At 35.2% G+C, this 1128235-nt stretch overlaps 6 protein-coding genes across 15 annotated transcripts; 3 read left to right on the top strand and 3 right to left on the bottom strand.

The window, feature by feature from the left end:
- Positions 1-88812: 88812 nt before the first annotated feature.
- On the bottom strand, positions 88813-145995 carry LOC150100448 (bursicon-like). 6 transcript variants are annotated; one of them, XM_090402701.1, is made up of 6 exons: positions 115487-116138; positions 104322-104417; positions 99916-100003; positions 97469-97850; positions 94983-95223; positions 88813-89588 (listed from the first exon to the last, which is right to left on the bottom strand). In XM_090402701.1, exons 5-6 carry the CDS (start codon positions 95214-95216, stop codon positions 89343-89345), a joined length of 480 nt encoding a protein of 159 aa, XP_090258827.1. In that variant the 5' UTR covers positions 95217-95223; positions 97469-97850; positions 99916-100003; positions 104322-104417; positions 115487-116138; the 3' UTR covers positions 88813-89342. The 6 variants fall into 6 exon arrangements, with proteins under 6 accessions (XP_090258827.1, XP_090258825.1, XP_090258829.1 ...); XM_090402699.1 differs by having other exon boundaries at positions 104322-104409; XM_090402703.1 differs by having other exon boundaries at positions 97469-97845; positions 104322-104409.
- LOC150100449 (partner of bursicon-like) lies at positions 104717-105245 on the top strand. The gene is made up of 2 exons (XM_090402655.1): positions 104717-104962; positions 105087-105245. The coding sequence occupies exons 1-2, from the start codon at positions 104717-104719 to the stop codon at positions 105243-105245; spliced, it is 405 nt and encodes a 134-aa protein (XP_090258781.1).
- Positions 145996-161634: 15639 nt separating the features above from the next.
- Positions 161635-227697, bottom strand: LOC150100447 (NACHT and WD repeat domain-containing protein 2). The gene is made up of 7 exons (XM_090402484.1): positions 227468-227697; positions 207472-207560; positions 196865-196981; positions 195345-195548; positions 194942-195086; positions 194374-194599; positions 161635-167640 (listed from the first exon to the last, which is right to left on the bottom strand). The coding sequence occupies exons 1-7, from the start codon at positions 227568-227570 to the stop codon at positions 163515-163517; spliced, it is 5010 nt and encodes a 1669-aa protein (XP_090258610.1). The 5' UTR covers positions 227571-227697; the 3' UTR covers positions 161635-163514.
- Positions 227698-252205: 24508 nt separating this feature from the next.
- Positions 252206-389275, top strand: LOC150100446 (hypoxanthine-guanine phosphoribosyltransferase-like). Of its 4 annotated transcripts, none has more exons than XM_090403148.1 (8): positions 252206-252388; positions 264053-264159; positions 277550-277736; positions 301897-301962; positions 314816-314916; positions 330006-330052; positions 346603-346679; positions 385406-389275. In XM_090403148.1, exons 1-8 carry the CDS (start codon positions 252365-252367, stop codon positions 385526-385528), a joined length of 732 nt encoding a protein of 243 aa, XP_090259274.1. In that variant the 5' UTR covers positions 252206-252364; the 3' UTR covers positions 385529-389275. The 4 variants fall into 4 exon arrangements, with proteins under 4 accessions (XP_090259274.1, XP_090259272.1, XP_090259275.1 ...); XM_090403146.1 differs by lacking the exon at positions 252206-252388 and adding an exon at positions 252435-252582; XM_090403147.1 differs by lacking the exons at positions 252206-252388; positions 385406-389275 and adding exons at positions 252436-252582; positions 358552-360363.
- A 101-nt stretch (positions 389276-389376) lies between these two features.
- Positions 389377-866888, bottom strand: LOC150100445 (voltage-gated inwardly rectifying potassium channel KCNH6-like). Its single transcript, XM_090402922.1, has 17 exons — positions 866447-866888; positions 734794-735024; positions 690566-690709; positions 683689-684012; positions 661098-661318; positions 517583-518008; positions 503824-504217; positions 459015-459214; positions 433419-433671; positions 421218-421411; positions 417030-417105; positions 407666-407893; positions 406314-406544; positions 405686-406064; positions 399797-400147; positions 395117-395282; positions 389377-393298 (listed from the first exon to the last, which is right to left on the bottom strand). The coding sequence occupies exons 1-17, from the start codon at positions 866520-866522 to the stop codon at positions 393041-393043; spliced, it is 4152 nt and encodes a 1383-aa protein (XP_090259048.1). The 5' UTR covers positions 866523-866888; the 3' UTR covers positions 389377-393040.
- A 34093-nt stretch (positions 866889-900981) lies between these two features.
- On the top strand, positions 900982-1127186 carry yrt (erythrocyte membrane protein band 4.1-like yurt). Of its 2 annotated transcripts, XM_090402473.1 has the most exons (16): positions 900982-901261; positions 986874-986978; positions 990653-990695; positions 1001814-1001892; positions 1013769-1013866; positions 1020065-1020185; positions 1030959-1031046; positions 1045228-1045386; positions 1049818-1049987; positions 1061476-1061640; positions 1069616-1070001; positions 1082697-1082891; positions 1093270-1093372; positions 1098897-1098984; positions 1114375-1114857; positions 1120685-1127186. In XM_090402473.1, exons 1-16 carry the CDS (start codon positions 901109-901111, stop codon positions 1120880-1120882), a joined length of 2634 nt encoding a protein of 877 aa, XP_090258599.1. In that variant the 5' UTR covers positions 900982-901108; the 3' UTR covers positions 1120883-1127186. The 2 variants fall into 2 exon arrangements, with proteins under 2 accessions (XP_090258599.1, XP_090258600.1); XM_090402474.1 differs by lacking the exon at positions 1114375-1114857.
- Positions 1127187-1128235: the final 1049 nt, after the last annotated feature.

Here is a 1128235-nt window from a genome sequence, read left to right as displayed (position 1 = left end):
TGGTTACCTGACTGCCCTCTAGCGTGATGAAGGAGAAGTTTGCTTAAATTGGTAAACTTAATGAAAACGAAGTGCAGCCACTGTTGTCTTGACAACACGTTACCTGGTTACCAGTACTACTATAGAAACGAACGGGTATCAAGCAGTTGTTTGAATGCTACAACTGTTCGCTTGGAGATAATCGTGTAGGCTTAAGTTGTCTCTTTTTAAGTATCCAGCTCGCTGTTCCTTTGCTTGTTGCCGGTCTGTAAAGTTCCCACACGACTTAAGGTGGCCTACTTCTTTCTTAACTTCCTTTACAATATGTGCGTGGCGCTGCATGCATGTTCGTTTACCCACTGCCTCAGTTAACGGAGAGACTGGCATAGAAATAAAAACTAGGAGATTAAACACACTTACAGTTCTCTTCGGGCTACGAAAAACCGGTTGTACGTTGACGTCATCGTATACTGCCAAGAAGTAAAACCGACAAGACGCTTATTGGTTCGTTCAGAATCCCCTTACACGAACCAAGGTTACGATAAGGGGAAAATTTGGTATTTAATTCATTTCAGACGTCATCGTTATTGTTTCAAGAACGTAGATTAACTATTAGGCACGTGTTTGTTTTGGAAAACTTTCCTAGAACTAGAATCAAGAAGTCAAAAAATAATAATAAAATCAATCATAGGATTATTACTAATTATTGATGTCAAACAGGTTCCGTCTATAACGCAATTCGAATGACGCCGACTTACGTTTTTAATTCCTTAATTAAAAATACAATTCGGAATCCAGTTTGATGTTTGCACCTCTCAGATCCAGTAGATGAAACGGATTTGGACCGCCCGACTTTATATTGTATTCGTTTACGAGCTTGCGTAGTTCACATTGTTAAAAAAAAAAAAATGACGTGATTGTTGGATTTATTTTGCTATGAATAGGATGACAACTTATTTCATTGTTAATCGGCTGCTTGCATCCTTTTCATCATGCTTATATTTCGTCAACAGCTGTGTAGGGCGGAATCTCGTGACACCTTCCTGTAATCGCTAGCTACAAAGCGTGCCATCGATTACTTAATTTTGCCTTCAAGTAATTTTGAGTTGGAAGATTTTGTTCTAATAAAATTACAGAATTACTTAAAACAGGATTATTTTTAGATATCGCACATTATATAAATGATGAACCGCGAAGCACCAAGAACAGTTGAGGAAGAAGAAAAAACTCATAAAGATTCGAATTCAAGATCTCACCCAAAGAGCATTTTGATATCGATTCATCCACGGAGGCTCTGCTGGATGACGTCTTTGTCATTCACCTTACAATGAAAGCAACATGTTTGTGCAATGGTACATCGGGTCACTGTGAGTCACGAAGTGGTGGAAGCTGGCTGGGGGTTAACGAGAAGGGGTACCATTAATATGTATACTCGTAAAGAACGGGGGGGGGGTCATTCTGTGAACGCTTGCATGACTTTGAACATGCTATATTCAAAACTGTAGTTTCCTGTTTTCGGGTAATTATGAATATAGCGTGTTTGCGAAAAGCTACTGAGTCTTTGTTCTGGGGTACACAGACCTCTGAATTTTCGAGTATAATGGTGAATTCTGTTGTTATTGTAACATTTATGCTCATTATTTGGTATGAAGATCATTAAATTGGTTTATTTAACGACAGTTATGCATAAGTTTTCTGCTTTGTTGATAACACTAATGGATCAACTTCTTAAAAGGTCAAGAGAATCTAATTGCTGGTAAGAAGAGGGATAGTTTTATTCAGCAGTTGTTATAAAAATAGCTACTGATCGTGCTATGAGTTGAAAAGGACTAAAAATTTCTTTTAAAAATTAAAGGAAACAGGATTTTCCTATAGGACTATAAAAAAGGTGAATTCTGGGATTGAGTGCACCTTTTGATACTTTAACCTCCTGGTATTCGCTACCCTGACATTCAATAATTTAAATTAAATATTTATAAATCAGTGATCTCGTGATACTTTATTCCTAGGAGTAATCCTTGAAAATAAGTAAAAGTTACGACATGCAGTTATGCACACGTATGCATTCACTAATAAATTCTGCAAATATTTTAAAATAGTATTTGTTTCATTTATTACCAACAGTTTGTAATAGATTGACTTCAGAGTATTGTTGAATTTAATTTATGCACATTTAATAACAGGATTACCGTTATTGCGTGTTGCTGGGTTTAAACAATGCTCTTCTGAGAACTATCATTGTTGCAGCCATTGTTTCTAGTCACCTTCACGCGACTGTAATTACATTTTTATTCACATCTTTAAAGAAAAATACAAACAGTTAATGACCACTCACAATGAAATTTTATTTTCAACCTAAACGCAATTAGCCAGTTTCGCTGATATATTCTTCCTGGATTCAGATTTTATTATGACTGTAATTATAAATAAGGTATTTAATTTTCGGATCTTACGGGGATAAAATGTACTCCCACCCCCGTACTTTCCTTTACTTAGTCATAAACAGGAAGCAACTTTAAAGGGCTTCCAGGAAGCACCTGGGATTATATCCCTCCTTTGTTAACACACCAGATGCGCTCTTCGTAATTTGTATAGCAGCTGTTGAGTGTAAATGCTGACCAATGTATTGTAAAAATAAATAGATCCCTTCTCTTTATTAGTAAATGATCAAAGAAAACATTGATAAGAATAAAAAAAAAAAAAAGTGTTTAGCATTTTAAAAAGAGACGGTTTATCAGTTGCCTTCCATGATTTTTAATAACTGATCAGAAGGGATCAGTTATCAAAATTGTTGCAGGCATTTTGTAAATAATTATATCTAGATTTATTATTTTATTTATTTATTGCTACCAGAATAATCAATCTCATCTCAGTAAACCGGAGAGGTTTTCCTTGGGACTCTCCATTCAAGACCAAACAAACACGTTCAACATCTGTGGGATTTTTACATTAATTTCCTGTTTTTTTTTTTTTTTTTGCTTGAATTTAATAAGTACTTTCATCCGTTATAGTTTTCCTTCTATTCCCTCCACACCATTGATCCCCTCCTCTTAATGTTTCCTAACTCCCATTTTCAAGGTTAGCAATACAGGTAACCTCGTATAACGCGGTCTACAAATAACCCTTGTTCAACGTGGTACTTATACAACACGGTTCTGATTAAAACACGGTCTACAAATTGTAGTAACCCTTTATCTTTTCATATATTTTTCACCGCGCGACTTAAAAATCCAAATTTTATCTTCGTTAAATTTGCGTCAGCCCGTATCGCGCATGTAGTTATAAGTAGCGAATTTATATTAGGGGAAATACCCTTTAGTACGCATGTACGTCAATTGTTTACAGTATAAAGTGTTTATTGTTGAAAATTGTTTTCGTTTTCTGCCAGGAAAGCGCATTAAAAATCTTAAGCGTGTTAATCTCAAGCTGAGCACTTTATTTCTGGTGAGTTACATACATAATGCCGAGTGGTTAGCGTATCCGCTCTCTAGCCAATAGGCTGCGGGTTCGAATCCCGCGTAGGCATGGATGTTTGTGATTGTCTTCTACCTTCATACATTCCTTCACCCAAGTATAGATATACTTTCCCCCATGGGAGTAGTAGACCCAAAACCTCTCGCAATGGGAGAGGCTTTCACCACTACAGTGGGTGGAAAAATAGGCTGTTCATCATCATCACATACATAATTAATATGTAATGCATTTTTTATTGTAGAAAATTTATTTTTATAGTAATGGTCACTTAAGGGATTTTGCGATATGGTTGAAAACGAAATTAGTGAATTAATTGATGGGGAAACAAATTTAAATGAGGAGGAACTGGTACAATTAATAGATGACGTCGAACTAAATGGCGGGGAAAGTTCTGTCGAAGATTCTGATTGTGATGAATCCATTAAAGAATTCAGTTTAAAGAAATTAGCAGAAGGATTGGACTTGGCAAGAAAGTTAGGAAGTTATTTTACGGATAATGATCCCTCAATGGAGCGCTCCGGAAAATTCACGAGATAATTGGATATTTGTTTAGCTCCATATTATGAACTTAATAAAAAATTGCAGCATAGCGGTAAGGAAGGTCTTATTACTGACTTCTTGATAACTAAACCAGCCGAAGTATGCAATGAGAATTACACATATGATGTCCAAGAGATTTCAAGTGATGACGACGTCCGGCCACTCGTAAATAAAGAACATCTAAGAAATGTTCATTTTGAAGACAGTGATGACGATTAAATTATGCACTTTATTTTATTTTGCCGAAAACATTTATGCATTATGTGCAATGAAGTTTACGTACAATTTGTAATTTTTATAAGTTTATTCTTTGTATTTGTTTCATAGTTTATATGTTTTCTTAACTTACAGGAATTACCAGAATTAAATAAAAATATTTTTTTATTGGATATGTCATTGTTGTTTATATAATTTAAAAAAAAAAACGATTTTGGAACATAACCCTACTTTTCCTATGTGATCTGAGTCTCGCATAACGTGATTTATACATCGCGGTATTTCTATGGAACCTAACCTCCATGTTAGGTTCCTTCAAAACTCAAAACGAAGTATTAGTTAAAATTTAAAATTAGCCAGTGTTAACAAAATTTCGAGTCTCCTGCCATAAGCTGTCAGTGATTTATTACTGTTTATGACGTAATAATCGTTTTCCATCCTGACAAATAAAACTCAACTCAGCTAAACAATGCATTTAATTGTTATGAAATTACTTTGTTACGAATTTTCTTTCTTTCTTTCTTTTTTTTTTTTTTTTTAGATTTAATTTAAATCATCTGACAGGTTTCTGTATACAGTTGTAAGTACAATAATTATAGTGAATTGTAGGTTACAATTCACACTAGGAATTAAAAATCTATGTTCATATCCGCACGGTTACATACAATCGCAAATTCTTTAGATTTCTCATTAATTTTAGTTTTGAAGGTATTTACTATTTGTTTTTTCTTTATGTCTGTCTCGTAATTATCTAAATGGAGTTATTTATATACGTAATGGACTTCATAAATTTCAGTGCTGTTAAAAATTTAATGAGGCTATAAATAAAACATTCAAATAGTGTAAGGAAAGTGTAGCACTCGATACAAAACAACATGCATTTTCGGGTATCATCTTCATTTATGATCGTGTTGCGGGTTTAAAAAAAAAAAAAAAAAAAAAGAACGCAGAAACAGAATGTCTATGGGAAAAGTGATCGGAGGAACTCGGTGAGAGAATGGTCATCTACCAAGTGAATAATAGCCCTCTTCTGGATACAATCTAGCATTCTGAGGGAGGTTTTTTGGGGCACTATTCGTGTTATGCCTTGATCGTCTTGAAAATATCAAGAGGAACCACATGAAATTCTTCAAATCTTCCTATGGTGTGTGTCCAAAGGTGGACAAGCTTAACGAGAAGGTCTGCTATATAACGAAAATAGCAGAATTCAATGACTAACGAACCAATGGTCCTCTAGGTAATGAAGAAGCTGGCTGTTGATGAACTTCTGCATGACTTCTACTATGAGTACTGAAGTGAAGGCGGATGTGACAATTAGATAGCTGATTTCTCTCTTCCTAATAAAGATTAGGAAAAGGCTAGATAAAAACTTGCATCCATGCTGTTGGATATATGTCCAGTTGAGCATGAGCTTTTAAAAGTGATACAGGATGGGTGTTGGTTCTCGAACACAAGCTCTTAGTACAATTACAAGGATGCCATCTCGGCCAAAGGACTTGTTAGTTTAAGATCATTGAGTAATTTTCTGATATCCTTCTAGCAAAAGAGACATAGTGAGGATGGTTTGTGGGAATAGTAGGAGGAGATTTGCCTTAATCTTCGGAACAAGAAATGGAGAATAAGAATGACACTAAGAAATCGGCCTTATCTGTAAGAGATGCTATCATTGTTCAATCAAGATGAGATAAATGGAAACATGGAAGGAAAGAAGTTGTGAACCACAGCCTTGGCAACGGAGTAGAATGCTTGAAAGCCATGTGGACAAGATTAATGCATTTGGCCCTTACAAAGTCTGCTTTAGATTTTTTTTTTTTTTTTTTAGTTGTTACGGACTATAGTCCGTAACAACTAAAAAAAGTCTTTAACTTGAACTATAGAATGTATGCTAAGTTTGTTTGTTTTTTTTAAGTCAGAAAATTACAAGTCCTTTTGCATATTCATAGGGCTCACATCACGCCCTTCTTTGAATGGTCGACGATTGCATCCGCAGGATGTTCTCGAACATGCTAGGAGACGTCTATCCATCCATCAGTGACTTTAACAGGCACTTAAGCGCCCATAGCCTTCCAAGTATCCTTCGACTTTCCAACCGTAATATGAGGATAAGGCGGTTACCCCAATGCCTCTAAGTATTCTTGTCTGTAAATTGCGTGTTCTACTGACCGGTTTGCCTGTTTTGAGGGACGAAAAACCCGAGTTTCCGGGAGAAAAACACTCTACCTGCGTATAAGACCGACTAACTCATCTTTAGTCGAAAGAGACCAGATAAAGGTTCCTCACGTCACTGACGGGAATCGAACCCAGGTCTTTCCGACCAAAGGGCCTTCGTCTATACTGACTGAGCTACGTAGGCTTGCTATGAGACCGCAGATCTTCCTCACTGGGAATACCTTGCAGACATCATGACTACACTTTGGAATCATGAAGTGTCGAGCGTAATCGATACATCACCGGCAGGTGATGTATCGATTACGATATACTGTTGATACTCGAATGCTGTTTCCATATTTTTAACACAATGACATAACGTGGGTTGTATTTCTATTCTTTCGTACTTTGTTTTAAAGTATCCAAACATATTTCTTAAGACAGTTGTTTTCCTTCCCTCCCAATACTTGCACTAGTCTTAACAAATCCTTTCACAATCCGTTCCTAGCCTTCCATTGTGCAACTGCTAACATCACACATGACGTCATTACGTGTTTAAAAAAAAAACATTGCAAATCATATTATTAAAGATAGATTATAATTAAAGGCTTCGTCTAATCTATAGTTTTCATCGAATAGACTTTTTTTTTTTTTTGCCAATTCTAAGAAACGTACAACAAAGTATATTTCCTGGAACTTATAATGCTTTTAAAATTTCACACACAAGAATATTATCGTAGTGTAAATTTACGTAGCTTGTAATTAGCAAAGAGCAGATGTTGGCATAGAAGCAGGAATGTCACCGCTTTTTTTTTTTTATTTCGAGAGATCGTGATATAACCTAATTTAGAATTAAGGACAGTAGCTTACAAGCCTGAAGCATGTTGTAGACGTTCCTCTGATTGTAATCCATATATGTTAACATATCCACGCGGTACAACTCATATCTTAAATGAAAAATGTTCGCCCCTAGAGACACCCCATTAATTTTAATGGGTAATTTGGTATTACCGATAAAGCAAATGAAGCTAGTGTATTATGTCTGTTAATTGAATATCCTAAACAAGATTTGAACCCAGTTCTTTCTAACCAAAGAGGCATCATCCGTACAGACTAGGCTATGGGAGTTCATCGGTTTAGGTAGCAATAATTCTTATGCATTTTCCGTGCTCATATTAACAGCTCCCAGTATCATATGATGTGTCATTTGAGAACAAGGTGATGTTGCGTTTTATGCCTTTTTTTTTTAAATTAATTCTGGTAATTCTGTTCATTAATTTATATCGTGTCTTAGAAGTAATGTGGGCCTAAAGGATTTCGGTTATCAGAGCACAAAATACATGTCTTGAAAATGAGCTTTACTTTTATTATCATCATGATTTCTAAGAACTAAGAAAACGTTAAGTGTACAACACTCTCCCAGTGTATGTTTAATGTCTATTTGCAAAGTAAGGCGTCCATTCGATTTTTAGCATTCTATTGCTCGTCAAAAAGAAAAAGAAATTGCAACTATTATACTAATTTGGAGGTCATAGCGAGTACAATCAATTCTCAGATACTTGTTCACAAACCAATTTTGGATAATAATATCATGGATACCATTCAGAATATAAATGATGTCTGAGGTTCACGATTTGGTTGGCCGATATGGGAAGCTAGATATGCACAATGTAGTAAAGTTTGCTAGATGCATTAGAACAAGGATTTGGCTTTTGTAACGAAATGACGTTAACAAGTTTGGGAACACACGTAAGGATTATTACTGAACAGTGGTGTTTTACAGGCAGCCAGTCATCAGGCAAAGACTGGAACAGAACCAACAGAACTGCCGATTAAAAACTCACTCCTCTTCTTGACCAGGAAGCGGCCATCAAATTAAACGTGAAAACAATTTGAAATTTAAGGTAAGGCTGGAGTTTAACTCCCTCCCCCTATAGAGAACGATCCGAAGAGATAAATAGTAAATGGAAAAACGGCCCACAATTTTGCAATTTTTTGAAATCTAATTTGTGAAGTATCACTTTAATTAAGCCAATTGCCTATTTGTGAATCACATATTCTGAGCTAAGAATGCAAATGGGCACGATTTAACTGATAGATTTAAAGATTTTTGTGTTTTTTTTTCTTACTCTGTCAACTTACATTACAGACAGATTCATTCCATTGATTTATTTTAATTGATTTGTTTGTTTTATATGTGGTTCCCATCCATCAAACATTTATTTTTAAAACTACACAACAATCACACTGTGGCTGGGCTAAGTTTTTTTTTATTTCATTTTATTATTTTTTTGTATTTTTATTTGTTTTTTGCATAGTACGGAAGCCCGGCTTTGGACACAGGGCAATGAAATTCATTTCCCACCCTGAAGAATCACATGCATCCACGGCAGTATTCGAACTCGCAGCCTGCTGGTTAGAGAACCGGATGTCTAACCACATGGCCAACCAAATTATGCTGATATTCTCGGACAGCTGCTGCCTATGCTGTGGCGGTTCTGTAGAAACTTTTTAGTTGGGTATCAACCCATAATGGAGCATTGTCAATGTTTAAGGCAGGCCCGTTTCTACATTTTGCGGGGTCCTGTGCGAAATGGAAAAGCGGGACCCCTGAAAGTTAGTAACATTTATGGAAATTTTAAATGGAAGAATATCTTATTAATTACTTAATTAAATCAAATATGAAAAATATTTATGCACATAAATAAACAAGTATGCTCTTTAGCATCAATTTAAGTCAAGGGAAAAATTAGTTAAAAAATAAACGTGTTTGTATGTATTTATTTTATTATGTAAGTACACATTATCATATCAATACGCCAGAACAATGATTTATTTAATAATATAAATAATAATATAAAAATATTTTTAAAAACATCTGTTTTTACTATAAATAATGAAATATATGTATAACAACTTATAAGATTTAAAAGAAATCTTTCTAATGCGCTTATCAATATCAATAAAATCATTTATAACGCTATCAAAATTCACATTTTTTGCAATTTCATGCTCTATAGATATTATTGCCAGGGATGACAAACGTTCTTGAGACATAGAAGATCGCAAATAGGTTTTTCTTAATTTTAATTTGGAAAATGACCTTTCTGCTGATGCGACCGTAACTGGACTGGTCAATAATATTTTAAATGTCGTAGTAATATTTGGATAAATATCCGACAAATTATTTGCAATTATGAATTTTAAAATATTAATGGGTGCATCTTCTGGAACAATATTTCTAAAAATAATTAATTCATTGTAAAATTCAAATTCACCAATATCTGTATTTAATTTTTGATGCAGCTGTTTGTAGCAAAATTTTAATTCATTTTCTGTCATTTTTATTATTAATTTCATATCATAAAGAAATCCAAATGATTTTTAGTGAATTTCATACAATTCAAATCTTTGTTTGACAGATTGTAGAGCAGTATCTAAAATTACAAAAAAGAAATTTATCCTAAAATCATCTTTCTTATCACCTATGTGTGATTCATCAGGCGTTTCATGATCAAAAAATACTTTTCTTCGCCGTACTCGACTTTCTTTAAATTTAATTTATATTTCTAATAGATCTGATAGTTCTTTAGCAATCTCAAAACAGCTATCAAATCCTGATATTCTCTGCTCTTCAAAGTACTGCACTAACTCTTTAATATGCTTAGTTGCCGTCTATGGGAATTTTTTCATTTTGTAATATTTTACTTACTAAATTAACTTTTGACAAAAGCTCATACCAAATTGCAAGGCTTAGTATAAACTCAAATGAATCTATTTGTTCATATATTGAAACCACTTCTACTTTGATAGTATTATCTGATGCAGTTTTAAATAATTCTTTTAGTTCATTTAAAAATTCTGGAATTTGAAAACGTACAGTTCTAACTGATTCTATTCTACATTCCCATCTTCTATCACATAACGGTTTTGGAGTTAATTGTTTAACAAATTTCTTTAATATGTCCCAACGTGAAGTTGAGGCAGCAAATAATGTATATATTTTTTGTATAACATTAAAAAAACTTTATTGCTATAATTGATGATTTTGCGACATCCCCTAAACTCAAATTTAAATTATGACAGGCTCAAGGCGTATAAAATGCCTTTTCGTTATCATTTAAAATGTAAGCACGGACTCCCTTATGTACTCCTTTCATATTCGCTCCGTTATCATACCCTTGCCCTCTACAATCTGACAATTTAAGATTTAATTTATTCAAACGTGATTTTATATTTTCATATATACCTTTACCAGTAGTTTCATTAGTTGTTAAAAACGTCAAAAATGTTCACGAATTTCATTCTGTTTCAAATATATGTAAAAATCTAAACATTACTGAAATTTGCTCCTCATGACTAACATCAGGAGTACAATCGAGAATTATTGAATAGTACTTTGCCTGTCGTATCATATTTACAATATTTTGTTGAATTTTGGTTCCCATATCAACAATTATTTCATTTGGCAAATGGGTGATAGATACGAATTTTGTTTCTTACCCAGGGCCAGCGGAAGCGGGCATTCAGAGCATGCGGTGCATGTGGGCGCCGCTACGAAGGGGGCGTCGCCATCGGGAAACGATTCATAAGTTCATTTTTAAGAAACAACATTTTTATCATAAAAACAGAAAAATTCTTAGAATGATCAATATTAAAATAAATAAGGCCGGATACACCGAATAAAAATTTAAAAAAAAATTGTATATTGCCTCCTCTTTGATCAGTCGGCTGTTTACAATTTTGCAGCGAGAGCAGGTTAAATGCTTGCCTGCAGAATGTTGTGTTTACTGCAGTCTATCTAAAGTGAAACGGTGAACGGTTTTTATGTGCAGAAACGAATTTTCGTTCAAAACATTTGTTGCTAGTTAACTAGTCATATGGTACGCATCTCAGTAGGCTAGTGACAGTAGCGCAGTGCGGACTATTATTTCGTCTCTGTGTCGTGTTGTGTAATAATTTCTTGTGGGTATAAAATAGAAATGGAATCAAAAATTAAAAAAAAAAAAGTTATCCGGTGCACAAAATCGTAAGAGTCATGCTGCGAAAGAAGCAGATATTAAGAAACAAACTGGGGCTCTTAATAAATTTGTTAAAATATTAAACTTTTCTGATGCAGATTGTAACCAACTCGATACATCAGAAATCAGAGTTGACGAACCGTGCACATCATCCAGTTTGCATGAAAGTACTGTTGCAACTAATGAACAAGATAATTGAACATGATTTACAGTAAGTGAAAAACAGTTAGGAGAAGATTTAGTTGTAGTTGACCACGAAACTAACACATTGTTAGTCTCTGTAAATTTAGAAGATCCAGGTGTGGGGAAATATTAATGAAAAATTACGAGTTGTTTTAAATTAAATGGGGCCTGTTCAAAAGAAAATTATAATATATCCCAGAGATGCATATGGTCGTAAATTTGGCGACAGGTATTATAATAGAAAAATGGAAAACGGGAGCTCGTGCCAAGAACATGGCTCATTTATCCCGAAACTTTAAATTCTGTTTTTTGGCTTTTGTTGCAAACTTTTCGCACCTACTGAATCAAGTAGTCTTGTAGAAGGTTATAACGATTGGAGAAATGTAGGTACAACTTTGCATAGACATGAGACTAGTTTAGCTCACGTGAAAAATTTCTTAAAATGGAAGGAACTTGATAAAAATTTAAAAAACAAAACTACTATTGATTGCCAGACTCAAAGCATGTATGAAATGGAAAAGAAACATTGGACGAGTGTTTTCGAACGCTTGATTGAAATTATAAAATTCCTTGGTAGCCAAAATTTAGCTTTTCGCGGATCATCTGATAAATTATATGAAAGGAATAACGGCAATTTTTTAAAATTAGTCGAACTGTTTGCGAAGTTTGATCCCGTTATGGAAAATCATGTTGAAAGGGTCCTACAACGAAACAGTAGAGTATACTATTTGAGTAAAGACAGTCAAAATGAAATATTGGAAACTTTAAGTAATGCAGAGATACAATTTTATTATCAATTCGAAAATCTAAATATTATTCCATAATTTTAGACTGCACACCTGATGTAAGCAAAACAGAACAAATGACCATTATTATTCGCTTTGTTTCCTGTAACAATGGAATTGTCAAGATACATTAGAAATCAGAACAACATAAACCACGTCCTGGTTTATGTGCAACAATAATGGAACAACTGGAAAAATGGAACATTCCCATTGAAGACATGCGAGGTCAAGGGTATGACAATGGGGCAAATATGAAAGGGAAAAAATATGGGCTCCAAAATTTGCTTTTGAACAAACTTCCTCGAGCTTTTTACGTGCCATGTGCTGCTCATACTCTAAGAGTAATCATTAACGATGCAGCCAAAGTGAATGCAGATGCAATTAGTTTCTTTGCAATTATTCAAGAAATATACAATTCTTTTCATTCTCTTACAAACGTTGGGCAATCCTTTTAAAGTTCGTAAAAAAATTAGCATTGAAACAGCCATCAGAAACGCGATGGGATAGTAAAATTAATGCAATCCGCCCTCTACGATATCAGTTAGGAGAAATTTATGATGCACTTTTTGAAATTTTAAATAATGAAAATTTTAATAAAGAAACTCAGCATGAAGCACAAACATTATGTGCTAAAATAAAGGACTATAAATTTATTTGCTCTCTTATAACTTGGTATGATTTACTTAACAGAATAAACCCTGTGAGTAAAATGCTTCAAGACAAAAATATGAACATTACACTTGCTTTAGAATCTATCGAAAACTTAAAAATATTCTTACAAGAGTATCGATCAGATACAAATTTTAAAGAAGTTCTAAAAACGGTAAAAGAACTGAGTACGGAAGTTCGACGACGAAAGAAGACACGACAATTTGACTACGAGCATCATGACGAAACACCACAATCGCCAGAAGATAAATTTAGAATGAATGTTCACATGGCATATTCCAGTAATTGGACCCCATATTTTTATTAAGCTATATAAACCACAATGAATAAAACCCGACAAGTTTCGTAAGTCGTTTGACTTACATCTTCAGGGGTAAAAGGTAATTTGAAGCTTAAAACACAAAGAAAAGAGAAATTATTAGTATTAGTTCATACTATACAGTTGTAGCCGTCTGACTATTCATAAAATTAAAAATCAGAATGCAGATTCAAAGCAGTGCTGAGTTTGAACAATGCTGGATGATGCCACGTTCTGTTGTTCACGTTCATAATGTCCGAGGTCTGATTCAGATATATTATTATTAAAGCTGACCAAACTTGGTGGAGAATTAAGCTTCCATACCATATCATACCACTTCCACCGGCTACAATGTCCTCTGGCAGAAAACAAACATGTCGTACATAGAAAAAAAATGTTACATAAGGAAATTTAAAGAAGCTGAAAACCTGCTTAAAATCCCAACACAATGCAATAAAAATCAAGGCTTAATTCTCCACCAAGTTTGGTCAGCTTTAATAAAAAATATACCTCAGTCAGACTTCGGACATTATGAACGTGAACAACAGAACGTGGCATCATCCAGCATTGTTTAAACTCAGCACTGCTTTGAATCTGCATTCTGATTTTTAATTTTATGAATAGTCAGACGGCTACAACTGTTATAGTATGAACTAGTATTCAAACGACTTATGAAACTTGTCGGGTTTTATTCATTGTGTTTTATATAGCTTAATAAAAATATGTGGTCCAATTACCGGAATATGCCATGTGAACTTCTAAACCACAGAAACCTACAATTACAATTAGAGTGAATGTGTTTTATACACTTCTAGACGTTGCAATGTGTAGAAGTGTATAAAACACTTCTACACATTGCAACATTTCGTTAATAGAACGTTTTGAACAACTAAAAGATGTGATAATTTCAATTTCTTGTATAGATTACTACAAATTAATAACGAAGATTTACGAAAAAATTGTGACGATTTAGAGATTATCTTGAAGGACGGCGACAATAAAGACGTAAATGCAATAGAACTATATGACGAGTTATGTGCTTTCCGGGATGTTTTTCGGAAGGAGAATTTAAATATTCAAAACCCTTTCGATATTCTTGATTTTATTTTGTCCAATAATTTATCTTTCCCTAACTTTTCAATTGCTTTAAGAATACTATTAACCTTACCTGTTAGTGTAGCGAGCGGTGTACGTTCCTTTTCCAAGTTAAAAATGATTAAAACCTACTTAAGAACAAGTATGTCACAAAAAAAGGCTTGTTAGTTTGGCGTTAATAGCTATTTAAAATGATATATGTGCGGACTTAGACGTTAAGACCATTATTTCTAATTTTGTGAATATGAAATCAAGAACCCTAAAATTTTAATAAAAAATTTCAAGTATATTTATGTAATTTAATTTATTTTCTGTAAATATGTTATTTTTTGAATACTTATATTAAATGTTCTAATTATTTCCGAATTCTTTTCTTATTTTCTCATCTATCTTGAGTTTTATTTTCCTAAAAGATAGTTCCACTTATAAAAATTATTAAAAATTTTTTACAAGTTACTAAGAATTTAGTAACTTGTAAAATGCAAGAATTTTTTAAACTTTAGTTCAAATAAATTTTAACTTTAATTAAAATTCATTTTAATTTTGTTAGCGTTTCGGGTCGGTTAGAAGACTATAATCCCTGTATCATTACATTCAACCATTAAAGTGAAGTGGCTTTATCAAAAGTTGCTTTAACTTTTGAGAATTTTTTGAATATTCGGGTTTTTAACGATTATCCTGCCTAGTCAACACCCCCGGTTCGTTACAATTAGCGAACCAACGTGTGACTGTTCTGTCAAAATTATTTAAGAAATTTCAAATAATTTAAATTTTTATTATCGTAAAAGAGCCATACTCGCCCGGATCGTTATAGGGGCGCTTAGATAGAAATTGCATGCGGGCGGCAAAGACCCTAGCGCCGGCACTGTTCTTACCTATAATTTTTTTTCCCCGAACATCGCATTAAATGATTTTTTAAAAGTGGATCAAATTCTGCAATTAATTCTATGATTCCAAAAAAATTACCATTATGGGATGTGTACAAAGTATCAAAATTACCTCTAAAAGCTAAATTATGTTCGGATAAATAAAGAATTGCTGAAACTATTCGTCTTAAAACATTTCTTAACCATTCTGCTTCAAATTTTATGACGTTTTGATTTGCCCGATCAATTGTATTGTGATTTTTTAAATTACATTCCATTTGTGTCCATGAATACATGCATTTCAGGTGCACTGGATTAATTTCGTGCGACTTTAATCTTTCACTTACATGTCGCCAGTCAGAAAAGCCATTATTAGATAAAAAAAAAATTATCATCGGAAGAAAATAATTTGCAACAAAAACAAAAAATAGAGTTGGAAGAGTTTGAATGTACAAGCTATCTTCTGTTTTGCTTCTCTCCGTTTGCAATTGTCCTAACATAGTGAACTGTGGAAAAATCTCTTGGTGTCATCTTTTAGGAAATCATTTTCAGTCGGAGGAGACGATGGACCACGTTGTAAAATTTGTGTTAGTGTTGCGTTGTTCAAAATTTTGGGCCATGTTGCTGGATCATCAATAGTAAATAGTTCACCTTCTTCTGGTGTTTCAGTTTTAGGATCTTCAATACTCATTGTTTGACCAAACGCGTCATGTTCTCCGCTTCCTTTGAGTATTTCAGAACTCTCATTATTAATTAATGTTGAAGCCGAAGAACTGTTTGTAGTTATTTCAGAACTCCCGTTATCAACTGATATATCTGAACAAATATATGAATTCAACTTCATAAATTTAAACAGTGAATTTCTTTGACGTTCCTCAGCCGCTTCTTGTTTTCGCTTTCGTTTTTCATGCCCACTTGGGTATTTTCTTCCATAATAATCTCTCTTACGACTAGTCATACTCTAGAAATAAATACGATAGATTTAATTATAAAATAAATTAATAAATTAAAACAAAATTACTTACCCGATAAATAAGGTATATCTAAAATAGATGATATTAGAAAATAAATAAATCTAATAGAGATTGAAAACTGCTATTGAAGAAAAATTCTGATGTCGGATAATTCTAAAACCAGTTTACAAAATATATTTTTTTAGATGTTTTGCAAGTAATGTCACATAAAAAAATTGCCATGATAGTACGCGTATATACTTGTTCATAAAATCATAAACTAAAATAAAAAAAAACTCCTTAAAATTATTAAAAACACCTGTTTTAAAATGCAATTTCATTTAACACTATGTTGTACGATATTGTTATATATCTTAGAGTAGTTTCAAATACTACCGCTACGATCTTATTTCGCTTACTATAACAACAACAGTTGGTTGTAAAATTATATACATATATTTTTCTATATAATAATTTTTTATATAATAATTACAATATTAATTTATATAATAATTAAAATAAAATTAATTGATTTTCTTTTTTCAATTTTTTGCGCCTTGCGGGGCCCTGGGCCACCGCACAGTTGGGCACACCCATGAATACGGCCCTGGTTTGAAGAAAGATGATGATGATGATGATGATGAGCATTTATAGCATGTGTTACGGTGATTGGATGTTTATTTGTGGATCATCCCTCAAGGATATCAATCGCTTAAGGAAATATATCTAGAATGGATTATTATACCACAAGAAAGACCGAAGCATTTTTCATTCAAAATCGTAAGATTATAAAAAGATTGAAAGAATGACTGTGCGTGTGTTTTCAGAACGAGCTAAAAGTTTTATTTTCTTAAAAAGCTTTCGTTTCGTAAAATAGACAAACTGCAAGAGAACACACAAAATTGCCAGAGATAATACACTGGTCTCGTGTATTTGATAAAATAATATTTTATTCTTTTTATCGCCGAAATTCAGCATCGTCTTCCGCAAACAATGGCTTTTTTTTTTCTTGGATAAAAGTCCTACATTTGAATCTAGGTCAGACATTTCGCTTTGTCTTCCGGAACACATGGATGCTAAACCGCAGACCACGTGACTTAGTATATCGTGTACATTTTTTAATGACTGTACTAACAATTTCGCGTGACAGAAGATGGAGATGACAGATAAATGTTGCTCGACCGGAAAAAGAAATCCCTTTATGTTCCAGCGTCAATTCAACTTCTTGCTTGAGAAGTAACAACAATAGAAGAGTGCGATAGTGGAAGTTAATGAAACGTTCGAAATGCATTCGTTATACTCCGGTAACCCTGAGTTTGTACACTTAATGAAGAAGATAAAAACACTGATTACAAAGAGCTAAAAAGTAACGGCAGTAGGGACATGTTAGGAGTTGAACTGGGATTTCTGACTGAAGGACTCTTTTGCTAATTAAACACCCTCGATATGGTCATAGAGCAGATCACTACCGGTACTAGGACTGTCCCAGAGCTATTTCCGTTTCCTACTCAAAGGATCTTTCGTTGGGTTTGGATGGTATTCCGTTTTTTGCTAAACACTTACAATAACCAAAAACACAAACAGTGAAATCCAGGAGCCTTCGTAGCCCACTCGGTTTCTACGATTTCCTTTGGTTGGAAAGACCTGGATTTGAATCCCGTCTAGGATTCAAATTCATACGGTGGTGGAAGGATTTTTCTTCACGTAACCAGCCAGGAGAACACGCAATTTGTAGATAAAAAAGACATAACTGATAGCTTTATATTGGTTTCATAAGATGTATGGGACTCACGGCAATTGTATCATCATACGCTCACTGAAATCTAAACGTAATATAGAATATGTCGTATTACTATATTTTATGGTTATGAAGCAAGATGACCCAAGAATATGCCTATTTTTCTTTTTCTTTATGTCCGTAATCCGTAAAATAAATAAATAAAATAAAGAGCCAAAATGGATTCATTTCGGCGATGCAAAATTATATAGACTGAAAAAAAAATTAATGTAAGCCCTGTGTAGCTCAGTGGATGTGGCGTTTGCACACCATGGCGCTTGACCGCACGAAGGAAGACTTTGTTTCGAATCTAGTCGTCGACTAGAGGAAATTTTTCTAAGCCTTTTTTCGACTGGTTCCCGAGTTAGTCGATGTCTGGCACGGGCAAGCGGGTTTTTCGTCCCGTAAACTCAAGAAAATAGACCGTGGAACCCCATTTCAGACATTAAAATATATTGTGTTAGAGACCAAGAGATGGCGGCACTTGTCGAGCCGTCTCTGTTCACTGCGTGCTGCTTAATTAGCGATAGCCTTGGGCAAGTTATCGCTGATTAGCTGCTACTGGAGATTGAACTGCCCACTCAATCTCCAAAAGTTAGATAGGGCTAAACGGCCTCGCCTACTTCCCGTATACGGGAATAAAAAGGCGTTAGGTGATTTTTTTTTTTTTTTTTTGAAAAAATTTAATTCAGGGTTTTGCAACAATCAGAAATGGAAACAGACGACTCTTGCTTATGTGTAACAATACATTTACCTATCTATGTAAAGTTTTTTATTGGTTTATATATTTTCTGTTTACTCTGTGCTATGGATGACGTTAATATATTTAACATGACAAAGTCGCATGAATGCTGACCCCTTCACATTTAAAAAAAAAATCTTTAAAAATCTCCTAAAAATCTTTAGGATACAGACCAGTTAGCAATATGATGTGATGAATCTTTATCTGATCTTTTCAATCAAATGGTGAGTTAGCCGGTCTCATACAGAGGTGAAAGGGTTTTCGTCCCTCAAAATAACAAAGATCTACAGGCAGAGAATACTTGCCCTTAGAGAGATGTAATCGAGAAATGGCGCTGGCTGCATTCTCTATAATCCCTAGATTAGGGGTTATAGAGGGACATTATTCCTCCTGGGGGTCGGTTATGTCGAAGAAGAAGATTAAGATCACGCAGTTATTCTTAAATTATTTAAGTAAAAGTAGATGACTTCAATTTAGGAAACTTATGATAAATTCGGACCCTCCAAATATTATTTATGTGCATGTGATGAATAATAAATAGCGGGAGGTTCATTTACTGTAAATTATAGCGTCAGTTTTTGATGTTCGAACTTAAAATTTTAGGTAAATAACCTTCAGAGGTCAAATTTTTGGAGGTCCAAATATCCTCAAATGGTATTTGAAAAACTGTACAAAATCTAGTGCTAGTAAATTCAAGATATTTTTTACAGCATTGGCATAAACGACTTTATAATATGGCAGTATACAACAGCACATAGAAATTTAAACAATAAAAATATTGACAATTTCAACAATGTACTTGGATATGCAAGATGTTCACACACACACACACACACAAACACACACACACAGTATCCATTTCCTTGACTTTTGTTGATATTCCCCCCACATCTTCCTGTTCTGTATGCCCGATCACTTGTTTGCACACATAAATCATTCGGACAGCTACTATAAACATGACTCAAAGCCGCCTTTGGTATTTGAATTTGAATATTTTCTTACTACAATGCCCATCGTACGATAAACCTCTACATAAACTACAGTCTTTTATAATTCTGTCGACAACTCTTCGATTTCTGCTTTACACACTGTAAAGACACATCTTCCAAAGTTTTTTCTTATCGTAATGTCATCGCTGTAATTGTATATTCTCTCTAGAAGGGCGACATTCTTGCCATATTTAATTTTTTCTTAATAATTTTATAACAATGTAAGTATTATAAACAACAATAAAGATTATCAAGAATTCTTGTGTATCGTTATTTTAATCATTATAATCAAATCACCTAAATTTTTTTTAAAAATTAAAACCAAGCGTTCTTTTTAATTCTTGGTGATATCGGCATTTATTCCACTATGTTTCGTTTAATGTAATTCACCGTGGGTGACAAGATTTTGGATGCACCGAGACCTTGTAACTTTGCATCTTATTAACATAAATATAGCGTAACTATAACTCTGTTGCTTTTTTTTTTTTTTTAATAAATGTTGCCAAATTTGGCGTGCCAGGAACCTGAATGCTTCAGGAGAATCATGAATATTTCTTAGCTTTTTTTTTTTTTTTCCTTTTAAACAAACGAAGCGGTCCTGTTGTTGTGTGGTAGGTGGTGTGCTATTATGTATTTCAAGTCCGGACATCATCTAACAGAAAGTTTATCTACGCCACTATTCAATTCTGCCATCTGTGGAAAGACTGAAATAATTATCAATGCCAAAGATGACAGTTGACTGTAAACTTCTCAGTACTTGAATAAAGTATTTTACATACCTTTTATCGTACTTGATCTTTCTCTCATTATTTTCCCCTTTCCCACGTTATGGTTCAAGATCTTGAGAAAAATTACGGCAGTTGTTCACACGTGACACTGAGCTGTTTTTGTTGTTGCTTTTATTCAAGAGCTGAATGTTTTACGACAGCCCCTGCATATTATTCCAGATAAAATCTCAGCAACACAAATTCGAACCCGCATACGTATGCACTCTTTGGACAACGTCAAACAGACACCTTGACATTATTGCACAAACAATACAAAACTCTACTCCTTTAGTGGGCAATGAAACATCAGAACTGATCAAATAAAGAATGCAGATAGTCTGATAATTGTTGTAGTTGTGCAGTATTGATGGCGAAGGATGATGAGGAAGTAGCACGTGTCTGTCAGACTAAGTGGATTTAAAAAATAAAAAAAAAATTAGAGAGAAATCTCGCCACCTCCGTACGAAACTGGTTAGTTCTTGAAAAATCCTCTAAATGTTTTTTTCGTAGTTGTGGCGCTGCAATGACCTGGAACAGCGATTAGTAACTTAGAACTCCTAATAGCCCAACATATAATTCAAGTTGTGAGTTGAAAATTTGGTTCTATTACGTCAAAAATAAATATTCTTTTATGAACAATAATGTTACTTGTTATGTCATATGTTATGTTACTTGTTATGAAAAGTGAAAGAGAAAAACATTGCACGAAAGATAGAATGTAGACGTCGTTATGCTCTACTGCCATCTGAAATGTTGCTTAAGTCACGTAATATGTGATAAATTCAAGAAAGAGAAAAATCACGGGTACATGCCAAATGTTTATTGTATACATTGAATATATATATATATATATATAAATTAAAGATAATAAGAAATTATATACTTGGTTTAATCCTTTATCCAAGTGTAAACAAACAAAGTTTGCGCCTGAAGTATTTTCAGGGCAACTTGTGGCAAAGGTGGTATAACTTCACATCACTTGCTTTATTATGTATCCCATAATGCAAAACGGGTGTGCTTTGCATTATGGGCTACATACTAAGGCAAGTGATGTGAAGTCATTAGCATCTATATACAAGTACTTCTTACGTGAATATATTTCACGCGCAAACTTTGTTTTGGTTACTTGGGAAAAGGATTAAAACCAAGTATAAAATTTCTTGGTGTCTTTAACGTATATTACACCCAAGGTAAAAAACTTTCTACATATATATTCATCTCAGCATCCCTTAGACCAGTGCTTCCCAAACTTCTGGATGTCAGGGCCCCCTTAGCAAAAATTAAAATATTTCACGGCCCCCCTCGAAAAAAAAATCGTAATAGAGAGATATATTATTATAATATTTATTGTATTTATATTCAATACAAAACATACACAGCGAATATTGCAAAAATCAAATGCATATATTACATTTTTTGCCTCTTACCGTTTGGTTCTGAAGACGATGCGGGCTGTTCTGGTAAAATATGAAATGCTGTCCTTTTTTTTTTTTTTTTGAGTCTGTTTCTGCTTCTTCTGATTGTTCGCGGGAATTTTTTTTTGTATTTTTTATCAGCCACTTATCCATCTCAGGGTTAAATGCTTTAACGTAGAATAGATCAAATAATATCATTTCACTTACTGATACTGGCACACCACAGACTGATAACATGAAATTAGTGAATATTACCTGAATAAGGAAATCCCCGGACCAGGAACATTTTTCTCTTTTGTGACTTTTCTCCCTTTATGGTAATTAAGCCTAAAGCGAAACAGACAGCAAAGGCAGGTTATTAAAACGTGCATATGGTTGGTGCGGTATTAACAAAAGATCGCGCAACTGAAAGATAAAAGCATAGCTGACAATTGAGTTGAAATGCTAACTCTCGTCAACCAAATTCCATATGTGAAACTGCCATAACAATTATATATATATACATTACTTAGTTTTAACACTTTTACGAATTTTAACACGTTCGGTAGAATTTTATTGCTGCCTTGGGAAATCGAACTCACACACATCTAATTAATAGCAATAGTTTTTAGTTAGATACTGTGTTTGCCCATGCAACATATGGTTTTGTTTCAGTCTATACAGCATAGTTTCTGTATGAGGGGACATGTGATTCATTAATTAGCGTGTTTTTATCCCAGTTTTCTCTAATTGCACTAGTTGTTGAGAAATATATTACACAGACTCCTCATACCTTATTCACTGGCATAATAAAAGTACTTGTTTTTATTGCCTCTGCAGTATAGTGGCTGTTAGGGAGGGGGTGTTGTTTACCACTGCAAGCGAGTTACTATCTCCCCATATGAACTTGTTTAAGCTTTTTTTTTTTCATGCGTGAAGTATATGCGAAACTTTTATTGGTAACAGAAAACTAGCTCGGATGACAGTGATAATATAAAACGAGTTTTGATATGTATATAAAGTCGATATCAACAGTCCCTGATTACGAAGCGTGATGAAAGGGACAGGAAAATTTGGAGCTTCCCTTGAGAGCATTCGAACTAAATACAATTAACCACTGCTTTGAAATGAAACATATGAATAAGCAATATTTACTAATATTCATTAAGCGCCGAAATACGCAGGAAGCAAAGTTTATGAACCAACACCAATGTTTGAATTTTTCCATTAAAATATAAAAAATAACAAAAGAGAAATAATAAATAATAAAAGTTAAATACGTTTCTTTTAAAATTAAAAAAAAATCTACTTAGTCTTCAAACATTTTAAATTTGTTTTCATTATTTCACGGCCCCCCTCAACAAAACCTACGGCCCCCAAAGAGGCCGCGGCCCACAGTTTGGGAAGCGCTGCCTTAGACCATCGCCTGTGGGTTCACATATCTTGGATTTAACCAATCTGACTTTGAAAGGGCTTAACAAGAGGGAAGAAACCTCCTCTTATAGTTCTGCTATCTGACGCAACTTTACTCCACCTCTTTTTATCATCTAAAGACAGTCGATCTTCTGACGTCATTCTGCTTTATAAACTATCGTACATAACAAAGGTCGTCTTTACAGGAAGAGAAAAGTCCTCCTGCTCAGTTTAACAAACTTTGCAGTGCTCACATATTCCAAGTTTAAGATCTTCAATAACCAATATCTTAAACACCGATCTCCCTTGTCATTCCCAATTGCGTGAGGACAGTTTAGTGAATTTCCCTACCTACCAAAGCGCAGTCGTATTATTTATCGCAAGAAGAATTTCATTTCCCTGTAATATCGGATCTTTCTCATTCTCTTTTCTTGGTTTGACGTACACTCTATACGTTTTCTTTCACAAGCTCATCCCATCCACAATTTTCGACCTTCGAATACTACGAATGGGATGTGTTTGGCATCCTCTTCCACCGAAGAGTCTTGGGTCGGATCCCACCCAACATCATCCTTTTACGGTCCATCTTCAAACCAACCAAACCCGCTTTTCTTTACCAGGAATAGTTGTCCACCCAGTCATATATTTTTCCAGGATCACAATCTTCGGTATTCAAAAAGAATATTAACAGATTCTCTTAAATCCTCTCCATACACGGCAGTAATGTGTTGTAAGTTCTGCAAAATCTTGAGTGTGTGTGAGAGTGAGTGAATGAAGGGGAAAGAGTGAGGTCCCCATAATTTTGTTGTTGTTGTTGTGTTTATTCTGTTTCTATAAAAAATTCAGAAATGCTATTCAATCTACAATTCGATGTAATTTAACATTTCTTGCACTTCCTGCAAACAAATCCTCCCCCCCCCCTACTTTTTCCTGTTTCATGTTATTTCCATTTTATTTACATCAGTTTCATATGATGAAATTTGTCGCTATTTTTCCTCCTAATTTTATTACCTTGGGCATTGTTAATTTGAAGGAAATCCACGCGGTTTCCCCCCCCCCCTCTTATTCCCATTGCGCTGCTTAAAAAGCAAAAATTTTAAAATGTGTTTCATGCTGCTAATGATAATGTGACCTTAGTTCATTAACGACATTTAACCGAATTACGTAATCCAATGCTTTACTTCTTGAATAATTCAAGCAGCGTCGGAATCGGCTACCTCTATAGTACATTGAGGTATTTAAGGCCATTCTTTTTCTGCCATTTCTCTCTCTCTCTCTCTCTCTCTCTCTCATACACACGCACACATCATATTACTTTCGCTTCTCTTTTTCCTTCGCTTCAATTTAACAAAGTTAAAAACACTTTTTGTGTGCAAATTCATTTCTCCCATATTTTGAAATTCCGAGAACATTAAACATCCGTGCAGTTAAACCGACTTTAAATGAAAACACTTAGTATAGCTAAGTGTTTTCATTCATTTCATTTAATAGACTTATTAAACAATATATAACCCATAATAAAACAATATCTTGTGGTAAAAAGTCAAAACTGAAAGCCATTCGCGTTTTTTTGGGTATCCAAGACGAAAACTCTTAGATAGCACTTCCCATATGTGGTCCAGACATTTTCATCAAGTGATTTACTCGTATTTTATCGTACAGTATCTTCTATACTGCCAATCTTATAAAGTTTCTCTTTCTCTTTTTTATTTATTTATTTTTTAACGAAGTGCTGCTGCTGGTTATTTGATATCTTTCATGTCAAGGGGACCATGGAATAGGAATGAAAAACTTAAGGACATAACTCCCACACAGGGACTACCCATACTTCAATTTCCCCACCGCCCTTTACCCCGTTATGTTCGGACTTCTTTCGGGAATGACCTGGCAGAGTAAGCAGCAGCAGAGGTTATCCACTAGCTCATCAAAAGTCTCCTGACTCCTTACCACGATGTTTGGTCCCATGTACTATCTAGCGGCCGACCCACTCGACCGTTGAAACCTCGAATGGAAGAGGTGCTGGCTCCTTATTTGAATAGTCGAGAGCGTGCCCAAGAAATCCATTTATCCGCACTGGACGTGTGAAAACGGGGATATAAACTAGAGCCTATTCTGTAGACGAGACATAGCAAGAGCCTTAAAGGGAAAACGTGTGATCCGGGCAACATTGTTTAGTCTTAATATTCTGGATCATTCAATATGGAAATTCGTCTTTAATTCTTACATTCAGTTTTAATAGATGAATACTATGAGAGCACTAATACAATCATGTGAGATTTGACCTAAGAATTGTGTCATGTAATATAAATGTAACATTTTAATCCCTTCTCTAATATAGACCTTAGAGCCTTGAGCGCTAACACACAACTCTGTTGTTTTTTCCTGCATGTACTTGATTTTGATTTGATTTTTATGGCGTAAAGACATTAAAGGCCATACTGCGCTAGGACCACAGGTTACAGCAGCACTGTGCGACCACAGATGCGAGACCACTCAACACTTCTGCGTATGGCAGAAGGCGAATCCATTCCGATAATACGGTAATCAATGATGAGCGTTTATTATTATATATCGGAAAATTAGCTTTTCTTTTTATGAAAATTCTACTTTTTAAAGTGGTAACTATTTTGCTTGTACAACAGTTTGAAAATTTTACGTTTAAATCACGTGATTTCGCGTGTTGGGGACGAATTCGTACATCGCCTTATTCCTTTCTCCCCTTCAGCACGAATTGATTCATTGATTCTTCTTGGCAATCAGCCAGCGATGGCTCTTGCTTCTGTGGTCGCATAGTACATATGGTCAACGGTTAGTAGGACAATCACAAACATCCATGTCCTTGGCGGGATTTGACCCCGCAGCCTCTTGGCCGGAGAGAGGATACGGTAACTACTCGGCCAACCTGGTTGGCCCTGCTTATGCTACCTTCTGTTAAAATAATTTTACATCCCTGGAACCACACGCCACTCAGGTTTGTTTCTTCTTTCATGGCGTCTCTCGTAGGAGAATGAGACATTTGTCTTTCGATTGAAAAAAAAAAATAATAATAAAAATCTAGGTTTAAATGAATTACGCGATAAAGTGCCTTTTAACCTCATAATTTTAATTGCTTCAGCCATAATTACGAATAACTCAAGCCCACCCATTTCATGACTTTACATTCCCAAGACAATGAAAAGCTAGCATTTACACTATCCCACTTGTCAGCGATCTCATTTCCTGGTATATTTCGAAAGCATTACGTCACATCCGTCCAAAACTACCGTCTTAAAATCAAACCGTAAGAGAAATTGAAGAATTTCACTTTCACGTATACGCTCTGCCTTTCCACATTTCTCCGATTTTTATCTCATTTAACCACTTTCAAAATAATTATTACTAACAAGCTACTGAGTCTGTAATACATCTGCCAAAGGCTTCCAGTTCAATTCTTGTATTTGCTTGTAGATTAACCAGTGACCCTTTTTAAATAAATTTAGATAAACTGATCAATTATGTTTGTGGATATGTTTTTGTTTGTGGATATATATGTGGATAGGAATTATGTTTGTGCATAGTCATTATACGTATTTATCCTTAATCGCACATTTCTTTTTGTATGCTTCGAGATTAATAATAATAATGTTTTGAGTTTTCGGGGAAAAATATGAAAAAGAAAGGAGTGTCATCCATGAAGACTTGAAAACGCGATTCTTTTGTACCCTACGATTTCCTGTTATTAATGTGGTATCCAAAAATAGTTGAATTCGCAAGTACGCTCGTGTTCAGCACGAGCGTGTGTGCACACATGCAATTCAGTGACTGTTCGTCTCGGTAAAAAACGAATAAAAATAGATGTTCCTCAGGGACAATGTAATTATGATATTTAAGCTCACCCGCCATCAAGCGAGCAATATTTGAACAGCCTTCATTGTGGAAAAAGATGTTGCTCAACTTCAATTTTGGACTTCAATATACAATCGTTTGGTCACCTGAGGCCATGTAATAGCAAAACACATACGTAGAGCCCCCCCCCCTGCCTTTTGCTGTCTGTAAAAAGTGATCGAATTTCACAACTTATAGTAAATTTGTTTACAATGGACGCAAGACGTTGCTATCTGTAAGGACGAAGCAAAATACTTTTATAATCCCTGCTATCTGATAAGATTGTTGTGTTGGGAAAAGTTTATGAGCTAAGTGCTCTTCCCAGATGGGTACGATTTAAAGATCTTCGTTTGGAAGTAGGATGGCCTTGGGTCTTTAAATTGGATGATCAGCCTCTTCAAATTAATTAATATGGGAAGGTTTATAATTTATGGTGTGTGAGGCTTCTTTTATAATTTACATCGTCATAATATTATTAATGAAAAGTATTCATTCATCTCTTTCATTATAACGGTTCCTACATTTTTTTTTAAAAAAGTTCGATAAAGGGCTGGCATCCTCTTTTGTGTAGATAAACATGTAAACTTGTCTTCCTAGTTACTGGTATCTGTTGTATGTCGTAAAATTGAGAGATAAGTACGTCAATCATCATCTGTTAACGTTTTGCAGTTTTATAAGGGATCAAACCCTCAGAGAAATGAGACAATGTTAGAATTAATCTGATAAAAAGTGTGCAAGTAAAAAAATAACCCATAGATTTTGTGAAATCACGGATCGAGACCTCACTATGTCTGAAAAGTAAAAGATAAATTATTGAAAAAAAAAATTTTTTTTTTTGGTCAAAGAAACCATTAACAAGTTAAAACCCGTTAATGTAACCCCCCCCGTATGTTCAGTATGGAATATTCAAAACACAAACTCATACAGTAAGGGCTATTTGTCTAGAGTCAGCCCATGTCATAGAACTTAACTACCTTTGACCTTTTTTGGCCGATGGCTACAGTTCCTACAAAATAGATGAAATACTACATTGTTCCTTACCATCCTTCCCAAACTCATAAGAGCAAATAATCATTATTCCTATCTCAAATATCCAGGATAAATCTGAAAAGTTAGCTGAAGTATTAAAAGATGTAACCGTACCACGTTCAAACCAAACCTCAAAGTAGCAACTCTGATCCGCTCATCTGAGGTCAAACTCCATCCTCTATCAAATCCTGGACTGTATGAAGTACCCTGTGATTTTAACATAGCTTTACAATGGACAGACAGGAAGATGTGTTGGCATGTGCCTCTGGAAATATATTCGCTACCATCGTTATGCCGAGTCAGTACTGGAAGACCATGCGTTAGTCATCTCTTCTCGGGATTGGATGGAAGAAATCTGCTATCTAGTCTGCCTCGTTATGAGCCGGAGAAAAATGGGCCTGAAGCACTCTCTAAATCTCAGCAAGTATGGCTACTTTAATCTGCCAGAGACAATGTAAGATCAGTCACAACCAAAAAAGTTTAATAACTTCTAAACAACACTAGAGGGCACCAAATTAGGACTTCAGGTTCTTTTTTTTACGATTCGAACTGTTTCATTCACTCTTGTTTGTGTAGTTTGCTCCGAAGATACTGGTTTAAAATCCATAGAAATATAAACCAATTATTATACATATTTATATGATCGAACAAGGGGAAGAATAATCTTTAAAGCACACACATTTTTATATTTTTGACTTTGCTTAATATAATTTTGTTTATTTCTCCTCTTTTTTTATGACTTCTAATCCATCTTACGTTAATCAATTTCCGTATTCCACTTATAAGTTGAGTTGTATTTACAAACATTTTTCAAGAAACATGTGATAATCCTAATAGAAAGGGTACGAAACTCGGATCGAAATCCACAGAGTTTCATGCCGAAAAAACTATCGGCGAGCCCAAGTGTAAATGATCACTTGGATAGTACAACACCAGGGCAACTCCATGCAGAGGTGGAGCAAGCTCCGTCACTAACTTTAATATTCTATCATAATGTAAAACCCAGCTCCTAAGAGATGTGTGTATATATATATATATATATATATATATATATATATATATATATATTGTTTTACATTATTAGAAGAGGTCACTACCCAGACCGGTTTCAACCTTTTTTGAGGTCTCATCAGTGAGTAGGTAGACCTCAAAAAAGGTTGAAACCGGTCTGGGTAGTGACCTCTTCTCATAATGTAAAACAATATATATACATCTCTTAGGAGATGGATTTTACATTATGAGAGAATATTAAAGTTAGTGACGGAGCTTGCTCCACCTTTGCATGGAGTTGCCCTGATGTTATACTACCCATGTGATCATTTACACTTGGGCTCGCCGATAGTTTTTTCGGCATGAAACTCGATGGATTTCGATCTGAATTTCGTACCCGGCTATAAAAACATAAAGGGATTTACCATCCCCCTTTCTATTAAGATATTCGCCGGTAAAATAGCCTTTCGGCTTATTAAATGTGATAATCCTGTTTTAACATTCTTTTGAATCTACTGGATGTAATATTCATCTTCTGCTTTCCAACAGATTTGTTCATTGGTCGTTGTATCCTTGAACGTTTATACCAATTTCCCAGAAATAGGAATTGTTCAAAAAAAAAACAAAAAAAACTGTCATTAATACTGTTTAGAATATTATTCATTTATGATTATTCCATTGTTTCAAGTTGAGAAAAATGACGTTGTCAAGATTATCAACTTAGATAGCGAAATTTTCTTCATTGCACCTCTATTTCGTAGGGTCAGTCAACACTAAGAGGAAATAATTTAACTTTTCCCTTCTGCTAATAATAGTCAGTGTTCTTCGATGACGTCATTGCCTCTCACTTTTATGATGCTTCGGAATTTGTTTGTTAATAGGGGCCTAATAGGGGCCTAAACTGGCCCCTATTAGCTGTTTTTTAGATAAGGAAAATGTAACAAACAGAAATTTCGAAATATTTCCAGTGTTTTTGCTGTTTTGGTGCTACTTAGTAAGTATTTGTTCAGTTGCGCAGAAAGGAAGTGATCTCATCATGAGCGTATTTTGATTGGCTGTGTACTGGATTTATTGTTACAACGCGAGTACCAACAAACTGCCATATGACTTTAGAAAGATAAAGTATTTACATTTTGGGGGGCATTTTCATTAAAATATATTTTAATGAGACACACCTTTTGTTTGCTTACAGTACCTGAAGTTAATTTAAAAAACAAGCACATTCTCTAATGTCAAAAGGTTGGTGTGACGCCATACTGTGACGTCAACACAGGTCAGTGACTATCCCTAGAAGAGGCACAAAGTTGTCACGTGAGTTCAGTATTGTCGAAAATATGCTAGGGTGTTACTACGGGTCATTTGAATTAACCATTAGGACAGTATTCATTTCAATGGAATCAATGGTTAAATTCTAAACCAGTAAGCTCCAGGGCCCTTAAAATAAGGATCATAAATGTGAGGCGATTGCTAGATTGTCGCACCATTTTTTTAAAAATTTTATTTATTTATTTATTCTGATGGAGTTTAACCCATTAGGCCTTCCTTTCCCCACCACCAGAAACATTAAATACAGACACAGATACAAATACAAAATTACAAATGAATATAATACTTCTAACATATTAAAAGATAATTAAAATTAAGATAACATTAAGTTATATGAACGATGAAAAAACAGTAGGCCTATTCAGCTTGTTACGTAAATGCAGAAAAGAAAAAAAAAATGGAAATACAATAATGATGAAATAAATAACTAGAATTCCTTAGTAAATTTCTAATTTAACTTATTTAGGCTGTAGAAACATTGAACAATTATTGTCTTATTAATATTTGAATGAATATTCTCTAAAATGTAAAATAATACTGTACTTTTTAAAGATAAAGTTAGCCAAACATATGCTGCGTTTACTCATATCAGTAAATTACATTTGAAATATCACTAGTGAAATGTACAGGAAAGTGCACAAAAACATCGGGACTTACCCTAGTTAACAGTTGCAGCTCTATAAAAGTTTCCACAAGGCTTCCTTCGATTTGTCTCTGTCTCTGCATCGTCTCTTTTTACAATAAGCAAAGTCACAGTTTCTTCCTTGGGACATCCAGCGTTTAACACATGGAAGAGGCTCTCACTGAGAAATTGGTGGACCTCGGCAAAGATGAGACATGTCCAACAATGAGCGCATTTCTTGTTGGTGTCACAATATTGTTCATAATGCTGAATCCCTGCTCGCACTTCTGCATTGTTCACTGGTATTATTTCGACACACTTCAGCAGTTTCTTCACGGCGTTTGACACATGCTTACGTCCATTGTCCTTAAAATCCCTATAAAATCGAATGATCTACAAAAGGACGATTATGTTTTGCAATATGATACGCAGTGAGAAACACACGGCACATGATTTCGTTAGCTAAAGCGTTCTGTTCTTCTACAATGTGTCGCAATGAATTCTCACTTTTACTTCTAATAATTGCTTCTGCACTTTGTGAGATTTGGTATCTCTATGTTCGTAAATTTTCTTTCTGAGTTGCTTTTGTTGGTATTGTTGAGAGTTTAGACCCTTCCCCTTTAATACGTATTAATCCATTTATCCACTCTGATGCTAAGTGTAAACAGTTGTTGAATAATAGCGCAATAATGTAGGCATAATTACCGTGAAGGGAGAAAAGTCACAAAACAGAAAAATGTTCCGGGCCCGGGCTGAATTTAACCACTGAATGGAAATTCTAAAATTTCAAGGAATATTTAGTAGTAAATTCAATCGAATTCAACAATATTTCAAATATCCTTTTTGAGTTTGTTTGCCAATGTATAAAACTGGTTCGAACCGTTCATATTTCTATTCTTTGATGGTAGCGCAGACAAACAGATGTTAAATGTTTGTAATCTCTCATTATGGGAGAAGATCTTACTTAGAATATTTACTAAAATAAAGAGCCAAAAGAACAAAGGCTTCAATTCGACGATGCAAAAATTATAAAAATCAAGTGGATATTAGATCCAGCATTATTTCAAAGCCGAATGTAGAAACTATGAAGTTTAGTGAAAATAAGTTGACCAGAGACCTTACGGGAATACACCCGCCGGCATTTACTAGTCACCCAAGCGCGGACCACTTTAGAAAACATGCACGCTGCTCAGGCGTCCATATGTTCGTTTTCTAATTTGGTCCATTTTTTTAAGGTTTCACTGGCCTGACAGCTGTTTCGAACTAGTTGGTTCTCGTCAGAGACAGGCAAGAGAGCAAAAACTCTCGTTCATTACTAAGGTGTATTTTTCGTAAGCGAACTCTCCGAAAGAGTTACTAAACTTCCATAGTTTCTACGTTCGGCTTTGAAATAATGCTAGTCTAATATCCACTTGATTTATAAAATTAATTAGAATATTATTATTCGTGTAAATGTCCAAACTTTTCTTTGTCTTTCTAGTTTGATATTAGATTGTAATACCTAACCGCTGGCACGCGAATGTAATTTTATTTGAGGTTTTCCTATATATATATAGAGAGAGAGAGAGAGGAAAACCTCGCTTAACGCGAATTCGATATGCGCGATTGACTGAAATGATACTATTTCCAGCTTTAAATAAGTGATTAATCAGTTAATGCGATTTTTTTACGTTATGCGAAATTTTTTGTAGCCAATTTGCAGCGAGCGGAAAAGCTGGAAGTCATTAAGAGACATGAAAGTGGCTCTAGTAATACAATGTTTGTGCGAGACCTGAGATACAGCGAGTTCGGACTATATTAAATAAGAGTAAAGGATACAAAGAACAAGGAAAAATTACTACTGCTTCTTTAAGCATGCAGATCACCCGAAATAGAAGCTATTTAACTATTTAATCAATTTACTGATCGAAATGGAACGTCTTCTTTCACTCTAGATCAGTGGCGGCCGGTAAAAATTTTAAGTGGGGGTGCTGCATATACAAAATAAAAAATTCTTTTTTTCCTAATCATTAACCAATTTATTGATAAATAAATTTACATATTAAAAAATTGCTTTATTAAAAATATTTCACCCTCACCACGAACATACACCAATAATAAAAGTTTCGTGTGTCACAGAAATAACGCGCGCAAGCATACGATAAACTGCCGAAACGAGCAGTGTCGAAATCACTTGTAACGTGCAATCACAAGCGCAAACGAATATCGGCGAGTCTGGCTGCAATTGGTTGAACGTGATAATTCCGACACTGCGTTAGATGGCAGTGTATTTGTTTCGTAATCTAAAGTGTTAATCGAACAATTGCAATTATTAACTATTCAATCAATGTCAAAACATAAGCTGTAACCTTTAACATGTTGTATTGCATTTATATAATGTTGTAAGCATTGTTATGATTTATAAACACAAACAAAATTTAATTGTTTTCATTTTTTTCCTTGGGGGTGTTGCAGTGCTTATGTAGGAGCCACCACTGCACTGGATTGATGATTGTAACAAAAAGCAATACCTCATAGTACAAGGAATATTCAGACAAAAGCTCTCAATATTTTTACCTCATTGAAAGAGACCAAATTTCAAGAGGAATGTGAAAGTTTTACTGCGAGTTTAGGATGGTTTGACCGTTTGAAGATCGAGCCGGACTACATAACGTAAGAATAACTGGGGAATCTGCTAGTGATGATGAAGATGCTGCGGCCAGGTTTTCTGAAGAATTGCAAATGATAATTCAAGAGGGTGATTATGACGATCGTGAAATATTCAACGTCGACGAAATTGGTCTCTTTTGAAGCATATGCCAACAAAAACTTTCCTAGCTAAAACTGAAGCATCTCACAACAGGATACAAAGCATCTAAAGATCGTCTTACGCTTTTATTAGGAGATTTTAAACTCAAGCCTGTTAGTTTATCGTGCGCAAAATCCAAGATCTAACATTATTGAAGAAATCAGCACAATTGGAAAAGAACTTGGATTTAACGAACTGGATAACGAAGATGTGAGAAGCTTGCTCGATTCCCATTCCGAACATTTAAGTGAGAATGATCTCCTTCAACTAGAAGAACAGCGTGCATATGAAGAAAAAAATGATAAGGAGTTCGAACAAGAAGAGAAGGTTACTGCAAAAGAACTTGGGCTAGTTTTCAATCACGTTGAACATGCTAAGGAAATTTTGTTTGATGCTGATCCTGATATGGAACGAAGCTTGGAAGTCCGCCAAAATCTTGATAAAGCGATCGCCAGCTATCGCAAATTGCGTGACAATGAAAAAGTCGAGCACGATTCAAACATCTTTACTTATTTTTTTTTTGTAAAAAAGTAACTCACTCAAATGTTTAGACATTAAATAAAAATTTAAGCAATTGATTTTTATTAATCATGATTTTATCCTCTAATGTAGCTTATACTGTAATTTTTTTTTCCAAATGTACGCTAACTGATGGATGAATTATAATTATTCCTATTGTTTGTTGTATTCGCTTAACGCGGATTAATTGATGGATTAATATACAGTATATACATATACGCACAGCAGGCTTGTCAAATAAGATAAATTTTATGAACTAACTTCAGTTTTATTCCTATCGTTTTAGAAAATAACTATAACGTATATTATTATAATTTAGAAGTAGTTTTGTTGGTGAAATATATATATATACTGTATATATATTTTTTTAATATCAAAAGTTTGGGATTAAATCGTTTTAGTGCATTTTTGGAAAAATAAATTCTCTGAAAAATACGGATATAAATTGAGTAACTATTCCAGCGACACTTTCTTGTACCCATTTGTATTTTAGCATTATCTCTCCTTGGGAGCAAAAATTCTAAATTACAGTATACTGAGCTGGGGAGGAGGAGGCAGAGAAACATTTCTTTTCGTACTTAGAACGACTCTTTCTCCCATAGTAAAGTGTAAGAAAAGCAGGTGGAAGACTGCAGATGTAAATTTTCTTACCACGCATATTATCCTGAAGCAAAAAAGCAATTTAATCTTCACGCAAAACCATTGTACACTTAAGGAAGTTGTTTATTCATTGTTTATGAATGTTCAGGTTTTGTTGTACATCACAGTCCAGTTTATTGTTTTCATGCAGATAACTGAAGAGGATTATTTAACCCTGCGGAGTCGCGGTTGATCTCACATGCATATATTACGAGTGATATTCCACACTGTTTATGCCGTCAGTTTTGGTTTAACACGTATTATGTAAAGGTGTGTGATATTTGACAGGAAATTGTATCTGAGAGATACCGCGACCTCCGATGTCAGTATAGTATTGGTTTAGTTTTTTTTTTCTTTGTTCAATAATTTCTCGATTGTAACTGAAAATAAATAAACCATCATGCATTATATTTGCAGTGTTATTTTTTTTTAAGTTTTATCGCAATTTAGCACATACTAGTAATGAATGTATCTCTCAGATACACGCGCCCTACGCTGCAATTTTTTCGACCGCAAACACCGCAGAGTTAATCACCAATGATCACGTTTCATGTACGCTAACATAGTTGCAAATTTCAACACCTTTTCATCGTATTCATTCTCTCCAAGTTCAAAGGGATATTTTTTTTTTGTTTTTCACTAAAGGTTGTTAGCCTGTAATACATCAGTATATTGGGTAGACTAAGGAATTATTTTGTCATCTTTTATTGTTATTTATTTCTTTGTATTTTTACATACTCAGGAAAACTGCTTTTTTAAGGCTGAGACTAATGCTCCGTTTATTAAGGGGCAGTAATCTCGCATCGGGAGATAAAATTTCTCTTCTTATCTCAACCATCCGTGTCCACTGTGAGATTCTAACTCGCATGTTATTGGTTGGAGAGCGAGTAAGTCAACCAATCAGTACTTTGTTGTCATGCCACAGAATTTATTGTTGCTATACCAGCATTATTAGCCAATTAAGAGATGGAATGACGTCATTGCTTCCATGATATAGACATTCGTGTTCAAGACCGAAATAGACGAGAGACGCTCACTGACACAGTCTAGTTAACATGAAGAGAATATTTGTCTAGCTTTTCATTAATTGATAACGGGGAAAAAAAAGGAGACTCCATCCTCAAATTTCTTTAATTTATAAAATTCCTGGGAAGTTGACATCTTTTTTTATTAAAAATGATGTTCAGCTTAAGTATGTTGACGAACATTCTTTGTGCTTTTTTGGAGTGGTGACGGTCCTATTATTAACTATGCAATATGCTTTTATTTATTTATTTTATCATAAACCGATTTAAATGCCTGATATGGGTTTGATGAAGCAGCTACTAATTTTGTAAGTTCATGGCTGGCAGCTTGCTTATTGACCTGTGACCTTTGAGAAGAAATGCCAAGAAATGCTCTATTTGTCGTATAATCCCTAAATTTCCTTGAATATTATGACTGGAAAATGTGCTGTAATGTGTACCGTTTCATTCCCTTTAAACTATTAAAGCTCTCCTTCTGTCTTCATTGTATTTTTTGCAGTTCCTTCAAAAGAATGTACCTTTCTGCATTCTTTTTTCTGCAAGCTACAGAGGATGCAAAAGTCTGCCACCATTTGTGGGCATCGTTATGTTCAAGCACGATTTAATTTAACTTCGTCGACCTGCTGATTTTTTTTTGAAAGATACTATATTTTTCCGAGTCGACAGTGGTTCTTAAGTCCTTCATATAAATCCACTCCATATATATATAAAAAAAAGATAAGCCGAAATTTGAAACGTTTTTATGTCACGTTTTTTTTTTTGTCTCTTTATTGTTTTGAACCGGGTTAAGCCGTTAATCTGATAAGCCAAAATTTGAAACGTTTCACGTCCAACAATGTGTTTGCTTCCATGGGACAACATGCAATAACTAGTTCCACGCTGGTCTCTACAAAAGTACTTCCGGAGTGCTTAACCCACAATAGAATAAAGTAAGTAACGGCTGTTTAAAATTTGACACATTGTATCCTGTTGAGTCCTCTGTCGAATAAAAAATAGCTGACCCGTACTATTGTGCTGCTTAAAATAAGAGATATAAAATGTCGAATTTTGGCCCTAACGATTATTGTTATAAAAGTAGCCTGACTTGATGCAGTTACATCATTATCATAAATCACCCCCATATACGAGAGTCCGCGAAGCCTGCAGCAAATCAATACCGTAATATGGAGGTAACAGGAGCCAAGGTTTCCTCCTCTGTTGCAGTGTGTCTTCTTTACTTTCCTAAGTTGTCGTGTGGAAGTGTTAGTGTTTTAAGATGATCAGGACGTTTTAAACTATTTATTTGCATTCTTGTCTACTCAGGTTGTTTCGGAGAACTTGTCAAGATGTCACTCTTACATTACAATGCACAATGATTAACTATTGGGCATTTTTCCAATTTTTTTTTCATAATTGGAAAAATTGGAAATTTTTCAAAATTTATGTAAATATTGTTGACACGATAACCTTCAGACTTCCTAGTATCTCAATTATGACTAGATTATCATAAATTAATTTTAAAGTTAATTTTTAAATCTTTCAGAGACAAAGTTAGTTTCAGTTTTTAACTTTATTTAAAACAAAATCCCATCTTCACAATTATTATTGTTCAACAAAGATGAATTCTCCGATAGCAGTACACAGCTTTTCTCTTTCATTGAGAAAGACATGCTAGCATCTTTTTTTCTTTTTTTTTTTTTTTTTTTTTTTTTTTTGCTTATTACTGGAAATGCCTGTTTACTGAAGGCAATCTTCCCATATTTGAGTCAACCGTGGCTTCCTAGAAAACTGTACACTTTTCGAGTGCTTGTTATATGAGTGACCAATCAAACTGTTGTTTGAATTACAAAGTTCGATGTAAGAGGCAAAGTGGGTGGGGGTGATATAATGATGTTTAGTCCTTTAAATCGAAGTAATGATCGGGTAAGCCCATCAGCCTCCTGTATCTGAAGTTGAAATTATAATTCTTAGGAGTTCTTTATTACAGTTAAGATGATTTCTTCTCTGAATTTTATTGCTAATTATTTCGTAATTAGCAATTAAAATATGTTCTATGCTTTTTCTTCATGTCATTGTTCAGCATTTGTGATGATGCTCTCGGAGTTTTATAAATTGTAAGCATCAATAGCTCGACATTCTTATGAAAATCTCATCTAGGGGTAACAGGGTTTTCATCCCGCAAAAAAGGCAAACCAGTCCTAGAACACACTGGCATCATAGCCTAAGTTATTTCTGCTATTATTCTAATCCTTGCTAAATCTGTCTGTATTCATTTACTTTTTTAAAATGAAACCCCTCCTATATATTTATCGGCTTTCAATGAGAAATAAACCGCGCGGTTAGCCTAGTGCAGTGATGGCGAACCTTTTTACCCAGGTGTGTCAAGCATCTTTTTTTTTATTTTAAATATTGACGTTGTTGATGTGCCACTTGCATACATGCATTATAAATTTAACTACTTAATCATAGATGGTGACTTATACATATCATATTAGGCTATTTATTTAATAGGACATTGATATACAATCTATGAATTCATATTATACAATTAATTTAATAAACTGAAATTATTGAAATTAGTTTTTTCATCAGAATACCAATATTTTTCAACATCCAAGGTGTGTCACCTGAAACCCTCAAGTGTGTCAGTGCTGACACGCGTGGCATAGGTTCGCCATCACTGGCCTAGTGGCTGTGCGCTTCGCAACCGTATGCCTGGGGAAAGAATGTTCTAGGCTCGATTCTCGTCGGTAATGTGAGGAGCTGACGGATCTTTCTCTGCCATAGCCAAGTTAGCCGGTCTTGGGCAGTAGGGTCCCCCCCCCCCCCCAGTTTATCCTGGGGGTTTTTCATCCGGCTAAGCAGGCAAACCGGCCTTGAGAACTCAACACTACAGACATAGGATACACCGGGGTGTAGGACTGACCACCTTATCCTGTGAATGGCTTGAGGTCCGATGATTAATAAACCCTCGACACTGCAAGGTAAAAGAGAGAAAGGAAGACGAGATGATGCGATGAATGAGAAATAAGTAAACTTATTAAAAAATATAAAGAACACAAAGTATATTAAACTTGCTTTTAAATCCTGACTTAAATCTTCCCTCTCCTGCATACACAAAGGAATGGAAATCCTCAAATAATGTCACTTTCTTTTTTTAAAGAGACATTGGCATATTTTATTGTTGTTGTTGTTGTTGTTGTTGTTGATTCTTGCGTAAGTCTCCAAGTTAAGCAGCTTTTTCCGTCGGCACCTCACTAGATCGGGATTCCTCACCTCATACTACAACAACTGATCTTCTGCTGTCAGGCCACTGAATCATCTGACAATTGTATATCCTCATATTCTTGAATGTTTCTTTGTGTGTTCTGGGGCTGGCTTGTTTATATACAGAATAAAAAAAAAAACACTTTCCCTACGATAGAAAGAAGAATAGTCTTTCCCCTCTCTTACAGGCACTATATGGATACGTGCTTCGTGATTTTACATTGGTTTCATGGTTAAGATAGTTTTTAATGTGTTTAGTATTTGAGTTTTGATCATAAGTTGATACACTTATGATCAACTATGAGTATAATAATCCCCCATGTTAAAATTTATTTATTTAACTAAGTTTAGAAATATGTCCATTTCATTCAGCACTAACTTTAAATCTTATTTATTTTCTCTGTTTAATTTACAGCAACACCTTGGGAACAGAAACGAAATTAAAATCTACGTGATCAGACAATGGGGCTCTTGGAGCATTGCACAGCACTTCATTGTTTCCAAAGGCTTGGTGAAAGATATTTATGAGGCTTCAGGTTAGCAATCTTAATTACTTGTAGATTGTAGTAGTGATTAAAAGATTCATTGTTCTATTTATTTAGAAATATTCGTTATTAAACGATTAATATTGGGAAAGTTTATATTTTTGCCATATAGTCAAACTGGATTTGAATATCCTGTTACGTTTTTTTCTTCTTTCTCCAATGATGTGTTTACTGCAGAGCGAATACTTGAGTTTACCCATACACAAAACAGGGAAGTGAGGTAATTACAATCCTCGTAATAATCAATCTCAGAAAATTGTGTGGGATTAACTGACCTCGGTATTGCTATCGTGTTTTCCAATCTACATGTGTCGGCAGTTTGGATAAGCACTTAAGTACATTACTTAAAAAAAAAAAAAAAATGTTTATCAAGGAAATCACGCATGCGCGCGCCTGCACACGCACTCACTCACTCAAATTGCACACTTGCTATGAACTTGGGTTATTAAATGATCCGCGCGTGGCACTAGTTGTCCTTCGGAACGACTCAGTATTCAATATTCGTTTCATAAAGACTTGGCCGATCAAAAATGCTCGTAAATCTAAAACTACACACATAGCAAACACCACTTAGAATGTACAAGCATCAAGTCAAGAGTTTGCAATGCCGAACAATAAAAATTTGCTTTTTTAAAAATTTAAATCAAAGCACACTCAAATTCTTCATAAGTGGAATTCAAGACATGCACCATCAATATAAGAAGTGTCAATGAAAAAGAAGGAAGTGGAACTCACGGAAGAATTGATGGTGCATGTTAAGGAAAAAACCCAGAGGAAGACTAATATCTAGGTGGATTGATCAGTAAGAAGCGTCTTAGAATAAAGAAATCTAAGATATTGTAGGTCTGATACATAAGACTAATTTGGAGGAATCGGTCGGGAGTTAATAATGCAAACTTAATTGTGTGGTACTATCATTGTGTCCTGTATACTCCTCGAGTCTACTTTATATCGGCAATTTAATAATGATAAAAAAGACTTAATTAAAATGAGAAATCTTATCGAATAAAATCGTTTGATTTTATTTCAAATGAAACTTAAATAACCCAGTACAAGAGACTTGTTATATGAGTACGGACAGACAATTGTTCCCGTGAGAAACTATAATATAAAATTCTGGGAAATGTCTGTTTGCAATATAGGAATGACAATTGCGTGTCGTTGTTTTCGAAAAGCAACCCAAAATGAGTGAAATAATAATAATAAAATCTGAGGTTAATATCGTGCAAAACCAGAAGCGGAAATCGTCAATCATCATCTCCGAAACAATAGGTGATGTTAGCAAAAAAAAAAAAAAGGAAAATCAGAACTCCTCAGCTATTGTTTACTGAAATGACTGCTGCACAAAGATCCAAACAAGGGCAGACTATCATTGGTGATAGATCTACAAAACAACTCGCATCGTATCAACGTAAGGAAAAGCGATCTTTTTTTTTGAATTTGGTTGTGGTTTTGGCTTCGGTTTAATAAACAACTGAAAATGGGATTACCAGTTGAAAATTTTTATTTTATTATTGTTTTCATGATTGTAGTTCTGAAAACAAACCGGCTAATGAAAAAAAAAAAAGCTGAGATGATGACAATAGAAAGAAAAATAATTTTACTGTTTTGATATATATTAAGCATGTCGAGGTAAGTTTTGCAAGCCTGTAATGCTAGTTTGCGGATGACTGAAATACTAAGAAAACGAGGTGGATGCGCTGACATTATGGTTTCTGAAGTGACAAATAAAATTCAGTAATTCTAAACAGTACTCCATCCAGGATGAAATATTTGGAATAAGCTGTTGCACCATGACTTTTCCACGCCAGAGGTAACTGCGTGCCTTTTCCCACCAGCCAATAGACGTTTAATTGAAAACCTTTTAACTTATAAAGAGTTATCTCCATTATCATAAAGCTCACCTTTTTTTTTTGTTTATCATCCTTTGATGTCTTTCTGAAGTTGGTTTCTCTAATGCCAATACAGGAAAACCTCGCTTAACGCGAATTCGATATATCAGTTAACACGAGCGAATGAAATGATACCACTGCCCGCTTTTAGCGAGTGATTAATTAGTTAACGCAATTTTTTACGTTATGCAAAATTTTTTGTTCCAATTTGTAGCGAGCGGCAGCACCTTTCAATGTAGTGACAGTGTAGTGCAGTGGCCGGCGACTCTCGGCAGTTGACTGAAAGCTATCATCACAAACGCACGTGAAATCTCTGCTCTCTTGCTCAATCAATTTTCCTTCATTTTGCTTTAATTTAGATAAGGCTTTATTATATCCAACCACTGATATGGAAAAGAGAGAGACTGATAAAGAAAGCTGTAATCTTCTGCCACAAGGAGCCCTGTGGCAGAAGATCTTACCTCACTGTGCAAATGATTTCATTGGTTTTAATAACCCAGCTGATAACATTATTGAAGAAATCAGCACAGTTGGAAAAGAACTTAGATTTAATGAACTGGATAACGAAGATGTGAGAAGCTTGCTCGATTCCCATTCAGAACAGTTAGGCGAGAATGATCTCCTTCAACTAGAAGAACATCGTACATATGAAGAAGAGAAGGAGTGGAAGAAAAGGAAATCACATTGAGTATTGCTAAGGAAATTTTGTGTGATGCTGATCCTGATATGGAACGAAGCTTCCAAGTCCGCCGAATTCTTGATAAAGCGATCGCCAGCTATTGCAAATTGCATGACAAGATGAAAACGTCGAGCACGATTCAAAACAGCTTTACTTATTTTTTTGTAAAAAAGTAACTCACTCAAATGTTTAGACATTAAATAAAAATTTAAGCAATTGATTTTTATTGACTTTCATGATTGTATTCTCTAATATAGCTTATATTGTAATTTTTTTTTTCAAATTTACGCTAACTGATGGATGAATTATAATTATTCCTATTGTTTTCGCTTAACACCTATTAATTGATGGATTAATTAATCGCGTTAAGCGAGGTTTTCCTGTACACAAGGGATAACTTTCGCTGCAGTGTCATTTTTCACAGATCATACTTTTCCAGAATTTTTTAGTTTCTTTCTAGCACACATGACCTTGATGAAGGAATTACTGAGGATGTGTATCAGAATTATTTAAGTGGTTACGCTTTCGTGCCCTTAGCGGTTGTAACGACTTTCGTTTTACAGATGAATCTTGATTACCATGTTCTCTATGGGATTTTAAAATATTGATTTTTCAGGACTACCCCGATGGCTATACGCAAATACCAGAAGCATCAGTACAAAGGGTTTGTACTGTTGGGTTTGTTGCCTTGGCGAATACTTTGTGGCCTAAGATTGTTGGCAGTAAAGTAAACCGACTCTCAGATTCGACGTAGTAATTGGAGTCAAGTGTAAATAGCATTAGTATTTTCAGGAAGGACAGAAGAGGTAATTAAAGATGGGGATACTTCTAATAACAGATGATTTGAGTCTACTTAAGGGAAAAACTCAGGAAAGCAAGAACCTCGTAGTTCAGATGCTGATGACGGTATAATGCATCTAAATAAATTATCCGAACATTGACAGGATTGCAAATTTATTTATTTATCCGTACAGGGTTCCTCCCATTCCTCATCCGTCCCGTAGGACTGGTTGAGCTCTCCTAATCCCAGGGATTAAGTATGTGTTTTATGACTGTAGATCCATGTGTGTCCACGGGCTGGTTTGCCTGTTCTGAGGGACGAAAAACCCTCTACCTCTGTATGAGACCGGCTAACTCACCTTTAGTCGAAAGAGACCAGATAAAGATTCCTCACGCCATGGATAGGAATCGAACCCAGGTCTTTCCGACCAAAGGGCTTTGCGTATACCGACTGAGCTACGGAGGCTCATAGGATAGCGGATACGACTCATGATAAAAATAAAGGTGAGTTTATTACGCTCTTGTGAGACAAATTTCATAAACAGCTTGTGAAAGAGGGAATTCGCGGTCAAAGAGTGCAGGAACTGATCATAGAGTCCGACATGGTTCTCACTTAAGGATGTGACTGTTTTTGCCACCAGTTGGTGACAGTGGTCTTGTTGTTACTAACCTGGAAAGTGGCTGAGTATATGGATCTTCCAGTTAGGACAGGTTACCTTGCTGAACTACAAAGGTGGAAATTATGACCAACTCCGGAGAATACTAAGTTTGAATGACATGTCATCGGTTGCTAGATGAGAAGGATATTGACCGTTCAAGGTAGGTATTAAAAAGTACATCAACGGGACAATTTCTGAATGTGTCCCTACTGTTCGAAGAAAAAATATTGTGGGAGTGAAACGGGTGTGCAACCTTCTAAGGAAAAGATCTATAAGAAGAAGATCATATGGAGGGAATATCGTGCGAATAAGAGTGAAAGGGGGTATGGAGTATATAAAGCTCAGGCTAGAAAAACTACACGTATTGTACGGAAAGCAAAGTCGGTGAATGAAAAGAAATTGGCTGCGCCGGATAAAGTTGACCCTAAAGAATTTTATCGTTATGCCGCAAGTAAAAGAAAGACTGAATGCAGATGATATCCTTGTATCAGAAGTTGATGAGATTGTTCAGATAATGAGTGCTCATTTCGCTAAAGATCTATCAACCAGGAGAATGTAACATGAGCCACATTGCTACCAGTACACTGGATGAAGAGATAGAGATGTACGAGAAGGAGATCGGTTCTAAGAGCTGTTGAATAACCTGGATAAGAATTTGGCAATAGGGATAGGTGGGATATCATCAAGCATGCTAAAGAAATGTTTAGCTGAATTAGATTGGTCCTTGACCTGGTTGTATAATTTGAGTCTCTGCTTAGCAAAAAAATCCCACAGGAATAGAAAGAATGTATAGGAGTCTCGTTGTAATAGAGGTTGTGCAAAAATTGATGTCTAACTACTGACCTGTTAGTATCTCTGGAGTGGCTGTGAAGATTTTAGAGAGTTGATAAGAATTTGCGCAACCTCCTCATATTTTATAATAATCTTACGTGTGAGGTGGAATGGATATACCATGACCCTTTTGGACTTTGCTAAGGCATTTAACAGGATGCCACATGAAAGGCTGTTGAATAAACTGGAGGATATACGATTAGAATATAAATTGGAGGATATACCATTGGAATGTAAATTGGAGGATATACCATCGGAATGTAAACTGTTGACCTGGATAAGCGGGTGACCGATGGACAGGTATCAGAGAATGGTATCGGGGATGGGTGGAGAGAAGTTTTGAATTATCAAGTCTTTTCATATAGATTGTAAAATACTACAGAGATTGATAACTTAAAGCATTCCATAGAACGGAGTGAAACACTGCGTTTAAATAATTCTGAGAAAATATATTATTTACTTTTTAAAAGTTTTATTTCTGAAGCAAGGTATTTATACTGAATTTTTTTTATAATATTCACAATAGCGAACATACTTGCAAATGATTATTGTGTCGTAAGGGACTTCCAGTAGGTCACTTGGAGGTCATTCCATTCTTTGATGTTCGGAAAAAAAGCAGATTTACTTTGGTGACAGTAGGGCGATCTTTTTTTTGACCCAGTTTCTGGAGCTGAGCTTGTTTTCAAGGATAAAATTAAACACCTGTGGATGCCAGAAAACATTTTCTTTTATAGAGATATATGTCCACACCGGAAGTAATAATAAATAGCAATAATAATAGTAATAATTCTAAACTATATTTGAGGCAGTATGAACAAAGGAATTGCTAGATTGTGTAGACAGCAGTAGAATGTGCCAACTACGAACTGTACGCTCTCAATTCATTCTGTTGTAAGTTAATGATTAAACTTTAGAGGTTTTTTCGATGAAAATTAACACCATAAGATTTTAACGGTTATCTACTGTAATCTTGCTTTTTTTTTTTAAATCAATTTTAATTAGAACTATTCTTTCCATATTAGTGCGTCATCTACAGATCAATGCCTTACTTTTCTTCTGTACGTATGTTTAAGTATCGCTTTAGTTTAAAGTCATTCGCTAGCTCTGCAAGAAAACAAACACAAACATAAAAATGTTCAGTTCAGCAAGTTGTACGGGGGGTAGGGGGTTGGTTCGGTCACTTGAGTGTAGTGCATTGCTCTTTCACTACTTTTTGACCGCACCTTCATGGATTTCAAGTTTCGTAGGATGTTGTTTACCAACTACTTCCTTTTACGATTCATCATGACAGTTTGTGAGTTCATTGGTCTGACTTTCAAATACTTTCGTCTTACAATCAGTTTCAAGAATCATTCTTAAATAAATTTAAGACATTCTAAAATTCCTAAGAAGTGCCGCTGACTTTAAAAGATCAAAAAATCATGCACACAGAATTAAACTATATAGAACCCAGAAATATGTTAACTGTAGTACTTTAAAAGTTAATTTCCCGTTTATTGAAATTACCGCCAAAAAAAAAACTAAAGCTTATGTGTTAATTTCCGTGTGTTCTCCGACTAGTTTGTCTGTTTTGCAGGATGAAAAATTTTTGTCCGTTAGTACGTATTCAGCATTAAGTGTTATAATCCGGATTATAATACAGTTTTTTGTTACTTAAGCAAGTAAATTAATAAACTGAATTAATACACCCGCCTTAGTTCATTGTTCACTGGCAGACCGACATATACATAACTATCAACCTCTAATAAATATATTTCTTTCTTCAAAAATTAAGTCTAATTAAAAAAAATTGGTCTGTTTTGCAGGATGAAAAATTTTTGTCCGTTAGTACGTATTCAGCATTAAGTGTTATAATCCGGATTATAATACAGTTTTTTGTTACTTAAGCAAGTAAATTAATAAACTGAATTAATACACCCGCCTTAGTTCATTGTTCACTGGCAGACCGACATATACATAACTATCAACCTCTAATAAATATATTTCTTTCTTCAAAAATTAAGTCTGGTTCTTCCCATACCCACAGAAAAGAATATTCTTTATCCTCCACCTGCCATTCTAAACAAAGAAGTAAATAAAGAATAGAGTATTCTTAATACCAGCGTATCGTATACTGATCGAATAAAAAATGTGTACTCCTGCTGCCCTCTAGTGAAATTTAGAGTTCTACTGCTAATCTAGTGGTCTAATGCTTGATTGGTCTTCTTTAAGAAGGCTTAATCATATCTTTAATTCGGTAGTAAAATTATACTAACCTGTACTGTGCAAAAAAAAATAAAAATAAAAAAAACAACTAAAAGGGTGGATATAATTGCATATTAAAATGGAATAATTAGTTTGCGAGACAGATATCAGATGTATATATTTTCTAGCGCTAAATTCATCTGCTTGCATAAGTAAATATAAAGATATAATATCGTCTATATGTAAGAGGTTTTCTCTCGAAAATTTGGATTTTCATTATCTCAAAATAGGCAAACCGGCCAGAAGGACACACATTTAACGGACATAAAACAATGGCCACATAGACTTAATTGCTATGGCTGTAATTCAGAAACAAAATAACGATCTCAGTTGTTCGATTTTGGTCATAGTCCAATTTGAATTCAAGCAAACCTTACTTAAATCGGCTGCCCCCCCCCATATATTAGTACCGATAGTCACACTTAGTAATCGTCATTAAACTGGATTACTTGCTTGCAACTATATTTCTTGATATCGTCACACTCAAAAGTTTTACATGATTTCTAAGCGTCTCTTTATCTTTCTGTATTCCTTACGATGCTGATGCGAAAAACCAGTAAGACACGCAACTAATGGCATTGTGTTTTCCTCTATGACTCAGTAAAAGTGAACCTTGAAATGCCAAAATTGTGTCGTTCATCTGAAGGAAAATCTGACGCATGATATTAATCCCATGAAGGAATAATATTTAAAATGACTTAGTTCTATAATTTCCTCTAATATTTGGTTGCAAAATATACTTCATTGTCCCCAGAAAGATCATTTGATAAACCGCTATAGAACACGTTTCTTTTCTGGAGGGAGGGCAGGAGGAAGAGGATTTGGCAGAACTTTCTGAGATCTAAATTACAGTGAATTTACACCTAGTCTAACCTGGCCCAAACATCATATGCGTAACCTCCAAAAATCTTTGTCCTCTTTCGTTCAAAACGCAACTTCTCTCTTGCACAACTGCCAACACTGTATAAATCCCAAAACATGAAACGATGTTCTCACATTTGAAGATATGTACCCAAAATCTCCTTAAGACTGCTTGATTTTTCCATAAGAGTTTTTTTAATTTCCAAGGGCACTGTCCCACCGACTTGACCAACACCGTATCTCCACGTCGCTCAAAACATTTAAGAATACGAGCAACTGCTAGTTAAAATCCACAAACAGTTAAGCTACAAATTTATCGAGGCAGTATCTCATCATCTTCTTTCATTCTATGTGCCTTTTGTTCTCTAAAACAACCTTCCCCATACCATTTAGCAAAGTAGCAAATTATACAGAAAACATTGTGACAAGCGGTGAAAGCTTAGCAGCAGCGAGACTGATAATTGTTTTGCATAAGTTCGTAATAAATATTTGTACAATCCAAATCCATTGCTTTTTTAACCGAAGATGATAAACGAAATGTCTGCTAGTAACACAGATCTCCATCAAAAGGTAACTTGCATGTATTGGACTTGCACTTTGATGGAGGTTCGACATCTCTTTATACTTCGTCTTCGTAATTTCTAGTGATCATCAAGTGTAGCCTACATACGTTTCGTACAAGAACGCCCCGTATTTTATACACTTTTATACCAATCCCCTTTTAGCTAATGAACTACGGCTAACTGTTTTTTTTTTTTCGTGCATGCATCTTCCGTGTCTTTTGGAAAAGATGGTACCTTTCGATACCATCTTTTTCAAAATGCACGGAAGAATTCGAATTCCGTATAGAACGCGAGCCTATATAAGGGATTTTCAACTGAAAGTGAATTGGCTTGTCTCATATGGTATTGAAAGGGTTCTCCTTCCCACACAACAGACAAACTAGCCAGAAAAACATACACAGTTTACTGATATAACACATTGACTTCATAGCCTTAGTTGATTTGACTATAATTCCAAATTATGACAATAACGAAGTCGGCTCTTAAGACTAAATGTTTTCAAGCTACTTTAGGCCTCCAAGATGCAGCATGTATTTTGCTAAACAGAAACGATATACGCTGATGAAGAGTATATCCCCCTTCTGTTCGGTAGGGAGGGGGGGAGCTCTTCATCCACACTTACTACTTAAGAAGAATAGCCCTATTCTTCTTCTGGGAAGAGGACTGACGGTACATCTGTAACATGTAAGGTCTTCGATTTTAGTGAGCAATTATCTGAGTGAAATCAGGTTGTGTTGCACAATAAGTTACCAATGACATCAGACTGACGCAAAACTAATAAGAATGGATAAAAATAAGCAGGCCATGGATCCGGATTTAGAGTTAATCACACACGACTCATTACCACATTCCAAACCTGCTAATTGTCTATCATTAAGTCCCCCCCTCAATCTCTCTCTCTCTCTCTCTCTCTCTCTCTTCCTTTATGGATGTCTGTTTTTTTTTCATCATTGCTTTCAGAAGAATGCTCATGTGTAATCAGTTTTTCTTTCCGATTTCTTTGTCTCAAGGTAAACACGCTGCACGTATTCGCGAGGAACGATTCAGTTGCGTCATCAACCCAAGGTCAAAGTTTCATGACGTCAATGGACGTAATAACAATGTTCCTTGAGGACCACAAAAGAAAGGAACACAGCGGTTGTCAAGTCACCCGTGGGGTGGTTGAAAGAGAGTGGTAGAAAGGGGCGGTGAGTGGCAAATAACTCTGTGCAGTTGAAAAGTCGAATTCTGTATCCGAGATTTGGTAATAAATAAAAAATCGAACACATCAGCATTTGAAGGAATACAATCAATGGGTTTACTAGACAACACGAATAACAGTGGATGATATGGGAAAACAGGTTTGGGTGTGTAGCAATCCGAAGGCACAGTTGACGCGAAAACAGCTCGAGATGTTAACTCTGGTAAACAGTGTTTTGAAAACAAGATTTTAGGATACGTAAGTAGAACTGGAAACGAATAAAAAGGGAGGGTTTTACCTTTTATGCATCGTTTACATCGTTCTGAACATTGCTGTGAATATTAATGACGTTTTGGGAAACTTATTTTTTCCTTTTTTTACGTTTTTGTTTACCGAATGTGGAAGATTGTAATAGAGTTTTGTTCAAAATTTGAAAAGGATTCAAGACAGCGGTGGCAAGCTGGCACCCAGAAGTCAAATTTAAAAATGTGCCACTTAACAAATATTTCTGTAAAAATGGAGCAGATTTATAAAAACAGTAAGGTTTTTTTGTTTTTTTTTTATCTCAGGTGTAAAATTGTCATACTGAACTTCATATGATGAGTGAAGTCCTTCAAAATGTCCATTACTTTGAAAAACACTGGTGTGTTAATTGTAGTGGTCGCACACTTGTTATACTTGGTCTGCAATAGTTTTAAGGTAGTTTTATGAGCAACAGTAACTAATTATTTCAACATGTTATGTAATTTTATATATTTAGTAATAATCCAAGGAATGTTATACAGTGGCGGCCTTAAACCGATTTGGTCCAATCAGGACCGAAGCAAGATCTGATAAAATTTTCGAAGATTCTGTTGAACCGGTAGCATTTAGGGGGATCCATCAAAATTATCTTAATTGTTGCTATCTAGCATAGATAATATCTGTCATACTTCATCTCATCTTCATCTCACCTCATTTGACAAAGTATTCCATTAACCAACCACTCTTCGAAGTCATTCCCTTCTTCAACCCTTTGAAAAATATCTTGGGTGTAAGCTCTTAATAATTTATACCAGTCCTCATCCAGCTATTCTGAACTGAAGCTATTCCGCCTCTGAACTTTTTCCGGTGCTTGCTTCTCTCCTAGAAATCCAGGCAACCAAATCTGTGCGCAGTTGTCCGGATGTGGTATAATCAACGTCTTGTACCGTGGAATGACCACATTATTATCTCTACTTGTCAGTGTGCTTCTTAGTATAGCGTCATTTCTTGTGCTGTTTTTAAATAACCATGTTGTTCCCTTGAGTTCGTAGTTTTTTGAGTTCGTACAAAAAAAAGAAGACATTTCAATCTGAATGAGTTTTTACATATTCCTGAGTCTGTTACATAGTGAGTTTTGCGTATGGATTTACGCAAACTACTTATTTATTTTTTCAAATATATTTTTAGATGTTTTAGACTTCTCCCACTTTACCCTCCTACTGCGCATCACAATATTTTTTTGAAAAAATTACAGAATCATATGCTCTTCCTATCCTACCTTACTTTGAAATAAATCAGCAACCAGATTCTGTTTGTATACTGAGTATTCTTCTGTATTTTAATTTTTTTAAAAAAAATATTCTGCGTTGTTTGTCCTAGTATGACATGGTCCAAAACACGGAAATGCCCCGCACACAATAATCTGTTGCATTCTTTTGATAAAGCGACTTCTAAAAAGGAAGTAGCTTATCAGGCCTTAATTATGATTAGCACTTGAGAATAAATTAAAAAAAAAAAAAAGTAAAACTGACTCAGTTTATCATTCTGTCCTGCAGCATAAGTTCCATTCAGCTAATCTTAATACATAGAAGAGTGGAGGATGTTAAATTGCATCTTGATTCAATCTTTGTGCATTCCGTTTGCTCGTACTGGTTCTTAATCTGACTCAAGCAACTTCGGAAGTAATCAAAACTTACGTCAACTTTCTTATTCTCTGCGTGCATAAACATAAATCTTGGCGAGTTCGTTTTTGTGAAATTCAATCGGCCAGTATCTTCTTTCACTGAGTACGAGCGACATTTTGTAAGACAGCCGTTACACAGGTGTGTGTGTGTGTGTTCGTGCCGCACGTGAAGGGATCGTACTTGATTTATTTGCTATTTTTCGTCACGATACGAAGGAATTCATCCTGCACTTTTCAAGGTTCTTAGTTCTTTCGAGTATCTCCTTACAACGTTCTTTGCAACTAGATAAATTCACCTTTATTGACAATATATGGTCTGCTATGATGTAAGGCTTTTCCCTGGAAACACATTGCGATGAGTTGCATAAGATCAAATGAATTCCATTTTGGTTATTTTTTTAATCATTGCTCATTGCTCTTGTAGCATAGTTTATTATTTTTTAGGAAAAATTATTCCCCCAGTTTTTTTCGGGCTGAATGTTGTTTATTTGTGTGCTTTGAGTGTGACGATGAGGATGATTGAAGTCAGAATACTATAAATTTATTTGGGAAAAAAAAAAAAAAAACAGGTTGCGAAGCTTATTAGTATAGTAATAAACACTAGGAGATGACAAGAGACCAATTAATATGAATCGAAATGTTTGAGTAGCTTCTGGTTAATTGAGCTCAGGTTTTTAACTTTAAATTTGTGAAAAATTTTATAATCATAATATTTAAAGTTTTAAGTTCAAAATGTATTATACATTTTATGAATATAATTATACTGTGATGTAAACATGTCGTAATATTCAATTGTAGTATAGAGTACAATTGCACTTATCTTTTACACCCTCCATAGCTTAGTCAGTATAGACGAAGCCGTATATGGTCTCTTTCGACTAAAGGTGAGTTAGCCGGTCTCATACCGGCTAGGGTAGGAGGTAGGGAATTTTTTCCACCCGGAAACTCGTCCCCCAAAACAGATAAACTTGCCTCGTGAACACGGATTTACAGTCAGGAACACTTACGACGCAGCCATAGACCAGATTCGTCAGCTATATGCCGGTCCCAAGTCAGAATAAAATGGGATGTGTGTGTGGGGGGGGGGGGGAAGCAATGGTGAACTACCTTGTAAAAATCTCACCAGAAACACACTTGGTGTGCAAGAACACTTGCCTATAATGTTACCAAGGATCGAACACGACTGAAGGCTTACATCATCATCACTTATATTTTACTACAAGTTAAAAAAATACATTTTATTACTGAAAATGTACAATGAATTGAGATAAAAACATAAATTCAGAAACAACAACAGCTTAGATGAGAAATTAATGACATGCTTCGAAGATATTATTAAAAAATTTCTCTACTTTTTCGCTGACTGTTTTGGACCTCAAAACTTTATTTATATGACTCCCACAATAGAAAAGTTGTAAACCTATACTACAGAGTACCGTGTTTGTGAGCTAAGAATTTTTTCTTTTATTTATTTTTCGTATTTTTTAATCATAAACGTTGTTCGGAAAATCTGCTCTATAGAGCCAACATGGAACTTTACATCAGTCATCCAATAAGCGGGCCATCGCATATCAGACGGTGAAATTCAACTCCCACCTAAAGACACTCACAAACATTTATGCCCAACAGGAATCGAAGTCACAGCCTGTTTGTTGGACAGCGAATTCGGGAACCACTCAGCCAAGCAGGCCACTACGTGATTGTTGTACACGAAATGTTGTAAACCTATGATTATAATCTATTAAGATTGAAATAAGTGATTGTTTTTCTCCTGTTTTTTTACTTTATTAAGCATCTGCTTACAAGAATGGTACTTATGGACCTAATTTTGGTAATCTTTTCCTCATTTCATATGATTTTAACATTAATTCTTTCAGATGACGTCAAATAAAATAATGACAACTTTTAGGCGCATCCTAGTATTGTAATTCAACTGGAAGGTTGTAAGAATCACCAATCAGAATGATTTCTGAATTGTAAACAATAACTTTAGCTTGACTGTAAAAACGTTGATTCAAAATATTTCAAGTTAAAAATTTTCCTATTAAGAAAGGTCACCACCAGGAATTTCAAAAATCTCGAAAATCTTAGCCGTGCAATTTAATCTACTTAGTTCTGCTAAAGGAATTAAGAAGACGAGCACGCATTGTCACAGAGTAGCGGATATGACTGACTACTTATTAAATTGCCAACGTTATAATGGGATTTTTCATATGGCAAACTTTATTACACAAATGGGAGAATTTCCAAGAAAATCATTGAAGGTTAGAGTTTCTGTTATATATCCAAGAAAGTTATATTCCGAATTAATAGATACTAAAGCCCGGGCACGCGTAGCATGCTAGAGCCATCCCATTTCGTTCTTGACAGTCCGATCCATTTATTTTTAGTGTTAGATTGATTGAATAGAGTACAATTGTAAGCACCGCTAATCATTTTTACATAATAGCCCACTGATCAACCGCATTTTGAAGCCACATTAATAACGACATATCCAAAACCCAGGCTCGATTCTCGACACTGACTACAGAAACATTAAACAGGAATAATAATAAAGCTTTTTCAACCGAGGGTGAGTTAGTCTGTCTCATAGGAAGTTAACCTTAAGGATTGTTTAGGTAGGTCGTGTTTGGTTGTGTGGTAGACGGAAACAGATCCTATTAGAATCATTACGTCACATCCACCTTAAAACACAAAACTGTCCTATTACATAGAAAGATAGTAAGAGAGCTTTTATGTTGTATAATGTGATATCCTCAAATATCCTTAAAATAAATTTAATACTTTGTACAAGGCATATTTCGCATTACATTCTCCATAGAATAAAGAATAACTTGCGTGCGCTCCTCATTTTGAACGAAAAACCCAGCACTATCGCTAATTAAAATATATTGTTGCCTTTTCTAAGGTTTATTAATAGCATACAAATTCCAAATCAGTAAATTAGATTGAAAACAAACAAACGAAAAGATAAAGAATTTATTTTACAGGTTTAAAAACATGCCAACAAAAAATCTTTAAGCAATAACAGTAAGAAGAACAAGTAGACCAATAGAAATACAGAAAGAAATTTATAAACTCTATTACCTATATAAGCAAAAAAATTGATATTTTCCAAGGCAAGCATTTATGAAACAGTCAAGGATTCGATCCAGTAATAAACAGAAGCATCTCTGTTTATTATGTTAAAATGAGCAATATGCTTATATTGCCCATTTTAACGTACCAAAGTGAATTTATTTATATATTACCCCTTAATAATAGTCGAGTTTAAAATATGAATACGAATAAAATACTAATAATAATCAATAGGACTAATGGTTGCCGACCACAAAGTTGTAACCTTAACAGAAACGATGACATGGTTCTAAACATAATTCGGATGTAATCGTTAAGGATTATGTTACTAAAATTGGCTTCACGTGCCTTTGTAGCCAATAAACAACACAATAATACCCACTTTATTATTGTTTGTTAGCTTCTTCGGTTTAGAAGTTGCGTGTTTAAACATTTGCTGTTTACACCATTAATAATGTTAATCAAAATCCGTGTTTTCAGTTTTCCCTACAATATAAGGCTTAAAGTACTTCAATACTACCAGATTTTACTGGACTAATTTCTTATTCTTTAAGAGAACTCCTGTGTTTCACGGTTCCAATATACTTCTACTGTGTGGCCTTGGACATTTGCAGTTATACGTAGTTATCTTTTTCCGCCTATCATTTGATCACAGTTCCAAGCATTGCTAATTAAGGTTCATCTTCACTCGTAATAATCCATTTTTCCCAAACCTAATGTGACTTTCCTCCACAATCAATACAAAGGCAATCGTTTGCGTCAATACGGGTTTGATATTCTTGTAAGTACTTAAGGAAGTTTACTCTGAAGTTGTACATGCTACTAGAAAATACTGTTGCTTGATGTCGAACTGTGAACATCCCCCCCCCCCATTCTGTTCAGTGATGCGACACTTGTCTATTGTACAAATAAAAGTTCTTTGCCAATCAACAAAGAATAACAAAGCACCCGTCAGGTACTTATGGCATGTCCTTCCAACTTACAGCTCTGTTTTTCTACTTTATTGGTAACCTTGAAAGAACGTATGTTAAAACACAATCAAAGTATTTCGAATTGACAGTCTCTCCCTCTCTCTCTCGTTTGTGTGTGTGTGTGTGTGTGTGTGTGTGTTGATCTCTCCTCTGGTTTGCTTTCCTTACAACAATAACAACTTGCTCTAAGGTCACCAGGAATAAAGGGACTGCAAAAATATTTTCCTAGTTCTTTATTTGTTATGGTGTTTACATATTTTGCCATATCTTTTTCTTTAAAAGGAATTATTCCTAAATAATAATCTAAAAAACAAAGTACAGGGTGGCCATAAAATAACTTTCCCTCTTGGGAAGCATCTGTAGCTAAAACCAATAAACGGAATGAGACCAAATTTTATATTGCGACTTTGAAGACATCTTCTTCTGGTTCCCATCTGCCATACGGCCGCGGGAGGGTAGCTATATGCTACCATTCTAGGGAGAGATGATTATGAGCAAGGTGATTTCCCGTTGTTGCCTTCCTTTCCGTAAGTATTTATGACTGTAACCTGTGTGTTCACGGGAGACATAGCGAGATGAATTCCGCGAAAAAAATATTTAGTACAAAAAGTCACTGATAGAGGAAATTTTGGCGCTGGCGGAGCCGAAAGCAGTCAAATATTTGCAGTAAATGCAGGTAAAAAAGACTTTGGGATGTGGGGGTATTTGAAATCCGTTGTGTATGCCGTCCCCAACTTGCATGTCTTGAAAGAGAACGTAAAACGGGCTGTTATGAACATCCAATCCGACTCCTTACGCTCAGCTGTAGAGCATGTCGCTCACCGGATGCAATTTGTTGTACACAAGAAACGTCAGCACGTTGAAAATCGGGTATGTGATCCAGGGGACCCTGATTCTGATGAATAAAACATTATTTCCTGTGAGTTCAATCACTACATTAATTTCCGAGTCTCTTGCAAGTTATTGTTTTAGCTTAATTATTATTATTATTATCATTGTAAGGCAACACATATCCAGCTGAAATGAGTGACGTGGCTGTCGCTTACACCGTCGAAATGTTATTATTCCATTTTATCTGCCTTTAATGTAATTATCCGCTTGTTTTCGGCTCGCCAGCGGCAAAATTTCCCCTATCGGCGACTTTGGTACTAAATCTTTTGTTTCGCGGAAATCATCTCCCCGTGCCTTCAAAAGTCTCAATATAAAATTTGGTCTCAAACCGTTTATTGGTTTTAGCTACAGATGCCTCCAAAGAGGGAAAGTTATTTTATGGCTACCCTGTATGTAACTTAAATATCTAACTGTTCGCATTTAAAAAATCTTCCCTTTTTCTCTAACTACTGCTTTGCAGTGATCTAGGTTCGAATCCCATCCTGAAAGTGAGTTATTCTACAAAAATGCAGGATTTTCCTCCCACAAAACGGCCTCAGAACATACACAGTTAATAGATCGTGTATATATATATACATGGATTTATTACGGTGTAGGGTAATTCAAAACGGTTTTATATATATATATATATATACAGTATGTATGTATGTATAATATTTTTTTTTTTTTTTTTTTACCACCGAAACATCAAGTTTTGTATATAATATTTAAAGTATACGTATGTTGAACCGGTTTCGAGATTGTTGTTAATTCTACAGTAGGTGGAGAACTATCAATTATAAACTGGTTTCTTCGACATCTTAGCCATGCTTTGCATTGTTTTGAAGTATGTGGAAAGAAAACGAGAGAAAAAAAAACAAAACCTGCTACACAAATCTTCTGTTCCAGAATTCGAAGAATCACAACACGTGATAATTAGAACCTTCCTCAATAAGTATTTACAGGGATGAGTAGTATTTAGCTTTATTTTGTTGGTTGTTTTAGGTCACGCCAAAGCAACTAAGCCTCTGTGAGAAGCCTCTATTAATTGCGTGTATTCTTCTCTTGCTGGTTGGCATGCCATTTAGGAATTAAAATGCGTCTTATAAATTTCTTGTCGTACTGCTACCTGAATCAGATGCAATTCAAAAGATATGACGTCACTGCTACCCGACTGCGTTACTTCTTTTTTTTTTATATATATATATATTTTTTTTTTTTTTATGTCTTTGCCTGTCATATCTGTATATCTAGATAGATAATTATCGATCAATTTTTATTTAAATATCATCTCTGTATCTTCCTATAAGCTACTTAGATTGGTTGATTTATTTGATTTATTGGACCACTAACTAGAATTCGGCAAGCAAGATCAATTCGAATTGATCTTGAGTACAGTTAACTACAGCAGAAGTGAAACTCCCGTTTAACATTTCTTTTCGTAAAAGTTTAAAAAATCGTCCATTTCTTGAATCCACACAAGCACCATTATCTTCTTCCTTTTGTGTTGGCGCTTGTGTTTTGTGAAGTTGAGGCTTCCGTTTGTATCAGTCAGAAAAAGGATTTTTGTTTAAATACCTGAAATTTAACGTCTGTTAATCACACGCAATCAACGGACACAATACACTCTTAAAGTAATTGTCATATCATATTTTTCAGCCTTGAATCGAGGCACTAGTAATGAGCAGTTTAACCCCCCCCCCCTCCTTTGGTTCTTCACAATGTAAACTGCGCAACCATGCGCCACCTGACAGATGCACGCAGAACCTATTGTTGCCAGGAATTGAATACGTAAGCCTTCTTGTCATATATATATATATATATATATATATATAATCTTCTTGTCATATAGATCTGTACGTAGTACAGATCTCGTAGAATCTATCTATAGAAAAGGAAGTATAAAACTGAATATGAGACTACTTACAGAGGATTTCTCTGAGTGTTCCACGTAAGATTTATGAAAGCATGCTTGATAAGAGGCTAAGAAAGGAGAAGAGCAAATTGAGGACCATCTTTTTAAGACAAGCAGTAGAGAAATCATGGGAATATAACAAGAATGTGTATAGTTTTGTAGATTGGGTAAAGGTACACAACAAAGTGCCGAGAGAAAATATCATACGGAGCAATACAGAGCTCATACGTTTGTCGACGGTTGGAATCGAAGATGGTTTGATGTTAAATCAGTTCCATAAAGTAAGATTCTGTTACTTGTAAGTCATGTTGACCAAACACTATTAAGGAAATCGGTATTAAACGAGTCTTTGAAAAAATGGCATTATATTCTTAAATAAATATGCTATTGTTTGAAGGATCGTTAGCCAAATTAAATTACTGCCCTGACATTAAATAGGTATTAAAAAAATAAGCTATGGTTGACCGGGTGGTTAGTGTACCCGCAGTCCACCCAACAGGTTGCGGGTTCGAATCCTGTCTTGGGTAAAAAATGTGTATGGATGTGCATGATTGTGTTCGGAGAATACAGTCATGCACATCCATACACATTCATCATGAGAGATGAATTTCTCGCAGGGTGTTAATTAATGTACTATAGGCTTAAAACCTTTTGTGAGTGGGAGTCACATAAAAAATAGTCGTGAACATGGAAAAGTAGTGAGTCTATACAAGTAAAATATTTTGGGCTATTTAGGCACGTTTTTGAGCCTCCATAGCTCAGTCAGTATAGACGAAGCCCTTTGGTCGGAAAGACCTGGGTTCGATTCCCGTCAGTGACGTGAGGAACCTTTATCCGGTCTCTTTCTGAAAAAGGTGAGTGTTAGCCGGTCTCATACGGAAGTAGGGGTTTTTTGAAACTCGGGTTTTCGTTCCCTAGAACAGGCAAACCGGTCCCGTGAACACACATGGATTACAATTACGAATACGTCCCAGCCATATGCCGGTCCCGAGCCCGGATAAAATGGGGGGGGGGGCGGAAGCAGTGGTGAACTGTCCTGTAAACAGTTATGGTTTTAACTTATGGATCCGACAGTTGGGTTAGAAGTAAAACACTTGATCAAATACTAGAGACCACAGACGAGAGTTCTGAAAAAGATCAGGGGAATGAATTTCCCTCGATTGGTGCACTCGTTGAGGATATGCATCAGAAAAATATTTTTAATTGGATATTTCAGCCTGTATATACAGAATTCAGAACAAATCCGAAAGAAACCCATAGGATTTTCCACGGCTCATTATCTTTGATTTTCCAAGGTAAACAAGACCTATCTAAGACACCAGTCTGTTATTATCACCGTTTTAATTTGTTTACTCGTTTCAAGCTACAACTACCATGTTGGATACTTTCCTGTGAACCAAAAACCGGACTTGATTTTTTTTTTAATAAGATGCCGTCCATTTAATACTGCAATACCTCGAAATTTACCTCTATCGATTGGGGGAAAAAAGCAATGAAGGTCTTCATTTGGAATAACCATATTTCCAAACTCAGATAACTCTCATTATCGAACAAGTTCTTTCCTGTTGTGTAACATTTCAAGATTTATATTGTCCATTATCTTAGTACTTCCTCAGGACTTGAGCACAGAGCTTTCCTGTATCAACAAAGTCTATAATTTCCTTGCATTAAGCAGTTATATATTATTTTTTTTTTCACATTGTACCTCCAAACTATTCTATTTTTCCTCATCCTTCTCAAGGCTAAATACATTTTGTGACATGTTGGCAATATTCCCACTCATGGACCATTGCATAGCTAAATAACGATGATAAAGATTGAGTATAAATCTTAGAGAATAACACCCAAAACAAGTATTCACGCCTTCGTTATACAGAGTGTCACTACTAGTGTTTGTTTATACTTCCAGTTTCTTTACAATGTAACTGAAACCACTGGCTACCGAAGTTGGACCATAAATAATCAGAGATATGGCTGTTATATTTATATTCAGTAAAAAACAGTGCATACGTTGAAATGTGTCAAATGTTTATTAATTATTTAAAAAAACAATTTTTCATATGAATTCTTTTTTGATAGATGAGAATGATATATATAGACAACCACAGGTCTTTAATATGTAATGAATACAATAATGCCACTCAATGACAAACAAATGTTCATATTAAAAAGAAAGATAGCAGAATATAAAAGCAGAAAATCACCAATACAATGGAAAGGCAGACATCCAATCACAAAGCATTTAGAGATAAATGATTTCTATTTGCCGAGTCATCTGCTGTTTCCGGTCATGACTTCAATATCTCTTTGTGCGTCAACGCGCATGCTCATTTGTTCCATTACTAACACAAAAGAATTTCTGTTAGTAATAACGTTTATGCTAATTCTGTTAAACAATTCATTAATCTTTAATCAAAATGATCAGTTACATTCTATAAAGTATAGTAAGCTAAAGTGAATAAATATTCTCAAGCCTTCTTAGGTATTTCTGGAATATTTTAAGTGGTTGTTTGTAAAAGTCTTAGTGACAAACAATCAAGTTCATCGTCCGTTATAATCCTTCATGCTTATTACGGAAGGGATGAAGAGTTTATTATTATTTTTTAAAATTTGTTTTCAGAGCAAATTCTCCAATGTTGCCATGGAAACATGACGTCACATCATGACGTCACGTCTTAGTGATCAACAATGGAAATTTTAACATGGAGAGAAACAAATTTTATACATTTTGGTTTCTTAAAATTTGGCAAAATGTGACGTATTTGGCAAACTTCCGAGTTCCGTCCATCCCACAAATATTACTTTAAAGCGGGGGGGGGGGGGTTCGTAAAGACAGAAATATTAAAATTATTAATTCTCTCTTCAAGGACAATTCTTACTGCATCAACCTGCCAACATCTTTACCTTTATCCTGCCACCAAACATCATTAATCATCTCCTCTATCCTGCCATCAAACACCTGTTTTGCTAACCTTTCCTCTCCCATTCTGTTTAAGTGGCCACACCACCTGAGAGTAGATCAGCTCACACATTCCTGAATGCCAGCAATGGCAAGCCCCTTCCTAATATCTTTATTTTTAATAGGAGTCTGTCATCGATGTCATTTGTTCACAGCAGCTATTCAATTCATTTAGGGAATCCTGCAGACTTTCACTGGATTTACTTAAAGGTATACCATCATCTGCATAAAGCAAAGAGCCGAGATTAACATCTTCAATTTTGATGTAAGATTTAATACCACTTTCCTTCATAATGTGATCCATATAGATAATGAATAACAGAGGAGATAATGAACATCCTAGTCTCACATCAGATTTAACATTAAACCATCTTCCTGTACTTCCTTCAATTCTAACTGCCAACTTATAACTCAAATAAAAACTAAGTATTGCGTGATATAATGCGCCATTGACACTTCATAACTGTGACGTTTTGAACAGGTTTTTTCTTGGCATCTTGTCTAGATGTACAAAACTTAAAAACGGATTATGACATTCCCAGAGTTTCTCAATGGTTTGTCTTAAAGTGAAAAACTGATCCTGACAGCCTCTACTTGGCCTGACCTATCTTTGTCTTCTCCAAATTTCAATTTTACAATTTTTCTTAGCGTTTCTCAAGTATGCTTGCATAAATATTCCCAGGAGCACTAAGTAGTGAAATACCTCTGTAATTCTGATATCGTCTAGTTTAGCCGCAGTTCCACATTTCAGGCCTTGATAGCTTTTTTTCTACCTGATGTATCAAAAAGATACACTGTTTGAATGTCCCACGAAAATTTTCAACTACTGTTCCATCTGCTTGTTTCAAAGCATATCTTTAGCTTTATTTTTGTCACCCTTATCTGATTCCTTTTACGGTACTCTTTCTTCCATTTCCAAGCTTATTTCAATAGCCTCCACAACGTTTTGCCGCCTTTGTGATGCTATCTTCTATATATTCTTACTAACTTCTTCCCATGATATTTGTTTATCTAGTTTTACAATGCTTTGCTTTATTACATTTTTCTTGGTATTTTCTCAGAGCAGATGCTGACTTAATTCCCAGGAACTTTTCTTTTCTCTTTAACTTTCTGAGTTTTGATTTTTCTACCTTACAGTAAGTAAACATGAAAATGTGCGTTCCTGTTTCATGTCCTCTGTATAATCCTTGTATCTTCAACTCGCCTGAAGAGATCATTGTGAACAATAACATAGCCAATAAGACTTTTTTTTTTTTTGCGTGTTCTCTCCCTTTGAATTTGTTTACATATTTATATTGGAACATGGCATTAGTAATCACTATCTCATGGCCTGCATAGAAATCCAGGGGATACTCGCTATTACTATTAGCTTTGCTTTTTTTTTTTTTCCAAAATTTCCTAAAACATTTTTGCACTGCTTGGGAAGAAGTCAACGAACACTATACAGTGTGAGGAGCAAACAGCCATGGCGCCCACCTTAATAAGATGGAGTTAATAAAAAGGACCTCCTTTATCTGTAATGACTGCAGCAGTCCTACGAGGCATACTTTTCAAAAGCGTATGATAGCGACAAATGGGAATTTTGGAATATTCTTCCTGTTGGCATGTAATAAAGTCCTGGACCGTTGCAGGGCGGACGTCCCGTGACTTCGCCCAAAGCTCCAATTCATCTTACAGATATTCAGTAGAGTTCAGATCAGGGCTCTGTGAAAGCAAGTCAAGTGCGATGACGTTCGTGTCCACAAACCACGCTGTTACAGCTGCAGCAGACTTATAACATGCCTTGCTGAAAGAGAAAACGGTAGAAACGTCAAAAAGTAAGACCCATTGCATTGTCCAGAATGTTCAAATACCTCCTCGCAGTTCAATGTTCGTGACACCATAAACAGAGGTTCGAGGACAAAGAAGGAAAAATAGGACCATACCATCACACCGCCACTTCCGAATTTCATAGTTGCGATTATATACTCTGGTAAGACACGTTCACCGGGCATCCACCACACCCGTTCATATGCTTGCTGGGTAGAGGATGTAGCGTCATTTGTTGCTCCAGCCTTCCATGCTTCCACCTCCCGTGTACGCACTCTTTGCACCACTCACGACGACGCTGCATGTTGGTCTGGGTAATGTGGGACTTACTTATTGCGGTTCTGCTTTGCAAGTCCATGTTATAAGCCTCAGTTCTGAATGTTTGTACAGATTCGTATTCCAGTCGATGCCCTGAATTCTGTATTCAACGTGTCGGCCAACGATTGGCGGTTTTTACATATTATCCTTCGTAGGTCACGTCTCTGAGTGTGGTGGGTCGTCCACAACGGATAGCACTTGCACTTGACTCTCTGCGATTCCATCTCGATTGTTGACCTGGGATGGTCCAGTTTGTCAAAAGTTTTCCGAACAGATAGGCCAGAAACGTGGCATCATATCATAGCGCCTCTTTCATATTCGCTTCTCGCAGTCATGTCACCAAGACAATGTTGAACTGACTTGGGAGCATCATATTCCTCTAATTTATATCGGCTACAAACACGTGACACTCTGCACCTTGTCCATAGGGGTGTCCGTCGAGTTCTTTCCAAGCAGTGTGTTCGCCTGGAATTCATTTCCTACCCTGCTGCTTATATCTTCAAAAAAAGGTCCACTTTGTCTGTTTTGTTTTTCTAATTAGTCGAAAAATTCCTCCACTTCTTCCTTAGGACAGTGATCTACAACCTAGTGCCCCCCCCCCCCCCCCAGGAGAAGCAATACTCGGTATTCCATCCATTTATTTCAATACAACTTAGCCCTAAAATATTTGCAGCCTCCGTGTTTATCTCATGAACATATTGCACTGTAAGTTTCCTTTTCTTTTTTTTTTTTTCCCCCCTATTAGGCCATTATTCCGCGGATGCAATCTCTTTCTTATTCGAATTGTTTAGTTATGGCAGCAAAACTGTTGCGAACTCTTCCAGAAGAAATCTCGCATCACAGTTTATTATTCCAAGACAAAAATTCATCGTAAGCACCACGTTAAAAAAAAAAAAAAAATCTGTGCTGAAGAAGAACAACCTCATCCTTCTCATGAAATATTTTTATTGCCATGAATATACTAAGTTAGAAATTTAAAAAATAATTTTCGAAATAAATATCGGTTTGTTTTCGTCTTTCTTTTAGTTCAGTTTTTGAATTATAATTGTGTAATATCACAAAAATGTAAATACATTTTACTAGAATAAAATAGACGCTAAGAAAACTATATGCTAATATTATTTTAATATAGACCTATTCTTGTGCTCCCTACTCTGAAAAGTATAAGGGATGTAAGATTTTTTATTTATTTTATTTTATTTTATTTTTTTTTTACAACAGGGGGGACTTGGAGAACTTGAAGTGTCCAACTTCCCATTTTGAAATTGCCTCCAGTCAAAGAGTTTATTTTAGTGTTTGGTGTTGAATTCTATCGCTGCTCCTTACCTTTCCTGATCAGTATTATTGCTCGAAGTATAACATCTTATATGTCTTATTTATCTCATATATTTTAGTCTTCTGCATCTCAATAACATGAATTATGCCCACATGATACTAGTGACCGTTTGGTTTCTTTTCCGTTGATACTTACATTGGGGATGTCTAGTTTGAATACTGCCGATGTTCCAGTAAAGGTCCTGGTTTCTTGACGAAAATAGCAGGGCCTTGTTTAACTTGGTGTCCCCACCTGCCGGCACGAAATTCCACCCTGTTGTTCCATCACGCTTGTTGCATGTTAAAGTGAATACAGAATATTATGTGATGTGGCCGGCGAAGTACAAACTTGCCAACTCATCCTCGTCTGTTCGGTATCCATTATGCCTACTAACTGAGCACACCACATGAAAAGCGAGGTTGAACATTAGGTCAACATCCCTCCTTAGTTGGTTTTCTCCCATAAACGCTATGTGAATATTTCTTTCTAGTTATCTAGCTTTGAAGCTACCTCATTTTAATTAATATTATATAATTATTTTTAATAATTTATTTATTTTGGATAAATATAATACTTATTACAGTACTTATTTGCAAAAATGAGAGGGTATATCATGTTTGTGAGGGGGATGGGGAACGTTAATTTCTCTTGTACTTAAATCGGACACCCCCTCAAAAACAGCCTGATCTTAACGATTGGTTGGGGTTTTCCCCTCGTGCTTTCACGACTCGTTTTCCTTCTTTCAGATTCTTGTTGTTGATTATCTCCCTTATAACAAGTTCATTTCAGGAACAGTCGTAGTAATCATTTAAAAAATAAAGTCACAGGGAAGGTCGTTCGCACGTGGGCCATGTGATTTCTAAGTGAGTCAGCGAGTTGCGGCTAGTGATGCAACCGCACCGCCTAAGGGCAGTTTAGGGGAACGGCGAGCGCTGACTCAAGTAGTATGCCAAGTTACTAACGATAAACAACTCTCTTTTTTTGAAAACGGAAAGCGAATAAGAAACAGTGAGATTCTCCAATGACTCGGTGGTTGTCCCAAATATCAGATAAATGACTGTTTGTTTCTCTGAAAATACATTACGATATCCGCGAGAGGCGGAGTCGATAAACTACGGTGATTATCGTGAGAAAACTGGTTTTTATTTATGAACTGAAGAAGTTATTTCCTCCGTTCGTCACTGATTTTTATCCGACTGAAATGTAAACCACGTAAGTGCTCAAAAATAGGAAAAGTATGCCGAAATACAATTTCCTCTCTCTCTACTAACGCATGCAATGTTTCAATATGTTTCGTAATTATTGTGGTTTGTATAACGATGTGTTAGTCATAAACTTCCCAACATAAAAGACATGCCTTCCCAACATACAAGAAATGTTGGGAAGGCATTTTTTCATAATTTGCCATAAAAACGTTTTAAATGTGGGGAGTTGTTTGTGTCCTAACAGTGATGTTTGGGAAAGATTTTAAGTGGTGCATGATTTTCATCACCCGGTGCGAGACTATCACATCGGGTGATGATTTTATACTGTGGGGGCACAAACAACTCCCCACATTTAAAACGAATACATTTTTATGGCAAATTATGAAAAAAATGCCTTCCCAACATTTCTTTATTGAAGTATGACTAACATATCGTTATGCAAATCATAACGCTCTCATCCTACGGAATTCGAACCAACATTCGGATCAGAGCAACTGATGTCAACTCTTAGCTATAGCTAAGCAGTATTAATCCCTTGCTGCCATTAATGTTATAACCCCTAAATGGAAGAAATTTTAACAGAAGGTGAAACTATCTCCCTCTGTCTTCCTCACACTCGCACACACACACAAGTACTGTTAAGGAAGTGGGACGCATCAGTGAATTAAGAAAACTTATTTGTGACAAAGCAGAGCACCGCCAAAAGAATCGAGCACGTGAAAATAACCACCGTAGCCGAAAAGGCAGTCCTGCTTTATGCCGATAAGTTCACTTGCTCCAGAGCGGAATTACACCGAGGAGAGTGCCGTGACAAAATAATTGGATTTGAGTTCAGTTTTATTTCTAGACGTTTTTTGGGTAGGGTGGGGAAATGAATGGATACAGGATCAAAAAATTGATTTATTTTATTTTATTCTATTTTATTTATTTATTTTTTAGAGAATCGCTCGGTACTTCCTATCCAGTATCCAGTCCTTATCTTTTTATGGTACACCCAGGGGCGGTTCGTGCGTAGGCACTGCGGAACTGTAGCACCCCCAATTTTTCTCGCTATATAAATACATTTATTAATTTATTTATATTTGCTTGTAATATTTAATTTTATCATCAACAATCCTATCCAATTCTCCTATTTTGTATAAAAAATAATAAAAATTCATCTTGTAGCACTTAGAAGGTGTAAAGAGTGCAAGCATGTGCACGTCATAGTGTGATGCGAGCTATTAGCGTAATGCGGCACTGTCCGTCGCGTAGTTCCGCTGTTGTTTATATACAGTTTGCGCCATAGAAGAGTGTTCGTAGTGCTTATCGTGTTTACTCCGTCTCTCTCTTTAAATATTTGAACATTACAATTAAAAGAATGGATTTTATTTTTAAGTTATTTTGAATTATACTAAACTGTATAATTTTATCGATAATAAACAATATTTTTCATGTTTAATTTTTTTTTAAATGTTTATCATAATTTTGCTATTTTATCCAAACTCGTATACACTGTACTTACAGTGCGTATGTATATTTCGAAAGTTGCAGCACCCCCACGATTTCAAGCCACGAGCCGCCACTGGTTACACCCCTATTATAAAGACTTCATATGGATACTGGATGACAAGAATATGCTGGCGATGTAAGACTTAACTTATAAGTTTAAAAAAAAAAAAAAAAAAATGATGAAGTTAGGTTGTTTTTTTTTTCCATAATTTTATATAGAATCTGTATAAAGAATTTTGGAGAAATATTTTATATTTCTCAAATAATCAAAACTAAAACAGTCATTTCAGATTTTAATTTTTCTGCACTTTACTAAATGTTCAATCCATTACTGAGACTCGATTGGTTCTATTCTCTGGATAGATAAAAGCATGAGAAAGCCACAGCCGACCTCTGATAGAAGCAACATGTTTTATCGAAGCAGGAGGCCAGGCAAGGGTTCTACAGAGCACATCTGTCAAAACGCAGCAGCTATTCTCTTCCCTCAAGCAAGGGACTCAGGTCAGTCACTTCTTGGTATGTAAGATTGATGTTAAGGTTATTGGACGAATGAAATGATTCCTTTCTTTCATTTTCTTGGGTTACAGTAACACATTTCAGAGGCACAGCATTATGTTCACTGTCCCACTCCTTGACTTGCTTAGAGTTGGTGAGCATGAAAGTTTAAGAACTAGAACCATTTGGGAAACTTAATCACAATCCAAAGTGCACCCCTAGGGCTGCACTTTGGATTGTGATATTTGGATTTGGTTCTGTCTTAATAAGAATAATTATGTCGTGTATATATATATATATATATATATACACACGACATTATTATTATTATTATTATTATTATTATAATTATTATTATAAAAACCTACATGGAGTCAAAGACTCATCGTGGGAGGTCCACTGTTATTACACCAGTCGGATTATGTTATCCTAACTGGCTCGTCTGTACTTCGCATCCTTTCTGTAAATACAGAACTTTTTACATTCAATGACTCGAAAAATATTTGCAACTCTATGCTTGTGCTAGTCCTGTTATATCTGGATTTTGTCTTTTGGGCATTCTCAATATTTATTAAAGATAGTACTGGTGTTTGTATGGTGGCTTGAAAAAGTACCATATTTAGTCACTATATAGGGGAAACGAATTATGTGATCTTTGGTCTTCCTTAGTATGTTTGTACCATTAGGTTACAGCCTTTTGAGGCATTGCTATCATAATGAAATATTGGGGAAAATACGAAATACTTTTAGATTCAGAACTATCTCTGTCTTTCTTATTCTCTGCACACACCACACTCTCGGGCAAAGCATTCCAATCACTCACCACTCTCCATGCAAAAAACCTGCTCCTCACTCCCTTGCTCACACCCTCCTTATACAGCTTCCTAAGGAATGACCTCTTGTTCTCCTGCTATCCTCACCCATTCTGTGCAAAACCGCCCCGACATTAATCTGGTAATAACTTCTTAACACCTTATATGTCTCAATCATATCCTCCCTCCTACTTCTATCCACCAATTTCTGCAAATTGCATTTTGTCAATCTCACTTCATACTCTACATTCCAGAAACCAGAAACCACCTTAGTCAATCGCCTCTGAACTTTTTCCAATGCAATTTCATCTTTTTGAAAACCAGATCTGTGCACAGTAATCCATATGTCACCTGATCAAAGCCTTATACAAAGGAACCATAACATCCTTACTTCTACAAGTCAATGTCCTCTATTCTTCACTCCGTCTTCACTATTTTAGTAACATGTCCCCGAAATTTTAGGTCCTTGTCTACAATCACGCCCAGATCTCTCATTTCCTCTACCTCTTCCAAAATATTCGCACCGATTGTGTACTTTACATCCCATCTCTTCTTCCCAAATTTCAAACCCTTACACTTTGAAACATTGAATTGCCATCCCCACTTATTTACCTATTCAGCCAGTGTATTCAAGTCCTCTTGCAAAGGTACAGCATACACACTACTCCTGATAGCTCTCGCCAACTTTGCATCATCTGCAAACAACTGCACATCACAATTCAGACCTCTTCAGATATCATTTGCATACAAATTAAACAGCAATGGACCCAAAACAGACCCTTGAGGTACACCACTAGTAACTTTCCTCTTCTGGGATATCGCTCCTCCATAGACAACTGGCTGATACCTATCAGACAGCCAATTTCCAATCTAGCGAACCAATCTACAGTTCAGCCCCATCCGTTTCAATTTAATTACCAGCTTATCATGTGGCAATTTATCGAACGCCTTTGAAAAATCTAAATATACCACTGTATATGCAACACCCTTATCCAACGCATTTGTCACTTTATTATAAAAAGTAAGCAGGTTGCTAAAGCACGATCTTCCTTTAGTAAATCCATGCTGGCCGCCAAATATAGACATATAAAAAATAATAGAAATATGTCGTATATATATACACACACGACATATTTCTATTATTTTTTTTATAAGCTAGAACTTTTTTTCGCATTCAGTCTTTGACTCCCAGCTGTGAGGATGATTTTTCTCCGAGTGCTCCGGTTTCCCCTCCCAGACCAATTCTGCTCTCTCTCTCTCTCTCTCTCTCTCTCTCTCTCTCTCTCTCTATATATATATATATATATATATATATATATATATGGTCGTTTGAAAACTAAATATTTGGAATACGTCTAAAGTGCGAACCTGTACGAAGCAAATACATTCGGATAGGTGACATAATTTAGCAGGAAATTTCACCTTTCTGTTAAACGTATTGCTTAATAGTGCGGGCGGGAGAGCACGTGAGTGTCGTCAGTTGCGTTCACTTCACGAAGTAGGCTGTGAAACGCCTTGTGGAGAAAGCTGAGCATTTTTTTTCCCTGTCCCATTTGGGAAAGAATACTCTTCAAGAATCAGAACAAGGTATTGACCTGGTCAATACAAAACGAACATTGTGTTCTACGGGAGTCATTCCTTGAATCTCTCCTTGGCCTAATATTTTCGTAGGGATATATGTACGTGAAATTTTGCAACTGAATAGTCAACTGGAAATTTGCAATTAAATCTGATTATTTTACTCATCGGTGTGTAAATATTTCTACTGTATATAGTTACGTTTGTGTTAATATTGGCATCGGTCTGCATTTTGGATGTTTAAAAGATTCCTCAGATATCTTTTAAATGTAACAGGACTTTTAAAGATATCTTTTTTTTTTAAAGTCCTGGTAGATTTCACAAATCGCGTGAGTTCGTTAATGTCATTGTAAAATGAGACCAATCTCCAACCATAGATCTGACGTAATTTACTATCATCAGCGCCATCTATTAGCAATTCTCGAGTCTGACATTTCTCATACTACTGTACTGTGCTGTTTTTTTAACGTTTGTAATGCACTTAAACAGTTTCCTGTGTTTCATTATCTAAAAATAAACCTGGCTAGTCATGTATATTTAAATAACAGACACTATTTAATAATTTATATTGAAACGTGCCATAAAATATACGCGTCTCGATAATATTGTTTTTGATTTTATAAAAACATTGGAGATTATAAGAATATTGAAGTTATTGTTTGCAGAAAATCAAAACACCTTTTTATATCCTTTAATACGATTATATGTATAGTAGCTGAAAAGTACACCAATGCTGTAGCCAACGAAGTTTTAACTGAGGCTCGGCTATTGCCGTTACCCAGTCATGAATAGAGATTTTATCCCAATAACATCCCATCCACACAGATTTTCTTCATTCAGTTGACGGGATAAAGAGTCAACGACTCAGTCCATCGCCCAGTTCTTTTAAGAACTTAAGAACCAGTAGTGAGCACCCTTGGAGGTTAATGAATGGCGATGCAGTGGCTAATGAAGTTCTAACTGAGGCTCGGCTATTGCTGTTACCCTCCTGCCATGATCAGAGCTTTAATAGCTGAATAACATCTTATCCCTACACTGTCCTCTACAGATAACGGGGAAGATGAAAAGCATTCTTGCTTCGCCCCTTTAAGCCAGTACTTATAAGGATAAGGACCAGTAGTGAGTGGAAATCAAATCCATACCCTTGGAGGGTAATGTATAGCAATCTGTAGCCAATGAAGTTCTAACTGAGGCTCGGCTATTGCTGTTATCCTCCTGCCATGATCATAGCTTTAGTAGCTCAATAGCACCTTATCCCTACAGTGTCCTCTACAGATAACGGGGAAGATGAAAAGCATTCTTGTAGAAAGTATTTTTAACTTGGGTAGAAAAGCATTCTTGCTTCGCCCCTTTAAGCCAGTCCTTATAAGGATATAAGGACCAGTAATGAGTGAAGAGGACTTCCAGGGTAACAAATGGCAATGCTGTAGCCGATGAAGTTTTAACTGAGGCTCGGCTATTGCCGTTACCCAGCCATGACTAGAGCCTTTAGCTCAATAACACCCCCATCCATACAGATTTTCTTCATTCAGATGACGGGATAAAGAGTCAAGGACTCGGTCCATCGCCCAGTTCTTTTAAGAACCAGTAGTGAGTGGAGATGAATAATCGACCGTGAGATGCTGTGATTAATACCCTTGGAGGGTAATGGATGGCAATGCTGTAGCCAATGAAGTTCTGAGGCTCGACTATTGCTGTTACCCTCATGGCAATGTTATTGCCATGATCAGAGCTTTAATAGCGCAATAACACTTTATCCCTACACTGTCCTCTACAGATACGGGGAAGATGAAAAGCATTCTTGCTTCGCCCGTTTAATGTAGTCCTTATAAGGATAAGGACTTTTGATGATTGGAATGTGTTAAAGAGGTGTGATCGACCGTGTGATACGGTGATTAATACCCTTGGAGGGTAGTGGATGGCAGTGTAGCCAATGAAGTTTTTACTGAGGCTAGGCTATTGCTGCTACCTCTTGCCATGATCAGAGCTTTAATAGCTCAACAACACCTTATCCCTACACTGTCCTCTACAGATAACGGGGAAGATGAAACGTATTCTTGCTTCGTCCCTTTAAGCCACTCCTTATAAGGAATATAAGGACCAGTAGTGAAACCTGTGTGGTGGCCGGAATAAGAAAATAGCGCTACTATAGCCCATGCATGTCGTAAGAGGCGACTAAAATGGGACGCAGAGTTTCGAGAGTTTTGCTCTCTTAGGTTTTTTCCGGAATTTTGCTCCCGGTGAGAAGGGCTTAGATTTCGGGGGGGGGGGGGGGTCCTGAGAGAGCATTTTGAGTCTCTGGAGAGGGTATTCTCCGGCTTGGTCCGTGAGGGGACTTGTCGGTGGATGCTTTTCCCTGGAATATGAGCGGTTCTGCTCAGTGGTGAGGGGGGGGGGGCGTCACTGTAGGGAGTGGCCGAAGGATTGTCTTAATTAGAAAGGGCTTATGAAACAAATTAATTGAAAGAAATAATGTCGTAATTTGCGCATTTGTTTATTAGTGTCTGGTCTTCCCTCTTCTTGTGTGTGTAAATCAATCAGATCATAAAAAAAAAATTAAAATAATATACTTTTAGTGTGCCGCAGAATTTTAATAATTAGTCTAGGTGTGTGTGCCGTATTATGGAAAAGGTTGAAAATCACTAGTCTAAGATAACTGGGAATATGAAAAGCATTCTTGCTTCACCCACTAACGAAAAAAAAAAAAAAAGAACAACCAGTAGTGACTTGAATTAGTTTTCGTTGGTCTGTTTTTGACTGGGATGTATAGTTACTCACGTGTGCCTCACTGCAGTGGCGTTTACGGGGAGGAGGGTGTATCCATTAGAAATTGAACGTCAGTTCCAGCAATTAAATACACAGCAAGAAAAAAGTCGGATTAAAATGAGTGGAAGCGACCGAAACTAATAAATTTGTATAGTAATAAAATATTTTAGATTAAATATCTTCTGATTTCATATCTTTCATTTCCAGTCGCATGGAAGACAATATTTTTCTTAGTATTTTGTTTTATTATTATTATTTTATATCCTATGAAACATGAATGTAATCATCTACAAAATTGCCATCCATATTTTATAAAATATCACTCATGCGAAGGTCATTTCAAATGATTTACGTACGGCACATGCGTGACCATTAGGATGACGTAATAGTTTCCACCTGTCCTTCGCGTCATTTGTAAGTATGAGGCAAAACATCGTTTGCGATTTCTGTGTGTTATTATTTTGCAAAATAAGTAAAAAAAACTCTTTGATTCTTTTTGCGAAAAATCTCCAAAAAGCATTTTACTGATCAGACAAGATTTAGGGAAAAAAAGTATGCAAGCAAAGTTTAAGAACAGAGATCATTTCATACAAAATTAAGCAACAATTTCGTAGTCAACTTTTAAAAGTGAGAAGTGCTGTAGGTTATACTCATGTTCAGTGGTGGAAATTGCATAATAAAATATTTATAAACATTTTATTATGTTAGTAAAATATTTATAAATATATCAGTAGATAATCTTCTTAATTATCGTGTATAATAAGAATATAATTTTAACAACTAGAAGTCAACAACGAGTTAACTTGCGTCAGATAAATTATTTATTTTAATAAAATTCATACTGTCTGTACAGAAGCGCCATCTCTTATCGAATTTCCAAACTACATACAATCTGAATTATACCAGGAATTGTCACACCAATGATGCAACGAAAGAGAATCGACCGAATTTACTTTTAAAAAAAATTCTGCTTCCAGTTATATATCTCTATTAGGTAGTCAAAGGCTTTGGATTTATTTTATTGAGAATGTCTTCATGTGCCATTGAAAGTCATGTAGTTATTATTGATAATAATAAATACAGTCGAGGGTTAGAATTCACTGACCTTACGTAATGCCACAGTTTTCCAATAAATATGTCAAGGAAAGTCTTCAGTGAAAAATTATTAGTCGAGATCCCGACCGAACTGAGTCATTAAACTCATTTTAAGGACTGTCTTCTTAGTGTTATTGTCAGTTTAAGAACTCTGCTTTTTTGTTGAAACTCTTGTGATAACTGAATGTCTTAAGTGTTCAAGGAAGGCCACTGTTGACACCTTTATCCAGGTCATTGAAAAGTAAATGCTGATAACTTGGCATTGACAATCGACAGATTCAAGTCGAACTGTGATCTCAATAGGTTTCATTTTAGTCCAATTTCCTTGAGTGTGAGTGGCGCAGTGACATCCGTGAAGGTGTCAATTTACAGCTGACCTGCAAAGGAGCGACCACAACGATGACAATAATGATTATATGTTTAGATCATAATCTAAGCATGTAGTCATTATAATATCTGTCGACTGTCAGATATTCATTATGCTCCGAAATTACAAGGCAATCGTGGAACAGAATTCTCTTTCTGTTGTATCTTGTTAGTGGCGCCACCTACAGCCAGTAATTAAAATTAAAAATGAAATAAATGAATGAATGTTGAAAAATGATTCTTATTTGACACTCATCGGCCTATCTTAAATTTTAATAGGGAATTACCAACACTTGCTATTCCTGTGCTTCTCTCTCATTCTAAATATTTAAGTATACTTTTTTTTTTATCGTGTGCAAATAATAAACTTTTTAAAATGCGATAACCTTTAACTCCAAAAAAATAAATTTTATGTTATGTCTAGAAGTCTTCACAGAATTTTCTTTAGCGTAAAGGGCCTCAACCCAATTCGCTGATGCTCACCAAATCATGTAACATATTTGTGTTTATTGCCGATCTCATATAAACAATGAATTCGATATTATTTTAATAATTACCTCATTTAACAAAAGATGGCGCTGCTATTTCCTTTCTGGTCGAAAGTTGCTTTAATATTACAGAAAAGATATGCACCGCTCACATTTTTGTTCAAGGTTTCGGAGCCAGACAGGCTGATTGCTTCGCTGCCCTCTGTGTTTCGAAATTGTGTGCGGCATAGGCTTACCCCCTTATACACCCTCTGTCCAAAAAGAAACCGAAGTTTTTGAAAATAGAAGAAACTAGTGGCGCCACCTGTTGTATCTTTTTGTTGTCGAAAGCGGCAACCTTCATTAGTGTTGTGTCTACTGTTTATGACATTCGTTTCATTAGAAGCCGAGTTATAGTGCCAAGAGTGTGTTTTGACGAACGGTCGGTCGTCACGATATTCATGCGACGAATTCTTGTTATCAATCGCTTCAAAACTTCGAGATAAAACTCACCATTGACCGTTTGGTCAGGCGGGACAAATTCTTTGTGAATAATGCCCTTGGAATCGTGGAAACAAATCAGCATTGTCTTTACTTTTGACTTCTCCAAGCGACTTTTTTTCGGATGCCCCTCTCTGGAGGTCTCCACCACTCAGCACTCTGGCGCTTTGTTTCGGGCTCATACTCAAGACACCACGTTTCGTCACCAGTAACGATCGCTTCAAGAAAATTTTAGTCCTTACGAGCGGTTTTAATGAGGTCCTTGCAGTGTTCAATTTTTTGGTCGTCGGTCAACTTGTGGGGAAAAAATCGCGAATTCAATTTACGAAGACCCAAACCCTCGGTCAAAATGTTGTGCACAGTTGATTTTGGAATCCCCAATTCATCTTCAACCAATCTCAGGGACGATTTCGGGTTTTCTTTGATGAAATCACGCACTTTTTTTGGATGTTAACTTCGCTCAGTCCAGTTTTTGGACGGCCCGGCTTTTCGTCGTCCTCGAGTGTCTCACAACCACTTTGAAATCGCTTCAACCACTCGTAAACTTGAGTACGGGATAAGCATTCATCACAGTATGCTTTTTGAAGCATTTGATGCGTTTCGGTAAAAACGTTTACCAAGTTTAACACAAATATCAATTGCAGCTCTCTGTTTGAAACTCATTTTCCGAGCGTTCGTCAAACCACACTGTCACTCTTGGCGCTATAACTCGGCTTCTAATGAAACAAATGTCATAAACAGTTGCCAGTACCCTTAGAAACATGTAAAGCAAAAGACACAACGCTAATGAAGGTTGCCGCTTGCGACAACAAAAAGATACAACAGGTGGCGCTACTAGTTTCTTCTATATTTTCAAAAAGTTCAGTTTCTTTTTGGACAGAGGGTGCAGAAAGAGCACTGGACTGTCTGAGAAGCTTTTTTAATTCCTTTTTGTATTGTGATATACTTTCCGAGGAATCTACTTGTTTTTTGGCGAGCGATAAATCATAAGAATTAAACGAGAATTATTTGGTACTCAACATAGTTCCAGTTAGAATTTTTTTTTTCTAGGTTAACAGAGTTGCATCTCGTACTGATTTTAAATTCACGTATTCTGCTAATGTCCCTTAATAAGTTTTGATAAATAGTTTCTTGTTTTTCACTTTTTACTTGTAAAGTTTCCGACTTATACTCTTATAATTACTTTCCAGTTGTGCATAAAACGCTCAGCAACCCTATCGATGCACCTCTAAAAGCCTTTCGATACGTAAAGAAATGTTACTTATAATGACTTGTTTCTTAATTTCTTTTTGTATTATTCATCAGAAGGCGAAGATAATGTAACGCGCTGTGTCGAACCAATACTCAATTTCTGCTTCATTTTTTTTTTTTTTTCCGAGTAGTGATGACTATTTTTATGTTCAGGGCCTATAGATATTTTGTGTCTGTCGAACCGCATGCGTTCTCAGTAAAACCGTTTGAATTCCTTGTTGCTGTCCTGTTATTTATTCCTTTAATCTCTTGGATCAAAAGTATTTTCGCTTCCAGCCCATGGCCGTATGCATTGTGGTTTAGGTCGTGCTGTGTTTCCTTCTCAATACTGCCCAACGATTGATCTGGTTGGACCAATTTTAATTCCAGAGTCTTTTGCTTTATATACTTCAATGAAACATGTAAAGCAAAAGACACAGAAATAGCTTAGAAAATCGACCATCGTTAGAATGTTGGGAGTCAAACTTATGTAGATTCTAGTCCCCCCCCCCAAGGACTGAATAATCATATATTGTTAGATGGTTACGTAATTATGTTAATTCTCAGAACAGAATGGAATGGATGGAATATTTATAGAGTGATGATTGATGTAATTTTTCATGTAAATAGCAGTGCCGCCTCATCTGCAGGATAATCTGTCAGTTCTGTACATCTGGTATCCATTTATTTTGGGATTATCTGATGGTCGGAGATGGGTTTCATTTATCAAGAGCATATCTGGCTGACGCCTTTGGGCGAACTCCCGGAGCTCCAAGATTCTACCTCTTAATCCTTTCGCATTCCATGCTATGATCTGTAAAGAATCTGGTTTTATTTTATTTCTGTTCATGAGTGAGCGCTGAGATAATGACTTGTGTGTCCTTTAGAAATCTATTTGTAGAGCATGGTGAGGGGTTGGATCTGCTAAAATCCAACAGCATATTTGCCAATGAAGAGGTAATGATAGCTGTCAGATTTGGATGTGATGTTGGCTGTTCCAGAGATGTCTGTTTAGGGCGAGTTACATCCGCATATGTCCTAGATTGTTGTTTCTGAGTTGTTCTTTTAGGGGCCTCTGACTTCAGCAGATGGGATTCTGACCCTTTATGTTGATCTTTAGGAGTCTGTGAAATAGTCTCTGACGTTGGTGTGCTAAGAGAGGAAGAGTATGTTCCTTCTTCTAGTTTTCTATTTCTTGGATTGTGCGCGCATCCTCTGTAGTTGGCAGTATGAGGACCGCCACAGTTGGCACATTTAGCCGGGGTAGATTGTGACTTAGAACATGTATTTGTTGGGCATATTTTAAGCATTTAAATTCAGCCTTACACATTTTCTGGGCGTGACCAAACTTCTAACATCTGTGGTATTGCCTTGTTGAAGCCCTTTTCCTTAATCGTTCTATAGTGATTTTCAGTCCACAGATGGACGTCAGATCATATATGTGCTTGTAGGTTTGACTGATCTCTACTAATACCAGTGGCATTGGAGTCCTGTCTCTCCTGGTCATTCTGGTGACCTTTACGGGCGGTAAATCTTTCTAGTGTAGATCTGCAGTGATTTCTTTTGTGGAAACATCTTCAGATACACCTCTAATCACTACCTTGAGGTTTGTTTCTGATCCTAGTGAAAAGTGTGGTACTGAATACCCCTAGTATTCAGTTCAGAGGTTAACCTTCGATAATCCATCACTGTCCTGGGTTGGATTTTAATACCGTCTGTGACATTCATCGCTTGGCTGTATGAGATCTGTAAGTTGTACATCGTAGTCCTTATCGACATCCATTTATTCTTTTCACGCAGAATAATCGGGGGTATCTTTTCCCTTGAGGAGGTAGGAGAGTCCGGGAGAGGGCCATCTTCTTCCATTTCATCCACATTGGGTGGTTCAGAGGCTGCAGTTTGGCGTTTTTTTGCGAGCGCGAACCTCCTGATAATCGATGTGGTCAGTAAGGGGATTATCCTCAGTAGTTGTTGCTATTTCGCTAGCGCTGTCTTGAAGAAGTTCTCAGAGTTAAGAGTCATCTGCATCAACTTCTTTTATTTCATGAACTACAACTTTTCCTGGCCATTTTGTGTGAAGCAGATTGCCTACGTGTTTACATATTGCCAGAAGCTTTTTAAAATTAAGTTCTTCGTACGGTGCATCCATGGTTAGACCCAAGCCTTGTTCTGTAGAGCAGGACATGCCTTTCCCTTTCCACAATAATAATAAGTAGACAGTTTCTAATGAAGTAAATGAAGCAATGAAACGATGGCGATACTAATGGCAGTAGGCCTAGCGTATCGCCCTTGTTTTGAAATTTGTGACTTACCTACTTAGCTGATTCTTTGGACCTGTTTGAAAAATAAACCGATTGTTTATAGTAGTAAAACTATTTACTACTAGTAAATTTACTAGTCAAAATTCCTTGAATCACATTTTATATCAAATATCAAAATCCCGCACGTCAGACATCATTGCTTTCTACCATAACCTCAAATTCAGCATTATATATAATATAAGGACTAGCTTAAAGGGGCGAAGGAAGAATGCTTTTCATCTTCCCCGTTATCTGTAGAGAACTGAGCAGGGATAAGGTGTTATTGAGCTATTAAAGCTCTGATCATGGCAGGAGGGTAACAGCAATAGCCGAGTCTCAGTTAGAACTTCATTGGCTACAGCACTGCCATCCAATACCCTCCAAGGGTATTGGATTGAATGAATCAATCACCGCATCTCACGGTCGATTGATTCCCCTGATCCAAATTCCTTTAAGCCCAGTCCTTATAAGGACTGGCTTAAAGGGGCGAAGCAAGAATGCTTTTCATATTCCCCGTTATCTGTAGAGGACAGTGTAGGGATAAGGTGTTATTGAGCTATTAAAGCTCTGATCATGGCAAGAGGGTAACAGCAGTAGCGAAGCCTCAGCATTGCCATCCATTACCCTCCAAGGGTATTAATCTCAAAATCACCAATCTGAAATTCAGATCCAAATTCTTATAAGAACTGGGCGATGGACTGAGTCCTTGACTCTTTATCCCGTCATCTGAATGAAGAAAATCTGTGTGGGTGGGATGTTATTGAGCTAAAAAGCTCTAGTCATGGCTGGGTAACGGCAATAGCCGAGCCTCAGTTAAAACTTCATTGGCTACAGCATTGCCATTTGTTACCCTGATTAGTAAGTAAAGGGTAAAATCTCAAAAAATCGGACGATCTCTAGGCCACTCCATAGTGGGCGAAAGACCGTCCATGTCTCAGCGTTGGTTCCACTTATTGACGGCCGCCCCGTCCTAGCACCCCGTTTAAGCAGAACCGCTCAGCATTGGTTCCACTCAGTGTCGGCCGCCCCGTCCTAGCACACCGACTACTGAGAAGAACCGCTCAAATTCCGAGGAAAATAATTCACCGACAAGAACCCCTCAGCAGGCCGTGCCGGAGAACACCTCCCCCGGAGACTCAAGGTGCTCCCTTAAGGCAAAAACCCTAAGGGAGCGAACTCAAAAACTCACACCCAGGATAACAGCAACAGCCGAACCTCAGTTTACTTCCTCGGTTCAGCATTGCTAATTGTTACCCTGATTAGTAAGTAAAGGGTAAAATCTCAAAAAAATCGGACGATCTCTAGGCCACTCCATAGTGGGCGAAAGACCGTCCATGTCTCAGCGTTGGTTCCACTCATTGACGGCCGCCCCGTCCAAGCACCCCGACGGGCTCCCCGTTTAAGCAGAACCGCTCAGCGTTGGTTCCACTCAGTGTCGGCCGCCCCGTTCAAGCACCCCAACGGGCTCCCCGACTCCTGAGCAGAACCGCTCAAATTCCGAGGAAAATAATTCACCGACAAGAACCCCTCAGCGGGCCCTGCCGGAGAACACTTTCCCCGGAGACTCAAGGTGCTCCCTTAAGGCAAAAACCCTAAGGGAGCAAACTCAAAAACTCACACCCAGGATAACAGCAACAGCCGAACCTCAGTTTACTTCCTTGGTTCAGCATTGCTAATTGTTACCCTGGAAGTCCTAAAAAGGACTTTTCTATATCTCAGATCCAAATTCTTATAGTTCTTATAAGAACTGGGCGATGGACTGAGTCCTTGACTCTTTATCCCGTCATCTGAATGAAGTAAATCTGTGTGGATGGAGTGTTATTGAGCTAAAAAGCTCTAGTCATGGCTGGGTAACGGCAATAGCCGAGCCTCAGTTAAAACTTCATTGGCTACAGCATTGCCATTTGTTACCCTGGAAGTCCTAAAAAGGACTTTTTAGTCAGATCCAAATTCCTTAAAGTCCTTAAAAGGACTGGCTTAAAGGGGCGAAGCAAAAATGCTTTTCATCTTCCCCGTTATCTGTAGAGGACAGTGTAGGGATAAGGTGTTATTGAGCAATTAAAGCTCTGATCATGGCAGGAGGGTAACAGCAATAGCCAAGCCTCAGTCAGAACTTCATTGGCTACAGCATTGCCATCCATTATTCTCCAAGGGTATTGGATTGAGTGAATCAATCACCGCATCTCACGGTCGATTGTTATACCAGTATGTTAAAGGATATAAAGAGGTGTGTTTATTTTCTTTGAATAATTTTATTATTCCTTGGAGTTTTGGTATTCTAACAAAAATACAAAATAATATTTCAAGATTCATACATTATTTATAATAGATTTTATATAGTGGAGGTGTTGTAAGGTATTATTTAGGTGAAAATGTATATTAGAGTGTATTGCAAGTGAAAGAATACCACGCTAATCAGAAACTAACTATCTGCTAATTCAATGTTTCCCAAACAACACCAGTGTTCCGCGAGAAGTTCTGGAATTTGTCATTTTAGTTTTCTAAGCATTTTTCTTGAATAAATATTTTATAGTGGAAATATTCTGAGGAGAATGATATTCGTGAATATGTCGAAAAGCTCAGACCCAGAATGCCTAATAACATCTGCGTAGCAAATGTTAGTGACCAAGCGTGTATTTTTAAACGTGGAAGTATTCATGAATTATTACGTTAATTTTCACACATCGAAATGTTTCAACAATCGGGAAAGAGAATCCCGCTGTTTATGACCGATCATAAAAATTGCCTGCAAGCCGATTACAACAATGGGCGGCGTATCCTCTGTTCTCAAAAGTGAACGAAATAACATCTGTGTTGCAAATGTCAGTGACCAATCAGCAAGGAAATATAAAGAAAATTTTTCCACTAAAATTGAAGATCAAGGTAGTCTTGTATCCGGTTCTCCAATCTATTAACACTGAATACTTTCTTCGCAAGTTCGTATTGTAGGGTGAACGTTTCTAAACTGTAGTGCCGTGATTTTTTAAAAATAATAGGCCTGCAGATTTAAATTTTAATATGAATAAGAGACAAGGGGCTTTGTTTAATTTTGGTGTTAAGAAATCTCTTACTGAAGATGTTTGTGACGGAACAGATAGTGAGGCATCCACCTCCAGCCTACAAAGCGATCTCCAGGATGTACAAAGGGAGGGGAAAACTACCACAGGAGAAAAAGTCTGCATTCACTCGTAAGTATTTATAATAATATCATAAATTTTTGGTGATCAGAATGGGATATGTCAATGAAAATCATCCCTAATTAATTATTAATAAAAATCAGCTAAATTAACAATTAATTATTAATTAATACATTACATAACAACCAAAGTGTTCCGTGAAAATTTCGGGATTTGTGAAGTGTTCCGTCGTAGTAAAAGTTTGGGAAACGCTGCGCTAATTGTAGGTTTCCCTTCAAGTGTCTACTGAGATACCGATTTCGTCTGTGCAGAGCTCTGTAATAGTTGTAGATCACCTTGCGAAGATATACTGGCATAGACGACGACAACAGATAGTGAATCTCTGTGTTCCGATAATCTGTACCATGGTACTAAGTTAATTCTAATTCGAAATAAGCTGCCTGTTGGATTAGTTGGCACCCATTTTCATCTCATAAAATCAGTCATGTGGAGACATCAGGGATTAATTCCCCGTCCTCTGCTACTACCCCATTTACCCACAGTTACCTTGTTCAAAGTATATATAATACAGGACATCGAACCCACAGTTCCGGTCTTATTTAAAGCTTTTCCTGATCGTTTACATTAAGATGGAAATTACGAGAGAAAAAGAGAGAGGATACTGGATTAGTAGCCGAGAGAATGAAAGTGTAAGGGAAAGAGGGATGAATGGAAGAACGTAAGAACATGAAGACGTAAGAGCAATGTGAGAGAGAGTGAAAGATGCTAGTGTAGGAGTGAACGAAAACATGGAAGTAGAGAAGGAAGATTTCATAATGAGAGAGAGAGAGAGAGAGAGCTCATTTAGGTGGAGGTCCATCACAGAACGAAGCGTGAGCTTCAGAGACTGCAAAAACGTCTGGAAAGCGGTTCTGCTGAGAAAAGAAAGAAAGAGAGAATAAGGTGAGAATTGTACGGAAATTTCATGATGGGAGGGAGGGTGCTTGATGTGATCGTGACGAAATCATGCGAAGGTAAATGATGTTAAGAGGTTATTATGTTTGAGGAAGACTTGATCGTTTTGGCAGGTACAAACATTTGAAAACGGACAACCATGGTGTGAGAGAAAGATAGTAAGAGCGTTGTCTATGATGAAGCGAGTTGCGAAGGGATATGATTTCAAATGAGTTTTCCATAGAAAGCACCGAATGCACTTTGTGAATGTTTGGAGCGTGTTGTGTGTCCTTTGGTACACTGAACTGATGGGTTGCATTGGAATGGATTTGATATTAGGAGTCTGAAAAAAGTGCTGCTGACCAGATTGAGATTGGAAGTACAACATCAGGGGAAACTGTTAGGGAGGATGCACGCAAGGCTTGCGAGTATGAGAATGAACCAAATATCTTGAATTTTATTCTTCGGGTAATAGTTCGGAACGGGATGGTCACTGCGAAGTGTGAGGTTAGTTTTGAGCCGAAGAGGCTACTATGCGTTTGGTACACTAATGCTAGAAGCATTCCGAACAAGAGGGAAGAATTTTTGACATCAGTTCTTGGCCAGAGTTATTGATATTAGCGCGATTTAGCTGACAGAAGATGATATATATATACTGCTTAGAGAAAAGTCAAAGGACACCCCATGGGCAAAATGCATCGTGCCATAGGAATTACGTGATTGTAAATTGCAGGAATGTGATGCTCCCAAGTCAGTGCAACTGTGTCCGGTGAAATTGCTGCGAGAAGGATAGAGTTTGAAAGAGGCGTTGTGATAGGATGCGATGCTGCAGGACTATCTGTTCAGCAAAATTGTTAACAAATTGGATCGTCTCAGGTCAGTCAGTGATACCATATTGAAATGGAAGCGCAGGGAGTCGATCGCAAGTGCTACCCTCAGTAGACTAGACGACTCACCGAAATAACCGTAGGATGCTATGAAGGATAATATGTAAAAACCGCAATTCCTTGGCCAACACGTTGAATATGGAGTTCCAGGCATCTACTGGAACAAGAATCTGCACATAAACATTTAGAACCGAAGTTTGCAACATGGGTCTCCATGGTAGGCTCGCAATATGCAAGTCCCACATTACCAGAACCAACATACAGCAACATACAACGTCATCTTCAGTAGTTCAGAAAGCGTGTACAATGAGACGTGTGAGCTTGGAAAGCTGTTATGGAGCAACGAATCACGCTATACCCTCTACCGAGCAGATGGATGAGTGTGGGTGTGTCGGATGCCCTGTGAACACCTCCTAGCGGAGTACGTAACCCCAACTGTAAAATTCGGAGGTAGCAATGTGATGATATGCTCCTGTGTTTCTTAGTTTGGCCTCGGACTTCTGTTTGTGGTGCCACGAACACTGAACTTCGAGAGTGGTGTTTTTACGGAACTGACCACTGTTTCTTTCAGCAATACAATGCGCCGTGTCAAAAGGCTGCTACTGTAACTGAGTGGTTTGTGGACATGAACGTCGCCACACTTGATTGGCCTCTAAGAGCCCTGATCTCAACCCTTTTGAGTATCTGTGGGAGGAACTGGAACGTTGGGTTAGGTCAAGGAACGTCCGCCCCACAACAGTCCAGGCCCTGATTGCATGCCTACAGGAAGAATGGTTCAAGATTCCCATTGATCACCATCGTAGCTTGTGGAAAGTATGTCTCGTAAGGCTGCTGCAATCATTTGAGCGAAAGGAGATCCTACGTCTTATTAAGGTGGGCGCCTTGGCTCTTTGTTCCTCACACTATGGTGTCCGTTGACTTCTTTCCAAGCAGTGTAGTTGAACTGCTGGGTGATGACTACTTTGCAAGGATATATCATCCATAAGGAGATGTAGTATCAAATGTTACGAGGACTGATGGAAAAACACGAAGTAGAGATGTGTAGGACATTGCAGAACTTGAATGCGAATACAGCTTGCATGTAACGTAAATGTGCAAGGAAATTGACAGTCCTTTGACCAGATTATTTGAGAAGGATTCCAAGGGAGTGGAAAGAGAGGAAAATAGTTCCGTGCATAAAGAAAGAAGTATCGAAGATAGCAAAATTCTTAAACCGATCAACATCTCAATAGCGTAGGTCAAGTTGGATTAATTGGTTGAGGACAAAAATCAGGAATGGTACGCATGGTTTTGTGAAGGGTAAGTCACGCCTCACTAATTTACTCGCTTGTTTTTTTTTTTTTTTTTTTTTTTTAAATAACAGCTTAGTTGAATGGGGAAAGGAGAAATGGCTACACGATGATATCGCTGAACTTTGCAAAAGCATTTGACAGGATGTCGCTTGGAACTTTGTTACGTAAATCGGAACAAACGAATTTAGTTACGAAGCTGGTGATGGGTAAGAGGGTGGTTTATGAATGATATCAGAGCAGTTTATGGAGGAGAACAGTTAAGCGGAAGAAGGCTTGTTACTAGCCTAGGGCTCTGTACTCTGGCTACTGCTATTTAACCAGTGAATTTATGATATAGGAAAGGGTCTGAGTAGCAATATTCAATTGTTTGCTAGTGGTTTAAAACTATATAGAGCAGCAGTTAATAAAAATGATGTAGGGATCTTGCAGGATAGGTTAACATTTCTGTGCAGGTCACAGAAATTGGTTAATATATGAGAATAAGGAATGTAATAGAGAACATAAGTTTAAAGATTTTATAGGCTTGGAAGAAAGAAACTTTTTCGGTACGCGACTTGTCTGGAAGAAGTCTAATCTATCCTCTGGATTAGTCCATAGCAATCCAGGCTTCTGGATTATTCTAATCCAGGAAAAAAAATTCTAATCCATGCTCTGGATAGCTACATTCGTAGCTATCCAGAGCATGGATTAGAATTTTTTTTTTTTTTTTTTTTGCTTGAGAAATGATGATCAATTGGAAGGCTGCTTGTTTGTGGTATTTACGAATAATGTTTAACAGGCATCCCACATTGAGTTTGAGAGTCTCGCAGAGTTGCCCATTTAATAATAATAATAATAATAAATGATATGATTAAGTTGTGCTTTTGCAACTTATATTTATTTGAAGAATCAGTTTGTTATGAAATAAAAACGCCTAAAGATCAAAGTGGTAAATATGCTTTATGTCTTATAGATTTGTTGTATATTCTTGTCTACGTTTTATAAATTGCCAACTTCGTATTTGAACAAGTTTCATTCTTCCAGTGGAATGTGTGTATGTTACCGTTTGAGTCAATAGCATGCAACAGTATTAGCCCACTGCATGTAAATATTAATAAAAAATAATGTTTTTATATAACAATTTCTGAGAAAAGTTTGCTGAAGATGAAGTCGCTTTTTACGAAGCCTTTTCATCTCTTTCTTTTGGTTTGGAGGGGAGGTGGACAAGCGAGAACATTCTTTCATTCATTAAATAACCAAATCCTAATGTTTGGTTTTGCTGTATCCAGAGCAACTTTAGGTGGCTTAGTTTTGAGAGTAACATGGGGGGGGGGGGGGAGGCGTGAAAGATTGACCACAAGAAATCGGGGAAAAATTTTTTTTATATAATATAATAAATATATTAAATTTTATATATTTTTGATTATAATACAAATTAAAATAAACGCTAGTGGGCAAAAATTTAAAGTGAATTATATGGATTAAACAAATCTCATAACAGCACAACGTAATCACATATTAATCCTCCGCCTCCTCCCTAAAAATGAAGTCTCTATCCATCCTCTTATTATTTAAGTATAATCCCTTGAAAATGCGTACATTAAAAATGTCACAAGTTCTTTACAACAATAATTAAAAACAAATATCGATCAATACGTATTGGTGGAGTGGTCCACTAACATTCTGTGGTTGGCTGTTTAATATAATTTTGTTGTTTCCATCGCACTATTATCGCATTTGAATTAGCAGTGGCCAAAGCTAATAATTTCTTCCTGAGTAGTTAGCATTTCTCGTACGGAGTTTGGAATTTTTTTCTCGTGAATCGGATAAACCGGTTGTAGAATACCCGTAATTAACAGAAGAGTACACGTACACTTGTCATAATCATAGCTGCTTCGACTGAATGTTAAAACGAAAACAACCCTCCAGTAACGTTTCAGAACTGGATAGATACTACTAACTCTAAAAACTACATGGAATTTCCTTTTGAGTACTTTATTAGTCTTTATCATAGCATTATCTTATATATAGCATTATATATACTTTACTATTACTTTCTTCTTCTTTAGAACTTCGGACTTCTTCAAGAATTATTGAAGAAGGTTGAACGTTAAGAAGGTTAATTGAAGAGAATTAACCCTTCTAACTGTGCATCAGTAGGATTGCATTGTCATATTCACAGTCTCGCCATAAATACCGTTACAACTTCCTCACGTCCCAGCAGTAGCACTTCCCATGACTGAAATGCAGCCACCTGTTAGTTTCAACATGCTAAAAACATTCGGGATCAGTAGAATGGTTGTGTTTCGGACTACTAACTCTTATAACGATACAGAAGACGTATCTGACCGCCAATGAACAGGTCGACCACTCTGCCTTAGGAGGCGACAGCTTGTGAGGGGGGGGGGGGGAGGCATGCCTGCGCCGTAATCCCGCAGAAAGCAATATCCTGCGAGATTAATGTGTTGTTGAAGAGAACGATGTCACGTGTACTAAGTGATGTTCTGGGGGGCGAGAGCCTATCATCATCATTCTGCTAGACACTTCCTAGCACTACAACAACTTATGTGGCAGAGGTGATAAAATCGAAGGCACTTCTCTGGCGGTACGTGAACAACAGACACGGAGATATCCTCTTCACAGATGAGAAGATGTTTCACCATTGAAGAGTCTTTTAACCTCCCAAACGATCGGATATATGCGATCAGAGGATCGCATAGCACCCAGGATTCAGAGGTGGGATGACGTATCAGGAGGTATTCAAGTTGCATTTCTGCGAGAAAGGGATCAAAACCTCCGCCAAAGTGTATCAGGACACTAAGCAGGACCCTGTGATACGGTTCCTAAACAGCACCTTTTTTCACGGTAGGCAGTGGACCATACAACAGTGGTTGGAGGCGATGTGGACGACCGCACATCACCAACTAGTCTGGCAGTCCCGATCTGAATCCTTTGGATTTCAACTTGTAGTCGGAGGTTGAGAGAGTAGCCTGCAAGAAACGACACCCCAGCATCGCCAGCCTGAAGGTGGATTTGGAGTCAGCAGTGGCAGCATTTCCGTTAGATTTTTTGCGTGCCGCCAGGGCCGCGCCAACCCGAGGGTACACCGCAGCCGGGCGGCAACATTCATAGGGCGGCATTTTATGTAGCTAATATCTAATTTGGATTATGCAATGCAGTATTAGGGGTGGCCGATAAAAGTTTGCACCCGAGCGTCAAATGCCCTTGGCGTGCCCCCATCAGTATGTGGCCTCACAAGACTGTGAGCATGCACAAGGGCAAAAAGGGGACATTTCGAACATTGAGTGCCGCTATATCGCCCTTATACATGTGGTGTGCATGTGCTGAAAACGGTAAATGATTTACTGGCAGATTAAAAGTTTATGTGCTGTTCAAGTTGTAACAGTCTTTATGGCTAGACTAGAGAGTGTTTATTTAAATCTGATGTATTACATTGTGATATTAGGATTGTTAAACATTTCCTGTTGGTGTATAAATTGTTCTGTGAGAAATCTCATACAGTTATTAGAAATATGACATTAAAGACATGAGCCATTTATTTGTGATGTTCAGGACCAGGCAGCGTGGTCGTTTCAGGCTACAGTTATAAAGAATCATACAGAACACATCAAAATTAAGCCATTAACATCTGTACTAAGCATGATGAGTTATTCAAGATGTGGTGACATTTTAATACGAATTGCAGGTTTTCCGGCATTTTGTTCCTTTGCAGCATCAGCTGCGAAAGAAACTTAAACAGCTGATGCTTCAAACGTTTCCTCGCCTTTCTTTTGATATCGATGTTGAAATTGGCAAAATTCAAATCGATTCTCTTAGCAAACGGTCTTACAGAAAATGGGAGTTGGAGGAGGGGCTATCCATGAAGGACGTACTGGCCTCACATGACTTGGGACGAACAGGCTAACCTTTTACAAGTAAACATTCAGAACTTGCGAAATTCCTATCACAAGTGACTACAGGAAGCACGCAATGTCCTTGAAAGAATTCTGTGTACAAAAAGAAAAACAAACGGCTGTCTTGACTTCTCTAACTCTTCACAGTACAGGGAACTTCCTGTTGTTGTTCTTCGCAATAATAAGGGCGATTTCTTGTGGCTGAATAGCTCTTTCGTCTACGGCGGTACACGGACGACACATACATTCCACAGGAGCCCTGGTGATGATTTTACGAAAGCGTGGAAGAGCTTTTGGGCAGAAGATTCCTATGCTGGCTTCACGTTCTCCCATCTCCTGACAGCACATGCAGGATCGTTCCACTTGCCAAAATTTTGATGCTGAAACCTGAAATTAGAACCAGATAAGAAATCTGTTAAGTAGCATAATAGTTGTAGGTATTCATTGTACACACGCACACATACACGTAAAATATTCAGGCCCAATATAATGAATTTTAGTGTTTTAAAGTTGGTCAGTGAAGGCAGTATTGTTTTCTTTGAACAGTGATAGCATCCTTAAATCTTAAGCGAAAACTTAACTTTTAATACTCTTCGTGCCGTTCTGAAAATTCCTGCGTAAACAGTGCAGAATGTGCAGGAGCATTGTCATAGTGGGAAAGCTAATTTCCATTGTCACTTCTCTGGTTGATTTAGCTGCCCATAAAAATAAATTTGAGCTTATGGTTTCAGTGTTAAAGAATTAGAAACGCAGTTTCGCGATTGTGGGAAAAATAAGTCGGCAACAGATCACTCCATATTTAAATTTGAATAACCAATCAGTTATACCGAGAAGTAATACTTCCCATTACTTCTCAATGCATATTATAAAACTATATAAAACACATGTTGCACTGATGCTATGTTGACATCTACCAATTAGAAAGCACGCATGCGCATACACAAATGAGTAGCTACACAATTATCGATTAAACTTTGAATACTGTGGTTTGAAAAACTCAATATTTTCTGTACCTAAAAACAGTTGGTTTACTCGCAGGCAACCTGCACCTGTTTTTCAAACAACACTTTATTCAGTGTGTCGAAATTCGGTTTCAGTAGTTCAAAGCATTTAAGTTGGAACAATGCCTGACCACAATGGCTTTAGTGGAACAATGGAGACAGAAAGTCCTGCATCAACCTCCTTATAAAGGAGGCTTCTGCCGATGTCACTTGGTGTGACCATTCACGAACAGTGTCGCCACCTACCCGGAAAATAGGAAAGCACATTAAGATTAAAAATGTAGAACGAAATTTTTCTTCCGTAAACAAGAGCGTGCGGAGCTTTTTATTTACAAATTACTTGAAAAATTATTATCCTTTCCTTGAATTCTCGAGACAATAATCTATTTCTGAATACTCGACTTAGTTTACGCTTGCCTGAAGGAGAAAATTATGTTGTCTAGTGTAACAAATAGGTCAGAAGTCGGCTTCGTCTGTGGCAAATGCCAATAACGCCTGCAGTCGTAAAGAATTTCCCTTATTGATTACACAGTACAATTTTCTTTGTCTTGATATGACTCTTTGTAACAGAGAGCGATTTTCACACACACGTACAGCTTGTGTACAAGTGCACAAAATATGCGAAATGTATATGATGGCTCCATCTTTTGACTATTTTGGGAACTTCTAAATAAGAAATGTCCTAAGTATACCCTTTATTATTAATATCGTTCCAGTCTAAAATACACAACCACTTTTCGAAGAGAAGGGTGGTTAGTTGTCTCTGATTTTAATTATATTCCCCCCCCCCTCAAACGTTTAGCTTCCTTGTGTCGTTTTTATTGTTTCACAGATTACAATGAATAAAGCAAAATTTAATTTATATTTTCCTGGTTATTCATCACTTTTATAGTCTTACGAAGATAATTATGAAGTGCCTTTAAAAATGTCTAAGCACCAAATATGTGCTTGGATATGTTTTCTTTGTTCTGACTGTTAAGTAGCATAATAGTTGTAGGTATTCATTGTATACACGTAAAATATTCGGGCCCAATATAATGAATTTTAGTGTTTTAAAGTTGGTCGCCATTTTGGTGAAGTCATCTCAATTTTATTTTAAACTGGATTGTTTTTAGTGTCAAACTTTTATAAAATAATTTAAGGTAAAAAATACAAAATTATGGTACAAAATGACAGTGAATAATACTCTAAATCTAATCCCCCCCCCCCCCAAAAAAAAGAATGGAAGCATTTACACTATATCCGCAGATGTATTTAAGTTAGCATATGGGTGATAATTGTCAAAATTTTATTTACGTTTTGGTTTACAGGCCTCGCAGTAAGCGCGCGCGCACACATACTTGCTGTGAAAGCGTTTTTGTTGCTAAGGAGTAGACAACTAACAAATACAAGAAAAATTTGTAATTAAGCACACAAACGTTGCAGGCAATCTACATCAATTGAGAATGATTGGTGTCAGGAGACCTCAGATAACGATGGTTCCGGCATCAGTGGTTTGGGCATGCTTCCAAAGAATTGTCATTAGAATTATAGGATTGTTTCTTTTAAGTGTGAAATTAAGTTCTGTCAGAATCTTCTAAGATTCTGACAGAACTAATTTAGTTCTTCAACAAAAAAAAAAACAAGTGCAGGGATGATTTTTGGCCACGGAACAATATAAATCATATAAACAACTTTTACTCGACCATAATTCCAGAGTAAGGAGACCCCGACAATACATACCTCCCCATGTAACATATCCCCCCCCCCCACACACACACACAAAATTAGTGTGACGGTTTAGGACTATTTGGTTTTCACGCGAACTGTACACGACAGCTCCACAAAAAAGAAAGAAAAAAAAAACAAATTTGTTTAGAATGACGTAAAAACAGGAAGACGTCCTCAAACCAATGACGTAATTCTTTTGGAATATGCGCGTAATCTAGAAAAAGATGAAATGTTATTTTATCTTTTTCTCGTCAAGCTTTGCATGTGGTTTAATTTTAGAGAACCATTTTGTAATAAGCATAATATAATAATTTTGAATTGAATTCTGATAATCAGAAAACGCTTTTCACATAACCAACGTAGAATGGCAAACTGTGGTTGTGTATCCACTCAATGGCAGCAATATTAGAGAGATATTCGTATGCTAAATGGAATCTGACACACGACTGGCGTGTCAGAAACGGCTATAAATAAGTATTGGTTGCTTCCAAGAGACAGTTCAGGAAAACCTCGCTTAACGCGATTAATTAATCCATCAATTCATGCGCGTTAAGCGAATACAATAAACAAGAGGAATAATTACAATTCATCCATCAGTTAGCGAAAATTTGAAAAACAAAAATTACAGTAAAAGCAGTATTAGAGCATAAAATCATCAAAGTTAATAAACATCAATTGCTTAAATTTTTATTTAATGTCTAAACATTTGATTGAGCTACTTTTTTAGAAAAAAATTAAGTAAAGATGTTTGAACCGTGCTCGACTTTTTCATCTTGTCATGCAATTTGCAATAGCTGGCGATCGCTTTATCAAGATTTTGGCGGACTTCCAAGCTTCGTTCCATATCAGGATCAGCATCAAACAAAATTTCCTTAGCATACTCAATGTGATTGAAAACTAGCTCAAGTTCTTTTGCAGTTAGCTTCTTAGTCGTGACATTCTCTTCTTGTTCGCACCCCTTATCATCTTCTTCATATGCGCGCTGTTCTTCTAGTTGAAGGAGATCATTCTCGCTTAACTGTTCTCAATGGGAATCGAGCAAGTTTCTCACATATTCGTTATCCAATTCTTTTCCAGTTGTGCTGATTTCTTCAATAATGTTAGATCTTGGATTTTGCGCACGATAAACTAACATAAGCTTGAGTTTCAATTCGCCTTCTGCATTGCCTCCTAATAAAAGCTTGAGACGATCTTGAGTCACTTTGCATCCTGGTTGAGATGCTTCAGTTTTAGCTAGGAACGTTTTGTTGGCATACGCTTCCAAAAGAGACCAATTTCGTCGACGTTGAATATTTGACGATTGCCATAATCCCCCTCCTGAATTATCGTTTGCAATTCTTCGGGAAACTTGGCTGCAGAATCTTTGGGCATTAGCAGATTCCCCAGTTATTCTTACGTTATGAAGTCCAGTTCGATTTTTAAAACGGTCAAACCATCCTAAACTCGCAGTAAAGCTTTCACATTCCTCCTGAAATTTGGTTTCTTTCAATGAGGTAAAATATTGAGAGCTTTTGCCTGATGTTCCTATGAGGTATCCTTTTTTTGGTTACAATCATCAATTCAGAGTGATAGAAGACGCTCCACCTCGATTATTAAATGCCTTCTATTTCTGGTGACCCGCATGCTTAAAGAAGCAGTAGCAAATTTTTCTTGTTCTTTGCTTTTATTTAATATAGTCCGAACTGGATTCTCTATATCCCAGGTCTCGCACAATGATTGTATTACTAGCGTTACTTTCATGTCTCTTAATGACTTCCAGCTTTTCCACTCGCTGCAAATTGGCGACAAAAAATTTCGCATAACCTAAAAATATCGCTTTAACTGATTAATCACTCGCTTAAAGCCGGAAATAGTATCATTTCAGTCAATCGCGCATATCGAATTCGCGTTAAGCGAGGTTTTCCTGTACCTGTGTTACAGTGTGTGTGATAATGGACAAAAGTCATAACTGATTGACTTCGAAGGGGTGTTGACACAGAGAGCTGGATGGAAGATGGAATATTAAAAGCATCTCGAAAGGGTTTATCCTTATGATTAAGAACAAGAACACACACACACACACACACATGCAATTTAGAGACTTCTAAATGCCTGCTACAGCAATGGAAATCCTTAAATGCCATTGAACTCACGATATCACTAGACAGCCTTAAACTACCGACTGTTAGAGTCGGTTTCATCTTTAGCAGGGCTGCTAATCACATCTCTCCGTTAGACCTTAAGGGAACTTGCAGGCGAACAAATCGCCGATTATCCATTAGCAAACAATCATGTCAAGTTTGGTGTATAGAATTCCCAGTTTTCTAATATCTTGTATCTGTATTATACATAAGACAGGTTTCCTATGCTGGTTTGAGCAGACTTAATTAAAAAGACACACTTTCTTATAGGATACTAGATCTATCTTAATGCAAATACTTTCGTTCAGTTAGGGGCTTTTTAATTGTTAATTTTACTTCTTCAAGCAGAACTACTGAGCCTCCATAGCTCAGTCTGTAATGGCGCCATTTTTAGGGGGTGAAAATAGGCTAAGTATGTTCTCATATAGGATGCAAAGAACCTTTATAAGGGCTGTTCAACTGAAGGAGAGTTAACCCGTCTCGGACGGAGGTGGTTTCTTTCCTTTTCTCCGAGGAAATTCGGGTTTCTTGACTTTCAAGACATATCTAGAGAATATCTCCTTCATAGACTTTGCAAGGACCCTATCGTAGTATTAGTTAGGTTTCGGTGGCCAAGTTATGTGATCCTGAGAGGTCAGAGGTACTGTTTCGTCTCGTATTATCCTCGTTACTTTTCCTGTCTGCGGGAATCAATTTCTGGTGGTTATAATCCGATGGATTCTTTTCTGGCGACGGACTACCATACAACATGTTACACTCAGAACTTCAATTAGCAACTCGATGGGCTCAAGTCTGAAGTTTAATCGCATTTAAGTTTATTATCTAATAAAATTCTCGATCTCATTACAGACTGGGTCTCAAAACAAAGTCCTAAATTAAATTAGCGTGAAAAAATGGCGACTTTGCGGCATTGGTAGCTTGCATGCATAACTTCTAATGCTGTGTCTTACCTGAACATAAGACGAACAAACACCTTGACAGGCAAAGGATGGAATCGGCTTTGGAATGCAACCAGGATGTTGTAGCACGTGAATTACTGGTCGCAGATGACATTCTTCTCCTCTAGAAGCAACTGGGACACTGTAGAGGGTAATGATGACGATTACATACAGACTTCTCCTTTGGAAGAGGCTTGTAGGAGAAAGAGTTGCCAGGCAGGGAAGTAATGGGGTCTCTTGCGTCATGACTCGGCTAAACAAAGAAAGCATTCGGTTAAGAATCTTGTAATGAATCATATCGCGTGCAAAGTCGAGTTTCACTTAACAGACAGAAATAAGTCTGATTTGGTGTGCTAAGGTGAAGAACTCATCCTGTCACAATATGAACTGTGTTATCCAATTCTAATTTCTAATCGCTTCGTTATAGGAATTAAACTTATATTAGTAGGCAGGGGCAGCTCGTGCATAGGTACTACGGAACTGCAGCACCCCCACTTTTTCTCGATATATAAATATATTTATTAATTTATTTATATTTGCTTGTAATATTTAATTTTATCGTCAACAATCCTATACAATTCTCTTATTTTGTAAAATAAAAAAAAATAAAAATTAAAATCCATCTTGTAGCACTTAGGAGGGTGAAGGACGCTAGCAGCACTGTGTTTTCCACAGTGTCATATTGCTACGCGCGCAAGCATATGCATTATAGTGAGATGCGAGCAATTAGCGTAATGCGGCACTGTCCGTCGCGCAGTTCCATTATTGTTTACAGCAGCGCTTCCCAAACTGTGAGCCGCGGCCCCCTTTGGGGTCTGTAAATAATGAAAACAAATTTAAAATGTTTTAAGACTAAATAGATTTTTTTAATATTAAAAGAAACGTATTTAATTTTTATTATTTATTATTTCTTTTTTGTTCTTTTTTATATTTTAATGGAAAAAAATCACACATTGGTGTGGGTTCACAAATTTTGCTTCCTGCGTATTTCGGCGCTTAATGAATATTAGTAAATATAGGCTTATTCATATAAGTTTCATTTCAAAGGTATTGATCAGAAACGTAAAAAAGATTACAAAAGGCTAAATCTTGAATATAAATTGTATTAAATATAAATACAATAAATATTATAATAATATATGTCTATATCACGATTTTTTTTTTCGATGGGGACCGTGAAATATTTTAATTTTTCCAAAGGGGGGGCTTAGGCATCCATAAGTTTGGGAAGCACTGGTTTACAGTATTTGCAGTTTACGCCAGTAGTAGAGTGTTCGTAGTGCTTATCGTGTTTACTCCGTCTCTTTAATAAAAATATTTCAATATTACAATTAAAGGATTTAATTGTAACGTCCAAAAATTGTAAATCCATTCCTTTAATTACAATTAAAGGAATGGATTTTATTTTTAAGTTCATTAAAAATAATCAACTTAAATTATACCAAACTGTATAGTTTTATCGATAATAAACAATATTTTTCATGTTTAATTTTTTTTTAGATTTTTACCATAATTTTGATATTTTATCCAAACACGTATACACTGTACTTACAGTGTGTATGTATATTTCGAAAGTTGCAGTATCCCCACGATTTGAAGCCACGAGCCGCCACTGTTAGTAGGCTAAAGAATTCTTCGCAATTCAATGATTCTAAAGGAGACCCAAAAAAATAGCAAATAGGAGCTTCTATTAGAAAATATGAGTAAAAACATTGGAGAGTTATACAACTTAGGCGTGTATCTAGAACTTACCCATAAAGATAATAATAAGATATTCTTATGGTCCTGTTGCACAAGTTTGACATCTCAGGTCAGTTTGTATCGCGAAGGATTAGGCATTGTAAAGACGTTAGCAATGACTTATTTCGCCAATATTAATGCCTACATTATATACTGTATTTGAGAATCTTATTTATTTAGAATACACCAGTTACGCGAATAATAATTTTTTAATTAAAAAAAATGTTAAATTTCGTTAAGATAATCAAATCATTGACAGTAAATTTCTATTTCATCTATCGAAGAAACAAAAGTATAAATAGCACTTCTAAACTTGTCAGGAACAGGCCCTTTTCAACCAAACTTTTCAAGTTCGGTTGTTATGGCAACACCACGAACTAGTTCTAAAGCCTTCGTGAAATACTTGAAATACTTCGCATTGTTACAATTCAGGATAAGTGGCTCATTGCAATCCAAGCAATATTTCGGTGATTAGTTTTGAGATTATTAATGCATAGTTGATGTGTAGTAAGAGGACTAGTAGTGAAGATCAGAGAGAGAGAGAGAGAGAGAAGAGGGTAGCTCTCTGATCTCAACAGTTAACCCTATAAGGCATTATTTATAGGGTTTATTATAATATAGCATATGGTTTGGGGAGGATTTAAGGTTGTGATGAGAAATGTATATAGTCGATGCGACTTACTAATGTGCTGGCTGACAAATTATAAATGCTGTTCTAAAATCTAGTTCAAAGAAATAAAGAATGTTACTGTACTCACCTGTTTAGAAATCCGACCTATGCAACTGAGGTCCTCTAAGAGTCCAAACGGCTGGTGTCATTGGTGCAATTGGAGGCCTGACAAAACTTTGGTGTGCAGCCAGTACTATAGAGTTTGGGATTATTCATTTGCGCATGCGTGATTTTTCAAGCTTCGATTAACGACCCTGAAGTTATGGTGAAAATAAAGAGACTTTTCTCGTAGCCTTCTGCAGGCGGTTGTTGTTTCTTGAGGTGGGGGGTTTTCAATGTTTATGTCGATTAGCGGATCGCTTGGAACACCCGAAGCGAGGGTTAGCAGAAACTGATCAGCCAATAATAGCGGTTGTTGACCACTTCTCATCATGCCTGATGGCGGTAGAATGTTCAGCCGAGCTGCTGTACTATAAAAAAAATAAATAAAATGAAAAAATAAATATATTTATATGACGAATTTAACGCAGAAAGGTAATTAAACATAGCCAGGTAGTTGCGCAATTCTCTCACCAGATGCCGCCACAATTCGTTTATTACGTTATCGTAATAATTAATTAGTCCTGTTCGCTTGCTGAGAAAAGTTCCAACTCCGATTCATAGTGAAATAGATAATTATCTCAATAATACTACTGTGTATCTATCTACCGTTGGTCTTAGCAGTATAAAAATGTACATTATCACACCGAGACATGCATTCTGAACGCACCAAAATTATTGTTGAGAGGTTCTGATTGACAGCGCCATCTGTGATGAGTGTCTCTTTTGTTTCGAACAAGAATTATCTACCGTCTTCTCTTTCAGTTTGTTTATGACAAGAAAGTGTTATTGTAATGACGCGAGATATTTCTGAAAGAGTTACGGAAAAAAAATAATAAATAAAATATAAAAATGAAATCCTTCAAAAGGGCAAACACTACAGAGCTCTGAAATTGTACAAATTGTCCTTACTGTCCAATAATGGTTAGTTACAACGATTGAGCCTCCATACTGAAGTGTTTCAAGGTATGGGGCCCAATTTTCAGTTAAATTAAATAGGGTTGAAGTATAAAATTTTATTAAAAATAATAAATGTGCATATCATTTATTATTTGTGGGACACCATGATCTTCCTCCATGGGATTACTTGTCCTTCACAAACAGCGCTTGAAAACAACAACAGGTAATGGAATTCCTATTAACGAGATACCTTTCATAGTAGCCTATTATTAGCATTATGACCGAAATCAATTTTGACAAAATAAGGGTGGGGGGGGGGACAACAACAGAAGCGTCGTAGCCAATCTTAGCAAGTTTATGAATTTCAAGTTGTGGTTAGGATAAGCTTACCATGTCCATTAATTTTCTGTATCCTTAGAGTTGAATTGGTTGGATATACGGCCGAAGCCACTATAAGGGGGGGGGGCAATTTATTCTTTTATTTAATGTGGTTTTCTGTCCATTTTTGTAGGATAACAAACCCGAGTTTCCAGGAGGGGAAAATACTTCGCCACCGTATGAGCCCGTTAACTCACCTTTAGTTAGAAAAGCCTTTATAAAGGTTCCTGGCATCCTGATTAATGAGAATCGAAACCGATTCTGTCTTTAACTTAAATGAAAAATGATGCCACGCTGTATTTAGTATTAAAATAATAATTGTTTGTGTGTTTCATTGTTAATCTTTTTCCATTTTCTCCACGCATGAAAAAGTCAGAGAATGTGTTACGTAGATATCGCAATCCTTGGTTGAAAGGATAGAGTTCTTTCTGATTTCTGTAACAGCGGAAAGGCAAAAGTCCTCTACAATGTCATGTGATCTGTCCCGTGGAGTTACAATCGTGTTGAAAGGATCACAGCATGCTTCCAGTTACCAACTGTCGTGATTGTCCGCTGGACATTGACGTTTTGAAGGCTTTTCTTAGCTTAAAGACTAAGAAGTTGTACGTCTGAAAGGTTTCGCACACTTAGCGCCACCTGTCGGTTACATATGGAAAAAATCATCGCAAAAGTGGTCGCCTTTCTACAAACTGTTGGTTAGAAGAGCTTCTTATGAGACGACAATTATCAGGCAGTATTCATGCTGCTCGGTGTAGAAGAGAGCAGCGTGGTCGAGTGCATTTTGAGAAACATCTGAAGCTTGGAACAGCTGCTTGTTGAGGTACCAAGGACGAAAAAGGTCAGATTTGCTCTTTTGGGATTTCATTCGGTAGCTTAGATGATTTTAATACGCAGATAAAAGGAGTACTATATATTCTATATTCTAATTTTGTTATTTTAAATTAATGGAAATTTATTAGATAACTTTAATGGTGTGGGAAGTGAAGAAGCTAAAATTTAAATCTCTTTAAAACTAAAATCAAAAATGTTTTAAAATTAGAAATAGCATTAATTGTAGCTTTATTTTATTTATTGCTTATTTTTTCTTTTATTTTTTATTATACAAATAAGAAATGACAATTAACTGTAATTTGTATTCAGAAAGTATTGCTCGCTCACTTTGATTCCTCTGTAATCTCTGCTCATCTATCGATTTGATCATTTAAATCAGGGATCGGCAACCATTTCAGACTCGCGGGCCGCAAGCCTTTAATTAAGAGAATATAGTGAGTGAAAAAAAATATTTGAGTTATCAGTTTTTATTATATCAATCTTAAAAGGCCACAGAAATATTTAAAATACGAGATATGAAGCAAGCATGAAAATGAAACTCAATGAAAAATTATTATCACCTAAAAACAAAGTAAGATAGTTTATGCATCACAATATGTGTGTCTCCCTGTTTAATGTGCCTTTTGTGATTGTTTTCCCTTAGCCAAATTATCTAGATCCACTTTATAACCTGAGGCGCAAATTCGAATCGAAGCATTCAAATATTCATCAGCCAATTAGCAGAAAATTTATTTTTTCTAAAACTCGTGGCAGAAAATGCTTGTTTGCAAATGCATGTGCTTCCATATGCGACTATCATCTTCTTTGCGAAACGGATTAATCCTTCAAATTTTATTGTAAGCATCGATAAAATTTTTGGATATTTTCTTAACGAAAATGCGTTCTTTAATATTTCATTGTGTTGCATTCCAAAACTTCCATCGGTAGTCGTTTTGGTAGGTCATCAATGTCGACATTAAAAGGGTTCAATATCCACAAATCTTATTGAAAATTCCGTTTTGTAAATCTTCAATAATACCAACAAAAGTTTCCTTTTGGGTTTGCCATCCAACTGTAGATGCCGATGTGACGATGGAAGAAAATCTACATAATCATGTAGATTTTCTTCCATCGTATATTTCTTCAACAGACATAGTTTGCCTTCAAAAGCTTTTATGTCAGAAAACAGTTCTGACAGTAATTTAGCTTGTCCCTAGAGGTTCAAATTAAGTTCATTAAGGTAGTTGTAATGTCTACCATAAATGCAACAGACGTAATTCCCTTTTTTATCCGATAGTTGTGGGACAGTATTTTCGTGTTCCGTCATGAAAATATGTATTTCTTCACGTAAATTTAAAAAAAATATTTTTTTTTTTTTATCACAGCTCCTCTACTTAACCATCTAGCACTTGACTAGTAGACAACCTCCTCTTGAAATGTCCATAACGTCTTTTCTTGATGATAAAATTTTACGGGCCACATGCCATGCAAGTATGGTCAACCTTTTATGGGCCACCAAAAATGTACGTTTGGGCCGCATGCGGCCCGCCGGTTGCCGACCCCTGGTTTAAATGCTTTAATAAAGCAAATAATTGTTTGTGTGGTGTGAAAACAATCACTAAAGAGCATGGAATATATCGGAATAAATATGCAATAGATCTGGTAATCATAAGGTGCGTTTCGCTGTGGAATTCTTTTCTGGTATCGCATTCATACTCGAGCCATTTTGAGCTTATGCACCTTGCACATCATTTTGTTTTGCAGCTATTTTAGCTGCAAAACAAAGATTCCAAACAGCAAATTGAAATAACCTATACAACTTCCATGAATTTATTATATGCATACTAACTAATGAGAAATAATCTAATTGTTATGCATTTTAATTGACTAAAACAGAACTATGTGGTTATACTTACTGAAGTTTTATATAAACTTGTCATAAAATGAAATATTAAGTCTTTCCCAGCCCTATTGCGAAGACTTTGTAATTTCTGAGCAAATTAACTTTATTAGATTACGAAAATTTAACCGATTACACGAGCAAAATGTTTTCCACGAGACTTATTATTCTTAATAGTTCTTATATTCTTGAGATTTTCCTTTCTGATTTGTTTATGTTTATATTGTAGACCGATTATTTATTAATTCTTAAAGTAAGAGATATTTTTGACTAAAAGTTTAAATCAATTTTTATGAAAAATCGAGAATAAAATATAATTCAAAATTAAAGAATGTAGAATCTATTAAAGCACGGGTTAAATATAACCTCTCTCCGTAAATCAGTTTACAATCAATAGATTAAAATTTCTAGTAGATCAACATCATTATTGAAAAACATAAATTTTTAAATAATGTATGAAAAAAAAAACACATATATAGTTAGTATGAAGACGGATGGAAATAAATGGACGAAACTTTATTTTGCTCTGAGAAATCTTTTCTGGTGGACGAAAGAAATAGAAATAAGACAACAAAATGTTGTCAGATTTTATATGGCTAAAGGTGACTTTACAAAGAAAGAGGGAGAGCTAACTGACGATGGGAAAAGCAAGGGGATATCGTGATTGCGATGAGGACATGAATGGTATTGTTAAAACAAATAGGAAAGAAGGTGATGGACGTCATCTGAAAACGAATGATTAAATAAATTTACAATAAAATATATCTGTTAATTGCGTATTAGTGCTAGAAAAGATGAACTCTTTCCGAAAGTTTTGTTTCTTCCGGAAACTGAGGTTTTTATTGTCGCTAGTGAGTGGAAAGACCTGAGTTTGAATCAGGTACATGAAGCGATAAACATTTATAAGAGCTTTTCACTTTAAAGTGAGTTTAGCTGACATCACTACCGAGATAAAAGATCTCCAGAAAGTCAGACTCATCAAGGGATGCACTTGTCAGTGCATATGTCGCTTGCATCAGCTGTCATACGAATATGTCTACCTGTAGTTCAATTCATTTGCACTTCCTGCATTCACTTCCTCCAAAAGTAATCCATTCTAATCACCGATAAAATTGCGATAAAAAAATTTAGCTCTCAACCTCTTCTTAACTGTATTCATTCTCAACTGTTATGGATATCCTCTCCCCCCCCCCCTCCTCCATAAAATGAAAAATTCACTCTACTGTTATCCTTTCAGAAGTTTGTAAGTCTCAGTCCTATCATCCCTCTTTCTGCTGTTTGCTAGTGTCTTCAGTACGCCAGTTTTCAATCTGTATTACACAATCTTGATATCGTTTTTAACACTCCTTCGTACTCTCTCCAATATATCAGAATCACAACGGAGACCAGACCTGCGCACAAGTCCAAGTGAGGTCTTATCAAGGCCTTGTAAAGAGGCAAAATGACATCCTTATTTTTACATGTGAAAGTTCGTTTTGGCATTGCAGTTATCCTCTGAGTTGTATTTGCGGTTATTGCTATGTGGCCCGTGAACTTCAACTTCCTATCTATGAACACTCCAAGATCCCTAGCCTCATCAGTCTCTTCTAGTCTAATCCTACCAATATAATACGGCATTGGATATGTAATCACACCAAAGTGCATACCTTTACATTTACTGAAACTGAAATTACATCCATTTTCGCGTGCGAAGAATTCCAGCCTATTCAAATCATTTTGCAAGTGCTGCATATCAGCAGCATTCATGATCATCTGCCTATCTTTGCATCATCAGCAAATAGCTGTATGTCGCTTGTCAAATCCTTTCCAGTATCATTATTGGGAAGGATTTGAACAGATTGAATGACACTGGACCAAGCACTGATCCTTGTGGTACACCACTAGTTACCTTAAACCTTACAGACTCACATCAATCTCGTATCATCACATCAATCAACCCCGTATACCACTTTTTGATATCTGTCAGTCAGACATCGTTTTATTCAAACTAGTCATTTATTATCCAATCCCATATTCTCCAGTTTATTCAACAGTCTTCCATGTTATATCATAAGAATACAAACTAGAATAATCACAGCTATAACCATTACTGATTTCTTCGCATATTCAACTAGTGACCTGTTTGCTATTCTTGACATTTTGCCATTATAGAAACCCTAGTTGTACACTATACGTAAGAAATAACGCTGCAAATTTTTTTTTGTATATGTAGAGGATGGTTTACGCTGTGGTTAGAACTTGCTGGTAGTTCCCAATCAAAGAAAGAAATTTTTCACAAATCTTTATCAAAAAGCAGCTACAGTAAACGGCCTAATGAAATAAAGTCTGTAACATCAGGTTACACTTTTAGAAAAAGATTGAGGGACTACCTCATGGGTCTAAACAATGTTAGCTTTTTATTTTAAATGTACAATATAGGAGATTATTATATTTGTTATATATTATGTCTGAAGCCTACCCTGTATGTCACGCGTGCCCTCAGTCACTTGATTTGATATGTAGTGGCTACCCACTACATTTCTATTTTTCTGATAACCGCATGGCTGTGACTCTTGGTCACCCACATTGTACAGTTCATTCTAGTCCTTTTCATTTTCTGTTTATTCCTGTCTTTTCCTCAACTATCTATTTCTTTGTTACCACTTGAACAGTCATTTTAGTACTGTATATTGTATTTATAATATACATAGTATTACCTATTGTATCTTCTGTTATCATAATACTTCGGTTGCATTATTATAATACTGATTACATTCAATGGCATGTTTTACGAGGCAATTGTCATACTAAATAATAATATCCTTTGTTTCACTATGGATTTTACGTACCTGATTTTCGTTACTCAATATCTTACCTGATTGCAAATATTGTTGTTTCTCCTTTTGTTGCTAAACTGTCCTCTCTGTGTTCCTTTAAAATTTCTTCGCGTTTTATATGGATTTCTGTAACTCTCGGAATTAATAAAAAAAAGAAAATTTCATGTAATTGTGGCATATATCGAAAATATGTCTAATATATATAATAAAAATATTAGCATATAACATTCAATAAAAATAATTTTGTTTTTTTATTTTAAAGTAACAAATAAGTAAATGATTTCATTTAATGCTTTTAAATACTTAAAAGTACACAAGCTGGAAAAAAAATGCAATAAAATTCATTAACATGTGAATTTCTTATCAATTCCACTAGATGGCAGGTAAATCTATATGCAGGTACCTACTATGGTGGATACGGCTATCCTGGGTGATGTTTCTCTTCGTCAGTCAAACACTTGCCAGGGATAATCTTCCCGAATTGCAGGAGGCGTCTACTAACGGAGGTCGGGTCACTTGCGAGACTCTCCCATCCACAATACACGTCACAAAAGAAGACTATGACGAACTCGGAAACGTCGTCCGAACATGCGAAGGTACAATTGGAGTTAGCAAATGCGAAGGCACTTGTCCATCTCAAGTCCAACCCAGCGTTGTAACTCCCAGCGGGTTTCTGAAGGTGCGTTAAGTTCTGTGCGTCATTTTTATAAGTCAGTTTTTTAATTATTATTTCTGTTACGTTATGGTAGCATGTAAAACAAGAATTTGATGCTCATTGCCAAACATTTCTTTATTATTTGCAGGAATGCCAGTGTTGTCGAGAGACTTGGATGAGACAAAGAGAAATCCTTCTTACTGAATGTTACGGAGCAGATGGTCAAAGATTATTTGGACAACAAGGTACGATGGTCATCCATTTAAAAGAGCCCGAAGCCTGCTCTTGTCACAAATGCGGTACCTGATTATTTAAAATAAATAAAATATTAAGACTAAGCACAATTCCAAGCCATTGTTTATCTTGGATGCTCTCTCAGAAAGGATTTTTTTTATAGATGTGCGATTAACATGCACAAGTAATTGTTTCTGCTATAATTACTTGTATTAGATGCGTCTGCATTGCTTTTTCTGTTTCTTCATTTCAAATCAAAATAAAATTTAAATAGTTTCACATTTCAGATATAAAATCCGTATTATACATTTAAAATTTCGCTTATTTCCGCTCATCTGGTTCAAAAGGTTTAAGAGTGTTTATTTATTTACTTATTTTCTGAAAGCGTCTACGAATTTATGTCTGTATTAGTGCAAAAACTTAATTGCAACAATATCCACAAGATGTCGCTGCTACTCATGACCTGTATTAAAAGTATTGTTGCTTTCGCTGAGATTTTCAGTTCTTGCTTTGTAATAAGACACAATAAACGTTGCTCTCACCGTTGATTGACAGTTTTTGTGCTTTTTTATATGTTTTATTCTGACTTCAGTGAATATTTCAGTCTTGCGTTAAAGTACCGTTTATTTAATGTACGATATTGTCTAGAACATGATACTTATGAGTAGATTATTATAAATTACTGAATATTATAATTTTTTCTTTCTTCGTGGCTAGAGGAGAGAGTAACGTCTGCACAAACATATTTAAGAAGAATTAAGAAATTCTGGATATCAATACCACACTGTAGCGATCCCTTCGGATTGCTACAGTCTTTGTAGCAAGAGGTTGAATGGAATGATTTCTCAGATATTCCCCGAATAAGATGTTAGTTAGACTTTTTTTTTTTTTTTTTTTTATCTTGTAATGGAAGTTAAATAGGACTAATGATATTCAGTTTTTAGGTTACAGTTTATTTCCCTGATCTGGTTATCGTAGCCAATTCGGAGAAAAACTAAAACCAGAACTAGGTGCTGTTTTGAGTTACTTGGAACACACGTTTTTGGCCTCAATTTGTTTGCAGTTACGAGAAATACCAAACAAGTTGATGTGCTGTTTTCTTTTCTAGGTTGAACTATTGTTTTCAATCCACTTTCGAAAACTCTACTTCCCCCCCCCCCCCCCAGCCCCTCGATTACACTATTAAATCCATGTCGCAGGAATAAAATCCCCACCATTTCTTCTTCCATTTTATGTTGGGCTAACTTCTTGAAAATGTGAAACCATCATCACGTTGTCGTGACTTATATCAGTGTTACTAAGAATAAATATAAACATCAGAATTACTAGAATATTCAAAAGTAGTACTGGTATACCACAAGGCTCCGTTCCTTCTATATATTAGTGACCTGACTAATGCAATTGACGGCAAACCCAATCGACAGTTTTATTGATTTCAGAATCTCAACTTCAACAGGCCTAAATTCTGAAATTCAATTTCTTCAGTAGGTTCTAATAATTTGTCTCTGAAGAGCTCCCCATCTGACACCAATTTATTCCCCATCTCTTTCACACAAATGTTTAATTACGGTTCTGCTTCTCCGTAGCTCAGTCAGTACAGACGAAGCCCTTTCGTCGGTAAGACCCGGGTTCGATTCCCTTCAGTGACGTGAGGAACCTTTAGATGGTCTCTTTTGACGAAAGGTGAGTTAGCTAGTCTCATACGGAGGTAGGGTTTTTTCGTTCACCAGAACAGGCAAATCGGTCCTCGTGAAGACACGGGGGGCATGAATATGTCCCAGCCATATGCCGGTCCTCAGCCTGGATAAAATTGGGGGGAGGGGGAAGCAGTAGCGAACTACCCTGTAAAAATCTCACCAGGAATACTTCGTGGGCAACTACAAAGTCACCTACGGTCGGAAACGACTGAAAGGGAAAACCAGTCAGCCTTCTTGCGTTTCTTCAAATATTTCCATAGTTGCTTCATCAGAATTAGCATCGATACTTCTCCCCACTCTATTGCAAATCCGCTAAAACACGTGTACTAAATCACCTTATTGTTCAACTTTAAACTCAGAGATAGCACAATCTACAGGTTTCATATCAACTTCCATTCTCATGCAACGTATGCTAACGTACTGTAGGTTTGAACAACCAATCGTACACGAGAATACCTTAAAAATGTATAGGAAGTGCACGGGAAGCAGTAGCAGTGGTTTCCAGCACAGTGATCGCTTTATAACTCCTACTCTAGTATAAAACAGATCATAACTGTACAGGGCGTTTCTGAGCATTTAGTTTATCAACATTTCAACAATATTTGGACCATGAAAGGATCAGGATGTGATCCGATTGTGTTTACGTGTTAACAAAAGGTAGCCTTTTCTGTATTATTATTATTATTTGTAATGACACTCACCTGCGAAAGCAGTATGAAATTTGTGTTACATTTAGGAGCTATGTGCATCAGCGAACCCTACTCTAGAGAATAAGCTTTTTTTTTTTTTTTTTTTTTTTTTTGTCAACCTAATTTAGGTCTGCAATAAATCAGGTGGTGTCGCATCTAGTGGTGAAAATCATTTCCATAAATGGTACGAAGAACAACAATGTTAAGCGTAGTATTTTAATCCAGTAATCTTAATTTAACGGTATTATTTGAGGAAGATAACATTAATCTCTGTTTCCATCTGAATCGAGACCACCGAATATCAATCAATGGCATTTGTTTATATCCCCCCCCCTCCAGATGTGATATTCCATATGCTTCCCTTTGAATTATCAACAAGATAACAAAGCCTTCACATAACTCATTTACTAGAATTTAATCGAAGTCAAAAAAATATGCGTAAAAAAAGTTTCCGCCTCCCTGTGACAGCCAAGTAGCTCTTCCCCATAATAAATAGTGTTTAGATACCAGCACACGATAAAGATGATACTGCACTAATTATAAGCACTCATTAGCTAATTATTGTATATTTCATTAGTATTATCATCACACATGCGTTTGGTCACGCATATTTCGGCGCTATGTTGACCCATTCCCAGATGAGGTCAATGCCGGAGGTGTTTCGATCAATCTTTAAGTTCATTGCCAACTAAGGAGTTGAATTCGATTACTGTGGACAGTTCAGATTACTTCGATAACAAAGGAGATAATTGGGCTTTGATATAATAACTGAAAACAACGAGATGACTATCGTTTTGAAATATCTCGTATCATTCATCCTTCGTTCTAAATCACCATTAAATGAAATAGAAATATAATAAATTATATGAATTCATTAAAACAATATTTATATTAATATATTTAATTAAAATACCGGTTTGAGTAAAAAAAAAAAAAATTAAACTCCTTTTTGTGATTTGTCATTAGCATAAATACACCTAAAATATAATTCAGTAAGAACTATTCCCATTGTAAAAGTGAAAACATTACGTCTCGTACACGAGGACGCTAATTGAATGATACTGATTGGTCAGTGTATTTCAACATGGAGGAGTCTTTTAGCAGACGATATCCTTTTCAGTTCCACTCTGCACCGGAAGTTGTGTGATTTACAGTTCCCAACCGTATTTATATTTTAATATATTATATTAAATTATAAATAAATTTTATAAATAAAATTATATTAAAATATTATTTTAATATTTATATTTAAAACAATTAAATAGAATTTTCTACGTAGAAAACTGATACATGACGTATCGTAATTATTTAAGTTATAAAAATGGAAACAACTTTATTTAGAAAGTAAGACTATTTTAAACTAGCGATATAACCTAGGGATTGATAGTAAATGAGGGGATTAGGGCTCTGTGACGCTATGATACAGAGGGGGGGGGTCTCAATTAATGAATATGTCCAGTTCATCTTTGATGTCGATTTAAAAAAAAAAAAATCTTCAACATGTAAAGCTGAAATAAATAACCGACTACCTAAGAGAGATCAATCATAAACGGGAAAAAAAAATTGTAATAAACCAATGGAACGTAGATAACAAACGTTTAAGAAGTTATCTTTGTAGCAGCCAGAAATCGTTTTCTAACTCGAGCCGAACGAACAAAACATTAAAAAAAGGGAGCTTTGACCGAACGGCTCAAGTCAGCCGACGACATCAATCAAAGCTTTCAAATTTTTTTGCTTCTCCATCGACGTCGTATCTTCAACATCCGATGAATCTAAAACAAAACGAAAACAAGAAAGAAAAAAACTGATTGTTTAGTGCATGTATGTTGTCTGTCTTAAAAATGGTGATTTCCATCTTACCCCCCCCCTCTGTTTTTCTTTTAGCATAAGAACCAGAAAGGTTCGAAGTAATGATTAATAGCCCAAGTTCTTTCGATTTTGTTCGGAGCAGCGATACGCATGTTAAGTTTATGTGTGTGGCTTTGGGAGGGGAAAAAAAAAAAAAAAAAGATAGAATCGTAAATGCCAAAGTGTTACGAAAGAAAAACTTGGATACATCTTTTCAAATACGCCCAAAATACAATAAAATCAGAATTAAAAACTTCGGAGTGCGAAGTAGGGACGAACATGTGGACCCTCTAATTACTCAATAGAACGTCTAATTGCCACGCTATTTGCCCAACATGTGCACGAGTTTGGGAGGGGGGGGGGGGATAGACAACACGAAAGTCACGAGCATTTAGGTGTGGTGGTAGAGATCACGGATTTGCTGTTGGCCCGTTCTGATGGCGAACTAGCAGCAGGTAAAATCCCCTCTTAGATGGCGCCAGTTGAGCCTACTATGCCTTTTTGGTGTCTGCAATTAATTACCGTTCTTACCACGTGCGTTGTCGTGCCACCACCTGGAAGGAAGTGCATGTGCACACTCTACAGAACGATTATGGGTGTTCCCGCTGTAATGATAGAAAGTTACGTGTTTGCAGCTATCGATATTTCATTATACACACGAGCAGCTCCACTTCAGGTAAGAGCTTAAGTTAAAGCAACTTCGCTATACGCGCACAAAGTGGAAATACATGGAAGAAGCAACTGCTATTGAAAGAATGTTATGCTTTTCTCAGGTGTATGAACTCCGTAATGTTTCCACCCTTGTAAGCCGTTAGTGAGGGTGGTACCCATCTGAGGAAGCTAGAAAATTCCGGGCAGAGTCATCTTTTGTTCCTATTCTCCAAATTGCAATAGTGTTAACAATCCTACAAAGTACTCGACATGTTTGTTCACTGGAGAATGTAAATATACACAATTCCTGTTTTTCGATCCAACTAAATATCAAACAACTCAAAATTTTTATTCAAGCTTGCTCTTTCTAAGCAAATATCTTTTTATTTCCTTCGAAATAAAAAGATATGTGACACCTCCGGAGTCCAAAGACTCATCGAGGGAGAGTGTGCCAACAGCATCGAACGATTGGCCCGTTGCTTAAGGTTTTGCGAGCCATTTAGTAGCAAAGACTTTGCCAATCTACAAATGTGTTCTTATATACTTTATTTAAGTGAACTATTAATGGGTGTGCGAAATGAAAATTAATGGAAAAATTCTTTAAATGCTTTTAAACTAATAAATACTAGTTATTATTTTATAACAAGTACATAAAAACTTGTTGCTTTATTGTTTTATACTAAATATTTGCTCTTTGGACTCCAAAATGTTTTGAATATGGGCTAAAGATAACAAAAACAAACATCCTAACAATTCGTATTCTTAATAACTCCTCGCTCCCTTTCAAAAGCAAATATTGCTTTACTAGTCTTAAATAATACTGGATATTTAGAAACTGAATCCTGCAGCAGAGACAACATTTTCAAAAACATTTCACTAGCTAAAGTATTAATCTATTTTGGCAAACCATTTTAATTTTTACATAACGGTTCATTGTCTTCTGTTATATCTAAATTATTGTTACATGCGTCAGCTGTTTGTGTGGTGTTTCTTTGCTAACAAGAGAAATTAATCACAGCGAATAAAATTCAAAATGAGCATAACCCTTGAATATTTGTCTACAGTATAACTACCTAGGTATGCGGTAGATTTTCTCTGAGAATCGGAGATTGGTGTTAGAAGATATCAAGTACGGACGATTATACCAACCTGTTTCTTCAGTGCTGGTACCTGATACAAGATATTCATCGTTTTCACAGCTTGAATACTAGATAACCGTCTGATTGCTTCTAGTGCTAAGCACCAGAAGGCGCTGTACAAACGCTTGTACATTAACACAAGCATAGCAGAACCCGATCTCGCTATCTCTGCTACCAAGAGTCTGCATTTAGAAAACATAGCCACTTACTTCACGAACCATGCCGCTAAGTTTTATCTGTGCCAAATCCACAAGTGTAGATTTCGGAAGCTGAACTTGTCAGTTCGATAATGCACTATTTACTGCTTGCGAAGCAATACTACATAAATACTCGACGCGTATGAGAACAGATTTGTAGACGACAGATGTGCAGAACACTGAATAGTATGCGCCAAGTGTTTCATTTGTGGTTTCCTATTATTAAGAATAACGTATTAATATTAAAATTTATGAATTATATTAATACATTTGATATTTAATGCAACATTTTACTGTGCCAAAATTATTTTAGTTAAATAATTCTTTTTTTGAAAACATATATTAAAAATAAACATTTTACAAGTGTTTAGTGTACGGAATTGGTACGATTTTTTAATAATTGGCTACACTATATTTAATGATTAAAGTACAGAAATAAGTAAAGAACGAAATAATATTGAAATAATTAGCGTTGGAACACCAATCTCTCTCATTGCTTACGCAATTTTAAAATACCCTATCCCACACCTCTATTTTTCTACTATAAGCTTTTAATATAATGAACAGAAGATTGTTTTGGCATCGAAGCATACCAAATATATTTGGTTGTGTGTTGATAGAATAATTGCTTTACTTTAACGGCTATGATAATAAGTTCTTTTTAGGACTTCCAGGGTAACAAATAGCAATGCTGAACCGAGGAAGTAAACTGAGGTTCGGCTGTTGCTGTTATCCTGGGTGTGAGTTTTTGAGTTCGCTCCCTTAGGGTTTTTGCCTTAAGGGAGCACCTTGAGTCTCCGGGGAAGGTGTTCTCCGGCAGGGCCCGCTGAGGGGTTCTTGTCGGTGAATTATTTTCCTCGGAATTTGAGCGGTTCTGCTCAGGAGTCGGGGAGCCCGTTGGGGTGCTTGAACGGGGCGGCCGACACTGAGTGGAACCAACGCTGAGCGGTTCTGCTTAAACGGGGTGCTTGGACGGGGCGGCCGTCAATGAGTGGAACCAACGCTGAGACATGGACGATCTTTCGCCCACTATGGAGTGGCCTAGAGATCGTCCGATTTTTTGAGATTTTACCCTTTACTTACTAATCAGAATAATTGCTTTACTTTAACGGCTATGATAATAAGTTCTTTTTAGGACTTCCAGGGTAACAAATGGCAATGCTGTAACCAATGAAGTTTTAACTGAGGCTCTGCTATTGCCTTTACCCAGCCATGACTGGGGCTTTTTATCTCAGTAACACTCCATCCACACAGATTTTCTTCATTCAGATGACGGGATAAAGAGTCAAGGACCCAGTTCTTATAAGAACTATAAGAATTGCTTTATTAAATTAAATATATATTTGGTTGTGTGATAATTGCTTTAAAACGGAAAATTTATTGGAAGGGCTTTCAGTTATATATATGAGTGTGAATACATTTTTGTAAATTATTAGTAAATCTTCGCTACGCTAACTGTTTTATTCATTTTGTTTTATCCACATTCTCGGTTGTATTTTCATGATGTTCCAATATATCAATGCAAATAATTATACGCAGGAGGTGGGGGTTGACTTTGTCAAGCCCCACCCCACCAAAAAAAAAAAAAAAAAAAAGAAAGTAATTTAGAACTTTTTCAACAACTTTCAGTTGAATATCCCACTAAACCTCACAGGTAGAAGCGGTGTGTACTGAGGCGTGGCCATCTGAGTTGAATTTCGATTGCCAAAATGCATAACATGTATCTAGTTGACCATGACATCCAATCACCGAGTTGAAAGCAGCTGGAATGTTAGAGATATTAGGTATGCGTACTCTTGACTACACCCTCCTGTTTTATAAACAAGAGGGAGGAGCAGGAAAGTTTGTGTGTATTCACTGGAGCTTGTAGCAATAAAGCTTAAACCAGTATAGAATATTTTAATGTACCTAAATCGGAAATAATGATTTTTATAATTTATGCTCCCTTAAAAACTTGCGCAATGATATAGTCTGCCGACCTTCATGACTTGAGTTCATTTCAGTACTGCACGTTTTTAAATAAGATCTTAAAAATGCTTTGACTATTAAGTTGATTTAGTTCATTTCATAAGAAAATATAAAATGTGCACAAACTGAATATTTTCTGATGATCAGACCTTTTAAAAAAACAAATATCCTTGAAAGGTATAACACTCGAAAAGTGTTATAGTCCACTATTTATATATACTGGTTTTCACGAAATATTTAAGAGCGAAGAAAGTTGCTCATTTTTTTTCTCGGTTAGGAAAATTTAAAGGGTCAGACTATTCACAGGCAACCGTCTCTTAAGAGAACAAGAGACTGCACTGGTCGATGTTTTGAGATTATAAAGAAACTTAATATACAATGCATTTTAAAAATGTTAAAGGTGTCCTTTAGAAATAAAGTAATAATCAAAGAAGATTAATGAAATTCGAAAATTGTTGTAAATACCAAATATTTCTTTAAGTTTGCCTCAAAAATATAGAAAAGTAATTTAAATTCCTTTTTATTTAGCTACTTTCTAAAGTAATTTTCTTACCCAGTTAAATAATTCTATAATATAGTGCAATGCATGAAAATAGGCCGATAGCCAAAGGACACGTTGGTAAAAGCAATCTCCACCATATTTCTCAATAAATCTAAGATCCTACATTTACGTTATTTCACAGAAATGGACCCACCTAAAATTATTACTTTTCGAAGTCTACTGGGGATATAATATAAGCAGAAGAAAAGAGAATCATTTGGTAATGTCTTCACGGAATTTAGGCCTAATGACAGCAAATGTATTTAAAGAGCAGATTTGAAATTAGCTTTCATTTTGACTGGTTAGCGTCATGGATCTCGCAGTCAACATCCACCCACCCTCCAATACGCCTAATACCAACCTACGCCCTACTAGCCAAAGACCAATCCGTTATTCGCAAAGCAATGCAGTGATTACACACAGAGAGATTGATTGTATCTCGCTGTAATAACCACAGTAAAATCGCTAACTGAAATGTACACAGAAAATGCGAAAGGTTGAACCGTCAAAAAGTTTGGTCTGCGAATGAAGATTCTTTCTTTATCATTGCTGACAGCGCAGCCATCACAAGATTTGCACAACCAATTACTTTAATACGAATAACCAAAAGACGAAAATGAACTTTTTTTTAAATGAATTCATCATTACTTGCAATGGCGCATTATTACAAGTCCGCGCAAGCACACGATCTGCATGCTGTAGTAAGCTTGGTTGCGTGCCAACAGACATTTGCAAACAATATTGTCAAATGAATAAGAACGAACTGAAAATAGCGTGTTTTAAAAATAGTCAAATGCACGAATCTTTTAATGCTTTCGATAGTAAAAATATTCTCATTTTAAAACCAAAAATTCTCTGTTAAACAAATGAAAATTATAAAAGTTATAAATATTTCATGAGTATCGCACATTAAACATGCTATTAAACTAGTCAACAAATTGTCCAATTGTTATCTATCATTACTCGGTATACGTTGCTATGGAGACTGGTGACGTAATTTTTTCCAGCCTGAGAAGAAACCATCTGTGTGTTTCAATATTGATCTAGATCATCTAAATTTAATAAGTGAAATAAAAGCTGTCAGGATAATTGTGATGTATGGGAGGGATCTTCGCCACTTGCGTTATGTTCAAAACAAGCTGTGAATTAGGAAATGCTGGCGAACCAGTCAAAGAAGAATGCAGAAAGTACATAGGCATCGTAATATTTTCCATAGAATTTTATTTTTCCTTTTAATAACATTACTAATACACTATTCATTTATTTTTACAGATTTTAATTAATGTTTATGAAAAGATCGCAATACGATACAAATAAAAGTGGAACTTTTATTTTATTTAAACATGTTTCTAATTTTTTTAATATGATATAAACTTCTAATATTGTGAGTGAAACATATTATAGGAAAAAAATTGTACCAATAGTTTTCCCATGGTAAGAAAAAAAATATTCAATTTTTAATTATATAAAAAACTTGATTTCATTAAGACAAAATTCTTTTATGCTTAAATAATGAATAAAACAAAACTACAGATTTTAAATAGACGAATTTAAAATACACCATTTTATAAAATTAATTCCTACCTATAATATGGAAATCCTTGAGGCCTTTCTAGTGTAGTATCTGTATGGAAATTATATTACTTTTCGAATACACATCTTAACATCACCACTTGGCAAATTTCTTAGAGTGTAAAATGACGATCGCCTAGCGACCAGTGAATTGCAATAACTGTGACCAGAACAGATTCAGTGGGTCTCCCTACAATATATGTTTCTGACCTGGCTTCTTTTGACCCAGTGCGTTCTCCCTACCTTTTGCTTCTCAAAGGACAAGTTAAAGGGGCACCTAGTTTGGGCAATCAGACCGTATTAATGGACAACTCACAATCACACCAGGTTGGAGGGACATTTGTATGGAAGTAGACCGCTGCAGAAACAAGAAAATAGGTTATTACGGCATAAGTTAATCTATCCAGGGGTGTGAGGAAAGAAATGAGGCAGATAAGAATACAATGAACTAACAGGTGTAGGTTAACTATTTTTCCCTTAATTGCTCCCAGTTCTTAACATTCAAGGCAACGCGCTCATATCTCCCCATAATCTTTTTAATTATCTTGCTCTATAATATACGGTGTTATCGACAGGTAGAAGTAACCCTTGGGATGTCATTGCAACATCGAAATGACGTAGCAGACGTAAGGTTAAAAAGAATTTTACCATATTCGAAAGTTAATTCCGATCATCAGATCCTGGGACCGTCGACAGACTACTAGATTGGCTCAGTGAGATAATACATACATCGAATCTCTCTCAACAGATAGCGGATTTTAAGCACGGTGTTATCATTAGGCCTGCAAAAATAGATTTCCGGTGGATGACAAACTTCCTGTTATTGGTTGGTTCAAGACATTATTAGTCTCCTCGTACACTATTAATGCCCACAAGTGTTGTTTACTTCGTAAATATTGGAAAGAAGTCGCATGATAGTAATAATAATGAATGCAGTACAGAATGGCTACGCTGTGTTCAGAAAATATTAAAATTCACTACGACAATAGTATTAGAAATTTTCATAAAATATATATATTTTTTTAATTGAGTACATTTCAACAATGAACTTGTTTAGTCTCGAGGCGCACGCTATTCAATAAGACAAACATATTCATTGTTTGTCGCGCAAGATACTAATAATGGCGAGAATTGAAATATTCTCGCGACTCATATCATATATTTAATTGTTTTGACTGTAATTCCAACCAATTATAAGTATTACCTCCTTATTCTAAGAACTTTCTTCGACTCATGAAAGGGATCCTTAGAGTTGCCCAGAAAATATATTCCTGTTAGATAGGTTGATATTATTTGAACAGTTATCTACCTACTAGCTTTCATAAATCTATTCATTAAAAAAAAAAAACAATTAATCTTAATATTTTTCTTAATTCGGTAAAGGACAGATAATCTTGGTCTTTTTCGCGCATAAAAAATCCTGGACGGCGTGAAATGTTAGGAGGTGCAGATGCGACTATATTTCAATGGATATCTCTCTCCTTCGTGTCTTAAAAAAAAAAAAATCGTCTTCGTTTAAATAGATGCATAAAGAAACGCCTGCCATGCAACATCATAAAGGAATATTGAATAGGATAAAGAAACAAGGACCGTTACAAGGATAAGACACATCCAGTAACCTAATCACATTAACGAATACAACGTCTTTTTTATTTATTTTTTATTATAATACTACGTTTCGTGTTGGGGGAAAAAACTGCACTTAATGTTCTAGTCCGTCTCCACTACTTACGTGGGAAGACGTTCCAACAAGACATAAAATAGCACTAAATAACTCCCTGAAAGCTAGTTAAGTATCTCTCTACATCTGATAATTAAAAAAAAATTACAATTAATTATAGTAATGACAAGTTTATTTATTACAATTAAAAACAGAATCCATGAAGTATTACTTAATGTTAGGTATACTGTACGAAGAGCTCATTATACTGCTTATCTACCGCATCCGGAGATAATTATAGCCTTCTTAATCTTTTTAAAATTTATTCCACGTAAGACAAAAAAAAAAAGAATAAATTCATTTTGTGGAAACCTGTGGTTTTCTTGTGCATGTTATTCTTGTTCACAAAAACATTTTTAATAGAGATTATCAGCACGTTATTTCCATTAAATAATCACTTTAATTCACGTATTAACATATGCAAGAAGTTACAGGCTAACAGTTGAATATTTACGTAACAATGGAAATTTACACTTTGTTTCAAATCCTTTTTTTCCTTCTTGTAGTTAGCATTTAAAATATAATAAATAAGTAACATGTTAACTGTTATATTTAAATTAACAGGAAAATGCTGCAAGTGAACAATCGCTCTACAATTATTTTATAAAAGTGTTAAATTATAATAATACGATCTTTCTACTAGCCGCAAATGAGGCTATTTCAATATCTCTGAAGAATTACACGTAAAATATCTGTACTTCAACTTTACTGACTACAAGAGTGAAGCAAGATGCTTTTCATATTTCCCGCTTTCTGAATGGATACAGTGAAGAAGAAAGTTTATGAGCAATATGCTCGCCCTCCTGAGAGGGCAAGGGGATTATGGATTATTTCTTGAAATCAGGATGGCTTTAGGTCTTTTGTGTTTATACAGATCCGTTTCAGCATAGTCAGCAGCTTGTTGCACCAGTAGATTGGGATGTGTAGACGTTTGCTGCAAGAGATTGAAGGAAGGAGTGTATATATATATATATATATATATATATATATATATATATATAGGGGATGTCGGTGTCCCGATGAAGTCGAATATCTCTGACAAACCATGGAGCGTTCAGAATCATACGCTGGCACTTGTTTTGCACTCGCTGCAGTTTGAGGATATTAGTATCGGTGGTATGGCTCCATCATCAGTTTGTAGAGGAGCAGTTTGATTCTGGTGTGTTATTTATTCATATGGAGTTTCCTCCATTTTCTCTCTCGTCCCTATTGGGGCGAGTTGAGCCCCATCATGGGTGGTTAAGTATTTTTCTGGCTGTAGATCCGTGTGTGTTCACGGGACCGGTTTGCCTTCTTGCGGCATGAAAACCCCCAGATAAACGGGGGGGAAAACCCTGCTGCCCAAGACCGGCTAATTTGGCTATGGCTGAGGAAGATCCTTAAACTCCCCACGTCGGCGACGGGAATCGAACCCAGGATACTCCTTTAGCAGGCATATGATTGCGAAGCGCAAGGCCACTAGGCTAACCGCGCGAATTCTGGTGTGTAATGTACTGTTTCTGTTAATTAGTGAATAGAGCTGGGCGATGGCTTTTGATGCCTTTGCACACGAGTCCTTGATGTGGTGGTTAAAGGTTAGTCTTTCGTGAAAAATATCTGTATATAAATAAAGCTCTGATCATGGCAGGAGGGTAACAGCAATAGCCGAGCCGCAGTTAGAACTTTATTGGCTACAGCATTGCCATCCATTACCCTCCCAGGACAACCATTTTAGTCGCCTCGTACGACATGCATGAGCTACATTGGGGCTGAGAGATGTAAGTACACCCTCTCTAAAAATTAGAACGACCCTTAGACCACTTCATAGTGGCCTAAAGTTCGTCCAAATCAGCATTGGCTCCACTCAGTGACGCCCCCCCCACCAAGCAGAACCGCTCATATTCCAGGGAAAAGCGTCCACTGACGAGGGCCCTCAAGGGCTACGCCGGAGAACACCCTCCCCCCGAGACTCAAAATGCTCTCCCAGGGCAACCCCCACCACCTCACCGATAGCAAAATTCCGGAAGAAACCGGTGAGGGGGGGGGGGGTTGCCACCACACGGGGAAACAATATCTGTACTGAGTATACTTACATTATTTATATTCTGTCTAAAAGAAAATTCAAGTGGTGTTGCATCTTAAAGAAAGAAAACAACATTAAAACTTATTTTCAAGAAACTAAAACTATCTCACTTTTAATGATATTTTTCTTTATTTGTACGACCTTACAACCATCATGTCAACAATGGCGATAACTTCACAATGGTACGCGTACATGAGTTGTTACAAGTTCAATCGCTGCCATTTTAATTAAGCATGTCTTTCTGTTGGCCTGTCACTGTTCCTAATAATCGGAGTAATACATAACGTGTCTGTTTTTTAAGGCGTCCCCTAGAGGCTTAGAGATAAAGTAGGAATTCTCAGTATTGTGGTTCAACAGCCTAACAGATCGACACAAAGGAAGAATTTGCTAGCTGGCTGCTATGATTAGTGAGGTGTCGGGTTTCAATATGCCCCACAGCTTCTGTTTAAATCTTTTTAATAAGAAGTCCTCATGCTAAACATATTGCTTGTCTCTTCGTGTGTGTAACATGTGGAAAAAGTGACAAATAACCTTTCTAGAAGAATATATTCTCTTTGGTTTATCTTGGTTCGTATCTTAACATTTTGCATATGTTATGATCTAGGATCATAACAGTTGGTTAACGAGTGTTCGTGATGTGTTTCAATACATCTTTTTTGCATTACTTGAAATGCACAATCCTGATGATGCCCCATTTTCGCGAAACGGTAATAGTGATGTCATTTTTATCATTAGATTTAAAAAAAAAAAAAAAAAAAAAAAAAAAAACGCACTCTCAATGATGAAGACAGTAATCATTAAAACATTATGACAGCAAAACATAGCACTTGGCTACACTGTGACGTCACCAATATACTGTATATCCATTTTCTTTTGATGGCTGTTCATAACTAAACTTACTTGATTTTCGTATATAAAGTTGTGATGTGGAATTGGGGAGGTGGACTGCTGTTAAAACTGACTTCGTAAATCAGAAATCCTCTTGGAAAATTAACTTTTAGTGTCTCATGTCTATGGACACGTGAATAGTCCTTATAAGGACTGGCTTAAAGGGGCGAAGCAAGAATGCTTTTCATCTTCCCCGTTATCTGTAGAGGACAGTGTAGGGATAAGGCGTTATTCAGCTGTTAAAGCCCTGATCATGGCAGGAGGGTAACAGCAATAGCCGAGCCTCGGTTAGAACTTCATTGGCTACAGCATTGTCATCCATTACCCTCCAAGAGTATTTATCACCGCATCTCACGGTCCTGCTCCTCCTCCGACACGTGACTAACAAACTTGCCATACCTAGACTAGAAATCTTATCTGGTTTTCAAAATCATGTTTCTTCTATTAATAAAGTATAGCGAAGGCTTCAATTTTGCATAAATAAGATATTATGATGAAGAATATTATGGATCCATCCATATTTTATAGTTAAAAATATAAAGAAACTTAGTTTAGAAATTTAATACAGCTTATGATAATATAACCTTCGGTATTGTAGTTTTGCCTTGGATAACACAAACTTTACCCAAGATGTCCGTCTTTTATTAATGCTTAAATTACATTTTATTGGCCCGACAACCATTTCGAACACTTGGTTCTTATCGGAGATCAGACAGGAACTTAGCAAAAACTCAATAGCGTAGTAATCTTGTGTCAGAAAGTTAAATTCGCCATAAGTGAATTCTCGGAAGGTGCCTAAACTTTCAGACTTATGCTTTCAATGATAAACAGAGGGTTTTGCTCTCTTTAGGTTTCTGCCTGGCCTCTGATGAGAACAACTGTTCGAAACAGCTGCCTGGCTCGTGGTAGAGCTGGTATAATTTAAGTAGCGTAAACTATGGCGGATCCAATCCATAGGTTTATTCCGATAATCTCTTTTGATAAGTTTTTGAAACTTTAAGTCTATTTTTTATATTTAGTTATAAAATACGATCTTCCACTGTAATATGTTCTTTGGGTTTTAAAACGAAGTTTCATTATTTTCTATATAAAAAGTCGTACACCATATGTACGACTATATATTTCGACAATATTAAATAATACGTGATAAGGCTGTTTATCTACTTAGGAGTATATAAGATGATCCAGGGTAACTGATGGCAATGCTGTAGGGCCGTAGGCCATGAAGTTTTAACTGAGGCTCGGCTATTACAGTTTCCCAGCCCTCTCAATAACACCCCATTCACACACATTTTCTTCAATCAGATGAAGGGATAAAGAGTCAAGGACTCAGTCCATCCCCACCCCCAAAAAAAAAGTTATCTTAATTCCGATCGAGATCCAGAGACCAGGGTAATGGATGGGAATGCTGTAGCCAATGAAGTTTTAACTGAGGCTTGGCTATTGCCGTCACCAGCTATGACCAGAGCTTATAGCTAAATGATACCCCATCCATACATTTTGTTCAATCAGAAGAAGGGATAAAGAGTCGAGGACTCAGTCTACCCCTTCCCCCAAATTTAACTACTTACACCCCGTGTGGTGGCCGGGATAAGAATAGCCTCACTGTAGCCCATGCATGTCGTACGAGGCGACTAAAATGGGTGCCCTGGGAAGATAATGGATGGCAATGGTGTAGCCAATGAAGTTTTAACTAAGGATCGGCTATTGCTGTTACCCTCCTGCCATGATCAGAGCTTATAGATCTATATTAATCTATCCATACATTTTCTTTACAGATAACGGGGAATATGAAAAGCATTTTTGCTTAACCCACCGAACCAAAAAAAAAATAAATAAATAAATAAATAACTACTTACATTTTCTCCAATCATATTAACAAAAAAGTAACTATGATACTCCGCATCTGGAGTTTTTATGCGCAAATACGGAGGTATTAATCAACAATATCAAAAATAGTTGGGGACAACCATTTCACCGGGACTTGTCCTGGAGGATAGCCTATGGGCATCTTCCGGTGAAGTGGGTAAAGTCGCGATACAGGCCCAGACCGTGCAATCCGTTTCTGTGATGTTTGCCAGAATGTTGATACGGTGGGACATTTCTTCTACTATTGTCCCTCCGCTCAGCATATCTGGCGAAGACTAATGTACTAGGCATCCCAATGCTGACCTTTGCAGAGTTCCCTTCACCTGTTAGAAAAACGCAGAAATTCTTAATTTCCTAGTAAATGTGCTGAAGTGTACCGTATCTGGAAAGTGAGAAAAAAATCCCAGATACGGGAAGAGTATAAGCGAGAGTTCTCAGTGGGTTTTATTTTTACTTTGCCAGGTTCTTGGCACAGGAGAGATACCTGCTAGGCAATGGAAGGTTCTTCAATAAATGATTCAAACCAACTATTATCTGTTTCATGACACAGGGGCAAATTAAACTTTGTCTGTTTTTATAAAACAATTCTTTGGTTTATAGTTCACAAATAGGAGGGGGTTGACCTGATTAAACCCGAGCTGCGAAGGCCAACTCGAGGCGGTTTATCAGCTCCTTGAGAGCTGTACCACTCGGGCCATGTTCTTCCCCCATTTTTGTGTTCGTTTGGTTCTCTAATCATTGGTTATTACATTATGACCTTCGTGAACATTTCGTCTATTTTGTTTATTTTGAATAATTTATGTTCAGTTTTCATTTTTAGCATTGTTTTAGACTGGTGTAATGAGAGATGTCTAAAGACCTTTTAACCACAACCTCACGGTTATATAGCTAAATTGGTCGACTGAGGCCTCTTTATAACCTCCTACTATCATACTCTACCTTTTGAACTCTTCCACTCTTACTACTTGCTGACCCCCAGCACTCTTTTATACTATAAAGGCCGATGATGAGGGACATGAACTCCCAAAATATCTATAATCATACTATTAAGTCTGTATTGTACTAATACTTGGCACCATGAATTCTTTTAAATGCATTTTTGCATCTTTCACTGATATACATTAGTCGATCTGCACATAGATAAGGCCTCGAATTTTTTTTTTTTTTTAAATGTCATCCAGTATTCTTCTTGTGAAATATTTAAGTTGGGAATTTCCTTCTTTGAACCATGTTTATGAACCAACTTCAGAACTTACTATATTAAAGCAAAATCACAGCACACAATTGTTATATAAGAAGCCTACAAAAAAGATATTTAATTAGCCAAATATTTCGGTCTAGAAATAGCAGACCATCATCAGTGGCACTACAAGAACAGTTTTAAAAAATACAAGGTGGAATACTAACATAGATCATTTAAAAATTGAACAAGCCGCGTGATGTTATATCACTAAGTATTAAAAGGCAGAGACATGACTGAAATAAAGATTAATTAATAATATTAAATAACAAAATTAATATGAATTAATGAGTTATCCTGATTAGACTTTCCCAAATTTTTGATACAGATATACAGTCATTCCGATTCAGATTAGGACGATGGAGTAAGGACTCTATGCTTTCTTTGAATAAACGTTCAAATTTATATCGGGATCTATGTAAGAGGCGAGTTTTAGACAAACTGGACGCTCTCTTGAAAAAAAGAATCCAAGAACATCAATCCTCCATTCATCACAACAAACCTGAAAAATCTGGATTGGATCAGCACGGGATTGAAACTAACCACAACATCCTTTGGTCAAAAACTCGCCTCTTACATAGATCCCGCTATAAATTTGAACGTTTATTCAGAGAAAGCGTCGAGGCCTTACTCCATCGTCCTAATCTGAATCGGAATGAACTATATATCTGTATCAAAAATCTGGGAAAGTCTAATCAGGATAACTCATTAATTCATATTATTTTTATGTTATTTAACATTATTAATTAATATCTTTATTTCAATTGTCTCTGCTTAAAAATATCCCCTTTAATACTTAGTGATATAACATCACGCGGCTTGTTCTATTTTTAAATGATCTATTGTTAGTATTCCACCTTGTATTTTTTAAAACATTTCTTGTAGTGCCACTGAAGATGGTCTGCAATTTTCAGACCGAAATGTTTGGCTAATTAAATACCTTTCTTGTGTTTACGTGCTTATATTATTCAATCTTTATGTCACAAGTATCCTTAAAATATCGACTTATCTTATTCTTAGCATGAAGATTAGGAAAAAAATTAGAATTTGCATGTATTTTTTCCTTTTAACACTATAGTCTCTGAGACCGTCATCCTGCTTACTGGAGGCCTGAGAAAGTTCCCTGTTTGGTCCCCCAAAAGGGGAGGTTCCAGATTACCTAATAGTTAAAACTCACGTCATTATATATATATATATATATATATATATATATATAAGAAAATACAATATCAGAACCTTGTTCACTCCACTTCCAAAGATCCGTTTCTTAATAAGGCACCCAAAACATTGTAATCATCCACTCAAATACCCTGGTGTATATAAAATATTGTGTGATTGTGATATTCCTTATTTTGGGCAGACAGACAAATCTGTCGAAATGAGTATGAAAGAACACATGAGGGACATTACTTACAAAAGACAGCGAGCCAGTGCATTATCAAGTCATATCCTTTTCTCGGCTAACCCTAATGATGAAAACCAAAGTCACAAAGTCTGCTGGGAAAAATCTACTAACATCCTCCGATGCAATGATGAACTAGAGAGAAAAATCGTGGAATCTAGAGAAATCATCTTTAATCCTGTTCATCTAAATAATAATTTGAGCTACAACCTCCCAGATAGTCATTCAGCTCTAATCATGTATTGGCGTTCACGTGATGCTGCAAGCACGCACTCTCCCAACAATGCAACAAACGAAAGAACAGCTTTAAATACAACTACAACGTTTTCATGCTAATTATGTGTAGAGACTCTATGTTCATAGCCTTTTCAGTATTTAGTGTTTTCTTTTTTTCTTTCTTTTATAATGTCACCTGATGAAGGCTGTTACAGGCCGAAACTAGTCGTGTTTTCATATTAAAACCTTTTTAGTTAAATCTCGGTTCTAGTCATTCAATTCTTCACACGCACACATATTAATGTTAATGATACCAAGAAATTTTATGTTCGGTTTTAATCATTTTCCTAAGCAAGCAAAACAGTTTTGCGCGTGAAATATATTCACGTCTGAGCTCTTGAATGTAGAGGCTAATGACTTCATATCACTTGCCTTAGTATGTATCCCATAATACAAAGCAGACCCCCTTTCAGGCGTGTATAATGCAATGCATAATCGGAAGGGCCACTACCCAGACCCGGTTTCGACCTTTATTGAGGCCTCTTCAGTGGAAGCCAGACCCGGGAGAGATAAAGGTTGAAGTAATGTAGAAGTCATATATATCTCCTATACAAGTAGACAAAAGGTGCTTGACCTTTTTAATAAAATCTCTGGATGAAAGAAATTTCACGCGCAAAACTTTGTTTTGCTTACTGGGGAAAAGGATTAAAACCAAGTATAAAATTTCTTGGTATCTTTAACGTATAATAAACCCAAGGTAAAAAACTTTTTACATACATATATAGGTTTACAACTTTAAGTCTCCGATAAAACAAATTTGTAAGCAAGACCGCATTTATACATATAGTTAAGACCACTATTTAATATCGCAAAACCTCAAACTTATTTAACGTTAAAAGGACGCGATTTTACACTTTTAAAATTCGTTGCGTGTAGACCACCATTACTAAATCTACTTTTTAAAATAATTAAATCTACAAAGCACTGAAGAACTAAATGTAGGAAATTCTGCGATTCAAAAAAAAAAAAAAGCAATTGTCTTACTACTGCCGTTGTCAGATGTGTCCTTTGAAAGAACAAAATGCTTAATTTATTTCTTTTTCTTCCAAACGTTCTCATATAAAAAATGCATAAAAGGATTACAATGCCTCCTGTTACTATTAGCAAATTTTCGGCGATGTGCATTTGGATTACTAGAAATTTTTTTTTTTTAAAGTTCATTACATTTTATCTAAAAAAAAGTACTGGTGTCAAGTAATATGATTAAAAGAAATCCTGCAAATGAAATAATATTTCACTTTTTTTAAAAAAAAAATTATACACGCACATAGTATATATGCATGACACATCCAAAAAACTATATATTTCACCAGATGGGATGCTTAATTTTAAAATTAAATGCTAATGCTAAAAATGACTTTCTATAGCGCCATCTTCTGGACTAATTAAGGCATTATTTTCTAAAAAAAAATTTTTTTTCCCTTTCCATTATTATAACTGAAGCATGTTTTGAATAACTGGAAACTAATTTTAGATTATGAAATTTTTATTTTTTATTTAAGAAAATTTTACACTAGAAGAAGTCTCGTACTTTTATTCTGCTACATATGAATAGTGGGAGGAGTTTTCGTATAATAATCAATCAAATTCTTTCCCATCCTGGGGTGCTGCACTAGTCAATATTTCCCCCCCCCCCATAGCAGATTTTTTTTAGAAAGGGCGGACAGGGAATAATTATTACGAAGTCCATTTTCATGTAGCGCGAATAATCCATGTGTTGGAGAATGTGTTAATCATGATATAAGTTCTATTTGGGGGGAGGGAAGGTCTTTACACGTGGGGGAAAAAAAGTTAAGTGTAAACATTTTTTTTAGAAAACGTTCATAAAAAAAGGAAGTACTTACTTTTAAGGAATACAAAAGCTCCAAACAGGTTTTCTAACAAGAAAACGTGCAATAAAATCTACCCTTTTGAACATAAATTTCAATCAAGGCAAACCACATCGGACATTAAAAAAACCAACAACTGTCAATGTGTGTATTGACTGGAAATTATTTACTGAGGATGCAAAACGATGGACCACAGTCGCGCTATAATTCATGACACATCCTGGCTACACCGTTGCTGTTGTCAGAGGGGGGGGGGAGAGGAATGTCTCTCAGGTTGTTACGCCAATCGACTCCACCCATTATCATCAGCCTGAGTTACCTGAGCAGGACAATAAATGTTCCTGAGCGATACTCTTTATGCTGCTCAGAGGCGACTGTGGCTTGTTTGCTAAAACAACGTAACAGAATGTTATGAGATAAAATAAATGTTTTGCTTTTTCCCCCTAAAAACATCCCCAAGTTGCAGACCAGAATATCCAGATTTGTTTTTTTTTTGTTGTTGCCCGGTAGTAGTTTAGGCTCTCGAGGTCTAATTCACCTACTGCACCCCTCCTTATCGCTGCTTGTTTCGTAGTCTAAGCAGGTTCGCCACATGCAACGGCCCAACGCAGGGGCGTGCACACCAACGTGACGACCTGTTCGTCTGAATCGGAAGCGATGCTTCCGTTTTTAAGGTATTTTCGGAAAACTGTGTAATTACAATGGCTGAGTACTGGCTGGCGTGTGGAGTTGGGAGTTTTTGTTGCTTTGGTAGTTCGTACTTGTCAAAGGGTGACTATTCTCCCCACCCTCCCTCCCTCCCTCCAGGTTTGTGCGTGACACTTACGGTGATCGTTTTAAAGTGACAATTCCCGTTGTTGTAGATGCCTAGAATGCTCTCCATCGACGAAAATTGTAGAAATAGTTTAACACACAAGAAGTTTATTGATTTTTAAATAATCCGTTATTGTGGAAAAGTTGGTGTATTTTCATAAGTTGTATAGCATTAGGGGTTCTCCAGTAATCTTTTAATGAGTTTGGTTTGGTGGAAACACTACTCAACTGTTAAGTTGATGAACAAACACGGTATGTGAATGTTGTCACAAACAAGATTGAAATAAATGGCAAATTTTCATTTTTTTACGTGAATTTTTTGTATTTTATAACTTAGATGTTTTTACACTTTTCACAAATACAAAAGGCCAAAAAACAAAAATATGTTTACATTTAAAAGCATCTAAATTGTACATTTAGTCTTAAATTTTTATATTTTGTTTTATGATAAAATAAATGGTTTGTGAAAGATATTTAAAAGAGTTGTTAAATATTTTGAATATTTTAGTATGTTTCTAAAGTATTTTATTGGTATATTTATATAGTTTATTATTATTTATAAAAATTCTTATTAGCAAGTTATTTTAATGTATAAGTTTTTTTTTTCTTAAGTCAATGTATATTATTTATGGTAAACATGGAAAAATAGGAGAAAAATTCCATTTGTTTATATCTAAAAAAATATATTTTTTTTAATTTCATATATTTTTTAAAATTATGCATTTAAGTATATTTATATTAGGAAAAAAACACCACTTTTTTAATACAGCTTGCATTTATTATTATTTTTTTTCTCCCGGTAGACATACTTTGAAGATGTTATATCTTCAAAGTCTCTAGTCAAATGCTTTTATTCAGAGCATTTTTTCCCTACGGAAAAAAATGTGTTTTTTAGAATAAGATTTTGAAAGTGTTTTCATAGGAAATATTTCTCCGACTTCAAGCTGGAGAAAAAAAAAAAAAAAAAAAAAAAAAAAAAAAAAAAAAAAACGCCAATATCGACGATGCCGTGCATCAGTAACGCACTCAGGATTTAATCTTGGGGGGGGGGGGGGGCGAATTGAGAATACACACTACGCATCGCGTGCGATCAATGACTGGGCATCTGCAATGATCGCTAATTCATAAAAGTAGTATAGAAATAGAAGACACAACACAACAGAAATTAAAAAAAAAAAGAATTTTATTAATTAGGAAAAGATTTTTGGAAAAATTTGTAGTGTTTTTCCCTTTTCTTTGGGTGGAAGGACCCCTTCCCACCCCCACCCCCTCTGGGTGCGCCACTGCCGTGTAAAGGGAAAGTGAGATGTATATTATTTTCGTCTATTACAGTTAAACGCCTTCATTGGAGGCAGAAAACCCTTCATCATATACTAGGGCATTTAGTAATGACAAAGAAAAAGTGATATATTGGAAATACACACTCGTATAACTGTAAAACAAATATTCAGAATGAATGTTCTGCGGAAGATCAAATCCCATAATGGCACTTTTTTTGGCTAGATGTGTGAAACAGAAACGCTTTTCATATTCACTGTTAACTGTAGAAGAAAACGTATGGATATGAATGGGGTGTTGTTGAGCTATATAAGCTCTGATCATGGCGGGGAAACGGCAATAACCGAACCTAAAACTTCATTGGCTACAGCATTGACATCTGTTACCCTCTGGAGTCTCAACGGTACTATCTATATCGTCCTTATAAGGACTGGCTTAAAGAGGCGAAGCAAGAATGCTTTTCATCTTCCCCGTTAACTGTAGAGGATAGTATAGGGATAAGGTGTTATTGAGCTATTAAAGCTCTGATCATGGTAAGATGATAACAGCAATAGCCGAGCCTCAGTTAGAACTTCATTGGCTACGGCATTGCCATCCATTACCGTCACTGGGTAGGTACCCATTTAGTCGCCTCGTACGACATGCATGAGCTACACTGGGGCTGATACGTAAGTAAAACCCCGTGTAAAAATTAGAACGATCCCTAGACCACTCAATAGTGGCCGAAAGATCGTCCAATCCGCGTTGGTTCCGCTCAGTGACGGGAATTCATCCAATTCTCGTTTGCAAAACGGGTTGAGTCGTTTAATCAGTGTTTTTCTAAACAACAGCTGGTTTACCACTTCTCTACTGCATCCCCTAAGGGCGGGTATTTTACGTATGTTCACAATGAGGAACGAAAAGCTCTTCACTTCGTATGAAGCTCGCTAAACCGCCTTTTGTTAAAAACCGCTGATAAATCTTTATATTCGCGTTATAAACGAATTTCTAACCTAAGCCTTTCTAGCCGGAGGCTCCGAATTCAGTAGCGAACTAAATTATTTCCAGATGTATAATAAAAATATGTACTATTATTTAAAAAATTCTTTTATTATTAATAGTAATAATATTTTATCACGTCATAAACTGTGTCATAAAAAGAAAGTGGTTGATGAATCTCAATGCCCGAAGTGGAAGATCACCTCCATCCTTAATGGAGTTTGAAGTAGGTTGAAAAAGCCCCCTGTTTGGTCTATAAAACTGGGTTTTCAGTTTATGCAATTCTTAACTTACTCACAATATAACTTATTACTGATTATTAAACCTTTCACTGGGCATGTCGTTATAGAGTTAAACCTTTCACTATGTCGTTATAGAGACATATAAATGTCCCTATAACCACATTTATCTGGTATCAGCAAGAGCAACTGCCTAATTATTTTAATCTAATATTAATAACTATTGGCGGATTAAATAACAGCTGATTTTCATGAGTAACTATTGGTTGATTTGAATTTATAAACCAAACAAATCGCAAATAACAGTTGATTTTCATAAATAAATAAAAAAAAGATATAAAATTGTAGGAATTTTTATTTTATGTCATTTATTTTGTATGACTTAGTTCGTGGAGTAAATTGAAAACTGAAATGAACATTTGCTTTGAGAAATAACGAAAAAATAATAGAATTCTCTTCTCAAATTCAAATGTTCTACTATTAGTTTCTTTCGTCTTTGTTGTGTTATGATCGCTAATCAATTTATTCACCCCTTCCCCTATGTGAAATGTATTTCGTGTTAACGAAATGCATTGCGTATTTATCCCTATTACTTGACGTTTTTGTAACCATTTTTCATTTTAAATTCTTCGTTGAGGTATTCGAGGAGATGCTAACAGTAACAGAATATTAATTATCCCTATTTGGTTATGTCAGAAGTACGAGTTTAGCAGTCGTTTCTAAATAATATTTGTAGCGATTCTTTATAACGTAGATTATATAAAATCAGACCGAGAACGTATAAACTTTTAAATCGTTTAAGTAAAACTAACAGAGAAAGAGTAATGAAATGTTGGTACTAAACTTCCCTTGTAGTTTTTCAAATGCGTACGGATTGTTAATGCGATAACAGAATTGCTGGAAGAAGCAACAAAGAGGAGAGAGAGAAAGTGAAAATCGTTATCAAGATTTGATAGTCTTGAATTAAGAAGGGCTATGATGGCAAACGATTCCATATACGGGTTGTGTGGGAGGACCCTTTGTGAGTTTAAGGGAAGAATAGATTTATAGGGTGCACGGCCTGCACCCGAACGCGTTTGGTATCAGGACTCGGGAGGAATTACTGATGCGATACCTAATAAGGAGAGTGTCAAGGGAAACTGGATCATAATGGGAGGAACTGTGAGAATCTATGAGAGAACGACAAAGTTATGAAACTGTGTTAATGACATGACTGTGTATAATCACGGAGGTAATTATGATGATCGTGTGCTCGGCCGAGTCGAACTTACTGCTAGAATTTCTCCATACGTTAGATATGAACAGAGATCTCCAGGTGGGTCGTGCTGAGACAGATGAGTATACAGAAGCAGGCATATTAGGAATAAAGGGGGATAGAGTTTTGTTGCAGGGAATACGTTGTGACCTCACATTATTGGCATTAGAAGCAGATATACTAAACTGTAGGGAGTGTAAAGTGTATAGAATTTTTATGGACACATAAGATGGTGAAGTACTGACAATAATATCGGATGATTTCAATTCTGTTCAAGCAGAAAGCTGTGAGTGCAAAATTTATAACAGTTTTCCACGTATCAGCGAGTTTTGAAGCCTTGAAGTTAAGGTGCCGGTACGCATTTGCTAGCAGAAAACATTGAAAATTAAATATTTAAAAAATGGTTTAAATGAAAGGATGGAGGATGATGGGAATGTGTCACTAATGTTTGAAGAGTAAATTGGATAGGAGTGAAATGAATGTGCAGTCTTATTAAGCCATTGATTCTTAAGAAAAATATGACGTAGAATTCTGTGTATAAAGTATGACATCGGTTATGAAAATTCTAAGACGCAGGCCAAACGAGTTACAACTATTGAATAAAAAGCTTAGTCTGAAAACGAAAATAGCTCTGCCTGCTAAAGACAATCCAACTAATGCTTGCTCGCTTTGTTAAGAGCTATCAACCTGTTTGTATGCAACGTGGAACTCAATGCGGCCTCTGGTAGAGGAGGTACTAGAGCTGTTGCATTGAAAGAATGCATGATAATCTCATTGCACAAGGGTGGTGCAAAAATTGGTGTATCCAACTATTGACCTATATCTTTTGGAGTTTTTCAGATTTTGGAAAAGTTGGTTTGGACTCGCATTCAGAAATGGATTGACGCAGAATCTGCACTTTGCAATGAACAGGATGGGTTTGGTAAAGGAAGATCATGTTTGAGCAACTTCCTCACATTCTATAACAATGTTACCATTGAACTAGACGAGGGGAATGGATACACCATGATACTTCTGAATTTTGCTAAGACTTTTCGCAGGATACAACATGGAAGACTGTTACATATGTTCCGTAATATGGGATTGGATTATAAGCTTAAATTATAGTTTGAATAAGAGGATAGCTGAGTGACAGATAACAAAGAAGTGGCTATTGTGAGTTGTCTATGGATCAGTTTTCAGATCATTTTTCACTCTAATGACACCAGAAAGGATTTGACAGGAGACATACAGCTCTGCTGATGATGTAAAAATAGGTAGGGTAATATTAATCAGGAATCCGACTGACATACACCACCCTAATTGCGTGCATTTGAAAATAGTTGAGTTCAATGTCAGTAAATGTAAAGTCATTCACTTCGGCGTGATTCGATGTCCAATGCCGTATTATATTGGTGGAATTAGGCTTGAAGAAACTGATGAAGCTAGGGATCTTCGAATGTTAATAGACAGGAGTTGAAGTTTAGGGGCCACGTGGCAAAGATTGCAAATACAACTCAAAAGATAATTACAATGTTGAAACAAACGTTCACATGTAAAGATAAGGATGTCATTTTGCCGCTTTACAAGGCTTTGATAAGACCTCCCTTGGACTATTGGATGCAGGTCTGGTTTCCGTTTTGATTCTGATATATTGGAGAGAGTACAAAGGAGAGTGTAAAAAATGATATCAGGATTGCGTAATACTGATTTTGAAGATATATTCAGAATTTGTGATTGCGGCCTATAGAAAACACGAAAAAGTCGATGGAACAACAGAGACGTAGAAATATCTGAAAGCATGGGCGTCCGCAGAGGGGGGGGGGCGCATACTGGGAACTCCCCCACCGAGATCTACTTGTGAAAAAAAAAAACCCAAAAAATCAAATAAAAATTTATTGACGTAATTATTTGTCTCCAAGCTTTGTCCCCCCCCCCCCCCGGAAAATTTTCTGCGGACGCTCATATCTGAAAGGGTCGTATAGTATATATATTAATAGATGTAATTTTTAAATTTTTTGCAGGGTAGGGAGAGGAATTCCCAGAATCCGTAAAGGTTGAGAATGAATGACGTCAAGAGGGGGGGGGGGGATGAGAGCTAGTTTTTTTTTTTTTTTTTTTTTTTTCCTCATAGAGCAGTGCATGCTTGCTGAGTGCAGATGGTGTGAATGAATTTAAGGAAAGGTATGTCAGTGTAGGTGATCTCTGGCCTTCCTCAATGAATCCCTAACTCCGTGGAGGTCTCTGGTAATAATAGTAAACATTTGTACTAGTTATTCCTTTTATTTATTTAATTAATTATTTATTTATTTATTTGTCATATAAATATAACAAAAAACAGGAAATAAAAATGACAAAAAATGCCTGAAGATAGGAGTAATAAAATCTGCAAAGACAGACAAGTCCACCACAATACATTAACTTACCAATACTAACTTATGAAAGTGAAGCGTGGAACAATATATATAAAAAAAGATAAAGATAAATTGCGGAATAAACGAAAAAAATATTCAATTTGATCATAAAATAAACGAAAGAAATGCAGCTAATACATAAAAAAAAAATAATAATAAACAAACATAAATGCATCGTCTTTTAACTTGGCTACATGGTTAGCCCATTTTAGTTTGATTTTTTTTTTATTATAAATGAATCAACAATATTTGTGATCAGCTTAATGTCGAATTTCTAGATTCCGCGCCTATTTGCCAAGGACAATGATCTTCCAGAAGATGGCAATATCATCGGCAAATCGAAGAGTGCTTAGTCTCTTTCCTAAGACATTGATAGCCTCGTTTCCTGAACCCATGTTCTAGTGTAGCTGTAGAAAAATGTCTGGGGGCTAAAGGGGTCACCTTGGTTAACACCTTTATTGATTAGTAAGTGGACTCTCTCTTGCTTTCTGCTTAACTTGTGCCGTAAAAATCGCGGATTTACTTGGATATATTTAACTTGTTTAACAGCCTATAGAGCAGCACAAGCTATGGACTAAAATACTTTAGTATAGTTGATAAAAAATAATGTATATAGGCTTGTTTATGTTCATTATATATTTCGATAATTTGATTTATTGTATACAAGTGATGTGTTGACGGAAAATGTCTTCCTAAATTCTGTTTCTTTATATGCTTGGCTTGCTTCTAATTGGCCCGAGATTCTGTTTTGAATACCTCTAACGAACAACCAAATGCAAAGTTTTAAATTAGAAAAAAAAACCTGAAGTTCTCATTTTTTGCGATAGATATATAGTTATTGAGCTATTAAAGCTCTGATCAGGGTAGGAGGGTAACAGCAATAGCCGAGCCTCAGTTAGAACTTCATTGGCTACAGCATTGCCATCTATTACCCTCCAAGGGTATTTTGGATTGAATGAATCAATCACCGCAACTCACGGTCGATTGATCCCTTGTATCAGATATATATATATATATATATATATATATATATATATATATATATATATATATATATATATATATATATATATATATATAGTATGAATATATATATAGTATGAATAGTATGAATATATATTAGTATGAATAGTATGAAGCCCATACTCTTAAAGTTCTTAAAAGAACTGGGCGATAGACTGAGTCCTTGACTCTTTATCCCGTCATCTGAATGAAGTAAATCTGTGTGAATGGAGTATTATTGAGCTAAAAGGCTCTAGTCATGGCTGGGTAATGGCAATAGCCGAGCCTCAGTTAAAACTTCCTTGGTTCAGCATTGCTATTTGTTACCCTGGAAGTCCTGATTAGTAAGTAAAGGGTAAAATCTCAAAAAATCGGACGATCTCTAGGCCACTCCATAGTGGGCGAAAGACCGTCCATGTCTCAGCGTTGGTTCCACTCATTGACGGCCGCCCCGTCCTAGCACCCCGACGGGCTCCCCGTTTAAGCAGAACCGCTCAGCGTTGGTTCCACTCAGTGTCGGCCGCCCCATCCTAGCACCCCGATGGGCTCCCCGACTCCTGAGCAGAACCGCTCAAATTCCGAGGAAAATAATTCACCGACAAGAACCCCTCAGCGGGCCCTGCCGGAGAACACCTTCCCCGGAGACTCAAGGTGCTCCCTTAAGGCAAAAACCCCAAGGGAGCGAACTCAAAAACTCACACCCAGGATAACAGCAACAGCCGAACCTCAGTTTACTTCCTTGGTTCAGCATTGCTAATTGTTACCCTGGAAGTTCTGAAAAGGACTGGGACGTTCCCCCGTCATACCGAAGCCCATACTAGTGACTCAGTTTCTAAAATAAAGACGACACATCTAAGATTTTATATGGTGTGTTTATGTATAGGGAAGCATATCATTTTAGAAAGCGCTTTTATTCATATTTAAACTGTTTCATATTAATATATAAATTTTATTTAAAAAATTAAAGATTACGAAGCATCTTATTGGCTCTGAATACGTGTACGTTACCATAATGATTTCAAAGTAATGTCAGTTCTAGCTTCGTTGCATTGCCAGCAATTAATTTTTAGTTGTCGATTTAGAATTCGTACAGAAGGCAGTCGTACTGATAGGTCCTAATTAATAAAAATATGTGGGATTAGGTTAAAATAAATAAGTAAAAATGACTGAAGTATTATTACTTAGATTAATGACTATGATATTTCCGATTAAAATTTTTTTTGTTTAAATTTAAAGTTACGTTTCTGAAAACATTCTGTAAATTGAGGGAATTCTCAGGACGATCTCTCTCTCACACACACACACCGAAATGGACTCCTTGATCTCCTGCACTATCTTAAACTTTTTTTTTGTTTTCTTCCTCAAGGAGTGGCATATCCACCAAAATATTTACACCTAATCGACCAGTGAACCCTTTCTCTTACAAGCCATATTTCAAAGGGATTTATTGCAAATTATATCGTCTGATACAAGCAATAAATAATCCACTTAACCTAGGAAATATGCAGATAACTGCATGCTATTTTCTTTCTGTTTAGACGGGGTGATTGGCTGACAAACAAACCACACCTCATCTGTCTCTTCGATATGATATGCTAATTTATTTGAACCTTCGAACCACACCTATACAACAAGGAGATCCTGCTTCACCGACTGACATTGGCTTGACTGATGGGAAGGATGGAGATGTTTTCATTAAAACTGCTATATGTTAGAATCGATTGCATTTTGTTTATTCTTGTCTTTGAATTAAGTTGAATTATTTGGATCCAATAACACTCAATATATAAATCACATTGAGGAGTTTACATCGTCTGAGTTTATATTTTTTATAATTAACGATTAGAGTGAAGACAGATTAACTATAAGGCGGACAATTATTTCTTAATGCAAGATTTGAGAGGTTTGCTTAGTAAATCTGATTGGTAAAAAAAAAATAATAAATCGCCCTTTAGCTGCAAGTATTTGACTCATAAATCTAACTTAAAGCATGTCTCTGGTTGTCATACTAGTCCCCCCCCCACCTCATACGTGACCCGTTTCACAGACCGATTCACTATCCCGTGCGTAGTGATACAAAAGCTGGTGGCTGGTAAACACTGGCGTTTCATTATTTGATTCCGAGTGAAAATAAAGTAAATAAAATCCATTGTTCCAGTATTTGGACAATTTTGGGAGAGTGAGAAAACTAGATAATGTTCTTGCACCGTTAAAAATAAAGCAAAATAGGGGGGGGGGGGAATAGAACTAGTGCCGCATATCTCCGTGCTAACTTTCGTGACACAATCATCAGAGGAAAGAACTTAAGTTCAATTCTAGGTACAGACTAGAGGCCTTTTTTATAAGACGATTATAGAGCTAGTCTATCTTTGATACAGGTTAGTAGTTTTTAAAGTCGTACATTTAAAAAAAAAAAAATCAACCATAGAACTCGTTCTGTTTGACAAAAAAAAAAAAAATTACTAGTTAGGACTAGGAACACAATATGGTGGAGTGTCTGTTCAGTTCTCCGCTTTCCTCTGTATACTCTGGCTACATATGTCGCTAACCTTCAGGCAATCACAAAGATGGATATCCGTTGGACTCATCGAGGGAGGCCACATACCACACACACACACCCCAGCTGTTATACTTATTCTTGAATTCATTCACACTGCTTGAACTCACAACATCAATGGCAATCCATTCCAATCACGCACCACACTATGAGAGAAAAATTTAGCCCTCACCCCTCCTTAGCGGCATTCATTCTCAGCTTCCAAGGATGCCTGCTCGTCATTTCCACTCTCCATAAATTTTGAAAATTTGGTTAGGATTCGTATTCAGAAATGGTTTGGCAGTGAACTTCTACTTTGCAATGAACAGCATGGGTTTACTAAGGGAAAGTCATGTTTTAGCAACTTGCTCACATTCTATAACAATGTTATCATTGAACTAGACAAGGGGAATGGATACACCATGATACTTCTGGATTTTGCTAAGGCTTTTGACAGAATATTATTATTACGTGACACATCCAGGGAGTTCAAATACTCATCTAAGGAGTCTTTGAACTGCAACTACACCAACGCCATCTACCATCCACCACCACTAATATTTCCACTGACAATCACAAACATCCATGCCCACAGCGGGATTCCAATCCGTAGCCATTTGGCTGGAGAGCGGATACGCTAACCACTCGGCCAACCAGGCCGGCAATACAGTCATAAATGTATAAATTGGAGAATATGCATTTGGATTATAGAATATTAGCGTGGATAAGAGGATGGCTGACTGAGAGATATCAAAAAGTGGTATATGGGGGGATATGAGTCTGCAAGGTTTAAGGTAGCAAGTGGTGTATCACTAGGATCAGTGCTTGGTCCACTGTTATTCAGTCTATACATTAATGATTTTGGGAAGGATTTGACAAGCGACATACAGTTATTTGCTGATGATGCGAAGATAGGGAGGGTAATCAGGAATGCTGCTGATATGCAGTACTTGCCGAATGATTTAAGTATTTTTAAACACTCCCCAAGCATTGTTGATATCTTTTCCATACAATAACTGATACAATGTATCAGTATACTTCTCAGTTGGTCATAATTTCCTGCTTTGTAGTTCAGCATGTAACCTTTTCTGAATGGAACATTCAAACTTAGTCACTTCCCAAGGGAGTACCGCATGATCACTATCACCAACCGGAGGCAGAATAGTTACGTCTTTAACTGAAACACCCTCTGGCACTATAACAAATCTAACACTCTTTGACCTCGAGTTCCTTCTGTCACATGCTGCTTGAGAAAGTTTTCTTGAAACATCTCAATAAATTCAGTTTCTTCTTATGAGATTTTACTACTACCCAATCAGTGTTTGGATAATTAAAGTCCACCTTTATGATCACTGTTTTTTATACTTCCCTTTGAAAATAATAATGCGTAGATTTATTATTTTTAATAGAAATAAGATGACTACCATATTACGAAACTGATTTGTGAAATGAAGCTTACCCCCCCCTCCAGTCAGAGGTATTATATGTCTAAAGCAGTGTTTCTCAATCTGTGGTCCACTGGCAGACTTAAATTAATTAAATAAATATTTTTTAATTATCCAAACAGAACAAATTAAAATTGAATAAGGAAGTAGAAATTATTGAAATCAAACGGAGACTTAAAAAAACAACAAATAGCATCAGAATGTTCAAAGGCGGAAGCAATAAAACTATATTGTTGTTCACTTCACCCTCCCTCCCTGTTTTGTCAGATTTGAAGTAAGCATGTGTTATCCACATTTCAACCAATTGCTTGTTATTTATTGATTTTTATTATTGAAGGTTTTCCTCCTTCAACCAAGGCTCAGTATACCTTTAGAAGTGTTAAGTGATACTTGGACAAAGTGTGTCGTGAGTTAACCCCAGTATTTATATATTTTTCGGGAACGTTTTTTAATAATGGAAAAGTGGCTTAGAACTAGGACTTTGAAAAGAAGAGCAAATGGAACAGGTAATGCTAACCCTAATTGTAATACACGTGTTGTAACGGCGAGTAAATCTGATGCTATTAAAATAGAAGAAACAAGCAGTTCAAAGAAAAAATACAGTAGGAAATATAACAGTTCATACTCCGACGACATTTAGAAACTAAACATTGTGATGTGAAAAATAAGCCAATTGTATTTTTTCAGCGACGCTTAAAGACAGTAAATCATGGGAAAGATAGAGTTTCGGCCATGGGTTCCATTCATAGCAAGGCACTGGAAGCATCTATCTCTTAACTTTGCGCATAGCGAAAACAGGGAAACCTCATTCTATCGGGGAAACTTAGCTACTTCCAGCTATAAAAGAAGTGGTAAAAACTATGTTTGGCAGCAAGTTACTAAAAGATGTTGATTTGATTCCTCTTTCAAATGATACTTTCGGTCGCAGAATTAACGATATGGCGGGTGACGTAGAATCTCAGTTAATCGAAAGAGTTAAGAAGAGCCTTTATTATGGGTTACAAATAGACGAGACTGCTGATGTTACAAATGATGCGCAGTTAATATGCTACGTAAAATATGCCCATGATAACAACATTCATGATGATATTCTGTTTTGTAGAACTTTGTCATCCCAAACAACTGGAAAAGAAATATTTCACACTCTCAGTAATTACGTAATACACAAAGGGATCCAGTGGGGAAAATGTATGGGCTTCTGTTCGGATGGAGCTCGCGCTCTTACAGGCAGGCATAGTGGGGTTGTTTCTATGGCCAAGGAAGTAGCTCCGGATATGAATTGGGTGCATTGTTTCGCACCAGAATTTAAAAATGTGCTATATAACGTTGTAAAGCTAGTTAATTTTATTAAAGCTCGACCGTTAAATAACAGGTTATTTTCAGTACTTTGCGATGAAATGGACAGTGAATATATACAACGTTTGCTTCATTCTGAAATTCGCTGGCTTTACAGTGGCTAACAAGGTTATTTTAATTAAGGCACGACGTTTTATTATTTGTAAATGAATAATTCTGATTTTGCATCACTCCTTCTTGACGAAGCATGGTGATCAACACTATCCTATCTTTCAGACATTTTTTCGAAATTAAATTAAATCTCTCCAATCAGGGAAATTCTTCAACTGTTCTTGATGCCTACGACAAAATAAAGGCATTCGAGAGAAAAAAAAAAACGGGTGTTATGGATTAATTACGTAAAAGACAGTCAACTTGCACCTTTTCCAACATTGGAATCCTATTTATTGGAAAATGATCTTTTTGTTGATTCCGAGTTTCTTGAAAGGATTTGTGAGCACCTCAAAACTCGAAAACAGAATTTTGAAACATATTTTCCGAATAACTTTTATAAGAAATTTCTGTGGGTTCGCGATCCATTTCAGGCTTACAGTCACGAGAACGACCTTTCGTTATCAAAAAAAAGAACAGTTAATTGAGCTTTCAAGTGACAGCGGGCTTAAAATGCAATTCCGTGATCTCAGTTTGACTCGATTCTGGATCTCGTCTTCAGTGAGAAGTGAATTTCCCGAATTATCTGAAGAAGCATTGAAAATCGTCATGCAGTTTTCCACAAGCTATCTTTGCGAGAAAAGATTTTCATCGCTCCTCCAAATAAAAACAAAATGCAGAAATCATCTTAGCGTGTGTGTGCGACTGAAGTTGACCAATTTTGAGCCAGATATTCAGCAACTCTGCAAGGGCCGAGAAGCTCAACCATCTCATGAAAAGTAATTAGTAATATAATTAGATCATATTATTCATTTGTTTAATAAAAATTAAAACTGTGTTCAATGGTGATACACTTTTAATCGTTTACTTCCAACACTTTTAATTGTTTACTTCCAATTTAATTAATTATGTTTCCATATGTATTCGAAACATGCTTTTAGATTTATTATGTTATAAATGGCACAGTTTTTCTCAAATGTTGGTAATTCCTACTTAGGTTTTTAAAAAAATTACAAAAAGGCAAAACGACGTATAAATTAAAAACCATATGTTTATTTTTGAAGTAAAACTTTAATTCCAACATTCTAAAATTGTATTTTTCTTGCTTTTCTGTTAGCAAAGTCGTCGATCACATTGTGGAAGTCTATTTCATCCCTCAGTTGCTGTTCTGTAGACAGTATATTTCTTAAACGCCAAAAAAGTGCCGCCCGGGGCGGACCCCCCCCCCCCTCCCCACTATGCGTCTGTAACTTAGTGGTCCGTAGAATTGTTTTAGGCATTTTACTGGTCCTTGGGCTTAGAAAGGTTAAGAAACGCTGGTCTAAAGCATCGCACTAGTGGGTTGGAATTGCTTTAGATTATATATGACGGAACATATTCTAGGTTCAGATTCAACTAAGTGAACCGATCGGAGGTATACGAAGTTTTTTCTCCACAAATGGAACACAATGAATACTTCATTGCCTTCTGCCAGACGAAAAGAACTGAAACTGAATTAAAGACGGTAGAAGGCGCTATTTGTCTTCTACAGTCCTTTAATGTAAGGATTCTTTTTCCCTCACTAACACATTACTGAAAAAGCGAGAAAGACATCTTCAAATGATCCAGATTAAGAATTTAAGTTTTTATTTAAATTGTCAAATCCTTATAGTCCTTTTTATAACGACTGGCTTAAAGGGGCGAAGCAAGAATGCTTTTCATATTCCCCGTTATCTGTAGAAGACAGTGTAGGGATAAGGTGTTATTGAGCTATTAAAGCTCTGATCATGGCAGGAGGGTAATAACAGTAATAGCCGCGCCTCAGTTATAACTTCATTGGCTACAGCATTGCCATCCATTACCCTCCAAGGATATTAATTAATCACCGCATCTCACGGTCGATTCCATCCGACTCCTTCCCTTGAAATTGTCAAATATTTCTCATATATTTTTCATATATAAATAATGAAAAAGTGTATTCGTTTATTATTAAAATACTTTGGATTAAAGCAATTTATTAATTTTTTTTTATGTAATTAAAAAATTAAATTAAATATCCCAAGAAATATTATAAGACATTAATCTTTTGTCTAAATATCAGACAAGTATGCGCGTTTATAAACCATGATTATAAGTTTAATGGTCTCAAATCGAACGATCATGTGCAGACGATTTAAGTTGAAACGTCTAATGGTTCACGTAAGAATTTCTTCACTAGTATTTAGTAAAAGGGGGAGGGGGCGATCAACGCTATCCCAAATATGAAATGTTTTAAACATTTCTAAAACTTTACTGACAGATTTAACACGTGATCCTTTGTCTTGGCCAAATTCCAGTATTTGAAGAATTCTCGATTGTTGGTAATGGTCCAAAGGAAGTATTTTTGGGTGTGGTTCCTAAACGGGCCTTGAATTTGTAAGAAAAAAAATAAAACTTAGATTCACGTTTACTTTATGATCGTGGTATACGCGTAATATATATACAAGAAAGTCAAGTCCTCCTAACGGTATAGTAACACGATTTCTACGTGATTATCTCACTTAAATAAGACAACAGTCCGTCCTTAAATACCCAAGCAATTCATAGAATGTATATGGATAAAGTGGCATGCGAAAGTTCAGATCGGAGGAATTGAAATATTTTGATATAGCCGCGTCATACCTCAAGCCAATTTAGCACCCTTAAAGTCCTTTGTGGGTTCCTTCAATGTGTCAATGGAAAGTCGTGACACTGATGTTTAAGCCAAAATTTGCAACGAATTACTGAGTGCATTTGTTACAAGAATCATTAACGCCAAAATTCGACATTTCAATCCCGCTTCAAAAAGGAATATTAGAATTTACTATTTATATTCTGCAGGACACAGTCCGATTTAATTTGAAGTAATCAGCTTAATTAATACAGAGAAAGAGAACAGTGAACTCAGGTACCTGAGCTCCTAATGTTTGACCACAAGACGCAGAAATCTAATTGATGAAAAATTAAAGTGCCTTGTGGGGAAGTAAAAAAAAAAAAAAAAGCGTCACTTGTTTCATCTATAAGAATAAGCATTTCATAAAAATCATCTCATATTGCGAAAAGAAAAAAAAAAAAAAATGAGCCAGATATTGAAGAAGTGGAAGATCGGCTGCAATTAGAAGTGGCTAACTTCCTGACATTATTATAATTTTTGTTAGTAGTATTGGCTATTGTTATGATATGAAATTCTGGGGAGAATTTATCTTCTTAATAATTAACAGCATAATGTTAGCCAAGTAGCCGCAACTAAATTGTAAGCTATTTCCATCTCGAGCATACTTGCCTCATTTTTTACGCGTATGTTTTAGATGAAGTAAGCAAAAAAAGGAACAGTTGAAGAATCCAATCTATGGAACTGCCCCCCCCCCCACAACTTCCGCCTTCATTTTAGCCCTATTGGGCTGTTTTATAGCGAATCCTAAACAGCAGAAGAAGCGACTGAATCTTAAATTGGATCGATAAAGACTCCATAAATCGGTTGATTGATGTTCTTTTGGGATTGAGATTATTGCAAGTGAGGGTTTTTTGTTTGTTTATTTTTGTGAATTCTGTAAAGCATGAATTTTCCGTTTTTATTATAAAAACGGAAAATTCATGCACAATTTCTATAACTAATTACCCTGTATAAAACAAAAACAAGCCTTGTATCACAATTTACATCAAATAAAAAAATGTGCTCTGACATCTTAATTTTTTTTTTTAATAGTTTTATAACATAAATCATATCCTAGCGTCATTGGTTGAACAGATTAATACGAATCATTCTTAAACATAAATGGGATTTGAAATATACATAACGTTAAATTATGTTTCCATGGTAACGCTCTCCACCAAATTTGTGCTTATATGTTTCCGATTTTATGCAAAGATTTAAATTAAAAAAAAAATCGTATATAATGCTATTAAACTGAAGCTAAATAAATATGATATCATATTGAAAGAAAGGCTTAATCTATTGCTTCGGACTTTGTTTCTATCTTTTAATTTTTGGTAAAGTACGACCATGTTTGTGTTTACATAAAAAGACGTTAGGATTGTGATTTAATAATGAAACCGGAAATAAGATCGTACATTCCTACAGTAGATGGGTTCAAGTTTAGATAATTTTAGAACTCTGTTTTAGGAACAGGCCACTTCATAATTCCAAAAAGCAAGTTTGGAATTCTTATTATGGATCACTTAATATTCTATCTCTAATAACTTAAGTATTTAAAAAAAAAGAAAAAAAGAAAAGAACTAATATGAATAGAGTTCGATGCCAGTGAAAGGAAATGACGTCAATTAGGAACGTTTTTCATATAATCCACACATTTAAAATAATTACAACGGAAAATTGGCAGAATAAGAAGATAGACATGATCCTCATAGAAAAGAATGCTAAAGAATACTGTGTGTGTGTGGGGGGGGTGAATTTTGACGTCGGCAATTATTTTAGAAAAAATTCTTACGGCAATTCTAATTAGAATTCATTCCGGAATAACTTTGCTGTCACGTGATCGTTGATTATAAGAGATGGTTCGAGTTTAAAACGCGATAGAAATCAGATGTAAAAATTAAGAAGTATATTTGGGAACTATAATCATAGTTTTCCCCCCTTTTAAGCTCAATGTAATATTTCCTTCATCTAATTCTTTCATTTTAACCTCATATCAACGTGGTTATAGATTTTCTTCGTTAAAAATGTCTTGAAACACTTCCGTTTTTTCCTTAGTTTTGCACTCGGAACTCAACGAAGGTCATGTTTACAATCAAAAGACGAATTCCTATTGCGAAACCAATCGTTCGAAGCACGCGAGTTGAATTCGAGTTTTCTTTTTATTTTAATATACGGCATTGACGACTTATAAGATGTACACGCGTGTCAGTGGATCCGTGCATTTATTGAAACTCGAGCGCTTCCTTATAAATGTGATGGATGCTCTACGAGAACTAAGACTACTTCCTGTCTAGTTCTTATCTTTCTTCCAAGGTGGCAATGACCGAACGATTTTTTTTTTTTTTACTTACTTTTTTTTTAGTATACGATTCCTCAACGAGTCACGTACTAGTTAAAATGATTTTAAAATAATAAAAAATATTTTATTAGATCACCCCCTATTTTTTAAATATCTTTCTTTTAAATATCAGTAACTATACCGCGCATTGTTTAAAACCGGGGGATTAAAACATATTCGAATTCCCACATTGTTTGCTTCCTTTTTATATTCTCCCCTACTCCGTATTAAACCCAACACGATCAACCTGAAGCTATTAAAACAGCTGACAGACCACTTTGCATAACGTGCTGTGTACCTTTTTGTCATGCAGGCTTCGGGGTGTGCTCCAAGCGGTGCAACAAACACTGAATTAAATGGCAATTATTACATTTATCTTTGGCACTTACCCCTTTGGACACTATAAATGCAGCGTGGAAATCCTATAATTATGCAGGTTAAATTGTAGCTTGTACATTTTTTTAAAAGGAGGTCCCTAGACCGTGTCTAAATAATATATATATACATTTGTGTACACTTAGGAAGAAACAGAAAGGCTAATTAACGCTACTCTAAGGATGGACAGATTCGTAGAATAAAATAGGCCTAGCTTAATCACGTATTAACTCATGCAAAAATAGTTTAATTAAAATAGGATTGTAATGTGCATAGAACGTGATTTGGTTACCAACCTTGCCTTCGAAAGGGGTTTATTCTTAAGAGAAAAAGAAGAGTAATGCTAAGGAATTCAAGGGACTATCCTAGACTTACCCACATCATCTTCGTATACGCACTGGTCGACCTACAAGCCAACGATGCCGCTAAGCCTAACAAGACACACCTTACAGACACAACACATCCTCCTTTTTTGCTAGCCACAACCGCTGTTGGCAGAAGATTTTTCGAGGATTGTTTGACGACGACCGTGCGTGTAAGGGTTTCCCTCGAGGAAGGGCGTGGGCTTGACGTCAAGGAAGCTGGGCAACACGAACTGCCCGATCAACTGTGTTCCCTTCTCAGACCACACCCAAGGTACATGGCAAGCTACCATTTATCATTATAATGAGGACACTACCGTTTTAGGCTTAACGGTTTTGGGGTTAAAGCCATAAATGTCAAACACTCAAGATATCTTGTTTCGATAGGAAAAATCAGAAATGAGTCTTAACTTTGATTCTCGTCTTGTGAAAGATATGACCATACACCGGATAATAAACAGAGTTAAGATCTCGGTCTACAATGCAAAGTCATACATGGCGAAAAAACGTGGACTACGGTATTTATGGTCGCCAAGTGTATTACGTCATACCCTTTCGTAGCAGGTGATTACAATGCTCCGATGGTCTGATCTGAGTTAAGTTAGTTGACCTATGAATGGGTTACGTATTTTGGCAGATACGGCATCCCTTTGAATGTGGACCTCATTATGATCAGTTGATACCTTTTTTAATCTTATTTTCATTATCATTGAAATTACTCGAAGCTTCCCGAGTCTCGACTGTACAGAAAATTTTTTAACTTCAACGTGACTCTAGCTGCGCTAACATGATAAAATACTTCACTCAGACCAAAACCGTTTGGCAGATCTACGCCCTCTATATGAAGGTTCAAACAGCCGTTTGATCATTCACATAAAAAAAAATTGTGGCTAGAAGGGTGAAGCAAGAATGCTTTTTACATTCCCTGTTATCTGTAGAAGAAAATGTATGGATGGGGTAATATAGAGCTATAAGCTCTGATCTTGGCAGGAGAGTAACAGCAATAGCCGAGCTTCAGTAAAAACTTCATTGGCTAAAGCATTGCTATCCATTACCCTCCCTGGATACCCATTTTAGTCGCCTCGTACAACATGCATGGGCTGGTATGTAAGTAAAGCCCTCTCAAAAAATTAAGACGATCCCGCGGACCACTCCCTACGAGTAGACGAAAGACCGTCCAACTCAGCGTTGGTTCCACTCAGTGACGAATTCCCCCCCCCCCACCACTGAGCAGAACCGCTCATATTCCAGGGAAAAGCATCCACCGACAAGGCTCCCTCACGAACCAAGCCGGAGAACACTCTCTCCAAAGACTCAAAATGCTCTCACAGGGCAAACCTCCCGAAATCTAAGCCCCCTCACCGGGAGCAAAATTCCGGAAGAAACATAAGAGAGCGAAATCTCGAAACTCTGCGTTCATTTTAGTCGCCTCTTACGACATGCATGGGTTACAGTAGCCTATTGTTATCCCGGCCACCACGCAGGGCACATAGTTGATATGATCACGTTTACAAATAACTGTGATATGAAGCATATTTTGGTGTATTAATTTACTTGTTTTTTACAATATTTTTAAAAATCCAAAACAAAATAAACAAAATTTTAATAATAATAAAATTTTCATTTGTATTTTATAGGAAGACTGTTAATTTTATTTATCTTCTTCTTCGAAACACAGCAGTAATTTGTTTTGCATAGTTCTCACCTATGAAAGGTTCTGTTACAAACTTATACTACAATAGCACCGTGAGTGAGCTATGGATGCTTTTCTATTTTTATTAATTATATATGTATATTTTTTAGTATTTTAATTTATTTTTACATATTCGTTTGTTTTTACTTTATTTATTTATTTTTTCATAACCCTGCTCTAGTGGTTTGGAACTTTTTCAAGCCACTTCAGGTCTCCAATAATCAGGGCAATGAAATTCATCTCCCACCTAAAATCAATCACAAACATCCATGGCGGGATTCGAACCCGCAGTCTGTTGGTTGGAAAAGCGAGTACGATAACCTCCAACCAGTTGTAGGCCATCAACTCGGCCTACAATTGATTGGACAACGCACACGCTATCCACTCGACTAACCAACTAAACAGGAAAAATTTTAATTAGTGTAAAATAAATTAAAATAATCCGACTCAAACTCTTAATCGAAATCAGGTATCTGTTACCCCTAATAAATGGCAACAATGTTGAGTTAAAGCTTTTAATTTTTGCCTTTTTTTTTTTTTTTTCTAAGTAGTTCGACTTCTTTCATTGTTGATTGTCATAACAACAGAAGTGATAGTTGGACATTTATATATAACAGACTTATAGACAATCGCTTCAAACTAAAAAAAATCTAGGAGATAATTAACTGAATAATTTCTAAAGAAAAATAAAGACTTAAATTGATCTTCGTATTTTATTTTCTTATATGAACTTGATACCAATCATACGTGAGTCCTGTAATTTTAGAGATTCTTATTAATAACTCCTGCCCATAAACGAACAGTTTGCAACACAAAACAAAATGACGTAATATGGGAAAATGGTTCGCAAAGAATCAATATTAACTTGGTGTGTGTGTGGGGGGGGGGGGGATTGTTATAACGGAAGGCTTTGAAAAATGCATTTAATTTTAGCAGTAAAAGGAAAAGTAATAACTTGGTTAAGAATACCAAAGCACCAACAATTACCTCTCATTGTTGTACTGAAACAACTGAAATCAGTAAATTACAATCAATTGTTGTCCTTCATTTAGTTGTTTATTGCTAAATGAAGGACAACCAGTTGTAATTTATTCATTTCTGTTATTTCAGTACAACAATGAGAGTTAATTGTTGCTGCTTTGGTATTCTTAACTTAAAAATAAAAAATGCACTAAAAAATTAAATGCATTTTTTCAAAGAATTTAAACGTAATAACAAAATACGTTTATCGAGAAGTAACATTAATTAAGACAATGTATTCATTTTATCTGAAGCAAAGTTTATATTCATTTCCTACTAATTGATTTCTTAGAAAATAATACTTACTTGGATTATAACTTCGTATCACACACACTTTAAGGTTTTTAACCTTTGATTTCACGACCAACTCGAGCAACAGACAAATCCGTTGTATATCGAATACTACACATGTGATCACTGCATTGTCAGATCTCTAGCAGATGTCTTTTAGTTTCCACCTGCTGTCAGGTGGTTAAAAATACAATTAAAGGGCCATCATATACATACGGGTGATTCCCACACGCAGGAGCCAGTAATGTCATAGGTCCTTGCACCGAGATACAGGCAGAGGAACAAAGAGTATGTTCCAACAAAAAAAGTATGCGGGCCACAAAGATTTTGCCAATAAAATGATAGTATAACACGTATGGAAAAGTGGCCCATTTCGTTTTGCCGTAATTCAATATCATACTTTGTGTTTGGTTATATAGAGTAATATTTTTTAAACATTTTTTAAACAAACAAGCCTATAAATAAAAGTTTACATCACATTAGTACAGTGTATTAGTAGGAAATATGATAGGAGAATACAAAATATTATTTGGTGCATTTAAACAATTAAACGTGTTTAGTATTGTTGCGTTACGCAACAATTGGCTTCTCTGTCAATTGTTTACTTGCTACCTTGCATTGTTCCCGCATCAATTGACTTCATCCATTGTACTCGAGTAAACTAATTGTTGCCCGATAGAAATACCATTAAACATACTTTTAAACTAGGATTAGGTTTTCAAACGGGTTAGTCTCGTTTTTTTTTGTTTTTTTTTTCCCTTACGCAAATATAAAGAGCTAATTTGCATACGACATTACTGAGCACCCATAAGAGCTGGTTTTTTGAAACCATCAAGGACAAACATGACAGGAGTATTAAAAACTGCCTTTAGTAAATTACAATACGTGTGACAGGAGTGACATTAGACAGATCTTGGTAGATAAAGTATATGCCGAAGAGAATGTCAAGTAAATGAGTTTAATTTCAGCACTTTTCTTTTTATTTCAGTCTGGAATTTATTTTCCAATTTATCAGAAGCTCAATATCCAACATATTAATGTTGGTGTTATGAGGGTCGTATCTTTATTTTCTAGCCACCCATTTTATCTATTAATCTAATTGCCATTAGTTGCTCGTACTGGACATTTCCTCTCATTAATTTTGAATGACTTATTAGAATTAGTTATGCAAAATGTGGCCTTAACATATCAAACCATACGTCGTAGGCCGTCGCTGGTAGCTAAGCAACAATATATTTTCCTTCTTCCCAGGCTCTTGATATATGTAGAGCATGTGTGTCAAGACTTCTAAAGGTATTTTATGCATATCAGTGGGGGATGCTCATAAGTGCACTTTTTGGAAGCTAAAAATTATCGGCATATAATAGCAGTAAGATTATCATCAGAGTAACGACACGTCAAAACAATCACAATATGTCTTCAGTTATTGCCTATAATTAAAAATATTATGTTCTGTTATTATTTTGCAGTCATTTTAGTTGGAATTTACATCGCAAACTTAGCCCACTGATAATAAAGATTTATCCCTCATCTAGTGCCCTTAGTAGCGTAGTCGGAAAGACTTGGCGACATTCGGTTAGGAAAGCCTTGGTTCAAATTCCATCTAATATGTGAAAAACATTTAAGAAGTATTTTTAGATGAAAGTAACTTAGCCTGTTTCATACGGAGTTTTTCTTCTCAGACATTTGGATTTTTCATCCCACAAAATAGACAAACCGGTCGTAGAACACATAGTTACAGACAGAGGCTTAGTTTTCTTATAAATAACCAACTTTTTTTAAAAAAATATTAACAAGATAGGAAGGCTTTGGACATGTTTAATAGTTTCATTTTATTGGTTTAATACAAGTCTTAACTCTCCCCCCCCCAAATAAAAAAAGATGCGAGCTTCATCGAATTGTTTGAATTATGTCTCATATATAAAGTACGTTGAGTACACTATTAGCAGTACTGCTCTTTCACCAAGAATGAAAAAATATATACGAATTGTTTCCTAGCTTAGTGGTTAAGATGCTCACCATTACTTCTAGACGTTCGGTTTCGACTTATTGAAGAAATATGCGATTCGTGCTTTCAGTCAGTAATATTTAATTTAATTTTTTTTTTCGAAGTAAGAAAGAAAAAAAGAAAATGGTGATATTCAGCACACTGAACGAGCCCAAACTTTGATCTATCTATATAACACAACATTGTTTCGCACAATGTTGTTTTAGCATTGTTTCGAAACAATGTTGTGTTATATAAAGAGAGATCAAAGTTATTGTTGCGTCTTGTTTTTTGTGGTGATTCTACTTGTACATATTAATCTGAATGCGTTTGCGATGTCGTCCGTAAGATATCATCAATCAATGTTCTTTTTTATTATTTAATTGTTCTTTACTTATAGTTAGTGAATCAGAATTAAATTAAGTATTTACGTACGCACCAACTCAATTACCTAATTACATTATTTGTACCATTGGGTGATATACGAGTTTGCGAGTGTCAGCGTTTAAAGCCGTGTCCTTTTAATATATTTTTTTAAGAGCACGCATTTTCTAATTACATAGAACTCACTGTCACACATGTTTTATTTAAAAAAATTTTCTCCATACAAAAAAAACTGTCTTTTTTTTTTTTTTTTTTTTTTTATCGTTCCAAGAAAGCAACACAATTATATTGTTTCTCAGGTGTTTTATTTATTTTATTAATGGTTAAATAGTGCTTTTCGCCATTAAGTAAATTACCTGTTTTTAATATTTTCTTGGTCAACTAATGGTTGAATATTTTGTACAAAATTCCTTTCCTATATCCGTCTTTTAGTTTCTAATTATGCTTTCTTATTTGTGAAGTTTTTTCAAGTTGAGAACACGTATTTTCTAATTTCAAGACGTTCTATCTTTTCGCCCGTAAAATATCTTAAGTTTTTCTTATAGAGAGAGCTTAGTTTCATATAAGTTATAAATCCACGGATTTATTTTATTTTTTTAACTGCCAAAATTTAATCCTATTTTTCTCTTTTCATTTTTCTCACCTTATTAAATAAGATACTCACGTATTCTGACGTTTAATTTTTTTTATTTTTATTTTTCTTTAGAGCTGTAAGGGTAGCTGTCAATCCTACGTATGCTATTATACTAAAATACCGATTAATCTTCCACTGTACTGATTGATTGCGATGGTGTCCGATTCAAACTAGTCTCCTGTCCGCATTCAAACCAGTCTCCTTCCTGGTGACTTACTACTATAATTTCACCCATAATTCGTTAATCATCATATTCGCCATCTATCTGAGATTAGAATTACATAGGTTGACCATTCCGATATACACCAAGAGAAAAGAATTAAAGAATTTTATTTCCCTTTTGAAATTCCATTTCACAAGTATACAACGTGTTCTTGCATATTTTTAACCGGAAGTCAAAGGTCAAACCAGAAAGAAAGAAGGAAACGAGTTAAAAATTATTATTAGCGGAAACTTCCATCACTATCGAAATAGCACCGCTGAAAATTCTTTTTGTATGCCTAATTAGCATAAAACTATCAATTTAAAAAAGTAGATCTAATACCAAGAATGATTGAGCTTGCTATAATTTTTATGAAATATTACTTCATTGTTAATCACGCAGGCTAATCAGCTGGATCATTGTGACGTCACTATGCAAATAGCAGCAGATTGTTTTAGTATTCATTTCAACAATTAGACTATATCTATCTTTATTGTCTTTCTTTTAGTACCATTTAAAGTCGTGTGCAGTCAATTTTCAGTGTAAAAAAAAAAAAAAAAAATCCATTCTTGACGCATCATTTATTCTAAATGATTAATTATATCTAACATGAGTGCAGTCTTTAGAGCTTCGCAGCTCAGTCAGTATAGACGAAGCCCTTCAGAAAGATCTGGGTTCACATCCCGTCTAGGAGGCAAAGAGTCTTTATCAGACGTTTTCATCTTAAGTTGAGTTAACCGGTGTCAAATGGGAGGGGAAGGATTTCTCATCTCCAAAACAGACAAATTGACCAGCCGGGAAGTACTCATGTAACTGTACACCAATTTAACACTCCCTGGGGCTTTCTGGACCGTTTCCCGATATGCCATACCTATCTGGGTATGACAAAACAAACGCACGTATCGCGTGTCAAAAACTGGTCTAGAAGAGTGTAATTTGATAGAGAGAGTGTGAACTATTGGCGTGGTCAACTTGTTTGTGTTTGTCTCGGTGTGCGTTTCTCAGCTCTTAAATATAATCCGATTTTTATTCACACGCAAGAAAAGGGGAAAAAAAGTATAAAAGATGCAAAGGAGAACTGGACGATGCTCCAAAAGATGGTTTCATGATCCGATGTTAGAGAAGTCTGCCTGTACCGTTATTGTGACCTCTGTGAATCATTATTAAGGCGGGTGGCATTAGCCTTTCTTGGAAGAAAATTGTTAAGAAAGACTGTTAATGAGATATTAATGTGCTCGACTGTCAGTCTCCTGCATTGTGATAATTAAACATTCGGGATACTTAACAGAAAATAACATTTAACATTAACAATTAGAAAGACTATATGTTTTCACTTGAAAACTATGATAACTTTTTGTTTGAATTAAAATTATATATGAGCAAGTAAGAGGGGGGGGGAAAGAAAGGAGAATTTCTAACGAAATTAGGTTTGCAACAGCAGCAAAAAAAAAAAAAAAAAAAAAACAGTTAAATTGTATTCATCTGTAAAGATTTTAAATTCCCACAATTCATTGCGACAAATGACCACTGATTGGTAAGCTGCATTGAGAATACAAAAAACTATTTAAACTCTCATTTAAACTCTCACTGATAAGTAACTTAACTCAATCCCAAGGAAATAGTAATTTATGACCCCAAACTCGTTTTGAACAGCGGATAGTTGGATTTTTAAATGCCGATCTCGTAAGCCTAATGAAATGTCATTAAGCCTAACATAAGATTTTTGTATTTTATACGTCACTTATTATAAAAGTGAAAAAACCCTTGGTGTGTTGTATTTGCACTTGCTAAATTTGGCAAAGTATTTAAAAATTATATTATATAATCAATAATTCCGCTATGGCACGTCACTTTTGGCTAATCTTGGACATTTAGGAAAGACGCTAAATTTTGTTCGCTCGTCACATCAATTTTTCCCAAACAGTTTAATATCCGCGAGTTGTTTTAAGTTTGAATTCATTTTAGTGGTCAAATGAGGTAGAACAAAGTTATATGCGTACAATACGAAATTCCAAAACGTTCAACAATTGAATAGAGACATAATCATTATCACAACAACTGACTAAATTCAATTGTTGTAATAATGATGGCGTCACTGTTCAAGAATAGTATTATGAAAGTCATTTTTTGGTTCATTTCCTACTTGTTTTAATTGTTGGAATTTTTCGCATTCTTCAAAACGGTATTATTTGCTTATTTTTGTGACTCCATCAACAATTTGAAATATAATAATTATTATATTGTCACATATCGCTTGTCACACACAAAAAAATTAACCATCTCATCACAGCTATGATTCGCGAAAAGATGACTTATGAAACATAGGATAAGGAAAGGTGGGATTTATTATTATTATTATTATTATTTTGTAAGAATGCCGGAAGAGTATATTTGAACATTACTTGTCATATCTTCACATAAAAATCTTTCTAAATTAAAATGAAAAGTAAAAAAGAGTACACTAGAAGATTATTTACAATCAGTAGGAGATCGTGGAAATTAATACAAACATGGAGAAAATGCACACATCTTACACAATTCAAAATCCGAAGGCATATGTACTGTGTGAATCAGGGGTGGGGGGGGGATAGTGAGCAGGGTTCTTTTATTATTTATTCCTTAACCAATCACGATAGTATAATGTACAACAGTTTTTAGTTCTGTCTGCTTTTGTACAAATGAAAACCTGAGAATCCAGAGGGAAAAAAAAAAGGAACTGTCGACCAGTCACCCAACTCCGTCATTATAATGCAACAAAATCAGACAATTATTTGTTTGATTGACGCGTGTGTCCATGTATATATTGACACCAGTCCGGAGGGAATGTGGGACATTCGAATGTTTAGTATTCAGAGTTCGCAATCCAATTTGTTTGACCTTTTCCCACTGCTATCCTAACATTCTCGATGTAGATTAGTTAATTAAAATGAGCCTGTTTTCTCTCCTTTTTTAACGTGTCGTTTTAACCTATGACCTACTTTACAGTTTAGCAACACAAAGTTCGTATGAGATTGGGGGAATCGATTTATGCATTGGGAGGGGGGGGGGGGAAGACCGCAAATTAAAAGTTCTCCTTTTAAAATTAATTTACTAATTAAAACCTACTTTTGAGTTTATCGGAGATTTTAAACGGAGGCTTTGAAATCTTGCCTGTTATTAATTCATGCAAATTAATTCTGCCGAAAGTGGGCTGGGAAATGAATGAATTCAATTGGGACGATAAATGAACACGTGTTCGGACACGCTTTCACGCGATGTTATATTAACCAATACGGAGAACCTGTAGGGGAGTAAGAAAAGATGGTAAAATATTCCATTTAAAATCGCATTTTAGAATGTTTTACTTCTTATGCATGCAGTAGTCAAGAATGATAAATTAGGAGAAGATTTCTATGATTTATTCATGGATAAATTATCTTTTGATCCCCGCCACTACAAGGTCAAAAAGCACTTCTGAAAACCAACACCTAATACATAATTATGTGTCTCAGAGGGTGTGCATATACAATTGGTCTTTTCCGCCACTTGATTACTAAATTTACTCGATTTTAATAGCAATTGTAAGACTTGTACAACCACCTGAGCATCAATAACGACAATGTCGTTTGGTCGGAAAGAACTGGGTTCGACTCCCGTCTAAGACGTCTAGAATCTTGAAGGATTTTCCACCAGAAGAAGAAGTAAACCCAACCATACATATCGGACTACAGTATAAACGCTAACTATGCTATTCCTTAGGATTTGGCTTCGAAAACCAGGAGTTTGGGTCTTTGCGCATGCGCGGATGGATTCCATAATATTTGCAGACGTACATTGGTGAATAAAGTTATAGAAGAGAAAAAAAAAAAACAAATTCTCTTTCGGTCAAGGCGATATATTTGTTTATAAATACACGTGAGATTGTAGATGACACTCCCTGCGTCAAATTCGAACAGTTGTAAGAAAAAAATTATAGTAATTTTTGTCTGTGAGAAAAGTTGTGAAGAATACGGAGAGTACCACCCACAGCTGTTCTTTTACAACTCAGAAAAAAAAAACAGAAGTGAACACCCATACAATTTCAGGTGTTAACCAATTACATTAGGACTTAAAAGAAATGTCAGACATTGAAAAGCAGTTCGAGATTCGTTGATTGAACCTTTCTGACATAACAACAGCTTTCAACTGCTTCGAATTCAACCGCTTGTATACGCGAATATATTGCACGAATGTGTGGACAAAATAGGCTGAGAGACCTCCAACAGTCCATTCTGGATTGCATTAATATATGTGTTGGGTTGGGTTTGGGCGTAGCGATCATTATAATAATATCGGCGTTTGATTGACGGATCTATTACCCCTCCGCTGAAGGTATAATAGGTTTTCTATTGACCATTTTGTCTCCCTCGAGGGGAGGTTTTGCATTTTCTCTCTTGATAGTCTGGAGATGCGTATGCTATTACTATTGGGGGGGGGATACTGTTGCAAATAATTTTTTTTTTTCTCTAAGTACTGAAATAAATGTTACGTTCCCGTAGCATATTATATTTTAATAATTATTTTATTACAGTGTGATAAAAGAACTTCAAACGCTACATCCCTACTTCTAGTGACTGCTCTTTACATTTCTATTTCAAATTTCGTTGCCTAGCAACTGCTGCAACAGTTAACGTCATAAATATGTCGCAGTATTGTTGTGTTCATATCAAAATGCTAATTGTGACGTCTCTCACTGATTCGAAGAATGACTCTCAATTTTTAATTTGTATTTCGGTGAGAGATGATTTTCACCGTCCGGTGTGTGACTACCTCCCCTCTTACTGGAGGCCTGAAGTGGTTTGATAAAGTTCCAGTTTCTAGCTTATTAAAAAGTAAACTAAAAATATGAAATATAAGATGAATAAAAAAAAAACTATTAGCTTATTAGTATCGTAAGGTCAACTACCTTTCGTGAATGGGAGTCGCATTGTAATTCGTCACCCCCCCCCCACTTTTTTTTTTTTTTTTCAATTTGATGCGTAAAGCGAATGTTACTTTTCCAGCCCTAGTGCCAGAACTTGTAGAAATCTAACACATTTGCAAGTCTTCGATCCCATACATTAATTAACACACCATGAGCTATAGATAATTTACATATTTGCTTGGAACTGTAGATTTTTCTTTGACATAATTCTAAGATGTTCCCAAAAGCTGCAAATTCCTTGTTTTACGAATTATTAAGATTCTGTACAAGAAAGTGTTATGAATCTACAGCACCAGAGTTCCGGTTTTCACGCAGCACTCAGAGACAGCAGATTTTTTTATTATTATTATTTATTTATTTATTTATAATCTGGCAATGCAAATTCTTGTGGGCCTCCATGGGTCAGTATCGACAATGTCTTGTACATAAGCTTAATATTTCGTAAAACAAGGAATTTGCAGCTTTTGGGAACATTTTAGAATTTACAGTTCCGAGCAAATATGTAAATTATGTATAATTTACATACTCGTTTCTGGAGGGGGAACCGAATATTTCCTGCTAATTTACCTTTATATATAAACTTTTTGCATACACTTAAACGAAACAAGAATATAATTTATTGATAAGTATGAAATTTTGCTAAAAACTGCGATAATTCAAAATATTTGAATAATTAGTTAATACACCTTCTTATAACTTGTATGAGAAGAATATATGAGGTCTGCTATTTAGGAATTTTCTTATTCGGTTTGCTTTGCTGGGTAGAATAATTCTGCTCGTTGGGAAATTTAAATTTATGGTGCATCACTGAGCAAAAGGGATGTCTTTAGTAGTGCTATTTTTTGGGGGTGGGGGATCAACAAGATTTAGAGTGATCTGGTAGATTACTCAGAGTTTTACAAGAGGTACCCATGCATTTAAACAATATTTCAATGACAGTTGAATCCAGTCTTGATGGTGATCCTCCAGTAATGCATAGTATTATGTACTTCCAAAAGGATGTGTGATTTGCATTATGGGATACTAAGGTCTAGAGCAGTGATGAGCAACCTTTGTTCTGCAGTGGGCCGCAACGAACACAATATTAAATACTTTAATATATTAATCAAAAATTTAAATTTATGGGGTGGAATTTGTTATTTTCGACATAGATTTACAATGATTTTTTTTTAATTTGATTTACTTTTTATTAGTAATACTTTCAATATATACGCAGGTATACGTGCATTTTTTTTAATCAAAAGAAATTAAATAGCTGCTGAAATTTAATTAATGAGACTTTAATTTAATTAATATTTGACTCTATTTCTCATCAACATGCTTTTCAATATTGGGAGAGTATGTTTAGCATTGCGACTGTTATATACAATGTTTTAGTCATCAAGGCGATTTCGACGATCATTTTTTACTATTTTGATTTTCGAAAGAGTCGTTCACACAGATAAGTACTACCAAATAAACTCTTTATTCGCCTGACGGGTAGCCAGCAATGGAAATTTATCACTTGGAAAGTAACTCTTATAAAAGTAAATAAGACTAACATTTTGAGACTTATTTCAGTGTTGCTTTGCCAATCAATTATTTCTATTTGAAATTCTTCGGAAACCCTTTCAACGTCTATATTAAAGGGGGATGAGAAAATATTTACACTTAATTCGTTCAAATGTTGAATAATGTCAACGCAAAATCGCTCATCCAGACCTTATTAAATTCTGGAAACGGGTCGTCTTTCATCACCAAGAATAACCGAATTTCGCCCTTCAAATCGTACACACGCTTAAGCACTGTGCCGTCGACCCTCGGTGTGTTAAAAAGGATATCGCCATATTCGCTTTCTACAGCTCTCAAAAATCCCTTAAATTCGCGATTCAGTCCTCGAGATCTAACAAAATTTACAATTTTAATGATCGGTGGAACAACACTGGACATTTTCAAAACTTTTGCACTTAAATTTTTTTGGTGCAAAATGCAGTGAGAAATTAATTATTTCGCGTCCTGTTAATCTTTTTGATGTCTCCGGATTACAATCCCAACATTAATATTAGACATGGCTCGAGCTGCATCTGTTGTTATACCGCCATCTTTCTTTTGGGATATTTAATTGATTAAGAACGGTTTTCAGTTTCCTGTATGTATTTCCTTTTCCGGTAGTAGTTCCTCTCAATGGAACTAAAGATGCAAATTCTTCGGTGATGTTAAAACTACCAGAGAATGATTTGCAAAGAATCGACTACCAGTTGATTCACTTTGTCTTTGTTTGTGCAACTGTCCTTGCAAATTATCAAATTTTGAAGAATGTTTAGTTTTATAATGCCTCTCGATGTTATATTCCTTGAAAACAGATATCTTTGCACAACATATCAAGCATACGCATTGTCTTTTATGCAAGTAAAAAATAGTCGCATGTCCATCTTTCGTTAAACTGACGATTTTTGTCCTCGACTTCGCGTTTGCTAGGTTTTGAATTCGTTGATTAAACACAGGGTTCTGTTTGTAAGGAAAAAAAAATGTAAAGACGTAATTTTTTAAAAGAAAATATTATATCACCGTTATAAATGTATAATTTCCATAGGTTTCGAAAGAACTTGCATTAATAAGTTTGTTCAAGAATAATGTGACTACTTTCATATATCGTTAAAGTGTGTTATCAATATTTGCTAAAAATATTGATAACACGTTGTGCCTTTTGCTAACACTTTGGATAACAACCCCGAGATTTTTGGATACTGTGTCATCTATATTTATGTCATGAAACGCCAAGGTTTGAGTTGTTTCGACAAGATAAATTTCTTATTCTTTTCCTTCGTTAGAGGCTGGGTAAGAACGAAATCAGGGGTAGGTGTAATGTTAGTTTTTGAAGAAATGACAGTATGGAGTTTGGGAAGTGGGGCTGAGGCAAATTACCTTAATCTATCATACCATTATAATGCCACAGGGGTGCCATGAGCTCAATATTCAGTCCAGCTCCAGGGACTCAACATAGAACCACATAGAGACCACAGCCCCGCATATCAGACCTCTGATACGCGGGGCTGTGGTCTCACTTTGGGTTAGGTTAGGTCTCACACTATCGTTTGGTGAGAAATGATATTCACCTCGGCAATTCCAAGCATCCAGGACCACAACAACGATAATATAAATAAAGCAAGATAGTCTTCAGTTTTTGATGGTTTGCATATTGTAAGAGTTCTAATATAAAAGGGAAGTCTTATCATACAGAAAGCGGTGAACAGGGTTCGCATTCAGCGAAATAAGCACGCTGATTTATAGAAGGAGCGGTGTAGATGAAAGAACAGAGCAATACCTTGACTTAGAACATTGGTATGAGAAAAAAAAGTTACTGATGGGGAAATAACGGAACATTAGGCCTTACAAACAATGAGTGATCAGCGACAAATGGAAAATGCATGAATATTAACGAAACCTACTTCCTATGAACTTTTTTCAGCAATCTATTATTATGGGATTAATATAAAGTATTAGTGGTTGCTAATGGTTTCTGAATAATTTTGAAAAACAACGAGGTAAAATACGAGAACATGACAGGATGGGGTAGATATTTTTGAACAAAATTCCTCCCGTTATTTTTTTTCAGTGGTAGTATTGTTTCTCTAGTGAACGACTTAAGACTGAATGAGAGGTAGTATAGTAAATGGAATACTTCTTTTCGTCACCAGTACAGTCGGAGGAAAAGTATGATACCGAGAAACGTCCCCTTTTTTGAACACGTTGTAGGATAGTCCGGTTTTTTTTTTTTTTTTTTGTCGTATGCGCCGTAGGAGAGCTATTGTTGTTTTTGAACTACGTCGTAGGACATAGATGTCCTACGACATAGTCAATGTTGTTTTTTGTCCTAAAAGAGTCATTGTTGTCTTTTGAATATGTAGCAAAATGCATTGTTGTCTTTTGATTATGTGGTAGATGAGCCATTGTTTATATTGAAAGAATATATTGTAAGAGAACCACGTGGATGTAAATGTAGCAGATACTTCCAGCAGTTGTAACAATGACTTTAGCATTGGATGAGGAAGTACGACTACCATTGTGGAATCATATAATTTGTTTTAATAATTTTAATTGAACGCAGCGGACTTAGTTTCGAAACAGTTGTGCTCTGCTTCCTTTTCGTTATCAACTGTTTCTGCGCATTACTTGGAGAACCGAGGCTGCTTGCTTTTATCTTATGATGTACGTGGAAATATTTTTACATCGATCTTTAAGAGGTATATTCTTAGCTATCAGTGTGGTTGCGATAAACATCCTGTTGCTGTCGAAGGTTTTTGAATAACAAGAGCAAATGCTTTTTGTATTAATAAGAAGGCCAAAATGCATACGGTCTGAAATGTCTGTTTATGTTAATCTCGAATGCATATTTAGATCAACAAAGATGCTGTCAGATAAGGGTGCTTGGAAATATTTCAAGAAACGTGATGGGTCAGGGCAAATGACTTTACGAAGGACTTATCACTGATTTTTTTTAGCATTTTCTGTTAGCTCAGCCAGGATAGCACATCTTTATGCTATTTCAAGTAAGCGTGATTAATTACAGAATTATTCATCGAAATAACCAAGATGAAAATCAATCAGTCATTGGTTTATCGGTTTATTTATTATCAATACATTAACAGCAATGATCATTTCTTTACATATCTCTTCTAACATTAGCGTTTTTAAAATTATTTCTGGTACAATTTAATTTAGCTTTAGACATCTATTTCTTTAAATCATTTATAAACCGCTATGGCATTCTTCATTGGCCACATCTTAGCGAACAAGTGCATTATTTTATTTATTTATTTTTCTCTAAAAATTGTTATAAAAATAACTATTCTGTATAAACACCCATTTTATACTTATAACAACTATCTTGAACAGTTACTGGCTAATAACTTTAAATCTACAGACATTGAGACGTTCTTTTTCGTATTGCTTCAGTATGTTAGGATACTTGGCAATATTAATATTACAAACTCTTCTAAGAAAACCTAAATTTATAAACTATCTACTCTTCTTAAACCTGAGAATGCTGGAAAGTCTTATTTTAAAAATCATTCCACTGCTTGATAGGCATTTCTATCTGTGTTGATATAAAAAAATGTTCGACATCCTTCTTGGCACTTCTTGTTCCTTTCGTTTCGCTGCTTCTTTAGTTCTAAGTAGTTTGGAACTTTTGAGAGGCGACAGATTTACAAGAGTTTCAAACAGATTGAATCCAGGAGTTATTCTGTAGGACAGAACATTATTTTTCCAGAGGTGCAAGTATATATTACCAGCAAGGAGGGGCGATGTATTAAATCTGAAACCCACAGGGTTTTAATGTACAGTTGAATTTTTATTTATTTCGTTTTTTGTTCACTCTTTACACAAGTCGCCACATGCTCAAAAACAATCAGAGAACTTGCTGGTAAGATTTACTTTGTTGTAAACCTTTATATTATTATTATTTTTGCTTCACACTAGATGGCAGCACAGCACTATACTATATAAAGAAGTGGAGGGGGGGGGGAGAGCTAATGAGAAAAGAACCTTAAAAGTACATCTCGATCTGAAACTTATTCAAAAGAGCAAACTACCTTATTTTGAACAATGCTTCCCACTAAGCTGCGCGCCTGCGCATTAGATGGAATATTATTCATAAGCAAGATTTTACGCATGAGCAGTACTTGCTTAATCGGATCTATATATGACTTACGCTATTTGATTCATTGGTCTATATTTTCTGAAAACTATAAGGCTGACTTTAGGTCCAGATAACAATTTTTACTAAAGGAGTCTGCTGTTATAATCGCTGTTTTTCTTAGGCCATGAAACAGCGTAAATGAATTAAATTAATTCTGATAAATATCCATATTCTCTACTTCCGTTTAACAGAAAATAAATTGTTGTGTGGTGTTATACATTTAATTATAGCACGCAGTATTGTTCTGCCATCTGTTAAAAGCAACTGCACATCACGGTTTTTATTTGGCTTAGCTGTGAAACTGTAAGGAAAGCTAACAAACGTTAATTTGGAAAAAAAAAACAAACAGGGTCTTTAATATTTTTCTACTATTATCTATCCTCTCGAAGCCATTTGATACTAATGGATGAAAATGAAGGAGCCTTCAGTTCGGATTATTTTTGATATCGGCATCGGTGATACGGGATGTATTACACTTTATCACTCCGGAAGTAATATGACATGCTACTTCCGGTATTAGTCCCAACTGGGCAATCTTTAAATCTCATCAAGTCGAACAAGTAAATGAACAAATCGGGTCGCGAGCTACTGATGCACTTTGTAAAGTGTCAGCTTGTAACGTAAGCGGATGGAAGCCACATCTAGAAACGGAGGAAGCCACATCTACTTCATTTTTTTTTTTTTTTAGTATTTTCTTGAACAGCTGGAGATATCGTTTCACTATTGTGGTGATGGAAGCTAGGAACTCGGATAATAAAGTTGTTTGTTCATCCAATTTGGCTGCTATCAAAGTCTGGAATTAAACCACTTAGGACACCGAACAAACACGAGATGTGTCATTATCCGCATACATACCTTGCTGCAGTCTAGCAGCCCTGGATGCCATTTGGACAGCCGCCTTGAAAGACATTCCGGAAACTCTGACTGGTTCGCTGGATCGGCTCGGCAATGCCTCCAACCTCCGCCTGGTGGCAGGCATTTTAGGGTCGACAATGGCCAGTACTATGAAGCTACCATCTTCCCCTCCTACCACTACGGAATATCCATCTGGAGTACTTTCCATAGCGCTAGTTTCGGCCGACAGTTTGTAGTTAGCGAGCTGTTGGCCATCTGACACCCGAAATAGGCCGATGCTTCTTCGGCCGCTGTGATAATAGAGAACGTGCTCATTGGACTTGGTGAATTTCGCCTCGACGCTCCAAACACCTTCGCTTACCGGAGGGATCAGCACGCGCACAGTGCTACCATGGCGGAGTTCGATTATCTCCAGCCCTCCCTGGGCTGGTGCATAAAGTCCATAACGTCCATCGCGAGTACAAGCCCCGTTCCACTTCTTCAGAGCCTTGATCAATTTCCTATTCTTGACATCGATGATGTAAGACTTATCGGCGCCAATGATGGCGATGAAGTAACCCTTAGCCGGAAAAGGGATCATCTTTTTGAACCCTTTGATGCTACTGATTTTCATCGGTATTTTATGGACGAATTCTCCGGTCTTTGCGTCGTACACCATGAGACATTCTCGTCCTTTGTCGACGCTTATGAGTACTAAATTGGCACCCCCGGTTGTTATCACTACAGTTTTCAACGTCACAAAAGGAAAGGTGAAGGAGTATGCCACGGATCCATCGGGGATATTTCGTGCTATACATAAAGCATTTCCTGTACCTTCATCAGCAATCACAATGACCATCGAGTCATCAGGTGCCAATAAAAGTTGTTTGATGTTTGGTTGAGGTTCTCTGTTAACGACAGAGCCAGATTCGAGGTTCCACATGACTAGAGTGCCTGTCTCGGCACTGACCACATAACGTCCACAACTGGTGATAACCGCGTGCGTTACAATAGCTCCAACAGGGTTATCAGCAAGTTTTGCCCATAGCTTTCCAGTCTTAATGCTCCAAACTCCTACACTGTTACGTGTCACCACAATTGCTACATCTTCCTTCTTGGCAATGCAAATAGAGTCGATGGCCATTTCCATCCGATCGATTACATGCACTTGTTCGAAGATATTCTTAATATTCCATACCTTCACTGATCTGTCAATCGATGAGGAAACAACTCCATTGAAATCGTCCACGAGTAGAGGACGCAGTTGTAGTATTCGAGCGAAGTGTGCGTCTACCTCTTTCACTAACATACCCTTGCACATATCCCAGACGTAAAGACTCTTCCTTACTCCACCGATGGCAAACTGGTTGTGTTGAGTCAACGCCAATGAACTCTGGGATTTGAGAGGTTTGACAGAAATGTTTCTCACCCCATGTGGAAGAGGTAGATGGACACAATTCTTGTTCTCCAGATGCCACAGGATGAACTCCACTGCCAAAATCGCTATCAAGTATTGAGAACAGGGAGATAAAGCCAGAGAAAGAATTTTCAACAGATGCTGATGAATCATCTCGTCTTCAACCCAACCCTCTTTCTTTAATCGCACTCGACTCACATCAATTTTTTCGTCGTTGTTGCGAGTACTGATAAAGATCACGTCCTTTTCTGAAGTGAATGCAAGTCCACCACACAGTTCTAAATCTGGTAGATTCACGTCGTCAAAGGTCGATCGGAGGATGTGGTATCCAGCGTCGTCCTCCATAGGAACCTCTAAGGAGATGTGGTACTCGGATGTATCGGTGTACTTGACAGCTACTAAATTCACGTTCTCTTCTTCTAACAAGTGACTCTCAAGCAGTTCATCCGAATTGATATCGTACACATTCCAGTGTTTGGTGGACCACACTACTACTACCTTTTCCATGGCATCCACGCCAACGATGGGAAACTCCTCGTGTTCAGGAAGAGGCTTGATACTCTGCACGTCCCCAGACAACATATTCAGAACAAGAACCTCGTTGTAATTTGTGTACGATGCGGCAAATTTATCGTCTGCACTCATGGACAGCGTTTGCATTATACCCTGTATGTTTGGGTTGATATCGCGCGTGACTTCACCGGTTGAGAGATCGAACATCAGAAATCGATTAGACACGGAAAGCACGAAGCGCAGGTCTGAGGTCAACGTAAATCCAAAGATGGCAAATTCATGACCTTCCAGGGAATATTTCAAGGGGCCTCCAGGGGTGTGGAGGAAATGAAATGCTGGTAGCAGCGCACATTGTTGTACTCCCAACGCATCGCACTGATCGATGAGTCCCGCCACTTTCTTTTGAGTATGCTTCAAAGGCAGAAGTCTACCAATTATTTCCGAAGCAAGCATGTTAGGATATTCGCTGAGAACTGCGCCACCCAATCTTATGGCATCAGCCACCAGTTGGATCTCCTTGATTATGTTTTTGTCAGTTAGATGAGCGCTGGCATCTTCGAAGTCGGCCAGAACCGCCTGTAGTGGACAACTGCTCAGCTTACTGTGGAGCCACTGATAATTGAAGATCACGTTATCGAAGAGATCCTGCAACCTGTCTGCGCGCACCAAGTGAAAGGTCAGTTCACCAAACTTTCGGAGGTTATACCTAGCCGATCGACCATCTGCACTATGGAAGACTAATGGTTGCAATGGCACCTTCCTGTCAGCTTCACCTTCTCTGTCTTTCAGACCAAAACGATGCCTTTGAATCTCGGTATATTTGAATGGTTTGGGTTTTCCACCACCCCAGATGCCTAGGAAATAGTCCGCAATGGAAGAATGAAAGTACTTGACGGTGTTGGAAACCTTGAAATATCTTTCGATGGCAGCATCCCTGAACTGTCTGTGATACCAATTGAGAACGCTCACTCCATCGGCTTCTCTTTCCGATAAGTAATTGGGAAGATCCCGTCGAATTCGGGTCCACAGTAAAGGAGGAACACGTCGAACCGGTGGCAGATGGTACTGGTACACGTCATCAAGAACGGTGTCGTCAAGGGAGATGAGATCTTCCAATTCCGATTCGCTGAGCCCACTCTTGGCTGATGTGATGTAAGAAAGAGCGTGCGCAACCAGAGTCTTGCCATGTTGTAATTCGATCCTCTCTAACAGTTTCATGATGCTATCGTTCACTGTGTACGCGAGGGTAGTTTCGTAAGCCCTGGAGTAGGATTTCCATCGGATAACATCAGCAAATACCAATTTCACAAAAATGGGGAGGGTGCACTTAGAAATAGCATTGCGGACCACCTTCCACTGGTACGTATTCAAATCTCTGTTGTTCTGCGCGAGCCATTGTTGAACCACATATTCTGCCAGATCGAACCCCAGAGATTTAACCTCGATGAACAAATCGTCATTCATTAATACCTTCCTTAACATCCAGTATTCGGTACAATCTCCCTCAGACACTGCTGACACCACCAATTTTACATACGGAGGAAGACGGGTGGGTAACCAAGACAACCGATTAGCATCATTGGGTCCTCCGATCTGATCAACTGAATCCAGGAAGATGTAGAGCGGCTGTTCTCTGCTAGCTTGCATCAACAGTCTCTTTAGATAGGCTGTCAAGGGAATTAAGTCGTCTGGAATATCAGTCCAAGGCAAAATGAAGTTGTATGAGATCTGGTGACAGACACTGGTTAGCATGGGGACCACCGTTGAACTGTCTGGGGTAGTACCCAGAAATCTCAATATCATGATCGGACGACTGCCACTAGGAGCCCACACTTTTACCATACTGGCAGACTTGGCAAGCAAAGAAGTCTTTCCGCACCCTCCTTCGCCATGTAGTGCTATTGGCTGATTACAGTCTCCCTGAATATATTTTCTAATTATTTCCAATTCCACTTCCCTTCCTTGAAAAATCTTTTCGGAGTTCTTACAGGAATGCAAGTGCTGTAAAATCTCCGTTATAATTTGCCCCTGAGAACTCAAATCCTCTTTTCGCATGGCTCGATCCACCAGCTTGATTATATGTTTGTGAAAATGGGCGGTGAATTCTTTTAAATATTCTTTGTGGAACTGAGCGTTAAGACCTCCCTTGTTTGTCCACTCAATTGAATACCTGAAAAGAATTGGAAGAATTATTTTATTTATTTTTTTTTGATAAAAAAACTGAAAAGAAAAATGTTATAAATTTACAGAATAAGATTTCCAATAATAATAATAATTTTTATGACATCTAAACATATCAGTTGGATTGGTTAGTGTTTCTTGGTATTGTATGGGAATGGATTCATTTGGAGTTGAATTAGCCATTACGTGATATATTTCAACATGTGTGAAAATTATTTTTGTTTCTACATATGCGTATGCTTGTATGAAATCTATCTTAGATTGTTAATATAGAAGACCAGATAAAGTGATTTTTTTTTATCACAAAACAATTTATAACTATAATTATGTTATTTTTACTCCGTAATTATTATATGTATAATTATGATAATATAATTATATTATATATAATAGTGAAATCATCGAGATGCTTTTACACTTTTCAAAAATCTTACGTGTAAATGTAAATATACCAGATACGACCGTGCATCGATCAGAACAGCTATCTAAAGTTCTTAAAAGAACTGGGCGATGGACTGAGTCCTTGACTCTTTATCCCGTCATCTGAATGAAGTAAATCTGTGTGGATGGAGTGTTATTGAGCTAAAAAAACTCTAGTCATCATGGCTGGGTAACGGCAATAGCCAAGCCTCAGTTAAAACTTCATTGGCTACAGCATTGCCATTTGTTACCCTGGAAGTCCTAAAATGGACTTTTCTCATCATATTGTCATGTCAAAACTCCGCAGCAGCTATTTAAACTTACGGTCCTCATAAGGACTGGCTTAAAGGGGCGAAGCAAGAATACTTTTCATCTTCCCCGTTATCTGTAGAGGACAGTGTAGGGATAAGGTGTTATTGAGCTATTAAATTAAAGCTCTGATCGCGGTAGGAGGGTAACAGCAATAGCTAAGCCTCAGTTAGAACTTCATTGACTACAGCATTGCGATCAATTACCCTCTAAGGATATTAATCACCGTATCACACGGTCGATCTTACTCCGTACAGCTATCTAAACCTTATAGTCCTCATAAGGACTGGCTTAAAGGGGCGAAGCAAGAATGCTTTTCATCTTCCCCGTTATCTGTAGAGGACAGTGTGTGAATAAGGTGTTATTGTGCAATTAAAGCTCTGATCATGGCAGGAGGCTAACAGCAATAGCCGAGCCTCAGTTAGAACTTCATTGGCTATAGCATTGCCATTCATTACCCTCCAAGGTGTATTCGATTGAATGAATCAATCACCGACTATGTAAGTAAAGGTGAAATCTCAAAAATACGGACGATCTCTAGGCCACTCCATAGTGGGCGAAAGACCGTCCTAATCTCAGCGTTGGTTCCACTCAATGACTGGCTCCCCGACCACTGAGCAGAACTGCTCAAATTCCGAAGAAAATAATTCACCGACAAAGCCCCTCAGCGGGCCGTGCCGGAGAACACCTTCCCCGGAGACTCAAAGTGCTCCCTTAAGGCAAAAACCTTAAGAGAGCGAACTCAAAAACTCATCGCCCAAGGGGGGGGGGGGTAACAGCAACAGCCGAACCTCAGTTAAACTGCATTGTACAGCATTGCATTGTTGCCATCCATTACCTCCCAGGGCATTAATGAATCAATCACCGACTGTTTAAGTAAAGGTGATATCTCAAAAATATCGGACGATCTCTAGGCCACTCATTCGTGGGCGAAAGACCGTCCAAATCTCCGCGTTGGTTCTACTCAGTGAAACTCGACCACCGAGCAGAACCGCTCATTCCGAAGAAAATAATTCACCGGCAAGTACCCCTCAGCGGGCCGTGCCGGAGAACACTTTCCCCGGTGACTCAATTGCTCCCTTAGGGCAAACCCTAAGAGAGCGAACTCATTAATCCAGGATAACAGCAACAGCCGAACCTCAGTTAAACTTCATTGGTTCAGCATTGCCATCCGTTACCCTATACGGGCATCTCATATAAAATCAATCACCGTATGTGTAAGTAAAGGTGATATCTCAAAAATATCGGACGATCTCTAGGCCACTCATTCGTGGGCGAAAGACCGTCCAAATCTCAGCGCTGGTTCTACTCAGTGAAACTCGAGTACCGAGCCGAACCGCTCATATTCCGAGGAAAATAATTCACCGGCAAGCACCCCTCAGCGGGCCGTGCCGGAGAACACTTTCCCCGGAGTCTCAAAGTGCTCCCTTAGGGCAAAACCTAAGAGAGCGAACTCATTTACCCAGGATAACAGCAACAGCCGAACCTCAGTTAAACTTCATTGGTTCAGCATTGCCATCCGTTACCCTATATGGGCATCTCATATAAAATCAATCACCACATCTCACGGTCGATTGATCCATTCTTCTCGCTATCTAAGCCTTATCCTTATAGTCCTTATAAGGCAAGAATGCTTTTCATCTTCCCCGTTATCTGTAGAGGACAGTGCATGGATAAGGTGTTATTGAGCAATTAAAGCTCTGATCATGGCAGGAGGATAACAGCAATAGCCTCAGTTAGAACTTCATTGGCTACAGCATTGCCATCCATTACCCTCCACGGATATTGGATTGAATGAATCAATCACCGACTATGTAAGTAAAGGTGAAATCTCAAAAATACGGACGATCTCTAGGCCACTCCATAGTGGGCGAAAGACCGTCCTAATCTCAGCGTTGGTTCCACTCAGTGACGGGCTCCCCGACCACTGAGCAGAACCGCTCAAATTCCGAGGAAAATAATTCACCGACAAAGCCCCTCAGCGGGCCGTGCCGGAGAACACCTTCCCCGGAGACTCAATGTGCTCCCTTAAGGCAAAAACCTTAAGAGAGCAAACTCAAAAACTCATCGCCCAAGGGGGTAACAGCAACAGCCGAACCTCAGTTAAACTTCATTGGTACAGCATTGCATTGTTGCCATCCGTTACCCCCAAGGGCATTAATGAATCAATCACCGCATCTCATGGTCGATTGATCCATTCCCCCCCCCCCTACCCCTCGCTATCTAAGCCTCTCCAGTGGTAACAGATATTTCATACTTATGTTAAAATAATAAAGGTGTTTTGATATTCTTCTTTTTAATTTTTGAAAATCTTAAAATGTTTTAAATAATTTTCAAGAAAATTAAAGTTTTAAAAATGTTTTATTGATTGTTTTGAAATAACAGTTTCTGGTAAAATAAAATCATTGGCATTTAAGCAGTCTTCAAAAATTACGAGCAATGTGACATGTAGTCAAAATGGCTCACACATTCCATATTGCTCGAATGTGGAATTGAATTGAATGCTTAAACATTAAGCATTCAATAGTATACGCAGGTGTAAAGATACAACAATTCTGTTTGATGTAAGTATTTGTTATTCTCTCAGCATCCCGTTGTACTGCCTTTATTACAATAACACTCTCCAGGGGTTTCAATATGTAACCACTAATCGATCTCTAACAGTAGCCTCACGTGTTGTGAATCTTGCATCTAGATATAACTTTACAATTTTAGGTTGAAAATTATTTAAAGTGGCGCTATTGCAATTAGCTGATATATATATATATCTATCTATTTTTTTTTTTTTTTTTTGTGAGTTCAACAAAGCTTCATCATTGGTCTGTAGAGTAAGATAGGCTGAGAGTCAGCAGACAGTAGGAGAGGAAATAAAGATAGAGTGCATAGTGGTAGGGTAGGTAAAAGAGGCCTCAGTTGACCTGTTTTAGCTGTTTGCCCCCCAGGGGCGATTCTAAAACGGTCGTTGATTTTTCACTTTAGAAGAAAAAGGAAAAATCCTAAAAAGGAAACATGTAACAAAAACATGAAGTACAGAGAAAACAAAAACTATAGATAGGACTAGAAACCGAAAAAGAAAGGTGGGGGGGGAGGGTCTGGCCTGAGTGATGCAGCTCTCAAGTAGCTGCACCGCCTCGTTGTAGGCCTTCGCTGCTCGGGTTCTCAGGCCCTCCCCCACCTGTGGGAACTAGAGAACATTATAGCTCTGGACAGGAAAACCAAGGGATGGTTATTGTGACTGTCGCTTTTTATGGGCGTTCATTATTCTTTTAGCCACCTCGCTTCCCTTGGCCATGTCTACTTTGGAGAGCTATGAAGAACGCCGATGCCGCCTCCTCGTCTATGTCCAGGGCTACCCGTACTTGCTCAGTGGTGATTTTTCTGATGTCTTCAACAAATAAGTCACCCCATTGTGCACTAACTACGTTGGGACCATACGTCCCTGTGAGGATGAGCTCAGGTTCCCCTATTCTCACTATTGCATTTTTAAATTTTTCTGCCGCCCCAGGGATACCTTTAACTAGATGCTTTAGAGTCTCCCCTGCTTTTGCATGAGGAGTCTCAAATTCTTCTGTTTCTGCTGGTTTTATTTTTTTCATCTCCTTTTCCACTGGACTAAGTGGTCTTTTGAAGGGAGCGCTGTTTACCTCCATATTTTCTGTGTCATTTTCTTTCTCTTCTTCTCCTGTGATTTCAGCCTGTGTGGGAGCTTGTTTTTTGGCTGGTTCTTCATGGATTTCTTGCTTCTCTTTCTTGAGTTTGGATGCTATGGTTTCTTTGGCAGCATTTTTTTTTTCTTATTGCTCTCCTTAGATGGTGTGATGGTATGGCTTTCTGCTGCAGCCTTCAAGTTTGGAGAATCTTTCTTTTCTGTATTGCTAGTATTGCCTGGCGATGTTGCTGTGATGGCACCTCCCATCCTTTCTGCCAGGGTTCTATGAATGGGCAGGTGTCCACTTTGTGGCTTGTGGCACCACATTTCAGGCAAGCTGCCTCACACTTATCCAGGTTGTGGCCTGGTTTGAGGCGGTTTCTACACTTCGTTTTCAGGCAGTCGGCCCCAAGGTGGGTGAAGGCACCACATCGGAAACATCGTTTCTTTACGCCAGGGTAATTAATCATTACTCTGGCAGATCCAATGACAATAAAGTTGGGAACTGGCGTTTTCATCTCGAGGGAGATGGTTACTTCGCCTGACGTCCATGTGGGATTTTCTGCATCATTTAACACTTCCACGTTGCGTACTATGCCCCATTTCCCGAATATGTCGTGGATAATCTTTAAATCAGTTTCAACATATTCCAAAGGGAATCTGCGGATTCTAAGTAACTTGGTGATACTTCCCACCACAAATGGGACTATTTTTTTCCCATTACACTCAAAACCTCCGAGTGGTTTATCTCGTGTTTGTATACTTCTGACGACTACTTGCAAGCGACCTCCGCCGAAAGGAGTAAATCCGAAAATCTGGTCGGCACCGACTGTTTCGATGAGGGCTTTGGCTAAACATCGGGGATGCAGGTCGGCATCCACTTCTATTCCGAGTGTCCGCGTACGCGGCAAAGCCATAGCTGGTTGGGGGGGGGGGGGCTAAACTATTCCCACCACGATTCCCAAATACTAAATACCGATTCCCGAATACTAAACGATTCCCATCGTATAGTATTCTATACTAAAAGTGTTTAATATTTCCCCGGTTCGGGTTTTAGAAAGATCTGTAAATTTCCGGTTAAATATCGTGAACCCCGATGGGACTCGTACCGATATTAAAAGTGAAGAACAGATACTATACTACGAAATGCTAGTAGCCTGTTAAGCTGATACGCACAGATTACTTATACTACAGAAATGATCCTGTGAAGTATGATATATTATTATTAGCAGTGATTCTACGAATCAAACAATTATAAGGTATGATTTCGACCATTTCATTAAAACCAGTGCCATTTTTTTGGTGTCAGTAGACATTTAATAGTTATGATAAATAAATAAAGGTGTTTTGATATTCTTCGTTTTAATATTTAAACAACTTAAAATACTTTAAATATTTTCAATAGTTTTAAAAAAAATTAAAGTTACAAAAATGTTCTATTAGAATTAACTTATTATGTAAAATAAAAATTAGAGGTATTTAACTACGACTTTTGATTAGTACACAGCTATTTCCTAGCAAGAATATTCTAATTTTCAGTTAAGTTCAATACCTCCTAATAAATTTTCATTTAAATTCAAACGATCGTTTAGTATTCTATAAAATTAAGACACTTTTCCTGTATCCGTTCAAGTAAATATATTGCTCTTTCTGCTTACTGTACAAGATTGCGCCACGAGCAAATCTATTCCGCTTGCTACCACTTATCTGTTGCTATTATACTCGTATGTATAGTATATTAAGCTATTTCTTCAATCTGGCCATAAGAGGGCGCGATGATCAACGGAATATTACATTTAAGTTTTCTCATTTAGATATTTTAATATGTTTGTCTTTGAATACATACATACAACTTCAAGGCCCACTTTTCCTAATTGGGTTGTGGGGGAAGCAGCTGCAAGAGGAACTTCCAATGGTCACGATCCTCTGCCACCAAGATCAGGTGTTCTGATGAGATTCCCAAACGTGTCCACCCAAGGTTTTGGATATAATCTATCCAGCGAGTCCTTGGCCTCCCACCCTCTGGCTTGGCAAAGAGGGCCTGCTGAAGGAGCCTCTCTTGTGGCATTCTGACCAGGTGCCCGTACCAACGTAACTGTGATCTCTCAACACGGAGAAGCAGCGGTTGAGTATTGAGGGTTCTGTCGAGTCTTGGCAGCCCCGCAACCCCTCGAAGGAACCTCATTTCAGCCGCTTGGATTCGTGTCCGCATTCTTTCGGTTATTACCCAACTCTCATGACCATAGGTGAGGATGGGGACATAGACTCTATTGAAGACAGCCAGCTTTGCCTTCTGGCTTAACTCCCGCTTCAATACTACCGAACGGCCAAGCTCCCGCAATATTAAGCTTGCTAAGCCAATTCGATTATCTATCTCTACATCCCATTTTCCATCATTCGTGAATATGGACCCAAGGTATTTAAACTTCTCCACCTGCCTCATTGGGACTCCACTTACATGTGGAGTGCACTGAGATGGTTGTCTTGAGACCACAAATGTTTCAGTTTTACCACACTGATCTTCATTCCGGCGTCTGCATAAACAGCTACAAACCTATTCAGGGTCCACTGGAGGTCATCTGTGGAAGAGCTAAGCAGAACTAAGTCATCTGCAAAAAACAGCCGTCCAATGCTACATCTTCCAATTCTGACACACTCACTGCCTCGGCTGTGCCTATCAATCCAGTCCATCAATATTATGAAAAGGAGGGGGTGACAGAACACACCCTTGGCGGAGGCCAACGGAGACTGTGAAAGGTTCAGACTTTGTGCTGTTTACCCTGACACAAACTCTGGGATTTCATACAGGGACTTGATAGCAGCTAATAGTTGGCCATCCATACTCCTGTACCACTCACTAAAGCTTATCCCGAGGACCCCGGTCATATGCCTTCTCCAAGTGCACAAAACATGTGTAGGCATTCTTGGCATATTCCCAAGATTTCCCAATGACTTGCCTTAAAGTGAAGATTTGGTCAGTTGTTCTTCTACCAGGACGAAAGCCATATTGTTCTTCTTGGAACTTTGAATCAACTATGCTCCTGCACCATCTTTCCAAGCACCTAGCATATACTTTCCCAGGCAGGCTGAGCAGAGAGATGCCACGATAGTTACTGCAATCCTTCTGGTCTCCCTTCTTCAACACTGGTATTATTATGCCTGTCTGCCATTGCTTTGGTGCTCGCCCAGATATCCAAGCAGCCTGACACACTCGAGTCAGCCAGAAAACACCATCTCGATTTAAGGGTTTTAGCATTTTGGCCGAATTTCATCATTGCCAGCAGTCTTGCCCGATTTTAGCGATTTTATTGCTAAATGGACCTCTTCTGCTGTGTGACTAGTCACTGCCCCGATCTGCACCGCTTGGATGTCCACAACTGCTGGGCCACCCGGGTTAAGAAGGCTCTCAAAGTATTCCCTCCATCTGTGGAGGATATCCTTCTCGATTGTTAAAAGTGCACCATCAGAGGCCTTAATTGCCCTTGCTGTGCACGATTTCCTCCCTCTAAGGCGGCGGATGGTCTGCCAGAATACTTTGTTTGCATTTGCATAGGATGAGTCCCAAGCCTTCTGCTTTGCTGTCTTTACTGCCTCAGCAGCAGCTTTTCGTTCCTCAGCATACCGCAAACGCATCTCAGGTGATCTCACCCTAAGCCATGTTAGGTCGGACTCCTTTTTTGCCCGGACAGTTTTTGGACTTCTTGGTTCCACCAAGGTGTCCTTTTCTCACTTCCCGTTGCCACGCCTAGCCGCTTTCTGCCACAGCATGAGAGTGCAGAGGCAGTGACAGCTGTTCTGAACAGCTTCCACTCCTCCTCAACATCTGCAGTATGCTTGGGAATCTCTTTGAACCTGGAGGAAATGTCATCTGCAAAATTCTTCCTCACAGCCTCATTTTCCAATGCCTCCCATTTCACGCGGTATAGCTGCTTAGGATTATTATAGCTGTCTTTGAGTTATTATTATTATAATTGACTGACGAACCTAAAGAAATACATAATTTATATTTCTTTATTTGTATATAAAAGAAAAATACCTTTATGGGGTATCAGTACATATAAAAAAAAAAAAATATTACATCATCGTTTGTGGCAATTAAATTGTCACAATTGACAATTTAATTACGTAAGTTCCCACGGAAGATATTGAGTATACATAACACAGAAAGGTGTTTATTGATAAAATGCGTTTAATATTTTTGTCATAAAAATTAAAAACTTTTTGTTGGAATAGTAATAATAATATTATTAAAATATGACACTTCCAAGGAGTCCAAGGCCTCATCATGGAAGGGCACTCTACTTCACTACATTCAGTCTTCCCTGCTACTGAATTCTTCAATTACAATACTATCATCAGCGCCATCTACCGTTCACTACCAACAACAGTATTTTTTGTCTGTAAATTGCGTGTGTTCTCTCATGGCTGATTTGCCTGTACGCGAGATGATAACCGAGTTTCCGGGAGAAAAACCCTGCTACCTCCGTATGAGATCGATCAACTCAACTTCAATTGAGAAAGCTCATATGGGGCTCCCAACATTATTATTATTTTAAATAAGAGTATCAACACGATTAACCCAGCGTACGATAATAAAAAAGAAGGCTATTGAGTGGCCATTATCAAAGGGGTGTTAAAAAAAAAGTGAAAAATATGCGGAATAGCATTAGTTCCACATATTATTCGCTTTTTTTTTTTTTTTTTTTGTAGTAGTAATGTGTAAGTCCCAGACTTAAGATGGGACGGTATAGTTCTAGCATAATTTTAATACCTCCTATTCTAATCCAACTTAGGGTGGTTACAGCAAGTTTTTGCTTTCATTTGAGATTGTTTAGGAATTTCATATTCTGAGTTTTCTTGGTCAAGTGTATTTTCACATTTCACTGTATTTTGTTGTGGAATAAATGAAGTATTTTAGTATCGAATTCATGTGTAATTTTTTTCTCCTTTGTGGCACTTGATTTATTCGACACACTTTTCTATTTCCTATTCCCTAGGAACAATTCTTCATTTATTTAACGAGAATGTAGCAATGGAAATATTTCCAAAAATTTCCAGTGAGACATTCTCTGCAGTCAGTTATATATCTTATCTTTAAATAATAAAATGGTGTTTATAGTTATATTTTATTGAATTCTAAATATTTAAAATTTTGAGTAAGTTTTAAGTAGTAGTAAAGAAGATTATATTTGACAAATGATTATATATACTTTTTATTTGTAAGTTAGCATAAAATGAACAATTAAAGTTTGTTTCCATTATACTTCGTTTTTTTTGTTTGTTTGTTTTCTTACACTCCTCTGCGTAAGACGACATTACTAACGTATGTTTTTACATTTAGGTTGATTTTTCGGTCAGAAATGATATTTATCCAAAAACAGTTGGTCACGTGGAATGAGTGAAATCCAGTTCTTAGCTATTATTGAAAAATTATTAATTTAAAAAATACAAATTTTAGAAACATAACTGGCGTAAATCATTTATCAGCTTGGAGCGAAGTTTGTTGCAGAAAATTCCAACTTAATCACGTTGGTGGGAAAAATTTATTACTTTGATATATAAGGGGTGGAGATTTTTGCTGTACGCACACACATACACAGATACTCCCTCCATGCAACAATTTGCTAACCAACTTCTTAAGTCATAACAAGTCTTTTACGAGGGTGTGCGTGAGATGTGTCAACAAAACTAGCTTTCGGATAGCCGAAGAAAGGGTGCCTAATTGCAGCAATATGCCACGCCCTCGTATGACCAAAGACTAGCTTAGTAGACTCCAGAGAACAATAAAAACTAAACTCGGCAAACTTTCCTATGATAAAGGTTGCTTTACATCCTGTTGAAATTACCGCATTATGGCAATGCACGCGAAATCGCCATCGATTTTGGTTTACTTAATGGTTTGGGATACTTTAGATAGCCAGCTGCTCAAGTATACAGATTTCGATAGAGCTGTAAGACATTCGACACTACCTCAGATATAAAAAGGTTTAAAAAATAGTAAAAAAAGTTGGCACAATATTTTCCGTTGATGAAATGCAGAAGCTTAGAAAGCCACGCACCCTCATGGCAGAACTAAGACAAAGTAAAATGTTTTAAAATATTTATTCTAGTTCATTTAATTCACAAGAAGGTATCTTCAAATACTTTATGCAATACTTCATATATTCATCATCTTCTTCTTCTTGGCTTCCCGTATTTGGCAATTGTTTGCCTCTAACGTTTTCAAGGGTTTAAAAAATCCTCTGTCCATCTCCTCCTGGGTCTTCCTCTTGATCGATGTCCCTTTGGTTTATATTTCCAGGCAATATTTGGCCATCTTTCCTCATTCATTCTTTCTATGTGTTTTTTCCAGTTCTTTCTATAGTCTGTGATGTCTTCTGTTATGCTAATTATGGATAATTGTTTTCTTATTTTTTATCTTGTCTATTCTTTTATAGCCTGCAAGCGGTCTTAGGAACTTCATTTCTGCAGCTTCCACTTGCCTTTTATCTCGATCTCCACAAGTCCATGTTTCACCGCCATATTTCCGAATTGGTTTGGCTATTCTTTTATTTAGTTTTATTTGGGTTGTTCTCGACGTCTGTTTACTGAAGTGTCTGTTCAAAGTTCCAATAACTGTCAGGACTTTTAGTTTTTTACGTGCAATGTCGATTTCTCCATTGGGGCTTATGTAATTTCCTAGATATTTAAATTTGTTCGCTTGTTCTATTACTTTATTGTGGATTACTAGTTTGCATCTTTTAATTTCTTTACCTTGAAATGCTATTTATTGAAATTTTCATGTCATACTGTTTTATTGTTTTGTTCAATACGTGCAGATTTTTCAGTAATTGGTCTTCAGTTTCAGCAAAAATAACTTGATCATCAGCATATAAAACGCTGGTTAATTCTTTATTTCCTATTTTCATTTCTATGATTTTGTTTTTCTTCCATTCTCTTGAAATTTTTTCCATATATATATATATTGAAGAGTATTTGGTGATGATCCACTTCCTTGAATGAGATCTCTGTTGGTTTTAATTTTTTCGGTTGTTTCATTATTAATTTTAATGTTAATAAAGCTTTCTTCCATTATATTTGCAATTGCTTTGATGGTTTGCGGTGGAGCTTTCAATTCAAATAGTTTATTAATTAATTTTGATCTGTTAATTTGATCGTGTGCTTTCTCTTAATCCAGGAAGGCCTTGTATGTTGGCAGGTTAAATTCTATTGTTTTTTCTTTAATTTGTTTGAGTGTAAATGTGGGATCGGTGCAGGATCTTCCTTTCCTAAAGCCGCATTTTCTTCTCCAATAATTTCCTCTGCCCATCGTGTTAATTTACTTTTAATTATATCTTGGTGTATTTTAGAGCACGTACTTAATAGGGATAATCCTCTGTAGTTTCCTCAATCCTTTCTATTTCCTTTTTTAAAATATGTTTAGGACTATTGCTGTCTTCCATTCTTCCGGGATGGTTCCTTTTCCCCATATTCTGTTTAGCAATTTAATTAATCGTAATTGAAATGGTTTACAGCTGTATTTGTATAGTTCTGAATTTATTCCATCTTCTCCTGTAGCTTTTCTATTTTTTTTTTTAGTTTTTCCAATATTTTCTTTAGATCATTTAACTGTATTGGTTCTTCATTTGTTTCTTGACTTATGACGTGCAAGCGGTAATTTTTATTTCAATTTATTGAAATAAAAATTACCGCTTGCACGATTCTTCTTTATGAACTGGTCAGTAACATCGTCATAAAAAGTTGGTTGTAACGTAATTTTCCCAAGCAACAACCACACTTGTAAAGGCTGACTGAAGCTCACTGGCTAGAGCTACTTTGACTGCGTATGGCCTGGGTTTAAGACGACGTGAAGGGAGCGGAAATGGCTATGCGCGAGCATGAGATCACAGTGCTGCAGAGAGGACTTGGAAGCTCCTACAACCGAGCAAGCCAAGGTAGCTTTGACTAGACATGTTATGTCATGCTCTAATCTTGATACAAAATTTTCCCAGTCTTGTCTTCTGAATTTTCCTAGTTTCTCTTCTTGCTATTGCTCTGATTCTTTTATGTTCTATTTCATTTCCTATGGTTCTGTCGTTTAACCATTAAGATAGATTTCTTTTTTCTTTCTTATTAAAGATTCTATTTCCGGGTTCTTAGTCCTTTCCTTTTTCTTCGCAGTTTTGTTCCTATGGCTTCCTATGCTGCTTGTTTTACTATTTGTTTAATGTTTTGCCATTCATATCTGTATCTTCATTTATTTTCTTTGTATGATTTGTAAGTCTTCTTTAACATAGTTAATATTCTCTGATACTATCTTGCTGTAGCAGTTCTCTATTTCTCTGGTTTGGGATCGTAATAGTACTGATTAATAAATAGTGGTCTGAGTCAATATTGCATCCTCTGTATATTCTGCAATTTCTTACCATCTTCTTTAGTTTTTCACCCAATATTATGTAGTCACTGATGCTTTTATATCCTCTGGCTTCCCAGTATATTTATGTATATCTTTATGTTTAAAGAAGCTGTTGGTGATTTTCAAAGTATTATAGGCCGCAAGTTCCCTGAGTTCTCTTCCATTGTTATTTGTGGTGTTTTTTCCTTGATTACCAATTAAATCTTTAAATGTATTTGATCCAATTCTAACATTGAAATCGCCTGCATTGATTAAGTAATCTTGTTTATTTATGTTCTGAATTATGTTTTGGAGGTTTTTATAGAATTCTTCTGTTTCAGATTTTTTTTTTTTTCCTTCTTCGGGTGCATATATTCCTATGATTGTAATAAATTTCTTATTTAATTTAAGTCTAGCCGTTATTATTCTTCCAGAGATCTAGTTATATGATTCAGTTTTGTCTTTCCATTTGTTCTGTCGAGCCTTTTGATTTTGTTTTCTTTGTTTCTGAAATTACTGCTATTTCTATTTTCATTTCTGTTAGAACTTTTTTGTATTTTCTCCACCTTGTGATTGATGCCGCTTATGTTTACTGTTCCGATCCAGTTCATCGTCCTTTTTTTCCACTTCCGTTTCGTTATGCGTTTGAGCTGCTGGTTTTTATTATCTTAAAATTGAAATTTCCGAGTAAAAGAATTCGTCAGCTGGGCTGATTACCAACCATCCCAGCCTAGTTCATAAATATTGAAATAACTTTTGATAAATAATAAAAGTATTTTAACTTGAAACAAATATTATTTATTTTATTTTTTAATTTTTCTTCATCACTATACATTGTAGAGTACTTTGATCAAAGGTACATCAAAAGTCAGTTCGACTTTTGTCCTGAAATATTGAAGCTAATAATACCGGAAGCAATCTCAGAGAAAACTAGCTTAACAAATAAAAAGCTATTTTTAATGTATTATTATTTTTAATTCAACTGACTTTTTCTATACCTGAAAAGATAAACAGTAGTACATAGAGGGCGTTCTTATCACCATTTAACCACATGGGAATGATAACCGGTGTTCTGATCGGCACACGGTGCTACAGGAATATGATTACATGTTTGGCAATTAATGATCGATGGGTACCTACACTACCAATTTGAACGACAGTTCTTGATATTTAAAAGAAGGAAGTAGGGAGGGGGGGGGGATGCATTGTTTTCTACAATTAAAGATGTTTGTTTTTAATGTCTATTATTCCATCGAAAGTTTTTAAAAATACTGCGTTAGAGTGATAGGTTAAAACAAACAATGAAAAAGTGAGTGCTGGAGCGCCATCTAGTGATTGGGATCATGTATTAAATTCTTAACTCTGTGCTGCTATTTGTGATGTATTAAAAGATGTATGTCCGCTCGCAAGTTGAAGTTTCTCGTAGTGTCTGACCTTGAAACAAACTGTGCTAATCCTCTAGGGGTGTGTTCAGAAAATATGTCTCCGCAGGTAGGAGATCACAGCAGGTGTAAAAGCATTGTTATAATTCGCTACTGATTAATCTTGGTCGCTTGCTCGCTACGAGAAAGCAAACATTGCTAATAATAGACCATTTTTTTTTTTTTTTCTTGACCGAAGCTCAAGTATGTCTCTTTTCGAATCTAATATAACTTTAGGCATCTAGCCAAAACTCGTACGTCAATAAATTTAGGTAATTAACTAATTGTCTTACTGAGTATTCTTCAATGGGGAAAAAGGGTTTAAAATACATCGGGAGAGAGAGAGATAAGCACAATTTTTTTCCCCATCTAGGTAAAAACGGCATAACTACGAGGGTGTGCTGAAAAGTTATGATAATCATTATGAAGGAAATGAGGTAGAACCATGGCTCCTTATGTATCCTAAAAGAAAAAGAACAAATGATTACAATTTGATGAAATGTGGGAGGTTGAAGAGTTATAATTTTTGTTCTACATGTTTATCAGAACTTTTCAGCCCCCCCCCCCCAACTCGTTTTGAGGGGGAGATATCAGCTTTAGTTATTTGACAGCGTAGGATTTGGTTTTAGAAATGTGGCATGGCTTCTGCGAAGATGAAGGTTCTCAACAAAGTTGTAAATAAAAGTTAGCTTCTAGAATTAACAAACTTAAAGTAAAACCGAACGAATATTTTAGATTGTTGTCAGAATTTTAGATTAGCATCACACTAAACCTATCTGTAAACATTCAAAATATACTTAAATCTAAAAGTCTGAATAATTTCTCAAAGTAACTTTGAGACTCTCAAAGTAACGTTAAAAGTAACGTTACTGAGTTACTGAATCCAAAACGGGATCTCACTTGATCGGCATCCATTCCGAGCAGACATCAGAGGCGAGATTTGCCTTGCTATTTGCAAAATTGCTTTTCGTTTTTACAAATGTACAAAAGATCAATTTTACAACTTTCATTCTGAATGCCTCCTGCATATTTTGAAATGTCCTACTATAATTCAAAAGATTCGGAAGTCGATCGCTAGTGGGACTAACTATTTTGCCGGAGCGACTGGCACCGGTTGTGAACTGTGACGGTGGGATCCTCGTTAATTCAAACAAGTTGTATTTGAACTTTGTAAAGTGCTCAATTGACCATTCGCTCCACTGCATTAAATTTTGCGAAGGTTCTCTATTACCAGACTGCCATCATCGCATCAGAAACATTTCCAATCCTCATGATTGAATGAAACTTGCAATGATCAAACTTGGAAAAAAAAAAAAAAACATGTTCATATGTTTATTGACAAAGGACGAAGTTATGCTGAAAGATTCAACGGTAAAGTAAACGTACTAGCAGCACGTTTTCTTTACAGAAAACTGGCCAAACGAGACCACAGAAACAGCACAACAGTGGTTTTTTCCCACCATAACAATGCGACTGCTCATTATGCGTCGTCTGTGCCACATTTTTTAGAAAGAGAAATCAGGTGATAATATTAGCTCAACCACCCTTCCTGCTTGCCCGATTCGACATGTTCTCTATTTATTTTTTGTTTGTTTCCAGACGGAAACAAAGAAAAAGAAAAGGCTTATTTTCTTTATTTCAATATTACATTATATTGAAAGTCATTATAACCTGCGTAGAGTCGCACTTATGCACAAAACTCTAGCTGGAAGGTCTCAAACAATGAGAAGGATCCCAGAGTACTCTAGAGCCTCGGGCCCTTCCAGGTCATCCTCGGGAAAAAGTGTAAGTACGGCCCTGAACCTGCGTAGACGTGCGATATCGGCTTAAGAAAGACTTTAGAAGTTAGATTCTTGTCAGTGTCTGAAGCAATTTTTTTAGCCCAATTTTCAGCTTTTTTGAGACGATCTTTCGCGAAGGTCAATATTCGAAATACTTGGAAAGGATTAAAAATTATCATTTATTTTTGTTTTTAATTATTTTTAAGAATAACTGAAATGTTTTTTTTTTTTTAATTTATTTATAAAACCGAATTTATCAGAAATGGTTACGATTTCTTAAAAATATTTTATGGAAATTATAAAAATGCCAAAATTTATTTTTATATTTAGGGAGCATAACTAAATGACAAATGTATTTTACGATTTCGTTTTTATACCTCAGGATGAAAAATTGAGTACTTCATATTTCTTTTGGTGACAGGAACAATGATCCATCTTATTTAATTTATTTTACATTTGATTAATTTTGTACTTGTCTGCTGGTAAATCACTTTAATTTACATTTAATTAGTTTGACAGATCATATTTTAATAACAGAATGATACAATTGTGAAACAGTTTGACTATTAACGACTGTTCAAATTGTCGAAAGATGATAACCTACAAGATTAAGTGAATTATTACAACTTTGATTAATTACAGGATTTTTGATTTATTTTCTAAATAAAGCACGTAGCATTTAAAGCAATTTTTCGCATTTGTTAATGCGAAGATAAACGTACTTAGTACTTAAAATGAGTTCAAATTATACTTTATTTTCGAACTTATGGAAGTGAATATAAATAACAAATACACTCGCATCACTGTTAATTGTATTACTTTTTTTTTAATTCTTAAAATCGTGATGAATCAAACGTTTTGAAATACGAAAATATCCGCATATATTTCGGCAATCAAAACGTAATAATATTATCATTATCAGGAATATTTTAAGTAATTTTTTAATCTATCAGAATTAAACTATTACTTACTTTATTGCTACAAGTAAATGCAGTCTTTTAAAGTCGGTAAAGAGGTTAATATTAGACCTTTTTTTTTTTTTTTTCGTATTTTTTTGCCGTTACAAATATGCTATTTATTTTTGCGATATGACTTAGATACCCATTCTCCTAACAGATGGCGCCACGTGAAAAGTTATCGCAAATCGATTTTGACCAGCTCGAATGATATTCGGAAACATAAATAAACAAATAAAACTAAAAGAACACGAGCTTTAAATTTTACGACATTTCTCAGATTCAAAATGTACACACTTTCCATTGAAATTATCAATGAATTGTCATTCGTGTCTGCCTGTTATAGCGACTTCATTTAACCGGCTAGTATAGGTGTCAGAAAGATAAACGACTTCTCATGTATGATTTTTATCTGAAGATAAATAGATCAACTTCAGTTATTAACGAGGATCTCAGTGATAGATGATACCTTCAGAAAAAGATCCCTAAGGTTTCGGGCAATATTGTATTACAGGTGGCCCAAAATCATTACAGCTCACAGTGAACAAGTCAATAATAACGTTGATATAAGTGGGAGAGGCGTTTATTTCAATTTATTCAAGGCATACTTGTGATAATAAATAACCTTAATTTGTCGCAGTACAATCGTAGAAAAACAATATTAATTTACCTTTATTACAGATCACACATGAACATTTATTTTTTTCTGTTCAAATAACATTGAGATTAAGACATTAGAAAAATAATATAATAATTTATATGATGGAAAAAAATGCATTGGGAAGATTTAACCTGCAGATCGGTGGTCAGTTAACGATGTAGACAGTGTCTCCCTCTAGTGGTGTTTTTAAACTTTTAAGGAGGGAACCTGAAAGAATAGGAATGCTCTGAGGGGGGGGGGGGACGAAGGGAAAGGGATATTTATTTCACATTCAAATAGTATGTTGTTTTTTTTTTGTTTGTTTGTTTGTTTTTGCATATCATCAGCAAAACCAATTGAATGGGTTCGTAACATGATAGTGGTACTAGGGAAAAAATACGTTTAAAGGAAAACTTTAGATGAAAAAAAAATTTATTTGCTTACAAATGTTAATTATCATTATTTCCAAAGAAATATTCAATATTTACTTAGAAATGTTAAATTTTTTGCTATTTAAAATACTTCTGACAAGTATTTTGTTGTTGTTGAATACCTCCTTTGTATAACAGTATAGACCTTTTCCTTATAAGGACTGGCTTAAAGGGGCGAAGCAAGATTGCTTTTCATCTTCCCCGTTGTCTGTAGAGGACAGTGTAAGGATTAGGTATTATTGAGCTATAAAGCTCTGATCACGGCAAGAGGGTAACAGCAATAGCCGAGCCTCAGTGAAAACCTCATTGGCTACAGCATTGCCATCCTTTACCCTCCAGGGGTATTAATCACCGCATCTCGCGGTCGATTCTCCTATTCTCACTCTGTTCCATTCACTACTGGTCCTTATAAGGACTGGCTTAAAGGGGCGAAGCAAGTATGTTTTTCATCTTCCCCGTTATCTGTAGAGGACAGTGTAGGGATAAGGTGTTATTAAGCTATTAAAGCTCTGATCATGGCAGGAGGGTAACAGCAATAGCCGAGCCTCAGTTAGAACTTCATTGGCTACAGCATTGCCATCCATTACCCTCCAAGGGTATTGGATTGAATGAATCAATCTCCCATTCACTACTGGTGTACCTCTCAGCTATTATACATATAATCGTATTAAAGAATATAAAAATATGTTTTGATTTTCTGAAAACAATAACTTCAATATTATTATACTAATCTCCAATGTTTTTATAAAATCAAAAATAATATTATCGAGACGCGTATATTTTATAGCATTTTATAGCACGCTTGAATATAATAATAATAAATAATTTGTGAGTTCAACGTATCTCATCATTGGCCTGTGGAGTAAGATAGGCTGAGATTCAGCAGATAGTAGGAGAGGAAATAAAGATAGAGTGCATAGTAGTAGAGTAGATGAGAGAGGCCTCAGCTGACCTGTTTTAGCTGTTGACTCCCCAGGGGTTCTTCTAAAACGGTCGTTGATTTTTCACTTTAAAAAAAGGAAAAATCCTGAAAAGGAAAAAAAAAGGAGAGACTAAGCAAATTTAACAAGTGTAAATAAATCTAAAGACTATGTGGAAGACAAATCTATAGAGGAATGAGTTTTCCGAGCAAACCCAGAACAGTATAACCAGGAAAAGAAGGGAGATGACCTGGCCCGGAAGATCCCGCCCTGAAAAGGGCTTGGGACCACCTCGATGTTGGCCTTCGCAGTCCGGGTTTGTTCAGGTCAACCCCAACCTGGGGGACAGAAAAAACTTTCAACTATTAAAGGACTAGACATACCTGTGGGTTAAACGCTGATCGGGAAGGAAGATCGAGATAGCGTCAACACCTACAACTTGAAGGTGTTATAGGTGCAGACACAACCGAATTCCCCCCCTGTATGATCTGGCAGATGGTTGGTGGGTCGCACCATCTCCTCAGGAACCGCTCCTCACCACGTAAGCACCTTTCCTGCTCCAGGAAGCGGCGGAGGTAGGCTGAGAGACAGCTCCTAACACGGAGATAGATGCGATCCTCCTCGTTAAGAAGGTGTTTTTCCTGATTTTCCAAATGTGGTGTTTGATCACATTTATTAGGAAAATCAGGTGTTTGTTGTTTTTGGTTACTGGAGGAGGAAACTGTAGCAAAACTACTTCGGCGAATGTGAGCGCTGGGATCGCAAGCACCTCAGCCAGTCTGTGCCAAACGCGCTGTACTGGCGGGCAGTGAAAGAAAAGATGCCCTACGGTTTCTACCGCGTCGCAGAAGGGGTTGCACGGTCGCGAGCTGTAGGCTGATTTTACCAGTTTCACCGGGAGTCTGCCGTAGGCGATTCTCCAAGCTAAGTCCGGGTGAAATGGTTGCCCCCAGCTATTTTTTATGTTGGTGAACAGCACCTCTTCGTTTGTGCCCAGATCGGGCTTTTCCCAGTCAAAGTGGTCAAAAATTTTCCAGTACAGCTTGTTTGTGCTGAGCTGAAGCACTCGAACTCCATCCGTTGCCATTTTTTTGAAAAGTTTGCATATTGTGTAGTACCACTCTGGCACCGTCTCCGCACATGGTCCGGCGTGGCCAGTGGTCCCGAAGTAGGGTAGGAAAAATCCTAAGAAGTATTTAATCAGATTGCCCGAAGGGTGATTTGATGCCAGTGCTTTCCGTACGGTCTGAGCAGTGTTGGTTAGGTGGCAGTATTTGAGGATTGGCAGGGCGAATCCCCCTTGTGTGGGGGGAAGATGGAGAAAGGCCCTGCGCACCTCGTGCCTCCTGTTGTTCCAGAAAAAATCAGTGACATGTTTGTGAATGGCGTTGTCTTGTGTGTCTGTGAGGTTAATGGTGTGCAGTAACATCGGTTTTAGGACTGTTTTGATGACTGTTGCTCTACCTTCGAATGATAGGTAGTTGGGACTGAAGGGTTTGAGTTTTTCGCGACACATGTCTATTAAGTGTTCGGTTTGCAACACTGGGGTCTCTAGGAAGGGAATTCCTAGTATTGTTAATGGGCCGGTTGTGGGTTTCAGACCATACGGAAGACGGGCAGGGCCGAATTTCCCATAAATTTTGATTTTTGTTTTTTCGGGATTAGTGTGAAGACCACTGAGCATGCTGAACTCTCGCAGTATGCCGAAGAAGATGTAAATCGAGTCGGAATCCCGAAGGGTTCCGACGATGTCATCGGCATATACGATAGTTTTGCTCTGTTTGGAGCCTAAGGGCAGCGGTATTCCTCTTACTGCGCGCGTCTCATCAATTTTTTTTAGAAGAGGCTCTAGTACTAAAGAGAAAAGAAGGGGGCTAAGGGGGCAGCCTTGCCGAACCCCTCTGCGTATGGGAATGGGTTCTGAAAGAAACCCATTAATCGCAATGTGCGTTGTTGTCTTACCGTACATGCTTTTGATTGCTTCCCTTTCGCAGGCCGCCACTCCGACTTTCTCTAGGATATAGTGCAGGAAATTGTGCTTTGCACTATCGAACGCTTTTTCTAAGTCTATTGATACGAGTGCAAGTGGGAGTTCCTTGTTTGTCACAAGGCGGAGAAGGTCTCTTATCAGGAAGAGGTTGAGCTCCATCGATCTGCCCGGAACTCCGTATACTTGAGTGCTGGTTAGCACATTCCCAATGCCCAACTTCAGACGGTTGCAGATCACTCTTGCGAATAATTTGTAGTCTGTGTTAGTCAAAGAAATGGGCCTGAATATAATATTAAATAGCGCCTGTTACTATTTAATAATAATATTTAATAATCCTTATAGTCCTTAGTCCTTATAAGGACTGGCTTAAAGGGGCGAAGCAAGAATGCTTTTCATATTCCCCGTTATCTGTAGAGGACAGTGTAGGGATAAGGTGTTATTGAGCTATTAATTAAAGCTCTGATCATGGCAGGAGGGTAACAGCAAAAGCCGAGCCTCAGTTAGAACTTCATTGGCTACAGCATTGCTATCCATTACCCTCCAAAGGTATTGGATTGAAAATCCAATTTATTTATATACTATCATTTATATCCCCTTCCAACTTATAGTCCTTTGACAATTGACAATTGACATTTATGTCTTTAAGGGTGAAGCAAGATGCTTTTCATATTCCCCGCTATCTGTCGTGGTTACAGTGAGGGTAAAATTTACGAGCAGTTTGCTCGCCCTGAATGGGCATGGAGATTATGCATCGTTATAGGAGGCTAATATAGTTTTTGGTCTTCTATATTTGAATATGTCCGTTGGCTCATATGCTGCAGCTTGTTGAATCAAATCATTGGGGTGTGTGGACGTCTTTAGAAAAAACTTGGAAGCTAAGGATTGTAGATAAGAGAGAATATATGGAATATTTGTGTCTCTGTGGAGTTGGCTGTTTCTAACATACCACGGGGCGTTCAGAATCATTCTCAAGCACTTGTTCTGCACACGCTGAATCTTGATAATGTTAGCGTTAGAGGTGTGGCTCCAGGCTGGAGAGGCATAGGTGATTATGGGACGAATCGTCATCTGGTAAAGTTGCAATTTGATTCTGTTGCTGAGCTTGCTATTTCTATTAATTAGCGGGTAAATCTGAGCTATGGCTTTAGATGCTTTTGCACATGCAGACTTGATATGTTGGTTGAAAGATAGCTTTTTGTCGAGAATTACACCCAGGTAATTTGTTTCTGTCTGCCAGGGAATTTTAGTATTGAATAGTAACACATCTCCTGCAGGAGACATTGGCCTTTTTGAGAAAAGAACCGCTGAGCTTTTCAGGGGGTTGACTTCCAATCTCCACCTAGAGAACCAACCCTCCAGCTTTAGAATGTTTTCTTGAAGCTTTCTAGTAACGAAGTGGGGTCTGAGGGATCTGGTTAGTATTGCCGTATCGTCCGCATACAGCGCTAAAATGGAAGTCATCGGATTGTGAGGGATGTCTGACATGTATACAGAAAACAGCAATGGAGCCAGTAGAGATCCCTGTGGCACTCCAGCAAAGATATGGCGCTGGGACGATATAGAACCGTTAATTTTAACTTGCATTGATCTATTCTGAAGATATGAACGGATTAGATGAACCATTTTTAGTGAGATGCCGGCTGAGATAAGTTTGTGCAGGAGTCCAAAATGCCAGATTTTATCAAATGCTTTAGATAGGTCTAGGAAAACAGCTCCTGTGTACTGGCGCCAGTTGTAGCTGGTGATGATATATTCCACAATTCTATGGATTTGCTGGGTAGTACTATGGTGTTGCCGAAAACCAAACTGTTCTTTAGGGAGGATGTTTAGGTCATTTATTGAGGTTTGGAGTCGTGAGAGGATGACCTTCTCTGCAATCTTACCCAGGTTGGAGATGAGACTGATTGGACGATAATTCTGCGGTAAGTGTGGGTCTTTGCCTGGCTTATGTATAGGAATCACATCAGCCAGTTTCCAGGTGGAAGGAAAATAGTGAAGTCTTAAGATTGCATTTATTATACTGGTCAGATGCACTATAGCTTTTCGAGGCAGCAGCTTGATCACCCTGTTTGAGATGCTGTCTGGTCCAGGAGCTTTATTGTTCTTAAGTTTTTTAATAATATCATATAATTCAACAGGTGATGCGGGTGCAATATGATCAGCACTGGTATCCGGGAGGTTTAGTGCATGTCTAACCTGTCTGTGGATTTTATACAGATGATTGAAATCAATGTTGTTATAAGATGGTTTGCACTGATCCTCAAGATTTTTAAGTATGGCTTCTGCCTTATCTGCATCTGTGTGGATTAGGCCCTGGTTTGAGATTATAGGGGGGAGGGATCTGTTTTTGTTTTTGATGTTTCTCAGTAGGCCCCAGATAGAGTGATCAATAGGTGAGATAGAGGCTAACTTTTTATCCCAAACTTCGTTTCTATGCGTTTTAAGTGCATCTCTTACTGCTCCATTCAATCTATTAAGCACTGTCTTATCCTGAGGAGCGCGAGTGTTACGAAATCTCTTCCTAGCTCTGTTCTTCTCTCTGATCAGGTCCATAATGTCCTCAGGCAAACGATCAGGCTTGGGAACAGGTTTCTGGAAGGTTGCAACCATTATAGCGGACTTAATCTGTTGGGTGAGGCTAGTCACTGCAGAATCCACATCTTCTGGTGTGCATATGTGTGGGACGGGTCCTATTTGATCCCGAAGTGCTTTAGACAATCTCTCCCACGATATGCCTGAATGAGGAGGAGACAGGCATTCTTGTTCTCCCAATTGCAGTAGAATTGGGTTGTGATCCGACGACAGCTCGTTTAGTGATGTAAGGCTGTACTGTAGTTTAATGTCTTGCAGGATGGCTATATCCAAGATGTCAGCAGTGCCAGATGTACTGAGATGAGTTGGTTCGGTAGGTCCAGCCACAACAGCATGGTTTAATCCTGTGTAGCTAGAAAGGATACGACCATTTTTGTTAGTGGATTTACTGTTCCAAGCAGGATGCTTTGCATTGAGGTCTCCAGCGATGATGATCGGTCCTTTTACTCCAAGGATGGCATCCAGATCTGAGGTCAATAATGTCTTTAATGGAGGGTTGTAAGCAGAAAAAATTTTGAGGTTCCCAATTGAGTTTGTGAGAACATTGATTCCTGTGATTTCGAGGTTGGTGGTAGTAGGGTTGGTTATTGAGTGATGATTGATATAGCTTTTGATAAGAGTGGCTGTACCTCCACCTCTATACCCAAGCCTGTCGTTTCTGTAAATCTGATACCCTCTGATTTTCAGGGTGTCAGCAGGCCTCAGGTGAGTTTCATTAATTAGCAGTATATCTGGGTTGTATCTATTATTAAATTCCTGGATTTCTAATAGTTTGTTTTTTATACCGTTGGCATTCCAACCGATAATCCTAAGAGAGTTTGGGACGATTTTTTTCCTATGCATCAGAGAGTGCAGATAATATGGATTGGGTTTGCTGTAGGAATCTTTTTGTGACACTTAAGGATGGATTTGAGTTGCTGAAATCCTGGAGCATGTTTGCAAGAGAAGAGGTGATAACAGCTGATAGATTTGAGTGTGGAGTATTCCGGTTCTGGGTTTGTACTATCTGTTTGGAGCGGGCCACATCAGCATATGTTCTTACTTGATGTTGAAGATTCGTTTTCTTAAGGGGCTCAGTTAATGATGGGCGAGCACCAGTTGTCATGTTCTCACTCTTGGAGAACTGAGTAGCCTGAGCTTCAGGAACTCTCGCATTAGATGACGAGGTAGATTGATGACTGGGATCATTCCATCTGTTTTTGGGATGATGCATACACCCTCTATAATTAGCAGGGTGGGGACCCCCACAATTAGCGCACTTAGCCGGGGTGGTTTTTGGCTTGGCGCAGGTGTTTGTGGGGTGATTCTCGCCACATTTTACGCATCTGAACTGAGCTTTGCATAGCTTCTGGGCATGGCCAAATTTTTGGCACCGGTGGCACTGCCCAGAAGATGATTTCTTTCTCAATGGTTCTGTGGTGATTTTGAGTCCACAGATTGATTTTAAATTATAAATGTCTTTGTAGATGTTATGAATTTCTACTAAGACTAAAGGCATAGGTGTCTTATTTGATCTAAACATTCTAGTGACCTTTATGGGGGGTAGTTCCTGTAGGTTAAGGTCAGTAACTATTTCATCTGTGTCAATATCCTCAGAGACTCCTCGTAAGACTACTTTCAGATTTTTTTCAGAGGCAAGTGAAAATGTGTGATATTGGGTTCCTCTAGTATCCAGTTCCTTTGTAAGGTTTCTATAGTCAGCCACCGTGGTGGGCTGAATTCGTATTCCCTCGTCTGCATTTTTAGCAGACGTGTAATGAATTTGTGAATTTGCCATGATGGTTCTGAGTGTTGTCCATCTCTGCTTTTCCCTTAGGATAATCGGTGGCACCTTTTCATTGTGGGAAACAGAGGGATCTGAAATGGGAACATCCTCTTCCATACCAACAACATTTGTTGATTCAGCAGCAAGAATTTTTCTCTTCTTACGTGCGTGAGTTTCTTCTTGATCAGAAGGATTAGAGGTAGAGACAACTAGATTGAGTTTTTCCTCCACTTGTGGGGAGTCTTCATTTTCCTCAACTTCAACTTCAGGTGAGGAATACAAATTTAAGTAGCCGGGCCAATCCCGTTCAAACTTTTTGAGGAGCTTTTTAATAAAACTGAGTGCTAGCTTTTTATCGAGTGACTCAATAATAATGTCGGGGTCAATCATGCTAGTAGGCCATGTCAACTTGAACTTCTTTTGTAGTTTATCAATGAGTTCAAGAGCTGGCTCTCTTTCGAGCAGATCAGCAAATACGTCCAGGTCAGGCACGCTCATATCGATTTAGTTGCGTATGTGCGTTAATAAAATATCCCGCAGGTCTAAAGACCTGCCAGCAGAAGTTTTTGTAAAATATCCCGCAGCCGCAAAGGACTACCAGCAATATCAAGCATAGGCGCGTCAACTAGCAACAAGATGTTAAAATACAACAACGACACTAATGGCAGTAGGCCTAGCGTATCGCCTTTGCGAAGTCAGTTGACTTACCTTGTATGGGAAATAAAATGTAAAATGCCTGTTTATTGCGGCAAGCAAATAACTGATATTACTAATGAATATAAGCATAAATCTCTGAAAACTTATCAGTCAAATACACAATTCACCATCAATAGCACACGACACAAAACACTAACACGCGAGCCGCCATTTTTCCCCAATCCACTATAGTCCTTATAAGGACTATTCAAATTATAAATGGAATTAAGTGAAAATTAAATTGGTGTTTGAATAATACTGGCAATAAAATACTTGATAACTCATTTATCGCCATTAAAACTATAAATAATTATTTTATTTTTTAGTTCCATTATAAATTTATAACAAAATTTTAAATCACTTTGTTTAACCACCTAATTAATAATTTTCTTTTTTTTTATTTGCCTTTTGTGTATTTGCATAAAGATGTGACGACTCTTGTTACAAAAGATTTTGGTCCATTTCTCATTTTAAGTATTCCTTATAGGTGTCCTTTTCTAACAGATTTTGTAATGAATTTGGAAAATTCTTGTTAATCAATGAATTTAGTCGGAAGGACCTTTCGTCGCAATTCATATATTTGCTATTAATTGAAAAATGAAAACATTTTGAAGGAAAAAGGAAAATTGGGTTTTTCTTAATGAAACATGAATTTTTTTAAAAATGTGGCTTCATTTATATTTTGAAGAAGTAACTCCGATAATAAGCATGGATTTTATAAAATTTTAAAAATTCTACTTAAAATGATTTCATAAGAAATAAAACTTGGTTACTTTACTTGACAATGTTCGTAGTCTCAATCTTCGCCGGAAGTCTTTCATCTCTTAAATTACTTAACAGGTTCTGAGCTTCGGTATCCACATTTCTTCCAATAACATCTACAAAGTTGCCCACTGTCTTCAGATTGGTCATATCGATGTTGTTGATGTGTCGAATATAAGCCAGGCAATGATTTCTCGTATTTAACACGTTCAGGATGCCATTTATAACTTCCCTCTCCGTCACTAGATGGCAGTAGTAAAAAAAAAGTAGTGAATTTATTATTACTTATTTCATTTTTTTTTTGAAAAATTTAATTAAATTGATTAAAAATTAAAAAGATATTAAAACCATAATTAAATCCATATTAAAACTATAATATGGAGAATATAACAGTCAATGATTCAAAAGGATGACTACATAATTCAGACAATTATTTTTTTTAGCAGACGAATGGTTTCATCCATTTTGCGCATGCTTCAGTATTATATTGTTTCGCTCTTGGCATAATGCCAATAAGAATAAAGCTGTAACTATATAACTGACGTGAATATATATATATATTTATTGAGTAGCAATTAACTTACCAGCCATCATATAGTTATGTGTGGCATCATTGTCCATCCGTTGCGAAGCATTTAACGTTTGTGCAGCTTTCCTAAGTAGCTTCTGAAGCTTTGCCAATGTGTCCCACCAGATGGCTTGATCTTGAGCTTGGAGTTTCGGCGCTCGCTGTTTAAATATACGTTAATAGATGAAATGGCTTTCAATATTTGCATATCTTAGTGCGTACGTTATATTCAATTATGAAATTAAATTAAAAATATGCAAAAATAATGACATTAATTGCGCTAACTGTTAACACTAATTGCAACAGCAGACATGAGTTTACGCGTGTCGGCTGTTACAATTACCGTATTTAAGAGAGTTTGTTGACTAATAATTGGGAACACATTGTGAACCGCTGGTTTCTGTAGCCACATTACTAACCTTATTGTTGAAATGGACGAGTATGGAACTGATTGGCTGGAGAATAAAAACTGGAGGAACAGCATTGGTGTCTTCGCGGTACCAACGATCAAGAAGTGAGGTATCCATAGCTAATGTAACGAGGCATTCACGGACTTGGCGGAACTCCTTACCATCGATGATAGTAGGGATTGGTCGATAGCCATACTTTTGTCCTAAGAACACCTGGAAAATTTCAATTGTACTTTAGTGCGTGCAGTATTTAATATTGAGTTTCAAAGCAAAAGTTGCAGGAAAGTCGAGAGTTACTAAGGTCAAATGAATGGATTTGTAAATGTGTTAAGGAGTCAAGACAACACCGAGAGGGATGTTGTCGTGTAGGATGAAAAACTGGAATTTCAAGGACAGAGACACTGCAGTCTCAATTTTCACTCGGTATCAATTCCAGGTTTTTGAATCCTTCTAGAAAGACAAGTTCTTTATAAGGAGTATAGACATTAGTTGGTTAGCTCGTTTACCAATACCAATTAAGTCATAAAACTTATGGCAGTACGTATATACGAGGGTGATCTGAAAAGTTCTAGGCCTAACAATGAAAAAACGAATTTATAATTTAAAAATTATTTTTATTTTTCAACGTAATCTCCCTTAAGACCCATTTATTCCAGGGATGCTCCAGCGCCATTACCCCGTCAATGCAGTCAGTGACGTAACGAGGGTTTGAAGCGCCTGTGGCACGTGTCTAACTTGCTCCCCCTAACCCAAAAATGTTATATGTTTTGCGCCCCAAACCTAGTTGCGCCCGTGGCAGGTGCCTCTTTCGCCACGTCAAAAATTCTTCCACGCTGACCAGTGAGGAAGAGTTTTGGGAAGAGTCAGAAGCCAAAGGGAGCCAATCTGGGGAATAGGGTGGATGTTCCAACAATTCATAGTGCAGATCCCTTAATTTTCCCATTGCAAAACACCTTTGTGGGCAGGTGCATTGTACAGATGAAAGATGATTTTTTTCTTCTCCAAACCGGGTCTTTTCTCACGACTTTTCTCACCAGGGAATATTATTTCGATCTTTTAACCAAAAGATCGAAATAATATTCCCTGGTTATTGTTTTACCATTTTCAAGATTTCAAGGGATACAGACACCACTTTTGCTTCAGACAGCTGTATAAAACAAACTACTCGATAGGATGACTTGCAATTTCACATGGAAGCTTATGATAGATGTACCAACTTAGAAAAAAATTCGTGCCGATAGTGTTGCCTATGTTATCTATGGTCGAGAACTTTTCAGACTATCCTCGTTTATTAGACATACGATTAACAGCGTTATCCTAATAATTATGATTTTGTAAGCCAATGATACTTGGTGTCATGGGTCTTGAATGGTCTAGAAGTGCCATTTAGGTTGATGATTTAAATTTAAGCCATTGAAGTGTACGCACTTAGGCCTCAGAAAGTTCATGCCCACCCAAGACAAATCTAAATAAAATATAATCTACGTAAGAACAAATCTAAAACCATCTCTGGATAGAAACATACTAACCACAAAGTTGGGTCCCATTGATAGCCTCTGACAGTTCTCTATCTCTCTCATGCACAGATCGGTGGTCATGTGATCGTCTGTGGCCTCATCACGGACACCCCAACGCATGTCCACTACCTGAAAGGAAACAAATCCATATTAGCTGTTTTACGATGTCTTTACATAGATAGCAACCATGCAAAGTCAAAAAAAAAAAAAAACTGTTTGCATACAAATTCTTATGTTTGTCAATTCCACTTGTATTCCGTTCAATATTAGTATTAAGATTGCAAACTATAGTAAGTTGCACTATCGGTTTTTTTTTTTTTTTTTTTTCATTTATTGCGTGACCAGCCTTGGTTGCAGTTTATTAGTATGAGACGCACGTGTGTTCAACCATCCATCTATGAAAAATTTCAAAGGCTGTAGCATATACTGTCTTTATGAATTAAGAAAAAGTACTAATTTGGACAAAAATAGACGATGTCTCTCAGGACTGAATCAATAATGGATACAAGAGATGAATTACAGAACAAATGTTTATGCAAATATTTCAGCGATACAACAAACATATGGACAGCAATGCTTATCCATTTTATTCATGTAATGCGTAGGCATCTTTATTCTATACGTAAATAATATGGAAGTTTAGGAGATTGCTCTTTTGACGTTATAGGAACTATTCTTAATGTCTAAAACGAACAGTTTTAATGATATTTAAATGTCTAAACAATAAAGCAAAGTATTTCGATTATGAAATTTTCAATTAAAATAAACAACAAAAAAATTAAAATAAATAGCCAGTGATAATAAAGCAAAATAGCAGAACTATTTTTGCAACAATGTTTGTCTATTCCATTGTTGTAAGCCCACGCGAAACTGTCCAAACGTGCTAGCACGTCAGTTATTAGCAAACGTTACGTGGTAACAATTGCAACCAGTGAAATGAAATACTGGTCATGTTGTTTTGCTTTTCAGTTTTTGTTTAAATACTGAATATTTAAACAAAACCTTTTTTATTATGTCGTAATTTTATTCGACAGGAATAAAAATAACATGTTTCTACAATGGAAGCCTTCATTAGTGTTGAAACAGAGTGTTAATATTTAGTTGAAAATAGTAGATTAGATTTAAATGATTGTAAATGAAAATTAATATGATTAGAAATTGGAATGCATGCATAATTTGTATATAATTTGGACAGATATGTTCGTAGCTATATCTAAAGCTTGTTGCTAATTCCATCTTTGGCGAAATGTAACAAATTCTTGGTGAATCGTGACTCAATTTATCTTCGTGACACAGTAACTAAATGAGTGTGAATTATTTATTTGAAACTTCGCTACGGACAACACTCGAATGTATTAATGATGGCTATTTAGTCCATGACTGGCATAAATCCGGGTACCGCAACTATCAAAATTTGCTTAATTATGCAATCAGTGACTAGCAAGTTAGCGTCATTTTGATTTATTGTACTTGTTTCATATGCAAACATAAAATAATCCTAGTAGTAGTAATAAACATGATAAATTGGTCCGGACCGAAATATAGACTATTACTGCCATCTATGAATCAACCGAAGAACTATCATACATCTTCTTCTTTTCCCACTGATTTTATAATATTTTTGGCAGTCTGCTATTGTCCATTCTACTTAGATATTAGAACCATTTTTATTTATATTTATTTACATAGTAGTTAATTAGTTTTATGTTTAGGGATTATTTTTTCCAAGGGAAAATTTTTCCCGAAATCCAAACCATGTTAAAAAATTTCATGGTCTGGATTTCGGGACTTTTCATTAAATTTTTCACCGGCATTTTTGTCCAGTTCCATGTTTATATTTCTTCTCCTGATGTTTTCCTATTTTTCGTCTTATTTATTGTATTTTTTAGTTCTGATATCGTATTATTTTCTGTTAGATAATTCTTTGTTGAATAAAATTTTACTTCTTTATCATCATCAGTCCAGAGATTTTGAAAATAAATTTCCCATTTTTCTAAATCTACTTTTTACATTTTCACCTTTTATTTTATTTCTTTGTTCATGTATTTCATTATTTTATACGTTTTGGGTTATAGCTTAGATATATTGTTTCCTAGTTCTGTTAAAAAAAAAATTGTTCCATCTCTCTGTCTGTTTTTTCCCTTAATTCTCGTTTTGAAAATGCACTGTTTCTTTGTTACTGTATTTTTTTTTAAATTTCTACTGTCTTGGAATCGGACCATTTCTGGTAACTCTCTTTTTTGGTTTTTATTATCCTTTTTATTGCATTGTTTAAGTTTTCCAATTTTGCTATTCCATTTACTCTCTATTCTTAAGCTTTCTGTGGCCACTTTTGTCAGGATTTGTTTCAGATTTTCCCAACATACATCTCGTCTTTTACTTCTTTAAGTTTAGTTTGCTATCGGACATGGATGTGACGTATGTTTCCATAGCAACCATAGGATCGACATTTGGTAGCCCAGTGATAAGACCCACGCTATTAATTTGGAACGTTCTCCTTTCAGTCCGAAATATGCTTTCTCAATAAAAAAAAAAAAAAAAAATACCGTATTCATTCGTAGTCGCAATTTATCAAACAGGGATAAATTACTTTTTTTAATTATTATTATTAGCAGTGGCGGCTTGTGGTTTGAAATCGTGGGGTACTGCAACTTTCAAAATATACATACACACTGTAAGTACAGTGTATACGTGTTTGAATAAAATATCAAAATTATGGTAAAAATTAAAAAAAATTAAACATGAAAAAATATTGTTTATTATCGATAAAATTATACAGTTTGGTATAATTTAAAATTACTTAAAAATAAAATCCATTCCTTTAATTGTAATCAAAGGAATGGATTTACAATTTTTGGACGTTACAATTAAATCCTTTAATTGTAATATTCAAATATTTTTATTAAAGAGACGGAGTAAACACGATAAGCACTACGAACACTCTACTACTGGCGCAAACTGCATATAAACAACAGTGGAACTGCGCGGCGGACAGTGCCGCATTACGCTAATAGCTCGTATCTCACTATGACGTGCATATGCATGAGCACGTAGCAATAAGACAATGTGGTAAACACAGTGCTGCTAGCGTCCTTCGCCCTCCTAAGTGCTACAAGATGGATTTTTATTATTTTTTATACAAAATAAGAAAATTGTATAGGATTGTTGATGATAAAATTAAATATTGCAAGCAAATATAAATAAATTAATAAATATATTTATATATCGAGAAAAATTGGGGGGTACTGCAGCTCCGCAGTGCTTATGCACGAGCCGCCCTTGATTATTAGACGCGCGCAATCTTATAAGATATTTAAATATTACGAAAAAAGGATACAAAAAATGATAAAATGAAGTCTTGACAGCGATAGCCAAATATAAATATGACTATATACGACCTCCATTTTCTATATACGAAAGAAAATAACAACCAAATTCGCCCGACTTCAGCCCAAAGTATTATCGCCCCTTATAGAACTAAAATAATGAACGTAACCATTGTGATCGCCAAGAAATTCTTCCAAGCAGTCTTCGACAACAATTAAACCAACATACGATGAAGCTTCACCGTATAATTTTTTTTTTTTTTTTTTTTTTTTTATTGTGCGATATGTGTGAGTTTCATATATTATCTTTGGTCCTAAAAAGGACAAAAGATCCGAAACGAATCCGTTTTCCTAGAAAAACGTTATCTTGTCTTTTAGGGTATTGTAATTATTCGCTGTGAAAGCAAAACTATTCATCACAAAAAAAAAAAAAAAAAAAATCTTAACATCAACCAATTTCTGCTTAATCGTTCGCACGCGCAGGCTATTGGCACATAAACAGCGTGCTTTTCAACCCATTATGCGAGCCTTTCATCGCAGTGTTACTAGCACTCGACCAATAATCGTTCTGTTAGCATAACACAACCATTCCTTGTCAGCGGAACAGGAAATGGACTATGCATATCCACGACACCGTATTTATATGAATTGATTCTATAAGAAATAATGAGAATTTCCTATCGTCTTCCCCCCCCCGCTTCCTATATAAAGTTCACTCACCCCATTATTTTTTGTGAATTGCCAAGTATTATTATGGTCGTATGCAAAGCGCTGTATAAGTAGGTGTGGGTGGAGCGAATATTGATATTGTTTTAACAGAGCATTTAAGTTAAAAGCAAGTAAATCTTCTTAAAATACCATCTATTGGATTTTAAGAAAAGAAAAAGTGGGCGTGGTGTAATGTATATGGGTTATAACCTCGGCATCTAATTCAAGAAAAAGACACTATCACTGTACAAGGCATTTTGAACAATATATGATACAACAATGGTTTACAGGAAAGTCGGTTGCCATGACACCTCTAAGCCATGTGTTAACTGAATCAATTGTCCACCTAGTGAGAAGCCATTGGGTTTGAGGGTATTTATTCTATTATTGTTATCACTCCCAGATAATTGTGACAGATCCTCGGGAACAATTGCGTCGCTTCAATAAAGTGTTCAAATATTTGTTGATCAACTTAAGAAAATAAACAAATAAAAATAAATACTGTAACCTTTTTTTATTCGCAACCGGGCGAGGCAGAACTATTTTAGCCCTGATTTTCAAGGAGATAGATGGGTAGCCGACTCTACCCTTGGCCGTCACTGACAGCTAAGCTTAAGGCTGTCAGTGATTATGTAGGTACCAGGAGAAAAAGTAATGCAAACAACTGCCATGAGAAATACTCAAAAATCGACCATATAGGTCGATGTACGATTAAAAACCCAACTTTCCTGGAGGGAAAACCTCTTTGCCTGTGCCAGAGATCATCTAACTCGGAAATCGGACGGAAAAAAAAAAGTAGAGAAAGTTCCTATAGTTGGCGACTAGAATCGAACTTACGATGATCTTTCTTCTTGCAGTCTAGCGCTATTGAGTTTGTATTCGAGTCTGAAGAATGGTCAAAGAATGTCAATTACTGAATCAGGGGTTGCTTACATTGCTATAAAATATTTATTTTTTATTTCGGAAATTGAAAAGAAATAACTCTAGGGGCAGGGAAGAAACCCCCCAGTGAAAATGCTACCCCGCCTTATTCTTTTATCATCGTGGTCATTAAAAAAATGGAAGGTGGTGCAGCCAACACCCTTTTGAAGGAAATCAATACTCTCATTCCCAAAGAACAACAACAAGTAAGTCGAGCAGTCTCGTGAACTGCAATAATCCATTATAATATAGTCATTTCGAGGTGAAACAACTATAATCGATATTAGTACACACTCCTGTTGTAGAGTACAAGGAAAGAACGTTATTGGAATATTAAAGTGAAAAAAATTTCTTGTTCGCTATTCTTAGCACGCCTTCGAGATAGCATGAAGTAACTTAGCATGCTTAATTGGTCCTGGTTTACACAATGTGTTTATTACGGAATAAATAATCGGTCAATAAGACAACAGTATCACAGAGAATAATAATGGTCTTGCACCAAGTACAGTCAAATACGTATTTGTATACCGATAACAATGATATCCCAAAGAAAAATTAATTTTTTAAATTTATTATATCAAGAATATACTGTAATTACCAATTGATAAGGATTGTATGAAGAAAAGAAGAAATGCCAAAAGATTGGAATGTCGCATATTCGTAGGAAAGGACACAAAAAGAGATGATTTTGTCTCAATTCACACTCTGCTCTTTTGTCCAGAGATACTTGCATTAAGCACAGAACTATCTTTTGCTTTGCAGCGTATATGACTTAATAAAATCATATTCAGAGAACGAATATGATTTTATTAAGTCATATTCCTTCTCTGAATCACATTTTGAACGCCTCAAGGAATAGGAATTATCTCGTAGAAAAAAAAAATCTAATTATTTATATGTAGATTACTATAGTTTTCTTAAAAAGGTGTATTCTGTAAATCTCAAGAATCAGAGAGAAAAAAGAAGAATACCAAACTAAAATATTATAAATTAGTACATTAAATAGATGCAATTATATTTTAGTTTTAAAAATTAAACTAAATGTTTGCAATGAAAACTAAAATTGAAATGTTGGTGAACAATTGTCAGTCAGTAATTTATGGAACAGCAAATCAACAGAATGTTAATTAGATGCAGTTGGCATTTTAGACAGTATGAAGAAAATTGCGATTGGAAAACGAGAACGAAGTTAAGGCCAAGACTAAAGGACTGTTTTTCCAAAAAGTAAATTCTTAGCAATCGCACGTGATATGAACAATATCCTAAATAAATTTGGAAATAAATTAGTTCAAGAGACAATTTCCCATTCTTGAAGAATGCCTGTTGAGGAGGGGACTTGGACATCTATTAAAAATCTCGATTAAGATAGAACAGTCCGAACCACAACCCAAGCAAAATTAGCACAGCTTATACTTGTAAGTAATTAAGAACATCTATAATTATCATCGGCCTCCGCCCTATCCATCACTTTCTAGCACGGACTTTATATCGCTTTGACCTAAAAACTGAGATTATTTGGGTGGGTAAAATTAAGCTACATTGATGCAGATTAAAACACAAATTACTATTGTTGTCACATAATAAAGGCAAACCCAAAAAGCATTTTATTAAAAAAAAAAAAAAAAAACTCTTCAAATTACAGACTACACTTTTTAATTGTTAGCCTGGCTATGGGAATTTTGGTGTATTTCAAGAAAACTCCGAATAATAATTATTAAAAAAAAAAAAAAGTTACAAGAATGTAGCGAGATTATGTCGCCCTCCATTCTTCAAGACGCAAATGGACTTGAGAACACTGAATTCAAACACAATATTGCTTCATGGCTTTAGTTGCTATGACAACCAAACCAAATAATGTGTTATAGGATCACTAGACATTAATTTGAATATTTTTAAATAAATTAAAGTAGTCAAGGTGCTTTATTTAAATTTATGTATTAACAATCAGTCATTTTTTAAAAAAGTAATCAGTATAATGAATTGCTCATTGTTAGTCACTTCAGAAATACACGTTAATTGTTCACGTGTATTTCTGAAGTGACTAACAATGCTTTACTGCCCCCTAGTGTACAAAATCAATTCACGGTAATTTATGGCATTAGAAATATTTCAAAAATTAAAATATTAATTTATTCCTCCTACTGTATCGTTATGCGCTCATTTTTTTTCTTTATATTTCTAATTTCAGTATCATTAAAGAACTTTTATTGGCTTAAATTGTTCAAAAGATACTAAGCGATAACATGAAGTTAGCAACAGATAACAGGAAATAAAATATGCATAAAAAAAACTCCCTTTCGTGACCACTTTTATGGCTTGCGGGATTAGTGTAGGCGTAGTGCGTGATATCGTTTGCTTTCTTGTGAGTGCTATGAAATTCTGAATTTCAAATCTGCTGCTGTGTATGTGTGTGGGAGGGGGGGGGGTGAGGATGATTAATATGATACGCTATGTTTATGAAATACCAAATTTTCATGGCGTTGCTGCCTTACTCATATGATTGCTGAAACGGAATTAATAAAATATTATTTGAGTGTGCACATATTTTACTGTACAGAAGTTTAAGAATTTTTGATTAGCAAATGATTAGCAAGATAGTTAATAAACAAAATGCCTTTAGCATCCCAAAACACCGATACCTTTCCTGCTGATGGAACCGATCTTTGTCTTCTTTGGCGCTGAACAACCGGCTTCTGTCCACTGTTTTGGCTGCTGTTTGGATTCTGATGTATGTGTATGTACTGGTGAATTCAAGTCTCATCCGTAGTAATAAATCGACGCAAAAAATCAGTTTTATTCTTGTTAAAACCCTCCAAGCACTGTATAGAGATTTTCATGTGAGTGCGTTTTTGATCTGCGTGGCACCCATCTTGCGCAAAGCTTTTTCATTTGCAATTCTTCATGCAAAATACAGTATATCCTAAACATTGTTTTAAAATGCCTATAGAAATTTCTCAGAAATTTCACGCACTTTGACTCGCTGGTCATCTAATACCATATCGTGCACTTGATCAATGATTTTTGGTGTTGTTACATTTTTTGGTTGTCCTTTATGTGGATCACCTTCAAGGCTGGTACGGCCACGTTTATACTCTGCAGCCCATTTCTTAATTGTCGAAAAAAAAAGGAGAAGACTGCCCATAAACTTTTATGAACTTCGAATGAATTTCTTTTGGCGTTAAACCTTGTTTTAGAAAGAATTTTATAACAGCACGATAGTCAATTTTATCCATTTCAAGGGATACAGACAACATTTTTGCTTCAAACAGCTGTATAAAACAAACTACAGGATAGAATGACTTACAGTTTCACATGAATGCTTATAACAGATGTATCAATTTGAAAAAAAAAAAAAAAAACCTGCCGATAGTGTTGCCATCTATGGTCGAGGCCGAGAACTTTTCAGACCATCTCTCGTAACTGTACATATTAATTAAAATCGATCTGGATTGAGAATACATTTTCTGCATACCGCTAAAGGCAATTTATACGAAATTTTCTAATCTTAAAATGGCCATACATCTAACAAAGTTTTAAAGTTGAATAAAGATCCGTTTTATTTATTTATTTATTTTTTAGTACGTGATTACGAGGTAGTCTTCTATGTAACTTAAACCTATAATATTCTGGAGTGGTGCAATTATTAATATTTGAAGTAAGTATGACTACCTAATAGTAGTGTGTTGTATCTCCTTTGGCTGAGATAATCTCTTGCACTCGTCTTGGCATTGACTCGACAACACCACGGGTGTTTTGAGGTATTTTGGATCAAAAAAATAGAACAGAGTCTTGGAGGTCGGCCACCGAGGGAGGCACTGGCATGGACTGCGGATGTTGCATTCTTCGTGATCATTGTGATGCAATTTTTTATTATTTATTTATTTTTAATGACTGGGCTTTGGAATGTAGATATTGCAACTGTTATCTTGTCAAGGGGGCGGGCTATTGCAAATATCTCTGCGTTATGCTGGATTTTGAACCACGACTTTTTTTTTTTTTTTTTTTTTTTTTTTGTTGTTGTTTGTGAACAAGAAATGTTTCATAAACAGCGCCACTGAGACCAGGCGGCATAAATAAACGATCTGCTGCTTTCGTGTTTTCAGTTACTTCTTTCAATAGGTAGAAGAATTACATCATTTTCCTCACGTGACACCCGACCCACTATGGCTACATTCTTGACGTGCAACAACTTATTGAATTGTTGAGAGCGTGCAAATAACTGGAATGCATAAATGGGACACGTGATTGTACAGAGTGGCTAATAAATAAAACCAAATCGATTATTGACAGCAAAAAAGCTTTGATTCAGAGGGCGCTTTTCTCACTTAGACATGAGCGTCAGAACTGCCGATATACATGCCCGAAAGTAAACAAAACACTGATAAAGACATGGCAGACAAAATAAGAAATTCATAATTCTCTAACATTTAATTTTCCAAAGCGTACATTTTAGCCCTAACTTTTTTTTTCCTTTTTTTTTTTTTTTTTTGGAAATCGATAGACAGATTCCACCTTTCATCATCGCTGCAGTGGAGTGTATTTCTGCAGAGTAATAGAGGAAAGATGATGTTTCTAATCTTGGCTAGTATTTCTTTGTATGTATTCGTGTTTTTACGATATATTTTGTGAGTTGTAGGATTAAAGATGCGAGTTTTTTTGGCGAGAGTAAAGCCTTGCTTGCTTGCACAGAAGATCGATCAACCCTGGAGTAGTTTGAAAAAAGAAAAAGAAAAGAGGCTTAGAAAATGTTTCTAGTTAGTGACTAGAACCGTAATTATGCGTTTCGCTCGGAAATATATAAATAAATAAATAAAAATAAAAAATAAAAAGGCTTGTGTAACCCTGTTAAAATTACATTTATATCGCTAACCCCCTACGGAAGAAAGTGTTCTAACTTGGAATCTAGTCGCTGGCTAGAGTAACCTCTTCGACTGGTTCCAGAGTTAGTCGATCTCTGGCACAGACATGCGGATATTTTCTTTCGGAAACTTGGGTTTTCTTCTTGTAAACTAAATAAAATCGATCGCAGAACCCACACTATTTCAGACAGTAGTACATAATGTTAGGGTTAAGGACCACCAGATGGTGGCACTTGTCTACCATATGTTCATTGGATGTCATTTAAATTTACTGATAATCTTGAGCTAGCTATCTCTGATTGGCTGTGGTGGAGATTGACTGTCCCTCATTCTTGAAAAGCTAGATAGGACTAAAATGTCCTCACCTAATCCCTGTAGGAGAATACAAATTGATTTGGTTTTTATAAAAACATAAATAAATAAATGATAAACATTAAGACAAACTGGCAGGAATTTTCGAATAAATAATTCGAAATAAAAAGCGCTCTCTATGGTTCTCCATTGGAAGCTGAGACCACATTTAAAAAATTATTTTTTTTACAGTCGTGTATAAAACAACTATTACTTGAATCCGGACTTCTCATCAGGATAGGTCCGTGAGTTTTTCTGTATTTCGGACAAAAAAAACTAAATGATTTCTTGCAACACTCCACAGACTCAGTATTTGGTGGTTATCGTAAATGCACTGTAAGTTACTATCGCGTCGTTATCGTTCCGGCATGGGTAAATACGTCAAACATCCAATCAAATTACATATGAATGAAAAAAAAAAAAAAAAATTCAGCCCAATGTCTAGGTCACCTACCTGAAACTCTAGACCGTGTCTTTCTCGGCAGTAATCTTTCAACTTTGGATAAACTTCCTCCATAAGTGCATTACGCTCCATTGACATATCTGTAAAAACAAAGCAAAGAAATTAGACGAGAAAATGCTTTCGGATAGATAAAGAGCCACGTAAACTGATCAATATCTCCGAAATGATCCTATTCAATTACCGCCTGATTACATGGCTGACATTTGCGTGATAGAACAGTTCTTTCTGGAAAAAATACGAAGGCCATTCACGAATCTGAATTAGCTTTCTTACATGAAACTGTAATTAGAATAAGAATGTGATAAATATGCAGGAAAATTTATGTTTCTTTCACGAGAACAAAGACACCAAAGTTTTGAAGAGAAAGAGAGGCCTTTTAATATAGCTTTTCTTTTGTCGGGCGATGTTAAAACTGTTTCGGAAGCAGGACTACGCATTTCAAGATGCTACAATATATAGATTCTAGCCTAGAAAGCGTTGGCTGAAGAGTAGCGACAGACAATAAGACATTCATTCACTTCCAAATGCTTGCATGTGTGAAGGAACGGGCAAAAATTCTTCTGAACTGTTTGAATCAGAGAGAGAGACCAATCAGGCATGTAAGAACTAAAAAAAAAAAAATTTTGTGAGTTCAATGTATCTCATCATTGGCCTGTGGAGTAAGATAGGCTGAGATTCAGCAGATAGTAGGAGAGGAAATAAAGATAGAGTGCATAGTAGTAGAGTAGATGAAAGAGGACTCAGCTGACCTGTTTTAGCTGTTGACCCCCCAGGGGTGCTTCTAAAACGGTCGTTGATTTTTCACTTTTAAAAAGGAAAAATCCTGAAAAGGAAAAAAAAGGAGAGACTAAGCAAATTTAACAAGTGTAAATAAATCTAAAGACTATGTGGAAGACAATTCTATAGAGGAATGAGTTTGCCGAGCAAACCCAGAACAGTATAACCAGGAAAAGAAGGGAGATGACCTGGCCCGGAAGACCCCGCCCTGAAAAGGGCTTGGGACCACCTCGATGTTGGCCTTCGCAGTCCGGGTTTGTTCAGGTCAACCCCAACCTGGGGACAGAAAAACTTTCAACTGTGAAAGGACTAGACCTACCTGTGGGTTAAATGCTGATCAGGAAGGAAGATCGAGACAGCGTCAACACCTACAACTTGAAGGTGTTATAGGTGCAGACACAACCGGATTCCCCCCTGTATGATCTGGCAGATGGTTGGTGGATCACACCATCTCCTCAGGAACCGCTCTTCTCCCCGTAAGTACCTTTCCTGCTCCAGGAAGCGGCGGAGGTAGGCTGCGAGGCAGTTCTTAACACGGAGATAGATGCGATCCCCCTCGTTAAGAAGGTGTTTTTTCCTGGTTTTCCAAATGTGGTGCTTAATCACATTTATTAGGAAAATCAGGTGTTTCTTGTTTTTGGTTACTGGGGGAGGAAACTGTAGAAAGACTATTTCGGGGAATGTGAGCGCTGGGATCGCAAGCACCTCAGCCAGTCTGTGCCAAACACGCTGTGCTGGCGGGCAGTGAAAGAAGAGGTGCCCTACGGTTTCTATCGCACCGCAGACGTCGCAGAAGGGGTTGCATGGTCGCGGGTTGTAAGCTGATTTTACAAGTTTCACCGGGAGTCTGCCGTAGGCGATTCTCCAGGCTAAGTCTCGGTGAAATGGTTGCCCCCAGCTGTTTTTTATGTTGGTGAACAGCACCTCTTCGTTTGTGCCCAGATCGGGTTTTTCCCAGTCAAAGCTGTCAAAAATTTTCCAGTACAGCTTGTTTGGGCTGAGCTGAAGCACTCGAACTCCATCCGTTGCCAATTTTTTAAAAAGTTTACATATTGTGTAGTACCACTCAGGCACCGTCTCTGCACATGGTCCGGCGTGGCCAGTGGTCCCGAAGTAGGGTAGGAAAAATCCTAAGAAGTATTTCATCAGATTGCCGGAAGGGTGATTTGATGCCAGTGCTTTCCGTATGGTCTGAGCAGCGTTGGTTAGGTGGCAGTATTTGAGGATTGGCAGGGCGAATCCCCCTTGTGTGGGGGGAAGATGGAGAAATGCCCTGCGCACCTCGTGTTTCCTGTTGTTCCAGAAAAAATTAGTGATATGTTTGTGAATGGCGTTGTCTTGTGTGTCTGTTATGTTTGTGAGGTTAATGGTGTGCAGTAACATCGGTTTTAGGACTGTTTTGATAACTGTTGCTCTACCTTCGAATGATAGGTAGTTGGGACTGAAGGGTTTTAGTTTTTCGCAACACATTTCTATTAAGTGTTGTGTTTGCAACACTGGGGTCTCTAGGAAGGGAATTCCTAGTATTGCCAATGGGCCGGTTGTGGGTTTCAGACCATACGGAAGACTGGCAGGGTCGAATTTCCCATAAATTTTGATTCTTGTTTTTTCTGGGTTGGTGTGAAGACCACTGAGCACGCTGAACTCTCGCAGTATGCCGAAGAAGATGTAAATCGATTCGGAATCCCTAAGGGTTCCGACAATGTCATCGGCATATGCGAAGAACTAATTACAAAAAATATAGGGAATATTTGTATCTCTACGAATTTATTAACTCATTCTCCAAACGATTTAAAGTATGTCCTTATGTTGTAAAAAGTTTGGTGTTTATTCATATGATTAGCAAAATAACAAAAGATAAAAGTTTATATTTACAAATATTTCCCTTATTGTTTTAATACAATGATTTGTATTAAAGAGATTTATTAAAACTATTATTTCAGTCGATTCCAGCTTGTCAAATTTAAACATCTATGTGTAGTCTATGCTCTTATTCTATTAAAGAATTTTTCAACTTTGCCGTTTTTTGTTTATACTGTTTTCAACAATAATGCAAGAATGCAACAATAATCCAATCACCGCAACGCGCAACTTACATGCAATGCAATATAGTAGTATTCATGTACTCAAGTATAATTCCCAAATATGAGGATCTCCAGATACGTTTCTGACAACAATGTGACTTGTCTGCGAATTGTTAATATTGCATAAAATCTTGCTTATTTCTAATACTTAAAATACAAATAGATTTAAAAAACAGTCTGTTGATTTAATTGTTGAAAATAATTTATGTAATGTATGAATTAGAAATCTGTTGGCAATATTTATCATTATAGAGTGGAAATGTTTCTTTATTTTTATTTTATTTTTTCAAAAAAAGATAATGAAAAGAAGAAAAAAAAAAAGAACGTCAACTAATTCACTCAAGGAAAGAAATAGCTCCCCGCCGTTTCCCCCCCCCCCCTTCTTCCCTGGAATTCTTGCTCTAGATTATGTCACTATAGCAACTCGCGAACACTCTGGACTGTTACTGTTAATATTTAAAACTGGTGAGACGTTCTGTTATTGTAGTACAAATACAAAAAAGTATGGAATGTGGAACGCCTCTCCTGTTACGTATTGATCTCCAGCTCTGGAGGTAGAACGTAGCAGATATTATTAGGAAATACCGGACACTGCAATGCATGCCTGTGCTAACATTTGTGCTAATTTTTTTTTTTTTTTCAAGTTTGGTATAAGATTTCATTAAAATCTCGTGGACTCTCCTAAACTGTTTCTAAGACTAATTAAAATCCCAGCAATGCGTATTTTAAGTAAAAGATCACAGCTTAATATCTACTACTTATAAATAGAAGACTTATCCAGGTTCCCATTTTTTAAAAATCTTCCTATATGACTTTTCCGATATCCTAATTGACGACTGCTAAATTCGTTCTCTGAATTATATAACTATTATTAATTATGAATCCGATAATCTAGACATTTCCGATTTTTCTTTGACGGCAATGTAGATACTAAGAAAGTTATTCTAACTTGAACTTCGCAGCTCTGATGCACGGAACCGTAAGCAAACTGGAAAATTTGAACTAGATCATAAATGATAGATGATATATTAACAAACAAATTGCAGCTGTTTCCTTGTAGCTATATACGACGTGTAATAATCAAGTCAGAAAATGGGTACGTTACATGGCGTGCCCTTATACAGTAATAACCATAAAAATAAATATAAATAGCAGTTTTGTACATTGAAAACAGAAATCATCAATCGCATCAAATTCACACAATACGACTTTCATACTGAAAATATTTATATTTATATTTATTTATTATTTATATTAAAACGTATAAACGTTTCAATTTAAATATTCTTATACATTTCGAATATAGGTGTGGGATGCTAAAATGCATGTATTATCGAATAAATTTAATTTTAACAATTCATTTTACAAATTTTTATATATCTTATTAAAATGCAATATTGGAAATAATTTTTTATTATTTTCCATTGGAACAAAAATGAACTCTATTTATTAAAAAATTGTTAAAATTAAACGTATTCAATAATACATGCATTTTAGTATTCCACACCTATATTCGAAATGTATGAGAATATTTAAATTGAAACGTTTATACCTTTCAGTATAGAATGATAGAATGAGTAGTTATCGGAGCTGAAAATGGAAATTGCGGCTCGCGTGTCAGTATTTCGTGTCGTGTATTATTGATGGTGAATTGTGAATTTGATTGATATGTTTTTTAGCGATTTATGCTTATTCATTAGTATTAGTAGTTAATTGCTTGCTACCATAAACTGACACTTTATTTTTCCATAGTGGATTATCCAGGTAAGTCAATTGAAATTACAAGGGCGATACGCTAGGCCTACTGCCGCTAGTATTATCGCCATTGTTTCATATCTTGTAATCACAAACAACTGTCTATTTGCAATCGTAACATTTTATTGCTGGTAGACACCTAAGAGTGTCTACGGGATTTGCTAGTGGACCCTCAAAAGTCCACACGATTATCTTTACCTGCTCGGGACACCTGAGCAATCTCTACTCTTTCTCCATCTGTGCCTTAACACATTTCCAAATTATTGTCATGGCAAAACTTCTGAATGAGGCCAAATTCGAGGAAGTATACATGGAATTCCTCAGACTAGGAAAGCTTCTGAGTGATAATTGGCCAGGAAAAGTCAAGCTCTTTGACACTCCCCCCCCCCCCACAGTACGGAAGATGCTACATCCCAAGACAGCAGTTATCATACCTTGGAAACAGATACAGAGTTCCAAATGGTCAAAAAGAAGAGGAAAATCTCCATCAATGTGGAAGAACCCAAAACAACAGGGATAGAAACACCCAATGGTCCTAAAGAAAAGATACCACCAGTCATATTAAGGGATAAGGAAAAATGGATCCCTGTCTCGTCAGCTCTCAGAGAACAAAACATCTCATTCTCATGGGCCAAAAACTCAGATGAGGGAGTTAAAATACAACCCACTAATGTATCGGATTACAGACAGATGACCAGATTTATGGACAATGCTAACGTCCCATATTACACCTTCACTTTACCCAGCGAAAAGAACCTGAAGGTAGTTCTACGTGGGATAGCTGAAGGTATCACTCCTCAAGATGTGAGCACTGATCTCTCCAGACAGGGCCTGTCTCCAGTAAAAGTGAGCAGGATGCTCAGATCTGATAAAAGACCAATGCCTTTGGTGCTGGTGGAAATAAGCAACACACAAAAGCATAGCTATGAACTGATTATAGTATGCAGAGTCAAGATTGCAACTGAGCCTCTTAGGAAAAGAGCATCTGCAGGTCAGTGTTATAGATGCCAAAGGTTTGGACATGCCCAAAAATTATGTAAGGCAGCCTTCAGGTGCTTGAAGTGCGGCGAGGGACACCAGACCATCACATGCACCAAACCACACACAACTCCAGCATGCTGTGCAAACTGCAGAGAACCTCACCCTGCCAACTACAAGGGATGCTTTTCCAATCCAAAAAATCGAGGATCAACAAAAGTCAATCTTGCTCCTCCACGTAACAACGTTTTAAGCAACCAAACAAATCGTCCTCCAGTCTGAAATACTTCGCCTTCAACCTCACAGGAAGGAACAACCTTGACCAAAACATATGCTGAGGCTGCAAGAACTAAGCCTCCTGCATCTCTCGAGCTAGAAAGCTCCAACATAACATCCGTTTTAACAGCCTCACTTGCCACTATGCTGCAGGAATTCATCAAGACATGCCTCCTCATCATCTTCCAAAAAGAGATTCCTGCAAGGCACTCAAAATATTATAACAGCCATCTGTCATGAGTAATAAATTCCAACCAAAAGCTCTTAAGATAATCGCATGGAATGCAAATGGATTGATGAACAAGGTTTTGCTACTTCAAGAATTGCAACTCGTCTCAGTGCTGATATCATCTTGATTGGTGAAACACACCTAAGACTAGCTAATAACCCAAAAGTCCGTGGATACACTGTGTACAGAAACGACAGAAGAATTGGCACAAGAGGTGGAGGCACAGCCATATATATTAAGAGTTATTTGAATCATAATACAATAGACAAGCCCAAAACAGCAAACCTGGAAGTGACCGATGTGGAGGTACATACCTTCAATGCTGGGAGTCTCAAGATCTATGCTGCTTATAACGCTCCGAGCATTCCTCTGCTGACAACAGATCTGGAATCCATACTTGGTCCAAATGACTCCATAATAATAGCAGGAGATCTCAACTCAAAACACACAGCTTGGTACAGCTCATCAACTAACACCAAAGGCCACACACTTTTCAACTTTGCAATGCTCAACTTTGTTGTTGTGGCCAGCCCTACCGAGTCCACCCACTTCAGCCCTTCAGGTAACTCGGATGTACTAGACATTGTCATCTTTAAAAATTTAAGATACCAATTCAAATTGGAATCAGTCAACGATTCCAATCGTTGACTGAATGTGCTCAGATTCCATAGATTAAGCACTATGGAATCTGAGCACAGTCCCATAGTGCTTAATCTAGGTTCATCAGATCAATTCTCTCCTCTGCACTCATTAATACTATGGGACAAGTTAGCCAAGGTTCTTCCTGATCATATTGGTCCGGTGCCCAATATCAGTAAAAAGGAAGAGATTGACACAGCAATAAATAACTTAAACATACAAATTCAAAAAGCAATCGAATCAGTCAGACAATCCACTGTCTTCCACCCAACCAACTGTATCCCTGAAGAAATCATGGAGCTAATCAGAGCAAAAAATAGAACCAGAAAGAGATACCACAATACCAGAGCCCCACAAGATAAAAGAGTATTGAATAATCTAAACAGGCAGGTCCGGGAAGCTCTTCAAAAACACAGAACCATCAATGGGAAACCAAATTGGCTAACATCAATACTGAAGATCATTCTGTATGGAAATTCTTAAGAGCAACTCATACCCCCTATACAAACCAAGAAAGGGACAGTTCACGAAGATTGAAGAGAAAGCCGAAGCACTAGTAAATAACCCAGAATCTCAGTGCAATCCATCGTATACAAATCTAAATATCAACCTTATGTACAAGATTCATCGTCATGTTAGGAACCTTAAGACAGAACATTGTTAACTCCAAACATATCACTCCTACAAATCCGGCAGAAATGATAAATATCATCTCCCATCTAAACAGTAAAAAAAACTCCAGGACCGGATGGCATAATTAACAGAATAGTAAAACTACTTCCAAGAAAGGCCATAGTCCATCTCGTCAACATTACAAATGCCATCTTTAGATACCAGCATTTCCCTACTACATAGAAAACGCCACCATCATGCCACTGAAGAAGCCAGGAAAAAATCCTCACCTTCCCAAAAGCTACAGACCTATAAGACTATTGTCCAGCCTCGGAAAGGTGACAGAAAAAGTGATCCTCTCAAGATTTCAAGCAGAAACAGATAAGTTAGGAATTTTGCCTAATGAACAGTTCGGTTTCCATAACGCCCATAGTACAGCTCAACAAGTGCACCGGCTGGTAGAAATCATTACTAAAGGTTTTAACTGGAAACTCAACACAGCTGCCATCTTCATCAACGCAGAGAAGGCGCTTGACAAAGTATGGCATCAAGGCCTTCTCTACAAACTGATAAAATTTAACTTGCCAGTCAAGTTAATAAAAATAATACATTCTTACCTGAAAGACAGATATATGCAGGTCAGGGTCGGCGAAACGGTTTCGACCAGACACAGGATCTCGGCAGGCATACCTCAGGGATCTCTTCTGGCACCTCTCCTGTTCTCAATCTATGTAGCAGACATCCCTCTGAACTCAAGAACAACATTCACTGCATTATATGCAGATGATACTGCACTGATGGCAAGATCACTGAGCCCAAAACTGGCAACTAAAAGACTACAAACCAGTATACACATTTTAGAAAAATGGTTTACAGACTGGAGGATCCAAGTTAACTCCCAGAAAAGCTCAGTTATATTGTTTACTAGAAAGAAAATCCATACCATGGAGGATATTTATTTATTGGGAGTAAAGATTCCATGGCAGACTGAAGTTAAATATCTTGGAGTGATTCTTGATAGTAAACTCCTATTCAGCAAACATATTAGTTATATTACCTCAAAGACATCCAAAATCTTAACACAGCTCTACCCTATGATCAATAGACAAAGTAAACTGGACACGCAAACAAAATTAACAATTTACGAGATGGTAATTCGACCGGTTATCACTTACGCATCCCCAGCGTGGAGCCACACCGCAAATTCAAACATTCTAAAACTTCAGAGATTACAGAATAAGTTCATGAGGATGATTCTCGATGCGCCTTGGTTTATCAGAAACTCCCAGATCCATAGAAGTTAATATCCCTTATATCTCTTCCTTTCTCATAAATCTAGCTGAGAAGTTTTTTACCAAGACAAGTAACCATCCAAACCCGTTAATCAAGGAAGCCTCGGAATATAATGAAGAAGAAATCAACAAATATAAAAGACCAAAGTCTATCTTAAGTTCATCTGAACACAACTAACTTCACTGCCCTCAATGGGCGAGCATACAGCTCACAAACACTCCATTCAAAGTTCTTTCATTACAAGACAAAGGGGAATATGAAAAGCAATTTTGCTTCACCCATCTAGTCAGAAATGTTAATGTTAACCCCTTAACGTACCAATTAAAAATCGGAAAGCGGTCGTGTTTCTGCCATTTGTTTTGGGCGAGGGTGATTTGCTGGATCAAATTCATCATTATTTTTCAAATAATGATGAATTTGTGCAAACGCAAATGAAATAGCCGATACACGCCGTTGGCAACTTTTCTCGGCGGAAACGAAATAGGCACAAGATTGTCTAGCGTCGTTGTCTTTATATGTGAAACCAAAATTCAAAAGCAATTTTGGTGCAGTAAACAAAAGACGTATCACAGACGTCTTTGTATGTTAAGGGGTTAATGTTCAGTATGTAGAATACTAATAGAAAACATTGATTTATTGTAGTGTTTTCCGAATGCATTTTGTAACATTCTAATTTGTATTAGTAAATAAGGCTTACAAATGTCCATTTTAAGCCTAACAATTACACAATCATCCTTTGCGTTCAATTCCATCAATATTTTGCAAAGCCCGGATTAATCTACCAGCCCATATACGAAAAATGTCAGCAAATGATTGAGTAGATGGTAAAGGCATGCATTTGTCTTACTCTAAAGTGACATTTTAATAATGGGTTCAGAAATGAATCTACTCGTACAAAGAGAGAGAGAGAGAGAGAGAGAGAGAGGAAAACAAGAACAGGAATCAAAAGAAGACGTGAGAGAGAGAGAGAGAGAGAGAATGAGATCGTACTAAATTGTCTGATGTTTCTGATTATGGAAAGAACACTGTGTTACGTCTTCGTATTAATATAATGGTTTTCATACAAATATTGTTCACAATTTCCCAGAAACAGCAACTGATTGCATGCACGTATGCTCGTGACAAGCATGCAAGTCATCTCATTGTCAACAATGCAGATCACCTCATGTGCCACTGCGATGTCAGGTGCTAACAAATGCCATGATTGTTATCCATTATCATCTGCTGTTCACTATGACAACATAAACTGCATGAATTACAGGGTAGCTTATATAATGGTGGGGTTCTAATTATTATATATATTTTTATTCCAGTTTCAAAATTGGGATATTTTTATACGAGTTAAGCCATGGCGTGACTACTTGATATACATTTAAATCAATGCAAGAAGTGAGGGCTTTTTTTTTTTTTTTTTTTTTTTTTTTTTTTTTTTTTTTCTCGAAACAAACATGTTTATCGATAAATGCCGTTTCTAACTCAGCATTTGTTTCTTTTATTGGCTATCTGATATGAGCACGCTTGACCAGTATATTGTTTTACCGCTTTAAAGCATTGCTGAAAATTCTTATCGTAAATAGGAAGTTAATTTTGAAAATGGTACTTCAATTATTTATTATGCAAAAAAAAAAAGAAGATAAAATAGCTAGACATATTATACGTGTATATCTATGTATAATTTTGTCAAGTATATTTTATATCCGGGTTCTGTTGTTTAAAATTGTACACTAACAAAAGGAAATGTGTTGTCTGTCAATGTTCATAAGCTGATTTCTCTGTTTTACTCCTTGAAATCTTGCTCAACAGGACAGGAAGACCCCGATTGCTAGAGATAAAAAAAATTGCCTGAGCCCGAGAACGGTTATCTCAGCCGCATTTGAAAAGCCTTCCCAAATGTACCTAGATTGCTGCCTTATGTGTGACTACCCTTTCTTAAGAATGCATATAAAAATTGGAAGGGTATTTCATTATCTGCTGAAAAATGCATACATTTTTCAGCAGATACTGAACATAATAAAAATGCTTTATCGTGTTCATGACCTGTGTCCATACACAAAAATAGTTGCACAGCGAGAGTTGTCAGTGTACAAAGTTTGTTTTTCTTTTGCCGTATCTGGTCGACGAACGATTCTAGTGAACGATGTCATATTCTGATATGAGAGATTTTTTTAACGAGTCGACAGGAAATAAATCATTTTCTATGCAAAACAAAGTATATATGAAACTTCTCGGCAACTAAAATGGCTAAACTGATTGAAGCCAGCCTCATAACATTTTTGTTATTATTTGAAATTTGTGCTACTAGAAGATTAGGAAGATTAGGAGGGGAATATTTCTTTTGTCCTAGTGGTATACTTGTATTCCACTAATGACGGAACCGTAGACTCTCTCTCTTTCCACACGGTTTTGGTTTTTATTTTTTCTTGTTTTATGCGCACTCCGCCCACAAAATGTTGGTACCTATAGTACACTAGTATTGTGGGTAAGACAGTTGTCAGATAATCCGAAAAGAACCCTGCTTTGAAGGCCACTCCAGACTCCAGAAAACCACCACACTGCTCATTGGAAGCCGAAACTGGCTTGAAAAAAAAATAATAATAAAAAGTCCCATGTGTGGTCTCTTGAGCAAGATTCCCGATTAAGAGAGATGAGGAAAAGATTATAAAAAAATATAAAAATCGTAGTTAGTGGGGTTTTTTTCCGTATAAGTTGAAAATTTGCACTAAGGTAAGCTTTAATTTGAAAAAAAAATCTCAATGAGCAATTAGACTTGAAAAATTTTTAAAAACACTAATATAAATTACTAGTATAAAAGTCTTACAGTGACTGCACTGCATAGTTCAGAAAGCCTGGACAGAGGGACGAATTCCCGATGATTGGAGTAGAGCTCTCATAGTACCCATATATAAAAAGGGAAATAAAACTGAATGTGAGAATTACAGAGGTATATCCCTACTGATTGTTCCTGGGAAGATCTATGCAAGTATACTTGAGAAACGGCTGAGAAGAATTGTGGAAGAAAAGCTTGGTGAAGAACAAGCTGGATTCAGGCCAAATAGAGGCTGTCAGGATCAGATTTTCACTTTACGACAAATAGTGGAGAAATCATGGGAATATAACAAAGATCTGTATTTAAGATTTGTCGATATGGAAAAGGAATATGAAAAGGTGTTAAGAGAGAATCTATTCAAAACACTACAGTTATATGGTGTCAATGGGGCATTATATGAAGCAATACTTAGTCTTTATTTGAGTTGTGAGTCAGCAGTTAGAATTGAAGGAAGTACAAAAAGATGGTTTAATGTTAAATCTGGTGTGAGACAAGGATGTACATTATCCCCTCTGTTATTCATTATCTATATGGATCACATTATGAAGGAAAGTGGTATTAAACCTGATATCAAAATTGGAGATGTTAATGTCAGTTCTTTGCTTTATGCGGATGATGTTATACTTCTAAATAAATCCGCTACAAGTTTGCAAGAGTCCCTGACTAAATTGAATAACTGTTGTAATAGATATGGTATGAAGGTCAGCATTACAAAGACCACGAAAATAGGTAGAATTGTTGAAAATGTCAATTGTGTTGTGAACGGGAAACCTGTGGAACAAGTAAAACATTTCAGCTACTTAGGCACGATTTTTACTGAAGATGGTAAATTAAATATAGAAATAGACAACAGAATCAACATAGCTGGTATGGTAGGAAGTCAACTAAATAAATTTATATGGAATAAGAGAGAAATTAGTCGGAACACTAAATTAGCTGTATACAAGAGAGTGTTCAAACCAGTTTTAACTTATGGATCTGAGAGCTGGGTCAGAAGTAAAACGCTTGACCAAAGACTAGAGACCGCAGATATGAGAGTCCTGAGAAAGATTAGAGGCGTGAACAGATGACATCAATGGCAATATCATATTAAAAATGAGGATATTAGGAAAGAACTTGACATTGTCGGCATCCAGGAATGCGCTAGCAGAGCTAATCTCAGGTGGTATGGTCACTTAAACAGAATGGGCGAAGAAAGATTAGCAAAACAAGTGTTCTCTGCCAGGTTGGCAGCAAAACGACCCAGAGAAAGACCAAGATATAGGTGGATTGATACGGTACAAAGTGCCTTAGACGATAGAAATATAAGATCTGATAATGTTGGAGTCCTGACAGGTAACAGATTGATTTGGATGAAAATTGTAGATAGGAAGTTAGTAATGATGTAAATTTTTCATGTAGTACTATCATATCCTGTACACCCCTTGAGGGTACATGGCAGGAATTTGATGATGATGATGATGATAATATAAATTAAGAAATACCAATTAAAAAAAGTTATATTAAATTTTGATAAAACACAAACTCTTAAACGCAAAGACACGTACTGCACAACAATAGCATATTTGATATCGCGATTGCCAAATGAACAAATGGTTGAAAGACAGAGATAGTAGCATAGAAAAACGCGTTGGAGTCAAAATAAAATTCATGCAAGTAACAGAACCTTGGTCAGTGTTCCCCCCCACCCTCCCACCCAAAGAAAAGGAGAAAAAAAAACTTTTGAGGTCTCTTGAGAATCGGAATTCCCCTTATAGCTTTTGTAGGGATCCTCTGAGCTGTCTTTGTATCCACCAATCAATAATAAATAAATGCTTTGTGATAGGTTCGAATCCCAGCACAGAATGTTTATAAAACCTTTCAAACACTTGAGACTCCGTTGAGATAATTGTCTATCTATTTCGTCTTAGAAGAGATGCATAATCAATATAAATATTTATATGTACTATAATTCTCCTGATTTTAAATAAATCAGGATAATATAGTTAAAAACTCATTTACAAAATGTCACAAAAATTACTATTTTTCTTTTTTTATTAGTTAACTATTAGACAGCATGCTCGTGCTGAATTACTATATAACTCTTTGCATGTACACGCATGTATGTAGGTTAAATTCTTGAAATTTTAGCCTCATTCCAAATCGCTGAAGTCTATCATCAACTCGACATGTACAGTAGAAGCGATGCAATCGCACTGTAAGGCAAACCAGTATCAATATCAACCAAGCAGGTCATGGCAGATATTCTGATAAAACTTCTTCCAGAAGAATGTCAATATTTTTTTTATCGATTTCAAACATTAATAACGGCCGGTGCCATATCCCCCACACTGATAACACCCCGATCACTTGGCACGCTACACCGAGTTGCTAAAAATACATCCTCTCTATCTAGGTCCTCTTGACGCGAGACACTTTATTCCGATATTGTGTTTCAAATGGGACGTTTATTTTATTTATTTTATTTTTTTCTTTAGACCACTAAGGCGTTTTCACTGTAAAAAGAAGCGGAGAAATCTTAATACTTACCGAATACTAAATTAATTAAATACATGGCTATCTAATTAAGTTGTTTTCAGAGTGAATCTTAGTATGCGTTTCCATATCAATTTTATCATTAATAGTTTAGGCTGTGTTACTAGTTCACAGAGGGTAAACACGATTTCAACATAAATTAGGACGGAGAAACATCTGAAAAAAATGTGCCGATGAATGGTCCTTTCACCCAGTAAAAATCGGGGGAGGGGAGGAGAAAAGACCAAAAATACGTTTTGAATTTACCAATCTAATGTATGCCTCCCTGAAATAATCATATTACTTACTAATATCTTAAATACTTGAGAAATCACACATTTAAACGTTAAAATAAATTAAATACATCTATTTCACCCCCCCCCCCCAAAAAAAGGGAAATACGCGGAACTCTTTTAGCCCTAACGAACTTCTGGAAATCAGTAGGCAGCATCTTCACTTATCCTTCACCGGTACTCGAGCTCACCCAATGATTTCAAAGGCATCAGGGAGGACTGTAGCATCCAACTGTCTTGATCTTGTGATTTCGAAATGCTGATTCGTGTTGTTGTCTGTAATAATATGAGTTCAGAGTTGATTTTTTTTATTATTTTTTTTTTATTTGCGGCGTTAAAACCAGAATTTCCTAGAAGAAATCCCCTCCTTGTCTGGCCCAAAGACAGACTGGAACCAGTCGAAGAAAAGTCAGGAAGTTCTAGTTGGCGACTAGAACCAAAACCGTGATGGTTATACTTCTAGCGGTCTTGTATTATGGTACCAAACTCGACCACAAGACTACACAGCCATCCTTTTAACATTCCATAATATAACATTAAAATTCTCATAACATTTGTACAGAATATGCTTATGATATTCTATTATAAGAATTCTAATGTTCTATTATACGAGGGGTGGCTATTAAATAACGAGACTGGTTGCAAAAATGTGGTTTATTATTACAATTGTACAACTTAATTGTTATCCCTTTCAACATACTCCCCTCCTCTATCTATACACCGTTGCATACGAATTTTTCATAGTTGGAAGCAGTGTTGCAAGTCATCAGCAGTTATCTGCTTCAGTAGCGCTGCCGTTTTTACCTCATCCACTGACTGAAAATGGAAAACAGCGGAGCCGGACTTGCAGAAGAAGATCATCGCATGTGATGAGATGTGGATTTTCCAGTACGATCCAGAAACAAAGAGACAATCGATGCACCGGAAAACTCCCACGTCACCGAGAATGAAAAAAGCAAGAATGAGCAAGTCAAAACTGAAGGCAATGCTGATCTTTTTTTTTTTTTTGATATAAATGGCGTGGTAATGGTTGAATGGGTACCACAGGGTCAGACAGTTACCAACATTATTACCTTGAGGTTCTGGCCAACCTGAGAGAACGAGTGAGGAAGAAGAGACTCGATCTGTGGAAGAACGACGCTTGGATTCTCCATCAGCACAACGCTCCAGCTCACAGTGTTGGACTATCTACCTTACTCGTCGGACTTAGCTCCATGCGACTTTTACCTTTTTCCAAAGTTGTAATCCGCTTAATAGCCGGCATCTATATTTAAGATAACATTACAGAACAAGCAGCATTTTTTTCTCTGTGGCTTTTATTGGTGAAACAGCGACTTCGGATCAGAACGATTCGTGTTAGAATCTTGGGAGGGAGGACAGATTGACGTCCGCGGTACAACAATTTAACAGTTCTAATTTAAGCTGTTGTGATAATGAATCGCAATACAAGAAGGCTAGTACAAAAGAGATCATTTTGTGCTCGTCCATCTTTTTGAACATATTTTTGGCTAACATGTCGGCTTGCGAGATAACTAACTCTGGAACTTGAAGTTTCCAGATTAGTCATCTGGCATGGTAAGCCATCTCATCAAGACAAAGTTCATTGAGAATGAGCACAGGTTAATTAAATTTTATCTGGGATGAAATAAGAGCCACTCGTTTGAAAATCCAAGATAATACAAGGTCGAATAAAGAATCATTTATTATACACTGCATTAATGATGAGAGTGAGAGCTTTTTTTTACTATTTGCGGACGTCTCATGGACATGGTGCAATGACGTAATAATGAATTATTACGTAATTCGTTATTACAATAATCAAGTACTCTTTGAATCACATGCTAAAAATTTCGTATATGTAAAAGGTGATCCAAAAGTTGCGCACATCAAAGTTGAAGCTGAGCTGCATCGAAATGCTTCAATTGTAATAATTCGTTTTGCCTATAGATGGCACCCTAGGACTATTAGCCAGTATCGTGTAATCTATCTGCTACATGTTGATTATTGGGAATCCAAAAGATTCCCAATAATCATTGGGAAGCCATTGCATAGCTTCATAGCGAAATGGTACTTTTCCAGGAGCAAACGAGTTATTATTTCGGGATGTTATTTTGCCTGTCGTTCTTACGCAAATGTTGTGGAGGAGTTTCGTCAGAAGTATCCCGACTTTGTTGCTCCTCAAAATACGACAATTACCAAGTTAATCAAACGCTTTCGGGAAACTGGATCACTTGCAAACAGCGTCATGGAAGACCTTCCATTTCGACTGAGGCTAAACTGACTGCGGTACACACGACGTGCTGCAACGTTCACCTTCAAAGAATCTTCAGAAAATCTCCGCACAGACAGGTATGTCATATGGCTGTACTTGGAGAACAACCAACCGAAGCTTCGTCCATACCGTGTTCACTCAGTACGGGAATTGAAGCCACTGGATAAGGAAAATTTTCTGTACTGTAGATGGTTTCGATCATTTGTTGAAGAAAATGGAGTTCGAGAGCTGGACAATGTTTTCTTCATTGGCGAAGCGTGGTTCCACCTAAGTGGATACGTCAATAGCCAAATAACAGAATTTAGTCATCGGAAAATCCTCATGCTTTCCATGAAATTGCCTGCATTCTCTCAAAATCGAAGTGTGGTGTGGTGTGCAGTATCACGCCGTCGCATCGTCGGAACCATTTTCTTTGAGACGACATTGAGCAGTGCACTGCACCAAGACATCATCACCCAGTTTGTGGCTCTACTTGAGATTGAAGAACGTGATTGCTGTTTTCAGCAGGGCGGTGCCACTTGCCATACGGATTTGTCATGTCAAGATTATATGGGGTCACCTGAAAGGAAAGGTATATAAAAATAATCCTCTTATAATAATTGATGAACTGAAGACGAACATCACTGAAGCAGTCAATAATTCCATGCTTCGAAGAGTTGCCTCCAATATGTTAAAAAGATCACGTTCCAGGAGACCATTTTGAACATTTGCTTTAGTAATGCTACTTATTTTTGCCTTTGTAAAAATACGGTTATAAGCTGTTTGAAGCAATTTAGTTTATCGCTAATATCGAAAACTGCAAGTATATTTTATGATGTGCGAGACTTTTGGACCTCCCTGTTTTGTTTCGATTTCGTGCCGTTTTCCATATTTTAAAATTACTTGATTTTCAGCAAGAATTGCAGCCAAGAAGAAACAGAAAGGACTGATGTCCGAGTATGTGGAGATACAAATTCAGGCGTGGGTCGTCTTCAATTTGCTTAATGAAGGAAATAAGATCAGTTTTGTATTTTCAAAAAGAAATAGAATTTATATATTAGACAGACGAATGTTTCTTGCGTATAAAATTTAATATTTTCTTTGGTCACTTGAACTTCAAAAGAATTATATTTAAGATAAAAAGTTCGTAACTTTTTGAAATAACATCTTTTTTTTTTTTTTTTTTTTTTTGCAAGAACACGTTTTTAAAGATTTAGTAAGATTTGCTATTCCAGATAGTAATTATAATCCATATAGAAAATTAGCTGTAATCGTCATTACTCAGGAATGTGTTCATGGATTAAGAGATGGAGTTCGATATTTGCACATCCGTTGTATTATGCAGGAGAGATTTTGCAACAAAGGGATAGTGAGAATCCAGACATTTGATCTCCACGAATTACGTAATTACATAGTTTAGGAATGACGTAATAAGAAAGAAAAACATAAATTAAAGATACCAAGAAATTATATACTTGGTTTAATCCTTTATCTAAGTGAAAGCAAACAAAGTTTGCGCCTGAAGTATTTTCAGAACTGGGGCAACCCGTGGTAAAGGTGGTATAACTTCTGATCACTTGCCTTAGTATCCCATAATGCAAAGCACATCTCCTTGCGGACATGTATAAGGGAAGGGTCACTGCAAAGAGATGTGCTTTGCATTATGGGATACTAAGACAAGTGATGTGAAGTCACCTTTACCACGAGTTGCCTCAGTCCTGAAAATACTTCATGCGCAAACTTTGTTTGCTTACACTTGGATAAAGGATTAAACCACGAGTTTAATTTCTTGGCATCTTTAATTTATAGTATAACTAAGTGAAAACACTTCCAACAAAGAAAAACATACGCCAATAAGGAGTGCATTGTGTATTATATAAAACAGAAACCTATACTGCCTTCATAGCTGATTTGGTTAGCCGAGTGGACGGAGTATCTGCTCTCTAACCAACTGGCTGTTTGTCTAAATCCTACTGGAGGAAGCAGAGATATTTATAAATACTTTTAAGTGGTAAATGAATTGCATCATACGGTATGAGACAACCGCCTTGTTTACTGAAGGCCTGAAAATGTTTTAGGTTTGTATTTATCAAAAAAAAAATAAAATAAATAAAATAAATAAATAAATAAATATATATAAAAGACTGTGTTTTTCCTCAACCTAATGGTTGGTGGGGTAGCAATGCTGCTTGGCCAGGGAATTATTATTATAGATTAAAGTGCTTTTTTTTTCTTCTGAATTTTCTCGTTTAATAGTGTTCCATGTTTGTAAATCTGTGTGTTCGCGGGACTGGTTTGCCTGTTTTGAGGGACAGAAAACCCGAGTTTACGAGATGGAAAAAACTCTCCTAATTTATCTTGACTGAAAAGCCCTGATAAATGCTTTTTGAGTCATAGACGAGATTTGAACCCATCCATTTCCAACTAATGGACTCCGTTGAAACTAACTGATCAACGGAGGCTCCTATATAAGACTAACGCAGGAAAATGAAGACATTGCATGTATCAAATAATATTATACATTATTTTAAGATGAATCAGATGATGAGGAGAGAGGACGAGTATGTGGGAAGAAAGGTCATGCAGGTGGATGTGCAGGGGAAGGGGAAGAGGAAGCGCGGACGGCCAAAGAAGAGATGGAGGGAGATGGTGGAGGAGGACTTGAGGATGAAGAACTTGGATGTTGCTACAGCCCAAGACAGGAGGTTGTGGAGGAGACTCGCCACAAACAGCGAACCTACTTAAGTGGGAAAAGCTGCAGAAGAAGAAGATTCTAAGATGAATCAGATTAGTAATTTATCTAATATAAAATCTTTCATATTTTAATCGACATTGATATCTAAGTTCATAAATGGTAAATTTGTACATATAGCTTCAGCTTCTCATGGGGAGGAAATTGCTCCAGTAAAGTGTTATTTTATGTAATAATCTAATGTTTAAATTATGTAAGGCTAAACATAAGCGAACCCTATTCACAAGCAAAGCTCACCACGGAACACTCAGCATATTAGAATTAAAATAATAATAATAACAGATTATCAATAATAGACTACTGGCAATCCAGGCCAGTTTTAGAAGAGATAGTTGACAAATATTATACAGTATTACAAAAAAATAAAAAATAAAAATAAATCAAATAAAATAATTAATTAAGATATATCAAAAACGTACAAATTTATGCTCTTTAAAATTTAATTTGAGAATACGGACGATGACAAACTTAATAAATATATACTTGCTTGTAAAGTTAAGGTTTGATTATCTGTTTTTTTTTTTTTTTTTTTTTTTTTTTTAGTTTGCACTTGGTTTTAATCTTTGAAATGTCGACTCCATAAGCTGATCTTTTTGGAAGTAAAATTTAGAGTGTGATTCCGAACAAAATCATTTGTTACACATCTTGATAGCTGTAAAGGTATTTAAGTGCAAAGTAAAAGATCGTGCGTGCAGGCGAAAACCTACCTGTAAATGTCGAACTTGTAAATATACGAACAATCTTTGAGCTGACCGGAGGAAGGTCCGATAGATTGCCGCTAAAAATACGATCAATTGCCCTATCATCCATGATTATCCGCTTCCTTGCTTGTGTATGTAAGTGTGGCTACAAAGACGTTAATCCTTTTGTCAAATTACCGAACACAGTTGCTGAAACATGGAAGGTTATTCAGAGATCGACCGTTAGTAGAAATTGACGGCGCCTCCGCTATGACTGTCGTCTTGCGACAGCAGTCTTGGTGGTCGAAACTGTCAAAAGTTTGACAACAACGGAAGCCAGTAGTTATGAACTTCGATCACGTGGAAGGAAAGCCTTTATTAAAGTTGCTAGGCGCGTCTTGTGTGACCATGGTTACGCGCAAGCGTTATAAAGAAATATCAACAGCCAATAACTATTAAGGCACTTTTGATTAAGAATTAGTATGGGAACCTAACTTCACCTGGTGGTATTTTTAATACCCCCCCCCGTTTTTCGTTTTCTGTACCCCATAACAACTGTGAATACATAAATAATAACAGTAAAGACCAACCAAGTTGACAACTATTATGTAGTTATAAAAGAGACTGATGTTATTTTAAAATATTTCTAATTGTATGTTGCATTGTTCAGCACGTTGTGCGTGTTTACGCATTCGTGTGCACGTGTTTAGTAATAAAGGCTACGATGATCACCACGCCACCTATTTTTTAATATACATGAATAACAGATAATTGTGATTTCTGTTTTTGTAAAAATAAATGAATAAATTCTTGTAATAGTACAAGTTTATATTCAGTAAGTGTATTACATTTTTATTTTAAGTCATCCATTGGTGATAACGTATGCGCCTTAGCAACAACTGCAGTTTGACAAAGTTAAAACTCGCTTTCACACAACTATAAAATTACAAATGAGATTCTCAGTTTGACCCACTCACCGATTTATTAGGAGCGTTATTTCATCACATTTCTATTTATAAACCATTCACGTTACTCATGAAATATAAACACGTCTAGAATTATAAACAATAACCAGTTATTATTGACCTCTAAATATCAAGATGTGAGAAAACTACACTGTACAGGAAATGGGGGGGGGACAAAAAGATGAAGTGGTTACGACAGTCTTCTTCTTATTATTATTATTATTATTTGACATCTCCAGGGAGTCCAAAGACTCATCGAGGGAGAATGTGCCAACAGCATCGAACGATTGGTCCCCTTCCAATTATCAGACTTTCATTTTTTTTTTTTTTTTATGTGCAGATAAGCATTTTCTTTCGTTATCTTTTTGCATCAAGTTTCACTATCGTGCTTAAATGAGTTTAAAACTCATTTCGTCTGTTTACTAAGTGATAGCGTTATCTGTTGTCTCACTTTCCCAGTTTGACACGGATATCTAGGGTAAACAACACGTAACGTGAGAAGCTCTTTAATCTTTATTCTTTCTCTCGCTACTTCGATTTCTCTGAAGAAGTGATCCAATATACAATTAAGTTAATAATCTAATTTCAAAGAACTCTTTTCATGCAATTTTTATTCTTATATTTGGAAATGTAAAGAATATATATATAAAAAAAATAATATAAACAAATAATCTCGATTTTGCTATTTCAGAATTTTCAAAAACGATGTTTAAACAAGAAAATATTTCACTGATGAGCAGATATATAATGTACAGTACCATCTACTTTTAAATGCCTTCAATTCCCATCATATCTCATTTCCTGTAATTCATTTCGGGTACTTCTGATAATAGCTGGCATCAGTTTTATGGTTAATGTTCCTTCTAAGTCATAAAATGACAAAATGGCCCTAATCTCTTTGTCTATAATTACAGTTAATGGTTTAATTATCATTAATTAGGTAAGATGAATCGTCATAAAGTAGTGAAAAATAATGCTACTTTCAATCTGTCTCTTAACCGACAGTACTTGCGTTGGAGATCCATAGTTTAAGGTTTATAACTGCAATAGAAGTTGTGCTATCCCGTAAATAAGTTTTGTTGTTGTCACACTATGGTTATACCGGAAATCTTATTCAAGTATCACTGCTTACCACAGACGCTTTCATTCGACATAATATTACCTCTCTTTAACATCATCCACGATTCATAAAAGTTTTTGTTACAGAATCCAAGATTATATAAAAAACAGTACAACAAAATGCACACAACGAACGAAGTTTAATTTCAGAAGTATTTATTAATAATAAAGGAATGTTCGCATCGCTTTTATAAGTTTGTGTCAATAGCATTAAGTTTAAATGTACATTCATTATTTTCTAATAAGATCTAAATCTACTTACTTAAATATTATTAGAAACAACTGTAATTTTCACTCCCTACTGTCCAAATACCGACTCACTAATATGAGTAACAGTAACGTTTAGACAAGAAAAGCCATTCATGTTAAGATACCTTTATATTGAAATATCATTGCTTTTTTTTTCCTTAATGTGAACTTTCACTACGAAAGTTTGTAATCCTAGAATACATTAGTGCCATGGGTACGCTAGGGGTTTTTATTTTATTTTATTTTTACATAATCCAGGAAGTCTGTCATAGAGAACAAACACGAAACTTTTTTAAAGCCATTACAGGCGTGTTGGTGGCTCACAATAGAGATGAAATTCATCTTCCACCTTAAGACAACAGACATGCCGGCTCCGAATTCGAACCTGCCGTTGGTACTGTGAATAGTTTCATTTTTTTTTTTTTAAATGTAAATCCCACTCATGAATGGCTATTACCTAAAATCTCTAATTCCTAGTCCATCCATTGTTGGACAAAAATTAGATCATCCGGAAACTCTGCACAAGAGACAAAACATGAAAGTCCCAATAAGCAGGGTAGTTATCTCGCACTCGGTGAGAAAATTAAGCTCCCCTTTAAACAATCACAAAACATCCATGCCTACTGTGTGAACCCCCAGACTTTTGAACGTAGACTGAATACTCTTAATCACCTTGCCAACCAAACTGACAGTGTACGTATTATCATTCGCAACACTTTTTCGATTTAAACTACGTAAAACTGAAAGGACACGAGAAATTTTAGGAGAGATCTTAAATATCAAATTTGAATAATAGCTGCCCAGCAAGAGCAGAATTGTTAAGTACATCCAGGGCCGCGCTGTGGGTAGGAGGCGCCCTTGTGCAAAATTTTTTTTCAGCACCCCCATAAAATAAGTTTCCATGAAAAATTTTTGCGAAAAATTTTGCTTTTTTAAAAGTACAAAACAGTTTATACGCATACATAAAAATAAATTTTATTTAATAGTAGAACATTGTAATCACTGCAATTCATTAATAAGAAATTTTTAATAATAAAAATTTTCAAAAATGTTTATTCCTTAATATATAAATACAAGAGAATATATATAAACAAAAATTACATTTATTTTAATATAAAAAGAAATATTACATAACAAAGATAATTTGGATATATGCTTTTAACTATATAACAATTAGGATAAATGTAGATTTATTTTACATATTTATCCGTCTTGCTTTAGCTGCCACGAAATTTTTAATAATATCTTTAATGTCTAATGAAACAATGATATTATTTTCAATTGATATAATTGATAAATCCGTTAGACGCTCTCCAGACATTGTTGACCGCAAATAATTTTTTATTAATTTCAGTTTTGAAAAACTTCTTTCCCCTGATGCTACGGATATTGATAATGTTCAATAAATACGCATCACAATCGCAGTATTCGGAAACGTGTCGGTTAATTTATTTTCGTATATATAATTTAACACATCCTGAGGAGCCAACTCTTTTTTAATAAAACATTGCAAAGTTTTTAATTCCTCAAATAAAGTCATACCATCAATATCGCTCCAATCTTTTAATTTGCTAATGTCTCTTATAACTTTAAATTCTTCGCTATGTTGTTTTAAGAGTATGAATCTTTTCGTGACTGAAGTTATTGTCTAAAATCGCGAAGAAAAAAATTTATTTTAAAATGTTGTTTAGGATCATGCGTTGTCTCATCTGATGCTTCGTAACCAAACATTTTTGTTTTTGTTCTTTTGCGAATGTCTGGAAAAATAGGATCAATATTAAGATCGTTTGCTACTTCTTTTGCAGTTTTAAGAATATTTTCAAAATATTGGCCTGTTCGGCGAGTATTTAATTCTTGTATAACATAATCAAGATTTTCTGTAATTTTTCCTATATCAAATGCCGGATTCTGCATTATTTTGCTTGCAACATTTACGAGACTTAAGATTTCGTACCGAACATGAACAGAGCAAATAAATTTAAACGAATAAATCTTTGAAATTAAGTTGTCTGCCTGAACTCTAGAATCGATATCTTTAGTTTCATCTTCTGTAATATTAAAAAGAGCCTGGTAAATTTCCTTGATATTAATTTTAAGTGGCTTTATTGCTTCTACTCTACTTTCCCACCTAGTAGCAAAAAGTGGTTTCAAATTTAAAACACGAATATTTTTTTAAATATAGCCCAAGGCTTCACAGATATTGAAAAATAATTATATAATTCCTGTATTACCTCCAAAAAAAATTACAGTTTCACAGGATATCTTAGCTGCATCATTAACTACCAAATTTAATGAATGAGCAGCACACGGGATAAAAAAAAAAACCTTGAATTTATTTCAAGGATTTTTTTCTGCAGTATGTTTGCCTCGCATATTTGAACCGTTATCATAAACTTGGCCGCGTAAATCCGAAATGTTAATATTCAATAATTTTAAATAATTTTTTATAAATTGAAATAGTTCTTGTCTAGTGGTATCTTCTACAGATTGAAAACCCAAAAATATTCATGAATTTCTGCTATATTTGTATCTTTATTTTGATTAACAAATCTAATAACAATAGAGAATTGTTCTGTATTGCTTATATCCGGAGTAGTGTCAAGAATTAATGAATAATATTTCGTCTCTTTAACAATTTCTAAAATTTTTTGTTTTATAGCTTCAGAAATTATACGGATGATTTCATTTTGTATTTTATCACCTAAATGATGAGCAATGTTCCTTTTTTGTGATGTTTGGATGCGATGCAAGTGTTCTGCCATTATCGAAGCAAATTTAGCGACAGTTTCTACTAACTTTAAAAAAATTGCCCTTATCATTTTCAAAAAGTTTTTGTGACGAACCACTAAAAGCTATACACTGTCTTGATAAATATTGTATTATGTAGATTAACCGTTCTATAACAGATTGCCAATATTTTTTCTCAGTTTCGTATAATCTTTGTTGTGCAATCAATAATGCATTTCTTAATCAACGACATTTTAAGTTCGTTGTATTTTGAACAGTTTTTAATGTGCGCGGAACTTGTCTCGTGTATTTTTAATATATGACTCAAATGTTGCCAATCGTTACAACCGTATTCGTTAGTAAGTTGGGACTTTGACTACCAAATATTTTGCAATAATAACAGAAAACTGAATTTCGCGATTCTAAATAAACTAAATAACTTCATAAAAGTTTTTCTCCATTTGCTAAAGTTCGATAATAGTATGAATTTGGAAAACTTGCGGCAGATTCATCTTTGGGAAATTCTTTATTAACTACTTGACGCGGGCAATGCTCAACTAAACAATCTCTAACTTTGGTAGTTATATGATTCGGCCAAGTACCTGCATCATTAACATTAAAATTTAAAGTAAAATTTGAAGTTTCGTGTTTCGCTGAATCTGAATCCAATATTTCTTCTGCTGCAACTTCTGTAGACAGTCCAGTCAAGCCAGTTTCATTTTCGCATATAACATTCGTTTCTTCATAGTTATCTTGTGCCCTCTCTTTTTCTGTAGTAGAGCTACACGGAGTGCTTGCTTCGTCAGAACTTTCTGTTCTTCGTTTTTTATGTGGTCCTGAAGTTAAAAATTTGTTCAGCGATCCAGCCAATTTATGTTCCAGTTGTACTCGTTGCAATTGTCTTTTCCTGTTTTGTGCACCAGATAACTTCTTTGGCTTTCCCCACCCCGCCGACATCTAGGGGTTAACACACTGTTAATTTTAACTGCCTCAGGGGCTCACTTTAGTGAGTACGGGCGTGGCAAACCAGAGGTACCTGATGCTGGACCATGCCTTAATTCATGTCATATACATCTGTTATATTATCTGTAGACTGGTCCCTCCTCTTCCTCCCTTGCTTCTCTCTTTCTTCTCTTCTTGCTCCTTCCCCCGAATGCTATTAGAGTATTCGAGGGGAATCTTTCCTATTTTGATGTGTCATTTCGTCTTGTGCTAACAGGACATTATCAAACACTGTATCATGATCAGGCCATCAAAAAATGTTCATACCACATCGTCCGTCGCGCGGGTTACCAAGGGACGCGTTCGGGTTTTAGGCAGCGGGACCCGTTCGAAAAATATGTTACAGTCTCCCTTAGACACCACTCCTCAGCACTAGGCTAGAGGAAACTCCATCAATGGGCCCGCTACCCATTTGGGGAGATGTTTAGGGGCAGCACAAAGAAATGGTTCTGCAAATGGACGGAAATGGCAACGACAACAGACTATGGCCTTAGGCAAATGGAACATCTCTCTGACAGGGAAGGAGTTGGAACTGGTCTAGGAAGCCAAGCGCTACCAGCTAGACTTAGTCGGGCTTTCTTCGACCAAGAGGAGAGACTCTGGAACTGTCGACCTGGATGAGGGGTGGAAGCTCTACTACTCTGGTGTGAGCCCGACAATGTCTGCTCAGGCGGGTGTGGGGATACTCACAAGCCCCCAACTGTCAGACTGTGTTGCTGAGTGGATCCCATTGGGTGGACGGCTTTTCGTTTTTCGTTTTTCATGATTTGGCACCACTGTGGTGCGAGCCTATGCACCTAATCTGGAGTCAGAATACTCTGCCTTCCTAGAGGAAGTGGATGCTGCTTTTGACAGGGTGGAAGACATGGAATCAGTCCTGCTAATAGGTGACTTCAATGCACATGTTGGAACAGATGACCAGACATGGAGGGGTGTGGTTGGGAGGAATGGCGCCCCTGACTTTAATGCGAATGGGTTGAAATTATTGGACTTCTGCTGTACTAACAGCTTGTGCATAATGAATACTTTCTTCCAGCACCGAGACGTCCATAAGTATACTTGGTACAGGGATACACTAGAACAGTCTCTGATTGACTTCTTTATAGTTTCAGCAGACCTATTTTCCTCAGTATTGGACGTTCGTGTGAGGAGAGAGGCAGGACTGTCACCTGACCATCACTTTGTTGTGTGCACTCTACGGCATCAGAAACCAGATGCTACCATCAAAGCTGGTATGCCTAAGCAGCTATACTCCATGAAATGGGAGGCATTGGAAAATGAGGCTGTGAGGAAGAATTTTGCAGATGACATTTCCTCCAGGTTCAAAGAGATTCCCAAGCATACTGCAGATGTTGAAGAGGAGTGGAAGCTGTTCAGAACAGCTGTCACTGCCTCTGTACTCTCATGCTGTGGCAGAAAGCAGCTCGGCATGGCAACGGACAGTGAGAAAAGGACACCTTGGTAGAACCAAGAAGTCCAAAAAACTGTCCGCGCAAAAAAGGGGTCCTACCTAACATGGCTTAGGGTCAGGTCACCTGATATGCGTTTGCAGTATGCTGAGGCACGAAAAGCTGCTGCTGAGGCAGTAAAGACAGCAAAGCAGAAGGCTTAGGAATCCTTTGGAGAAAGATTAGACTCATCCTATGCAAATACAAACAAAGTATTCTGGCAGACCATCCGCCGCCTTCGGATGGTCTGCCAGAATACTTAATATAGGAGGGAGGAAATCGTTCACAGCAAGGGCAATTAAGGCCTCTGATGGTGCACTTTTAACAACCGGAAGGATATCCTCCACAGATGTGGGGAATACTTTGAGAGCATTCTTAACCCAGGTGGCCCAGCAGTTGTAGACATCCAAGAGGTGCAGATCGGGGAAATGACTAGTCTCACAGCAGAAGAGGTCCATTTAGCAATAAAATCGCTAAAATCGGGAAAGGCTGCTGGCGCTGATGAAATTCGGCCCGAAATTCTAAAAGCCTTAAATCGAGACGGTGTTCTCTGGCTGACTCGAGTGTGACAAGCTGCTTGGATATCTGGGCGAGTACCAAAGCAATGGCATACAGGCATAATAATTACCAGTCTTCAAGAAGGGAGACCAGAAGGATTGCAGTAACTATCATGGTATCTCTCTGCTCAGCGTGCCTGAGAAAGTATATGCTAAGTGCTTGGAAAGATGGTGCAGGTGCATAGTTGAGTCAAAGTTCCAGGAAGAATAATGTGGCTTTCGTCCTGATAGAAGCACAACTGACCAAATCTTCACTTTAAGGCAAGTCATCTTGGGAATATGCCAAGAATGTCCACATGTTTTGTGGACTTGGAAAAGGCATATGACCGGGTTCCTCGGGATAAGCTTTGACAAGTAGTACAGGACTATGGAGTGGATGGCCAACTATTAGCTGCCATGAAGTCCCTGTATGAATGCCCAGAGTTTTGTGTCAGGGTAAACAGCACAAAGTCTGAACCTCTCACAGTCTCCGTTAGCCTCTGCCAAGGGTGTGTTCTGTCACCCCTCCTTTTCATAATATTTATGGACTGGTTTGATAGGCACAGCCGAGGCAGGTGGTGTGTCAGAATTGGAAGATGTAGCATTGGACGTCTGCTTTTTGCAGATGACCTAGTTCTGCTTAGCCCTTCCACAGATGACCTCCAGCAGACCCTGGGTAGGTTTGTAGCTGTTTGTGCAGATGCCAGAATGAAAATCAGTGTGGCCAAAACTGAAACATTTGTAGTCTCAAGACAACCATCCCAGTGCACTCTACATGTAAGTGGAGTCCCAATGAGGCAGGTGGAGAAGTTTAAATACCTTGGGTCGATATTCACGAATGATGGAAAATGGGACGTAGAGCTAGATACTAGAATTGGCTTAACAAGCTCAATATTGCGGGTACTTGGCCGTTCGGTAGTATTGAAGCAGGAGTTAAGCCAGAAGGCAAAGCTGGCTGTCTTCAATAGAGTCTATGTCCCCATCCTCACCTATGGTCATGAGAGTTGGGTAATAACCGAAAGAATGCAGACACGAATCCAAGCGGCTAAAATGAGGTTCCTTCTAGGGGTTCCGGGCGATGACAAGACTCGACAAAGTCAGAAGCTCTGCAATTCGGGAAACCCTCAATACTCAACCGCTGCTTCTCCGTGTTGAGAGATCACAGTTACGTTGGTACGGGCACCTGGTCAGAATGCCACAAGAGTGGCTCCCTCAGCATGCCTTGTTTGCCAAGCCAGAGGGTGGGAGGCCAAGGACTCGCTGGATAGATTATATCCAAAACTTTGGGTGGACACATTTGGGAATCCCACCAGAACACCTGAGCTTGGTGGCAGAGGATCGTGACCATTGGAAGTTCCTCTTGCAGCTGCTTCCCCCACAACCCAATTAGGAAAAGTGGGCCTTGAAGTTGTATGTATGTTATTTAAAAAAAATAAAATAACATTTACAAAAAATAGTTCACCCTCACCACGCACCAATAATAAAAGTTTCGTATCTGACAGAAATAACGCGCGCAAGCATACGATACACTGCCCAAACGAGCAGTGTCGAAATCACTTGTAACGTGCAATGAGAAGTGCAAATGAATATCGGCGAGTCTAGCTGCATTTCGCCTAACGTGATAATTCTGATACTGATTTTGAGAAATCAGATGCAAATGTTTTGCCTCGTATTGTGATTGTTGATGAAAGATGGCTTCATCACTATGATCTTGAGACCAAATAATAGTCAGTAAAGTGGAAACGCAAAGCAAAGGTTCCTCACAACCAAAGAAGTCGTGAATATCATGACCAAAGAAGTTCTGAACCCAAAAGTGAGCAGGCAAGGTTCTTGCCATTGTCTTTTGGGATATGGATGATGTAATCCTTACCAATTACCTCAGAAAAGGTGAAACCGTTACAGCAGCAGTTTATTCAACAGCTGTGAAGGAACTGAAGGAGGCGTTGAAGGAAAAACATCGTGGGAAACTGAGCACAGGCGTGTTTCTTTCACAGCACTGCGCACCTGCTCACACGGCCAGGTCTGCTTCCCCACTCTCACCCTATTCGCCAGACTTGGCCCCATCTGACTATTTCCTATTCCCATATTTAAAAAAACACTTGAAAGGAACAAAATTTATCATAGATGATGAGGTCATATCTGCAGCTGAGGACTGGTTTGTGCAACAAGGGGAAAGACTTTTTTCTCAGAAGATTACAAATGACATAGCAGCGTCGTAACAAGTGTATAACACTTTAAGGGGATTATGTAGAATAATTTGTAAGTAACATGGTTCTACCTCAAGTCCTTCATTGTGATTATCACGACTTTTCAGCACACCCTCGTATGATGAAAACATTAATTGCTAAAGCGGTTTTTTAGAATAGATGCCCTGGAAATTTTTCGATATATCACAAACGGAGAAAGAATAAGAGGTCATCATTGGAAGTTGAGTAAGAGTGAGTTTATCAAGGGTGAGAGGTTTAGATTATTTATTTAATTGTATTTTTTGTCACCAAGATTTAGGTGGATTGATAGTGAGATGTGTCTTAGAATACAGAAATATAAGAACTGATATCGCTTTCAGTAATATAGGATATCTTTCTTAATATCCTATATTTTCCTGAGGGTACATATCAGGAATTTGATTATAATGAAATTATAATCAAATTCCTGATATGTACCCTCAGGGAAATTCAACTCATTGATCAGCCATGGGCATGATCAATGAGTTGAATGGGTTAGTAAAAGACGTTTCAACAACTAATCAGCTGATTACTTTAAAGAGTAGTATGGTGGGTATTGTGGAATAATCGTTAAGTGGATTTCTCGCAAATATTTGGACTCGGAGGAGGCCTACACTAACAATCATTCAGACTTTGGACCAGGCATCTGTATGGAGCCATTAGAGAATCCATACAGCCTGGTTAATAATAATAAGAAATTCAATCCAAAATATGAACGAACATCAAAACATAGCATTATTATCTATGTTCTCTTAATTTATGTTTATCAGATGTTTTCTTTGACATCGTTTTACATGAACATGACAGTTTTTGATACTAGACATTTTAGTAGAAATATGATTAGTTGTTAACATGTATCAGATTATAAGCATTAAACCTGTAAAGTTTTTATAATTATAAGATTCTAAAACTATTCTCTATATTTATTCTCTAACGGCGATATTTGAAGGGGCCCCGTACCTCGGTCTGTTTCGGCAATGCCCTTCGGCTGGAAAGACTTGGGTTCGAATCCCGTTTAGGATATGGAGAACCTTTATCACGGCTTTTTCAAGGGCTTTTCATCTCGCATAGAGTGGATCTGCCAGAAGAATACACGCAATTTGCATACATGATATACTTATAGGTAGTCCTATACTTCTAAGTATATTATATCCTGGAATCGTCGATTACGAAATTCAAGGATGCTTCAAAGGACCCGTTAAGAACTGTAGCAAATGAAAATATTGATAGTCGGCTTTTGAGCCAAAATGAATACCGTTGTTAAAGGACTCATTTTTTCCTATCTACTGTTGGGTACTAAAAAGTCACCTCTCGGCTTGGATAAATGGCCACAGTGGTTTTTAAAAAGAATTTCATGTAGAAAGCCATAATTCAAGAAGTTACTTAAATTATGGCTTTCTGAAAATTGGTAATTTGTCATGTTAAGCAGCCTTAAGTGTCCAGGAAAACTTGGACAAGCTAAGCATCCATATTATCCTTATCTTCCTTACAACATATTCCCTGCAATTTCTACCTCTTTCCCTAATGAAACGTGTTATTAATATAGAAGAATTTCAAGACGTAACAAACATTGTTATTAATATCTAATACGATGCAAGGAAGCAAGGGTTATATAGCATCGAAATCAGAATATCGAGAATAAAATGTCCTTGCTGGTTTCACAGAGGTCCCACTAAAGGATCGATTAACGGAAGCATCACTTCATCAAGAGGATGGCACGCGGAAGAATGGGATAATTCAAAGTACTTTAATTAGTATCTACTTTAATTTCGCTTAAAAAAAAGAAAGGAAACACTTCCCGAAAGCAGCTTTTAATAAGATTTTGTATTATAAAACTGTAGAGATAGAAAAAGTAGGATTTTATTTTCTTCCTGGAAAATTACTAGTGTTTGAAAATGGTAAATTAAGATAAAGACATCTTCTGTTTATGATCGTTTAAAAAAATGATTTTATTTATGAAAGTTTCAAAATAAAAAACTTGCCAAACGCTGTCTAGTATCCCATTTGCTTCCCTTTTATCGGTGCTTTTCATTGATTGCAAGCATGCACTAATTGGAGGTGAATATACAAGTTGGCGTCCTAATCAGAGTTGGCGTCTTTTAAGTTACAATACCAAGACGACAATGCTCCTCTTGTAAATTTTGAAACATTTTAAGTTATATTTTTCGCTTATTTAGCTATGTGATTGGATTTTAAATATCTTCTATTACTCTACAATGACAATTGAAAACATCTGGTTATGTATTTCAGAAAAACTCAAAGAAAGATAGAATTGATGATAAGAAAATAGAACTTCATAAGAAAATTGCTGCTGGTAGTCAAACAATAAATGACGATTACTATTAGCTGTAAACAGTATATAAGAAGTCTATACTATTCAACTGGCTTGCTTGTTTTGTGGGGTGCAAACCTGTTCCCGGAAAAAAAAAAAAATTAAACCTGCTTATCAAGGGAGGTTTCAATAAACAAATTTAAATAAACAATACTTTTCTGTCATCTCCATTAGTACTGAAAACCACTAGGACATCCATAAATATAGATGCAAGTGACTGCCAAAGTTTGGGAGACTAATATCCAGCCTACTGGCTAATCATTGCCTATAGAGCAGTGCTTCCCACACTTATGGATGTAAAGGCTCCCTTTGGAAAAATTAAAATATTTCAGGTCCCCCCATCGAAAAAATCGTAATACAGACATATTATTATAATATTTATTGTATTTATATTGAATACAAAACATACACAGCGAATATTGCAAAAATCAAATGCAAATATTACATTTTTAACATCTTACATACACATTTGACATGGCACATCTCATATTTTTATATAGATAGATATATTGTTATTGATAAAACTTGGCCCTTTTAAATGAACGCAATATTTTGAGTTTGTAAGCTTTTTTGTATTTCTTATCAATATCTTTGAATTGAAACTTATACGAATAAGCATATACTGTATTTACTAATATTCATTAAGCGCCAAAATAAGCAGGAAGCAATTTGTGAGCCAACACCAATGTGTGATTTTTTCCATTAAAATATAAAAAATAACAAAAGAGAAATAATAAATAATAAAAATTAAATACTTTTCTTTTAAGATAAAAAATCTACTTAGTCATACAACATTCATTTTAAATTTGTTTTCATTATTTCACGGCCCCCCCTCAACAAAACTAACGACCCCAAGGGGCTTCGGCTCACTGTTTGGGAAGTGCTGCTATAGAGAACTCTCTCGCTAGGTTTTGCCTGATAAAATATCAATCCTTCATGATTTTCTATACTCAAGAATTTGGCGGTCCTCTTTAACCGTTTGCCGGTAAGAATGGTTTACAGACTAGTTCCAATTTGCTCTACAAAGCGATACCAGAGTGCTTTGATTTGGAAAGAACGAAGGACACAGAAGAGAGTAGAGCATTGTTCTTTAATATCCGTGAAAGGGACACTGATGGTGGAGGTAGTATGATGGTTTGGAAAGGCATCTCATTGGATGGACACGCGGACACGTGCTTTTTAGCGTAATCTTGAATTGATTAATTTGTTTCGTCCATCCCTTTAGGACGGATAGAGTCCCCTAATGAGGGATTTACAACGAATTTAATGCAGCAGCCAGTTCGTCACTCCTCTGCTGTAATCCCTAAGGGCAATTCATGACTATAAATCCGTGTATGTTTACGGGACCGGTTTGCCTATTCTGAGGGACGAAAAACCCGAGATTCCTGGTGAAAACCCTCGAATTCCGTATGAGACCAACTCACCTTTAGTCGAACTAAACCAGATAAAAATTCTTCACGTCATGGACGGGCATCGAACCTGGTTTTTCTGACCAAAGGGCTTCGCCTATACTGACTGAACTAAGAAGGCTCTTAGTTCAGTGAATGCTGAACCGTGAATGCTGCCACTTATAGAAACGCGGTCCTAATATGCAGGTGCGATAGGGAAGACATTTATCCTACAAGACGACAATGCTCGTCCTTATCGTGAAGCTCATGGATCAATATCTTCAAAAAAAGACTATCGTACGTATGGACTGACCGGCCAGTTCTCCTGACGTTAATTCTATTGAGCATGTCTGGGATGCTCTAGGTAGATGTGTTGCTGCTCTCAACACCATCCCTCAAACCTTGAGGGACTTATGAGAATTTTGCAGGAGCAACGGTTGTTATTACCAACTGAGCTCCTGGACACCATTATAAACAGTATGAAACTTCGATGAGAGCGCTGTATTGTTCTGAAGGATGACCACATTTCTTATTGAAAACACTTTGACAATCTCATTTTGACCAGCTTTTCACCTTTGTCTTCATATGCCCATTTGTTATTGAATTATATTATTCATTTACAATTTTTGTCGGTGTATCTTTCAAATCTCATATACTACTTTTCACCTAATTGCATAAAAATTCATCATATAGTTTTTGAGTTATCGTGATTTTTTCTTTTGTTCATTAATTTATGGAAGCCATTGTAGATACTCGAAAACCTGATTGAAAAAATACAATAAAAGTTCCTCTGGCGGTAACTAGGTATCGAAACATTAAGTTCATTGATATTACACAGCATCCGGTGAAGAGAGTAGGGCAGACACCTACTGTCATCTCGTGATCCCTAATCATAAAGTCGAATCTGGAGTTCTGACTCCTACAGTTCGATTTTCTTGAGTTTAGAAGATGAAAAATTCAACTTTCTGGGAGACAAAAACCGCTTGCCGACCTTTAAAATTATATAGGCATGCAATACGTAGAGTTAGTTACATAGCTATATTTAGTAGTAAATTTCTTATGGTAAGACAATTCCAGTTTTGTTGTGCTTCCAGCCTGCTTCATTAGCCATGTATATAATGTATATTAGTAGGGTGTTTTGTAAATGTCTTTCGCCAGTAGACGAGTTTCATCAACCTGTATTATGTCACCATCATGCTTACTAAAGACTTGAAGTTGCTTGAACGATTTCGACATTTGCTCTGTAGAATAAGAATTCCAGTTCTACTATAGCCGCCCAACGATACCAATGTAATAATAGATTTAGAACCTTCCATGGGTGGAATGGATATAGATAAATAAATAATACTTAATTAATAAAACTGAAAAGTAGTAGACCGATGCTGATGTACTTATGTCTGGCTGTTTTTAATGAGAAATAATACCATTCTGGTTTATTCGAAGCATATCTGATTTGATTAATTGGATTAACAACACTAACATAAAAGTGTTTTAATGTCATTTTATAGTCTCACATATCGAATAACTTTGGTAAAAAAGCATCACAGCATCCAGGAACTACTGATTTCAAGTTTTCTATTAAAAAATAGACCCACAGTATTTTTGTATTTTTTGTTAAATACAAACTACTATCGTCTTCTATTCTCTAAACGGAGTTAGTGAAACAATTTTAAGCCTATCTTTTGAAAGTTGGTAGGTTGTGACTTCTCCCTTAGTAGTCACTGTAGTTGAGTTCATGATAACTGACGATTTTAACACTTACAGATGCGGGAGTAAAGCGGATAGGTGCCTCCATCTCGTGTTTCTAGTAAGGTATTCATGTTTGAAGAATGAGTTCTAAGTTTGATTGTTTGATTTGTGGAGTTAAAATCCCATTTCTCTGTTTTAGATATTTACTATATCGGAATCTGCAACAAAAAGGCCTAGAAAAACTTCCTATAGTAGTCAATCGCTAGAATTATGTCTTGTATTAAGGAAGATAACTAGTGGCGTATACCAGGGTTCTGTTCTTGGACTCTGTGCTGTTTAACTTGTTTATAAATGCTATATCACGTGAACTGACTGGTGTTCGTCATTTCTTTGCTGATGATGCAAAGTTGGGGAGAATTATAAATACTGCAGCTGGTGTTAATTCCTTCAAGAAGATTTGAATATATTTTGCCTTGGACAGATGTGTGGTATTGTAGTTTAATATTAATAAGTGTAAGGTGTTATATTTTGGAGTACAGAAATATAAAGCTGTGTACTATATTGATGGCACTGTACTGCAAGTGATGGCACTGTACTGCAAGTGATGGCTGACAGCAGACTTGAATTAAGAGGACATATTGCACGTGTTACAAAGGCTGCACATCGTGTTGTTACTATGATAAGAAGTACAGTAACATGTAGGGATGAGGAGGTGATTGTGCTGCTTTATAAATCGTTAGTCAAACCAGACTTGGACTATCATGCTCAGACTTGGTCACCTAGTTTTCATTGCGATGTGGAAACATTGGAGAGGATCCAGAGACTAGCGATTAAGAAAATATTAGGGCCATGGGATCCTGGCTATTGAGAGAAAGGCTGAAGGAATGTGGGTTGCAGTGTTTGGTGGATAGGAGGAAAAGAAGTGACATGATATGATATGATACAGACGGTGAAGTTAGAGAGGGAATTTTATCAGATTAATCCAGAAGGGATTATAAAAATAATTTAAGATGAGAGAGAGGAAGAATCTGAGGCCACACTTGGAAGTTATGTTAGAATGTGGTGAAGAGGAGTGTAATGACTAGATTTTTTACATAGAGGATTATAGGTGAATGGAACTCATTACTAGAATGTGCTGTTAATGGAGGGAGATTGTTAAGGATTTTAAGATTTATTATGATAAACATGTTGTTACAGAAGAGTTATTACACGGCTACATAGATAATTTGCATTTTTCTTGTTGCTTGCGTGAACGCAGAAAGTTTGAGTGGGTTTGCAAAATTGTATTTATGAAATAATAAATTATAATATTATAATAATTTAGTATGAAATAATAAATTATTATAAGTTCATGAAGAGTTAGTTTTTAATTTCAGAGGGCTTAAAAAGCGATAAAGTGGTAATGGCTTTTGACTCTTAATGAATTTTGCACATGCAGCTAAAAGTTTACAGCCGTGTGAATCAGAGAGCTCATAGCTGAAACCATTTCCACTTCGTGCACTATAGTTAGGCTGACCATATTTCCATCAGACAAAAACAGGATATTGGGATGGCAAAAACGGGATGGGGGTTATGTATTATTCTGTATTCACGAAAAAGTAAGACGATAAAAATAGTTTTTATTACAAAACACTTTATTTTTGCCAAGTCTTTTTTTTTTTTTTTTTTTTTGCAACCACCAAAATTGGTGTTCGTGTTATCTACACACAAAGCAACAATTTTGTTTTGTAACGCAAATTTGTCACTTACTTCCGTCAACATAGCACATTGTATGTCGGATGTTTCACCAGGTGAGGAAATAGTCTATAATTTTGTTTTGAACACCACAATTTTACAAAAAGTTTGATGTCCTTTTTTTTTTTTTTTTTTCATGCATCTAAACTGACTGAAATGTTTTTTATTTTATTCAAATCCTCTATTACTTCGCGTAATATGTGTGGTGATAAAAAGTTGGTAATTCCTGCTTCTGATTTAGTACGTGGTTTTTGGTTTCATAAATTTTATTTATCAATGTCGACAAATAGGCATTTGCTCGAAAACTTTGTGCGTGTATAACGCACGTTATAATAAGCAACAAGAGCTTCACTTGCTGCAATTTTATCGCTTTCACTATCGCCACGTTCACCGTAAACAAGCTGATGTTTTTAACTGAAGCCAAAGTCTTTTCAGCATCCTTATGTTTTTGCCTACGTAGATGTTGGTTGATGTCGCTTCTGCCTCCATGAGCAACGGAAAAATGGACATTACAATGTCATACATACCACTTTTGTTCCATCACTACACTGCTTGTCCATTTTAATAAATTTGAATTATTTCCGGAAATCGTCATTAACCCCTTAACCAGGGCTGACGGAAGCGGGCATGGCGTGCATGCGGGCGTCGTAACGAATGGGGCATCGCCGCCAGGGAACGGTTCCTAAGTTAGTTTTTAAGAAACAAAATTTTTATCATAAAAACAAAAAAATTATTAGAATGATCAACATGAAAATAAATGAGGCCGTATACACTGAATAAAAATTAAAAAAAAAAAAGTATATTGCCGCCTCTTTGATCAGCCGGCTGTTTACAATTTTGCAGCTAGAGCATGCTAAGTGCTTGCCTGCAGAATGTTGTGTCTACTGCAGTCTATCTAAAGTGAAACGGAGAACAGTTTTTATGCGCAGAAACGAATTTTCGTACAAAACATTTGTTGCTAGTTAACCAGTCATATGGTACGCATCTCAGTATGCTACTGACAGTAGCGCAGTGCGGACTATTATTTCGTCTCTGTGTCGTGTTGTGTAATAATTTCTTGTGGGTATAAAATAGAAATGGAATCAAAAATTAAAAAAAAAAGTTATCCGGTGCACAAAATCATAAGCGTCACGCTGAGAAAGAAGCAGATATTAAGAAACAAACTGGGGCTCTTAATAAATTTGTTAAAATATTAAAATATTCTGATGCGATTGTAACCAACTCGATACATCAGAAATCAGAGTTGAAGAACCGTGCACATCATCCAGTTTGCATGAAGGTACTATTGCAACTAATGAACAAGATAATTGAACATGATTTAAGTGAAAAATAGTTAGGATTTAGTCAACTACAACTAAACCTTGTTGTAGTTGACCACGAAACTAACACATTGTAAGTCTCAGTGAATTTAGAAGATCCAGGTGAACGGGTAAATATTGATGAAAAATTACGAGTTGTTTTAATTGAAATGGGGTCTGTTCAAAATAAAAATATAATATATCCCAGAGACACATATGGTCGTAAATTTGGCGACACGTATTATAATAGAAAAATGGAAAACGGGAGCTCGTGCCAAGAACATGGCTCATTTATTCCGAAACTTTAAATTCTGTTTTTTGCTTTTCTTGCAAACTTGTCGCACATACTGAATCAACTGAATCACCCACTGAATCTTGTAGAAGGTTATAACGATTGGAGAAATGTAAGTACAACTTTACATAGACATGAGACTAGTTTAACTCATATGAAAAATTTCATAAAATGGAAGGAACTTGATAAAAATTAAAAAAAAAAACTACTATTGATTGGCAGACTCAAAGCATGTATGAAATGGAAAAGAAACATTGGACGAGTGTTTTAGAACGCTTGATTGAAATTATAAAATTCCTTGGTAGCCGAAATTTAGCTTTTCGCGGATCATCTGATAAATTATATGAAAGAAATAATGGCAATTTTTTAAAATTAGTCGAACTGTTTGGGAAGTTTGATCCCGTTATGGAAAATCAGGTTGAAAGGGCCCTACAACGAAACAACAGAGTACACTATTTGAGTAAAGATAGTCAAAACGAAATATTGGAAACTTTAAGTAACGCAATCAGGGATGCAATTTTATTATCGATTCTAAAATCTAAATATTATTCCATAATTTTAGACTGCACACCTGATGCAAGTAAAACAGAACAAATTACCATTATTATTCGCTTTGTTTCCTGTGACAATGGAATTGTCAAGATCAGCGAAAACTTTTTAGGTTTTGCAGATATATCCGATTCCACAGGACGTGGTTTATGTGCAACAATAATGGAACAACTGGAAAAATGGAACATTACCATTGAAGACATGCGAGGTCAAGGGTATGACAATGGGGCAAATATGAAAGGGAAAAAATATGGGCTCCAAAATTTGCTTTTGAACAAAAATCCTCGAGCTTTTTACGTGCCATGTGCTGACCATACTCTAAATTTAATCATTAACGATGCAGCCAAAGTGAATGCAGATGCAATTAGTTTCTTTGCAATTATTCAAGAAATATACAATTTCTTTTCATTCTCTCACAAAGGTTGGGCAATCCTTTTAAAGTTCGTAAAAAATTTAACATTGAAACAGCCATCAGAAACGCGACGGGAAAGTAAAATTAATGCAATCCGCTCTCTACGATATCAGTTAGGAGAAATTTACGATGCACTTTTTGAAATTTGAAATAATGAAAATTTTAATAAAGAAACCCAGCATGAAGCACAAACATTATGTGCTAAAATAAAGGACTACAAATTCATTTGCTTTCTTATAACTTGGCATGATTTACTTAACAGAATAAACCCTGTGAGTAAAATGCTTCAAGACAAAAATATGAACATTACACTGCTTTAGAATCTATCGAAAACTTAACAATATTCTTACAAGAGTATCGATCAGATACAAATTTTAAAGAAGTTCTAAAAAGGGCAAAAGAACTGAGTGAAGAGGTGGATGGAGAACAAGAATTTAAAACTGGTACGGAAGTTCGACGACGAAAGAAGACACGACAATTTGACTACGAGCATCATGACGAAACGTCACAATCACCAGAAGATAAATTTAGAGTGAATGTGTTTTATACACTTCTAGACGTTGCAATGTGTTTGTTAAGAGAACGTTTTGAACAACTAAAAACACATTATGATAATTTCAATTTCTTGTATAGATTACTACAAATTAATAACGAAGATTTACGAAAAATTTGTGATGATTTAGAGACTCTCTTGAAGGACTGCGACAATAAAAACATAAATGCAATAGAACTATATGACGAGTTATGTGCTTTCCAGGTTATTTTACGGATGGATAATTTAAATATTCAAAAGCCCTTTCGATATTCTGAATTTTATTGTATCCAACAATTTATCTTTCCTTAACATTTCAATTGCTTTAAGAATACTATTAACCTTAACTGTTAGTGTAGCGAGCGGTGAACATTCCTTTTCCAAGTTGAAATTGATTAAAACCTACTTACGAACAAGTATGTCACAAAAAAGGCTTGCTAGTTTGCCGTTAATAGCTATTGAAAATGATATATGTGCGGAATTAGACGTTAAGACCATTATTTCTAATTTTGTGAATATGAAATCAAAAACCCTAAAATTGTAATTTAAAAAATTCCAAGTATATTTATGTAATTTAATTTATTTTCTGTTATTCTGTAAAGATATTATTTTTTGAATACTTATATTAAATGTTCTAATTATTTCTGAATTCTTTTATTATTTTCTCATCTATCTTGAGTTTCTTTTAATTTCCTAAAAGATAGTTCCACTTATAAAAATTATTACAAGTTACTAAAAATTTAGTAACTTGTAAAACGCAAGAATTTTTTAAACTTTAGTTCAAATAAATTTTAACTTTAATTAAAATTAATTTTAATTTTGTTAGCGATTCGGTTCGGTGAGAAGGCTAAAATCCCTCTATTATTATATTCAACGATTAAAGTGAAGTGGCTTTATCAAAATTTGCTTTAACTTTTGAGAATTTTTGAATATTCTGGTTTTTAACGATTATCCTGCCTAGTCAACACTCCCGGTTCGTTACATTTAGCGAATCAACGTGTGGCTGTTGTGTCAAAATTTATTAAAGAATTTCAAATAATTTAAATTTTTATTATCGTAAAAGAAAACCACACACTCCCGGATCGTTACAGGGGCGCTTAGATAGAAATTGCATGCGGGGTTCAAATACCCTAGCGCCGACTCTGCCCTTAACATAGAAAGACGTCTGTGACACGTCTTTTGTTTAAAAAAAAAAAAAATCAGCTAAAGCCTTTTTATTCCCATATACGGGAGTAGTCGAGGCCATTTAGCCCTATCTAACTTTTGGAGACTGAGTGGGCAGTTCAATCTCCACTGCTACCCAATCAGAGACAGATGGCCCAAGGCTATCACTAATTAAGCGGTACGCAGTGAAGAGAGACGGCTCAAATGTGCCGCCATCTCATGGTCCCTAACCCTAACACAATATATTTAATGTCTGAAATAATGTGGGTTCTACGGTCGATTTTCTTGAGTTTACAGGACGAAAAACCCGAGTTTCCGGGAGGAAAAATCCGCTTGCCCGTGCCAGAGATCGACTAACTCGGGAACCGGTCGAAAAAAGGCTTAGAAAAATTTCCTCTAGTCGCCGACTAGACTCGAAACCAAGTCTTCCTTCGTGCGGCCAAGCGCGGCCGTGTGCAAACGCCACATCCGCTGAGTCTTTTGTTTATTGCACCAAAATTGATTTTGAATTTTGGTTTCACATATAAATACAACCGAATATAGACGCTAGACAATCTCGTGCCCATTTCCTTTCAGTCGAGAAAAGTTGCCAACGGCGTATATCGGCTATTTCATTTGCGTTTGCACAAATTCATCATTATTTGAAAAATAATGATGAATTTGATCCAGCAAATCACCCTCGCCCAAAAAAATTGGCAGAAAAACGACCGCTTTCTGATTTTTAATTGGTACGTTAAGGGGTTAAAACGGCAGTTTCACCTCTTTGACATTGCAAGGATAGACTTAAAGCTTTACAAATTAATACTTAAAACTTTAATAAAAAAAATATGAAATTTAAACTACCAGCATTGAATAACAAAGCTCCCGGTTAGCATAAAGTTGTGGTGGCCGGTAGATGGCGTTGATGGAGATGATTCGTAGTAGAGGTTCGGTGTAGTGGTTGAGACAGCTGTAGGTGTCCTCCCGCGATGAGTCTTCGGACTCCTTGGAGGTGTCAGAAATAATAATAATAATAAAGGCAAAACAAAAATTAACGCTACAGCAGAACAGACGTCTGAGACGCGCAAGTGTTGTGTGTCTTTTTATTTTATGTTATTTTATTTTCTCTGAATAAATCACTGCAATTATTGATATTTAGAATCGAACAATGGTTATAGGTTATGATTGAGCAATATTAAAGTATATTTATAGTTTTTATTAAAAACGGGATAAAATTGACATTTTATTAAAACGACGGACGTCCAGGAAATATGAAAAACAAAACAAACCGTACTGTCCTGTTCAATACGGTTCATATGGTCAGCTTAACTGTAGTTCAATATTGTGGGCGATTGGTGTTTTGTGAGTGTAATCAAAGTTTGAATCTGTGAATTATCATTTCATTTTATTGCATTGTCCCGTGATCATTCTATTAAATACCATGAGAAACTTCACATGTAATATTTACTATTAAAAAATAAAAAATAAATAAATGTTTTATAATTTTCTTAATGCTGTAAAAACACTGCACTTTATTAACTTGCATGTTAAGATTTTGTTTCAATTTTAATCTGTTCCTTTCCATATACATGTTGTGTGTATATTATTATTATTATTTTAACGGTGTCTCCATGGAGTCAAAAGCCTCATCGTCGGAGACCCGACATTGACACCCTAACCATTATTTACACAATACATGTCATACCTCCCCTTAAATTCATTCACAGTTGAAGCATTCACAACCACCTCTGGCAAAGAATTCCACCCATTCACAACCCTCCAAGTAAAAAATTTAGTCCTAACACCCTTGTTAACACACTCTTACACAATCTCCAGGGATGGCCCCTGGTTCTCTCACTTCCTGCACTGATCTTAAAAATGTCATCAGTATCAATCCTGTAAAATCCCTTTAACAATTTAAATACCTCTATCATATCTCCTCTCCTACGTCTGTCAACTAGTTTTTGGAGCCCACAGATGATCAATCTATCCTGATAAGGAACATCCCACAGACCTGCAACAATCTTTGTAACCCGCCTCTGAATCCTCTCCACTACTTCCGCATCACCAAGAAATCCTGGCGACCAGATCTGTGCACAATAGTCCAAATGCGGCCTTATTAATGCCTTATAGAGTGGAACAATAACCTCCCTATCGCTGCTTGTTAGTGTGTTCCTCAACAACCAAGTAATTTGATATGATGTTTTGGCAGTCTTTGCATTTGCCCTTTAAACTTAAGTTCTCTGTCCACAATAAATTCCAAGTCTATTTTCTCATCAACTTCTTGCAGTTCAGTTCCGTTAATATAGTAAACAGCATGCGAGGTCATCCTCCCGAAGTGCATCACCTTATACTTAGCCACGTTGAACTGACAGCCATTTACCTTAGTCCATACTGTCAGCCTATTTAAGTCATCCTGTAAGATATTTACATCATTTGAATTGATCATCGCTCTTCCCAATTTTGCATCATCAGCAAACAAGTGGATATTTCCATTCAAGGTAGTTCCAATATCATTGATGTACAAATTAAACAGTAGAGGACCAAGCACTGAGCCATGAGGTACACCACTAGTCACTTGCCTTTTCCTGGACTCAGCTCCTCCGTAAATCACTCTTTGATATCTGTCCACCAGCCATCCTTTAATCCAAATCACCATCCTCGGATCCATGCCATTTGCTCTTATTTATGTAACAGAGTTCCATGTGGAATCCTGTCAAACACCTTTGTAAAATCAAGCAGTATCACTGAGTAAGGATTTCCTTTATCCAACTCCACTGTTACTTTATTATAGAAAGCAAGCATATTACTTAGGCAAGACCTATCCTTCACAAAACCATGTTGCCCCTTATAAAGTATCATATTGCTGTCCACCCAGTCCTGAATTCTAATTTTAACCAATTTCTTCAAAATCTTAACCACCATTCCAGATATATTGATTGGTCTATAACTATTTTCCCTTCTTTCCACTCTATTGGCACTTTTCCGAGGCTTAAATTAAACATCGTGGTTAGAGGAGTTGCTAATTCTGTTGCACATTCTCGTATAAATCATATAATTCCTTCAAGAAGGGAGAAAGAAAGAGATGGCGTTGCTAGCGAACTAACAGACGAATGTTGCATGGTTTCTGTTATCGGTATTGTTGTTTACTGACATCGGTAAATGCTAGTAGTTGCCACTTTGTATAGTTAGGTGGAGTGAGTGCTGGTAGATCGAATTGGAGGCAATAAATATCGGAAAGTGTAATCAGCATTCGTTAAATAGTTGTGACAACAACTGTTGTGATGTCAAAATCCGAATGTCTTGTGGTAAATATGATTTTTCTTCTTATTAATGATGCTTAGTGTTTCTATCGGAAGCGGGGAGGGGAACGGAAGTGCAGCAGTCTATGCAATTTGTACTGGCTGTCCCTTTCTCTCTAAATATATTATCTCGTAAGCCATTTGGTGTTATCTCATTCAACGCTGGGATTAAGTGTGTGCAGAGCTGTTCGGTACCTGACGTAAGTAATTTGGCGCCATTTTTGATTTAATTTTTTTTCTGAATCCGTCTGTTATCCATATTATCTCCAGATCCAGTTTGCCGAATCCAGTTTTTCACCTCTCATGTAAGACAGAATCAGAGTTACCATAATTTAGGAAAGATAATCCAGGACACATCATGAAAAATTAATTTCAATGTTAAGAAAGCCGACGACTTATTAAATTATACACTCCTACATGACAAACAGAAGTTGGTATGAAGAAATAAAAGGAAATCATAGGGCAAGGAATTCAATCAACAAAATACTCAAAATATTGAAAAGTACCTTCTGCAGTAGGTCTATTGTGAAGATGATATGGATGCTTGGCTTCTTGTTTCTGTTCCAATCCAGTATAGTTTTCATTAGATAGTATTTTCCTTAACAACTGTTGGATTTTATATGGTCATAAAAATCACTACAAAAGTATTATCTGGAATTCACTTTCACATTTAAAAGGTTCTTTACTGTTGACACCTGCAATCGACCACTTTCTGGTGACTAAATGTCGCTCATAGTTGAGAAAATCCTTTCTATTGGAGCTGATATACCTGGTAAACACACAGCAAATTCTATTAACATGAATATATTTTTGAAAGTGATGCCAGCATTCTTGAAGATCTCAAATAAAGACAACCATTTATCTTGAATGCTTAAAGTTTTTGAGTCCCATTCTTGTTTTCGTTGTTGTAGTACTTTGTTTAGCATTGACCTTTCATCAAATAATTCACTGAATTATGTACTATCATGTTGACAAAATTTGCACTCTGTTCTAAATCAGCTCAATTCACATCAGAAGTTAAAAATATCCAATTAATTTTTCTGCCTGTTTAATACGCTTCTTCCAGAACTAACTGTAAATAGTTTATACTGACTTCATAAAATTTGCTGATATTCTCATAAAGATCTTCTAGATTAATTTTGCCATTTGATGCCAGCTCACTTAACTGTTGTTTTGCCAAAAATGGCACAAATTGATGTTGAAATCTTTCCTGAAGTTTATTTTCCAATTCAGAATATTTTGTTAACACCTCTGTTGCAGTTATAGAATTGGACTCTTGCTTGATTACAGTTTGAAATAATAGTCAAGTTCCATGCAAAACAGAAGATATACTTCATTTGTTGGATTTTCAAAAACATCTTGTAAAATCTTTGGGCATTGTTCACTTGAAAGAAAATATGACTTTAGACCCTAAAACCTATCTAAAATTCTTTGTATTGCAGGCAATAAGCTCAAATATTTTGAACTACTGTGAGACAAAATTTTGGTTCGAATGACTTTTTAATTAACTTAGGTTTACAGTCTGATATCCCGAAACTAATTTCATACATTGCAGAATGATAAGCAAATACAGCTTCTTTAGCATCATATTTAAGGTCATCATCTGTAGCATTTGTTAATTTAAAATAAGCAGCGATATTAGAAGATGAAACACTATTTACTGCTCTTCCTCTTCACCTTTTTTCCTTATATGCGACTGAGAAGTCTCCATTACACAATGTGCAGCTTACACAATCACTGTCATAAGAAGGTTTTAAAAACTTATACTCAGCTTGTAACTCTTAATCTGATTTTCCCTTTCAGTCGTTTCCGACCCTAAGTGACTTTGTAGGCATTACCCATAAAGTATTCCTGTTGAGATTTTTACAGGGTGGTTCACCATTGCTTTCCCCAACACCTCCAATTTTATTCGGGCTCAGGACCGGCATATGGCTGGGATGTATTCATGACTGTAACCCATGTTTGTTCACTTGGTTGGTTTGCCTGTTCTGAGGAATGAAAAACCCGAGTTTGTGGGTGAAAAAACCTCCTACCTCTTACATGAGACTGGCTAACTCACCTTTAGTCGAAAGAGACCAGATAAAGGTTCCTCACCTCCTGGACAAGAATCGAACCAGGTCTTTCTGACCAAAAGGCTTAGTCTATACTGACTGAGCTACAGAGGCTCTAACTCCTTGAAACTTCATTTTCTCTTTCCTATAGTAAGTAAAGTAAGGAATTCAAAAACTTAAAAAAAATAAAATAAAATAAAAAGTAGATTTTTCAGACACAAACATCAAACACACAAGAAGAATTACTAATCACTAAACACGTAAGCACTAGTTATTTAAAAATCCCAGACACAGCCTTGGATGCAATTACAAATCCAAGACTGTCCGAGCCAATCCCAGATGTCTGGTAACCCTAGACAGAATCTATAGATTACTTACCCATCATCAATATCAGTGGTTCCCAACCTTTTTCCATTTGTGTACTCCTTCTAAACCAATTTCTATAAATTGTACCTCTTGTTTTTAAAATAGCAGTGATTCAAACTGAACATTTATTGTTCTTTAATTGACGTTTTGTATTTTGTTTACTTTACATCGTTTTCCACCATCAATGATTATATTTTTAGAAGTTAAAAAGAAAACTAAACTAATCACTGATTATATTTTAATGACAGAGTAATAATAACTAAATGTAGGTAGCAGTGTGGTACTTGATGGTTGTTAAACTGAACTGTATATGAGTTCATTTCAACAACTATTCCTTTATTCCCCACTCCCCTTTTTTTTTTTTCAGCATTTTTCTTTGCTGTTATTCAGTTCTCACACTTTTTATTATGTATGCAACCATGAAAATAAATAGAAATTTGTTTCACAAAAAATGTTAACTATAATAATGCTTATTCAAATTTGGATTATTTAGTTAGAGATGAATATTGAAAACTACATATAGAACATAACTGTGTAGATCAGTTAGTTGATCTTCCTCTTACATGTAGCTTATTGAAAAATTTTTAATGGCATCTTCTGTATCTTCCTGTCTTCCATTTTACATGAAACAGTTTTGAAAAGATAAAGAGAAATTTACGATTTAAAATGCTAATCCTCTTAATCTTCCAAAAATTTGCAATTCCACACTTACTCCTAACAGAAATTCATCTACCAGTTTACTTCTCACACCAACAGTGCTTCTGATTCCCCCCCCCCCCCGTTACCTGTGTTTTTCATTTACACTGACATTTGCTTTTACATCCCATGACATCTGTACTACAGAAATCAGAAGAGACAAAAGTATCATCATCATCATCAAATTCCTGACATGTACCCTCAAGGGGTGTACAAGATATGATAGTACTACATGAAAAATTTACATCATTACTAACTTCCTATCTACAATTTTCTTCTAAATCAGTCTGTTACTTGTCAAGACGCCAATATTATCATCATCAGAGCTTATATTTCTATCATCTAAGGCACATTGTACCATAACAATCCACCTATATCTTGGTCGTTTTCCTGACAACCTGGCAGAGAACACTTGTTTTGCTAATCTTTCTTCACCCATTCTATTTAAGTGACCATACCACCTGAGATTAGCTCTGCTAATGCATTCCTGGATGCCGACAATGTCGAGTTCTTTCCTAATATCCTCATTTTTAATATGATATTGCCATTGATGTCATCTGTTCACGCCTCTAATCTTTCTCAGGACTCTCATATTTGCGGTCTCTAGTCTTTGGTCAAGTATTTCACATCTGACTCAGCTCTCAGATCCATAAGTTAAAACTGGTTTGAACACTGTCTTGTATACAGCTAATTTAGTGTTCTGACTAATTTCTCTCTTACTCCATATGAATTTATTCAATTGACTGCCTATCATACCAGCTTTGTTGATTCTGTTGTCTATTTCCATATTTAATTTACCATCTTCAGTAAAAATTGTGCCTAAGTATCTGAAATGTTTTACTTGTTCCATAGGTTCCCAGTTCACAACACAGTTGACATTTTCAACAATTCTACCTATTTTCATTGTCTTTGTCTTTTTAATGCTGACCTTCATACCAAATCTATTACAACAGTTATTCAATTTAGTCAGGGAATCTTGCAAACTTGTTGCGGATTTATTTAGAAGTATAACATCGTCCGCATAAAGCAAAGAGCTGATATTAACATCGTCAATTCTGATATCGTGTTTTATACCACTTTCCTTCATAATGTGATCCATATAATGAATAACAGAGGGGATAATGTACATCCTTGTCTCATACCAGATTTATCATTAAACCATCTTCTTGTACTTCCTTCAATTCTAACTGCTGACTTACAACTCAAATAAAGACTAAGTATTGATTGATATAATGTCCCATTGACACCATATAACTGTAGCGTATTGAATAGATTCTCTCTTGGCACCTTGTCATATGCCTTTTCCAGATCGACATAACTTAAATACAAATCTTTGTTATATTCCCATCCTTTTTCTTCTCAACCATTTCTCCGGTATACTTGCATAGATCTTGCCAGGAACACTCAGTAGGGAAATACCTCTGGATGTGAGAATTTTCTGGACAGAGGGACGAATTCCTATCATCGGGAATTCGTCCCTCTGTCCACGCTTTCTGAACTGTGCAGCACAGCCACTGTAAGACTCCTATACCACCACATTTCAGCATTTCTGGTCGAATATCATCTATTCATGCTGCCTTTCCACATTTCAAGCCTTTGATGGCTTTTTCTACTTCAAGTATGGATATGTATTCCTGACTGTATGCCTGTTGAGTATTTTTTTACCTCTGTGCTATCACTGCTTGTTTCATTTAGCAATTTTTCGAAGTAATTACTCCATACTTCAAGGATATCTTTTTCTTCTGTTTTCATGTAACCTTTGTCATTTCTAACTCCTTTTACAGCACTCTTTCCTCCATTTCTAAGCTTCTTCAACAACCTCCAGAATATCTTACCACCTTCTTGATATTTATTTTCTGTGTTCTTACCCAAGTCCTCCCATGACTTGTTTAGCTAGTTTTACACAGTGTTTAGTTTTCTTACATTTGTCTCTGTATTCTCTAAGAGCACAAGCTGACTTATTTGCCAGGAACTTTTGATATGCTTTCTTCTTTTCCTTCACTGCCTCTTTTACTTCTTGTGTCCACCATGGAGTTTTAATTTTTCTATCCTTGCAAACAACCTCATCACATGCCTCTCTGGCTGAATCAGTCAGGGTTTTCTTCATGGCTTGGCACTGAATCTCCAAGGTTTGGTTCCTGTTCTCAAACTCTTTCATTTTTTCTTCAGTCATGTTTGTGTATTTTAGTCTACAGTTCACATCTGCGAGCTGCTCAACTTTTATTCGCTTTAAAACTTTCTTATATTTTATTTTTTTCAGTACGAAATTCAATTTTATCCTGCTCAAGACTAAATAGTGATTGCTTCCAATTTCAAATCCTCTGTACACTCTGGTGTCCTGCAGCAGGGAGAAAACATCACTATCAACAATGACATAGTCAATGAGACTTTTTTTATTCCTTGCCTCTTCTCTTCATGTGAATTTGTGTACATTTTTATGTTGGAACATGGTGTTAGTAATAACCAGTCCCAGCAGAAATCCAACAGGTATTTGCCATTATTATTAGCTTTGCTCTTTTCTCCAAATTTTTCCAAAATAGTTTTGTATCTCTGACAATCATTTCCTACTCTGCTATTTAGATCCCCAACAAGGACCAACTTTTCCTTTTTTATTGGGTCAGTTGCTTTTTCTAAAGCATCAAAAAATTCCTCCACTTCTACCTTAGTAGAACCTTCTGTGGGACCATAGGCACAAATAAGTCTCATTGTCCAATTCCCCATTCTGATATTTGCCCACATCACTCTACTTGAGACTGTCTGCCATTCAAGAAGATTAGCCTCGTATTTTGTGTTGAATACTATGGCTACACCTTCTTTTCCTTGATTGTCATTTCCTGAATATAACATTTTGTATTTATTGCTCAGAAAGATCTCGCCAGTTTTTGTCTTTTTTGTTTCAGTCACCTCTGTTATGTCGATCTGGTACTTATCTATTTCCTCAGCTAGCTCCATTTCTTTGCCATTCAGGCTTCTTATGTTGATAGTACTGAACTTTAACTCTGGTGATGTTGAGTTGGGGTGTGCCTTCAGATTTGTTCCAGTAGCTGACTTTTCACTGTTTGCTCTGGTTCCCTGGCGAAAACAACGGGGGCCTTGTGTAACTGGGCGACATCCCAGCCAGCATGAAATTTTGTCATGTTATACCATCATTTTGTATATTGGTTTAAGCCAATAAGAATACAATTTGGTCGGCTAAATCCCAAATTGCCAGCCCATCCTTGTTCGTTCAGTATCCAGGTAGATACCCAACAGGGTGCACCGCGAGAAGGTGAGGATTGGACATTAGGTCAGAAGCCCTGGTTGGTTCTCTTGCATTCCTTTAAAGGCTATGTGGAGATCTCCTCTCAGTTATACAGCTTTGACCCTTAAGCACCCCGAGACAAAAGTATAATACTGTATTTACTTTCACCGATATGGAAATTGTAAAGACACACCTTTCCTTGGTTTCTGTGCTTGATCTGGAATCGCACTTTTTTATTTTTCTTGATTTGAAAGCTCATGTCCAGTTGGAGACCTTTTGTTTTTTCATCACTTGCGTAATTCTGCTAACTTTTTTATTTTATTTGCTTCCCTTAATTTTTTTCTTTCTCCAGTCTGTACTTTTCTAATAATAAAATTGTTTCACTAATTTACCAGAATATACAAGTTTAATTACTAAGTTTCATTAGTTATTTTAACTTGCATTCTCAGAGTAGGACTGACATAGAACATATTAAAACTGTTTAAAAGCAATCGAAAATTGATTTATAGTAATAGTATACTTCCAAGTCTCTATGAGTCAAGAGACAAATTGTGAAAGGGTGAACACTCACAGACCACAGTAAGTATCATACTTTTCTTTGAAGGCATTCAGTGAAGTTTGTACAATTTCAAAAGATGGAGTCTTGTTCTCTTGTCACCCATTATCCTATGCAATAATTCCCTTGTATCTATTCGATAGGCTTTTCTCACCAATTTGTACATCACTTATATCACCTCTTATCTGCCAAGCTCTTTTGTCCTCATGCTCAATATTCCAGAGTCCTGAGACATGTTTCAGGACTCTGCATTCATCCCTGCAGTCTCTTTCAAATGTTTACTTACTGTCACTATAGCCAGGTTACCAGATCTGTGAACAGAAATCCAAATGAGGCCTGATTAGTGCCTTATACAGTGGAACTGTCATTGCCATATTGTCATATGTTTCAGCATTCTTCACAGCAATAATGTGCTGGTACTCGTACAACTTTTGCAATGTGCCCTCCCTGAACTTTAGTTCCCCATCCACCAAGATCTCTAAATCCCTTCTGCCTGAAGCTAAGTTCCTCCAGTGTGATAAACTGCATTCCATCTTCTCTGGCCAAAATGCATAATTTTACACTTAGCAACATGCAATGACATCTCCATTCTACAATGAAGATTTCAATAGTCCAACCTATTGAAATCTTCTTATAAAAACAGCACATCAGAACTTCCTGACCTTGCTCTCCTTTTAATTTAGCATCATCAGCAAACAACTGAATACCTTCTCTCACACCCTGAACTATATCATTGATGTATAAATTAAACAGTGGTTCCAAAACAGAAACTTTCCTTTTTTTTGAGACTCTGCACCCCACACTAACTTACTGGTTCCAATCAGTCAACCAGCCCTGTAACCATCCTCATCCTGTTTAGTTTCAAGAGTCATTTATCATGTGGTGCTCTGTCAGATGCTTTGGCAAAATCCAGATAATCACTGTATAAGCATCTTTTATAACTGTGCAAGCTTTGTATTATGAGAATGTCAGATGGAAAATTTTTATAACTATTGTTATTTATTTCTTTGGTAATATTTACACTTATTTGCTAACATAGGGGAAACAGGGCGAACTATCCCAATCAGACAAGACGAACACAAACGACACATTAAATACCTCTATTTTGGAAAAACCAGCCTTTTCTGACCACGCATTTCAAACATATCACAGAATTGATTGGAAAAATACCAAGCACCAAAACTTGGTTTGAGAGAAAATTTAAAGAGTTATGTGAAATGCTCAAACATTACCCAAATCTCAACAAAAATGATGGCCTAACCATTCCAAGAATGTGGAGGACCCATCTACAACCTGTATAACAACCGAAACTAGCCATAGAAAAAACCCACTACAAGAAGACAATCTGGTGAAGTGTTTGTAGCATTCAACAGCAACTGAAGGAAATCATATTATAACAACAGAACTGTGCAAATCCAGAAGAATATTAATACATGAGGACTTTAGCAGTTATTGTAGTTGTTGTTTTTTTTAATTTATTTATTTTATTTTTTATATTTTTTTAAAACTTCATTTAATTTTATTATTATTTTTTTATCACTAGAGGTCAGGCTAGGGAAAATGATTAATTAACTACGTAGATTTAGTTTACCGGTATACAGGGCTGGAGCATGTAGCTTGGTTCCTTATACACTTGTATCCTTCTGATGATGATCTCGATACAGGGATCGAAACGTCAAGTTTTATTTTATTAGTAATTAATAAAATAATTTATTCAACACGTGTGTTTTTGTGTCCCTAAATTTATAAATATGAATGCTGATCACCGTGTAACCTTAAAAGAAAGAATTTGGTAATATTAGTTATAAATTTGTGAACCAAATAATTGTACAGTCAGTACAAATATTTGAATTATTGAAACCATTCTTATCAGCATTAAAAACCTATAGGAAATGAGTTTTGTCCCAATTCCATTTTTTTTTTTTTAATTCTTATCCATTTTCAAATGCGTCCTTTTTTGAAACATTGAAGTTGACTAGGTTGTTTTTGTCCCCAGTGCTGTAACTAGGCAGTTGCAATGGGTACACAGGCTCAGGACAAATGGGCCCTGAAATAGGGTATCAAAAAAAAAATAATCAGTATTATATTTTCATTTTCAAATTTTAAATTTTGCTGCTGTGGGGACCGATTTCGTAACGTTTTTTGGTTAAAGTTAAAAATTAACTGACCGATAAGATACAGTTATTAAATAGGATTGTATGAGTAATGATTTTTCTTATTGGTGCAGTAAAATTTTAACTTTAATCTAAAATGTTACAGAATCAACCCCACGGTTTGCTGTCTGAGTCAGGCAGACAAAAGTTGTGGAATAATCACACGTAGATTGATCCAGGGGCGAATACTGGTCTTGAAATTCATGCTTGCTCTTGTTATCATTCAGGAAGTGAAAGGTGTGATTGAAGTCTGATTAGTGGAATAATGAATTACTGACCATTTAAAACTATATATTTAGAAATTTATGTACATTTAATCATACAAATACAACATTTATTTTACAAATGATATTCTATCTTTTTCAATTTAGCTACTTGAATACAAATTCTACCCTATGGTTCTTCTTTATGAACTGGTCAATAGCATCGTCATAAAAAGTTGGTTGTAACTTAATTTTCCCAAGTAACATGCACACTGTAAAGGCTGGCTGAAACTCACTGGCTAGAGCTACGTTGACTGCATATGGCCTGTGTTTAAGCAACAGAGTGAGATGACGTTAAATGGCTATGCATGCACATGAAATCACAGTGCTGCTGCTAGGACCTGGAAGCTCCTACAACCAAGCAAGCCAAGGTAGCTTTGACTAGATGAGCAAGCATAGGCCTTCGATACACAATGCAAAGCTCAATTATTGCCGCGCAAGCTTAGCATGTCTTCTGTCTACAAAAATAAAAGTCTAAATGGAATGCTTATAAATGCATGCATTTATTAACAAATAAATATTACTTCTTTCTCAGTTAATGAGCTTGCGCAGCAAGCTTAGCAAGCACGGAGAATTCGCCCCTGGAATGATCCAAGCTGTAGTCTGTATTATTGTACTGAAGTTTCGTTCCATTCACAAGGTTTCTTGCCATGTATGTGTTTTGCATTGTTGTAAATCAACGTTTTTAGCACATATTGGTCAATTTTTAACACATATTGGTCAGTTTTATATTATGTCATAAAAGTGTACATTATCTGAATAACGAAAAAAAGAAAATGATATTAATTATGAAGTTTATATAATTATGTAGAATATTCTTTATTATAATATTGCCAAAGATATTAATTATGATATGAATAATGAATTTACTGAAATGAAAGCCAGAAAATTGCATTAAAATAATTTTCTGGCTTTAATTATGTAATATATATAAATATACTGCATAATAAAATATTTATTATGCAGTATATAAATATACTGCATATTTATTATGTACACAGTTTATTTATAAACAAAATTTCTATTTCTATTCTATTATTTATTTATTTACAAAAAAAGGGGAGCCAAAAATAAAATCTTGCAACGAGCTCATGAAAAGCTTGTTGTGGCACTGTTTATCCTCTTCAAAGATTCTGTGTAGGTCATTGTTCAGGGCACTTATTATAATACAGATGATCTTGAAGCTCAATGTTTTGAACTCCAAAGCACGTTGTATGAGGGGTATAAATGGAGAGTGCTATCATCAGCAAAACTGAGTATGGTTTGCTATAAAATAAAGCCAAAAAAAACAAATAGGTTTTCTTTTAAAAAATCGATTTTTAATTTACATATAAAATGTTTATCATGCCTCACTCAAATCAACCCTCATCCATATTTCAGCCAAATTTGCAGTGTTGAGGTATTCATGAATTTTGAACTTATCATGACAAATTGAAGTACTGTAATATTTTCCTATAGTTTAATGATAAAGTATTTTAAAGTAGTTTCTAAAGTATTGCAAGTTGATTACTTTCTCTTCTGTTGCCAACTGAATGATTATCAAAGCAGAATTGATCTTCATATGTAAATGTGTGCCAGTTCATCTTTGTTTCAGGTCTTTTTTTCTGTCAACCAAAGATGGTTTCTGTCCAGCATCTTTTTCATGCTGCCTCAGTTTCTTAATCTCTTTGGTCTATAATTCATTAACTTCTGTTTTTTTTTTTTTTCATTCATTCTAGATTGTATTTCCTTTATTTCTGTATTTTTTTTTTTTTTAATTTTTATTATCTTATTTAGTTCTTTCAGTATATCTTTATTCTGCTGCAATGATTTTATTATCTCCTCTTGTTGTCTTGTGCTTCACTTCCATATGAGTATGATTTGATAAAATATTTTATATATAAAAATATATATCATTTGTGTGTGTATTATTATTATTTTTTATTAGCTATTATCGGTCTTGGTTGCTTTATTCTGTTTACTTTAGAGAATTTATTTTATTGCATATGTCTTCATTTATTGCAACTTATTTTATAATTGAAGTGCAATTTGTTCAATTACTTTATCTGTAACTGTTTTACTTTAGATGGGTATATTTTCTTTGAATACTATGGTTTTGAATACTAATCAGTTTTCTCCTGAGAAACAATTCATATGAATGATAATTTGCAACATCCCGGTGACAAAGAATATATACAAACATATAATATAGGTAGAAGGAATATGTTATGAGTATTAACAGTGACCGAGTTTTGTTTAAGAATATAGGAGTTGCAAAACTGTAAGTGCAAGTAGACTAAATGCAAGTCCTGTCTAATTTTATATATTCTGTTTAGAAACCAAATTTTTAAATTTCATATTTTAGGTACCAGATGATTATCAAGGATATCCTCTACATGCATTTTGTGTTCCTCGTCATTATGAAAAATCACTTGAATCAGTCCTCCTTCCCTGTGGATTAATCCTTGATAGGTATGTTCTTATGTTTTCAGGAAAATTATTTTAACATATAAGCTGAGGAGCCTTCATAAACTAACTTATCCAGTTATAACGACTAACTTATAACTGCTATTATAGCCTGTTTTTGTTTAGGAGTGCCCTTATTTTAAATACATTGGCTATTATTACTGAAAAAAGGGTATATATATTTTAGGGCATTATGGGTGAGTATAGAAGGCAATTATAGCAGAATAAAAGAGGTGGAAAAATTTTATACATACCTTGTTTTGATTCCAGGATGTCTTCCAATTTCATGATCCTGCTTAAGGCTGTTTATAAAGAGGGGGGGAAGGAGCATGGGGGTGTGTTTTGGTGTGTCAAAACACCCCTAAACAAAAACAGGCTATAATAGCTGTTATTATAATAATAGTGTTTAAGAGGAGTAGCATGGGAATTTTCCCAGAAACTATACCTAACTTATCCAGTTTTAGTTGTACATTAAATATCTGATGTGGATGTGTGCATATATATAGCTACTCACCGAGGAGACCTTAAAAAAGGTTGAAACAGGTTTGGGTAGTGACTCCCCACCCATAATGTATAACAGTATACATCTCTTAGTGAGATGTGTTTTACATTATGGGAAATACTAAGAATAGTGATCAGAGCTTTACCCACCTTTACAATGAGTTGCCCTGGTGTTGCACTACCTTTTAGACTTGAGCTACGTTCAGGCACAAACTTAACTGTTTTGCTTACTTGGGAGAAGGAGTAAAAAACCAAGTTTATAAAATTACTTGGTATCCTTAATATATATATATATATATATATATATATATATATATATATATAAATCAGACAAGTTAAGTAAAAGGAGACTTATTTAATTATTACTAATTTCTTTTGAGGAATTTAATTTGAATTGCATTGAGCTTGGTGGCAATTTTTTGTATTAAACTTGTTATCTGAATAAGCCATGTTAAATATGACAATTTTTTTTCCCTCCACATGGGCATGAGCAGTACTTTTTTTCCCCTTTTTTTTTAAGTGAACTTTACTTTATATATGCTTTTGCTCTGGTTTAGTAACATTTCTTTACTTGGCTTTCTGTACTGTGTTCATTAGTAAACACTGAATTTTGATACATATTTCTTAGTACATTGGATCAGAGACTCGCTATCTCATAGGTATCAGCAAGTTGTGTATGGGAGAGCAATATCCCAGAAGAGAAAAGTCACTAGTGGTGTGTCTCAGGGGTCTGTTTTAGGGCCATTGCTATTTAACCTGTATGTTAATGATATTGGCTAAGATTTGGATGGGAATATTCAGTTGTTTGCAGATGATACATAGTTTGGACGAACTATGAAGAGTAAAGAAGGTTGTGACCTTACAAGACGACTTGATTAGATAGAGTGAATGGGCACGGAAATGGGGATGCCAGTTCAACGTTGCAGAATGTAAGGTTTTAAAATTTGGGGAACAAAGGTGGGATATAGAATTTATGCTTGGTGGGGATATACTTTTGGAAGTGGAGGAAATAAGAGATCTTGGGGAGATAGTGGATAAGGATCTGAAATTTAGAGGACACATTGCCAAAATTGTGAGGCCAACACAACGAATTCTGGGTATGATGCAGAGGACACTGACTTGTAGAAATAAGGAGATTCTTGTTCCATTATATAAGGCACTGATTAGGCCACACATGGACTACTGTGCACAGATTTGGTCAATTGGTTTTCAAAAGGATGAAATGTTGGAAAGGGTCCAGAGACTGACTAAGGTAGTTTTTGATCTCTGGAATGTCGAATATAAGGAAAGGTTGAGAAGATGCAATTTACTGGATAGGAGGAAGAGGGGTGATATGATAGAGGGACTTACTAGCTAGTAAAGGATTGTTATATGATCAATGTTGAAGAGATTTTACAGAAAATGGTGAGCGATCAGGGGGCGAACCAGAGGTCATACCTGGAAGCTGTATAAGGAGGGTGTGAGCAAGGGAGTGAGAATCAAGTTTTTTGCATGTAGAGTTGTGAATGATTGGAATACCTGAGAGGATGGTGTCTGCAGAGAATTTTAGTATGTTTAAGGCATGGTATGATGAGCTGTGTGTATGACAAAAGGGCCTCCTAGATGAGTCATTGACTCCATGGGGTTTTAAGGTAATAATAATAATTATTTAGAGATTAGTAAGAACTTTTAACAAGAAAACATTTACTTTCTTTTTGTTCAAAATATTCAAATACTAAAGTCTGAAATTTGCTGGTAAGACATATTTGTGCTGCTATAGCTATTCCTTGTGCTATCAGGAAGTCAGCAATACATGTTCTGTGCAGAGAATAACAGTTCCTTCAACTATGAAGGAAAATAAGGTATTAGCATATGTCAGTGATGTTGTGAGCACTTTGAAGGATGATTATTCCATATACATCTTTTTTGGTATTTTGGAAAAATTCAGCAAGAGCAGTGGATTAACTGCTAATGCAGACAAGACAAAAATAAAAGTTTTTGGAAAGTGGAATCTTGGAGGCATTCCTTTTGCACTAACTCTTAAGTGAGAACCCTCAGTATACTTGGAATTCCCTTCTCCACCTAGCCAATATTACCAGTTCAAGAACCTATATACAAGAACATTGAAACTTTAGAAGACTGGAAAATTGGGCAACTTTCATTTTTTTATGAAGTCATAATACTTGAAACCATAATTTTCCCTGCTCAGTTGTACATAATAAATGTTATTACAAACATTACGAAGCTGAAGAAAAGCAATTATATAGTAAGCCTGTGCAAATTTTTTAGTCCAGCCGATACAGAAGTTTTTAAAATTTGGTATAAAGAAATTTTTAATCACTTATGCCTCGAACTTCCGCAGTTGGGTACTGACAACAACACTTTGTTTCATAACTTATTGAAGTTCCAAGGTTACCTTGATAAGAGGGATCTTGCTTAGAGAATTTCATGTGACTGCCTTCCAGTCAATACCATTGGAGATTCAATCTGTAACCACTGTTACCGATTGGAAACAGAAGAACATGCATTCCGCAGTGGCCCTCTTGCCCTGCGTATTTTGGAACAGATTATGTAATGTGTTGGGCATTCCATTACTTACAACAGAACAGGTTGCAGTACCCACCATCTGTAAGTAATGGGAAAAGCATTTTTATAATGAATGAATTACAATACCATTTATGGAAAGTTGGAAAGAAACATAGATTTGAAAATCAGCAATGTGACATCCAAATGCTTTATATTGTATTGTGGAAATTTTATTGTTCAGTCAGACGAATTTTGTATTGAGAAAGAAACATTCTAGGAGATTTCAAATATTTGGCTAGGTGGTGCAGATCATCATCCACACATTATGTGCAGTAATCACTGGGGGGGGGGGTAGATAAAATTCTGTTGAAGCATGAGAGGCTTTTTAAATGGTTTCATCTTCTTAGTTCAGTATGGTCTGATGGTCAGGTGTAGGAATTTCACAGATGGCCAACTCAAGGCAGTTAACTCAGATAAGGCATCAGTACTCCTGGGTATCAGTCATCTTTTCACTTTACTTTATTGGTCTTTTGCTTGTTCATCTGCATGAGATTGATGAAAAAGAAAAACTGATAGCCCTTGGCTATATGATGATATAAAAGAGTCGAAGCCTTTTCTCTTTCTCTCATACTATCTATCTGTCTTTTTTTTCTCCTAATACTCAGGCTCTCTTGTATCCCTATCCTAACTGCTCTAGGCCGATGATGAGCACCTGTTTCACCTCACTAAAGGTTTAAACCAGTCTGAGTAGTTGCCCTTCCAATAATGCTTAGCATTATAACATTCATAAGGAAAAGTGCAAACCATTATGGATACTAAGGCAGTTGTTTTGAAGTCATTAGCCTCTATATGCAAGTTGCCTAGTTGTGAAGTTACTTCATGTGCAAACTTTGTTTGCTTACACTCGAATAAAGGATGAAACCAAGAATATAATTTCTTGGCATCTTTAATTTATAGTATAACCAAGTGAAAAAACTTTCAACATCTATCTCTAATTCAGAGTATTTTAATAAAAAGGTGCGACACCTTTTGACTACTTGTATATGGCAATATGTCGTCTGCATTACTTCAACCTTGGTATCACTTCTAGGTTCTGGCTTCCACTGATGAGACCTCAATAAAGGTTGATACTGGTTTGGGTAGTGGCCCCACAATGCTTAGCATTATACATTTCCATAAGGATATGTGTGTTGCATTATGGAATACTAAGGCAATTGATGTGAAGTCATTAGCCTCTATGCACAAGTAACCCAGTTGTGAAGTTACTTCACGTGCAAACTTTCTTTGCTTAAATTTGAATAAAGGATGAAACCAATAATATAATTTCTTGGCATCTTTAATTTGTTATTAAGATAATAAGTTGGTTTTTTAATTATGCTGCTGATTCTAAAAAAGTCTTTCAAATTTGTATTTTTTGTAGTGAATCATAGTACTTTTTGTGTTATTATTATTATTTTTTTTCATTTGATTTTTGTAGGAACAAGGAACCTTGTAATCATCCCTGGATATCATTGATATTTTTAATTTTGCCATTCATTCTAGCTACCTTTACTTGGAAAGATGCTATTTGATAACAGATGGAGGATACAGCCATGGGATCTTTCCCTGTAGTAGCCAATTATTTTATGCAACATTTTGAAAAACATGATCTAGATACCACTATTCTTGAACCTTTAATCTGGCTGAGAAATATTGATGATGTGTTCTCTATTTGGCCACATGACTTGGAAGCATTGGACTCCTTTCTCTTCCATCTTAACAGACAGCACCCCAGAATCCAGTTCACTATAGAAAAAGAAAATAATAATAGCTTGCCTTTTCTAGATGCTCTAATTACGCATCTTCCTCTTACGCTTTCTTTCTCAGTTTACAGAAAACCCACCCACACAGATAGATATATAAACAAACTCTCTCATCACACTCCCCTGCCCCACCGATCTCAACAATATGGCATTATCAAAATCTGTTCTATTGAGGTTGAACTCTCCTTTATTCGAGACTTTTTTGTCCAGTGGCTACACGGTCAAAAAAGATCACCAAATTAATTGTTCCTCCTGTTTCCTTGCATCCATCTCAGCATGCTGACTATAGTAATGTTATCATTGGTCCTTATATTCAGGGCACATCAGAAAAAATAGCAGAACTATAAAAAAAAAAAAAAAAGTATAATCTCTACATGGCATTCAAACCTTATCTAAAGCTGGCCACCCTCTTCCACTCTCCCAAGGATTCTCTATCTCTTCTCTCAGTTCCAGGTGTTTACAAAGTTCTTTGTTCCTGCATCTTATCTTATTGTGGTCAAACTGGGAGATCTGCTCACATCTGCCTAGAAGAACATAAAAAAATGCATCTGTCATCATAAGTATGGTCAGGGCTTGCTGAACGTACCTTGGTGAACACCTTGTATAGAATCAAATGGCAAAAAAGAAACATACAAATTTGAAAGATGCAGCAGTAGAATTTAAAAAAGTGACCTAATCTCAATAAATGTGGTTGTATTAAACTTGTCAAGATTTGGGAAACTTGAATTCTTAGTCCTTCTGCCTAACACAACTAAGGCTAGCCAACAGCACCTATAGAAAGCCTGCTTCATAGGACTTTAAGCTTTCAGTCTAATCTTTTCCACTTATTTGTGCAAATATATATGTATTTTCATATTGTTTCCCACACAATGTCTCAGTGACTGAGATGTAAATATACAATGGGGGGGGGGGGGAGCTTGATATAACCACAAGAAAGAGCATACTAGTAGCAGAGTTAAGAAGGTAACTTATATTCTTATATTTTATATGTTCTTTCTTGTGGTTATATCAGTTGCTTTAATATCATTTTTGTTTTAGGTGTTTATCAGAACTTTCCAGACCCCCCTGTCGTATGAATGATTAAATGTGTTGTTTAATTATGTGTTTTATTTATTCCATTAAGCCCCATAATGAGTTCCATCTAGCACATAAGTCTAAATAGTCTAAAGGTATCTTCATGAACCCATTCTTATACTGAGTTGTCAGTAAAGCAAAAGGTCTATAAAGATGCATCCAAAGAATAAACAAAATTACAAATCTGCTTTTTTAATTTTGACAATTTCTTCTGAGGAATTTAATTTGAATTTGCTCAGTGCAGTTTAAAAAATGCCACAAAGTTCAATAGTTTGTGAAAATACTGAACCAAATCCAAAAAATTCTGTATTTTTGGATAACATCATATATTTGTAAAGTGAACCTGTTAGTAAGTTTGAATCCTCCCCGTTATCTCCTACATCAGTAGTGGCAAACCTTTTTATGTCCGTGCCAAAAGTTTACAAATCGAGTTGCTGATGTGCCAGCGCGTGCCAAAAATTTACAAATCAAGTTGCTGACGTGCTGGGCACGTCAGCAACTAATTAATACAACACTAATTAATTAACATTAATTAATAAAAATTAATTGCAGAATTTTATTGAGACAAGTTTAAAGATTAATATAGAATTTCATAATAATGAACACCTAATTTGACATACACATTGTCGTATACAAATCAATATTAACCTATTATTAATTTATCTATATCAATTTATTAATGAGATTTTTGCTGTTGTACATTAGATGCCAAATGCTTTATATCAGGTTCATATTTTGTCACTTTTAGTAATACACATGCAGAACTAGATTCATCAGTCATTCTAATTCTTAGACTGTCTTTTATAAAATTCATTTAAAAAAATAATGACTCACAAGCATATGTAGAGGAGAAAATTGATAATATAGCCATTGTTAGTTTTTTTAAACAAAAGGTTTCAGGAATGGCATTCCAAGTTTTCAATATTTCCTCCTCTGCATTCTTTTTAATTGCCCCAAATAATCGATCATTTTCCATTATTTCCAAGTCATTTCTCAAATCGACAAACTTTTGTTTCCATATAGAACTAGATTGAAAATCGATTAGTTGCATTTCTATATCTTCCAAATTCAGCCACTCAAATCTCCAAATTGAGTTTATCTGTTGATTTTGTGTCCGGATGCAAAATAAATTTTGATGTCTCTGCAAATTGCCTGAACTGCATAAATCAAAGAAAAGAAGAAAATTCGTTGGTTACTGACTGAATAACTGTAGAAAACTCTTTTGTCAATTTAACTTGATCTGTTTTTTCATGGGATTCTAGATCTGCAAAGACCTTTTTGTATTTGGAAAATATCGGAAGGTATTGGAATTGACGTCACGATTAAAAATTGGTAATTTAGCTTTGAATGTTTTGATTAAATCAAACATGACAATAATTGTCTTGTTAACACCTTGCAGTTTAACATTTAATTCATTTAAATGTAAACACAAATCAGTAAAAAACATTAATTTTGAAAGCCATTCGACGTTCATTAATTGATTGTATTTTTCAATGATTTTCTCATTATATAAAAAAAATCTGATTTTCTAAACACTTCATCTAAACACTCAACAAATCTTTGAAGAACTTTCCCACGACTTGACCATTGGACATTGTTGTATATAAGTAAACCATTGTACACCGAGTTTACCTCACTTAATAATTCTATAAATTTTCGTTTATTTAAAGCGCCTGCCGAATAAATAACGAATAAAAATTGCTAAACGAGCTGGTCCAGTTATGTCAGTACTCTCATCAAGACAAAGAGAAATTAAACCAGAAGATTTTATATCTGTTTTTTTGCTGATGAGTTATATTTTTAGCCATTTCTATGATTCTATCTTTCACTGTGTTTCTAGCCAAAGGCATATCTTTTATTCTTTGAATAATTTTTTTCTCGTTTCAAAATCTTCAAAGAGAACTGGTGTGCATTTTAACCATGCTTTTTTATATATTCCCCATCACTAAAAGGTTTCCCGTATTTAGCAATTACATTTGAGGCAAAAAAACTAGCAGCAGTTATATTTGAACGACTGCCGATAAATTTCATTAGGGTTGTTGACTGGATGTTCCTATTTTTAATTGCTCGAGCAATAAATTCTTTCTGTTCGTCCTTGCTTTTCTCAAGGAGTGATTTATGGTTTGTCTCATAATGCCATTTTACTGACGACGTTCTGCACACAGCTGTCCCGGAACATAAAACGCATATTGCTTTATTAATCATGCCATACTCTTCAGTCCACCAGCTTTGGAACTTTCTACTGCTTGACTGTGATAATTTTCGTTTATTTTCGCCAGCCATGTTCGGTAGAACTGTAACAAAATAATTCACAACTTAAATCAAATGCATTTTTTATAGTTTCAAAAAAATCAACATTTTATTATATGCCTAAATTAAATTATCTTTATAATTCCCATTTACAGTAGCAAAAACAAAACAGTGCACATACACAACAATAATGCACTTGCCACTGCTTATTTCTGCCTACTGGCAGGTGAGAAATGCATAATGAATGCACATGTGATTAGAAAAGAGAAAAATCAGGGAATCCTAAGGATCAGTAGTTCTCAATTCTTTTTCTATAGACTGTATTTTTATTTATTCTTACTGTATTAGAGGGCTCAGTCCCAACAAACTTACTCGTAAATACTGTTCCCATTTTTTTAAAGTTCATACATTAAACTAACATAAGTATTAATATTATATAAATTAAGTGGATATTAAATCCAACATTATTTCAAAGCCAACACTACAGTAACTATAGAATTTTCGTGGGAAATTTGGCAAGTGTATTCCTGTAAGATCTCTGGTCAGATTTCGCAAGAAACATCTATAGTTTCTGTAGTCGGCTTTGAAATAATGTTGGATTTAATATCCACTTAATTTATATAATTTTGTATCACCGATGTGAAGTCTTTTGTCCATTTATTTTAGTAAATAAATATTAATAATTAATTATGGCATAATCATAAAGAGTATTAATACAATTAATGTATACGGTGTAGCATCTCGACAAATATAAAAGTACGCATTTAAATTAGTTATCAATCACAGAACTAATGCTACAATATTGTAGTTTCCTCAGGCCAACATCATTAAATTAACTTCTGATAAGTTTCATTGACATATCCCATTCTGATCACTGAAAATTTATAATATTATTCAGTATTAAAATTGATTATTGCATTATTAAATTGATTTTAATGATTTTGGTTTGGAAAAAAAAAACGGTAGTGAGAAAAATATTTATGCATTGTAACTCACCATAGAAGTCAGCGGAGCAGGGGAAGCAGCAGAAGGATGTTGACTTGTCGGCGAACTTACTGTCGAAATATAATTTGCCCTCGTGTATAACTGGCACCCCCTGATTTTACTTTACGAAAAAAGACATTGAAAGGTTTTGCATATACTTTCTGCACAAAAAACAACACGCCTTCCCCAACAGCCATTATATACTGTAGATGCAAGAAAAAAAAATAGTTTTATTGTATCCCTGAATAAGGTACAGAGGCTTTTGCAGTCTCTGTAATATATTTCTCAACAAATAGTGCAATTAGAGACAGCTGGAATAAAAACGGCACCTAACTAATGAATCACATGTACCCCTCTCGCAGAAACTATGCTGTATAGGCAAGCAAAACCATATGTTGCACCGGAAACACAGTATCTAACTAAAACTATTGTCCAATTTTTCAATTTCATGAAATAAGTGTTTGTTTGATTGCATTTGAAATTCTTGATGTCATTATGACATCATAGAGGCTAACTTCAAATAAAATTCTACCATGAATTGAAGCATGGTAGAATTTTATTTGTAAATAAAATTCTACCATGAGTTACCCTTCCAGTCAAACGCAAACAAGGCAATAAAAACCAATCATGGGTTGAAACTTTGTGAGTTGAGCCTGCCGGTATTGAGAAGTTCTGTCGGAACGAAAAATGACACCCCGTCGTGAATGTCTTAAAACTAAGAAATATATAGTGAATGTTGTTATGACAGTTGCAGATGTTATGGAATTCGGTTGAAGAGAATTAGCATTTCAACTCAAAAATTGTCGGTTCCATTTGTCTTTGGGTTGCGTGATCTTTTGTTAATACTGCACCAATCAAATTCATGCCTTCATAGCTGCTCTCTCCTGTAAAACAAAATTTAACTTGTACATATTGTAACAATTAAAAAAAAAGCTTAATAATTTATAAGCGTATAAAAGGATATCACATGTAAATCATTGACGTGCCAGCAAAATTCTCGGGAGTGCCACCTCTGGCACGCTTACCATAGGTTCACCACCACTGTCCCACATCATTTATTTTCCTTTTTTTGAAATTGTATATCTCAGGTAAGTTGAATTGGGAGAGATATAGAAATATGCAGTGATGAATGCTTATGCTTACTGATCATGTTCATTTGTACATTGTATAGTTTCCATAAAGCTGAACTGCTAATGAATCTGGCATATGATGATTAGATGCATGATCGACGTTACCTTCCATAGTGATTGTGTTTCCATTTGATTGTTCCACTGATGATTGAAGGGCATTTTCCCATACAAACTGACAATGCTTTTTTTATTCTTCCATTCTCAGTCTTTGTGGCCTGTTGCAGTTTCAAAACACTGAGATCCTATAGGCACTTTTTTTTTTCTTACCAATATAGAATCAGACTTCCCAGCTGTTTATATTGATGTTGTATTTTACAAAGATGTTGCATTACCTCAAGATAATACTCCTTGTTCACTGTCTTGCCTTGTGGAAGAAATTCATGGTGAACATTGCCTTCAGAATTGAAAAAAACTTGTAATCATCACTTTGATGTTTGACCACACTTGTCTTGCTTTTTTGGGTCGTGGTGATCCTACTGTGACATTTGAGCTTTTGTTTTGATGTCATAGCATAAGCCCATGTCTCATCCATGTTATTGATGTTTTTAAAAAAGTTTCCATTCTCGTAAGCACGACTGAAAAGCTCTTGGTTCACATGAACTCAAATTTGATTTTGATCACCATTCACAAGGCAAGGCACAAATTTGGCTGCAATGCAATGAATGCTTAAATTTTACATAAGAATCTCACGGCAGACAGTTTTTAAAATGTTTACTTCTTTAGCTACCTCACAAAAAGTTAAACGGTGCCTAGAAAGGATGACTTTACAAATTTTTGCAACATTTTTGTTAATTTTCGATTTTGACAGTCATCCTGAATGAGGATCATCTTCAACTGAAGTTTGGCCATCTTTGAAATGTTTCCACCACTTATGTTTAAGTGTGGCCTAAAGCCTCATTCTCAAATGCTGTTTTTAACATTTCAAATGTCTCCATGAAAGATTTTCCCAATTTGATGCAAAACTTCACATGAATTCGTTAATCGTGAAAATTGCTCATTTTAAACACAACAAAAAATTGACAGACACCCTGAACAGATATGTTGACAGAAACATAGTACAATAACTAAGCAAAATATCATGTGACTGCATGCATATGAAGCACACAGCTAATAGCATTTGTTGGCATGATAATTCAAAATTTTGGGGATTTCCTCGACAAACCTCCTACTTTCACTAGCACTTTTGATTACAAGGTAAGCATTAACTCAAATATTGCTTGTATTATGTTGTGTTGTTGATTCACAGTTACTTCTTGCAGGCTGTCATGCATATAGTCACCTCTCTCTTTCTCTCTCTCTGCAGCAAATTCCAGTGGTTCCTGATTTGGAGTCACTGGAATTCTGGAATTGTTTGTTATAGTGGGTAATTTTCAGTGATGAATTTCTTTTAGCAGAGCATTGTACTTGTGTAGGTATTGTTGTGACTTCATAACAGTGATTCATGGTATAAACAACAGCAAGAGAAAAAAAAAATATATTAGTTTATTAAATATACTATTTTGCTGGTATTCTAACTAGCATCATCAGAGCACAAATTAAAATGTAATTTTTGCTTTGCTCCTGTAATCAACTCACAAAATTACAACAAACTATTTTCATTACTTATATCCAGCGCATATCAAAAAGAAGATTAAGTTCACAAAAAATATAATCTCCTTGCCACTTTCCCAGCTAGCTACCTCCATCTGTTCTCCTAATGATCAACTTCATCCTCTCACACATCCTGAAAAGTTTCATGTGGCTGCAGTTTAGCATGCTTTGGACAGACTGGTAGATCTGTTAACATCTGCCTTGAACATACAACTTGCATCCACAGTTATCTGTATGGCTTGTCCAAACTAGTAGACCATGCTTTGGGTATTCCTTCACAAAGGATTAAATGGAAGACATCTGTGCTACATAGAAATCACTATAGCTTAGAAAGACTAATTTTAGAATCAGCATTGGCTGTGAAGCACTCTCTAAGCTCAACAAGTATGGCTATATTAATTTGTCAAAGATATGGAACTATCAATACAACCTGATTTCTTCAAATTAATGTTATGGTTATTGTCTTTAGGTCCTAATAAAGTGTCCTGTAGAGGGCACCGCTTCTTTTTTCATTTAATATTTGAATTGTTTTTCCAACTGTCTAGTTGAGTGCCCTGTGCTTGCCACAGTTGTAATTTGTGTCCTGATGATGCTGGTTCATTAAATTATATATTTCTCATGGTGCTGTTTATACTGTGAAGCACTGTTATGAATAATCACCACCACCACCACCACTTAATCCTGTTCTGTGTATTATTGGGATTTTTCAGTGGCTTGTTATAGTGAATGTGCTTGCTATATAGTGAGAATCATCTGTAGAAGGACCAATCACAATACATGCACACTCCAAATCAGAGATGTATATGTTTGAGTGTGACAGTTGTCTGAAGTGGTTTAAAAAACTTCCCTGTTTCTGAATTATCTAACCTATAGCATATCCATGATAGAAATTTACTACTGATTTACATTCCTCCATTGGTGAGATTTACATAAAACAAAACAGTGTGTTGCTATCATCTGTTAAGTGGTGGAAGTGGTATGGTGTTGTGTTGATTTCCTCTGGACCCTTTGTTATAGTGCCTGGCAAAAAAAAAAAAAAAAAAAAAAAACTGAAAATTACATTGTCATTCTGTTAATTCCTATTTGAACAATATGGCTTGAGGAAATGGGAGTAGAATTTTGATGGCCAGAACAATTCTGACCTAAATCCTACAGAAAATTTTAAGAGTAATTAGAACATCAGTTAAGGAAGACCTATTTATTCATCTTCCTTACATGACCTCACTGTCATTTTGTTAGAAGAATGACCATATAGTCAGATCTGTTCATCAACAGTTTAGTGGAAAGTCTACCCAGAAGATCTTCTATAATCATGGCCAGAGATAATCCAAAAATGAAACAGGCGCTCTGTATACTTTTCACAACAATGTATGTCTAAGAACAGTGCATGAACTTTTTTTTTAATCAAAATCAAACTTCTCTTTACTTTTAATTCACAATCCAGATTTCATTATATTCCCTTAAAGTTTTAATGTGATTAGTTCTGTGTCATAGTTGAAATACTTAATTGCATTTACTGTTCAATACTTTAAATTCGAATGTATATTGAACTCTTTTCAGGATTGAGAGGTTAGCTCTCAACATTGCACAGGATTTTGAGGAGCAGCCTTTTACAGCATTATGTGTTTTAAAAGGAGGTTATAAATTCTTTTCTGATTTGTTGGATAAGATTAAGCAGTATACACGATATGTTGAAGATGGCTCTGCTCCAATAGCTGTAGATTTCATCAGGCTGAAAAGTTATGAGGTGAGAATATCTCTTTTGCAGCATGTGTGCTTTAGGTGAAAATCCTACTTTATTTTTCTTTTTTATTGTTGATGTCATTAAACTCTTTAGAGTAAGTAAAGAAAAGCAATACCAAATTGCTTTTAGATGTTGTTTTTAGAAAAGTCAGTAGTCTTACTTCATAAAGAAGTGTGAAAATTGTTTTATCTTTTACAAGTTAATAACTCTCAAAGTCTACTTAGGTTCATTGAAACACTATTTAAGTGGATATAGTGTTATTATTTAACTGATTGGTAAAGGTATGGAACCAGATTGATATAGCAAATTTTTAAGTTTCAGGTTCTGCTGAATTTATGTTAGATAAGATCACACATAAAATTTGAACTATACCTTGAACAGAGTAAATATAACTTATTGACAGAACATGTGCTTGTAGAAATGGCATCTGTTTCTTAGTGCTAGTAGAAAGATAGTTATATAATGATGTGATTCTAACTATGTAGACCTTTTTTTATTTGGTTCTTGAGTAAGTTGATTTACACAGGATTTTTCTCACAGAATCTTGGGTTTTTAATCCTTAACTCAAATCGATTGTAAAAATTGTACTATTTCACATAGTAATATATCTGTTAAGGTGTAAGACTGTGAGATGTAAGTTGTCATACCCCCCCCCCCCCCCAATGTCTCTGAAATCATTGTTAGCCTTAGACCCAGATGTCAGTGATTGATAAAAGTGGAGACCAGCTGTCCTCAAAAAGAAATCTTCAAAAAAAAAAAAAAAAAAGCCAGCAGCACTGAAGGAACTCCTTTACCTATTCCATTTTGAAATAAAACATGTTAAAGCATTTTAGAGAAAACAAACAACATGATAAACACACAGATTCTCAGTCTTCACTCTTTCAGAAGACTTTAAAAGCTTCAGGACTTTGTCCAAGCATAAGAAAAATATGTTAACTCACTGACTGTTTTCTTAGAAAAAGCATGTCCTGTTTAATCATGAAACCTAACATATTCATTAACATAAAATATGAGTTTTTATGGACTTGTATTAACTTGAGGGTCTTTATTATGCATTGTAAGATCTCTATTTTTGTTCTGTGATTTTGCTTCCCCTCCAACCCATCTTCAAGAATTTCACAACTGTTAAAATGCATCATAAAAAACAGTTATTAAAAATTTAGCAGAAAATATTTCATTTCAAAACTAACACCACATCATCATTGTGGAACAAAGGAATTTAAAGAGAGACAAACACAACCTGTAACAGCAAGTATGCTATATGCCAGAAGGATTATCAGGTAGATAATTAATCATCATTTCCCTGATATGATGTATTTTCAAAGGTACCTTTTGTAGCTCCCACCTACACCAAGTGATGAAATCATCTTCCACCTAGAAACAATAAAAAAAAATCCATGCCCTTGGTCGGACTTGAACCCAGTCTGTTGGTTGGAGAGTATAACTACTCACCTAGCAGGCTGACATAGGATATATAATTTAGGTATAGATTATATAACAGTACTGCATAGTTAAGTTTACATTATTGTTGTCCTGTCAGTCTTCTTCCAAATTAGTCTACCATCACTCCAGTATTATCAGATCTTATGTCTTCTGTCATTTCTGATTGCATCAGTACACCTAGATCTTGGTCTTCCTCTGGATCTTTTTTCTGTCATTTTGCTAACCTTTACTTTCCCATTCTGTTTAAGTGACTGTACCACCTTAGATTAGTTCTCTAAACACATTCTTGAATGTTAATAATGCCATGTTATTTTCTAATATGTTTATTTTTATTGTTATTCTGTCATTGATATCATCTGTTCACCAGTGTAATTTTTTTTCAGAGCCCAATAATGGTCTCCATTCTCTAACCTGACTCAGATTCACAAGTTAAAATTGCTTTGAACACTGTCTTGTATACTGCTAGTTTAGTGCTTTGGCTAATTTCTCTCTTTTTCCATGTAAATTTATTCAGCTAACTCTCCACTATACAGAGGAATACAATTCAACGAACTCTCTACTATACAGAGGAATACAATTCAACGAACTCTCTATTATACAGAGCAAGACAAGAGAACAAGCTTTGCTTCTTCTCTTGTTTTTCCCCATTTAATTTGCCATCTATACTAAAAATTATGCCTAAACTATGAAAATAAGCAGACATGAAGTTTTTCATGTCTGCTTATTTTCATAGTTTTTATCTCTTTATTACTAATTTTTGAGCCAAATTTGTTACAGCTATTCAGTTTAGTCAAAGAATCCTGGAAACCTGCATTGGAGATATACATCATCATCTGCATAAACCAAAGAACTTAGTTTGATATCACTGATTCTTATATATAAATCAGTTTAATGCCACTGTTTTTTTATAATTGTAATCCATATAGATAATGAATAAGAGTGGCAATGATAGTGTGCTCCCTTGCCTCACATCTGATTTTGCATCTAAACACCTTCCTTATTTCCTTCAATTCTAAATGCTGACTTAGAACTTAAATACAGACTGCATTATTCTATATAATGTTCCATTTACTAATATAATTGAAGCTTTCTGAACAACTTGTCCTTGACACCTTGTTATGTTCTTTTTACAGATCTACAAAACTTATATACAAATCCTTATTGTATTCCCACAGCTTCTCAATTGTTTGTTGTAAAAATCAGATTTTCATCTGATTTTTACAGAGGTTGTAAAAATCTGATTTTTACAACCTCTGTTTGTCCTGAACACTTGTTCTTTTTCAAGTTTTTCTTCTAAATTTTTTTAGCTTCTTCTAAATATGTTTGAATAAATCTTAGCTTTGACTTAGTGAGAAATTACTCTCTAATTCTCACATTCATCAATCATCATCACTTAACTTTTATACTTCCATGTGCAAGCATTTCTGGTTGATTATCATCTACTCCAGCTGCTATTTGCATTTTAGGCTTTTGTTTCTATCTAAGCGCCCCTGTAACGATCTGGGCGTGTGTGGTTCTTTTACGATAATAAAAATTTGAATTATTTGTAATTTCTTAAATAAATTTTGACAGAATAGCCACAAGTTAGTTCGCTAAATGTAATGAACTGGGGGTGTTGACTAGGCAGGATAATCGTTAAAAACCGGAATATTCAAAAAATTCTCAAAAGTTAAAGGAAATTTTGATAAAGCCACTTCACTTTAATCGTTGAATATAATGATACAGGGATTATAGCCTTCTCACAGACCTGAATGAGCTAACAAAATTAAAATGAATTTTAATTAAAGTTAAAATTTATTTGAACTAAAGTTTAAAAAATTCTTGCATTTTACAAGTTACTAAATTCTTAGTAACTTATTAAAAATTATAAAATTATTAAAAACTTTTTAATAATTTTTATAAGTGGAACTATCTTTTAGGAAAATAAAAGAAACTCAAGATAGATGAGAAAATAAGAAAAGAATTCAGAAATAATTAGAACATTTAATATAAGTATTCAAAAAATAATATCTTTACAGAATAACAGAAAATAAATTAAATTACATAAATATACTTGAAATTTTTTAAATTAAAAATTTAGGGTTTTTGATTTCGCATTTACAAAATTAGAAATAATGGTCTTAACGTCTAATTATGCACACATATCATTTTCAATAGCTATTAACGGCAAACCAACAAGCTTTTTTGTGACATACTTGTTCTTAAGTAGGTTTTAATCAATTTCAACTTGGAAAAGGAATGTTCACCGCTCGCTACACTAACAGGTAAGGTTAATAGTATTCTTAAAGCAATTGAAAAGTTAGGGAAAGATAAATTATTGGACACAATAAAATTAAGAATATCGAAAGGGTTTTGAATTATCCTTCCGAAAAATATCCCGGAAAGTACATAACTCGTCATATAGTTCTATTGCATTTATGTCTTTATTGGAGCCATCCTTCAAGAGAATCTCTAAATCGTCACAGTTTTTTCGTAAATCTTCGTTATTAATTTGTAGTAATCTATACAAGAAATTGAAATTATCATATCTTTTAGTTGTTCAAAACGTTCTATTAACGAAAACATTGTAACGTCTAGAAGTGTATAAAACACATTCACTCTAATTATCTTCTGGTGATTGTGGCGTTTCGTCATGATGCTCATAGTCAAATTGTTTTGTCTTCTTTCGTCAATTGAACTTCCATACCAGTTTTAAATTCTTGTTCTCCATCCACCTCTTCACTTAGTTCTTTTGCTGTTTTTAGAACTTCTTTAAAATCTGTATCTGATCGATGATACTCTTGTAAGAATATTTTTAAGTTTTTGATAGATTCTAAAGCAAGTGTAATGTTCATATTTTTGTCTTGAAGCATTTTATTCACAGGGTTTATTCTGTTAAGTAAATCATGCCAAGTTATAAGAAAGCAAATGAATTTGTAGTCCTTTATTTTAGCACATAATGTTTGTGCTTCATGCTGAGTTTCTTTATTAAAATTTTCATTATTTAAAATTTCAAAAAGTGCATCGTAAATTTCTCCTAACTGATATTGCAGAGGACGGATTACATTAATTTTACTTTCCCATCAGCGCCATCTACCGACCACCACCACAACAAGAAGTATTTTTTGTCTGTAAATTCTGTGTGTTCTGAAGGACTGATTTGTCTGTGTTTTACTTTCCCATTGCCTTTCTGATGTCTGTTTCAATGTTAAATTTTTTACGAACTTTAAAAGGATTGGCCAATGTTTGTAAGAGAATGAAAAGAAATTATATATTTCTTGAATAATTGCAAAAAATATTATTAATGCATCGTTAATGATTAAATTTAGAGTATGAGCAGCACATGGCACGTAAAAAGCTCGAGGATTTTTGTTCAAAAGCAAATTTTGGAGCCCATATTTTTTTCCTTTCATATTTGCCCCATTGTCATAACCCTTGACCTCATATATCTTCATTGGGAATGTTCAATTTTTCTAGTTGTTGCATTATTGTTGCACATAAACCACATCCTGTGGAATCTGATATATCTGCAAAACATAAAAAGTTTTCCCTGATCTTGACAATTCCATTGTCACTGGAAACAAAGCGAATAATAATGGTCATTTGTTCTGTTTTACTTGCATCAGGTGTGCAGTCTAAAATTATGGAATATTTAGATTTTCGAATTGATAATAAAATTGTATCCCTGATTGCATTACTTAAGTTCCCAATATTTCATTTTGACTGTCTTTACTCAAATAGTGTACTCTATTGTTTCATTATAGGGCCCTTTCAACATGATTTTCCATAATGGGATGAAATTCGTAAACAGTTAGACTAATTTTAAAAAATTGCCATTATTCCTTTCATATAATTTATCAGATGATCCACAAAAAGCTAAATTTTGGCTACCAAGGAATTTGTAATTTCAATCAAGCTTTCTAAAACACTCGTCCAATGTTTCTTTTCTATTTCATACATGCTTTGTGTCTGGAAATCAATAGTAGTTTTGTTTTTTAAATTTTTATCAAGTTCCTTCCATTTTAAGAAATTTTTCATGCGAGTTAATCTAATCTCATGTCTATGCAAAGTTGTACTTACATTTCTCCAATCGTTATAAACTTCTACAAGACTACTTGATTCAGTAGGTGCGAAAAGTTTGCAAGAAAAGCAAAAAACAGAATTTAAAGTTTCGGAGCAAAGGAGCCATGTTCTTGGCATGAATTCCCTGTTTTCCATTTTTCTATTATAACACGTGTTGCCAAATTTACGACCATATGTATCTCTGGGATATATTATATTTTTCTTTTGAACAGGCCCCATTTCAATTTAAACAACTCGTAATTTTTCATCAATATTTCCCCATTCACCTGGATCTAAATTTACAGATCCGTTGACCACGAAATGTGTTAGTTTCGTGGTCAACTACAACTAAATCTTCTCCTAACTGTTTTTCACTTAAATCATGGGTCTTGTTATCTTGTTCAATAGTACTTTCATGCAAACTGGATGATGTGCACGGTTCTTCAACTATGATTTCTGATGTATTGAGTTGGTTACAATCTGCATCAGAATATTTTAACAAATTTATTAAGAGCCCCCAGTTTGTTTCTTAATATCTGCATCATGACGCTTACGATTTTGTGCACCGGATAACTTTTTTTTAATTTTTGATTCCATTTCTATTTTACACCCACAAGAAATTATTACACAACACAACACAGAGACGAAATAATAGCCGCACTGCTCTACTGTTGGTAGCCTACTGAGATGAGTACCATATGACTGGTTAACTAGCAACAAATGTTTTGTATGAAAATTCGAAAAGACTGCAGTAGACACAACATTATGCAGGCAAGCATTTAGCCTGCTCTCGCTGCAAAATTGTAAACAGCCGGCTGATCAAAGAGGCAGCAACATACAATTTTTTAAAATTTTTATTCGGTGTATCCAGCCTTATTTATTTTAATATGATCATTTTAAGATTTTTTTGTTTTTATGAAAAAATTTTGTTTCTTAAAAATGAACTTATTAACTGTGCCCCAGCGGTGGCGCCCCCTTCGTAGCGGCGGAAACAGGCATGCACTGCATGCCTGTTTCCGCCGGCCCTGATGCAATAATTGCATATGATTTTGGAATGAGACAACAGTGCAAACCCTTGCCTTATTTATCCTCATTAAACTCAGATTCAGAAGAACTGAGTGATAATGACCTCATTAACATCAATGAACAGTGTGTTTCTGAAGAACAAGATGATGCAGAAAAAAGGACATAATTTGAAAGCAATTTGAATCATTGTTTCAAGCTGTCGAAACTTTCATCATAATAATCAGTTCTTATCCATCCACTGCTAGACAATGATCTGCTACATATTTTTCCACATTTCTCTGTCTCTGGTCCATAAGCTCCAGTCGTATCCCATTGAATTATGTAGTTCATCTCCCCACCTTGTTGATGGTTTGACAGGTCTTCTTGTACTTGCCATTCTGTGCCAGTTTTTGTCTAATGGTTGTCTCCCTGTCTTGCAATGTGTCTTACCCATCTCCATTTTTTATTTTTATTTCTTTAATGATGTCTTTTAATCTTGTTTTTTACTTTGTATATTCTTTTTATATCTAACATTGATATTTCCATGTTTCTCTATGCAGCTCCTAATTTATTTTCTAGTCTTGTGATGCTCCATATGATGAACAATGCATCATACCAACTATGATGCATTGTTCATATGTTTTTCTTTTTAGATAGATAGGTATGTTTCCTTTAAAAATTTTATTGAATTTTTCAAATTGTCTCCATCCTTGGTTTGGTTTATTCTTTGTTTTATTTCATGTTCCCAATTTCTATCTGTTAATTATTTGAACTAGATATTTGAATTTAGTTATGTTTTCTATTTCTCTATTATTTATTTCTATCTTTTGGCTGTAATTTGTATTTTTGTTCTACATTATTTTAGTTTTATCAATATTTATGTTGAGACCAGACTTGTTGCTTTCTGTACTTAATTGTTTAATAATTTCTTTTAGCTCTTCAGTTGTTTTAGAAAATAGTACAATGTCATCTATAAGTTTTAAATTGCTTAGATATTGACTATTTATTCTGATACCTTTTTTTCCCCCTAGTTTAGATTTTTAAATATTTCTTGCAGGCAAGCATTGAATACTATTGGTGGTGACATTGTATCTCCTTGTCTTATTCCTCTGTCTATTTTAATTTTTGCTTTTAGATTATTTGACCATTAATTGCCCATCTTGTTCTTCAGAAAGACAAATACTAAATAATATTATTCTAAAAGCTGTCATAAGTATATATGAAAATAATCAAATACAAATAAGATTAAATTATGAACTATCATATCCGAGAGCTATATAACATAGCCTTCAAAGGAATATGGAGAACCGACCATGGCTTCTGACCTAACGTCCAATCCTCACCTTTTCATGGTGCACCCTGTTAGGTATCCATCTGGATACTGAATGTACGAGGATAGGCTGGCAATTTGGGATTTAGTTGACCAAATTGTATTTTTATTGGTTTAAACCAAAATTTCAAATGATGGTACAAATGAAAGAATTTCATGCTGGCTGGGGCATCACCCAGTTAAAAAAAGGCCCCCATTGTTTTCGCCAGGGAACCAGGGCAAACAGGTCAGCTACTGGAAACTTACCCCAACTCAACTTTACCAGAGTTCAAGATCAGTACTATCAATATAAGAAGCCTGAATGCAAAAGAATGGAGCTAGTTGAGGAATTGGATAAGTACCAGATCTTCTAGTTCTCAGGTGGCACCTGTGAATAAGTAATGTTAAACTTGTGCTCCCACATTTTATCGTAATTGTAATAACTGTTTTTTGTGCAAAATAAGCAGCAAACGGAAAAGTAATAGAAGGTACTAAGCAGCTGATTACTTCAGTAAGTAAGTACCCATAGTCCATTAAGTCTGCAATATTTTACAAATAAAAAACAGCCATGTGAAAGCGCTATGCCTACCGTGCGAAGTAAAAATAGCGGCCAACAACGGAAGATTACCTCGAGTCCCGTCAGCGTAGCATCACCGATCACCAGCAAACCGAATAACATTACAAAGTGCCGCGGCTGTGAAACTGAAGTCAAAGAAAGGAAAAAGGGTATATTGTGCGATTTCTGTTGCAACTGGCTATATATTTCCTGCGTGAAAATAAATGAATCGGCGCACAAACCTTTTACCGATCTAAACTCAACGCCGTTATCCTGAACTTTCCAATGGAAAACGGTAAATCCTTAAAAGAAAACTTCGGCAAACTTGCAGGAGAATGCAATTTCAATCCCAGAAATATCTTCAAATGCCATCCTATCGGACCCATTAACAAAAGAAAGGATGGAATGAACTTTCCATGTCTCGTGAAAGTGACCTGTGACTCTAATAAACACGACCAAATTTATAGCAGCGATAAACAACAAGCTAAAGGACACTTGCCCCCAGTCGTGCATACTTGCTCAACCTGATTCAACCTTTGCCCAGAGAGAACAAAGATGCCAACTCCAAAGACAACTAGAAGAAAAACGCCAAATTGGAGACAACAGTTGGGTGATAGACTACAAACAATCCAAACTAGTACAAAAACCAAGTGACACCACTAGCATCCACGAAGGACACCAGTATGCAGGCACTGCATAGGAAACGTGCAAGATCCTTGTGGTCAAATTCATGCCTCACAGAACCTTGCATATCTGCTTCACCGACATCCGTGGCCTCAACACCAACCTTAATAGCATCCACTACCATCTGCAGTCCACCAAACCCCACCTACTCTTTTTAACAGAAACTCAAATCTCACCTAGCACTATTCATCTCAACCTTCCTAACTATTTAACTCCTTTCGACACAAGGGTGGCGTCTGTGCATATATCGGCTCTGACATACCCTGCCAGAGAGCAACTAACTTAGAATCACCCGACTTCGACCTTCTTTGACTGAAGATATCCTTCCCCAATGCAGTCAAATTCATCTGCGGTCTCTATCGCTCTCCTAATACCACCAATCTCTCTGAACTCTTCCATTTCCTCTTCTTAAAAGTTGATTTTCTCCAATCCCACTCTCCTAACAGTGAAATCATCCTCCTGGGTGATTTCAACGTCCATAACACCAGTTGGCTTTCCTCTTCCAGTTATACAGATCCTGCAGGCAGAGATGCTGAAACATTTGCAGTCACTAATGACACACAAATTGTTCAAAAACCGACCAGAATATATTCAACCCATTCCTAAAAAGGGTGACAAATCACTGCCATCTAACTACTGTCCTATCTCACTCACTTCAGTCCTATCTAAAGTAATGGAGAAAATCATCAACTCTCAACTCCTAATCTACCTTGAAGGACCTGGCTATTAAGCGACCACCAGTACGGATTCCGTCAAAGACGTTCAACAGGAGATCTATTCTCATACATCACCCATCACTGGACAAACGCCATGGAGAAATTCGGTGAATCCCAAGTAGTTGCACTCGATATCTCCAAAGCCTTTGATCGAGTCTGATACAAAGGCTTACTAAGCAAACTCCCATCATTTGGACTGCTTCAGGACTTCTGCAGATGGATTGCTGGCTTCCTGTCTGGACGCACACTATGTGATGGTAGACGGCTCCCTATCCTCTCCCCATCCAACTAATGCTGGGGTCCCACAAGGTTCAGTTCTCTTACTGACCCTCTTCCTTCTGTGTATCAATGACCTACTTCAGTTGACTTCTAACCCAATACACAGTTTTGCAAATGACAGCACATTACATTCCTCTCTTTCATTTGACAAACCATATTCTACACAACTCGCCTCAACCCACAGAACATCAACCACCTTAATTCCGACCTCCATGCCATCCACCAATGGAGCTCAGATAACCTCATCAACTTCAATGCTAGTAAAACCCAGTTCTGTCTTATTTCTCACAAAAAAGAACCATTTTCCGCCAGCATTGTTTTCGATAACACTCAAATTCTCAGACAAGATGAAATTTCTCTTCTCGGAATTACCTTGATATCAACCCTCCTGGCATAAACACATTCACAACCATTGTATCCTCAGCTTCCAAAAAACTAGGCTTCCTCCTTCGCTCAAGATGCTACTTCACCTCTAAACAGCTGTTAACACTATACAAGTCACAAATCCTCCCCTCCCCCTAGCTCTCAAATACTGCTCTCACATCTGGAGTGGGGCTCCAAAAAGCTCCCTCAAAATGCTTGACTCAATACAGAGGAGAGCAATTAGACTAATAAATAACCCATCCCTCACCAACTCACTCCCCCCACTTTCACATAGAAGCCTGGTCTCCACAATCTGTATATTCTATAAATATTTCATGGGAAATGTTCATCTGAAATAGCATCAATAATTTCCCCACCCTGTACTAAGCCCATTGGAACACGTACAGCTGCTCCAACATCCTTTCACAGTACGCCTCGAAACCCACAGAACAAGTTTCTTTACCTCCTCATTCATCCCACTACTGCAGTATTAGGGAACAGTCTTCCCCCAGATGTATTTCCAAGAAATACAACATACAGGCGTTCAAATCAAATGTAAACAAGTTTCTCCTTTCGCACCCCACCACCCATATAGGGTACTAATGTACTATAGGTTGACCAGCCAACCTCCTGTATATGGGCCCAACATAAAAAAAAAAAAAAAAAAATCAACGTAATAGGGGTGACTGAAACAAAAACTGGTGAGATCTTTCTGAGAAATAAATATAAAATGTTATATTCAGGCAATGACAATCAAGGAAAAGAAGGAATAGCCATAGTATTCAACACACTAAATACGAGGATAATCTTCTTGAATGGCAGGCAGTCGCAAGTAGTGTGATGTGGGCAAATATCAGAATGGAGAACTGGACAATGACTTATTTGTGCCTCTGGTCCCACAGAAGGTTCTACTAAGGTAGAAGTGGAGGAATTTTTTGAGGCTTTAGAGAAAGCAACTGACACAATGAAAAAGGAAAATTTGGTCCTTGTTTGGAATCTAAATAGCAGAGTAAGAAATGATTGTCAGACATACAAAACTATTTTGGGAAAATTTGGAGAAAAGAGCAAAGCCAATAATAATGGCAAATACCTGTTGGATTTCTGCTCAGGACATGGATTGGTTATTACTAATACAATATTCTAACATAAAAAGGTGCAAAAATTCATATGGAGAGAAGAGGCAAGCAATAAGAAGTCTCATTGACTGTGTTATTGTTGATAGTGATATTTTCCTGTTGGTGCAGGACACCAGAGTGTACAGAGGATTTGAAATTGGAAATGAGCAGGATAAAATTGAATTTCATATTGAAAAGAAGAACATGTAAGAAAGTTTTAAAGCGAGTAAAAGTTGAGCAGCTCTCAGATATGAACTGTAGACTAAAATACACAGATATTATTCAAGAAAAAATGAAAGAGTTTGAGAGTAGGAACCAAACCTTGGAGATTCATTGGCAAGCTCTGAAGAAAACACTGATTGATTCAGGCAGAGAGGCATGTGGTGAGGTTGTGTGCAAGGATAGAAAAAATCAGAACTCCACAATAAGTTAAAGAGGCAGTGAAGGAAAAGAAGAAAGCATATCAAAAGTTCCTGGCAAATAAATCAGCTTTTGCTCTTAGAGAATACAGAGACAAATATAAGAAAGCTAAACACTGTGTAAAACTGGCTAAACGCAAGTCATGGGAGGACTTTGGCAAGAACATAGAAAATAAATATCAAGAAGGTGGTAAGATATTCTGGAGATTGTTGAAGAAGCTTAGAAATGGATGAAAATGTGCTGTAAAAGGAGTTAGAGATGATAAAGGTGACATGAAAACGGGAGAAAAAGATATCCTTGAAGTATGGAGTAATTACTTCAAAAAATTGCTAAATAAAATTAGCAGTGATGACAGCACCGTGGTAAAAAACCACTGACCAGGCATGCAGTCAGGAATACATACCCATACTTGAAGTAGAAAACGCCATCAAAAGCCTGAAATGTGGAAAGGCACCAGGAGTAGATGATATTCGACCAGAAATGCTCAGGTTATGGAGGTATAAAAGTCGTACAGTGGGACGAATTCCAGATGATTGAAGTAGAGCTCTCATAGTATCCATATATAAAAAGGGAAATAAAACTGAATGTGAGAATTACAGAGGCATTTCCCTACTGAATGTTCTTGGTAAGATATATGCAAGTATACTTGAGAAATGGTTGAGAAGGATTGTGGAAGAGAAGCTTGATGAAGAACAAGCTGGATTCAGACCAAATAGAGGCTGTCAGGATCAGATTTTCACTTTATGACAGATAGTTGAGAAATCATGGGAATATGACAAAGATCTGTATTTAAGTTTTGGAGATCTGGAAAAAGCATTTGACAAGGTGCCAAGAGCGATGCTATTCAAAACGCTACAGTTGTGTGGTGTCAGTGGATCATTATATCAAGCAATACTTATTCTTTATTTGAGTTGTAAGTCAGCAGTTAGAATTGAAGGTAGTTCAGGGAGATGGTTTAATGTTAAATCTGGTGTCAGACAAGGCTGTACATTATCACCTCTGTTATTCATTATCTATATGGTTTACGTTATGAAGGAAAGTGGTATTAAACCTGATATCGAAATTGGAGATGTTAATGTCAGCTCCTTGCTTTATGCGGATGATGTTATACTTCTAAATAAATCCGCTACAAGTCTGCAAGATTCTCTGACTAAATTGAATAACTGTTGTGATAGATATGGTATGAAGGTCAGCAATAACAAGACAAAGATAATGAAAATAGGAAGAAGCATTGAAAATATCAGCTTCATTGTGAATGGAGAACCTATAGAACAAGTAAAACATTTCAGCTACTTAAGCACGATTTTTAGTGACAATGGTAAGTTAAATATGGAAATAGACAACGGAATCAACAAAGCTTCGTTGGTAGGAAGTCAACTGAATAAATTTATATGGAATAATAGTCAAAACACTAAATTAGATGTATACAAGACAGTGTTTAAACCAATTTTAACTTATGGATCTGAGAGCTGGGTTAGAAATAAAACACTTGACCAAAGACTAGAGACCACAGATATAAGAGTCCTGAGAAAGATTAGAGGCATGAACAGATGGCATCAATGGCAATATCATATTAAAAAAACGAGGATATTAGGAAAGAACTTTATTGTCAGCATCCAGGAATGCATTAGCAGAGCTAATCTCATGTGGTATGGTCACTTAAGCAGAATGAGAGAGGAAAGATTAACAAAACAAGTGTTCTCTGCCAGGTTGGCAGGAAAAAGACCCAGAGGAAAACCAAGATATAGGTGGACTGATACAGTAAAAAGTGCCTTAGAAGACAGAAATATAAGACCTGATAATATTGGAGTTTTGACATTTAACAGACTGATTTGGAGGAAAATTGTAGATTGTAGGAAGTTAGTAATGATGTAAATTTTTCATGTAGTACTATCATATCCTGTACACCCCCTAGAGGGTATATATCAGGAATTTGAGGATGATAATGAAATAATAATAAAATGGAATAAAAATTTCCATTTCTCCTGTTGTGAACTTAAACACTCTCCTTTTTGCTGATGATCAGATAATAATTACGAATTCTGAAGATAACTTACAGAAAGATATTTTACATTTAAATGAGATAGCCAAAGGTTATGAATGATAATATCAACAGAAAAATCAAAAATGATGGCCTTTAAATGACAAGATCCAGTAAGAACTAAAATAGTAATAGATAAGATTTTAGAACAGGTGAATTCATTTAACTACCTAGAATGTATGATTACATATGAAAAAAAAAAAAAAAGATTTAAACCTAGAAATTGCAAAATATTTAAAACTAACAGTAATTAACTATATTTAAACCTAACCTAGTTCAAAAGCAAATATAAACGATATTTGTTTTTGAACTAGTTTGAAACAACATAGAGATCTTACAATACAAACAAACAAATACATTAGCACTACCAGTCCTATTGTATGGAAGTGAAATCTGGACAATAAAACAAAAAGACAAACAAAGAAAAATGAGAAAAAAGCATGATAATTATGATGATGAAATTATTTAATTGTATATTACTTTTTGCATTCTGGTATGTATGTTGTATTAGTTGTATGTATGGTTTTTCAATATCTTGGTTAATTAGTGCTGCTTTCATTACTGTTCTTTATGTTGTATCAAATGCTTTTTCATAATCAATAAATGCTATTCAAAGTGGTATGTTATATTCCTCGTTTTTTCTATTATCTGGTTAATAATTTGAGGTGGTCATTAGTTGAATGTCCACTTTTGAATCCTACTTGGTCTTTTGTTTGTGCGACCTCTAGTTTATTTTTCATCCTATTGGCTTTATACATAAGTGAAAGCAGGCAGATTGGTCTGTAGTTTTTTAGATCTGTATGATCTCCTTTTTTGTATATTAAGACTGTTTGTGCTTTGTTCCAGTCATCTGGGATTTTAGATTCTATAAAGCATTTATTAAAAATTCTCTTAATAAATCTTCTAGTAATTATCTTTCTCCATATCTTATCATATCTGCTGTAATTTTATATGGTTCCAGACTTTAATTATTTGGTATTTCTTTTGAGAGTTTTTCTGTTTCTTCAATCAATATTAATGGTACTTCCATGTTGTAGTGGATTTCAATGTCTTGATTGGGCTGTTTAGAGCTATATAAATTACTGTAAAATTTCTTTGTTTCTATTCTCTTATTTCTTCTCTTATTTCTTTTCTTATTCTTTTTGATGGTTTAGTTTAGTTCTGTCTTTCTATTTGATTTAAGTTTCTCCCTTTTTTTTTTTTTTATTCAATTGAGTTTCTTTTGTTAGTTTCTGCTTTTTCTCTTTAGTTCTTTTTATCTTATTTAAGCTCTTTATAATTATTTCTATATCTTGGTTTAGAGTATTTAAATCTTTTTCTTCTTTTGCTTCCAATATTCTTTTAATTATTTCTGCTTGATATAATTTTCTATTTTCTTTATGCATTTTATTTATTATGGAGTCATCTGTTTTCTTTTGTATAAGTTTTCTTCTTTCTCTTGTATTTATACTTATTCTTCTTCTTAGCATTCTATGGTCGCTTCCTATGTTGAATTTATTTAAGACACCTACATCTTTGATTATATTCATTCTGGAGGATATCATCTATTTCATTTTGTTATATCATTTGGTTCTTTCCATGTTCATCTTTGTTTAGGTCTTTTCTTGAAGAAGGTGTGTTGGTTATTTTCAGTTGATTTTGGGTTGCAGATTCAATTAATCTTTCTCTGCATTCATTCCTGTCTCCTAGTCCAAATTTTCCTGTTGGAAGTTCTTGTGCATTTGATTTTATTTCTATTTTTGAGTTTGTCACCTATGATTAAGGTATAATGAATTTTTCTTTGTTCATGAGGTCTTCCATTTTTTAATGAAATTCTTGTATTTCATAGTCTTCATGACTTGCTGTTGGTGCATATATTTGAAGGATTTTAATTTTATATCTTGCGTTTTTTTCAGAATCAGTTGGGTCATTCTATCTGACATTCTTTGTATATTTATTGTTTGTTGTATTCTTTGTTTATGAATTAGAAAGTCAGCTCCATTTCTGTTGTTTTCTGTGTTTCTGTAGATGTAGAGCATGTCCATTGTTTCTTATGTGCATGTTTTCATCTTTCCTTCTTACTTATTTGAGTCCAATGATGTCCCATTTAATTTCCTTTATTTCTTCCAAATCTAGAAGGTTTGCTTCTTCTCTCATTGTTCTTATGTGGTATGTTGTATGCATATGTATTGGAGACTGCAGCCAATTTTTCACTTGTGGCCCTCTGCCTAAACCACAAACACGAACCTTGTTATTCCGGGTGATGTCTGAGCCGCATTATTCTTTTTGGTGTGTGTGTGTGTGTGTGTGTGTGTGTGTGTGTGTGTGGTCATTATGGAGGATTTTTTAGGCTTAAAACACCATGCAGGCTAAACAGGTTTGTGTTTCATTTTGGCCTCCTTACATGAAGTACAGATGCCATTTATATTTGCTCATCTGGAGTGCAGATGCTAGCCAACATGCCTGATGGCCTTTCCCCCCTATCTGCTACCTGGGGTCCTGCCTGGTAGCAGTCTGCTCTGGCCCAATGTTGAAACTTGAGAACAACTTTATGAATATTGATTACTGTTGATTGCAAAATGCAAGTCCTTCAATATGTAGACAAGTTTGAGCTGTTACTAAGAGATGTACATACATAGCGAAAAAGAAAGGAAACAAAAGTCATTGCAAAATACCTTGTTCGAACATTTCTCATAATTTTCTTTTAAATACATCATATTATTTTAAAATCTTTTAAAACATTTCATTATTTTTAAATCTTTTAAAACATTGTATTATGTTTTATAGTTATATTAGCAATCATCATGTATCATCAAGGGGTGTACAGGATATTATGATAGTACTACATTAAAAACTACATCATTACTAACTTCCTATCAACAACTTTCTTCCAAATCAATATTTTATCTGTCAAGACTCCAACATTATCAGATTTTATATTTCTGTCTTCTAAGGCACTTTTTACTGTATCATTCCACCTATATCTTGGTCTTCCTCTCAGTCTTTTTTCTTGGAGAGAACATTTGTTTTGCTAATCTTTCCTCTCCTGGATGCTAACAATATTAATTTCTTTTCTAATATCCTAATTTTTAATATGATATTGCCATGGATGCCATCTGTTCATGCCCCTAATCTTTCTCAGGAGTCTCATATCTGCAGTCTCTAGTCTTTGGTCAAGCGTTTTATTTCTAACCAAGCTTTCAGATCCATAAGTTAAAATTGGTTTTGAACACTGTCTTGTATACAGCTAATTTAGTATTTTGACTAATTTCTTTCTTATTCCATATAAATTTGTTCAGTTGACTTCCTGCCATACCAGTTTTGTTGATGCCATCTTTGGGTTACAGCAGATGATGGAAAAGTTTCAAGAGAAACAACGGGAGCTACATCTGGTATTTATTGATCTGGAGAAAGTGTACGATAGAGTGCTAAAGCAAGAAGTCTGGAGGTGTCTGAGGGAGAAAAATATACTGGAGAAATATGTCAGGTTGGTGCAGCAGATGTACAGAAATGTGAAGACAAGAGTTCGGACCTACCTAGGAGAGACAGAAAGTTTTCATCATGTGACAGTTGGCTTGCATCAACAGTCAGCATTAACTCATTCCTGTTTAATATTGTGATGGAGGTGAGAGAAGATGCACCTTGGACAATGTTGTATGCAGATGACTTCATGCTGTGTGCAGAATCAAGGGAAGAAGTAGCAGCTAAACTGGAAAAGTGGGGGAAAGTACTGGAAGAGAGAGAGGTATGAGACTGAACAGAAGTAAGACAGAGTATATGTGTTGCAAAGTGATGGCAGCCAGGAGACAGATCTGGAGCTGTAAGTCAATGTCATCAGGAAGGTTAGGGACTTTAGATACTTAGGTTCAACAGTGTAAGACTATGGAGAGGCTGAGAAGGAAGTGGGATGGAAGAACTAGAGAGAGAGAGAGAGAGAGAGAGAGAATGGCTGGAGTGCTATGCAATAAGAGGGTGCCGATTACTCTAAAAGGCAAAATCTTCAGGAATGTAGTGAGACCAGCTATGACGTATGCTATGGAAATTGTGATCTGGAGGAAAAATAACATAAGCAGGATGGAGCTAGCAGAAATGAGAATGCTTAGGTGGATGTGCGGTGTGACCAGAAAGGATCGTCTGGGACATGACTGTGTAAGTGGAACGGTGAAAGTTATGAACTTAGGAGCAAATATACATGAGGCAAGGTTGAGATGGTTTGATCATGTGATGAGGATGAGTATGTGGGAAGAAAGGTCATGCAGATTGATGTGAAGGGGAGGAGGAAGCACGCGCAGCCAAAGAAGAGATGGAGGTTGCTGGTGGTGGAGGACTTGAGGATGAAGAACTTGGATGTGGTTACAGCCTGAGACAGGAAGATGAGGTTTCTCAGTGAGGAAACTCACTGAGAACAGCGACCCTACTTAAGTGGGATAAGTTGCAGAAGTAGAAGAATTTACCATCTTCTCTAAAAATTGTGCCTAAGTAGCTGAAATATTTTACTTGTTCTATAGGTTCTCCATTCACAATGCAATTGATATTTTCAGTATTTCTGCCTATTTTCATTGTCTTTGTCTTGTTATTGCTGATTTTCATACCAAATTTATTACTAGATTTATTTAAAAATACATAATCTGCATAAATTAAAAGCTCAGATTAACATCTCCAATTTTTATATCAGGTTTAATACCACTTCGTAATGTGATCCATATAGATAATGAATAACAGAGGGAATAATGCACATCCTTGTCTGACACCAGATTTAATATCAAACCATCTTCCTATACTTCCTTCATTTCTAACTGCTGACTTACAATTGAAATAAAGACTAAGTATTGCTTGATATAATGCCTCATTGATACCATATAACTGTAGTGTTATATGGTATCTTAAATAAAAAAAAAAAAAAACTTAAATACAGATCTTTGTTATATTCTTACAATTTTTCGATTATCTCTCATAAAGTGAAAATCTGATCCTGACAGCCTCTATTTGACCTGAATCCAGCTTCTTCTTCACCAAGTTTCCCTTCCACAATCCTTCTCGGTCATTTCTCAAGTATACTTGCATAAATCTTATAAGGAACACTCAGTAGGGGAAATACCTCTGTAATTCTTGCATTCAGTTTTATTTCCCTTTTTGTATATGGGTAACTATGAGAGCTCTGCTTCAATCATCTGGAATTCATCCCACTATCCAGGTTTTCTGAACTATGCAGTGCGGCTACTGCAAGACTTTTATACCTCCATACTTCAGCATTTCTGGTCGAATATCATGTACTTTTGATGCCTTTTCACATTTCAGGCTTTTGATGGCTTTTTCTACTTCAAGTATGGATATGCATTCCTGATTGCATGCCTGTTGAGTGATTTTTAGCACTGTGCTGTCACTACTTGTTCCATGTTGTAATAGGTTTCACGGTATGATAAGAACACAGATGGTTAAGAAAATAACTATTTATTAACTTAAAAGCTAATATTTCGCTGGTATTATATCCAGCATCTTCAGAGCACACAACACAAAGTTTGTTATAAGTGCAAGACAACCACAATCCAGTGTAACAGTAGGGCTAGTATAAGGAATTGCAGCATGCAATACAAGACTAAAGTCCTAAAATGGCGCAATCTAGGTTAAAAAAAAAAAAAAGTTCCAAGTTTTGAAATAGTAGTCCAAATGATAGTCTTAGAAAGTTTGAAAAAAATATAAAATAAAATAAAAGTAATAAATATTAATTTGGTCTTAGGATGACTCCCAAATCTTTGGTAGATTTATACAGCCATACTTGTTAAGGTTTGGAGTATGTTTTAAGGCTTCTGTTGATTCCAGGAACAACCTCTCTGACTTGGAGAAGCTTCTGTGCATTACTTTTGTTTCTTTCCAATTGATCCTTTGTGCAGGGGTATCCAAAGCATGGTCTGCCAGACCCAACTTACCATAGCGAAAGTGTCGGATATGTTTTTTGTGTTCACTGAGGCGGATGTCCACATTTCTTCCTGTCTGTCCATAGTAGGCTTGATAGCAAGAACAGGGCACTTCATAGACTCCTGGATGTGATAAAGGAGTGCATTTGTCCTTAGATGAACGGATGAGAGTTGCTAATTTTACATACAGTTTAAATACTGTGCATAGTTGGTGTTTGTTAAGCACCTTAGATATCTTTTCAGATGTGCCTTTAATGTATGGGATGGTGATGGTTTTGTTGTAGTCTTCTGTGGTAGATTGAGGGGATTTATGGGTAGCATTTAGTGTGTTATCTATTTTATGGGGATTTTTTTTTTTTTTTACCTAGATGGTGCCATATTAGGACTTTAGTCTTTTGTTGCACGCTGCAATTACTTATACTAGCCCCACTGTTACACTGGATTGTGGTTGTCTTGCATTTGTAACAAACTTTGTGTTGTGTGCTCTGAAGATGCTGGATATAATACCAGCAAAATATTTGCTTTTAAGTTAATAAATAGTTATTTTCTTAACTTTCATAGGTTTCACGGTATGATCTTAACAGATCATACCGTGAAACCTATTACAACATGTCTGACGAACACCTAAGCCTATCCATGCGTACTACTTGTTCCAGTTGTATAAGACCTTGATTAGACCACACTTAGACTATTGTTCTCAGATTTGGTCCCTAAGATTTGAAGGGGATAAATTAACTGTGGAAAGGGTACAAAGGCAGATAACAAAGATGGTTTCAGGACTGTACAATGTTAGTTATGAGTATCGACTGAGAGAATGTGGAACTGCAGAGCTTAGTGGATAGAAGAAGGAGAAGTGATATGACTGAGACTTTAAAACCATTGAGAAGTAGTTACAGGGTTGACACTGGGGAGTTCTTTTATTCGCTTAAAACTTTCTTACATGTTCTTCTTTTCAATATGAAATTCAATTTTATTCTGACTCAAAACTAACTGGCAAAATGTAGTAAAGATTTTTAAAGTTTGGATGAGTTGAAATTTTTGTTTCATCGCTTATTATATTTGATTAACACATTTTCACTTAGCATAGTGTTTTTGTGGGATACATTAACTGTGGTGGAATGCTACTTGTCTTTTCCATAGAAGCAGTTTTAAATTGAAATGTCTTTTCAAAGAAAGTTGAGAGATCGCATTAGCATTGTCTGAATTTAATCTGAATGATTACCTCTACATCCCAAAAGTCCCATACCTGCATATATATCTAAATTAGCATCTTTGGCAATAAATTTATATGGAATAAGAGAAATTAATCAAAACAATAAACTAGATGGTGTTCAAACTATTAATGTATGGATCTTTGATCCAGATTAGAAATAAAATATTTGATCAAAGATTTGAGATGATATGGGAGTTTGAGAAAAATTAGGATTGTGAACAGATGGCAGAATCATATTAGAAATGAATATATTAGGACATTGTTGGTATTCAAGAATATGTGAGTAGAGCTAATTTCAGGTTTTATGGTTACTTAAATATGGAATTGAATAGGGAAGATTACCAAAGCAGATGTTCAATGCCAGGATAGTAGAAAAAAGACTCAGAGGAAGATCAAGAACTAAGTCAATTGATGCACTTAGAAGACTGAAATGTAAAATATGAAATCTTGGAGTTTTGACAGATAAGACTGATTTATATTAAAATTGTTGATAGGAATGTTAGTAATAATGTAAACTTTTAATATTGTACCATCACAGAATCATGTGCAATCCCTAAGGGTACATGTTTGGAATTTGATGATCCTTGTAGCATGTGGGACTTGCTGTGAAAAGTTAACCGACTGTTGTATTTGCCTTGTATTCTCTCTTCGAATTGCTTCTTTGCTACACACTGATGTTATGTTGGTTTGTGTGCAAAATATTTGTTTTGCTAATTTTCAATAAAGTTACTACTTTGTCTAATATGTTTCACTCATTATTATTATGTTGTAAACTCTGTTAAAGCTAAGTCTTTAACATATTGTATTTCATCTCCTACGAGCACATTTTATTCATTACTTGTTAACATGCATTTGATCATAGTAATAGTTTAATTTTGTTGGATGATTTATATTCTCTTTGGATTTATCTTAATGAAATAATATTGCAGTCATGCAAATAAAGAAATTCCTTTTATAATTCTTGCGATGCTCATTCATGAAGTCCATTTGGGTACTTGCATAATCTGGACTTCAGTATATTCATAAATATCTTAAAAGAATAGAAATTCACTTTTCTTAGTAATATTTTTAGGATTCAAAAATGCTGATGGCAGTTTCATTGATATTAAACATGTCTCTATAGATTATATAGATGTCTCTATATAAATGCCTCCGTAGCACAATACAATTGGAAGAATGACAGTATGTAGCACCCTTTGATTGGAAAAGGCCCGAGTTCAATTCTTGTCGTAACGGGAGGGATCTTTATATGAGCTTTTCAGTTGAAGGTAAGTTAGCTGATTTCATGCAGAGGTAGCAGGGTTTTTTCTCCGATTGATATTGAACATGTCTCTATAGATTAATATATATATATATATATATATATATATATATACATAGATATATAGAAAGTATTTTACCTTGGGTAAAACCAGGTTTAAAATAGCTTGGTAACTTTAACATATATATATAATATATATAAGCAAACAAAGTTTGTTTCTAAAGTAATTTCTGGACTGGAGTAACTTGTGGCAAAGACGGTATGACTTCACATCACTTGCCGGTGATGTGAAGTCATACCACCTCTACCACGAGTTGCCCCAGTCCTGAAATATTTTAGATGCAAACTTTGTTTGCTTACACTTGGATAAAGGATTAAACTAAATATATAATTCATATAATCTCTATAGATTATATAGATGTCTCTATATAAATGCCTCCATAGCACAATTGGAAGAATGACTGTACTTAGCACCTTTCAATTGGAAAAGGCCTGAGTTCGATTCTTGTCGTGATGAGAGGAATCTTTATATGGGCTTTTTCAGTTGAAGGCGAGTTAGCTGATTTTATACGGAGGTAGCAGGGTTTTTTTCCTGGAAACTCAGGTTTTTCATCCTGCATACAGACAAACTGGCCTTGAGAATACATGTAATTTATAGACAAAAATACTAGTGATGGCATTGATGTAGATGATGATGATGGTTGGTGAGTTAAGTGGTGGAGATGGAGAGGTGTAGGTGCCTTCCTTCCCTCGATGAGGCTTTGTACTCCTTAGAGGTGTCAGTTAATAATAATAAGTATCCTGCTGTTTTGTGGCTACGGTTTTTATATGAAGAGTCACTAAACATAATTTCTTCTGATTCCTTGAAGGGCATGAATTTCATATTTTTACTGTTAGGTATAATAAGTTATTCACAGTGATTCTATGTTTATATATTTCATTTCAGTCGGCTAGTAAACATTATTGAAATTAATAATGTTTGCCAACATTGTATAGAGTAAGTTCTATAAGAGTTCAGTGAAGCTTCTTATTCTTTGACTGGAATAAAATTACAGAATTTCTCCCTGAGAATGCTAAACCTTATTACATATATAGGAAAGTTTTTACTACATTAAATTGTAAGTTCTATTGTTGATGTGAAGAAATTAAAATCACTTCCAGTATTTTGATTACTGTTACTCACCCCAAGAATTCTACTTCATGCCAGCCTAGTTATTGCTTGTTCTCTATCAAGTTTCCGAACTATTTATTATTATTATTTTTTTTCTTGCACTCAATAGAGTTTTTTTTATCTTTGGTGCTATCTCTTCACTCTAATACACACATGACTTTTTTCTTGCATTTCTATTTATTATTTACCTAGATAGGAAACCCTGCTCTAGATACTAAACATGGAACTTTTTCGTGCTATTTCGGGCCCTTCATAATCAGAGCAGTGGTTTTACACCCTGCAATGAAACTCTAAGCTTCTTCTCAAGTATACTTTCATAAATTTTAAATGGAATGCTCACTAAGGGAATTCCACTGTATTTCAATTTTTATGAATGGAAACTATGAGTGTTCTACTCCAGTTGACTGTCTTAAATTCTAGTTTTCACAAACCATAAACAATTTTTAAATAAGCTTCAGCATTTTCATTGTGTATTTGAACATAAATCTATAAAATACATCTACCTTGTTATATTAATTATATTATGTACATAAGGAATTGTGTTGTCCTTTTTGTTCAATGCAGTTCACTACATTTAATTTGGATTTTTATTTTCTTTATATGATGATCAGTTTTTATTAAGGTTGTTTTTTTCTTTCCTAAACTGCTGTAGGATGACAAATCTTCAGGATTAATACAGGTTTTGGGAATGGAAAATATGAGTTCCCTTACTGGAAAAGTAAGTGAAGTCTCTCCATGTAACAATTCAATGTATAATATTGAATATATATATATATGTGCCCATTTTGGTTGGGTGTGTTGTTGTATGGCTTATGCAACCCACATTACAAAATTCACGTTAATTTGACCATATGATTGCATTTTTATCGATTTATGAAAGTAAATGTACTATGTACATCAGTGGTACTATAGTACCACTGATGTACTATGCACACTTAAAACAAGTGTGCATAGTACATCAGTGCTCATCCTAATTGGTCCAATGTAATTGATTGTAGGATAACTTTGAATACTGTAATTTATCAATTGAATCTGCATAGAATGGAGGACAATGTGTTAAACATCTATTGTGAAATAGAGGTGTCTCATGTACTCAGTTTTTACATTTCTATGCATGATCAGTACATTTGGAAGAGGAGGCTTACCTCCTTCAACTACAATCATAAATCTGCACAAGCTCTTGTAGAAAATGGAATATTCAGTAGATCATCAACACTGTTTCCCCATTGTAAATATGGGCAAAAAAAGTTATAAATTATTTATATAAAATTATGTATTAAAAACTTGTCTATATCAGTGTCCTAAACATGTCAGTTCACATTTCATGCATGCAAAACAGATAAAACTCCAGAAAACAAAAAACAGCACCTCATGACAAATGAGAACGTTCAGTTGGATTCCTTCAACCAATAACCAATCACAGCCACTAACGACTTGTGGGTGCTATTGTCTTGGTGTACACCCTGTCTTGCCTTCTGGGTGGTTTAATACTACTGGAATGCTAAGAATTGAATTTGACCCACTGCACCATCTGTACGTCTGTTCAAAGGATTGAAGGGTGTCCATAATTGTGATTGCACATCTGAGCTATTAACATTAATGTGATGCAACGTTTACACATCAAAAAGTTTCCTCTTCGTGAATCATTAGTATGTTGTGTTTAATTTTAGGAATAATGCGAAACCAAGAAAGGGGAGTCTTTAACAGGAATAAATGCAAAAATATAATATCGTTGATATTACTATTCCATGCATCACACACCCTGAATATAAGCCCCTGATGTGTGTGAGTGAGCTTTATGTTGAGCCCATACATAAGAGGTTGGTAGATCAACCTATAGTACATTAGTACCATGTATGGGTTGAGAAATAAGGTACTTGTTCACATTGGATATGAATGACTGTATATTGTATTCCTTAGGGAACACATCAAGGAGAAGACTGTTCCATAGTATAGCAGTTGCAGGGCTAAAGGAGGAGGAGAAGAAAAATGTTCTATGGGTTTCAAGGTGTACTGTTGTAGGGATGTTGAGCAGCAGCTGCATTTGTTCCAATGAGCTTAGTACTAAGTGGGAGAATTATTGATGCTATTTTGGATGAACATTTTCCATGGAAATATTTGTAGAAAACACATAGTGCAGAGAAGATCAATCATCTGTGTGAAAGTGGGGGTGGGGAGGGAGTGAGTTGGTAAGAGATGGGTCATTAATAAGTCTGATTGCTCTTCTCTGTATTGAGTTGAGCATTTTGAGGGCCCCATCCCACATGTGGGAGCAGTATTCGATGGTTGGGCAGATTTGTGATTATAGGGTTAACAGCTGTTCAGGGGTGAAGTAACGTCTTGAGCAAAAGATAAGTCCTAGTTTTTTAGAAGATGAGGATGCAATGGTTGTTATGTGTTTATGCCAGGAGAGGCTTGATGTCAGGGTAATTCCAAGAAGAGAAATTTCGGATTGTCTGGAAATTTGGGTATTTTCAAAAATAATACTGGGAGAAAATGGTTCTCTTTAATGAGAAATAAAACCGTACTGGGTTTTATTTGCATTGAAATTGACTAGGTTATCTGAATCCCATTGGAGGATGGCTTGGAGGTCTGAATTGAGGGTAGTGGTGGTTGCTGTTCTGTAGGTTGAGGTGAGTTGTGTGGAGTAAGGTTTGTCAAAAGAAAAGGAAGAGTGCAATGTGCTGTCGTCTGCAAAACTGTGTATTGGATTGAAGGTAAGCTGAAGTAGGTCATTGATATATAGTAGGAAGAGGGTTAGTGAGAGGACAGAACCTTGAGGAACATTAGCATTAGTTGAATGGTGAGAGGATAAGGAGCTATCCACCACCACACATAGTGTGCATCCCAGACAGAAAGCTAGCAATTCAACTACAGAGGTCTTGAGATGACCAAACGATGGCAGCTTGCTTAGTAAGCCCTTGTGCCAGACCTGGTCAGATGCCTTGGAGATATCAAGTCCACCCACTTCAGATTCGCCAAACTTCTCCATGGCATTTGTCCAGAGATGGGTGACATATGTGAGCAGATCTCCTGTTGATCGGCAGCGACAGAATCAATACTAGTGGTCGTTTATTAGATGGGTAGCTTCAAGGTAGTGTAGGAGTTGAGAATTGATTATTTTTTCCATTACTTTAGACAGGACTAAGGTGAGCAAGATGGAGTGGTAGTTGGACAGTAGTGACTTGTCTCCCTTCTTGGGAATGGGTTGAATATAGGTCAATTTCCAGGCTGTGGGATAGATACCAATGGAGTAAGACAGTATATATAAGTGACTAGGACAGGAGACAGTTCTGATGTGCAAACCTTCAGGACAATTGAAAGAATGCCATCAGGGCCAGGAGACTTTCGTGTCTAATTTGGACAGTATTTTACTGATCTCTTTCTGGCAAAAGGGTATAGTGGGCATTGTATGTTCGGCATCTGGAATGGTTGGGGGACATTTGCCATTGTCAATTATACATGCATTGGAAGCAAAGTGTGAGGCCAAGAGATTGGCCTTTTCTGTAGGGGATGATGCAGTGGAGCTATCTGGGTATGATAGAGGTAGGAATAGTGTTGGGTAGAAGTTATGACCGATTGCTATTTGGACATGCTAATTTCCTGCTTTTTTCTCTTTCAAACCTCGTTTTGGAAGCATTGATTGTTTTTTTTTTTTTTTTTGCATTTATTTCAGGCTTGGGTGTAAGTTCTGAAGGAGGATAGGGTTCTTGATTTGAGCCAGTAATGGTATGTTTGGTTTTTCATTTGTACAGCCTTGGCACATCTTTTGGAAAACCAGGGTTTAGTTGGGGAAATGGCAGGTTAGAGTACTCTGGGGAATGTATGATTTCATTCCAGTGAGGATTACTTTGGTTATGAGTTTGGTGCATGTGTTTGGCTTGGAAGGTCAGAAGCAGTAGTCTAATCATGGGAATGAAGCATAGAAGTTTCAGAGGCTGCCCCACTTATCACTGTTATAATGCCAAACTATTCTTGTATGGGAGTGGTTGTATAAGCATTGTTTCATGGGGAAGGAGACGAGCACTAGGTTGTGGTCAGAATTGTCTAGCAGGCCCTCTACATTCACTGTGTATTTGGAGAGTGGTTTGGGTTGTTCAGATGCCAACCAAATTCTGGTTGGCATCTGACCTAGTGTAAGGTCATTAGTGATGGCGAATGTTTCAGCATCTCTGCCTGCAAGATCTGTATAGCTGGAGGAGGAAAGCCAGTTGGTGTTGTGGACATTAAAATCTACTAGGAGGATGATTTTGCTTTTGGGAAAGTGGGACTGGAGAAAGTCAATTTTTAACGAGAGGAAATTAAAGAGCTCAGAGTGGTTGGTTGCATTAGGACAGTGATAGAGACAGCATATGAATTTGACTGAGTTGGGAAATGATATTTTCATCCAAAGAAGGTCAAAGTTGGGAAATTCTAGGTTGGGTGCTCTCTGGCATTATTAAAGTTGGAGTTTAGGGTACAGATGTTGGTGAAGTGGATTTGTAGGGTTTTGTGAGTCATATGTTTATTCGCAGGGGTCTTGCACATTTCCTATGCATTGCCTGCTACTGGTCACCATGGTGGCTGCTAGTGGTGTCACTTGGTTTTTGCATCAACTTAACTTGCCTGTAGTCGATGGTCCAACTGTGGTCACTATTTTGACGTTTTTCTGAAAGTTGTCTTCGAAGCTGGCATCTTGTTCCCTTTCTGGTCGAGCGTGTATGCGTGATTGGGGACAAGTGTCTTTGAACTTGTTGTTGATTGCTGTTATTAGTTTTGATGTGCTATCTCTTAATCTGGCTTATTTCCTAAAAATTTTCTTGTGTTGACTTCAGACTTGATATATTTTTCTTGACATTAAGCTTTTATAATCAGTTCTATACATGAAAGGTCCTTTCCTGCCTTGAGTCTCAAGTATTGAATTCCATAGTATTTGAAAAATTGTGATTTCTCTTTTGTAACAGATATATGGTTGGTTGGTTTGGTTTTGTGCTCCTGTAAATTAATAGGTCCTGTAGATTAGTAATAGTATATTACTAATGATTTTCATGTTTTTATTGTGATTGGTATAATTCATAATACATTTGCTGACTTATTGTAATGTAAATATAGGCTCATAAATTGGTGCCAGAAATGCACTTGAATAATAGCACATCATCAAAAATTAACACTTGCCTGAATAGCAAAGTTGTGAAGAAGGCTTATCCCAATGAACAGAAGCATGATATTATTAGGATAAGCCTTCTTTTGATGCAGGAATTAGAAAAGTTGAAGCATTTAGAGAGGCATGGAAAGAACAAGAAAGTTAAGCAGCAAAAAAGAGAGACAACAAAGCATTGAAATAAGTAAGGTAGAATATAAAAAGGATACTATATGGTATGGCAAATCTTCATAAAACATACTATTGATCACTGTGTGTTACTACAGTACTTTAGGATTTCCAGGTGCAAAATTCAAAAATGTAACAAATGCAATTGAAAAACGAAAAAGTGAAAGATGGCAGTTCTTTTAGGTACAAATGAATTAACTGGCGATAAATGTAGTATGGGAGGGAATATGAAAAGATTGCTGAAGAAAGCTAGAATGAAAAGTAAAAATTTACCAAGCCATGTCTTTTACCCAGATATGATAATACTAAATTGAGAAGGGCTAATATTGCAATTCAGTGTGCAGGCTGTGTAGAAGGAATGATTGTGGTTTTGGATGTGTGGAGTGAGTTTTATATAAATTCATTCTTTTCTTAGAGGAACAGCCTTCACTTGAATGCATTTAGCATCGGGCATGTGGAGAACTTATTTATTGGTATGAGACCTAAGGACAGTCAGAGAAACTAGCTGATGATTGGGGGGGGGGGTATAGTGAGAATCATGGAGGTAATTAATAAAGGATTGTGTGCTCATCCAGTTCAGACTTATTTAGTATTTGCAAGGATGTCTATATAAGAGAGGCATTAGACGTGAATAGAGATCTGCAAGTTGTCCAACAGTGATGAAGGCTACAGAGATGAGTAACAAAATCCCTGGAGGCAACTTATGTCTATACACAAATGCAAGGAAACCAAGGTATAGAGTTTTGTTGTCTTGGTCAACATGTTGTGGCCTCATATTAAATGCATTAGTAATACTTTGCTCTCAGAGGCATATGTCATAACTGGTATTGAGTGCAGAGGGTACAGTATTTTAAGGAAGAATAGACAAGAGAGGAGGGGAGATATGGGTGCTTCTAATGATATTGAATGATTTGAGCCTAGTTATGGGGCAAAAAGCCATGATTGCAATATTAGCAACAACTGTCCATGTTGCACGGAATTTGAAGCTATCTGGTGTGAGGTGAACTCTAATAAACTCAAATACATGCTGGGTGTTATTACAGACCTAGTAGATTAGTTGCTGTGGTGATGAAATCCATTGTCAAATCAACCCAATGAGTGCTAAATGAATAATCATCATGAGTGATTATTATAATCTGAACATTGATTGGGTAGTGGCGGAATCTCACAAGAAGAATGGAGCTGAATTTATTAAGCTGTTGTGATCGATAGAATTTCATCGACAGAAAGAAGTTTCATTTTGCTTTTTAGTTTTTCAATTGCATTTGTTATATTTTTGAATTTTGCTTCTGGATAACCTAAAGTACGGTATGAAAATTTCATCAACAGAAAGAACTCTAGGTTGAAGAGCGTTAGACATGATTATAGTATCAGAGGAGGTTGCTATTATGATCCAGTTATCGACAGTGATCATGCTATACTGACCTGGGAAGTGGCTAAATATATAGATGTTTCATTCAGAAAAGGTTACATTCTGAATTGACTTTTTAAGCTAAAGACATTCCACAAAAATTGTCATTATGCCGCAAGTAAAACAAGAAATGAATGTGGAAGAATCTGCTACTAAATATGAATGGTTATAGACAGCTTAACTAATGAGTATTCACTTTGCTAACAGCTGTCAAGTTGGCATATGCAAAAAGGAGCACAATGCTACCTCTACACTAGATGAAGAAACTTGTGTATGAGGAGAAGGTACCAGAACTGTTTGTAAACTGAATAAGAATTTGATAATAGGGCTGATGAGGCATTGCCACAGATATTAAAAGTGTTCAGCTGAACTAGTCATACCTTTTGACTTAAATATTTACATTACCCTTGTGCAATAATTGATTTAACTATATAGTTGTCATTATCTTTGGAGTGGCAGTGAAGATTTTGGAAAAGCTGGAAAGAGCTTGCATACAGAAATGGATTGAACAGAGAATCTGTGCATTGCATGAGCAATTTAGGTTTACTAAGAGAAGAACATGTTTGAGTAAACTTGTTCGTATTTCATAACAATATTACAGTTAACTGTGTCAAAGGTTTTGACAGGATACAGCATGAAATGCTGTTGCATAAGTTGAGGGAAATGGGATTATATTATAAACTCTTAGCTTGGATAAGAGGGTTGATAATTGATGTATCAAAATAGTGTATGGGAAGTAAGAGTCTGCAAGATTTAATGCAGCCAGGCCAGTGTGTATCACAGGGATGCCTCTTGATTTGTTATTCAGCCATTTATGTTAATGCCATTAAGAAGGATTTGGAAGGAAACATACAGCTGTTTCCTGATGATGCAAAGATAGATAAGGGTAATCAGGAATGTGACTGACATGCAGCACTTGCAGAATGATTTGAATATTTTGAATGGGCATGTGAAAATGGCTCTCAGTTCAATGTTAGTAAATGTGAAGTTATATGCTTTAGTATGATTAGATCCAGCGGCATATTTTTGGTGGAATTATGCTAAAAGAAGCTGATCAAACTAGAGATTTTCATATTTTAGTTTAGTTGACTCTATTTATAAGAAATTTGCAATAACCACAAGGAATAGTTTTTTTTTTTTTTTATGATAGTTAGTTTGCTTTAGTGAATTTCTTTTAACATAGCATTCTACCTATTGGGCTTCAGTTGAAAAACTTTTTGGCTGTTTGTTGTAATAAAATGATTTTGTCATAGTGGTGTGTTATAGTGAAAATCGACCATAGATAGGAAGTTGGAATTCATGGATCATATAGTAAAGACTGCAAATGCTGCTTAATGGATAATTGTAGTGCTGAAATCAACACTGACATAAGCACTATTGTGCTCACATCTGGTCTTCTGTTTTCTGAGATGATATGCAGATACAGTGGAGAAGTGCTAAAGAAGGTGATGTTTGGACTCTGGCATGTGGATTATGAGGATGAATTGAGAATTTGTACACTGTAAGCAGGAGAAAGAGAGATGATACAGTATGATAAAGACCTACAGGATTCTGAAAGGGTCCTATTGGATGCCATTAGATGAAATTTTTTATTTGTGGAGGGTGGAACGAGGATGAGAAGGCATTCCATGAACATTGAGATTGAATGTAGTGAAAAAGAGATGAGAGAGAGATTTTTTTCTCTTATAAAATGGTGCATTGCTGGCCTGGTTGGCCAAGTGGTTAGCTTATCCATTCTCCAGCCAAAAGGCTGCAGGTTCGAATCTCACCTTGGGCATGGATGTTTGTGATTGTCTGTGAAAATACTAGTGGTGGTGGGCAGTAGATGGCATTAGTGTAGATTATGCGGTTCGCTGTAGTTGGTAGATTGAGTGGTGGAGACGGAAAGTTGTAAAGTAGGTGCCTTCCCTCGATAAGTCTTTGGACTCCTTGGAGATGTCATGTAATAATAATAATAATTGAAATGGCCTACCTTTGGAGGTGGTGATTTCAGGTAGGAATGAATTCAAGAAAATGTATGACAGCTGGTGTGGGATATACCCCCCCCTCCCCTTCCTCCAGCAAGTCTGACTGCTTGGAGATCTCTGATAATAGTACTACTTTACTTTTGCACAACTTTTGACTTAACACAAATTCATCCATCCATTCGTTTGTTACTAGTCTCACTTTTGGGTTGGTGCACTAAGAGTTCCATTAACATCTTTGTCTCAGTTCAGAAGCATGCCATTAGGTTGATGTATCTCATCTCTCTTTTTTTTTATTTACTCTACCTTTTTTTATGTAGACATGTAATTTTTCCAGCAACTATTTTCTGCTAATACCATATATTCATGGTCAGTGTTCAACACAGTTGTCACTGGTAATGTTCTCGTCTCCTTCTGAATCATCTGTTAAGACTTAAAGTGGCTAGTCATCCCTCCACAGTTCAATTAAAATTTTTTTTTCTCTATATTCATTCATTCTCCTTTCTATAAAACTGCTTCCCTTATCTCCTGACAAGTTAAATAAATCTAGCATATAAAAATAATTTTTTTCCTCTGCATTTCTATTCTATCAGCTATACTCATGTTCTCTAAGTTGAAAAACCTCTTATGTGGGATTACCATGAAAAAAAAAATTGCATATAAAATATACTACAATTACGATGTAGGGAAATTCTCTATAGCAAACTGTCCATTATAAAAATAACAGTTCTTGTGGTCCTTTAGGATTTACTGCAGTGAGTATCAACTTGGATATATCCATGCTGCTTCTGAATGAGTGAGTGACAAGCAGGTCGGTCACTTACTGTGAGAGTTAAGAAGCTGAAATATTCTGCATACACAGATTTTGATATGCAGTTGATCCAGGAACTTGAAATCTGTGTTCTAGTAGCTCCAAAAAATTTATTTTTTGTAAACATTTTTCTGTTGTATTGAGTGTGTGTAAATAAATAAAATTAAAAAAAAAAAAGCATTATAGTGCCCACTAATGTGCTAATGATGAGTATAGCCTCTTCCACCCAAGCCAGTTTCACTCATCATAATGTGGCTTGTTTCTGCAAATAGGGCTTGTGAGTTTAGTGAATGACATCATAAATACAGGAAGTAAACATTCTCTAATTGTAAGAAATGCCAGCTAGACTTTAAAATTATAGATGACTTTCATTGCATGCTAGTGTATTATCTCACATTATATGTTAAGCCACTTTGTACAACAGCTCTGAGACTAGCCTCCAGAGAAAGTCTTTAGCTTCTGTTTGCCTTACCCTTTTACATATAGAGCAGGTGATGCCCTTTATGAACATGCCACATACACTTTGTAAGCATCCTGAACCTGCTCCATTTGAAGGTAGCAGTTCTGTAATCCAGCTGCTAGATAATACACAGGATGAACCTGATGGCAATGAATTAGGGACAGCTGCTTCAAGTCAGCTAGCAAATAATCTTGCTGCCAGCTACTATGCTAAGTGGTGCCTAGAGGCAGATTGAATAAAACAGTATGTAGGAGTCGCTGTCAACTCCATATGTGGATAGGAGACTGAATTCAAGTTATGTGAGTATTTGTTCATGAGCCTTTTGCTTTCCACTTGTGCCTATTTTTTTTTTTTCATCCCCTCTTTTTCAACTCACATCGAAAGATAGCATAAAAAATAGTTATTTGGTGGATAAGAAAGTCTCACAAAAAAAATACAACCAAAAACACATGTACACAAACATATACTAGTGAAGTGGATATGGAAACTTTTTTTAATGTTCATGACTTAATACCAACAAAAATGGAAGGGGGGGGGGGCTGCTGCTTAACATATCCAGCTAAGGTTGCAATATTAGTAACAATTCTCCATGTAGCAGTGAGTTCGAAGCTATAATAAATTTAGTTTAATCCTTTATCCAAGTGTAAGCAAACAAAGATTGTGCCTGAAAATATTTTCAGGACTAAGGTAAGGTAGTGCAACACCAGGAAACTACGAGCAAAGGTGGACCAAGCTCTCATCACTCCTTGTCTCAATATCTCCCATAATGCAAAGCACATCTCCTTGCAGACATGTATACTGCTATGCATTAAGGGAAGGGCCACTACTCATACCAGTTTCAAATTGAGGTCTCGTCAGTGGGAGGCAGACCCAAACGTGGAGATACTAAGGCAGAAGCAATAGGAGAGGTCATATTTACCTATAGGAGTGACCAACAGGTGTATTACCTTATTATTGAATTACTCTGGATTTAGAGAAAGACGTTGGAAGTTTATTTTTCACATGGTTAGACTATAATAAATTTAGTTTAATCCTTTATCCAAGTGTAAGCAAACAAAGTTTGTGCCTGAAAATATCTTCAGGACCGAGGTAAGGTAGTGCAACACCAGGCAACTCTGAGCAAACGTGGACCAAGCTCTCGTCACTCCTTGTCTCGGAGTTGCCTGGTGTGGCACTACTAAAATATCTTCAGGACTGAGGTAAGGTAGTGCAACACCAGGCAACTCTGAGCAAAGGTAAACCAAGCTCTCATCACTCCTTGTCTCAGTATCTCCCATAATGCAAAGCACATCTCTTTGCAGACATGTATACTGCTATGCATTAAGGGAAGGGCCACTACTCAGACCGGTTTCAACCTTTATTGAGGTCTTGTCAGTGGGAGGCAGAAGCAATAGGAGAGGTCATATTTACCTATAGGAGTGGCCAACAGGTGTACCACCTTATTATTGAATTACTCTGGATTTAGAGAAAGATGTTGGAAGTTTATTTTTCACTTGGTTAGACTATAATAAATTTAGTTTAATCCTTTATCCAAGTGTAAGCAAACAAAGTTTGCGCCTGAAAATATCTTCAGGACTGAGGTAAGGTAGTGCAACACCAGGCAACTCCAAGCAAAGGTGGACTAAGTTCTCATCACTCCTTGTCTCAGTATCTCCCATAATGCAAAGCACATCTCCTTGTGGATATGTATATACATGGGAGATACTGAGACAAGGAGTGATGAGAGCTTGATCCACCTTTGCTCAGAGTTGCCTGGTGTTGCACTACCTTACCTCAGTCCTGAAGATTTTTAGTAGTGCAACTCCAAGACAAGGAGTGACAAGAGTTTGGTCCACGTTTGCTCAGAGTTGCCTGGTGTTGCACTACCTTACCTCAGTCCTGAAGATATTTTCAGACGCAAACTTTGTTTGCTTACACTTGGATAAAGGATTAAACTAAATTTATTATAGTCTAACCAAGTTAAAAATAAACTTCCAACATGAGTTTGAAGCTATCTGGTATGATGTGGAGTCTAACAAGATCAAATACATAGTGGGATGTTGTTACAGAGACCTAAGATCAGTTGCTGGTGATGATGAAATATATCACCAAATCAGCCTTTTGGGTGCTAAATGAGAAATTACCTTTGGTGACCTTAATTATCCAAGCACTGATTTTTTTTGGATAGTGGTGAAATCTCATGAGAAGAATGAAATTGAAGTTGGTGAGCTTTTATGTGGCAACTTCCTTGAGCAACATATGATAGAAGGAATTTGAGATTGAAAAGTGTTAGATCTGATTATAGTATCAGATGCTTTCATTGAAAAATGTGACTGCTCTGCCTTTGGTCAATGACATTGATCATACTGTATTATCCTGAGAAGTAGCTAAGAATATAGATGTGCCAGTCAGAAAATGTTACATTTTGCACTAAAAAGCAGAAAATTAGACAAACTGTGGAGTATACCAGATTCAATCCTTATGGTATTGGTTGCTAGATGGGAAGGATATTGGCAGTACATGAGAATTATTTAAAAAATTCTAAATGAGGCAATATTGGAATGTGCAATCTTAATTATTTCTTAGAAAGACTGCACATTATTTCTTAGAAAGAAATAATGTGCAGTCTTATTAAGCAGGAGATTCTTAAGAAAAAGATGATGTGGAAGGAATACTGTCTGCATAAGGATGATGCAGCTATGAAATACATTCAGCTTTTGCTTAATTAAACTTATGTCAGAATCTTAGACAGTTTGGAATGGTATTTGTGTCCCAGCATCTCTAAAGAGATGCTGGGACACAAATACCATTCCAAAATTTAGGAAGGCCAGCTGATTGAGTTGATAAGTTTAGTTTCCATTTATCTAGTTGATGTGCTTTATTTGAAATTTTTTCTATGTGCAGAATTTCAATACATATAGAAAAGCTTAGGTGTCATTGATTATTCATAATAATGCTTCACGGTATAAACAATGCCAAGAGAGGAAATGGTTTTATTAAACTTACTGATATTTTGTTAGGTTTCTACCTAGCTTCATCAGTGCATAGTTATATCTGTCACAGTTATAATTGTGTTCTGATTATGTTGGGCAGAAAACCAGCGAAACATCAGTAAGTTTAATAAATGCATTTTTTCCTCTCATGGTGGTGTTTATACTATGAAGCATTATTATGATGAGCAACCCATCTAAATATTTTCATATCAGCCATTGTAGAAATTGTTATCTGAAATAATTTCTGAACTTCACAGATCATAGGGTGTGTGTATATATATTGAAAATATATCTTCTAGTACAGTGCTATCTCTGTTGTTATTGGCTAGTACAAGTGGTATATTATCCCCCCCCCCCTCACCTTTCAGTCTCATGAGTTACAAGACTTTAACTTATATCACCTTCATTGACTTATCTAATTCAGAAATGCTAAAATACGGGGGGGGGGATGAATGTACAAGAAATGCTTATTTTTTTGTTGATTGTTGAGATTTTTTTGTCAACATATTTGAAGATACACTGAACTCACAGAGCAGTATGTTAACTAAAAAGCAGTACCTTTTTGTATTTTTCTTATCGTATATAATTGATTAAATAGCATTCACATTCCATTCTTCAGCTTTAGAAGATTTTCTTTCTGTTTAGAATGTACTCATAGTAGAAGACATCATTGATACTGGGCTGACTATGCGTAAATTATTAAACGTATTAAAAGAATATAGGCCTAAATCTGTTAAGGTTGTCAGGTAAGTGTTAACATTTTTAGAACCATTATATGATGTAGATAACAGGACATTATTATAATTTAATCAAAATAAAAGCTTATTTAAAACTTTTTCAACTGATTTCCTCCTCCACATTCTGTGATTTGATGATGTTTGAAATCCTTGGGGGGGGGAGGAACAGTCACCAGGCATGATTTTTAATTTCCTTTGCAATATTTTTAATTAATCAATTATTATTTCTTATTGTAGTTGTTTTGTAATGTTTTGTGGTATTAGCCATTGACAAATGTTGAATTGTGTGCATCTAAATAAAAAAAATATTATGCTGGACTTTGGAAAATCACTGAATGTTACAAAAGGAATTAGGCATAAGAGATGTTTCTTCAACCCATTCTTTGTATGTACATTATTAAAATGATCAGGATTGAGAAAGACTTGCACTGCCATAGCACATACTAGAGTAGGCACTACTTTTACTAGATGCACTTACATAGATACACATCTGTGTAAGCCATGTATATCTATATAAGTACCACTGCATGTGGCTTACAGATAAGTCTAGTATTTTAGTGAATATTAGTAAATTTCATAATTATTTGTGTCTGAGTGTACAGAAATGATTATGCAGTAGTGAATGCAATTTCAGAGGTTTCAAATCCAAATGGGTTGTTAATGAAATATTAATTTACTGAGGGTTGGCTTGTGCAAATTACAGTTACACAGGATAACTGTGGGTGCAAGGAGATGTTGAAATACCTATACACAAATGCCAGAAGTATCAGAAATAAAGAAGAGGCGTATTTAGCATTGGTCAACTCAAATTGGCCAAAAATTATAGGCATTAGTGAGACCTGGTTAACAGAAAATGATAGTGTTACAGAAATGAAAGGTATTGTATTTTCAGGAAGGACAACAGGTGGGGTATTGCTGATGATACATGAAGAATTAGAAGTTAAAGAGGATTTTACATCTGGGGAGATAGTCCATTTGAGGCTGTCTTGTGCAAGATAGAGGTCAATAGGAGAAAGTATATTTTTAGTTGTTGCTAGACTGGTCCACAGGAAGATATGGATGCCATGCATCAGCAGATTAGCACAATGAGTGCAGGCTGAGCAATTATTTTGGGAGATTTCAACTGTGGGGACATGGATTGGAAGGAGGAAAGGGGACATGGCAGGATGGAAGTGGAATTTATACAGATGATAAGGGATAATTACCTAAAACAGTGGAGGGGACCAGGGGTTTGAGAGAGCTGGATCTGGTAACAGCATGAGAAGATTTACCCATAACCATAACTCTGCCTCTGATTGGGAAAGTGACCATGCAGTCTTGTTCTTGGGAGTTGTTCCTAAACATGGATTTCTATGTGAAGAAAGGATTTATATTGAACTGTAAAGCTGTTAATAAGAGGTATCTTGGAGCAGTGCCATGGCTTGAGAAGTTACAAGAAAAGAATGTCATTTGTGCATGGGAAGTGGTCAGGGATTGTTTGAGATAAGCAGTATCAGACTCCATACTTACAGTCAGGAGGGGAAAAACAAGTTGTGGATGAGTAGAGAGGGATATTAAAGCAAGAGCTGCAAAAAAAAAAAGAAACCCTGGAGTGAATATAAAGGAAAATGTGATCAGCAAGAAGGGTAAGTAAGAAAGGCCAGATCAGATTATGGGAGAAAATTAGCTAAGCAGGCTAAAGTAAATACAAAAGAGTTTTTTTCCATTATATACGAGGGTGGTCTGAAACGTTCTCAGCATAACAATGAAAAAACAAATTTATAATTTCAAAATTATTTTTATTTTTCAATATAATCTCCCTTAAGACTAAGACATTTATTCCAACGATGTTCCAGTGCCATTATCCCATCCCTGTAGTGGTTCTCAGTAAGATCTGCAAAAAACCCATCTACAGCTGCAATCACCTCTTGATTCAAAGAAAAACGCTGACCAGTGAGGAAGAGTTTTAGTTTTGGGAAGAGATAGAACTTAAACTACATAAGAACCACAAATGTTTATGTAAATTTTATTGAAGGAATATATGCTAGTAAGAAAGAGAGAGATATACCGGACGTTACTGAGTCTTATGCCGATATAGAAATACTGGTGGCGCAGTCTTAACAAATAAATTTTCCAGTGTTCATTACAAGGATAGAGCAAGGATTAAAGTGTAAAAGATTTAAATTACATCACATTGCAGTACAATATAAGGTAAATAACACATTATTGTTACAGTAATGCCTTAGTTGTTTCCCGCTCACAGATCTGAGTTTATTTAGGAACAGTGCATTGTAAAAATAAAAAATCAGGCTGCACTCTATTGACATATAATTAAAATACATTTATTTACATTAATAACAAAGTACATTAATTAAACGATAGGGATGTTACTCTCTCTACCTATTGGTAATAAACTTTCCCTTTTCAATACTAAATGACTATACAATATAATTACTCAATTACTTCTCTGCTTATTAAATCAAATTACTGAAACTAATTTACTCACAAAGAGGTTAGCTTGCTATGCAAGTTATCTCACAAATTATATTCTAATTAATAACAAATCAGAGGACTCTCTTATAGATACTTCTTATTACTATTTCTTATCAGTCCATCTATAACGTATCTCCTAGATTACAAAAGGAATGTACAACAAAAGATGGAACAAACTTACAGAGGCTCTGTGTCGCACACTCATCCAAAGATCCTGCACTAAAGTCCCTATGCTTTTCCTTTCATCTCGGGCCTTAGGCTTCCATCTGGAGAGTCTTGCTTCAGGGGATGTTTCGTTGGGGTATTGGCGGGCTTTGGACTGCAATTTTTCCGGTACTCGAAAAACTCAGACAAGAGGTTTTACCATACGGGCTTGAAGTTCGCTCTGCGGCTTTTGGCTTCAGTTGACCTCCCACGGCAAAAAGACATCCGACTGACACTTGGCTCGAGTATTTACATTGGCTGTTCTCTCGTCATTCCCATTTTTCTCCTCTGGTGTGGGTTCGACCATTACTAACTTTTTTACACCGTTGCTAACTTCTGATCAACAATTTTCCTCCAACTTAATCTGTTATCTGCAAGACTCCAACATTATCAGATCTTATATTTTCATCTTTTAAGGTACTTTTTTACTGGATCACTCAATCTCTGCATCTTTTTTTATCTCTGGGTCTTTCTTGCCAACCTAGCAAAGATCGCTTGTTTTGCTAATCTTTCTTCTTCCATTCTATTTAAGTGACCATATCACCTGAGATTTGCTGAACTAACACCTTCCTGAATGCTAACAATGGCAAGTTCTTTCCTAATATCCTCTTTTTTTTTTAATGTGATACTGCCATCTGTTGACTCCACTAATCTTTCTCAGAACTCTCATTAGATATCTCCAGTCTTTGATCAAATGTTGTATTTCTAATCCACCTCTCAGATCAAATCAAATCAGCTAATGCCTTTTTTTGTTCCCACATAGGGAGTAGGCGAGGCCATTTTAGCCTTATCTAACTTTTGAAGACTCAGTCCCCAAAAGTTAGATAGGGCTCACATTTCAATCTCCACTGGTAATCAATCAGAGATAGCTGGCCCAAGGCTATCACTAATTAATCAATATGCAGTGAAGAAGACAGCTAACAAGTGCCGCCATCTCATGGTCTCTAACCCTAACACAATATTTTTAGCGTCAAATATAGTGTGTATTCTACGGCTGATTTTCTTGAGTTTACCAGACAAAAAAACCTGAGTTTCTGGGAGAAAAAACCTGCTTGTCCATGCCAGAGATCGACTAACTCTGGAATCGGTCGAGATAAGGATTAGAAAATGTCCTTCTAGTCAGTGGCTAGATTCGAACCCAAGTCTTTCGTCGTGTGGTCAAGCGCCGTAGGGTGCAAATGCCACTTCTACTGAGCTACACAGGCTCCCTCCCTCCTCTCAGATCCATAAGTTAAAATTGGTTTGAACACTCTTGTATATAGCTAATTTAATGTTTTGATTAATTTCTTTCTTATTCCATATAAAGTTATTCAGCTGACTTCCTACCATACCAGCTTTAGTAATTCTGTTGTCTATTTCCATATTTAATTAGCCATTTTCACGAAAATTATTCCTAAATAGTTGAAATGTTTTACTTGTCCTACAGGTTTATCATTGAGGATACAGTTGATGTTTTCAATGTTTCTACCTATTTTCATTGTCTTTTCTTTTTATTGCTGATTTTCATACCCAATTTATTACAACATTTATTCAATTTAGTAAGGGAATATCTCAGACTTTATTATTATTATTCAGGCTTCCATGGAGTCAAAAGACTCATCGTGGGAGGTCCTTCCTATGAAACACAGTCTATCATATCACTCCTTAAACTCATTGACCATTCTCGCTCTCACCACCTGAATTAATAGAAATTAATTCGTTCTTTCTCAAAGCTATCAAACATGCTTCTTTCACTCATGTTTATTTTCCCCATCATCTGTCTTTGAACCGCTATTTCACTATAGTATTTCTTATTCATCAGCATTCAGTGACAGCAAGTGTTACATGTGTGGAACTTTGGTATACATTATAACAACTGAAGCATTTAAAGAGAATTAGAGGTAGCTATTTGAGAAAGGGAAAAATCAATAAAAAGTGTTTCATTATGTAAAGCGAAAAATCATTCATCAAAAAAAAAAAGCTCATTTAACATCCCAATACAGTGATTCTTGAGTAATAAACAGCAGCCTGAACTTTGTTTACTAAACATTTCTGTGAGATATCTGACAACAGCAAGGAACTTTAGTATTTTGATGATTTCTGTATTCTATATAAATTTATTCATTTGATTTCCTTCCATACCAGGTTTGCTTATTCTGTTTATTTCCATTCACTTTATCATTTTTTCATGTTTTACTTCTATAGCTTTCTGATTCAGGATTTTGCAATGTTTGTGCCTATTTTCATAGTCTGTTTTTATTGCTGATATTCATTCAGATTCGTTGCAGCTGTTATTTAGTTTAAGGAATCCTGCAGCTTGTACTGGATTTATTTAAGAGTATAACATCCTTGTAAATTAATTAGCAAGCTGATCTGCAATTTTAATATCAGGTTTAATGCCATTCTCCTTCAAAATGTGATCCATATAGGTGATAAATAATATTGGAGATGATGTGCACCTTGTTTCACGCTCTGTTTAACCTCAAGCTATTTTTCTGTACTTTCTTCAGTTCTAACTGCCAATTAAGTCTCAGTTGTGGACTATGTATCACTTGATATAATGTCCTGTTTACACCATATAATTGTAGCATTTTGAACAGTTTTTCTCTTAGCATGCTCTTGTCATATACCTTTCCCATATCTACAAAATTTAAATACCTATCCTTTGTATTTTATATTCTCTTGATTTTTCAACTATTTTTAAAGTGAAATTATTTTCTGACAATCTTCATTTACCCTAAACCCAGTTTGTTCAAGTTTCTCTTCCACAATTTTTCTTAGCCTCTTCTCAAATAAGTTTTGCATAAAAGCTTCTCAAATAAGTTTTGCTCCTACCCACAAAAAGTTATTTGCAATACTATGGATGGCTAAGGATTTTTTCCTATTTTTTATTGATTGTATATCCATTCTATATATATAAAAAGATAAGCCGAAATTTGAAACGTTTTTATGTCATGTTTTAAATCCGGCCTATTTTAAATCCTACATATATATGTTTGGTATCATTCTTTTCTGAATTTATCCAACTTTAACGTGATAGTGTTAGAATTTCAAATTCTTATATCTTTTTAAAATGATAAACTAAAAAATAACACGGAAGTCATAGTTTTTAATTTCAATAAATTATTACAGAATATTTTTGATTGAGTAAGTTATCCAATATCAAGATTCCAGAAATAACAAGCGAAGGTAGCCCCCTGAGTGTCGAGTCTTCAAAATTCAAGTCATTAGTATTGTAGTATATATATATATATATATATATGTATGTATGTATGTATATATATATATGAAAGAATGATCATTAACTCGGTTAACATACATATTTTTTAAAAAGAATTGAATGACTAGAACCGAGATTTAAGTAAAAAGATTTTTAATATAAAAACACAACTAGTTTTGGCTTGTAACAGCCTTCATCAGGTGACATTATAAAAGAAAGAAAAAAGAAAAAACACTAAAACACTGAAGCTTAAATAAACTATGAACATCATGGAGAGTCTCTATACATAATTGGCATTAAATCGTTGTGGTTGTATTTAAAGCTGTTCTTTCGTTTGTTGTATTGTTGGGAAAGTACATGCTAGTAGCATCTCGTGAACATAATTTTCTCGTGAAAATCTACTAACATCTTCCATTGAAGATGTTAGTAGATTTTCATGAACTAGAGAGAAAAATCATGGAATCTAGGGAAATCATCTTCAATCCTGTTCATCTAAATAATAGCAGCTACAGCCTCCCAGATAGTCATTCAGCTGTAATCATGTACTGCCGTTCACGAGATGCTACTAGCATGTACTTTCCCAACAATACAACAAACGAAAGAACAGCTTTAAATACAACCACAACGATTTAATGTCAATTATGTATAGACTCTTTATGATGTTCATAGTTTATTTATTAGTGTTTCTGATGAAGGCTGTTACAAGCCGAAACTAGTAGTGTTTTTATATTAAAACCTTTTTACTTAAATCTCGGTTCTAGTCATTCAATTCTTTTTTTTTTTTTAAAAAAAATATATATATATATATTGTATTTTTAATTTATCTTTTTTTCATAGTCCAGAAACCCTGCTCTACAGATCAAACATGGAACTTTTTAGGCCACTTCAGGCCTCTAGTAGGTGGGGAGGTGGTCTCACCCAGGCAATGAAATTCATCTCCCACCATATTCAGGGCAAGATTTGAACCTGTTATCTGTTAGTTTCAGGGTGGGTATGCTAAGTGCTCAGCCAACCAGGCTGGCATTCAGTCATTCCTTTTATAGTACTCTTTTCTCCATTTCTAAGCTTTTGCAATAGCTTCCAAAATATTTTGGCACCTTTTTTGATAGTTATCTTCTGTATTCTTATATCTTCTCTATTCTTCCATGATTTTTGTTTATCCATTGTTATTACCTTAGTTAACTTTCTTGCATTTTTTTCATTTTAATCTCACTGAATGTCTGCTGACTTACCAGGAACTTTTGATAAGTTTTTTTTGAGTACCTCTTTTCCTGAATCCACCATGGGGTTTAAATTTTTTTAACCTTGCAGACTTCACTGTGTGCTTTGACTGAATCAGCCTCTGTTTTCTTCATGAAGAAACCACCTAGTTTCTAAGGTTCTTGATTTGAAACTCTTTCAATTTTTCTTCAGTGTTATTTGTATATGTGAGTCTATAGTTTATATCTGAAAGCTGTTTGACTTTCATTCTTTTTAACTTTCTTACACTTTTTTTTCTTCTCCCAACATGATATTCCATTTCATTCTACTCAAAACTAAATGATCACTTCCTCTTTCAAACTCCCCTGTAAACTCTTGTGTTCTGAACAACCATGAAGAATATTTTTCTCAATAATAAATAGGAAAAGCCTCATGGCTTAACAGCCATGAGGCTTTTCTTATTCTTGTCTTCTCTCCCTGTAAATTTTTGTACATCTGCTTGTTGGAACATGATATTAGTAATGACTAATCCATGTCATGAACAGAAATCCAGCAGATATTTAACATTATTATCAGCTTTGCATTATTATTAGCTATAATAATATTATTATTATTAGCTTTGCTCTTTTCTACAAATTTTCCTAAAACATTTCTGTTTCTCAGGTATTCATTTCCTACTCTGCTTGTTTAGATCTTTAACAAGGATCAACATTTTGTTCTTCTTCATGTCAGTTGCCTTCTCTACTTGAAGATGCCTGCCATTCAAGATTATCCTCATGCTTAAAGTTTAATACTATAGCTACCTTCTTCCTTTCCGTGATCATTAGTGTCTTAATATCTTACAAAGGTAACCCTTGTATAACGTGGATGTTAGGTTCCATAGAAATGTCTCGTTATGTAAATTGCGTTATGCGAGACTCGGATCACATAGAAAAAGTAGAGTTATGTTTCGAAATCGAATTTTTTTTTAATCATATAAACAAAAATTACATATCCAACGAAAATATTTTTTTATTTAATTCAGGTAATTCATGTTAGTTAAGAAATCATATAAACTATGAAACAAATACATAGTACAAACTTATAAAAATCACAAATTGTACGTAAACTTCATTGCACATAACGCATAAATGTTTTAGGCTGAATAAAATAAAGTGCATATTTTAATTGTCATCACTGTCTTAAAAAATAACATTTCGGAGATGTTCTTTATTTACGAGTGGCCACGACGTCGTCATCACTTGAAATCTCTTGTACATCATTTGTATAATTCTCATTGCATACTTTGGCTGGTTTAGTTATCAAGAAGTCAGTAATAAGACCTTGCTTACCACTATGCTGAAAATTTTTTGATGTTCAATGTTTTTTCAGTGTGACCAGGTGTTCAGTGCAGTGAACACCTGGTCACACTGAACACTTGGTTTGCACTTTAACCACCTTCTTCAATAATTTCTAAAAGTTCTGGGTATTTCCAGGCAGCTTCTACGTCTGCTGATGCTGATTCTCCCTGCATTTTAAGATTATGCAAAGAAAACCGTTTTTAAAAGTTTTCGAACCAACCCTTACTGGCAAAAAATCCATTCTGAGAGTTTCTTCTGAAGAATCTTGATGAAATTCTTTTAAATGTTGATAAATTTTGAGAGCTTTTTGTTTAATAACATTTCTGTTCAAAGGAATTTTCTTTTGAGTGCAATCTTCTATATATTAGAGATTTCTCCATTTTTGCCATTAGAATATCACATGCACGAGCAACGCGCTTTGCACTTGCTGTTGACCCAGTAATAACACTTTCTCGGATTTTGTGTTTGTTTTGTTTGAGTGTTCAAATTGTTGATTCATTTAAATTCAGAGTCCTTGCAACAACTGGTTTTTCTACATTTTTCAACCGATCCGAAATTTCAGTTTTTTCTTCGAGAGAAATGAATTTTCTCTTTCATTGCAGTTTTAGTGGCCATTAGTATAAAAATAAAATTTTTACATAAAAAAAAGCATTACATATTAATTATGTAAGTCACCAGAAAAGAAAGTGCTCAGCTTGAGATTAACATACTTATGATTTTTAATGCTTTCCTGGCAGAAAACGAAGACTTATCAACAATAAACACTTTATATGGTAAACAATTGACGTACATGCTTGCCAAAGGGTATTTCCCCTAATATAAATTCGCTACTTATAACCACAAGTGATACGGGCAGACACAAATTCAAAGAAGATAAAATTTGATTTTTAAGTCACACGGTGAAAAATATATGAAAAGATAAACGGTTACTACAATTTGTAGACCGCATTATACGAGAGTTACCTGTAATTTATTTAGAAAATTCTCACCTGTTTTCTTCGTTGTTTTGGTAACACCATTTATGTCAGTTTAGTACTTATCTAATTATTCCACCAGTTTCACTTCTTTGCATTGATGTTTTTTTTGGATCAATGATATCTATCTTGAATTCTGATGTTGAGTTGTAGTTTTGTTCCAGTAGCTGAAACATCCTGGTTCTCTGATGAAAACAACAAAGGCCTTGCTTAACTGGCGATTTTGCAGTTGACATCCCATCTTGTTGTACCATCTTTGTCTTTTGGTTCAAGCCAATACAGCATACAGTTTATCATCATCAAATTCCTGATATGTACCCTCAAGGGGTGTACAGGATATGATAGTACTACATGAAAAATTTACATCATTACTAACTTCCTATCTACAATTTACCTCCAAATCAGTCTGTTACTTGTCAAGACTCCAGCATTATCAGATCTTATATTTCTATCGTCTAAGGCACTTTGTGCCATATCAATCCACCTATATCTTGGTCTTCCTCTGGGTCGTTTTCCTGCCAACCTGACAGAGAACACTTGCTTTGCTAATCTTTCCTTGCCCATTCTGTTTAAGTGACCATACCACCTGAGATTAGCTCTGCTAACGACTGACAGTCTAGTTCTTTCCTAATATCCTCGTTTTTAACATGATATTGCCATTAATGCCATCTGTTCACACCTCTAATCTTTCTCAGGACTCTCATATCTGCGGTCTCTAGTCTTTGATCAAGTGTTTTACTTCTGACTCAGCTCTCAGATCCATAAGTTAAAACTGGTTTGAACACTGTCTTCTATACAGCTAATTTAGGCTTATTCATATGGAATAAAACAGAAATTAGCCAGAACATATGAATTTATTCAATTGACTTCCTACCATACCAGCTTCGTTGATTCTTAACTGGTAATTAGCTTACAGAATTAACAACGCATATAAAGGATGTTAATTAAAGGCAACTTTAATGAATAACTTCAATATTTCGGCAACATCACGTTGCCATCTTGAGGAACATAAAAATATGGTATGTGCACGCAGGCACTAACAAAAGCAAATGAGGAAGAAGGCAAGAAACTAATATTGTTTCTAAAGTCCTAATGGTGCCCTCTGGCAGGCTAATTTGGTTTCTTGGCCGTTGGGCTGAAGTTCTCGTAATGTAAATCTCCCAAATTTGGGGTAGTTTCATGCACCCAAATTTGTTGAGGTTTGGAACGTTTTTTAGAGCTGCTGATGATTCCTTGAATTATCTTTCGTACTTAAACTTGCTGCGGTGTATTATTTTAGTTTTCTTCCAATGAATTCTATGGTGGGTATCTAAGGCATGGTCTGCCAGTCCAGAGTGGCTGTACTGGTGAAACTGGATGTAGTCTTTGTGTTCTGAAATACTGATATTTGCTGTCCTGCCTGTTTGGCCAAAGTAGGACAATTTGCAGCTGCAAGGGACCTGGTATACACCAGGTAGGCCTAGGAGAAGTGGTTGGTCTTTGGTAGAGTGGATAAGGGATGCCAACTTTTTATATGGTCTATAACAAGAAGTCAGGTCATGTTTTTTGAGAATATTGGTTATTTTCTCAGAGGTGATAGATTTGGTGTAATCTTTATTGTGTGTGTGTGTGGGGGGGGGGTTACTTGAAAAAATACGAAAACCTGATAAAGAATTCTACTTCCTTACCACAGCCACCACTCAACACTGTAGTCAACCTCTCGTCCATAGTTTTAAAGCCTGAAGCACTCACCGCACTTTCATGCGGCCACAATTTCGCCCTATCTCCTAAAAGAATACCTGCCGAGGAAATCATGATCCAAATAGAACGTGGGATTCACAACCTTCCTAACCATATCGCCAACAATGTCAGACTGGATGTAGCCGGTGTTCTCATCAAAGCAAAACCTCCAAAAACCAACTTATCCACAGACGAATATGCAGCTCTACTAGAAATGAAGAAAAACAAAAAAATAGTAATCACCAAAGCGGATAAGGGAAACGCCGCTGTGGTGCTTAATCAAAAGGACTACAAAGGTAAGCTTAATGCTTTAGCACTAGATCATACCACCTACCTCCCTATTAAATATAATCCTACCAGCTCTCAGATTAGAACTTTTCACAGACTCCTTAAGAAAGTCACTTCTTGGCCTGTGGAAGTCACTAACAAACTAAAACCTTATAACTCTAGACCTCACCCCCCGACTATATGGACTCCCAAAAATACATAAAAAAATGTGCCATTATGTCCCATAGTGGATGGCATTGATTCCCCCCACATATAAATTAGGCAAACATTTAGCCAAAATGCTCACACACTATACTGGCAACACACCATCACACATAAAAAAACTCAGCCAACTTTAAAGCCAGTATAGAAAACCTCTCACTCCAACACACTGACATAATGGTGATTTTTGACGTCTCCTCCCTATTCACTAATGTTGTCCCACTCAAAGAAACCCCAGAACTCATCCAAGCCAAGTTTTCTCCCAATATCTCAGCCCTATTTCAGTTCACAATGAACTCAGGCTATTTCGTTTGGCAAGGAAAATTCTACAAACAGATAGAGGGGACATCCATGGGTTCACCACTTTCCCCACCCTTGACCAATTTCTTTATGGAGACCTCTGAAGAGAAAGCCTTAAACTCTACCCACTATTTGGCTTCGATAGCTCTAAAAAACGTTTCAAACCTCAACAAATTTGGGTGCATGAAACTACCCAAAATTTGGGAGACTTACATTACGAGAACTTCACCCAACGGCCAAGACAACCAAATTAGCCCTCCAGAGGGCATCATCAGGACTTTAGAAACAATATTAGTTTCTTGCCTTCTTCCTCATTTGCTTTTGTTAGTGCCTGCGTGCACATACCATATTTTTATATTCCTGAAGATGGCAACATGACGTTGCCGAAATATTGAAATTATTCATTAAAGTTGCCTTTAATTAATATCCTTTATATGCGTTGTTAATTTTGTAAGCTAATTACCAGTTATGTATGACCAACGTATAAGCCTTGCTACTAGAATTTGTTGATTCTGTTGTCTATTTCCATATTTAATTTACCATCTTCACTAAAAATCGTTCCTAAGTAGCTGAAATGTTTTACTTGTTCTACAGGTTCTCCATTCACAAAACAGTTGAGATTTTCAATGATTCTACCTATTTTCATTGTCTTTGTCTTTTTATTGCTGACCTTCATACCATATCTATTACAACAGTTATTCAATTTAGTCAGGGAATCTTGCAAACTTGTAGCAGATTTATTTAGAAGTATAACATCGTCCGCACAAAGCAAAGAGCATACATTAACATCTCCAATTTTGATATCATGTTTAATACCACTTTCCTTCATAATGCGATCCATATAGATAATGAATAACAGAGGGGATAATGTACATCCTTTTTCTCACACCAGATTTAACATTAAACCATTTTCCTGTACTTTCTTCAATTCTAACTACTGACTTGCAACTCAAATAAAGACTAAGTATTGCTTGATATATTGCCCCATTGAAACCATATAACTGTAACGTATTGAATAGCTTCTCTCTTGGCACCTTGTCATATGTCTTTTCCAGATCGACAAAACTTAAATACAGATCTTTGTTATATTCCCATGCCATGCTTTCTCAACTATTTGTCGTAAAGTGAATATCTGATCCTGACAGCCTCTATTTGGCCTGAATCCAGCTTGTTCTTCACCAAGCTTTTCTTCCATAATTCTTCTCAACTGTTTCTCAAGTATACTGGCATGATTCTTGCCAGGAACACTCAGTAGGGAAATCCACTGTAATTCTCACATTCAGTTTTATTTCCCTTTTTATATATGGGTACTATTAGAGCCCTACTCCAATCATCAGGAATTCATCCCTCTGTCCAGGCCTTCTGAACTATGCAGTGCAGCTAATGTAAGACTTTTATACCACCACACTTCAGCATTTTTGGTCGAATGTCATCTATCTACTCCTGCTGCTTTTCCACATTTCAAGCCTTTGATGTCTTTTTCTACTTCAAGTATGGATATGTATTCCTGACTGTATGCCTGTTAAGTGTTTTTACCACTGCTATCACCGTTTGTTTCATTTAGCAATTTTTCGAAGTAATTACTCCATACTTCATGGATATCTTTTTCTCCTGTTTTCATGTCACCTTTATCATCTCTAACTCCTTTTATAGCACTCTTTTCTTTATTTCTAAGCTTCTTCAACAACCTTCAGAATATCTTACCACGTTCTTGATATTTATTTTCTATGTTCTTGAAAGTCTTCCCATGACTTTTGTTTAACTAGTTTTGCATAGTGTTTAGCTTTCTTACATTTATCTCTGTATTCTTTAAGAGCACAAGCTGAATTATTTGCCAGGAACTTTTGATATGCTTTCTTCTTTTCCTTGACTGCCTCTTTAACTTCAGCATGAAGTTCTGATTTTTCTATCCTTGCAGACAACCTCACCACATGCCTCTCTGGCTGAATCAATCAGGGTTTTCTTCAAGGTTTGGTTCCTGTTCTCAAACTCTTTAATTTTTTCTTCAATAATCTTTGTGTATTTTAGTCTACAGTTCACATGTGAGAGCTGCTCAACTTTTATTTGCTTTAAAACCTTATTATTCTTTTCAATATGAAATTCAATTTTATCCTGCTCAAGACTAAATAGTGATCACTTCCTATTTCAAATCCTCCGTACACTCTGGTGCCCTGCAGCAAGGAGAAAACATCACTATCAACAATAACATAGTCGAGACTTTTCTTATTCCTTGCCTCTTCTCTCCATGTGAATTTGCACATTTTTATGTTGGAACATGGTATTAGTAATAACCAGTCCATGTCCTGAGCAGAAATCCAACAGCTATTTGCCATTATTATTGGCTTTGCTGTTTTCTCCAAATTTTCCCAAAATATTTTTGTATGTCTGACAATCATTTCCTACTCTGCTATTTAGATCCCCAACAAGGACCAACTTTTCCTTTTTCATTGTGTCAGTTGCTTTTTCTAAAGCATCAAGAAATTCCTCCACTTCTACCTTAGTAGAACCTTCTGTGGGACCATAGGCACAAATAAGTCTCATTGTCCAGTTCCCCATTCTGATATTTGCCCACATAATGCTACTTGAGACTGTTTGCCATTCAAGAAGATTAGCCTCATATTTTGTGTTGAATACTATGGCTACTCCTTCTCACAGTTTGATCGATTAAATCCCCGATTGCTAGCCCATTGTTCAGTATTCTGGTAGATGCCAACTAATGGAATGCACCACAAGAAGGTGTTGACTTTACTTTGAAAGGCTATGTAGAGATCTTCTCCCACTTAATTAGCTTTGATCCTTCAAGTGGCTCTAGAGAAAAATATACAATTAGTAATTTATCTTCCTGTGTACTTTATATGTAGTTATATCTGTATAAATACTAAGAAAGAAGAAATGGTGGTATTTTTGCATGCATAATTAATGAAAACTTTAATACATTAAAAAAAGTAAGGTATGTGGGATCCAACCAAAGGGTGGTATTGTTTTTTTGAATGTACTGTGGAGTCATGCTGTCATTCAGAATCTTCCCTTATAAGAACCCAACTGTCAGAAATCATATATTTAAATGTACGAGTTTGGCTGACGTTGAATTATTTAAGCTTTTGTTTTTACAAACAAGAGGTACATACTTTCATTTGTTAGATCTATGAACATAGATCTATGCTAATGTATCTGTTTTCATACAGATTAATTCTGTTACAGTTTGCTTGTAAAGAGGACACCTGGCAGTTCAGGATATAGACCAGATTGTAAGTATTATGCATTATTCTCTTTAACGTATCAGTAATTTATTTAAATTAGTGTGCATAAAATTTTTCATTTTGACTAATAGATGTAATTCATTTCCTGTGTTTAATCACTGTCATTCTTTGGTGTAACTGTCCATATCGAAGAATGGCAGTGAAAGTTAAAAGTGTATTTTGCACATCATCTGAAAAAAAAGGGGGCAGATAGGGGTAGTACAAATTATCTCACATTGTATGTGGCTTTAAGGTCAATTATGATTTTACATTTTATTTCTTTTCTAGTTTGTTTTTATGCAACTTTTTGATATAACAGATTTGGGGAGAGGGACAATATGTTTTTACTATTGTCGATGGATTTATTGGCATTTTATTAATTATATTATGACTTTTGTGGGCTGAGAGTATCGTTGCACTGTTGATAACTGTATTATTGAAATTCCCCCGATACTTGCCTGTGTATTGTATGTACTCATATAATGATAAATTAGTAATTCTCTCTCTACTATCTACATTTTCTTTATGTAATATTTCTTGCAGTCATGACTTATTATCTTGAAAATAAATAAGCTAAAAACATATTTCCAATTTTATTCCATCTTATCTCAGCTTTCATTTACATTAACCAAAGACTTGTTATTACAGCATGTAACTTGATGTTTCATTAATCTAATTTATGCTGTGATATGGTTGTTAAGCAAGCTTGTTACATAATGTATTATGTCTATCAATGCTTGTGTTCTCCTGTCAGTTTTGTGAGGAGGAGGATAAAATCTTGTGACCTTTATTGTGCAGCTGGCTAACTCACCTTAAATTCAAAAGTCTTTACAAAGTTGAAAGAGCCTTGAAGACTTCAGTATGGTGTTATAAAGATAGAAAAAAAGTTATATAGGATATAAATCCATTGTTTCATAACCAAATAATTGAAACTTAAAAGTTGCAAAATTGACCTTCAAGAATATGAGAATAAGCGTCAGTGTTGCCTTGGTATTGCACTACTTGAAAGATAAACTGTCTAGCAGCCCATATGTTTACACTTTTATTAGTGCCTTTAATTGAGTTTTCAAGCACTGATTAAAGGTAAACATGCAGGCTGAAACTGTATATTCATAAAATATCTTGAATATTTATATATTTGAACGATCACTACTACAGTAGATGTCAGCTAGCTGTAGTGGACTTCTAGGGATCAGAGCTTGTTTGTTTGTTTGCAAGCAAAGCTCACTACAGTGAGTTTAGGAAAAAAATAAACAGGGCATCTGCCTGCTCTCCCCACCCCATTCCCACAAAACCAGGGAAAGAGAACAAAGAAAAATCACAGGAATTAAACCTCAAGAAATAAAACAACGGAAATCATAAGAAACTTACTTTGATGACAAAACACAAAGGATTGGTAGGAAACATACATGAAGAACATAAAATAATAACATGAAAAAGTGCAAATGCAAATAATAACGGGAGATATGAGAAAGAAGTAGAGGAGTATGAAATTATAAAAATTAAATCCAGAATTAATTCTTAAGCAAATGTAATTATCAAAATTTAATGTTTCTTATCTGAAATCTTGAAATAAACAATATAAAATAACCTGAAAACTTCAGCAATCAGTCAACTTTATAATTGGTCACCTCCAGTTGCAAAGAGGAATAGGTCACACGTGCAGAATATTAGTCTGTATTATTCATTCTGAGAGAAGGGAAAAAGTGATTGACACAGCTGACATGAATGTCATCTACCAATGATATATAGCTGGTATAATATTGTTTACTGCTGTCATTTACACTGTTTTCTTAGAACTGTAAATTAAAAAAAAAATTGCACAATATACAGTATTTTTTGTTTAATTTGAAGTGTAAGTAAAAGTTAGGAAATTTGTTTGGTAATAATAGCTCAATTTGCATTTGAAAGATTCTTTATCCATCTGGTAAAAAAAATTCTAAATTTCAGATTTTTGTCCTCAAATTTTGATATTAATGGCACAGTTTTACTTACATGTAGTTCCTTATGAAGATTTCAGGTTAATTATATTAATTTAAACTAATATAACATTTCAGGATTTAAATGTTAATTCTGGATTTTTATTTTTATAATACTGTACACTTCTGGTTCTCTCTTATGTCTCCAATTTTTATTTACATTTTTTGATGTCATTTTATGTATGATTCCTGCCACTCCTTTGTGCTGTGTCATCTATATTCCTCATGATTTCTTTTGTTCTGTTTCTTGCATTTTGTTTCATTTCCCATTGTCATTTTGTAAAATCTCTTGGGTGAATTTTTGCTGAATTTCTCCAACATCGATTTTACAGAGGTTAAAAATCATGCGAAAAACAGAATTGTATATAGCTATAAATTAATGTTTAAATTCTGATGTTAACTTGTAAAGATAGCTGAATATAAAAGCGACATTGAATTGTATGTAACTTTAATGCTTAAGTTCTGATGTTAACTTGTAAAGGTAACTGAATGTAAAAGTGCATGTGCATAGAGTTAATACGATTAGTCAGCTATATGATGACAACTTGAAGGTGAACAACAGTGCTGAAGGTCACTCAAATGTAGAGATTTTGCTGCCAAGACCGAAGGTCAGGGCAAGTGACTTCAATATGTTTACGGAAGATCCGGGGTTCTCCGACTCTAGGACAAAGAACTTCAGATCATATAAAAACATCTTGAGGACCTCGGGATGTGCTCTCTCTAGTTTTTTTTCTTGCTACTGTTCTATGGCTTACTCAGACTACTGAGGTTTTGCTAATGCATAACCACAGGTACTGGGGATTGGAGATGCAGTTAATTCCTGAAGACGTGCTTCCACTAACGGGATGTGCCATCTGCGTATAGAGACTTGGCGCCCACAGTAGACCAGTACTGACGGAGAGCAATGCTTCGGTTCCCAGGAAAGACTATGGAAGGATGAACACCAAGAGCTGTTCAGTGAAAGTCAGTATATAAGATGAAAGGAAGCAGCTGTTAAACTTGTGCCTTATTTTTATTTTATTTAATATTTGTTTTTATGTATATCTTTATATTTATCTTCTGTTCTGACTTACCCCCTTAAGTAATTTCTTAATCTAACATCAGTCAGTCATGTCTTAACTATCAGTCTAGGCCAATGAGCAATTTTACAAGATGTGCACGTGGGCTATGAAGACAAAGGAAATGTCGTTAATTGGCGCCAATTCCTTTGTTTCAATTCTGGTACAGGTTCCTTTTTAATTATAGGGAAAATTTATATTTATACTGTGCCACCCTAAAATGTATTTGATGAATACTTATTCATGGAACCAGTATCTAGATCAGCACACTGTCTCGTAATCCTTAAACCTTTGGCAGAGTATTCTCAATTAATCTCACTGTTAGGATTTATCTTGCAGTCGTAGCCCTCTATTTTATGTTTGTTATTCTTACCTCCTGCCTTGGTTCGAACTTTTATGAACGGTTCAGTAAAATGGAAATCAGGCAAGTCTTCATATTCAATTTCAAAAGAAAATAACATTTAATTCACTGAGCAGACATAATACATACTATAAGAAATTTTTGCGGACATAAAATTAACTTTGCTAATATTGGAAAGTGAGTAGTTTCAACTATGATTGCTAAATCTCTTTTAACATATTAGATCATAAATTCATACCATTAATTCTAACAAAGATCTAATTCTCATCTATATATGACATCATTAAAGGCTATTCTATCTATATTTCACATTCATTAACAAATATCTTCACACTATTATTCCAATTAAAGAATAAAATTCCTAAGTTTCATCAGCATAATTCCTAAAGTTGTTTCAATTAGGGCTCAGTCCTGAGTTGAAGATTTTACCGATATCTAAATATTGTCCCCTACACAATTTTACATAACAAATAAGAGTCTACATTACCAGTAGTTGGGGATGCACTAGGCCTTCATGTGTATCCCTACAGCACCTTCAATTTCCAGATTGCTCTCCAGATTTACCTCGGCTTTTCTTCACTTCAGTTGCATTCGGACATGGCACATCGCTGATGGGGGAAGCAATTCTGGCTCTCCGCTTGCTCATCAATTGGCTGGTGCTGGGTCTTCGATCTCCTGCGTGATCTGGAACTTTACCATGTCAGGTCATTCCATAGCCTAGAACTGCCCATGGACACTGCCGCTTGCTGCGATGACCTCATGATGGACTTCTCTGCTGATGACCACTCTAGTACAGGGAACGAAAAAAAAAGCCACGAGCTGGCACCGCAGTGCCTTTTAAAACGCACACCTTATGTTTCTTGCCTACGTCATCCTGATTTCTCCCTTTCCTCATGGCGCGCCACTCTTTTCAGCACCTAGCGCCAATTTCTCCCTAGCATGCTCTTCGGAGGACATCCGCGTGCATGTTCTGTTAGGTGCATGTGTATGACTTCAGGTCAGTGATGTATAATCGGATTGCCTTCAACATTGTAATAGCACTTACATAGATTACACATAGTTTAAACTTCACAAAACACTTAATTATTTTCAACATGATGCATTAGGTAAAACTTTCTTAAATATTAATGTAACTGATAAATTACAATTGGTTATTTTTCTCTTGATATATTAATACTGGCTCCGGAATTGGTAAACCGTGTTAAATCGGAATGAAGGTAAAGTTTTTGACTTTTCTTTTCATTCAGAGTATAACACAGCCAACAGAACCATCCATAAGTCTTCAAAGCTGGTAGGACTGTGTGTGTGATACTGAAAATTGTGAGTAGATTCTACTGTATTAATGTTAATGCATAAGAGAAATATGTTTTATTACTCTTATTATATTTTTTTAATATTTTACATATTTTATTAATAGTAAGAGTAATACGTCACTAAATTTTGCTCTGTTGAAATCGTTTATTAAGTCACAATAAGAGAGAAAGGAGGCTGAATGTTGGCTGGTATGTTTTATGAAAGAGTGTGTAGCCAACAATGTCACATGTAACAACTAAACATTGATTAGAATTCTATACAAGTTGTAAAGTATTGTGAATAATAAATCTGATTTTATAAGTTACGAATTGAGCTTGTGATAGGCCTTAGAGAGCGAATGTTCATATGAGTATTGTATTGTAAAGGTTGTCTGAGGTTAAATATGTTTTGTTTGTATAATTTTTTCGCCTGATCTTTGACCAATGCACTGTCTCACAAAAAACAATCGAACTTGTGTATTTAAGTAGAATAATTGCCACGACTGAATATTTAAGATTTGTTTAGAAAAATAATTATTCCTATATGTGTTCTAACTAATCTTCTCATGCCTTACAATTAATTCAGGATGGCGCAGTCAATAATAAAAATAAATTTTTCCTGAATTATATACATAGTGTGGGAGATAGTGACCTATGATAGTGAATTGCCTAATAAAAAAAAAATCATTTCATTTCCAGCACGAACACTTGTAGGAAGGTAAGGGATTACTGGTGGGGACTTAGTTAATCGGATTAGAGTAAGGTTAGTGTAAAGTGTATGGCGCACAAGTTTAAAGTTGATATAGCATAAGGAAATTGAAATAACTAATGCCACTATCATAATTATAGACTACATTCATTTAATACTTGTAAATAAATAAAATAAAGATAGAAGAAATGAAGATAACAATTTGTTCTGTTTCCTGTTCCCTTTTGTTCTATTTCCTGCAGTGTGTTTTCTTTTTATTTCCTATGTTATCTTTTGTTCTTTTCTGCATGATTTGTTTTGTTCTGTTTTCCACAGTTTCTTTTCTCTACTGATTGTGATGTCATTAGCAAAGAAAATGAGTTTGTTATTGTGAAAGTTTTGAACTTTTACTGTTTGTAAATAGTGAGCTTGATTAATTAATAGTATTGGTTCTATGGGACTTAAGCTAGAAGTGTTTGGTGGTTTATAGCATATCATATTATTACAGTGGTTTCTACTGTATAATATTTTGTTATAAAATAAAAGGATACGAATCCATCATTATTTCAAAGCCAAATATTTTGAAGTTTAAAAGCTTCAATATTGACATAAGAGCTTATGAGAATTCAACTTTAAGCATTAGAGTTGCCTTAGTATTTCTTTATTTAAAAGTGCTGAACTTTGTTCAGGATTCTATATATTCACCTTTTATTAGTACTTTGAATTAAGGTTTCTCTGGTCTAGGCTGTTTTTAACTGTTGATATTTATCATAAAGCCTTGTTAAAGATACCAAGCTATTTTAAACATGGTTTTACTTTATTTCCCAAGAAACAGACAAATAAGTAAAGTTTGTGCCTGCAAGTGTTGCAAGTCTAGCTGACCCTGCACGTGGTGCAAGACCAAGGCATCTCATGGTAAAAGTAGAATATGCTCTGATCACTAATCTTAATATTTACCCTTAATGCAAAGCACATCTTCTGGAGAGATGTATGATGCTTTGTATTAAAGGCCACTACCTAGACCGGTTTCGAACTTTATTGAGGTCTCATCAGTGGGAGCCAGGCTAGAAATACCAAGATTTTTAATAATACAGAGCATATAAGTATTTTACCAGAACAAGTTACCATAAGGTGTTTTAACCTTATTAAATAAAAATCTCAGGAGGAGATATAAATGTAGAAAGTATTTTACCTTGGGTATAATAAATGTTAAAGATACCAAGCTATTTTAAACCTGGTTTTACTCCATTTCCCAAGTAAGCAAACTTGACAAATAAGTCAAGTTTGTGCCTGCAAGTGTTGCAAGTCTAGCTGACCCTGCACGTAGTGCAAGACCAAGGCAACTCATGGTAAAAGTAGAATCAGCTCTGATCACTAATCTTAATATTTACCCTTAATGCAAAGCACATCTACTGGAGAGATGTATGATGCTTTGTATTAAAGGCAAGGGGCCACTACCCATATTAAGATTAGTGATCAGAGCTTATTCTACTTTTACCATGAGTTGCCTTGGTCTTGCACTACGTGCAGGGTCAGCTAGACTTGCAACAATTTATTTCTTCCTCAACTAATTCTATTTCACAAATAAATTCTTTTAAATCATAGCGAAGCATTTCTTGATTTTGTTCAAAAAATTTTAATAAATATGGGAGATGTCTAAATTTGCGGTCATTTATATTTTTCTTTAATAAAAGAAAGTATTGTTGGAAAGTTTTTATTGAACTTAACATGTCAATTAAATTTTTATATCTACCTTGTAACTCTAAATTTGAATTGCTTAATTTCGTACAGAAATCTACTAAAAATGACAAGTGTAACAACCATCTTTTATCAGTCAATTGTGGATAAATATCTCCTTTCTCATCGAGAAATTTTTTTATATCGTTGATTAATACAAGAAATCTTTCTAAAAATTGACTTCTGCTGAGCCAGCGAACATTATTGTACGACAGAAGTTCCCTATCATCATCTGCCTGTAATTTAAATAACCGCCGTTGCTGGGCTTTTCCTCGAACAGAATTTGCAATTTTAAATGTAATATCCAAAACATCTTTTGTGTTTAATCTTTTACTACACAGTACTTGTTGATGAATAATATAGTGGTACGTTAAAAAATTTGGATATTTGTCATCGTTTTTACATAATGAAATGAAGCCTGATTTATTATCTATCATTGCAGGAGCACCATCAGTGATAGATAAAAGTTTAAATAGTGGAAGTTTGTGTTGTTTCACAAATTCATCAAATGCCGAAAAAATGTCTTCTTCCCTAGTCCTTCCCAATAATGGTATAATTTTCAAAAGTTCTTCTTTACTTGAATAATCTTGAAATACCATGCGAATAAATACCATTAATTGAGCAATATCAGTGAAGTCGTTGGATTCATCAAATTGTAATGAAAACGCAACACACTGATGAATGTCTGACATTAACTTAGCCTGTAAACAATTGGAACTCTTCCTTTCGGCAATTTGAAACCTTGTCTGCTGCCTAGAAGTAGTCTCTCTCTAGCGACGTCTCGAACCGATAAGCTCCTTTCTGGAAGCGGGAAACTCTTCTCTCAAGCAACGTGGATCCAGGCAGTCTCTCTGACAGCGACTCTGGACTGGGCGGCCTCCTCTCTGACAGCAATTCTGGAACCGGTATCCCTTTTTATTAGGCCTCCTCTGAGACCTCGCATGAAGTTTGGCAACCCGCCAAAGAATCGGTATGAGTCTTTCATCTTAAGTTTCAAGTTCGGCATGCCTTTGATTCTCCTCCGCTTTCTTTTGATTGTGAGTTGCCAGTCATCGGAAAGTTGTTTGAACTCTTTCTTGACTGACTTCAGAGATGTTTACACTTAGAGCCCGCAAGCCTTTCTCATACATACAAGTTTCAATAACAATCTTTCTAATGCCACCATGCACAGCTTCGGCGACAAAAACATTGCCTTTTTTTTTAACACACTAACATATTCTTATTAAAGCAGTATATACAGTTTGCTTCAAAAGAGTTATTTACAAAAACATCTAATACAAACTATACTGAGACAAACAAAGTTTATTTTTTTACAATATTCACATGGGACTTAACCTAAGTAAAAAACCGATGTAATGTGCTTTGGAATATTTAATATTTAAGCTAGAATCAAGTTTTTACACTTTGCTTATAATCGTATTCACTCGGCGCGCTGTTTGACTTCCACTGATCCAAATTAATTCATTTACCCGGACTTATAAAAAAATTAGCGATTTGACATTTTTTATGAAAAATAAATAAACAATAGCAATACACTTAAAGCGAATTAAAAATAATACAAAATAATGATAAATAAAATATTATGTTTTCAGTTTGAAATTATAAATTTGTTTTTTCATTGTTAGGCCGAGAACTTTTGAGACCACCCTCGTATATGTAGTAGGAACTGCATTTGATGGGTGTTGAATTTAATAAAATTACACATTGAATAAACCACATTTAATAAAATGTGGCATTTGGAACATGTCCATGTTTCAATTTTAATTGTATTTTTATTCACAGAATAATGATCTGATCTGATAGTAATAATTCTATACTGACTAGATGAAATGTAATGACAGTTGGTATTTAAGTGCATCTGCCCAGTAAAAATTGTCAGTTATTTTATTCCTAATTTATTTTTAATTGAACCATTTATAGTGGCAAAAAAAAGCCTACGGTAGTAAAAAAAATAATTACAGAAATCTTCCTGTAGCTTTCAATGATACATTGCAAAGCATTTTTACCTAACTGATAATTATAAGTTATTTATAATTATAATTCCCAGGAAAATGATGTAAATATTGACAACTAAAAATAAAATCCTGAACAGTTTCAACTATATGTAAATTACAATTACAACAGCCCACTAACCTGACAAGTATTATGACAATATGCTACAGTACAGTAATTTCCTTTCTTAATCAAAGACTGTTGACAAAAGGAATTAATTTTTTTATTAAACAGTAATCATGATTATTGATGCGGGAAATTTTGTGAAAGTTGAAGTTCAGGATTACCTCAAAATAGGAAATTGGACAGTGACTTATTTGTGTTTTATGGTCCCACAGAAAGTTCTGCTAGGAAGGGCAGATGATGAAAAGAAAAAATAAAAGCTGGTGCTTGTCGGATATCTCAGTAGCAAGGTAGAAAATTAATAAGAGCGAATACCACACATAAAAACATTTTGTGAAAATGTGGAAAAAAAAAAAAAAGCAAAGATGATAATAAATGTAAGTACCTGCTGGATTTCTGTTCAGGACATCGACTAATTATCACAATGTACCAACATAAAGACGTATTCTCTCTCTACATGAATTTTTGTACAAGTAAGTCTTATTGACTATGTTATTATTGATAATAATCTTAACACAGGTTCAAGATGTAAGAGTATATAGGAGATTTTGAAGAGGAAAAATAAGTCCTGAATAACAGTTAGATTGATGATTCTGCACAGAGAAGATGTATACAAAGCACAATGGTTCGTAAGTTGAAACTGAAATTGAACAGGTTAGCCTTCCTTAAACGATGCTGCGATGATGATATCATTCCATCTTTTCTGAAATTTAAAGAAAAGTTACAATTGGCAAAGGCACATCGTATTTATCGCTGGGCAAGTTTAGCGCTTCTCCGAGAACAAATTGCCGCTACTCACATAGAGCTTAGTAAGCTAAACAGCTCTATCACAGCTCTACAACAAGAACTAATCAACATATTAAATCCTGAAATGTGGACTGTCCTACATCACATCTCTGAAGTTGCAGCAAAAAAAGAATTTACAAAAATAAAAAGCAGACACCTGAAGAAATGTGAACTACTACAACTCATACGAAGTCCCGACTGCAACTTCGATGAGACCACGTGGTCATAAACCTATCATCTGAAACACTCGCTTTAGAAGCCAAGAATGCTCTCAGTCTAGGGCATAACTTTGCCATCACGCCCAAACAAATTCCTAAATTATAAATTATGATGAAAGTAGAACGGGGCATCCACGATCTTCTGCTGGCAGTGGCCAATAACATGCGTCTAGATATAGCAAGTATTCTAAACAAGGCTAAACCTCCAAAAAAGCAATATGCCACATAATCAAATAACTGCCCTATAAAAGTTATGTAAGAATAAACATATTATTATTACAAAAGCCAATAAAGGAAATGCAACAGTTATCATGAATTAAAAATAGTATAACAGAAAAATGCAGGATCTCCTATGTGACAGTTCCACGTATCAAAAGATACATCGAGACCCCACTATGTCTCAAAGGAAAACAGACTGAAAAAAGTGACATCATGGCCCAAAGAAATCATTAGGAAAATAAAACCAATTCATGTTAAACCATCCCATATTTATGGATTACCAAAAATCCACAAAATTAATATCCCTCTATGCCCCATAGTCAATAGCATAGAAACTGTTTTAAAAATCTTATCCTAAAAAATTCAAACATAATGGTTAGTTTGATGTCACCTCTTTATTTATCAATGTATCACTTATAGACACTCTTGATTTAATCAAGTCTAAATTTCCCCCTGATATTTTTGAATTATTTAAATTTACTATGAATGCGGGTTGCTTTACATGGGGAGGAAAATTCTACAAACAAATTAATGATACTGCTATCAGTTCTCCCCTCTTCCCCGTTAACAAATTTTTACATGGAACACTTTGAAAACAAAGTACTTACCACAGCTACATATAAGCCACTAGTGTGGTTACGCTATGTAGATGATGTTTGCCATCTGGCCTCCATGGACAAGACACTTTGGATGTGTTTGTCATCTACCTAAACATCCAACACCCCAAAATCCACTTCACAGTAGAAAAAGAATCGAATTACTGTTTACCATTTCTTGACACATTAATCACCCACCTTTCAGATCTTTTTCCATTTACAGAAAACCTACACACACAGGAAGATACCTACATAAACAATCACATCATCGTCCAGTCCAACAGTATGGCATTTTAAAAACACTTACACACAGAGCCAGGGCTATTTGTTCTAATGATACAGCTCTGACCAGAGAACTCTAATATCTTCGCCATATGTTCTTGGCCAACGGCTATAATCCCTACAAAATAGATAAAATACTGCATAGTCACATTACTTTGCCCTTCCCTAATACACAAGAACACAACATGACTATTTCTATTCCCTATGTCAGAGGTACATCAGAAGAGATAGCCAAAGTATTGATGAAACATGGCTTTCACACCACTTTCAAACCTCATGTCAAACTAGCAACTCTGATCCAATCGCCTAAGGATAAACTTCACCCTTTAGCACACCCAGGGTGTATGAAGTTCCCTGTGACCTGGCCTATTATCTGCAAATAGGAAGATCAATTAACATCTGCCTGGAAGAACATGAAAAATACATTCACTACTATTACTATGGCAAGTCAGGACTGGAAGACCACGCTTTCGACACTCCTTCACACAGGATTAAATGGAAGATAACGAATGCGCCATTTAGGAGTCGTTACAGATCTGAAAGATTGTTTTTTGAGTCAGCAATGGCTTTGAAGAATTCTCCCAACTTTAACAAATATGGTTGCATTAATTTGCCAAAAATTTGGGAGAGTGTTATCCCAAGAGAAACTCACTTATAGTTTTTTTTTTTTTAGTTTTTTTTTTAGAGGGTGCCAAAAAATAGGATTTTAGATCTTTTGTCCATTGCAATTGTATTGTTTCACTCACTCACTGTCACATGTACACAAGTGTGTTGTGTTTTGATGATGCTGAGTTGAAATTCAACAAAATATAAGCAGTTAATAAAACATTTCTTTGATAAAATTGTTTGGTGTTGTTAATACCGTTTAAAAAAATAAGTCATGAATAACCGTCAACACCTAAGCTTATCTGTTAGATTATAAGAGGAAGTAATCACCACTTGGTTTTGAGCAGGATAAAAATGAATATCATTGAAAATATAATTTAAAAGGTTTTTTTTTTATAAGACTATGTACAAGACAAACTTCAAACCAGTTTGAACTAAAAAGAAAATTGTGGTGTGAACAGATGGCATCATCTGCAAGCTTCTTTTTGGATAAAATGTGTGGATGATGTTTTCGTCATTTGGTCTGAATCTGAAATATCTCTAGCCGTGATCCTAACCATAATTAACAACTTGGACATCATTTTCACTATGGAAAAAGAAAAGGACAGAAATTTGGCCTTGTTGGGCATCCTCCTCTTACAGCTTCTGTTCACTGGAAATTCACCTTCACCTACAATTCATCTAAGAAAATAGCAGCATTAAATTCCTGCTTAATAGAGCATGTCTGCTCCAACCAGAGGATCTTCAACTAGAACTTGACATCATCCAAAGTGACATACTACAGAATGCACTTCAAACAAGATTAAATGCATCTGTGACACAAGCCTGTTTGGATTCCTTGGAATCCAAACTCTGTACATGGAGTTCCAATTTCATACATCGTGGTAATCTCTGAATCAATTTTAAATTTTCCTCAAAAGATTAGTTCTGCATTCTTTCCTATTAATAAACTCTCCTCTTGGTTATCCTCCCTGATGTTTGCCAGGTTCATTGTGATTGCCTCCACTCTTACTGTGAACAAACAGAATTGTTTATTGAGAAAGACCTGGAGAAACACCAGTCTTGCATCACCCATAATAAGCCTGAAAAATCTGGCCTGACTAAGCACAGAGTGAACACTGATCACAATATTTTGTGGTCCAATACATGCCTTGTTATATTGTTGTCATTTTAAGTTTGAGCAGAGTGCGCAGATGGGCTTTTACACTGCCCAAACTTAAATCAGAATGACTATGCATAGCAAAAATGTGGGAGTCTCATCCTGAAAAATGGCAAGTGCCCCCCCCCATATTATTTTATTGTATTTAAATTTTTTTATTTTAGTTTAGTTTAATTCCTGTAAAACACTAATACTAGGAGTATTAGGAACAAGAAGGAAGAGTTTTTGGCCATGGTTGGCACTTCCAGACCACAGGTTATAGGTATTAGTGAAACATGGCTGACTGTAGATGATATAACTAGTGGGATTGAATGTGATGGGTATAGTGTGTTCAGGAATGACAGAGAGAATAAAATGGGGGGAGGAGTATTGTTGATGATAGCTGATGAGCTCCAGCCAAGGAGAATAGAAGTTGAATTGCAGGATAGAGAAAAGAGCACATTTGAGGCCATTTGGTGTGAGATTGTGGCTAGCAGAACTAAATATACAATTGGGTGCTGCTATAGACCAGGTGATGGAAAAGATGGTGGTGACAGTATGCACAAGCAAATAGAAGAAATGGGTGGAAGGAGGGTGATTATTATGGGAGATTTCAACTATGGTCGCATTGATTGGAGTGAGGAGAGGACTCACGGGAGGAAGGAACTGGATTTTATGCGGTTATTAAGGGACAACTATCTGCGACAGCATGTAATGGAAAATACTCGGGGTCAGAGAGTGCTTGACCTAGTAATTACATCTGAGGATTTGGCTGTAACAAATATGACCACATTGCCACCAATCGGTGAGAGTGATCATAGGGTCTTAACTTGGGAGGTGGCTAAAGGTGTAGAATTTTCAATTAAGACAGGGTACATGTGGAATTATCGGGCGGGAAAGTATGACAAGCTTAGGAGTTTGATTAGTTCAGTGCCATGGCATGTACAACTGCAAGGACTAGAAGTTGATAGTGCATGGGAGGTAGTTAAGAAGTGCTTGCATGAAGCAATGGCTGACTGTATACCTAGAGTCCGAATAATAAATCAAGTAGGGGTTAAATGGATGAATAACACCATTAAGCTTGAGTTGCAAAAAAAGAAACAACTATGGAGGGAATTTAAGGAGAAGGGTGACCGGCAGGCACATGAACGGTATAAAGCGCAGGCCAGAAGGGTGACGAGTGTGGTAAGAAAAGCAAAAAAGGATTACGAAAGAACATTGGCCATGCAGGCTAAAGAGAATCCTAAACAGTTTTTTAGATATGTAGCAAGTAAAAGGAAAAATGTACATGGCAGATTGATTTTAAAGAATACCGATGGTAGGGAGGTAACTGAATCAGTTGAGATAGTTGAGTTACTGAGTGAGCACTTTGCAAAAGTATATCATCCAGGTGGTGACATTGCAGAAACGAATAAACCAGTAGATTATACGGGAATTGTGGTTAATGAAGTGGAGGTGAGTAGTGTATTGCATAACCTCAATGTCAATACATCTGTGGGATTGGATGGTATACCAGCTCGTGTTGTACGAGAAGCAGCTAAAGAATTGTCAGTACCCTTGACCATTTTGTTTAATTTGAGTCTCGAGTCTGGGTTAGTCCTGAGCGGGTGGAAAGAGGGGAAAATAGTTCCACTGCATAAAGGTGGTTCCAAGACTGCTGTTGTAAATTACCGACCGATTAGCATATCAGGAATCATTGTCAAGGTCTTAGAGAAAATAGTCAAGAGGAAAATACAAGATTGGATAGAAGAAAATGGGATACTGTATCGGGGACGGCATGGTTTTGTGAAGGGTAGGTCATGCCTCAGTAACTTGCTCACGTATTATAACACAGTGACGGCTGAACTGGATAAGGGTAATGGGTTTACGGTGATTCTACTGGACCTTGCCAAGGCCTTTGACAGGATTCCACATGGAATTCTAATCAGTAAATTGCAGCATATGGGAATGGACATAGGGTTGGTGAGATGGATAGGAGGGTGGTTGACGGAGAGATATCAGAGAGTGGTTTACTCGGGAGTAGAGTCCACAAGACGGCCTGTGACTAGTGGTGTGCCACAAGGATCTGTTCTTGGACCACTGCTGTTTAATTTGTTCATAAATGATATAGGAAATGATCTGAGAGGAACAGTACATTTGTTTGCGGATGATGCGAAGTTGGGTAGGACAATAGTGAATGCAGATGACGTCAAAATTTTGCAGGATGATTTGGATAGATTGGAGGTCTGGGCTAAGGAGAATGGATGTCAGTTTAATGTGGCAAAATGTAAGGTTATGCATTTTGGGATGAAAAGATTGGCGGCAGTTTACTGCATTGGTGGAACCCTGCTCCAGGAAATTGATGAGGCACGAGATTTAGGAGTGTTGGTGGATAAGGAATTGAAATTTAGGGGACACATTGCAAAAGTGACCAAAATAGCTCATCAAATCACTTGGTTGCTGAAGAATACGTTGACAAGCAGAGACAAGCAGGTTATTGTTCCTCTCTATCGAGCCTTGATAAGACCCCATCTAGACTACTGTGCTCAGATTTGGTCACCTAGGTTTCTTCTTGATGGGGAGGAGGTGGAGAGGATCCAGAGGCGAGTGACCAAGATGATAGCAGGTCTGTGGAATGAACCGTATGAGAACAGGTTGAGGATTTGTGGGTTGCAAAAATTGGTTGATAGGCGGAGGAAGGGAGATATGATTGAGACATTCAAATTACTGAAGGGTTTCTATAAAATTAATTCAGAAGATATTTTTAAGAACAGGGCTGGTTGTGGGAGGACTAGGGGACATCCATGGAAACTTGGCAAAAGTGTGGTTAGTAAAGGTGTTAGAGCTGGGTTCTTTACTTTTAGAGTAGTGAATGAGTGGAATGCGCTCCCTGAGTCTGTAGTGGATGCTGTGACAGTGAATGAGTTTAAGGCGAGGTATGATAGATACTGTATGAATGTCAGATAGTTGTGATGAATATGATTTGGGGCCTCCCTCGATGAGTCTAATGACTCCCTGGAGTTGCCCGTAATAATAATAATAGTAATAATAGTAATTATATATTTATTTATTTACCATCTGTTGCATGGTTTCATTCAAGGACAAGGCTCATATCTTTGAAAGGGAATAACAATCTTGTGATTCACCTTATGAATTTACTTGTGCACCAATGATCTGTTAGATTCAGACCAAAATATCTGCATTCATAAATTATTATTAATTCTGGTACCTACATGTTTCCAATAACTTGTACAACTGCCATTAAAACCTTTTTTCTCTCAGTATGTTGTAACATGTTGCTCATTTACTATGCGTACCATCTGCTTTATATATATATATATATATATATATATATATATATATATATATATATATATCACCATTGCATAATATTTACATAACCTAGCAACCTTCAGGTCATTGTTCAATGACTTATGTCTAGTGTTGAGAAGCTATAATTTTAAATTCTTGTATTCTTTTTTATTAAAATTCCTTCTCTTTCCAGATATTGGATTTGAAATTCCATGTAAATTCATTGTTGGCTATGCCTTGGATTATAATGAATATTTTAGAGATCTAAATGTAAGTAGTGCCTTATATAATAACGAGAAAATATAATTTTTGCAGAAATTATAATTCATGTCAATTATCCACATTTGTGTTTCTGAAGAATTTGAGGATTTTCTGGTCTGGTTGATTAAGTGGATAACATCTCTGCTTTTCATAGCCAGTAGGTTGTATATTCGAGTTCCATTATCATGGGTATAAATGTTTGTGCATATCATTATGTGCGAGATGAATTTCACCTGGTGTGAGACCATCACCCCCACTTCAGGCCTAAAGTGGCTTTTAAAAGTTCCATGTTTGATCTATAGAGTAGTTACCAGGTTATGTAAAATAAATAAATAATGCATTTAAAAAAAAATTAGTTCATCCTCTGTATTAATATATTATAGGTTTACAGCTTTTGTAGGGATAAAAAAATTAGTTTTTGTCATAAAAAAATGTACACTTGATAATGAGGACTAGAGCATCTGATCATTGTGTGAGCAACATTTTTCACAGTAGATCCTATTTGGATTTACTTGGTTGCTGAATGAATGAATACAAATGGATTAGCAGTTTGGTACTTTTATAAATGATCAAATTGTATTCTGTACCAATATGTAGAATTATAATGATACTATACATATTCAAAATTTTTTGATTGATGTAAAAGGAACGACTTTCCAATTTTAATGTTTTTCTTTCCATGCATTATATGTGCCACAGGTGCCCTTTTCTTTCAAATAATCTGAAGAATGCAACTTTATACTTCAGTTATTTCAGATGGCTGTTGAAATTACAAGATATCATAATATTCTCACAATATTATTACACAGGAGAATAATAATTATTATTATAATTGTCAGTGATCTGCACTTAATGCATCCACAATGATAAGCATAACCGTGAATGCCAAATAGAGTAAGGAAAAAGGCAGAAAGTTGGAACTCAATTCAACTTTTTTGTATTGGTTGAGTATCTAGCTGGATGCCTAATGAACAAGGATAGTCTGTTAATTTTGAGATAGCTAACCATGTTGCATTCTTTATTGGTGCAAACCATGCATACATTATTTTTATTATTGTTATTTTTTAATGAGAGAACTGGAATTGAACAGTCATAATAAGTTAGCTACTGGAATAACCTCAGACTTGAAGATAGGAACTCTTAATATAGAAGCATCAATGGAAAGGAAGTAGTGATAGTCAAGGAATTTCAGAAATATCATGTTGACATAATTTTTATTTTGAGGCAAAGAATACTAATACATAAGTAATAATTATAAGATTTATTTAGGCATTACTGGTTAGGAAAAGGAAAGAACAGCTGTAGTGTTCAACATCAAACAAGAAATAAAATGTTGAATGGCAGGCAGTTTTAAGTAGAGTAATGTGGGCACATTTCAAAATGGAAAAGTGGACAGTGCAACTTTTTTTTTTGTGCTTATGGCACATTGAAGATACCAGTAGTGAAGAAGTAGAGGAATTCTTTGAGGCATTAAAGAGGAAAGTTGACAAACACAAAATTGATTCATTGGTTAATAATGTGCAGTGACCGGTAATAAATATTACCTATACTGAAACTAATAATAATGCTAAGTGGTAATGTGAATTTCATTGCCTGGGGTGAGACCACTGCTGTACTTACTGCAGGGCCTGATGTGATGTGAAAGAGTTCTATGTTTGTCTTCTAGAGGAGTATTCCTGGATTATCAAACATTAGCCCACACCTGGTACTATAGACCTACAGCCTTTTGTTCATGGGATTCACATTAAAAAAAGTACATGTTGGATAGCATTTCAGGATATAGAACACAGTGATGAAAAGTCTACCTGAAATGACATCCAACATGTACTTTTTTTAATGTGAATGTTGGATAGCATTTCAGGATATAGAACACAGTGATGAAAAGTCTACCTGAAATGACATCCAACATGTACTTTTTTTAATGTGAATCCCCTGAACAAAAGGCTATAAGTCTATAGTACCTTTAAAGCCATGCATCATTTCACATATCTTGAGACTGTGTAGATTTATATACTATTCTTTTCTGTTGTGTATTATTTCTGCTCTTCTGACCCAGATACCTGTACTGAGCTAGTCAGAAATGATCCTCAGTAGTATTAAGGCCTTTATCTTCATTCTACTCAAAATTGTCATCCATCTTCCAAGTCCTGTGTTCTACAGAAGATATGAAAATAGTGAGAAAAAGAAAACTTAGCTTACCTCAGGACGAGCATCAAGAATTCCAGTTTCATACTTAGCATGCAACTGAAGATACTGAATATTGCAATAAATAGATACTTTGCCACACAGCTTTGCCAAGCATGCAATAATGTAAACCAACCATCAGTAAATCCAGCTGCATAAAGACCAGTAGCAGAAAACTTGCTTTATGTCTAATGAAAGCCTTTCTTTCTGGTTCATTGAAAAGGCCAAGGTTATCAGATGCATCTTCTGCTCACCTGCTCTTTCACCCTCCCCTTTTCTCTCGCATTCAGATGGCACCACTGTTACAGCATCCAAAGATAAAGCTAACCTCTTGGCATCACTTTTTTCCCCTTCAACTCCTTTGTAGATAACAAAGGCAATTTGCCTTCTCTCATGTCAGTAACTGAGTACCATATGCCTCCCTTGGTTTTTCAGTAGGATATAAGAACAATACTAAATAACTTGGCACTAAAAAAGTCTTCTTGTTCCAATATCATCTCTCCCCAAAGCTAACACACATATTCTATTGTCTTTTCAATCTTCTATACTCAGCTGGCATTTATCCAGCCCTATTCCAAAAAAGGAAGATACAAGCCTACCCTCCAACTACCAACCAGTCACCATCATCTCAGTCATCTCTATTCCATTACCTTAAGGCCTACCAGCATATATTCCACCAGTCTAGATCCAAGGCTAATCTCTCTCCAGACAGGTGCCATGGAAAGATTGAGAGAAATATATGCTGTCACTCTTGACTTGACATTTCTTGGACTTTTGTTCATGTTTGGTATTGATGCCTGCTTCATAAACTGCCTTTGTTTATTTTTTCTGCTGGTGTCTGTAATTGGATAGCTAGCTTTCTCTCTGGTCATTCTCAACGCTCAAAGAGAGGGTGCTGTCTGCCATGACATGCACCCTCTCTTTGAGCTTTGCCACCAATGCAGGAATATCTTAGGGCTCAGTACTATCTCCGGTCCTTCTGCTCTACTCTTCATCACTAATTTTATCCACAGCTTGACAGTGATAATTCATTCCATTCATCCTACACTTTCAACAAATTATGTAGTTCTCAGAGAGCCCAAACTTCAACATCATCTGCAACTAATACATTCTGGAGAGAGGGAAAAAAAAAAAAAAAAGCAGATGACGGACGAAAGACATCCAATGTACGGCCATGTTATCACGGCTTCTCGACTCAAATCGAGGCATAATTTTATTCAAAGAACTAAACCATTGATCCACAAACCCGAGGACCGATGCCTTATTCTATGGAGAGAATCGGTTCATCTTCAAGAAGCCCCCATAATTAAGGAAGAGTTAACCAAGGGATATCACCTACCCTATAGCACCTTGAAGACTTTGAACTGTCTTAGAGTGGGAGTGTCCAGATGCAGAAGTAAGAAGTAACCTGATGAAATGGGGTTATGCAGATGATGACCGCTGTGACTGTGGAGACGTCCAAACCGATGAACATCTTTTATGTTGCCCAGATCTAATTGATGTGTGCTCCATGGATGACATTCTGACAGTCAATGACAAGGTGATACAAACCGCTGTTTTTTGGATGGAGAGGATGATTGGTGTTCCGGACTCGGAAAATAAAGTAAGTACCAATGCCTTAAAAACTATCTCCATACCATTTTTCAGTGTGACCAGGATAACCTGGTCACCTTCAATGCCACCAGAAATGTAGCCTTGCCTTTTATCTTGCAAAAAAAGAATCTCAGCTCACCTTCCCTTATCCTTAGTTATATATAAATTACCAAACAGGATCAGATTTCCTTGGACTGACATTTACCTCTGGTCTTTCTTGGCATAAACACATCATGTCAATAGCTTTCTCAGCTTCTAAATAACTACTCATTCTTTAGGATTCCTGCTCTTGAAGCCTGTTGGTTAAAGAGCAGGAATCCTAACCACTTGGCTAACCAGGTTGGCAGTGTCCTTTGGATAGCATCAAGAATTTTTAGGATGGTTTCAGGTGCATCATCCCAGCCTCATTGGAGATGTGAGATGCAACTCTAAAATTCCTTAGCCCATCCATGATATGAATGTGCTATGGGTTTACAGAAAAACCTATCTTGGGCAAGAGCCACATTAAAAAAAAAAAGAGAGATAGGAGAGCTATTTGGCTCATAGATGGCCCTTCCCTCATAGACTCACTTCAACCTCTATCTCACAGATATTGTTTCAGCTGTATACCTCTTCTACAAGTATGTCCACTCGACGTACCTGTAGAAGAGGTGCACAGCTGACATCATTCCTCTGCTTTCTGTTGGGCCTGTTAAATCATGAGCAGCAGTTGCCTAACACACTTTTCAGTATAACTGCAAACATTCGAACCTGCTTCTCCTCTAATAGAGAAGCTTAGGTGTTGAACATTTATTCATAACTTATTTTAACAGTATTAATAACACTAAACGAACTAATTTATACATAAAAAAAGGCTTAGGTGTTGTTCATTATTCATAATGCTTAATGGTATAACAGAAGTACATTTGTTAAACTCACTAATATTTTGCTGGTTTTCTACCCAGCATCATCAGACCACAATGATAACTGTGATAGGCACACAGGACTAAACTAAGTAATTGTAGAAACTATTTAAATTGTAACTGACATCGAATGCCCTTACATGGTGCACATTTCATGAATGTCAACATCCATGGGCGCTGTTCCAGTGAATGGGAAAACATCATTCCTTTGCTTTCTTTTGGACATTAATAAATATCTGCCTGGAAGAACATAAAAATTACATTTGAAATCATCTGCATGGCAAGTCGGATTGCCAGACCATCCTCTTGATACTCCTTCACATAAGATCAGATGAAAAAAAACATCTATATTACGTAGTCATTACAGGTTTGAGAGGCTATTCTTAGAATCATCAGCTATGAAGCACTCTCCCAACCTCAAGAAGTATGGTGGCATTAATTTACAAAGATCTGGAAGACTATCATTTTAAGACCTAATAGCTGGACTTCTCAAAATGGACTTTGTATTTATCCCATAGAGAGTGTTGTGAAAGGACATTAGGTGTCAGTTACAATTTATATTGTTTATACAATTATTTAGTTTAGTTTGTGTGCCTGTCACAGTTATCATTGTGTTCTTATGATGCTGAAAACCAGTGAAATATTAGCAAGTTTAATAAATGTATTAAACTTGCTAATATTGGTGTTGGTTATACTGTTAACATTATTATAAAGTAATTTATAAAAAAAAGATGTTTATTGACTGGCTTTTTTGCTGTATTTCAAACCAGCATGTTATAGTTTACATGCGACAAAGAGTAAGTAAAATAATTCCAATTGTAATGCACAAAAAGATCTAAAGTTCTAATTTGGTACCTTCTAATGTGTAAAAATAAAGGATTACAGCTATGTAAGAGTTGATCTTAAGATAACAGTCTCCAAAACTTTTGGCAAATTAATACAACCATACTTGTTCAGGTTAGAGAATTCTTCACAGCCATGGCTGACTCTAAAAATAATCTTTCTGACCTGTAACAACTTATAACTTATGGGCTGCCATAAGTAATAAGATGCCAAGAAAAAACGTAAGAGAATATGATGTTAGAGAGGTCTTTGTGTGGGAGGTGATTAAGAAAAATTTGTTAACAATGATAGCAGATTTTAAAAGCAGAGCTTATGGATGGATATAAAGAGAGAGGTGGAGGAGGAGCATCCCAAAGGAGTTATTTTGCTGTGTGGCCAGTAGGAAGAATAATTATAATGGATGGATTGGATTACTGGGTAGAGATTGTAGTGGGTGACCAAGGCAGATGACATAACTGAGCTGTTTAATGATCACTTTATTAGAGTGCTCCCTTCTGGTAAAGCAGGCTTTATGTGTTAAAAAAAACATTTAATTTTCTTGACCAAAAAGCTTTGGAAAGAATTTTAATGGGATATTGATCAAGTGCATATAATAAACAGCTAGTTTCACCAACTAAGGCTGTTGGCATCTTCAGGGTACATAACTGATGTAAGGCACTAAAAAGTAAAAAACTGTTACAAACTATAATCAACCGATTCCAATTATATTAAACAAAGAACGGAGCGCGTACAATACATTCATAGGGCGTGGATGATATCACTTCTTGTTATTTAGGAGCGTTCTATAGTTGGCACTATAGAACGTAATGTATAAAGCTGCATGAGCAGGGTATGTTATAAACTCCAGCATATTTGGAGAAAGGATGGCTATCTTTTGGAGATCTTAAGAATTGTCTAATCGTTTCTGTGGGTTTAAAGGCCACTCTTATTTTATGTGGTCTAAGGAGTCTAGCAATTTTATTGGAAACTGTCTCTAAGTATGGGATGACGATGGTAGAAATATAACGTACATCATCTTGTTGTCTTTGTCGGGGTTCAGAGAAAAGTATCTTGTGGACGAGTTTTTGAGGAAATCCATTCATGGTAAGGTTGGTGGACATCAGGGATAGTTCTTCCTGGAGGTCTCGTTGATTTGTTGTAAGGAGAGAGGCACGGTTCTTCAACATGTGTACAATACTAAGTTTCTGAGAAATGTGGTGGCAGGAAGTGAGATGTAAACGAATTGGTAGGTTTGCGGTAAACTGAGAGGTTGATACCATCATTCAGAAGCTTCTTAATTAAAGTGTCCAGAAATGGTAATTGGTTATCTTTTTCAAGTTCTAGAGTGAATTTGATTGTGTGGTGTAGAGTTGATTTTGTTAAGAAAGCTGAACAGGTCCTTTTTTGTGTGGTTCCAAACGATAAAGATATCGTCCACGTATCTCCACCATACTGTGGGTTTAGGGTCTGTTTGAGTTAAGATTTTACTTTCAAAATCCTCCATAAAGAGATCAGCACAAGATGGAGAGAGGGGGCTACCCATTGCAAGGCCGGTGAATTGCTGATATATGGTTTTATTCCATAAGAAAAAGTTTGATGTTAAACAATGACGGAACAGAGAAGTAATGTCTTGTGGGAGCAATCTTCCTAAAATGTTGATGACTTCCTCCACAGGGATGTTAGTGAATAGAGATGTAACATCCAGGCTGGCGAGTAAATCCATATTGGAGATAGAGATGTTCAGTTTCTCAACGAAATGTTGTGAATTTCGTATATAAGCATCCGAATTATGGATGTGTGGTTTGAGGAGTTCTTCAAACTATACAATCTTCTTTTCTATACAATTCCATTCAAGACGAGTGAAACATATTTATTTTAAAACATCTTTGGCACTGCTACGTGAACGGATACAGCATACCAGGTTTCTTTTAAGCCAAATCGATTTAGACTGTTATCAGATTTATGACAATATTTCTACTACTTTAGATTAAGATATATGGTCGCATTTGGACAGAATGGTCACTGCTAGCTATAATAAAGTCTTTACAACAAGCAAACAAAACCAAATCAAAAAATTTAACCATCTTTATACAAAACATTTTAAGTCAAATCCTTTTCTACCAGACAGCAAAGTTATTTTTAATTTATCGGATCATGTATTAACAAAAGCAGAGATCAATATACTTAAAAAAGGTTTCAATTTTGTGAAAACACCTCATAATGTCCCTAAAGTGGATATCATTTGTAATAGAGAAAAGGTAGTCTCGTCGTTACCGGAACCCATAGCTAATGATATTAGATTAAAAAGTAGTATCATCTTAGATACTTAGGTTCAACAGTGGAAGAAGATGGAGGAGCTGAGAAGGAAGTGGGATACAGGATACAAGCAGGTTGGAGGAACTGGAGGGAGATGGCTGGAGTGTTATGCGATAAGAGGGTGCCGATCAATCTGAAAGGCAAAATTTATAGGACAGTAGTGAGGCCAGCTATGACATATGCTATAGAAACTGTAGCCCTGAGGAAAAATAACATCAGCAGGATGGAAGTAGCAGAGATGAGAATGCTTAGGTGGATGTGCGGTGTGACCAGAAAGGATCGTCTGAGAAATGACTATGTCAGGGGAACAGTGAAAGTTACGAACTTAGGAGCGAAAATACAGGAGGCAAGGTTGAGATAGTTTGGTCATGTGATGAGGATGGAGGACGAATATGTGGGAAGAAGGGTCATGCAGATGGATGTGCAAGGAAGGCGGAAGCGTGGGCGGCCAAAGAAGAGATGGAGGGAGCTGGTAGAAGAGGACTTGAAGATGAAGAACTTGGATGTGGTGACAGCCCAAGACAGGAAGGTGTGGAGGAGACGCATTACAAACAGTGACCCCACTTAAGTGGGAGAAACTTCAGAAGAAGAAGATGATTAAAAAGTAGTATCATCCTCTCATCTTCCAGAACTCCTAACAAAAACATCACTACTCTGGAAAAAAGAACATTGTATAGTTTGAAGAAAAAGAAAGACATTATCATATTGAAAGCAGATAAGGGAAATTCAACAATGATTTTAAACACCAATGATTACGAAGATAATATTAACAGCTTATTGTCGGATACGTCAACCTACCATGTCCTAGTCACAGACCTAACACTAAAGAACCACAATGATACCAATGATTTAATACGTCACATGGCGAACTGGTCTATAGACTTAAAACAAAGATTGAAATCCATTCATCCACTAACACCAAGACTATATGGTGCTCCTAAGGTACACAAAAATGGAATACCACTACGCCCGATTGTGGATGGAATCAATTCGCCAACTTATCTGTTATCTAAACACCTGGCAGGCCTCCTCAAACCACACATCCATAATTCAGATACTTATATACGAAATTCGCAACATTTCGTTGAGAAACTGAACAACATCTCTATCTCTAATACGGATTTACTTGCCAGCCTGGATGTTACATCTCTATTCACTAACATCCCTGTGGAGGAAGTCATCAACATTTTAGGAAGATTGCTCCCACAAGACATTACTTCTCTGTTCCGTCATTGTTTAACATCAAACTTTTTCTTATGGAATAAAACCATATATCAGCAATTGACCGGCCTTGCAATGGGTAGCCCCTTCTCTCCATCTTGATCTCTTTATGGAGGATTTTGAAAGTAAAATCTTAACTCAAACAGACCCTAAACCCACAGTATGGTGGAGATACGTGGACGATATCTTTATCGTTTGGAACCACACAAAAAAAGGACCTGTTCAGCTTTCTTAACAAAATCAACTTTCTACACCACACAATCAGATTCACTCTAGAACTTGAAAAAGATAACCAATTACCATTTCTGGACACTTTAATTAAGAAGCTTCCGAATGGTGGTATCAACCTCTCAGTTTACCGCAAACCTACCAATTCATTTACATCTCACTTCCTGCCACCACATTTCTCAGAAACTTAGTATTGTACACATGTTGAAGAACCGTGCCTCTCTCCTTACAACAAATCAACGAGACCTCCAGGAAGAACTATCCCTGATGTCCACCAACCTTACCATGAATGGATTTCCTCAAAAACTCGTCCACAAGATACTTTTCTCTGAACCCCGACAAAGACAACAAGATGATGTACGTTATATTTCTACCATCGTCATCCCATACTTAGAGACAGTTTCCAATAAAATTGCTAGACTCCTTAGACCACATAAGATAAGAGTGGCCTTTAAACCCACAGAAACGATTAGACAATTCTTAAGATCTCCAAAAGTTAGCCATCCTTTCTCCAAATATGCTGTAGTTTATAACATACCCTGCTCGTGCAGCTTGAATTACATTGGCCAAACTTCAAGGAGCCTTGAAATTAGGCAAAAAGAACACATAGGTGACGTCAATAATAACAGAGAAGAAAAGGGGTTAGCTTTTCATTTCTCAAGAACGAACCATACCAAGAGTGGGATAGAAGCACAATTTCTTACGTGGAGGAGGACTTCCGCTCCCGAATTTTTAAGGAGGCCACAACAGATGCCCGCTGTATAGAAAACCTTAACAGGAACCAAGGACTAATCTTGCCTGTGATCTGGAAGACCCTTATCAGATCCTTCAACTCGCCAGAACTGAATTATAGTGCCAACTATAGAACGTTCCTAAATAACAAGAAGTGATATTATCCACGCCCTATGAATGTATTGTATGCGCTCCGTTCTTTGTTTAATATAATTGGAATCGGTTGATTATAGTTTGTAACAGTTTTTTACTTTTTAGTGCCTTACATCAGTTATGTACCCTGAAGATGCCAACAGCCTTAGTTGGTGAAACTAGTTGGTATAACTTGGTTGTTTATTATATGCACTTCATCAATATAATTCCATTAAAAGTCTTTCCAGGCTTTACTCCTAGAGGATACGGAGGGTTGATGGATTAATATTGAATGAAGAGGATGTATTCGGAATACTGAGTATGTGTTAAGGGATTGATTTTCGTTAGCTTGGCTTTTTGATGAAAGTCTTATCCATAAAAGTGGCCAAGGAATATTTCCATTGCATAAGGGTGGTGGTAGAATGGAGACATCACACTGTAGATCAGTTTGTATTTCTTCTGTAATTGTTAAGTTTTTGGAAAAATTGATAAAACCTTGTATATAGAATTGGGCAGATAAGGGCAGTTGTATTTGTGCAGACCAACATGAACTTGTTACAGGATGCTCTTGTTTTAGTAATCTGGTTGCCTTTTATAATAGAATAACAAGAGCAGTGGATGAGGAGAAGACATACTATTATTATTTTTTTTACCAAAGGCATTTGATAGGATGTTACATGACATGTTAGTATTTAAGTTGCAATATCATGCTATTGGATTTGGCTGGATTGGTAACGAGCTTTCTGATAAATGGTGGTGGGAGCAGAGTCAGGGGGTAGGAAGGTTACAAGTGGAGTTTCATTGGGTTCAATATTGGGATCATTATTATTTATGTTCAATATTTGTCATTGATATTTATCACTGGACTACAAAGGACATTTTTTTTTTAAATTTTTATTTATTTTTTTATCTGATCCACACACGAAAAGTCACAAGACATATAGCAGATCAGCTGTGTGGGAGCGACTGTTTCAAAGAACAGAAGTAGATGGAATGAAAGAGGAGGCAGAGAAGTTAGTTCAGTGAGTTTCAAGCTGGACTATAAAAGGATGTTGATTAGCAGCAGCTCTTGTTCTTATGATATTGGAGGAATACTAGTGGCCAATTCAGCAGAGCATTGTCCATGACAGCATCTGTAGAGGAGGCATAAGCAGAAAGTCTGTGGAAGAAGGATTGAAAGATGTGAGAGAAGGATCATTAATTATACAGATTGCACTCTTCTGGATAGAGAGGATTTTGGTGCACCACCCATGGTTACACATATTAGGGATTTGTATAGCATTAACATTTTGGCAGTATGAAGTGGTGCCTTTCTGTAGACAAGAACCTACTAACCATTATAAATTCATCCATATCTTAAAGTTCAATTTCATTTTATATATTTGCTTATCAATAAATTTTCTAGATCTCCATTCCCCTTTTTTTGTCACCAATATTCATAGAATTTTTGGGATAAATCCTTTTGCATACAGGTGACTCTCACTATAGCTAACCCACAAGGATTGCAGGAATTTTTTTTAGTGAATTTCTTTTAGCATATTATTATACTTATGGTGTTATGGTTAGGACTTCAGTAGCTTTATAATGAGTAAGTTTTGTTACAGTGGAGTTAACTAAAGAGATAGTCAACTGTAGTATAAGTTTTATGAATATGAAGGAACTCTGTTATAATTAGTCTAGACTAGAATTCATTAATCAGTTTGAAAGGAACATTTTTTTATTCAATTTTATAAAATCCATTCTCTTTGCAGCATATATGTGTCATCAATGATTATGGGAAGAAAAAGTTTGGTAAACGTATTTCAGTGAATAATGAAAATTCGTGCTAATGCTTAATTTTATTTTTTAGAATGTTGATACTATATTTATGAATGCCCTTTGTATGTATGTTATGTGTACAGTTGTACAAAACTGTTCACTATTAAGAAATATATATATCTGTTATTTGATTAAAAAAAACTGTTGATTTTGAATTTTATTAATTCTTATAAATCTGCCAAATGATTTTTACAGTGGAATTAGTGTATTCCATGCTTTATAGTAATGGTGAAATCAGATCTGAGATATGCAAAGAGATCAAATGTTGCTTTTTTTTTATCGTGAAAGGTGTATTATGTTTAACAATATTAGAAAACAGCTTCTTAATACTTGTGTATAAACATCATTTAAATCTCAGTAAGTTTATTTATATTAAAACATAATTATTTAGATGTACATTTTGTTTAGTTATGGAAAAATATAAATAAAAAAGAATTTTGACTTAATATCAACAGTTTCAAGTGACATCCTTACTTATTTTAATTAAACTTTGTAATCAGTTTGTTTGAATCACTTTCATTGTATATCTCATTTTCAGTTAAGAAATGAACTTGATATTAACAGTATTCTAACATACCATTCTTTCAGAGAATGTAGTAAATGCTGGATGTGTATTTGTATCAATGTTCATATGACACTGAATATGTTTAAACCATAAATGAAACATCATATTGCTCTTACCATATTATTAAGAGGAGCATGAAACAGAGCATTCTAACTGAAAAAAAAAAAAAAAGTTCTACATTTCAGTCTGATTTCAGTGAATCTATTCACATGAGGTGTGTACATTTGCTTATATATGCATTTCCAGTGCTTTAGTTTAGACTTAAATCTCTGTTGTGTGATACTTTGTTTTACTGCCTTTTGATGATAGTCAGCTCTCATTATAGCAAGCACTTGATTTTGCTTACTTTAGCAAACTACTGCAAAACATCCAATACATCATAATATCAATGCTATAACTAAAGGAAATTCACTATAGCAGGCTATTCCTTTAATCCTTATAAATTATATATATGCTATAATGAGGGTTGACCAAATCTTACAATTCAGTTCTGATATATAGATTATGATGTTTAATAATAGGCAGAGTAATGTTATTTGTTTTGGCATATATTTGGTGGTAATAATGCTCTGCTCATTATTAGATTGATTATTGCTTTTGTGATATTCATTGGAGAGTAACAGATAAGTTTATATTTACCTTCAGATAACTTCTTTTCCTTTCTCAGCAGCAGAATAAATTGATACCTGAATACTTCTAAGTGTTAAGATATTGATGTACATTATGCAGAAGTAAATTTTTTATATTTATTTCTGGGAAGGGTAAAGAAATATCTATACTATGATGTTTGGTCTATAATTTGAATACTGTCTTAGTATGAAAAGATGGTCTTCCATGTTCTGCATGCAGTCACTAATAATTTGCTAAACAATGTTTAGCTGTTCATTTGTAAATTGTGCAACATACTCATGGTGGTAAACATCAGTTTTAAAGTATTGTATATTTTTATAAAACTGTTAACTTGAAAGATTGGTATGTATAATATAATGTAGATTCCTATTAGATTGTCATGTATATTTAGCAGGAAACTGAATTTGTAAGTGTAAAGCAAGACAGAACTTTATACTAAAATATCTCATAATGAGTGAATGAAACTATACCATGTTATTTTCAACATCTCACCACAAATGAAACCAATCCTTCTTTATTGTTTCCTAATAAATTATAGAACTTTTGCTTATCTGTCTTGTCAAAATTGAATTATAAAACTCACTTGATTTATCTGGATCTTAAACTAAGAATAATGGAAATTCTGGTTTAATTGTATTCTAGATATATAGCGAAAAATGGTTGTTTTAAGCAATATTTGTTGGAGGCCTGCATTTTTAGTGTGAGCTGAGTTGTGAATGTATTATACATTTAGGAAATTCCAAAAAAATATTGAAACTTACTGTGGTGTCATCTGAAATTTTTATATTTTTGTACATTGTGTTAGTAGGGAAGAATTCTTTATCCAAGAGCACATTCACTTAACTGTTAAGCAGATGTAAAAATGGAAAATGCATTTTGTAAATGTTCCTGATAGAAAGTAAGAGAACAAGGTATAATGTTGAAATAATTTTGAGAAAGAAATCTGAATATATGAGTTCTTACTATATTAGAGCACAATTTTTTTTTCTGGTGCTTTAGAACACAAACTGAAGAGTTCATTTGAAATTTAAAAGAAATAAATTCTGTTGTATTTATATGCTTAACACAATACCTCTTCTATTTTGTGCAAGGAACACAAGTGTCAATCACATCAAAATTCACAGTTTTGTCATTTGCTTTTAGGATAATCTTATATTGAGTTAAAATACAAAAATGTGCAGTCATTTTTATATTATTTTATTTCGATATAAAGACTTTGCTATATATAGCAAAGTCTTTATTAGTGAATTCACTATAACATGTTACTGTAAAATCAAACAGTTCTCTTCCCCCCCCCCCTCGTTACTTAAAAGAAACTGCTATAGCAAATGTTAAGTGCAAAATTTTTTAATATTTATGTATTGATGTATCCCAAGTGGAATATGACATATGCCTTGGCTGGAAAAGACTGGAGTTCTGTTCCCAATTTTGTCAGCAATGGGAATAGAAAAAAAAAAAAAACGTTTTTACTTCAGAAAAGTCATTATTTTTGTAATAGAGGTTTCTTTCTCATTTTTCCTTCCACGTTTTCATTGCATAAACAAACTCATGAAAACGTACAGAAAAATTCAGTTTTGATGTATAGCAGGATTAAATGCAGGGTACTGGTTTTAGGCTACTGTGAGGGATTGGGAAACCTGGATCCAGTGGGGAGAATAGAATTATATAAGGAAGGACTTGGAGGTCAAGAAGGTATTGAGAAAAAATTGCTATAGGAACTAAAATGTCTAGCATTTGTATTTTATGATCCCTAAATTCATCTTGAATAGAAAGGTGACTGAATGCAATGCTGGAAACTGACTCAAGGACTACATTTTATGATCATTGTGCTGCCCAATTATAGAAGAAAAAAAAATTTTTTTTAAGATTAAATAGCAAAAATGTGTTCTTCAATAGTATTTTATTTTTTATTAAAAAAAAAAATTATCTTCTTTTCAGCCATTTTCTGTCCACTGCTGGATGAAGGCCTCCTACAGTTCTTTCCATCTTTCTCTGTTCTTGGCAATGGTTGACCATTTTCCCCAACAAAATTTGACAGTTCATCACTCTTAATGTGATGCCTAGCATCAACCTCTCCATTTTTCTTTGAGTTGTTGCTAGTTTATTTGCAAGTGCTTTTGTTAAAGACAAAGTTTCACAACCATATGTGATGACTGGAAGTATACACCAGTTAAATGTCTTCCTTTTTAAACAGAGTGGGACATCGTTTTGTTTTGAAAATGCTTTTCAATTTTCTGAATGCACTCCAGACAAGTTGAACTCTCCTATTTATTTCCTTTTGGAGTCCACAGTTTAGATCAATGAGATCACCTAAGTATGTGTATGAAGCGACTCTTTCCAAGATATTGTTTTTTTATGTTACAAAATGATTAAACATGATTTTAGTTTTTTATCTGTGTATTTTTAGACTGACTTTTCTGCTTTCATGGTATAGGTCTTCTGGAGTGTTTGCAAAAATTATGTCATCTGCATATCTTAGGTGTGTTAAGTTTCTATTATTAATTTTTATACCAAGGTTTGTCAAGTTTATATTAATAAATAATTTTTGAAGGATTGCTGTAAAGATTTTGGGTGATAGAGACTCTCCTTGTCGGATACCTTTTTCAATTGATATTTTATTGTTAGAGTAGCATTTTTCCAGTTTTCTGATATCTTCCCCTCTTCGAGGCCTAGACTTAGTAAGTTTGTGATGGTTAATTCTGTTGTTTCCTCCTCATTTAATTAATTCTATGTGAATTGAGGTCTTGACCAGGGGCGGCTCATGCATAGGAACTGCAGCATCTCCAATTTTTCTAGATATATATAAATATATTTATATTTGCTTGCAATATTTAATTTTATCATCAACAATCCTATACAATTCTCTTATTTTGTATAAAAAATAATAAAAATCCATCTTGTAGCACTTAGAGGGTGAAGGATGCTAGCAGCACTGTGTTTCCACAGTGTCATATTGTTATGCACGTCATAGCGAGATGCGAGCTATTAGCGTCATGTGGCACTGTCCATCACATAGTTCCACTGTTGTTTATATACAGTTTGCGCCAGTAGTCGAGTGTTCGTAGTGCTTATCGTGTTTACTCCGTCTCTTTAAATATTTGGACATCACAATTTAAAGACATAACATTTGTTATAGTAATTTTGAATTACACCGAACTGTATAATTTTATCGATAATAAACAATATTTTTTCATATTTAATTTTTACCATAATTTTGATATTTTATTCAAACACAGTATACACTGTAGTGTGTATGTATGTTTCGAAAGTTATAGCACCCCCACGATTTCAAGCCATGAGCTGCCACTGATCGCCTTCAACTTTGCCACGTTAAACAGACAGTCATTTACCTTAGCCCATACTGTCTTATAAGATCTTATTCTCATCTTTTTCCTTATTGTTTTGCATTACTTCTAAAATAGATTATGCAGAACTAAGTTTTTGTCTTGTTTCATATTTCCTCCCTTTTTTAGTAGTTGTAAGGTTTTCTCTGAAAGTTTATGGCCTTTTTGTTTGTTGCTTTTGAATTCGTTGGCTGCTGAGATTATTACTTCCGTTAAGTTTTTGCTTATTTTATTTGTCTTCAGTTATATTAAGTCTAGTTTTTTTTGTTGTTTAGCCATTTTATTCTTTCCAATTTGGGATTTATTTTAATTTTGGTGATCACTTTCTGTTTTTACTTGTAGTACTAAGGTATCTTGCACTATTTCAATTTTTATTTCTCCATTTGGACTTGTTCATTTTCTTTTGAAGGCTTTCTTAAAAAAAATTTATTCATAATGTAAAGCTTGTTACTGATAGAGAATTCTGTAAGAGCCATTTCTGAGTTGCTGCTTGTACCATATACGTATGGTCCTATTATGTCTATTTGGTAAATGGGATGACCTACTTTGGCATTAAAGTTTTGATTGCTATTTCTTTTTTTTTGTCTAGAGTGTGCTGCAGTGAGTCATAAAATGCTTCTATCTCTTCATCAGTGTAGGATGATCCTGATTTTAAGTTGGGAGTTTATTTTAAGTGTGATTTCTATTATTCTTTCATCTGTATAATTAAATTCTTCTATGAGGCATGCAATTGTTTTCTTAATTAGAAATCCAACGCTGTATTGTCCTTTAGTTTTCCCAATAGTGTAAGTAGTCTCCATTTTTTGTTTTATTAAATGTTCATCCTGCCTGCAAACTTCACTTAAACTTATGTCCCATTTAGTGTTTTAGTTCTTGCTGTAAGATGGTAAGGTCTTTCTCTTCTTTAAGTGTTCGACAAGTAAATGTTTCTATATAGAGGAAAAGGATTGCACTGATTATTGTTATTTTTATGAATTCTTTGGACTATTCTAGTATTGCTTATTATTTGGGAAAGCTTCCCCACTGCATCATGCTCTGGCCTCCATAAATGGTTTTGATCAAAGTGGTCATATAGTTGGAGAAATTAAGTGACATCCAGTGTTTGGCCATGGGCTTTATGGCCTTTCTTTTTTCTTCTTGGCATTGTAGTGGAGGGGTTTGGCCTAATCTCCCATGCTGGCCACATAACGTCTTGGGAATTTCTGCATGCAATAGAGCAAAGAACTTCCTAGTAGGCACAAGAAATTTGTGAAACAGGCTGTCCTGTACATCAGTGCTTCCCAAACTTCTGGATGTCAGGGCCCCCTTTGCAAAAATTTAAAATATTTCACGGCCCCCCTCGGAAAAAAATCGTAATAGAGAGATATATTATTATAATATTTATTGTATTTATATTCAATACAAAACATACACAGCGAATATTGCAAAAATCAAATGCATATATTACATTTTTTGCCTCTTACCGTTTGGTTCTGAAAACGATGCGAGCTGTTCTGGAAAATATGAAATACTGTCCTCTTTTTTTTTTTGAGTCTGTTTCTGCTTCTTCTGATTGTTCGCAGGATTTTTTTTTTATTTTTTATCAGCCACTTATCCATCTCAGGGTTAAATTTTTTAACGTAGAATAGATCAAATAATATCACCACAGACTGATAACATGAAATTAGTGAATACCTGAATAAGGGAATCCCCGGACCAGGAACATTTTTCTGTTTTGTGACTTTTCTCCCTTTACAGTAATTAAGCCTAATGCGAAACAGACAGCAAAGGCAGGTTATTAAAACATGCATATGATTGGTGCAGTATTAACAAAAGATGGCGCAACCGAAAGATAAAAGCATAGCTGACAATTGAGTTGAAATGCTAACTCTCTTCAACCGAATTCCATATGTGAGACTGCCATAACATTCATTTTATATATATATATATTACTTAACTTTAACGAATTTTAACACGTTCGGTTGAATTTTATTACTGCCTTGGGAAATCGAACTCGCACACACATCTAATTAATAACAGTAGTTTTTAGTTAGATACCGTGTTTGCCCATGGAACATATGGTTTTGTTTCTGTATGAGGGCACATGTGATTCATTAATTAGTGTGTTTTTATCCCAGTTGTCTCTAATTGCACTGTTTGTTGAGAAATATATTACACAGACTCCTCATACCTCAATGGCATAATAAAAGTACTTGTTTTTATTGCCTCTGCAGTATAGTGGCTATTAGGGAGGGGTGTTGTTTACCAATGCAAACGAGTTACTATCTCTCCACATGAACTTGTTTAAGCTTTTTTTCATGTGTGAAGTATATGCGAAACTTTTATTGGTAACAGAAAACTATCTTGGATGACAGTGATAATATAAAACGAGCTTTGATATGTATATAAAGTCAACATCAACAGGGACTGTTGATGTTGCATAAGGCTGGTTACCTCCTTACCAAGTGAAAATCTGTAACTTAGAAGCTTCAAATGCAAAATAACTAGGAAAGTATAAAGGTAAAAGATTAATAATCTTAAACATTCTAAATGTTGCTACTTGGAACAAAAGTATAACACAAGAATTGGAATTTGTAAAAACTAAAATATAGATTTTTTTTTTTTATATATATGATTCCAAAATAACATTGTTCAAATGGCTTATTTTTTAAAAATTTGTTTGAATTCAGTTGTGTTAAAAAGAGTATTTCCATTATAATTATCATTCCTAGAGCAGTACATATGTATTTAAACTTGAATTTTGGAAAACCCCTTCGATCTTTTAAACATCAGGGATTACTCTACACTACAGAATGTCGACAACAAAAAAAAATCAATTTTTGTAATTACTTTCCCGAAGTTAAGCCGACAGATGATCCATTACATTCACTTGCCATTGGTTGCCAGAAGATGCTATACTGATTCCTTGAAGTTGGTCCGTTATGCAATTGTCCACCTATGTAAAACTGCTCCGAAGGAGTTAAGTGTTTGCTGAACAATCATTTATTGTTTACACGTCTTGTGTTTTGTTCGTGCAATAGAGGTATACAAGTATGTATTAAATTTTGAAGAAAGAAAAGGCTCTAGTGATGTGGATAGAAGATTGCTCAAGAAAAGGAGCCAACAACATTAAACAATTGCGATTTTTCTGCAAACACCAGTTGACTTACAATATTTCTTAAAAGATATACGCTTCATAATGTAAAAATAAAAGAAGCTGCAGATGAACTGGCAGCTAGGGAATTTCTTTCAAAACTGTCCAAAATTATTGAAAATGGTTATACTCCTGATCAAGTTTGGAACGTAAATAAGGCTTCTTTTTTTTTTTTTTTTTTTTTGTTGTTGGAAGAAAATGCCAAGTAGAACTTATATATACGAAATCACAAAAGTGTTGGTGGCCTTAAAGCAGCTAAGGATCAGCAATGCTTCAGGAGATCATATATATGTATATTAAAACCATTACTCATTAATTGATCCTTAAGACTGCAGTCAGTGAAAGGTGTGGATTTTAACATGCTACCAGTGCACTGGAAGACAAAAAAAAGGTTGGGTTACAAAGAAATTTTTAATGAATGGTTCCAGAAATTAAATGCTATATGTGGAAAAAAAATCTGGACTTCAAAGTTTTTTTGATTATAGCTAATGTGCCAGGCCATCCTGTTTTAGAACACCTGAATGTGGAATTTTGTTTTCTGCCACCTAATACAACCACTAGACCAGGGTGTGATCACTACCTCCTTCAAAACTTACTAGACATATATATATATATAATAATCTAATTTATCCAGAATGTATTGGAAAATTCATAAGATAATTTACTGACAGTAAATGATGTGTGGAAGAAATTTTCTAAGTTGGCATTATCAGAATTGAAACCATCAACTTTAAATGCATGCTGGAAAGCTACTAGGGCAGAATGTGTGAAAAAGAAAAACCCTGTACCTTTGCATACAACTGAATATCCTGATATCATCAGATTAACACATGCAGTTGGCGGAGAAGGATTTGATGATTTTTTTGTCTGCAGATATTGAAGAATTGATGGATGACAAGGCTGTTAGTGATGATGAAATAATAAAAGCTCTCCTTGAGAATCTTGATGAAAAAGAAAAAAGTGAAGATGATGATGAACAGATTCCACTCACCATCCATTCATCTTCAAGGCCTACCTTTCTTAATTGGGTTGTGGGGGCAACAGCTGCAAGAGGAACTGCCACTGGTTATGATCCTCCACCACCAAGCTCAGGTGTTCTGGTGGGACTCCCAAACATGTCCACCCAAAGTTTTGGATATATAATCTATCCAGCGAGTCCTTTGCCTTCCACCTTCTGTGGGAGCCTCTCTTGTAGCATTCTGACCAGGTGCCTGCAGTGGTGTAGCTAGAGCTTTTGCTGTCCCTCTCAACACACACCAAAAATACTACAAAAAGTCAAAACGATGAATAGGGATACACTATGTTTATTTTTGAAGTAAAACTTTAATTTCAACATTCTAAAAAGTTATTTTTCTTGCTTTTCTGTTAGTAAAATCGTCTGACATTGGCAAAGTCTGTTTCATAGTAATGCAGGTAATTCTTAATCAAGTTTATTTAGAAAAACTCCTCTCACAACTAGCAACACTTGCAGCAATTGTGAGGAAAATTCGTAGTAGTATTACAATATTTGGAACTGAGTTCTCCAGATTGTATTTTAGAATTAACTGCAAAAGTTCAAAAAGGTTCAAGGTGCCGGCCGGGGGGTGGACAGTCTGCCAGTGAGTGCCTGTACCAACGTAACCGTGATCTCTCAACATGGAGAAGCAGCGGTTGAGTATTGAGAGTTTCCTGAATTGCAGAGCTTCTGAATCTTTCAAGTCTTGTCAGTCCCGCAGCCGCTTGGATTCGTGTCTGCATTCTTTTGGTCATTACCCAACTCTCATGACCATAGACGAGGACATGGACTGTATTGAAGACAGCCAGCTTTGCCTTCTGGCTTTACTCCTGCTTCAATACTACCGAACAGCTAAGCTCCAGTTCGGTAGTATTGATTCTACTCACACGTGGATTAATTAAAAAAGGGCTTCAAATAGCTAGTGAATTGCAAATTCACTAGCTATAAATTCAATCTTCTGAATTATTAGAAATTAGTGCTAATTTAGTTCCTTTTAATGAAGAAAACATTTCACTATTGCAGTATGAACATGACAGCCAAAGTGATTTAATTCCAGGCTCACACAAAGCAATGTGGCTACTGTCAGAAAGTGATTGTGAATAAAATTTAAGTAATAACCATGTTTGGACCTTTTCAAATTTCTGTTTTATTAGTGACACTATTTTCTCTAAGATATGTTTTGTTTGAAAATAGCTTATTGTTCGTATTGGGTTTTCACATCTGGAATCATTCTATTTCTTCTGGAACCAATCTACTGTGTAAATGGAGAATTGGGTGTATATTAAGTAGAAGCAAAAGTTAAAGTGCAGACCAACTGATGAGCTTCAAGTGGAGTGTCCATTTTCACTGATAATAATGCAAAACTAAAATATATAGAAATACTTCTTAAATGATCAAATTTACAACAGTTAAAAACAAATGAGTCTATACTCTGAACAGTTTTTATGAGGAACTACAAAAAATATGGATATTATTTCTGGGAAAACTCCCATGTTACTCCTCTTAACAAACTATTACATTTACAGCTATTTTGCCTGTTTCTGTTTAGGAGTGCCCCTGTTTAAATGTCATTGCCTTTTTACTCACGGATTCTTAGGGCATTGTAGATGTATGTATATTTACTAATAAATATTGTTGCATAAAGGAAGAGAAATTTACACAACTTTTTCTGGGTGTTGTGGCTTTTCTTCTTTCTGCGATGTGTGAACTGCTGTGTGTGTGGGAGGGGTTTGGGCAATGTGGGAGAATTAAAATAGAAATGGAAAAAAAAAACCGGGTTTTTTGAATAATATATATATACATATATTATAAGGGATGGGCGGAGTGTTTTTTTTTATATAGGGTGGGAAAGGGTGAAAGGGGTTGAAAACAGCAACTGATTTTTAGACAAGGGGAGTTGATGGGGGTGCGGTCCGTTTTGCCTATGCTTGGTCATCGTCTGAACACATGGTGGAAGTGGATGCTATGTCAGGTCGGTTAGGTGCTTCTGCTTTTGGAGTGTGTGTGTGTTATCACCTATTGGTTGGGGGTGTGACCTCAATTTTATGTTGTGGACCTTCCAAATCTCTGAGATTATGTAGGGCCTGTGGACATTGATAGAGTTCGCGTTACATTTTATGGCTATTGTCTCCGATATTCTAAGCATTGTTTCATTGTCTTGTCTGTCTACTATGAAGGCCTTGTTGATCTGCGGGGTATGTTTTTGTTCAAGGGCGTGAACAGCTATTTCCGTTTTTCCTGTGCTTTGTATTCGATTTTTCTTTTTGATGTTGTGTTTTTTAGTGTTTAAATGTTCTGGAATAGGGATGTTACAATCGCAGAGACGTTGTTGTAGTCTTGCCCATAAAGACCTGATGGTGGAATCTGTGTAGGTGATATCACAGTCTTTTTGGCAGGGAAATTTATACACTACGTCGTGGTGTTCAAATATTTCTTTTTGTGTGTGAGATTTAGTGGGTTTTAGATTTGCCAATTTTTGGTTTGTGGTGAATACCAGTTTGTAGTCAGTTTGTTTGAAGATATATTTATAAGCTTCGTATGTGTTTTGGGTGTATGGTAGTTTGATAATTTTTTGTGTTGGGAAGTTTGTTTTGCTACTTGGGTTGTTTTGGCAGATTTGGGCCATCCTGTTTGTGTAATTTATTAGTTGTGTAGGATAGTTGCGATTTTTGAAGATCTGTGTTAGTTTTTTATTTCTGCATTTAGATAACTATGATTGGTTGAAAATTTGTAAGCATTTATGAATTGTGATAAGATGACCTATTTTTTAATGGAATATGGATGGTGTGAGTGGAAATGGAGGTAGTTTCCGATGTGTGAGGGTTTGTGGTATACTTTCATGGCTATTTTGTTGTATGTTCTGATTAATGTCAAGTTTAAGAAATTGATGGATTTGTTCTGTTCTTTTCGGTTTCTATGGTGAATGTTAGTCTGTTGCTGTAACTGTTTAGGGATGCTTTTAAGGTGATGTGTGTAGGATTTCCAATGCACAGAATATCGTCCACGTATCTGCCGTAAAAGGTGATGCGGGGGAGGGGGGGAGTGATTGTGGAAGCTCCACAACATAAAATTGAGGTCACAACCACGACCAATAGGCGATAACACAAACACTTCAGAAGCACCTAACCGACCTGACATAGCATCCACTTTCTCCATTTGTTCAGATGATGACCAAGCATAGTCGAAACGGACCGCACCCCATCAACCCCCTTTCCTACAACCCTCCCTCTAAAATTAGTTGCTGTTTTCAACCCCTTTCACCCTTTCCCACCCTATATAAATATAAAAAAACAATCCACCCATCCCTTATAATATATATATATATATATATTAAAAAAAAAAACGGGTTTTTTTTTCTATTTTAATTCTCCCACATTGCCAAAACCCCTCCCACACACAGTAGTTTGCACATCACAGAAAGAAGAAAAGCCACAACACCCAGAAAAAGGTATGCTACATATATTTATTAGTAAATATATCTACAATGCCCTAAGAATCTGTTTATACAAAAAATAGTCTATATATATTGATGGAAGGGACAGTGCTAGAGTTGGAGATAACCCCTAACGTTATCGGTTATTATGGAGAAATTTGCATAGTTGTCAAGAACTATGAGTGTTGCATTTTCAATAATTTTAAAATACCTTTTTTCAAAAGTAAATAAATATACTTAGAATGATAGATTTCAGATTACTCAGTAGTTAAATACTTTATGTGCTTGTTCTCTTTCATTTATTTTTATCTATTACATGAAGAAAGCATTAGAAGATGTATATCTGTCAATCATTATTTAGATGAAGCAAAATATAAAATGGGAAACTTTATGAAGGCAGTCTTTAACATTCTTGGAATTAAAAAGAAAAGCCATTCAAGTTGAGAACAAAAATAGAAAGGCAATTAGCATACATATCATTGTTTCAAACATGAAGGACTGAACAAAATATAGGTAAAACCATAGTAAAGAAAGCCTACCACGATTCTCCAGATATAAGGTTCATATATATTTTCAAAGACAAATATATCTTACTGGTATCACCTTGGGAATGGCTCCCACTGATGAGACCTCAATAAAAGTCAAAACCAGTCTGAGTAGTGACCCCATAATGCATAGCATTGTGCATGTCCGTAAGGATGTGATGCTAAGTCATTAGCCTCTATGTACAAGTTGTGCTGTCCTGAAAATACTAGTGCAAACTTTGTTTGCTTACACTTGGATAAAGGATTAAACCAAAACTATAATTTCTTTGCATCATTAATTTAGAAATATCTTACAAAATATTAAACAGATGCAGTATGAAACAATGGCTAAAAATATGACTGTGGAGTCTACCATAAATTGATTAATAGACAATAATATAATGAAATCAGTACTGATATATAGAACTTGAAGAACTAAAAGAAACAGTTTTATATTAAAAAAAAAAAAAAAATTCAACTGGGTTAGGTGTCATAGGAGGAAAAATATTGACATGAAACAAAGATTCTTAAACTTAGTGCATAAAAGAAATATGAAGTGACATCAGTTAAGGTTATATATATATTTAAGATAAGAGAGATAATGGGAAATCTTTTAAATACAGGTTACAAGAAACTGGATTCTGATTAATTTGGCCCCGTTAAATGGTTGACTTTAAAGTAACATGTCATGAACTAGCTTATTATATACTGGGTGATTATAAAATAACGTCAAGTGTTCAGAGCCCTCTAGCAACTAATGTATTGGATGAAACACACCAATATTCGGTTGAAGTACGCAGTGGAACACGTATATTCAATTTAACGGAAAAAAATATAGTACCAAAAGTCGCCAACGGGGGAAATCCATCAGACTTCAGGTACAAAAGAGATTGTACCAGAAGTCTGATGTGAGATGGTGCACCATCCTGCATGAAGATGGTCGAATCGAGACATCCTCTTTGCTGCAGTTGTGGAACCACAAAGTTCTGTAGCATGGATGGAACAGGTCACTGGTCCATTTTGGCGATTTTTCCTGGGCGAGTGGATAGGCATATGCAGATTAGTTGTGGCCCAAATGCGACAGTTGCGTGTGTTAATATCGCCGTTCAAATAAAAGTGCGCTTCGTCACTCCATAAAATCTCCCACTTCCATGTGTGCTAAGAATCTCAAAGATAAGTCGATTCGTGTGGTCGCATCACCAGGGCACAATTCTTGAACATGACTGATTTTATAGGGGTAAAACTTCAACATCTGATGTAGGATTTTCCACACTGTTGTGTATGCAATATCCGTTTGACGGGATATTGCTCGTGCACGGCTGGTACCCTGCACATTCGTCATCTCCTGTCCCACAATAGCAGTTGCAACTTGTTGGTGATTGATTGGTTTGCATCCCCTGCCTACCTGCACTGCTAGAGTTGCAGTAGTTTCAAATCACCGAATCAGTTTTCGTAAGTTTGTTACACTATTCGGTCCTTTTCGTAAATTTTTCATATGCCGAAAATCACGAAGACAAGCACTGGCATTACTGTTCCGCTGATAACTGAGTTTGACTAACAAAGCACACTCACGTAAAGTAAGAGGCATTGAAAAGCAGTTCGTCTACGAATGATAAGAAATCTCACAGGCTTTCCTTTTATTGCATGGTCGCTCACAAGAAACGCAATAATGCATTTCACTTGGTAAACAGTGCCAAAATTTCCCCTGTTGGTGACTTTTGGTACTTTTGTTAAATCAAATCTCCATGTTCCACTGTTTACATCTACCCAATATTATTATTATTTGACACCTCCAGGGAGTCCAAAGACTCATCGAGGGAGAGTGTGCTAACAGCATCGAACGATTGCCCCTTCCAACTACTAACCGCGCTCAAACTTTCTTAACTGAGCCATTAGTAGCAGAGGCTCGACCAACCTTAATATTGGTGTGTTTTGTCCAATACATTACTCGCTAGAGGGCTCTGAACACTTGACGTTATTTTATAATCACCTGATATATATATATGCAATTATGTTGTAGAAAGTGATCAAGCATAGTCTGTTTAATTTTTTTTTTTTTTTTTGACTGCAGATATATTTTCTAGTTTTCTGGGGTAGTCACTTCTCACTCAAGAGTATCATCTCATCACTTTCTTTTTCTTCTATCCTTAAAATTTTCATAATATAATATTGAAGATGACCATCGATGGATGGAGATACTTTCTAGTTTCTGATGTAGTTCACATCCAGTGGGATGTCATTTTCACTATTGGCCATATCTGGCATATTCATGATTGAATGCTTAAAACTAGAGTGAGCAAACTATTTTGAATGGTCACATTATACATATCTTTATTACCAAATATAATGAAGATGACCTACAAACATCAGTTTATGAAATAAACCAAGAATACAAGCTAAAGATTTTACAAAAAAAAACACCATTTAAAAGCAGAGATTATATTATATTAGATAGGAAATAGAATAGACGACAACTTATTTAGGTTGCATAACAGCTATCTAAAGGACAATTTTTTTTTAACTTCCATTTCCTCAAATTATTAGAGATAAAAAAACCTCTCCTTCAATTTCATGAAGTAATGGCTATTTCTACTATTACATATATATAGATATAGACTGTTCAAAAGAAAGATAAAGGCAGAAATCAGATTTTTAAGAGCAGTTAAAGGGTGCATAAAATTAACCATATTAATTTTTTTTTTTTTAAATGAATTAGAGAGCTGGGGATTAATAGTTTAAATAAGATCAAGGAATATATATATATAAAGAGAAATGGAAAGTGCATCATTGAATGATAGCTGATGTCCTTCCTATAAGGACATTAGCTATCGAAAGATGTGGACCAAAGGGAAAGAGAAGACCAGTGAAAGCAGCATAGGCAAATATCTAATCCTTGATGAGAAGGAGAAAAAAAAAGCTTTGAAATGAATTTTTTATGAAGAGATAGCATTTTCTTCTGCAAAGATAAGTGATTTGCTAATAATTTAGCAAATTATTTATTGCTGAAGTTGATTTAAATTCAGGGCTAAAAAGAAGAAACAAAATGTACAGTAATAGAATAAGTAAAGCAACAAGAAAGAAAGATTGTAAATAGCTAAAGAAACATGAAACAAAGAAAGGATTAGATAACTGAGTGTAGACAGGCTTACTAAGATAAGGAAATTGAAGAAAGCAACGTTACAGATAGAACAACAGATCTGTTTAGAAAGATAAATGAAGTTAGAGAAGTTTATCCGTAGGAGTTGTAAAAAGTAATTTGGAAAGAGATGTTTGATGGAAGAAGCAGTAATAAAAAAAACATGAACTTGTACAAGAAAGATATTTAAGGAAAATTTATTGAGGAATTCATGGCAATGAAAAGTGAGATCAGCAAGTAATGAATATATTATTAACTGAAATTTATCAACATGTTAAGAATAAATATATACTAGCCTAACGACTGGGATGAATACTGATGTATTCATCCCAATTCCTAAAAAATCAAATCCCAGAGATTGTGAAATTATAGAACCATTGCTTTAATTTCACATGCAAATAAAGTTATGCTAAAGGTAATCCAACAATAGCTGGAGCCATATGTGATAGACTAGATAATAAACATGAGATGAATTATGGAAAGAACAAGAGAATTTCAGAAGGGGGTACTGATCTGGTTTATTGATTATGAGAAAGATAGATGCTGAGGTTTCATGATCTCATTACAATCCAAACTAATTCTCTTGATAGGAGAGCTGCATGACAACCAAGGAACTTCAGTAAAAACAGTATTCAAGGGACATGGCAGGGTTGTACACTATCATCCATCTTTTTAATTTAATATTTATAGTGAATACATTGTGAGAATGGCTAACTTGGAATTAGATTGGTGGCAGGAAAGTAAATCATATGCAGATATATTATATATTTAGTTTAATCCTTTATCCAAGTGCAAACAAAGTTTGCACCTGAAGTATCTTCAGGACTGGGGCAACTCATCGTAAAGGTGGACTAAATTCTCATCACTTTCCTTGGTATCCGATAATGCAAAGCATATCTCCTTGTGGACATTTATAATGCTGTGCATTATGGGAAGGGTCGCTACCCAGACCGGTTTCGACTTTTATTGAGATCTCTTCAGTGGGAGCCAGACCCAGAGGTGATACCACGATTGAAGCAATGCAGAACTCATATTTCCAGTTGCCAAAAGGTCTCACATTTTATTATTAACCCTGCAGAGGTCATAGCTGATCTGACATACAAATTGTTTAATATAAATATTACACATATCCAGTGTATAGCTTGCAGGCCATGAGGTAGCTGTGCATTCATATATGTTATGAGTGATATTCCACACTATGCGATCAGTTTTGATTTGACACGCTTTATGTAAAGGTTTGTGATATTTCATAGTAAATTGTATCTGAGAGATACTGCGACCTCTGATGTCAGTATAGTATTGGTTTAATTTTTTTTTTCTTTGTTCAATAATTTCTAGATTGTAACTGAAAATAAAATAACCATATCTTATGTTGAAAGTTTATTTTTCACTTGGTTGGACTATAATAAATTTAGTTTAATCCTTTATCCAAGTGTAAGCAAACAAAGTTTGCACCTGAAAGTATCTTCAGGACTGAATATGTTGTTGTACTACTTTACACACCATATTCAGTCCTGAAGATATTTTTAGGCGCAAACTTTGTTTTCTCACACTTGGATAAAGGATTAAACTAAATTTATTATTACTATGTCTTATATTTGCAGTATTTTTTTTTTTAAAGTTTCATCGCATTTTAGCACATACTAGTAATGAATGTATTTCACATATACATGCAACCTACGCTGCAATTTTTTTGCTCACAGGGTTAAATTAACCAAGTGGAAAAAAAATTCCAATATGCAGATGATACAACTCTCATAACAGAAACTAAGGAATATTTGGAGCAAGCAGTGATTCTGTTGGTTAAGAGAGAAATTAACAAGACTTAATTTAAACATCAAAAGTGATGACTTCTGGCATGTTTAACTGTATTTAAAATAATAAATCGTAACTTTTCTAAGATCCAGAATAAGAAATTATAGTCAAAGTAATGGTATTTCCAGTATGAACATAAAAGCTGGATTATTAAGAAGACAGACAGATAGTGAATCGATTCATTTGGTTGAATTATGAGCATGGAGGAGACTTTAAAACCTTATTAGTGATTCTTGAGAGTATAATGCCAGAATGTTCCTTGGAGGCAATGATCACTAAACAGAAGTTAATGTACTTTGGACATGTTATGTCAGCAGATGAATCATTGTGAAAGGCAGTTATGTTAGGGAAGAGTACGGGTATGAGAAGAAGACCAACTGGAACCTCATAATTGCTAAAAGAAAAGACAAGAGGTCGAGTAGGATGGAGACCTTTGATCACCAAGAGTCAAAAACAACTGGATGGCACACAATAGTCATGTGCCCACATTTGAAATTGGGACAGCCTATGTGGTTTGGGTATGTTTGATTTGTAAATTTTCAGGTCTTCTTCTGTGAGGTGGTTTAAGAATATCTTTGGACTAAGATGTAACTGTTTTTTAAATATCATAATCTGTTAAATAGAGCAATCTTTTAGATTTTTTTTTAGTGTTATGATGGTTGCATTATTTTTTTTACAAGAAAATTATAAGTTACCACCTAAGTTTTTTTTTTGCTGATGTTGGCTACATCCAAATAAATATTGCTTGCAATGTAGTTAACCGGCATGTTACTTGCTGTTGGAGAATTTTAAATTCTTTATTTTTTGTTGCTGCTTCAGAGACATAGAGGCTAAACTAGGACATATGCTTTCATTCAGAAGTAAAGCTGTGATAGTTGCATTGTTTCTGGAAAGTTCTAAGCTACACATGCTTTGCATTGGCAGACTAAAAAATATTGTTAACTAAATTGACATGCTTTATGTACAGGTATTGGTGATTTTATTCGTAGCAGTGCTGGATTACCAATGAAACTATAGCAACTTTTAAGGTGTTTATGCTGTGAATGGTTGGTTGTTTTTAGATCTATGGCTGAAGCCTATGAGGTCAGTGTATTATGTATTTTAATTGTGCATGTTCTTCTGGCCTGTTTCATGGTTATGCTGTGAAGTACTACCATGAATGATCACCAGCATCTGACCAGAATATAAACAAGTCAGTTACAAATACCCAAGTAATTTCATTTTGCTGCCCATGTGACAGAGAGATCAAGAACTATATACGATAGTTTTGCAGTATTCTTTGAAGCTGATGGTACCAGTTCCTTAAAACAAATTATTTTTATTTTCTGCTATCCAGAGAAGGTTAAAAAGTTATGGAGAGAGTCATATTCTTCCCCTAAAAAAATTGTTTTATTTATTGCCATGATTTAAGAGCTGCATGTAGTTAAAAGTACAATTATATTTCTAGGGAGAAAATTTTCTTGAAAGCTTTTGTTTACAAGTGCAGCTATTTATGAAATCAGTAAGCTGATTTGAAACTACATCATTGCAAAAATTGTGAATTCCTTTGTTAGTGTAGATGCAACTGTACCTAATTTCTTTTTCTAAGTGCATTGAAAAAAAAAATTAAAACAAAAATGTAAATACTATACAAATAGCCATAAGTAAACCCATAATAATGATAATACATAGTCTATAAAGTTGGTAAATAACATGCAATAAGTTTTTAAATTATACTTGTATAATTTAGCTGAAGTTTTTTTTTTTTTTTAAATTATGCATTCGTGATTCAGAAAAGTGCAACATAAGCTACTATACACTACTGCCTTACAATACAGTTAATCTAGTTTTTCTAAAAAAAAAATGACTGCTTGAGTATGCTAAAAGTCATTCTCCAATTAAAGAGCCTGTATACTCCTGTGCTGAGTCTTTGGACTCCATGAAGGTGTCCGTATAATAATAATATTATAAAAAATATATCACCATATTATGCACTTTGTGAGATTCACAGGTAAGATAAGATATCAGAAGTTGCCAACTATAGCACACTCATGTACTACAGAATTTTTTTTTTTTTTTTTTTTATATCTGCCACACGATCTATACCACATTAGTGCTGTGTGTGGGCAAGAAGAGGGGACTGTTCCAAAGGGCAGAAGTAGGTGGAATGAAAGAGGAGGCAGTGAAGTTGGTTTGGTGAGTTTCAAGATCGACTATAAAAGGATGCTGGTTAGTAGTGGTTCTTGTTTTAATGATTGTGGAGGTATAATAGTGGCCAATTCAGCAGAGCACTGTAGAAGAGGCAGAAACTGAACATCTCTGAGAGCGGATTATTGATTAGCTGGATCGCCCTCTTCTGGATAGAATCGAGGATTTTAGGGCACCACCTCAGATATGAGAGCGATATTCCATAGCTGGGCAGATTTGAGAAAAATACATCAAGTTTTTTGGTGCAGGTGAGTCCGAGAAGAGAAATCAGATGGTGTTTGAATATCTCAGGATTACTGAAGATAAGGGGTGGGGGGGGGATGCAAGTTCTTTCATATGAGAGATCAGAACTGAATTTTGATGGCATTGAAGTTTACAAAGTTGTCCTTGCCCCACTGGGATATAGCTAGGAGATCTGAGTTCAGCTTCCTGGTAGATCTTGGGGATTCAAATAATTCAACAAATCTTGTAGTGCTCAAGTGAGTGTACTGTTGTCAGGAAAGCTATGGATAGGATAGGAATTCTGTGAGAGCAGGTCATCTACTACAAGAGGAAGAGAGTGGGTGAAAGAACAGAACTCTGGGGCAATCTGAGGAGAGTAAACCATCCACTATGATACGTAGTGAGCGACTAGCGAGAAATTTCGTGATTCAGTTGCAGAGTGAGGAAGTTTGATGAGTAGGCCTGCCAAACACGAGTTTCTCCATGGCCTGAATCCACAGGTGGTTGGCAGAATCTATGCTGCTGGTCACTGATTAGTTGGTACGTCTCTAGGTGGTTCAAGTTGTCTGTTGTTGACCTTTTCCATAATTTTTGAGAGAACAGAAGTGAGAGCAATTGGATGACTTTTATCACCTTTCTGTGGACTGGACTGAATGGGGACCTGCTTCCATGTTGCTAGGTAGATGCCAGTTGAATAGGATAGATTGAAGAGGTGATATAGCATAGGTATTAGTTCCAGGTTATTAAGGATTCTTTGGCTTTCATTTTGGTGGAAGAGTTCCCAAGTTTTAATACCAGAATTGGAAGAGAAGATTGATACCATTAAGTTGGCCTTATCTTTTGGTGAGATGACTACAGTACCATCGGGATACGAGAGCAGTGGAAACCTGGGTGGACAGAGTTACACCTAAGTGACCAGAAGGAGAGTTTGTGGCATTTGCCACTTTCAAAGTGTGACTTGGATTTGGTGATGATTCTTGGAGTTTTGGTCTTGAGCCAATTGTGGTAAGCGGAGATTTTTTTCTTTTACAGCATTGGCACACTTTTTTGAGAACTAAAGCTTGTATGGTTTTCTGAGAATTGAAAGTGGAATAAGAGATGAAAACCTTCATTCCTGTGAGGATAATTTCTGTTATTCAATCCAAGCAGCTATTTGGATCAGAAGAACTGAAGCAATAGTCAGACCATGGATAGGAATAGATATGGAGACCTTTCCACTTGGCACCCTGGTATTGCCAAAGGACATGAGACTGTGAACTGGGTGAAGGTTGTTCTGTGGCGAAAGAGTGTGCCAAGAAAATTTAAACCTTATGGTCATGTCATTCTCATATAATGGGAAAAAAAAATCTTTTATGTGTCATATGGTATAGCAATAGCATTCTTGAAATCTTTTTGGAGCTATACCATATGTTTAGAGGCATTTCAGAAAAAATAGACAGAACACTACACAAATACAACATCAAAACCACCTTTAAACCCCCGACAAAATTAAGACACCTACTCAATTCTTCCAAGGATCCCCTGCTCATCCTAGCCCACCCAGGGGTTTACAAAATACATTGCACATGTAACATACCATACATAGGGGAAACGGGGCGAACCATCCCAATCAAAAAGGATGAGCACAAACGACACATTAAATACCTCCATTTTGGAAAAACCAGCCTTTCTGACCCCGCATTCCAAACATACCACAGAATTGATTGGAAAGGTACCAAGTCCCTACACCGCACCAAAACCTGGTTCGAGCAGAAATTCAAGGATGTGAAATGCTCAAACATGATCCGAATCTGAATAAAAATGATGGTCTAACCATTCCAAGAATGTGGAGGACCCATCTGCAACCACAAAGAAAAATCTCAATACAAGAAGACTTGGTGAAGTGTTTTTTTTTCCCGTGAACATTCAATAGCAACCTGTACTGTACAAATCCAGAAGATAATTGTAATATAACAATATAAACTGTATAATTCTAGAAGAATCCTAGTACGTGAGGATTTTAGCAGAGTTTATTGTAGTTTTTATTGGTAATTTTTTTTTTTAATCACTAGAGGGCAGGCTAAGAAAAAAGATTAGTTAACAACGTAGATGTAATTTACCTATATAGAGTGGAACAGCATGTAGCTTGGTTCTTATACACATGTATCCTTCTGATGATGATACAGGGGTCAAAACATGAAGCTATTATTTTATTATTAATCAGTAAAATAATCTTTTCAACATGTGTGGTTTGTGTTCATAAATATGAACTTTTAACTGTTTGTTCTACACTGATGTACTGTTAATTTCAGTATGAAATATTTGTACCTTTATTTCATTAAAGTCAATTACTGTGGTTATCGTGTTAAGTTAATTTTTACAGTTATGCCGCAGGTACCTTTAAAGATTAATATATATATAGATGCATGCTCCCACAGCGAAATAGGTAATTAATTACTTCTCTTGTGAACCGTTCAAAAATAAACTATAATCAGAACTATCATGTCGTTAACTACTGACTAGATTGCATACCCTCTCCCAACAATGAGCTGTGGATTTGAAACTTGCAATGGACGTGAAGGTTTAATTGTTTTTAGGCAAGAGATGAATTTCTTCATCTGAAAATACTAGTATTGCAGCTGCAAATGGCAATTTAGCTTATGCTGATTTACGTCATTATGATAACATTTACATAATTTTAATATAATTTAATTTAATATAATAAGATCTTAAACTAACTCTGTAAACGATAACAGTTTACAACAGATCTTTCCTATTCAGGAAAAATGGAGTCATTTTCATTAACTGAAACACCATTTTCTGAATTAGTTCAGATAAAATGTGTGTATATACAGTATATATATATATATATCACATCTGGATGGGTGTCTAAGTGTGCAGAATAAATATTCTTAAATACCCTTTCTCCCTATTCTGGTTTTGTAAATATTAATATTCCATCAACAAAACCTGTAGTATTTAAGTAAGAAAGAATATAACTTTTTAAGATGACACTGAAATTAGGAAACTTACTGATCAATAAAATATTATGAAAATCTAAATAAATAAATAAAATGTGTAAAAATTATATTGCAGTGTAGTTACTTTTCATATATCAGTATCAATGCAACATCATTTCAATTTTCTAGTGAATAACATTTTCAGTGAATTTTCCATGAACTGCAAAAGAGATTTGTATGAGGTTGTGGTCCGAGTTTCCAAGAGGAGAACTGAGAATCACAGTATGCCTGGAAGAGGAGCTTTTTAGGAAGAAAAAACCAAACTAATCTGTTTGGTTTCTAGAGCAGGGCTCTCAAATTATCTAACCCTTATCTCAATGATAAGAGTATACAATAGGCTTACAACTTTTATGGGAGAGATTTTTTTTTTATAATGAAATTTTAACCAGCCCTGATCAACAATAATTTTATGACTAGGATTAAAACAGCAGATTCCATGTATTAGAAGAGGGAACTTGTTTTCTGACAGCTCTTCAGGGGTCCCTTGTTACAAGTTTGATAAGTTTTGTTTTTTTGCAAATTTTTATTTAGAAAAAAGATTCATAAAATGAATATAGCAAAATATGTAAGAAAATAAAAAGCTTAAATTTTTATTGTATTTTAAAGTGCTTATAACTACCTTCATTTTTTTTTTTAAAGTAACAATAGTCTCCCAAATCATGGTAACATTCAATTCAATTTAGTAGTTTAAGGGAGGCTAAAGATAGGATGAAGGGAAAGGTATTGATGATGATAGCAGATGAAATGCAGTCAAAAAGAACAGGAGAGTGGCTGTTCATTTGAAGCTGTTTGGTGTGAGATTAAAGTCGATAACATCTTGATCTCACATAAAATATACTGCTGGTTGATGCGATAAGCCAGAGGGTTCCAAGGTTGATCTGGAAGACATGCATCAACAAGTTCAAGTCAAGTGATTATTATGAGGGACTTCAGCTATGGAGATATTGAATGGATGGTAGGAAGGAAATGGAATTTATACATCTGAGATAATTACTTGGCAGCATGTGATGGAGAGGACTTGGGGCACAAGAATACTGGACTGGTCATACGATCAGAAGAGCTATCCATAACCAGGTGGTCTTGACTTGGAGATTGCTAAACATGAGGAACATTCTGTCAAAAAGGGATATATATATGGAACTGCAGGGTGTGTGTGTGTGGGGGGATTATGACAGGCTTAGGAAGAAGCTTGAAGCCATGCAATGGCATAAAGCCCTGCAAGAGAGTAATGTTAGTAGTGCATGGGAGATGATTAAGGGGCATCTAGAGGAAGAAATATTAAATTGTATACCTGAAGTAAGAAGGATAAATTAGGTAGTAGTTAGATGGATGAGGAGTATTATTAAGCATGAGCTGCAAAAAAAATGTTGTAGTGGGTACATGAGAGAGGTGACCAGAATGGTAAGGAAAGTAAAATTGGATTACGAGAAGAAACTAGCCGAAAGGAAATCCCAAAAAAGTTCTTTTGTTACATAGTAAGTAAGAGGAAGAATAACCTTAAATGAGTGCTGAAGGTGACAATGTAACAGAAGCAGATGAAATAGTTCAGTTACCTAGTGACCACTTTGCATGGATATAACATTGAGAGGGGGGGGGGGGAAGGTTACATACTGCACTTAACCATTTCAATTCCTTCACACCTATTATGAATGATCTGAAAAGTCTCACTAAGATAAAACTACAAACGTATCACTATCCTTGCTGAAAATGCTAAATTGATAAATAAATCTCAATATAAACACAGCTGTGGGATTAAATAGGATATCAGCTTGTGTTTTATAAGAATGTGCAAAAGAGCCTGTCAAGGGCAATGCCTTTGACTAGGCTCTTTAATTTACGTCTCAGTTCTAGTAGAGTTTCAAGGGACTGGAATTAGCACAAAATAATACTTTGTATAAAGGGAGGTTTCTAAGACTACAGAAGCAAATTATACAACAATCAGTATCTCAGAAGCAGTGGTAAAACTACTGAATAAATTGGTCTAAAAGAGAATTCAAGAATGTGTAGATAAGAATATGATACTGTATGAGGGGCAACATAGCCTTATGAAGGGTTGGTCATGCCTTAGTAAATTAATTACTTTTTATAATAGAATGAATAGAATGAACAGCTGAGTTGGATAAAGGGAATAGCTACATGATGATTTTGCCTCTAAAGGCATTTGACAGAATATCTCATGGAACTGTTATGCAAATTAGAACAAATGGGGATGGATATGAAGGTGGCTGATATCAAAACGTGGTATATGGAGGGGCAGAATCGAGGCAAAAACAGGTTACTAGTGGTGTGCTGCAAGGTTCCGTGCTGGGACCATTGCTGTTTAATTTGTACATATAAATGATATAGGAAATATTCAGTTGTTTGCTGATGATACAAAATTAGGTAGAGTAACAGTTAAGCAAGACAATTTAAATACATTGTCAGTATGGGCAAAAAGATAATGGGTGTCAGTTTAATGTGGAGAAATGCAAAGTTATGCATTTTGGGATAAATCAAGCTAGGGATTTAGGGGTGGCAGCACACAGAGAGTTCAAGTTTAGAGGACATATTGCTAAGGTAGCTCATAAGATTACTTGGATATTGAAGAATACTAACAAGTAAAGATAAGGAAGTTGTTATTCTTCTTTATAAGGTCGATACATTCACATCTGGATTACTGCACTCAAGTTTGGCCACCTGGATTTCTTGGAGATGGGAAAGTGGTGAAGAGAATTCAGAGATTTTTTTCAGTAAAAGCCACTGTTGTTGATGGCTGTGCAGAAATAAGCTCTTATAAACAGTGTTCGTATTTTGTAATAAAGTATATATAAAAAACTATAATAATTTACATAGATTGAAAGCCAAACGGCTATTTACAAATCCTTTTGATGTTTATCTGCCAGTAAGCGAAACTCTAAGATCTATGAGTTTCATACCGAAAAACTATCGGCAAATCCATTATAATTAAGGGGATACCAAGGATTTGTATCCCCTTAATTATAATGATTTACAGTTTTGTATTTGTGTTTCTTATTTATTGGGACTGCATTCTTAGTACTTCAGCAACAAACTGCTCCCTCAACTTAGACTAATTGCAGCACATGCCTAGAGGAAAATTATAATGCACTTGTTTAGTGGACCTGTTGTGTATTAAAACAGGTGCATTAAACCATTTGCATATACATGAATGCAAGACTGACATTTATCTCGTACAATAATAAATATTGACATTATATTTTGTCAAATTAATAATTAATGAAAGAATAAAAAATTACTGAATAAAACAGATTTTAATTATTTTTTCATTACAATTTATGTATAATTTTATTTTTCTTAATAAAATATATTGGCAGTTTACGGAATTTTTTTTTTTTGGCTTTTGATCCAAAGATTTCTTATCTTCTTGATACAGCAGTGCTTTGTTTTTTAATATTATGAAGAACACATTCTGATTACTATATTTAAAAAAAGGGGGAAAAACCAGAGTTTGCATAGGTAAATTTATTTCACATATCATGTCATTATGGACACTTGGCTTTTACAAATAGGCATGGTGAGGGAAAGAAAAAATTACAGAAAACTGTGTAGAATGAAATGTGAACAGTCCTGACATGCAACTTAAAGAGGGCAAGAAGGAAATGTGAATTTCCTAAAACACTAATAAACAAAATTTCACTACACCTTTTGATGTTATTTAAAGGGAGCATGAGCATATATTTTGTACTTGACATTCAACCAAATGAAGAAAGAATTGCAGTCTCATTGTAGAAATTAGTTATTTTTGTTCTTTTTGATGAAAAATAGTTATCTTACTTTAACATTTCAGGGAAAAAGAAAATGCCCATCCAGGGGCAACACTTGTAACAAGAATCAGCATTTTCTTAAATACTGGTGCCTTTCACTACAGGACAACAAAGTACCCAGTTCCAGTCACACTATCATTTTATGATGCTCATGTAATAGTTTTTTTTTTTCTCTCTCATCAATAAAACATCAGCTTTATTGTGGAGAAAAGAACATAGTTCAATTTCTTTTTGTTCTTTCTGGTGCAGTTTTTCATAAAGATGGAACTTGAATTATGAAAATTGCCATCTTATAACATTTACTTGATATATATACAGTTTGTCAAGTCGTTAATCAAATCAGTTGTGTGTTTTATCTACTCTTTAATTGTTCTTGTAAAAACTAAATACTTCAAATCAAATGCAGAGAAATATGATTCCCACATCATAAGCAATGGGATCTCATTTAAGTTTTTATGAAGAGGAATCATGTTTACCGGATGCTCCAAGTGATGAAATTTAATCCTTTCTAATCAGATTTAGAAAAGAAAAAAAAAATCCATGCTCCCTTTATATAATATAAATTTTTTTGTTGTTACCCATACCTTTTAAAATATACAACACTGGTAATTCTAAATGGAATCACCATATGTGCAAAATAGAGCAATAATCTGTATCAAAAATGGAGCATAATAAATAACTATATACATGAAAGGTCAAAGTATACATAAGTCAGTGTGGAAGGTGAATCTTAGGAACAAGTGTCTCACAATTAATGGCTTGAAAAATCACTTACATAAAACGGTTAACAACTGTTCAGCATTCTTTAAAGTTTCTAAAGAATTCCAAATGAATGCTGCATTTCCAGCTCTATCAAGATTCAGAGACAAGCAAAAGGCCTTCCATAAAGAGATCAGAAGTTTTGTATGTGTGTATATGGAGATTTAGCATAAAATCTATTCAGACTTATTTCGCATTTATTTATTGTCATGCTGTTATATAATCCAGCTCAACTATAAATTAAAACCATATAATCTTACAACAAAATATGACTAAATTTATAAATATTTCAGTTTACAATGTTGTAAACAATATGTGCGTAAGTAAACCAGCTTGATTTACATTGTTCACTCTTATTTCATTATAAAATCAAACTATAATATAATAGTAGGAGGACAACTTTTATTTCATGCAGTAGTGATTGTCAAAGATATTTTAAATATTTTTGGTGGACAGTTTAAGAGAAATGTAATGCAAAGATTTATCCGAAATACCATAACTTGGGATCATATGTCTATTTAAATAAACTGGCACCATTCTCTTTAAAAGCTATAGTATAACGATAAAAGGAAAGATTAATATCCATCTACCTCACTAGAGAGAGATGAGGTGGATGATAACATTGATAGTTCTTAAAGTGGTGAATGAGCAATTATTCCCCATTGCTGTGGGAATGCTTACTGAAACTTATAGGTGGCATCCACCTTCAACATGCTATGGACATTTTGTATGATAGCCTACCTGCTTCTGCAAAGAAAATATCACTGATACTGAATTATGACTTTTAATTTTGATTAATAAACCAATTAAAATCACTTACTTTACTTCAAATCGAGGCTTTTTTCAAGTCTTAATTAAAATATATAATTACTTCCTACTAAATTCTTTTGTTTAAGTATTTATTGATCTCCACTTTTCCACTCATCTTATAATATAATAAAATGACAGCAGCAAAACTAACAGAGGTGGACCTTATGTGATATAATTTTTTTTTAATTATTAACATTACATGATTGGAATGTAGACTTATAAAGTTTCAAGGCAAACACTATTGCTTTTGTGACCTAACATGCAGAACAGTCTTTCAATCTGGAAATTGACTATTTTTTCTTACATGGGAGGGTTTATTCCAGTCTACCACTCAATTATTCATTATTGATCAGATCAAAACCTTACCTGATTTGTTAACTGAAGAATAAAAGTGATATGCATCTGGTATTATTTAAAAAAAGTTTTCAAACCTATTGTAGGAAATTATCTCTAAGTAGCTAATGTTCCTCATGTAACAATAAGTTAAATGAAACACTGTTTAGTGAAAAGCAATTTTAATCTACATAACTGACAACTTCTAACTATAAGTTTATTTGAATTTGGAAAGAAATGTGCATACTTTAAATTCAGGAGGGGTAATTCATTTGATAAGAAAAGAAACTGACCTGCAGTACCTAAGCAAAATATTTACCCTTAAAACAATTTCTTTACATATAGAAATTATATCTACTTGAAGATTATTATAAATACCATGTACCAGTTTTATTAAGAGGAGAAATTAAAATCTTTGACCCAGAGAAGGATTTTACAGTAATATATTCTGACTACAAAATTTCATTTTTTTAAAGGATCTGTTAGTAGGCTTTGTATATGTCTGTTTTTTCCCCAGTATCATTTAAAAGTACTGGCATGTGTGTGAAATATTGTTTGAGAGAGAGATGGGGTGAAGCAAGAATTGGAGAGATAAGAATAGATTCATAATATGAAAACTTTGTTTTTAAATATATTTTTAATCATATTATACGAGGGGCTTAAAAATGATATCTAGAATACCATTAGGATCTATCTCTCTTAAAAGTTGAACTGAAGTATAAAAAAAAAAGTCTTACAATCTTTAAAATTGTATCGTATATAAAGTGTCTGACCACAGAACAATCCCAATTTCTTCCCTTTTATGGAGAGAGAGAGTAGCCTAAATATCATGATTCAAAAATTTTAATTTTCTCCATAAAATGCTCAAAATCACAGTAGTTGACAGGGAAAATAAAGGTTGCTGAAACTGCTACATTTTATCCTAAAATATAGTCAATTTTATCCTACAATCATTTAATAAATTTTCCACAGATGCGAGCTTCAGTAAGCATTAGTATTTAACATATAAAACCAAAAGAAAAAAAAAAAAAATTTCAAACACAAGGTTGTGTGTTTATTTTGATTCATGATATAGATGAATAGTAATAATTTCTTTAATAATAAAGAAGCTATTAATAGACTCAAAGAATATTATCAACACACCAACCTCTATGGAGTCAGCAGACTCATGGAAGGTTACAGCTGGCTGAGTTAAAATGAATTGGTAAAGTTGCATTTTTGATCGACTCAGATTAATGTAATTGAAATTACCTGTATACTGTATGATTTTTATATAATTTCCTCTGAAATCTTTTTTTTTTCCAGAGAAAATCTTAATGTTCTATGATACTAAAAAATATTTTATTGCAAGTAGGTTTAACTAATTATTTGCAATAATTTATTTTATGAACCTGACGATATTCTTAAGAGAATACTACAAATTTCAAACTGCCATTTGATTCCAGCAAAGAAAAAAAAAGTGCATTATAAGTTCATTTATGACCAAATATTTTATAATAAATCCAAATGAAATTTATGGAAAGACGGAAAAAAAGTTTTCAATCATGATGTGCTATTTGGTAACTTGTAATATTCTAGACTTAAAATGAAAAGAGGTTTACGGATGATCCGATTTGAGATTTCTAATTAAAATTATGTCAGCAGAACACAGTACAGCAATACCTCCAATAGTATGCTTAATATTTTGAAGTGCTAACTGCACTGAGCAGAGCAGTAATATAATGATTTTTTAATTGAATGCATTCCAAACAGACAATTATTCTATTAGATACAAAAAAACATGATTAGATAGATCTTAAACAGTCATTATTTGATGTAATGAAACAATTTAACATGATGAAATAGATAGACAGATCTAGCCTCCTAGTTCAATGTGAAGATGCATTTCAGATCACATTCAAAAAGGAACTAAAAATCAAAAAGATATTTATTGTTTTTGACTAAATTACAATAAGTACACATGTGTAAGTTATTGCACATATTTCATTTTCTCCCCCTCCCCTCCACATGCAGTGCATGTTGCTATAGCATTTTCCTGGGATTCAACTCCCCCCCCCCCCCCCAAAAAAAAAAAAAAAAAAACTCAGCTCGTCTACTGAAAATTCACTCGGAAACATGTTCACCATAATTTTGTAACACACTGCTCTAATGATGACTAACTGTTAATCTAAAATATAATTGCATTTCTAATGAAATTACAAACCACATTACGGTGAAATCCCTAGTTTGAAACTGTTATGCGAGGTATTGCTGTATAGAACTAAAACACATTCTGCAGAAATATAATGAAAATTCTAAAACGATTAGTTAAGGTCCATATGAAGAGTTATATAAAACAGCTATACTGAAGTAAAATTACCATTCCTTACAATAAACTTGAAACTTACCTACTGCAAAAACTGACTTTTTTTTTAATATGAAATTCTAGCCATCAAAATTACTTCACTAATTTGTATTATAAAAGGTTTCTTAATCCCTACTACAAAATTTAAGAATTTATTTCACGTTATATGTTAAGAAAAAAAAAATTATAGGATTCCATTACTCTTGGAAAGCTTTAAAATTATTTCATCTGTGAAGTCAAAAAGGACTTCATGAAATTGATCTTACTGTATATTAAATGATTTTTATAAACAGGTTTCATTCTAAATACACATCTTTATATTTTCTATTTGTTTATAATGCATGAAATCACAACATATGGAACTAACTATTATCGACTACTGAGTTCAGTGGCGCACTCAGGATTTAATCTTGGAGGGGGCCGAGCACCATGATTTAATCGTGGGGGGGGGGAGTTGAGTAGACGATTTGAGAATACACACTACGCATTGCATACGACCTATGACTGAGCATCTGCATGATCGTTAATACATGATACCAGTGATCTCCTCTGGTCCAGCTCAGACAAACGAAGTAGCACTCGGGTCTGCCCGAGCACTGCTCCATTCACCTTGCGTTTACAGTGGCAGTAATTCCCGAGAGCTATAGGGTAATCCTGCCATATGTGACCACTAATTCATAAGTAGAAATAGAAGACACGACACAACATAAATAAAAAAATGAATTTTAGTTCGGAAAAGATTTTTTTTAATTTTTCTAGTGTTCTTTTTTTTTGGGAGGGGCCAGGGCCCCTGGGTGCGCCACTGACTGAGTTTATTGATATGGCTTCAGAATCTCTCTTATGCTACAGCACAAGAGAGAGATTATTTTATTTTTTGTATCATGCTCAGGCTACAACCCAGTGGTAGGCATCAAACAATACAAGCATTTCCTGTTGGACATCTGTTTCTTGTCCAAAAGTAATTTTTGATTCATTAATTAAGAAAGAGCTGTGTATTATAATAATATATTTAAAGCATTTCTTCACTAACTAGTGGATAATGTCAATTCTTACAGCGAAATTCATTCAGAACTTTCAAATTAATTTTTAAAATTAGAATTAGCCAAATTAACTTTCGTATACTATTACGTATTCTTTGATTGTAACCTGTGCATAATAAAAAAAATTCTATAAGTTTTCAGTTCAGTTTTCTTCATACTTTTTTAAATTTTTTTTAGAAGAATAAAACTTTTTATATAATTAATCTCAGGCATTTCGAAATACATAAAATAACAGCTGATAACTAAATAAATAAACTGATGCTAAATGTGTTTACTCTTATAGCTGAGAAAGACGTGCAGATTACTCTTATATTTCAGAGACAGCCATATATACATATATATGGTGAATAAATGGCGAGGTCTTTATATTATCAACATTACACTCTACAGCACGACACTATATTTCTATTACAAAACTAAAAAAATTGAAGACATTAAAAATTGAAATATATTAAATATCAAGGAATGACTGAATGAACATTTGTTTCTTGGCTATACTTATACATTGTCATCACATAATAATCAGTGAAATCTTTCAATTGATGAGCCACAGAGGCTTTTGCACTATTTATATAGAAAGTAATAGACATACAAGGGTTTTTTTTGAAAATTACTTTATTCAATGAGAAATAAGTAAGCAAGAAACCCTTTCTTGCACTTCCCCCCAATCTCTGCTTAAAACTTTGTGAGTCACCTATCCAATTCCACTTCATATTTTCCTCCAGTTAATAAATATAGCACCATCCAAATGCTTTTGATGCCAACATTTAATGCTTGTTTACACATATTAGACATCTGAAAATTAAAATTTAAACATATAATAAAATATATATACAGACAATAACGGTTAGTTATATTATAGATTTGTCATTATTCCCTGAGTTTATCGACGAGAATATTTTTCTATCACTGATGAAGTTTTAAAATGCAATATTCCTGAATGTTGCAGAAATTCATTTCTAAAATACCAAAAACTAGAATTTAGATATGCACTGAAATTTTCTGGTATACATTTGCTAAAATCCCATCGGTTAGAAAAGCACATCTGATTATTCCCAATGATCTAGAGATAATTTTGTTGATGAAAATATGAGTTTCATCTGTTAGAGCCAAAGAAATATTCTTCATAGTTTCACCTGCTGGAATTATCATTGAATAGTTCTGACTAACTGCCATAAATTTAAAAACAAGGAGTATAATAAAGTTAAAATAACATTTAATAAAGCTGCACTGCTTTATTTACATATAAACATCTAAAGATCATTCCAGATAAAACAATGCTGTAGCTAAGTTTGCCAGATAATAGTTGCACATTATATATCTGGTAATGCTGGTATATTTATATAACTTATCTATTTTTTTAGGAAATAGATTTGTAAATACTGCTTGAAATCACATTAAGAAATAAGTTTTAGGTAGTAAAATCACGTTTCTCTCTCTCATTCTGGAGCACGTAGCAATTATCCATGAATGCCAAAATAATTTAGTAATATTAAACATTTTGTTTAAAGCCTGTTCATTTATAGAGAGAAGAACAAACTAGACAGTCTTAAAACTTACTCATGGTGACTTTTTTTAAAACTTACTACATCATGATGGTTTTAGAAAAATATTATCTGTGAAAAATGATTTCACTTGAATGTATGTTTAATTCATTAACTGTGCAGGATAGAATTTCTAACTTCATATAACTGCCTCTAATAAGGCATCTTTATATTGTATGATATTTTTAAAACTTTCAAGAAATTTTAACAAAAAAAGCTAATCTAATTTCTTCAGTGCAATAAACAATTTCTTATACTGCCTATTTATGAAACTGACTTCAATTAATAAGACAAGTGAATAAGATTAAAATGAAATTCTAAATGAACTTTACAAGTAAAATCTATTCCCTTGACATCTAATGAATTCAAGTAAGCATGGGGTTATTATAAATGTACAAATCAATGGCTAGACAGAAAAAAAACTACCATCTATCGTTGTAGGACTACCTGTTTTTATCACAGTCACGATTGTAAGTGCAAACCTACCGGACTTGTAGTGAAGGTGACAACTACTGTAACGCCATACTACACCGGTAGTCAACCATGCCCTTATTTAGATGAAGACTAGAAAAGTTAAAAGTTTCTCATGCTTGAGTATTCTGTCCAGATATTTCAAATGTACTGTGAAGTACATTTATGAACCAAGCTTATCTTATCAGTCAGGTTTTTTAAATGCTATTACACCATATAAAATAGATTATGGCTGTAACACAGACATATATCACAAATGTGATGCGCGCGCGCTTCATTCTGCAAATTTACAAATCAAATGAAATGGTATTTTTGCGGTAGAAAAATAAATACAACCCACGAAAAAGCTTTACATATTTACACATCTGATGATTTTGAATCTCTAAGTTGCGAATGTGACCTTCTCCTTCTTCCTGTGTCCTCTTTTTCTCTACTTTTAATATCCATACATGATGTGCTACCTTCTGTCTCACCAAGAGTTATTCTTGCACCTCCTGATGATGGAATTGGTTCAGATTTACACTCTGCAGAATCTTCTCGTTTTATAGTCCTAGATTCACATTTGTCTTGGCTTGGTTTCTCTACTTTGTTTTCATTGCCTATTTTTAGGCGAGCCTATAAAATATACAAAGTTATTATTAACTTTCCATAGAAAATTGGGTAAGAAGCATATCGTTATCTTGCGTAATTGCATATTTTGTTTTAGTAATTTACTTATTACAATAAGGTGAGAGCAGCATTTGTGGGAGATGGATACACAGTGGTATGCTGAGCCTTGCAAAAGCTTTTGATAAATTTATCACATGATAAGTTCATAGTCAAATTAGAGAGGATGGGATTGGATACTAGACTAGTGCATTGGATTGGAGATTGGCTGTCTGATAGGTGTCAACAAGTTGTGTAAAGGGGAGCAATATACTCAGAAGAGGAAAGTCACTAGTGTGCCTCAGGGATCTGTTTTAGGGCCACTGCTGTTTAACCTGTATGTTACTGATATTGGGAAAGATCTGAATGGAGATATTCAGTTGTTTGCAGATGGTGCAAAGTTGGGATGAACTATGAAGAATAGAGCAGATGTTGTGGCCTTCCAAGAAGACGTAAGGGGCCCCACTCCTGTATACCCATTCACTCGAGTGAATGGGCACAGGAGTGGAGATGCCAAAAATATAAGGTTTTAAAATTTAGAAAACAAAGATGGGATGTAGAATATATTCTTAGTGGGGGTATATTGTTGGAGGTGGAAGAAATATGAGATCTTGGAATGATGGTGGATAAGGATCTGAAATTTAGAGGACATATTGCTCAAATTGTAAGGAGATTCTGGTTCCATTATATAAGGCCCTGATTAGGTCACATATGGACTACTGTGCAGATTTGGTCACCTGGTTTTCAAAAGGATGAAGAGATGTTGGAAAGGATCCAGAGGCAATTGTTCTGATCTCTGGAATGTTGAATATGAAGAAAGGTTGAGAAGATGTAATTTACTGAGTCTAGTGGATAAGAGGAGGACGGTTGATATGATAGAGATGCACAGTTGGTAAGGGATTGCTAGCAGATTAATGTTGAAGTTTTTTATAAAATGGTGGGAAACTGGGGAAGAACCAGAGGTCATCCCAGGAAGCTGTATAAGGAGATTGTTTGCAAGGGGGTGAGAAGTAGGTTTTTAGCATGGAGAGTCGTGAATGATTGGAATGTTGTCTGCAGAGAATTTCAATGTGTTTAAGGTGTGGTATGATGAGCTGTATATATGACAAAAGGTGCCTTCTAGATGAGTCTGTGACTCCATGGGATCTTAGGATAATAATAATAGAACAAATCCATGAAACCAGCTCTTCATTCATACCTTCCCTATTTCCACATTTCTTCGTCTGTTCACAGCAGTAATCTACATCAAGTATTGATAAACTAAGTTTCGCAACATTTTTATGTATAGTAATGAGATAAAAAAGCAATATTTATATGATATATATATATATCATATATACACACATACAAAATAAAACAGTACACCATAATGAAACATGCCAGTGATGTCAATTTCTGATAATATAAATATATATTTAAAGATACCAGTCTGGTTGGCCAAGTGGTTAGTATATCAACTTTCCAAAAATACAGGCTGTGAGCATGAAATATTTGTGAATGTCTCTAAACATATTAGGTGGGAGATGATTGATGTGATACCCCCCCAATTCCTACTTTACTGGAGGCTTGAGGAATAGAAAAAGTTCCATGTTTCTTCTTCTCTGGAGCTGGGTTTCTGGATTATGTAAAAAATATATATATATATATATAAAATAGCATCATGTTACTAAAGGTTTACAACATTTTATTGTGGATTTCTTTTTTTAATGTTGTTACATTAAAAAAGAAAACTGATCAACTTTTTTTTTTCCCCATAAGCCAAATTAATTATTATAAACATCAACTCACCTGGACAAGGTCAGAAGGCTGAGAAAAGCTCCTAGGTGGTTCTTCAGAACTATCCACTACAGGAGTTGGAGGCACAGTGTTTGCATGATGCTGGAGTTGTGATAAATGGACACCAGTAACTTCGGCATCTAATTTCTTTTCAACTTCATTTTCTTCCTCTTTGGTCCTGTAAAATGCAGTTAATATCTAATATGGCATTTTACACTAACTCTTAAAATAATTTATTTGGCCAGGCCATGTATTTTGTTAACAAATTTTTTAAGTGATTATGAAAATGAAACAATTTATCTATTATCTACAGTTTTTGAATGATTAATTCAGATTTTTTGCAAATAACATTTCTTTTATGACTAACTTATCAGAATGAGTAGGGAATCTGCCATTTGCTACTGCTTATGTGTTTATGACACGATATAAAATTTAACAGAGGAACAATTTATATGTTAACTTTCATTTGTCAGGTACTCTTTCTGATTTTGCTCATGCATGCAATTTTTTGTTAACTGTTCATGTTTCTACTATTAGATATATTACACATATTTCTGACAGGGTGAACAGATCTTCTAATTTTGTTAAATATATTTAACAGATTATTAAACAGAGTTAAAAAAATTATGTATCATCTAGGTGGAGATGTGACATAATGACATTGACCAATGTGAGAACAGGATTAAATGAACCAAAGGTGCATAGGATATTGCACAATCTTAATGTGAATACTTCCATAGAATTCAATGGGATACCATGTATTATGAGAATGTGCAAGGAAATTGGCAGTGCTTCTGATCAAAGCTGTTGAAGCTTAAGTATCAACTCTGGTAAGATTCCAGGAGAATGCAAAGGCAACAAAATAGTTCCCTTTTTTATGGTAATCTCATCCACTAGAGGTTGTTCAACCTATAATAGTTAGTACCATGGATGAGCAGAAGGATCTCTCTCTGCATTTCCTCTTCAGGAGAAGAGATGAACAAAGAGAACAAAAAAAAAAAAAAAAATTGTTCTGCGAGTCTTGAATCAGATTGTGAAAGATTGTTGAATAGCTGCTGTATGTGTTTTAACAGATTTAGAAGAGAGATTCTGATGAACAGTGACTGTGGAAATATTTACTGGAAATGCAGAAGCACAAACAAAACATCAGCATGATAGAAAGTGGAGTGAATTGGTTAGAGATAGGCTGATTATTTACCCAGCTGCTCTCTTCTTGACTGAGTGAAGTATTTTTAGGGAGCTTTTAGAAAAACCACTCAAAATATAATGCTGAAAATCAAACAGGATTGAGTTTTATTACCATTGAAATTAACAAGATTGTCAGCACCTCACTTAACAATGGTTGGAAATCAGAATTCAGAGTTATAGAACTGATGTTCTGGTGATATGTGTAGTGCAAGGTTTGTCAAATGAGAAAGATAAGTAAAGCATATTGTTATCAGTATGCTGTACTTATATTGCAAACAAGAGAATGTCAATGATATATAAAAGAAGAGAGTAGGTGAAATTTTGGGAATAAGGATCCATCCACTATCACACACACAATGTGTGATGTACATCCAAAGAGAAAGCTGGCAATATGGTGTATTGATGAGCATTTACTCATTATTAGGTTTAATGGAATGAATATAGCACAAAGAAATAATTAAACACAATTTAATGGATCCTAATTGTTAAACTCATTATTAGATTTAATGGAATGAATACAGTATAGGAAATTAATTACACACAAATTTAATGCATCCTGTATTTCATCTCAGTCACAGAGATAATCTTAAGATTTGTAAGTGCTTTTGCAATTTTAAGATTGTCTCTGTGACTGAGATGAAATATAGGCTTCATCAGAGATACAATCTTAAAATTGTAAAAGCACATACAAATCTTAAGATTATCTCTGCGAATGAGATAAAATACAGTATGTATTAAACTTGTGTGTAATTAATTCCCCATACTGTATTCATGGGGAATTAATTGAAACTTTATAAAAACTTGCAGAGTTTGATAAAGGATATAATTACATCACGATATGGACTTTGCAAAGGCATCTGACGGGACACTACATGGAACTCTTAGATAAACTGCAGCGAATGGGAAAACTTTGATGGATAGACATCAAAGTAGTATAATGCAGATGGTGGGTTACCAGCAGAGTGCCACAGGCCCTGTACTTGAGCTGCTGCTGTTTAATTTGTATGTAAATGATTTGAGGGGGGAAATATCCAGTTATTTGCTGGTAATGCAAAACAATTATTTATATTTATTTTACAAAGTTGAGGCAGAGATCCTAATTGCCAGTTTAATGTGGCAAAGTATTATGCACTTTTGGATGAAAAGATGATGAAGAATTATGAGTGCTGGTGAACAGTGAGTTCAAAAGTTCAGATGACATACTACGAAAGTGGACAAAATAGCTTACAGGATCACCTTGTCCTTGAAGAACATGTTGACAAGCAGAGATGAGATAATCCCTCCTTATAAGCCTTTGATATAGCCACATCTCAACTATGCACAGTCAGGTCAATGAAATGAAGATAAAGATTTATCTGTATCCACCAGGTGAAATTAATATCAGTTGAATTATTTTCCAATTAGAAATGATCCAAATTGAACCACATAGGCATCTTCATGAGAGTATACTAAATCCCAAATTAGTAACATTACTTCATGAGGTCATGAAAGACTAATCGTGTGATAGTAAGGCCATTATTGTTTAATGATCCTACTGTCTCAACACACAAGCTCATCAAACCATCTCTTAAATTTGTTCATCATCAGATTCCATGGGCAAGTTCTTTCCCCACCTGTCATTAAGCTGCAAATTTGTGTTTGTATACTGTAATATCCCTTTAATGACTTGTGTTCCTATGATATTTTCTCTGCTCTATTTGTCAGACTTGGAAGCCATCATTACCTCAGTCTATTCATATATGCATAACTCCATATCCAGATGTCATCTTGGTTACCTGCCTCTGGATCTTTTCAGCTATCTCAACAGATTCTCAGATGACAATAATCTGAGCACAGTAGTCCAGATGTAGTCTTATCAAAACGTTAAAGTGAGAGAATAATAACTTCTTACAGGTTAGTGTTCTTTTTTCAAATGTATAGTTATCTGATATGATTATTTAAATACCTTAGAAATATGGCCCCCTAAACTTTAATTTTCTGCCCATTATCATTAAGATGGCAAACAATATCAAGTAGAGTGATGTGGACAAATATCAGAATGGGAGAACCGGACAGTGATCCCATAGAAGATTTTACTAAGGAAGTAGTTGAGGAATTTTTTTAGGCCTTAGAGGAGACAGCTGATCCAACAAAAAAGGAAAATCCCTTATTAAAGATCTAAACAGCAGAGTAGAAAACGATGGTGAGAAAATTTGGGAAAAGAGCAAAGCCAATAATAATGGTAAGTACCTGCTGTATTTCAGTTCAGGACATGGATTAGTTATTACTAACACAGTGTTCCAACATAAAAATGTGCACATGGAGAGAAGATGCAAGAAATAAGATTTGAGTCTCACTGACTATGTTATTGTTGATAGTGATGTTTTATCACTAGTTCAGGGCAAAAGAGTATACAGATGATTTCAAATTGGAAGTGATCACCACTTCCAAGTTCACGTTGAGTAGCATAAAACTGGATTTTCATATTGAAAAGAAGAGCGCATAAAAAAGTTTTAAAACAAATCCAAGTTGAACAGCTTTCAGAGGTGAATTGTAGACTCAAACACACCAGTGCTATTCAAGAAAAAATGAAAGGTTGAAAACAAGAACCAAACCTTGAAAAAAAAACATTGACAGATTCAGTCAGAGAGGAATGTGGTGAGATTGTGTGCAAGGACAGAAAAATCAGAAATCCATGGTGAACTCAGGAAGTTAAACAAGCAATCCTGTTTATCGAAAGTTCCTGCCAAGGAAGCCAGCAGGTGATCTTAGAGAATATGGAGAAAAATGTAAGAAAGAAAGCACTAGGGAAAACTTGCTAAACAAGTCATGGGAAGACTTTGGTTAGAACATAGAGAACAAACATCAGGAATATGGCAAAATATTCTGGAGCCTATTGAAAAAGCTTAGAAATGGAGGAAAGAGTACTATAAAAGGAATTAAGGATGATAAAGGTGATATGAAAACTGAAGACACCATCAAAAATCTGAAATGTGGAAAGGAGTAGATAATATTCAACCAAATAATAACATGGAGGTATAAAAGTTTTACAGTGGCTATACCATATAATTCAGAAGGCTTGGTCAGAGAGTAGAGCTTTCATAGTACCATCTGTAAAAAAAATAAAGCTGAATGTGAGAATTACAGAGAAATTTCTCTACTGAGTGTTCCTGCTAAGATTTATGCAAGTATACTTGAGAAATGGCTAAGAAAAATTGTGGAAGGGAAGCTTGGAGAAGAACAAGTGGGATTCAAGAAAAATAGAGGTTGTCGTGATCAAATTTTCACTGTAAGACAAATAGTGGAGAAGTTCAAAATGTTGCAGTTACATGGTATAAATGGGACATAATATCAAGCAATACTTAGTCTATATTTGAGTTATAATCAGCAGTCAGAATTGAAGGAGGTACAGGAAGATGGTTAAATCAGGTGTGAGACAAGGGTATACATTATCTCCACTGTTATTCGTCATTTATATCCTAGGTTTGTATGTTTCAGTAAATTATTGTAATTTATGTGCTTTACCTGCTAATCTCCATTGCACGAAATGGAGGTCTCTGAAATATAGCATCACCACTTGCATATGATGCTTGAACACTAAATGCTCGCCTGTAGAGTCTACTTCTTGTTCGATCAATTGGAGGGAGCTGTACGGACTGTGATCGAAGAGTAACTTCTGGTGGTGAAGGTGGTGGAGGAGGTGGTGGTGGAATTGCTGTTGTAGCTGTATCATGAGGCGATGGAGGGGTGGGTTCCATTGAGAGTGGTACTCCGATGGGAAGGCCTGGGAGAGAATTGGCTTGGACTACTTGTGAAAGTAACTGTACAATGGACTGAAGATCAGAGGTTAGCCTAGCTTCTACATTTTGTATTTGTCTATAAAGAAACGATCAAGGACTTTAAAATGAAAGTATTCTTAAGTTATTTAAAAGTTTTACATTATAGATTAACATCTTACTACTGTAAAGATAGTAGGAAGCTGTTAAATACTGTATAATGTCTATTGTATTGTTAATTAATAAATTTCTTTCTGAATAAAAGAGGATCCTGAATGAATTTTTGATGAATTCAGAAACACCCTTAAAATATTCCTAGCAGTCCTGTGTTTGAGTTGCATATTGCATATGCAACTCATGGCAAAAAATATATTTTTTAACTATCATGTAATTGAAATGTTTAAATACAGGGTGGCCATAATTAAAGAGGAGGTGTTCCCTGTAGTGAAACATATATTGGATAAAATTCAACCAAATTGGTGTAAGTACACTCTGGAACATGGTTTTTTTTTATTTACAGAAGATTAAAAATAGTACAAAATTCTGCCACCAGGGATATTTGGTGCTATAAGCATGTGGTTTGGGATTAATTAAACAGTAATAGCTAGAAGAGACACAACAAATTATTTTTCATGTTTGTATAACTTAGATGTGGTTCAATATGTCCTCCTTTGAGATGTTCTAAGAAATGCAACAGATCTGCATTGATTTGCCTCACATGCTGCATTATTCTGTTTTTGAAAGTTGCTACATCAGGAACATGTCCTTCATACACCACGTGTTTCAGATAGCCCACAACCAAAAGTCACAGGGGTTAAGATCAAGTGGACATGCTGCGGGAAATGCATGACTAATCACTCCGTGTTCTGTGAAGAGTTTTCATAACATTTGCTGTACTGGCAGTCCAATGTAAGGTGGTGCTCCATCCTGCATGAATATGGTAGAGCCAAGGCATCTTTGCTGCTGCAGTTGCAGAACAACAAAGTTGAGCAGCATGACTTGATGCCTAACAGCAGAGATAGTACAAATCACTGGTACTGTCGGAAAAAGTATGGACCAATAATAAACAATGCAGTGAAACCATACTGTGACTTTCAGTGAGTGTAAACAGATCTGACTGAACACGAGATTATTCGCAGCCCAAATACAGCAATTGTGTGAGTTAACACTACTGTTCAGATAAAAACGTGCCTTGTCACACCACCACAAAACCTGATGTGGAAACTACAGTCGAGTTTCCACATCACCATGAAGCAAAGCTTGAGTATCTTATAGGGGAAAAACCTCAATATTTGATGCAGAATTTTCAACACAGTTGAGCATGGCATGTCCAGTTGCCTTGATATTGCTGAAACACTTCATCAAAACACCTATTAGTTCCAAGAATTTATGGTGTATCAAAAATACATAAGATAGGTATTCCTTTAAGACCGATAGTGGATGGAAGAGACTCTCTAGCCTCTAATTTAGCAAAACATCTCACTAACATTATTTTACCTCACACAGGAAAAACATCTTTCATCAAGATGGTAAAAGATATTTACATTGGACCTTCAAACATCTTAGCAAGTTTGGACGTTATCAGCCTATTTACAAATGTTCCAAGAAACAAAACTGTGAATCTCCTTGAAGACCTCTTTCCTCCGGACATCGTAGATCTTTTTAAATATTGTATAAATAATACTTTTTTCATGTATCAAGACAAATTTTGGGAACAAAAAGAAGCATTGGCTATGGGCTCTTCCCTCTCTCCGGCTTTAGCTAACCTATTTATGGAAAAATTTGAAAATAATGTTTTAATCAATTATCATAAAGAACCAAAAATTTGGCTATGCTATGTAGAAGATATTTTCATCATTTGGCCAGGAACAACAGATTAACTCATTGCTTTCAAAAATTACCTGAATAATTTACATAAGAATATAAAATTTACTTTAGAACAAGAAGAATTTAGAAAACTTCCTTTTCTTGACATCCTATTATCAGTCAATGAAAAAGATAATAAACTTTCTTTCTCAATATATAGAAAACCCACTAACACAGAAAGATTTCTTAATGCGGCCTCACACCACCACCCTTCGCAAAAAATAGGTCTAATAAAAACCTTGAGAGACAGATCTTATAATATTTCCAGCACAGAAAAACAGAGAAATGAAGAATTGGAATATTTAACACAGATCCTCAAAAAAAAAATGGTTATGAACCCAAGACTATCAAAAAAATCCTCTACACACCTCCTACAAGCATCCCACAGAATAAGATTTCAAAAACGCCATCACGCTTCTATATATCAAGAATGCTACAGATAAGATGGCTAAATTACTAAACAAACATAACATAACATCAAAGTAGCCTTTCTGCCACTGGAAAAAATTTCAAGATTTCTATATCCCCCGAAACCTCCACATCATCCTTTAAAAAAACCAGGTGTTTATAAAATTTATTGTTCTTGCGGCATCTGCTACGTAAGACAGGCAGGAAGATCTGGGGAAATATGCATGAACGAACACCAAAAGGATGTACAAAACAGAAGAGAACACAAATCAGGTCTAGCTTTCCATACCACTTCCACTGGCCGCAATGTACTCTGGCAGACAACAAACATGTTTTATATAGAAAAAAACTGTTACATAAGGAAATTTAAAGAAGCTGCAAACATGCTTAGAATTCCCACACCATGCAATAAATTCTATTGCATTGTGTTGGAATTCTACACCAAGTTTGGTCAGCTTTGATAAAAAATATACCTCGGACATTATGATCGTGAACAACAGAACGTGGCATCATCCAGCATTGTTTAAACTTAGCACTGCTTTGAATCTGCATTCTATTTTTATAAACAGTCAGATGGCTACAGGATATATGTGGAATTATAAGGCTGGTGATTATGACAAGCTTAGGAGACAGCTTGGAGCTATAACATGGAATGAGGAGTTGAGCGGTAAAGAATTGGAATATTTAACACAGATCCTCGAAAAAAATGGTTATGAACCCAAGACTATCAAAAAATCCTCCACACACCTCCTACATTCATCTCACAAGCTGCAAACATGTTTAGAATTCCAACACAATGCAATAAAAACGAAGGCTTAATTCTACACCAAGTTTGTTCAGCTTTGATAAAAAATATACCTTCAGACCTCATATATTATGATCGTGAACAACAGAACGTGGCATCATCCAGCATTGTTTAAACTCAGCACTGCTTTGAATCTACATTCTGATTTTTTAATTTTATAAACAGTCAGATGGCTACAGGGAAAAGATATATGTGGAATTATAAGGCTGGTGATTATGACAAGCTTAGGAGACAGCTTGGAACTATAACATGGAATGAGGAGTTGAGCGGTAAGGAAATAAATTCGGCATGGGAATTGACAAAGAAATACATAACAGTATCAATGTGTGAATGTATTCTGAAGGCCAAAAGGCAGAATAAGGTAGGTGTAAAATGGATGAATGTGGAGCTTAAGCATGAAATCTGGAAAAAGAAAATACTTTGGAGGAAGTACAAGATGAATAATGGCAATAACTGGTTACATGAAGAGTATAAAGAACAAGCCAGGAGAGTGACTCAGTTAATAAGGAAAACAAAAGTGCAGTATGAGTAGAAATTGGCAAATCAGGTGAAGAAAACCCTTACAGAGTTTTTTTTATATATGGGGCAAGTAGAAGGAAGGATAATCACAGTAAGATGATGTTAATGGATGAAAGTGGTAGAATGGTAACTGCTGCAGAAAACATTGTTGAGGTATTCAGTGATCAATTTATAAAGATGTTTCATGCTGATCAGGATGGAATCATGAGGAACTTACGTGTACAGCACATAGGAGAGAATAGCTTAATTGTGAGTGAGCAGGAGGTATTTGAGGAAATAAATAAACTTGGTGTCAATAAGGTGATAGGATTTGATGACATATCACCATGCATCTTAAGGGAACTTTTTAAGCTCTAGGGAATTGGCAGTAGCATGACTGTTTAATGAGTCTTGCAACAGCACAGGTTTCAAGGGAGTGGAAAGAGGGTGAAATTGTTCCACTGTATAAGGGTGGTGATAAGGCTGTAGTTTCAAATCATAGGCCAATCTGTATATCTTGAGTTGTGGTGAAGGTACTGGAGAGATTGGTGAGAAGTAGGATACAGAAATGGGTTGATAAAAGCAGTATTCTCTGTGGTTACCAGCATGGGTTTGTTAAAGGAAGATCATGTTTCACTAACTTACTTATGTACTATAGCAAGGTGACAAATATCTTGGACAGGGGAGATGCAAATACAGTGGTGTATGTACTTAGATTTTGCAAAAGCTTTTGATAGACTGCCACATGACAAGCTCTTAAATAAATTGAAACAGATGGGATTGGATAACACACTTCTGAGTTGGATCAGTGACTGGCTATAAGATAGGTATCAGAAAGTTGTATATGGAGTGCAGTATCCCGAAAGACGGCAGTTTTAGAACCATTGTCGTTCATTTTGTATATTAATTATATTGGGATGGGTTTAACTAGTGATATGCAGCTGTTTGAAAATGATGCAAAACTGGCCAGAGCAATGTAGAGTCAAGCAGATGTTATGGCCTTACAAGAGGACTTGAATAAATTGCATGAATGGGCAGGTAAGTGGAACTATCAGTTCAATGTTGCAAAGTGTAAGGTTTTGAGATTTGGTAAGCAATGATGGGATGCAAAACATACACTTGGTGGGGAAACTTTAAAAGCAGTAGAGGAGATGAGAGATTTAGGAGTGATGGTGGACAAGAACCTGAAATTCAGGGGCCACAGTGCACAAGTTGTGAAGATGGCAATGATGCAGAGGACCCTAACATGCAGAAATAGAGAGGTTATGATGCCACTGTATAAGGCTTTAATCAGGCCTCATATGGATTATTGTGCACAGAGTTGGTTGCTGGGTTTTCATGGTGACGAGGACATATTGGAGAGTGTCCAGGGAAGAGATTCACAAAGGTGGTCAGTGGTGTTTGGAATGCGAGGACAATTGGGAGAATGTAAATTGCAGCCTTGTGAATAGGAAGGATATGATTGAGACATATAAGCTAGTCAGAAAAGAAAGAAAAGAAACAAGGAGTTGAAGTTCAGAGGGTATATTGCAAAGGTCCAAAATAGTCTAAAAGGATTACTTGGATGTTGAGGAACATATTGACAAGTAGAGATAACCTCCTTATTATCTCTCGCTCTCTTTCTAAAGCTCTGAGATTGCTGCATCTTCACTATGCACAGATTTGGTCACAATGAGTGACCAAGATGGTGACAAGTCTGGGGAATATTTCCTACAAGGACAGGTCGAAGGCATGTGGATTGCAAAGTTTAGTTAGCAGGCAGCATGGAGGAGACATGATAGACAAGTTGTTAAATGGGTTCTCTGTAAGATTGATGAAAAAGAAATTTTTCAATACATGATGAGTAGGAGAGAACTATGAATCACCTCTGGAAGCTAGGTAAGCATGTTGTTAGTAAGAGTATGAGGACTCGATTTGCTGCTTAAAAATGGATTTTCCAGATGTAGGTGTGAATGCTGTAATAGAAAATGAGTTTAAGGAGAGACATGATAGGTATTGCATACATAATTAGTGAGCCTGTGATAATAATAATTAACAAAATCACTCTTGCACACACCTTACCTGCTTAGGTTATCTATCCTTGTTTCTAATGCATAGAAGTCTTGGCAAGTGTCCTGAAGAGGCATTGACTGCTGTTCAGGGGACGAAACTTCGTCTCCAGGAGTTTGCCCATTACTGGAGGTACATGATAATGGAATAGTCATAGAGGAACTGGATTTTGGCATGCTACTGGATGTGCGTGGGGCGGAAGAGCTGCTAGTACCAGAGGTCAGTCGACCTGGTCCTGACTTCGATCTTTGACCCGTATCTCCACTGCCATCTAGAAGAGGTTGAGAGGTAGAAGTAGAAGGAGCATCTTGCCTACTGGTGCCCTCAAGTGAACTTGGTACCACAGCTTTGCAGGAGATAGATGATGCCGTTATAGATCCCGCTTCTGATACTAAAAAATAAAAATCCTTATATAACCAGTTGTTTTAAATGTCATAAAGCTATACGAATAAGCTGATGAATAGACTTACATACATACATATATATATTTATAGAATATTCAAATGTTTTTAAATGTACAAATAAATTTTTTATGAAAAAGTGAAAAGAACAAATTTTACAACTTAATATACAATGGTAAACGAATAATGATTATGAAGTTTGAAAGGATGGAAAAAACTGCAAAGCAATGAACACTCACTTGGCTCTGCAGCATCCAAAAGGGGTGTCTTCTCCTTTGATTCAATGATGTCTGCTGATGAAGATAATGACCTTGATACTGATGATCGTGACCTGGTTTGTCTGGAATCTGGTCTGTCATCCTCTTTTCCCCCTTCTTCAATTCTCCTTGAAGGACTGGGAGACCGAGATCTCATAGTTCCACTTCCACTGAATACAGCACTTGTAAGGTTGGTAACACTAGATATAGCTCCTTCAGGGAAGAAATACGTAGAGAAATTGGCCATTAATGAGAAATCAACCTGAGTAAATACTGATGAATAAATCTGTTTGCAGGATACAAGAAAAGATTCTTTGAATATGTTTTTTTTTAAGGATATTTGAATATTATATTTAGTTGCACATACAGGTAGTCCTTGGTTTATTATTATGACACTTCCAAGGAGTCCAAAGACTCAATCATGGGAGTGCACACTTAATCATCCAAGTACGTGACACTGCCGATTTGCAATAATAATATTTTTGAAACCAAAAGGCAAAAAATATTAAAAAAAAAAAAAAAATTCAAAAATGAGCAACTGTAAACAAAATAGGATGTAAAGAAATAGCACAGACAATTGGAGATGAGAGTTGGATGCCAATATCATTTACATGCAGTTAAACACCATATGTTTTCCAACCAATTGACCTAAGGGTACTAGCAACTTTTAAAGCCTATAGAAATGGTGAAAGTTTTGAGCAGGTGAGACAAAACTATCAAGGATTATTGGGACTCATTAGACATTTTGAAAGGGTATTAATAACCATGCAGCAGTAAACTGCTTGAATGGAATATTGTGCACAAATTCTGGAATAAGTTTACACTATATTCACAGGATTAGAGCTAGTGGAGAGAATTGTTGAAGATATTAGAAGGCTGGTGGAAAATGACAGAATTGGACAAGTTTACAGCTAAAGATGTAACAGAGCTGTTCTATAGATATGGACAGCAGCTTCCCAATGAAGACCCAACGAACCTAAAGACCGAAGCTGAAGGAGGGAAAAAAGTTGATGTGCCTCTAAAATATATAAAAACAGGTATAAAAACTCCTAGAGATTCTTATGAGTGATCTCTAAGCACCTCTTCCTGAAATACCATTTCATGATCCCATGCCCTAACTTAAGTTTATTACTGTGTAAAATAATAATACCAGTTAAAAACGCAAGTTTCTAAGGAGAAAAAAAAAAGAAAAGAAACAGGCTGATAAAATGATCTCTAACAATAGCTAAATTGGTAACATGCCAAAATGAGTAAGTGATTTGAATATATGATTTGAATTGCATTAATGTAGAAGGTATGCTTAACGACAAATTATACCAGAGAGAGTTTTTTACCTGCTAGAGACTGAAGTGTTCCAGGTCGCTGTTTAGAATTCGTTCTATCTTCGAACTCTAAATTAGCAGGTGTCACATCTTGACCAGCTTTTGCAGGTGAAAATTCCAAAATTCCTGTGCCACTATATCCACGTCCTTCATCTTCTTCATCATCACTAGATATCATTTTCTGAGGTTTCCTTTTCCGGCGGGCTCGGGGATACTGGTAAGCATAGATTCGAGGATCCTCTAAAGGAAAACATTTTGATTAATTTAATATACAGCATTAAGAAAAGTAATTAAATAAAAATCAATTAACTCCTTGTTCACTAAACTGAAAAGTTTATAAAGTATTAGCTAGAATATATATTTTCTCAGTCGTCCTTTAGAAACAAGTGTTAAGAATGTAACTTCAAAAGAGATTGACAAACGAAAGCAAGTGAGATTGTGGACGACAGAGGATGAGTGACAGAACAAAAGCAAGCAAGAATGCAGGAGTGAAAGCCAGTGTGATTTCTGGGATGCAAGATTTAAAAAATGTGTCGATCAGGATGAGATATGATATGAGCTATATTATACTGAGATTAGATATTTAGCAGATGAGAATAAAAGATTGCAAAAGAATAGAATGATGGAAAGTAGAGAAAAAGAAGTGATGTATGGATATGTCATTAAAATTGTAACAGATGAGCAGATTCACAAGGTCTGTTTTTCAGGAGGGAGAATGAAATGATGATTACAAAATTCCTGTGCTGTTATATAGAGCTATAGAGGTGATTGTGAGAATGGATATCAGGAGGTTATTGAGGAAAATGAAAAATAACAGCATGGTAGGAAAGGTTGTTTTTGTGTTGCTAAGATATGATATTGATGAGTTGAGATGGCAAGCAAGAATCATGAAAAGTATGTTAGCAGAGCTGTGTGAGAAGAAAGGGGTACAAGGGATTTGTGAATGTGTGGTATACATTCAAGGGAAGGATGGAATTGAACAAAAGTTATGGATTACATTTAAGTGAGGTGTGGATCAAGTAGAGAGAGAGTGTTGTTAGAAGAAAATGTAATGGGTGATGTAAACAAGAAATCAGAGTAAGTAAGAGACAATGTGAAATATCAGGAAAGTGAAACAGGTGAAACTGAAGTGCTTGTAAATAGAAAACAGTAGCAGGAGGTACTAAACATGATAGTAGCATGAGTTAATAAACAAGATGACCAGGGAAACATGGCATAAGGAGAGTGGATGTTGTAAGCAGTAGTGAATGTAAGTATGAAGATGGTCAGCATATTAATGAGATGGATAGATGTAAGGGGAGCAGTTGAGGAGATATAGGGGAGATATAGGTGAGAAATCACAGCTGAGAGGTGGCATAGGTAAGACTGGATATAGAGCTAAAAGTAAATTGTTGTGTTTATTTACAAATAAGGAGACAAAATTGTTTAAATGTTTGAGTATATTCTCAAACAGTGACGCTTGTCCAACTATGTTGCATTCATATCCTATGAATATGACATAGTTGGACAAGGATTATATCATAATGGAAATGGAGGAATAACGTTTTCATAGGATAAAAAAAGACAAGAAGAAATGGGAAGTGCTATTGATGATAGCAGGGGAATTATATCTGTACAAAGGGGGGGGGGGAACAGTGGTAGTGGTTTTAAGTCAGCAATGTCAGGTTGACAGGAAGAGATATTTAGTTGAATGTTGCAATAAGTTGTGGAAGGTGGTAGTAAGAAATGTACATGCAACTTGAATCTACATTGAAATGAAGAAATGGAATATGAGAATAAGGAAAATGAATTTCTTTAGTGAAGGGGAAACTGTTTTAGACAGTAAGTAATGGAGGACACTCACAAATTGTATCTTAAATCTCATCACATCAGAGGATGTGTTTATGAATGGGGTGTTGCTTCTCCCGCTAGTTAGTGAGATTGATCACCTGGATGGTGGCCAGTTATATAAAGACTTCTGTGAAGAAAGAATTTGTGCAGCTACAGTGCTGGTGATTATGAACCTTAGGTGACTGCTGAAAGCTATAGCTCTGAAAGCAAAACATGAGCAATGGTAATAATCACTTGCAAAGAGTACAAAGAGTGGGCCATTAAAGTGATTCAGTTGATAAGGACAACAAAATGCAATATGAGCAGAAATTAGCAAATCAGGTCATGGAAAATCCTACAAAGCTCTTTCAGTATGGAAGAAGAAGTAAGAATTATTATGGAAAAATGATGTTAATGGATAAAGATGCTAGATTCCTAACTACTGGAGAGTATGTAATTGAGGTATTCAGTGAGCAATTCAGCAGGGTTATTTTATTGTCATTTTAGCTTGACATTATGAGAAGCATGGGTGTAGAAGAAAATTGGAGAAGATGTACTGTTGGTAAGCTTGCAAGAAGTATGCAAGGAATTAAGGAATTAAGAGTTGATATTGATAAGGCATCAAATGTGTGTCTTAAGAGAATGTTTCAGCCATGTAACAGCATAAGTCCAAATGGAGTGGGAATAGTAAAATAGTTTCACTTCACAAAGGTGATGAGGTGATGCCACATTTATAGGCCAAGCTATGTCTGGAATTGTGGCTAAGGTGATGGATAGAGCTAGGATACAGAAGTGGGTTGATAGCAGTATTTTTGGTGATGGTCAGCATGAGTTTGTTAAAAGGGAGGTCATGTTTTTCCAATATACATATGTACTACAACAAGATGAATGCATTAGAGAAGAGAGATGCATATGCAGTGGCATACTTGAATTTAGCAAAGCCTTTGATAGATTGCCATGGGTATTAGCAAGTTGTGAATGGGGAAATGGGATCCTGAATGATTAATGCTGCTACACTGCTATTAATGATGTAGCTGTTTGCAGTTGCAAAATTGGGAGAGAAGCTAGGGATAAAGAGTCATAGTCTTGCAAGAGTATTTGAACAGAATGTATGAGTAGACAAGCGAATGAAATTACCAGTTTAATGTTACAAAGTGCAAGGTTCTGACATTTAGTGGGCAAGGAATGAGATATTTGGGTGTGATGGTTTTCTTCAGGATGAGAATATATTAGAAAGGATCCTCTGAAGATTGACTAAGCTGGTATGTGGGGTATGAAGATAGATCGAAAATGTGCAATTTGCACTGCCTTATGAGGATGAGAGGGAATATGAATAATACATATGCATTTTTGAATATTATGGAGACAACTACCGTGTTTGAATAAAAACTTTAGTTTAATATAACTAAAATCTACATTCAACGTTTCGACCTTTATGTCAAGGTCATCTTCTGGAGCATACAACTATACACAGGAAACAAGCTATACTACAATCAAACTGGTTTGTTAAAGACACTGACCAAGCACTACAACAATTGTTGGCCTGACCTCTGGTGAAAAAAAAAAAAAAAAAATATATATATATATATATATATATATGGAGTCATTAACACCCTTAAAAACAGAGCCACAACTATTTGCTCTAACCAGCAAGCCCTGCAACAAGAACTAAAAATCATTAGTGACACATTCATAAATAATGGCTATAACAAAAATACTATTAATAAAATACTCTATAAAACTACAACAAAAATGAATCTAGATTACAGTAAAACCATAGCCATCTCATACATTAAAGGGTTATCAGAAAAAATTAACAGAAGAATCCTACAACATTATAACCTCAATGCCACCTTTAAACCACCCACTAAACTTAAAACCATATTCAACTCCTCTAAGGATCCTCTCCTCCCATTAGCACATCCTGGAGTCTATTGCATCCGCTGCACCTGTAACTTACCGTACATTGGTGAAACAGGACGAACAATCCCTATACGCAAGAAAGAACACATTAGACACATTAAATATAACCATTATGGTGAAGCAGGCCTCTCAGACCACGCACTCAACACCTTACACCAAATCAACTGGAAAAGCACGTGCTCCTTACACCGCACAAAAACCTGGTACGAAAGGAAATTTAAGGAATCCTGCAAAATCCTGATAAACCACCCAAATATCAACAACAAAGATGGCATGAAAATTCCAAGGATCTGGATGGCACACATTCAGCCTACCTAATATGAAAGATCCAGCATAAGTCAGGACTCTAGCCAATTCTTAGCTAGTATTAGAAACCATTCCATACCAACTGGCTGGAATTATGTTAGTATATAGTAGACAACACTAATAATAGGACTCTAGCATTGATGTATAATTTTTTTTTTTTTAAATTTTATTTTATTTCATTTTTTTTCACCAGAGGTCAGGCCAACAATTGTTGTAGCGGTTGGTCAGTGTCTTTAACAAACCAGTTTGATTGTAGTATAGCTTGTTTCTTGTGTATAGTTGTATGCTCCAGAAGATGACCTTGACATAAAGGTCGAAACGTCGAATGTAGATTTTAGTTATATTAAACTAAAGTTTTTATTCAAACACGGTAGATGTCTCCATAATATTCAAAAATGCATTCGGATCACCGTGTAAGCCTAAAAGAAAGGATGAATAATACATAAGTTACCAGGTTTCATGAAATGGGAGATGGGAGTAAGACAAGAAGCCATCCTTGGAAACTGTATAAGGTATGAGATGGTTCTTTGCATGCAGAGTAATTGATGAGGGGAATACATTGCCAGTTTGTAATTGAATGCAGACATCTTGAATGAGTTTAAAGCATGATTTGATGAACTCTGTGCGAGTTTGTTCTTCTCGCTATGAGTCTTTTGACTCCAATGAAATCTCGTGTGAATAATAATAATGAAACATTCAAATTATTATTGTATGGCACTCTCAGGGAATTCCAAGATTAATCATGCCCAACTACTCTACACACTAAATCATCTCATAAGGTTTCTACAGACTCATCAACCGCAAAAATATGTTTGTGTGTTTTCTTGCCAGTGTGCCTGTTTTGTGGGACAGAAAATTTCTGCTACCTCTGTAGGAGAGTGATTAACTCATCTTTATTTGGAAAGTTCTTATAAAGATTCTTCACTTATAAATGTGATTCCAAATCAGGTCTTTCCAATCCAATGGTATCGTCATTGCTGAATGAGCTAAGGAGGATGTTATCTAATAAATGTAATCAAGATAACTGGTATAATATTAGATCTCATGTGTTCAGCAATTTAACAAATTGTTTTTCTTCTTCTTCTCTCTTCCATCATCTATGTGGATGATGATGAGGCTGAATGAACACTTTCCACTTCTGTCTGTCCCAGGAGAGTCCGAACAATTCTGTCCATTTTGGTGTCGCTTGTTGTGATTTGGTTTTCAGGTCCTCTTTTATTTTGTCTATCCATCTGATTCTGGGCCGTCCTTTGGATCTTTTACCTTCCATTGTTGTATTCAGGGCTTTAGATGGTAATCTTTCTGTTCCCATTTGGCCATGTGACCAAACCACTGCGATGATTTGGTCACATGGCCAAACCATCGCAGTCTTCTTTCTTGGATTTTGTCTATTATTGTTATTTCTTGTTTTAGTCGTTTCCTTATGTCTTCGTTTCTTAGTCGATCCAGCAGAGATACTCCAAGTAATCTTCTTAGCCAACCCATTTCAGTAACTAATAATTTTTTCTCTTCAGCCTTTTTGAGATTCCAGCATTCACTTCCTGAGAGGAGTATTGGGAGGACCATGGTTTCATAGATTCTTACTTTTGTTATTTGTTTGATGTTTCTTGACTTCCATATTTTATTAAGTCATCCAAAAGTTTGGGATGCTTGACTGATTCGTCTGTTTATATCTTTTATAATTTCACCATTGTACTCAATAACTCCTCCAAGATAGGTGAAGTTTTCTGCCTGCTCTAGATTTTTACTATCAATTTCAATTTTCAGATTGGTGCTTCTTGTTCCTATTTGCATAATTTTTGTTTTTTTTTCTATATTTATGTTTAATCCAGATTTTATACTCTCCTCCTTTATTTTATCAGAAATTAGCTGTAGATTTTCTTCTGTGCTTGCAAGTAATGCAATGTTGTCTGCAAATTTTAAAATTGATCACATTTTTCCCATATATTTTGATTCCAGAGTCTTCATTGTTTAAGGCCTTATTGGTTGCTTCTTCCAGTGTGAGATTGAACAGGTCTGGTGACAGATTGCATCCCTGTCTTACTCCGCGCTCTGTGTATCCTCTATTCGTACTGCACTTTCAGATTTCTCATATAGATTCTTATTATTCTTATGGTTTTGTTGGGAATTCCATAGTTTCCACAGTTATCTTCTACGGATGGAATCAAATGCCTGACGAAAGTCTATGAAATTTTGTAGCAACTTTGGTTGTACTCTAGTGTCTTTTCTATAAGCTGTCTTAAGGTGAATAGTTGATCAATTGTGCTTTGCCCTGGTCTGAAACCAGCTTGTTCTTCTCCTAGTGCCAGTTCTATATATGGCTTAATTTGTTTTTGGAGTACTTTCATAAAAACCTTACTTGGAATACTGAGGAGGCTAATGCCTCTGTAATTATTGCATTCTGTTTTATCTCCTTTTTTGTATATAGGAGTTATGACTGATTTGGTCCAATCGGTAGGCACTGCTTCATTTTTTGTAGATCCTTTCAAATAATGTTTTTAATGGTTCCAAGTTGTTCCTTTCCTGCTTTTAAGAATTCTGCATGTATCTGATCAACGCCAGGTGCTTTCCTAGTTTTGAGTTTTTCTATGCTGTGTGCTAGTGTGATTCCAAATCAGGTCTTTCCAATCCAATGGTATTGTCATTGCTGAATGAGCTAAGGAGGCTGTTATCTAATAAATGTAATCAGATAACTGGTATAATAGTAAATCTCATGTGCTCAGCAATTTCACAAATTGTTAATATTTATTAATTATTTGTAACAAAACTAAACATATCCCTAAAAATCCCTGATAAAATATTTTTGTAGTGCTATAATGCTTTTGATTTCATATATTTTTGGTGCATATTTTTCAAATTTATAAATTTTTTAAATTTCTGTGTAATGCTATAAATATTTCCTAAATTCCACCGTATGGATAGAAATGATTAAGTTAAAATCCAATAGGCAACTGCCAACTGAATGACTGAGAAAGGAATCTATATATGGAAATCAGTATCTGTTTGTTCATCTTCAAAACAAATTGGAAGCACTACATGTAATGACTGCCAAGTTTGCAAAGCCAACTCTATTCAATCAGTGGAAGACTCCAAGCTATGTGTGGATCCAAAAATTTTTAACCTCTGTAGTCTGTTTTTCATTGAAGGTAACCACAAAAATTCATTAAATACAATAATTCTATAATTTTGGAAGGAGATATTGTGAATGCAAACTTGTGTATCAAAAATGTTTTTGCTGATTTAGAAATGATATAACAATATATATATATATATTTTCCTTTACAAAAAAACATTTGATTTTTATATGCATGTTTCAGAAATTAATCCGTCACTAGCAACTGCAGAAGCTTTCAGATATCATGTTATCTCTTGCATTAAGACAAATATCTGTTTGTTTAGTACTTTATTATATGTGAATTAACACTATTGGATTGACAACTACAAATTTTGAGTGGCCTTTTATTCAGCTATGAAAGATCTCGAATATGTCTGCACTCAAGCTTAAAAAAATACAAGAAAAGTTTGTTTTAATAATAATATAATAATAATATATTTCAAAAACTATTAATGGCCAAGCTATAGCAGGTAATTCTGGGGGGGGGGGGGTAAATATATAAAAGATTTGAGTTCACATGGTAGTTACTTCAGTAGATTATAATGCCACCTGGGAAGATATATTATAACATGACTTATCAAGAATGGCATTTTAAATTGCTTATGATCACCATGGTCATTCTTACAACTCTATCAACGTTTCATCATCCTCCCCATCTGTCTCTAAAATGGAATGAGGTTACTTCAAACAATAGCTTCCTAGACCAATCTATTAGCAGCCAAGTTAGTTAAATTTCTGTAGAGTTCAGACCACTTATACTCTTGATGTTGCCAATCCATTTCCCAATGGTATCTTTCAGTGGTGCACTCAGGATTTAATCGGGGGGGGGGGGGGGGGGGGGCGAGTTGAGTAGACGATTTACGAATACACACTACGCATTGCATATGACCTATGACTGAGCATCTGCAGTGATCGCCAGTACATGACAAGTAGTATAGAAATAGAAGACACAACATAAATTTAAAAAAAATGAATTTTAATTAGGGAAAGATTTTTGGAAAATTTTCTAGTGTTTATTTCCTTTTTCTTTGGGGGGCCTTGGCCCCCTCCCCTGGGTGCGCCACTGGTATCTTTCTTTCTACTCTTCTGTTTTGGGGAGTTTAAAGAAACCTGTTGTTAGTGGTATGGACACATGTCCATACCACTGCAACTGTTTTTCTTTTATTCTTGTTATAATTATTATGCTTACTAGCAGGTTTCCTCAAATTCCTCTTATTGTTCTCTGATTTCCTTATTGGGTTTCATTTCATTCCATGATGTTTTATTTTCCTCGAATACTTGTTTTCAAAAATCTGGTAATCTTTGTTCTTCCTTCTGTGTGATAATCCAAGTCTCTGCAACATAAAGTAGTGTGGAGAGTACCTTTGAGATATACACTTTGATTTTAAGCTCTTTGGAAAGATGTGCATTTTCCATATATTTGTAAGTTTGTTCATAGCAAACCGCCCTAGATTTTTTCTGTGTTTAATAATTTCTTCTAATTTAGCCTGTGTTCAATGTGTTTAAGTAATTAAATATTTTACCTGTTTTTTTTTTTCCCCCCTTCTACTTCTGCTTATTGCCATTGTTTTGGTTTTCCTAACATTTATTTGGATTGCATAGTCTTCACTGTTTTTTTATGCAGGTTTCAATCATATACTTTAAATTTTCCTTAATATCTGTAAATAATACTATATCATCTGCATATTTCATATGATGTAAATTTTGTCCATTCACAGTTCCATGTTTTCTAAGACTTTTTTGCTAATTCTTCCAGGCACAGGTTAAACAAATATTGGGAAAGCAGACATCCCTCCATGACATCTCTATCAAAGTTTAGTTGGTAATTAATAATAATACACTTCGAAGGGTGGATTTCAGTAACATGCACTATAAGCAGCAAGAGACAAAGCTAAGTTATGTTTTCAGTCTGTTCTTATTAAGCTTTTAACACTAATTTTTGTAAAAGCTAACATATAAGATTAAGTTTTACTATTTATGTTATTAAGAAAAGATAGTTAGAATGAGTTTTTCCATAAATTTTCATTGCTTGATTTATCACCCATTCCACACAGTCTTCCATATAATTTTTTTCAATAATGAAATGGCTCTTTGAATATATCAGTATTTTATTAATCATTATAAATTATTCTAAAACAACTGAATCACTTATAAATAATTAATTCTCATATCTATATAAAATATTGCTGAATCATTACTTTAACATTTTAGGGTTCTACTCACCATCCTCTGGCGAGCTGGCAGGTCGAACAGGCTGTTTATTTCGGAATAGGTCAGGATCGACTCCTGCCTGTTCTTCCTATAAATAAAATATTCATAAAAAACCAAGATAATACAAGCACAAGAATAAATTCATCTGGAAATTTTAAAGGGCAAAACTTACTTTAAAAGTATTTATGTCATTCTGGTTGGCAGCATACCTGCTTTTCAACCATTAGCTCCAGGATAGAATTCCACCACAGGCATGCGATTGTTTAGCCACCACCTCATTTATAAGGCCCAAAGTGGATTGAAAAAGTTCCATCTTTAGTCTCCAGTGAGGGGTTTCCAGACATGTAAAAATTAAAACTTTAGCTCAGCTCATTTCCACTGGTAGTGATGTACCAAAAATCATTCGTGTTGGAGGAGGAGGAGGAGGGGGGGGGAGGAGTTGGGAAGACTCCAAAAAGATAACATCATTTAAGGATGAGTTCTTAAGTGTTAGAGATTGGTTCTTGTGTATTCAGCAACATGCAGTGTTTTAGCTTTTCATGGTTGCTATTTGGAAAACTGGGCAGTGGTCATTGTTTATCAATGATTACCTATCATGCATTTAGTAATCAGGAAATGTTGCTCTAGAGACCAAAAATGGAACTGTTTCAAGTGATGTCAGGGCTGCAAGATAAGTGGACCTGGTCTCACATTATCTAGAGACATTCACATCCACAACCATGGTGAGATTCTGACCCAAAGGCTATTTGGATGGACTGTATATGCATTGTTCACTCAACCAGCCAGATAGAAGTACACAAGAGAGAGAGACCTTTTTTTCTTTTCTTTTAACTACTACTATTTTTCTAAACATCTGTGTGGAAGAAAAGGTGTCAAATAAATTATTTATTACAATTTTTTAAGGATAGTATGCTTGTGTATATAGTAGTGTGAATGATTAGCAGAATGAGTTGAAAGTTTATTTTTCACTTGGTTAGAGTATAATAAATTTAGTTTAATCCTTTATCCAAGTGTGAGCAAACAAAGTTTGCGCCTGAAAGTATCTTTAGGACTGGGGTAAGGTGGTACAACACCAGGGCCACTCGTTGCAAAGGTGGAGCAAGATAGCAACACTCCTGTCTCAGTATCTCCTATAATGCAAAACACATCTCCTTGCGGATATGTCTAATGTTATGCATTAAGGGAAGGGCCACTACCCAGACTAGTTTCGACCTTTATTGAGGTCTCTTCAGTGGGAGCCAGGCCCAAGTTGAGATACCAGGCAGAAGCATTAGTAGGTCATCTCTACCTATAGGAGTTGCCAAATGGTGTGCCACCCTTTTTTAATAAATTACTCTGGATTTAGAGAAATCTTAGAGTAATTTAGAGAAATTACTCTGGAGTTTGCGCCTGAAAGTATCTTCAGGACTGGGGTAAGGTGGTACAACACCAGGGCCACTCGTTGCAAAGGTGGAGCAAGCTACCAACACTCCCACTGAAGAGACCTCAATAAAGGTCGAAACTAGTCTGGGTAGTGGCCCTTCCCTTAATGCATAACATTAGACATATCCGCAAGGAGATGTGTTTTGCATTATAGGAGATACTGAGACAGGAGTGTTGGTAGCTTGCTCCACCTTTGCAACGAGTGGCCCTGGTGTTGTACCACCTTACCCCAGTCCTGAAGATACTTTCAGGCGCAAACTTTGTTTGCTCACACTTGGATAAAGGATTAAACTAAATTTATTATAGCAGAATGAGTGATCATATGAACAAACCACAAAATCTATTTCTTATGTGTTGTAGTGAGTGTTTGGTTCATTGCTTTTTTTTTTTTTTTATTCCAGTTTTCCAATCTTAGAAAATGTTAAAGACAAAACCCTTCGACATTGATGATTTCTTCTCAACTTCTTGTATATCATAGGACCTTGCAATTTAAAATCAACCAGATTCACTAAATAAATAAGACCTTAAAATATCAATCCATGACAACTATGAAACTGAAGAAGAGGCTTAAAAATGAAAGGGGGGGAGGGGTCGGATACGTGTCTTCTTACATGGCAGTAAAGGATATTAAATTTATAATTGAAAACAAGTAGAAATTTAATTTCCTCTACAGTGAAGCCAAATGCAGGTACGACCAATCAAATAAAATCCAAGTGGATACAGGATGCAATAATGAAAACAATGTTAGACATATAAATAATTGATTGTTTCTTTATTTATGAGTACTGATTCACGTTGACCTGAAGAGATGGTAAATATAAATATTACATATATACACTCCATCACAGCTAAGTTTAAGGCTGAACTCTGTATAAAATAAATCTAGTTTGTTTTTTCTGAACAAGTTCAGACAAGCTGGAAATGTAAGGGATAAGAACTCAATGCTCCCGTGGTATCCTGAGGGAGTCTAACTGTATGAATCCATAATAGGTTGGATTTATTTCGGTTCAGTTATGATGTCATTTTTTTTTTTTTAACTGCCTCGTTTGAATGCTTGTCCGAAATATTTTTTAATTTTCTAGTAAATAAAACTGCTTTTTGACCATTTTCAAGTATTTAGGCTATATCTATGAATATAGATATAACATGAACTTTTAATGGAAAACCTGCTATTTTATTCTTCTAAATTATCTGTTTATAACTTATAAAGCATTGCAACTGCTCTTAGGATAAATTACTTATTACTATAAAAATGTCTACTTTTGGCATCCCTTGCCACATCTCTAGATTGTACTCTCTAGTAAAATATAACTGAGTGGAAAACACATGATCCCAATTGTTTCATCAATACTTGTACAATATTACTTCCACACAACCTCCATGGAATAGACAATTTGTGGTAGGTCCAGTCTGAACATCAAGAACTCTATTGTACTCCTCATTTCAATGCCTGCATCCTCACTACTTGACAACATCAGAAGCTTTCTGAGGTCATGTATTCCATATCTACCACTCTCCATGCAAAAATCTAATTAATTGCCACTTCCTTACACAATTATCGAGAATGACTCCCTTGTTCTACCCTTTGGAAAATATTTCCAGCATTCATCTATCATACAACTTATACATTAACGAGCAGTAAATGTAGCGTGTAGATAGAAAATTGAGTTGTGTAAACGGTGAGTTGTGTGTCCTCTTGCAATGATGCCTTGAACTTCACAGAGATATCAAGTAATAAAATAATAATAATCTGAATCACATCCCCTTCGTGACACCTCCAAGGAGTCCGAAGACTTATTGCAGGAGGACACCTATTGTACAACTCTCCCACCACTAACACGGAACCTCTACCACCAATCAACAACATTAGTGCCACTAACATTAGCGCGTAAATAATACCAGCCCAGGCAGAGAATCTTGGGATAGGGGGGGGGGAGACATTGCAATTTAGCTCAATGAAATTGCTATAGCTTTTGTTAATTTTAACTGCTTATGATCTAGATGTTAAATAACTTTTAAACCAGGCATGAGCATAGCCTCTAATTTCTATAGTTGCCAGTTTCTTAAATAAAATATCATGGGATACTGTGTCAAGTTTTTTTGCAGGACTAGAAACACTGCTAAAGTTAGACTTGTGTTGGTATTGTATATAACTCATTTCTTTTGAGAGTACAATTTACAAGTTTTTCATTGTCGACTATGAAATAATTATTAATTTGTCTGTTAAAGTTCAGTCACTATAAAACTAGTTTCCTGAAGGGGAAACTATCTGAGCATGTCCAAGATCAACTAACGCACGAACTACTGAAAAAAAAAAAATGCATAGAAAAAATTTTTCTAGTTGGTGACTATTGTCACACCTGTAACAGCTGGTCTGGGATTAAATATTAATTGCAAAGGAGAGACATTCAAGCTTTGTATACCATCAATGTCTTTCTCTTAAATGACAAAAAATATGCTATTTGATCATGGTTCTTTTCTTAAATTACAGAAACACTCAACAGGAAGACGGCAGTATTACCTTCAACTGTTATGCATGTTTAAACTATATTTGCCATTCAAATTTTTTAACAAACTTAACTTTCAATGGAAATGCCAAAGGAAAATAGAGGAATCAATCCAGTTGAGTGTTCAGAAAGCACCGATATTTTAAAAGGTACAATTAGTTAAACACACACACAAAGATATTATAATAACATGCATTTAGAAGAATATATTCAAAATTCTTTTAAAACATTTATCACATATCAGTAGTAATGTAAATTGATTATAACTTACGTCTCTGAGCGTAAAAGTGATCTCCAAGTTATTGGAAAATGGCTCATAAAACTCTGGATACATGTCCAACACATCAAGAAGGTCTTCCCTTAAAATCTTGTGGAGGTCACAGTAGGTCAAGGCACGTACATTACAATTGGACTTTCCTACTGTCGAGTAGATACAAGCATTTTCCCCAAATATATCGTCTTTACCTAGATATTTAATATATATATATATATATATACTTTTCTGGTTATTCATAATAAGTTTTAACATTTTAAAAAGAAGGTAATGCAATTTATTTACTGATTTATTATTATTATTATTATAAAAACCTCCATGGAGTCAAAGACTCATCGTGGGAGGTCCACTGTTATACACACAGTTTATCATACTGTGCCTTAAATATATTCACTGTCTCTACACACACCACACTCTCGGGCAAAGCATTCCAATCACTCACCACTCTCCATGCAAAAAACCTGCTCCCCACTCCCTTGCTCACACCTTCCTTACACAGCTTCCAGGAATGACCTCTTGTTCTCCTGCTATCCTCACCCATTCTGTGCAAAACCTCCCCAACGTTAACCTGGTAATAACCACTTAACAGCTTATATGTCTCAATCATATCCCCCCCCCCCAATTTCTGCAAATTGCATTTTGTCAATCTGACTTCATACTTTACATTCCAGAGACCAGAAACCACCTTAGTCAATCGCCTCTGAACTTTTTCCAACGCAATTTCATCTTTTTGAAAACTAGGTGACCAGATCTGTGCACAGTAATCCATATGTGGCCTGATCAAAGCCTTATACAAAGGAACCATAACATCCTTACTTCTACAAGTCAATGTCCTCCGCATCATTCCCATTATCTGCTGTGTTGTCTTCACTAGTTTAGTAACATGTCCCCGAAATTTTAGGTCCTTATCTACAATCACTCCCAGATCTCTCATTTCCTGTACCTCTTCCAAAATATTCACACCGATTGTGTACTTTACATCCCATCTCTGCTTCCCAAATTTCAAAACCTTACACTTTGAAACATTGAATTGACATCCCCACTTATTTACCTATTCAGACAGTGTATTCAAGTCCTCTTGCAAAGCTACAGCATCTACACTACTCCTGATAGCTCTGCCCAACTTTGCATCATCTGCAAACAACTGCACATCACCATTCAGACCTCTCCAGATATCATTTACATACAAATTAAACAGCAATGGACCCAAAACAGACCCTTGAGGTACACCACTAGTAACTTTCCTCTTCTGGGATATTGCTTCTCCATAGACAACTCGCTGATACCTATCAGACAACCAATCTCCAATCCAGTGAACCAATCTACTGTTCAGCCCCATCCATTCCAATTTAATTACCGGCTTGTCACGTGGCAATTTATCAAATGCCTTTGCAAAATCTAAATATACCACTGTATATGCAATACCCTTATCCAACGCATTTGTCACTTTATTATAAAAAGTAAGCAGGTTGCTAAAGCACGGTCTTCCCTTAGTAAAGCCATGCTGGCTGCCAAAGAGTATTTTTCTGTTGTCAACCCAATTCTGAACTTTATTCCTAACTAACTTCTCTAATACCTTGACCACAACTCCAGACACACAGACTGGTCTATAATTCAAAGCCTTACTCTTATCACCTCCCTTATGAATTGGAACAATTTTACCCTCTTTCCACTCTTTTGGAACTTGACCCAGTGAGAGACTCATGTTGAAATGATATACAAAAGCTGTTGTTAACTCTCTGGCACATTCCCTCAAGACATGTGGTGAAATAGCATCAAGTCCCACAGCCTTATTTACATCAAGTCTATTCACTTCCTCATATACCTCCTGTTCACTTACTAACAGTTCTTCCTCCTCCTTTCCCACTGCTCTCAAGTTCTGCATGATGCCACATTCACAAGAATCAAATACCTTTAGAAATTGCTCACTAAATATCTCAACTATATCCTCCACAGCAGTTATCATTCCTCAGTTTTCACCAATCAATCCCATCCTACCATAATCATTCTTTCTTCTACTGGCGACATATCGAAAAAATTCCTTAGGATTTTTTTTGGCCGCTTTAGCTAACTGCTGCTCATACTGCATTCTTGCTACCCTTATCAAGCTAGTCACCTTCCTCGCCTGCTCTTTGTACTTCTCATGCAACTGGTTGTTATAAATACTCATTTTGTGTTTCTTCCATAATACCTTCTTCCAGATTGCATACCTTATCTCTTGATTCATCCATTTTACACCCACTCTATTTACTCTGTTGACCCTTGGAATACACTCTGATATTGCCTCCACAAATAGTTCTTGAGTATAGCCCAAGCAACATTGATATCCTTTCCATCCAGTTCCTCTTTCCAGTTTATAATCGCAAGCTATTTCCTGAGCTTTTCGTAATTACCAGTCTTATAATTCCACATATATCCCTTTCTAACAGATGTCCTCAAATGACTGGTCACCCTGCACGTGATCACCTCGTAGTCACTCCCACCAACTGGTGGAAGATTTGACACCTCATTTATAATAACATCATCTGATGAGATGATCAAATCCAATACTCTTGATCCTCATGTATCCTCCGTTACATGCTGCCTAAGGTAATTATCTTTCAAAAACTCCAAAAATTCATTTTCTTTACCCCCAGATGCAGTCTCTTGCTTCCAGTCTATATTACCATAATTAAAGTCGCCCATAATGATAACTCGTTTCTTGCTAGCTAGGCCAATTTGCCTATACCCGCCATATTACCAGGTCTATAGCAACACCCAACTAAATATTTCATCCTGTTTACTTCTACCTCACACCATACGGCCTCAGAACCGTGATCACTATTTGAACCTTGCAATTCCACCTTAGATGGGCACAACTCATCTGCTACCATTAACAGTACTCCTCCTCCCTTTCTTCCCTGTCTATCTTCATGAAAAATATCATATCCGTTCATCTCTATTCCTGTCAGGATGTCATCGTCATCTAACCACATCTCACTTATACCAACAATTTTGGGGCGAACAGACTCGAGCAAAGCAACAATTTCGTTCCCCTTATTTCGAATACTTCTAGCATTAGTGAATAAACATAAGAAATCATTACTGCTTCTACAAGTCCTAAGAACGTCACTCCTACGATTTGACTCTTCAATACCTTCCCCAGTCACTTCCTCTATATTACCACCAATTCTACAACTTTCTTCACACCTAAACTCTTTCCACCCATCCCAGGCCATCTCAATCTGTGTTCGTCCGCTTACACATTCACCTCTGAATTCAGCACCCGCATGTTTCATAAAGTTTCTCCCCGTCCACCCTGACTCCCCCCGTTTCCCTGTTTGTGTTGTACCTCCACTCTCTCATTTACTTCATTCATAATATTCACCTCCCCATTTGCAAGTGAACAAATACCTCTCCCTACCTTACTTTTTTGCTCTTTCATATCACTTCGCACCACCTCAGATATATTCATTACAGTCATTATTTCACCTGCCAGTAACAATCTCTCCAGCAGACTCACACCAAAACCATTTAAATGCAGGCCATCTTCTTTATACAATTCCATCCATCCCTCAAATTCCTCCCACACATTCACAAAATGCACTCCATTCTCCTCACATAACTGTGCTAACATATCATTCATAATCTTTACCTGCCTCCTCAATTCATCACTATCATACCTTGGCAAAACACTGACTGCCTTTCCTACCACACTGTTATCTTTTACTCTCCTTAATAATCTCCTTATATCCAATCTGGCATTTTCCTTGTTTCCATCCAAATCATTTGTTCCTACTACAACCACCAACTCTTGTGCTCTCTTATTCCTCATGTCCAACGTTTCAATCACTCTCTCCATTCTACCACCAGGAAAACAAACCTTATGCATCTTCTCATTCACCACACCGCTAATAATGGAATCTCCATAGAGAACCACTCTCGAATCATTCGATATATCTTTCGCATGGCCATCTTTCCTTCTGCTCTTATTCACTCTTCCATGTATGTCTCTAATTCTTTTCATCTCATTTCGCATGCAGTTCATATCTTGCTTCATCATCAACTCTGCTTTCATGTCCACATACAATATATATTCCTGTCTGTTATTTTCATGTAGTTTCATATTATGTCTTTGGATATTTTTGGCCGCGCAGCATCTACAGCAGTCCTCACAATGATGTTCTGATGAGGATATCCAAGGATAATTAACTGACCCATTTTCCTTCTCTTGAGCAACATTCTGATCCTGTAATGGAAGCTACTGATCATGTATTTTAGGAATGTTTGGCATAACAGCAGTAGGCCTGGATGTATCCCAAGACGTCATCATCATCATGGATCTACTGTCTTGATGTGAAGAACTGGCACAAGGTGAAACTGCAGACTTTATTTTTGTAGGAACACATACTTAATTTCTCGTAACTGATTAGTATCAATGAAAGCAGTAAGTCACTAAGTAATAGTATTCTTTAACGAACACACGAAATTTACAGACAAAAAACTGATGACGGAAGTAGTGTCATTGTGGGCCTAATTGTCTAACTATTAGCTGTAAATAGTACTATGGTCATTAATCGCTGTGAATTTGGGATTAATTGTTCACAGAAAATTAACAGTACAGAGTGGGCTAATTCACACAGAGAGAGTATTGCAGTTTATGTATACTAATGCCTGAAGTATTCGGAATAAGTGTGAAGAATTTTTTTCATTACTTAGTGCAACTTGGCCAAAAATTATAGGAATTAGTGAGACTTGGTTAACTAAGAATGATATAGTTATAGTGATTAAATGTAAGGGGTAAAGTATTTTCAGGCAGGACAGAGATGACAGAATGGGGGGGAGGGTGGGTTACTAATGATGGATGAAGGTTAAAGCCAAAAAAAGGTAGAAGTGCCTCAAGGTGACAAGTATGTTGAGGTCAGTTCATTTGAGGCTGTTTGGTGTGAGATAGAGATCAACAGGGTGAAATATGTAATTGGTTGTTGTTATAATCCAAGGGGTATAAGGGAGAATGTAGATAGTATGTATTGGCAAATGGTATCGTCATTGTAAACATCATGCTAATAAAATTAGCATGATGAGTGAAGGTCGAGTAATTATTATGGGGGATTTTAACTATGGGGACATAGATTGGGGGGGAAGGAATGATAAGGAACAAAAGAAATGGAGTTTATACAGTTGTTAAGAGATAACTATCTGAGACAGCATGTAATGGAAGGGACATGAGATTCGAGAGTGTTAGATCTGGTCATAGCATCGGAGAACATATCAATAAGTAATTTAGTTACGCTGTCTCCACTTGGGGAAAGCGATCATGTGGTCTTGACCTGGGAGAATTTCAGATGTGCTGAATATTCTGTTAAGAAGGGGTATATGTGGAATTACAAGGTTGGTGATTATGACAAGCTGAGAAGTCAGCTTTCAGCAGTGCTATGGCATGAGAATTTGAAGGGGACAGATGTTGATAGTGCGTGGGAGATTGTCAAGGAGTATTTAAAGAAAGCTATATCAGACTGTATTCCCAGAGTCAGAAGGAGAAATCAAGTAGGAATAAGATGGATGAATAATATTATTAAGCAGGAGTTGCAGATAAAGAAAAGGTTGTGGTGGAAGTATAAAGAAAAAGGAGATGAGCGTTCTCATGAGCAGTACAAGGTACAAGCAAAGAAAGTAACCTGTATGGTAAGGAAAGCCAAAGCTAATTATGAGAGGAAGCTAGCTGATGAGTCCAAAAGAAATCCTAAGGAGTTCTTTTGCTATGTGGCAAGTAAAAGGAAGAATAACCATGGAAGGATGATTTTAAAAAGTGTTGATTGCAGGGAAATTACAGAAGCAAATCAAATAGTTGAGTTAGTGATCATTTTGAAAAAGTGTACCATCTTGGTTGTGATATTGCTGCGCCGAATGTGTCATTGACTGATGAGCGTCTAGAGATAGACGAAATAAAGGTGCTTAGTATATTACAGAACCTTAATGCTAACACTGCCATTGGATTAGATGGCATATCAGCCTATGTGTCATGAGAATGTGCAAGAGAATTAGCACCTCCTCTAATCAGGCTGTTTACTATAAGCCTCAGTTTGGTAAAGTTCCAATAGAGTGGAAAGAGGGGGAAATAATTCCACTGCATAAGGGAGGCTCCAAGACAGAGATTGCAAATTATAGACCAATCAACATATCTGGAGTGGTGGTTAAGGTTTTGGAGAAATTGGTAAAAATTAGAATTCAGGACTGGGTGGACAGCAATATGATACTTTATAAGGGGCAACATGGTTTTGTGAAGGGTAGGTCTTACCTCAGTAATTTGCTTACTTTCTATAATAAAGTAACAGTGGAGTTGGATAAAGGAAATCCTTACTCATTGATACTGCTGGACTTTGCAAAGGCATTTGACAGGATTCCACCCAGAACTCTGTTGCATAAATTAGAGCAAATGGATATGGATCCGAAGCTGATGATTTGGATTAGAGGGTGGCTGGTGGATAGATATCAAAGAGTGGTTTATGGAGGAACTGAGTCCAGGAGAAAGGCAGGTGACTAGTGGTGTACCTCAGGGCTCAGTCTTCTATTGTTTAATTTGTACATTAATGATATTGGAAATAATTTGAAAGGAAATATCCACTTGTTTGCTGATAATGCAAAATTAGGAAGAGTGATAATCAATTCAGATGATGTAGATATTTTGATAGATATCTAAATTCAAATGATGTAGATAAATAGGCTGACGGTATGGGCTAAGGTAAATGGCTGTCCGTTTAACGTGGCCAAGTGTAAGGTGATGCACTTGGAGAGGATGAGATCACATGCTGTTTACTATATTAATGGAAATTAACTGCAACAAGTTGACGATGCAAGGGACTTGGGAGTTATTGTGGACAGAGAACTTAAGTTTAAAGCATATTGCAAAGGTTGCCAAAACATCACATCAAATTGCATGGTTGTTGAAGAACACACTGACAAGCAGGGATAAGGAAGTTATTGTTCCACTTTATAAGGCATTAATAAGACCGCATATGGACTATCTGGTCACCTGGATCTCTTGGTGAAGAAAAAATGGTGGAGAGGATTCAGAGGCGAGTTACAAAGATTGTTGCAAGTCTGTGGGATATTTCCCTAGAAGGATAGATTGAAGATCTGTAGGCTCCAAAAACTAGCTGATAGATGTAGGAGAGGCATATAAATTATTAAAGGGATTGATACTGATGACTTTTAAGACCAGTGCAGGAAGGGAGAGAATGAGGGAGCCATCCCTGGGGATTGTGTAAGAGTGTGGTTAACAAGAGTTTTAGGGCTAGATTTTTTGCTTGGAGGGTTGTGAATGGATGGAATGCACAGAGGTGGTTGTGAATACTTTGTCTGTGAATGAATTTAAGGAGAAGTATGATAGGTATTGTGTGACAATGTAGGGTCTTCCATGCTGAGTCTTTTGACTCCATGGAGATACCATTATAATAATAATTATCACCACCACAGTTGTATATAGTGGGAAATGTGCCCTCAGGCAATGATATCTTGGAGGTGTCAATAATAATAAATATATATTTAAGTTTCATAAAATGTCTATTATTATTATTATGTGACACCTCCAGGGGGTCCAAAGACTCATTGAGGGAGTGTGCCAACAGCATCGAACGATTGAATCCCTTTCAACTACTAACCGTGCTCAAACTTGCTTAACTTTTTAAAGCCATTAGTAGCAGAGGTTCTACCAATTGACCAACCTTTATGTATTTATTTATTATGATGATTTTTTGAATAGAAATAAGAAATGCATTTTCATTTGTTTTCAGATACGAAGGCTAAGTTAAAAAATGTTTTTTTTTTTGAAAAACCAAAATATTGCGTCATATAACTTAAGATATTTTTGCTATCTTTTAGCAGAGAATAGCTCACTTATTTAAATGGCGAGATTTCAACCCCCCCCCCCCACCACCACCACCAAGCAAAACTGACAAACAGGCATAAAAATATACTTGCCTCGCGTCCTAGTTTGGCTCAGCGACCGCTGCAACTTATCTCTTCATTCCCTTAACTTATTAGTCTCAATATCCTGTAACGCCAAGCAGAGCCGGCGCTAGGATCTTTGCCGCCCGCATGCAATGTCTATCTAAGCGCCCCTGTAACGATCCGGGCATGTGTGTATCTTTTACGATAATAAAAATTTAAATTATTTGAAATTTCTTAAACAAATTTTTACAGAACAGCCACACGTTGGTTCGCTAAATGTAACGAACCGGGGGTGTTGACTAGGCCGGATAATCGTTAAAAACTCGTATATTCAAAAAATTCTCAAAAGTTAAAGCAAATTTTGATAAAGCCACTTCATTTTAATCGTTGAATATATAATGATACTGGGATTTTAGCCTTCTCACCAAACCGAATCGCTAACAAAATTAAAATGAATTTTAATTAAAGTTAAAATTTATTTGAACTAAAGTTTAAAAAATTCTTGTATTTTACAAGTTACTAAATTCTTAGTAACTTGTAAAAACTTTTTAATAATTTTTATAAGTGGAACTATCTTTTGGGAAAATAAAAGAAACTCAAGATAGATGAGAAAATAAGAAAAGAATTCAGAAATAATTAGAACATTTAATATAAATATTAAAAAAATAACATCTATACAGAATAACAGAAAATAAATTCAATTACATAAATATACTAGAAATTTTTTTAAATTAAACTTTTAGGGTTACTGATTTCATATTCATAAAATTAGAAATAATGGTCTTAACGTCTATTTCCGCACATATATCATTTTAAATAGCTATTAACGCCAAACTAACAAGCCTTTTTTTTTTTTGTGACATACTTGTTCTTAAGTAGGTTTTAATCAATTTCAACTTGGAAAAGGAACGTTCACTACACTAACAGGTAAGGTTAATAGCATTCTTAAAGCAATTGAAAAGTTAGGGAAAGATAAATTATTGGACACAACAAAATTAAGAATATCGAAAGAGTTTTTGAATATTTAAATTATCCATCCGAAAAATATCCCGGAAAGCACATAACTCGTCATATAGTTCTATTGTATTTACGTTTTTATTGTCGCAGTCCTTCAAGAGAGTCTCTAAATCGTCACAAATTTTTCGTAAATCTTCGTTATTAATTTGTAGTAATCTATACAAGAAATTGAAATTACCATATGTTTTCAGTTTTCAAAACGTTCTATTAACGAACACATTGCAACGTCTAGAAGTGTATAAAACACATTCACTCTAAATTTATCTTCTGGCGATTGTGGCGTTTCGTCATGAAGCTCGTAGTCAAATTGTCGTGTCTTCTTTCGTCGTCGAACTTCCGTGCCAGTTTTAAATTCTTGTTCTCCGTCCACCTCAGTTCTTTTACCGTTTTAGAACTTCTTTAAAATTTGTATCTGATCGATACTCTTGTAAGAATATTTTTAAGTTTTCGATAGATTCTAAAGCAAGTGTAATGTTCATATTTTTGCCTTGAAGCATTTTATACACAGGGTTTATTCTGTTAAGTAAATCATGCCCAGTTATAAGAGAGCAAATAAATTTGTACGCCTTTATTTTAGCACATAATGTTTATTCTTCATGCTGAGTTTGTTTATTAAAATTTTCATTATTAAAAATTTCAAAAAGTGCATCGTAAATTTCTCCTAACTGATATCGTAGAGGGCGGATTGCATTAATTTTACTTTCCCATCGCGTTTTTGATGGCTGTTTCAATGTTAAAATTTTTACGAACTTTAAAAGGCTTGCCCAATATTTGTAAGAGAATGAAGAGAAATTGTATATTTCTTGAATAATTGCAAAGAAACTAATTGTATCTGTCATATACTTTGGCTGCATCGTTAATGATTAAACTTAGAGTATGAGCAGCACATGGCACGTAAAAAGCTCGAGGATTTTTGTTCAAAAGGAAATTTTGCAGCCCATATTTTTTTCCCTTTCATATTTGCCGCATTGTCATACCCTTGACCTCGCATGTCTTCAATGCGGATGTTCCATTTTTTCAGTTGTTCCATTATTGTTGCACATAAACCACATCCTGTGGAATCTGATATATCTGCAAAACCTAAAAAGTTTTCGCTGATCTTGACAATTCCATTGTCACAGGAAACAAAGCGAATAATAATGGTCATTTGTTCTGTTTTACTTGCATCAAGTGTGCAGTCTAAAATTATGGAATAATATTTAGATTTTCGAATTGATAATAAAATTGTATCCCTGATTGCGTTTTTTAAAGTTTCTAATATTTCATTTTGTCTATCTTTACAAATAGTGTACTCTATTATTTCGATGTAGGGCCCTTTCAACATGATTTTTTCCGTAACGGGATCAAACTTCACAAACAGTTCGACTAATTTTAAAAAATTACCGTTATTCTTTTCATATCATTTATCAGATGATCCGCGAAAAGCTAAATTGGTTACCAAGGCATTTTATAATTTCAATCAAGCGTTCGAAAACACTCCTCCAATGTTTCTTTTCCATTTCATACATGCTTTGAGTCTGGCAATCAATAATATTTTTTTTTTTTTTTAATTTTTATCAAGTTCCTTCCATTTTAAGAAAATTTTCCTGTGAGTTAAACTAGTCTCATGTCTATGCAAAGTTGTACTTACATTTCTCCAGTCGTTATAACTTTCTACAAAACTACTTGATTCAGTAGGTGCAAAAAGTTTGCAACAAAAGCAAAAAACAGAATTTAAAGTTTCGGAATAAATGAGTCATGTTCTTGGCACGAGCTCCCCGTTTTCCATTTTTCTATTATAACACGTTTCGCCAAATTTACGACCATATGTATCTCTGGGATATATTTTTCTTTTGAACAGGCCCCATTTCAATTAAAACAACTCGTAACTTTTCATCAATGTTAATTTCGTGGTCAACTATAACTAAATCTTCTCCTAACTTTTTCACTTAAATCATGCGTCTTGTTATCTTGTTCATAGTTGCAATAGTACTTTGATGTAAACTGGATTATGTGCACGGTTCTTCAACTCTGATTTCTGATGTATCGAGTTGGTTACAATCTGCATCAGAATATTTTGATATTTTAACAAATTTATTAAGAGTCCCAGTTTGTTTCTTAACATCTGCTTCTTTCGCAGCATGTCGCTTACGATTTTGTGCACCGGATAACTTTTTTTTAAAATTTTTGATTCCGTTTCTATTTTATACCCACAAGAAATTATTACACAACACGACACAGAGACGAAATAATAGTCCGCACTGCGCTACGGTCAGTAGCATACTGAGATGCGTACCATATGACTGGTTAACTAGCAACAAATGTTTTGTACGAAAATTCGTTTCTGCACATAAAAACCGTTTACCATTTCACTTTAGATAGACTGCAGTAGACACAACATTCTTTACGCAAGCATTTAGCCTGTTCTCGCTGCAAAATTGTAAACAGCCGGCTGATCAAAGAGGCGGCAATATACAATTTTTCTTAATTTTTATTCAGTGTATCTGGCCTTATTTATTTTAATATTGATCATTCTAAGAATTTTTTGTTTTTATGATAAAAATTTTTTTTCTTAAAAATGAACTTATGAACGGTGCCCCGGCGGCGGAGCCCGCTTCCGCCGGCACTGACGCCAAGTAACTTGTCTTTATAGAAGTCGATTCAGTACTGTGATATAGAGTAAACTGTACGGTTAGGACCAGTGGCGCTGCCCTCCCAAAAAGAAAAAAAGGAAAAAACACTAGAAATATTTCGAAAAGTCTTTTCCTAATTAAAATTCAATTTTTATTTATGTTGTGTCGTGTCTTCTATTTCTACACTACTTATGAATTAATGATTATTACAGATGCTCAGTCATAGGTCGTATGTGATTCGTAGTGTGTATTCTCAAATCGTCTACTCAACTCAATCGTCCAAGATTAAATCCTGAATGCGCTACTGGTTAGGACTAACCGCTCTATCTATCAAGAGTGCATTTTTTTTTGCTCGGTTTGTTTGTTTTGCGAGATAACCCCGCCCCACCCTCCGAGTTTTCGGTAAGGGATCATCGTATGCGATAAGCTTACTCATGAATTATCTTTATAACGGTTTTCCTATATTCTACAAGGAATGGCACTTCGATTCTTGCCAACCAAAAGGACATCATCACGTAAACCTTTCCTCTATAAATTAAATATAACTCCGGCCACATTATGCAAACTTTTTATTGCACAATTCTCGTTTATAAAATAGTAGGGGCTAATATTTCTTATCGAAAATACTAACATTAATTACCTAAAATGGCCATGACAATATCTTCCTTGAGAATTTCTATAGTTCCTCTAGAAATAAAATACAGGGCGGTAAGAACGTCTCCACGGTGAACTAAAGTATCGCCAGGAGGTGCGTGAGTAGTTTTAAATTTCATGGAGAGGGCGCGCAAGCATCCGGGACTGGCACCTTTAAAGGCAGGGCAGTTATTGAGCAGGTTACGGTTAAGATGAAGGCAGATGTCTGCTTGCAGGCACTCAGGAAATCCCTTTAGCACCTGAAAAATACAAGTACATTTCAGATTTGAGTTCAGCATTTAATAAATTAAAGAGTAATTAAAGTTTAGTCATGTAAATTTTTAATATTACTGGCTGACATGTTTTTTTTTTTTGCTTGTGGCTCAAATATTTGAAGTAAATTTCAGTACTTTGCTAGATTAAAGAATGCATCGTATTTCAGAAGGAAATATGTACATTAATAGCCATATGGATAACTTAGTGACGTAATAATAATTACTGTTAATTCCAGATTCATTTGGGTAATCAGAAATGGATGTGGACGAGAGATCAGTGAGCAGAAAGCTTATCAATAGTTCATTCTTATCTTGATCTACTGTCTGCAGTGGCATAGTAAAAAAGAAAAAAAAAAAATCAGACCCTCCACACTCCGGCATAGACATAAAGTCGATCAAGAGCGAATGCTGGTCTTGAAATTCACGCTTGCTCTTGTTATGATTCAGGAAGTGAGAGGTGTGATTGAAGTCTGATTAGCGGAATAATAAATTACTGACCATTTAAAACTATATGTTTAGAAATTTTTGTACATTTAATCATACAAATACAACATTTATTTTACAAATGATATTCTATCTTTTTCAATTTAGCTACTTGAATACATACAAATTCTACCCTACGGTTCTTCTTTATGAACTGGTCAATAACATCGTCATAAAAAGTTGGTTGTAACTTAATTTTCCCAAGCAACACGCATACTTGTAAAGGCTGGCTGAAGCTCACTGGCTAGAGCTACTTTGACTGCGTATGGCCTTGTGCTTAAGACGACGTAAAGAGGGTGGAAATGGCTATGCGCGCGCATGAAATCACAGTGCTGCAGCGAGGACCTGGAAGCTCCAACAACCGAGCAAACATCGGTCTTCGATACACAACGCAAAGCTCAATTATTGCCGCACAAGCTTAAGACGTCTTCTGTCTACAAAAACAAAAGCCTAAATGGAATGCTTATAAAGGCATGCATTTATTAACAAATAAATATTACTTCCTTCTCAATTAATGAGCTTGCATAGCAAGCATGGAGAATTCGCACCTGCAGTCGATTGGAGATAACAGAATTCATCGCGCATGAACAGAACACTTTTACTCGTTATATACAGAAAATATTGAGGGCAGTAATATAAATTCACGAATTGGATCAATACCCTGGGAATATTTTTAAGTTAAGACGTGGAAGATGGCAGATTTAATGCAAATAATTCCTTTTTCCGATACTGTACTAGTTGACTTAAAATACGCAATTTACAGTTCGTATGTTCACGGCATTTTCGCTATCATAATATTTCAAATCTAAACCTGACAAGTGTCAGCTTCCTTTAATCGCAGACTAACAGTATTTTTCTTTACATGTTGTAAAATGTTTATTTGAACTAATAACATAAGAAAGAAGTAATAATGAAGTTCTTGTGCCTCCATAGCTCATTTGGAACAAATATGGGACAATACGTCTTTCACTTTAAAAGAAAAATCTGAGTTCGTTTGTCATCATGACGAGGAATAATCTTTTTACTTTTTAAATTGAAGGCGAGTACTGGGGGGGGGGATAGCAGGTTCATCATCCCTCATAAAAAAAAAAACAAATTGGTCAAGATAGCATTCGCAATTAACCGGCAAAAATACTATCAGTGGGCGGTAGATTATGCAGTGTATTATTGGCCGGTACACGACGTGGAGTAGATTATGCAGGTAGCGTAGTGTGCCTTCCGGCAATTACACTGTTATTGGACGCCACCCTTGGAGGCGTCCAATAACACGAAATGTTCTGCTCTTCTTTCGATAGCCAAATAATGAATTTCCCTACATTTCTCTGACTTCAAATTATATTTTATTCCTTTAATACCAGAATTCAAAATTAACAAACAAATAAAGATATGCCTACAACGAGGACCAGCCATCTCGGGGTGCAATGCACCCGAACCCCACGATCGAGTGGGCACAGTCGGTACACATTTGCGGAAACGTATTCTTTTTCGAATGTGCTTTTTTTCGGTTTTCCTGTGCCAAAATCATTTGCATATAAGAGTTTTACAATACGTTTATTTCGAATCCTTTAATTTTTATCTTTGAAAAATATTTTAGCGCCCCAAAAGGTTTCTTGCACCCGAGTCCCTTTATAGAGAAGGCCGGCCCTACCTACAACTCACCTATGAATTTTGTCTGAACCAAATAGCCATTTTTCTGAGTAGTATATTTTGGATTTATCAGACCCCCCCCCCCTCCCCAAAAAAGTACCAAATACGGTGTTTTGTTTTTAACAGAGTTGCATTTATAAAGGGCATTAGGTTATGGTTTCTAGAAATATGATGTAACACCAAACCGATAATATTCTTTATCTCTAATAATATTCAACAATACGAATTATTAATTGCATTTACATATTACTGGTCTTTTATTTTGAAATTTCGAAAACATATCAGCCAATAGTGTTTTCAATATGTTCACTTCTGATAAGAAATAAACTGTTCATTGGTTAATTGCCATGCGCAGAGCAAGTAATCAGAACTGTTCCACAAATGCACATTTCAATGCACGTGTGCACTTCTCGACTACAAATAGCTTAAGATGAAAGGTTTACATTGAGCCTCGGTAGCGTAGTGCCAGCGGCATGCGCTTGCTAAGTAAAACATCACCTGAGTTCAAATCCACCTGAGGATTTCTTCGCAGGTTTTTTTCCACTTAGTACCGAGTTAATCGGTCTTGGACCGAGGTGGTGAGGGGGTTTTTCCCCCTCACTCCAGGAAAACCGATCTTAGAACACACAAACTTACAGACATGAACACCCACCCCATCGTCAATAATTCCGTAAGAGGGAATTACTTTCGATTTATATAGGTGTCGAAAGAAATTTCCTCTCCGTATTTTAAATACATCTGCAGTTTTTAGTCTTTTGCAAAGAGAAAAAAATCAGTGGACATAAATACACTTATTCTATCATTGAGCAGCACACTGAACAAAAAGAACATGCTATATTCTTTGTTGTTCAATATACTCAATGGTAGAATACAGCGTATCATGTCCACTGATTTTTTTTTTCTTTGTAAAAACTAAAAACAGCAGATGTATTTAAAGCTACTCTGAATAACATACGAACAAAAATACTTTCGCGTTTAAGGAGACACTGCTCAACAATAAGTACATATACACACAATTCATCCATGTCAAAATCATAACTTCTTCAAAGCTTAACATACAAAAAAAAGTGACACTCGTGCATCTACTAGCCAAGTTGTACATTATCCTAAAATATCTACCGTTTTTATATCGTCATATTTGTAAGGCGACGGTTCAAGTCATACGAAGAACCATAACTGAATTTCCAGCAAGCAAAAAATTATATAAACTGACTTGAGAGCATTTACCAAGCTGGAAAAACAAGAGATGTATGTGTATCTCGCATATTTTCTTCAGCAATATTTATTGCTCTTTGAAACATTACGATTGAGCACTGTAACCTTTGATAAATACTGTCTAAAATAGGATTCGTGAAACTTTACTGCTAAATATTAATCAAGTTAACCAATTAACTGAATTAAATATGTCCAAAACAGGCTCCATCGTTAACACATACCTTCCAATTCCACTTGGTAACAGAATTTTATAAATTCGTTAAACCTTCTGATTCAACAACTTTTCGATAATTTTCTAACCATATTAGGTTTCTTATATCACCCATGAGTTTTGATAAAAATAAACTACTTTTATGCATATTTACCTTCAATGCCAGTCGTTATTTTCACAATTATCTGATACCTCCCAAACTCAATCAAATGGCGGAATCTGATGTTAGCAGATTCCATCCCATTGAAACTAGGATTTCTACGAGAAAATCGTTTAAAGAATCATTCGCAGAGCAGTCCACGCATCGTTACAACAATGCGGTCATATATAATCTTGAATTCCAAGATGGCTAAAATATATGCCGAATCTACTCACAGGAACCTGTTTTGTAGTGTGGACTATTCCGTCATACATACTGTGAATCCGATTTTCTCCTTTATTCAGTAGCAAAAAGGCAAGAAACAAAGCACTGCTGAATATCTAGCCATTAAAATGAAAAAATGTCTTTGCCACTAAACATCTCCCACTACTATCTTGAGGCAAAGATTCCCTATAAGGAACCCCCCCCTCCCATCACGTGTTCACTTGGTTTCTCCACTAGGAAATTCCTCTCGCCCCTTATGACATTTTCATTTCCCTTCAAAACCCTGCATGCAAAAGTAATACTCATTTTTCATCAGCAATTTATCAGGCCATGTTTCGAATGGTAATGAATCCCGTATATTTCGTCTTTTTCATGGACACATGCAGACCCAAAAACAAATCAGAGTGATTAGACTAAACATCTATAGTCCTTGGAGGAGTGCCCTCTGTGGGCAAGAGGTCACCCGACAGGCTATAATTAAAGCAATTTATATACAATTGGAAATCAAAGGGGAGGGAGTTAGGCTTTAATGGCTGACAGATTGATATGGAGATTTGAAAAGTAGAGATTATATTTGATTAATGTTCTCGCTATTTTCTGCTGAAGTCCCAATATTGGGAATAGCATCTGCATTGCTGTAATCTGTGGGATGTATAAAAGCAAAAAAAAATATTTTATTATTCTGTTAGGAGAGAGGCCCGTGTAGCTCAGTGGAAGTGGCGCTTGCGTCCTCTGCGCTTGGTCGCTTGAAGTCAGACTTAAGTCTAGTCGCCGACTGGAGGAACATTTTCTAAGCCTTTCTTCGACCGATTCCCGAGTTAGTCGATCTCTGGCACGGGCAAGCGGGTTTTTCATCACGGAAACTCAAGAAAATCGACCATAGTACCCACATTATTTCAGACAGTGACATATCTTGTTAGGGTGAGGTACCAAGAGATGGCAGCACTTGTTTGCCAGTCTCTTAATTGGTGGCTGTGTTTAGTGATAGACATGGGCCAGCTATCTCTGATTAGCTACTGATGGAGATTGAACTGCCCACTCAGTCTCCAAAAGCTAGATAGGGTTAAAAGGCCTCGCCTATTCCCTATAAGGAATAAAAGGCGTTAGCTGATTTATTTATTATTTTTTATTCTGTTCGGAGCTTAGGTAGCAATTTAATAACTTGTAACATTAACTTAGCGAAGGAGAGAAGTTAGAACATGGGCGGAATGCTCTGTTAATTAATGTTTTTACCTTATTGTGGAATGGTGAAGGGAAAGTTTGTATCTTCCCGAGTGAGTTAGTTTTATCTAAACTGTGAAAGAACACGCGGAGGGTTGTGATTGAAGTGTCTAGAAATGCTGAAATATTTTATATGCTAAAATGAATTCTGGGTGCTTGGGTATTGAGGTTCGAGAGGAGTATGTAATTTGAACTATTAGTGCCAAATAGATGGTTAACGACTGAAACGTTCCATATAAAAGTTGGCCAGACAAAGTGAAAGGGGAGAACCTATACCCTCTATTCTGTTGTCAGTGAATAATCACCAGGGATAGCAAAATTGTAAGGATCAGTGATGTCGGGATGGAGAACAATTAAATGAGGCCTAAGGGAAGTGGAAGTACTGGTGAATCTAGAGGTGATATTAAAGATGTGGTGGTGGAAAACCTTGAGAAACTAAATTATCTTAAATTTTGACTAGTGGATTATTTATTGTTCTAAATATTTGAACATGATGGCTCTGGATAAAACGAAGCACCATCTATGGATCAAGAAGGATTTCGTATGTATTCTTATTCGCGTTAAGTTAGGATGGTAAAGCGTATCATATTAGAATGTTATAAAGGTCTGATCGATTACAAATGCTCCTTGCTATACATAACTTTAGAAAGTAGTAACAAATTGAACGCTTACATGACATAGAATATAAAATTTTCCTAGAGCGGCAATTCTCTTGTCACCTGCAGATTGCTTAACTAGTAATCATTCTACTTAACTGCATTCGAGAAATGAGCAAAATGACTACTCCGCAAGAAGAGATGTTAGTGCTGCTTCTGATACGGTGTTACAAAACCTGCGACTTCATCGTGTGCAAAAAGAGGCATCCAAAAAAAATTTAGATAAGAAGCACCAACATATGAGGAATATGCTTTCCAAAAGGGAGATATATGGAACTACAAGGCAGATTATGAAAAGCTTAGGAGGAAGCTTAAATCTGTACCACGGCATAAAAGACTGTAGGGTAAAGATGTTAGTAGAGCATGGGATATAGTTAGGGGTTATCTAGATTCTAGAGGAAGTAGTATTAAATCGTATACCTCGAGAAGACGTTAGATGGATGAGTGATATCATTAAGCATGAGCTGCAAAAGAAGAAAATCCTGTGGAAGGTATATAAAGAGAAAGGTGACCAGCAAACTCACGAAGAGTACCAGGCTCAGGCAAGAAAGGTTACCAGAATTCTAAGGAAGGCAAAATCAGATTATGAGAAGAATCTAGTCGAGCAGGCCAAAGGAAATACCAAAGAGTTCTTTCGTTATGCGGCAAGTACGAGGAAGAATGACTACGGAAGATTAACATTGATGAGTGATGATGGTCACGATGAGAAAGAAGGAATAAAATAGTTGAGTTACCGAGTGACCACTTTGCAAGTATATCTTCCTCGTGAGGTTACTGCTTTAACTTATGTGACAGACACTGATGTGGGAATAGAGGTGGATGAACTGGAGGTTCTTAGGATATTGCAGAATCTCAATGTAAATGCTGCTGTAGTATTAGATGGGATACCAGCTAGGGTTTTGCGAGAATGCATTTGACTAGGCTGTTTAATTTAAGTCTCAGCTCTGGTAGAGTTCCAAGGTAGTAGAAAGAGGGCAAAATAATTCCCTTGCCTAAGGAAGATTTTAAGACTGCAGCAGCAAATTATAGGCCAATCAGTATCTCAGGTGTAGTGGTAAAAATACTAGAAAAATTAGTAAAAAGAGAACTCAAGAATGGGTAGATAAAAATCTGATACTGTATGAGGACATGGCTTTTTGAAGGGTCGGTCATGCCCACCCTTCACTTGATGGCACTGTACTCCGGAAAACAGATGAAGCGGGAAATTTAGGGGTAGTGGTGGTAGACAGAGAGTTAAAGTTTAGAGGACATATTGCTAAGGTAGCCCATAAAATTACTTGGCTAGTGAAGATCACATTAACAAGTAGAGTTAAGGAAGTTATTCCTCTTCATAAGGTCTTGATACGCCCACATCTGGATTACTGTGCTCACGTCTGGTCCCCTGGGTTTCTTGGGGATGAGAAAGCGGTGGAGAGCATTCAGAGGCGAATGACCAAGATGGTGAGTGCTATGTTCCCTGTGAGGACAGATTGAGAGTGTGTGGAATCCAGAAGTTGGTTGACAGGAGAAAAAGAGGGGGATATGATAGAAACATTTAAGTTGCTTAAAAGGATTTATAGGATAGATGCAGGGGAAAATGTTTCAGCATTTGGCTAGAGGGACCAGAACAAGTAGTCATCCCTGGAAGTTGAATAAAGATGTTGTTAGTAGGGGTGTGAGGACTAGATTTTGCTTGGGGAGTTGTGAATCAGAGGAACGGGTTGCCAGAGTCAGTTGCAGTGGCGCACTCAGGATTTAATCTTGGAGGGGGCCGAGCGCTCAGGATTTAACCTTTGGGGGGACCGAGTTGAGTAGACGTTTTGCGAATACACACTACACATCGCATACAACCTATAACTCAGCATCTGCAGTGATCGCTAATTCATAAGTAGCACACAACATGAATAAAAAAATGAATTTTAATTAGGAAAAGATTTTTGGAAATTTTTCTAATGTTTTTTCCTTTTCTTTGGGGGGTGCCCGGGCCCCCATTGCCCCCCCCGGTCAGTTGTGAGTGCTTTGTCTGTTAATGCGTTCAGGAGAGGTATGACAGATTGAGTCTCCCGCGATACGTTTTCGGACTCCATGGAGTTGCCCGTATAATAATAATACCAAGAACTTCATTGAAGTCCAAGATGAACACTAATTACGACGCGAACGTGTAATGATTGCTGGAATCTTTCACAAGTAGTCTTCAAAAGTCCGTTAGCTAAAGTTGCAGATGCTGCCCACAACATATGGCGGGTTTTAAGTAATGCTTGTATCTGTAACCCTACCACACATACATACTGCAACTTTTGGATGACGAGGACAATTTAGTTCGTTTAGTGTGTTAGTGACAAAGCGAATTTTCAACTATTTGAGAGATAAATAAGCACGGCTGTCCTATTTGGGTCCTGACGACCCGAAACCAGAAGACACACATTATGTATTGACAATGGTCGATACATAATGTGAATTATGTATCAACCATTTTGGAAGGAAGTGTACGACATAAACGGCTCTTCTTATGTGCCACCATTACACAGGACTGTTTACTTGAATATACTGGAGAAATGGTTCTAGACAGTTCCATTGATGAATATATACCAGAAGATGGAGTGAGCGAGCAGAACCAATTTCTATTCAACAGAAGTCTCATTCCAATTAGATTTGTCAGAAATTTAATCTACTGGTTGATTGTAAACATGTTTATATTCCACCGCCTTATTCGTAATGCAGTGCTACTTTAGAGTCATCAGTGCATGTGGATATGTGACGGAGGCCTGGCGGGAGTTTAATTGCAGACTAAGTACTGCCTTGTTAGCAGAGGCGTCCGTATGAACTCCTCATTTGCAATACTCGAAACACACTTGTCAATACTAAATAGTGTTCAATGATTTACTATTTAAATCACACATTAATTGATGAATAAAGTAGGTTTAGGGATATAAGCATTTGCTATATCTGTAACAGCTCACAGACCAACAAATGTATGTCGAGACAATTCAAGTTCCATAACAAATCACGTTCAAAAATTATTGGCAGGTAACTGTTTTTCCACTTTACAGCTTCTTTTCTACCTAATTAGTGATTAATTATAATTTCCTTAAACTATAGAAAGAAGAAAAGTAGCATGATATATTAAGAAAATGGACATTGAATTTTGCGTAATTGCATACATTTTTTAATAATTGTAATTTATAAACAAAAACTCAATTCTGTTTCCGAAATTATATAAAATATGTACAATTCTTGTTTATGTTTTAAAGTTTTTGATTATGGAATCCGTTGCCAACAAAAAGTGAAAATGATTTCTGTGAGTACGCAAATCACCCGAAGAGTGGCATACTTCGTTTAAGCATACACGCGGGACCTCACTTCTTACTGAAGTCCTCGGTTTAGTTTGAAGAAGTATATTACAACTATTTCAAGTCCTCCCCTGTTGTAATAGTAATAAAAGTTCTTTTAGACCATATGAGAATTGGCACTATCCTGGGGGTGGGGGAGTGTTCTTCTGGCCGACCAGTTTTGAGAAATAAAAAACTAGTTTCGGTGAGAAAATCACCACCAACTTCGTATGAGACCGGTTAACTTCAGATATTTATACTTTAAGTAGAATGTCGCTGGAAGAGCCTGGGTCCTTCTCCAAGTGACTATTTTGAACGTTATATAAATACAGGAACCAGTCAAGATTTACTCGGGCGTTTTTTTTAACAAATTATTATATCATGAATTATTATATTTATAACGCAATTTTAGTAATAGAGAGAAAATAAGGGGAAAATAAATCCAGTTAGTTGGTTGGAGCATGCGAAAAGAATGCACGTATAAAGGCTATCAGAACAAGTACTTCATAATATACACCATTCGATAAAAAGACCAGGTTGACCATTGAAGAAACTGGTCTGCGGTCGGAACAGGCCTTAAGTGGTCCAAGGTCTTATATATCAGTAATTTCTTTTCAACCAATAAAACGAAATGAAGCCATTTCGATCATTCATATATAAACTACAATAATTGTAAAATTAATTAACGTAATTAGAATTTGTGAATATCTATGTCAAAGAACAATATACTGAATATAATTTATTACGCCATAAAATCAGTAAACACTACAAAACACTGATTCTTGATTCAGAGGTACAATTTCTTCATATGCTAGTCTATGCAATAATAATAGTCTCAAACAGCGCACAAACATTTAAAACATATTGACCTACGTGATTAACTATTTTCCACCTTTCTTTGCTGGCTTCTTGACTTTATTCTCTGTTTTCTTTGTTTGCACTTTCGTCACCGTTTTACCTTTTTTGATAGCAGCTTTCTTTGCAATCGAAGCCTGCTTTTTTACTGGAGGAACCTTCTTAACTACTTTCTTTGCAGTCGAAGCCTGCTTTTTTACTGGAGGAACCTTCTTAACTACTTTCTTTGTAGTCGAAGCCTGCTTTTTTACTGGAGCCTTCTTAATTATTTTCTTCGTAGTCGAAGCCTTTACCTTTTTTGTTCCTACAGTAGCCTTCTTTTTCACCGGGGTCTTTGTTTTCTTGTTTACACCTTTCTTTCCTATGCTTTCTGCTTTTGTCTTTTTTTCAGGCTTAGCTTTTGTTGGTATGTTTGGCAAAAAAATCTTAAACAAACCTTCTTCTGTTTTAGTAACTATTCCTTGTCTTTTAGCAGATGATAGAGCTTTCTTGATCGTAGTACTCATCTTTTTATCATCCACGTTATATTTCGATACAATATATCCTTGAATTTCTTCGAAAGTTGAACCTCGGCGAGCCTTTAATGCTTTTATAGCGGTGACTACCATGTTTATAATATCTGCTCTTTCGCTTTTAGAAACTGGAGAGGAACCAGTGCAAGAATGAAGCTGACGCGTGTCATATAAAGGATTATCAGCCAAAAATGTATTCATTTTTGAAGGATTAAAAACCGTTTAACTATGGTATAAAAAGATATTTTGCTTATGCCTCAGCCACTCGCACTAGAGCCAAGCGAATAATCCGACTAGGTTCGAATAGTGGAACTGTTCATGAATTTATATTGTCCACGCGAGAACGTATAGATTGCTGCGTGCCCTCCACTCTGTATAATGGTTTCATGAAAATTATAGATGACCAGTTTTCGGTTATTTATATAATCAAAATAAAATGCATCCTTACAATAAAATGCTATACAGTTCTTTATGAATACACGACTAATAAAAAATATGAATGAATATATAAAAATAATGCATGCATAATTATATCAATTCAGTGGATATTAAATCCAACATTATTTCAAAGCCGAATACAGAAACTATAAAAGTTTCGTGCGAAATTTGACCAGAGCTTAACGGGAATACACTCGCCGCCATATTATGAATTGCCTACCCGAACCTTGTAGGAGACATGAATACTAGCGTCCATATAGGAGACGAATATATGGACGCTAGCGTTCATGTCACTTATAAGGTTCGTGTAGGGCAACTCGTAGTATGGTGGCGAGTGTATTCCCGTTAAGCTCTCTGGCCAAATTTTGCACGAAACTTTTATAGTTTCGGTATTCGGCTTTGAAATAATGTTGGATTTAATATCCACTGAATTTATATAATTTTGCATCGCCGAAGTGAAGCTTTTGGCTCTTTATTTTAGTAAGTGCATGCATAATATTGAATAATATTCATTATTATTCAATAAATAAAAATTAAAAATAAATGTAAAAGTAATGAATAATAAAAAAAAAAGAAAATAAATGAGAAAGTAATATATAAAACTAATTGAGTGATCAATAATTAAAAGTAATTTGCTGGCTGGCTGGCTTGCGCGGCGTAATGTACAGCATAACCAACTCAACAACTCTCCAACCCACACGCTTTGGGTTCGAATCCCACTAAGGAAATTCATGCTTGCGGTCTTTAAATTGGTGAATGTCATCGACCAGTACGAGACAATTACTAACTACACGATGAAAAAAAAAAGTTTCACATCTTATCCATCGTTGGACCTCCTTTAGCGACTACCAGTACCGATTCTCTTCAATCCCTTGCATACAGTTCGGCGAGATTTGGTCAGGAACAGCCTTCATTAAATGCTTCAGTCAACTGCTACACACAGGAAGTTCTGCTTGTCGGTAATAGCTTTCTCTAAAGAACGGTTATCTCATTTCTGACAGACTCTCTTAGGACCACAGCTACGCATCTTAGAAAAGCAATGTAGATTATTTTTCCACTGATTAAACACCTGGGATATCTTGCCTTTTGAGAAACTAGTCAGATGCTGCTTTCAAAATCGTGGCTCCAGCCAGACGGGTACCCCCTAATAAGCCCTTTATCGATCTCCTTAAGATCCTTTGTTTTTCCCCATTGTGATCAACACTATTGACGATTACTTATCAGAAATTTCCTTAAATAGTTGCCTAGAACATGTGGTGATGCACGTAACCAAGTATTTTGCATATACGCTGCGTAAGTGGCGTTTACGTATATCTGCATAAAAGTTTCCAACTGAGTGGCTGGTATGTGTATATATTCAAATAACAAATAATAAAAAGGCGTGTTACAGTGCCATCATTCGTTTATTCAGAGCAAATTCAGGTTTTGTTTTCACAGGTGATGTGAAGTAGGGGGGGGGGGAGGAGAAGGATATTCGTTTTTATCATCGATCTTTTCATCTTTAAGCATTTCATAAGTAGCTGTAGACGTCTATAATTCCGGTTTTTTTTTTTTTTTTGGAAAGCTAACTAAAATTTACCCGGACCACATTTCATTTAAAATTAAAACAACATTTTGTGTCAAAGCAACGCAAAATAATCACAATGAATGAACTCTCTTTAGCATATAGCAACTTGGGATTCAAGTACCACAGTACCGAACGACCTCCCTATATAAAAATGTTATCGCGAAGCACTGTCCAACCCACCATAATTGTCTCGAATTATCTCCGTAATTATATCCAAAAAGGGAAATGATAGGATGAGGTCAGGACAAGATAGCATTGAACAAACGCACTGGTTATGTCATACAGCAATATTACTGTCATATTGCTGTATTCTTCAAAACTTGGGGATGAACCATATGAAACTGCAAAATTGTTGAATTGAGATTGCACTCGAAGTTGGAGTGCATTCAAATAAGGTTATCTCATTTGACTGCCAAGTCATCACTGTTCCGATCCAGACCACTCATTCCACATCGTCATTGGCAGGCATAACTCTCTTCAAAACTTTAAGTCTCCGAAACTATCCAGATTCAAGCTCACATTAGAAATGCAAAATGGACTCTTGGATAACTTAATGCTCACTGGTTAACTGAAGGATTTGAACTGAATACAATTACTGTAAAATATAATAAATTGCGATGGAAGTCTATGATGTTTGTGTGTTGAAGATTACATATTCGATTTCTGTGCTTCTCTATTTTAGATATGAACAGATTTTTTGATATAATTCTGAATTAGCTGTCGCATTAAGTGGAAGTATTTAGACTGCAACACATGCTTGAATTCGTAGAGTTGGCATTTCAAGTTGCTACAGTTTACACCGATTGAGGGAAGTAGGTTTGGGAAATAAGTTACCAAAACTGTTCATTTAATTCACTGGTTTATGGATGGATGTTATAGAAAATTTTTAGAGTGTAAATTAGTTTCATCACCACCTTGCTTATTAGAAGCCTGAAGTGGCCTGTAAAAATCTAATTTGTTTTCTCAAGTAGAGTTTCTGATTATCTAAACCTCCGCTCATCACTAATGTATGATTAGGTGAATTAACATAAAAAATGGCTTGTATGTTAAAAAAAGCGAATAACATCATTGGTGATAAATTTCGAAATTTTTTAAAAAACGGTAATTGCTGTAATTGCAACAGAATTTAACTTAATTTTTTACTGGAAGTTTCATTAGGTTTCAATATCGCCAATTTTGTATGTTTTATTTTTTAAATATAAATAAATGAAGATTTCTTTCTCAGGGGTGTAGCCATATTACGCATTGTTCTATAACGGTCTGAGTTTTAACCCGGGGCTTTCATTGGCTAAGTAATAACAATTCATTTATTTAAAATGCAAGAATTTACACACTACTATTTGCGGTAAATCATTAAAAGACGTCAGCAAATTAGCAGGAGAACGTAACTACGATCCAAGAAATATTGTCAAATGCCATCGTTTCGGACCCATAAACAAAAGAAGGTCAGAACGAATTTTCCACGTCTCGTGAAAGACCCGCGACACACCAATAGGCGCATCCAAATTAATAACGGTGATAAATAACAAGTTAAAGGATACTTGTCTCCAATCATACATACGTGCTCGACCTGACTTACCATATGACCAGAGGGAACAAAGACGCCAACTTCGAAGATAAGTTGAAGGAAAAACGCCAAAATGGAGACAACAGTTGGATCATAAACCACAAACAAGCCAAAGTAGCGCAAAAATCAAACGACGCCACTAGCAGCAGCCACCATGGAGACCAGTATGAAGGCACTGCATAAGAGACGTGCGATCAAATACATGCCTCACAGAACTTTGCATACCCACTTCACCAACATCCGTGGCTTTAACTCCAACCTTAATAGTCCACTACAATCTGCAGTCTACCACACCTCACTCACTCTTTTTAGCAGAAACTCAGATCTCACTTCCCCCAGCACTACCCATCTCAACCTTCCAAACTACACACTGTTTAACTCCTTTCGACCCAGGGTGACGTGTGCGCATATATCCGCTCTGATATACCCTGCTTGACAGCACCTAACCTAGACTCGTCCAACTTTGACCTTCGTTTGGAAATATCCCTTCCTCACTCAGTCAAATTCATGTTGTCTCTATCGCTCCTAATGTCACCAACCCTTCTGATCTTTAATGTCCTCTCCTTAAAAATTTATTTTCTCTAAGTCCCGCTCTCCTAACACGAAATCATTCTCCAAGGAGATTTTAATGCCTATAACACATTAAAATCTCCTCCTAAATTCCCCCCCCCCAGGCTTTCCTCTTCCAGTTGTACGAATCTTGCAGTCAGAGTTGCTGAAACATTTGCAATCACTAACGACTTTACAAAACCACTCTCCAAATATCCTAGATCTCTTCCTCACCAACGATCCTTTCAAATACATAGTGAATGTAGTGTGCCCCTCATAGATAATTCTGACCACAATCCAGTGCTCATCGCCTCTCCCATGCAACAACGCTTACACAGCCACTCCCATACAAGAGTAGTTCGGCATTATAACAGCGCCAAGTGGAACAGGCTCTGCAACTTCTATGCCTTATTCCCATAGTTGGACTATTGCGTCTGGCCTTCTAACACAAACATATGCACCGAACTTATCAACGTATTCCTCACTGGCATGGAAACATACATTCCCCACAATACTTTGACCACCTATTCCCTAACTAAACCCTGCTTTTCCAAAAGATGTGCCAAGGCTGTACAAATGAAAAACCAAACATACCATAATTGGCTGAAATCAAGAAGTCCATCCTCCTTTAGAGCTTATGCTCAAGCCCGAAATAGAAAAAAAAAAAAACAATCAATGTTTCCAAAACAGAGTTTGAAAGAACAAAAAAAAAAACAGGAAATTAGCAGCCCGTTCAAACGGCAGCCGAGTCTTCCGGTCTCTCACGAAAGCAATTGCTCATAACTTCTGCTCAACACTATTCCCACCCTTATCATACCCAGATGGCTCTATTGCATCATCACCTACAGAAAAAGCCAATCTCTTGGCTCACACTTTGCTTCCAATGCATGCATAATTGACAGTGGTAAATGTCCCCAACCATTCCAGATACCACACATACAATGCTCACTATATCCTTTTGCCAGAAAGAGATTAGAAAACTATTGTCCATATTAGACATCACCACATCTCCTGGCCCCGATGGCATTCCTCCAATTGTCCTGAAAATTTGTGCACCAGAAATGACTCCTGTCCTATGTCGCCTGTATATACTGTCTTATCCATATATTCCCCAAAGCCTGGAAATTGGCCTATATTCAACCCAATTTCCAGAACGGTGAAAATCACTGCCATCCAACTACCGCCCTATCTCACTCATCTCAGTCCTGTCTAAAGTAATGGAAACTACAATACCTTGAAGGCACTCATCCATTAAGCTACCACCAGTACGGATTCCGTTGCTGCCGATCAACGGAGATCTATGGACAAATGCCATGGAGAAATTTGGCGATCTCAAGGAGTTGCACTTGATATCCCTAAAGTTTTTGACCGGGTATGGCATAAAGGCTTACTAAGCAAAATCCTATTATTTTGACTGTCTCAGGACTTCTGCAGTTGGATTGCCAACTTTCTGTCTGGACGCACACTGTCTGTGATGATAGACGGTTCCCTATCCTCACCATTCAACTAATGCTGGGGTTCCACAAAGTTCTGTTCTCTCACCAACCCTCTTCCTTCTGTATATCAATTACCTACTTCAGTTTACCTCCAACCCATACACAATTTTGCAGACGACAGCAGCACATTACACTCCTCCCTTTCATTTGAACAAACCTTACTCTACACAACTCACTTCAACCTACAGAACAACAAGCACCACTGCCTTCAATTCTGACTTCCAAGCCATCTTCCGATGGGGCTTAGATAACCTAGTCAACTTCAGTGTTAGTAAAACTCAACTCTGTCTTATTTCTCACAAAAAAAGGAACCATTTCCCCCTAGTATTAATTTCCAGACAAGATGAGATTTCTCTTCTTGGAATTACCCTGACATCAAGCCTCTCCTGGCATAAACACATCACAACCATTGCATCCTCAGTTTCCAAAAAACTAGGATTTCACTTTCGCTCAAGACGTTACTTCACCTCTAAACATCTCTTAACCTTATACAAGTCACAAATCGAATACTGCTGTCATATTTGAAGTGGGGCCCCTAAAGCTCTCTCTCTCTCAAAATGCTTGACTCAATACAGAGAGCAATCAGACTTATTAATGACCCATCTCGTACCAACTCACTCTCTCCACTTTCGCCCAGACTTTTAGTTTCCGCAATCTATATGTTCTACAAATATTTCCATGGGAAATCTGAAATGGCATCAATACTTCCCCCATTTAGTATTAAGCTCGTTGGAACACGTACAGCTGCTGCTCAACATCCCTTCACAGTACATCTTGAAACCCACAGATCAAGTTTATTTTCCTCCTGCTACTGTAGTACTGTGAAACAGTCGTTCCCCCCATGTATTCCCCAAGGAATGCAATATACAGACTTAAATCAAATATGAACAAGTTCCTCCTTTCCCAACCCACTACCCATATACGGTACTAACGTACTATAGGTTGATATCAAACAACCTCTCGTGTATGGGTCCAATATAAAAACAAATTTTTAACGAATTTTGAACAAATTTGAAACGAACAGATCAGCAATTCCATAATGAAGTCGATCACTGTAATTGACTTGTGACCATCTATATATGTAATTCTGTTTCTCTTTTTTTTGTGTATATATGATATTTTCATGCTGTATTACATCCATATGAATAATCAAGTTGATTGCCATTCAATTATCATTCATTATCGTGTTGGCAGAGTTTTTTTTTTTTTTTTTTTTTTTTCATATTTTAACTAAGAGTTGTTAGTGGAAGCAAAAATGAAGAGTAAGACAGTAAGGATTGCGAGTCCGCTGCCTCGGTACGATAGGACAGAACTGAGATTGTCAATGCGAAGATTGTACAGGAGGAATGGTGTACAGTTTGTTAATGTATGGGGTGAATTTGATGAACGAAAGGACTTACATATGCCCGACAGATTACATTTGAATGGTTTTGGAGTAGATGTTAGGAGGAGAAAGTGTTGTTTAGTGAGTGTGGTGATGCAAAACCAAGGAAACTAGAGATATTAGGGAGGATGAAAGCAAACATGTGTCTGGCCACCCCTGTGATAAACGAGCAAGTGTACAGTAATGATTATACATGGTCGAATGGCATTCTCACAGATCTCCAATTTGAATGGGTTGGTAATGCAATTACACAAAGGTTGTGGGTACAAAGGGGATGTTGAAATGCATGTGCACGAACGCAAGTATCAAGAATAAGGGTGAGAAGTTTTTGCCATTGATAAGCTCGATTTGGCCAAAAATTATAGGCATCACTGATATCTGGTTGACTAAAATGATATAGTTACGGGGACAGAATATAAAGGGTATTGCATTTTCAGGGAGGATAGAAGGAACAGGACAGGAGGTGGGGGAGTATTGCTGATGATAGCTGAAGAATTACAATCAACAAAATTAGAAGTTAAAGAGGATTTTAGGTCTGAGGGAGATGATTCATTTGAGGCTGTCTAGTATGAGACAGAGGCATATAGGACAAAAATGTTGTTTGGCGCTGCTATAGACCAGGAGGTCCACAGGAAGATGTGGCTGGCATCAACAAGAAATAGTTGAGTTGCTGAGGCATCATTTTGCAAAGGTGTATCATCTAAGTGGTGATTTTACAGTTGCTGATGTCACAGAGATGCATACTGAGGTAGATGAACAGGAGGTGTCCAGCATATTAAAAATATGAATGTTATTATTATAGCGTATGATATAACGGCCGTGAGGACCCTTTTACGAGAAAGTACGGCACCATCTCAATCCCCCCCAAATTTTATCCGCGCTCGGGACCGGCATAGCTAACGAATCAGGCCAATGGCTGGGACTTGAGTATTCCTGACTGTAATCCGTGTGTGTTCACGGGGTCGGTTTGCCTTCTTGCGGGAGGAAAAACTCCAGAAAATTCCTGCTGTCCAATCCCAAGACTGGCTAACCTGGCTATGTCTGAGAAAGGTCCTTAAGCTCCTCACCTCGGTGACGAGAATCGAACCCAGGACACTCCTTTCCCAGGCATATGGTTGGAAGCGCATAGCCACTCGGACTAATATGAATGTGAACACAGCAGTGAGACTGGATGGCATATCAGCCCGTGTACTACGTGAATGTGGAATTGAATTGGCATTGTCTCTGACGAAGTTGTTCAATCTAAATCTCAGATCTGGCAGGGTTTCAAGGTAGTGGAAAGAGCGTAATATCAGGTATAGTTGTTAAAGTACTGAAAAAGTTGGTGAGGTAAAATACAACAGTGGGTGGATAGGGATGCGATACTCTGTATGAGCAGCATGCCTTTGTAAAGGGGTAGGTCCTATCTTAGTAACTTATTCACATTTTATAATAAAGTGACTGCAGAATTGGATAAAGGAAATGGCTACACCATGATACTGTTGGACTTTGTCAAGGCATTTGACAGAATACCACATGGAAATCCATTACAAAAACTGAAGAGGATGGGGATGGATATGAGGCTAGTAGCATGGATGGGTGGAGAGAGTGGCTGACAGACAGACACCAGAGAGTAGTATATGGTGGAGTGGAATCTAGAAGAATGATGGTGACTAGTGGAGTAGCTCAGGGTTCGGTACTAGGGCCACTACTCTTTAACTTGAATATCAATGATATTGGGGAAATGATTTTAGAGGTGAATAGTCAGTTGTTTGCTGATGATGCAAAACTGGGGAGAGCAGTAGTTGATAAAGGTGATGCAAATATCCTGCAGGATGATTTAAATAAATTAACACTGTGCGGAATGGATAATGTTTTAAAATATAAGGTTATACACTCCGGGTTGATAAGGTTGCATATGATATATCATATTAATGGTATTGGTTTGCAGGAAATTCATGAGGCTAGGGACTTGGGGATAATGGCAGACAAAGAGTTGAAATTCAGAGGGCATATTGCAAAAGTTGGTAAAATTACCAACGAATTTCTTGGATGTTGAAACATTGAAGAAATTCGTTGGCAATTTTAAAAAAAGCTAACAAGTAAAGCTAAGAAATTGTTATTCCTCTTTATAAGGCTATGATTCGGCCACATCTTGACTACTGCACGCAGATTTGGTCACCTGGATTTCTTGGGGACCAGGAAGTGGTACAAAGGATGCAGACAAAAAGTAACCATGATGGTGACAGGTCTGTGGAATACTACCTGCAAGGATAGGTTGAAGGTTTGTAGGTTACAAAGTTTAGTTGATAGGCGGAAAAGGGGGTACATGATAAAAACATTTAAGATATTAAAAGGGTTTTATAAATTTGATGAAAGTGAAATTTTTCAATGTATGACGAACAGTCAGAGAACTATGGACCATCCATGGAAGTTCTGTAAGAGTGTGGTTAGTCGGGGTGCGTGGACTAGATTTTTCGAGTGGAAAGTAGTGAATGAGTGGAATGGATTGCCAGAATTGGTCGTGAGTTCCCTGACAGTGAATGAATTCAAGGAGAGGTATGATAGGATTTGTGTATGTGATTGATGATTTGGGTCTCCGGACTCCACGGAGATGCCCTAAAATAATATACCTCCCACTCACCAATGATTGTAAACCTATAGTACATCGTTACCATGGGTTGGTTCAGGATTATTTAATTATTAATTTTTTTAACATAATCCGAAAATCCTAAACTAGAGACCAAACATGGACATTTTTCAAGCCATTTCAGGCAAATTTGATTAAGTGGGGGAAGGGGTATCACATCACGCAATGAAATTTCATCTGGCATCTGAAGACTATCACAGATATCCATGTCCAAACTGAGATTTGAACCGGCCTTACAACTTTGATTACAAAAAACTGCGATTTTAAATTACTTGTAGTGAAATTTATTGAAAGTTCTATCCCTGCAATTGTCAATTTCTAGCACGTGGAGATAGAAATACACACAAAAAATACTCAACTAGCCGTGATACTCACAAGTAGCCTTAGTTCCGATAGTATCCAGCTGTACTAAAATCTTAAGCTTTAGAACTTAAACCCATCTTGTATCGCTACATAAAGTGCCGATGATGTGATTTCCTCTATTACTGTTTTATGTGATTAACAGGTGATAATTTCCCATAATCATTTTTCTGTACACATTTTTTCTGTTTTTATGATTCACAAATATAATAACGATATATCATCATCATCATCATGCATATCAAGGATTTAGGCCTAGCATGCCTATTCCGGCCTTAGAAGTCATCGTTGAATCGTTTAAGAGGACGTCCTGGTTTTCCTTTTCCTAATGGCTTGTACTTTAAGGCTTGTTTTGGTAATCTTTCTGTTTTCATTCTTTGAACGTATTCCTTCCATCTATGTTTATATTTTTTAATTTTTTCTATTACTGGTCCTTGGTTTAATTCTTTCATAATATCTTCGTTTCTTTTGTGATCAAATAGAGTATACTTTGCACTTTTTCTCATAAACTTCATTATCTGCTGTTGTTAATCTTCGTTTATCTTTTTGTATTCTTGTCCAGATTTCACTTCCACACAATAGGGCTGGTAGGGCTAATGTATTGTATACTTTTAGTCTGGTTTGTTTTTGAACTAGGTTTGGTTTAAATATAGTGTTAATTACACCTGTTATTTTTAAATATTTTGCAATTTGTACGTTTATATCTTTTTCTTTTTCATATGTGATTATACATCCTGGGTGGTTAAATGAATTCACCTGTTCTAAGATCTTGTTATCTATTACTATTTTTGTTCTTGCCGGATCTTGTCCTTTAAAGGCCATAGTCCTTGATTTTCCTGTTGATATTATCATACCATAATCTTTGGATATCTCATTTAGATCTAAAATAGCTTTCTGTAAGTTATCTTCAGAATTTGTAATTATTATTTGGTCGTCTGCAAAGAGGGGAGTGTTCACGGTAGGAGAAAGTTTAATTCCTTGATGTAAATTTTTATTCCATTTTATTATTATTTCATTTAAGTAGATATTAAAAAAGCGTTGCTGAGAGGGGACATCCCTGTCGGACCCGTTGGTTCATCTCTCTCGTATATGATAGCTCGTAATTTAATCTTATTTGTATTTGATTATTTTCATATATACTTGTGATAGCTTTTAGGATATTATTTGGTGTTTGTCTTTCTTTTAATATGTTAAATAAAATGTTTCTTTTAACTTTGTCAAATGCTTTTTCAAAGTCAATAAATGCAATATGTGTTTCTAAATTGTATTCTCTTCTTTTCTCTATTATTACTTTTAGGCAAAAGGCCGGGTCTATACATGACCGTCCTTTTCTAAATCCATTCTGTACTTCTAAAATAAAGTTTTCGGAATATTTCATTAGTTTGCTATTTAAGATTCTGCTATATATTTTGTAACAGGAATTTAGTATACTGATACCTCTTTAGTTTTTTGGGTCATTTCTATTATCTTTTTTAAAGATAGGAATCACAATTGCTTTTTTCCATTCTACTTGGGGGGGGGGAATACCAGTTGAATAAATTTTATTTAAAAATAATAAGAGTCTTTCTTTGAATCTAGTTCCTGCATATTTATATACTTTTGAACCTAGTTTATCTTCTCCGGGTGATTTTCCGTTTCTTGTTTCTTTCGGGCTGATTTCTAATTCTTCTTTAGTTATTTCCTTTTCATTAACTGTTTGCCAGTTGCCTTTTTTAAAGTATTTGTCTGTCCACAATTCTGTGTAGTAATTTAGAAATTCTTCTAATTTCAATTCAGTGTTTAATTTTATGTTTGCTTTGGTATCTGCATTTAAGTGTTTCAAAATTTTATATACATTGGGTCCTATTTTATATAAATCATGTTCTAAATTAGACACAAATTTGTTCCATGATTCTCTATGTCTTTTTCTGACTTCTCTTTTAGCTATAGCTCTTATTATTTTATATTCTATTTCATCTTCTAATCTTTTAGTGCTTAACCATTTGTGATAGGCTTTTTTTCTTTTTGATTATTTCTTTCATTGTATCATCCCAGATCTTCAGTTTTTTCCTTTTATTGAATTTTTTGGTCTTTCCTAAGCTTTCATTTGCTGCTGCATTTAGTATCGTTTTTATATTAAGCCATTCTATTTCTATTTCTTCATTTTGTTTTATTTTGTCTAGATACTGGTTAATTCTTTGTTCATATAGCCATTGTACATTTGTGTCATTCAATAGTCTAGTTTTATAAACAAATGTTTCAATTTTTCTTTCTGTTCTTGTTACTTGTAGCCATTTAGGTGGTAATCTTAATTTTATTTTAACAAGAAAGTGGTCACTGCTTATTTCATATCCTCTGTGAACGCTAACATCTAGTGAAAATTTTGATGTCTTTTCATTTAGTATAAAGTAACCTAATATTGATTTCCATCCTCTTGCTGCCCAAGTATATTTATGTATGGCTTTATGTTTATAGAAGGAATTCATTATTTTTAGTTTATTATAAACTACAAAGTCAATCAATTTTTTACCATTCCTGTTTAGAGTATGTTCTCCATGTATTCCTATATTATTATTAATTTTCGTGTTTCCAATTCTTGCATTTAAGTCTCCTGCTAAAATTACGTAATCATTTTTATTTATTTTATTATATATGTTTTGTAGCTGATTATAAAAATCAATATTATCTTGTTCTTTTCCCTCTTCTGGGTCATATAAACCAATTATTGTTAAATAGCCTCTATCTATTTTTATTCTAGCTTCTATTATTCTTTCATTCCATAATTTATAATGTTTTAACTGTTTTGAAAGGGAGTTATGAATCCAAATCATGACTCCTGATTGTGCTCTTTGGTCTCTGTCAACTCCACTGTATATCACATTAAAATTTTCAGTTCTCATGGTTCCTTTTAATTTCTTTTTTGTTTCAGTTATTACTGCTATTTTAAAATTTCTTTCATGTAATAATTGGTCTAATTCTATTTCTTTATATGCTATTCCTCTTACATTCCAGTTTGCTATGATCAATAACGATACTTTGATCTAATAAAAGAAAGAATGCAACTCACTTGATAGCTAGATCTGGTTCAACAACATGACACGGAACCACTGAGACATCACTTTAAATTTCTACAGGGACAACAGCCAAGAAACATCACTGATGTGATATGCACCGACGTTCTTGCGAAGAGCATCATGCTTGAAGTAATGTGGGAAGTTTAGTGAGATGCAGTCGCAGATGATGAATAACATGATTTAGATCTGTAACGGAGATAATGGGCGTCACTGATGCTAGAATTGAGTCCCCAGCTGTGGACAAAGTCAATCTGGAACTGGTTAAGTAGGATTTTTTTGGTGTGTGTGTATTGCATTTTTTAAAAATGTTGAGTGTTTGTTTTTGATGGATTTTGTAGGTTTTTTAATAACTGCAACGATGCTATTTATATTGTCTTCATGGTAGTTGGTGGAATATTAAGCAAATTTACAGACCAAGGCAATGCATCAGGGGTGAAGGACTCCTGGTCAACACTCACACGCAGGAAGTGCCTAGATTCCAATAGCCTCCTGCATGCTTCTGTACTTAGACTCTGCTACTTGCTATTCCAGGTACAACCTGGAGTAATGTCACCAGTGAATCGGGAAACCTCCTTTAGTGCTGTCGTCAGGTACATTTCCATTTAGCGGTGTGCCTGTGGAAACAGCTTTATTTGTGTAGTTTAAAATGGAGGAGAAGCCAGCTTCCTAGTTAAATAATTATGGTGTGGGGAACGTGAACAGTAAGGCCGCCACCACATGCAGAAAGAAATGGGGTGTTATCGGACCACAGGGAAGTTTACTTTTTAAAGCCTCAATACTCGTCTCGTCCGAGTTCTGGTGAGGCAAAATTGGCCAAGTTAAAACTTGCCCAATTCCAAGTTAATACTTGAAATTGAGCAAGTTCCAATTTCAAGTATTACTTGAAAATAAACCATATTTTCCATGTTTTTGTCAACTTAATGAAGGAAGATACAACACTTTTTTTAATTATAAATTATATATTTAGTTTAATCCTTTATCCAAGTGTAAGCAAACAAAGTTTGCACCTGAAGTATCTTCAGGATTAGGGAAACTCGTGGCAAAGGTGGACTGACTTCACATCACTTGCCTTAGCATCCTGTAATGCAAAGCACGTCTCCTTGCGGGCATGTATAATGTTATGCATTGTGGGAAGGGTCACTACCCAGACCGCTTTCGACCTTTATTTAGGTCTCTTCAGTGGGAGCCAGACCCAGAGGTGATACTAAGGTTGAAGCAATGCGGAAGTCATATTTCCATATGCCAGTTGCCAAAAGATGTACCACCTTATTATTAAATTACTCTGAATTAGAGAAAGATGTTAGAAGATTTTTCACTTGGTTAGACTATAAATTATATATTTAGTTTAATCCTTTATCCAATTGTAAGCAAACAAAGTCTGCACCTATAGTATCTTCAGGACTGGGGCAAAGGTGGACTGACTTCACATCCCTTGTTTTAGTGTCCCATAATGCAAAGCACATCTCTTTGCGGACATGTATAATGCTATGTATTACGGGAAGGATCTGGCTCCCACTGAAGAGACCTCAATGAAGATCGAAACAGGAGTGACCCTTCCTTTAATGCATAGCATTATGCATGTCCGCAAAGAGATGTGCGTTGCATTATGGGATACTAAGGCAAGTGATGTGAAGTCAGTCCACCTTTGCCACGCGTTGCCCCCAGTCCTGAAGATGCTTCAGGTACTTCAAACTTTCTTTGCTTACACTTGAATAAAGGATTAAACTAAATATATAATTTACAGTCTAATCAAGTGAAAAAACTTCCGACAACTTTTTGAATTAAAATGTAGGAATCAATTAAGAAAACTCACCATATTCATGTCGATACCATTTGTATACGTCCAAGCATGCTGAAAATACTCCTCTAACCTTTGGCGAAGTGGATTGGGTATCTGATGGAATCGAATGAATTCTTTAACCCTTAAAAGCTGTGTATGGTATCGAGCGGTACCGGAGTAGAGCCGTTGAATAATGGCGGAAACGTTTCCAAATATACTAGCATACATCAATGCTGTAGAACAATGTAGGAAAAATAAGGTTAATCATAGATCAGTAAACAATTCAAAAAAAAAAAAATACTGAAAAGAATTAAATACTTGAAACTATATATTTTGCTTATACATTCATCTATATTGTGAATTTAGTGGTGGATTTAATGCAACGCATAAAGACATTGCAATTTAGTTGAACCCGTGGTCACTACATGTATCATAATGGTATTTCCCTGTTGTTTGCAACTATAGGATGACCTTCAGTGCTACTACTAATATGACAAACAATTATAGATTCCAGAATGCTTCTGTATTTGGAATTTTTCCTTATGAGAATCATTCGTTCGAAGGTTTTGGGCTTGAATATAATTAGTCTGCCTTTTATTGAGATATCAAATATCTCAATAAAAGAGATAGTGGGATTTTATCAGTGAAATACAACATTTATTTAGATTTTTTTCGTAATAGGTAATAATATTGGTAATAACATTAGTAATAATATAACAGAATACAAATGAACAGCATGTGAAGTTTTGCCGAATCACTATCTGATATCTTGCGGCTGTATCTTGAAATATGATTGCTGTTGTGTGTGGTCACTGTTTTTTTTTTTTTTTCTTTATTCGCTGCGCAAACACTCAAAATAACTGGTTAATTTTCAAATTATTTCTCGCAATGCACTCTCAGTGAATGACACTGTCTCTCTCGAACAAAGGAGAAATTTTATTTTTGCTTGGAAAATATGATTTAAATAGATTGGCAATGTGGGAAAAGAACAATGGGTGTTGATTCAATGTTGCAAAATGTAATGCGATTCATACTTCGGGTTGGTGAGATTGAGAGATGTAGCACATTGATGGTACTGGATTGTAGGAAATTGACGAAGCTAGGGATCTGTGTGTAATGGTGGATAGGGAGTTGATGTTCAGAGGGCATGCTTCAAAAGTTGGCAAATTACCTAAGATCACTTGGATGTTGAACATGCTGACAAGGTATGGAGATATTATACCTCTTTATAAGGCTGTTGATTAGGTCACCTGAGGTTTTTTTTTTTTGTGGATTAGGTGGTGGCGGTGGAGGAGAGGATCCAGACCAAGCTGGTGATAGGTTTATTGACTGTCCCCTATGAGGACAGACTAAAGGAGTATGGGTTGCAAAGTCTAGTTTAGAGGCGGGAAAGAGCGGCTCTGATAGAGACTTTTAAGTTACTAAAGGGTTTCTCTATAAGATGAAAATCTTCAATAGATTACAAGTAGACAGAGAGAGAAAGAACTAGGGACCACCCCTGGAAGTTGTGTAAGAGAGTGTGCGAACTATTTTATTTGAAAAGCGGTGATTGATTGCGATGGCTTGCCAGAGACCGCTGTGCCTTGACAGTAAATGAGTTTAAGGTGAGATGTGTGAATATCGGTTAGTGTTGGTCTCTGGCGATAATCTTCTGACACCATGGAGATAATAATAATAAATATACTCAATTATGAAACCGTGTTAAGTGATAGGCAGTTACAAAAACCGCATCGAGTTTTGTATACATATTTTTCTATTTTTTTTTTTATCGATGGTTAATATATTGACTAAAATAAACGTTTGAGACATCTAGTATCTGCTGGTCTTGTTAATTTCTGACGTCACTGGTTAAAGATTTTCCACTTTAAATTGTGGACCCCCCCCCCCCCCTCAACGTGAACAGGTGATGTAGACGAAGCATATCGATAAATATATGCTGCCAGAAGGGCCAGCATAGGCATTCTTGCCTACGGTGGAAACGCCTAGGAGCAGCAACAGCTTAATCGCGACTTTGTAGACCACATAAAATCACAGAATCGGGCCGCCGAGTGCCGAGGCGCGTGGCACGAAAAAATCGCCTGTCATCGGTTGAAACACTCGCTAACAAGTTCCGAAATGCCTCTGCAACGCCAAAGTGTTAGTCGGGAGCTGGATAGTGCAATCGTACACAAAAGGCGGAGACATAATGATCTCCGCCACCTGGTTTTGGCTGTGCTCCCTAGTTCCGGGGAATCTTAATGCTGCGGCCTATAATGCCATTCCAGACGAATAGTTTGTGAAGGCTGCTAAACTTTATTCGCCTGCACAGATCTCTGATCCCAACCCCATCAAACGCCTGTGGTATGCATTGGAATAACAGGCTGAATCGTCCCACATCAGTGACCGACCTCACTAATGCTCTTCTGGAAGGGAATTTCCACAGCAGCGAACCAAAATCTAGCGGAAAGCCTTCCCAGAAGGTTAGACTGTTTTGGCAGCAAAGGGTGAACCAACTCTATATTAATGCCCTTTATAGCAGAGTAAGTGTAGGGATGAACAGGCGTCGGGATATTTTTCAGATAGTATATAATGCCTTACCAGAGAGAAAAAATGGAAACAGAGGAAGATATAGATTCCTTGGTATTCAAAAGGTAGTTAAACTACTGGCGCGCACACAAAAAAAAAGCCTCTTCAGCACGTTTAAGATAAATCTAATGAAGAAAAGTATGACCGATACAAAATCTTACGAAATGAAATTAATAGCAAAATCTGGGAAATAAAATAAGAATTTTGGGATAAGCATTCAAAACGGCTGCAACACGACTTTTATGACGCACAGAAACAAATATGAAGATTAAATGGAAACCAAAGGACTAAATTATGTCAGTATATAAACATACCCTTAGATCAGGGGTCTTCAACGCATGGCCCGCGGGGATCTTTGCCGTGGCCCGCCGGCAATTTTGAAAAAATAACTACTTAACATTAAAAAGCGATTAAATAAAAATAAATTCAATGAAGCCGGCGGGCCACTAAGCTATACTGTTGTGTTTAGAATTGTAAGATGCTTTCCAGATTCACAAGGAACGATGTGCATTTGATACTTGACATAAAATCCTATAAAAATAAATATTAAATAGACATGCTTCTTCAGCCATCTACCAGCGCCAAGCGGTACTTTAGTACTAACGTCGCAGGTAGATGGCTGAAGCAGCAGTTCGTGTCTAGTGACTTCCAGATATATCTCGAAGGTTCTTGATACTTCGTTATTTTCATATAAATACAAGAGGATCTCATCCACAGTCAGTTAGTCGTGAACAGTGTGATATTCGTGTATAATCGCACGCAAGTTCGTCGTGTCAGCCATAGCCGATTGTGATTTTATATTATTATTATTACTACATAACACCTCCAGGGAGTCCAAAGACTCATCGAGGGAGGGCACCAACTCTACAACTCGCCATCTCAACCAACCGAGACTACGTTTCATCATCTACACCAACGCCATCTACCGCCGACCACCACCACTACTATTTTCACAGACGATCACAAACATCCATGCCCACGGCGGGATTCGAACCCGCAGCCTTTTGACGGGAGAGTGGATACGCTAACCACCCGGTCAAACCAGGCCGGGTGGTTAGCGTATAGCGTGGGTGGTTAGCCAGCAGGGTACGTTTAAAAGGCAGAGGGAAGAGAGCGAAGCGTGCGTCAAAGTAAATTATGTAATAGCTGAAAAAATTGCTAAAAAATCAAAGTCTTCTTAGAGGGCGAGTTTGTGAAAGACTCATTTTTTGGGTTCACCCTCCATCATCATGGCATCTACGAGTAAAAATCGTAAATCAAGTGATTCTTGTCGGGTTTTTAATGAAAAGTGGACCAATTTGCACTTTTTTTTGTGCCGATCGACGATAAGCCAGTGTATTTAATTTGTCCTGAGTCAGTGTCAGTATCAAAAGAATACAATATAAAACGATACTATGAGACAAAGCATGCATCCAATTTCGATCACCTTTAAGGGCGGCTTCGTGCGGACAAATTGAACCATTTCTAATTGATTTAAAATGCCAACAGAGTACGTTTAAAGGGAAGAGGGAGAAGCGTGCGTCAAAGTAAATTATGTAATAACTGAAAAGATTGCTAAAAAATCAAAAGCCTTCTTGGAGGGAGAGTTTGTGAAAGAGTTTCTCATCGCTGCTGGAGATATTCTGTGCCCAAATAATAAGGAAGTGTTTAAATAACCGAGTTTGTCTGGGGTAACTGTAGCACGACGTGTCGAAGAACTTGCCAATGACATTGAAGGAACTTTTAAAAAAAAGATCGTCCGAATTTGTCATATTCACTTGCTTTAGATGGAAGCACAGATGAGAAGGATACAGCACAACTGGCTATCTTTGTCCGTGGCATTGATCAACAATTCGATGTGACAGAAAAACTGCTAGCGCTCGTACCTATGAAGGGAACGACGAAAGGCACTGATATTCTTGAAGCCGCCAAGAAAACGCTCCAGCGTTTCGACCTCAGCTTAACTAACCTTGAGGGTGTGGCTAACTGATGGGAAAGAACGAAGGGTTTGTTGCGCTGCTACGGAAAGAACCGGAACTAGAAGGAAAATATTTCGTCCATTACCACTGTTTAATCTACCAAGAGAATTTGTATGCGAAAACTATTGGATTTGAGAATGTCATGAAAGTTATTGCGACTGTCGTCAACATTATTAGGGCAAGAGAATTGAATCATCGTCAATTCCAAGAGTTTTTCACCCAAGAATGCGAAGCGGATCACGGCGATGTGGTTTATTATAGTGATGTGCGTTGGTTGAGCAGAGGGAAGCTTCTTAAGTGTCTTTGAGTTAAGGAGCGAAATACAGCAGTTCATGCAAACCAAGGAGAATCCGATTGCGGAATTTAACTATCCGAAGTGGATGACAGACTTTGCCTTTGTGATCGACATCTCGTTGCATATGAATGACCTAAATACGTGGCTACAATCCAAAGATCAACTGGTGCATACTCTGTTTGATCACATCAAAGCTTTTGTGGCCAAGCTCAAACTTTGGGAGGCACAACTGGCAAAATAAGACAACTCATTTTCAGCTTCTGACTGAATCCAACTGTTCGTCTCTTGATGAATACGCTACAAAATTAGCCGTGTTGCAAAGTGAGTTCGAAGAGAGAGTGATTTTCGTAACCAACAGTCTTCTTTAGATTTATTTTCAATGCCATTCAGTATCAATGCTGCCGAAATGCCAGGCTCAGTACAAATGGAGCTGCTTGAAAACAACTCTTCTCTGAGATAAAAATTAAGATTAGGACGCATTCCCTAATCTTCGCCGGCATGCTTTGAAGATGTGCGCTTTGTTAGGAAGCACATGCTTATGTGAGCAGTTCTCCAGAATGAAGCATGTGAAGTCCAAGAAAAGAACTGAGATTACGGGCCAACATCTGGAGAATACTCTGCGCATAGCGACTTCCAACATTGATAAGCTAGTAAAGGAAAAGCATTGCCAAGTTTCCCCTTGACATTGTAAAAAAAATGAATGTTTTCTTCATTAAATTATATTTTTTTAAGTATCGATTGTATTTACTTATCATGAACCAGACTCCTATCTACGCTCTTAAAGCTGTGTTTATTTTTATAGGATTTTATGTCAAGTATCAAATGCACAGCGTTCCTTGTGAATATGGAAAGTATCTTACAATTCTAAATACCGCAGTTATGCTTAGTTGCCCGCGAGCTTCATTGAAATTTTTAATGCGGCCCGCACTGTCTGAAAGGTTGAAGACCCATGCCTTAGAGGAACTTCAAGTAATAAGGAATCCCACGGTTTCGCCTATCAAGTGTCGCAGCCTACGGACTACAGTGGAACTATTAACTCCATTACCCACCTCCATGAGAGAAATTAGTCTTGTTGAAATTCGCCTTAAGTAGGCATTTTGAAATACGTTTTGCGTATTTTGAAACTTTTTACAACTTCAATTATTCATGACTGTGTTCCACATATCCTTAATCGCTCTTGGCTAGCTAAAGAACAAAGACTGAATTTCATTTCAAACTAGTTTCGCTTTTCTTTTTGCTGTCAGTTCGGGGCCACGCCACGCGTAATTTCGAAATCTGGATATTGGGTATTATGGAATAGTTGGTATTTCATATTTAAGACACATATAGCCCATTGTTTTCGATGGCAGAAAGTATTTCATGTTACTCCAAAAACTGTATTTTTGAAAATCTCCGAATAAAAAGAAATGTACTCGGGGCTAAAAGAAATGAGGTAAAACATTCTGGGTTGTATCTTAGCAAGAGAGATTTTGTTTTCAGTTTACCCGAAGTTCCTTTAGTTAAAAAACGTATGCTTCGAAGAACACTTTACTAAATTGTATGAAGATGAAGAAAAAAAAAATCTGAAAACTTGAAAGAATGACGAAAATTTAGAAGTATTACAGAAAAACAGAAAAACATCCTGAAGAACAGAGAAAAATATTACAGTGCCAATTTTTTAAGGAGATAAAAGATTCAAATAATTATGGATGGATCAATCCATTCTAAACTTCCTTAAAAATGCACAACTTACTGAAGAAATGATAAATAGATCTCTGGTCTTGCAGAGACGCAATATTTGCAGTCAAACAACTAATAGAAGAAAATTAATAGAATATAACGACTTCAGTTTTTATGTTTTATGGATCTAAAGCATTCGATAATATAAAATTACTATCGAATTAGATTATTATTAGATATTTAATTATATTAGATTATATTTAGATATTTATTACTATTAGATATTTAAATCTAACAGTGAAAAGAAAACTAAAAACACAAAATGTAAAGATATTTATACAGATAATAAGTGCATGATAAAATATCACATGCATGATGGAATACAAATGGAAATAAAGAAAAGCAATAGATAGAGTGATTCATCAAATTCCCGACTGTTCAATATTTTAATAGATGAAATAACAGAACTAAAAGTTAAATGTAATAAAACATTTTAATAATGTAAATCTAACTTAGTGCTGCTTAGATGACGTTATATGGTAGCAGATGCACACACATAGAAGACAATTTACAAATAGAAGTATTTCATTTATAACAGATCTGTAAAAAAATAATAGGGAAACATAAAAGGGAATCCCTTTTATGTTTTAACTCATGCATTTTAAACAAGGGCTACAAATAGTTACGATCAAACAATTATAGTACTATAGAATAGAATTGCAACACCTCAGGAAAATTTTGGGAAAACAAAATTTGACAAATAAATGAGAGAAAAAAAATGAAAATAATAAAATGAATAAAAGACAAATACATGAAGTGTTCATTACATCTTGATAGAATGAAAAAAAAAGATAGAATAATTAGAGGAACTGAAAAATGGAAAGCAAGTACTATTAAACCAGTTGGAATACCACGATTAGTCTTATGGCTGTTTGGGGGTAGCTATATATGCCACCATCTAGGGAAATGATTATGAGCCAGGTGGTTTCCCGTTGCCTTCATTGCTGTACTATATCCTATGACTGTAGCCTGTGTGTTCGAGGGACAGGTTTGCCTGCTTGTGGGATGAAAAACCCCAGATAAACTGGTAGAAAAAACCCCATTGTCCACGTCCGGCTAACTTGGCTATGGCTGAGGAAGATCCTTAAGCTTCTCACGTTGTAGATGGGAATCGAACCCAGGACACTCCTTCCCCATGCATAGGGGAAGCGCAAAGCCACTAGGCTAACCTCGCGCGGACAATGCAATCTCTAAGGAACCCGAAATGGTACTGGCGAATCCGAAATTAGTGGACATTCACACAAGGAAGGAAGGCAGCAACAGTTGGTTACGATCTTCAAAGTTCGAGGAAGTAAATTCCACTAATATTTCCAATTTTCTAAGGTGCTTTATTTGGGAGGATAACATTGATGAGAAACAGGTTAGTTTCATGGGTTTCTTTATTAATGATGATAGTTCAAACAACGTTAATGACAGTACACTAGAAATTATAATAGGAAACAACAGAAGTATACCATTATTTATAGAGATGCGATGGTACGGGGAATGGAAAATGGATTAAGTGGAATAAACAAAAAGCAATTCGACTATGTTTGCCTAGCACCAATGCTAATTACTTGAATATGTCGTTTATCAGGAAAATGGAAGGAATTCTGAGGAATACATATTAGTGGGATGTTATTTAAAACATCGAAGGATTTTTAGAACTCATATTACCTACACAATCAAAAGTAAAGAAAGTTCACTTTACAAGTATTATATCTAGACTCGATAGCGAACGTATGGCTACAGCAATGGGCCGCAAACAGAATGATGACTAGACTATACTAGGTATGATGGGGATTTTTTATGGTATGAGACTAATTTATCAGTAATGATGGCATACATCTGATGCTGATGAATTTTTGAGGTGTGACCCACCTCAAAAATTCATCAGCATCAGATGTATTTCAAATTCAAGCCGTCATTGCTGTGATGTATTTAAAAATCTGAAGGTGTAATCAAAAAAATCAAAGGTTGGCCAAGACGTTACAGAATAGCAAGGAAAGGAATTTTTTTAAAAGCGAAAATTAAAAGGTTTTACATCTTTAATAGAAGTTAACAAAACTTGGCTTAGTGGAGAAGATAGTGATGAATTACATGAGGAGAAATTATAATGCTATCAGGAGATACCGAGTGGAAAAAAAGAAGGGAATTTTTATTAATTATAAGGAAGGATCTGAATTTGAAATAAAAAATGACATTAAACACGTCAACAGGGAGGAATTTAAAATCTCCCCGCTGCACATACATCGCAAAATTAAGAATGGGAGTACGTTATACTAACGGAGAAATGATAGTGTTATGAAGCAATTGTTCAGGGAATTAAGAAATGCTGGGCGATTTTAATGCAGCTAGCGTACCAGTGACTGGTAAATGGAATAGTAATGCTAATATGAACTCACTAGTGGAAGTCATCTTAGATGTCATATTAACGTAAGAGGAATTAACAATTAGTCATATGTTACTTAGAGCGAGCCGCTGTGTGAAGCTTTTAATTCTCGTATGGGGATTAAAATTAAGCAGCAGAGCTGGGGTAAATAACGATACTGAAGTTTACGAGAAGCTGATTTCGAAGGTATGGCAAGAGATTCAGAAAGCATAAATTGGGAGATGAAATTTAATGGAATGAATATTAATACTAAATGAGAAGCCTTTCAAGATATTCTTAAGGCATAATGGAATGTTTAAATTTATGACGAGAATTAAATTCAAGCAAAACCGGAGATGGTTTTGTTTGAATTTGAACAGTCCATCCAGCCCTGTGTGCGCTCACAGGGCTGGGATTGACTATTGAGGGGAAAACCCTCCACCCACCGTATGAATTCGGCTGACTATTTGATCGAAACGACCTGATGAAGTTTTCTCAAGTCACTAACGGGATTCGAACCCGGATTCCAACCAAAGGGCTCGTCTATATCAATTGAGCCAAGGAGGCTGCCATGGCCTGTAAAGATTTTGAGTTACAACTAGATATGACCTAAGTTTTTTACAGATTGGTTAATAAGAGTAATTCAAATAGGCTTGAAGGTAGGTAACTGAAGCAGAGATAGCAAATATACCTATGGATGTTATACAACAACTTGCTGATAATTTAAGTTGTTCGATTAAGAGCTTGGAAAATGATATGCCCTTGGTTGTCGGGTTTAATTAAACTGCGTATTTTATCGAATCGCTGAGATTAGGAATCTTCTTCCTAATGGAAATTTAAAGAACAACACCAATTCTCCAGGCGAGAACATGTCAAACGGAAAATTGTAACCCGGTTATTCTTGGAGTTATTCGCAGACTAATGGGCAAATTAATGAGGAACCGTATCAAGTAAATCCCGCGAGAGAGAGAGCGAACATTCATTCAGAAGCGCGTAGCAGGGTTACGTTAAGTGTGGATCGACTAATTTATCTTTTTTTTATATGAAGAGATCACGTGGGAGATATTTAGATTTAGTAGTGTTCCACATATGAACGTGTCAAAATGCGTCAGTTGGGCTAAATGATACTTAATTGATAAGTTAAAAGACAAGAAGTAGCATTGAAGGGGGAGGGGTTTCAAGAAATTAGATACTTGGCAGCATAGATCGGGAAAGTTCAGTTGGGGGATCTTCGTTATTCAACATGTTTCTCAATGATTTTGAATCATGCATTAAATACAAAATTTCTCTTTCCTGATGATGCAAAGTTAGGTATAGAATAGTGAACTGTTCTGATGACATTAAATGCGTTTAATATGACCGTCAAAGACTGAGCTGACAAAGAAGTGGGATTTAAAATTAAACAGGGAGAAATGTAAATATGTTCGATTTGGTAATAAAGTAAGATGGAATAGAAGGTGAGGATATGGAAGTAATTACTGAATACAAGAATTTATATCCAGTATTATAGTGAATAAACATAATTTATTTAAGTTCTGAAATCAACTAGTAAAGCATAGTGAGATTGTTGGTTTAAATGAAAAGATATTCAACTTGCAAGAAAAGGAGAAAGGAAGCCATGATACTCTAATACAACTCTCTGGTCAGCCCAGAGATTTATTGTGGTTCTCAGCTTTGGTTACAAGATTTCTTAATAGATGTTAAAAGAATTGAAGGTATACAGGGAAAGATTACAATATATATATATATATATATATATATGTGTGTGTGTGTGTGTGTGTGTGTGTGAAAGGATTACATCTTCGAATCGAAAAATTAGAAGAAAACATTTGAAAACATTCACAAAATTAGAATAATTTTTAACATGGTTGAAAATATTAGAATAATGCGAAAATAAATGCGCAAAAATTAGTCAGAGAGTAAAACAACGTGATAATTAGTACTTTGTTGCATCTCCCCCCCCCTAGCTTTCATGACCGTTCATTAACTCTTGGGCATATTACTTACTAGCGGTTCAGAGTCTTTTTTTACCTCCAAAACATGCCCATATGGTCTTCAGACTAGAAATAAGTTAATTATTTTTCTCTTGGGCAACTTCTTGTTAATTGATTTGCTTTGCTTTGAGCAATCTAACAGCTGGCTTGGAAGTGCGACAAGAAGCTGAAACTTGCTGAAAAAGGAAATCACCATCACAAATCTTCCGATGCCGGTAAATAAAGTGCTCAAGAATTTCTTGGTACACTTTGAAATTAACTCTTTCGAACACAATACACAGCCTACCTGGACCCTCCGCAGTCAAACAAGCCCATAGAGTTTGATTAAGAATCCAAACACGTATCCGTTGATGACCATAGGACGCACAAAATATACTTTCATCGCTAAAAAGTACCTTTTTCCAGTTCTCTTGATTTCACAACAGTCTTTGCTACACCATCGCACACTAGCTGCCTTTTGCTTGGGAGTCATAAGCAGCTTCGTCTTAGGCACACATTCATTTAAAACCATTTGTAAGTCGTCTCAACGTCGTAGATTTAGACACATTCACACCTAGTTTTTTCCATCTCCTGTGAAAATACCCTACACTTCGGAAGGGATTTTTCTTCCCGATATATTTTTCAATCTTCTTTCATCTCTTGATGTAGTGATTACCTTTCGACCGCTCTTGCAGCGATTATTTTGAAACCTCCGGTTATCAGAATACTGTCTCAACACTCAACTCATGCTTGCTTGAGAACATTTCAATTCCATAGCTATAAATTGCTGAGTTTGGCCTTCTTTGTGTAGACATACGAAACTTCTTAACTTCCAATATGTCACGCGTTTGACCCATGTTTAACTGAAATCCCCCGCAAATGATTATTCACACACGAGTCTCCGTCCCACAGCTACTGAAATAGATGCTATTTCTGTGCACTCCTCAAAACTATCGAAAAATTGGAATATTCTAATATTTTGAACCACGTTAAAAATTACTATAATTTTGTGAATATAAGAAAACTGTTATTTGAAAATAATTCATATTATATTTTTGTTTACATGCTTATATAACCTACAAAGTACGTAGATTTCGATTATGCTAATTCATATTTGATAATTATTTTTTATGCAATAAATTAAAATTGCAAATCATTTAACACATTTTCTTTGATTATTCTATTTTTTTTTTATTCGGAGGTGTATGTATCATCGTCATTATATATCAAAACAAGAACGCCATGGTGGACACAAGAATTTAAAGAAGCGGCTCTGGAAAAGAGAAAAGCATATTGAAAGTTGCTAGCAAATAAGTAGCTTTAAAAGAATACAGAGAAAAATGTAAGATTGAGCTAAGCTATGTGTGAAAGTAGCTAAACAAAAGTCATCGGAAGACTGGTACGAATATAGAAAATAAATATCATGAAGGTGGCAAAATGTTCTGGGAGCAATTAAAAAGCTCAGAAATGGAGGAAAGAGTACTTTCAAAAGAATCGAAGATGATAAAGATAACATGAAAAGTGAAGGTAAGGATATCCGGGATGTAGAACAGTGTCCTGTATACTGCTTTTATACACGAATGTTCAAAACCAGTTTTAAGTTACGGATCTGACAGGTGGGTTAAAAATAAAGCACTTGATTAAAGATTAGAGACTACTGGTATGAGAATTCTTAGAAAAAATTAGGGGCCTAATTTGAAATTATCCTTAAAGTGCTGTGGATGCAAGCAGTGTGACCGAAATAGAATGAAGTAGATGTTATGAATGAAGTACGGTTAAAATTTTTTTAAAAATGTATAGTTTATGTTAACGTTTCAATAACATGGGGGGGGGGGAAAGACGGATTTTCCTGATGCGTAAGATGCAACCTTTGATGGATAAGCAAGTTTCTGTATGTCAGTTAAGTCATGGGAAATTAGTATTATAGTATTAAGCAGTGAGCAATGGACGTATTATGAACGTTATTTAACACGAAAATATTCAAGTTTAAAAATATGAGAAATAGAAGCATGTGTTTATATTGTAATCACTGTGGAAACCTGAAATAATTTACAGCAAAAGAATTGCAAGGCAGACAATATATTTTTTAATGTTTTTTTTTTAATTAAAATTTAATTTTGCCAGTGCATATCGGCAGCAGTTCACTTGCTCAGATAAATCCAAGTCTTTTCTCCACAGTCTATTCTGGACATTTCTAATGTATTATTTCTAATTTTCTGAAGATATCAATTAAAGTTTCGCAATATTGGAAATTGAATGCGTAATATATATCGGCAGAATTTTTCTCTTCCTACGAATGTAAGAATAACTAGTATTAGCATGTGTGCTTGTAATAATCCTCTTCAAATATTTGTCCAGGATCTCCTTCAATATAAGGTGCTTAGCCATGAACTCCTTTTCTCAAGCTTATTCCAATGATTATTTACCCTTTTAACTAGCGAAGATTTCATTAAGTCTAGCTTTCAGCTATTCTGTCTTCGTTATCTGAGTGACAAAGAGGCACAAGTTAAGTAGGCGCTACTTGATGCTTTCTTCAACCCAGTTGCAGTCTCTCAACAACTCTTCAACAATTTCTCTTTGAATTCGAACGTTCCACTTCTAGAAGCCGACTATTGATCTCAAAGAGACGAAGTTCTTTTTTTCTTTTTTTTTTTTAAATCTCGAAAATGCTCTATTACTTTGTAGCGTGTTCCTTTCAGAGATCACGCTGCTGTGCTTATTCTGTCGTCCAGTATCTATCGATGTCAGAAATACAAATGCGACTATCTCCTATTTCCTCTGTTCCTTTACAGAGTCCTCGTGGCCCCTATTTCGATTTCAGTATTTTTCTAAGTATTATTTCTATGTCTTATCTGCGCAGATAATTTCAACCGTGGGTGTTCTGCGCAGACATACTTATATTCCAATTTTTCCCGGGATGGAATATTTTTCTGGCCACTATCTCACTGTCGGTAATGTGCATGTTGTATTTGGATCTCAGTTACAAAGGAACTGCCATAAACGCGGACATGTATATGACATCTTGTGGGAGCATGATCAAGTTGCACGAGGAGAGTTCGAAGGTGCAATATATTAGCAGAAATATATATAGGATAGAAATGTGGAACTATGAGACAGCTGCGTTAAGTAATATATTATCAACGCCTTTTGAAAAAAAAAAAAAAAATACCGGTATAAGTTTCATAGTACAAGTTTCCATAAAACGATTTTAACCTTTTAAAACAAAATATATCGAAAATAAAGCAAACAAATGCTTAAACGTTGAGAACGAATTCAGTTGTGGAATGACTGAAAACCTTGAACAGACATTAAAAACATTGTAGAGATTGATCCAACGGCTAACATCCACTTTGAAATCTTTGACTCACAGAAAAGTTATTGTTGGAACTCAGTAGGGGAAAACTGTCACGGATTGTGGAAATCTCCGCATTATCAACATAATAGATCTTAACTTTTCGTAGACGTAACTGTGGCATAATGAAAATAATGCAGGAAAGAAACCGTACAGCTTAAAAATAACGAAGGTTAATACTATTCTTTTCTCCAGCAAATGGTACATGTTCTGATTAGATTGAGATCAATCCATGACGAATTAAACTATGTATGAGATAATGCGAAAAGATTTCGTTGAAGTTGAAGATATCATTGAAATGGAAAAAGATAGACCCAAAGTGATGTTGCCTTATCCAACTCAAAGTTTGCCTGAAAAAAAAAAAGTCAATTGGTCTGTTCGTCGCTCGATGTTGTATCACTCTCAGTTTAAGCTGAAAACAACTGAATAATAGTTTGGACGATGTCCACGCAGGTTGGATTCACTGATATGTCTGAAGAAATATCAACATGATTGAAAACTCTAAACCTAATTAAGAATGTATGTGACAGGTAACATCAGGCCCAAATATACGAACGTGGGACTTAAAAGTGTTATTGCTACAAGAATGGCAAAAAATTCAAATTATCCCTGATAATTTGATAGTGACACATTCTGCCGTCTTGGCTAGCCTGGTTAATCGCTCTTGAATTAACAGAATGTGGATTCAATACATGCCATTTCTAAGTACACATTTCAGTAGTGCACTTAGAAAATTATGCAAAACCTATTTGTGTTCCACTCGCCCTAATGCGATAAAACTATTTAAATAAAACGAAGAAATCCATGAATAGAAGAATTAACTGTTTCATCTCAAGAACTCTGACATTTCTGTACTATCGACTTTTTGGAGGCTTACAAAATATATTCACGCTAAACCAGATAAAAGCAACATTCAACTTTTACCTTTCTTCAGTTAATCCCTAAAACTGAGTTTGAAATTTTAATATTTGAAAAGGAACACCAACAGTTGTCACTTTTAAAGAAAGCACAAGGTCTTTATTATCCATTAAAGAAAAAAAAAATTTTAGTGTCACCTCAACAAAAATTAAGTTTTTCCAACGAGCTATTTGGAAGCACATACCATTAATTACAAAGAATATTATTTAGCTTGATTAGAATTTCAGTAACAACTGAAGACAAGCAATTATTGCAAAATATACTTCATTACAGCGGAAAGCGAGTTTATCTAATTAACGAAAATGTTGACTTTATAAACTCGCTTGTTTTTGGTTTTCAATTATATTCAAGAATGAAAACTAAATTAGCTCCCACATAATGATATCTTCCAAGTGTTTTAAATAGGTTTGTTATTATTACATTATTTAATACTACAATTCTTCAAACCTATTAGTACATTTCTTCAAAGGTTTGTAGCTCGTATGATATGTTCACGTAATTAGCCATAAAAATCCATTTACATAATCTTCCTCCTTGAAAATGGCCGAACTTAGTAATCTAACAAGCTGAGTTTTTAGTACTAATTACTACCAATATATTGTTTTTTTTTTTTTGTTTGTTTTTTGTAACCGCCAGTACTGAAATTCATATTACATTCAAGGAAATGGACTAGAATCCATACCTTAGATTCACCAAAGTGCTTTTGTGCAATACATGAACTTGAGAATGCAATTTACGAGAATTGCTTGCGCAAGCGTGTGCTGTCAGTAATAGGCAAAAAAACACAATACATTTTCTTGGTCAGGTTCTGTTGGTCCAACGTGAAGCTATTCCGAGTTGATCACGTAGCCTGTTTTGTATTTAGATTAGCCATTGTGGTCTTATATAACCTGACCTGCAAAAGCTTAGGAATACCGCAGTCTCTTATAGCATTCTCAAAGAGGTTACCCATAAATTGCTATAGAACATGACTTCTTAAAGAACTGGGATGGAAGAAATTTGCAGTCGCCATGAATAGTAATCGCTAAGATTTGGAAGAGTAGGAAGGACCATTACCTCAAGTTATGTACCTTCAGACTCTACCATTGCTTTTTTTTTGTAGAAAAACATTGAATAAGGAATAAAAAGAGTAATGTATCGTATGTTTAAAAACAGGGCCGATGCCAAGAGTTTTGGCGCTCAAAGAAAAAAATGTTCCCTAATTCATTTTTTGTAAATTGGTTCCTATTTTTAATTTCTCGCCAGAGACCAATTTATCATCTTAATTTGACTGTAACGAGACATTTACTGGAGTACTCAAAACAGTGGAATTGTAGAACATTATCAACTTCATTAAGCAATAGAAGTTGGTGGACGTATATTTAGCCAGTACGATCTGTAGTTGTAATGCCAACAGAAATTTGAATAGTGCAAACTATTCAGACTAGGCGCATATATTCTTAATTATTGAAATAAAAATAACATACGAAGATGAGCAAATGGTAGACCAACTGATATTAAAAAAACGGATGCCGAAGTATATAGTAATATTTCTAAAGTTGAAAAAGGCAAAATATTAGATGCTGATGTGCATCTTCACAAGATCGTTATCTGAAATAACTCTTAACAGGATTGATGTGTTTCCACAAACTACTAGGTTGTTCGTCCATTCTGGAGATACGGAAATCAAGCTATAAATTGCCCTTAGCGTTCTCTAAAGACACTCAGTGTAATGTAGTAGACAACAAAGTCACGAGTAAGTGAATAACATCGAACGCGCACGACACGCCACTGCGTTCATTTTGTCATCAGATCGAAATTAAGCAATAAATTGAATGCGTTTACCGCCGTTTCAGTAATATATTTTGAAACATGGCAGCTATTAGATTATAATGAGCACGTTTAGGTCGGATCTGTTTTTCTAAGTGCGTCCAGTGGTAGCCAATGCCAGCAATCTTCACTTAAAGATGCCATTTAACACAATGATTGATATGAGTGAACTTAAATTAATTTTTGTGCTGAACATGAATTTATAGACGTCGTTAAGCATTTCTTCAATTATTTAGAATAGAAAAGAGATGAAATTTTACAGGAGTTTTTAAAATAATGTAATTACTAGGTTGCTGTTAATTTTCCACCATTTTCAATGTCAAATTTCAAGCTATAGTTAAGGTAGAGTCTACACAGTACTGATATATAAACGTTTATGGCCATAAAAACAAATAGTACGTAATCCAGTCGATATTCAGCAAACATACAAAGTCCCATACTGTATGTTTAAACAAAGTGGCGATGTTATTATTGCTGACTGAAAATATAATAACAGTGTGCTAACAGGATTTAAGGAATTTAAAGAATATATAAGGTATTTGGAAGAATAGCGATTGCCTTCTTGTAGCAAGTAACTTTTTTTTGTAATTTCGGCATGAGTATGTTGAATCTTCATAATGCTATCTTTCACTTATCAAATTAGATCGATAGGATGAAATTACACCTTACAAAACAGCATAATATAGTTGCTCCTTTAATTTCTGTATTACGTAGGCAATCTAAGATGGATGTTAATTTACACAGCACACGATAATTGCATGGAATGCAAGAATGTGAAACGACAGAACTGTTTAACAAATACATTAGATGGGAATGTATGGCTTCAAGACGTAGTTATTGTATTAACCTATCGTGGTTATTGTGGTCTGTGAGTGTACGAGCTTTCGTGAGGAGTCTTCGGACTCCATGGAGACTTGGAAGTAATATTAAATGCTGTCTATTAGCCTCCGTATCCTGAAAATCTCATTAAAACTTTAAAGTATTTTCGTAAAATTTGCAAATTCGCAGAAATATGCTTTCAACTTATTTCTAAAATTCGAATGTTCTCGAATTTTAGAAATAAATTTTTGAAAATTTAAAACTCGATACGAATGTTCTATTAAAACTATCTATTGATAGTTTTGAAATACTATAGTTGTACGGTATTTCAAAACAGATGTAAAAACGATTAGTTCTAGAAATTCGATGCTTCATAACTTTTTTTTTTATTAAAAATACTAAATATATAGTACAGCTTGTTTTGGACGATGCATCCCACTCTTAAAAATAAAACTATTTTAGGAGTGAGATGCATTGTCAAATCAAGTTGTACAGGATTTGCTATAAAAGGAGGATGGGAAGAGAATCAAAGTACAAATCAATCTGAGCTTACAATTAAGGCAGTTAATGAATTCTGGAAACAAATCAAAGCCATAAATATTAAAAATTTATAACGAACAGCATTATGAAAATTCAAACTTCGGATTACTTGTATCTGTTTTGTGTTTTTTTTCCATAGAAACGTAGCGTTTTTTGTATATTAGAGTAGATTTTCGTATTTTTAGAGTATTTAGTGTCTTTATAACATTTTTATTGTGATATTGCAATATTAAATAGAGCTGTAAAATGGAGCCAAAACAAACTAACAAGAAACGCTAATAAGAAAGCGAAGCACTGAGAAAGGTTTTCTCCACTAAAGACGATACTGAAGAGAATATTGAAAATAATTTAATCTCCGAAATCGCTAGGTTAAAGAAGATTATTAGACAGACTACGAGGGAATTACTAGTGGCGTTTAGAGGAACACACAAAGAATAAAAAATTTTAGCAGCAAAATGGAAAACAAACCACGAAATCAGGTCAGTTAGTACTAAGTAAAGTTGATTGTAAAAAACAATTTTATTTGGTAACATGAAAACATGTCATTGATGAGCGGGTTATAACGTCGTTTTTCATGAGCAAAAATTAAAAATATAGCGCAACCAACCGAAAAACAGAAAAGAAGAGAGGTCGTAATTCTGGCTTAACTGGCGATAAATTCAGTATGAAAGAGGACATAAAAAGATTGTTGGAAGAAGTAAGAAAGTTAAGATCGTTAAGTATATTACTTAGATACGATGGAAATGAATTACGAAGAAGGGCTATGATGGCAAATGATTCGATGCGCAGGCTGTGTAGAAGGAATGGATGCGAGTACTTGGATGAGCGGAAAGAGTTTAAGGGAAGATTGGACTTGAATACATTTTACATCAGAAGTCTTGAAAACTTAACTGATATGAAAACTAACAGAGGAAGTCAGGAAAACTGAATTATTAGAGGAATCGGCAGAATGTAAAAGCGACAATGTTGGGTGACTGTGTTAATGATGGAAATGGTTATTATTAAGAAAATAATTATCAAAAGAGAACGATTTTGTGTTCGTCCAGGTCGGACCTATCAGGCATGTGTAAAGATGCCTGTATAAGTAAGGAACTAGATAAGTACAGCAGCAATCTGCAAGTCTTTCCAACTGCGTCACGCAAACCACAGACAAGAGTATACAAAAAAGCATGCAGGTAACTTATGTCTGTACTCGAAGTCTAGGAGTATCAAAAACAAAAGAGTAGAGTTTGTTGCCTTGGATAATATATTGCGACTTCACATTGTAGATATTATTCGTGAGACCTAACAAACATACTAACTGGTATCGAGTGAAAAGGGTACAGTGATTTTAGAAAGGATAGGAGAGGAGGGGGTTTGCTGCTAATGATATCCGATGACTTGAATCGAGTTAGCGTTGAAATCTATGACTACAATACTAGTAACAGTTTTTCATGCGGCAGTGAGTTTGAAGCCATCTGGTGCGAGGTGGAGTCTAACAAGATCAAATATATAGTGGGAGGGGTGTTGTTACAGACTTGGTTGATCGGTTGCTAGTGACGAAGAAATGTATCACCAAATAAAGCTGATGGGCGAGAAACAAGTAATCGGAATGGGGGACTTGAATTATCGGAACATAGATAGTAGCTGACATGTGACAGAAGGAACTCGAGGTCAAAGAGTAGGTTTGATTATAGTGTGAGAGAGTGTTTCAGTTAAAGACGTAGCTATTCTGCCTCCGGTTGGTGACAGTGATCATGCGGTACTCACTTGCGAAGTGACTAAGTTTATAAATGTTTCATTCAGAAAAGGTTACATGATGAACTAAAAAGTAGGAAATTATGATCAACTGAGGAGTATGCTGGGTTCTGCGCCATAGTATCAGTTTTTGGACGGGAAGGACATCAACAGTGCGTGGGAAGTGTTTAAAAATATTTAAATGATGCGATATCAGAATGTGTCCCTAGAGTTCAAAGAATAAATAGAGAAGGAGTGAAATGGATATGCAATCTAATTAAGAAATTCGTAAGAAAAATGATGTGGAAGAAATATCGTGTGCATATACGGATGATGCCAGTTATATTTCTAAGCAGCAAGCCAGAGCAGTCACAGCTGCTGTACGGACAGCTAAGTCTGCGTATGAAAAGAAACTGGCTGTGCAAGTTAAAGACAACGCAAAAGAATTCTATCTTATGCTGCAAATAAAAGAATGAATTTGAATGCAGATGGTATTGGATGACTGATGCAGAAGAAATTGTTCATGTATTGAGTAGCCATTTTGCTAAAAGCTATCACCCTTGTATTTGCAACATTTAACTCACCTCTTCACTGTGTGAGGGAACTCATGTGGATGAGGAGGAAGTACTAGAGCTCTTGCACAAGCTGAATAAGAATTCAGCAATAAGGACTGATGGAATATCAGCACGAATGCTAAAAGTGTTCAGCTGAACTGGCTATTCCTTTGATCAGGCTATATCATTTGAGTCTCAGAAGAGGGAATATTCCTCAGGAGTGGAAATAATGTATGATAATCCCATTGCACAAGGGCGGTGCAAAGACTGATATTTAACAAAGGGCCAATCAGCATCTCAGGAATGATGGTGAAAATTCTGGAAAAGTTGGTCAGGGCTCGCATTCAGAAATGGGTTGACTGAGAATCTCTGCTTCGCAACAAATGGCATGGGTTTACTAAGGGAAGGTTATATTTTAGTAACGTGCTCACATTTTATAACAATGTTACCACTGAGTCAGACAAGGGGAATGGATACACTATAATAACGTTGGATTTTGCTAAGCTTTTGACAGAATACAGCATGGAAGACTACTACTACATAAATTAGAGAAAAGCAAATTGGATTTTAAGCTATATTAGCATGGATAAGAGGATGGCTGACTGACATATCAAAAAGTGGTCTACGGGGTGAATCCACAAGATTTAAGCTAACCAGTGGTGTGCTCGAGGATCAGTCCTTCTTTATAATTATTCAATCTATACATTAATGACATGAGATATACAGCTAGTTGCTGATGATGTATGCAAAGATAGGAAGAGTAATCAGGAGTGATGTGATATGCAATACTTGGAGAACGATTTAAATTGGCTGGAAGTGTGAACATATGAAAATGGCTGTCGGTTCAATGTTAAGGTTCATGCAGTTTGGTGTGATTAGATGTCCAATGTATTATATTGGTGGGATTATGTTAGAAGAAACTGATCAGGAGAAGGATGTTGGAGTTTTAGTAGACAGGAATTTGTAAATACAAGTTAGGGAATAATTGCAATGCTGAAATAAACCTCGACATATAAAAATAAGGAAGTCATTTTGCCGCTTTACAAGGATTGCAGATATCGGGATTGCAGAATACTGATTATGAAGACAGATCGAGAATCTGTAAGACTGCAGACACTAGCAAACAGGAGAAAGAGGTGCTATATGATCAAAACTTACAAACTTTTGAAAGATTATACAGAATTTCAGTAGATGAAAATTTTCATTTTACGGAGGTTGGGAAAAGGACGCGAGCGTTGAGAATGGATGCTATCAAGAGCGGAGTGAGAGCTAGATTTTTCTCTCTCTGACTGGTGCGTAATTGGAATGGATTGCTGTTGGATGTTGTGTGTGCAAGAAGCGTGAACGAATTCAAGAACAGGTATAACAGCTGGTTCGTGTAGTATGTGCCTCCCTCGATGAGGTCTTTCTTAATATATATAAAACGCACGCGTAACATTATTAGACAACCGCTACTAAGCTTTTTAAAAAAATTCTCTAAATGCCTGTAATTAAATTTTGAGACTTTCTCGACAAAGTGAAATAACTGAAATGATCAAAAATTAGTGTTCCCAAGTCATGTCATCATCTTGACGTGTTCAGCTCAAATAGCCTATCAAATCACTAGAAAATCTGCTTCAAGGTTATATATCAAAAATCGCACAGGCTACACATTTTTCATATGCTTAATGGCACGCACCTGAATTCATATCAGTAAATTTCAGTGCTTCGATACCTTCAAGAAAGGTAGCACCACAGTGAGAGATGAAATTCGTTTTTTTGGGGGGGAGGGGGGAGAGTAGTCCTATTAAACTCTGAAGAGAAAGAGCTTTATGTATATATGAATAGATGTTCAAGCATGGTGACAATTTTATTTATGTTGCATCAATATCAGCCTGGCTGGCCGATTGGATACCGTATCCGCTCTCCAGCCACAAGACTGCGGATTCGAATCTCGCTGTGGGCATGGATGTTTGTGGAAATACTAATGGTGGTGGTCGGCGGTAGATGGCGTTGGTGTAGTGCAATCAGTTGGTGGATTATGCGGTGAAGACAGAGTTGTAGAGTAGGTGCCCTCCCTCGATAAGTCTTTGGACTCCCTGGAGGTGTCAAATAATAATAATAATAATAATAAACACTCCCGTTATCATCCCACCCTTTTTAAGGGAAGGCTGCAGACAGGAATCAGCGGTCCAGTAAGGTTGACACATTTCCACCATTTATTCGAATTGTTTAACTCTGAGGCATTGAGATAAACACTCCATTTCATTTTTAAATCGCGTTGATTGCGAATCATGCTTTTCATTCAGTAGCAAACTGTAGTAGAAAGAGTATAAAATGTTCATAGAAATCTCGGGAAATAATAGCTGAAATCATCAATATGAGTTGAAAAATCCTTCGGAGATATTTTAACTTCGGCTGCTTATTAATACGTCTGACAAAATACATTTTCTATTTTCCAATCTGAATTCTTTTTTCAGTTAAAAATGTTTACAAACAAGTGACGCAAATAAGGATGAACTATTTTCATCCTTATTTGCATGTATATAGAACAGCTTGAGTATTTAGACCTTTTAACAAATTTAAATAAATCTTTCTGTAAATTGCTGAAAAACGCATGGAATCATTATTAAGAAAAAAAAAAAAGAATTATTTTAAACGTATATATTTCTCAATAAATTATATATTATGTATGAATTCTACTCAAATTGCGAGTTACTATCGCCACAACGTCCACGTTTTGGCAATAGTAACTCACTCCCTGAGGTAAACAACATACCCTCCCCAACAGCATCACTATGCTGAAGACTCAAGAAAAACAAGTAGTTTTATTGTATTACCGAATAAGGTACAGAGACATTTGCAGTCTGTGTAATATATTTCTCAACAAATAGTGCAATTAGAGACAACTGGGATGAAACCAATGTCTCTGTACCTTATTCAGTGATACAATAAACTACTTGTTTTTCTTGAGTCTTCAGTATAGTGACGCTGTTGCGTTCGATATGATACAGTCATCTAGCCGATTAGGAGATCAGTTATCGTTATTCAGAATTAATACGGAGATAGATAAAATTATGAGAAGAGTATTCTGCCTGTTACCTGGAAATGATTATATTAAGAAGGGATGGTAGAGCGCCATATATAGCCTTTCCCACTCAAATGCTAGCCTCAGTTTTCGTATATCCTGTTCTAGAAGTACAAACAAGACACAGACGAGAGAATATGGGTATAACTTAATAATCACGACAGAGGAAATGTCTATCCAGATGCAGTAACTTCAACCACTGGATTTACCTAGGTGATAAACAAGTTAGTAACCTGTGGAGAAATTTGATATACTTTCAAGTCTTAGCCAAAGAAAAGCCAGACGGATTATCAGCAAATGTATCAGGAAAAGATAAACGAAATTGGAAAAAGGAACAATGAAATTTGTAACACAGAATGCAAGAAGTATTTCTCACAGAGATGAACTAAACAAAGTTTGCATAAAATGTGTACAAATAGAAACAGAAAAAGCAACCACATGGGATTAGATGTCTTTCCCTCATGTTTACACGGTGATCAGAATACATTATGAAGACAACTACCGTGTTAGAGCAAAACTTTAATTTAATACAAACATATCAAGGTCATCATCTGGAGCATACACATATATACGAAGAAACAAGCTGCACTACAATCTAAATGGCTTGCTAAAGTTACTAACTAACCGTTAACAACAATTATTGGCCTGACCTCTGGTGAAAAAAAAAGCCTTTACTACATCAAAAGCTAGAGTCCTATTACTATTATTATCTATTAGGTTACCAAATTAAATTTGGCCTAGAGAGCAACATGTTTATGCATATAAACTATGTAAGTATACATATAAATTCCAACCAACTGGTATGGAATAGTTTCCAATAAAAGCTGAAAATAGCTTAAAGTTCTAAAGTCAGGGTATCCTGGAAACTAAGTAGGCTGAATATGTGCCATCGAAATTCTTGGAATTTTTATGCTACCATTATTGTTGAGATTAGGGTGGTTAATCTGAATTTCACAGGCATCTTTAAATTTTCGTTCATACCAGGTTTTTGTATGATGTAAAGAACAGGTACTTTTCCAATCTATTTGGTGTAGGGTGTTGAGAGCGTGATCTGAGAGGCCTGCTTCACCAAAATTGTTATATTTAATGTGTCTTTTGTGTTCCTTTTTTTTACGTATAGGGATTGTACGTCCAGTTTCACCAACATAAGGTAAGTTACAGTTGATGCACCGGTGTGGAGTTTATTGCATCTACTGCACTGCACCTGTAACTTACCTTATGTTGGTGAAACTAGACGTACAATTCCTATATGTAAAAAAAGGAACACAAAAGACACATTAAATATAACAATTTTGGTGAAGCAGGCCTCTCAGATCACGCTCTCAACACCCTACACCAAATAGATTGGAAAAGTACCTGTTCTTTACATCATACAAAAACCTGGTATGAACGAAAATTTAAAGATGCCTGTGAAATTCTGATTAACCACCCTAATCTCAATAATAATGGTAGCATAAAAATTCCAAGAATTTCGATGGCACATATTCAGCCTACTTAGTTTCCAGCATACCCTGACTTTAGGACTTGAAGCTATTTTCAGCTTTTATTGGAAACTATTCCATACCGGTTGGTTGGAATTTATATGTATACTTACATAGTTTACACATATAAACATGTTGCTCTCTAGGCCAAATTTAATTTTGTAACCTAATAGATAATAATAGTAATAGGACTAGCTTTCATGTAGTAAAGGTTTTTTTTTTTACCAGAGGTCAGGCCAATAATTGTTGTAACGGTTGGTCAGTAACTTAAGCAAACCATGTAGATTATAGTGCAGCTTGTTTCTTTATATATATATATATATATATATATATATATATATATATATATATATATATATATATGTGTGTGTGTGTGTGTGTGTGTGTGTGTTCCAGATGATGATCTTGATACGACGGTCGAAACGTCGAGTGTTCATTTTGGTTTATATTAAATTAAAGTTTTGCTCTAACAAGGTAGCTGTCTCCATAATTTTTCATAATGTATGGGATTAGATGGGGTATCAGCTAGGGTTTTGCGAGAATGTGCAAGGGAGCTGGCAATGCCTTTCAGTAGACTCTTTAATTTAATTCTCAGCTCTGGTAGAATTCCATGGGAGTGGAAAGAGGGCAAAATAATTCCCTTGTATAAGGAAGATGCTAAGACTGCAGTAGTAAATTATAGACCAATCAGTATCTCAGGGGTGGTGGTAAAAGTACTAGAAAAATGGGTCAAAAAGATAATTCAAGAAGGGGTAGATAAAAATTTGATACTGTACAAGGGTCAACATGGCTTTGTGAAGGGTCGGTCATGGCTTAGTAATTTACTAACGCAGCTGAGTTGGATAAAGAAAATGGTTACACGATTATTTAGCTGGATTTTTTAAAGGCATTTGACAGAATATCACATGCAACGCTGTTACGTAAATTAGAACAAATGGGGTTGGCTATGACACTAGTTAAGTGGATAAAAGGGTCGCCGTTGGACATATATCAAAAAGCGGTATATGGATGGGGCAGAATCGAGGCACAAACAGGTGACTAGTGGTGTGACGCAAGTTTCAGTGCTGCTGGGACCAAATCCTCTTTAATTTGCACATAAATGATATAGGAAATAACCTGAAAGGAAATATTCAGTTGTTTGCTGATGATGGAAATTAGGAAGAGTAATAGTTAATCAAGAAGATGTGGAGAGCTTGCAGGACTATTTAAATAGGCTATTAGTATGGACAAATGTTAATGGGTGTCAGCTTAGTGTCGAGAAATGCAAAGTTATGCATTTTGGAATAAATAGATTACAAGCCGTGTATCACATTGATGGCACTGTACTCCAGGATACAGACGAATCTAGAGATTTAGGGTTGTTAGTAGAGAGAGAGTTAGTGTTCAGAGAACATATTGCTAAGGTAGCCCATAAAATTACTTGGCTATTGAAGAACACGCTAACAAGTACAGATAAGGAAGTTGTAATTCCTCTTTATAAGGAATTGATACGCCCACATCTGGATTACTGTGCGTGCTCAAGTCTGGTCCCCTGGGTTTCTTGGGGATGAGGAGGCAGTGGAGAGGATTCAGATGCAAGTGACCAAGATGGTGAATGGACTGCGAAATGTCTTCTATGAGGATAGATTGAAGGTGTGTGGATTGCAGAAGTTGGTTGTTAGGAGAAAATGAGGGAATATGATAGAAACATTTAAGTTGCTTAAAGGGTTTATGGAACAGATGCAGGGGAAATGTTTCAGCACTTGGCTAGAGGGACCAGAACAAGGGGTCATCCTTGGAAGTTGAATAAAGGTTTAGTAGGGGTGTGAGGACTAGATTTCTTTGCAGAGTTGTGAATGAGTGGAGTGGGTTGCCAGAGTCAGTTGTGCTTTTTTTTGTTAATGGGTTCAAGGAGAGGTATGATAGATTGTATCTCCCGCGATTTGTCTTCGGACTCCATGGAGGTGCCCGTATTATAATAATAATAATAATAATAATAATAATAATAATAAAAGTATAAGGAAAAAAAACAGGAAAGATAAAAATAAACAACCAGGTAATATGGTACATAAAACTATGAAGAAAACTATTATATATTCTAACGACTCGAATGAAAGATAATTAGAAAGTAGACTCAAAACAGTGCTAATGCACTAGAAGGGGAAAGAATTACAGATAAAAACAAAACAGATTATGTGTTTACTAGCAGGAATTTAAATGTCAGAACAGGAAGCGGAGGATTCAAAACAAAAATAGATTTGGTGAAGACATCTGTGATCAAAATGAATATGAACTATGATATTCTGTCATTTGTAATAATACGAAAATAATGAACTCAGTATTTGAACAAAGGAATACACAATATACATGGTCAGCCAGTGGATATAAATCCTCTGTTTATTGCTTAGATTACACAATTTTAACTGAGTTAATCTTAGATGTTAAACCTGACAAAAATTATGAAAGATGGAGGTGTGAATAAAGCTACGAAAGTTAGAATTGTCAAAGCAATGGTATTTCCAGTAGTGATGCATGCATGTGAAAGCTTGATTTATTAAGAAGAAAGACAGAATGCGAATTGATTCATTTGAATTATGGGTGTGGAGGAGACTATCAAGAATCCCACGGACTGCAAGAATAACCAATGAGAAGGTTTTGGAGAATATAAAGACGGAATTCTCCTTGTAGGCAATGATCTCTAAACAGGAGTTGATGTACTTTGAACATATGTGAGTTGATAGATCATTGTAAAAGGCAGGTACGTAACTGGAACAAAGAAACAGAAAATATAATAAGAAACCAAAGTTATCAGAAATAGCTAAATACGAGCAGAAATAAAATACAGAAGAAAGAGTGCTATTTCAAAAAAAACATATGAAGATAGAATAATTTTGTAACAGAACTAAAAAGAGTTTTATCAAACAATCAAAATCCTATAAAATAATGAATAAACAAAAGTAAAGGCAAAAAAAAACTACACAGAACAATGAGTAATACTTATTTTGAGAACTTCTCTTTGATGATAAAGTAACAAAGCAAAGAATGGCCTAACAGAAAATATTCAATGTCGGAACTAAAAAATAACAATGAATAAAATGAAAAGTAGGTCAACAGCGGGAGAAGACAATACAAATATGTAACCACAAAAATGTAGGTGAAAAAATTTAAGGAAAGATTCTTCAATTAGGTTTGGATTTCTGTAAACCTATCTCTTGCAAAAAAAGCAATGGTTATTCAAATTTATGAAAAAAAAGTAACCGAAGATGGCTGCAATAACTACAGTGGAATTAATCTATTAAATGCATGTTACAAGATATATGCAATTAAAAGAGGACAAAATACTAGAAGAAAAAACTGATTCGGAAAAGGCCGATCTCCTACTCAATTTTTACTTTAGAATTAATAACTGAAGAGAATTCCAAAAGAAACAAGTGACTTTTAGTCATTAAGAAAAAGCCTTTGATAAAATCAAAAGAAATGTATAAAATATTCGCCAGTTTAAATACAGAAAACTCACTTTTATTCCCTACATTCTGTTCAGGAAATACAGTGTGTGTGTGGAAGGATACGTATATCAAAGCACAGAAGACACGTGCCTTATCACATGTACTTTTATATAACAATCTGGAAACAGCATAATCGATTGGGTATGTAAATAAACACACAAATAAGGATACTTTTATTTCCAGATGATCTAATTGTATTAGCTACATCAAAAGATGATTTACAAAAACGAAATTATTAAATAAAATCTCAGAACAGTATAACATGAAAATATCTGAAAGGCAAAAATAATGGTTTTCAAAGAAAAAATCCCAGAAGTAAAATAGTCAGAGAAGAGAATATTAGAACAAGTAGAAACTTTCGGATACCAGGATATGATATCCGAAAGATTTATAATATTAAGATGAAAAAGATATAAACATTAAAATATCAAATTTAAAGTAAACGGCATAATAATAATAAATAATATATTTAAGACATTCCTAGTACCGGGACATACTAGAATCAGACTATATATTGTCCTATCTAAACCAAACAAACCATTGGAATGACTTCTAATGGGACTATATTGATCCAGTACATATAATAAAAAACGATGCTATACCAACTAAGCTGTTGGCATCTTCAGGGTACATAACTGATGTAAGGCACTAAAATGTAAAAAAAACTGTTACAAACTATAATCAGTTTTTGTAACAGCTTTTTACTTTTTAGTGCCTTACATCCGTTATGTACCCTGAAGATGCCACCAGCCTTAGTTGGTGAAACTAGTTGGTATAACATAGTTGTTTATTATATGTACTTGATCAACATAATCCCATTAAAAGTCATTCCAGAGCTTTTATGGTCAAGAAAAATTTTTAACCAAACAAACCATATTTGGTTTAGAAGTACACCATGGACTATAAGATAAAAATGAAATTTCTTAAGAAACAAACAGCTGGATACTTACATGCAGAAGATGAAAAATTTTACTATCTCTGGATATAAAATCAATAAATTACTATATACATAAAGAGAAACAAAAATCGATAGACTTAAATCGAATGGACAATAGTAGACTACCAAAATTACCGTGGCAGAAATTGCTTGTTCTTCTCTAGACCAGCATTCTGATTTATGCTACCCATCAGTTTATCCACATTGCCAGTGTACACTACGCTTTCAAACTTTAATATTTTATGAAATTTTAAATTAAATACTTTATATTAATGAAGGCTAGCATTAAAGGAATACGAAAGTGATTCTCTAGACCAGTGGTTCTTAACCGGTGTTTCCCGGAACACTTGTGTTCCGCGAACTGGTTACAAGTGTTCCGTGGTAAAAGATGTCACATTACACAGTTCTGAGGGTAATTGGCTATAAGAACTATTAAATACGATACGCGTTGACTTCTAAACCAATAGAATATCGTTTATAGGTCATGTGTTTGCAGGATATATTAAATCAACGCACTGTTTTTTTTTTTTTTTTGCACAGAAAATCCCTAGTTTCAAAAACATTACCGGCAATATTAAAGCATGTACCGACCCAGTTATAAATATGGTAAATTACATCAAGTCGAGACCTTTAAAAGCACGCTTTAAAAAAAAAAAAAAAAAACTATATATATATGGAAGCCAAGTACGAATCTTTGCATTCGCACACTGAAATAAGACGGTTATCCAGGGGTAAAATGCTATTCCGAATTTTAGAACTTAAGAATGAATTATTGGCATTTTTTCAAAATGAAGGTACAAAGCTTTTGTAAAATATCTTCAAAATAATATTTGGTGTGCTAAAATAACATATTTAGCCGATAATTTTAATTACTTAAATAGCGTTAATACACCCAAGGGAAAAATGCAAATATTTTGACATCCACTGTCAAATTGTCAGCTATTCAGAAAAACGTAGTATCTGTTTGGAAAAACCGCAATCAAAAAAAAAAAAAAAAAATACAGTGAATATGTTTCCTTCGCTCCATAATAAAAATGTCGAACAGAATATTTAACAATGAAGAAAAGATTTCAAGTACTTTCCTTCCTTAAATACACACAATTATGACTGGGTACGAAATCCATTTAGCACAGTTAATATATTGAGTTGTGAATTTTCGTTACAAGAAGAACAATTAGTTACCTTGTCAGCGGATCGTACTCTAAAAATGAAATTCTCTGAAATAACTCGAGGAATTTTGGATTTTTGTCCAATCCGAACACCCAGCTCTCTTCACAAGGGCACTGAAAATTTTGTTACAGTTTTCAACATCATATTTGTGTGGGTTCGTTTTCTCGGTATTACCCAATATAAAAACTAAAAAGCGTGAAAGATTTACTAATACAGACAAAGAGATGAGAGTAGCTATATCACATATTAGACCTGATATTGCCGAAATCTGCAAAAGCCAACAAGCTCTAGTATCGCATTAAAACAAGTTCCATTTTATAAAAGGCAAATCTATGCATATTTTTATTATTAGTTTAATCACCCGAATGCTTTTGGTGTTCCCGAAATTTTTCTAATAATCAAAAGTGTTTCGTGACTTCGAAAAGGTTAAGAACCACTGCTCTAGAATAGCTCGTGGTCTTTGTTAGAATATCCGATTTCTATCATTTGTCACAGTTAATGCATGAGTAGTAGACGATTATCTAATTTGAGTAGTTTACAACCAGCTCATTTATTCACAGACGAGCAACGAGGCATACAGCGTAAATTAATATAGATTCTTTCTCTCACTAGCACGTGGCGCTTTTTTTTTTTTTTGATTTTTCTCAGTCCTTTCAGTGACTTTTTTTTTTTTTTTTTACAGGCTTCATTTGTCATACACACATAAACAGCATGCTCGCTTCGATAAATGCACTTTCTCACACAGCCAACGAAGCAGTTAGGATGAAATGTTTTTCTTCACGCAGCTCTTTCGGAGACTGTCTTTATTGGCTCCATCCTCTTAAAAGCTGGCGTGCGATGGTGCTCTACAAGTGTCCATTTGCACTATTCAGCACTATAGCTGAGAAAACGTTGTGGGAAGTGCCTGTCACCGCCACTAAAAAGACACGCTATGGCTCGTGTCAGATTATATTTCATCCTTTTTTCTAGCTCGGTGATAATCTGCTTCAGATATCCTAGATGAACATTGCCAACATTAAATGACTTCTTGAAGGAGAGAGGACTCATCTTATTTATGAGACGTCATTATAGTTGGAACATAACTAACTCACTTTGGATCTAAGCCAAGGTAGAGACAAACTAGCCTGGGGACATGCCCGAATTTTCTTGGAGAATTTATATAGTGGAAGTAGTAATATAAATCATCTAGACTTTTTTGTTTAAGTTAAATTCTGTCATTAAAATGTATGTGAGGCGTTAACAATTTTCTCTTGTATCTCGTTTTTATGGGATTCTTCTTATATTAAGTATATAAAATAGAAGGTCAACGATTAAAGCTGAAAAATAAATACAGAGAATTGTTTCCAGTTTATAAAAACGTATGGAGAAATTACTGGTTTAATATATTTGAATCGACTAATTGAGAACGAGTATAAATGAGTTTTTCAAACTCATGTCAGAGATTCAGAAAACAAGGAAAATAAAGACAAACCGAAAATCAAGCTAATATAGCTTTAAAATGCATATGCACCTGAAGTGAATATATTTTATGAAGAAACAGAAAACATTTTTGAATATTCAAAGAATGAGTAGCTCATAAGAGCAAGTGACTTAAAAAGTTAGGTAGGAAATATTCTTAATAACCCAAACAGACAATGATTGACATTATTTGAAGAATAATGCAAATGACTCACCGAAATTGCATAAGAACAAAATTTATTATGTCTGATCACTATCCAGAGATCATAATTTACTGAAGGAATAATGACAAGAAAATTTGTCGCCATTTTTGAAATCAAAATTATAAAATAAAATGTTTTCGGTTTTGGGCAAATTGAGATTAAGATTGACAACACAGAAGTTACAACTAAGACTGTGAATCCAGCGTATTATATCATTTAATTGCTTCGAAATTGGCTGAGTTTCATGTGTTTACAAAACAAAGAGGCAGAATTACAAGAACCATTAAAAAAATATCGCAGTTATTACCGAAATCCGAAAAAATAAAAAGTAGGGCAAAGTAATCACGCTAAGATTGGAAGAAAAAAGGGAATATTTATTTATAATAGGAGTATATAAGAAAGGAGAACGAGGAACTGAATAAATAATGAATGGACTGCGGCAAATGAATCACTATTCAAATAAAGATTATTTGGAAATATCGTTGCAACAGATATTGATTTATTGGAAAAAGTAGAAAGATACGAAGAATAGAATATGAACATACTCGTACACATATACACGCACGCACACTCACTTTTTGTTTTGCAAAGATTAGAAATAAAGATAGATAAAAAATGATATCACTTATGAAGGTTTTGGGAGAAAAATTCATACAAATAAAGACAAGGTTAAAAAAACTAGAATGAATAAATAGAAGTAATAGAAGGGGAAAAAATTATATCGAAAATATCTTCAAAAATAATATAATACTATACACAAGAAAACTATTTTAAATAAATAGTTTAGAAGACCCCCCCACTCCAATGGAGAAACCTGGAATAGACTAATTACTAATACAGAGAATGATCTCCCAATAAGACAGACCATTGCACATTAGCTCATGAAACCCTTGTTCAACGCAGTCGAAGAGAACTAATGCGAAAGTTGTTTGCATCATTAGCAGTGGAAGAAAATATAGCTAGGTATAAAATATCATTCTTTAAAAGGAGAAATAAATGCCTATGAAATATATACTGGTACTGGATTACAAAGATATATCAAAATAAAAGAATTTATCATCTCTGTACTATCACGTTTCGAGTAGGCCGATTTTTAAAAAGGGTATTTCTGCATTAATGATGTTTTCATCAAAAACATTGAAACATGCAGAGAATTTAATTTACAGTCAATTTCTCCAGCCTTTATCTTGGCACATTCCAAGAAAGACATCCAGAACATCTAAACAAGACCCACTATGACACACATTTTCTGATAAGATCAAAACTAATTAGGACGTGACAGATTCACAGACTTATCACCTGGTCCCATTATTTATCTTGTGGATATGACAAGAAAATAGAAGACAACAGCACTTACAGAAAGAAAGATAAACGAATTTTAGTGAATGATTATTATGTTTTTTGGCTGATAACCAGACATCATAACCTCAAAACGTTTGTGGTATGCTAACTTCATAAAAGCTGCAGAAGAATATAATAAAAACATTTCTGTAACAAATACGTCATTCGAAGGAAAACACTGCGTAAGGAACAAAAATTATAATTGCCTTTAAATCCTACGATAGGAATTATATATTTCCAATATTTAAGGTTGCGATCTCATATGATAACGGCATTTTTACGTGAATCGCACATAAAGAGTAGTTTTAACTGTATAGTATGTGGGCCAGCTAAGCATTAAATAAGCAGAAAATCCAACTCCTGAAAACAAACGTGGAACTATTTCAAGCCATTTCAGGCTTTCATTAAGCAAGATGAAGGGCTCACACTGGGCCATAAATTCATCCCTAAACTGACCGACTATGCACGCAAATTCGACACTATCCACTCGGCTAATCACGCTGGCCATAATTTATAATAAATGACAAATTTTAAAGAATCTTCTTCTTAAGTATTCTGCAATTGAGCAGGTTCTTCTCTTAGTAGCAAAAACTTTCCTTCCACTCTCTTCTGTTCTGAGCCTTCTCTTTCAAGGTTGTGTACCTGTCTCCATTGAGCATGTCATCCAGCATTGTTTTCCTTACTCTTCCTCTGGGTCTTTTCCGTCTAATGTTCCTTCGATGGCATCTCTGATGATTCCATTCCCTCTCAGAATATGTCCGATCCAGTTTCCCTTTCTTCTTTTTATCCTCTTTAACAGACTTCGTTTTTCTTCTACTCTTTTTAATACTTCTTCATTAGTTATTTTATCTGTCCATTTGATTTTTTTCCATCCTTCTCCAAATCCACATCTCAAAGCTTTCCAAAATCTTAATTTCTGCTTTCTTCAATGTCCAAGTTTCAGCTGCATAGAGGGCATCACTCCGCACAACATTTTATTGGTATTTTCTTTAGGTTTCTGTCCATTTTACTTCTGACCTCTTTACAGGGTGTCCCAAAATTCACGCAAGAAGTAATTTTGATAGAAAACACAGGTTTTTAATTAAAAATTGTAATTTCTTATTGATTCATAAAGTATACAGTATAGGGTTATGCATGGAATAGCATATCGGGTAAATGGCCTCCACAGCTTTGCTGGCACATACACACTCTTTTGTCGAAATTTTCCATGACCGTTTTGCATAAATGTGGCTGAATTTCGTTGATACAGCGCTCAATTTCCTCCTTCAAGGCGCGGGTGGTCGTGGGCTTCTTGGCATAAACCTTAGACTTCAAAAAACCCCAAAGAAAAAAGTCCAACGGCGTTAAGTCATATGATCTGGGCGGTCAATTCTGATCACCAAAACGGGAAATTACACGACCAGGAAATGACTCATGCAGTAATTGAATTGTTTCTCGGGCTGTATGGCATGTGGCACCGTCTTGTTGAAACCACATGTCGTTCACATCCGTATCTTGCAATTTAGGCACAAAAAACTGGATTATCATGTCGTGATAGCGAGCACCATTAACTGTTATTGCCTTACCAGCCGCATTTCCGAAGAAGAATGGACCGATAATGTCTCCAGCCCAAAATACACACCAAACAGTGACACGTTGTGGATGCATTTGTTTCTCAACAATCACTCGTGGATTTTCTGAACCCCAAATGCGACAATTTTGTCGATTAACGAAGCCATCAAGATGAAAATGAGCCTCATCGCTGAAGATGATTTTGTTCGCAAAATAAACATCCACTTGTTGTTGTTCCATAATCCATTCAACGAACTCTCTTCGCTGTGTGTAGTCAGTAGGCTTCAGTTCTTGAGTCAATTGAACTTTGTAAGCATAAAGATGCAAATCGTTCGTGAGAATACGCTGTAGAGAGCTTCTCGAAATGCCCAATTCAAGACCACAGTGCCAAATTGATGTTCCTGGACTCTCAGCAACACTCTCACGAATTGCTTCGATGTTTTCTGTTGAACGACTTGTTGAAGGACGGCCAGAGTGTATAAGATCACTAATTGATCCAGTTTCCTTGAATTTTTTAATTAATCTTTTTCACAGTTGATGAAGTTATATCACTATTCCGACCATATTTTGTACGAAAATTACGAACCGTAGCTGCCAAACCTTCATTATTTTTAAAATATTGCTCAACATGAAAATGCGTTGTTCTTTCGTGTAGCGCTCCATTTTTAATAACCCTGAACTGTCAGCTGTCACGCTGTCTTTTTTTTTCTCGTTGGCAACACTTTACCGCACAAATAGCGCTAAATTTAAATCTTGCGTGAATTTTGGGACACCCTGTAATTTAAAGACTATAGTATGATAAAAAGCAGGCAAGATAATAAATCTTACAAAGTAATGACAATAATTTATTACGAGTATCCGAATCCAGGACACTGAAAAAGTAGAACATAATCAACATACAATGTTGAAATGGAATTCCTGAGAATAAATTTCGAAACAAAATCATATGAATAGAATGACGGAGCAAATTGCAAAGGAGCACACACACAATTTACAGACAAAATATATTAGTGGCGGTGCTGGGCATTAGATGGTAGTGACGTTCTATGAAGTTGGTGGATTCAGTGGTTGAGACTGGGAGTTAGGAACAATGCCGTCCTTCGATGAGTCACTGCAGGTGTCACGTGATAATAATAATAATAAAATTAAAATTTTGTTCTGGAAGATGGCCGCGATAAGAAACAACTGAAAAGCATTTTGTTTCTCGCATCAGACAGGATTTAAAAACATAGCATTCCAACTAAAGGGCAAAGGTCGGTTTTATGAAAAGAATGCGAAAAAGCGCAGCATTTATTATCGCTGAAGGAAAACTATACTCATCAACGAAAAAAAAAAAAAAAAACTCACACTGCAATTTAACGATCTGCTGTTGCAAATTAAGTGTCCTGTGAAGAAAGCCAGGCTTTAATACGAAAGAGATTCTGATCAAAAGATATTTTATACAAGTTCCAGCATCAGAGAAAGGAAATAAATTTAACCTTACTGACCGTTTTTATGTGTGCTTCGCATAATCAGCACGTTTTGGTAGAGTCCTGTACACTAGTTTATAACTGCAATTAAATGTGTACAGTACAAGGTCAAATTATAAAAAGCGGGTAGTATTATGATCAATAGGATCATGGATGGGATTTCCAATCCAATCCTCAGGCCACTTTGTCTTGTAGAAGACTGGAAGTGGGCTGAGGATTATGTTAACTAGCCAGAGAAATAAAAATAATCAACGAACTTTAAGAAAAGTTATGAAATATCAAGAGAGCAACTACCTAAGTTGTTGAGAACTCCAGATTCTCTTTGCCCTAAGCGAGTGACAGAGGATTCGTCCTGCTGGTTCTGGATACTGTCATAAAATTCATTAATCGGGATGAAGATTTCAAAAGAGATGGCTGAAAGTTGATTATTAGTAGATTTCTATAAATCAGACGCTTGCGCTAAGCAATCGAATATTGCTTGAAAAGGAAAAATTTTCCCTTTAATTTCAGCAATGTACCGGATGTGGACAATTTTGCAAGTAAGACGTGAACATTTTCATGTTTGTAAAAGTCAGTTTGTTTTTTTTTTATGGGATAAACTTGAAGTTCTGAAAAGAAAACTCATGCTGCTGTTGAAAGGTGAATAACTGGGCAAAACAGTTGAATCTCAAGAAAGGATTTCCTCTCAATTATTGGAATTAGAATTTGCAATTCCTCCTTCATAAATAACGCTTGACAAGCCATGAAAACGAAGATGGAGGAAAACTTCAGCAGAATAAATTTAAATCGGAGACATAAAATAGAATTAAAACTGGATCATTGAAAATATTTGGAGAGATGCCAACCGAGAGTAGATTAGACGGTATCCAAATTGAAGTAAAGTAGACTCCTCCAATTTGTTTATCTTACGGGCAAAAAATTAAGGCAATTAAGCAACGAGTTTGCTGCACTGCAAAGAAATTTCCTAGATCATTATCAGTGAAAAATAATCGGAATAAAAATGACATTAGGTGGTTTGTGGTTTTATTCTTTTATCTGAAGAATGAAAATAAAAAGGCAGGCGCAAGATTGATAATAAAACAATGTTTATACAGGGTGTTCGGGATAAATTTGACATATTTATAATTAATTATATTTTTCCGTAAGTTACATGTATTAACACACACTTCTCTTCATTTAAAAGTTTGGACCCTTCTTCATTCATATACAAGATGTCAGAAAGGATGGATAGCTGGAACCCACCTGAATCATGGAAGAGAATAACTTGTATCATGATGATTCGTGCCCGCCATCAAAATAAGGATATTACGACTGCTGCCCAATGCTCCCTGAATACAGTAAAAACAATCAGGCATGAACTAGAGACTTGCAATGGTGACTACGAGGATGTAGCAAGAAGAAAGATCCCTAGCAGACGATCTGATTGCGTTCGTACAGCAGAATTCCTCGCAAATCTGCAGGAACAGGTGTTGAAGAACCCTGGCATTGGAATTCGGGCTTTGTTCGTGGAGTTGCTAACTGTAGTCAAGCCCTGGATAACAAGGGTAGCCAATGGTAGGCCGTATGTATGGCAGCAGGATTCGGCCCCTTGCCACACCTCTGGGAAAAGTCAAAAATGGTTGTCTGAAAATTTCTACGACTTCACCAGTCCAAATGTTTGGCCTCCAAACTCCCCAGACCTTAACCCCATGGATTATTTTGTATGGGGCGCAGTTGAAAAAGACACCAATCGCACTTCCAGTAATACAAAAGCCCAGTTAATGGATAAAATTAAAACAGTTTTTGCGGCCCTTCCCAGGGAGACTGTAGCATCAGCTTGTTCGAGGTTCCGAAGCAGAATTGAAGCTGTGATCGATGCTAATGGTGGTTATTTTGAGTAAATCTTGTTGATAGTATTGTAATTAACTCTGCCTGTAATGTTTTTTTGTCAATTCATTAAATTTAATAGATACAAAGAAGATTTTCTTTTTCCTTACGAAACTGTCAAATTTATCCCGAACACCCTGTATATAAGTGACCGCAATATTAGCGGTTTACTAAATTGTAAATATGAGGAAAACATCAAAAGCATAGCAGATATAGATGAAAGTCTGCAGTTCTCATTCTCAAAAATATGTCGAGAGTTTGGGCCTTTAGTGATAAAGAATTAAAAACATATATGCATGAGTGTGTTACAATTCAGGTCACAGAGATCACAACACAAGAAATGATTATTGCAGTGAATGATACTTGGATCGGGGATCCGAGACTTATGCGTTGTCGCCAATAAAGTTGAATTTAGTTGTAACAAAGAGCTTAGTTAATTTGTCTTTACTGTGATTAGGGAAATTCAGTGAATACATAAGATATTTATTACTGTGTAGAAAGTCTGAATAAAAAATACTTTAAAAAGTTCACAATGACAGTTTAAAAGATTACAGAAGAATTTGAAACAAGTCAGAAGTTAGGTAAAACGTGAGCGAACAATATTTAAATGAAATATGTATATGTATATGTATATTATTTCTGGGAAAACTCCCATGTTACTCCTCATTATAAACTATTATAATACAGCTATATCGCCTGCTTCAGTTTAGGAGTACCCCTGTTTAAATGTCATTGGCTATTTACTCATGGGTTCTTAGGGCATTATGAGTGTAGATGTACTAAAAAGTATATGTAGCTTAAGGAATAGAAATTGCACATACCTTTTTCTGGGTGTTGTGGCTTTTCCTCTGTGTGCGATGTCGAGAACTGCAGAGTGTGTGTGTGGGGGGGGGGGTAGGCAGTTTGGTAGAATAAGTTAGAAAAACCCGGGTTTTTTTTTTTTTTTTTTTTCGTAATATGTAGAAACATATACTTTTATATAGGGTGGGGAAAAAAGTGAAAGGGTTAATTTTTTAAAATAGGGAGGGGGAAGGGGAAAGGTGGTTGACGGGGTGTGGACCGTTTCGACTATTCGTGGTCATCATCGGAACATATTGGGAAAGTGGAAGCTATGTCAGGTCGGGTGGGTGCTTCAGAGGTGTTTGTGTTGTCTCCTATTGGTCGGGATTGTGACCTCAATTTAATGTTGTGAAGCTTCCAAACCTCGGAGATTATGTAGGGCCTGTGTACGTTGATCGAGTTTGCGTCACACTTTATAGCTATTGTTTCCGATATTCTGAGCATTGTTTCATTGTCTTGTCTGTCTATTATGATGGCCTTGTCTATCTGCGGGGTGTGTTTTTGTTCAAGGGCGTGAACAGCTATTTCCGTTTTTCCTGTGCTTTGTATACGATTTTTCTTTTTAATGTTGCGTTTTTTTGTGTTTAAATGTTCTGGAATAGGGATGTTACAGTCACGGAAGTGTTCTTGTAGTCTTGCCCATAAAGACCTGATGGTGGAACCTGTGTAGGTGATGTCACAGTCTTTTTGGCAGGGAAATTTATAGACTACATTGTGCTGTTCAAATATATCTTTTTGTGTGTGAGGTTTGGTGGATTTTAGGAGGTTAGCCAGTTTTTGGCTTGTGGTGAATACCAGTTTGTAGTCAGTATGTTTGAAGATGTATTTATAGGCTTTGTATGTGTTTTGGGTGTATGGTAGTTTGATAATTTTTTGTGTAGGGAAGTTCGTTTTGGTACTTGGGTTGTTTTGGCGGTTTTTTGCCGTCTTGTTTGCGTAGTTAATCAGTTGTGTAGGATAGTTACGATTTAAGAAGATCTGTGTTAGTTTTTTTTTCTAAACTTTTTTCTAAATAGTCTAAACGCTGAAATAAAAAAACTAACACAGATCTTCTTAAATCGTAACTATCCTACACAACTGATTAACTACGCAAACAAGACGGCAAAAAACCGCCAAAACAACCCAAGTACCAAAACGAACTTCCCTACACAAAAAATTATCAAACTACCATACACCCAAAACACATACAAAGCCTATAAATACATCTTCAAACATACTGACTACAAACTGGTATTCACCACAAGCCAAAAACTGGCTAACCTCCTAAAATCCACCAAACCTCACACACAAAAAGATATATTTGAACAGCACAATGTAGTCTATAAATTTCCCTGCCAAAAAGACTGTGACATCACCTACACAGGTTCCACCATCAGGTCTTTATGGGCAAGACTACAAGAACACTTCCGTGACTGTAACATCCCTATTCCAGAACATTTAAACACAAAAAAACGCAACATTAAAAAGAAAAATCGTATACAAAGCACAGGAAAAACGGAAATAGCTGTTCACGCCCTTGAACAAAAACACACCCCGCAGATAGACAAGGCCATCATAATAGACAGACAAGACAATGAAACATGCTCAGAATATCGGAAACAATAGCTATAAAGTGTGACGCGAACTCGATCAACGTACACAGGCCCTACATAATCTCCGAGGTTTGGAAGCTTCACAACATTAAATTGAGGTCACAATCCCGACCAATAGGAGACAACACAAACACCTCTGAAGCACCCACCCGACCTGACATAGCTTCCACTTTCCCAATATGTTCCGATGATGACCACGAATAGTCGAAACGGTCCACACCCCGTCAACCACCTTTCCCCTTCCCCCTCCCTATTTTAAAAAATTAACCCTTTCACTTTTTTCCCCACCCTATATAAAAGTATATGTTTCTACATATTACGAAAAAAAAAAAAAAAAAACCCGGGTTTTTCTAACTTATTCTACCAAACTGCCTACCCCCCCCCCACACACACTCTGCAGTTCTCGACATCGCACACAGAGCAAAAGCCACAACACCCAGAAAAAGGTATGTGCAATTTCTATTCCTTAAGCTACATATACTTTTTAGTACATCTACACTCATAATGCCCTAAGAACCCATGAGTAAATAGCCAATGACATTTAAACAGGGGTACTCCTAAACTGAAGCAGGCGATATAGCTGTATTATAATAATAATAATATTTAAATGAAATTTTTTTACATACAAAAAGGTTTGTTAGTACATACATAACTAGATTATTAGAAATGAGATATAGTTTAAATCTATAGTAGGAGTCGGTGGTCTGCCTTGTAAGAAAATGTTTGGCATCCAGTAGATCAGTAAGAGATAGATTACGCGGGTCGTTCAAACGTTTTGCACACTGCACTCTTCTTAAAATAAAAAGAGGTTAACAATGCAGAATATGGCTCGTTTCCTTCTTAGAGTTAACCAGCAACATTCTAAACAGGAAAACTTTACTGTTACCTGAACTATAACACACTCATGCATATATGTTTTTAATTCTTTATCACTAAAGGCCCAAACTCTCGACATATTTGCTCTTTACTTCATAATTTTTATAATGATAATTTCCTAGATAACTGAATACATAGACATACGCATTATGGTCAAATCATATTGAAATCAAGCATTTGTATTTTGAATTCTTGCCCGTTTTCCCACAAGCGTATTCATGAAACTGTCTCTTTGGAGAGAGCAAAATCCCCAAACTAATCATATTGCCTCAAATGCTATTCAATTATATCGTGCTGCAGATATGCATATTTCATACAGGACTTCCATATTAATGAATTTTAATAAAGTCCAAGCTGCTATATACACATTGAATTCACAAGTATTGATGTTAATCTGAAACTGATCTAAGCTAATACAATAGGCCGTTTAATAAACAACTGCATAAATACTATGCTCGAATTAACAATTCAAAAAAAAACATCAATAACTTCAATTATTACTATTAAGTTCAAAGAATACCAATTGATGACACTTATCCTCAATGTAATGTTTAAGCCAATAAATGGAATGCTTTGGAATTTCATTTATTGCATTTCACTAAATTAACTCAATGGATTTTTGAGTGGCCATATTAAACCGAATTAGTTATATTCAGTTAAAAATTGTAATTTGATGTAAGAGTTCAGGCGTTCCTTTTTTTTTTTTGTTTTACCATAAATGGTGGAGTTAGTTTGGCTTTAAGATAATTTCAGTAGCTGTTACATTCACCCATATCAAAGTTCTTTGGAACAAAAAATACGTGGAACTGAATGAATATAAATAATTTATTAACTAAATCAATTAGATGCCTACGTGTCTCCAGCAAAAGCTAACATTATCAAACTCAATTTACAGATACTCAGCGAAGAGGGGGGGAAAATGACTTCACGAATAAGAACAGTCATGTACGTAGAAGCAACGCGCTTTTAGTGGATCCTCTTCGATTATTGGTGGAAAATAAAGGCCAAAATTTGTGTACAATCACACACTCAGTTGCATTTAACAGGATTTTGTAGAACTTGAGCCGCTTCCCATTATAGTCTGTGCTTTGAATTAAGATCTGTGCAGTAGCAGCCTGACTTTCATTCGTCTTATGAATGAATGAAAAGTATGCTATGACAATCCGCTTGTGAGTTGTTCACACCGAATTTACTTCTTTTTTTTATTTTCAGATTAAGTTGGTCTCCGTATTTTCTGACAAATTCTTCGTCCCACATTGATAAGAAATACTGCAGACTCCTGGAAAGATCTCGGTGGTAATCGATTTGCTTCAGGAAAGCATTCTTTATAAATCCGTGATGTGTTCTAATCCCATTTGATTTTAGGAGAGAGAGAGCCATGCCTATTTCTTGTACCTTTTACGAATACTGTTGTGATATGGTATGCATACAGGGTGGTTCAAAATTCCACGTACAAACTTTGAGGGGAGGTAGAGAACATCAAAATCAACCATATTCACATAGGAAAGCATGACCGGAAATGCTACACGAAAGTGATAGGTGGCGCTGTTCGCCAGCGCTCCAGGTGAGCATTTGGGGCTTCCTGATTCAAGCTTTCGACGTCGTATGAAGACCATGCGTCGTTTTACGAACGCTGAGATGGCAGATATGCATCTCCTTTACCATATTATGTATCCAACTACTATTGAACTGTTCAGTTAAGCATAATAAAGTTTTTTTACACTACTTACTGCCTTGTGTTATTTCTGTATCTTTGTGTCCCTGTTAGTACCTTCCGGTGGCGTTTCCGGTCATGCTTTCCTATGTGAATATGGTTGATTTTGATGTTCTCTACCTTCCCTCAAAGTTTGTATCGGGAATTTTTAACCACCCTGTATATTATCTTGAGGTACGGCAGGAGTGTTTTTTCGGTATGATGGTAGCAAAGCTTGTTCCAGATGAAGTGTTAGTCTTGAGGGCTAAATTTTCTCTAACATGAAGGCTCAACCCATATCATCATCATCTGTTCTTTGGGCATCCACAGATGTCGTATGGTCCCTCCGATGCTCAGTGATGTGCCACACCCATTCTCACCATCTAGTCCTGTTGTATGCTTTTCTGGAGGCTTCAACTCTTTGAAGATCACACCATCCACCTCATTGACGGCCTATCCCTTCCTCTTATTTCAGGAACTTGACTTATTAGTGTTCTGAGAAGTCTCCTTCCATCCAATTCATATCAAAGTAATGAAAATTTTTCAATTTTCTGAGAAGGATGGTGACGTGACATGTAGATATTGCCTGTGCGTAGGCTTTCCGTGGACTGAACAGCAGAACACGGAATCATCTGATTGTATTGTGACTAAAGTATCATAGACAACAGCCATACATTTCCACTTAAACAGTAAATTAATTCGAGGATGAGTGCTGTTCTAGTGAATATACTGATATTTAAAACGGAGCTTAGAGTTCGTGTAAGGGAGAAATTTTTGAAAAGGAACTCTAGTATGTCGTCTACCGCAATAGTTGTAAAAAATAACAACATATCGATGCTAAGTAATCGTTCTAACTGAAGTTTCTGTATTATAGTTTTAAAGTGAATGCAGCTGTTTTACATACACAACATATAAGACGATGTCTTGCCGATGTGCTAGTTGAGCACAAATAAATATTTCAACAAGTTTATAGGTTGAACGCTTTCACTGAGTATGCATCTTTAATGGCCCTGATAATGCTGGTGAAACGTCAGTGTGCAAATATTTAATTTAGTTAGTGACGTACTTATTGCAGCTCCACGTAGTTTTCTTCCAGAAAACTTCGACATGGGTCATCTAAGATAAGTGTCATCTACAATTTGTTAATTCAGAGTGCCTGTTTTTAAGTGGATTAAAGCTCTATGTAATACAATAGTAAAGTATCAGAAAAAACAAAGAAAGAAAATGTATTTTCTTAATACTTACAGCCAACTAACATCACCAAAATCGAGAAGATTTTTTCCATGTTTGTGTTGGGCGAAACATTTCCAAATCCGACGCTGGTGAGACTGGAAAAGGTGAAATAGAGAGCAGTGACGTATTTCGCCTTGATGCTTGGACCTCCGTGGCTGTTGTTGTATTGCTGTCCTGTGATGTTGGCTAGATGATCCAACCAGCCAATCTTTGGATTCAAGGTGAGACGTTCCGCATTGGCGATTGCATACCAGATGCAGGCCAGCCAATGAGCAATCAGCGCGAAGGTAGCCATGAGAAGAAGCAGCACAGCGGCTCCATACTCTGAGTAGCGGTCAATTTTACGGGCCACTCTGACTAAACGTAGCAGTCTGGCGGTCTTCAACAGACCAATCAGCGTGGTGGTCTGTGTACGAAAAAACATGGCGGTATGAACTAGCATCTGGGAATGATGTAGCTAAGATTTGGGAGATTTTTTCTGATGACTAGTGTAAAATGCTTGTTGATTCACATGCTCTAAACATAAACTACAGCAATAAAATAACTGAGACTGAACTTCCTACAGACTACATATTTGACAGTATTAGTAGTTCAAGTAATAAAGAGAAAAATTGACATGCTCTGCTACAGTATTTTACCACCCAACTTCAAACCACAGAAGCTATCATAATTATTAAGCGTTTTTCAATTAAATTTTCAAAATATCTAAACATGAAGACTGTCTAGTTTCTTTATGGACATAGAATCCGAACTAAGCAAACTTAGGGAATCGCGATAGAAATACTTTGCCTAACAGGAATATCGAGTTAAGTGAATGACTCGTTTTTTGAGAGATTTTTGGGCATGGATATCCGTAAGTAGGAAATGGTATGATAATTTTTTTGTATGAAATTTATCAACAAATGTATTTTATAGATTAATACAAAAATCTTTTTTAAAAATAGATTTTCTTCAGATGGACGGAGCGATGGTACCATAAGTCGTTAGTCACATGATGCAACTGGTCCGTCCCCGAACATTGTTGGTTCTATTGCCAGAGCATAACCAGTGGACGAAATTAGTCAAGGAGAGAGAAGTCGGGGGGGGGCATGTTAATAATAATTAAAAATCTCCATTGTTTTTCATCCTGTTTACTACTGTTTCACTTTCTGCTATTCTGGGTATCTTATTTTCAAGGCGTGTTTAAGAAAGGATTATACTACTGGTTGAAAAACTTTTCTAAGCTAGAGAATCGATTGTTGGAATTACTTTAAGTATTAAATGCGCAGAACAAAGTTAAGTAATAATTAACAATAGTAAGGGGTATATGGATCTTAATGTTGAATCATATTGAATACGAAAACGATTTAAGAAGGAAAAGAGACGTTATCTAGATCCTCGATGAGTGCAATATTTCTCTCACGAAATTGTTGGATATTAGATATTCTTTGGATGTTAAAAGTCTATTTATGTTCAATTTTCATGAATATGGTTGAGCTCACGCGCAACACATACGAATGGCAATATCTAAAATTTCCAAGAAAGAATGGGTAAGATATATACCTAATTACTGCACTTGGAACTGATAATATGATCAAGCTAATGACTGAGAGTCTACATTTGCATGTCATTACAGCTTGCAGTTTGTCATTTTTCCAGTAATTCCCTCCAAGAAATTTGAATTTTCTTATTACACAACAGCTTCTCTCATTTGTCTATTCATTGGGATAAACGGAACTGTATATTGCATTATATAAAACATGGTTTCCTAAAAAAAGTAGCAAACGTTCGTCAGAATTGGTGGTTCACCAGTATAGCAGTAATTGTGAGAAGTTTATATGTTAGTTTGAAAAATAGGTAACAGATAGAACCCATGATTAAGTTTGAACTTGTAATACAAATAAATATTATTATTTGGCAGAACTGTTTTTTCATGAGTAGAACCAGCTGAATCTATTTTTGGTTTATTTGTTCTCTTTCATATTTCGATGAACAGACAATGTTTCAACAAATACTGGACATGAGTAAATCTATTATAAAATGTAGTCTGATTAAAACGCTGCAATCATTTTTCCCATTTGTTATCTCTAAGCAAACGAAAGGGTTTCGTTTTCTCCACCCAGACTAAATTGGATTGTGTCTTCATGCCAATGGCCTCTTCCAACTTGTGTGAACAGCTGGCCTGTTCAACAATGGTTGCAGACAGTCTCCTTTTAAAGCAATATACCAAAAGTCACTCACGATATCCATATTTTTTATTAAAACGAGACGCTACGACCATCATTATATTTTGATTGATTTTATTTTCCGTGCATTGCCTTCAAAATCCTTAAATTTTCTAAAATCCCAGCACTAAAATAAGAATGTTATAAAAATTAGTTTCTTCAACCACTCATCTCCCAAAATTAAGGGATGCACTGCTGTTTGCTTTATGCAGATAATGTACTCATACACATATCCAGTACAAGTCTACAGGCTTTTCTAACTAAATTGCGTAACAGCAGTAACAAATCTGACATGAAAATCAGTCATAAAAAGACCAAATCTATGAAAACAGGAGGAACATAAAAAAACTTTAGCTGCATTCTCAAATACAGAACTCTGCTATTAAAGCACAGTTTTCGGTGAAGATGAGAACTTAAATTTGGAAATAGACAAACGAATAAGCAAAGTTGGTATGGTGCGGAACTGATTCAATAAATTTATATGGAATAAGAGAGAAATTGTTGTTTAAGAGGTTACGTCAAATTAACACGAAAAACCTAAGGGTTAAGTGGTACTATTTATTTAGGTGCTTAATGCCAAGATGGCAGGAAAGAGACCCAGAGGAAGGACAAGGCCTAGGTGAAAACTGATTCAGTTAGAATTGACTTAGAAGCACTAAATAGTACTAAATATTGGAGTGCTGACAAGTAGACTAATTTGGAGGAATATTTTGGATAGGGAATAAAATAATGTAAACTTAATCAGGCAGTGCATTCATAGCAGTCTGGGATACCCTTGAAGGTATACATCAGGAAATTGATGATGGTGACTGTTATTCGATTACCGTCCAAATATAAATCCTGTCATCCTGAAATGAAACAACGATTGGTGCCAAATTTTGTTATTTTAAAATGAAGTGCAGGTATGCGATAAATCATTTAGTAAGACCACATACTTCATGATGACGTTCTCTCGGCTTTTCACTGAAGAGGGTAGAAAGTTTGAGTTCACGAACCACACAGATTGAGAGTTACTTGTTTTTCATCAACCAAATGCTATTCTTACCAACTAGATCGGCTCAGTTATGTTGAGCACCATTAAATTGGAGGATATTCCGATTCAGAATTATTTCTGTGTTGGTTTACAGATAATTCTAACATTTATGAGTAGAAGTTCAGGTCAGAATATTGTCTTATATAATTAAGAAATTAATTTATATCGCAGTTTATCGTTACTTAACTGTCATACAAAGTGAATCAAATGAACAATCATTTATGATTTGCCAACGAAAAATCTTTTCATTAATACAAAACTTAGGTAAAATGACTGCAGCATTTTATTTTTCAGAATTGCTTTTAACAGAGCTTTCTAATTAAGATACAAAGCACATGATTATATAAATTTGAACGTAAAGATGGTGGTATCTCTGCAACATACGGAAAAAGTCGTCCCAAAAGTAGGCCTTAATTTACGCAGTTAAATATTAAAAAAACCACTTTAGAGGTTATTTCTTCCATCAAGATCGACATAAACTGAAATCCACATTGTAATTATTTTTTAAAATTTATTTTTAGTGAGTGTATCGAAAAACAAAAGTTTAACAACGAACGTTTGTGAAACGCAAAAATTCCTGATTGGCTAAAGGTGGAAATGGACTGGTCTCTCAAATCTCCGAAAAGTTACATAGGACTAAAACGTCCTCGTCTATCCCCTTCGGTGAATAAAAGGCATTAGCATTTTTTTCTGTTATTATTTGATATCGTGTGGAACGCACTTCCAATCATTAAATGCCAAAAAAGTTTACAATAAGCAATATCTAATTTTCTTCAATGACAATTACAGTTTTTGGTCCATTTTTTTTTTAAGTTTTTTTTCATCTCACGGAAGACAATTTCGAATTTTACAAGATGCGCTTGTATAATAGTTTGTAAATATAAGCAGGTAAATAGCCGAACCAATTTCTCAATCAATTTAAATCGGTTATGAGAATTTTCTTAATCACTCCTTGAACATGTTAATACTTTCTGAAGGAGGAAAATAGTGGCAACACTACCATTAATCACTAATATCCAGAATACAATTGCGCATGTGATGTTTTACATGACCGAAGAGGTATAGTTTTCCACAAACAGTTATGTCAGTCATATTTATGACAAGATTCAGCATTCAGGCGGGGAGGGGTAGAGAATAAGTACTCAGTAGCAGAGAATATGTTCGCTACACCAGAAATAGGGTAAATTTGTGAATTAAAAGTGTGTTGCGGGAGAGAAGAACCTTCAATTGGTGCGAGTATGTGAAATCCTTAAAAATCAGCCTTGAAAACTTTGTATGCTTTTTTGTGGTGGTCTAAGTAAAGGGATGGAATCTGACTTGTCTCTATACAAACAACTGACGAACAATGCAGTTATAATTAACTAGTTGAGGATGTATCTTGTCATTAAAATAAAACAATCTCTCAGATGTAATTCATTTCAATTCAAACATGCCACCAGTTACTGCTATGATGAAAAAGCAGTTGTCCATAGAACACCTACACAACATGATTAATATCCAAGAATATGAGAGCACAGCTAATCTATGGGTAGTATTGATTCTTGACTAGAACATGAAATTAATGCTTAGCGAAACAGGTGTAATCAAATATGTAATCAAAATTTGACAGGGACAAAAATATCATTGGGAAAAGAACCAACATATAAATGCAGTTAGGATTATCACAGAAGATTACACACGAATCAGATTAGAGAAAAATTAATGGATTAATTTTGGAAGAAGAAGAAAACTATTGTTCCAGCTCAACTAGTGTCGAATTATATCTTAATTTTAGGAAGAGAACACAAATAATTGTTCTGTTACATGCTAATTAAATTTGTAATGCAACTTACAAGTTATTATAAAAATAATCATAAATAAAGATGCTTCTATTGCTTTTTAACTTATATATATATATATAATCCAAACTGTAAAAATGTGATATTTTAAAAATTATGACAAAGCAATTCATCGAAGAAAACTATAAAGTTTAGGGTGACATACAGTATAATCTCGATGCTTGTAAGAAGGAAATGTATAGCGCGGAGACTTCGTTATTAGTGCCTCCTATTAATAGTGATAAGGAGAGCTGCTTCATGGATTAGCGTTAATGATAGTTACGTAAACCGGGGCTGTCCAACCTTAGGTAATCTGAGGGCCGCATCACAATGCGTATTTAGTAATTTGCTGAGCAGCAGCGACACAACCTCGAAAGCCTGAACTAACGAACAACACTAATTGCGCGCTCACGTTCCCCATGAACGCCCAGAGCATGCGCATTGGACGTGCAAGAACGCTTCTTTGAACACATCTAGTATTTGAAAAACACCTGGGTATATAGTGATGTAAAAACGCCAAATAAAACTACCAACATCGAGATTATCGATTAGTGATAGAATTAAATTATCTAATACGCATTCAATTCAAATTATTTTATTTTTTTTTCGTGAAAATCAAAACCCACAGGCGGGCCGCACAAAATCGCACCGCGACCCGTGCTTTGGACAGCCCTGATGTAAACGATACAATTCTCTACTGTTGGAAATTTCCGAGTAAATAAATTAATACTGGATATTGCTAAGGTCGTGAATATAGAATAAAAGTATGGAAAGCGATATTTAAATTATAAACCAATTTTGCGCGTCCTTAATAAGTCAAAGTTAATTTAGCTTTAATAAGTCGATCTTTTTTACTTAACTGAATTTGACAATAGAGTTCTTACGTAGTAGTAGCAGCAGCAGCAGCGTGCAGTAAAACAAACCTAAATACTCTTTAAATAATAATCAAAAAGGCTTATGGCAGATTCTGATTTAGCGTATCACAGAGGCACGCTTATCTCATTTAGAGACGGTGTTATAATATGCGCACTGACTGGACGGAGAAAACTACTTAGGCGCCACTCGTTGTTGCAAAAGCGTACTTTAAAAAACAAGGAAACAAATAAATACCTAATCATACGTCAATACTTTTACAATACAAAAACTTTGAAATTGTTTGAGATGTTTCTATATTTTAAATCACGCACAAACTTTTGAAGAAAAACTTTAGTATTATTCCAACTCATATAAATGCCACGGAATTCGAACAAAACTGTTTACCACAATTTCAACTTTGTTTTTAGCATCAAAACTCCAACTGTTATATTCCACTTGGAAGAAATTGCACACTGGCTCATAAAATATTTACTAATCGCCAAACTCTTAGCAAACTTAAGCAACAAAATCTATTCCTCATTATAAGACTTGATACATTCATTTTAAACTTTTATTTCTTGGCCTTTCAGGCAATATTTTATTTATTTCTATTATTTCTACACCCGAGACATCACTGCAGTACATTCTATAGCGCACAGCGTTTCTGGAGCAACCATTACCCTTAAAAATGAAAGTTCCACTTCTTAAAGTAATGAAAACTATAGGTCATATAATGTATCCGTTTTATGCAGTTTCAATTGCAGTATCTACATAATGTTTGGCTCATACGGATAATATTTAATGTAGGGTGCATACATATATGTATGATCATATATATTGCGAAGTAGAGTATATGAAGCAGTTATGAAATTTTAAATTCTGAAAAATTCTGCCAGAGTATCATGGTAGGTACTTGATAAAAGAACTTCCAATCTTCTTGGCGCCTATTTCATATAATCATGTACATTTTCCTCTTTTTGGTTCTTCTCCTAGAGGTAAAGTGGTTACAAAACAGCAATTGTATAAAGAAAATACTGAAATCACTATTTTTCATTAATCATTGCTATGGCTGATAGTAATTGATTCAATTCGGGAAGATAGATTTAGAACAGTTCCTAAGACAAATACAACACAATGTGGAAATTTTCCAGAATCCAGAAGTCCACTTATTTTATTTCAATTTGTATGGATTGTTCTTAGTATATAGTTATGAACAAAAGTTATTTTCAATGATACTCCGTTCCCACAAACTGATCTCGGAAGATCTTTCACGATAATAATAATAATAAATAGTTGTTAAATCTGGTACAAACAGAAAGCACTCAACAGTGGTAAACGTGAGCCTTGTCGTCGATGGAGAATAGTGAAAAGATTCCACACAGAGCTGGCGGCAGTATATTTTTTGTTTATGATACAGAACTGATGTTGGGACAAGATACAAGATTTTCATAGCAGAAAGGCTGTGTGTGTGTGTGTGTGTGTGTGTGTGTGTGTGTGTGTGTGTGTGTGTGTGTGAGTGTGAGAGAGAGAGAGAGAGAGAGAGAGAGAGAGATAGTATTAGCGGTGACATAGTACACAGTACATAACTTGAAGTTAGTTACAACAGCCATTTAGCATGTAGCATAAAGCCTATATACAAGGCATTTCTAAATGATCTAATTTACGATCATGCATAGCAAAGTTAAAACTTACATTTAAACCGATAAAAAAATTGAAAAACAAAATGTAGCTTCACGTGTTTCTACGGGTATATAATACCAACACCCAGAATGGTTGCCCACATGTTTAAAACTGATCCTTCTCTTTATCTTCACTCATCACAAAGACGAAGATAACACTGGGTATAAAATGTTCAATTAACTTTCACATAATCCAACAAGGAGAAATTCGGCTTTGGTAATATCATGATTCATCTACATTCGTCATAATATGGAGCTTTACGAGCATAAATTAAATGCTTAATTTTCATTAGCATTAGTGAAACATGGCGAAAGTTATCAATGCATTCGTAAATCCTACCTGGATAATGGATTCAACATTAGAGATGCGAAATCCAAACATAAAAAGAGTGTGCTTAAAACGTTATCCTATAAACAATTCGGGAACCAACTACAACCTTTCCCAGGACAAGTGATTTGCTCAATATACATAAAATATATTTAGCAGAAAAAGTTAATCGAATTCAAAAGGGCCTTTCTCGTTTTTTATTGCATTTACACTATACATGAATACGTTAATCATTGAATATATTGTAAAATTAATTTGTCTATAAATAAATGGTTGCGAACTGTGAAATTTTATTTTTGTCGAAATCTCAAGCACTCATCAAACTCTTTGTTTCGAATTATTGGATTCTCTTATGTCGTTCAATGCAGTATATGTTTTCTAATAGGGCAACTCATGTATTCTTGGTGGGGAAACATACAATACGCTTGTTCTGCTATTAAAAATCTCATTAAATATAGTAATATGAACTTATTATTGCAAATTGATTTTAAATTATCTGTAGGCAATCTTAAATATGTACACAGTAGGATTGGGATGCTCAGTTACTTAATGGGAGGAATATGAATAACCAGTTTACACCGTTGATACAGCTATGCCGAAAGGAACTAGACAATTCGCCTCATTTAATCCTAAATATTCACAGAACATGACACTCATTAAAGATATTACGATTTTAACGTTAAACATTGTGACTTATTTCAAGTGGTAACTTTGGTAGATACTTTTCCTAGTAAAATATAATAGTTAGATTCTTATTTATGACATTTTATTTATTCTTTCAGTAAGAGACTAATACAGAAGTTACTTTAATTATCGCGATGAAGATAGATTATTAAGGACTTGCTAATCAATGTAACTGTATACTTCAAGGAGTGAATGTGCTTTTTTAAAAAAATATCTTGCTGCTAATGAATGAACTAATTCAGCTTTTTCACACAAACTAATATAAGCTTGAATAATCTACTCTGCACAACCCACAGGGTACAAAACTATTTAATCTAACCGTGCAACACCAAAGTTATGGATATAAAAATGGGCATCAACAGTAGCCAATGCCGTGCACAACGCTCTCAAGGGCAAGATGTCCACACTGCTGCTTCCTCTTGTGGTTACCCCCGTGCTGGTTGACCACCGGCCGACATGTGCACCTGAGCATGCTCCCACCATACGGGTAGCGTTTTAAAACAAACATGCGGCATCAGTATCAGTTAGAAACATGCACTTTCAAATGTTCATAAAATGTTGACAAAAAACAAAAACAAACATTGGTTAGTAAAGACATCCACACAAACACAACTAGCATTTTAATCAACTAATGTAATCTCCAATTTACTTATACAATGATAAATGAACATTACAAAGTACAAATCTATTCTACAGTCATATCAGTACTATCCTAACATCCATTCAGCCATTTTGCTTTTTTTTGCTTTTTCAAATCGTGCATTCCTTAATGCAAAAATAATAATTCTACGAACTGATTCGCAAAACCAACATTATAAGGTATAATTTAATGGTCATTTGACATTAAAATGCAGTGATTAAATTAGGCTTAGACAGTATCTAAGAAGTCGTTAAATTTAAAAAGCATAACATGGTTGGGGATATCATAAATAAAGCCTGTGAAAGTAATTGAAACTATACATACCTTTAGAAGCCAAAGTATTAATACGATCAAAAATTCATTACTTATTTTGTTTTACTAATTTTCTTTACTTATCCCTTTATTTCCTTCTTTTACTGATTTTCTTTACTTATCCATTTATTTCCTTCCAATTTTTATAAGTAATTTTTTTCTTGATGACAGAGGCATTTTAATTTGCATACGTATCATGGAAATTTTAGACATTCTTGATCTGAAAATGAGCCTGCTGATTGTAAAAATGCTCAAGCATATCCTGTTTCTGATTTATCCACTTACGTTGAAAACATCTACCCAAAAAGATAAGAGTAATATGAGCTTTCTACATGATTCCCAGATGCTCTGCACGTTACGTGAGAGCAAACGTATCAGAGTTAAAAATATCCCACTAGCAGCACGATACTATAAATTCCATCAGATTGGTATCAGAGCAATGATCGATCTGCACTTCAGGCACAGATAGTGTTTCAAAAAAAAAAGCGAAGCCTTGCATGTTCCGTATTCCATTACAATATGCTACGTTTCTTTCCTTTTTCTCCCAATGAATAGCGTTCAAAATGTAAATTTATCATCATCGTAACATTATACTCCAGAAGAGAAAACTTACTAGGTTCGCAATGGGATTTAAGTTTGCGAATCTAAACTCAATTATTCTAAATTAATTTGGGATGTGAATGATTTTCAGGAACAGACACTCCTAACACAAGGATTGATCGACTTGTTTGTTAAAAAAGGACAGCAGATAAAAAATACAATCATTTGTAATTCTAAAGAAATCAACACATTGGAGCAGACAGCCAATGAGATTAGTTTCTCACAACCTATTCTAACTTTTTAAGATAGTATGGTTTTGAGAGCATCATACTTTTGTCTATATGTACCACAGAGTTCTCCCCCTTCTGTACAATATAAAGTTTGGCATGAATTTTCTAACTATTTTTCGCATCATCTAAATTGTACATTTGGCACCATAAAAGGATCGCTGATAGCAATGTAGGAGTCACTATAACATTCATTTAAGAAACCCAACCACTTGTGAGCACAGAACGAAGGATTCTACATTCTAAATTTTCCATAGCAGTTAGGATGAAAGATCACCTTCATTAACATTTTGCAAAGATCAAAAACGCTGACTTAAACAGAGACAGTGTCAATTTTTGTCAGCTTTAATTTGGAGCAGGTCAGAAGATCAACGTTTCAAACTATGAAAGATCAATTAGTCTTATATCCGCTTATCAGACAAACCTCGTCCTTTTGCAATCTGTATCTCGACTCGGAGTACTTTAGGTTGTTGGAGTGGGTACATTTCGTTTATTATCTGTTATAACTTGATTACAGCTAGTAAGTATAAACTATAAATTGATTTTAATATTTCCCGTTTAGAACAATGTTTTTTTTTATGATTTATTCTTATTCAAAATGTAAATAGTCTCAGGTCGACTGTGTGTATTTAGCCGTTTATTTTAATCTACAAGTATGAATAAAAAAAACTACTTTGACAAAAAAAGATATTAGGAAATTTCAGAACATATTTAGCAGTCTGGCCAGGCGTATACAGATGAATACACACAACTGCGACTAAAAGAATGTATCAATGACCTGCCAACAGCGAATTCCGCAAATGGAAATAAACAGAAACCAAGCAGAGAAGAATTGCTGGATCTATTTATAGGTAGTGTTAGAAAGGCCACCTTATCCTACTAAAAACTCCTCGGGCGAGGTTACGGCTCGAATCGGACACCCTGACATCAGTTAGAAATATTATACAACTGGAAAAGAAAGAAATACCATATAACATTCAAAGCCGTGAACTACTATTAATAACAACCATAGCCTGATGCGAGAAGGACGCTTCAAAAAGCAGAGATATCACTAGTTGGGAAATTGCTCACATGCTATCCAGCAATAACATCCAAAAGTGTTTCTCGTGCAACAACCATTTATAGTGAAAAGAAGAAAATCAATGAATCTTGCTTGTTGAAGAGGTGAAAAAAAAAGGACTGAATCGATACATAGCATCATACAAGTATATGTATCTGACAGGCGAAAGCGTGTGTAGCATTTGCTGGAAGACCACACTGTGCTCACCAAGTTTGATGACGTGAGAGCATGTTCATTCTGGAGCAACACGCAGAACGGTTTTATTTTTCTCCAGTAACGTTGATAGTAACATGTAAACGTACATCCGAAATTGGAAATCGTGTCTATAGAAATAAGCAACCAGTTTTTGACAACTTTTGGCAACTATTTCAACGCATCTGGAAATATGTAAAAACAAAAAATATTAGTAGCGTGCGGTGTGTAAATGAATATGCAGGATGTTGATTTGTTGTTAGCACAACTCCCATAGGGGAGGGGGAAGGAATCAAGCAAACAAAGACGTGAAATTATTTCTTGTTCTGGTTCCGAAATATTGCTTCATTATACGGAACCAATGATAGTAAATGACAACGGAAGTTTTAATCACGTCAGAATACTTCCTTTTTAATAAGATTTCTAAGCTACTGTTAATGCATATTTACTGATCTGTTTTAAAGAAAACAGATTTTTTCCCCGTTTTTCTATAAAACTGAGCTATCAGGGTTTTGCGTATTTTAGCGGAGAAGAATTTGCTTCCAATAACTGTGGATGATGCATTCTTAAAGTCATTCTTGAGTTCATTGAAAGGTTTAAAAAGCTAATCATACCTTAAATAAAATTATTCACAAGAGTTAAATAATGATTAATTTTTCACACCAAAGGAAGATTCTAATACCACATGTTTACTTTTCTTTATTTTCTTTTGATTTTTATCGCTTCTGATGAAAGCATTCCTTTCTGGTAACATCATCCCGCAGAAACTTATAGAAACATTCATGCCTATCGAAAGTCCTAACCCACAAAGACGTTTCAATGTTTGCAACGATCTCCATAAAAAGTGAATTTTACGAAACCTCTGATATTTTTCCTCATCCAAAAATGAGGTCTCAAGAATTTAACTGAATTAGAAAACTGACCATCGAAAGGAAATATATTTGTCGCTCGCGCAGTTGTCATTGAGAACTAATTTATTTTGACCAGAATTATTAAAACTATCAAAAGGTCTGCAAGTTATCTAACAAACCCTCCCATTTCACCAGCGTATAAATCCACCAGTCAACATATTAACAGCTTTTTCGGTTTCCATCCTGTCTCGATTTAACCACCCACTGTGGTCGTTTATAATTGCATAATTTGTGCCAAGCTAAACAATTTTACAAAATGCCACTTTAAAATTATTAAAAATCGTAACCCTACATTTCGCTTTAATTAAAATCATAAAAAATACCCCTTTCATTATCTTCTTAAGACAATTACAAACTCCTAGAGATAATATGTATTTTAGAGAATTAAAAGCATTTTGTTATTGAGTTCAAAATTCTGAATGCAACGGATGAATTTTAAAATTTAATTTTTATTACTTAGTTGTAGTAGTTCAAGGTTATTCCAAGCTCCCAGCGAAACTAAATCATGTGTGATTACTAATTTTTGTTTATAAAAACTTTTACTATTTTTGCATTCAAAATTAGAGCATGCATTACTGATAACGATCGTTAAATTAAAATGCATCGGATTTGATGAATATTAGCACATCAAAACACTCGGAATCCTTTTACTCCAGAGATCTTTACTGCAAATAGTTGTCAACATTTCTAAATAATGGAGAAAGGTAGCCATTAGAATACTCAAGGCAAACCCGCTGATTTTTATATATATGCTAATTCCAATCCCACTGTGACCAAAATTTAATTTAAAAATGTTAATTCTAAAAGAAAGGTATCATGTTTTCTTCTCTGTGCTAAGAAATTAGTTGTCAATACGATTATATTGCATAGTTCTGCGGAAAGATTCTTCTAGCTTGAAAAGGATGTCCTGCTTAGGAAGATCAACTTGTTTTATTAATTCTCCTAAATTAATTTGCAAACCTGCTACTCATTCAGACAACTTATTCTTTTTCCATTTTGAAAAATTTATGCCGTTCAAAATTGCATTTATTACCAGCTTCCTTGTTTTCGTCTCATTAAATAGCAATTATTATTCTCCAACATGACTTAAAATAGCCTCGTCATTAAATCCTTGTTTATAGAATAGAATGGCAGTCAAACTACATTAGGTACGAACGTCTCGACAAAACAAAGACACAATACACACATCCGTGCGTCAAATGGCGAAGCTAAAATGAATAATGGCTTACCTCATCCGTTTCAGACCCAAACAACAAGAGATCAAAAGGTATGGCAGCAACAATGTCGATGATAAACCAGCCTCGCAAATAATGAAGAGCAATTCTTCCCGGATGACTGACCACCTCGTCATTCGAATTAATGTAAGTAGTCCTGAAGTTGATAAGAATGTCAATTATGAACATAACATCCACAATAAGATCAATCACCATTATAGGATCATCACCGTACTTTTGTTTTCTCCTACTCTCTGGCTTTTCTTCATTGAGCAGGAAGGCCGCCACGTACGGCGTAAAGATGGCCGTGTAGATCACCAGCAGTAGAATAATCCAGTCCCAGACGGCCTTAAATGGAGAATAATGAAGAATGGTCCACTTGTGAATTCTCGGTTTCTGGAGCTTGTACTCTGGAAGAACATCCGCTCCTAAAGATAATACCTAAAAAACATTAAAAGATAACGCACTATAAAACCTTGTAGTACTGGAATCGAACGAATGATCAAAGGATTATTTATTTATTTATATTTATTTGATCAAATTTAAATCAATTATATACGCAATTTCTTCATAATAATTTACTAAAAAGACAAGAAGCGTCCCCAAGTGTACTTTAAAAAAGAAAATGAATAAACATTTAGAATAATACAAAGGATTGGTATTATACTTTTTTTTTCTTTTTTCGAAAACATTGATATTAACGTAATAAGGCGAGATCGCAAGTCCAAGTTATTTGTTTTCCCACACAAAAGAGAATAAACAATATGGCTATAAATATTTATAGCCATATTGTTTATTCTCTTTTGTGTGGGAAAACAAATAACTTGGACTTGCGATCTCGCCTTATTAATATCTATATTATTAATATCGATCACACCACTAATAATATAGATTGTGGGCGTCCATTGATATCACTTCATTATCGCAATCTCTTCAAGTTTGACAGGTAATAAGCACAAACGAATACGCCTGGAATTAAACACATACAGTGATATGTTATGTTAGTTCAGCAGAGCTCTGAAAAAACAAGCGACCTAATAACTTGTTTCAAAGTTATAAAACACGTAGTTATATAGTAAACATTTGATATATTGTAAATTAGCACTGTCCATACAGATAGTAGCGTGTACATAATTTAGGAGTTTACGTATGTATATTAAGCATGTATATCCGTTGCTTAACAAATTCGTCTAATCTCACTTGTACGTGATATTTACTTAATACAAATGAAAAAAGTGACAGAGTCACTGTTTATAGCAAACTTGAACATTAACGATCTTTCTTAGAAATCGAAATATATTTCCGATGTGTGAAAAGAAAACAAAAGTGTTTTTTTTATTCAATACAGGTTTTAAGTTGTTTAGAATTTTTTTATGCTAGTTCTAACCACCTAAGACCACTATTATAACACAAGTAGTAAACCATTGAGCTAAACACGTTAAATCATTTTGTACAGGTTATTATTAATTTGCTAAAAAGTTTCTCTCCCCGGTAAGTATAATCAAAGCTATTAAAATTATTCGTCTGCAGAAATACCTAAAACGTTTATTATTAAACAAATAATGTTATAGAAGATAATGAATATAAACGTTATTATAAGTAAACTTTTTTTGGGGGGGGGGAGGTAGATGGACTGAGTCCTTGGCTCTTTATCCCGTCATCGGATTGAGAAAATCTATGAATGGGGTATTATTATTGAGCTATATAAGCTCTGATCATGGCAGGAGGGTAACAGCAATAGTCGAGCCTCAGTTAAAACTTCATTGGCATTGCTATCCATTACCCTCCCTGGGTACCCATTTTAGTCGCCTCGTACGACATGCATGGGCTTATATGCAAGTAAAGCCGTCTCTAAAAATTAAGACGATCCCCCGGACCACTCCCTATGAGTGACCGAAAGACCGTCTAACTCAGCGTTGGCTCCACTCAGTGACGCCCCCCCCACCACCACTGAGCAGAACCGCTCATATTCCAGAGAAAGGCATCCACCGACAAGGCCCCTCACAGGCCACGTCGGAGAACGTGGCTCAAAATGCTCTTTCAGGGCAACCCCCCGAAATTTAAGCTTCCCCCCTTACCAGGAGCAAAATTTCGGAAGAAACCTAAGACAGCGAAACTCGAAACTCATTCCATTTTAGTCGCCTCGTACGACATGCATGGGCCGCAATGAAGCTATTCTTATTCCGGCCACTACACGGGGGATAAATAAACTTTTATTTCCCGTGCCTATATATATGAATACATAATATATACAATATGGTGTCTTTGTTAGACTTACAAATACCGAGTATAAATACCGAGTGTTTATAGGAAAACAAATTTTAATCAATATATATATTTTTATATACTTATTTGTAAAATATTTTAATTATTAATATAATTAAATGCCGTTTCATACAGAAATGGATTTAACAAATTAAAAGTACACAAAATAAGTCTTGTAGATCAGTGCTTCTCAAACTTCTGGATGTCAGGGGACGAAAAAATTAAAATATTTCACCTCCCCCCACGAACAAAATCGTAATATAGACATATATTATTATAATATTTATTGTATTTATATTCAACACAAAATATACACAGCGAATATTGCAAAAATCAATGCAAATATTACATTTTAGCATCTTACATACATATTTGACATGGCACATTATCTCATATTTTTATATAGGTAGATATATTGTTATTGTACATTTGCAGTACAAATTACTAGCACATGAAACGTAAAACGATCAGTAATAAAGAAAGCATTAAAAACATAAAACAAGGTTAATAACAATTTAATGTGATGAATGTGTTTCAATACTGCTACACAATAAGTCAATATCACGTGAAATATTTGAAACTGCAATTCTTAGATTTCTGCTTTGAAATGGAACTTATATGAATAAGCCTATATTTACTAATATTCATTAAGCGCCGAAATACGCAGGAAGCAAAATTTGTAAACCCGCACCAATGTGTGATTTATTTTCCATTAAAATATAAAAAATTACAAAAAAAAAATAAATAATAAAAATTAAATACGTTTCTTTTAAGATAAAAAAAATCTACTTAGTCTAAAAACATTTTCAATTTGTTTTCATTATTTCACGGACCCCTCAACAAAACCTACTTCCCAAACAAAACCGCGACCCCCCAAGGGGGCCGCGCCCTATAATTTGGGAAGTGCTGTTGTAGATAAATATAACATCGGGATTTCATAAGATTAGATGGATTCTTGTCAAATCCTTCGTTTGCTCATACTAACTAGAGTATAAATAAAATGACTTCGGGTATCCCCCAAAGAAGCTTTTATGATAATGTACTGTGCAGTGTTTTCGAGATATCTTTAAGTGACTGCTGAAAATAGACGAACAAGTACTTTTTCTTACAAAATGCTACTCTGGCGTTGATACATTCGCGGATCTTTATAGAAACCGAAGTTAAAACTGAACACTCTTCTTAGATGTGACAAGAAATAAATTTTTTCCACTTTTTACAGCCCGGAGCGAAAACCATATTTTTATCACGATTTCTAAAATGGAACACACTTGAATCGAAACACGCCACCTTATGCCCAACCGAAGGCGATGTGAAATGGTTGTCTATTAATCAAAGTCATCAATGAGAGAATAAAGGATCTCATTTTTGTGTTATGTGCCAAGATCGCTTAACTTTTACTGTTTATGATGGCTTAAATGAATGAAATGATCGTAAAAAGAAAAAAAAAACAGGAAAGTCGTTTTACTGTTATCGTAAAGCTATTCAAAATTGCACTCGCGTGCATGTCGGCTAAAGTGTACATCATTTCGTATTCAGATCACGAATTCAAACATCGGAGTCGTATTTATCAGATAGAGATGAAAGAGGAAGTCGATCGGACTGTCCCAGTTCTTCCACATTCAGACTACTTGGGTATCGACCATAAATAGAAATGTATAACACATTGATAGGATGCACGAAACGTAGCAAATCAGCGGAACATTCCCATCCGCATCTTTGCGGGGAGGATTTGGCTGGTTACAACACGAAACCTGAGGTCATATCGCGAGTATATTATCGCTATAAATTTTTAGGTGCCACTAGACAGATCTGCATGTTACGTGGATGAAAAATCAAAAATATGGACAGACACAGTGAGAAAAACAATTTTTTGACGTACTTTTACCTCAAAAGTAAATTACTACATAGGACAAGCCTAAAATATATTTCTTTTCTGCTTAACTATATATACAATTTCGAAATCAATTTTTTTTTTCTTTTATATAAATCTCATCTGCTAAAGGCAAGCTTGGGTTGTTCAGAAGTACGGCCGAAGAAATTACGAGTAAGAACTCCTGGATATATTTCTATTAATTTCTATCGGACTGTCATGCACTCGGGGGCCAAGCGGTTAACGTGTGCTCGCTCTCTAGATTGAGGTTCGAATTCCTCCATGAGCAGTGTGGACGTCTGTATTTGATTATCCTTTGGGAAATGAATTTAGTTCCCCCAGCGCGAGATCATAACCCCGCCCGATGGAGACCAGAAAAGTTTCACGTTTATTATGTAGAGCAAGGTATAGCCTACGCACAGTACTAATATACAATAGTTTATAACCTTTCGTGTCAGATTACAAAGATAATCTGAAATCTTGCTTTTGAAGAACAAACACGACACTTTTAGTATGGTTAATCTTCGGATAAGGGGGAATATGATAGTCAACTTGTTCGGGGAGGGTTTATAGGACTGATGTGGAGGAAATATTTCAGTACATGAATAATGTAAGGAAAACTAGAGGCCATCCATGGAAATTGAGTAAGAGTGTGGTTGGGCAAGGGCACGAGGTGTAGATTTTTTGCTTGGAGAGTGGTGAATGAGTGGAATGGATTGCTAGAATCAGTTGTGTGTGCTTAGTTGGTGAATGATTTCAAGGCAAAACACGACAGGTGTTGATGGTTAATGTTTCTGTAATTGACCTCCAGCGAATGAGTCCACCGACATGGATGTACCCATATGTAATAATAACAGTTTTAATAGCAAACTTTATGGCATGTTGATTGAAGGATAAATCTGATATTTTTGCACATATGCAGCCAACTTTTTTATATGTATAATGAACGAAATTAAGAAGCTTTTGATAGTAAATTTCTTTCGCAAAAAATAGTCATTCTGTGGAATTGGTATTTTTTTTAAATCGTCATTATTCCTTTAATAACATAACAAAACACTGCCCTTAAAACAATTAGGGATTTGAACTACATTACAGTAGACAAGGAATTATATTCTTATTTTACTTATGAAATATGTTTAAAACTGGGTAGGCTGCTTGTATTTGAAGGCAGATGGCTTCATATCAAATATGAAGTATCCGTAATGTACATCACACTTCTTTTCGGACGTATATGTTACTAGGCATTATGGAAAGGGTCACTACTTAGACCGGTTTCGACTTCATCTGTGAAAGGGAGACGTGATTCTGATAGCTGTATCAATGAGAAATCATACTTTCCATATGCAAGTAGCAACTAGGATCTATTACCATATACAGGTGTTCTGGTTGCAAAGACAATTAATGCGGAAACTTTGTTTGCTTACTCTTTGGAAAAATTCACAATAAGAATAAAATATCTTGTCAAGTATAATTTAATTTGAAAACAATGAAAAAAGTTTTCTAAAACTAGAATTAATCTAGAGTATTTTTTTATTATGGTAATATCCCATTTTATTATTTGCATATGGAAAATAGGACTATTGTTGATACAGCAGTCTCATTTGAGTCCTTTGGATTGGAAATTCACATTAGATTCTTATACAATCTTCCTGTTTCACTCGACTTGAATAGTATATGCATTTATTTATTTTACATGAAAGTATTGTAATATATACAGCAATTTTCAGCTAGTGCTCATTGTGCCCACTTTTTTAAATAAATAATTGAATATTAAATAAATTTCTACATGAGGTTTAAGTTACTTATGTACATTAAAATAAATGCATTTCAATCACTCAATACAGTTTTCATTACCTGAATCCGAGAAACACAATTAATAACTACCAATTTCATCATCATTCCACAAGCTGAACAACCGAACGCCATCTCCTTTGCAGAACTGCTATGATATATGGCTCGGAGAAATCTACGGTGTTACGTTAGAAAGGTGGCAATGCCTAAGCTTTGTAATACTGTAGTGTTCTCTTTGTGCAGAAGAATGTCATTATTTCTCAATGAATTAAAAAAGAAAAAAAAGAAAACTGCACGAAGAAAATCGACACTACTGCTTCTAAGTCAACTCAATCCACGTTAGTTTGAAGATATTTTATTCTGTTTTGTGATTTTGATGGAGAGTATATATGAACTTAGGCGAAAGCTAGTTTTCAATTTTTCTATTAATTCCATGTTCCCTAATTTATAAAAATGTTTTTATTCTTTTAATTTTTTTTGTAAGTTTACTTTTTATTACATTACATTATATTTATTTATAAGTACTTAAAATATTTATAACTTTTTATAAATACATTTATTAATATAAAAATAGGAAAAATATACAACATTAGGGTATAATAAACTAATTTGTAGGACAATTACTGATAGGAAGTACCCCCTTTACGGAGAATTTGGTGATAAATATAAAATAATTTTATTTTGAGAGTTCAAACATCGAAAAATTGTCTTTAGCAATTCCTCTATATAATTAAATGATCAAACATTCGCTTTTTTTAAAAAATTCTTGTAATTATAGGCCATTAACATCCAAATTGATTATAATTTAAATTTTCCGATGCACCTGATATCATCAGCAGTTCTATTTATCGAAGCAATGCATACAAAAAAATGCGACACTCGATAATAAAGAAGCCTTCAGATATTTACTGGCGGCAACTGTTGCCAACGCTGACACTTTTTCAGTTCACCACTGTGAATAAAATTCAGAACGATGTAGCATTTCCATATAGGATGTTATAATCTACTAAAATGCCTCTTGTCACGTCAGTGATCAATAACTTCCTATTCCTGATCCAAATAGCACAAACGAGCTATTTGTACATCGTCTCTCGCTACAGGTGGTTCCGTCGCCTTGCCTCTCTTTGCTCTGTTGCTATAGCAACCCTGTGTACTATAAATAGTATGCATCAATATTATTTGCTCACTGCAAAATACTATATATTTTATTTATGCGACATTAAAGGCTTTCAATTGCCTTGTTAGTAAAGAGCCACGAATGGCATAAGGTCGAGTCCACACTACTTAAAAAAAAAAAAAGAAAGAAAACGAAGTACGTACTCGTCTGCAGCTGACAGGGTTATAAAACTGGCTAATTCCGCTCTTCAAAACCATAAATGAGCAGCTTATTTGATAGAACATGTGGTGGATATCGCTGATGAACTACTTTTTAATGGAAGAGCAAGTTTTTCACGTTGAAAGTCAAAGTGCAGTGCTTAAAATAGTCAATTTTCATTTTCGATTTTGGCTTTTATATATATATAGTAAACATACATGCATACATACATACTATGATTACTGTAGGATGCTATCAAATTACTTTCATCGTCCAATTTTTTTTTAAAATCAAACCCACCCAATAGTTGAACTCTGTATTTGAATACCAGTGAGGCAAAAAAAAAAAAAAACGATCTGCAAGAATAATATGATAATATATGAGTCAATTTATAATAATATTAACTTCATTAGCTTTTTTTTTATTATGCTAACTTAGCAGAAATAAAATACTGAGGACCGATATAAACATCGTGTGTCAGAACTATTTTTATAACAATCTCGAGTTACATTTGAAGAGTAAGTATATATACTACTGTACCGTATTAAAATATTCTGATATTCGAATCTATTCAAGTAAGAAAAAAACTTAAGATCTATTGAATACATACAGTTGCAACTGAACTATTTTCATGCAAACAATAGTGGTGTCCTGGTCAGCACTATTGAGCATCACTTCGTTTTAATATCTGAATGTACTTTTAGATAAATTCTAAATTCAAATTGATAATATATTCATGTTGACAGCATTATTAATTTGCAGAATATTAGCCACTTCTATATCAGGATACCAAGCTAATTACACAACTAATGTTCTATCCCAAAATCAACCGAATATGAATTAATTTCGCAAGCATGTCAAGAACAAGTGGCTAAAAGATGAAATTAGCTACATTAAATAGGATGTGCTTCTCCCCAATTCTCCCTAACTATATTTTTAATCAAAATGCGCATAAGATCAAGGTCAGAAAGTTTGTTAATTGTATTCTTTACCGGATTAAAAACCTGCCATCCCTATTTAATACCGACTAACTTGAGTTACTTGTAAACCCCTGATAAAAAAGCAGCCTAGACGAGATTTGAAATCGGGATCTTTCCAACCGAAGGACATCATCGATTGCTCGCTGTGGATTAGAAATCTGGAGTTGTAATGCAATCTGTTACTATTAGATGACTACTGCAAGGTTTAAAAATCTCTTTCCATAATATTTGAATATTCACATGCATATATTTGAAAATGAATGTTGAATATTTGCCTTTATTGGGAAAATCTGTCGACTTTTTTTTGAGAATTAAATTACGTCCATAATAGGTTAAATCCAAAGAACTTATTGTCCAAACTGTAAACAGTATTTCCTTCTCGTCCGATGACCACTGCTAATTTTTCGCTTTTAACATATGTGATGTCAAGTAAAATATGCTTCATCATTTTAGGCATCTTAATTCAATAACCCAATGCATTTCACATACTAACCGGCAATGCATTTAAAAAAATATGTCTAAAAAAAATAATAAAAATAAATAAAAAAACAAACCGCTGGCCAAGGTTTTGAAATGGCTTTCAGGTAGCACATTTCAGGTAAGAATTCTCTCACTTCTTACGTTCTTTACTAACACTTAATTTTTGACTGGTTATTATCATATTCGCCCGATCTTTTTATAAAAGTATTCATAAATAACATTTAATAAAATCTAATATTTAATTACAGTAGTTTGTGTATGAAAAAAAATCCCGCAAGAACGTGCACTGACACTACCTTTTGACGCCAGTCCTTGATACGCCGATGGACGACGAGAAACATGGCAGAACACCTCCTTTCCTGAACTGTTGTGACACTATCGAGTCGCTTTCGTTCTGGTCGGAAGACCAGAAAGCGCTGCTCGTTTTCACTACAGGTATCGGTAGGGGAAGAGGAACGCATCCGATAGATCAATCGGCACCACTTACGATGCTAAGTTCTGTTTTATTGCACCGAAAACGAGAAGGTGATGATTAGCTTCATCATCCTCATCCAGTCAGACATCCAGGTAAAGGAATGGGCATCCATGATAACGGAACAGCTATAAAGTAAATATCGCCACCTACACGGAACAAAAAGGTCGCAAAAAAAAAGAAACAAAATGCACTCATTTAAAGTCACATGAAAATGAGCGAGCAATAGTAGTAGCTCAGCAGATTCCAAAGTGATGCGGAGGGATTCTTCACTTCCATAGCAACCTTCTACCCCCCATCCGCAAGGTCTATCGTCTTTTCCTACATCCGATAGTACTTCATTTCGCCTTCATTGATCCGTGCGCGCGCACGTAAACGATGCAACGCAACACTCCGTTCGAGAGAGAACGACAGAGAAAGAGAGAGAGAGAGGATTAGATTGTGCTTTTAGTCTTACTAAGGTTTGTGGCCAAGAGAACTGATTAATGTAACCTTTTTGGATTCTTGCTTCGTTGGGCATGCGTTCAAATCATAAGTCAGTTGTACCGAGATGTTTCGTTTCTTCGTTACATAACACTTTGTGGGCAAATAGGTGCCACACACACTTCGGTTCCAGTCGGATTTCGAAAAAAATCTGGCAAAAAGAGACAATTATGCACACAATCAAATATGAATTGTATTATTCTTTTAAATGAAGGGTGGGATTAATGAAGAGAGATTATGTGAGCTATTTTTATTATTTTGATTCAGTTTCAGTTGGATGAATTAATGAAAAAATATTTAGCAACGATTTTGTTAAATTTCTCATAATACTTTGCGATATGTACAGAAGATTAAAAAAAACATTCCTCTGCCAAATATGAAATTGCAAATTATTTTTGCAATGAAAATAAAAAAAAAATTATTACTGATTAGTGGGACTCTAGAATGTCTGCGATTTGTCAGCCCCTAAATTCGCAAAAAGGAATCTCATAGATTTCCATAAACAGACATTTAATAATTTTCCTCAGTATCATTTCCCAAGAATACTCATCTTAAATATCAATCCTCGTTATCCTTAGAGACTCTCTCTCTCTTGATAATATTATACGCACACTGCGTCTAATTTAATCAAGGCAAGTAAACTTATAGGTCGTGTCATAAACAGGAAAAGACTAAATATATGTGCATTTCAAGGACCCATCAAGATCGGTTTAACTTGGTTATTGATAATTATATCTTTGAGCAAGTGGATAACTATTTAGGAATAAACATTAACAGTTACAATGAGATGCATCAAGAGATAGAACTGTGGATATTTTGCAATTTTACAACTTCTGAAGTGGAAAAATAGATTTTTTATCTATTTAAGCTATCTACGACAAATATGTTAAGCTATGGTTGTGAAACATTGTCAATACCAAAGGGAGATAACAGAAAACTTATCACATTTGAAAGAAAATATACTGAGAAAAAATTTTGGACTATCTTACAACCAAAATACTGGACTGTATGAATGAAGACAATGAGGAACTATGAAACCCTTTTCAAAGACCCAACATCCTATCATTGATAAGAAGCAAGAGAATCGGGAGGTTTAGTCACTTTTGGAGAGTGATGACTAGTTAAAGAAGTACTTACAAATAAAATTGACAAGACTTCGAACACGATGGATGGATGTCGTAATCAGAGACTAAGGCCACTTCACACCAGATGTGACTTATGGCAGAGACCGACGATAAGCAAAACCTAGCGATGGCAGCATTAGATAATTGCCAATAAATACAGAACTGATGTGAGAATCATAAAAAGATGCGTTAACATTTCTGAAAAGTGACAAAAAAGCCTTTGAATCTAAAGTAATGACATTATTGACTATACTTTACAGACTTTATCACATAGTAATGTTTTGCGATCCCACCAGGTAAATAAAAATTTATGCAAGTATATGCGTTATGCTTACCTGGTAAGCAACCGAAAGACTAATTTAATTGAATTTTCTGAGTGTGTCCCTTGTATTAAATTTGAATAAGCATTACACATTTGTCATTTATTTTTACGCTGTATTTTCTCTACTGACAGCAATATTTGACTTTTTATATTTTATGAGGGGCGACAATTCTCCCCCCCCCCCCCCCAAAGAACTGGTACTTGGTGAAAACTGTACTTTTGAAAAAGTTGCTATAGACTACTTATTATGATTTGCAACATTTCTGCCAATAGAATAGTTCGACTAGAACAATATTTTGAGGCTACTTTTCAGCGTCCCGAATACGTAATTAAACAATATGCTACAATGTAGTAAAACTTGACTTAATATTAAGTCAAGTTTCATTGAGGATTACCACCTGTCCCGAATTTGGCGGGACATCCCGAATTTTAAGAAAATTTTCAGCGTCCCGAATTACACCTAAGCGGGACAACTTATATATTTAAAATACAAATTTTATTAAATCACTAATACCGGTACCAATGTATTCAATCTTTTAATTTTTTATAAGGTTAGAATTACATATTCAACTTTGGTTTTTTCATTTTATACATTTAGAGGATAGAGGAGAGGAAGACTTTCATGTTCGATAAGTGTGTCCCTCTTTGGACTTACCAAAAAGTGGCAACCCTAGTTTCATTACATTTCATTTTATTTTTTTTTTTTAAGTTTGTGATAAACAGTAAGAATAAACAATATAAATGTAGTTTATATTGGTGCACGATATAAATATTTATTTAGTAATCTGAACTATATTATCGAGCAAATTACTTCACTAAAGAAAATGTCCACTCAACGCAGTTTTCAGGAATGGTTGCGCCCTCTCACGGATAGCCGAGAAAAATGCGAGAAATTCAGTAAAAAACACTAATCTTAGTGTTCAATGACTGTGTATCGAATTTTAATTAGTGATCGTAAACTGTATTAAATATCTCTTAAAGAAACTATCGAACTATTATTACATTTTTTTAAAAAAAGAAATAGAAAAAGAAACAGAAAATTGCTTATTTTTCTAAAATAAAAAGAACGATATACACCGACAAAATGCACTACTCATACTGATACCTAATAGCAATGCAATAACCGCTTATACATTCACGCCACCTATCATGTTTAATGAAAGGGTCGACGACATTTTAAGAATCTGCACGTGTCCGTGGGAAAAAAAATGTCGTTTCGTGCTCAGTGTACCTGATTGTGCGGTGACAGCTAAGCCTTTTTAGATCCATAAAATATGTAAGCCGCTGTTATTTAAACTGCATGCAATGTTCGTGAGTAATAGAAAACATGTAATCAACTTAGAAAACGTTACTCCCGAGCAATTTTTCATATTAGGCAAAACATTCAGAGACTAATAACAGAATATTTCATTTTCATATTAGAATGCGTATACTGTATATAAAACAGCTAGCTGTTTCTCTAACTGTATTACTGAACAAGTATATGAATCATCTACGATCACAAGGAAATCATTAAGATCAAGAAAAAGAATAAAGCAGTTGTTTCCGCTTTGATGTATTTTTAAAAATTTTTTTGAGAAATTATTAATTTGTTAATATAAAGAAATTATAATTTTACGGTTATCTAAATTATTACTACGATAAAGAGACAGGCTAGTGACGGAGCATGCTCCACCTTTGACACGATTTGCCCTAGTGTTGTACCACCCAGGTGTTGACTTACGCTTGGACTCGCCGATAGTTTTTCGGCATGAAACTCTTAGATTTCGATCCCCGAGTTTCGTATCCGGCTTTAAAATAATGAGAGATTTATTATCCCCTTAACTTAAGGTTATCTATATCCTTATAATTATAATTTAAACGGTGATATTTTTCGTATTTGTCTAAGAGAAAAAAACTAGTTTGATTCTCAATAAATAGACGAATGAATAGATCCCATTTTAACGTTTTAGGAACGAATTTCATTTTCTTATATTATTGAGAAGAAATAATTGAAAACTGCCGAAGATAGCAAAGAATACATGCAGATTGAGCAAATACGAAACAAATACAGATTCGTTTATTCAATTGAGTGGAATTAATCACTCAGTCACACTTTGCCACATTAAATTGACATCCATTCTCGTTTGCCCATACTTCCAGTCCATTTAAATCAACCTACGAAATATCTTTGACTGTCATGTACCTAATTTTGCATTATTTGCAAATAATCTGAATATTTCCTCTAAGATAATTTCTATATCATTAATGTACCAATTAAGCAGTAGTGCCCCAAGTGCAGAGCCAGAGCTCTGCACTTGGGCCACTGTGGCATGTCACTAGTCACATGCCTTCCAAAGGACTCTGCTCCTGCACTGTCTCCAACAACCACCTTCTTATACACATCATCTTCATGTCAATATCCATTTCATATAACTTTATCAGGATTTCATGCGGTATCTCGTCAAACATCTTTGCGAAGTCCAACAGTATCAACAGTAGTCGTTATCTTTATCCAACTTAGCCGTCACTTTATCATGACCTACACTTCAGAAAGCCATGCTTCATCCCATACAATATCCCATCCGTGAATTTTGTCTTTAATCAACTTCTCCAATAATTTGACCACCACTGCTTAAGTGGTAATTGGTCGATACTTGAAACTTCCTTTATGCAATGGGACTATTTCCACCCACTCCCCTGGGACTCAGATTACACAACACAGTCAAAGGAACTACTAATTCCCTAGCACATCCTCCTGATTCACAAGCTGATATCCCATCCAAACCCATAGCTGTATTGGCATCCAGCTTCTGTAATCTCCTAGGCACCTCGACTTTATCTTTACGTCCCTGTTATATCTTCTTCTGGATGATACATTTTTGTAAAATGATCACTCAATAATTTAACTAGTTATTCTGTTTCAATCACCTCTCTACCATCTACATTCTTCAAAATCATTCTACTGTTATCATTCTTTCTTCGACTTGCCACATGATGAAACAACAGTTTCGGATTACTCTTGGCTCGTTCGGCTAATCTCCTCTCATATTCTGGTTATGTCTTCTTTACTATTAAATGCACGTATCAGCCAAAATCTGAAGATTTTCATCTCAGGGTTCAGATCACAACCACTATAAATATAACCACTTTTATTTTTACTTTTTTTTTTTAATCCGTGTTTCTAACTTGATTGAAATACAATGTTATATCGGACTAAGCGCCAGTTGCCATACAGGTATTTTATTTCGCTAGTGTCCACTAAATGGATAGAATATTCGCTTTTCAATAGAGCTGAACTCCACCGCAGTAGGGATATCTGTGGAAGTTATTCGTACTAGATAATGTTGATCTACGGTTACCGGGTATGAGGATATTAATGATCAGTAAATGATGTGTTTTTCGACTTTGTATATTATGGGATGAAAAATACAAGTTTCTGAGAGGAAAAATTTTGCCATTTCCATATGAAACTAATTTGTTTTCAGTTAAAATCTCCCATAAATATTCTTCGTATACATTCGAAATTGGATCTATGAAGACACTATGGAAAAGGTAATTAAAAGGCTGTGCAATCTTTCTTGTGCGGTTATTGCTGTTATGATGAGAAGCTAAATTCTCCTCCTTTAAACATTCTTTAGTATATATTGCAAGTGAACTTTCAATTCAATTATTGATTCAAGACGATATTGTCCAAACTAATACTTGACTCCAACTTGAATCACAAATTCACAACGTTATTAATCTGATAATCCACTGTTGCAGGTATCTCTTTACACAAATTTATTATCTTTCGGTGCTTACCAGAAGAGGTTTAATACCATCGGTAAAAAAAAGAGCTCGAGAATCTTCTAGAGACCAAACATGATAGATTTATGTATTCCACACATTCAGATATTTAAAAGTAAAACGTATCTGTTATAATCGAGAGGAGCAATGAGCGTCAACTTATTTCTATTTCTTACAACAAATTTCAGAAAAAAATATGAAATATTAATCAAGATTTAGAGACACTTTACATCAAAACAACATTAACTATTGAAATACATATCAGTGACAAGCTTAATACATTGATCGTAACAACAACAAATTAAGGAATTAAATATAATGATTCCTGCAAACTTCTCTGAGATATTAAGATAAATTGTTCTCATTAAATAGGAACAATTTAATGCCAAAATCGGATTTTTTAAAATTTTTTTTTTTTACCGTCAGCAAAACACAAACTGGCTAAGGTGACAGTCCCCATCCGAAAGATGGCAGTTGTGTGCTGGTTTTTGAACGTACGAAAAACTACATTTACTTAAATAAAAGTTAATTAAAATACTTAAATACATTTTAATGAACATGCATGAAAATAAGAAATAAAAAAGAAAGCAAAATAATATATTTTGCTTTCTTTTTTATTTTATTTAATTAACATATACATGTGTCACGCTGTAAACAAATTTGCTTATTCTAGGCAACTGCGCATTTCGTGAAATGCTTCTGCGCATGCGCGAAAATTTGAGCGCCAAATCTCCTGAAAAAGTGAATGTTTTGATAAATGGTAAGAATACTAAAAAAATTTTATCGCGTGCAATACGGCTTATAAAAGAAAACTTAATTTAATAAAGACAGAGAAAGAATTCATTTTCATTAAGAAATTAAAATCTGACAACGAACAGATAATAATTTACGGTAAAGAATATTTTTGTAGGAAGCGAGTTGTTTTATGTATTTGTTTTAGTGCATAAGACAGTACTATTACCATTGCTCGTGAGGCAACATGCAACTTAAATTTCAGTTTATTATTAAATTCAAGTGTAGCTAAAGAATGTCCCTTCTCTGCAGTAAATGGAGTGTATATTTCACTTCCACCTTTGCCCTTGACTGACCTTTCATCAAAGCTCTTTAGTGGCAAAAGATATACGCCTTCTACCACTGAGAAGGCGTCGGCTTCACTTATTCTCCAAGACTGAGTTAGAAAGAGACCCCTTCGAGCTATTCATTTCGTTCGGCGTTTTTCCTCAAATATCGCTACTGCTTAATCAACATGTCACCCTTCTCTTTCGAATGGTTAGCCGTGGCTATGTCAGACATTTCACTAGCCTTTAACATTACTCAACGAAATGTCTTCGTGCTATTTGCCTTATGAGTTTCGACATGAACTGACTTGCTGTGACCTTTTAGCACCATAAAAATTCTGTTTATATATTTACACTTTTATCAGAGATACATTTTCAACAAAATGTTTGAAATAAATTATTTTAGCCTTCAATGAACAAATTTTCTACATCTGATCTCTAAGCAATCAGCAATAGATAAGCAAAAAAAAAAAAAAAAAATCCCACCAATTTAGCAAATCAAACGCAAATTAAAATTAGATTTTCCTTTTACTATTGAACATGAAAAGATTTGTGCCAACAATTCAAAAGCATATCAGATTGTTTTTATATCTCATATTTTATTTCTTCACACATCAAAATAATGATTGAATCGCTATTTTCACTCGCAGCTGAGAACTGATGGCGCAAATGCCATCATTTCTGCGAATTTTAGAAATGCTTTAGTATCTTAAGAAATACTAAATTTTTGCTCAATGTTTTATCTAAATATTGAGCTGCAAGAATCATCATTGTTAATAAAAATGATAAAATATTTTGATCATTTTTGAAGCGTGCATGTCGGTTGTTTGTTCGAATTATTAAATAAATAATTACTAATACTGTGACAGATTAATCGTCGAAATAAAATTCTGTCAAGCTGATTGTCTAAAAACAATCATTTATTTCAAAACAACTTTGACATATATGTTGTTTCTCCCAACATTAAATTGAAAACCGATTATATCTTCGTCTGATCTATACGAAAGAAATATAGATCATTACTGATGTATATTTCTCTTTCGTATTCCACCGCTAGATAGATTTCCCAAGTGAAAAGTTATAATTGTGCACTTCTTTTAGAGAAAAATATATTTCTTGTAAGGAAAAACGGCACATGCGCTATCGAACGCAATATTAGATTTTACCTTAATATGCAGTCATTAATAGTGCTGCCATCTATGAAATAAATAGCAAACTATTCCAGATGATATACCACACAGCAAATGGTAACAGACGTGAAATAAACTGAAAATACACCAATTTATACTTAAAAAAGAAAAAAATATTAAAAATCTCGATACCACTTCGTTTTATTAGACAATTGATATAACAATTCATTAAATAGATAAACGTAATATATTAAATTCTTTTCAGATGCTTTAATGTACATTGTTCTTTGTCAATTTATGAAGTCAAATGTTCATTTTAGTTATTAGGCTTGATTAGAAAATTAATCTCATGAACAGATTTTAATTCAAAGAAATATGAAGATAGAGAAGAATAACAATTTTGGGAGTTTTTATTTTATTCTTTTTCTGGGAGTTTTTATCGGAACCATTTTTTTAATCATTATTATCTCGCGTTCCGCTGTAATTATCTTATGAATAAATAACTGCAAAAATTTAAGAAAGTGCAAATATTTTCAAATATTTCGGATAAACACTCATCAACACACAATGACTTCCTAATTCCTCCCCTGATTAGTTTCGAAATGTAGATTAATTTAAATAAACGTAGTTTCGAAATGAAGGCATTTTCACAACTTATAAATCAAGAGTATTCCTAAATTGAGAAATGCATCCCTAAGAAGGCATATTTCATATTCAGTGGATTTGGTTTCTTACAAATTATATAAACACTTTAAATAGCATACTAATTTTTTTTGTTTGGAGAATGAAATAATCTTCAGGTACGATAGGCAATGACAAATTAACATTTGTTTTCATTTAATGTTTCTCTTAAATGTTTTTTGTGGTTTAATTCTTTCATAATTTCTTTTGTGATCAAATAGAGTATACTACTTTGCAGTTTTTTTCATAAACTTCATTTCTGCTGTTGTTAATCTTTGTCTTTTTGTTTTATTGTCCAGATTTCGCTTCCATACAATAGGACTGGTAGGGCTAATGTATTGTATACTTTTAGTCTGGTTTGTTTTTGAACTAGGTTTGGCTTAAATATAGATTTAATTACACCCGTTATTTTTAAATATTTCGCAAGATTTAGGTTTATATATTTTTCATTTTCATATGTAAAAATACATCCTAGGTAGGTAAATGAATTCGCCTGTTCTAAAATATTCTTATCTAATACTATTTTAGTTGTTACTGGATCTTGTCCTTTAAAGGCCATAGTTTTTGATTTTTCTGTTGGTATTATCACTCCATAATCTTCGGCTCTCTCATTTAAATTTAACATATCTTTCTGTAAGTTATCTTAAGAATTTGTAATTATCATTAAAAGCAGCAAAAATGAGTGTTTAAGTTCTCAGTAGGAGAAAGTTTAATACCTTGATGGAAGTTTTTATTCCATTTCATTATTATTTCATTTAGATAAATATTAAAAAGTGTTGCTGAAAGGAGGCATCCCTCCCCTTGGTTTATCTTGCTTGTATATGATAATTCCTGATTTAATCTTATTTGTATTTGAATATTTTCATATATACTTGTGATAGCTTTTAGAATATTATTCGGTATTTGTCGTTCTTTTAATATGTTAAATAAAATGCTTCTTTTGACTTTGTCAAATGATTTTTCCAAGTCAAAGAATTGAAACAAAAATGAAAGAATTAAAATAGGAATCAGTAATAGAAAAAAAAATTAAAAAAGTATAAACATAAATAGTGGAACACGTTGAAAAAAATTATAACAGAAAGATTACCAAAACAAGCCTTAAATTACAACCATTAGGAAAAAGAAAACCAGGACGTCCTCTTAAGAGATTCAACGATGACTTCTCAGGCCGGAACAGGCCACTCGAGGCCTAAATCCTTGACAAGCATGACGATGTGTTCTTACGGTTTATTTTTAAGGATATACTGGTGGTCTCCTCTAGTAAAAGCAAGCCGATCATTTGAGAACACAAGCAATTAATAAAAGACATTGCATGGCCAAAGTAATCCTGTTGATTAAGACGGGGATAGTGTCTAAAGCTTTATCCCTAAACATGGAGTTATTAGGTGCGCTGTTATATTTCTCTCTTTTGGAGAGCACTAGAACAAACAAACCAGATCAAGAAAATGCGATGAATATTTTTATTTATCTTCCACAAGATCTGCAATGTGAAATGACCACAGAGTACAATATCCCAATTATACTAGTATCTACATGAAAACAGGCTAAAATATTGCTGTATATCAATCAAGCATTTTCAAATTATAAACAAGCTTCGTGTGTATGTATATATATAATATTCATCAAAGCTTGATTTGCTTCCTCAGTCTTAAGAAAAGGCTGGTTATATTCCACTAATTCGGGCCCTACCCAAGGGCCTATGAGTTGTGGAAATACTTTCTGAAAATGAAAGCTGTGCCGAACAAAGCGGCCTTTTGCAGCTGCCCAATTTTTAATCCATCTAACTCGAGTGCTTCTAGATGTTTTTTCAATGGTTTAAGGATGGCACCTAAAGCACCTATTATTATGGGAACAACTTTCGTTTTCTTTTGCCAGATTCGTTCAACTTCGATTTGCAAATCGCGATATTTTGTAATTTTTTCATTTTCTTTGTTGTCAATCCGACTATCGCCTGGTACTGATATTTCGATAAACGTAACACCCTTGTTTTCACTTTTTTCAACCACTGTGATATCGGGTGTGTTACATTCCAAGCTTTTGTCGGTCTGGATTTTGAAATCCCAGAGTATTTTAGCTTTTTCATTCTCAACCACTTTCTGGTGAACTTTATGCTTCCAATAGTCTTTAGATACTTCAAACCCATACTTTTTACATAAATGCCAGTGGATTATCTTAGCTACATTATCATGCCTTTTACGGTACTCAATTTGTGCGATTTTGCTGCATCCACTTATAATGTGGTCTACCATTTCTTCCTTTTCTTTGCACAATCTACATTTACTGTCTTCTTGAATTTTTGCCTTCATAACGTTGGTTTTAATGGCCTGTTCTTGTGCTGCAAAAATTACCGATTCTGTTTCTTTCTTTAGTGCTCCATTTCTCAACCATTGCCAGGTCAAGTTGCTGTCCTCTATGCTGTGAACGTATTTTCCATGCAATGCCTTATTTTTCCATCTTTCGGTTCTCACTTTTACTTGGTTGGTTTTGTATTCCAATTTTGTCTCCATGGGTTTAAATAAACCCTCTTTCCTTATCTCAATTAGAAATTTTTCCGTTGTTTGCTGCAGATAATTATTTAAATTTTGTTTTTCTTCTTCAATAACTTGCTTCACTTGTAATAATCCTCTACCTCCTTTTTTGCGTGTTAGATAGAGCCTGTCAATCACTGGGAGGATTGAGGGCATGGTGCATATATTTATTTATTTATTTATTTTAAATAGAATACGTAAAGTTTGTGCCCAAAAAAGTAATTATTTTGAAAGCCAACGTAATATTTGATTAAATAAGATTGTATGTCAATATATTTTTGAAAGGTTGTTATAAGATATCGGTTGATGAAAATTTCGTTATATGGAAACTGGAAAGAGGTCGGAGGAGGGGTCATCTATGAAAGTTAAGTTTATGCGATTTTAAAGGAATGAGAACTAGAATCATCTCTCACGGGGCAATTAGTGAGCGTGTGTAACAGTTTCCATTTTGTATTGGTGAGTGCATCTAGTATCAGTGAGTAAGAGAAGGCATGACAGCTGGTGTGAGTGATGAAGTCTGATGATAATAATATGAAAACTTCACAAAACTTCATAAATATATAATTAAATAAGTTTGTAATATAAATTTAATTTATATTATTGAATGTTTGCAATTTATAATTTTATAATTTAATTAGTATATTTATAATTATAAAACGGGAGAAGAACCGTGATTCAAGTCGTAGGGCAGCATCATTAATCTCTCATTCAAGTTCAATAACCTCCGATGATGTGGGTATACACATTCATTGCGCCTATCATTCTGAATTTAAAGAAAAAGTTTATTTTTCTTTAAATTTAATTTAATAAAGTGATACAATTTAGGACTACGGTTTTACAAACATCATAAATAAGGTACATAAATATTCATATTTTCAAGTGATAACTACAGATGGCGAGTTGTCTTATTTGTTTTATCCTTCTAATTGCTGAAAAATTGATGGATTTGTTTCTCGAATCCAGTTTTTCGTATCGATGTTTTTAACTTTCGAATCTATTACGTGTGAAGCACCAAGATGCATGTAATAGGATTGAAGTTATTACTTGGACTATCTTCGCGTCTTCCTAATTTTTAAAAAAAATTTTAAAAATGAATTAAATATTCAATATACACTATTCGCACCGTATTAATCCCACCAACATTCCTCATGAGAAACGTAAATATCAGTTCGTAGAGGATAAATTACTGAAAAAAAACTATAATTTTTCTGAGCATATTAAGAAAAACATTGATACACATAATTTCAATTAAATTAACAATAATTAGTTATCAGTCATATGAGTCAGATTCTACTCTAAAATTAGACAGCGAAATCAAACCAAATTTACACATACAACGAATTTCATTGCTTTTCAGCTAACAGATATTTCTCTGGATTAATAGTTATCTCGGATGGGACAAGAATTTTTTTTCTTTTAACAGAATTAAGCTGAATGAGGAAACACAAAATTGGTCGTAATTTATCTACCCATAAGCCATTCTTAGATACATGATTTCAATGTTAAATAATTTCAAAGTTTCATATATAGGTTTCAAATGATGCCCAATAAGAGTAAAGAAAGGTGTGTGTGTGTGTGTGTTGACGAAACTTAGCGAAAGAAGCGCCCTCGTTTAAACAATTTTGCTAACGCTGCATCGTTATTTCTTTTATATCTTCAGTTCATTCTTCATGATTTCTTTGTGTGTGGCTGAACTAATGTCTTCTCCAAATTCTTATATTTTCAATAATGAGCTTTATAATCCACTTTGTTTCAGAAAGATATTTTTTCCAGTCGTGTACTTTATTACCTGTGCATTATTTTATTACGAAATATAAGAAATCAATATTTGTTCAGCTACACATAATTAAAGTCGCATCTTTAGTATTTCTAAAAATGCCTTACGAATTCTTTTATGAGATGCTTAAATTTTTCCAAATAGGATAACTCATTCAGAAAAGTAAATGCGATGATGCAAAACTTAACGGAATAGAAAAATTACAAGTTAGAGAGGTGGGGAGGTTATAAGAGGTACTTCACTTCCTTTACAAATTAGGGAATTTAGAACTTGAATACTAATAAGATTATTAAATTTATTAACTCCGCTTTGCCTTTCAAAATTAGAAAGGCGTCAGGCATTTCCTTCCATACTGAAGTAAGAAACAAATAGAAACGTGTCTTATGTATAAAATACTAATATTACATACTGTCACAAACTTGTAGAGAAAAAAAATCTTATCGAAATTTAGTTTCAGAGCGCTAACTATTGGCCACGCGTTTTGAACAAATGAATGTTATAAGATGACATTGGGACTGTCCACTATAGCTTCAGTTTTTATACTTTGTTGCGACTTGAACTAATTTACGAGGGATGATAAACGGTTCCGAAAATGAAAAAAAACAACAACAACTTGGAACCTCTGAGTGAAACCAGCAAACTTACCTGCATAGTATAACACAATACGTTCACTACAACCGGAAGACCAGCCGTTACATTGGTCTTCAGGTTGCTGTTTACTTATGAAATTAACTACTGAGTTCGTCTCAATCGACAGTTGGAGGTGTCGGCATTATAATTAAATAGTCATTTCTCATAAATCAGTGTGTCATAAAAATACATTTTAATCGTCATACTATTTTTATTTCGCGAAGTTTTGAAGGTAAATGGTATCAAATTGTACACATTTCAAATCTTTACTTTTATTTACAGGTTTCAGTTATTTCTTTCAGCACTATGGTATTTCAAAAGACATTAAAGCTGACAATTTGACAATTCAGTTCCTTAACGATATAAAACAACTGAACAGATATATGGAAGTGTTCTATTTCCAACAAAACACTTCTATATATCTGTTTGGAACCACTGTGGTGGTTCCAAATTGTTATCCCTGTTATCTTTTGTACCATGGAAGATTTCGCTATCAGTATGAGCAGTACACAATTTAGACATTTTACCTTAGAGATAATAGAACTACTCAATAAAGAACAAATCTTCGGGTGTGCTACCATTAACAACTCGAAAAAGACGAAGTTATCTTGCAGTATTTAAAGAAAACACATGGCCCAAACAATACCTTCGAGATATGACAAAGATACTGGAATACAATAGATGTGTCGACTTTTTTTTTCCTTTTAGGATGTAAAGAGGACATGATATGTCCATGTGACAGTTCTGCAAACAACAGTCAAAAAAGTGTATGCAGTATGCTAAGTAAAACAAAGTTGTTTGGTCAGATAAAGAGAAATTCCGGTCGTACAAAGCTAATGGAAATGTGTTCCATACGTTAATAATGCTGCCTTCTAGTTATTTTTTAAGCCAGGTAATCAACTTGTTGAACGGAGCAATAAAATGGGAAAAAGATGACAGTAAAGCTCACTGTCTCAAGTTAAGGGAAACCCTGGGCTATCTCATTTTTGACAAAGAGTACTTAAGCTTGTTGTGAATAATTTCTTGGTCTCTTTCTTTAATATTAAATTGCACACCATCGCACAAAATTGCACAAAATCGCTCACCATTTTTTAAAGCCAGTTTTATGCTACTCTTTTGATCAGTAATGAAGTTTTGGCATGTGGTTCGGAGTTCCTTATCGACAGTCGATATTCTCGCATGGGCATGGTAGGCATTTGAACCCATTCTGCAAATTCTTAAGTATCTCCGTGAAATGCACAACAACTGGTGGTTTTTTCCTCCTGCCGAATCCACCCAGCTGTAATAGATAGACTTATATTGCACGGGCTTCCAATGAGAGCACATTTACATTAGAATATCTGTATTCTAGTCCAGTGAAAGTTTAGAAGTCTAATAGGATCAGAGAAGTGCGAGCGTGTCCTGCAGTCTTCTTTCACTACGCGTTATTCCCGCTTCCTATGCAGGGTCCGCGTGTTACTTAGATGCGACTTCTTGTTAGTACCACCCCCAACCGACCTGTCGCCTAGCCTGCCGCTGGGAGTGGGGAATATATTTTTGACTGCAGCGTATGTTCACGGGGCCGGTTTGCCTGCTTTCGGGATGAAAAACGCCAGATAAACTGGCGGAAAAAACCCTACTGTCCGCGCCCAAGATCGGCTACCTTGGCTATGGCTGAGGAAGATCCTCAAATTCCTCACGTCTTCGCGGGAATCGAACCTGGGACACTCCTTCCCCAGTCTTATGGTTGCGAAGCGCAAAGCCACTAGGCTAACCGCGCGGACCGCGAACGTATCCTGCAGTATTAAGATAAATTATAGCAAATAAACAAATTTTTGTGTTTATTTGCCAGGTAGAGACGCGTGTCGATTCCAAATTTGCTAGAGAAACTAGTATTAATAAAAATGAAAAAATTTTGTGAACTGGTAGCAACTGAGAATGTGGATCTGGCCGAAAAATAACAAGAAAGAGAGATACTGGATATAACTATGCTGAAGTTGTTAAGCGTTGGATTTTAAGTTATGTTTCAGTTGGTAACATCGGTGCTTACACTTTAGAGTAGTGCATGAAGCTATTCTTTATATCAGCGTCCACAATTAAAGGAAGCAGATGCCGATGTATTTCTGAACCTAGTTCTTATCCTTGTCATTACGATTTGGTATGTTGCTTTCATTTTGACATTACCTTTCCTAGTAATTTTTGTAATATTAGTTCATGAGTTGACTATAAAAGAAATATTTAGTATTACTTAGTGGGCAACAACTAATTAGTTGACCATATTAATTATTTTACTTTCGCGAGTTGTTGCTCACTAAGCAACTAGATTTGTTCTTTTGTTATTGGATTTTATTGCAAAGAATGTATCAGAAAAAACAACGTGTGCAATTTGAGTATTTCTTAGTTGCACAACCTAGCTGGAAACATATTGCACATTCCAATTTCTTCATATTTCTATACGACGAAATAGCTCGATAAGCAAGGGAGACCAGGGTACATAACGTATTATTAGACTAGGACATCGAGAAAGCAGCCATTAATCTACGGATCTATGTGTGGCACTAATACTAAGTGATGTAGGCGACATGTTTTCATTAAGCACACCTGATCCTTTGATACCAACGTACATCTGCGACAACAGACCAGGTACATCCCTTCATGTTGACTGTTTATTGCTTTTGAATAAACTACTTCCAGCAGGATAACGACCCTGAGAATAGTGAGTAACGCGTAAGGACTAGTTCAGTTCTCTGGATTACTGGCCATTTCATTATTCCACAACCAAACAATACAGGATAGTGATGGTAGAATGCCTTCTTGGTACAGTACATGTTCCCTAATACTCAACGAACAATCTGAATGTAACAGCCAACTTCCTCCACTAACTGGTGCATTTTTTTCCCCTCTCACAGTTTGTTCATCTGCATTCAGCCTGATAACGAGCGAGCCATGTTACAAGGCCGAGATCGTTCGGGTATGGTTCCATAAAACTGAGAGTAATATCAATATTCTAATCTGAAGCAAATACATAGACCAGCACAATTGTGGAATGTTTTTGCACAGAGCTGTGCGGAAGCACTGATGGTGTTCTGAGGCCAAAGGGATCAGGAGGAGGAATCCTATTCAATATTAGGTGAGTTCATCTAAAACACTGATTAATTGCAAGAACATTCTCAAAATATCGTGCGATTCGCAAACCATTCTTTTAACTTGACTATATGTTAGAATTAATCTAAAAAGATTTCATTGCTTTATTTTTTTCCCCTAGTATTTTACCATCTGCGAAATCAACATGAAGAAAAGGAGATAGTTTTAATATTTTAACGAGGAACAAAAATTACACAGTGGAGGTGAAGAATATTTATTTCTGCATGAAAATTACGTGGTCGTTTTTCATCATGGTTAATTAATCGGCTTTTATTAATTCATATTTTATTCCCCAAGCAGCGTTAATAAAATATGCGCCACAATCTAATTCCTTCTTCCCCCCTGTCTTTGAACAAACATCTTCAGATAATTGACACAAATTAGAAATTTCTAAAATTTTATTTGTATATATCTTGCTCGAGGATACGAATACTAAAATAAAAATAATACCGTGCATGGATTTCCTATATAAGGACTGATGCTGTTTATGAATTCAGAGTTCTGTTCTCTTTATTCTAATTATTACTTTCCGGTTGCTATCTCTTGACTAATGTAATATTGAAACCTTTAAAATAACACAAAATTCTGGAATGGATTCAGATTCATAGATTAATAAAAACGACTATCGTTCTTGAACAAAAATCGACAAGTTTTTGATCTAAATGTGTTCACAGAATGTAAAAATAGATAACTTTCAAGAGTATGTATAAATATGCACGTCATATTGATACACCTAAGACACCAAATAATACGCCGACGAAAAAAAAATAATAATAAGCACAATGCACACCATTTTGGATGAGATCCGAAAAATCGGATGAGATCCGACCTTTCGTGTGATGCATAAAAAGATAGCTGACGAGAATGTGAGAACTATTGCAGAGTGACATCGTAGTCATGTTTTACAGTATGTCAAAAACATCAGTTATTACTGCGTGTGTCAGAACTAGGCGAATGCTTTAACAGTTCAAGATTTTCTTCCCCTGCGTCTGCTAGATGTTAATGCAAATCAGAAAAAAGAAAAAAAAAACTTAGCAGGTAGAACACAAAAATGAACAAACAAATTAGCAACTATTTGCGAGATATTTCGAGCGTCGATTTACAATGAACCTATATAAAACCACACTGCTTGGATATAAGTTAATGGACACCATAGCGTGAGGAACAAACAGCCATAGTGCCCATCTTAATATGTAGGACCTCTTTTCGCTGCGATGACTACAGCAACCCTACGGGGCATACTTTCCACAAGCGTACGATAGCGATCAATGGGAATTTTGGACCATTCTTCCTAGATATGTAATGAGGGCCTGAATTGTTGCAAGTCCGACCTCCCTTGATCTCACCTGACACTCGTTCATCCAAAGATGTTCAATAGGGTTGAGATCAGGGCTCTGTGGAGGCCAGTCAAGGGATGTTCATGTGCACAACCCACGCAGTTACAGCAGCAGCCTTATGACACGGTGCATTGTCTTGCTGAAAGACGATGGTCAATTCTGTAGAAACGCCAAAAGGTAGGAACCATTTAATTGTCCTGAATGTTCAGATACCTCTCGGAGTTAAATATTTGTGGCATCACAAACAGAGGTCCGTGGCCAAACCGGGAAGAATAAGACCATATACCATCACACTGCCACCTCCGAATTTCATGGTTGGGTTTACGCGCTGTGGTAAGAGACGTTCACTGGCCATCCGCCACACTCATCTATCTGTTCAACAAAGGGTGTAACGTGATTTGTGGTTCCTCCATAACACAGCTTTCTAAGCTTCCACGTCCCACTGTACACGCTCTTTGCACCACTGAAGCCAATGCTGCATGTTGGTTCGGGTAATGTAAGGGGGGTTGCAGTTTTATTCTGGATATTGCAGTCCTATCATGGAAACTCATGTTGTGAGCCTCGGTTCTGAATGCTTTTGTGCAGATTCCTGTTTCAGTTTCGAGTCCAGAACTCTACATTCAACGTATCGGTCAACGTATGGCGGTTTTTAGATATTATTCTTCGTAATGCCCTACGGTCACTTTTGGTGTGTGTAGTTAGTCGTTCACTGCAGGTAGCACTTTCATCTCAGTATGGTATCACTGACTGTTAAACTGGGATGGCCCTGTTCAACCTGTTCAGCAAATTGTTGAAAATTTGCTGAACAGGTTAGCATGCAACATGGCATCCTATCACAACGCCTCTTTCAAACTGCATGTTCACTTGTTGAAGCCATTTCACTAGGACACAGTTGCACTGACATGGGAGCATCATATTCTTCCAATGTATACCGGCTACAAACAAGTGACTCGTTATATGGCTCGATGCTAATGAATATGTCCGTTTACCTTTTTCCAAGCAGCATTTACAACGAAATGCTTTAATTTTTCATAAGCCACAATTTTGTTTTGTTTGGCAGGGGTTAAATTTTCTATAAAATTTAATTTTATGAATTATTTAAACCTAAAACTAACGTTTGTTTATTATATTTTTGTGTCTGGTAATGCCGTCCTATCATTCAATGACTGCTGCGTCCCTATATATCAATTTTTAATTAACATTCTTCAGTTTATTATAGATGAAGTCCCACGATAATCGAATACTTTAGAAGAAATAGAAATGGGAACATCACTTTGAAGATAACTTCAAATCTCTTAATTATTTTTGTGCGCTGTTACAAACTAAGAAAGTGACGATTTCTTGGAACATTTTTTTCATTCTGATCCTAGTGTTGGTTTTCGTTTACTGTAAAGAAACGTCTGTGGTAAAAAATCCTTTTACAGTTGTTCTAATTTCATCTGATGTCTCATGGGATGGTACTTGATGGTACGTGCACTAAAATTTAAGCTGTTTATTGCCTTGCAACTAACTACTGCAATGCAATAAATGATGAGCTGAATTTTTCTAAGTAAAAACAGACTGATAAGTTCAACGTTAATATCCAGAATTTTTTAAAATTCTTTATGGTTTTATATTTTATATAAATGTCATTTATAGCAGAACTGCGTTCTTGCTATTTAATTATTTACGGTGTTCGTGATAAAAGAATACAGTGTTTACACTGTATTCTTTTATCATGGAGGCAAATAATAAACCCCTTAGATGTAATGCTAAGTAATACTTGTATTACTTAGCATTACATCATTTTAAGTTGTATGTCTTGTTATTATCTAAATATCGTTTTTATCCAGTATAGTTCAGTAGTGTTCGGTTCTTTTAGTAAAGGCAGCGCATTTTCAAGCCATGAGCAACAATCAATATTTTGAAACAGGAATTCAAAACCTATCAAACGACAGAAAGCCTACAATTATACATTTCAATACTGCGCGATCTTCAAAACCTTATCACAAGCTCATCGAGGGATTTTTTTTCAGAGAACATTTAAATTTATTTTTCCCCTTCCTGATTAGTTACCGTTGGAATGAACCACAAAAGTGTAATTTCTAGCCTGGTCAAGAATGCATGGCTTCTATCTTCATTTAAATGTGAAGCAAAGGCCACACACACACTGAGTCAAAAAAACAGGAGAAAAAAAACGGAAAAAACACCAGATGCTATGTGTCTGTTGATTATTCACATCGGCATGGTCATCACAGTAAAGTGCTGTGCACGATTTCCGAAAACCATTAGAAATAAAAAAATGGATTTCTCCTTTAAAGTCGGGTTTTGCAGAAATCTGACGAAATTAACAAAATACTCGGTACTACATAAGCAATAAAGTGTTCCATTTATGTAAGAATGGATACGAATACTTTTTGGCCATATCCACTTATCTCCAATAGAATTTCACGTAAGCAACAAAACAGATGAGAAAATGTACTATCACCTCTAAAAGTAACAGAATAGAAGGCTGACCTGAGAACCAAAGCTACGTATAGCGAAGCCTATTAAGGTGTGATACTGGACAGCAGAGGTACTCAGAACAATCATTCTAATATGGTGTCCGATGCATCTTGGAGAATGTTGTTAAGAGCATCTATTGCACCAATTTCATCCGTTAAACTGTAGTCGATTGTCTTAAGAGGGCACTAAATTAAAACTGCCAAAACACTGGAATTAAGATAATTGTCTGGTAGATGTCTAAGTAGAGAGCAGCATGTGATGGGTATTAGGCAGGTTTATTACAGAATTGCAATGGAAAAATGCGTGAATTGTAACGGGCAATGAATATTTTGTATCTACTCGCATTGGCCGTATCACATGAAGTCAAAACATTTTTCAATAATCAATATTTAATCCAGAAAAGTTCTCTCTTTTAAGAAGCACGTGAAATAGAAGGTGAAGACGAGATACCTCAATGAATCAACTACAAGAAAAAAAATTACATGTCACAATTTATTCCCATTCTACTTAATCCCAAGAACACAAAGTACGCGTTTCAACTAGCAATTACCCAGATGTAATAATTTTTCAAAATCAAGGTTTTATATAACGACCACAGAAGATTGATGACCTAAAGGAAATACGATAATACGATGGCATTACTTGTTACTAGTACATTCGCTAAGATTTTGAATTATTTCTTTTCTGATTGATGATTCATTATGGCAGGGATTTAGGACTTGTAATTTATGATGGTAGATGTAAAGAAGTGCTCTAATTTGTTATTATAAAGCCAATAGCTAATCAGCATACCCTGCTAAGTGCCGATTACTTAATGCTACAATCACTTAACATCTAAGACGTTTTTCAAATGTACGTTGTAATTTGTTTTCATTTCATCTAACTGCGCAACACTCTTATCTACAATCGTTAATAGTATGCAAAATAAATGCTTAAATTTAAGAAGCTACTTGAGAAACTATGAAAAAAGTAAAGTAAAATTCTTGTCTAACAAGTGGATAATGCAAACATTACATTTAAAGTTAAGTAAATTTCAAAAGGATTCAAAAAATACTCAAACGAAAATTTATCAACTGTTGAATATTCCAGATTTAAACGTTTCCGCTTCTCTGCGTGTTTTAATTATGCTAAGCTTACTACTTGCGTAACAACCAATGTCTAGTGAAATGTTGTAACACATCTCTCAAAACTTGCATCGATAATCACCTGATCATCTGCAAATAAAAATAAATATTCTTAGTTTAACCTAACGACAATTTAGTCATCTGAACGATAATAAATAAAACATAAGATAATCCAAAACAAAACAGAATACATTCTAAAACAATTGTCTCATTTCCACACCAACAGAGCTTTCCGTGCGAAATCCTGTTTATTCAAGTGAGAAACGATACGAGTGCTTATCTCACGGCAAATTCCCCAACCCTTTTCTCTATAGAGTAACTAAACAATAAATTACTATGCCAAACTCAACTACTCATTAATGACTTGAACGCATATAACTGGAATACAGATGCCGGATAGCCAATCTGGTGATTATAAAAGAACATTGCGCAGCATATTAAGAACGATTTATTGATTTTGTTTGTGAATCTAATTGCTGAAACAATTGTGTTTACTGAAGTCTCCTTCCCACCGTAAAAATTAATAAACACTAGCGTAATTATGCAACATTTCCATCGAATAAGTGTTTGATTGTGAAAAACCTTATTTTATATCAAGAACATTAAATGCTATGAGTATTGATGGCCGCAAAATATTTAAGCCAATGTTATTATGATGCAAATTGTAAGCTAATGTTAAGCTGCTATGAATTGTTTACTTTTGCATTTAAGTTTCTGCGTGCGTAGTATATTTGATGACCGACCGATTATACTCTATAGGAAATATATATAACAGAAGCTATTCAAAATTTGCGTTCTAGTATACAAAGAAGAAGAAAACTGTTTGGATGCAGTGAGACAATATTCGTAATGTGTGTGTTCATGCCGAGAGAGATTCCGGGTTACTGCAACTCTAAGAAGAGAAATCCCATTTGTCGAGTGATTTTGGGTTACTGTCAACACCGGAAGAGGTTTTAATTTTGCGAAACATAAGACAAAATTTAGTTTTACTTGGCATTGAAATTAGCGAGGTTATCCAAATCACGCAGAATAATTTTGAGATCAGAATTTAATGTTATAGCAGTATATATACTTGTATAACAGTGCTTTTGGTGATTATACACATGAGAAAGGGCAATGTGACGCATTATTATCATCTGCAAAACTGAGAATTGGATTTACCAGAGTGCGTCATCGATATATGGAAGAAATAAAAAGAACGGTACTTTAGCATTAGCTCAAAATTTTGAAGATAATTTATCTGCCATCATATTTATGTGATGGGAAAGAAAGATGGCCAACAGGTGAAGTTTGGCCATACATGAGAACTTAGACACTTGAGGCCAAACGTGATTAAATTAAAAGGTATTAAGAAATAAACATCGTTTGAGTTTTACCAAAGAGGTGATAAAACAAGTTCCTAATTAACATCGGCGGCATCCATAATAGTAAATGTTTAACCATTTCATAGTTTAAGGTAGCACAGAAAGGGAGACACTGTGGGGGGGGGCACAAACTGGAAATAGGATTGGAAGAAAGTTATAGCAAATGGCTTTGGCAAAGGACCAGGAAGTATGGCTGCTGGGTGGATATGCATAAGTTTGCTTTCGCTCCTCAAATTTAAAAATTAAAATGCATTAATAATTTACTCAATTCCCTAAGAAATGTCTTCGTGTAGGTTTATTTTCATGGAGAATGTTTAACAGCATCATACACATCATACATCAGCATCCATACACAGTTCAAAGCTTCTAACTTACTAAACCAATTTCTCGAATTCTTTTTTCACTGCAGCTAACTCTCTTCTTTTGAAGAATTTTTCTCACACGTTTTCCTCAAGGTCAATCACAACAGGTCTTTCTTTCTTCTTATTCAAAATCACATTGATGTGCTGTAAGTTTTGCAACAAACCTTGTGTACAAATTATATGAAAAAAATCGATGTTCGTATCAGCCAACTGTGTGTGTTCTTAGACAAGTGTCCCTGTAGATAAACCTTGGTCATCTCTATCGAATGCCTTCTAGCTAAGAAATGAATGCTTTCAAAATGTTACTAAAATATCTCATGGGCGCAAAAGACGTCAGAATGCCAAGAAGCCCCCAGTTATAGCTGACTTACTAAACAGTAAATCAAGGAATAACGAAAAAAAATCCATATCGGCTAACTGAACAAATAAATAATGTAACATTTATCCATAAAAACCATAATACCGTTTGCTGGGATGACAAAAAATAGTATTTATCTTCTGAAGCACAGTTGACGCACGATTAAACATTTCACGAACACATCTTTCATGAAAAATATTCCCTCTGAGATATCGGAACCACTGTTCTTTAACATCTGACTATTGTATGCATGTCAGCAGTTTAAACAGAAATATTCCATGATATTCAACTATGAATTTTATTTAAATCTTATCACTCAGAAATGGGAAATACTATTCACTCACTAATCTGGTTTTATTTATCTGCCATAAAACAGATAAATAAAAATTGAATATTAAGAAATTAAAATTTTATTCTGGTATGGATTGAATATAATTATTCTGGTATTACCACAATATAAGGTAAAAAGATGGCCCGCGCTGTATTTAAAGGGCTTTTATGACACATTGTTTTCGGCGAAGTGATGGCAAGAAGTAGAATATGAATATCTGCTACTGTCAATTTCGTTTTCGTGCATTTACTTTATTCAGGGGAAGACAAGCCCAATCATCATCATCATCATCATACATATCAAGGATTTAGGCCTAGTATGGCCTGTTCCGGCCTTAGAAGTCATCGTTGAATCGTTTAAGAGGACGTCCTGGTTTTCTTTTTCCTAATGGCTTGTACTTTAAGGCTTGTTTTGGTAATCTTTCTGTTTTCATTCTTTGAACGTGTTCCATCCATCTATGTTTATATTTTTTAATTTTTTCAATTACTGGTTCTTGGTTTAATTCTTTCATAATATCTATTTGACAAGCCCAATAAGATAACGAAATATTCTATTTTTTTTTAAATTTCTGTTGTAAAATGGAATTCACGGATTAAACTATATATATATTTAGCTGTTAGGACAGTTAAAATTGATGAGCCCATGATAGACCTTTCTGTTCGCAGTAAGTATTTTCGAATTCATATAAGGTGTTGTCTAGACAGTGTCTGTCTGAGAAAACTGATCTTGTCTGGTGGAAATAATTCTGGTAACAAGTTTCTTCCCTGGGCACACATTAGCAAAAAGAGCTGTTAACTTCTTTGAGTGTTAGACTGAGTCCTCGACTCCTTATTCCCGTTATCTAAATTCTTGTTTGTGGGTAGGAGATTTAGTGTGGGTGCTTTACCCACGCTATGCGAGCATTTTGTGTTGTTTCAGCTTTCTTTTGCGATGAAGACTTTCAAGTCTTCTGTGTTTAAAGCAGTCTGAGGATGTAAAGGTCCCCTGCTTGTAAAGGTCAGCTGCTTGTGACTGCGAATAAGTTTTCTGCAATGCCTGTCATAGATCTTGATGTCTTGCAAGTAAGATTCTCGGTATAGCTGAAGATTTCTGATGAACCAGGAGCATTTAGCGCCATTCTTAGGCATTTGTTTTGGATGTTTCTTTTAGTCGTGTGTCCCCAGGCTGGTGAGGTGAAAGTTAGTTGAGGTCTTATCACTGATTTGTAGAGGAGAAGTTTGTTGTTTATGTTTAGGAGGCTGTTCCTATTCAGGAGAGGATATAGCTGTGCTATGGTCTGGTTGGATCAACAAACGCTACAACGTTTATACTTATTAATATACTTTACATGTAGAATCCAAAATGGTGTCTTATCTTGCGGATGAAATATTTTAATTTTTGATGAAGGAAATTTAGTTTAATATGTTAGGTTAGCAAGGCTATGTTTTGAAGAATGTCTCGTATCCGTAACTGGTAGATGGAATACCATATTTATAGATTTTAGGTGTTAAAGATCCATGACACAACTTCCGTGTTTTGATGTTATTTAATCTGTTTAATTTCTTTAAGGCCATTGATCATGTCGTTCGTTTTTTAATAAGTGTTGCAAAAATAGTTGTCTTCTGAAGGACTTAAGGTTTTTCCATAATCCTTGGGAGTATGATTGTTTACATAGTCATGTTAAGAATGTTTTTGAGAAGTTTACTTGTTACAAAGATAATTCTTGTTGATGGTTTGGAATTCAAATTACTATGTAGCTGAGTATCTTGGAATTCTTTGCAAACCTTTATCTATATTCGCCATGATATCTACTTTGTAATTTGGAGCTAAAACCAAATGTAAGCCTTTAGACAAAACACTACATTAAACTTGTTAGAAAACAAGCGCAAGTAAAGTGATAAATTTGTTAGTGGTTAGACACGTTTAGTATTTCATTTTCTCATTCATTAAATATGAGTTTCTTTTTTTCCCAAGACGAATACCTTTTTATCCGCAATTGTACATGATTTTACTGTAATGCTCTCAAGAAAAACATCAGGCGATTTGGGAAAGCTTTTTTCCTTGTGGCTCCCGCCCAAAAAGGCTTATTTGTAAATCTATAGTACATTTAGTTTAATAGCTATATTTCCAAGTTTAAAGAAGCCTCCAAAATGTCTTTGATACACTGAGTAATTCTCAATCATTTCCAGGGAATATTTAAACTCTCTCAATATATATGACCGAAATTAATGTTATTTTCGTAACATTCATAAAGCGAAATTATTTTCATACAGACAACTAAAAATAACTTGTTCAATATGAATGAAGTAAACTCATTATTTTGAAAAGTTCTGTAGTTCAACTTACCGTGAATATTAAGTCTATTTCAGTACTAAAATGTCTTCGTACACTATATACACTTTGTAATGCAAATTGGTGCTTCGCATGCGAATTTTTTTTTTTTTTTAAACAAGTTAATGAGATAGAACTAAGTAGTTCGTTATAAAGCTACTCAGATCATCTACCAAACAACTTAATGATAAACTTCACCATATCAGCGCACACGTTTTCTTTTTAAGGAGACTATAGCGTCCTCTGACGGAACGAATGCTCATCGGTTACTGCGTTGTGAATACTCAGTTAACTATTCATTAAATATTCAATTTTACTTTGGTCCACAATATAAATCGCTTGTTTCTTAGATGCTTAAAGTTGCAACATAGAAATAAAGAAAGATGCAAAAATATGAATTTATAATATTCAAATAAAGATCAATTTGGACATTATTGATCTTTTTTCAAAGGTTTTCGCTTTCGATTAGATTTACAAATTTTTCTCGTATTAAATGGGGAAAATTTTGATCGGATGTCAGTACTGATTTGATTGTCTCTACTTATTAGTGATAGTAATTTGACTGTCAAGTACTCTACACGCATTAACAGCTAATTTGATACGAAAACATATCAGGACGGGTTAAAGATTAATGTACTAGTTTATTTATGCCCAGATTACATGAAACATGTAGAAACTAGATTTGCATAAGCCATATTTTTCGAAGAGGAACATTTCAGTCATTTTTAAGAAATACTTTTAGTTTTCGTATTACATTCTAAAAGGGAAAAATAATTCATAACACATTCAAGAGTCAATTTTGAAGTCGGAAATGGATCGCCTGCAGCAGGTAGAATAATGAGATATACGAAATACAAGAAAATGCACTTAGCCATTAATGTTACGTCAAAAATCAGGTTATTTTCGTCTAATAGAGTGAGAGAAAATAATGAGCATAATTTCTCGAATTCTATCAAAGACTTATTGAGTCGTTGAATGTTAATCTTAATACAACTTTTAAAAAGTACGCCATCATTTTATAATTTCTCCACAATTACTCTAGGAGTGATTTTTTACACTATATACAATTGGGTGATGAAATGAACGATTCTTCTTTGTGTAAATTATGTGATATGGCTGTTCTATTCCTTTGAAGTGCTTAAAACGTTTTAGTAAAATAATTAGGAGAAAACAGAATGACAAAAGCCCTTGTTAAGGAAGCTAAAACTGTTCTAATCTGTTTCTCAATCCTGCATTCAAACAAATCAGCCACACAGATTCGCAATTTGCAGACAAAAATATTAGGATTATTAAATGGCGTAGTGCGTAATGAAGAATGTAGATGAGAGAGTTAAGTAGTATCGATGGTGGTTTGTGTGGAGCAAAGTGACCTCCTGCGATGAGACCTTGGAGGTGTCACGTGATAACAGAACCACACGAAAGATTTCCACAAAGATGAGTAAGGAAACGATACAACACGCAGTAATTTTGCGGTACGTTTTTCGTTATGACAACAAAAACCCGTCAATTTTGTGTCTATTTTGGCATGCGTACTATAGACAGAATTTTGTTTGGCCTAAAAATAGTGATCGCAAATATCAAATTCGTTAAATTCTATTGCATACCGAATCATTAACAGAAAATCGAAACGCTTGGCCAAAAATGAACCAATAGATAATACAAAAAAACTGAGTCGCATCTTGTATCAAAAATTCCATCATATTCTGGACCAAACAGAAACTACATTTAAAAAAGAATCGTTTTAGCTGGCAAAAGTATAGAAAAACCTCTTGGAAAGTGAAAAGTCATTTTTTTAGAATACGAAGTGCAAAGAAAGAGCTGCACGTGTTATTTCTATTAGGTTTTTCCTATAAAATCCTACTGATAATATGCGATTCTTATAGACTCAAAATTAGCCTGGCTGAAGGATATATATATATATATATTTTTTTTTTTTTCCAGGAAACCTTGTCAAGGATGTAAGAAGCATCAGAAGGTATATATCTAAATACTTTTTTTTAAAAAAAACCTCTTTACAAGTTTCTTCAGAGTATATGGGAAATCTCTAAAATCTTACGGAGTGTGCAGATCATTTTAGACGTTTTTTTTTTAAATAATGCTTTTTTTTTTTTTAAAAAAAAAAGATTTATGAACAAGAAACCATTAAGAACTGTATAGGCGCAATAAAGAATGAATTATTCGCGATACAGTAGGGACAAATAATGCATTATCATTATTTTTATCATCAAAGACAGGCACACAATGTATCTGTCACCTAGTTTTTTTTTTTTTGTAAACACCGTTCAGCTTGTTTCTGACCTCAATTAAAATTCTTCTCTTTCAGGTTTTGAATTTCCGAAGTGTGCTTCGGCCGTGTTGACATGATATACAATAAACATTTAACAGAAAATATATTGAACGAAGAAGTAATTTTAAATCTGTTCCTTCTACCCAGCTTTCATTATAGTTCACCTTTTAAACTATTATTCGGATACTAATGGCATAATCTCGCAGTTACTCTGTTACTATGATTATTATAGATTAGTTTATTTACCAAGAATATCAACAGTTTAAAAACACTTTTGAAAATTATGTTTTTTATTATCTATCTGAGTACGTTTTTGGCACTCAAAAGAGAAAGTAATTTTATTTATTGTTTAGAGTGCTGTTTAATGATTATTAAAGTGAGTGAGCTTGAAACCATGATGGCTAATCTTATGGGATGTGCAGATCATTTTAGACGCACGGTATCAATGCTTTTTTAATAAGATTTACGAACAAGAAAACCGTTTAAGAAACGTATAACAGCAATAAAAATGAATTATTAGCGATACAACAGAAGACAAACAGCATGAAAATGTAACAGAAAATCAAATTATCGTAAAACCCAATAAAGCCAGTAGAAACAGGACATGCAGATGTCTATAAATATTAGAAGAGTACATGTAATTCAATCAATAGTTGTGAAATTTGAGAATTCTTTCGCGAGAATGTCACACAGATACACGAATAAAGAAACAACGATGACAAATCATAACTTAATCCTCAGATGGAAACGAAAGCATTCTTTACTCTCTCTGCTTGTATTTATAATTTTAGTTCTCTGTCCTGTACTTTTCAACGAACTGCAACATATGCTTGCTACTTCGTTGAGAAGTCATCGTACGAATCTTTCAAACCGCCCACAGTGAAGCACAAGAAACGGAGCAGTGACTGCATTTGGTGACTCTCACCGCCCACTAAAGTTGGAAAACTGCCAACTCCTCTTGTGATACATCATTAGTGACGTGTAACTCATCACTGACTTGTAAGTGGGTTTACAGGATATCACGTAATGATGCATGACCAATAATGCATTACTAGCAGATACGCGTACTACCGAATATGTTCAGAGCATGCAGCTAATATCGATAAGATTTGATTTGAGGTATGAAATTATAGTATGACAACTTCTTGTAACAAACCTATTGGAATTTATTTAGAAAATAGTTCTTTGAAGCAGTTATTTTGGATATTTCTGAAAAGTCACCAGCGTAGTAAAACTGAGGATTTTGTGTGTCGCAAGTAACCAAGCTATTTTCCAGTAAAAGGCACCTCACTTCCCTGTTAATGTGCGAATGTGTATCTCAACACTCCTTTCCCAGGTCGAGTAGCCTTTGGCAAGCTGGGACCGATTGTGTGATCTGATTTAATTCCGATGCATTTTACTCTTGTGGAATTTATAAAATACAACGTAAAACGCTACTTGCATTAGTCAATTTAACTTAGCCTCTAGCTGGTGAAACGAAGTACCTTCATTATCTAAAACAGGGGTTGGCAACCTTTTCAGACATGCGGGCCACATTCAACTTTTATTTTATTTTTAATAATCGGGCCGCAAGCGTTTAATTAAGCGAAAATAGTAAATGAAAAAAATATTTGAGTTATCAATTTTTATTATGAAAAATTATCACGTAAAAACAATGCAATATATATTATGCATCACAATATGTGTCTCCCTGCTTTTTTTGGCAAGCATCGATAACATTTTTGGATATTTTCTAACGAAAATGCGTTCTTTAATGTGCGCCAAAATCTCGGTTGTCGTCGGATGAAGTCGCTTTTGTTATCCCCACTCATGATAACTGACACGGTTGACTCGCGCCAAGTTGCAGGGCGATATCACGAAGTATCGGTATCAAATTATTTTTAATTTATTATTCATATTATAAAATGTATTATTTAAATAAATCATTAAATAAAACATACGGGACACATTGCCATGAAAGTATGGTCAACCTTTTATGGGCCGCCAAAAATGCACGTTTGGGCTGCCGGTTGCCGACCCCTGATCTAAAAGGGTTGCTATTTTTTGTTAGTGTACACACAATGTTCTTCTGAAATTGTTGACCTATGCAAAATCATGTCTGACATGATATGTCGCATCTCAGAAGAAAATCATTATAAGGACTACTTGATGAGCCACACACACATTTGACAGTTGGAAAATAAGTCAAAATTTTGCAATTCAGAGATTTCATATAAACTTTGTGTTTAACTATATTACTACGCATTTTATTTTCATGTTGTTTTTTTTACTTATATTGCTGGTCTGATTGGTCGAGTCAATATCTTGTCCTCTCTATCCAACGAACAGAGCGTAGATTCGAATCCCACTGTGGGTATGAATGTTAGTGAGACTACAATGGTATGAGACTACGTTGTCTAAACCCTTCGCCCACCCATAATATTCATTTACTATCGGTTTACAGCATATTGAATAGAATGAACAAACAATGTGTATATACTCCTTAAAGATGTAGATAACGATGTATACTAAAACTGAATGCATATTTGTAGACATAATCTTGAATGAGGTGAAGTCTATTAACTAGAAGATTAAACACTATTGCTTATATAGATTTACTGGAGTATTTATAAAGCACGGAAGAAACCACAGAAGCTTTAAGAAAAAACAGCAAACAAGGACAAAACAAGAACAATAGATCGCCATCCTACTTGTGATGAGACTATACTGGAATTTCAGAGACCAGCTGGGTAGAATAACTTTCTAGAAACCTTGCTTATGAAGTTGTCTACCATCTAATGGATTTAATTTCCATTGTCAAGTTACACAAATAGGTATGTTAACTGTATATATTAAAATTATTGCCAGGAGTCTTTTATAGGACAATTTAATTTTAAATCAGGACAGTTAGCGCAAGATAAATTGCTTATCTATTGGGATATTCTGGTTCCAAGTAAATAATCGCCATTGATGGGTTGTCTGTGGTACTAATTCCTTCATATAGCATCATTATATTTTTCAAAATAGACTGAAGTTTAATATGCATAAATATAATATTGCAAAGTTGGTTCTCATTAGTGTTGCTTCCATTTGTGTTCAAACATTCTAACACACTATACCTCGTTATTAACTTAGCCATCAACTGACATTAAGTAAACTTCCATTTAATCGCGATTTAGCCATTTAATGTGATTCAGCAGATCTGTAATGACCATTCAACCAAGCAGCATCACGGATTGCAGCTGCCATTAGAAATCCAACGCATCGAATTAGATTACCAGACTAGTATAGATGGACATTTCCTTAATTTGCTGAATAAATAACGATACTTTATTTCCCTTCTGCCTATAAACAAGTCGTAGTTGATAGCTTTCTACCAACCTCGCCTACACTAAACAGCGAAGATCAAAGAAACAACCTACTAGCTTAGAAAAACAGACAAATGATGGTTTTGTTGTATAAACCAAGGCAAAATGAGAATGCTTATTCAGAAATTGCTCGACATTGCAGAGAGAGAGATGTTGTTGAAGATTAATTAATCCATTCATGATATATTGATTTTTGTGGGGAGGAAGATCTCGAGAAGGGAATGTAACAAACATTTAATTTGATATTCGAATAAAAATGTTCCAAGTGATTTATTATTGCTTATTGATAGAATACGGTGAACTTCATTCAAATAATACCAATCACTCTAAATCTGCATAGATTTTGTGATAATTTAAGTGTTACAACTTCCTCAAATAAGACATGAACTGGTTGAGTGCATTCCTCTTTATATTATCGGGTACCTTCTCGCTATGCATATTAAATGTTTCGAAAAATAAATACAGAAAAAACTAAGGTAACAAAAAACATGCTTGGAATGATTCCACCTTTAGTCAGACGGTTTTACGTTTTTTTTTAACCCTTCTCTCTTAACGTATCTAATTTCAGACTGGATTTTCAAAATTCTTGGCATGAGGTTTATTAATGTGTTTTCACTACATTAATTTCTCAAGTCTAACATAATTCTTCAGAGAGAGATGCTATGTTTCCGTTTATTAGTCTGGGCTTCATGCTAGCTGCGTATCATATTTTAATTGGTCCATCCTGATTTTATTTCAGATATGCCTTCTACGTCATTTCGACTCCATTTTCAATGGAGTCGAAAAGGTGACATAGGCATATTTTTATATACGTTTACATAGTTTTACATGTAGCATCAAAAACAGGTTTGTTAAGTTTATGATAGTAGAATGAGAAATATCAACCACCCAGTTCAGAAAAAAAATAATTCCATATATTATTTCACTGCAAATGTGGAAATTGACCTAGAATGCATTGTCAGCCAGAAAACTGTAATGTTTAATGACTAAAAATACAAATGGGAATTTTTTAAGTCTTTGTTATATGTACTGGAATACATAACACAATTTTCATTTTTATGAGCCGCAGCTTCGTCTGTGCTACATGTCTCGGTAATAGTACATAAGACATGAATATTTGCAAAATTGGACACATTTGCAACTTGATAGCTGCTTGTCCTTGCGAACACCGCTGTTTTGCATTTGGACGACTGACAACTATTGCAAATTGTTGTCAGCAGAAACTAAAAAGACATTTTTTTTGGTTATAGTAGAACACGGATGAGACTTGGACAATTCCCCTTCGTCTAACGAGCTGAATTACAAGAAAAGGAACTATTCCTGGTATTCAAATAAGATAACAGTCATTCCTGAAGGTCAGACTTTGTCGAAGTTAAGAGTAAAACACAGAACCGAACCTATTTCAGTGCTAGAAACAAGACAGTGATTTAGCTCGATGCCAAAACATTTGACTTCTCAGAAAAAAAAATCCTACATACGGTAAAATAAATAAACTTGATTTTAGTTTTGTTGCCTGCATTTTCATTTTTCATATGTATTCTTATAAAATTTATTTAAAAAACATGAGCTTCTTAGCATGCAAGAAAAACAAGACCAAATAAGTTCCTTCGCTAATTCTCGTTCATATTTATCGAATGGTGTAAAATTAATTCTAAAATAATGAAATCGCCTATTTACTGTTTTAATCATCTCATAAATGACTTTGGATAAATGCCAAAACACCCTGTATTACATACGCGACACATTCAAATCTGCATGCATAAATTTATGGCGTTGAATTCTATTTAAATATTAAAATAAGGGAATCGGCTTTAAGTGTCTACCTATGACATTATCGCGTCATAAATTTTCAACAGACAGACTGCATAATGACACACGGGAAACAAGGTGACATATTATTAATGTATAATTTGAAGATGAATACGAGTGCACTAGAGAATAGATGAGATGGTAAAGACAAAAGTAGAAGCTGAGAAGGAGTTAAACAAGTGGCTCACATAATTTTTAGTACATCACAGTTAAATTCAAAACATGATCACAACACTCAAAAAAAAAGTTTGCTAGAGTCATGTTACCAAGACGGTAACGTTTTTTTTTTTTTTTTTTACAAAGATATTGAAGCAAGCTGAACATTAAAATACTTTTATTGTGGATATAATAATCAATAATATCTTATCTGTTACGATGTAAATAGCAGACATCGCCACTGGAACTGAAATACTATTCAGTTTATAATATTACAGGATATAGTCAGTTTTTATTTCTTTCTTTTCAAAGCGACATTGCGCCATCTCCCGACAGAATTAGTGAACAATTTGTGGAAAACTGAATTGATGAAAAGCTCTCGAAGTCATATTTCCAATACCAGAAACAAAATGTATAAAAATACTTTGCAATACTTTGGGGACCATAACTTCGACTGAAATAGCATGTTGTGGTATAATAGTAGCATTCTTTGTCCTTTCAGTTTTTATTCTCTAAACTGGAAGCAACAATTTTCATTAAGTTGTTCCAAGTTTTTTTTCCCCACTGTTACTGAGCCTTCTTATTGAAGGCGGCTCAGTAAACAATGGCGACATCTCAAGTCAACTGTAACTTTAGGGTAGAATGCAAGCTTGCATTTGTTTCTTTCACTGAAAGCGATTTTTTTCCCCAGAAAATCGCTCTCTCTATTTTTTTCCGTATTTGTCAAGTGCATTTCGTAATGTTATTCATATATGATGAGTGTCATACATAACGACTATCACTATATATTCATAATATATATATATATATATATATATATATATATATATATATATATATATATATATATATTCATATTTATATATACTGACTATAACCGAGACTAGAATAACAATTAAATTTATTCAAAACGCAACATGTTTCATCGGATTGTCTGACTTCTTCAGGCGTGGGAACATAGAAAGCAAGTAAACACTATAAGAAACATCGTATCACTATAAAACGACTATTATAAAATCAGTTAGCTTTGAACTGTAGCTACAGTCCGTGTTGAAGTTCTATTGTTAAGTAGCTGCGTGCGTCTGATTTCACGCGTGTGCCAATATCGGATAGCAGAGCTGAAAGAGTCCGGTAGATTATAGCTGAGGTTATTATTTATGTGATGAGGGGCCATAACAATTTCCTTAGACTCGACTATGCGTCGCTCCACCACGTCACGGCATATAGGAAGGTTTGAGGTTGTTGTCCAGTTTATCTCATGTTGACGGCCTTCATCATTTGTGTTTACTGAAAACAGTACATGGCTTGACAGGGCACTTGCTCTAGTTCTTTTGTAGGCAATGTCTCTCTGATGTTCTTCTAGACGTAGGAGGATGGATTTTTCAGTTTGGCCATAGTATTGCTTCCCGCAGTCACACGTGATTTTGTACACTCCTGGGAATTGTAGATGGTTGTGAGCTCGTTTGTATTTACTTAAAATCGATCTTAGGTTAGAAAGAGTAGAAAAACAGGTTTTTATGTTGAACTTTCTTAAAATTCTTCTTAGTTTCGTGGAGAGCGAGCTGATATATGGTAAGGAGATATAACCTTTTGGATTGTCTTGTGTTTCTGAGTTGATTTGATGGCGATAGTATAGATGCTTATTAATAGTTTTCGACGAGTAGCCATTACTTGTGAAGGTTCTTTGTAGATGTTGTAGTTCATTTTTTAGATCTTCATCATCTGACAGTATAGATCTAGCACGATGTGCTAGGGTTGAGATGATACCCACTTTCTGTGCAGGATAGTGATGTGAGGACGCATGCAGGTATCGATCTGCGTGTGTAGATTTTCTAAAGATTGATATTTTAATAGAATCAGATGACTTAGTAAGTCTTACGTCCAGGAAGGAAAGAGATCCATTTTCTTCAACCTCCATTGTTAATTTGATATCGTGGTGGAAGTTGTTTAAATGATTTAAAAAAGGCTGAAGGTTATCGGTGCCATGTTCCCAGATAAGAAATATGTCATCTGCAAATCTCAGCCAAATTTTTGGTTTAAGAGTAGCTGAGGAGATTGTCTTTTGTTCGAAATCTTCAAAAAAGATGTTAGCTAATATAGGAAACAGGGGGGCTTCCCATTGCCAATCCTTTATTTTGTTTGTAGATTTTCTTCTCATATTGAAAGTAGCCGGAGTAAACGCAATGTGATAGCATGGAAAACATCTTTTTTGAAATTTTGTTCTTTAAAATATCGAGAACCTCTTGAATTGGTACGTTTGTAAAGAGCCACCACGTCAAAGCTCACCATGATATCTGAAGGCTGGAGTTTGAAATTTTTGATTTTCGAGACGAAATCTGTTGAGTTTTTGATATATGAAGAAGAATTTCCTCTAAAACCTTTTAAAGATGAAGTCAGAAACTTAGATAAGCTGTAGCTAGGCCAGTCAATACTATCTACTATTGGTCTCACTGGGCAGTTTTCCTTGTGTATCTTTGGGAGACCATATAACCTTGGGATGAGTGGATGTAAAGAGCGAGCGGCAAGGCGTATGTTTCTTGGGAGTTGTGTGGCTTTTTGTAAGAGGTTGTTTGTTTTGTATCTCCCTCGTTGGATCTCTCTCAATTTCCAAGTATGTATCTGACTCTAATAATGCCAAGATTTTTTCATGCTAATCTGTTTTATTTAGCACTACAGTTGCGTTGCCCTTGTCAGCTTGTATGATAACGATGTCTTTGTTGTTCTTAAGACTTTTTATTGCTAGCCTTTCACCAAGGGAGATGTTATCGGATGGAGGTCTTGCATTATTAATCGCAAGTATTGCTTCCATGCGAAGTAAACTGGCGTCTGCGGCAGGAAGTAGTGATGCAGCTTTCTCCATCTTAGTTAAAAACATTTCCTTAGGAATAGTTTTAGGCGCAAGGACAAAATTAAGACCCTTTTTAAGAATTTGTTCTTCGTTGTGATTTAGAACATATGATGAATGGTTTATCACTTCCATGAAGATTATTAGGGGTTGGCTGTTCTTGTGTTCTCTTTAGCGAATTAAACTTTCTGATAAGCTTATGTTTGTTTAAGTTTTGAGATGTTAATGCCCGACGTGTACTTATTTCTTGAACGTGATTCCATGACACGTAGTCAAAGGAGGTCGCTAAATGGTTTTCTAAGGATGATTTTTGAGAAAAGAGAAGAGCTAAATTACGTTTGGTATCGTTAATCCTCTCTCCTAAAAGTTCTAGTTTTGTTTTTTTTGGTAGATTCTCTGTGCTTTTTCACTGGTAATGGCTTCTCTGAATTGTAAGAATATATATATATAGTGACACTCATTATTATACCATTTAGTGAACGTACAGCCATTTTTTGGCACAAGTAGACAACTTTCGCCATTAAAATATGAATCGACACCTTTATTTCAATATTGAGATTTCACTTACGTGGAAATGCAACTTTCCGACTTAGAATGATGCATAAATCAGTGCTTTAATATAAATATTACAATGACTGAGTATTTTATTATTAATTTAGTAAATAAATTCAAAAATATTTTGACGAAATACGAAAATAAGCTAAGTTCTGCTAGTTGCTAAATTGGGCATCCATTAATACTAAATACTGTTTTAAGAGTATATACAACATGCAGTTTAGTTATACCCTGACACTATTTTCAGTAAATTCTAGAAATGTATGGAAAATCAATAAAAAATAAATCGAAAATAGCAACTGTTTTATTTATTTTTTAACAGCATATTCTGCTTTTCGATAACAAGAAATCAATATTATAATTGAAAATGGGATACATATTAAAAGATAAAAAATCAATAGCTTAACAAAGGTCGCGTACAATAGCACAATTAAGTCTTAAGATTGCTACCATGAATGAAAGAAATATCAGAAAACGAAGAACCATAAATACAGGATATTTAAGCGCATACTTGCTTAAATAATAATTCTAAACATCTTGAAAATTAAAGTGACGAAAAGTTCAAAAACAGACGGCAAGAACTACTATAAAAATATGTGCAGGACTCGCATTGAAGTAATTAAGATAACATGCATCAGCGACTAGTATAAAAACCTGCGCAGCTAAAGCAATCTAAATAAAGCAAAGAAAAACAAACAGATAACAAAATGAAAATATATTCAGTAGCTCCTGCTTGAAATGAAAAACTAGTTAATATGTACAAATAAATTAGCTTTCTCTCCGGAGAAAAAAGGAAGTTTATTACATCGGTGTTGCAATATCGTTTTATGTGTTCCGAGCAAGTTATGTTTACGCAGTGTTCTGTCGAAAATAGAGCTACTAAGAACAAGCAATTCTTTTCAAAGTATTCCATATACAACTTGCAATGTCTTGGCCAATATGAAATTCTTCGGTAGGCAAGTCTTTTTTTTCCCCTTATTATTGCATGAAATCTCTGTTGTCACAATGGATGTATTCAGTACTGCTATGTAGACGGACAAATACTGGTTTTCGAAATCCATTCAATTTCAGAGTATGTGAAGAACGAGTACTAGAATGGAATGTTAGAGCTTCGTAGACATTGGAAAACAAGAAAAATAGGCTGGTATTATCTACTGTATAAGCGCTGAGCTATGCGAGGCTATAGGGAGTTCACATCTTTTTGTCTTTCGTATGTATCCGATGATTTGTTTTACTGCAAGAATAAATAAGCGGATTTTCTTGAAGAGTATCAGTAGTTATCACTTCTGTATCAGAGAACCTGATCCAATGAAGATTTACGACGTAGAAAAATTCTTCACAAGTGCTACTGCTTTGTGGTTAGGCCTAACTATGAAATGTAAGCAAGTCCCCCCCCCCCCATAAGATAAACCATTAAAATTATTGCATATCCACTGAAATGCGTACGAAATTTAAAAGTTCACTATAGTGTGACCTAAGTTGCTTACGGCAATGGCATTTTGGATTGATATTGTTTTCAAAGCTGATACATACGCTGTCTCTATATAAGTTCGTAGACCAAATCTCCTGATACATCAAAATGGAATCGAGATGAATTGGGGCGTTTAAAAATTAATGCCAATGAGATATAATTAGTGTCAGTCGTGTGCTCATCCAGTTCTTGTTATACAGGTTAATATAATCAAGCTCTCTGCATGAAAAATTAAACCATGGTAAAGCTTTAAGTGGAAATGGTCTATTTTACAATTCCACAAATACAAATTTAGAAACCTATAAAATATCACGATCATAAGTGGTCCAAGGAGAATTCCGCTTCACAGCCGTACAAGTCGTTTCAGCCACTTGATTCTCCGATAAGTACCGTGTCATATTGGCAAGGAAAATTAGCAATTAAAGATATTCAACACTATAGTGGATATTTACACTTTCACTTTATAGACAAGTCGATATCCATTTTATCATTGAATTAATAGTTAAATTGTGCAACAAACTAAGTTTTTTGTGTAAAAATGAATTAAGATAACAATATCTTCCGAATTCAAATTTTTTATCCAAAACTCCATCGTGAAAATTATTTGTGTAAATTTTTCATTAGGTTTTGGGAATGTTTCATCATAAATCTCCCAGAAATAATATTTTACATTATTGTAACTTAAATGCTCTTTTATAGCTGTTATGGTATAATGTTATGGCTCATCCAAAGCAAGCTTTTTTCTTTTTTTTTTTAAATGCCTATGCTTAACGTTGGATTTGAACCCGCATGTCTTGCGTTAAACAATGCAAATTTAAGGACTAATTTTGAGACAAAGAAAGGAATTTTTATTACCGTGATGTAGATGGCAATTTACAAAGCCATAAATGAAGTTCATTACACGAAAATTTGACGCTTGTGTACGGACTCTTCCAAAGAACAGCTTAAAATTAGTTTTTCATCCATGTAACGCTGGATGAAATATATTGGAACTTTTAAATAAATTCTACTGTTTGTTACATGTGTAAGCCGTGAGACGTACTTTAATGTCAAGTGCACATTCCATTAAAGCTATTAAAATTAGTTTTTGTTGTATATCAGCAGCAAGTGTCCTCCTTTGATAAGGAAATCCTTCATTCAAAACACTATTCCTATCGGAAATAACTTGTGGTATCCAAATCCTTACCGAGAAACTAATTGAGTTTGGGTAAGTACTCAGGAAAAGGCGTGTTACTTTTTTCGATGTCAACTGAGGACAGTCTTGTTATATCTTTCTGATATACAACGACTTTTATATGAAGTTGAGTTGGAATTCAACAACCATGCCTTATCTCAGCGAATGAGAATACGAACGTCTTTTCAAGCAAGTAGTATTATCGATAAGAAAAACAAATTAGGCTTAATAGCATTTGATCTCATTCAAAATTATTACGAGTAGTATTGCTTTCATCAAAGTGCTTGAAAAATAGTTGCCCTTCACATAACTGTATAAACAGGAAATGACAATGACAGCTTTCAAACTGAGTATTCCTTAAATGGATATTTGTGTATCGGTTGCGAGTATATTTCTTCAATATTTTTGTGCGCATTTTGATTAATATCTATATTAATCAAAATTTTGATTACCATCAGCAAACTAAGATGCGGACATTTTCTTTGTTCATAAAAGTCTACCTACATTTGTGTTTGATGTGTGTATATTACATTCCTGCATTGCCCAACCAGCCCATGTGGGAAGTTCATTGGATCGGTTTGTACCCATCATTCTAAATATAGAACGATAAATTTGTTCCAGATTCTCTGTGACATTTCGCTGAGCCTTTCTCGAGTTACACATCTAAATTTATGCTGCTGTTTGTTTAAGTTATTCGTTGGTTCGGTAGCACCCTTGTTAATATTGCTGTGCAAGTAATGTGATCAGAGAATAGCATGGAAAAGATCCGTTAAAAAAGATTAGTTGAGATAACTAGCAACCTTTCAACTGTCATCGGTTTTGAAATAATGCAATTGATCACGTCAAAGGAGATTAATGTTTTAAAAAAAAAAAAAAAAAAAACGATCACTACTTTACTTAGCTTACGAGATGTTACGTAGCTAAATCTCTCCGAGACGAATGCTGGAAAAGCATTCCTTGATCTCCGAATAGTGGACGCCACGCAAGAGCGCCTGTATAACAAGTGCAAATTTTAAAAAATGGGGAAGACGAGCAATTAAATACGGCACCACTGGAAAAATATTTTTAAACAAGTGTGAGACCCAAATTACAGAAAAAAAAAACTAAAATAAAAGGCACAAGGACACCTCGAAATGGCAGTAACTATTTGCGAAAGTAGTAAAAGCATTGTTTATTTAATCCCTATCATTATCTTTCCTTCTAAGGAAAAAAAACGGGTTTTTTTAGATTACTCTTTTTCGTCTATATTCATACTTTTTATACTTCATGTGTTGCACTGCTGAAACTTTTCTAGCATAATGTTATAAAGATGAGTCATCTTTATAACATATCTGCTTTTGCTATTGCAGAGAGAAGCTGATTACATTAATTACGCTGAATTCGTTATAGTTAATGATTAATAGAAGAAATTAATCTTCCGGAAGAAGAGCTAACATGATTTAATGATCTTAAAAATGTAAATTTGATAAAAACATTTAAAAAAAGCATCTCCAAGCAACGCGCTCCTCTTTGGAAAGGCTATGTTTCCAAGGGAGAAGTTTTCAAGCGGGCTAATATGACTGGTAAATAGTATCAGGGATACTTACCCAATGCACTTCGCCTGCCACTGATATGTGATTTCTTACAAATTATGAAAAGGTGCAAGAAATACAGGAAAAAAAACTTTCAGTGCAAGCTCTGTACCTTTTTTCTCAATGAGAAGATATGAAGCTTTCAAAACATCAACTCTGAAAAAAATTTCCCATTTTATCTACACCTAAACTTTCGTACCTTCTCGAAGTTTTACAATCATTGTACTGCAAGCGCTAACAAATCTTGCTGCAACATGCATCCATGAAAATAATGGGAAACAGACACTAGATGGAACGAAATCATTGACGTTTTAAGTTTCAAAAACTAGCAATATTGGAGTTGTCGTCCTTGTGACCAAAAATATCTAATTAAATCACAGCCAGCTCAAAATATCCAAGAACATACAACAGACAGAACTTTAAAATCAAACTTACAGCAACTAGCAATTGTAATCAATGCACCCAAAACGACTAAAAATGACCATTCCAAGAATACTTTTTACAGTCACTCTCAAATTATCCATATTTCAACGCACAACTTCCACATTATACGCAAAAATTTCTAAACATAAATAGGATTCAATATTTGAGGAAATACAAAATAATATTTTTCACATAACACCACAAATGAATATGGCAACTTCTGCATGATTCATCACCCATCCTCGTCAATCTACATAGTCCTACATATGTCTACATAGATCAACGCAAAACTGCAGAGCATACAATAGCGCAGAACCAATTTTTACCACTAAGTGCATATATAAAACTTCGTCTTGGAGCTTTTAAACCTAAAACAACACAAATAATAAGGGAAAATCCTTGTCCATTCCTATGATAGATTTTATATAAAGGAATGACAAATTAGCCGAACGATTCGAAAACTTGATATATTGAGGAATTTAAGCAGCATAAAAATTCTCTGTCATATCATTAAGACCTAATCATCCCAAACAAATTGGGTAACACAAACTACCGAAGAATTAAATGCAATAATATTAAGGCAATACAGGAATCAGAAGCGGCACGCTTTACATAAGCAGACAGAATTAACTGGTCGGATTTTAAATTCCTAATTGACAAGGAAAAACATCTAGATGATCTGACAGAAATTAGAGTTCTAATTAGAACTTCACCAGATTATGTAAAACCAGGAATATATATACCCAGCGATGACCTGAATCTCAGTCAGTGTGGTATGTAGGTGGTAGCAGTTTGAATCGAATCAGTTCACAATATTTGTGACCAGTGCAGCAGTCAGGTGATGATAAGGAATGGCTTTGCCGTATTTACTCTTATATTTTCCCCATTCAGTGGTACTATGTTCACTTATTTTTTCAAAGCTTATTTGAATCACATCAGAAACGTACATCTTGTTTAATACATCATTTCAAATTTTAGTTTAAGTAAATTACAACTTCTGCCATTCAAATAAAATAATAACTGCTTTTCTTCCTCGGTTTTGCCCTTTGGAAATTGCGAAGCATAATCCCACAAGTGTATATTAGAAACTAGTTGGTATTTAAATGTTATTTCCTGGCATTACAGTTGTTGTAGAATAAGGAAATAATACCAGAAGATATTCAAAGGAAGACATTAGTAATATAAAGCTTCTTATTTCTTCCGATGTTTTCTAAGATGCTGGGTACGTTTTTTTCCCAAAGCAACCACGAGGTTGAAATCATCTAAATGAGAAATATATGTACAAAGGTGTAGTCAAAAGTTCTTTTTGAGGAAGCTATAATTGGATACCACTACAGCGAAAAAATGTTGGAGCGTGTTACTGACGTCACTGCAAATGATATGGGGATTGGGAAGATTCGCACATCTCGAAACGAAGCTGTTGTGAAGAAACAAGTTAATGAATGCTGACAGGGCATTTCACATAGAAACCTCCAGACTATATTCATTGAAAATTTTGGTATGCCTCAGACTGCGAACATTGTCAAAACAGTGGTCACAGAGGAATAATGACTAAAATCGTGGAAGAGGATAACTTTTAATAAAAAATAAAATTATAAAGAAGAGAAAGATGTTTCTATCTACTTGATCTAAAACTAAACTGAACTCCCTTGTAGAGAGCCACTTCTTAGTCATGTCTGAAAAATTTGGTTAGCAAATTACCATAGTGAATGCAATTTAAGTACGGTTTTTCATTGATTCAAAAGAGACATTGGGAGCCCAAAGTCACAGATAGTGACTTTGGGCTCTCAATGAAATAAATCTTATAGAGGAGAGATTATGGCAGACAAGTGACATCTCTTCACAGCAGCTCTTACCCTTAGCAGGTACAGGGTGTTCGGAATAAATTTGACATATTTATAATTAATTATATTTTTCCGTAAGTTACATGTATTAACACACACTTCTCTTCGTTTAAAAGTTTGGACCCTTCTTCATTCATATACAAGATGTCAGAAAGGATGAATAGCTGGAACCCACCTGAATCATGGAAGAGAATAACTTGTATCAGATGATTCGTGCCCGCCATCAAAATAAGGATATTACGACTGCTGCCCAATGCTCCCTGAATACAGTAAAAACAATCAGGCATGAACTAGAGACTTGCAATGGTGACTACGAGGATGTAGCAAGAAGAAAGATCCCTAGCAGACGATCTGATTGCGTTCGTACAGCAGAATTCCTCGCAAATCTGCAGGAACAGGTATTGAAGAACCCTGGCATTGGAATTCGGGCTTTGTTCGTGGAGTTGCTAACTGTAGTCAAGCCCTGGATAACAAGGGTAGCCAATGGTAGGCCGCATGTATGGCAGCAGGATTCGGCCCCTTGCCACACCTCTGGGAAAAGTCAAAAATGGTTGTCTGAAAATTTCTACGACTTCACCAGTCCAAATGTTTGGCCTCCAAACTCCCCAGACCTTAACCCCATGGATTATTTTGTATGGGGCGCAGTTGAAAAAGACACCAATCGCACTTCCAGTAATACAAAAGCCCAGTTAATGGATAAAATTAAAACAGTTTTTGCGGCCCTTCCCAGGGAGACTATAGCATCAGCTTGTTCGAGGTTCCGAAGCAGAATTGAAGCTGTGATCGATGCTAATGGTGGTTATTTTGAGTAAATCTTGTTGATAGTATTGTAATTAACTCTGCCTGTAATGTTTTTTTGTCAATTCATTAAATTTAATAGATACAAAGAAGATTTTCTTTTTCCTTACGAAACTGTCAAATTTATCCCGAACACCCTGTATATACTATGTCCAAAATACTAGGTCTACGGTCTCACAAACGAGTACTTGTCAGCACAACCTTAGCAACATAATTCCAAAAATCATTAATAATTACATATTGAACGAAAACGTACAGAGGTTATATTTAGGTGTAGAAAATCAGACATTACACACGTATAGTATATGATATATACTATCGACATCAGTGAAGCAATTAACGAAAAGTGTGAAGTCTTCTTGAAAAATTAATAGAATACCATGGCTGTATTATATGTAAATAGAGAAATGTGTGATAGTTCACTATTTCATCAATAGATGGTGCTGGCTTTTCTGCCGTATTTTTTGTTTCTTTAGTTTTTTTTTTTTTTATAAAGCTCTTTACAAGACTGCAAGTATCGGATTCAATTTGTTGTCAATCCAAACAAACCTTCTACTGGACAAGTTTTGATAATTTTGTTTTGAAATATTCGTTTAGAAAATTCAATTTTCTAATTCGAAAGATTAGATTGAAGATCAGACAAAACAAGTCAAAAAAGGCAATTCACACGTACATGCAAATCTCTAAGATGTATAACTAGTATTAAATTATAAATTTAATGAAGTGATGTAACGCTTACAGTAGGTAGGAACCACTCATTTGATTCCAGATTACATGATCTATTAATGAATTTTCGTTTAGACCTCGGCGCTGAAGTCTGAGTGATAGTAGTGGATCTTAGAGTCAATTCCACAAATGTTTTTACAGAAGGACACATTAAACAGGGAAACGTGTAATAATTCGTCATTTAGTCAACAGATGGCGTTAACAATTCACTCGGCACTACCTTTCTTGTATTATTGAGGGAAAAGATTATTATATATACGCTGTGGATATATCATATATCTGTCGATGTCCCCAATCCCTCCTAAACGAACCAAAACAGAATTTCTAAATAGCCAAGACTTTTGAAAGAAATGCAGAGAAAGTTCTGTAAAATTTGACCCTCTCAGATCATGTTTGTTATATGTGAAACCACATTTTGTTCGTTTTGCAGAATTCTACATTAGATCCACTGACTAGAGATCCAGTTTTTAAACATTAAGTTCTATCCCCTCCTTGTCAAGTCGTGCGCATTTTTCAAATATTCTTTCATTAAAGGGGTGTAAAATATAATTTAATAAATAAAGTATAATTTTAAAGCAAAAAAAATACCAATTTTGTTAGAAGTTTGTAGGCTTTTTATATATTAGAAATATTGAAAGGAATTTTTCTTCTGCACCAACTATAATAAACGTATTCTATGAGAGTATAACAGGAATTAAAAAGATAAAGTGAACTGAAAATATCTCAATATAACTCCCCGCACGACTGTATCTTTTCCTTCGGCTGTTTGTCGGTTTACTTCGGATGAAATAGCTTATCACGTGATACTTTCGCCCACCCAGACTCAAATTTTAGTTATTAAGTTTGAATTGCGCAATATAAAATCTACCTACGTATTGAGAACCCCAGCCTTTGGAAGAAATACTTATTCCAGCGGTAAGAATAAACACAGCCGAATGAAGGCATTAAAGTAGGTCACTGTGAATTACACCAAGCTGCACGAAGTGCAATAATGATCATAATGTGTTTCATGTCATCAATCGAGAGGGAAAGAAAGCGAATCGTGCAATATTGCTGTAGCTGACGCTGGCTGATCAATGCAAATACATTTTATCCCCCCATCCTGTTTCCATGTATATATTAAGTGAAGCCAGGAGTCTAGTAGATGAACTGCAGAGTATGGGTTGAAGTTGATTAAATCAATACCTTGAAGAGTTACCTAGGGGGAAAAAAAACTGTATCGGCAGAGTAAGAAAAATAGCACTCCGAAGGTTCCAAGAGGAAATGACGTTTTGGTTTCGTACACTTCCGGTAGTGACCAGTTACAGAAATAAAATAAAATAAATGCAATGTTTTGGGGATATTGATTACTCTTCAGACTGTTAATCCAGTAAATGTTTGCTTCAAAATGTACTTTAAAATATGCATTAATAGATGAAAAGAAGACCTAATATTCGATATTTAATACAGAATAGTTCAGGCCAGTATTACCTAAGAGCACGTGTTCTATCCGGATTGAAATTCGATAATTTGAATTTTATTCAAATAGCAAATGTTTTGGTATTCCGACTACTAGCTAAGTTTAGTAGTTTTGAAGATAACAATTAAGCACAGAGTAGAATCACTTAAGGAAAGAGGAGATTACATGATAAGCAATGACTGATATGCAACATCGAGCTCACAAAACATGAAACCATTAAGGTGGAAAGAATCGCAGTTAAAGTAATTGGCAAGTATGAGGTAAATGAGGAAGTCGACAGCTTAGTTGCATCTGAAGCACAACTAACACTAAAATAGTCCATAGTACTAAATGTGGGATGGTTTGATGACCTTTTATCAGTGGCATTCACACAAAATATACGTTTGTTCGCATATGATAAGATTTCGGCGAAGTCTTTCTGGTAGAAAATTTTGTAATAATCTGCTAATAATCCTAAGATCAAAGCAGTATGCTTTGTCGAAGGTAAATTATATAATGAAAAATTAGAATTTTAATAATTAGAAAATGAGGTTTGTAGCATTAATAAGAAAGAAGGTCTGACAGTTGTATGGATGCATTTTAACTCCTGCTGGATAGTTTTACAATCCCCAATTCTTTTCAGTGCTAGACGATATTACTTTGCAATAAATCTTAAAGTGGAAAGGTGCATCAAAACAGAAGTATTACTTTCGTATTATTCTTTTTAACTTTGCGGTTATGAACAATTAATAAAATATGCTTATTTGAAAGGCATTATGGTCCTGCAAAAAATCGTTTTTTTAGGCAACCATTCGGATGCTTTACCATCTCTAGTGGATAGGATTATTAAAAATAAAGCGGAAATGCTTCCTGCCAAAAAGCTCCATTTCATGGATTTCAAAATCTCAAGAATTAACTTAAATTTCAACTCAATCTTATTCTGCACACTCATGTGACAAGACTAAAACACTCCATACATATAATTGTACAATTAGTCAAACAGCAAGGTAGAACAGTGCTCAGTTTTCTTAAGTTGTCGTTTGATTCTATCACCCACTTCCAGCAGTTAAGTGTTAAAGAAACTGCAAAGAAAACAATTTTATTCGCATCAGGAGTGCGCCCCCCCTTTCTCTTCCTATGTCACTGATCCTACATTAAGGATGTAGATTACTCAGCAGATTTAATTACGTTCCATTTAATGTAATGGGGGCTTTTTTTGCAGCTGACAGCAGGATATTAGTACCGAGGAAAGTCTTTCCACTCAGAAAGAAGGGGACAACTAAGTACATCCAATCTTTTATTCATTTATATTTTACTCTTGTTGAATTCAAGATAGCCATGCATGTCTGCGTTTTAAACATCAAGACTGAGCTTTTTAATATTACAATGAAAGATTAATTACCCATCGTAAAACTCAATCGCCCTAAACCAAACCAATAATAATTATCCTTAAGATAATATTAACTATTATACGCTAATGGAAATTAGGTAGTTTTTATCTGAACTTAAGTCAGCTAAGCCTAACGAGACTGTTTGTCTTTCGCACACATGAAAAGTTACGATGATCTCAGTTTCAATCCAGCAAATCATTTGTTTTCGACCTACTGCAACACTATTTCAACAGGAATTTATTTTACACAAAACAAAATAAATGATAGTTTTTCAGCGTGTTATGAAAATAATCCAAACTATTTGCATATAAAGAAAACCAACTTTACATGATAAAAAAAAACGCCTTCGTAATTCTTAATAGGTTCTTTAGCGCAAAATTAATTTACTATAGACTCACTTGAATTCTAATATATTAGTAGAATACACGTAAAATACATTCATTTTTAACGTAGATCGAAATTGGTGTGGCCTATGCTGACAAAAAGGAACTTCTAAGGCTATTTTCGGTCTTTGAGGTGAAATATTTACACATTGACTGCTTCATTCTAAGCACAATATAAAGAGATTATGAAAATAAAAAAAAAATCAACTAAGGAATCTTAAGCATTCTGATACTCACCGTTTCTTTTATGTTTGCGTCTATCAGTTAGCTGGAGTAGAATTTTTATCGCGCGTCCCATTCGCGCCTCGATAAGTAGTCTGAAAAGAAGGTATTTAGTTATACAAGACGTCATCCTTTCCCGAAATAGATGCTCGCTTACGTTCTTTTGCTTCAGCCTTACCCGGGCAAATGCATCTTTCTCCTCCTCCTCCCTCGAACCACTGCTAAAAGGAATTTCGGTAGGCATTTTATGCGCAACATTCTAGAGTAAACAGTTTTTTTTTTTTTTCTGTTCTTCATTTGTGTGACGTGTATCAAACTAAAGCCTAGCAACGTAAACTGAATAGCCAATGAACAAATTATATTAATCAGTGTAATAATTTGACGCAACAATTCAGAATTCTCACGGAAAGCTAAAGACAATTTCAGTGAATATAAACTCCGAAATAAATACAGCTTGTCAGACAAAAAAAAAGTTAATTTTAGTATAATGATGGGAGACAAAATAGAAACGAAATGACGTTATAAAAACCTAATTTCAAAACTTAACTTAGGGTAACCAATTTTTAACAGCATCAGGATTTAATCAAAATATAAACACTAGAATATAAACTATTCTAAGTACTCTAAGACACTACGCAAAATGTGTTGATATACGATATACAATAGTTTGATTATTTAAATTTTATATATGAAAAAAGTGGTCCCAACCTTTCCTTTACGAACATTCAATGAACTGCAATACCTATCTTACAAATAGTAGTTGCGTGATACGCGGCACGCAAGTAGGATTTGTAAGATAAGTTATTGTATTACTTAAGATGCGACCAAGGAAATGCTTTTTTCTTTTCTTTTATTATTAATGTAAAATAGCAGCAAAAAAATGCAAACAGACGAAATAATAAAAATACAACTAAGATGTTGTAGTCATTGCCCTTCATGTCTCATGGCATACAAGGCCGAGATCCCATTCTTCCAGATACCTCGGTCTTGGGCAACTAATTCTGCTTCTCTCCAGCTGTCCCAACCAGCCATTCTTCTTTACTTTTCTGTCAAGTTAATTTAGACCACCTTTTTACCCTTCGGGAATCCATGTCAAAGCTTGGAATCTCTCTGCTGTCCATTCTTAGTACGAGTCCAGTCCATTTCCATTATTTCATTAATAATTTTTTGTTCAGTCACTTTATATAAGTAATCGTTTGTAATACGATGGGCCCAAAGTATTTTTTAAAATATTTTACACAGATGTTTTGTTTAGAAACTATTTCGATTCCTTTTTTCTTGCAAGCTTCCATGTCTCTGATTGATTTAATAATGTAGCCATAAAAGAGCTTTATTCTGAGTTTATTAAAATATTTAGATGATTTCCGTATATTATTTGATTTTCCGAAAGCGGTATGTGCTCCTGTCAATCCCATCTTCAGTATCTGCATTTGCTTCCAAGTATGTAAATTCTTAACCACTACTGCAATGCTGATTGATTTTAATTTTTTGTGAAATTCACTGTTTAATGTGATGAATTTTGTTTTAGTCATATTAATTTTAAAATCAACTTTCTCAGCTGTTTTATACAGTACAAAGCTTCCGTTTTACTTGTATATTAATGCATTTTGATATCAAAACTATGTTGTCTGCATAATCTAGATCTTCCAAATGTGACATAGAATTCCATTTCTCTTACATCCGTAACTTTCATCACACTCTAATAATGACTGTTTTAAATATCCGGACACTTACACAACCCTGCCTCACACCAGTCCTTATCTCAAACCATCTGATGATATTTGCTGTGCAATAGCACATTCTCACACACATTATCGAGTCTTTTTCATTGACTAAGACGTATTTATTGAAGTGGGTTTAAGTTCTAGAATAACGACCACGTAGTTGTCTTATGCTAAAAAGAATCGAGTATCAGCTATATTTATATTTATTGATTCGTAAGTTTATATTATGATTTTTGTGGTTATATTCTTGTCGGTTTATCAGCCATCTCATTGAGTAGTTTCATTCACCCATAAAATAGCTGTTCACATTTTAAAAAAAGAAGAAGAGGCGGTATTGGTCTGTTTTTTCTAGTTTTACACTCGTAACCAATACATTGCAGTAGGCAAATACGCTGGTTAGCAGTGTACAACAATCGAAAAAAATTTACTAAGCCTTCCCAATTGCTATCAGAGCATAATGCTAGGCTATTTGTGATCAAACTTCGTCCAAACAGGGAATGTTTAGAGTAACGTTGATTGCCTAGAAAAATATCCGCATAATCTTTATGAAAACTTAAATAATTCTGTGTGAAGTCGATAACATCTGCAGATCAATTCTACTCAGTAATTCAAACACAATGGAAATCAAGAACCCGAATAAATTGTGTGACAAGATAACCAGAGGCGATTCGGATGTTAGTCTCTTCTTCGAGATTTTGAAACTGAATAATAAGAATTATAACAAATATTTTCACAGTCTTCAAATAAAGAAAGTATCATTGCAGCTAAAATGCATTAAAATCAAGATTTCAGGGAAGGAGCTTTTTCCCCCTCATACACGTTTGTCCAGTAGGGCGTACACTGGACAAATTCTTTACTGAATCACAGAGTTTATTTTAAAAAGAAACTGCAAATTCAGCAGCCAGCAAATGATGTGAAATTTCAAAAACAAAGATGCTTGTTTATGATAAATCAGTGTAATAAATTATCAGTTATAGTGTCTTTTCATTATTGGTCTTAAAGAGAACAGGAGCAAAGGCATCCTGTATCCCTCTAAGCGAAAATAGAAAGAGCCAACAGAAGGCACTGCAGTTCAGATTTGTAGATGATGCAAATTCCATTACACGTAATAGGTATGGAGATTGAATAAAAGAATTATGGAAGAATCATTGACATATCAAATAAATCAAGTGAATGTGAAAAAAAAACTAAGATGGACAGACGAAAGTGGTAGTCAAATATTCTACAAAAAAGCAGTAGAAGATATGAAAACAAAAATGAAAAATGGAAATACACTGAACATCATAAGATGTAACATAACATTGTGGGAAAGAGAAAGTTAAAAAAAATCGATCATGAGAAAATCTAATTTGACACTAATTAAATCAAGGATGGAGAAAAGCAAACTCGGAATAAAAAATGCTCATGAAGAAAAAATAACTGGCATTTCAATGTTAAAACTGAAAGCAACGCATGCGTAAAAACAAAGATAGGAAATGCTTAACTGCTGACAGTGTATGATAGTATTCCATCAGAAGTATTTATTGAAACAAAGCAACCATTGGTGAATTGTGCAGGTGCAAAAAAAAGGATATTGGTCAAATGGATATTCTTACTTTCCATTCTATAAGAAGAAAGATAATATCCCAGCATGATTTAAAGGAAGCAAAGGTTTTATCTACACTACTTTTTATATAGTGCACGATGTCATTTTTGGACATGAATCAAAAAATAATTGTAAGAGGATGAAAATATTGCAATTGGCTATGAACATACCCTGATATAGACATTGATGTCTGAGTTGATGTACGAAATTCAGTATGTTCAAACTCGCAAGCTAACTTAATAGTCAAGGTAAAATAAATGACCTCTCTTAACTGCCGTTTGTTCTAGACTATCAATGAAGCAAAGACAGAATATGAATTGAATTGCAAAAGATACTTTATAGTGGTAGCAAAGTCTTGCAGGAGGAAGTCTAAATATTTACATTCGAAAATCATGAACTAATAAATGATCTCTGAGAAGACGGTTGCTTGGATTCTAGGAAAGTTATCTATGAGATAACACTAAAGTGAAAACCAATACTCAAATATTTTCAGGGCAACCGAGTTGAAATTAGTTTTGGACTAAGCGATGTCAGGGTATAGTAGAATTAGAGGAATGTATTTAATACAACGTTAATACATCAACACTGGTGTTAACTTATAGAAATTAATATTTTAATCGCAGAATTGGGATTGTGTATCTAGTTCTTTCTGCAGTAAAATATACAAGACTTTAATGGAAAGAATTTTATGGAAAGCAGAGACATTTAAAATATCACTCATCATACAGCTACCTTTATATCGTAGACTACTTACAACGACGATAGCTGACTTCATTTTCAACATGGTACGCTTAAAAGCAAGATTAATTACCTTAGGGAGTGAAACTTGCAATCATCGTTTTAATGTATGAATTAGGCCTAGCTGCAACAGTCATATTTCTAATGATTGTTTCAGCTAGGCCTATCAATATGGCTTTCTTTATGGCTAATCCGTTCCCTTTATTAATTTGAATAATAAAATAAAATTAATAAAAAAATCTGTTAATAAGCAATCAACATTTCAGTCTTGATAATTTCCAGCAGTCATAGCTATCGTTAATCAGTGAAGGAAATTATACCTGCAAATGTTAAATAAACTGCCACCAGCAAAACGTATTGCACTGCGATTCGTGCAAACAGCTCTATTCTACGTGCATAATCAGACCATGCTGTACATCTAAACAGCCACGATATTATAATTACATTCTCCTATCTTTAGCAATCATTACTTATTCAGCTTCCTTGAACCCAGGACTAGAAACTACTGCCCGATACTCAAAGTATTGAGCAATCATGTTAAACACGTAATAGTTCATACAATACAGGATGAATTGATCATCACGTAATAATTGTAAATTTAAATTTACGAACCACGCAAAAGATAATATCTTATTCGTTGAAAATTATTTTGTACGATCTCATCAAATGCATTGCAACAAGGAAAAAAAAAGCGAAATAATAAACACTAGTGCAAACTTCAAGATGCCGAGTGTTTCGATGCAAATTACTGATTTATATACTTAAACTGAAATTACTTCGTTTCCTGTTGATTTAAACGAACTACCATATAATTCACTGCTCCAGTGGCGACTGCCGAAATGCGACACTACTTTGCTCTCTGCCGATTTCAATTGGTTCGTGCCAGTAAATATTTTATGCTTTGCTGCATAATGATCCAAATCACTGTTGACGTCTCCTTTTTAGAAGCTATCTTCAAAAGCAAGGTTGAGTAATCGGATAAACCACCAATAGAGAGTCATTTTCATCTGTCGGATTGCAGGAGGAATTTCGTTTAATATTTTGAAGCAAGATGGAGAAACAGGGAAAGCGTAAGACTGCATGGAACCCTGGATGAATAAATAAACAGAAAATAAATCGTAAAGCGTACAGTAACCAAATTGATACAGTATCACTTTAAGATCTGAACATTTAGGAGCGAAATCCAAATAGAAATTAAAGGCCACAAAAGGCCATAATAAAAGATTGATTCCTTGATGATGTCGAACAAAGTGTGACGGGTTGGAACAAATTCTGTCATCCCTAAAATGATTAAATGTGTGGCATTCACTGGATTTTGCTAATGATAATTTATCACGAAATAATCATATTTACTTTTTAGTTAAAGTATTTGTTATCAACATGTTTCCTTATCCTATTATGTCTACAGACTAGACCACTTTAGATAAGAGAATGTAGAATACAGATGTGCAGAAAAATCGGTTTTGGCTTTCCAAGTAATGAAAACTAAATGAAAATGTGACTAACAAGCAACTTGAATAGTTTTCATATGATAATAGCCTCTTGACAGAAGATTAAAAAAATCAGCGAAGGGTTATTATCGTCTTTTATTACAACCAGAAGAAATAACTTGAATTCATGCTTGCGTAACCTTTATTCTGCGTTATCAACAGATATGGGCTATGAAAGCTTGAAAATGTTCCGTTTGTTCTCTAGAGCAGGGTTTCCGCGCTATGTCAAAATAAAATAAAATAAAAGGTTGAAAATCAGTTTCGACAAACAAATCTTGTTTCGAATACTTCTGAAAGAGAAGGCAGTCTTCTCTGATGGAAACAACTCCATTAATTAACCAGATTCAAGTATTCAACTTGTTATTTACGAGAATTATTTTTCATTACTTCTTTTAAAATTCAACTGAAGGATAAATTAGCTAATAATCCTCTTGGACTAATGAGCAAGTCTCGCAAACTTTAATCATGTAATTACGTTGCTATAAAAGGAATTAACATGCTATTTCAGTGTTGTTTGAATACGATTCTCCTAAAAAAAGGGCAAAAAATAGGATTACCAAATTCAGTATAGACTTAAAAGCAAAGTAAGTTTGATTTACCATACAATATCAAGGGAAGATTATGGTTTTTTGTGATAGTAAAAAGTAGTCACACTGCAAACTACTGAATTCCGGATCTATATAAAAGTTAATCTTAGGATTATGTCTAACATTATAAGCAGAAAAATTGCTCATTAATATGAAATAATATATTTTCATGAGGAAGAAGAGGAAAACCATATATGAATAACAACAGGAATTTTGTAACTCACCAAAATCTTGCCATTAAATCGGTATCGAAGGAATTATTAATATTTAGCGCAACTACAGATACACGTGTGAGTGCGCGCTGATGTGCTCGAACAAGATCATTCGAAAACAAGCACGCGAAGTTCTGTATTATTACTGAAATCTTATTTCACTGCATGCTACAAATAACAGATTGTCTGATTTGATTTTTTTTTTTTGAAAACTACTACGATAATAGATTGTTTCTGTTCATTAAAATTTACATGAAAATAAACTTTGCATCCCCCCCCCTCGAAATGATTTATCACTTGATTTTAAACTATGTTCAATTAGAATATAGTGAATTAAAACAGACTAAGCAATAAACGTATAATTAAATTAGGTTAAATATAGAGAATATTTAAAGCTAAATCAGACAGAAAAAATACAGCTAGAGAATTCAATACTGTGCAGATATAAACCGGCTCAATGGCGCCTGACTATGCAAAATTAAATAACCGAGCACTTTCTTCGTGGTCAGCGTTCGCTTTCAAACATGTTGACCATTACGCTACGCATATGGCATAAAGAGAATTTCTAACATAGCTATATTATTCATGCTTTGAAAATATTTAAAAAAGATGTCTTTTTTTATGGTTTACTGTTTGGTAATGGTATCTGTAGAATAATAAATTTATTGCGATTAAAATACATATATATATATATATTCATTCTATTTAAAGAAATTTCGGAAACCAGAAGAACGCTTATGGAGAAACCAGAGAATTGATTTTCAATCCTTGGAATGTTAAATCAATCTCCAATAAAATAAATGCAGTCAAATCAACAATGAATGATACTATCGATATATGTTGAACGACAGACTGCACAGTTCAGTTCACAAATTGCACATTAGGCATCTAAACATCATCTTTTGTGTTCTCTTATATCTTTTCCCTTTAGGTTTATTTGTAATTATTTCTGTGTCTTCCCATCATTTCCACAGAGTTCATGTTCTGTTATTTCTAATTTTTATTCTACGAATTCTCGTACACTTTTTAACTGTTCTAAGATTTTTAATTCCGATGTGTGCCTTATCTCTTTCTCTAACTTTCTGAACGATATACTGTTGGTATTGCTATGATCTTTAAAATTGTAATCTTGTTTTGCCCTTCTGTTTACAGTACTAGGGATTACTTGGGAATGGTGCGGTTCGTAATCAATATCATTTTATCAAATGTTTCATAAATATTGAAAATGTTACTTGTTCTAGGATTTGATTTAGCTGCTATAGTCCGTTTTATTTAATATAAAAGTTTTATGCAATACTTAATTTAAAATATAAACAGATTTCTGAAGGTCTTACGATTATGGTATGATTAAGGGATCTTCTGCAGACAGCAATATTCACTGTGATTTATTGATTGATGTCAGATATCATCTATTCACATCACATAAAAGTACTGGAAAGAATCCTTGTGGAATTTCCTGATTAGTTTTCTGTTGTATACATTAGTTATTGATAAAACTAGTGTTGTATTGGTTCTGTTTTGGTCAAGTGTTGTCTATTGAACTCAGTCAAAAGCTTTCTCCTCTTTCTCAAAGCGATTCTTCTAATAAGATGTATTGGATTGTTGATTTCAAATGTTACTATATAATTTCTGTGCAACACATAGATTTCTTCTTCTGTTTTAATAAAAATAAATTATGTCGGCTTACCCATTTATCTCATTCTCCGTATTGACAGCAATTAATCCAAACATACTTAACAGATTCAGGAATCCCAATTTAAAAGAGAAATCTCTGTATTCAAGTCTGACCTAATTTCAACCTGTACCTGCTAAAAAGGATCTATTTTCTTTTTCTTATTTCAGGTAATTTCGATACAGTGACCAGGAAAACTAATGTAACATTCACTTTTGGGGTTGTTTAATCACCTCACAGATATGTCGCATGAAAATGTAATCGGCTGTACTAGAGGCACATCAGGCATTGATTAGTATTTTCAAGTGTTTGATGGTTTGGGTCAAGATGTTTGCATAAAATGGGTTTTTATAGAACTAATATATCGTAAAAGCTTGCTAAATACTTTGCAGTGTTGAATAATAGATATAAACTAAAAATTCAGAATCATTAAAACAGCTCAACAACTAAATAATATCGCAAATGGCAAATCCTTTTATTATATGACTTGTTACAAATATTATGATCGATAGAAGTTTAAAAGTGCACATAGTCAAGGAAAACGAGTACTTTTAAATTATGAAGATTATTCAATACAAGAACTCATTCTAGATATGCATCAGCCAATTTTCGTTACGTTAAAAATAAAACACGTAAGCATACTGTATCTAGATGGACACATACTTTTATAAGTTTAATTGCGAAAGAAGTCTTGCAGCATTTTTTATTCTTTTCTCTATTACTTTCTTCAATATAGTTTTCATTCTCTAAGTGCGAAGCTTTTATTGCTTCGTCTTCGTAAATGTTCTTCATAAATTAACTTACTTCGAGTGTATGTATTTATTTATGAGTCACTTCTCTACCTCTGTACATTCTCATGGAGATCGAAAAACACCCTCCAAATTGCAAGTGATCATCTTTATCGTTGGAAACCGATGACACAAGTTTCTAATTAAAGTTCTGATGTTAGCAAAGTGTACTTTGATAACCATAAGGATTTAATGAATATAGCTTCGGAAAACTAGAAATGAGTAGCTCTTTACTAATTACGAACGATAGGACAAATTTGCAGAGTAGATTTAATTGTTTACGAAATGAGTTTCAGAGAAAGTGCATTGCAGAATTTAAAAAAAAAACATTAAGTAGCGCATATGACAGTCCTCATGAATATGTAGATACCTTTGCAAAGGTATTAATCGGGCGATGTATGAAGAACTTTATTCGCTAATAAAAATTTCCAGGAAATTTCAAACAAATATAAACGGACTGGAACAGGATTAAAAATGCAAATCTGATTTCTCCTCAAAGTTAAATCAGTATTCCAGCAAAAACTTCCTAGTTTCTACAATGACACAGGATCTCTCATTACAGAATATTCCATTGATAAACTAAGTGCATACGCTACTCAGTTATGAGTAGCGTAGTCAATACTTTACGGTATAACCTATGCTATTAACTGAAAATTGGCATTCTAGAGATGTATTATTCTTGCTTATTAGCGATGTGTTGTTAAAACGTACTCCTTAAGCTGAAAATATTAAAAATGGAGAAACGTTTTTTCAATTAAAAAGCAAAATGTTCTTTTTTTATTTGAATGCTTTTTTATACTTGAATATTTAATTAGGACAGTGAAGACAAATACTATACTAGAATAACAGGAGAAGGAAAAACTTGACGAAAATGGCGTGCCGAGAAAAAAAACTGAGGATTAAGAAAAATTCAATCCTTCACAATCTAATTAATATGTTAATTAAACATGTCGCATTTTTATAGCCGACTATCCTGTAATGTCAACTTTCAGAAGAAAATGCGAGTCATCGTAACCGAAGATTTTTTATAGTTAAACAATTCTAAAGAAATTCTTTGGGTTTCCGCAATTGATTTGTTCATATTGTATTATGAAAGTAATGAAAAACAAAAAATTAAAAACTAGCTGTAAAACAGTGTTCCTGTGTACGCACGTACATTCTGAAGTATGCGCCTTCCCCTAACGTTTCAAAAAAAATCACGTTTTGCAATAATATGTATTATAAATAATAATGAGTTTGACATCCTGTTATGGGAGGGGTTTTGGAGCATTGTCGCAAGATGACTTCGAAATGGATGCGATTGAGCTCATTTGGAAAAAAAAAAACTAGAATTCAAAACACACACGAATTTTAGATAGTCTCGAAAATCTTGTCAGCGTGGAACAAAAATAATTCGCCGTCCTTTTTTAAGGAATTGGATACACCGGACAAAAGAAGCACATCCTCCAATAGTCCGATTCTCTAAGAATTCCGAAGTGTATTGCAAAACACAAGAATAAGAGACCGAATGTCTGCAGCATTAAGTTCAAATATCCAATAATGGATCCAGCTCGCACATCGAAAAAATGACCGCGTGACTCTGTAAACTAGTAACAATAGCAGAACGGCTTATATCAGTCATCCATTGGTCACGCAGAGGAGTGAAAAAGATGTTGCTCTCTGTGATGGGAGTGCCATCGCTCCACAACATTAAACATTTATGACATACTTGAAAGGCGCTTTCAACTGGTAACTCTTTCTATATCAATGCTGCATGGACATGGATTCTTTAGCACAGCAAAGCAATGTTGTAGTGGTTTTATTTTCTATTATTCTGTAGATGCATTCATTTGTTTATCTTTCACTTATATCTTCATTATCAGTCCAAAGTTTACCTCGGATCACTCATATACTGGTGCTTCCAACAGTAATAACTAGTCGAAGATTCAGCAAAAACTTCAGATGGAAGCATACATTATGTAGTCATAAAGTTATGAATATATTTCCTGTTATTTCTCCACACTGTTTTCTATAGACTTAATTGAAATATAACTTTTAATAATGAATAGGTAACATCAGCAACTTCACTACTCCCTGTTTAATACAAGGTAAAATCTAGTAAACATAAGTCCATAATATATTATGTACAATATGCATATTTATAATTCATTAGAATATTTGCATGTTAATATCCGAAAGAAATGCAAATGAGTAACGAACACATTTTAATTAATTTACTAAAGCAAACGGCTAAGGAACTAAAGCAGTGCACAAAAGCAGCGGTAAGAGATAAATACAGTGGCGTAGATAATACAAGAAATTTTAGACGATTTTATGCAAAGCTGAAGCTATAAAATTTCAGAAGTAAATATTGAGGTTATTTTCGCCGGTAAACTGCTTAGCTAACCTAGTCACATTATCCTATGATACATAATCTGACAGCTTTCAAACAGCAACAGACTATATGCAAATTAAGACCATTTCGCTCTGTTTTGTCAGTTACGATGAATCAATATCCTGAACTTTGTTATAGTTAAATGTTTTTCTATTAAATTCATTTGGATTTCTATAGAATATTAAACATTTTTCTCTGTATACTCGAAATAATTACATAGCATAAAGCAGATTTGTATTTCAAATAAATGTTTACAATTTTTACTTTTTAAAAATTTGCATCTTTAAATATGCGAGCTTTCAAAGTATAAGTATACGTAGAGCATATACACACATCTTATTTGCAACAACGACTCGATGCTAAATTCATAGCTAAGATTCGGTTCCGGGAAGAGAGGATTAGTTTATGATGTCCGTTTGATATTGGGAGAAATCCAGGTGTGTTTTCCTTACTGTTTTTGTCTCCTGTCAATAGCGTGTTTACTTTCCAAAGTGACACATGTGACTACGATGATATCTGATTTTGATCTTATGGACGTGAATTTTACCAACCCCTCCAATTTGTTATCTTTCAAATTGTCTGTCCAGCTTAGGTTCATTCCATGATCCTGAGCTGGAGACTTCAACATTGCTGCTCCACTTCTTCTTCTTGGGGAAATTTCAGCTTTTGTTGCGTGCTTAACTTTCATCATTCTTTCCCTCTCTCCTGTTTTCTTCTTTCATTGTTCCTGTAATCCGTGTAAGATTCATAATTGTGAGTTGAACTATAATCCCATAGTACATGGCGAAGCACACGTATAATAGGAATTAATATTTATCACTAAAATGTGGCCGGAATTAAATCCTTAAAATACAGTGCAGGAGAACCTTTTAAATTCGCATCACATTCTGAAGACATTTATTGACAACCAGCGAAATCCGAATTACCATCAACGATTTATTTCATTTCTTCATGCCGTAATGTTTTGCGTCACACATACAATGATTTTATTTTTTTATGGCAATAAGGTACAGACACACACAAAAAGATGACCGTATCATTATTGCTCTGGGCGAAACAAGGTTACGAGAAGATCCGGAAACCAATCATTGATTTTTATTGACACTTAATGTCTCTGTGTGTGGCCTGAAGTATCAATAAAATTCTGGTCTCACTGTGTGTAGTCCATATATAGCAAAACATGAATCCACAGTGTCCGAATAGCTAAGAAAATCCAAGCCTTCAAAAACGTATTTCAAAAAACTCATTAATCTCATCCAATATGCAATTATTTTACTTTTTCGTAAAGATTGGAATTATTTATAACAATATTTTTATATATCTCAATAACACCAAATGTATAATTTTTAAAAACCATATGAAAAAATACCTCGTCATATCTAAATAAAAATTTTAGGAATCTGCGAATCAATACGTCTACCAGGACTAACCATATTATTCAGTCTAGATTCAGCCTATGAAAAGCAGTTGGCTGCATTGGAAGAATAATAAACTAAGGTTATCCAGGACCCTCTTGGAATTATGCTATGGCTTAGTTGTGCTCTATTTTAATGTATGCTATTTGTGTCTGTGATGACAAGAGCGCTGCCAACCTTAACATATCCAAATCGTGCAAAAACGTCCAAGTTTATCTTCGATAGAAACTATCTTGACCCTGCGAAACATCCAATCACAGCTTAAACAGCATGCATTCAGAAGATACATAATACAGTAGGCAAGGAAGCAAAATTAAATTACCAATGTGCAGAAAAAATGTTGAAAAAAATCAATAAAAGATGCTGAATCCAAAATATTGAAGAAAATTCCAGCTAACTAAACTGCAGAGAATAATATTGTACCATTTAAAACAAAACGTATTTCTGATGAGTGGATGTATTTTATTGCATTATAAATAAATGAATAACAATCTGCCCTTCATTATGATGATATTAACGTACATTCTCTCGTTATGTGGCAGTAACGACGGCAATAGTGAAGCGTCAAATAATATCTTACTACATTCTCACCACCACTTCCATCTTACCTGGACCAAATAGAATGGTTCCCACCTAAGAGATCACCACATTAAGATTAATGCTAGCAATGATCTTAGCACGTGCACACAAGGAACCGCTGGTTTTTCTTTTTTTCCTCCCGATTCCCGCATCATGAATAAATAATCTGGTAAAACAGCTGGGACTAATATTGATCGCTAGCACTACTTCTCCGGATTAGAAGGTAGGGATTCCTTTCAAAGACAGGAAAAAGGGCGTTATCACGTCGAACAATGCGAAGTTATTATTATTTTTTTTTTTTTGTAATTCCATTGCTATACTGCTTGGGATTACTAGTTTAAATTAAATCAAGGGAACTTCTCCGAAGACAGCATTTTATGATGCGCATTTTGATTGGATAATTCTCATCCTTTTAATTAAATTGAACTTTAGATTTGTTTTCTATTCTTCTAGGTCTAAATTAAATTTACTTATTCATCTGCAAGTGAGAGCTACAGTATTTGTTTAAGGAGATTACGATTCGTTAGTTATTTAAGGTGGTTTTCTTTAAATCTAATATTACGCCAAGACTATTCAAGCAACGTGAAAGAATAAGGTATTTATAATCGTAAATATTCTTACCTTAATAAAAACTAGTTAGGTGATTTTAAATGTGGCAAAATCGTCTCTGAAGTATATTTCGTAATTAAAAAATAGCAAATGTTTCATTTAAGTTTATTTTTATTTCTTCTTTTATTCCTCCTATTATAAATAACGATAAACGACATGTAAAGTTTTCAACTAGATCTTTAAAACATGAGAACGTTTGTCCAACAAAAAACCCTTCGAAATATAAATATATTGCCTAAACCCAATGCTTGTTACTTTCTTTTACACACACATATAAGATCGAAATATTTTAAATCTTCCCCAACTTTCAATAATTAGGAAAGTGCACTTACAGAGAGAACTAATCATAAAAGTTCAATAAGCCATCTATATTAAGACACGTTGCCGAAATCAGTTCTTGAAAATGAGTACTAAAGGTTTTTCTTGGGGAATAATGTTGACTTAAGACACATTTACTAAGTAGTTTGAAGAGAAATGCAAAACTTCGTGTTGATTTGTGCCTCATGATTAAGACATAGAGAACAGAAACCTTTTGCTAATGCGCTGAACTCCTGCAAAAATTAAGTCCTTTATATCTTAGTCGACGGACGATGATATACATAGGCACTCCTTTTCCTGGATGGAAGTCGCACACAGTTCGTTTGTCATTGGCTAAGAAACTACGTGTGAGGAGTGTTGATGACAAGAACATCAGCACCGTTGCTATACACTTGCTTATGAACATTATCAGGCTTTCTTAGCTTCTGGTTATTCTAGCACAATGATGAAATTTACACTACTGCTGCTGCCATCTGTCGAATTTTGTTGAAATAACAAAGAAATGATCCCCAAGGATTTTTTCCTGGTCTCAAACTGCTCATTTAGAAGTAATAGGAGACAAACCTTTTCAATGGCTGTCACGTAGTTTTAAAGACATGCGACTTGCAGTTAAGTTTTGAAACGAACAACGTAACAATTGCTTCAAGGATCAGCATTCTTGCTGACTCTATTTAAGATGTGTTTTTCTCCTTGAAATATAAGCAATTCCGTTTGTATATTATTGTGTTTTAACCTGCTTGGCTTAGTAGAAAGCGTTTCCTAGCTTTCCGAACTATATAATGGGTTCGAATCACATTAATTTTATGAATGCCATTTACGTGTAGATAATACTCACCGTCAGGTGTGACACCGACATCCTGCTAATTGGAGATATGAAACGACTACTTTAGCTTTATGCTCTTTTTATAAGGAGTATTGTTATAAAATATTAAAATAAGTTTCTTATAAAGACAGAAAGCTTAATATCGAAATCCTTGTATAAAAATCTTATTATACTAGTGTCACACACACAGTAGTAATGTACTATAGGTTGTAAACCTATAGTACAACCTATTTTTTGTTATAATCTTTTTGCATGGTACGACCTTCGTCGTCGTGACTGTGCTACGGGGAAAACTTCAAAATAATAATAATAAGACAATTCAGAAATATTACGTCGTACGGCAGCGTACTGTAGTCGTTTACTTCTTATAGATAACCACTTCCTGTCTTTAGGAAAAGTTGCTATTTAATATAGGATACAGATTTAAAAATTTATCGTTGGAATACCACGGTGGTATTTTTGTCTGGGAATGTTATATCGTCTAATATTTCTAGAAGATGAAGAAAGAATTAATGTGAAAATACCAACCCTTCAAAACAGGTTCTTTGGACTAGAAAATCAATTTTCTAGTCCAGTGGTTCTTTTCCGACTCGAAAATCTATATCATTCGGTATCATTACGTATTTTTTACTGTTTAGTGTCAGAAAGAAAGAAATCGATTTTACTAGAAAGAAAATAGACAAGTTCACAGCACAGAAGCTAATACAGCCAAGTGTCACTTCAAAAAAGGATTTGGCGATCATTCCGAATATCTAGAAGAAGCAATTCATGCTCTTTATGTGCCCGAGATTAACATCGGCATGATACACTTAAGAAAAAGAAAACTAACACGGTGTATGTGAAAATATTCACCTTCAGAACTCTTTAAAAGCTGCGATTATTGAAGAGTGCACGGAATAAGAAATGCATTGGTAAACTAGGATTTGTGTAAAAGTTTTCTATTAAATGTGCACTATAACACGGTTTGGAAATGAAAATTTCCAAACCGTGTTATAGTGCGCTTCGCTTGTTACTCTTTCAAGAACTGTTGCGACACCCAAATAATGAATTGAGTACCTCAAAACATAGGCATTTGAGAGTAATTGCTAAATCCCATGATTCAATGTTCCAAGCGTATTCAAGAAGGAACAGTAACACCGAATTATGCCCGTTATGGTTAGTGTTCTAAATCAAGCGACAATGTTAGAAACCTTGTCTATCATGGCCTTTTGAAAGGTATAAGTTCAAGTAACGGTATTAATGTACTAAATTGGAGTCAAATATAACAAAACTGCCTTTATTGCAGTATACGTTTACTGTTGGTTAAAAAAATGATAAATTTGTAGCATCTATTCGAAGCATATTGAAGTATGCGATGTTTGCTGAAACCAAAAGAAAACTGAATGAACGGAGGATCACCTGACTTAATTGATGACATGCGTGATCTGAATGTATTGTTCTATGGAAAGCGACTTCCGCAGTTTGTTTTGGTGCAAAAATATACAAGTTTGCGTGTCTAGATCCTTATGCAATCTCAAATTGATCCTAAACCCATTCAAAAGATGTCGTTGAACCTAATTTACATGACAGAAAAAAGGGAAAAAAAAGAAAAGAAAAATTCTGATATGACGAAGAACACGATATTAATGCTAATGTTTGAGACCCCGTTGATCATTGTGAAATTTTAAAATTGTAAATAGCAAAGCAGATATAATTGTGACATTTCTGTGTCAACATTAAGTTTATGAATATAGTGGAAGATCGAGACGATTGTTTTTTTTTTTTTCTTTCGTTCGCCGCCAATAAGAAAAAGTATGTTAAACTATTTCGCGAAGTATCTGTTAGTTTAGTTTTATGAATTTACTTCCATATCGTTTTTTTTTTTTTTTTAACAAATCAGTGTGTATCACTTTTAACACTTGCGATGTCAGACTAAGGTTCGTCTAGGAAAAACTGTAATAATAGTCTCCTAGCGTAACTACACATGCTTCGGAAATAAAGTAATTGCAATTGTATACAATGTTTAGGATTTTTTTTTTTTCAATTTCAGTTTGATAAAATCGAGATTAAGTTTATTATTATGCATAATTCAAGTCATTACAAATCGGTGAAACTGATTCTCGATTTTTTTTTTTTTTTTAAACTTGGCCAAAAATTAAATTGCACATCCGACCTACTTGACAACAAGGTTTGGCGAATTCCCCACTTCAGTTCTTCACCAAATACAGTTAGAGCTAAATGTGTCGTCAGTGATTTATATTTATGGAGTCCGTAAGCACCACTCTTTAGGTCCTCTTCTAATTTACTAGTATAATAACCACTTTACCATAATATCCAGTAAAAGAGATTATTTTAATGTTTATTTATTTCTCTATATAATAAAGAGGTCTACGGTGAAGTATTGTTTCCATGACAAAGGTAAATTCTGCTTTTAGTAAAGCGCGCATGCTACCACACACACACACAAATGTTCTAAATTGGAAAAGCCACTTTTAAACCGGAAATAATAATAAAAAATACCTCAATGCGAGTGTTCCAAGGAGCAAATTACATTAATTTCTTTAAATATACACTATTTAAAAAGAAACCTTATGTTGCTTACACATAAATACAATTGTTGAATCTAAACGTAAATTTGGAAGTCCATGTATGCTTATTTTAGGTGAATGTGTCGGAATGGGAGAAGAAATGGATGCAGAAATTAGATGAGGCGAAGGGGTATTTAGAAAAAGAGGGCGAAAACGAATCGAAACCATTTATAGATATGAAGAAATACAAACGTCACGTTTAGCCTATCGACTAAATTGAATTTTAAGTTAAAGGCCAGAAATCGTGGTATCCTTTATTCTCGCTGTTTTAGTGCATTTCGTTGAGTATTCTTAACCACAAAAAGCTTTATTGATTTTAGCGATAAACAATGAGACAAAATAAGTGCACCACTTAGTAAATTGCGTAAAAAATAGTCAACAATATCTGAAGGTGGCGCATATTTCTGATTGGAAGTTTGCCAAAAAAATTAGTCTTCTTTTTCATTAAATAATGTCAATTTTTGAAAGTAATCATTTTGAGCGAAATTATATTAGCGTAGAGTGATTGGAAAGTAACAAAAATGGAAATCGAAATTTAAGCCCATATTACCGATGTTTATTTTTCAAATAAAGAAAAATATTAACTGAGAAAAAAAACTTATTCACGATTAATAATTTGTTTCATTTTCAGGAAACTACTCTCCACGTCAGGTTGCAATATCTCCTACAGTAAAATTCTCTGACGAGAGTATACAAGCTGCGTAAGTGTGTTCTGGACAGAGAAGTTTCTTAATTCTAGTTCGCATACCACCCCTGGGATGTCTGAGTATTTTCAATGAGAAAACCAGCAGCTTTCAACGTCTTGAAGAAACAAAAAAGACAAAATATGGCTCCGTTACTAACAAACAGTTATTACTACATTATCAAACTGAAAAACAAAATATAACATCCTGACATCTTCCGAAATTGGCGATGTCTAGAGGATTCCTTTTGAAACAATTTCTTGTTGATTTATATATCAAATCTCACATACGAGAAACCTGCCGGACCTACAACGCATTAGTGGGTAGCCGTGAGTTCAGTGAACATATGCTAAGAAGAGGATCCGAGAAAAATTACTTTCTTTGTGTCTCCAGGATATTTGCTCAAGTTTGACATGTCTTCTGAGCAAGCTGCCATCGTATGATGTCCGTTACTTTCAAACTTGATATCTAGTTTCTTCTAGGGAAGCTATTTTTTTGTGATGGACGACTGTTGATAAAAAATAAACAAATTTCATTATTTTAGAAAGAGCTAACAAAACAATTGAATAACAACTGGAAATGCGTTTTCTGTTGACTGAAGATATTCTTGGTTAGTTTACGATTGTTTAACATAATTCATGAGTAGTGCACAGCACTGGGTATGGTAATGATTTTGGTGGAAGATAATAAAATAAATATAAAGAGCAGGTAGGTATTCTGAGTAAATAAATCAGGAAACAAGAAGGAACGATGTTAATCTTAACATTCTGGCCTTTTTATGATCAGAAAAACCTCTGGGACAAGATAATCAATAAAAATGATCAACGAGTACTATCGAAGCTTACAAAATATGAATATCAACTGAATTTCTCAATTATTTTGGAAAGAACTGAGGTGGATAAAAGTAATGCCGATAACCGAATGGTAGACATTCGTCTCTTGTTTTCGAGACAGAGTAGATTATAGGATTATTTCTAAATGCAGGAGTTTGCGTGCATGTTAGAGGAAAATCTTCAGGGTTAAGAGCAAGAAGAATTATCACAAGCTGGTAAATAAGACAACACGGCTCTGATTAGGACACAGAGCAATTTTTGTATAGTTAGTTCTTTTTTTTTGTAAATTGGGATTTATGTTGCTTCATAATTCATCTTAACGAGTTCAATTTTTCTCTTAAAAAAAAGGAAAGAACGCTGATCATATACTCAGAGTTTTGCTTCTATCATTGAAATATTGCAGTAACCAGGAATATCTTTTTTAGATGTAACAAACACATTCCACACACTTGTGAAACGATGACCATTTTCAACGCATGGAAACCCAACAATTCGATACACAGACGTCAGAGAAGAAATTTCAGTCTACGAGATTGGCTCATTGATAAATCTGAGATAATCGGAGCAACACGACTAATGCTATAGGATACACATCAACCACTATCATCCATACTCATCCTACAACCATGGTGCATGTCAAGAAAACGTGCAACATATTTTAATAATCGGATAATAATTTTAATATGCTAAACAGCTATTCATGTCTATACTGTAATGCAATGCGCATCGTTCCTGATTGACATGATTAGCTTTCATTCTTTGAGTTGAATAGTCACTACATGATTATCCTATTGCATATTTTCTTCATACAAGGGGAGCAACAGAAATATTCCTACAATGAACAAAGTCATAAGAATGGGCGTATAGCGATGTTTTCCTGCTACTTGTTACAAGAGAATGCAGTATTCCAGCTAATCAAAACTGTAGTCTAGATCGACGCATGACCTGTAACGGATGTTACTTTATATACATAAAAAGCTAGAAAAAGTTAATGCATGATGTTTTGTTATAATGAAATGATACTATATATGGTCACGCGTTGGATATCGTAAGATTTTGGTCAAGAGAAATATTTATTTTTCTTTGAAATACTGTTAAATCCCAGGCCTGTGACTACCACTCTACTGATTGCATTTCATGTATGGAGTTACCACGGCTGCTATTTCAATTTATCCTAAACTATAGAGAATCTTAAACCTAGGGTCACGGAGATGTGACGCGGAAATTAGACGAAGGACTTTTCGTTAAAATAAAATATAAAATTAAGCAGAATTTTTTTTTGTTTGCTTATCAGAGGGAATGTTCTAAAAATGGAAATCTTCTGAAGATTCTCTTAAAGTTACTTTTTTAAGGTCAGAAACCTTAAAGTTTCTTAGACAGATGCTTGCCCAATTGTTTTTCAAGATTAATTATATAATCTTGCCAAAATATTTGCAAATGTATCGTCTAAACTTTACGCAATTACAGATTAAAGGTGAAAAAGGATTTTTTAAATCAAACTTTCCTCTGGCGTCTTCATTATAAACGATGGAATAATCTTTTGGAAGCGTTTCGTTAAAGGGCTGATAATCCACTCAAACTCAGAGTAATTGGATATTCGACATAATTACCCTTAAAAAGTGTAAAATGTTATAACAAATATCGCTTTGCAAGAGTTGCTATACCTTAGACTGCGATAGCTAATTAACTAAAGATCCCCAAACCTTTCTCCTTCGTGCAGCAACAGTCTGATGTTTAAAGAATACACACGAGCGAGCAGATGGTTAATTGCTTGCAACGCTGTAGTTTTAGTTTTCTTGTTTAATGGTTACGCAACTGCAATGGATAATTGGATTATAGATATTTAACTAACTGTTCTACTAAATGGCGAAAATCAAATGTTTACTTACTTCTAATTTAATTAAATCTGTAATTATTGGATATTTTGTCGTCTTTCTCACCCTCTGCAGATAGGCAATAATCGCTTACTTGAGTAAAGGAAAATTGCATTATAAAGATAAAAGCAAATCTCTTTGCATTTATTGGCTTATTCGTTACGTATCGACACTAATCTACAAAAGTTTCGTCGTCACTCACCTGAGGTACTACGCTATTATGCCTGCTGTTCTTTCTGCTGTAGATGGACTTCAGTTCATCCTTGATGCTCATCACATCGGGGTCGCTATTATCCACGTGCAAGGTAACCACGCTCTTCCGAGCTCTCGCTCCGTTTTTGGGTCGCACATGCTTCATCGGAGTCACGCGCCACGACGGATACGGGTCGTCCAGACTGCCAAACTTGCGTCCGTTCCTGTACGGAGCCACGTTGCCCGTTTCCGACCGAGAACGCTGTTTTGTCACTTCTCCTCGAATCGGTATTTGGCACATATCCACTAATCCTTGTCCTCCGTCCGCATCGACGCACAAGATCACGAACTGGCGGTCGGCCGACGGCGAGTTGACCGCTGCTTTTTCTGCTACGCTGTTGTCGGTCGACGGAGAATCTTTTCGTTTATCCATCACCTTATTGTCTTCGCCGTTTTCGGCGTCACCTTGATGTGTCATGACAGATTTTTTGCGTAGTTTCAGCACGGGTTCTTTCAAGGTAGTGAAACTTCCATCGAAATCTCTTGATAAACGCAGTCTTTTGTCAGTCGTAGAGGCGTCAGTCGTATCGTTCTTTTCCTTCTCACTGTTCGCGCTCGGTTTCGGTTTTTCTACTACTGGTTTAAAGGAGAATCTTCCTGGAACGTCATTGGATACATGTGGATTAGTAACGGTGCGTTCATCTGACGAAAACTCCCCAACCTCTGATGATTTCACACGCAAACTATCTCCCATTGCCAAGCTTACAGCCTCATGTTAGAACATGAGAACGAAGCTGCACCTTCGACATGCTCGATTTTAACGGATTCGTCAACCTAAAGTAAGCCGGTCTTCATCTTCTCACAACTTCGCAGTTTTTATGTCTTCCGCACTACACACAAATCTTCGCTCTCTTGTCAACTGTCAAGCTCCCGGACCCAGCGTTTTAAACCAACGGATGACGTATGCTTCTCTTCCGTGTACGAAGCAACTGCGGGCGTCTTGGAAAATGCCGATCTGACTGCTTGAAAATGCGAAGAGCTTCGTGTCAGTGTAGACAACAACACGAGAATAATAAAGGCGTCGTATACAAATGCCGAATACGTATCTGAATATCACAAACTGGCGTAGCCAATGGTTGTCTTAAATCTTCAGAAAGAAACGGTGGCAAAGGTTTTACTGCTACTTTAAGCGTGTATTATGTCTAACTTAACTCGATACTGATAACCGGCGTCCTTCCACGTCCGAGGCAGTTGATGACCTACTTTTGGATCTACACACGTTGTTCAAAATAACTCTGTTTCCACACCTTGCACAACAAGAACAAATATTATTCTTTTAACTTGCCGTAGTTTAAATAGATTCCGCAAACGGCACAATGGAAAAGGCGAAGAATGAACTTTACAGCACAACTAATTCTAAATCACCGTGATATGACAAACGGAGTGTCACATAAATATTAAAATATTTGATTCTTATTGTCACACTACCAAGATTGAAAATAGTTACTTTGTTATTTGGACCGATTTTCCAAAAAAAAAAAAAAAAAAGTTCAGAGAAACAAGAGAGATGCATTCCTTACATAAGACACACTCATACGACAAGGCAGCAAAGGAATAAACAGGCACAGTAGAGTCATACCTTTAAATGGTAAGGATATCGCTGGACGTCTGAAGCAGTTACAAATTAGAGCTCTGAAATTGAACGCGTTTTTCATTAAAAAAAAAAAAAAGGCACGAGAATTACTTGATTTACACGAGTGGAATATTTAAGCACAAAAGTCGCCCTGCTGTAGCCCAGCAGGCGAACGAGGCAAAGACACAAAGATTATCATCCGAATGCGATTTTGTGTCTGTGGATAGCAGCGTCCTCTACAGGTGGAAAGTCAGATACCGTAATAGAGTTCTTTAAGAGAGAGACGCACGCGCGTTCGATGATTTGACAGTTGCTGAGGCTCCTCCCATTGGTCGATTACCACATGTTAGCAATACTCTGAAAGACAGAAGCTTTGCCTACATCACATATGTACACCATCGTAAAAGATACCAGACAGTGTCATCAATGGTCAGAGAAAAATCAATGATAAATATATTAACAGGTGTACATCTTTACGGATTAATTTCCTAATGTTATCGTTAGGATTCTGCACAACTAATAAAATTGTAATTCGTGCGAGAACACACGCTAGAGGCAACATTAGAAAATTATAAAATGATTATTTATCTGCAATAATCTGAAGTTTATGAATGGGACAGACTTTACTTCCTGGATTATTATTATTAATCAAAATGGCTTTTTCAGCATATTCTCCAGTATCTACATCATATAGAGCACGTTAGTGTAGTAAATATTTTTTTTTTCATAATAGTTATTAAACGGATACTGTTACAGTAAGTCTAGTATTTTAGCATTTTCATACGTTGTGTTCAATGTAGTATTGCAGATTCAAATTATTTCAGCATCCAAGACATAAATCTAAAATACGTGAAACTAAACAAATGGAATAAATAACTGAGAAAAGCGTGATGGTTGCTAATCTACTTAAAAACCTTTATAGTAAGATAGTTTTGGGGCCGACGTAAGTGATTGCCATAGTAACAGTCTACGCTCGTGTCACTTAACAGGAAGAAATCAACACGACTGGAAGAAGTGTCAAACTGTTCATATAAGCGAGTTTGTATACAAAGTGACGTCCAAATTATCCGATCCTGACCAAACTGAATTTGAGTTTTGTTTGCCTGGTTGCAACCAACTTCAGTTGAAGTAAATAAGGTTATAAGACAAGCATGTCTGTTAATCGCACGCATTCTCCACCAGTTTGTCTTGAAAGATAAAAAAAAAACCATCTACGGTAATAAATTTTACAGGACATATTTCTTCGAGTGGCGAACAAAATAAGAAAAGTAACTAGACAATGAAAAAGTAATCTCGGACTTCGTTTTTTTCTTCACAATTTTACAGACGTCCATGGTGGTGAGACTTCCAGTCTGTCAAAGTACAGACTTTTGCATCTTTTCACTTAAAATAATTTTATTTTATTATTATTTTAGAATCAAAAAGTTAACTAGTTTAGCAGCCTAGATTTACAAAACAGAACATTCTATTTGTGATCAGCATTTTAGACACAGTAGGATTCAATAGTACTGTACTATCAAACGAAGCGTAAGATATTTTATACACTTAAGAGTCTTCCAGTTGTTCGGCAGTAATGACACTGTGTAGACGAGAGAAATGCACCCATTTCACTGCTTCTCTGTTGTCTCAAAGGAAAAACACAGGAAAGTTGGGAAGCTATTGCACAAGAGTGCCTGATGAAAAAAGTGAATTGTAGTCACCGAGGAAAATTGTGCGTGGGGAGGCTGTTTCAAAGAACAGAAGTAGATGGAAGAAGACCATGAAGGTCAAAGGTATATGCTGACTAGCAGTTACTAATTTTTATAGACAAAGTGGAGTCAGTTCGTTGGAAAACAGTCTTACAATGATGAAACAGTTACTGATGAACCCGTTCAAATTTTCATTATCAGGTTAGATTAATTGGTGCACTTTAGATGAATAGTTTATTCTCCTTTATAGATAAAATTTTCTAAAAAAAAAAAAAAAAGCAGAAAAATCTCTAAAGATAACCTACATAACATTACAATTCGTGCCAACACAAACCTCATCATAGAGCTTTCTGTTGGCGCGAATAAACCTAATAAGCTCTTCATAAACCTCAGAAAACGGGATCATTTCCTGTCTTGGAGTAGGATATCGCTAAGGAACTCCAATTACTTACTAATACCTTCCGCAAAATGGTTACTACAAACGTGCCATTCCAAAGACTTCTTCGATCAATAGACTCGTCGTACAACTAAGACTGCGGAAATTAAGAGGATTTATTTTTCTTTTCTATATTATTGGCTCCACCATAGACAAATTAAACAAAATCACCCAAGATTATAAAATCAAGACATCATTCCAGTTCTTTATTAAATGACAATCCTATTTCCCTCTGTCAAACGTGTTTATACGGTCCACTACAATGTATGAAGTTTATTATCTATGGTAAGAATAGACTCATGGGTAACCAAAATAAATAAATAAATAAATAAAACTATCGAATAACACAGAGAGTATATATCAGAGAACCAAGGCCAAAGTTCTTTGAATACATGTATTAACTTTTTCTAATCTAGAAGATCAAAATAAGACACAAACTCTGCAATGTTTCAGAAATATAACTCCATTGCTGACTTCTATACAAAAAGCGATTCAACTACCTCGCAAGAGAATAGGCACCCATACACAACAGCGTACGTACGGAATTTTCGGTTATTAGAATCGTATCTAATAGTGTATTCATTACCATTAGTTATAATCATATTCTTTCATACAGAACGAAAGGCTGATTAAATAATATTAGATATTTGGAAGAACATAACTTGGTACTTGTACAGATAATTCTCTGGCGACAATCAAGAATGGATTCTTTGAAGACCCAAATGAAACTATAGATTGATGCAATTCATAAAAATAACTTTTAGTTGTGGGAGATTTTAATGACCGAGTTGAACATAAACAGTTGATTATTAGAGTAGTTGGAACAAAAACTGTGGAATATGATAATGGAAGAAGATTCACAAAATTATGTGGGGCAAGGGGTGATCTATTGTCACACAGGCATCTATAATTTTACTAGGTACACACTACTAAAACCGAGTCAATAATATACGAAATAGAAGAATAATTATTCAGGATTTAAGTGTGTAGCAGAATATAATATTGATCAACATTTCTGTGGTAAAAATGTCTTTACCTGGAGATACGAACCCAGGTGGAAGTTTTTACAAAGTACAGAAGTGAACTTGTTGACCCAAGGTATACGCTTAGCTTTCTGAGGGTGTTGCATGAGATAGCTTTCAAAGCCAGATAACTGGGGAGAAGACCTCCTCCACATACTCTTAAGGAATGTCTGAACTTAATGCTCATTTCCTCAAGTGGTGCGCCAGTTATTATGTATCACTGGATACTGAATGAACGAGGATGGGATAGCAATCTGAGACTTAGCTGATCAAATTGCATTCGCTTAAACCAGGCACAAACATGATAGTATATCATGAAACTGCATGCTGGTTGAGGCGTCTCCAGTTAAACAAGATCCTCTATGTTTTCGTAAGAGAACCAAAGCTGGCAGTGAAAAATCAGCTACTGAAAGAAACTCAGAGTAAGCAGAGTTGAAGATGGACATAAGTATTAATGAAAAGAAGTCAAACCGGCAGAAGAATTAGAGGAAAATATCACGTGGACATAATTGTTGTTACTGAGACAAAAAAGAGAAATATGCAAGATCCTGCTAAATAAATAAGTATAGAATGTTATTCAATCACGCAGATAAATTTCTTGATTGGGAGGCAATTCTCCAAATTAAGAATTGGGATGTAGCTTATTTGTGTCTAAGATTCCACAGAAAGCTCTACTAAGAAGGAAGTAGAGGAATTTTTCGAGTCATTACGGAAGGCAGTCAGAAAAAAGGAAACGAAAAAGTTAATCCTTGTTAGCCATCTACGGAAATGAATTCCAGCATGTAGCATTTTGAATTCCAGCAAAATCTGAAGAAAAGGAAAAGCCTAATCATAGTATTGGTAAGAACCGCTGGATTTTGCTTCAACCTATGGGCTAATCATTACTGACACCTTGTTCCAACATAAGATGTGCACACATTCACATGATGAGAAGACTTAAGATATACGAAAGGTCTATATTATTGTTAATAGTTATATTGTCATGTTGGCAGTATATAAGAACATACAGGGGGAGTTTTGAGCAGAGTAACATTGAATATCATATTGAAAAATTGCCCAAGAAAGTTTTAAAAAGAATTAAATCCTAGAAGTTTAACGAGGTGAACTTCAGACTCAAATATACAATTATCCAAGAACAAAAATAAGACCAAAACCTTGCAGTTCAATGGCAAACACCGAAGAAAATATTTACTGATTCAGTTAGGGAGGCTTTTAGTGAAGTTGCTTGAAAAAGATAGAAAAATCACAACTCCATGGATAAACGAGGTAAACGAGGTAAAAAAAAAAAGAGATAAACGAGGTAGTCCTAGAAAAATAAGACAACATATCAAAGTTCTTAGCAAGTAAGTCGGTAGATGCCCTTAGAGAATACAAACAAAAATGTAAGAGCTTAGCTGGGTGTAAAAGTAGTTAATCAAAAGTCATGAGAAAACTTTGGGAAAGAATATAAGAAAGAAAAATATCATGAAGGTGGAAAAAACTGAGCACAGCTTCTCAACGGAGGAAAGATTAAGGAGATTATATAAAATTGAAGATGATATTTTGATATTCTGGATGTTTGGAATAATTCCTTTGAAAGATTAAATAAAACAAGCAGTGAAAGAATTGTAGTGGGAATTATTCAAGAGGAATGGAATCAGAAGTACATATCAGTCCTTGAAGTAGAAAAGGCTATCACAAACCTGAAATGTAACAAAGCAGCTGTAAGATATTCAACCGGAAATGCTTAAACATGGAAGTTTAACAGTAATTGCAATCCATAATTCAGAAGGCAGGATCGGAAAGTCAAATTCCAGATGACGGTGGTAAAGCTCTGGTAGTACTCATATGCAAAAGAGGAATAAAATTTAATGTTCAAAATTAGAGAAGAATTTCTCTACCAAGTGTTCCGAATATGATTTATGCAAATGCGCATGAGAAGAAGCCAAGAAAAATTGTGGGAAGGAAGTTGAAGAAAAACAAGGTGTCTTCAAGCCATATAGAATTGTTACGATCATATTTTCACTTTAATACAAACAGTTGAGAAATCATGGGAATATAAAGGAATGTAAAACACATCTGTACATAAGTTTTAGATCTGGAAAATCATGCGACAATATTTCAAAGAAAAACACCAATTATATGGGATAACAAAACATTATTATAAAGAACTATATAAATACACACACACACACACACACACACATATATAGATAGATAGATATATACACATAGAAGAAAGGAATGTAAAATCAGGTGTACGAAAAGGGTACACAACTCCACACCATCTCCACTTTTGATCATCTAAATGGATCATTATGAAAAACTTGGCATTAAACCTGATATCAGATTGGAGATGTTAATCTCAGCCAATTATTGTATGCAGATGATGTTAATGCTCTCAAATAAATCCAGTATTAAATGCAGGATTGTTTAACCAAATTGTATAAGAGCTGTAACAAATTTGGCATGAAAATCAGCAATAAAAAACCACAACTATGTAAAATTGGCAGAAACACGGAAAATGTCAACTGCATTGCAGATGGAGATCCTATAAAACAAGATATTTTAACTAAAATATACAGTGGAGTAAATAACACTGGTATGGCAGCTAGCCGTTTGAATACACTGAAGAGCGAAAATTAGTTTTCACTCTTCAGTGTATTCAAATATAACATACTAAACTAGCAGCTTACAAAAGTGTTCAAACCAATTTTAATTTATGGACCCGAGAGTTGGGTTAGAAATAAAACACTTAAGGACTAGAGCTCACAGTTATGAGAAAATTAGGGTGAACAGATGGCATCAATAGTAGAATCACATTAAAATGTAGATATTAGGAAGGAACTGTGACACTTAGTGATCGGAAATGTATGATCATTGATCTTGAGTCACTTGAACAGAATGGGAGAGAACGTTAGCAGAACAAATTTGCTGCCAAGATGGCAGGAAAAAGACCTAGAGGAACGCCAAGATTTAGTCAGTAGTGCCCTAGAAGACAAATGAAAGATTTGAGAATACTGGAATTCTTATAGGTGATAGACTAATATGAAGGAAATACCTTAGGACATTAATGTAAGCCAGTAGTGTAGTACACACTTTGAGGATACATTCAAGAAATTGATGGGATATTTCTAAATGACATCAAATTCTCAATGTGTGGATCTCGAAGCGGATAGAAAGGCAGGTAAAAGAGAATAGAAATGAAGACTGAATGACAGAATAGAAGCTGTAATAGCTACAAACAGAAAGAAAGTAGAAGGGAAGTTGATTTGGAACGTTAGTGGACCCTCAAACATTCGGTGGGGGGGGTTAAACGCTGTAAAAAAGGTCAGGGATTTTAAGGGATGAAGGATGCTCAATAACACAGCGCCAGGAACAAAAGCTATCAAGATCCCTCCGACTAAAAGACCGATGGCCGCTTTACTGCATCTTGTAATGGGCTTCATCAGATAATCCGAGTTAGATAAATACACATTAAATAATATAAAAAAATATCTGGACTATAAAAGGATAAAATCAACATAGCAGCACAATCCACGCATCACAATTATTTGATGCAAATGGAGTAATGACAAATATCGTGCTTCAAAAACGTTGCGATCAATAAAAAAATTATGGACAGCTCAAACATTTTGCAAATACAAGAAATAACGACAAATTCCTTCGCTTTCACACACACGGTTACCGCATTTTTTGTTCCAGCAAACAATCTCGTGGACCATAGAAAACTATTGTAAATGAACTAACAATAACATTCTAGCAAAACTGATTAAGTTATTGCCTCAACTGATGTTGCATGCAATACATGAATTGAAGGCAGAGATTCTTTAGAATGTTATGTATATTATTTAACTTCACTATACGGAAATCTTTGATTAATTTATTAACATAAGTTCCATTTACTTGCTCAAACCATTACATTGATGCAACAATACTAAATGAATTTTGAATGAAGCGTCTAAGCGTCCTGACGTTCTAAGAAGCGTCCTGACATCCAACAGATTTCAGTATTATTTCTTTGAAAAGAATCGACTGTGTGTGTGTGTGTGTGTGTGTGTGTGTCGAGTATCTCATAAATGAGTCAAAAGGTAAATGGTTCATTTAAAGCGAAGGAGCCGACAGAATCATTCAAAAGAAAAACACCATTAACAAAATGAGAAGTTAGCCTTTTAATACCCAGAAGGAACATTTATTCTAAGAACAAAACTTCTCAATTATCATATTTGATATGCTTCCTTATTTCAAACCTTTTGAATTCGATTTGCTTCACAATATAGAACTTGACACATATATCAATACATTATTCATCCCAAATATACGAAATAATCTTGGAACTACAGCAAATTTATGACCGGAAAAGTATGCTTTGTGTATCATCTGTTCATGGATAATTGGAAAGATAACCCATTTATTAGTTGGCAATTTAGTTATCTTTTCGGGCGTTGTTTTGATATTTACAGATTTTAGTTACTTGTTTTACAGACTCTTAAACACCTCTAAATATTTGACTACTATCACTGCTCGAGAAGAAAATAACTCGTCCGAAGGTTAATGTGTTTTTAATGTGCTTATCACTTCTCTACTTCTAGCAAAAGAGGAAGTTTACTTATTTCTCCATTTTTTTTTAAATGTCAAATTCGCTTTTTTTGTAAGCATTCTACTTACCCTATTACGAATTTGCTCGCAAATTCGCAATAGTGTTAGAATTTTCACCCCGTATCATACGCAATTGCATTTAAAAAACAAACCAGTTATAGATATCTAGTGATGATCTATGGAATTTGAATTTGCCATCGTTATCTTAATTAATGCACTGACGATATTTGGTGACTCAAAACAAAGGATTTGTTAATTAATTTGTTTATCTTTTTCACTGTAGTTCCGTGTTCCTTTTCAGTATGAAAATCCTAAAAGTTCCGTTACATCAATAAAATTAAATTTCGCCAAAGAGATCTGATCATTTAACTGGGTCATTCTGAACAGAACTGTCAAAACAATGAAACGATAATTGCGTTTTAATTCGAAGTACAGATAATTTATCTTTCTCTAATGTGTAATTATTACTAAGACAAGATAGAAAATTTCATTCAGGTAGCGAGAAACATTTAATTCTACACGAATTTTACTAACTTTAAATTAATCATTTAATAATTTTGTGGCTTCGTATATTTCGACGTTATACAAAACAATAAATATTAATTTTATTCTATTAGGCTAATTTTAGAAATAGCCAACTTTTGTAACAACCAAATTTATTATAATTTTTTCATAATTTCTGAGTTCGAGAAGGCGCCAATCTTTAATGCAGCAAGCAATAAATTCACATTAAAAAGAAAACACACATTAGAGATTTCACTTCTCCATTAAGGGTCAAACTCTCCTGGCTTAAGATAACTGTAAACTTTGTTTCGGTGTTGTGGGCTTTCCTACGGCACCAAGCCTACAATAATTCCTTTTCCATCTAAAAGGGTGGTCATTACGGACCATGCTTATGAGAAACAGGAGGAGGAGTATTGTTTGGTACGCGAGGCATTACAAATTTTCCAGAATACTATTTCTAAGGAGTGTGAGCATGAAAAATATTAGTCTAGCTGAACGAAGGCATTTAAGCCTGATTAAAATATGATGGAAATTATCTAAAGATGATATTTATATAGTTTGAATATAAAACCAAAGAATTAATTTTTTTGTAAGATAACTCTGATGCATCGCATACGACTCTTTAGGTTCCTAATACACATGTTGTATTTTACACTTACACAAATTAACTTCAGAAATACACGTCCAGTGTAGACAACTTTGTATATTAGTTTTCTGACAGTGTTTAACTTCACCTTTTACAGAAGTAATTCATTTTTTACCTCTAGACAAGTGAAAAATGACTTGATAAGTGGTTTCACTTCATCTAATTCCTAAGGGATTTGTGAGCAGTCTTGTTTACATGAAAAATCGTTTCTATGTCCCAGGAGTCCAGACTACAAAAGAGCCGACGACATACCCGCAGTCGGCTCTTAAAATGTCCAAGATATCTTATACACGTATCTTCAAAGCGTCGCATTTAGAAATTTTGAAGCCGGAGAGAAGGTATGGGCTCGCGGCAAAATTTATTTCTGGTTATGCATTTGTTCTAGATACTCAAATAACTTGTCCAAAAAAACGTAGTCTTTCCTTGTGAATTTTCCTTGCCAATTATAACTTCAAAGAGCAACAGCGCGAGACAGTCCTGCATCTTTCTTTAAGCTTCAATTTTCTGGAAGTTAAAAGGGATGAGGGATACGTTTTCAGATGGGAGGGAAGGAATGATCTTTTTCTTCTCGCTCTGAAAGTTATATTCTTTTAATTTAATTTTTTTTTTGTTACAAATCATGTTTGATTTCGGGGAGGCCTAGCTATGCGTGAAAAATGATTTCAAAGCCATATTATTATTTTTTTTTTGAAAGGATGTAGGATTTTGAACCTTTAGTACCATGAATGAGCTAAGAGATCAGTAATCCTGAAACCCATCATGCATTAAACTTTCTCAAGACTCTTCAGGCCTACGATAAGTGGTGTGGGTGATGAAATTCACCTCATTCAAATTCATTCACAAATATCCATTTCACACTGGAATTCGACTGAAACTAGAGAATATGCACTCTAAACAATCGACTATTATTATGCATTAAATTATAAAAATCTGTAAAATACTGAATTAGAAAATTGCGCAAATTTTCACATTATCGACCTTCACGAAATACGATGGAAATCCTTTGAAAAAACCTCTTCAAGAACGGCTGTGTAAGACATTTCAAAATGTATAAATTATGACCAGCTTTCTGAAACAATGTTTCATTGGAATATCACAAATAAATGCATTGATTATGGCGACAAAATCGAATCTAAACAAGAACGCGAGTCTCGTGTCTGCGTAGTTTGGTACATAGAGTTGCCTAGGAAACCAGGTAGCAACAGTGAAATCTAGGATAACACGAACAGTTACGTGTAAAAACCACTTGCCAGTTGAGTCTCTACAGATTTGTCCTGCTCCAGTTCGTTGAAGTTAATGACTTGCATACAATGCTGCTGTTCCCATTGGTGAATACCTCTCAAAATAATAAATCCAGACGCGTTAGTCTCTGGATTTATTTTGTGAATATTATTTTTGTTAACATCCGCAACTAATAAATTAGCACATGCTTCTAACAGAAGTGCACCGTTATTACTGCAGATAATAACGGTGCACTTCTAACATAACATATAACAGCTCTTCTGTTAGCAAGGATTACCAAATTAACATGATTAAATTATTTAACAATATTTGAATAATCAGTTAATCTTCTCCGACATATGTAGTGCAATTTTCTTTCTTCTGATCATTTCCTCTTCGTTTGTTTATAATTGTACAGCTTTTTCTGATGGAATTGTAAATAAAATCGCATATTGGTGATTATTTTTCAAGTAGCAATAGAATGAGTAGTTAGAGATGTAGAAAACTTGTTTTTAACATAATTTAGTGTTTAAATATAGTCGGAACCAGTGCTTCAAAATAACAATACATCCTATCTTTTGTTATATGATAAGCTGGATATCTTCATCGTTCATTCTGTGCAAGTTAATAAGCCTGAACAGCACATTACTATTCAGCAAGATGCACAACAACGTGGGCTTTTAGTTTTAGATGTAATGTTTGTAAGCCGCATGAACAGATCTTTTACCAACAATTCAAACTGCGTTTTTGATCAAATTGAAGCATTTCTCTTGTTACACTACATTCCTCAGTTTTCTTTACTACAGCTCATCATTTTCGTTCTCCGGCCAGCATGTAAATTTCGTTCGCAACATAAAAAAATTGTGTGCAGAGACAAGAATTGTCAAAGAATGTGTTCTTCTGTGTTGAAATTGCGAAGGCAGGATCAGGAAGTAGAAGACAAAATTTATTGGCAAATTGTATGCGAAGACACTCCCACAGGAAGACAACAAATTATGGGTAAATCTACTCTTGTAGTGTCTTGAATGCCGAATCTTTCTACGAATATCTTCCGTAATAAATACACGAAACATGGACGAAATTCAATAGTGGACAAAGAGCATACAATATAATATCTTAAAAATTATTTCTGAATTATTCTGTACGCAGAATAACATTAAAAATGTCGATTAACTTCTGTTGCTAAGTCTGTTCACAATCCAATCCGAATCCAATCTTTGAAATATTGTCTTTAAAGTACATATCGGTTTGTTTAAATACCAGTTTACTATAGATCGCATGCAAGTTGATCTTAAACAATTACATTAAACAATAACGCCACTAGAGGGCGTTCAGACGAACTCTGAAATCGTTATTACTCGAAACGATTTTACGTGATTTATTTTAAGAGTTTTTCGCAAAATCTATGCATCTAATTACATTTATTTGATTTGCCGGTTTGTATACACAGAAATTCCACTCTTGATGGATTTTAATGGAAAAAAAAATTAAGCTATCTTGATTCAAATTTCTTTAATCGGAATAGTGTAATGAGAAAAAGTAAGAACAATTCGAAATAGTACAAACATTTTCTATAAATTATAACAAATAAGCTGTGTATAGTGAGTGCACAAGCCAAACCCTGCACAGAGTTCTAACATTAATTAACAGAAAATTAACATTAATTTTGTCTGTCTTCAAATACTAATGCGTGAAATTTTTAAACGTAAAAAAGAGGAAACAAAAGAAATCGACTTAACTACTTATTCGAAAGAAACTTCGATTCCTTTATATTATAATATGATAATTTATCTTAATTTTTAATTATCCTTCATGAAACCCCATAAATTCAAACATGTGCGATTAGTTTCAATCCCCACACCTTTAGAAATCCACAATGAATATATTACTTTTATTTAACGTGGAAGTAAAAACCGGAACTTTTTTAAGTATGTGTATCTTCAAATTTTATATTTCGACTATTCTACTATATTTCTATATATCGAAAAAAATCTCATCTCGCTTACAATAACATTAAAGTTCATGCAAATCCAATTATACGCAAATCAGTATTCTACCGGCAGTTCTGGCAAAGGTTTCCTTAGTTTCGTTTCAAAATATAGATATTTAACACGGGACCTCTGCAGCACAGTTGGTAGAAGCGATATCTTTTAGTTGAAAAAAAAAAACTTAAAAAAAAAGGGACAAATTAGCCGGTCTATAGACTAAGATTTTCTCCCACTTCCGGATAATTGGCAAGAGAAAATAAATTGCCTGTAAAATATAATCAATAAAAGTTGCATCATTCTATTTATACTTTGTTGGAACGATTTTCAACCAAAACTATAAAATAATATGCTGATAACGTTCTATAAGTAAGCTAACAATGAACTAATGATGAAAACCAATGATAGGAATCAGCCACATTGATGAAATTTCGAATACTGGGAATATGAACAACAAGATTTTTTTTTCTGATAATTTCATTAAACATGGAAGTATCAAATGTAGGGCTTAATGAATCATATTTCAATATCATAAATTCAATCATGAACAGTTTAAGATAATTCACTGTGTTTTTATTTTCTTTTTGTTATATAAAAATCCCGATTCAGAAATGAAATTCTTTCTATTCAAACCCTCACTTTTTCTTCGGAAGCAAGTGATGGGCATTTCCGTAACTACCAATTAAATAGCTAAATTCAAAAATTGGAAAAGTCATTTCGCTGATGTATGAGTAAGAAGACAAGAGGAATATTAGATTTTGGCTCCACTAAGTCTGTAGTAATAAAACCGAAGGGAAAAATTACTAAAAACCTTGAACTTTTACAACCCAGAAAACCAGTATTGTTATGCAAGGCAATGAGAAGTTCAGCTTATTAGAAATTTTCTTTAAACAGACGTGATGCCATCTAAAATTTTGATTAGGAATTGTTCTGAACTTTAAAAATTCTAATTATTTTGATAAAAATGGTTTATTTGCACGGTGTCATCAAATACTAAATAATAAAACAAATTATATTATCTGTTTATATCCTAGGTAAGAACTAAATCGTAGATGGGGTGGTAAAATTCTTAGCATATGGCAGTCATATTGTTCCTAACAGTACCGCAATGAATGCCAAATAAAGTCGCACAAATGTACGAATTATTCGAAGGACCTAATATAGGATTTAAACAGGTTTGTCTTTAGGTGATTGGCGATTCACTGCATAATGTTCCGACTCCTCAATAATTCTACAAGGAGTCTGGACATTGTGGTTTTCACTTTAAACTGCTTTTGATGTCTGCACGGAGACGGCGGACGCAATATGACTGTCAGGTGGCTAAACTGGCGTTCATGCACGATGGCGCGCATCAGCTTATGCTCTGGGTGCCATTACAAGCACGCAAATCTCCGTATTCCTAGAATTGTATGCATTTGCCTCGACTAAACGGTCTTTTCGCTCCTAGCTACAATGGATGCGCCTAGTAGAACAGGCCCATGATGAATGCTTCTGTCTGTAGCAATAAACGGCAACCAAAGGTAAATATTACCTTACTTTCAGGTTCGATTAGCAACTAACTACATCATTCTAACTTGAAAGATGCGTTGGATATAGATGTATAGGGAAAATAACGCAAGCGTCATCCGATTGCAACTGCGGGTGATCAAATCATGTTGTATTCCATGTGCAGTTCGTCAGCTAGACTGCACTGGTTGAAGAGACACGAATTATGTTTGCTTGATGAGGCAAAGATTAATATAAAATAATTCAAAATTTCTTAATTGTTGTTTAAATTGCTCTACTGAAATGCTGCTTCTTTATTAAGCGAGGCGATGGTCTCAATACCAAGTAATGAAATTCATCTCATTTAAAAACATTCACAAAATGTTAATCCCCATGGAGGAAATCGAACCTGCAGCTCATTGGTCAGAAAGCGCTTATGCTATCTCTTCGGAAAACAAGCTAATTCAAAAATTACACTGAACAATCAAATCCTATTTTATATAGACAATTATAAGAACTGTTTGATACCATGTATATCGTTGTCTAAAGAAGAGGGAAGTACACATGAATGCTTTTATATCCGTTGTTCAACCAATCCACAGATTTTTTAATGAAATTTGGTATTTAGGATTAATATAATTTGAGTCGATTCAAATAGACCACTTTAGCAGTAATTTTAGTGAAATCTGTATAGTATATAAGCTAAAACAACTGTGTGAACGACGTTATTATAAACACACGGTTTTATCTGTCTCAAATACTAATAAATATAATTTATTAAATATTGTAATCCTCAGACATTTAGTGTTCAAAATATCTAAGTCACTTAGATATTTTGAACATTAATTACGATGTTTATTTTAGTTGAAGAGCATGAAATAAATGTTAAACAGCTGATTAACAGGAGTAAAGGAAAAATACAAAAAGTAACTATTGAGAAGTGCCCAAACTTGTGTTTTTGCATATCGAGACATGAGAATAGGTTAAAAAGATGGCAAAAATATTGTTATATAGTTTCTAAAGGAAATTAAAATATAATCAATTTATACAATATTACAGAAGAGTTTATAGAACTACCAAAATCCATGCAAACATCCTCTTTTGAAGCGTATTAATATATATAAATACACTGTGTATCGAAGTATTCCCTATAAATAGAATACAGAGCTTTTCAAACACATTCTTTCGTAGATATGTTTAGATTTTTCTTCTTTAGGATCTTTTAAACAAAGGCAATAGATAATTATTTCATTTTAAGCATTAAAATGCACTGCACTAGAAGACTTGTTAAAGGTCACTCATTTGCTATTACTAAAGCAGACTGTATGGGCTAAACAGTTAATTAATGATCATGCGAACAACGATCGATTGTCATTCACAGCATTTGAATGCAAAAGGAAATGCCAATTAGTACGTTCAATGGTAGAACTGAATGTAAGGATTGCGTAAAAATTGAATCTTCCATTTATGTTAGTAAGGATCTCCACAATGGATATGCATCAAAATTGCCAAGAGATTTAAAAAAGTAATCCATGATAATTTTATAGAATGCAAATAATTGTGTTAAAAATAAGGATATTTGAAGGGCTCTTTTTGTTTGCATTGCTGAATATTATTCATATCGATATCACAATGCACGCAAAAAAAAAAAAAATAGTTGAAAACCACCTTTCCAACTATTTTTCTAGTGAATATCCCCGTCGAAAACGTAGGGTTACATTGAAATCCATTTTTCATCTTTAAATTAAAATATTTTATTGAATCAAAAATTGAACTATTTTATTCCTGCGGCTAACACTGTTTGTGAAGAAATGCTAGTTGACTTCATAAAAATGTGCGTAAATTTAGCATACTTGAATACCAACGAACGTGAATCAGTTGTTTGGGTGTCTGTGAAGTTAACTTCGAAGCTGTGCGGGCATTTTCAGATGGATCAAACTCAATTCCATCACTTTATTATCCTGCACCAACTATAAAATAAATAGGACTGCTAGCGAATAGAGATTACGTTCAACAATAAACTGGTTTATATATTCAGTACCGTATAATTTGTGAATACATCACCGCTTATATATTCTGGTTTCCTGAGTTTACATAATGGCATCGGCCAAACAGTACGATTTGAAACCCAATCAGCTCCTTTCCCTAATGTCAAGTTTTAAATGCGTGATATTTCAATTTGAACAGTTTCGCAGTAAATTCCATATCGCATTAAATCTTCTTTTGGCATTCCTTTAGAATAAATAGAAAACGGGGTCAATAATCTCTTACAAAAGAAAAAAAAATGCAGATTTATTATAATTCACATAACGACGTAATAATTCTGCCAAGGGATTCCGTATTGACTGACCTTTTTTCCGGCACGCCCAGTACGTTCGTTGTATACCCTCAATAACTTCATAGGTGCCACGCCCGTCCTTCGAGATTCCATCTTATATCCGATGCTTTCTTTGTAGACATTACTCAACATTTGCTAGACCAATGGGAGAGGGATCGCTGAATATAAACAAGGCGAAATACGATTTTGCCAACATTATGTGTATTTGTCAAATGATACTTATGTAAAGATATTCAAGTATTTGCAGGTGCTTTTAACTGGATCTGGATCTTTTTCTTGTTATTATTCATGTACTGTGTCAATAAGCGTTTCCATCTCACAAAAGACAGTTTTTAACGAAGTTCCTGAACTAATATGACGAATACAGCTACGTTTTGAACATATGATTGTATACGTAAAACTACTGACTCAGGCTGGAATCGTTCCTTATTTATTTTTTTTATCGATTAGTTTTATCTTCAAGAGACAAAAATTCCTGTACTGTCCGCTAGATGATATTACAGGGATTATTACAATGTGGGAAATAGTGGACCATGCAGAATCATTCTCGATTTATTTCAAATATGTAGTTTTCATTTAATTGTATAGTGCCCTCTGGTGAATTGCACAAAGGTCAAAAAGAGGAAAAACTTTAAAAAAAAATGCGTGTGCATTAGTTTTTAGTTCTGCTATAAAATGTCACAGAAACTTTTGACATATGAAAACTTGCTCTAGGAGAGGAAATAATGAGCAGAAATAACTATTGTGCATTATGAATCAATTCCCAAGGACTAAACAGTGAACTAACATTTGCTATTCACACTCTGCAGCGACTATAGGAAGGTATCTGCTAAATATGACCCGAGAACTTGGACACAGAAAATTGTTTTTCCACTGCAACAGTTTCCGTTCTGCTTAGCCGGCAAGAATTTCTAGTGAAACAAGAAATAAAGTGGGCGTTGTTTTCACTCTACTCACGTTTAACATCTTGCGAACTGCAACTTTTTTTTTCCCCTTGTTTTTTTTCGGAACTCAGATCTCAGACAGAAATTGCCTGGTCGGAACAGGTTATTAATTTATCTTGTAGTTGTTTTACAGTGATAATAATATTAATGTAAAACAAGGCGACCATCTTTTTTATGACAAGTGTGAAAACACTCAGCATATATTGCTTTTTTTTTAATAAGAATATCTTACGTGACACGTTCTTTAAAAACTGACGAATTCATTGCTTCGTGTATTAAAATGCTAATCGAATTAACTGGCGGTATCATCCGAGGGTTTTGCACGATCGAAACGTCTGTACCATTGCTTAAACAAATGTTACTCTAATGAAGGAGAATAGAAGCTCTCTAACAGGGGCACGGGCGTTTCGATTGCAGCAGATGCAGAGAAATTTTAATAATCGATCGATTTAAGTAAGTAAACGTGGTATTCGTTGGGTGTATCTTTTGATTGCCAACTTATTTTTCGAACTAAATAACCAGTTCTTGGTGAGAAGGAAGCTAAAATGAAATCAATATCTAGGGAAGGAAAGTAAAGATAATAAAAAACTGTCTTAGAATATACGATCAGTTTGGTCAGGTAGGCCGGATGACAAAAGCCCAAACTCTTTCATTTCATACCTCTCCTTAAACGTTAATATTTTGAATGAATGTTAATAAAAGAATAGAACTTTGAAAACCGAATATAAGAATTTCGTTCTTTGGTTCAAGTCTATTGTAAAAAAAATCACTTTATTAAAAGCATGGGTAAAATTCGTTGTTATTCCAGGCGTAAGACCATTTCTGTCTCTCAGAATTTCAAGATTATCCAACTCTTAGTTCTTTAACGATGAGATTCATATATAATCAAGAAATGTTTGCATATAACTTTTCAAATTTTGACGTAAGAGTTGACGAAACCTACATCGGCATTGCGTTATCTTGATAATGAGGTACTTAAAAGGTACGGTCTCTGTTCCAGTATCCCATATGTTCTTCTAATTATGAGGTTCACTATCATAATAGCTATATTTCTACTGTTCTCATCAGAGACCAGGCAGAAACCCTTCGAATTGTAGGCCATAATTACTCATTTGAAGTATTTCAACATCATTTAGTCGGATCCCTTCAATAATCACGTGTTAGGCAATGCAGTGTCAAGTAGGGAGGGGCATGACGAAGATTTGCACGACTTTCAAACCTTTTCAAGTTTCAATGAGAACTGCTTGCCTATTCGCTATAAAAAGTTTTTTTTTATAGTTTTGGACGTCAAGATGAAGCAATTTAGACATTTTAATAAATTAGTTTTGTTAATATTAAATATTGCGTATTAGTCTGTATACAAGCTAGGTGAGGGAATGCCTTAGTTTAATTGAAGGCTAGTGTCTTCTTTTGCTTCTTGAGGCTAACAAATTCGGAATTGGTCAATGATAGGCAACCAGCTGAGTAGTTTGTGGGAACACAAAAAAATTAATGTCATAAGCTGTTCGAAAATACGTTATTTGCTGCCATTTCAGCGCATGGAATTATATGCAGCAGATGCCTGAAGACTTCTTACACAAGAAGAGGACTCTTAAAAAGCATCTTTATGTTAGTTAAACTTCTGGAGTTCAAGTTTAAAAAAAGCAAACTTGGATAAAATGGATGAAATCGACAATAAATAAAACTTCCTACAATGTTTTCCAAATGACACGGTCATTTGGAAAACATGTTGCTCATTAACTCGGATAAACTTCTAATGGCAGAAAATACTGTATTGCTTCGTTGTTTCCAGATCCTCTGTAAAAATCAATCAGGTATCAATTTGCGGTTTTATCTGTATAAACATCTCTATAGATTAACGCTCTCCTCAAAAATCCTCCTCGGGATCTTCTTTCACTTTCCATGCTACTTATATCCTGCAGAACTATTCGTATTGTTTTAAAACCCAGCTCTATCTTATATTAGGACACCTGTTCCGACATTTGGGATAAAGCAGACCAACTCCCTCCATAACCCACTCTCTTCCCCTTGTAAATAAATGATCTGCTCTCAGAGATTTCCAATCCTATCCATAGCTTTGCTGACAACAGTACACTCCATTCGCCAAACCTTGTAGTGCTCACGTATTAGAATCCTCAAGATCTACAACAACCAGAGACCTGAACTCAGTTCTCCTAGCTATGTCCCTGTTGGGCAAGGACAACCATGTAAACTTCAATGCCATTAAAATTCAGTTCTGTCTGATCTCTCTGACAACAAAAGCCTCGCATCCCCACCACTTACCTTCAGTAATCCTGAGATATCCAAACACGATCAGATTTCTCTCCATGGACTGACTTGCATCACAGATCCTCCTGTCTCAACCATATTTAAATTATAGCTTCCGACAAAAAAACTTGGTCCTTTTCGCACACGACTACTTCACACTGCTAACCCTATACAAAGCCCAAATCCGCCCGCCATGGCATATTCCTCCCATATTTGGGGTGGTGCATCAAGATTGCTCGAATCTATCCAGAAGAGGACAATCCAGCTAATTAATTTTCCCTCTCTCATAGACGTATAGTTACTGCCTTGTGCCTGTACGTCTATGAGAGAGGGAAAATTAAATACATTTACTTTCATAGAAAGTGCCCCGCTGAATTAGCCACTATTATTCCTCCACTCTCCTCCAAAATCATTAAAATAAGAGCCACTGCTAACCAACACCCTTTTATAGTTCATTTTTAAATCTCGCCTAACCAACTTCACTGACCAACTACTTCTGTCCTTTGGAACAGTCCCTCCCACTCCGCCCTCCCCAAAGATTAAATCCTCGGCTGTTCAAGCAAAATGTGAACATATTTCTCTTTCTTCCTTCCATTCCTCATTCCTCTTTCTTCCTTGTCCCTAGACAACACTAGTGTGCTATAGGTCTTGTGGCCTTTCGTGTGTGGACCAGATATAAAAAATAAGAAATAAACCGACTTACAAGAATAAGACAATTCCATTCATGAAAAATCTGTTCTTTTTCTTACAAACGCTGTTTTCTCTTGGACTCACTAGGTATCTTCATGACCACTGTTACATGAATCTGGAGTCATTAATTTTTCACTCTCGACGAAGTAACTTGACTTAACTTATTGCTCTTTACACCTATAAGGTGCACGAGGCCACGAGTTTAGCGTGACATCCTCTTCGGTTCAGTATTGCTTCTCTTGCTTTCCCCCAGCTTGACCATCCTAGTTTGTTTCGTTTACCATCCGGATTAGCAGCCGGCGACATGTCATTTTGGGTGTTCCCCTCTTCCTTTTACCATCGGGGGGGGGGGCATGTCAATGCTATTCTTGTGTGTTCTGGTGTTGGCATGTTCTCAATACATAACCTATCCATGTCCACCTGTGTTTCTTTAACTCTATTGTAATGGGTTTGGTTTTGTTGTAAATTTCAATATTTGAGATTTTATTTGGCCAATAGATTTTGAGAATTCTGCGAAGACATTTTGTTTGGAAGGCATCTATTTTATTTTCTTGTTGTTTGGTTACTTTGGTTAATACAGATTTAACCGTTGAGTTAAGATTTGTACCTTTAATTTTTTTTTTATTGGATGATTTGCAAACTTTCTGTCAAGTTTTAAATGCGTAGCAAGATTTTTTTATTCTTATTGCAATGTCTTCGTTCGTACCACCTTCCGTGTTGACAGTTGCTCCGAGATAATTAAAAGTGTTTGTCACTTCTACTTGATTTCCATTTATAAAGATTGGGTCATTCTTTCTAATGTTGATTTTTAATATTTTGGTTTTCTTCTCATTGATGTGTACGCCTATTTCTTTAGCAGTTTCCTCTAACTTTGTTGTCTTAATTTTCATGTCTTCAAATCTAGATGATAGTAGTACAATGTCGTCAGCATAGTCCAAATCTTTCCTCCAACTCACAAACAGTGCACCTATATGTTGTGACTCCTACTACGTGGGATTGGTATAAAAATGTGACAAAATATGAATAATTTGTTAACGTGTGTGTCCACCCAAACCTTTATTGGATTGAAATATATAAGTATTGAATCACTTGTCTTTGGTGAATGAAATGTCTTGACTAACGTAACCTTTTCTAGATTTACATACTGATCTCAGGTGAAGATCGTTGGCTCTTTCCAACATCACGTAGGGGAAATGTATGATATATACATTAAATGAATACCACAAAACAGAAATGGTAACTATTTCACCAGTATCTAAGAAATGAACATCGTACATCACAAAGAATCATGAAAAACAGATGTAAGTACAAAAAATAAAAGATATGAATTAGTAGTAAACGAAATTGTTGCTACTACACACAAAAGGGTTTATTCCCTTTTTACAATCCCATGATGCGCTATGTATTTATTTACGGCCATTTTAATACGTATCATGTCAAAGGAAAATAAAGAAATACATGCCCCTTACTTCCTACTATCAGAATATAACACGAACACTTGCCTTAATAGAGCGTGCTTACATAACTTTTCTCCAACTCTCAGTATTTCACTATGCATGCAAAAAAAAAGGAAAAAATACTTATTTGGTTTAAATCTCAGAATATTTTCGCTCCGTTCACTGTCTTCTTTCAGGAAAATTAAGAAAAATGCAATGGAGCATGGGGAGGGGAAAGGAGAAACGGCCACCAAAATGAAACCAATAAGTGTTAATCAACGGCTAAGTACTCCAGTGACACGTTGCTCAGCATCAAAAAACGTATAGGTAGATGCTATTGTTCAGAACGCCTTTTACTACATCACATCAAGGCAATAAACAGTGGATGAAATGGCTTTCATTAAAGAGAAATCCCGAAGTCCAATACGGTATTCCACGTCTGTACTTTCTTCATCCAAGTCAAGCTAGACCTATTATTACTTTCAGGAAGTAATCGAAGCACGCGCGAGACCCTTAGGCGAGTTTAGAACTTTTGCAGTTAATGTGCGTACGCACGTGAGAAAAAGAGACGGAAGGAATAATGGAGGAGCTTGAGCAGAAGTTTAATACGTTGCTGTGGAAACGGTAATTCAAACTACATGCATTTTGCCCTCCCACTACTGGGATATTTGAGATCTCTATTCCTAGGTGCTTCGGTGACCAGTCACGTTGGTTAAGATTTCTTTACTTTTAAGGTTTAAAAAGTCAGATAAAAACCGAATTTCAGCAAAGGATGCATAACACACCCTTCATTGCACTATAATTTGAATTTTCTGCGTAATTTCTTACTTAACGTACAAAAAGGTTGTCACCTACGAATGCGAGCGATTTTGAAGCAATATAAACACATTGAGATTCTAATATTTTCAAGATATCTGAAGAGAGATATCCTCAATGCTGCACCACATTCCATAATATTGCGAAATTCGCAAAACCAAATCTTGAAATTCCATCCACAGACGTATATCTGCACAGTCCGGTTTTTCTGATCACGAAACATGGAATTTTTCAAGCCAATTAGAGACCTCCAATAAGCAGGGAGTGCTATCATCACGAGATGAAATTGTTTACCACCTAAATTTTTACAGATCTCTGTGCGACTGGAACCCACAGCTTGTCGGATTAAAGAGCGGTGATGTTATCTATATGCCAACTAGGACAGCCCAGTTAATTAAATATTTTTCTTAAGCAATGAAAGCCACGTGGAATTTTAGATTCCTCCTATAATTAATGTTTCATTTCCAGTTCATTTTACGGTCCGATGTTATTCTTGGTTAATTAGTTTGAGTTATTTTCCCTGATGTTATCGAAGCAATTAATATTTGTAGATATATTTTAAAAATAATACTCATTTGAGGTTCGCATTTTTTTTTACAAATACTATTCCTTTGAATCAGTAGGCAGATATCTCTAGAAGTTATGTATTTATTTTTATTCCGAATTATATTGCAACTTTTTGTTATTCGCTATCACTTTTCATTTACCTTTTTTTTATATTTATTGGTCAAGTTTTGTTTATTACAATGTCCTTTATTGTACAAGTCTCTCCAACATCCTAACATGTTTCGTAGCGATCTTAACGAGTTATTTGATTTATTTTTTTCAGAACCCGTTTTATCAGTTCCAAATAAGCCTTAATCGCTTTCTTTGTTATTTCATATTTTCAGGCGCTTCTCACTAGCAGATAACAAAAAAAAAGTGGAATCAGGTTTATTTCTAAGTGAACCGTAACAGAAAAGTAGAAGTAATTATATATATTTTGTAATTCCTTAATTAAGGAATTTTTTTAAAAAACATTTCGTTACTTTATTCAGTTGTTTCAAGTCAAAAATTTTCTTTCTGAAGCAAACATACTTATTATTGCATTGGATTCGAATTCGATTCAAAATGTACCCCCTTGTTTAATCAGATTGCGTTTTGCTTCGACTATAATACCAAACAACAGTAATTGAAGATCCCCTTAGTTTATTAATGTCTATATCTGATATTTTTTGCATGTATGTGAACTGCATGTGTTCTCAGAAACCCTATCTCCAAATAAAAGAGATTAACTCGTCTTCAGCTGTAAAACTCTTTATAACGCTTCCGTGCTTACTGGTGGGGTTCATCCCCAGATATTTTCAACCGAAGGGCATGTGTCGCGATAATATTGCGACTGCTCTGCTGATGCAAACGTTTTATCAGTTTGCTAAACTGTCAGCCAGTATTGGAGGATCACAGCCTTTATCTTCGCAGTGCCGTTAGGCACTAGGGATAGGAAGTCGCACTGCAACTGACTACTCGTTCCAAAGTATAACTGCAACGAAACTGATAAATATTCAACATTTGGATAACTTCAATTTTTAATTAAAATCCTATGTAAGCCTGTAGTTCACTGGACTATACAAAACTACTATAGATAAACCAGTTAATTTAACCTCGGACATCATTAGCTATAGATTTCAAAGTCAAGAAGAATGCAATAGTTATACAAAGAAGAATGCAATAGTTATACAAAGAAGAATGCAATAGTTATACAAATTTGCAAACAAATGAAAAATGCAACGTGATACTGAAACTCTGATTCAGTCAAATACGTTTGGAGTTTGCTGGAACTATTGCTTGGAAAGGATTCAAAAAGAATAAGACATCAAAATTGAGGATATTTAGACTATCAATTTTGTTTCAAGTCTTTCTTAAATTACTTTTATTTTTTTAACAAGTAAGTGATTCAGTAAACTCATTTCTACTTAATTCGTTAGTCTGAGTCTTATTTAGTTGGTGGTACAGTTCAGTAAGCTACGCCTCGCATTCTGCAGCGATTGTCTGGTCTGTATCGTCATTAACGAGTAAGAGCTTTGCAGGTTTTTGACCAGCTGTTTCCAATGGTTATAAACAGATCAATCAAATAGATTAGAAAATTTGCTGGTAAGGTTACAATGTCTTAGCTCGACCATAATTGACGATATCATATAACTTCCGATGTCACCGATGTAACTTCCGACAAGGGAAGTGTGGCTCAGCGTATTTCAACATTCAGTTAGCTTCAATATATCATTTCTCCCTTCATGCATACAAACTAAAGAATATCATTGCAAGCATGTGTAACTGTTAGTCAATAATTATTCATCATGTAAGTATGCTGTTATACCCTCGACATATTTCGTAAAGTAGAATTACTGCTTCCAGGTTTGGAAAGCATCTCCGCTGACAATCGGAAGGAATTGAATGACACGACTGCATTGATGTCGCACAGTAGATACTCATTCTTACCGAGAATTTGCATTTCACATGAGGGATACATGCTTTCTTGATGTGTAAAGTTAAAATTATTTAAAAAGTTATTAGCAATTGTTTTGCCATTTTCTTCATCTTTATACTTTCTTCATCTTCATACGTTGTAATTCTTTATACTGAACTAATTCAGGGTAACGAAGAATCGCTACACAAAAACAATTTCTATTATTGATGAATAAGTCATTATATCCAGGAATCATGATATCAGTTGTGTTAAGATTTCAGTCCTCTCTGAAACCAACGCTACTAACCCACAGAAGGTGAATAAGTTTTTCTTGAATTGTCTTGAAATTTTCGGTTCGTTTAACAAGCCAAGGATGAGAGATCTTGAAAATATTACGCTTTTTTTTTTCCTTTCTGTCACTTATGTCCGAGTTATTTCAAGATTTCATACAAGCAAAGTACTATCATGATCCTTTGATTTAGAGAGTCAAATGTCTCTCTAAATGTCAAATGCTTGTACATCGTCTTTTAGACGATGTACAAGCTAAAGGAGAGTGGATTGCATCTGTAAATTTTTCTATTCTATGTTATGCAGAATAAAACATCGGAAACATTCCATCTCCGTATAAGAACCACTACCTTACCTTTAATAAAAAGAAAATGCTTTCCTTTGACATTAATGTGATAATCGAATTCGGATTTTATTTGATGACAAGACGGTAATACTACTGATTATGCAACGCATGTGCACAAGGAGAGAAATGAATCGTTTAAAGGAAGCAGAATGCATAATTCTATTTTTACAAGATCCTTCAATACATCGAATCTGTTTTCGATACTCCCAGTTCAAACTAGACATGTAATAGTAACTATTGCTTTTGAATTGAGAGCACGATCAAACTGTCTCTGCAGATATACAGGAACATTGCCTAAAATATTAGAAATTATAAATAGGCATTGACGCGAATGTCAACACCCGTATGATGTTATAGGCATCCCTTAATGTTATCGACATATTAGTTACATGACTATCAGTATGATACTCAATTGCTTATACAGTGTATTTTAGTTATTATTCAAATCTTAGATGTAGTGAAAAAAACTGGCGAAATTATGCAACATTTCATGTAGAAGTATAGAATTTAATTTTTTTTCTTCTGAAACTGGGTGAGATGGTAAAATAAATACCATAACTAATGTGTGAAAAGCCATTTAAGGTAGGGCAATATCGTAGTCACTGAAATTCGCAAGTCTATCAAAAAGAACTGCAACAGTAAATAATATAAACCCTATTACATAATAGTCTACTTTAATTATAATTAAATACCATTTCTAGAAGGAATAAATAACTAGTCATAGTACTGATCTTATTTTAAGAATGAGAGAAAGTTGTATTTGCTTTTTACAGCTATCTCTTTACTGTTTACGTTAGTTGAAACTGCAATCATTCAAGTTCCAGTATGAAAGCGAATTTCTGAGGCTATGGTTTATGTAAGGAAAGATACATATTTCTTATGGTTCGTCGAAAGAAAAAGCCAAAGAAGCTATAGTTCATGAATTAAATATAAAAGGATTAACAAAAGTCAATCCTCAGAAACAATGTTTATATAAAAATCGGGTCGTGGATAATACTAAAACACTAGAAGATTACCGACTGTGTAGTTTCGACACTAACTGTAGGAGAGGCATCTGCTGTTTAGAATACCAGAACCAAGAAAGGGAAAGTCGAACCTCTCTAACATCCCTTTCAAATCATAAAATTCAATTTAGTTTTATCTGAAGAAAAAAAAACAACTAATAATTATGTTTGGAATGTCCGCGCGGTTAGCCTAGTGGCTATGCGCTTCGCAACCATATGCCTGGGGAAGGAGTGTCCTAGGTTCGATTCCCGTCGGCAACGCGAGGAGCTTAAGGATCTGCCATAGCCAAGTTAGCCGGTCTTGGGCGTGGACAGCAGGATTTTTCCCACGAGTTTATCTGGGGCTTTTCATCCCGCAAGCAGGCAAACCGGTCCAGTGAACACACACGGATTGCAGTCAGGAATACTGACCCAGCCATTGGTCTGATTTGTCAGCTATGCCGGTTCCGGAGCCCCGACAAAATTTGGGGGGACCGAGATGGTGCTGTACCTTTCCGTAAAGGGGACTCACAGCCGTGTATCATCATACGATTATTATGTTTGGAATGTTTAAATCTTGGGCTATTCCATTAAAGATCAAAGATTCATTTTGTGCTACCATTGCATATGCAAATATTATTAAACTGAATTAATGTGCAAAGAGGGATGATGGTAACATCCTTCAAGATTTTCGGTCTATTCTGTCAAATGTAATAAATGCTCTTTTGTGTGGAAAAAAAAAACAAAATATATCAGCACTTCTTAAACATCCCGGTTTGAAGACTACATGTTAATCCTTCAAATGATTTCATTCTGCTTGTTTGCCATTAGAATCAAAGTGTCATTTGGATGTTTTAAATCTTATTCTGTAACATTTTAGCTGAAGGGGCTAAGCAAACAACTGAATTTTTCGGTAGTTTAAAAGAACGATATAAAGTACAGAGAAATGGACAGAGTTAATTGCTTCATGCATTTCAGATTGCGTATTGAATTGGATTAGAAAATGCAGGAAGAATATCATCTACATTTCATGGTTACGTTTCGCTATGTACTTATTTGTAGAATACGATGTGTTTTCCTCAAACCTGTACAATATTCCCCGAGTAACCTCATCATGATTACGTAATTCTTCGCATTATGGTAACTGTAAAAAGTTATCTTAATTTAAAGAAGCTTTAAATGAAGTCACATTTTTAACGTGATACATACTCTTTGATAAGAAAGACCTGTGTTTGAATTCCTTCTAGAATGCAAAGCACCTTTCTTATTTGGACGATGACGTAGCTGGTGTCATAATAAGTGACGTTTTCTTTAACTCTTGAAAATTACATGCAGACATTATATTAGTTTCGTGGCTTAGTTGTAGCTTCCATAATTTCAGCCAATCCCAACTACTCGTGTATGCTTAAGTAGCACTGCCACAAATAAAACTACTTCTTGCCATCTATTCAAGAAAACTGAATTTATTCGCTATCGTACTCAAGTTACTTAGCATGCTAGTGCTTGCTAATTGAGGTCAGAAGAATTAACTCAAACTTTCGGCTCAGGGAATAGAATGCGAGTTATAGAGAAACCACAGAATAAGGAGCTAGCCCAGCTGACCATTTTTCTTTTAACAGAATATACTTTTTTCATATTCAAATAATCCCCATTAAACATTAACTGACATTTTAAGTCAGTGGAGGCCAGCGAACTATTTCATATCAGTAGAACATCATTAACGATGTAGGTAGGTAAAGGTGGCGCGTGAAGCCCAGCATAATTCGTAGCTCTGCTGTTAAGCAGCTGAAGCACTAGTAGAAATGCAAATGTTTACTGAAGTACGACATGCTGCATAAATACATACTACTGGAATTAATGTGTTATCAATTCGGGGGGGGGGGCATGAATAAACAGTTCTCTGCTAATAGCGCCCAATAACACCCTTAATGTGACGAAAAGTATATTGCACGAGAATACATTTCCTGTTGAAATATATATGTAAATATAAAGTAAGCAAATAATTTTCACACCTGGTCCATGTTTGTTCACTTTGATTCCTTCTCTATTTGCAAGCATAATCGACAATCAAAGCAGTTATGTTAAGAACACGTGTTATCTCGTAGATTATGTCTTCAAATCTTTGTCCCTGATCAATTAGAAGCTAAAACTTTCCTATCCTTTTCGCTACTACTTGCGTAATTACAATACTGTCTGAATATGATAATATACAGCAAAGACTCCGAGTTTTATTAATAAAACTGGCTTTAAATCACATAAAAAATTTAAACCATACATTTCTAGATATTGGTAAATTATAAATCATTAATGTATCAAGTGGTAGATTATAAGCCTCTTAATATTAAATGTAAAAGAAAGCAAATACGGGTGAATACCATTCAAATTATCTTGGATTATACACACACAAAAGAAAAATTGCATATCAAAGCTATTCCCACTTGCAAATCTGAAATAACACACATTCTCGTAAACATTCAATTTCAAATAAACTATATAGTATTATTCAAATCTACGCAATTTAGAAATAGAAAAATATACGAACCACCTTTTCCCATACAACTATCGTCGCCATTGCATCTTGCATTAAGAAAAACTAAGAGCGCCGTGAATATGTTCTGCTTCGTACAGCAACTGATAGCACAATGTTTCCTTCGCTATCCAACCATAACCTGCCTCCCCCTCCCCCGAGAACTAGGATAGACGGAGCACTCCAGAGTTCCGCAGTTTTAACAGAAAATGATCGTATATCTGGGTGGATAGGAGACGGCGGGGCCTTCCATAATGTGCTGCAGTCAACATTGGAGAGGAAAAGGAACTTCCCGTTCTCCATATAATTATAGCCGCACTGGTCAATATGCTTACACATGTGTAATTATGAACGAGAAACTGCTCATATGTTTGCTTCCTGAAACGACTTTTATTTACAAGATAAATGAAACGCCTTCCACATAAACATGAAATATATTTTGGCCATATGCGTCCGTAATTTACTTATGCAATTAGGTAATTGTTTTATATTTCACTGCGAGAATGAATTTAGTTCCTGATATGCTTAAAATCTCTCACCTAAGCTAACTACACTCCACCTTCTTGTCAAAAGTGACTGTGCTACTATAAAGTTGAAGTTAATATCCACTTGGCGGCGCTGATAATTCCATATATATATATATATATCAGATTTAAATTTCCCTGCACTTTAGTACAAGAAATTAACGGTAGAGTATCAAGTAATAAATTATTCAGCATTTCTTTCTTTTTCAATTATGTAAACTCTTATCTAGGTGGCGCCTATTATAACTACAGAAAATCTGAAACTTCAATATACAGAAGAAGGTATATTTTTATCCCCATGTACAGTAGTACAACATCAAATTTGGACTTCTTTGACAGCCGTTCACAGCAACGATCATCACATATGGCTTTACGCTGATATAACTAACCACTAGAAATCCTCTTGATATTAAAATAAAATGCATTCTACAAAATACATTCTAAACATTGAAAACTCGTTTAGATACGTTTAGTAGATAAGAAAACAATCTCTCCATCTGTTTCATCCGAAGTGTTTTACAATCATTGTTCTACATTGTAATGCCTAGAGTAGTTAATGTACAGTACTTGTATAAATGTTTATAGCCTCTACTTATCCTATGAAGGAGCTCGGTAGAAGGCACCAGTGAGTTGTTGGAAACTTACAGACGTTTCTTTCTACAAGAAGTTCGTGATTTAATTGCGTCTTAAAAAAACAGAATGCACAGCTGGCGGCAAGAGATGTTCTGCTGCAAATATTCCTTCAAGCATTGTTATGCTTGAAAAATACTAGCAGAAAAGACCTTTCTCAGACAAAATGCATATACTTCATATTATACGGGCACATGTGAATGCAATAAAATCGGAAATATTTCGTTTTGAAGTATAATTTATAAAATAAGGCCTCTAAATTAAGCTGGAACTGGAATCTACTTTTATACTTACAAAAGTAAGGGTATAAAAGCAAAGAATTACGAAACACTAATCAAGCATTTGAAGTTGCATGTTCCCTGTTGGCGATCACAAACTGAAAGATAGGTTTGGTATAGTCTATTTTTAGGAATGATGTATAGAATGATAACCTGATAGGAAGCATTTCTTTACTCTTATTAGGCACACTGCATGTGCAATTTCCATGTTATATCCGTGTTAACACGGAACATCAGAAACAGGAACGGAAGGATCGTGTTATATAAAACAGAAATTAAGTCTAATGCAATTTTTATATGGAAATGGCAGTAAAGTTTTTGTTAATACAACAGAATCTGTTAATATTAATATTACTGTTTTTTTTATCGTTCTTATTTGAAAACTCAAATGAAATATTGTATGAACTATGTTTGATATGATGATGGAGAACGAGATCTAATTAGGATATTTGAACAAATGTGCCTAAAATTTGTGGTGTAGGGATCAATCTGTATTCCAGTGTAATTGGAACACAGTTTTGCATCGCTATAAAGCCGCTCATTTGGCTGGAGGAAAATCATATAAATAGCAAGTAATCTTTAAGACATAAAGTTACAGAATCTGACTGGAGATTCAATTTTTAGTTTCTACAAATAAACGATATATAAAATTAAAATAAAATATATAAATTAATTCTTACTGTTTCCTGAAAATATTGTAACCAGAAGTAGCTAAGCTTATTTGTTTAATAAATTAAATATTTATTTATACAAATTAAAATCATATCTTAAAACTAACACCAGGTAAATATATTTGACTAAGTATCCTGTAAAATGAACACAAAAGACCATTAAAGCATCCATTTAGTAAACTCATTTGTGAAATTAAGCGCAAAATTAAGAGAATAGAATATACAATGTATGCGTATATTTTAAATGAATTTTATTACCTGTCTTCAAGTAGTAGAATATAAGTCTATCTACGGTGGCAAAGGCAGCGAATGCATATTTATACCTAAATACATATTTCTAAGTTGATGTGACAACAACCAATGTTCAGGGTCGTTAATTTTGAGGATATACAATAAAATTCAGGCTAACCTCACCTTTGTTATCATCTTTGCTAACACTCTTTAACAAAGCTTTAGTGAAATCCCCTTATACCGAAAATTGAAAATCGGTTAGACATTAGCATTGCTTTTATGCACCTATGGACAGGACGATTCAAAAAATGCGATATTAAGAGCAACATGTAAAACCACAGTCTTGTGAAAACATAACGTACATGATAAGAACCATGTAAACAAGAAAACAAACATAGAAAAACATAACCAAAGGTTTCAAATATGAAGACAGTAAATATGCCAATAATAGATTATAAGTCGAAGGACGATACCAACCTTAACTTTGAAGCAGAATCATAAATAGATACAGGGTCTAATAAGTAGGCTGTCGTAGAATTAATTAGGCAGGGAAAGAGGAGAAAAATAAAGATAATAAAAAACTCCTAATTTAGAAACGAACATTGCATACCTGGTTCAGGAATTATCTCTTAAACAGAACACAAGTAACAAAAATAGGTACATGTCACAGCCGGGGAATACAGATAAAACACGGTGTCCCACAAGATGCCATATTATGACCCCGCGCTACTAGCAATTCACAAAGACATCAACACGGCTCTTGCCAAAGCACAACAAAACCTAACTGAAATCACAACATACTTCTACCAAAACTGAATTGTAATTAATGGCACCAAGACACAGATGTTAATAATACATAATCCGAGAATTATGCGTCCCGCACCACTATCGCTACACTCTCACACATACCACTGCATTAACAACAAAAATACCTGCCAATGTCCCGAAATCAAACCCGTAACACATGCAAAATACCTTGGCCTTCTATATAGATTGTCACCTTAAATGGACAAAACATATAGATAATCTACACACTAAACTCAGCATCATCGCAGTAAAACTCTTCCAAGTGAAAGACATGATTCCATCTAACATCAAAAAACTCCTATAGCACTGTATTTGTGAATCTCTACTCAGATACGGTATAACATCAAACAGCCACCTAACAAAATTAGAAATATTACACAAGAAAATCGTGTCAACACTGATATGGGTACCTTATACACAACAGGCCAATATCCGAAACGCTTATGGCGACACACAGAATCCTGAGTATTAACAATCTTAAACACTACATCATGTTACTGAGAAATTACTTCGCATCGCTTATTGTAACAACAGACACACATATCGCATAACACGACCCATAACAACTCTTTACATCCCTAAACCCTTCAACAACTCATACGGTTCTTTCGTGAGATCTCATCTGATACCCATGCTACTCAATCTACCAAGAAATTTAAAACACATAGATAACTACAGAACATTAAAACACGAATTCTGGAAACCAAACATTACCACGTATGTACACATGATAAATCACTAGCATCCAACGCCTACATTCCATCCAAATACAGAACCAAACAACATAAATAGCGAAGGCTAATCCCACTCTCTTCATAAAAGCTAACCCTAGCTTCGAAGTAGTTGGGGGTTAGCCCGTCTCATTCAACTAAATCCTCATAATCATCGACTGCAAATTATTGTAATGTATATGTCAGTACCGTGTATAATAATAAATGATGATACTGATATGAAAAATATATTTGTGTATTTATATTTAAAGAAAAAATATTAAAAAGAAATAAAATACTTTAAACTGCGTACAGAATTTTGTGCAGAGCAGAAAATGCAATATGTCTTAACTGTACATATGTAAATACTCTGTTTGATGAGAATAGAAAAAATTATTATTATCAAAAAATATATTATTACATAGGTTAATTATATCCATTGTTATTGTATATATAAATGCAAAAATGCAAAAAAAAACATTTGTAATAATCATCATTGCTAATATTATAATAATATACGTTGTAAACTATTATTATTATTATTTAAAAACATTATGTACGTGCAAGTATCTGTTATGCACAATTGTGTTCATGCAATGTATGTAATTTATCTCAGAAATAATAAAATGTTTTTAAAAATTATTATTATTATTATTATTATTATAACATGGCCATAAAAAGTCAAATATTTCAGTACGCAGATGACACCGCACTACTAGTAATCCACACAGACATCAACACGGCTCTCTCCAAAGCGCAACAAGACCTAAATGAAATCACAACATACTTCTACCAAAACGCAATTATAATCAACGGCACCAAACCACAGATATTGATAATGCACAACCCAAGAATCTCGCGCTATCGATACACTGTCACGCATACCACTGCATTAACAACCAAAATACCTGCCAATGTCCAGAAATCAAACTTATAACACATATATAGATACCTACATACCAAACTCCGGATCATTGCAGCAAAACTCTTCCAAGGAAAAGACATTATTCCATCCAACATAAAAAAAACTCCTATATCACGGTATCTGCGAATCTCTACTCAGATACGGTATAATAGTCTATGCAAACACATCAAACAGCCACCTAACAAAATTAGAAACATTACATAGGAAAATTATGTCAACAGTGATTTGGACACCTTATACGCAACAACCAGTATCCGACCAGCACATGGCGACACACAGAATCCTGAGCATTAAAAACCTGAAACACTACATAACATTAATAAGGAATTACTTCAACATCACCTATCGAAACAACACACACATATCGCATAACACAACCTACAACAACTCTTTACATCCCTACACCCTTCAACAACTCATTCGTGGGTATCTGATGTGATCTCACATCAGATACCCACGCAACTCAACAACCTACCAAGAAATTTAAAACACATAGATAACTACAATTTTCGGTATAACTAAAGAACATTAAACAGCGAACTCTGGAAAATATATCAACAAAGTTAATATACCATTAACACTAATATACACATCACAAATCACCAGCATCCAATGCCTACATCCCATGTATAAACAGTAACAACAACAACATAAACAGTAAAGGCTAAATCCCACTCTCTTCATAAAAGCTAACCCAAGCTTCAAAGTAGGTGGGATTAACTTGCCTCACTTATCTACATAATCCTTATAATCAAAGAATGCAGATTATGTAACAAAACAGTCAGTAAACTGTATAACAATAATGAAGATACTGATATTAAAGTGTACATTTATATTTAAAAAAATCACTGTACTCTACATTTGTACTGAACAGAAAATGTAATAGTATACTTTATTGTATATATGTAAATACTCTGAATGATGATAAATAAAATGTTATTACAGTTTTTAAAAAAATTATTAAGAGAGACCTCTAGGGAGTTAGGGACTCATCGAAGGAGACAACATGCACCAGCTATCATACATATTCTTGAATTCATTCACACAGCTTGCACTCACAACATCCAATGGCAATCTGTTCCAATCACGCACCACCACTCTATGAGAGAAAAATCTATCCCTCATCCCCTTCTTAGCGACATTCATTCTCGGCTTCCAAGGATGCCCTCGTCTCCTTTCCCCTCCCTCCATAAATTAAAAAATTCCATCAACTGAAACCCTGTATCACCCTTTCAGAAGTTTATGTCTCAATCCTATCACTCCTCTTTCTCCTGTTTGCTAGTGTCTACGGTCTACAAATTCTCAATCTACTCAGTATTCCACAATCCTGATATCATTTTTAACACTCTTCTTTCCACTATATCAGAGTCGCCACGGAAACCCGAAGACCAGACTTGCGCACAATAGTCCAAGTGAGGTCTTATCAAGGCCTTGTAAAAATAATAATAATAATTATTATTATTATTTCCTAATTGCAAGAAACCGAACATTTAAAACGTTTTCTCATATCATATCTGGAATTTTATTAATTTGCGAAGTGTAAAAATTTCAAAACTCTTATCACATGAAGTCAATGAAAGTAATAATTTATATGCATTTCATTCATCAAATAATAAGAGTAATTTTTATCCCTCAGTAATGCCATTTCGTTTTATGAAACAATATTATTTGCTTATTTTTCTTTTTGTTTTATTTTATTGCATTATGTTTCTGATTCGACATGAATTTGATTTTGCAGTATTTACTTTCTGACGGGATTTGAAGCACTGACTATCAATCTATTGCTCTGATTTTAGTTTTGAGAATTGCCATTTTTGTGAGTTCCTTATATATTTCTCATGCACGCTAGTGAGTAATAACTTAGAAACAAATGATTGACATATTAACATCGCTAAGCATCCACAAATACATCCTGACTTCAAGCAAGGACAGAAGAATTCCAGGAATTCTAATAGGAAAATAGCAGTTGTTTTATAGATAAGACGCATTTTTTAAATAATGTTTTAATAATTACGAGAAACTATTTTAAATTTTATAAATCAAAATCTCGTACTTTGTGATATAATAAACCTAAATCATTATTAATTTATTAACTTATCAACACTGCTACCATCAACACCATCTACTGCCCATCACCATCACTAGTATTTTTTGTCTGTAAATTATATGTTCTCACGGCCGATTTGTCTGCCGTAAAAAAAAAGCTGGATGAAAAACCCGAATTTCCCAGAGAAAAAACCCTACTACCTTCGTATGAGATCGGTTAACTCGCCTTCAATTGAAAAAAAAAAAAAACATATATAAAGAATTCACTCGTTGCGGCGAGAATCGCACCTAAGCCCTTTCCAATCGAAATTCACAATGTACCCTCGTTTTTCAAATTGCTCTACAGAAGCAGTTATTAATCCTACTGGAACTTTTCCCCCTCTGTAATGTCTATTCATGATGTCTTTTCACTATTTGCGTGCTGATACATCATTAGATATTCCATCAGTATTATAATGATGGAATATTACATCCATTTTTATTAGCAAACACACTTTTAAAACTACTGTATTTAATAACAGTAAAGAATAACAGCGCAAAATGCTAAGCTTTTCAGTACCTAAATTAAAACAAAATTTTACAAGACGTAATTGTTCGAAAACAAATATGTTCATGGATTGAGAGGAATGTTACTTATTCTTCTTCTCTAATCTAGAAAAAAAATCTTATTGGAATGCTTGAAGATAGAATTCAGAGAGACATTTTTCGTCAAATTGACTCGCCATAATAAGGTACAGTATTTAATAAAACATATTAAAACATTCTCTGTTTCCGGTTTAAACAAAGAAGAAAATTAGGGAATTGTAGAAGGTAGAAGAGAAAACTAGGGAAATTGTAGAAGGTAGAAGGAAACTAGGGAATTGTAGAAGGTAGAAGTAGAAAACTAGGGAATTGTAGAAGGTAGAAGAAGGAAACTCGGGAACTGTAGAAGGTAGAAGAAGGAAACTCGGGAACTGTAGAAGGATAGAAAAAGAGTAAAAAATGTGGTAGAAGAAGAGTAAACGGCAGTGCAGAAGTAAAACAATATATTTATTAAATCTTTTGTGTTTACTGTTCTAGGAGCTGTTCATTAAACAATTCACGCCTCTGAAACTGAAATGTTTTGGGAAGATCTCCTCTCCTAAGAAAAATAAGAATTGCTTAAGTCCTCTTTAAGCGAATGCTATTTTAATATAATTAAGAATTCCCTGAAGAAGAACTGCAGTGTTAGATGCTACTGTCATCGTGGGTAACTTCTGCACAGCATACAGACGATGCTTAATAGAATTTAAGAGGAAAAAAAAATATTGTCAGCATAACTGGTGCTGAATTGATTATTCCATTACGTGAACTAACATTCTTGTTTAATGTACTGCTCTGTAAAACGAAATTCAGCATTTTCCTCCAAATAACAAACGTTTTTTTCTTTACCTATGAGACATACATTTTTCTATTTAAGTAAGAAAACCGGCTTGATGGCACAACGAAAGTTTCCACTTTAATGAAATCTATGAAGCACAGAAAGACGCTTCGCTAAATATGTAACTATAATCTAAATATTTAAAAACGAATTTTTAAAACTAGGGAAAAACTGAAAGAAAAGGAGCTCCACTCCAGATCTTAATTGCAAACGTAACAATGCAAATTGTTTATATTCCTATTCTTTAGAATTTCGTAACCAAGATGACAATGTCGCCACTGATACTATAGAAGAGGAAGAAAAAGCATTCTCATATCACAAACATGTGACAGTGTGATACGAATGTCGTTCCATTTATTTATTTATTTAGCGTATGGCATAATAAAAACACATGACATCAGAATATATAAATACATATTTGTACAGACAATAAAAATGAAACAAGTAACGCACATATACAAATATCAGGTAAAAACAAAGTCTAAAATTTTAAGTCTAGTTCGGATAGCAAATCAAGAGCTGAAGGATCTGCCTCAAAAAAATCTCTCAGGTCACCTGGGTAGGCTCTTATGCTGCAATTCTCCATAATGTGCCGGATGGTTTGATTTATGGCCCCACAGTCACATTGAGGTGTAGATGATCTTCCCCACTTGTATAAGCTGTCTGCACAGATACCATGTCCTGTGCGTATCCTATTTAGGCTTTTCCATAGGTGACGTGGAAGCTCAACCCCTTTCGGATTTTGGTTATGATATACAAGTATATCATTTTGGGAATGATATACTTGTTTAAGTCTAGTGGCGATTTTTCTTTCCAAGTTTCTAGCCATTTTGAATTAACCTTGAAATTGCTATTGACTAGTTCTTCAGTCAGTATTAATGTAGACCGTCGGGATTTATGGCGATTCATGTTTATATATGGGAGGTCTTCATGTATCGGCAACAGGGGATTGCTGTTTATTTTTTTGTATTCTTTTACCAGAGCATTTTGTCTGCGTAAGTTCGGTGGTGCAATATTGCTCAAAGTTGGAAGCCAGTAGAGGGGGGGGGGTGGATTTGACACAACCTGTTATTGTTTTCATCGCTGCATTTACCAGCCATACTGGTGAACAATATTCTGCCGCAGAGTAGACTAAGGCCAACGTGGAGTATCGCAGTGTAATAGCAGAAGAACCCCATACAGACCCACACAGTTTTTGTATGATGTTATTACGGGTTCTGATCTTTAAAGAGAGAGAGATTCTCAAGATGTCTTTTGAAAGATAGTGTTCTGTCCAGGGTAACACCCAGATATTTAGGGAAATCTTGGTGCTGCAGCATTGTGTTGTTAAAGCTGACCTGAAGTTTCCTATTTGCCAATTTGGTGTTTAGGTGAAAAGAGCTAACCTTAGTTTGCTCATTTTGTTTCCCAGTACCACATGGAAGAACCTGTCAGAAAGCATGTAACCAATAAATCTTATGATGGATTGGAATGGTATGACTTATATCAGCTTGTATACCATCCCCTCTTTCCATACCGTGTCGTATGTAGCAGTAAGGTTAACAAACACAACAGAGGTCTTCAAACATCTCTGGAAGCCTGCTTCGATATGGGTAGTAAGGCTTAGTACTTGGTCCGTACAACTGCGTGGAGTCCTAAAGCTTGCTTGCTCAACAGGGATAACTTCAGATATTTTTGGCCCAATTCTCTTAAGGAGGAGTCTCTCTAGAAGCTTATAACAGCAACTGAGGAGCGCAATTGGGCGATAGCTCTCTACTTGATTTTGAGGCTTGTTGGGTTTTAATATGGATAATATTTTGGTTCTCTTAAAGGCTGTTGGAAGGTTTCCGGTCCTTAAAATGTGAGAAAAGAATCTTGATAGCCATTGACGAGCATTTTTTTCACAGTTTACCAAGAATTCAGAGTGAACACCATCAAAGCCTGGTGCTTTGCCAGTTTTCACCTCCTTCAAGGCCTCAGTTATTTCGTATGTGGTAAATTCTCTTGAAAATTGGAACTGCCATCTGCACTTTGTCGTAAGTTTTTGAGTGTTCGTTTAACTTCCCGTGTGTGTTGATGATCTCGAGGGGTTCTAGACAGCGAAGTTATTCGACAGGCAATTTGATGTGGAATCACCAAAGGATCTTTACGAGTGATTGGGTTACTTCCACCTAACTTCTTTAATAGGCTCCATGCTTTTCTACTTGATTTTTTAAAGTCGAAGTCCTCTGTAGTTTTTATCCATTTTTCTCTGCGCTCATTATCAAGCTTATGGAGTAATTTGTCAGCTATGTCACAGTCACCAGATTCTAAGTAGACTTGGCATAGCTCTTCGCAGTCTTTATTCCAGCCAGGTATGTATTCCTTTCGGAAACCCCTTGGAATATACTTCTTCCCTGTTGATATGACTGCTCCAATAAATCTGTTGTAATTTTCACTCACAGGAGGTATCCATCTTACTATTTTATCCAGTTCTTGTGAAAAATCCTGCCTTTTCTAAAATTCCATCTTAGTCGTGGAATATACCGTATTATTGGCATTTGTATTCCTACTTCTACCAATACTGGGCGATGTTGGCTGTGTGGAAAATCTTCAAGGACTTGTCTTGTTGTGTTTATCGGTTGATTCCATTCCATCTTATCGAATGTCTGATTCATTTTTATATTCTTATACAAATCCCACATAATCATTCTGCAGTTCTGAATAATATCCCTGATATTTTTCTCTTGAATTGATTATTCAGAATGTACATATGTAGATTTTTTTAATAATCTTGTTTTTTTGTATTATAAGCTGATCAGATTTTTCTTATTATATATAGGCTGCTTCCATAAATACAAATGCATTTTGCTTATAATAAATGTCAGCATTTTTTAAATCAAATGGAATGTTAAGCTCCTGGAATACTAAACTATGTGCAATCTGGCTTGCGTGAGCGTACCTTTTTTTTTTAAATAGCGTATGAGATATAATAAAACAAGTTTCAGATTGACTGCTATATGATAGTCTTGCAATTAGTAGAAATCTTCTCCATTAGGTATAAATAGAGCATGTTAGAATCATTCTCCGTTTATATAAACATTAGTTACTGAGAAGTGATGCTCTCTAAAAAGTAACTCATGATCTGCGATTTCTGAGACATAAAAATAAGTATCAAATTCTGTTTTAAACTGGAGAAAACAAGAACAGAAACAGATATTAAAACGAAACTTACATTTAACCATTCACAGATGACAACTGAAAGATCAGATTGGTTTTCCAAATGAAGTGGTGACTGATCAATGTCCCATTTTCTCATCGACATCCATTCGATGAGTCACTGGATTCAAATCCTAGCTAGGACACGCAGAACCTTTATGAGAGCTTTTTAAGTGAAGGTGCGTAAGCCGGCGTCATATGTAGAGACAGCAGGGATTTTTCATCACGCAAAACAGACATATCCGCCAGAAGACCACACACAGTTAACGGACATGTTACACTAATCTTACGACGTTAGTTGTAATGCAAAACGGCTGCTGTTCCTCACTCCCCAGATGTACCAGGCTGAGACGTTTTTCTTTTTTCAGAACTAAAATTAGCACCGAAGAAATATTTGACGCATCATCATCATCATTTGGTGGGAAAGTAAATACGGTTATTGCAGAGACAAAAATACAATGCATAAACTTTTTTTTGTTCTTGTAATGTATAATGAAACCTGTGGAGCATTCATGACTAAACATACACACGTAACCACAGTAATAAGATTTTAATAAGTAAATATTTCGTCCTAAGTATCATAGGACACCTTCAGTACAGTTGATTCAAACAATACTAGGAATCACATACAGTTAGGGCGCATGCTTACAATGGAATCCCTCTATGCGTGCAGTAGCGTGTTATAGAATTAAATCAAAATATATCTGGAAAAAAAAAAGATTACATTAAAATGAGATAACATATATAAAATTATTTTACACAATTTAGGATGACAATTTACCAGACTTTAGGAATAGTAAGAACGTCATTATGGTTCAAATTGGGTCTGTGACGTAGGACTTCAGCACTTTCTTTATATAAACGTTCATGTTTATATAAAGATCTATTTAGAAGTTTGGTCTTTTTCCAATGGATCCTATGGCTTGGGTTTTCAATTCTGTTGCGAAGCCTGATTTCTGCGGTTTGATAAGACGGATGGGGTCTTGATGTTCCGAAATACGTTTGCTAATGAATCCACCTGTCTGTCCATAGTAGGTCAATTTACAGGAACATAGGACCTCGTTCACACCAGGTAGTATCAGAGATGAGAGTTTGTCTTTGGGAGAAGACAACCAATTGTAGATCTGGTTGGTTTGTAGGTAGCAGCCAATTTATATTTCCTCATAATGATACTTAGGACGAAACATTTACTTATTAAAAAATCTTATTAGTGTGGTTACATGTGTATGTTTAGGCTTGTTCTTGTAATGTTTCTTAAAATGTGTTGTACAGATAAATGAAATGCACAGAACTTCTCTGGCGACATGCAATTATCGAGATTTGTATAAGATCAAAATTTTAAATCGCACGTGAGATTTGTTTATTAGGTGGCTAAAAGGTGCTTCTAAAAGTCCACATAACGAAGCAGATTATCATTCCATGTAGAATGGAAATTTTGTAAGCAATGTAGCATGTATCAATATCTTTACAATTTCAAAGGTATATAATACCGTATATACTAAACTCACGAAATTAATTAATATATAGTCTAATAATTGATCAATATAGAATCTACCTTGTTAGCCAAGTGGATAATGTCTCTGCCATTTAATAGGCTGCGGTCTCCAATCTAGCAATAACTTTCGCTGTTGTACGTGGTTGGAATTCTCATAATAATCAACAATCGTATTCCAATTTGGGTTTGCTTACACAAGCATGTGGCGCATTGTGATTATAGTGGTAAGAAAAGGAAATAAAATCAGTCGAATTGCAGAGTTCGTCCGGACTCTAACAGTATCAAGACTGCTGCGCAAAATGTGCTTTTTAAACAAATACAATACATTTATCACAATCCATCATTTCGATTTCATGGAACTCTTCCATCAAAAGATTTTTCTGTTTTTGTACGAAAGAAGAAAAAGACTGGAGGATTTTTAATACTTTTGATAAATAATGAAATAAATAATCAACGTTATATACCTGTTAATGAGAATATGTTCATTACTGATGACTACTATTAAACATGGAGATCAGCAGATCTTTAAAAAGCAGATTTAGATAGACGGGTGATGCAATTTTGCACATCAAAAATAAACAATAAAATCGGCATTTTGATCATAATCAAAAAAATCATCAAACAAAAGGATAATGAATAGCCATTATTATTTTGTAGATAATTAAATAAACATCGTTTGTCTTTTAAGTTGTACAAATTTCGAAAGCGACCGAGAACTTACGGAAATACATCATCAAGAGTCTCTTGATGCTGAATTACTTAAAAGGAAGAACGTCAGTCTTCAATCATTTGAAAGTATTTCACTTATCGATATCTGGTTTCATGTAGACTATCCTATCAGTTTAAAAGCTTTCACTATAGTTATATCTTCGGTTTGTTATAACGTAATATCTCCTCTTTCCCTCTGATGAAAAATTTCGCATCGGTCATTTTGGTAGTACAATAGTTTGAATAGTCTGATGACAACTCATCATGTTTAACTCATAAAATACAGTCTGTATTAGATATATCCGACTGGAACATTTCGATTATGCCATCATCATCATCATATACGTTGTTTTTTTTTTAATTGAATCCAATGCATTTTTCACTGCGTACAACAGACCACATATGTACGTGAGTATTCAACTACAACATTAATGAATGTTATTATTTATTAATACCAATGATTAGCGCCGTGATTAATACATCTCTGGTATCTCTTCCTAGAGATAGCTGCCCATACGTTGAAGGAGAATTATCACTTAGTTTTCTGTTCGAATAACTGCATGCAAATTCAGATTAGTTCACATGTAATTGTAAGCATAACGGAACATATCATCTCGAATGAACATAATATCGTCTATGAAAATCACATAAGAGAGACATTGTCGGTCCTGCATACTCTGTGGTATAAACAGTTGACAAAATACCAACTAATGACTATAATTGTGTGGTGCTTTCACTCAGTGGAAATACAGGGTGTCCCAAAATTCACGCAAGATTTAAATTTAGCGCCATTTGTGCGGTAAAGTGTTGCCAACGAGAAACAAAAGACAGCGTGACAGCTGACAGTTCAGGGTTATTAAAAATGGAGCGCTACACGAAAGAACAGTTCGTTGAATGGATTATGGAACAACAATAAATGGATGCTTATTTTTCGAACAAAATCATCTTCAGCGATGAGGCTCATTTTCATCTTGATGGCTTCGTTAATCGACAAAATTGTTCGCATTTGGGGTTCAGAAAATCCACGAGTGATTTTTGAGAAACAAATGCATCCAAAACGTGTCACTGTTTGGTGCCGATTTTGGGATGGAGGCATCTTCGGTCCATTCTTCTTCGAAAATGCGGCTGGTAAGGCAATAACAGTTAATGGTGCTCGCTATCGCGACATGATAATCCAGTTTTTTGTGCCTAAATTGCAAGATATGGATGTGGACGACATGTGGTTTCAACAAGACGGTGCCACATGCCATACAGCCCGAGAAACAATTCAATTACTGCATAAGTCATTTCCTGGTCGTGTAATTTCCCGTTTTGGTGATCAGAATTGGCCGCCCAGATCATTTGACTTAACGCTGTTGGACTTTTTTCTTTGGGGTTTTTTGAAGTCTAAGGTTTATGCCAACAAGCCCACGACCACCCACGCCTTGAAGGAGGAAATTGAGCGCTGTATCAACGAAATTCAGTCACATTTATAAAAAACGGTCATGGAAAATTTCGACAAAAGAGTGCGTATGTGCCAGCAAACCGTGGAGGCCATTTATTCCATGCATAATCCTATACTGTATACTTTATGAATCAATAAGAAATTACAATTTTTAATTAAAAACCTGTGTTTTCTATCAAAATTACTTCTTGCGTGAATTTTGGGACACCCTTTAGTAAAAGCGAATTTTGATGCTGGACCCTCGATACAATTTTCAGTATCCTCGTGTTCTTCGTTCATTTTTCATTTCGTGGTGCCAGTGTTGTGCTATGCTCACAAAGGCAGTGATGAAGATAAATGAACGTTTGAGATTATGAAATTCGATGACCAGGGAAAGACTGGGAAAACCGAAGTGCTTCAACTACATCTTCGCTGCATATTCATAATAAAAGTGTATACGAGTCAATTCAGAAACTCCTTCTCACTCTCCATTGCAAAATTACAAAACACCTGTCCATGACGTAGAAAAAAAACACCGAAAGAAATAGCACCTGCTAGCTTAGGGAGAATCTATTAAACTTAACGCAACTCCAGGCTCATCTTCCATTTGATTTTGGTTGGCTACAATGACGTAATGCATCATAAATCAGTATAACTAAAAGGTCCAAATAAATATTTTCGTTAGTTGATACATAGAAGTGGAATACCTTGACACACGAGAGATTAAAAAAAACTTATAATACAAAAGAGCGCTGTGTACATAAAGGCTAATGGTGAAGGAGAAAGAATGATTCTGTTAATATGTTTTTTGAACATCTTTGGAAAGTGCTTGCGTTTCTTGGAATGCTGTTCCAAAACGAAAGTACATGGAATTAAAGGGTCGGATGAAAAGCTGGTTCAGTGTGCTTAAAGATGAACTGCGTTCTATGTTAGTAACTGGCAGCTGCTCGTCTTTTGTGGCAAGACAGTCTCTTCACACATCGAAGAGTTACAAAGAAGATATGGGGATTATGGAATGTAGATTACCATGATTGATTGAGATTGCGTGGGCTGCAGACACTGGTAGACAGAAGAAAGATAAGTGATATGCTAGAGATCTATAAACTTTTGAGAGTGCATTATAGAATATCGGTTGATAAAATCTTTCATTATATGGAAGATGCAGAGAGGACAAAGGTATAGCAGTAGAAATTAAGTTTGTGTGCAGTTACGAAAGAGGTGAGAGCTCGATTTTTCCCTTATAGAACTGTGAGGGAGTGAGTGTAGTAGTTTGCTTGATGAGTTTAAGAGAAAACAGAACAGCTGGTGTGGGTGATGTACGGACTTGATGAGTCCTTGGCTGCCTGGAGGCTAATAATATCGTAATTTATTTCATTCCTTGTTCTAAGTAACTTTTCTTTGGAAAATTACCATATAAATGCACAAAGCCAACTGTTCTGCGCTTTACGCATATCCCATATGAACGTTAGGATTCGTGGAAGTTTCGATTGTCGATATAGTGAGAACTCTCATGATATCCAAAGCAAAGTTGCGCTATTCAGATAACTCTATCCGGTGGATGTAGTTTTATAAAAATCCAAGAAGTGTGTGAAATATTACAACGCGAATTTATTAAATGGGACCCATTTTGGATTATATATTCCATGCATATAAATTTATTTTTTTCTTATTTTGACCACTACAAATGACCCCACTAAAACAAAACTTGAAATGGTTCCATAAACTTCAACACAAAGACATCATCTTACAGTTAATAACATTAGTTTTAAAGGAGATAATTTTAGCTTGATAAATGCCTTTAGTTAGTATGTGGCTAATTTAGCGACGAGCGTGATTGCCTCAAATGTACCAGTTCCAGTTTGCTTCACACATTCATGCACAGTCTTTCAGAATATAAATCTTCAAAAGATTTATGCACATATCACAATAAGACGATATAAATAGAAATCATTATGCATTGGCTAACATGACTTACAGTTTAGTTTCGTAATATCTGGGCTTTTGCAGAAAATCAGCCATCTCCGATAAATGTTATGTGAAGCTGTGAAATAATAAGAAAAAAATCTAAAATTCTCGAATATCCATGTTGTAGTGATATTCTTGTTGAAATTCAAATGAAGGCAAGTTAGTTAGTCTTTTAATATGGAAGTGACAGGGTTTCCCCTCTTGGATATCATTTCGCTAACCTACAAAAAGGCGAATAGCCATAGCAGACTATGTATAAATTATATAAAAATAATTCTTTGACAGGATAAAGTTCCCTGTCAAAGAATTAATTAGACGCCAATAAAACGAATTTCTTAGGCGTGACTTAAAGTAAATTGTGTTACACCAATTCCTTTCAACTTAATGCCGTTTATAATCTTGCTCATTAATTAAAATATGACCCGAATTACGCGATGCAAAAAAAGTAAAAATAAAAAATCAGATAATATAAAAAAATAAACGAGGTACTCTTGCAATAATATTCTATATTTATGACAATACAAGAGCGCAAAAAATAATAAAAATAGTAAATATTATATGTAATCATGTTTGCTACTGAATCTCTACTGATTGTGAGATTGCTTCTATAATCTCATGTCATTTGGCTTTCTGAAATCTCTCTTGCTAATAGTAATAATCTCTTATGCCACCTATGAAATAGATGGATTCTTCCTGTTAATTAACTAGGAATCTTGTTCTTTTCAATAAATAACCAATGCTTGGGATTATTTCCCAGAGGACTCTATGTGCAAGACACATACAAGCGCCGTAACTTGGTACAACGAGAGTAGACGCCTAGCCACACCTTCCTCTCGCCGTTCATCACCACCAGGACAACAACCTAGAGCTGTTTCCGGAGCTCGCTCTCTCTTTCTCACTGTCGTAGCAACTTAACTACCGCTCGTCCCTAGCCAAGAATATGGAGTTCCGTTGTTAGGAGAAGAGAATGTCACGCATTGAAGACAGCCGTCAACTTTCTACGGTAATGTGCAAGACGACAGCAAGTAGACACGAAAGGAGAGAATACTGTAATATTCTCAGTCACTGCTTTTACATATTCCGTTTTTTATATAATTTACCAAAATGTGATATTATCCGCTTCATTAAAAATAACAGTGATAAATCGGAATTCTGATCTCTGAAAGAGTGGCAACCCTAAAAGGTTTTCATTACCGCTTTATTCTTGGTTTAATTCCTCATTTAACACCCACCGTCTGCTCGCCCTTCTACCCACCCACCCACTCGCACACTAAATAATTTATGGCAGAGCCTCATGATGATGTTCATCGTATAATATTTAGCAGTAAAAAACGTTTCTTTGTATCTCTTCAGATTTTACATACTGTACATATTATCCGCACGCACGCACGCATATACACAAACAAAATGTTTGCATAAACTGCAGCATATCAGTTATAGACCCATTAGCATTTTCAAGCTGTAATGTGCCTACTAGTTGCTGCTACCAATGCTCAATTTTTCATTTAAAAATGTTGGAAGTATAAATACCGTGTGGGATTTTTAGGAACGTCATTTTTTAAATGTAACTCCTACCTGCAAAAGGTTGGCGGGATTTACAGTTAAAAAAGCTATTATATTTTAGGATCTTGCATGGCTAAGTTTTAGATTTTTAAAAATCAAATTTACATGAAATTGAATAATTAATTATCCTTTATGTTATTATAACGAGTTTCTCTGAAGGACGCTAATGCGTAGATAGCATAACATCCTCAAATAGGGAAGAGCAGAGTGTAGGGATAGTCCTGGATTTGTGGAGCAACTATAGGGAGATCAGTCGAAGATGAAATAGAGGATCTTGCTTGGAAACCGCAGAGTTTTTAACTCTGAAAATCACAAAAACCGACCAGAGAAAACAGGCATTGTCTGTCATTCTGTCTCATCATTGCTAACATTAGGTTTCTTAAAAAGCCAAATTATTTAGGTTTAACTGGCTACTGGGCAAAATAATAAAATGCAATTAAGACAGGATTAACATAATTAATTAAAATAGAGCAAAGGTTATCATTTTCATTCAGTTGTGTTAGCACACATCACAAGTTTATTTCTCATTTGGCATTGCCCTTGATTTAAAAAAAAAAACGCCACTACCCAGATGCAGTTTAGCAGCAGTTGTAATTTAAGTAATATTTTGCTCTTTTATTCTAATTATAATACTTTTTGTGTAGCGTTTTAATATTGCATATTAAGATTCGGCTTAAATAAATTCGGTTTGCCAAATACCGTACTACATTTTGAGTAATTAAATAGTAAGCAGTTCTAGAACAAAACAAGAAATCAAGCTATTAGCATTATTGTAATTGGATTGACAGTTTTGTCTGTGGTTGATCACTGGACGTTGTGGTCGATTGCTTTCTTTTTCCAAATTTCTCCATCAATGCAGAAGCGACTCGGAACTCTGTTTCTCCTACCCACTTATAACGTTCTCTCGCTGACTAAATTTGACTCATTTGACTAAATCTTGCGTGATGAGTTTGTTGATTCCTTAGCAAGGCGTTGGTCCCATTTTCAGACATTCTCGCAGTGCGTACGCTTCTTGGTGTGTGTTTATAATGTCTAAGAAAATCGAATCGCCTCCCCGCATGTGAAATTAGGTCAGTTATCCGTTTCTTGAATGCGAGGAACGTTAAAGGAGCTGAAATTCATTGGCAAATTATTGAGGCTTATGGAGAACACGCAATGAGTGATTCACCACCACTAGTGACTCGCCACCTTCGGATGGGAACAATTTCACCTGTTCAAACATCTGAAATCTTTCCTTGGTGGCCAGAGGTTTTCAAGACGACGACGAGGTCTAAGAATCAGTCAATACGTGGTTTGCGTCACACGCAGCAACTTCTACGACGAAAGTTTACAACTCTTGGTGTTCCGTTATGATAAGTGCCTGAACAATGGCGGAAATTATGTAGAAAAGTAGTGAGAGATGTCTACTTTAATTTCCAATAAAGTATTTTTGTAAGTATATTTTTGTTTCTCTTACAGTTCATCGGAACTAACTTTCTCTACGTCTCTCATAAATATTAATAAGAATCAAATAGAGTTTTTCTCTCGTAAAAAATAATAAAACAGTTTTCACTCCTGAAATTCGAGAAAATCAACCGCAAAACAAAGGGAAGTACATAAAAAATACTTAACTAATTAGGAATATCGTCTCTTATCTAGCACGCTTCTGAAACGTAGTCAACCGTGAGGATAGTGAGAAAAGTGGATCCCTTTAAAAAAAAAAAAAAAACTAGTTTTCGGTAACTCGAGAGTTTTAGTTTTTTCTCGCTATCAGTTTTAGAGAATCTGCTTTTTTATCCGCTATTAGTAGATATTGTCATGTATAGTGATATTAATACAATAATTGAACCGAGAACATTTATCACGTTCCAGGTTTAACATTCGAATATAATTTTCTTTTGCCTAATTATTATTAGCAGCTCGAATCGTCTGTCAAATTTTGCCTGTAAAACGTCTGGTTGAAAACAAAACATTGACCCAGTAGTGCATATTCCACATTCTGTCAAATTCCATCAGCCCAAAACATTCTTTTACAATGTATAATTACGAAATGCTTTGTCTTCTGTAAACGATTCGGTCTGGACAAAAACTGAAATTGCTTAAACATTTTTCCAAGGATCCAAATACCCAATTTTCATTAAATCTGTCCGAAGAAAGTCTAGTTTATGCAATTTAAACCTGAACTATGTAAAACAAGTGATTTTATTTATTTCGTATGATGATACAACGACCGTGAGCCCCTTTTACGGGGAAGTACGGAACCATCTCAATCCTCCCTAATTTTATCCAGGCTTGGGACCAGCATAGTTGGCGAATCAGGCCTATAGCTGGATCTTAAGTATTCCTGACTGTAATTCATGTGTTTACGGGGCCGGTTTGCTCGTTCTGGGGGGGGGGGAGAAAAACCCGAGTTTCAGAGTGAAAAAACCTCCTATCTCCGTATAAGACTGGCTAACTTACCTTCTTCGAAAGAGACCAGATAAATGTTCCTCACGTCACGTGACAGGAATCGAACTCAGGTCTTTCCCATCAAAGGGCTTCGTCTATATCGACTGAGCTACGGAGGCTGACAACTAATGATAAAAACCAATAAAACTCTAATAGGTGTGTGCACATTTTTGAATTCAAATTTATTATTATTATTTTATTTTTATAGTTTTAAAGTGGTTCTAACTCCTGTTTTTAATTTGAAAGTGTTCGGTAACCCAAGTGTCTCTAATTGTCACACCGAAGACAGTGAAAAAAAAGTCACCGAAATCGGCTAAGAAGAATCCAAATTTTGAGTGCTGAAAACTGAACAGAGAGGACCGTGGTTAACGAGCGAAGAACAAAGGACGTTGCCATCTTTACAATCACACTACAGTTGCTCAAGGGAAGAAAGGTGAATCATGAAGTGCATCAAATGCCTGAAGGATTTATCGTCCGACGAAGATTATTATTATTATTATTATTATTATTATTATTATTATTATGTGACATCTCCAGGGAGTCCAAAGACTCATCGAGGGAGAGTGTGCCAACAGCATCGAACGATTGACCCCTTTCCAATATTATTATTATTATATGGAACTGTTAGTTCATGTATCACTAGAGAACAATTACACTAACAATCCTCCCATTTACGCAGTTCATTATTGTTGGTTAGAGTGAAAAACACGCTGAATTTCAGGGAAGGAAACTCTATTTTGAGATCGGCTAACTATATATAGCCTTGGTTTCACAATTAATGCGCTAACCATTATTGTAGTGACGTAACCTTGAATGCCGAAGCCTATTATCATATGCACAGTTTCAAAGAATGCGCTATAGGCATTTAAATAGCAAAATGAAATCATTTCAAAGACTAATATGTATAGCACGGAACATAAAGATAAATGATAAGAAGAAGAAGAAGAAGAAGAAAAAGAAAAGAAGTAGAAGAATGATCATAATAATAAGAAGAATGATGATGATGATGATGATAATAATAATAAAAGAAGAATTTAATAGGAATTAAATTAAAACAATACAGACTCCCATTTTTGTATAAATTAAGAATAAATTTTGTATAAAGTTCAGTTTTAAAATGCACTGCTTCCTGAGCTTTATTTGAAACGGTGAAAGGTTTCCTTCCTTCAGGCAGAAGAGGAGTAACAGGTGTCACTAGAAGAAATGTGACGGAAAGCTCTCTAGCTGTTCATGCATTACGAAGCCACAAACTTCGTAATGCATGTCGGGATATGCTTATCGATTTTTAGAATTGAGAACACAACGACTACGTATTGGGAAGCCCGAGACTTCTTTTTTATGACAAAATGGATGCATTACGACGTTCTTCGTTTACTGAGGAGTTGAAACAAGTGTATTCACACGAAGATGGCATAGTTGGTTAGTTTCCTATGAAAAAAAAAAACTGCTCGAATAAACGAACATCAGTCCATTAGATAACACTGAACCGAACTGAATGTCAGTTACAGATCTATCTGATAGATTAGTAAACAAACATTCAGCGTGTAATAATAACACGAATAAAACCACGCAGAGACATTTCTACTTTTCTTACATTATTAAGTCAAGCAGAAATATCATGATATAAATAATTCTGCTTTCGCTGTATACGTTAGGGTTATTTCGAGTTAACAAATAGGTAAGTATGACAAGAAGACAATGTCTCAGCTGGATGGATGTTTACCAGCTGGCCTGTTACCTCCCACTACGTCCGAGACAGCAAATCTAATTTCAGTGAAAAGATAGCTTTGCCTGCACTGACAGAATTGCAAGAGACTCGGTCTTCCTGTGTCAGTACAACGAATTGCGTGTCATGACGCGCAGTGCATTGTGGGGGGAAATCTATCAGAAAATCTGACCAGAGTCATTGAGTTTCAGATTAGTAAAAACAGGCAGATGCTTTGTGTTGACAAATCAAAACCTGATCGAAGCAGTCATGTTCCGTACGGAGCGCACTCTGCAAAAACAATGATTGTAGTCTATCGGATCTTGATGTAGATTGCAGGAACCTACTTGCATCCAGGTTTAAAAATGTTTAGAATATAAATTAGTTACACTTAAAATCTTTCTATAAATGCATTTCTTTGATAAACGGTATTTAAGCTATTTATTATAATTATTAAGGAGTTATAAATCGGAATGTTATGGAAACTTCTTTTCCACTAATCACATCTTTTCGGGAAAAAAATTAGAAATAATTATTTCCGTTATATATAGGATAAAACTATTGCGATCAAATTCGTTACAATTTTTTTTATATAAATTAGCGAATTCGAATAAAATTAATACAAAATTTGACAGAGGCGAAGATTTCAGTTCTGCTTTTATTGAGGACAGCCCTTTCCTGCTACTTCATAATAGTTTTGATAAAGTGTTACCAGGGACCATTCATAGCGATTGCTTTCTATTCATTACCGCAATCAACTTGAGATAGTCGTAAGTAAACTGAAACCCTTTCATTCAGAGACCTCACTGATGTACTTTTTTTTTACAAGTCATTTTATTCCTTTTAAGCGCAATCTTGTTGTAGCTATTTATAAATTAGGATCTTTGATTTCATTCCATTTTTTAAAGGACGTTTCAGGAGTCCAGTTAATTATGTACTAATTTCCTAAGTTGGGAAGCCTGCAAAATTATAAAAAACCATAAAGATGACAATGTAATCGAGTCCTGTGTTTATAGGCTACGCTTTTCTTTGGGCAATCCTTTGCCACTTTAGCATGACTGAAAACAAATCGTGCATTTTAACTTTAAAGCGTAAAAACATGTGATTAAATTGCTCAATGACAGAAACATCTTCGCTTTTGCACTCAGAACAGAAGTGATTTTTCACTCTGCCAAGTATTTTAACATTGACATAAACTTTAGGTATGTGTCGATGGAAACTTCCTAGAAAAGAGCCTTTTTTGAGTAATCAAAAATGTGTGGGGGTGATTGAAATTCAGTGCGATAATTGGGTCAAAAGCCCAATATGCAAAAAAATCATGTTTATCAGTGTATCAAGTGTGGCCTAATTGGTGGAGTAAAGGGATGTACGTAGTCTACAGCCCTTCATGCTTACACTTGATCCATCTCTTATACTGCTCTTATGCCTTATACATCTTCTGCTGTCTACGTACAACATAGACATCTTCGGTAAGTTAGTACACTTTAGGAGCAGGATTTAAGGCGCTTCTAATTATAAGTAGAATGAAACAAATTAAAAAGTAAAAATATAATTAAAATTAGTTCAGGGTAATAAAAGATTACACAACAAATATCATGTGATTGTGATTATTAGACCTATTTAACGACATTAAAACATGTAGTCTATGGGGGGGTTGAAATTTTGTCAATATCAAGGCACGATATCGGGGGATTCATTATTTTTAATGTCAACGTTTATTTGACGATCTGAACAATGACAGAAGATAGTAAAGGATTGATTTGCTAACTGGAAGAATTGATTATTTAATATAAAATTACACAGGGGAAAAGTTTTTTGCTTTTTTTTTTAGCTAAATTATATTTTCAACATAGTTTCATGAACCCGAATTACTGCTATTATTAATCATCGGAAGAGAAATTACACATTCCTTCACGCCAATTCAGAGGTTTTAATTTATGCTTTCTTAAGATGAGTTAAAACAAATAGTACAGATTTTATTTAGCAAAAACTCTTGAAATCTTTTGTGAAAAATCGTCATCTAGCGAAATCATTTTTATCCATCGGAGCCAGTCATATAAGGGAAAAGGCAATCAAAAGGGACTACGACCATAATTCTCTAAGGTAGTTAGACAGTTGAAGATCGTACACAGGATATACCTTCACAGCTCATGTGTTTTTAGAAAATCAATTTGTTTTGCAGGAAACAAAATCGAAAATTATTTGATTAGAAAACTCTACCGTTAACTTCATTTATGAAATGTTATTTATCTTACTTAATTGCCGTAAAAGCGTCATTTCGGCAAATCGGCCACGTTGTTCACAGATTATTATAATTGAAGAAAAGGAATATAAACTATTAAATGAAGAAACAGGAAATATTCATTGTTATTTTATATCCAAATAAGTAAATAAATTTACTCTTAAAACTTTCACGAGTGACCAAGAACTTACGAAAATACAAACCGTCAGCATGAGTAGCCTAGTTGCACTACTTCAACAACACCAACTGTAACATAGAGCGCAGTATCTTCACCCTTTATTAGCGATTTAGATGGTGGGTTTCATTGCCAGCACCGGGTAATACTGGAAAATAGCTATCATGATAGTGAAATCTATATCTAGGTAACTGATGCCGAAAATTTTAATTTTTGTGTTTTATTTTCTAAACGTTTTCAAGATTCATCGGCAGACGTTGTTTCTTTACTTGACTATCAAATAACAACGAATATTTATTATCTTTTCGTTTAGAAATATCCCATAATATCCAAGTGTACGAGGGCGGTTCCATAAGTTTCCGGCCTAACTAACATTTAAATGTGATAGAAAGAAAAAAACTGCGTCCCTTTTCAACGTAATCTCCCACCACACTTTTCACAGCTCTGAATTATTATTTCTATGCCCTTGAAAAAATAGTCTGTACTTTTGTCTGCAAAATGGTCCAAAACTGCATCTTTCACCTCATTGTCATCTGCAAACTTTCTTCAGTTTTGAGAAGAGGAAGTAGTCAGTGGGTGCTAGATCTGAGCTGTTGGGTGGGTGGGTGTTCAATCTCCTGGAAGCCACGTTCCTTCACTGCAGCCTTCGAAACAATAGCCATATGGACTGGAGCATTGTCGTAAAGCAGGAGAACACCATGACTCAGCATTTCTGGTCTTTTCTCCTTTATGACATCACGCAGTTTGTGCAGGAGTGAAGCATAATATTCTGCATTCACGGTGATATTCCTTTCGTGAAGTCAATCAAGAGAATTCCTTGGCAATCCCAAAAGATTGATGCCATGATCTTCTTAGTGGACGGAATGACCTTGGAGTTTTTTCAGCGGTGCTTCGCCTGGTTTGCGAGACTCCATGGATTCCCTTTTGGAAAGAGGATCATAATAAAGGACCATGGTTTCATCCTCGGTGACAATGGATTCCAGAACTTCTCTCTGATTCCCTTGACAAAGCTCTAAAAACTCGTGGGAACAGGTCACAAGATGCTCCTTCCGAATTGAAGAGAGAAGTCAGCGCAAGGTGGGTACTTTGCGCTGACCTTCGTAATGTGAAGCTTCTCGTAAATGATACGAAAGATGGTTGTTATAGAATCCCGACGTTGCTAAGATTTCTCTGAGCTTCAGCCGTCTGTCATTCAGCAGTTCCTCCTCAACAAGAGCATCTTCCTCAGTCATCACTTTTACAGGCCATCACGAGGATCATCTTCGATGCTCTCTCTTTTCCTAGGCGAAATTGTTTGGTCTATTCTTTTATGGTGGAATATGAAGGAGAAACTCCTCCATAAGCACCATTCAATCGCTGTTTGATAGCACTTGGAGAAAGCTCTTCTTTGGTGAAAAATTTCACAATGCAGTACTAATTGTTTTAACATTACAGCCAATTAGCGTGCCACGTGTTAGTCAAACGAGTGCCTCCAACTGAATGACGCAGGTAGAGAGTTGAAACTGGTTCACTAAGCTCCCCATAGATGGTGCTATCTGTCACACACGACGTTTTAAATTGGAGCGAAATTTGTATGTCAGACGGGCTTTTGGAACCTACCTTGTACGATTTTAAATTCATGAAATGACAGAATTTCTTTTTTAAAGACCAGTTTTTTCCCCTTTTAGGAATTGGAAAGATCCACTCAGAAAAGAAAGAGGCGCACAGATCTCATAATTTCATTTGCATTCGAACTAATTCAGTCACTTATAATTACCGTATTCCACGTTAAATGCTTTGAAATAAACATCGGAAACCCTCAGATATCAAGAGCTGTGTTTAAAACTTTTATCAGCCCATGATAAAGGTTTTAAACACAGCTTTATCAACATCAAAATGATGTGAATATAATAAGAGCCTGAAACGACTGCACCTCAGCAATTATATGAGAGTTGAAGGGGGTGTGGAATAGTTAGACACCCTTAAAATCGATAATACTAATTGTTGATGTGACACAAAGATGGTAGCAGATGTGATCTTTGTGCGATGAAACTGGTGATGCACAGAGATCACATTGAAGCTGTGCATTCACAGTGGACACAGAAACGAAACGAAGACAATTCCGATCCAGAGCGATCCGTGACAAATCTCTGAAATTCAAGAGAGATTCAGCTATAAGCTTATCACTACTGATATCCTTGTAACCTTATGAATTGTGCGTTGGAATCCACCGGGATATGTATGTTTAAGAAAGTTTTTTAGATGGTTGCTAGATGATTTTCATCTAAAAATGTTTGGTGTCATGGACGGAGTTCGGATTATCGAACATGGTACAATATTGTATACGGTACTAATGTACGACAGTTTTAAAATCTTTCGTTGGGTAGGATCTCATAAGCACAATAAGGTAGGATAGCTGCGGAGTGAAGTCTTCGTAAAGTGTGTCGCAGAGGATTCAAGAAAACTGAAGACTTACAATACGTCTGATGATTCTTTTTCAGAAATATTCAAGATTTAATTAACTATCCTTTAGAATTTAGAAATTTTAGAACTAGAGATAAATGAGCTTATAATTACGATTCCTAACTAGTTTTACGAATGATAATTGTGAATATACACAAAACATGAGTTTGAGATAAGAAACTGCATCCTTTAGATGGTATAAAATATTACACTGGCCAACAAAAAAAATATTTTTTTTCTGCTGATTATGATCTGACACTTGTTTTTTACTAATTTGGGTGAGCTGATTTCAAATATCAAACCCATTTTTTTCTATCACGTCAGGTTTTTCCTCTATGGCATTTTCTTTTTGCTAATTTGTAAGTTTTGATAGTTTTAGGCCGCAGTACTATTTAGAGGATCAAAAGAAATCGATTTTTAATATTATTTTCTGAACGTATGTACTTTTAAAAATCTGTTCCTAACTTTTTATCAAGAAATTCGAAAAATTCCCGAAGATATAGCCTATTATTCAAAGCGGTGCGCAGATCGGAACCGGAGCGCTCATCGCTCTCGCTTGTTAGTAAACGAATAAATGCGTAAGAACCTGCAACGGTACGTACTGGCGCTTTGAATGCGAGAGAGGCCGATAACCGACCTAATACATTTAGGTGATGAAAAGTAGGCGATGACAACTGCCTAAAACAAATGAATGCTATATGCGTCATAGCGGACAAAGAACGATCGAAATCAGTCAATCGTTAATCGATCGTGAGAGTATGATGAGCGCTTATAACGTTTCAATAAAGTCTCTGTTTTTTTTGTCTTGTTAATTGCATGTTAGTCGGCAGTGAAGAAAATACATCATGTCTACTACTCCAAATTGTGTCAATAGTGTAGATTCCTTCTGCTACATTTGTGGCAGCTTTACTGTTCCCAGTCAAAGGACAAATATCACTGATTTCGTTAAGAAAGTGTACTTTGCATACTTTGACGTAAAAATTGCAGATCAGGACAAGTCATGGGCTCCAAATAAAGTGTGTAAGTCATGTGTAGAAACTTTACGACAGTGGAGCAAGGGAAAACGCCAAAAATTAGCTTTTGGCATTCCAATGATTTGGCGTGAACCGAAAAATCACGTAGATGACTGCTATTTTTGTTTAGTTCAGACTTCTGGTTATAATAAGAAGAATAAGAAAAAAATTGTGTATCCAAATCTCGACTCAGCAATTTGGCCAGTTGCTCATTCCAATGAAATAGCCGTGCCAATTTATAAAGGACTTTCTTTACTTGAGAACGAGCATGATCGGGATATGCCAGATGTTCTTGAGGAGCAAGACCCGGATGTTGATTTAGACAATGAAAATTTAATTTCTAGTTCTGGACCGCAATGTTTTATTCTTATTAAGTCATTCAAGCGGAATTGAATGACTTAATAAGAGATTTGGGCCTATCAAAGGAATCATCGGAATTGTTAGCTTCAAGATAAAATGAAAAAAATTTACTGGAGCAAGATACGAAGATAACTTTTTATCGTAGCAGGGAAAGTAATCTTGTACAATATTTTAAACACGAGTGTGGGTTTGTTTACTGTAACAATGTGTCAGGTTTACTAACTGAAATGAGTGTTGTACAATATCATCCAAAAGAGTGACGTTTATTTATCGACAGTTCAAGCAGAAGTCTCAAGTGTGTCTTACTACACAATGGGAATGTATATGGCTCAATTCCTATTGGCTATTCAGTCCGCTTAAAGGAAACATATGAGGACATTAAAAAGGTTCTGAAGTTATTAAAATATATAGACCATAACTGGATCATCTGTGTGAATCTTAAAATGGTGAACTTTTTACTTGGCTTTCAAAGAGGATATACAAAGTTTCCGTGTTTTCTATGCTTCTGGGATAGTCGAGCTAGAAACCAACACTGGAGTCAGAAACATTGGCCTCTTAGAATATCCTTAAATGTTGGAGAACAGAATGTTATAAATCAACCTTTAATCGACAGAGAAATAAATCATTTTTCCACCTCTACACATCAAACTAGGTCTTATGAAGCAGTATGTTAAAGCTTTAGATTTACAAGGTGACTGTTTCCAATACATATGCGAAAAATTTCCACGAGTTAGTTATGAAAAAATTAAAGCCGGTGTATTTGATGTACCGCAAATTAGAACTTTAATGAGAGAACCAAATTTCATCAACTCTATGAACGAAATTGAGAAAGAGGCCTGGACTTCATTTACGATGGTTGCGAATAATTTTCTTGGAAACAAAAAAGCGTGCAATTACAAAGATCAAGTGGAAACAATGCTTGAAAATTTCCAGAGCCTAGGTTGCAACATGAGCATAAAGCTTCATTTCCTATACAGTCATCTTGATAGATTTCCCGAGAATTTAGGTGCTGTAAGCGATGAACAAGGCGAAAGATTTCATCAAGACTTAAAAACTATGGAAGATCGGTACCAAGGAAGATGGGATTCTCACATGATGGCCGACTACTGTTGGAGTATTCAAAGGGATTGCCAAAACAGAACACACAGCAGAAATTGCTACAAACAAAAATTTATTCCCTGAAACTCATGTGTAAGTAAAATTGTTATTTTTTTATAAATATTCTTGTAATTTTTAATGAATATTGTTAAGTAGTTATGTATCTAATTATCGGCCTCTCTCGTATTCAAAGCGCCAGTACGTGCCGTTGCAGGTTCTTACGCATTTATTCGTTTACTAACAAGCGAGAGCAGTGAGCGCTCCGATTCTGATCTGCGCACCACTTTGAATAATAGGCTATCTCTTCGGGAATTTTCGAATTTCTTGATAAAAAGTTAGGAACAGATTTTTAAAAGTACATACTTTCAGAAAATGATATTAAAAAATCGATTTTTTTGATCCTCTAAACAGTACTGCCTCCTTAAAGATATCAAAAACTTACAAATTAGCAAAAAGAAAATGCCATATAGGAAAAACCTGACGTGATAGAGAAAAATGGGTTTGATATTTGAAATCAGCGCACCCAAATTAGTAAAAAACAACAAGTCTCATATAAAAGTCAGCAAAAATTGTGTTGGACTGTGTTATCAATGTAAAGATTACACAAAATATTGAGATTCAATTTTCCCTGAAGTGAAGATGTTAATGCGTGACTTACAATATCTTACAATATAATATTAATATTCCGTTATAAATGGAATCTATCTCATTTAGCGATGCATTCGCTAGAAAAATAAATCGAAACCAAATTCACAAAGCACTTTAAAATACACTTATCGAGGATCACTCTTTGATAATTAGTAAATTAAATTTTCAAGAAGCACTCAAAAATACGGAATGAAACATACTTCATCTTAAAAATTCAGAATGTCGAAACTTTAAGTAAGGTTAAAAGCTAGCTGACGTTAAGTGAAATATTTTATGGTGAAATACAAAATTCAAAGTAGCTTAAACAGAAAGCCAAAATTAGAGAAACTAATCAATATTATGAGCACCGCGTCAAATACCATTAGCAATGAAAACATGCTTCGAAATACTCCAGGAAATAAAAATTCGAAATAATATTATTTCGGCAGTGAAGTAAATTCAGAGACAAAAGATAAGCTGATGATTTCAATAATCATTTTATTATAAAATTCAGAAAATGTTCTAAAGAAGGCTAACACCATGTTAATTACGCTGACACACTGAGTGCTTTATGCATTTTCTCCACTTGTTAAAATGAAATCCAAAGTTACTTAAATATAAAGAGCCAACAGGCTTCATTTCGGCGATATAAACATTATTTAAATTAAGGGGATATTAAATCCCACATTGTTTCAAAACCAAATAAGAAACTCGAAGATTGGAATCAGAGAGTTTCATGCCGAACATAGTATAAAAAAACTATAAAAGTATCGGCGAATACTAGCGTGAGCTAATGCAAGTAGTCCTAGAACGTAGTACAAACACGGGTAACTCGTTACAAAGGTGGGTAAAGTTCTGATCACTATTCTTGGTATTTTCCATAATGTAAAAACACATTTCCTAGGAAATGTATGCTGTTATTACATTATGGTGGGAAGTCACTACCCAGACCGGTTTTAGCCTTTTTTGAGGCTTCATCAGTGAGTAGCTAGACCAAATTAATACCAAAGGGTACAGCGAAAAGAACTTATATACTCTGCTATACGAGTTGTCCACAAGGTGCACCCTATATTCGGTATGAAACTCTCTGATTCCAATCTTTGAGTTTCTTATTCTGTTTTAAAACAATGTGGGATTTAATATCCCCTTAATTTAAATAATGAAATCCAAAGTTTTCTATTCACTCTAAAAAGCAATTTAAATTTCATCCAAAAAAGAAGGCCTTCGCTTACATTTTCAGTTTCTCTATGATGACCGGCTGATCCCAAATTTTCAAGTTTAAGAAGGTTGAAGTACCAATTTAAAAAAAAAGGAAGAGAGTGGCAAGCAACAGAGATTCAAATACTAATCTTTTCCTTCTTCATAAGATTCTTGGATAAATATCCTAGAATCTTGTAAGATTTAAACTAATAAATTTTAAGAGAAAAACCACCTTTTATAAAAATGAATGTGGATTTTCTTAAATGTTTAAATGCAGAAAAACAATTACCTTTCTTTTTTTCTTCATTTCCTCAGCATGCTCTAAAGGAATGCTTCATCTCAAGTAAATAAATCATAGTACTTCTGAGATTACACCCGACAGGCATGTAATCGTTTACATGCATTCATTTACCTAATATTTATTTTTCTCTCTTTTTAAAAATGCCATAAACATCTAAGCAACTTTCATTATCAAATAACTTAAACTTAGTTGTTTTGACTGATAACACTTAATCGAATATTCTGAACTGTTTTATTATTAATTATTGGAATACTCATATTAAAGCGATTTCTTTTTGACTATTCAATTTGGCTTTTCATTAATTTATTGAAAAGTCAACTTTTTTTCTTCCATCGGCGACTCGAAGAGGCTAACACAATTAGCAGTAATAATACACATACCGGCCACTGAATTAGAAAATTTTATTTAATACCCTGTTGGATCTCCTTTATCCCGAATTACAGCACATATGCGGTTTGACATAGTTCCACAAGGTGTCGGATTGCATCTACGTCTACAACTTACCAGGCGTTCACCAGAACAGTCCTTTAACTGGCTCGGATTTGACAGAAGAGGACTTTGCTCCGGATCTGTGTTTCTAACATGTCCATATACAAACTCAATGGGGTTCTGATGCGGGCTTTACTATGGCCAGGTAAGATCGTAGAAGTCGCTGTCATATTCAGTGAACCACTCCACTGCTGAACAATTCTTGAGCGATGAGCAGTGGTATCGTCGTCCATGAAACAACCGTCACCTGCTGGATCAAAATTCAACATTGCAGGATGAACTTCGTCGGCATCAATGTTCAGATATTCCATGGAGGATATCCGACCCTCCAACAATATCAGGTGACCCATTCGATACCAACAGAACATGCCTCACACTATGACACCACCACCTCCGGAAACTTGAGTTGAGTTTACAAGGCAAGCTGAGTTAATTGCTTCATGAGGCTTCCAACAAGCTCTCTGCCTACCGTCAATACCGAACAAAGTGTACCGTGACTCATCGGACCACGACTTTTTTCTAGTCTTCCAGTGTCTAGTCACGGTGTTCCTGACACCACTGTAGACAATCTTTCAGGTTTTTCGCAGAAATCAGTGGGTTATGTTTAGGAATGCGACTGCCAATACGATCCTCTTCAATTCCCTTCACATAGGTAGTTTTGTTTGTCCATACAAGCCTTCTCAGATGACGGTGATCTCATCTTAGGACTACAGTTACGCCTCTTAGACAAGCAAAGTGGATTATTTTCTGAATTAAACACCAGGAATATCTCAACTTTTGAGAAACAGCTTCTTGCTGTTTTCAAAATCGTTGCACTGGCCAGACGGACATCCACAATAAGCCCTTTATCGAGATCAGAGAGAGAGAGAGAGCTTTTGTTTCTTCCACTGTGATCAACACTGTTGACGATTACTGACCAGCAGCATTATTAAATAGTTGCCATGCCTAGAACACGTGGAGACGCACGTGACCAAGTATTTTGAATATATGCTGCGTCAGTGACGTTTACGTACATCTGCATAAAGTTTTCTAATTCAGTGGTTGGTATGTGTAGTTAATTTTAGTTCCGTTTTACTAATATCATTTAAATAAATTAAACCATCCATTATCACTGCTGCTTGAATGTTTTTGTTGTGGTTGCTATGACAATCTTGTATATTTTCAGGTAAATGTTCTAATATCCGTGAAATTTTTATAAACCAGTGTCCGGTTTATTGCATTGTTATATATTCAAACTAGATGCGCGGATGCTAGCATAAAATCCTATAGTAAAAGCAAATAATCTATAATCATACGACATGCTATCACAACGCTCTTTCCTTTTGTTTTAAACACTAAATTCGCTTCATCTCTTACTTTTCTATGCTCAAACCTCATCTACCTACCCAGGCAAAGATAATTAGATGTCTAAATTTGTGCACTACAGATGTAATCTTCAATCCATAATAAAGCTAAAGTTATAATTACCAACAACAGCATTTGAATAAACATCGTATTTAGTTAATTAGCAATTTAAATGCAAAAACAATATCAACTATTGAATAGCTATACATAATATAAAGTCGATGTATATAACATATAATTTGTCTGAATATTATTCTAGTACAACCATTCCTAGTGCTGTCATCTATTGACAAAGATAGTAACCTTACTTGAGCGACTTTTTCTCCTACATAATGTTTGTTATGAGCTTGCATCTCCTTAAGGAATTTAGAGGTAGTTGAAGAATGACTATTTTCCTTTTGTTTATTTCCACCGTCTGGTGTGTCATTACTAATAGAAGGTGATTTTCCATGTTGATGAGATCGAATACGAGACAAATCCGAGTCCGAGGAAGCATTGGGCAAGGTTTTGTTTAAACTGTTTGCCGTTACTGTAAAGAAAAACATAAATATAGAACTGTTAATATGTTTAATATTAATATAATATCAATGTGAAACTCTCAGTTTTAGGATGTAATGAATCACCTCATTTTTATTAAGACCTTCGCTATTGTGACACTTCGATGCGAAAAAAATATAAAGTAACATCCTGTGAAAAGCATCTTTCAATAATATATCAGTGCCATCCATGCTCGTAATACAAAATAAACAATTTCAGTTCTCAGTCTCCCTTCAATGCAGAATTAATTATTATTTCATGTGAGATAAATTTTTCTTCGGAATAAATTACTATTTAATTATCCCTTTCACCTCCACTACGTATACAGTATATACTTACATATTTTTTCAGATTAAGTCTACTCGTATTAGTGTGTATAAATTTTCAGCATTTTGACAATGGTGTTCAAGGGACAACGTAGGATATACAGGTACCTATGTGGATTAGGAAGTAATTGAAAAATTCATGTACAGTTGAATGTTCAAACCTTTTCATGTATTCAAAACAGTGCATTTAATTCGGTTGAATATATATTAACAAGAAATGTATTTTTTAAATTAATTTTTGTTACTTATAATCGGAAATTGGGAATATTCTGCGACACCGCTTTACATGCAATATTTTGTCTGTACATTTCATCAAGTTGGTGACTTGAAATTAAGTATCTAAGGCATCATCTTAACATACGCCATCCGAGGCTGTAAGCAGATATTCGATGAAGGGGCAAAATAATCGTATTTTTTTTTGGAATCATGTTGGAGTTAATAATTTTACTTTCTGTTTACTAACTAATATTGCAGCTAAAACTTTTAATTTTCGTAACCATATTTTGACAATTGTGCCCTCCAGTAATAGTGAGTTTGTTTCGCGAACTTTTGACGCGCTTGCAATTAGTTTGTCTTCTTAATACATTCTACCTGATAAGCATTATAACGCTATACCTGGTTCCTCTTTTAGGTTGTCACATGAATGAATATAGAATAGAATATGGATATAGAATAGATATAGGATAACTTATGCATTTAATATACCACAGATTATATAGCTCCTCATCTCACGATGTCGCTTAAACTTTGCGGTCACAGACATTTTTAGAAAAAGAAGAAGACTCGGAGAACATCGCTCTTAATATGAAACACAGCGTATCAACAAAATGTAAAATTATTTCCTTTGTGACTCAGCATCACAAACACTTAAGGTATATGGCAGTACATCCTCTGTCCAAAAAGAAACCTCACTTTTAAATAGAAGAACCGACCGTTCGTCAAAACTCACTGTAAATCATGGCACTATAACTCGGCTTCTAATGAAACAAATGCTATAAACAGTTGACACAACACTAATGAAGATTGCCGCTTTCGACAACAAAAAGATACAACAGGTGGCGCCACTAGTTTCTCCTATTTTCAAAATGTTCGGTTTCTTTTTTGGACAGAGGGTGTATTTCATATTTTCTCCAAATAGGCAAAAAAAAAGTTGAAAATCATCTAGTTTTCGAATATCGTATCCCCATATAGGGGACACAATATTAGAAAACTAGATCATTAGGAAATAATTAAGTGTCCTTATTAGGACACTTAATTTATTATTATTATTATTGCTGCCGGTTTTCCACCAGAAAAATTAGATTATCCAGCATAGCAATAACATAAACTTACGAAGTACCAAATTCATACTTTATACATTGATGGTATGTACAAATGGCCTCTCGAAATGTTTCAGGTGGGTTTTATATTTGGAGGAGAAAATCAAATCCCACATCAACAATCCGAGACCGACTAAATGATACAAAAATCAAAGAACTATGGAATACTGGAATATTATTGACATCTGCCAAGTAATTATTGTACTAATGAAGTCGTCTCGCTATCTCTTATCTGTATACCTCATCGAGAATGAGAAGCGCACTGTAGTACATTGTTTAATATCTCTTCAGTATAAGTACGTTTTGTGTCTAAAGTAACAAACAGGTGAAGCACGTACTTACTTAATGATATATGTAGATAGTTACTTGCGTATAGCTAAACATCAAGAATGCAACAGTTTAGCTCTTTCGACAAGGCGAAAGAGCATTAAAACCAACATTCGACTAAACAGAAGCCACATCATAACAGCTGATATTATAGAACAGTTTCAGGAATGAATACTGATAGGCTTTCTACGTAGCAAATAATCATGCAAAACAACAAAACGAAGAGTAGAAAAATAGAAATATTTTCACTCTCTGCAGAAACTTTCCATAAAAGTTTTATAGTGAAAAAACATAACAAATCATACTGTTAAATATCACATTCATTGCCTTTTTTTTAATAAGAATATGGATTGTTAGATTCGACTGTTTTAATGACATGATTGCGTCTGTTTCGCACTTGTGACATTAAATAAGTATTATCGTTATAATTAAAGCAGTTTCATCCGAACACTTGGATGTTGGCAAAGGAAGTTAGCATCTCATGAGGAATAACGTAAATTTCACCAAATAAGAATGACTTTTCTACATAATCTTATATAAATCGTACCATATATTATTTCAGAATTTTCTCGCTCCTTCGCATTAAAAATCTGGGATTCCAGATTTTTAATGCGATCCCAGGCCTCTCAAATTCAGATAACGATAGGGTGGTCGCTTCGCTTTCGGTGGCTTGCACATTTCGGTTTTCTCGCAAGTCATTTGACTTGCGAGAGATACCGTCTATAAGTTGAGTCTCGCAAGACTCAAATCATAGACGGGATTCGAACTCAGTCTTTCCAACATATAAAGACCATATAAAGTTATACAGCATTAGAAATTAATAAATAACATAAAACGGATTTAACTTACATATATTTTATATTAGCAAAATGCATTGCTTCTCCATGTTACAAAACTGGAAAACATCTTTTCAGATTTCTTTGGTCGTTCACATTTATTTATTTATTTATTTATTCTTATGGCAAAAGGAATACAAAACAGCTACAGGTCAATGTCCAGCTCTGGAAAGCCAATCCAGGGCCTCATCGGTCACCTCGTGGACGTCCTGTAGGTCCCTCCTCCCACCATGAAATTGGCGCCTTGGGCAGTCGTTCACAATATGAGTACTCGTCTGGGCCACAGGAGAACAATCACAATAAGGGTGGTCTAACAGCCTCCGTTTATGTAGTAGGTAGCCACATCTGCCCTGGTTGGTTCTGATACTGTTGATAGATGACCAAATCTTCCTAGAAAGAGCAAAACCAGGCTGCGAAGCACAGGGATCTTTTACCAGGAAGCCGTTTGTTGGAAGATGGTTGGACCAGTATTCTCTCCACATGTCAGATGTCGATGTCAGAGCAGCTGAAGAGAGTTCGTCCATGGACCAGAAAGGCTTTCTAGATTTTAGGCGAAGACTCGATGGATTTATGGTGGAGGGGAAGTGGGTTGCTCATTGCTTTATTAAATTCTTCAATTCTTTAATCGAGGCTTGTCTTCTCCGTATGTTTGGTGGAGCAATGTTAGATAGGACAGGCAGCCAGGGGAGAAGGGTGCTTCTCACTGTCCCACTAATTGTGCGCATGGTAGAGTTTATCTGGGTGTCTATAATGTTAGTGTGTGCACTTCTTTCCCAGATAGGGGCACATTATTCTGCTGCAGAGAATGTGACTGCTAGTGCAGAAGACCTTAGGACTTCTGCACCACAACCCCAGGTTATTCCAGCAAGCCTTGAAATAATATTTTGTCTCGTTTTAATTTTGTTGGACAGGTTGGTGATAGGTAAGGCTTCTATCCAGGCTCACTCCAAGTTATTTCGGGTGAGGCTTGTGTTCTACCATTTTTTCACAGAAAGAAAGGTTGAGGTGTCGATTTCATCAGGTTCAGGTGAAATACTGTGGACACAGTTTTTGTTGGATTTGACTTCAAGTACCACTGCTTGAAGTACTCTTCCAGGATGGCAAAAGAGGTAGATTGATGTAGGATCGCTAGGTCATCGGCGTACATATATGTGCTTGAGCTGGTATGTGGTACGTCGTACACGTAGATGTTAAAGAGTAAAGGGGATAACACAGAACCCTGTGGGAGACCGTTGTGAAGGCATCTGGACCTGCTTTTTCACGTCGTTCATAGAAACGTCCTCTTCATTTATCAAAAATAGTTCTCATTTTAAAGAAAAGATAAAAGATACCAGGGCGTATTTTTTGCCCAAATGATCTCCTTTTTAGTGCATTTTGTGTACTAAATCCTCACAAATGTTCATTTAGATAAAACAGTTAACTTCCTCAAACAAAGTTTTCCAGCACACATAGCCTATTTGACTTTGTCATTCATTCTGAATACTTCACGTGCCAAAACAAACATTACCAATAAATCGAGGGCACAGCAATGTGTAGTCATCTTTCTTCCACACCAGCAACTACTTCATGGATAGGTTTGATACTGAATAGAAGCATTATTCCTAAGCCGTCCTTATGGCACAGATATACAAGAGTTTGTCAATAAGATCAACACTTTTCACCATTGTATCCAGTTCACACTTGAGTTAGAAGTGAAAAACCGTATTGCCTTTCTAGATTCCTATTATTTCGTCAACCAGATATTAGCCTTAATTTCTCAGTATTCAGAAAGAACACAATGCTGGGCATACTGGATTTTACATTCATCCTCTTTCACACCATCATAATTGTCAAACCTCTGGCTCCATTAAGGCTTTAGTACATCGAGCACACTCTCTTTGCTTCGCTAAATTGCTGCTCTCCAAAGAGATTAATCACATCAAGTCCGCCTTTCTTACTACTGCTTTACTGAATCGTATGTCAACAAGATAATTAATAATTACAAAGTTTCCTTGTCATCTGCCTCTTATCGTAATAGTGATACAGATGTGGTTCGTCGTGTCACCATTTTTTATTTTAAATGCGTCTCAGAAGTATACAGCCAAACTACTTATATCTATTGGCCTACAAGTGTCCTTCCGTCCTTCTTCTTCTTTAGTATTCTGAAACTGAGCAGGTTATTTTAGTAGCAGAAACTTTCCTTCCACTCTCTTCTGTTCCGAGCCCTCTCTTTCAAGGTTGTGTACCTTTCTCCATTGAGCATGTCATCTAGCATTATTTTCCTTACTCTTCCTCTGGGTCTTTTTCCATCTATGTTTCCTTCGATGGCATCTCTGATGATTCCATTCCCTCTCAGAATATGTCCGATCCAGTTTCCCTTGCTTCTTTTTATCCTCCTTAACAGACTTCTTTCTTCTTCTACTCTTTTTAAGACCTCTTCGTTAGTTATTTTATCTGTCCATTTGATTTTTTCCATCCTTCTCTAAATCCACATCTCAAAGCTTTCAAAAATCTTAATTTCTTCTTTTTTCAATGTCCAAGTTTCAGCTGCATAGAGGGCAACACTCCACACATAATATTTTATTAGTATTTTCTTTAGGTTCTATCCATTTTACTTCTGAATAAATTCCATTTTCCATTAAAGACATCTCTTCTCACCGCTATTCTTGCTTTTATGTCACTTTTACATCTTCCATCACTGCTAATCACACTTCCTAGATATTTAAATGTCTTTAAGTGATTCAATTTTCCCCCATTTATTCTGATATTCATATTTGCTTCTTTCCTTGTTATTTTCATTATCTTTGCTCTTCGTATGTTAATTTTCATTCCATAATTGACAGGATTCCAGTAATCTGTTCAACAGATGTTGTAGTCCTGTTTCAGTGTTTGATAGTAATGCCTTGTCATCTGCGTATCTTACTGCAAATATCTATCTACGTCCAATCTTTCTTCCTTCTTCCGAATTCTTCCTTCCGTCCTATCAACGAGATATTTACTTTCCTTTGCACAAATAAAGATAAGAGTCCGCCTTTTAGCCTACCCTGCAGTATATCAAGATCATTCGTACTTTGGCCAAACAGACAGATCTGCATAAGTGTGTCGTGATGAACATTTGGAATACATTAAGTATCATTAGCCAGAGCAATCGGGACTTGCGGAGCACGCTATCCAGACACCGAGGTATTTAGAAGAATATGACGTTTATACAAAGAGAGTTGTGAGACCTTGCTACATCGACCGAATATAAACAGAAACGATAGACTTAAATTAACCCTCTTATGGGAAATAGTTCTTTTCACAAATTCCAGAATTAACTTAAATTTTATTTATTTATTTATTTTGAAATCTTGTTAAAGTTATTTTTACTATAAACTTAATATTATTAGACCATGACACTCAGCATCATTGTACGTGCAGTTCGTGCATTGCCTTGTTGAATATACCGGTTTCTCTTCATGTCGTTCAATTTGAAATTCATACTGAAGATGCTCTTGTTATTAGAGCGAAACTTTTGTACTAATAAAAATACATACGCAAGTTCGATCCGTTTTATGTGACTTTTAATTATCATGCCTTACGTTCTTATACGTCAAGCATAAAAAAAAAATTTGTTTTTTACAACCATTTAGTTGCACAAAATATTCAAACACGTGACACCTACAAAAGCGAAAAGTAATCCTCACGTGCTGATTTCAAAATAGGGAATTTGTTCCTCACTTGAAAAATGGCCTCGTAAAATAATTCCGCAGACAACATCGACAATGCACATGCACGAATGCCCAAATTTGTTTGCTTCATAACAAATACACAACAAGAGCCTTAAAACCTTTAGGGAATACTAACTACAAGATTGTAATCACATCCATATGCAAGCTAAGACTCAATCTCCTGATCTTTTCTCAACATTAAAATTCCACTTACAATACAACGATAACATCTATAAAACAGAATGCAAAACTGAGTACAGTGCGATGTTGTTTACGCAAATCTAATGCACACAGGCCTCTTTGACCTTTCCACTGAATATTTCAGGTAGTGTGGTCTTCCAATATCTCCACAGTACCAAAACCTAAACAGAAAAAAACTGTCCAAACCAAAAGAAGTCACCGGACTATCATACTATATATTTCACTTGCATTTCGTATGATGATTCAACGGCCGTGAGCCCTTTTTACGGGGAGGTACGGCACCACCTCAATCCCGCCTATTTTTATCCGGCTCGGGACCGGCATATCTGACAATTCAGACCTATGGCTGGAGGGATTGTCTAAGTATTCCTGACTGTATCCGTGTGTGTGTTCACGGGGCCGGTTTGCCTGCTTGCGGGATGAAAAGCCCCAGATAAACTGGTGAAAAAAACCCTGCTGTCCACGCCCAAGACCGGCTAACTTGGCTATGGCTGAGGAAAATCCTTAGGCTCCTCACGTCGTCGACGGGAATCGAACCTAGGACACTCCTTCCCCAGGCATATGGTTGCGAAGCGCATAGCCACTAGGCTAACCGAGCGGACATACTATATATCAAGCGATATAATGCTTGCTATGTGTGCTCTTCCTTGCCTTCACCGCATAGGCGACTAAAGAAGGCTTGAATCTGATCCATCAGGCTAGTTGGAGAAATCATAGCTTAGCTACAAACTCTTATTTACTAACACAGAATCTCTCGTAGCTTTAGGGATTTATGGGCGATCTAGATGGCGCCCAGATCAGACCGAAACGAACAGGCTTCTGATATTGATTACAAAGAACATCCTGCATATCATAATATGGCTAACGTGGATCAGTCAAATAATAACAATTAATGATTTTACCATAATGGTGGTGTTAAATGTATATCCTATACATGCTTACAAATGCACAGGAAATGAAGTCAATGTGGTTACCCTTTTCATTTTTCATATTGTATTTTGTATCGATTCTATACACGAGAGGTAGAGAACCTGTAGAACATCAATCCGTTACGTGGGATGCAGGCGATGATTAGAAAAGGAGAAATCTATAAATATTTTTCTTGAAGCGTTTAATGTTGTTGTAGGGAAAGACTTTGAAGAAGGTTGTTCCAAAAAAAAAAAAACAGAGATAAGTGGAATAATGACTAAGAAGAGAATTCACTTCGGTGTGTTTGCAGTCGGACTGAAGAGAAATGTTGGCACTCTGCTCTTATTTTATAGCGCTACAGAAAGAGGAGATAGGTTTTTTGCCAGTTCAGTGGACTAATAATCATGACAGTACCTGAAGAAAAGACAGAGAGTTGAAACAGTGCATTATGATAGAGGTTGAAGTGAATCAGTGAGGACGGATTTTCGGTGTTCCAATCTAAATATGTGAACAGTATACTAAGAATGGGTGAATTCGGGATGATCTGGAATTAGAGGCTGGGGAATCTAGACTGTGATGCGTTTATGACAGGAGAGGCTGGATATCTTATTCTGCGTCATAATCTATGTATTATTGATGGTAACGGTAGCTGAGCTGAAATTCCTTTTGCGAGCTAAAAGGCAATGCTGCGTTTTGGTAGCAGAGAAGGTCCCATTGTCACAATGAAATATGGTATGGAGATCAGTGTTTAAAGGATTGACTGCAGATGATCTTAAAGCTTGGAATGTCTGCAAACTACACTCCGTTGTATCACCTACCCACTTTCTCATATACATCTTACCCATAGCTTTGCTGATGATAGTACACCCATGGGTAAGATGTATATGAGAAAGTGGGTAGGTGATACAACGGAGTTCTGAGGCAATCCAGCATGTTGCGAAGCTAGAAGAGTGAGAGCCACCCTCCAAGACGCGTACCACAAGACAGAGAAAGTTAGCTACCCAATTACGCGGGGTGGCAGGTAAAGCGAAGTAATGACAATTGCGAGTACGCTTGATATTAAACACGATGAATGTTCTGGAAATGTCAACACCGACAGAACATGTTTTCTCCAAATCTTTCCATGTGTCCAGTGATGGATGTAGGCTAATTGGTCAGCCTTGAATCTAGAGTGGCCACAATCTACAGTGGTGGTCATTGATTCATTGATAGGTCTTCACAGGTGATGAGAAGTTGACTGCCTTCTTTCTCCATTATTATGGTGGAGACAGTGAGGGCGATTTGGTCGGCAGTTTGACGGCAGACTTTTATCTATCTTTTTGGAAATAAGCATGCCCGCTGAGCATAAAATATTATAGAGGCGATATATTATTATTATTATTATTGTTATTATTATTATCAGGCCTCCATGGAGTCAAGAGACTCAACGTGGGAGGTCCCACCCTCACATGCACAGCTCATCGTACATCGACTTAAATGCATGTACAGTCTCTACACTCACCACACTCTCAGACAATGCATTCCGATCACCCACTATTCTTGGTAAGGGATAATCTGGTAATTACCCCTTACCAACTTATAAGTCTCGATCATGTCTCTCCTCTTCCTTCTATCCACTAGGCTCTGTAATTTGCATTTTCTCAACCTCTCCTCATAGTCCACGTTCCATAGATAAAAACCAACTTAGTTAATCGCCTCTAGACCCTCTCCAACATCTCATCAGCCTTTTGAAAACCTGGTGACCAAATCTGTGTGCATTAATTCATATGCGGCCTGATCAAAGTCTTGCACAATGGAATGAAAATATCCTTACTTCTACAAGTTGGTTCTTCGCATCATTCCCATAATCTGCTGTGTTGTCTTCACAACTTTAACAAATTGTTCACGAAATTTCAAGTCTCTATCCACTACAACCCCCAAACTCTTCATCTCCTCCACCTTCGTCAAAATATCCCCACAAATCCTGTACTCTGCATCCCCTCTTTGCTTCCTAAATTTTACAACGTTACACATTGTAACATTAAACTGATATCCCCACACACACTCGTCCATTGAGATAAGACAATCTATTTAGGTTGATTATATAGAGAAATCTGTGGAGAATTCATGACTAAAATTAACACACGTGAACCACAATAGTAGGTTTTTTATTGCGTAAATATTTCGTTCTAGGTATCTTAAGACATCATCAGTACAGTAGAACAATACTAGGAATGACAGAAAGGATTGGGTGCGTACGTACAATGGAATCCAAATTGAGTGCAGTGGCGCGTTGCGGTCTGAACTTAAGTTAGATTAAATTGAAATAAATTAAATTAAAATTAAATTACACTTGTTATTTTTACACAATTTTGTATGACAATTTCCCATACTTTAGGGATGGCAAGAACATCATTGCAATTTAGATTTGGTCTGTGAAGTAGGGCTTCAGCACTTCCTTTATATAAGCATTCATATTTATATGAAAACCGATGTAGGAGTTTTGTCTTTTCCCAGTGGATCTTGTGGTTTGGGGTTTCAACTCCGCGTTGAGCGAGGCCTGATTTTTGCGGTTTGATGAGGCGGATATGGTCTTGATGTTCCGAAATACGTTTAAAAACTGATCTGCCTGTCTGTCCATAATAAGAGAGTTTACAGGAGCATGGAACCTCGTATACACCTGGTAGTAGCATAGATGAAAGTTTTTCTTTGGGTGAAGGTAACAAGTTGTGGATCTGGTTGATGGGTTTGTAGGTGGCAGTAAGTTTGTATTTCTTCATAATTTTCGAGAGTCGTTCGGAGATGCCTTTGATATAAGGTATGGGAATCCTATGGGGATTGTTCTTATCTAGGTTGGTGTGTAGAGACGTTGCTGATGATTTGTTGAGTTGTTTTGGGATTGTATCCATTTAGAGTGGCTGTGTTTTTGATTATTTCCAATTTTTGTTTTAGAGAATCCTCGGAGGAGCAAAATCTGTGTGCTCTGGTTACCAATGATTTAATGATGCCAGATTTTTGAGAGGGATGGTGAGCAGAAGTATGGTGAATGTAGTGACCTGAAAATGTCGGCTTGCGACAGACAGAGGTGGAGATGGAACCGTCTTCTTTTCTTTGGATGTGTAAATCCAGAAAGGGGTTGCCCTGTGGGGATTCTTTTTCTAATGTAAATTTGATGCGTGGATGAAGAAGGTTGATTTTTTCTAAAAACTGAAGTAACTCTTGTTCGGAATGACTCCAGACTGCGAAGATATCATCGACATATCGAAGCCAGCGTTTTGGTTTGGGTTTAAACACAAGAATTTTTTCTTCACGATGTTCTATGAACAGGTCTGCCAGGTTGGGTGACAAGGGGGGACCCCATTGCTGTTCCATTCTCTTGCTTGTAGATTTGTCCTTTCCATGTGAAGTAACCGGAAATGATAACAAATTTGAAAAGTTCAAAAATATCCGACGGAAAGTTTTGATTTAACAGGTCTACGGTTTCTTTGTGGGGGATATTGGTGAAGAGAGAGACGATGTCGAAGCTAATTAGCATGTCAGTTTTCAGCATTTGAAAGTCTTTTATTTCTGCGTGAAATTCTGTGGAATTTTTTATTGAATAAGTTGAATGACCTATGTGAGGATGGAGAAGATTGGATAAGAATTTTTATAACTTTAAGTCAGGCTGCTAATTGAATCGACGACAGGTCTGAGTCGGACGTTGTTCTTGTGAAGCTTAGGTACACCGTATATTCTCGTAGGTCTTGCATGATATGTCTTGAGTTTTTTTGAAGTTTCTTCATCTAAAGACTTTGTTTCATCGAGTAACTTGTTCAGTTTCTTCAGCTGTCTTTTTGTGGGATCATAGTGAAGTTTTGAATAAGTATTTCGGTCTCGGAGTAATAGATTCATTTTTCGGTCATATGAAACAGTATCAAGAACCACTGTGGTATTTCTTTGTCGGCTCTGGTGATGATTATGTTTTTATTATGTTTTAAGGAAGTAAGAGCCTTCAATTCGGAAGGTGGAATGTTTAAGACTGAAGATTTGGCATTGAAAATTATTTTTGCTATTTCAAAACGAAGTTTGTTGGCTTCAATATTGAGAAGATGGCTGATGTTTCTTTCAATGTTGTGTATGAAATCTAGATATGGGAGACGTTTAGGGGGAATAGCAAACTTATGGCCCCTTGATAGAACATTTAATTCATCTTCTGTTAGTTGGAGGTTAGATAAGTTAACCAATAATTTTTTGGTCGGTAATTTATTAATATTTTTCTTAGATCGATTTAACAGGTTAAGGTATTTTTTTCTGTAGGTTAATATTGCTTTTATCGAAAGCTTTGATCCCCGAGTTTTTTGAGACACTAATAATCAATTGTAGCAATTCTTGATTTAGCGTGTTTGACAAATCTGCTTCTAGTTCTATAATTTTTAAATTACTTGTTGCCAATTTATGTTTGAAATCTCGTAGCTGATTCAGCAATAGTGAATGGCTTGCTTTTTGATAGATTTTATGGGCACTTGATTTAATCATTTCCTTTAGCTTGGCGAACGTTGGAATAAGTTAATCGCGTCTGCACTTTTTTAAAAAATAGATACGGGCACACGTAGCTTACCCTGTTTCAGTTGTAGTTTACCTAGTAACTCCGTCTTCTGTGCTGTCATTTCCCCGTATAGGAGTAAGACTTGATTATATAGAGAAACCTGTGGAGAATTCATGACTAAAATTAACATACGTGAACCACAATAGTAGGTTTTTATTACGTAAACATTTCGTCCTAGGTATCTTAGGACATCATCAGTACAGTAGAACAATACTAAAAATGACACAAAGGATGAGGTGCGTACGTACAATGGAATTCAAATTGCGTGCGCAATTTGGATTCCATTGTGGCCTGAACTTAAGTTAGATTAAATTGAATTAAATTAAATTAAAATTAAATTACAGTTAAGTTATTTTTACACAATTTTGTATGACAATTTCCCATACTTTAGGGATGGAAAGAACATCATTGCGGTTTAAATTTGGTCTGTGAAGTAATGCTTCAGCACTTTCTTTGGTCTGCCAGGTTGGGCGAAAAGGGGGACCCTTGTCACCCAACCTGGCAGACCTGTTTATAGAACATCTTGAAGAAAAAATTCTTGTGCTTAAACCCAAACCAAAACTCTGGCTTCGATATGTCAATGATATCTTCGCAGCCTGGAGTCAGTCTGAACAAGAGCTACTTCAGTTTTTAGAAAAAAACCAACCTTCTTCATCCACGCATCAAATTTACATTAGAAAAAGAATCCCCACAGGGCATCCCCTTTCTGGATTTACACATCCAAAGAAAATAAGACGGTTCCATCTCCACCTCTATGTGTCGCACGCCGACATTTTCAGGTCACTCCATACTTCTGCTCACCATCCCTCTGAAAAATCTGGCATCATTAAATCATTGGTAACCAGAGCACACAGACTTTGCTCCTCCGAGGATTCTCTAAAACAAAAATTGGAAATAATCAAAAACACAGCCACTCTAAATGGATACAATCCCAAAACAACTCAACAAATCATCAGCAACGTCTCTACACACCAACCTAGATAAGAACAATCCCCATAGGATTCCCATACCTTATATCAAAGGCATCTCCGAACGACTCTCGAAAATTATGAAGAAATACAAACTTACTGCCACCTACAAACCCATCAACCAGATCCACAACTTGTTACCTTCACCCAAAGAAAAACTTTCATCTATGCTACTACCAGGTGTATACGAGGTTCCATGCTCCTGTAAACTCTCTTATTATGGACAGACAGGCAGATCAGTTTTTAAACGCATTTCGGAACATCAAGACCATATCCGCCTCATCAAACCGCAAAAATCAGGCCTCGCTCAACGCGGAGTTGAAACCCCAAACCACAAGATCCACTGGGAAAAGACAAAACTCCTACGCAGATCTTCATATAAATATGAATGCTTATATAAAGAAAGTGCTGAAGCCCTACTTCACAGACCAAATCTAAACCGCAATGATGTTCTGTTCTTGCCATCCCTTAAGTATGGAAAATTGTCATACAAAATTGTGTAAAAATAACTTAACTCTAATTTAATTTTAATTTAATTAGTTAATTTAACTCAATTTAATCTAACTTAAGTTCAAGCCACAATGGAATCTGAATTGGTGCGAGTGCTCGCAATTTGGATTCCATTGTACGTATGCACCCCATCCTTTGTGTCATTCCTAGTTTTGTTCTACTGTACTGATGATGTCCTAAGATACCTAGGACGAAATATTTACGTAATAAAAAAACTACTACTGTGGTTCACGTGTGTTAATTTTAGTCAATCTATTTAGGTCCTTTTGAAAAGCTACAACATCTGCTATGCTTCTCTTTCTAACTTTGCATCATCTGAAAACATTTGTATGTCATCATTTAAGCCCTTTCCAATATCATGTATATACAAATGAAACACCAATTGCCCAAAATAGATCCCTGGGGTAGGCTAGTGCCTTTCTTCTTCTTCTTCTTCTTGGATATCACTTCCCCATACATAACCTCCAATCCAACAATCTTGAATCCAACTCCATCTCTTCCAATTTAACACCCAGTTTGGCATGTTGTAATCCAGTTAATGTTGCCTTTGCAAAATCTAAATATACTACTGCATGTGCATCTCTCGTGTCCAATGTATTTGTCATCTTGTTATAATTAGTAAGCAGATTGCTAAAACACGATCTTTCTTTAGCAAACCTATGCTGTCCATTAAAGAGAATTCGACTGCTGTCCACACAGTTCTGAATCCTTGTCTTCACTAGCTTCCCAAACACTTTGACCACAACTCCATACAAGCTGATGGCCTATAATTTGAAACCTTAGTCGTATTATCTCCTTTATGAAGGGGAACAAGTTTTTCATCTTTCCATTCCTTTGGGACCTGAGCTAATTTGACTCATGTTGAAAATGTACGTTAAAGGTGTTAATTCCCTGGAACATTTCCTCAAGACAACCAATGATATACCATCAAGTCCCATGACCTGGTTGACATCACGTTTACTCAAATCCTCATACACCTCCTGCTCACTTAACATCAGTGGTTCCTCTCCCATCCCATTCGCACTGCTCTCAAGCTCTGAATTATGTTACAATCACAAGGATGGAATAATTTTATGAAATGCTCATTTAACACCTCTACTACATCCTCCTCAGTGTTTTCCATTCTCCCATTATCACTGACCAACATCATCTTACCATAATCATTCTTCCTTCTGCTAGCCACATATCGAAAAAAACTCCTTAGGATTTCTTTTAGTGTAATTTGCTAACTGCTGTTCATACTGCACTTTTGCTACTCTTACTAAGTGAGTTACCTTCCTTTCTTGCTCTTTGTACTCCTCATGTAACTGATTATCTCCACTCATCTTGTGATGCCTCCACAATGCCTTTTTATTCGAGATTGCACGCTTCACCTCTTCAGTCATGCATTTTATACCTACCTTATTTAATCTCATGACCTTCGGAATACACCCAGTTATTGCCTCTGCCAGATACTTCTTGGGTAGAGATCAAGCAGTATTGATCGCCTTCCCATGCAATTCCTCATTCCACGATATCGCTGCAAGCTGCCGCTTGAGTTTGCCATAATAATCCGCTTTATTGTTCCACATATACCTTTCTCACAAAAGTCCTGATACGGCTAGCGAACATCCAAGTGATCACTTCATGGTAAGTTTCATCAACTGCAGGATGATGTAACACTTCATTTACAACAATAGCATCTGATGAGATTCTTTTCACTATATATTACCATAATTGAAATCACCCATAATGATATGATCATCCTTTTCCTATTAGTCAGGAAAATTTGTCAAAACATTTCCTTCTCACTGTCTTCCGCATTACCAGGTCTATATCAACACGCTACTCTACTAAACATTTCATCCTGCCCACTTCACAACATACTGCTTCAAAACCACTGTCAGTATCAGCTCGTGGTCTCCAACCTAGATGGGCACAAGACCTCTGTCATCATTAGTAACACTCCTTCTCCTCCCTTTTTTGCTTTGTCTGTCATCGCGAAAGACTATATACTGTATGTCTCCATCTCTATTCCTGTCAGAATATCATCCTCGTTCAACCAAGTCTCACTCAATTTTTGGGGCGAACAAACTCTATCAACGCTACAGTTTTATCCCCATTGTTTCGAATATTTCTAGCATTTGCAAACATACACTCTGGCTCATATAGGATACGTGTTTGTTCTGGACATAACGTTTAATTGCATTTGGAGAGATTCCATAGGTACTAAAAGGCTTTTTAACTGTCTAAGTTATTTAGTACTCTTCTGATGTCTTTTTGCCGAAAAAAACACAGAATGCATATGGTGCTCGGAGGTCAGCTTAATATTTAGATGCTGTAACAGTCATGTCATCTGGATGAAAGAGAGGTGGAAACCAGGTTAGCAAAAGCTGTGTCCGATGGCCTCTGCAACAGAGCAGCCTGTTAGACTTCCATTTGAACAGGAGGTTAGATTTCTGTGATGTCCTCATGTCATATTTGGATTTGCTGATGGTTGTTCTGCATTTTTGAATGCCTCAGCGTAGGCTACATATGAAGCTACTTTTCTTGTTGCAAGCTTGCGTTATGCTGAATTTTTTTTGACTGCTTAAACCATGACTTGGAAAATGGGAAGGAGTATTGGACTGAATGGGGGAATCAAGGCTTTGATACTAGTAAGGATAATTTTTATGGCTCGCTCAGAGCAGATGTTTGGTTCAGAAGAGTGAAAGCAGTAGCCTGACGATGAGAAGTAAAAGTCCCGGAAGTCTTCCCAATCAGTAACTTTGTATTGCCAAAGGACACGAGATTAAAAATGAATGGAGGGGTGGACGTTCTGAGAAATACAAAACTCGCATAAGACTGTAGTCTGAGTTAATTAGAAGAGAATTGACTAATACGATATATCTGGAAGGACAGCTGGTTAGGAAAAGATGAAGGGATAGGGTAATTTGCTGTAGGTCATTGCTCATAGCAAATTGCAGTCTCATCCAGGTTGATCAAATGGTGTTGGAAAATGCAAGTCGATTGCAGATGGTGACCTTATGCTCTCTAAGGAAGACAACTTTACTATTTGGATAGATGGATTTCAGAACGTCGAGCTTCGTGGATGAGAAGACGAAAAGATCAGAGTGGTTTTCAGAATATAGATAATGGCACATACAGCAGATGAATGTTACTTAATGAGGCAAGGAAATCTTAAATCAGAGAAGATCAAAAGCTGAGGATTCTAAATTTGGCTTTCTATAGCAAGCAATGTCCTTTCGCCACAAAGTATGCCACCCTTGTGGCTAAAGGACTCATGCAGTGCGTAATTTGGATGGAAAAAGTTTGGGGCTTATAAGTATGTCTGGCATGCCTTTGAAGGGTATCACTCGCACTGCCTGGAGAAGAGAGGGGGATCGGTGAGAGCGTTTTACAATAAACGGCAATGAAAACTTATAGGTGATTATAAAAGGTATATCATAAAGAGTGTTTTTATTAGGAGTTATTATTAAAGCTAATAATCTGAAAAGAGAAAAAAGAATTTTATGAAAGGCCCATATAATAGGGAAAAATAATAGAGGAAGCAATAGTTTCAATAGCTGACTTTTACCTTTTGGTGTGGCCCCGATGAAGTCGGATGGCCTCTTCAGATCGGGCTGAGAAACGGCATAATCAGGCTGTCGTGCTGGACAGGTGAGAAAAGGGTCATCAAGAATAATAAACATCCTTATTATAATCGCATTCGCATATGGGGAAAAATTGCAAAAAAAAATTAAAAAAAATAAAAGGTGGCTACTTTCAGCCAAAAAAGAAAGCTGTAAAGAAATTATTCAAAGAATTATAACGAAAATGGAAATGATAATGAGAAACTCATGCATTTCACTGGTATTGACTATGAAAGCTCTAGAAAAATCAAAAACCAAGTCTACAAACATATTCTTAACTGAACTCGAATTAACTAAGTGCTCCTAAATTTAGCTAAGAGTCAAACAATAACGAACAGTGCAAAATAAGTTGTGTACAAATGAATATCGTAATATTTATATTCATATTTTGAGCTTTCAATGTTTTCAGATGTCTAGAAATTATAAAACATACCAAAATCTACTACTGAAATGAGAATCATAAAAATAACATCACAGAATCGTAAAGTTATTATTGAGAAATTCAAAAGATAGAAAGAATATATTAAAGTAAAGAGAAACAAAAATATTCAAATATTTAGAAACAATCGTCTATTCCAAATTTATGAAAATGAAAACCAACAAAGAAATAATAAAAACTGTTCAAAATCTTCAAAAATGAGTACAAATTATTTCAATAGATGATATAATAAAATAATAACTTACTCATATTATAAATAAGCTATTAAAATGTCTAATTTCAGACATTTTAATTAATATATTTATATTAATAATAATAATAATAATAATATATATATATATAGTAATTTGTGCAGGGTTTAATGATGTCGTCTGTCTGCCTGCGTGTCATATATTGCACCATACTTATTTTAAGAATAACAGTATTTTGGCTGCTATGTATGCGACATGGAATAATACTAATTTTGATGTCGCATGAAACTAATATTTTGCATTTTATTCCTAAAAGGATATGAAAGTAAAATTTCATATATCTGGTTATGGATAGAATCATTTATCGCTCTCCAATTCAAGAAAGTGGAACCTTCTATCCTGGACAACGAAATTTAGAAATGCTATCAAGTGATATTTATTTATGAACCTGGTTTTACTCCATTTCCCAAGTAAGCAAACAGACAAATAAGTCAAGTTTGCGCCTGCAGGTAGTGCAAGTCTAAGTGACCCGTAAAGTAGTACAAGCCTAGGCAACTCGTGGTAAATATTTTTTTAATTTAACAGCAACTGATTTGATGATACTCAAAAATATAACAAGTATTTTGTTTTATATATATATATATATATATATATATATATATTTGAAGACATTTGAAGACATTTGAAGCTTACTGCAGAGTGTTTGCTTACGTTACTAAGAAATAATATTATGCAAAACGTGATGTGTGATTGGTTAGTGGCTATCAAGTTTGTCCGGCTTAAAACGGATAAAAACTGCCAAGAAAATTTTTAAATTGTTTCAATTAGTTTCAAATCGAAACTAATTGAAACAACTGACAAAAGAGAAGTAACGTTGATTGATGCTGATTCTTCTGATTAGAGTCTAAACTGTCAACATTTATATTCTAATGTACTGCGAAGTTTACGGTATGATTGCAGAAAAAAACCCCGTAGTGGTGGTGGTGGTTGTGCAATGGAGACTGATTATTTTAGCTTCAGGAATTTCTAGCCAAAAATACACGCCTTCGTTTCATATCTTTCTTTTTTCCCAAATCGGACACCACATGGCTTCTTTTCTTATTGTAAGCGCGTGCACTGCACTGAAGGTTTAATAACTTCATCATGATTTAAAAAAAAATGTAGATTGTACGTAGCCAAGTTCAAAACACAAAATTTCTGCTTTTCCAATCCACACTGAATGCTGAGATTTTTCTGTTAGAACTCAGTGGCACCATTCAAAGTGAGCAGTGAATATTAGCAGTAATGTGAACATTATACAGACTCCTGTGTAAACAGTGAGGGAAAAATACAATCAAGAAAATTTTTATCATTCCTAGTACAGCTAAATTAAAAAGTGGAAATTTCATCATAATGTGGACTTTTACAAGGCTTAAACTGAAATATTGAATTCTCGTACAGAATAGCAAGTTTTAGGGCACTTTTTTTTTTTTTTTTTTTGCTGGGTCGATAGCAGCTACGCCTCTAACCAACGGGTTGTGTTGTAAGCCCAAATCCCGCCGTGGCATGGATGCTTATGATTAGCTATTGTGTTAGGCGACTTTCGTTGACTCGTGAGAACATCACTTGATTACTGAAAACTTGAAATGACTTGAAAATGTTTCGAATTTGGCCACTAGAATAGAGAAATCAGATTATTCCATGCTTATTCAATCCATGACACCAAAATTACATGAAAAGGGTCGAACAGAGTCGTGAAGTATCGAAGTTTACTCTCGTGAACTTTGCACCACTCTTCCAACAGTATTTCGCAAGTGAGAGACAGATAAAGGTGTGTGTGTGTGTGTGTTGCTCCTATTCTCTTACAAACCTCTGCAAAAGAATCCACAGTATTTTTTATATCTCCCGCCTATGAAAAGTTGCAAAACTTTTATATAGTATATACTTTTATATATTTTATATATAGTATTTAGAGCACAGATTTTTTTATAATTTTTATTTTTTGCATTTTTAAATTTATTTGTTACAAAGTTCAGAAACCTTGATCGCAGAGACCAAATATGAAACTTTCCCGTTCCACTTCAGGACTCCACTGAGCAGGTGGGTGATCTCACACCCGACGAAGAAATTCATCTCCCACCTAAAAACAATGATAAACACCCATGCCAACAGCAGAATTCGGACCAATGGCCAGCAAGTTGGAGAACGGTATTAACCAATTGGCCAACCAGCCGATGTGCTGAGACAAACAGGACATAACTTGAAATTCAATGTAATCCCGCAGAACCATGTTTTTAAAATTTACTTTTTTCCCCTCTGGCTCGAAAGGGTGTGTTATCTCGATTCTAAAAACCACACTCTAATACTCTTATATAAGAAAGAGATATTTTTATGACATAATCCGAAACTCTGTTCTAGAGACATAACATAATAATTTATATTTTTATCCCTATCATTTGTTATTTCATTATTACTATTAATCCACATGTATTGTCCACCTTTAGAGTGTCCACCTTTGGTTCCCAAGGGAACCAAAGGTGGACACTCTAAAGTTTCTGAAACTTTCTCGGTCTTTTCTGGCAGCTGATTAATGTTGCCTACAGTTGATTCTGGATGACACAGTCTTTAACCAGTCCAATGCCACAAACTGGTATAGCACTGATATGCCATTTTATGATACTCCTCTTTAGAAGTCTGTATTTTTTTATGAGTTTTGACAGGATACAGATATCCAGTGAAAATATTATCACCACCATTCTAATAATTCGCAGCTATCCCTTGTTAGAACTGCCACCACACGACGTGGCATGGACTCCCTGAGATCTTTGAACGTTGAGGACGGTACGCTGTAATACGTAGTCAAGATTGCTTCTCGTAGACTGCCAGGATTTGAACGCCGCTTCTCTCGATCCACATAATCCCAGAAATATTCTATGGGATTCGAATTTGGCAGTCCTGGTAACAGATGTCACTATTGTGTTCTGCGAATTCTTGTTGAACACAGATACGCTAACCACTCGGCCAACGGCCAGACCGTACAGGCCTTTCTACCTGTGTATAAAAGTTCGTAACTCATATGGCTGTGAGTTCCTTATATTCCTCATTATGAAATCCACTCATGCAAGATGGATATAACGCACAACCCATTTCATCACTGTCCCTATCCGTCAATCTTTGGCAGACACTTTGATTGATTTCTTGCGAACATCAAAATTCTGTCCTTTGACGATGTCAACCACAGCTGATCTGGTATGCTGTTATTGCTTTGCAATCGCAGGGACTGATTGATGAATAATACGATAAATAATGATAATAGTAGGCCCTGTTTTCAGAGCTGTGTAGATTTACACTTTTTTCAAGTACATCCTGGCACTGGTTCGGTATTTAAGAGAAATAAGCGATGTCAGAACATTTTTTGCAACATTAAGATAGAAAGTTTTAAGAAGCATACAAATAAAATTGTGCAAATTAGTTGTGTAATAAAATTGTATATTGTGCCATTGTGTAAGATACATTTTGCTTACTATGTGAGTTCTTTGCTTATACGAAGTGATTCGATGAAATAATATTATATTACCTCATTCACTGTCCTGGTTTAACCCAATAAAAACTAAAGTGCGAATGCTAGCAAATAATCTCTCTCTCTCTCTCTCTCTCTCTCAATTATTTATTAGAATTTAAATTAGCTCTAAAAACTGGATTCTTCGATTAAATGATTATTAATGGAATACAGAAAGCTAATTAATTATAAGAATGCCATAAAATGAATTAAAGTTTAATGAATTCTCCATTACTGCTTTTTTATAAAACATAAGATCTTCCATTCTTCACTAAATTAATAATAAGTGTTTGAGATATGTTTAAGTGAGAACATCAATTGGCCTACAGTTGGAGAAAAAAAAAAGCGCAAGGGTGGCTGAAATTAATATCTCCATTGCTAACACACACACACACACACACACACACACACACACACACACACACACACACACACACACACACACACACACACACACACACACACACACACACACACACACACACACACACACACACACACACACACACACACACACACACAGAGAGAGCGATTTCAGACTCTGCTCGAAGTCTGAAAAGGGTGTGAAAGAAATTAAGTCAGTTTGAGTACAGAAAGTCAGTTATTAACCTAATCTCTCTGTATTCAATGGAATCTAAATATTTATGATGTTTTGTTGCATCTATTACGACAATTGAAATCAAAACGCATCATTTGCCATTCATAGAAGATAAGTAATTATTCACAAGTGAAGTAGCACCTACGAAGGCTTTTTGTTGTCTTTCTTAAAGCAAATAACAACTCCACAATGGAATTACTGTGATTGCATTTTCAAACTACAGCTAAATGTGAACCAAACGTTTGATCAGTTCAGACAAATTCAGTGGCAATCACAAAGCAATACGATGCCGATAATTAACATTACGCGATTAATACAAGACGAAGCAGTGCCTACCTGTTGCAAACGTGAAAATTTTGGTGTTTTCCTCAGCATGATCGATATCCACTGTTGTTGACCATGGCGCACTTCCTCCATGTTTCCTGTCCTTTACTTTTCTCTTTACATTAGAATCAAAATGGTATGCACCCGTGTCAAGGCTACGTGTTCTGTCCACTTGTTGACCTTGATGTCGCACATGGTCGGTATCTTCTTTAGGAGTAATGGTTCGAAGAACTACACTTTCCAATTCGGGACTAATTCCAGATTCGGGGATGAAATCTCGTTCTCCAAACCTTTGGTCGTTACTAGGAAGTCTTAACCTCAGAGTTTTGCTCCGATCTACAGAGGAAAACAAATTTATGCTAAAGCTTCATATGAACATTTATTACGCTCTCTTTTTATTCTACTTCACTGTACTTAAAAATATCCCAGAGCACGATGCAGTTGAAAATTGTAAAAAAAAAAAAAAAGTTTGCATCACCCAAGCATAGTAAGTCGATTTGGGAAGGTATGGATTTAATCAGTATAAAAGCAGGCAGGAAGCAAGCAAAATGTTTAAAACTCAAAGGGAATGTTAAAACTCAAACGGAATGTGGAAATCTAATAACTCTTGAAACTGTTTTTTTTTTGCGTATATGTAAATGTTTGTGTTAAAACGTATTTTAATAAATATAAATATTACGTAAATAAGGATATACGTATATTTTCAAGCCATATTCAGCGTTGCATGAAATTAGTATACATTTTTGGCAAGTAAATAAAAGGGCATAGGTCGCTCACAAACATGAACTGCTGAGCATCGATACATTGAAACGTCCAACATACGCAGCGTTATAACGCACACTACAAGTAAATTATAACACGTCAGTGAAAAATGCGATCTTATTTTCTTCACCAGAGAAACTATTGTTGGTATCCGTACATTGTTAAATCGATAAAAGAAACAAGTGAGATGGATTCTGTATGATTTGCAAAGTCTATGGTGGACTTACTTAGAAAATCCTGACATAATAATAATGTAACTATCTGGAGTATTTTTCTTGCCTAAAAAAGAAACCTGCGCATAAGTAGTGGTAGAATAATTATAATCCTGGTCTCCATGGAGTTGGAGCTAGTGGGAAACCGCAAAATCTCACAACAGACTTGAAAAATGCGATTATAGTAATGATTGTTTTATATAAATTTCTCATTTCAGACAGAAATCGCAAATCCATATACCGTGATGCCTAGAATAGATGTACTGTGGCGGAGTCATTGAAGCGTCTATGACCATCCGGATTGCATAATGTCTGTTATTTGTGTTCACGGTTCGTTATCTGTGTTGTAGAAGGAAAAGTCTAAACTTCCGAAAGAAATGACCTTGAAATTTCTCCGAGACCAGCTAAATAAATTTCAGAACTCTCCCCCCCATATAATAAATAATAAAATAAAATTCCAATTCAGGTTGTTGTTGTTGTTGTTTTTTATCAAAGACACAACATTGTGCAGTGTATATGCGATTAACGTTATCTGTGGACAGAGGAAGTGTTGTCGCAATGATCCATCGAAATATTTCGTAATGAAACTCTCTCCTATTTCTTGGGGAGGCGAGATGGTCGAAAAAGTATGATAATTCAGCATGAAACCAAAGTACCGTATCTGGTTAACACATTCTAAAGGTGATTATGGTAATGAGATGGACTGGGAAAATATCAATGGAAAAGGATTTGAGGTGGACGAAGCTTACACCACAAAATATTGTCGCAAATCGTACGCTTGTCTGCAATCATGATATTTCAGATAGTAATAGACGCGCTGCTTCAGAATGGTAATTCAAGAAGTATAAATAGTGCCAGAATAGTTTAAAGAATATTCCAAGAATTTTCCAGATGGATGGATGGATGGTGTGTGTGTGTGTGTGTGTGTGTGTGTGTGTGTGTGTGTGTGTGTGTGTGTGTGTGTGTGTGTGTGTGTGTGTGTGTGTGTGTGTGTGTGTGTGTGTGTGTGTGTGTGTGTGTGTGTGTGTGTGGAGTGACTGATCTTCAGAGAGTTGAGGCCTCCAGAAAAGCAAACAACAGGACTATGTGGCGAGGCCTGGTGTGGCACATCACCGAGCATTGGAGTACCATACGGCATATGTGGATGCCCAGTGAACATATAGATGAATAGATGGTACTGAGTGCACAAATTTGAATCTGTTTGAGAATTTCTAGGATCATCTTGAGGGGTATTTAATATAATATAGAGAAGTGTCCAATCAGGAAGTGTCCTACCAGCCAGCCGGCCTGGCTGGCCGAGTGGTTAGCGTATCTGCTCTCCAGCCAAAAGGCTGCGGGTTCGAATCCCGCCGTGGGCATGGATGTTTGTGAGTGTCTGTGGAAAAACTAGTTGTGGTGGTCGGCGGTAGATGGCCTTGGTAGTTGCGGTCATTTGGTGGATTGAGTGGTGGAGACAGCGTTGTAGAGCAGGTGACCTCCCTCGATGAGTTTTTGGATTCCCTGGAGGTGTCAAATAATAATAATAATAATAATAATAATGGTATGGTGTCTTCTGCTCACCCTGGGGATGAGCAGTAACTCCATTTCTTGAATATTAATCGCTGCTGTAAACAGTATAAAATGACGATATCAGCCTTTTTCTCAATTTCTCATTAAAAGACCTGTAGTTAGTAAGCGGAAATATTTGAGCTATCATTATTTAGAAATACGATTCATTTTAGGGATTCAGAAACACCAGATATGTGATAGTAAAAAGTATTTTTCCAAGCGTAATCGAAAATCCTTCCAACACATCAATCCTCTGCACTATGGGAAATAATAGCACAGAAACTTATGTGCTGATGCAAAATGCTGAATTTAAAAAAGAAGTCCATTTTATATAACATAAATGCTCTGCTAACTTTAAATAGTGAAATTCAATTCACAGATGCTAAATGTGCACAGTTATACTTATCATCACGTACAAGGGGGGGGGGTATGATTTTTTTTCTCTTAAATAACGAAAATATCCTCCTGAAACAAAAGGAAGATGAGAGAGAGATTGCTGAAAGATTTTGCAACGCTTTTATGATAATCCCATTGGAGAAAGATTATAAACTTATAGTACAGCGAGAGTTCCAAGTAACTCTCGCTGTACTATAAGTTTATAATCTAAAACATATTGATAAACACGATATGTTTTTTTCAATGCCAAACTCACGCTGTCTTGACTGCGGAGCAGAAACGCTATCTTCTTACTTCCAGTTTCTTCCCAAGCCAGAAGTATCGATGGGCAACAGAAAATTTTCAACAGTCCTATATATAGTAATATATATGTAATATATATTACTATTTATATAATAAGTTAAGTAAAGACAGGTGAACGATGATAAAAAAAAGATTAATCATAGGCAGCTTATTAAGAACTTTTTGAATGATCCAAGTGGAGTTGGGCAAGAATTCAATAAGTATTTTGCCATTATGCACTCATAACCGCTGAATTATATATAGACATTGTTTTATATTTGGGTTAAATATGCTTGTAAAAATAATAAGTGAGAGAATGAATGAGAAAAAGACGATTAGGTGTGAGTGTGAATACGCTCGCACCTAATCGACAGCAAAGTCATTACACGTTATCACGTATAATGAATACAGTCGCGATTAATGAATATATATGGCATCAGATGTTTAATTTTTCCCAATAGTCAGTGAGTGGGTAGCGAACTAAATGTAGGGTTGGTGATCCAGTTCACAAACATAAAACTATGCTCGAATCCTTATAATGGAAGAGAAGGAGATGCTTGGAGTTCGATCAGGTGTATACGACGGGCAGGGATTCCACGTATTGTAAATATATAGAGTATGAATTTTAATAATTCGTCAATTTCTGCCGAATTAGATGGACCTAAGTCTCCTGGTGACAGACCGATAATAACAATAACGATAATAATAATAATTAAGTATTGCATAAATAGAACGTGTCAAGTTTTCAAAGGCCATTACCATATTATATAAAAAATACGAAAAGCGGAAGTAGTGATGGGAAGCAAAACATGTTTCAAAAATAAACAATATAATTGAATTTTTTTCAATTGGTTTAAAGAGACGAAAAACTAAAGTGATAATATACCTTTAATTAACGTGATACCATCGCTTCACTGGTGAAGAGTGCTAAAATGAATGATTCGTGTAGTATAAATGAGCCTGTTGGGGTCATCTACTTCGAGAAAACCAGAGAAAATTGTATAAACGATGAAAAAAAGAACGTGCTTGCTTTGTTATCAATAAGGTGTCATATATGAGGGTAGCGATAAATTCGTATGCCTTTCAATATAAATAAACTGAGTCGAATTATATAAATTTCATCATTAATTGAGAAAGAGGTCCGTGATAATCGCTACCTTTAAAAGATTGTACCAATGGACGCTGAAACTCACGTGATTCGCTTAAAAGTTTTCGAGTGTGAAATCTTTCGGGTGATTTTAAACAACTTTTTATTTTAATTTTACTCTTGCTTTAGGGGAAACAATTTGTTCAATAGGGCAGTGGAACTGGCGTGTTCTTTTCGGAGTTTCACAATATGATTACAGTACTGATTAACAGTGAATTAAATAAATGCTTAGCCTTTACGAGGCATTTTATTGGGAATATGACATTGATAACTGTGCAAAAGACATTTATAATTGCACAATTGACATTTATTCTTGTAAATTGTCATGACATCATTGGTTCATTCTTAAAATTTGAAGTAATACGAAGTAAAAATATTTACTAGAATAAAATATGCGTTTAAAAGAATGTTGCAAAGCGAAAAGTGAAACGATTCTACTGTGTAAAGCGTGCAGAATTGCTTGAAAGCAAAATACTACAAACTTTAAACCAAGCAGTGAGTAGAGAAGTGGTGAAAAAAATATAATAAACAAAATCACAAGGCAGTACTTAATGTAATTGTTAAAATAATATTTACAGGCCGTTAGTAAGAAAATTATTAATTTCCAACAATACGAAAGGGTGTATATACTGGATGGGCGGTGTGCAATAAAGAAAATAATTTAAGAAAAAAAATGCTAGGAAAAAAATTAAGGGTGGGAGAAAAGGGGTAAAGACCTGAAGAAGAGGAACTTGTTGATAGTACATCCACGTGACGATCTTCCCTGGAAGAATCACTCAACAATTGGCCGAGGACGGGTAATTTCATTAGCACTGAAAATGAAGATAATAGATTGACACGCCATTTAGGCTTCTTCGAATTTTCACTACAGCTGAAAGTCATGAAGACATGATTAATAATTAAGAAAAATTAAAGTGGATCTCTTCAGAATGAGGGTGGCAAAAATAGGTGATTATTAAATATATATTAACCTGCATTTAACAATTACTGCTAAATATTTGAAAACTGCAATTGGTTCGAGAAATTCTACATAAAATGCTGTCCTGATTAGCCCATATTTTATTATTGTTTTTCTCAAACATTTAGTATAAATACGCATTTAAATAGCTTCTTTGAAATATCAAACATTTAATACACAATTCATAAAATACAAAATTTCAACAATACTTCAACAAAATTTCAACAATTTAGTGGCAGACGAAAGGAGGAATCGGCTGATCCTCTCTTGATTCGCACAGTATTGTAAAAGAAAAGAGATAAATGATTTAAATATTTCCAGAATAACTCTTGTTGACCTATGACCTTCTATAAAGTCTGGCGCTCCTTAAAAGGCGAATATTAGTTTCTCCTTTAAGCTTCTAAATCATCCATGAAAAGATGTCTGGAATTTTCTTAGGTGACTTCTTGCCTTCCTTAAACTCAAAGGATCTAAGAAATTAGTGTGTCTGACTGATCTGATTTTGCATATTATCTGACTTATCTGAAAATCAAACTTAAAAATGCTAAGGTTCAAAGCAAAAGCAATATATCAGTACAGTAATAAGAAAAATAGATAAGAATAATTCATTGTCCACATATTCTTTTCCTAAACTCCTTTTAATCATTCTTGAGAAATGATGGATGTTAATTTTCGTTTCAAGAGAAAGTAAATGAAGTCAGTTATGCCCAGGCCAATGAGGCAACCACACTTCGTGTACTTAAAAACAAAACAGTTTTACTTTAATTGAGTGTCACAAGAATAAAAGTGTGTGACACTGTAAACACGCCATCAATTTTCGAGAAATCATTAATAAATATCCGATCATCAATAAATACATCATCATGCCATTAATTTCTCGAGACCGTTAATCAAATGTGAGATTTAAAAGCTGGTTTGGATCGATAAAAATAAATAGAAAGTAAATCTATGAGAAACGATTTTAAAGGCAGAACAAGAAAATATAAAATATATTCAATATTTCCATGGATTCAGAAATAAAATATTTAAAGATCTGCGACCGAATCAATCCGCTGATTTAAGAAATGTTCATAATATTCAGCAAGCCATTAGTTTAGTTCGTTAGCCCTGAGCAATGGAAAGCTACTTAAAGAAGTTGAAAGAGTTATACCTCAGATTTAGGCATATTGAGCATTAACTGAGCTCTTAACAACACCTTTTAGACTGAGTTCATGACAGCGTATTTTTATATTTCTTTATATTTCACCAAAGTCAGTTCTATTACATAATTGTAGCGAGTTCCGCCTCGAATTTCAAAAGCTCTTCGAGTTGGTACTGTTAATGCACTGCGAATAAAGTTAAGTTGACATTATCCCGTTACATGGTTGAATGTTATTATTAATTAAACAAAAGAAAGCATTAAAACATTAGCTGCCATTACATGAGTACACATTTTAATTTTATTAATGTTGAAATGAAATTTTACAAATTTCAAAATATATATTTTTTAAATTCCTTGCGCTAAATGCCATGCATTGCTCTTATGTTAAAATAATTTTATAGCTATTAATGGCGAAAATGTAAGGATTAAAATCGTTTACTTACAAAGTTTTGGACTAGGAATCGGAGATGTAGGATCTACCTTATAAGGAGCATCAGTCAGATCTTCAAAATTGATGATAAACATGCAGATTTCCCCGTCTTCATTCCGAATAGGAGCGGTAACTTGACTACAGAGAAATTTAGTCCCTGTGTAAAAATATACAAACATTATTACATATCCCATTTATTCTGTTCGTTTAGCTAAGATCTTATTTTACGTACAATTTTGTTTCGAACTTTAATATTCATTTTCCATTAATTGATTTCATTATTTCATACATGGAACAGTGAACCCAAATTGCCAAGACAAAAGAACTGATATAAAAAACTATTTTATATTGTTGAGATCATTTTCATTATTGTTGAGATCATTTTCATTATTGTTGAGATCATTTTGTTCAGAATTATTTTAGATCGTTGTGGGATCTCAGAACTCACACTCAAAACATGACGTAAGCAGGATGTATTTTCTGAAATTTTGTCTACTAATCCCACACAATTCTAGATAATAAAAAGTAGCAAAAGAAGGCGAACTTTCGTCTTAAAAATTAATCACGCGACCCTTCTAAATAATTTGAAAAAAAATTGTTCTAGGCTACGCTTACACATCAATTCATCTCCGAGAGGACATGTACTTTAAACTTACATTGAACAAGCCTTATCTATACATTGTTTCATTTAACTATATAGCTTTTTTTTTAATATTTAAAAAATATTGGGCAGTGTATGTGGAAAAATTTTAAAGAAAAAGAAAATTGTGCATTGTATACACAGTTTTTAAAGAAAAACTTTGTACGCAATGCACAAAGTTTTTTATAATTTTTTTATTCGCAAACAACGTGCATTGTGTACAACGTTTTTAAAGAAAAACTTTGTACACCATGCACAAAGTGTTTTTTTTTCCTCGCAAACAACGTATTTTTTCGCAAAAATATGGCGTGCATAGTTTTACAATATTCAGTTGGAGCAAACGTTAACAAGCAAATGAAATTCTAAACGGACATGCTGGACTGGAACTGTTATCAAACTTCCTTTTCTAATGAGACTATTCTTCATATTTCCGGTAAGGCACTCAGAATCTGAATTTTCTTTAAATTTGACGATTGCGAGTCAAAGAATAAGAAATTCCACACGTTGCGAAGTAACAAGGGCATGACAGTGTCAAATTGAAAGTGCGACGTAATTTGACTTTGTTCTGCGTAATTGGGCCATCCTTCTTCGCGCAAGTCACTAACAGAGATATGCAGCTGAACACATTTCGCAAATTATTCAATCTTTTGTTTTATTTTTCGTTGGTTATGAACTGCTACTGCTCTGACGTCATTCTGCCATGGCAACAGTGGGCGCTGCTTGTGCGCAGGAATCAGACACATTTTTATTATCGTCCAAAAGATATAATCTCCAGCTAATGTCCTTTTTATCTTAATCAGTAGTTGCTGATGAGAGCTATTCATTTCAAGTAAATTAAATAATAAATTTTGTTCATTATGCTAGAGAACACTAATATCTTTTAAAAAGTGAGTGAGATAGTTTCACACTACGTGACAGGATTTTTCATGCTTCAAAACGGGAAAACTGACCGAAGATCACGTGCAACTGATAGCATATTATGTGTGTATTGGGAATATCTGCTTTATTATATCATTAATTAAACTGATTTGAAACAAAGTTACTTAGCTATGATCACCGGTCCACACACCAAGTTATTAAGGGAAAGAAAATAACATTATTTATTTTGCTTCATGTGATTTCAAAAGATGTTTTTTTTTTTATTTAGTGGTTTGTTACCATAAGTATATTTATGTTACTGAAAATATCACAAGCAGCATTATCAGCTAAGACCTCAGCCAAAACACGAAGGAAGATCCAGAAAGCTTGCATCAAGGAAATAAAAAAAGGATGCTCAGTAGGGTGGTACAGAAAACTCGGCATGTCCTTCCAGGCCCTGCAAAACAAATGTTTCAGTCCATTGTTAAAATCCAAGGCGTGAGGTTCAAGTCATAACTGCGTCCAACAATAACATTTATGGTTATTCTGAAGGATCAATGGATCAGAATACATGACTCATATTATTAGAAATTCGTGGAGATTTCGCTTAGATGAGTAGAAGTATGTTTAGTTTCATACTCAGTTCAAGATAGGACACACACACACGTGCATTATTATCATAATTAATACACAGTTAAAAAACGATTTAAACAACATTATTTAAACAACAATTTGACTGGTGATACAAAACAATTCAGATTCTACCCAAGAATCTAAGAATAGTCCGTCAGGTAGCGTCGTAAAATATGGAGTGTTCCAAGTAATGCTGTTTTTTGTAGGTCATTTGGGGGTCACTTCGTTGATGTTTAATTGCTGTAAATAGTTGGATAGCTTCGTTGAAGTTACACCGATAACTATTGGGATGACTTTGGTGTGTTTAAGCCACAGTCGGCCAGCTTCGATTGCCAGATCACGATATTTAGTAATTTTTTCCAGTTCTTTGTTGTTAATTTTGTTATCACTGGATACTGCGATATCGATAATCCAAACCTGTCGGTGTTCGATAATTGTGATGTCAGGTCTATTGTGTTAAAAATGCCAATCAGTTTGTATTCAAAAGTCCCAGAGAATTTTTGCTGATTCGTTTTCCAATACTGACTCTATTTTATGCTGCCACCAGTTATCAGATGCAGGAAAGCCATATTTTTTGCATACATGCCAATGAATTATTTTGTCTACTTGATCATGGCGGTGTTCATAGTCAGTTTGAGCTATCTTGCTGCAGATACTGATTAGATGTTCTACAGTCTCATCTTTCTGATCGCATATCTACATTTCCTGTTATTATCGATGTTCAAACTTTTTGCTTTCATTGCATCCGTTTGAAATGCCTGTTTTCTTGAGATGCTAGAATAAATCGTTCTGTTCCTTTTTTAATATATCCACATTGTAACCACGTCTTGTTCACGTCAATTTTGTCCTCAGTATCTCGAAGAAATTGGCCATGCGAAGCTTTATTTTTCCAGCGCACATATCGGTTATTTTGCTGGTCCTTTTTGTAATCGCATTTGTTTCCTGTTGCTTTCAGAAGACCCTCTTGTGTAACTGCTTGAAACATTTGCTCAGAGCCATTGTCGATGTAATTTTTTAAGCTAATTTCTTCTTCTTCCACAGTCTGTCTCACTTGCAGCAGACCCCGTTCTCCTATTATCCTTGGTAGGTACAACCGGTCAACATCACTTCGTGGATGTAATGCATGATGCATAGTCATTAATTTTCTAGTTTTACGGTCCAGTTTGTTCAGGTCTTCTTTTATCCAGTGTATTATGCCAGCTGTGTATCTGATCACTGTTATAGTCCAAGAATTCGTTGCTCTAATTGTGTTTAATCCATTTAGTTTTGTTTTCAGAATATTTCTAACTCTTTTGGTGTATTTTCCTGTGCCTGTTGTTTAACTTTCGAGTGGAGAATATCACTGGCTTCTAATATTCCTAGGTATTCATAGTGTTCATCGGCTGAAATTGCTTTTATATACTATATTTTTCTTGATCAAAATTAAAATTGCTAGTGTCATTAATTTTTCTCGTTTAATCGATAAAATTGCGCATTTATCTAACCTAAATTCCATTTTGATGTCCTGACTGAAAATACGAACTGTGTTCAATAAAGAGTCTATTTGCTGGGCCGATTTTCATATAACTTCAAGTCATCCATATACAACAGATGGGAAATTTTAATATTGCATTTAGGAATTTCATGTCCAAGTTTTGTTTCTTTATTCAGAATTTGTTCAGAATCATAGATAAAGGTATCAAAGAAATGTTGAAGAGCAACGGTGACAAGGAATCACCTTGGAAAATTCCACTTTTAATGCTGATATCTCCGAATCGTTCATTATTGACTATTAAAGTTGTTTTCCGTGATTTCATAGCAGCAGCCAGATTATTATTATTATTATTATTATTATTATTATTATTATTATTATTATTATTATATACCAATATCCGACAAGCACGTGGCGATACACAGAATTCTGAGCATTAAAAACCTGAAACACTACATGACATTAAAGGAATTACTTCAACATCACCTATCGAAACAACAGAGACACATATCGTATAACACGACCAACAACAACTCTTTACATCCCCACATCCTTCAACAACTCATATGGTCCTTTTGTGAGATCACATCAGATACCCACGCAACTCAACAACCTACCAAGAAATGTAAAACACGTAGATAACTACAGAACATTAAAAAACGAACTCTGGAAAATATACCAACAAAGTTAAGAAACTATTAACACTAATACACACATCACAAATCACTAGCATCCAATGACATAAACAGTAGCAACAACACAAATAGTGAAGGCTAAATCCCACTCTCTTCATAAAAGCTAACCCAAGCTTCGAAGTAGGTGGGATTAACTTGCCTCACTCATCTACAAGTAATCCTTATAATCAAATGCAGAAATTTGTTTGTATAATCACTCTTTTTCAAACTTTGAAAAAAAAAATATACAAAAAAATTCTGTTTAATCTTCATTGTTAATATTAGAAGAACATGTGTTGTAAATACATAATATAAAGGCAAAAAAGTATTATTAAAACTTTTAACGGAAATCTAATGTAGAAAATGCAGCACTTAGTGCTGAACTCTGTAAAATTATAAGGTGCAATGTCACACAAGATGTTTATTGTATGTATAAATATTTTAACAATCAATAAATTATAAATTATATTCTAAAAAAAATTATTATTATTATTATTATTTCGTGATACTTCAAAGGACTCCAAAGACTCATCGAGGGAGGGCACCTACTATACAACTCTTCGCCTCCATTATCTACAGCAACGCCATCTACTGCTGACCACAATCAGTACTTTTTGTCTGTAAATTGCGTTGTTCTGAAGAGCCGATTTGTCTGTATGCGGGATGAAAAACCCGAGTTTCCGAGAGAAAAAACCCTGCTACCTCCGTATGAGATCGGTTAACTCACCTTCAACTGAAAAAGCCCATATAAAGATTCCTCCCGTCACGACGAGAATCGAACTTACGCCTTTTCAATCGAAGAGCGCAACGTAGCGTCGTTCTTCTAATTGCGCTACGGAGGCTCAATACACACACACACACACACACACACACACACACACACACGAGCCAGAATATTATGAACGCCAAGCTTGTTTTCGTCCAACCAGACTGCATGGCTGACCGGAAATATGCAGGTGATAGCAGCATCCTGGTACGGGACTTGTTCTCATAAAAACCCTAGTTCCTCTCATCCCTTACTGAACACATCTTGAAGCTAATTCTTACTTGGGGATTGTTTTGGACTACGTATTGCTGTCCGATGATGACTCTAGGCTCTTCCAGAATGACAACCCCCCCCCCCGTGTCACAAGGCTCGCATTTTGCAAGCATGATTCGAAAAGCATATCTAAGAATTCTTTGTGCTGCCATGGCCGTCTTGATTTGCATCCCATCTAACATATGTGGGATGATGTGGAATGCGGCAGCCGCCGGTTGATGCCAATGGCTCACTCAGTCGGTCGATGCCAATGGCTCACTCAGTCGGTCGATGACATCCGGGACGTTGTTAATTCTAGTTGGTCCGGATACCTTAGGACACCTGCTGTGAGTAGTGGTTTTCCCGATGAAATACTCAAGTGAAATTATAACCCTTTGTTACTTATCTTTGAATATTACGATTTAATTTGGTATAAATGAAAAAAACGTAAACACACACACACACACACACACACACACACACACACACACACACACACACACACACACACACACACACACACACACACACACACACACACACACACACACACACTCTTACAACATAATGGTAGGCGGATATTTATTCATTAGTGTTTATTTACTAAATTTAATGTAAGGTTTTTAAAAGCACCGATAGATGGAGCCACGTGACAGTTTCCCCTCATTACTGTCCACTTTTTATTTTATTTTCGTTTTTTTTAAAGGACTAGTGGTAATTTCAAAATTGTTTCGTAGACCATTTCAGCATCGCCATCACTTAATAACCTTTGCTAGGCAGGATAGGATATCGGATGAATTCATCTTAGTGATTGCTGTTGCAGTTCTTGGCTTACAGTCGCTTGCGTGATTCTTCAAAATCCTGCTATTTAAGATAATAATGCAGGCTCACAAAAGCTTGGATTCTGCTATGCTGCATTATTAACAATGGATAATGAAAGTCATGTGTTAGGTATTTCATTTCGAAAATAATCAAAAAATATACAAACATCATTTCAGTCATGAGTATGACTATAAATCAAAATGCTTGATATGCAAATATGAATTTATATCCAATACGATTAACATTCAGAAATATTTGCCAAGCTTTAAATCAATTTTTTCTTTAGATTGCGAAGCAGTACGTATCCCATAATCTGAATATAAAAAAAAATCGCTTCTACACCTTATTAAAAATAGTATTCAATAAAATATAAGTGATTATGTTCTAGGGCAGTGGTCGCCAAAGGGGTCGATATGACATTGTTAGGGGTCGATTCGGGCTCAGGGGTCGACAGAAAAATATAAGCCATCATTGTATGGGTAATATTTAATTCGATTAACCATGACAAAAGACATGGAGGTGATGACAACGCAATTAAGAGTGAATCGTGGGATCAGTACCTCCATCTTACAGGCCCATGAATAGGACCTGTAAGATGGAGTAAGGTCATGAAAATAGTTACTGAGGCCAATCAAGTAGGCCAAAATGACGTATTTACCAATAAACGGATGTTGGTGGTTCCTGCCGGCCGGCGCAGTGGGAGCGAGATTGCAACACGTGCGTGGTTCTTTACTGATACAAGTATTCGATCCCAGTTTCATTTTTGCGCATCGACATACAAGTGAGCGTTAATGTTCTAAAATTCATCAACATACATATTATAATTCAATCGTTATTCATTCACGAACTAAACTTCTCTATGTTGAAGAGTTCAGAAGGGCAGGCAGTAATACCAGTGATATTAATACCAGTAGTTTATTAATATCACTAGTAATACCAGTGATATTACTAGTGATAGTAATAGTAATATAATAATATATACTATATTATACATACAATAAACACTGTAATAAAATAAACAATCTAAAAACTCATATAAGCGTCTTTTTTTGCTTGTCCTATTATAATTATGTAATAGTAAAATATAGGGGGTCGATAAAAAGTCAAGAAACTCTTGAACGGGTCGACGGGCAAATAACTTTGGCGACCCCTGTTCTAGGGTGTTGATATCTCTTTGAATGCAGTTTTATCCCTCTTAAGGGCATTCAGAGAACTATCGGCACTCCGATTTCGATTTCTACCATATTAGTGGGAGGGGGGGGGGATATCATCCAGACAACAACCGAGCCACTGATCTCTAATTAATGTAACAAAATGACAAATGAATACCTCCCGGTCTGGACGTATGTCTAGAGAAGAAACTCCAGACTTCTGAGTTTGGCCTTCAGTCTATTGTTAGTCTCTAGAAATAGTTTCCGGACCGAAGCTGCCCTTCAAAAGTAAAGTCTCTGGTCTTAAACTTATTGAACTAATGTTATGCAGAGCTCTTCACGGCATTTTGGCTTTTGTCTCGAATTTGGTGGTTCTGAATATTTATTATGAGTAATAAAAATAATTTAAGAATTAAATATAAATAATCGATATACACTATCTGATCAAAAGTTTCCAGACACCCCTCTGTAATTCGTAAATTGACGTCCAGATGTCACTACGACCTCACTTACCGGTATAAAAGGATGCACGGAGCTGTGTGTTGTTTGGTGATAAAAATTACGAGCAGAATGGGAAGGCAAGGTAGCTCAGTGACTTCGAAAGTGAACTAGTTATTGGTTGTTATATCAGTAAGAAATCTATCAGAGACATTTCGACCCTCCTCAAGCTGCCCAAGTCAACAGTTGGTGACGTGTTGTAAAGTGGAAACATGAAGGCACAACCACAACAAAACCATGGTCGGGTAGGCCGCATTTAATGACAGACAGGGACCGTCGAGTGTTGAAAAAGGTGGTTCGTGGAGAACCCTGACCTGAATCCCACAGAACACCTTTGGGATGAATTAGAACGCCGAATTCGCTCCAGACCCCAACGACCCACATTACGAACTGCTCTGGTTACAGCTCTTCAGGAAGAATGGGCTGCCATTCCTCCAGAGACGTTCCGACACCTGGTAGAAAGTCTCCTCGGAAGAGTTAGAGCTGTCATAGAAGCAAAGGGTGGACCCGGCACGTATTAATGTCCACTACTGGAAAGTATGTCACAGGGAAAGTCGAGTAGGTGTCCGGAAACTTTTGATCAGGTGGTTTATAGTTTTTTTTTTTTCTTCATACGCAAGCATATTATTATGGCATATAAAACATGAACAACAAAATAGAAAAGCATGACTTCTGGAAACTTTTGAGTTAAACATATATTTGATAGCCTTATAATTAACAATCGTCGGTAATTTTCTTCAATGATTTTATCTGAGTATTACTTTGGATATTTATGTGGTTACAGCAAAGAACTCCGAGTAAGGATGGCTACTTCCACCTTCATTGGTTATGTGATAAATTTGTAGATTCTACAGCACAATATTTAATTACGACTAAGTTGCTCTTTTGAGAGCAACTTTTTTGCATTATTGCGAGACTTTTCAGTCTCGCAATAATGCAAAAAAAGCATGTTTTTTAAAACAACTAAAATCATTGGAAAAATGTTGTGGGGTAGTAAAATATTCATAGCATGGTGTATTTATTATAATAAATACTATGTGAATATTATAAATTTTGCAATAATATTAAGTAAATATTATTAGCTTTATTTTGTTGTTGTTTTATCATTAAATACATAATTTTCAATACAGTTTACAGAATGCTTAAGCCTACTAGCATTCCTCTATTCTTTCGTTTGTCCATTTTTCATATCTGTATATAATATATTTTTTATAACAAATGGTATATGTAATCTTTGATAAACGTTTAAGAAAATTAGCATTTGGAATCATTTCTCAATATTTTCTCTATGCTTCCCAGTTTGGTGTCAACAGAGCAATTTAAAGCAAAATTAGAAAACGAGCTACACTTCTTTTTGTCATCACAGGATATTATCATAGTTTTAGCATTCGTTAGCAGCGCTGATGAATTATAAATAAAAAAAAAAAAAGAAAGCAATTTTAAAAATACTAATTGATTTTTTATAAAAAATCTGTGCAAACACAATCACAACGATTTGCACAAATATCAATAAGTAGTGTGTTATCAACAAAGGCATCTTCAAAACAGAAATAAAACGCCTGATGTGCATTCAAATACTTTTCCTAGGAAGTAAAGCTGAAAAATTCTGATAAATTGTCAGTTCAATTACATCGGTAGTAAACTGCGTTGATTTGCAACACTTCATAGCTGCTGGATTTGAAGAGCGAGAGAAATTCTATGAAAACCTACAGGTTGATCTGGACTGCCCGGTGAGGAGAGATATCTTGATTCTAAAAACTTCGATACAAACGTGGGAAAAAGTATGATAATTAAGCCTTGGCACGGAGGCTTGGTCTGGGAGAACATAACGCTCGTGGTGAAGGACTGTTGAAATTTTCCTATGCTAACAGATTAGTTATTATTAATACCTACTTCCAGAAGTACCAGAAATGTACCTATACAAGGCACCAAGATGCTTGTCCGCAGTCTTCGAGCAGATTGCGGCACAGACTATCAACTAGTAAGAGCCACAGTAAGACTAAGATTCCGAAACTTTCCAAGCCAGTCCCATCCCACTAGACCAGATGCCAGAGTACTCCCTAGTGATTTTACAGAAGAAACTTCAAAAAAAAAAAAAAGTTGGATGATTTTCTAGCGAAAATAACTGAAATGCTGGGAATACACGTTGCAGCTAAGAAACATCTAGAACCAATTGGAAGACCAAAACATGGAGCTCTGAATCAGCATGGGAACTGATACACAGAGACGAAGGAAATGAGATTACATGGAGATATCAAAAGCATAATCAGGCTTTACAAGGAACAAATACGATGCTACGAAATGCGAAGAGAGCGTTCCAGACGATGAGGAGGAGGAGGAGGAGGAGGAGGAGGCAAAATTACAAAAGAATGTTTGGGTTAGTTCGCTACCTTAAACATAAGTTTAAGCCCAAATTGAATGCCAAGAAGTAGAGGAATGGAACAGTAATAAGAGATGAACACGAGATCAAGACAGATGAAAAGAGTGTTATTATGAGGAACTGTACATCAGAGAAGATAAAGGAAAAATTTGAAGAAATCCGTTCCAAGGGAATCCCGAGTTGAAACCACCTCTATTTAGGCATGCGACTGAAGGAGCAGTTAAGGAACTAAATATCAATAAATTCCCAGTTGCAGATGGAATCCAGGCAGAGTTAATTAAGGTCACAAAAGTGCTTCATATATTGATTATTGAAGACAGGAGCATGACCTAGAAACTGGAAGAAGTCAGTATTTATATCCTTCTTGTGAAGAGAAATATGAAGAATCTGAACTATTAGCTTAATCTCTCGTGCTAGCAAGATTCCACTCAACATTGTTCTAATAAGAACTGAGACCAAAATCGAGGTTGATATGCCTGAGGAAAGGCAAGGGTATCATAGATCAGATCCTTTGCCATAGACAGGTAATTGATGGAGTTCAGACTTCCAGTAATGTGCTTCATACAGCTCTTGACTGCGTTTAGCGTGTGAAGTCGGAGGAGGTAATCAAAGTAATGGTTTTCCTCGACGCAATAGGTTTTCCTCAGGTTGATAGCTAATACGTACAGTGAACAAGAAGCCACAGTAAGAACAGATGCTGGATTAAGTGATTTGCTTTAGTCAGTTCAAACCTCTTCTTCGTCCAAGGCAAAAAAAAATAAATATAGGGTGTAGAAAGGATCAGAAGAACTTAAGGATACTAATAGAAGAAAACCGAAAACTGAATTTTGAACATATAGGAAGAATGGTTTCTTAAAATAGTAACAGAGGGTAAAGTTCCTGGGAAAGGGGGCAAGTGATAGACCGCAGTGAGATGGAGGGATCGTGTGTCTGTATTGACTGATCTTCCAAGGGTTAAAGCCTCAAGAAAAGCCTACAGTAGGACCACCTGGCTAGAAATAATGTGTACATCACCGAGGTAACCAGTAACCATACGACATTGCTGGTATGCAGTGAAATTATGGATATAGCAATTCATAGTTCTAATTTTTATACTACGAAACCTTAACGGTTATGGACACGTTTTACTGAAAAAAAAAATATTCTGTAGAAAATCTCTCTCTCTCTCTCTCTCTCTCTCCAGGATACCAGGATAGGTTTCATTATTCCTTCTACATTTAGTCAATAAGGACGGCTGCATAAGTGGATTAGCATAGCTCAATGATACCAGGCTCATTTTATTATTGTACCACAAGAAGACACTTCGCCAAATAATAAGATTAAATAATAGATGATACAACAAAAAATCAAGAAATGAAACTGTAGATTATTTCCTTTAAAGAGTTTTCTAAAAATCGGTTAATTGGTCTACAAAGATTTCATGCAATAACCAAATCTTCTCTAGAATTAAGTGGAACCGAAATAATCATAGCATCACAGCTTGATAGTCTGGATTTTAATAATTTCTCTCACACTCTCTTTTTTAAATTTATATACTCATCTTTAAGTATTGCATATAATTATTCATATAAAGTATTCCGTTTTAGGTAGATTTAATGTTTATAAAATTAGTCGCTAATGCATACGAGTAAAGCATCTTCACATATGTTTTAAATTAAACTGGTAATCATAAGAATGTAATTCAAATCTGTTTAGAAAATGTTATTTCACTTGCACAAAGAAAGCAACCTTAAAAATAGAATGAAAATATCATCATAGTAATAAAACAATAAATAAAAATTACACTGGATAACGAAAACATGTGTGGATAACAGAAATCATCACCATGAAAAGATATATTGTGAGGTTCCATTTTATATAAAATAAATATCAAATAAATTTCAAAAAAAAAAAGAAAGAAAAAAGAAGAAAATAAAAGAAAGGATAATATAGAATGTACCAAATACACTGCTTGGAAAGAAGTCAACTGGACAAAGAAGTCAACATTGCACCCCATGGGCAAGGTGCATCATGCCATGTAACAAATCACGTGTTTGTAGCAGGTTATTTACGGCTGAAGCAACTCAGGCTATGTGGCCAGTGTAATATGTATGTTAAGTCTGTGTCTTAATGACCGGTTTGTCTGCTTTCCCGAGGAAAAATCCTCCCAGCCTACAGAGACAGGCTAACTCACCTTCAGTTGAAAGGTCCTGATAACGTTCTTCGCGTCCTAGACGGGATTCGAACCATCCAAAGGACATCGCCGAAACAGACGGAGCTACGGACGGTCAAGTTTGAAAGAGGCGTTGTGATAGGATGTCATGTTGCATGCCTATCTGTTCGGCAAATTTTTAACAAACTGGGACATCCCAGATCAACAATCAGTCATATAATACTGAGATGGAAGCGCAGGGAGTCAAATGCAACTGCTATCCGCAGTGGATGACCCACTGCGGAGTTCCGGGCATCGTCTGGAACACGAATCTACACAAAAACATTCAGAACCGAAGCTCACAACATGCGTTTCCATGGTAGGACCGCAATATGCAAGCCCATAATACCCGAACCAACATGCAGCGTGGAACGTGGAAACTTGAAAAGCTGTTATGGAGCGATAAATAAGCCACACCCTCTACCGAGTAGATCGACAGGTGTGCGTGTGCGGATGTCCGGTGAATGTCTCTTACCAGACTGCGTAACCCCAACTATGAAATTTGAAGGTGGCTGTGTGATGGTATGGTCCTGTTATTCATGGTTTGGCCTCGGACCTCTTTTTCGGGGGCCACGAACATTGAACTCCGAGAAGTATCTGAACATTTTAGACAATGCATCTCGTCTTAGAGTTCAATAGGGTTGAGCCCTAATCACAACCCTATTGAATATCTGTGGGATGTACTGGAGCGTCGGGTGAGGTCAAAGGACGGCAGTTCCAGAACAGTCCAGGACCTCATTACATATTCCCACTGATCGCTGTCGTTCGCTTTTGGAAAGTATGCCCCGTTAGGATTGCTGCAATCATCCCAGCGAAAGGTCCTTCATCTTATTAAGGTGGGCGCCATGGCTGTCTGTTCCGCACACTGTGGTGTCCGTTTACTTCTTTCGAAGCAGTGTATGATAAGGTGACCAGATTTTCAAAACAAAAAAGGGACATTTTGAATTTTTTAGCAATTAAAAAAAGGGACAAAAACAGGACACTTCTGATACTCTCTACATAAAAATGGAATAGTATATAATTATAATTACAGTACACAGGACTAAAGTGTTCATTATAATTATGAAGTATCATTATTATTATTATTATATTTATATGAAGACATTATTTCTTCCAAAAGTGTTGGTTCTTTCAAGATGCACTCATAAAAGTCAATACACAAAATGTCAAAGTGTGTCTCGATCACAATTATTACTTTTACAGTCTTGGTGTTGAAGCAGTCCTTTTCATCAGGCCACAAAGAAGTCACGAGAGAAAAAAATTCTCTCTACAGCTGCGTTTGTTCCTGGGATTTTCATAACAAACGCAACAGCTGGCAGTATGTTTTTGTAGTGGATATTTTTTCCTTGGTGCACCTTAAACGTCACACCACTTTTTGCCCACTTGAGTGTTTGTGTCCTTCCATCTTGGAGTTTCACAATATTATTTATATGGCTGACTTCATCAAATAATTCATCTTCATCAACAATATTGAATATTTGATGTCAACATCACTGATTGCTTTTAGGCTGCTTGCATCTTCAGCCCAAGTTGCAAGGACAGGCACCAACTTCAAATCTAGTGGTTTGACGTGTCTACCATAACTGACACACATTTGGCTCGTTTCAATTCAATTGCTATTCCTCGCATTGCGTAAGGTGCCAGGACATTCACTAAAATTGATTAGCACTTTGTTCGCCCAAGTGTAAATTTATTTTGAAATAAATTTCTCACTATTGCAGTGGAGCAGCCTATTGACCTCAAAGAAAGGTTATGTTTTTCTGCATGAAACTCAAACAAACCTTCTTGAGCTGCAAGACATTTACTTTCGTCAGTTAATTTGCCTTTTGAATTTTTCGTGAAAAATGGTGTAACATCTTGACTTGAACTGCGAGCAGCGGTGCCAATTTATGTTTTTGCTTCGCCAAATGCAGTTTTATATCAGAACGGTCTCCATGTTCAATTGAAAAAACCGAACGACACACAGTACATTGTAACTTGTTTGTTGTTTAGTAATCTTTCAAAAAGGGATGTTTTTTTTTAAATCTCGAGTGAAACTACACTTCCTTTTCGGGATGATAAAATCTGGATGAAATATCACCACTCACAATATATACTCGCTTTAACTTTCACAATTACTAACCTACTGGCATAAGAAGCACAAAACAATGGTATGGTATGGTAGACAAAGTAACCTTGTTACCGCCCGGATACAGCAATGCTGGCACTGGTGCAGCATTTTCGTCCTATCGCAGAGAGAGAGAGTGCGTTCGTAACGGTTGATAATCGTCATAGCATGCATGTTTTCGATCTCAAGCTGTCACACATCACCAGCAGAGACTTATCCTTTCCATATTCGAACATACAAGAATGAAGTCATGCAAAGAATTCAAAAAAGGAATGATGTTAATAAAAAGGGACAATTAGCGTCCTATTAAGGTTCTGTCGGGACAACCGGATCAGAATCTAAAAAAGGGAACAATCCCCTTAAAAAAGGGACGTCTGGTCACTCTAGTGTAATCATTTCGAACTAATCTCATCTATTACGCGAATAACTTTTAGCACGGCTTTTCACTCAAAGGTGAGTTAACCGGTTTCATACGGAGTTGGAAATTTTCTCCCCAAAACTCAGTTTTTTTGTGCCTTTAGGAACCCCCGAATAAATACAAATGTATACAGTCAAAAATATAGGCAAGGAAAGCAACGGGAAACTATCTTGTTCTATTATTATTCCCAAGTAAAGTAGTATTGATATTCCTACCAACCATTAGGATGAATAAGACAAACACATATAAAACGATAAATTTATCATATAACGAAGAGATTTTAAACTTTTTTAATCCACCCTGCAGAAATAATCTTCATTTTTACGCATCCTTCAATTTTAATAATTGTAAAAAAAAAAAAAAATAGAATTGCATAATAACATTTTGAATTACAATATTATTCAAAATCTAGTAAAGAATCCGCTTATGTATTTCAAATTTCAAGCAGCTACTTTATAACATGCTAGAGAGCTTTTTAATAGGATTGTGCTATTTTTTAAAACTAGCACTTTACTTTCCTTGAATTTCCTTTCAAAAAATCCAACAAGAGGTTCGTCTTTCATTTTAAATATCTGATATAAAGATAAGGATTTACCCTGTACTGTCGGTTACTAATATACTATACTAAGTGATGAGGTTTCCATCGCCACATATAAATTAATAAGAATGAAGTAATTTTTAGATTTTACATTTTCCAAGTTGAAACAATGATGTAAAACAACAGTTAGTGGCGCCATCTATCATCGATGTTTACAACTATATGAAAAAGATTTTTTTTCAACATTCTTTAATGTATGATGCCTAAATGTATGCATTAAAACTTGTGTAATTTATGTTATCGTTATATTTTGTATATAAGATATATAAATAACATATAACTGGAACATACAGTTTCATCTTAAACTATCGCTTTCAGTGAACAGAAATTTAAACTACAATCATCATAATATAAAAAATAAAAAAAAAAAAAAGGCTAGACAAAACTGCTTCAGAACGAGCATTAAGACAGAATATAGGCGTGAGTGGCGCTTTCAATGATTGTAATATAGTCGCATCATTGTGAACTACCTAAGAGTTCATTGTTATCTGCTCATTCCGAGCTTCTTTATAACTGAAATGAAGAGCTTAGGATGGGTATACTGGTGTTCTTAAACAAGTTTAATAAGAAAACACATTACAGTCCTTGCTGTTATAAACGACATCTATAATGATGATAACGATGCAATGATAGATCAACAGAATATCTACAAAATAATTTGGATAACTGGCATATTTTATTTTCCTGGTTAATTGCCGATCTCGATTTCAACTAAGCATCTCGGTAATGAAGTGACACGAACGATTTGGGGTAAGCATTCATGAGTTTCAAATTTGAGGCAAAGGTGGGATGCAATAGAGTCGTCATGGACCAGCGTCCTTGTTGAACGCATTCCGCACATAGTGAAGTTCATTCTCCCACGAGTTTATTGGGTAAGTGAGTCTAATAAACTTGTCAGTAAGTGCAAGCACCCACATACTTTAAACGGTTAACTACAGCAAATATCACGGACTCAGTTATATATATTTATCGATCCTCCTTGAAAAACAAATATTCTTTCCTGAAGAAATCAAAACGTTATTAATACCTTTGTAAAGTATTTAAAATTAAATAAATAAACGGTTGGGTGTTCTAGTTAAATTATGCTATTTTTAGGCATTATTATCTCAGCGTAAAAAAATCAAATAAACATTTTTAAGATGCAGCAAAAACAGAGTAATCACCCACTTGAATGTTTATTCAACTTATAATCAGATTTATTTGATTTCAGTGTAACCATGAGGATCGCATGAATGCTTTCGGAAGACTACGAGTAGAAGACTAACGTGTAGAAGCAGAAAATAAACGATTTTTGTACCATTGAATGGAAGACTGCGTTCAAGCTAATATTCCCCGCGCAACACATATCGCTTGAAGCACTCTTTTGTCAACAGACGAGCTAGCAAACTGAGAAATAGTTTTGTAAAGGAACAATAACATGTTAGGCAGTACAATGGCCATTGTCTGAAATGGCGTCATAATCGGATATTGCAAATTCTGTAGCGTTAACCGAGTATGAGTACATTTAGTAGTATAAACAAGATGCGTCACATCATTGAATTCCCTTTGGAAGTAGGAAGAGCGATATAGTTTTTCCCCATCATTTGTTTTTAAGCATTTTGGATTGGTAACAAGACATAAGCACCGATTAGCATAGTTGCATATAACCAAGAAGTAGAAACTCTAACTGGATGATTTTTTTTATTAAGAAAAGTACTTCGAATTTTGATTTAAATATAAAAATATATATGTATATAATCGATTTCTCAGGATGTCTCTTTTGCAGATAATTTCAGAGCTTAAATGGCTTCATTTCGGCGATTATAATTATATGCATCATACACATGCATTCTTATACATTTGTATACATTCGGCTATGAAATGAGGACCGATTTATGATATCCCTTATTTCTATTAATTCATGAGCAATGCTCCATCGAAATGGCTACCACTGCAGTCTTCTAACCAATTAAGAATGTCAGAACACGAGAAACTGCCAGTCCTCATCCAAACACAGTTCACTTCAAGAACTTATTGCACCAACTTTTCATCCGATCAAAGGTAATTTACCTTACTTGTGGACTCGTCTTCATACTATTTTCCCGAATGACTACAACATCAAACTCTGCACGAAATACGTTAGTCTACTATAATCTTTCTTGTAGGTTATACACTGCTTGGAAAGAAGTCAATGGACACATGGTATGAGGAACAAGCAGCCATGGTGCTAACTTAATAACATGTAGGACCTCTTTTCGCTGCGATGAATGCAACAATCCTACAGAGCATAATTTCCACAAGCGTAACATACGATCAATGGGAATTTTGAAACATTTTTCCTGTAGGCATGTAATGAGTTCCTGGACTGTCGTAGGACGGACATCCATTGACCTCACCCGATGATCCAGTTCATCCCACAGATGTTCAATAGGGTTGAGATCAGGGCTTTGTGGAGGAGACCAAAGAGTGGTGACATTCATGTCCACAAACCATGCAGTTACATGTCTTGCATTGTCTTGCTGAAAGAGACAATGGTCAATTCCGTAGAAAAGACCATCTTAACACGTTCATTGCCAATCACGCGATATCGCGCGATGCGAGTTCTCACCAGACGGTCGATCACGTGTTATCGCGTGGACATCGCTAACTAAATAAAAAATTAAAAAAAATTTGGCCACCACACGAAATTCCAATTTTCAGCTTGGCAATGAAAGTGTTAAAGAGGTCCTACATCTTATTAAGTGGGCACCATGGCTGCTTGTTCCTCAAACCATGGTGTCTATTGACTTCTTTCCAAGCAGTGTATAACCTACAAGAAAGATTATTAGTAGGAAGCATTGCATTGTTCAGAATGTTCAGAGACCTCTCGGAGTTCAATGTTCGTGGCACCATAAACAGAGATCCGAAGTCAAACCAGGAAAAAAGGACCATATCTTACCCTTAGTCACTGAATTTTCTTCGATACATCGAAAATCTAAACTTTACAGAACTCCTTATTTCTTTTCTTGACATTCTTAAAGATGAAACATATTCGATTTTAATATTTAAAATCAAATATTGTTTTTCCACTTGGCTATAGAACATATAGTATATTTATGCAATTCTTTATTTTAATAATTAAATACGATGATGCGGTGATTCTGTGATCTTATCTAAAAAAGTAGTATAACGGGTTTATTTTGTAAAATGATATTTATCTGATTATTTCAACGAATTACGATACTTTATCGGCGTTATGTACGATTCACCATTTCTTAAATTCTACCTAGTTTTCCTTTGTTTACATTTTTCACATTTTAACATTCCTTGTAATAATAATTATCCTGTTTTTGCATCTTCTTTCTATCTCTATTCGTTTCTGTTCTTTGTGTATAATCCTCTCGTTATAATCAGAATAATAATTATTCGTTCTGATGCTCTAGGAATGTTAATTTCGAATGGGAACAACGTTATGACGCACAATGCTTAATGCATAATACGTAATTAACATGAAGTTGTAATACTAATTATGCCAAACAAACGTAATGAGTCCTGCAGTTCTTAGGAAACAAATGATTCTCGGAAGTACGGAGTAAGATTAGGTATTATATTCTGTAAACCAGAAACAAAAAAAAAAAAACACATTTTCCGATGTTCTTTTTTATTTTCAAAATTATCGCTACAAAAGGCGACGTTAAAAATGCAATAGCCTTACGTGCAAATCATGTGAGTGCGTGCGCCACTCCAAATCTCATATAATTACATAATATAATGTATCACATCGTTTTACATTAAACGCTGAGAGGTGCTAAAGCGATGTTATTGTCTCTAATATTGGTAAAATTCTGCAATCCATCGACTAAGTTGACAAGAAAAGTTGAGAGCTATGTTCGAATCTCATTACTGCTTGTGTGATGGTTGATTTTCATTGCTCGGTATAGCATTGACTAAACCCATTCTTCTTAATACAGATCTGAAGTGATCGTTATCAGGACTTTTCAACTAAAGGTGAGTTAGCTGGTCTACGGGGGAGGACGTTTTTCTCCTGGAAACTCGGGATTTTCATTCCGCATACAGGCAAACTGGCCAGGAGAACACACGTAATTTACAGACAAAAATAATATCTTCATTTTAATATCATTCTGCCATTGATGCTATCTGCTCACTACCCTAATTTTATCTCAGAAATGTCACACTGTCTCTGGTCTTTGATCAGCAACTTTATTTTTAACCCGATGCCCAGATCTGTAAGTTAATATTGTTCACACACTGCTGTTTATACTTTGCTTATTCTGTTGTCTATTTCGATATTTAATTTTCTTCACTTCACTTAACTAAAAATTGTGCCTACATAGCTAAAATATTTTACTTGTTCTATAAGTTTTCCATTGAGAATGCAGTTGATGTTATAACATCAACTGCATTCCCAATGAAAACAGGCGGGAACATGTCTTTTTTTAATCTTTTCTTTGCTGATTTTGATATTGATTTGTTTCAGCAATTATTCAATATACTAAAATAATATTCATCATCATTTTTTTTATTTTGGATCACATTATGAAGGAAAGTGATATTAAATCTGATATCAAACTTGAAATCTTTTCTTCCAATATGGTTAAATGTTCTGTTATGACGGAAATAATTCCTCGATATTCAGAGTAGCCAATTACACTCAGAACTGTGCATTTGACATCTTTCACTGGCAGAACACCACTTGTAACCAGTTCACGGAACACCGAGTAAGAACCACTGCTCTATGCAGATGACTTTATACTTCTAAATAAATCTGCTACAAGTCTGCAAGATTCCCTGACTAAATTGAATAACTGTTGTAATAGATATGGTATGAAGGTCAGCAATAACAAGATAAAGACAATGAAAATTGAGCATTGAAAATATCAACTGCATTGTGAATGGAGAACCTATAGAACAAGTAAAACATTTCAGCTATTTAGGCATGATTTTTAGTGAAGATGGTAAATTAAATATGGAAATAGACAACAGAATCAACAAAGCTGGTATAGTAGGAAGTCAACTGAATACATTTATATGTAATAAGAGAGAAATTAGTCAAAACACTAAATTAGCTGTACACAACAGTCTTCAAGCCAATTTTAACTTATGGATCCGAGAATGATTTAGAAATAAAACACTTGACCAAAGACTAGAGAATGCAGATATGAGAGTCCTGAGAAAGATTAGGGGGCATGAACAGATGGCATCAATGGCAATATTATATTAAAAATGAGGATATTAGGTAAGAATTTGCCACTGTCAGCATCCAGGAATGCATTAGCAGAGCTAATCTCAGGTAATACGGTCACTTAAGCAGAATGGGAGAGGAAAGATTAGCAAAACGAGTGTTCTCTGCCAGGTTGGCAGGAAAAAGACCCAGAGGAAGACCAAGATATAGGTGGATCGATACAGTAAAAAGTGCCTTAGAAGACAGAAATATAAGACCTGATAATGTTGGAGTCTTGAGTAACAGACTGATTTAGAGGAAAATTGTAGATAGGAAGTTAGTGATGATGTAATTTTTCATGTAGTACTATCATATCCTGTACCCCCTTTGAGGGTACATATCAGGAATTTGATGATGATGTAAAAGAATATCGATTGCGTTCGATTTATTTTGGAGTACAACATTATCTGCATAAAGTAAAGAGCCCAAGTTGATATCACTTTTCTTCTAAATGCGATCGACATTTAGAAACACATAAAGACAAGCTTTATAAACTCAAGGAACTATGCAAACTCGTCCAGAATACGCTTTTATAAACGCCCATGCTCACTGTAGGATTCGCACCTCAACCTGTAGTTTGGAGAACAGATAGGATATCCACTCAGCCAATTAGGTCGGCAATTTGTGTCCCATAATTGTAGATTTCTGAATATTTTAATATACTTTTTTTTTCGGTTCTACAAAACTTAAATACAGATCCATGTTATATTCCCACGATTTCTTAACTATCTGCTGTAAAGTGAAAAGATGATCCTCAACTATCTTGTTCTTCTCCCAGTTTCTCTTCCACGTAATTCTATTTAGTACGGAAATTCCTCTGTAATTCTCATATTCAGAAGTTCTTCACCAATTATCTGGTATTCGAGCCTGTCACCATGCCTTCTGAATTATGCAGTGCAGCAGGTAAAAATTGCAAACCTCCTTATTTCAGTCTTTCTGGTTGAAAGTCTCCTTTCATTATTTAATGTTTTTGATGGCTTTTTCTTCCTGAAGTATTGAAAAGTACTCCTAATTGCATTCCTCTTGAATATTGTTTACTCTGTTTTGTCACTGATAGTTTCATTTTAACATTCTTTCTAAGTAATTACCCCAGACATCTAGAATATCTTTAGGTTCAATTTCATCTTTATCATCTCGTATTTCTTCTATAGCACACGTTTTCCCTCCATTTCTAATCTTTTTCAACAGCCTCCGGAACATTTTGCTATCTCCCTGATATTTATCTTCGATATTCTTACCACAGTCTTTCCATGAGTTCTGTTTGGCTACTTTTACATACAGCTTAGCTTTCTTACATTTTGTATTCCCTCAGGGCACATTCTATTTGCTATTGGATATGTTATTTAAGTTCTGATTTCCACCATGAAGTTCGGATTTCTCCCTCCTTCTACACAGCTCCAAGACATGCCTTCATAGCTAGCCAAATTAATGTTTTCTTTAGAGTTTGCCACTGACACCCCAAGATTTAGTTCTTACCTTCAAACTATTTCACCTTTTTTGAATAATATTTGTATATTTGAATCTAAAGTTCACTTTTGAAAGCTGCTCGACTTTGATTCTTTTTGCAGCATTTCTTACACACTTTTCTTTTCAATATGATATTCACTTTTTTTCTTCTCAAAGCTAAATGGTGATCACTTCCTATTTCAAAATCGCTGTAGTGTGCTGAAACAGCATGAAAATATTACTATGAGCAAGGACATAGTCAAAACAACACCTTTCTTATCCTATCTTCTCTTCATGTGAATGTATGCTCATCACATCTTTATGTTGAAACAAGATGTTAGTAATGACATCTGGCGAAGCCAAGCGAAATCCAACAGCTACTTATTATTATTATTAGCTTTGTTCCTTTCTCCAATTTTTTCTAAAACTCTTCAGTGTATCTGGTTATTCATTTCCTATTCCACTATGTAAGTCTCCAATTTTCATTTTTCTTATGTCAACTGTTTTCTTTGTGACTCGAAAAATTCCCTTACTTTCTTACTATAATCTTTTGTGAACCTATAAACACAAATAAGTCACCTTGCCATTTCCTTCTTTTGGTCTTTGCTCACATGAATCTGTATTATGTGGACGCTTCTGTATGGACATGTTTACGAGTCTAAGTCTCAGGAAAGCTCAGGAAAAACATTGCATGTTTTTCCTGAGCTTTCCTTTGGTTTCAGAATTATATCCTTAACTGTGATCAAAATTAAAAAGCATCCTCAAAAACTCTAGACAAAATATAAAAAATCTCAAACAACCTTATTGCAAATATCTTCCACTCGCTTTCACTAATATTTTCCGCATAAATGTCAACTTAAATGATCTGCAACACCAACTGTAGACATTATAATCTGACTTTTATTTTTATTTGAACCTCAGATTACTATAACAGACACAGTCCGGATCAACTGTACAATGGCATCTTGTATAATTGTTCTGATGTCCTCATTGGCCTAAGGTTTCCTGATGATACTATTATCATTCATTTGCTGTCTTCACTACTCCCGCAGCTGTAAAAATCACTGTAATCTCTTTGATTTTTTAATGAGTCAGTCACAAAAGTAGATTATGTGACGATTTAAAAATTTAATATTATTAAAGTATTGCGAAAATATTAATGATAAAGTATGAGAAATTCTTCGAAAAATATTAATAAGAAAAAATTATGAAAGGCATCCATATCTATAAAAACGTTCTTACAGGATTGCGGATTTGAATTCACAACTACGAAATAATTAAAATCACTAATTCATACCAAAATGATATACAAAAAATAAAAATAAACGTAATAGTAATAAGATATTGAGTATTGCGCTTGTACATTTCACATAAGTTGGAGACAAACGACTGAATGACCAAAATCCAAATGTAACATGTAACAATAATGTCTACTTAAACTTTATAATGAAAAAAAAATCATAGACAGAGAATGGCAGTTAACATTGTGACCAATTAAGATTAAGTATTTCGGTAATGTCCGATTTTTTTTTCTCACTTTTTTCTCACAGTTTCTGCCTTTTTTTAAAGTATCCAATGAGTACATGATCTGCTTTTTGTACCGTTTACCACATGGCTACATCCCATCCTACATACTTCTGAAATCGAGATTTTAAAAGATCCATATAGAGAAAAGAAGCGTGCACACAGGGTGGCCATAATTAAAGAGGAAGTGTCCAGAGCCCTGTAGCGAAAAATGTATCGGAGACGAAATTCAACCAGTCTTGGTATAAGTACATTCTGGAACATGGGGTTTTGATTTATAGAAAAAAAAAGTACAAAACTCTGCCACTATCAGACAATTGGTGCTAGGAACGCATGATATTTGCATAATCTCACTGTTTCTACTGACGAGTTGGTGGCTATAAGAAAGCCCGAAACAGATTCGTGTCATTCTGATAAGACAAGTGCTATGGATCTCACCTTACCCGAATAAGGTGAGATCCACAGCGCAATGCGGTAATGCTAATGTCGTGATTCGAGAATTCCGGCGTTTGAAGAATAGGAGAAAGTTCTATTGACAGTAACAAATCTTAGAAAAATGATTTTACGATTTGAAAATAGCGGATCTTTAGCAGTGAGGCCAGGACAAGGGCGCAAACGGATTATTCCTCAACAAGTTGAAAGTTTCAACTGCCGTCAGGAAACACAGATCAATAACGCCAAACCTCCAGCAGTGCTAGGCCAATATCAAGTTGGAAAACAAATGCTGAGGTTTTTCACCTGCAAGATCTTTTATACTCAAGCTTTGCTTCATGGTTATGCGGAAACTCGACTGCATTTGCCCTGACGTTCACAGTTTGAATGGAGGTGGATGATGCATGGCGGTGGAAGATTTTGTGGAGTGACGAGGCACATTTTTATCTGAACGGTAGTGTTATCTCACATAATTGCCGCATTTGGACTCCGAATAACCTCACGTGTTCCATCAGACCCCTTTACGCTTACCAAAAGTGACAGTGTGGTGGGGTTTCACAGCATATTTTATTATCGGTCCGTACTTTTTCCAATAACTTCACCCGACAGGCCAGTGACTTGTATCGCCTCTGCTGTTAGGTATCGAGAGATGGTGGGTAACTTTGTTGTTCTGTAACCGCAGAAGCGAAGCCTCGACTCTGCCATATTCATGCAGGATGGAACAGTGGCGCACCAAGAGGAAGGGGCCCTGCCCCCCCAAAGAAAAAGGAAAAAACACTAGAAAAATTTCCAAAAACCTTTTCTTAATTAAAATTCATTTTTTTAAATGTATGTTGTGTCGTGTCTTCTATTTCTATACTACTTATGAATTAGCGATCATTGCAGATGCTCAGTCATAGGTCGTATGCGATGCGTAGTGTGTGTGTATTCTCAAATCGTCTACTCAACTCGGGCCGCCCCCACTCCAAGATCAGGGATTCTTACTGAAAATTAAGAATCCCTGAGTGCGCTACTGGGATGGAGCACCACCTCACACTGGACTGCCGTTCAGCGAATGTTACGAGAACACTTCACAGAACACAGAGCAATTTTTCGTGCACTTCCCACAACATGACCCCCTCATTCGCAGATCTCAACCCCTGTGACTTTTGGTTGTCGGGGGTCATCTGAAACTCATGGTGTATGAAGGACATGTTCCTGATTTAGCAACCTTTAAAGAGAGAAAGCGCAGCATGTGAAGCAACTGAATGCAGATCTGTTGCGTTCCGCTGTAGAAAATGTCATTCACAGAACATCTGAAAGGAGAATATAATGAACTACATTTGTCAGTTATACGAACACGAAAATTGATTTGTTGTGTCTCTCTAGTCATCACTGTTTAATTAATCCTAAACCACGCGCTTATAGCGCCAAATATTCTCTGATGGCAAACACTTGTACTATTTTATCTTCTGTAAATCAAAACTCCACGTTCCAGAGTGTATACTTACATCAAGTTTAGCTAAATTTTGTCTACAGTGCTCTGAACACATCCTCTTTAATTATGGCCGTCCTGTATATTATGGTTCTGTCTTGAAGCAGAGCAAACCTAAAAAGGAGTGCAAACTTACTGGAAATTAAGAATCCAGTACACATAATTATATCCATCTCTCAAACACTAAAGAATATTCTTCATCTATTCTTAATAGATTCTTTGAAACTAGAAATAGCATATTGGATGATCTACTTCGGTGTTTATTGCTAACTGATGTGTCATCTTTGAAACTTCAGTGTTAAAAAATCATAAATATACAACCTAAAACTTCTGATTAATATATTGAAAACAAGAGTAATAGAGGTGTTAGAATGAAAGTCTGACTTTTTAGTGTTTTCCAAATTTTTCTGCATTTGTTGCAATTTTGAATATTAATGCACGACTCCAGAACACTTTCTCTTTACAATCCGTCATCGGATTTCTTTTTCTCTTGAAATACAGACCGTCATGTTCAAAACGGTTGAATGCCACGTGTATAGCAAGACGGAATAGGACTAACGATATCACCTCCATATCATGTCATTTATTTTAGCATCAGAAAAGAGAATGTGCATACACCATTTTGGAAAATCATTATGCTTCCTCGGGAAAATTTGAACCTAAGAATCGACAAAGCTAAACAAAACTGCGATAAATGGAAACATTTTTATTAGATCTAAATTTCGGTCTTTTAATTTTTGCTATGACAGCATAGCTGTTTTAGTGAACAGAGAGTGCTTTCTTATACTTTTGGCCACTTATTTAGATATGTTTCGAGGGAATAAGTTGCAAAACATATTCCTAAATTTCCCCAAAAGCATGAAATGAGTAAAACGTATTCTCTGTTGTCAATTCCCAACAAAATTAGGTTAAAACCTTGGCACGTATAATCTCTGGACACTTTCCAGAACAGCATGCTGTCTTTCCTCAGTTAGTCTTCATCTGTCAGCGAAGCAAGGAGGGTGTAGGTATGCATGCACGAAAAAAAAGCAGATATCTAACAGACAACGAAAGCTAGTTTCCGTATATTCATGTTCATCATATTGTGAATATATACATAGTTTTTGTTGTTTATATAATCCAGCCGCTTACTCTTATTAAAATATAAGTCCGAAAAATTAAATAATAATTCATGAACTTTTGAAGACAGATATATTTTATTCATTTATTTTTTACATTTTCTGTATCACTTTCTGTTAATCAGAGTACTCGAAGAAATGCTGCAAACGTTTAATTAAACAAAACACGTTGATAAAATTGGGCAAAGTGCAAAATTTCATTGCGCTAAGAGGGTAATTCAACGTTCTAAATCGAGTTATCAGAAGTAACAAAAATGGTCTAGTTCAGTAAATTCTGAACTAAAGCTGAGAATAGAAGAAAGTGACTAAGACGTTTTCTATTCATATTTCAATATACAATGATGGCATGTATCAAAATTCACGTATCGAAGATTGCTAAGGGGTTTATTAATATTATGAATATGAAGACGGTTGGGAAAAAAATAAACTTATTTACATTGGAATCACGCTGTAGTTTTAAGGATATACATATGAACTTAGTTACTTGAAAATGAAATGAAATTAATTAAAATAAAGAGGCAGCAAAAGATGGGAAAAAAATGTAGTAAAGTAAATTTATAATTTTATTGTGACCGGGAGGTGGCGAGTTGCTGCTTACTTTGAATACGTTTTGAGGAAAATTAGAAAAATCCTAAAGGCTAATTCTGATAAACAATGACATTTGATACATCTGGAGAAATTTCATGTAGCTATACCAGAGGGAGAGTACATGCAAATAATCTCAGAGAGAGTTTTTCCGTATTACGTAGTTCACTTGTTAGAAAAAAACATACAGTTCAAAACAAAAGGAAAGACTAAAAGGAATGAAAAACAGATTCCTAAATGCTGAACAAGCAATGAGATACATGAACACGTACCGTTTCGTACAACACGAAACGTACGTGTTCATGTATCTCAAGACAGACATATATCTACTATTATTGAGAGAATTTTTGCTCCACATGCCTGAACTGTAGCATAAGTCAACTGCACTGAAATTTTGAACAATGACAAATTTTGAAAAAGTACTGTAAGGTGACTTTCGTTGTGTACACTATATTTAATTCTTAGAACGATGAAATAGTAACATGAATTTTATATGATTTAAAAAATAATTTCATTTCACTAGACTGAGAATTGAAAAGTAAAAAAAAAAAAAAACATAAAAAAACAGCAGTAACGGCCATCTCATTAACAAGCTCACCGAACAATGACTTCTACAACTCATGGTCCAGGCTGTTATGGCTACCGTTAAGACATTATTTGAGAAATACTTTTTGTCAGGCTATTGCTGATACTCAGGATGAGAAAAGCCTCAGAGACTTTTGGATGGAATATAATATCTTGGATTGTGCAAGGATACAAAGAATACAGTGCAGCATGAAGTAAGGTGCGAGAAAAATGCGGGAATGATGTTTGGAAGAAGTTGTGGATAATATATGTTCATGCATTAAAAGGATTCAACAATGACAATGCCTTTCAAGCGGTTGGTGGCAAGACAGTGCTGCTAGTCAGAGTTCGAGTTAGAGACACAATGAAGATGGAGAGCGGTTGGCAGAAGCCATGGAAAAAAGGGCAGAAGAAGAAGAACAAGAAGTGAGAAAAAAACAGAATAACATGAATAAGGCAGCTTTATATATATATATATATATATATATATATATATATATATATATATATATATATATATATATATATATATATATATATATATATATATATATAGAGAGAGAGAGAGAGAGAGAGAGAGAGAGAGAGAGAGAGAGAGAACTTATATAGGAATATTAATGAAAGCTTTTTCAAATGAATATGAATTAGATGGTCTCTTAGGTGGTAGTAGTTCTCTAGAAAAGCAGTCAAACCAGCTAATGAAAACACCCGTGCTTAGCAGACTAATGCATTAGAATAAATGCCTTAATTACATAATCACCAGCCATCCACTCAAACGTTCAAGTGGAGTAAGAAGAGTGCGCGGTTAATTAGGTTAGTTAGTTTTACAGATTTCTTCCAGAGCGATATTTACTATTGGTAACTTAATCAATTTAATGCATCAGAATCACTCCAGCACAATCTGTGTAAGCAAAGCCTACCATGTAAGTAGAGCTAATAAAATATGTTTCCTTACAAATACAAACTTTGTCAAGTTTATGGGATTATAATCGTCAAGAAGAAAAACCAAAATGTCTTGGATATCTACTACAATAACGGATAATATCTAATTATGAAAATTTAAAAAATTTCAGAATACAAAAGTCAGTTTTTTTTTTTTTGGAGGTCCGAATTTCTGATTTGAATTCGAAATGAATGTGTCTGGAAAAAAAAAGAAATAATAAAGAAATGACTAAATCAGAGGCTCTGAAATAAGATGAAGCATCTAATAAGTTCTTTCGTTTTTGTATAAACAGATAAAGAATTCCCGATAACATTTCATTCTTTTAACTACCGTAACAAAAATCACACAGATGGCATTCTTTCGGAATTACATTCAACAAGTTATATTTATCGGTTTACCGGTTGAACTGCAAACTTCTAAAATGATTCATTTTTAATTTTAATTAAAGCAAATCACTACGTATATAAATTAAAATAAGTAAACCAAATGGAGTGAATAATTTATCTTACCGAAATATGTATTTCCATTTTAAAATAAGTTTGATTAAGTTAGATTAAAGAGTTTAAGTTTGATTTAAAAAATAAAATAAAATAAATAATAATAATAAATGAAAGTAAAAAAAAAGAAAAGTTTCGGTAAGGAAATAGTCAATGATAAGATTTGATCTTATCATTGACTAGGAAAGACAAGATTTGGTCTTGTCGTTGTAACCGTGAAAGAAACTTTTTGCGCCTCTTATGAGAAATTTCAGGTTCAGTCAAACCAACAACGAAAAGTGCGATGTCAAATTGCAGATCAAAACACGGGCTTTCCAGACGAACAAAAAATATCAACGTCGTACAATTTAATGAACTTTCCAGGCATTCAGTTCACCTGAATTCTTTTAGATTCCCGAAACTGCAAAATCACTGAAGGAATTTTAAATCTATAATATTTCCCAAGGAATGTGATGCACTTGCTAATAATAAGTGAGTAATAAATCTTTAGAGAATTCACCGGGTTACATTATTCATACGCATTATGAGAACTAAAACTGCAGAATGGAAAATGCATTCACTGGTCTGAAGCATAATGTGTTGTCGAACCAAAGCAATATTATATATTGAAGGCTAACTGCAAAATCATTTCACCAGCCGAATAAATGGCTCAATGTGCATTGCTCTGCATCACTTCCGACTGATATTTAATGGTCATCCGTCGTCATGTTTAATAAAGCATAGATCGATTACACCTAGCGAGAGAGAGAGAGCATGTTACAGTACCACGACCTTAGTGAGTGGAGTGAATTACACTGAACACTCGATACATGAACGTTTTTATGTTATGTTTCATGCACATGAGTCATATACAGATGAAGGTTTTTATGTTACAGCGGCTCACGATACGTTGCAAACATACAACGTTTCGTGAGAGTAACAAAAATGTAGGATAGTATCGTGGGTAGGGTATGGATTGTTTTCCATTTATTAATTTTATTTATTTTTGTATTTTGATACAATTTTAAGCCACTTCAGAGCGCCAGTAAGCCGAGTAGCAATCTCACACCGGGCAATGAGATTTGTATGCTTCCAAAAGGCAATCATAAACATGCATGTCCATGACAGTATTAAAACCGCACCCGGTCCTGTTGGTTTGAGTACGCTAACACGTTGGCAGCGCGATGTGCACGACGTATTTGCTACTTACAACACATTTACAATACATCTGCTATGCAATGAATTTATCACACGTTTTCCGAAACACGTCGATGACATTTCTAAAACTGACTACTTATTGTCGAGGACAATAAGTAGTCAGTTTTAGAAATGTCAAACACGATATACTGCCACATAGCCTTAATCGATATCTATACAGATAACTGTAGTAATGGAAATGCTGGTATTTTAAAATAAATTCACTTTCTAAATATGGTCTTATGGATGTTACGTCTTGGTAACATCAATAAGGCCATTAATGGTAATATCCATTGTGGTGACATGGAAATGAGCAAGGACCTGACCCAAAGAAGGAAGGAAGGGGGGGGGGATGAAGGGAAAAGACTCGAAGAGTTGATGGCAAATAAGAAGAATACAAAGAAACGAAAGACGCTGCAATCACTGAGAAAAGAAACGTAAAGTTTAACGATTGGTATCGTGAGGTGTACCAACTTTTTTTTTTCAAGTCACGAGAAACGGATGTTTTAATATCACCTTTGGATAGCATGAATCAATAGTAACTCAAAAAATATCGCATATCGATATATTAACAGGTAAAAAATTAACATCGCTATAAAATCCAGAGTATTTCGATCTGAGCAATCAATACCAGTGACAGTGAGAAAAAATATCTCAGGCACTCAAGTCTAGAGAATTTCAGAATTCCTGGAACATTAACAATCTGCGCATGTTTTCTCAATAGTTTATTTTTCCTTCCTTCGTTGTTAAGGCTATGTTTGAATCCGGTCTAGCACGTGAAGAATTTTTATAAGACCTTTTCAAAGAAAGGTGAGTTAGGCAGCCTTATACGGAAAATGGAAGGGTTTATAAGCCCTGAAGGTTGGAGGAGGGGAAGGTTCATTCCAAAAAATATGAAAACTGACTACAGAAGGCAACCATTCTGGGCAAATGTTAGGTCTGGTCGACTTAACATTTGCCCAGACAAATTGAAGAACAAAACTTCAAAATGGAGACAACAGTTGAATCGACGACTACAGGCAAGTTAAATTGGTGCAAAAAACAAGTGGTGTTACTAACAACCGCCATAGAGACCAGTATACAGGCTCTGCATACGAAATGTGCAAGACCCTTGAGGTCAAACATATGCCTCACAGAACCCCACATATCCACTTCACCAACATCCGTGGCCAAACCTTAATAGTGTCCACTACCATCTTCAGTCTACTAAACCACACCTACTTTTTCTACAGAAACTCAAATCTCGCCCCCCCCCAGCACTATTCACCTCAACCTTCCGAACTACACATTCTTTAACTCCTTTCGATCAAAAGATGGCGTCTGTGCATACATTCGCTCCGATATACCTTGCCAGAGCACCAAACCTACAATCGCCCAACTTTGACCTTCTTTGGTTGAAAATATGCCTTCCCCACTCAGTCAAATTAATCTGCAGTCTCTGTCGTTCCGCTAATGCAACAAACCACTCTGAGTTCTTTAATTTCCTCTCCTTAAAAACTAATTTTCTCCAGTCCCACTTTCCCAACAGCGAAATCATTCTCCTATGAGATTTTAATGTCTACAACACCAACTGGCTTTCCTCCTCCAGCTGTACAGATTTTGCAGGCAGAGATGCTGAAACACTTGCAGTCACTGATGACCTTGTTCAGATTCCAACCAGAATAAATGATTACCCAAACCAATCTGCAAACACTCTAGATCTCTTCCTCATCAGTGACTCTTCCAAATACACAGTGAATATAGTGGATCCCCTCGGTAATTCTGACCACAATTTAGTGCTTATCTCCTCCCCATGCAACCACGCTTACACAGCCACAGCCTCCGCAACTTCTATGCGTTATTCCCATGATTGGACTATTGATTCCGGCCTTCCAACCCAAACATATGCACCAAACCTCTCACCAAAGTAATCCTCAGTGGCATGGAAACATACATTCCCCACAGTACTCTGACCTACCATTCCCTAACTAAACCCTGGTTTTCCAAAAGATGTACCGTGGCCGTACAAATGAAAAACCAAACATATCACAACTGACTCAAATCAAGAACTCCATTCTCCTTTAGAGCAGCTTATACTCAAGCCCGAAATATATGCATCATCACCTAAAGAAAAAGACAACCTCCTGGCCTCGCACTTTGCTTACAATGCATGCATAATTGACAATGGTAAATGTCCCCCAACCATTCCAGATACCACGAATACAATGCTCACCATATCCTTTTATATATACATATATTATATATGTATATATAAAATTTATATATATATATATACTGTCTTACTCCACTGATATCTATCCCACGACCTGGAAATTGGCCTATATTCAACCGATGATAGGCGACAAGCCACTGTCATCCAACTACCGCCTTATCTCGCTCACCTCAGTCCTGTCTAAAATAATGAAAAAATCATCAATTCCCAACTACTACACTACCGTGAAGGTATCCACCTAATAAACAACACAAGTATGGATTCCGTCGCAGCTGATCAACAGGACATCTGATCATATATGCCACTCATCTCTGGACAAATGATGGAGAAGTCTGGCGAATCGCGAGTAGTTGCACTTGATATCTCCAAGGCATTTGAGGATCTGGCACAAGGGCTTACTAAGCAAGCTGCTATCATTTGGTCTGGCCAAATGCTACTTGATAGCAGCTTGTAGTTGCTATCATTTGGTCTGTACTTCTTTAGTTGAATTCCCAGCTTTCTATCTGTATGCACACTGTGTGTGATGGTGGATAGTTCCTTATCCTCTCGCGATTCAACTAATGCCGGGGTTCCACAAGGTTCTGTCTTCTCACCAACCTCTTCCTCCTATATATCAATGACCTACTTCCCCCAACCATTCCAGATACCACGCATACAATGCTCACCATATCCTTTTGCCAGAAATAGATCAGAAAAATACTGTCCAAATTAGACACCAACCCAATACACAGTTTTGCAGACGACAGCGCATTACACTTCTTGCTTTCATTTGATAAACCTTACCCTACACAACTCACCTCAACCTATAGAACATCAACCACCACTGCCCTCAATTCTGATCTCCAAGCCATCGTCCAATGGGGTTCAGATAACCTAGTCGATTTCAATGCTAATAAAACCCAGTACTGTCTTATTTCTCATAAAAAATAACCATTTTGTCCCAGTATTATTTTTGACAACACCCAGATTTCCAGACAATTTGGGATTTCTCTTCTTGGAATTACCCTGACATCAGGCGTCTCCTGGCACAAACATAACCATTGCATCCTCATCTTCTAAAAAACTAGCATTTCTTTTTCGCTCAAGACGTTACTTCACTCCTGAGCAGCTGTTAACCTTATGCAAATCACAAATCATCCCAGCTATCGAATACTGCTCTCACATTTGGAGTGGGACTCCTAAACGCTCCCTCAAAATGCTTTACTCAATACAGAGGAGAGCAATTAGACTTATTAATGACCCATCTCCTACCAACTCACTCCCGCCCCCCACTTTCACAGAGACGTTTGGTTTCCGCAATTTGTGCATTATACAAATATTTCCAAGGGATATGTTCATCTGAAATAGCATCAATAATTCCCCCACTTAGTATACTAAGCTCGTCGGAACACGTGCAGCTGCTGCTCAACATCCCTTCACAGTGCACCTTGAAACCCACAGATCAAGTTTATTTTCCTCTTCCTTCATCTCTGCTACTGATGTATTGTGGAACAGTCTTTCCCCCATGTATTCCCCAAGGAATGCATATACAGACTTAAATCAAATGTGAAAAAGTTCCTCCTTTCCCAACCCACTACCCATATACAATACTAATGTACTGTAGCTTGATCCAACCTCTCGTGCATGGGCTCAACATTAAAAAACAAAAGTTACACTACATAATCGTGGTCCACAAGTTCCTAACAAAGATTATCATGTTTGGTAAAATACATTTTTATTTTAAAATCTAAATTAATTAGAAATGGATATTCTTAATCGTTTTAGTCTGATAGTTATGTGAAGGAAGAATAAATCTGAGAGTAGTTTAAATCCATATTAAATTTTAAAAGCGATTCTCTGATCACTTTATTATAAAATTCCTCGTACCTCAAGAGAACACGTGACAGCATGCTTAAAGCTATGAGCGACCCTAATTACAGTAGAGAAGGCTCTATTCTTAAAAGAAATATTGATCGATGTTCTCCCAGTCGAAACGGATAAAGGCAGAGAAAAATGTTCAGCAACAGACAAGATATTGCGCTATCTTTGGTAATAATATTCAATATAATCATTTTTAAAATTTTCAAACCACATAACCATTGAATTCCTAACATTAAACACGTGAGCAAAAGGTGATTTAACGTGATTAAACATTTAAATTATTTATGAGAGAAATTTGAAATTATTGAGTGTGCGTGTGAGTGATTTTTCATTAAATGCGTATGCAAATGGTTCAATATAGCCTAGTATTTACTGCACTTGCATTAAAGCTGGATTAAAATTTAAACCCCTAACAAATATAAAAATATCGCCAAATTATTTCTTTAATTCCTCATAATAAATGAAACAGCTTTGAATAACCTTAAATGTTACACAGAAATCTATAAATGGCGCCATCGTATATCACATGATTATCTATGATGTGTCTTTGATCTGTCCACAATCCGCAAATAAATTATTCGTGTATTAAACAGATATACCTTCGTGCTGAATAGATGTCAGTAATCCTCTTCTCCCAGCTTCCATTACACGACTCGTGCGTGTGTGTGTGTGCGTGCGTGCGTGTGCTTCACGCGTATTTGCGTGCGTGCTCACTCCCGTATCTCTTCAAATTATATGTTTAAGATAATTTATTAAGACATATCGTATTAGCAGAATGAGAGAGAAAGAAGATTCTAGGCTACTTAATATTATTTACCTTCTTATCAAGAGTATTTACAAAAAAAAGTAAGCAGCAGAAATACTACGCAACCAGACAAGGCAAATCTAAATGCAGTGTTTGTTTTTCTAATATTTTCATTAAATATTTTTACAAGCGCATATAATTCCAAATCATTCTATTTGGTGTTGTCTATTAACTTTTTATGATGTCTATTAACTTTTTATGCGAATCACACCCCAATAAAATATGTATATAAAACTTATTTTTTTAGTTTCATTTTCATCATAAAAAAAGTGATATTTACCGGTGCCAATACATCTGCAAACGTTCTACTTCACAATGACTCGTGGAGGTAACAGCGATTTAGATTTAACAGAAAATCAATAGCTTCACCAGTTCTTTCACCTCTGTGCCGTCTGCTACAAATCATGCCAAACGACAACCGATGCAGTCTCAAGTTGCAAGACAGCGAGAAACAATTTTTCCTATTTCTTCTTATACAAGCAGATTTGGTACATTTTCATTTGGATAATATTTTCAAAGTATATATGTCCGAGAGAGTATTAAATAAAAAAAAAATATTTGACATCGATAAATATTACAGTTATTACAGATTCCGATGCCAAATAAAAACCCTTGATGCTCAGTAGATAGAAATTTCAAGTTGCTACCTGTAAGCCATATTACAAGTATGCATATAAAACTACTGTTGGCATTTTAGTCAGACTTTTGCGATTTTTTATTGAGAATCTATTACCTGAAAGATAAAATTACATTCGACCTTTATGTTTCTGGTTCACGTTTTGTGCTAAGCAGAAAACATTTATTTATTAAGGACCCTACACTTTTTTCAGGAAAATGCATCAGTACTGCTGTTAAAAACGTGAGTTATTAACTTCGTAGCAAAAAGTAGAAGAGTGTTTTATATCACGCAACAACAATCAAAACAGGAAAGATTTAATTAAACCATGCAGAGACAGGTTTCACGATCTTGAAAATACCAATTCTTTAACGGTGAATATATTGTAAACAATTTAAGGTATGTTCGAAAACGAACAATTTTATAGGCAGTAATTTGCCGTCTCCACGATTGCCAGATAAATATAACTGTGTGATTTTTTTTCCTGTGGGGAATAGGATCTGTAAGAAAGAACTGTACTAAGAAGTTAATATATTTTTAGGAGACCTTTAAGATTTATATTGACAGAGCGTTAACATTTATTGCTTAATCTTTATTCTTTGGTTTATCGTTTTTATTTAATTTTGCACTATTTTGTGAAGAAGAGATGACTAATTGCACAAAATAGTGCACAATTAAATAAAAACTATAAAGCAAAGAATAAAGATTAAGCAATAAATGTTAACGCTCTCTCAGTATTATTTTCGCATTTTATAAGGAGATTTAGGAAGTATTCTTAAATAATTTCGCACTTTTTTTTTTTGGAAGGTGGGGGATTTAGGAATGCGTGTGAACCACTGTGATAACTGGCACATATCATAGTCCAGTCTTCTGAGCAATTAATTTGGGTTAATGTCCTCGTAATCCAAATCAAATACTGTATTTCATAGAAATGAATGGTTCAAATAGAAATGAATTTACCTAAATTTTCAAGGTAACGCTTATGTATTTGTGTATTTATTTTTTTTTTAATTTTGTGACATGATATCGAAGAGAAGAGACCTTAATCTTTATAACAAAGTAAAGGAGAAGGGGAAATCCAGAAGTCTGATACTATTTAAGAATTATCTCTTAGATGTCATCATTTCGCTCTGGCTGTCGCATTTTGGTGTGCCGTTGTCTAGTTTGCTTACCTTTGTGTATGTGCACAAATGCACAATATCGCATGTCCATTCGTATAAATAATTTATAACCCAGAGATGAGAAAATTCAGATTTCTCTTATAATAAAAGCTTTTTCCCTTCTTATTATTTAAACCGACATGAAAACATCAGAATCTAGCCCAATATCCATACTAATGTTGAAAAGAAATTAGGAAAATTAGATAATAGAAAAATTTGTGACGTAATGTTTTCAATAAAACAATAAAATCCTTAATAAAGTTTTTTTTTTTCAACTGAAAGTGAATTAGCCAATCTCATGCACAGGGCAGGGTTATTTCCTACCGAAAACCTAGTTTTCCATTACCAAAACAGAGAAACTAGCCATATGAACACGCAGTTTACCGACTGGCGTCATGCCCTTAATAGCTTCAACCATAATTCTAAAAAAATATTATATTAAGAAGAAATATCCACGAGATTTGCAATCGACTACCTCTCATTCTTAATTTCAGAATAAGGGGTAGTGGATTGGAAAGTCATCTGTATGGAACAAGGAAGAAAACAGTAACTAATCATACAATGCGGCATTTTTCAATCGCATTATTGCCAAGTGGTATTATTCATTGTCAAAACTTTGAACTTAGAACCGTTTTTGCATACATTTTCCTATAAATCGACAGACTAAGTCGAAGAAATACTAATGTATTTATCGAGAAATAATAAAAAAAAATTCTAACTGTCCATACCAAAATGTAATCCTCTCCTCTCTACCAATACTCCTAAGTCTTTTCTTAACCGAACCCCTTTTCAGAGTATCCTGTGCAGGTTATCTTTCCTCTCTGTAATTCGGATCATAAATCCCTGTAGAAGTCCTTTCCTACAGAACAACGCCATATCCCCATTCACTCTCAACCCTGTCGTGTTCTTTGGCCCTACAGCGGAAACAAACACTCGTTCTAAGTTGAAATTATTCTTACTGGAATGAATGCCTTTATTCTTCAGTGAATACTCAATTCTCGCTCAATATTTCAATCAATCAGGTTTCTTTTCAACAAGGTTGTCAAAGAAACAAAGTTCAATATATCAAGTAGGTCTTACACAGGTACCAATCGTACCAATCATAACTTGATGGTCGCTTGTGAAAGCCACTGAGAGCCTTCTGCTTATCTATATCTTCATTTCATCCTTTTTCATCTGGATGACATGAACTTAAAGAAAAAGGTAACTCGACATCATACTTTTCCACCTGTAGCACAGACAACAAAGGATCGTCTCTACCAGATGCAGCTTCGATGTGCTCAAACTTATTCTCTAAAACTGACACCATTTTGACGTCATCTGTAGACACTTTTATACTCCCTATACGCATATCACCATGTAAGCAAGCTTCTCGCTTCCCATTTCAAAAAAAAAAAAAAAGACAATAAAAGTCTCTGACACCGATTAAGTTATCGTCTCATCGCTTTCACCTCAATTTCTTCAAAAATATGGAGATAGTAATCAGCATTATACTCCTTAAGAAGTATAATGTTTTCAGTTTCAATTCATCAGTATGGACTTCATTCACTAACAATGGATCTCAAGTCCTAACCATCCATTTCTCTATATCTCATGAAAACGTTTTGGGGAAATGTGTGCAATTACCCCTGACATTTCAAGGACATTTAATCTAGTCTGGTACGAAGCTTGCTTACCAAACTATCATCTTGTGGTCTTTCTTCGCAATTGGGTTTTAAAAGGGAGAAGAATCGTTTACTATGCACCACAGTGAATTGCTTTTTTTCTTCAGTATGTGAGTTAGTACACACTGTTTGGAGGTAATCCAGCATTATAACAGCAATGGTGTACGGTCATTTCTTCCACATTCTTCCTCCTATACATAAATGAACTTCTATTAAAAACTTTAAATCTGATCCACAGTTTTAAGGATTACCATTCACACTCCAAGTTTAAAATCGTGTGCAGTCAATATGATTTAAAGATAGAACTTTATGCTGAGAACAATATAACCTCAATAAACCTCTCATTACATATGATAATACCAGATCCTTACACAAGATGGTATCTCTTTTTTTGAGCTGATATTTACATCTTTCACGGCGATCTTGGCCAGCAAAAACTTGTCCTTTTCGCTCAAGCCACTGCTTCCCCACATGGGCAGTGACTAACCCTATACAAATCCTAAATCTGCCCGACTTATAATACTCTTCTCTCATTTTGAGGTACTATACCAAACACTTCCCAAAAATGCTACATAAGAAAATGGCCTTATGGTTACTACGTGAACTCCACTCCCTTCCTCTTTCACAGACTCACTCCAATCTCACAGACTTTCTCATAAATCTGTTTCTACCTTATTATTTTTCCTAATATTTTCGTAGGCACTTTTCTGTTGATCTGGTTTCTTTCCACCAATCCCTTTATTTTCCCAAAATCAATGAATGTACGTGCAAATCAAATGCAGCTGCTGGTCAACATCCTTCCAAAATCAACTCTTCTTCTTTCATTACATCTACACCATTAACAGGAATGGTTTACTTCACAATATTACTCATAAGAACCACAACTTCCAACAGAAGAAACATATCAATAGGATTCTATTTTTGCCTTAAGTTTATTCAAGTAGTTGAGAAGAAATAAAATAAAAAAGAAGGAAAAGAAGAGGAATATAAAAATAAATATAAAAAATACTAAAACTCTTGTAGTAGCCTATACTGAAAAGCATATTCTAGCTAAAATACCGGGGAAATAATACCCATCTATATACCTTCTTGTCAAGGATGATATATATTACTTACAAATTTAATAAAAGAAGAAATATTGAAAATATATAAGAAAACTCAGGGAACAATCCCTGTCAGTGGTTATTATCGGGCATAGAATTGATAACTTCCTTCAGTAGACAAACGGTTTGTATGAGTGTTGGGCGGACATACACTGGCATCGCGTTTCCTAGGATTTATTAAAATGTTCCGACGCACAAAACGTCAAGCGAATATGGTAATTATTATTCTATACTTTGGTTTTTCATATAATAAAATCACTTAGTTCTTAGAAACTTTCTAAAATTAGCAGACAAAATGACGAACTATGTAAGTTCCCAAAACTAAGAACAGCCATTATTGCAAACTTTGAACTTCGTTATGCAGTTTTTTAATTATGTAGAGTAGCATTGCATCCATTTATTAAGCAGTAGCACTTCTCTATTCAGAGACCTGCAAGATGATCTTGATAGCATAGCAGAAATTACCGCTTCGGGAGGTAATTTCTTAAATTCTGGTCCTGTTCCAGTAAATGGATGAAGTATATCATTTATCTATGTAGTCTTTCGTAAAATGAAATTATCCCGAACGGAAACGATACATATATGGATTTTATATAAATAACAAAACAAGATGCAAAATTATTATCCTCTAGTAATGCAAATAACCGATAAACAATATTTACTTTCTCAGTTATGAACAAAGGTATTAATTTAGAGTTTTCAACCTGATGTGCTAGTGTGGAAACTTTTGAAGCTATAGCTTTAAACTTTTTTAAAGTTTAACTTTAAACTTTTTCTTCTATAGCTAAAAATAGAATATTTTTAGCTATAGAAGAAAAGGAGAGTCATGCACACTATATGTCTTCAGGACACATAGTGTGAAGAGAAGAGAGGAGGGAGAAGAAAAATAATAATAAAGCTATGTTGAGATGATTCTAGCAGCGCAGACCGCAATAGTTGTGCGCCACATTCACGTACCAGTCATACTTCTTTATACTTCAAAACAAACAAGTAACTACTCGCCCAGAAACAATTCAAGGTTACTTGGCGAATAAACTAGCCCACTGAACTTTAATCATTCGAGTAAGTTGGCTAAAATCCAAGTTTTATATCTGTGAATGGTGTTTTAAATTTAGAATAAAAAAAGTTTACAAAACGTGAAACAAATTATACAAAGAAGCAGATGGGGATTGGCATTGCAACCGAAGAAGCGAAGGCTATACGTGCAGTGCATAATGGCCCTTAATTACGTGTTCTCAAGCCGTTTTTTCCACCCGAGTTCCGGAAAAAAAAACTACGCACCTTTTTAAGAGATCCGATAACTCCTCTTCAGTTAAAAAGCTTGATACAGGTTCCTCTCGTATATCTGAGATCTAAACCCAGGTCTTTTTTGATCCAATAGAAAATGTCGAACTAAACGCGACGACTTGGCGTTCAGAACGGATTTATCGTTAAAGTTTTATTTTCCCTAGACAGGCTTCAATAACCAAAGTTACCTTTGAAAGAATGAAGGATTTCTGTAATTGGAAGTCTACTGGTTGTAGTAAAAAAGGAAGATTTATAAGAATTTATCAATCAAATGTGAGCCATCAGGTGTTTTGATCCCAAAAAAATGTCCGGCCATCTAGTAAGAACGTGGGAAAAAAAAAAAAAGAAAAGAAAAAGGAGGTCGGGGGAGGTTTGAGGTAAAATAAATGCTGTGACCTAACCTGTACCTGAAACTTTATAGATAGCGAAGAAAAATTCTGATTATAATACTGATATTACAAAATTATTAAATATGATGTTTTTAGGTAATAACGTTATTTTCTACATTCATTGATGATGAATGTTGAGAACGCATTGATATGTTATCAATAATGGATTTATTTTGGAGTAGTCTGCTTTTCCATTGATCGAAGACAAATACATTTAAAATTATCAAGATGGAACATACTGTATATATTATGGTGTCTGCTTTCGTCTGCCAAAAAGAAGCTGAAATTTAATCATTTCAACCCTGAAGAAGTGTAAGGAACGAGTCGCAACATTACATAAAAACATACCGTAGCGATAGCAACTAAGTTAACTTAAACGAAGGAGCGCCAAAATAAAATACATCTTTTTAAACACAATTACAATAAGTTATTCAAAAAATGAGAAAAATAGAATACTGGACTTCAGAAGATTAGAATCCTCGCAAAATAGTAAAATACCTATCCTTACTCTACAGATAAATACCGTTAAGCAATCTCGTCTACCTAATTGTTTAAAAGGGAACACATCATTCCTGTCATATGAAACAAACATAAAGAAACGTAAACATTAATCGAATTCTCCTCATAAAAGCTTATTCTACCTTCGGCGAGTACTGGATTGTATCGCTATTTATATCTCCGTAGTACTGTATTTCTTTATTGCAATATTATCCTTTATTACACCATACTCAGCATTCATTTAAGGTGAGATTAGTAAGAGGTTCAGGCATTTATTAGATTCGTTTTGTACATCTTTACACAAGCAATTCCGAGACTACGTACACGAATTTAATTAAAATACTGTATTTGGAATCCTCACAAAAAACTGTCAAGGCATCCCAAGTTTATTCAGCTCAGATAATGTGTAGGAATGTAAAGGTGTAAAATGTGTCAAAATTATACATCCCAATAAATCTGATCTGACTGAATGGAGTTGTAAATCGAAAGTTCCATATTTCGACAGATTTCTTTGAATAAAGTGATTGCCTCAGAGATTGTGATCGTTCTAGCGAAAAATCAACAAATATCGGCGTCTACATTTCAAAGGGATTTGTATGTAAAGAGTGACAAGAGACCGCTTGTTCGATGTTCATTTCATAGTGGGGTACGTTGTAAAGAAGTGAGTTTCTTTCTTAGGTCGAAGATTTGTTGATGAAATATTCTATTTTTAACTATAATTCCATGTTATCGGCAATGTGATTCGAAATGATAATAATTCCTTCTAGATTATAGAATTATTAGGATAAGTATCAAATTGCGTCCAGTTGTTTTTTATATTACCATTATTTTACTCTACATTTTTTTATTTTACTTTCCGTATTCTTTTCATATATTTTCGTTTTTCTTTTCTTCTTTGTCTTCCTTTCATTTTATATTTATAGTTTAATTATACGAGGATGAATGAATATTCAGTTATTAAAATCTGAAGAAAGAACCTGACACGAAAGAGTGTACATATGGTAGGCCCCCTAAGGGAAGGATGCTTCATTCTAGACATCAGTGAAGAAGAGTGCGGCCTAATTCCGCAGTGCCATGACTCATTTGAAGGTGACTCTCGCTCGGACAGTCCATTTGCTACAACCGAAGAAATGAAAGATAAAAGTCCACTATCTAGTAATCTCATAGACAGCTAACCAGAAGTTATGCTGCAGTATTGTAGGTATCAAGAGAGAGAGAAGAGAGAATACTATAAGAAAACTGTTTCATCAAGCCAGCGTACTATCTTACAAGTGACTGGTAGCGATGGTTATTGTGAGTGACTGTGGATTCAACGCTATAAGAAAATGTTGCCTAAAAATATTTGCATTTTTTTTTTTTTTTGAAGTTTCAGTTTTCAGAATCCACGACTAATCTCGCAGAACTGGACAATTAATTCCATAACTATAGTCATAGAATTAATTATGCAGTTCTTTCCTTGCAAGAATATTAAAATTAGTATATACTCCAAATGCATCATTAGTATATTAGGGTTGCAGGAATTAGGGGATTTTCGCTTTGTGGTAGACAATTTTTAAATTGAGAATGCCCAGCAGACAATTTTTAAATTGAGAGTGCCCAGCAGACAATTTTTAACTGAGTACTTAACAGACAGTTTTTAATTCAGCCTCAGGAAAATAGCCCTATGACAGGACACTAAACTACGACAAACGTTATCTAGTAAATGAACCGATAAGACACGATTACAGTTCCACACAGAATAATTTTAAAATTGTGACGATCTTAGGTAACAGTATCTCTGATAATATCATAGTATAAAAGGACACTAAAAATAGTTTCAAGTACCCTTTGTTTTTCATTTAAAAATATAACAATTACGTTATGTAGACAAGACGTTGAACAAAATATATGAATTTAATTTATGATATATAGTTACAATAAATTAAATTATGATAGTAAATATTTTTATATTATATTGATATTACTGAATGTATACCGTTACAAGGACTGAGGAAATGTATAATTTTAGGATACCTTCAGTAATTCTGATTTAATGATTTCTTCATGAAGATGTCATTAAACGGACATTAAAAAAAATAATACAGAAAAAGATATACGAAACTATGTAATGTAATTCAATATATATATACATATACTATGTTCTCTGAAGATTACATGTGTTCACCAGCATTCATAGTTAGACATTCGAGTGTTGAATGCAAAGCAACAAAGACTGTGTAGAAATCTTACCGTCTTTCTTGTAGTACAAGATCTCCAGCTGACGTTCTTGGCAAGTCGCCAATGATTCTCGGATTTGAGCAACTGCTTGTGTGCTAGTGAGTGGACCATGGAGAAAGTCGCAAATACACGACAGCTGCATGAGCTCGGCACGTGTGTACCCAACCATCTCGCAGAAGCCGTCGTTGCAATAGATAATAGGATAGCCTTCAACTTGGGCATTGGCCACAAGAAATTTTCTATCTAAAGAAAAACAAATAAACAAAAAAAGATGGAAACACATATTACTCTAAAATAGTAGACAGTGATTAGTTCTGAAAACAGCACATGATAATAGTTTAAAGAAAATGAGCTCATTGACCTGTGTCATATCACAGTTTCACTATTAGATGTATGAGTATCAGTTCGATTCATTTAATAGCAATTTATAATACATATATCCTAAACACGTAGCATTGTTTATTTAAGCCAAGATAATCGTTAAATACTTAAAATCTTAAATATATAAATACTTAAGTATTAACAAAAACGACATTAAGAATGACAAAATCTATTTTCAAACAAATTTCTCGATGAAATCCCATGGAAATCTCGCCTGTATACAAACGATTTTCAGGCAACGTACACAAATTCTATGCAGAATTTTATTGCTGATTCTTCATTTCTCATACCCTGCACTTTATAATAATATATTGTTTCTATATAGTACGATTCTATTGCTACAATGCAGTGATTTAGATTTGAATCATGTTAAGTACTAGAGAAACGACTTCTGGGCTTTTCAATCGAGTTACACTAGTCACTTTCATAAGGCGGTTCGATCGACGATGGACTATGTACTGACAAGGCAAAATTTTTTTTTGGTAAATGATAAATTATCATTTACCAAACCAACTTGTTATGATGCTTTTCATGAGGGTGCCTCGGTAGCGCTGATTTAGAAAAATCCGGATTGTATTTCCATAATAATATGCGAAGACCATTTCTAAATGTTTTTCAGCTAATAGAAAATCAACTATTAGAGAATCAAAAGATTCCCTATTGGAATCTTTTCATATAAAATGTAAACAGGCCAGTATCCTAGTATCGCCTCGGATGTCTATCGCAAGTATAAAGAAGTAATTATAATTATAAATAAGTAATTATATAATATAATTATAAAGAAGTGATTATAATAATTAATTTGACCAGGTGCCGCAAAAGTCTCTGATTTTTTTTAAAGAGTTTTCATTTCTACAAACGCTTATTAACGTAACTAAGACCAGGCTCTTTTGTTAAAGTTATTGTTTAGATTCCGAAAGTTTCAGATTGCTATGCAGTTTAGAATTATTGCTCATGCAACTAATACGACAAGCTATCTGCCAGTCAGTTCTAACTGTGCCAGTTAATGCTGGTTTACTAATTGTACAAGTTACCACAAAGGTCTGTTCGAGAGTCTGCACCACTTTTACAAATGCTTATCACATGCGCTATTAATCTCTTTTATTAAACAAGAACTCTATTGACAATTTTCTCGCCCGCCGGTTTTCTCTGAGCTGCTTAAACTTCACCCCTCGGGTATAAATGACCAACTATCTAGACTTACCATAATTTTTCATATTCATAAGAATTCATCCTTATTGTTAGGTATTTAACACTAAAGAATGAAAAAATCGACTAGCATGCGAATGAATGTTTATACATGAAGCCAGTTTATTAGCATATTTCTTAATAACGATAATTAATGAAAAAGTGAAAGTTTGTGCAACAAACTATCCAATAGAGAATCATGCCTCACAAACGATTTTATCAGGCCTCTACGCTTTCATAAGCTGTATCGATGAAATTAGTATCACAAATACTACTAAATTAAAAGTACTATAATTGTAAAAGTGTAATAAAAATTGCTAACCTTAAGTGGATAGCATCTCTCTTTTTTTGCTTCAAGTAAAATCTGAATAATAATTCCACTGAAATGCAATTCGAATTCCACTAGGGCTTGGATGTTTCCGAAAGCTTCCGTAATTAACGAATGATATTTTAGTTTTCGTCCAGTATGAAATCACGTCTTTGAATGCCTGGTGGAATGAAGTCTCGTAAAAATAAGAATGAGCTTGTTTAGTGTCTAGAACAGGTGTCCTGGTATATCTATCCCTGTCCCGTAACACACACACTCTGGCCCTCAGTGTGTGTGTGTGTGTGTGTGTGTGATTTCTGAAAACTGCTTTCTTTCCCGCACATTTAAATCCTAACACTAGCCAAAGAATAGACAAAATAAGACATAGATCTTTTAACACAACTAAATCCTTTATTTCTGAGAGTTACGAACATGATAATTGACGCAGCAGTAAGTATTATCCCATGAAGAATAAAAACGCAATAATTACATTTCTTTACAAATAGGGCAAAAGAAATGGTTTCAGACCTACAGACCTATAGCCAACTATTACTTGTCATATCCAAAATTCTAGAAAAAGTAACGGATTCGACCCCAGAACTACTTATAGAAATAGAATATCATTTCACAAAATCAGAAAGGTTTTCAGAAGACAAAAAGCAAAGTTTCGTGCGAGTGAAACACATTAATGACACTATAAATATAGCACTTGATAAAAATGAATTCGTTATCATTATACTTCTTGACATAACTAAATCTTTTGAAACATTTGATCATGGTATATTATTGACCAAATTATATTCATTTGGAATAATAGGAACACAACATATCTAGTTTAGAAATTATCTCCCAGACAGAACATAAGTGACAGAAATAGGCATATTTCATACCCAGGGTATACACATAAAACACAGAATCCCTTTTGGTGCAATATTTTCATCAATTTTGTTCAATATACATCAACAACGTACTCATCATCAAAAATTGAAACACACAACGTTCAGTACTGAGGAATTTCTTTAATAGTACTTATCATTATAATCAGGGCCGTTGCCAGATTAGATCGCGCCCTGAGGCAGCCAGTTAAATTTCGCCCCTGATGGATTATAAGACAAAAATATAAGAAAATCTCCAATTAATATTCTGTTTTTATTACAAGAGAAACATTAATGCAAAACGATTACATAATATTAATTAAATGTTTGCTCTACGGGGATATCGCACAATAAAACCGTTTATAAGATCTTCTAAATTTAAATTATAAGCTATGTCCGCCTCTATCGATATAGTTCCTAGACCAACCAATCTTTCTTGGGTCACTGCTGTTCGCATATAATTTTTAATCAGTTTAAGCTTGAAAAAACTTCCGCACTTGCTACGCTAACAGGAATTGTTAACATAGCGACCGCGGGTATCGCAATATGGCTGAACGAGCGCCCTTATTAAGCCGCGCCGTGAGGCAGGCTGCCTCTATGCTACACCCTGTCGTTGTTATAATGTATTATAATGCATCATTTTTATCATTATTCTAGTTATAAAAATTATTATTATAAAAAATATAAAACTATTCTTCCTCTTCTTCTTCTTCTTCTGCAGCTTTTCCCACTTAAGTGGGGTCACTGTTTGTAATGAGTCTCCTCCACACCTTCCTGTCTTGGGCTGTCACCACATTCAAGTTCTTCATCTTCAAGTCCTCTTCTACCAGCTCCCTCCATCTCTTCTTTGGCCACCCACACTTCCGCCTTCCTTGCACATCCAACTGCATGACCCTTCTTCCCACATATTCGTCTTCCCACCACATCACATGACCAAACCATTTCAACCTTGCCGCCTGTATTTTTGCTCCTAAGTTCGTAACTTTCACTGTTCCCCTGACATAGTCATTTCTCAGACGATCCTTTCTGGTCACACCGCACATCCACCTAAGCATTCTCATCTCTGCTACTTCCATCCTGCTGATGTTATTTTTCCTCAGGGCCATAGTTTCCATAGCATACATCATAGCTGGTCTCACTACTGTCCTATAGATTTTACCTTTCAGATTGATTGGCACCCTCTTATCACATAGCACTCCAGCCATCTCTCTCTCTCCAGTTTCTCCAACCTGCTTGTATCCTGCATCCCACTTCCTACTCAGCTCCTCCATCTTCTTCCACTGTTGAACCAAAGTATCTAAAGTCTCTCACCTTCTTGATGACATTTCCTTCCAGCTCCAGATCTGTCTCCTGGCCGCCGCCCACTGTGCAACACATATACTCTGTCTTACTTCTGTTCAGTCTCATACCTCTCTCTTCCAGTACTTTTCTCCATCTTTCCAGTTTAGTTCCCGCTTCTTCTCTTGAATCTGCACAAAGCAAGATGTCATCTGCATACAACATTGTTCAAGGCGCATCTTCTCCTCTGTTACCACCTCCATCACAATATTAAACACAAACGGACTTAATGCTGACCCTTGATGCAAGCTAACTGATATTTGAAAACTTTCTGTCTGTCCCAGACAGGTCCGAACACTTGTCTTCACATTTCTGTACATTTCCAGCAACAACCTGACATATTTCTCCGACACCTTCTTCTCCCTCAGACACCTCCAGACTTCTTGCCTTGGCACTCTATCGTATGCTTTCTCCAGATCAATAAATGCCAGATGTAGCTCCCTTTGTTTCTCTCGATACTTTTCCATCATCTGCCGTAACCCAAAGATAGCATCTGTTGTTGATCTACCAGGCATGAAGCCAAATTGTTCCTTTGCAATCTCCACCTCCTTCTTCAATCTACCATCAAGAACCCCTTCTAGGATTTTCATTGTGTGGGACATCAACTTTATTCCTCTGTAATTTTTACAGTCTTGTGCATTCCCTTTACCCTTGTGGATGGGAACAAGAGTACTCTCCCTCCATTCCTCGGGTATATTTTCCTGTTGGCAAACTTTCATGAACAGGTCCCACAGTAGGTCAATTCCCTCTTCCCCCAGTGCCTTCCATGCCTCCACTGGAATTCTGTCGGGGCCCACCGATTTTCCATTCCTCATTCTCTTCATGGCCTCCGTCACTTCCACTCTACTGATGTTCTGCACCATCCCCTCAGAAGGCTGCCCATCTCCTCTGTGAGTCCTTGCATTTTCCTCATTCAAAAGTCACTCAAAGTATATTTTCCATCTGTTTCTTATGTCCACATCCCTCCATAATACTCTTCCTTCAGCATCTTTGATCTGCCTCACATGTAAGATGTCCTTTGCTGCTTTATTTCTACATCTCGCTAGTTGGTAAATTTTTCCTCTGTCTTTCTTTTGTTTCTAATTGATCATACAGATCTTGATATGCCATGGCCTTCGCCTGTGCCACAACTCTCTTGGCTTCTCGCTTTCTCTCTCTGTACACCTTTCTGTCCTCTTCCGCTCTTGACTCATCCCACTTCTGCTTTGTCTTCCTCTTAGCTGTCACTGCCACTTGTACATTATTATTCTACCACCAACTGGAGCGAATAACGAGGGAAGAAATGGTGTAGGAATTGTGGTGTGTGGCAGAATGAAGGGTGAAGTACTGGACGTGGGTAGAAGGAACGACAGGATTTTAATAATAATAATAAAAATAAAACTATTATTATTATTATTATTAAAAAAGTATTGTTGTCGTGGTTGGGTATATTTTTCAGAAAAAATGAACTTACTGAACAATTTTGTCATTATATAAATAAAAAATAATAATAAATAAATAATATAAATAAATAAATAATATTATTACGGATATGACTACTTTAAACTATGCACACACCCTTGTATACGCAGCTCAGTTATTTCCCTTAATTAATTTTGAATTCTGTACTTTTGTATTTTACTCTGTATGCAACGGTAAAGGAAAAATATAAGATGAAAACATGTACACGATTACTGTTGACGATAAACCTGAACTCTATGGAAACTAGAACCTGCTACCTCTCGACAATGGTCGAATTGAAAAGTTATATGATAATAATCACTAGTAATCCAGAAGTTTTGATTCTACTTAACTTACCTTCGTTGATAACACTTATAAGAATCGAATCCATTTCAATTTCGACAGAGACAGGCGAGGAATCCGTTTCCACACTTAAAAATGTGGTGAAATTGCTGAGGAAATCCATTGTTTTTTTTTTAAATATTAGGATTTTTTCCAAGACATGAAAAACATTAGGATTTTATCCGAGGAAGGAAAAATACACGCATTTTAGTCGCTGTAAAGCGAACTTGGAAATTGAAAGAAGAATTGGAAATTGAAAAATTTCCAATTCTTACTTGATGCTTAACATAAATAATGTTTGAAAATTTCCCCGACCAATATTTTAAAGCCACAAGACTGAGAAACACATATTCCTGGAAGCTTGAGAAAATAATTTTCTTTCCAGGATAATCCAGGTAAGATGGAGTGGTTGTTATGTTCACAATGATATCCAAGTCAATGTTCATAGAAATACAGCATCTAAAGCTGTGACTTTCTTTTCTTGATGATAAGAGGAGTTTTTTTTTTTTTGCATGGTAGATAACATACTAAAAATTCCTCACTCTACAAGCAAAAAAAATTCTCGTTAAAGTTTCCAACTTTATTTCAATTTAATTCTTAAATAGATTTTAGCGAATTCTTGAATGAAGGCTAAACTACCTAAAAAAGAAGATAAAAAACGAAATTATTCTTTTGAACTTCTAGAATGTGTTTCGTGCTTGAATACTATTATTTATTAAGAAAGGAACGTTAGAGCATTCCTTCATGTCGTTGCAGTTTTGAAAATCGTTCTACTTTTATAACGAGCAGTGTGCACCTTCACAGTAAATAATTTAAACATTTCTGTTTTTTTTTCAGTTTACATCCTAGCATTCCAATGTAATTAATTACTAAATAATGTTATTATTATGGTGATTTCAAAGGAGAATTCGGAGAAAGTTTCCATTCTTGCACTGGATGATTTATTTCTGGATATCGTTTTTATTTTTCATATCATAAAAAAGTGATTGTGCTACAGCCGCCATAACTATGATTGGCCCAGTTTCTAACTTTGGTAGTGGGCATTTCACGTAAGAGGTGTAATGACAATGGAAGTAGCAAAAGCAAGACATAATGGCAGAGTGTTTGGAGGAAATCTAGATTGCGATTTTGTTACTTGTTTACTATTTTAAAAAAATGAAATAAAATAAAAATAAAAAAGTGTGTGTGTGACATATTATTGCGAAGTTTATAATAAGAAAAAAAAATCGTATCAAACCTTTCTCTGAAGCCAAACTGAAAGAACGAAGGCGTTTTCTATTTCTATACTTATGATCAACTGTACTGCTGCACTGATAAATTATAAAAACGGCTACTAAATGTAATATAGTAGAATTTTGAACTACTGATCTGTATCCACTAATTAATAACTCGAATTCAAGACCGGCGGGAGTTTTAATCTTCTTTTAAAATGCATATATTTCATATTTGTTCATTCAGCATACTACAAAATTGTCTATTAGTATAATAAAAATGTTTTCAGGTGCATTTTAGCTATACCTTATTTCACACTGCTCTGGCTGTCAAATTTAATAATTTATGGTTTTCAAGTATATTTTTCTTTAGAAAAATATCTTATAATCTTCATAGAATTGAAACTCTTTTGAAGTAAACAAAAAACAATTTTAAAATAAACTTGACGAAGTTGAAATTGAACTTTTGTAGAGTAACATAAATTAAATATAAATGAAACGTTCTTTTTTTAAAGAACGTTTAAAGCATGCTGATAAATTATCGAATTAAGTATACGATTTAATGGAATCCTTTAAATGTCCTCAAGTGTTTACGACAGCAATCAAAGAGGCACGTGATTTCCATTTTTTATTTATCATCTGATTTCAAGACGCTTGTCATGTAATAAATAGGTTCACTTACGTGAGTTTCCTTCCTAATGTCTTCCCAACTGAAAAATAAGTAAATAATAAAATAAAATAAAATAAAATCCTTCTTCTTATCGAACCTTCCTCATCGAACCCAGCATACCTCGGCTTTTCTCAACATTTATTTTATGACACTAAATTTCTGATGCCGATGACCAAATAATAATTACAAATTCTGAAGAAAACTTACAGAAAGGTATTTTAAATTTAAATGAGATAGCAAAAGATAATAGAATGATAATACCAACAAAAATAAAAATAAAAAAACGATGGCCTTTAAAGGACAGTATCCAATAAGAACTAAAATAGTAAGATAACAAGATTTTAGAACAGGAGAATTCATTTAACTACCTAGGTTCTAGGATGTATGATTACATATGAAAAAGATATAAACCTAAAAATTGTGAAATATTTAAAAATAACAGGTGTAATTAACTTTATAGTTAAACCTAACCTAGTTCTAAAAAAAAACAGATTAAAAGTATACTACATTAGCCCTACCAGTCCTATTGTATGGAAGCGAAATCTGGACAATAAAACAAAAAGACAAAGATTAATAACAGCAGAAATGAAGTTTATGAGAAAAACTGTGAAGTAAACTCTATTTGATCAGAAAAGAAACGAAGAAATTATGAAAGAATTGAACCAAGAATCAGTAATAGAAAAAATTAAAAATATAAACATAAATGGATGGAACACGTTGAAAGAATGAAAACAGAAAGATTACCAAAACAAGCCTTAAAATACAAGCCATTAGGAAAAAGAAAGTTAGGGCGTCCTCTTAAGAGTTTCAACGATGACTTCTAAGGCCAGAACAGGCCATGCTAGGCCTAAATCCTTGATAAGCATGATGATGATGATGATGACTAAATTTCTGAGAAAGTTAACGAATCTATACAATTGCAAAGATCCGCTACCTTCCACCCAATCTTTTCTTTAAATTTATAAATGATGTGTCTGGGTGGACGGCCTGATAAAATAGTTAAGACGAATTTTAGAGAAGTATAAGAACGTATTGCTAATATGTTCTTGCTAGGCAGTACACGTTTCCAAACATGATTCAATCATTTATTTAATTTTCATAAAATTTTGAGAAAAATTATTTTAAACATGTGTATTAGAAAATAAAATTTTATAATCAACAAAACGTATTAGCAAATCAGTAATTTGGCGTATTCTCTCTTCAGAGAATAAGATAAATTACTGATTTGAAGAAGGTGGTGAAAAAGGAAGGAGGTGAAGAAAGAAGGAAGTGAAGAAGGAAGCAGGGGGAAAAGAAAAAAAAGTTTGCACTAGCATAGAACAAAGAGCGAACCTAATAACTTCCTTACTTTCATTTTTATGTGTTATTTTTCTTTCCTTCCTTTGGTCTTTTCTTTTCAGTTTTATTGTACTTTTACGACACACTTACCGTATAAACAACGTTTTTTAAGAAAAAGTTTTTATCACGCAAACCTGCTCGATTTAAAATTCCCGTAACCCAATTTAAAACAATTGCAAAATTGTAGAATTTTCACTGTATAATAGTGGAAGGTGTTAAAGAAAACCATAAATTTTGATTGAATTGTTTTTAAACCAAAACAATAGGTCAAATGCCTACTTTTCAGTTCGTAGATCTAAGATAGTAACCGATCTCAATTATTTACCAAAAGCGAAATGTATAAAGCATAGAGTAGGCTCCAAATGTTCCATTAATAGCTGTGAGTGAAAATGAAAAGTCTATTCTCATTAAACTATATATTTTGTGTACTGATTTTAATATATTTTTTTTGAAATGTATTCAAATGTTATGAGAGGGATCTTTATTTGCGAAACTGGAAATTAGCATAATAAATAGATGTGAATGTTGACTATGCTAATAACCACCCTTAATAGATACTTAGATCTCCCAGTGACTCAGCCTACTGCTCAGGTTGCCACGATAATCTCACAAGGCGCATACCCCACTATTCTGATTCATCTATGCGGTTAATTTTAAGTGGAATGAAAGCACTATGATTTTATTTGCATTCTTCCGAATAAAATCTCGATGAATAATAAATTGTGCATAAAGTGCTAATGCATTTATACAGTAAACAAAATTTAATTTATTTAATGATATCTACAGTTATCCATCTCAATGAGATGTTTGCCAATGACACAAAGCATGTCTCAACAAATTGCAATGCATTGTCATCAATTCATTAATATCACGCTGTGTTTCAAGACTGCCTGGAAAAACAGCCGACAACATATACGTGTGGATGCAAAATATATTTCATGTCAAATAAAGTTCAGTTTGTGAAATCTGATCTGATCTGTTTCTGTGCGAAGACCCAAACCATCAGGCGTGTATTCGAAACCAAATCCGACAGAATAGGATAAGATATGGTTTACTTTAATTATCTTATCAAAACAGGGAGCACAGTAGGAAAAATATTATATTGGTAATGAAATGAAGAATAGGATAACCACGTGATTTGAAGAGTTATTTTGCATTGTAGCACACTTTTAAGAAATACGTTTTAATAAACAGAAAAATTCTTAATATAAATTGAGATTCTTTCTATGGAAAGGATCTTAATTTCTATTGGCTCTTCGTATTACTTAGTATCATATGGCTGCATCTTAATTTCTATTGAAATGAGCGCTTAAACAGATCGGTATTTCTGATATGGATATATATATATATATATATATATATATATATATATATTCATTTTTAATATTAACTGACTTAATAGTAGTAGTCATATATATATATATATATATATATATATATATATATATTTATTGAAAACAGGAGATGGCTCGACAGAGCAGTTGCTCTGGTTCTCTTATAAGCAATGTCTCTCTGGTGCTCCTCGAGACGCAGTAGGATAGATTTCTCCGTTTGCCCATAGTAAGGCTTTCCGCACTCACATGTGACCTTGTATACACCTGGGAATTGTAGAAGGTTTTGATATTGTTTATAGTTGTTGAAACGTGATCTTATTTTTGGCAGGAGAAGCACGTTTGTATGTTAAATTTCTTTAGGATTCTACTCAGCTTTTTGGATAGTGTGCTGATATATGGCAAGACGATATGACCTTTGGAGTCGTCCTGTGTCTCTACGTTGCTATGTTGACGGTAGGATAATTGGTTGTTAATACTTTTTAAAGAGTAGCCATTGTTTTTTAAGGTCCATTTAAGATGTTGTAGTTCTTTTTTTAGTTCTTCTTCATCTGACAGTACAGATCTTGCACGATTCGCAAGAGTTGATATAATACCCAACTTTTGCGCTGGATGGTGATGTGAGGACGCATGCAAATATCTGTCCGTGTGTGTTGGCTTTCTAAATATAGAGACGTTTATTGATTCAGGCGTCTTGGTGAGTTTAACATCTAGGAAACAAATGGAACTATTTTCTTCAATCTCCATGGTCAATTTTATATCCTGATGGAGGTTGTTTAAGTGGTTGAGAAACCTGTGAAGATTCTCAATATCATGCTCCCATATGAGGAAAATATCATCCACATATCTAAGCCAAATTCTTGGTTTTAAACTAAAAGAGGAGATTGCCTTTTGTTCAAAATCCTCGAAAAAAATGTTGGCTAATACAGGAGAGAGGGGGCTTCCCATAGCTAATCCTTTGACCTGTTTATATAGTTTACCTTCGAATTCAAAATAGCCAGAGTTTACACAGTGAGATAGCAGAGAGAACATTTTATTTGAAATCTTGCTCTTTAAAATATGGAGAACGTCCTGTGTCGGAATGTTGGTAAAGAGTGCTACCACGTCAAAGCTCACCATGATGTCAGAAGATTTTAATTTTAAGTCCTTTATTTTAGAGACAAAATCTGTTGAGTTTTTAATATAAGAAGAAGATTTTCCCGCATAAGCTTTTAACGATGACGCCAGATATTTGGATAACCTGTATCTGGGTGAGTCAATGCTGTCTACTATAGGTCTCAGTGGATAGTTTTCTTTGTGTACCTTAGGGAGACCATATAACCTTGGAATGAGTGGGTGTAAAGAACGGATGGAAAGCCGTGTATTTCGTGGGATTTCTGTGGTCTTTTGTAGGAGATTATTGGTTCTATTGTGTATTTCTCTTGTTGGATCTCTCTCAATTTCCGAATAACTATCTGACTCTAACAATGTTAAGATTTTTTCTCGGTAGTCTATTTTATCTAGAACTACAGTTGCATTCCCCTTATCAGATTTTAAGATGATGATGTCCTTGTTAATCCGTAGATTTTTAATTGCAAGTCTCTCATCAGGGGATATATTATCAGGAGGTTTTGCGTTGTTGATTGCAAGAATTGCTTCTATGCGAAGTAAACTCGCGTCTGCGGTAGGAAGTAGCGAAGCTAGCTGCTTTCTCCATCTTAGTTAAAAGTAGTTCCTTAGGAATGCATTTTGGTGCCAACACAAAATTTAGACCTTTTTCGAGAATTTTCTCTTCATCGGGACTTAGCAAGTATGATGATTTGTTAATCACCAAATTTTTAAGTCTGCTATGACAATTATTTAGAGTAGATCTTTCTTGTTTTGACTTGAGTAAGTTGAACTTTCTGATTAGCTTGTGTTTGTTTAAGTTTTGATATCGTAATGCAAGGTGTGTACTTGAATCTTTAATGTAATTCCAAGAATCCAGGTCTAAGCAGGCTGCTAATTGGTTTTCTAATGATGTTTTTTCTGTGAAAAGCAAAGACAGATTGCGTTTTGTATCGCAAATCCTCTCCGTTAAAAGATCTAGTTTAGCTTTAGTGTAAATTCGGTGCGCTCTTTCTGTAGTAATGATTTCAATAAACACGAACAACGAAAGCCGCCAACATGAGATAAATTGGACATCAACTTCAAACCTACACATTTGCCATGATGAGGTGGAACGCCGCATTGTGGAGTCAAAAGAAATCACCTTAGATCCGCTTCATATGAACAATAATCTCAGCTATAATTTGCCTGACTCTTTCAGCTCTACTATCAGATACTGGAGATCGCGTGGTTCCACACACGCGCCGCAAGTGTACAACAATAGAACTTTAACACGGACTATAGCTCAAGTTCATAATAACTGTAATTCACAGTCGAATATTATAACTTTATAATTGTATAGCTTTAGAGTGTCTCAATGTTATTTTCAGTGTCTTTTAATATCTTTCTATGTTCTTAACGCCTGATGAAGTCAATCTCGACGAAACATGTTGCGTTTTCAAATAAATCTCATTTTGTTATAATTCTCGGGTTTTAAGTCAGTTAATATTAAAAATGAACATATCCCAACCCCGAGTTAATAGTAGTAGTCATATATATATATATATATATATATATGTTAAGAATACCAAGCAATTTTTAAAAACCTGGTTTTACTCTATTTCCCAAGTAAGCAAACAGACAAACAAGTCAAGTTTGCGCCTGAAAGTGATGCAAGTCTAGCTGATCCTACAGGTAGCGCAAGACCAGGGCAACAGAGATTTTTATTTAATAAGGTTAAAACACCTTATAAAACACCTTATGGCAACTTCTTCTGGTAAAATACTACGAGCTCTGTATTACTAAATCTTGGTATTTCTAGCCTACCTCCCCACTGATGAGACCTCAATAAAGGTCGAAACCGGTCTGGGTAGTGGCCCCTTGCCTTTAATACAAAACATCATACACCCCCTTATTGGAGATGTGTTTTGGCATTAAGGGAAAATATTAAGATTAGTGATCGGAGCTTGTTCCACGTCTACCACGAGTTTCCCTGGTCTTGCACTACCTGTAGGATCAGCTAGACTTGCATCACTTGCAGGCGCAAACTTGACTTGTTTGTCTGTTTGCTTACTTGGGAAATAGAATAAAACCAGGTTTTTAAAAATTGCTTGGTATTCTTAACATTTATTATACCCAAGGTAAAATACTTTCTACATATATATATATATATATATATATATATATATATATATATATATATATATATATATATATATATATATATATATATATATATATATATATATATATATATATATATAACCTAGAAGTTTATTTACGTCATCATTTGTAATGGGGTAATAACATCTTTCGAGCGGCTTTTCTTTTATCTTCATCTTGCAATAATATAGTGTAAGAACACTTGCCATATGCTGGCCTTCTATACATTAGGCTATCCCTATTGGTAGTTCTACTGCGACATACGACTGGTGAACGACACTTTGCAAAGCGAAGGGCAATTTCGCTGTCTTCACGAGTCTCTGTTGTGCTGTATATCTAACGTTGCTTGGGGCAGAATTTTTTCGCATCTAAATACTTGACAACAGTGGCTTTCTAGAGGGAGACGAAAAATATCGTAGTGAGTGCAATAGTGATATACATTGCACTTACTATGTTATACTAGAAATATGTACTAGAAATGTCTGGAAATCATTCCAAACATTTATCCTATTTAAGAAGAAAGCCATCAGACACATAGACTATTCATATTAAAAGGTTCAAATTCAGTTTCACGAAATTTTAAGCGACTATTCCTATTCCAAATTATTGCTTTTACCGTCCGTCCATGTGCAAGTTATTCTTCTGTTACAGTTCATTAAAATCTGTACATTTTAGTGTTAAAATCAGGCAAAATAAAGTTATATATATCTACGGTATATAAATCCAGAAAAACGGATCTTGACTCAACTGTTGTAATAATCTTGCTACTAAACGACAATAAAAATGCACCTTCATTTTGGGGTATAAGCGCCTAAAAATGAAAATTTTAAAAGTTTTTTTATTGTGTGTGTGTGTGTGTGTGTGTGTGTGTGTGTGTGTGTGTGTGTGTGTGTGTGTGTGTGTGTGTGTGTGTGTGTGTGTGTGTGTGTGTGTGTGTGTGTGTGTGTGTGTGTGTGTGTGTGTGTCGTCTCGCAATGACTTGCTAAGCAATTTATTCTGGAATTTGGGTAGACCGATTTTAGTGTGATTTCGTACTCAGAATCATTACAAAAATTTGTAGTTATCTCAATGTTTGCTCAATAAGACCATTTTCGGGACGAAAGCTATATATACTAGGGTGGTTTGAAAAGTTATCGGCCTCGACCATAGATGGCAACACCATCGCCAAGATTTTTTTTCTAAGTTCGTACATCTGTCATAAGCATCCTTGTGAAATTGGAAGTCATTCTGCCAAGTAGTTTGTTTTATACAGCTGTCTGAAGCAAAAGTGTTGTCTGTATCCCTCGAAATGGATAAAATGGATATAAAACTCTTTGTAAAAGACGGTTTAATGCCAAAAGAAATTCATTCGAAGTTCATAAAAGTATGTTGAAATATGCAAGTTCAATATCTCATTCACATTCCTGAGCGGTTCAATTTTTGTAACCTATTTTTTGAAATAACCCTCGCACGAGACTTGCAAAATGAAATTATGAAAACTTCTGGGCTAAGAATGTAGGGGAAAGAAGGCTATTATATACATATTTAACATCAAAAATGGAAAGAAAAGAAAGGGTATCAATCGCATTTTTACACACAAGAAATTAAGTGATTGACCACACAGACAGATTCATATTACGCAGGAAAGAAAAACTCATAAACGTGATATTTTATAAGTAGTATAATTTATTTTTATATTGCTAAACCTAGATATTAAAACAGTATTATTTACTTGTGATCGAGCACGTGATGTATAGGTTTTGAGTGTGTTCATTTTGTGTAATGATATTTGCAACGACAGACGGTCTAAGAATACAGAAAATAATTTTACAAAACTTATGGAGGAATCTATTACAAGTACAATCCGAATGAAGGATTTTTATCAACTTCCGTGTAAATCGCTTGTTTTTTTACCGTCCTCTAGATGATACTAAACAATCCGTCATCATATTTGCCATACACAGATATAACACAATTCTTTGTTATAAGAAAAGTAATTTAGAATACTTCGCAGCCACGACTTTTGCAAGATAATTTTCGTCTCTCCAGAGACTATCTCCATATCTAAAAGATATAAAACACTAGTTCCTCCATAAAATATGCAAAAATATATTCAAGTTTTCTTTTCTGAAGTGAAACGTATTAAGAGGAAGCACTAAAAGTCCATTTATATGGTCTTTTCATTTTTCTTTGAGGTCGGTCCATTCACTTTCTTATGGTTCTGTTGCTTTAACAAGATAGCAGAATTCATAAATTAATTTGTTGCGCTTCAAGAAAGAGGATCTTCTATCTAAAAGAAGAATATTTCAACTCATATTTAAGCTGACATCATTTATCAATGTCAGCGAGGTACTGAATATTCACATCACTTTCTCTACACCATAATTGTGTATGAAGCACAGTAACGTGAGACGAAGTAAAGAGTTTTCTTGCCTCACATTTTTCTGGTTAGGATTGAATACCAAATCACATTTATGTAAATAACTACTAAATTTAATTCCATGCGCTATTAGTTTTCTGAAAATTCTCGAAAAGTAATCAATTTTATGGAGTGAAAATAGCTTTAAAAAGATTCGGAGTTTTAAAGTGACTTTACCTACCTTCTAATTTACAAACAAACTTCTAAGAAATTTGTTGTTTTGTATAATGAGACCTGTGGAGTACCTAAAATTAATGTGAAAATCTTTGAAGATCAAAAGTGAAGTTTGATGTAGAGAATGCACGAACATGCGGTGTGACATCAATACAATACTCATTCGAGGGATTTAAAGATGTATCAAGAATATCGTGTTTGGTCCATTTTACTTTCTTGTGAAGATCTGCTTTATCTAACCTCCGGCCTACTCAGTACTAATATCTAATATTGGATGGAAAAGCCATACCTTCAGGAAAAGGACAAGCGATATCTGGCAGCTATAACTGAAATACCTAGTGGGACGAGAGATAGCTGAGTTTTACTTTGTAATTGAATGTGGAGTGTGCGTCAATTTCCACCAAAAAGAAAAAGCATCAGTTAAGAAATGCATAAACGCAGGATAAAGCAGTGTATTTGTGTTGATGAATGTCCCCTTCCGCGGATAAAGTGAAGCGGAGCATGAGCAACAATGTGAAACACCATACTGTCTATTGACTAAAGAAAGAAAGATGTAAGGACTGATGAATCATAGTACATCCTCTTCCATAATAAAATGAGGCAAAATATATAAAAAAAGCGTTAAGAAAATTTTGTATCTTTAAATATTGCCTCCAGCGATAGACGGAATTGCAGCGGATGTGAATTACATAAAGGTATATTCGTGGGAAGTCAACAAAGGACATTAGGCATTCTCAGCTTATCTGAAAACTGAGTATGCTCGCCTGGTTGAAACTGTTTGTGAGATTGAAAAATCAGTATTTTCTCGAAGGGGAAGTAATTAATGAAATCAGTGTCTGAGATAAAACATAACCTGCCTTATGGACCACAGAGGAATGCAGTGCTGATAGGAATACAGCAGAGCATATCCTGCTACTGTGATAAAAAAGAGAGTCTATTTAGGCGGTGATATTTAGAAATCGGAATGAACTTACAATAAGTAGACCTTGCGCTTAATACCAGCTGTTGTAGCATAAAATATCATGATATAAAAACGCAAGCTAGCCTTCCTAACAATGGAACATAAATTTCACTCTGAATATTGTGTGACTTATAACATTTAGAGAGCTGTTTCTTCACAAGATACTTGCGCTTAAATGATTATCTACATCTATAAGAGAAAAAAATGAGTCATGTGTATCTTCGCTTATACTCAATCTTTAATTCAGTTCTTTCGACAATCTCATCAGAATTTCTGGAGTAACAGTACACTATCTCTAATTTTGTCTTTTAGCACCTATAGCAAAAGTTATTTTTGATATGTATACTTTACGTGTCTCGAAGGAAAAAAATCTAAAGGTAAAGTCAAGATTACAAAATGGCTATAAACTGATACTTTCTGCTTAATTGTCTATTCGGGAAATACGCATCGAAAGTCGGTGTTTCTGAAATATAAGGGGAAGATATAAGCACTTTCCTCAATCGTAAAAGGGTGTAATATTCTAACATATTCAAAAAAGTTTTGTTTATTAAAATAAAACTATGAATCTCTTTCATTCGGAACAATCTGCATCTTACATGGCTTTCGCAGCAATATTTTGAAGCACTTTGTAAACCATGAAATGTCCAACTGTAAACCTATACGAATAGTTAACCTCTAACTTTGTAAATATATTTGCGACAGGGTTCGGCGATTTCGTGAGAAGTTCTCTCTCATCCTGTAGACAAGTCTCCTGACACTGCTAGTATCTTCATATTAATAATACCATCGCTTGTTACACTAATAACCAGGTGAATTACCCTGATAAAAATTATCAACTTAAATTATAGTTACACGACTCGAATTATGCTTACCATAGAAATGCACTGAGCTTTTTGTTGAACTGTCGCCATTGTGATTCCTATTGATTATAATGGGATGGGCTCACATGCACACAAAGTACTTTTGAGCTGAATTACTTTCTTAGGTTGGGTGACCTCTCGCGAAATCAGTGTTGTGTGAAAAATGTTTAATTTAAAATGCCGGCTTTCCTTTGTAAAAATCCTATGTCCCTTCCCTCCCCTTAACATTTCCTGACAAACACAGTCCTTATGATTATCGAAAATAAAAATAAAAATACATGAAAATGGAGCTATTACTAAACGTAGAATTCATATATACATCACGTGTACCAAAAAAAGAGATTTATTTGTAAAGATAGAATTAATATGTACGTTGTGATATGGTAGCGGTGGTTTTCCCTTTCAGTCGTTTCCGACAGTAGGTGACTTTGCAAGCATTTCCCACAAAGTATTCCTGGTGAGATTTTTACAGGGTAGTTCATCATTGCTTTCCCCAGCCTCCCCCAATATTATCCGAACTCAGGATGGCATATGGCTGGGATAAGGCATATTCATGACTCTAATCCATATGTATTCACGGAGCCGATTTGCCTGTTCTGGGGGACGAAAAATCCTAGTTTCCGGAAAAAAAACCACCTCCGTATGAGACCGGCTAACTCACCTTTCATCGAAAGAGACCAGATAAAGTTACCTCACGTCACCGACGGGAATCGAGCCCACCAAAGAGTTTAATCTATACTGACTGAGCTACGGAGGTTCCATATATATACAAATAGTCAAGGTATGGTTGAAAAATCATGAAATTTGGGATACGATTTCTCAACTACTTTATGCGTCCATGAAGAATGGTAGTAAAATTATTTATATGAAGAAACACTGCAACAAATACAACAAATAGTGTTAAGAATATTCATACCAATGAAACTAAACTTCCCTTTGAAGAATATTTTTTAAAGAAATGTTTCTTCCTTGGTAACTTAGAGTCGTCTGTAGTTTATGTAGTTCACAAGCCCCCAGACAATTTTCCATCGCTCGGAAAGGTCGAAATGCACTCTTCGCCACTGTTTGATGCAGCTTTTGAAGACCGTTTTAAAAACATAACTGAACTGGGGAAAACTAAAGCTCTTACTTTTTTTACAGATCGACGCTTTATAGGCTCTATAGGCACTTTTCGAGTATTGCAGAAGAGATTTCAAATCATTATCTTCCTCATAGGTTGAGGCTACCATGAAAGGTGGTTATCGAGATTTTAAATAAGACCAAAATACTCTTAACAAAAATTACTACTGGTTTAAAAATCACCAAATTAGATGAAATAAAAAAAATCAAATAAGCATAACCTTTCTTATATTAATTTATGAACCAATCTTCTAGGTTTTCATGTAAAGCTAGAGTTCAATTATAAGATTTCATGCAGACATCTTTTTTCTCAAGTCCCATATCCAGTTAAGTAAAAGTCAAGCGAAAACTCGAAAAGTTGTAAAGTTGTTGCTGAGAAGTCGTATAGCTAAACTTCGCATGAAATTTTTCGAAGTCCTCACTCAAACTTAATGTTGAAGTTCATACCAATATTTTTAGTTATTTTTGAAATTAACATTTAGTAGGAAGTCAATAATTTAATTGAGTTGTAGTTAAGTGATAGTTAGAATAGTAGTAATTGGTTTTAAGCAATTTCCACTAATTAAGCAATTAGTGGAAAAAAACATCTTTTTTGACAGCGTCATCACTAGATAGCGCTCTTTCATTATTATACCCTTCATTTCTTTTATGTTTATTGCACGCGAACATATGTCCTCGCCTCATGCTCTGACAGATGAATGGCAGCTCACCTTGAAGTTGCGTGATATTTGTCTTTCTCTTTGTGATAACATACCACAAAAGTAACTTTTCCTCAGTTTTGTGCAGCTTCTCAAGGTGTCGAAAACCGGCGCTATAATCTATTTTCTGGAACACTAAATATCCTAATATTCTTTTAAATATTTAATATTTTATATATGCCATATATGTGACATAACATCTCACACAATTTGAAACAAAAAATAAAATAACGATCTAGAACAAATAAAAATCAAAAATAAAGAAGGAATCGGCTGATAATCTTTCGTAAATATGATTTAACATCAAAGAGTGAGCATTTTTCTCAATGAATTCGAAGTGCCATATTTCAGTTATAAACACCTATAAGCAATGTCTTAGTTACAAATCTCAGAAATATTTCATATATAAAAATATCTTATGTATGAAATATTTCTGCGAGTATTGGACATGATGAAAACAAAATTTACACTAATTTACAGATATCCTGATATTTTAATAACTGTATCGTGTTGTGTTCCACAGAAACATGAATTGTAAAGACCATTTTGTAAATAATTAATACCCGAAAGTAATTTTTTTTTCACACTCAATGGTTTGAACTTGCAACTACCATTTTAGGTTTCGAGTATGGGGCCGCATTTCAAGTGTAGGAGAACCATGTCATTATCCATTTCCAAAATCCAAAAGAAGTCCACTCGGTTAGCCTAGTGGCTATGCTCTTCGCAACCATATGCCTGGGAAAGAGTGTCCTAGGTTCGCTTCCCGTCGACGACGTGAGGAGTTTAAGGATCTTCCATACCCAAGTTAGCCGGTCTTGGGCGTGGACAGCAAGGTCACCCCCCTTCCCCCGGGTGGTGCGGTACCTCCTCGTAAAAGAGACTCACGGCCGTTGGATCACCATACGAAATGAATGAATCCAAAAGAAACTGGGAATGAGATCGGTACACACAGAAAAAAAAATCTTATATTTTTGGACCCATTAAGCAGTTATGAGATTCCAGTATTTGAATTTTTATTATGAAATAACTACTTACTATTATTACGTTATAAAGAATGAACATATGAATGAGATTTTAGAGTTATCTAAGAGAGATGTTTCACTTATAGAGTAGTGCGTGATTGGAATGGACTGACATTGGAGATGCAGGTAGTGTGAATGGATTGAAGAATCAGGTGTGATGGCTGCTGTGGGAAATATGCGGCCAATGAGAGTCTCTTGGAGGTCTTTATTAATATTGTTTTAAGGAGAATTGGCCCACGTGTAATAATACAATTGTTCCCTAAGAACAGATAAACATGAATTTTTATGAATTTTAATATTCTTACGATATCTAACTTGTGTTAGAAAAAATGGTTTAAGTACCATATAGTTATTCGCTCATGTAAATGGTCTTTTAGTAGCAGACTATGAAAGAGAAACCCGGAAAAATTTCATTACATTATTTAATTCTTATATCAAAGAAAGGAATGGAATAAAACTATCCTCTTTTAATTGCATAGTAAATTTAAAAGAAGATATTTTAGCTTTTTCGCAAAATAAGTGAAGTCTTGCAGACTATGTTCCCAAACTACGAGAATATCATCAACTTAGAAAATTCTAATACTTTATTTATATGCTCTTTTCTCTATAATTCATTTATCGAGGTTTTCAAAGAATGAATGAATCTGATAATGGGAACGATGGGGAAAAATAATGGAAACCCTTAACAAGCTTAAAACGTGCGTATCTTCCATTTCAATGCAGTCATTTTATGTAGGCATTGCTACATTAGTACAAAACAGATGAATGGACTTGTGGGTAAAACAATAGTTGGTCATGTGATTTCAAAACATCTTTCAGAATAGTTTAGAAAAGGACCATTTAGGAGGAGATGGCAACAGACTACCAAATTATGTAGTCACGAACAACATTATTCTAATTGTTCTACACAGTCTTGATAATGTTTCTCTTTTCGCTAATGTACTCGTTGTAGAGATTACAAAAAATGAAATTATTTCTCTATTTCATAGATTTAAAAACTAAAAGCATAAAACTGTCATAGGGAAAAGCAAGGAGCTGTCCGTTGTTGATTCGTTTATTTTCTGAGAGTGAAAATGAAAGCTACGAAATACTGAAAACTGAAAGTTTAGAAGTGGAATGAGTGTGGGAAGAGAATTCTGCTATTTCTAAATAAAATAAGATTCTTACTGCGTTGTGTTTCGATTATATTTCTTTGCTGGTCTTATATTATTATTCAGATTAGGTGCCATATATTTCTAATCTAAATAACTTTATTTAGGGATTGCAACGATTATTTTTTCCATCTTAAAGTTATTTTGATTATTTTGCCCACATATAAAGCGGAATAAAAAACCCAAAATAGTTGAATAAGGATTAAGGAACTTCAGATAGCATAATAAAAAGTTGAATGCCATTTCTTATTTGTAGAAAAGAGATTAATTTTAAGTATTATTGTGAAAAAGGTTGCTAACGATGTTCATCTACATGGAGAAGATTTTTCGAGAATCTTAAATTGAAATCTGTTTTCACGCTTATACGGTGTATGTGTTGAAATAGATGTTATTTCTGTAATAACTAGTGTGAGGTTTGTTCAGATTACTAGGTAACGGATACAATACAAAGTGATAAAACATTAAATAATGATATAACACGGGAATTTTACCAGAATAATACCTATGATATAATCCTCTTTTCATCAGATCTATACTAATACCGTATTAGTTTCTTTATCGGATCAAACATGATTCGTTTCATGTAAATTTTCTCATCCAGCCTACTAAAAAGGTAGCGTTTAATTTTGAGATATTGTAACAATAGTTTATGAATTGGAATTTAGAAAAAAATCATATATAGTGGTATACATTTAACGTTCACTGCTTGTATTAGGCATATTGGATTATTATAAAATATTTTTATAATAATTTCAAGCACAAGTTATTCCAGTCCTACATTAATATTTACACGATAGTATCGTGATCGTGTAGAAGAAAGTTGAGAAGAAAGAATTTATTGACAAAACTATCATATTATGCCTTTTAAGTAAATACATGCACCACAAAGTCCGACTGCCATGGCTGGGAGCTGAAAACAAAGTGATGGCAGATGCAGAGAAAGTGGTGGATATTAGGGTGGAAAGGAAATTAGATGTTTTGGATTCGAGACACAAAGAAAATGGCTGCTGCTGCTGATGATGATGATGTGCTAATTATAATTGTTTTTTCGAATTACGATAGAAGCGACTAAGGAAGATCACGAGGTCTGTGTGTTAGGGCTGGTGATTGAATCTGTTCTTCTGACCAGCTCATACTTCATGGAAAGCATACTTCACTGATTCAAGTATATGAACCCATAACAAAGTCCAGATATGTAGTAACAAGACATAATTTAAGGAACAATTGGAAGGAATTATCCAATGTGTGTGATTGCTTTTATTGGCTTCATAATCACATTAGGAAATCTTAATGCAAAGGTTAAAGAAGAGAGAAAATATTTGGACTATTTGGCTTTGATCAAAGAAATGATGAAGACAAAAATTACCGGATTTTTGCAAAATAGATTATCTTAATATCGATAATAGTTTATTGGAAAAAAGACAAAACATTGAAATATAAATCATGTAAACTTGAATAGCGAGAAAAAAAAATATATAATATAGTATTTCATTGATACAAATAGTGGAGAAAAGTCGTGGAATTCAAGATTTTAGTATCTGTTGGATCGCATGAACAAGCAGCTTCTTAGAGTTACCTTTAAGGTTTGTATAAAAAATAAAATGTTATAAGAAGAGGCTGAACATGAATTTCATTCTCAGATGGAAGTAGAAAAGAGGATGGAAACACGGTGGTGGATTACGAAAGTTAAATGAGCAGTTGAGTCAAATCAAAGAATAAATCATTTTGAAAATTTATAAAAGTAAATAATGAAAATAGAGCTGTTTATAATGAGAGAAAAAAGTATGCAAAGAAAATAGCTAAGGCGAAAAACTTAAAATGCTAGTTTGAATTTAACGTCAGGTGGAAGAGGATATTAATGGAAACAAGAACAGTATATGGATTAAAGAAGAATAGAAGTCTCAATAAAGAACCAGTGTTTTTAATAAATGAAGATGCAAACATGGTGACCACTGGCATAGAGATTAAAATGCCATGGAAGCATCTTTTTTTTAAAGATTTGTTAAACAAAGATGAAAACGGGAATGACAACGACATTTCTATATATGGATAAAAACCTTCGACTAGATTCTGGAAAAGTCAAAAAGCCAAAGTTTTCAAATGGAAAATAAGAAATATTAATGATCGAGAAAGAATGCGAGAATTATGTGAAAACTAGAATCAGTAATTCAAAGTGATTTAGGTTTAATAATGTATGTGACAAGAAGTATTTTATTTTCACTGCTGATTACTGCATGCAATTATGGCGTACAGCAAAATTTTGAAGAAATGAGATTATGGTGACATCCTTCTATATTCTATATGAAATATCAATTTCGTGATGTTTGAATTAGATCTAAGTTAAATCTACACTTAGTGTACATGCTGTAGTATTTTTGAAAACTGGGGAAATAAAACTCCAGACAATACTAGGGGAAAAATCAACTGGAGAATGATGCGTACAGTCTCTTGGCTACAAGTAAACATGCATAATATTCATTTTATACTACTGAGTAGTAGAGAGAAAGTTAAAATTTTCAGACTCGCTTTGACATTTCAATAAATTTATCATGATATAATTGAAATGTAAAGTAGTTCTTTAACAAAAAATCTAGGAGAATAAGCTGTTATTTGTGCAAAATAACCTTCGTAATGTTTTTCATATTATCCTTAATATTCGACCTTTTCGGTTATTTATTTTTCCTCTTCTATAATTTCATTTTCATGCGACCTGATTTTGAATATTAGTTTAAATTATATATTCGATTCATTGCAGCAGTAAGGGACCGAAATTTGTTTTGTTCGAGCACACGCTTGATGGCTTTTCTAACAGCCAGTTAAATACTGTTTTACATTTGTTTCTCCTTCTATTTATTTGTAGTTGACCTCACAAACAGGTTTTGTCCAGAAATCCAGAAAATTTCAAAAATACTACACTAAAATAATTACATCAAAAAATAAACTTCTAGAAACATTATGAAGCGTACTTGAAGCATTATGACCTTAAACGAAAAACGCTTGCTTGATAAACGATAACTTTAAAATAAAAAAAATTGGAGAACCGATTAAAATTAATAAGTATACTGATCTGTTTGTTATTATACGTTAAGAAAGTATCGTAATTTGGCCACGACATTCCATGAAGTAGTTGGAAAAATCCAGTTTGGAAAGTGAGAAGTAAATTTGGTAAACATTAGGAGATTCAGCTGCCAAAAAAATCATTCATTTTGAAGTAACCAGAATGAAATGATAATTTTCATTTGTATCACAAAGATTATTCTGTTGGCATCACGTAAGAAATTTGAAAACGACAATAACAAAATTATTTTTCTCTATTGAGAGTTTACAACATAAGACCTAATAAATAAGTCTTAAATAAATAAATAAATAAATAAAAATGCTCCATTTGTAGCCTTATGGCAGTGTTTCCTAACGTTTTTTGGATCATGCCCCACCCCTCAACGCCTCAAAGATTTTGATGCCCCTCCCCTTTAGCATTATAGTCAGCCAAGTTCTGAAAAAGTATAATATAAATATGTACCTTGAAATAAAAAAGGAACATAAGTAAAACCGTTTCTAATTTGACTTTCTTCAATGAATATAATTTTATATTATTTAGTCATTTTCAATCTCAGATCCCCATGGTTAGTGATATCCAGATGGTTTCTTTTTTTTCAGTAGCAAGTCATTTACAGCACTAAAGCCACATTCAACTAAATACGCCGACAGGAAGGGCAACAGTGTTTTTTTTTGCAAAACCAGTTGAATTTCGGTATTTCGTTTCTATCTCGTCAGAAAGCCATGCCATTGTTCCTTTTATGTTGAATAAAGTTCTAATAGACTCATCACTTTGCTTTTCTGAGAGTTCTTAATACTGTATTTATGTTGATTGCTGACTAGTGATGTCAGCTTTTTTTCTCAGAAAGTAAGAGTTGCAACATCGACAATTTATCGCCGACAATGGTGAGTTTTTTGAGTATATCGGTTATGAGGTGATCAATGAACATCTTTTCTAATTGGCCCCTAAAATATTCAAGTTGTCCCCCTGTGCGGCGTACGCCCCACATTCGGAAAAACTGCCTTATGGCAACATTCCTGGTACCCTAATGCTATACATATACTATATGTCCAGCACTACGTAACATATATTATAACAAACACCGTTACACGTTCAATTCTAGTTGCAGACTAGAGGAACTCTTTAGGCCGTTTTCAGCTAAAGTTAATTGATCTTTATACAGGTTCGTAGGGCTTTTCATCCAGAAAAAAAAAGATTTTAACTAGGCACCTAAACAAATGACAGTCGAATTTAGACCGTTGAGTTCAAACTATTTTAGACCATATTATGAGTGTTGGGACTTAGGATCTCAAGATGGTGGCAATTTACTCTCTCTTTCTGTATTGCTTTAGAAGTCACCAAACAATCAATATCTTATATACTGGCTACTGAGTGAAGGCTATCTGCCTACCGATTTCCAAAAGTTACCTGCTAAAAAAACTCCACTTTTTCTCTTCTCTTTGAAGAGTATAAGGCACTTGAGGATTTTATTATTATTATTATTATTATTATTATTATTATTATTATTATTATTATTATTATTATTATTACGGGCAACTCCAAGGAGTCCTTAGACTCATCTAGAAAGGCCCTAAACATCATATCAAGAACAACTATTCGGCATTCGCACAGTATCTATCATACTTTGCTTTGAACTCATTTACAGTCATGGCACCTGCAGCAAACTCTGGCAGCTTATTACACTCATTCACCACTCTACAAGTAAAAAACCTAGTTCTAACACCCTTGCTAACTACACTCTTGCTCAGTTTCCATGGATGATCCCTAGTTCTCCCATCGCCAGACCTGTTCTGAAAAATTTCCTCTGAATTAATCTTGTAAAAACCCTTCAGTAATTTTAATGTCTCAATCATATCACCCTTTTCCGCCTATCAACCAATTTCTGTAACCCACAGATCTTCAACTTGTTCTCGTAAGGTTCATTCCATAGACCAGCTATCATATTGGTCTATGGATCCTAGCTACCTCCTCCCCATCAAGAAGTAACCCAGGGGCCCAGATCTGGGCACAGTAATCAAGATGGGGTCTTATCAAGGCTCGATAAAAAGGAACAATAACTTGCTTATCTCTGCTCATCAAAGTATTCTTCAGTAACCAAGTGATCTGATGAACTGATTTAGCCACTTTTGCTATGTGTCCCCCTAAATGTCAACTCCCTATCCACCAACACACCCAAATCTCTGGCTTCGTCAATCTCCTGGAGTACAGTTCCACCAATGTGATATATACTGCTACTAATTTTTTCACCCCAAAATGCATAACCTTACACTTTGCTACATTAAACTGACATCCATTTTCATTAGCCCAAACTGCCAATCTATCCAAATCATCCTGCAAAATTTGATAACCTGTGCACTCACTATTTCTCTATCCAACTTTGCATCATCAGCAAGTAAATGAACAGTTCCTCTCAGATCCTTTCCCATATCATTACTGAACAAATTAAATACCAGTGGTGCAAGAACAGAACCCTGCGGCACACCACTAGTAACAGGCCTTCCTTTGGATTCCACTCCTGAATAAACTACTCTCTGATATCTCTCCATCAACCACCCTCCTATCCATCTCACCAATCCTATCTCCATCCCCATGTGCTGCAGTTTACTGATTAGAATTCAAACGTTATGGCCTTTGACAGTATCCCGTCAAAGGCCTTAGCAAAGTCCAGCAGTGTCACTGTAAATCCATTACCCTCATCCAGTTCAGCCGTCACTATATTATAAAACGTGAGCAATTTACTGAGGCATGATCTACCCTTCACAAAACCATGCTGTCCTCCATACAGTATCCCATTTTCATCTATCCATTCCTGTATTTTTCTCTTGACTAATATCTCCAAAACCTTGACAACGATTCCTGATATGCTGATGGGTCGATAATTTGCAACAGCAGTCTTGGAACCTCCTTGATGCAATGGAATTATTTTCCCCTCTTTCCACCCCCTCGGGACTAATCCGGAGCTGAGACTTAAATTAAACAATATGGTCAAGAGAACTGATAATTCCTTTACCCTTCACGTAAGATTAGACTCGAGCTGGTATACCATCCAATCCCAAGATGTATTTACATTAAGGTTCTGCAATATACTATTCATCTCCATTTCATTCACTTCAATTCCTGTATTAGCCATTCTTTCTCTCATTCTGCAATATCACAGCCTAGATGATATACTCTTGCAAAGTGTTCGCTCAGTAATTGTACTATTTCATCTGATTCGGTTACCTCCCTGCCAATGGCATTCCTTAGAATCATTTTGCCGTATACAAATTTTTCTTTTACTTGCAGCATATCGAAAGAACTGTTTGGGATTCACTTTAGCTTGCATTGCTAATTTACTTTCATAATCTGCTTTAGCTTTTCTTACCACACTAGTTATCCTTCTGGCCTGTGCTTTGTACTGTTCGTGTGTCTGCAAGTCACCTTTCTCATTAAATTTCATCCACAATTGTTTCTTTTTTTGCAGCTCAAGCTTAATGGTGTTATTCAGCCATTTAACTCTCACTTGATTTACTCTCCGACTCTAGGTATGCAGTCAGTCACTACCTCCCTCAAACTCTCCTTAACCACTTCCCATGCATTATCAACATCCAGCCCTTGCAGTTTAACATGCCATGGCATTGATCCAAGCAATCTCCTAAGCTCGTCATACCTACCACCCCAGTAATTCCACATGTACCCTGTCTTCATTGAAAATTCCACGCATTTAGCCGCCACTTTCCAGGTCAAGACCTTATGATCACTTTCACCAATTGGCGGCAATATGGACATATTCATAATAGTCTATTTCTCAGATGCAATTACTAAGTCAAGCACTCTCGAACCCCTAGTATATTCCATTAGTAACTGCATAAAATTCATTTCCTTCCTCCCATTTGTCCTCTCCTCTCCTCTCTCCAATCAATGTTACCATAGTTGAATTCCTCCATAATAATTACCTGTCCTCCACTCATTGAGTCTATTTGCCTATGCATATTGTTTCCATCATCTATTCCATCGCCTGGTCAATAGCAGCACACAACTATAAATTTTGTTCTGCTGACCTCAATCTCACACCAGATAGCCTCAAATGTGCTATTTTCACTATCCTGAAATTGAACTTCTATTCTTCTTGGCTGCAGTTCATCAGCTTCATCAATAACACTCCTCCCCCCATTCTTTTCTCTCTGTCTTTCCTGAATACACTATACCCCTCACATTCTATCTCACTAACTTGCCTCATGTAATGCCTCAGTAATGCCAATAACCTGTGGTCAGAACTAACCAAGGCCAAAAATTCCTCATTCTTATTCTGAATATCCCTGGCATTAGTGTACATAAAGTGCAGAAATCCCCTAGTCCCACCCCTATTTTGACGCCTTATACTAACCATCCCATTTTGGTTTGTTATCCTTCGTCCTAACTCAGGTATATTATACGCATTCTTACACCCAACTGCCTCACTGATGCCTGCATGTCCACTTAACAGCATCCCCATCCTCCCTAAAACCTCTAGTTTCCCTGATTCTTCACATCCACTTTCACTTCATTCAGCAACATTTTTTCCAGTCTCCGAACACCAAATCCATTCAGATGCAAACCATCCTTCTTGTATAAGTCCTTTCGCCCGTCAAACGAACTCCACAAACTCCACACCACTCTTCCTGCATAACCTACGCATAGAGTCATTTGCAATTATCGCCCTCCTTCTCAACTCTACTCTGTCATATACCGCGGCAACAGACTAACTATCTTAACTCTCTCATTCTTTTCTTTTGCTACCGCTAGTAATTCTTTCAAGTCCTCTCTCATAGCAAATTTTTACCTTTTAAATCATTCGTTCCTGCCACTACTATCATTTGTTTCACCTTATTCTGTGCTCTAATAGTCTCACTTACATTATTAATTTTTGCTCCCGTAAAGCACGATTTTGTCAAATTCTCATCTATTATACCTTTTACTACTGAATCACCATATAACACTCGCTCCTTAATTTTTCTTTCAGTCCCAATCATGTTCTCATTTATCTTATCAAGCACTTGCTTATTTTTGTTAGCTGATCCACTCGGTAGACATTTTTGTAATCGCTCCAGCTGCCGCTTCGCCCTAAGTATTACTCCGAGCATCTCCCTCATTGCAGCTAACTCTTCATTTATTTTTTCAGTCAAACCATTCTCTCGCCCTCTACTTTTACTTTCACCATCAACTGTATCACTTTTAAACAAACTCTCTATGCTATCTGGCATTACATCACAATTTTCTATCGCATTCTGACTTTCATCCACTACGTCAATATCACGACCTGAGACACACTTCAGATCCTCGCTTTTATGACACTTTCGGCACACTTTCCCACTACTATCGCTCTCAAACCAAACTCCAGCTGCTCTCGGCAAAGCATACATTCCACAGACCTTACACTGGACGAATTCCCTTTGGTTAAATTCTTCAAGCAAATACGACTATTTGGACCCAATTGCCTTTCTTCGCTTTGGCGCCATGTGCTACGCTACGTATCTAACATGTCTTATCAAAACACTAAATTTACTCTATTTAAAACAAAGTTTTTAAGCTAAACTAATTAACTCAGCAATATATTCTAATTCCAGCACAATTTTTAAACTAATAACGCATTTTTTTTAAAAAAAACTAAATAACTTATCTTTCAGAGCTCTTCAAACGCAGTACTATCATCAACGCGCCTTCTTACTTCCATATTATATATATTTATATAAATATATATTTATATTTATAAATATATATTTACAATATATTATAAATATATAATATTTATATATTTATAATATGAATATTATATATTTATAATTTATCTATATTAATTTCTAATATATACAGTATTATAAATAAGGCATTATATATATATATATTTATTTATTTATATTCCACAGACCTTACACTGGACGAATTCCCTTTGGTTAAATTCTTCAAGCAAATACGGCGATTTGGACGTCATTGCCTTTCTTCTCTTATATATATATATATATATATATATATATAATATGCCACATGCCACGTAGAAACGCGTCAAAGGGACTATTCATCTATTCATTAATATTTTGTTTTAAATGATTCGTGTTTCTAGCAGCAGTTCTATAATTGACTGATTTCGATTAATACAATACAAATTAATACAATTTTTGCAAATTCTTATATGTCAACATAATTTACGTTATTCTGATACAGTTTCGGCATTATATTAAGATTTATCTGTTATAAAATACCTGAAAAAGCATTATTAAAAATTATGTTAACGCGGACTAACCTGATTTAAAATTTTATTAGATTACCATAGCAATCTGTGAATTCCATATTAATTTACAAAGTCCTCTGCTGTTCGATTCTACAACTCTTAACTCTTAATTCTTAATTCTTAATTCTAAAATATCACTCGATGTTCTCGATTCAACATCTAATTATATTTAGCAATGCTATCTTAATTTCTATCGATATTAGTATTAGCAGTTGGTGTAGTTTAGTAGTAATAGTAAAATTACTAATATATCTTCTTCTTTTCACAAATATGACGTTAATCGCCACATTCAATTAAATAACAATTGTTGTCAAATATACTACACTGATCTTCCTCCAAGGTAGCATATTTAAATATCGATCCCTGCAAAACAGACAAACCAGCCAGAGAACACAAAGCTTGACAAACATTGCAGACTATGGCGATGGGATTACCCAATTATAGTATAAATTAGATATATATATGAAAAGTCAAGTTGCTTCCGTATCCAATCGCTTCCGACGATGCTCTTTGATTTGAAACACTCGGATTCGAATCCAGTAGAGGAGGGGAAATAGCTTTATCAGAGCTTATTAAGGGAAGGTGAATTAACCAATATCATACTGAGGTGGCATAACTTTTCCTCCAGGAAACTCGTTTTTTTATCTTGCAAAACAGGCAAACTGGTCAGAAGAACACACGCTATTGACAGCCATGATACACTATGCAGATAGTGTATCATGGCTGTCAATACACTATGCAGATAGTGTATTCAGATAGGATTAACCGTCCTGTCAGAAAATTATTAGGTTACCAAGAAGCCAAGTCCCTTGTTCATCAACATTGAGTCTAACTAGCATGGGAAGATGGAAAAGTCAAGTTACAAAAACCGAGACAGACTACTGTTGAGGCTAGCATATAAATTAAAAAGTGGGATTGGTAGGGTTTGTTTTGATTCTTTAGAATTAACACCAAACAAGTTAACAACTATTCCCAAATTTTAATTGATGAAATACAGCAATATATGATTGCATAAATAATTACAACAAATTCCAGAAACCAATATCTAATGGACATTAAAATGGCATAAAAACTAGGTATTTTCTAATCACATATTAATATGACCCACTTCATTTAAACTTCTATTTGTGTAAAATGATATATAAAATTGTCTGATTTGGATCAAAATTATACTCTGATTTCATATTTAAATATTGACGATGTAGTTATTATAGTGAATATCCAGCCATCTAATTTTGGTCCGTCTCTTTAAACAAGTTGAGTGCCCTAATTAACATTTTAGGCAGTTTAATGCAACCGGCTTTCCATTCCTCTGCTGCATCTCTCTAAGGATAAGTATTTTATATTTGTATATGTGTGTTCACAGGGCCGGTTTGTCTATTTTGAGAGATGAGAAACCCGACTTACAGGAAGAGAAATATCTCTACCTCAATATGAGTTCGCCTAACTCACCTTTAATTGAAAAGTTCATCTCCCCCCCAATTTTTTTTTTTTGGATGGCGCAGTTACGATATGTTTTCTTTCAACCTAAGAACTGGCACAATTACAACTCTCTCAGAGTAATTTTAATTGTGTGATTTGACGTGAAAAAATCTGTTTAATACCTCGAGACAAATCTAGAAGGTGAAAGACAATCAAGCTTTTCCAGATACTTAATGCTGTCTAAATCCATCCCATTGGTAATAATTTTGTTTTTAAACTACTTGAATCACAAGACGTAGCACTTATTTAGACTTCTCTCTTAACTTTAGTCAATCGAATCCTAAGTGATTACTCGCACCGTCACTTTTCGAACGCCCAAGGTTTCAACAAATTGCATGATCACGAGAACAATGAAAAGTGCTGCATTATCGATCGCTTTGCCGCTTTGTAATAAAAGCTGTTGGTATTGTCAGCCAGAGCGTAATAAACTTCGTTTCCCACTCTCGTCGAGACTGATGCGGTGTCGGAATGGGAAGATGCAGATGAAGAAAGACCGACAATAAATATTTAAACAGATCTCTTATGCTAACAAATAATGTAAAATTTATATGCATATAAAACCAGATATTGGAATTAACTGCGAATTCACGATACTTTGCGCGCGTGTATGTGTGTGTGTGCGTGCGTGGGAGAGAGAGAGAGAAAGAAAGAAAGAGAGAGACCTATCTGAGACATGTTCAGTTCACAGAATTTTTAAATTTTCAAAAATATTATTGTGAAAGTTTTTGAAGTTCTTTTAAGTATTTTGCAATTTTAAGTATTTTGCAGTTTTAAGTATTTTGCTAATATATCAGTTAACTCGATACGAGATTTCTCAATATAGGACTCCGGTACTTTCATTAGACAATCAGAAGAACGACATTATTCCATTAGTTACCAATACGGATGTTGGAATCCCATCTAGGGACCTCAAAACGTTTAGAAGGACTTTTCAACTGAATGTGAGGTAGCCACTCTCATACCGAAATAGTCATTCGACTTCCTCTTGGAAATTTGGGTCCACCCCTCCCTCCCATTAAACTGAAGTCGTGGGCTCGAATCCTACCTTGGACAAGGATGTTTGTGATTGTCACATACTGTGAGATCGCTTCCTTGCTGATGGGAACCTTAAGTAGCTTGAAATTCGTGGTGCTAATGTACGAATGGTTTAGATCCTTAATGGGGCAGTATTCACATAGCAAATAATTAATAATTATATGTTAATTCAAGTTTTAACCGCCCATCAGTTTGGAACTGTATTATTGGAAAGAAAATTCAGTGGTTGTTTCAGAGATCTCCTAGAATGGATTACAAATTCAATCATTATTGTTTTAAATTATTTTAAATATGTAGCGTATTTAACTAATAATTATAATAAAATATAATTAGTTTAATAATAAAAATTAAACTAATAATGTTAGAAATTATTTTTAAAATGTTTAATATTATTGCGAGAACTGAAAGCTTTTGATGTGGGATTTATTTTTCTCCATTTTTAACAGACATAACAAAATGGCAAAAAAAAAAAAACATTTCCTTGATCTTAATTTAATCTCATTTGATTGCATAAATAAACTCAGAAATATATCACTTAATGAATCCAGTATTCATCACCAAGATATGAAGGATTGGGACTGGAATTATGGCTGAATATTCTAAAGACTGTATGTCTTTAGAATATTATAGCTGTTAATCACGTTTATCCTCCATCTGGTTTGCCTGAGCGTAATAAAATACCCGAGTTTTTAAGAACGTAAACCCTTCTATCTTCGTATGAGGTCCGCTAAGTCATCTTCACTTGAATTATTCAAGGACCTGGTTAGCAGGGTAGTTGGCTGAAGTAACTTGATAAAATATCATGTTGGTCTCCAGACCTGGACTCCCTGGACTCACTAATATACTATATATATACTGCTTTTCTTATGTAAGATTCATATAAAAAAGATGTACATTCACATATACTCGTAAAATATACTCTATAACAGTTAACCCGTTAATATGTGTGCATCATTGCATTAAAAGTACTATATAATGTAATAACAATAATTAGCAGTTGTTGAAGACAATCTAGCGATCACAAGACATCAAGCATATGGCTGCTCAGACTGGAAGCAAAAACACAGCGAGGACCTTTGTGACTTATAGCTGTAAACTAATACTGCATTCTTCACAGCATATATGTTTAGAATGTTGTTGTGTTAGGATACTGTGAAATAATTCATGATTCTGAAACAAACCACTTTTATTTAAGGACACTGCAAGTGTAAAATATTTAAAGAAACTTGACATGTCATCAGGAGAGACATTTTTATTACCTGACGTATACAGAAGCACGAGACTTATGGTTAAAACGGAGTTCAAATAAGGAGTTAAAATAAAAAGTTGTGGATTTTTTAAAAGCTTCGGAAACTTAGTCGGTTTTGACGATGCCATTCAGTTAATAAGACCTGAGTTCCGATCACGTCTAGGACGGAAAAGAACTTCATCGTGGCTATATACAATTGAAGGTAATTTATCCTGAGAGAAGAAAATCCTCAAGTGACAATCATAATATACTAGGCAGATAGGATTATTTCCCTCTGTCAGAGAAAGTACATTTTTAAAGGAGCCAAGTTACTTAGTCAGGACAGGCTTGAGATTAGCCTACAAGGAGAAACGGAATTAATTTCTGGAATAGTAATCCCTGTATTATACCACAACACTGACATGTGTAATGTCATTCTGATTCATATTTTAATGTAACCTGGTCATATTATTTTTGAGTCATTTGGGAATACAATGTTCGAATAGTTCATTATAGGAAGCTATTATGATTATCTATTACCATAATTTTGTAACGTAATTGCACTAATTCACATATGCCTACTGAAACACTGGAATGTTCAGATAGGAAAACAGAATATCATAAATGAGAACGCGTAATGCCAATAGAGGCTGCAATTATAATCGACTGTCACAGTAATTAGACAAGAGTCTCATAATTATTTTTTCCACAGATTCAAATTATAATTTGTGGTCTTGTGATTCTGATTTTTCTATCAAATATAGAATTTTTTTGTTTATTCTATTTTGCAGGTATATTCAGGAGGTATTATGTTTTCTGAAGGGCTATGTAAAAAAAAACATCGTGACCGTTTAAGACATTAAACACACGTGGTAACAAAACTGGAATCTTAAATGATAAAATTCAAATCCAACTTAGCTTAGTCCAAATTACATGAAACGGATCAGTGGAACAGCTTATGGGTAATTATACACTCTAAAGAAATCAAATGCATGTTCTGAATAAACTATACTAGCATTATGCTAATCTTTAAACTAAACCTAAATTGTAACAGAAAGAAAAATAACACTGTTCAGTATCAACATGTGTTGCATTTTCTTCTTTATGCTAATCGATTAGACTGATCTCAAAAACGCCCTTTAAGATGTTTCTTTTAGCTTAATATCTCTTAGATTAATATGTACCGCTGGATTTTATTAAACGTTTATGTTAAGATGTGAACCATGTTGATAACTATCTTCATGGTAAACTTAACAAGGCGTGAAAATTCTCTGCGTGAGTGCATGTGTGTGTGTGTGTGTGTTCACAAAAGCTACATGAGTTCAAGTTGAAGAGATGTACTGTAAAACGCTGTGAAATGTTTTATTCTTAAACTGAAAAGAAAGAGGGAGCATCTCTAGTATTTAACTAAGCATGAAGATAAATTTCTTCAGTGTGAGACATTCACAAGGAGAGTGATGGGAATAAACTTGAAAATGGAAAATTAGACAGTAAATCTTATTTGTACTTATGCTTCATCAAGGATAGGATTCAAAAATTAAAGAAGTAGAAAAAAATTCTTTGGATCAACTTACATAATAAAAAACGTTCGTGTTTGGGACTGAAATACTCTAGGAAAGTTTCAGAAAAGCACAGAGCTAACAATAATCATAAATACCTGCTGGACCTCTGATGGATTACTTCGTTATTACCACCATAGCGTATCACAAAAAGGGTGCTTAAGTTCAGATATTGCAACACACTGATTACGCTATTCTTGATACAGATTTATTCAGATAGGTCTAGGACACAGAAGTATACAAGGGTTTTAAAACAGCAAGTAATCACAATCTCGTTCTAGTGCTTAATGCAATATAAATATTAAAATTTGTATTGCAATGACCTCTTGAGCATCTCTTAGAAAGAACCCAGCACCCTCTTGGTCTCCATCAGCCTTACACTCTGATTAGGCTGCTGCGAAGCTTTCTTATTTGTCAGAATGAAAGGTACTCTTAAGAGAAACAATTTCCAATTTCGTAGATACACACGTAAATAAAATATCGAAGCTAAAGGTTATTTCCCAACTCGTCTTCCAGAATTTCCATGAGCTTTCGTATCAGTATAAAAAAAAATCTATCCCGAATGTTTGTGATCAGCCCTCCTATTTGCGATTAGATACATATCACTGTAGCAACTGGTTGTTCTAAAGAAAATTCGATGTTCTATTTTATCATCTTATTCGCCTTAAGTAGTTTATTTGGGCCTATACGATAGGTAAGGTATATCTTTATCGTTCATCTATAATCCCAAATAACTATGCGTTTAGACTGCAGGGTTTCGTTGTGCAAATAATTTGTTTACAATGTCTGGAATGTAGACGCTCCGTGTGGTATTTTTAATATCAGTCATTTCATTTATAAGTTTTGTATACATATGTACATAGGTGTATATACATAAATGCAATGTACATAATATATAGGTGATGTATATAGTGCATAGGTATATGTTCGTAGTACTTCTATATATGTAAATAGAATATATATGTATCAGGTATGCATATGCTGGAAAGTCGATGAATCTTTGAACTCCTTGGAGGTGTCAAGTGATAATAAAAAGAACATAAGTTAACTTCATAACTCTGTTACTAGTATGTTCTTTGTTGTAGTTGTATCAGTTGCGTTAATATCATTTTTGTCTAGCTGTTTATCAGAGCTTTACAGCCCCCCCCCCCAGTACTATTACCTGTAGCTTTTTCATAAATTTCCTATCAGAGTGGTAGTCTAAGTCATTACTTGTGAGTTGCAAAGCAGAGACACTGTCTTCTCGGTCATCCATGCTATCCGTGATCCATAAAAACATCTAAGGCATTAAAAATGCTGGGATATACAAAAAAGTATCTGGACACCTAGTCATAGTCAAAACAAATCGTTTAATTACATTTTTAGTAACGAGTGGGATAACCTTTGATCTGAGTGGCCCCCGAAGGGTGGCCAAACCACCCTTCGGGGGGGAGGGGGAACAACCAATTTCTGATACGACGCAACAGGAATATTCTTACATTCCTCGCGTAAAGCTACCCCTGTTGCGATGCTGATGATGGCCCCTGTGGTCTGGAACGAATTCGGAATTCTAATTCGTCCCAAAGATGTCCCATGGGATTGAGTCCGGTTTCCACAAAACAATGTCGTTTTGTGGAAACCAGTATCGCACACGCAGTGCAGTATGGCATTGAGCATTGTCCAGGATGTCCAGGTAGCCATCAGACATCATGGTTCTGTGCTACGACTTTGTCCATCACATGTAATTGCTTTCTGGTTTTGACTTTTTAACCTTTTCCCCTCGGAATGATGTGGATAGTCTAGATTATGCTGTGAATTTGTGAGATATGAAGCATTATTAGGCTGACTGTTAATATTATTATTAGTAGTAGTAGTAATAGTAGTATTTGACACCTCCAGGGAATCCAAAGGCTCATCGAGGGAGGGCATCTGCACTACAACTCCTCCACTATTCAATCCACCAACTGACCGCAACTACACCAACGCCATCTACCGCCGACCACCACCACTAGAATATAGACAACAACAATAGTTAAGTTACTTTTCCAAGTATCTGTCTGTGTTAGGTTTATTTTACACGTGTTTGTCGGCAATATAACTGTTATATAGAGGATTTAGATTTTCCTATAAATCAAATCTTCCTGCATTTCCCATTCATTAGTCACCCTTACATTCGCCCATCTGAAAGGAAAACAGTGCAGCTTGATCCGTCACTTCGATATCATGGATTTCGAATGCTCCACGGAACGTGGTTGAGCTAGTTAGAATTATTTAGAAGTTAGAGTTAGAATTTTGCCTTTCTCTGGTAGTTCGAAAGAAGAAATATTCCGGTTTCCAACAGGGAAACCCTGCTGCATGAGATCGGTTAACTCACCTGCAGTTGAAAAACTGCAGGTGAATTAACCTGTAATAATAAAGGTTCTTGTAAATCCATAAAGTTCGCGAAGTAGCGAACCCCACTGACAAGCCCAGTTACCGTCTTCTTAATGCCCTGGTAGTGTGGATATTGGTTGCTACGATTAATGTCTGATTTATGTGCAGCTGTCCTTATGTAGAAATTGAGACAATATACAGCTATTTACACTTATAGTACTAAACTGAACACTCGCAAACTCTTGGGGCTACTGGTCGATGTTTCTACGTTGACTGCCATGATTTCCGTAATACCCTTCAGTCCCTTGGCTTCCTGAATATTGATGTGTTTCTTGACTGCACCGGCCTTCCTCTAATAATGCTACAGATACCTGTTCAGAAAGGCAATGTTTTACCAATGAACAAAATGCCAACTTATACGGAATCACATGGCTCTTTCGCAACCATTTCTTCATTTGCCATCGTGAGCAAGCCTATGTGCAGATTCTAGAGTGTATCTGTTTGCCTGATATAGCAGTGAAGTGTGAAAACAAGAATATAAATATCAGTGTGTTTCATCCAAATCATAATAATACCACAGGAATGGAAGAAACGTATGATAGTTCCATTGCACAAGAGTGGTGCAAAAACTGATGTGTAACTACCGACCTATTAGTATCTCTTGTGTGGTAGTGAAGATTTTAGAGAAGTTGGTAAGAACTCGCATACAGAAATGGGTAGACAAGCATTCTATACTCTGCGGGGAACAGCATGGGTTTACTAAAGGAAGGTCATTTTTTAGCAATTTGCTCATATTTTATAACAGGTTTATAACTATGATAATGTTGGTTTCTAAGGCATTTGATAGGCTGTTGTGTAAACTGGAGAATATGGATTGGAACATAAATCTATTGACTTACATCAGGGGATGGTCTTGGATCAATCTATACATTAATGACATCAAGCAGGGTCTATCATCAGATTTGCAACTGTTTGCTGATGATGCCAAGATAGGCAGGGCAATCATGGATGCTACTGATATTCAGCAATTACAAAATGATTTGAATAGACTGGAAATCTGGGCAAACGAAAATGGCTTTCAGTTTAATGTTAGTGAGTGTAAAGTTATGCACTTTGGCGTAATTAGAATTCCAGCGGTATATTATATTAGCGGGGTTATGCTACAAGAAACTGAAGAGGCAAGGGATCTTAGTGTATTGGCGGATAAGAATTTAAAGTTCAAAGGTCACATAGCAAACGTTGCAAATACAACTCAGAGGATAATTGCTATGTTGAAGCGAACCTTGACATGTAAGGATAAGGAAGTAATTTTGCCTCTTTATAAGGCTTTGATAAGACCACACTTGGATTATTATGCGCAGATTTGGTCTCCCGGGTTCCAAGGGGATAAAGAAGCTGTGGAAAGGGCGAAAAGAAGAGTTACAAAGATTATATCCGGATTATGGGATTTAGATTAGGAGGACAGATTGCGAGTATGTGGATTACAGACTCTGGTTAACAGGAGAAAGAGGGGAGTTATGATAGAGCAGGGGTCGGCAACCTTTTCAGACTTCCGGGTAACATGCAACTTTTATTTTTAATAATCGGGCCCCAAGAGTTTAATTAAGAGAATATAGTGAGTGAAAAAAATACTTAAGTTATCAATTTTTATGATATCAATCTTGAAAAACACAGAAATATTTAAAGTACGAGATATGAAGCAAGCATGAAAATGAAACTCAATGAAAAATTATTATCACCTAAAAACAAAGTAAGATAGTTTATGCATCACAATATGTGTGTCTCCCTGTTTAATGTGCCTTTTGTGATTGTTTTCCCTTAGTCAAATTATCTAGATCCGCTTTATGACCTGAGGTGCAAATTCGAATCGAAGCATTCAAATATTCATCAGCCAGTTAGAAGAAAATTAATTTTTTCTAAAACTCGTGGCAGAAAATGCTTGTTTGCAAATGTATGTGATTCCAAATGCGACTATCATCTTCTTTGCGAAACTGACAAATTTTTTTGGTAGCATCAATAAAATGTTTGGAACTTTTCTAACGAAAATGCATTCTTTAATGTTTCGTTGTGTTGTAATTCCAAAACTTCCATCTGTAGTTGGTTTGATACGTCATCAATGTCGACATTAAAAGGGTGCAAAAATAATCGCATTTCGACGCTATTTTTATGAAAATTTTATTGAATTTTCAACAAGATTTGTTGAAAATTCAATAGTACCAACAAAAAAAATTCCTTTTGTGTTTGCCATTCAACTGTAGATGAAAATTTGCAACAAATATATTGATGTAGATTTTCTTCCATCATATATTTCTTCAACAGACATAGTTTGCCTTCAAAAGCTTTTATGTCAGAAAACAGTTCTGCTAGTAATTTACCTTGGCCCTACAGGTTCAAATTAAGTTCATTAAGGTACGTTGTAATATCTACCATAAATGCAAGACACATAATCCATTTTTTATTCGATAATTGTGGGACAGTATTTTCGTGTTCCGTCATGAAAATATCTATTTCTTCACATAAATTAAAAAAATCTCTTTAGCACAGCACCTCTGCTTAACGTCTAACAGCTGAGTAGTAGATAACGTCCTCATACTCCAATTCTATTTCTATTAAGAATTCTTGAAATTGGCGGTGTTTCAGACCGTTGCGTCAGATGTAATTTGCAGTTGATATCATAATGTCCATAATGTCTTTCATTGATGATAAAATTTTGCTACAAAAGTGCTTCCTGATGAATGATGCAATGGAACACCATTGGATTATCATAACCTGTAATTCCGCACAAATTCGACCTACTGCATTGATGTTAGAGCCACAAATATTTCTTCCACCATCGATTGTCACACTATATAATTTTGTTTTCAGTTCAATTCTAAAGAATCAATAGTTTATTTTACCTTTATTAACAAGTCATTGCGGTTGTAGTACCTTTTAAACCACACAAACTGACCGATTCTTCATGAACATCAAAGTCACTATCGATGCCCCGAATAAATATCATTAACTGCGCAGTGTCTGTTACTTAAGTGCTTTCATCCATTGCCTGAGCGTAACACTCAAATCATTTTGCTTTAAATTTAAGCTGCTCAAATAAATTGATACCGATTTCTTCTACTCGCCTTGTACAAGTCCTGGCAGATAAAACTAATATTTTGAAATAACGTCTTCTTTTCTGGGCATATTTGTTCATTTTCAGCTAATAAACATCGATTAATAAATTCTGAATCTGTATAACACCTTCCTTCTTTCTCAACAAGTTTCCCTACCACATAACTAGAACGAACAATCGATTCATTATGAATACTGTGCTTCCGAAATATGTTTTACTGAGCAGTCAAAGACGTTTGTAATTTATTAATTTGAAAACAGTGAGTGAGTGGAATAATTTGCCCTTACGGGTAGTGAGTGCATCTAGTGTAAATAAATTTAAGGGAAGGTATGATAGCTGGGTTGGGTAATTTACAGACTCCCTCGATGAGTCCTTGAGTCCCTGGAGGTCTCAGATAATAATAATAATATTCCATAATTTTCAACATAGTCCAGTTTCATATATTTTACTTACTAATTTCCACGAACGCTGCTTAATATATAAAGTATCATTGTTATCGATAAGCAGTCATTTGTTTAGGTTGGCGTGATAAAATGAAAACCGCAGTTTCTCTTTTATTACAGTTGGGAACTATAGCATCTGATTTACAAATGGTTGTAATGGGAGCCATGCTTTATACCTAACTGGGATATCTTTATTTGTAGTTCTACGATGGTAACCACAAATTATTTGTTAAAATCATCCCTGTTTGAGAGTTTGTGCTTCTTTTGAAGCTGCTTTACTTTACAAAGGTGGAATTCGAACCCAGGTCTTTCCAACTACAGGACTCGTCTAAACCAACTGAGCTACGGTGGCTCAGAATGTTTGTTGGAGTTTATATTAACTCCAACAAACATTCTGTCTACGTTTGAATTAACGGAGACAAATACTGTAATTGGCATCGAATACCACTGAAATTTTATTACCAAAGACAGTTAATTCCAACAGTCACAAAGGGCAGTAACTTGAATTTTGAAGCATTATGTAAGTATTTTTAGCAAAATGAATGAGATTCTGGTACAGATTTTATCATTTGAAATAAACTGTGTCGAAGAAATTTGAGTACCTTATATTATTCTTAGTTACCCAATATTAAAATATGGAATGTGAAGTAAGGGAGGCTACTGTAGAATAAATCTACACAATCTATGTGAAGATATTGTTATATATAGATTTAGAGTTTTAGCCAGATTTTTCCTGAGAGCTTAGGAGAAGTTGCCATCAGGAAAAATTAATCTGGCTAAGATTCCAGTATGAAGCATTCTCGTTATTGTAGTAATCTACACAACCCAACTACTGTCCACAAAAAAAAAATAAATAAATAAAAAATCTGCAAATTAATATTCAATGTTGAAAGCTTGTAAGGCATGCAGTTACACTCAGACTAACCGCGTTTTGCGACGTAAGACGGATTCTTATATCTGCTTTTTTAAATACTGCCATTCCTTCGTTTAAATGAACTTTAGATATCAACATTAACCTATGAAATGAGCAGAGGAAACAACTTGCTACAGTACAATCTAAAAATAATTTTAAGAGCTATTTTGTTTACTTAGCTCCTAAAAGCATTTAATCTTATTCAAAATAAGACCGGAAAACAACCTTTCCCAATTTACGATTATACTGAGAAAACATATCCTAACAATGATTATCGTTAGAACTATTTAGATTGTATCTGCTTTTTATTCGATTCACAGACCAAAACGTGTTTGCTATATCCTTCGGAGTCAAGTACAAAGAAATGTTTTCATTATTAGTTATATTGCATATACAATTGTATTTTGTGTATGTTATTTTGTTTTATATTACAGTATTGTATTGTATTCCGTTTCTTGTATAATATTATATTGAATCTTGAATAAAGATTTCTGTGCACTCTAGAATGGGCGTCTTTACACAGAGTTTGGATGTTGACCAGAAGCCGCTGTTTGTGTCATTACAGGTATGTTTAAAGGAAACGAACCATGGCCGCTAGTTCAACAATACAATGCCCATGAAAATCCCTATAGAAGTTTTTGAGGGATGAATTTAATTTGCATGCAGTTATCAGCTCTATAGGTGAAAAAGAGTGATGTGCTTGCTTGATATAGGAAAGATTACAGATGAGTGCATCAATCCAATAAATACGATCTTGTCAGGCGATTAAGGCATTATTAAAAATAACGGGAGGCGAATAGACATCTTTCTTCAAAGAAGAAAGACAGGACTGCGTTTAGGCAACATTATATCCAATAAATAGTATTCATTTACGATTTATATTTTCGAATTGGTCTGCAAAATGGCAAATAAATGTTTAAACCAAAGACGTTGATGTCCTTAACAGATAGGAAGCACACCCGGATAAGTTCAATATTTCACAAGTTAATTCGTCATTCGTACTTTGCTTGAAAGACACTTTTCTTTTCATCCCAGTTTTAAAAGAGTTTATTTGTTCTCTGATATTCAAAAAAATATTTAAAAACTTATTTAGGAAAAGAAATTCTGAATATAATAAATGATGTTCTTAAATTTTAGCAATTCAAAGAAACGCTCCATAGTAAAACAGTAAAATTCCTACCGAAAGAATTGTGCAGGTAGTTGAGACCATGGTACCATCACGATCAGGTCTATCACAAATGCTATCAGGCCTCGGTTTAGCCATACTGTCCTATGTAGCATAGACTTTTATAATATCAAATTCATCACATCATTAGTTTTATTCTTGTATTTTACTCTTACTCGAATGACAACTAGCATTCCTAAGTCTAATTTAAGCCAGGATAGGACAGATAATAATCATATCTCTATTATTCTATATTTGCTAACCCTATATGTTTTGTGTTATGTTCTATGATATCTTTACTAGTTACTTTTTGAAATAAAAATTCGAGTTTCCGTAAGGAGAACCGTGCCTCGTTCCTATGAAACCAGTTAACATGCTTGCAGTAGAAAAGATCTTATAAATGTACTTCGAGTCATCTGCAGTGTGCAGTCTCTTCGTTGTAAGAGAACGCTAGTTCGTAATTTATTCCCTTTAATGCAAAAAGCTACAGGAAATTAAATGTTACAAGTTTATATTGAAACACTGTGTAATATCCACACTGAATATTTGAACTGAACTGTTACGCTTCGAACAAATGAAAATAAATAAACAAAAAATAAAAGTGAAAAGATGCGGATCTTTTTTTTTCAATTTCCCGCCCAAAGTAACACAGATGTTTAGAACTTATAATATATCAAGTACACATACTAGAAAACTTTTCACAAATAAAGCTATCGAACGTTTTATCGAGCCGAAATATAATTATTGGTTTCCAAGGAGAAGAATAATCTCAGGATTTCATTCTTAATAGACACTTCTGATTTTACACAATTAGTAGGTTCGGTTAACATAGTATCGATCGTTTCTCTCGCTGCTATTGTCAGAAAAGGTTCACCAGTCCAATCAATTACGTAATTTATGGGAGAGCCCAAACGTTCAAACACGTCGTTTCGAAATCGAAAAAAAAAAGTTAACATTTGAGTAATTGAGTATTACATTTCATTTAGGGATTCTGAAACAATATTCTCATGCACTAAATTTTAATAATCCAGAACAGAAATTCTGTATCAGAATTATTTATTTATTATTTTTTAAATGCTTGGTTGTAATCATATATGCTACTATATACAGTATTTAGGTGCAGATTAAAAAAAGTAACCATTTAGAATGATTTTGAATGTGGAAAGACATTTATTCTATTTTTAAAATAAAAGCATCTGAATGTTTTAAAAGTGACAAAGAAGACTGTTTTAATAAATAGGTTACAACAACACGAAACCATAAATGAGGCAATAAATTCTGAACAGTTCTACTCATGGGGCAGTATTTAGTTCTGCGCAACATATGATAGCGCATAACAATGACAATGTTTATTTTCCATCTACCGCTTTACTTTCCTGAGTGGCTTCTTTATCCAATTATAACTCTCGATTAGTACCAGATAAAGCTCTCTGATACGCCTCTGGAGACTATGATTTAATCAACTATGGCAGGCTTGATACGTAACAGTGTACCGAAAACGAACATTCTAGCATGAGCAAATTTGCGAAAATATGCATGCGAAATTCTGTAATTCTCTCCAGGGCCGGCCATCTCGGGGGTGCAGTGAGTGCAATGCACCCGGGCCCCATGATCGAGTGGGCACAGTCGGTACACATTTGCGGAAACGTATTTTTTATTTATTTTTTTCTTCTTCTAATTTAGCTTATAACTAAAGGGATTTCATCGACAGGATTTTAGAGCCCCCCGGTAATAAAATATCTATGTGTTTCTCTATTATATTAGGGTTTTTGCTTAACCCTTTTGAGTTAATGCAGTGTATAAAAATTAACAAACACGATTTCGTTTTTACCAAAAATGCTAAAATGCCTGATTCATCATTAGTTTTTTTCTAATCTGTTACACATTTATATCATTTGGCTCGTTATCGAAACCGTTGAAAAAATATTTATTATATTCTTTATATATGGTTAGTCTAGAGCAGGGGTGGACAACCCTTAACATGCCAATGACTTTTTTTTTTCCGGCACGCAACCCAGGGCTCATCTTAAAAAATAATTAAATAAGAAAATACATTTCAAACATCTTCACTGACACATATTTTAACTTAATATAATACAATTTTATTAATTACAGCTATACCAAATAAAATGCAATAATTAATTAAACTCTACCAACTGTTTCATAATAATAAGTAATAAGAAAATTAGAAACAAACATCCTATTTCCAAGCCATCGATATATCTCCGCAACATACTAATGCACAAGTTTTGTCCAGTTCCGTTGTTGCATTATTATCGTCAGGCATCCAGACGTGGCGTGACTCCTTTACCATCATTTGATATATCTTTTCATGTTTCGTAAATAACGTATCTTTTCTAAAGTGTATTTTGATTTTATTAAATTATAAGTCATTAAAATATGGATTGGAAGTATTTATTGTCAATTAATATGTTTAACTTATTAGATATAAAAGTAAATTTACTTTACTTTGATTTTTGGAAACTAAAATTTTTAGTTTTTTTCGTAAAATCCCCGCATGTACTGCAATTGCTATTTCCTGCCTAGAGAGCAGTTTCCTTGTGTGCATCCTACCCAAATAGCACCATCTGCTTTCCCATTATTTCAAGCAAAAATTATCAGTAATTTACAAGACTTGAGATACTTAATGAACAATCCTTCACGAATGACTAATGAACAGACAGCCATGGTACTAGGCCAGTAAAGATATGTGCATATGATTGGTGCGGTATTAACAAAAGATCGTGCGAGTCAAAGATAAAAGTCAGCAGACAATTTTTGAATTGAAATGCTAATTCTTTTCAACCAAATTCAATATCTGAAAGTGAGGTAACAATATTCACTATATATTTCCCTACCTTTAACACGTTTACGAATTTTAACACGTTCTGTTGATTTTTATTGTTGCTCTGCATTTGAGCTGGGGGGGACAGACTCCCACACATCTAGTTTTCAGTGTTTGCCAGTGCAGCATATGGTTTTGCTTGCAGTTAAATAGCATAATTTTTTGGGGAAGGGACATGCGATTCATTAGTTAGTGCCATTTTTTTATCCCGGCTGTCTCTAATTGCACAGACTGCAAATGTTTATACCTTATTCAGTGATACAAAAAAAAAAAAAAAGATCTGCTTTTACTTTTGTCTGCAGATATATATATTGGCTAGTATGGAAGGCGCGTAGTTTGCCACGGGATCTATTGCCATGAGCGAGTGTCACTATTGCCATGAGGTGAACGTGATTAAACTTTTTTTTTTCTGTGCGAGGTTACGCGAAACTTTTCAATTTCTTTTTTTCGCAAAGTAAAATCAGGGGTGCGAGTTATGCGCGAGGACCAGTTATATTCCAGTAAATACGGTAAGTTATTTTTAAAGCTATGTGAAATGTATTATCAATATTCAGGATTATGAAATGTTGTCTGCAAGTGATTAGATCTCAACTACGTTAATTTCAACTCAGTTAATAGTGATAGATAAGGGTGAAACTAATGTACTGAAATAAACAAACGAAAAAAATGAACACATTCCTTGAGTATTTCTAAAATTTTGTAATATTGTAAAAAAGTATGTAATACTTAACTTTTTGTTAATTCATGGGATAAAAATATTTAATATTATTTACTTATTCGACAGGCAAAGCCTAACCTATAATGTCCATGCCAAGAAAGTATCCCTCTGGGTGTCAAAAAAGGAAATCAGCAGAAAAGAAAAAAGAAGAAAAGCAAAATCTCAAAAAGTCACAAGTAGTTTTCATGTTTTCATGGCTACAAAATAAATCTGACAACGAAATTGCTACGACTTTAGCAGTTGCGATTCAAACTTCAACTGAAGAAGAAAAATCCAACCAAGCTACACAACTTTTCAACGAAAATGTAGAAACTGTGGGATTCGTCGAAAAAGACGCGTCTGATTATACAAACGTTTTGGATACAGCAAATAACGATGAAAACAATAATAACGATGGTGATCAAGTGAATATAAATGATCCAGGTTTGTGGCCAAATATTATAACTGATAAATTTAGAATATTTTGTGTTAAAACCGGACCTAAACAACATCATCAAGACGCATTCGTTAAGAATGTTGAAGGTAGATTATTTTCTACAACGTACTGTATAAAAAAAAATGCCAAATAGTGAAACTCAGCTTCGCAGCTGGTTAGTTTACTCAAAAGCTCAAGACTCAGTATTTTGCTTTTGTTGTGTATATTTTCCAAAAGAAGAGGAAAAGATCAATCAACACGATTGATCACTGAGCATTATAATTCGTTCTTAGCCGTCAGATTGAGAAATTTCAGATATTTTGCAGAGTTGGGCATCGAAATCAACGAAACAAATAACCCAGAGACTAGTTCCTTAATCACGACAATGGTTCTATTCGCTCTGCTTCTTCTTCCGTCGATGCAAAGTAGAGATTTATGAGTCAAAATGGTATCAGTATTGTAGTGCGTTTGATCATCTTCACTGAAGATGATCAAACGCTGAGATTGGGAATAATGCCTTCCTATCTTATTATGCTTATCGAAGATGATCAGAAGCTGAGACAAAAGCTCTGACAGATATCTGTTTGATACCAAGATAGATATATCCTACCTCCAACGTCATAAACTGCCAGGTTACCTATCATATCAGATTGTTCTTTCCTGTATTATATTATTAAGTAAATCTTTGCCCTGAAGTATTTTCTTTCAAACTAACGAGCGTTCCTAAATACATCAAAATAGGAATTAAATTCTTCTGGAAGCTGCATCTGGATCATTCATATTTGTTCGTTATGGTTCGTTTGTTTCTTTTATCCTCTTTTATATAACTGCAAGGACTTTTCTTACAGTTATATTTCTTAAAAACCAAACCGAAAGTTAGTTTTTAGAAAGCACCGTGATTTTTTCTAATTATCGTTTTCTCCCCTTCATTTCCCTTTCAAGATGGAATAATCGCTATCATAAAAGCATTTAAGTAATTAATATGTTCCATCACTAATACATTTGACATTATTATAAAATTTGAGATTCTCTCCCCTCATAGGTTCTCAAGGGTAGATGCTTTTAAATAATTATCACGAAGATACTCTTCTTTCAATATTATAATCAATATAATGCATTTGGATATCGTATACATCATCATTAAGCAAAAACTAAGAAATTCTTGGTTAAAAATTTGCATCACATGAAATGATTCTTTAGGTTTCGTGTATTACTAATATAAGAACGTGATACCATTCATTTAATGCTGATTTTACCCTAAAGTTAATGCTGACACCATTTCTATTATTATTTGGAATATTCTTCACGCCTTTACTTCTAGTCCATAAATTTACACCCATATATTTCAACACCTTAGGAAGTTTATGGCTTTATTCAACTCGATGGTTCCACCACCACCATTTAGATAAACACCATTTCCACCAAAGATTTACAAATACTGGAACTGCTCTGACCATGGATCCTCGCTATAAAATCCAGACATTTAAATAACCCCAGTTTTCGATCATTTGTTTCCGATTACATAAGCTAAGACCAGCAATTTAAACACTAATTCGAATAGCAATACAAATTTTAATTGATTTAAATAAGCTTATCGTGCAATAATCAATGAAATATGTTATTTGATATGTGAACAATACGCAACGCCTTCACCTTCGTTAAATGCAATTTTTACATAATCAGAAATTAAAGTCATGTAATTAAAATGACCAAACACGACTTCCTCTAACAAAACATGCTGTCCTTTACAGAGAATACTATTTTCATGTACCAATTCTATATCCTATTCCTATTCAAATTCTTTATAATATTCAAAAAAGTAAAAGCTACGAATATAAGGAATATAAACCAGACTCTAATGAGGTCATGCAAGATTCTCGTCCAACAATTAATTAGTGACAATATTAATTTTTTTACACATTCTTTAGATAACATGGCGATGTTCCACGCATTATCAGTGCGTAAGTAACATTTAAATTGCTTAAGACTGCAAATACTTCCAACTCTTTCCAACAATTCCAAACCTCCCTCTTAGGGAAAAAAAAATTCTTCTGAAATACTTTGAACATATGCTTTCTTTGTTCTTATCTACACAATTTTGTATATTATTTTTACTCAGATTCTTCAGAACCTTAAATACATACCAGTAATATAAAGTGGTTTATAATTTGATAATCTGTCTTAGAACCGCCCATTTGAAATGGGCGGTGCTTTTAGACAATTTTTAGACTCTTTTAGTTGAAAATTCTCATTAAACAACCAAATCAGCGCAATTCTGTATTTTTTGCATATTCTCTAAACCTTATGGCGATACCTCGTTTATTACCTCTGTGTCATAATATTTACATCAGTTAATCACTTCAAATTTTCATTCACTTTCAATTTGCATACTTTTCAGTAAAAAAATACAAACTCTCATGAAGTACTTTAGTACTTTAGCTAAAGGCCTAATCAGTAATAGCTTCAGCATGTCTCTACAAGCCATTCTTCACTTGTACTTTTTGCACTGAATGAATACATAAGGAAAACGTTTAAAAATTTCCTTTGGATTGCTTCTACTTTTTATATTCTGCTTTCAGTTTTCATAACAGACTTATCAACATCATAGTCTGTATTTTATATTCTTCATATTTTATATTGCTCTTCCAGAAATAAAATAAAAAAATATTTTTTCCCTTTCAGAAGAAAATCATTCGTAATAACCAATTCCACAGTTTTTTTTTCACAGTATCTCTCTCTCTCTCTCTCTCTCTCTCTCGACTCTATATTCCGTGATATTGCTCGAAGAAGTCTCCAGGAAATGTCATAATCTATGTTGTAATTCCATAATTTTTCATTACCAGATGGATATATTTCTGTTACCCTGATTATTATTTGATTTGTTAATAAAAACACACGGGCTGTCATAAAACATTTTGTTTTCTTTATTTTCCCGCTTCCGTATCGCAGCGGCCTTTGATAGAAAAATTCTGATTTCTAATTGCGTTTAAGATGCGAGTACATAATGTACTCACATCGTAATCCTTATAATTAACCCTTATAATTGTTTTTCAACTGAAGATGAGTTAGCCAATCACATACGTAGGCGAAAGAATATTCGCTTAATACCTGGATTTCTTGGTTTTTACATTCTTGCTAAACAGCCAGACTAGCCTTAAGAACTCCCATAGTTTATAGATATAATAATACATCCGCATTAGTTCATTTGGTGCAATCTAACACAGCCAACCAATCAACCAAGTAGCTTCCATACATGCAATCAGTTAAGGATGACGGCTTGCGGTTGAAAAGACCTAAGACTTTTAAACAGAAGGTGGATTAACCCACCTCATTGGAGACAACAGGAATTTTGCTTCCAGAAACCCGTTGTTTTTCTTCTTCTCTTGCAAAACAGACAATCTGGCCAGAGAAGACAAACACATCAGACTATGGGGAATTAATTTATCCATAATCTGTTATTACGAAAATTAAGTTTATTTAAAAACCAAGTTATTTTCTTGCTGTAAGATGGTATTGGGATACAGCACAGAAAGTATCATGAGATATAATCAGAAACACTCAACTATTCATCAAAGAGTGAATAATACATTATTATTAGTGAAGTAACACTAATAACTATATATATTATTATATTATTCTTATTGTACACGCATGATAAGACAAATGGGCCACGATAATAATATTTTGCACTTCTATTTTATACTCGAACAGAGCACCCAGGATATTTTCAGTGAAAATCAGTTCCATGAGATCTACTTTTCCTAACGGAAATGGTTTCTTCAAGTTAATTAAAATTAAAAGCAATGTAACAATTTAACTGGCATGAGTTATAGGCGGCAATAAAATATTCTAGATTTCCTTCCCTGCACACCGATCGACAGCTATCGATTTTTTATCGGATATTCTTTTTTTCCCATAAAGTCGACATCTGGGCTGACCAAAGTCACGGTTTACGATGCAAACCATCTATCATTAATGCTGTAGTCAGCGATATATCAGAGAAAGTAGGTAAAAGAAAACCGTGCCCGTAGAAAAATTGAGAAGGTGGAAAAGGAAACCAAGGACGAATAAGAAAAGTTGTCAGTAGCAAGAAATAGATTTCTTTGAGAAAAATATCTTTTTTTCTGGAACACTGCATTAACCTTAAAATAACACCTATCATGCCCCAAAACAATCGCTCTGTTGATTAATGGGAGGAAAGTGCTTTGTTCTGTATAAAAAATTATAATAAGAATCAATTCCTTTTCGATTTACAGGTTGCAATCCAAATGCTTTTTCATCGCACACACCTTGGAGCAATAAGTGTAATAAGCACTTGAATTTCTGTTATAAACGAGCGTAGAAGAGACCCACACAATGTAACTTTTTAATATTTGAAAAAAAAAATAAGCAAAGAGATAAGATATTATACTTTTATTTCTAACTTCATAGCTTTCGCATTATATTTATGCAAATGAAATCAATTTATATTCGTTATATACCAAATCTAAAGCGACTCCTAATGTGATTGTCAAAGGCTTTCATACATGGGCAAAATGAGACCTTCAATCTCATACTGTACTTGACTTTTTTTTTGTTTCAATTCTGCTTCTTTTGGTGTGTTTTGTTATTATAAATTCCTCATTATTATGAAAAAGCGTCGTTCTAGAGGTACCTGGTTCAATAGTGGTTACAGAATAATTCCGCTGTGGATATGGATGGAACTGAATGAAATTTGAAATTTGAGATCTTTTCTTTAAAAAAATGGTCAATATTTTCGTTTTTGTTTGAACATGACCAATGCCCCCAATTTAGTTGCAAAACTGAGCAGATGTATTCGAAATTATTCAAAATTATGTGATACGAATGACAATAAGTAAACTGGGTGTATATTACGTGGTGCAGCATGCCTCGTGATGTGAAAATATCATAAAAAGGCGAATTTCATCTAACTGTTATAACATTTGCTACATCCATGCTACCTCTAATACCTACCAGCCTATGCATAACTATAATTGTTATGATTTTTTTACATTAGTGTCGATTTAACTGATCAATTTGATCGTCTGTTTTAAATAGCAAATAATGCAAGAGGTTCTCCAGTGCAAAAGTTATTCATTATTATAACAGTTGAACCGGGAACTATTTCTTGCCTATGTCGTAATACTGTCACATACATACAGAAATACAAAACAATCTAAAATGCAAATTACACACTAGTGAGAAAAGTACATAAAATGTTTCCGTCTTTAATTAGTACGATAATGAATGATTTTCCAAACACAACTGTTATATTATTACATGTCCAGGAATGTGGAGCAAGGAGGTCCCTATATTTATATATTTATTTTGAACAAATTATAAAAATCGAAGACATGAAAAACAGAAAAGTAAAATAAAATACTGTGAAAAAAATCACAAAGTAGGCTGGATTTTTAGTGGACTTTTAGATATATAAAAACTATTTCTTCAGAAATAATAATTAAGCTAGTTTGAGAATAAACGCGTTTTAATGAATGTATTTTACATATTACTTATACTTGAATAAACATATGATTCACAAAATGAGAGACTTATGTTATCTTTAGAGATAACATGCCCTCTCATAAAATCAAGAATAGGCATATACAGGATGCATGATGATGATATATGTATGATAGCGTGCACGTACATCCTCATTCGAAATGGAGTTGTGTTGCACTGGACTTACTTAGCACCAAGATATAATAAAACAAGATGAACTATATGGGTAAATGATCTGGTTGGCGGAGTGGATAGCATCTCCATCTAATAGGCTGTAGTTTCGAATCGAATTGTATATCGCATGTATTTCGAATCGCATGGATGCTTGTGAATGGCTTTAGGAAGAAGCTGAGTTTGATTTTCGTGGGTGGAATCCTAAACCTGCTTAATGGAGGTACGAAGCAGCCTTAAAAATTGCCATGTTTGATCTCATCTCCGCAGCAGAGCTCTAGGATTATCTAATTCTTGGCCTACCCACAGTATTAACGTACTATACGTTTACAACCTTTCCTAACGAGATCATCATTTAAAAAAAAAACTAAAAAAAAACTGTAAATGACAATAGGAAGAAGCGAAAACCAAGAAGAGACGACGAGATGAGATTGTGGGGTTTGCTAAAGTACGAAGGAGGAGTGAAAGTAAAATTAAAAAAAAAAAAAGGAGACCGTTTAGCAGGGGACGGATTCCAGGTTCGAGGATTTGATTACTACAGAAAAGGATAAGATTTTTGCAACCTGGCATCTCCAGCATGACTATCACGCTGCTTACTGAATACCACAAGTGATAAAATTTCGATATTGGGGTTCTAGAGCAGGATTTCAAATTATCTACCCCTGTGCAAATCCGGGGAACTGGATATAGTATAGATTTACCTTTCGTGAGCGGAAATACCATAAAATAACATAAAAATACCGCAAGACTTGTGTAATTGTTGATCTTTCAAAGTATTTGCCTAGTTAATTTATTATTATATAATTCTATACATCTTTGAAATAAATTTTAAATATTTTACCTTGTTTTTCAACTATGTTACAATTCAGAACTTTCCAGTTACTGACAATATGCGCAGATAAAGAATGAATATGTATGTGTGCGTGTACGTACATAAACAAGAATAGAAATGTTAAAAGCGGGTGCTAGCTTAAAAATTAAATTGCATAGGCAGGGTAGCAGTCTCACAAGCGATAAAAATCATGTACTATTTATGATTCATGCAGATAATGAAAAGCAAGGTAATTTTCACGGCAAAAAAGTACTTTCGACATGTGAGAATTAAAATTTCTTGCTTCTTGCTTAAGATGGCATATCAAAAAGAACTCTTCTAACCTAAAAATTTAGTGTCTGGTGGTAATTAATATTCAATGAATTTGTGAAATGCTTTTAAATGACATTGGAATCCCTCTGGGGAAAGCGAAAATTGATTTTTCCCTGTCACGAAAGAATCACTTGATTGACAGTCACTTCGCGTCATTCCAAGAAAGAAGAATCGGGGGGGGGGGATTTGTTTTGTAAATAGATAAAAAAGCTGTCTATTGATGACTGGAACAATGGTGCGTTGACCAAACGATTCAAGAAAGACAACTTTTTTTTAAAAAATTACTTGGCTATTTAATAACTCGATAAAATTAACATAACGAAGTTTTTCTCTTTCTGAGAGATGCAACTCTCCAAATGAAGAAAGCTTTTCCTGTAAATGCTTTATCTAATATGGTTGTCAAATATACTCCATAGCATCTCAGAAGAATTACGTTGTCTGTATTCCCACAACAGAAACTTACGTTTTGATGTTTTTATATCAACTGCAGGTGATTTTTACCACTTTCTCAAACAGATTTATGACTCGAATGACATAACTTTTTTTCAGCAGTATATTTTGCAGCGAATGTCAACAAGTTTTAAGGATATGTCATCTCCTCTGTGTGTGTGTGTGTGTGTGTGTGTGTGTGTGTGTGTGTGTGTGTGTGTGTGTGTGTGTGTGTGTGTGTGTGTGTGTGTGTGTGCGTGCGTGCGTGCGTGCGTGCGTGCGTGCGTGCGGGTGTGCGTGCGTGTTTCAATCAGTTTTTCATTTATGGCCTGATATTCAGCATTTAAAATAACTGGACAACGAGAATACGTTGTCCAGTTATTTTAAACCATTTGATCGTATACTGAGAAAGAGATTATGGTCAAATGAGTATATAAGTGAAAATCAAAACTGGAAGAGAGTAAACAGCAAAATCATTAAGTATTTCCAGGTGAAAAGTCAACTGAAATTGAAGTATAACAGCGACGTCTATGTCTTTCAAATAGGATCTAAAAAAGGATCACTGAAAGTGGAAAGGCGTTTTTCTATTCTGAATATAAATCCTATCTGACATGAAGCAGAGCTGGTACACAGACAGAAATTTAGAAAAATTCTAAAGTCAAGGTGCATTCAAACCCCGAGTGTTTATATGTATTCGTTTTTTCCTAATTGTTCCTAAATATACACTGAGTAAGCTTTGTATTAGGAATATCCACTTAATAATGCATACAATTGTGCACAAATTCACATAGAAAGAAGTGGCAAGGAATAGGAAAAGTCTCACTGACAATGTTATTGTCGATAGTGATGTATTCTCCCTGGTGCAGGACACCAGAGTGTACAGAGGATTTGAAATTGGAAGTGATCACTATTTAGTCTTGAGCAGGATAACATTGAATTTCATTTTGAAAAGCAGAACATTTAAGAACGTTTTAAAGCGAAGAAACGTTGAGCAGCTCTCAGATGTGAACTGTAGACTAAAATACACAAAGATTATTGAAAAAAAATGAAAGTGCTTGAGAACAGGAACCAAACCTTGGAGATTAAGTGGCAAGCCTTGAAGAAAACCCTGATTGATTCAGCTAGAGAGGCATGTGGTGAAGTTGTCTGCAAGGATAGAAAATCAGAACTCCATGGTGGACACAGGAAGTTAAAGAGGCAGTAAAGGAAAAGAAGAAAGCATATCAAAAGTTCCTGGCAAATAAGCCCGCTTGTGCTCTTAGAGAATACAGAGACAAATGTAAGAAAGCTAAACACTGTGTAAAACTAGCTAATCAAAAGTCATGGGAGGACTTTGGCAAGAACATAGAAAATAAATATCAAGAGGGTGACAAGATATTCTGGAGAATGTTGAATAAGCTCAGAAATGGAGGAAAGAGTGCTGTAAAAGAAATTAGAGATGATAAAGATGGCATGAAAACTGGATAAAAAGATATACTTGAAGTACGTAGTAATTACTTCGAAAAATTGCTAAATGAAACAAGCAGTGATAGCACTCTGGTAAAAAACACTCAACAGGTATACATTCAGGAATACATATCCATACTTGAATACATATCCAAGTATGGATATGAAGTAGAAAAAGCAACCTTGAAATGTTGAAAGGTAGCAGGAATAGACTTTAGACCAAAAATGCTGAAGAGTGGTGGTATAAAAGTCTTACAGTGGCTGCACTGCATAGTTCAGAAGGCGTGGACAGAGGGACGAATTCCCGATGATTGGAGTAGAGCTCTCATAGTACCCATATATAAAAAGAGAAATAAAAATGAATGTGAGAATTACAGAGGTATTTCCCTACTGAGTGTTCCTGGTAAGATTTATGCACGTATTCTTGAGAAATGGTTGAGAAGAATTGTGGAAGAAAAGTTAGATTCGTGAAGAACAAGCTGGATTCAGGCCAAATAGAGGCTGCCAGGATCAGATCTTCACTTTACGATCCACTCACTCCATGCAAAAACTGATCTTAGCTTTGCTGACGAAGTTTTACTTATTGATACAGAACCAACAAATGCACAAAAACATCTCAGTCTACTAGAGGCACAGACTAAACTAATTGGTCTGCAGATCAACATATAAAAATCCAAATTACTCTCAATAGGTTGTGAAAACTTTATACTTCATATCAACAATAAACCCCTAGAAAGAGTAAAGGACTTTCAGTATCTTGGATCGTACATCAGCAATACAGAAAATATCAGAAAATGTAAACAGCTGGCTCTAGTCTTCCATAACAAACTCCGCCCCATCTGGAAATCATCATTAGTATCATTAAAGATCATTAAAGACAAAATTAAGACTATACCATGCAACTGGTAGGTCCATCGTCTTGTATGTTTCCCAAACCTGGACAATAAGCACCAAAAAAAAGTACGGATCTAATTAACTCCTTTGGAACTACATGCCTCAGACTGATCCTTGGATACACCTGGATGGACCGCATACCTATGCTGTGTTAAATCTGGCTAAGCAAGAACCACTTGCCAGTATAGTAAAAAAACTACAACTCAGATGACTTGGGCATCAACTCAGACATCCTGAAGTCTCGCCTTTTTTGGAATCCCTCATCCTGTACAAACCAGAAGATGGCAAACTCAGCAGAGGAAGACAATGCAAACAATTTTGGCAATACATATGTGAAACCATCAGTAGGCTAAACAGCAAAACTCCACCTGACATCTACCAGTTAGCTCAAGATAGAGAGACTTGGAAGATTTTCAATATTAATTTTCAATATTTAATTTTTAATATAAATCTCTTTTCCCTTTTCCCTTTTCACATTGTATCATATTTTGAATAAACTATGTATATATGTAGATCTGGGAAAGGCATATGACAAGGTGCCAAGAGAGAAGCTATTTAATACACTACAGTTATATGGTGTCAATGGGGCATTATATCAAGCAATACTTAATCTTTATTTGAGTTGTAAGTCAGCAGTTAGAATTGAAGGAAGTACAGGAAGATGGTTTAATGTTAAATCTGGTGCCATAAAAGTATGTACATTATCTACATGGATCACATTATGAAGGTAAGTGTTGTTAAACCTGATATCAAAATTGGAGATGTTAATGTCAGCTCTTTGCTTTATGCAGACGATGTTACACTTCTAAATAAATCCACTACAAGTCTGGAAGATTTCCTGACTAAATTGAATAACTGCTGTAATGGTATGAAGGTCAGCAATAACAAGACAAAGATAATGAAAATAGGCAGAAGCATTGAAAATGTCAACTGCGTTGTGAATGGAGACCCTGTGGAGCAAGTAAAACATTTCAGCTACTTAGGCACGATTTTAGTGAAGATGGTAAATTAAATATGAGAACAACAGAATCAACAAAGCTGGTATGGCAAGAAGTCAACTGAATACATTCATATTGGATAAGAGAGAAATTAGTCAGAACACTAAATTAGCTGTATACAAGACAGTCTTCAAACCAGTTTTAACTTATGGATCTGAGAGCCGGGTCAGAATTAAAACCCTTGTCTAAAGACTAGAGACAGCAGATATGAGAGTCCTGAGAAAGATTAGAGGCATGAACAGATGGAATCAATGGCAATATCATATTAAAAACGAGGATATTAGGAAAGACCTTGACATTGTCGGCATCCACGAATGCGCTAGCAGAGCTAATCTCAGGTGGTATGGTCACTTAAACAGAATGGGTGAGGAAAGATTAGCAAAAGAAGTGTTCTCTGCCAGGTTAGCAGGAAAACGACCCAGACGACGACCAAGATATAGGTTGAATAGGTTGAATTGGCATGAGTTGTCTAATGATGCCTTGCCGTCATCGTGGATACCTTTGTTGGTCTCTCTGGCTGTGGAACCTAGGCAAAGGAAGGTATGGTGCATGTGGAAATGGGTCAACTGCCCCGCTGTTGTGCTGGTAGGTGAGCTGTATGACTTTTGCACGTCGCTGTTGCGATACCAGTCGTGACACCCTAAATACCAGTCCTGACGCTCACCTCTAGGATCAACCACGCGTGGCTGACCAATGTGAGCCATTCTGCTGGATGTCTGTACATCGTTAATCCAGTTCCTGGTACACCTTTCACACAGCAGTAATATAGTAGACAACCACTTATGCAACCAATAAGTGGTTGTCTCCGAAATACTGGCGCCTGCCCTCAGGGCCTCAGCTATCTTCCCGCGGTCAAATTGTCTAATGTCGCCACGTTTCCCAGTAATGGGGAAACGTGGGAAAAGGTTCACTGATTAAGTCTGGTTTCTCCTGAGAAATATAAAATCAATCTCTAACATATTTGGTTTTAGTTACATGTATAATAAAAATTATAAATTTGGGTATTTCATGAAGTTCATCTTGCCGTTGCCACTCTAGATGGACATATATCGTCAGGTGAAGGATAATAATAATAATAATGATAAGAAGAAGAAGAAGAAGAAATTTCAATTTTTAATCAGGTGTTCAGAAAAGAGAGAGAAGAAACAAAAACAGTTCGTTTTCATCCTCTGCATTAATATAATGCTATATGTAGCATTATATTAATTATTAATTATAATTATATGTAACATTATATATAAAAATAATGTGAAGAAATGGAAAATTATGAGAGAGTGGGAAGGTATAATCTTTTATATGAAAAAGCAAGAAGCATGAATCACAAGAGAAATGGAATTCGAGCTAGAAGCATAGAAAATAAGGATGGAGAAATCATAACTGAAGAAGATAAAATCATAATGAGATGGAAGGAATACATTGAAGATCTATATGAAAACGAAAATAGACCAAATGAGTTGCCCATTAGAAGATAAATGAAGATGATCTAGACCCAGAGATTTTGAAGACAGAAGTAGAAATGGCCATTAAAGAACTAAAATGGGAAAGGCAGAAGGAATAGATGAAATACCTTCAGAATTTCTGAAACAACTTCAGAAGAAAGGAACTGAAGAAATAACCAAAATAATAAATTTAATTTATAACAAAGGAGAACTACCAAAAGATTTTATGACCTTAATATTTATGCCTATACCAAAGACAAGTAATGCAGTGAACTGCAAGGATTTTAAAACAATAAGCCTCATTTCCCATACATCAAAAATAATTATGAGAATCTTAACACGAAGAATTGTATCTAAAGTGGAAGAATTTCTTGGAGAAGATCAATTTGGTTTCAGGAAGGGTAGGGGAACAAGAGATGCGATTATACTGTTAAGAATAGTTAGTGAAAGAAGTCTAGAAGTGAGTAAAGAAGTTAACATCTGTTATATAGATTTTGAGAAAGCTTTTGACTATGTAAAATGGGATAAGATGGTGGAAGTAATGGAAAAGATTGGTATAGATTGGAAAGACAGAAGGCTATTATCTCACTAGGGACAAACTGCCATGGTGAGAGACATATATGGTACAACAGAACCAGATATCATTGGACGAGGAGTAAGACAAGGCTGTTTTCTGTCACCAATTTTGTTCAACATGTATTCCGAAGCAATGCTAAAAGAAGCACTGGAGAATTCGGAAGAAGGAATAAAGATTGGAGGTAGACAGATATTTGCAATAAGATACGTAGATGACAAGGCATTACTATCAAACACTGAAGCAGGACTACAACATCTGTTGAACAGATTACTGGAATCCTGTTAACATCGAAAAACAAAGGTAATGAAAATAGCAAGAAAATAGGCAAATATGGATATCAGAATAAATGGGGGAAAATTGAATCACTTAAAGACATTTAAATATCTAGGAAGTGGTATTAGCAGTGATGGAAGATGTAAAAGTGACATAAAAGCAAGAATAGCGATGGGAAGAGATGTCTTTAATGGAAAATGGAATTTATTCAGAAGTAAAACGGATAGAAACTAAAGAAAATACTAATGAAATGTTATGTGTGGAGTGTTGCCCTCTATGCAGCTGAAACTTGGACATTGAAAAAAGAAGAAATTAAGATTTTGGAAAGCTTTGAGATGTGGATTTGGAGAAGGATGGAAAAAATCAAATGGAAAGATAAAATAACTAATGAAGAGGTCTTAAAAAGAGTAGAAGAAGAAAGAAGTCTGTTAAGGAAGATAAAAAGAAGCAAGGGAAACTAGATCGGACATATTCTGAGAGGGAATGGAATCATTAGAGATGCCATCGAAGGAAAAATAGACGGAAAAAGACCAAGAGGAAGAGTAAGAAAAACAATGCTAGATGACATGCTCAATGGAGAAAGGTACACAACCTTGAAAGAGAAGGCTCAGAACAGAAGAGAGTGGAAGGAAAGTTTCTGCTACTAAAAGAAGAACCTGCTCAATTGCAGAATACTCAAGAAGAAAGAAGTAGCATTACATTGCTATGGAGCAAACCTCTGCCAACGTTATTTTTTGAAGAATTTTACTTCTCTACAAATCAGGATTAACTAGGATATTATTGGCCGTATAAATACTCGTAGAACTTCAGATAGACACTAGTTCCACATTGAGACTGATTACTCATATGTAATTTTATTACACTGCACAAGATCTGCTCAGCTGTTTAATTCGTTGGAAATTTTTGAAGTCATTTTTGCGATTTTTGTTTATTAATATCGGCATCAGTTTCTAGGTATTTGGGTTGACATTATATATCAAAATACACAGGCGTGTACTTCTCCTTTTAGTCTATAAAGAAGAAGTGGCAGTGTCGATCTAAGAAGATTTTCAGGAAATATTAGATGTAAACTTGAAAGGAGAATAGATTTGTCATTTGATAGAAACTGCACGCTAGTCTCACAAAATTAAAGTAATAGGATTTTTATCCTGCATTGAACTGAAAGAATTTCGCTGGACTGGGTTGCTTTTAATTAGAGGCAGTAAGCGCATCAATGCTGTGTGCATTCTTCTGGCAGTATTTTTTAACCTTATTTACCAACGTGTATACCGTCTTAGCTGTTAAGTGCAGTTTCGTTGTGAGTTATGGAGTTAACGATGCTTCTCCTGTATTAAACTAACATCATTATCTTGTATGAAAAATACAAATTTCCGATAGGAGGAACCGTGTCACGACACCATGAGACTGGCTAATCTTCAGCTGAAAACGCTTTGTAAAGGTTCTTCTTTATAGACAGTCGAACTCAGACGTTTTGAAGACTCTCTCTCTCTTTCGAATTGAAAGAAAAAAATTTTCTTGTTGATATTTTCGTAATGTAAAAAAGTATATAAAATTATGAACGAATATGTATTTTAACGACAATTCATAACATATCAAATATCTATAGCACATCAACACAATGAATCAAGAGTTGCTAATTATTCTACTGTGGTGTCAGAATATGGTTTCGTTACGTAAATAGAAATTAGTAGTATAATACAAGATCCATAAAAAAATCATTATCACCAAAATAAAGACTTACAAACACACCTGGTACGCATTGGGATTCGAACCAGCTTTCTGGTAGTCAAAATGAAAGACTTGAAGCAACAACGAAAACCGGTTTGGAAAACGTTGACTGTTTCTGTGGTTATTATTATATTCTTTAATGCATCTACAATGTAATTGCATTGCCGATGTATTGGTTGGATTTACTTCTAGAAAACGGAAAAAAAACATACACATTAATGAGATGTCTCATAATATTATGTGGACTTCAAAAGAACGAGTATGGCCTGAAGAATTGGATGATGTGCAGGACTTGGATATAGCAACTGTTTGCTGTTCTAGTTGAATAATATTAACGCGCCACTGGTACCGTTTCTGGTGGGTGTAGTGATGAGCAAAGGTTCTGAAATGGGATTTTGCACCTGGTCCTCATGACTTCACTAGTTGCTCTTGATTGTATTGGATCAATTTCTAATATTAATTAAAAAACTAATTTGAAAAGTATTCTGGATCATATCAGTTTTTGCAGATTTTGTTGAAAATTCAATACACGCTCAAAACTCCTATTACTTTAGGATAAACAGTTACCTTTGGTAGAAATGTCCAAAATCACTGGGTAATGATACCCTTCTTCCCAAAAAATCGTTAAATGGCTGCCACGACCTCTAGCATACACTGAAGGTTTCTCCCACTCCAGTGGACTCCACCAAATACAGTATGCAAACTGGCTTTCATGATCCAAGATGCGTCTACCTCTTCAAGGAGGTAAATGTATCCACTGCCTACAAGATAACGACTTTAGTCTAAACCAGGAGAAGCATTGTAACTCCATAATTCACAATCGAACTACACTTAATAGTTGAGACTAGATACGCGTTGGTAAATAGCATTCTCTTCACAACAATCACGTCAAACACGCTCTTCACACTTGACGGACATGTGTACCATGATTTGTCACGTAGCATTCCAAGGTCTACTTTCCAATCACAGGAAGATCTGCAACACGCAGATTTAACCCAGAACATAGTAATTCTGCTATAACAGCAAGAAATGACTGAGGACTAATATGATTGCCAATGACAGTCGGTTGACTCTAAGCCACACCCCATTCTCGTTATTGTACAACCACAATCACTTAGCATGTATCGCATGTATTTATATGTGCAGCGCAAGATGGTTTTTCACTGACAAGCAAAATTTGAGGAGGAAAAAAAGGGAACTTGGTATAATTTTTACATGTTAGCAATAAATCGAAGTCATAATCTGGAAAAATGTTTTCTAAATATGTATGTATAGAATACTTTCATTTAACTTACAGTAATTAAAAGTTAAATTGAACTAATAAATAATAATTTTCAACTTCCAAATTTTTATTTAACATGCCGATCTTGAAAATTTACATAACAGTTTTAGAAATATAAAGTTCTGTTTCGAAACGTACTTAGTAATAGGAAGGAAAATTATGAATGGCTGTTTGCAATTAAAGTTTACCACGTCCTTCATTACTTTAAATATCAATTAAGGAGTGTTGAAGCAGAAAACAAATCGCTTCTTTTTATCCCGCATGTTGTTAAAACTAAGTTTTGTAACATTTTATCGTTTAATGTTCTATAAATGGCTTACATTTACGCAAACTTTAATGATAAACGTGGCCTTAATTAATCTGGTTTTCGTCTATTTAGGTTACTCTCACTGCAAATAATTAGGAAAACTACCATCTCTCTCTCTCTCTCTCTCTCTCTCTCTCTCTCTCTCTCTCTCTCTCTCTCTCTCTCTCTCTCTCTCTCAGCCGTTAAATATTGGCACAGAACTCAGCTTACGCTATCATGCCATCGACTCAAGGAATTCTAAACAAGCAATTATGTTTCTTGTTCCAGTTATTAAATACATCAAAGCAGTAATTTTTCATTTATTCAATTCTCGGTAAAAATGAAATAGTTTCCGAGAATTGAATTTGGGCAATGAAACCCATATACAACAGTGAGTAAAACATTTTAATCACCAAATCTGAAGCCTTGGTTCTAAAATTGTCACTATCATATTTTATTTGTAAGCTTCATGCTTTTATTATATATATAATTTTCCCTCGATTGGTTGATGCGGCTTGTAACCACTTATAATGATTGTAAGTAGTTACAAGCCACATACAAATATAGCAGTTTCGCTCATGCTTTCCTACCTGGAACACGCACGACGAAATAATAAATGAAAAAGAAGAAAATGGTTATTCAACTCATTCGTTTAATAGTTCTAGATGTGATTTGCAATTTACCTTAAGTTTACCTAAATGTATAAACGTAATTATTTACCTTGTTTTCAACTATTTAACTCCTTTAAATGCACTTGAGAACCACCATATAACATATCTTCATAAAACAAATCAAAAACTGAAACCGATTTTTCTAACCAGAATATATTACTTAAACACAAAATGATGTTATAATGTTTACACAGATATAGGCATACGCACGAAATATTCGTTCTATTTCCGTAGTTTAGTATCAGATGGAGCCAAAACCACACCTGTCGTCTTTGTACTGTATAAGACAGAGGGTTCAGTGGCATGTCGCGAGGAACATTATGTCCTGCGGTGAGCAGCTTTAGACATTCTGTAGTGATCCGTTATCTTGCCGACATGTACTTTGTGATCTGTGACTAAGCACTGGTTCAGTGCATGGTTACGAAGTGCATGTTGACAGGCTTCTGACAGCATTTCTTAATGCAGCCGATTTGGTTCAACAACCACAGGAAAGTACGTCTCTTTATATGAAAGACGAATGGATTCATTTTATTGGAAGTGGTGCAGCATTTATATGTGTAAATCGCATCACGTGTAAGCGTTTCCTTCGGTCCTTTGCGTACATTGTCAATTTTTATCAACAGCCCTATCCCTCCGAAGAAGAAGACTTTGTATACAGTATATTGTTTCCGAAAGTGTAAGACTGTAATGAACATGCCGCTTGCAGAAGTTAAATGATTTTACTAAGAATTAATTTGACATCTTTCATTTCATTACTACACTGCCTTTCAATATCAAATACTGAGAATTCTCTATACTACTTGCCTTTGCAATAATCGGTAGTAAAAGGTCGAATCCCTAAGTTCTTCCAGAACCTATGTCATCCTGAACTGTAGGCCAGAACACCATGACATTGGTGCATTTAAATTTTAAAATAAAAATCATTCCCTAATTTTATATTACTATCAGCTGCACTGGTGTTTTAGAGTTACATTATCTCATTCCATCTTCCCTTTTCATGTTATGCTCAATGGCCTGTCACGGCCAAGTGTCTTGGCTTTTTAGAAACCTGCTTAATGCTTATGATAGGGCGTTTAAATCTCTCTCTCTCTCTCTGCATTGTATTCTGTATGTAAATTGCATGTTTTCTTATAGCCCGTTGGCTGGATGAAACCCCTCCCCCACCTAGTCTCTGGACAGAAAACTCTGCAATCATTGTACAAGACCGGCTAACTTACCTTCCCTTGAAAAACCTTGATAAAGGTTCTTTGCGTCAGAAAGGATCTGAACTTTGGTTTTTCCAACCGAAGGGCATCATCGATACTGACTGACCTACTGAAGGCTCAAAGGTACATTATAATACTATATTTGTTATGCTCTTTTAAACTTATTAAGATCACAGAACATTGACTGTAAAACAAACGCGTTTTAAAATTATCTAGAATATAAAATTGAAATAAAAATACAGACGTTCAAAAGGGAAAAAGTAATTAATTCTATATCGATGAAAACTAAATTTTTAGGTTGAAATGAGAATTAAAAAAAAGATTTTTGCGTATAAAATGTATGTATTTTTTTTCTGCATGTGGGAATGTCAGTGATACTTAGAACAAGGATGCATCCATGAATAACAAAAGTTAACATAAAGCAGATGTTTCAATATGTTTACTCCCTTCTATAGGACTTCCTTCTACAGAAGGGAGTAAACACTGAGCATCTGTGTGATAGCATTCACACAGGTCGTCTGCATGTTCGAATGGAGGGCGAGTAAGAGAGAAGCTGTTGATCAGCCCGATTCGCTTCTGCTGAAGAGAATCGACGAATAGAATTAAAAAGAAATTTTTGTGTTGCCTTCCCATATATCGGAGAAAATACTCCTTGCTAGACGGATCTGAGACTCGTGCAGTATAAAAGCACTTGCTCAGGTGAGAGGTACTATATTGAATAGAAGAGGAAGCATAGGTTTTTGGATGAAACGGCTATGGATGGTTGATACGTGTGTCAGGAAAAAAATCAGTAGCTGCTGTCACTACAAGAAGGGAGATTTCATCTTGAATGAAAATCTCTACAGAAACAAACACAAGGTCAGGTGAGGAGGATACCTCACACCTGTGATACATTTTCCAGTGGGAGTTGGAGGACAGTTTATCTTTCTCACACTGGAGAATGCTATAGAAATTAGTATTTAAGAAATCTGGTGAAAATATTCTTGCAGTCTTATTGATGTTTGTAGATTATAAGCTTTCAAGAATGAGAAGCTGCATCAGTTAAATCATCTTATCTGAAAATCTATAAATTGAGTTAGCAGATATTAAAAAAAGAACATTAATGTGCAGAAGGAAGAGAATGGATGAAATAAACAAAACCTTGAAACGCTTTGATGAGAAAGTTGAAAGATAAAACATAGTCCAGCTTCACTTGACTCACATGCGAAATTGCACAGAAGAGAAGCTAAGGAAATTTACTAGACATTCGTGCCATGTTCGATCAAATGTTTTGGAAAAATCAAGAGCAACAACTGGTGTTCTTCAGATCATTCCATATCATTTCTCCAGAGGTCATATATAAGTTAGAAAATCTCTTGTGGAACAGCTGTACTAAAATATGTATTTGCAGGGCCGGCCGAAGCGGGCATGCAGAGCATGCGGGTGCAGCTACGAAGGGGGCGCCGCCGTCTGGGCACGGTTCATAAGTTCATTTTTAAAAAACAAAATTTTTATCATAAAAACAAAAAAATCTTAGAATGATCAATATTAAAATAAATAAGGCCGGATACACCGAATCAAAATTTTTTAAAAATGTATATTGCCGCCTCTTTGATCAGCCGGCCGGTTACAATTTTGCAGAGAGAGCAGGCTAAATGCTTGCCTGCAGATTGTTGTGTCTACTGCAGTCTATCTAAAGTGAAACGGTGAACGGTTTTTATGCGCAGAAACGAATTTTCGTACAAAACATTTGTTGCTAGTTAACTAGTCATATGGTACACATCTCAGTAGGCTACTGACAGTAGCACAGTGCGGACTATTATTTCGTCTCTGTGTCGTGTTGTGTAATAATTTCTTGTGGGTATGAAATAGAAATGAAATCAAAAATTGAAAAAAAAAGTTATCCGGTGCACAAAATCATAAGCATCATGCTGCGAAAGAAGCAGATATTAAGAAACAAACCGGGGCTCTTAATAAATTTGTTAAAATATTAAAATATTCTGATGCAGATTGTAACCAACTCAATACATCAGAAATCAGAGTTGAAGAACCGTGCACATCATCCAGTCTTCATGAAAGTATTATTACAATTATTGAACAAGATAACAAGATGCATGATTTAAGTGAAAAACAGTTAGGAGAAGATTTAGTTGTAGTTGACCACGAAACTAACACATTATTAGTCTCTGTAAATTTAGAAGATCCAGGTGTGGGGAAATATTGATGAAAAATTACGAGTTGTTTTAATTGAAATGGGGCCTGTTCAAAAGAAAAATATAATATATCTCAGAGATACATATGGTCGTAAATTTGGCGACACGTATTATAATAGAAAAATGGAAAACAGGGAGCTCGTGCCAAGAATATAGCCCATTTATTCCGAAACTTTAAATTCTGTTTTTTGCTTTTGTTACAAACTTTTCGCACCTACTGAATCAAGTAGTCTTGTAGAAGGTTATAACGATTGGAAAAATTTAAGAACAACTTTGCATAGACATACGACTAGTTTACCTCACATGAAAAAATTTTTTAAATGGAAGGAACTTGATAAAAACTTAAAAAACAAAACTACTATTGACTGCCAGACTCAAAGCATGTATGAAATTGAAACGAAACATTGGACGAGTGTTTTAGAACGCTTGATTGAAATTATAAAATTTCTTGGTAGCCAAAATTTAGCTTTTCGCGGATCATCTGATAAATTATATAAAAGGAATAACGGCAATTTTTTAAAATTAGTCGAACTGTTTGCGAAGTTTGATCCCGTTATGGAAAATCGTGTTGAAAGGGCCCTACAGCGAAACAATAGAGTACACTATTTGAGTAAAGACAGTCAAAATTAAATAATGGAAACTTTAAGTAACGCAATCAGGGATATAATTTTATTATCAATTCGAAAATCTAAATATTATTCCATAATTTTAGACTGCCTACCTGATGCAAGTAAACAGAACAAATGACCATTATTATTCGCTTTGTTTCCCATGACAAGAGAATTGTCAATATCAGGGAAAACATTTTAGGTTTTGCAGATATATCAGATTCCACAAGACATGGTTTATGTGCAACAATAATGGAACAACTGGAAAAATGGAACATTCTCATTGAAGACATGCGAGGTCAAGGGTATGACAATGGGGCAAATATGAAAGGGAAAAAATGTGGGCTCCAAAATTTGCTTTTGAACAAAAATCCTCGAGCTTTTTACGTGCCATGTGCTGATCATACTCTAAATTTAATTATTAACGATGCAGTCAAAGTGAATGCAGATGCAATTAGTTTCTTTGCAATTATTTAAGAAATATACAATTTCTTTTCATTCTCTTACAAACGTTGGGCAATCCTTTTAAAGTTCGTAAAAAAATTAACATTGAAACAGCCATCAGAAATGCAATGGGAAAGTAAAATTAATGCAATCCTCCCTCTACTGTATCAGTTAGGAGAAATTTACGATGCACTTTTTGAAATTTTAAATAATGAAAATTTTAATAAACAAACTCAGCATGAAGCACAAACATTATGTGCTAAAATAAAGGACTACAAATTTATTTGCTCTCTTATAACTTGGTATGATTTACTTAACAGAATAAACCCTGTGAGTAAAATGCTTCAAGACAAAAATATGAACATTACACTTGCTTTAGAATCTATCGTAAACTTAAAAATATTCTTACAAGAGTATCGATCAGATACAAATTTTAAGAAGTTCTATAAACGGCAAAAGAATTGAGTGAAGAGGTGGACGGAGAACAAGAATTTAAAACTGGTACGGAAGTTCGACAACGAAAGAAGACAAAACAATTTGACTACGAGCATCATGACGAAACGCCACAATCACCAGAAGATAAATTTAGATTGAATGTGTTTTATACACTTCTAGACGTTGCTATGTGTTCGTTAATAGAACGTTTTGAACAACTAAAAACTTATGATAATTTCAATTTCTTGTATAGATTACTACAAATTAATAACGAAGATTTACGAAAAAATTGTGACGATTTAGAGATTCCCTTGAAGGACGGCGACAATAAAGACGTAAATGCAATATAATTATATGATGAGTTATGTGCTTTCCGGGATATTTTTCGGAAGGATAATTTAAATATTCAAAACCCTTTCGATATTCTTAATTTTATTTTGTCCAATAATTTATCTTTCCCTAACTTTTCAATTGCTTTAAGAATACTATTAACCTTAACTGTTAGTGTAGCGAGCGGTGAACGTTCCTTTTTAAAGTTGAAATTGATTAAAACCTACTTAAGAACAAGTATGTCACAAAAAAGGTCTTATTAGTTTGGCGTTAATAGCTATTACAAATGATATATTTGCGGAATTAGACGTTACGACCATTATTTCTAAATTTGTGAATATGAAATCAAAAACTCTAAAATTTTAATTTAAAAAATTTCAAGTATATTTATGTAATTTAATTTATTTTCTGTTATTCTATAAAATGTCATTTTTTGAATAATTATATTAAATGTTCTAATTATGTCTTATTTCTTTTCTTATTTTCTCATCTATCTTGAGTTTCTTTTATTTTCTTAAAAGATAAGTCCACTTATAAAAATTATTAAAAAAATCTTTACAAGTTACTAAGAATTTAGAAACTTGTAAAATGCAAGAATTTTTTAAACTTTAGTTCATATAAATTTTAACTTTTTTGTTAGGGATTCGGGTCGGTGAGAAGGCTATAATCCCTGTATCATTATATATTCAACGATTAAAGGGAAGGGGCTTTATCAAAATTTGTGTTAACGTTTGAAAATTTTTGAATATTCGGGTTTTTAACGATTATCCTGCATAGTCAACACCCCAGGTTCATTACATTTAGTGAACCAACGTGTGGCTGTTCTGTCAAAATTTATTTAAGAAACTTCAAATAATTAAAATTTTTATTATCGTAGTTCTTTTATTATAAAAGAACCACACACGTCCGGATCGTTACAAGGGGCGCTTAGACAGAAATTGATTGCGGGCGACAAAAGCCCTAGCAGTTCTGTGTATTATCTACCCATAAAGCTAAAGCTTCTAAAAGTTAGCTTTTAATAGATTTCACCACTGATTTGGCGAATTTATTGTATTCCTATGGAAACCAAAACGTCATGTTGTAATAAAAAGTAAAAGACTTGCTCTAATGATCATGCAACACATTTTGCATTACTATTCGTCTTCTTTGGCTCTTCCATCGTTAACTTATAGTGAACGTGTCGCTAACATCAATTTTATTGAATCATTCTACCAACCTGCTGTCTAGGTTACAGCGTGGTTGGCATATTCGCTCTCTAACCACTGCTGTGGGTTCGAATCCAAATGTGGGCACGAATGTCTTGTGAACGTCTTCAGGATGATAAATTTCATCGTCAGGTGAAAGCCACTATCTTGCTTAGTGGGGGCTCGAAATTGCTTGGAAACTTCCATGTTTGGAGTAGAGAGTAGGCAAATTCTGGATTACATAACTCTTACCACATCTACAGTACTAATATTCTTCACTATAGACTAACAGTCTTTATTTGGGTAAGACAAAAAATAAACATAAATTATTTCTTAGCCCAACTAAGTATTCTGTGTACGTTCAGAAACACTACACTGGGCCGTTAATGCTCCAAGGTGAGAAACACTGCTGAATCAAACTTCCAATATCTTTTAAATTGTGATATTTGTTTCTTATATATTATATATTAAAATTAAGACAGAAATAAGGAGACATTTACCAAGTACTGTATTTAGGGTTTTTTTTTTTTTCATTTCTATCCAAAAAAAAGCGAATTTCTTCTTTATACGAAATATATTTTATCTCGACCACGAAAGGTTATATACATTACAAGTACTGTGAGCGAGACATCCTACTCGAGTCTAAACATAGAACGTTTGCAAACCTCTTCAGGCGTCCAGTGGCCTCACATTAATCACATCGCTAAGGGAGGACATTCATCTACATACTTGTTCTTTCCTCCTTTCTGTAACGCTCTACTTTATTGTTTGTAGTAATTAAAACTTGGAAATAGTCTCATTATATTATTAAGCATACCTACATTTGATTATTTCTCGTTTCGCCGGTCTGACTTGAGTGGAGCCTCATGGCGAGCGTCTATGTTCTTCAACAAAACCCGAAACTCGATGTGAAACCACTAAATCTAGAGCAGGATGGTTATCTCATCGCACTCAGCGGTGATGATCAATTCATCCACATTGTTCCTCTATTGTATAACTCTACTTCATCAGAGAGTGTTTAAAAAAAAAGTGAAGTGGCTTGAAAAATTTTCAATATTTGCTCTCTAGAGTAAGGATGTGTGGATTACCGAAATAAACTTCTGCTAAAAATCATAATTTATACTTTTTTTCTTTTAAAACAGAACAAATACATCTAATGCTGTACATCTAACACATCTAATGCTGTATTGCATCTTCTCCATAACTAATGTGATTTGAAACCTCTACTAGAAGTATTTGAAAGTGAGTAAGAGTATTATTACACATGAGATAGTCTCGTGCTGAACTGGAAACGTTACACTGCTTTATATATTTGCAGTAATAATGAGTTGAGAAAGTTGCAAGTTGCAAATTAAGAAAATTGCGGCGCCGCGAAATGAATCGTACATTCATTTCGTGGGTGGGATAAAAGTTAGATAATCTGGAACCCTGTTGTAGAGACACAACATGGTATTTTTCAAGCTATTTCAGTCTTCAGTAAGCTAAGTGGTGTCTCACAAAAGACGAAAATCGAAATCGCCTGCTGTCTAAATATGGTAGTTTAACTAGATGATATTTGGCTTGCTTTTTTTTTTGTGTTATTTATTTGGGATAAATCGAACATGGGCTTGTTTCTATGCTGTATGGTAATTGACAGATGAGTTACGAAAGATTATAATAACAATATAAGATGGGCATTAATACAGGACTACATGTTTTAAGCACAGTTGAGGAGATGTTATCTAAAGTAGAATATTTATTACCATCTACACTATTCAGAATTCTCTGGTGTTCTTCTGAAGAAAGATGTACATTAAGCAATTCTTAGTAATAGGGATTCTTAGTAATAGAGCCTGTGTAGCTCATTGGATGTGGCGTTTGCATACCACCGCGCTTGGCCGCACGATGGAAGGCTTGGTTTCGAGTCTAGTCGGCGACTAGAGGAAATTTTTCTAAGCCTTTTTTCGACCGGTTCCCGAGTTAGTCGATCTCTGCCACGGGTGAGCAGGTTTTTCCTCCCGGAAACTCGGGTTTTTCGTCCTGTAAACTCAAGAAAATCGACCGTAGAACCCACATTATTTCAGACATTAAATATATTGTGTTAGGGTTAGGGACCACGAGATGGCGGCACATTTGAGCCGACTCTCTTCACTGCGTACCGCTTAATTAGTGATAGCCTTGGGCCATCTGTCTCTGATTGGGTACCAGTGGAGATTGAACTGCCCACTCAGTCTCCAAAAGTTAGATAGGGCTAAATGGCCTCGCCTACTCCCGTATACGGGAATAAAAAGGCGTTAGCCGATTTTTTTTTTTTTAGTAATAAGGAATGGTTCTGTTGCAACATTACCTAATAACAAGGCCGATCTCCTGCCACCATTCTTCTTCTTCTTTACTAAAATAAAGAGCCAAAATTCTTCAGTTCGCTTACGAAAAATACATTTCTCTGACATTTCAAGTTACTCAGTACTGAACGAGAGTTTTTGCTCTCTTATGGTTTTTGCCTGGTCTCTGAGGAGAACCAACCAGTTCGAAACAGCTGTCAGGCCAGTGAAATCTTATCAAAATGGATTAATAAAAGCGAATATATAGACGCTGGGCGGCGCCTATGTCTTCTAAATAGTCCGCGCTAAAGCGACGTGAATGCCGGGGAGTGTATTCCTGTAAGCTCTCTGGTCTATAATCTATTTATAGGGAGAACTATTTCAGAAAAGATCGAAAGTATTGAGAGAGTTGAGAGATTACTGCCATTCCTGTGGACAGTTGGACAGGTTGTGAAAGATTGTTTGCTTACAGCAAATATCTGTGCATCACTTCCAGCTTGGTCAGTGGAATTAGAGAAAGGAAGCCAGTCTGACATACGAATGATCAAGTCACCAAGAAAGACATTCATTAAGTTCTTTTTACTTAAACTTTGATATCATCCAGGTCTACCTACTCACTGATGAGACCTCAAAAAAGGTTGAAACCGGTCTGGGTAGTGACCTCTCCTCATAATGTAAGGCAGTATTACATCTCCTAGGAGCTGTGTTTTACATTATGAGAAAATATCAAGGATAGTGAGGGAGCTTGCTCCACCTTTGCTTCGAGTTGCCTTGGTGTTGTACTACCAGGTGTTCACTTACGCTTGGATTCGCCGATAGTTCTTCGGCATGGAACTGTTAGATCGTAGTTTTCGATCTCAGAGTTTCGTATACTGGCTGTAAAATAATAAGGGATTTTAATCCCCTTAATTTAATTAAAGACACTCATTGTTTTTGGTATCTAGACTGTGAGTAATGACAATTCAGAGATTAGTAATGACAAAGGTAATGAGTAATTCTGATTATCAGAATTTGGAGAGCGACAAAGATAGCATGATACAGCAGAATGGAAATTTTGAGCTAGAGTAGGTCATAAAAAAGTAATTCAAGATTTCCATTCTCTGACATGAGACGTCAGATTTGACAAATGCGTAGGATCCGTCTTAGTATGGATGGAATCATGCAAACTGTAGTTAGGAAAGTTGAGGTGGCAATAGTAGTTTAAGCTGCTAGTTAAATTATATTAAAAAATAACAATTATGTTTTTGACTGGATTCTGTTTGTTTTTATTTATTTCGTTTTTATGTGATTTGTTAGATTTTGTTATTTTTGTCTTTGTTAGATTTTTCTCTATTTTTAAATATTTTTGGGTTAGATGGGAGTTTTTTGCTAAAGCTGATGGGTGGTATGGTGGTGTTATGGGGTACCAACTTGCAGAAACTAGAGTTTTTCATTTCGCAAACAGGAAAAGAGTAACTGACCAGAAACATGAACACAACTAACAAATGCAAAAAATGTAATACAATACTTTAATACAGAGTCCTTAGATGCTTCGGCCGTAATTCGAACCAATTGCCGTGCTCCTCATTTCATTATAATCAACATAAAAATAAGCATTTAGGGTATTTGAGCATTTCTTTATTTTAAATCGTACTTAGATTTAGGGGTACAACGAGTAGATAAAACTAAAACATCACTGTCCTTTTATTTACTTGAAATAGTTATAAATAAATAAAAGTTCTCCAGCTCCAGATCAAAATAAGATATTGAAACAGAACTGTAAATGTTTACACATCGGGCTATATCTCAGAGAATGTCATTATCATTTATAATTGTTTGCATTATTTATAAAATGAATGCATTTAAATTTAAATATCAAGTTATTTACGCGATCGGCCGCTCACCTTCATCACGCGATATATTCGAATCTTTAGCGACAATGCTTCTGTAATTAAATTAAAACACACAGTTTCATTATTGCTTGTCCTTTTATCATATCGGAATCATAAGATCACTGTCATTTAAAAAAACAAAAAACTGAAAATGGGTATGATTTACCAAAAATCGGTTATTCGCTATCGCTACTTCCGGTCTCGAGAGTGGTTTCAAACTGTTCTAATCCAATCTTGAACCATTGTGGTATCCATCACCCTTTTTCTTGAACTCTTACATGAAATCCAGAGGGAAATTTCCCCTTCGGCATTGTCTTCCATTTGAATATTACGTAAGAAGACAACTTTCTTCCATCTGCAGTAATTGCGAGCATGATTGTGCATCGCTGTTTAAACTTTTTTCGTGTGCGAGGTAAACTTTTTAATTTCGTGTCTCGTAAAGTAAAATCGAGGGTGCGAGGTATACGCGAGAGCGAGTTATATTCAAGGAAATAAGGTCAATTGATAGTAGGTACAGTATTCTTTCTAACAGTGAGTGATTTACTCCATAGTATTAAAGATCTAAGAGTATGAGTGATTTTTTTTTCTGGTGGTCAGATTGTATCCATTGTTCAGCTACCCTTAAAAAAAACGTAATAGAATTAACTGCTATAGCAAGGGCCACACAAGCAGCACAACTCTAAGTACATATAAAAAAAGTTTTCTTTAACTTTGTACTTCAGAAAACTTAGCAGTTCAATCGGAAAATTAAAATACTCCAACTTTCATTAACACTAAGATGACAGCACGGGAAGAATTAGAGATTGCCAAAATATTTGCCAAAGTAAGCGGTAATTTAAGAAATAATTTAAAAAAAGGACATCGATTGCAGTTAGCGAACTAACGAAGGTATTCAATAAAATAAAAAATGAAACAAAAGTTTCAAAAGAACTACAGTCTACTACCTATAAACAAGTAGGTGCAGGCTAATTTAGGCAACCTACTCAACCATACTTACAAATTATTAAGAACAATGCTAAAAACAAAGACGAATCTCACAACTCTTTTCTATAAATTAATAGTGAAACAGCTAGCTCAATTAAACAGCAAAGAAACCAAAATTATCATAAAAAATAGACCCAAGAAAAATTAAAATCAAAACCTCAAAAATGAAAAGTATTAATAACGGAGGAGTGTATTGAATCCAAAGAAAAGACCAACATAGACTTACTACATAACGAAATCTCTAAGGAATGCAAAGACTAGTTATAGCAAATCCCAATAAGAAACATCTTCCAAGACTAATTATATATGATATTCCGATATTCCCAGTGAAATCGATACGAAGTGCAATTGATTCAATACGTATGCAGAACGAAGAATTCTTCAATGGCGATACAAATATTACACAGAAATTCATCATGACAAATAAATAAAAAAAAAACGAACAAGAGAAACTTAATTGCTGAAGTCGATCCAACAGTGAGGACCAAATTGCTGAAAACCGGTGTTAAAATGATGTGGGGAATTTGCTATTGCGCAGACTACGTAAGCATTCCGAGGTGTTTTAACTGCATAAATTCCACCACGATCAGACACGAGACTGTAAGGGAAAAATCACCTGTCCGTTCTGCTCTATAAGTTCAGGGAGTCCCAACGAAATTAAGCCCGAGATGAACGGTATAAATTGCCAAAATCATAACAATCATGCAAAAACCAACAACGACTGCAAATTGAGCAAAGATTGCTTAAAATTCAAAACATATTTTATGGAAAGCAGTAATAAAGTTAGCAGAAACAGCACTACTTCCCTGGCATGCCTTCAAATAAATCTTTAACGCTCTATCTGAAGTCTGTAAATAACTTAAAAGAACTCATAAACAGAAGCAATATAGGACTAGCATTAATACAAGAACATTACAACATCAACAACAAAATATGTGGCTTTCCAACTAATTATAAAATATTTTCCAAAGGATCAGAAAGAAAGAGAGCTGCAATACTCGTGGTCAACCCTGAAGTCGAGGCAATATTAATTTCTCCAAACAGCAACGAGGATTCGGTATTTATTGAAATTACGTACAGAGGAATTATAACTTTTGCTGCGAGTATGTATCTAGACCAGTGTTTTCAAACTACGGAACACTTCACAAATCCTGAAATTTTCACGGAACACCTTGGTTATTTTGTAATGTATAAATTAATAATTAATTGGTAGTTTAGCTGATTTTTTATTAATAATCAATAATTGATAATTATTTATTAATTAATAATTAATTAAACATCAATTAAACCATCATTAAATTAATTTGTGCTGACAAATTAATTTAAAAATGACAAATTCCAGAACTTATCGAGGAACACCTATTCACCTTCCACGGAACATCAATGTTTTGGGGAACACCGGTTAAGAACCACTGATCTAGACTATCATAATGACATAAAATATGACTTAGAATAAATGAGCAACATCGTGGATTTTACTATATTCTGGAATGGATAGCATGCCCATTCGGTTTTATGGTTTAACAAGAGTACAAACAATAGCGGTAGAAATTGGGAAGAATTTTTATCATCAAATTCTCTACACACACTAAACGACGACAGTAATACCCATTCATTTGAAAATACCAGAGGAGGCAGCTTCATTGATCTGACAATAGCAAACGACGCTATTTTATCTCGGATTTTTGAATGGAGATGCGAGGAAGAGGAAAGCTGTTCCAATCATCGCACGTTAAGTTTCATCATCGGTAACAAAAATTTAAACGGAACACATAAGACAGACTAACGCATTAAAATCAAGTACTTCATCAGCAAAACCAATCTAGACACATTTGTAAAAGCATTACAAAGAGAAACTGCACACCTAATTTCAGAACATCATCACTGTATCAGCGAACAACAGCTTATCTTAGTCCTCTGGGCATCAGCACAAGCCGATATAGACTTCCTTGCTTCTGCGCTTTCATCAAGTCTGAAAACATCCTGCGACCAAACACTCAGAACAACCAAGAAGCCAAACATCGATGGTAGAAAATCAATACCTTAGTGAAACGACGAACTAACAGTCCTAAGAAAAAGTATAAACGCACTCAGACGACTATATCAAAGAACCTATAATAATCAAGATTTAAAACAGAATAGAAGACAGAACTACTATAAAGCCAAATGCAGCTATCAGTCCAAAATTACAAACGCGAAAACAGGATCATGGAAAAAATTCTGTACTGTCTCAACTGTATGGAATCCTTGGACCTGTATATATAAATTAGCAGCAACCAAGAATAAGGCAGCACCTATATCATCAACTATAAAAAAACATACAGCTCTTACACTAAACACTTAGCAGAAACTGCAGATATTATGATAAATACGTTGATTCTTGATGGCGACGATTCAAAAGATGAAGAAATCCACAAAACTTATAAACAAAGAGACACACTCCTGACGACGATGAAATCGAGTCAATATTAAGATCAATGGATCCAAGAAAAACTGGAGAGGACAGAATAACCAGCGATATACTCCCAAGAAAGTTTGTCGAATTCCCTGAATTAATAACAACAGTTTACAACAAATGCCTAAAAAAAGGGGCGATTTCCTTTATTATGGAAATGCTCTAAAATTATATCCATCAAACCTGGAAAAGAAACGTCAGACGAAATTAGCAAATACAGGCCAATCAGTCTCAGAAATGTTGCTGGTAAAGTACTAGAAATATTTCTATAAACCGAATAATGCACTTTTGTGTATTCAAGAGACCTATTAAGAAGCAATCAGTATGCATTTAGATCTCAATCAAGTATAGTAAACGCGATTATGAATGTTAGAGTTCACAGATGACAGTCTACAGCAAAAAAAAAGAAAGAAAAAAAAGACGTATTACTGATCTCACTCGATGTACAAGGAGCCTTCGATACTGCGTGGTGACCAGCATCGAAGTATATAAATAATCAATTAAGAGACTTCAAATGTCCAAAACACTTACTCTATGTTACAAAAATTATTTTACAGACAGAAGAGCAACCATGACGTTCAAAACCACAACTGTAACGGAAAAAAATACGAGGCTGTCCACAAGGTTCCTCTAGTGGACCAGGTTTCTGGAACATCCAGTACAATTCGTAATTAAGACTTCCTTTCACTACTGAAACAAAAGTCATAGCTTTCGCCGATCATCCCGCGTACAGACAAATCGGCTTGTACGTTTCACTGCAGTGGGTGGCCTCACCCCAGCAAAGAAAATATATTAAGCAGAAGAAAAGCTCTGAAAGTGACGATTTCCATATATACACTAACGGAATGAAAAACCGAAGTGTGCGTCGGTTGTTCTTTCATTATATATTACGGACAGTCCATTATACAAGAAAGCTGTTCTAGACTGCATCCCCTCTCTCCTAACTACCAAGCAGAACAACTTACTATAGTTCATTCATATATATCTCTGGGAATTAGAATTCAACACTTCTCATCAAAAGACAGCGACAATTTACAGTGACAGTAGAAGCACTATAGATGGCATAAAAAACCCAGAACAACCATATAGAACAGACAAGAAATCAGGTTTGGAATCTTGGGAAATCAAATTCTGCTGGGTGAAATGCATAATAGGGTAGCAGGAAACGAGAGAGCGGATCAGCTGGCTAAAGAAGCGGTTAGAAACAAGTTACCAACTATTAAAAATCTGCTATGAAAACATTTTGCAGAAGAAATACGCCTAAACTTGTGGGGGAAATAATGGAAAACTTCTAAAAACGAATCAACAACAAAAAAAAACGTTTTGTCAAGTATTACAAGCAGAATCCGGCTGAAAAAAACACGTCATCTCTCCAACTTTAACCACGCTACTAACGGGATATGTAAAAATAAAAACTCTGTCTACACAGACTTCATATCCTGGAATCGGTATCATGTATTTGTTGTCCACACCTTCAACAGAGTCGATCGCATACTTCACGACTGTCAGCTACTGGACTCCATCAGGATGCCCCTAATACAGCACATCATCACTTCTGGAGACGAGTGGCCAGTGTCTAAACAGAGACTTATCCAAAAGTATTACTCATAATTATATAGGTTAGATTGTAGTCGCCAACTAGAACATTTTCTAGGCATTTTAGCCATTTCCTGAGTTAGTCGATCTTCGGCGCAAGCAAGTAGGGTTTTTTCTGCCAAAAATTCTGGATTTTAAATTCTGGCAAGTCAGAAAAATAGATCTTAAAACTCACACAACTTCAGGAACTAATATACCAGTTAGGAATTATACAGTGCCGAGAAAAACTACGACGAACACTGATTGGACGACACCTGACTACTGAGGATGACAAGTGCTAAATCCCACTCTGGCAGCAAAGCTTAGTGGGATCTTAACAAGTGGCATACTTTAATTACGTTTACAAGCACAGCTGCATTCAGCAATGTGAAATAACATAACCGACTTTATGAAATGAAAACGACGCACGCTTTTACAAGTATAAAACTTGACATTTTCATTTATTAGAGAAAATATTACAAAAAAAAAAGAAAGAAAGAAAAATTACTAACGTCTTGATAACGCTCTTTAAAATCTGACTGACGCTTGAAGCAACTGTTCAAGCGTCAGTTATCATCCTGTATATATATACATCCTGTAGATATATATATATACATCCTGTATATATATATATATATATATATATATAGTACTGCACTAACTTTGTATTTATTCATGCGAATATTCCAAAACTAAGCGAAATTCAGGAAATGAAGAAAATCGTTCCATTGTTCTATTCTGTTCGTTTCCACAATAAAATGTTTACTTCCAAATTTTACATCTTTCAAATTGCCTTAACTTCTACGTTATCTTCCAATAATTCCATACTGCTCAGTGAAGTGTCCCATTTAAACCATCCGTAAAATAAATTCAGAAAGTCATTCGTTCCCTTAAACTGTAGACGCATTCTTTCCAGTTTTAGTTCGGCATGAATGTTCTCATTATATTCAACTACTAAAGTGAAATGTTGTAGAAAACTGGCTTCTCATAAAGGATAACTTATCATACCGATTAAAAATCTCTGGCTATTCGTACCAGAAAACATCCCTGCAAGCATAAAATCTTGAACATGAAACTTATAATAATGCAACCAAAATAATTAAAATACGTGAATTACGAAAGAAGTTTTCGTTCACGAGTCGTTTTAAACGCATTACAAACTCCAGTAAAGCGCCATCATCTGATTATGATGTTGCGTTTGATATCTACTCTATAATATAAAATGATAAGCCTTTTTTTGTAACGTTTTTGTGTCACGTTTTTTGTCAAGTTATTTGAAACGTTTTGAAACTCAGGACTACCCTGAGTTTCAAAGAAGAGACCCCCCTTCCAAAATTCGAGTTATCAGAATTCAAGGAGAACCGGCCTACCAGTCCGGAACTCGGGGGGGGGGGGGGGGGAGTTGGGCGCTGAAAACTCGGAAGGCGGGCGGAACCCCCTTTCGAGTTTTCAAAATTCGAGTCATCAGAATTCAAGGAGAACCGGCCTACCAGTCCGGATCTCGGAGGGATTGGGTGTCGTAGGCTCCAGGAAGGGGGGGTGACGGAATCCCCCTTTCGAGTCTTCAAAATTCGAGTCTTCTGAATTCAAGGAGAACCGGCCTACCAGTTCGGAACTCGGGAAGTTTGGCGCCGTAGGCTGAACTCCCTTTCGAGTTTTCAAAATTCGAGTCATCAGAATTCATGGAGAACCGGCCTACCAGTCTTTAACTCGGGGGGGGGGGGCGTAGGCGTCAGGTGGGGAGGATCCCCTAGTATATAATAAAATCATAAGTTAGTTTCATTGCTGCTGACAATAAGTTCATGCATTCATCTTCGTGGGGAAAGATAGCCGCGTGAGCCATAATAAAAAATGTAACAAAAATCATATTACTTTTTTTTTTTTTGAAAGAAGACTTTAAACTGTAATACTGTATAATAGATATTAGTAAATATATTTCAGTTTGTGTTTTTTGGTAAATGAAATAAAATTTTGAAAAAATTGAGGTGCAGCTTTGTACGTTATGCACTGTGTTTTTCCTGTAAGGAGCATTTCATATAACTAATTAATAACATTTTCGCAGTTACACTGTTACCTTGCCGAGGCTTTATAAAGAATTCTTTTTCTTAAGCAAGAATAGGACGGTTTCTTTGACTGACCTCTTATTTGCATCGTATTCTAATGCTTTACCAAAATAACTTTGTAATGTTCGTAGTACATTTAAAAAAAACTTCCAGGGCTGTTTAGTTCAAAAGACGTAATCCGAATCGCGTCTATGATGACAGAATAAATTAGTCCATCAAATGAAGACGGCAGAGTTGTTTCCCTCTGGAAAACTAGAGTTTTATCTCTGCAGAACAGACAACCTTGTTAACAGACATAATACACTCGGGTCTTTGTTGCCTTGGCATAATACACGACAATTACGACAACCAAAATAATTTTTCAGTGTTCATACCACGTATAATGGTTTGGACCAAGGAGCAATAGAGGTAACAAGCTTGCACTCAGGTCATCTCTATTGCTATCAGCTTAGGGGGGGAAAAATGGGTATCTTGGAAGAGTATTGGGTTGATGTTATTATCCTTTGAGGCAACTCCAATCAATGGAAAGCTATAAGCTTGTAGTACATCTATACCGTATGCGGGATAACGAATTTTTTTATTATTTTTATTATTCGAAACAGTTTACTCCAACTGAGCTTCTTCGAGGCTCTAAACTAGTGTTTCTCAACCTGTGGTCCACAAGCAGACTTAAATTAAATAAATAGATATATATTTTTTAATTATCCAAATTAAGTAAGTAAAAATTATTGAAATAAAATGGATAACCGCTACAACTTAGCGGCAGAATGTTCATTCCATGGACATTCTGCTGCTACAATAATTTGTAGCGCAGAATGACAAGTAATAAAAGAGGGCTGAAGTGAAACAATATGGTTTTATTGCTTCCGCCTTCTCTCCCTGTTTTGTCAGATTTGAAGTAAGCATGTGTTATCCACATATCCACCAACTGTTTGTTGTTTATTCATTTTTATTATTGAAGGTTTTCCTCCTTCAACCAAGGCTCAGTATATCTTCAGAAATGCTAAGTGATACTTGGACAAAGTGTGTCGTGAGTTAACCCCAGTATTTATATATTTTTCGGAAACGTTTTTTAATAATGGAAAAAGTGGCTTAGAACTAGGACTTTGAAAAGAAGAGCAAATGGAACAGGTAATGCTAACCCTAATTGTAATACACGTGTTGTAACGGCGAGTAAATCTGATACTATTAAAATAGAAGAAACAAGCAGTTCAAAGAAAAAATACAGTAGGAAATATAAGTTCATATTTGGAATTCTGGTTTACTTGGTGTGGCGATGAAACTGAACAGAAATCTCAGTGTGTTTTTTGTTATGAAGTGTTGTCGAACGAGTGCATAAAGCTGCGAAACTCCGACGACATTTAGAAACTAAACATTGTAATGTGAAAAATAAGCCAATTGAATTTTTTCAGCGATGCTTAAAGACATTAAATCATGGGAAGATATAGTTTCGACCATGAGTTCGATTAATAGCAAGGGAATTAATTCCAAAGGAAGCATCCCATCTTTTAAGTTTGCGCATAGCGAAAACATGGAAACCTCATTCTATCGGGGAAAAGTTTCTACTTTCAGCTAAGATGTAGTAAAAACTGTTTGGCAAAAATTTCATAAAAGATGTTGATTTGATTCCTCTTTCAAATGATACTTTCGGTTGCAGAATTAACGATATGGCAGGTGACGTAGAATCTCAGTTAATCGAAAGAGTTAAGAAGAGCCTTTATTATGGGTTACAAATAGACGAGACTGCTGATGTTACAAATGATGCGCAGTTAATATGCTACGTAAGATATGCCCATGATAACAACATTCATGATGATATTCTGTTTTGTAGAACTTTGTCATCCCAAACAACTGGAAAAGAAATATTTCACACTCTCAGTAATTACGTAATACACAAAGGGATCCAGTGGGGAAAATGTATGGGCTTCTGTTCGGATGGAGCTCGCGCTCTTACAGGCAGGCATAGTGGGGTTGTTTCTAAGGTCAATGAAGTAGCTCCGGATATGAATTGGGTTCATTGTCTCATCCATACAGTAGGGAAGCGTTAGCCTGCAAAGGAATGCCACCAGAATTTAAAACTGCGCTATACAACGCTGTAAAGCTACTTAATTTTATTAAGGCTCGACCGTTAAATAACAGGTTAATTTCAGTACGATGCGATGAAATGGGCAGTGAATATATACACCTTTTGCTTCATTCTGAAATTCGCTGGCTTTCCAGGGAAAAGTACTAACAAGGTTATTTCAATTAAGGCACGTAGTTTTATTATTTGTAAATGAATAATTCTGATTTTGCATCACTCCTTCTTGACGAAGCATGGTTATCAACACTATCCTATCTTTGAGACATTTTTTCGAAATTAAATGAACTAAATCTCTCCCTTCAGGGATATTCTTCAACTGTTCTTGATGCCTACGACAAAATAAAGGCATTCGAGAGAAAAAACAAACAAACTGGTGTTATGGATTAATTACGTAAAAGGCAGTCAACTTGCACCTTTTCCAACATTGGAATCCTATTTATTGGAAAATGATCTTTTTGTTGATTCCGAGTTTCTTGAAAGGATTTGTGAGCACCTCAAAACTCGAAAACAGAATTTTGAAACATATTTTCCGAATAACTTTTATAAGAAATTTCTGTGGGTTCGCGATCCATTTCAGGCTTACAGTCACGAGAACGACCTTTCGTTATCGAAAAAAAAAGAACAATTAATTGAGCTTTCAAGTGACAGCGGGCTTAAAATGCAATTCCGTGATCTCAGTTTGACTCGATTCTGGATCTCGTCTTCAGTGAGAAGTAAATTTCCCGAATTATCTGAAGAAGCATTGAAAATCGTCATGCAGTTTTCCACAACCTATGTTTGTGAGAAAAGATTTTCATCGCTCCTCCAAATAAAAACAAAATGCAGAAATCATCTTAGCGTGTGTGTGCGACTGAAGTTGACCAATTTTGAGCCAGATATCCAGCAACTCTCAAAGGGCCGAGAAGCTCAACCATCTCATTAAAAGTAATTAGTAATATAATTATATCATATTATTTATTTTTTTAATAAAAATTAAAACTTTGTTCAATGATGATAAACTCTTAATTGTTTACTCCCAATTTAATTAATTATGCTTCCATATGTATTCAAAACATGCTTTTAGATTTATTATGTTATAAATGGCACAGTTTTTCCAAATGTTGGTAACCCCCCACATAGGCTTTTTTAAAAAATTACATAATTTACCTTAATGGTCCGTAGAATTGTTTTAGGCATTTTACTGGTCCTTGGGCTTAGAAAGGTTGAGAAACGCGGCTCTAAACTAAGGCTATGAGGAACGCATATTATACCTCTTGATTAATGTTTTCACCAAGCAGGGTGTATTTTTGGCCAGGAAATCCCTGGCCAAAAATACATCCTGGAATTCTAGAGAGGATTCGAATCTACATATTTATAATCAGGGTCGTCGTCGTTATCAACTGCGCAACGAAATTATATGAGTAATGAGAAATGGAATCTCAAATTGTTGATGTATCTCCTGCAGACACATGAATATGCCACAACCTTTCATCCTGTCACTAGAAATTTTCCATGACGATGATCCTGATAAACAACGGAGCTCTACAGTGACAAAGCTATTTAAAGATGCCCTGCGAAGGCATGTTTAATGACATAAACTGTTTGCTGGTGTCAGTAGTATTATGTGATTTAATCGTCTAACAGCAAAGTCTTGTCACCATGAATTCTACAAAAATGAGATAAGCACGCAATTCTCTTTGGTGGGATTTATTAAATCTGCAAGGCAAACATAGTTTGCGATAATGATCTCATAACATTAATCTCTGAATCTTATGTCATTCCCGATTACTCGTCTGCTCTTGTCTTTATCTTTATCAGTACATTTACCAAGAACACTACTACTAATTGAATTAACTAAAGTTTTTATTATAAGAGTTTATTTATATAAAAATAAATACCTATTATTTCTCATCTCTGTACAATATTATTGCACTATATCTCACTTTCAATTATAATATAACTATAATTCTTTGGTGTAAAACTTTCATTAATTGATTGGAATAAAATATCGCATGTGAAATTTAAAGAAACAGTCGAGTAATTATCTCATTATCTACTTTCTAGCTGCCTTTTTCACATCTCAGAATAATGCAGAGGTGTTCTCGGGCATTCATATATAACCTTAAGTGGGTGAGATTCACATATAGAATACAAAGAATGGATAAAGTAATCTTTAACGTCAAGGAAATATAATGAAATCACTCAGCAAACTATGTAGTGCTTCGATCCAGATGTTACCCCTAACACCAGTGATTTAGTGATGCTAACAGAGATGAGAGTGGCAGCCTTATCTTCTCACGTGAGTCGCACATAGTTCACTTTCTCAGAGGCATGCTTTGCTCATGCGATCAATGACTGTAGTGGCTACTTGGAGGATTCCTTCGAAACGCTTCGCATTTTACGAATGCCTAATATAATGGCGTGAATACTGTTTGTCTCGGGTCTATGTTTCTCAAGTGCCCTGAAGACTCTTCAGCCGATTTATTCCATCTGTTTCGCATATCAAAGATTTCTTTGGTAATCAATTTTTCATTTTTATATTAATGAGTATAATGGTAATAAAGATCATGATAGGATGTTTAACCAAAAAAGGATTTTGGAGTCAAAATATTTTTGATTAAGTTGCGAATCGTATCTCTTCTATTTCCAATTATATTTCTGGTCTTCTACTGTACTATTCAACTAAAAACAAAATCTTTGGCAATGCTACAAAGAAACCGGGTGACATTCACTCTTGGTCCTCGAATAATTGATTTGATCACTATAAATAAGAGACACTAATTCCGAATTGCAATAAATAAGCGTACATAGAACAGATGTATGATTCGGTCAGTCTGATGGTTAGTTATTTAACCATAGAGCAGACGGTTATGGAGATTTGCAGTGAACACTATCATATGCCGTTCATGTCACCCAGTTTCTTCTCTGCATAGCTGAGTGGGGGGTTAACTTTTCATTTCATGTTAGAAGATATATTCTTTTACTCATCATCTGGCATTGCGAAGATAGAGTGATAATTGTTACGTGTCTAGTTATTTCGCAAAGGGTTTTGGGATTCGTCCAGAATTGGAAAACTGCAATTTAATATAGTAATACAGTAGGGAACTAAAATACTTTATAATAACTAAAACGTCTTGGTTCCAAAGACAGCATAAAATAGAAGGCAATATTAAGTTTGGCTGTATTAATTCCTATTAAGTATGAATGCGAAATGAAACTTATAAATAAATTTTCTTCTACGAACATTAGATAAGTTCCTTTCTTCTCTGTTAAAAATATACATCCATTGATCCTTTATTTAATACTTTCGTATTAGCAAAACAAGTTTACCTGCCTTAAAGCTTTCATAATTTGTTTTTAGATATATTTTAATTATGACCTAAGTGTTTATGCGATTGTTAACGTAGAGAGAATGAAAGAATAAATGAAAGAAAGAAAAAAAGAAAGATATTTCTTCAAAAACAAATATTCCATTATATGTATTTGTGCAATTTTAATCCGTACAAACAGATTAGAAATAATTCTATTTACTTAAAATTACAGACGACAATACGCAGGATAACTTCCAAAACTATTTCTTATCACGCAAGTTGTTATGACACTTGCCAACACAGCGCCACTTGTTTCTAATCGAATTTGTCACACAATGCATATCAGATTCTCCTAAACCACTTAATCTGTTCCCGCAAAGCCCACTTCCTCCAGTCAGGAGGAAGTAGCATTACTGTTTCCCGCGCTCATAATATCACTCACGCCCACTTCATCACCAACAAAGGCAGAGGAGCCTCCCTTTACCACACAGAGCTGAGTTATGACATTCTTGACTTAGTGCCAGCTTTTAAAGTTCATACTAGATGAAAACATAGCTTCTAAAACAGTCTTTGTGACGATACAATGTGATAGTTAATGTACATTTGTTGGCAGTAGGACTTAGAGGGAAGGAGGGTCGAAGTAGTAACCTTTGTGGTTATCAGGCACAATGGACACTTGGTAAGTGCCAATTCAGTAATAAAAAAAAAAGTACTGAAGTGGCTCTTCTTTACAACGGATGGATCTGACTTGTTAAAGTGAGCAGAAGCTATTTCAGCCTCTGCAATATTTCAACATAATGTAGAAACAGCCTATAATCCTTATCGTCTGACTTTATCTAAATAGACTCCACCGCTGTAGGCTGAAAATGGAAAGTTTTTTTTCATCAAATTGAAGAGAGAGAGATTGGAAGGGTTCTGAAGAGCAGCAGCAGTGTGTGTGTGTGTGTGTGTGTGTGTGTGTGTGTGTGTGTGTGTGTGTGTGTGTGTGGTAAACAAAGTTCAGTTTTCAATTCGTTACATAAACAAAGCGAAGCAAACATTTTCATTCTATCTTTAATGAATGTATCTTTATGCACTTTGATCATCAATTTAAGATCATCAACAGCAGTAGTAAATGCAATACAATTGCATTTAAAGTTATGAAGGCATGCTGCTTCATAAAAGGAATCCACTATTCCATCGTCAAGATATTTTCTGTCTATTGATCATGAAATTCATCATTTTCTCATAGCTCCTTCAACGTATTCACTAGTCTAGTAAAAAAAGGCAAATAAATCAGATAAAATGAGGCAAAAGTAGGTACTGTACTTTAGTCATCATTAAAAAGTTTTACAAAAATATGCAGAAATTATCTTAAGATCATTTCTAAACAACCTTGACGACAGTTACACATCATTCCAACTGCTCTACGAAAACACGCAAACTGTATAGTTGTTCATTCACATAAATGCTTCTTCATATGTTCATATTTACTAACAACAGATGTTTTCTACAATATGAAATAACAACTTCTATCGGGACTGTTTTGCTTTTAAATATGCAAAGAAAACCACCATCTTCTATTTTAAATATTTTTTTTTCGAGTGATGATTGATTGAGTGGTTTCACTATATATCTAACTGGTCAAGATAGACTGCAAAGAAGGTTCGAGTTTTGTTATCCTTAATATGAAACATAATTAACAGCACAATCGGAAGAACAAGCAGCTTTAGATGGAAAAAACAAGGATTCAAATTCCGTCGTATTCAAGGAATATTTATAAATAAACTGAGATCTTAATCTCTTTAAAAAATAAAAACAGGTGAACACAGATAACTGATAGCCAAAACAAACTAATGTTGATTACTGGTTACATTAACACAGTTATTATAAACACATCAGCAACCTCAAAATCATCACTTGAATAGTTGTTTACATTTAGCAAACTAAGATCATGCAGGAATATATTACGTCAGTAAATTGTACGTTCCCTGGCTGGTGAACCATTTTGCAGGATGAAATACAGATCCCCTATCTCCAACTGAGATTGTGCTTTCATCCATAGGTGAGTATTTCAAGCCTTTATCTGTGTTTATTAAGTAATCGAACCTGCCTTACGAGAGGAGCATTGATAAAGGCTTGAAATGCTCACATATGGCTTAAAACACAATCTCAGTTGGAGATAGGGAAGATTTTTATTCTCAGGATGTCTGGTATTTCATCCTGCAAAATGGTTCACTAGCCAGGGAGCGTACAATTTACTGACGTAATATATTCCTTCATGATCTTAGTTTGCTAAATGTAAACAACTATTCAAGTGATGATTTTAAAATTGCTGATGTGTTTACTCACTGCGCTACAAAGGTAAAAGCAACTGACTGATTGAAAGCGCACAAAAGGAAGTAGGATAACATTTAAGTAATGGGGCTTACTTTAAAAAAAAATTAAAAAACAACTTTATACACCAGCCTCTTTTAAATGTCAATATCAGCTAATGGATTTTTTCCGACATTTTGCATGGAATGTGCCCAAAGTGTAGGTGACCTAGACAAGATCCCCTGTGAATCAACAGTGAAATTCAGATTGGCGATCATTAATTAGGCTGGCGTTTCAAGGGTGTGTGCATGTGTGCGTAGAAGCTGCCTGTTAATTAATTTTTCCATTACTTAGAAAATAAAATAAGTACTGAAGGATATTGGGGAGAAAAAAAAATGTCTCCATTTTCAAATGGCTGAGCTCAGTTTGACTGTTTATAACTACCCCCTTAGTCATCCATGGTACCAATGTAAAATTTTTTTTTTTTCTTTTTACCCATGGATAAAAATAAAAAAAATTAATAATTCCATAGAAGCAAATTCCTTAACAAATCATATAATATATAACTGTCAGCCGCGTTTTAAGAAAAGATTGCATGTTTTGACATGCAAATCTTTTCATGTTTAGACAACCAACAATTGCATGTTTAGACAACCAACCAACCAATCAACCAACCAACCAAACTTATGGATGTAACCCCCCCCCCTTGGAAAAATTAAAATATTTCACAGCCCCATCGAAAAAAAAAATCGTAATAAAGATCTATATTATTGTAATATTTATTGTATTTATAATCAATACAAAATATACACAGCGAATATCGCAAAAATCAAATGCAAATATTACATTTATAGCATCTTACATTCACATTTGACATGGCACGCTTAGTCTTAAAACATTTTAAATTTGTTTTCATTATTTCACGGCCCCCTCAACAAAACAGCGTTATCTAGACTAGCGCTTCCCAAACTGTGGGCCGCAGCCCACAGTTTGGGAAGCGCTGGTCTAGATAATGTCAAAGTTAAAATAACCAAGCGAATATACAAGTATATCTGCAATGTGCAGGTGATTTCAAGCTCTTGTTGTTCGTTTGCGAGAAAAAAACAAGTTTCTGGGATAAAAACTTTATAACATCTGTAAGGATAGTTAATTTTCTTTCAACTGAAAAGTCCTTGCTAAGAAAGAGGACACCGTTGTTTCCGACTGCTTTCAAGACACTCACTTGAACAGCAATTTATGACATATTGCTTTAGCAAAGAATCGAAGACTAAGAATTTAATTTGAGATCGATTCAATATGTTTATCTTTTGGTTTTTTCGAATTGGATTTATTACCAATTTATATATTATATAATACCGATTTATTATTCGATTTATATATTATATATATATATATTTATATATTTATTAATATATATCTATTCTATGTATATATAAAAAGATAAGCCGAAATTTAACGTTTTTTGTCTCCGGCTTACCAGCCCATACAGAACAGAGTTGGCGTAAATGGCGTACGTGATGCGACAAAACCGATATGGCTTTCGTTATTTGCTGTAGTTTTAGCTTTTCACAAGAAGGAATACATAAACCGATAATAATAATTAAATGTGCATGTAGTCGACACAGCTGGATCAAGAAAAGTGATAATAAAATAAGGCAGATCAAATTTATTACCAGAACAAAACAATAGCATAGGATTAATGTTAGCTTCAAAATTAATTATTTTAATATATAATTTTTGTTTTTTGTAATATTTTATGTAATGAATAAGATAGGCATTTTCAAGCATTGTATATTTAATCGATTCACGATTTACCGAGGATTAGCCGATTATGAGCATAACTTCTCTATGCGCACATGTATCAGTGAAGACCTTACAATGGAATAAAGATTGTTTCGTCATTTGCCAGCGCGGCGAAAAAGCAACTATACAAGTGGATTCTTTTTCTTTATTTTTAGCAAATTTTCACCAACAAAAACAATATAATTTGCAGTCTAGTTAGCCGAGTTGATAGTATCTTTCTAGCCCTAAGCTCGTATTAATGTACTATAGATTTATGTTGCGTAAAAAGAATTTCTGTATAAAAAATTAATGAGGTCATTACACTGAATATTAAACTATCATCGCAGGCCACAGTTTTCAACAATCCAGCACATGCTTCCCGCGAGTCTCGTAGCAACGAGATAAGTACTATTCAAGTACTTATTGTACTATTTTATTGTCTATTTTATTTGGAATTTATTATTTGAAATTGAAGATTGTATATAAATATAAGGAAAAGTTATGGAAAGCCTTCTGACATCATCAAGTCCGTGTGCATGTAGAGGTCTGTATGCGGAACTAATTTAACCAATGTAAAAGAAAAACGTTTCCTTCAGTGTTAACAATCATCATATTAAATAGTTTCTTTATTATCAGCTTCGCAGTTATGATCAAGGGGCCATTTTTTGTAAAAAGCCATACTTTACAATCAACAAAATACTGCGTAACTAAAATGCTAAGTAACCACTGCTGATATGTAAATACCACAAGTGCCTCAAATTGGTAAATTTACCATTTTCCCTCGAACATCGTGTTAAATAGCTTTTGTTATCTAGGATCACATCTTGGATTTTATTTATGTGCAGGGTGGCACTTGATTTCTTTATTATCGCTAGGGTTTCTTGATTTTAAGGGTATATATATATATATATATATATATATATATATATATATATATATATATATATATATATGCGTTACTGAAATGTCTTGTAACTCACACGCAACGCATTTCAACCAGTCACTGACTATTTAGGTTTCAGTTGTGGGACCCTGAATCTTTCAAGAAAAAAATTAATATAATGCTGGAATAAAAACCGCAAGCATTTAGTTGGAAAGAAAGAGCTGTAGAATTACGTAAGTGTAACGTACGTAATAATATTTAGAACTTGGAAAAAAATCCATAAAATTGTAACACAGATTTCATAAGAGAAATCAATAAATAACACATTTTTCGAAAGTTTATAAAACGACGATAATGAATAATTCTTTCGCATAACCAACAATACATACTCGCAATGTCATTAACAGAAGCCTCGGTGCTGAACAACACGAAATCGCTGGTCGTAAAGTTTGGTACGATAGCTTTTAAATTTCTATGACGCATGCATTATTACTGATTCTTGCTTCTGATACCTAAGCGGAATGGCACCAAGAATTGCAGCTTCGACTGACTATACAGCTTTAAAGTGCAATCAGAAGAACATTATGCTATTTTTTATATCATTGAAAAGAAACTATATGATCTCTTCACCACTAAATACATTGAAATGTTTTCGGATGTTGGAATCAACAAAATAAAGCAATTAGAAATCGCTTCTTTCTTTGTTTCTTAAAGAAACGTTCATGATTGATTTGAAATGAGTAATCACAAGGAAGAGAACAAAGGTGATGCCATGTAATGGGGGGTGTTTTACTTTCGTAAAACAGCAGATGAGCTGGTAGACGGTGATGCAATTAAAACCATTAAAGCCAAAATAGATTTCCATTATAATGCGCTTCTTTACAAAAGATTTGCATTTTTATTGTTCTTTATACGCTTAAACAGACATTCTTCTTACATTTGGGATGATGTGTCAAACCTGCTCTTGCTTTAAAAACTAATGCTGTCCAGAAAAGGGCAATTCGTCTTTATTTGATAGCACTTCTAACAGACTCACTCCAACCCCTATCTCAAAGACTGCGTGTTTTTGCCTTAGGCCTTTTTTTGCAGGTACTTTAATAACTGCTATTCAGAATGTCGAAATGACATCCAGCGTTCATCTATTCAAGAAGAAGAACGTCAATGGATTAATCACTTTTTCCAACCTCTCGTGTGCGATAGTGGTATTAAAATAAAATTAAACGATACGTTGATGCAACAAGAATTCATTCAGTTGCTAGGAACTTTGTCTATTGAATTTCTGGTTGAGTTTGTAGAGAATCCACTACAAACTCATAGATCTTCGACTATATTGGGATTGTTCTTATATACAAGATCTTTCAAAAAAAAAACAAAAAAAAGAAAAAGAAAAAAAAAGCATGTAACACGTTGGTGATCAAGCAAACTGAATGAGTAAAGCGTGGTGCGAACGAACGGGTGGTGGCGCTGTGCGATATAAAGATCGCTCAGCAGATGATTAGTTGTAACTCAATATGATAACAATAAATAAAATAAAATGGTCTTGAAGTCCTATTTGTTTATCGAAGTGTATTATGCACTAGAATGTGTTTATTGCTTTGTGAAAGAAAAGAGAATATTGCTCAGACGGGAAAGTTCGTTAATTTGTAGAAAAAACATAAATTGGAAGGTTCAGTGAAGATAATGGAAACTAGCTGATAAAATGTGGGCACGCAAGGTTTTTTAATAGTGATTCTACCCACTATAAGGGGTTGTTAAACATGCATTACACGAGTGCCGGGGATGAGGAGAAGAATATGATAAAAAAATAATAAAAAACTAGTTAATGTTAAATTTAAAGATTTGCAGATTGCAATTTTAGAAAATACGTAAGATTAGAGATTGCTCCAAAAGACAGCAAGTGTGAAAGTGAAGTGGAAGGAGTTATGAAATGGAAAAGGGATTGCATCTCGCTGTAGCCTTTGCACTTAACATATTTAAAAGAAAGCGAGGAATTACCGATACTAATTCGGATGAAGGGTCACCATGTAGAAATATCTGTATAAAATTCAGGTAGCAGAAACTGAAAGTCTATGAAAAGAGAGTGCAATGAACTATTGAGTGATGTGAGGAGATGAATGATGACTAACTGCTCTCTTCCACGGAGCCAAGAATATTTAGGAACCTCTTAGGGTTAAAAAAATAAAATATTCAATGACTGAATACATTCGGTATTTAATATAGTTCTAACACCCGTTTAGAAGTAAAGTGAGAGCTGGATCACAAAATAAAAGCTGGTTTAACTGATTCTGAGATACGGATAGATATGTTCATGTCAAAAAAGACGAGAGCGAAGTTTTCTCATGGAGAGAAATTTCATTTATCCAGATATCTGGATATTTTCAAACGTAGAGTGAATAAAAGATTGGAGATTTGCTGTAAAAAAAGCAAAACAAATTAGATTTAGTTTTTCTATCATTGAATGCAGTATCAAAACTGCATTATACTTTGTATCAAAATTTCAGAATGCCAACTTGGTGGACAGACTGGATAGCGCTTCCACTAATGCAGGTCTGCCTCACACTGAAGGCCCACTTACAAATGAGCAGCTTCAGAGTTTTCTTAAAAAAGTTCGAGGCTCTTCACAAAAACTGCTGACAGCCTATGAATACACCGCTGACATCAGTGGCCTTATTACCCATCTGGAAGAATTAAGAACTATCCTGGCAGGGAAAAGAGGGAGAAAAACCACCAATCTCAGGAAAAGGATATACTACCTGATAAACGGGCTTGAATCCCAGCGGCAGCGTAACTATCTGTAAAGGAAGTGAGGATTACCACACCCAATTAAAACTAAACCATAAAATAATGAGCACCTCAATAAACCTTCTCTCACTAAACGCTAGAGGATGTGCCACACCACTGCGAAACAGGCTGGTCCTGCAGCATATCCTTGCCCACCAGCCAGAAATAGTTATGCTGAAGGAAACTAACTTCCATTGTAACAGCAAAGTTTCATATCAACACTGGAAGAACTGGCCTTATACCATGCACCACTGTCCTGCCATACAACTTCATGGATCGGGAGTCAGCATTGGAATTCACCAAAACAGCGCTCTAAAAGTAGAAATAATCGATACCTTTCCTGGGTGTGCAATATATGTACTCATTACAACTCAGAAGAAAATATATATTATTAACATATACATCCCACAAAATGAACGGCTTGCAGTGCAGGTACTAGAGTTTGTGCGAAACCACCTCAGCAAGGTCAGTGACCACATCATACTGGCAGTGGATTTCAACTGCACTCTAGATCCTGCAATGGACAGACAGCAATGCCAAGAACATCGACACTCACTAGCTCAGCTTCTCCAGGATGTAATAAATGACTACGAGCTGACTGACACCTTCAGACACTTGCACCCACATGAGAAAGTATTCTCCTGGAGAGCCAAAGGTGGTCCTACCAGTGTCCTATACCAGGCACGGCTCGACAGATACTACACATCGATGCACACAATACCCTACATCAGGAGAGTCACATACCATCCATCTCATGCATCAGACCATGATTCCATCCTTCTTAGCATTTGCATTCCTGGACACTCCAGACACGAAGGAGGAGCATACTGGATATTTAACAACAGCCTACTACAGGATATAGAATATCTCAGAACCTCCAAAATCTATATCGAAACTCTCATCGGAGATATACCTACTTCACAATCAATTTCCGAGTGGTGGTCGCTTTTTAAATCCAAAGTTAAGGTATTCACCCAAAAATATAGTCACCGAAGAAATTTGAATAAGCATTCAGCCCTTCAAAATCTACAACAGCAACAGCAATTGCATCATCCAGAATCTGAGGAATACCAGTCTCTAGAGGTCACCATACGCTCACACCTAGAGCACTCTGCAAGAGGAGCACTAATAAGAGCACGACACAAACACATTAACTTCGCAGATGCACCCACAAAGTATTTCTTCTCACTAGAAAAACGCCAACAAGAGTGCATCACTATATTTGCTATTAAAACAGATAGTGGAAACATCATAGAAAATCATGACGAAATCCTCTTATATACCTTGCAGTACTACAAAAATTTATACCAAGCCAACTCAACATCTATGGAGGCCACGAATATAATTCTCTCCGATGTGAAAAGACTCTCACCAACTCTCCCCATCACGTTACATGATCTGACAACTGCCTGCACCTCCTTACCTAAAGATAAATCTCCTGGTATAGACGGGCTCACCACTGAATTTTACCAGTCCTTCTGGAAACAGCTTGGACCTATCCTCTACAGAGTATTTGTCGACGCGAATACCAATGGCTTTCCACTCAATATGACAACATCAGTTATTAAACTTATTCCAAAGAAAGGAGACTCGACGAAATTAGGAAACTGGAGACCCATCTCTATAACAAACACCGACTGTAAAATTATATCAAAAGCCATTGCCAACAAACTTAAACCCGCGCTGAGCGAAATAATAAATAGGCATCAGAGCTATTCCATCCCTGGAAGATCTATCCACGAAAACCTACACCTCATAAGGGATCTCATAAACATAGCGAACAACAACAGTGAAACAATGGGTCTAGTAACACTGGACCGAGAAAAAGCTTTCGACCGGGTTGAACACCTATACCTCTTCAGCTGCTTGAAAGCATTTGGCTTTGGTTCAGGCATCATTCATTCTATTAAGATGTTGTATGCCAAGGCACAGTTTTGCATGAAAATAAACAACAGGCTTACCATAATTGTACCATACAGCAGAGGTATTAAACAAGGCTGTCCACTCTCCGGTCCTCTATAGACAATTGTCATTGAACCATTTTTGTGTACACTCAGCATGCTGCTTAGGGCATCCCACCCTAAACTTCCCTACCAAACCGTAACCCTGACAGCATATGCTGATGATGTTACAATCATAGCCCGCAAAGAAGAGGACTTCCATAACATTCAAATGGCATACCAACAATATCAGGCAACCTCAGGAGCCAAACTAAACACATATAAAACCACAGGATTGTGGTGTGGCAAATGGAAAAACCGAACGGATTCCCCAATGTCTGGTACCTGGTCCGCAGAGGGAAACAAATACCTGGGGATTTACCTAGGAAACACGGCCTCTTATGTGGATAAGAACTGGGAAACACTAAACAAACGTTTCAAGCAAGTACTAGGAAAGTGGGCAGCAATACGAGCCTCTGCCTCCACAAGTGGGAGAACAATAATCGTTAACCAAATAGCCACCAGTGTCCTTTGGCATATACTAAAGATTCTCACGCCACCAGTGCAATTCATCGAACAAATGAAGTCAACCATCTATCGATTCATATGGAACAAAACACACTCGCTTTGATACTCCAAGCTATGTACTTCTCTCAAAGATGTAGGACAAAATTTGACCTCCATTGACAACAGAATAACAACGTTCCGTGCTCGATTTCTCCTTAATACCCTACAACTGGAAATATCACACAAACGCACCACTGAATATATTTTCACTTCCGCCACTAGAGGTCTCTCTCTCTCTCTCTCTCTCTCTCTCTCTCTCTCTCTCTCCACAACCTTAAGAATGACAACAGCTCAAGTACCAGTAAATTTAACAAACTTCTACAAAGATGCCCCTCGACGATGGAAGAAGCTAAACCTCCAGCACACAGTGAAGACAGCATCCCTACCTGAAATCCTCATGGAATCCATCTTCCACAACAAGAAGCCCAATCACTCAGTAAGAGATTTAGAGATTTTCTTTCCTCCATGGAGCTGGCGAAGCGTGAGGATCTTGGGTGACATTCTTTCTCCAAGCCTCACCTGGCACTTTCCAAAATCGCTCGAAAACCTGGAATATGGGAATCAGTCTGAGCAGATACACACTGTAAAGGCTGCTTTTCAAACCGCTATGCCTGATAGCATAAGAGAAGTGGGGCTTAGCCCTCCCAACTCAGAAGATCCGGCGCCTATATTTCTGATAAAAACCAATAACTCATGGGAGAAACTTATACCCAGCAACACCAACAAAATCTACAGCTCTCTAACACAACAGTCGAAACAAAGCACTTTACTGGAAAATCCTGCATCATCTGATCAAACACTATTTCAATGGGACCTACCATATCACACAAGAGCCATCAAACCTGACGCAGATATTCAGTGGAGAATGTGGCACAACATACTACCCACTCCAACTATATTACGAAAATTTAACTCAAACGTCTCAGATAACTGCCTGTTCTGCTACAGGCAGTTATCTGAGACGTTAGATAACTAATGGAACAGTCCGGCATATCTACTTGGAATGCCCAGTCAACACTAAAGTAATCATATTGTCTCTGGAAACGGCAGCTCTCACCTGTGGTAGTCTTCATACAGAAGAGGAGTATTTCAATCTAGTCCATGTGGAGCGAAATAACCATTCATTCTGCAATTACCTCTTCATCACTGCTAAAGCGGTAATATACAGCTTCTACCTCAGACATACAAGACCAGACAGCACAACAACTTCACAGAGAGAGGCAACTGACCAACTCATTGCAGCCTTCCAACAAAAGGTGAGAAGTCGGATCCTACACGAGCATCACCACCATAGGCAAAACAACACTTTAGATCTTTTCCACCAAGACTGGAATCCACGGAATCAACTCCTGGCTGAGCAGGGCGACTGTATCATAATCCACTTTCCAGCACAGAAGTGACTCATCTCCCCCCTCAAAGAAAGGGGGAAGAAGGATTGTTGTGCTTAACAGTGCGAAAATTAATCAGCTGGCATTCTCATGCAAATAGATAATATTGTGCTATAGTAACTCCTATGTTCTTCCACATTTATATTCTTATACAGTATCATGTTAAAATAACTCTTAATGGCTTTAATAAAAAAAAAATGTAATTAGCCTTATAAGTGACTTCGATGTAACATACCTCAACAACAGTATGAGCATGTAACCTCTCTGCCAGACTGCAGAGAACCAAAAAGGTTAATCCTGTATATAAGATTGTTATGTTCACAATAAAAAAAAAATGTTTAAATAATAATAATAATCAATAGATTAATGGGTTCGAATTTCCCCTGTGGACATGTATATTTGTCGATAGGCGATACAAACGAATTCCCTCACTTGGTGTGAGACCACCGCCCCATTTGCTAAAAGCCCGAAGTGGCTTGAAAAAGGTTCAGAATTATGTAAAAAATAAATAAATAATAAAATTAAAAAAAACAAATTATGAATTCCTTAATCCCTTAATCCCGTTTACAACATTTTGTATATGAGAGTCACATAAAAAACAAAAATTGCAGATAAGAGTACCGATAAACAGCAGAAACAACGCATTTCACAGACTCAAAATGCATCTAAAACCTTTCTGTACACTTACAGGCGGATTACTAATAATGTGCACATCCAAAACTGCACATTTTAAACTTAATGTTATGTAATTGGCTTTGAACGTCACATACGTTTTTACTCTGTCCAGTTCATTTCTACCTGTAAAGCTAAGTCTGCCATCACGATACCTTCATCTTTTTCAAGGTTATTCCGGTTTTAAAAATTGCTACTCTGATGCATATATTGAGGTGTACTTTCAGCAGCAGTTGCTGGTAGTGAGGGAGGGGGGGGGGTACGCGGTGCGTAGTATAAGTGCGCATGATTACTCACTCGGTAGGACGGTAGACCGGCTCCCTTCTAAAATTAAAGCTTTTACTGTGAATCCCCTCATTCGAAAATTTGAAAGTTGAGTAGTTTTGTGTAAATACTACACGCCATCAAAGTTTTTCGAACTCACTGGGATAACTGTAAGGGCGCGTGGAATGGTTGTAGAAAGAAATCCCATTCTCGATTTCTTTCTAGAGTCTGTAGATGAATACGGAGTCTTTGTAGAAACCCATATTAAATAACAAAACAAAATGTATGGAAATGATCATGGAATTATTTATTATCACAACATTCAAACGTAGAGCCCTTTTTCATACATGTATTATAGACGTGATTTTGATTTTACTAATTTTAAGTGATATTAAACAACACACATCATTAAATTTCATAAAGCCAGAGAGTTATCATTACTAATAATTTCAAGTCATTTTACTAATAAAAATAGTCTGTTTATATCGATGAAAACAAAATCGCAAAATGTTATCTTTTCAAGTTCCTTTGCCAATAAAAATGGAATTACAACAAAAATACTTCTTTTTTTTCTCTCTCTTTAACAAGCTGTTTTTAGCTAGAACAACTCCAGCCTTGTGGATTGAGAGGACACTAATCAGCTACTAAACAAACAGGATGTGGGTTCAAATCCCACATATCATTTTCATGCAATTGCACCCGCACTGCAGGGGTCGTAATAGCATAAAAATATGAAAACTGCGTTTATATCACGACGATTTTTTGGCGGGTTGTGTACTCTAAATATGGTTCCATGAAAAAACAGAACATGAAAGTACAGAATATGAAGAAACAGAACAATGAAAGAACAGAACTGTGACAAAACAGAACCATGACAAATCAGAACAGGGGGAAAATAAAACATTTATTATTATTTATTGTTTTATTATTATTTATTATTGTCGTATCTCTATATGTAGTATAGAATTTTAATCACTGCAGGTTGTCCATTCGGCGTAAAAACATCACTGTATAGTTCTACAACATTTAAATGATCAAGTCCTTCACAGACGCCCCCCCCCCCGTGGCTCCTTATCGGTTTTGTCAAAACTTATCCGGATGTACGGAATAATGGGATGAAACATTTTCGTTCTAGCAAAAATACAAATAAACTGTGTGCCTACATTTCCAAGAATACTAAGTAATTACAGGGGTACTTCTTAAGAAATGAGCTGCTCACCAGATTATAGGATTACCAGGAATAGGTACCTTTTCACTCAACACCCTATTTCTAGTAAGTTTGCAATATAACACTTTTACTTAGTGTCCTTTTGCATCTTCTGTTAGATATTTCGCGCGGTATTTGAATTTTTGTTGTGAAAACGTCTTAGCAATTGTATCGTCAGTTTGCCAGAATAAAAGGTAATTCACAAGGTAAGCATTCATACGCATTTATGATCATATCGGCGGTTACTTATCTGCCCATATAATTTACTAGTTAGTTTAGTACTATGACAAAGCTTGAATATGAAATTAATAATAAATTTATTTTTTAACAGATCTATTATCATGGAATTTTCACTGACACAGAAAGGAAATCAAGTTCTACTGAACCAAGGATATGAATATACCAAGTATAGGGAAAACGAGAGTGGAGTGATTACCTAGAGCTGCAGAGTCTACTTTGCCACCAAATGCAGGGCATTCTTGAGGAAACAGGAAAAAAATATCATTGGAGAGGTCCCACAACACTGCCATGATTCTAATCCTCAAAAAAGCACAGGCAAACATTTTAAACGCTAGGATGAAGTAAGACATGAAGGCAGTTGGTGCAACTCCGAGGAATGTTATGGGAAATATTTTATCAGAAATGAATAGGGATGTTTTGGAACACTTACGGAAGCAATCCTCACTCACGCGAAGTATTTTTAAACATAAAGAAACTACTTATATTCCCAATCCAGCTACAACTGATTTTCTATCCCAGAGAAGTATGCTTACCTCATTTTGTATGATATGGGAGCTGATGACCCACAAAGAATATTGGCAATTGGGAATGATGATCTGCTCTCAGAATTAGACATGGATGTCATTTATGGAGACGGAACATTTGATATAGAACCTAGCATGTTTTTTCAGCTGTATACATGGCATGCTAAGATTGGCAATTCATATCCTCCATGTATTTATTTTCTTTTGCAAAAAAAGAATATGAATACATAGAACAGAATGTTTACCATATTGCAACAATTGGTGCCCAATATAACACCCCAAAAGATTCTGCTGGACTTTGAAAAAGTATGTATGCTACTCAAGTTGCTTTTCCACAAGCAGAAGTAAAAGGGTGCTACTTTCACCTTTGCCAGAGTGTTATTAGGAAGATCAACAGTGTTCGCTTAAAGTGTACGAGTGTACGAGAGTATTGGAAGTGTACAAGTCTGATATTGACATGAAGTTGAAACGGAAGTCCCTACCTGCTCTCTCCTTTGTGCCAATAACAGATGTAAGAACTGTCTTTGACCAACTAGCTGCCACATTCCAGATGAAGATAACTACAATGAAGTTCTCACATATTTCTTCTCAACCTACATCGAATGAGTTGCAGGAAGATCACCACTCTTTCCGATTAGAATATGGAATCATTTTGAGGCTGCTGATGAGAGATGTCCTAAGACTACAAATTGTTGTGAAGGTTTTCACAATGCCTTAAACTCATTGTTTCATTGTGGTCACCCAAGCATTTGGAACCTATTAGATGGATTAAGACGAGATATAGCTTGCCAGCGATTATTATTAGCCAATGCACATACAGGTCACCCAGAAGTCAGAAAAAAAAAAGGTATGAGACCCTTAGTAATCAAGTGACAATAGTTGTGCATGAATATCAAAATCAAGAAGATAAATTGAGGTTTTTACGCCGAATGGCCAACCTGCAGTGATTAATTTTTTTTAATATATATTTCTTTTATATTTTGTTTTATATAGATATTTCATTAATAAATAGATACGACACAAATAAATGTTTTATTTTTTCCCCTGTTCTGCAGTGATTAATTTTTTTAATATATATTTTTGTTATATTTTGTTTTATATAGATATTTCATTAATAAATAGATACGACATATCGAGAAAAGACACAAATAAATGTTTTATTTTTTCCCCTGTTCTGTTTTGTCATAGTTCTCTTTTTTCGTGTTCTGTTTTGTCATGTTCTGTTTCTTCCGGTTACCTCTAAATATATAGTTTCATTTTACTTAAAATTTCCGTTAAAATTGATGTCTAACTGAAATCAAATTTGAAATGAAAGATTTTTGTGCGACGTCAGTTCACACTTCACGCACGCAAAACGGATAAATAAATAAATAAATTCCATGTGATGATACTGCGTTCCCCCTTTTTACGGGAGTTCACGGTACCATCTAGTCCCCCCCCCCAAATTTTATCCAGGCTCCGGAACCGGCATAGGCTGACGAATCAGATCTATGGCTGGGTCAGTATTCCTGACTGTAATCCGTGTGTCCTCAGAGCTGTTTGCCTGCTTGCGGGATGATAAACACTAGATAAACTGGCGGAAAAAATCCCTTTTGGCCACGCCCAAGACCGGCTGACTTCGCTATGACTGAGGAAGATCCTTAACACGTTCATCGGCCGTTTGGTGAGAACTCGCATCGCGCGATATCGCGCGATGCGAGTTCTCACCAAACGGCCGATCACGCGTTATCGCGTGGACGTCGCTAACTAAATAAAAAGTTAAAAAAAATTGGCCACCACACGAAATTCCAATTTTCAGCTTGGCAATGAAAGTGTTAAGCTCCTCACGTCGTTGACGGTATTCGAACCTAGGACACTCCTTCCCCAGGCATATGTTCGCGAAGCGCAAAGCCACTAGGCTAACCGCGCGGACGCAAAACGGATGAAACTCGGAAAACAAAAACGCAATTCATGACAAGTGTCAACCAATCCAATTGAACGTTGTCATTTGTGCTATTGTCTCAGAGCTCACTCTCCCTCTCCTTCTGAGCGGTTTAAAACTACTAGAACGCTAAAAATTCGACCTGCTGCCCCATCTGTACATCTTTTCAAAGAGCTCAAAAGTGTATGTATTTTGAACGCAAACCCGGGATATTGACGCGAATGTGATGCAATGTTTACGCATTGAAAAGTGTCCTCTTCGTGAAGCATTAGTATATTGTGTTTACTTTTAGGAATCACGCAAAGTCTGGAAACAATTAGGGAAGTCAGCAGAACCATCTGTGTCAGGGGGAATATTCAAGGTGTGCGGTGCTCATCCACCGAATAGCAATATCACTGATATTATGTTTTTGCATTTATTCCCGTTAAAGGCTCCCCTAATTGTTTCCAGACTTCGTGATTCCTAAAAGGAAAAAATATACTAATACTTCATGAAGAGAGGACACTTTTCGACGCGTCAACATTGCATCACATTCGCGTTAATAGCCAGGATGTGCGTTCAAAATACATACACCTTTGAGCTGAAAATATGTACAGATGCTGCGCAGAGTTGTAGCAATTTCCATAACGCTAGACTAATAGAAGAAATATCGTTGTAGGTTCGATTCTAGTCGCTGACTAGAAAAAAATAGTTCTTTTAGCTGCTAGTTCTCGAGTTAGTCGATCTGTGGCACAGGCAAGAAGTTAGGTTAGATTATTTTGTAGTTACGGCCGAAGCAACTCAAGCTATGAGGTCAGTGTATTACGTCTGTTAATTGTGTGTTCTTAGGACCGGTTTGTCTGTTTTGCGAGTTATAAAAACAGAGACAAGAGACAGGCTAATGAAAACTCAGACTTTTTATCTTACAATTCAAAAAAATCGCCCGCGGAAGACGCACTATTTCAGATAATGATAATGCCGGTTTGGATCAGGGACATAGTATGCTGCGAGTTGACTGCTGCATCCTCATCGCCCCTTAGTCAAGGGCTCATTGATAGGAGCTCAGCTGTTTTAAAATACAGTTTTAAAAATTAATAAGGGTGGATTACGGTTGCTTACCGATTTCCAAAGAGATAGGGCTTAAAGGCCTACTAACTTGATAATAAAAATATGTTGCAGGTTTTATTTTATTTTAGAACAATACGCACAATATTTTTTTTCCAATTCTAAAAAGTCATTAAATTCCAATATGAAAACATTCGATCTATGATGTCTTAATCTTAATCTAACTGTCATAACTTTAATCGTAATGTAATATAATCTTAATGGATAAATTTGATTATAATTTAACTTAAACTAAACCTAACTTAAATAGAATCTAACCAACGAAGGATACTTAATGACGATATACTCTTATGCTGAGAAATCATTTAGGAAATTGTGACACTTTGTGACTGGGGAGAAGGATATTTCTATGGTAACATTGATAACATATTACAAACCACTTAAGCATTTGGAAAATTTTCAAGTTTTCTGATAATAAACAAAGCAAAACATATTTTAAAAATAATGAAATGATTAAAAAAAGATTGCTAATACATACTCATTTATTGATTTATATTATGATTTCAAAATATAGTAATGTGAGTGATACCAATTCTGCATTCATACTTTTTGGTCACTAAGAAAAAAACAGTTATTTGTGTTTCCTTATATTACACATATCTAACCAAAATGCAGTTTTACGAAATATAATATTCTGCAACAATAATCAGAAACAACAAATCTATTTAGGAGAAAACATCGACAGACACTCAGAGAGCATCAATATTTTTTTAAAAAAGGCAAATCATGGTTTTCCAGTTTTACGAAGGACGTCATAAAAAACCATACCACCAAAGTATGAGGTCGGCTAATTCACCTGAAAAAAAAGTCCATATAAACATTCTATCTTCGCGCCAAAACAGAATTCGAACCCACCTTTCCAATCAAGGGATTGACAAAACCTACTAAGCTTCTGGGTATTACTCTTACGTATTTTTTAAGTGAGGTGAGTCTCACGCAGGCACGAAAGGTTAGAAACTTATACCATATTAGTATCGTGGGCGGGCTAAGACTTTTTCTATACAGTACTTTGTAATTTATTTTATTTATTTATTTATTTATTGTATTTTTTTTTCACAGTCCGGAGACACTTTAGAAACCAAACGTAACTTTTCAAACCACTTCAAGCCTCTCATAAGCGACGCGGTGATCTTACACTGGGTAATGAAATTTATCTCCCACCTGAAAATAATCGATATCTAAACTGCGGTTCGAATCCTGTCATGGGCATAGCGGAATTCAAACCGAAGGCTGTTGGTCGGAGAGGGCTATGTAAACCACTCTGCCAACCAGATATTCGTAATACAAAAATAGAAATAAATTTATCAGAAAATTTTGAAGAATTTGCACTTTTTTTTCCTTTCAAAAAAGAAATTTTGGCGTGATACGAAAGCAAGGGAGGGGGGGGGGGAAGAATACATGAATTTGTGACATTTAAGAATTAATTCTCCTCTAAAACAGAACATAAACGTAATCTAACCTACTAATCTGACAATTTTCTAACACAACTTAATCAAACGAAACAAACATTGCTGCCTGAGTGGCGGAACGGATCTCATTTCCGCTTTGAATTTAACTATCTGATGTGAAACCATTATCTTGCTAATTAGAGGTTTGAAAATTTTCCATGTTTCTTCTGTAGGACTTCCGGATTATCCCTTTCTCTACCCACATTGCACAAATATGTGTGTAATGTAGGTTTCCATGCTTTCAGAACAACAATCACATACAAAATAACTACATTTTGTGAAAGTAAATAAAAACAATATTAGCCACTTACGCCGAATAAATAAGCAAACAGGTGGCGAGAATTACAGTAGATGACGTAATATTTTTTCTGAAGAAAAAAAAAAAAAAGGCTTAGTAGCATCCATCATCACCAACGTTAGTACTTTATATATTGCAGTTTACCAGAATTCATTAATTCACTCCTAATTTCATATTTTACCAGTACTTCAACTTTGAGATAATGGTTTTTTTTTTTCAAATGCAAGATATTTGTAATATTGAAAAACGATTGATTATTTCACATACCTCAAACAGTATAATTTCTGTCAAGGACACGAGTCGAACAGTATATCAAGTTTAGCATGCTTGCTTGACCATGGACAAAAATTGCAATGTTAAATATATAGTTCTATAAAAGTTTTTCGGTATACATTATCCTTAAACTAAAATCGTTCACTTGCTGATTACCTCGGCAGACGAAGATAACAATACACGCAAGACTAGCTTTAACAGCAGGCGCCACCTGATCAAATTGATTTTAAATAAACTGCTGTTTATAATACTAAAAAAAAAATATAGCAATTGAGAATCACAGGAAAGAATTCTTAATATATGCTTGCTCTGAACTACAAAATACGAGAGAAAACTGACACCAAACGTAACGATATATTGCATTTCTTTTTCAACCAATTTTCTTGATGTAAACTTGAAAATTCGCTGAAGATAATTAAATATGCAACACGGATTACGCTGGTCAACAAATTAAACCTTCCTTTTGTAAGTGAAATGAATTGTGGCTGATGTATTTTCAGAAAGAGAAACCAAAAAATTTCATAACGTAAGGATGCATTTTACAGCTATTTATAAATTTCTCCAATGCTTTAACTTGAATAAGTAATATTAAAGATTTAATTATTGTCACTTATTTGCTCAAAAGTAGATACTGTGAATATCATTGCCAATGCTGGACTGCTGTATAGGACACAATGAGTTATGCGTAGTTTTTTAATAATAATAATAAATGTTACATAGGATATGCATCTTGTGAACAGTCCCTAACGTGCTTTTTTTTTCACAAGACCGTTTTCAAAACAACTTAATAATGTATATCGCACTGATGTTTGTACAGCTTCAAGTCTACTGGTTTATCATCCCTCAAAACAGTCAAACCATGTCAGAAGAACACAAGCAATTTACAAACATAATACATAGCTGTAGATACTTCGATCGTAACTTCAAATAAATGCAGGTCTTATATTTGGCAACGAAAATCGTCTATAACGGAAAACGTTTGAAAAACATCCATTATTCTCTTGGTTCCTTAAATCCTGTTTTGTAGAATGATGCAATCGGACGTCTCCTCAAGTATTTCGAGCAGAAGTTTCAACAGCTTTCTGTAAGAATTTGTTTTCTTATGTAAGTGTGAACAAAAATCCTGTGTATTTAATTATGCTGTGGTACAGCAGCTCTGAAGAAAGATAATGAACTCATACTCAAAAACTATGCATTGACTGTATAGTAATTTTGGAGTAAAATTGCCAGTATTTTTATTGCTATGTTTTTTACCATTTTTCTTGGGGGGAGGAATGGGAATGATTTCATTTGTAGTTATTTCATTTATGGTTATGGATGCACACGCACACACAATTGTGAACATGTTGACATTTTGCTAATGCAAACTTGCACGATAAAAAAACAAACAAAAAAGTAGCCATCATGGATCTAAACTATTAAAAAAATATAACTGCCACATCACTACGTGGACGTAGAACGTTGATCACATTGTCAGCTAATTTCAGTTCATGGACCATCATGGAAATTTTCTTGGTTTCTTGGCAATTTATGAAATAAAAAATTACAAATATATAAACTACGTGTGCATGCGCATTAAATATTGTTCTTTTTTCTTTTACTGAAAATTTTATATGTACATGAAGCAACTGTTTTGTCATTTCAGTTCATTAGACCGAAACCACGTCTTGTTGAATGCAACTAAAAGAGAGAGGAGGAAGCGTCACATTCTATGGGTATGGGTATCGATGCATGTATTCTAGACTACTCTCTATTTTTGTCGAAACACTGCGCTTGTCACCGTAACAAATGTCGCTTTGCAATATGACTGACTCAAAGCATATCGCTGTTATCATCTGCTAACCACACGCATAGTCTCATACGATCGTTACAGTGATTAATGACCGCGTTGCCTATATTTTTTTTTTATTCAACCTTAGTAATTTTATATATATATATATATATATATCTTTATATGTTGTTTGTTTCTAATATAAGCACTCCTTGAAATAAGACAGTCATGCTTATGTTGCTTTTGTTTTTGATCGTATTACTAGAGGGGATTGCTACTTTCGGATATAAATTATATTTACGAATAAAGACGGTTAATTAGAACACGGATTGATAATCACAGTGACAGTGATTTTAACGAACAATACGTATGCTCTTTCTTAACATTAAGCACTATCTGTGACATAAAGTGTGATACAATCGGAGGTGTTCGTGGAGCAGTCGATTCACTGTGTTGCATCAAAACACAAAACCATGCGGCTGATGTTGACTCTACAGGGTGGTTCAAAATTCCACGTACAAACGTTGAGGGGAGGTAGAGAACATCAAAATCAACATATTCACATAGGAATGCATGACCGGAAATGCCACCTGAAAGTGATAGGTGGCGCTGTTCACCAGCGCTCCGGGTGAGCATTTGGGGCTTCCTGATTCAAGCTTTCGACGTCGTACGAAGACCATGCGTCGTTTTACGAACGCTGAGATGGCAGATATGCATCTCGTTTACCATATTATGTATCCAACTACTATTGAACTGTTCAGTTACATCTAATGAAGTTTTTTATACTACTTACTGCCTTGTGTTATTTCTGTATCTTTGTGTCCCTGTTAGTACCTTCCGGTGGCGTTTCCGGTCATGGTTTCCTATGTGAATATGGTTGATTTTGATGTTCTCTACCACCCCTTGAAGTTTGTACGTGGAATTTTGAACCACCCTGTATATTAAAATGGAAGTTCCCTTTTCTCAAACACAAAAACGTAATATTATCGACTTCATCGCAAACATTATATCTGACACTCCATAAAAGCATTTTTCGAAAGTTAATCTGAAATAAAACCTGCAACTATAATTTCCCTTATTGCATATTTATTATTATTTTATAAAATAAGTTTAATAATAAGAAACGCCAAGACTGGAGTTGCTTACCACGAAAATTTACTTTAAACAATATACATCGATTCAAGTATTATGCATTCTTACTGATTTTTAAAAGTTGATGAAGCAAGCTAGAGAATGTATCCCGTGAAAAAGAAAAACATTTTTTAAAATTTTGTTTTATAGACAAGCGACTGTCAGTCGCTAATTGAATTTCATCATTGAATTTTTTAAAAATTCTGTGTATGCTTTCAGCACATTACAGTGCCACTACAAATACAAATTAAACGTAGTTGAAAATCTCATTCTTATTCTGCTACTGTCATACGTGACATTCAGTAATATTGATCATCTGTGCTAAATTATAATCTTCAACAACGAATAAAAATTACAATGATTTTGCTTGACATATAAATATTCCGAGGTTTCTTTAACAGTATTCACTTAATCAAATCGTCGAGACCTCCTTCATGACTGGGAAAGAAAAAAAGAAGAAACGAGGATACATTAGGTATTTGGAAGGGAAATATCTTTCAATTACAACGTATAATTTTTATCCCTGAAGAAAAAACTACGTCGTAGATGGATGTTTTCTTAAATAATGTTCTTTGTATAAACAGGCTCTCATAATCCTTCATTTAACACTTGAATTTACCTTCGAGTTCGTTTCGGTATCAAAAACTTGAATGAAATTCATTAATTTCATACAGAAGAGCCCTTTAATCTTTCCTAGGTTATAACTGAGCTACAGCCGAAATGCCATTAGCTGATCATTTGCATCTCCGAATCATTACCACAAAACCACGAGTATCCTATGAGATTTGGGCTGCTTATTATTTGGTCTGCGTAACCTGATGTGCATTCTTAACAACTGCAAGAGACTGATGCAAAATTCAGAAGCTACTCTTGACAACTAATCGTGGGGTTCGAAAGCAACTCACATTCACAGGTTGTTGTCAGTTAGGTTCTATATTCTAGGTGCGCTACATCTTGGCTTCTTACCGATTACCAATATTATTTTCTTCAGTTAGTTATAGAAGATATTTATCAAAGTTAAGAATGCTTAAATAAATTATGATTCAATAATAAATGCAAAAATTGCATCTTTGAAAGCTTCTTTCATCAAAAATTCTGAAAAACTATTCAGAATTTCTTAGAATCGCTCCCAAACTTCGTTGATTGCTGCATTTATGTACTATGAGTGAATGAATGAAAAAAGTAATTTTTATAAATATAAGAAATTGTTTATTGTAATGCAAAGAATGTAAGGCATGCACATCTCGAATTTTCCAGAGATCTGGAAACGTTCGCTGATACCTGACTTTTGCAAAACATTTAATGTAACATTTTTTAAAAAGATAGCTTCAATTTATAAGTACAGGAGAGCTGAAGAAAGTTCCGATATTTTAGGAAACTGTGTAGGTCATTTCGTGTACTTATAAAATATATTTACATCTCAATAACTGTTTTAAGTATAAATCATCGATCAATATACTAAGCATACAATAAAAAGCACTTGAATAATTAATCTCTTTGTACTAAATAGCATTTAATAACTAAATTATAACATTTAAGGGTCCCGAATTCTTACTTAAAAGTTCCCTACATTACAAAGAAACTTCTAGGAAGTTGTAGAAGTAAACGATATAAACATCTCTAATGTTAGAATGGTTATTTTTTATTTTTATTAATTTTTTTTGTCTTTTCAATATTTCCATTATTTATCGTTACGTTAATATTTTCTTGTGATAGAGCTAGAAATAAATTTCATTACGTTTATTTTTAAAGTGCATTTAAAAACTTTTAAAAAGCATCTGATCAATCAAAAACCTTTATGAAGTAAGGCTTATTAAGCACGTTGTATTATGAAAACGAAATTCAACATTAGGACTAAAGATATTTGTCATAATCTTAGCTTATTCAAAACTTGGGATGAATGCTGGAGCATTGCAAGTTTAATCTTTCAGTCAGTTATTGCGATGATAATTACCGAAGAACAATATATAACATTACATTGCATTGCATACATTTTCAGTTATATTGAAGTTATTAATTACTTCAATAATCAAGGATCATTGAAGTAATTAATATCTAGCATCAAAGGTGTTAGATATTAATTTTCTTTACTCTAATCATTTTATTCAACATTACTATTGTCTGAATGATTAATCCTCTTTAAGCACAGATCATTATTAATTCATAAATTAATCTTCGAAGGGCTTGCCCTCTGACCAAAGTTTAAGAGATAATGATTTAATATGATCACAAGATATTTAAAATTGAGCCGTCAAGTTTCAAGAACTTTAAAGCGCTATTAATGATAAATCATCTAACTGATTTAAAATGGACTGCATTAGTATTAAAAGCAAATTATAGGCAGTGAGAAAATCATCCCCACAATTTCCTGAAACACACAGGTTGTAAGACAGCAGTTACAATTTAGTGTAGGTTTATAGATTCCAACTAAACATCATTTTGCTATTGAATACTTCGAAATAAATTGCAAATGCAACGAATAAATAAATGAAAATGATCAAACCAGTATTAGGTGTTAAGTCCCCCCCCCAAAAAAAAACCAGCACTCACAAATAGAAATCCATTGTATTTCAAACACATTAACTTGAATTATTTATTGATATTTATAAATATTATAACTCATTTATTATGCAGTAATCATTAATAAATATTATCACATCCAGTAACAGTATAGCTCGATGTTTTCTATTTTTATATCAAAAATATTCTCCAATTCTTCTAGATCGCTATTTAACATATTCTTCTGTCGATACTTTGCAATCCAGAGATGGAAGAATATAAGTAATTGCTTTTCGAAGAAACACTGAGCACTCTACCTTGATAAAGTCCTTGGAAATCATTATATTAACCTTCAAAGCTCGGGAGCAAGCGCTTGTTACTTACGGATATTAATCCGGAACCTCGAGCACCAAAGTTATTGAAAATAATATCACTGAGATGCGAGTCATACGTTGGCGGCTTTCCATAGCAAAACGCAAGTTGCAAGTCAATAAAAACTGTTGCAGCTGTGTTGCAGAGAGAGAAAGACGTATTTTAATGCAATCGGCTTAAAATGTTTCGATTTCTATCTATAAAGAGATTATCCAATTCCACAGGCTACAGGAAATGGTCTCAGACTGGAGCTAAGTAGATGTAGAAATTTCAGTTACTCTTCATTTCCGTAAGGAAACGAAATTAGATAACAACATGACAGTGAGAATATTGTAGATGTATCGAAGCGAAAAGGAACGTCAGACAAAATTCAATGAAATAAACAAAATTTTGGACATTCTTAACAAAGTTATGAAACGGCTATAGAGATAAAATGAGACAACTGTGTGTGACTACATCAAATCTGGGTGGAAACATCACCAACAGTCGATGGAAAGTATCTGATAACTTTGAAACTATTACTAAAATAAAGATATAAATAATAATATCCCATACCATACCATATCATTTTAAAAGTGCTGATGTAGAATTTTCCTTTCCATTTGAAAGGTACTTCAGAAAATGTTATGCGTTCTGCTAAAGCACTTATTAGAATGGTATTTTTCGTTTATATGTATCTATTTCTCCACTCGGATTCAATAGATTTAGCTGAAATCTGATATATGAAATCAATACTAAAAACTTGTCAATTCTTAACCTTGTTTTAAATCGGGAACATTTAACTATAAAATTAGGTTTAACTTTATCGGAAAAAAAAAACTTCGGTTGAAAAAAAAATTCATGAAATTTAAAAGCTTGAGTCAGAAAAATCTCCATTTTTCATAATTTGGATTTAAATTCGCTGTTTATTTAAGCGGTTAAACACTGAAAGCAGCCATGTACTGTTAATCTATAAATTTTTATGAGATTTAGCAATATTTTAGAGCACGAATTAATTATTTATATCCCTTCATGCAACAGTGTTATAATTTAAATCTATATTAAAAAGTATTATAAAAAATCCAAATTCATCTTTCAGAACGGAGAGTTATAAAACGCAATTTTTTTCTTATGATTTTTATTACGAGTATTATGTGTACCTTTCCAGCTAAAACTAAGCTAATAATGGTAGCGAGTCCTTTTATTCCATTTTTTACCTTCACGGCTTTTATTTCTTAATCCGATTGTCAGACTTTGATGAAATTTGATAAACGAGATTATTTACTGATTTATATTATCAAAATTCAATTTTGGCCAAGATTCAGTCGCTTTTACATAAAACTCCCATTATATAAAGCATCATTGCAGTGATTGTCGTACAAGCGATGTACGTCATCGCTTGTACGACTTATTTGTTGGTATCAAGATACAAATAAGATGTACAAGACATCAAGCAAGGACGAAAATTTCTTAGCAGTTATGGTGAAACTTGATTTATATGCTTAAAATCGCATATTGTATTGACTTTTGCATTCTCTCGTTCATTCAAATGTTTGAAAGATCGGAAATATTTTATAAAACTAAAGGAAACCTCGTATGAAACCGGTTAACTCACCATTCATGATTGAAACACTTGATAAAGATTCCTTTCGTTATAATCAGGATTTGAACCTGGGTCTTTCCAACCAAAGGGCTTTTCTGTATCAGCTGAGCTATGGAAGCTCTGGGCTGAAAGAGAAATATCATTAAAAAAATAGAGAGGGAGAGCTTGACAAGTAAGTCAAGCTTTTCGTGAGTAAGTCAAGCCCTGGACTGTACTGTCTTTAGTGTCAGTATATCATTATTTTTATTTCTATATTATAAAATCTTCATAAATCCTTATTATCCCTGCATTAGCAAACTCTTTTTCTTGAATGGATCTTACCACTTCAGTTATTTTATACAAAACAGACTCGTATAATAACCACTTGCAATTATGAAAATTAAATATAATCATAGTTACTAATTGCATGAAGAGCCAAAGGCTTCAATTCGGCGACATGAACTTATTTAAGTTAAGGGATATTACATCCCATTTTGTTTCTTAGCCGAATAAGAAACTCGAAGAGTTTCATGCCGAATATAGAAACAATATAAAGTTCCTTAAGTATAAAGAGCTAATAAGCTTCATTTCGGCAATGAAAACATTACTTAAATTAAGGGGATATTAATTCCCACATAGTTTTAAAACCGAATAAGAAACTCAAAGATTGGAATCAGAGAGTTTCTTGCCGAATATAGTAAACTATACTTTGATATTAATTGGTCTAGCTACTCACTGATGAAGCCTCAAAAAAGGCTGAAACCGGTCTGGGTAGTGACCTCCCTCCATAATGTAATAACAGCATACATTTCCTAGGAAATGTGTTTTTACATTATGGAAAATACCTAAGAATAGCGATATGAACTTCTTCCTCCACCTTTGCAACGAGCTGCCCAATATTGTACTATGTACTAGGATCACTTGCATTTGCTAACGCTAGTGTCCGCCGATACTTTATAGTTTACTATATTCGGCAAGAAACTCTCTGATTCCAATCTTTGAGTTTCTTATTCGGTTTTAAAACTACGTGGGAATTAATATCCCCTTAATTTAAGTAATATAAAGTTCAGCGATTCCAAGCGTAAGCAAATACCTGGATAGTGCAACACCTGACCCATTTGGTAGTGCAAGCTGAGGCAACTCATAGTAAGGGTGGGGCAAGCTCCGATCACTATTCTTGGTATTTACCCATAATGTGATCTTAGCTCCTAAGAGCTGTATTACTGTTCTACGTTATGAGAGAAGGTCACTACCCAGACCGGTTTCAACCTTATGTATAGGTGAGGCGGGCTCTAAAAATATGACGATCCCGAAAGATCGCCAAACTCAGCGTTGTTCCACTCAATGACAGGCTCACCCCCGTCATCGAGAAGAACTTCTCAGAATTGGCTCTACCCAGTGGCACCCCACCACGAGAGCCATAATCTCAGCGGTGGCCCCACTCAGAGACAGGCAAAAACCTACCTCCAAGCGGAGCCTCTCAAAGCCAGATTCGCCCCGCACCGGTTTCCACCCTCATTGGGGTTTCATCAGTGAGTAGGTAGACCTAGTTAATACTAAGTTTGTAGCGAACAGAACTTACATCCCTTCTATGAGAATTGCCAAGGTGTCCTAATAAATTACTAATTACAAGAAGAGCCAAAGGCTTCAATTCGGCGACATGAACTTATTTAAGTTAAGGGGTATTACATCCCATATTGTTTCTTAGCCAAATAGCTGAACTTTATATATTTTCTATATTCGGCATGAAACTCTTTGAGTTTCTTATTCGGCTAAGAAACAATATGAGATATAATATCCCTTAACTTAATTCATTCATATAATCATAGTTTTTAACAAAATTTGAACACTTTAAGTCGTTTTTCTCCAAGAAAAAAAACTTAATATTCGCCTTGCCTAACAAAATCTTGTTCAGTGAAAACGAACTCAGATCTGTTGCAGTCCATGTCTCAGATTTTTACCTAATAAGCTTTATGAAAATTAAACATTTAATTATATTATTAGTTTTAATTCATATTAAAACTATGATAATTATTTCAAAGTTCAGACGTCGCAAATTGATTTTGCATAAGGCAAAAGCGACAGAATCATGGATTATTCAAAATGGAAGCAATAATATTTGGTAATTCATAGACTGATTAAAGATAAGCAGACTTGGGTGACCGATCACAATGAGTTGGGTGGTATTGTCGCATTCATATTTTAATGTGTTCGTGAATTTCAGTCATTTTGATTTAATATCTGGATTTTGTAGAAAACATATTTTTCATTGGGTAATCAGTTTTATACACCAGATATCAGTTTTACTTTTGAATGCAATATATTTACTTTAATTTGTACACTTATAGGTCGGAATATTTTGCTTGAATGTTATTTTGTTAACAGTTAAAGTGGAGGCTATCATTTGGCAATTCATGCCGTATTTATTGAAATTTTAGTTTTTAATATTAGCTGATAGTCTGTGATATATGCATGTGTGTGGGGGCGTTGATGTTAATCACGTTTCTTTTTGTTTGTGAAATAAGTTGATAGCGATATCTATCTAAGCTGTGATACGTTATATTATTTTCTCATGTTTATCGGCTAGTTCTGGACAATTAATCGATACAAAAAATCATGCAGACATAATAGTGGCAGGTGATTTTATTTTCCTTTATGGAATAAGCAAATTTGGCATATTTTGTTAATATTTCTTAGCGATATCCCATGATATCGCTAAGAAATATTAACATATCCCATAAAATAATTTGTGATTAACCAAAAATAGCAAAACTATTTAGAGTAAATTCAGATCATAAACATTACTGTCTGAGTTTAGTCAAGGGCATTGTTTTTATGGCAGATGATGATGATATTTTTTTTTTTTTGTAATTTCTTTTACTTTTTTATTTGTTAATTTTTAATTTTTTTCGTTGGTAATTTTTGTAACAGTAATTTCTGAAAGTAATTTCCGAATGGCGATGTCAACAGTGCCGTGAGAAAACGAAGAACAAAGACCAGATACCAAAGAAAAGTAACGACGCACATCAAGGTAAGCCTCTTCCAGATCCTAAAATTACAGATAACTTTGATTCATTTAAACTCATGGTGAAAGACTTATTAAATGCACACATGGATAAAATTAACAAAATATTCCAGGAGTATGAACATTACATACAGTTCAATAACGAGACCTCTGAAGAAATGTTAGGAACCGTGCGAGAAATAAAGACGAAATTAACGGCAGCGATAGAAACGCAAGAAACACTCCATTACGAAAATCAAGAATTGCGGAAAGAAGTAAACACACTCAAGTGCCAAATGGAACACATGCTACAAAAAAGAAAGAAAAAAAGAACTTCAAATTGAGGGAATAACGAAAGAAAATACAGAAGACTTAAGTAACATAATGCAACTGATCGGCAGCAAAATTGGAATTCAAATCGGCAACCACAGATAACACCTATATCAACCGAGGCCCACAAAAAAATAAAGAGAGACCGCCACCAATCATCGCTCGTTTTACCAACAGAAATCTGAGAGACTCCATTCTTACAGCAAGCAAGAAAACAAGGCAGACAACAACGATCCTAACTGATAAGAAACTCCCAACACCAATCTACATAACAGAACACTGGACTCCATACTTCAAAAATCTTCTATACCAAGCAAGGAAGACAAAAACAGAGAAAAACTACAAGTACCTGTGGACAAAGAATTCCCAGATATTTTTGAGAAAGAATGAAAACACTCGAGTATACATAATTACAAATGAATCCGACTTACACAGCCTACCAATATAAAACACTAACTCTTTACATCCTTAAGAATAAGATCAGAACTCATTTAAAAACTATATAATGGAGATCTCAAACATAGGCGAACATATCCAGTCAGACAACATAAACTTCAAGGTCTTGGACTCTTTGAAGAAATGGTCAGACAACATTTCCACCAACACCAACTTCACTATCATACACACAAACATAAGAAGTATAAAAAAACACTGGCGTACATTGATAACACAGCTCAATTACCATGATAAACATAGATGCGCTAATACTGACCGAAGTTGCAATAAACGACACAGAAATTTACGCATACAACATAAATAATTATCAAACCTACAACTTATGTAGACCAAACAAAAGAGGAGGTGGCATTGTAGCATTTATCAAAGAAAAATACAATGTGACAGAAAAACAAACTCACCTCGAACATGCGGAAACACTAATTTTGGAATTCACAAATAGCCATAATAGTATCAAATACACAATATACAGACCCCCAGATAATAATCCACTCAGTTTTCTTCACGAGTTAGAAACATGGCTAAGCGGCATCGAACCGCGTACAACATACAGGCTCATCCTAATAGGAGACATTAACATAAATACTCTTGACCACGCTTCTTCAACCACTAACACATAACTTGATATACTAAGTCAGTACAACATAAACCCTACCATTAACTCCCCAACAAGAGAAGAAATACTCAATAACTCACTAACACAATCATGCATGATCATATCAACATACGGGCTCCCGTCCATACATATACATCATCAGTAATTAACGTAAAAATGGCCGATCACTACTTTGTCTCAACTTCGTTTTATTACGTTTCCTACCCCCCCCTCCCACCACCACAAAAGTCGACAAAACTCGATCATACTAAAGAGCATTGTCGATAACCAAGTAAAAAATACAGACTGGAATTCCCTACTTAAAATAAACGATCCTGTAACATTATATGAGAATTTTCAACTAAAGTTCACAGAAATATACAAAAAAGCAACAAAACCTACACAAACGAGGCGACAAACAGACAACAATCCATGGATAAATGACGACATACTAAATACTATTACTGAAAAAGAAAATCTATGGAAAAAACTTAAAAAGTCACCCAGTAACACACATTTACAAACCATATACAAAAACACAAGAAATAAACTAACAACAAAAATTCGTAGGGGAAAAAAGACGATACTACTTCCAAAAACCCATGGAATATAACAACAACATTAAGCAAACATGGGCTACACTCAACGAATTAGTAACCCGAAAAAAGAAAACTTCAGCACAAGATTTTATTGCAAAAAGCTTCGGTCAGGACACAAACCAAGAGGAACTAGCAGACTCATTCAACCATGCTTTCACAAACAACATCACACAACTCGAAAAAGACAAACTACCAACGATCAACAAAAAACTATCGACACAATGTCAACAACAAACGATGTATTTTCCACCCATAACAAAACAGGAACTTAAAGAAGCAATCCTACAACTAAAACCAAAGACCACTCCAGGAATAGACAAAATAAGACTCACAGACCTTATAACACATTTTGAACAAATAAATCCAATACTTTTGAAACTGATGAACATACTATTTGACACAGGCATTATTCCACAACAACTAAAAACTGCAGTAATTACGCCAATATACAAACACAGCAAAAGAAACGATACTCAGAACTACAGACCAATAGCTACACTACCAGTCATCTCAAAAATTCTAGAAAAAATAACACACACCAGACTACAGAACTATTTACAGAAGTACAACATCATCTCACAAAACCAATACGGCTTTCAGAAAACAAAAAGCACCATTACTTTAATAGAAGACATCGCCGACACAATAAACAAAGCTCTCGACAAAAACAAGTACGCCGTCCTTATACTGCTGGACCTAACCAAAGCATTTGACACACTTGAACATGATATACTATTCACCAAACTATACTCAATAGGTATAAGAGGAACACTGCATACATGGTTCAAGAACTACCTCTCAAACAGAACACAAGTAACAAAAATAGGTACATGTCACATTCGGAGTATACAAGTAAAACACGGTGTACCTCAAGGTGCCATATTATCACCCACTCTATTCAACATATACATTAACGATGTTCATAACATATCCATAAGAAGTCAAATATTTCAATACGCAGATGACACAGTACTATTAGCAATCCACACAGACATTAACACAGCTCTCTGCAAAGCACAACAAGACCTAAACGAAATCACAACATACTTCCACCAAAACGCAATTCTAATCAACGGCACCAAAACACAGATGTCGATAACACACAACCCAAGAATCATACGCCCTGCATCACTATCGATACATTGTCACACATACCGCTGCATTAACAGCAAAAATACCTGCCAATCTTCCGAAATCAAACCTGTAGCACACGCAAAATACCTCGGTCTCTATATAGATTCCCACCTTAAATGGACAAAACATATAGAATAACTACACACCAAACTCCGGATCATCGCAGCAAAACTCTTCCAAGTTAAAGATATTATTCCGTCCAACATAAAAAAAACTCCTATATCACGGTATCTGCGAATCCCTACTGAGATACGGAATAACAGTCTATGCAAATACATCAAACAGTCACCTAACAAAATTAGAAACACTACACAGGAAAATCGTGTCAACAGTGATCTGAATACCTTACACGCAACAACCTATATCCGACAAGTACAGTACATGGCGATATACAGAATTCTGAGCATTAAAAACCTGAAACACTACATGACATTAACAAGGAATTACTTCAACATCATCCATCGAAACAACAGAGACACATATCGTATAACACGACCTACAACAACAACTCTCTCCATCCCCACGTCCTTCAACAACTCATACGGTCCTTTTGTGAGATCACATCAGATACCCACGCAACTCGACAACCTACCAAGAAAGTTAAAACACGTAGATAACTACAGAACATTAAAAAACGAACTCTGGAAAATATACCAACAAAGTTAAGATACCATTAACACTAATACACACATCACAAATCACTAGCATCCAATGCCTACATCCCATACATAAACAGTAGCAACAACACAAATAGTGAAGGCTAAATCCCACTCTCTTCATAAAAGCTAACCCAAGCTTCGAAGTAGGTGGGATTAACTTGCCTCACTCATCTACAAGTAATCCTTATAAGCAAATGCAGAAATTTGTATGAATAATTACTCTTTCTCAATTTAAAAAAAAAATAAAAATAAAAATAAAAATAAAATTATTTGCTAACAAACTAATTTTGGAATTCGATGTTTGGAAGACGTGTGCGTTAGACCTAACGTGCATGTGCAGAACCTGAGAAATTAGGGTAGGAACAGGTGTGGGAATGAGATTCGGTAAATGGATCTCTTTGCGAATGATCAAAGAATTAAAGCAGTTTCGAAATGTAAATGAAGCAGTCATTAAAAGATGCAGGGATTCCTGCAACCCCAATAGGATATTAAAATTTATGTATGCTAGTACTGGAAGACTCAGAAATAAAGATAATGAGCTTTTTTTAGCATTAGTTAGTACTACCCGGCCAAAAAACGTATAGGCATTATTAGGGAGACTTTGTTGACAGAGAGAGAGAGAGAGAGAGAGAGGAGATTGCCTAAGACGAAACCGCTTATAAAGCAAAAGGCAGCTAGAGTGCGATGGTGTAAGCAAAGACTGTTGTGGGGGTCAAGAGAACTGAAAAAATGTACTTATTAGCGATGAAAGTATGTTCTGTGTATCATCAAGGGATACGTGTTTGGAGTCTTAAGCAAGAAGCATTTGATAAAGAATGCATCAAACGTTCGGAGAAATTTGCAACCTCTGTCATGGTATGGGCTTGTATGACTTGTATGACGATCCAAGTAGGCTGTGTATTGGGTATGAAAGAGTCAATTCTAAAGTGTACCAAGAAATTCTTGAGCACTTTATATTACCGGCATCGAAAGTTTTATATGATGGTGATTTCCTTTTTCATCAAGATTAAGCTTGTCATACTTCCAAGACCACTACTAGATGGTTCAAAGAAAGGTAAATCAATGTAATTCCTTGGCCGGAAAACTCACCAGATGTAAACCGTATTGGGAATTTGTGGGGAATTATGAAGAAACATCTTCAAGAAGTTGCCCCAAGAGACAAAAATGAACTTGTTGACCATATGGGCAGGTTTTGATTTAAAAAAAAAAAAGAAGAAGACTGTGAACCGCTAGTAAATAATATGCCCAGCCGTTTACGAACGGTCATAAAAGCTAAAGGGGATGCAACGAAGTACTAATCATGTTTTTCCCCTTTTGACTGTAATTTTTGTGCATTCATTTTCGCGTTATTCTAATATTTTGAACCCCGTTAAAAATTATTCTAATTTTGTGAATGTTTTCAAATAGCAGTTTTATGTGTTTACATGGTTATATGATCTACAAAATACATAGATTCAGATGATGCTAAATCATATTTGGTAATAATTATTTTCCATGCAATAAATTAAGATTGCAAATCATTCGACATATTTTCTTTGATTATTCTAATTTTTTATTCGGAGTGTAGATTTTAAGAAGGAAATACAATTTATGCACAAGTAAGAAATAATTACCTAAAACTAACCAAAGGAACTCTGGGTTTAAGTTGAGTTGGATTTGGTGATAAGATTATAGTATTTGTCTATATCCAGAGCAGCTGTGTTACATCCCATTGAAGAGATGGTCATGAAGTTTGTCCTGGGTAATGGCAAAGCATGTAGAATTTTCGGTTAATGAGTACGTGTGGAATTATAGAGCCGGTGATTATGTCAAACATAGACTTCAAAAATTGTTCATGAAATAAGGATCTGCACTGGAAGGACATTAGGCACCGGAAACAGTCAAGAGTTTCTGTTTGAAGTTGGTAGTATTACAGTGCTTACCCGAAGGTTATGGAGAGAAACGTAAATGGATGTATCATTAAACAGGAGCTGAAGAAAGAATAAAATGTTGGGGGGGAGAGACAGCAAGCTCATGAATGGTACAGTGTACAGACAGTAAAAGTGAATAGCTTGATAACGAAGTTAAAATCAAACGCCAAGGAGTTATTTCGCTATATGAAGAGTAAAAGGGAAAATGATTATGGAAGGATATTTTTAATAAACGCAAATGGTATAAAGGTGACCGAACCAGAAAAAAGAATCGAATTACCGAGTGATCATTTCTCGAGTTGTAACATCTAGAGAGATAATGTAGTGGATGTTACAGGCAGAGGTGTGAGAATTGAGTAATATGAACTGGATGTTATTTGGCTATTACGGAATCGCGGTCACCATGGAATTAGAAGGGATATTAGCCTTGTATGACATGAGTTTACGAGAATTAGCACTACCTTCGACAAGGTTGTTTAAGTGCCATCAAATGACAACATCCCAATAGTGGGAGGAGGGGAAAGATAGTTCCATTTCACATAAAGATGGATTCAAAACATTTTACTTACGAGTGAAAATTATTTTGTTATGGTCGAGTATCGTAGGACGATTAAGATTTTGTAATTTTGTTAAAAATAATATATTAAAGCTAATTTCGCATCGATGCTATATAGTTCATTTGTATTTAACAATATTTTGATTACAATAAATTTAGTTAATCCTTTATCCAAGTGTAAGCAAACAAAGTTTGCGCCTGAAGTATCTTCAGGACTGAGGCAACTCGTGGTAAAGGTGGACCAAGCTCTCATCACTCCTTGTCTTAGTCTCTCCCATAATGCAAAGCACATCTCTTTGAGGACATGTATAATGCTATGCATTAAGGGAAGGGCCACTACCCAGACCGGTTTCGACTTTTATTGAGGTCTCGTCAGTGGGAGCCAGACCCATAAGCGGTTATACAAAGGCAGAAGCAATGGAGAGGTCATATCTACCTATACGAGTTGTCAAAAGGTGTACCTCCTTATTATTAAATTACTCGGAATTTAGAGAAAGATGTTGGAAGTTTTTTCCACTTGGTTAGACTATATTATGGGAGATACTAATACAAGGAGTGATGAGATCTTGATCCACCTTTACCACAAGTTGCCTCAGTCCTGAAGATACTTGAGGCGCAAACTTTGTTTGCTTACACTTGGATAAAGGATTAAACTAAATTTATTATAGTCCAACCAAGTGGGAAAATACTTCCAATATTTTGATTGTTTATCAAATTTTGAGCTACAATCAAATAATGAGATCATGGCGACCTCATCGTTTAATTATAGATACAGCAATAAATATGAATTTGGTAGGTTAAATTGATTGTCATCATTGCATTTGTATTAAAATCCAAGATCATAAAAAAATAGTTATGTTAAACAACCACCTATGATTTTAGTTGTATAATTTCCCTTCTTTTAGTTTACTTCACGGCCGAAGTGTATTATGACTGTGTATTATATTATATGTGTACAGGTTTATATATGCATGCAGCATAATCCGTATACTTCATGCCTTTACTCATTGTATACTCATGGAGATACTGTTATGTAAAAACAAAGTACCATACACCTTAAAATTATATACTTTTTCAAATATTACATTATATTATATTATATTATATTATCTTTACGTCAATTTATAATTGAATATTGCTGTATATATTTAATTATTCCAACATCATATATTCTTATTGTCGTATGTTTCTTTTTCGTTTGATATTTACCCCTATCAGGACTTCGAGGGAAACACAATAAATTGATGTACAACATATTCTTTAATGAATCACAGGCACGCAGTCCAAATTGCATATGTCCTTGATTAAGTAATCAAAAATCAAAGTAAGAAAGCGCATACTTCCATTTCTGATAAACGTTTGCAATATTCTTAACACACAAGTATTCTACATTTAATTTCATAATTCATAATTCGACATTTCTTAATTCAGAACTTCTGATATATACCGTATACTTTTAGTTTTGAACAAAATACAACATATGAACATTACTGGACACACACACAAGCACGCACCGTTTTTTTTTTCTCTTTTTATTACCTTTCTCCCCCTTTTCGAAACATAATAATGCAAGTCATTGACTGGTAACTCGCTGTTATAAAAGTGTCACCCGATATATTAGATAGAAAACAAAATTTTTGCTTAACCGTCAGCAACTCAACCCGCACTTAATGTTGCAGAAAATTGGAAAAACACCTGCAGATGCACATTATTTAACTCATGTTTCGTTTTCACCCATGACAAGAAGGGCTTAAGAGTATTCAATTAATTATTTATTTATAGATATTGGTACCCGTTATAATAGCATAATCAGGAAAGTACAATCTTATATGCATATGGCAAAGTTCACTCACTGATACGACTAAACATTTTGGAAGCTGGGAAGAAAAAAGCGATTTTGGTCCGTCATATAGTATAATATAAGTGTTGGAGGGTTCGGAAGCTGTCCTTTGGGTGCACCTACTAGAGTAGGTCATTAGTATGATGTTTTCTTTTTTTTCCTTTTTTTAACATTTTAGCAATACAGTATTTTATCAGTAGTATAACAGTAGAATACATGAAAATATTCTGAGCGATTTTGCTGAGAAATTTATAAATTGGATAGATGATCAGTTATTGTGTCAATTAAATATTACCCTAGACCAGTGGTGTTCAACCTTTTTTACTACGCGAGCTACTTTTCTATAAAACGTTATTCGGCGATCTACTCTCTTATGTAGATCACGTTCCCCCAACCTCATATCTGATTACGCACAAATAAACAACTAAAAAAATAAAATACACAGCTAAAAACTTTATTTGTGTATTTAAAAATTTATTTATCACTTTTAATTATTTTAATACAACAAATATTTTATTACAAAAAAAAAAAAATATATATATATATATATTCCGCGCGGTTAGCCTAGTGGCTTAGCGCTTCGCAACCATATGCCTAAGAAAGGAGTGTCCTAGGTTCGATTCCCGTCGGAGACGTGAGGAGCTCAAGGATCTTCCTCAGCCATAGCCAAGTTAGCCGGTCTTGGGCGTGGACAGTAGGGTTTTTTCCGCCAGTTTATCTGGGGTTTTTCATCCCGCAAGCAGGCAAACCGGCCCCGTGAACACACAGGTTACAGTCAAAAAAATACTTACGGCAAGGAAGGCAACGGGAAACCACCTTGCTCATAATCATCTCCCTAGTATAGTAGCACATACAGCTACCCTCCCCTGGCCGAATGGCAGAAGGGAACATATATATATATATATATATATATATTTTGGAATAAAATATTTAGTTCTCTATTTTGGAAAACCAAAGTTAGGAAAAACAACAGATTGATTACAAACTCACAAGTTACAGGAAATGCTGGTTAATTTAAAAAAAAAAAAAAAAAAGTGAATGTAAAATTTGGCATTGTTTGGACCTCGCAATATTTTCATAGTCAAGTTGATATGAAGAAGTGGCCAATCGCAGACAATCATTCAAATGATCATTTGTAATTTGGTTTCTTAATTGATTTTTTATGATGGTCATATTTGAAAAAGCGGATTCTGACAAGTATGTCGATCCGAAACACGACAGAATTTTTCGTACAAACATCCAAATGACTTCATTGTTTATTGATTTTAAATGTACACTATTCTGAATGTTTATTATCTCAAGTTCTACTTGAGCTTGGTTTATATCAAACAGCCCACTAATTTTATTTGAAATTTCTGTGATGTTCAAGTTTTCTTGAAATAGATTATTGATAAAAGATACAATCATTTCAGTTTTATTAAAATCTTTAAATCATGAATTTATTTCTTCCTCAACTAATTCTTTTAAATCATAGCGAAGCATTTCTTGATTTTGTTCAAAAAATTTTAATAAATATGGGAGATGTCTAAATTTGCGGTCATTTATATTTTTCTTTAATAAAAGTAGGCATTGTTGGAAAGTTTTTATTGAAACTTATCATGTCAATTAAATTTTTATCTCTACCTTTTAACTCTAAATTTAAATTGCTTAACTTCGTACAGAAATCTACTAAAAATGATAAGTGTAACAACTATCTTTTATCACTCAATTGTGGATAAATATCCCCTTTTTCATCAAGAAAATTTTTATATCGTTAATTAATACAAGAAATCTTTCTAAAAATTGACTTCTGCTGAGCCAGCGAACATTATTGTACAACAGAAGTTCCCTATCATCATCTGCCTGCAATTTAAATAACCGCCGTTGCAGGGCTTTTCGTCGAACAGAATTTACAATTTTATATATAATATCCAAAACATCTTTTGTGTTTAATCTTTTACTACACAGTACTTGTTGGTGAATAATACAGTGGCACGTTAAAAAATCGGGATATTTGTCATCGTTTTTACATAATGAAATGAAGCCTGATTTATTACCTATCATTGCAGGAGCACCATCAGTAGTAATAGACACAAGTTTAAAAAGCGGAAGTTTGTGTTGTTTTACAAATTCATCAAATGCCGAAAAAATGTCTTCTTCCCTAGTTCTTCCCAATAATGGTATAATTTTCAAAAGTTCTTCTTTACTTGAATAATCGTGAAATACCATGCGAATAAATACCATTAATTGAGCAATATCAGTGAAGTCGTTTGATTCATCAAATTGTAATGAAAACGCAACACACACTGGTGAATGTCTGACATTAACCTGGCCTGGAAACTTTTCTCCAGCAATTGGAACTCTTCCTTTTGGCAATTTGAAACCTTATCTGCAGCCTAGAAGTAATCTCTCTCTAGTGACGTCTCGAACCGAGAAGTTCCTTTCTGGAAGCGGGAAACTCCTCTCTCAAGCAAAGTGGATCCCGGCAGTCTCTTTGACTGCGACTCTGGACCAGGCGGCCTCCTCTCTGACAGTAATTCTGGAACCGGAACCCATTCTGCTTGCTTCAGTCCCTTTTTTATTAGGCCTCCTCTGAGACCTCGCATGAAGTTTGGCAACCTCCAAAGAATCGGTATGAGTCTTTCATCTTAAGTTTCAAGTTCGGCACGCCTTTTGTTCTCCTCGTGTAAGTTGCCGGCCATCAAAAAGTTGTTTGAACTCTTTCTGACTGACTTCGGAGATGTTTACACTTAGAGCCTGCAGGCCTTTCTCATACATACAAGTTTCAATAAATCTTTCTAATGCCGCCATGTACAGCTTCGGCGACAAAGAACATTGCCTTTGCTTTTAACACTCTAACATATTCTTATTAAAGTAGTATATACAGTTAGCTTCAAAAGAGTTATTTACAAAAATATCTAATACAATTTATAGATTTGTATAAAACTCGGTATAAAACTATACCGAGACAAACAAAGTTTATTTTTTTTTTTAATATTCACATGGGACTTAACCTAAGTAAAAAATCGATGTAATGTGCTTTGGAATATTTAATATTTAAGCTACAATCGAGTTTTTATACTTTGCTTATAATCGTATTTACTCGGCTCGTTGTTTGACTTCCACTGATCCAAATTAATTCATTTACCCGGACTTATAAGAAAATTACTGATTTGAAAATTTTTGCGAAAAATAAATAAACAATAGCAATACATTTAAAGCGAATTAAAAATAATACAAAATAATGATAAATAAAATATTATGTTTTCAGTTTTAATTAAATTTGTAAGTAAGGAGGAATACACAAGAGAGCGACCAAAAATCGCTCCGCGATTGAACACCCCTGGTATAGTATAACAGTAGAATACATGAAAATATTCTGAGCGATTTTGCTGAGAAATTTATAAATTGGATAGATGACCAGTTATTATGTCAATTAAATATTACCTTACACTGTCACTTCATTTGTTAACAAGTAATCTCTTATAGAGCAGCAGCTTTGTGTATTGTAACGAAAACTAATTGAATCAATACCGAATGGCCTCAAATAAACAACCTCTTCTAATTTGATAATGATAAAATAATCTTTCATGGAATATTAAACTAGAAACTAACAGTTCTTATAAATATATTGACCAAATTAAAAGCGAAATAAAAGATGTATATGTGATGTCGTTAAACTGGCCAACTAAAGAAGTAACAAGTTCACGTTCTCTAGCATAAATAAAAGATGTACATTCTTGTTTTGGCAAATTTCCAATAACGTGTTTGTATTGTTTTAAAGAGATGGCAAAATAAGTGGCGTCAACTTATTAATAAAAAATGTAGGTGAATAAATCGCTTGATCCATAATATACATTTATGATGCGGTTAGCAGTTCGTTTCGTACAAATTGTACTACACTTTGCAGTCTACTTTGAAAATATTTCATAGACTTAAATTATGTTATTACACTACGCCATTAATTCATAGATGAAAAACTGCACTGTAATATTATTTTCTACACATTTCTTTTCCATCTTCGAAAATAAAATGTGGCAGGCCATCGAGCCTAACTAGAAACGAAGATGTGATAGAATGAAATAAAAGAGGAAAGTGCTAAAGATTAAGTTGATTGCTTGATTCAAAAAATCTATGAAAACATAATTAATAAAAAAATATTTTTTTATCTCAAGTACATGCGAAATATTAATAAGCAATTGTTTATTATGTAAATGTTTTTATTGCGTGTATGAAACATCACAAATGCTCAGAAAGAATTGTTTTTCACCAGAGAGAATATGGCGCCATTGCAATACTTTTTTTTTTATTTTTTAAGAAACGAGACGAGCCTTATAAACTCCAGAAACCCAAAAACTATACAAGCTTCTTCAGAACAGGCTTTTATAAACATCCATGCCTTATGCTGGATTTGTATCCGATTTGTAAACTTTCTCCCATCTCAAGGATGTCCCGTTGATCCAAAATGATTAAAAATATAATGAAGTACTAGATTTTTAAAAATAATAATAATAATAATAAATTTCATAATAGATGTTTTTTTTCTCGCAGTACCTTTATAAAAACACTGCGAATGTCTAAAACTGTCACAATGAAAATGACATCCCTGGTACTAGACTGTTCATTTGTGCAGACATATATGAAACTACATAACGATTTGGAATGCTTAGATGTTTGTATTTGGCTTAGTAATCCTACGCATAAATTTTCGTTCAGTCTTCGTGCATTTCAGTTTTTTTTCGTAACCCAATTTTTATATTGTATAAATATAACGTTGCCCATAATAATGTGCAATGCATACATTCATTAACAGTAATTCACAGTATTGAATATTTACGTTTATTCTCAATATTAGATATAATGTATAAAAAAGTTAACTTGATATTTTATAAAAATAATAATAATAAATAAATATAAATAAATAAATAATGCAATTATATATATATATATATATATATACATCATAGCATTTGGAGGCACCACTTCATTTTTGAATAACTCTAGCCTAAAGTTGTAATCTTGCTAGAAAGTGTTGATTTAAAGATGCGCATGCTAGCAATATGTCAAAGTATCATTCAGCTCTTCTTTACTCTACCAGCGATTCTGTGTAATATAGTTTACTAAAATAGTATTATGTCATAGGTTCTCAAAGAAGAAAATGTGAACTGCGTATATTTGGCAAGTAAAAGAAGAGGAAACAAAAATATCCAAAATATGCTTACTGAGTCCATCGAACTTCCTGATGATGCTGTCGATGAATGTATTTTGGGGGGCAACATGACCCCTTTTAACGGGCATTTTACCCCCTCCACCCCCGTTCACCTAAAATAACATCACTAACACAACTAAAATAGCCAACATCAGCTTAAACGGTGGAAAAGGTGTTCGGCTACCACGTTGCACAGACTCCGTTACCGGCGTTCCTCAAGATGCGCGCACTCACTCCCACGATTGTACAACGCGTCCCTAGCGTTCGCAGCAGCAAATCAAGACTATGGCGACGATCGATTGCCAACAATCCACCATCACTACTGCTCCTGGCGTTCCTCGCCAATACTTATGGACTAGAGAGAGCAAAAAGAGTAGTTGAAAAACGCCAGCGTTCCCGAAAACAGAGAGATGAAGATGAGGAAACGGACGACGGCCGTAGCTAGGATATTACCGTATACACGCGGATGCTGAGGGTCACACACCTTTCTGAGACAAGGTTATTCGACACTGATTAGCAGAGCAAGAGCAAACACACGAACATTTCTGTGCAAAAAGATGATGCAGCGCCATCTCGTGGTTCTATTTGCTTAGGTAAAGCAGCAACCAACACGAGAGAGCGAGAGAAATAAAAAAACGAATGCGAATGTTTAGCAGTCATTCACTCACTCCTCCCCGCCCCCGCCCCCCCTCTCTCTCTCTCTTTTATAATCATGTCCAAGTATTCTTTTTTAGACACTAAATAGCGCTGTCTGGCAATATCATTGGTGTTATCTTAATTTTGTGACGGATATTATCCAACTGTAATACTTCATCCTGAGAGGAACTCACAAAACGGGTTGCTTAGTAACTGATTATTGCCTTTCCTTTCCGCTTTGTATGTAGCAGTACATCCAGTGCTAGAATCGGTTAACTTTTCCATAGTTTGATTTTCAACTAATAAGTGACTTATTGGACGAATGGCATACTATCAAACTTGAAGACACTAACTTGTGTGGCATTTTGCCAAAAGTATACCTATTATAAACATCACTGGAAACTTCTATCCACCTATTTAAACTATCGTTGTCTTTGTAAGGCTCATGCAATATTTCAATCCATATTTTCCGAAATTATTTGGAAGACGTATTTTGACAGTTGGTAACTATTCTGTTACTATTCTGTTACTATTCTAGAAATTACTGTTCGTCATTATTTGAAGTGGATATCAGGATTCGATATAAAAAATATTTATAAAGAAATTGAAATCTAAACAACTTCTCAATTCTCTTATTTTTTTTTTTTAGTGTAAATCATAAACGAGCTTTGAAAAATAACCATGGAAACTAGTTACGTTTCTTTAGAAATATACAACATTCAATTCACCCCAACTCAGATGCTTAACAAACTTAAAATAGAGTTGTTGCTGTCTATATTGATTTGTCTAACATAAACAATCATGAACAAAATTACGTTGTCTGCTAAATTTCATATCATCTTAGAAATGTAATAAACAAACTAGTAGTTCAGAAACTGCCTTTTTATTTCGATATTAACAGCATGAAATAGAAAGTGTAAAAACATAAAATTCATGCCAAATACTTTATCTATGGTGATATTATAAGTCACAATGCCACTAAGGATATATTTTCCCTTCCTCAGTCTATCGTAGCAAATTATATATATATATATGAATTATTTGCTACGATAGACTGAGCTGTTGAGCTGTCATTAGTTCAACTGCGACAATTTAGGTTCATGCATTAATAGCTGCGATGTGTTTAGAATTCAGTTGAAAATAAATGCTTTATTTTTAAAGTTGAACTCATTCAACTTTCATAAATGTGATATTTTGAATTGATATAGACGACATCGATCGGAATGTTAACTGCAGAAGTAAATTACCGTAAGGATTTTAATGGAAAGTAAATAAAACAGAGTATCAGAGAAAATCTTATTTTAAAAGCTTAGAAAAAACTTATGCGTGCGCGCGCACGCACACACGAATACCCCCCCCCCCAAAAAAAAATCTCTAAATGACTTCGTTTATCATTAAGCCTGTAACCTCCCTGAATGCGCTAATTAATTCTTGACACGTTCTGCATATCTTAAGTTCTGAAGTTAAAACACAAAGTCTTATATAATAACGAACTAGTTCTTCCATCTTGTCACTTCCAATAAAAGTTGAAGTAAATTTTCTCCGATTTAATCGATACGATACTTTAATCACATCGTCACAGGACAACTTAGTAATCTATAATGTATGATGTCATTATTCATTTCAGCCTTCTTAAGGTGTCATCGTTGACGCATAACGGTAATATAATAAGAAAGTTCCCAAGTAACTTATGACATTTATTAACAAATGTTGATTATTTAATCTACTGACCAAGAAAGTGCATGAATATGTAGTGGTTATTAATAACACTAAGTAAACAATTTACAAAATACTTTTTCTTTCCTGAAAGAATCTAGATACTTTCGATGTGTATGACTTCTTGATTTTTTCTGATACTTACAGTTTCAGAAATAGATAAATTAATGCGATAGATCAGGTGTTTTTGAATGAGGATTGAGCAACTAAAGCTATGAAGACTTATGTATTGTCTGCTAATTGCGTGTGTTATTATAAGGCTGGTTCACCGGCCTTATAACCTTGGTACCAACGTCTTTTGGTTTTACAACCAGGTAAAGGATGTCGCTGTTGTCAGCTTAGCTGACAACAGCGACATCCTTTACCTAGTTAACTGCGTTATCATTACCAGAATTAGATTTATTTTTAAAAAAAAGTTACTGTGCTGTAACCAATCATGGGTCTAATACTTAAAAAAGAAGTTAGTATGGGGAGATATGCTTGAAATTGCCCTCATTGTTATCCATTGCTTTAACAGCCTCCAACACACACACACACACACACACACACAGTATCGGTGACTGTATAATTCTCAATTTTTAAAGTTAATTCTGCCCACTGAAGTCGTGTAATCTACAGCGCATCTGGGACCGCGGATAAACAATCCCTAAATTCCCCTTTTTAGGACTTTTTTCGAGCCAATTCAGACTTCTATTAAGTATGCAAAGGATGAGAATGAAAACGTGTCCCATTAAACAAAAATGAAGTCTGTAAATGCAGTTTTCTTTAAGTGACATGTACCAGCATTGAAGATAAGCACGTGGTTTTTGTTGTTTGAATTTCAACACACAGTTCTATCCTGTATTCGTGTTTCATTAATGTAGATACTTATATTTTGATATCTTTAATATCAAAATATATTTCACGTCCTGTAGTTGCTCGCTGACTTTTTCTTTTATCACTCATTTGCATCATATATGTGCGTTTTATAGCATGCCATCAAGTTTATAATTCATTCTGCTCATCGCAGAAAATATTAAGGAGAGCAATTGTGAACGAACACATAAGCTTTACTTCCACTTATATTTGCACGTTATAACCATATATTATCTTCATATTTATTTTACCGTAAATGTCTTCCTTGTGCCTAAAAGAATAAATACTTTTGCATCCCTCCCACCTGGACTGTATATGCTTATAAATAATTTCATGAAGAAAATACAATGCTTATTCTGTTCTGCAATTGTTATGGCTATAGCTGTAATCCTAGACAATACTTTAGCATTCATGAAAGTGTTAAGAGTTACTTGGAATGTAAATAAAATACGACTGAAACACAACACGCTTTGTTGAAGTAGAGTGCGGAAAGATCGTATAAAAATTCGTTACTACTTATATTTGCAGTCTTCTTTTTCATTACAAATTAGCTGAATGAGTAAATAATGTATTTTAATATATTTTCAATCGAGGAAGCCAAATAAATTATATTAAATAAAAACACTTCTTCCAACCCCTTCAGATGATCAAGTAAATTGGTCGTTTTTATTTATTTTTTTAACTTATCTATTATTTAACGTTGTAAATAGTAGTTAGGGGAAATCTGTATTGCTTGTCAACTAAAATAGATCGTAGTACATCGTTTTTATGTCGTCAAGGCAACAGTAAGCTTTGCTTGTGCATAGGAATCAGCACGTCTGAAAGCCATCGTTAACAAATCATGCACTGATTTCGCGTTTCCTACTGGAAAAAATGCTAAATAATAGTACTTCAAATACTATTATTTATCAAATTTCAGCGACTACACTTTCAAACAACGTAATTAATTACATTCTTTGTAGGTATAGTTCGCGAGTGCACCGCTTAAAATTTATTTCCTTGTGGTATCTGCATGTTAACACATAGATGCCATGGCTCTAATTGTGTTTGCTCTAATTTTTTTGCTAGAACTGGACGTATGGTCAGTCTAAAGTGATCAGACATCCTGCTTTTTTGACAATCCATCTCAATGCTCTTTCAGTGTGCCCAATATCCGCTAAGTTTTTTGTTTGGTCCGCAGTACATAGGGATGTGTATGTGTGTGTGCACGCCAACTGGCCACTCGGGCTTCCACTACTACTATACTCCATTCGAAGTCACTGGAGTCACGACCTTTGACCATTGTCGCACGCACTTAAATGCAAATAGTATATCTCAGAAAAACCTTACTGTCTCTTTTATAGCCAGATTCCATTTAACATAGGAATGTCTTTAAAACTTCGGCTGCAGAGTCCATATCTCATTCTTAAAATGACTGAAGCAATGTTCATACACTCTCTTTCTTTTTTTCTTTTTTTTTTTTGTTGTTGTTGAATTTTACTTCTGATATTTCGTTTCATTTTTCCTTTTTGTGTCGATTTTTTGTCTTCGAACTATGGAGAGGCCCAAAGGTACAATGCCAGTATGCATGTCAGTTAATTGCGTGTGCTGTAACTAGCTTGTCTATTTTGCAGGAGTAACATCAGAACTTCGTGGGGGGGGGAGTTATTTTCGTATGAGATTTGCTAATTCGCCTTGAATTAAAAATAATAAATTAAATATTACTGGCGTTAACCAGACGGGAAATTCGAATTTGGGTTTTGCCAACCGAAGAACAAATGTTGACGAGAGAATAGCATCTGATGATGTCATAGATCATTATTTCCCGTAACGTGTTATGTGTTTGTTCTTATAACATATCCATTTAAGTAAATCATAATATTCCACAACAATTAAAACAGATCGTAAAAAATACATCAGTTATGAACTAATGTATTTTACGCAAAAAAAAACCGTTAATAAGTAACGATTTGTCTTTCGATTTAACATTTTTTTTATTGCCCCTCGATCCCTTAAAAATGAATTTGTATACTCTATATTTTTTTCTGGTCTTTTCTCCTTTTTTTTTTTTTTTTTCAAATTACTCTCCTTAAAATTTTGAATTTTTTTTTTTTTCTATTTCACGTTCTTGATGTCGGAATTCCTTTTTTCATATCACCATTTTTGCCAATAATCTTCTTTATACGACTCTTATTAAAAGAAAAGTCATTAAAAAAGAAATAACCGCCAGCATAGTAATTAAGTTCCATGAAGCCCATTCTTAGAATTAATCTATAAAATTCGACAAAAGGTTTGAATGCTGAATGGCATGAAATCCTAGTGCAATTTTAAGACACTTGAACTGATCAAGTGTCTTAAAATTGCACCAAATAGACGCTGCAAACCCGTGCACTATTTTTTGTTATAGCGAAACTAGAATCTCATTTGTCAAAATGAAGAAATTAATATTTTATATTATTTTTATTCGTGTAGTTTCTGTGTGCATTTTCGATTAATTCCTGATAGATTATTACGCATAGAAATGATCAAAAACATTGCATTTATAGTTATGATTTCAGTTATCTAACCAATAATATATTGACGAGATGTGTTGAAAAAAGAAATCAATTTACAAATTAATCTATTTATGGTAATTCGGAATAGATTTAATTGAAAACACAATACGTGTATTTTTAAATAAATCTATTTTTAAAAGAAATTATTTTGTGCTTAAAGACGTAAAATTTGACATACAATAATAATATTGACCGAACATGTCTACTTAGCGTTTATTACTATGATATTTTAATAATCTATTTAAATAAAATTATTTATTGTAAATATCTGGCTAGGTTTCTATGACACCGGACAATAAACAAGAACATTTTTCTTATATCAGTCCAATCCGTAAAAAATTGTTAATCCATAGTACATTTTAGTACCGTGGATAAACTAAGGGGAAAATAATCAGGAAATCCCAATCTAGAGACCAAAGAAAACTTTCAAGACAATTCACGTCTCCTGTAAGAAGAATTGAGGTCTGACACCGAGTGCGAAGATTTTCCGAGTCACGGAAAATCTTCGTAAATATCTAGGCTACCGTGACATTTAAACATTCACAGCCTATCGGTCGGAGAGACAGAGGAGTCGCTATCCACTCGAACAACTAGGCAGGCAAATTCTGTATAAAATGTAAATAACAGCACACACACACAGCTAGAGAGAGTCCTTAAATAACCTTCTAATATTAGTGTCCATTACACGCGACATTTTAGTTAATCCTTGAGATAATGAATTTACTAATAGATATACAGCCTAAAAGTCCATGTTTATATTCTTGACTGACAGATTTAGTAGAAGTGAGACTGCTCATCCCTCATGTTGAATTCTCTACTGAATCTGTCGTCGGGCTGATTACTTAGGGAAATGCATGCCAAATACAGTCCCAGTCTTCAAGAGGCTTTCAACTTGAATGTATTTCTTGTTATTGCTGATTTCTGCAGCAAATGCCTCTAGAATACATGATATGTCTTTCCTTTTCATCCTTCGATAAAGCATCTCTTGAAATTACTAACATCCCCAGCGCTTGCTAAGTCGTTTTTTGCTACGTCACGATTTATCCATGATTGTATCTTCCTAATGGTAGCCCAATATATGCAAACCAGCTTAATATATTCGAAAGATGTGATATTACTAACAGAGAAGTTTTAGTTTTTATATATGCACTAGAAGTAACATATACATATGCAGAATAGTCAGCTGAATCACAAGAGAAGACGAAAAACGTGATAAAAAAATATAAAATTTATTCATCTTGCTCAAAATATTTTTTTATTTTAAATATTATATAAACAGCAGAAAGAGAGAGGTAACACATATTTCTACATGAAAATATGATTTCAAAAGAGATTGCGTGTGTGTGTGTGTGTGTTATTGGCAATATAGATGCTATGTGAGATCTACTGCTCTAGCAATGCCGATGCCGCAGGCCTTTTCAAGAAATACATCACTTCATCTTTTTTTATGTGTTGGACTATGCCCAAAAGCAATGAACAAGCCCTGATCTGATTTTATATATATACAGTATATATAATTTTTTTTTTCTAAAGAAATCCAAATCTTCAGTACTCGATTTTTCTCTAAAATATATAAATTCCAACAAATGATTTTGCAACGTCATTCCTATACGTTGTTTACTTCTTTTTTTTTTTAATTGCGTGCGTACACAAACATTGCTGATGCATTAACTATCAGATGTGTTATTTGTAATATGATAATTACAAATGATGTCTAGTCGGTATGAAAAGTTCTGTTAACGAAACAGTCAATTTTTAATAAACGTAATTTTTTTAATATCCACATCTTAACACCCTGAAATCTTAAAAATCAAAAGTTTGCTTATTACGCATAAATGCAAAAATGATATATGAAGACAACATATTGCCGTATGATTTCTCAAGTAGTATGGTTGTCGCTCTTGCATTCTAACTATTGGGAAAAAAGGGTATTTTTACACAATATTGCTAGGTTAATTTTTTTATGAGCAGCTTTGTATATGAATAGAGATTCGTTACCATAATAAACAAAAGTCTTATGGGATATCCTTTTCAGCCACCTTGGATTTCTATTAAATTTGATACTAGGATGGCTTGGTTGAGATTAACTGAAATTATGACAGAACAAAAGTCCGTAAAATAACATCTTATATTTGTTGATTGTTTCTTTCGCCAGGTTGTGTATTTTTCGGGAAAACCTGTTACCGTAGCATGCCACCGGCTAACTACTTTTAGTTGCAAAGTACACTGCTTGGAAAGAAGTCAACGGACAATCCCCCGCCATGGGCAAGGGGCATCGAGCTATGTAACGAGTCACATGTTTGAATTCGTATAAATTGGAGAAATATGATGCTCCCAAGTCAGTTTAACTGTGTCCGGTTGAAATGGCTGCAAGAAGGGAACTGGCGGAGTTTGAAAGAGGCGTGTGATAGGATGCCATGTTGCAGGCCTATCTGTTCGGAAACTGTCGGCCATTCCAGGTCAACAATTAGGGATACCATACTGAGATGGAAGCGCAGGGAGTCAACTGCAAGTGCTATCCGCAGTGGATGATCCACCACACTCACCAACGTGACCTTACGGTGCTAAGAAGGATAATATATAAAAATCGTCATTTGTCATCCGAAACGTTCAATTCTGAATTCCGGCATCGACTGGAACCCGAATCTGCGCAAAAACATTCAGAACCGAGGCATACAGCGCATATACAGCGGGATGTGGAAGTTTGGAAAGCTGTATTATGGAGCGACGAATCACATACGCCCTCTATCGAGCAGATGGACTTTGTGACGTATGGTTTGTGGATATGAATCCCCATAGTTGCCACACTTCCGTCACCACACTTGACTGGTCTCCACAGCTCCCTGATCTTTGCTCTGTTGAACATTTGTGGTGAATTCCGGGTGAGGTCAAGGGACGACCACCTCACAGCAGTTCAGGACCTTATTACATGTCTACAGGAAGAATGGTCCAAAATTCCCATTGATCTCTGTCGTACGCTTGTGGAAAGTATTCTCTATAGGATTGCTGCAATCATCGAAACGAAAGGAGGTCCTACATCTTATTAAGGTGGGTGCCATTGCTCATTGTTCCTCACTCTATGATGTCCGTTGACTTCTTTCCAAGCACTATATTTATAGACTTCCAAATTCTTGTTTAATCTCTCCATTAATCTACTTATTTACTATCCTATTTATCCTTTTAGATTAAAGTACACGATGCGTTGTTGCTTGTCTTAATTAAATATCTATTTCCCTTTGAAGCTCTTTTCTAAGTTGTCCATAATCTTATACTCATTTGTTCCATATATCTTCCTTCTCCTGATAGGACATTTTCACCAACCGACATTGTCTATAATAGCATGCTGTAACATTTTACAAAATCTCAACTTAACTATTATGTTTCCTCCATCGTAAACTACCTGCAATAACGATCTTTCAGGAACTCACAAACTATCTCTCTCTCTCTCTCTCTCTACTTCCAAATACTAATTCCTTCTTTCAGTTCAATTCCCCATTCGATTTATCGTAATTAATGTACAATTCATCTACTATCATCAAGAGCATAATCTCTATGATTTTTATCACTTCTGTCTTCTCTTATATTGCTTTATTCCGATAAGTATTATCAGATATATTTAATAATCAGTCAAGTATACGTGTATTTTAACCTGGAAAGGTTAAAATGTACTCGACTAATAGATATATAATATCTATTAGTCAACATATCTGTTATATATATATATATATATATATATATCATCATCATCATGCGTATCAAGGATTCTCATCGTTGAATCGTTTAAGAGGACGTCTTGATTTTCTTTTTCCTAATGGCTTGTACTTTAAGGCTTGTTTTGGTAATCTTTCTTAAAACATTTAAAAAAATATAAACATAAAAAATGGATGGAACACGTCCAAAGAATAAAAATGTTCCAGTTCCATCCATTTATGTTTATATTTTTTAAATTTTTTTCTATTACTGGTTTCTTTGTGATCAAATAGGGTATACTTTGCAGTTTTTCCTCATAAACTTCATTTCTGCTGTTGTTAATCTTTGTTTATCTTTTTGTTTTATTGTCGAGATTTCGCTTCCACACAATAGGGCTGGTAGGGGCTAATGTATTGTATACTTTTAGTCTGGTTTGTTTTTGAACTAGGTTTGGTTTAAATATAGAGTTAATTACACCTGTTATTTTTTAAATATTTTGCAATTTTTACTTTTATACCTTTTTCAATTTCATATGTGATTATACATCCTGGGTGGTTAAATGAATTCACCTGTTCTAAGATCTTGTTATCTATTACTATTTTAGTTCTTGCTGGATCTTGTCCTTTAAAGGCCATAGTTTTTGATTTTTCTGTTGATATTATCATACCATAATCTTTGGCTATCTCATTTAGATCTAAAATAGCTTTCTGTAAGTTATCTTCAGAATTTGTAATTATTATTTGGTCGTCTGCAAAAAGGAGAGTGTTTAAGTTCACAGCAGGAGAAAGTTTAATTCCTTGATGTAAATTTTTATTCCATTTTATTATTATTTCATTTAAGTAGATATTAAAAAGAGTTGCTGAGGGGGGGGACATCCCTGTCAGACCCCTTGGTTTATCTCTCTCTTATATGATAGCTCGTGATTTAATCTTATTTGCATTTGATTATTTTCATATATACTTGTGATTGCTTTTAGGATATTATGCTTTCTCAAAGTCAATAAATGCAATATGTGTTTCTAAATTGTATTCTCTTCTTTTCTCTATTATTAATTTTTAGGCAAAAGGCCGGGTCTATACATGATCGTCCTTTTCTAAATCCATTCTGGACTTCTAAAATAAAGTTTTCGGAATATTTCATTAGTTTGCTATTTAAGATTCTGCTATACATTTTGTAACAGGAATTTAGTATACTGATACCTCTATCGTTTTTAGGGTCATCTCTATTACCGTTTTTAAAGATAGGAATCACAATTGCTTTTTTCCATTCTATTGGGGGGATACCAGTTGAGTAAATGTTATTTAAAAATAACAAGAGTCTTTCTTTGAATCTTGTTCTTGCGTATTTATATAGTTCTGAACCTAGCTTATCTTCTCCAGTTGATTTTCCATTTCTTGTTTCTTTCAGGCTGATTTCTAATTCTTTTTTAGTTATTTCCTTTTCATTTTCGTTAATTTTTTGTCAGTTGTCTTTTTTAAAATATTTGTCTGTCCACAATTTTGTGTAGTAATTTAGAAATTCTTCTAATTTCAATTCGGTGTTTAATTTTATGCTTTCTTTGGTATCTGCATTTAAGTGTTTCAAAATTTTATATACATTGGGTCTTATTTTATATAAATCATGTTCTAAATTAGAAACAAATTTGTTCCATGATTCTCTGTCTTTTTCTGACTTCTCTTTCAGCTATAGCTCTTATTATTTTATATTATATTTCATCTTCTAATCTTTTACTGCTTAACCATTTGTGATAGGCTTCTTTTTTCTTTTTGATTATTTCTTTCACTGTATCATCCCAGATCATCAGTTTTTATCTTTTATTGAATTTTTTGGTCTTTCCTAAGCTTTCATTTGCTGCTGCATTTAGCATCGTTTTTATATTAAGCCATTCTATTTCTATTTCTTCATTTTGTTTTATTTTGTCTATATATTGGTTAATTCTTTGTTCATATAGCCATTGTACATTTGTGTCATTCAATAGTCTAGTTTTATAAACAAATGTTTCAAATTTTCTTTCTATTCTTGTTACTTGTAGCCATTTAGGTGGTAATCCTAATTTTATTTTAACAAGAAAGTGGTCACTGCTTATTTCATATCCTCTGTGAACTCTAACATCTAGGGAAAGTTTTGATGTATTTTCATTTAATTTTAGATAGGGTAAACGGCCCCGCCTACTCCCTATACGGGAACAACATAGGCGTTAGCTGATTTTTTTTTTTTTTTCATTTAATATAAAATAATCTAATATTGATTTCCATCCTCTTGCTGCCCAGGTATATTTATGTATGTCTTTATGTTTATAAAAGGAATTCATTACTTTTAGGTTATTATAAACTACAAAGTCAATCAATTTTTTACCATTCCTGTTTAGAGTATGTTCTCCATGTATTCCTATATTATTATTAATTTTCGCGTTTACAATTCTTGCACTTAAGTCTCCTGCTAAAATTACGTAATCATTTTTATTTATTTTATTATATATGTTTTGTAGCTGATTATAAAAATCAATGTTATTCTGTTCTCTTCCTTCTTCTGGGGCATATAAACCAATTATTGTAAAATAACTGGTTTATATCTATTTATTTTTATTCTGGCTTCTATTATTCTTTCATTCCATAATTCATAATGTTTTAACTGTTTTGAAAGGGAGTTATGAATCCAAATCATGACTCCTGCTTGTGCTCTTTGGTCTCTGTCAACTCCACTGCATATCACATTAAAATTTTCGGTTCTCATAGTTCCTTTTAATTTCTTTTTTGTTTCAGCGATTACTGCTATTATAAAATTTCTTTCATTTAATAGTTGGTCTAATTCTATTTCTTTATATGCTATTCCTCTTACATTCCAGTTTGCTATGCGTATTATATTTTGTCGTTTCCATTTTCGTTTTACCTTTTCCATTCCAGGGTCGTTTCCCATAGATTCAATCCGATTATCTTTTTCTGTCAGCTTACAAGTAGAATTGTGTTCTCCATGTCAGGGGACTAGCCTGACGATGGAATAGTTCAGTGGTAGGGCTGCTACCTCAAGGCTTCTGAACTAGCCTTCTTCTGAATTTAAACCCATAGGAGGAATAAGGTATATTGAAGGGGGAAAGAGTAGATTATAGAAGAATTATAGTAAGGTTTATAGAGAGGGCATAGTTGTAAGGCCAGAAATGAAAAGACCCCATGGCCCTCGAGTACTCTAATAGCATAAGAGTCATAAAATAAGAAGAGTTGGCTGATACGGCCTTATAGGAAAGGTGGAAAGATTAAAGTAAGTGGATCTTCCTCAAAGTAGAAGAAGAAGAGGATAGATCCAGCTAGGGGTCCATGGGAGTGCCACTTTCCTTGCAATCATTGCCCCTTATGGCCTTGTTGGTGCACCAGTCCTTATTCAGTATATTCGGACCACCCCATCACACACACACACACACACACACACACACACACACACACACACACACACACACACACACGCACGCACGCACGCACGCACGCACGCACCCACCCACCACGCACACACACACACACATGGTGGGCTCCCCTATCCGCCACCCAGGGGACGCGCTTTATTATATATATATATATATATATACTGTATATATGTTTTAAAATTAAAAATTCTTGGATATGTATTAAACATATGTCTTAAATTTCAGAAATATCGCTTTCACTATTACTCGTAAAATCATATCATGTTCTTGGGCGCTTAGTACTGAAATATTCAGTACTTCGCACCTAAGTAATTTAATATAGTACGCAGCAAGTAAGCTAGCATAAATAATTGAACATTCAGTTAGAATTGTCAACAATTCAATTGTATCACATATGCCTTCTATTTAAATAATTTACTGAACACACTGAGTTGTTTAGTTAAGTCGTCCTAAATGAACTACCCAGTATTCGTGCAAAATAGCTTACTAAACTTCCTAATTACGATTGGCTCGTTGAAATACATTTGAACCATTAAAACAGAACTCATAATTTTCAGTATAATCCAAACATTCGCGTTATGCAAATATGTACGGGTTTAATTATATAGGCCATAATAGCACTTAAACCTACAGGCGACCAGCATGGAATTATTACTCGAATTCTTTCAACAAAACGCATCAACCCATGAAATTGGTATCTTAAGGCTTAAAGAAAGTAAAAGGTCGACATGTGTGACCGAGTAGCTAGCATTCTGAGTTGAGTTAATGATAAATGAGAAAATAATGTTAGCTAAACTCGGATAGTTTTAATGCAGCAAAATGTGTCAAAATGGGGCTTTGGGTGGAATAAGACTTTGTAAAATTTATCATTCTCGTTATTAATCATGTACACGAATAGCTTCCAACGAACTGGGTGGAAGCAGTATGAATCTCTTTAGAGTAATATGCACATTAGTTAACCTCTGTTTATAAGGCAATCTAGAAAGGGGTTGTCCAGTGGCGGCTGAAAAAATTTTAAGTGGGGCTGCATATACAAAAAAAAAAAAAAAAAAAAAAAAAAAAAAAAAAAAAAAAAAAAAAAACTTTTTTTTTCCCTAAACAGTAACAAATTTATTAAGAAATAAATTTACATATTAAAAAATTGCTTTATTAAAAATATTTCATCCTCACCACGAACAAACACCAATAATAAAAGTTTCGTATCAATAGCAATGACAAGCGAAACGAATATTGGCGTTAGATCGCAGTGCATTTGTTTCGTGTAATTTTCAATTTAAATTTCAATTATAATTGAAAAAATATAATTATTTTCATATTTTCAACAGTGACACTCGTCATAATTCAGCCTTGTATCTATAATAAATAAATAATTATACTTATTTAAAATAAAGAGGCAATATGCTTCATTTCGGTGATATAAACATTATTTAAATTAAGGGGATATTAAATCCCACATTGTTTTAAAACCTAATAAGAAACTCAAAGATCGGAATCAAAGAGTTTCATGCCGAATATAGTAACTATAAACGTATCGGCGACTACATGTAGTACAAAACTAGGGCAACTCGTAGCAAAGGTGGAGAAAGTTCTGATCGCTATTCTTAGTATTTTCCATAATGTAAAACTCATCTCCTAGGAGATGTATGATGTTATACATTATGGTGGGAAGTCACTACCCAGACTGGTTTCGATCTTTATTGAGATCTCATCAGTGAGTAGCTAGACCAAAGTATAATACTACGGGTATAGCGAAAAGAACTTATATACTCTGCTATAGGAGTTGTCAAAAAGGTGCACCCATAAATTATTTAAAATAAAGAGCCAATAGACTTCATTTCGGCGATGTAAACATTATTTAAATTAAGGGGATATTAAATCCCACCTTTTTTCTACACTTTTGTTACGAGTTGCCCTAGTTTGTACTACGTACTTGAACTACGTGCTTTAGCCTACGCTAGTAGTCGCCGATACGTTTATAGTTACTATATTCGGCATGAAACTCTTTGATTCCGATCTTTGAGTTTCTTATTCGGTTTTAAAACAATGTGGGATTTAATATCCCCTTAATTTAAATAATTATACGTTATTTTAACAAAATAAAATAAGATTTACAAAAAATAGTTCACCACGAACACGCACCAATAATAAACGTTTTATATCGCACAGAAATAACAAGCGCAAGCATACGATACACTGCCCAAACGGCAGTGTCGGAATGACGTAACGTGCAATGACAAGCGCAAACGAATATCGGCGTTAGATCGCAGTGCCTTTGTTTCGTAATCTAAAGCGTTAATCGAACAATTCCAATTATTAACTATTCAATCAATGTCGAAACATAAGCTGTAACCTTTAACATGTTGTATTGCATTTATATAATGTTGTAAGCATTGTTATTATTTATAAACACAAACAAAATTTTATTTTTTCATTTTTCCCTTGGGGTGTTGCAGTGTCACAGTGCTTATGTACGAGCCGCCACTGGGGTTGTCCTTAAATGATGTTCCACGGTTTTTTTGAGGCAGATCGAAAAATGTGACGAAGGTATAGAGTGGTGTTACATCTCAAAAAATGGTAAATGGAAATAAAATTAATCCAGATATTTTTAAGCAAATTTATCTTTATTGTCCACATTATTTTTTTTTTTAATTTGTTATGCGACATGGATGGAAAGGGAGAATCTGAAACTGTGACAAAGTAATCGACGAATACAGTGGGAGGGCCGAAAGTCCTGATCAGAGTGTTACATTATAAGGTCGAACCCAAAGAACTAGCGTAGATGAACTCATGTGAAAACAAAATATCATTAACTTCCCTGACTAGAAGAATGATAAATCGAATTCAGCAATGAGCTGCTCGGTGTGCAGATTAATTAATAATAGCATGTTTGAAGGATGTCATTTATTAGGAATTAAATGTCGAACCTTGTTCACTTTGTTATGTGGCAATAATATAGTGACATGTTTAGGAATTTTATAAATGTCGTAGATTACAATGAAAGAAAAAACTTTTCATGAAAAGATGTATAAGTAGTTGTGTGTTGCCGTTACCATCTGCATACCTTTCGTATTAAATCTTAACAAAATATTACTATCATCTCTCTCTCTCTCTCTCTCTCTCTCTCTCTCTCTCTCTCTCTCTCAGATTCAGTAAGTCGGATTGAAAAATATTAAAATGAGCACTGATCTTAATACTGTATTTACAAACTACACGAGACTCGTTTAATTAAATATCTGTGGACTTCTATTAACAATAGAGAGCATACAAAAAAAGCTTAAAATGTGCTTGAGATACAAATATCTTTGTTCATATTTGGAAGAACTCCAGTGGGCTGCACTTGCCGCTCAATGAGACTCGGTAAACTTGATTGTTCGGCTTTCAAAATAACTTCTGCAATTACACCCCTGGTAAGAAAATTCAATCCTTTTCCATATTTAAATGCGCTGAAGAATGCACTTCCTAGAAAAGAAGAAAGAGTTTGTTTGTCTACACTACTTGAACGTGTAGTCGTTCGTAAAACAACATGAGAATATATTTTAACCTTCAGCTGGTATGGTGGGATCAGAATGGCTTTTCGTCTTGGCTGTATCTCTCTCTTGTTGTTGGCAACATTTAGAGAGACGTTATGTATCTTGTCATTAGTCAGGGAACTTCTCACTTGGATAGCGCAGTTGTGTTATGTCTGTCGTTCTTAGAGTGCTGGGGGAGGGGGTAGAATTGTCGTTATAATAAATGATTATTATCGCAGATTGAACATCTCGAAAGACAAAAATTGCCTGGATTTAACCGAAACTTTAATTCGGTTACCATTATCATTTATACCGCAAGACGTTAATTATATTAAGTGGTACATTTATCTTCCTTTCAGTCAGAATCGATTGACAAAAGCAATACATTTTACGCTAGTTTAAGAACTACGGGATTCATAACTTCGAACATGTTCGTCTGAACATTAGAACAAACCTGGTCTACATAATAATAGTGATAATGTATTGTGGTGGTTGTTATGTACCTAGCTGGATGGAGTAGTTTTAAGAAGCGATATTTGTCACTGCTGGAATGGGATCAGGATTAGTTAGATCACAACAGAGGCAGTTAAGACCATAAGGATGATATATGATGTCTGTCATCAAAAGTCTTCTCGACTGGTTGGTCAGTTTTGTAGGGGAGAAAAATGAACTTTCGGTAGTAAAAATACTTCCACCGCAGTATGACACTGGCTAATTCGCCTTCATTTGAAAAGTACTTATAAAGGTCCTCCGCATCGCTCCTAGATGACGATATTCGAGACTGTCTCAACTGAAAGGTGGTTTTCTTTATGACTGCGATGCGAAGGCACTATCTGGTATGCAATTTCAAATTCCACTATATTAGCCTATATAGTAAATGTAAATAAATAAAAATACGGAAAAATAGAGTTATCCTTATATTATACACGACTTATCTCCCTAATTGTTTTAATTACAACTCATGTCAGAGGTTTAAAATATACTAAAGAATACAAATGCATTGTACATTAAGTGACAAGCTGAATATAGATCAACTTTTCACTTAATAAATTTTTTTGACAAACACTGGCCGAAGAATACGCGCAAATAACAGACAAAAATACATTTGCGAGATAGATTTGCGAGATAGATTAGTAATTCATGAGGATTACATGTATTAATAATAATCTCCCCATATTGAGGCATGTGTTAGACTCAATGGCTTGTGCCAAGTAACTGCTTCTTAGAAATCTAATTAAAGCTTTGATAGAACGGTTATCCTATCTGCACAGTGTAAATTATGACTATCATCTGCATGTGTTCTACCTGTTTTACGAGATGAAAATCCAGAAATGCCGGGAGGAAAAAAAAAAAAAAAAAAAAAAACTCTGCCACCATACTCACCTTACTTAAAAAACCCTGATGAAGATCCTTCACGTACTAGACAGGAATTTGAACAGAGGTGCTTCTAAACAAACATCGTCGAACCTGACTGAACTACAGAAGCTACTTGACATTTCATACATCTGATTCATGCTAAGATAGGATGGTTAATCTCTTCTCCGAAGTCTACAGTGTTTGTCGACGCTTGTGTTCTTTGGTTGGCTTGTCTGTTTCGCAGAGACCAATAGCCTGTCAAATATACTGCACTGATCAACACCATGGTGTTATATTTGACAGTAATTCTTATTTAATTGTGAGTAGGCGACTAACTTAGGCGGTACTTTGGAAAGGATTGCAGGATGTGTTGATAATAATAATAATAATAATAATAATAATAATAATAATAATAATAATAATAATAATAATAATAATAATAATAATAATAATAATAATAAATACCATGTTACTTAACATATGATGTTAAACAAGTTGATAAAATCAACTAAATACACGTTTAGGGATTCTCAATGGAAAAAAAAAAGGAGAATTTTTGACATGTTTCATACTGCTCATGTAGAAGTTGACGACCTTTAGTTGGAAAGACCTGGATTCGAATTTCGTCTAGACACGAACCCCTGTAAAGACGTTTCACCTGAAGGTGAGAATTGCTGGTCTCTCTTACGGAAGTGGAAGGGTTGTTTCTTTCAAGACTCGGTTTTTCAGCCGAGTCTTGGAAGAAACAAAATAGGAAAACAGGCCAAAGAACATACACAATTAACAGACGTTATCACAGTAGCCTCCCAACTTTAGTTGCTGTGATTCTTCCTCTTAAACCAAACTGAGAACTGAGCACTTCGTTTTTAATATGATCATAATAATACATGCTTCAATCACGTGTTATTATGATGGTATATAATAATGTAATAATACGTTATCATGATTTTTATGTTATTATATAATATTATATTCCTCTAATAACATAGCAGCACATATATCTAAACTTCAACCCAACAATCATGTTTTAAATACTTCAGTTGGCATCGCAACATTATTGATAGATTTTTCATTGAACTTGTTGTATTAGTAGTAATAGTAGTAGTAGTAACACTTACGCAGTTTGTTTTGCTTTGCATGAAAAATAAGAACTGAACATTCCCTTCTTCCATTCTTCAATGTCTGCTATTCTTCATTATTATCTCTTTGGCAAGATTCCCAGTACACCGAGCACATCAATATCTTTGTGCCTTAGAGCAGTGAGGCAAAAAAAAAAAAAAAAAAAAAAGATAGCCAGATGGATGCTGGCTCTCGCAACAGCTACTTGCTGGCATTCATAGCATACGTGTTTTTGAAGTCAGCCAGTGAATGTTCCGAATAGAAGCTGTTGGATTGAGTAGTCTATATCTTTGCCAAGAATTCTTATTTTTAATAGAAGGATTCTTGATAATTGTATCTGTTTTTCACAAACATGAACTCATGTTTGTGAACTCAGGAATTTTTATTATGTAATATAATTTTTCCATTGTTTTCGGGTACATCTAGAATACATTTCCCCCAATTTCAAACTGCATTCACATAATAAAACATTATTATGATGTTATATTATAATCTCTGAATGTGCTAACCAAGAACTGCTTAGCAAATAAGAATTCTTTATGAAAGGAACCGAAGATGAGAAACGACACCTCTTTGTCTTACTGTTAACAGTACTGAAGAAGATGAAGAATAATCTTAAGACTAAAATTGGTTTGCACTTACAGTTCGGGTTATAGGGTTATGCATACTTTTTCAATGGGTTTTCATACATAGTAAAGTTTAGCGTTCAGAATTTTATTCATAAACGGGCGTATATATTTCGTTTTGATAAACATAAATAAATCGTCTAAAGCCTTTTCATTCCCCAGAGGAGGTTACATCGTGCTGTTTGGAAATTGATAGATAACCTTTCTCTGCCTGTATTCATCGTCGCAGATGAGCGCACTTCTTCAGCATGCCTGACGAGAGGCGGACGAGAATACTGCTGTATCTCGTATTCTTAATTCTGATCATTGCTCAGATTTAGAGTTATAAAATTACTATATTAAAAAGTCGGTACAGAACTTTTTTTGCATAATTATAATTACTTCGCTGTACCATTAATATGAAAGGAATAAGGAGAAATTCAAATAACCAGGTTATATCCGAAAGCGAGTTATATGCATTGTTATAATCGAGGATCACTGTATCTCTTTACTGTGGAGCGATCCCCGGTTATAGTTTGTAATTATTTCATTTTTATCTTTATATAAGCAGTAATTATTTATATAAAAGCTGTCTGATTATATTCCCAAATGAAAATTATACTCCAGAATATCTTGGAATATGACTTTACACTTTTTACGCAGAGATCGCAATCATTTCTGATCTTTCTAAATATTTCGACCAATATTATGGTAGCAACTTGGCTCTAGACAACAAGCAAAGTTTTAAAATAAGTTAATCTACTGTTTTATGTACATAAACCTATGTACTCTACTGGCTTCCTTTGAAGCAATGCTGCACTCAGAATAATAGAACAGTAAATACGAGAATAACAATCGCTACTCGAACTTGTCTTCACAGCCTCCTCACACGAATAAGACTATTTTGGCTTACTAGCAGTCAACTGTATTAGAACAGTGTGAAAAGCATAACAAAAACTGCGTTTGAAATGGGGGTCTAACTGAATGTAGAATAATTATAAAAAATCATATTGAATAAGTCATGCATTAATAGTAAAGTATCGGATCACTGCCACAATTATTTATTATTATTATTATTATTATTACTTTATTCACATAATTGATACACAGTCAAAACAAGATATCATTTAAACAACAATTTGACTGGTGATACAGAATAATCGATTGCCAGATCACGATATTTAGTAATCTTTTTTCCAGTTCTTTGTTGTTAATGTTGCTGCTATCACTGGGTACTGCGATATCGGTGATTCAAACCTGTCGATGTTCGATAATTGCGATGTCAGGTCTGTTGTGTTCCAAATGCCGATCAGTTTGTATGCGAAAGTGAAGAGAATTTTTGCTGTTTCGTTTTCCAATACTGCCTTTATCTTCATTTTCATCATCATCAAATTCCTGAATTGTACCCTCAAGGGGAGTACAGGATATGATAGTACTACATGAAAAATTTACACCATTACTAACTTCCTATCTACAATTTTCCTCCAAATCAGTCTATTACTTGTCAAGACTCCAATATTATCATTATCAGATCTTATATTTCTATCGTCTAAGGCACATTGTACCATATCGATCCACCTATATCTTGGTCTTCCTCTGGGTCATATTATAACCAATTATCAGTGGCGGCTCATGGCTTGAAATCGTGGGGATACTGCAACTTTCGAAATATACATACACATTGTAAGTACAGTGTATACGTGTTTGGATAAAATATCGAAATTATAGTAAAATTAAAAAAAAAAAAACATGAAAAATATTGTTTATTATCGATAAAATACAGTTTGGTATAATTCAAAATTAATTAAAAATAAAATATATTCTTTTTGTTTTGTTTCATGAAAAAATATTGTTTATTATCGATAAAATTATACAGTTTAGTATAATTCGAAATTACTTAAAAATAAAATCCATTCCTTTAATTGTAATCAAAGGAATGGATTTACAATTTTTGAACGTTACAATTAAATCCTTTAATTGTAATATTCAAATATTTTTATTAAAGAGACGGAGTAAACATGATAAGCACTACGAACACTCTACTACTGGCGCAAACTGCATATAAACAACAGTGGAACTGCGCGACGGACAGCGCCGCATTAGGCTAATTGCTCGCATCTCACTATGACGTGCATATGCTTGCGCGCGTAGCAATATGACAATGTGGTAAACACAGTGCTGCTAGCGTCTTTCGCCCTCCTAAGTGCTACAAGATGGATTTTTATTATTTTCTATACAAAATAAGAGAATTGTATAGGAATATTGATGATAAAATTAAATATTACAAGCAAATATAAATAAATTAATAAATATATATATATATCGAGAAAAATTTGGGGCGCTGCAGTTCCGCAGTGCCTATGCACGAGCCGCCACCTGCCAATTATTATTATAGCAACACTTTTTGCTTAATTTATTGATAAAACTTCAGTATTTTTAAAACTTTTTTGATAAAACTTTGATTATTTTTATTGTATTAATATCCTAGTGAAGAGTAATAAAAATACGCAGTAATACACATCTATTCTCCCGAAAACTACTATTTTTTGTTTATCCCATGACATTTTCAATTGATACACATAACAGCTTACGTAGCCATTTGAGTGCTTCCATTAGTCCAAGAGCCGGTATTCCGTTTAAGATGTGTGCCTTGAAAAGCGGAATGCATAGCGAAGCAGTTTTCCCCAAAAGAATTAATCAAGTGGGAGACGCATGAGTAATTTAACAAATGACGCAATTTAAACGAACAATGAAAGTTGCTTGCACTCTAAGATCGTTTATATTCATGTCATAATAGCGTATGAAATAATTTTCTGTAAAATATTAATGAGTAATGAATTCCTCGCATCTCATGGCATTTTTGTGCATATATATGATATGACATTTAACACGTAAAATCAGAAATAGCGATAGTATTAGGAACTTAGCTCTACGACTGGCTTTTTTCCCATTGGCTCTGACGCCTGCGTTCTGATCCTGACTTCAACGGGAAAATCCTTTGTTAAAATTAATGAAAATAATGAATATATTAATGCTTTTTGGTATTAATAATTAATATGTATTACATATTAATATTTTCCAAATCCAGTGTTTTTTAGCTGAATTAGTGAATTATATAAAAAATCATCTTCCTTGACTATATGTTGATTAGGCCTAACTATTTTAAATTTGAAAAATAAGAATGTACAGTGCAATAGATGTATAAATATTGAAGGCAATGAGAGAGCAGACAGACTAAAGATATTTACCTCAAAAATTACACCCACTAACTGACGCTAACTGCGTGAAAATAAGATTGGTAAAAACAAACTATCAAGAATGAAATCAGCGAAATTAATGAAAATAGAGAAATAACCACAATCATCACCAGACTAAGGACGAAAGATTTTAAAGGCACGAAAATTCATCCGACAGAAGTTATGAAATATGCAAGAAGAGTCGAACTAACTCCTTCCTGTACCTATTCTCATCCAGCAATTGCCACTGGTCTACAGAAAATTGACAATAACTCTATAGAAAAGCTCTACTCCATCAAAAGTTCAACAGATTGTCCAAGCAGTTCTACAGGCTCATGGTGATATCTAGAAGCTCTTCAACGGACTCGACAACAACAACTTAACTACTTTCTGGTATCCTCAATATCTTATTTCAGATATGCTTCCGATATACATACGATGAACAGCTGGGGGAAATATATCCTCATATATTTAGTCATCCTTTTTCGAAATATTCGAAAACGGGAAATATGTAATGCATTTTCTATGTTCCGATCGTATCTTCAGGTGATTATGAGAAATGGAATGTTATCCAGATGTCGGAGTAAGAATAATATAATAGTTAGGATAGCCCGTTCTTCCTCCCACCACACTGAGAATAAGAAAGAAAAAAACAAAGCTGCGTACTTAGAGATTTTAAGATCATATACGATCATATACGTTTTCTTTTTTTTTTTTTTTTTATTTATCAAAGATGTATTTGCTCTTCGTGTTTCGCTGTCTATATGGCTAACAGCATCATCGCTTAACATAAGTAAAAACATACAAATAATTAAATGCTTTCCAAAAGCATTTATAATATCTATAAGTTTAAAAGACTGGAATTATAGTTGAATCACGAGTAGCAATAAGCATGTTACTGCAGTCTCTACATTGTTGTGTAAACTCTGTATGTGATTGCTAGTATAGGAAAAATCTGATCATTCAAACAGAACATAACAGAAAAGATTAGCAAAGCAGATGTTTGATGGCAAGGAAAAAGCTCTGATTTAGGCGAATTGATGAAAGTATTAGTGCCTCAGACGCAAATACCAAAATATAAGATTTGAAAGTATTGAAGATCTGACAAATAACAGATTTACTGTTGATATGAAGTTAGTAATGATGTAAACGTAAGTATTATTTTTTTCTTGGAGACACATAGCAGGATAACATTGTCGACGATGATGGTAATGTGAGCCTGTGTAGCTCAGTGGATGTGGCATTTGCACACCACAGCGCTTGACCGCATGAAGGAAGACTTTGTTTCAAATCTAGTCGACGACTAGAGGAAATTTTTCTAAGCCTTTTCTCGAGTTAGTCAATCTCTGGCACGGCCAAGCGGGTTTTTTCTCCCGGAAACTCAGGGTTTTCGTCTCGTAAACTCAAGAAAATCGACCGTAGAACCCACACTATTTTCAGACATTGAATATATATTGTGTTAGGGTTAGAAACCACGAGATGGCGGCACTTGTTGAGGCTGTCTCTCTTCACTGTGTGCCGCTTAATTCGTGATAGCCTTGGATTAGCTGTCTCTGATTGATTACCAGTGGAGATTGAACTGCCTGTTCAGTCTCCAAATATGCGCTAAAACGCCTCGCCTACTTCCTATACGGGAATAAAAGGCGTTAGCTAATTTTTTTTTATAATATAAAAAATAAATATTTGAACCGTGACTCAGTTTCCAATATTTCATTATTGAATTTTTTTATCAATTTCTTTTTCGTTTACTTTTTTTTTTCTTTTTTAGGTGTGGAACCGCTCACAAAAGGTTATTATAAATCTATAGTGCTTACCTACAGTGTTTAATCTGAGATATACAAAATATACATTAAAATATTTAAAATAATTATATTAATTTTGATAATTAAATAATTTTTATTATTATATTTGTGTCTGAGTAGCTTTGCGATAACTTCATGATTCTAGATTCTAGTCCTTCTGGAGAAAGAACGTTATAGGTTCAGTTGTAGTCACCGATTTGTAATTGATGCTTGTATATTTATGATTGTCAATTGGGTACGTTTTTCTGACCCACTTTGCCTATTCTGAAGAATGAAAAATCTTAATTTTCGAAGAGAAAAACGCCGCCATCTATATATGAAAATTGGCTAATTCCCCGTAGATGTAAAAGTCCTTATAAAGCAACTGCTTGTAGGCGTTTATTTATTTATTTATTTTATCAACTGATTTATTTATTTTTTAGCCGATTGAATAATTGTTGATATTTTCGGCACATGTATTTTTTTTCCCCCTCTCAGAAGAAACTTATAATTTTAACTTCAGAACTCAGAAAAATCAACCGTAAAGCACACGTGACTATATACAAATACATATTCAGTTAATGGAACGAAAAACCCGAGTTTCAGGGAGAAAAACCCGCTTGACCGTGCCGAAGATCAACTAACTCGGAACGCGATCGAAGAAAGACTTCGAAAAACTTCCTCTCTTGAAAACGATATCGAGAATGGCATTAACTCCGTCAATAGTATATCTGATTTTATTTGATTTTCTCGTCTTTTCTTAGAAGGAAAGAGTTCTCTTCACGGAGGATTATTAATATGTAATGTAGCCAGCCGTTCCTATTCACCATCCCATAAGACAGTGCATTATATTTGTGAATTACATCTTGCCCTTTACATTTAAATTAAGACCTGTATATATCAGTTGAAGTAGCAGGGCCGATGGAAGCGGGCATGTGGTGCATGCGGGCACCGCTACGAAGGGGGCGCCGCCGCTGGAGCACCGCTCATAAGTTCATTTTTAAGAAACAAAATTTTTATCATGAAAACAAAAAATTCTTAGAATGATCAATATTAAAATAAATAAGGCCGGATACACCGAATAAAAATTTAAAAAAAAATGTATATTGCCGCCTCTTTGATCAGCCGGCTGTTTACAATTTTGCAGTGAGAGCAGACTAAATGCTTGCCTACAGAATGCTGTGTCTACTGCAGTCTATCTAAAGTGAAATGGTGAACGGTTTTTATGTGCAGAAACGAATTTTCGTACAAAACATTTGTTGCTAGTTAACCAGTCATACGGTACGCATCTCAGTAGGCTATTGACAGTAGCGCAGTGCGGACTATTATTTCGTCTCTGTGTCGTGTTGTGTAATAATTTCTTGTGGGTATAAAAAAGAAATGGAATCAAAAATTTTTTTTAAAAAAAGTTATCCGATGCACAAAATCGTAAGCGTCATGCTGTGAAAGAAGCAGATGTTAAGAAACAAACTGGGGCTCTTAATAAATTTGTTAAAATATTAAAATATTCTGATGCATATTGTAACCAACTCGATACATCAGAAATCAGAGTTGAAGAACCGTGCACATCATCTAGTTTTATGAAAGTACTATTTCAACTATTGAACAAGATAACAAAACGCATGATGTAAGTGAAAAACAGTTAGGAGAAGATTTAGTTGTAGTTGACCATGAACCTAAAACATTGTTAGTCTCTGTAAATTTAGAAGATCCAGGTGAATGGAGAAATATTGATGAAAAATTACCAGTTGTTTTAATTGAAATAGGGCCTGTTCAACAGAAAAATATAATATATCTCAGAGATACATATGGTCATAAATTTAACGACACGTATTATAATAGAAAAATGGAAAACGGTGAGCTCGTGCCAAGAACATGGCTCATTTATTCCGAAACTTTAAATTCTGTTTTTTGCTTTTGTTGCAAACCTTTCCCACCTACCGAATCAAGTAGTCTTGTAGAAGATTATAACGATTGGAGAAATGTAAGTACAAATTTGCATAGACATGAGACTAGTTTAACTCACATGAAAAATTTCTTAAAATGGAAGGAAGTAGATAAAAATTTAAAAAACAAAACTACTATTGATTGCCAGACTCAAAGCATCTATGATATGGAAAAGAAACATTGGACGAGTGTTTTCGAATGCTTGCTTGAAATTATAAAATTCCTTGGTAGCCAAAATTTAGCTTTTCATGGATCATCTGATAACTTATATGAAAGGAATAACGGCAATTTTTTAAAATTAGTCGAACTGTTTGCAAAGTTTGATCCCATTATGAAAAATCATGTTGAAAGGGCCCTACAACGAAACAATAGAGTACACTATTTGAGTGAAGACAGAAATTAAATATAGGAAACTTTAAGTAACGCAATCATACAATTTTATTATCAATTCCAAAATCTAAATATTATTCCATAATTTTAGACTGCACACCTGATGCAAATAAAACAGAACAAATGACAATTATTATTCGCTTTGTTTCCTGTGACAATGGAATTGTCAAGATCAGGGAAAACTTTGTAGGTTTTGTAGATATATCAGATTCCACAGGACGTGGTTTATGTGCAACTGTAATGGAACAACTGGAAAAATGGAACATTCCCATTGAAGACATGCGAGGTCAAGGGTATGACAAAGGGAAAAAATATGGGCTCCAAAGTTTGCTTTTGAACAAAAATCCTCGAGCTTTTTACGTGCCATGTGCTGATCATACTCTAAATTTAATTATTAACGATGCAGCCAAAGTGAATGCAAATGCAATTAGTTTCTTTGCAATTATTTAAGAAATATACAATTTCTTTTCATTCTGTTACAAACGTTGGGCAATCCTTTTAAAGTTCGTAAAAAAATTAACATTGAAACAGCCATCAGAAACGCGATGGGAAAGTAAAATTAATGCAATCCGCCCTCTACGATATCAGTTATGAGAAATTTACGATGCACTTTTTGAAATTTTAAATAATGAAAATTTTAATAAAGAAACTCAGCATGAAGCACAAACATTATGTGTTAAAATAAAGGACTACAAATTTATTTGCTCTCTTTATTCTGTTAAGTAAATAAATATATTTACTTAACAGAATAAACCTTGTGAGTAAAATGCTTCAAGACAAAAATATGAACATTACACTTGATTTAGAATCTATCGAAAACTTAAAAATATTCTTACAAGAGTATCGATGAGATACAAATTTTAAAGAAGTTCTAAAAACGGCAAAAGAACTGAGTGAAGAGGTGGACGGAGAACAAGAATTTAAAACTGGTACGGAAGTCCGACGACGAAAGAAGACACGACAATTTGACTACGAGCATCATGACGAAACGCCACAATTGTCAGAAGATAAATTTAGATTGAATGTGTTTTATGCACTTCTAGACGTTGCAATGATCAATTAGATAATAAAACGTTTCGAACAACTAAAAACATATTATGATAATTTCAATTTCTTGTATAGATTACCACACATTAATAACGAAGATTTACGAAACAATTGTGACGATTTAGAGATTCTCTTGAAGGACGGTGACAATAAAGACGTAAATGCAATAGAATTATATGACGAGTTATGTGCTTTCCGGGATATTTTTCGGAAGGATAATTTAAATATTCAAAAACTTTTCGATATTCTTAATTTTATTGTGTCCAATAATTTATCTTTCCCTAACTTTTCAATTGCTTTAAGAATACTATTAACCTTACCTGTTAGTGTAGCGAGTGGTGAACGTTCCTTTTCCAAGTTGAAATTGATTAAAACATACTTAAGAACAAGTATGTCACAAAAAAGGCTTGTTAGTTTGGCGTTAATAGCTATTGAAAATGATATATGTGCGGAATTAGACGTTACGACCATTATTTCTAATTTTGTGAATATGAAATCAAAAACCCTTCAATTTTAATTTAAAAATTTTCAAGTATATTTATGTCATTTAATTTATTTTCTGTTATTCTGTAAAGATATTATTTTTTGAATACTGATACTAAATGTTCTAATTATTTCTGAATTCTTTTCTTATTTTTTCATCTATCTTGAATTTCTTTTATTTTCCTAAAAGATAGTTTTACTTAAAGGCGTTAGCTGATTTCTTTTTTAATAGTTTTACTTGTAAAAATTTTTTAATAATTTTTATAAGTTACTAAGAATTTAGTAACTTGTAAAATGCAAGAATTTTTTAAACTTTAGTTCAAATAAATTTTAACTTAAATTAAAATTCATTTTAATTTTGTTAGCGATTCAGGTTGGTGAGAAGGCTATAATCCCTGTATCATTATATTCAACGATTAAAGCGAAGTGGCTTTATCAAAATTTACTTTAACTTTTGAGAATTTTTTGAATATTCGGGTTTTTAACGATTATCCTGCCTAGTCAACACCTCAGGTTCGTTACATTTAGCGAACCGACGTGTGGCGTTTCTATCAAAATTTATTTAAGAAATTTCAAATAATTTAAATTTTTATTATAGTAAAAGAACCACACACGCCCGGATCGTTACAGGGGCGCTTAGATAGACATTGCATGCGGGCGACAAAGACTCTAGCGCCGGCTCTGTGAAGTAGGCATCTTCTGTGCTATGCTGATCGAAGAAAGACTTCTAGTTTAGTCCCAACTACAGGAACTTTTTCTAAGCCTTTCTTACCGCGTTCCGAGTTAGTCGATCTTTGGCATGGGCAAGCGGGTTTTCTCCCAGGAAATTGGGGTTTATCGTTCCAAAAACGCAAGAAAATTGGACAATAACATATTGTGTCAAAGTTAGTGATCAAGATTGTAACACATGTCAGTCGTCTCTTCATCGGATACCACTTGTTAGCGATATATCGCTATAATTAGCGATAGTCTTGCACCAGCTATCTCTGATTAGCTACTGGTGGAGACTGAACTTCTCCTGAGTCTCCAAAAATTAGATAGGACTAAAACAGTCTTCCTTCTCCCTATAAAAGGCTTTTTTTTATTTGATACATGAAAATTACATGTGATTGTATGTTATTCAGGATGAGAAAACTTTCCACTTTCAAATTAGACCAGCTAAGTGCTTCAGTTAAAAAGTGCTATAAAGTGTTCTTCGCATCACTTGAAGAGGATCGATCCAAGGTCTATTCAAACGATGACCAAACATGGCGATGGAGGTTCGGATGTGTGCGAGGGGAGTTTGTAATGGAAAACTGACTGGTTGAAGAGATAGAGTCTCTGCTGGCCAGCAACAGAATTCAGGCAGCAATCCTGATGTAACATGAATCTTTGTTAAAGATGCCACGAAATTATATTCTTGGTTTCATCCTTTATCCAAAAGTAAACAAACAAAGCACATGAAGTAACTTCACAACTGTGCTACTTGTAAACAGAGTTTAATGACGTCACATCACTTACCTTAGTATGTATCACATAATGCGACGCACATTATCCTTACGGACATGTATAATGCTATGCATTATGGGACGGGCTACTACTCAGACCTTCATTGAGGTCTTATCAGTGAAAGCCAGACCCAGAAGCGATACCAAGGTTGTGTAATGCAGAAGTCATATTTCCATATACAAGTAGGGATACTACTCGTGAAGTCATTAGCCTCTATATACAAGTAGCCCAGTCGTGAAGTGACTTCACGCGCAAACTTTGTTTGCTTACACTTCGATAAAGGATGAAACCAAGAAATATAATTTCTTGCATCTTAAATTTATAGTATAACCAAGTGAAAACTTTCATAAATCTTTGTGGAATTCATCTTTAGGTAGATAGAAGATGAGGAGGAGCCCTAAAGAATATCTAAACCTAAGCATTTTAGGGTATTATATTTGTTTAGTTGATCAACGTTTTGTGGGTGGAAATGACATAATGAAAAAGAATAATTAATTAGTTTATTTAATTCAGTTTAATTTAAAAATATATATTTCATATATAATTAATCGTTTTCTTTCAGATTCATTTTTTTAAGTAACTGGCTGAGATTAGATTCCTTATTAGTCAGAAATTACTCTAGTATTCTAGTCTTTGCCTGGTGTCTACCAGTGATTCGAATCAGTGGGAAGGCCAATGTACAGCCTCTTGGGTAGAGTTTGTCTTTAAGTAGTGCAATACCAACCCAGTTGATGTCAAGGTTTGTAATTTCTTCAGTTCTCGTTGGCAATCGAAGCATAAAAGTGGTCGCTACGAAAATTCCAGGTGTCTTGTTGGTATAAAATAACAATACAGTAGTTATTTAACCTTTATTTTTAATGAATTCATTGAAGAGAATTATTTTATGTTTTTTCCTTCATAAAATAATTAGTTTATATAAACGTTATTGAGCCTAGATTATATCATCCACAGTCACTGGTGTTGTGTCCCATTTTACGATTTTTATTCTATCTAGTAATTTCCTCTTATCTATGTTCTTCTATTATCTACGCACGAGATATCACCAAAATTTTTACTAATACTTAAGTTATTTCCCCCCCCCCTTAGTACCCCTAATATTTGTATTTATACTGCGCCTTTTGGGATATTTAGTTTAAGATATTATATACAAAAACAAGGAGAAAGAACTCAAACATGTCTAAAAGTGTAACTATGTTGCAGTCGTGACACTTTATCTCGTTTCTTAACATTAATTTCCCACGTGATTAGGTTCGTATTTTTCAAGTGGTGCATTGGACAGCAATTTCAGACAACTCTTTTATCATTTGAACAAAGGTTTATTAAATTCCTTAACATGGTACAAATCAATTTTTTGTGATTACTCAATTTACTGCTAAACTAAATACTTACAAACTAACATTAGTTTATTACAAGTAATTAGGCTATGATCCTTCAATGGGTATTACGATCATGCCGCCATAACAATTCAACGCATAAATTCACTTGACATGGACAAATAAGATTAATTCACACTATTCAACTATTCAAACTTAAGTAGATTAACTAAACCATTTACTGCACTAACACATAACTAGTATTACGATTATGCCGCCATACACATTCAACATGTAAATTCATTTGACATGGACAAATAAGATTGATTCACACTATTTAACTATTCAAACTTAAGTAGACTAACTAAATCATTTTTTGCACTAACGCACAACTATGACATTTTAACTTTCCAATACATTACAATAGACATGCAAAATTCTCAGGACACTTAATTATTCACATAACATTAACACTAGCCAGCTTACTTTTAATATATTCTGTCAGATACTAAAGTCCTAATATAAATTTTCCTTGGTCACTAACAGTTCCGTATTAGAATAATGATACTTATCACAGACACATTTTTAGTTAACATTAGAGATATTTTACAGTACCTTTTTTCTTGGGATTTTCATATGGATCTTTACCTTCTTCTGATTGAATTATCTTGATATAACCTCACCGATAATCTGCTTCTCCTACGTTCTTTTTGGAATTGAACTAGGCTTATGCTGGCTTAACTTTTCGTAACTCCGAATACACTTTGAATCATCTACTGTGTGCAACTTGCCACGTGGACATCGATTTCTTTATCTCTTTCTTTTTCGTAGTTGTCACTGAAGTTGGAACACAAAGAATATGCTTTCTTTTCCTCGACTATATGGCATTCTTCGCTTCTTACATGGGAAATATGGAATCGAAATCCCGCTCACTTTCGTTTCCGTGTTGTGGCGTGGAGATATAACCCCTATCTCGCCACTCAGGAAAACATCGTGAAATCCCTACGAAAGAGCTCGCGAAGGGCTCTCCTGGAACATAATCCAAACCAAAACCAAAAAAGCCTCGTGGGGGGGGGTTCCAACCCTTTTATACCTGTTCTCCTAACAGCACATTTTCTAACTTCTTCCCCCCCCCCACATGTTTTTACTTCACCGACCAACTAGGGTGGCGTTTTTCTGCCAAACGTCCTTTGATCGGCGAGCCCATGACGATGTCTCAATCCGGGAATCGGCCCTGAGCGATAGTCTGTTGTTTTCCTTTGCTAGCCTCTAATTTAATCCCCTTTCCAAAATTTTTCTATGAACTTACTTAATAACTTAATCTCTAGCCTCTCACATACCATCTCTTGTGACTAATCCTTTTCTGTCTTATTTATTTAACTTTTCTCATTTAAATCATATCACAATATTAATATATTCTTTCTTTTGTTAGTTAGCTTAATAAAACTTTTATTTTTTTATATATTTTATTGGATGCAAGAATCTTTCTTTATCTTTTTATTAATTCAACTATTATCTTTTATGCAGGGTTCTTAAATTATTTTATTTATTCTTCATGTTACACCATGATAGCTGAGAATTCTATATTCTCAAGATATCAGGGTGTAACACTGGCAAATTACCGTGCTTCAAAATTCACAGTCTGGAAGGAGAGGAAGCACCGAGAACTGAGAATCTCGGTGAACTTTTATGGGACTGATGTAAGTACTCACTGCCTCATCAAAACCTTATCGTGAACTTCGATAGGCTTCTTCATGCTGGCTGATTTCTGCCATTTGGTGATTTTATTCTTTAGACTATAACATACTCAACTCCAGTGGCTTGAACTCCTCACTTGAAATTGTGGGGTGCTGCAACTTTCGAAATATACATACGCACTGTAAGTACACTGTATATGTATATTTCGATAAAATATCAAAATTATGGTAAAAATTTAAAAAACAATTAAACATGAAAAAATATTGTTTATTATCGATAAAATTATACAGTTTGGTATAATTCAAAATTACTTAAAAATAAAATATATTCTTCTTGTTTTGTTTCATGAAAAAATATTGTTTATTATAGATAAAATTATACAGTTTAGTATTATTCAAAATTATTTAAAAATTACTATAAGAAATCTTATGTCTTTAAATTGTAATGTCCAAATATTTAAAGAGACGGAGTAAACACGATAAGCACTACGAACACTACTGGCGCAAACTGCATATAAACAACAGTGGAACTGCGCGACGGACAGCGCCGCATTACGCTAATTGCTCGCATCTCACTATGACAATGTGGTAAACACAGTGCTGCTAGCGTCCTTCGCTCTCCTAAGTGCTACAAGATGGATTTTTATTATTTTTTATACAAAATAAGAAAATTGTATAGGATTGTTGATGATAAAATTAAATATTACAAGCAAATACAAATGAATTAATAAATATATTTATATATCGAGAAAAATTGGGGATGCTGCAGTTCCGCAGTGCCTATGCACAAGTCGCCCCTGCTCAACTCGTTAATTTAGTTCTTTTTCATGTTCATTAAAAATTCTCACCAGATTTACATTCACTAGATGTAATCTGCATAGAGTTTGCAGTTTCCCTTTGCATACGTGGCAAAGATAGGAAGTCATAAAGTGGAATGCCCTCCTCGGTGACGCTTTGGGTTCTTTGGAGGTGCAACATAAATAATAATAATAATAATAATAATAATAATAATAATAATAAGATGTTACAGTGTTAAAATTTTATTCAAATAGTATTTTATTTTAACTTCATATAGAGCTTTTCTTAAATTCGTGTGGCTTTTTATCACTAAAGGGAATGAGGAGAAGAAATAGCTGAGTGCAACCAGGTAGGGCTCTCGAGTATTATTCAACGGTTGCATTAGGTGGGCCTGATAAATGTAGTTACTCATCCAGTGATGAATCCTTAGAGGTTCGATGGGGAGATTGCCTTTTCATCAAGAAATCAGAGCAAAATAATATTCTGAATTTTCAGTTATTTGAAAAAGGAACTTCTGTTAATATAAATTTAAAATTTCCTATAAAATGTTATCAGTTGAGAACTTGAGAGGAAGAGCAAAAAAAAAAAAAAAACCTCTTGAATGGACCAAGTCTCTCCCTCCCCATTATTTTAATTATTTCTCCTAATTTTTGTGACTTATCCTTCGTCAAACTAAAGTATCTATTCCTTACACCAATAGTGTCTCGAGTTTTGATTCCATTTTTATTTTAAGTATGACATCTTAGACAACAAATAAATGTTTCAAGTTTAATGTGAAACAAATAAACAAATATTAAGACTAAAATTAGTAGAATTAAGTTAAATAATATCATAACAGATGGCGCTTGTGATACTTCACATGGTGATTTTTGCACATGCGTAGAATTAATTTTTAAAAGGAGAATGAAATGTCTGTTGTCTATCGGTGTTGGATAAATGTGTGTTTTTAGTAATAGGGTTTGTAAATACTTGAATAGAAATTTTTGATATGGAATGTCTTAGCAAGAGTAGAAGCAGCTCCTATGAATAAAGTGACGTAAAATAGTAGTGGACGCTCAGTATGTTGCGATTTTTGAGTAAACGATTTGGTCGCGCTTCTAGAAGAGCTAAAGATCGCCCTGACAATGCACACCCAGTGTCATCAAAATCTAAAAGCGTGTTACCGTGTAAGGTAATTTTGTTGGATGGTACTGACTTATCAGTGGATGTTTCTGTGAGTAAATAAAATACTTTAATTACGCATGCACGTATTTTATAGTTGAAATATTTGACTTTGAGAATATTTTGCATCTTTAATTTATAAAGAAATCAGGATATGTATCATAATGCTAAATTATTTTGGGGAGAGTGTAAAATGTAATCGAATCAGTAACGATATTAAGTTACTCAAAAAAAAAAAAAAAAAAAAATATATATATATATATATATAATTAAATAAAATTGCGATGTTGCATTATAACATTTAAAAAAATTCATTGTATTTAGCACCTTCAGGTCACTGAATTTTTTTTAATCCATTAAGCAGACAATGAGTATTGTGCTCGTATTCGATTACAGGGCATGATAATGTTTATTGTTTATTTTTTTCCTGAAAACTGCCTGCTGCACAGTAATAGAACTATTCAAAATGTTTTATTTACTTACGTTTCTTAATGCTGAGATTTCTCACACATGGTTTTACTCCTTTACCCCCCCTTGCCATCCTATAACCAGCCCTATTAGCAATACTTTTGATCTTATCAAAATCAATGTAGTAGTCGAAATTTAATTATAACTAATAAATGGCCCCATAATAATAAATGCTCGATCATAGTATGTTCATATTTTTTGCTTGTAAGCTCGGATTTCATTGCGGAATGCAAGGAAATGTTTGAATTAAATGGCACCAATGCTATCCATGTCTGTTGTGAATTGACGCGACTCCCTCTAGATGTACTTGCATAGTTGTACTGACACTTTTGTTTTCCTGAACATTTGAATGTGCAAAATTTATTCTACCATATGATTTTTTATAATCTTAGGTCATTCCCTTCGTTATTTGATATTCATATGCATTGTAACAGCTGTCATCGATCATTTAAACTATGACTTTGCATAAATATGCTATCCGCTTTTTTGAGTAGAATTAATTGCTCGTTACATTGCAGTTTCTGCCCAATGAATAATTTTTTTATTTTATCCTGTTTTGTAATTAGTTTATCTGGATAGAAAATTTATTTATTAATTCGTATTCTTTTGTCAGAGTTTCTCTGCTGAATGAAATTGTTTGATATATCGATGTTATATGTTTACAAATTTTATACAATTAATTTTTCTCTGTATTGCAAAGATAACTGTCATATGTCTAGTACTTGATCATATGCAAATTTCGTGTTTTGGTTTTCTGCTATATATTCCAAATAAATTTTTATTTTCTTTCATTGTTATCATTTCCATATTTTTTTGTGTACTGTGATTATTAGTTCCTTTTTTTAATTTCCCAAACAATAACTTTCTAGAATCGTTTCTAAAATTGTCTTCATTTCTCAGAAATAACTTAGCAATGTACAAGAGGGCTGTGCGACTAATTGTACAGTCTCTGATACTTGGCTAACCAGTGTTTATCAGAAACCTATCTTTTTTACTGGCAGATACATTCATCACATTTCTTAATAGTGTATGATGTGTGCTCCTCTCCCTCAAGCTTGCAAGAATTCACTATCAAAACTTTAATGGAATTGAATGGTTATAACCTTAATCAAATCCAGTAGATAATTGACTCCTATGTTCCAGTGCATAAGGATTCTTCAACAGACCACAGGGTTCCAATCCCTTATATTTCTGGTATCTCTTAACCTATTGGTAGAATTTTGAAGAAAACCACCTTATTTTCACATATTTTCTTATTATCAAAATTTCTCATCTGTTACCATTTACAAAAAACAAACTGTCACCATTATTTTTAGTTAGTGTTTACCAGATCCCTTGTGCATGCAATTGACATACTTTGGGTAGACAGGTCATTCTGCAGGAGGAGAAAAGAATTAATGAATAGCAATACTACATTGAATACATGAAATCGCCCAAATCTGTAGAATATCTGTACTTTCATTAAAGCATTGTTTATAGTTATGCCACAGGTACCTTTTTTTAAAGATTAGACAAAATACAAGATCTGATAATATTGGAATCGTGACTGATAACAAATTAACGTAGAGGAAAATTGTCAGTAGGAAATTAGTAGTGACGTAAACTTTTCATGTACTTATCCTAATATCATGCACATCCCACCACCAAGAGTACATATCAGAAATTTGATGACAAATTTTTATAACCATTTTGATTATATATCAATATGAATGTTATTATGATAAGTATGTTATTTTAGACTACAAAACTAAGTTAATAAAAACAACTAACACTGGATTTATTGGTCATGAAGATTTAATACTACTAGTTGCCTACTATTTTCGCCATGTAAACTGGTGGATTCATCTGGGTTTGGATGAACATACAAATTTAAATAAACAAGCCTTGATTATGAATCAATACATTATTAAAAAAATACCAAATGTGTAGGAACTGTTACACAAGTACAATCTTGTACAAGTTATAGAGACAAAATCTTGGACCCCATGTTCATCTGTATGTGGGCACAATAGAGGAGATTCTTACCTTACAACATGATGCATTGTCCTTATCAAGCAAAGCTTGTGAACCAATATCTTCAAGAAGCGGCTATCGTATTTAGGGACTGGCCATCCAGGTCTCCTGACCTTAATTCTATTGCTGAGATGCTTTAGGTAGATGTATTGCTGCTCTCAACTCCCCAAAATCTTGAAGGATTTTGGACTTAGGAGAGTTTTCAGGTGCAATGGTTATTATCAACTGATCTCCTGGATATCATTATGGACAGTGTGAAACATTGTTGTGAACTCTGAGAGGTGACAACATTTGTTATTAAGGCACTTATAGCTGCTCCGTAGTGCAATTGGAAGAATGATTGTATGTTGCATGCTTCGACTGGAAAAGGCCTAAGTTCGATTCACATCATGACGAGAAGAATCTTTATGTGGGGGTAGTAGGTTCCCCCCACCACCAGAAACTCAGGTTTTTCATCCCACATTCAAAATTAGCCTCGAGTACACGTGCAATTTACAGACAAAAAATACTAGTGGTGGTAGTGAGCAGTGATGGTAGTGGCGGTTTGCTGTATTTTGTGAATTAAGTGGTAGAGATGGAGAGTTGTAGAGTATGTGCCCTCCCTCGATGAGTCTTTGAATTTCTTTAGAGGCATCACGTTATTATTAAAGTTATTATTAATAATAATAATAACAACTTGTTTCTGTTTATTGTTTTCATGTACCTATTTGTTATTGAATTATTTATTAAACTATTTATTTACAATTTTTGCAGGTGTTTCTTTCACATCTCATATCATATAGTTTTTGAGTCATGGTGATTTCTTAGTATGTGTTTCTTGATTTATGAAACCAGTGTTTTTATTTTATAATAAAATAAAATAAAAACACATTGGTTTCCATAAATCAAGGAACACACTTAGAGAAAGAAGAAGTGTGTTTTTATTTTATATCTTGTTGTGTTTTAAAAAAAAATTCAAATTTTTTAGCAAATAGTTACATCTGCTTTCTGTACTGCTTCTCTTCTTTCTTTCTTTCTTTCACAATTTTGTACACATGAAATTGTGTTGTGAAAATTTGATTTTTTCAAATTAAATATATGATACTACCTTCAAACATTTACTCACAATCTCAGTGTTCCAGTTCCTATTTTATGATTTTGTTTCCCTCTTCTTTGTAAAGCATTTGAGTATATTATCTGAACGTAACTGTCAATAGGTCATGTAATATATATACTTTGTGTGTGGGTGTTGGTGCTACTTTTTTTGTTTATTTTTTTGTCTGACCTACACATGAAGAATCTGTTCTTTTTTTTTTTTTTTTTTAAACTGCTGAAGGTTGTATTTTTTGGGGAAGGAGGCAGAGAAGTTGGTTTGGTGAGGTTCAAGCCAGACAATAAATGGATGCTAATGAGCCCTTGGTGGGGAAATCCTATTAGAGGAAATCATCTATGACCTCATGGTGAGCAACCAGTGAGAATGTTGGTGATTCATTAGAGAGGCTGGAAGACAGACCATAGAAGCATTTTAATGGGATCCCTGTGCCAAACCATCAAATGCTTTTGAGATGTCAAGATTGTCTATGTGAGTTTATCTGAATTTTTCAATCGCTCGAGTCCAGATGTGGTTGGTGAAAGCTAGAAGATGGCTGTGGATCGAGAGTGATGGCCTTCACATTGCTTGTCACTGATTAGTTAGTGGGTCTCCAGGTGGTGCAGTAGTTGGGCTGTTGATGACTTTCTCCATAGTTTTAGAGAGAACAGAAGTGAGAACAATTACACAGTAGTCTATTGGCAGACTTTTATCCCCTTTCTTTGGAATGGGCTGGATGTGGGCCTGTTTCAATTTGAATTCCTGCAGTGATTACAAAGGCAGTGCACCTAACCGAAAACCACTCACTTCATGTTGCCCATAGTCTTCCACCTGAGAGAAATCCAAAGAATTCTTAACCTGAACACAAACAAGACATCTGACTGCAATGTTATCCTGCCTACTGTATTTGTATTAAAAATTTGTGCCCCCAGAGTATTGCCTTTTCTGTCTATCCTATTCAGCTAGCATCTATTAGAAGAGTGATGCCAATAAGTTGGCTTTTGTCTTTGGATGAGGTGCCTATGGTACCATCTGTATGTGAGAGCAGAGGAAACATCGGTGGATAAAAGTTGCACCTAATGATTGGCAAGGGACCAGAAGGCATGAGTGCTATTTGAACAGGAGGTGAAATTTGCAACATTTGGCTCTTTTGACATCCGATTTAGATTTGTTGATAGTTCTTTTGCAGCTTCTACTAGTTGGAACGTAGGTGGAGCAGCTGGAGTTTTGATCTTAAGTCACTTGTGTATTTCACTCTTGTATTGCATTGGCACTTTTTTTTTTTTTGAGAACCAAGGCTTGGATGATGGGAATTTTGGGTGATATGAGGAATGAAGGCTTATTCCTGTGAGCATGGTTTCTGTTATTCGGTCTAGGCAAGTATTTGGATTGAGAGCAGGAAAGAGAAGTATAAATCAAGATTATCCCATTTGGCATCCTTAGTGCCAAAGGATATGAGACAGAACTGTTGAGTAAAGGTTGTTAGCAAAGTCGACTTTAACAAGGTTGTGGTTCAAGTTACCATGAGAAGAACTGACATCTACTGTTTATTTGGAGGAGAGCTTGTTAAGAAGAGATGAAGTGTGCTGGCAGATTGGAGGAGATTATCAGGTATTCTGGTATGGAGATTGATGATTTGTGATAGTTTGTTACTAATGGAAAATACCTCGGCATCCATACTTATTTGGTAAGTCATACTGGAGATGGGAAGCCAATTTGAGTTGTGAGTTTTGAAGTTCCCAAGAAGGATGACTTCACTATTAGAATATTGTGACTGCAGAAAATAGATTATATGATATATAAAAAACTTTATGATATACAAATTTATTATATAACTTTATATATTATAAAGTAGACAGTCGTATGTATTGTAGTGTAGCTTCCCACAATGAATCTTTGGTCTCCATGGAGGTATCATGTAATGAATGTTTACAGCAATAAACCAAGATTGCTTAAAGGTCAAAGGAGATCTCCATGTAGCCTTCAGGGAATGGGTAGAATAGGCTGGGCTTCTGACCTAATGTCTAATCCTCACCTCTCATGTGGTGTTCCCTATTAGTAGATATCTGCATGGACACTGAACAAACAAGGAATGGCTTGCAATTTAGGATTTAGATGATCAAATTGTATTCTGTATTTGCTTTAACCAAAAGCAGAATATTGGCACAACATGGAGAAATGCCATGCTATTTGGGACATTGCCTGGAGAAACAGGTTCAAATAGTTTATTTCAGGGACTGGTGCAAACACTGAAAGCTAGGCTACTGGAACTAACTCATTATCAGTAGAATTGAAGATAGGCATGACTAGTAAGAAGTATCATGGAAAAGCAGATCTTGTTGAAGAGCTAGAGAACTGCCATGTCGCTATAATTGGAGTTACTGTGACAAAGAACGCTTTAACAGCTAAAACAGTTATTTAATGAATTTAAAGTGTAGCTATAGCATTCAACATTAAATGCAAAGATAGTCTTGAGCAGGCAGGTAGGCAGTCTCAAGCAGAGTAATATGAATGAATTTCAGAATGGGGAATTTAGACAGCAAAAATTGGTGAGGGGGGAATTCTAATAAAAGAAAAAAGCCTGTTCTTGTTGGAGGTTAAAACAGCAGAATAGGTAATGAATCTCAGACATAGAAATGTTTTGAGAATTCGTAGAAAAGGATAGAGCTAATAATAATATTTTCTGGATTTCTGTTCAGGACATGCTAGTCGTCTCTAACACCTGTTTGAATGAAAATGAGTACAAATTCACAGTGAGAGAAGATGCAAGAAATAAGTCTTATAGACTATTGTGTAGTTGATAGTTTTGTCTTCACACAGGTTCAGAATACTGTACAGGGGATTTGAAATTGGAAGTGATATTGTTCAGTTTTGAGCAGGATAAAAATGAATACAAAATTGAAAAACTTTATTTCAATAAAGATGGAAATATACAAATATTATTGAAGAAAAATTGAAATGGTTTGAAGACAAGAACTAAATCTTGGAATCTTTATGACAAAGTCTGAAGAATGATTGATTCATCCAAGGAGGCATGTAATGAGTTTATTTACAAGGATAGAGAATTCCAAACTTTATAGTGGACTTGGGAAATTTTAAATAGGTAGTCCCAGAAAGGAAGAAAGCATAACTAAAGGTTCTGGCAACTAAATCAGCAAATGCTTTTTGTGTGTGCAAAACCATTAATCATAATCATTAAGTGATTATATTCATCACTTAATGTGGAACTTCATTTATTTACTTAAACACATTTAGAGGTTTGAAATATTGCATATAATGTGAATCTTGTGGCTGATTTGATCTGGTTTAAACCAAAATTGAAATACCACAGTATTATTATTATTTCGGGCGACTCCAGGGAGTCCTTAGACTCATCGAGGGAGGCCCTAAACATCATGTCCGCACAACTACACAACATTCTCACAGTATCTATCATACCTTGCCTTGAACTCGCTCACCGTCATAGCACCCACAACAGACTCTGGCAGCTTATTCCACTCATTTACCACTCTAAAAGTAAAGAACCCAGCTCTAACACCCTTGCTAACCACACTCTTGCCCAGTTTCCATAGGTGTCCCCTAGTTCTTCCACCACCAGTCCTGATCTCAAAAATATCCTCTGAATTAATCCTGTAGAAACCCTTTAGCAATTTGAATGTCTCAATCATATCTCCCCTTTTCTGCCTATCAACTAGTTTCTGCAACCCACAAATCTTCAACCTGTTCTCATATGGTTCATTCCATAGACCTGCTATCATCTTAGTCACTAGCCTCTGGATCTTCTCCACCTCCTCCCCATCAAGAAGGAACTGAGGTGACCAAATCTGGGCACAGTAGTCGAGATGAGGTCTTATCAAGGCTTGGTACAGAGGTACAATAACTTGCTTGTCTCTGCTCCTCAAGGTATTTTTCAACAACCAAGTGAGTTGATGAGCTGATTTAGCTACTTTTGCAATGTGCCCCCTAAACTTCATCTCCCTATCCACCAACACTCCCAAGTCCCTGGCCTCATCAGTCTCCTGGAGTACAGTTCCACCAATGTGGTATACTGCTGCTAATCTTTTCACCCCAAAATGCATAACCTTAGATTTTGTCACATTAAATTGACATCCATTCTCCTTAGCCCAGAACTCCAATCTATCCAAGTCATCCTGCAAGATTTTGACATCTTCTGCATTCACTATCGCCCTCCCCAACTTTGCATCATCCGCGAACAAATGAAGTGTTCCACTTAGATCCTTCCCTATATCGTTAACACGTTCGCTGCCAACTACGAGTATACTCGTAGTGGGTAAACCTGCTTCACAAGCCAGCTACGAGTATACTCGTATGACTCTTACCGCCGGGAACGAGATTATTGTAGTGACCTTGAAGAAGTGAAAATGCTTGGTTTGTGGGGCTAGCATCAAAACTGTGTATTCTCATAGACCGTATATGCTCTGTACAAGCCAACTACGAGTATACTCGTAGGACGCTTACCTCCGGTAACGAGATTGTCGTACTGACCTTGAAGAAGTGAAATTGCTCGGCGTAGGGGAACAGACCATGCCGAAGTAGCGTGGCAGCGAACGTGTTAATGAACAGATTAAACAGCAGTGGTCCAAGAACAGAGCCCTGTGGCACACCACTAGTCACAAGCCGTCTTTTGGACTCTACTCCTGAATAAACTACTCTTTCATATCTCTCCATCAACCACCCACCTATCCATCTCACCAACCCTATATCCATTCCCATATGTTGTAGTTTACGGATTAAAATTCCATGTGGTATCCTGTCAACCGCCTTTGCCAGGTCCAGCAGTATCACTGTAAACCCATTACCCTTATCCAGTTCAGCCGTCACCTTGTTATAAAACTTGAGCAAGTTACTTAGGCATGATCTACCCTTCACAAAGCCATGCTGCCCCCTGTACAGTATCTCATTTTCATCAATCCATTCCTGTATTTTTCCCTTGACTACTTTCTCCAAGACCTTGACAACGACTCCTGATATGCTGATCGGTCGGTAATTTGCAACCGTAGTCTTGGATCCTCCTTTATGCAGTGAAACAATTTTCCCCTCTTTCCACACCTTCGGGACTAAAGACCTGAGACTTAGATTAAACAACATGGTCAAGGGCACTGATAATTCCTTAGCCACTTCACGCAAGACCAGTGCCGGTATACCATCCAATCCCACAGATGTATTCACATTAAGGTTCTGTAATAGACTATTCACCTCCACTTCATTCATCACAATTCCCGTATAAACTAATGGTTCCTTCATTTTTTCAATGTCACCACCTGGATGATATACTTTCGCAAAGTGCACGCTCAGTAACTCTACTATATCGACAGATTCAGTGACCTCCTTACCATCGTCATTCCTTAAAATCATTTTGCCATGTACAGTTTTTTTCTTGTTTGCAGCATATTGAAAGAACTGTTTGGGATTCTCTTTAGCTTGCATAGCTAGTTTCCTATCATAATCCGCTTTTGCTTTTTTTACCACACTCGTTACCCTTCTGGCCTGCACTTTATACCGTTCGTGTGCCTGCAGGTCACCTCTTTCTTTAAATTCCCTCCACAGTTGTTTCTTTTTTTGCAGCTCAAGCTTAATGGTGTTATTCATCCATTTAACCCCTACTTGTTTTACTATTCGGACCCTAGGTATACAATCAGCCATAACCTCCTATAAATGCTCCTTGATCACTTCCCATGCTCTATCGACGTCCAGCCTTTGCAGTTGTACATGCAATGGCACTGATCCAAGCAATCTCCTACGCTTGTCATAATTGCCAGCACGGTAATTCCACATATACCATGTCTTAATCGAAAATTCCACACCTTTAGCCACCTCCCAGGTCAAGACCTTATGATCACTCTCACCAATAGCTGGCAATATGGTCATATTCATTACAGTCAAATTCTGAGATGCTATTACCAGGTTAAGCACTCTCACACCCTTAGTATTTTCAATTACATGCTGTCTCAAATAGTTATCCCTTAATAATTGAATAAAATCCATTTCCTTCCTCATGTGTCCTCTCCTCCTTCCAATCAATGTTACCATAGTTGAAATCCTCCATAATAATAATTACCCTCCTTCCACTCATTTCATCAATTTGTTTATGCATACTATCTCCACCATCTATTCCATCACCTGGTCTATAGCAGCACCCAACTGTATATTTTATTCTGCCAGTCTCAATCTCACACCAGATAGCCTCAAATAAGCTCCTTTCACTATCCTGCGATACAACTTCAATTCTCCTTGGCTGCAGTTCATCAGCTATTATCAATAACACCCCTTCCCCCATTTTATTCTCTCTGTCCCTCCTAAACACACTATAACCTACACATTCTATCCCACTAACTATATCATCTTCCGTCAGCCATGTTTCACTAATGCCAATAACCTGTGGCCAGGAAGAGCCAATCAAGGCCAAAAATTCTTCCTTCTTGTTCCTAATACTCCTGGCATTAGGATACACGAAATGCAGTGATCCCTTTGTCCCAACCCTATCTTGATGCGTTATTCTAAATGTCCCATTCCCATTTTTTGTCCTTAGTGCTGGCTCGGGTACATTATACACATTCTTACACTCAACTGTCTCACTGATGTCCACTTATCCCCCCCCCCTCCTTGGTAGTTCTAGTTTCCCTGGTTCTGCACATCCATTTTCACTTCATTTAGCAACACTTTTTCCAGTCTCCACACACCAAGTCCATTTTAAATGCAGGCCATCCATCTTGTATAAATCCTTTCGCCCATCATACTCATTCCACATGTCCACGAATTCCACACCACACCGTCTGCATAACCTGCGCATAATGTCATTTGCGATTATGGCCCTCCTTCTAAACTCCTCTCTGTCATACTGCAGCAACAGACTCGCCATTCTAACTCTGTCACTCTTTTCTTTCGCTACCTTTAACAATACTTTCAAGTCCTCTCTCATAAAGAATTTATCTCCTTTCAATTCATTCGTACCCGCCACAACTATCAGTTCTTTCACCCTCTGTTTTTGCACTCTAATACTCTCACTTACATCCTTAAATTTTGCACCCGGTAAGTACGATTTAGTTACACTCCCATCTATCACTCCTCCCAATAACGAGTCACCATACAACACTCTTTCCTTCATTTCAGAAACTTTCCCACTCTTACACTTTTTATTTACATTAGCCGAATCACTCTGGAAAGAGTTTTGCAGCTGCTTTTATTGCCGCTGTGCATTTTGTATCACTGCGCGCAACCTAGCAATCTCACTTCCTACAAATAATTCCTCATTTTTTTTTTATCATTCAAACCATTTTCTCTCTCTGTATAGTTGCTGTATATTTGAGTAAAACACTCAAACACCAGAGTTTCAGCAATATTGTACACTCAGATCTGATTATATGTACTGAATTGATAGATGAACAGTGTATCTAATCTAATACATGCTGCAAAAATTGTACTTTTAGACAAGTACAATTTTTGCAAGACAAGTACTGTTGCAAAATACATCTAAAAGCCATAACTTAATGGTTAATATTATTTCCCAAGCCTTGGACTAATTGTTTCTAATTCCACATTCCCATTTAATGTGTTGCAGGCAACTTTATTCCTACTCCTGTTGCAGTTTGGGTGGTTATTTTTGTTTCAACAGTTTTTACCATACTCAGTAATATGATAGGTTATTAGGTGTTACCTTTTTTTAATGAGAGCAGTACACATAGACACAAGAATAAATGAAATAATTAAAATACAAATGCTGAAGTAAAAAAAAATTTCTTCTTTAGCAGCTTCTCCAGTTTGGAGCTCAGCAATCATAATACTCCAGAATATCCGATCCTCTGCCATTCTTTTGATCTCATAATAACTCTTGTTACCCATTCAAAAACTTTCATTACCAAATATTTCAACATGAAAATAATAGGTTTTCAGTGGCAGACAGTCTAGTAAGTACAGAGCTGAACATTAACCATCTTATTTTAAAAAAAAATATAAATAAATAAATAAAAAAAAAGTGATGGCATAAAGAATGTGATATGGGTGAGATGTAGTTAAAGATGTACTCTACTTAAAAACATTAAAATTGCAGTGCCATCAGTGGAGTAAGCACCTTCTAGACTACAAGATTCTGTGGTTGGTGTGCTAGGCCAGATTTTTCAGATTGTTATTAATGATGTAAGATTATTGTTCTTGTGATCCATTCTCTGCAGAGTGCCAGTTTATCATAGTGAGGTGACATTTACAGGGAACTTGGTAGCTTCCGAGTGAGGAAAGAGGAGATCGTTTATCTTTTAGAAGGAAACCATGAGGAGAGCTTATTGATTGGAAATTTAGGCATTAGATTGTATTTCTTGAAGAATCTTGAAATTGGTTCAGAAATAACTGAAATACATGGAATTGGAACTCTGCATACTATTTCTGGGTTGTTGGAAGCACACTGTATAATCCATTGTGAGAAAGCTTGAGGTTCTGTGTGTTAAAGCATATATGATTGCAGTGTAGTAGTTTTTAAGATTCCAGTTTTTCTGGAAGGGTGCTAAGGAGACTGCTGCTGTTATATGTAGTGACTAGTGAAGGTAGATGGTGGTAGTTAATTCACCAAACAGAGAGCAGAATGGTAAGATACCTCAAAATGTCAGTTTATTGTCCTTTTCTATTTCCATTGTGAAATTTATCTGGGTGGGGGCGGAGTTATATTACTTTTGCTAGAGAGGTTATTGAGATATCTTCTGATGGTACCCAGTGCCAAAGATATTGCCTACATAGCATAGCAAAAGAAAAGTGTAGAAGCGAATTTCTTCTAAATGTTCCAAATTTTAAGTGTTTGCAAATGCAGAGAAAGTGGGTTTCCCATTGAGTACAATAAACCTTCTCTTTGTAAAGTTAGTTTTGGCAGATGATATGATCAGATTCAATAGCAGTCAAATAATTTGACTGTATCAGGAGGGAGGGCTTGTGAAAGCAAATGAAGGGAATCTTTAAGTGGGGCATTGGTAAATAAAGATTAAATATCTAAGCTGATTGTTAAGTTAGTGGGTTGAAGGGAGATAAATTTTTTGCTTTAACTAGAAAATCCGAAGCTTCCTGGAAGCAGGATTGTAGAAACTAAAAATAAATTTTATAGCCTATTGTGAGATGATATTCAGTTGCATAATGCATTGGATGTTAAGAAGAATAAATGAAACAATTTTAATTTATCTTTAATTTATCTTTCACTGCAAACTGGCTTATGACAGATCCTTTTTTCTGTGATGTCTCATTACTCCTTGGAGATTCTGAGCTAATAATAGTAGTAGTAATAATAATACATACATTTGGCAAACTACAAGAATTAAAAGCTATTAAGTTCCATCCTTTTTACTGCATACAATGTTTTGTCAGATAGTTTTACAGTATCGCTGCAGTAAATGAATGAAATTCATCTAAATCCCTTTAGTTAATATACAAGTCATAAAACTTAGAATCCTTTTGTTTCTGATCGCTTTGCTTAAATTAGCATCGAAAAATATGTGCATAGATATAAAATTCTATATCTAGGTACTTAAAAAAAAATGTTTTTTTGCAATAATAGTTTTAGTTTTTAGTCTAAACTAGTTTATTTTTAAATAGCCTACACAAAAAAAGATTAGGTAAAACCATTCAAGTTAAGAAATGAGGAGCTTGGTAGCACCTATCTTGAATAATAGTTGGTGGTAATACTAGGGAATGCTTGATCTGAAATTACATTTACTTTTTTGCCTAGCCATACATATAACTATAGTGCATTAGTGGGCTAAGATGTTTTTTTTTTTTGTTAGTTATTTTTCATATTTTTATATAATCTTAAAACCTTGCTCTTGTATAGGTAAATGTAATTTCCTTCTGAGTTGCCAATTTGTATAGGTAATTGTAACCTCTCCATTGCTTCCACCTTAGTATCACCACCTCTGGGTCTGGCTCCCACTGAAGAGACCTCAATAAAGGTCGAAACTAGTCTGGGTAATGGCCCTTCCCTTAATGCATAGCATTATACATGTCTGCAACGAGATGTGCTTTGCATTATGGGAGATGCTAAGACAAGGAGTGATGAGAGCTTGGTCCACCTTTACCACGAGTTGCCTCAGTCCTGAAGATACTTCAGGCACAAACTTTGTAAGTAAGTGGAAAAAAACTTACAACATTGTGATCTGAAATACCATGGAGAGCACTAGTCACCAACAGTGTTCCTGGAAGGAGAACAAATTAAACAAAGTCCAGGGTGGTGGGTAAGTGGAGAGCATTGTTGAGAATTCTAGTTGGGTAATATATTTCTGCTTTAGGCCATTGTTTACAAGAAATATCTCAACTTCTCTTCTGGCTTGGTCAATGAGATTAGAGAATCAGTTTTGGACAATTAAATTCACCAAGGAAGATGACATTCCTGTTAGGGTAGGATTGCAAGTTTCTTCAGCAGATGAATGATACATAACGAGGCAAGAAAATTTTAGCCTCAAAAAGGGGACATAAAAATCAGGCATTCTCTTTCAAGGAATATTGGATTGCACAAAACTGAAGTATCATCCTGGTTCTGGATTGAATCATGTAGTGGGCCATTTGGACAGTTAAGATGGACTGTGACAATAATTTGGAGTTAGCCATAAGCAGATATGGTTTGAATGTCTGCAGGTGATAGTGCATGTTATTATGTTATTTAGGTTGGTGTTTATATCACAAATGTTTTGGTAAATGTGGAAAAAAAAAAAATTTTTGTAAGGTTTTGATTTTTTTAAATATTTTGGGTATTTTTTGAAGGAAGTTTGTTTTCGGTTTATATTTTTTTTCACTGCAGTGACACTATATTGATTTCTTTATTATAGTATCACCTAGGCAGAGAAAAAATGAGCATGAGATACTCTAATGCGCATACAGAGAGTCCAGTCTCTGTGTCATAATGGCCTCAACAGTACCTATCACTACTAAACTGCCTTCCTCCATGTGTGACTGAACAACATAGATGGCAGTGTCAGTGAGAGTATACATGAGCTTATTAGGAAGCTTCCTAAATGCATAACTATCGGGTTTGATCCTGTGTACTATCTGGCAACTAGCCTGCAGAACTTCTGTACCAAAGAACTTCCCTCAAAGATGAGGGAAGTTCTGGACACTGCCAAATATTACCTGGCAGTGTGTTTAGCATGCCATTGAGGAGACTCGTATACTACATGATAGAAGATTGGGAGGAAGGACCCCCCCCCCATAAACAAGGTGGTGTTGCACTGATTGATGACCATCTACTACATCAACTAGCTCTTCCTTTAACTAGGAAGATATTTAGAGCTTTAAAAATTTTGTGTTGGCTCACTAATCAGACAAATATCTCACTAGTCACATCTTAGTAGGGTGCACTATACCACAGTCACTTAATATATCATAGTCCTGTATTTAATCCAGGATCTGGTCAATTTAATCATTTTTTAATGGTATGGCTAATATTAACATGGTAAAACTACCAGTGTTGAAGCAATATGTTAGAAGTATGTTAGTGTGCTTATCAGTCTGTAAAGAAAAATTGCACTTTAGAAGTGATACAAGACCATTTATGTATTATTATTATTTTTTTATTATTAATGATACTATTTCATGTAGTGGTTCTTTTGGACAGTTAAGATGGATTGAGATTGTTTAGCCTCTCTACTAGTCGAGGTGGATGAAATAGTGAGACCAACTTTGCACTGCTTATCCATGTTATTCAATAGGTGTTACAGAATCATATCCAGATTTATCTGGATGTATATATACATCCTGGCCGGTTGGGGTGTTAAGGATCAAAACTATATAACTGAGAGGAGACCTAAACATAGCCTTTAAAGGAATGCAGAGAACCGATCGGGGCTTCTGACTTAATGTCCAATCATAACCTTCTTGTGGTGCACCCTGTAAGGTATCTACCTGGATACTGAACAAACGAGGATGGGCTGGCAATTTGGAATTTAGCAAACCAAATTGTATTCTTTATTGGCTTAAACCAAAATAAAAATGATGGTACAGCATGACAGAATTTCATGCCGGCTGGGGCGTCACCCAGTTAAACAAGGACCCTGTCATTTTCTCCAGGGAACCAGGGCAAACAGCGAAAAGTCAGATACTGTAACAAATCCTAAAACCAACCCCAACTCAATATCACCTGACTTCAAGATTGGTACTATCAACATAAGAAGCCTGAATGGCAAAGAAGTGAAGCTAGCTGAGGAATTGGATAAGTACCTGATCAACATAATAGGGGTGACTGAAACAAAAAATACAAAAACAGGTAAGATCTTTCTGAGCAATAAATGCAAAATGTTGTTATATTCAGGCAATGACAATCAAGGAAAAGAATGAGTAGCCATAGTATTCAACACTAAATACGAGGCTAATCTTCTTGAAACGCAGGCAGTCTCAAGTAGAGTGATGTGGGCAAATATCAGAATGGGGAACTGGACAATGAGACATTTGTGCCTATGGTTTCCACAAAAGGTTCTTCTAAGGTAGAAGTGGAGGAATTTTTTGCTTTAGAGAAAGCAAACTGACACAATGAAAAAGGAAAAGTTGGCCCTTGTCGGGGATCTAAATAGCAGAGTAGGAAATGATTGTCAGACATACAAAAATATTTTGGGAAAATTTGGAGAAAAGAGCAAAGCTAATAATTCATGTTAGAGGTTTAATGGAATATTAACAGCACTGAGAAAGGATTAAAACTAATTTTAATATTTCCAATATCTCGTCTCCTTCACAGAGACATCTTCAGGGATTACAAAAACTTTTTGTAACAACACACACACACAAATACAATACAAAGTGAAACTAAAGTTCTATCTAGGTGGTGCGCCCTCTATTGGCATTTGCAGGTGGCCTGGAATGTAAAGAGGGATCTCTGATAATTAAAGTTTCACAAATTTTGGGAAGTTTAATGCAACCGTATTTGTTTAAATTAGGTTGATTCCTGAGTGCAGATGCAGATTCAAAGAATAGTCTTTCTTTTTTGAATTTACTATGGTGGAGCATGGTAGTTTTTTTCCAGGAGATCATGTGGGATGTATCCAAAACATGGTTTGCAAGGCCCGATTGACCATAATCGTGTTTGCAGATATAAGAACTGTGTTCTTCTAACTGGATGGATGCTGACCTGCCTGTTTGTCCAAAGTAGGCAAGTTTACAGGAACAAGATACTCTATATACACCAAGTACTGGAAGAGGAGGGAGCTGGTCTTTAGTAGAGTGGATAAGGGTAGCAAGTCTACGGTGGGGCTTAAAAGCTGTATGGCAGTTGTACTTTTTTTAATGATCTGGCTATTTTTTCTAAAGTACCACAGATGTAAGGAATGGTAATCGCATTTCTGAAGTCCTTCTGAAGAGATGGTCGAGGAATGGGGAAAGACTTGATTATTTTTTTAATTCTGTAGTCATTATAGCCATTGGAAAGGAAGGTGTTGTGTATTTGTTTGAGTTTGGTTGAAAGGGCAGTTTTACTGGAACAAAGATTGTGGGCCCTATTGGTCAGAGTTTTAATAATGCCATATTGCTGGGGGGGGGGGGAGTTTGTGAATGTATCTGCCTATATGAGTAGGTTTTCTATATACAGAGAAAGGTTAGTTTATCGGTTACTAAGGTGTCTAGGAAGGGTAAACTATTGTTATTTTTCTTTTGTATCGTAAACTGGATCCTTGAATGTAGACTATTGAGGTGGTATCTAATGTGTCTGGGTCATGAGGCCAAATAGAGAACACATCATCTACATATCTTAGCCAGATAGGTTTTAGAGGGAAAGAGTCAATGGCTCGTTTTTCAAAATTTTCCATGTAATAATTGGTGTGGGGGGGGGAACCCATGGCAGTTCCCTCTATCTGTTTGTAGAAAGTTTTTGTAATCCCCGAAGATGTCTCTGTGACGGAGACGAAATATTGGAAGTATTAAAATTAGTTTTAATCCTTTCTCTGTGCTGTTAATATTCCATTAAACCTCTAACAAGAATTCTTCACAACACTTAAGCCTCAACACACACATAAAGCTAATAATAATGGCAAATACCTATTGGATTTCTGATCAGGACATGGACTGATTATTACTAACACAATGTTCCAACATAAAAATGTGCACAAATTCACATGGAGAGAAGAGACAAGGAATAAGAAAGTTTCATTGACTATGTTGAAGATTTGTGGGTTGCAGAAACTAGTTGATAGGCAGAGGAGGAGAGATATGATTGAGACATTCAAATTGCTAAAGGGATTCTATAGGATTAATTCCGAGGATATTTTTGAGATCAGGACTGGTGGTGGGAGAACTAGGAGACACCTATGGAAGCTGGGCAAGAGTGTGGTTAGCAGGGGTGTTAGAGCTGGGTTCTTTACTTTTAGAGTGGTAAATGAGTGGAATAAGCTGCCAGAGTCTGTTGTGGGTGCTATGACGGTGAACGAGTTCAAGACAATGTATGATAGATACTGTGAGAATGTTGTGTAGTTGTGTGGACATGATGTTTAGGGCCTCCCTCGATGAGTCTAAGGACTCCTGGAGTCGCCCGAAATAATAATAATAATAATGTTATTGTTGATAGTGATGTTTTCTCCCTGGTGTAGGACACCAGAGTGTACACAGGATTTGAAATTGGAAGTGATCACCATTTAGTCCTAAGCAGGATAAAATTGAATTTCATAATGAAAAGAATAACATGTAAGAAAGTTTTAAAATGAATAAAAGTTGAGCAGCTCTCAGATGTGAACTGTAGACTAAAATACATAAACATGATTTGAAGAAAAAATGAAAGAGTTTGAGAACAGGAACCAAACCTTGGCAATGTTTTCTTCAGTGGCAAGCCCAGAAGAAAACATTGATTGATTGATTCAGCCAGAGAAGCATGTGGTGAGTTGTCTGCAAGGATAGAAAAATCAGAACCTCATGGTGGACACAGGAAGTTAAAAAGGCAGTAAAGGAAAAGAAGAAAGCATATTGAAAGTTTCTCGCAAATAAGTCAGCTTGTTCTCTTAGAGAATACAGAGACAAATGTAAGAAAGCTGAACACTCTGTAAAACTAGCTAAACAAAAGTCATGGGAGGACTTTGGTCAGAACATAGAAAATAAATATGAAGAAGGTGGCAAGATATTTTGAAGGTTGTTGAAGAAACTCAGAAATGGAGGAAAGAGTACTATAAAAGGAATTAGAGATGATAAAGGTGACATGAAAACCGGAGAAAAATATATCCTTGAAGTATGGAGCAATTACTTCGAAAAATTGCTAAATGAAACAAGCAGTGATGACAGCACAGTGGTAGAAAACACTGACCAGGTATGCAGTCTGGTATACATATCCATACTTGAATTAGAAAAAGCTATCAAAAGCCTGAAATGTGAAAGGCAGCAAGACTAGATGATATTTGACAAGAAATGCTGAAGTATAGAGGTATAAAAGTCTTACAGTGTCTGCACTGCATAGTTCAGTAGGCCTGGACAGAAGGATAAATTCCAGATTATTGGAGTAGAGCTCTCATAGTACCCATATATAAAAAGAGAAATAAAACTGAATGTGAGAATTAGAGGTGTTTCTCTACAGAGTGTTCCTGGTAAGATTTATGCAAGTATACTTGAGAAATGGTTGAAGAATTGTGGGAGAAAAGCTTGGTGAAGAACAAGCTGGATTAAGGCTAAATAGAGGTTATCAGGATCGGATTTTCACCTTACAACAGATAGTTGAGAAATCATGGGAATATAACAAAGATATGTATTTAAGTTTTGTAGATCTGGAAAACGCATATAACAAGGTGACAAGAGAGAAGCTATCCAAAACGCTACAGTTATATGGTGTCAATGAGACATTATATCATGCAATACTTATATATAATACTTATATACCTTGATATGTCTGAGTTGTAAGTCATCAGTTAGAATTGAAGGAAGCACCGCAAGGTGGTTTAATGTTAAATCTGGTGTCTGACAAGGATGTACGGTATCCCCTCTGTTATTCATTATCTATATGGATCACTTTATGAAGGAAAGTGGTATTAAACCTGATATCAAAATTGGAGATGTTATTCTCAGCTCTTTGCTTTATGCAGATGATGTCTAAATAAATTCGCTACACGTCTGCAAGATTCCCTGACTAAATCGAATAACTGTTGTAATAGATATGGTATGAAGGTCAGCATTACAAAGAGAATGAAAATAGGCAGAAACATTGAAACTATCAACTGCATTGTGAATGGAGAACCTATAGAACAAATAAAACATTTCAGCTACTTAGGCATGATTTTTAGTGAAGATGGTAAATTAAATATGGAAATAGACATCAGAATCAAAGCTGGTATGGTAGGAAGTCAACTGAATACATTCATATTGGATAAAAGAGAAATTAGTCAGAAAACTAAATTAGCTGTATACAAGACAGTGTTCAAATCAGTTTTAACTTATGGATCTGAGAGCTGGGTCAGAAGTAAAACACGTGACCAAAGACTAGAGACCGCAGATATGAGAGTCCTGAGAAAGAATAGAGGCGTGAACAGATGGCATCAATGGCAATATCATATTAAAAACGAGGATATTAGGAAAGAACTTGCCACTCTCAGCATCCACGAATGCATTAGCAGAGCTTATCTCAGGTGGTATGGTCACTTAAACAGAATGGAAGAGGAAAGATTAGAAAAACAAGTGTTCTCTGCCAGGTTGGCAGGAAAAAGACCCAGAGAAAGACTAAAATATAAGTGGATTGATACAGTAAAAAGTGCCTTAGAAAGTTTGATCTGATAAATTGGAGTCTTGACAGGTAACAGACTGATTTGGAGGAAAATTGTAGATAGGAAGTTAGTAATGATGTAAATTTTTCATGTAGTACGATCATATCCTGTACACCAGTGCTTCCCAAACTTCTGGATGTCAGGGCCCCTTTTGCAAAAATTAAAATATTTCACGGCCCCCCTCGAAAAAAAATCGTAATAGAGAGATTTATTATTATAATATATGTTGTATTTATATTCAATACAAAACATACACAGCGAATATTGCAAAAATGCATATATTACATTTTTTGCCTCTTACCGTTTGGTTCTGAAGACAATGTGGGCTGTTGTGGTAAAATATGAAATACTGTCCCTTTTTTTTTTTTTTTTTTTTTTTTTTTTTTAGAGACTGTTTCTGCTTCTTCTGATTGTTCATGGGAATTTTTTTTTATTTTTTATTAGCCACTTATCCATCTCAGGGTTAAATTTTTTAACGTAAAATAGATCAAATAATATCACCACTTACCGATACTGGCACACCACAGACTGATAACATGAAATTAGTGAATATTACCTGAATAAGGGAATCCCCGGGCTAGGAACATTTTTCTCTTTTGTGACTTTTCTCCCTTTAAGGTAATTAAGCCTAGCGCAAAACAGACACAAAGGCAGGTTACTAAAACGTGCATATGATTGGTGCAGTATTAACAAAAGATCGCGCAACCGAAAGATAAAAGCATAGCTGACAATTGAGTTGAAATGCTAACTCTCTTCAACCGAATCCATATGCGAAACTGCCATAACATTCTTTATATATATATATTGCTTAGTTTTAACACGTTCAGTTGAATGTTATTGCTGCCTTGGGAAATCGAAATCGCACACATCTAATTAACAATTGTTTTTAGTTAGATACTGTGTTTGCCCATGCCACATATGGTTTTGTTTCAGTCTATACAGCATAGTTTCTGTATGAGGGGACATGTGATTCATTAATTAGTGTTTTTATTCCAGTTGTCTCTAATTGCACTATTTGTTGAGAAATATATTACACAGACTCCTCATACCTTATTCACTGGCATAATAAAAGTACTTGTTTTTATTGCCTCTGCAGTAGTGGCTGTTAGGGAGGGCGTGTTGTTTACCACTGCAAGCGAGTTACTATCTCCCCACATGAACTTGTTTAAGCTTTTTTTCATGTGTGAAGTATATGAGAAACTTATTGGTAACAGAAAACTAGCTCGGGTGACAGTGATAATATAAAACGAGTTTTGATATGTATATAAAGTCAATATCAACAGTCCCTGATTATGAATGCGTGATTAAAGGGACAGGAAGATTTGGAGCTTCCCTGGAGAGCATTCGAAGTAAATACAATTAACCACTGCTTTGAAATGAAACATATGAATAAGCAATATTTACTAATATTCATTAAGTGCCAAAATACACAGGAAGCAAAGTTTGTGAACCAACACCAATGTGTGAATTTTTCCATTAAAATATAAAAAAGAAATAATAAATAATAAAAGTTAAATACGTTTCTTTTAAAATAAAAAAAATCTACTTAGTCTTAAAACATTTTAAATTTGTTTTCATTATTTCACGGCCCCCAAGGGTTCCGTGCCCCACAGTTTTGGAAGCACTGCTGTACACCCCCCCCCTTAAGGGTATATATATCAGGAATTTGAAGACGATTTTTCACTGTTTCCACTTCTGATATGTATGTCTTGAATCATGTTTATGGGGAAGGCATCAATTCTTTGCCATTATAAACGTCAAACATTCAATATAAAAACTCGCAATATAATATCTCACAATCAGTCCTTTGACTAATAAAATAATGGTTTTAATAATGAAAAAAAAGCCTTAGGTCTCCACATATAATTACATTAATGTTTCTGAATTCATTTGGCTCCCAAAAAATCATTGGATGGACAGTGATATACAAGGTGTATTCAAAAAAAAGATCGAACTTGCTATAAAGACGTTATTGCTCATTTTACAGTTTTAAGTACCGGCCCCTTCAAAGTAGTCCCCCTCTACTGACTATACACCATTCCCAACATTTTTTTCGTTGTTGGAATCCTTCCTGGAACACACTTTCTGTGATGGCATGCAGTTCTCTTATTGCATTTTCCTGAATCCCCTCTATGGTTTGGAAATGACATCCTTTCAAAGTGGTTTTAAGTTTGAGAAACAGGAAAAAGTCTGCTAGGGCTAAGTTCAGAGAATAGAATGGATGTAGCATAGCAGATGTCTGATGTTTTGCCATATAACTGCAGATGAGGAGCGACCCTTGAGCTGGTGCATTGTCTGGTTTTCCCACAATTCAGGCCTCTTCCTGTGCATAGCATCCGTCAAATATGCTAAAACTTCCTGGTCTAACTCTTTGTTAACCATCTGACCATGTGGTACAAATTCATAATGGACAATGCCTTTCCAATCTAAAAACACAACCAACATCACCTTGATCTTTAACTGACTTATCCGTGCTGTTTTTTGGTCAAGGAGTTTTCCCCACTCACTGCAATGATTGCATCTTGGTTTCAGCATCATAGCCATAAACTCATGTGTCATCTCCTGTTATGATGTTCTTAAGAAAGTTTTCATTACCATTTGCATTGGCAAGCAGTTCCTGGCTGATTTCAATGCAGTTCTCTTTCTGATTGTCAGTCAACAAATGCGACATGAATTTTGCACTGACGCAATGCATCTGAAGTTTTTCAGTCAAAATTTGATGGCAGGATCCTATGCTGATGCCCACTTTGTCAGCAACTTCTCGGACAGTTAAACAACGACTTGCATGAATCACAGCACGAACTCTTTCGACATGGTCATCGTCTGCTGATGTGGAAGGTCCTCCAGGCCTGGGATCTTCACCGACTGATGTTTTGCCCTTTTTAAAATGCTTAAACAACTCATAGCACTCCATTTGGCTCAATCAATTACTTAACCAAGCATAGTCCTCCCTATGAAGTAGTGCAGAAGTCGTATGTTTCTCCCCAGCTATTATACACTGTACTGTATAATAGTTTGTATCCAGGCGAAATGTAAGTCTTCTTCTCGAGTCTTCTTCTTCATAAAGAAGAAGACTCGAGAAGAAGAAAAATGTAAGTCTCGAGTCTTCTTCATGAAGAAGAAGACTCGAGATAGCATAAATCTTACTCTGTTGCATACTTCTGTAATATGGGGTTTCTAGCTTAAGTTGCTGGCTGTTTTGATAGATAGCAACCTAAGCTGTCCTTTGACTTTTGTTTAGCTACTTTTTTACTCAACTTAATTTTCTTAAATATTTCTGTGTTCTCTTAATTCACTTGCTAACTTACATGCTAGAAACTTTCAATATGATTTATTTTCTAAGACTGCTTCTTTAACTTGAGTTTACACCATGAAGATCTGATTTTAATATCTGCTGCAAACTTCATCACATGCATCCCTGGCTAAATCAATGTTTTTCTTTAGATTTTGCCATTGAGTGCTGAATTGTTTTTGTTTTTAAACTGTTTTATTTTTTGTTCCAATAACATTTTTAACTCCCCAACCGGCCATGACATCTGTAGACGTCCAGCTAAATCTGGATACGATTCTATAACACCCGTTGAATAACATGGATAAGAAGTGCAATTTGGTCTCACTATTTCATCCACCTCAGCCTCTAGGGAGGTTAATTTGAGGCTACAATTCATATTTGTAAGTTGCTTAAGTTAGATTTTTTTTTAAAACTTCCTTACCCATCTTTCTTTTCAGTATTATTACTTCTTTTAATTCTGCCTAAAACTAGGTGATCACTTCCTATTTCAGATCTCTTGTATATTGAACTAGCATGATGTGATATCACATCATGCTAGTTCAATATTCGTATTTGTTCTTTCCTCCCAATTTTCCAAAATATTTTGTTTTGGAGAATTTGGGATTCATTTCGTCTTCTGCTGTATATTTCACCAACAAGAAATATAATAAATTTTAGTTTAATCCTTTATCCAAGTGTGAGCAAACAAAGTTTGCGCATGAAAGTATCTTCAGGACTGGGGTAAGGTGGTACAACACCAGGGCACTCGTTGCAAAGGTGGAGCAAGCTACCAACACGCCTATCTCAGTATCTCCCATAATGCAAAAAACACATCTCCTTGCGGATATGTCTAATGTTATGCATTAAGGGAAGGGCCACAACCCAGACTAGTTTAGACCTTTATTGAGGTCTCTTCAGTGGGAGCCAGGCCCAAGTGGAGATACCAGGCAGAAGCATTAGCAGGTCATCTCTACCTATAGGAGCTGCCAAATGGTGTGCCACCCTTTTTTTAATAAATTACTCTGGATTTAGAGAAAGATGTTGAAAGTATTTTTCACTTGGTTAGAGTATAATAAATTTAGTTTAATCCACCTTATCCCACCTTTTTTTTTAATTTAATACCACCTTACCCCAGTCCTGAAGATACTTTCAATTTATTAAACTAAATTTATTATACTCTAACCAGGTGAAAAATAAACTTTCAACATCTTTCTCTAAATCCAGAGTAATTTATTAAAAAAGTAGCTGACTAGACTGTATGGTTCCCTGACATAAATAATGTATACTGTTTAACCAGGCTATATGCCAACTAACAACATTTGCTGGTGTTTTGCATTATCATGTTTGTTGGTAGTTTCAGCTAATATAGAATGCAATTTTATCAGCTGCTGAACAAATGAGGATGTCCACACAGTTGCAGATTGGTTGTTGTGGCTTTTCTGAAGCCTTTGTCATGTCTGCATTCTTTACAGGCTATGTAGGGAACTCCTCCTTATCAGCTGGCTTTCATCCTCATTAAATTCCTGCATTTATATGAAATATTTTTTTTTATATAATATAAGGCTGGACAAGTGTATCCTTTTCATGGTAAGTAGGGTTTTTGCATAATTTGTCATGTCCTGAAAAAAAAAAAAAAAAACATCCGTAATTATTACTATGGATAGTTGTTTTGTAAACCATGCCTTGGACATCAGAATCAAATGGGGGGACATTGTAGCAAGTTCAAATGAGAGAGGCTCTTATTTTAAATTTACAGTTGCTCTTAAAAGCCAACTTAATTTAAATATGGTTGTGTTAACTCTGCAAACTATGGAAAACTGTAATTCTTATCATCTTGTTTTACAGCCTTGATTTCCTACTAGTGCCTTTTAAAGGATATAGGACAGGGTATAGGCTAGGACTCTAGTCTGCTAACTTCCACTTTACTTTGCTACCTGCAACACACAAGCAACACAAAGTAAATTGTACACTATTTGTTACAATTTATATTGTACCTCTGAAGATGTCTTTTTGATAAATATTTAATGTTAGAAGCATTGAAGTGTTTACTTTATTTCTTGTACTGTTTCATTCCATTAAACATAGAATCTACAACCTCTTGGTTGGAGAGAGCATACCAACCAGACCAGCAATAGTTGATCACAGTAAGTAAGTTGGAAAAACTGAAGGCTTTTTACAAACATGCAATTCTGTTTAATATACCTTGTCTTCTGATTGTCACTCTTCTTGCTGTGATTCTTTCTTTTTTTTTTTTTTTTTTTAAGGATGCTTGTGTATCTTTAGATGGGAGATCAATTTCAGTAACCAAAGTGTTGCGACCATTACTCTTAAAAGTTATGTTTCTTGAGTAGATTTTCAGTTTATAGCCAGCCTTTTATAAGTGAGATTCACTCACAGAAGCCTGGGGGGGGAAACACTAATCTCCACATTGTTTCTTTTTTGGGGGGGAAACACTAATCTCCACATTGTTTCTTTTAATGAGATCGTATCTACTAGACAGCTGTGCCCAAATATGATCACCTGCCTTTTGGAGAGATTAGGTGCCAAGAGACATAACAAAGATAATATATATATTTTTTAATATGAGTCTTGCATTGGGTCAAGTTCCTAAGGAGTGGAAGGAGAGCAAGATTGTGCCATTTGATAGAACTCAAGCATCAAATTGTAGACCTATCTGTGTGTCAGGTGTTGTGGTTAAGTTGTTGGAGAAGCTTGTGAGAACCAGGATCCAGAATTGGGTTGACAACAGAAGCGGGGGGGGGGGGGGACACTAATCTCCACATTGTTTCTTTTAATGAGATCGTATCTACTAGACAGCTGTGCCCAAATATGATCACCTGCCTTTTGGAGAGATTAGGTGCCAAGAGACATAACAAAGATAATATATATATTTTTTAATATGAGTCTTGCATTGGGTCAAGTTCCTAAGGAGTGGAAGGAGAGCAAGATTGTGTCAGGTGTTGTGGTTAAGTTGTTGGAGAAGCTTGTGAGAACCAGGATCCAGAATTGGGTTGACAACAATAGTATTATCTTTGATGGACACATGGATTTGCTAAAGGGAGTTCATGTTTTAGTAATCTACTTACTTATTACAGTAAGGTGGCTGCTTCCTTAGACAGAGGAGAGGGATACACAGTAATGTTCTTAGATTTTGCAAAAGCTTTGATAGATTACCACATGATAAGTTGATAGTCAAACTAGAGCAGATGGGGTTGGATATTAGATTAGTGCATTGGATTGGAGACTGGCTATCTCATAGATATTATCAGCAAGTTGTGTATGGGGGAGCAATATCCAGGAAAACAAAAGTCATTAGCAGTGTGCCTCAGGGGTCTGTTTTAGGGCCATTACTTTTTAACTTGTATATTAATGATATTGGCAAAGATTTTGATGGAGATATTCAGTTGTTTGCAGATGATGCAAAGTTGTGATGAACCATGAAGAGTAGAAAAGATGTTGTGGCCTTAGAAGAAGACTTGAATAAATTGCCTGATTGGGGATGCAAGTTCAATGTTGCAAAATGTAAGGTTTTAAAATTTGGGAAACAAAGATAGGATGCAGAATTTATGCTTGGTGGGGATATACTGTCGGAGGTGGAGGAAATAAGAGATCCTGGAGTGATAGTGGATACGGATCTGAAATTTAGTGGACACATTACCAAAATTGTGAAGACAGCACAAAGACTTCTGGGAAGAGTCTGGTAGACAGGAGGAAGAGTGGAGATATGATAGAAACCTACAAGTTAGTAAGGGGTTGTTATAGGATCAATGTTGGAGAGATTCTACAGAAAACAGTGAGAGATCAAGGGAGAACTAGAGGATCCCTGGAAACTGTATAAAGAGGATGTGAGCAGGAGAGTGAGAAGCAGGTTTTTTGCATGCAGAGTTGTGAATGATTGGAATACTTTGCCCGAGAATGTGGTGTCTGCAGAGGATTTGAGTGTGTTTAAAGAGCTCTCTGTGTATGATAAAAGGACCTCCTAGTTTAGTCTTTGACTCCATGGGATCTTGGGTGATGATAATAATAATATAATATATGTAGAATGTCAGTTAGGAGCAGTGTGGGTTTCAGTTTATATACAGGTTTATAGAAATTCATTCGCCCACTTGCCACTGGTGAGTTGTCAGCAACAAGTGGTGAGTGAATTTTCAGCCTCCTTTGATTTTGAGTACTCAAAATAAATTGTGTTATTTTCTTCGTATAATTTACACTTTTTTTTCTTTTTTATTTTAAAACAACTCATTCAATATCAAGTTATATGATTATGATGGCCTTCAATCAATGTAATAAAGAAGTTCTGTTTTCAATCAAGAGGTAGTGTGGTACGTAATTGATTTAAAAAAGTTAATTCCTTCCTAGATTGTTTCCCAGAAGCTTGTTTGCACAAAGATATTCTGAAAGATATGCCTCACTGCTGTGTCTGAAATGTGAAGTAGTTCCAATCTATTACAGCAGGTGGAATTATTCATCCCTCACCTTCTGTTATAAACTAAAGCTTGCCCTGAGTTTGCAGATTAATTTGAAATAAATAGTCAAGTGTTCTCAAACATTTTATTTCACATAACTTGCAAGTCATCACCATTCTTATAAAAATCTGATGTGCTATTAAATAAAAAATAAATAAAAATATCAAGACTGATTTTCATTTGTTTCACTGCCATCTGTAATGCAAATAAATTTCTGTTATTCTCTCAACACTGTCTTTAACTGCTAAGTGGGCATGCAATTATAATGTATTGCTTTTTTTACATTATACATCATGAAAAGGCTCCTTAATACTGTTATTTAAGAAACATAACTGTCTTGCAAAGACGAGTTGGAGACCAGATGGTTATTGACATGACGTCGTGCAATTTAGTTTGGTTCCATTGTTGCTAATGCTGACCATTTTCTGTTGTGTGTGTAAATTTTATTATTTGTCTTTTCTCTTGAATTATTTTTATGGATTATTTATATAAATTCACCTTTCATTATGGACAATGAATGAAAGGAAATGTTAACTACATTGATGCTAAAGTAATGGACCAAAAAGTATCAAACACTGGAGAAAAGAGTTCTATTGTGTAATCAAGACATGCTTCCCAAGCCAAGTTGCTCAAGGAATTCATGTAGTTGTCCTATGAATACTATGTATAAAAAAATATCCTCAGCTGCTGACAGAAACTAGATTATTACAAGATTTTCGAGGCTCTTTCAAAGTGGAGATATTTAGGTCCATGAGACATTCAGTTTTCACAAAACAATAACATGATATCGACTTAGCCAGAAATCAACTGGAGAAATATGAATGCTTAAATGTTTAAACACATCTAAGCATTCAAAATGTTAGAATCCATTGTTGTACCTAATTTTATTGTACCTAATTTGAATTTGGTTGTTTTAAACAGTACCAAAATGGTATGCAATATAAAGAATGTTTCGGTTATTGCTGATGTTGTTAAACAAAAATTTTTTAACGAAATCAAAATTTCCAGGAGTGAGTCTTCTAGATTCATCAACAGATAGTTCACATGGAAAAACTCTTCCATTTATGTGAGTAGATAAAAATCAGAAGAGGAAGTTTACATAACTCTTCTCCAAAATTCAGTTGTGTACTTTTATAGAATAAAGAATGAAGGTGTTTTCTTGCAGAGAAGACTAGTAATTCATTATCAGACATTTGGAACAGAAGTAGCATGCTTGGGGGGGGGGGGGGATGGACTAGTAGAGACATGCCAGACCTCAGTTACTGCACATAATTTTAATTTGGTAGTTCTAAATTCTAAAAGATGTTCCCTTTGTTAACAAAACTGAAATGGTAGTTCTTTTTACAATTCATGAATTCGCCGATAGGTGAGTAAAATCTCTTTGTGGATCGTTGATTTAAGTGGTATTTTTCTGCAGCCCTGTCTATACTGCCTTGAAAGAAGTCAAAGGATATCCCTATGGGCAAGATGCATCATGTCATATAATGAGTCATGTTTGTATCCAGTATAAATTGGAGGAATATGATGCTCCCAAGTGAAATGACTTGGGAAATGACTGCGAGAAGGGAACTGATGGAATTTGAAAGAGGTGTTATGATAGGATGTCATATTGAAGGCCAATTTTTGGCAAATTGAGCCATCCCAGGTCAACAGTCAGTCATACGATACTGATTCAAAAGTGCATGAAGTCAACTGCAAGTGCCACCTGCAGGTGGACGACCTGCCACACTTAGTCTCCATGATATGACTGCAATATGTAAGTCCCACATTACCTGAACCATCATGCAGTGTTGTCTTCAGTGATGCAGAGAGTGTATGCAGTGCCACTTGAATGCTTGAAAAGCTGTGTTATGGAGTGATGAATTATGCTACACCCTCTGCCGAGTATATGGACAGGTGTTGCAAATGCCTGGCTAACATCTCTTACCAGAGTGGATAACCTCAGTTATGAAATTCATAAGGCACATGGATATTGCATTGTCCTGTTTTGGCCTCAAATCTGTTTGTGATGCTACAAACATCTGGATAATGGAATGCTTCTTACTATGTGGCATTTCTATAGAACTGACCATTGTCTCTTTCAGCAAGATAATGCACTGTATCATAAGGCTGTGGTTTGTGGACACGAATGTCACCACATTTGACTTGCCTTCACAGAGCGAGATCTCAACCCTGTCGAACATCTTTGGGATAAACGGGAATTGGGTAAGGTCAAGGACATTCTCCTGACAACATTCAAGGACCTCTTTACATGCCTACAGGAAGAATGGTGCAAATTCCCATTGATTATCATACACTTGTGAAATTATGCCCTGTAGGATTGCTTCAGTCATTGCAGTAAAAGGAGGTTCTACATCTTATTAGTGGGTGCCATGACTGTTTGTTTGTTTCTCACACTATGATGTCCATTGACTTCTTTCCAAGCAGTGTGTGCGAGATCCATACACGAAAGGTCACAAGACCTTGTTCCCCCACACACACAGCATAGCATATCAGTACGTGTGGGGGGGGCAAGATAATTTGAAGAACAGAGGTGGAGGCTGTATGAGAGAAAGGAGATAGAAAACTTACAACTTAGTGAATGTGCACTAACTTGTAAGTTCACTCACAAGTTAGTGAATATTCCTAATTCCAAGCTCTGACTCAAGTGTTGAATATTTTTCTTTAAAAGCAGATTGGGAAGTTTCCTTTGAGTGCTTCACAGTGTTCTCTAAAGGCTATCCATCCAAGTTGAATTCTACATATAACTTCTTCACTCTTCTTTGTAAGAGGTTACTATTTCATTATCCTGGTGTTCCATTTGTACTGACTTTTTGGTGATGTATTTATTATACATTATTTTTGTTTTGTCTTTGTTTATATTTAATCCTTTCTTTTTGACTTTCTGCATTTAATTCATTGATAATTTGTTGAAGACAAAAAAACATTTATTAGTCCATACAGTAATTGAAAACTTGAACTAGAATACATATTCACACTTTCTCATTTCAATATATTAAAAATTTCAATCCTCCTCCCATGCTAAATGTGTCATGTATTGATAGTGACCACGGGCAAACAGATTGGGAAGTTTCCTTGGAGTGCTTCACAGTGTTCTCTAAAGGCTATCCATCCAAGTTGAATTCTACGTATAACTTCTTCACTCTTCTTTGTAAGAGGTTACTATTTCAATATCCTGGTGTTCCATTTGTACTGACTTTTTGGTGATGTATTTATTATACATTATTTTTGTTTTGTCTTTGTTTATATTTAATCCTTTCTTTTTGACTTTCTGCATTTAATTCATTGATAATTTGTTGAAGACAAAAAAACATTTATTAGTCCATACAGTAATTGAAAACTTGAACTAGAATACATATTCACACTTTCTCATTTCAATCCTCCTCCCATGCTAAATGTGTCATGTATTGATAGTGACCACGGGCAAACAGGTTACTTTCATCCTGTATGCATGTAGGTAGAAACTGAGCAGGGGGAAAGAAACACCAACTGAACTATAGAACTTGACTTTCTGGTCTTGTTTGGTTTCCTTAAACAGTATATTGTTGTGAAAGGGTTTGGAATAAATAATATTGATGCATCTATTCTTCTTTTTTTTTAATGAGGTGGTAAACAGCAACATTTTTATTTATTATTACATCTTATTTAACAGAATTAGGTATAAGTTTACAATTACATTGCTTTTTAATTAGAGCAAAAAAGTCAAGTCAGTCTTTGATATGAATATAAGTTTGTTTCTTTTAACTCCCTCATGATGCAATGTGCAGTTTCACCTCATTATTGGCCTAAAATCATTTTGAGTTGCAAGTAGTCTATAGCAACTTGGTTTAACCTTATCCCATTAGATGACATATTTGGATTAAGCTTGGTCCTTTTCTTACAAAAAGGATGAAATGTTTGCTCTCCTGTCATTAGAGCCAGCCATTGATATTCTGTCTGTTTGTATGGTAACAATTAATTTTATTGCAAAGCAGCAAAGAAACCACTTGAAATAATTGACAATTCAGTAACAGCTAAGAAATGACCTACCATACCATTTGGAATGCCACATAATTTGAAAACTTGTGATGGACTAAGTTAAGCAGGTGCACTGCCAAGATTTTTTTATTGTGTGAAAAGGATGGGAAGAATGTTAGACAAAAATCGTTTTGCAGTAATTATTTCAATTTTATGCTATCAAAATATGTCATTTTTGAACTGTTGAGGTTCAAAAATGATATATATCATTATTGAACTTGCTGTAGGATTATCATTCAGTGCTATAGGACTTACATTATGTTCTATTCTATCAGGAACAATATAAAACCATTAAAATTTATGGAATGGTGTGTGATTGAAATGGCTTTCCCTTTGAAGGGTGCGATTGCAAATAGTGGTCATGAATTCAAAAAAAGTTGACATCTGGTGTAAGTAATATGCTGTAGCCTTCCTGGATGTCTTTAGTAATAATTTTATATTCATTGGATAAGTAGTTAAACGGTGCCTCTGTAACACAGCCACAAGGGCTTTGTCTTTTGATGTGGAAAAATCTGTGTTTGTATTCTGTTTCGAAAACAATCTTTTAAGGACTTCAATCTGAAGATAACTTAACCATCATACACAATTGGATTTTCATCTCTTGTGATTAATAGAAGTAATAATAACACAAAATAAACTTATACTAAACGGACAATTTCATCATATTGAAAAACAGTTCATAATGCAATGGAAGTGTTCCCTGCATAGTGTACACAGAAGGACAATATGACATGTGCCCTTTCATTGGAAAGACCGGTTCGATTCCTTGTGTATGTAGGACAAACAAGGAATCGAACCCAGGTCTTTTTCAGCTGAAGTTAAATTAGCCAGTCTCATGTGAAAGTAGCAAGCATTTCCTCTCAGAAACTCGAGTTTAAGATCCTGCAAAATGGACACCAGTCAGCATTTATAGTTAAGACATAATACATTGGTCCATAGCCTCAGTTGCTTTAGCAGTGATATGGATTGGTGGCTGCTGGTTTAGAATAAAACTATTCAGCACAGTAAAGCTAGGTTTGATTGGTTGAGCAGATGCAATCTTTATTCCTCTCGGTGGGATTGAATTCCACTGCAGTATGAATGTATGCGAATGCTTTTACGTGGTAGATGATTTGGGTGGGATTGCCATAAAGAATATAATTACATGACCATTTTAGATAACACCGTACAAAAATAAAGCTTAGTTTTTAAAACTACAATTTTAACGTTTCATAACCATGGTTAATTTCTTTGCATTTTTCATTTCAGTTTCTTTATCATGTAGGGTATCGAAGTAATAATTAGACAAAATAAACTTAGACCAAGCTGGCAATTTCTGTTGAATTACAGTATATGAATGCGGCATTGTGAAAAATGTACTGAAAAATAAGTTGACTCTCAGCATTCGTGAATTGAAAGATTTCATGGTATTTTCTGTTTCGTTTAATATAGGATAATGTAACCAAGTAAACTTGGTTCCTCTGGAAGCACGTTTTCGTTAACACCATGTATCATACATATCGGCTACAATCAGAGCCGGACCAAGATAATTTCTCGCCCCATAAGATTCCATTTGTGATGCCCTAATTTTATATATGTAATACTTAAATCCTTTCTAATTGGAATTTTCAAATTATTAAAAAATTCATAACTTCATTATTTCTACTTATTTTTATTCACTCAGATTTACTACATAAAAAAGAAACAAATTGATTTTACTCTCTAATTTTAATTTAATCAATTAGATATATATATTTTTTCCCTTAATTTTAAATTGCGAAAGGTTTTATTCTTTCACTAAATGCCTGTTTTTTGAGCAACAGCATTTTCAATAGATAACAAAGCTAAAGAATTTAACCTTTCGCTCCTCATTGTCGATCACAAATATGTTTGATAAGTTTTAATTTGCTAAAACTTCTTTCAGCTGTCTACCGTTATAGAAATTGTCAGCAAAATTCTCAGTGCGACCCACGTATTTGGAACTATATTCCAAATTGCTTGCTTTTAAAAATTGTAAAGTTTCTAACGGCGAATTGATGTTTTCCGGAAATAAACTGTTTAGAGATTTAATTTCTTCAAAGAGTTCGTTCCAGTCAATGTAACTACTATTTTAGATAAGAACTATTGGCCTTTTACAAAAAAAGAAAAGATAATTAGTTTAGTTTAGATAACTGTAGTTTGGCGCCCCGGGTGGGTGCCCACTCAGCTTCCCCCCCCCCCTTAATCCGGCACTGATTACAATGTATGATAATTATTAAGAGAGTAATCAGCAACAAAATACTGTAATTATTATATAGCAGAACGATAGATCAATTTCATGTGGTCAGCTTGCGAAAATTGGCCTCATCTTTCGGAGCAAAGCGACGTATACTTTATAAGGCACCGATCAAAGTATGAAGTCAATGAATTTAAACCAGTGTAGCACGGGATATGTTAACTTCGAATAGCATATTTGATGTTCACAGTATCATATATTTTGAAACCATGCATTAAAGTTCAAATATCCAATTTTGTATTAAAAAACTAAGATTATCAGCTCCTACATAAATTGCAAATTCCGGGGATTAAATTCGGGAACTACAGTTTAATCGCTACATTATTTTTGAAGCAGACCATAAACATGTATTTCTCCATAATATTTGTATATTTAATATATAATCTTGATAACATTACGCCAACATCAAGCTTTGTCATTATTTATTTAGTGGGGTTGAGTATTTCAAATGTCTTTTGAAATACTCAACCCAGTATATACCAAGAAATGTTTCGAACGTTCCTATATTAAGTACCATGGTTCTCCAAGAATAAATAATACGAAAATTCTGTTGTAAAGAGAAAACGTCGAGTTTTTCGAGCAGATTTAGGTCTCCAGTAACGAGGGCTGTGGTCTTCTATGGAAAGCACTGATTTTTAGTTTGCGAACGTATTTAGGTGGTTTATGGAATTCATCGACCGCCTAAAGATATTCTCGAACCTCTGTGCCAAGTGGGATGAGTCCGTAACGCATTTCGTTTCGATAATATACCCATTGGTTGTAGAAACGGTAGCGCTACTCACTCGGCCAAACAGGCGACTCATTAAAGATACTGTATATCAAGTTTTTACTTATCAGAGGCCAGTGAACCGAAGTTGTAAGAGGAAAGAAGCGTTTATTTTAAGTGAGGATAGGCAAGTGATTCTCTTGCCTATCCTCACTTGAAATAAATCTTTCTCTATTTGAAATATAAAATTATGTCTGGCAGACTGAGAGATATTGTTTTTTCAGCACTATTTTAAAGTATTAAAGATGCTTGGTTCTGTAATGCAAACGGTTAAGCTCGTGACTTGTATATAACTAGTATATTAGGTATGTCACGTATTGGTTAATTTATATATATATCAAAAATAATTGGCCTGTTTGCATATGAAATTTTGAAGTCGCAACTCTTGTAGTTTTCAATGATCTCGTTTCTGGTCAGTTCCGCGATTGTATTTTGAGTATACGTTTTGATGGTCGGTTTGTCACTGAGAAAACATGTTCGTAGCTTGGAAATCAGTTGAAGCGAATGCCGAAACGATTTCTCTTTAACGACTGGACGAGATCCGAAACCCGATCCATTTACCCAGCCGCCGAGTATCACTTGCCACTAAAAGCTCACAAAATTATCCTATGGCTTGATGGGTTTACTGGCACTTTGCCAAGAGGCCAAAGTCGGTCAAGCTCCTAGCTAGCCATCGTGCTTGTTTGTGAGAGGTATGAAGCATGCAGATATCTAATCTGTTGTGAAACAGCTGCGTGGAACTGTCACTGTTGCTGTAATCCTCCCACTCGATATATTTTTACTTGCTGTTTAAAAAAAGCAAACAAATATTGATAAGCGCCCATTCGGTGTTACAAGAGGTAATTTGTCTACCTCCCCCCCTCCCTCCACTTTGTACTTGCAGTGCATTTATGTAGCACTTATTAAAAAAAAGAAAACGAACCATTGCCATAAAGTATTAATTTTGACTATGGCCATCATGACTGACCATTATCCATGGTAGATTTTAATTATTTGTTGTATTCACGCTGAATATCACTCCGCTTACAGAAACATTCGTAAATACATTTTAATCAGTTCTTAGAAATATACGTTTCCTTTATACTTCAGTTCTGTGTGCTAAAAATTTTTATTACTTTGTATATGCAAAATTTAGCTAAATTTATTGAAATTTTCGCCTAAAGTGAGATTTTTGCATCTATTAAATTTATTGGGGGACTAGGGGTTATTACCATACGAAGAATTACAGTGTTCTAAGTTAGCGGAAATGCGCTCCAAGAGGCGGACGAAGTGATGGATTTGGGTTTTGAAGTGTATTGGATACATAGCAGAGATAGTGATAGCAAAAATTGCTAGAATAATGAAAACGAGAAAGTGCTAGGTCGTTAAGATAAATGATGCATTGTCAGCTGTGCTGATCATTTCTCTAAGTTATGTTATTTTACATCGACAGGCTTTTAGTGTAAATTGATATGCCAGTGTAATAATAAGAATATACGAGGTCTAGCAGAAAAGTAATGAGACAAAATTCGTATAAAATCATGTATTAAAAGGGTCGGCTGGGACCCCTGGCGGTAAAATTGACGGAGCCCCTAAAAAGTTCTACATTGGGAAAAGTTGACATTTCTCTTGCACCCTGGTATACTTATGTGACAGTATTGAATTTGTCTTTATCTTCTTTTAAAAAGAGTAGAAACTGTTCCAGTTCATCATCAAAATGTGTAATAATATCTATGCCGTTCTTATAAGATCCCTTAATTTTTCCACATAGTGCGGAGGCCCTGGAGGCTGCCAGGTCCGACACCCGCGTGATCCGCCTCTGTGTATTCAATTAATCGTCTGATACATCGTGTTCACCTGCAAAATAACTCCCTTCACTGCACCAAACGCACCGGTTCCAACGTTTCTTCCATGCGGTATCACAGGATTCGAACCCCTCTGATGTTAGCTCGTTTTATGTCCCCAGTTACGGCCCTTTGGGTGTTTTCTACAGTCTCAAAATGGGTACTTTCATTTTCTTCAGCTTGGGGAAAAGAAAAAAAAAAATCACTGAGACAAGTGGAGCGAATATTCCAACTAGATTCATTTTTTGGCCTAATACTCGCGAATTGACAGCAAAGAATGAGAAGGCGCGTTGTCGTGATGCAAGATTCAATCATTTGCAATCTCTGGACGCACCCGTAAGATGCATTTTCGCAACCGATGAGTTATTTTTTAGTCAATTTGATTGACAGTTGCTCCAGGAGGGTGTTATTCGTTCTTCTTGTTACAGACCGCCCTGAACGTTGCTTATCTTCTATGATTGCTCTTCCCTCCAAAGACATCTTGTGTCATTTAAACACACTTGAGCACGTGATAAAGAATAATTACCTTTCGCCCACGTAATTTTATCGAACGTTTCGGTAGCACTGTTGTTCAGTTTAACACAATTTAATTGCACAACGTTGTTCGAGATTTCGCTTCTTAATTTTCGTGACGAACACACCAGACACTTAGTAAAAAGACAATAAATAAGACAAAAAGACAATTACCCTACCCACGAAGAACTGGTGCTTAGGGAAAAGCGGAAATCACTAACACGTCATCGTCGGTTTGACATTGCCGCGATAAAATAATAATAATAAAAGCAATACTTTTCTGCTAGACCTCGTACTTCAGTGTAGTCGCAGTAGATGCTTTATGTTACTGATGGCGATATTTGTCGACCCACTACTGAAATGTTCAGCTATGGTAATAATTTGTAAATAAGTTTGCCACAAAGAAACTAATAGAGTAAAATATCAATTTAATATTTTTCCTTGAAGGAAATTGTTTTTATAGTAAATGAGGAGGATGCGAAAAATTTGAAGTTTATTTCACGCAGCGTAGCTGGAGGAGGGGGAAGTAGGGAGTAATAGCTATATTGTCTAATACGACCAATCAAAACTGTTAAAATCGCCAACATACGCGGTGGTCTGAAAAGTTCTCGGTCTCGACCATAGATGGCAACACTATCGGCAAGATTTTTTTTTCTAAGTTGATACATCCGTCATAAGCATCCATGTGAAATTGCAAGTCATTCTATCAAGTAGTTTTTTTTATATATATACAGCTGTCTGAAGCAATAGTGTTGTGTGTATCCCTTGAAATGGATAAATTCTTGAAATTCTTTGTAAAAGAAGGTTTAACGCCAAAAGAAATTCATTCGAAGTTGATAAAAGTTTATAGGCACTCTTCTCCTTCTCCAATTAAGAAATGGGCCCGAGTTTAAATGTGGCCGTACCAGCCTTGAAGATGATCCACGCGAAGGATGTCCAAAAAGTGTAACAACACCAGAAATCAAGTCAAATTGCGTGAAATTGCTGAGACCATAGGCATTTCAAAAGAACGTGTAGTATACTGTAGTATTTTGCATGAAGAATTGCAAATGAAAAAGCTTTGCGCAAGATGGGTGCCGTGCTTGCTCACAGCAGATCAAAAACGCACTCGCATGAAAATATCTGAACAGTGCTTGGAGCGTTTTAACAAGAATAAAACTGATTTTGTGCGTAGATTTATTATTATGGATGGAACTAGGATTCACCATTACATACCAGAATCCAAACAGCTGTCATGGCATCGATGTTTTGAGATGCTAAAGGCATTTTGTATATTAATTATCTTGAAAAGGGTAAAACAATAACCGGGGAATATTATTTCGAACTTTTAACCAGACTAGACGAAAAAATTCGTGAGAAAAGGTTTGCAGAAGAAAAGAAATCATCTTTCATCAAGACAATGCCAAAGCACCTGCCCAAAAGGTGCTTTGGCAATGGGGAAAATTAAGGGATCTTCACTATGAATTGTTAGAACATCCACCCTATTCCCCAGATTTGGCTCCCTCTGACTTCTGTCTCTTCCCAAAACTTCCTGGCTGGTCAGCGTTTTTCTTCGAATCAAGAGGTGATTTCAGCTGTAGATGGGTATTTTGCAGATCTTACTGAGAACCACTACAGGGGCGGGATAATGACGTTGGAGCATCGCTGGAATAAATGTATTAGTCTTAAGGGAGATTATGTTGAAAAATAAAAATAATTTTGAAATTATAAATTTGTTTTTTCCTTGTTAGGCCGAGAACTTTTCAGACCACTCTCATATACAGTGTAACGTACTTCATTCCGTGTAGTACCATCATACATAAATTATGAACTAAACGCTTTAAACTAAAAGTTCCAAAGAAGGGGAGGGGTGGAAAATCTAACCAAGGAAGGTGTGTGTGTGTACACACACAGTAAACCCTCGATTTAACGGACTAATAGGGGCTAAGGGTGACCATTAAATCGCGAATTTTTTAAAATAAAAATATCTGTAACATTGTACTGCAATTTTATCAATATTAGCACTGTAATAATAATAAAAAAAAATGTTTTACACACAATTTTCACACTTTTATGTTAATGTTCGATGTTGAGGCGTTTAGGTAATCCTGATCTGAAAAAAAATCAAGTTTTTTTTTAACTTCTGAATTCTGTTTTTGAATAACTTTTGAATGCTGTTTTTTTTTTTTAATAATTAACTCCCTAAAATTACGAAAATGTGTAATAAAATTCCGCAGAAAGTACAAAAGAACCAATTACAGTGCGATTGGTGTTGTGATCACGTCCCAATCATTCGCTGAACATGTTTTATGAGCGGTGACTCATTTATGTCGGCTAAACTACTACCGTGTTTTTCCAACATGTGATGGCCTATTCACCAAAATTTGTTTAAAAAAATAACAAGCAATTAATAACAAAAAATAACCTGTTAATTTAATTATAAGCAAATCTTGGTTAAAAGCATTTTAAAATTAACAGGGTGTTAATTTTCACATGTGACATACGTACCGGACATTTTGTCTGTTAAATCGAGGGTTTACTACGTGTGTGTGTGTGTGTATATATCTATCTTCTTCTTCTGCAGCTTGTCCCGCCCAACCGGGGTCGCTGTTTCTGATGAGTCTCCTCCACATCCTCCTGTCTTGGGCTGTAACCACATCCAAGTTCTTCATCCTAAAGTCCTCCTCCACCATTTTCATCCGTCTCTTCTTTGGCCACCCACGCTTACTCCTCCCTTGCACATCCATCTGCATGACCTTCCCACATATTCGTCCTCCCTCCTCATCACATGACCAGACCATCTCAACCTTGCCTCCTGTATCTTCGCTCCTAAGTTCGTAACTTTCACCGTTCCCCTCACATAGTCATTTCTCAGACGATCCTTTCTGTTCACACCGCACATCCACCTAAGCATTCTCATCTCTACTACTTCCATCCTGCTGATGTTATTTTTCCTCAGGGCCATAGTTTCCATTGCATACATCATAGTTGGTCTCACTACTGTCCTATAGATTTTACCTTTCAGATTGATTGGCACCCTCTTATCGCATAGCACTCCAGCCATCTCTCTCTCTCTCTCCAGTTTCTCCAACCTGCTTGTATCCTGCATCCCACTTCCTTCTCAGCCCCTCCATCTTCTTCCACTGTTGAGCCTAAGTATCTAAAGTCCCTCACCTTCCTGATGACATTTCCTTTCAGCTCCAGATCTGTCTCCTGGCCGCCGCCCACTGTGCAACACATATACTCTGTTTTACTTCTGCTCAGTCTCATACCTCTCTCTTCCAGTACTTACCTCCATCTTTCCAGTTTAGCTGCCACTTCTTCTTTTGAATCTGCACACAGCAAGATGTCATCTGCCCATTGTCCAGGGCGAGTCTTCTCTCACCTCCTCCGTCACAATATTAAACAGAAACGGACTTAAAATGCTGACCCTTGATGCAAGCCAACTATCACTTGAAAACTTTCTGTTTGTCCCAGACAGATCCGAACTCTTGTCTTCACATTTCTGTACATCTCCTGCACCAGCCTGACATATTTCTCCAGTATCTTCTCCCTCAGACACCTCCAGACTTCTTGCCTTGGCACTCTATCGTATGCTTTCTCGAGATCAATAAACACCAGATGTAGCTCTCGTTGTTTCTCTCGAAACTTTTCCATCATCTGCCGTAACCCAAAGATAGCATCTGTCGTTGATCGATCAGTTATGAAGTCAAATTGTTCCTTTGCAATCTCCACCTCCTTCCTCAATCTTCCATCAAGAACCTTTTCTAGGATTTTCATTGTGTGGGACATCAAGTTTATTCCTCTGTAATTCTTACAATCTTGTGCTTCCCCTTTACCCTTGTAGATGGGGACAAGAGTACTTTCTCTCCATTCCTCAGGTATATTTTCCTGTTGGCAAACTTTCATGAACAGGTTCCACAGCAGGTCAATTCCCTCTTCCCCTAGTACCTTTCATGCCTCCACTGGAATCCTGTCAGGATCCACCGATTTTCCATTCTTCATCCTCTTCATGGCCTCCTTCACTTCCACTCTGCTGATGTTCTGCACCATCCCCTCAGAAGGCTGCCCATCTTCTCTGTGAGTCCTCACATTTTCCTCATTCAAAAGTCCTTCAAAGTATATTCTCTATCTGTTTCTTATATCCACATCCCTCCATAATACCCTTCCTTCAGCATCTTTGATCTGCCTCACATGTAAAATGTCCTTTGCTGCTTTATTTCTACATTTTGCTAGTTGATAAATTTTTCTCTGTCCTTCCTTTGTTTCTAATTGATCATACAGATCTTGATATGCCTTCGCCTACGCCACAACTCTCTTGGCCTCTTGCTTTCTCTCTCTGTCCTCTTCCACTCCTGACTCATCCCACTTCTGCTTTGCCTTCCTCTTAGCTGTCACTGCTTCTTGTACAGTATTATTCCACCACCAACCCTCCTTTTACTCCCTAATCTTTCCAGATGTCTCACCAAGCACCTCGATTGCACAGCTCAGAATTGCTTTTGAATTATGTTTTCACCAATCTTGTACACTTTCTGGTCCATTCGAAATCCTCTCTAATACCCTCTCCCTAAAACGATTCCTCACACCCTCTTCTTTTAAGCGAACCAATTAATTGTGTATATTGCCGCTACCAGCCTTTCCTGGAATATTTTTAAATTTCTGAAAAAAAAAATAAATAAATAAATATATATATATATATATATATATATACTAGGGGTTCTGACGCCTACGGTGCACCTCCCCCGAGTTCCGGAATGGTATGCCGGTTCTCCTTGAATTTTGAAGACTCGAAAGCGGGTTCCCGCTCCCTCCGAGTTCCAGACTGGTAGGCCGGTTCTCCTTGAATTCTGATGACTCGAATTTTGAAGACTCGACACTCAGGATAGCCCCTGAGGGTCTAAACGTTTCAAATAACTTGACAAAAAACGTGACACAAAAACGTTACAAAAAAAGCTTATCATTTTATATTATAGGGTAGATATATATTTTTTTTAAATTTATTATCATATATAAAAAGAAATATAGTAACAGATATGTATTCTAGATGAAAACCTTTAATTACATTTCTGTGATATCGACTAGTCTCTGAACTATATTATTAGAAGTGAATATTTTCTCTTTTTTTACCTATTGTGTGTCGGCGACATACCATGTGGTGACACAGCAAAGTAAGCCAAGGAATAGATCCTAAGTCTTGCGGTGTGCAGTACGGCTGATGAAAATAAACGTACTCAAAGGTAACTTGGTATCCTGGCTTTCTATGATATTCATATTATTTCATTTAAGATTATGGAAAGCAGGATACCGAGTCAGCTTTGAGTAGGTCTGTTTTCATCAGCCGTACTGCACCGCAAGACTTAGGAATTTTAGTTGAATTTTATCTTATATTAAACACTGTTGACAGTTGAAATATTTTCAGAAATTAAAAATATAAATGTTTTAAGCTGTAACAGATCTGTTCGCGGAAATTGTTTTTCTGGGGTAATCAAAAGTATCTGTATTTTTGGTAAAAATACAGATGTGGCGAACTATATTAGCGTCTTTGCACTGCAATTTACATCCTTTCGGTTCGGATTATACTGTGATGTCGATGTTTATGAATGTCTTTTAATGTCAGATTTTCATCGTCAATGCGAAACTACTGCATACCATATTCGGTCTCGAAGCAGGTTTTCTGGATTATTTAACTTTGCCGAACCGTAATAGTGGTTCCTGTAGGTTTACTTAGGTAGAAATAAACCTATCGGACGAAATGTTTAAAATAAAAAATTAGTTTCGTATCCATCCTATTCCGTTTGTTTGTTTATTTATTTTGTGATTGAGTTTTTAAAATCAATTATTGAAATTAGTAAACACACTAACACTCTTAGGGGGAAAAAAAAAGCTAAAAGTTTACGGTACCAAACTTATTTAGAGCCTTGGTTGAAATCGTGTTTGTAGCGAAGTAAGAATTTTTGTCTTTAATCTGTGTAGTTAGTTTGTGTATGAAAAGGCTCTTTGGACATCTAAAATTTTTCAGAAATTTAAAAATATTCCAAGAAAGGTTGGTAGCGGTAATCATTCCAAGAAAAGTAATGTGATCTTGGATGAAGATATGTGCATTATCGAAGGTAAGAGGAAATGAAGTGACGTCTTTCTTCCAAGAGATTATACAGGACTGTTTTGGTAGCGTTCAATTTTCAAGATAGATTGTCCGTAGGTGTTCTCTGCGAGTTGGGGGAACTGTTTACGAATCTTGATTTGAAATGTCTGAGCACTGCAAGGTTTGTGATGAGTAGATGAGATTGCATATTCTTTCGTCATCACTATTGATGGGACTTGATTATCCCTTTGTAGAAGAAAAGGTAGACGGAAATATGACCTTCGGACTCTTGCGTTATTGGGAAATTTGGAGAGAAGATCTCTACCGTGATTCTCATTGGATAATCAGTTAAACCGGTTACCCATTTGTATTTAGAATCCAATTAACGAGTAATTTAATTTTAAGAAAATAACCTTATAAATTATTTTTATTCACAAACTATTACAACAGGTTGTTTATTTGCATTCGTCCATATTTCCAAAAATCAGAATATGTCCATCGTCTTTGTTACTGAATAGTGCGAAATTAGTATCGTGTTGAGTGTATCCCTGACTTTGCTTCCATCATTGATTCATCAAAATTTGGATTATCGAATTGTGCAATAACTTGAATGACTAGCAGTTTCTGAGAAATGTTGCATAAATGTCATTATAACATCAGACGTATGCGATTCAACAATACTGAAAAAAAAAAAAAATGCAGTGTGCCGCCTAATATATCTCCCCACTTGAAGATAAGAGAGGTAAGTTGGATGCAAATATTAACTATAAAAGTCCCATCACTTTTCATATTTAATTTGACAGTTCAAAACAAAGAAACCTGACCTCCCTCCCTACTATCGTAATGCGAGGTAAAACACTGTATGCAAGGAAAATATAAGGGAAATAATGATGCACACTTGCAGAACTGATGACGGAAATTATAGTTCAGGATATAATGCATAATTCTAGTTTTTTTTTTCCCCTACATTTCTTTAATTCTCGAAATGATGGAGGATAAATTATGAAAACTGGTGTTTTTCTGCGATGCTGATCACGACAGAAATTATTGAAAATTTTATTTTTTGTTGTTCGCTGATCAAAAATGCAGCTTATACTTTTGAAAGTACTCCTAGCAGTGATTTCTGCAACCTGTTTTGTTCTGCTTCGTGCCTTGGACGACATTTTTATCATTGTTTCAAGATAAAGAAAATTGCTTCCTTGACGATTGTTGTGAGAACGAATATGAATTCTTGTGTGAAAAACGTTCTGTGTATAAACCAGATAGCAATGCGGAATACACTCATAGTAGTTCATTTGGTTCTTTGTATAAGAGTACTGTCAGGTTTTAGGCTTTTAGTCATTTCTTCACGTGCACTAATGCAATTTCTGACGTGACCGGATACTGAATAACTAGGTAATTACCTAGTTGTTTTCCTAACAATTCAATTTACTTTTTCCTAAAAAGATTATTGTTTAAGTATCTTATTAATTTCACGGTCAAGGTTATCATAATTAAGCTTTTAAATTAAATCAGTTTTCATCTGAAACTTGGTGGTTTATAAATTGAGAATATAATGGACATTTCGAAATCTTTAAGAAATGCTCTGACTCATTTTAGCAGTTTTTTAAAAAAATTATCCGATTAATTCTGAAATGATTTATACAGTTGTGTTAATGTAAACTGTATTTAGGCAGCGTTTAGATTTTAAAACAAAATGATACACATAATTAAACTTTAATTTTTTTAACCACCAAAATGATTATGTAGGAAGGAAACGTGTCATAAGAAACTCATCCTGAGATCGGGGTAGTCCGTCCTTGTACAAAAGGAGGAATGGTTTCAGGTGACTTGTGAAGAAGGAATTGAAGTGAGTGAGGAGAAGCACAGAAATAATTTGTCACTGAGGTTGTTAGAAGTTAGAATTGGGGATGGGTGGGAAATTGTTAACAAGAAGGGCAATACATCCTTTTGTTATGTTAACATCACATGCGAATAAATGGAATGTGTTTGGGTTACCCATTTCCAATGCCAGTTGAAGTGCCATAATTTTTAATCTTCAAGATGAAAGCAGTTTTTCCTCCATAATGGGATCGCCTTTGTTGGTTAAACAGTTTGTAGTTTCCTTAGTTTAAAATATGAAGCGTGAATAAACAAATATCATATGTGTAGATCGTATCCCCTCTTTAGCTTTTGTGGCAAATCAAAATGTGGGAAGATTTTGTACTTAAATCTTCCCACAGATCTAGTCTGTTTCTGTGCATAAAAATAATTAACGGGTTATTGGAAATCTTTTGATCCCACAAAACCGGCAACCAGCTAGAAGAAATGCAATTTAGATATAATTCATGGACCTTGGTCTTATTTGTTTCGCCGTAATTCGAAATAACAGCATCTACAAAACATGAATGATTATAAACGTGTCGTACTCTAGCAAGTTGGCGTGTTCTTTATGACGCGCTAAGATGTTCACAAATTTTCACAGACAGATTAAATGAGTAACTTCAGAATTTTGGTTACTTCTCCGACATCACGCAAGCGATGTGACTATGGCTGCAGAGATTATCCATGACATCAAATAAGAGAATGCGCTAAAATCAAGTAGACTCTGTGCTCATCGTATATATAATATGGGATATCTTAAAAAATCAAATATGTATATTTGAAAATGTTTTCTTTTGTTAAGATTAAACCATGAGATATGACGAAAGAAGGTTCTCTTTCGCATTCGGCAGCATCTGAGAACTCAGGAACAAACACTACATGGTTCATGAAATTTGAGTTATCTCCTAGTTGTATGTTCTCGGATTAACTTCCTAGAGTACATCATAATTCCTAGAGCGTATCCTGCAGCTTACTCATAGATTAATGTTAGGTAGTGTCATAACAGGCTAACGTAGCTGAAATTCAGTATTCTTTCTTCGACCTGTCCATGTTGTCTTGAAATTAACTTCGAAGATAAACCTTGAAATTGTTACTAAAATGCGCTGGTGTACCATCTTGCTGTAAAATAGTTTCATCCCATACATTTTGACGAGGACCGGGTACATTGCATATCTAGAACATGTTATGATACTCGGCACTAGTAACCGTGCCCTTAAAGATAACCTGGTCTTCTAAAATATTTCTGGAGGATACATCCACAACTCATGCAGCTTCGCAATCTGGCCCGTGTGGAAGTTTCGATTCTTTTGAGAACCATTTCACATATTTATATAGCAGTTCATCCACTAAGTCTAAATTTGGCAGTTTCTTCTGACCAGCAAATTATTTGAAACTGGGCAAAATTCTGCACACCGATCGTCTTCGGGTTTAGCATGCAACAGCTTTGGAATTTATCGTTTCCGCCACATACTGAGCAAATCTCGTTATACGGTTTCCGATCTCACTAGCTTACTTCTTTCCGATTTTGCTGATACCATAAATGTTTACAATCCTTAGCATAAATTGTCTGCATTCGTTGGTCGTAGAATGTCTGCTTGTCTTGTACCATCAGATGTTTTACACTTTTGTATTAGTTTTGCTGTCGGCTGATTTTCATATTCTCGTCTCCTCTTTTCTTCCAATGCGAATAAACGAATTCTCAGATTTCCAGTACTATTTAAATTTTTCTCTATTCCTTGTATGATCTCACTTGTGAATTGCATGCACTATCAAAACCACAGATGTCTGATTAGCGTAGCTACATAACAAAAATAAGTAGTTACTTCATTTACACATAAAATACGTCGTAAAGAAATGGGGTGTACAGTTTTGTTACATGTTACCATACGGTGCATTGCGCCTGTGCCTATTTCTTAGGTTTTAATTTTTTTAAAATATAAATTTTAAACATGGTTGTTGCTTAATATCAGTTAAACTGTAGAAGCAGCCTTCTCTTTTTGCCTGTTAAGAACGGCCTCCGCACAGACATGCATTTTACATTACCCATATAATTACTGCTACCAACTTTCACAGAATAGCAAGTCGTTAATTTACATACAGTAGTCATCTGCAACTGGAAAATTTCAATTGCTTAGGCTCTGCAGCCAACGTCTCTCTCCTTCCTTGCTCTCCCCCTCCCCACTAGAGTCTTCCGTTCAAAACCACCGAATGCAATCTTTCATACCTCATCTTTTAACCTGTTCAAATCACTTTATCCGATGCTTTGAAATCCCCCCCCCCTTATATCCTTATTTAAATAGTTTTTAACTTGTTCTTTGTGTTGTGTTGGGTCGGGTCGAGCGCATTTTGTTTATTTTTCTTAAGTGGGTTTAGTTTCAAGGACTCCAGTAGTTTTAATCGTTCTGCAGTTTCGATGTTTCAGTCCCGGATATGACGTAATGATTGTCACTTTGAGATCTGTATGTATGTTTTTCTTTTTCCGCATTTTTTTTTTTTTTTTGGTTTGTCCGGTCCGCGACTTGCGCGGTTAATTCGTTTCAGTTTTTTGCACGGAAAAGCCGCGTAAGTTGAATGGTGCTTAAATGTGATGTATTTTAGACGTATATTCGTTATCAAAGAATAATTTGATAACAAACTTATTTAAAGTTAAACAGATTTGCTTAAGAAAAAACTTTGAGAAAATGAAACTTTACTCAAAGAAAACTCATACATACACTAATCGTTGAATGATTCTGCAGAAGTTAAGGTATGTACTGCCCACGTAACACTCGACCCGTGTAAGTCGAGGACTTATTGTACTTCAGTTTTCGTGTTACTTTTTTGTACCCAGCCTATTCCTGGCTTAGTTGGTCTTTTATTGTATTGAGATCTCTCCACTCCACCCTGAAAGTTCGTGTTTTTAACCCGAAAACTTGGAAACACTAGTTTTGATTAGGAACACGAGATGGCGACAGTTTGGGTTGTATCCTTTTGTGATTTCGCCTTTGCATGCCGACTAGAGATCGCACTAATCCGTCTTCCGACAATGACAAAGGTTGGGATCAGCTGTCGACCGATTTTCATAAGTTAAGCCTAGAGGCTTAGTCTTTCCCCACTGCCATACTCGTTGGGGGAAAAAAAAAATCTTGTATTATTACGCGATTATCATGTAATTTAGTCTTTTGTTGTTTTTGCAGTTTAGTTTCACCAAAGATTACGAGGCTTTGTATATTTATGCGATTGTTATACATGCCTTTATCCTAATATTTATTATGCCTTTACACCTCACACACGGCAATGATATGCTATAGGTTCTTGTACCTCTCATGTGTGGAATGGATAAATATACCATTTCCAGTTATTTTACTATGCATTGCTGATGAATTTTGGGAATGGCTCTGTTTATTAGAGGTGTAGAATAGCTTGAGAAAACTCAATGCTTCGTCTCCTAGAGCAAGGCTTCCTGATTATGTAAAAGTAAATAAATACTAAATACAAATTAAATCTCTTTGGCCACCCACGCTACTGATATACAGTATAGATTTACAATCTTTAATTGACAGAATTTAAATATGACTTCCAAAATGTTAAAACAATTTGCTTTGCAATGTGTTTCATCGGCTGTGCTTCTAGGATAAATTTGCAAATGCACTGTCTTACCGGAATGTCACGAAGCACTTTCGAATGTAGGAAAATGGATTCAACTACGGGATAGTTATATTTGTCAAAATTAATCTTTGGAACGAACTGCGAATGACATTCAGATGTCATTTGAGAATAACGTCAGGCTTAATTTACTGAAAATTGACAGGAGTCAGCACCCCGTGAGGCAGCTGGGAAAATCTGCAGCCCATAAACCTTTGTTAAGAACAGTGATTGGCATGGGCCAATGCATACAGAATTTGAACCTGTGAGTTATGCCATCAATTCTGTGAAGCGGTTAGGCACGCTAAATACATTCTTTCTAATGAACGTATTTAAGCGTAAAAGATACATGGAAAACGTTTTTCTCCTGTTTATTGTTCCATTATTTGAAGTTAGGAAATGTTCAGTGTAATTATGTGGGATGCGTGACATGGGACCACTGGTCATAATGCATGGAATTGCAACCTTAAATACTACATAGACATTCTCGACAGTTTTGCGTGTCCTTCATTTGTGACCGTTTTGCGATAATGGTCCTTACTCCTTCATTAAGACAATGCTCTATTTTACAAGTACATGTTTTGAAGTGCCATAACATTGAAACAAGGTGGCTAATGAACTGTCACGGAGAACCAGATATGGCAGAGACTTCAATCCTTAATGAAACTTATGCTCTAAATGAGAGAAACGTTGCACAGTACCAACAATTGTTAATTAGAAATTAATTGAAAATGAGCGCCTGTATAGCGCAAATGGGAGAATGACAAACAACGAGCCCTTCATTCAAAAAATCCCAAGTTCGATTTTCGTCATGGCGCGAACTCGGATCTTTTTTTATTGAAGTAGTGTCTTCCTGCAGTCAGACCTTCAATTCATTTGAGGTGTTACATAATAATGTCTTTCACGACTTGTTTAAGCAGTTATCAAAATATGATCCGACACAAAAGTGTCCCACTGATGGATGCTTCTTTCGGATTTCTCCCGTCAGTGCTGGAATAGCCGGGACATCTATCTTTCCATTCCATTTGCCTTGACAAACCTTAGAGGGCTCAGACTTCCCAAACCACAAGCTACTCCATAATATATGCGTTAAATACTGAGCTCCTTGCTATATTTTAAAGGCCAGTTGTCAACTTCAGACTAGATAACGTCTTATTTTTCCTAACAGTGATCACACTTCAACTTTTATGACTTCTGATGATATACCCAGATCTTCATTCAAGATAAAATATTTCTTCTTGGACTGGTTAACTTCGGGATTTCTTGCCTAAGTACAGTGCTTACTCCGCCTTTCAAAATACTGTTCTTCCCCTTAAGTAATCTTCTGGCTTGTACAACTACCACTGTATAAATCTCAAATATATACTTTAAACTGTTGTTCTCACTCTTTGGTGGTGCAACAAAAGCCTTCCTAAAATTGCTTGATATAATCCAGAATAGGACACTCCTGTTAATTGAATTGTCTTACAGACCGACTCCAAACACTTTCTCACACGTTCTGTTTTTGTCTTGTACTTCATCTATAGGTAGATATATAAATGCCAATTTCTAAACTGGCTACTAATAACTTTCCCTTAGTATGTAAACACACAAGTGTTTACATACTAAAATACACATAAGTACATGGTTAACTCTGACGATATCCTGTTACAAACGTATTGAACCAACCAAGGATTTAAATATTTTTGGACCAAAGTATATTCTTCTCGGAACAATTAAGTTTTTTTTTTATTGTGATTTTTTTAATTATGTGGATTGGAACGAATTACATCTTTCTTTGAAGATATATTTCCTGGTCGGGACAAAAAATTTGACTCCCATAAAATCATGCTTCATCTGGGTAGGAGAGCAAAACCATGTGTATGTTTTTTTGTTTTTTTTTTCAGACGAAGTATTCAGATCAAAAGAAATTTCGCTCCTCTGGATTAAATCCTCTAAGATAAATATCTTAGAACCTCAACATAGAAATATATTTGGAAAAAAAAAAAAAATCCTTCCACCTGGAATAATGTCTGAGGATCAAAAAGGATTCGTTTTTGAAATATTTATTTCAACCTTGTAAGCCGTTGGTGATGGTGGTAGTAGTAGATTGACATGCGAAATGTTTTCATTTTGCACGTTAATTCCCTTGATATCGGTAAAGCGGGTGTCGGAACCTCAGCTTACTTGAACATTGCTGCCAGCCGGGTTCATCCCTTTTGTGCTAGCAGTGTATCTATCCGATATGTTTCTTCCAGCAAGGTAATACGCTAGGTCACAAGGCACTGATCGTTTCAGAGTGGTTCTAGAAATTTATGTGGATACAGGATCTCTGACCATTTAAGCATCTTTCTGAATGATCTGGTGAGATTATTTTTGGCATTAATTAGGTAGGCATACTACCTACTGCCCTGGCCATTCAGTGTTTATGTTTCAACGTGAAATCAAGTTAATGAAATGCGACTTGTAACATTGATAACATCACTACTAGTTGAGGAATTAATTCGGGAATGAATGAATTGCGGAACTGACCTATAACTTAAACTGCGCGCAGGAGTTCAGTGCACCACGCACCATGTTTATTTAAATGTGGAAACAAATTATAGGGGTGTCAAGTAGTTTGTTTGGCTACATCATAAAGGCGCTATCTCAATTTTAGATGTTTGATATTTGCAAAGATCAATTTCCGACGTTCGCAGTAAGCATTAAATCGTTGTTGTTGTTTTTTTTAAATAAAAATATACAAATTTTAACAAAAAAATGAAACCATCAGTATATCCGTATTTGAAGAGTCTCATTCCAGTGTTCGAAATCGCAGCCTTTACAGTAAACGATGCCTTTTGTCACTCAGCCACTTCGGGGGTAGGCAACTTCAGTTAATCGTTTGTTTCTATAGAGGAGGCCGTCATTCACAGCTCGTCAGCACACTTCTATTCATATTTTTTGTACTAAAGTTTTCCATATTTTACTAATATTGGTTAGTCTTTTACTGTTTTTAATGGGTGTTAATCATTCAGCAGTCACTTCGTCCTACGTATTTCATTTCTCATTCTACTCCTGAATGTTGCTTTTAACTCTGTTAGAGGAAACTTGATCCGTTGTTTTGATATACAGCACAGCATTTGCAAATAACTTGGTATAATGTTTAAAACTTTGTAATAAATAATTACGCACACAAGACGTTATGTTATTAGGAAAGGCTACCGGCTCCGGAGAAGTAGCTTTTCCTAATAATTATATCAATTCTTGTATCCCCCCCCCCCTCCTGTTTGAGAGAGGCGTTTATTGTGCTATACACCCTGTTATAATACAATATATAGCACAATAAACGCCTCTCTTTTTATGCAGAGCCGGTTTCAAGTACCAGTTAGCTGTGCCGTATATGTATGCGTGATTATCAGGTTAGTTTTATCCTAATCTTATTCACTTTTAGTTTAGATGTTTAGACACTCTAGTTGCAGCGTGGTTATACAACTAATAAACATAATTACACTTTCATTATTAACACTAATATCACTTTCTTTCAGTAGTTTCTATTAACTTTTTTTTTAATGAAAATTTTGTCAGGCTGTTGTTCTTCCTTATACTTCTTTGTTGTGTCTTGTCTAGGATTTTTAAATGTCTTTTGATTTAACCTAATAACTAGAAAACCGTTTACTGCCTCTGTTGACCCAGTTCTACTGTGAGAGAATCGTCTCCAACTCCGTCGTGATACCGCGCATTTCCGGAAATGCTTCGATCACACAATAGACTGCGTCTATCCTATCGCTTTATCTATTTGTTTCCTGCCTGAGTGCTTTCGATCTTTTTTTTCATGGTATTGCAAACAGCTTTTCCGTGAGAACCTTCTTACTACTTCGCGGTAGGGATGTGGATGGGACGAAGGAATGGAGTATACACAAAGTTTTATTCTGCATTCATTAGTATTAATAATGACAGTTATATTTTTAAATTACCTACATTTAAAAAAAAAAAAATTACTAAATCGTTTAAATAACGAATCACATAAACTAGACTTTCATATAATATGAAAGCATTTTCATTAATACAGTTGGGGGCCTCGAATTGCGGATCCATCTTGTCTTCCACTGTCAGTGATGAAGTATAAGGAAATCCCCCCCCAAAAAAAAAAACCATTCAGGTTAACCCCAAAATCGACCATTTATCCTGAATTCAGAATTATTCGCGATCGTACTTGATCTGCTCTTAAATAAACTTTTCATTTTTTTCGAATCTTCCATATGTAAACGAGAAAAGATGCATTGCACAATTGTGTTCACGGAACTGCTTGTCTTCACAGTTAATTATGGAACTCTTCTCTTCAGCAGCGGATATATTGAAACTAAATTCCAAACTGCCTTAATTGTGTTGCATTGTTTCACCCCAGAAAAAGCAAAATTTTCTCTTTACTTTTAAATTGGTTCTGTAGAATATATGAACTTTGTATACGTATTTGTAGTTGATCGCGATCACAATCATCTCTTTACAGCAGCTGTTATTTGCTTTTTTTTTTATTTCCTGATCAGAGAGATTGGAAAAAACACTTGATGTACCGCAGTTCACAAACGTTAGCGGCCCGATCACCTCGACATCCATTTTCGCTTTCATTTTCCCTATCGAATCATTAACCCCTACTGATTTAAAAATTAAATAAATCTCTGGCGTACGGAAGCACGTTCTTAATTGTCATTTTTTTTATTTATAAACTTAATACATTACGTTATATGCTGTAAGACAGATTAATGTGCTCTCAATTATTATACTGTCGGCTTAGTTAATAGAATTGTCTCTAGGTTTGGATTCGAATTCCATTTGTGGCATGGATGTTCATGAATCTCTCCAGACAGGCGATTTTCATCTCCTGATATGATGCTTGAAACTTGATATCACTATGCTTGAAAGAAGTACCATATTTGGTCTGGAGCAAGGTTTCCAAATTAATTATGTTTACACCTTCTTTAAGATAATTGGTAATAAGCAAATTTCTGCACTCTGCCTGCATATTATTGTAGTTGAAATAGGAAAGTGATTTAGACATTACTCCAAGAAGAAGGTGATCTTAGGAAAGATGTTCCGGAGGAAATCAATATTCAAAGAAACGAAATCAAAAAGTTCTAAATCATACTGAAAAAATCACACTGTGAAAAGCGATTAGCAAGTTAATTTGATAAAACTGGGAAGAATAGCATCTCAGATAACAGATCGACTTTGAGATGAAAATAGTGCGTAATGAGTAGTCAGTAAAGATGCAAGTTGAGTTTGTTAGGAAAAGTATGCGTTTTTAGATTAAAGATGGAAATTGACATTAAAAATGTTGGAACTATGATCATGTAACTTTATGAAGTGGAAGGCTTTGGGAGGTTTGTCTATTCCCATCTTGCCCCCCCCCCCCCCAGTTCACTTCAGTATAGACTATATCCTTCGGAAAGATCTGGGAAGTGAAAAAGCGTTTACACCACATACGAAGGTGCCTTCCCCCCCCCCCCCCATAACGTGCAGGCCATATCGCCAGAACTACGCATGTACAATTGCAAAATATCGACATTTTTCCATATGTATTCTATTTCTCTTTACTTTAACATTTCGTGGTCTTTGAGTTTGAAAGACAAAGGAGTAAACAGGGATAGATTCTTTATTAAGCCATACACATGGGGCTATAACTTTAAAGAGGCCCTTTACTGGGTTAATTTTAAGTTATCCGTACTGATGCAAGGCCCCTTGTAATGTGAAGCCCCAAATTGTTTTTCTAGCTTATGGGGAATTTAACCCGACGCTCCTGTACATCGTGATCTCGGTAGCGTCCGCCAGTAGGCACTCGGGAACTGCTTTTAGTGCACCCGATGGAATAGTGCCAGCCAAATTAATTCGCTAGTTCACCCAGAAGTATATGAAGCGTTAGTTAGATTTGGTCCAGTATTCTCCATCTGGTCGCCAGTCATGGAATAATTATGTTAAAGCTTTACCCTCTCCCATGATTCCTATTCTGAATATATCATTCATAGTGCATACTGGAAAAAATGGGAAAGTAAACTGATCTTTGCTATGGTGTCCAAACATGGTTTTTGGCCACTTTAAGATTCCAATAAGCAAAGTGTCGGTATTCCACCCTGCTCTGAAATTTGCTATCTAGTGGTGTCTAGTACTAGAGGTGGTTGGCCTTTCCTCCAAAGGTGCATGGACGCCACACCTCGACCTTTGGTCTACCTTAGTTCTCTTCATTCGATTAGTTACTATGCAAATATTGTACTCTGCAAAGAAGATTTGTAGTTAACTCATAAGACATTCGTCTTGCATACCAGACAAGGAATACACTAAAAGCTTGTGAGAAATGTGTATGTGTGGTATTGTACAGTAATGAAGCATTTTTGCTTGCTGTCCACTTGCAGATGATATTGCGTCAAAATACAACCAAGTAGAACTAAAACACTTCCTTATCAGCATCCGGACGCGCCTTTAGAAAGCTACTTTTCTCGTCTCACTGTCTCAACGTAGAGAATGGGTTTGGAGATGCGAAAATACAGGTCATAGGTTTTGTTGAGCTAGTTTCCTACTGCGATGGATACCTGGAAAAAAAGCCCTTTGTTTCAGTGTGTATCAGAAATGAGTTTAAAAGTGCCATTGAAATTATGTGGGATCAATTCTCGTGGTATGGATGAGTTCCACTGGTCAGCAGAATCATGACTTTCACTCTCCTTACGCGGTTTTGGACAGGTGTGTGTATTCCACATTATGGTAATAATTTTTATCGCTAACGCTTGTCCTTAAACTTGCGCATAAGGCGTAATGTCACTTATTAGCTACTGTGAATAGCTTTGAAGAGAAAAGAGTTGAATTGGAACACATCGAGGACAGCGCAGTTGTTTTACTTGTATAACATTATTTTATAACTTCTGGTCGATGAAAAGTGTTTTACACCATAATTGGTTAGCTTTTATTGTTCAGTCACTCTAAATGATTTTTATCTCACTGGATGAAATTTAATGGAATTTAGTATTTAAGTTCGCTTTTGTAGTTCGGAGACATTTGGTAGACTTTCACTGCTCTATAGGCCAAATGAAACTTGAAGCAATATTACAGTCCCAGTAAACAGGATGGTGGCCCACATTGGGCGACTAAAATTATCTACCATCAGCTGGCCATAGATATCCATGCCAGTGTGATTCCGACCCTCAGCTTATAATTCGAATAACCCGTTCCGGGTTGGCGGGGGGGAAGAAAAACCTTAAAATAAACCAATGTTGAAAATGTTATAAAGAAAACGAACAGAGCATGAAACTAGTTTTTTTTTGTAATTAACCGTGTTCTTAATATTCATATAATTAACATAATCCAGTCATTGCATTCTGTAAGCAGGGAACTCGTTTTCATTACGCGTCTCTTTCTCTGTTATGCACCTGTTAATAATTTTTGCAAACGCTGACAATCGGAAAGCAGGTGCTAAAATTTACTTTGTGTTTTTACTTATTGTTAACACTAAATACTTGCAAATATCATTATTCTCTATTCACAATCTCAATTTTTTTTGTACCTTATTTTATCATTCAGCGCCTACACTTCATTTGCTGTAATCATTCTTCTGAAACATATCAACATATCACGACAGATACGTTGAAAACGTAATATATGTGATTGTTTTTATTTAAGTAAACGATCCTTCAAAAACAGATTTCTTAATTCTTTCAAGTTAAACAACCCAGTTAAAAAAAAAAAAAAAAAAAAAAAAAAAAAAACTGTTTCGGTAATAAGATCAGCGGCTACACGATGATGCTACTGGACTTCTTTCGTGTGTAATACAAAATATCGTCCTGTAAAGCAGTGCTTCCCAAACTTATGGATGTAAAGTCCCCCCTTTGGAAAAATTAAAATATTTCACGCTCCCCCTCCCCATCGGAAAAAAAAAAATCGTAATACAGACCAGTGCCGTAGCTAGAGCTTTTGCCGCCCCTTTCACTACACACCAAAAATACTACAAAAAGTCAAAACGACGTATAGGGAAATAAATTAAAACATTATTTTTATTTCTGAAGTAAAACTTTAATTCCAACATTCTAAAATGTTATTTTTCTTGCTTTTCCGTTAGCAGAATCGTCGATGACATTGTCGAAGTCTATTTCATCACTCAGTTGCTGTTCTGTAGACAGTATAGCAAGATTTCTTAAACGCGCCGCCCTCCCCTAGCTACGCCCCTGATACAGACATATATTATTATAATATATATTGTATTTATATTCAATACAATTTATATCCAAGATTTTGCGTTTGTAAGCTTTTTTGTGCTTCTTATCAATACCTTTTGAAATGAAACTTATGAATGAGCGCTTAATATTCATTAAGCGCCGAAATACGCAGGAAGCAAAATTTGTGAACAAACACCAGTTGTGTGATTTTTTTTTTCATTAAAATATAAAAAATAACAAAAAAGAAATAGTAAATAATAAAAGTTAAATACGTTTCTTTTAAGATTAAAAAATAGAACTACTTAGTCTTAAAACATATTTTAAATTTGTTATCATTATTTCACGGCTTCCTCAACAAAATTTGCGGCCTCCAAGGGAGCCGCGGCCCACAGTTTGGGAAGCGCTGCTGTAAGGGATATTACATAAATTAAGGTGACGTGGATAAGTGGTCACTGTATATTATTACTCTTTGACAGCTGACGTAGCAGGGTCGAAAGAGGAAGGTAATGGTGTGTGTGTGTGTGTGGTAGGGATTGCCACAAAGTTTCTTTGGGCGACTGTTTATTCTGTGTATTAGCGATATTATGGATGTCGTGGGAAAGAGGATACACAGATTTGCAGGTGATTCAAAGTTACAAAGAGTAATAAAAAAAATGAGTATTCTTTCGGGATTGGTCAAATAGATTTGTAATGTAAACAACGGAAAATGGGCGCTCATGTTGCCTGGTGCAATGCTTCACTAGTATTTAGAAGGCTGTGGCCTGTGTACTATATCTGTAGGACTGCGCCCCAAGGAATTGAGGAAGCTAGACTTTAGGCGTGATAGTGGAGAGAGAGAGAGTTGAAATTTTGGGGATGTTGCAAAAATAGGGAAGACAAAGAAGGATTACCTGAAGAGCACACTGACAATTAAGAATAATGAAAGTGATTGTTTCTCTTTATTAATCCAAATCTGCACTGATTTAGTCTCTTGGATTGCAGGGTGGATCGAGTGAGATTAGAAAAGTGTGGATTGTAGTTTGGCATTTCGACGGAGAGGCATAAGTTCAGGAGATTTTGTAGGGTAAATATACTTTTTTTTTTTTTCTTCTTTTCATACGTGGTAGAGAAAGGGAGAAAATGAGGGATTTTTCCCAATTGACTGAAAATCTTTGCATCAAGGATGCGAGGATTTTTCTCATAGTGTGAATTAGATTGTCTAGAGAAATGCTGAGTGCACTGATGGCGAATGACTTCAGAGATTCATGATAAACATTGTATGAGATAAAATGAACCTTCTGCGATGAGTCCTTGACTTCATCAAAAGTACGCAGTTAATAATAGTAATAATATGCAGTACTAATTTTTGGACTAGTCTTCTCAGATAAATCTCGTCCTTACCGTTTTCATTTTCACCGCAAAAGTGTGTAGTATTAATAGCTCTGCTGGCTTTCAAATGTAGTTTTCATCATCTCTGAGCAGAAGTCAGTAGTTAAAAGCAACGTTCTCCCATTTCGTTGAAACAATTTTTAATATTAAGAATTTAATGATATTTGGAACGTTCCCCAAATTTTGGGGAACAGTATCCCTAACTATGCCGATTACGGCGTTTGTACTCTCCGGAACTTCACTTGCCATTGTTTGATGGTCTAAGTTCACACTGGAATCGAATATTTGTTCGAGTGCATCATATTTAAGATTAGTCGAACGTGTGTAAAACAAATTCCATAACGCATGGCTTTATTAGAAGCACTGACACCTGATGTGAGAAACATACGGTTCCATTTTCTTGATGAACTCGAAATTCAGGGGCGGGGGGAGAGTTGAGTAGACGATTTGATCAGTGCAGATACTGCGTATGACAGTATCTGCATTGATCGCCAATACATGAAACACGTGATCTCCTCTTGCCCGGCCCGGGCAAACGAAGTAGCGCTCGGTCCACTTGAGCACTACCTCGTCGTTCTCCAATTAGAAAAAGATTTTTGGAAAATTTTCCAGTGTTTTTTTTTTTCTTTTTTTGCCCCCCCCCCTCCCGGGTGCGCCATTGATACAGAGTGAGTACAAATGGTAATCCTACAGTCCTGAATGGGAGACACTCTCTATGAGTAGTAAGGAGATGTTGATTGTTGGACTGATGGTTTCATGATAAGCCACCCAAATGGAGAGAGGGAGAGAAAACCGTCGCACATATTTTAAATCTGTATAACAAAGACTAATCCTCACCCACTGAATCCGATTATTTGAATCGATGTCATTATCTTGATCCCAGCGCTGTTGACTTTTTTTTTTCTATGTTCATCCAGGCATCATTGGCAGTTCTTCCAGTTGACCGAACTCCACTTATTTCACAGGAGCATAGAATGCTGTAAACTCAAAGATGATTTTTTTGGTGATCGGTTAAGGATAGCACATTTATGTAGAAATTTGAAAGAAGCTTGAATATTATATACTGCTTACAGGATATTTCAATATTGTCTTTTAAAAACGGATGCTAGTTTTCCTGGATTCCTAGATGTACCTTGATACCCCCAGAAAAATGTTTTTGTGTCCGCGATTTATTTATTTATTTAGCATATGATACAACGACAGTGAATCCTCATTTTACGGCATCCCCTCCGTTCCAGCCATACGTCGGTCCTGAGTCCGGATAAAATTGTGTTGGGGGGAGAAGCATTGGTGAATTACCCTATAAAAACCTCACCAGGCATTGTCCACACTTTGTGGGCAATGCCTACAAAGTCACCTAAGGTCGGAAAACGAACAACTACGGCGACTCCCTATTTTATCCGGGCTCGAGACCAGCATATAGCTGACGAATCAGGCCTATGGCTGGGTCTTAAGTATTCCTGACTGCAATCTGTGTGTTCACGGGGCCGGGTTCTGGAGAACAAAACCCGAGTTTCCATTGGATCCCCCCCCCCCTCTCTCTCTCCTTACCTAGTATGAGACCGGCTAACTCATCTTTCGGCGAAAGAGACACCAGTTAAAGGTTCCTTACTTCATGGACGGGAATCGAACCCAGGTCTTTCCGACTAAAGGCTTCCTCTATACCGACTGAGCTACGGAGGCTCTTGTGTGTGCAATAGGTTTGGGACGAGTCAAGAGTAGTAGTCTGGATTTTGTTAAGGGAGGCAACCATTTTCAGGTGTCGCTGGTAATTTCATTAGTGAAATTATACCAGCAATTAGGCCAGTATAGTTTGAACAGGTCGTTCCAGCTGTATTTGCTTAATAATTTTAAAATATTAGCGTAATTAGATAATGTTTGGCTTAAAATATTGCTTAATTTAAGCGCAAGTTATTTATTATCATTGAATGTCTGTTCATTTAAACATGAATATTCATTTTCTAGGAATATTCATGACGAAGCTGCTGCGAGGGTAGCAGCTTCGTCATGCTTCGAATTAACGTTTTTCATAATGAAAATAAATAATTCACATAAAACATCGGTAGTGCACTGATCGTCCAGTTTTCAGTAAACAATAATAGCATCATCTTACCAAATTGGCTGTGGGAAATTCAGTCGAATTCTGGTCATGACAAGTAACATCTTGATTTTATACACTTGTTATGTGTAATAGATGAGTATGGACATTATCAGTCATAAATAGGTCCTTTCCCCAGTTTCTCGTATAGTGACGCCAATTCTCATAACGTTTATAATTTATATTTGAGTCTGGGAAATTGTGTGAATGTTATTTATACGCGTTTTCTGTGACTCACTTGAAGAGCAATAATCGAGTAACGGATACTAGATATTTATCTCTTGCATGACGTGAAATATCCTTCTGTACTATCACAATAATTTTGAAGCAGTATATTAGTAAGAAATCACTGAAATCAATCGCAATGTGTGTTTCTTATTCCCAGGACAAACTTACTGCAAATTTGCGCGTGCACATAAAAAACCTGTTACGTTGCTTTTTGATAGAGAACAAAGATTAACATAATATATATGTGCTCCTCAAGGATAAATGAAGAAGGGTGTTGTCAGTTAATTTTATTGTTTAGACGCTCAAGTCAACATTCATGACTGTTTCTAGGCTGTGTGAGACATGATTGTGCTACATTCTATTTGTTAGAGCAGACTTGCAGACCTGGTTAGGGTAATTCTAACTGGGTTCTACTTTTTACAAGAAAAGATGAGTGAGGAAGCATACCTGACACTAGAACAGCGGAGTGCAGAATCAGACATGATAGTGACTCAAAATTTATATCTTATTTCGCGCTGTAGAAACGGGATCTAATATCGTTTCGCGCGAATTGCATTAAGCGGTTTTGTATGTTGTTCTTACTTTTTTTTTCACTTCAAGATAATTACGGTTATTTCTTAAACGGCAAAAATGAAACCATTAGAAATCAAGGTGGTTGCTATTGGGAAGGAAAATTGTTTCCCGTTACTAACAATAAACCAAAAACAAATTCTTACGCATTTCACAGAATGTGTAAACATTTATTAGATTCATTCTGTTACTCCTGGATTCTGGGTAGACATATTTTTATTAAAATTTGATATTTAGAATCTAGATAAAAATTCCTTAGTTTATATTTTTTTATTTAAATCGAGGCATTGGCAAATGAACAAAGGGATCACAACATGTCAAAATTATATATTGTAGTAACTCTGGCTGGCTGCGTAGAAGTGAATAAAAATTGCAATTAGAAAATGTCCGTGTGATGCGCGTTTTGGTTTCAACAGAATCGTTTTTAATGGGGCAGAAAAAGAGAACGAACTAATATTAATAATTCCGCACTGGTTAAATGTCATTCAATAAAGTATGGTATTCGAGATCTCTCTTGAGATAGCATAAAGCATCTGCTCCTATTGAAAGAATATGAGCAGATATTTTTCCCGTCTACCTTTCAGTAAACGTGAAACCGAACTGCGCAAGGTTATTAACCAGAAGTTGTATTATATTTGGAGATAAATGCAGGACTGATGATCAACGAAATGGATAAACATCCATGAAAATACCCAGAACACAAATACAGAATCAGACTTGGAGGACTGTGAGAGAAGTATTATCTATAAAACGGAATTGACCTCTTCCGGATAGCATCAAGCATTCTTAGGGAGTTTTCAGTGAGCCACCCGTATTGTGAAAATACCATTACAGTGCTGAGTGGACCCAGAATCTATAGCTCAGGAGTTGCGCAGGTGAGAATAGCCTGAACAAAAAGGACACCATCCCCACCACACACACACACACACACACAACTAGTCTGGAGATTCCAGTGTCATCAGAAATATGGAGTGTGAACCTTTCCATGAGAATAAGTCAAGACTACCCAGTAATAGCATTCAATTTCCCACATGTCCTCAGGAGCCTCTGCTCCCTCCCGTCATTAATGGCTCTTGACCAAAAGTGGGCAGCATTGGCCAGGAGATCGATCTGCTATGAAACAAATTATCCATACCCTTGATCATTAATCATTTGGTGGATCATGTAGTGTGCTGATGTGACTATCAGCCAACTTTTTATTTTACTTAAACATGAGCAAACAAAAGATTGCATGAGAAATATTTTCACAGCTAGTCTACTTTTGTATGCAGTTGACTTCACATTACATTGCTATAATGTGCAGAATGTGTGCCATTATAATACGCCCAGAGAAGGTGCGCTGTGTATTATGAGATACTAGGCCAACTTGATGTGAAGTCGGTTGCATTTATATAAAAAATAACCTGATCATGAAGATATTTCATATACACTGGTGTCCAAAAGCTAAGGACGAACTACATTTTTACCTGCACATGAAAAAATTTTCATGACTACAGCCAAATGTGGACATAAATTTATTGCCAGCATACTAATAAATTATATTACATAAAAAATGTGTTGTCATTTTCGTACAAATTAAATTACAATACTTCTTTTTAGCAAAAGTTACAAATTTCCTAAGAACAGTTACGGAATTAATGTACAGTGCTTGCAGGAAAATTATGCAGAGAGACATTTCAGTATGGAAGATGTCCACCCCGAACTGCAATGCAGCTCTCACAATGTTGTACCATGCTTAGCACCAAGTGATTCAGGAGTCCTTGAGGCAAACTGCCCCACTCCTCTTTCAGAACAAGGATAAGGTCGCGTTTGTTTTCTGGAGGAGAATTTTGAGCAGCAATGTGTTTCCCTATTGAATCCTAAACATGTTCTATGGGGATCATGATTCAATTAATATCCTTGGTCTCCACTGCTCATGTATGTGTGATGTGGCATTGTCATCCATAAAAATTTAATTCTTCACCTACAGTGCCACAGAACAACTGAACATGACACTGAAGAACTTGTTGCAATATTGTTCACCAGTCAGTCCTTTTTTTTTTTCCCCCCAACATTATAGCTTTGTGCATCCATTAAGCATAATGCCTCCTCACACCATGACCTCAGCATCACCATATCTACCTCTTTCAAGAACGTTCTCGCATTGGTAAGTAATACAACTTTCATGCCAGATCAGGTGTCGTCTAGAATCAGAGGAAAGGCTAAAACAACTCTCATCTGTAAAGAGTACATTAGCCCATTGGTGTCTTATCCAATTTTTATGGATACAACACCACTGCAGACATGCTCTATGATGAGTTGTGGATAAAGGGACACAGACTATGTGCCTTTGGGCATATAGATCTGCTTTGTTGCAGATGTTCAGGGGCGCACCGACAATATGTGCAATGCACACAGGCGCCAGGGTGTGCATTGCACATATAAAGGCGCCAAAGATTTTAGGCGAGGAGGAAATGCTTAAAAATAATATTATTCATTAATTATATGAAAAACGATTACATTTTTTAAAAAATTTTAATTATTTTATAGATTTGTCTTAATAAATTATTTATAATCACTTATTTGTTATTATTCCTTAAGATGTTATTTTATTCTGATCCTAGTTCTAACAAGTAGTTTAGCATAAAGAACTAAAAACATGAACTTGCTTAAGTTTACTGTTTTCAGGATGACGCACGTTTGAATTTGTTTAATCTTGCTCACACTCGCATTTGCTCTAAATATATATAAGAAAATCTGCTGCAGTTTTTAACTTTATTCTATATTCTGCTGTTATCAGCAGAATATAGGCAACATCTTGCAGCGTACCTGAATCGTCATGAGAAAAATTTTAAATAATTCGAACAATTACAAAAAATGGACAGAATTAATTACACCCTTAAAAAATAAAACTTGTATTGATCATTTGCAACAAACAGTTTAAGATAATGAAAGGAAACGTTGGTATGAAGTTATAAAAAAATTATTTTTGTAGTACAGTTTTTAGGCAAACAAAATCTAGCTCTTCGTGGTAAAAGTAATAAACTTTACGATTGCAACAATGGCAACTTTTTAAAATGCATTGAGATGTTAGAAAAGTTTGATCCTTTTATATCGGAACATACGCTACGTGTAGCTAATGATCCTGACTTTAAAAATATGCCCTCCTATTTAGGAGATAAAATTCAAAATGAAATACTCACTTTATTGGCATCAAATATTAAAAATAACATTTTTATTTTGCAGAATATTTTTATTGGGGGAAGGGTATAGGGGCGCCAACTAAAGTTCTACACACAGGCGCCAGACACTGCTGGCACATCCCTGCAGATGTTTTGCCACAGTTTGGGGGGAGAGAGAGAGAGATCTGCATACCCCTTCTTGAATGGAACTGACTTGCAAGCTGACCTGTCATAGTGCATTGATTACATTTTGCTGTTATAACCAAAAGGTCATCTTCATGCTCCACAGTAGAGTGAGGGCAACCTCTTAGCAAACGTATGGAACACATTCCATTGGTTTGAAATGCTGCCCAGAGCCTACATACAACGCTATGAGATTCCAAAATCTCTGACAATATCAGTAATGCTGTGGTCTTCTTCAAGCTTTCCAATAATTCTTTCCTGCATGAACCATCCAGGTTTGCAACTTTATTTCTTCATGAAAAGAGCTTTCATCAAACACAATTTGCTTAATGCAGTCTTTTGCCTTTTATCCTGTTGAGTACTACCAGATGATTCCTTTGCATGCGATTCAAAAATTTAAATGTATACTCGCTTTCTACTAGAAATTGTCAATTACACAAATTGCCACGAGCTGAGTCATCTAATTTGCGGTTGTAATCTTCAGAAACAACGTTCGTCCCTAGGTTTTGGACACCACTGTACAAACTTATGTGTTCACAAGAATATAATTCCTTGTCAAGTATGATTTAATCATTAAACTATATATGTCCTGTGGCATAATCATGAATACAACACTAATTTGTCCTTTGGAAAGACTAGAGGTTAGAATCCTATTGGAATATAAACAATCTTTAAGAAAAGTTTTTCAACTGATGATGAGTTAACTTGTATCATACAGAGGTAGCAAGATTTCTCATTCTGAAGAACAAACTGTCCAGAGGAATGTACACTATCAACATAATACACTGGTCTCATAGCCTTAATTACGTCATTCATAATTCCAACCAGACCAAACTAAATTATCTCTCCAGTATTATTCAGAGCAGTATGCGATATTGATTTGTGATAGATATTCGTGTCATTTGGTATTGAAGAAATTATGAAAGAATTAAACCAGGAATCAGCAACAGAAAAAATTAAAAAGAAAAAGAAAACCGATAAGTCCTCTAATGAGATTCAATGATGACTTCTAAGGGCAGAACAGGCCACTCTAGGCCTAAATCCTTGAAAAGCATGGTGTTGATGACTTGGTATTGAAACTCACTAGACAGTTCAATAAGTAGAACATGGAATATAGCATAACATTACCTCCAGCACATATTCTATAAAGGACTTCTTTTGGGTATTGTAAACATCCAAACTCAATATCTTTATGTGAGTGAACAACTGAAACTCAGTTTTTTAAAGCCCGTGCATTGATTTATTAAATTCCTGCATTTTCTCTCCTCCCCCTCCTCCTAAAAAAAAAATAAAATAAAAAGCCTTGCCCATCTAAATTTTGAGAAATTTAGATGGGCAAAATTATTTCCTCAGCAGCTACATGTTATTATAAAGAAAGATCGTTACTACGATTCTCAGACATCACTGTATGTTGGAGAACATCATAAACATTTAGATATATCCTCCCAATTCAAGATATACAGTTTTTAAGTATAATACTTTCTTATTTGAATTTTAATAGCTTGTTTTGTCTGTGCATATGCAAGTTATTCTGGGACTCTAGGACCCTGCTGTACAGATTTCATTCACATTTGATTTGTGATGCTTAAAAAAATTGAAGCTTTTGCAATTTTTTATTTTAGTGAAACCATTTATAGGGACACAAATGGAAAAATGCTAATTATAGTGCCACAGCTCTGCTTCAGCTACATGGGATCATAAAGTTTGGGATGTAAGAGGTGTAGAAGATGTCCATGTAGTTCAGCTTTCATCAGTTATCACCTACCCATTCAGAATTCAAAACTTGGGAAACTGTACCCAGCTAGAAATACACATTCCTGCACTTATACTTGTCTATCCCAGCTGTCTATTTCCTTGCAGTCATTCTTGCAATCGCACTCATTTATCTCAGGGATGCTTGATTGCTTCCACCTCCCAATTATCTGTAGTTTCCCTGGTTTTACACTTCCATACTTTCTCTGAACAACATTTTTTTCCTGAGCATCTAACCAAAAACCATTCAAGTGCAGTGTTACCAGGCATATATAGGTTCTTTTGTCCATCAAATTCACTCCACACATCTATAAACTGCACACCATTCTTCCTACACAACCTTCTCATTGGTAGTCATGGCCCTATCATTCTGAGGCAGGCTCACTTTCTTGCTCTTCATTTTTTCTTCTTTCATATCCTCTCTTTCACTGCACATTTCTCACCTTTCATATCATTTGTGCCTGCAAAAGCATGCAGATTATAAAATTTATGAATGGAATGAAAATATCATAAAGGAATGAATTAAACCAGTTAATGTCTCCTGTAATTTGAAGTGTTGTATGCAAGTAACACAAAATAAAGTGAGAGAAAAGCTAACTGATTTAGGTGTTAGCTAGGAAGAGCACCCGATGGGTACTAATAGGAACTTTTAGTTGTTACTGGGGGTGCCTAAGTATGTTTCCAATATATTGGAGTTTCGCACAACCATATTTAATTTAGGTTGGTTTTTAATAGCAGCTGTAGATTATAAAAAAGTCTATACAATTTACACTTGCTGCATTGATGAAGTGTTTTTTCTTCCATTTGTTTCTGTGAGCAATGTCCAAATAATGATCAGATAGACTTGGAGTTCATAATTGTAGCAGTGGATCTATTTCTTATTCTTCCACTTCACTGTTAGCTAATATTCCAGTCTACATATAATAGCAAGCTTGCAGGAGCAAAGAATTTTTTATACACCAGGAACCAAAAGAGGAAGAAGTTGAGATCTTTTTGAATTTTATGGTTGCAAGAAACTCTCCCAAGATATTATAACTGAATTCTTAAGCATCATGTGTAATAACCAAACCTAATTATGATTTCAGCCTTTAAGATTATTCATTTCACTTTATTTTGTGTTGCTTTTGTACTTATATTACCCTGGAAGATTTCATTGTAATATATACAAAGAGTTGAAAGCATTAAATTTTATTTAATACTACTTTCATCTCATTAAATAATTAGCATGAAATCTAAGAAAATATGTTGCAGAATTGCTCTCAAAACCCAATTAGCACTCTGAAATTCAATAAATGTACGACATATATAAGCTATATTTTACTTCATCTGTATTTCTTAAGCCACATCACAAGAACACTTTTGTTACAAGAAGAAATAAATTATAGTAATTATTTCTTTGTGTGGGAAAATTTCAAATCTAATTAATAAATTAATTAATACATTTGGCAATTAAATTCAATTAAATTAAATTTTGTATTCAATTATAGCAATTAAATACAAAACCATGTTAACAAAAATTTGTACTACAAAATTCGAAACTAACTTGGTATACCCAGTCTTTTATGTTAACTCCATTTTTATTTGTGCTCTACCATTCGATTTATACAGCTTCATTACTTTTTTGCGATTCCAGTGTGTCACTATGTTCTTTGTAATGTTTTAATAAAGCTGACTGATTATAAACTATTGGCAGAGTCCTAGGAGTAAGTACGAGTTACATAATCTTCTCTATTAGGGATGACATTTCCCAAATTGAGAAACTAATCAGTATACTAAGATTGAAACACGGGCAAAAGATTTTAGGTACTATTTTTATCTCTTATATTCCTGAATTTCATGAACAACCTTCTTAAAACATGGCTATGCTTTTTTGTAGGAATGTATACTACCTGATCTAGAGATGTATCTAGATCAGGTATCTCAAACTCAGTCTTCAGTAGTTTTCACGTGCCCCGCCATTCGTTTTTTCTTTATTTACTTAAATACCATAATTCTTCAGTAAACCATTAGGATTGCCAAAATCAAAACTAACATAACATAACATAACATGACACATTTGATATCCTGTTTTGGTTGGTTGATTTTATTGTTTTTATCCTATATAATTTTAATTCTCCCCACTAATTGCATCCAATTTGTCACGTTAAGATGTGGAATAATGCTCATCAGTGTCGGCTCTAAGTTCTGGTGCCCTGGTGCAGTTTTAAGTTGAACGCTTTACTTTTTTTTAATGCACTTAAAATTTAATGATTAAAATAATCAAAACACATTTTTATGTAAAATTATGTAGTTTGAAAAATACATATATTAACCTCCCAATTGACCAGGATGTCTATATATTTCCAGCAAAATCTGAATATGATGCATTCTATCTGTTGAAAGAACATAAATAAGAAGTGCAATATGACCGTCATGTCCATTAGAAAAGCGATAACACAGTCCAACACAATTTTTGCTCTCACCGCTCTTGCTTGTTAGTAAACGAATAAATGCATAAGAACGTGCAACGGCACGTACTGGCGCTTTGAATGCGAGAGAGGCCGATAATTAGATACATAAATACTTAACAATATTCATTAAAAATTTCAAGAATATTTATAAAAAAATAACAATTTTACTTACACATGAGTTTCAGGGAATAAATTTTTGTTTGTAGCAATTTCTGCTGCGTGTTCTGTTTTGGCAATCCCTTATTGAATATTCCAACAGTAGTCAGCCATCATGTGAGAATCCCATCTTCCAAGGTCAATATCGATCTTCCGATTTTCGGTGCGCAGATCAGAATCGGAGCGGTGAGCGCTCCAATTTTCTAATCTGCGCACCGCTTTGAATAATAGGCTATATCTTCGGGAATTTTTCGAATTTCTTGATAAAAAGTTAGGAACAGATTTTTAAAAGTACATACTTTCAGAAAATAATATTAAAAAATCGATTTTTTTGATCCTCTAAATAGTACTGCCTCCTTAAAACTATCAAAAACTTACAAATTAGCAAAAAGAAAATGCCATAGAGGGAAAAACCTGACATGATAGAGAAAAATGGGTTTGATATTTGAAATCAGTGCACCCAAATTAGTAAAAAAACAAGTGTCAGATCATAATCAGCAGAAAAAAAAATTTTTTTTTGTTGACCAGTGTAATCCTTCACGCTAAAGAGAACACTTCACCAGATTATCTCATGATTTTAGCTGCGTCTCGGTTGCCTATAGCAAGAACTGCAGTTCCTTGTTCTATTCTGGGTAACTAGACTTTTAGTTACCTATATTGGATAGACTAAAAATATAGAAATTATTTTTTATTTTCTCCTTTTATTATACAACTTTTAATGCCAGGACAAAATAAGAGATCCTTGCATACTTTCTTCACTTGAATATTGCATTGCCGTGGAGAACCAATGCCATTTTTAATATTTTGTGCTTATTTTTGTCTAATCGCTTAGTCGACAATACATTTTGTTCACAAAGAACTTAATTCAAGATAATTATTTGAATGAAGAAAAAAGGGAAAAAAAACGGGCTTTCGATGTTCCAGATTATTATTTTTATTCAAAATCAAATTTTGTGGAATACTTCACATTGCCTGAAGGATGTGCTGTGACGACTTTGCTTTGCAGATAATAATAATAATATGAAAATCTTTAATCATATCAAATGTGTACATACTGTGAAAAGTATGAAATATGAAATTAGAAGAAAGTAGACATTTATAATTCAGTTACTATGAGCCGTCATGGCAGTAGGAGATTAGAATACAGGTAACCCTCGTATAACGCGGAAATGCCGCATTATATAAATCACATTATATGAGACATAGATCACATAGAAAAAGTACAGTTAGTTTCCAAAATCGTTTTTTTTTTTATTATATAAACAACAATGACATATCCAACAAAAACAATATTTTTATTTAATTCAGGTAATTCATATAAGTTAAGAAAACATAAACTATGACAAATACGTAGTATAAAATTCTACAAATTGTGTACATAAATTTCATTGATTGCACATAATGCATAAATGTTTTAGACACAATAAATTAAAGCGCATATTTTAATCGTCATCACAGTCTTCAAAAATAACATTTCATAGCTGTTCTTTAAGTGGCTGGAGGTCGTCACTTGAAATCTCTTGGACATCATTTGTATAATTCTCATTGCATACTTCGGCTGGTTTAGTCATCAAGAAGTCAGTAATAAGACTTATTAATAAGGCTTACCACTATGCTGCAATTTTTTTTTAAGTTCATAATATGGCGCTAAACAAATATCCAATTGTCTCGTGAATTTTCCTGAGCGCTCCATTGAGGAATCATTATCCCTAACTTTCCTAACTTTCTTGCCAAGTCCAATCCTGTTGCTAATTTCTTTAAACTGAATTCTTTCATGGATTCATCCCAATCAGAATCTTCGGCAGAATTTTCCCCGCCATTTGGTTCGAAGCCATCTGTTAATTGTACCAGTTCCTCCTCTTTTAAATCTGTTTCTCCATCAATTAATTCACTAATTTCGTTTTCAACCATATCGCAAAAGCCCTCTCCACCAAAAATGTGTGCGACATTTATTATACGACATAGCTTGGCATCCACTGGAGGTACGAAATTTTGTTCCATTATGGCTTCAGACCATATTTTTTTCCAGCAAGCATTCAGTGTAGAGGGTTGTAATTCCTTAATGGACAGAGAAATAATTTTTACACAATTCAATATTTAAAACTCTTTCCACACTTGTGGCAGTGTCATGTTTGGATTAGATTCCATTTTTTCCAAAATTAAGTGAAATGTTTGCCGAATATAATATGACTTAAATGTTGATATTATTCCTTGGTCGAGTGGTTGATTAAGTGAAGTAGTATTAGGCGGCAAAAAAGTTATTTTAATATTCAGATGGCTTAAATTTGTTGGGTGGCCTGGTGCGTTATCTAAAATTAGTAGAATTTTGAAGTCCATATTCTTTTTCTTTGTGTAACTGTCTACATCGGGTACAAAACACTTGAAAAACCAATTTTCTAACATGCTAGCTGTAACCCATGTCTTTTTTGTTGGCCCGCCAATAAACAGGTAGGATGGACTTGTCGAGCCCTTTCATCGCATGAGGATTTGCAGATTGGTTAATTAACATTGGTTTTGTCATGTAATCACCTGATGCATTACTACAAAACAGTAGAGTAATTCTATCTTTGGAAACTTTGAATCCAGGAGCTGATCTTTCATTTTTCGAAATATAGATGCGTTTTGGCATTTTTTTCCCAATATAACCCAGATTCATCCGCATTGAACATCTGGTCTGCACTGTGATTTTTAAAAGTTCTGCTGGGTATTTTCGGGCAGCTTCAACATCTGCTGATGCTGATTCTCCCTAGATTTTAAAATCATACAAAGAAAACCGCTTTTTAAAGTTTTCGACCAACCTTTACTGGCAGAAAATCCATGCTGAGAGATTTCTTCTGAAGAATCTTGATCAAGTTCTTTTAAATGTTTATAAACTTTGAGAGCTTTTTGCTTAATGAGGTGTCCATCCAAAGGAATTTTCTTTTGAGTGCAATTTTCTATCCAAATCATTAGAGATTTCTCCATTTTTTCTATTAGAATATCGCAAACATGAGCAACGCGCTTTGCACTTACCATTGACCCAGTAATAATAATACTTTCTCGGATTTTATGTTCATTTTGTTTGATTGTTCGTATTGTTGATTCATTTAAATTCAGAGTCCTTGCAGCAACTCCTGGTTTTTCTCCAATTTTCAACCGATCCAAGATTTTAATATTTTCTTAGAAAGAAATGAATTTCCTCTTCAATGTTGGTTTTTTCCCTTTCATTGCAGTTTTAGTGACCATTAATAAAAAAAAAAAGTATTACATATGTATGTAACTCACCAGAAAATAAACTGCTCTGCTTGAGAATAACACACTTATGATTTTAAATGTGCTTTCCTGGCTGAAAACGAAGACAATTTTCAACAATAAACACTTTATACAGTTTACCTTAGATGGCAAACCTATGGCACTCGTGCCAGAGGCGACACGTCTGAGAATTTTGCTGGTACGTCAATGATTTACAGGTGATATCCTTTTATATGCTAAATTATTCAAGTTTTTTTTTTTAATTGTTACTATACGTACAAGCTGAATTTTGTTTTACATGAGACAGCAGCTATAAAGACGTTTTGGTGCAGTGTTAACAAAAGATTGTGCAACCTAAAGACAAAAGCAAATGGCAAGTGTTGAATTGGAATGGTAATTCTCTTCAATCGAATTCCATAACATCTGAAACTGTCATAACAACATTCACTATTAGTTTTAACACATTCACAACAGAATGTCATTTATCATTCCGATGGAACTTCTTATTACTGACTGGCTCAACTCACACAAACGTTTCAACCCTTGGTTGAATTTTATGGCTTCTTGTTTGCGTTTGAGGTTGCAGGTGAACTCACACATTCATTATATGGCATGTTTCAATTCTTGGTAGTCTTTTATTTTAAGTTGGCCTTTGTGATCTGTCATAATGACATCGAGAATTTCAAATGCAATAAAAAAACACTTATTTCACAATTGAAAAATTGGACAACAGTTTTTAGTTAGATACTGTGTTTCGGTGCAACATATGGTTTTGCTTAAGTCTATACATCGTAGTTTCTGTGAGAGGGGAGATGTGATTTATTAGTTTAGCGCCGTTTTTATTCCGTCTCTAATTGCACTATTTGTTGAGAATGACACAGACTGCAAAAGCCCTCTTTACAGTACCTTATTCAGTGATGCAATAAAACTAAATTCAATACTTATAACTACTTGCGCGATATGGGCAGACACAAAGAGCGGTGTTGTTGATGCTGTCATTGTGATCGGACGTATTCCTTTAGACTCTGCCTAGTTGATTTTTTTATAAGGTTTTTCGGGAAGCTCGCATTGCACTGGAACTAACACGGTTCGTGACCTACTATCCCCCCCTCTGTATGAAATATGCAGAGGTCTAATGGCCAGCAGGCCCCACCCGCAATGAGGACAAGTGGTGGTTGAATGGTTTTTTAAGGAGGTAGGTCGCTGCACTGTGTCCAAGTAAGTTCCTGAAACTCCTTTTTTCCTCGTTTTTAGGATAGTCACCTATAACCTAACTTTTTGCTGGTAGATGCTTACTCTAAGCTGTCTACAGGATTTGCTAGCAGACTCTCAGTCTACAGGATTACTCGGGAAACCACTATTTTCTCTCAGGCCAAACTATGGACTCTCCATACGATGAGCTTGATTTCAAGCAGCTATTGGCAATCTTTAAGCATGTAGGAGGCCTACTACAAAGGAAATGGCCAGGAAAGGTGGCAATCCACCAAATAGAAGAGGTTGAAACACAGGACTGTCAATCCCTTGACCCTCTCCCCAGCACTTCTCAAGATAACACCAGAGAGATTATGTCACCAGTTAACGACCAGCCCCTAGTGGACTCAGATAACTCTACAGACTATCGGGTTGTCAGCAGAAAGAAGGGTTCGCCAACAGCAGATCCTGAAATAATACATCAACCCTTGGAAAAAACAACTCCAATGGACTTAACAGCACAACCTGATGAAAGAATAGAGACTGACTCCAGGGCACAACCCAAAGAGAGGATTGCACCTGTAATTTTAAGAACAAAAGAAAAATGGTCTTCAATTACAGCGACGATGAAGAATGCAAACATCAAATTTACATCAGCCAAGAATACAGATGAAAGAATACGGATTCAACCAGAAGGAATTTCGGACTACTGCCAGCTCACCAGACTTATGGATGAACTAAAAGTCCCATATCATACGTTTCAGCCTAAAAGCGAAAAAAATTTAAAGGTGGTAATCAGAGGGCTGGCTGAGACCATATCAGCCTCAGATCACAAGGCCTTGAGCCAATTAAGATATCGCGTATGTACCGAGCAGACAAGCGCCCCATGCCTCTGGTCTTGGTCGAGATCAGTAAAGACCATAGAGAAATTTACGACCTTAAAATAGTTTGCAGCTTAGTCATCAAGACTGAACCTCTCAGAAGAAAGGCTTCAGCTGGTCAATGCCACCGCTGCCAAAAGTATGGACATGCGCAGAAACTCTGTAGGGCGGAATACAAATGTGTGAAGTGCAGAAATAATCATCCCTCGCACACATGTGCCAAACCAAGAACCACTCCTGCTAAGTGTGTCAATTGTGGCGGCCCACATCCAGCTAATTACAAGGGCTGTTCACTCCACCCATCTAACCTGACAAAGACTAGGGAAGTAGTAACCCCGCCCACTCAGAAGCGAGTCACGCACCTTAAATCAGAAATTAAAGTGCAGAATATTACATCTGATAAATCATATGCCTCTGCAGTTTTCTCATGCAACAAACCGGCAGAATCCACACCAAGCAGCCAAAACTCTGTTGCGATGCTTGCTGCCACTTTGGGAGAAATGCTTTCAGCAAATCAAATCCAAACCAGGATGACACAAATGGATTTCTCAAAAATACCTTAGTCATATTCTCGTTGATTAATGGATAATTCTGCCATCACAATAAATTCTATACAGGTTGCATTTTGGAATGCTAATGGACTCAGCAACAACATTCTAGAACTCCATGAATTTGTTACCCACTACAAAATTGATATCATCTTAGTTAATAAGACCCATCTGCGGCCATGTGATAATCCCAAGCTAAGAAATTACTTATTAATTAGAAATGACAGACCTAATGCCAGAGGTGGAGGTACTGCAATCTTTATCAAGAAAAACATCCGTTATAATGAGATAAAAAAGATTCCTACAACTAATCTGGAAAAAACTGGCATAAAAATTTACAGGCAACTTTAAAATATATTCTGTTTATAACCCTCCAGGCAGAACTCTGTTATCCTCTGATCTCTCTCTCAGTTGCTTGACACTACTGAAGCGCCAATAGTAGCAGGTGATCTAAACTCAAAACATCCCTTATGGAATAGCAGGTGTACCAATTACAATTGAAAAATCCTTTCCAATTTTGCTAAGATGAGAAATATTATCATCGCAGGCCAGATATATTAGATATAGCCATATTCAAAAATACATCTCATCAATTCCAGCTGCAAATAGTTAACGACCTCAGTTTGGACCACAACCCGGTACTTCTAAAACTGGGAGAGGATCCAGAACTTATTCCCAGTCAGTCATTTACTAATTTCACAAAATTCAAGGCTACAATCAACACTATCATGGATTCAGTGCCGAATATCTCCACTTGTGAAGAAATTGATGCAGCAGTCAACAAACTGGAAAGAAAAATTCAAACTAGCTTAACTGCAGCCTCTTTTATCTCCACTCCAGCTCAAGTAAACCAACTTCCAGAAGAAATCCTTGCTCTAAACAAAAATAAAATCAGACGTCGCTTTCATAACACACTGTCTCCTCAAGATCGCCAAGAGCTGAACAGAGCATCAAACTTACTTTGCTATGCACTAAACGATCACAGAAATTTGCAATGGGAAAGAAAACTTTGTTCCCTGAAAACTGAAGATAAATCCTTGTGGAAGTTGGCAAAGGCTATCCGTACGGACTGTTCCAACATCCGCTCCGTTCACGGAGAAAGAGGTATAGTTTATAGGGACGATGAAAAAGCAGAAGCCCTCGCTGAAGCTCTTCAACTTTGGTGCAGTCCTAATTATACGCATGTGGATTTGGTCTTCATAGAGAAAATTCACCGCTGAGTCCGTACTGCGCTCCAGCAGCCTAACAACTGCGAAAATATCTGTCCCACTTCACCTAAAGAGGTCTACTCAATCATTAGGAAGCTCAACAACAAAAAAGCTCCTGGCCCTGATGAAATTAACAAAACAATCAAGGCCCTTCCGCACAAAGCTGTCATGCATTTGGTAGCAATCATAAATGCAATGCTCAGACTAAACTATTTTCCAACCCGATGGAAACAAGCAGATATAGTTCTCATTCATAAGCCGGAAAAATCACCTCAGTTGCCACAAAGTTACAGACCCATCAGTCTCTTTCATGCTTGGGAATGGTTGAAGAAAAAATCATCCTCTATCAACTTCAGGATGTGGTGAACAATAACAACACAGTACCGAAGGAGCAGTTTGGGTTTAGAACCGGACACAGTACTACACATCAAGTTCACAGACTGGTTGAATTTATCGCTACTGGATTCAATTGGAGAGAGCATACAGGTGCTGTTTCTCTGGATGTAGCAAAAGCCTTTGACAAGGTTTGACACAAAGGCCTCATCTGTAAATTATTTATGGCCAAAAGTTCCGCTCTACCTTATCAAACTTATCGACTCCTTTCTAAAAAACCGGAAATTTCAGGTCAAGTTGAGAGGACTCAAATCCTCTTTGAAAAGAATCACTGCAGGTGTTCCTCAAGGCTCGTTGCTCTCCCCCACTGCTTTTTAACATCTTCGTTGCTGACGCTCCTATCACAACATCAACCACCACAGCTTACTATGCGGATGATATGGCAATTTTGAGTAGATCTCTCAGGCCGTACTTAGCTACACAGCGCTTGCAGACCGCAGCAGCAAACCTGGAAAGATATCTCAGGAAATGGAGAATATCTGTGAATGCTGACAAAAGTACTGCCATTCTCTTCACAAGACAGAAGGCATCACAATACAGAGAAGTCAAACTTTTCAACACAACTATTCCATGGAAATCCAGCACCAAATATTTAGGTATTCAACTAGACAGCTGCCTCAACTTTAACTCTCACATCTCTCATGCCTGCATCAAAGCAAACTCAGCAATTGCTCAACTTTACCCCTACTCAACCGTAGAAGCAATGTCAGCCCAGAAAAACAAATTAAGAATATACAAGGCAATCGTCAGACCCATACCGACCTATGGTTCACCAACGTGGAGCCACACCTCTCTTAGCAACATCAAAAAATTACAAATAATCCAAACTAAATGCCTCCGAATGATCTTCGATGCTCCTTGGTTTGTAAGGAACACCATTATTGAAATGAGCACTCTACATAATAGCAACAATACATAAATCTACATAATTTGTTTTGCTTTTTAACTGCGAGTTCATTTGAAGTACTGCTGAATATAATTTTGCAATATTTTAAAATTAGCCCTGAAATAAGAATGTGATGCACTTTAACATGTCATCTTCATGAAAGAAGAAATAGTTGTTCTCAAACAGCAGCAGTATATTTAAATCTGTAAGCATAACAATGTGACGTATTTTTCCGTACTTTGCAGTAGTGCAAGGTAAAATAAAAAGTAATGTTCAAACTTTATTAAATTTGCCGTGATAGCATTTTTTTTTTTTTTTCAGAATATTTTACAACAATTAACATGCATATATATCTTCTAAAGAAGTAGGCTTTCTTTCTCAGTAGCACTGAGAGTAATCTAAGCTTTTAGCCTTTACCTCCAGCTAAGAACATTATTGTGATACAACAGCAGTAAAAGTCGTCATATGTGGAATTTTTTTAAAGAAAAAAAAACTAACACCATTGAACTTTCTATTATGTTGCATACATGTAAACGGTTTTTATATGGTGAAAATATAGAATAGAATTTCTGAAACTTAAAATACTATAATGTTAATAGATAGCTGAACAAATTATTGTAGATTGCAAAGAAATAGTGCAGAATTAGAAGTATCTGCTTTGGCAGATACAGCAATATTATTGGCTTACTTCTTTTATCAAACAGTAAAATAAAGTGATAGATATCAAATCCTATCTGTGAAAAACTTTCAAGCCAGTAGAAAATAGATAGAGTAGTTATTTATAAATTCAGTTCCAGGAGTTCCATTCTGAAATTTCCGATATTCCATTTCAGAATAGAATATTGTTCCATTTGTTCAAAAAAATCTATTGAACAAAAAATTTGGCAAGACAAAAAATTAAAAATATAAATTATATAAAAAATATGAATAAAGACTAAAAATAAGAAATGCATACATTTTTTTTTATTTGTAAAGCCATAGGTTCAATTTTGAATCTACTTACTTTAGTGTGAATTAACACATTCACTGTGTGTTTAGCAATCAACAATTAGATTATTTACGAACAATGTTTAAATGTCACTTCGTAATAGAGGTTAAGCCGAGTGTACACATGTGCGTCCCATGTCCTGACTGGTGATTGCATACTGCATGTGAAAAGAAAAAAGAAAGTCTGTAGTGAAGCCCCTTGTAACGCAACACCCAACGTGTCTAGTGCTTCTGCTAGCTCTATACTACAATAGCAAAAAAAAAAACAGCTGAATGTTATTAAAAGTCATAGTATTTATTTACTATATATTTAGTGTATATCCACATTTAATAAACACTTATTAAAATGTGTTTTTTTATTTTTTTCTACTCACTTCAGTGCCCTTTGAAGAAGGCACCCTGTTGCAACTCATTGCCTGCTTACAGTGTTAAGCTGGCCCTGATCCTCAGACTATTTCACATCAGTCCACAAAACATTAAGAGAACTAGCTAGATGCTATTTGGAATGTTAGTAATATTGAAGTGAATACAATATTAGCCTTTCCTTTTTGTTAAAAAACATCTTTTATAAGTTATTGAAGATTACATTAACAAAAACTAAATACCAACTATTTCCAAAGGTTTATTTACTAGTAATACTGATTTTAAATATTCATAAAATATTATGAACTGTATGGCTGAAAAATATTAAATCGATTATAGTACCAGTCATAAGTCCTGACTAGTAATGTTCTATGATATAATACAAACCATGCCAGTCAAATGAGACAGTATTACATGTGTCCATAAAAATTAAAGTAAATGTATATTTATTTTCAAATATTTCAACTTGATATTGCAGACAATCATCAGTGGCTGTTAAGCTAACAAATACACGAATTAGTGTTAACAACTTATTTTAAACATTTGAGCTGCATAATGGCATAAGGAACAATGCAATGTGGAATAGATATAGTAATTTAAAAATAAATAAAATAAATAAAGCTATTGATGACTAGTGAGAATCACTTTCCCTGATTTTTGGTAAGAATAGGTATTCGTTACGATTCAGGATAGGATGATGGAGCAGGGCTGTGGCATTCTTTAAATGTTCAAACTTCGAAGCAGCAGTGGTGAGTAAGCATGTCTTAGACAAGATAAGCAGCAGATGTCTAAGACAAGATAAGCAGCAGTGGTTGAGTAAGCATGTCATTGAAAACCTCAAACAACGGTGTAATACTATGATCGATACTTTCTCCTCCAAAATCAGAAAGTTGGAAACTAAGCTCAAGATACTCGACGACCAGCACCAGATCACAAGTGCACCGGTGCCTGCTAATGAACTTCACAAACTAATCACATCAACAGTACACGAGTCTCTCGAGGTCGAAAATGGGAGACTCAATGTGTTATCCTGAACTCTCGGACGGAAAATGGTAAATCCTTAAAAGAAGATGTCAGCAAACTAGCAGGAGAATGCGATTTTGATCCCAGAAATATCAAAAACAATCATCAAATGTGATCGTTTCGGACCCATAAACAACAGAAAGGTTGGAACAAACTTTCCACATCTCGTGAAAGTGACCTGCGACGCACCAACAAACGCATCCAAATTTATAACGGCGATAAACAACAAGCTAAAGGACACTTGCCCCCAGCCATGTATATGTGCTCAACCTGATTTAACCTTTGCCCAGAGATAACAAAGGCACCAACTCCGAAGACAACTAGAAGAAAAACTTCAAAATGGAGACAACAGTTGGATGATAGACTACAACAAACAAACCAAACTAGTGCAAAAACCAAGTGACGCCACCAAGGACACCAGCATGCAGGCACTGCATAGGAAACATGTGAGACCCTTGTGGTCAAATTCATACCTCGCAGACCCTTGCACATCCACTTCACCAACATCTGGCCTCAATTCCAACCTTAATAGTATCTACTACCATCAGCAATCCACCAAACCCAACCTACTCTTTTTAACAGAAACTCAAATCTCACCTTCCCTCAGCACTATTCATCTCAGCCTTCCTAATTATACACTATTTAACCCCTTTCATTCCAAGAGTGGTGTCTGTGCATATATCCACTCTGACATACCCTGCCAGAGAGCACCTAACTTAGAATCGCCCAACTTCGACCTTCTTTGGCTGGAGATATCCCTCGCTCACTCAGTCAAATTCATCTGCTGTCTCTATCACTCTCCTAATACCACCAATCACTCTGAGCTCCTTCATTTCCTCTCCTTAAAAGTTGATTTTCTCCAGTCCTACTCTCCTAACAGCGGAATCATCCTCCTGAATGATTTTGACATCCATAATACTAATTGGCTTTCCTCTTCCAGTTATACAGATCCTGCAGGCAAAGATGCTGAAACATTTGCCATCACTAACGACCTTATACAAATTTTGAAAACCGACCAGAATACCAGATAACCCGAACCGCTCCCCAAATATCCTAGATCTCTTCCTTACTAATGACCCCTCCAAATATGCAGTGATGATCCCCTGGGTAATTCTGACAACCCCCCTGGGCAACCTAGTGTTCATCTCCTCCCCCCATGCAACAATGCTTTCACAGTCACTCCCACACAAGAGTAGTTTGGCATTATAACAGTGTCAAATGGGACAGTCTCCAAGACTGCTACACATCATTCCCATGGTTGGAGTATTGTTTCCAGTCTTCCAGTCCAAACATACATCCCCCACACTACTCAGAACTGCTGTTTCCTAACCAGTGGTGGCCCATGAAGTTTTAAGTGGGGGTGCTGCCTATACAAAATAATTTTTTTTTTTTTTTGAAATTATTTTGTATAGGTAGCACTCCCACTTAAAGCTTCATGAGCTGCCACTGCCCATAACTAAACCCTGGTTCTCCGAAAGATGTGCCAAAGCTGTACAAATGAAAAATCAGGCATACCGTAAATGGCTTAAATCAGGAACCCCATCTTCCTTCAATGCTCAATTGCAACATCACCCATAGAAAAGCTAACTTTAACCTACTGGCTTCACACTTTGCCTCCAATGCACACATAACTGACAATGGCAAATGCCCTCCAGTCATTCCAACTGCCCAATATACAATGCTCCTGTATCCTTTTGCCAAAAAGATATCATAAAGTTGTTATCTAAATTAGACAGTCTCCTGCCCCTGACAGCATTCCACCAGAACTGACTCCTATCCTCTGCCATCTGTACACACTCTCCTACTCCACTGGTATATATCCCAAAGCCTGGAAATTGGCCTATATTCAACCCATTTCTAAAAAGGGTGACAAATCACTGTCATCTAACTACCGCCCTATCTCACTCACTTCAGTCCTATCTAAAGTGATGAAGAAACCAATCAACTCTCAACTACTAATCCACCTTGAAGGCAGGAGCGGCTTGTCTATAGGGGCTGGGCCCCACCTATATTTGTATAACTAGCCCAATGATTGTAGTTTTAAAAAATATGTTTCTTGTAATTATTATTTTTTTTTATCTATTTCCAGCACGTTTTATTATTTAATAAAAAAAAAATTACTGTAGTATTTTGCGGCAATATTGTATAATGCGACTTAGTACGGTCTCTGGGGCCAGCCACGGCTGGCCCTATTTTGTGTGTTGAACACAGGAGATGTATGAGGCAAGTGCACTAGCAGTCGTGTTTGTTTTCCGAGTGCAACGCTTATCTTGGGGCCAGTTTAGTCTGTCCCAGTCACTGCGTTTGTACGTAAATAGCAGGCGATTCTTTCATTGTCTTATTATTTATTCTTATTATTGATCTGTTTATTGTTTTTAGTATGTTTAATTATTGTTGTTGTTTTTTGTTATAATTTATTTTAAAATTGGATATTTTTATTACATCCATAAACAATACATTTTAACTGTGAACAAAATTGATAGTTTATTGGAAAAACTTTTCTCGGAATCTCGGAAGTTTCGACATTGATTTATAAAATAAATAATAGAAATAATAATTTTTTTGTTTTAACACTTGAAAAATGAAAACATTTTGCAGGGCAGCCAGCTGGAGTCAAACCAGTGTCTTTGGATTTCCGATTCATTGCTCTAGTCCGTTGAGCTATGCCCGCAACTGCAAATCTTTCGAGTTTTTGTGTTATTAATACATTAAGCCCATATATGTTACATCCTAACAATTTAAAAAAAATTAATAGCTCAATGCATCAGTGGATTCTGACTAAACATTTTTATAATTGAAATAATAACTATAAATAAATAATAGAACCCACTATATAAATATAAAAAAAAATTAAGTTGTTTTTGGCCCCTGGCCCCACCTGTTTCTATTGTCACTAGCCGCCACTGCTTGAAGGTACCTGGCTATTAAGCGACCACCAATATGGATTCTGTCGAAGTGCGATTGGTGTCTTTTTCAACTGCGCCCCATACAAAATAATCCATGGGGTTAAGGTCTGGGGAGTTTGGAGGCCAAACATTTGGACTGGTGAAGTCGTAGAAATTTTCAGACAACCATTTTTGACTTTTCCCAGAGGTGTGGCAAGGGGCCGAATCCTGCTGCCATACATACGGCCTACCATTGGCTACCCTTGTTATCCAGGGCTTGACTACAGTTAGCAACTCCACGAACAAAGCCCGAATTCCAATGCCAGGGTTCTTCAACACCTGTTCCTGCAGATTTGCGAGGAATTCTGCTGTACGAACGCAATCAGATCGTCTGCTAGGGATCTTTCTTCTTGCTACATCCTCGTAGTCACCATTGCAAGTCTCTAGTTCATGCCTGATTGTTTTTACTGTATTCAGGGAGCATTGGGCAGCAGTCGTAATATCCTTATTTTGATGGCGGGCACGAATCATCATGATACAAGTTATTCTCTTCCATGATTCAGGTGGGTTCCAGCTATCCATCCTTTCTGACATCTTGTATATGAATGAAGAAGGGTCCAAACTTTTAAATGAAGAGAAGTGTGTGTTAATACATGTAACTTACGGAAAAATATAATTAATTATAAATATGTCAAATTTATCCCGAACACCCTGTATATGTCTAAAGCCTTCGACCGAGTCTGGCACAAAGGCTTACTAAGCAAACTCCCATCATTTGGACTGTCTCAGGACTTCTGCAGATGATTGCTAGCTTCCTGTCTGGACGTGCATTATGTGTGATGGTAGATGACTCCCTATCCTCTCACCATCCAACTAATGCTGGGATCCCACAAGATTCAGTTCTCTCACTGGCCCTCTTCCTTCTATATATCAATGACCTACTTCAGTTGACCTCTAACGCAATACACAGTTTTGCAGGTGACAGCACATTACTCTACTCCCTTTCATTTGACAAACCCTACTCTACACAACTCACCTCAACCCACAGAACATCAACCACCGCTGCCCTTAATTCCGACCTCCAAGCCATCCTCCAATGGGGCTCAGATAACCTCATTAACTTCAATGCTAGTAAAATCCAGTTCTGTTTTATTTCTTACAAAAAAAGAACCATTTTCCCAAGCATTGTTTTTGATAACACTCAAATTCCCAGACAAGATGAGATTTCTCTTCTCGGAATTACCCTGACATCAAGCCTCTCCTGGCATAAACACATCACAGCCATTGCATCCTCAGCTTCCAAAAAACTAGGTTTTCTTTTTTGCTCAAAACACTACTTCACTCTAAACAACTGTTAACATTATACAAATCACAAATTCTCCCAGCTATCGAATACTGCTCTCACATTTGGAGTGGGGCTCCTAAAAGCTCCCATAAAATGCTTGACTCAATACAGAGGAGAGCAATTAGACTGATAAATGACCCATCTCTCACCAACTTGCTCCCCTCACTTTCACATAAATACTTGGTCTCTACAATTTGTATATTCTATAAATATTTCCATGGGAAATGTTCATTTGAAATGGCATCAATAATTCCCCTACTCTGTACTAAGCCCATTGGAACACGTACAGCTGCCCCCAACATCCTTTCACGGTACACCTTAAAACCCACAGAACAAGTTTCTTTTCCTCCTCCTTCATCCATGTGCTACTGCTATACTATGGAACAGTCTTCCCCCTGACGTATTTCCCAAGGAATACAACATACAGGCTTTTAAATCAAATGTAAACAAGTTTCTCCTTTCCCAATCCACCACTTATATACGGTACTAATGTACTATAGGTTGACTAGTCAACCTCTCGTATATGGGGCCCGACATAAAAAAAAAAGCCTATTTTACAACCAACCAACACTTCACTGTATACAAATTCCAAATCTGTCCATGTTTTTAAATACTGCTCACATGTATGGAGTGTGCGCTTAAAACTTCCCATAAAATCACCTAATTGCATGACTCCATCCAGAGGCATGCAATTAGGCTCATGGATGATCCCTTTCTTACAGACTCACTTCAACCTCTATCTCACAGGCAGAGTGTTTCAGTGTTTTTACATGTACTTCCATGGTCACTGCTCCAATGAATTGGCAACCATTATTCCTCCACTCTCTGTCACACCTGTTAATAGAAGAGCTGAAGTTGTCTGACACTCCTTTACTGTGCAGCTGCAAACACACTGAACCTGCTTCTATTCATTCTCTTATTCTGTTGACCTCTGTCCTCTGGAACAGCCTTCCTAAGAAGTATTCCCAATCAATTACAACATTTAAAAAAAAAAAAAAAAAAATCAAACTTCTTTGCCAGTTCTTATCTGTACTACTCCACACACACACACGTCCCTGATGTGCCTATATGTCTCTCAACCTCTCATGCATGGGATCAATGTTTAAAAAAACTAACTCAAATCACTCTCTCATAGTACCAATCTTAAATATACTGATCTTGTCTTCTAGGTAGACCTAAATTCTGCCTAGAATTTAGGTTTGACGAGTCAAATCCCTAGGTGCAGTGATCGTAATGATTTATGTGCCTTCTTTCCTTGGTGGAATTGTTTATGCTCTTCTGATCCAAACATTTGCACTGAAACACTTCTTACTTGTATGGCAATATTCATTTCTCCATTCAACTTTAAATTCCCATCCTTAAATCTAAGCATTGGTTTTCCAGAAAGTTTTCACTGCTGTCATTGTAATTCTTCCTTAAAAAGTCTAGTGCAATATAGAAAGAAATGCAGTTTAATATACTACTACACTTTTCTTCAGTATTAGTATTTACATTAATTGATGGATAAAGTATAATTCAGAAATATATGAATAATAGCCTTTTGTTTTTTTGTATTAAATATAACTTATCATAGCCAACATTTATATATTACTTAATCCATTCTAGTCTGATTTTATTTACTTTTTTTATGAATTTTATTTATTTATTATTTTAGAAATTAATTGCCATTTTTAACATCTTTTTTACTTTCCAGAAAAAAGCATTTGGCTCTGCCATTTATGAACAAGTTTATTACCATTTGGATCTCACTGAAAAAGACTATTTTGGTCTACAATTTACAGATGCCAATCATGTACAGGTATGTCTTTAAGTATTTAAAAAAAATAAAAAATAAAATTGCAAAATCTCAGGTTGAAGTATTGAATTAAAGCTTGACATTGAAAATGTTTTTCATTTTCATAAATGAAAGTAAATAAACATTTCTGAACTCTTATCAAATATATAATCAAAGATATCAATAAAGAAATTAAATCCAAATTTGTGAGAAACAATGCTCATGTTATGGAACATTTTTTATTACAGTTAATAGTAGAGTTGAAAGAAGTGTGTAAAAGACAACTAATACAAAAATGAAAGTGATACCTGCCTTTTATAAGACTCCAGTTTAATAGGCGTTTTGTTACCTCTTGCTTCCATATAGAAACAGGAAACCATAGATCTGGACTAGTGTTACATGCAGCTGCTAATATCTAAAGAACATATTACAGTAACTAAATTCCCAATGTATCCAGTAATTGTAACTTGTTCACTTGGTTAGACATTTAGCAGCATTTGTTTTCAACTGCCATTTCTGTTGAACCAACTCCAAATCTAGGCAGTGCATTTTTTAATCTTCATAAGCAGAGATCTATTCATGTCTGGCCCATTTTGAATTCCTCAACAAGATGAGAATGACAGATGTTATCGTATTTATTCGAATATGACTTGCCTTTTTCCCCAAAATTAAAGTGAAAAAATCATGGTGCGAGATATATGCGAAGATTTTCAGAAATTTGTTTTTCAGGAAAAAATTAAATTGATGTCATTATAATTTATAATTGCTCACATTATTTATAAAATGAATCGATTTAAATTATCAATTATTTACACAATCAGCCACTCCCCTTCATCATGCAATATTTGAATCTTTTGCAACAATGCTTCTTTAATTAAATTAAAACAAACTGCTCATTATTGCTTTTCCTTTTATCATTTCAAGATCATAAGAGCAATGTGATCTTAAAAAAAAGACTGAAAATGGGTATGATGTACCAAGAATCTCCTATTTGCTTTCTCTACTTTCAGTTTCAAGAGCAGTTTTCTCATGTTAATTGTCAAGATCATCTATCCAAATAGCATCATCTTCGCTTCCATCAAATAATTCTAAGATATATATAAAAAAAAAACTTGCACTTTTGTACTAGTTTCATGTACCTTTTTTATACACTTCTTTGAGAGATTTTTTTTGGAATAAACTTGCATCTCACTAAGATTTCAAAATTTTTACATTCTCTTAAATCACTTTATCTACCCAACAAAAATTCGGTGACAAGAGACATTTACTGTACTGAAGTTAACAGGAATAGATTCAATGGCTGAAAATGGTTTAATAATGTGGTGTCATACATACTTACTGGAACTGTTAGGTTTCAAAACATAATGTGTACCATATGCAATGTCTGTGCATAATATTTTTTCACATCCATTTCACTCCTATCCTATTTATTCTTTGAACTCTGTGGACACTATTCCAATATTGCACAGTTTAAGTATTTTCTTAAAATTCTTATCGTGCACTGCTAATCCTTTCCATTTGTCATATGATACCATGGGACAGAACTTAGTATACTCCTCAGTTGATTGTAATTTCATGTTTCATTGTTCAGCATGTAACCTTTTCTGAATGGAACATCCAAAAACTTAGCCACTTCCCAAGTCAGTATAATGTGATCATTGTGACCAGCTGGAGGCAGAACAGTCATGACCCAAACTAAAATCCCCTCTGGCACTGTAATCAGATCTAACACTTTCACCTCAAGTTCCTTTTGTCACATGCCGCTTGTGGAAGTTGTCTCACAACAGCTCAATAAATTTGGTTTCATGTTGAGAGTAAAAACATTCAAAATATAAAAACTCTTGCGTAAAATAAAAGCTTTAGGTCTACTCATATTAAAGTGGATTTTCTGAATTCTGATTCTCCAAAACAGTGGATGAATAGGACATTCATATCACATGATGTAGAAGCAACTGGGAGGAAAAATCAGAACATTTAAGTTTTGTTTTTAGAATCATTATACAAAAATTATATATATTCATTTTATAATGAACCCACATATAAAAGGTCACAAGATCTATATATAACACAGCAGTGCTATGTGGTAGTGTTTAAGGAGCAATAACTATTAACTTCTCTACTGGCCGAGGTGGATGAAATAGTGAGATGATGGTGGGGAGGTAACAGAAGCAAGCCATATAGTTGAATTACTGAGTGAGCATTTTGCAGGAGTGTACTATTTGAGTGGTACACTCTTGCAAAATGCCCACTGAGTAATTCAGATATTTGATTTTACCATCTTTCCTTCCCACCATCAGTACTTTTTCAAGTCATCTTTCCATAGTCATTCCTCCTTTTATTTGCCATATAGCGAAAGAACTCTAGGATTTCTTTTGGCCACATCAGCTAGCTTTCTTTCATAATTAGCTCTGACCTCAGTTACCACACAGGTCACTCTTCTTGCCTGTGCTTTGTACTGCTCATGGGCATGCTGATCACCTTTTCCTTTGTATTCGTTTCTGCAAATTTTTTTACAACCCCTGCTTAATGATGCTATTGGTCCATTTAACTCTGCATTGAGGTTCTGTAATATTTTAAGCAAGTCCATTCTTTAACCTCCATTGTCCCAGTAGTCCATGTTGCAATGCAAGATGTGACATTGACTAATGGGAGAACAGAAGTTGAAAAAATGGTGGTGCTTCAAATATTGCAGAACCTCAGTGTAAACACACCCATGAGATTCAATGGAATTATCTGCTGCTCCTTTGACCAAACTGTTTAATTTAAGCCTCAGGACTGGGAAGAGGACAAAAATAGTGCCACTGCATAAAGGAGGCTCAAAGATAGAAGTAGCACATTATAGGAAAATCAGTATCTCAGGGATGGTGGTTAAGGTATTGGAAAATTGGTGGAATATTGGATGGATAGGAATATGATACTCTATAAGGGATAATATGATTTTATGAAAGATAGGTCTTCCCTTAGTAATTTGTTTACTTTTTTATAATAAAGTGACCATGCAGTTAGATAAGAGGAATAGCTATCCTGCTAGACTGAGTAGCTATTTGTCTTATATAACTGCATAGACTTTGCCAAGCCATTTGACAGGATTCCACACAGAACTCTGTTGCATGAATTGGAGAAAATCAGGATGGATATGAATCTGGTGTTGATGAACACACTGACAACAAGGATAAAGTGGATATTTTTTAAATAAAATGACATCTGGACTACTGAGTGTGGAACTGTACACTCGGATTCTGTGGGGGAATGAAGTGATGGAGATGATCCAGAGGTGAGTGACAAAGATTGTGGCAGGTCTATGGAAGTCTCCCTATGAGAATATATTGATCAGTGAGCTTCAAAAACTAGCTGATCGATGAAAAATCAGAGACCGGATCGAATCATATAAGTTACTAAAGGGGTTTTATAGAAGACTTTTTTTTTCAGTACATGGCAGAAAGGCAGAGAATGATGGATTACCCATGGAAATTGTGTAAGAGCATTGTTAGCAATTATGGTATGACTAGAATTTTTGCTTAGAGGATAGTGAATGGGTTGCCAGAGGTGGTTGTGAATGTTTTGTCGTTGATTGTGTTTTAGGAGAGGTGTGATAGGTATTGTGTGAATAATGGAGATACCTGTATAATAATAATAATACAATTAGTAATAATTTGAATGTACTTTGCTATTGATGATAATCTCTTTATATTTTACAGCATTGGCTTGATGCAACTAAACTGATAAAGAAACAGGTGAAAAGTAAGTATTATTTCATACATTAATAATATCCTACACACATTTATTTATTAAGATATTTATTCTACACATTATAATAGGCTAGTTTTATCAGATTGATGGTAAATGCAAATAAAAAAAAATGGTCTTAAGTAGTTCTCAGTTTAAGAGATTATCTAAGTCAGAAGCAAATAATGTATTTTAGGTATTTAACAGATTTATATTGGATGTATGCAAATACTCAATTTTATAATTGTTTATGGGAAAAGATGTAACTACTGTTGTGTGTGTGTGTAATAATAGAAGGAATTATTATATGTAGCTATTGCAGTAAATTACTGCAAAAGATAAAATTGCACAAAACAATAAGTGAAAGAATTAGGCTGAAAACCTGAAATCCTACGAGGGCACCCACTTTAGGCTTTCAGTCTAATCTTTTCCACTTATTGTTTTGTGCAATTTTGCATTTACAGCTTTAATATTGTTTTCCTGATGATCTCCAGTGACTGAGATGAAATATAGGATAGATTAAACATGCATTTAATTATTATTTCTGCTGTTTTTATTCCATTAAATCTTATAATGAATCTCAACTAGCATGCAAGTCTAAATAGTCAATACATCGATTTTCTTCAAAGGCATTTGATAATTACCACCTGACAAATGGATGTGTAAGCTGCAGAAGATTGGATTGGATAACAGATTGATTGGATGGATTGAAGATTGGCTTTCTGAATGATACCAGCAAGTTCTGTATGATGAAGCAGTGTCTAAGAAAAAGGTGACTAGCAGCATGCCTCAGAGTTCTGTTCTTGGATTCCTACTGTTTACCTTATTTGTTAATGATATTTCATGTGAATTGACTGAGGGATCTTCAAATGTTTGCTGATAATACAAATTAGGTAGAATTATCAGGAGTATTCCTGATGTTAAGATGAGAGGGGGATTGTAGTTTTATTATCAATAAATGCAATAAGTTACTTTGAAAAACTGCTAAATGAAACAAGCAGTGATGACAGCACAGTTGTAAAAAACACTGACCAGGCATGCAGTCAGGAATACATATCCATACTTGAAGTAGAAAAAGCCATCAAAGGCTTGAAATGTGGAAAGGCAGCAGGAGTAGATGATATTTGACCAGAAATGCTGAAGTATGGTGGCATAAGAGTCTGACAGTGGCTGCACTGCATAGTTCAGAAAGCCTGGACAGAGGGACGAATTCCCGATGATTGGAGTAGAGCTCTCATAGTACCCATATATAAAAAGGGAAATAAAACTGAATGTGAGAATTACAGAGATATTTCCCTACTGAGTGTTCATGGCAAGATCTATGCAAGTATACTTGAGAAACGGTTGAGAAGAATTGTGGAAGAAAAGCTTGGTGAAGAACAAGCTGGATTCAGGTCAAATAGAGGCTGTCAGGATCAGATCTTCACTTTACGACAAATAGTCGAGAAAGCATGGGAATATAACAGAGATCTGTATTTAAGTTTTGTCGATTTGGAAAAGGCATATGACAAGGTGCCAAGAGAGAAGCTATTCAATACGCTTCAGTTATATGGTGTCAATGGGGCATTATATCAAGCAATACTTAGTCTTTATTTGAGTTGTAAGTCAGCAGTTAGAATTGAAGGAAGTAAAGGAAGATGGTTTAATGTTAAATCTGGTGTGAGACAAGGATGTACATTATCCCCTCTGTTATTCATTATCTATATGGATCACATTATGAAGGAAAGTGGTATTAAACACGATATCAAAATTGGAGATGTTAATGTCAGCTCTTTGCTTTATGCGGACGATGTTATACTTCTAAATAAATCCGCTACAAGTCTGCAAGATTCTCTGACTAAATTGAATAGCTGTTGTAATAGATATGGTATAAAGGTCAGCAATAAAAAGACAAAAACAATGAAAATAGGCAGAATCATTGAAAATGTCAACTGTGTTGTGAATGGAGAACCTGTGGAACAAGTGAAACATTTCAGCTACTTAGGCACGATTTTTACTGAAGGTGGTAAATTAAATATAGAAATAGACAACAGAATCAGCAAAGCTCGTATGGTAGGAAGTCATTTGAGTAAATTAATATGGAATAAGAGAGAAATTAGTTGGAACGCTAAATTAGCTGTATACAAGACAGTGTTCAAACCAGTTTTAACTTATGGATCTGAGAGCTGGGTCAGAAGTAAAACACTTGACCAAAGACTAGAGACTGCAGATATGAGAGTCCTGAGAAAGATTGTAGGCATGAACAGATGGCATCAATGGCAATATCATATTAAAAACGAGGATATTAGGAAAGAACTTGACATTGTCAACATCCAGGAATGCGTTAGCAGAGCTAATCTCAGGTGGTATGGTCACTTAAACAGAATGGGCGAAGAAAGATTAGCAAAACAAGTGTTCTATGCCAGGTTGGCAGCAAAACGACCCAGAGGAAGACCAAGATATAGGTGGATTGATACGGTACAAAGTGCCTTAGACGATAGAAATATAAGATCTGATCATGTTGGAGTCTTGACAAGTAACAGACTGATTTGGAGGAAAATTGTAGATAGGAAGTTAGTAATGATGTAATTTTTTTATGTAGTACTATCATATCCTGTACACCCCTTGAGGGTACATGGCAGGAATTTGATGATGATGATAAATGCAAGACGCTGCTGGGGTGCAGAGATATAAAGATACATACTGCATTGGTGGAGCTGTGCTTCCATAAGTGGATGAGATTCAGGATCTTGAGATGGTAGACAGTTGACAGAAAGTTTGAGATACTGGTGCCTCTATAAAAAACATTGGTCAGACTTAGTGAGGGAATATGAATTACAGAGTTTGGTAAATAGGAAAAGAGGAGATACGATGGATACCTTCAAGTTAAGGGAATCTACCAGTTTAATACAGAAGAAATTATAAAAAGAGTGGATAGTAAAAGGTGAAGAATGAGAGGCCACCCCTGAAAGTTGCATAAAGATATGATGAAGGGTGTGAGAAGTAGATTTTCTACATGGAGAGTCATTGGTGAGTGGATCACATTGCCAGGGTGCATTGTGAATGCAGGGAGTGTAAACAATTTCACTTCCAATATGATAGACACGTTGCTGGTTGAGTGGGCTTCACATGATGAGCACTAACTCTGTGAAGGTTACTGTAATAATAAATTGAATAACAGCTGTAACAAATTTGGCATGAAAATCAGCATTAATAAAAAGACTAACACTATAAAAATAGGATCATCTCATTCTCAATGGAGAAATAATAGAACAAGTAAAATATTTCAGCTATATAGGCACAATTTTTAATATGGAAAAAATTCCAAATTAAGTATGGAAAAAACAATAGAATTAAACAAGCTGGTATTGTGGAAAGCCAGTTGGATAAATTTATATGGAATAAGAGAGAAATTAGCCTAAACACTTAACTAGCAGTATACAAGATGGTGTTCAAACAAGTTATGGATCTGAGAGTTGGATTAGAAATAAAGCACCTGATCAAATACTAGATACCACAGATATGAGAGTTCTGAGAAAAATTAGGAGCCTGAGCAGGTAGCATATTAAAAATGAAGATATTAGGAAAGATCTTGATCTTGATACACTCAAGAAAGCATAAGCAGTGCTAACCTAAGTTGGTATAGTCACTTAACTGAATAAGGAAGGAATGGTTAGCAAAACAGGTGTTTGATGGCAGGAAAAAGACCCAGTGGTAGACTAAGATCTTGGTGGATTGATTCAGTCAGAAGTGTTCCAGAAAAGTAGAATATTAGATATATAATCCTGCTCCTCTATGGCATTAGGAACCTTGTTCCTCTAAGGCAGTGTTTCTTAACCTTCTTTCATGTGTGCACCATTTTTTAATATTAGTTTTTGTGGTGCCCACCTTCCCCCCTTGCAGTTCTTTTGTTGAGACACTGACAAAACCCATGAAAGTTAGAAAAAACCAACTAGGAATTAAAATTTTTAAATATTCATACAAATTTAAATACGTCATCAAATCTTTCATAAAATTGTATAGATCTAGCATCACTGCACAGACCGTTGAATCGTATCGGCCTTTTGGAAACATTTGCGATTTCATCATGGGAAGTCTCGAATGTTCTGGAAATGTTTCTTAGAATATAAATAAGGCTTGAAATGGCAAGTCGGCAGTAACACTGCAGCAGTGACCAACAGTAAGAAGTCGATGGTCGGCATTATTTTACTCCTATTCGCAATGACTGTGATACACAGTATAAAAACAATCTTTTTTAGTGTAGAAAAATGGATACATTTTTAATTGGATGCAAGCACGCATCTAATGACTGTGGAGCATCAATGTCAACAAATTCAGGTTCACAGAATATCACTCTGAAAGTAAAATCAAAAAAGTATGCAGTAGAATATTTAGATTTCTGTTTTAAAAAGACTGAAGTAAATGATGAAGAAAGACCACCATGTGTTATTTGTTCAAAAATTTTGGCAGCTGATAAATAACATGAAATCAAATAAACTTAAGACATTTGGAAATACTTCATAAGGAGTATGTTTGTCAGCAAAGACCTTGAGAGGTCTTTGCTGACAAACTGAAATGTTTTGAAAAGCAAAAATCTAGCATTAAAAAAGCTTTACTAACTTCTTACAAAGTTCCATGTAAAATAGCTAGGTGCAAAAAGCCCCACACTATCAGAGAAGACCTAATTTATGCTAGCTGTGATTGAAATTATGGGAAGTATGCTTAGAGAAAGTTTTTATTAAACAACTACAGTGCATATCTCTATCAAATGATACTGTTGCTCGGTAAACTGGTGATATATGTGAAGATATGCAGCAACAGCTTTTGTTGAAGCTTTGTGACCAATTATTCTCAATTCAGCTTGACAAGGCAACAAATAGCAACAAGGATTGTCATTTAATTGCTTATGTTCGATTTTGCAATGGATTATCAGCAGTTGAAGAGTTATTGTTTTGTAGAAAACAAAACAAAAATAGAAAGAAGAGCCACAGCACCTGAATTCTTTAAAATATTGGACAATTTTATAGCAAAGACAAACATACAATGGAAAAATTGTGTTGGAATTTTCACTGATGGTGCTCAAGTTATGTCTGGAAGGTTTAAAAGTTTACAAGCCTTTGTGAGGGAAAAATCCCCACTATATTTGGACACATTGCATGATTGAGAAGCTCTTGCTGCAAACGAATTAGTCGTGGTCTAAACATTGTATTAACAACAGTTATAACCATGATGAATTATATAAAAATGAGACCCTTAAAATCAAGACTGTTTTCTGAACTTTGCAAAGACATGACTGGAGCGGAACATTCAGCATTACCATTTTACTGCAAGGCGAGATGGTCATCATAGGGAAAATGTTTACGAATTAAGAGATGAAATAGCGATCTTCTTGAAAGAGGAAAATCACGAAGAAGCAGAGTAGTTTATAGACCACTTATTTTGTGATGAAATTGAGCTACTCGGTAGATATATTCGAGAAACTAAATATATTAAACCTGTAACTCCAAAGAAACATCTTAGAGATGAGTGACAAAGTTAATGCTTTTTTTTTTAAAAAAAACTAGAATTATGGAACCAAAAGGTAAAGCAACAAAATTAGAAATGTTTGCAAATGTGGATGAATTTATCAAGACCAACAAGGCAGAAGAGCAACACATCATAGTTTTATTTGCAACTATTGAAAATCATTTAACACTTTGGACGAAGAATTTTGGAAACTATTTATAACCGACAACAACATAATGGCAATGTGCGAATGGGTTAGAAACCCATTTCAAATTATCCTTTAAGGTTTCTCAATTGAAGAAGAGAAACAATTTATAGATTTCACGTCAAGCTCAAAATCAATATACAATTTGCATCTAAATCACTGTTTGAATTTTGAGCCAGTGTTGAAGATGGATTTTCTGCACTGAGGTCAAGAGCTTTTTTGTGCACTTCTGCCATTTCCAACATCTTATCTTTGTGAAATCAGGTTTTCTGCAGTGGCTGCCTTAAAAACAAAATATAGATCTCAGTTAAATATAGAAAGAGAACTTAGAGATGAGTGACAAAGTTAATGCTTTTTTTTTTAAAAAAAACTAGAATTATGGAACCAAAAGGTAAAGCAACAAAATTAGAAATGTTTGCAAATGTGGATGAATTTACCAAGACCAACAAGGCAGAAGAGCAACACATCATAGTTTTATTTGCAACTATTGAAAATCATTTAACACTTTGGACGAAGAATTTTGGAAACTGTTTATAACCGACAACAACATAATGGCAATGTGCGAATGGGTTAGAAACCCATTTCAAATTATCCTTTAAGGTTTCTCAATTGAAGAAGAGAAACAATTTATAGATTTCACGTCAAGCTCAAAATCAATATACAATTTGCATCTAAATCACTGTTTGAATTTTGAGCCAGTGTTGAAGATGGATTTTCTGCACTGAGGTCAAGAGCTTTTTGTGCACTTCTGCCATTTCCAACATCTTATCTTTGTGAAATTAGGTTTTCTGCAGTGGCTGCCTTAAAAACAAAATATAGATCTCAGTTAAATATAGAAAGAGAACTAAGACTGTCAAATTCCAATGTACACCATCATATGAAAAACTTTGCTCTGCTACACAGGCCCAAGGAAGCCATTAATTTTTAGATTTATTGTTCAGTTTTAATTTGTTGCTCAGTATATTTTGCAGTATTGATATGTTCCTGTAAGTGTAACTAGTTTATTCAATACAGTTGATTTTATACATTTTATTTTATTTTCAGAGTGTATTTTGTTTTCGTTTTTATATCGTTTTTGTGTCAATAAAAATATATATATATATATATATATATCCGACACTTTCGCTATGGCAAGTCAGGTCTGGCAGACCATGCTTTGGATACCCCTTAACAAGTACTGTATAAATCTACCAAAGATTTGGGAGATAGTCATCCTAAGACCAAATTAATATTTATTACTTTTATTTTATTTTATTTTATTTTTTTCAAACTTTCTAAGACTATTATTTGGACTACTATTTCAAAACTTTGAACTTTTTTTCTTCTTTTTTTTTTTAACCTAGATGGTGCCCTATTAGGACTTTAGTCTTGTGTTGCATGCTGCAATTACTTATACTAGCCCCACTGTTACACCGGATTGTGATTGTCTTGCATTTGTAACAAACTTTGTGTCATGTGCTCTGAAGATACTGGATATGATACCAGTGAAATATTAGCTTTTAAGTTAATAAATAGCTATTTTCTTATCTCTGTGTTTATCAATACTGTGAAATCTATTACAACATGTCTGACGAACATATAAGCCTGTCCACGCGAATAAATAGTTTCATTAAATGCTTTTATTTCAGTAAAGTAGTTTTTCAGTTTTTCCTTTGATTTCCACTTTCTTCATGCCCCATAGGTTGAGAATCATTGCTCTAAGGCAGGGGTGGCCAACCTTTTATAGTTCATGCGTCAATTTTTTCATTTTTAAGTTAAGATGCACCATGCAAACTTTTCAGCCCTTTTAAAATATGATAATATGGATATATTTAACAGTTATGCATAAATGATTTATTATATATATGGTAATATAGACACTTTTAGCAGTTTTAAATAAAAGGATTTCATATAAAGTAATCATATGAAATTTCAATTTCATATGATTACTTTATTGATTTATTATTTATTTTATTGAGACTTTTGAAATTGCTTTGCTTTTGCTAAGCTTGTAGTGTTTGGAGTTAAATCAGTTACAGAAAGCATCAAACAGTTTTTCAAATTTGAATCAGTCAGTCGCGACCATGGTTTGTTCTTAATTATTTTCATTGATGAAAATGCTTGTTCACATCTGTATGTAGTTCCAAAACGACAGATATAACTCTGAGCAAATTTTCTCAGGTCTGGAAAATGTTCACAGGGCAACGATCGCCAGAAATTAATTATATCAGAAGCATCTGGGAGTGATGGAAGTTCGTTAAATTTAATTTTCAATAAAGAATTGGTTCTGAGATCAATAAGTTTCATTTGTATGTTTCTAGACATCGTCAAAATTTTTTGTTCAGTAAGTGAAAAGGTATTTATAAATGCAAGTATGCAGTCTTCTTCGGCAAAATCGCTAAAACGACTGTTAAAGAACTCTTGCAATAATCTGAGTTTCTCAGTATATTCTGTAAAGTTGCCATTATCTTCAACAGATTCACTATGTTCTTTTAAATGTGGAAATTGACTTAAATCCCCGTTTTCTAACTGGGAGATGAGCAGTTTTAATTTCTTTTGAATGCACTGATGTCATTTACTAAGCTAGGAAACAATTTGTTCTTGTCCTGCAGTTTCAAATTTAGATCATTGAGGTAGCTGGTAACATCAACTAAAAATGCTAAATCAAATAGCCATTTCTCATCACACAACAGGGCTTTTTCCTCATGCAGCTCATCCTTCTCTTCCAGAAAATTACGAACACTTTCTTTCAGCTTCCAAAATCTACTGAGAACTTGTCCTTTAGAAAGCCAGCACACCTCACAATGAAGGATGAGTTCACCATATTCCATATCTAGCAGTTCACAATATTCTCTGAATTCTCTTCTGTTTAACCCTCTTGCTCTAATTTTATTCACACACTTTACAACTGGTATCATAACATGCTTCAAATTTAGAGTTTTCCCACACAGAGATTCTTCATGTATAATACAGTGATACTTTAGTAGAGAATGACCTAAAAACCTTTTAAGTAAAGTTAAAGTCCCAGAAACTCTATCTACCATTGACGGTGCTCCATCATTGCAAACACTGATGAGCTTACTTTTTTTTGCAAAATTTCCCAGAATATTTTTGTATGACTAGGATTTGTTTCATTTTCTCTCCTGCTGTTTAGATCTTCAACAAGGACTATCTTTCTGTTTTATTTGTCAGCTGTCTTCTCTAAAAGTTCCGAAAGATTCAAAAAGTTCCCCCAGTGTGATCATAGGCACAAATAAGTTTTTGTCAATTCCCCATTTAGAAATTTGCCTGCATAACTAATTGAAATTGCTTGCCAATCAGCTGTTTTGTGTTGAATGCTATCACTACTCCCTTTCAATATCACACTTCCTTTTCCTGAGCACTCTTGCCCAAATATAACATTCTATATTAATTTTTTGGCTGGATCTCACTTGTTTCAATCTTCATCTCAGTACCCCGATTATGTCTACTTGGTACGTCTGTAGTCCTTCTGCCAGTTTGACTTCTGTTCATGCTTCTTATGTTCATGATGTCTGTCTTGAATTCTGCTAGTGTTAAAGTTGGTACAGTAGCTGACTTCACTGTTTGCTCTGGTTCCTTGATGAAAACGGGGAGTCTCATTTAACAGGGTGACACTCCAGTAGCATTGAAATTTCATTGTATTGTACCACTATGTTTTTCTGGTTTAAAGCTAATACAGAATACAATTTGGTTAGCTAAGTCCCAGATTGCCAGCCTATCCCTCATTCAGATCTAAAGGATACTAAATGAATAACTGAAATTAATGGAAGTTTGTTCACAGTCAAGAAAGGGGTATGGGCTAGGTTTTTCTCTCACAGAGCAGTGAGTGAGCGAGTGGAACGGTTTGCATTTAGAAGTAGTGAGTGCATCTAGTGAGAATGAATTTTAGGGAAAGTATAATAGCTGGTTTGAGTGATATATTGCCTTCCTCAATGAGTCGTTGACTACTTGGAGGTCTCAGATAATAGTAATATGGGCTTTTTCATTTGAATGTGAGTTAGCAAATCTCATATGGAGGTAGCAGGGTTTTTCCCTCTTGGCAACTTGGGTTTTTCATCCTGTGTTCAGGAAAATCGGCCTTCAGAACACATGCAATTTACAGACAAAAAATACTGTTGGTGGTGATGATGAGTGGTAGTTGTGTGTAGTAGGAGAATTAAGTAGTAAAGGAGACAGATGTGTGTAGCAGAGTGGAGTGGAGTGCCCTCCTGCGATGAGTCATTGGAGGTGTCACATAATAAGAATAGTGATACCCCATTAGTAGGTATCACTATTAATTAATATTAAATGTGTATACCATGTGAAGATGAGGATTGGACATTAGGTCAGAATTCCTAATTTGGATTTCAACATTCCTTAAAGATTATGTGAAGGTTTTCTCCCAGTTATCTAGCTTTGACTCTTAAGCTAATCATTTTATTTTATTTTTTTTTGTCAACTTAGTTATATTTTCATCACTGAAAAATAATTTTTTTTTATATATTTAAATTTAACAGATGATTGTTCCACTCTCAAAATTGACTTAAATGAAAATAATCAGGTTTTTATTTACATGCATATTATTATCATTATTATTATGATACTTTATTTACATGCATATTATTATCATTATTATTACTGTGACACCTCCAGGGAGTCCAAAGATTCATATATACAGACAAATCAGCCCTTCATAACACACACAATTTACAGACAAAAAATACTAGTTGTGGTAGTGGTGGAGGTGGGCGGTAGATGGCATTGATGGAGATGATTCGTAGTAGAGGTTCGGTGTAGTAGTTGAGACAGTTGTAGGTGTCCTCCCGCGATGAGTCTTCAGACTCTTTGGAGGTGTCATGAATAATAATAATATTTGTACATAATTTAAGTCTGTTTTAAAGTTTTTTTAGCTTTTTTTAATCCTCCTGTAAATTTAATTTTGTCATAAGTATTGCTTATTGCATTTGTTGTCATTTGAGGAAGATATTTAGATTCATATTCTATTAGTAATGGGAAATATCATTAAGCCAGTCTCCCATTAATTTACATATTTCCTCCTTCAGAGTTGCCAGACTAATTCAAAAATGCTTATCTGTAGATACAATAAACATGTATGCCAGTAATCTCTTCCTTGCAGATTGTGGCAAAATAAGTGAGTTGCTAAGTTATGGTTGACCCCAGAGAAATTAAAAATTTACTTTGTGGAAATGATATCTGAAGAACTTGTATAGAACATTGTGCTGAAAGAATAGTTGTTATAATTTATAGCATGCATGCATTGAAACAAAGTGCAGTTGGTCTTTCCTTGTTAATCGCCCTGAATAATTTTGTAATGTAAGGTTATATAGCCAATTCACAATTCTGTTTTTTTTTATGTAATTTAATAAATGATGGACTGAAAAATATTTTGTTCATGTATTTTCAGCTCTTCTAAACATTTTTTTTTTTTTTTTTTTTAAATATAGTAGGTCCTCCTTTTACATTTCGTCTCAGAGTGAAGTTTTACTCGTCGGAACCAAATAGTTTACGGGAGGAGCTCACAAGGTAATCATAATTTTTAAGATGTCTATAAATACTGTATTATGAAATAGTTTTGGATCTGTCTTAAGCCAAATGGTTGGTTATCCATTAGCATATTCTCTTTCCAGGCTTCATGTCTACTCCAGGTGATATAGATCATAACTGGAGGATGCATTTTACACTGCAATCTTTGATCTTATATCTTTTGACAGAATAGTGGTGGAAAATGGGATGACCTTAATAATCCTGATAAATCCCTTCCCTTAGACTAACTACTCTTTCCACATTCCTGATCTTGAACCCACTCAGAAATCCTTCCTCCTATCTGAACACATGGTATTCGCATCATTTCTAACTAAAAATGCTGCATATGACTTACGTGAAACCTTAGCCATTCTCTATACCTAGAAACAAGGTCACAACATTACAACAAATTGTAATGTTGCAGAGTATCATCACAAAGCTGCAAAATATCATCACGAAGTAAAATCTATGTTTAAAACGTCAAAAAGCAAAACAATCACCTAATGTAACTCCCACTCACGGAATGCTGCTAATCTGTAGTTATTAGTAGTGTGGGTACACTAATTGACTGAATTTTCAGGCCTACAGGAGGCAGGTTGTTGGTCTCACACTAAATAATGAAATTCATCTCCCACCTATGGCATTCACGAAACATCTGTCATTGGTAGGATTAGAATCTATATCCTATTGATTAGAGGGTGGATATATTTAACCACTCAGCTAACCAGGCTGTTACTGTCTTCTGCTTTTATCAAGAGGCAGACATTGCAGCCTCTACAAGTTCAAGTATTCTTCCTCCTTTCTGTGCATCTTGATAGTATCACACAACATTATCAGAGATATTTAAAATATACTAATGTTAGTGATATATATATATATATATATATATATTTTTTTTTTAATTTTATTTTCATAATTGTGCTTTTTTGATACTCTTAACACCAGACCTTCATGAAGTTAACTGATTGTAGGAGGTACACACACTGTCAGGCAGTGCATTCCATTCACCAAACACTCTCCATGCATAAACAACCTGCTGCCTACTTCCTTACTCACAGCTACCTTATCATATCCTCCTCCTATTCATGAGACTTTGCAAATTGCATTTTCTCAGGACAGGAATCTGAACAAATCTGTATGCACAATAATTCATGGAGGTCTAGTCTTAATGATACCAAAAAGCAAAACTGTGAATACAATTGAACCACAGCCTCTTTATTTCTACATGCCAGTCCTCATTTGCCATAATCCGATGTGATGACTTCATAACGCATGCAGTATGATCCCTGACCTTTGGGTTCTTGTCCCTTACCACTTCCAGATCTCTTGTCCCCTCAACTTTAAAAATTCCCTCATCAAGTATACATCACATCCCATTGTTGCCTATCAAATTTCAGTACCTCACACTTTGCAATATTGAACCAATAGTTCCACTTGCTTGCCAACTCATATAATCTATTCAAGGCCACATCTACTTGAATCCTCATTGTTCTTCCCAGATTTGCATCATCTGCAAACAGTTGAACTTTCCTCAATATCATTAATGTACAAATTAAACAACAAATACCTCAAAACACCTTGAGGCAGGTTCTTTCCTAGTGACTTTCCTCTTTCAGGATACCACACACCTTTCCCCAACTTGCCGACACCTACCTGACAGCTAGTAACCTATCCAACTCGCTAATCTATTGAACATTATAATTTGTTGTGTGGCAGTCTATCAAAAACATTTACAAAATCTAAGTATACCACTGTATATGCATCTTTCTCTCTCTGTGACCTTCTTTTAACAAACTCATGCTGACAATAGTAGAATACTGCTATTATCAACCCACTTCTCTATCTTAGCTCTCACTAACCACCCCAGCCCTTAACCATATATAGATTAATCTTATTACCACCTTTTGCAAAGTGGAACAATTTTCGTTTAACGGTTTGCGTGTTTTATTTAAGTCTTTCAAAGTAATTAATTACTCTAGACCAGCGATTTTCAACCAGTGTGCCACAAGAGGTCTTCAAGTGTGCTGCGAGATTTGTGAAAACAAATTAATTGAAAGAAATAATGTTGTAATTTGCGCATTTATTCCTTTGAAGCTCCCAAAAAAGGATAAATATTATATTAATATTTATCCTTTTTTAAATTACTATTATTAATATCTGCTGTATGTAAATCAATCAAAATTATGCCTATTTTTTGCCAGATCATCAAAAAAATTAAAAGAATATATTTTTACTGTGCTGCAGAATTTTAACAATTAGTCTAGGTGTGACGTTATGAAAAAGGTTGAAGATCACTGCTCTAGACACCTAAAATCTTCAGGTTTCTTGTCACCTTTATTGTCTTTGATTCCTTTTATAGTATTCTCTTTCCTCCATTTCTAAGTTTTTGTCAATATTCTCCAGAAAATTTTGTCACCTCCTTGATGTTTATCTTATTCTTACTCAATTTTTCTCATGACTTTTGTTCAGTTACTTTTACACATAGCTTAGCTCTTGCATTTTTCTCTGTATTGTTTTAGGACATTTGCTAGGAACTAGGAATAATGTTTGCCTTGCTGAATACAGATTAACCTTATTACCACCTTTTGCAAAGTGGAACAATTTTTGTTTAACAGTTTGCATGTTTTATTACTACTGTTCACATAAAAGATGTTCAACTTTAATTCATTTTAAAACTTTCTTACATATTGTTCTTTTCAATGTGATTTTCATTTTTATGCTACTTAAAACGAAGTAATTACTTCCAGTTTCAAATCCCCTGTATATTCTTTATCCTGACCCAGCCTGAAGATATTACAATAAGAGCCATTTGGGGCTTTTCTTATTGATTTATGTTAGAACATGGTGGTGTTCCAACATAAAATATATCAATAATGACTAGTCCATATCCTGAACAGAAATCCATTATTATTAGCCATGTCCTTTTTCTTTATTTTGACAAAATGTTTCTATATGTGTGATTGGATTTATACCCTACTCTGCTGTTTGGATCTTCAACAAGGAATTTTTTTCTTTTTCAGCTGCCTTCTCTAATGACTCAAAAATTTCCTCCTCTTCTTTCTTAGGAGAATCTTCTGTGAAATCATAGCCACAAATAAGTCTCATTGTCCATTTTTCCCATTTTGAAGCTTGCATACATAACTCTACTTGAAATTGCCTTCTAATCGAGAAGTTTTTCATATTTGGTGTTTAATGATATCATTACTTCTTCCTTTCCTTGATCATTGTTGCTCAAATATAACATCCTAAAATAACAAAAACCAAAAACAAGGTATGTACAAAATTTTTTCCACCTCTTTTATTCTGCCATATTGCACTTCTATACTCATCCATAATGCTCTAAAAATATATATATACCCCTTTTTTGAGTAATGCTAGCCAATGTATTAAAATAAGGGACACTCCTAAACAAAAACAGGCTATAATAGCCATAATTATATTAATAGTGTTTAAGAGGAGTAACATGGGAATTTTCCCAGAAACTATACTTAATTTTTATTGTGTTTGTAACCATAAAACCTGCAACCATTGGCTCTGTACTCATACCCCCCCTTCTTCCCCCTCCGTGACACAAAATACACTTTAATAATAAGATCGTTTTAGTACTCGCTCCAAACACTAGGCAATGTCATGGGCTCACGTCATACTTTCAACGAATGTATATAACCTTCACAAAAGTAACCTACCAGAAAACCATCCTCACATACACCGCGCAAAAAATGCACATAACATTCCTCAAGAATTGCCTACATCACAACGTCATGGCAAGCTTTGCTACAGTATGCAGTAACTGCTCCATTTCCAGGAATAAAAAAATTTGCTACCGAGCTTCACGTGCACTCATAAAGCAGGCCATACATGACAGATTCAGAAAGAAAAATCAAGCTTATTCATACATCCACAATACAAAACATAGACTGAAAACCTTATTGACCCCAAATGAATGAGCAGTTTTCTCTGAAAGTACTCAAACACACATCGACTACGTGCTGTTAACTGAAGCTCGACACACAAAAAATGGTATGCCTTAACAGGCACAAAATACATAACACATACTGTTCCCAATCTTTCAGACACCACCGCCTCACGACCCACACATGACAACTCCATCAAAAATCTGTCACACCACATCCTCACACCCGACGAAATCACCATCCTAAACAAAGGACTAAACTTTGCGATATCCCCTAAATACGTACCGAAAAAAGACATCATCATCGAAATCCAAGCAAAACTTGAAAATGACCCAAACAGAGACACAATATTCCAAAAAATAAACAACATTATAAATAGCAAAATAATAGTAAAACCCAACATTACTCCCAACTTACAAAGAGCCCTTTTATCCTTAAAGAAGAACCCAGATATCATGATCACAAAAGCTGACAAAGGAGACACTGTAGTCATCATCAACAAAACTGATTACCACAACAAAATAATGGCCGTCTTAACGACCAACACACCTACCAAAAAATCCACAATGATCCTACTCCCGACCTCATAAAACCAATAAACAACACCCTACACACCTTAAAAAGTGGAACAAAATAAATAAAACCACAATGAGACACACAACCCCCCCCCCCCCGCACTACACGCACACACCCCCCTTATGTTCGGGGAACATCAAAACCCACAAAAACGGTTATCCGATATGACCCATAGTCTCCTACAAGAACACCACCACAGCTCCTTTATCTAAATTTGTTGCCAAACTCATCAAACCACTACTAACAACATCTTTCTGTATGATCAAAAATACGGACGACTTATTCTGGAAAATAAATAACACTACTCCATCCCATGATGACATCCTCGCCTCACTAGATGCAACTTCTTTATACACCAACGTGGATGTCCCCAGAACATTAGACATCGTACGCACACTTCTCACTGAGGACCACACCCTACACACACGCACAAAATTAACACCAAATGACATCATTAGCTTGATCAAACTCACAATATTCGCCAACTTCTTTAAATTCAACAACTCCTTATATGTTCAAATTTTCGGTCTCCCAATGGGCCAAAACATCAGTGGACATCTAGCAGAATTATTCCTGGCACACATTGAATCACTTCTACTCCACCCGTCCCTTCCCCCTGGCATCACCTTTTATGGCAGATACGTAGACGATATTCTATGCATTGGCAAACCCTCACACACATCTCCACCTTACAAACATCCCTCAACGATTATAGCAACAGACTACAATTCACCATGGAAACAGGATAGCTACGAAGATATTCCACAAACCCACACATATCGGAAACTACCTCCATTTCAATTCATACCACCCATATTCTGTCAAAAAATCAGTCATCCTATCACAATTTATCAATGCTTACAAATTCTCAACCAACAACAATTATCTTAACATGGAACTAAAGTATTTAACACAGGTTTTTAAAAATCGCAACTACCCCACACATCTAATAAATTACGCGAACAATACGACAAAATCCTGTCTTAACAATAATACTACAAAACAGACTTCCCGACACATGTGGTCATCAAATTGCCATACATCCAAAACACATACAAAGCCTACAAATACATTTTCAAAAACACGGACTATAAGCTAGTATTCACCACGAACCAAAAATTAGCAACTCTCCTAAAACCTACTAAATCTCTCACTCACAAAGAAATATTCGAACACCACAACGTAGTCTACAAATTTCCTTGTCAAAAAGACTGTGACGTCACCTACACTGGCTCTACAATTAGGTCTTTATGGACTAGACTACAAGAGCACTTCAGGGATTGCAATATTCCCATTCCGGAATATCTGAACACAAAAAAAATATCGCAACATCAAAAAGAAAAACAAAACACAGAGTACAGGGAAGACAGAGATTGCAGCTCATTCCCTTGAACTAAAACATACCTCCCAAATCGACAAGGCCATAATCATAGACAAACAAGACAACAAAACATTGCTTAGAATATCCGAAACTATTGCCATAATATGCGATGAAAATTCTATCAATGTCCACCGCATTAACACTAATTATGTCCACATGGTACTCTTCCAGTTCTTCTGCAAGTTTGATTTTCTTACTGTTGATACTCCTTATATCAATGATTCCTATCTTCAATTCTTCTGGTGTTGTGTTTGTACTAGTAGCTTACTTTTCACTGTTCTTCCTGGTTCTGTGAAAAAAATACAACTGGAGTCTTGTTTAACTGGACAATGCTCCAGGGGGCATGAAATTTTACTATATTGTACCATCATGTTATTTTGGTTTAAGCCAATAAGAATACAGTTTGGTCAACTCAGTTCCAAATTCCCAGCTCATCCTCTGTCACTCAGTATCCAGATGTATGTGCACCACGAGAAAGTGAAGATAGGACATTACATCAGAAGCCGTGGTCGATTCTGCACATTCCATAAAGGCTATGTAGGCTAACTTCTCTCAGTTAACTGGCTTCATCCCATGTGATTTCCACTTGATAAAATCTTTTCAGATTTTGGCTGGAGAAAAAAATTAAGATTGAGGTTGAATGGTAATAACTGATTTTGATTAGCAGCCATTCTTTCATTTGAGTTTTTAAGAATGATTTTTATGAAGAGGCAGTTTCCTTTTGTATTCAAGAGGAAGAGCTGTTTTAGAGTTCCAATTGATTTGTTTCTTCTGAGTTGCTTAGGCACAAGGCCTATATTTCATCTTTGTTTTTATTCTGTATCCATTTCATACTCTAATTTCTACTGATCACTTCATTTGTTGGAAATGTTTTTCTGTCTTGTGTTGTGTCAGTAATGTATACCATTTTTTGATACTGGTACATAATTGGCTTATCAGTTAAAATACCACATTTCTCTGTGCTGTGATGGTTTAATTTGATAGCTATCACAGCTGATTGACAGCTGCAAAGTTTTTGGACTTGCTTTCTAAAACAAAAGGTGAAGTATGTCCAGAAATTTTGTTCTATTCCATTTGAAATATGAACAGTTTGTTGATCTCATTAAGTATTGTGAAAAGCAGCATAGTTTCATTATGTTATAGAGAATCAATCTATAATAAACTTGTCATCCACTTAATTACAACTTTGGACATAAATTGGGGACTATCTGTTCAATCCACTCTACAGACACTTTGCAGAATATCTTGCATACTGGAGGAGAAGAGGAGGGTGAGCATATTGTTAATTCATACGCTTGGCTGTGTGCTTAATTCTTTCACTGGAAGACAGTTGTATATAGAGAGTAATCGTATAGCTCTGTAAATGGAGGGAAGGAATAGCTTCCTAGTAATTGACACTTTCAGGTACGTATCAGTTTTGTCCAAATCCTGTTCTGCTGGGTGACTGGGCTTCTAATTTCTTTTGTCCATAATTGGCCAAAATAGGATATTTTCCTTTTGAAGTTTTTGGTATACTTGTGATATTATCAAACATGTTTTCATGCAAGTTAGACCTGTTGTTCTTAATTTGTAGTCATTTAATTTATTAATTGCTTGGTTTTTCACAATTATCTATGTTCACAACATTTCCCTGGTCAGCCTGTATAGTATTATATATTATCCCATATTTGCATGGGTGTGTATTCTTTCATATTTGTAATACCAGAGCATTGGTGGTTTCTCATGAAATTGAAATTCAACTATGCAATCAAATCAGTAACCATTACTAAAGGAAATGAGTTGAGGTTACAAACAGTAGTAATTCCTACAACATATTAGAAGAACCTCTTGGAAGTTTGTGGCCTGTTTACAAATTGCTTAGCAGTAGTTCAGGCTACATTAATTAAATGCTTTAGTATTAACTAATGTGCAGTATGATTATAAATGTTAATTGCAAGGTAAATAAGTTATTCAGCATTGTTAAAGGCATGATGTAAATTTACACACAGAAGAACAGACCTAGTGATAAACATGAACACTTATATGAAGACGACTGAAAACATTGTTAAAAATTATCTACAGACATGAAGAGATCCAGCATGGAGATCTTGGCAAACTCTTATTCTGTAGACTTCCTTCTGTATCCTGAAGGAAGTCTACAGAATAAGATTTTGCTGAGATCTCCATGCTTTAGACATTTCAGAGAGCTATGTCTGTGTTTAACAGATCGAAGGAGTGATTGTATCCTAATGAAAAAAAAAGAACTTCGCTAATTTTATATTCTCTGAAGATTTACTTAACCATAAGTAACTGACACATATAAATGCTTGCCAATTATTTATTATGACATGGGGAAAAAATATATATTGACAAGATATTATATTCTTGTTTTTATCCTTTATCTTAATATGAGCATACAAGTTGGTACACATGAAGCAATACTACAACTAGACTCCTTATGTGTAGAGGAAGATGAATTCGTGTTGAATTACTCTTGTAACTTAAGGAAGTGTGCTGTGCAAGAAGAATTCAATATGAATCGAATTGCTTTTGTGCAGCACACTTCCTTAAGTTATGTGTGCAATTGCAGTTACAAGAGCAATGAATTGAATAACAGCATACTTCCTGTTATTTACCTCTATATACAAGTACCCTTAGTTGTGTGTTTAAACTTTTTTTTTTTTTTTGCTTATTATTTGAGCAATGGAAAAATAAAGAGCAAAAAAAATTTTAATTTCTTCTCAAATATAATTTACTTTGTAACCAAGCATAAATAAACATTGGTATAATATATGTATGATATTTGTGTCTGATACTTATTCAGTCAAGAGTGTTTCCCATTTTGTGTTATGTTTTTCATCATTCCCTTAATATAGTCTGTCGTTTCCATTTTTCCCTAACTGGTTTGCTGCTGTTTGTGGTTGAGGTCTAGAAGTGGCATTAATGCACCAACTATAAAACCTGTGATTTAAGAAAGATTTCGGTAATTGGACCACATGTTTATTAAGATGAATAACAAAAAATAAAAAAAAAACCGACAAGTTTTGTAAGTCATTTGATTTACATCTTTAGGGGTCAAAGGTAACTAAAAGTTTAAACAACAAGAAATGATGAAATTACTCAAAATAGTTCATTCTGTACAGTTGTGGCCATCTAACTGTTCATTAAATTAAATATCCGAATGCAGATTCAGTGCAATGCTAAGTTTGAACAATGCTGGATGCTGTCACATTCTGTTGTTCACATTCACATTGTCCGAGGTCTGACTTGGGGATATTTTTTATCAGTGCTGACCAAACTTGGTGTAGAATTAGGCCTTGGTTTTTGTTGCATTGCGTTGGAATTCTAAGCATGTTTGCAGCTTCTTTAAATTTTTCTTATGTAACAATTTTTTTCAGTGTAAGACATTGAAAAATTTTTGTTTGTTTTTTGCCAGAGTACATTATGGCCGATGGAAGTAGTACAGTATGCTAGGCCTGATTTCTGTTCTCTTCTTTTTTGCACGTCTTTTTGGTGTTCGTTCATGCAAATTTCCCCTGATCTTCCGGTCTGGCTTACGTAGCAGATGCCACAGGAACAATGAATTTTATAAACACCTGGGTTTTTTTAAAGGATGATGTGGAGGTTTTGGGGGATGTGGAAATCTTGAAATTTTTTCCAGAGGTAGAAAAGCAACTTTGATGTTGTTTGTTTAGTAATTTGGCCATTTTGTCTGTAACATTCTTGATGTATGGAAGCGTGATTGCATTCTTGAAATTTGCTTTTGTGAGATGCTTGTAGGAGGTGTGTTCAGGATTCTTTTTATTGTCCTAGGTTCATAACCATTTTTTTTTTTTTTGAGGATCTGTGTTAAATATTGAAATTCTTCATTTCTCTGTTTTTCTGTGCTGGAAATATTATAAGCTCTGTCCCTCAAGGTTTTAATTAAACTTATTTTTTGCGAGGGGGTGGTGGTGTGAGGCTGCATTAAGAAATCTTCCTGTGTTGGTGGGTTTTCTATAGATGGAGAAGGATAATTTATTATCTTTTTCATTGACTTCTATTGGGATATCAAGAAAGGGAAGTTTTTTATGTTCTTCTTGTTCCAAAGTAAATTTTATGTTGTGTATATTATTCAGGCAATCTTTGAAAGCAGTTAGTTCTTCTGTTGTTTCTGGCCATATGACGAAAATATCGTCTACATAGCGTAGCCAAATTTTTGGTTTTTTATGATAATTATTTAAAGAATTATTTTCAAAATGTTCCATATATAGGTTAGCTAAAGCCGGGGAGAGGGGGGGGGATGCCCATAGTCAGTCCTTTTTGTTTCCAAAATTTGTCTTGATTCATGAAAAAAATATTTTTTATACAATGTTTATAAAGTTCTATTATGTCTGGAAGAAAAAGGTCTTCAAGGAGATTCACTGTTTCATTTCTGGAAACATTTGTAAACAGGTTGATTATATCCAAACTTGCTAAGATGTTTGAAGGTCCTATGGATATATCTTTTACTTTTTAATAAAATGTGCACTGTCCTTAATGAAAGATGTTGTTTTTCCTATGTGTGGTAAAATCATGTTGGCGAGGTGTTTTGCCAAATTCAAGGTTGGAGAATCTCTTCCATCCACTATCGGTCTTAAAGGAATACCTATCTTGTGTATTTTTGGTACACCATATATTCTTGGAACTAATGGGTATTTTGATTGTAGAGTTCTTTTTAGTTCTTCAGTCCAATTGGGTATCTTTTTAACTAGATCATTGGTTTGTTTACAAATGTTCCCAGAAATGAAACAGTGAATCTCCTTGAAGACCTTTTTCCTCCAGACATCGTAGAACTTTATAAACATTGCATAAAAAATACTTTTTTCATGTATCAAGACAAATTTTCGTTGGGAACAAAAAGATGGACTGTCTATGGGCTCCTCCCTCTCTTCACTTTAGCTAACCTATATATGGAACATTTTGAAAATAATGCATTAAACAATTATCATAAAAAAACTGAAAATTTGGCTATGCTATGTAGATGATATTTTCGTCATATGGCCAGGAACAACAGAAGAACTAACTGCTTTCAAAGATTACCTTTCAAACGCCTACAACCTGTGATTTGTTTCCTTTGGTAGAGTGGAAAATTTCATCTTAGCCCCTTATCTGAGTCTAGTTAATTTACTTGCAGCTGAAATTCTATTATACAGCTGCAAGTAAATTAACTAGACAAATTGTTTGTCTTAGACAAGATTCAGACCCAATGTCTGTTTGTTTTTTCAGTGGTTATATATTTTATTTCTTTGATAAAATTGTTTACAGAGTAAAGAAACTGTAATCACTGTACTTACACAACAAAGCATAAACAGAATTTTGATTTCTGTGAAAATCATTCAACTTTTAAATAAATATAGGGGCATTCCAATACAAAATGCTAATTTCTTCTTGCAAAGCACTGCTATTTAATGTGTTTTTTACTAGCTTTCTTTCCCAGTAAATCCACAAAATTGTTTTGAATGATTCTCTTTACAGGATATTCATTTGTATTTGTCTTAATGGGTGCATATCACAATCTTATTTTATGATTTGCTGTTTTGAATATGTTTTTTTTTTAATATATATTTTATAGATTATTTTTCCAAATTTCCTTATGCATGTAGATCATTTCAGAATATTAGAATCACTGCACTTCATAAGATATTATCCTGGGGGGGGGATTATCCACTATAAGGTAGTACATATGCATCCAACTCTAATGTAAATGTTCTTCCCAGTGTGCATTAAATATGAGTGTTATGAAATACCACTATAGTACTGTATTGATAGTCCAAGTTCTTATTTGTGGGATTGAATTAATAAAATACAAAGTAGAAAATAAATATATATATAAAAAAATGCACAATATTCCTCCAATTTTATGGGATAAAATTATATTTTTAGTTTGAATTAAGTTTGAAAATTTTGTTTAACTTTTAAAGTATAGTGGAATAATTTTTTATTTTAATAAACTAATAAATAATGAAGTATGATTCCATTTGCTTAACTTAAGGACTTTCTTGCAGGTATTTATTTTTTCTACAGTTAAAGCAAGATATTCTCTCAGGAAAGCTGCCATGTCCTCATCAAACTACAGTTGAGCTTGCCTCATTTGCTCTTCAGTGTAAGTGCTATGTGGAATTTTTAAAATGTTCTTAACAACATTAAAGCATAAATTAACTCAAGAAACTTGAGTGTGTGTGTTAGTGATAAATAGAAATTTTTTTTAGGTTTTAAAGCACACTGGAACATGTAGCTTCCTGTTCACAGTTGGAAGATTGAATGTGATCTTTGGTTATAATTCTGTTTTACATTGTGAACAACATTAATAAGTGCATTTTATATTAAGGTAAAATGCTCTTTGGATGGTGGGCAGAAGAATTGCATTTAGTAATCATATAACTAAACACATTAGAAACTGAATAACAAGATAACTATGAATGAAATCAAGTTTCAAGTTATTGAATATGCCACAAAACTTAACATTTAGTGCATACCAAATGTGATTGTAATGAAATTATTGAATGTAATATCAGAATTCTATATTTGTTTTTTTTTGGGGGGGGGTCAAATTCTTGCACAAGGAAACAAACTGTATATCAGATATAAAATAAAACAAACAAAAAACTGAATATGTATTCATTGGCATACAAAATTTTCAATGGGTGCTCTCTTTCTCTTCCTCCACCTCAAAAAAATAAGTACCCCATGAATTAAAGTAACTTACTTTGATGGCACCTATCTTCATTTCTGCTGAGTTTGTCCCGGTAGCTGATTTTTCACTGTTCATTCACCTTGATTCCCTGATTAAAACACCAGAATCTTTGTATATCCAGGTGGCACCCCAATTGGCATGATATTTCACTGTGTTGTACCATAATTTTGGTTTGTACTGTAAGTCACTATAGAATAGTTTGGTCAGCTAAGTCACATATTGTCAGACCATCATTCACTCATTGTCCAAGTGGGTGCCTAGTAAGCATGAAAAGATAAGAATTGAATGTGAGATCAGAAGTCCTGGTTGGTTCTCTGCATTCTTTACAGGCTATGTAGAGATCTCCTCCTAGTTATCTAGCACTGACCCTTAAGTTACCTCACATTAGATAAGCACCCAGCAATAATGAAGGCAGTGATGACCTAATTTGAAATGAGTGCAAACAGAAATTGCACCTGCTTTCTTAGCATGGGTGCCTAATGTGAGAGAGAAAATTTTCTTGATGCTCTTTTTTTTCCCCCAACTAATCAGTGAAGTTTTAGTTAGAAACTTGCTTTCCAGTAACAGAATGCACAATGACTCCATAAAGAGACTAAGTATAACATCGTAATTAAGCACTCAACCCTTGGTAATTAATCACTAATGAGTTGTGTGTTTATGTGTGTGTGTATCTGAAGGGAGATAATCAGTTGCTGAAACCATTTGTCTTTGGATTCACTTTTTTTTTTTTTTTAAAATACCAGTTTGGGAGTATTTTGGTTGTTCTTTTTCCTGTTTTACTTACTTATTTTTTTTTAATCTCCAGCTGATTTCCTTTGATGTTTTGTACACATATAGATGCTGTCTACTTTAAGTATTATGAGAGCAGCTCCTGCCCTTAACAGAAACTGCTAAACAGAAACATCTGCTAAGCAGATTACCATCCTTAGTATATCTTTGGTCATCCACCCTTGACTTGAGTAACCAGCTTTTTCTCTAATTGTTCACTGCATGTCATGATGGGTGGCTCCTCTCTTTGAGCTTTGCCATCAATGCAGAAATGTCACAAGACTCTGTCCTATTGCCTACCCTCTTTCTCCTGTATATAAACCACCTACTCTCATTCACTACTAATCCTATCCACAACTTCTCTGATGATAATACACTCCATTCATCCTACTCATTCAACAAACCATGCAGCTTCTCAAACTTTAAGATCATCTACAACCAGAGACTTAAACATCTGATCTCTATACCATCCTTCAATGGGATGAGTATAATCTGGTCACTCTTTGATGCCACCACAATGCATTCTTGCATTTTCTTCACAAAAAGGATCTCAGTATACAAATCACCAGACAAGATCAGATCTCTCTCTCCTTGGACTGACATTTATCTCCAGTCTTTCCTGGCATAAGTACATCACAGCTTCTTCATCCTCTGAAAGAAACCTGGAATTTTTTTCTACTCAAGATACTGATTTTTTACCTGCCCAATACCTTCACAATACTGTTCACATATTTTGGGTGGTACACCTAAAGCCTTCATAAAAGTTCTCACTGCTGTCCAGAGAAGAGCAGTTTGGCTCATGGATGCTCTTGCTCTCTCTCTCTCCTCACTGTCTGTCTTCATGGTTACTGCTCCACTGAGCTGGCAACCATGATTTCTTCACTTTCTGTTGAGCCTGTTAAAACAAGAGTGGCAGCTGCTCAACTCAGTACAGCTGCAATCATTGAACCTGCTTCTTGTTTTCTTTTTTATTCCATCTGCCTCTGTTCTTTGAAACAGCCTTCCTTTTTCATGAAGTGTTCTCAAACAACTGCAACCTTCAACTCTTGTAAAAAATGTCAAACTTCTTTCTCAGTCCTCACCTACTGAAACCTGTTCTACTCCCCACACATGCACAGCATTGAGATGCTGCAGGTTCTACCTCTTGTGTATTAAATATATATATATATATATATATATGTATATATGTATATGTGAATTTCTACCAATATAGAATAGTTATTCAAATAGCAAATATAACTGTACATCTGCAATATAACAAAACAGTAGCATCTTCTACCTTACCCAAATAAAAGTTCCTCACTAAAAAGTGTAGTTAGTAAAAGTTAGCTTAATTGTAAATAATGAGTTCCATTTAAAAAAACACATGCAGTGAGCATTTTCATATTTCATTTAATTACAAGGGGTGCTTAAGGGTCAAAGCTGTATAACTGAGAGGAGACCTCCACATAGCCTTTAAAGGAATGCGGAGAACCGACCAGGGCTTCTGACCTAATGTCCAATCCTCACCTTCTCGTGGTGCACCCTGTTGGGTATCTACTTTGATACTGAACGAACGAGGATGGGCTGGCAATTTGGGATTTAGCCGACCAAATTGTATTCTTATTGGCTAAACCAAAATAAAAAATGATGGTACAACATGACAAAATTTCATGCCGGCTGGGGCGTCGCCCGGTTAAACAAGGCCCCCGTTGTTTTCGCCAGGGAACCAGGGCAAACAGCGAAAAGTCAGCTACTGGAACAAATCTGAAAACAAACCCCAACTCAACATCACCAGAGTTAAAGATCGGTACTATCAACGTAAGAAGCCTGAATGGCAAAGAAATGGAGCTAGCTGAGGAATTAGATAAGTACCAGATCGACATAATAGGGGTGACTGAAACAAAAAAGACCAAAACTGGTGAGATCTTTCTGAGCAATAAATACAAAATGTTATAATCAGGCAATAACAATCAAGGAAAAGAAGGAGTAGCCATAGTATTCAACACAAAATACGAGGCTAATCTTCTTGAATGGCAGTCAGTCTCAAGTAGAGTGATGTGGGCAAATATGGGAATGGGGAACTGGACAATGAGACTTATTTGTGCCTATGGTCCCACAGAAGGTTCTACTAAGGTAGAAGTGGAGGAATTTTTTGAGGCTTTAGAAAAAGCAACTGACACAATGAAAAAGGAAAAGTTGGTCCTTGTTGGGGATCTAAATAGTAGAGTAGGAAATGATTGTGAGACATACAAAAATATTTTGGGAAAATTTGGAGAAAAGAGCAAAGCTAATAATAATGGCAAATATCTGTTGGATTTCTGCTCAGGACATGGACTGGTTATTACTAACACCATGTTCCAACATAAAAATGTGCACAAATTCACATGGAGAGAAGAGGCTAGGAATAAGAAAAGTCTCATTGACTATGTTATTGTTGATAGTGATGTTTTCTTCCTGGTGCAGGACACCAGAGTGTACAGAGGATTTAAAATTGGAAGTGATCACTATTTAGTCTTGAGCAGGATAAAATTGAATTTCATGTTGAAAAGAATAACATGTAAGAAAGTTTTAAAGCGAATAAACGTTGAGCAGCTCTCAGATGTAAACTGTAGACTAAAATACAGAAATATTATTGAAAAGAAAATGAAAGAGTTTGAGAACAGGAATCAAACCTTGGAGATTCACTGGCAAACTCTGAAGGAAACATTGATTGATTCTGCCAGAGAGGCATGTGGTGAGGTTGTGTGCAAAGATAAAAAAAATCAGAACTCCCTGGTGGACACAGGAAGTTAAAGAGGCAGTGAAGGAAAAGAAGAAAGCATATCAAAAGTTCCTGGCAAATAAGTCAGCTTTTACTCTTACAGAATACAGAGACAAATGTAAGAAAGCTAAACAGTGTGTAAAACTAGCTAAACAAAAGTCATGGGAGGACTTTGGCAAGAATATAGAAAATAAATATCAAGAAGGTGGCAAAATATTCTGGAGGTTGTTGATGAAGCTTAGGAATGGAGGAAAGAGTGCTGTAAAAGGAATTAGAGATGCTAAAGGTGAAATGAAAACAGGAGAAAAAGATATCCTTGAAGTATGGAGTAATTACTTTGAAAAACTGCTAAATGAAACGAGCAGTGATGACAGCACAGTGATAAAAAACACTGACAAGGCATGCAGTCAGGAATACATATCCATACTTGAAGTAGAAAAAGCCATCAAAGGCTTCAAATGTGGAAAGGCAGCAGGAGTAGATGATATTCGACCAGAAATGCTGAAGTATGGTGGTATAAGAGTCTTACAGTGGCTGCACTGCATAGTTCAGAAAGCCTGGACAGAGGGACGAATTCCCGATGATTGGAGTAGAGCTCTCATAGTACCCATATATAAAAAGGGAAATAAAACTGAATGTGAGAATTACAGAGGTATTTCCCTACTGAGTGTTCCTGGCAAGATCTATGCAAGTATACTTGAGAAACGGTTGAGAAGAATTGTGGAAGAAAAGCTTGGTGAAGAACAAGCTGGATTCAGGCCAAATAGAGGCTGTCAGGATCAGATCTTCACTTTACGACAAATAGTCGAGAAAGCATGGGAATATAACAAAGATCTGTATTTAAGTTTTGTCGATTTGGAAAAGGCATATGACAAGGTGCCAAGAGAGAAGCTGTTCAATACGCTGCAGTTATATGGTGTCAATGGGGCATTATATCAAGCAATACTTAGTCTTTATTTGAGTTGTGAGAGCAGTTAGAATTGAAGGAAGTACAGGAAGATGGTTTAATGTTAAATCTGGTGTGAGACAAGGATGTACATTATCCCTTCTGTTATTCATTATCTATATGGATCACATTATGAAGGAATGTGGTATTAAACCTGATATCAAAATTGGAGATGTTAATGTCAGCTCTTTGCTTTATGCGGATGATGTTATACTTCTAAATAAATCCGCTACAAGTCTGCAAGATTCTCTGACTAAATTGAATAGCTGTTGTAATAGATATGGTATGAAGGTCAGCAATAAAAAGACAAAGACAATGAAAATAGGCAGAATCATTGAAAATGTCAACTGTGTTGTGAATGGAGAACCTGTGGAACAAGTAAAACATTTCAGCTACTTAGGCACAATTTTTACTGAAGATGGTAAACTAAATATAGAAATAGACAACAGAATCAGCAAAGCTGGTATCGTGGGAAGTCAATTGAATAAATTCATATGGAATAAGAAAGAAATTAGTCGGAACACTAAATTAGCTGTATACAAGACTGTGTTCAAACCAATTTTAACTTATGGATCTGAGAGCTGGGTCAGAAGTAAAACACTTGACCAAAGACTAGAGACCGCAGATATGAGAGTCCTGAGAAAGATTATAGGCATGAACAGATGGCATCAATGGCAATATCATATTAAAAATGAGGATATTAGGAAAGAACTTGACATTGTCAGCATCCAGGAATGCGTTAGCAGAGCTAATCTCAGATGGTGTGGTCACTTAAATAGAATGGGAGAGGAAAGATTAGCAAAACAAGTGTTCTCTGCCAGGTTGGCAGGAAAACGACCCAGAGGAATACCAAGATATAGGTGGATTGATACGGTACAAAGTGCCTTAGACGATAGAAATATAAGATCTGATAATGTTGGCGTCTTGACAAGTAACAGACTGATTTGGAGGAAAATTGTAGATAGGAAGTTAGTAATGATGTAATTTTTTCATGTAGTACTGTCATATCCTGTACACCCCTTGAGGGTACATGGCAGGAATTTGATGATGATGATGTAATCTGAATACTATAATTTTTTGTTTTTTATTCATTGAATTTTCAATTAAAAAAAAAACTGGCATTATTCTTTCTTTTTTTTTTTCTCATTAGCTGAATTAGGAGATTATGATCCAGAACAACATTCTCCAGGATTTGTATCTGAATTTAGATTTGTTCCAGAACAAAGTGAAGCGATGGAAATAGATATTTTCAATCAGTATAAGCAATGCAGGTATGAAAATTTGTTTCAATAATTTTTTTTTTAAATGTGACAGTTTGGATTAAATGCATTTTACTTAGATTGTTTTAAAAATAGTAACCAAAAATAAATTTTAAGCTGACAAGACAAGTTTTAAACTATTTCATCAGGTCTTCATTATTTGAGATATATCTTCATTGTGCAAACTGAGAATTTTTTATTCTGTGTGTTAAATCATATTGGAAATGCAATGTAATATTGCAATTTTTTAGGGAAGTTATTTAAAATATGATATATTTTGGTTAAACAATAACTGTAAATAAATAAATAAAACTTCAGACTTATTTAGTAGTCCTTGAAGAAGAGTCTGCATATTGTTAGGCAAAAAAGAAGACAATTATAAAGTTAATTCTAGTCACCAACTAGAACTATTTCCAAGCCTTTCTGCAGCTGGTCTGCAGTTTAGTCAATCTTTGGACTGGGCAAGTGGTTTTTTTTCCCCTCCTGGTAACATAGATGTTAATGCTTCATCTCAAAATTGCTTATGGAACTTCCATTATTACTTATTACAACCAATAATATGAGTGTTGGACTAGTGCTGATTGTCTCTGTACTCCCTCCTAAAATGCCATTATCAGTGAAGGCCTGGAGAATGTTTGCCCACCCACCTGTGTTTAGAAAGTTAGTGCTAGAGGAACTCTGCCTACTCCCTTTAAGGCATAAAGGCTGTTATTGTTTATTTTTATATATATTTTTATGATTTTTTTTTTTTAATGATTAAATTGAAATATAGGATGAGAATTTGGCCTAAAAACAAGAAAACTAGTTATAATAAATACAGTAGGAAACAAATAATAAATATTGAAACACTTAAGTTTAGTTAGTGTTGATACATTTATTATTGTTTTGGAATAGTAAATTAAGAATCATTGAACAGCTGAATATCTGTTGTAATAGATATTTGTAATTTCGATTGCATCTTTAGTCAGGTGGATGATGATAAAACCACTGTTTAATTGCAGTAGAAACATTTGCAGAGTTTTATTCAGATGTTAAATATGCGATTTAAAAAAAAGTTTGTTCTGTAGAGTAAGGTTCCGATTATCTAGCCCTTGTCAACTCTCAGTAAGTGTACTACACTTGAGTCACACACTATTGAACTTGGAGACAAATGGAATTTTTTTTATAATGGGTGGTTTGCTATAATGAATTTCATTTAATATGCCAGCTGCATTTTGTGGGGTAGGAGGATATATAAACTATATAAAGTACATTTTCTTGTAATTTTAGATTGCGTTTTTTGTATAGTTGTGAAAAACCTTATCACAAATGTCTTCCATTTTTGGCTTCGCAAGGATAGGCACTTTTTACAGCATGTTCCATGACAGCTTTTAATGTTTCTGGCTGCAACTCCCTAATTTCTGCATAAATGTTCTCCTTCAGCTGTTGGATTGTCTGGGACTTGCTCACATACACCTTTTCCTTCATGTAACCCAATAGAAGAACATTACATGGAAATTTGTTTGCAGCTAAGAAAAAGGTACGATCTAGTTTTTTTTTTTCCTCACAGAGCAATGAGTGAGTGGGACAAGTTCACCTGTTGAAGTAGTGAGTGTATTTAGTGTGAATGAATTTAAGAGAAGGTATAACAGCTGGTTTGAGTGATGTATAGTTTCCCTTAATGAATCCTAGACTCCTTGAGGTCTCAGGTAATAATAATAATAATAATATATCTTCTGGTAACTGGTCAGTGGATTTACAGCTGAACATAGAATAGCATTACAGAGGACAAAAGAGAGACTGACTTTCCTTTCTGCTGTTCAAAGGTGCGTTTAATGACATTCCTGCTTTTTTGTAAGAAATTCATCTGACTTCTTGGCAGAAATAAACACTTATCCTTGCAACCTACACATTAAATGGTCAACTTCAATGTTATTTTCATTTACTGATTTTCTACTGGTCAAAACTCTTTAGTTGTCACAAGCATTTCTTCTCTATATAGTTAAATTGTTTGATTTCCTCGTATGTCTCTATCTGTAAAAACAAAAGTTAGAAGCTGATCAAAGATACCACCATTAGGTGCTCTCTCTCCTTCCCTAGTAAATTATTACTTTAAACATTTAGAAGACTCATTATTTATCTTCATACATTCTGAGTTATGCTATGTCCATGGATGATACCTTTGCAATATAAAATACATACTAAAGCTGTTAAAATTTGGGCAAATCTGATCGTCAATAACTATAAATAGTTTTCTATCATATTATATCTGTAATCCTTTCATTTGCTGTGCTGTAAGAATAGCATTCTGCTTTTTTCTTTTAAAATCCATTGTTATTTTACCTATTGAATTGTCAGTTACACTGAAGATGATTTATGTTTCAAATCTAAATATTTAGTTATATACCTCACCTACTCCCTATGCAGGAATAAAAAAGGCATTAGCTGATTTAGTAATAAACTTTGTCTCTGTGTTCATATATGGCTTTGAGTATTAATGTGTAAGAGTTATTACTTTGTATTTTACAATTGAGCTACACTAAAGAAACTTCATGTTATCATTACATTATTCATTCATCTGATCACCTATACCCAGCTGTTTTTTAAGGTTTTCATTTTATATATGGTCTAATTTTGTGCATCCATTAATTGTTCTTTAAAATGTCATTTCTGGTCCTTGTATTTTACTTGGATGTTTCTTTTTAATAGTCCATATTTCTGAACCATATAATAGAATGGGAGCAGCCATTCCTTGGTAAAATTTAATTTGGGTTTCTTATCTTTTTTTGTTCAGTATACTTTTAATTGTTCCACAGATTTTCTGATAAGTTTTAAAAGAGGTATACTGTGAGTAGACATATCGATACAAAATAAATAACGGAAAAAACTCACGTAGAAAGATTATTTAATAGTATAATTTTCGCCTGTGTGTCACAGGCATCTTCAGTACATTAAGCTCAAAATTAAACACTAACTGACAATTCCAAAAAGCGCCACCTGAGTAGCTGGTGTAAGATAACTAAAAGGTCTAACTTTCCTAAAAAAAAAAAAAAAAAAAAAAAAAAAAAAAAAAAAAAAAAATTAATACAATAAAAAGTTAGGAAAGATTAGCTGATTTATAAAGTACTATCTCCCATAAAGGGGATAGACGTAAGCCGTCGGATCTGTTGAAGTAGGAGAATGAAGTAGAGTTTCACATGTTTCTTTATAAAGGCGTTCCACGAGAAACTGACTTTTGTGAAGAACTCTTGTCTTTCTCCAATAAACTCTGTGTCTAGTGAAGATGGCATGTTCAGAAAGTCCAGACTTTTCAGGTTTAAAGTATTCAATATAAGATTGGTGTTCTTCTAGCCGAATAGAGGCAGATCTTCCTGTTTGTCCGAAATAAGATAATCCACATGAGCACGGAATCTGGATGATTAAGATGTGGAAGCTTGTCCTTAGGAGAAGTGAGAAAGGTGGAGATTTTTCTAAACGGTCGAAAGGCAACAGAAATATTCAGTGGTTTACAAACTTTTGCTATGCGTTCACTGATGCCTTGTACATAAGGGATAGTAATGCGCGTTATTTCCTCTGTGTTTGAAGAGGAAGACATATTAAAACTACTCAAAGTTCTTTTAATGAAGCAATTCTTATAACCATTAGATAGAAAGGAAGAAGTTATATATTGCAGTTCTTTCTGTAAAAGATCGTCTGAAGAACAAAAGGAGTGGGCCCGATGAACCAGTGCTTTAATAGTTCCTGCCTTTTGACTGGGATGGTGATGAGATTCTGCATGGATATAATGGCCTGTATGAGTCTTCTTTCTATAAACTGAGAAATGTAGGTTACCATCTGGTTGGCAAAGAATTAGAAGATCTAAAAAGGCTAACTGCTTATTTCATTTTACTTCTACTTCTAGGGTAAACTTGATCCTAGGATGAAATGCGTTTAACTTAGTGAGAAATTGTTGATGTTCATCAGAAGAGCCATTCCATACAGCAAAAATGTCATCGACATATCTGAACCAATGAGTAGGTCTGGGAGAAATGTTGTCAAAGATACGTTGTTCAAAATGTTCCATAAAGAAATTAGAGATAGCAGGAGAAAGAGGATTACCCATTGCTGTTCCTTCAATTTGTTGATACAACTTATTTTTATAGGAAAAATAACCAGAATTTGTTATAAAATCAAATACGTTTACAACGTCTGAAGGAAATTCCTGTTGTAGTAATTCAATACTTTTCCGAACGAGGCACATTTGTAAATAAAGAAACATCTAAACTGATCATGATATCAGAAACGTCCAAATGAAGATCTGAATTTTTATTTTTGAAATCCAAAGTATTTTTTATATAAGTATCAGTTCTTCTAGTTGAAGAGGAGAGTAAATTTGATAAAAAATTTTGAGATTTTGTAAGTGGGGAAACCTATACAATCTACGACTGGTCTTAACGGAATGCCTGGTTTATGAACTTTTGGAAGACCATACAATCTAGGTGGACGACCGAAGAAGGTTTTAAGTTTTTTCTTTTGATCTTCATTCCATGTAGATACATTATCTATAAGAGAATTAAGTCTCTTCAATTGACTCCAGGTAGGATCCGATGTAAGAGGCCTATAAGTTGAATAGTCGCAAAGTAATAGAGACATTTTTCTTTCATATTCCTTCCTATCTTGAATCACTACAGCTTTCCCCCTTATCTCAAAATTTTTATCAAATTTACTCTCCTCTTCAACTAGAAGAACTGATACTTATATAAAAAATACTTTGGATTTCAAAAATAAAATTTCAGATCTTCATTTGGATGTTTCTGATATCATTGTTTCTTTATTTACAAATGTGCCTCTTTCGGAAAGTATTGAATTACTACAACAGGAATTTCCTTCAGACATTGTAAACGTATTTGATTTTGTAATAAATTCTGGTTATTTTTCCTTTAAAAATAAGTTGTATCAACAAATTGAAGGAACAGCAATGGGTAATCCTCTTTCTCCTGCTATCTCCAATTTCTTTATGGAACATTTTGAACAACGTATCTTTGACAACATTTCTCCCAGACCTACTCATTGGTTTAGATATGTCGATGACATTTTTGCTGTATGGAATGGCTCTTCTGATGAACATCAACAATTTCTCACTAAGTTAAACGCATTTCATCCTAGGATCAAGTTTACCCTAGAAGTAGAAGTAAAATGAAATAAGCAGTTAGCCTTTTTAGATCTTCTAATTCTTCGCCAACCAGATGGTAACCTACATTTCTCAGTTTATAGAAAGAAGACTCATACAGGCCATTATATCCATGCGGAATCTCATCACCATCCCAGTCAAAAGGCAGGAACTATTAAAGCACTGGTTCATCGGGCCCACTCCTTTTGTTCTTCAGACGATCTTTTACAGAAAGAACTACAATATATAACTTCTTCCTTTCTATCTAATGGTTATAAGAATTGCTTCATTAAAAGAACTTTGAGTAGTTTTAATATGTCTTCCTCTTCAAACACAGAGGAAATAACGCGCATTACTATCCCTTATGTACAAGGCATTAGTGAACGTATAGCAAAAGTTTTAAAACCACTGAATATTTCTGTTGCCTTTCGACCGTTTAGAAAAATCTCCACCTTTCTCACTTCTCCTAAGGACAAGCTTCCACATCTTAATCATCCAGGTGTCTACCAGATTCCGTGCTCTTGTGGATTATCTTATTTCGGACAAACGGGAAGATCTGCCTCTATTCGGCTAAAAGAACACCAATCTTATATTGAATACTTTAAACCTGAAAAGTCTGGACTTTCTGAACATGCCATCTTCACTAGACACAGAGTTCATTGGAGAAAGACAAGAGTTCTTCACAAAAGTCAGTTTCTCATGGAACGCCTTTATAAAGAAACATGTGAAACTCTACTTCATTCTCCTAACTTAAACAGATCCGACGGCATCTATCCCCTTTATGGGAGATAGTACTTTGCAAATCAGCTAATCTTTCCTAACTTTTTATTATTCATTTTTTTTTTTTTTTTAGGAAAGTTATTGACCTTTTAGTTATCTTACACCAGCTACTTAGGTGGCGCTTTTTGGAATTGTCAGTTAGTGTTTAATTTTGAGCTTAATGTACTGAAGATGCCTGTGACACACAGGCGAAAATTATACTATTAAATAATCTTTCTACGTGAGTTTTTTCCATTATTTATTTTGTATAGATTTTCTGATATTATTTTATTTTTTCATCTATGTCTTTATCTTTTCTATATTATTATGCAACTTAAATAATTAAACTGCCATCTTTTCTACTATTTTATCTTCTATGACTATTTCTGATTAATATGAACTCAACCTTTAAATGCCATGACTGGTTTTGTTTTGTGAAATTTTTAAATTGTACTGTTGGATTATTTTGTTTAATTTATGAACTGATTTTTGAAATCCTCTTCATTGTCTTATAATCTGATCATCTGCACACATCATGCTGTTGATAAGTTCTTTTGCTTAATTGGTTGCCTTGTTATATTGTTTTCCATATTTGAGTAATTTGATCAGTATGTATGTATATACAGAGTGGCCTAATTAAACTTCCCCTGTTCAGAGTGTTATGTAGCTTAATCTAACAACTGGAATGCCACCAAATAGGTAGGGAGACTAATCAAGACCTGAAAGAGGACTTTGTTCAATGTGGCCACCATTCTCATGGACCAGAAATTGCATCCTGTACACAGTATTCTCAACAGTAGAATGTAACATGTCTGAAGGAATACTTGTCACCATCTGTTGTAACGTTTCTATGTTGTGATGCTTTTTCTTGACTTTTATTCTTATATTTTTATTTTTTGTACAACTATTTTATATCCTATCTGCTGCGTGGTTTATGTTGTAACCTTTCTTCTCAAACACAACTACTTTAACCTTTTACTATATCTCCTTGATACACTCTATCCGGTAACACATGGTACCTCTGAGGGACAATGGAATTTCCTCGAGATCGAGGCAATACCAGAGTATCAGAGTGTCTGAGATTTACCCCTCTTAAAATGCCAAGAAATTTATTTGTTTCGCTGCGCCACTTAGCGCTATTAGATTATTTAATATTAAAAACCAAGAGGTAATCTCAGGACAGTACTTAATGATACCTTTCAACTCTGCAGACGTGACCAAAATTTACTCTTATCAAATATCCCGCATAGGTTCGCATTAATAATTTTATAAGCGGTGCATCGGATTCCAGAAATCACAGAAAGTCTTTGTTAGAATCAAAAGCAAGGTTTATTATACTCAAAGGTTGATACACATAAGAACACTAAAATAAATCCCATCTTAAGGAAGTTTCAGACAAGGTATATAAAACTCAAACACTACTGTTACACATATAAATTAATATACAGTAGCTTCCTAAAGTATGAATTATATTAACCTTCGCTAATCCGTTATTTATGTACTATTTTCACAATCAATCTAAGGCTCCGTAGCTCTGTCAGACTACACAAGATAACATTCATATCTTTCCCAATCTCTTAATATTATGCCAATTCTTTACTCTAAACATATCCTTAATTTCACTTAATATAATGGCAAACTTAAACACAACGACAGATAATAAACACAATTTCAATGTCCTTCTTAAGTCCCAGCAATATAATCTTAACCAATATCATTAATGTTCCTTTTCCATAACATGTTAACTTGGCACATATTCTGTTAAACACAAAGTTTACTTATCTTCGCCTTTGTTTCTTTAGAGCTTCAGAGGTTCACAGGAAACTGGCCTTCTGTGGACTTGCCAGACTTCGTTCCTTCCACAGAGAATACGGCCGCCAAGACCGTAGCTGCCTATCGGATCCGTCCTCCGACATAGAGGACATTCGCGCCCCACGCCACCACACAAAAACCGAACACCAGGAAATCCAGGGAGAAAAAGCCTTGTCTCAGGGTCGCATGACCCTTATATTTCCCTCCTTTTTCTCGGCGTTTTTCGCCCCTTTCGATATTTGGCGAACTTTTACGTCATGGCGTCCATCATCTGCCCTGCTTGTTGCACGTACTATGATGTCATTGTTTACTTGGGGCGAACCCTCCCTTGCATTACGACTCCGTAATCTTTAGACTTGACCCCCCCCAACTGTTGGATTTGTGCTTACATTTTATAATTCTTTCACACAGGTTAATTTCTAAAGCTCTGGTAATGCTTTACATTTTCAATACTAAATTAAACACATTCGTGAATGGCACAAAATACATACTTAATTAACCTTTTTATAACAGAACATACTTGATTTATATATACATGACTTATTCTACACTTAGAGGCAATTTACTGTATTTATCTCATTCTTTTGTTTGGAAAAGCATGTTAGACTGTGATAAGATAGGAATTCATAAATTTCCGCACTATCACAATCTAACACATCCGTGATATGTTTTCCTTTAAGGTTGCCAAGTTCAAGACACTGCCATGATAGACATTGGTCTTTGGGTAACCCCACAACCAAAAATTGCATGGGGTAATATCAGAGGAGTGAGGTGGCCATGCAACTGGAAAAAAGTGACTTATCACTCTTTTTTCTGTGAAGTTATTCTGTATCAGTCATGAGATGTGGGGAGGTGTTCCATCTTGCATAAAAATGGTCTTGTCCTGACATTGTTGCAAAGTTGCAGAATGATAAGTTGTTGCATATCGTGATATTCCTGTGCAGTAATGGAACAAGTTACTGGTCCTCTTGGAACGATATTCTCAAAAAAAAAAAAAAAAAAAAAAAAATGGCCCTATTATAAAATCTGCTGTGAAGCCACAGTAAACAGTCATTTTTGCTGAATGTAACGATATTTCTTGGAGAACATTTGAAGATACTGATGTTCCCCTAGTTTGTGTTGGTAGTATGAATTTTTGTGTAGGTTTGTAGTAGAAGGAAGATGTGTATCAAGTGTTTAGAAAAGGAAGAGTTGTTTTCAATCTCAATGGTAAATTGGATATGTTTGTGTTGTTTGTTCAGGTGACTTGGGAATGTGTTTAATATTTTGCAGTCGTTGAGCCAAATGGCAAATATATTGTCATCATTTCTGAGGCAGACTTTGGACTTCAGGTTTGCTTAAACAATATCAGGTGGAAATGTGTTCTGTATGAGAAGAATAGTATCATTGATTGTAACATTAGTGAAAAGGGTAGTTACATCAACGCTGACTAATATATCTTTGTTGTTGAGTGTGATGTTTTTAATTTTGTTGATGAAGTGTTGTGTATTTTTTATATAGGAGGGGGAATGACTTACCAACTTCTTGAGTGTAGCCACTTGTTTCTTGGCTAATTGATAACTGGGGCTATCGATTCTTTCCACTATCAGTCGTAGTGGTGTGTTTGTTTTATGATAGGGCATAATGCAGTAAAAACTTTAATTGTTTTCTCTGGCCAAGTGATCATTGACTTGATTAATTCTGTTTTCTTTTGAATGTGGTTGGATACCAGTTGGTTCTTTTTTTTTCAATGTACATCATTTGATCAAGAATGATTATAGTATTGCCTTTGTCTGCCTTGGTTATTTCTTAACAGTTTAATGGCTAATTTTTCCACCTTCATTAAATTGCAACTTAATTGTTTATTATAATTCAGTATATTGGATGTTTTGATCCATATTTTATCTAGTATATTGGCAGGGAGGAATTTGAGACATTTTTCAATGTGGTAAATAAAGTCTAGTTTGTTTACTGACCTGCAGTAGCATACTTTAAGTATTTTTGCAGAAGTGAGAATTCTCCATCATTAAGGTTTCATGACTGGATATGTTGATCATTTCTTGACCATGGTCCGTCGGTGGTTGGATGCTCCTCACTTCATTTGTTTGTGATTGGCTGCTCCTTGTATTGCTGGTTTGGCCTAACTGAAATTGGAAAGGGGAATAAAAAAGTAAACAGAGTTGTGTGTTGTAGGTATAAGTTTTTAACGATAAGTTGAAAACAAATCAATTGTAAACATCCTATAACTTTTGACATACTCATCAATTTTTGCAGAAACGCCACTACTGGATAGATTTCTTTGAATAATCTAAAGGTATCACTGATCATTAAGATAATGGAACTATCCATAATTAAACATCCAATTCTGAATTTCAGTTTGTATTATATGCAAACAGTAATTTCATCTCATGAATAGTGGTTTTTCATTGTAGCTCATAGGATTTCGATAATGCCCTTTGATTAGGGCTTTTCTTTTGGTGGTGAATTAGCTGTGTTTTATATGAAGGTGCTTACAGAATGGTTTTCCTCACAGAAACTAGTTTTTCATCATGCAAAATGGACATACTGGGAAAACACACACAGTTGACTTGTCATCTATAATACAATGCAGACAGAGTTAACTACCTTATTAGAGCACTAATTAAGTTTTCAAGAAGCTGAGTTACTTTACCATGATAGACCATTGAGATTAACATACAAGAGAAAACCAAGTAGTTCTTTGTTAAATACTGCTTTCTGAAATATTCTGTTGAAATAATTTTTTCCCCACTATAACTCAACCTTTTTTATTGGAGTTCTTGGCTACTTAATGAAATTTCCTGTTTAGTAAAGACTGCTGTTAAAATTGATCATTTCGTTTAAACTACTTTAATATAACAATTCAGTTTGTTCTGTTAAAACAAAATAAAGTCTTAATACTTATGCCAAAAATTGCTCTGCATTCAGTTTTGATAATGAAGGATGTTGCTATACAAAAATGCAAAATTTGCCTTTTTATGATGAACATAATTATTTCCTTACTTGTTAACATTGTGTAATGTAAATATATATATATTACATAATTTCATAAGCATTTTAATGTAGGTGATATTGGATTTATTTTTTAGGGGTCAGACTTCAGCCCAAGCAGAATTAAACTACCTCAACAAAGCTAAATGGCTTGAAATGTATGGAGTGGACATGCATACTGTTCTTGTGAGTAGTATTTCAGGAAAATGGTTTCATCATGAGATTGTAGCTTAAGTTCTGAATGACACCTATGTTTTTTTTTTTTTTAATTAAACTTTTGAAATGATATTCTAGACACTAGCTAAATTAAATAATGATTTAATTATAATTCTTATATAAGTATCCTGTTCTATTTTGTTTTCCAAGTCCATGATACAAAAATACTAGTATTTTTGTATCATGTAAGCAAACCTTGTTACACCTCCCAATAAGTGATGTCATCAGTGAAGAATTAATGTTTAACAACCCAATTTTATGGGAGGCATAATGAACAGAATGTTATAGATGGTTAGGTCTACAAATATCAGTAAATATTGACAAAGTGCCAGCGGCCATGCTAGTAAGTGGGATGTCTAAAAATGATAAACTCTCAGAATGCACTTTTCAATAGTGAACTGAATGTGGGAATGTAGGCTGTTGATTCAGTGTATGAAGTTGGTTCATTGTAAGAATAAAGCCAAGTGGCAATTATGTCATCTGTGTAGCAGATCCAGGAAGAAGGAATGGTTGAAAAGTTTCTTCTAGGTAGTTTTAATAATTAGCTAAGGATGGGGTAGAGAGGGCTCCCTACAGCTATATTGCAAATCTGTTTAGAGATCTTCTTTTTCCAGCTAAAATATCCCAATTATATAACAAATTCAAATAATTTCAAATCTAGAGGGAAATTTAGGAAACTTAGTTATAAATGAAGAAATGCATTACCAAATAAATATAATTAGTGAGAAATGAGTAATCATAATGGGTTGCTTTAATTATCCCAACATTGATTGGGTAGATGTGAAATCTCATGAGAAGAATGAAACTGAAAGCAAATTATGTGAAATTATCGAGCTGTTGTGAGACAACTTCTTAAAGCAGCATGTGACACAAGGAACTCAAGGTCAAAAAAGTGTTAGATCTGATTATAGTGTCAGAGGGGATTTTAGTAATGTAACTATTCTACCATCGTTGGTGGCAGTGGTCATGTAGTATTCACTTGGGAAGTGGGCTAACTTTATGAATGTTCCATTCAGAAAAGGTCACATGCCAAATTACAAAACAGGAAATTATGACCACCTGAGGAGTGTACTAGTTCATTGTATTGACAGTGCATGTTAAATGTTTTAAAAATACTTACATGATACACTATCAGAATGTGTCCCTAGAGTTAGAAGATAAATAAGGTAGGAGTGAAATGAATATATGTATAATCTAATTAAGCATGAGATCCATAAAAAAAAATGATGTGGAAGGAATACCATATGCATAAGGATGATGTCAGTTATGAAAATCAAGCATCAGGCCATAAGACTCACAACTATTGCATGGAAAGTTAAGCTGAGTATGAAAAGAAACTATTCTGCAAGCCAGACAGGAAAAAGAATTCTATCTTTATGCTGTGTAAGTAAAAAGATTTGTTAGACAGATTGAGAATTTGTAGACTGCAGATACAGGTACTAGCTAACAGGAGAAAGACGAGTGATATGATTGAGACTTACAAACTTTTGAGTGTCATACTGGATTTCAATAGATGGAATTTTTCATTTTATGGAGGGTGGAAAAATGACATGAGGACATCCTTTGAATTTGAGAACGAATGCTGTCAAGAAGGGGGGGGGGGGGGCTAGATTTTTTTGCTCATGGAGTGGTGCCTGATTGGAATGGATTGCAATTGGATGTGGTGTAATCAAGTAGTGTGAATGAATTCAGGAACAGGTGTGACAGTTGGTGCAAATAGCATGCCCTTTCTCGATGAGTCCCTGATTCCCTGGAGGTCTCTCTTAATAATATATAGGAGTCGGTGATCTTTACAGTGGTTGGAAGGGGAGAGGAGGATTCAACCTATAGCTGTGCTGTTACATCCAATTGTATATTTCACATGATAAGGAAAAATATACAAACAGCTGGATGGTCCAGCTATGGTCTGTGGGTTGAGATCTGGGGAGCATGCTGGCTACTTGATTCGATTAATATCCTCAGTCTCCAGAAGTATCTCCACTGCTCATTCACAATGTGGTGTGGCATTGTCATCCATAGAAATTAATTCTTTGCTTACAACGCCACAGGACATTTGAACATGACGTTGAAGAACTTGTTGCAATATTGTTCACCAGTCATAGTCCCTTTTTTGCATTTCATGCACAAGTATTTCAGTAGGATGGAGTAACCTATCACACATCTGGTTCATAATGTGGTTCTAGAGCCTATTTATGAAAACACTTCCCAAGAAAGCTCATTTTGCGGTTCACTGAATTCCCATACCCTTCATGTTCTTCTAATCTCTCACATCACTTGATGCATTTGTTTGGGGTATGTTGAAGGAATGGGTATTCCACCTTCAAATCTTGATGAACTATGGGATAAAATTACATGATATGTTCAACAGATGTCCCAACCCTTGTTCTCCAAGATGACAAAGAACCTCTGCATGCACTATGAAACCTGTCTTTAAAGACAAAGTGTCCATTTCGAGGACGTAATCTACCATCATTGGTGCTTTATTTGACCAAGATTTCACCATTAGTTGTGGATGGACATATCATGTGTAAACATATTTCTGTGTTAATAAACTCGTTTATTCCATAATGTGTATTATCCTTGTAGTTATTCAGTACTGTCCCCCCCCCCCCCCCCACACACACACTTATTCTACTTGCTTTACACTTTTTTTTCTGTCATGTTGCAAATCTTGACACCCAGGAAATGTCTCCATTATTCGCTTGTTGACTTTGCATCTGATAATTGAATTGCCACATCACCATATTCTTTTTTCATCTGTTTTCTTGATTCTTCTTTTACTTCTTGTTTTTTACGAAGTGTTTTTTTTTTACTCTCTCTCTCTCTCTCTCTCTCTCTCTAACATTTGTATGGCATTGTACAGCACCTGTTGAAGCCTTGAAATTTCCACCATTGTGCTGAATTTTTTTTTTCTCTTTCTTTCATATCTTCTTTCTCACACTCTTGCATTCTAACACCTCCATTCTTGCTCTTATTCCACTTGTCATACTTTACTACCTGCTTATGTCAAGTCATTTGCTTACTCATTTGAATTTCTGCTTACATAGAACCTTTTGCACTCCTCAGGCAGCTTAATTATCACATTTGTCAATGCAGACACTCCCTCCATATACTTGCATCAAATGAAATTTTTCAGGGCAAATTGAAGCAAAGAACTTGCCACCTCTGTTGTTAATGGAAGGATATTTAATATCCTTTCTTTAAATAGTATTATTTGGCTTATTGAAGATTTTAAACTTCTTTGTCAATGTTTAAGAATAAATAGTTTACTCCTCATAAAGATTTACACATCTTGAAAAGAAGTCAACAGACTCCACATGGGAAAGGTGCATCGTGCCATGAAACAAGTCACATGTTTGTAGCTGGTATAAATTGAATGAATATGATGCTCTCATGTCAACGCAATTGTGTCCAGGTGAAATGGCTGTGAGAAGGGAATTGCTGCAGTTTGAAAGAGGCATTGTGATAGGATGCCATGTTGTAGGCCTATCTCGTAAATTGGGGCATCCCAAGTCAACAATACCATACTGAGATGAAAGCACAGGGATTTAACTGCAAGTGCTACCTGCCATGGACAACCCACCACATTCGCCAAATGTTAGTCACATTTTGGGCATCAACTAGAACACAAATCTACACTGTAACATTCAGAAACAAGGCTCACAACATTGATTTCCATGGTAGGACCTCAATATGCAAGCTCCACATCACCCAGAGCAGCATGCAGGGTCATCTTCCATGGTGCAAAAAGCACATATAGTGGGACATGGAAGCTTGGAAAGTTGTGCAATTGACAAATGGTGCTACACCCTCTACGAAACAGATGAAGAGGTACGTGATGGATGCCCAGTGAACGTCTCTTACTGGAGTGTGTAACCACAGCTACGAAATTCAGAGGTGGCAGTGTGATGATATGGTCCTGTTTTTCCTCCTTTCCTCAGATCTCTATTTGTGGTGCCACGAACATTGAACTCGGAAGTATCTGAACATTCAGGACAATGCAGTGCTTGCTATTTTGTGGCATTTCTGTGGAACTGATGATTGTCTCTTTTAGCAAGACAATGCACCATGTCATAAGGCTGCTGCTGCTGTAACTGTGTGATTTGTGGATATGAACATCACCACACTTGACTGGTCTCAACCCTACTGAACAAATGTAGGATGAACTGGAGTGTCACGTGAAGTCAAGGGATGTCAGCTCCACAACATTCCAGGACCTAATTATATGCCTACAGGAAGAATGGTCCAAAATTCTCATTGATTGCTATTGTATGCTTGTGGAAAGAATGCACTGTAGGATAGCTGCAGTCCTTGCAGCAAAAGGAGGTTCTCAACTCTGTACAAATTTAAACCATAGTAGCTAACTGCATTGAATGTCAAGTTTGAACAGGTGATATGATGAACTACTGAGCTGGAAATTATGATTAGCTTAAGAGAACTATCTTTGGTCCCATGGTATTAGTTACTGATACCATGTGAATCTTTGAAAAAGTGCTTAAATGAGGCAGTATCTGTTATGTATCACAACAGTTTGAAAAATAAATAATGTGGGAGCGAAATGAATGTGCAACCTTATTAAGCAAGAAATCAATAAGATCATATGGAAGGAATATCATGCGAATAAATATGAGAGAAGTTATGATATATATAAAGCTCAGATCAGAAAAGTAATGAGTATTGTGCAAAGAGCCAAATCCATAATTATAGTTATGCTGCAAGTAAAGGAAAGAATGGTCAAATAACTTTACTCAATGCAGGTGGTACTCTAATGTCAGAAGCTAATGATGTTCACTTAATGATTTCCTACCTTACTAAGATATATCATCCAGATGTATGTAACATGGTGCATAGTGCTACTACTATGAGGGTGGTCTGAAAAGTTCTCGGCCTCGACCATAGATGGTAACACCATCGGCAAGATTTTTTTTCCCTAAGTTGGTGCATCTGTCATAAGCATCCATGTGAAATTGCAAGTCATTCTATGAAGTAGTTTGTTTTATACAGCTGTCTGGTCTGTATCCCTTGAAATGGATAAAATTGAGTATATTGCGGTTATAAAATTCTTTGTAAAAGGTTTAATGCCAAAAGAAATGCATTCGAAGTTCATAAAAGTTTATGGGCACTCTTGTCCTTCGTTCTTGACAATTAAGAAATGGGTTACTGAGTTTAAATGTGGTCATACCAGCCTTGAAGATGATCCACGTGAAAGACGTCCAAAAAGTGTAACAACACCAGAAATCATTGATCAATTGCACGATATTGTATTGGATGACCAGCGAGTCAAAATGCGTGAAATTGCTGAGACTATAGGCATTTCAAAAGAACGTGTAGGATATCTTTTGCATGAAGAATTGCAAATGAAAAAGCTTTGCACAAGATGGGTGCCATGCTTGCTCACAGCAGATGAAAAACGCACTCACATGAAAATCTCTGAACAGTGCTTGGAACGTTTTAACAAGATCTGATTTTGTGCGTCAATTTATTACTATGGATGAGACTTGGATTCACCATTACACACCAGAATCCAAACAGCAGTGAAAATAGTGACAGAAGTCGGTTGTTCAGCGTGAAAGAAGACGACAGAGCCGGTTCCATGAGCAAGAAAGGTCATGGCATCGGTGTTTTGGGATGCTAAAGGCATTTTGTTTATTAATTATTTTGAAAAGGATAAAACAATAACTGGGGAATATTATTCTGACCTTTTAACCAGACTAGGCAAAAAATTTTTTTCATTGTCCCGATGAAAAAATCATTTTTCATCGGGACAATGCACCTGCCCACAAAGGTGTTTAGCAATGGGAAAATTAAGGGATCTGCACTATGAATTGTTGGAACATCCATCCTATTCCCCAGATTTGGCTCCCTCTGACTTCTGTCTCTTCCCAAAACTAGACTCTTCCTCGCTGGTCAGCGTTTTTCTTTGAATCAAGAGGTGATTTCAGCTGTAGACAGGTATTTTGCAGATCTTACTGAGAACCACTACAGGGACGGGATAATGGCCCTGGAGCATCGCTGGAATAAATGTATTTTCTTCAGGGAGATTATGTTGAAAAATAAAAATAATTTTGAAGTTATTAATTCATTTTTTCATTGTTAGGCCGAGAACTTTTCAGACCCCCCCCCTCATACATTGAATGAAGAGCTAGAGGTGCATGAGAATTAGGTTGAAGAGCTGTTGCATAACCTGGATCAGAATTTGACAATAGGAATGGATTGAATATCAGCGCATATGCTAATGGCATGATCAGCCAAATTTGTGAGACGTTTGAAATGTTTATACAACTTGAGTCTCATCTCAGGAAAGATACCACAGGAATGGAAAGAATGTATTATAGTTCCACTGTCTAACAACAGACCTATCAGTATCTCTGGTATGGTATTGAAGATTTTAGAGAAGTTGGTAAGAACAGAAATGAGTATACAGACAAGCTCTATACTCTGCAAGGAGCAGTGGGTTTACTAAAGGGAGGTCATGCTATAAAACATGAGTAAATTTTACTCATGTTTTATAGCAATGTTATAGCCAATTGGATAAAGGGAATGAATACACTATGGTACTGTTGGATTTTGCCAAGGCATTTGATAAGATACTACTTGAAAGGCTCTTGCATGATGGAAAACAAGTGTTTGGAATATAAAACTCTTGACTTGGATAAGTGGATAGTTGATGACAGGCATCAAAAAAGTGTATATATGGTGGATGCGAATCTGATAGATTTAAGGGGACCAGTGGTTGTACCCGGGGGTTCGGTCCTTGGACCATTGTTGTTATTCAGTCTGTATATTTGTGACATTAGGAAGGATCTGATGGGCGACGTTCAATTGTTTTCTGATGATGCAGGATAGGCAGGGCAATCGGGTAGCATCCCCGATTGCCTTGCTACTGATATCCATCACTTACACAATTGTTTGAATTGAACTGGAAATTTGGGCAAATAACAATGACTGTCAGTTTAATGTTAGTAAGGGTAAAGTCATGCACTTTGGTGTGATGAAATTTCCATTGACACATTATATATAGTGGGGTTATGCTACTTTTATACTGATGAGGCTAGGGATCTTGGCCTAATGGTGGATAGGAAATTGAAGTTCAGAGGTGACATAGCAAAAATTGCAAATACAACTCAGTAGATAATTGCAATGTTGAAGCAAACCTTGACTTGTAAGGATATAAAGTCATTTGGTCTCTTTACAAGGGGATAAAGAAGTTGTGGAAGGGTGCAAAGAAGAATTACGAAGATTATATCAGAATTATGAAATTTACATTGAGGACAGATTGTATGTAGACTACCCACTCTGGTCAGCCAAAGAAAGAGGGGTGATATGATTAGAGGTCTATAAACTTTTGAATGGGTGTTATAGGATAGTCTGAAATTTTTGTTATATGGAAGGTGGGGAAAGAACACTGGGGAATCCATGGAAGTGAAATTTTAAAATTTTTTTCAGTTTGTTTGTGGTTAGGAAAGGGGGAAGAGCTAAATATTTCTCTAGCAGAGCAGTGAGTGAGTGGAATAGTTTGCCTGTTGAAGAAGTAGTGAATGCATCTAAGGGAAGCTATGACAGCTGGTTTGGGTGATATATAGCTTCCCTCAGTGAGTCCTTGTCTCCTAGAGGTAACAGAATTATTATGATAATAGCCTCCGTAGCTCAGTCAGTATACGAAGCTCTTTTTTTGGAAAGACCTGGGTTCGATTCCATTCCACGACATGAGGAACCTTTATCTGGTCTCATATGGAGGTAGAGAGAATTTTTCACTTGGAAACTTGGGTTTTTTATTCAGAACAAGCAAACCAGCTCCGTGAAGACACATACATCTACAGACATAAGACACTCTTGGAATAAGGATTAACCAACCTATTCTGTAGTATTTCATTTTCAAATGCTTGAACAGTGAAGTGAAGGAAAAACTTCAAGATACCACAGGAATGGAAAGAATGTATTATAGTTCCACTGTCTAACAACAGACCTATCAATATCTCTGGTATGGTATTGAAGATTTTAGAGAAGTTGGTAAGAACAGAAATGGGTAGACAGACAAGGTATACTCTGCAAGGAGCAGTGGGTTTACTGTACTATAGTACATATGACTAGATGTACATAATATTAACATGCTCATGGTTTTTTACATACAATATGAAATTGTTCAGAATTGAATTTTCAGTCATTGATGTTTTTGTCATTTTCATATGATATCTACAAGAAATTTATAGTATTCAGCAAGCTTTATAAAGTAGTGGTTTATGAAATGTTGACCATCTTTGGAGTATGTACTAAAATTCCCTCTCCTCCAGTGTTGTCACCACATATGGTTGAATTAAAACTGAAATTGAAACGACACTTGATAAAATTTAATAGCATTCTTGATACCAACTTTCATTAATTTCCTATCCTGGCTGGATGGGAAATTAACGAATTTGTTCATTATCAGTTTTATTGCTATTAGTTGGAATCATTTACCCAGTATTTTTTTTTAATAGAATAGATGATTACTATACTAATGAATTAGGTGGTGGACATAGCATCATGGTTTAACATATCCAGAATTATCTGTAAAAACATGAATTCAGTATAGGCAGTCAGCAGGCTGTACTGTATATAAACATATACTGACTTACATTTAAAATCATGAAAATGAATTCTTTAGTTTTACCCTTTTATGAAATCAAAATGATCGGATTATTTCATCAATTTACTGTACATTTTTTAATGTTTAAAGTATTTTCACATTCTTTAATATAGTTAAAATTAACTTCATTTGTAGTTTGATTCCTTGGGTCCACTAGCACTAGTAATTTGTGTGTGTGTGTCAGCAGACACACACACACACACACACACACACACACACACACACACACACACACACACATGCTTTCAAATTCTTCCTTCCATGCTGGAAGATTTAATTTTCTTCTTTTCATCTGAAATATTTCAAATTAGATTTATGCGCATGCTTTAGTTTTATTAATCTTTTTATACAGTGTGAAACCATGCACTATAAAAATTAAGGTATGTAAAAACAGTAGACACAGGTTCATTGAAAGTGAACAATGGATGTTTTGCTGAAAATAACCATACATCATCAATGTTGATTAAAAAATTTCAAACAAGGCAGAATATAATAAACAGTTAATTGATTAGGTTAGTGACACACACTATATAGAACCACATTTAATGCTTGAAAGTGGAATACTAATTAAAAGCCAAATGTTTGTTAAGGATTGAGAATCTCTCATTCTTAAGGAATGGACAGACCATCATTCAGATTTAAATTATAATGATGCAACAACATTTCAGCGTTCTTTTTAACATGTTAACTGCTGTTAGCCTAATGTGTAAACTTGCCACAGTGCCATGAGGTCATTAGTATTTTCTGTTAAAAAATATATAAATGATGATACGTTTTTCACTTAATTGTGAACTTTTTTTTAGTAAAAAGGGTTTTTAGAGCTTGTGTGATTATATTATTGGTTGAAAATTCTGGTTCAGGATTTGAAATTGGAAGTGACTATCACTTAGTTTTAAGTGGGATCACATTAAAAGAACAGTATGTAAAAAAAATAAGTTTTAAAAAGAATTAAAGTTGAGCAGCATTCACAGATAAACTGTAGACTCAACTATACAAACATTATTGAAGAAAGAATGAAACAGTTCAAAAATAAGAACCAAACCTTGGAGTCTCAGTGGCAAACTCTGAAGAAAACATTGAATGATTCTGCTGGGAGGCATGTGGTGAAGTTGTCTGTAGAGATAGAAAAATAAGAACACCGTGGAGTACACAAGAAGTTAAAGAAACAGTCCTGGAAAAGAAGAAAGCATACTGAAAGTTCCTAGCAAATAAGTCAGCAGATGTCCTAAAAGAATATAGAGAAAATGTAAGAGAGCTAAGAAATGGGTGAAAGTAGCTAAACAAGTCATGGGAAGATTTTAGTAAGAATACAGAAGATAAATATCAGGAAGGTGGTAAAATGTTATGGAAGTTATTGAAAAAGCTTAGAAATGGAGGAAAGATAGTACTATAAAAGGAATCAAAGATGATGAAGGTGATGTGAAAACTGAAGATAGAGATATCTTAGATGTCTGGGTAATTACTTTGAAAGATTTAAATGAAACAAGCATTGGCAGAACTGTAGGTAGAAAATTTTCAAGAAGAATGCAAACAAGAGTACATATCAATACTTGAGGTAGAAAAGCCATCAAAAACTTGAAATATGCAAAGGCAGCTGGAGTAGAATATATTCGACCAGAAATGCTCAAATGTGAGGATATGAAAGTTTTGCAGTTGGCTACACTGCATAATTCAGAGGGCCTGGTCAGAAGGTCAAGTTGAATTCCAAATGACTGAAGTAGAGTTCTCATAGTTCCCATCTATAAGAAAAGGAATAAAGCTGAATGTGAGAATTATAGAGGAAATTTTCTACTAAGTGTTCCAAGTAAGATTTATGCAAGCATAAGAATATAACAAGGATTTGTACTTGAGATCTTGTAGATCTGATAAAAGCATATAACAAGGTACAAGAGAAAAGCTTTTCAAAATACTATATGGGATAAATGGAACATTATACAGGGCAATGATCTATATTTAAGTTGTAAATCTGCAGTTAGAATTGAAAGAAATATAGAAAGATGGTTTAATGTAAAATCAGGTATAAGACAAGGAATCACGTCTCCACTATTATTCATCTATCTATCTATGAATAATATGGATCGCATTATGAAAGAAAGTGGCATTAAACCTGATGTTACAATTGAAAATATGAGACCTAGTTACTTGCTTTATGCAGATGATGATTTACTTCTAACTGCATCCAGTGAAAGTCTACAGGATTCTCTAACTAAATTGTATAACAGCTATAACAAATTTTACATGAATATCAGCAATAAAGAGACCAAAACTATGAAAATAGGCAGGAAAATAGAACACTTCAGCTGCATTCTCAATGAAGAGCATAAAACAAGTAAAATATTTCAGCTATTTAAGCAGTTTTAGCGAAGATGTAAGTTAATTCTGGAAATAGACAACAAAATAAGCAAAGCTGGTATGGTGGGGGGAGCCAGTTGAATAAGTTTTGGCTAAGAGAGAAATTAGCCAAAACACTAAACTAGCAGTATACAAAACAGTGTTCAAACCAGATTTAAGTTATATATCTGAAAGTTAAGTTAGAAATAATGCACTTGATGAAAGACTAGACCACAGATGAGTTTTTCTGAGGAAAATTAGGAAAGTGAACAGACGGCATCAATGGCAAAGTTATACTAAAATGAAGACATTAGGAAGGATCTTGACATTATTTGCATTCAAGAATGTGTGAGCATGGCTAATCGAAGGTAATATGACCACTTAAATAGAACTGGGGAAGAAAGGTTAGCAAATATCTGATAGTTTGGACACTATCAGATGTTTGATGCTAAGTGGAAGAGGAAGACCAACATCTAAGTGAATTGATTCAGTAAGAGGTGCCTTAAAAGAACGAAACGTTATATGATGCTACAGGAGTTCTGACAAGTAATAGGAAATTTGACTAATATAAGGAAAGTTGTGGATAGGAGATTATTAATAGCATAAATTTATTCATGTAGTGATGTCAGATGAAATCCCAACAGAGTTAATTAAGGCCACAGGGGATGGAGGGATAAGAGTGTTTCATAGATTGATTACAAGGATATGGGAGACAGGATCATGGCCTAGAGACTGGAAGAAGTCGGTTTTCATACCACTATGTAAGAAAGATGATATGAAGACGTGCAAGAATTATAGAACTATTAGTTTAATATCTCATGCAAGCAAAATTTTATTGAAGATCATGCTAAATAGGATTGAGGCCGAAGTTGAGGCAGAGATGCCCAAGGAACAAGCAGGTTTTAGGAAGTAAGGGCACCAGAGATAAGATCCTTTGCCTTAGACAGATCAGAAAAATATAAAGAATTCAGACTCCCTCTGGTAATGTGTTTCTTAGACTACTCTAAAGCTTTTGACTGTGTTAAGTATGTGAAACTGTGGGAAGTAATGAAAAGAATGGGTTTTCCTCAACACACTATCAGGTTGATAGCCAACTTGTATAGGGAGCAAGAAGCCATGGTAAGAACAGGTGTTGGATTGATTGACTGACTGGCTTAAAGTTGGAAAAGGAGTTAGGCAATGATGTTTACTTTGACTGTTCTTCCATGTCCTTACAAAGGCGGACTTGTTTATGTGGAGGACATCATGCGTGAGGCATTGGATGAGCTCAAGACAGGAATTAGGATAGGAGGTAGATTGATCAGTAATCTGAGGTATGCTTATGATACAGTGTGCCTTTGTAATGACATGGAAGAACAAGGACTAATTCTTGACAAAGTTAACAAGATCAGTAATAACAGAGGACTTCAACTCAATCCTAGCAAGACAAAGATTATGGTTCTCAAAGGAAACACAGAGAAGCTCTTGAGAACCAAGTGTACCTTAATGGAGAAAGAATTGAGGAAATCAGCAAGTTTGAGTACCTGGGATCCATTATTAATGTGAAGAATGCTGTTTAGAAGATGTCAGAAAATCCTCAACTTTGTTCCCATGGAACAAAGTTGAGGATTTTGGATGCAGTTGTTTTTCCAACAGCGACTTATGGATGCGAGACTTGGAACCTAAAGAAATCAGATAAGAAACGGATATCTGCTTTTGAGATGTGGTGTTACAGAAGGCTGTTGAGGATATCATATACTGAAAGGCATACAAATGAATGGGTGTTAGAAAAAAATCAGTAGAACTTTAAGACATCCTTAAGGATGTTAACAGAAGAAAGGATGGAAGGGGGACTTCTCAGAACAGTAATAGAAGGTAAAGTTCCTGGAAAAAGAGGAAGTGGTAGACCTTCAATGAGATGGATGGCGTGTGTGGAGTGACTGATTTTCAGAGCGGTGAGGCCACCAGAAAAGCAAAACAGGACTACATGGCGAGACCTGGTGTGGCACATCACCGAGCATCGGAGTGACCATACGGCATCTGTAGATGCCCAGTGAACAAAGAGAGAGAGAGAGTGCTGTCATAGTAGCCTGAACATCCCTTGAGAATACATATCAGGAAATTGATGGTAATTATGAGATTCTAGTCCAACACAGATGGGGAGCACATGAGTAGTATTCTATAAACAGATATTTGTGTTTAATACCCCTTCTAGAAACTGAGATTAATTATTCCATACCAAATATTCTGTGTTTAGTCTCAGTATATACTATGCGATGCAAGTTCATACATGAGATATATGCTAGCAGTTGTAATACTGGCATTCACTAATTCTTTTTTTCTGCTGAGTATTAAGTTTGTTCAAAATACAACAGATGACATTCACATGGAATCTGATAAATGCAGGTAGAGAAAGAGGAGAGAGAGATTTCTTTCTTAGTAGTTGATAGAAAACTAAAAGGAAAAAAAATAAAAATGTTAGATGTAATAATTTATTGAAAATTAGCAACAGGTATTTGTACTAAAATTAACAGTACAATATCAATGTGGATTAAATGAACACTTTAAATGTAAATGAAATGTAAGTGATATCTTCTCTATTGTGGTAACTTGGGGATAGGACTTAGGGTCAAAGTTATTATTTCAGGGGATTATAATCATTTAATCAAGAGAAGCGTTTGTCATAAACCACCAGAATAGGAATGGATGGTGTTACCTTATGTCAAGTTGATTCCATTGAGACCATTTGTTGTATTCTTATCTTGTTAGAATTGCTAGTTCTTACTTGCACTGGTACTGTTATTTTTAGTATGAAATATCTGCTTACTTTCAATAAACCAATTTATATCTTACTGTGTTTGTGCTTTTAACCTTCATCTTTCATATCACTGGTTCCTTTAAAAGTGTGATTTAAGTTAATTGCTGTTGAAAATTAGATATAACTTTCAACAAATTATATATTTTAAATATTTGATATCCAAAATTATTAATCTGTATTATTTTAATTGGTTACAGTGAATCAAACATAAAATAACTTACCAAGCAATCTGATTAATAAATTAAAATTACTGAACACCATTTGTTTCATGAATTTCTGAATATAAAATTTAAAGTTTATTCCAGCAGTTATAGAAATGATGCAATCATTATTTTAATCAATTTAGCATGTAGAAAGTTTATAATGTGTCAATAAATTTTCTGTTCTTTTTTTATAGGGTAAAGATGGTAATGAATATTCACTTGGTTTAACTCCCACTGGAATTCTAGTCTTTGAAAATACTGCTAAAATTGGGCTTTTCTTTTGGCCTAAAATAACTAGGTTGGATTTCAAGAGTAAAAAGCTTACACTGGTAGTTGTAGAAGATGATGATGAGGTATATAGTAATTCCAATTAGATTTTTGTGAACCATCTTATACTGAAATAATTAGTTTTTAGTTTGCATGTTTATTTTAAATTGGTTATGTTAAATGCATTTCCTATACATTAACTGTCTTATACTATAATATGTACAGATCCCCAAATTTTTAACAGGAAATAATACGCTAACCACTCGGCCAGCCTGGCTGGCTGAGTGATTAGTGTATCCGCTCTCCAGTCAAAAGGCCGCGGGTTCAAATCCTGTTGTGGGTATTGATGTTTGTGATTGTCTGTGGAAGTGGTAGTGGTTGGCGGTAGATGGCGTTGGTGTAGTGCGGTCAGTTGGTGGATTGTGAGTGGTGGAGACTGAGTTGTAGAGTAGGCGCCCTCCCTCTATGAGTCTTTGGACTCCCTGGAGGTGACAAATAATAATAATAATAAAATTGTATTTTTTTATTGTTGTTGACAATACACAATAAATATGGATTTCTTACTTTTTATTTATAAAATTTTTGTCCGAAAAATTATTGAGCATCTTCAGTGTGATTAGAAAGATGGAATAATAATGCAAGCGTACATGACAGAAGTAGTTATGATGCAAATAATATCAAGAGTTATTGTTGAACAACAGCATGCTCTAATGTGATCTATGATAGTCTAATTATTATTATTGAAATCCTAGTAATTGATTAAAAGGTATATAAAAAAATTAACATTAAATAGTGTTAAGCAACACTACTTTCATGGCTGATTGAGTGATGTTATTACCATTTTTCCGTCCATACAGAAGACAGATGAAAGCATCAAAAGGCAGAAGTTGCACTCAGTAGTGAGAAACTAGAAAGCTCAACTGCCATTGGAGCAGGAAGCAAGTTTTTTGATCTTTTAAAAATCAGTTTTTTAGCTGTTGCAAGCTGTAAAGTAGGCTCAGTTCAGAGCTAGGAGTTTTGACTTGAATCACTTGATATGCCTAATCTTGTCAATGCTATGACATTCTTATTAGACAGTCAGGATTTCAATGATGGGAGTTGGTTTTGTGTATAATGGGGGATGAAGACACTCATTCCAGTAAGGATTATTTCAGAATAACAAAAACCATGAAAAATAGATTATCCCATCTGTTGCCATTGTAATGCGGAAGGACACAAAGCCAAAGATTAGTTGAGTTGAAGGTTATTCCACAGAAAAGGAAACAAAGTTATCATCTGAGTTATCAATAGCAGAACTGACATCTTCAATACTTAAGAGAGTTTAGAAAAGGTCCAGGGGTTGGGAGGATAGTGAAGATTATCCAGTATTCTGACTCGTAAATGAACAGTTTGCATTAAATTATTATTAACAGCAGACACTTAGCCGTTTGATCTGTGAAATTGGAGAACACAGGCCACTTTGAGTTAAAAACATGGGCATCTATAAGGAAGATGATATAACTGTTTAGGTGAGTTATTGTAAAAAGATCAGCCACCAGAGATAATCAGAGGTGTGAGTGGTTATTAGAATTTGGAGAGCAGTTGAGATAGTAACTGAAAGCAGTTCTGAGTGAACAGATAGCTGGCAGAATCATATAAAAATAAACATATTAGGAAGGAGTTTGATATTATTAATATTCAGGAATGGGTGATCAGAACTAATCTCAAGTGGTGTAGTCATTTAAACAAAAATATCGGAGATGAAAGATTAGTAAAACAGGTGTTAAGATGACGCAATGGTAGGAAAAAGATCCAGAGGAAGACTAAGATCTAAATAGATTGATGCAGTCAATAGTGTCTCAGAAGACAGAAATATAAGATCTGACAACATTGGAATCTTGATTTGGAGGAAGATTGTTGATAGGAAGTTAATAATAATAATGAAAACTTACCTTGTACTATCATAGTGTCCTTTACATTTCAGGAGTTTGATTATTCATAAATTTTATAATGCATTTATTAACTTGCAAGGTGCTAACAAACACTAGTAGAATTGGTAATTTGATAATTCCTTCATGATAAAACTGTGATGTTTTAATAAATATTACAAAGAAATATTAAACAACAACAAAAAAAAAGAAAATTGTTTCTTCACAACTAGATGCTGTATGAAGTATTTGGGATTTCATCTTAAAAAAAAGTACCAAAAAATAAGTTGAATCGCTTGGAATTGCAATTTTTAAGATTTTTTTTTTTTTTTTTTTTTTTCCTGTAAATGATTGTGTACTTTTTTTCTTTTTTTTTTTTCGGGATGGGGGAAGGAAATTGTGACAAGGAAGACAAATCCAAAATGTAGCAGACCTCTGCCTTTTTTGCCACATTGCAAAAATAAAAGCTTTAAATTTAAATTGTGATTAAGATAAACTGATCTGCTATAACTTAATTACTGTAATTATTGAAGCATAATGAATATTCAACTAATTGGATTTTCTTATAATAAGAAATCCTTTTGTATTTCTAATCTGAAAAATTCAAAGTATTTCCATTAAAATACTTTGAGTTAGACATGACATCATCCGTGATGTGTTCCCCTCCTCAGAAAACTAGAAATCTTGTGCCTCTCCCAAGAGGGTGTGCATTCTTAATTCTGACATTTAGCTGTCAGGTTGACATGCTAATCTAAAACTGAAAGTTTTCCAGAAACTTGCATGCTTCTGCTTCCCTTTGCAGACAGGCAAATCATGAAAAAAAAAAATGCATATGCAAGCATAAACGTGGCCAGCAGTTTTATGCTGGTGATACACTTTCCTGCAGGTGACAAAATAATGAGGTTACAGTTAACCCATGCAGGCAGAGATGATATATGAAAAATATGAGATTTTTTATGTTATTTGCAGATTTTCATAATTATTCTGATAGAAGGATGCCATGACAGCTGAATTGAAAATTACTGGATAAAGTTAAGTTAATTTTTTTTTTTTTTTTTTTTTTTAACTCCTGTACATAACAGTGTACAGGAGTTGGACAAAATAATGGAAACACTTGCTATACCTATATATTTCTTTATGAATATGCCGTTGGACCACCTTTTGCCTTCAGTACAGCTTGAATTGTTCTTGGAATAGAATGGACTCAAATAAGATTTGAATAGTTTCTGGTGAAATTTTGTATCATTCTTCTTGTAGAACATCTTCAAGTTGTTTTTTAAAGTCGTCGAAGGTAGGAATCTGTTTTTCATTCTAGTCTCTAAAACTGACTAGAGTAGTTCAGTAATGTTAAAATCTGGTGATTTTGTTGGCCAGAGATGTTGACGTTCGCCTTCATGCTATTCAAACCACAACTGTAGAGTCCAAGCAGTGTGAGTGGGGGATGTGTCGTCTTGGAATACTTCATTGTTGTTTGGAAATCATGTTTTGATCGTGGGATGCACTTGATTATCTAAAATGCCCAAATAGTCGCTTGTAGTAATTCTGCCATAAAGAGTAATAATGGAACCAACAGAATATCACAATGTTGCTGTCCTGATCTACAGTGTGAAAGTTAACTCATAATGTCCAGGTTTGATGATCATGAACCATAGTTTATGCAGCTCAGCATTCTTCTTAGCAGTTGTAGCTCTACAATGAATATTGGATTTATGAAGCTCATGTCGGACAGTTTTTGTGGAAACAAGTTCTGCAAGATAAATATTCATTTCTGTTGTTACCTGTGCTGCAGTAATAAAAAATGACAGAAAGAGATCATCGAACATTGAGAAGGATTGTTTTGTGATTTTTTGAAACGATCCTTCTCGGTGTTCAATCTCTTTCTGTCATTTTTGATTTTAGTATATTGTTTCTCTTAGATGATGTTGTCATGCCATGATCTTTGTATGCCGACCTAACCTTTGAAACTGTTGATCTCGATACACCTAATAATGTGGCAGTTTTTGTCACTGCAGTTTTTGTGCTGCAGTAATAAAAAATGACAGAAAGAGATCATCGAACATTGAGAAGGATTGTTTTGTGATTTTTTGAAACGATCCTTCTCGGTGTTCAATCTCTTTCTGTCATTTTTGATTTTAGTATATTGTTTCTCTTAGATGATGTTGTCATGCCATAATCTTTGTATGCCGACCTAACCTTTGAAACTGTTGATCTCGATACACCTAATAATGTGGCAGTTTTTGTCACTGATGCTCCAGCAAAACATGCATCAACGATTTTTCCTCTTTTGAAGTTGGACAAGTTTCCCATTTGCCAATTTTTTTTAACATGAATTATCACTCAGTACAATCACTAATGCATTTGCATGAGAACTACAGAGTGTAAACAAAACATGAACATCCGGTGCTGCTAGCACAAGTTTTTTAATGTAGGCAACACAAGCAAATTCTATTCCTAAATATCTTAGTGTTGCCATGATTTTATCCAATAAGTCACTGATGTTGATTAATTACTGATACCATAATGCTTAAAAAACATTTAGTTTTCTGATTTTGCTCCTTATGAATTTTCTGTTGTTAAATTTTCTTTACTATGTGCTAATAATTCTTTCAGGGAAGAGAACAAGAGCATACATTTGTTTTCCGCCTTTACAATCCAAAAGCTTGTAAGCACCTTTGGAAGTGTGCAGTTGAACATCATGCATTTTTCCGTCTCAAGGCTCCATCCAAGTTAAATTCTTCTCGTCAGAACTTCTTTCGAATGGGCTCTCGTTTTCGATATAGGTATTCTTATAATAAATCATTAATAGTTTTTTCTATTAGATTATTTTCTATGCACTTGTGTTTTGTAAAAAGAATTTTCTTATGCTAGTTAGAAATTAATATATACTTGTGTAGATTAAATAAGAATTAATTTCAGATTAATGAGGGAGGAACAATATTTTTTGATATATACTATGACAGTGGTTATTTCAAAGCAGTTTGAAAAAAGTTTTATTTTTAGAGAAGGGATCCTGGATTATCTAATCCTTACCTAACCCACAGCACTATGTGCATTGTTACCAACTTTTTTGTAGATAGGATTGACACAGACAAGCAAATAACAAATGTTCATATTTCTTCATTCCATGCATTATTTTTCTAAAGTGAAAAATAATGTATAGGATTCTAATTTGAGAAGTGTGAACAGAATATTTTGCTTCCAACAACATCTTACCATGTCAAAGCATATATAGATATTGGCCCATAAGTCACAAAGTGGTTTAAAATGTGAATAACTTTTTTGATTATTAATTTTTTCATTTTATTTTTTTCAGGTATTCTAAGGAACAGTTGGGAAATTAATCATGGAAAAGTTCACACCCCAACAATGAACCAAAATTGTGCAGTTTCATTTTGAAAATCAGCATTCCATTATTCTAACACAAAGAGCCAATAATTTCATGACACCTACAATTAATTGGCCATCTTATTCTCCAGATCTGGTGGCTCCCAATTTCTTTCTATGTGGTTACCTGAAGGAAAAGGTCTATGTGAATAAGCCCCAGACAATCCACCAGCTGAAGGAGAACATTCATGCAGAAATTAGATATTTGCCAGCCAGGTTGGCCAAGTGGTTAGCATACCGACTCTCCAACTAACAGGTCCTGGATTCGAATTCAGCTGTGGGCATGGATATTTTAATTGTCTTTAGGTGAGAGATGAATTTCATCACTTGGTGTGAAACTACCTCCTCGCTTACTTGGAGACCTAAAGTAGCTTGAAAAAGTTCCATGATTGGTCTCTAGAGTAGGGTTTCCAGACTATGTAAAAGTAAAGTTACAAAAAAAATATATGAAATTGATAAAAAATGGGGGAAAATATTTCTTAGCCTACCAACGGTACAAATGTACTGTATGTTTACGAATAAGTTTTTTCACATGGGTGGGGACCAAAAAAAAAATTTAATATATCATAAAATGCCGTAGAAAGGACCCATCTTTGTTGTGAAGCCTAAATTGGAAGGTATTTACATGATTTGGTTTTTCATAACTAATAAAAATAAAAAAAAATCCAAATTCTTTATTTCAATATAACAAAAAAAAAAAAAATTAACAAAGAAAGTTACTAAATATTTAAACTCCTTCATGACTTATGGGCCACCCTCTATTTCAAGATGAATTAGTTCAATGTTTTACTTTTAAAATGAACATGGGAAAGTATTATGTTCAAGTTTATTTAGATTAGAAAGCAATTGGCAATCTTTCTTTACAATAAATGTCTTCCATCCTACTTTAAAAGAATGAAGTGTTATGAGTATGCCTTAAAAATCTTTTTCTGATTCTGACCTTCTATTTCAGTTTTGTTCTGTCAAATACTTTATACTTTTTTACTCTGGAAAATGTTGAAAACATATCTTGAATCTGTCTGTATTGCCAAGCTAACTTGCATATTTCAGAAAGTCTTGAGATGCATTGCTTAGGTAGGATGTTCCACCAGAATTGAAAGAAGTACCAGAACCATTAGCTCCTTGAATGCTTTGTGACGCATCAGTTTCAAGAAGAATTTCTGAAAAATATCAAACTGCAGTCCATGCATTCATGTAACATCTTTTGTAACCCATCACAATTGTTACCTTTTCAGTGAAAATCGTACATTTTTGCAAATATATTTAATTGATTAAAGGTCAATGCTGTATAACTGGGAGGAGAACTCTACTTAGTATTTTAAGGAATACAGAGAACCAACCAGGGCTTCTGACCTAATTTGGTTGGCTAAATTTAGGATTTAGCCAACCAAACTGTATTCTTATTGGCTTAAAGCATAGTGAAAAATGATGGTTCAATGTGACAGAATATCATCCCAGGTGGGATGGTGCCCAGTTAAACAAGGCTGCTTTTGTTCTTGTCAGGGAACCAGGGCAAACAGCAAAAAGTCAACTACAGGAACAAATCCTGTAACACATCCCATCTCAACATCAATTGGTTTCAAGATTAGTATTATCAACATAAGATGCATCAATGGGAAAGAAATGGAACTAATTGGAAGAATTGGATGAGTGCCATATTGACATAATAGCAACGACTGAAACACTACTTAAAAAGATCTCGCCTGTTTGTACAGGCGAGATCTTTTTGAGCAAGAAATACAAAATGTTATATTCAGGCAATAACAGTCAGGGAAAAGGAGAAGCTATAGTATTCAACACTAAATACGAGAATAATCTTGAATGGCAAGCAGTATCAAGTAGAGTGATGGGGACAAATATCAGAATGGAGAACTGAACAATGAGACTTATTTGTGCCTATGGTAACCACAGAATGTTCTACCAAGGAAAAATTGGAGAAATTTTTCAGGCATTAGAGAAAGCAACTGACACAAAAAAAAAAAAAAAAAAGAGGAAAAGTTGATCCTTGTTGGAGATTTAAACAGTAAAGTAAATGATTATCAGGCATACAGAAATGTTTTGGGGGATTTTGGGGAAAAAAAGCAAAGTTAATAAGCACCTGTTGATTTCTGCTCAGGATATGGACTAGTTATTACTAACACCATGTTCCAATATAATAATGTGCATAAATTCACATGGAGAGAAGAAGCAAGAAATAAGTCTCATTGACTATGCTATTGTTGATAGCAATGTTTTCCAATTGATTCAGGACACAAGAGTATACAGAGGATTTGAAATCTGAAGTGATCACCATTTATTCTTGAGCAGGAAAAAATTGAATTTCCTATTGAAAAGAAGAGTGGGTAAGAAAGTTTTAAAATGAATCAAAGTAATAAATGAATCATTGTAGACTGAAATACACAAACATTATTCAAGAAAAAATGAAAGAGTTTGAAAACAGAAACCGAACCTTGGAGATTCGTTGGCAAACCCTGAATAAAGCATTGATTGATTCAGCCAGAGGCATGTGGTAAAGTTTTTTGCAAGGATATAAAAATCGGAACTCAATGGTGGGCTCAGGAAAGAGGCAGTGAAGGAAAAGAAGAAAGCATATTGAAAATTCCTGGCAAATAAGTCAGCTTGTGCTCTTAGAGAATACAGACAAATGTAAGAAAGTGAGGCAATGTGTAAAACTTGCTAAACAAAAGTCATGGGAAGACTTTGGTAAGAATATAGGAAATATCAGAAAGGTGGCAAAATATTCTGGAGGCTATTGAAAAAGCTTAAAAATGGAGGAAAGAGTACTTTAGAAGGAATTAGAGATGATAAAGGTGACATGAAAACTGGAGAAAAAGATATCCTTGATGTATAGAGTAATTATTTCAAAAGATTGTTAAAGGATACAAGTGACAGCACTGTGGTAGAAACACTTAACAGGCATGTAATCAAGAATACATATCAAATGTTTGAAGTAGAAAAAGCCATCAAAAACCTGAAATGTGGAAATGCAGCTGGAGTAGATGATATTTGACCAGAAATGTCGAAGTATGGAGGTATAAAAGTTACACAGCTGCTGCACTGCATAATTCAGAAAGCCTGGACAGATGGTCGAATTCTGGATGATTGGAGTAGCGCTCGGATAGTACCATCTATAAAATGGGAACTAAAACAATGTGAGAATTACAGAGGTATTTCCCTATTGAGTGTTCCTGGTAAGATTTATGCAAGTATACTTGAGAAACGGCCAAGAAGATTTTTTATATATAAAGGATATGTAAAGCTTTTATGTTATGGAGCACCCCAGATCAGAACATGTCTTTTGACCACAACTGTTTTTTAATTAAAAATAAAATAAAAATTTAATGAAAATCATATATTTGTCTACTTTTGTGGTGCTTTTGGCAATAATTATTCTTGAAATATAGAGATTGCAGATGGTGATGAATGAGTATGATATTAGTGATAAGTAAAATAGTAAAATGGAGCTCCATTGAGTTGAAATTTAAAACATATATCAATAAAGGAGTTAAAAACATAAAAAGATGAGAATTAAATCAGTAATGGATGTGATATGATTTAGTAAATACAATATAAAACTTGTAAAATTTTAAAATGAAAAATATTAAAGGATTAAAAACGACAATGTACAAAACTGTAAGGGATAAGAAAGGAATGTAAAGGCTTTGAAAGTAAAAAATAAGACATATTTGATTGAAGATGATCAATTTATGGGGTGAAGTAAGGCCATTTTGGGGTAGCCGTCATCAGAATAAAAGAACAAAAGTTCATGGTGTATATTATGTAGGCTGTGTTAATGCCGTTAAGGTATTTTGTTTGGTTGAAAGTTTTTTTGTTGTTGGGGAGCTGCCAAACTTCAGATATATAATGTAGGAGCAGTGAAAATTGAAGGATTTTGGAAGGGTGAAGAACAAGCTGGATTCAGGCCAAATATAGTTTGTCATTATCAGATTTTCACTTAAAAGCAAATTGCTGAGAAATCGTGAATATAACAAAGATCTGTATTTAAGTTCTTAGATATGGAAAAGGTATATGACAATGCCAAGAGGAAAGCTATTCAAAATGCTACAGTTATGGTGTAAATGGGACATTATATTGAGCAATACATAGCTCTGTTCAAGCTGTGAATCAGCATTTAGAATTAAAGGAGGTACAGGAAGATGGTTTGATGGTTAAATCAGGTGTGAGCCAAAGCGCATCAAATGCTTCAGAAAGTATACGGTGATGAATGCTTATCCCATACTCAAGTTTACGAGTGGTTTAAGCGATTTCAAAGTGGTTGTGAGACTCTTGAGGACTACAAAAAGCCAGGCCGTCCAAAAACTGGACTGAGCAAATCCAAAAAGTGTGTGATTTCATCAAAGAAAACCCAAAATCATCCATGAGATTGATTGAAGATGAATTGGGGATTCCAAAATCAACTGTGCACAACATTTTGACCAAGAGTTTGGGCCTTTGTAAATTGAATTCGCGATTTGTTCCCCACAAGTTGACCAGCGACCAAAAACTGTATTGAATTGAACACTACAAGGACCTCATTAAAACTTCTCATAAGGACTCAAACTTCATTGAACGATCGTTACTGGTGATGAAACGTGGTGTTTTGAGTATGAGTCCAAAACAAAGTGCCAAGGTGCTGAGTGAAACCACCACAAGAGGAGCATCTGAAAAAAAGTAAAGACAATGCTGATTTGTTTCTATGATTCCAAGGGCATTATCCACAAAGAATTCATTCTGCCTGGCCAAACGGTCAGTGGTGAGTTTTATCTCGAAGTTTTGAAGCGATTGATAGCAAGAATTCGTCGCATATGGCAAGAATATCGTGATGCAGGCAGCTGGTCACTTTTGTACGATAATGCACCATCTCATCGTTCGAACATTGTGAGACAGTTTTTGAGCAAAAATCAAGTTTACGTGTTCACCTGATTTAGCACCCTGTGACCTCTTTCTCTTCCCCCGACTTCATTTGCTGATGAAAGGAAAGTGATGTGACACCATTGAAAACGTTCAAGTGGCAGTAACCACGACCCTTAACAGTATCCCAAAAACCGATATAAAAAAAACTCATTTAACGAATTAATTGACCGTGCCAAATGCTGTATCAAAGCTGAGGGAGAGTATGTTGATTGAAATAAATGATTTGAATAATTATAATTGGCCTGTGTTTTTTTTTCTATCAAAAGTTCGGTTTCTTTTTGGACATAGGGTGTAAATGAGATCTTCCTCCTGTCTGTACAGCCATATGGCATTATTATGTATGTTGATTTAACTATGGATGCTTCTAGATAGTTACTTTACAACAAATACTGCTTCTTTGCAGAGGAAAATAGGAAATTTAATGCTCCCTTAAGCAAATGAAATAGCAGAAGGAGTTTCACAAAGTTGGTTTGAGAGTTTTGACATTCTATTGCATAAAAAAAAATTCTCTTAAATGACTGCTTTTCAAATGTTAAACAAGCCGTACAAAAGAAAAAATAGTGCTTGCAGACGACATGCAAGCATGTCGTCATTATAACTTCATTGATTAAAAAAAAAATTTTTTTTAAATCCATATATTTGTTTAAATCGGTTGATAGGCAGAAAACATTTTATTGTGATAGAAACATTTAAGTTACTAAAAGAGTTTTATGGGATTGATATAGAATAAATAGTTCCACACTTGACCAGAGAGGGAAGGGAAGAACAAGGGATCATCTCTTTGAAATTGAGTGTTGTTAGGAAGGGTGGGTGGACTAGATTTTTCAATTGGATAGTGGTGAATGAGTGGAATAGGTTGTCATTGATGACTGTATTTAGAAAGAGGTGGGATAGATATGTGGATAGTGCATATCCCCCATTATGAGTCTTCGTACTCCATGGAAGTTCCCATGCAATAATAGTAATAAGTCAAAAGCCATGTTTAATAGAAATAGCAATTAAACATACTTCTATTCCTACCGCAAAAGAGAAATACAGCAATTCCTCGATTAATGAATCTCTTATTACTGCATTTTCAATTAGTGCATCATTTTTTTTTTTATACCTAAATGCAGTTAGTGCACCTATACATAATACATCTTAAGGGTGTACAAACCATCTATCTACACATTTTTTTTATGTCTAACTATTTTAAAAAATCACTAACTAGGATGAAAAAAATTTAGTTACTGATTTAAAACATTTTACGAAGTTATTTTTTAATGGCATACTACACTATTTCCATGTACACCATGTTCCAAATTTACCACCAAAATTTATCATCATCATCATCAAATTCCTGATATATATCCTCAAGGGATGTACAGGATATGATAGTACTACATGAAAAATTACATCATTACTAACTTCCTATCTACAATTTTCCTCCAAATCAGTCTATTACCTGTCAAACTCCAAAATTCTCAGATATAATATTTCTATCTTCTAAGGCACCTTTTACTGTATCGTTCCACCTATATCTTGGTCTTCCTCAGGGTATTTTCCTGCCAACCTGGCAGAGAACACTTCGTTTGCTAATCTTTCCATACCACCTGAGATTAAATCTGCTAACACATTCTTAGATGCGGACAGTATCAAGTTCTTTCCTAATATCCTCGTTTTTAGTATGATATTGCCACTGATGCCATTTGTTCATGCCCCTAAACTTTCTCAGGATTCTCATATCTGCAGTCTCTAGTCTTTGGTCAAGTGTTTTACTTCTGACCCAGCTCTCAGATCCATAAGTTAAAATTGGCTTGAATACTGTCTTGTATACAACTAATTTAGTGTTTTGACTAATTTCTGTGTTATTCCATATAAATTTATTCAGTTGACTTCCTACCATACCAGCTTTGTTGATTCTGTTGTTTATTTCCATATTTAATTTACCATCTTCACTAAAAATCATGCCTAAGTAACTGAAATGTTTTACTTGTTCTATAGGTTCTCCATTCACAATTCAGTTGATATTTCAATGTTTTTGCCTATTTTCTTTGTTTTTGTTTTTCTAATGCTGAACTTCATACCATATCTATTACAACAGTTATTCACTTTAGTCAGAGAATCTTGCAGACTTGTAGCAGATTTATTTAGAAGTATAACATCATCATCATGATTAATGTCAGCTCTTTACTTTAGTAAAGAGCTGACATTAACATCTCCAATTTTGATATCAGCTTTAATACCACTTTACTTCATAATATGATCCATATAAATAATGAATAACAGAGGGGATAATGTACATCCTTGTCTGACACCAGATTTAACATTAAACCATCTTCCTGTACTTCCTTCAATTCTAACTACTGACTTCCAACTCAAATAAAGACTAAGTATTGCTTGATATAATTCCCCACTGACATTATAATGATATAATGCCCCACTGTAGCATTTTGAATACCTTCTCTCTTGGCACCTTGTCATATGCTTTTTCCAGATCTACAAAACCTAAATACAGATCTTTGTTATATTCCCATGACTTCTCAACTATCTGTTGTAAAGTGAAAATCTTTATGACAAATTTTAAAAGGACATGATTTCTCCAAAAAACACTGACCAGGCATGCAGTCAGAAATACATATCCATACTAGAAGTAGAAAAAGCCATCAAAGGCTTGAAATGTGGAAGGCAGCAGGAGTAGATGATATTCGACCAGAAATGCTCAAGTATGGTGGTATAAGAGTCTTACAGTGGCTGCACTGCATAGTTCAGAAAGCCTGGACAGAGGGACGAATTCCCGATGACTGGAGTAGAGCTCTCATAGTACCCATATATAAAAAGGGAAATAAAACTGCATGTGAGAATTACAGAGGTATTTCCCTACTAAGTGTTCCTGGCAAGATCTATGCAAGTATACTTGAGAAACGGTTGAGAAGAATTGTGGAAGAAAAGCTTGGTGAAGAACAAGCTGGATTCAGGCCAAATAGAGGCTGTCAGGATCAGATCTTCACTTTACGACAAATAGTCGAGAAAGCATGGGAATATAACAAAGATCTGTATTTAAGTTTTGTCGATCTGGAAAAGGCATATGACAAGGTGCCAAGAGAGAAGCTATTCAATACACTGCAGTTATATGGTGTCAATGGGGCATTATATCAAGCAATACTTAGTCTTTATTTGAGTTGTAAGTCAGCAGTTAGAATTGAAGGAAGTACAGGAAGATGGTTTAATGTTAAATCTGGTGTGAGACAAGGATGTACATTATCCCCTCTGTTATTCATTATCTATATGGATCACATTATGAAGGAAAGTGGTATTAAACATGATGTCAAAATTGGAAATGTTAATGTCAGCTCTTTGCTTTATGCAGATGATGTTATACTTCTAAATAAATCTGCTACAAGTCTGCAAGATTCTCTGACTAAATTGAATAGCTGTTGTAATAGATATGGTATGAAGGTCAGCAATAAAAAGACAAAGACAATGAAAAAGGCAGAATCATTGAAAATGTCAACTGTGTTGTGAATGGAGAACCTGTGGAACAAGTAAAACATTTCAGCTATTTAGGCACGATTTTTACTGAAGATGGTAAATTAAATATAGAAATAAACAACAGAATAAGCAAAGCTGGTATGGTGGGAAGTCAATTGAATAAATTCATATGGAATAAGAGAGAAATTAGTCGGAACACTAAATTAGCTGTGTAGAAGACAGTGTTCAAGCCAGTTTTAACTTATGGATCTGAGAGCTGGGTCAGAAGTAAAACACTTGACCAATGACTAGAGACCACAGATATGAGAGTCCTGAGAAAGATTATAGGCGTGAACAGATGGCATCAATGGCAATATCATATTAAAAACGAGGATATTAGGAAAGAACTTGACATTGTCAGCATCCAGGAATGTGTTAGCAGAGCTAATCTCAGGTGGTATGGTCACTTAAATAGAATGGGCGAGGAAAGATTAGCAAAACAAGTGTTCTCTGCCAGGTTGGCAGCAAAACGACCTAGAGGAAGACCAAGATATAGGTGGATTGATACTGTACAAAGTGCTTTAGACGATAGAAATATAAGATCTGATAATGTTGGAGTCTTGACAAGTAATAGACTGATTTGGAGGAAAATTGTAGATAGGAAATTAATAATGATGTAATTTTTTCATGTAGTACTATCATATCCTGTACACCCCTTGAGGGTACATGGCAGGAATTTGATGATGATGATGATTTCTCCATAGTTCCTAAAAGGGGATACCTTACTTAATGGAACTTATTCACTATGTAGTGAGAATGCTAATAAACTTCATTTGGAACTTTCATCCATATTACTGAAATCCAAGCTTTCACCTACAAACATCACTTTAGCTGAAATGAAAGAATTATAATCCTTAAGATGCAACAGTCATCTCATTATTTCTAAGTCTAACAAGGGAAATGTTACTGTTGTTATGGATTCTGTCAGTTATAAAAGAAAAGTTGCTCTTTTATTACGGGATTGATTAATGTACCAAAAATTGGATTACAAGCCCACTAACAGACAATTCAGAAAACTGAACTCTTTACTAGATGAAGTTGTAAGCATCAGTGGAGACACCATAACTTAGAACTTAGGGGAATTTTATCTTGATCTGTGTCTGTCGAGAAAAGTTAGGAAGCCCATAAAGATTGTACAGTAGGACAGATAGGTAGGTCTATCAGATATATATGCTGTGGGACATGGCACATTTTCATCTTCAAGAACATCCTGTGAAGCATTATATATTATGAAATATCTACAGTAATGTTTATGGAGTTATTAATATATTATCCAGTGGCTAATTCTGATGATAGTACAGACAGAAACTTTTAGACTTTATTTCTTTTTCTTTCTCATCCATCAGATGACAGGTTGAGTCCCCTATGTGCGAGTCTTTACCATCTGGTTCTGACTATTTCTTTCATCTTCTGAAGTTTGATAATTGTGACCTTTCCTTCAAAGACTGTGACCAAGTCTTTTTGGTCTACCTCTTGCCTTCCTCTAATGATTCCATTCAAGACTATATTTGGTAATCTTTGAAAGAACATTCTCTGGAGGTATCCAAACCATCTTAATTGCTGTTTAAGAATTATAGATATGATAATTGCTCTATAGTTTAATTCGTGTTTGACTTGCTCGTTTTGTTTTGTGTTCTGACCAGTGAGTCTTACTTTTTTTTCTTAAGCATTTCATTTCAAATGCTCTTATATTCTGTATTTCTTGCTGATTGAGTGTCCAAGTCTGGCTCCATACATTGCTTTAGGTATAGGTATAGAGTTTTAGTTTGAGGCTTTTTGGAATGCTGTTATTTTTCCATATTTTGTTTAATTTATCATATTAGACCATCCTTTAAGTCTGTATTTTACTGTTTCATTGTTTCGAAGTTGTAAGTAACGAGACTGCCAAGATATGTAAATTGCTTTACTTGTTCAAGTATGTGATTTTCTAAGTTTATTGAAATTTTTTCCTCATCTCTACCTATTTTCATTGTTTTAGTTTTGCTTAGCTTGATTTTCACTTGATTTTCACACAAGTTTTGCATTCTTCATTTAAAATTTTTATTGCTTTTTCCAGTTTTCTTTAGATTCTGCTAGAATAATATCTCCATATTTGATTATGGTTGATATTTGTGCCATTTATTTGTAAACCTGGTTCTTTAGCTATGGATTTGCATATTTCTTTGAGATAATAAATAAATTTGGTGAGAATGGGCAATCCTGCATGACTCCTTTTTTCTACTTTGAATTTGTCTGTTTTATTTTATTGAATTTGACAGTTGCTTTGGTATCTATAATAATTCATTTTTAGTAATTAGAGTTTATTTATGCTAGCATAAATATGGATGAAACCAAAAATATTCTTAAAGCATAATATATAAGGATCTATTATAGCTATAGATAACTTAAGCACTTTAAACAGCTTGTATGTAAATTCATAATACTGCATATTTTTATTTTAAATATATATTTTTTTTAAAGTGGAAGAACAGAATTTCAAACTGCACAGAACAGAGCTCGTCGTACCGTCCAGTTTGACCGCCGTCCAAGTCAGAGATATTCCCGTCGTCCACATCATGATTTTCATCAAGACGCAGATGTAGTTGGTCGTACAGGGCATAAAAAAGAAAATGAATGCATTACAAGGTGAATGTTAATTGAGTATATAATTGTCGATACATTTAATTAATACTGTGCATCAGTAGTGGCTCATAAGAATTTGTAGTGGTGGGGCTATAGCAATAAAACTAAAATAGATACTGTATATATATAATTTATTTATTAAGTCAAGTTATACAGATAAATATATTTGAATGTAAAAAGAAAAACGTTAATTTGTGTTGTTTGTGCTCGTGTGGTAACAGCGTATCTTGGGCTGCTACCACACGTAAATCGCGTTATCCCCACTAGGTAGCCATCTCTGTATATATATATTGTGTGGTTTGGTACAGTCTGCATTGAATGCAGCTCCAGCGTTGAGTATACTAGTCAGTACTGATACTAGTATTATGTTTTAGATAAATATATAAAAATTTAAGAACGGCGATAATAAAACAGGAACTTCCATTTTATACTGGAGGGGATGCAGCCCTTATGGACAAGCTGCCACTGCTGTGCATATTTAGAAAAAAAAATCATTGAATTTAAAACAATTTTTTTGTGTTTCCCACCCACGAAAGGTTATTAGTAAACCTATAGTACCATGGGTGAGCTAAGGATTTTTCTTCCTCATTTTTAGCGATTTTATAATTTTTTTTACATTTTTTTTTTACGTTAAAAGTTCTTTTAAAATTAAAAGTAGTTCGGTAAACTGTTCTTTGATGTTTTATTTCCTGCCCTCAAAAACAGTTCCAACAATTTTTTGTTTTATATCTAAATAAAACACTTAAAGATAAATGTTAATTTTTGATATAAGTGTATACAGGGTGTTCGGGATAAATTTGACATATTTATAATTAATTATATTTTTCCGTAAGTTACATGTATTAACACACACTTCTCTTCATTTAAAAGTTTGGACCCTTCTTCATTCATATACAAGATGTCAGAAAGGATGGATAGCTGGAACCCACCTGAATCATGGAAGAGAATAACTTGTATCATGATGATTCGTGCCCGCCATCAAAATAAGGATATTACGACTGCTGCCCAATGCTCCCTGAATACGGTAAAAACAATCAGGCTTGAACTAGAGACTTGCAATGGTGACTACGAGGATGTAGCAAGAAGAAAGATACCTAGCAGACGATCTGATTGCGTTCGTACAGCAGAATTCCTCGCAAATCTGCAGGAACAGGTGTTGAAGAACCCTGGCATTGGAATTCGGGCTTTGTTCGTGGAGTTGCTAACTGTAGTCAAGCCCTGGATAACAAGGGTAGCCAATGGTAGGCCGTATGTATGGCAGCAGGATTCGGCTCCTTGCCACACCTCTGGGAAAAGTCAAAAATGGTTGTCTGAAAATTTCTACGACTTCACCAGTCCAAATGTTTGGCCTCCAAACTCCCCAGACCTTAACCCCATGGATTATTTTGTATGGGGGGCAGTTGAAAAAGACACCAATCGCACTTCCAGTAATACAAAAGCCCAGTTAATGGATAAAATTAAAACAGTTTTTGCGGCCCTTCCCAGGGAGACTGTAGCATCAGCTTGTTCGAGGTTCCGAAGCAGAATTGAAGCTGTGATCGATGCTAATGGTGGTTATTTTGAGTAAATCTTGTTGATAGTATTGTAATTAACTCTGCTTGTAATGTTTTTTTGTCAATTCATTAAATTTAATAGATACAAAGAAGATTTTCTTTTTCCTTACGAAACTGTCAAATTTATCCCGAACACCCTGTATAGTACACTTTGTTTTAGAGAGCACATCTACATAATCTTTTTGGCCACAACCAAATGATTATAAGGTATAAGATATATCTTTTGAGGTTAGTAGGTGGAAGGGATCTACTTTCAGGAATTGTAGGTATGCTGGATAGCCTAGTTTGTTCCTTCTGTTTAAAGTTGAAACATAGTTGACAATGAACATAAAATTATTATTATTTTATTATTATTATTGTTCCGGGAAACTCCAAGGAGTCGACAGACTCATCGAGGGAGGCCCTAACATCATGTCTGGAACAACTATTCAACATTCACACAGTATCTATCATATCTTGCCTTGAACTCATTCATGGCCGTAGCACCCACAACAGACTCTGGAAACTTATTCCACTCATTCACCACTCTCCAAGTAAAAAACCTAGCTCTAACACCCTTGTCAACCACGCTCTTGCCCAGCTTCCATGCATGGCCCCTAGTCCTCCCACCACCAGTCATATTTTCAAAAATATCTTCTGGATCAATCTTATAAAAACCCTTCAGTAATTTGAATGTCTCAATCATATCACCCCTCCTTCGCCTATCGTCCAATTTCTGCAACCCACAAATCTTCAACCTATTCTCATAAGATTCATTCCACAGACCTGCTATCATCTTGGTCACTCGTCTCTGGACCCTCTCCACTTCCTCCCCATCACGAAGAAACCTTGGTGCCCATAACTGGGCACAGAAGTCCAGATGGGGTCTTATCAAGGCTCAATACAGAGGAACAACAACTTGTTTGTCTCTGCATGTTAAAGTATTTTTCAGAAGCCAAGTGATTTGGTGAGCTGTTTTAGTCACTTTTGCAATGCGCCCCCTAAACTTCAACTCCCTATCAACCAGCACTCCCAAATCCCTGGCCTCATCAATCTCCTGGAGTACGGTTCCACCAATGCGATATACTGCTGCTATTCTTTTCACCTCAAAGTGCATAACCTTACACTTTGCCACATTAAACTGACATCCATTTTTCCTAGCCCAGTCCTCCAAACTATCCAAATCATCCTGTAAAATTTTGACATCCTGTGCACTCACAATTGCTCTACCCAACTTTGCATCATCAGCAAACAAGTGAACACTTCCTCTCAAATCCTTTCCAATATCATTGATGAACAAATTGAAAAGCAGTGGTCCAAGAACAGAGCGCTGCGGCACTCCACTAGTCACAAGACGTCTTTTTGACTCCACTCCTGAATAAACCACCCTCCTATCCATCTCACCAAACCTATATCCATCCCCATCTGCTCCAGTTTACTGATTAGGGTTCCATGTGGTATCCTATCAAAGGCCTTGGCAAGGTCCAGTAGTATCACTGTAAACCCACTACCCCTATCCAGTTCAGCCGTCACTGTGTTATAAAACGTGAGCAAGTTACTGAGGCATGATCTACCCTTCACAAAACCATGTTGTCCCCCATACAATATCCCATTTTCAGCTATCCAATCCTGTATTCTTTTCTTGACTAATTTCTCTAAGACCTTGACAATGATTCCTGATATTCTAATCGGTCGGTAATTTACAACAGCAGTCTTGGAACCACCTTATGCAGTGGAACTATTTTCCCCTCCTTCCACCCGCTCGGGACTAACCCAGACCCGAGACTCAAATTAAAAAATGGTCAAGGGTACTGACAATTCTTTAGCTGCTTCTCGTACTACACGAGCTGGTATACCATCCAATCCCACAGATGTATTGACATTGAGGTTATGCAATTCACTACATATCTAAAAAACTGTTTAGGATTCTCTTTAGCCTGCATGGCCAATGATCTTTCATAATCCTTTTTTGCTTTTCTTACCACACTCGTCACCCTTCTGGCCTGCGCTTTATACCGTTCATGTGCCTGCCGGTCACCTTTCTCCTTAAATTCCCTCCATAGTCGTTTCTTTTTTTGCAGCTCAAGCTTAATGGTGTTATTCATCCATTTAACCCCTACTTGATTTATTATTCGGACTCTAGGTATACAGTCAGCCATTGCTTCATGCAAGCACTTCTTAACTACCTCCCATGCACTATCAACTTCTAGTCCTTGCAGTTGTACATGCCATGGCACTGAGCCAATCAAACTCCTAAGCTTGTCATATTTTCCAGCCTGATAATTCCACATGTACCCTGTCTTAATTGAAAATTCTACACCTTTAGCCACCTCCCAAGTCAAGACCCTATGATCACTCTCACCGATTGGTGGCAATGTGGTCATATTTGTTACAGCCAAATCCTCAGATGTAATTACTATGTCAAGCACTCTCTGACCCCTAGTATTTTCCATTACATGCTGTCGCAGATAGTTATCCCTTAATAACCGCATAAAATCCAATTCCTTCCTCCCGTGTGTCCTCTCCTCACTCCAATCAATGCGACCATAGTTGAAATATCCCATAATAATCACCCTCCTTCCACTCATTTCTTCTATTTGCTTGTGCATACTGTCACCACCATCTTTTCCATCACCTGGTCTATAGCAGCACCCAATTGTATATTTAGTTCTGCTAGCCACAATCTCACACCAAATGGCCTCAAATGTGCTCTTTTCTCTATCCTGCAATTCAACTTCTATTCTCCTTGGCTGGAGCTCATCAGCTATCATCAACAATGCTCCTCCCCCCATTTTATTCTCTCTGTCATTCCTAAACACACTATACCCATCACATTCAATCCCACTAGCTATATCATCTACGGTCAGCCATGTTTCACTAATACCAATAACCTGTAGTCTGGAAGTGCCAACCATGGCCAAAAACTCTTCCTTCTTGTTCCTAATACTCCTAGTATTAGTGTACATGAATTTAAGACCCCCATTAGCCGCAACCCTACCTTGATGCCTTATATTAACTATCCCACTCTGGTTTGTTGTCCTTATTTGCTCTAGCATATTATATTCATTCTTACATTCAACTGCCTCCCTAAGGACTGTATATCTACTCCTCCCCCCCCCCCAATAAATCTAGTTTCCCTGAATTTGCACATCCACTACATTCAGCAACACTTTCTCAAGTCTTCTTACACCGTAACCATTCAAATGCAAGCCATCCATCTTATATAGATCCTTTCGCCCATCAAACTCACTCCACACGTCCACAAATTCCACACCACTCGTCATACATAACCCACGCATAAAGTCATTCGCAATTATGGCCTTCCTTTTAAACATTTCACTGTCATACCGTGGCAAAAGACTAATCATTCTAACTCTCTCACTCTTTTCTTTTGCTACCTCAAACAATTCATTCAGGTCTTCTATCATTTCCATTTTATCTCCTTTCAAATCATTCGTACCTGCCACAACAATCATTTCTTTCACCCTTTCCTTTTGCTCTCTAATAGACTCAGTTACATCCTTTATGGTCGCACGAGTTTGGTACGATTTTGTCAAATTGTCTACTAACACACCTCGTACTAACGAGTCTCCATACAGCACTCTCTCCTTCATTTTGTTCATGTTCACATTCATACGTCTGTTTTTCCTGTCATACCTTTTATTATTGGTTGGTTCATTCAGTCGACTTTTGTTCATGCACTCTAGCTGCTGTTTTGCCCTTTCTATCGCACCATTCAACAACGCGATCTCACTCAATGCATCTATCTCATCTTTTTTATTCTCTGAGAAACCATTAATACTATCATTCACACTTTCTACATTCACACTCTCATAATTCTCATGTACAACCTTGCCGTTTCTTGTCATATCGCTATTTTCTTCGTTCTGAAGTTTGACAAAAATACCACACTCAAGATCCGAAATACACTTCAATTCCTCATTCTCCCTACATTTTCTACACACATTCAATCCTTTATTATCATCTATCCACACTCCGACCGCACTCCGCAAAGTGTACATTTCACAGCTAGTACCCTGACTCATTTCTTTTATACTACCGTTCTTTTATAAAGATGGCGAACCATCATTACTGGCTGCCATTTTCCTTCGTACAGGTCCCATAATTATTTGCAACGTGTTTTATCAAATAATAAGTTATAACACACCAAAAACACACTAAAATACGCAAGGCAAACAAAACTACGCAATATAGTTTTGTTTGCCTTGCAAAATTGTGTGATATCAAATACATTGGAAAGGTAGATAAATGGTGTAAAGTAAAAACAATTACTAGCTTGATATTAGATAATTACAGAAGTTGAAGATGATAGAATAAAGTCATGAACATATGATTAGAAAATATCAATGGATTAAAATTCCATTTTTCCTTGCATAAAAGACCATTTCATGATTTTGTTCTACCATCATCAATTTCTACATTCTATTTCATCATCAACAATTAGTCTGCTAATTGTTGGTTTTGCTTGATACCATTATTTATCTCTCCATTTCTATTTTACATCATTAATTTACTTTTCTGTTGTATTTATATATCCTCCAGTTTTATGGTCAACTACATTTCATCTCTAAAACAGGAGCCACTGAGCCATTCAGCATACCTACAATTCCTGAAGGTAGGAATTATAGGTATTGCTACTATAAGCTTGAAAGGTATACAACGTGAAAAGAAGTTAACGAACACCCCCATGGGCAAGGTGCATTGTGCCGTGTAATAAGTCACGTGTTTGTAATTGGTATAAATTTGAAGAATATGATGTTCTCAAGTCAGTGCAACTGTGTCCGGGTGAAATGACTGTGAGAAGGGAACTGACAGAGTTTGAAAGCAGTGTTGTGATAGGCTCATTCATATAATTAGGCCTATATGTTTAGCAAATTGACAAATTAGGCCATCTCCCAGTCAGCAATCAGTGATAACACACTGAAATGGAAGCAGAAGGAGTTGACTGCAAGTGCTAGCCACAGTGAGTGACCCACCCTGAATGTGACCATAGGCTGCTACAAAGGATAATGTGTAAAATTTCCATTCATCAGCTGACATGTTGAATGCAGAGTTCCAGGTATCAACTGGATCATGAATCTGCACAAAAACATTCTGAACAGAAGCTCACAACATGGGTTTCCATGGTAGGATTGCAATATGCAAGCCTCACATTACGTGACCCAACATATAGTGTAATTTTCGGTAGTCCAAAGAGCGTGTACAGTGAGAAATGGAAGTTTGGAAAGCTGTTATGGAGCAACAAATTGTGCCACCCATCCATCTACTTTCCAAGCAGATGTGGTGAATGTCTCTTATCAGAATGCATAACCCCAACTATGAAATTCGGAGGTAGCAGTGGGATGGTATGGTCCTGTTTTTACTGGTTTGTCTTTGGATCTCTGTTTGATGCCATGAACATTGAACTCAGACGTATCTGAACATTCTGGACAGTGCAATGCTTCCTACTTTGTGGTAGTTTCTGCAGAACTGACTATTGTCTCTTTCAGTAAGACAGTGCACTGAGTCATAAACCTACTGTTGTAACTTCATGGTTTGTGGGCATGAATGTCCACATTTGACTGGCCTCCACAGAGCCCTGAGATCCAGAACCTCATTACATGCCTACAGGAAGAATGGTCCAAAATTCCTATTGATGGAAAGTATGTCCCTTCAGATTGCTTCAGTCATTACAGCAAAAGGAGGGCTTTTTATTTTATTACGTACATTTTACTAAGGTGCGTGCCATGGCTATTTGTTCCTCACACTATGGTGTCTGTTGACTTGTTTCCAAGCAATGTATATCAGTGGTCCTATTTTTAGTCTAAAATACTTAATTCTGTGCCTTAATCATGCATAATTGATAGTGGCCAAAAAATAAAATAAAGAGATAAAAATAAAAGCATAAAAAAAATATCAAGCTTGCTATATATGTTGTAAAGAACCTAATATGAGCAACATGAACTCCTAAGTTCAGAAAATTCTAAATAGTTATTTTTGGTATCTTGCTTTTTTTTTTCCAGTTTGAATTCTCATTATTCACTCTCTTAGTTCTTGTACATCTGAAACACTAATATAATTGAAGATGCTTAACTATTACAAGTACTTTGAGAGCCTTTCCACTGAATAACTGGTCTAGCCTGCTGTTCAGACTAGTGTCATTTTTTTTCCCATCATGTTGATAGGTAGTTTACAACATTCTCAACTTTCCTTTCCATGAATTACATTATGTGAAAAATGGAAAACCTAGTCTTACTTTTGGAGATTAGACTCCTGATGTTGCAAGTCTAGATTAATGGCTACTGTCATATTTACACTTACTTAACAGAATCACTGAATAGGAAATGTTAGAAGATAAGTTAATTTATTTTTTTTTATCTATTGTTTGAAATTATTATATTTCAGTATATGTTTATTCCTACCACTGTACATGTTTTCTTTTTTAGCTGTTCAGAAACTGTTACCCATAAACCAGAAATAGCAGATAATTTTACTGCTCCCACTACAATGGCTATTACTTCAACGAACAGTCAGACTACATGTGTGGTGTCTTCAGTTAATGTTGCTGAACCACTGGTTACTTTAGCAACTACAACTGTTACTTCAATATCCTCTCCATCTGTAACTACAACCATTGCTGCTGGTTTAGTAACAAATGTTAGTGTTCCAGAAGGAATAATAAAACAATCTGCGGAGGAAAGATTGGATAACTTGATTAAATCACTGACCAAGGATAAACTACCTAAAGATCCCCTTAGTGACAAAAATAGTGATCTTGCATCTGCTGCAAGAAAATCAGAAGATGAAAAAAATTCTGAAGATTTGAAATTAGGTACATTTTCTTAAGGTTACAATTTTTATTTGGAAGGTTTGTTTTTATTATAGAAGAGTTTTGCATATTTATTTGCTTAATTAATTTATGTAATCTTAATTCTGACCAAAATCTTACTTCTGTATGTCTCTGCATGAGAGCAGAGTTCAAGAAAAGATATTTATTTATTAATTTCATTTTGTTAATAAGAATTCTTTGCTATTTCCTATGTTAAAATCAATCAAGTTTCTATTTTTAGATTTCCACAGAAGAGGCAAACTATTCAGAGAGTTCATACAATTAACAGAAATAATACACTCACCTCATTGCCACAGTTGTTGTAGTCATAATTCCCAACACAAATCAAACCCAGCCCTTAACTGTTGCACACTCTGTACACTTAGTTTCCTTCCTATAAAACCATTTCCTGATTCAGTATTATTAAATTGAAAGATAAGGTGAACAGAGTGAAGATTTAGGTGATGCACAGAATCATATTTGCTTTCAATATATGCTGAAATATATATGCTGGTAGTAACATAGTTACTGGTAGGGCCTACCATGCTGGGCAGGTCAAAGGGTAGGGACCACACTAAGAGACACCCTGGTCCTCCAGGTTGGGATTGTTACAATGGGCCGACTGACTGTCTAATCTAATGTAAAAAATCCATGAGTCACAAAACCAAGCACAAGATTCAGAAATCAGACTTCAAACGGTAACCAACAGGAACTAACTAATAGATTTGGAATTGGAATATGAAATATAAAAATTTTGTTAACCAGGATGAATCTCTTCAATAGAAAATTGTGATATTCAGATCTTAGCTATACAAGAACCAAAATAGCCAGTTCATGGAAATCTACAGACAAATAATAAAATACTCTGCAATGAAACATCTAATGACAGACACGAAAAGGGTGTAGGTTGTATGGCATGCAATAACAACTTTCCGTGTGTACAAATTTTCACACCAGTAAATGAACTCTGTTATCTATATTTCTGGTCATCTGTTTGATGTTTCAATAATGATGGTGTAAAAGATAAATTTTTGAGGAACTAGAGAGGATATATATGATTATTTACTTGATCATTGTATAAAATTAGTCATAGATTAAGTAACAATAAACAATAGGCACAAGACATGCATAAAAAAATGTCCAGATGCAGGTATTGATCATTACCTGATAATAGCACATCTTGTGCTAAAACTCTGTCAAATGTTAACTGAAACAGAAATAGTAATCAATGTAATATTGAAAAATGTGAGGATGCAAACATACAAAAACAATATGCAGAAAAGATAAAGCAGGAAATTCAGTTTACAAACCATCCTATACTTGAGAAACAGAAAATAAATGGACAAAAATCAAAAATATTATTACTCATTGTGCAGAAGAAATTCTTCAATACACAAATAACAGAAGAAAAAAAAAAGTTCAGTAATGTATGTAAAGAAGCTATAAAGAAAAGTAATAAGAGTTGAGGATAAAATTCTACAAGACCCATCACCAGAAAATACTGTGTCTAGAGAAAACGCTGGCAGTGCAAAAAATCAAAGAAACGGATTTAATGGATATTGACTGAAAACCAAGAAGAGTTAATTACAAAAAAAAAAAAATTGTTGAGGAATTCAGAATATTTTGAGAGACTACTAAACAAGTCATCACTGCCACCAGATGAAACCTTACATCAGAGCTACAATGTTTAGAAGAAAATGTTAAAGAACCCACAAATGAGGAACCATCTCTGATTGAAGTTAAGAATGGTAAGATAGCCAGTGAAAATAAAATTACAGCAGAACTTCTAAAAATTGAAGGAACACCCTTAATAACAGATTTCTGAACTCAAGCTGATGAGGCAAAAAGAAGAAATCAAATTTGGAATACAGCTGTACCTGTGCTTTTTTATGTTGAGCCCATAAACGAGAAGTTAGTTAATCAACCTATAGTACGTTAGTACCATGTATGGGCAGTGGGTTGTGAAAGGAGGAACTTGTTTACATTTGATTTAAAAGCATGTATATTGGATTCCGGGGTGCTTAAGGGTCAAAGTTGTATAACTGAGAGGAGACCTCCACGTAACCTTCAAAGGAATGGAGAACCGACCAGGGCTTCTGACCTAATGTTCAATCCTCACCTTCTCGTGGTGCACCCTGTTAGGTATCTACCTAGATACTGAATGATGAGGATGGGCTGGCAATTTGGGATTTAGCCGACCAAATTGTATTCTTATCAGCTTAAACCACAATATTAAATGGTGGTACAACATGACAGAATTTCATGCAGCTTGGACATCGCCCAGTTAAACAAGCCCCCCCCCCCCTCCCAATTGTTTTTTCCAGAAAACCAGGGCAAACAGCGAAAAGTCAGCTACTGGAACAATGGAACAAACCCTAAAACACACCCAAACTCAATATCACCAGAGTTGAAGATCAGTACTATTGACATAAAAAGCCTGAATGTCAAAGAACTGGAGCTAGTTGAGGAATTAGATAAGTACCAGATCGATATAATAGAGATAACTGAAACAAAAAAAAAGACAAAAACTGGTGACATTTTTCTGAGCAATAAATACAAAATGTTATATTCAGGCAATGACAATCAAGGAAAAGAAGGAGTAGCCATAGTATTCAACACTAAATATGAGGCTAGTCTTCTTGAATAGCAGGCAATTTCAAGTAGAGTGATGTGGGCAAATATCAGAATGGGGAACTGGACAATGAGACTTATTTGCCAATGGTCACACAGAAGGTTCTCCTAAGGTAGAAGTGGAGGAATTTTTTGAAGCTTTAGAGAAAGCAACTGACACAATGAAAAATGAAAAGTTGGTCCTTGTTGGGGATCTAAATAGCAAAGTAGGGAATGATTGTCAGACATACAAAAATATTTTGGGAAAATTTGAAGAAAAGAGCAAAGCTAATAATAATGGCAAATACTTGTTGGATTTCTGCTCAGGACATGGACTGGTTATTACTAACACAATGTTCCAACATAAAAATGTGCACAAATTCACATGGAGAGAAGAGGCAAGGAATAAGAAAAGTCTCATTGACTACGTTATTGTTCATATTGATGTTTTCTCTCTGGTGAAGGATGCTAGAGTGTACAGAGCTTTTGAAATTGGAAGTGATCACCATTTAGTCTTGAGCAGGATAAAATTGAATTTCATATTGAAAAGAAGAACATGTAAGATAGTTTTAAAATGAATAAAAGTTGAGCAGCTTTCAGATGTGAACTGTAGACTAAAATATACGAACATTATTCAAGAAAAAATGAAAGAGTTTGAGAACAGGAATCAAACCTTTGAGATTCAGTGGCAAGCTCTGAAGAAAACACTGATTGATTCATCCAGAGAGGCATGTGGTGAGGTTGTCTGCAAGGATAGAAAAATCAAAACTCCATGGTGGACACAGGAAATTAATGAGGCAGTGAAGGAAAAGGAGAAAGCATATCAAAAGTTCCTGGCAAATAAGTCAGCTTGTGCTCTTAAAGAATACAGAGACAAATGTAAGAAAGCTAAACACTGTGTAAAACTAGCTAAACAAAAGTCATGAGAGGAGTTTGGTAAGAACATAGAAAATAAATATCAAGAAGGTGGCATGATATTCTAGAGGAGGTTGTTCAAGAAGCTCAGAAATGGAGAGGACAGAGTGCTGTAAAGGGAGTTAGAGATGATAAAGGTGACATGAAACTGGAGAAAAAGATATCCTTGAAGTATGGAGTAATTACTTTGAAAAATTGCTAAATGAAACAAGTAGTGATGACAGCACAGTAGTAAAAAACACTGACCAGACATGCAGTCGGGAATACATATCCAAACTTTAAGCAGAAAAAACCATCAAAAGTCTGAAATGTGAAAAGGCAGGAGTAGATGATATTCAACCAGAAATGCTCAAATATGGAGGTATAAAAGTTTTACAGTGGTTGCACTGCATACTTCAGAAGGCCAGGACAGAGGGACGAATTCCAAATGATTGGAGTACAGCTCTCATAGTACTCATATATAAAAATGGAAATAAAACTGCATGTGAGAATTACAGAGATATTTCTCTACTGAGTAATTCCTGGTAAGATTTAGGCCAGTATACTCGAGAAACGGTTGAGAAGGATTGTGGAAAAGAAGCTTGATGAAGAACAAGCTGGATTCAGGCCAAATAGAGGCTGTCAGGATCAGATTTTCACCTTCTGATAAGTAGTTGAGAAATCATGGGAATATAACAAAGATCTGTATTTACATTTTGCAGATGAAAAAGCATATGACAAGGTGCTAAGAGAGAGAAGCTGTTCAAAATGCTACAGTTGTATGGCGTCAGTGAGGCATTATATCAAGCAGTACTTAATGCTTGAGTTGGAAGTCAGTAGTTAGAATTGAAGGAAGTACAGGATGATGGTTTAATATTAAATCTGGTGTCAGACAAGGATATACATTATCCCCTTTGTTATTCATTATCTATATGGATCATATTAGGAAGGAAAGTTGTATTAAATCTATCAAAATTGGAGATGTTAATATCAGCTCTTTGCTTTATGCAAATGATGTTATGCTTCTGAATAAATCTGCTACAAGTCTTCAAGATTCCCTGACTAAAGTGAGTAACTGTTGTAAAAGATATGGTATGAAGGTAAGCAATAACAAGAAAAGACAATGAAAATACGCAGAAGCAAAACAGTTGAAAATATCATCTGCATTGTGAATGGAGAACCTATAGAACAAGTAAAACATTTCAGCTACTTAGACACGATTTTTAGTGAAGCGGTAAATTAAATATGGAAATAGACAACAGAATCAAAGCTGGTATGGTAGGAAGTTGAATGAATAAATTTATAGGGAATAAGAGAGAAATTAGTCAAAACACTAAATTAGCTGTATACAAGACAGTGTTCAACCCAATTTTAACTTATGGATCTGAGAGCTGAGTCAGAAGTAAAACACTTGACCAAAGACTAGAGACCACAGATATGAGAGTCCTGAGAAAGATTAGGGGCATGAACAGATGGCATCAATGGCAATATCATATTAAAAACGAGGATATTAGGAAAGAACTTGACATTGTCAGCATCCAGGAATGTGTTAGCAGAGCTAATCTCATGTGGTATGGTCACTTGAACAGAATGTGAGAGGAAAGATTAGAAAACAAGTCTTCTCTGCCAGGTTGGCAGAAAAAAGACTCGGAGGAAGACCAAGATGTAGGAAGATTGATACAGTAAAAAGTGCCTTAAACGATAGAAATGTAAGATCTGACAATGTTGGAGCCTTGAGGTAATAAATTGATTTGGAGGAAAATTGTAGATAGGAAGTTAGTAATGATGTAAATTTTTCATGTCGTACTATCATATCCTGTACATCCCATGAGAGTAAATGTCAGGAATTTGATAATGATGATGATGATGATTGCATTCCTTGGGAAACACATCAGAGGGAAGAATATTCCATAATACAGCAGTTCAGAGATGAAGGAGGAGAAAAAGGAAAACCTTCTGTGGGTTTCAAGGTGTACTTGTGAAGGGATTAGGCAGCAGTTGCACATGTTCCAACACACTTAGTACTGATTGGGAGAATTACTGATGCTATTTCAGATGAACATTTGCCATGGAAATATTTTTAAAAACAGAGATGCTATGCTTGCTACAAATTACTGTCTACACTGATCTGGAAAAGAATTAATGTATATACTTAAAACATTATAGGAAAATATCGGTGACTTCTCCAAGGAAAAGTCAACAATTGGTCATATTTTCACTCTCCGACAATTGCTAGAAAAGCATTATGAATTTGGTAAAGAATTACATCTAGTATTTGTGAAATAGATCTAATTCCTTAGACAGTATAAATTAAAGATGCAGAGAAATTATATTCTAACAGACAGCAAACAAATTTGTTATAAGCAAACAAATTTTGCACATTAAGTATGGATGCAATGAGACTTTTTAGAATACCACAAAAGTATATAAATATGATAAAAACTTTGTAATTACCACACTCTCTGCAAAGTACTTTTCTTCCAGGAAAAAAAAAAATATATGGAATGGTGATAGATCTTGAGTAATCTCTGCTCTGAATGGGAAAAGGAGAGTTGTAGTTACAGGCTTTTAATGTTTTTAGGATTTTGGAGGAATTATAACCATTGGCAGATGGTTACAATTTATATAACATGATAAACTATGGTTTGAGTAGTGCTAAAAATGCAAATGAAGGGCTTCAATCCATTGAGAATAATTTCTGGAACTCAGAGCAGTTGTTTGGATTGCAAGAGTGGAAATAGTAGTCTGGCATGAAAAGAAATATCCTGGAAGGCATCCCTCAAAACAAAAAAAAAATGAAATAAGTCACTGCACATTTGGAATTTTTTTTAATTTAAATTCTTTCTAAGATAATTTATAATTTTTTTCAGTGATAAAACTGAAACTGGGATTATTATAAATTAAGAAATTATTTTGACATAAATACTATCATCCTGTAAAAGGAGTATCAGTATATCTGTTTAGGATTTCAGCTAATCAAATAATTGGAAACAAAACATGACATTATGAATGTATTCTCCTCTGAATGTCTTCGACTACTGAATGGATTATTATTCAGTAGTCGAAGACATTGCTCATTTCAAAATAAAAACCAATAGAAGTAATGATATTTGGAATTTTTTTAAGAAAAAAAACTTTCTTTTTTATGGTATGAATGTAAAATTTTTATATGGTAAAAATATAACATGAAATGTATTTGTAAAACTTAAATTTCATGAAACATCTGAATAACTGATTATAGATTGCAAAGAAATAGTCTAGTATTATAAGTAACTACTTTGACAGATATAATAGTATTATTGCTTTATTTCTTTTGTCAAAATGGTAAAATGAAGTAATAGATTTTGAATACTGTCTTAAAACTTCCAAATCATTAGAAAATAAGATAAAGTAGTTAGAATTTAGTTCTAAGAGTGGGGAGGGAGGGAGGGAGGGAGAGAGAGAGAGAGAGAGAGAGGAGGTGAATGCAACTGAAAATCTTGAAAATGAGCATAAATTTCAATCTTTCCTTTCTGATGTCTCAAATGCTTCAGCAGAAAAAGAATTTCAAAGAATATGATGTCAACACATTAAAAAATTTGAAAGTTCATAAAAGAACTCTGCTTCCAAACCTCAACTCTCTCACAACACGATAATAAACCCATCATCCCTTACCCTTAAGAGCCTGAAGCAATTGGTGCACTTACATATGGCCACAACTTCGCTATAGCACCAAAAAAAAAAAAGACCCCCTGCAGAAGAAATAATGATACACGTAGAACGAGGTATCTGCAGCCTTCCCAATCATATTGCCAACAATATAAGACGGTGTAGCCAGTGTTCTTAACCAGGCTAAACCAGCAAAATACAACCTATCAAAAGAAGAATTCAAAGCTCTGCAAGAAATGAAAAACAACAGAAAAATAATAATTACTAAAGCAGGTAAGGGAAATGCCACTGTGGTTCTAAACCAAACAAGACTATACAGGTAAGCTTGTCTCTTTATTGCCTCTTGGCCTGTGGAAGTGACTAACAGACTAAAACCTTTAAAGCCAGTATAGAAAACTTCTCACTCCATCACACTGACTAATGGCCAGTTTTGATGTATCTTCCTTATTCACCAACATTCCACTCAAAGATACCTTAGACCTCATCCAAGCCAAATATCCTCCTGATATCTCAGCCCTATTTCAGTTCACCATGAATTCAGCCAATTTCATTTGGCGAAGAAAATTCTACAAACAGATAGAGGGTACAGCCATGGGTTCTCTGTTGAAAGTGGCAGTGAATGCGTGTATGAAGATGTAGTGTATTGTGAAATGGATGGGGAAGTTGAGACTGAGAAGATAGGTAGTGATTGGGCAGGTGTGGTGAGGAAATCACAACCAACAAGTAGCTTGGATAGGACTGGTTATAGACCTAAAAGTGAATTACTGTGTTTGTTTACAAATGCCAGAAGTATCAGAAATAAGGGAGATGAAATGGTTTTGCTGATTTTTTCCCCAAAAAATAAGTGAAACATGGTTGCATGAAGATGATATTCTAGCGGGAATATAAATGGAAAGTTATAGTATTTTTTGTGAGGATAGAAAGTGGAATTATGTCCACATAAGGTAGACATGAGAGAGGGGAAATAGTGGCAATGGTTATGAGGTAGTGTGGTGTAATGTGGAGGTTGACAGGAAGATGCATTTATTTGGATGTTGGTATAAGCCTGGAAATGTGGAGGGCAGTGATGAAGAAATGTATAAACAACTTGGATTAGTGAACGAAGGAAGTAATTATGGGTGATTTTAATTATGGCAGTATAGATTGGAATGAAGAGATAGCATTTGGGAATAAGGAAAATAAATTTCTTGTTCTTCAGAGATAACTATCTTAGGCAGCATGTATAGGAGGGCACACAAGAATCAAGAGTTTTAGATCTGATCATTTCATCAGAGGATGTAATTATGAGTTGGGTTTCACACTCCTCCAGTTGGTTGAGAGTGATGAAGTGATCACCTGAGTTGTGGCTAGCCATATGCAGACTTTTGTGAGGAAAGGATATATGTGGAATTATAAGGCTGGTGATTTATCATAATCAGCTTAAGATAAGCTTAAGAGAAAGCTTAGAGCATGGAATGAGGAGTTGAATGGTAAGGAAATAAATGCTACTTGGGGACTAACAAAGAAATGCATAACAGCATCATTGTGTGAATGTATTCTGAAGTGGCCAAAAGGCTGAATAAGGTAGGTGTAAAATGGATGAATGAGGAGCTCAAGCATGAAATCTGGAAGAAGGTACTTTGGAGACAGTACAAGATGAATAATAGTAATAATCAGTTACATGAAGAGTATAAAGAACAAGCCAGGAGAGTGACTCAGTAAGAAAAACAATGGTGCAGTATGAGCAGAAATTGGCAAATCAGACAAAGAAAAACAGTTTTTTAGTTATGTGGCAAGTTGATGGAAGAACAATCGTAGCAAGATAACGATAATGGATGAAAATGGTAGAATGGTCACCATGCATCTTAAGGGAATGTTCCAGGGAATTGGCAGTAGCATTGGCATGCCTGTTTAATAAGTCTTATAACAGTACAGGTTCCAAGGGAGTGGAAGGAGGATCAAATTGTTCCACTCCATAAAGGTGGTGATAAGGTTATAGCTTCAAATTATAGACCAATCTGTATATCTGGTGAAGGTGCTGGAAAGATAAGTTTGTTGAGAAGTAGGATACAGAAATGGGTTGATAACAGCAGTATTCCCTGTGGTTATCAGCATGAGTTTGTTAAAGGGAGATCAAGTTTTACTAATTTATTTATGTACTATAACAAGGTGAAAAATACCTTGGACAGGGGAGATGCATATACAGTGGTGTACTTCGATTTTGCAAATTTTGATAGATTTTGATTTTGATAGACTGCTAAACGACAAGCTGTTAAATTAAATTGAAACAGATGGGATTGAATAAGACTTTTGATTCGGATCAGTGACTGGCTGTTAGATAGATATCAGAAAGTTGTATATGGGGGTGCATTATCCCGAAAGAGGAAAGTCAGTGGTGTACCACAAGTCAGTTTTGGGACCATTGTTGTCCAATTTGTATATTAATGATATTAGAATGGGTTTAATTAGTGATATATAGCTGTTTGCAGATGATGCAAAATTGGGGAGAGCAATGCAGAATCAAGCAGACGTTATGGCCTTGAAGGAGGACTTGAATAGATTGCATGAATGGGCAATAAGTGGAACGGTCAGTTCGGTCCTTCAGAGTATAAGGTTGAGATTTAGTAAGCAATGATGCAAATAGGATGCAAAGTATACACTTGGTGGAGAAACTTTAAAGGAAGTAGAGGAGATGAGAGACGAGAGATCTGGGAGTGATGGTGGACATGGACCCGAAATTCAGAAGCCACATTACACATACTGTGAAGATGTCACATCAGATAATGGCTATGATGTGGAGGGCCCTGACGTGCAGAAATAGAGAAGTTAATGTCATTGTATAAGGCCTTGATCAGGCCTCATATGGATTATTGTGCACAGATTTATTCACTGGGTTTTCATAGTGATGAGGATATGTTGAAAAGGGTCCAGAAAAGATTCACAAAGGTGGTCAGTGGTCTTTAGAATGTGGAGTACGAGGACAGATTGAGAGAATGTAAGTTGCAAAGCCTCATGAATAGGAGGAAGAGGAGGATATGATTGAGAAATATAAGCTAGTCAGGGTGCTCTTGTTCTACCCCCCCCCTTGTTCTGGTCTCTTGTTCCAGAACAAGAGGCCATCGCTGGAAACTGCGTAAGGAGGATGTGAACAGAGGAGCAGGTTCTTTGCATGGAGAGTGGTTGGTGAGTGGAAGGCATTTCCTGAGTGTGTTGTGAATGTAGACACATTGAATCAGTTTAAAGCATGGTTGGATGAGCATTGTGTGCAATAGTGTGTCTCTCTCATAATGAATCTGACTCCATGGAGATAAGATGTTAATAATGTTTTTAATTAGAGCATAATACAGGAAAACCTCACTTAACACGTTTAATTAATCCATCAGTTAATGTGCGCTAAGCGAATACAATAAACAGTAGAAATGATCATAATTCATCCATTAGTTAGCGTAAATTTGAAAAAAAAAAAATACAATTTAAGCTATATTAGAAGAAAAAATCATCATAGTTAAAAATTAATTGCTTAAATTTTTATTTAATGTCTAAACATTTGATTGAGCTACTTTTTTACAAAATTAAGTAAAGATGTTTGAATCGTGCTCGACTTTTTCATCTTGTCATGCAGTTTGTGATAGCTGGCGATTGCTTCATCAAGAATTCGGCAGACTTTCAGACTTTGAAGCTTCATTCCATATCAGGATCAGCATGAAACAAAATTTCATTAGCATACTCAATGTGGTTGAAAACTAGTTTTTTAACCATTTTCATCCATATTAGTCTTACTTGTCAGCACTCTGGTATTATCATCATCTAACATTTTGTTCTTCTAAAGCACTTTTGATCAAGACCTTGGTCTTCCTCTGGGTCTTTTTTCTTACAATCTTGATATCGGACACCTGTTTTGCTAACCTTTCCTGTCACATTCTCTTTAAGTAACTATAGCACTGTAGATTAGCCATGCTCACACATTCTTGAATGAAAACAATGCCAAGCTCCTTCTTAATGTCTTTGTTTTTAATGATTCTATCATTGATGGCATCTGTTCACTCTCTTAATTTTTCTCAGAACTCTCATATATGTTGTCTAGTCTTTGATCAAGTGTTTTATTTCTAACCCAACTCTCAGATCCATAACTTAAAATTGGTTTGAACACTGTCTTGTTAACTGCTAGCTTAGTGTTTTTGCCTGATTTTTCTCTTATTCCATAAAAATGTAATCACCTAGCTTCCCACCAATACCAGCTTTGCTTATTCTGTTATGTGTTTCCAGATTTAACTTGCCATTGTCATTAAAAACTGTGCTTATATAGTTAAAACATTTTACTTGCTCAATAGGCTCTGATTCAGAATGCAGCTGAACTTTTCTGTGTTCCTATTTTCATAGTTTTTTCTTTTTATTGCTGATTTTCATGCCAAATTTGTTGCTATTACTCAGTTTAGTTAGAGAATCATGGAGACTTGCTCTTATAATAGCTCTCATGGAAATGCTTTTATAAAGTGCATTTTTAAATTGTTCAGAGTGGAATTTTTAATTGTCAAATAATATTCATTTTTTCATGAGAACTATAGTAACATGATTTAAATTATGTAGTTATTTAAATAACTTGAGTGGTGGCTCTTTTATAAACTACCTGAATGTATTAAAAATTATAATGCATTTATGACATCTCACCTGATTTTTGCCTATATAAAAGGTTAGATTGGAACCAAATCTGAAGCATCTCAACAAATTTTCATTAAATTCCTTCTAGTCAGTATAGAATTATTAGTATTAGCTCATTTCATCATATTATTCTAATAACAACAATCCAAATAAAACCAAACTTGAATGATAGTAATCTACCATTATCAGACCTTCAAACCAATAATCTTTCAATGACCCATGTATGTCAACCGACTTCCAGTAGAGCAGTATTTGTACTTCACTTATCACTGACCATTCAATTATCAGAACAGCCAATTGCCTTCGCACTGTGGTTGGATATATAGTGAATTACTGTATATATGTACATCTTATGTATATCTCAAATTTTATTAAATTCATCTATCTAGATCAGTTATTGCAGTATATAATTTTGACATGTTTTGTTTCTTCTGTCACTGTTAATAAACAAATCAAGACAAAACTTGGAATGGCTTGACAAAAGTTTGTAACCCAAATTTAAATAAAATCTGTTCAGAGTATCTTAACGTGTTTCAGGGATGGGCAAAACATCATAACAGGCATTTTGCAGAATAAATCTTGATGGGTGCGTGTGTCACCCAACTGTTTTGGATTTTCTCACAGAGAAAACTATAAACATTTGGGTATTTCGTGGCCTCTGCACTAAAGTGCATTGTTGCAAAACATGACTAAAACAACCTAAAATAGGCAAACTGTGTACTTTATTCAGATATTGTTTTCACATAGTATTAAATGTTATATATTTTAATAAATGTTTCTAGATGACTATCTTTCAAAAAGGAGACCATTCCTCTTACTAAGTCATTTTGTTATTCTCAATTAATGTTAGTATCATTTCATTTTTTCTGTTATGTTTTTAGTAACTGGAATTCTTTTCTTTGACTTAGATTCAGAAGGATTATCATTAAAGTTAAAAGATCTTGACTCAAGTCCATCTGCAAAATTATGCATGAATAAAGACATCAATGTTATTCAAAACAATAAAGTACTTCCAAGTGGTGGAGGTGCAAAACCAATTCCACCAGAACAGATGAAATGTAATCTTTTGAAAGCCAAAATAGATGAAGAGGAAAAGAAAAAAAGTAGGTGTATTTGAGAATAGTAATATTATAATTTTGAAAAGCATATAACAATCATGAAAATAATAGTGATTGATTAATAATGTTGAGATAGGAGCAATACATAAAAATTAGTTTTTAATGTAATCACCTGATGGTATCTCTCCTATATCAAGTATCATCATCATCATTGCATCTAAACATGTATCCTTGACACTCTTGCTGTAGCAAGCTTGTAAAGGACCACAGGAAGAGTTTGTTATAATTGCAGTATGCATATGGGATTTGGTAGGGACTTGAAATAGATAGTTGTAATAGCACTGAGTAGAGTGGCCTGTATCCTAATTCTGTTAGCTTGCTCTGAGACAGCACCGGATAATAGGAGAAATACTAGCAAATAATGACATTACAAACTAATTTCTTTTTATATAGGATTCCCATCCCATAATTATTAATCAGGTGGTTCACATACGTACAGTTAAAACATTCAGAGAAATGTACTATTATATTTTTATTAAAGTAATAAAAATGCTTTCACAGATTGAAACTATAATTTCTTGATCTTTTACCATGGTTTTCTTTTGTTGATATTCCTTATGTGCTATGGTACTTATCTTCTGACTTGGTATTTGTTCCAGTTAACTTTCCACTGTTTGTATTGGTTCCTGATGAAACAGTGGATGAAACATGCAATTTCATCGTGTTGCCATCTTGTTTCCAGTTTAAGCCAATAAGAAATAGTTTGGTGACTAGGTCCAAAACTCAGTGGATTGACTGGCTAGCCATACTTACTAATGGGCCACACTTTGTGTAGGTGAGGATAAGACCTTTAAAAACAAATTGAAGGAACAGCTAATGGGCAGTTGTATTTCTCCTACCATTGCCAACTTCTTCATGGAACACTTTGAGCAATGTATCTTTTATAACATTTCACCTAGACCTATACATTGGTACAGATATATGAATATTTTTGCAATTTGGAGTGCCTCTTCCTATGAGTTGCAGCAATTTCTTTTCATATTAATGCACTTCATCCCAAAATCCAATTCACCTTAGAATAAGAAATAAATAACCAAATAGTAATTCTTCATCAACCAGATGGAAGCTTACAATTTTTGGAATGAGACTCATACAGGCTGTTATATACATGCTGAATTTCACCACCATTCTAGTCAAAAGCTGGAACTATTAAGACCTTATTACATCATGCTCATTCTTTATGTTCTTCAGATGAATGTTTACAGAAAGAAATGCAATTTATTAAATCCACCTTTTTATCAAATGGTTTTAAGGATTCTCTCTCATCAGAAAAACCTTTTAATAGTTAGGTATCTCTGCCTCTTCCAATGCAGAAGAAATTACTGTCATTCCTATCCCTTAGCTCAGTCAGCATAGATGAAGACCTTTGGTCGAAAAAAGACCTCGGTTCAATTCCCGTCAGTGATGTGAGGAACTTTATCTCCCCCCTCCCAGAACAGGCAAACCATCCCCGTGAACACACTTCGATTACAGTCATAAATACATTCCAGCCATATGCTGGTCCTGAGCCTGGATAAAATTGGGGGTGGGGGGAGCAATGATGAACTACCCTGTAAAAATCTCGCCAAGAACACTGTGGGCAAGCCTACAAAAGTCACCTAGGATCAGAAAACGACTGAAGAGATAAACCACCACTTATATCCTTATATGCAAGGCATTTCTGAATGCATAGTAAAATTTTTAAACCACTGAATATTTTTGTTGCCTTTTGTACCATCAGAAAAACTTCCAACTTTAGGTTTTCCAGGTGTCTACCAGATTCCTTGCTCTTACAGCTTATCTTATTTTTGACAGACTGGAAGATTTGTTTTTATTCATCTAGAAGAACATCAGTCTTATATTAAATATCATGAACCTGAACAGTCTGGACTTGCTGAGCATGCTATATATATACTAAACGTAGTTTACTGGTACAAGACAAGAGTCCTCCATAAGTCATTTCCTTCCTCATAGAATGTCTTATAGAAATAAAGAAACATAAAGCCTTATTTCATTGCCTTACTTAAATGTATATCTGATATTTCTTAAATGTATGTCTTTTTAAGTTAGGAATTGAATGCTTTAGTTACCTTATGTTAGCTATACTAAGATCGCGCTTTTTTTTTTTTAATGGTTGTTTTACTTAGTCTTTGAGTTGGAAGTCAGCAGTTAAAATTGAAGGAAGTACAACAAGGTGGTTTAATGTTAAATCTCGTGTCAGACAAGGATGTACATTAACTCCTCTGTTATTCATTTTCTATATGGATCACATTATGAAGGAAAGGGGTATTAAATCTAATATCAAAATTGGAGATGTTAATCTCAGCTGTTTACTTTATGCAGATGATCTTATAGTTTTAAATAAATCCAGTACAAGTCTGCAAGATTCCCTGACTAAATTGAATAACTGTTGTAATAGATTTCATATGAAGGTCAGCAATAACAAAACAAAGAAAATGAAAATAGGGAGAAGCATTGAAAATATCAACTGCATTGTGAATGGAGAACCTATAGAACAAGTAAAACATTTCAGCTACTTAGGCACGATTTTTAGTGAAGATGGTGAATTAAATATGGAAATAGACAACAGAATCAACAAATTTGGTATGGTAGGAAGTCAAATTAATAAATTTATATGGAATGAGAGAGAAATTAGTCAAAACACTAAATTAGCTGTATACAATACAGTGTTCAAGCAAATTTTAAATTGCGGATCTGAGTGCTGGGTTAGAAATAAAACACTCGACTAAAGATTAGAGATCACAGATATGAGAGTCCTGAGAAATATTAGGGGCATGAACAGATGGCATCAATGGCAATATCATATTAAAAATTAGGATACTAGGAAAGAACTTGACGTTATTAGCATCAGGAATGTGTTAGTAGAGCTAATCTCAGGTGGTATGGTCACTTAAACAGAATGGGAGAGGAAAGATTAGCAAAAAAAGTGTTCTCTGCCAGTTTGGCAGGAAAAAGACCCACAGGGTCTTTTTCCTGCCAACCTCCAAAAGTGCCTTAGAAGACAGAAATATAAGATCTGATATGTTGGAGTCTTGACAGGTAACAGATTGATTTGGAGGAAAATCGTAGATAGGAAGTTAGCAGTGATGTAAGTTTTTCATGTAGTACTATCATATCCTGTACATCCCTTGAAGGTAGATGTCAGGAATTTGATGACGATGATGAATGATTTTTATTATTGCAAATATTTCAGCCAGTTATTAACAAGTCATCATCAGTGCATCAATTTAATCATGACGTTAAGCTAATCTTCACTTTTGGAAAAACCTCACGTTTATCTTTTTTACCACTTTGTCAACCAGAATCAACAGTCTACATCTACACATCAACTTCACCGTGGAAAAAGTAAAGGATGGAAAATTAGCTTTCCTCCAATGGCCTACCAAAAATCCATAAGGAGGAGGAATCCCACTCAGACAAAGCTGACTGCATAGATCAGTGGTTCTCAAAGGGTGCACTGGTGCACCCTAGAAGATTTCCGGGTGCGCCCTGTGGTATTCCAGAGAAATATGTGTCCAGATATAAAAATAAATATAGTTACTTTATTATACCTTTTCATTACAGATATACCGCTCTTTTTGTCAACACATCATTATTATGTTAATTAACAGTGGTTTTTCTTGCAAAGAGAACAAGATATGGTTTATTCCTGTTGTGTATGTTACTTATTTTAAAAGTGTTGGAAGTGGATGTTATGTGCATATTACTTATTTTCAGATAAATATTATCTGAAAATAAGTAATTATTTTCAGATAATAATATTAGATTTCTCAAAAAGAAGTGTGATATTGAAGAACCAGATTCTGGAAGTGAGCAAAAGTTAAGTGCAAGTAAGAAAGCAAAATTACTGCCTACTCGCAAATATAATGTGTTGGAACGTCCTCCTTGGTCTATATGGTTCACCATCTTGTTGTAATGTTGTTCTTAATAAAATCAATTAATTGCTGGTTGATTACTAATCAGAATATAGGGAAATTTATATTTATACTGCGCCACCCTATATTTAGATTAGTCTATATAAAATAGTAGAATCAATCTTCAATTAACTTAGCAGTCTCCTTATTCATACAGGCCGAATTTAATATTTTTTTACTTAGGGGCTCCCGCAAGGTTCAAACTTTTTATGAACGGTGCAATGAAAAAGAAATAGGCACACTCAATATTGAAATCAGTAAAACAAAACATTTAATCCAAGGTTATATGACAAATACATAAATTTAACTCCTAAAATAAGATAATACAATTAATTTAGTTCTTCAGGTCAAAACATTCATATTAATTTAGACTTCAAATCTTCAGATACAAAATTCACAGTTCTCTCAATAACAAAGATTGTTCACGCTCATCAATACTACAGAATCTCTTGCTAAATAAATTTGCTGGTATCACTCAGTTACACTCTATATTTAATACTTAGCAAGCACTTATAACATTATTAATCGCAGCAGTTATTGCTTCAAGGGGAGTTATTTTCAACTTCTACTTGGCTAAATTCAGTGAAACGCCACAGTAAATGTTAGGATATTCGAGACGGAACTAGGACTGTTCTTACCGGGATTAATCCTTAGCACATCAGATTCAATGTGAGCACATTTCAAACTTATATTCACTTATTACTCTGATGAACACTATTCAAAGAATTCTTCAAGGAGATAACTGAATTATTATTTATTGCGCTACACAATTCTTGACGGGCTTACTATAGGGCAGAATAATTATTCCATGTTTACTACTGTATAACAAGTTGAGCTTTGTATAATCCTTCTTTAAAGCGATATAGGAATACGTAGTAATTCTAAAACTTAGTGGATTTATTCTGAATCTTCTGTTAATCTTCCGGTCTTTTAGTTATCCTATTACGGCACTAAATTCCTATTACTGCCACTGCTGACTTTACTCTCAGCTATCTATAAGTTTTCTCCTCGTCTCCGTACACTTCTGAATGCTACTCCCTTGAATTCCCTGCTCTTCGGTCTCCTTGTTTACTTTTACCTCCCGCTTATATCCTTCCTTCCTCCCGCTTAAAACTTGTTCACTCTGTCCAACTCATTAATTTCTCTTCTCCCAATTATCGAAGCTCACGCCCTACGCTCGCACGTTCTATTTTATTTCTATCTCCATGGCAACGATCAAAACAGAACGTAAGCATTAGCGTTACATAAGGTTATACCTTTACATTGAGTAATGAAAAATAATAATAAAATTATTATAGTTACTTAATTTCTCTCTGATTTTCATTTACAAATAATAATAAAATATATGTTACAGTTTATATAAGGCACATAAAAGTTACATACATAGAATTCCCCATAATATTATTGAAGGAATAAAGTAATAAGATAAATGTTATTTACTACAGAGTTCTTTCAATAGTATAATATACATTAAATTTATATAATTAAATAATAGTTGATAAAATTCAAGGATAATACATGAATAATAAATCTTAAGCAAGGGACTAACAAATAATATTTAAACAAGTCTTGTTTAGTATATGGTAGATTATGTTAAATGTGAATGAAGAATAAAAACATACAAAACAATTTCATTCACAGTTTAACAAATGAAAGTTATTTAAGCTTTGGTTTCACTTGGACCAGAAGTGAAGATCATCCTTTGCCGCTATGTTTAGTATGTGGATGTAAAATGGCAAATGAATCATTGCTTCCTAGTAAATTGAGTAAACATTTTAAAACTATACACTCTAATTTACAAGATAAATCTAAGTTTTTTCAAGAGATTGTCTGAACAGCAAACAAAAGCGGCAAATTCTTTTAAAAGTATAATGACTGTTTTTGATAAAGCTCAAATCTCTTCTTATCAAGTCTCAGAACTGATAGCAAAAAATATGAAAGATCATACTTTAGGTGAGTCACTTATTTTTCCTGCATTCAAAAAAATGGTCATGACAATGCTAGGAAATGAAGGAAGCAATGAAAATAAGCAAGATTCCTCTGTCCAACGATACAGTTCACAGGCGTATTATAGAAATGTCTTCTGATATCGAGAAAAATGTATGCAGTAATAAACTTCAGTAGTCAAATTTTGCATTGCAAGTTGATGAGTCAACAGACATTACCAACAAGGTGCAACTCTTAGCATTCGTCTGTTTTATTAATGAAGATCAAATAGTAAATCAGTTTCTTTTTTGCAAAGAATTAAGTGTGTCTACAAAAGGTGAGGACGTTTTTAACATTTTGAATAGCTATCTTGATAAATGGCAGTTAACATGGAAGTCGTGTGTAGGCATTTGTACAGATGGAGCCCCTTCCATGGTAGGCTGTGTTAAGGGCCTTACATCTTTTGTAAAAAAACAAAATGAGAATGTTATCGTAACTCACTGCTTTCTTCATAGGGAGGCCTTGATGACAAAAACATTGGGAGAAAAATTAAGAGAAGTTTAAGATCAAGTTATCAGATGGTAAACTTTATTAAAACAAGATCTGTCAAATCGCGTTTATTCGAAAAGCTTTGTATCGATATGGATTCACAACACAGACGGCTGCTTTTACACACTGAGGTGGCTATCAAGGGGGAAAGTACTTACCCGTGTACACGAGCTACGATAAGAACTTCTTGCGTTTTTTGAAGAGATGAAACAATTACATTTTTGTTACCTCCTTCGGTGCGAATTTTGGATTGCCAGGTTACAATATTTGGCCGATATATTTCAGCAGCTCAATATTTTGAATATTAGCATGCAAGGGAAAGAAGAAAATATTCTCACATCCACTGACAAAATGAAAGCATTTCAGAGAAAACTACAGATTTGGAAAAGTAAAACTGTTGAAGGTAATTTGGAAATGTTTCCATTGGTAAGTAACACTTGCATAAATGAAACACTTCCAATAATAGTTGAACATTTAACAAGTTTAGAAGAAAAATTGAGTTCTTATTTTCCATCACTTAACACTGAACAATACGATTGGATTAGAAACCCATTTATGGAAACTTCAAGTGATTTTGGTTTAACATTAACAGAAGAAGAAGAACTGGCAGCTATATCCACTAATCGTGGATTGTTGATTAAACATAAGGAATTGTCTCTTGAAGCCTTTTGGATTTCTATAAAAGAAGAATATGTGTCAATACAATTTTCAACATCATATTTATGTGAATTAGGATTTTCTACCCTCACCACAATTAAGTGTAAAAAGAGAGGAACTCTTCAATGTATTGACGAGGAAATGAGAGTTTGCCTTTCAAATATATGCCCAAACATTGAAGCAATCGCTAGGACACATAAGGCTCATATTTCTCATAAACTTAAGGTATGTTTCATTTTTTTTTTTTTATCGCATTATTTTTTTTCTGTAATATGACTTAATTATTATAACATATTTCTCAGAAATTTGTATATAGTGTGCCTACAATTTGTAGGATTTTAAATGCGCCCCGACTTCAAAATGTTTGAGAACCACTGGCATAGATGCTCCCACCTGTTGCCTAGCCAGATTCCTAGCTCATCTTTTAAACTCTCAGACAGGTCACACACACACACACAAGCCTCTGTTGTCAGGAATTCCAATGACAAATTCATTCGAATTCCTGATAAAAATAAAAAACCTAACCCTTCAGCCTCATGGTCAGTTTCAACATTCAGTCCTTATTAACCCGTCTCTGACCATCTCTCCAACTGTTATCAGAGGAATTTCCTTCATTGAACTGTGCGATTTTGTCATGCACTCAGGCTATTTCATCTGAAGAAACCAGTTCTACAAACAAATTGAAAGAACTGCTATGGGAAGCCACTTGTCACCTGCATTGGACAATTTTTACTTACAGCATGTTGAGGAATCCCTACTCTCTTTAACATAGCCTAACAGCTTCCTTTTGGATATACAATATGTAAATGATGTGTTTTTTTGTCATCTGGCCAGACTCGGAAGTAAATCTGCCTACCTTTTTTAACCCAAAATCAATAGCCTTCACCCATATCAACTTCACCATGGAAAAAGAAAATGTCCTTTTGGACATCCTTGTTTCCTTTACCCTTTCTGTAATACTTAAAACATCTGTTCACAGTCAACCTATCTTCACAGGCTGATACATCCAGGATTCAGCCTATCATTCATCCAAAAAAAAAATAATAAAATAAAAGACATGTTCATATCTTTTTTCAATAGAGCACATGTTATCTGCTTCAGTTCAGAGGATTACCAACAAGAACTAAGCACCATCCAAGGCATCGTACTACAGAATGGCTTCACCTCAAAGAAGTTTAAACATATTTTTGACATTTACAAGTCCAACCCTAAGAATCCTAGACCTGTACCATGAGTACCTCTACCATACATTATGGACTTCTTAGAGGCAGTTGCAAAAATCCTGAAATGGTAACAATTCCTATATTCTTCCCTAACAACAAAAATCTCCTCCTGGTTACCATTCAGCCCCTCTCTCTCCCTGGTGTTTACTAGATTCAGTGTGAGTGTCTCCTCTTGAACTTTGGACGAACAGGATGTTTGATCAAAAACAATTATAAGAATAGCAATCTTATATCAACAACAATAAACTTGAAAAAATCTGGTTTCTAGCTAGAGAGCAGTCAGTATAATTTAGGAAAACACATTTTTTTGTTATAGATAATTTTTCTGGGTATACATCCTAGAAAAAAGTGTTAAACAAGCCCTACATTAGCCGAAATAGTTCAGAGTACACTCTAGTAGTGAGTCCTGTGGTTGATTTTTTCTGAGTTGAGTTAAAAACTCTCAGAGGAAAAAATCCTTTCTGTAGGATTCTGACTAGAGAAACAATAAAAAAAAAAAAAAAAAAAAAAAAGGAAAAAAGTTCTAGCTGCTGACTAGAATCAAACCAACTGCAGTTATTCTTCTCTGGTGGTTTAATTATGGATGTTACCACAAGACTATACAGGCAATCTACTCACACTTACATATTTTTATGATTAATTATCTGCTAATATCAGTATGCAGTGTAGTTTAAAACTTTTCTTGCTTCTGCAGGTAGAATAGCTCACCAGTGCAAATTGTGGATGTTTAATATGCATTTCTAACATTGAGCCAATTTGCTGTAACTCTTTGTCTCATATTTAAGAAAAAATAACTGTACTCACTCATTCTCATTGATTATACATAATACTATAAATATCAAAGCTATTATTTTATAATTAAAAAAGAATCCTGTAATTTCAAAAATATTTTTTTTTATATATAATATATAGGTAATCCTCGTATAACGCAGTTAAGTTCCATAGAAATGCTGTGTTATATAAATCGCATTATGCAAGACTCGGATCACATAGAAAAAGAAGGGTTATGTTCTGAAATCGTTTTTTTTTTTTTTTTTTTTAATTATATGCACAACAATGACATATCCAACAAAAATATATTTTTATTTAATTCAGGTAATTCATGTGAGTTAAGAAAACATATAAACTACGAAACAGATACATAGTATAAACTTATAAAATTACAAATTGTACGACATTGCGCATATTTTAATCGTCATTACTGCCTTCAGAAATAACATTTTGTAGATGTTCTTTATTTACGAGTGCTGGACGTCGTCATCACTTGAAATCTCTTGGGACATCATTTGTATGATTTTCATTGCATACTTCGGCTGGTTTAGTTATCAAGAAGTCAGTAATAAGACCTTGCTTACCACTATGCTGCAATTTTTTATTAAATTCATAATATGGAGCTAAACAAATATCCAATTTTCTCGTGAAGAGCGCTCCATTGAGGGATCATTATCCGTAAAGTAACTTCTTAACTTTCTTGCCAAGCTCTCAATCCTTCTGCTAATTTCTTTAAACTGAATTCTTTAACGGACTCATCACAATCAGACTCTTCAGCAGAATTTTCTCCACCATTTGATTCAACGTCATCTATTAATTGTACCAGTTCCTTCTCATTTAAATCTGTTTTCCCATTAATTAATTCACAAAATTTTGCCACTCTAAGTGGCCATTACTACAAAAAATAAATTTTTACATAAAAAAACATTACATATTGTATGTGACTCACCAGAAAATAATGTACTCAGCTTGAGATTAACACTTATGATGTTTAATACACTTTCCTGGTGGAAAACGAAGACAACTATATTGACGTACATGCATGCTAAAGGGTATTTTCCCTAATATAAATTCGCTACTTATAACTACATGTTCAATACGGGCAGATGCAAATTTATTGAAGATAAAATTTGATTTTTAAGTCACACGGTGAAAAATATGTGAAAAGATAAAGGGTTACTACAATTTGTAGGTTGTGTTATATATCAAAACCGCATTATATAAGTACCGCATTATACAAGGGTTACGTGTAATCTAAAATGACATTAATATATATATATATATATATATATAATCTGTGATGTGTTAATGATATTGTTTCAGATGAAAAGATGCCTCTTTTAGCAGATCTGGATATGGCAGAAAAAGAAAATAAGTGTAATGGAAACAAACTTGATACTTATAAGACGACCATTGTTTTAAATGGGTAAGTTAGTTACTGCATACTGTTTCATGGCTTTTGTCATATTTCTTCTCCTTATGTATTAATTCTTCTTTCTTTCTTATTTCACAAGAAGAATACAGTCAGATGTTACATAATGCTTTCTTATTTCTATGTCAGTAATAATCTGTATCATCGAGAATAAATGATTCGTGCATAGCTAACCTCCTAGTCAGAGTTGCTTTGGTCATAAATCCCAAACAATCTTATTTTACACAGTTTCCTTTTAAATTAACTAATCGACAAAATTTCTCTAGTATTTGAGTTATCTCAGATGTCACATGCTTTAGTACTGGTTTGGGAAACCCTACTGTTTGTGTTGAGATATGTGATATGCTTGCAAAACATTGTTAACTTAATGATATTAGGGTTTGCTTTATTGTTATAGATTAAGTGATTTATTCTATAGTAATGAGATACCAATGAATTTATTCATTTGTCTCTGTATATATTATATGTTTGTTACAATAAATACAGAAGTATGACTATTTATCACCAACAAGCAAACCATATGAAGTCATGTGTTTTTTTCCTTGATTTAAGACAGGTGTCAACGTGATGCTTCCTTATTTCTATGTCAGTAATAAGCTGTATCATCAAGAATAAAATAAATGATTTATACACATAGTTGAATGGTAATGGATGCTTGCCTTTGCTACCAGACATTTTGCATTTAAGTCTTCTGATAGATGCATAAATGAGATTAATTTCTGTTACTAAGGTAACAGAAATTAGAAAAATACAGGATGTCTTGTCTCATGATTCTTGCTATTTTGGTGGAGACTGATCCAGCATAGGGCATGATGATGGATGATACGTACTGGGATGTCTGAGGTTGTTTCCATAGAGAATTTTGTTGATTATATTTTGAGGATAACCATTTTGCAGTAGAGTTTTTGATATAAGGGAAAGTTCAGCATGTACGTCTTTTTCCTCTGTGATGATATTTTTGGCTCTGTTTTTTATTATTATTATTAGATACCCCCAGGGAGTCCAAAGACTCATTGAGGGAGGGCACCTGTCTCCACCATCAATCCACCAATTGACTGCAACTACACCAACACCATCTACTGCCGACCACCACCACTACTATTTCCACAGACAATCACAAACATCCATGCCCACGGTGGGATTCGAACATGCAGCTTTTTGACTGGAGAGTGGATACACTAACCACTCGGCCAACCAGGGTGGTTTTTAGCATATGTATAATGCTCAGTTTTTGTGCATAGTGATGATTGGATGTATAATGGAGATAATGTCCCGTATCTGTAGGTTTACGATATATTGTAAGTTTGATATTTCCATTATCTTGTTTTTTAACTAGTACATCTAAAAAGGGTAATTGAAGATTGTTTTCTAATTTGAATTTAATTTTATGATGTAAGGAGTTAATTTTTTGGAGGAACTTATGTAAGGTAGCTTCTTTATGTTTTCAGATAATGAACACATCATCAACATATCTCCACCAGACTGATGGTTTTGGATTTATTTTTCCTAGGATGTCATTTTCTAATTTTTCCATGAACAGGTCTGCACACAGTGGCGACAGGAAACTGCCCATGGCTAAGCCTTCTAGTAGTTGGTATACTAAGTTGTTAACTTTAAAGTAGTTGGACTTGAGACAGTGGCAGAATAGTTACATAATATCATTTGGAAAGAGCTCTTTTATAATCTTAATGACTTCAACTGGTACATTTGTGAACAAAGAGACAACATTCAGACTTGCCAATAAGTCTGTGTTGGATATATTAATGTTTTTAAGTTTTTCAACAAAGTGTTGAGAATTCCTTATGTATGAAGCTGATTTCCTTATCTTCTCTTTTAATAGGTTAGCGAGGTGTTTGGCTAGTAGGAATGTGGGAGAGTATCTGCCATCTACGATCGGGTGGAGTGGAACCTCATCTTTATGTACTTTAGGAACACCATAAAGGCGGAGTTATTGGATGTAAAGATTTTAGTTTGCTTTGCAAGTCCTGAGGCCATTCATTCATATTGCGAATCAAAAGATTGGTCTCGTTGTGGTTTTTCATGGTTGGATCTTTCTCTATTTGATATGTAGACTGGTCAGCTAATAAAGTGTCGATCTTTGTAATATAATCTTTGGTATTCAAAATGACTGTGGAGTTCCCTTTATCTGCCTTAGTTACTATAATATCTTTGTTTCGTTTTAAGTTCAAAATTGCCTTCCTTTCCGAGGGTGTAATATTCTGTTTCGGTGGTTTTTCTGTAGAGAGGATGATTGTACTTTTGAATCTTATTTCATTGTCTCTGAGAGTGAATAAAGACCTTTCTCAATATTACACATGAAGTCTATTTTAGGGATATGGTTAGGAGCAATCGAAAAGTTAAAACCTTTTTTTTTTAAAATTTCTGTTTCTTGCTTTGTAAGGTTGTAGTCCGAAAAGTTAAAAATAACTTTATCATCTGGGAGACTTGGTCTAGAGTTGTATTTTTTACTATATAGTTCATCAGAATTTTTTATTTGAGATACTTTGCTGGACTGAAAGGCTTTGTTGTAGCTGCTGTGTATCATGCGGTCAATAATATTTCAAGTTGAGTTGTCTATGCTATTAGAAATATCATTAAACATGTTCCGGCAATTAAGGTCAATTCTGTTTAGTGCGTATCTGACATATTGGATCCTCTCTCTGAGTAATGCTCAAGAAGTTTTATAATAAATGCATTTAGCATTTTTTGATTTTATATGTCCTTTTACAATTAGGAACTTGAGGATGATAGAATACTGTCGACATCTTTTAAGGAAAGTGAGATGGTTGAACAATTTCGATTTTTTACATTTATCTTTTTCTAAACAATGTACCTTGTGTTTTGTTTGTCCATCTAGACTGTTCATACTGAAAGTTATTTGGTCCTTTTCATTAAAATTGAAACAAACTTTGATTTTTAAGACCATGGATTTAATAAACATTTATACAAATCGTCTACTAGTTTCGCTAGCTGTAACTGCCTTGCTTGTCTTGACAAAGCTAGACAGTTACAGTATTAAATGCAAAAACAAAAGAATGAAGTAATGGTTAAAAACACAAATTGGATTATATATTATATCAAAAATTCTACTGCAAAATGGTTATCCTCAAAATATAATCAACAAAATTCTCTATGGAAACAACCTCAGGCATCCCAGTACATATCATCCATCGTCATACCCCCCTATGCTGGATCAGTCTCCACCAAAATAGCAAGAATCATGAGACCTTTTAACATCAGAGTTGTTTTTAAACCTACCACAACTACAAGACAGTTATTAAAATCCACGTAGGATAGCGTTGCTTTCTACAAATATGAAGGTGTTTATAGCATACAATGTACTTGGGGACTTACCTACATAGGCCAAACTTCAAGAAGCTTAGAAATTCGAAAGAAGGAACATGTCGGAGATGTCAATCATAATAGAACAGATACCTCAGGGTTAGTGCACCATTTCTCAACTTCAAACCATTCAATAGATTGGGACAACAGTTCCATGCAATATATCAAAGAGGATTTTAGATGTAGAACCTTTAAAGAAGCTGCAGTAGTCCTACGAACAGGAAATAATCTCAATAGAAACCAGGGAATAATATTAAAAGACGTGGAAAAATCTGTTAAATTCATTAAGTTTAAGGAACTAAATTATGCGAAAAATTACAAAACACAACTTAATAACAATAACTAAGTCTTCACGCCTTATGTGTGTGATGTCACGTGTGCACTCCAATTTGTCTGTTTTTAACCGTTACTTTATTCTTTTGTTTTTGCATTTAATACTAGCATAACCTTGCTCTTCTTGACAAAGCTAGACAGTTACAGCTAGCAAAACTAGTAGACGATTTGTATAAATGTTTATTAAATCCATGGTCTTAAAAATCAGATTGTTTGTTTCAATTTTAATGAAAAGGACCAAATAACAACTTTCAGTATAAACATTTTTCTTTTACTTGCAGCATATCAAAAGAACTCTTTGGGATTCTCTTTAGCCTGCACTGCTAATTTTCTTTCATACTCTGCTTTTGCCTTTCTTCCCACCTTGCACTTTACCCTTCTGGCATGTGCTTTGTACTGCTGATGTACCTGCCAGTCACCTTTATCCTTGAATTCCCGCTACAATTTTTTTCTTCTTTTGTAGCTCCAGCTTGATGATATTCATCCATTTAACTTCCACATGATTTAATCTCCTGACTCTAGGTATGTAATCTGCCATTACTTCCCTCAAATACTCCTTTTCCATTTCCCATGCACTATCAACATTCAGCCTTTGCAGTTTCACATGCCATGCCACTGATCCAAGCAATTTCCTAAGCTTGTCACACTTACCAACCCTGTCATTCCACATATAGCCCCATCTTAACTGAAAATTCCACACATTTGATTATGTGATTAAGACCACATGATCACTCTCTCAATTTGGTGACAACGTGGTCATATTCGTTACAGACAAATTAGTCCCCAAAACATTTGGCCACCCTTACACCCTTATGAAGGATGGGGGGGGGGGGAGAGTCTGGAAAGTTCTGATAAGCACCTAGAACAAAAATGATATTAAAGCAACTGATATAACCACAAGAAAGAACATACGAGTATATAAGAACATAAGTTACTTTCATAACTCTGCTAATAGTGCATTCTTTCTTTTGGTTATATCAGTTGTTTTAATAGCATTTTTGTTCTAGGTGTTTATCAGAACTTTCCAGACCCCCCCCTTGTATATTTGTTCCATGCTCTAGAAAATATTAAGATAAACTCTCTTCTTTCTCTCTCTCTCTCTCTCTGGATTTCCCAGTTTTTTTCTTGTCATTTATTCATTTGCCTAGTCAGATAAAAATAATAATTTTATTTTCAGAAGCACTTCATATAAGCAAATATTTCTTATCTGAATGATTTAAAAAATGGTTTTCCTTGGGGAGGGGGTGGTGACACTGAATCATTCTAATCTTTGCACTTGAAACTTTTTTTGTTTTGTAGCAGTATTTAGCAAATTATTCTACAGTAATAAAAAAGCTAGCAAATCATACACTAACCTGAGATATATATGTTAACCTTCCTTTTTTAAGAAAATATTAGATACATGGGATAGAAAGTTGTGCTATAGCATATATGATACAGTGACATATTCAATTAAAAACTGCCTTCATTCTCATGACACAGCAGTCATATTTTTCTGCAAATTCCTGGTTATATATTTCAAACAGCTATTAGAAAGCATAAATGTGTTTTAGTTCTCAATGAGACATTCAGTGAAAATACCCATGTCCCTTTAAGAATATTTTAGCTATTTTTAATAATTACTATTAAAGAAAATTAGTGTTGCTTGAAATTCTTTGTTATATTTAATTTTGGATTTTCCATGTATTGGCACCAAGACCAGGTTAAACTATTTTGTTGGTAAATGGGTATGTTCATGTAAGTTAAAAATAAATAAATAAAATAAGCTTTAACATTTGGAGGTCATGAAGGCACTTCACTATATTAATGCTAATAAGACCATGCTTTATTTATATCTTTATAGTGATCCTTGCAGTAAAACATACAAATCTGGAATTGAAGAGAGTGGTCCTACAACAGTAATATCTAATTCAAATTCATTTTATCCTGTTGTAAGTAGAAATGAACCATTTTTTATCATGGGTAGTATTTATTAAAAAAAAAAAGCTTGAAGAAAACAATAATAAAGTACGAGGGTGGTCTGAAAAGTTCTCAGCCTAACAATGAAAAAACGAATTTATAATTTCAAAATTATTTTTATTTTTCAACATAATCTTCCTTAAGACTAATACATTTATTCCAGCGCCATTATCCCGTCCCCGTAGTGGTTCTCAGTAAGATCTGAAAAATACCCTTCTACTGCTGCAATCCTCTTGATTTGAAGAAAAATGCTGAGCAGCGAGGAAGTTTTAGTTTTGGGGATAGAAGATAGAAGTCAGAGGGAGCCAAATCTGGGGAATATGGTGGATGTTCCAACAATTTTCATAGTGCAGATCCCTTAATTTTCCCATTGCCAAAACACCTTTATGGGCAAGTGCATTATCCTGATGAAGGATGCTTTTTTTCTTCTACAAACCAGGTTTTTTCTCACGAATTTGTTCGTCTAGTCTGGTTAAAAGAGCAGAATAATATTTCCCAGTTATTGTTTTACACTTTTCTATATAATTAATAAACAAAATGCCTCCCAAAACACTGATTCCATGACCTTTGCTGCTCATGGAACCGACTTTGTCTTCTTTGGCATTGAACAACCGGCTTCTGTCCACTGTTTTGACTACAGTTTGGATTCTGATGTGTAATGGTGAATCCAAGTCTCATCCATAGTAATAAATCGATGCACAAAATCAGTTTATTCTTGTTAAAATGCTCCAAGCACTGTTCAGATAATTTCATGCAAGTGTGTTTTTGATGTGCTGTGAGCAAGTGTGGCACCCATCTAGCACAAAGCTTTTTCATTTGCAATTCTTCATGCAAAATATATCCTACATGTTCTTTTGAAATATCTATAGTCTCGGCAAATACATGCACTTTGACTCACCGGTCATCCAATACCATGTTGTGCACTTGATCAATGATTTCTGGTGTTGTTACACTTTTTTGGACGTCCTTCATGTGGATCATCTTCAAGGCTGGTACAGCCATGTTTAAACTCGGCAGCCCATTTCTTAATTGCCGAAAATGAAGGAGAAGAGTGCCCATAAACTTTTATGAACTTCGAATGAATTTCTTTTGTAAAATTCTTTACAAAGAATTGTATAACTGCATGATACTCAATTTTATCCATTTTAAGGGATACAGACAACACTTTTGCTTCTGACAAATGTACGAACTTAGAAAAAAAAATCGTGCCGATAGTGTTCAATGGTTGAGGCCGAGAACTTTCAGACCACCCTCATAGTAATATAAATGCAGTTTATTGATATTTCTTGCAACAAGTCCCTGAAATGTCTTCTCCTTTCCAGCTTATCTTCAATCAAAGTAATTTCGAACTGTTTTCAATCGGGGATAATTCTTACCTAGTTTTTTTATCATCCAGTTTTTCCGAAACAGACAAATTGAGCAGTGAAGAAAGACATTACATATATGATGATGCTTCATTGCCCTAGCTATTTGGATGCTGATGATAAGAAGTATTTGGAAAGAAAAATATTAAAGAGAAAAACATTAAAAATTTGGAACACACATATAGAAAATGAAAGAAAAACAAGTTGCATACAAATCATTCCTTTAAAAACATACAAAGGAAATAGAATAAATATACAAAAACAAGAAATATAGTTCAAATCATAGTACAGAAAGCTCACCAAGATTCTTGGGGTAGATTTATTAATAAAATAAAATAAGATGTGCATGGAAGACAAGGCATAGCTACAAAATATTAAGGTAATTAAACAATGAAGAAAGAGATACAGCACAAATCAACATAATACAAGAGAAACAAGGGATAAAACATAAGAATTTATGGTATGAACCAAATTTATTAACAGAAAATAACAATGAAGAAATCCATACTGATATAGAACCAATTTGATTAGAAGAAAACTAAAGAAGTAATAAAGGCATCAAATAAATAGAAAATCAGCTAGATTAGATCACCTAAATACAGAGGTTTTGAAATATTGTGGAGAATATTTACATCTGAGATTCTTGAAATTAATAAATAACTTTGGAGGAAATGTGAAGTTCCATTAGATTGTTCAAAATCTAAGGTTATATCTATATTTAAGAAAGGAGATAAAGATGATTATGGAAATTAGAGGAATAAGTTATTAAATACAGGTTACAAAATTTACAATAAAATTTTGAATTAAAAAAGACAAATATTGCAAACAAACTACTCTTCATCATCATCATCATCATCAAATTCCTGCCATGTACCCTCAAGGGGTGTACAGGATATGACAGTACTACATGAAAAAATTACATCATTACTAACTTCCTATCTACAATTTTCCTCCAAATCAGTCTGTTACTTGTCAAAACCCCAACATTATCAGATCTTATATTTCTATCGTCTAAGGCACTTTGTACCGTATCAATCCACCTATATCTTGGTCTTCCTCTGGGTCGTTTTCCTGCCAACCTGGCAGAGAACACTTGTTTTGCTAATCTTTCCTCTCCCATTCTATTTAAGTGACCATACCATCTGAGATTAGCTCTGCTAATGCATTCCTGGATGCTGACAATGTTAAGTTCTTTCCTAATATCCTCATTTTTAATATGATATTGCCATTGATGCCATCTGTTCATGCCTCTAATCTTTCTTAGGACTCTCATATCTGTGGTCTCTAGTCTTTGGTCAAGTGTTTTACTTCTGACCCAGCTCTCAGATCCATAAGTTAAAATTGGTTTGAACACAGTGTTGTATACAGCTAATTTAGTGTTCCGACTAATTTCTTTCTTATTCCATATGAATTTATTCAATTGACTTCCCACGATACCAGCTTTGCTGATTCTGTTGTCTATTTCTATATTTAGTTTACCATCTTCAGTAAAAATTGTGCCTAAGTAGCTGAAATGTTTTACTTGTTCCACAGGTTCTCCATTCACAACACAGTTGACATTTTCAATGATTCTGCCTATTTTCATTGTCTTTGTCTTTTTATTGCTGACCTTCATACCATATCTATTACAACAGCTATTCAATTTAGTCAGAGAATCTTGCAGACTTGTAGCGGATTTATTTAGAAGTATAACATCATCCGCATAAAGCAAAGAGCTGACATTAACATCTCCAATTTTGATAGCAGGTTTAATACCACATTCCTTCATAATGTGATCCATATAGATAATGAATAACAGAGGGGATAATGTACATCCTTGTCTCACACCAGATTTAACATTAAACCATCTTCCTGTACTTCCTTCAATTCTAACTGCTGACTCACAACTCAAATAAAGACTAAGTATTGCTTGATATAATGCCCCATTGACACCATATAACTGAAGCGTATTGAATAGCTTCTCTCTTGGCACCTTGTCATATGCCTTTTCCAGATCGACAAAACTTAAATACAGATCTTTGTTATATTCCCATGCTTTCTCGACTATTTGTCGTAAAGTGAAGATCTGATCCTGACAGCCTCTATTTGGCCTGAATCCAGCTTGTTCTTCACCAAGCTTTTCTTCCACAATTCTTCTCAACCGTTTCTCAAGTATACTTGCATAGATCTTGCCAGGAACACTCAGTAGGGAAATACCTCTGTAATTCTCACATTCAGTTTTATTTCCATTTTTATATATGGGTACTATGAGAGCTCTACTCCAATCATCGGGAATTCGTCCCTCTGTCCAGGCTTTCTGAACTATGCAGTGCAGCCATTGTAAGACTCTTATACCACCATACTTCAGCATTTCTGGTCGAATATCATCGACTCCTGCTGCCTTTCCACATTTCAAGCCTTTGATGGCTTTTTCTACTTCAAGTATGGATATGTATTCCTGACTGCATGCCTGGTCAGTGTTTTTTTATCACTGTGCTGTCATCACTGCTTGTTTCATTTAGCAGTTTTTCAAAGTAATTACTCCATACTTCAAGGATATCTTTTTCTCCTGTTTTCATTTCACCTTTATCATCTCTAATTCCTTTTACAGCACTCTTTCCTCCATTCCTAAGCTTCTTCAACAACCTCCAGAATATTTTGCCACCTTCTTGATATTTATTTTGTATATTCTTGCCAAAGTCCTCCCATGACTTTTGTTTAGCTAGTTTTACACACTGTTTAGCTTTCTTACATTTGTCTCTGTATTCTGTAAGAGTAAAAGCTGACTTATTTGCCAGGAACTTTTGATATGCTTTCTTCTTTTCCTTCACTGCCTCTTTAACTTCCTGTGTCCACCAGGGAGTTCTGATTTTTTTATCCTTGCACACAACCTCACCACATGCCTCTCTGGCAGAATCAATCAATGTTTCCTTCAGAGTTTGCCACTGAATCTCCAAGGTTTGATTCCTGTTCTCAAACTCTTTCATTTTCTTTTCAATAATATTTCTGTATTTTAGTCTACAGTTCACATCTGAGAGCTGCTCAACTTTTATTCGCTTTAAAACTTTCTTACATGTTATTCTTTTCAATATGAAATTTAATTTTATCCTGCTCAAGACTAAATAGTGATCACTTCCAATTTCAAATCCTCTGTACACTCTGGTGTCCTGCACCAGGGAGAAAACATCACTATCAACAATAACATAGCCAATGAGACTTTTCTTATTCCTAGCCTCTTCTCTCCATGTGAATTTGTGCACATTTTTATGTTGGAACATGGTGTTAGTAATAACCAGTCCATGTCCTGAGCAGAAATCCAACAGATATTTGCCATTATTATTAGCTTTGCTCTTTTCTCCAAATTTTCCCAAAATATTTTTGTATGTCTCACAATCATTTCCTACTCTGCTATTTAGATCCCCAACAAGGACCAATTTTTCATTTTTCATTGTGTCAGTTGCTTTTTCTAAAGCCTCAAAAAATTCCTCCACTTCTACCTTAGTAGAACCTTCTGTGGGACCATAGGCACAAATAAGTCTCGTTGTCCAGTTCCCCATTCTCATATTTGCCCACATTACTCTACTTGAGACTGACTGCCATTCAAGAAGATTAGCCTCGTATTTTGTGTTGAATACTATGGCTACTCCTTCTTTTCCTTGATTGTCATTGCCTGAATATAACATTTTGTATTTATTGCTCAGAAAGATCTCACCAGTTTTTGTCTTTTTTTGTTTCAGTCACCCCTATTATGTCGATCTGGTACTTATCTAATTCCTCAGCTAGCTCCATTTCTTTGCCATTCAGGCTTCTTACGTTGATAGTACTGATCTTTAACTCTGGTGATGTTGAGTTGGGGTTTGTTTTCAGATTTGTTCCAGTAGCTGACTTTTCGCTGTTCGCCCTGGTTCCCTGGCGAAAACAACGGGGGCCTTGTTTAACCGGGCGACGCCCCAGCCGGCATGAAATTTTGTCATGTTGTACCATCATTTTTTATGTTGGTTTAACCAATAAGAATACAATTTGGTCGGCTAAATCCCAAATTGCCAGCCCATCCTCGTTCGTTCAGTATCAAAGTAGATACCCAACAGGGTGCACCACGAGAAGGTGAGGATTGGACATTAGGTCAGAAGCCCTGGTCGGTTCTCCGCATTCCTTTAAAGGCTATGTGGAGGTCTCCTCTCAGTTATACAGCTTTGACCCTTAAGCACCCCTACTCTTAAGCACCCCCACAAACTACTCTTAGAAGAACAAAATGTTTCAGATATAGATCATGTATAGACGATATTTGTTTTAAAATAAATTATTGAAAAAAAAGATAGTGTAATTTGGAAACTTATTTGGCCTTTATAGATTATGAGAAAGATTTTGATGAAATGCATAGAGAAAAATTATGGAGTATAATGAAAAAAACAAGAACATCCGTTACATTTAGTACAGGCTGTAGAGAGTTTATATAAGGATACAAAAATACAGTTACAGTTGATTAGAAGAGATTACCTACCTAACTGTAACTGCATTTTTGTAGTTTATCTCCAACTCTATTCAGTGTGTGTGTGTGTGTGTGTGTGTGTGTGTGTGTGTGTGTGTGTGTTGATCAGATTATAAAAATATGAAAAACAACATTAAAACAAGGTATCCAGTTAACCAGAGCAACTGTTATCAATACAATGCTATATACAGATGAACAGATTATATTACAAGACAATGAAGATGACCTTGAAAAATCAGTTAAACAAATTACGCAATAATACAATTTTAAAATTTGACATAAGAAAACAAAAGTCGTGGTGTTTAAAAGTTGAGATCATGTTAGATCAGAAATAGTTAGAAAATAAAATAATAGAACATGTGACAGTTTAATTATTTAGCTGCATAATAACATATCTTAAAGATATAGATGAAAAAATAAAGAAATTACAGAAAATCTTGTTAAATAAAAGAAAGATAAAAGTAAAATAGAAGCTGCAGAAATAAGATTTTTAAGAGCAATTAAAGGATGCACAAAAATGGACATATAAAGAATGAAGACAACTGATGAAAGCTAGATATTTAACATAAATGAAAAGATCAAGGAATATAGAGAGAAATGGAAAGAGCATTTATTTAGCCAATATCTTTCCAGCAGTACTACTTGAAAGATATTGTCTACCAAAAGGAGTGGATAAATATAGACTGGGGGGGGGACAGGAAATAAGCAATCCTAATTATCTGAGGATGGGGAAACAGACCGAGAACTTGTAGTTAATAACATACTTATGCTTTAACCATAACTGCAGCAGTAATTCTGAACATTGAACATTCCCTTTGAAACTTGAAAAAGTAGGATGTTGGCTGTTAGAATTGTTGCATTTATACATATGAGATTGTTTCTCAGCCTTAAGTATGTTAAGCAGAAGGAGACAGTGAAGCAGTTTGCCATTATTCTGTTACTTGTTCAAGGTATTGTACATTCAGTACAATGGTTAAGGTATTGTACATTCAGTTAATATACTAAGAAAAAGCACTTTGAAGAAGTACTACTGGTTACATAATATTACGAACTGTGGACCATTGCTCACTAAGAAAGCATTTGGCTGTAAATGTCATGGGGGGGGGGCCTCTGCACAGTTTTATCCACAAATTTTAGGAAACATAATATTGTTAATCAGTCCACACTTAGAGGCTACTGATGCTTAGAGAAATAGAGATGTTTTCCTTGAAGTTAACAAAGATTTTTGTGTGTTAATTTTCACTATGATCTTCATTGTTGCTTTGCTGTTTGTTGGAAAAACCTCAGCTGCATTAGTTTTAGATTTACACTAACAATCCAGTTGTAATTGAAACTGCTGTCATAGTGATTTCAGTTTCTTAAAAATGAAAAATTTTTCTGGCTTCATACACAATGGTGTACTTCATATATGTTTCTCTAAAAGACATAGAGTTCACCAGATTAATCCTATAAATTTGGTCATGGGACAACATGCAAGACACTGTATCAAATCATTTCAGTAACTTGAATGTTGCTAAGAGACATTTTACAGCACTCTTCAAAAAGAAATGTGAGTGTACAGTTGACTCTTACTATAGCAAACTCATAGGGACCACAGGAATAGTTTCAGTAGATGTGGATGGTTTGCTATAGTGAGTTCTTTTAGCATAGCCTTATACTAAGGGTGGGGGGGGGGGCTTTAGTTGATAGCATATCTGTAGTTTATAATGGTGTCTATTGTAATGGGAGATAACTGTGTTATTATTTAGACAGAGTTTAATTAACTCATATATAAAAGATATTTTTCATCCTTCTAGTCTTTCACCTACTTTCTTCTACTCCTTATTCTTTCCTTCTCCCCTTCAGTGCTATTTGAACAATTTGAGGGTGAGAGAGTGACTCTTTCCTCTCAAAATATAGTTTCTGCTACTACTAAAAGATGCAAGTTGTGTTTCCCTAAGGTGGCAGCCCAATTCTAGGATACCTATCGTCATGCTGTTAACTTGACATAGGGAAACGCATTACTTTCAAGTTTCAAAGAAATCCACACCATGGAAAAAGATCACAAATTAGAAAAGGTTAATAAAACTTTGTTAAAATAATAATGTAGTGAAATATGCCACATGGAAGGTTAGAAGCATAACATAACATTTTATATGAAGAAAACGGAAATTGCAGTTGTCACAAAAAAAGAAAAAAAAAAACTTAAAGGAACAAAAGAAACAACTAATTATCATATATATATATATATATAGTGGAGTAGACAAATACGTGCAAAAGCTGACATAATGATTTAGATCTATAATTCAAGGCAAAAATAACTCATTATATACACTGAAATGGAAGTATTAGAATGTAATTAAAATTAAATAAAGTAAATTTGACAATTGTTGGTGTGTAGCTCATGAAGAAGAAAAAGAAGCAAATAATGACTTTTATAGTTACAAGGAATGTATGAAAAATTAAATAAAACAGATAATATAACTGCAAATCCTAACACCAGAATAAGAATGAAAAAAATTAGTAATAATATAGAAAAATTTGGAGAACTGGGTAGTAAACCAAAATGGGAAATTACTTATTATATAATAGTTTAAAAATCATGCTGAGCTAGTGGTTAGCAACTTGATCTCCAACCAATAGGTTGTGGGTTCGAATTCTGCCACGGCATGTATGTTTGCGATTGTCTTTAGGTGGAAGATGAATTTCATCACTGGGTGTGAGATCACCATCCTGCTTATTGGAAGCCTGAAGTGGCTTGAAAAAGTTCTATGTTTGGTATCTAGAGCAGGGTTTCTATGTAAAAATAAATAAATAAATAAATTACAAGAAAAAAATGTGTGTGTAGATAGATAGATAGATAGATATATAAAAGAATGGCAAAAAAAAAAAAAAAAAAATCCTTAGCCCATCCATGGTACAAAATGTAGTATAAGTTTACATAAGAACCTTTCATGGGTGGGAGCCACATAAAAAAAAAATTTTTTAAAAATACATTCCATAAATATACTTAAACATACACGGAGTGCAAGAGGACAAAAATCATCAATAGGCTACTTTATAGTAAATGAAAAAGCAACAAACTTCTTCCTAGATGTTAAAGTTAGGACTAGAAAGTCCCAACTTTAACAACTATATTAATAAAAATATAGATCATTATTTAGTGCAGGCAAAAAATAAGGTTTTCACCAAATTGCTTATAAAAAAATATATATAAAGTAAGCTAGAGAAACAAAAGCTAATGAGACTGCTAAATGATGCCAACAGAGGATTAATAACTATTTTAAAAAAAGTAACAGAAAATTAAGACATCGAGAAAGAATAGAACAATATGGAAGAAATTATTACATTGGCAGCATATGAAAGTCTAGACATGCATAAAAAATGCTCTAAAAAATAAATTGTATATATGAGAAAATGAAATAAAAATAATAATTGAAAATAAAAACTTAGTTTAAAAGATCAGCCAAAAACAGAACTAGCAGCAATCAAGTCATTAAAAGCTAATCAAGATATAATTATAACAAAATTGGACAAAGGTAAAACCACGGTCATTCTTGACAGATCAACTTATTATTCAGATGAATCAACTAGTCTCCAATAACAGCACCTATCAGTTTGTGAACTATAATCCGACCAATAGGATAGAGAAAAAAACTGTGAAATTACTTAAGTCTGTCACCTCTTGGCTGTCAGACACTGTTAAAAAAATTAATACCCCATTACGCCCATTCTCCCAGAATATATAGTGTTCCCAAGGTGTACAAACATAATGTTCCGCTTCGGCCGATAGTTGAGGGAATAGACAGCCCTAATTATCACCTAGCCAAGAAATTAGCGTCAACACTCAAGGAGTTGGTAGGTCATTCCCCCTCCTATATAAAGAACACAACACTTCATAAACAATTTATTAGTCAGTTTTGAGATTTCTGCCCTTTTCACAAATGTCCTAATCAATGACACAATTCTTCTTCTACAGAACAAATTTCTGCCTGATATTATGGCTCGCTTTGTCTACATATTACGTTCCGGTTACTTCATGTGGCAAAATAAATTTTACCTATAAAAAGAAGGTATGGCCATGGGCTCACCGCTATCCCCCCCCCTCCAAATTGCTAATTTTTATATGGAAGCTTTCGAGCAACGTGCTCTTGATTCCTTTACTCTAAAACCTGCAGTTTGGTTTAGATACAGGGTGTTCGGGATAAATTTGACATATTTATAATTAATTATATTTTTCCGTAAGTTACATGTATTAACACACACTTCTCTTCATTTAAAAGTTTGGACCCTTCTTCATTCATATACAAGATGTCAGAAAGGATGGATAGCTGGAACCCACCTGAATCATGGAAGAGAATAACTTGTATCATGATGATTCGTGCCCGCCATCAAAATAAGGATATTACGACTGCTGCCCAATGCTCCCTGAATACAGTAAAAACAATCAGGCATGAACTAGAGACTTGCAATGGTGACTACGAGGATGTAGCAAGAAGAAAGATCCCTAGCAGACGATCTGATTGCGTTCGTACAGCAGAATTCCTCGCAAATCTGCAGGAACAGGTGTTGAAGAACCCTGGCATTGGAATTCGGGCTTTGTTCGTGGAGTTGCTAACTGTAGTCAAGCCCTGGATAACAAGGGTAGCCAATGGTAGGCCGTATGTATGGCAGCAGGATTCGGCCCCTTGCCACACCTCTGGGAAAAGTCAAAAATGGTTGTCTGAAAATTTCTACGACTTCACCAGTCCAAATGTTTGGCCTCCAAACTCCCCAGACCTTAACCCCATGGATTATTTTGTATGGGGCGCAGTTGAAAAAGACACCAATCGCACTTCCAGTAATACAAAAGCCCAGTTAATGGATAAAATTAAAACAGTTTTTGCGGCCCTTCCCAGGGAGACTGTAGCATCAGCTTGTTCGAGGTTCCGAAGCAGAATTGAAGCTGTGATCGATGCTAATGGTGGTTATTTTGAGTAAATCTTGTTGATAGTATTGTAATTAACTCTGCCTGTAATGTTTTTTTGTCAATTCATTAAATTTAATAGATACAAAGAAGATTTTCTTTTTCCTTACGAAACTGTCAAATTTATCCCGAACACCCTGTACATTGACAATGTTTCGTTATCTGGCCACACAGTCGCCAAACATTGAACACATTCCTTAGCCACCTGAACAAACAATATGAGTGCATACAATTTACTATCTCATCGCATCTTATTTTTACCCCTTTTACCTTGCGGTGTCGAGGGTTATTGAAATTGAAAATCGGAACTCGCTCCCATTCCTGGATACGCTAGTCGCATGTCTTCCCTCAGGCAGTCTATCCTTCACTGTTTACCATAAGCCCACACACCAGCTAATATGTACATGCTAACTCATATCATCACCCTTCACAAAAATTTGGAGTCATCAACACCCTCAAAAACAGAGCTATAACAATTTGCTCTAATGAACAAGCTCTTAAACAATAATTAAAAATTATTAGCAATACATTTATAAATAACGGATATAGCCAAAATACTATTAATAAAATTCTTCAAAAAACTTCATCAAAAAGTAATATAGATTATAGTAAAACCATAACACTCCCATACATTAAAGAGTTATCAGAAAAAATTAATAGAATCCTACATCACTATAATCTTAATGCCACTTTTAAACCTTAAACCACCTTTAAAATTAAAAAACATATTCAACACCTCCAAGGATCCTCTCCCCCCATTGGCACACCCTAAAGTTTATTGCACCTGTAACTTATCTTACATTGGGGAAACTGGATGTACAATCCCTATCAGTTTTTTAAAAAAACAAAAAACGACACCTTAAATATAATAATTATGGTGAAGCAGGCCTCTCAGATCATGCTCTTAACACCTACATCAAATTGATTGGAAAAGTACTTTTTCTTTGCATACTTTGGTATGAACAGAAATTTAAAGCCTGTGAAATTTTGATTAACCATCCTAATCTTAATAATAATGGGAGATTAAAAATCCCAAGAATTTGGATGGCACATTCAGCCAACTTAGTTTCCAGCAAACCCTGACTTTAGGACTCTAAGCAATTTTTATTAGCTGCTATCCATACCAGTTGCAATTTATATGTATACTTATATAAGTAATTTTATTTTCTGTTTATTTATTTATCTGTTATTACTCTGCAGCTTAATTAACTCTAGCTTTGATGTAGTGAGTTTTTTTTTAAACATCAGAGGTCAGGCAAATAGTTTTAACAGTTGATCAGTAACTTTAGGATGCCATGTAGATTGTAGTGCAGCATGTTTCTTTGTATATATATGTATACTCCAGAAGATGACCTTAATGTGAAGGTCGAAACATCGAGTGTATATTTTAGTTTATATTAAAGTTTTACTCTAACAAGGTAGTTGTATCCATAAGTTTCATAGCATATCATTAAGTAGTAGAAAACAATATGAAATTGAATATATTAAAAAAAAAAAAGTGAGTCATAGCCAAAAGAGAAACCAGAAAAAAATATAGAGAAAGCTGGGAAAAATTTGTATCATACCTAGAAAATGATATATATACAAAATAAGACCCAATGCCTATAAAATATTAAAGCATATGAAAGCAGATAGAAAAAAAACTGCAAGTATAAATTCCGAAATAGAATTAAAATAATTCTTAGATTACAGATCATTGGACAGATAATAATAACAAAAAAAAAAAACGCCAAAAACTTCCAAAATAATTTAAATGATATAATAACAATGAAAAAAGTAAAGGACAACCTAAAAAAAAGATTAATCAGGGAAAGAACAGGATTGAATTGTATATAAACCCTGAATTGTATTGAACTTGCAAGAAAAATTTCATCACAGATCATTAAAATTTTCAAATAAAATATACAATTATCCCTTGACTTATGTCTGCTCGAAGATACCTCTGTGACCCCATAAGGAAATAAATAACATTTTCGACTATACTTTCAAACAAGATGCAAGCAAGCGTAAAGTAAAAAGGTTTCTATTTAGCAACAATGCATTATGCACAGTGGCAACAGTGCATTCAATGGCAACCTCCCTCAGCAATCGCCATGTGTCTTCAACTTTCTCTGTTGATTTTGTGTTTGAGAAATAGGTTATTTGTGTATTTCATGATATTTTGTGCCACTATACACCCAATAAAAAAAAACCTAGTGAAGAATCACAGAAAAATAGGCGAGCAATTGATCTTGAAACAAAGTTGCAAGTTATAAAGCAACATGAAGCTGGTAAGCCCATCAATGTGATCATACACGACTTCGGATGGTCTCATTCTACAGTGACAACCATTTTGAAAAATAAGGATAAAATCGTAGAGGCTGTGAAAGGATCTGCTTCCATTAAATTGACGATAGTGATGAAGCAATGACCAGGTCCTATCAGTGATATGGAAAATCTACTTGCATCATGGATAGAGGACCTGAATCAAAATCGCATACCCTTAGCACTAGGACCATAACCGTTAAAGGGCTAAGTCTCTTCAACATGTTGTTGAAGAAAGCAAGGCCCAATTACAACTACAAAATCACCGCTTCTTCCAGTTGGTTCATGAGATTCGAGCAGTGTTTTGCGCTGCATAATGTGAAAATGTATGGTTAATCTGCAAGTGCTGATGAGAAGGCTGCCAAGGAATTTGTGGACAAAATGGATAAAATTATTACAGGAGAAAATTATTTGCCACGGCAAATATTTAATGCGGATTAAACCTCTTTGTTTTGGAAAAAAATGCCTGACCAGACATTCATCAACAAAAAGCTAAAATCTATGCTTGGTTTCAAAGCTCTTAAAGACCATATTACGATTCGGTTAGGGAGTAATGGCTGGATATAAACTGAAACCATTTGTAATATGGCACGGTGAGAATCCATGAGCCTTCAAAAACATTAGGGAGCATACTCTTCCAGTTCATTATCGGAGCAATAAGAAGTCGTGGATAACTCAAAAATTGTTTGAGGGTGCTTTAATCAACTGTTATGTGGGTGAAATCACTATGAAGGAATTGAGGTATAACCATGTTCTAGGTTACCTTCCCCCCCACACACACACTTGTATACGCTGGATTACAAGCTGCATCATTACAAGTGGGCTAAGGATAACTGTTTGGTTGGCCATAGCCTGACCTTCTAAGAAAAAATGTAAAATCTAAGAAAGGTTATGTTGAATGAATCATATATTGGAATTAAGGAAAATGTTATTTTTATAATGCAAGAAGTTAGTTATAATACGGTTAGAAGATGAATAAAGAGTTAGTTATAACACGGTTGTAAAATCCATAATTTTGAAAATGAATGCTGACCACCGTGTAACACTGAAAGAAAGGATTATAATGCAAGGAATTCGCATATTACCTTCATTGACTAAAAAAAAAATAATAATAAACGTCTAATTCTCTAACACAGTAGTATGTCTATGTCTTCATAATTATTCATAACGAATGCTGATCACTGTGTAACCCTGAAAGAAAGCATATTGGTTGGTTGAAAATGCATCCCCATATTGTATATGTCTGAGTATTCCTATATGATGTGAAACTAACCAGGTAGCATGACCTTAAAGCCAGCTACCGTTTATGTGGCTGGCTTTAAAGCCAAAGCGGTGTACCAAAACAGGATTTTTGTAATACAGGTATTTTCTAGCTTGAATTTTCAAATGCTAGGAGAAAATTATTTTTAAGAAGGTATTTTTATATATACCTTAGCTTCTTTTCAAACCTAGCTGTGCCCTCTGTCATCATCTAATTTAAAGTGAAAAGCAATCACTTTATCACTTCAGTTAGTGATGAAATATGTCATTACTGTACTAGAAGGTCTAATTCTATAGGTCGCTATATACACCATAGAGAGAGAGAGAGAGAATTTATCATCACAGAATGAGCTTAGCTGAAGATGGTCAGAACTTTGTTCCAGTATAAACTTCAAACATGAAATACTTAAAATAGTAAGGTATAAATTTACCATTTGTTTTCAAAATTTCCTTTTATGCTAAATATTTCACTGACTTTTTAATAGCATTCTTAATCATGTATGCAGTATTATTGGTCAGCCACCATTCATAATACTCTCACTATAGTTTTGATGGTCAACACATAAAGATCCTGATTTTCACTTGCAAAGGAATTTAACTTATTTATAACTTCATATTTTTATGCACACTCAAATGAATAATGCTGCGATAAACACATGATATAAAGGCAAGAATACACAAAATGAAGCAAGTGCACTTATTTGGGAATTGTGTGTAGTTTTTATTTGCTGTGACAGTTTCATTATAGAAATTAATCAAATTAATTTTTATCCTCTTGATTGCTCATATTAATATTAAATGCAAGTTGATGTGTCTGGTTGGATATCTAAGACACCTGTATGATTTTTAAATTATTTTACTGCTCTTCATTTGTCTTTTTTTTTTTTAAATAAATTAATATTGCTGTACACAGATTGATTTCAAATACAACTTAAAAAATTGCGACTTATGCAATTTAAACATATTTTCTTTCATGTTAGTAGTTATTTAATGCTGAATCATTTCCAATATAATCCTGCAGGCTTCAGTCGATTCGAAATCTTCTGGTAAACCATCTACTTTGAATAGGCCTCACAAATTGTCTGTGGATTTAGAAGGTGCTACTATTAGAAAAGAAGACTGTGATAATGAAGATACAATTCCTTTACTAGCAGGGGAATCTGTTAGTCCCATTTCTTCTTTCCCTCCTTCTCCTCAGAAATCTACACTAAATCTTGAACTTCCATCACTTGGAAGTTTGTCAACAACATCCAAGCCATTAAATTCAACAGCAGAAGTTGTATCTTATAACTTGTTACCTTCTAAGCTGCCATATACCAAAGTGAGGAATGGGGAGCTGCAATCAGCTGTAACAGGTGGTGGTGATATTACTAGCAAAGGTGGTAATGTAGAACCTAACTCTTCTAAATGGTGTTCCAAGAAAACTACTAGTAGTGCTCCCAGTTCAAAAAAGGAAGATGATCTGAGCTCATCTGAAGAAGCACCTCAAACTCGTATACTTACTGTAAGTGAAAAATCTTGGTATCCCTTTCTTCCTGGCTCAACTAACAAAACTACCACTTCTTCTGTCACTCTGCATGGGGATCATACTAACTAAATTGTTCGCCTTTTTTCATATGTTGCTCTTCACTTTTAGATTGTGCAAGAACATTTCTTGACTGATTTTTCTATAGTATAGTTGGATTTTTAATCACTAATAAGTTTGTAATATTAAATCTAAGAAAGACCTTATCTTGTGTTGAATGAATCATATATTGGAATTAAGGAAAATATTATTTTTATAATGCAAGGAATTCACGTATTACTTTCATTAACTAATTAAAATTAAAAAGCGTAATCAAAATAAAATATTTAAGAAATGAAGAGGAATATTTTGTTATAGATGAAGCATTTATATATAAATATTTTCACCCATAACATTTAGTTGATATAATGACATGTGTAATATAAGATGTCATATTTATTATGCATAGTTTCTTAATTAAAAAACAAAGAAAAAATTTGTGATTTGGAAAATTTAAATCAGCTATAGTCACCACTTGCTGGAGTGTTAAATCAGTGGGACCAAGGTGGTGATTCTTATAGCAGAAGGTTTGCACTAATGAATTTCCTGTAGAATAGCATTGAGGCTCTGGGTATTTGATTTGAACTTTTTAGTAGTTTGCTTTAGGAAGTTATTATAATTATGCTTGCTATAAGGAAAATGGATTAGATATGGATTCTGCAAAAGTTCAGGATTACCTCTAGAAGAGCTATACTTCTGTTATATAATAAAGTGACACACATCTATTGGAACTTGAATTTTCTTACTTAAAACAAGTGAGGCATTCTAAAGACAAACAGTTGATATAACACTTGATACCATTTGACAGTAATTTTAAATACTTCCATGCTAAAGAAAAAAGTCACAGTTGAGACCAACTGTGATTATGTGAAAAGGAAATTGATTAGCATTATTTATCAGTAAGAGCTGGGAAATTACCAACCACAAATGTGTGTAAATGCTATACATACAGCTTGATTTGATTGATTGTTATATTAGATGATGTGATGATACCAAACATGAAAGGTGGTAGAAATTACTATGGAGTATTTGGAGCAAAGAGAAATGGGAGGTTCAGTATACAACAGATAATTGTATATTTTAAAGCTCATTGCAAGTATTGATGAGTTAACTTTCTCTCTGTAGATTATTCTGAATATCACTCCATTCTGATAATGACTATAACCTCTGATTATCTCTAAAATGTGATTTTCTGTATTCCAAATGCTCAAATAGTGAAATCAACTTCATTGGAGACCTCAGTATCAACAACTGAACATTGAGGTTTTCAAAAAAAAAACAAAAAATCTATCAATCTAGTATACACAATATTGAGCTCAATGCTACCTCTACACTGGTGGATGAAACTCGGGTGTAGGAGGAGGTACTAGAGCAGTTACACAAACTAAATAAGAATTCTGCAATAGGGACTGGTGGGATATCAGCACAGATGGTAAAAGTGTTCAGCTGAACTGGCTGTTCCTTTGATCTAGCAGTATAATTTGAGTCTCAGCACAGGAAAGATTCCACAGGTGCAAAGACTGATATGTCTGTCTATTGACCTATCGGTATCTCGAAAGTGGTGAACATTTTGGAGCAGTTGGTAAGAGATCACATACAGAAATGGGTTTGACAGAAACTATGATTGCCATGAACAGCATGAGTTTATTAATGGAAGGCTATGTTTGAGCAACTTATTCAATTTGTAATAATGTTACTGTTGAGTTAGACAAGGAGAATAGATACATCATGATGCTTTTGGATTTTTCTAAGGCTTTTGACAGAACACTGCATAAAGACTGGTATATAAATTGGAGAATATGGGATTGAAAATTATGAAATATTAGCATGGATAAGAGGATGGCTGAGTGACATATCAAAAAGTGGTGTGGCAGATTCAAGTCTACAAGGTTTAAAGTGACCAGTGGTGTGTACTCCAGGGATCAGTTCTTGGTCCACTGTTATTCAGTCTTTACATTAATGATATTGAGAAGGATTTTACAAGTGACATATAGTTACTTGCTGTTGATACAAATAGTCATGATAATAAGGAATGCTACTGACATATGCAGTACTTGCAGAATGATTTGAATAAGCTGGAATTGTAGGCGTAGGTTATTCGGATATTTAATTTAATGAACAGTTAGACGGCCACAACTGCATAGAATGAACTATTTTGAGTAATTTCTCATTTCTTATGTTTAAACTTTTAGTTACCTTTGACCCCCTGAAGATGTAAATCAAACAACTTACGAAACTTGTTGGGTTTGTTTTTTATTGTTATTTATCTTAATAAACATGTGGTCCAATACCAGAATTTTTCTTATAAGCAATTGTTCAGCATGTGAAAATGGCTGTCAGTTTAATGTTAGTAAATGTAAAGTTACTAAGAGATCTTGGAGTTTTAGTAGATAGGAAGGTGAAGGTCAGGGATCATATAGCAAAAATTGTGAATACAACTCAGAGGATACTTGCAATGCTGAAATGAACACTGACATGTAAGAATGAGGAAATCATTTCGCCTCTTTACAAGGCTTTGATATGACCTCATCTGGACAACTGTGTTTTTGAGGTGATGCAGATACAGTGGAAAGAGTGCAAAGGAGAGTGTTAAAGATGATTTGGGACTGTGGAATGTGGATTATTAGGAGAGATTTAGAATTTGTGGACTGCAGAAGCTAGCAGATATGATAAGAGACCTACAAACTTCTGAAAAGGTCATACAGGACACCAGTATGACCAGAATTTTTCATTTTATGGCAAGTGGGGAGAGGATGAGGGCATCCATTTAAGTCAAGAATAATGCAGTCAGAAAATGGGTGAGAGTAAGGTGGTGAGTGCAGATAATGTGAATGAATTCAAGAGAAGGTATGACGTGGTGTCATCGATGTGTGTTCAGGAACTCAATGAGTTCCTCACTCTCTGGAGGTTTCTCGTAATAATAATAATAATATGAGCTAATTTCCAAGCTACAGGATAAATTACTTAGAATGAAGTATCGAAATATCACACAAAACAGAAATCATCTTTGGTGCACAAACTTTCAGACCAATTCATCAGGATTATGATGAAATACCAATACTTAGCTATACAGGTGGGATGATTCTTCTGATTTCTTTCTGTAAGAACCTATTGGAACATTGAATGTTTCAAGTTTCGAAACAGTAGTAGAATATTTACTGGGACAAAGTTGAATAGCCAGAAGATGGCTTTTCTGGATTATGAAACAATAGAACAAGAAGATTGGCTCTCTTGCATTATTATCTATTACCTGGGTGCATAAGAAGTGGAAACAGGGTTGGACAAAAATTATAACCAGGAGCTTTGGTGAGGGATCAGAAAACATGACTATCATTTGGACATTGTTAAAGTTTCTTGCCTTTGGCCTTTTAAAAATCAGTTTTGAATTACATTAGATGAAAATCAGAAATTTAAACTTTGTTCCTTGTCTAAGCCTTGGTTTTTTGGAGTGAGAGATGAATGCTTCTGTTTAGGAATTGATTCATTGATGTGTCCAGTGCAGATATTTGGATCAACAATCCAGCTAATGAAGTCAAGGACAGATACCAGGAGCATCATAATTGGTATTTTTGTGAGATTGGATTGAGAACCAGAGTGATCATGTGAGTATTGCTTCATGGTAGAAAATTCAGTATTAGATTTTGCTCAATAGTTATCAGAGCAATAGTGTGTGAACTACATATCATCTGAGGTGCATCCAGATTAACTGGTATAAAATACAAGTCACTGACTTAACTGCAATAGCCAAAACCATATAACAGACATATCAATACTTATGACAATGTCATTGTTTTTGTTTCTGGCTTGAACTAATAATTGTTTTAGAACATTTAATATGGAAAATTAATTTATATAAATAAATTTATTGCATTTGGCAAAAAAGAAAAAAAAAGCAGTGAAAGTTTCCAAAAGCATACATTCTATAACTATCTGGTTCTATTAAGTCACACAATAAGTATGGAGCAACGAATCACCCTACATCCTCTACCGAGCAGGTGGATTGGTGTGAGTATGGCAGATGCCCAGTGAACGTCTTATCAGAATGCAAAACCCCAACTATGAAATTCAGAGGTGGCAGTGTAATGGTATAGTCGTGTATTTCCTGGTTTGGCTTCAGACCGCTATGGTGCCATGAACATTGATTTTCAAGAGGTATCTGAACATTGTGGACAATGCAATACTCCCTACTTTGTGGCATTTCTATGGAACTGATCATTCTCTTTCAGCAAGACAATGCACCATGTCATAAGGCTGCTGCTCTAACTGTGTGGTCTGTAGACATAAACTTTGCCTTACTTGACTGGCCTCCATAGAGCCCTGATCTCAACCCTGTTGAACATCTGCAGGATGAACTGGAGCATTGGATGAGATCAAGGGTGTTCCATCCTACAACAGTCCAGGGCCTTATAAAGATCAACTAAACTAAATATTATGGTTCTGAAAGGAAATATAAACAGGGAAGATCCTGAGAAACAAGTGTACTTTAACAGAAATAATTGAGGAAGTTAGCAAATTTGTATGCTTCGGATCCATCATTAATGTGGAGAATTGCCATTCACAGATATTAGAAATGGCTAAAACAATGGTCGGAGACTTGTCTAAAATCTGGAAGGATGGATCTATTTCCACAGGGACAAAGCTGAGGATTCTGGATGCAGCTGTTTTTACAGTAGCAACTTATGATGTGAAACTTTGTACCTAAAGAAGTCTGATAGGAAAAGGATAGCTGCTATTGAGATGTAGTGTTACAGGAGACTGTCGAGGATCCCATTTGGTGGTAGAAAAGATTGGTAGAACTTTAACTCCTTCAGAGTATTGACAGAACATTGAAGTACTTTGGACACGTTAAAAGAAAGGAAAGGAGGACTTCTCAAAACAGTAATCGAATGCTAAAAAAAAAAAATAATAATAAAAAGAGGAAGAGAGAGATGCTCAGTGAAATGTGGTGTGTCTGGAGTGACTGGTTTTCATAAGTGAAGCCTCCAGAAAAAGCATATAACAGGACCACATGATTGGTGTTGCGCATCTCCAGGGAGTGGAGTGACCATAAGGCATCTGATGATGTCCAATGAACATATGGATGGTACTATTCAGCACCCCATCACAGTTCATAGAGCAAATTTTCTTCTTTTTCATTCATTCATTCTTTGAAACAGTCTATCATCTACTCCATGAGAGAGGGTGTTCAACCTAGAGTACATTTGTACTTGAGAATGGAGACCATAATAAAAAAAAAAATGATGTACATACAATTTCAAATTATTCTGAGTTGCAGAATTGCTGTTAGCATCATCATTCCAGTCTGTTGATATACAATAGAAGGAACCTTTAACAAATTTATGTATAAAACAGACTTTGAGGATTACTTTCTTTTTATAAAGTGCAATGCCAAGGGACAGTCAAATATAATTGTTTGTGAGATTACTCATTTTTTTTATGTGATTTCTAAATCAGATCCTCAACCGCAAGTGTTATGTAGTTTAACAGATCTTTGATAGTCTGTAGTGCTCATTATAAATTATAAGATATTGCATCTATCTTCAGGAAGTACAGTAATTCAGAGCATAAGAATGAAATGGGGTCAGCTTAAAAAGAGCTACCACCCTGCTATATATACAAGAATTTTCCATTGCAGCTGCACCCAGATAAAATGTCACCTTTAATCTTTATTTTACACATTAGCAAGATCCAAATTAAATATGCTTATCACAAAACTATAAAATTTAGTGTTTTTATGATAATTATGTTTTATTGCCGCTTCTTTTAGGAAACCTCCTTTGCAGGAGCAAACCCTATAACTCGTTCAGTGTCATCAGCCAGTTCCAGAAACATATCTGTGCAGTCTGTGAAGAGATCTACATCGAGTATTACCCAGCTGTCACCTTGGCATGTAGCGCCTAATGAAATTACTGCAAGGCGGGACTCTTCTACTATTCAGCGTACAGTTATGACAACAGAGCTGTAACATCCGTCCATGTATCTGTGCAGTGAAATTTTAATCCCTATGCCAGTTTTAGCACTCCTGTTTTTAAATTATATATATTTGTTATTCTGGCATTAATGGTGTTATTCACTTCCAGATGTACTATTTATACAGTTCTGCTTGATGTGCCTTGTATTTATTAGGTGGACATTCCAAGCTTGTAGTTAAATCTGCAAATTGTGTAATTTAATGTAGAGTGTACAGTATTCCATCTTTTCTTTAAGCATTATAGCAATTATTTTGGTAAGTCTCTTTTAATGTGTAAGCATGTGTAAATTATCTGGTTTTTCCAATTCATTCCAGTAAAGTATATTTTTAGATTTTTTTTAACTTGACAAAATTTTCAAGTGTTGCTAAGAAATAGTGTGCACTGTAATTATTTTGGTATAGCATTGTTTTGTGCATAAAACATGAATAGTTTATTTTACATATAAAAACTTACCACTATAGCTAAGCAAGTTCATAATAAAGGCATTAAATAGAACATTTGAAATTAAACTACTTCTAATAAGTTTGCCTTCTAAAAATGACCTACTATAAATCATTTCTGTTATAACCATTAGTAAAGGTATTTCTCTATGTTTATGACTTACACATACATTTAAATGTCTATAGTTAAGGAGAAAAAGGTTTTATTTATTTTACAAAGTGCAGCTAGAAAATATCTTCCAGTAATTATTAAATGTTATCACACTGATGTTTGATAATGAACCAGTATTCATAGATTGAAAACAAAACTGATTATGCACTGAAAATATTACAGTTCTAACATGTTGGTGGAAATGTTTGTAATTATTTTTATAATACTATAGATTATTGATGATCAAGAATGAAAATTTTCAAGTCAAAATGCACATATTATTATGATGCAATTATTAGATACACAAAGTTAATTGTGTAGGTGTGAAATGGTGATCCAGTGGATAAATGTTTATAATAAAGGAGCAGTTTGGGCTCATTAGTTATACTAATTTCTTTTTCTACTGAAACATTCTCTTGCATTAGTTGAGCACAGCCTAAGATTTTTAAATATGCTTAGTTACTTAACACATCTATCCATCGTTAAGAACCTTTGAATTTTATTAAATCAGGATTAAAGTGTCTTTGTCTATAATTTAAGAAAACAGTTGGCTTTATGTAAATCAGATTTTATTTTTAGTACAAAGGTGTCGATGTTTATAGGATAACTGTGCTTGAATTTTCAATTGATGGGGGGGGGGGAGAATTAAAGCAGCCTCCGTAGCTGTCGCACAAAATATCAGAATCAAATGCATCTTGAAATTGTTCAAATTAACATACATACTGTCCATTATTTAAAGAAAATTACAAGCTGTTTTAAAATAAACATATGAACTTTTTTTCAAAATTTTACACATGTAGGTGAGCATAGTAATGCATGAATTATCATATTAAAGTGTGGTATAAGGAAATTTTTTCCCGTCTCCTCTACTAGGTAATGATTTCAAGATATCAGTTACACTAATATTTCTACTCTTTCCCCCCCCCCCAAAAAATGAAAATTTTTGTTTTCATTTCTCTAAACTTGAACTATATGTATAATATATTTACTATTAAGTAGTTATTTGACTTTATGTTAAATACAATAGGACCTCATAATCCATGTATTATGAAAATCTTTATATGGTTTGCAGATAGACTGGAAATGTAGATTTGCTTTTTAACTTTTTTTTAATTTATGGTACTTTAAAAACTTCCAACCAAAAACATTAAACATGTAATCCTATTCATTCATTATAACATGTATCCAAGTTGGCCTAACGTTAGCTGAAAATATTTAGATATATCATGCATGATGTCACTTCAGGTCTTTATTAAACAATCAGAACTCATATTGAACAATAACCATTACTATATTGTCACAGTTAGAATCTGTGAGATAAGAGGGCCTTCATAATGACATTTGCACTGATTTATGAAGACAGGACAATCCCCATAATTGAAAGTCATAAAGTAGCTCTCTTGCTAGATTTTCCCATCAAGAGAAAATGACTTAAATTCCCAAAATAAATGTAAGCATTGGAGGGAAAAAAAAAAGGTGTGTGGGGGGGGTGCTTTTATTTTAGTTGTTTTTCTGCATCATAATTCCTGAAGATCTTTATATGGTGTGTGCAGATAATGTAGATTTGTTTCTCAACTTTGGTATTTTTTTTTTTTTTAATTTATGGTACTTAAAAAGCTTCCAACCAAAAACATTAAACATGTAATTCTGTTCAACAGTATTACATGATTAAGTTTACTGTTATTAATCTCCTATCAAGTTTTCTTCCATATTAGTCTATAACTTGTCAGCACTAAAATATTGTATCTAACATTTTGTGATTCACTTCTGACTCAATCCACCTAGACCTTGGAGTTCTCTCTGAGTCTCTTTCCTGCCATTTTGGCATCAAACACTTGGTTTGCTAACCTTACTTCACCCATTCTATTTAAGTGGCCATACCACCTGAGATTAGCTTTGCTCACAAATTCTTGATTTCTAACAATGTCGTGTTCCTTGCTAATATCATTTTTAATATCATTCTACTATTGATGCCCTCTTTTCACTTCCCTAATTTTTCTCAGCACTTTAAGATCTGTATGTTAAGGTTGGTTTGAACACTATCTTATATATTATTAGACTAATTTCTCTCATATTCCATATAAATTTATTCAACTGGCTCCTCACCCTACCAGCTTTGCTTATTCTTTTGTCTATTTCTAAATTTAAATTGCTATCTTCACTAAAAACTGTTTTTTTTTTTTTGCATAAATTTGTACGAATTTTAGGCCTGTTATTGGACTCTCATAAGTAGTTGAATCTCAAGTGCCTTTTGAAAAATAAGATCTCACATGTATAATTTTCATGTCTGCTTCACAACACATCTACAATAACATTATGGAGTAATTATTTACTATTTCAACCTATTTTGGTATTTTTAATTGGTTTTCTATATGCACTATGCTTCGTGTTCTTCCTCCCCCACCCACGAACACATATACAAAAAAAAAAGTGTAGTAATTGCTGAATAAATACTATACTAGCATAGCCTGCTACAGACTGAGAAGGTTGCATACAAAAGGAGATAGCAATGGTATTTCTGACCCCCTTCACCTTCTCATGCACCAGCTGCAACTGGTCAAGTAACTGTTACAGTTGCCAGAACAGTTCAGAAAAACTGCAAATCAGATAATGTTGCTAATACCGGTTTCTAATCTAGTTTTTGCTTTCAATTTTGTAGGTGCATGTTATTACTTTTCAGTTCTGCAGGTTGAATGTTCAACCTGCAAAACCTTCAATGGTGAAGTATATCAGCAAAATGAAAGCAAGTTTTTTTTAGAAGCTGTTGTCTGCATAATAGCAGATTAAGGTATATATAATATAATAACCTGAAGAACTGTTGCAGGCTTTAGCCTTTTTATTACTTACTCCTAATTTGAAAGTTTTATTAAACATGTCACTAAGTTTTTTTTTTTTTAACTGTAAAAAAAAACTAATTTGCAAATGCTTATGATTGTATTGATGTGTGTTGATTATTCATTTCTGATATTTCAAAATTAGTGTCTTAAATTTTAAAAAGATACTAGATTTTTTAAATCTGTATGAGTATAAATTGAAATAGAAATGTCAAATTACATGCTGGCCTGTTCATAAAGAAAAATTATATCTCACTCATAAGTTTTGACAAGAACTTTCTGGTACAAAACACAAAATATTCAGAATTATCCATAAAAAAAAAGATAGGGATGCATTACTTTTGTGGAGGTTATATTTTATCAAAACATAAGATGATCAGCAAATAACATCTGATGGTAATCAGGTTTGTTATAGGTTATTCTATTTGAAAACTTACAATAAAAGTAATTATTAAGAATGAGCTGTTTTGCCAAGTATTATCTGATATGTATTACCAGATAAGAAGATACATTTTCAGAAAATATTGCTTCTCCAAATTGCTATATATACCAATGCTGTATGTAGGTGCAGTTTTGTAGAAGTATTGACAGTAGTATTTCCTCAATAGCAAATTTTAATGTTTATATTTTCAAGTCTTCTCATCTCTATCATCAGTGATAGAGACTGCAGAACTTACATCATAAGCATCAAAAACATTTTTTCGTTATTAAAATCAAAACTGAACCTATGCTATACCAGAACAGCCTTTTTCTTGCCAAACTATACTTTTTTTTTTTCCTGTAAAATAGTTTTGGCAGAATTATATGAAGAGGATCACGTGACAAATGCATCCTAAAATGTACTCTAAATTTAACTGGTGGTTACACCAATAAATATATATATATAGCTGAGACTTCAACATTCTGCCTGTATGTTTGCTTTCTGCTTCCAGGCATGGCATAAGTAAATTGTGCTTACATAATTTTTTTTTGTTTTATCTTTCAAGTTAAAACACATGACCTGAAAGCTAGTTTGATAGTAGAAATCAAATATGCTTAACCAGAACATTTTTTCCTTTAAATTTTTCGAAACACAGCTTTAGAATCTAAAATATGCTTTAGTTGCTTATTTAACATTCTACCAAGTATAATTCAGTTATGAATTGCAATGATAGTAAGGAACTCCATAGGTTCAAATTCTCGTGCTATAAAGCTGTGCATCTACTACCACTTCGAAGTGAGTTTCAGTGCCTGCTATGAGTAGCCGTCTGGCTCGAAAAAGTGCCTTCTGCATTCTTTAAAACAGGAATTAATTCCATATTGTCTCTCATAGTAGGCCCCTACTAGTAAAACATTTTAAATAGCCGACTCTCACTATGGCAAATTTATGGAAACCACGGGAATAGTTTTATAGCAAATTTATTTTAGTGGAGCATTGTCGTTGATGAGGTCAGGACTTCTCAGTTTGCTATAGCAGTGATATATATATATATATATATAGTGAGAATTAGCTATGGCTGCACTAATAAATTTTCACCTGAATTTGCATGATGGTGTTTTGTGAATATGACAGTGACCCACTTCAACCAATTTAGAAATTCTGAGTAACATAACAAGCTAGGATTGTTTTTCATTGACATTTGAATTTTGTACTTTAAGTAAAAAAAATACTTCAAGTACTTATTATATATAATCAGCTGTCACTAGAACCAACCCTGTTTAACAAATTCTAGTTTCTACAAGTTTGCTATAGCAAGTCAGCTGTATCTCTAACTTGCCATGTTTGATGTCTAATTGAAGAAGGTACAAGGCACTATGATGGTACTATACTATGTAAGTTTGCGTCATTACTTATTTGGAGTCCCGAGTCTTATGTCAGGACTACAAATTGTCAGATTTTATATTTTGGTCTTTAAGATACTGCTGTTTTACTCTATCTTGTTCTTTTTTTCCCATTATGACATTAACACTTGTTAATGTCAGAATGGGAGGAAATGTCATCTTAACGTTTTCTCTTCCATCCTGTTCAAGTGACCATACTACTTGAGATTAGCTGTGCTCCATCTTATTGAATGCTAACAATGTCAAGTTCCTTCCTAATATAATTTTTAATGATTCTGCTATCTGTTTGCTTCTCTCGTTTTTTCTTAGAATTCTGTTTAGCAATGAATGTTTGAAAAGAAACCCATTATTATTATAAAAAGAGGGTATCAGTTTCTTTTCTATGATTATTCATTCTTACTTTTCTGTTCTCTTAAAATCAGAAATGTTGCATCTAAATGGCCTGAAATGCTTTTATATATATATATATTGCCTTGCTACATTCAAGTTATTTTATACCTTTATAATTAGTTTTTTGAAAGCCTTTACTGCCATGGGTATGAAATATTTTTGCATTACAATAATTTAACATTTCTTTTATATATATATATATATATTTAAAATGTATTTTCTTAAGATTTATCACAATGTTATTGGGGCTACAGCCTCTTGTTCCAATAGCTGGTATACAAAGTATGTAACGGATGAACAGGGAGTTTTGTAAATATTCAATACATGGTTAAAATTTTCTATACCATGCATGTGCTTTGTATACATCTATGATCTGTATATACTTTTAATTTTTGCTGTGTTAAACATTCTTTTAAAATCAAACTTTTGAATACTTTTTAAAAGAGTTAACAATTTTGGAAAGATGTCTTTACCTATTTACGCCAATAATAGTGAATAAAAGCAGCATAAACTTTTTTTGGTATCCTTTATAGCCTCAACTGTTTGTAATCTTTAGGAATGAATTACTGGAATTTATTTGTAAATCTGTAGTATGTTGCAATATTAATGTGCCATGTTACTTTTAAGTGTAATGTTATTAAATAAAAATTGCAGTTTGGTATTTTTGTTGTTTTCTAAGGCTGGTTTCAAAGCTAGTATACTTGAAGGTGTTGCTTGAAGCAATCAATGCACTATATACAGCATTAGAGTAAAAAAAAAAGGGAACTTTTTATGTGCCATATTTCCATCTTGTAGTTTTTATTGTCCACGGCCATTACGTATTATCCTATATGATTAACATAAGTGCATGGTGATTTGCCTTGCCAATGCATAAAATTCAAATGTTTCCTTTTAGCATTACTTTGCCACCTACAAGACATTGATAAACATCAATAAGTATAACACACAAAGCAGAAGAAAAACGTTGAAGGGTAGGTGATTAGTTGTGCCCTATGCCACATACTGATTTTTTTCCGTTTAAAAATTGCACTCTACAAATAGGTTTCCATAAAACATGACTGGCCAAGAGCACACCTTCCATTAAAAAAAAACATACTATTGCTATGTTGGAAGTTTATTTTGTACTTGGTTAGACTATAATAAATTTAGTTTAATCCTTTATCCATCCAAGTGTGAGCAAACAAAGTTTGCACCTGAAAATATCTTCATAACTGAGGCAAGGTGGTGCATTTGCTGGCAAATTATAGCAAAGGTGGACCAAGCTCTCATCACTCCTTGTCTTAGTATCTCCCATAATTCCTGATAATGTTGGAGTCTTGATAAGTAACAGTGATTTGGAGAAAAATTGTCGATAGGAAGTTAGTAATGATGTAAAATTTTCATGTGGTACTATCATATCCTGTACACCCCCTTGAGGGTACATGTCAGGAAATTGATGATGTTTTGGCTCGTATTGTGACTGTTGATAACATTGCTTCATCATTATGACCCAGAGGCCAAACAACAGTCAATGGGAGATGCAAAGGTTCTCCACAGCCGAAGAAGTTCTGAACCCAAAAGTCAAAGTTCTTGCCATTATCTTTTGGGATATAGGTGGTGCAAAGATTACACCACCTATATCCCAAAAAAAAAAGGTGATGCTATTTCAGCTGCAGTTTATTTAACAGCTCTGAAGGAGGTACTAAAGGAAAAACACTGCAGAAAACTGAG

This window comes from Typopeltis vanoorti, chromosome 13 (genome assembly GCF_054136105.1).
Source record: "Typopeltis vanoorti isolate ZY-2024b chromosome 13, IOZ_Tvanoo_1.0, whole genome shotgun sequence".
Classification (NCBI taxonomy): domain Eukaryota; kingdom Metazoa; phylum Arthropoda; class Arachnida; order Uropygi; family Thelyphonidae; genus Typopeltis; species Typopeltis vanoorti.
This window is presented reverse-complemented; position numbering and strand designations above follow the sequence as displayed.

Bases quoted from the DNA above. Each gene is read 5' to 3' on its own strand.
- LOC150100445 (XM_090402922.1), bottom strand. From the start codon at position 866,522: ATGCCCGTTAAAAGGGGTCATGTTGCCCCCCAAAATACATTCATCGAC. The intron at 395,283-399,796 runs GTAAAGCACATA...TGCATTTTACAG, and splicing joins CGTGCAATGGAGATTAGCAG to GACCAAAGAGGAAGAAAATG. The intron at 393,299-395,116 runs GTGAGTTGATGT...TATATTTTATAG, and splicing joins AGCCTTCTGACCTTGTCCAG to GCTCGCCTAAAAATAGGCAA.
- LOC150100449 (XM_090402655.1), top strand. From the start codon at position 104,717: ATGTTTCTCTTCGTCAGTCAAACACTTGCCAGGGATAATCTTCCCGAA. The intron at 104,963-105,086 runs GTGCGTTAAGTT...TATTATTTGCAG, and splicing joins CTCCCAGCGGGTTTCTGAAG to GAATGCCAGTGTTGTCGAGA.
- LOC150100446 (XM_090403146.1), top strand. From the start codon at position 252,469: ATGCAATTTGTACTGGCTGTCCCTTTCTCTCTAAATATATTATCTCGT. The intron at 252,583-264,052 runs GTAAGTAATTTG...TTCATATTTTAG, and splicing joins AGAGCTGTTCGGTACCTGAC to GTACCAGATGATTATCAAGG. The intron at 277,737-301,896 runs GTGAGAATATCT...AAACTGCTGTAG, and splicing joins TCAGGCTGAAAAGTTATGAG to GATGACAAATCTTCAGGATT.
- yrt (XM_090402473.1), top strand. From the start codon at position 901,109: ATGTTGCGATTTTTGAGTAAACGATTTGGTCGCGCTTCTAGAAGAGCT. The intron at 1,001,893-1,013,768 runs GTAATCATAATT...ACTTTCTTGCAG, and splicing joins TTACGGGAGGAGCTCACAAG to GTATTTATTTTTTCTACAGT. The intron at 1,045,387-1,049,817 runs GTATATAGTAAT...TAATTCTTTCAG, and splicing joins TTGTAGAAGATGATGATGAG to GGAAGAGAACAAGAGCATAC.
- LOC150100447 (XM_090402484.1), bottom strand. From the start codon at position 227,570: ATGGATGATAGGGCAATTGATCGTATTTTTAGCGGCAATCTATCGGAC. The intron at 207,561-227,467 runs GTAGGTTTTCGC...TTGTTTTTACAG, and splicing joins TACAAGTTCGACATTTACAG to ATATGTCAATGGAGCGTAAT. The intron at 195,549-196,864 runs GTTAGTATGTTT...GAAATTTTCCAG, and splicing joins CAATGGGACCCAACTTTGTG to GTGTTCTTAGGACAAAAGTA.
- LOC150100448 (XM_090402702.1), bottom strand. From the start codon at position 95,216: ATGACGCAAGAGACCCCATTACTTCCCTGCCTGGCAACTCTTTCTCCT. The intron at 89,589-94,982 runs GTAAGACACAGC...TTCTAATTTCAG, and splicing joins TTTGTTCGTCTTATGTTCAG to GTTTCAGCATCAAAATTTTG.